This window comes from Muscardinus avellanarius, assembly GCF_963383645.1.
Source record: "Muscardinus avellanarius genome assembly, chromosome: 9".
NCBI classification, from domain to species: domain Eukaryota; kingdom Metazoa; phylum Chordata; class Mammalia; order Rodentia; family Gliridae; genus Muscardinus; species Muscardinus avellanarius.
The window spans coordinates 113,639,148-114,670,622 of record NC_137795.1 but is presented as its reverse complement, the minus strand read 5'-3'; the positions used below and the strand labels follow the sequence as shown (position 1 = coordinate 114,670,622).

Sequence of the window (1,031,475 nt, the reverse complement as noted above, 5' to 3'; positions counted from 1 at the left end):
CCAAATCCGGTACAGGCTTAATATACTGGGAAATACGTTTATGTGTGTCATGCGCATATGACATAAAGCTCACAACACATTTAACTTGAGTACTTCAGTACTTTAGTAGCGGGAGAAAGTAAAATCCTTTAAATCTAGTTGCTTTTCCCTAGTATTAGATTTTTTTGAAGTTTTGTTTTTTTTTAATATGTCTGTTGGCCAGGCATGGTGGCGCATGCTTGTAATCCCTGTGCTTAGGAGGCTGAGACAAGAGGATCACATAGGTTCAAGGCCAGCCTCAGCTACTTAGGCTCTTGGCAGCTTAGTGAGACCTGGTTTCCAAATAAAATAAGATATAAAGCCTCTGGGTTCCCCAGTACCACCAATAAATAAATAAATAAATAAATAAATAAATAAATAAATAAATAAATAAATGAAATGTCTGTTGAAGGGCTTCTGTCATAATCTTTAAAGGAGAAGAAACACTTATTGAAATTTTATTCCAGCAATTTTTACCAGCATCCTAAACATCTGGGTTTTGTATCCATATGCTTAATCTGTCCAATGTTTATTTTACTTAATGGAGTGCTTTATATTTAAATAATTACACTGGTGAGAGTACAGGGCCCACAGGAAGTCAGTGTAGCAGCGGTGTGATGATCTGCTACCTCTGACACACCTGGCACCAGTGGTTTGGTACAGCCCCCGTGGGCTCTGACCCCTCAGTAGGCGCTGTCTCAGTTCACATTAAAAGGAGGAAAGAAGGCCAGGCGTGGGGGCACGCTTGTCACCCCAGCATTCAGGAGGCTGAGACCAGAGGATCGCGGTTCTCGGACAGCCTCAGCCACTCAGTGAGGCCCTCTGCAACTAGTGAGACCCTGTTCAAAATAAAGAATAAAAAATAGGGCAGGGATTATAGCTCAGAGGTCAGATGCCCCCCCCCCGTTCCATCCCCAGACCCACAAAAGTAAATTAAATAAATAAATAAATTGATGAAAGAGTCTGGGTGTGTAGCTCAGTGGTAGTGTGCTTCTTCGTATGCAGAAGGCTGTGGGTTCCATCCCCGGCACCACAAGAAAAAGGAGTCACGTGTAGTGGCGCACACTTGTCATCCCCGTGCTTGGGAGGCGGAGACAGGAGGATCGCGCAGGTTCGAAGCCAGCCTCGCTGGCTTAAGAGACCCTGTTTCCAAATAAAAAATATAAAAATAGATCTGGGAGTGTAGCCCGGAAGTAGAAGAGTTCCATCCCCAGTACCACCAAAAAAAAAAAAAAAAAAAAAAAAGGAAAATAAAAGGGAAGGACCTGGGTGTGGTGGCGCACGCTTGTAATCCCAGCACTTGGGAGACTGAGACCGGAGGATCACACAGATTCGAAGCCAGCCTCAGCAACTTAGTGAGGTTCCCAGCAACTTAGTGAGACCTTGTTTCCAAATAAAGTATAAAAGAGGTCTGGGAGTATAGCCTGGAGATAGAAAAGGCCCTGGGTTCCACTCCCAGTACCACAAAAAGGGGGGGAGGATATCAGAATATGAGGGCACTTCGTAGACATGTCTGTCTGAAACACGTGGGGAGGCCATGCTCAGCACTCTAGGATCCTGGTGGTGGGAGACACCTGAAGCTGTTCTCAGAATGTCAACTTTTAGTTCCTTTTTTTTTTTTTTTGGTGGTACTGGGGTTCCTGGAAGCCCTTCTCCCTCAGGGCTGTACTCCCAGACCTAATTTATACCTTTTTTATTTTTGGAAACAGGGTCTCTTAAGCCAGCGAGGCTGGCTTTGAACCTGCACGATCCTCCTGTCTTCGCCTCCCAAGCGCAGGGATTACAAGCGTGCGCCACCACTCCCGGCTCAACTTTTAGTTTCTAATCACTGATATATCTAGGAAAAGGAACTTTAACCTTTCTACTTTGAACCAAACCAATGGAGGCAAAATGGGCTCGGATGAACTTGAAATACAGCTCCTTTGGCTTGTGTCTGTGGTTGCTGATCCTGTGCCTTAATGTATGAAAGTGTTGTTTTCAAGTTTCAGACTGAAACAAAGACGCCTTGCAGCTGTATTTACCACACTTTATATTCCGCACCCCGAGGATTCCTTTTACAGGTACTCTTTATCAAGAGGCCAGTCCTCTTCAGGAACCTGTGGCAAATGTAAAGTTTAGTAGCAGTGTGTTAACTCTGGCTGCTGTGTGAACTCCTCTTCCGGCTGCATTACCCACTGCAAGGGAAGATGGCAGAGGGTTTTTGAATCATAGAATGTCCTTTTTGCTTAACTAATTTTACATGACAGTGCATGTATTTATTCAATAAAACTTTTATGTTGGCCCATTTGTTTTTCCTTGTCTTCTAAATAAAATTTTTAGTATGGCACCAGATAATTTGGAACGTCCATTATGTACTGTGTAATTTGCTACTTGTGAGTTCTTTGATTTTCAGTCACTTGACATTAGTCCTTCTGTTTCTGTCTTAATTTGGTTCCCCTCTCCCTCGTTAACGAGACTGTAAGTTTGGAAAGCGGCTCTCTGAAGAGTGAGGTGAGCAAGGAAAGTAGACTGTGCATGTCCTTTACAGCAAGAGTACCGAGAAACTGTGAGGTGAGCTTCTGAGCCTGGACCTCTGGACCCGCTCTGGAGAACGCTAGAGGTTTCCGTGCTGCTGAACTCCATTGCTGATCAGCCAGGTGTGGTGGCACACGCTTGTAATCCCAGCATTTGGGAGGCTGAGACAGGAGGATCGCGGTTCGAAGGCAGCCTCAGCTACTACTTAGGCCCTTTGCAACTCAGTGAGAGGCTGTTTCAAAATAAAGAATAAGGCCGGGCGTGGTGGCGCACGCTTGTAATCCCCACACTTGGGAGGCAGAGACAGGAGGATCGCATAGATTCGAAGCCAGCCGCGCGCACTGGCTTAGGAGACCCTGTTTCCAAATAAAAATGTAAAAGTGGGTCTGGGAGTGTAGCCCGGAGGTAGAATGCCCCTGGGTTCTATCCAGTACTGCAATAAATAGATAAATAAATAAATAAATAAATAAATAATTCAAGATGTAAGTCCACCGCTGGTGGCTGGCAAGGCCTGAGTGGGTGCCGTACGGTCTTCCTGCAGCCTCGGAGTTGGACACCATTTGCGAGGTCACTCATCGCTCCTTTTTCCTTGGCCTTTACCATGCCTTGCTGTATTTGTCCTCATGCTAGTCAAGTTCTCTACCACCGAGCCACTTCTCCAGAGCTTCTATTTTCATTCTGCATTGCTGGCCATTTTTCAAGGACATGTTTTACTGTCTTTTCTACCCAGGCTAAATATTGAAGTAACACATTATTCTTTTTCTTTTTGTTTTTATTCTTTGTAATGCCCTTGCTATCCCATGGTTTACAAATTTATATCACCAACACAAGCTTTCTCTATCCAGCTGTTCCCATGGTATCTTGGAGGCTCACAGTGCTCTCTGCTCTCTGTCCATCTGTGTAGGTGCCTGGCCCAGGGACCTAGGTAGCACCTGACCCACCTGCTGCCTCAGTCTTGAGTGCAGAAACCATGTTCTTGAACACCAACTCGAGAATACGCCCACTCCAACTGCTGCTCGAGCCCAAGCCACAGCCTTCCTCCTGACATAACCGTCACCCGGGCTTCAACTTCATTCCCTCTTTTCTCTCCCCTCTGCTTTCCACCAGCAACCAGAAGGACCTTTCGAGAGTGTGAATCCGCAGCTATCGTCCTGCTGTTTCCCACTGTTTATACAATAAAAACCAACAGCACATTGCAACTAGTTTCCGACCACGTTCCTCCAAGGTCCCCCCATTAAGCTGGAGCGTGATGGCTCTTCTTCATTCCTCAGATCCCCACGTCCTCCCGCCCAGCATCTCCGTGTCCATTCTTGCCTTGATGCCGACCTGGCAGCTTCATGCCCTTCACCTCTTAGCTGTAATGGATGCCCTGTGCCTTCATCAGCACTTTCACATGGGGCGGCTTCCTGTTGGAGACTGTCCTGGTTCCACACTGTACTCATGGCGCTAGACATGGTTATTTCATTTTTTTTTTTTTTGGTGGGTCTGAAGATAGAACCCAGGCGCATTCGACCTCCGAGCTGCACCCCCTGCCCTATTTTTTATTCTTGATTTTGAAACAGGGTCTCACTAAGTTGCAGAGGGCCTCACTAAGTAGCTGAGGCTGTCTGCGAACCGCGATCCTCTGGTCTCAGCCTCCCGAATGCTGGGATTACAAGCGTGTGCCACCTTGTCCGGCTAGTTACTTCATTTTGCCTGAAATTTTCCTGCCTAGATTGTATACTCCAAAGGGCAGGGTTAATGTGTTAGTTAAATCTTTTCAAGATAGCTGTTTTCAGCACACAGTTATGAACAGATTATTTGCTGACCAAGTGATTTACAAAGTTTGACAACACGATATTTAAAGAAAAGAGATACATATGGACAGCCTTTAGTAAAGACAAAGAAATGTACCTCTAAGCATAATAATACTATTGAGACAAGCCAATAGCATATTTATTTGAAAAGCAGTTAAAGTATAAAAGTGGGCAACAGCCCAGAAATTGGTCTTAATTTGCTGTTATTCTGAAATTCCTGGGCAATTCAATATGAAAAGAGATAGGTTGTACTGGGGCTAAAGTCATTTTCAGATACAAGATTGTCCTCCTGAATTGCCACTACATGAACTATCTGAATCCTGAGAAAATCCCATCTCCAGGGTGGTCTCTCTCTCTCTCTCTCTCTCTCTCTCACACACACATACACACACACACACACACACACCTTAGTACTAAGAATTGAACCAGAGGCATTCTATATCAGAGTTATACTCCCACCTCCTCCTCCCATTTTTTTTTAAAACGGCCTCACAAAGTTGCTAAGGCTGGCCTTGAACCTGTGACCCTCCTCGCAGCCTCCTAAGTATCAGGATTGCAGGCATGCACAACCGTGCCTGGCACCAGGGTGTTAAAAAAAAAAAAAAAAGCAGTAGCAGTTAACATTGCAGCCGCCTGAGTCTCTGATGCCTCTTGGGATTAGCAAGAGCCTTAAAGGAAAATCAAGGGAATGAGACATCCCAGGAGCTTAGGCTCCAAAGACATGTGCGAGCATGTGCCAGGACTGCATTCCCACAGCCTGAAAGAAAATGCGCCTCTTTGGCTGCCTTAAGCTCTGTGCAGGTAGGAAATTAGTGCTAGGAAGAGCTCCAGAGCACCTGAGGGGCAGTGTTGAAGCTCCCTTAGTGCACAGCCCCTCAACAAAGGGAGGGAGACCAACTGGGTCAAAGGATTTAAAGCTATCTCTGTTGAGTCATTAGCTACCAAACAAGTCAACCAAGCAAAAGCTGCAAAGAATACAACATTTAGAGGATTCAAGAAAGTAACGACATGGGAGGGAACGACCTTACATATTATCTTAGTGTGTGTGTGACACTAGGGATTGAGTCCAGAGGCACTCTACCTCTTAGCTACACCCCAGCCGCATTCTATTTTTTGTTTTCATTTTGAAACAGGTTCTTGCTAGGTGGCTGAGTTTCACTACTTGCTGAGGCTGTCCTGGAACCTACAGGCATGCACCACCACGCCCAATTTACTATATTAAATACCAGTTTTCAACTAAAAGTCCACCAGACATGGAAAGAAATGGTTAAATATGGTCCATACAGAGGAAAAAGTCGGAACCATCCCTAAGGAAGGCCCGATACTGGACTTAAACCAGAAGACCTTAAGTCAGACACTGCAGTATGTTCAGAGAAAGATAACTATGTCTACAGAATTGAGGAGTCCAGACATGGCCCTGTGCACCTGTACTCCCAGCACTTGGGAGGCTGAGACAGGAGGATGGCAGGCTCAGGGCAATCTAGCAAGACCCTCAGAAATTACCAACCTTCCAAACTGAGAACACGCTGGGAGCAGTTTGAAGGGAGAACACCCCTGAGTTCAATCCCCAGTACAAAAAAAGTGAAGTAGGTGGCTAAACTGTATTAGTTTTGATTGGTGGCATATTTATACTTCATGTTTTTAATTTAAAATTTCCTCTGCTTTATTCTTCCTTCTTTTGGTTGATAGTTTAATGTATCCTTTCTTCTTTGCTGATTTGGAAGCTCCAGGTTATGTTATGCTATGGATGTGTGTGTGTGTGTGTGTGTGTGTGTGTGTGTGTGTGTGTGGTATGGGGGTCAGAACCCAGGGGCTTTCTACCTCTGGGCTATACTCCCAGACCTATTTTTTATTTTATTTGGAAACAGGGTCTCACTAAGTTGCTGAGAGCCTCACTGAGGAGGAGGAGCTGAGGCTGGCTTCGAACCTGTGCGATCCTCCTGTCTCAGCCTCCCAAGCGCTGGGATTACAAGCGTGCCCACCATGCCCAGCTTGGATTGTTTTTGAGTTATGCAATATCTGTCCTCCTATACAGAAAAGACCTTAAATTCTGTAACCTTTCCGTCTCTTTCTCATAGAACTTTAGTTTCACTTTTTTTTTATACTAGAGATTGAACCCCAGGAGTGTTCTTCCAAGCTGCACTCCCAGCACTTTTGTGTTTTTGTTTTGTTTTGTTTTGTTTTGTTTGCAGTACTGGGGATGGAACCCAGAGGCATTCTACCTCCAAGCGACACCCCCAGCCTGATCTTTTATTCTTTATTTTTTTGAAACAGAGTCTCAATGAGTTGCAAAAGGCCTCACTGGGTAGTTGAGGCTGTCAGTGAACCACCATCCTCTTTTCTCAGCTTCCCGAATTCTGGGATTACAGGCATGTGTTTTGTTTTTGAAACAGGATCTTGCTAAGTGACTGCACACCAGCCTTGAACCTGTTACACTCTTGTCTCAGCTTCCCAAGTACTGAGATTACAGGCATGAGCTGTACCACACCTGGCTTATTTTATATTTCATTTGGAAACAGGGTCTCTTAAGCCAGCAAGTCTGCCTTCGAACCTGCATGATCCTCCTGTCTCCCCCTCCCAAGCGCGGGGATTACAAGCCTGCGCCACCACACCAGGCTAGGTGCAGTCTTTTTCAATGCAAAAAATGTCATTATCTTTTTTTTTTTTTTTTTTTTGCTGTACTGGGGATTGAAGTCAGGGGCATTCTACCTACAAGCTACACCCCCAGTTCTATTTTTTATTCTTTATTTTGTAACAAGTCTCACTGTGTTGCAGAGGTCCTCACTAAGTATCTGAGGCTGGCCGCGAACCTGCAATCCTCCTGTCTCAATCTCTCAAATGCTGGGATTACAAGCGTACGCCACCATGCCTGGCTATTAATGGCATTTTCTGATCCATGTCTGTGCTCACTTTTATTTTCTGAATTCTATATTCTCCCTTGAGTTAGGTTTTCTTTAATAATTCTGTGGGGAGGAGGGCAATTGGAATTGAACCCAGGAGTGTTACATGTCTGAGCTACACTCCTAGCCCTTTATTGTTTATTGTTGTTGTTATTTTTTATTATTATTATTATTATTTTGCGGGTCTGGGTTTGGAACCCAGGGGCATTCGACCTCCGCGCTACACCCCCTGTCCTATTTTTTATTCTTTATTTTGAAACAGGGTCTCACTACATTGCGGAGGGCCTCACTAAGTAGCTGAGGCCATCCGCGAACTGCAATCCTCTGGTCTCAGCCTCCGATTACAAGCGTGCACTACTACACCCAGCTTTAACTTTTATTTTGAAACAGGGTCTTGCTAAATTGCTGAGGCTTGAATCAATGATTCTCTTGTTTTGATTTCCCAAGTACTGGGATTACAGGTGTGCACCCTTACACCTGGCTCTGAGGTTTTAAAATAGCAGCTAGCTGGGTGTGGCAGCACACTATTGTAATCCCAGTACTTGGAAGGCTGAGACAGGAGGATTGCAAGTTTAAGGCCAGTCTCAGCAATTTAGCAATGCCCTCAGCAAAACCTTGTCTCAAAATTAAAAAACAATAAAATTATGCTGAAGACGGAGCTCAGAGAATGCCCCTGGGTTCCATCCCCAGCACTATGCACGCACAAATTAGCCGCTCCAGTCACTGTCGGTGGGCTCTTCCAATTTACGCTATATAGTATTCAGAGACAGCTAATAAAGACAGGTTAGAAATGTCTATGTATACTCAGTACAGCAGAAGGACCACCCTGTAGACTGAGTGGCCAAGAAGGGTGTCTGCCCTGTAGACTGAGTAGCCAGGCAGTGAATTGATACTCCATATATGGATGGCTAGGAAGTCAAAGGCAAACATTTCTACAGTGTGGTGGGTTGCATATTTAGAGGTTAATGGCAGCCTTTATGATTATGTTGTAATCTAGTACACTTGTACCATTTTTCACAGTCAGAAGGTGTCTAAGACACACCCCCCAAAATCAATATATCATCTTTTGTTCTTTGTTTTATTGTGGTACTAGGAATAGAATCCAGGGGCATTCTACCTCCCAGATAGACCCCATCCCTCTTTTATTTGCTGTGTTGAAACAGGATCTCACTAAGTTGCTGAGGTTTTTGCTAACCCGCTGAGGCTGGCCTCAAACTTGCATTTCCTCCTATGTCTGCCTCTTAGGTCCTGAGACTCCAGGCAGCACCACAGCACCCAGCTCCTGGGTCTCAACATTGCCGTACACTGAGATGGGGTCCCTGTTACAGAGACTGGTGACCCACTGTCAGGCCTGCTTGCATGCGCTTGAAGTTTTCTTGCAGTTTGTCTGAAACAGTTGGCGAGGACTTTCACCACTCATGCATATGATGCAGGCAGTGAATTTCTTTTAACCACCTCCAACTCAAACTTGCACTCCTGCCTGTACAGTGAGAAGGTGGGCAGGAAGTTCCTGTGGGCGGGCACCTTCCTCTCCACAGTCCAAGTTGTCTTTTCTTCCTCATGGGAAGAGTGGGACTCGGCCTCCTGGGGCCTCTGTGTTTTCTTCTCAGACATAATCCTTTTCCGTAACTCAACTCAGGGTTTCAAGCAGAGGAAGGGGGGTCACAGAGGCACTTATTAGGAGAGTTCTACTTCTGAGCTCACCCCCCCCCCCAAAGCCCTATTTTATTTTTGGTTTTAAAACAGTATCTCACTAAGTTTCAGAAGGTCTTGCTAACCTGCAAGCCTCCTGCCTTGGCCTCCCAAGGAGTCAAATTTCGAGTGTGCACCACCACAAACACGCCAGGTGTCAATTGCCTAATACACTAAATCTAAATGCAGTATAGTTGAAATGGGATCACCCCTAATAATAGTAAGCGGGCTGATGGCCTGTTTGCTTCAGTTAGTATTTTACTAAACAATGTATGGGACATTTAATTATCCAGTAATAGCCAGTGTTGGGGAGAAAGGAGTCCGCTTGCTCAAGGTCACCCTGGGAGCTGGAGGGGTGACTCCTCCCAGTGTAAGCCCAGAATGGCATGGGTTCTTACGAAAGGGAGGGCAGCGAGCCCCAGGGCCGGGGGCCTGTCCTGAGCATGCTACGCCCTCCGCACAGACCAGACACCCTCAAGTCTTTCCAGTGTCAGGGTCTGTGACTCACCATGAGTCCACAAGCCCCACTGTCTCACCCATCGCTAGTCATTAGCACTGGGGCCACCTGAAGTCGTAGCACAGGTGGCCACACGTTCTTTTATTCCGATCTTAATTTTTAGTATCTCCGACACTCAGGTCACTCATCATCACTTACACAATGATGCACAGAGGTTACAGAAGGCTAGAAGGCTAGGGCGGGGTTCAGGGGCTGAACTGAAACAAGGGCAGAGAGCAGACCTAAGCGCACGGGTCGGGTGAGAGTGGCCAGCCAGTCCCTCCCGTGCAGCTGTGAGGTGAGGTGCAGATGACCAGCAGCTTCTGAGAGTCAGCTGAGGGTGTCGGCTTTGAGCGGCCCTGGGTTGTCATCACAGGTGGGAGAAACTATGCTGAGCTGAAGCCCAGGGACGGAGAAGTGGAGATTCGCTGCCGTGGTGGTCTTCCTGGGCAAGGCTTATGATCAGTGAGCAGGGAGACAGGGTCAGGAGCCGCCATCTCCAGTCTCGGATGCCCCTCCTTCTATGGGTATCAGATGAGGGGTTGCTTTGTTCAGTGTTCTGGTGTGTTTGATAAGCTTACAGGCCTGGTGTGTGTGTGTGTGTGTGTGTGTGTGTGTGTGTGTGTGTGTGTGTGTGTGTGTCTTTTTCCCTTGGGGCTTGGACCCACGGCATTCTACCTTTGGACCTTTGAGCTATACCCCAGCCTCCATTTTTTTCTTTGCAGTACTGGGGTTCTATCCCCAGTACCCAGTATCGCATCCCCAAGCACCACAAAATAAACAAATGAATAAATAAATAAATAAAATTAAAGTAAATGAAGTTTTGGGTTAACTTTAAGATTTACAGATTTCCAAGGAATCTGGAAGTGAGAAGCCAGGGAGAGAGAGTGGCTTAGGGAGTAACAAACTTGGGAAAAAAATTTGAGACAGCACCTTGCTCAGTTGCCCAGGCCAGCCTTGAACTGACTCCCTGCCTTGGCCTCCTGAGTTGCAAGATACAACGCTATACCACAAAAGCTGCCCTTTCATATATCCCATGGAGTGGTTTTCAGCATATTCACAAGGTGGTGCAGCCAGTGTCACTGACTGTTTTCATCCCTCAAACCCACGCCTCGCAGTCCCTCCCCAGGTCCCTCCGGCAGCCCGACGCGGCTTGCCAGGACCCAGCGCAGTCTCTGCTTTCTCTGAGTGAGCTCGACCCTGTAGGCTGCCCACACAGCAGCCGGCAACAGTGGCGAGCACTGCTCCGCTGGATGGACAGACTACTTACTTGCCTTTGTCTTTCTGCTGATGGACATTTACGTTGTTGCCACACTTTGGGGTTTTTTTTTTCTTTTTGGTGGGAGATGAGTCCCAGGGGCATTCCACTTCTGAGTTGCAACTCAGCCCTTTCTATTTTTCGTTTTTGAAACAGGGTCTCACTCAGTTGCTGAGGCTGACCTCACACCTGCGATCCTCTGTCTCAGCCTCCCAGTCCTGGGACTACAAGGGTGGGCCACTAGGCCCAGCTTGCTGGTGAGCTTTGAAGGATCCTGCTCAGATCGGGAGGATGCCGCATGAAGTTCTCCCTACAGTCCAAGTCCAGCTGCGGGAGGTTCAGCAGGACACAGGGGTATCGGCCCTGCTGGCTCCACACTCATGAACTCATCTTTCCTTCCGGAACTTTCTTTTTCTTTTTTCTTTGGCAGTACTGGGGAGGGAACCAAGGGGAATTCTACCTCCGAGCTACACCCCCAGCCCTATATTTTATTCTTTATTTTGAAACACGGTCTCACTGAGTTGCAGAGGGTCTCTCACTAAGTATCTGAGGCTGTCCACGAAACACGATCCTCCTGTCTCAGCCTCCCAAATGCTGGGATAATAAGCGGGTGCCACCGTGCCTGGCTTTAGCCAAATTTTATGTCGTTTCTGTGTGTGTGTGTGTGTGTGTGTGTGTGTGTGTGTGTTATTTACTGGGGACTGAACCCAGGAGCATTTGACCTCTAAGCTACACCCCCAGCCTTATTTTATTTTGAAACATGGTCTCACCAAGTTGCTGAGCCTGACCTGCTGACCTTGAACCTGTGACCCTCGACCTCGGCCACCAGGTCCCGCTCCTTTCATGTTTTGTTGCCACATGTCTGTCTGTAACTCTAGTCCTTTTCTCCTTGTAAGGTTGTGAGGACAGAGATGACCTCATAGCCGAGATGTGTCCTTCAGATGTGCATCAGGGCCGCCCCGGGGTGTGGCGGGTGGCTCTGAGGCAGACTGGGACAGGGGTGGGGGCAGGATGGCTGCCGGAGGCCGGCACAGCGTGAGCCCCGAGCTAAAGGCACTTCGGCAGGTGCCGGTGTGTGAGCGGCAGTGCAGGCCTGGCCCACAGAGAGCCCCCGTCTGCTCAGGGGGCTCCCAGCTCCCCTTGGTAGACAGTTAAGCCCAATTGCAACCTCTGAGGTAGGTTATACGTCAGGAAACTGAGGCTCAGGGTCACTACTGGCCTTCCAAGGTCAGCTGGATCAGAACTCACATGCACGTGGGCTCGCAGACCCACCAGGAATACAAGACTGACTGGAGCGTGGCCAGGAGGAGTGAGGAGGGGAGGGCTCGGGGACAGCGTGATTTCTTATGGGGGTCAGTCAAGACCACAGGAAGATGCACGGTCAGTGTAGCCCAGGCCAGGCCCAGGGCTCCGGGTAACTGTCTGCACCTTGGATGCGACCACCTTGCTCAAGGAGAAGTCAGTGGGCATCAGACTCCAGCGTTCCTGGGGAGGGCTGTGCACGGGAAGCAGGGGCCCAGTGAGCACCGCCCTCTGGCCGCCTGGCCTGGCACTTCAACTTCCAGGTAGACTAGTGCCTCCAGGCTGTGACTGCACAGCACTGTTAAAGTGACTTTTTTTTTTGTGGTACTGGGGGTGGACCCCAGGGGCTTTCTACCTCCGGGTTATACTCCCAGACCTTTTTTATATTTTATTTGGAAACAGGGTCTCACTAAGTTGCTGAGGGCCTCACTAAGTAGCTGAGGCTGGCTTCAAACCTGTGTGATCCTCCTGTCTCAGCCTCCCAAGCGTGGGGATTACAAGCATATGCCACCACGCCCGGCTTAAAGTGACATTTTTGACACACTGGGTTAAACCCGACCTCATTAAGGATTTCCTCCCCACACTGCTCTGTCCTGGCTTCCTAGAGCCCTGCGGCTGTGTCTGTCTCATGCTGCTGGCCCTCCCTGCTGGCACTCCAGTGGCAACCCCTCCTCAGTCCCATGGAGCATGAGCTTGGCCAGCAGGGCCTTGTCCTCACAGGGCAATGGGCGGAGCCCAGCCATGTGTGGGGGGGGCACTGGGAGTTGGAAGGAGTGGGAAGGGAGGACAGCGCAGCAGCGGGCTTGGAAAGGTGGGCAGGCGCTTCTGGGGCTCCCCTTCATCTCAGAAAGGAAGCAGAGAGCCCGGTGAGGCCACTCCGCTCCCTGGAGCTGACTCATGCTGGGGAGTCCTGCTCAGGTCTGTGGGTGCTCAGACGCCAGCAGAGGGTCTGAGAACGCTGGGGCTGCTCCTACCCCAGGACAGGAGTGGGCCTCGGGGCTGCCCACTTGGTGTCAGCAGGCTGGCTCCCTTTCACTCCTTTTTCCCCCGTGGTACTGAGGATGGAACCCAGAGGTATTCTATCTCAGCCACATCCCTAGCCCTATTTTATTCTTTATTTTAAAGCATCATCTCATGAAGTTGAAGGGGGTCTCAATCTCACTAAATTGCTGAGGCTGGCTCTGAACCTGGGATCCTCCTGGCTCAGCCTCCCAAGTACTAGGCATGCACTACCATGCCCAGCTGGTGGAGATCTTACAAGATGCATTGTCTGTTTTGTGCTGTAACCTAATTCCTGAGAGTAGGTGTACACCTGCAGTTCCAGTATTTGGGAAATTGAGAAGGATTGCAGGTTCAAGACCAGCTTCAGCTACTTAATGAGACTCTGTTTCAAAATTAAAAATCAAAAAGGCTGGGTGTAGCCAGGCACGATAATGTATGACTGCCTATAATCCCAGTACTTGGAAGGCTGAAAAGGGAAGATTGCAGGTTCAAAGCCAAACTCAGCAACTTACTGAGGCTCTCGGCAATATAGCAAGATTCTATTTCATTATAAAAAACAGAATAGAGCCGGGCATGGTGGAGCACACTTGTAATCCCAGCATTCAGGAGGCTGAGACCGGAGGATCACGGTTCAGACAGCCTCGGCTACTTAGTGAGGCCCTCTGCAACTCAGACCCTGTTTATTAAAAAAAAAAAAATTCATATTCTTCTTGTTTTGGGTGGTACTGGGGACTGAACCCATGGATGTTCTACCACCGAGTCACATCCTCAGGGTCTCTCACTAGGCTGCCAAGGCTGGCCTCAAACTTGTGATTCTCCTGCCTCAGCCTCCCAGGTCGCTGGGATTAAAGGTCTCTATCACCACACCTGGCTTCATATTCTTGCATATGTAGTTCATATTTTTCCAGACCTTCTTTGACAGTGTTAATTGTAATTTGACTGACTGGATTGACAGTGAGATCTGTACTCAGTATTTAGAACAATTTCCATAAATGAAGTAATTTAAATCTGCAGCTAGCCAAGGTTTGGCAAAAACACTTAAATCCATTAATAAAAGCCTTTGCTGGGCGTGGGGGTGCGTGTCTGTAATTCCAGGACTTGGGAGGGTGAGAAAGGAGGATCAGAAGTTTGAAGCCAGCCTCAGCAACTAAGTGAGCCTCTCGGCTACTTAGTGAGACTGTCTCCAAATAGATCACTAAAAAAAAGAAGAAGGGTTGGGGTGTAGCTTCACTCCCCAGCACCATACACACAAATAAAACCTTTTATTTTTAAAAACTGTATTGGCAAATGTGCCGTCAAACTGAGTAACAGAAACCACAAAGACATCTGGGTGGTTTCTCTTGCTAGAAAGAGAAAGGAATCACCCGAAGTGCCCAGTGAAACACCTGGAACTACCTTCCTCCAGCCCAAGGGGCTGAACTCAGGGCGCTCTGCCACTGGGCTGCACCTGCACTCCTCCCACCCCGCTCTTTGAAACAAGGTTTCCCTAAGTTGCTGGAGCTGGCCTTGAGCCTGTGGTCCTCTTGTCTCAGCCTCCCAAGAACTGGGCGTGCAGGCGTGACCGCCGTGCCTGGCGAGAAGTGCAAGTGGTTCCTAAGGCTTTGCTTTCTACAAAAAATTGTAAAAGCCTAACCAAGTTATTAGCTGACAAAAAACAACATATCAGAGTGATGGCACTTAACTAGAATACAGGCAAAGAACTGAGGGACGCGGCGGGCCTCCCGGGGTACTTCCCACGGCCCGTCTGCCCACCCAACGCCCGGCACCTCCCTCCTCCCCGCTCCCCCGCCGCTCCCCGCGCCGTCCTCCCTCGTCCTCCTCCGCCCCTCCTCCCACCTTCTCCCCGCCCGTACCTTCCGGCCACAGAGGCGCAAGAGCACGCCCCGCGGTGACGTCAGCACGTACTCGGGCCTCGCCGGGGACTGGGCGCGGCGGCCGAGGCCACGCCCGGGGGCGGGGCCTGGTGACGTCGGGCAGACGAGGGCTGTGGGCGGGGCCGAGCTGCCGCCGACTCTCGCGAGAGCGGCCATAAATGACGCGCGGGAGGGCGGGCGCGTCGCGGGCGCGGGCGGGTGTGTTTGAATGTGCTCAGAGCGCGGGAAACGGCGGCCCCGGACGCGGTGAGCGCGGCGGGAAGGGTTAGCTGTCTGGCAGGGCGGCGGCCGCACGCAGACTCGGCGGGCGGGCAGCTTGCGCCGGCGCCTCGGGCCGCGACGCCACTGTCGGCTCCTGCCGGGGCTCCGCCCGCGAACCCGGCAGCCGGGGCCGGCCCGACTGACCCAGAGGGGACCCCGCTTCCCGACCGACCCAGAGGGGAGCCTGAACCCGGCCGACCCAGAGGGGATCCCCGACCTGGACCCGGCTGACCCAGAGGGGCCCGCCCTGGACCCGGCCGACCCAGAGGGGCCCGCCCTGGACCCGGCCGACCCAGAGGGGACCCCCGACCTGGACCCGGCCGACCCAGAGGGGACCCCCGACTTGGACCCGGCCGACCCATAGGGGAGCCTGGACCCGGCCGACCCAGAGGGGACCCCCGACCTGGACCCGGCTGACGCAGAGGCGACTGGACACTGGGACGAACCCATAACGGACCCCTGTCTTGTACCCAGGTCGGATCTCACAGCGGACCCCGCCCTGGATCCAGGAGGTACTCAGAACCCTATCCCTGAACCTGGGAAGAGTTAGCAGAAGGGGAGGGTCTCAGACCTGCCTGCTGAAGGTATGTGGCTTGACCCTTACTGAGCTGTTGTTTCTTTTTCTAAAGTAGTGAATGGGTGCCAGTCATTTCTACTCCTCAAGCTTCTTGATGGCCACTTTCCCTACCCTCCCAGCATTCTCCATCAGTGAAATTGCATACTGAACTATCTGAGTTGAGGAATTACGTGGCTGTACTTGAGGTCCACTTAAGTGGGGAGTCATCACTGTGCTTGCTCTCTCCCTTTCATTGCTGTGTTTAGAAATTAAGACCTCAGACTCTAGGTCTGTGTTGAATCCTTGTCCTCACAATTACTGCCAACAGCCTTTTCATGTTGCTCGATTTGTGTTGGTGCAGGTGGGTTTGGTTGTACTGCAGATATGTTCCATCATGTTATTACTTCATCTCTGGGTTGACATATTTTGAGTAAGGTGCGCCAGGTGGTGTGAATGTAAAATGGGAAGTGTGTGGAGTCCCCTGAGCTCTTGTCTCCACAGAGGCTGGGAGGAGGGTGCAGGTTGGGCATGCTTAATGCACATCTAACAAGTTCCCAGGTGACCCCCAGGCCTCTGCTCTGGTCCACACGTTGAGTAACAAGCTCTCATGTTGAGTAACAAGAGGCTGTGTGATAGGGTCTTCCTGATGGAGGAATAGGCTCCAGAATTCAGCAGGGACTGGCTGTTTTTCTGTTGAATTAACTCAGGTCTGCCTTAGGTGGCTGGCATCTAAGGTACTGAAGAGAGAGAAGGTGAGCTTCCCGGGGCTTTTTTCTTTTCTTTCTTTCTTTCTTTTTTTTTTTTTAATAGTACTGGGGATGGAACCCAGGGCATTCTACCTTGGAGCTATACTCCCATCCCTATTTTTTATTTTGAAACAGGGTCTTCTGGGTTGCAAAGGGCCTCACTAAGTAGCTGAGGCTATCCGTGAACCACAGTTCTTCTTTCAGCCTCCCAAATGCTGGGATTACAGCCCTGCTATGGGGCTTTTTGAATTCTTTTTCCTTATTTGTTGTTAACTCATTAATAACTGCTAGTGGCATATTAATGACATTATGTTGATACTATCCTCAATAATGAAAATTAGTTATTTTTCAGATTATTATAATTTTTTACGTCAGAATTTTTTTTTTTTTTTGCAGTATTGGGAATGGAACCTAGAAGCATTCTACCTCTGAGCTACACCCCCCAGCTTTATTTTCTAGTCTTTATTTTGAAACAGGGTCTCACTGAGTTGCAAAGGGCCTCACTAAGTAGTAGCTGAGTCTGTCCACGAACCTGGATCCTGCTGTCTCTGCCTCCCAAATGCTGAGATTACAAGTGTGCGCCACCACGTCTGGTTTTATGTCAGAATATTGTTAGAAATTGTCTACCACAAGTGATCTGGGGATTTATAACAATTCTTCTATACTAATACCAAATTAGATCTTATAGGAAAAGATATATTTGCAAATCTAACTTCCAGTGTGATTGTGTTTTCCACTAGGGTTACAAAACAAATGCCATTTGAACAGTTTCATTTATCATGGAAAAGCGTGAGACATTCATACAAGCAGTGTCTAAGGAGCTGGTTGGAGAGTTTTTGCAATTTATTCAACTTGATGTAAGTTATATGTGTTCACTTTTTGTAATTTTGACTCTTAAAGTAACATTCTAAAATTGTTATGTCCCAAATGAAATGCGTTATCTCAGAATCCTTAGGCATCATTTTTTTTTTTTTTTTTTTTTTTTTGGTGGTACTGGGGGTGGAACCCAGAGGCTTTCTACCTCCAGGCTATACTCCCAGACCTATTTTATATTTTATTTGGAAACAGGGTCGCACTAAGTTGCTGAGAGCCTAAGTAGCTGAGGTTGGCTTCGAACCTGTGCGATCCTCCTGTCTCAGCCTCCCAAGCGCAGGGATTACAAGTGTGCACCACCACGCCCGGCCACACACATGCCTGTAATTTAAGTTCTTGGGAGGCTGAGAAAGGAGGATTGTAGGTTCAAGGCCAGCCTCAACAACTTAGCAAAGCTCCATTTCAGTATAAAAAGGTCTGGGAGTGTAGCTTGGAGGTAAAATATTCCCAAATTCAATCTTCAGTACCCCTCCCCCAAAAATATGGGACCCTAATAAAACAGTAGCACAGTTTTATGCATGTTAAGCCACTAAGAAACACATAAATGCTATAGTAAGTTGACATCTTACCTTGAAACAGATGCGAAGTTTGTAGGTGGAAGTAGGTGTCTGCTCTTACACTGAGTCCCTCTCCTCTCTGTGTGCTAGAAGAGAACAAGGTAGGGAACAGAAAAAAGACAGCCGAGAGTGGCATACGCATGGCACGTGCAGAGGGTGGGGGAAGGTGTGGTCTTAGCGAGCAGGTGCACGCAGCATGTGGCCCAGGAGCGGAGGGACTGAGATGCCAGGAGTGTCTCGGCTGAATGGGGTGCTGTTTTCTACATTTGCCTGAGGTCATGCGTCCCTGCCCACCATGGAACCCAGGGTCACATGTATGCTGGGCACGCACCTGCTATCGGGTCACCTGGTGTTCCTTGTTTGTTTGTTTGTGGTACTGGAGATGGAACCCAGGGGCATTTTACCTCTGAGCTACACCCCAGCTCTATTTTTTATTCTTTATTTTGAAACAGGGTCTCACTGAGTTGCAAAGGACCTTACTAAGTATCTGAGGCTGGCCACGAACTGTGATCCTCTAGTCTCAGCCTCCCGAATGCTGGATGACAAGACAAGTGTGCGCCACCACGCCCGGCTTTGTTCCTTGTTTTTGAATACCACATAAGCAAACAAGAGATTTGCCCTTTGCCTATTGCTCGGATTGTTTCCTAAGGTATGAATAGCGTTGGAACAAACTTTGTTTCCAAATACAGGTGACAGAGCAGAGCCAGCTGTCCTGGGCGCCTCTTTCCTACTTGGAGAGTCAGTGATGGGGAGCGTGCAGTGCTGAGGAGTCGATCGTTTTACTTGATTCTTGGCACTAGGGATTAAACCCAGGGCCATTCCCACCTCTGCGCCTCAGCCCCAGCTTGGCCTCACTGAACTGCCGAGGGTCTTGCTACATGGCTGCATGCTGTCCTCGAACCCGTGACTCTCCTCTCTCTTCCTCCCATATACCGGTATTTGCAGGTGTGCACCACACCTGGCTAGAGAATTTAGTCCTTGAACAAACCTGTCAGGTTCCTTTTGTGTGCCAGGTACTTCTCTGAGTTAGAGATACAGTGCACAGAAGGCAAAGTTTCTGTCCAAATGGAGTTGACATTCCAGTGGCAGAGGGAGAGAAAATGAAAGACAGTTGTGTAAATAACGAAGCAGGAAAGGACCGGAGTGCTGAGTAGTTAGAGAACACCTCCAGGAGGCAGTTCAGAGATCTGAAGGGATGGAGATGCCACACCTGGAGACAGGCACACTTGGGAAGGAGGAGGGTGTAGGGTAAAGATGGAGAGGTGGCCAGGTCCTACAGGGCCTTGCAGGCCGGGCAGGGGCTGTATTCTCTGAAGTGTGCACGCAGTGGGAGGAACACCAGGAGGGAGGGTGTTAGAGTTTAGGGGTGCCAGGCCACCGGGTCTGGGTGGCTGAGCAGTTGCTACTGGGTGTTGTGGGCCTTGGCAGAGTAGTCAGTTGAGTTGTGAGATGGAGTCTTAATTTCTTAAGATGTAAAGGCCACAAGAATGGAGGTGACCAAGCTGCCAGGAAAGACAAGGGCCTAAGAGCCCGAGAAGGCCCAACTGTGAGTGGAGCCAAGGCCTTGGGGTAGGCCGGCCTTCCCCAGGGGAGTGGAGGGGAAGGTCCCCTCTTGAGGGAGTCTTGTCAGTGGGCTGGTCCCCGCCCTTCCTCACCTTTCTTTCCTACTGAAGTAATTACAGAGTTAAAGGGAAGTCAGGAGAGTACAAAGCACAGGCAGATTCGCCAGCGGCTGCTTCTCCCCTGCTTTCTTCCTTCCTGTACTGACACATCGTGTTGAAGTCACTCCAGTCAGCTCTAGGCCTCGTGTCTCTCTGTCCCCTCATTCCTCAGTGTTCATCTTTGTTTTTCTTTGTTTTTCTTTTTCTTTTTTCTTTTCTTTTCTTTTCTTTTCTTTTCTTTCTTTCTTTCTTTTTTTTTTTTTTTGGTGGTACTAGGGTTCCTGGAAACCCTTCTACCTCCAGGCTACACTCCCAGACCTATTTTAAACATTTTATTTGGAAACAGGGTCTCTTAAAGCCAGCATGGCTGGCTTTGAACCTGCATGACCCTCCTGTCTCCGCCTCCCAAGTGTGGGGATTACAAGCGTGCGCCACCACGCCTGGCTTTTTCTTTGTTTTTCTTCTTGTGGTGCTGGGCTTGAACCCAGGAGAGTTCTACCTCTGAGCCACACCCCTAGCCCTATTTTTTATTTTTTTATTTTGAAACTGGGTCTCACTGAGTTGCAAATGGCCTTACCAAGTAGCTGAACCGCAATCTTCCGGTCCCAGCCTCCAAAATGCTGGGATTACAAGCATGCGCCACCATGCCCGGCTCAGACCTATTTTTATATTTTTATTTGGAAACAAGGTCTCACTAAGTTGCTGAGAGCCTCACTAAGTAGCTGAGGGTGGCTATGAACCTGTGCAATCCTGTCTCAACCTCCTAAACGCGGGGATTACAAGCGTGCGCCACCACACCGAGCAATTTTTTTTATTCTTTATTTTTGAAGCAAGGGGCCTCACTAAGTAGCTGAGGCTGTTCACTAACTGTGATCCTCTGGTCTCTGCCTCATGAATGCTGAGATTACAAGGGTGTGCCACCATACACGGCATAGTCTATTTATTTATTTATTTATTTATTTTGGTGGCACTGGAGTTCCTGGAAACCCTTCTACCTCCGGGCTACACTTCTAGACCTATTTTTATATTTTTATTTGGAAACAGGGTTTCTTAAGCCAGCAAGGCTGGCTTCAAACCTGCGCGATCCTCCTGTCTCCGATTCCCAAGTGTGGGGATTACAAGCATGCGCCACCACGCCCGGTTTTTTATTTTTTGAAACAAAGTCTTACTGAGTGATGAGGCGCCTAAATAGCTGAGGCTGACTGCGAACTGCAATCCTCCAGTCTCCACCTACCAATGCTGGGATTACAAGAGTGCATCACCATACCTGGCTAGAGGTTCTCTTTTGTAACCACATTAAGATCCTCAAACTGAGCCGGTTATGGTTGTGCATGCTTGTAATCCCAGTACTTGGGAGGATCCAGGTTTGTACCCAGCCTCAGTTGCTTAGTGAGACCCTTTGCAACTTAGTGAGACCTTGTTTAAAAATAAAGAATAGAAAAATAGGGCTGGGGTATAGCTTGGAGGTAGACTGTCCCTGGGTTCAATCCCTAGTAATGCAGAAAAGAGAGGGAAAAAAACCCAAAAACCTCAAACTGTGGTGTCACGTGCCTGTGATCCAAGCTGTGCAGGAGGCTGAAGCAAGTGGACGTCGTTTCAGGCCAGGCTGGGCAACTTAATGAGACCCTGTCTCAAAATAAAATAAAAGGGAAATAGCTTAGTGGGAGAACAGTTGCCTCATGTGCACAAGGCCCAGGTTTCATCTCCAGCAGCATCAAAACAAAAAAACCCTTAAAATCTAAATTTTACCCTACAGGCGATACTGTTTTCTGCAGCACATACTCACATTCCCGCAGTTTTCCCGGTAATGTCCTCCTCAGCAGTCTTTTCTGACCTAGGATCCTGCCCGCTCTTAGAGATTGCCATCAGCACTCATGTCTTCTGCGTGCTCCCCCTCTCCGGTTCTTCCCATGGCACGGAGGGCTGAGAGGACCCGCGGCTCTTGAGCATGAGCTGCCCTGGTCTCTTCTGCACTTGGCAGGAGTCAGGTCACAGTTTGAGGATGTATCAGTGCAGCACTGTCGGACAGGAGGAGGGGTCGTGTCAGCCCAGTGCTGGTGGGTGCTGACTGCTGGCCTCCATGGAGCCTGCTTCCACCATGTCATCATAAGCAGTCTGCGGAAAGTCATTGCGCTGCAAATGTTGGGCTGCTCATTTTAGCATCCATTGATAATTCTTGCCTGAGTCCACAATCATCATCATCATCATCATCATCATGATTATTTGTGCTGCATTCTACCTCTGAGCTACATTCCCAGACCTATTTTTTTATTTTAAAACAAGGTCTAAGTTGTAGAGGGCCTTGTTAAGTTGCTGAGACTGACTATGAACTTGTAATCCTCCTGTGTCTGCCTTCCAAATACTACGATTACAGACATGTACCACCACATCCGGCTGAGTGTGTTATTTTTAGTAACAGCTGTAAAAATGTTTGTGTGTGTGTGTGTGTGTGTGTGTGTGTGTGTGTGTGTGTGTGTGTGTTATGGAGATCGAACTGAACTATATACCCCCAGACCTATTTTTTATTTATTTTGAAACAGGGCCTCACTAAGTAGCTGAGACTGGCCATGAACCTGGATCATCCTGTCTCAGCCTCCCAAGTCCTGGGATTACAACCGTGTGCCACCACACCCGGCTAAAAATGTGATTTTTGAACTCCATGATCCTTCCATATTTATTCTTTGCCACTTAATAGAGGAGCACTGCCACTCTATGAATGAATGACTTGTTTTTTTTTCTTTCTTTCAATTTTATTTATTTATTTATTTATTTATTTATTTATTTATTTATTTATTTATTTATTGTGTGGCACTGGAGATTGAACCCAGGGCTATTCTGCTCCTGAGCTACACTTCTAGCCCCCCCCCCTTTTTTTCTTTTTCGGTACTGGGGATGGAACCCAGGAGCTTTCTACCTCCAAGCTACACCCCCTGCCCTATTTTTTAGTCTTTTTAGTTTTTTTTTTTGTTTGTTTTTTTTTTTTGCGGGTCTGGGGGTGGAACCCAGGGACATTCGACCTCCGAGCTACACCCCCTGCCCTATTTTAGGGCCTCCCTAGGTAGCTGAGGCTGTCTCCGAACCGCGATCCTCTGGTCTCAGCCTCCCGAATGCTGGGATTACAAGCGTGCACCACCACGCCCAGCTGGTCTTTTTAGTTTTTGAAACAGGGTCCCACTGAGCTGCAAAGGGCCTCGCTAAGTAGCTGAGGCTGTCTGTGAACCGCGATCCTCCAGTCTCTATCTCCCGAACGCTGGGATTCCAAGCGTGTGCCACCGCCCCCAGCCCCTATTTCTTTTCTTTCTTTCTCTCTCTTTCTTTCTTTCTTTCTTTCTTTCTTTCTTTCTTTCTTTCTTTCTTTCTTTCTTTCTTTATTTTTTTTTTGTGGTACTGGGGTTCCTGAAAACCCTTCTACCTCCAGGTTACACTCCCAGACCTATTTTATATTTTTATTTGGAAAAAGGGTCTCTTAAGCCAGCGCGGCTGGCTTCGAACCTGTGCGATCCTCCTGTCTCCACCTCCCAAGTGCGGGGATGACAAGCGTGCGCCACCACGCCCGACTCTTTTTTTTTGAAACAGGATTTCACTAAGTTGCAGAGAGCCTCGCTAAGCTGCTGAGGCTGGCCACAAACCTGTAATTTTCCTGTCTCAGTCTCCTAAGTACTAGGATCACAGGCACATACCCCCCCGGCTGGCTCATTGCTGTTTATTACTGCTGTGGCCGCAGTGGTCGTCATTTCATGGATCGTCATCCACTGCTCTCACCACATCAGTGCTCACATTTCCCCAGAGTGGCTGCAAGGAGTTTCTTGCATTGGATTCTCTACTCTGTGCCTTCCTTTTTACATTTTTGGTTCTGGGGATTGAACCCAGGGCTTCGCTGATTGCTAGGCAAGTGCTCTATTGCTGAACTCTACCCCCATCCCTTTTAAAAACTATTTTAGCAAGATGTGGTGGCGTATGCTTGTAATCCAGCATTTGGGAGGCTGACACAGGAGGAGCCGGGTTCGAGATAGCCTCAGCTACTACTTAGGCCCTTTGCAACTCAGTGAGACTGTTTCAAAATACAGATGAAAAAATAGGGCTGGGGATGTAACTCAGGTAGAATGCCCCTGGGTTCCACCCCCAGTACTGCAAAACAAAAACAAAAAAAAAAAACCTTTTATTTTAGGCCGGGTGTGATTGCTCCTGCTTATAATCCCAGCATTCAGGAGGCTGAGACAGGAGGATCGTGGTTCATGGACAGCCTCAGCTACTAAGCGAGGCCCTTCACAACCTAGTGAGACCCTGTTTCAAAATAAAGAATAAAAAATAGGGCTGAGGGTGTAACTTGGAGGAACAATGCCCCTGGGTTTCATCCCTGGTACTGCAGAAACAAAAACAAAAAACAAATAAACTAAAACTTTTATTTTGAGACAGTCAGTCTGAATCGTTCAGCTGCCCTCAAGTTGGTGGTCTTTTTGCCTCAGCCTCTTGAGTATCACGATACGAGGCCTGAATTCTGTACTCTTTGGACAATAGTCCATCTATATTCTTTCAAAGAGTAAGTAAGGTTATCTGCCTTGGGTGAGGGAGTGTGTCCAGAGGACAGCTGGGGCGGTCTGTAAAGGTCCCACTGGTTCAGGGAGAGGCTGCCGTCTGGGAACAAGTAGACAGTAATGTTGAGGGTCCACTTGGGGTCAGACACAAGAAATTGGAAGTAGAATCAGTCTGTTTGGGTGTTGCTGTTGCAGTTGTTCTTTAACTTTACTTTTATGATCTAATTGAGGCCCGGAGGCGGTAGACGTGGAGGCCTGGAGCTGGTGTTGCGAAGGGGATGGAATTTTGAATTTTAAGATTAGGGTCCTAGGGAAGAAGAGGCGGACGGGGATTTCTTGCTTCTCTTTGATATTCCCTACCTTTTTCCCTTTAGGGATGGCTTTTGAAAGCTCTTGTAACTAAGTTAATACTTTAGTGTTAACACTTTAACTTTTCTTTTGATGCCATTATGGAAAGAATGCAACTTTTTTTGTAGTTTTGTAATTTTTTAATATTTGTATTTGCTTTTCAGAAGGATGCCTCTGACCCTTTCAACCTACATGAATTACTAGATGAATTATCAAGGAAACAGAAAGAAGAATTATGGCAAAGGCTGAAGAATTTATTGACAGAAATGTTGTTAGAAAGCCCAGTGGATGGGTGGCAGATAGGGGAAGTCAAGAATGAAGATAATATGGATAATATGGAAACAGAGCTTGGTCCGAAAATGGTATTTCTCCTTCAAAAATAAAGAATGTCCTCTTTAAAAATGGGCTGGGCATGGTGGCGCACACTTGTAAGCCCAGCATCTGGGAGGCGGAGACTGGAGGATCAGTTCATGGACAGCCTCAGCTACTCAGCGAGGCCCTTCACAACTCAGACCTTGTTTCAAAATAAAGAAAAATAGGGCAGGGGGTGAGAGCTGGGAGGTAGAATGCCCCTGGTTCCATCTCCAGTACTGCAAAAAAAAAAAAAAAGTATTAAAATTATTGTTAATTGTATATAACTGAATTTCAAGTTAAAAATTTCAAAGCTAAAAGCTGAGAATTTTATTTTTCTGTGATGCTGGGGATCAAACCCAGGCCATTGGGCATGCTAGGCAAGCACTGTGCCACTGAGCTACCTACATCCCTAGCCCAGAAGCCAAGAATTTGGGGTGCAAGTTCTGTTTATCATAGTTTTATGTACCTACCAATGCTACTATTATTAATCTAGTATTCAGTGTTACTGTTCTTTGGTACTGGAGATTAAACCTAGGGCCTCACACCATGCTAGACAAGCACTCTACCACTGAGCTATATCTCCAGCTCAGAAGTCCAAAATTTTAGATGTCAGTTTTGTTTAACATAGTTTTACTTACTTCCCACCCCTACATTTTTTTTTTTTTTTTTTTTTTTGGTGGTGGTGGTACTGGGGTCCTTGAATACCCTTCTACTTCCGGGTTACACTCCCAGACCTATTTTTATTTTTTATTTTTTATTTGGAAACAGGGTCTCTTAAGCCAGCGAGATCCTCCTATCTCCACCTCCCAAGCATGGGGATTACAAGCCTGCGCCACCACGCCTGGCACTACTATTTTTAATTTAGGACTTAGTGTTACTGGTCCTTTAGGGCAAGTGACCTTTTTTTTAGTACTAGAGATTAATAATTAAACACAGGGCCGCACACGTGAGGCAAGCACTCTACCACTGAGCCTTATCCCCAGCCCTAGGACAGTTTGCCCCCCCCCCTCCCGTACTGGAGATTGAGGGGCATTCTACCTCTGAGCTACACTCCCAGCCCTGTTATTATTTTGTGTGTGTGGTACTGAGGGTGGAACCCAGGGGCTTTCTACCTCTGGGCTATACTCCCAGCCCTATTTTTTATACTATTTGGAAACGGTCTCACTAAGTTGCTGAGAGCCTCACTAAGTAGCTGAGGCTGGTTTTGAACCTGTGCGGTTCTCCTGTCTCAGCCTCCCAAGCTCTGGGATCACAAGCGTGTGCCACCACACCTGGCTCACAGTTGACTCATTCAACTTCACATTTTAGAATGAAATGGTGGCTTACTAAATTTAATAACTTTTAAGTTTCTCTTAAAATGAGATTTAAGTTTGTGATTTTTTTTTTTTTTTTTTTGTGGGTCTGGGGATGGAACCCAGGGGCATTTGACCTCCAAGCTACACCCCCTGCCCTATTTTTTATTCTTTATTTTGAAACAGGGTCTCACTGAGTTGCAGAGGTCCTCACTAAGTAGCTGAGGCTGGCCGCCAACCACGATCCTCCAGTCTCAGCCTCCAGAATGCTGGGATGACAAGCGTGCCCACCACGCTCGGCTAAGTTTGTAATTTTGATTCACTTAGGCTTTTATCTTCTATTTATAGAAAAGAAACATAGAAATAATTCATGCCATTACGTCTGTGATTCTTGCCTCCGTATCTGTAATAAACGAAAGTGAGAACTATGAGGCCCTGCTGGAATGCGCTGTGATATTAAATGGTGAGTGCCTTTGTGGTGATGTGAGTGGTGCTGAAACAGTGCCTTGGAAAGGAAGCTGCCCGTTTTCATGAGCCTGGACAGTGCAGAGCAGAGTGGTTTACAGGTGTGGCTTGCACTCAGGCTTTCTCACACCATCCTCTCCATCTTCCATCATCCCTGTCATCATCCCAGTGATGGAACCCAGAGGAATTCTATCTCTGAGCTACACTCCCAGCCCTTTTTTTCCTTTGTTAAATTGCTGAGGCTGTCTCTGAACCTGTGATCCTCCTCTGTCAGTCTCCCAAATACTTGAATTACAAGTGTGCCATGATGCTCGGCTAAGCTCTTTTACTTTCTTTGGGAAAGGAGTGTAAAGTCTCTTCTGAATTATTTGTTTAACTTGGCTCTATTTAAATGTTCTTCCTGGGCGTGGTGGCGCACGCTTTTACCACGCTTGGGAGGCTGAGACAGGATCGCACAGGTTCGAAGCCAGCCTCAGCTGGCTTAAGAGACCCTGTTTCCAAATAAAATATAAAATAAGTCTGGGAGTGTAGCCCGGGGGTAGAAGGCCCCTGGGTTCCATCCCCAGTATCACCCAAAAAAAAAAGTTCTAAATGATGAAGATGTGTAGTCTGAGCGACTAACTGCTTATGTTTTCAGATTATTCAGAAAAGTCTGTCCTGACTTACAGGACCAGTGACTAAGGGCTTGTTTAAAAGATAGCATCTGATTGTAATTTTCTCAGCTTTTGCTAAACGTGGTGACACACACCTATAATTCCAGTACTTGGGAGGCCGAGATAGGAGGAGCCCAGATTCCAGACTATTTCATCAATTTAGTGAGACTGTTTCAAAAGCAAAATGGGAACTGGGCAGGGTGGCATACAATGGTAATCCCAGTACTTGGGAGGCTAGGACAGGAGGATCTCAGATTCATAGCCAGCCTCAGGTACTTAGTATGATCCTACTTCAAAATAAAATAGGGCTGGAGGTTTAGCTCAGAGGTAGAATACCCCCAGGTTCAATCCCCAGTACCATACCCACAATAAATTTAATAAAAAAGGATTGATAGTATAGCTTGAAGATAGAATGCTTCTGGATTCAATCCCCAGTACCAAAAAAAAAAGTTCTCAGTTTTTGTTACTGCTAAATAGTGTCACTTGAACCAAGAATTTGTGACACTGAATTTTTTTGAAAAAGCTGTGAAACAACTGGGCATGGTGGCACACACCTTGTATTCTCAGCACTTGGGAGATGAGACCGGAGGATTGCAGGTTTGAGGACAGCCTCAGCAAGTCGTGAGACTCATGAGCCTACTGAGACCCTGCTTAAAAAATAAAAATAAGCCGGGCGTGGTGTCGCACACTTGTAATCCCCACGCTTGGGAGGCGGAGACAGGAGGATCGCGCAGGTTCGAAGCCAGCCGTGCGTGCTGGATTAGGAGACCCTGTTTCCAAATAAAAATGTAAAAATAGGTTTGGGAGTATAGCCCGGAGGTAGAAGGGCTTCCAGGAACCCCAGTACCACTAAAAAAAAATAAATTAAAAAAAAATAAAACCAGTGTGGCGGCACATGCTTGTAATTCTAGTACTTGGGAGGCTGAGACAGGAGGATTGAAGTTCTTGGACAGCCTCACCTACTTAGTGAGGCCCTCTGCAACTTAATGAGACCCTGTTTCAAAATTGGGGGTATAGCTCGGGTAGATTGCCCCTGGGTTCCATCCCTAGTACCCCCCCCCCCCAAAAGGAAAAATAGGCTGGAGGTTTAGCTTGGAGGCAGAGTGTCCCTGGGTTCAATTCCTAGTAACACACACACACACAACTGTTAAGAACATGATCTGAGGAATAATTACTGACTCAGTTGACTCACATAGTACTTGTGGTTTATTTTTTATTTTTTTATTTTTGCGGTACTGGGGATAGAACCCAGGGCACTCTACCTCTTAGCTACACCCCTAGCGCTATATTCTTTATTTTGAAACAGGGTCTTAGTAGGTTGCAAAGGGTCTTGCTAAGTAGCTGAGGCTGGCTGCAAACCTGTGATCCTCATGTTTCGGCCTCCTGAATGCTGGGATTATAAGCGTGCGCCACTATGGTCGGCTAGTGTTTTTATTTTTTGAAACAGGGTCTCACTGGGTTGCAAAGGGCCTTGCTAAGGGCTGTCCGATGCCAGAGTCCAGCCCTAGCAGGAGTCGGGGGTCGTGTGTTGGTGAGAGAAGAGTTGAGGTCGCGAGAGACCAGATGGCAGCTTCTCTCACCAACACACGACCCCCGACTCCTGCTAGGGCTGGACCCCGGCAGTCCACAAACTGTCATCCTCTGGTCTCCGCCTCCTGAATGCTGGATTACAAGCATATACCACCATGCCTGACCTCATGCTTTGCTAATTTTAATACTAACTTATTTGCATAATAACTAAACTGTTGGTAAAATAATTAATGCTAACATAGTTGCTGTTAAGTACCCAGTTAATTTAGAAATCTTAGTTGTACAGTGGCATTCAGATATTTATGGACAGTTATGGGTACTGCTAATATTATTAATTATGGAACTTTTCTGCTTATATAAACATGCATTTTTAATTTTTTGCTTGTTTGCATGGTACTGAGGATTGAATTCAGGGCGTTACACATGCTAGGCAAATACTCTATTACTGAGCTATATACCTAGCCCTTTTTTATTGTATTGAGATAAGATCTCACTAATTTGTTCAGCTTAGCCTCAAACTGTGTATTCTCCTGCCTCAGCCTCCCACATAGCTGGGAATACTGCCAGACACTGCACTTCTATATTTATTACGATAGTTGCGTTTACTCTTTTTTACCTCTTAGCTCACCTGTGAGGTGAGCATGTGGAGGGAGTGCTGTCGTGGATGAGTGGTCAGTAGACCAGCCTGTCTCTGGTCTTAGAAGGTTGTGATGACTTCAGAGTGTGGGCGTTATGATCTCTCTGAGGCATTCAGCTCTAAAGTTCTCTATTCTTTTGGGTCTGTTTTCATCAGAGTAGCAAATCAGCTTTTATTATTAAACTTTGTGTGTGTGTGTGTGGTACTGGGGGTGGAACCCAGGTGCTTTTCTACCTCCAGGCTACACTCCCAGACCTATTTTATACTTTATTTGGAAACGGTCTCACTAAGTAGCTGAGGCTGGCTTCAAACCTGTGTGATCCTCCTGTCTCAGCCTCCTAAGATTAAACGTTTTTATTCTGTAAATAATGTATGTAAATCTTTCCCAAGTTAAACATAAATGAGTATTAATTTACTTAACAAAGCTTTATTGTGTACAAAGTCATAATGTTCTGTACTGTTGAATCTAAACTGACAAAACTTTGCTTACTAATAGAAAAGTCACTGCTGTGTTTTAGGCATTTTATATGCATTGCCTGAGTCTGAACGAAAACTCCAGAGCTCCATTCAAGATCTGTGTGTCACCTGGTGGGAGAAGGGCCTACCTGCCAAGGAGGACATGGGGAAGACTGCCTTTATCATGATGCTGAGGAGGAGTCTGGAGACCAAAACAGTGTGTTTGCTTTCCTAAGTATATTCTTTACTTAAAGGGTTGTGCTTGGCCACCTAAGGTGGCTTCCCAGGTAGAGGAGTTTTCTATAACTGTAAGGTGTGCAGAAGTCCAGGGTGGGTGGTGGCTCCACGCTGAGGTATAAAGCCTTCCTCTACCTGGGGCATAGCTTCTGTCCTCTCGTCACTCCATGGTGATAGGTGCCCACTGTACCTCCACCTTCTCATACCAGTTCAGGCAGGAAGAGAAAGTAGGAAGCAAAAGGAGTCACCGTTTCTCAGATACGAAGCTGTATCCATAAGCAAAGAAGGGCTGAGCTCCTGAGAGGCCCCGGGGTGGGTCTGTTTATGTCCCTGTGCCTCTGAGAGGCAGAGATACACCACATGAGAACAGGCGGGGCAGGTGCAGCAGGATGATGTGTGTGTGTGTGTGTGTGTGTGTGTGTGTGTGTGTGTGTGTGTGTGTGGTACTGGGGATGGAATACAGGGCATTCTACCTCTGGGCTACACCCCCAGACCTATTTTATTTTTTATTTGGTCTCACTAAGTTGCTGAGAACCTCGCTAAATTTCTGAGGCTTTGAACCTGCGATCTTTCTGTCTTGGCCTCCCAAGTCCTGGGATTGCAGATGTGTGTGCTCCTGCCCTCGGCTATTGGTAGATTCTGACTGGGATTAGTTCACATTGACGCACAGACCTAAGGAAGCTGTGCCTGGGGCAGAGGGGAGAGCACCTCAGAAGGTTGGATGTGACAGGGGCTATTTCTCATTCTTTAATTTTGGTATACAGTTCAAAATCTTGAAAGAGAGGAATTGTAATTGTCTCACTCAAGTAATGGTGTGTATGTTCATCTTAGGAGTTAGGCGAGTGGAGATAAAAGCCATCCATAATTTACCACCCGAGGTGACCATTGCTAGTCTAGGTCATTGAGGGTGGTTTTATTGACCTTCTCTCTAGTATCTCTGCTTCCTTAGGCTAGGTTTTATTAGACATAAACCCGAAAGCTTTTTATTTTGGCTGTGCTTGAGATTGAATCCAGGGCCTTAAGCATGCTAGGCAAGTACTTTACCACTGAGTGACACCCCAGCCTTTTCATCTTATTTTGAGACAGGGTCTTACCCAGTTGCCCAGGTTGGCCTCAGACTTGTGTTCCTTCTGCCTCAGCTTCTGGGTAGCTGGGGTTCCCAGTTTGTACCACCCTTTTGGGCTTGCAGCCTCTTAACATCTGAGGGTTTCTCTTACTACACCTCTCCAAGGAACAGTCACTATTGGTGCAGAACCCTCCCCCCTTTTTTTTTTCTGTACAGAGCCATTGAGGCTCTGATTTTCCCTGCTGCCCACAGCCAAGTTAGAAACCCTTTTGTGTAAGCCAGGTGTGGTGGTGCACACTTGTAACACACACACACACACACACACACCCTTTTGTGTGTTGGAATTTGATTTATCTTTTTGTTTTTGTTTTTAGTGGTACTGGGGTTCCTGGAAGCCCTTCTACCTCAGGGCTACACTCCCAGGCCTATTTTATATATATTTTTTGAAACAGGGTCTCTTAAGCCAGCGCGGCTGGCTTCGAACCTGCGCGATCCTGATCCTCCTGGCTCCGCCTCCCAAGCGCGGGGATTACATGCGTGCGCCACCACGCCCGGTGTGATTTATCTTTTTAAAATTCATTTTTCCTACCAATATTGTGTAGCTCTTAAATCAATACCCCATTTTTTTCTATTCTTTTTGGCACTGGAGATTGAACCCATGGGCATTCTGGCTGTAAGCTACACCTCCCAGTCCTATTTTATTTTTTAGTTTGAAACAGGTTTCAAACTAAAGTTGCGGAGGGCCCCGTTAAGTTGCTGAGGCTGGTCTTGAAACTTCTGATCCTCATGTCTCAGCCTCCCAAGTACTGGGATTACAAGTGTATGCCATACCCTTCTGCAATACTCCATTTTTAAACCTGTCTTATTTTCTAGATCTGTGCTGTTTAAATATAGGAGCCACTAGTTATGTGAGACTATTTGAATTTAATGTTATAAAAATGGAAACTAGGTTCTGTAGTCGAACTAGTCACATCTTTCTAGTTCAGAAGGCAGGTACTGTTAGTGGCTGCTATACTGGACAGTGCACACGGGGCATCCAAATTGCAGGAATTTGTGTTGAATAGCACTAGATTTCTGACTGCATTTATCTGTTTTAAGTGTTTTTTTCAAGCTTCAAGTGACATTTTCAAAGATTAAAATGTTTTCTTGTGCCAGTTTTTTCTACTTAATTTATCTACTATTATCATTTATGATATGAAATATACTTAGTTTGAAATAGGACTTACTATTCTTAAAAGTAACAATTTTCTCTTCTGTGTCCTCTAGGGTGCAGACATATGTCGGCTCTGCCGTGTCCATCAAGCTTTATACTGCTTTGATTACGATAGGGAGGAAAGTCGGGAACTTAAGGACTTGCTGCTCCAGTGCTTCATAAACGCTCATTATATCAGGAAAGAAGAGGTAAATAGGTCTGTCTTGTTTTTAATTGGTGGCACTGGGAATTGAGCCCTACAGTGCTCTGCCACTGAGCTGTGTCCCCTGGGCTACCCCTCTGCTTTTGTTTTTATCGTACTAGAGATGGAACCAGGAGCATTCCACCTTCCTTCTACATCCCCAGCCATTTTTAATTTTTTGAAACAGTCTTACTACATTGCTGAGAATCTTGATACATTGCTGAGGCTGTCTTTGAACCTTCAGTCCTCCTGTCTCAGCCTCCCAGTACTGGGATTGCAGGTGCCCCATGCCCAGCTTGGTCTACCTCTTACAAGATGTTTTCCCGGGTCCTGTGGCTGCTGTCAGTACTGTGTCCAGTGTTCCATTGTGTTTATGGAAAAGCCAGCGTAGCCATTGAGAACTGTCTATTTATTGCATGTCTGTCTGTCTGTCTGTCTTTCTTTCTTTCTGTCTTTCTTTCTTTTTTTTTTGGTACTGGGGATGGAACCTAGGGGCTTTCTACCTCCGGGATACATTCTCAGACCTATTTTTACATTTATTGGAAACAGGGTCTCACTAAGTTGCTGAGAACCTCATTCAGTAGCTGAGGCTGGCTTCAAACCTGAGAAATCCCCCTGCCTCAGCCTCCCAAGTACTGGGATTACAAGCGTGCGCCACCATGCCCGGCTTATTCTTTTTATTTTTGAAGCCAGGTGTGGTGGCGCACGCTTGTAATCCCAGCATCGGGAGGCTGAGGCCTACAGTGGGTGCTGAGTAGGGAAGGGACAGTGCTGCTGTCACTGGGGAAGCTGGGCGGTGCATCGATGCACTCCCTGTGCAAACGCTGTGTTTCTTCTTAGTTCATACATACTGAGTCACACCACATAATTAACAGTACTCCAAGCCTCCATGTGTTGCTCAAGCTGTGCGTCTTCATCCTCTGCCTCTCAGGACTGGGATTACTGGCATGAGCCACCAAGCCCTGCAATTGGGAAGTTTTTATTTATTTGCAATCATAACATTGTATTCTATTCTTATATTTATAGGGAAGAAGATTTCTTAGTTCTCTCTTCAGTTGGAATATAAATTTTATTAAAATGATCCATGGGACCATTAAAAACCAGTTTCAGGGATTTCAAAAGTAAGTATTAAAAGTAATTAGAATTAATGTACTACTGTTTTAATCTGATTATTTGAACTGAGGATTGGATTCAGGATGTTCTATCTCCAAGCTATACCCCAGCCCTTTTTATATTTTATTTTGAAACCAGGTTTCTCTAAGTTGTTGACAGTCTTGCTAAGCTGCTGAGGTTGGCCTTAAACCTGTGATCCTTTCTTCTCAGCCTCCCAAGGACTCAGGTTGCAGGTGTGCTCCACTCTCTCCAGCTCTTGTTATGATTTTGAAAGATTCTTTGACTTTTTTTTTTGGTACTGAGGATTGAATCAAGGGGCAGTCTATCTCTGAGCTACATCCCATACCGCTATTTACTGTTTTTATTTTTTTTTATTTTTTGGTGGTACTGGGGATGGAACCCTTCTACCTCCAGGCTATACTCTCAGACCTATTTTATATTTTATTTGAAAACAGGGTCTCTTAAGCCAGTGAGGCTGGCTTCGAACCTGCACGATCCTCCTGTCTCCGCCTCCCAAGTGCGGGATTACAAGCATGTGCCACTATGCCCAGCTATTTATTTATTTATTTTTATGGTACTATAGATTGAACCCAGAGTTCTACATCTGAGCCACACCCAGCCCTATTTTAGCATTTATTTTGAAACTGGGTCTTGCTGAGTTTGCTGAAGCTGAAGCTGGCCTCCAATCTGCGATCTTCCTTATAATCTCAGTCTCCCATGTACTGGGGTTCTAAGCCTGTGCTGCAGCACCTGCCTTGACCTTTTATTTTATTTTTTTTTAATTTTTATTTATTTATTTATTTTTCTGTACTGGGGATGGAACCCAGGGGCATTCTACCTCTGGGCGACACCCTCAGCCCTATTATTTTATTCTTTATTTTGAAACAGGGTCTCACTGAGTTGTAAAGGGCCTCACTAAGTAGCTGAGGCTAGCTTCGAACCGCAATCCTCCTGTCTCAGCCTCCCAAATGTTGGGATTGCAAGCATGCGCCACTACGCCCGGCTTGATCTGACTTTTAAAAGTTACATTAATATGTTGGGAACTTTAGAAATTCTATCTTACATCATCTGTTATATATTCTTGTACCACTGGGTCGTTTCTTCCCTTCTATAGGAAATCAATAGTGACCACTGAAGTTAAGGTTTTAACTGTGATAGTTCTTTAAATAGATTTATGTACCTATTAGATCTTAGCCTCACTCACTAAAGCACATGCCAAAAGTATGTCTGGAATCTTTGGAATAGGAAATACACCTTTCTGTTGAGTACGGACTGAATTGTGAGGTTGCTGGCAAGAGCCCTGCGGTGTTAAGAACCCAGGGTGCTAGCGTGGGATGTTGTAGTCCCAGCACCGCCTCCTGTCTACGCAGTGCCTGCCTGATGTTACATGAATGTCGGCTGTTTGCAGTGCTCCTGTGTTGGTGCTGAGCGCTGAGTCGGCTTTATTTATTTATAGTACTAGATGTGGAACCCAGCGGTAGTCTTCCACTGACCTACACCCTCAACCTATTTATTTATTTGTTATTTGTTATTTATTTGTACTGGGAATTGAGCCCAAAGGCATTCTACCCCCGAGTTATACCTACAGCCTATTTATTTTTTTTAATTTTGAAATAGGGTCTTGCTAGGTTGATGAGAGTTTTACTATTTTCTAAGGCTGTCCTTGAGCCTGTGGTCCTCCTGTCTCAGCCTCCAAAGTACTGGGATAAGAGTCATATGGCCACCATACCCAACTCCAAACCTTTTAATTTTTGGTACTGGGGATTGACACCAAGTAAAATAAAATCTATTGATGTTTATTTTCTTTAGGCTCAGTATTTTGTTCTGGGCTTATGTTTCACAGAAGATGGTGAGGTTCTAGGGCCCTCTTCTGAGGAGGAGGAGAGTGTTTCCCTTTGCTTTCTCTTCTAACTTGTCTCTTCCTATTTCCCGCGCCGGCATGTGGGTGGCATCCCTAGAGCCAGTTTGCAAAGCCCTGGTCTAAACTGAGTTCCTTCTTTCTAAGATAGTCACTCAAATGATACATGCTAATAGTGTAATATTTTTAAACTTGCACTAATAACATTAAAATTTTTTTAATAGATCTTTGATGGTGCACATTGCAGAAATTTATTTCAGAGCTTGGAAAAAGGCTTCGGGGAAAATATTGGAGGTATTTTCATCTTATTGTTTATTCTATCCTGGTTATTAAATATGTAATCAGAGGAGGGTTACTTAACCCATGTGTTCATGATGGTGACACCACATGGGGTGTGGCAGTGTGGACGCATCGGGTCCATTTCCATGCCTCACACATAATGTGTGTATCACTAGAAACAGCACGTTATTGACTGGTTATTAACTGTGTCTTGAAGTAAGTAAAGCCCTACATGCGTTAGCAACACATTACCAAGCAAAATGTATTAAGGAAGCATAAGCAGACAAAACAAGTATCTTATTAAAGTGGTTAAAATAAACAGGATAATACTAACAAACAAAAGGTAAAAACCTATTTCTCTTTTTTGTCTTTTCCATCGAAGAGTGAACCCAGGGGCACTCTCCTTAGCATACCACCCCAGCCCTTTTCTGTTGTATTTATTTATTTTGGTATTGAGCTTAAACTTGGGGCATTCTTTTTTGTGTGTGTGCTTTTATTGGTGCATTACAGTCTCACATCATACTGCAGTTTGTAGTGATGCTAACATACATGGCACAGCGCTCTGTGGGCCCCCGGCCTGGCCCTGTTCCCACCCTCCCCACACTGGGTATTGAGATTCACTTTGGTATTCTCACATGTGCACACGATCTCAGTGGAAGTAATTCCTGTACTGGCTCTCCCCCTCCTTCCCTTGGGCTACCTTCCTGCCTTCACTGCAGTTTCTCTTTCATTATATGAAGTCCCTCTTGTGTTTCAGGGATATTCTACCTCTGAGCTACACCCCCAGCCCTTTTTTTATTTTTTATTTTAAAATTGGGTTTCTCTAGCTTACTGAGTGTCTCACTACTTGATGAGGCTGCCCTCAAACCTGTGGTCCTCCTGTTTCAGCCTCCCGAGTACTAGGATTACAAGCGGATGCCACCACTCCTGGCTTCAATTTATTTTGTTTTTATTTTATTTTATTTTTGTGGTACTGGGGATGGAAGCCCGGGGCATTTTACCTCAGAGCTACACCCCCAGCCCTATTTTTTATTCTTTATTTGGAAACAGGGTCTCACTGAGTTGCTGAGAATCTCAGTAGCTGAGGCTGGCTTTGAACCTAGGAAATATTCCTGTCTCAGCCTCCCAAGTACTGGGATTACAGGTGTGCACCACCTCGCCCAGCTGATATTTTATTTTGAAAGAGGGTCTCAGTAGGTGCCTGAGGGTCTTGCTAAATTGCTGAGGCTGGCCTCAAACTTGTGATCCTTCTGTCTCAGCCTTCAGAGTATTGGGATTACAGCCATGTGCCACTATGCCTGGCTGCTCATTTACCTATTAGAATAAAATATCCTTGTTCTGGTACTTAGTTTGGATTCAGATTTTATGGCACAGGAACTTCTCAGGTAATGTGGTATGTCTCATGTTTCGTCACATGTCAGAGAGTATGCTGTCTCACACTCAGTGATGCCGAAACCCACAAGTGGCTTCAGGTGAAGGGAATATTTTCAAAGAAAATTTGTGTGTGTGTGTGTGTGTGTGTGTGTGTGTGTTACTGGGGATGAAACCGGGGGCATCCAACCTCCGAGCTATATCCCCAGCCCTAATTTTTATTCTTTATTTTGAAACAGGGTCTCACTAAGTTGCAGAGGGCCTCACTAAATAGCTGAGGCTGCCCGCAAACTGCGATCCTCCAGTCTTAGCCTCCTGAATGCTGGGATTACAAGTGTGCACCACTACACCTGGCTCAAAGATAATTGAAAAGAGGAGCCCTAGATTCCTGGGAATGGGGCCAGGACAGGGACTGGATGGCCCATTGGAGTGTTGGCTACTCTTTGGCCTGGCCTTTCCTCTGCTGTCCCCCTGAGAGCTGCAAGGAGCTCCCTGCCCCTCCCTTCCCAGCCCTTCTCAGAGCAAGTTCTGGAAGATCTTTTTTCACTCAGTTTGGAGTCTGGTCTGCACTGTGGAGATAGTTCCTTTACAGTTCTGGGGAGGCTCTTGGAACAGGATCAGGCTTGCAAAGGTTGTTCAGATCAGTGACGACTCTGGGGAGGGGGCTTCCCGGCATGAGTGCAGCCACCTCCCTCAGTCCAGAACTTCATCTGAGGGGAGCTGACTTGGGTGGCAGGTAGAAGCTTGCCTTCTCTGTTGCATAGATCTGACACTTCATCAGATAAGGTCAAAGGAGTGAAGTATTCTTGGAACGTGGAAACCAAAGGAAATGTAGGGCATGGACTCAGAAAGCCTCACCGAAGAGGCCCGGGTTTCTCATGAAACACCAGACGGGCAGACCCAATGCCTGTGCCCAGATGCTGCACCGTCTTGCTGTACCACAGCAGGGCATGCATGTGCCACATGCTGACACACGCTTGTTGTTTCAGGCCATTGAAAACGACTGCATCCAGGACTTCATGTTCCACGGAATCCACCTTCCAAGGCGGTCCCCGGTGCACTCCAAAGTCCGAGAGGTGAGCAAGGCGCCTTCAGTCTCCCCATCTCAAACAGGCTGTCATTGCACCATCGCTTCTTGTTCTAGGTCATTGTTTTGGTTAAACTTAAAAATTAAGTTGCGCTTTCACACATCACTAAGAGGATTTTCTCAGAAACTTGGCATTTTTATTCCTGCCACCGGTGTTGTCCTGAAGAAAGCAAAGGTATGCCTTTAAGGCTGTATGCTGTAGAGTGAATTTTATGGCATATGAATTTAATTTTCAGTGCCATTTAAAAAGTCTATGAAGCAGCCGGGTGTGGTGGCGCACACTTGTAATCCCAGCATTCGGGAGGCTGAGACAGGAGGATTGTGGTTCGTGGACAGCCTCAGCTACTTAGGCCCTTTACAACTCAGTGAGACCCGGTTTTAAAATAGAGAATAAGAAAAAGGGTTGGGGGTGTAGCTTGAAGGTAGAAAAGCCCCTGGGTTCCACCCAAAGTACCACAAAAAGAAAAAAAGAAAGAAAACTGCAGACTGTTGTCACTTGTTATCAGTAAACTCTGAAATTAGGAATTAACAATCTGAAGCCGGGCCTGGTGGTGCAAGATTGTAATCCCCGCACTTGGGAGACGGAGATAGGAGGATCGCGCAGGTTCGAAGCCAGCCTCAGCTGGCTAAAGAGACCCTGTTTCCAAATAAAATATAAAATAAGTCTGGGAGTGTAGACCAGAGGTAGAAGGCCCCTGTATTCTATCCCTAGTATCACCAAAAAAAAAGAATTAACAATCTGGAAAAATAATTCCCATAGTGTACTTTTGGGGTAAAGATGATACAAGCTCACTTAAAGTATAGGTGATTGTTTAATAGCCTGTTTAATTTTTATTTTCTGTTTTCACAAATGAATATTTTCTCCTAGGGGAGTAAGTTACAGAAGTGAGGGAAAGTTGGTGTTGCTAGAGGCAACGGTCTGCACAAAGCTGGGCATGATGGTGCATGCCTGTAATCCTAGTACTTGGGAAGCAGAGACAGGAGGACCACAGGGTTGATGACAGCCCCAGCAACTTGGCAAGACTCAGCAACCTAGTGAGACCCTGTTTCCAAATAAAAGATAAAAAGGCTGGGAATGTAGCTCAGATGTAGAATGTAATGGGTTCAATTCCTAGTACAAAAAACAACAACAGACACCTTCTTCAAGATTCAGCATGGGAGGGACCATCTGAGTATTCTTCAACACATTTCTCTAAATATAGAAAAATGTAGACTTCCGGGAAGATGGCGACCGAGAAAAGCGGGGCTTAAGAGCCCCGCTAACAACAAACCTCCATTACCACAAAATCAGCGCCTTTCAAAGCCAGAAAACAACATCACCAGTGAAACAAAAAATCACCAGGCTCCAGAGAGAAAGCGGACTGAGAACAGAGCCACAGAGGAGATAACCAGCCTATCGCCCGAGGACGTGGCAGACGCGGCAGCAGCAGCGCCATACTGCCGGCGAATTCACGGGATGGCTACAGCAATCCGAGGTGAGCCACTGCAGAACAGCCAGGCAGGATTTCTCCGCGCAGAGAGCATCTAAAGTTCCCAGTGGCCGAGCTCAGCACACGCTGCAGGGATTCAGAGTGGAAACCAAAACCAAGAAGAAAAAACCAGCCCCACAGCCGAGGGCGTAGCAGCGGCGCCATATTGCCACCGGCAGCAGCAGCACCGAATCCAGCGAGGCCAATACAGCTACATCTGCGTACTCAAGAACAGTGAGTCAAATTGTGGGCCACAGAGGAGAAATCCCAGTACTGTACTCCCTGGGACTTGACCCAGTGGGGGAGGGGCGGTGGCAGAGATATCACACCATAGGAGAACGTGCAACCTGGCACCCCCCACAGTCTAAAGCAGCCTCTAGCGACTCTCTGGGTCGGAGACTCTGTGATAAAACCCAGTAAAGGAGTAGTGGGGTCCGAGATACTACTGACTCGAGATCCAGAATACCTTAAGGGAAGTCATAGTGACCCAAGGGAAGAACCCAGAGAAGGCACAAACATCCGAAATCATGGGAAAGAGGAATAATACTGGAGCAATAAATGCCCACAACCCCACAACATCAGAACCCGATAAAACTGAAAATCAGAGATTTCTAGAAGATCAAATCAGGAAAATAACTGTAGAAATAATAGAGGTGCTTCGAAAAGAACTCAGAGAGAGCCAAAAAGAGATAAAGGATGCAATTAATGAAGTAAAGGCCTCAATTCAAAGCACAAACAACCGATTAGAACACATGGAGAACAGAATCTCGCTCTTAGAAGATGAGCAATCCAAAAATGAATGCATAGTTTCTAATCTAGAAAAAAATATCCGACAGCAGGAATCTGATATTGAAGAAATATGGGCCCATTTTAAGAGAGCTAACCTAAGAATAATTGGAATAGAGGAGGGAAAAGAAAGTGAAACCAAAGGGATCAACAATCTCTTCAAGGAAGTAATAGCAGAAAATTTTCCAGACATAGAGCAAGAGGTCGATACACAGGTCCAGGAAACTTATAGAACTCCCTTTAGACAGGATCGGAGAAGAGGATCCCCACGCCACATAATTGTCAAAATGACCAATGTGGAAGCCAAGCAGAGAATCTTAAAGGCAACAAAAGCAAAGGGCCAAGTGACATTCAGAGACAAACCAATTAGAATCACTGCAGACTTCCCAAACCAAGTCATGAGAGCCAGAAGGGCTTGGAGTAACATATTCCAAACTCTGAAAGAAAACAACTTCCAGCCAAAAATTTCCTACCCAGCAAAACTTTCTATCAAATTAGAAGGAGAAATAAGAAGCTTCCATGACAAACAGAAACTGAAGGAATTTATGTCTTCAAAACCAGCACTAGAGAAAATACTCAAAGAGATTAACTACAAAGAAGAAATAGGTAACACACTCCAGAACTAGAGAAACAAGATTTTCCATCCAACAAACAACTAAGATTGGTTATCTGTGGAGATTCATTATTTATGTTAGTCTTTTACCTATCTCTAAAGGGTATTGTTTGCCTTTATTGTTGTTAATTTCTAGGATTCCTAGTTGGAATATTAATATACCTTCAGATATAGCATTTGGAAATATTTTATCCCATTCTATTAGTAACTGTTAACTCTGTTTACATTGTCTTTGGATATACAATTTTTTTTTTAGGGAGTTTGTATACTCCTCTGTTGCCTGTGCCTTTGAAATCATAACCAAGAAATCACTGCCAATTTCAATGTTGTGAGGTTTAATGACCCAGAATTTCTCCTAAAAGTTTATAGTCTTAAGATTTATATTTAGGTCTATTATCTATTTTGAGTTAATATTTGTATATGGGATTAGGTAAGGGTCCAATTTTATTCTTTTCCATGTAATTATTATTTTTAACAATATTTAGTTAAAAGATTAATATTCCCACCACCAAATGTTCGTGGAAACCTTGTCAAAAATAACTTGACAATATAGGGAAGAATTTAGCTCTAGGCTTTTATTTAACTCCAATGGTTTATATATCTGCCTTTAGAAGATATTTTCTCTGGTAAGAAAGAAAGCAAAAAAGAAATATTGAAATGTTATCTTTAAGTCATCAAAAGCTTGGTATCAGACAAATGAAACTGTTATGTGAGATTATCATTTTTAATTTTAGATAAATTGCCATAATACTAGATGTCAACTACTAAGCCAAGCATGGGAGGGAGGGATAGGGAGAGAATGGGGTGGGGATTGGGTGGGGGCTGACTGGGAAAAGTGTGCATGTATGTCTACAAAAGTATGTATCCTACTATGATGTATGAATACAGTGCACCAATAAAAATAAATAAATTTAAAAAAAATAAAAATAAAAGAGAAGAAAAAAAAAGAAAAATGTAAAAAAAAAAAAACAACAACAAAACCAGAAACATCTACACAGAATGGCGGGAGGATTCTAGCTGAAAAAGAAGAAAGGAATGAGATCCATAAACATGATCTTTTTCATTATTCACAAGTCTCTGGAGGAACTCGGCACTAAAGTTCAACTTGAAGGTTACTTAGGAGTACTGCTCCTCACCATGGAGTCTGAGCACAGTGCTCCTGTGTGGTGCTGATGCACATTAGAGTAAGCAGGTGTTGGGACCAGGAAGGCACACTTAGGCAAATGCCTTGACACGCTCTCCTTTTCTCTTTTGCCCTGAAGGTCAGGCGTTTAAATGACAGTTTTGTTGAGGTTATGTGGTTGTTGAAAGGTCAGGAATATTTATCTATTTTATCTGTTTTTTTGTTGGTTTTTTTTTTTGTCTATATATCTTTTTTTTTTTTTTTTTTTTTGCGGGTCTGGGGATGGAATCCAGGGGCATTTGACCTTCGAGCTACACCCCCTGCCCTATTTTTTATTCTTTATTCTGAAACTGGGTTTCACTGAGTTGCAAAGGGCCTCACTATATAGCTGAGGCTGTCTGCAAACTGCGATCCTCCAGTCTCAGCCTCCCGAATGCTGGGATTACGAGCTTGTGCCACCACGCCTGGCTTATATATCTATTTTATCTTTTCCTTTTTTTTTTTTCTGCAGTACTGGGGATGGAACCCAGGGGCATTCTACCTCTGAGCTACACCCCCAGCCCTATTTTTTATTCTTTATTTTGAAACAGGGTCTCATTGAGTAGCAAAGGTCTTCACTAAGTAGCTGAGGCTGTCTGTGAACCTTGATTTCTCCTGTCTCAGCCTCCCAAATGCTAGGATTACAAACACGCACCACCATGCCCGGCTTGTTTATTCTTTTTGAGACGAGGTTTTCTTCTGTTGCCCAGACTTCAACTCCTTGTCAGTGATCTTCTTGCCTGAACCTCAAGTCATGTGATGGCACACTATCCAGAGTGCCCGCTTGGATAGTAGAAATCAGAGCCCAGATCACATACAGGGAGGCCACCGAGTGATTTCCTCTCCTGTGACCACTGAGTTCAGTGGTGCTGTCCTCCCTGTCCTAGGTGCTCTTGGTTTGAATGTCAGGAACATGGATGGAGAGGATAACCCTCTCCTGTGGGCCTTTCAAACTGTGTGTGTGTGATACTTTGGATTAAGCCCAGGGAGGCCGAGCTACATCCCCAGCTTTATTTTATTTTTATTTTGAAATGAAGTCTCTCTAGATTGATGAGAGTTTCATTACTTTCTGAGGCTGTCCTTGAACCTGTGATCTTCCTGTTTCAGCCCCTGAAGTACTGGTGTACAGGTGTGTGCAACCATACCCAGCATTCAAATACATTTCCAACATAATAATATTGCCTTTTTCTCTTTTCTTCTTTTCTCTCTCCCCCCCTCCCCCCTCTTTCTTCCTTTTTGCTTTTAGGTGCTGAGTTACTTTCACCATCAAAAGAAAGCTCGGCAGGGAGTGGAAGAGATGCTGTATAGATTATACAAGCCCATCCTGTGGAGAGGATTAAAGGTATACTTTTTTTTCTCAGGTCTGGGGATGGAACCCAGGGGCATTCGACCTCTGAGCTACACCCCCTGCCCTTTTTTTTTTTCTTTCTTTTTTTTTTTTGCGGGTCTGGGGATGGAACCCAGGGGCATTCGATCTCTGAGCTACACCCCCTGCCTTATTTTTTATTCTTTATTTTGAAACCAGGTCTCGCTGAGTTGCAGAGGGCTTCACTAAGTAGCTGAGGCTGTCCGTGAACCACGATCCTCTGGGTCTCAGCCTCCCGAATGCTGGGATTACAAGCATGTGCCACCACTCCCGGCCCCTGCCCTATTTTTTATTCTTTATTTTGAAACAGGGTTTCACTGAGTTATAAAGGGCCTCACTAAGTAGCTGAGGCTGTCGGCGAATCACAATCCTCTGGTCTCAACCTCCCAAATGCTGGGGTTACAAGCGTGTGCCACCATGCCGCCCGGCAAAGGTGTAAATTTTAAATAGTGTATTCATGAGCTGGGTGTAGTGACACATTCTTGTAATCCCAGCACTTGGGAGGCTGAGACAGGATTTCAGGGTCATGGCCATCCTCAGCTACTCAGTGAGGCCCTCTGCAACTTAGTGATACCCTGTTTCCAAATAAAGATAAAAAATAGGGTTGGGGGTGTAGCTCAGAGGTAGAATGCCCCTGGGTTCAATTTAAATTATGCCTTGGGTCCACTTAATTGGAAAGGTTCAGTGCCGAGCACATGGCTATTTTGAAGTAAGCATTTGGGAAGACAGCTAGGGATATGGTAAACTCTAGTGAGGCTGGAGGGGCTGCAGGGCCCTCTTGCCCGCATGCCCTTTGCTGGTGACAGGCAGGAGGCAGAAATGCTCTTTGTGAGCGGTCTGATGGCCAGTCTCCTCTACCGAGATAGCTCTGGTATCATGGGAGGTGGTGGTAACTGTGTCTTCAGGACACCAGGTGGAGTCTCCCGTGAGAAGCTGATCTTCTAATGCCTGTTGACACGGAACTGAGATTTTTGCTTAATTTAAGGATTATCTCACAGAGCAATCCATTTTTTTACTTTATTTTGTGGGACCAGGGATGGAACCTAGGGCCTCTATGTAGGGCTCAACCTAGAGTTCTACTTCTAAACTATACCCCATTTCTTTTTTAATTAATTAATTAATTTGCGGTACTGAGGATGGAACCCAAGGGGCATTCTACCTCTAAGCTACACCCCCAGCCCTATTTTTTGGTCTTACTGAGTTGCAAAGGACCTTGCTAAGTAGCTGAGACTGTCCAGGAACTGCAGTCCTCTGGTCTCTACCTCCTGAATGCTGGGATTACAAGTGTGTGCCACCATGCCCAGCTAATTTTTTTTTTTTTTTTTTTTTTTGTGGGTCTGGGGATGGAACCCAGGGGCATTTGACCTCTGAGCTATACCCCCTGCCCCTATTTTTCATTCTTTATTTTGAAACAGGGTCTCACTAAGTTGCAGAGGGCCTTACTAAGTAGCTGAGGCTGTCTGCGAACCACGATCCTCCAGTCTCAGCCTCCCAAATGCTGGGATTACAAGCATGCACCACCACACCCAGCTAATTTTGTATTTTTAAGATAGGATCTTGTTAAGTTGCTGAGGCTGCCCTCAAAGCTATGATCCTCACGTCTCAGCCTCCCCAGAACTGCAGCACTGGTGCCAGGCTCCATTTATTTATTTGCTTATGCATACATACATGCTACATATGGAACCCAGGGCTTCAAGTACTACTGAGCTATACCCCTGGGCTACTTTGGTCTATTTAAATGTTATAATTGTCTTTAGTTTGCATATATTGAGATAGTAAAAGTATTAATTTGGAAACTTTGGACTTAAGGTTTTTTATGTATCTGGGATCCTGAAACATTGTTATTTTTATAGGCCAGAAACTCTGAAATTCGATCAAATGCTGCACTGTTGTTTGTTGAAGCATTTCCTGTTAGAGACCCAAACTTTCATGCTATTGAAATGGACAGTGAAATCCAGAAGCAGTTTGAAGAGCTGTATGTATGTATCCCATGTGGGCAGCTCCTTGCGTGTTTTAGCTCGTGTCTAGGCTGGCACTGCATTGCATGGTGGGAGCCTCCCTCGTACTGAAGGGTCATACTTCTTACAAGTGTGTACCTCTGTGTTCCTTTCATTTCTTGTTAGTCGCTTGGGGCATTTAATTGCGTATAACCTGACATTGTTTTGAACATTGTAGTCTGCTCCTTGTCCCCTCAGCAGAGATGTGCATCACATAGATCCCTGGTTTGACTCTCTTTTGACAGCTCTTGACTTTAGCCAAGGCATTGCTTTCTGTCTCATCTGTCCACGGTGAGTGTGACACTGCCAGCCATAGAGTCACTGGGCAGTATGAACAAGCAGGCACTGCTGCTCTGCACGCTCGCAGATGACTTGAGGAAGGGCTTCGGCATGCACTCGGGCTGTGGGTCTTCCATCAGGCTGGAGGCTGCTGAGCAGCCTAGGAGTTGTCTGTTCTAGGTAGAACGCTGCCATAATGTTACTCGTGGTGCTCCCAATGTGCTTCTTTATTTTATGATTTAAGAACAACCTCAGGCCTATAGAAAGTTGAGTTAGTACTCTAATGAGCATCTAACATGCACGTCCTAGAAATGAGTGTCGAGTATTTTGCTCTGTGTGCCTTATTCACTTGCTTATTTATCTAAAAGTTCCTTTTGAAGATCATTGTCAAGTTTGTGGGACTGTTGCTAGGAAAACCTAAACTAGATTTTGGTAGCTTTTAGCAGTTGCTCTTTATCTGAAGTGTCCAAAACTGCGAATCCCTTTTGTTTTGCTTAAAATGTTTAAGTGTTTACATTGGAATGTGCTGTGTGGTTTTATTTGTTTTCATTAAATGTATGTCTCCATAGGGCATTGGCACCTAAGTCAGTTAGTAGGAAATTGGGAACAGTTTGCCAGGCCACCGTTTTAGTCCCTCGCAGGAGCAAGCAGAGCAGAGTGAGGCAGAATGGGGCTTGGACAGCTCTGTCTGAATCTCAGCCCTGCTGTTGGTGAGCTCTCATCCCACTGGACCTCTCTTTAGCCCTATTGCCTCTCTAAAGCTGGGAATAATAGTACCTTATATAGTTGTTACAAGGTTTAAATAAAAATGATATATAAAACATTAACTTAGCCTCTACTGCTAAGATGATAGCTGGGTTATTACCCATGGAGCATTAAAAGTATGTAAAGTAGCTGGGTGCAGTGGGATGTGCCTGTAATCCCAGCGCTTGGAAGCAATACAGGAGGAGTGCAGATTTTGGTCCAGAGCCAGAGCAAGGTAACTTAGCAAGATTTTTTTTTTTTTTTTTTTGTGGTACTGGGGATTAAACCCAGGGACATTCTACATCTGAGCTATATCTCCAGCCCAATTTTTTTTTTTTTTTTTTTTTTGGTGGTACTGGGGGTAGAACCCAGAGGCTTTCTACCTCTGGGCTATACTCCCAGACCCATTTTATATTTTATTTGAAAACAGGTTCTCACTAAGTTGCTGAGAGCCTCACTAAGTAGCTGAGGCTGGCTTTGAACCCGTGCAATCCTCCTGTCTCAGCCTCCCAAGCGTGGGGATTACAAGTGTGCGCCACCTCACCTGGTCTTTATTCTTTATTTTGAAACAGGGTCTCACTGAGTTGCAGAGGGCCTCATTAAGTAGCTGAGGCTGTCTGTAATTCTGCAATCCTCCTTTTTCAGCCTCCCAAGTACTAGGATTATAAGCGTGCACCACCATGCCAGCTCCTCCAAGACTCTATTTTAAAATAAATAAGCTGGGTGTGGTGGCGTACACTTATAATCCCACTACTGGGAGGCTGAGACAGGAGGATCACAGGCTCATGGCCTTCTTCAGCTATGTAGTGAGGTCCTCTGCAACTTAATGAGGCCTTGTTTCAAAATCAAGAGTAAAAAAAAAATAGGGGAATAGGGCCGAGGGTGTAGAATGCCCCAGGTTCAATCCCTAGTACCGCACACATATAAACAAACAAACAAACAAACAAACAAGATAGGGCTAGGGGTATATCTTGGAGGTAAATGCCTCTGGATTCAATCCCTAGCAACACACACACACACACACACACACACACACACACACACACTCTCACACACACGAATGAGCAGAAGAAAAAGAGAGGAAAGAGAAACCCCAAAATAACAAATACGGTTAGGGGTATACCTCCGAGGCAGACTCCCTGGGTTCAATTCCCAGTGCTGTACACAAAAGTAAGGTGACAGTGTCTAATAGTAGGAACGTGGTCATGCTCTGCTTGCTGCTGGTGACGCCGCAGATCTGTCGCTGGGCAGTTTGGTCTTGTGATGACCCCAGGTGGCACTTACACCAACTTGGATGGTGTAGATCAGTCACTCGATGTGGCCTCTCCATGCAGCCAAGAGACAGAACCACAAGATGTGAGGCTGCTGCCTGTGTAATGTGGCATGTTTCCTAGTAAACTTTTTTATTTCGTGGTACTGGAGATTGAACCCGGGGCATTCTACCTCTGAGCTACACCCCTAGCCCTTTCTATTTTTTTTTTTTTTTTTCTGTTTGTTTCAAAACAATGTCTTGCTAAGCTGCTGAGACTGTCCTTGAACCTGCAATCCTGCTGTCTCAGCTTCCCAAGTTCTAGGATTACAAGCATGTGCCACCACACCCAGTTTATTGTAAAATTTTTATACATAGCAGGATTGCATTCTAAAATAACGTTAACCATAACATAGTACATCAGCCAGTAACATAGTTGTTTGTTTATTATCACTATTGGGTCTGATTCACTGTATGATTGTGTTATTTATACTTTTATACAACTGCCAGTGCAGCACACTTGCTCACACCAGCATCACACAGGCATGTGAACCATGTGTCCTGTGCACTCCAGCACCTCTGATGGGTGCGACGTCACCAGGTGATAGGAGTTTTTCGGTCCATTCCCATCTAGTATAAATGCCACCTGGGGCTGTCACACAAGATGAAACTGCCTTCCATTGTACACATGGTCTGTTGTTGACGAAGATGCATGATTATCCTGGCGAGTCCCATTCACCTTGACCACAAATGCACCTGTGTGGCTAGAGAGGCGAGCTGAGGCTGACAGCAGTGGAAAGCTTGAGGGGTACCTGTGGGATGGGTTGTCTAGCATTAAGGGTTTCTGAAACCCTGACATTACACTTTCATGTGTCAAAAAAATTTTTTTTTTTTGTATTGGGAATTAATTTCATGGCCTTGCACATGCTAGGCCAGTGCTCTGCTACTGAGCTACATCCCAGCCCTTTTTAAATTTTCAGACAGGGTCTTGCTAAGTTGCCCAGGCAGGCCTTGGATTTATGATCCTCTCACCTCATCCTCCCAATCCAAGCTTGGATTACAATTGTGCGCCACCAGGCTCATCTCAAAATGAAATGTAAAAAATTCTTAGTGTTGTGGATGTGCAAAAACTAGCACAGGCTGGGTTTAGCCTGTGGGCACTTTTGCCAAAGTGACCAAGAGTACATGGCCTTGCGGGGTGAGGTCCTGCGCCATATTAGTTTCTTTACTTACCTAAAAATGAAGTGGGCCACTTTCCTGAGATTTTATAAAGGAGACAATCCAATAAGTAAACGAGAGCCATGCCATTCCTGGTATCCTGCATGTACCTTGACCATGCTCCTGCTGTCAATGTGTCTTAGAGTAATAAGCAGACCTTTTTCTAGAAAAGAGAACCTCTTGATGGAGTCTGTAGGGATGCAAGGACTTCAGGGACAGCCTTCCGGGCGCAGTGCTGGCACTGGGAGGAAGCCTGCGAGGAGAGTGGGCACTGAGCCCCAGGCGCTGGCTCTCAGAAGCGCCTGGCCAGTGCTCTGCCACTCCAGCCCTTTTACATTTTGAGACAGTCTCACTAGTCCCGTGTGTAAACAGTATCATTTGACAGCTGAGAATTAGTTTTTAAAGGATATTATTGGACATAGTAAGTAGAGAGAAATTAATGAAATCTTGTGAATTACAACAGTAAATTCTCAGATTATGATTTTTTTTATATATTTCTTTTTGCTTTCTCTATCTTTTTTTTTTTTTGGTACTTGAGGTTGAACTCGGGCATTTTATACTCTGTAGCCCTCCCCTTTTTTTTTTACTTTGTCCAGATATTGGGAAGGAGGTAGGGTAAGTGCTTAATCCATCTTGAAGTATTCTAATTGAAAAAGTATGAAATAGGGTCAGGCGTGGTGGCACATGCTTGTAATCCCAATACTTGGGAGGCTGAGACAGGAGGATCGCATAGGTTCGAAGCCAGCCTCAGCTACTTAGTGAGGCTCTCGGCAACTTAGTGAGACCCTGTTTCCAAATAAAATATAAAATAGGTCTGGGAGTATAGCCTAGAGGTAGAAGGCTCCTAGGTTCCACCCCCAGTACCACAAAAAAATAAAAATATAAAAAGTATGAAGTAGAAATTATTTTTTATTGTTAAACTTTCATAATTGAAAATTTTAGTGCATAATGAAAAATAGATTAGTATAATGAACTGCTCTGTACTCAACAGTAGGTTCAGTCATTACTGACCGATCCTAATCTGACTTTTTTCCTTGTTTTGAAATATCTAGACATTATGTTTTGAGTTGTGTACTTTAGAAGGTAAATCTAAAAGACAACTATTTTTTAAAACAAAATTATGCCTTATCACAAAGGAAAATGCAAATGATTTCTTGATGTCATCAAATACCAAGCCATTATTCCCACTTTTCCATTTTTGTTTAAATCTTTATTTACTTAGGATTCATATGTTGTTAGACTCAAGAGTTCTGCTCTCCATCAAGCTTGCTTGCTTCCTTCCTTCCTTCCTTCCTTCCTTCCTTCCTTCCTTTCTTTTGGTTGTACTGAGGATTGAACCTAGGGGCATTCCACTTCTGAGCTATACCCCCAGCTCTATTTTATTCTTTATTTTGAAACAGGGTCTCACCAAGTTGCTGAGGGCCTCACAAATTTCTGAGGCTGGCTGTGAACCTGTGATCCTCCTTTCTCAGCTTCTCAAGTACTGGAATTACTGGCATACACCACCACGCCTGGCTTCTCTTTCTTTGTCTTTTTTGATTTTTTTTTTTTTCTCTGTGGTTCTGGGGATTAACTTGGGAGCATTCTACTTCTGAGCTACACCCCAGCCTGTGTAGGTTTTTTTTTTTTTTTTTTTTTTTTGGTGGTGGTACTGGGGTTCCTGGAAGCCCTTCTACCTCCGGGCTACACTCCCAGACCCATTTTATATTTTTTTATTTGGAAACAGGGTCTCTTAGCCAGCGAGGCTTGCTCCAAACCTGCGCGATCCTCCTTTCTCCGCCTCCCAAGCGCGGGGATTACAAGCACGCATCACCATGCCCAGCTGTAGTTTTTTGAAATAGGGTTTCGCTAAGTTGCTGAGGCTGGTCTCAAACCTTTGATCCTCTTGTCTCAGACTCCCAAGTGATGGGATTACAAGTGTGCACCACCTCGCCTGGCTGGCTGGCTCTTAATAGTGGAGATGATTTTGAGAGCTCCCTGTCTGGCTTTCACTTTCTTTTGGTGCCTCCGTATGTTGTTCGTATGTTGTTCTGCCCTTCATTTCCTGGGGGTTTGTACTTAAATGTAGCGAGTTGATGAAGTTCATGTTGGGGGAGGGCGTTTTCTGAGTGTGAGATCACACCCTGGCAGTGTCCTGTGCTTCTTTTGAAGTGCAGAACCTTGGCTCCTTAAGGGTCTCTGAATTGTTAACAAATGCTGGCTGTCATGGCCTGGATTCGGGCCTTATAGCAGTTTTTTTTTTTTTTTTTTTTTTTTGGTCCCTTCCTCCCCTGAGTCTGGAGATGGAATCCAGGGGCATTCGGCCTCCAATCTACACCCCCGTCCTATTTTTTTTATTATTATTATTTATTTTGAAACAGGGTCTCACTAAGTTGCAGAGGGCCTCACCAAGTAGCTAAGGCTGTCCACAAACCGCAGTCCTCTGGTCTTAGCCTCCCAAATGCTGGGATTACAAGCGTGTGCCACTATGCCTGGCGCATAGCAAATCTTTTATTCTGATCCTGTATATTACAGAGTTTTATTTTATTTTATTTACTTTTATTATGGTACTGGGAATTGAAGTCAGTGGCTTTCTACTTCCAAGCTACTATCTCAGCCCTATTTTATTTTTTGATTTTGAGAAAGGGTCTCACTAAGTGGCTGAGAGTCTTGCTAAATTGCTGAGGCTGGCTTTGAACCTGTGATCCTCTTGTCTCAGCCCCCACATACTGGGATCACTGGCATGCATCACCATCCCTGGCTGCATTACAGCATTTGGTGTTCAAGAGAGTGGTCTGTGTAGGTGGTGTCTGCTGTACGTGTCTGCTGCCTCCGACTGCCTCTGCAGACTGCACTGAGTGACAGAGCTCATTCTTGAGGTTGCTGTGGACAGACTTCTGCAGATGGAGGTGGCCTCAATCTCCATGTGTCTGTGTTGCTCTTAACAGTGCTGCAGTAGAAATGAAAACAGTCTGGGTTCCAGCGTGCATTGCATGGCCAGCCCTCCTTATCGGTGGGTCTGTATCTGGATTCGGCCAGATACAGAATATTTGAAAATATTTGGGGAAAAAATGTTGTTTCTGTACAGACTTTTTTCCTTGTCATTATTCCTTAAACAATACAGTAAAACAACTAGAATTTACATTGTTTTAGGCATTGTAAGTAATTGTAGAAATGATTTAAAGTTCTGTGCCATGCCATTTTATATAAGGGGCTTGAGCATCTGTGGATTTCAGTATCCTGGTTGTTTTATATAAATCCCCAAGGTGCAATGTATATAGCAAATACTGATTTAAAAAAAAAAAAGAACTGTTTTAAGATTTTTTCCCCTCTTTCTTATAGAGCCTTTTAGAAGATCCTTATCCGATGGTCCGTTCTACAGGGATCCTTGGTGTTTGTAAAATAACTTCCCAGTACTGGGAAATGATGCCCCCGACCATTCTCATTGACCTCCTGAAGAGAGTAACTGGGGAACTGGCATTTGATACAAGCTCGGCTGATGTTCGTTGTTCTGTCTTTAAGGTAAGATTATTTACTTTTATTATTTATTTTTTGCACTACTGGGAATGGAACCCAGGGACATTCTATCTCTGAGCAACACCCCTAGCCCTATTTCTTATTCTTTATTTTGAAATAGGATCTCACTAAGTTGCAAAGGGCCTTACTAAGTATTCACTGATGCTAGCCACGAACCATGATCCTCCTGTCTCAGCCTCCCAAATGCTGAGATTACAAGTGTGCGCCACCTTGCCCGGCTTTAAGGTAAGAGTTAAAAAGTTATATAAGCAACAATTATCTGTTGTAGTTAGGAAATACAGAGAAGGAAAAAGATAAAACCACCCATTGGCCAGTTCTATTCCCTAGAGACAATACAAGGAATACCTTTTTTATTTTATTTTATTTATTTATTTTTTTGGTGGTACTGGGGTTCCTGGAAACACTTCTACCTCTGGGCTACACTCCCAGACCTATTTTATATTTTTATTTTTGGAAACAGGATCTTGATTTTATTTTTTCTGGTGGTACTGGGGTTCCTGGAAACCCTTCTACCTCCGGTCTACACTCCCAGACCTATTTTATATTTTAATTTGGAAACAGGGTCTCTTAGCCAGCAAGGCTGGCTTCGAACCTGTGCAATCCTCCTGTCTCTGACTCCTAAGCACGGGGATTACAAGCATGTGCCACCACACCTGGCTGAAACAGGGTCTCTTAAGCCAGCAAGGCTTAAGAACCTGTGCTATCCTCTGGTCTCCACCTCCCAAGCGCAGGGATCAAACACCAAGGATCCCTGTAGAACGGACCATCGGATAAGGATCTTCTAAAAGGCTCTATAAGAAAGAGGGGAAAAAATCTTAAAACAGTTCTTTTTTTTTTTTAATCAATATTTGCTATATACATTGCACCTTGGGGATTTATATAAAACAACCAGGATACTGAAATTTAAATTTTAAATTTTAAATTTTACTTTTAAACTGTCCTTGGTAAGCCGGGCGTGGTGGCGCACACTTGTAATCCCAGTGCTTGGGAGACTGAAACAGGAGGATTGCACAGGTTTGAAGCCAGCCTCAGCTACTTAGGCTCTCAGCAACTTAGTGAGACCCTGTTTCTAATAAAATATATAAAATTAGGTCTGGGAGTTCAACCCAGAGGTAGAAAGCCCCTGACCTGAGTTCAATCCTTAGTACCACACACACACACACACACACACACAAAATGAATAAACAAACTGTCCTTGCTCTGTTGCGTTCGCCTCTGTCGTATCTGTGCCATGTCTTGGATAATAAGACGTTCATTTAAGCTGGCACAAGTGAAGGTTGGGCCTGACCTCTGTCAGAGAGATCTGTGACCTGGCCAGGCATCCTCCACCCCAGAGGACACCAGGAGCTTGCTTGGGCCTGCCTGCTTCAGCGAGCATGACCGTGGCGTTTCTGTCCTCACTTGATGTAGCCTCTGTGCCCACTTGAAAGGCTGCTCGCTGTCCTGCTCAGGGATCTGCTCTCCTCACAGATGAAGTGTTTACAAGTTCTTAGAGAGGGGTTATGCTGTGGATGCTTTGCAAAGAACTTGTACATAGCATGTAGTTTGACTGATGTAATTTTTTTTTACTCTCACCCATCACCGCACCAATATTAGTGCAAACTGTAAGAACAGTGCCTTTTATTTCCTAGGCAACCTGGACCCAGGCACCTGGGCATACATAAACTGTCCGTGGATGTCAGATGGTGATTTAGTGATGGTTGATTTCTTTGCTCTGCTGACTTGGGATGAAAAGGGCAGTGATGTGGCAGTGAGCCAGGGTCCGGGGACCATGCCATGATGACAGGTGCTCTTGAGAGCTGCGTTTCGTGTGTAAGGAGAGGCTGGTTTCAAGGAGCCGAGTGATCCCCCTTTCCCATCACTGAGTCAGCTCTTGATAAACTGGCTCCTGACTCCTGTGAGCACAGTGCCAGCAAATGTCTCCTCTGTCGCCTGGAAACAGATGTGTTCAGAGCTGCGTTTGGCTCACCTGCCATGCCTGGTGGGTGCGCCTTTGTAACCTGCTGGCTCCATCATGCCCTTGCTCTGGGAGCTCGTTCTTCCTCGTGCACTTTCTCAGACCTGTCTGAAGACAAGCAGTACCTCTCTCTTGGCTTTGTACTAGTGCAGGATCGATCTGTGAGCCCTTATTCTAGGTTTCCAGTGTCTGCATGAGAGCTCTGCTGAGGTGAGGTGATCTTGCAGAATGTGAATCAGGAAGGGCTCGGGGCTATAGTCAGGGAAGGGAAGCCATGGAGGCCATACAGACCTAAGACAGGTGCACGTGAAGAGCCCTGTGTACTGCAGCCGAGCTGAGCTCAGGAGTGGGGAGAACCCCCGACCCATCAGGTGCGCTGGCCACTCGAAAGGAGGTGTTCCCTTCAGGTGGTTGCCCCAGGTGTGTTGCCCTAGGAAGCTGCGAGCATTTCATACCTGATAGGTCTCGGTGGCAAATGGCAGCAAACCCCCAATCTCTTGCTTTCTTTTCCAGAATTTTTGCTGCCCCGCGGGGTTATTTACTTTCTCTCTCCCCTTTCTCTCTTTGAAATCTTAATACCTTCTGCTAAAGCCTAGCTGCCTGCTCCTCTTCCTTTCTCCTCTCTTGTGCTCCTGGAGCTCTCTGAGCTGCTTCTTTCTGCTGCTCTGATCTGAGCAGCTGTGGCTCCTTGCCCCATCTCCTTAGCCCTGTCCTGATTGCCATCTGGTAAATCCTTACCTCCACAAGGTCACATGGTAGGCCTTTTGGGCTCTGGGATAAAGGAGACAGAACACAGAGCTGCCTCGAGGGAGGCTTCGGAGGTGCTTGGAACTGTGGGAATGGGCAGATGTCAAGTCAGACCACCCTTGGACCTGGTCCTTTAGACTAGGCGCTGTATGTACTTGAAATTTTAAAAACATATGACACTAAAATAGACTTTCTTGGCATACTATTTGTACTTTTTTTTTTTTTTTTTTTGAGGTACTGGGGAATGGAAGCTGGGGCATTCTACCTCTGAGCTACACCCCCAGCCCTATCTTCCTTCCTTTCTTCTTTCTTTCTTTCTTTCTTTCTTTCTTTCTTTCTTTCTTTCTTTCTTTCTTTCTTCTTTGCAAGGTCTCACTGAGTTGCAAAGGGCTTCACTAAGTAGCTGAGTCTGTCCTTGAACCGCGATCCTCCTGTCTCACCTTCCCAAATGCTGGGATTACACGTGTGCGCCACTATGCCCAGCTTCTGTTTGTACTTTTAAGAGGAACTTGCAAAAGTGTCCTTTCTCCTTATAATTGGAGAATGGGTTGGGGATACAAAAGCTTGGTCCTAAGCAGCTATCTCTGAGCTGCACACAGCAGGGCACTTGACTCTCCTCCCAGGAAGGATCCTCATTTGTGATCTGAATGTGTGTGGTCAGCCTCATGGGGCTACCAGTTAACCAATGAGAGTATCACTCAGGAAACACCCTGCACCAGTAACACAGTGGCTAACACCTGACATTTTGCTTATCCTGGAGCTGAAGGCACTGCAGCTGATGCCAGAGCGGATGACATTGGCAGGGGCTGGTATGGCCCCCACCCCTGCATGAAAAGCTCTGTGCTTAAAACAAAATAAAACAACAAAAACCAGATAAGAGAAAGGATTTTTAGAGCCTGGTATGGTGACACACGCCTATAATCCCAGTACTTGGGAGGCTGAGATAGGAAGATAATATGTTCATGGCTATCCTCTGAAATTTAGTGAGGCCCTCCAAAACTTAGTGAGACCTTTTCAAAATTAAAAAATAACAAGGGCTGGAGATGTAGCTCAGAGGTAAAGTGCCCCTGGCTTCAACCTCTAGTACCACAAAAAGAAAAAGAAAAGGAATTTTTTTACCTGAACTTTATTGGCATTTTCTGATTTTGAACTGTTTGTCTTTCTCCCTTGTTACAGTGTCTGCCAATACTTTTGGGTAACAAACTGAGCCACCCACTGATAGAACAGCTTTTGCCAGCACTCAGGTACAGTCTCCATGACAATTCTGAGAAAGTGAGAGTGGCTTTTGTGGATATGCTGCTGAAAATCAAAGCTGTGCGGGCTGCAAAGGTAGGTATACGGGCCTTCCTTACTGAGATAAACGGGCACGCCTGTCCTCATCTAGCAGAAGGTAAAGTGCCCTTGAGCTCAAGCATCTCAGTCATCGCATTGTACACGTCCACATCGGCATCGTGTACTTGACCGGTCTTTGTGTCATGAAGCTTCATTAGTTTTGTGTTTTTCATTGATAGTTTTAAAAATACCAATGTGTGTTTCTTTGGGGGAAGACATTAATATAAATGACCCCCCCCTTACATTATTGTTTGTCATGTGTGAAAGTATTTATCAAATATTTCGATGTGATATTTGAGTACTTGGCACCTAGCAGGCCTTAAGTATCCTTGGAAGTTCGGCTGTTGAGGCCTCCCTGCTTCCATAAGGGAAGCAAGAAGATGTGCGTGTGCCTTGTGATGATATGTACTGGGCACGGTACAGAATGGATGTGATTGTCCTCTCCCAGCTCCAGCTCTGCCCAATTTCATGCTAAAGATGTTGGTTGTAATATTCTTGGCTTCACTGTTATTGGTAACACTGTGAACTTTCTCTCTCTGTTTAACAGTGCTCAGAAATTAACTTTGCTTGGTACTGAGGATGGAACCTAGGGATGTTATTTTGAAATAGGGTCTTGCTAATGAGGCTATCCTGGAGCCTGCAATCCTCCTGTCTCAGTCTCCCAAGTACTGGGATTACAGGCATGCACCACTAGGCCCAGGCAGAAATTGTCTTTAACATTGTTTTGTTCTGTAGCAAGATTTGGAAACAATCTGACACATCTGCCAGTGTAGTGTTAGCTAGACAGACATGTGTACAAGAAATGATTCTATGGAACTGGAAAAGAACAAGGAGGGACTTTTTGTGGGAATTATGTGGAAAATCTCTTAAGATATATAATTAAAAATCCAGTGTAGCCGGGCGTGGTGGCGCACGCTTGTAATCCCCGCGCTTGGGAGGCAGAGACAGGAGGATCGCGCAGGTTCGAAGCTAGCCGCGCGCGCTGGCTTAGGAGACCCTGTTTCCAAATAAAAATGTAAAAATAGGTCTGGGAGTGTAGCCCGGAGGTAGAAGGGCTTCCAGGAACCCCAGTACCACCAAAAAAAAAAAAAAAAAAAAAAAAAAAAAAAAAATCCAGTGTAGATGTGTCTACTCTGTGACCTGCCATATAAAATGGGAACTAACTCCTGTGTATGTATGTTTGCTCAGACATGTATAAAATGTGTCTGGAGGAAAATAAGATTTTCAGAACCATTGCCTGAAATGGGGCAGATGGCTGTCCAGGGCAGGGGTCACTGTAGAGGGCATGTGTGTTAAAAACAACGTTTTGAGTGGTAGATGTAGTATGAGTCTTGGTATCAGACCCAGTTGAGTTGGTGCTTTTGTTGAAGACCACTAATTGCATGTGATCCATTCTGAACTCTATTCTGTTGGCCCATTTATGTGAGCATATTCAGTACCATGTTTCCAGCTTGTTGTAGTTTTACAGTAATTATTGTAGTGCGTGTTTCTCAGTTTTGTTGTTTTACTTTCAGAATTCTTTGTGTGTGTGTATGTGTGTGCAGTCCGCATGCACACGCACATGCACACACGAGGAAGTAAATTAAAAAGCATTCTACATCCAAGCTATACCCCCAACCCTTTACTGAAATAGGGTCTCACTAAGTTGCTGGCCTTGCACCTACAATTCTCCTTTCTCAGCCTCCCAAGTAGGACTACAGGTATGTGCCACTATCATGCCCAGTCTCTTTGGCTATTTTAGGTCTTTTGCATTTCAATATACTTTTTTTTTGTGGGTCTGGGGATGGAACCCAGAGGCATTTGACCTCCGAGCTACACCTCCTGCGCAGTTTTTTATTCTTTGTTTTGAAACAGGGTCTCACTGAGTTTCAGAGGGCCTCGCTAAGTAGCTGAAGCTGTCTGCGAACCGCGATCCTCCGGTCTCAGCCTCCCGAATGCTGGATTACAAGCATATGCCACCACGCCTGGCTTAGCCTATCATTTTCAGTGAAGAAACTGGCATACTTTTGATTGCTTTTTTTATTTTGCTTTTTTGTGGTATCAAGGATTGAACTCAGGGACATTCTGCCTTTGAGCTACACCCCAGCCCTATTTTATTTTTTATTTTGGAACAGGATCTCACTATCTGTGGAGGGCCTCACTAAGGCACTGAGTAAGGCACCGAGACTGGCTGTGGCCTTGCAGTCCTCCTGTTTCAGCTTCCCAGGGACTGGGTGTACAGGCATGTGCCACTGATTGCCTTGGTTTTAATAGCCTGTTGAAACTTTAGTTCTGAATCTGAAGGGGACAGTTTTGGCTTAGGGTTGTATTTAAAGGGTAAAATATGTTTGCAAAGAATTATCAAGGTAACGGCTGTTATGGAATGGAGGTAGCAGCCATTTTTAGTTTATTAATGGGATCAGAAGGTCTGTAACTGATGAGGGCTGCATGTCAGTGCAGAAGAGGGATGGGAGCACCCTGTGGCATCTCTGCTGAGCTCTGAAGGTGTGCTGTGAGCACAGGCTGAGGAGCAGTGAGTGGGGCAGGCGGAGAGGACACGTGCTGTTCTAGCCTACTTCAGAACATGCTGCTCTGTTAGTGACAGACAACTGAACCCTGAGGCATCCTCTGCATCTCTTTTAGAAGAAAGAAGAGTTTGCTGTTCTCCTCTCCTCTGTTGCCATGATAGATGTTCCTCAGGCCAAGCACAGCAATCAGGAGGCCCTCCTGCTTGGCACACTGCAGAGTGTGCTGCGTGCCTCTGGCTTGTGGCAGGGGAGCCCTTGGGGCCTGGGGCCTCAGTGCTTCTGTTTCTCATCTGTAAATGGGTTGTTTGAAATTACAAAAAGGCCGACTCTGCTTGTTGCCAGGTTGTTTACCCTATGTCCGTTGCTGCAGCATTGTCACTCATAGGTTTTTGGGTTGTTTTTTTTTGTACCAGGGATTGAACCCAGAGCATTCTACCTCTGAGCGACACCCCCCAGCCCTATTTTTTATTTATTTATTTTTTGAGACAGGGTCTCACTAAGTTGCCAAGAGCCTCACTAAGTAGCTGAGGCTGGCTGCAAAACTGGGAATCCTCCTGTCTCAGCCTCCAAGTACTGGGATTACACAAGTGTGCACCACCACCCCCGGCCACCCACAGGGTTTTTAGTGTGCTGTTAAAAGTTATGACACATGCCTTTCGCTCATAAGTTAATAGCCCATCTGGACTGGTCTGTGGGCCAATGGTGTATCTGTGTGTGTGTGCACGTGTGCACGTAGAAAGGGGCCTAGGTAGAGAAATAGAGGTGAAAGGGTTTCCCAGATGGTATGCAGAGTCCTGGCATTTGTCCCTTGTTCTCTTGAACCCTGAAAGCACTGCCCCTGACTCTTGACTCAGCCCTTCACGCAGACTTGTTGTTTGAGTTAGTGGAACATTCTGGCCATGCTACTGGGAGTGAGTGGGAGGATGGGAACCACCGCTCCATGCCTTTCCTGTGGCTGCCTGAAGCGCTAAGGGGAGGCCTTGCCTGCCGAGTACCAGGTTCTAAGTGACCAGTGGGAATCAGAGCTCTTGAAGTAACTATAGTGTCCAGTGTTGTAGAAATTTTTTCCAAGTTGAAAGTGTGAATGTATCCATTTGAAGTTTCAGTACCTGAGGCCATTATGACCTTGGCAAGAATAATTTTATTGAGGTGGCTGGACCAGTGTGGAAGCTGGAGGCCAGAGCTCTGGCCATACTCAACCCACCAGAAGGAGGGGGCGGAGCCCAGAGACAGAGCGCTCAGGTAGAGCTTGTGTGTGCTTGTTGTGTTAGGGGTCAGAATGATGTGAAATATTCAAATACTGATAAGAAAGACCCACTGAAAATACCAATAAAGAGAGATTGAGGCCCTTGAGAAAAAGCAAGATCCAGAGTGTCGTCCATATGCCGGTGTGGAGGCTGCTGTGGACAGACCCGGGCAGGGTTTGAACATGCTGAGTGAGAATATGCTTTCTTCCTATTGCAATTTATTTCTCTCTTGTCTTAAGTTGTGTGTGTGTGTGTGTGTGTGTGTTTTGCTGGAGATTGAACCCAGGGGCATTCTATCTCTGAGCTATACCTTAGGCCCTATTTTTTATTTTGAAACAGTCTTATTAAGTTGAAGAGGGCCTCACTAAGTTGCTGAGACTAGCTTCAGATCTGTGTGGTTCTCCGTCTCAATCTTCCAAGTACTGGGATTACAGGCGTGTGCCACCATGCCTGGCTTATCTTGAATTTCTCTCTCTCCTTCCTTCCTTCCTTCCTTCCTTCCTTTCTTCCTTCTTTTTTCTTCTCTCTTCTTTTTCCTTTTATTTTATCTTATTTTTGCAGTGCTGGGGATGGAACCCAGGGGCACTCTGCCTCTGAGCTACATCCCCAACTCTATTTTTTATGCTTTATTTCAGGCTCTCACTGTGTTGCAAAGGGCCTCACTAAGTAGTAACTGAGGCTGTCCTCAAACCGCAATCCTCCTATCTCTGCCTCCCAAATGCTGAGATTACAAGCATGTGTCTTCACACCTGGCTGAATTTATTGCTGAGAAGTTTGGTGTTTTCCGTAGGTGACTTTGATTGGTTTCCAGTAGAGGAACGACAGTCTAGTCAGTTCTGAATGTGACAGGTTGCTGGGCACTTGAAATGAGCTGCAGGAGGGAGTGGCCGGCAAAGTGTCCTGGCTGTGCCACATGTGATAATGGGCTCTGGACCTTGAGAGGCAGTCTGCTTACTGTTGAAGGGTTAGCCAGGCAGCCTTGGGTGTTCAAGAGGGGTCCCTGCTTCTAAGGTCAGAGTGGGTGGCCATGTCAAATCTGTTGCACATTTTCAAAATTTACTTTTCATACTAACAGGCCAAAGGTATGGGTTTTAACAAATGTAAAATTGTTTAGACTGATAACCAAGGGTATAATTTAATAATTACTACAGATTAATCCTAGTCTTCCCACAGTCTTATATTTGGGTACCTAATACATTAGTACTTCTAAGTAGGTTTATCAATTTAGTGAGGCCTTCAGTAACTTAGACCCTGTTTCCAAATAAAAAATAAAATAGGGCTAGGTATGTAGCTCAGAGGTAGAGTGCCTCTGGGTTCAGTTCCCAGTACCATACATACACATACACACAGACACAAAATGTAGATTTATTAATTATGCTTTTTACAGAGAAGTAATAGATTCTAATAGTCATTTGAAATGCATTTTCTTGGATAAAAGCTGACTTCTTCTTTGGCTATATTCTGGAAGCTTTCCTTAAGCAGTTTTTAGTGTTACAGGAGTGATTATTGGGGCACCTTGACACATGCCTATAATCTCAGCACCTGGGAGGCTGAGATGGGAGAATGTAGGTTAAAGGCCAGCATGCAGTAACTTAGTGAGACCTTACTTCAAAATAAAACATAAAGTAGGGTTGGGGTTTAGCTCAAAGGTAGAATGCCCTTGGGTTCAGTTCTAAATAGTGCGGGCACTCTCGCACACGCATTTACACGCATGCACACACACGATAAGAAGGATTAATGTTTTTCTTCCACACATGTGCTTTTCATAGTTTTGGAAAATATGCCCCATGGAACACATTTTGGTTCGCCTGGAAATGGATTCTCGACCGGTGTGCCGGCGCCTGGTGAGCCTCATCTTCGATTCTTTCCTGCCGGTGAACCAGCCGGAGGAGGTCTGGTGTGAGCGCTGTGTCACTCTGGTTCAGATGAACCGTGCAGCTGCCAGGAGGTTCTATCAGTACGCCCACGAGCACACCGCCTGCACCAACCTAGGTCGGAACTCTGCCGTTTCTCAGTCCCTGTCGCTTTTCTCCCCTAAGTATTGTGTGTGTGATATGTGTTCAGTATTTGTCATTTTTTCCAGTTTCATACCTTAGTGTGGTTTTTAATGATTTTCTTTAAAAATAATACTTTCAGCTATTTGGGATTATAACTTCCTATTAGAAAGTTTTGTAGAAGAAACACATGTTAATTATTGATTGTTTTCAACATTTTAGCCAAACTTATTCATGTCATTCGCCACTGCTTAAATGCCTGCATCCAGAGGGCACTGAGAGAGCGCCAGGAGGAGCCGGAGGAGCGGGAGAAGGAGAACGCGAGTGTGAGTGCCCACCTCCTCAGACACAGGCGGAGGCGCGTCTCGGGGTGTTTTTGTTCTCCACTGCTCCTTCAGTGCTAACATATATTTGTTTCTTTGTTTGTTTACTTATTTGTGGAACTGGGGATGGAACCCAGGGGCATTTTCCCTCTATGCTATGCCCCAGCCCTATCCCTATTTTCTTTCTTTCTTCCACTGGGGATAGAACCCAGGGGCATTCTATCTCTGACCTACACCCCTGGTCCTACTTTTTAGTCTTTTTTATTTTTTGAAACAGGGTCTCACTGAGTTGAGACAGGCCTTGCTAAGTACCTGAGGCTGCCCACAAACCGCAGTCCTCTGGTCTCTGCCTCCCAAGTGCTGATATTACAAGCATGCACCACCTCACCAGCCTTACTGTTTATTCTGAAACAGGGTCTCACTGAGTTGTGGACGCACACTAAGTACCTGAGGCTGGACATGGACCATGATCCTCCATGTCCAGCTGAGACTTTAACATTTTACATTTTGTTTTTTGGTGATACTGGGAGTGGAACCCAGAGGCCTTCTACCTCCGGGCTACACTCCCGGACCTATTTTTTATATTTGATTTGGAAACAGGGTCTCTTAAGCCAGCTGAGGCTGGCTTTGAACTTGAGCGATCCTCCTATCTCAGCCTCCCAAGAGCACAGATTACAAGCGCGTGCCACCATGTCCGGCTTAGACTTTAACATTTTAAAAGATTGAAGGAATTCTTTACCCTAATTATTAGTAGCTAGATGTTGTTTAGAAATATATAGCTATGCAAAAAGATATAAATATATATATATGTAATTTGTCATATATGTATTCTTATTTGAACATTTATTTGGTTAAAAGCAAAAAAAAAAATTTTTTTTTTTTGTGATTTTGGGGATGGAACCCAGGGGCATTTACCATTGAGCTACACCCCAGCCCAATTTTTTATTTATTTTGAAACAGGGTCTCACAAAATTTTGGAGGGCCTCATTAAGTAGCTGATGTTGTCCTCAAACCCAGATCCTCCTGTCTCAGCCTCCCAAGTCCTGGGACTAAAAGTGTGCATCACGACACCCAGCTAAAAGCAAAGATTTTTGAAGTGGCCCTTTAAGCCTTTGTTATTGCTATTTACTAAAAAACAAAGGTGTCCTCTGCTAAAATAAAAAGTTGGTTTCATATTTAATGGCCTTTAGCACATTTTTCAAGTGATACTCATAAAAAGAAAATGGTGACTTTCTCATAATTTTTTTTTTAACTTGGCTAGGATACTTTATTTTATTTATTTTATTTTATTTTTTATTGGTGCACTGTATTCATACATCATAATGGGATTAAAAAAAAAAAAACTTTTGTAGACATACATGCACACATCGCCCAATTAGCCCCTACCCGATCCCCACCCAGTTCCCTCCCCATCCCTCCTTCCCATGCTTGGCTTAGTGGTTGACATCTAGTATTATAGCAATTTATCCAAAATTAACAATGATAATCTCACATAACAGTTTCATTTGTCTGATACCAAGCTTTTGATGACTTAAAGATAACATTACAGTATTTCTTTTTGCTTTCTTTCCTTTCTTTCTTACCAGAGATTATTTTTTCTTTTTTTTTTTTTAGGTGAAACTATCATTCATTTATTTGTTTTTCAGAAAAAATCTATCCTAATATGGAATATGGACTCTAAGTACCCAAAACGATCTCGAAAAAGAACAAAGCTAGATGTATATTTTCTGATTTCAAACCATATAAAGCTACAATAATGGAAACAGTGTAATACTGTTATAAAGGCAGATATATAATCCATTGGAGTGAAATAAAAGCCTAGAGATAAATTCTTCCATATATTGTCAAGTTATTTTTGACAAGGCTTCCACGAACATTTGGTGGTAGAAATAATAATCTTTTAACTAAATATTGTTGAAAAATAATAATTACATGAAAAAGAATAAAATTGGACCCTTACCTAACACCATATACAAATATTAACTCAAAATAGATAAAAGACCTAAATATAAATCTTAAGACTGTAAACTTTTAGAAGAAAATCTGGGTCATTAAACCTCACAACATTGAAATTGGCAGTGATTTCTTGGATATGATTTCAGTGGCACAGGTAACAGAAGGGTAAACAAACTCCCTAAAAAATAAAAAAAAAATTGTATATCCAAAAACAATGTAAAGAGAGTTAAAAGTTACTGATAGAATGGGATAAAATATTTCCAAATGCTATATCTGAAGGTATATTAATATCCCAACTGGAAATCCTAAAAAATAGCAACAATAAAAGCAAACAATACAATTTAGAGATATGTAAAAGACTAACATAAATAATGAATCTCCACAGATAACCAATCTTAGTTGTCTGTTGGATGGAAAATCTTGTTTCTCTGGTTCTGGTGAGTGTTACCTATTTCTTCTTTGTAGTTAATCTCTTTGAGTATTTTCTCTAGTGCTGGTTTTGAAGACATAAATTCCTTCAGTTTCTGTTTGTCATGGAAGCTTCTTATTTCTCCATCTAATTTGATAGAAAGTTTTGCTGGGTAGGAAATTTTTGGCTGGAAGTTGTTTTCTTTCAGAGTTTGGAATATGTTACTCCAAGCCCTTCTGGCTCTCATGACTTGGTTTGGGAAGTCTGGAGTGATTCTAATTGGTTTGCCTCTGAATTTCACTTGGCCCTTTGTTTTTGTTGCCTTTAAGATTCTCTTCTTGGCTTCCACATTGGTCATTTTGACAATTATGTGGTGTGGGGATCCTCTTCTCCGATCCTGTCTAAAGGGAGTTCTATAAGTTTCCTGGACCTGTGTATCGACCTTTTGCTCTATGTTTGGGAAATTTTCTGCTATTACTTCCTTGAAGAGATTGTTGATCCCTTTGGTTTCACCTTCTTTTCCTTCTTCTATTTCAGTTATTCTTAGGTTAGCTCTCTTAAAATGGGCCCATATTTCTTCAATGTCAGATTTATGCTGTTGGATTTTTTTTCTAAATTAGAAACTATGCGTTCATTTTTGGAATGATCATCTTCTAAGAGTGAGATTCTATTCTCCATGTGTTCTAATCGGTTGTTTGTACTTTGAATTGAGGCCTTTACTTCATTAATTGCATCCTTTATCTCTTTTTGGCTCTCTCTGAATTCTTTTCGAAACAGCTCTCTTATTTCTACAGTTATTTTCCTGATTTGATCTTCTAGAAATCTCTGAATTTCTTTTATCGGGTTCTGATGTTGTGGGGTTGTGGGCATTCATTGCTCCATTGTTATTCCTCTTTCCCATGATTTCGGAAGTTTGTGCCTTCTCTGGGTTCTTCCCTTGGGTCACTACGACTTCACTTAAGGTGCTCTGGATCTCGAGTCTGTGGTATCTCAGTCCCCACTACTCCTTTACTAGGTTGTATCGCAGAGTTTCAGACCCAGGGAGTCAATCGAGGCTGCTTTAGACCATGGGGGGTGCCAGGTTGCGTGTTCTCCTATGGTGTGATATCACTGCCACTGCCACTCCCCCACTGGGTCAAGTCCCTGGGAGTGCAGTACTGGGATTTATCCTATAGGGACCGCAATTTGACTCACTGTTGTTGAGTGCGCTGATGGAGCTGGAGTGGACTCGGTGAATTCACTGCTGCTGCCACCGGTGGCAATATGGTGCTGTTGCCATGCCCTCGGCCGTGAGGCTGGCGTATTTCTTCTCTGGTTTTGAGCTCCGCTCTGAGTCCCTGCAGGGTGTGCTGAGCCCAGCCACTGGGAGCTTTAGATGCTCCCTGCGCCGAAAAATCTGCCGAATTCCACCTGGCTTTTCCGCAGCTGTTCACCTCAGCTCGCTGTCCGCCGCTCCTCTCTGGAACCTGATGGGCTGTTGAGTGCGTTGGTCTGGTGCCGTCTGGTGAACTCGCCGCTGCCACCGGCAGTAAGGCGCTGTTGCCGTGTCCTCGGGCATGAGGATGGCGTATCTCCTCTGTGGCTCTGGGCTCCATTCTGAGTCCCCCTCCTCTCTGGGGCCTGGTGCTGCAAGGGAAGATGGCACCCGCCGTTCTGCGCCACGGCTCCGGCCGCAGCACTGTGGTCTGGTTTCTTTCTGGTGTCTCGTTTTTCCAACCCTCTTTTTCTCTGTCCCTTGTAATTACATTTTTTGTTTCTCTGCTGATGGTGTTTTCTGGCTATGAAAGGCGCTGATTTTGTGGTAATAGAGATTGGTTGTTAGCGGGGCTCGTAAGCCCCGCTTTTCTCCTTTCGGCTAGGATCTCATAAAATTTTAATGATTAGACTGTTCTGTTAAATCATGGTTTCTTTATTTTAAAAGAAATATACCTATTTATATTTTCTGAGCTTTTGCTGGTAGTGTATAGGGATTAGACATCTGAATGTTTGGTGTAAACCACATGTACATTCTAGTAGATTTCTCTTCACAGAACAGGAGCAGGAAAATATAAAATTAAGTACAAAATGAACACTATTAGGCTGGGCGTGGTGGCGCACGCTTGTAATCCCCGCTCTTGGGAGGCGGAGAAAGGAGGATCTCGCAGGTTTGAAGCCAGCCGTGTGCGCTGGCTTAGGAGACCCTGTTTCCAAATTTAAAAAATGTAAAAATAGGTCTGGGAGTGTAGCCCGGAGGTAGAAGGGCTTCCAGGAACCCCAGTACCACCAAAAAAAAAAAAAAAAAAATGAACACTATTTTCAAACATTTATTGTGCCTGGGTGTGGTGGCACATGCTCGTAATCCCAGCATTTGGGAGGCTGAGACCAGAGGATCGCGGTTCTCAGACAGCCTCAGCTACTTAGTGAGTCTCTCCACAACTCAGTGAGACCATGTTTCAAAATAAAGAATAAAAAAAATAGGTGGGGGTGTAGCTCGGAGGTCAAATGCCCCTGGGTTCCACCCCCAGACCTGCAAAAAAAAAAAAAAAAAAAGAACAAAATAAAAAATGGGGTAGTGGGTATAGCTCGGAGGTTAAATGCCCCTGGGTTTCATCCCCAGGCCCACAAAAAAAAATAAAAAAAATTAGAGCTACAACTCTAGCCCTTCTTATTTTTTACTTTGAAGCAAGGACTTACTAAATTGCTGAGACTTGTGATCCTCATGTCTCATCCTCCCTACTACTGAGATCGTAGTCATGTTCCACCATACCTGTCAGTCTGTTGTTATATCATTCTGATATTTTTAAGCTCTTAGCGGTTTCTTTGTTTTTTATGTCTGGTTCATTCTAATGCATTTTAAAGCATTAACTGTGTGCTGAGATATCTAACCATGTAGAAACCACATTTGCTTTTTCATGTTCTCTTATTAATCAAATTTAGTTTTCCCTTGGTCTCACACTTGAGTTGTTAGCACAGAAATTTCAGTCCTGAACTGAATTCTTTCTGAAGGTAGTCTGCTTTTAGGAAATTGCCTGTAGTGGCTCCTTGGCAAATGACTAGACTGTCTTTACTGCAGTCCTCCACTCTTCCATTCCTCTGGGCTTGCTCGTGGATCTCCTCAGTGTGTCTCTGCTGCTCATCCTGGGCAGTGTCAGTCACCAGTGTGCAGCCACAGGCACAGTGTGGCTGGCAGTGCTGGCAGGTGGGCACCTGCTCTGTGGCTAGAAGGGGATGTAGTAGGCCCACCTGTGGTTTACACTGAGTGTTCAGGTGCATGATCCCAGCACACTACCAGCATGACTTTAGGAAAATAGAAATAGCTGTATTTATTTAAAGCAAGCCAGAGAAACCATGAGTTAGTGGTTGTTGATGATAAACAATTGGTATTTCAGTTTTAGGGTTGTGTTCCTTTGGCATGAAATGCAGACAACTGACAGCGCTGCGCCCTGCGTCTTAGTCGACTCACGGCAGATGTGCTGCCCTCCGTTTACATTGGGGTTGTATGAAAGTGGCATCTTTTAAGTTTAGAAGAGTTTTAATTCACATGAACTATTTAATTCATATAATTCATATAAACAGAAGTAATCAAGATTTTTAAAACATCCTTTCTTATAGAGATTCTAAAATAGAGAATAAAATCATATTTTGACGTGAAAGTAGTCTTGGTATTTTTTTTACACTTCTGCTTTAGATCAGTTGTGCAGAGATGTGCTTCTGAAGATGGTGCCGTTATTTCTTAATACTACTTTGAGATTCTTTCACAATAGCATTGTTTGTGTCATAGGTTCTGGACAAAACACTATCAGTAGATGATGTTGCGTCCATGGCGGGCCTACTAGAGGTCATCGTGATTCTCTGGAAGAGTATCTATAGAAGTCTGGAAAAAAATAATGAAGCCAAGGTTTATACTGTCAACAAGTTTGCCTCTGTGCTTCCAGAGTATCTGAAGGTATTTAAGGTAAGTCTTGGGCCATACTTTTAAGCAAGGCATTTTTTCGTGTCCAGCTACTTAACACATGCATTACCCTCAAACTTACTATTTTTTGTGGTAAGAACACCTCAGTCTCTATTAGAGATTTCTCTGCAATACATTGTTGTTAGCTATAGTCATCTGCTATATAGTGGGTCTCAAACTTATTCCCCCTTTCTAACTGAAATTTGTGTCCTCTGACAAACATCTCCCCACCCCAGCCTGGTAACCACCATTCTCTCACATGTTTGGATGAAGGAAACTTGGTTTCTTGACATTGTTTTCCTTCTGAAGAAAGTTGTGTGTGTGTGTGTGTGTGTGTGTGTGTGTGTGTGTGTGTGTGTGTGTGTGGTGTTGGGATCAAACCCAAGGCCTCTTGCAAGCTGGGCTTGCTCTTTGTCACTGAACTACATCCTCAGCCCAGCAGAAAGTTCGTATTTCAAAACCAACTTGAAAAAAGACTAGCAAGTAAAAATGTGCATTCCCAACTATATAGACTGCATAGTTTAAATATAGAAGGATCGAAGGTTTTTCACCGTCTTTTCTCCTAATGTTCCTCTCAACTTGTGCTCACTGTGCTTGTGACTTTGGACCATATCGTCTGTCTGAGCCTTGTTTCTGTGGCAGTCAAGTCTTTAGGCTTAGTTCTTCTGAAATGAGACCATGGCCTGCCACAAAGGCAAATCATCTTTGTTGCCAACTTTGCCAGTCAATTATAAACTCAGTTAATTAGCACTGGCTTGAGGGAGATGGGCAGTGTGCAGGTTCAGGTAATCCTGGTGTGTCTTGCTAGAGGATTCTCTAATGCCCGAGCTCAGGGAAGGCTATGTTCTTTTCCACTGAGGAAATGGGTAGTGAGCCACATGTATCAGTTTACTTGCAACCTTAAGAAAATACCTTTCTTTTTGCTTCTGGGATTGAACCCAGGGGTAATCTACCTCTGAACCTTTTTTAAATTTGGAAACATGATATCACTAAGTTGTTGAGCCTTGCTAAGTTGCTACGGTTGGCTTTGAACCTGCGATGCTGTCTTAGACTCCCAAGTACTAGGATTACAGGAATGTGCCATTTCTTCCGGCTTCTCTGCCCTTTTTGATTTTTTATTTTGAAACAGGGTCTCACTAGGTTGCTGAGAGTCTTGCTAAGTTGCTGAGGCTGGCCTTGAACTTGTGATCTCTTTGTCTTGGCCACCCCAGTTACAAGTGTGTGCCAACTGTGCCAGCAAAAACATTTCTTTTTTGAAAGTTGGTGGTCAAAATGGGCTGCTGTAACTGAATGCAGATCAATAACACATCAGGTTCTGGTTTTGCTTGTTTCTGTTTCATGTGTATTTTCAGAAATTTTTTTTCTTTTAGGATTCACCATCTTCTCACTCTCCCAGCCAAGAATGTTTCTTGTGTGTTCTCAAAAGAATCAGAACAATTAAAATCTGTTGGATTTTATTATTGCATTAATGTTAGTTCATCCTAATAGAACTAAAGGGCAGCATTAGCACATAACACATTACTAAGCACCACTGCACCAGTGTGGCCTGTGGTTCCTCACTCCATTCTTCATCAGCCCTCAGTCTGCTTGGCTGAGGCAGAAACGGATTCCAGGCATGGCTCCCTTCCCTCTGTCAGCTCTTAGGTTGCATGTTCTAATTGAACTTAGATGGAGCTTCATAGCTCTGAAGTCTAGAGTTCCTATCAATCTACAATGTCTTTGTAAAGCTATTCTGATTCATTTTGTAGAATTTTCTCTGATAAGTTTTTTTCTCTTGAGAGTTATGTTCAAAATACCAAATGCATAATTAATTTTTCCCTTCTATCAGTATATTTGTTTGTTTGTTTGTTTTTGCTAGGGATGGAACCCAGGGGCATCCTACCTCCAAGCTACACCCCTAGCCCAATTTTTTTATTCTTTATTTTGAAACAGGGTCTCATTGACTTGCATAAGGCCTCACTAAGTAACTGAGGCTGGTTGTAAACCCAGATTCTCCTGTCTCAGCCTCCCAAATGCTGGGATTACAAATGTGCGCCGCCACACCCGGCTCTATCAGTATTTTTTTTAAAGTAGATGACTGCGTATAATTTTGTTCATTCTGTTTACTATTATATCTGTAGTTTTTATTGGTGCCTGATGTATTTGCACAGTAGTAGAGATTGTATAGAAGCTCCAGGGTACTTTATTTGATAGTAATCTCAGTCCTCAAACCTGAGCTCTACAGTTGGCTTACTCCCCTACATGGTAAAGGGTTACTGGCAGTCTTGCTGAGCAGCCTTGGAGCTAGGTCCTTTGGGGTCATATGGAGAGACCTCCGACACGTCCTAGTGTGAGTCCCAGTGTTTATCTTCCTCTCCTTTGTGTGCTTCTAGGATGATCGCTGCAAGATCCCTTTGTTCATGCTCATGTCCTTCCTGCCGGCCTCTGCGGTCCCTCCCTTCAGGTATGCTGTAGGAAAAGAAGGTGTCACCTCCACTGTGCGCAGCCAGAGACAACCCTCTCCTTAGCTCTCAGTTCATAGCCCTGCCCTTGCTGTGCCAGGGTGCTACAGGGTGTGACTTCAGCAGGCTCTAACGAGGAGGGACATGAGGGACTAACGGGAAAGTCTGGGCCTCTTTCAACACCTGGTGTGGTGCGACGCTAGAGCCCCTTGCCTCATCTTGCCACACGTGGCTCTGGGTACTTGGAATGTGGCCATCTGGTTGAGATGTGCCTTGGAGTCCAGTATATGCATGGAGTTGGAGCCTAGGTGTGAAAGGAAGAATGTAAAATATCAATTATATGTTAGAGCATTTTAGATAGATTGGGTTGAATAAGCTAGAGTATTGAAATTCACTTCACCTCTTTCTCTTTACATTTAAAATATGGGTTCTAGAATATTTAAAATTATATCTCTGAGCCTGGTGTGGTAGTGCAATCCTGTAATCCCAGTACTTGGGAAGCTGAGACACGATTGCAGGTTTGAGGCCAGCCTTGGCAGTTTAGCAAGGTTCTCCACAACTTAGTGAGATCCTGTTTCAAAATAAAAAAGTAAAGCCAAGAGTGGTGGCACACGCTTGTAATCCCAGCATTTGGGAGGCTGAGATAGGAAGATCATGGTTTGTGGATAGCCTCAGCTACTTAGTGAAGCCTTTTGCAACTCAGTGAGACCTTGTTTCAAAATAAAGAGTAAAAATAGGGCTAGGGGTGTAGCTCAGAGGTAGAATGCCCCTGGATTCTATCCCCAATACCTAAAAAATAGTAAATAAATAAATAAATAAATATAAATAATATATATTATAAATAAATATATAAATAAATAAATATAGGGAATTAAGCTCAGAGGTAGAATGCCCCTGAGTTCGATCCCCAGTAACACCTTCACACACATAATTATATTTCCGACTTGCATATTATTTTGTTTTATTTTATAGTCTCAGGGATGAAACCCAGGGCATGCTGGGGGTATCATACTGTTTGTGTGTATGTGTGTGTGTTACTGAGGATTGAACCAAGGGGCATTCTACCTCTGAGCTACACGCCAACACTATTTTTTATTCTTTATTTTGAAACAGGATCTCACTAGGTTGTGGAGGGCCTCACTAAGTACCTGAGGCTGGTTGAGAACCTACAGTCTTCCTGTCTCAGCCACCCAAGTACTAGGATTACAAGCATGTGCCACACCCAGCACTGCATACTATTTTTTATTGAACAGTGTACCTCTAGGGTTTTGGTTATTATCTCAGCACAAATTACTTGTTTTTATTCATACTTATGAAAAAATGAATATTTTGGTGATTAAGAAAAATCCTCAGAATTAGGAAAATTTTCTCTAAAATCTGCCATAGATGGCACAGAAACGAAGGGGGAAAGGGCACAGAGCTGTGTGCCCTTGATTGCTTAGTGCCTCCCAAAGCTGCTTTCCTTTGATGTTCCGGGGTGGGTGTGGCACTAACAGTGAGTGTTAGAGTGAGAGTTGTGGGCACCCTTGCTCTTACCCTGGAGTTCTTTCCCCTCCTGGGTACTAACCCTGTTTCATGTCCTTGACACTCAGCTGTGGCGTGATCTCCACCTTGAGGAACCAAGAGGAAGGCACTGCGGACAAGAGCTACTGCACCCTGCTGGACTGTCTCTGCTCCTGGGGGCAGGTGGGGCATGTGCTAGAGCTCATTGACGACTGGCTGCCCAGGGAGCAGCCCCAGGCCAAGGTGTGTGTGCCTCGTGCTTCTTGGAGTCAGGATGGGGAGAGCCATGTGCTGGAATTGCATCCTCTTTGGGGACATGAGCTGTAACTGTCTGTCCCTCTGCTCTCCTTCAGAGTCATTCCGCATCTAAACGTAAAGTGCAAATCCATGACACACGCCCCGTGAAACCCGAGTTAGCATTGGTTTACATGGAGTATCTGCTGACCCATCCAAAGAATCGAGAGTGCTTGCTCTCCGCGCCCCCAAAGAAACTTAACCATCTTCTGAGAGCACTGGAGTTGTCAAAGGTAACTTTCTGCCCTGAATGTTCAGTGATTATGCATGCCAAAAGAAACGATAGAACAAAATGTTAGTTTTTCATATTGATGGTGCTGTAACTTTGAGCTGGAAAAGAGTTGAGAATTATGGAGTCCATAAGGACGGGAGACAGGCAGGGCGAGATTGGGAGCAGAGTCGTTTCCCAGCCTTGGTCTTCTCATGAGTAGCATTCAGAGCCTGCGTTTCTGCCAAGTCTTTTGGGTGCCAGGACACAGGTGGATTATCCCTGCTTCCCACAACTTACCATCTTTAGGAACACGTGTTCCTCCCATCATTGAGGAAATACCAGCTCCTTTGAAGGTGCTTGAATTTTTTTTCTAGCAATCCCAGTGTTTGATGTGAGTCCATTGTGCCCTCAGCAGCTCATGGAGTCCCAGCTCCTTCCCATCCTCTTTATCCCTGGCCATCTCCTGCAGGGGCCACCTCTTCATAGCACATGTCACTGCTACCACCCCGTGTGGTGGGTCAGCAGAAGAGGACTGTGTACCTGGCCCTGTGCATGTGCACCTGTGGGGTGGGTGGCTATGTGTTTCTCAAGCCCACTCAGTGACTCATGTTCAGGTGCAAAGATGGCAGAAGTTGGGTGTCACCAGAGTGGATGTCAGGCCCTCCCACTGGTGCTTGCCATGGAGGATGCTGTGGTGACGTGCCAATCAGAGCATGACTTTGCAGTTGTGATATTGCAGGCGGATCTGGAATTGCTTCTGCAGTCTCCAGGTAGGAAGCCCCATCACTTCAGTGAAGCAGCTGCCCTACGAGCCTTCAGTCTCTACTGCCGGCTAAGCGTCCATCTCCAGCAAAAGGTGTGCAGCCTGTGATCCCTGTTGGTATGGGCAGCTCCTTTCAGAGCTGCTCTTTCACTCATCTGCCTTTTTATGGTTGTGTTGGATAGTTCTGCTCAGAAGGCAAAGTCCGTCTGTCTATCTTGGAAGACACTGGATTTTGGTTAGAAAGCAAAGTTTTATCTTTAATTCAAGACCAAGAAGAAGAACATCTGAAGCTTCAAAGAGTCATCTATCAACAAATAATCCAGGTCAGCAGTCATGGGACATGATGGAAGCCTTTCTTCTGACTGTGTTTTCTGTGTGCACAATTGCATTTTCTCTTCTGAAGTATAAATTTTAGACCTTGGTATTGGTCCTTTTAATTTTTAATTTTTTTAATTTTTTATTTTTTTGGTGGTACTGGGGTTCCTGGAAACCCTTCTTCCTCCGGGCTACACTCCCAGACCTATTTTATACTTTTTTACTTGGAAACAGGGTCTCTTAAGCCAGCACGGCTAGCTTCGATCCTGCGCGATCCTCCTGTCTCTGCCTCCCAAGCGCAGGGATTACAAGTGTGCGCCACTATACCTGGCGTGTCCTTTTAAATACTTAGAATGAGCCGGGCGTGATGGCGCACGTTTATAATCTCATCATTTTGGGAGGCGGAGACTGGAGGATCGCAGTTCATGGACAGCCTCGGCTTCTTAGCGAGGCCCTTGGCAATGCAGTGAGACCCTGTTTCAAAAAATATAAAGACTAAAAACATAGGACCGGGGGTGTAGCTTGGAGGTAGAATGCTTCTGAGTCCCATCCCTAGTACCATAAATAAATAAATAAATAAATAAATAAATAAATAAATAAATAAATAAATAAATAAATACTTACAATGGCATTTAAATATCTTTCCATGAAGTATATGCTGCATAATTTTATGTTATTTGCACATCACATGTGATAGATGTTTGTGTAGGTTGGTGGAATTACATAAAATAGATCTCTAGATTTCTTGTGTAAATAAAAATGAGCCCCAGGTGTAGTGTCAATGTATCCTTATAGAAGTCTGTTTAGAAACATCTTTGTAAATGTCTGCTTATGAGAGATCTAGTACATCACATAGGAGGAGCTTTGTCAAACCTACTTGTTCTTTATTAAATGTCCTTTGCTGATAAGCCTCATCTGTCTCTTACAGACCTACCTGACTGTGTGTAAGGATGTCATCATGGTTGGCCTTGGAGATCCCAAATTCCAGGTTCAGCTTCTACAGCGGAGTCTTGGAATCATGCAAACAGGCACAGTATATGCATCATCCGTTAAAGGACTGTTCGTAGCAGTATAGCAAGCCCTTCCCCTTCCTGCCCTCCCTCCTTCACTTTGTGGGTTTCAGGTGACAGATAAGTAATGCCAGCTAGCATATACCAAAAGAGGGTTTATTGGTTGATGTACCTAAGACGTTCAGAGGTGTTTTGGTGTCAGACATGACTACTCAGTTTCTTCTGAGTGTCTTGGGTCTGTTTCTCCCTCTCCTCATCCTGGCTTCTGTGTTGGGTCGCACAGAATTGCCCTTACTGGCTCTGTTTGGCCTTGTGCTGCTCTGTGTTTGGGTGTGTGAGAGTTGTTAGGTAATGCTCCAGGACCAAGGAGGGGTAGCTCATGGCACCTGATCACATGGCATCAGGTGTGTCGCCTGCTGCATGCTTCATGAAAACACGCTGTCTGAGTCAGCAGGGTCCGGGTCTCGGTTGCCAGAAAATGATAGAAAGGAGTGCAGCAACGTGGCCCAAGCGGGCACTCTACTGGGGTAGTGCCAGGTCTTCTCCACCTTCTGCCCAGTCTCTGGTCAGGAAGAGGACTGCTAAGCTGTGACCCCACCGCCTCCTGACCTTGAATCCCTCACTCTTAACTGGGCCCTACCTCTGTGGTGTAGATTGTTTTTAGGTGATTTTCACGACACGTTCTAGTTACTGAGATCTCTGGAAGTATCAGTGTTTGGGATTTATACTTCATAAGATCAAAAGCTGGCCAGAAGAGACTGGCAATGACATCCTGCAGCAAGTTGGATTTGGTACATCAGTCGCTTAGTGGTAAATATACTTGTCATCTTGTACTGTGGTTAGCCGTCTTCCTGGCACACTTGAGAGGGGTCTTGACTCCTCCTGTGCTGCTGCTGGGGGTGGTACTTTGGTGCAACTGGACTTGGGACACTGGTCCATGTCCTCCAATTCATCTTTTTTTTGGGGGGGGGGGTTCTGGAGATTGAACCCAGGAGTATTTTATCTCTGAGTTACACCCAGCCCTATCTTTTATTCTTTTATTTATTTATTTATTTATTTTTATGGTATGGGGGTTCCTGGAAACTCTTCTACTTCGGGCTATACTCCCAGACCTATTTTTATACTTTTTTATTTGGAAACAGGATCTCTTAAGCAAGCGCGGCTGGCTTCGAACCTGCGCGATCCTCCTGTCTCCGCCTCCCAAGCATGAGGATTACAAGCATGCGTCACCATGCCAGGTGTTTATTCTTTATTTTGAAACAGTGTCTCACTGAGTTGTGGAGGGTCTCACTATGTAGCTGAGGCTGTCCTTGAACCTGTGATCCTCCTGTCTCAGCCTCCCAAGTACTGGGATTATAAGTATGCGCCACCAAGCCTGGAAAGTTGGTCTTTGATTACAAGCAAGACTATACAGCATTTGTTTAAGATTTCCAAGGTTAAAGACTAAATATTGAGTATAACCAATATTGTTTCATAGTCTAGTTTTTCCTTTGTTTAAACTTTTTATTATGAAAACTGAGTTTTCTGCATATGTTTAATGATTGAAACAAAAACATTTATTTTTTAAACATCATTTAGGAATTATTTTTCCCTAAGGACTGAGTCTACTTTGAGTATTTATAAAATTAACTTTTTGCTGGGTGTGGTGGTGCACACTTGTAATCCTAGCGCTTGGGAGGCTGAGACAGGAGGATCGCACAGATTCGAAGCCAGCCTCAGCTACTTAGTGAGGCTCTCAGCAACTTAGTGAGACCCTATTACCAATTAAAGTTTAAAATAGGTATGGGAGTGTAACCCAGAGGTAGAAAAGCCCCTGGGTTCTACCCCCAGTACTACTAAACAAACAAACAAACAAACAAATAAATAGTTAAATAAATAAATAATTCACTTTTCTAAGGAGCCCACTAGAATTTTAGATCTGCAACTGGCCAGCTTCTTTATATAATGACATCTGTTCCTCCAAAATAAGGTCCCCAACTACTGGCTTGATCTGTGACTGGTCCAGCTGGGGTACTGTGTGGCCATTCTCCTGTAGCTGTCACAAATGAGTCTTGGGTCCTAGTTGGCAGTTCAGCCAGATGGACCAGAATCCACTGTTTGTTGAACTTTTCGCCTGTCTTAAAAAAGTCCTAATAAAGAAGCAGTTTTAACTTCAGAAGTTATTTATGTGTGTATTAGTTACATTCAAGGATGGTTTTCTATGTGCTGAATGTGTACCAGAAGGGATTTGTCCAGAGTCCGGCTGGGTAGTCATTGTGTAGCCCAGATTTAAGAATCCAGGTTTCCAGATATGCGAGTGTTCACACTGTAGCACAGTATATGGATTTCAAAATCTGTGCATTTTGCAAAATCATGCACTAAAAATACCAGGGCTGGTAGAAAAAGACTTTCCTAGTAGAAAGTACCAGCACAATTTAAAAAGGTATGTTAAAGTCCTAAGAAATGTAGATTATAGTACATGAAGGATTTGTCTTGTGCTAAGCTCAAGGCAGTCTGGGGCTGCTGCATCCTGGAGACGAAGGCCACTAGCACACACTGTGGGGCCAGCTCAGAAAGCCCAGGCTTGCCAGGCTGGCTCTGAACGCTGCTCCTGCTGCACCCGCAGGCTGTTTGCTCATTTCAGGCACTTTGGCGGTCTAAAAGATTAACATGCTGGGAAAAGCTATAGGAGCCAAGACTTGTAGTTTCAAACTGATGACCCCCCTGCTTAGCAATGTCCTGTGAGCCCATCTGCCATTGAGAGACAGAGTCCACAGCACCGACACCTCCCCATGGGTGCCTTCCATGTGATGCCACTGTGCACCTGGCGTGGAGTCAGGCCACCGTGTGACCTAACCAGTATCTGTTACATATTTGGCAGAGGACAGAATGGAATAACTTTCAACTAAAATTTCTAGCTTTACAGAGTTTCATCAGTATTCAGAGACTCTGCCCCGCGGATGGCCGTAGAGGAGAGCCTGTTGGTTAGGTTTTATCTACAGTGCACAGGTTTAAAGAGCTCCGTGCCCCTCTTCACCTGCCCTGATGGGGGTTTCCTGGTGAGGAGCATGTGCGAGGAGAGTGTCTTTATGCTCTTTTGAATAACAAGAGCGATGTTCCTTGAAAGATGTTATTGTGGTTTTAGAGACTTAGAAAATGCTTATTGATTCTGGCAGAGCCGCAGGGTAAGCTAGAGTGCACAGAGATGGCAACTGAAACTGCCAGTCTGTCTTACGTCACAGCAGCAGGTGGGTGTGGGCTGAAGTTAGTGCCTCCATCTCTAACAGCTTCCCACATCTTGGAATCTGTTCATAGCGTGAGGAGCTCTCTCTGTCTCCAGGCCTGTTTCCTGTGAAAGCCCTCCTCATCACCTAATGAACATCTCTTCACGAGGAGCATGGTCTCTGTGCTTTATTGTACGGTGTGTTTTAGTTTAAGAAGGCATTTGTTAGCACCCTGTCTCATGCACATAGCTGAGTGCTAACCAGTGTCAGTGGCACAATGTCGATGCTTTCGGGAAGCTTGCCAGGGGACAGGGCACTGCTTTTGTAGCTAGTTACCAAGAAAATTAATTTGAAGGACAGATAAAAATTTTAAGATCTCAAAGGTGAATAGTATCATTAGGGTTATTTATGGAGATTTTACGTGTGTGTGTGTGTGTGTGTGTGTGTGTGTGTGTGTGTGTGTTACTAGGGATTGGAGCCAGAGGCATTCTACCTCTGAGCTATACCTCCAGCCCCAGCCCTCTTTTTATTTTTTTGATTTGACACAAGGTCTCAATAAGTTACTGCACACTGGCTTCCAACCTGTGATCCTTCTGTCTCAGCCTCCCTCCCAAGTACCAGGATTACAGGTGTGCATCACCACACCCGCTCTTACCAAATTAATCCAATACAGGAAAAGAGGTGAGCTGGAAGAAAAGGACAGTAGATAAGCTACAGCAAGTGATAGCAGTTTGATAGCCAGCCTGTGGGGCGATCATGTCATTTTGAGAGATCTCAGGGCCTCCTGCTCACACTTACACACTTGGTTGTTGACTGCAATCATATGTGAGTTTTTCAGCCGTCCAGGAGTGCCACTGCTGAGTTGCTATGTCCACACATGGGCAGAGGTCTCATTAGTGACGGTGTCATATGCATTATGACTGCTGCTGAGTGTCTTGGTTCTGACTTGACAGAGCAAAGATTTTATGTTTTCTCTCTGTTAGAATTTAACCTGGCCAACTTGGTTTTGGTGCTGGCTCATTACAGACAAGCTCTTAACTACCATTGTGTATGTAAATGTGAGGAGTTAGGCTGATTCGTGTGTTTGCTAACTGACCCCCTGTAAGCTGATTCACGTGTTTGCTAACTGACCCTCTCCTCTTCCCCTTTTTTCTAGTGAAGGAATTTTTTTACGTTTCATTACTTCTTACCATTCTAAAAGAAGTGACAGAAAGCTCCTTGATTCAGAAGAGAGATTCAGATGAAATCAGAACGCTCTTTGACACGGTCCAGAAAGTATTTCAGAAAATGTTGGAGTGTATTGCACGGAGTTTTAGGAGACAACCGGAAGAAGGCCTGCGGGTATTGCGGCGTTCTGGGCAGGGTCACTGGGTGAAGTGTTTCTAGGTGCTTCCAGCCTGGGCGGTGTAGGATTGCGGCTGTATGCCTGCACACCTGGCCATTGCTTGTGCCTCTGGAAGGGCATGGGCCATTGTTAGATCCTGCCCCTTCAGGTAGGCTGTCCTCTGTTTGCTGTGGCATACTCAGAAACAGCCTCTCTGTGGTGGGCTGGAGGCACGCAGCCTCGGGGCCAAGGTCTGGACCATCTTCAAACAGAACTAATTGCCATAACCTCTTTGTGTGTGTGTAGAGGTTGTCTCTAGAGACAGGAGAATTGCAGTTTGTGGCCAGCCTCAGCTACTTAGGCCCTTCACAACTCAGTGAGACCCTGTTTCAAAATAAAGAATAAAAAATAGGACTGGGGCTATCGCTCAGAGGTAGAATGCCCCTGGGTTCCATCCCCAATCACACACACACACACACACACACACACACACAAAGTTGCCTTCTGGATTGTCCAGACAGAATGGCTGTATTTTATTTTTTGTTCAAACCTATTTTACCTTTCATTTTTATTTATTTATTATTTTTTGTGGTACTAGGGATTGAACCCAAGGACATTCTACCTCTGAGCTACACCCCCAGTCCTTTTTGATAGTTTATTTTGAAACAGAGTCTCACTGTGTTGCAGTGGGCCTTGTATTGTTGAGGCTGGCTTCAAATCTATAATCCTCCTGTCTTAGCTCCCCAGTACTGGGATTACAAGTGTACACCTCCACACACAGCTTTTACTCTTTATTTTGAAACAGTCTTCTTTTGGATCAGGGTCTGGCTAAGTTACAGTACTGGCCTCGACCTGCCAACTTATGATTCTCTTATTTTAGTCTCCCAAATATTAGAATTACAGGAGTGTGCCACTACTGCTGGGTCAGACAAAATACACTTTTGAAGATGCTAATTTTTATTTGTAGAGCAGTCGAGACTTGCCCAGGAGAAATTTCCAGTGACTGATGTGATTTAAGATTATTGAGAAACCAATTCATATAAAAACCCATATGCCAGATTTGTTTTACTCCTTAAAATAATGAAATGTTAATTCCTAAACAGATTCATATTAGTATCAGGAAGGTATTTTTTTCTAGTATTTCTATTTTATCAGAGTAATACTATTTTTTTTAGTATTTTGATATTTTCTGGTAATTTTAATAAAGATTTTTTAAATGTTTAAATGAGTCTATTTTTGAAATATTAAAAACTTTGAGTTTTATTCTGTTCTTAACTAATGGATATAATGAAGGTTGTTGGACATATTTTTCCTAGTCAAGTTTTTATGTGAATTCATTTGCAGTGTTTATATTTTGGTGGGTTGTTTTAAGTGCCTTTGATCAGTTTATATAAATAATTTATGCCAAAACTTTTAACTTTTCCATCAACCCTTCTTTTTGTGTGTAGGTCTGGGGATGAAACCTAGGGCATTCGACCTCTGAGCTACACCCCCAGTCCAATTTTTTATTCTTGATTTTGAAACAGGGTCTCACTAAGTTGCAGAGGGCCTCACCAAGTAGCTGAGGCTGTTAGTGAACCGCCATCCTCTGGTCTCAGCCTCCCGAATGCTGGGATCACAAGCGTGCGCCACCGCGCCCGGCCCATCAAATCTTTGAGTTGAGTAGTGTCATTCAGAACACATTGGCTTAGAGTTGATGTCTTATTTCAATGCCATCAATATACCTTCCTTCACTTTCCCTCTCCTCCCCTTCCTTTCTTCATTCCTCCCTTTCCTCTTTCCCTTCTTATTATTGATACTTTGATTTTTGTTTGCCCTTGGTGGAGGAATGTCAATATGGTGATTCCTAATGGGCTTTGGTCATGTTTGTCCTCTTTTAGCCATGGTGCCTAAGAGTCAGCCACAAAGAGGAAGTTAGTGGGTACCGATAAGCTTGATAAGTCCCCGAATCATAGGTACGGCAGCGGGAATGCCCATTTTAAAGTCATTTTTTGTCAGGTGTGGTGGCGAACGCTTGTAACCCCAGTACTTGGGAGGCTTAGAAAGGAGAATTGCAGGTTTGTGACCAGCCTCAGCCTCAGTTGAGGCCCTCTACAACTTAATGAGACCCTGTTTCAAAATAAAGAATAAAAAATAGGGCTGGAGGGTGTAGCTTGGAGGTTGAATACCCAGGGTTCAGTCCCAACATCACACACACACACTCACAAGATGTTAGTCACTTCGTTTACACCATGATTTTCGGCTCTCCCGAATGACCTGTGTTTTCTTGTAGCTCCTTTATTCTGTGCAGAGCCCTCTTCATGAATTTATAACCAGCGTGCAGCACTGGCACAAGGACACCCCCGTCCACCAGGGTATGCTTTCGACTCTGATTGCTGCGCCCGTGGTTGAGATCAGCCACCGACTGAGAAAGGTGAGTGTATGCATCGTAGAGCTGTGTGTCTCTCTTGATTGCCCGGGAAGTTTCTGCTCCCAGCACGTTTGCGGTTTTCAGACATAACCTTTAGTGAGTAGCATGCTGTCCTAGCAGCTGTACGTGATCACTTAGTAGTTAGGGAGTCTAGAATCATGTGCCTAGTGTGGGAGATATGCTGAGGGGGTCTGTGTTAGAAATTTATTTATAATACTTACTTTAAGATGTAAAGCATTTTAATGATAAATGGTGCTCTTTCATATATATTGCTGATTGACTTTAAATCCAGCAGAGGAATATGGAGAGGCTTATTAGCAGTGCTGCCTTGCAGCAGGGCGTGATGGTGCACACTTGTAATCCCAGCACTTGGGAGGCTGAGACAGGAGAATCACAGATTCATGGCCAGCTCTGGCTATTTAGTGAGGCCCTCAGCAACTAAGTGAGACCCTGTTTCAAAATAAAGGATACAAAATAGGGCTGGGGATATAGCTTCAAGGTAGAATGCGCCTGGGTTCAATCTCTGGGACTGCCAAAAAAAAAGGTGATATCTTATGCTTGATTTCACCAGGGTAGCCAAAAATGAGTCAAAAGGCAGTGGAGGAGAGATACAGTGTGAGATGGGCTTATTCCTACCTAGTGACAGTAGGTAGAAAAAGGCCTAGGCCTCCACGGGGGTGGGAGTTCCAGGTCACTTTCCCAGAAGCTTTCTTAGAAGAAAACCATCACCAGTCACAGCTGGTAGTGAACAGTGTGGTCCACGTGGGCCTCTAAGGACCTGGACCAGTCACCTGACTGGGCAGCAGGGCTCGCTTTGTTCTGCGTGGGCAGAAGCCTGGGGTGTTGCTTCACACCCTGCCAGGCACTGCACAGCCTGCCAGAGCGCGGCCCAGGCCAGGTCAGCATGTGGAGACTGAAGTTCAACCTAGAGAGTTAGGTGGCAAGATGATGTCACAGAAAGAGCACCTGATGAAGGACCTACTCAGTGATGAGGTCTGTCTTCTCTGTTTCTCTCACTGAGTAAGACTCCACTATGCAGAATAACAGTTTATAACTATAGTAGAGCTGGGTGTGGTGACACACGCTTGTAATCCTAGTACTTGGGAGGCTGAGACACGAGGTTCGAGGACAGCCTCAGCAAGTAGTGAGACTCATCAGCCTAGTGAGACCTTGTTTCAAAATAAAAATAAAATAGGGCTGGGGGTATAGCTCAGAAGTAGAATGCCCCTGGGTTCAATCCCCAGTAGCAAACAATAAAAAGCAATTATAGTAGACATTTTCACAGTTAATAAAAGTCATTGTTTTGAGTTTTTGGAAAGTTTTCTCCAGTGTAGAAGAAAGCCCAGAACAATGTAAAACAAGTAATTAGCCCAAACTCAGTTTATACTTACTGATTTGAAATTTTTTCTTAGGTTTCTGATATAGAAGAGTTAACTCCACCAGAGTGTCTTTCTGACCTTCCACCATTTTCAAGGTGTTTAATGGGAATAATAATCAAGTCTTCAAATGTGGTCAGGTAATCGTCTGCTCTTTTTCAAACTTATCCTACTGTAAGTGCTCTCAGTACTTTTTACTCTATTTTCTTTTACTCTCAATTTTCAAAGTCACATCTTTTCTTTCTGTGAGAAAAATGTTCCATAGAATTGTTTTTCATTTCAGTGTTTGAAAATATTTACATTAAACTTCATACAAAAAAATGAACTATAGCCGGGCGTGGTGGCGCACGCTTGTAATCCCCGCACTTGGGAGGCAGAGACAGGAGGATCGCGCAGGTTCGAAGCCAGCCGTGCGCGCTGTCTTAGGAGACCCTGTTTCCAAATAAAAATGTAAAAATAGGTCTGGGAGTGTAGCCTGGAGGTAGAAGGGCTTCCAGGAACCCCAGTACCACCAAAAAAATAAAAAAAAAAATGAACTATAAAGTATATTCGCCTAAATAATCTCTAGTTATGGTCACCATAACTGAAATTCAGGTAGTAGGGGAGAAAATGTAACTGTTTAGTAAACTACTTCTTGCAATGTAGTTTTACATTTTCTTAGATTAAACATCAGTGTAGATTTTGTTCAACACATAGCTGTGCCTCATTTCCCTCTGACCACATGTCATCTGGTTTGAGTTCATAAAACTAGGGTGTGTTGTAGCTCACTGCATTGTATAGCGGATATTGAATACCTGTGGAACTTTATAGCAGGTGTATTCTGGGAAAATTCAAAAGCACCATCTCTGGTAACTATGAATGATCTATGAATGGTCTCCTCCCCCCCCCCCCCAAGTACTGGGGGTGGAACCCAGGGGCATTCCACCTCCAAGCTATACCCCTAGCCCTGTTTTTATTCTTTATTTTGAAACAGGGTCTCACTAAGTTGGGGAGGGGCTTACTAAGTAGCTGAGACTGGTTGTGAACCTGTGATCCTCCTGTTTCATCCTTCCAAGTAGTGGGATTCTAAGTATGCACCACCACACCCGGCTATGAGTTATCTTTTAACGACATAGTACACCTTTTTTGTGTGCATTGGGAATATACAGAGTAGTTTCTTTTTCTTAAACTTGACACAGTATTCCCGTTCTCTTTCTAGAAAAGTCATCTGGTTTTAATGTTCACCTGCATGACTTAGCATGCTCAAAAGCATAGAGTTTAGTCTGTTTCCCCAGTTACCTGAGAATGGCGATGTGACTGTTGATGGCCCCTGCCAATGCTGTGTTTCTAGGAGTATGAGGCATATGCTGGATGGTCACTTCAGATGTCAATTTTACAGGTCATTTCTGGAGGAGCTAAAGGTGTGTGTGACTTCTGGTGATATTGAAGACATTGTGTGTCTGACAGCAGTTCTGCATATTATTTTGGTTATTAACAAAGGTTAGTATCTACATTTTTTTCCCTTCATCTGGACTGTTGCTGGGACACCTCAACCTGCTGTTAAGGGTACTGGAGAACTCTGTTCCTGTGCTGACCTTTCCCGCCAGGCAGGCTTCACACTACCTTTCCTCTGCTTCCTGGCGCTCTCTGAACAGTGTCACCCACCTGGGCTTCCTCTTCTTAGCCAGGCCAAGCCTGCCTTTGCATGAGCTTGTTTACTTTTCTGCAGTGAAGTTCCTATCCACTTTTCACTGTTGGGTACACTTAAACATTCCTGTCTATGCCTCAGAATTGAATTTCTGTTGATTTACTGGCTGGGCATGGTGGCACGGGCCTGTGGTTCCAGGTGCTTGAGAGGCTGGTGTCGTAGGATCACTCACAACCAGAAGCTTAAGACCAGCCTGTGCAACATAGCAAGACCTGGTCTAAAAGAAAAATGAATTTATTTTTGTTAGCGATGGGTATTTTGATGTTACACTTCTTTTGAATATCCCAATCACTTGAAATAGTACTGGAAAAATAATGGATAATGCCTCTAAGATATCTACCTTAGTGTAAAATCCAGTGATGCCCTTGCAGGTTGACTGTTTTTAAGTTTCTCTGGTGTTGGCTCAGCTTTACTGGTGTTGAAATTATTTTCAAGTTTAATATGTTGAAGCCGGGCGTGGTGGCGCACGCTTGTAATCCCAGCATTCGGGAGGCTTGAGACCTGGAGAATCGCGGTTTGCGGACAGCCTCAGCTACTTAGTGAGGTCCTCTGCAACTCAGTGAGACCAGTTTCAAAATAAAGAATAAGAAATAGGGTTGGGGGTGTGGCTCAGAGGTAGAATGCCCCTGGGTTCCATCCCCAGACCCGAAAAAAAAAAAAAAATTAATATGTTGAGCTGGGCACTGTGGTACATACCTATAATCCTAGTACTTGGGAGGCTGAAATAGGAACATCACAGGTTTGAAGCCATCTTGTGATACTTAGCGAGACCCTATTTCAAAATAAAAAATAAAATAGGGCTGAAGTGAGATGTAGCTCAGAGGTAGAACATAGAATGCCCCTGAGTTCAATCCCCAGTATCCATCCATCCATCCATATCTATCTATCTATCTATCTCTCTCTCTCTCTCTCTCTCTCTCTCTCTCTCTCTCTCTCTCTCTCTCACACACACACACACACACAAAAAAAAATTAATATGCTGTAGGTAGAGATTGTTTCTATTGAGTGTATTCTCCCCATGAGCCTGAATATGTGATATATCTGTAGATTATAATACAGGTGGGAGTACCCTTATTCCCAAGTACATGGGACCAGAAGTCTTTCAGAATTTGGAGTGTTTTATACTTTGGTATATTTGCATAGACTATTCTGGTTGAGAATCCCTGATCTGAAAATTCAAATTTTAAAATGATTCAGAATCTGAAACTTTCAAGATATTATATAAGTTGTCAAAAGGTTAGTTGTTCTAGATTTTTGGGCATTTTTTCTGGTTTAGGGAAACCCATTCTGTAATACTTTTTAACTTGTTGAACCCAGATTGGGCATAGAAAAGACTTCTCCAAGGGCCTCCTCCACAGGTTAAATGCACAGACCGGTAGAGGTTCCCAGACAAGGAGTGCCTACGAGCTCCTCTGAGGGACTCCCTTGAGTTGGTTGTGGTTCATGGAATTCTGGGTATTCCTCAGGACAGATGTGAGGTTTGAGCTCGAGTGATACGTGCTCGTGACACTTCCACCACAGGTGAACGGCTCTGAGATAGGCTGTCTGTCATTTCTGTTTGACGTGTGGCTGGATCTCTCCATGGAAGGGCTTGGATGAGGTCCCTGTGCACTCCACTCACAGCTGCTGTGGCAGCCTTGCTGTGGAGGTCCCACTCCTCAGCAGGCTAACTGCAAGGGAAGGGTGGAGGTCGACTGCATGCACTAATAGAGTATTCTGTCTATGTGTGGTAATGTTGAGACTGCTTCTCTCCAATACACCCTAGGTAAACACCAAAGTTCAGAAGTGAAGGAGGCTGCAGCCACCGTTCACAGGAAGCTGAAGACCTTCATGGAGATCACTTTGGAGGAGGACAGCATTGAAAGGTAAGGTGTGAGATGAGCTGGCGTGGCTGCCTGAAGGCTGGGTGTGTCTAGGGTTGGCTGCACTTTACTTTCTGCTATTTATATTCAGGTGGTTAGATCCTGGGGGTGTAAGGATAGAATCATTTGCTTAATTTATTTACTGACATCTGCAAAGTTCTGCTCTGGGAAAGGAAGGGTGTTCACATGCTTTTCCAACAGACACTGTCTTTGCAGCGTGCTGTACCTTGAAACCGTAGGCTTCCTGAGCACAAACACCTGCTTGCCTTGAGTACTGTGAATGAACTTGGTCATGGGTGTCTAATTCTTTTTCTGCATTTCTACATTTCATGCATTTTGGTAATGTTTTATAGAGGAACTTTGTATCTATGTTCATAAGAGATATTGGTCTGTGGTGTTTTTTTTTGTTGTTGTTTGTTGTTTTTTGTTGTTGTTGTTCTATTTTGCAGTTCTGGGGATGGAACCGAAGGGCATTGTACCTCCGAGCTACATCCCCGGCCCTATTTTTTTTTTCTTTAGTCTTTTTATTTATTTTTGCAGTACTGGGTATGGAACCCAGGGGCATTCTACCTCTGAGCTACACCCCCAGCCCTATTTTTTTATTCTTTATTTTGAAACAGAGTCTCAGTAGGTTGCAGAGGGCCTCACTAAGTAGCTGAGGCTGTCTGCAAACCACAATCCTCCGGTCTCAGCCTCCTGAATGCTGGGATTACAAGCGTACGCCACCACACCCGGCTTTGTAGTTTTCTTTTTTATAACATGTTTGTTTTTTATATTGGGGTAATGGGCTCATATAATGCATTAAGGAATATTCTCTGTGCTTCTATCCTCTGTTAGAAATTGTAGAGAATAGGTATAATTTCCTCAAACATTTGGTAGAATTCACCTATAGATCCGTCTCTGCTTGGTGGTTTCTGATTAATATCCTTACTAATTATTGATTCAGTTTCTTTTCAGATTGTTCTTTCCAGACCTGTTCAGATTGTATGTTTTAGGGAATTGGTTTATTCTGTCATCAAGGTAATGAAGTTGGTGCGCATAGAGTTATTCATAATCATTCTTTCTGTGTTTGTAGGATCGGTAGTGATGTCGTCTCTCATTAATTTCTTTTTTTTTTCCAGAACTAGGGATGGAACCCAGGAGCATTCTATCCCTGAGCCACACCCCCAGCCCTACTTTTTATTCTTTATTTTGAAACAGGGTCTCACTAAGTTGTAGAGGGTCTACTAGGTTGCTGAGGCTGGCCAGGAAATTGCGATCCTCCTATCTCAGCCTCCCAAGTACTGGGATTACAAGCATGTCCACCACACCCAGCTAGCTCTTTCATTTCTAAACTTATATCTTGTCTTTTTTAAAAACCAGGCTAACAGATCTGTTGACTTTCTGTTCTTACCTACATTGATTTGTGCTCACTTATTATTATTCCTTTTTTCTACAGATTTTAGCTTTAATTTGCTCTCATTTCCCTGCTTTCCAAGGTGGAACTTGGTGAACCATTGTGGATTTTCTTCTCTGATACATGCATTGAAGTTGCAAACATCCCATTAGGCATTGCCTTTCTTGGTCCCACAAATCCTTACTAACTTGTCCTGTCATTATCATTTAATTTGAAATATTTTTAAATTTCTCTTGGAATTTGTGTTGTGTGTAGCCTCTGTCACATAGTAGTGTGCTGTTTAATCTCCACATAGTTTGGAAAGCTTCCAGCTGTATTTCTGATACTGATTTTAAATTTACTGTAGTCATTGCAGGTGCTGAATAAGTTCTATTTTAATATGTTGAAGTGTGTTCTGTGTATCCTAATGGTTCAGTCTTGGTGAATGTTGCATGGGAGGCTGAGAGGAGTTGTACCTGCTATGGTCAGGTGAAGAGCTCTAACTCTCTATCTCCAGGTGGTGATGTAGAGGAGTTGTGTCTGCTGTGGTCAGGTGAAGACCCTTACTGTCCATCTCCAGGTGGTGATGTAGAGGAGTTGAGTCTGCTGTGGTGGGGTGAAGAGCTCTCACTGTCCATGTCCAGGTGGTGATGTAGAGGAGTTTTGTCTGCTGTGGTCAGGTGAAGACCCTTACTGTCCATCTCCAGGTGGTGATATAGAGGAGTTGTGTCTGCTGTGTTCGGGTGAAGGGCTCTAACTGTTCATGTCCAGGTGGTGATGTAGAGGAGTTTTGTCTGCTGTGGTCAGGTGAAGACTCTTACTGTCCATCTCCAGGTGGTGATATAGAGGAGTTGTGTCTGCTGTGGTCGGGTGAAGGGCTCTAACTGTCCATCTTCAGGTGGTGGTGTGTTGTGTTCCAGTGTGTCTTCAGGCTGTCTGTTGTTGCATCTGTCCATTTCTGAGAGGAGTGCTGAACCCTCACTGTGACTCATCAGTTTCTCCTTGGCCTTCTGGCTCACTCTTCTCGCAGCACCCCACAGTTTGTGTCTCTGTCCTTTACTCTTCATCTGGTGTTGTGTTTTCACAGTAAGATGTGCAGACAGCATAAAGTGGGGTCTAGTTTATTGATCTTTCTGTTTTGTCACTGGCACATTTAAGGTACTCATGCTCAGAGTGGTTATAGTTGGATTAGTATTACCATAATTACTACAGTTTTCTTTTTCCTTTTTTTTTTTTGTCTGCTTGTTTTCTGGGTTTTTTTGTTTGTTTGTTTGTTTTTTGGTGTGTGTGTAGTTCTAGAAAGTGAAGTCAGTGGAGGTTCTACCTGTGCACTACACCCCAGCCCTTTTTTTATTTTGAAGCAGTGTTTGGCTAAGCTTCAGAGTACTGGCCGAGGACCTGTGATCTTCCTGTCTTAGCCCTGTAAGTGCTAGGCTTGTCATCCTTTGTCACTGGCCCAGCTGCCTTATGGTTTTAATTGAGCATCTTGTTTTATTTATTTTTTATTTTACAGTACTGAGGATTGAACTCAGGGGCATTCTGCCTCTAGGCTACACCCCCGGCCCTTTTTTTTTTTTTAAATTCTTTTACTCTTATTTTTGAACAGTGTTTAATGAAGTTGCGGAGGGCCTCAGTAAGTAGTCGAGGCTGGCCATTGAACCTCCTTGTCTCAGCCTCTCAAGTACTGGGATTACAAGTGTGAGCCACCACGCCTGGCTTAATTGAGCATTTTACATAACTCCATTTCCCTTTCTTTTCTACCATATCGATTACTACATGTCCCTTTTACCTTAACTTCTCTAATGTTGCCTTAGTGTTTTCAGTATACATTATTTACAACTAGTCCAAGCCCGTGTTAAACAACAGCACCACCTGCAGGCGGTGAGCCTCTCTGACCCGCCTCCTGGCTCTGTCGCTACTGTCCCTCAGTTTTTGTGTACTTGTGCAGACACACACACACAGTACAGACATGAGCATGCATAACTGAATGCATTTTTGATGTTATTTCAGAAAAACTTATGTATTAGGTCAGTTAAGAATAAGCGCCAAGGACAGTGGCCTGTGCTTAGTGGAAACCCTGTTTCAAACTTAAAAATAAAAAAGGCCTTTTGCTATGCTGGCATGGCTCAGTGGTAGAATGCCCCTGGTTCAGTCCCCAGTAGCACCAAAGAAAAAAAGAATAAGAAAAATAATTTTGACTCCTTTTGGTATTCTTTCTTTCCATTGTCTAGGTGCAGGTTTCTGACCTATATAATTTTCCAGGTTCCTTTCATTTTAGTTTACAAAGTCATTATTTCTCCATTTTTTAAGGTAATTTTGGAAGGCACAGAAACATAGGTTGGTAGGGTTTTTTTCTCAGCATTTTGGCATTTCCCTGTACTTATTGCCTGAGCCAATCCAGCTGCTGGTCCCGAGCTACCTTCTCCTGAGGAGGATGGGTGTTTCCAGACTGGCAGGTGACTTCTCATGGCAGCAGTGGGTGGCCACAGGGTGTGTGGGGCAGGGTGGTGCTTACAGACTCAGGTGCACATTTGGCCGATAGCATGGTCATGAGGGTCTTCTTGGGTCTTAGTGATTGGTGCTTCCTGGGCTGTTCTCACTGCTCCCTGGCGCAGGGACACTCCTGATGTGCTGTTCAGGGCCTGTCTAGAGGGTGGCTTTGCTCATTATCAAGGGCATAGTGATGAAAGAAAAAAGATTCTGACTTACGGCCTCAGGGCTTGGCTTCTCATTCTTTCTGCTATTCAAGTATCTGAGGAGATTTGTACCTTTGCTACTCAGTAGATAGGGTGTCCCCTGTCTTCAGGATCTGTTTCCCTTATCTGTGCTTTTCTACCTTTTGTTGTACTTGCTGCAGTGCTGGAATTGAACCTGTGGGCATTCTACCTCTGACCTACTCCCCATACCTTCATACAGGCTATCCTTAAGTCGGGGGGGGGGGTTCACTAAGTTGCTGGGGCTGGCTGCAAATCTACAATTTTTTCTGTTTCAGCCTACCAGCTACTAAGATTACAGGCATGTGCCACCACACGTGGCTCAATTTTCTGCACTTTGAATATGATAGCTCAGGTGTGGTTTTTTTCACATTCAAGCCCATTGTTCTTTGAGCTTTCCTGGGTCTGTGATATATGTCTGATATTTATTTGGGGGAATTCTTAGTAATTATTGTTTCAAATTTTCCTTCAATGCTTCCTCTTCTTTTGAAATTTTTATTGTGTATATGTTCTGCCTTTTGTGTGTGTGTGTGTGGTACTAGGGATGGAACCCAGCGGCATTCTACCTCCAAGCGACACCCCCAGCCCTATTTTTATTTTTTATTTTGAAACAGGGTCTCACTGAGTAGCAAAGGGCCTCCCTAAGTAACTGAGGCTGCCTGCGAACCTCAGTCCTCGTCTCAGCCTCCTGAATGCTGGGATTACAAGCGTGCGCCACCACGCCCAGCGTATGTTTTGCATTTTGTACCTATCGTATAGTTTTTGGATATTTTGTTCTGCTTTTCCTATTTATTTATTTCAACCCAGGGCATTCTGCCTGAGTCATGCCCCTTACTCTTTTTATTTTGAAGCCAGGTCTCATTAAGTTGCTGGAAGCTAGCCTAAACCTATGATTCTCTTGTCAGTCTACCAAGTACTGGGATCCCCCATGCCCTGCTTGCGGGATTGATTTAAACCTACACACAAACGGCATAGTGCACATGCCTGTGATCTCAGCAGGAGGATCACAGGTTCCAGGACAGCCTCAGCAAGTAGTGAGACTCTTGGCAACCTAGTGAGACTCTGTTTCAGAAACAAAAAATAAAACGGTTAGGGTAGAGGTTGACAGTAGAATATCCCTGTGTTTAGTCCCCAGTACCACAAAGCACACACATCTAAATGACTCTAGACAAAATTTTATTTTATTTTTGTAATTAATTAATTTATTATTATTATTAATTATTATCATTATTTTGGTGGTACTGGGGTCCCTGGAAACCCTTCTACCTCCAGGCTACACTCCCAGACCCATTTTTATATTTTTATTTGGGAACAGGGTCTCTTAAGCCAGCAAGGCTGGCTACAAACCTGTGAGATCCTCCTGTCTCCGCCTCCCAACCGCGGGGATTACAAGCATGCGTCACCACGCCCAGCTAGACAAAATTTTAAATTCCAGAAATAAAGAGAAAATCTTCAGATTTTTCTGAATTTGTTCTGGCCATCACAAGGACCTCTGAATGCATACTGGTGTAGTACTGCTGGTGGTGGTGCTGGTGTGATGTGTTGGTGGTACCTAAGTGCAAGTACACAGGGCTGTAGAATACACTAAAATTCCACACACCAGTAGCTAAGACAGTAACCTTGTGTTAACCACTGTTGGCAAGTTTTGGACTTATTGGTTTGAATATTTTAGGGTGAATTTCACCTGTTTCTCCAGATCTGTTAATGTGACAGCTAGAACATTTAAAATGGCAGTTGTGCTTCACCTGCTTAGACAGGAGGTGAACTTGCAGAGGGCAAGGTTAGACAGACATCCTCATCTCACTGGCAGCACTGGGCACAAGAAGATAAGATCGTCTGCAGACTTGGAGTGTTAAATCTAGCTGGGATATTTTGGGGGGTGAAAGACAAATATTTGTGTCAAGGAGGAATTTGGAGATTACCCTTGAGGAAGGTGCTAACAGACTCTAACCCAGCTGCCTGCATTGGAACTGTCAAGGAGTTGTTAGATGACTAGGAGAAGGGGCTGATGACGAGCCATGCTCCTTGCAAATGCAAGTATTAAAATCTACAAGACAGTGACACACCACCTGGTGTGCAGTAGTAAGTCTTGAAGACAGAATGAGTCACGACACTCTGGGAGGAAAAGTCCTGTGTGTTCTCAGTCATCCTGGCCTGGGTAGTGGAGGAGGAGGATCTTAAGCTCTCAGGTCGCACAGGCAGGGCCTGTCATGGTGGCAGAACATGGCCATGGCAGGCATTCCCATGTATCTTTTTCTTTCGTGCTAGAGAGAGGCTTAGGACTGGATGCTGGGGAGGAAGAGTCGTGTGTCATGCTTTCAGTGTGCAGGGGTCTGATTCTCCCTACAGCTTAGAGCAGTGTTCACCAGCGCGCTCGATGGCCCGGTGCCAGGCTGAGGGATGCCCCGGGGAAGGGGTTTCAACCCACTTTACACAAGCAGTGCACTTACTGGTTACTTTGGCTTTGTTTTTACGTTGTCTGGTTACACACGATTTCTAGATTTTACTCTTAAAAATGTACACTTGGATAATTTGGCTATTTTTCTGACTGAGTCTTTGTGTTTCAGATTTCTCTATGAATCATCAATGAAGACTGTGGGAGAACTTCTGAATTCGTGAGCAAGTCACCACCGGTGGATGTGCAGCAGTTGGGAAAAGGACCCAGAAAATTAAATGCTTGCATATTCCCCATGTTTGAGATGTCGATAATAGGGAAGGGGCCGGACTTGGGGGTGAGCAGAGAACTTAAAAGCTCTTAAAGGTTTGCCCAGTGCCTGCATAAATATTTACTACAAAAGGCCCCAGCGTCAGTGGTGCCCGAGTCCATGGTGCGAAGAAAGAAAATTTTCCAGCCCACCTGATTGTTTTAAAAGTGAATTTTGTACATATAATATTCCTTGCAGACAATGAGTAATAAAGCGGTGGCAGCATGTTGTGTGCTTTTTTGAAAAACATTAGTGAAGCCAGGCGTGGTGGCCACACTTGTCACCCCAGCATTCGGGAGGCTGAGACAGGAGAATTGCGGTTCTCTGCCAGCCTCAGCTACTTAGGGAGACCCTCTGCAACTCAGTGAGAACCTGTTTCAAAATAAAGAAGAAGAAGCCAGTAGTGATGGCGCACGCTTGTAATCCCAGCATTTGGGAGGCTGAGACCGGAGGATCGCGGTTCGTGGACAGCCTCAGCTACTTAGGCCCTTTGCAACTCAGTGAGACCCAGTTTCAAAATAAAGAATAAAAAATAGGGCAGGGGATATAGCTCGGAGGTCAAATGCCCCTGGGTTCCATCCCCAGACCTGCAAAAAAAAAAAAAAAAATAAAAATAAAGAGTAAGAAATAGGGCTGGGGTGTAGTTCAGAGGTAGAATGCCCTCTGGGTTCCATCCTCAGTAACACACACACACACACACACACACACACACACACACACACACACACACACAGTAGGGCTGGGGGTATAGCTCAGAGGTACAATGCTCCTAAGTTCCATCCCCAGTACCAAAAAAAGAAAAGGAAAGGAAAGACTAGGTCTATGCTTGGGTTTTCAGAAAGACTCAGATGGCGTCTCTCAACCTGGGTGACAGTCCACATCCCCAGTCAGTCCTCTGCTTCATTCCTGTGGTTAGGAATAAGCAGTCTTGCTGCTTTTGTAAAATGAATCTGGGATACACTGATAGAAAGCTTGGGGTCCTCGGAGAGTAGAACCTAGTAAATCCCTATGGGAATTGTATGGAGCGGCACTGCTTTGCTTTCAGTGGTGGGATGGGAGGAAAGTAGTCAGTACCTCCTCTCCCCTCCTGGAAGCTTGAGGATCTGACAGTCGTGGGGCAGTGCAGATGCCTGGACGACTTGCCACCACACCGTCAGCAAGTGTTTGTTGGAGGGCCCATGTTTGGGTCAGATGCTAGCGCCATCTCTAGACATGGAGTGTGGCAGCTGAAGTCCATTGCCAGGCCTATGATGGCATGCAAAGAAGCTGTGAAGTAACCTTGGGGGTAAAATTGGAATTGGTTTTCCCTGAAAATATGGTTCGCTCCATCCATTCATCCATCCATCCGGTCCGTCTTTGCAGTACTGGGGCATCTTACCACTAAGCTACACCACAGCTCTTTTTATTTTTTAAGACAGGGTCTCTAAGTCGTCTAGGCTGGCCTCCAATTTGTGATCCTCTTGGCTCAGCCTACCTCCGGGCTATACTCCCAGACCTATTTTGTATTTTATTTGAAAACAGGGTCTCACTAAGTTGCTGAGAACCTCACTAAGCTGAGGCTGGCTTCAAACCTGTGCAATGTTTCTGTCTCAGCCTCCCAAGTGCTGGGATTACAAGCATGCGCCACCACACCTGGCTATTCTTTATTTTGAAAAAGGGTCTCACTGAGTTGCAAAGGGCCTCACTAAATAGCTGAAGCTGTCTGCAAACTGTGATCCTCCTGTCTCAGTCTCCCAAGAGCTGGGATTACAAGCGTGCGCCACCACGCCCAGCGATTCCTTCGCTTTAACCAGCTCAGCTGTGTGAAGATCCTCTGTCCAGTCGAAGTCACACTCTGGGGTGCTAAGGGCTAGGACTCACATATGAACTGGGGAGTACAACTTCACCCCAAACTCCAGGCTGTATTTTCACCTGAGAGGCGGGAGGCATGTGTGTACCAGAGCCCAGAAGTCTGGGATGTGTGACGCTGCAGCAGGCCCGCAGCCTCACCTGTGCCTGAGGTCTGCATTGTGACATCCACACTGATGCCTGTGATGTCAGTCTCAGGGACACCCTCCTGGGCTGGTCCTGCTCAAGCTGGCAGCCTTCGTGGATCCCTGTGTGAGCTTTTTACCTCCAGAACCAAGGTGCCACCAGCTGCGTGTTCTTGGCAGAGGGAAGGGAGCTGCCCTGTTCTCTCCTTGGAGACGATGTTCGGGTCTCTCCAGGCCTCGGCACCCTATGTTCTCACCCACAGGACGAGCCCAGGCCACGCCAGGTGTGGGCCCCTCCATGGCCACTGTCTTGTCAGTTCCTGCATACCCACTGCTCCGGTGTGCCAAGGTCGCTGGAGCCAGCACAGCTGGGAAAGAACATGGTGAGCCTGGGCCCCTGTTATGCGGGGTGAAAGAACATTGTGCCCTCCTGAGGCGGCTGTGGGAAGAGCATGGAGAAAGCCTTTCAACAGGCCCATGAGGTGGCACTGCCCTGCGGTCCTCCCTTCCTGCCACAGCTCAGAGCTGTTAGCAGCATTAATTACCTGTTTTTTTGTTTTTTTTTTTTCTGTAAAGAAAACTTTTCTTCAAAATTCCTTTGGTAGCCATGCATGGTGGTGCACACCTGTGATCCCAGTTATGTGGGAGGCTGAGACAGGAGGATCGCAGTTCTTCAGCCAGCCTCAGTAATTTAGCAAGACCCTTTACACTTAGGGAGACTCTTTTGTTTGTGTGTGTGTGGTACTGGGGATAGAACCCAGGGGCATTCTACCTCTGAGTGACACCCCAGCCCTAGTTTTTTATTAACTAATTAATTAATTTATTTATTTGTTGTGGTGCTGGGGGTGGAACGCAGGGGCTTTCTACCTTTGGGCTACACTCCCAGACCTGGTTTCTATTTTATTTGGAAACAGGGTCTCACTAAGTTGCTGAGAGCCTCACTAAGTAGCTGAGGCTGGCTTTGAACCTGCATAATCCTCCTGTCTCAGCTTTCCAAGTATTGGGATTGCAAGAGTACGCCACCACGCCCGGCTCCTTTATTCTTTATTTTTGAAACAGGGTCTCACTGAGTTGCAAGGGGCCTCACTAAGTAACTCAGGCTGTCTGCGAACCGTGAGCCTCCATTCTCCATCTCCCGAATGCTGGGATTACAAGCATGTGCCACCATGCTTGGCCCAGGAGACTTTATTTCTAAATAAAAATAAAATAGGGCTGGGATGCAGCACTGAGGTATGGTGCCTCTGGGTTCAATCCCAGGTATCACAAAAACAAATAAATGAATAAATTTAAAAACGTCCTTTGGTAGCTGGGCGTGGTGGCATACGCTTGTAATCCCTGCACTGGGGAGGCTGACACAGGACGATCACGCAGGTTCGAAGCCAGCCTCCGGTACTTAGTCTGAGACTCCGCCTCCTCCACCACCACCTCTGCCACCAACACGTCCACTATCACTATGGCTCCACTAGCACCTCCACCTCCACCACCTGTACCTCCAACACTTCCACTTTCCCTACCACAACAGCACCTTCACCACCACCACCACCACAAATCACCATCACTGCCGACAGTCTCACCATCAGCATGACCACCATGGCTCCATCACATCACGCCCACCTCCATCACTACAGCCCTTACCTACAGCACCATGATGTGTGATGAGCACTGCCAACACCCACAGCACCCATGGGCATCCAGGCATCCTGGCTCCTCCTCTTACTGTCTGTTGACTGGCAGAATGCTGAGGACAGAGTGTACACACAGCCCAGCCTGTCGGCTCAGGTCCAGGATCGGGGCTGTGGGATGCTCTTTCCTTCCCAGAGTCAGTGCAGTCAAACCATCATCTGTCAGGAGAGTGGGGAAGTGAGCTGAAGCCCAGGAGTCTATGGAGACCTCGAGACTCTTCTTGAGGAGTCCCCCGACCTGGCCTCAAATGAGAGGCTGTGTCCTCACCACAGTAGTACTAAGACTGCACCCTGCATGCGGGCGTGCTGCGGGCGCATCCTGAAAGTCAGCATGGGTGACAACGAGGTTTAATGCTTTTATCAGCAGAACACACCCATACATGCAGGAGACCCACCTCCTGCTCGAGGGCCCCAGGAATAGAGTGTGTGCGTGGTAGACAGGTGCACGTGAACATGCCTGAGGACAGCAGCTACATGTGTGTATGCATGTGTGCACATGGGCAACCTGCGTGTGCTGAGCTGAGCACCAAGGGTCTGGTGGTGGACGCCATCTGGTCAGCACAACCTTTCGGACCAGAGAGTTCACTGAGGCCAGGAACCCAGGCTTGTGCTAACATCTTTCTTCCCTCCATCCCCTCTGCACTTTTGCCTTTAGTTTTTTCGGTCACTTTAGTGGAGTCCGGGGTTGGTGGTCTGCCCTGGCCAGAACTGGGAATTGGTAGTGAGCATGTGCAGGGTCTGTCCACATTCCCCCACCATCCAGCAGGTTCTAGGCTTCCTTGTGCTCATCTTTGTGCTTTCTCCCATGACCTGTCTTGGCATTTTCTCCGAACTTTGCCTGACGTACTGAGTCCTGAAGTCCAGGGCCCTTGAGGTAAAACATGACCTTCAGGCAACTACTCTTAAGCAGCAAGTCAAACAAAGAGAGGCCAGTAATCCCAGCCCAGACCCGCTGAACAATACCCACGGCTTAGGATCAGAAGCCAGAGACACCAGAGCTAGAATAAACATGCCGAGGACCAGTGCAGGGGGAGGGTGGAGCCTCTGGGTCCTTCTGTCAGTGCAGAGGCTGCAGTGGGGAGTGGTCTCGTGGTTACTGCTGGTGCCAGTAGGTGTTGCTGTGGAAGCCGGGGCTTCTCAGTGACCCTCAGTCCTGGACGCGTCCTCTGTACCAGGGAAGTGGATGCTAGGCTTCTCAGCCACAAAACCACCTCGCTGGGGAACGTCCCCTTCTGCCCACAGGCTCTGGGTCCTCCAGGGCCATGAAAGCAAACCTTCTGCTTGCTGGCCCCTCTGAGCCTGCTTTTCCTATCATTCCTGTAGCCAGATTTGTGAGATGGTTCCCAGGAGCTTGGAGGGTGCATCTGCCCAAGCTGGCCATCTGACAGTCCCCTCGGCCCAGCCTCTCTGTCCTCCACACAGACCCTTAGGCACTGCACCCACATTCTGGCGTGAGGATCTGTGCCCATGCCATGGCCTAAGCCGGCTGAGGCTCTAGTCCAGCATGGCCTCTCCCAGCCCTTCTGAGATGGAGTCTGGCAGAATCACCTCGCGATAAGCTCTTAGAGGTCTTGCTGGCTTTGGGGGAGAGCGTAGTCAGCACAAGTATGAAGAACAGGCGTCTGCTGAGGAGTTGCACCAGCCAGCCAGCCTTAGTTGAGCTCCTCCTCTGGAGAGGTGCTCCCCAGCCCTCTGCCGGCTCCAGGCACGGGCCTGAAGGCGGTACTGACCTCAGGCACCAGGGAGATGAGGTGTTGGAGATGAGGTGCTGGAGAAGGGAGAGCAAGGGCCAGCAAGCGGGTGGTGGAGGGACTTTCAGGTGATCCAGCTAACTGGCTCCAGGCTGTACATGGCCGGGGCTAAGGGGAATTCCTTTGTGGTTGCTCGGCCCCAGCAGGAACCTACAGGGAGGTGGGGTGCCTGGCAGGGTGGTGGGGGCATGGCCTGGGAAAGGGATGGGCCCCACCTTTGCCCTGAGTCTTTGGGAGTCTCCTGAGGAGGACTTGCATGAGGCCCCAGTGGTAGGTCCAGCTGTGGGAGGATGGAGGGTGCCGGTAGATCCGAGTCTGAATCCTGACCCCTGCAGAGGTCAGGGTGCACACAGTGGCATCCTGAGGCTCCAGAGGCCCCTCCTCTGCAGGAGTTCCCCTCAAAATGAGCCCCAGCCTGGCTGGCTTCAGTGAGGTTCCGGCTGGGTCTACACCACAGGCTCAAAACAGCCACAGCCAGGAATGGTGTGCGTGTGTGTGTGTGTGTGTGTGTGTATGTGTGTGTGTGTGTGTGTGTGTGTGTGTGTGTTACTGGGGATTGAACCCAGGGATATTCTATCTCTAAGCTGAACCCCAGCCTTATTTTATTTTATATTTTGTTTTGAAACAGGGTCTTGCTAAGTTATCTCATGGTGGTCTTGAACATGCAATCCACCTGTCTCAGCCTCCCAAGTAGAGGGAGTACAGGCCTGTGCCACCTCACCTAGCTGGCCAGTTAAATAAAACTGAATTAAGAAGGAATTTGGTTGATCAGTAGCAATAGCTCCGTTTCAAGTGCTCACCAGTTTAGTGTGACCCCCAACACCCCAAGCCAGGGGAACCAGGCTGCAGAAGGAGAGGGGGACCCAGGACAGGGAGTTGGGTTCAGCGCCTTCGGGGTGGGTCAGGAGGGGGTGGATAGGGTCGCCTGGAGGGGTGGCGAGCACAGGGAAGGAGGACACTGGAGAGGCGCAAGAGTCAGCAGGGCCGGCCGCGAAGGCTGCGCGAGGTGAGGGAGTGAAGCCATGGCCAGGGCGCTGGGGTCCCTGGCGCAGCAGGTGGGGCGAGGGGAGAGGGCCTGGGCTAGACCCCCCCCTCCCCGAGCAGCAGGTTGGATAGGAAGGGGGCCTGACAGGCCGCAGGTGGAGCCGCGCTTCCCTCCAGCACGAGGCCCAGGTGGTGTGGCCGCGAGGTGGGCGTGGCCTCGACGGCGGGGCGGGGCCTCGGTGTTGGGGCGGGGCGTGGCCTCGGCGGCGGGGCGGGGCCGGCGGCGCTGTCCGGTGCTGAAGCTCGGGCGGGCGCCGCCGCAGGAACGCGAGAGGCGCGGCAGGAGGAGCTGGCGCCGCCCCTCTCGGCCCCGCTCGGTCTCGCTCCCGCGCGGCCATGGACTGAGCGCTGCCCGGGCCGCGGGGATGGGGCCGCCGCCGCCGCTGCCGCTGCTGCTGCTGCTGCTGCTGCTGCCGCCGCCGCTGCCGCGCGCCCTGCCCGCCGCCCCTGCGCCCGTCCCGCGCGGCCGGCAGCGCCCGGGGCGCCTCGGTGAGTGCGGCGCCGGGCCGGGCGCCTGGGGAGGGCCGGGGGCAGGGGGTGCGGGGGGAGGCCGGCGCTCCGGTGCCAGCCGTGCCATCGGTGCCCCGCCTCGGCGGCCCGCGCCCGCCGCAGGCCCCACCACCGCTCTCCCCGCGGGGGGTGACCCCGGCCGCCGGGGCCGCGGGGTCCGGCGTCTGCGTGGCCAGGCCCGCCCCCGCCCCGGCCCCCCACCCGCCGCCGCCGCCGCACCTGCCTCCGGGCTGCGCGGTGGAGACCGGACGGACATTTTCCTTCCCTGGCACACGGAAGGAAAAGAGAAGGCGACAGGAGCGAGGGCTGAATTGGCTTCCTTTCTGACAAGGCACCTCCCTCCCCGCTAATCGTGTTAAGGAGATTTGCCATAAAGCCAATGTTTGCAGGCGGCTCGAGGCCAGAATTACTGCCGGGTGGATTAGAACAATCGCAGTTAGAGGAGAGAGGTAGAAACAGGCCCCGGGGGACAGGGGTCAGCCAGGAGCTCAGCACCCCTGAGCAGCACACCTCAGAGATGCTCCCTGGCCACCTCGGGCCCAAATGGCCCCAGCTTCCCTTCCTCCACCCAAAACCCGAGCGAAAGCTGCAGGGACCCAGGCGGCTGGACATCTCCCCTGACCCCTGGCTGGCATGGAGCCCTCCCCAGACACCCCACCTGGCTAGTCTGGTCTTACACTCTGACCCAGCTGGCACCGCACTGCTAGAGGGGACTGCAGGCCCCTCCCCACCTCTTGGAGTTCGCTGTATCCGGGCAGCGCACACCCCGCCCCCATTCCATACTGGGTGCCCTGGAGCTGGAGGTCTTTCTCTGCCTCGGCTCCCAGACCTTACCCCAGAGCAGCCCAAGGCTGAGCTGCCTTTGCTCTTGCTGGGGATGTGTTCCTTCCTCCCGGGGCTTGAACTGGCCAGATGCCACCTCCGGAGCACATGGCCGTCACAGGTCAGGGAGAAGCAGGACCAGCATCCTGGAAAGGCAGGTTCTCACGGTGTGAGCCTCAGGCTGGTCCTGGACAGGCCTCTTTTCTTTTGTAGTTGTCAGTTCATGGTGTTTTGCCAAAACCACAGAGAACGGGGAGGTATCAGGGGGAGCAAAGGAGACCCAAAGACAGATGTATGTGAAGAGGGAAAGTCGCCGAGCTGTCCTGGACAGTCCTGCTCGTCACCGCCGTGTTGTTTTGGTGAGAAGCAAAGTTAAATCATGTCATTTAAAAAAAGGAGGCGCCCTCAACTGGGTGTAGTGGCCCACTCCTGTAATCCCAGTGCTTGCGAGGCAGAGACAGGAGGATCTCTGATTCAAGGCCAGCTGCAGCAACTTAACTAGGTTCTCAGCAACGTAGACCTCCTTGTTTCAAAATAAAAAAATTAAAAGGGCTGATGTAGCTTGAAGGTAGAAAGATCCCGGTTCAATTTCCAGTACAAAAAAAGAAAAGGGGGGTGGTGGCCTCTGTGGCCATACCTAAGCAGGCTAAATCTTGTCTGATCTCAGAAGCGGAGCAGGGCTGGAGAGCTCCCTCCTGGGAATACTGGGTGCAGGGAACTCTATTCCCCTTCACCCAGTTTAGAGAGTGGGGTCACTGACTACGGGACACTGTGCTTCATAAGACAGCTTAGGAACAGGTTCTCTGGGGGACAGCTTGAAGGGGCCAGGTTCGTGAGGCTTGGCCGAGGACTCCAGGGACAGGCACAGTGCCACACCCCGTGTCACGTTGGAGCTGGCTGTGGCAGTACGCACGTGCTGCCCTTGCCCCTCCCTGGGGTCCACCCATACCACCGCTAGGCCTGCTTGGGTTCTTAGACTGCCTCTCCAGGGTGGGTCAGGCACATCCACCGTGAAAGGCAGGTGCCGCCCGGTGTCTCTGCAGTCTGGACCCTGTGTGGTGATAGCCATACCACCTGCATTATTCCTACGCACATGGCAGCTGTAGGCCTGGCCATTCCTGTCACTTGTGGCCTCTTAGCTACTAACACAGCCTTGACTGGAGGCCTGGCTTTCTCCTCCTGTCTCAGACAGCCTTGTAGATAGAGTGAGGGCTGCAGGGTATCGACTGAAGGGGCGGAGCCTTGGGGGGCCTTGCACAAGCTTTGGGTGCCGAAGGGCTCACAGTGAGCCCCGGGGCCAGCTGCGGCACATCGAGCTCATCCTGGTCACGGGGCCACCCCAGGACAGCACCTCCAGAAGGGCTGCTGGCAGTCCCCCATCCTGTCCTCGAAGGATGCCCTGCCCTTTGGGTCACATCAGCTCCCGCCCACCCCTCATTCTACCGTGTCTTTCCGTGGATTAGTGATATGTGAGAAGGTGGTCAGCTGAACGGGGGGGATGTGGTGCCCCTTTTGAGTGGCACGATTCAGCTTTGGGCAGGGCTGTCCAGATCATAGCGCAGGCTATGATAGGATCCTCCCCCATTTTTGCCAAAGAAACAAATACGACCTTTCATGGAGAGTGCAGGGCCCAAGTGTGAGGACAGGCGGCGACTCGCTGTGCGCCCCGTGCCGGCCCCTCTGACTGCACGTGTTGCTCATTCACCAGTGAGCCCGCACAGAGCCGAATGGCAGAGCCAGCAGGAGCAGGAGTTGGCTGCTTTGTGAGCTAGATGGTTGGTTTATTTTTAAATCTCAGGATCCCCCTCCCACAGAAGCATACACTCATCCCTGCTCCATGGTTCTGTTTGGTTGTATGGTAATAAGCATCCTTCCCCTTCCCCCTGGGCCGGCAGCTCAGCTCTCTCTGTGTCTCTGTCTCTCTCTGTCCCATTTTTTCTGGGTCTCCATCAGCCTAGGTTATGGTATTCCTGGGCAGAACTGGGGTGTGTGGAGAACCCAGGATTTCTAGGCAGTGGGTTCAACTGTGAAGCCAGATACACAAAGTGGCTGTTTCCTGTGTCCAGAGATGGCAGCTAAGTGTGTCAGCCTTGGGAGGGCAGGCAGGGAATGAAGAAAGGCTTTTAAATGGCTTCCTCCCAGTTCGGAGCCTAGCTGTGCGCCCAGCCTCTTGCAGCTCTTCTTTCAAAGCGGATCTGTTTTTGCACCTGCTTGTCAAGGTCGTCATTCAGTAGTGCCTGGGAGGAGGAGCTGGGTTCTCCATCTGTACCAGTCTGCTGTGGCCTGAGCTCTCTGGTTGCCTTGGGGCCGGTACACATGCTATGGGCTTCTGTGTGCCATGGAACGTGTAGGTTTGCTGGTGCCCCCTCCCCAGAAAGAACAGGGCTGTAGCTACTGGGGCGGCCGGGAGGAGGCAGGTGCTGCCTGTGTGGGTCACCATGCTGCCATCAGGGCTGCTTTTATATGACGATAATTCCTGCATTCTGGTTTGTCTTGTTCTGATTTTACATATGGCATTACCTAATTTGTGAATTCAGTGTTCACCCACTTCTGGAGTTTTTGAAAGAAAGGAATATGATGGAGCACGCAAGAGGAGAGTGTGCAGGAGGGAGGGCTGGCTGGGCTGTGGCCTGCAGGGGCCATACTGCAGGTTCCATTACTGCAGCCTCTTGGGACATCACCTTGAATTTCAAGTCCTTAAGAAATGATGTTTGGGTAGCCGGTGGTACACACCTGTAACCCCAGTACTTGGGAGGCCCAGACAGGAGGATCAAAGTTTCAAGGACAGTGTCAGCAACTTAGTGAGACTTTCAGCAACCTTGAAAACAAGGCTGAGGTGCAGCTCAGTGGTAGAACGCCCCTGGGCTGAGGTGTAGCTCAGTGGTAGAACGCCCCTGGGTTCAATCTTCAGAACCCCTCCCCCACATACAGAGAATTAAGAAAGAAAATGTGTTTGTAACTAAATGTGGCTCAAACCAAAACAAACATCTGGCCTTGGTGGCAGGTATTTAAGCTATGCCTGTGCAAATTTGCTAGCTTAAGGCTTTTTGTGTGTGGAGGGGTGAAGGAAGCAATGAAGTGGGCAGAAGGGGTTCTGTCCAGGCCAGCGTACCTCGGCTAACTAAAAACCTGTCTTATCTTTTCTGACAAGTTGTTCTGTTTCCTGGAGAAAGCAGACAGCTGAACTCATGGCACAAAACCCTCCGCTATGCACAAAACACCTGGCAGCTATTTCCACCTGTCCACCTAGTCTAAATTGGCCTTCATGACTGTAGACCTAGCTGGACTTTTTCTTTCTTTTCTAATCTTGGATGATAGAAGGCCAGAAAACTGGAGAAGCAGGAAAGTCAGTCTACTTTTCTGCTGCCTGTAAAGTGGAAATGAAGGAAGGACTTTTTTTTTTAGTTCATGTTATCTCTGGCCACTCTGCCAAGCCAGCCACCCTAACTATCTAGGGCAGGAAGTAAAATGGGTGCGGCTCCTTTGGGCACCCGCCCCCACATTAAACACCTTTTTGTTTGGTGTGTGGCTGACAGCTGCTGTGACTGGTACGCGGCCACACTCACATTAGTCTCAAAAGCTGGACCTTGAGTTGGAGTCCTGTTTGTTTTAATGGCTCGCACACAGAGAAGAGGAAGAGCCCAGGCTCGTGGGGAGCTTGGGCGGTGCGGGTGCTCGCGGGGTGGGTGCTGGGCATTCCGCTTGTTTGTTTCTGTCTGTATCCCGCAGCGGAGCCCACTGCGATGGGCTGCGCTCCTTCCTTGGGCCTGGTGATGCTCCTGCAAGGGCTCCGGGCACAGCGGAGGAGCTGGGCTCACGGCTGCGCTCCTTTCAGAGTGCGTTTTAAGTCCCCACGGCACGGTTGGCGTTTTCCTTTCAGCACGTGTCCCACCTGTAGATCTGGTGGCCCTCCACCGTCAGGTGTAGACAGCTCACCCAGGCTTCATGGGGCAGCACCCTCAAACCTCTTCGCCCTTTGCTGCCGCCCCGGCCCTGAGCACCTTGGGGGAGCAGCCTCCACTCTGCAGCAGGAGGCTGAGGCTGGGGCTGCAGAGCACAGCTCAGCACACCGGGGCCTGGAGCCTCGGCCGTGTGCCTAGGGCCTCTTTTATTCCCTGCGGCGTGGTGACCCCCGAGCAGGCAGGGTGGTCCTCAGGAGTAGGCTCTGCGCGCTGTCAGGCACATCCTCCACCTCCGCCAGAAGCAGGGTCCCTCCTGCAGCGGGCAGGGCAGGAGCACAGGACCGCGGTGCAGCCGCTGTGCCTGTTCCTGGAGAATTTTAAACTCTTCTTTGGCCCTAGGGTACAGGGTGTGATTTTTTCAGATTGGGCTTTGTTTGGAGTGTCAAATTCACATATTTTCTCTGCCTCCTGAGGAGTCTTGATGTTTGAAAATGTATGGCTTGCTTTTGAAACCTTGAGCTCTCCCACACTGGCAAAAAGGAACCGGCAGAATCCACTCTGTGATGTACCCATAAAAACTCTGTTATAAACTCTCGCCGTGCCTCCACTGGCTCTGCTGAGAGTGGGTCTAGCTCCGCTGCCCAGCTGGTGTGGAACTCCTGGGCCTAAGGGTCCTCCCGCCTTAGCCTCTCGGAGGCTGGGGCTCCTGGGGCAGCACCGCCCCATAGCTCCATCACCTTTTTAAACAGTGGTGATTCGAACTCCAAAGAAGCAAGTCCTCACCTCAGATGTGTAACAAAAAGCCAACTTCAAAACCAGGCATGACGGGGGATGACTTGCTTGAGAAAATTTAGGGGTAGGTTAGTTAGAGCTGATGATTTGGTGGCTAGGTCCAGGGTGGTTCCTTCCACCCCTGCCGTAGGACTTCCATGTCCTGCATGGACGGAAAGCCCATTTGGTTTCTGCAGTGGGGTCCTGTAGGCAGCTCACAGAATGTGTCTGGAAATGGTGTGCTTGGGGCAGGGATCCATGGAGGGAAGGCTGACCTGGTTTCCACAGGGAAAGGACTTCCTTTGGGTGTATGAGCCAACTGGTTTCAGAAGTGGAATGCGTTCTGGCTGTGGACGATGGAGCACTGGCGAAGGGTACTCATGCTTTGTGTGCGCAGGGCGGAGCTCTGCTGCAGCCAGAGCAGCTGCTGACCTGGCTGTGACCGAGGCCCGCCACCTGCGCGTTCCAGCCTGCATGCCAGGAAAGCCTTCTGCTTCTCGTGGGAGGGCAGGCGATGGGTGTGCTGAAGCAGCCAGTTAGGTCTTCCCACCTTCAGTCCTGGGAGGCACGTCTGCTGCCACCAAGAGCCCTGGAACTCTCTGCTTGCCTGAAATGGCAGAAGCTGAGCCCTTCAAACCTCCACGGACTTGAATGTGTTAGGAGCTGAAGCACAGTTGGCTTTGAAGGGTGCTGTGGGTCTGGATCCTTAGAAAACACATCCTTGTTCTCCAGCCTGCTAGACTGCATCCTGGGGCCCAGCATCCTTATGCCTGCACCAGCCTCCCAGCCTGCCTGATCACACCCCTCCTCCCAGCCTGCTCAGACCCACATCCTGGGGCCCAGCATTCCTCACACCTGTACCAGCCTCCCAGCCTGCCTGATCGCACCCCTCCTCCCAGCCTGCTAGACCTGTGCCCTGGGGCCCACCATCCTCACACCGGCACCAGCCTCCCAGCCTGCCTGGACCATACCCCTCCTCCCAGCCTGCTAGACCCACACCCCAGGGCCCAGCATCCTCACAGCTGCACCAGCCTCTCAATCCTCTGCTTACACCTGCCTCCCAGCCTACCCAGAACACATCCCTGCCTCCCAGTCGGCCTGGACCGCACCTCTCCTCCCAGCATGCTTGGACCTGCATCCTGGGGCCTAGCATCCTCACACCTGTACCAGCCTCCAGCCTGTCTGGACCACACCCCTCTTCCCAGCATGCTTGGACCCACACCCCCCAGGCCCACCATTGTTGCACCTGTACCAGCCTTTTAATCCTCTGCCTACACCTGCCTTCCAGCCTACCCGGAACACATCCTCCCAGCAGCCTAGCACTTGAGCCCACACTCGCCTCCCTGCCAGGACCTGCACTCCACTTCCCAGCATCCTCATGCTCATGCCTGCGGCCCTGCCTCTTGGCAGCCCTGCATCCTCCCGTCCATACCGCATCCCCACTGCCTCCCAGCATCCTCATGCCCACACGCCTGCCTCCCAGCATGCCCACAACCGCCTCCCTGCCTCCCAGTATCCCATCTGCGCCCTCTCAGCACGTTGGCACCTGCTTTATCATAGTGTCTGGTCCTTGGTTCCATGAAATAGCCAACATGAGGTTGAGAAATTAGCGGCCCTGGAGCTGGGCTCTCTCACTGCAATAAGAAGATTCTATGAAGCCTGGGTTGGGGGCGCACACTTGTAATCCCAGCATTTGAAAGGCTGAGACAGGAGGATCGTGATTCGTGGACAGTCTCAGCTACTACTTAGTGAGGCCTTTGCAACTCAGTGAGACCCTGTTTCAAAATAAGGAATAAAAAAATAGGGCTGGGGGTGTAGCACGGAGGTAGAATGCCCCTGGGTCCCATCCCTAGTAACACAAAAGAAAGAAAGAAAAAGAAAGGAAGGAAGGAAGGAAGGAAGGGAGAAAGAAAGAAAGAAGGGAAAAGACAGTTCTAACAGTGAAACAGCAAGGGATCTCTGCGAATATGGCAGGAGCAGGGCTGGGTCGGAGTGGGTGGTGGGCTCACTGCGGGGCTTCCCCACACACTCCAGTGGTCTTTGCTCTTGTGTTAGAAGTCCAGAGAGGTGGACGGGCTCTCCTGAGTCCCTGATTTGCGCCATTTATGCCTCTCTTCAGGAGGCGGCCTGGAGCTGGTGAGCGAGGCCTTTCGGTGTCTGTCAGGTCCTACTTGTCACTCTTGGAAGTGCAAGTTTCTCCAGCTACCGTTGGACGAAATTTGTTGTTATTGAAAATAATGGTAGCTGGGCGTGGTGGGCACGCTCGTCATCCCCGCGCTTGGGAGGCGGAGACAGGAGGATCGCGCAGGTTCGAAGCCAGCCGCACACGCTGGCTTAGGAGACCCTGTTTCCAAATAAAAATGTAAAAATAGGTCTGGGAGTGTAGCCTGGAGGTAGAGGGCTTCCAGGAACCCCAGTACCACCAAAACAACAACAACAACAACAACAACAACAACAACAACAAAGAAAATAATGTAGTAATGTGAGCTGGGTGTGCTGGCGCACGCTTGTAATCCCCGCGCATGGGAGGCAGAGACAGGAGGATCGCGCAGGTTGGAAGCCAGCCTTGCTGGCTTAAGAGACCCTGTTTCCAAAAATAAAATAGGTCTGGGAGTGTAGCCCAGAGGTAGAAGGGCTTCCAGGAACCCCAGTACCACCAAAAAATAAAATAAAATAAAATAAAATAAAATAAAATAATGTGAGCTGGATGTGGTGGCTCACGTTTGTAACCCTAGTATTTGGGAGGCTGAGATAGGAGGATTGCATGTTCAAAGCCAACCTCAGCAACTTAGCAAGGCTCAGAGCAACTAATGAAACCCTGTTTCCAAATTAAAAAAAAAAAATAGGGCTGGAAGTATAGCTCATGCCCCTGGGTTCAATGCCCAGCACACACCACACACACAGTGTGAGGCAGGAGGATCTCGGGTTTAAGGGCAGCATGTGGTAATTTAATGAGGCCTTGTTTCAAAATTAGAAATAAGCCAGGCATGGTATTCCTGTAATCCCAGGATTTGGGAGGCTGAGACAAGAGGACCACAGTCATGAGCAGCCTCAGCGAGTTAGCGAGGCCTTTTGCAACTCAGACCCTATTTCAAACTAAAAAATAAAATAGGGCTGGGGGTTTAGGTGAGAGGTAGAATGCCCCTGGGTTCAGCGCCCAGTACCATGAAAATAAAATAAAAATAAAATAAAAATAAAACAGGGCTGGTGGTATAACTCAGAGGTAGAATACCTCTGGATTCAGTCCTCAGTACCACTGAGTGAGTGGGCTGGAGGTGTGGCACAGTGGTAGAGTGCCCTGGGTTCAATCACCAGTACACCCACACAAATATACACTAAAAAGGAATGCTACTTTAGAAAGTTCAAGTTTCAGATGAATTAACTATTGAGATGTTTTTTTACAAAAGCATTCCTATTACATTTAAATTTTTATTTTTTTAAGGTATCAGGGATTGAACCCAGGGGCACTAATACCTCCAAGCTATTATACCTCAGTCCTATTTTTTATTCTTTTATTTTGAAACAGGGTCTCACTAACTTGCAGAGGACCTCATTAAGTAGCTGAGGCTGTAAGTAGCTGAGGCTGTCCACAAACTTGCAATCCTCCTATCTCAGCCTCCAAGTACTGGGATCACAAGCGTGTGCCACCACGCTGGCTTCCTATTACATTTTATTTTTATTTTATTTTTTGGTGGTACTAGGGGTGGAACCCAGGGGCTTTTCTACCTCCAGGGTATACTCCCAGACCTATTTTATACTTTATTTGGAAACAGGTCTTACTAAGTTGCTGAGAGCCTCACTGAGTAGCTGAGGCTGGCTTTAAACCCTGTGCGATCCTGCCTCAGCCTTCCAAGCACGGGGATTACAAGTGTGAGCCACCACGCCCGGCTTCCTATTACATTTTTAATGAGCATATTTTTAAAAGTCTCATCCAAGTTGGGCGTGGTGGTGCACGCTTGTGATCCCAGCATTTGAGAGTCTGAGACAGGATCACACAGGTTTGAAGCCAGCCTCAGCTACTTAGTGAGACCCTGTTTCCAAATAAAGTATAAAATAGGTCTGGGAGTATAGCCCAGAGGTAGAAAAGCCCCTGGGTTCCATCCCCAGCACCACACACACACACATACACATACACACACGCGCATGCGCACGCACACACATGCACGGACACGCAAACACACATGCACACACACACACACACACACACACACGTCTCATCCAACTACATGCAGGCCTGGTCATATTTTCATGATGGGGACACTCTTTGGTGATGATGCCCTCTGGCCTTTACCTCACACCTGCTGCTGAGATGGCAGTACTTGCTGGCCCGTCTTTCTGGCAGTGGGATGCAGGGTGGAGGGGCAGCCTTGGCAGGGCATAGCTTTGGGCACCAACAACCTTTGGGTTTTACATCCACATGGTGGTTGTCAGGTCCCCAGGGCCCTCTGGCCCCCAGCTGGCCCCCATCCCTGGTCTTCTTCCTGTCTTTCACCTGTTCTTCCCTGCAGCCTTTCTCCTAGAGGAAGCGGACAAGGGCAAAGGCTCGTGCCCCTCGCACCCTGACTCTTGCAGGGCCCTCCGTGGGCAGCAGGTGGGACAGCCAGCCAGCCAGCTCCGAGCCTATTCTGGCCTGTGCTGCCGCTGCCGCTGCTACTGGCAGACGTGCGACACCGGCGGTTGTGCGTTGTGTGGCTGTCATCTGCTGGAGAGAGACCCTCCTGTGAGGAGGGTTGGCAGAGGAGCTATGGATGCTGGGCCGGGCACGGCGCTGCAGTGGGCTTGTGACTCGCCCAGCAAAGCCCCGCGTCCTCAGACCTGATCCTGCCTCTCGCTTGTAGCCTAGAATATGCTCCAAAAAAGTCTTGGGGTCGGAGTTGGGTTGGACTGCAGGGCTGGATGCAGAAGCAGAGCCGTGCGGAGGGCTCTGTTCTTGCAGGACCACCGTGGACCCAGGTCCTGCCTCTGCAGCAGCCGGGCATGGTGCACAGGGCGCACAGGGACTCGCACCTGCTGCTCTGGGCCAAGAGGGGAGAAGCCTGCGGGACACCAAGCGTCCTTCCTGCCGCAGGCCCGGGGACACTGCTTCTCATGCCTGGATCTAAGCCGAAGGAAGCATTGTGATCGCTTGAAAAGAGAAACATTTTTTAGGTGGAAAAATATTTCTTAAGATAAAGATTAGATTCTTGGTGAGTAAGAATAAGATCCTACTTGTTGGTACCTTCTATCATAATCTCCAGTAATTGCCTGTCTGGGAGGTGTAAGGAATTTAGATTTAAGTTTTTCTAGCCATTGAGGTTGTGGCCACAGACACACGGATGTAGCCACTGGAGACGTGCAGAGTCTGCTCTTGGAATCCGTCTTACGGGGTCAGAGCGTGAGCAGATGAGCAGGAGGGTGGACGGGGGACTCCGGGAGGGACTGACGGTGCGAGGGCAAGGGCAGGTCAGCCAGAAAGGGAAGTGGTGCTTGGTTTTTTCTCTTTGGGAAGTTAGATGTGTTTCTTGAAGAATGTCTTGATTTAGTGCTGTTTTGGGAAAATAAGAATGTGCCAGTGGGCTAAACATTTTGACTATTTATATAGACATGCCTGTTTTTATTCTTCAAGGTTCTGAGGGAATGAAATTTAGATTAAAATCCACTTAAGGATTATTGACAATGCCAGTCTATATTAGAAAGTAATATCTTTGGTCGAAATTGGCACCATTAAAGAATATGTGAAATTTATTTAACTATTACATGTGTATCATATAAACTCTGAGAGAGCATGAGATACCCAGGGTAAGTTCAAAGTCAAGCGGTATGGGATAAAGACGGTTCCAGCCAGTAGAGGTGGCGCACACCTGTAACCCCAGCTGCTCGGGAGGCTGAGGCAGGAGGATCACAATTTTGAGGCTTAGCACGTCCTGTTTTATAAAGAGGGGATCGATGTATCTGTGCTCAATCCCCAGCACCACACATTAAAAGAAAAGCTACAAGTGCCTATGTAAAGTAGCATGTCTCACAAAGACGAGGAAGACGCGGGCGTGAGAGGAGGAGCTCAGGTTGCAGCCAGCCTCAGAAACTTAGTGAGACCTGTTTCAAGATAAAAATGGAAGTAGGGTTGGGCTGTAGCTCAGAAGCAGAACACCCTGGGCTCAATTCCCAATGTGTATGTATGCATATGTGTGTGTATATGTGTATGTATGTATGTATGTATATATAAAATATGTAAAAATGAGACACTGAGTATTGTCCTCATGGTACTGGCAAATGTTTGTAGAGGTGGTGGGGCCAGACACACGTCTTTGCACAGGGCACACACATGCAGCACATGGCGCTGTTTGCTCGGCGGCAGACCACATACAGCTGCGTGGTATGTCCCAGGCAGCCTAAGAGGAGCCGGCTGTGCTGTCCAGTTGACCCCCGCCTTCTGTGGTGGTCGCTAAGTGGAGGAAACCCCCTAATGACACATTTCCCACCATGTCCCTGTTGTTGAATGGCGCAGGACTGGGTAAGGAAAGGTTCCTGCACTCCAGGAGGCTGTGGGCACACGGTTACTGAAGATCCCGTGAAGGCACAAGTTATCACTGGGATCAGAATGCATTCCTTGCTGGGACAGTCGTGGCCGACGGCCACCTGAATCTAAGCAGATGGCTCTGTTTTCTCCTACATGATATGGCGCAGAACTCTGGGTATTAGCACAGCTGCATGTGACACAGTTGCCCTGGAGCTGGCATGCCGCGAGGCTCCCGAGATGCACTTGCGATCTCTGCTGTTGTCCTCTGCAGAAGCAGGGTGCCCGGCAGCCACAGCAGGTACGGCCTCCTGATCAGACCAGGGACCAGGGACCTGGGATCAGGGAAGCCCAGGGAGCCTGGGTCAGAGTCTCCGTGGGTCCCCACGCCCCTCCTATCCTGTAGACGCGGTGTGTGCTTAGGTCAGGCCAGGCGTGGACCAGAGTCTCTGTGGGTTCCAACCCCCCTCCTATCCTGTAGACACAGTGTGTGTGTAGGTCAGGCCAGGTGTGGACCAGAGTCTCTGTGGGTTCCAACCCCCCTCCTACCCTGTAGACGTGGTGTGTGCTTAGGTCAGGCCAGGCGTGGACCAGAGTCTCCGTGGGTCCCCACGCCCTTCCTATCCTGTAGACACAGTGTGTGTGTAGGTCAGGCCAGGCATGGACCAGAGTCTCCGTGGGTCCCAACCCCCCTCCTACCCTGTAGACGTGGTGTGTGCTTAGGTCAGGCCAGGCGTGGACCAGAGTCTCCGTGGGTCCCCACACCCCTCCTACCCTGTAGCTGTTCCCCTTATGGGGTTTCTGGAGGTGTCCGCCACCACCTGGGTGTACACAGTGTGTGGTGCCTGTGTACACTGCGTGCAGCTCACTGGCTTTGTCTGGCTGCTCTGCCTTCCATGAGGAACGTGGCATGTTCCCCTGCTGCTCAGAGAGGCCAAGAGACTGCAGTCTGACCTGACTCTCGTCTGTTGCGGCCAGAGCCTGGTGTTTCTTAGGTTGGCCCCATGGCAGACAAGGTTGGGTCATGATCCACAGTCCCTCCAAAGGCCACTGTATTCGCCTGGCTGAACGTGATCTGGGAACAGCCGTGTGTGCCCAAGCTGGACCTGGCAGCCTCCGGAGGCCAACACCAGCCCCAGGAGCAGATGAGACACACCTGCTCAGCCAGGGACCTAGCTCACCATTTCGGTATCTTCGGCACATGGTTTTGGTGTCTGGAATTATTTTGTGAAGTAATTATGGTGGTGGCTAAGTTTTTTCTTTCTGTAAACATTTAAAATTGGAAAGATCTGGCTACTTCATATATAGGTTACTCCAATTTTAAAAAAGGGTTATTAGTCTGTGAAACTAAAACCAACACAGAAACCACCGTCTTAATTCTGTGAAGTGTAATAGGTGAGTGCTACTTGCTTCAGCAATATTTGCCTAAGGTGGTTTCTTTTTCTTTCTTTTCTCTAACCAAGGCCTCCAGGGCCTCAGTTTACTCATCTGTAATGAAGTTCATTAAGGTACTATTTGCAGGTTTAGTTAATTAATTAATTTATTTATTTATTGTGGTACTGGGGGTGGAATCCAGGGGCTTTTCTACCTCTAGGATATACTCCCAGACCTATTTTATATTTTATATTTATTTGGAAACAGGGTCTGAGTTGCTGAGAGCCTCACTCAGTAGCTGAGGCTGGTTTCAAACCTGTGCGATCCTCCTGTCTCAGCCTCCCAAGTGCTAGGAATACAAGTGTGCACCACCACGTCCAGCTCTATTTGCAGGTTTATAATTAAAAGCATTTTATTTTTTCTGTGTGGTACTTGGGGGAGTGAACTGCCTCTATCTCTGAGCTACGCCCCAAGCCCCTTTTTTATATTCCTGTATTTTTCATCTTGGAAAGGGTCTCACTAGGTTGCTGAGAGTTTTGCTACGTTGCTGAGGCTGTTCTCAAACCTGCTATCTCCTGTCTCATTCTCCCAAATGCTGGGGTAACAGGTGTGCACCATCATGGCCCGGCTTGAAGCATCAGCGTGTGTGTATGTGTGTGTGTTGTTGGGGATTGAACCCAGGGGCAATTCTACGTCTGAGGTACACCCCCAGCCGGATATTTTAACTATTACCTGGAAACGTGCTTGGTAGATTTCGGTGTGTCACTACTTGCTGGGGCTGTCCTTGAACCTGCAATCCACCTGTCTCAGCCTCCCAAGTACTGGGATTACAAGTGTGCGGCACCACGCCCTGCTAAGCTTCAGCTTTTTTTTTTTTTTTTTTTTTTGGTGCTAGTGGGGATGGAACCTTTCTACCTTTGGGCTACACTCCCAGACCTATTTTATATTTAAAGAGGGTCTCTTCAGCCAGCGAGGCTGGCTTTGAACCTACGCTATCCTCCTGTCTCTGTCTCCTCAAGCGTGGGGATTACAAGAGTGCACCACCACGCCCGGCTAAGCTTCAACTTTTAATAGAAGATGTCGCCTCCACTAAGTCTCCATGCCCACTGATGGCTGACATCCGGCCAGGCCAGCTCCAGTGTCCTCTCCCTCCAGGAGCCCGGTTCCTCCTCCCTTTCTGCAGGAGTCCTTCCTCCCTGTGTAGATCAGTCAGTCAGGCTCGCTGGGGACCCTCCTGACGTGCTCTTGTCTGCCTGGTGATAATGAGCAAGGGGAGAGTGGAGGCCTGGATGGAGCCTGCCTTGCTTCAGCCTTGACATCCTATGTGGCAATAATGAAAAGCCTTCCCAAGAATAGATTTGGCCTGCATCACGTCTGAAGGGTTCCGTGTGGCAGCCACAGCGGCCTGGTCAGGCCTGTTTATCACAGCAGGGGGGGGCAGGGGTCCTTGGCCTAGGAGACATAGGCCTGTTTGTCATGGGGGGGCGGGGGTCCTGCTACCACGCTGGCGTCCGTGTGTGTGGTTTCTAGCTGGGTCCTGTTGGTTCTGGCTTGTGCCATCCTGTGCCCATCCTGTGCCCATTCTGTGTCACCTCTGAGAGCTGCCTGTCTGTGGAGTTGAGGGAGGCCATGAACTGTTAATCCCAAAGCCATGCATCAGGGCTCCCCTTGCCTGGTTCCGCCTCAGCGCGCTCTGAGGCTCCAAGCCACGCGCAGGGTGAGGATTGCTGCGACTGCTCTTAAGTGCTCAATGGGCTATTAATAATAGGTAACTTTAACGCAGCTGTTTATCTGTGGGAGGGAGCCTGCGAATCGATTTAGACAACTCTGGTGTTCACTCACTCCCATCACTGCCATTGATTTTACGATTATTTCTCATGGACAGGGAGATGGGGAATAGAGCGTGTGTCATTCTCCTTGCTAGAGTCTGAATGATATGTCTTCCCCAGATGTGCATGAATCCTAAACCCAGTCAGTGGTGTAGGAGGTGGGTCTTCAAGAGTCTGTGAGTGGATGAGTGCATCATGGTAATGTAGCAGCCCCCAAGAACAGCCTCCATGACGTTGTAGTGAGCCCCGAGAGCGGCCTCCATGATGTAGTGAGCCCTGAGAGTGGCCTCCATTACGTTGTAGTGAGCCCCAAGAGCGGCCTCCATGATGTTGTAATGAGCCCGAGAGTGGCCTCCATGATGTGTACTGAGCCCCGAGAGCAGCTTCCATAACATGTACTGAGCCCCGAGAGCAGCCTCCATAACGTGTAGTGAGCCCCGAGAGTGGCCTCCATGATGTTGAGGTGAGCCCCCAGAGCAGCCTCCATGACGTTGTAGTGAGCCCCGAGGGTGGCCTCCTTGACATTGTAGTGAGCCCCGAGGGTGGCCTTCATGGGATTATAGTGAGCCCCGAGAGCGGCCTCTATGACATTGTAGTGAGTCCCAAGAGCGACCTCCATGACGTTGTAGTGAGCCCTGAGAGCAGTCTTCGTGGTACTGTAGTGAGTCCAAGAGCAGCCCCTGCCGGGCTGTTGTGAGCCCTGAGAGTGGCCTCCTCAGTGTTGGTGAACTCCAGGAGTGGTTGCTTTTTCCACTGGGTAGGACATGGTGGGGGCACTATCTCTGAAGACAGGCCTCTAGATGCCACATCTGCCGACACCTGGGTCCCTGAGCACAGCCTCTGGAGTGGTGGGAAGAGATGTTGTGGCCCCTGTACTACCTGAGCTAAGACTCCTTAGCCCAGAAGACTTCCTCTGGGGGACATATGTTGTCAGGGGCGCACATCCACTGCTCTTGCGCCCCCTCAGCCCGTGTCCTGCACCATCTCAAAGCTTCATCTCAGCTTGGGCATGCCCCCAAGTGTGGCCACCAGATGGCCCACGTGACTGGACTGTGGCCTGTGTGGTCTGCCTGGTGTCACCATGCCTGGACCTCTCGGGAAGCATCCCACAGGCACTGGGATCTTGCCTGCTGCATGCGGGTCACTAGAGGCCAGCTGTCGTGCAGATCCTGTGCAGCTCAGACCCATACTGGATTTAGATTCTGAATTCCTGGCCAGGGCCCAGGGAGGCCAAGCTGCTGGAGGGGCCACACTGGAGTAAGACCTGAATCATGTTGGAGCTGATGGACCATCAGTAAAAGCTTGCTTCAGAAGAGAAAAATGGAGCCAGATGTGGTGCATGCTTGTAACCCTAGTACTTGGGAGGCTGAGACATGAGGATTGCAGGTTTGAGGATTGCAGGTTTCAGTAATGTAGTGAAACTCTCAGCAACCTAGTGAGTTCCTGTTTCAAAGAATGAATAAAAAGGACTGGGAGTGCATCTTGGAGGTAGAATGCCCCTGGGCTCAATATTCAGTAACACTCACGCATGCACATGTGTGTGCCCCCGTGCACACAAACACACACATCACAAAAATCTGGTCTGTAGAAGATTGTTTGGTCTTTACACAGTAAGCATTGAACTGCCTGGTGGGGAGGCAGGGAGCTGGGGAAGCTGGGGAGGATGGGGAGCAGGGCAGCCAGGAGGATGGGGAGCTGGGGAAGCTGGGGAGGATGTGGAGCAGGGGAGAACTGGGGCCAGGGCAGCTGGGGAGGAGGGGGAGCTGGGGCAGTGGGGGAGGATGGTGACATCTAGGGAGGATGGGGAGCTGGGCAGCTGGGGAGGATGGGGAGCTGGCGGTTGACCCTCAAGGTGCTTTCTTCCATCAATTGTTTTGGCAAGCCAAATGTTTTCAGCTGTAACTTCAGGGATAACATTTGCACGATTGATTTCTGGTCTCAAAGGGCTCATGCCTGATGTGCAGGCAGATGGTTGTTTGTACACATCGGGGTCATCTGAGGATCGCAGGGGTTGGTTGGACCAAAGCTCTTGCAGAGGCTGGCGTCTTCCTAGAGCGAGTCGGTGCTCACTGCTCTCCTCATTGTGCTGTCCTTGCACTTGACACCAGGTGCTCAAAGAATATCAACTCTTTCTTTCTTTCCTTCCTTCCTTCCTTCATTTCTTCCTTCCTTCCTTCCTTCTTTCTTTTCTTTCTTTCTTTCTTTCTTTTGGTGGTACTGAGGTTCCTGGAAACCCTTCTACCTCCGGCCTCACTCCCAGACCTATTTTATATTTTATTTGGAAACAGGGTCTCTTAAGCCAGCAAGGCTGGCTTTGAACCTGCGCGATCCTCCTGTCTCTGCCTCTCAAGCGTGAGGATTACAAGCCTGTGCCACCATGCCTGGCTCAACTCCACTTTCAGGTGGCAACCTAGCAATTAATTAACAAAACTGCCACAAAACCCTTATGTTTCCCCTGGCCAGGTCAAGACATTTACTTACCACTCTCGGTGTTCACATACATGATCAGAAAGGATAAAAGTTAAAATATGTCCGCTTCTGGGCAAAGAACTGGAAGAAGGGACAGGTATATGCAACTATGACCACAGAGGCATTTGTCACCTGGCCAGGGCAGACACAGCCCAGGGCGCATCAGCCACACGCAGGAAGACAGGATGTGGTCCCTCCCCATGATGACCTCTTATTCAGTCTCTGTGTGTGTGTGCATCCCTGTACCTATGTGCCTGTGCGACTGTCGGTGGTATGTCTCTGTATGTGTGCATCCCTGTACCTGTGTGTCTCTGTGTCCATCTGTGTGTGTCTCTAATCTGTGTCTCTGTGTCTGTGTGTCTATGTGTGTCTTATGTCTCTGCATATGTATGTCTGTGTCTGTGTGTACGTGTCTCTGTATGTGTGCCCGCATGCTTGTATGTCTCAATACATGTGTGTCTGTCTCTGTATGTGTGTCTCTATATGTCTGTGTGTCTGTGTGTGTTTATGTGTGTCTGTGTGTCTGTCTGAGTCTGTGTCTGTATATCTGTATGCCTGTGTGTGTTTATGTGTGTCTATATGTCTGTGTGACTATGTGTCTCTGTGTGTGTTTATATGTGTCTGTGTGTCTCTGTGTATCTGTGCTTGTGTGGGTCATGGTGGGAGCCAGGCTGGGCATTGTCCAGGGAGTGGCCATCATGGTGAACATTCAGATGGTGAGGCAGGGACCTGGTATTTAGAGCAGTGGCTGGCACACTCCATCCTGGCTGTGGTGTTGGCTCCTGTTATGGGAGCACAGTAGCTACCCTTCCTCTGGGTTGATGTGAGTTAAAGGTAAGGGTCACAGGCTTAAAGAGCATGAACCGCCTGGTGCCAAGAGCCTAAGGGGCTAAAGTATGGACAGATAAGCCACCAGGAGCCCTGAGGGGAAGGCCAGAAGTCCTTGCTCTGGTGGGGATCCTCGCCCCTGCTGGATGGGTTAGTATATCATACTAACATGGAAGAGCTGAAATAATTTCCTCTATAATAAAGAGAATAATAAGGTTGTCTACTTCCACCACTCTTATTTAATATAGTATTTGAAGTCTTAGTTAAACTAAAAAAGCAAGAGAGAGAAAAGATATCAAATAGGAAAGGAAGAAGTCAAATTATCCATATTTGTGGATGACATGATTTTATACTAAGAAAAAACCCTAATAATGCCACCAAAAAACCCTTTAAGAGTTGGTAAATGAATTTACTAAGCCTATAGAATACAAAATCATCATATAAAAAAGGGTAGTATTTTAAAAAACCAATAATGAAGTTGCTGAGAAAAACTAAGAAAGCAATTTTATTCACAATAGCCACAAAAAACTTCTAAGAGTAAAGTTAACCAAGGAAGTGAATGATGTCTACAATGAAAATTATAAAACTCTGATGAAAAAAGTTGAAGAGGATATAAAAACTAGAAAGGTATCCCATGTTCATGGATTGTAAGAATTTAGGTTGTTAAAATTTTCATACTACCAAAAGCTAACTATAGATTTAATGTAATTTCTACCAAAATACCAATGACTTCTTCACAGTAAAAGGCAAAATAATCCTAAAATTTATATGAGACCACAAAAAACCCTGGATAGCCAAAGAAATTCTGAACAAAACAAAGCTAGAGAAATTACGATATTTGATTCAAAAATATACTATAAAGTGATAGTAACCCAAACAGCATGGTATTTGCATAAAAATGAAAAGAATTATGTAACAATAGAGAATCCAGAAGTAAATCTACGTGTTTACAGCCAGCTAATTTTTGACAAAGGCAGCAAGAGCACACATTGGAGAAAGGATAGTCTCTTCAGTAAATGGTGCTGGAAAACTAGGTGCCCACATGCATAGAAATGAAAGTAGACCTCTGTTTCTCACCACACACAAAAATCAGCTCAAAAGGACCAAAGACTTAAATGGAAGATCCAAAATTATGAAACTTCTAGAGGAAAACATAGAAATATTTTAGGGCATTTGCTGGGTAAATGTTGTTTGTAAAGGTCAAGTTAAAAAGCTTCTGCACAGCAAAAGAAACAATTGAGCCAAGAGATAACCTACAGAACGGGAGTAAACATTCGCACGTTCTTCATGCCTGGGCCTCATGAGGCCAGACAGTTGTTAACATCCAGAATGTAATGAACCCAAACAAATCCACAGCAAAACCCCAAATAACCTGACCCCCCAAAATGGGCAAATGACCTGAATAGACATTTCCCAGAAGAGAATATATAAAAATGGTCAACAATTAAATTAAAAAATGCTCATCACTAATTATCAGGGAAAGGCAAATCAACACCACATTGAGATGCCATCCCACCCTCGTTAGGATGGCTGTTACCGCAAAGGAAAACAGTCAGTGCTGGTGAGGATGTGGAGAGATGAGCGCTCGCGCACACTGTGAGAATGTAAGGTAAGCCACCACAGGGGCAGTATGAAGATTCCTTGGTCCCACCTAGGACCCAGCTATCCCACTACTGGGCAGGCATCCAAGGGAATCAAAATTGGTTTGAAAATGTTGAAGAGACAGCTGCGTGCCCATGTTTATTGTAGCACTAGTCACAATAGCCACAGTATGGAGTGAGCCTCCATGTCCATCCACAGAAGAAGGCATAGAGAAAGTGCCATGGAGATGCCGCGGGGTATCACTTGGCCAAAGGATGAGTGCAGTGCTGTCGCTCGCTGTGGCATTGACGAAGCGGGAGGGTGTTATAATAAGCCCGGCACAGAAAGCAATGACGTGGTCAGGCTCTGGGCTGCCGAGGGCCTGGGGAGGCTTCAGGGAGGCCGCCCCTCATCTGGGGCCTAACCAGGCCACACAGGGCAAACTGAATCCAAGCAATGTTTTAACTTCTGCTAGTTCTCAAGTCCGACCACGGGGAGGAAGAGAGGGGAGAGGAGGAGGAGGCCAGCGCAGGCCTCTGGGGCCACCGGATGGCTGGGTCTCATGGGGAGGAGTTCTGTATCTTCATTCTGGGGCTCTGTGACTAGGGGCTGCCTTTTCCCCAACAAGCTGGGTGCTCCTCTGCGCCTCTGTCCTACTGACAAGCGCTGGTATGTAGAGAAGATGCTCAGGGTCCAGAGGGGCTCTGCTCCAGCGTGAGTGTGGAGACGCTGGACGGATGTCATTAGTGTGATTTTGGCCAACTTGTGCCCCCACACTGTGCTGCACTACCTCCATCCGTGCAGAGGAGGTCCCCGGCCAAGTGTGACTAAGCCCCGAGGCTGGGCAGGCCCGTGTCTGCCAGAGTCCACTGAGCACAGGTCCCTGGAGAAGGAGATGGCGGGCAGCCTGCCTTCCTCTCTTAGCTGGGTTATAAATACTGTTGGTGTGTGTGGATGGCGTCTCTGTGGAGACCTGGTCCTGCATGGAGGTGGAGACCACCCACCATCTGACTCACGTCAGGTTTTGCATCAACTCAGTTCCAAGAATAGGGTTCCTCTTTCATAAAAAAGAAGCTGGGACAGCTCATGAGGTTTACTTACAAATCTGTCCTTCTCGCCCCATCCTTTCCCGTATCCCCGCACCTTGCCTTCCAGAGGCTCCGAGCAGGCGGGTGGCCCTTCTAGGACTGCGCTGCCAGGAGGAGGGGTGGCAAAGGTCCCAGGCACAGATTCAGCATGTGGAGGGACACCTCCCCTCCACCCAGCCATGGCTCCGGTCACCCCTGTGATCAGGGCAGCCACGGGCAGGAGGGTGGCCGCCTGGGGTCCCTGGCCAGCGGGCTGCCAGGCTCATGCTCTTCCCCTTCTGGGCAGCATCCTGCGGTGGGAAGCCAGAGGATGGACACTGGGCACCTCCTGGAGCATCCAGCCTGAGGAAAAGGAGGCCAGCACGCTTTGATAAAAGATGCGTGTGTCTCAAAGAGGATGGAAAACCGACGTGCACTTTCAAGGGAAGGAAAGCCCTTTAGCAGATGCCCTGGTGTGGAATGAGCAGCCGCTGGCGGGGACAGCTGAGGCCAGCTGCTTGGCCTGGCCAGGCTGGGAGATGGCCCTGGGCATGTCCAAGCGCTCCGTTGTCCCTGAGGACCGAGATTCCCTCCCTGGCCAGACCGGTGAGGGAAAGTTTCCAGGCAGAGAGTGTGCCGCGGGGCTGGAGACTGTCCTCACTTGGTGCTTGGTGCAGCCGCCTGGGAAGATTCAAGACGACAGCTTGAAAGAACAGGGCACAGTGAGCTCATGCCCCTGATTTGAGCACTTAGAACTCCTTAAAATGGTGATTTTTTTGTTACATGTATCTTACAGCATTTTTTAAAACATAGATTTTTTTTTGGAACTGGGATTGAACTCAGTGGCATTCTACCTCCAAACTACACCCTCAGCCCTACTTTTTAAGTTTGAAACCGGGTCTCACTAAGTTTCAGAAGGCCTCACTAAGTTGCTGAGGCTGGCTGTGAACCTGTTACCCCCTATCTCAGCCTCCCAGAACTCTCCCAGAACCACGTGCTGTGGCTCAGTCCCATCTCTGCCTCTGGCGAGCAGGCTGGGGTCTTGGTGGGCAAGGGGCTTGGGCCACTCATCTGTGTGCACTGCACTCTGGTCTGGACAGGCCATGGTCTTGCTCTGGGCACTGGGGACAGACAGCTGGCCCTCCCCTGCCAGATACCCAGACTGCTGTGCGCACACACTAGAGCCCTCCCGGCCCTTGTCCAGTGCTGGACCGCCCCGTGGTATGGCCAGGGGCCACTGGGGCCTCTGAGGTCAGAGGGAGTGAGGTGTTCCCGGCTCTAGTTTGCTGTGTGCCCACCTTCCAGGAACATGATGAGGAGGCTGGTGGGGGTCCACAGGCAAGAGCTGATGCTGGGGTTTCTGCCAAGGTTATCATGGCGGCCCCTCCCTGTCTGACCTGGTCCTCGTGTGCCTCAGGTAGTAATCCACAGTTACTCGGGGAAGAGGGCGCTGCTGTCCTGATGTCCCTGCTTTGGGGTGACTCACAGAGGGCTGGATCTGACTCTAAAGGCATCTACACATGGCTGGGGGTGATTTATTTTTTAAAGTAATAATTTTTTTGTGGCACTGAGGATTGAATCCAGGGACATTCTACTTCTGAGTTATACCCCAGCCCTTTCTATGTTTTTGTTTGAACAGGTTCTTGTTAAGTGCTAAGAGTCTTGCTGTGCTGCTGAGGCTGTCTTTGAATCTGCACTCCTCCTGTCTCAGCCTCCCAAGTACTGGGGTTACGGTGTGTGCCGACATGCTCGGCTGCGGTTTATTAAAAGGCTGCTTTCTCCATTACCCTCAGGGAAGACCTGGGGATCCGGGGCGCCAGGACTGGCCTCCTGCTCACCTTCCACCTGTTAGGTTGCTCTGACCCCAGCTCCGCTGGAGGATGCTCTCAAGGAATACAGAGGGGGCCTTCCAGAGATGGTGCCGCTCCCAGGGCCGCGGGCGGGTGGGGACCTGGGACTGAGTGCGCAGTGCTGGAGGAGGCCGGCCCTTGTGCCTCTCGCCCGGTGTGTGGAATCGAGGACAGGGTCCTCCGGGAGGAAGCACGCCAACTGCAGGACTTTACTGTTCTTGCCTTCTGGCTAAGCGGTTAACAAGACCAGACGCGCTCGCGTCTTTCCCGATGCCAGAATTCGTTGAATAATTGTAGATTCACAAGCTCACAGTTCATCATGAGCACTTGGGAGTCATGGCAGCCGTGGACTGTGGGATCCCAAGTTCTTTTATTTCAAACTTAATTTCTTAAATCCGAAACACTCAAGTCACCACACTTTAGACAGTGGTAGGTGTAGGTACAGAGGGCAAAGGTCGAGGTGGCCAGGGGGTTCAGGAGCCCTTGCCAGGAGAAGGGCAGAGGGCAGATAGGAATGGAGGTGGCCATGGTGGAGGTCAGGTGAGCTCTCAGCAACCATCCCCTCCGTGGCTGTCAAGGTGAGGGAGGCCTGAGGCTGCCAGGGTGGCTGCAGTCTCCCCAGGATGGCAGCCCCAGTGTCCTTTGAAGTGTCAGCTTGGAGCAGTTCTTGCTTGGCGTCATGGGCAGGAGAAACCACTGAGCTGGAGCCTGGGGACAGAGAACTTGAGGCTCATTGCTGTGGCCATCAAGTGACCAGGCGACAGGGTCAGGCTCTGCCATGCCAGCCTGGGGTCTCCTCCTCCTGGGTCTCAGCAAGAGCTCCCTCTGCTTGGGGGTCTGGGGGGTTGGAGAGGAGGTGTTCCTCCTCTGTGGGCCTCAGGCAAGGGGTTGCTCTGTCTGGGGGGTCTGGGGAGATTAACTTTGACGGGCCAGGGATGCACCGCAGGGCCACGCGGGCAGCCAGGCCGCGGGCGCTCCACCTGCCTCCGTTCTCCTGGGGCAGGAGATGAGGGGCAGCTTGGGCATGAAGAGCTACAGTGGGATCCATGCAGGGCCCACCGCAGGCATCCAGCTCCTCCTCGCCTCTCCTTCATGGAGAACAGCAGGAGATGCTGCCACAGACACCGGGGGATTGTGGGATACAGCCTTGGGGAAGGAGGACGAGTCTGTGGAGATTGGGGCTCAGAGAGGCTGGGGGCACCTTGGGGTGCACCCCACAAAGGGGGACTCGGGGACTGGGAGTAAGATGGTCCTGAGAAGTCGCCCTGCCCTGGACCTCCCCAGAGCATCAAGTCCTTTCCCTCTGAGTTTCCCTCTTAGTCGCTAAATGGGGCCAACTCTTAAGGGTCCATTCGCCTCTCTCATGAATGTGGCTCAGACAGGGTTCTGAGTATTTGCATTAAATATTTCCTGGCACTTACTGCATTTGCAATTATTCTATACTGTTTTTGGAAAACACCACACTCACGGTGAGGTCCTGTTTGTACCTGCACACCCCGCAGTGCAGCCATGCGCTCTCCCGTGGGTCCATCTTGGCAGAACGCACCTCAGGTCACGCAGTCCCCTCGGTCCTGGTTTGCCAGCACAAACTGGGTTACATTTAGTCACCGTGGAAGGAAATAGAATGCAGGACAGTTGAGCCTCCTATGGCTCACAGCCTGCTATGGGTTTTGTGCAGTCAAGCCAGACCCTTGGGAGCCACGGGGCAGGTGCTGGGCCGGGCTGCTGAGGCGCAGCCCCTCTTATCCTTTGCCTCCCCCAGCCCAAGCCAGAGTCGTCGGTGGGGATGGCTGTGCTGGGCCCGGCTGCTGATGTTGGTGGATACCGGCCACCTTCCTTCTTTGAGCCTCAGTTTAATTATTTGAAAGTGAATGGATTGAAAAAGACCAGTGTTTTTAAAGTGGAAGAGTCTTTTCTTCAAATGGGATCTGATAAAGGTGTTCATTAAGAAAAGTAGGTAAAGGAAGGTCCTTATAATGTTTCCTTACACTTCTCCCAGCCCCTCAGACACTCACTGCCTCAGGGGAGCCTGGGGATGAGGAGTTGTGGAGCTGAGCCCTTGTCCCACCTGCCCGGGATGGTGTCCCAGGGTGGAGCCCCACTGAGCTCAGGAGTCAGCACCTTTGGTTTCCAGGGGAAGTCTGGTTTGTGGTGACCTTTGGAATGTCACAGGGCCCTGGCAAGTAGAAAGGAGCCCTCCTCCGCAGACAGAAGCTGACTTGGTCATCATTCTTGTGGCTACCATCCAAGACACCTGGCCACGTGGCTTAGAGGAAGGACGATGTATTTGCTTACAGGTGCTGCAGATCTTGGAGGTCCAGTCCAGGTTCAGGCTGAGCTGTGTCTGCAGAGCCCAGGTCATGGTGGGGTGAGGCAGAGAGGGAGCAGGGCTATGTCCTCACATCACAGGGGCTGGAAGCAGGAGAGATGCAAACTGGCAAAGGGGCTCAAAGACGCGCAGTCCCCAAAGCCACACGCCACCCGCCTCGGGGACCACCCAGTGAGCCCATCACAATGGACTCGCGCACTGACGGGATTAGGGCCTGCTCGGCGACATCACTGACAACCAATACACAAGCTCTCAGTCACAGTGTATATCTAACTGTAACAGAAACCCAAAGGCACAGATTGTTGTAACTATGGATCAGAAGCCTATAAAATATAGTTTTTAAGATTTCCATCATTAGATTATGACAAGCAGAAAAGTGTCAGAAGAGAATGGAGGCCCTCGGGGCCTTGGGGTGGCAACAAGCTGCTGTGTGTTGGGGACGGCAGGTGGGGTGGAGCTCGACAGTGCCGCAGACCCCTGGTGCTTCCGCGCGATCTCACCATGGGCGGCCGTGCGGCCAGAAGATGTGTGCTGGCATGGTGCACAGCTCTCCCCACCCCCGCCGAGTCAGAAGAAATGTGTAAACGAGGGTGCTGGTCTCTTTGGTCAGTGAAAAATCTAGCAAACACGTCCCGTTTTATTCTTTACAGACTTGAGTCTCCTCCCTCGGGATCTTACTGAATACAGGGATGTAACCGTGAGCGACCAGCCTTTCAGCCGGTAGTTTGTAAATGGTGCGTGTGACGGCGTGCTTGTTTTCTGAAGCAGGTTGGGCCAGTTCACTCTGTGGACTGACTGCAGAGGCCACACGTGGCAGCACCAGTCCACCTGAACCACAGCCGCGCGATGGTGTGAGCTGGGCGGGCTGTCTCAGCTCCAGGAAGCTGTCAAGGCTGTGTGTCTGTCCCGCCCTCACCGGCGCAGTCTCATTTCCTTGGCCGGCAGTTGGGTTTTCAGTGTCTGTCTTGGCAAGCATTAGCAGGTACTCTGAATTTCTTCAGTCCGCTTAGCCAAACTTTAAAAGAACTAACTAAGGTTCATACCTTGCAGGAGTTACAGCCAGATTTTGCAAAGAGCTTGTGAAATGTGGCCAGATGGCGGTGGAGTCTGAATACTTAACTTCTGGGAGTAGAAGCAAGTTTCCCTGCCACAGAGTCGTCTGTGTCAGGGCAGAACTGATGCTCATACCTGGGACAGGGGCCCAGGGAGCTCAGGGAGCCACGTCTGGTGCAGTGCCGGGCAGCGTCTGGGGAGAACAGGAGATGGGTGATGTTTATGGAGCTCCGGGCCAGTCCAAGCCCACTGCCGGCTGCACGGCGGCCCTAGCTCCTGGCCCTGGTGCGACACAAGTCCCTGCTGTGGCCTTCAGATAACACAGTAAAGGGAAGCCTGATGTGAATGCCACTGTGAACTTTTAAACAAAAATCCTACACTGTGTTTTTAAGAAAGAGATAAATTGATTTATGAAGTGTCTATGGGGTACCAGGCTCCCTGTCAGTATTCTTACGTGTTTTGATTTTTTTTTTGGTACTGGGAATTGTCTCTGAAGTATGCCTTCTGCCTAACTTTTTCTAAATTTTGAAACAGGGTCTTACTAAATTGCTGAAGCTGGCCTCAAACATGGGATCCTCCTGTCTCAGCCTCCCAAGTACTAGGATTACAGGCATGCACCACCATGCCCAACCCCAGCAATATTACTTTGTGTATTTTGTGGTGAGTATGTAGGCCATCGCCCTTAGGGTCAGACCTGGATTTGAATCCCACTGTGACTGTTCACTGGCTGTGCAGCCCCAGGCAGATCACAGGCCTCCCCATTTCCTCATCTGGAAAGGAGACTCCGGCTTGCAGGCTGCCGTGAGGAGGACCGTGGGGTGCTGTGTGCAAAGTGGCGGTGTGCTGGGCCTCGTGAACATCTGGCCACCGTGCCTGTCACTACAGCTGTCAGCCTGTGGTCTCAGGTCTCAAGGACACAGGCCAGAGCAGAAGCCACAGCAGCAAGGCAGACAGAGCCCGGAGCCTGTGGGTCAGTCTAGGCGAGGGACGGAGGGAGGAGGGTGTGTGCTGCAGCACCTCAGGAAGATGGGCGCCTGAGGCCGCTGGGGCCCGGGCACACCAAGTCCCAGGACCTGGGATGCTGTGCAGACCCACTGTGCGGTCTCAGTGTCTTCAGTGAGGGACGGGCTCTGCACACATGCAGGGAGAAGCTCTGCACACACACAGGGAGAGGCTCTGCACACACAGGTGTGGCTCTGCACACACACTCTGGGAGAGGCTCTGCACACACACACAGGGAGAGGCTCTGCACACACATGCTGGGAGGGGCTCTGCACATACACAGGGAGAAGCTCTGCACACACACAGGGAGAGGCTCTGTACACACAGGGAGAGGTTCTGCACACACATTCTGGGAGAGGCTCTGCACACACATACAGGGAGAGGCTCTGCACACACACACGCTGGGAGGGGCTCTGCACATACACAGGGAGAGGCTCTGCACACACACACTGTGTGGCTCTGCACACAAACACAGAGGATTTGCACACACACACACACACAGGGAGAGGCTCTGCACACACACATACAGGCATGGATCTGCACACACATGCCAGGAGAGGCTCTGTGCACACACAGGCATGGCTCTGCATACACACAGGGAGAGGCTCTGCAAACACCCAGGTGTGACTCTGCACACTGACACACAAAGGTGTGGCTCTGCACATACACACACACACACACACAGGGAGAGGCTCTGCACACACACATTGGCACAGGCTCTGCACACACACAGGGAGAGGCTTTGCACACACACATACAGTTGTGGCTCTGCACATACACACAGGGAGAGGCTCTGCGTACATACACATTGGCACAGGCGCTGCACACAGATTGGTACAGGCTCTGCATACACATTGGCATAGGCTCTGTGTACACACTGGGAGAGGCTCTGCACACACAGGTATGGCTTTGCACACACATAGGTACAGGTTCTGTACACACATAGGTGTGGCTCTGCACATACAAGGATAGACTCTACAGGAACCTGGAAAGGCTCTGCTCACACGGGGATCAGGCTCTATTTACACATAGGGGCAGGTTCTGTGCATACACACACACACACACACACACACACACACACACACACGCACACACACAGAGATGGGCTCTGCACACACAGGCATGTGCTCTGCACACACACATCAAGGGATAGGCTCAGTCTCTTGGCCACACACAAAAAGTTTTTTTTCCCAAAGGTAGAAACTCCAGGGATATATTTAAATCCTATGGCCAATTTTTTTGGGTATCTCTATGTTAATTAAATGGACACAACCAATATTACTATTGCTTGCATTCATGGCACTTAAAACATGGATAAGATAAATAGGATATTCATGCTTTTGAATATAAATTCTAACAGACTCTCAGGCTCATTTGAATTCAGTCATATATTTAGTTGAAATTTGGAAAAGCAGTTCAGGAGGACGTTTGCCAATTTGCTTATTCTGTGCAGATGCGGTCTCTGCGGTCCCTAACTGTGAAAGTGATGGGTGACGTCAGGGGCACCATTTTCCCTGAAACATTTTGAACCCACAGCTTTAGCTCCCCCGAGAGCCCTGAGAGGTGAAGGGCATCCCTTCCTGTGTTGGTTTGGGCAGAATGAGCCCGTGGTCTGGGGCTGCCTCACGCCCAGCAGGCTGCAGCTCCAGGTCTGGGGCCAGACCTCCCAGGTCCAGGTCCCCCTGCGCCTGCCACATGGGTCTGACCTCGAGCGCTGGTTCCCACATCTGTAAAGAGCGAGTAGGACACTGAGTCCACAGGCTGTGGGCTGGCCGTGTGGCCGGTGCTGTGGGGGGTTTGGGGGTCGTGGACGCCTGTGCCTCCTCCCAGCCCGTCCCCGCCCCTGCCTTCCAGCCAGCTCTCTGAGCACTTGCTCGTCTGCTTGTGAGCCCTGCAGCTTGCCTGTGGCTTCACTCTAAGCACGCAGCAGAGACGTCTCATGTGTTAGTAAAACATGTAAGTGAATCACGCTGGTACCTGGAGGCTTCAAGAGCACTGTGCCTTTTCTCTGGACACTCACAATCAGACTAATTAGTCATGTGAACATGTGAACCCGGGCCCCCAGTTAGGGTTGACATCACTAGACTTTCTCAGGGTGATTCCAGCCCGGGAGCAGGCCCGGTCAAGAGGAGGGAGGTGCCTGAAATCACACTCTTCTGTTATTTGGGGAACAACAGAGGACAGTAGAAAATGCGCTCCACATAGATGTGATTTGCTCTGGGCTGGGGGCTCTGGGACAGGACAGTGGCCCCGGCAGGCCGCTCAGAAGCAGAGATGGGCTACGGAAGCCGGTGCCGTGGTCCTGGGCCACTTCCACGCAGCCCCAGGTGGGATGTGAGGTTTGCTTGGCGTTCACTCATTTTAGCACTTGGAAAGCCAGGGATTTGCCTCCCAAGCTGAAATAAATGACAAGCAAGACCAGTATTTTCTCTAACCAGCTCCAAAATGGTGGCTCTCCAGTCTCGAAATGCAGTTCTGATAGAACCTGAAATGACAAATGAAGTTTAGGAATTCAAGGTGGAGCTAGTAATATGACGTGGAAAGGGCCGCTCCTGGATAGAGATGAAGACGAGGTGCGCAGCAGAGACCGGTGCCCAGAGCGCTGGTGAGGCCAGTGTGTACCACGGAGCGCAGAGTGGGGGGCGCGGTGCTGCCGCCTCCTGCTGCAGGGTCGCCTGGAGTGCTGTCTGCCGCCCCGCTCTACCCCCAGGCTGGCCTGTGCCCCAGACCTTCTGTGCCACTCGTGCTGTAGGGCAGGGAGGCAGGACAAGATGGGCACCTACATGCCACTCCTCTGCCCCTCCAGCCACCCCTTCCCTGCACAATGGTCTTGTCTCATTCCACTTTGGCGCCCTGGCAGCTCACTGCTGCTGGCCTGGGCCCAGCTCCACTCCTATACACCCTCACACTGCCCTCCACCAGCCCTCCAGGGTCTCCTTCAACTGTCTCAGCACCGCAGACTGGGCGTAGACTACATTGATCCCTCAGCGGCGAAGGCGGAGGTGGGGACTGAGGGCTGCAGGTCCTGGGTCTGGCAAGGCCTATCTCTAGGTGGCCCCTGGCACCTCTGACAGTCCTTGCGGGATCTCTTAGGAAGGTGCTCCTCGTCCCCCTCCCCTCATGACCCCGCTCCCTGCGAGGGGAGGAAGGCGTCTACGTCCAGCAGTGTCTGGAAATGAGTCCTGTCGGCCACGGATGCAGTCCGTGAGGGTGGATCTTTAGAAATCCCCGCAGTGACTTAGTTATGCTGAATAATAATTAAGCACCAGGCCTATTAGAGCTGTATCCCTGAGGACCCTCCTGGGAGCACCACGAGAAGATCCTGTTCTCCACAGTCGGGAGGGGCAGTCGGTGTGTCCACCCGCCCCCTCCCTGCCGAGGCCTAGGTGTTGCTGTGAACAAGGTGCATGGGATGTGGTCTGGTCTGGAGTTGAGGGCTCCAGATTCTGCGCCAGCTTCTTGCTGGGAGGCTGGTCAGGTCGGAGTCCAGCCTGGCGCTGCCTGCACAAGCATCTGACGGCTTTCTGGCCTCAGGTGCTGCCCTCGACCCTCTGTCGCTGAATCTGCTGTTGGCTGACATTTGTCCCATGCTAGGTGGTCACGGGTTCTCCTTGGCAGATGCCCAGCTTCCGGGATGGACGCCGTAACCTCTGCCACTGTCCAGAGCCTGCAGCCGGTCACATGCATGGTAGCTCTGGCTGTGGCCATGGTTTTAGCTCCTGTACCATCCGCCTCCCTCAGCTCTGTGTCCCCACCACACCTGGCTTCAGCCAGGCCCATAGCACCCATGCCCAGCTGGTTAGAGAACGGCTCACTGAGCCCCCGTGGTGCTGCGCAGGTGCCTTGGCAGGCTTACCCGCGGCGCTGAATTGCCCCGAGGCCAGCAGTCCTTCCTGGAGCACCACCTGTCTCATTCTCATGTGTGTGTGTGTGGGTGTGTGTGGGTGTGTGTGCGCGTGCGCACGTGAGGTACTAGGGATTGAACCCAAAGCATTCTGCCTCTGAGCTATACCCCTAGCCGCATTTTACTATTTTTTTTAGAAACAGGGCCTCACTAAGTTGCTGAGGCTGGCCTTGAACCTGCAATCTTCCTGTCTTCATCTCTCAAGTACTCCCAAGTATATGACAGGCATGCGCCACCATGCCCGGCTTCCATGGCATTATTCTTGATAAACTATAAGCTGATTTTAGGATTATTGTTATTGGTTATATACACTTTTCCTTTTTGTAAAAGCAGAACTGCAGTCTTTTTAAAAGAAACATGAAGTGCTACTACATGGTGGTGTTACCACAGAAAACAAGAGCCGGCCAGTTTGGAGCAGTGGGGAGGAGCCAGCCTTGCTCCTGTATCAGGGTGCGGCTCCTCAGAACTGCTGTCCTTGCGAGGCGTTCTCCTGCCCAAGGTATTGGACCTGCCACAGCCCCAGGAAGGTTGACGAGCATGGGATATTTCAATTGTAGCAGTAGTGAAAACAGACACTCGGCCTAGATGGCCATGGGTAACACTCTTCTTGGAGGGAGAAGTTCTGAGACTACATTTTAGTGCTGAAAGGGATTTCTCTTGGTCCACCTGGCCTTTAGCCCTGGCTGTACTCCATTCTGCAGGATGGTGGCAGGCAGCCCGCTGCTGCGCCTGGTCGAGGTCCCCACACTCGTTTCCCTTTAGTGGGCCAGAGCCCTTCAGTCTCCACGTCATTATTGGAAGGTGACACCACAGCGTTGGCTTTACAAACAGGAACATGTCTTTCTACCTTGACGTCGTTGTTTTGTGAAAGAAATGGCAGCCTCAAGCTGGGGCAGTGCGGGAGTTCTAAGTCATTTTCTGTTGTGCTGAAGACTCATTAAACTGAGCTGTTTCCCATGGCACCTGTCCTTCCCAGAACCTGTGCATTCCACACAATAGTGATTATGCCAAATGGGGTAGATTTGTTTCCTCTGATAAGCAAAGTTGGAAAATACAATGAGAGCAGATGGTCTGGCTTGTAGAGGCCAGGGTTCCAGCAGCACAGAGGCTGGGGAGCTGGGAGGAGGTGTTGGTAGCACTCTTCCTCTTTTTTCTTTCATTCTTTGTTTTCTTTTTTATGGAGCTGGGGATGGAACCCAGGTGCCTTCTACCTCCGAGCTTCATTCCCAACCCTAATATTTTAGTTTGTTTGTTTATTTATTTATTTATTTATTTTGGTGATGGTAGTGGGGTTCCTGGAAGCCCTTCTATCTCTGGGCTACACTCCTAGACCTATTTTTATAAATTTTATTTGGAAACTTGGTCTCTTAAACCAGTGAGGCTGACTTTGAACCAGCGCGATCCTCCTGTCTCTGCCTCCTAAGCGTGGGGATTACAAGCCACCACGCCCAGCTGTCTTTTTATTTTTGATACAGGATTTCAGTGAGTTGTGAAAGGCCTCACTAAGTAACTGAGGCTGTCCACAAACTGTGATCCTCCTGTCTCAGCCTCCCGAATGCTGGGATTACAAGTGTCAGTCACCATGCTCGGCTTGTAGGTAGCTTTTTTCACTTAGCAACTGGGAGTGGGAGAAAGTCCTTACATTTATGGTAAACAGTATCAGTAGCAGTGGAGACAGAGGTTCCTGTTTCCTCCCGCGGACAGTGTGCGTGTATCTAGTAGGTTCTTGAGTGTCTGAAGAGCCAGTATTCCAGAATTGCCCAGACCAGTCTGGAGAATGTTGGTCCCTTCCAAGACCTCCAGAACCACCAGTGCAAAGCACTGGCTCTAACCTGGCACCGTGCCTCTACGGCCTGGAAAGCCCCACACCCTTGAGGGTCTCCAACACCCCTGAGCCCCACACCCTTGTGAGTCCCCAACACCCGCTGACCCCACATCCTCGTGGGTTCCCAACACCCTGGTGGCCGGGGAAGGATCCTGATGCAGAGCTGGCTCCTCTGACTCTACCCTAACACCTGATTCTGTTCTCGGCACGGAGAAGCAGTTCAACCGTCAAGGCTAAATGAGTGTCCAGTGTCCTGTAGACGCTCGGCCTGCTGGCCAGCAGAGCAGGGTCAGTGCTGAGGACTGTTGGTGTCTTCTCCCTCTTTCTAGAAAGAGTAAACAGCCTCAGCTTGGAAAGGATCCTGAACTCGGGGGCTTCCCTGGCCTGGGCTCTGCACAGCTGCTGTCCTCTCGAAGGCTTGGGGACCCTGACATAAAGGAGTTCCTTCAACACCGCCCCAGGACAGTGACGTCCTGGAGCCCAGTCGTGTTTCTGATCAGCATGGGTGTCCCCGGGCTTCCTGCGCATGCCTCCTCACCTGCCCCATTGCGCCCAAATGCAGTGTTTTCACCTCACTTGGTTCATGCTGCTCCGGAAGGTGCAGTTGTATACTCTCTGCTCTGGATGGGATCCACCCTTTTTCAGAGGTGAAGCTTGAGTCTTGTGCTCTCAGCTGCTGGGGAAGGTTCTGGCTGACCTGACGGTCACCTTCTTTTTGGGATGATCATTCTTAGGGCCTACTTATCGGATAAACCAATGTTTCCTCGTGACAGTTTCATACATGCACATGACACACTTTGACCATAGCACCTCCTCTCCCAGCCCCTTCCACCTCCCGGGTGGTGATGGTCACTTTGATAGTGTCTACTTTACCTGGCACCTGGGCTGCAGTACTGGTCACCTTTGCTGTGGAGTGCTGCGTCCCTCTGTTTATCTGTTGGCAGGCCTTTCTGCTCCCCCATGGTTCAGACACACAGTAGGGTCTCAGCACACTCTTGCTGTTGAGCCGTGATAGAGTTTGCATAATCGCCATGCGAGTAGGGGGTCCGCCTCGGAGGAGGCAGGCCTGCGCGCTGGGCAAATGCTCATCCTAGATGCACAAGGACCTGTCCTTGGAGAACTCCAGGGCCAGGGACCCCTCCCAGCAGCCTCTAGAAAGCGTGGAGCCTAATTCTCTTCCATCTCCACCTCTACCCTACTTCCCGCTGGGAGGACTTCAGCCTTGTGTGCACAGATGAGGGATGGTGGCTGACTTCATGTTACATATGTTCATATTCCCCCATGACAGTTCTCTCATCTCCATTAGCTAGTAGAGTTGTTTTCCAGTATTTATTGTTCTCGAAGCACTGTATAGACAGTATAGTGTTTACTAAAATAAACCAGGCCTTGGCTTTCTGAGGTCTACTTTTCTTACATGGAAGAAGCAGATAACTAAATGGTTATAACGCAATGGTGAGAGCTGGGCAGGGAGAGTCCAGGGAGCCATGCAGACATGTTGGGTACCTGCCTGGTTGGGATGCAGGGACGCCTTGAGGGGTCTGGTGGCTCTGGAGGTCTTGGAAGGGACCAACAGACACATGGTGGCACCTTAGCAGAACCTGGGTGTGAGCAGTGTGAGCCTTTGAGGGACTAGCTGAGCGCTTGTCTGCTGTGGTAGGGATGAGGCTGGCCTTGGCCTCTGGGTGCAGGAAGTGGGGTCCATTGAAGGAGTCCAGCTCAGGAGTGGTATAGATCCCTTTGGACTTTATACAGGTGATTCTGACCGAATGGCTCAGATTGGGAAGAAAGAGGTTGGGGCAGCAAGAGCAGTTGAATCAGGAGGGTGTCCAAGGCATGAGGCAGTGACAGAGAGGAGCTCTGGACTAGCTTCCGAGATATCCAAGCAAGAGCCAATAAAACTTGGTAGCTGCAGGGAGCTACATGAGGGCTGCGTTCGGGAGTTTTCCATGTGTCGTCGGTCTCCTGGGCCCACAGTGCAGCCATGGTGGACGGCACACGCTAGCCTCCTGCTGCCTCCTGCTCTGTTCTCTTCGGAGCTGTGGGCGGCGCTCAGCCTCGGACACTTGCACCCATGAACCGAGGAGGCGAGCCGCTGCATGACCTCAGCCTGTGGGGCAGGGCGTGGGGATAAGTGCCATCCTCCTTCTGCTGTTTAGACCCTGGTGCCTCTTCTTCGTCCTGGCAGTGTTAGAGTGCAGTTGACTCAGAATCAGAAGTGGATCTGTGTTGGAACACCAAGGTCACCTCACAGATGGGGACACGGAGGGCTGGCTAATCTGGAAGGGCTCACAGGACCCACAAGCTGCTCTACTCATAGTTATGGTTTATTATGGAAAAATGCAAAGCCAAGCCAGGGAAGGGTGGGTGATTGGGGCAAAGGCCATGGAGGTCTCTGAACGCCAGCCCTGTGGTCACAGGTCATGTGTGGCTCCCGTGGCACCAAGTTGCATCAACACGTGTGAAGTTTTGTCCACCAGGGAAGTGCATTACTCAGTGGCCAACACACTTGGGGCAGCTGGGCACACGGGCAGCTCTGTCTAGCACACGGCAATGTTCCAGGCTCCCCAGAAGAACTCAGTCCTGCAGCACATGCCACATGGATGTACACATGGCTGAGGCATGTGGAGCCGCTCTTACTGCTGGGGAATGTTTGTGTCAGTGCTGGGCGCTGTTCACCAGGCAGGTTCCAGACGGCGGCCAAGGCACCCCCGTGCAGTCATGGCTTTCCAAGGTAAGGCAGTTCAGTCCTGCCAGACTAACTCTTAACATGATACACAGCAAACTGAAATTCAGTCAGTTTGATCAGCTAGCGTGCTGGGGGTCATGCCATGAAGACAGAATTTAATGGGCTAGACATGAAATCTTTTATATTTAAGTTTAAAAGGATTGCACAAATACAAACAGCAATTAGTGTAAAGTCCTTGGAGAGGTGATGATCTGCAAATATCAGCCCCAACAGGAGATGGGATCTGAGCGGCATGACCCAAGGGCTTCCTGTGTAGGCTGCCTTGTCCAGCTCCAGCCGAGGTGGCCCGTGTCATCTGCACCCTGGAGATAAACAGCCCAGTCTGAGGAGCTGCGGTTGACAGCCCTGCAGCACCAGGCCTCGGGGCTGGTGGAGCTGCGGGTGTGGAAGCTGGCTCCTGGACTGGGCACGAGGAGGGAGCTGCACACGGGATCATCTGTCTTCCCTCGCTGGAGACTGACCTGGGGGAAAGAGAACCACGCTGTGCTGCTCCTGAGAACTGGGTCCCAGCCTGGGGATTACAGCAACAGCAGCAGCAACAGCAACAACAACAACATAATAAGTAAGGGTAAACTGCAAAAATCATGAGCGGAGCCAGCCTCCATCCGAGCGAAGGAAGCTCCGTGCTACCGCAGTCCTTATGTAGAGGCTGAGACCAGGGGCGGCCCTGGACAGGGAGGGGCAGTGAGTTTAGGAGAGTCCCTGGATGGAGGTCTGATGCGCCAGCTTTTCTGCAACAGAGAAGCGGCCACAGGCTGCCCAGAGCCTGTGCTCCCGGCATGGGGTGTGGGCCAGCCAGGGCGGGCAGGCTTTGGGAGAGGGGCCGGCTGGGTGTAGGCTCTTGGGGCCCCAGGGAAGGTGAGCGTTGACTCGCTGGTGTGTGTGCTGGTGACAGAGGTGCCACGTGCAGGGAGGCTGGGCCCTATGTGGAGTGCTGGGGAGGGGCTCATTAGGACTGAAGCCTCGGGGTGTGACGTGTCTGAGGGAGAACCAGCGTGACACCAGTCGGTGCTGGCCAGGATCAGAGGCACGCGGGTGGATACACAGAGGAAAAGGGGGGCCAAGGTAGAGAAGCAGGAGGAGGCTGGGCCGGAGTCGTGGAGGCCAAGGAGAGGCCAGGAAGGTGAGTCTGGAGAAGTGTGGAGTGGAGCCCGCTGGACACAGGCTGGAGGCTGGGGTGGCGTGGAGGGAGTTCAGCAGGAAGTGAAAGGCATGGGGAAAGGTGGGGGGGAGAGAGAGCACAGCGCGGCAGCAAGGAGCAGATTTTATTCTGGAAGAGAATCTGGAAGGAGGCGATCGACTGGGAGAGAGTCCACGAGAGTCAGGAGCCCCCTCCCACAGACGGGGCTCTTTGGGGCGAGAGTGGGTGGGAGAGCAGAGCGGTTGTGTACTCCTAGCGGTGGGCTTGACACTGGGGCAGCGCGGTAGGTTTACGGGGCTGGGCAGGGTGGAGAGAGGCGTGCTCTTTACTCTCCCACAGTTTCCTGGAATCCTTTGTTTCTGTCTCCTCTGGCCAGGCCTCACACTGGACCTCAGTGTCCATAAAACCAATCTCTTTATATGCTTTCCAGCGTCACGAGGCTGTGATTTGGAGATTACACCACCGGGTGGAGAGCTTGTCCTGGGCATCTCTGAGCTCGGGTGCTCACCCGGCCACCTTTCCCCGGGCGTCTGGCGCAGCCTTCTCATGATCGCTGTGCCCTGATGACTGTCTCCACGCTTCCCGACCGTCTCCTGTGTTGTCGTACTTTTTCAGGTTTTAGGCAGGAAATGATATTGGAGATAAAATAATATGCACGGCTTGCGTTTCTTCAGATACCTTTTGTTTCTTTGGTTTGTCAGAGACTTGCATGATGATGAACCCAGAGCGAAAGCAGGAGCAAATAAGTCGCCAAACACACACCCACGCGACGCTCAGGCGGCAGGTGCAGCGCGTGTTCTGGGGGAGAGCGACGGTGGATGTCACATTGAGAGGTTTCTTTCTGTTCCTGTTTCCTTCTTAACAAAACAGATGGGGCAGATTAGTCCTCGTAGGTTTTCTTTTCATAAATATTTTCCAAATCAATTCATTAGCTCTAAGTAAGGGAGAAACAAAATCAAGTAAACAACTGCTGGGCGTTGCTGGTTGGCGTGTTCAGAAAGTGCACTTTGCTCCCTCCCTTCTTCCCTTCCTAGGATTGAGGGAGAAGGAAGGGGTTACATAAACATGCTCACTGCCGGAATGGCGGTTCTTTTTGCTGAGGAGCCCCCATCTCATCCTGGGGTGTGGTGATACATTGGGCCCAGGCATACCCAAACCCATGCGCAGCTGAGATGCTCTCTTTGGTGGACCCTGTAGGTTAACGCCTCACAGAAGTTTGAGGACCTCCCTGGTAGGCTCACGCATGCTCAGGTCTCACTTGCTCCGGTGTCTTGCTGCTGGCCAGGGCTTCTCTTTCTTTCTTTCTTTCTTTCTTTCTTTCTTTCTCTCTCTCTCTCTCTCTCTCTCTCTCTCCCTCCCTCTCTCTCTCTCTCTCTCTCTCTCTCTCTCTCTCTCTCTCCTCTCTCTCTCTCTCTCCCTCTCTCTCTCGCTCTCTGTGTGTCTTTCTGGATATCTTTCCTTGCTGATGAATGAGGAGAAGGTCGTACTGATACATGTCTCGAGAGATCTCAGCAAAGAGCCAGCTCTCAGAATACTACGTGTACTGTCAGTGGACAAGAGGACAGCTTGGGCTCTGCCGGCTGATGCCGTGTCGGTTCGGGCGGAGCGGCAATACTCATGCGATGGTAGCTTCCAAGCTTCTGTCGCACCATTAGCTCAAGTGCTCTTGGTGTAGTGTGCCAGCAGTCCAGAGATAAGCCCATCTTTGTGAATTCCTGGGGTGACGAGGCTTGTAGTGAGCAGTACTATAAAGAAATATCACCCTTTAAACTCTACTGCATTATATCAGTGACTTTTGTGAGCCTCTAATAATTGATAACTTGTAGGAACTTTCTTATTAAAAGGTGATAACATATTCTTTAAAGAAAAATTTAAACACAAGCTAAGAGGAAGAAATTAAAGGCTAGTCTGTTCCTACTGCCCAACATAGATGACCATTGGCAAGTTTTGGTGTTCTTTTTGTTTTGTTTTGGAACTGAGGATTGAACCCAGGTGTATAAAAGATAAAAAGTAGATAGCAGGTCTCTAACAACACATCTCCTTTGATTTTATTTAATTGGTCTGAGACACACTGTGTAAGCTGGCAATGTCTGTAAGCATTAATTAATGGCCTCACATGGTCTAAGATTTATGGGCCTTTCAAGAATCCAGGCGTGGGGTGGATGTGAGGGTGTTGATGGAGCTTTGGGATTTAAAGTTAGTTTCCCTTCCCTGCCCGTTTGTCTCCTCTGCCCGGCCATATTTCTCTTGTCTCCTGGTCTGAAAAGCACCAGGAGGTCCTAAGGCCCGCCTTGTTGAGTGCAGCCTTTTGGGTTCATTCGTCATCTATCTTTTTGACTGACAGTGGCTCCGACTCCAGCCCTGGTGACAGAGGGGATGAGGACCGTCTGAGTGATGAATGGGGAACAATTCTGTGTGCTGCCAGAGCGCTCAGGAGCTTTAGCTGTCGCCCCACCTCAAATGCTTCCGCAACCCTGAGACAGCAGGATCGTTACCTCTTAGCAAATCACGCTGCTCCCGTGTCCAGACTCACTTGTTGCTCTGTTGGTGAGGAGGCAGCTTGGCAATATTTTTCTAAACTCTTATGTGTGCCTTTGAGGAGTCTAGAGTTTCTTTTTTCTTTTCTTTTCTTTTCTTTTCTTTTCTTTCTTTCTTTCTTTCTTTCTTTCTTTCTTTCTTTCTTTCTTTTTTTTTTTTACTGGGGACTAAACCCATGGGTATTCTACATCTAACTATACCCGCAGCCCCTTTATGTATTTTTATTTTGAAACAGGGTTATCCTAAGTTGTCAAGGGTCTCACTAAATTGCTGAGGCTGGTCTTGACTCTGCAATCTTCCTCTTTTAGCCGCTCCAGGAGTGTGATTGTAGGTATGTGCCACCATGCCTGGCCTCCCTTTTTAAAATTTTGAAACAGAGTCTTACTAAGTTGCTAAGACTGTCCTCGAAACTGTAATCCTTCTGTCTCAGCCTCCCAAGTACTAGAATTACAAATGCATGCCCCTACACCCAGCTCAGAACTCTTTCTGTAAGACTTTACTCTCCATGGGAAAATCAAAGGTTATGCTTGTAATTCCAGTCCTTGGGAAGCTAAGAACTTGTAGTCAAGATTACTGATTATAGCTGGATATAGTGGCACAACCTGTCACCCCAGTACTTGGGAAGATGAGACAAGGGGACTGCAGACTCGAAGCCAGCCTCAGCAACTTAGTGAGACCCTGTTTCAGAATAAAAAGTAAAAAGGGCTGGGGTGTATTTGGAGGGTTCAGCCCCCAATACTCAGAGATGCAGATTCTCAGGCCCTGGGTCCACTGTGTCAGAGATGAGCTGTGGACCCAGAAGTCTGTTAACAGGACTTTGAGGTGTGTAGGATTGAGAAGGACAGGCCAGGTGACTTGTAAGGGTCACGACCACTGTGTTCTGCTCTAGTCCCATAGCAGTCTGGTTTGCCGTACCCCAGTGAGCGGCTGAGGGGCAGTAGTTTAGAAGCACGGTGGGCCCCTGAAGGGAGAACATCCCTTAGCAACATTGCGGATTCTGAGGCTCCGCAGAGAGAGACCCTCTCCCAACACCCACGTTTGAATGTGTCGCCCTGGCCCTTTCTGAGCCGCGCTTTTTAACACCGCCAAAGCTGCGGTGGCTTTTACTGCCGTAGAAGCTTTGTTCTGTGTGAGTTAACTTGTATCTGCAGCCAGGAGCAGGGCAGGAGCACGGCGGGCATGTGTCCAGGCAGAGGAGGGCCGAAGGCACTGTCTTTCAGACTCACCTGGGATCAGCCTCCTGCACTGGTCTGGTCCTCCGGCCCAGTCTCCCTTGCATGGTGCTGTCTTGCCGCTCCAGGATTGGCTTTGGAGGGGAAGATGTAGTAACAGTTGATCTAATTTGGTTTTTCATCTTGGCATTGAAGACCGCTCTCACCCACAACTTGCTATTTGTGGACAGGGCTCACAAAGAGCAGACAGAAACTCTTATCATTAAAAACAGAAGCGATTACCAAAATAAACCCTCCATTTCTGATTTTGAGCTCAAAGGATTCTAAATATCGGGCCAAGGAAGCAATTTTTGTCTCTTTAATCCTAATTAACTTGCAATGTACATTTAAATATATTTCCAGTCTTAAAACTAAACCTCATCTATTTATGAAAATTTGTTGTGTGGTTTCCCATGCATAATTAATTTAAAATGATTGGAATAATTTGTCATTTGGAATAATAAAATAATTTTCCAGAAAAGAAATCATAGTTTGTAAAATTTACTTTTAATGCAATCTTTTCCTGTTTAGGAGAAAAAAGACAGCCTTCTTGCTACTTGTTTAATGAGTTTTATACAATGTGCTGGCGGCTTTCAGTGTGAAAATAAAGTAGAAAAACTAAGAACGGTTCTAGGAGCATTCCTTCCTTTTCTTTCTTGTGGCATTGAGGACTGTACCCAGGGTTTTCTGCCTCTCTGAGGTTCGCCGGAGACACTGTGTCTCCGGAGGCACAGTGTCTACACCTCCAGTTTTAACACTCAAGGTTCTTCTTCCTCACTTCTGTCTACACTGGCGGCACAGTGTCTACACCTGCAGTTTTAACACCCAAGGCCTCTTCATCGTGTGCCTTTTCAAAGCTTTTCTTTAACTCTGTATTTATGGGAGAAGCTTAGAAATGCTTTCTTAATCCAAAATAGCGATTCAACACACACCCTTTTGAAGATTCCATCTCCGGGAATTGTTTGAAGACAAAAACAAAGAGGCAGTGCAGACGCCCTTCAGAGCGGATCCAGCTGAGGCGGCGCGTCCTCCGGCTCCGAGACAGGGTGTGCGGGGCTGGCAGCCGCTGCTCAAAGAGCACTTCCTGTGCTTTAAGAACACAGCACAAAGCTCCCGTCCAATGTGCTTCAAAATAAGAAATTCGGTACAAGTCCTTGTTCAAGAGAATTCAAATCAGCTCTTCAATTAAGAACTCAAAATCAAGGAAGCTGCTCCGTGGGAGGGCCAGTCTTCCTCTAGCACAGACCCAGGTGGCTGTGTGGGGTCCTGCCTGCCAGCTGTCTGGTGGGGCAGGTGCTCCAGTGGGGAAGAAGTGGACTTTGTGTAGGGAGGTGTCAAAAGCAGGCAGCGCCTCAGGAGAGGGGCCCCAGCTCCGAGCAGGACTGTCTGTGCTGAAACGTGCCTACCTACCTACCTGCAGAGCACGGGACGTCCCCTGCGGCGATGGAGCCCACTAGTCAGGAGCCTGGGGTGAGGGAGGTAGGCCAGTCACCATTTCCACGGGTCTCGAGAGTTCTTTTCTCCAGGAAGGTGCCCAGGACCTTCCCCTGGCGTGCAGTGGCAGACAGGACCAGTGGCTGCGTCTTCCCAGCAGGGGCAGGGGGTCACAAAGCTGCGGGTGGGCAGGGCCTGGGGTGTGTGGAGAAGGGAGCCTGCTGGAGTGGCTCCAGGAAGGGCTCTCACCTGAGCCAGCTGATTGCTGGTGCAGCCCCAGCCTCTCATCAGCGCTGGCCGGTGTGGGATATGCCTTGGAGACGGAGCGTCCAGTGCCGTGTCATCCTTGGCCTGGCACGCTTCCTGCTTTGGCAGTGCCCACTACGTCCACAGCACCTCTTTGCTGCTGGCCCGCCCTCCGTGGCTACAACCCGGGTGACTTCAGTGCAGCTGTTTGCCTTTCTCCAGGTGGGGCGGGGTCAGGCTGGCGGGGCAAGTGGTGGCTCAAGTCCAGAGTGGGACGGACTGGGTCCCAGCCATCATCCGCCTGGGTAGTTCCCAGCCACATCTTGTCTTTTGGCTTGAAGAAGCAATGGGGCCTGGCATGGTGGGCTCCTTTCGGTGCTTCTCTTTTGGTCTCCATGGTCCCGACTGCAGCCGTAGCTGTGTTGCAGCCTCTTTTGGGGGAGTGATTGGCCCTGCTTTGGGAGCCTGAGCTTCCAGGCGGCTCAATTGCCTGTCTGAGCCTCGCTGTGGCCTCTACCCTCGTGAGCTGGCTGCAGAGACACGAAAGAAAAAGGACAGCCCAGCGATAGCCCCTCCTTGACACGGGTGACCCACCAGCACTGCCCAGCTGGCCCGCACCGTGCCCTCCCCCTCTGAGTCAGCCTCCAGATGGGTTTTGCACCCCTCAGAATGAAAGGGTAATAGTACTCTGCCATGTTTCCAAGTGCCCCAAAGTCCTAGCCATTGGGGCGGCAGCTTCATGCTGGGCTGGGCTGGGATGGAGGGTCTCGGGGTGGGAGTTTGTTTTGGGGGTGTTAGGCACCACAGCCTGGATCCCACTGTGTGCTGTCCTGAGCACATGCCTGTCTGGGTGTGAGGGGTGGGCCGAGTTCACCTCCTGGCCTGGGAAGGGGCCGCTGCCGTGGCAGGGCGAGGGAGGGGGCTGCAGGCTGCGCCGGCCCTCAGCAGCAGTGATTAGAATTTGCTCTCACACCAGGGATGGATGCGCTCACCTCAGCCTGGGCCTGCTGCTCTGTGGCTGGACCTGCAGCAGGTGTGGCCAGTTTCTCGCAGCCTCTCGGAGGCTGCCCCCGCGGCTGCGATGGCAGTTGAAGGACAGGAAGCCACCAGGGGATGCTGGAGGGGCTGCCTCCCTCTCTGCCTTGGTGCTGCAGACGCAGCCTTAGCCTTGGGTCTTGGGCAGAGGAGGCAGGGCATTCTGACACACGGGCTCTGCTGCCTGAGATGAGGCGCCAGCTCCTCGGGCCGCACCGCCGGCTTCTGGGCTGACCAGTGTCATTCTCTGGCCTCCCAGGGCCTCGCTGCAAGAGCGGGGGATTCTCACTGTGAAGCTGTCTTCCATTCCTACCTGGAGACCGTGCCCTGGGGTTTTGTTCTGATGGAAACATTTGGAAAAGGCTCCCTGGCCCAGGGCCCTGCAGTGTAGTAGCAGCCTCGGGAAACTGAGGCAGCTGGCCACCCTGGGCACAGGGGCCTACACTGGGCCTGGCTGGGGCTTGTCCTCACAGCTCCGGCCCCAGCAGGGTCAATCCCAGTTGGGCCTGAGAAGGCACCAGGAGGGCGAGGGTGCTCCATGGTGGCACAGCACCGTGCACGGAGGTGGCGCCCGATCCGGCCACTCTGCTCCTTCCTCAGAGTGTTGAAAGTGACGTTTTAGGCAGAACATCTCTTGAAATCTTGGGATATTACGCCTTCTCTTTCTTTGTTGTGGTCCCCAGAGTTTTGGGGTGTGGGGCCCTGGCATTCTCTCAAGGAGAGAAAAACGAAGTGGCTTTGCTGGGCCTTACCATCTAGATGGCTCTGCACTGCAGACCCGATGGCCGGGAATGGCCACTCGCCTAGTTGATGATGGTTACTGGTGACCTGCCCGGACACTAGAAAGGGGGTGGGTGTCTATTTTCTGTAAGGTTTAGAGGGAGACAGAGCAGAGCCAAAGGCCACAGACAGTGGTACATGGGAGGGTCTCTGAGGAGCAGAGGCCACCGTGGGCTGTCAAGGGGGCCTGATGGGGTGTTCTGAGGGCACTGAGTTGGGTGTGGAGGAAAGCTAAGGTTTCTTATTATTTTACCCAGTTTCCAACTTTCAGGCTGGAATCTGTGTGTCCCTTGCTCCAAAGCCGAGTGGTATTACAGTATGTGGCCCAGGGCCCTGGTGCCCCATCCCTTCCCTGCTCAAGGCTGTCCTCTGAGGAGCCCAACAGGCATCTCCTAACAGACTGGCTTGCTCTGTAGGGATCCAGGTGTGGCAGGGCTACCTCCAGGCGTGCAGGCTTTGAAGGGGAGGAGGCCCCCTCTGTTACTGTAAGACCCCCGCCGAGGGGAGACCCTCAATCACCCTCGGGATAAGCGACGTCAAGTACCACGAGAGACTACGTCCTTGATGCAATGAGCAAAAGGTTTATTAAGGAGCCAGTGCACTGGGGCCGACTCGGATAGGAGTTCGGCCCCGAGCCACTGAAACTGAGGGTATTTATAGGGAAAAGACCACTAGTTAGGGGGGGTTTGGGTTAGATTGCATGCGTTTACAGAAAATTACAGAATCATTTGAAAAGTACATTCTGTAGTCAAGTGTTAGATAAAATACCAGGTGTAGTCAGTAAGCTCCCGGGTCAAGGCGCTCTGACTCAGTCAGTATAGATAAGATGGGGTGGGCTTATCGCATATTTTACATTCCTAAGCTGTAAGCTGCAGTAAAATATACTTTTCTTTTTAACTATTAGCTGGCTGCTAGGGGCTTATGATTTTTCTTCTAAATGGAGCCTTTCATTACATGCTGGTCCCAGGGCTTTGGTGGTAGTGGGTCATCTCTGAGCAGGTTCTTGGAATGACAGTGGTGAGCCTGTGATGAGCCAGCTACCCCAGCCGGGCTCCTCTGCTGGCCCAGGACACCAGCCTCCAGGGCTCAGGGGCCAGGACAGGGAGACCCCTCCACGCTGCCCAGCCGCACTGCCCTGGGCAGGTGCGTACTCACCAGCGGCGGTTGGTGCAGGTGAGGCTGCTAACTGTCGCTCTTAGGGCACTCTTAGGAGCAGGGGCTCGCTGAGCTCAGGAGAGGTTGTTGCTGAGGCTGAGGAGCATCATGGTTCAGAACAAGACCTGGAGGACCTGACGTGGGGGAGCAAGGAGCTTGCCCCATGTGGCCACGGGCCAGGTGTGCCAGGCAGGAGGGCCTGAGGGTGTAAGCAGGAAAGAAGGGTCCAGAAGCCATGAAAGTTTGTTTATGCAGGAATGCAGTGGGCGGGCAGTCAGGTGTTTGTAGCCTAGGCCCTGGGGGTGGTGGGAGTGCCGCTGTGACTGTCACAGAGGAGACCACAGTCCAGGACCCAGCACAGAGCGGCTATTCAGGATTAGCCCCTGGGAAGGTCTCTCTGCTGTGCAGAGAGATCTGTTGATCACCAGCTGCTGACCTGCTCATCACTGGGCTCAGGGCAGGCGTCACACCTTCCTAGGTGAAGGGCTGCACACAGGCCCCACGTCACAGCTTCTAGACTGCTGGTGTTTAGACACCAGAGAGCCAAGAAGCAGCTTCCAGAAGAAGGGAAATGCTCCAGGTTAATGGAGAGCCAACAATATGGTTGAAATGGAAGCCCTCCATCCTGGGTCCTGGGCGTGTGTCACTTTCTTCTCAGGTCGCAGGGCCAGGGGGTTGTGAGGAGCGCAGCTTGGTGGACATCCTGTCCTTTGCCTTTGCTCAGTGGCTCAGGTGTGCACCTGCAGGAATGCACACGTGTGTCAATACACGTGAACGTGCCCTCTGCCTCTTGCTGGGACAGCAGGCAGGAGCATGCTCTGGCAGTCTGGCTCCGCACATCACCAGATGTCTGCTGTGGTGTGTGGCTGGTCTCCAAGCCCTCCTCCTCTCATTGGCACAGACAGAGATGGTGGCCAGCGCACCCAGGGGTGGGAGGACCTCTTGGCATGGCTGGGGAGTGCTGCCACATGGGGGTGGGCATCACTGTGGGCACTGTAATGTCTGGCCTTGAAGTCATGCCTGAGGAGGATCCAGAACAGAGGAAAAAAAGAGAGAAATGCCCCTTGACCTTTGCCCTGGCCCGAGATGACCTGGTCACTAGCCCACCAAACAACGGTCACATGACTACTCCTGCACCCTTCCCTTCCTTGCCCCATAACAAGCCCTGGCCTGCAAGGAGGCACCTCTGACTCTCCTGGGCTCTCCCCCGGCCAGGTGCCTCTTTCCAGGTGTGTTCCTGTATAAAGTGGTTCCCTGCTGCTGGGCTGTGTTTTCTTTGCCTCCCCTCTGTACCCCAGCAATCACATCAGCAGGACCCACTGGGGTGAAGTCAGGAGAGGAAAACTTATCATAAGCGGGAGTTGAGGTGTGAGGAGACTGTTATCAGTGGGCGTCACCACTGGGAAGTGGGAACACACTTGTTATCATGTATGCCACAGGACCCAGGCCAGATGGATTTTGTTATAGCTGAATTTGGCTACAATTCTGAATCATTTGTGGTTAGGCATTATCAGGTATCTGTTACAAAAATTTGGTATTGAGTATTTGAGAATACTCTTGGGCTCTGAGGTCCCTCTGCTGCTCTGGAGGAGATCCAGAGTCACTAACCCTGTTCATGTGGTCTGTCTGAAAGGGAAATGCTTTATTTATTTATTTATTTTTTGGCAAGAGAATTCATCGTTGCATTGCTCCTTTTCTTAGGACAGCAGGTATTGAAACCTACCCAGCCTCCTGTTACTGTACAGGAGTACCTCCGCTTTGGCCACGCCCCGTGGGCAGGGGAGGTGGTCATCTCAACCCCAGGAGGCTCCACCACTCCTCCCCTGGGTCTTGAGGCCTAGAGCAGGAGGGGCCGCACAGGTGGGGGCCTGAGAGGAGAGGCGGGTGTCCCTCGGTGCTGGCAAGGGAGGCTGTGGCTTCACCTGTACCATTTCCCACAAGATACAAACCCTTGGTAAACATTCGGAGTGCGGGTCAGTGTTTGTGTGCACACACGTGTGTATGGGTCTGCATATGTGTGACATGCGTGCACTACCTGTGTGTACACACATGTGCACGCATGCTCGGTGAGTGTTGACGCTGGGGGTAACTGTGGATAGGGGCTGGGGCTGAGGCAGCAGCGCCGGAGGAGGAGGCCGTGTGCGAAGCTCTAGAACAGGGGGCGCCGGTGTCTGCCAGATCAGGCCTTTCCTCTTGGTGACTTATGGTCATCATTACTTTTGGTGGGTGGCCGACATTTACAACAAAATCTGCTGGACCTTAATTTTAGAGCCAATAACAAGGTCAGCTAGCGGTCGAGGTAGCGTATCGCTGGCAGGTGGAGTACCCGCAGCATCTGCAGCTCTGGGACAAGCCGGTGCAGTCGTGCGGCCCACCCCCTTGAGCATGGCGCTCCCCAGGCATGTGCCTCAGGTCCTGGAGCGGCCAGGTGGGCATTCGAGGTTCTGCTGCGTGGCGTGACCAGCAGAGTTCTGAGTGTGGGTGAGTCCTGGCAGAGCCGGAGTCCGAAGGCCTCCCTGCCTCCCTCTGGGCCTGGCAGACGCTGGATTTGGGCTGTGGTGACACTGGCTGAGTCGCGTGACCACTACCATGCCGGATGTGGAGCACCACAGCGTCGTGACTTAACCCCAACGTGGCCACATCCTGGAGAGTCTGGGCCCTGTCCTCCATCCTTGGGCGTCCTGAGCTGAGGAGGGACGGGGTGGCCCAGCAGCTCCCCTTGCCTGAGACTCCCTCTAGCTGTAGTGAGGGGAGCCTTGGTGGTCAGGTGGGGAAGATCCAGAGATTGGCTCACCTGGCCCCGTAGTGCTGCCCGCGGTCGGGGGGGGCCAGCTGAGCACAGGCTCTCTCTGGCTGCCTCTGTGGGACCTACTTGGCACCGAGGCCTACAGCTCCCCCTCTCCAGCCTTGTGCCTGGCACCCTTCAGAGAGCTCTCGGCCCTGCCACCTGTCTCCCTCACACCTGGCTGGGTGCATGTCAGGTAGCAGTGTGGTTGGGAGTGAGACGGGAGCTGCGGCAGGAGCAGAGCTGCCAGCCAGCTCCAGCCAGCTCCCAGGTGAGGCAGCTGAAGCAGAGAGGTGGGTGGGGTTGAGAGGCACGAGGCCTTGTGATCATCTCAGGGAAACCGACTCCCTCAAGAGGCTGTGTGGCTCAACTGTAAGCCGCCAAGCTCAAGTGCATGCAGGTACATGGGCTGGGCGGGCGGGGAGTGCTCACGTGGGCGCCTGGACTCCTCTTAGGAGGACCCAGCCCTGAGCAGTCTTTAGCTCTGGAACATTTCTGATTTAGAGAGGAGTGCGTTCTCAGAGGCCTCATGGCATTTCCAGGGACCTGTGTGTGTTCCCGGAAACCTCGTGTGCATTCCTGGGGACCTCGTGTGCACTCCTTGTGTTCCCAGGGACCTCATGCGCCTTCCCGGGGGCCTGGTGTGCATTCCCGGGGACCTTGTGCACATTTTGGGACCTCGTGCACCTTCTGGGACCTTGTACTTCCTGAGTCGAGATGGCATTTGTTGAGTCCCTGCAAGTCCTAGTTTTGCCCTTGCTCTACTCACATTTGTGTAGTGTGATTGGGTGCCACAGCTGTAAGATTTTAGACTCGAGTGAGGACAATGGTTGGTCACGTTGGAGACACTCTGAGTATGGATTCCTTGTGTTAATGATCTCCTCTTGGTCGACCTGTTCCCTTTCACCCACTCACTTGCCCTCAGCACCTCTTAGGAGGCACAGAGAAAGGGGCACAGGATACAGAGATAAACTGACGGGGTCCTTAAATAGACAGTCCAGCACAATGTGGATGCCTCACAGAATTAGCCTGCCAGGCCCATCAGGGCAACTCTATGGGCCCTTGTGAGTGGGTCTCGGTGGGTGTAGGAGTCTGCCAGCTGGAGGAAGGGGAGTGAAGGCATGGCTTTGGTAGGATGCTTTCTCAGAACCATTGAAGGCATGTGTGTCCAGAACACAGCAGGCTTTGTTGGCAGCGGGGCAGGGGGCTTCGTGTCAGTGTTCTTAGGGTCTCATCGCAGCCCCACCTGCCCTGCCCGCCCTACAGAGGACAGACACGCCCCAACGTCCTGCCTCAGTTCAAGGTGTGCTCAACACAGAGGGACGTCAGCCCTGACCAGCGCCTCACCCACTCATCTTCCCATCCCCGGGGCTCCCAGGACTCCTTTCTGGCAAGGATGTGTCCGTGGCCACCCAGGGGTCCTGCATCTCCACCTTCTCCTGACCTCCACATCCTCTGCCTGTGCTTTGCTGCTGCCTCCTGCCTCTCCCTCCTCTCTGCTCGTCCGTGGCCATGGTGGCCCCCTCACGCTCCTCTGTTTTTGGCAGCAGATGACGTCACCCACGTTGAGTTCAGCTACAAGTCTGGGGGCCTGGCCCCTTGGGAGCCCAGCTGTGCTGTGTGGCCAGTGGCATCTGCAAAGATGGCCAGGCCGACAGAATCAGCCCCGTAGAAGGACCGGGCTGTGCAAAGGACCCTTCTGCTGGGAGGTTGCCCGGTGCACACGCGGTGTGGACCCCGTGCCCTCCTGGCATGGTGGGCTGAGGTGCCTCGCAATGGACAGTGCGCGGTCCCAAGGCTATGGTCTTCCTCTCGCTGACCCCTCCTCTTCTCTGTCTCCCCTGCCCAGGCTGCCTGCTTGAGGAAGGCCTTTGCGGATTGTCTGAGACCTGCGTAAACGGTAAGTGTGTAAGTGTAAGTGTGTAAGTGTGGGGCTTGCCTCTCGCTCTGTGGGGAAGGTGTGCTGTGCTGCAGCTCTGAAGAGGACCGTGCGGGGAGGTGGAGCGTTAGTGGAAGTGGATGGTGTTCTGCACACGGACACGTCTGTGTGCCTCCTAGTCTGCGTCAGTGTCTGGGTGTGAGGGTTGTTCACTGGCAGCTGTGCAGCAGGAGGCGGTGCCTTGCCTGGCACAGGGCCCGGTGGTCCTGGCCGTGCCCTCCACCCACTGCTGCCCAACAGCGAGCTTTCACCCTTCTGCCTCTGGGTCCCTCTCCTGCCAGGCAGACGAGGACATGGGCACTTGAGGCGGGCTCACAGCCCACAGGGCAGGAAGTCCCACCGAGAAACAGCTGGGAGGTGGTGGAGGGTTGGACGCCCGCCCTCAGAACATACCTCGTGTCCTGAGTTTGCAGTGTGAGCATGAATAGGGAGAGGGGAGAGCATAAAAGGAGCATTCCCAGCTGCCTTGCCCAGCTGAGATGGGCTGTGTGGCCCCAAGGGAGCCCTGTGCAGGCCCAGGGACCCGAGGCTTCTCCTCTCAGCTTGGCGCCCCTCTGTTTCTGTCTTGGATTGTGGAGGAGGATTTTCTCTCTCCAGGATCCTGCCTGTTGCCAATTATGCCAATTATGATCTGCTCAGGTGCCCCTCTGCTCCCTGAGCCTCTCTGCATATGTGCGTGTGTGTCTGTGTGTCTGTGTGTGTAACTCTGGAGAAGTGCTGGGCTTGGAGAGCAGCCCCAGGGGCCCTTTGCCAGGAGAGGCCCAGGGCGAGCCCTCTGTGGCCACAGGTATTGAGCTTGGGGTCTGAAGGGTGCCCTGTGGTGGGGTGAGCTGAGTGCTGGGCCTGGAGCTCCTGGTGGGGGTGGGGGTGTACGTGTTTGTCCTGGCAGCTCACCTGCCGGCAGGAGGGGAGCCGTGGATGTGCTGGAGAGCCCCACTTTGTGCTGTATCTGGGGGGTTCTGTGCTGAGCATGGCAGGTGCGCTGAAGTGGTGGACAAGCACAGAGCTAAACAACGTGGAGATGGGTGGAGACGGCATGGCGCCTCCTGCCACGTGCCCTCTGCCTCGCTCAGACCTGGGTGGCTTGGGATGTGCCTTGTACAGTTTTCATTTGAAGGAAGCATTTTAAAATATATTAAAATGTTATATGAGCCGGGAGCGGTGGTAATCCCGTGCTTGGGAGGTGGAGACAGGAGGATTGCACAGGTTCAAAGCCAGCCGCGCTGACTTAAGAGACCCTGTTTCCAAATTTTAAAAAAAGTATAAAATAGGTCTGAGAGTGTAGCCTGGAGGTAGAAGGGCTTCCAGGAATCCCAGTACCACTAAAAAAAATGTCATATGGCTGGACTCAACACATTCTCAGGATGTAGGACGCAGTTGTGTTTAGCTGGAGACGTGCGTAGACCAGCAAAATAAAGGCCACGACTCTCCTCCCTCCCCGCAAAAAAACGCAGAGCCGGACAGGTCGTGACCATCCTACATCCTCTTTTCCGCTCTAAACCCAGCTCGCCTCTCTGACAGGGAATTATATTAACATTATATTCAGATAATAGCTTTGAATTCATTGGAAAAGTAATTTAGAAATTAAACTACTCAGACCGTAGTTTATAGAAGCAGACAGTACCTGAGAGCTTTTCTTGGTACACTTACCATCTAGGAAAGGGCAAAACAGGCTGCCGATCTCGCGAGTAGTGTGGAGAGCAGCCCTGCGTCAGCCGCCGCTGGCCGGGGTTATGGTTGCCATGGTGACCGCACAGCTCAGCTGGGCAGCTGGCTGGACTGGAGAGTGGGAGGGCAGGGTGTAAGTGGAGACCATAATGCTCTGCAGAACTCTCATCCCTGTTGACTTCCTTGGGATGCTGTAGAAATGTGTAATCCCTTTAGTGTGCAGGGTGTGTGTGTGTGCGTGTGCGTGTGTGTGTATGGTGTATGTATGTTTTAAAAAATTCCAACATACCTTGTTAATAAAAACAAAAATTAGTTGGGTGCAATGGCACATGCTTGCAATCCTATACTTGCAAGGCTGAGACAGGAGGATCACAGGTTCACAGCCAACCTCAGCAACTTACTGAGGCCCTCTGCAACTTAGGCTCTGTTTCAAAACAAAAAATAGAAAAGGGCCGCATTGTAGCTCAGAGGTAGAGTGCCAGTTGTTTTAATCCCCAGTACTAAAAACAAACAAATAAATAATTTTACTTACTAATTCATACCTATTAGGATGGCTATTATAAAAAGCAGAAAAACCAGGCATGGTGGTACATCATGTAATCCCAGTACTTTGGAGGCTAAGAAGATCGAAGTTTAGTGGACCGCCTCAGCTACCTAGTGAGGCCCTCTGCAACTTAGTAAGACCCTGTTCAAAATAAAGAATAAAACACAGGGCTGAGTGTATGGCTCAGAGGTAGAATGCTCCTGCATTCAAACCCTAGTACCACAATAAAAAAATTTAAAAACCAGAAAAAAGAAATTTTGGTAAGGATCTAGGGAAGTTGGTGGGACTGTCAAATGGTACAGAATACTGAAAAGCAATGTGACTGCTCTAAAAAATTATGGTAGAGAAGACCCTGGAGCCCCAAGTAGAGAAGACCCAGGAATCCCAGGTAAGGAAGACCCAGGAGCCCCAGGTAGAAGAGACTCAGGAACCCCACGTAGACAAGACCCAGGAACCCCATGTAGAGAAGACCCAGGAGTCCCAAGTAGAAAAGACCCTGGAGCCCCACGTAGAGAAGACCCAGGAATCCCAGGTAGAGAAGACCCAGGAGCCCCAGGTAGAGAAGACCCAGGAGTCCCAGGTAGAGAAGATCCAGGAGCCCCAGGTAGAGAAGACCCAGGAACCCCACGTAGAGAAGACCCAGGAATCCCAGGTAGAGAGACCCAGGAGCCCCAGGTAGAGAAAACCCTGGAGCCTCAAGTAGAGAAGACACAGGAACCCCACGTAGAGATGACCCAGGAGCCACAGGTGGAAGAGATCTAGGAACCCCATGTAGAGAAGAACCAGGAGCCCCTGGTAGAGAAGACCCAGGATCCCCAGGTAAAAGAGACTCAGGAACCCTACGTAGACGAGACCCAGGAACTCCATGTAGAGAAGACCCAGGAATACCAAGTAGAAAAGACCCTGGAGCCCCAAGTAGAGAAGACCCAGGAATCCCAGGTAGAGAAGACCCAGGAGCCCCAGGTAGAGAAGACCCAGGAGTCCCAGGTAGAGAAGATCCAGGAGCCCCAGGTAGAGAAGACCCAGGAACCCCAGATAGTGAAGACCCAGGAGCCCACTCCGAGTACACACCCACAAGAGTTGAGAACAAAGCCTGATAGGAGCCTGCACATCCCTGCTCCCTGCACACGGCACAATGTCCCCTGTGGACACACCCTAGTGCCCATCAGTGGGTGGATGGGGTCTATCCAGATGGTGCCACTGACTCACCCTCATGAAGGAAGGGATTTCTGACATACACAGCAATATGGACGAGCCTTGAGGACATTATGCTGAGAGAAGTCATTCTCAGAAAGACAAATATAGTGTTATCCCACTTTTATGAGGTTCCTGGAAGACCTCCTTCATGGAGACAGAGGGCAGAGTGGTGTGCCACAGGCTGGGGAGTGGGGCTGAGGAGCTGCTGGTTACTCTGGGGCTCTAGTTTGGGGAGATGAAGTGAGTAAATAGTGGTACAATAATATGGACATAATTAGGGCCCCGAAATATGCACTTAAAAATGATTAGGGTGGCCGGGTTTGGTGGTGCACTCCTGTAATCCCAGTGCTTGGGAGGCTGAGACAGGAGGATCACACAGGTTCTAAGCCAGCCTCAGCTACTTAGTGAGGCTCTCAGCAACTTAGTGAGACCCTGTTTCCAAATAAAATATAAAATAGATCTGGGAGTATAGCCCAGAGGTAGAAAGCCTCTGGGTTCAACCCCAATACTACAAAAAAAAAAAAAAAAGATTAGGATGCGCTGGACGCAGAGGCACATGCCTGTACTCCCCTGTCTTGAGAGTCTGAGACAGGATAATTGCACGCTCAAAGCCAGCTTCAGGAATTTAGTGAGGCTTTCAGCACCTTAGACCTTGTTTCCAAGTGAAAAATAAAATAAGGCTGGTGTTGTAGTTCAGAAGTAGAACGCCCCTGGGTTCAATCCCCAGTAAAACACACACACACACAACACACACACACACACACACACACACATGGTTAGGATGCTAAATTGCATGCTATTTGTATATAACCACAATAAAATAAAAAGAAAGTATACTCTGAAATAATTTTAGTGCTCAGAGGAAAAACAAAATTGCAAGTGCTCAGAACATGTGTCTTAAAGTTATGATCTTGTCCTGGTACAGGTTATAGATGTAGTAACGCAAGTACCCTAAGGTTAGGAGAATAGGTTTACGATCTTTTTTTTTTTTTTTTTTTTTTTGGTGGTGGTACTGGGGTTCCTAGAAACCCTTCTACCTCTGGGCTACACTCCCAGACCTATTTTTATACTTTTTTATTTGGAAACAGAGTCTCTTAAGCCAGTGCATGCGTGGCTGGCTTCAAACCCGCGCGATCCTCCTGTCTCCGCCTCCCAAGCGCGGTCCACCACGCCCGCCTTACGATCATTTTTAAGTGGACTTGATTTCATGGTCAGTAACTCTAAATGAGGCACATCCGACAATAGATGGTGCGTCCTAAAGAGCACTGCAAAGCAAGATCAACTACTGCATATATGAAGAACAGAGGAAGTGCGTTTGAAAGAGGAGATCAGCCATGCTGGCACCAGGAAGCGGGTCCTTCCCTTGGCAGGACTGGAGCCCGACGGAGCGGGCAGCACCGCTGAGCCCGCAGGGCCCTGGCCCCCCATGCCCCTTCTCCATGGAGGGGCAGGAAGTCACTAGGCAGCAAGATTCTCTCTGGAGGAATATCACCCAGCTCTAAAAGAAACAGACTCTGATCCAGGCTCACACAGATGGCCCTCGAAGCCTTCGTCAGGAAAGAAGCCAAGTGCCCAGTTCACATGTCACATGGCTGCGTATCGGAAGTGTCTGGGAGAGGCAAACGGGAAAGCAGAAGCCGCACCAGTGGCCGTGAGGAGAGCGGGGCACTGGGACACACTGCGTGGCTTCTGTTGTGGCGGAGACGCTAAGACTGACACGGGGATGTCAGAACTCTGAGCAGACAAGCACCGGCAAATCAGCTCTGTGACGGGAAACGGGAAGGTACATGATCCACATTTCCACAAAATGTTTTTAAAAGGAAAGAACTGAGGGTTCCACTTAACGAGGAGGTGAGTCCCGGGCCAGGGGGGAGATTGGATGGGTCCTTGGAAGATTGCTGTGTGGACCCCACACAGATGCACTGCCACCCGGTGTGTGAAACAAAACAAAATAATAACAAATGGCTTGCCGGGCTTGGTGGCGCATGCTCGTTATCCCAGCATTTGGGAGGCTGAGACTGGAGGATTGTGGCTCACTGACACCTCAGCTACTTAGTGAGGCCCTTTACAACTCAGTGAGACCCTGTTTCAAAATAAATAATAAAAAAAATAGGGCTAGAGGGGTAGCTCAGAGGTAGAATGCCCCTGGGTTCTAATCCCCAGCACCAAATAAATAAATAAAAGCTTGGCTCCCCTATCAAGACACAGGACCAGAACAGATGCCCTCCTCTCAAGAACCACAAGCTTTTAAAGAGAACGTGGCACACAGCAGTGAGGCCCGGGCTGCCCCAGAGGGAAGGGCAGAGATGTCAGCACCCCAGGGCTCAAGAGGGCCGCGGTCATGAGGGCCGCGAGCTCCTGGGTGTTCTTGCCCACAGCAAGCGGGGGCCATGGGTGACATGCATGTTGAACGAAGGGACAGAAGAAGGACCAGTCATGCTTCCACAACACAAAAGGCGTCACCCCGCCCTGGAACAAAAGGGCTCACGTGCCTGGGGGAGAAGACATTCCTTTTGTCACCATCCTTAGTTCATGGCTGAGACCCCCGAGACAAAGACAGGTGAACTGGACAGACAGGGGCATGGAAAAGACAGCTTTTGTTTAATGCTGGTTTTAGGTGACCCGGGAGCCTTCAGAAACGGAGACCCAAGGCCGCAGGGACCTGTTCTTGGGCTGCCCTGTAGAGTGTGAGGGCCTGGGCTGCGGGCAGTGAGGGGCCTGGGCTCAGGAGAGGACACTGGGCTGCGGGCAGCGAGGGGCCTGGGCTCAGGAGAGGGGCCTGGGCTGTGGGCAGCGAGGGGACGCAGCAGCCTGTGCTCAGGAGAAGCACACTTCTTCCCTCGCTGCAGGGAGGCTACGAGAGGAGAGGCCCCGCACCGTGCCGCTGGGGATGGGGATTCTAGCTTCTGCACACCCCCCACCCCCCGCTGTTTGCTCCAGGGCTAAGACGCAGAACTACAGGGTGGTGTGTCGGGAGCCCTGTCATCACAGAACTGTGCACCAATCGCCAGAGTGTTTGAGAAGTTGCCCATGCACTCCCGTGAGTCGCCTGCGCCTGTCAGAGGCCATGGCCGGGCCTCCTGCTCACAGAGCTCCTGGAGCCCACTCTCCTCCGCCTTCAGCCAGATATGCGAGGCAGCGAGCACACAGTTCACGCTGAGGAGTGGATAGGACCTCACTGCGATGTTATGGCCAAATAAAGACTTTGTAATTTAATAATCTGTCCCTTCCCCCTTAGAGCCACTTTTTAAAGATTTTGAGATAGGGTCTTGCTATGTTGCCCAGGTGGTCTTGAACTCCTGGGCTTGAGGGATCCTCCCTTCGCCAGGGCCACCGGCGTGCCACTGTGTCCGGTCCGCAGAGTCGGCCTGCACAGCCGCCCTCGGGCTGGCCTGTCCACCTGCCGTCACTGCCCCGCGCAGGGACAGGCGGGAACTGGCTGCACACTGCCAGCTGGGTGGCCTCGGCATCTCCAGGTCTCGCCTTTTCGCGCTCCCCAGGTGGCTCGTGATTCATACGGCAGAGGTTTTATTGCTGCTACCTAATCATTTTTTCAAGCCAATTGTGCTTTTTCACCGTCTCCCAGTTGTCAAATTAAACCTTCTGATTATTCTATTTTTCCAGTGCAATAAAACAGAATGGCTGTGTTTATCAAATTTGCCATAGCATGCTGGGTAACCCACTAAATCACACAAGCGGGGGGCAGGCCCAGCTTGTGGTCGCTAAATGTGAAAACGAAAAGAAAAACCGTTCTGAGGGTTTCCAGCAGAAGCATTTGTTTGATCTGCCTGCTTCAGACCTCCAGAAAGCTTTCGGGAGAAGAGAAAGGAGGGGCTGGCCTGGGTGGCGCCCGCTGACAGACGACCTTTGGGCCTGCCGGTCCCTTTGCAGCAGCAGTGACCGCTAGCGCTGGGGCTCGCGTCAGCCCGCGGCCCTCTGAGTGCCGAGCTGTGCCAACCCTTCCACTCAGGTGAGCTCCTCCTTCCCAGTTTGAAGGCGAGGAGGCTGGACTTTGGAAGCTATGTGCCTCGCGCGAGGAGGCCATGTCTCCTCAGGCCTCAGGTCTGCCACCAATAGTCTGCTATCAAACCATTGCTCCTCTGCCCTGCCGCCTAGCAGAGACAGGTGTGCCGCTCTGTGGCTCCTGGGGTCGAGCAAGGCAGGAGCAGGCCCTGCACACTGCCCTGCGTTGAGACAGTCCTGCCCTGGTGGTGGGCGGCGAGTGCTCAGCATGGCTGTCATCCTCCAGGGATCCCTCTGTGGGTGGTGGCTTCCGTCTCTGTCCAGCAGGCAGCTCTCCTGCAGAGGGTGGCTCCCAGTCAGCATGCACAGGAGACATCAGGCCCCCTGGCGCCATAGTGGCACGGGGAATTGCAGTTTGGGGGTTCTGCTCGAAGTAGGAGAGTGAGCTGACCTCCTAGATGGCTGCTCCATGCCTGGTCCCACTGCACAGGGGTCAGAGGACATCTTCCATGCTGAGCCACAGTGGACACCTACAGGAGGAAGGTGATTCTTTGGTTCAGGGCCACCGTGGCCTCTCACCAGGCTGTCCCTTCTCTCCACACCCTGTTCAGCCATCTGGAGATGGACATACCGGGCAGCATGGGAGGGCTTGCTCTGGGCCTGTGCGCCTCAGCAGTCGGGGGCAGCACGCACAGCCCAGGGCCTCGGCACGTGAGCTGACACGTCCTTGTGCAAATGTGAACAAATGTGTCCAAAAGACAGACGTAAAGGCGAACTAATGGCAGCCTTTAAGGCAGCACTGAGCTATTTGTGTTTGCTAACAGCCTAAGGTGTTAAGAATATGATGGGCGAAGCAGTGACGTAGCCCCAACGATAGCTAACGTTGCAGCACTTGTCTTCTGGGAGCTGTAAGAGGACAGGGCGGGACGCGCACCGAGCATGGTGCAGCTGTATCTGGGAGGCCTCCTTCACTCACGGAAAGCCCCCAGAGGGGAAGCCAGGCCCCTCCCCGGGCCACCGCAGCCGGGCGAGCCACACCGAGACTCGCCACTGGCCGCCGCGTGTCTGTGCTGAACCTCGCCACTGGCCGCCGCGTGTCTGTGCTGAACCGACTCTGACCCCCGCCCTCTGGGAGGGTCTGGCAAAGTAACCACCTCCAGGACTCTCGGAGGCCCTGGGCTCACACCAGGTGGGAGGCGGTGACAGGAAGGCCCACTCTCTCTGTTCTCTCCTTGCCATTTGGCGTTGGCTTCAGAGTACAGTCTGGGAGGGTTTCACAACAGTGTTCACCTCTGAGTGAATAGCCAGGAGAGTGTTAGCATCTGTTCCCCTCCCCAGGTCGACCACCCACTGTCCAGCTGAGAGCTGGCAACCCAGCTTGAGGGCCTGGCCCAGCTCCTCACCCCAGCACAGAGGAGTCTGGGTCAGTGTGCAGCTCAACCCAAGAGGAGAGAATCTGCATCCATCTCAGTGAAAGCGGGAACTCTCATCCCTCTTCCTGCCCCGGGACATTGGCTCAGTTTGGGGGCTGGTGCCCCGGCCCAGCTTGCCGGCCACCTGCCCACCCCGTCAGCTGCCCATGCCTCCCCCATCCTCAGCCCCCCCCCCCCGGCAAGGATGGGCAGAGGGAGAGTGAGGGCACCTGGCCCTGCTCCGCCTGCTGGGATATCAGCATCAGGGGGCTGAGTGGAGGACCTGCCTTACCCGCTGTGCTCTCCAGCCTCTTGTTGGGGCACTCCTGCAGCCTGCACACGTGGCCTGTGAGCCTGGTGTGCCGCAGGCTGCCCCTGGGGAGCGCGGAGAGGCAGAAACTCATGGAAAAGACGCATCACTGGAGCTTCAAAGGGTTTCGCCCTTGTGGAGACTTCAGCTTATTCTTTGAAGTTATCTTCTCCAACGCCACGACTGTAGAGCATTTTATTAATAGGAGGCTGCAGCGAAGTTGGATTTTATAGAAGGAAACTGTCAGCCCTTCGCCTACCTATCTGCTTCTCTCTCTCAGCTGTATCATGCATTGCTAAAAATAAATGATGCAAAATAAATGGGTATATTCTCATTCAAAGTGAGTGATGTGGAAATACCTAGACACCTCACTCCCTAGCTGGAGTTAATGGCCACTTCCAGTGTGCTGTAGGCCCTGGCAGACTGCTTTCCTTGTATGTGAACATAGAAATATGTCAGACTTGCTGGGTGTGGTGGCGCACGCTTGTCATCCCAGCATTTGGGAGGCTGAGATAGGAGGATTGTGGTTCACGGCCAGCCTCAGCTACTTATTGAGGCCCTTTGCAACTCAGTGAGGCCCTGTTTCAAAATAAAGAATAAAAAATAGGGCTGAGGGTATAGCTTGGAGATAAAATACCCCTGGGTTTCACCCCAAGTACCACACACACACAAAAAAAGAAATATGCCAGGCTACAAGGTTACCCGTGACACATGTGCTTGAAGTCTAGCAGTCCGCATACTAACTCGGCTAACCACCTTGCTGCCTTGTTAAAAGCTGCCCCAGGGCCGGGCTGCGCCCTTTGTGCTCCCACGGGGCGGGGATGCCTGAAGGCCCCAGCTGTGGATGCAAGATCATGTCACTGGCCTGACTCTGCGCCCCTTCTGCCCCCAGATTCCAAGTAACCGAATCCAAAAAGGGGACGGGCATTGCTTACTGAACTAAACAGTGTGAAGCAGAGTCCAATTTGGCATATTAACAGGAAAAACCATGTTCCTTTGAGCCTTCACGTTCGTGCCACAAGCGAGTTACGACCAGGTGTGTGCTTCCACAGTTCACGCGGCTGCCTGGGCTCCGCAGGTCGGTGGGTCTCCTCCTCTCAGCCTGCTGGGTGAGGAGGAGCGGGAGGCTGGAGCCAGATCCACACTCATACCGCTCCTCCTGGCTGCGCTGTGGCACCACGCCGAGGACGCTGTCCTTTCTTAGGTTTGCATTTCTTCCCAGCCCCCAGGTTGGCTGGCAGCATCGCCCAGCAGAGGGAAGCAGATTGGCTCACGGTATCCGGGTCATGCCCACCTGCGCCCACCAGGCCACACAGCCCAGGGACAGCACCCACGCGGCTCCCTCCTCCCCCTCCCTCCCTGGCGGGGCCTTGCTGCCAGTCTTGGAGGAGATGTGGGTGGATCCTCGTCTTGCTGGGCAGTTAGCGGTTGGGTGCGAGTGTGTGTGCATATGTGCGTGTGTGTATGCGTGTGCGTGGTGTGCATGTGTGTCCATGCTTGTGTGTGTCTTCGCTTTTTGCTGCCTTGGTGCTGCGGTGCCACATTGGCATCATGGATACAATCTTAATTTTGTCTCTCTTTGTAACTAAAAGAAAGAGTGCTGGAGTAATGTGTTTTGTTATTCTACGTAAACCCTGAGAGGAAAACTCATCCAGAGGAGCACATGTTGGTTTCAGAGCCCCCACGTGCTGCCCTGGACGTGGGTCACCCGAGTCCATGCATTAAGGAGAGAACTCTGTGCCAAGTATCTCTACAGGGTGACTTTGGTGTTCGATCCTCAAACTTCTCCCATTAGACTTTTTCCCCAAAGCCTCTTAGACTGTGCCAGGACTCCACTAGACAATCAGTTCCCAATCAACCAGGACAGTCTCCTTGTAAGTCTGTGCATTAGCTGAAATTTCAAGTTAGTGCTAGGAACAGCTAGCTATTGACTCTACCAGCCTGGGGCTGAGGGTAGGTTTCAGGGAAGACAGAGGGAACATAGCAGAAGCAAGTCCTAAGAACCCAGAGAAAGTACAAGAGGCTGGGATCCGGGCGAGGGGACCTGGGCGGCATGTCTGGAGGGGGGTGTGTCTCCCAGGGTCCCATCAAGGAGCCCTGGGTGGGCATGTCTAGGCGTGTGTGTGGGGTGGGGTGGGGAGAAGGGCCCAAGGTCCTGGTGAGGAGACCTTGGTGGCCATTTCTAGGAGCAGAGGGAGGGTCAGTATGTTGGTGGTCAAAACTGGACAAGGATTTCCTCCTTTTCTGCCAGAGTCCATTTGCCATGGGGATTGTGTCCCCTGGGAGTGGAGGTGGCTACTCTACTACATAGGGACCTGTGTGTACGTGTGTCTGTGTGATACTGACAACTGAACGAATATTCTACCTCTGAGCTACACACCTAGCTCTATTTTATTTTTTATTTTATTTTTTTAATTTTTAATTTTTGGTGGTACTGGGGTTCCTGGAAACCCTTCTACCTCTGGGCTACACTCCCAGGCCTATTTTTTTATATTTTTATTTGGAAACAGGGTCTCTTAAGCCAGTGCGGCTGGCTTCGAACCTGCGCGATCCTCCTGTCTCTGCCTCCCAAGCGCGGGGATGACAAGCATGCGTCACCAAGCCTGGCTATTTTTTAGTTTTAACCAGGGTCTCACTAAGTTGCAGAGAGTCTCACTAAATTGCCAAGGCTGGCCTTGAACCTGCGATCCTTCTGTCTCAGCCTCCCAAGTACTGGAATAACAGGGACTTTAGTACATAGAAACTTGCTGAGTGAGGCGAGTCCTGGTGGCTTCCTGAGCCGCCCTGGGTACTCAGGCAGGGACCAGCAGTGGTCTCCTTGGACGTGTTATTATGCCATGGAAACGCCGCATTATGTAATAACTGGAAGTGGCCTTTGAATGCCAGGCTGGAACCCGTGCAGGGCCGTCCTGGGTCGGGGAGGACAGAGCACTGTGTAGCCAGAGACCAGGTGAGTGATGTCTTCATCCTGACCCTTCACAGAGCTGTCCTCCTCCTGACCTGTACCTCGGGACCTTGCCCCAGTCCTGTAGGGCTGGGCACCCTGGCACAGTGGGTTGGGAGGAGGTGTGTCTTTCCAGCCCCTGTGGCTGTGGGCGGGGGGTGGGGGGGCTTGAGTGTGTGCAAGGGCCATCCTCACTGGCTCTGTCCCGCGAGCTGCACGAGGGCTGCTCCAGGGTGCAAAGAGACCGTCTGAAATTACTCTGTGTGCCAGCGTTGCTCCTTTTCCACCTGCCTTGGCATGCGCGTCCATAGATTTAGCTTAAGTAGCCCAGGGGCTAAGCTGGCATGGTGGCGCACGCTTGTAATCCCAGCACTTTGGAGGCTGAGACTTGAGGATCTGGGCTGGCGGCCAGCTTCAGCTACTTGGTGAGGCCCTCTGCAACTTAGTGAGACCCTGTTTCAAAAAATAAAGAATAAAAAAAATGGGTTGGGGGTGTAGCTGGGAGGTAGAATGCCACTGGGTTCAATCCCCAGCTAAATAAATAAATAAATACATACATAGGCAGCCCTGGCCTCCCCCGGCCTCTCTGCCACATCTCCTTCTGGAGGAAGGCTTCTCTGGCACACTGCCTGCTCCTTTGCGAAGCCATGTTCAGCCTGCTTTCCTGAGCTCCTGCAGAAGGGTGCCTCTTCCCACTGGGCTGCTGGCTCTGCCTAGGAGCACCTCACTCCTGACACACTGGCTGCCATCTGCCGGGTCTACTCCACTTCCTCAAAATAGTAATTTTCATCTTATCTGTACTTCCTGGATGGATCTACCATGTATCAGATTAACTCTCTCAAATCCCCAGTTCTGGAGACTTTGAAAGGACGAGGAATTTGTTTAGTAGAACGGCTCATTTGCATGTTTCCCAGGCACTGCAGACTGGTATGGGTTGAGCATTCCTCTGGGAGCAGGCTCATGCGAAGTGCCTGTTACAGTCAAGTGCCCAGATCCGAGGTCGGCCCACTGCACCAGTATTGGGAATGGCCTAGGAAGATTTGAGAAAGCTCTGATTATTAATACATTTCAAAAATAATTGTGTCAAAATGGTGGCAGACCATAAGAGAGAAAGACTTGGCCTTGGTCAGGAAGCAAACATCTATTGAAACTTAGATTGACTTAGCTAAAAGTAATTAACAAGTCAATAGGAGAGGAGAACTAGGCCTTTCTCTATCTAAAGACAGATCTACATGATTAGATAAGCTAGCTAAGATGGTAGGAGGGGTCTACCTTCATGAAAGGAGACACCTTGCCACACCTTGCTGGGGGAGGTACCTTACAGGGTTAAGGGGAGATACCTTACAGGGACGTCCACTACACTACATCAGAATTACGCAAACAAGATGGAGGTCATGGGTATAAAAAGTCCGGTCCACATGTGATCCCTTTGGTGTATTCATTCGAGTCTCCCCTCCATGCCAGTCTGGTATGGAGCTGTACCTATCCTCTGTATTTCTATCTTTTAATAAACGTCTTTAAATCTTCAGCAACTGTCCAAGCTATGTATATTTATTATTAGCTTAGGACAAGAACCCGCATTTTTTTTTCTGTTTTTGGTCGTTTTGGGTTTTGTTGTGGTTTGAGGGAAAGTATGTCCGGGACCCTAGCAGGGGTCCTCAGGAACAGTTTCCCCACAACCATACTCTCCCAATCCATAACACCCACCACTGAGTCTGGAATTTGGTCAGCTTTTTGGCAAAGGTGCAGATTCTAAGTGTGGCGCCCACAGAGCTGTCCCTGCCTCTGCCCTCCTGGAATGGGTGCTGTGGTGATCAGGCAGTGGTGGGTGGCATCCTGTGGGACTCTGCACCGCTGGGTGAGCAGGCCAGCACCCACGCCCTGGGGCTGCTTGGGCTCCACTCCTGCTCAGGGCCGTCATCCTCCCGAGTCTCCTGCTTGTTCAGGTCTGGCTCTGCAGCTGGTCGTCTCAGCCCTGGATGGCAATGTCTACCTGAGTGCCATGTGGGTGCTCTCCTGGGATGCTCCTCTGGGAAGGTGTCAGGGGCCCGGGTGAAAGAAACTTAGCAAATTAGATCATCAGAGTCAAGAAAGGCTCGTACCCAAGGTTTGTACTGGAGTAGTGTTTGTTTTGCAAAATATTTCTTTGGCTTGTGAATGCTTAAACCATTGTGTGTGTGTCACTCTGATTTGAAGCCAGGGGTTCCACCTCTGAGCTACACCCCTGGCCCTATTTTATTTTTTATTTTGAAACAAGAGTCTCACTAGATAGCTGATGGCCTTGCTAAATTGCTGAGGTTGAGGTTGGCCTTGAACCTGTAAACCTCCTCTCAGCTTTCCAAGTACTGTGATTACAGGCATAGAGGCACGTGCTTTCATGCCCAGCAACATTGGGTTTTATTTATTTATTTATTTATTTTTTAATTTTTTATTGGTGCACTGTATTCATACATCATAGTGGGATACAAAACACTTTTGTAGGAATACATGCACACATCGCCCAGTCAGCCCCCACCCGATCCCCACCCCATTCCCTCCCCATCCCTCCTTCCCATGCTTGGCTTAGTGGTTGACATCTAGTATTATAGCAATTTATCCAAAATTAAAAATGATAATCTCACATAAGAGTTTCTTTTGTCTGATATCAAGCTTTTGATAACTTAAAGATAACATTTTAATATTTCTTTTTGCTTTCTTTCTTACCAGAGAATATTTTTTTTTGGTGAAACTATCATATATTTATATATTTATTTTTCAGAAAAAAATCTATCCTAATATGGAATATGGACTCTAGATACACAAAACGATCTTGAAAAAGAACAAAGCTAGAAGATATATATTTTCTAGTTTCAAACCATATAAAGCTACAATAATTGAAACAGTATAGTACTGTTCTAAAGGCAGATATATAAACCATTGGAGTTAAATAAAAGCCTAGAGATACATTCTTCCATATATTGTCAAGTTATTTTTGACAAGGTTTCCATGAACATTTGGTGGTGGAAATAATAATCTTTTAATGAAATATTGTTGAAAAATAATAATTACATGGAAAAGAATAAAATTGGACCCTTACCTAATCCCATATACAAATATTAACTCAAAATAGATAAAAGACCTAAATATAAATCTTAAGACTATAAACTTTTAGAAGAAAATCTGGGTCATAAAACCTCACAACATTGAAATTGGCAGTGATTTCTTGGATATGATTTCAATGGCACAGGTAACAGAAGGGTAAACAAACTCCCTAAAAAATAAAAAAAAATTGTATATCCAAAGACAATGTAAACAGAGTTAAAAGTTACTAATAGAATGGGATAAAATATTTCCAAATGCAATATCTGAAGGTATATTAATATCTCAACTAGAAATCCTAAAAAATAGCAACAATAAAAGCAAACAATACAATTTAGAGATATGTAAAAGACTAACATAAATAATGAATCTCCACAGATAACCAATCTTAGTTGTCTGTTGGATGGAAAATCTTGTTTCTCTGGTTCTGGTGTGTGTTACCTATTTCTTCTTTGTAGTTAATCTCTGAGTATTTTCTCTAGCGCTGGTTTTGAAGACATAAATTCCTTCAGTTTCTGTTTGTCATGGAAGCTTCTTATTTCCCCATCTAATTTGATAGAAAGTTTTGCTGGGTAGGAAATTTTTGGCTGGAAGTTGTTTTCTTTCAGAGTTTGGAATATGTTACTCCAAGCCCTTCTGGCTCTCATGACTTGGTTTGGGAAGTCGAGTGATTCTAATTGGTTTGCCTCTGAATGTCACTTGGCCCTTTGCTTTTGTTGCCTTTAAGATTCTCTGCTTGGCTTCCACATTGGTCATTTTGACAATTATGTGGTGTGGGGATCCTCTTCTCCGATCCTGTCTAAAGGGAGTTCTATATGTTTCCTGGACCTGTGTATCAACCTCTTGCTCTATGTTTGGAAAATTTTCTGCTATTACTTCCTTGAAGATATTGTTGATCCCTTTGGTTTCACCTTCTTTTCCCTCCTCTATTCCAATTATTCTTAGGTTAGTTCTCTTAAAATAGGTCCATATTTCTTCGATGTCAGATTCCTGCTGTTGGATATTTTTTTCTAGATTAGAAATTATGCGTTCATTTTTGTAATGATCATCTTCTAAGAGTGAGATTCTTTTCTCCATGTGGTCTAATCGGTTGTTTGTGCTTTGAATTGAGGCCTTTACTTCATTAATTGCATCCTTTATCTCTTTTTGGCTCTCTCTGAGTTCTTTTCGAAGCACCCCTATTATTTCTAAAGTTATTTTCCTGATTTGATCTTCTAGAAATCTCTGAATTTCTGTTTTATCATGTTCTGATGTTGTGGGATTGTGGGCATTCATTGCTCCATTGTTATTCCTCTTTCCCATGATTTCGGGAGTTTGTGCCTTCTCTGGGTTCTTCCCTTGGGTCACTACAACTTCACTTAAGGTGCTCTGGATCTTGAGTCTGTGGTATCTCAGTCACCACTACTCCGTTACTGGGTTGTATCGCAAAGTCTCAGATCCAGGGAATCAATAGAGGCTGCTTTAGACTATGGGGGGTGCTAGGTTGCGCATTCTCCTATGGTGTGATATCTCTGTCAACACCACTCCCCCAATGGGTCAAGTCTCTGGGAGCCAGTACTGGGATTTCTCCTTTGGGGCCCGCAATTTGACTCACTGTTGTTGAATACGCAGATGGAGCTGTAGTGGGCTCTGAATTCACTTTTGCTGCTGCTGCTGCCGCTGGAGGCAATATGGCACCGCTGCTACGCCCTCGGCCGTGAGGCTGGCGTATTTCTTCTCTGTTTTTGAACTCCGCTCTGAGTCCCTGCAGTGTGTGCTGAGCCCAGCCACTGGGAGCTTTAGATGCTTCCTGCACTGAAAAATATGCCGAATCCCGCAGGGCTCTTCCGCAGCGGCTCACCTCGGCTCGCTGTCCGGGCTCTTCTGCAGCGGCTCACCTCGGATCGCTGCCCGACGCTCCTCTCTGGAGCCTGGTGGGCTGTTGCGTGTGTTGTTCTGTAGCTGTAGCCGTCCGGTGAGCTCACCGCTGCTGCCGGCAGTCAGGCGCTGCTGCTGCGTGTTCGGCCGTGAGGCTGGTGTATCTTCTCTGTGGCTCTGAGCTCTGTTATGAGACCCCCTCCTCTCTGGGGCTGGTGATTTTTTTTGTTTCTCTGGTGATGGTGTTTTCTGGCTATGAAAGGCGCTGATTTTGTGGTAATAGAGATTGGTTGTTAGCGGGGCTCTTAAGCCCCGCTTTTCTCAGTCGCCATCTTCCCGGAAGTCAATCAACACTGGGTTTTAAATATGCTTTTGGAAACCTGCAATTTAAAAGCGAAGGCTTGGGTGGGAGGCCAGGCCTCGTGCGTGGGCACTGGGCGTGCTGCAGCCTGGGCATCGAGGCCTCCTCGCGGCCGGCCGCGGTGCCCTGGATGTGGGTGGGGACTCCATGGAGAATGCAGGCTGGGCCGGGCCGGGCCAGGCCGCAGGCAGGGTAGGAGGCCAGTTCGCCGCAGGTGCAAGTGGATGCAGCACGGCGGCGATGGACGCTCTAGAGGAAGAGAGCTCCGCGCTGTCCTTATGATGAGCTCCAGTTATTACAGAGAAATTTCATGGATAAGTACTACCAGGAGTTTGAAGACACGGAAGAGAATAAACTTACCTACATGCCCATTTTTAATGCATATATTTCTCTGGTGGAAAAGTATATTGAAGAGCAGCCATTGGCACGGATCCCTGGGTGTAATATGGTGGCGTCCACAACTACAGTACAGCACCGTAAAGATGAAGTGGCCGGTGACATATTCACATGCTGCTCACTTTATGGATTTTCTGGCTTTTAAAGAAATGTTTCTGGACTATAGAGCAGAAAAGGAAGGCCAGGGATTGGACTTGAGCAGCGGCGTGGCGGTGACTTCGTTGTGCAAATCCTCTCCTGTGCCAGCTTCCCAGAACAATCTGCGGCACGAGGTCCCCCAACTCCAGCAGCGAAGGGGCTCCTTCTGGATGTCACCGGCCAGCAGGCTCCGAGGGATCTAGCTGGTGACCACAGAAGAGAGGTCTTGGAGAGATGTTTTGCAGCCCTTCATTCATTTAAGCATTGGTGGGTCACAGACAACACGGCTGACCCTGCGGACACTCGTCCTGAAATGCAACTTTGTATGCATTCACCCCGTGTTCCCGTCCTCCCCAAGCGGACACCTCTGGGTGCTTCTGAGTCAGCCCTCCCCCCGCGGGCCCTTCCCCAGCTAGGGTGGTGTGCACACCCCATCACGAACCTGTTCCCCGCAGCCTTTGCAAGAGCCTGTGCACTTAGAGCTTCTTACGTGGATTTCAGCCTTCACCCTCAGTGGGGTTTGTATTTGGGATATTTATCGAGGGAGTTGCTCGAGCCAACTGCCTGTCCTAAGCATCCGGAATCGCCTTGGTCACAGCTTGTGTTGGCTGTATGATCAACAGAGAGATTCCATACGTAACAGCTTCGTGTCGTACATTTGCTGTGCTTGCAATACTCTCATTTGTCCTAATGTAGCCCCATTGTCTCTAGAAGTCTCTTTTAAGCATTATTTTTAAAAAATATATTTTTCTAGAGGAATACTCGACTAACATAGTGGATATAATCTTGGAATGTCCATGATTATCCACTTAAAGATCCAAGTATTATATGCTGTGTGCTTTTGAGTTGTCAGTGCTAAGAAGGCACAGTGCTTTCCACATGCGTGTGCCTGTCTCATGGACACCAGTGAGTGTCTGCTGTGTGCCGGAAGTAGGCTAGAGCTAGCTTGCTGTTGTAGCATGGTCAGTGTGTGTGTGCATGTCAGCTTTAAACACTTTCTGCGTACGCCAGCTTGGGGTTTCTGTCGGGGCAGGTGGGGATTCTGCAGTTTCTTTCTGTTGGGATCTCGCCTGCCAAGATGGCGTTCCACTGGTCTAGGTCAGCATGAGCAGGAGGTCGTGGACTGCTCTCCTTGTCACCTGTCAGCTTTGGTTTAGTGCAGTGTCTGATGAGTATTACCAACCAGAAAACATGTATATCACATCTCTGCAAAGAAGACAAAACACAGCTCAGTTCCCAATGTCTACTTTTGATTTCACTTTTTGATTTCTACTCTTTGAGTTCTGGTTTTAAATAATGAGCTGTAAACTATGTTTTTCTGTATTAATGTGCTGCTTGCTACTTTTGTACCATAAATAAAATTTGAGGTGTTTTGCAGAACCATCAAAAAATAAAAGTGAAGGCGTATACTTTATCACTTTGGCTGTTGGATAGTGGACGGTCTGTGCTCACTGCGGTTCACCTACTCTTGGGAGCCTGTGACGGTGCCCTTCTTTAGACCGTGTCTCAGGGAAGCGTTTTTGGAGCCTATGAATTAGCTGGTGCCCGAGGAGCTTGGAAGCCTTTCCCCTTTTCTCCTGGAGCCCAGTTGCCATGGAGATCGTAGATGAATTATGGATGGGAGGAGGCAGCGGTGCACACATGGTGTTAATCGGCAGTCCCCTCACGGTCTCCGGCACAGGGCACCGCGGCGTGTGTGTTGGTGCCAGCCTGGCTGTGAACCCAGCCTACTCGCTGTGGACCTAGCCCTGCTGAGACAGCTCCTGGGGTGGTGTGTGCAGGAAGGGACTCTGGGTTTTAGTGTTTTTTTTTTATAGTTCCTCTTCCTTCTCAGAAAGATTCTGAATATGAACCTGCTACAATATTAGAAAAATGTGCTAAGCCCTCCTATACTTTTGATTCATTTTGCTAGAAGGGTTGGAGGAGACTGGGAATGGGGATCGTGGATCTGTTGATAATTTCAGCCATGACCAAGAGAAAAGAAGGGTAATATGTATCGTGGTCATACAGTTTGCAAAGTTCACAGTCTGTTATTAAAGCAGAATGATAAGCTAAACCTGAGACTTGTTTTGGACAGTATTCTCACTGAAATAATTCAAAATGCCTGGCTACACCACTTAGAGGGAGGGAGATTTATTTACTCAGTTTCAGAGATTTCGGGTTCAGTCCATGTCAGGCTGGGTCTGTGGAGCTCAGCATGGCGGTGGGGGCGGAGAGAGGGAGGGCAAGGACTCGCTGGCACATCATGGAGGACGGAGGCAGAGAAACAGCAAGCAAGCGCGGAGATTCAGGCGGAAGCAGCGTCCCCAAGGCCACACCCAGCCTCCCACCGTCCCTCGCCCAGGTCGTGTGGACTCTGCACCTGGACGCAGGGCTCTCGGGGCAGTCTGTATCTAACTGCACAGGTTCTTAGAGGCACGTTGAACATTTTTTTCTTTGGGTGCACAGGAGACCGAAGCCCACGGGTCAGGCCAGCGTTTGGAGGCTCATCCTGTGGAGTACTGCTCAGGGCTCAGGGCTGGCCTTGGGGGCTCTTGTTCTGTGGTATGACTCTTTCCATGCGGATGATTTGTGGCCATGGCGTGATATCACTGAAGCTGTGTCTGGGAGGTGTTGTGGACCTCAGCCCTCAGGGACCCAGCACCACCAGGCCTGGTGTGTGACTACTTTGGAAGTGCAGTTCCTGCGGAGGTGGGGTCCGCAGGTTTAAGGTCAGCTGAAGCTGGGTGGTCCAAGAGGTGCCAGCATCCACGCAGCACCCTCACCCTGGGGTCAGGGCCCGAGGTCATGTGAGGGCAGCTCAGGGAGAGGATGTGCTGGCATCTGCCTCGGCCTGGCCAGGCTTCAGAACTCGTGTGCCTGTTCTCGACTGCATCTGTACCTGGTGCCTAGCTGTGTGACCAGAAGGGCTGTAAGTTATAATCCTGCATTTGCCTTGGGTTTTCACGTGTGCTCTCTGGTTAGACTTCAGTAGGATTCTGAGTGGCAATAGGTAGGCATTCCCACTTAACAGATGCAAACTTTACTTCTTTGATGTTAAATACTGTTGATACCAGGCAGACCCCTCCGAGACCACGGCTCAGCCCAGGTCTTCTTGTTTTTCCTCCCGCTGCTGCTTCTCAAGAACCACAGAATTCATGGTGGCTTGGTCTCTGTCTTTGAGATGCATGTTCTGAGTTTGCTGTGGGGACCACAACACCTTTATCTGTCTCTCTTGAATTTGTCATGAAGCTGGCAAAGAGGGGAAATGGTCATTTGTGGGTTAAACTCTGTTTCATGAAGAATAGTCGCCTTGCAAATGGCTCAAAATCAAGGCTGGGGCTGGAAATGCAAGCCCAAGGCACTGCTCACCCAGAGCTGAGAGAAGTCACGTCCCTAGGGTGCCCACCCATTGGGTGGGTGCTCTTAGTTGTTCTTACACTCAGAAAGAAATAAGAGCAATTGGTTTGAAGAGCCCCTCCTCCCTTGCACCAACAGGGTTTAAAACTTGTTTTCAGAATTGGAAGGAATCTGGAGACTGATTGCCTGCAGGTCTGGCTGGTGCATGGTCAGGAGGGTGGGAGGTGCTGGTGGAGAAGAGGTTGGCCACCCTTGGTCTCCAGAGAGCAGAGCCCCTCTCCATGCTGGCCTTGGCTGCCCAAAGATGAGCCTTCCAGCTTCTCCCTGACTCTGGCTGGAGGTTGTACAGGAAGATGGCTTCTTTTCTGGTACCTATCCCCTTGGAAAAGAAATAAAACTTTGATTTTTCTTAAAGTTAAACTGGATCTCTTTAAGTTCTTGGAGAGAAAGTAGGAGAAACAGTTGTCTGGAACATGAGGGCGCTCAAGCTTTGGCAGTGGCCCAGCTCCCAGCCTCCCAGGAGCTGAAGTGTCCCCCTCTGGGCCCTGCCCTGGTCCAGTCTGCTCATAAGTCAGGCCCGTTAGAGGTATTCTCCATTTTTCTGAACAGTGTAGTATGGTGAAGGGTGGAAATAGCCCAAGATTAACAGATGCATCCCAATGGCAGCTTCCCCAGCCTGTGGTCCAGATATGGACTTACCAAGGCTGATGAACACCCGGCTTTAAAAGTCTTAGGGGCTCCAGTCCACCAGAGAATAGGTCTTGTGGCCTTCTTGCAGTGGTGCCTGGTGTCCACAGGGCTTCTCCAGTGCCTGGGAGCTGGCCTGTGGACTGAGTGACCCATCCACCATAACGTCTCCTCCACCCACTCCTTAGAATCCTGTGCAGTCTGTAGGGATCCGATACAGACCCCTAGGCTGGTGTGCTCTCTGTTTATATGCTGCTCTTCAGTGAATCGCCCTGGCACTGTACTGAGCTGGCCACTCTCCTGTCCACATTCTGCATTTGCCCTTTTGTTGCTGGTGGTAGTCCACTGGTGAGAGCCTTGCATTTGTTTTGTGCTGGTTGTTTCTAGTATTTGGCTGTTGCGGTTAGGCTGCTATGAACCTTCTCATATGAGCTCTAGGTGTTTCTCAGAGAAGGGCAGAGCTTGGGTTGTGCACCCACCAGGTTACTTTAGATTCTAGACAAATGCAGAAATGCAAAACAAAACAAAACAAACAAACAAACAAAAAAACAACAAACCAACAAGCATAGTATCCTATGAGCTGCTAGGAAAATACCTAGTTTTCAGTTCTAGCAGTCCAACCCAACTTGCCACTCTTAGTTCTTCAGTGAGATAGAATAAATTTTATGTTTTTTAACCATTGTTGTAATAAAACACTATAGCCATATTTTATTATAACCAACACCAAAAGTAATTCTTCAATTTCTACTTCATTTTTTTCCCCAGACCCTATTATGATGGTAAGAAATGATGGTGAGAGAAATCCCAGTTCCCAATTACTTATACTTTGCTTTGGCTAAATTTCACTATGTGGTGGAAAATATGCTTTTGGCCTCTTTGGGAGTCTAGGTGGCTTTGCTGTTCTTATTTGTTTTTGGGGTGTTACAATTGTAATGGTGCTGAGGGCTCTTCTCCTCAATTCAAATAGATAAGTTGAATCAGGAAATTAAAACTAATAGGCCGGGCGTGGTGGTGCACACTTGTAATCCCAGCATTCGGTAGGCGGAGACTGGAGGATCACAGTTTGTAGACAGCCTCAGCTACTTAGTGAAGCCCTTCGCAACTCAGTGAGACCCTGTTCCAAAACATAAAAAAAAAAAAATAATAGGTCTGGGAATGTAGCTCAGAGGCACAATACCCATGAGTTCCATCCCTGGTATTACAAAACAAAACAAAACAAAACAAAACAAAACAAAACAAAACAACCTAATAGCTCAGTTGCAGCTTCAACAAATCTTTATTACAAAGTCAGTGGGAAATAGAAAGGGAAGCTAAGAAGAGCAGTATGCCTGGCAGACATGCTGGAGAGCCTGAGAAATGAAATTCTGTCCCCATTTCCAACTCGGCCTTTAAATATATTTTTTTATTGGTATGTTCTTATCAGTATTACCAAGACAATGGGCTAGTAACTTATTTCTTAGGCAAGTAGTGTCTTCTTGTCTCCAGATAGTATACTTACCAAGTGCAGGGATCAGTAATCTACCTTGTTTTTGCCACTGTTTTATTGGGCAGTATTGGGTGCCCATCAACTATGGGTGCTTTGAAGTACCACATGGAGTTTACTTTTCCCATACCAAGGCTGGGTCACAAAGAAGAGGAGAGAAATAGAGGAAACTGGTTACAAGCAATATAGCTGTCCATAACTTCTAAGAGCAAAGCCTAGGCCCTTGCTATCTTTACAGTTTCAAAATGTTCCAGGCAATGTTACTGTGATCTTAGTGCTTTTAATTGTTTCTATGTATCTGTAGGGCTAATGGCTTCAAGCGGCTCTACAGCCTTACTGTGGGTTAATCATCAGGACAAGGGCAGAGGAGAGAGGGAGTTCTGGAGTGCAACAGGCCACGCTGTGTTTCTCCCTGCCTGGGTACCTGTGTGGCACCTGGACTCTGACTGCTTTGTAATATTTTTATTAGAAGTTAATATGGGAGCAGCTTTTCAACACCAGTCACAGAGGGATAGAGATATTCTCACACAGTGCTTGGCAGGGCTGGGCAGGCTCCTCTACTGAAGATGAGGGTGTGGTCAAGAATTATTTTGCTTCTTCACTCTTTTGGAGTGAAAGAAACACAAAACAGTTCGACTTTCTGTGTTTCCAATTAAGTGTCAGATTTCTCACCTTAAAATGAGGAGTTGGCTGCCCATTAGATAGAGACACATGCGGAGCGCCAGGATGGCGGAGTAGGGGCAAGCTGGCCTTTCCAGCTTCCTTCGACTTGGAATCAGAGCAGCTGGAGAGCAGCTGCTCAGTGAGATGGTGGCCGAGGCAGTTCACTGAAGGTCATTACTGGACAGCCAGAAAGCAGGGAAGCTTTAGAAACATACGGATGCCCAGACTGCACGTGGCACAACTGAGTTGGAGTCTCTGGAAGGTGGGGCACAGGCGCCCCCCCCCTTTCTTTCTGTAAGCTTCTTGAGGTGATTCTATTGAGCAATCAGAGCTGGGAACTGCTGGGCTAGATGATCTCACTGAAACCTTCCAACCCTAAACATTCCATGGTATCTGCTAAAGTGCCAGCTGTGTTTTGTGCAACAAAGCCAAAGATCCAGAGAAGGGAATTCAAGCTCCTCATTATTACTTCTATGGTTTGTTAACAAGAACATCATTAGCATGGAAGATATTTCTCTGTGGGCATGCAAATCATGATGAATGACTAATTAGTTATTTAAGAATTTGCAAAATGCAATGCAAAATTGTCTTAGGTAAATAACCCTAGTCCAACTCAGTGAAAATCTTCTGTTTGTTATTAAGGATATTAACCCAAGATATAGGAAGATTGTAAAAAATGCTACAAATTTTTATTAATACCGCATGGTACGTTACCAAATAGGGGAGATTTCATATGCATTGGTTCATTTGAACCACAAAAGTCCAGTTGTGCCTGAGTTTGGCTGCTCAAGAGACGCTCACAAAGAGGAGGGACCAGTGATGGCTCTGGATAGGCCTGGGCTGCGACGTGGTGTGGCTTCAAACAGTTCCGACCATGGGCTCTTGTGGTGCCTCCATGCAACAGGAGAGGAGGCCCAGGCCAGCTTAGGAGTTTCCCACAGTCACACGTCCAGTCAGTGCTGGAATCAGGATCTGTACCTAGGCAGCTTGGCCCAGTCTATGACTTGAGCTACCCTCTTTATCCAGCTCTGTAATCCTAAGCAAGTTTCTTAACCTTTGAAAACTCAACTTCCTCCTCCAAAGTGGAGATAATAAGACTTATCTGAAAGTGGGGAAGTGAGCATGAAGGATCTAGCATGGAACCTGGCCCACAGAGGACATTCACTAAATGATGCGGCAGCTCGATGTCAATAAAGATGATGACCTGATGGCAATCATGACAGTAGTGATGATGATAATGATGAGGGTAAGGGTGGTGATGGTGATGACATGATGACAGCGATGATGCTGAGGGGGGCGTGGCAGTGATGATGGTGGTGATGAGGGTGATGGTGATGAAGATGATGCCGATGATGATGCTGGTGGGGGTGGTCCTGAGGGTGATGATGGTGATGGTGGCGATGACGATGGTGATGGTGATGGTGGTGATGATGGTGATGAGGGTCGTGATGATGGTGATGGTGGCGATGACAGTGGTGATGGTGGTGATGGTGATGAAGATGATGCTGATGATGATGCTGGTGGGGGTGGTCCTGAGGGTGATGATGGTGATGGTGGCGATGACGATGGTGATGGTGATGGTGGTGATGATGGTGATGAGGGTCGTGATGATGGTGATGGTGGCGATGACGATGGTGATGGTGGCGATGACAGTGGTGATGGTGGTGATGGTGATGAAGATGATGCTGATGATGATGCTGGTGGGGGTGGTCCTGAGGGTGATGATGGTGATGGTGGCGATGAGGATAGTGAGGATGATGAATGTGGTGATGATGGTGATGGTGATGGTGATGGTGGTGATGATGGTGATGGTGATGGTGATGGTGGTGATGATGGTGGCGATGATGGTGACGAGGGTCGTGATGATGGTGGTGGTTATGGTGGTGATGGTGATGATAGTGATGACTATGACGATGATGGTGGTGATGAGGATGAGGATAATGAAGATGACAATAATGATGAAGGTGATGATGATGATGATGACGACAATGAGTGGTTATGAAGATGATGATACAGTACTGGTGTTGCTAGAGTTAGGAATGAGAAAATGGGGAGAGATGGAGCTCAGAGATTATGGACCCACCTGACCTCTTGACTGCAGGTTCTGTATTTGCATAATGAAGGACATGGTCTAGTTTGTGTTGCCCAAATGGCTGGATCCATCCAGGCAGCTTGTAAACCAAGAGAGAACCAGAAAATTCCAGACTAACCAGGTCAGCATCCTCAAGGGGTCTTGGGCTTTACAGTTCTCAAACAGAGGTAATAATTTGAACATGCAGCCAGGTTGGGGAAATAGGAAACTAATGATTTCTAAGATTTTTTGATCTGAGAGCTTGTGGTTCCAAGTTCAAACCACTCTCCCAATGAGCATAATGGAATAGAACCAGTCATTGGTGCTCAGTAAAATAAATGGTGTGCCCCGGTGGTTGGACTGTCATCTGAAGTACTTCCTATCACTGACTCATTCAAACCAAACTGAGCTGTGTGGATTTGACTCAAGGGACCAAGGTCTCAGCCTTAAACTCATCTTCTGTTTCCTGGGTTCCATATGTAGTGATAGGTAGCTCAGAGTTGTCAGTTTACTGGAAATCCTTTCTGTGTTAGAAAGTAAACCTGGGGCATTGGTAACAATTTTACACAGGAAGTACAGGTCCAAACAGAGAACCTGTCTCTAAAGATCTGTTTTGGAGTCACTTTCAGAAGTGTTCCTGGTCTATTCTTGTCTATTTTTGGCCAGTCTCTACTGGCTGGAGGTGGGGAAAGTATTTCTTTCATCAACATCAGAATATGCTCAACCAAGTGCAATTAGGGAAGGGAGCTGGGCCATGCTGGACTTTCCCAAGAGACCTTCCAGGGGAACCAGATATTTGGGCCAACTGCATTGCTTAGGCTTGCTGACTCATGCACCTCCATCACCAGACGGCTTAATGCATAGTGTCCTCCATGCTCATGAGAGGCAGTGTCCTGGGACAGTGTCGTGGTCTAGTCTGAGAGTCCCATCCTGGGTCCCTAGGGAAGTCACCTTCTCTGGCCTCAGTTTCCATATTGGTGGTCTGGGATCAGAAATGGCAGGAGACTTAGTGTTCTGACACGGACATTCCACTGCCTGGGGAAGGGCCACAGGCTGCGCAGGCTTTATTTAACTCAACCCTGAGCTCTTAGTCATGGCTGTTCTCTATCCTAATAATGGTGTATGGTCTTCAGAGAAAGGTAGAGGAAAGAGACATAGTAGTTGGGTTGAGGACAGAGTGGTGTTGGCAGCACTGTGTATGATAAGCAGGGACAGCTCAGAGCCACCTTTGCCCCTGCAGAGCAGCAGAGGGTTCTGGATTCCCATCCTGATGCACACTGGGCCCTGTGTGTGTTTACCTGTGTGTGCTTTGAGCAAGTCACCCTGCCACCAGAGAGCTTGGAAGTCACCATGTTCAGGCTCTACTCCTTGTCAGTGGACTCAGAGTTTTGGAGTTGAGGCTGGAATAGTGGTATTTCTAGGACTATGCAGGTGTCTTCATATGCAGCCATGGTGAGTACCCATGAGCTGTTGGTCCAGGCTCTCTGGCTTGCATCAGGACCACATGGGCTCCCAGTAGACCACAGATCATTGGGTCCTCCCAGTTTCTGGCACACTATTCTGAGAGCTATCTTTTAAGAACCATGTGCCAGGGAAGAGAGGGTTTACTGTGGCATTCTACAGAAAGGATGATGGGATGCATGGGCGAGCCTGAAAGATTGGGAGGTCTCACTGGGAAGATTATATATATATATATATATATATATATATATATATATATATATATTTGTGGTACTGAGGGTGGAACCCAGAGGCTTTCTACCTCCAGGCTGTACTCCCAGACCCATTTTATACTTTATTTGGATACACTGAAGGTCTCACTGAGTTGCTGAGAGCCTCACTAAGTAGCTGAGGCTGGCTTTGAACCTGTGCGATCCTCCTGTCTCAGCCTCCCAAGCGTGGGGATTACAAGCGTGCGCCTCCACGCCTGGCTTGGGAAGATATTTAATGAGGTCCCTTTTGCTGGTATGGAGGGCTGCATCACACAAGTCCCTGGCATGAGGAGGTCTGTAGGGTGCTGGGGAGACACGGGTTTGGTCCTCCCTGAAAACTCTTTCGCCCATTTCTCAGCCACCTCTCTAAACTTTCAATTTCTAAAACTGAGGAAGCTCTATAAAACCCACCTGTGGGGACTCCCAGGAGAATGTAGCGCATCCAAATGGGAGGAAACTAGGTCACGGCCGCGTGGCCCTCCGACCTCACCCAGTGTATGCTGGCTTTTGCCCGTGACAAACACACCCTAACGTGGAAAGCTTTATCTTGGCTCATTGTTTCAGTCCATGGTGGGCTGGCTCCTGGGCAGACACATCACTGCAGAGGGCGTGGCACGGAGAGCTGCTCAGCTCCTGAAGTGGGGAAGCAAGAGAGGGAGGGAGGGAGAGAAGAGAAGGAAAAAGGAGGAGGAGGATGAGAAAATGAGAAGGAGAAAAGGGCAGTGGCCATGGTCAGACAAACCCTCCCAGGGAATGCTCCCAATGGCCTGCTTTTTCCAACTAGGTACCACCACCCAGTAATCCATGCAAGTTATTAATCTACCAGTGGGTTAGTCCAGGGACACAGCCAGAGCCCGCAGGATCCAGTCATTTCCTAAAAGCCTCCCCTCTGGACACTGCTGCATTGGGACCCAGGCTTCAAGTGTGCAAGCCTTTGGAGGCCAGTCCAGATCCAGATGAGGCACAGGGTAGCTCAGGACATGCACCACAAGCCCCAGGGGCGGTTTGAGCTCCAGGCTGTCCTGGTTCCCTGGAGCAGATGCAGCTGTGGAGAGGTGGGGTGTGGAGCTGCCACCCTTCCTCTGGCAGGCGCTGCTGCTGGGCGGCTGCTGCCTTTGTGTTTGGGGCTGGCGGGTGTAACCAGGCTGCAGCTGCCTGTGGGAGGGATCCGGATACTTCTGTCCAAGATGTCCAGGGAGCTGGCAGGTGGAAGGCTTTGGGTCGCTTCCTTTCCTCTCTGTCTTTATCCCGGCTGTACTCAGTTCCTGTCTCATGGCCTCTCTTCCCAGACTTCTCAGCCTATGTCACTTGGGCCCCCTTCTGCTGTGGCACTCTGAATAGGAGGGGAAGTCTGCAGGGGCAGCTGCAGGCGGCTGGGTGGAACAGGTGCCAAGAGTACTCGCAGGTAGGCTGCCCAGACCCAGGTCCCAGCTGTCACCTGGCTGGTGACTTGTTGGGACAGGCGGCCTGTGCTTGGTCCTGCTGATAAGGACCAGGAAGTGAGAGTTGGCTGGCCAGTGGGGCTGTCACCAGGGGCGCATGCTTGGCAGGTATGTCTGTTTCTGCAGAGGCCAGGCCAGCAGCTCTAGTACCTGCTAATGGTGGGACTCTGCTGAGGACTTCAGCAAGGCAGGTTCGGCAGGTTCGCCCAAACCCTCTGGCCATTGCCAGGGAAGGGTGTTGTGGGGTCAGGTAGGGCCTGATCTGGTGTAGAGTCTTCTCTGGACAGGGGCTGAGGAATGCCAGGCGGGAGGGTCATGGTGTGGGGCTGGAGTGAGGTGGGCGTGGGGCTCAAATGACTGGGGTCGAGAATGGTCTCCCATCTTGACGTGGAGAATTTCCGTGTCCACCCTCCGCATCCTGGAGTCTTGTGGATAGGGCTTCTTGGGTCTGGAGGCAGATGACCTGGCGTGGAATTCAGGCTCCCCTGTGCTAGAGTGTCAGGCTGGGGCCAGGAAGGAAGGGGTCTCTGAGCTGCAGATGGCAGGCACGGGTCCTGCCTGGGGTTTGGTGAGCGCAGAGGTGCCGGTCCACGCTGGGCGAGGCTCAGGGATTGTGGAGGCTTGATCTTCAAGGACGGACTCCCAGCTGCTGCTGTCCTGCTGTTTCCCAGAACCAGGACAGAGCAGATGGACAGGCTCATACTGCCGCCGTGGCCGCGGGAGTGCTGGGTCGTCAGATGGGAAGGAAGCTTCCTCCCTAGGGCAGGCTGCGCTCTCCTCAGAGTTCCCACCCACCCAGGTCCTGTTCCCGGAGCTGTAGGCTCTTCTGGAGAATAAAGCACTTTTGACTTTCAGCCCTTGGAGGGAGACAGTTGTCACCGTCCTGCTCACAGGTAGGTGCTCCGTGGGTCCTCTCCAGTCCTGCTCAAACAGCCTGCCTGACCACCTTCCCAGGCGTAGTGGAGGGGAGGCAGCATCCCAAGTAAGACCCGATGCTTGCCCTCTGGAACATAAACGTACAGCGTGACTCACAGACCCACGCCGATTCCCGGAGTCCTCTCTGCCAGCAGTACGCGGTGCGTGGCATGTCCTGCCTGTCTGCTGTGAGGCGCAGTCCCACAGACTGGTGACCTCAGGCTCGAGCTCGTGCTCACAAGTACATGGTGACGAGCCTCCTGATATCTGACTTCGATTCCTGCACTGTCTTTGAGTATGGTTGGCCTGGAGGTGGCTGGATACTAAAGTCGAGGTGGGTATCATCAGTTCAGTTAGAAATCACATGGACGCTCCTCTGGCAGAGTGGGGCAGCTCAGCAAACAGATTAGTGGATTAGTAAAATCACCTCAGTAGGTTTTTAACTGTAATATTATCCTGTTCTCAATTTGATTTTTTTAGTGCTAGGGATTGTACCCAGGGGCATTTTACCTCTGAGCTATACCCCCAGCCCATTTTATTTATTTATCCATGTATGTATTTATTTTGTTAGGGTCTCACTAACTTGCTGAGCATCTAAGTTGCTGAGGTTGGCCTCAGACCTGTGATTCTCTTCTTTCAGTCTCCCGGGTACTGGGATTACAGTGTGTGCCGCCACACCCAGCATGCTTCACGCATTTATAAATATTAGTTATTATACTTGTGTTTAAGTTAGAGAATAAATAATTTACCTTATTGTTTCACGCTTTTCCAAAGCATAAAGCAGGTTACATAGTTTGGGGACCTGAAATTAACAGAAAATGATAATCCCTTTTACTGTGTGGGGAAATCCACTCCCTGACACTGGAGGAGCCCTCTGTTGACCTGCCGTGTCTACCAGGCAGTGCTGAGTGCCAAGGTCTGAGCGCATCCCCAAGGGTGCAGCAGCGAGGGCAGACGGCCTGTGTGATGGAAAGTCGCCCCACTGGCCCTGGGGAGGCCCCCCGGGCTAACGTGAAGGTCCTGGCTCGGGACTTGGGCGGGCAGCAGAGCAGGGCAAGCGAGCCTAGGTGGGTGGTGTTGGTCTGGCAGCCCCAGGAGCGCTGTCTGCTCTCTGAACTCCCCTGACTTCCTCCCAGTGCGTGGCTGCCCTCTCCGGTGCCCGACAGCGGGGCCTCATTCTGATGGCCACCTGTTCCTGTGAACTGTCTCTGGGAGGCATTTCCCGCACCTTGGCGCATTGTGGTGGTTGTTGATCGTGTCTGTTCTACCCCTGGGCGGTGACATTTGTGTTCATCAGCAACATGGGCTGGTGTCGGCACAGCACTGTCGAGTCCATGTGGCCGTACCCATAATCTTCTGTACCCGGGCCGTGTGCGGGGCACTGCTGCAGGCAGGGACCCAGCTGCTGCCTTCTGAGGGGCCTTTGTGGCCGCCGGCGCTGGTGGTAAGTGTGCTGGCCTGGCATCTACATGTGTGTGTTTGTACGTGGGTGTGTTTCCCTTAAAGCAGTCCATGTCCTATGGGGGATGACACAGACCAAGTCATGCTCTTGTGCATGTACAGTGCACCACTGTGAATCCCACTGTTGTGGCGGAGACGAGGAGGGGAGGGAAAGGGAGATTTGGGGAGCAAGACAGATCACGCAGTGTCGTGAGCTTATCTGAGTGGGTCCCTTTGGGTCTCCCCATCATGTCCAATCGTAATGCACCAGCAAAGGTTACATTAAGCTGGGTGTGATGGCCCCCACCTGAAATCCCAGTGCTTGGCAGTCTGACACAGGAGGATCACAGGCTTGAGGACACTTTAGCAATGTAGTGAAACGCTCAGCAACCTAATGAGACTTGTTTCAAAACCAAAGAGAGCTGAGCATGGTGGTGCAGGCTTGTAACCCAGTACTTGGGAAGCTGAGACAGGAAGATCACAAGTTCATGACCAGCCTCAGTTACTTAATGGGGCCCTCTGCAACTTAGATCCTGTTTCAGAATGAAAAATGAAATAGGGCTGAGGGTGTAGGTCAGACTTAGAATGCCCCTGTATTCAATTCCCAGTACTGTAAAAACAAGCAAACAAACACCTAAAGAGATAAAATAGGGCTGGGGTAGAAGGCTCTTGAATTCAATCTCCAGTACTAGAAAAAAGTTAATTAAAATATGCCTTGATAAATGGGATCAGACCACTTGGGCATCCAGAACCAGAGGGTCCTGGGTCCTGGGGGAGGAGAGCAGAGCAGGGAGCTGGCCTGAAGCTCACCAGTGTATGAGCAGTGTGGCCTCATGGAGAGCCGCTGCTGAGCAGATAACTCAGCAGCTGGGTCATAGAAATCATCACCCAGGACCTGCCATGGCCAGTGACCCTGGGCGTGCCCTCAGCTTCTAGTTGGGCTCCTGAAAGGCCGTGGCCACAGCAGAGGAGGATGCAGGGAACACAGCCGATGTCAGACTGGCTCAGCCCCACCTGGACCTGGGGACCTGCTTGTGTTTCTGCTGCCAGAGCCGTGGAAAGGGATCTTGCTTCGAGCCTCCTCTGACTTCCACGCTCACTGGCCAGTGCTTGTTCAGACATTCCTGTGCATGTTGAGTGACAAGCAAGAGTAGGAGGACAGGGGGGCGGTGCTGAGGCCGACAGACCTGGACACAGAGCAGCAGGCCCAGTGCCTGCCTTCCAAGAGGAACTGCGAGGGAGGGGAGGGCTTCACGAAGGGCAACCTGCAGAAAAGAGCCCACGGGAAGTGTGGAACTGGACACCTGCTCCCCGAATTCAGCACTGACCACAACCCACGGGTCTAACAGGATAGACACTGCAGAGGTGAGAGTTGGTGAATAAGTGGGTCAGAACAAATCCAAAGAAAATCACAGAGAGTGAAAAAGAGGGAACGAAGGAGCCCCTGGCGTGGGGGCAGGTAAGAATGGATGTCTGTACAGGGAGAGCGAAGAGGGGGTGGCAGGAGCAACATCTGAAGATGGAGATTAGCAGGTGTCCAAAATGTATAAAGTTTTCACACAAACCAGGAAGCACTATGAATCCCAAGAAGGAAAAATCCTAGACTGCTGGAGTGAAGTCATTGGGGAAAAGTAGCCTAAAAACAGAGAAAAGACACATACCCAAAGGCACCAGGAACAGCTGTGTGGACGACCTCTGTGGCTGCACCTTCACGTCATGGAGGGAGTTCTCCACCATGTTTGGGTCAGCACCGACTTGCCTCTCCTGCTGGGCTGAGGAAGGGGAGCAGGGTGAGTGTACAGACCCACCTCTAGCTATGGGGCATCGTGGAGAGGGCTGGGGCCACCTCAGGAGGAGGGGCACGGGGACACTGAGCCCGGCTGCTGATCCCGCCTCCCCGTGGCTCATGAAGAGCCAAGACACCAAGTTCCAGGGTGGTGTCACGTGGTGGACCACTAACATTGAGAGCTGGTGGCAGGAGGCGGAAGATGGGGTGAAAGAAAGAAACTGCCAGGCTGGGATTCTAGACCCAGAAAAAGTGGTGACAAGCAGGGAGGTAGTGACGTTGACATCAAGGAAGCCGGCCCGATGGATAGCCGGCCCAACAGCTGGGTTGGACATGAAGGAAACTTGCCCAATGATAGCCGGCCTAACGGCTTGCTGGACATCAAGGTAACTAGCCTGATGGAAATCGGCCCGATGGCTGGCTGGACATCAAGGTAACTGGCCTGATGGATAGCCAGCCTGAAGCTGGGCTGGACATCGGGGTAACTGGCCCAATGGATAGCCGGCCCGACGGCTGGCCTGGACATCAAGAAAACCGGCTCAATAGAAATCGGCCCAATGGCTGGGCTGGACATCAAGGTAACAAGCCCAATGGATAGCCGGCCCGATGGCTGGACTGGACATCAAGGAAGCTGGCTCGATGGATAGCAGGCCCGACGGCTGGGTTGGACATCAAGAAAACTGGACCAATGGATAGCCGGCTTGATGGCTGGACTGGACACATGCTAAGCTGTCCTTTAAGTGTGTGAGGAGCCCCTGAGGGCAGATCAGAGGGACCCAGAATCACGGGGGAGACACGGATTCTGGGCAGGAGGCCTGATTTTCTGAAGATACCTGTTCTTGTGAATAATAAGCCTGTACAGATGCGTGATCACAACAGTTTTAGCAAAATTTCTTTTGAAACTAAGCAAGCTAGTCTTAAAGCCCATGTTAAAGCCTGACACGAGACTGAAGGGGAGAGTTAAGAAAAGAGAAGCATGTGCGAGGTGCAGGCTGCCGCGCAGCGACGCCGTGCTGTGGGCACGTCCAAACCAGAGTGGAGGGGGACAGACAGATTGAAGGAGAGAATAGAAAGCCCAGAAATAGACCCAAATGCATATGGGTATTTGGTATATGATAATGATGGCATTTTAAAATCAGTGGGGAAAAGATATATTATTCAGTAGCAATTTGGGGACAACTGGCCAGACATTTGGAAAATATATAGCTGGATCTTTCCCAAGCTCCTTCCCCCAAAATAAAGTCCAGATGGATCAAAGACTTAAAAATACAGTGGAAGTTTACAAGTACTAGAAGAAAACTTGGGGGAATTTTTAATAATTTTGAGAGGGAATTAACTTTTTAAGGCAAGACAGAAAACCCAATATGTAGGAAAATGTACAATTCACGTACTTTAACTTGGCAGCCCCACTCCTAGGGAAGTACATGGTGAATGTGTTCAGGCATCTTTAGAGTGCTTCTTTCAAGCATTGTCAGGGGAAGCAGGGCGCCTCCGAGCTGTCCTCCACGAGGGACGGCCTGAGGTGGAAGCATCCGCAGGCCCCAGAGGGACACCGCGGCATGCCTGTGGGGAAGGAGGCCGGGGCTCTGGCAGCGAAGGACCAGCCCTCTCCTCCCAAGCGTGAACAGCGAGGCTGTAGTGCTAGAATGCAAGCTTTTCATGGTGTTAAAGGGCAGAGGAAGATTTTGAGACAGGACACTGAAGCTCTAACCAGAGGAAATGATTAATAATTTCAGAAATGCAAACATTAAGAATAACTCTCCTTAAAAAAGACTGTAGATAGAATCAAAGCCGAGCAACAGAATGAGAGAAAATTTTCACACATATAACCCACAGAGATCTCATCTTCAAGATATATAGAACCCAGCCGAGCGTGGTGGCGCACACTTGTAATTCCAGTACTTGGAGGCTGGGACAGGAGGATCACAGGTTTGTGGCCAACCTCAGCTACCTAGTGAGGTCCTCTGCAACTTAGTGAGACCCTGTTTCAAAATAAAGGATAAAAATAGGGCTGGGATGTAGCTCAGAGGTAGAATGCCCCTGGATTTAATCTCCGGTACCATAAAAATTATATATATATATAATTACCCACAGCAAATTATTAAGAAAGAAGACAGTGAACAGAACATTTTCAATACATCTGGAGAGAAACTTTTAAGGACTGAGAAATATATAAAATGGTGTTCAGCCTGATTATGAAGTCAGAGAACTGGAAATGGAACCAGGAGAAACCCAGTGGGTCGCTGACTAGTTGAGCAAACCCAGGCCTGCCGGCTAGGTGCCACCTGGGACACAGAGCCGAGAGCCCTGTGCCCAGCAGGGCCAGGCTGTGCGAGCTCCAGCAAGGCTGTGGAGCTGCTGGGTGGTCCTGGAAGGCCGGGTGAGCACATTCCACCGAGATTCCTCTCCTCGGTGCGAGTGGACATGCGCTCTGGTAGGGAGACAGCACCGGCAAGCCCAGTGCTGGCGCTGTCCACACCAGCCTGCAGGCGGCCCGGCCCTGCGTGATTATTTTCCTCTCATGTGAGCTGAGCTGTCAGCCCTGCAGGCGTGCGGCCGAGTGAAGGGGAGGGGACAGCTCTGGTGGCGCATGCGCAGCTCAGAGCAAGGGGCAGCGGCGGAGGGCAGCGCCCGCCCCGTCTGCTCTGCGCAGCTGGGCTGGGGGCTCTGGTCACTGGCTGGACTTGCTTCTTGACCAGGGTGGTGATCATAAGCACTTACACTTAGCAATTGCTGTGCTGTATTTTCCCCCATATTTCTGTTATTGACTACATTTCACAGGAGAGTTGGGAACAAGCGAGAAAGAGCCCCAGTTGTGTTTAGCATGAGGCTTCTGAAGGGCCCACGATGGTGGGCATGCTCTTTGAGGGAGGAGGGCTGGTGAGGACGGGGCACGGCCGGCGCTCCCTGCCCGAGGGAGGCGCCTGCCCTGTGTGACACCAGCCCCAGCCCCTCAGTCCCTCACAGCGCTGTGGGGCCACTGGCCTGACAGTGGGCTGCTTGACCCTCAACCCGCCTCCATCACGGGACCCGGGTCCTGTGGGTTGGGTGTCACCGTGTTCAAGAGCATTGCTAAAGGGACACTCAGGGCCAGGGTCCATCCGCTCGAGTCCCCTTCATCCCCAGGAGGCAGCTGCTGCACGGTGCGCTGGCTCTGCCGCAGCTCGGCCTAGAAGTCCACTTGCCTCTGAGTCCCTATGCCTGGGCCGAGCCGGGGCGCAGGTGCCCCCTGCTGGCCACTGTGGTGATAGCTGGGCAGAAATAACCTCTTGCTCTCTTGGGGGGAATTTTCATGCGAAATTGTTGTATTTTCTAATTTAAAAAACGTGTGACCATTATGAAGTATTTTCTAACGTGGGAAATAATAAGGTTCTCTGTTACTACTCCTTTTTGTGTGGTATTGGAGACTGATCAGGGATGCTCTTCCACTGAGCTACATCCCAGCTATTTTTATTTTGAGACAGGGTCTCACCAAGTTGCCCAGGCTGGCCTTGAACTTGCAGCTCTCCTGCCTCAGCCTTTCAAGTCGCTGAGATTAGAGGTGTGTGTCACTGCACCCAGCTTCTGTCACTGATTCGATATGTAGTCTTCCTCATAGCGTTCTCTCTCTTTGTCTTAAAAATGATTCTCATATATATAGCTTTCCTCTGCTCCCTTTGCCCAGTGATGTCTTGTTGACAGTCCAATCTGTGGCCTGGCACATGTGTCCCTGAAAACAGTCCACAGAAAGTGGCCCTGGACAGAGTGCCTCTTTCTCAGCAGAGGTGGCTGGTCTGACCCAGATGCATGATGTCCCCTCCTGAGTTGGTCCACAGCCCAGCCCAGCCCAGCCCTTCAGAGCAGATGAAGACACTGGTGCCTGAGCCCGTGTGGGGGCCTGGCTGTGAGCAGTCCTCATGGCTACTCCAGCGGCCCTTCCCCCACCCCTGCACACCCAGAGGGCCTGGGCCCGGCTCCTGCGCTGCCTCTGGCCTCACCCTGTCTTGCAGGGTGCAGCGGCAGCAGGCCCAGGTCCCTGACAGGACACCGGCGGCCACATGCACAGGGCTGGTTTCTCGCAGAGGGGGACAGAGCTGCAGATGGCAGGTGAGCTGGCGGCCGGCCTCCTGAGGCTGCGGTGTGTGGTTCTGCGGCCGCCGGGCCCACCCGGGCAGTGACTGCTGCCTCGGCCTGGGTCTGTCAGGGCGTGATTACTGAGACAGGCCTTGTGCTCTGTGCTATTTACGAGCTGTTTCCATCTTTTTTGGTGCCAAATTATTCCATTCAGGGAATTTATACAGCCAATTAGCTACCTCGCTTGGGGCAGTCTGTGGCTGCACTGCAAGCACTGGTCAAAGCATAGGCTGGAATCTGAACGCCGGCGCTTTTGCTCGTGATGGGGCAGGCGCTGGGGTTCCTAGTGTTGCTGGGAGCTGGGCATAGAGGTGATCCACGCAGGACCCTGGAGGTTGTGGGGCCCAGGGCCTGCACATTTCTGTGTTAGGGGCTAAAGAATTAGGGCCTCACAAGCAGAAGCTTGGCCCTGCAGCCAGTGTGCCCATTTCTAGCTGCGTTCTGTGGCAGTGCCCACGTGCCAGCCTGTTTCTCTTCCGAAGCAGCCCATGGCTCCTGGGCTCCTGGCATGTTTGTCTTGAGTGGCCTGAGCTTAGGGGAGCCCTCAGCCTACCTGCATGTGAGGTTCTGGGCTCTGTTTGCAAGTGACGGGCCACCACACCACAGTCCAGGGGTCGGAGCCTGATGGAGCTGGGCTGCTGGGCCGGGTGGGGCCTTTTCTCCAGGTGGGAGCCCCTGAGAACTCTTGCCCAAATCAGAGAAGCAAAATAGAGCAAGGAAATTAATGTGTTCTCATGACCAACCCAGTACTTCCTGTAGGAGTGAGAACTAAGGCCCATTGGGCGTTGGCGTGTCCACCTCAGGTCAAGGATGAGCCCTCGCGCCAGGTGAGGTCTCTTCCCAGAGCACAGGGGCCCAGTCCTTTGTCAGAGTCCACCTCACCTCATACTTGCCTGGAAACTCTCGGAGTAAATATATATTCAATTTATCTTAAAATTAAAGTGCCCCTGCCGCGCGTGGTGGCGCACACTTGTAATCCCTGTGCTTGGGAGGCGGAGACAGGATGATCGCACAGGTTCGAAGCCAGCCATGCTGGCTTAAGAGACCCTGTTTCTAACCAAAAAAGTATAAAATAGGTCTGGGAGTGTAGCCTGGAGGTAGAAGGGCTTCCAGGAACCCCAGTACCACCAAAAATAAAAAATAAAAAAATAAAAAAAAATTAAAGTGTCCGAGAGGCTCAGGCACGGAGGCTACTGGTCTGTCTGCTTTGGGATGGTTTTCAGCTCCAGCCCACAGTAGGCACTGTGGGTACGCATGGCGGATGGCGGTACTGGGAAGGGTCTGGCTGCAGTGTCCTCGGTGGGAGCTTTCTGGGTCGCACAGTGGGGAACCCCTTTTATTCTTTGCATTTAGGCAGGGAGGGGCACAGCAGTTACAGGGGGACCAGCCCAGATCATGGGGCGCCTGGCCCATGGCTGACAGGGCATGGCAGGGGAGGCTGTGTCCCGGAGCCCGCCCTTCCCCGCCTCCTGTGCCCTGGCTCCTGCCTCTGGAGATGGTGGAACCCGGGGTGGAGGGTCCTGTATGGAGATGGCCATTCCCGGGATGGGCCAGGTACGGGTCTCACGGTCACATCTGCTGCGGTGGGATGGAGCTGCTGTGCAGAGGGGTTGGCCGGAGGTGGTGGGAGGACCAGAGAGGACAGGAGGGGAGATCAGGCAGAGGGAGTGGGCCTGGTGGCCCAGGCAGGTGGGGGCTTCCTGAGCCTTAGAGGGCAAGAGGGGCGAGGCCCTACCTTTCCCAGCCAACAGCACCGACCTGGCTCGAGCTTCCCGAGCCCTTCTGTTGAAGGCACCTTGGCGGCTGCCCCAGGTTGTCTGTGCAAGGCTCAGCCTGGGTGTGGGTGGGACTTGGCATTACTAAGCTGTTCTTGTCAGCAGCCTGCCCAGGACTCTGGAGCCCGACCCCTCCTCAGCTGCACGCCGGTGTTTGGGGTGAACGAGACCCTGCTCCCCACCCTAGGGCAGAGGTGTTTGTAATACATGTGGAGACTCAGGTTGGAACGTCCAGTTGATTTCTGAGGGGCAGTGCCTGTTGGCTGTGGCAGGACCCTGTGGTGGTGCGTGTTCTAGCTGGGCATCTACGTGCCCACACCTGGTCTTGGGGCCTCAGCGGGGCTGGCCTGGCCGGCAGCCTCTAAGTGCTTTCATGGATGGGGCTGCAGCCCTCTCCTGACCCCCTCTCATCTGGCACTGGCCATATGTTTGGGAGAAGATCAGGGGGTCTCCCAAGGGCACTTCCGAGGGTCAGAGAAGGTGCTGTGGGGGAGCTGGAGACAGCAGGATCTAGGCACCAGGGGCTCAGATGTGTGCCTGGCGTGGTGGCTCCAGACTCCCATGAGCACTCTTTGCCTCCATGGGCACAGCGAGCACCGCAGAGCCGTGTACAGTGAGGAAGCTCCTCGGCCCCATTCAGACCCCAGACCAGAGGGGCCGTGTCTGGGGTGTCGGTGCTGGGCGGGGCGTGGCCCGGGCTGGAGAGGCCCCAGAGCTCTCTGAAGCACTGCTCCTTCCAGAGCTTCTGTGCTTTCTGGATCCTGCGGGCCTCCGGGCAGCTGGAAGGAGCCCGGATGCACAGCTGCAAAATTAAGTTTGGCAAGCTCCATGTGTGGTTGGCCAGGTGGGCCACAGTGCCTCGGGATTTAGTGCACAAACCTCATTAATTCTCTGTTGGTTCATTTTATCCTTTTCCAAGAAATTTAGTTTATCAACTCATACTCGCCACCCCTTGGGTTACGGGCACTTGGACAAGAGATGGCGACGCTGAAGGCCAGACGCTCCCTGGCAGGAGCACTGGGCGGACGTGGCGGGTGGGGAGGACGTTCGCTCTGTCCTGCTCATGGCTCCCACCTCGGGCTCCCACCACCTGCTCATCCCAGGCTCTGGCATCCACCCAGTGGGGAAAGTATTTTGTACTGTGTTTGTGGACCGGGGTAAACGGTATTCTGGCCCAACTGGAACCAAAATTTATTATTTAAAAAAGTTTTTTTTTGTGGTACCAGGGATCAAACCCAGGACCATTCTACCTCTGAGCTACATACCCAGCCCTATTTTATTTTGAAACATAATCTCATTAAGTTATGTGCACTGCTAGCCTTGAACCTGCAATCTTCCTGTCTCAGCCTTCCAAATATTGGGATTATAAGTGTGTGCCACTGTGCCCTGCTCAAAGATATTATTTTAAAAGCGCTCAGATGAGCCAGGCGTGTTGGCGCATGCTTGTAAACCTAGCATTCAGGAGGCTGAGACCAGAGCATCGCAGTTTGTGGACAGCCTCTGCTACTTAGGCCCTCCACAACGCAGTGAGACCCGGCTTCCAAATAAAGAATAAAAAAAATAAGGCTGGGGGTGTAGCTCAGAGGTAGAATGCCCCTGGGTTCCATCCCTAGACCCCCACCCCAAATAAAAGAGCCCAGAGGTAAAGTCTCTGAGTACTCTATATCAATACCCAATGTCTGTCTGTCTGTCTCTCTCTCTTGTACACATGCACACTTAAGTCCCCGAAAAGGCTTCAATCTGCTTTAGTACTTATCTTTCTAGGACAAAGGCTTTTTTTTAATTGGTGCACTGTATTCATACATCATAATGGTATAAAAAAAACTTTTGTAGACATACATGCACACATCGCCCAGTCAGCCCCCACCTGATCCCCACCCCGTTCCCTCCCCATCCCTCCTTCCTATGCTTGGCTTAGTGTTTGACATCTAGTATTATAGCAATTTATCTAAAATTAACAATGATAATCTCACATAACAGTTTCATTTGTCTGATACCAAGCTTTTGATGACTTAAAGATAACATTTTAATATTTCTTTTTGCTTTCTTTCTTACCAGAGAATATTTTTTTCTTTTTTTTTTTAGGTGAAACTATCACACATTTATTTATTTATTTTCCAGAGAAAATCTATCCTAATATGGAATATGGACTCTAGATACACAAAACGATCTCGAAAAAGAACAAAGTTAGAAGATGTATATTTTCTGATTTCAAACCATATAAAGCTACAATAATTGAAACAGTGTAGTACTGTTCTAAAGGCAGATATATAAACCATCGTAGTTAAAAAAAAGCCTAGAGATAAATTCTTCCATATATTGTCAAGTTACTTTTCACAAGGTTTCCACAGACATTTGGTGGAGGAAATAATAATCTTTTAACTAAATATTGTTGAAAAATAATAATTACATGAAAAAGAATAAAATTGGACCCTTACCTAACACCATATACAAATATTAACTCAAAATAGATAAAAGACCTAAATATAAATCTTAAGACTATAAACTTTTAGAAGAAAATCTGGGTAATAAAACCTCATGACATTGAAATTGGCAGTGTTTTCTTGGATATGATTGCAATAGCACAGGTAACAGAAGGGTAAACAAACTCCCTAGAAAATAAAAAAAATATTGTATATCCAAAGACAATGTAGACAGAGTTAAAAGTTACTGATAGAACGGGATAAATATTTCTAAATGCTATATCTGAAGGTATATTAATATTCCAACTAGAAATCCTAAAAATTAGCAACAATAAAAGCAAACAAAACAATTTAAAGATAGGTAAAAGACTAACATAAATAATGAATCTCCAAAGATAGCCAATCTTAGTTGTCTGTTGGATGGAAAATCTTATTTCTCTGGTTCTGGTGAGTGTTACCTATTTCTTCTTTGTAGTTAATCTCTTTGAGTATTTTCTCTAGTGCTGGTTTTGAAGACATAAATTCCTCCAGTTTCTGTTTGTCATGGAAGCTTCTTATTTTTCCATCTAATTTGATAGAAAGTTTTGCTGGGTAGGGAATTTTTGGCTGGAAGTTGTTTTCTTTCAGAGTTTGGAATATGTTACTCCAAGCCCTTCTGGCTCTCATGACTTGGTTTGGGAAGTCTGGAGTGATTCTAATTGGTTTGCCTCTGAATGTCACTTGGCCCTTTGTTTTTGTTGCCTTTAAGATTCTCTGCTTGGCTTCCACATTGGTCATTTTGACAATTATGTGGCGTGGGGATCCTCTTCTCCGATCCTGTCTAAAGGGAGTTCTATGAGTTTCCTGGACCTGTGTATCAACCTCTTGCTCTATGTTTGGGAAATTTTCTGCTATTACTTCCTTGAAGAGATTATTGATCCCTTTGGTTTTACCTTCTTTTCCCTCCTCTATTCCAATTATTCTTAGGTTAGCTCTCTTAAAATGGCCTCATATTTCTTCAATGTCAGATTCCTGCTGTCGGATTTTTTTTTCTAAATTAGAAACTATGTGTTCATTTTTTGAGTGATCATCTTCTAAGAGTGAGATTCTATTCTCCATGTGGTCTAATCGGTTGTTTATACTTTGAATTGAGGACTTTACTACATTGATTACATCCTTTATCTCTTTTTGGCTCTCTGAATTCTTTTCGAAACACCTCTATTATTTCTGCAGTTATTTTCCTGATTTGATCTTCTAGAAATCTCTGAGTTTCTGTTTTATCAGGTTCTGATGTTGTGGGGTTGTGGGCATTCACTTCTCCATTGTTATTTCTCTTTCTCATGATTTTGGAAGTTTGTGCCTTCTCTGGGTTCTTCCCTGGGTCACTACGACTTCACTTAAGGTGCTCTGGATCTCGAGTCTGTGGTATCTCAGTTCCCACTACTCCTCTACTGGCTTGTATTGCAGAGTCTCAGACCCTGGGAGTCAATCGAGGCTGCTTTAGACCATGGGGGGTGCCAGGTTGGGCGTTCTCCTATGGTGTGATATCTCTGCCACCGCCACTCCCCCCACTGGGTCAAGTCCCTGGGAGTAAGTACTGGGATTTCTCCTCTAGGGGCCGCAATTTGACTCACTGTTATTGAGTGCGCCAATGGAGCTGTAGTGGACTTGGTGAATTCGCTGCTGCCACCCCAGTGGCAATATGGCGCCGCTGCCACGCCCTTGGCCATGAGGCTGGCGTATTTCTTCTCTGTTTTTAATCTCCACTCTGAGTCCCTGCAGGGTGCACTGAGCCCAGCCCCTGGGAGCTTTAGACGCTCCCTGCGCCGAAAAATCTGCCAAATCCCACCTGGCTGATCCACAGCGGCTCACCTCGGCTCGCTGTCCGCCATTCCTCTCTGGAGTCTGGTGGGCTGTTGAGTTCGTTGGTCTGGTGCTGTCCGGTGAAGTCGCCGCTGCCGCCGGCAGTATGGCGCTGCTGCTGCGTCCTCGGCCGTGAGGCTGACATATCTCCTCTCTGGCTCTGAGCTCTGTTCTGAGTTCCCCTCCTCTCTGGAGCCTGGTGCTGGAAGGAAAGATGGCATCTGCGTGGCTCCGTGCCATGTCTCCAGCTGCAGCACTATGGTCTGGTTTCTTTCTGGTGTCTCGTTTTTTCAGCCCTCTTTTTCTCTGTCCCTTGTATTTACCTTTTTTGTTTCTCTGCTGATGGTGTTTTCTGGCTATGAAAGGCGCTGATTTTGTGGTAATAGAGATTGGTTGTTAGTGGGGCTTGTAAGCTCCGCTTTTCTCTGTCACCATCTTCCTGGGTTTCGGCCAAAGGCTTTGAACTTTTAGATTTTCAAAAATTTCTTTCAGCCAGGTATGGTGGTGCACATTTGTAATCCAAGTACCTGGAAGGCAGAGACAGGAGGATTGCAGGTTCAAGGACAATATCCGCAACTTAGCGAGATTTTCAGCAACCTAGCGAGACTATTTTAAAACAAAACAAAAAATGGTTGGGGGTATAGCTTAGAGGTAGAAAGCCCCTGAGTTCAATCTCCAGTCTGTCTGTCTGTCTGTCTGTCTGTCTGTCTGTCTGTCTGTCTCTCTCTCTCTCTCTCTCACACACACACACACACACATACACACACACACACACACACACCATGCTCATCGTGGAGAGGATTCAGTGAACACCCTTCCTGTCCTCTTCTGGGCATGTACACATACAACAAAAATAGAATCATGCAGTTCTGCAGTTTTCTTGTCACTTACCACTCCGCGGGATTCTGAGGCCGGAATGCCGAGTGCGACTCTGCAGCGAATGCTAACGCACACAGAGGATGGGGTCCATTGTATCAGTGTACCGTATTCATGGAGCCAGCTTTACAGTGAAGAAACCAAGGCTTCATTGTTTCTCTATTATTCAAATAATAACCATGGAGACATAAAGCCCCTGTGCATTTTGGGGCCTCAGCGTCCTCTGTGCAGCCCACGCCTTGGGGAAATGACATCAGGCGGGCAAAGAACGGGCCAGCCCCTGCCCACCACGCTAGCCCTGGCACCTGCTGAGCCCAGGGCAGGGGGACTGCACTCAGCCCTCAGCGTACGAGGTCTGTGCCGTCTGGGCCCTCAGGGTCGGCCTGCCGAGCGAGCGCTCTGACCGTCGGGCGTCAGGAGCATGCGAGGAGGTGTCTGCTCATGGAGACAGTCCACTAGTGTGTTCTGCAGGCGCAGGTGTCTCCAGGTAACACTGCAGAACCTGGAACCCTCCTTCTGGCTTCCCTGCCAGGGGCCTGTCAGCCCCAGCCACTCCATGACTCAGTGCCCCCACTTTGAAAAAGTGGCCCTCTCGTCAGCATTGTTGGAGTGAGCTGGAGCTCGGACAACCTGCAGTCCACTGCTGTGTCTCCAGATGTGCAGTAGCGTGCGATGACTTCTCTGCCCTATACTTTTTTTTTTTTTTTTTTTTTTTTTTTTTTGGTGGTACTGGGGTTCCTGGAAGCCCTTCTACCTCTGGGCTACACTCCCAGACCTATTTTTATATTTTTATTTGGAAACAGGGTCTCTTAAGCCAGCATGGCTGGCTTCGAACCTGCGCGATCCTCCTGTTTCCGCCTCCCAAGTGCAGGGAATACAAGCGTGTGCCACCACGCCCGGCTTGCCCAATACTTCTTATGTTGATTTTTTTTGTGTGTGGTTCTGGAGAATAAACCCAGAGGTATTCTACCTCTGAGCTATATCCCCCGCCATCTAAAAAAAATCTTTTAGTTTTTGTTTGGAAACAGAGTCTTGCTGTGTTACTGAGGCTGGCCTTAAACTGTGACGCTCTTTTCTCAGCCTCCCAAATACTGGGATTGCAAGCATGTGCCACCATGCCTGGCTTCCTATAAAAATGTATCTAATTTGCAGTCTTTTATATTGATATGCACTAAGACATGATATTTAGACCAGGAATAGGGGTTGGAAACTTCTGGAAAGGGCCAGATGGTAAATATCTTTGACTTTGAAAGCCTCATAAAGTCTTTCTTGCTGCTGCCTGCCCCTCCCATCCCCCTCTGAAATAACTCAGAATATTTCTGTGAACAGAGGAATAAAAAGATGAATGGAAATATATATATACTGGGGCATTCTACCTTCAAGCTATACCCCCAGCCTTTTTTTTTTTTTATTCTTTGCTTTGAAACAGGGTCTCACTGAGTTGCAAAGGGCCTCACTAAGTAGCTGAGGCTGTTCGGAAAACGTGATCCTCCTATCTTCGCCTCCCAAGTGCTGGGATTACAAGCCTGCACCACCCCCCCCAGCAAAATATATATTATAAACACTTGGAAATTAAGTAGCACTCTTCAAAATAAGTACCCCATGTGTCAAAGAAGAAATCTCATAGAAATTAGAACATATTTTGAAATGAATGATAATATAATATTGAAAATTTGTGAGAAGAAATTATTTGTGGGGCCCAGCTAAAGCTATAATTAGAAGAAGTAAGTATATACATAGATATGCATATATATATATATATATATATATATGTATGTGTGTGTGTGTGTGTGTGTGTGTGTGTATGTATATACATATTTTTTACTGGGGATTGAACCCAGAAGCATTCTATCTTCAAGCCATACCTCTTTTTAAATTTTTTTTTTGTGTGTGTGTGTGGTACTCAGGTTCCTGGAAACCTTTCTACCTCTGGGCTACATTCCCAGACCTATTTTTATATTTTTTATTTGGAAACAGGGTCTCTTAAACCAGTGCTGCTGGCTTTGAGCCTGCGCGATCCTCCTGTCTCCACCTCTCAGATCCTCCTGTCTCCACCTCTCAAGCACGGGGATTATAAGCGTGCGCCACCACACCTAACTTAAATGTTTTCTTTTCTTTTCTTTTCTTTTCTTTTCTTTCTTTCTTTCTTTCTTTCTTTCTTTCTTTTTTTTTTGCGGGTCTGGGGGTGGAACCCAGGGACATTCAACCTCCAAGCTACACCCCCTGCCCTATTTTTTTAATTCTTTATTTTGAAACAGGGTCTCACCACCCCCTGCCCTATTTTTTTTAATTTTTTATTTTGAAACAGGGTCTCACTGAGTTGCAGAGGGCCTCACTAAGTAGCTGAGGCTGACCTCGAACCGCGATCCTACTGTCTCAGCCTCCCGAATGCTAGGATTACAAGTGTGCGCCACCACGCCCAGCTAAATGTTTTCTTTTGAAAGTGGGTCTTGCTAGGTTGCTGAGAGCCTCACTGAGTTGCTGAAGCTGGTCTTAAACCTGTGATCCTCCTGTCTCAGCCTCCCAAGTACTAGGGATTACAGGCATGTGCTACCACACCCAGCAGAAGTTATAATCTTAATGCTTTATTAAAAGGGTAGAAAAGTTTGAAATTATCCAAGTATCCATTTCTAAAATATAGAAAAAGAATAGCAAATAGAATTCAAAGAAGTAGGAGGAAGGGTTTAATGAGCAGAGCAGCAGTAGACAGCAAATGTACAATAGAAACAATGGGTAGAGCCCTTTGCTGGTGCCACGAGCAGACTTCAAAAACCTGATCACAGAAAAGAGAAGGAAGGACCAAGTCACTAACACCAAGAATAAGAAGTAGACATTGCTATAGATCCGACAGACGTTAGTAAGAAAGGAATATCATGAAGAACTTTCACCTGTAAATTTCAAACTTCAGATAAAGTAGAAAACCCAGTATTCCACAAGCCAGCAGTTCCACTCCTAGGTAGACATTCCCATCAGAATGCAAAGCGGGTGTACACAGGATGTGTACAAGAATGTGTCTCCCAGCTTGATTTATGGTAACCCCAAGATGGGAATAACTCACGTGTCTGTCCATAGTAGAATGTAAAAATAGTGTGGCACATTCATAGAGTTAAACAGTAAAGAACAGTCAACAAAAAAGGGAAAGAAAACCACCAGTTTGGGTTCTATAAAAGCGTGGATGAATCCCAGACACGTGCTGGGCAAAGAGGCCAGAGTCAGGAGCACGTGCAGCCTGGCGCGTAGGGTGGTGGTGCCCAGGCCTGTGCGCGGTGCTGCTGGCTCACGATCCGCCAGGTTTCAGTCCTTGCTGAGCAAGGCCGACTTCTCCCCTTGAGTTCAGTTTGCAGCAGGGATGATCTTAGATGCGGGTGGATGTTGGAGTAGCTATTCTGGTGTTTACAGTGCAAGGCAGGGGCTGGCCAGAGTGGATACAGTTGGGTCAGGTGACCCCTGGCCAGGAGGCTTTGCTTTCAGAAAGGCGTCAAGCCAGTTCTGAAGCCGTAAGAGCAGGTGGAAGGCCTGTGCGCCGCAGCAGTGCTGAGGTGGTCTTGTCTTGGAAATCCCGGCTGGCGTCAGAGATCCTGTGCCAGGTGGCCTCACGCTGGCAAGTAACAGCATCGGCCTGGGTGAGCTTTAGTCGGCCTCATGGCGGTCACTGGTCACGTGGCCATGTGTGTCCTGCAACACGAGCTGCTGTCTGCCAGTTAGCCACTGGCAGCACACACACCCCGGTTAGTGACGACAGCTCTGGCCTGTGACTCCGTGCCCAAGAGCGGGCCCACGTGGAGCCGTGAGCGTCCATCCCAGCCAGCCTTCCTGCGTGTGTGTCGGCACGGGGTGGGCTGCCCACCTGGCCCCTCTCATTCAGAGTGTGGGCTTCGTGCAGCTCACCTGGACCTCTTGCAGGATTCACGGCACGTCCCAGGAGTAGACACGTCCTCCTCGTCTGGTCAACCTGTGGCAGTCGCCTCGACTGGAGGGGCCACTCAGCCCTGCATCTCGGATTTCATTTCCTCACTCATCTCCCTGTTAAAGGATCACTTTTACTTGGAGATTTGGACTTATTTCCAACCCTATTAGTTCATAATCCGTGGTGCATTATGGAAATATATTCTGGTGTCATTTGAATTTAAATTGAATTTAAGTGAAACAGCTGTGACTGTAGTGAGGAATCAGGACAGGACTTACCCTCATCTTGCTGTGGCTTGCATGCTGGAGTGGGGACCGCGCGTTTTCCTCAGGACAGGCCTCTGTGCGAGGTAGAGGAGCGATGCGCAGAGCCTGGGGCGCGGCCACTCTCAAGGCCCCTGCCCCCGCCGCTTCCCAGGGCTCCCTTCTCTTTGCGGATCTGTGGGAATGTGCTTTGGTTCTGATTTGAAGAGGTGGTGCGTGGAGAGATGGTGCACACACAGCATTCCAAGGCTCTTGGCATGGACAAGGCCCCTTGACTGGGTGGGGAGCGGGGCCACAGGGCCAGCCCCCCCATGGAGTGGGTGCCAGTCAGAAAGCAACTCTGTGAGACTCGTGGCTTAGGTGCAGCGATCAGCACTGGGGAAGGAAGCGGGGTCCAAGTTCAAGCTTCTTGCCAATTGGCTCACGACCACAGAGACACAGGATGTGGTCAGTAGGAGCTTGCAAAGCAGACCTTCCCGACATGGGGCTATGTTCCCTGCAGTAACACGCCCAGCTCCAGGTGGTGTTGCCGGGAGCTGGGGATGCACACAGAACAGTTGGCATCATGTACTTCTTTTTATAAGCTCCAGTGCTATGAAAATAGCCATTGTTATTGGAAGAGACCCTGGAAGGAGTGACCAAGTAATGTGTAAGTAGCTGAACTGTCCCTGCAAAGTCAGGAACATAAATTAAACTTGGACTGTGCATACTCCCATTAGCTTCCATTCCCCTGGCCCTCCACTCCAGCCCATCATCTCAGAGGACCGGCTAGCTGGGTGTGACCAACTGCAAACAGGTGTGGCAAAGTAATTGGCTTCAGAGGGGACACTCTATGGCCATCAAAAAAGACACCTGTAAGGAGTTCTCTGCGTGAAAGGATTCCTGTGGAGTAACGGTAAGCGAAAGAGAAGGCCATGAGTTCTGGGTCACTGTGACCCAGCTGTGTGAGGAGATGCCCCCGAGTGGGACTCCACTTCTCCCAGAATGGTGGGCAGTGGACAATTTGTTTTCTTTGTGAAGTTTCTGTATGTGGACAGCATTCTGTGTGTGTGTGTGTGTGTGTGTGTGTGTGGTACTGGGGGTGGAACCCAGGCACCTTCTACCTCTGGCCTACATTCCCAGACCTATTTTATAAAATAGAGCCGAGGCTGTATACTTTATTTGGAAACAGGGTCTCACTAAGTTGCTGAGAGCCTAAGTAGCTGAGGCTGGCTTCTTTTTTTTTTTTTTTTTTGGTGGTACTGGGGTTCCTGGAAGCCCTTCTACCTCCGGGCTACACTCCCAGACCTATTTTTTATATTTTTGAAACAGGATCTCTTACGCCAGCGCGGCTGGCTTCTAACCTGCACGATCCTCCAGTCTCAGCCTCCCAAATGCTGGGATTACAAGCGTGCACCACCACACATGGGTCACAGCTTTCTTTAAAAGGACAACTAGAGTGACATGGTCATCAAGCATGCACTGGCAGGGCCACACCAGGAGAGGTTTCCTGAGGGCATCCATCACACTGTGCTTCGGAGCCATCAGGGCAGACCTGTAATCTCTGACACAGCAAGCCACGTGGGACTCTGGTGTGTGTGCACTCCGCTCCGCAGGTGACTCGCGTGTGTGCCCCTCCTCACATCTCCTTGTTTGGCTTTGTTTTTCCATTTGGAATGATGCAGAGTCCTCTGGCTCTCTCTACTCTCTTGGAGGAGAAGCTTCCTAGGTGACCTCGGTTGAAAGCTTCTTGTATAGGTTTCTTTGGTTTTATGATATCCTTTTGCTGTTGCTCTACTGGGATCAAAACCAGGGGCATTCTACCTCTGAGCTACACCTCGGCTCTATTTTATTTTTTGAAACAGAGTCCCACTAAGTTGCAGAAGGCCTTACTAAGTTACTGAGTTGGCCGTGAACCTGTGATCCTCCTGTCTTGGCCTCCTAAGTGCTGGGATTGCAGGCGTGCGCCACATGCCCAGCTGATGCCCTATTTACCATGTGGTTACTGGTTAAGGGAACCTCTGAGATTCAGAAACCAGGCAGAGCTTAAGGCCCAGTTAAGGCTAGATATGCTGGGTCAGTGGGGTGTACCAAGACTTTAGCAACCTGGGTAGGACTTTCCATACCCATTTTTCTAGTTTTCTAGATGCGGCCCACAACAGCTTGGTCTCCAAGCCTCAACTGACTGGCCACCATGCATGGAGGGTCACCTCCTGTTTTTACAGCCACGGAAAGACAGGAAGTGTGCATCACATCTACAGGATGACTGCACTGTCACCCTCAGACTGAGGTGCGTGTGTGTGTGCGTGCTCGTGCACACTGCCCAGGACTGAACCCAGGGACATCCTACCTCTGAGCTACTCCTCCAGCCCTTCTTATTGTTTATTTTGAGGCAGAGTCTAAGTTGAAGAGTCTCTCTAAATTGCTGAGACTGGCCTTGAACCTGTGAGCCTCCTGTCTCGGCCTCCCAGGCACTGGGATTATAGGTGTGCCACGACACCTGTCTAGGGTTTGACTGGGAGCCAGAGCTGGCTGGTTGGCACAAACTTCATCATCCTAACAGCTCTCGGAGGCCTCCCCTGCGTGGCTCTCATGGTGGTGCCGTGCGTGCCACCAGACGGCTGGGCCCGTGGCCCTGCCGGTGCATGCTTGATGACCATGTCTGCAGCAGCGTAGCCCCCTGTTAGCAGCATTTCCTGACGGCCGCATCATGCGTGTGTGTTAGTTCATCCTGTGCAGACACAGTGTAAATCTGGCCAGAGACACATTAAGAAAAGGATCTGGAGAGTCAGTCTGTTCTTTAATGACTATTTCTCGCAGGCATGGGCAGTGTCTATTTTTGGCTGATGGATGTTGGCTCTGTTGCTCTGAGCTAACGTGTTAGGATTGCAGACGGAAGAGCAGGATGCCCACTTGCTCCTGACTGAATTGCACTTCAGCCGAGGGCATCCATGTGGCTTCTCCCGGAATCACGGCCCTTCCTCGGCCTGGGCGGTTGCTTACGTGCACTAAGAGCAGAGCGGGCCCTGCGCCCCTCGCCTGCTGCCGCGGCCTCCGTGTCCAGTGTGGGGCGCTGGCTGTACGTCACAGGTGCCCTGGGCCACGTGCAAGTGGCAGAGGGGCAGGAGGGCAGAGCTGCGTGGTCCGAGGCCACAGCGAGTGCCTGGCTCTTCCTCTGAGAGTGAAACAAGGTGGTTACGCCCAGGAACTGTGAGGCTTATGCAAAACAATACGTGCAGGCCACCGAGCACAGGAGAACTCAGTGTGCCTGGATGCTAAGTCTCTGGCCTGAAGGGTTTGGGAGGCCTGTTTCTCAGTTTCCTCTTCTGGAAAGTAAAGGCGAGAGCTCCAGTTTCCAAGATCTCTTCACTTACGAACGTCCTGGTTCAGCCGAGTGCTCAGTGGGGAATGGGGTTTGGGGTGCACCGAGTCGTGGTAGGACAGCCCGTCGTTGGAAAGGTCCCAGGGCAGGTCCCAGGGGTTCTCTACGCCCCCGGGGCTCTGCTGAGGCCCAGGGTCACGTGGGCTTCTGGCTTTGTGGCGGGCATCGTCATTAGTTCTCCATGGGGAGGGCAGAGGGCAGAGTTCCTGAAGGCCACTGAGACAGCAAAGCCCAGCGGGGACAGAGGGCAGGGCCGTGTTTCCTTCCCGCCTACAGTTGCTTGGTCTTCGTCTGTTTTCCCAAAGACTCAACTGACGCAGCTTAGTCTTGGCTCAAGCCACTCCCTTCGTTAACAGGAGTGACGTGTTACCAGCAAGGTGGCGTCTGCCTCTAGCTAGGCAAGTCCCCGTGTTCAAGAGCCGCCTGGACCACAGCAAGAGAGGGGAAAGGCGAGTGTTTGAGGTGAATCTGTACTTGAGGGACCCCCTTGCAGGCTCTCTGTTTCTTGCTGCTTTGGGCTCTGGCGGGGAAGCACGCCCTGCTGTCTAGCTGTGAGTACGTGGCTCTGTCCAGGAGGCCGCTGCACACCGCACTCGCTGGCCCCTCTTGTGCACCTCTTCCTGCTTGTCTCTGGGGCTGTAAGGCACGGTTCTGGGCAGGTGAGGACCGTCTTCATCCCGACTTACCACGTGGATGGTCCCTGAGCCTGTGCGAGCTGGTGGAGTGTGGGCGTGGTGGCCAACCCTGGTAGGCATCAGGAGAAGCCCCACACCTGGCATTGCACCTGCGCTGCTGACTGATGTGACTGTTTTCTGTGGAGCCCGGGGCTTCTGCTCTTTCTCTCCTTTTTATCTTCTTTTCATTTTACTTTCTTTGAGACATGCAGGAGTGTGTGTGTACATGCGTGCACGCATATATCTGACCCGAGAGTCTGGCAGCATTCTGTCTCCCTTCCACATCCAGATTTGCAGTTCAGACGTCAGCTGGCGCGGGAGGCTGCGTCGCTGGGTTTGTGGAGGCTTCTCAGTCCCATCCTGACCCCCACACCTATCTGGCCGAGGAGCTCTCTGGCTTTCCTTTCCAGATTCGGGGGCTGCCAGGCTGGCTGGCTGTGGCGTTGTTCATTGAGTGTTGTGGTGTGCGCTGTGGACCAGCTCTGTGCAGTTTTCAGTTCCTAAGGAAGATTGAGTAAGCTGGTGAAGATGGGTGAGTTCCAGGAAAACTGACTGTAGTGGCGCTTTTCTGTAGACGGCCTGGGAGTAGTAGATTGCACTGAAGCACTTCTGTGATGGAGCTTGGCTGCCGCTGGGACTTGGCTGCTGGTGAGCAGACCACCTTCCTCATCTCAGTCAGGAGAGCCGAGGGCATCTCTCGGCTCGGGTGAAGGAGCCCGAGTGCTGGGGTTAGGCACACCCCAGCCTGGCTGCCAGCCCAACAGCAGGCTGATAATGATTGTCTGCTTCCCCCGGTGTTGATGTATACGTGGCCCAAGTGTTGGTCTCTGCTCTTGAATGTAAAGGACTTAAGCCTGTCACATTTACACGGAGCAGAGCACATGGCCTTGAAGCCGCGCCGAGCACTGGGGAGGAGACCAGCGGCCCACCCCACCCATCAGCTCCATTTCCTTTCATTTTTGTGGAAACCATAAGATTGTTTTTGTGTCTCAGATCAAACATGTTTTTGAGCAAAGAGTACATTATGCAGCTGTCCTGAAAGCCATTACTTATCACTGTTCAAATTTAATCCATGCCATCTGTTACATTTCTTTCTTTCCATTTATTTTTGAGGCGTATCACAGGAAAGCTGCTGCTTGACATATCTCATTTGGAAAAAGTACAAAAAGGAAAATATGTCAGAAACTAGATGTCATTTTGTTGATGCATTTCGCATAAATAATTCAATGTTATACTCCACTTAGCATTCAAAAACCCAGTGCTTATTACCCCAACTTAAAAATAAATTTGAAAACTCCAAGGAGCAAAATGAATCTTGTATTCATCAGTGTGGCTACACTAATAACCAACAGGTTAATTCCTTTCTTTTAAGTGTGTGATTCCAGCCAACTTTTTATCTGCAGACTTGGGAGTAAGTTATATAAACCACATACTGATCTATTGCCAACTGGTAATGTAACTGGCAAATAGGTATGTGAGTCCACTTTCCATTACTATAACAAAACGCCTGCAATAATGGGGCTGTAAAGATAGGAGGCATGTTTGCTCATGGTCCATTGGTCCTCCTCATGGTAGGAGCGCACAGTGGAGCAAAGTTGCTCATTTCAGGTTCAAGAGGTAAGAGAGAGAGAGGAGGGTGCGTGGTCCCACAGTCCCCTTCAAGGACATACCCCAGTGACCTGAGGACCTGCCCCAAGGCTGCTCTTAGAGGCTGTGTCACCTCCATGACCACCACCGGTGGTGGCCATGCCTTCAACACTTGGGCCTTTGAGGGCTTTCAGTCCAAAGGATGGCAATGGGCAGAGCTGGTCTGTTTCTGTTCTGGAGCCTGAAATAAAGACCAACCACACAGGCTTCACGAGGTTGAGAATACTCCTCTGGAAATGACCTCTCAGGCTACTGCAGGCCTGGGTGCGCCATGTGTTCTGAGAGGCAGCGGCCGCTCTGGGAGTGACAGTAGACCATGGAGGGACATAGCCAGGCTCGGCCAGGCCCTGCTGGAGCCCAGACTACTCCGTGCTTGCGTGTCACAGCCTCTGCCATTGTATGACTCTGAGACGGCCACATTGGGACGTGGGGAGTCTCATTCATGAGGGTGTGAGGCTCTAAGATGGCCACCACCTTCACAGCCAGCCTGACCACTGTCCATGTAGGACACCCAGGCGTCCATGTGGCCCGGAGAAATGTGGCGACCACTCCATCAGTGGTTCATTGTCTGGGACCCTCATCTGGATTACAGTGAGGGCCTGGTTTTCATGATTTATACCATGGCAGCTCGGGTCTTTGGGAAGCAAAGAGAACCTAGACATGGCACACACAAGTGTGATGGTCTGTAAATCATCACAGTTACTGTCCATCATACCCCTTAGTTTATAGATGCCATTTTTAGTTAAAGGTATAAGCAAGCCAGGCGTGGTGGCGCACACTTGTAATCCCGGCATTCGGGAGGCTGAGACAGGAGGATCGCAGTTCACAGCCAGCCTCAGCTACTTAGTGAGGCCTCACCTTCTCAGAGAGACCCTGTTTCAAAATAAAGAATAAAAAATAGGGCTGGGAGTATATAGCTCAGGTAGAATGCCCCATGGGTTCCATCCCTAGTACTGAAATAAAATAAAATAAAATAAAATGGTATAAGCAAGCTTTGCAAATACTCTCATCTCCTTGGTTCCTGATGAAGAACCAGGAACCTGTGTCGGCCTCTCTGCTTTAGCAGTGCTGAGCACCCCGTCCCAGAAGAGGAGGCAGGGAGACCTTCTGATGAGAGCCAGCTGTGACGCTGACTCCCCAGGGAGAAGATCGGAGGCCACCTTGGTCAGCCAGACCCAGCACACTGGGGCTGGTGTTCCTGTGAGCTGTGGGCGCTTCCTGGATGGCAGCTCCTTGAGTTTGCGAGGCCCCAGTAGGCTGGGAAGGAGAGCGGGTTGACTGGAGAGGGCTTCTTCCTTCTTGCTTTCCTGGTGCATGGCCACGAGCGTGGCAGGAACCCACCATCACAGGCCTCTGGCCAGGGCCTGGAGACCTGTGGATCAGGTCATGCACACAAGGCCCGACAGTCACCACACACCTGGCTTCAGCAGATGTTTGTTGGATAAAGAGGAAGTAGAACCGAGCGCAGCGGCTGTCTGCGGCAGGAGGAGACCTCCTGTCCCTCCACACGGGCACCGGAAAGGCTTCCAGTCCAGGCGTGGCCCGTGGCTGGGGTGGTAATGGGCGCAGGCTTCCATGTCAGAGCAGCACCATGTCTTCAAAGTCTCTTGTAGAGCACAGGCAAAGCCACAATGCTGGCCTGTTAATAGACTGGTGATCCAGTGCTGTTTCTGGCTAGCGGCCCTGTGCCGACGGCCCCTTGTAGGAGGAGGCCTGTGTGGACCTGCTCCTGCCCCGTGGCCATGGCACCGGGAAGGCTCGCACTGGTGCTCACCCGACTGCCGTGTTGGTGGGTAGTTACCCGTGCGTTCTGCGGTCCTGTGGTCTTCCGGCATGTGGGCGTAGACGCCTAGCTCTGAGCAGTGATGTGCAGCTAAGGGGCTCCCGGTGTCTGATGCTTTCTGGTTTCTAAGATGGAGCTTTCTTGGCTCAAAGTGCTTTAGGTTAAATAAAATAATAGCCAGGTGGTGGCACATACTCATAGTCTCAGTACTTGGGAGGCTGAGACAGGAGGATTGCAGGTTCACTGTGACTTTGTGAGACCCTGTTTCAAAATAAGGAATAAAAGATAGGGCTGGGGGTGTAGCTCAAAGGTAGAATGTCCCTGGGTTCCATTCCCAGTTCCACAAAATAAATAAATAACTACATAAAATAAATTTTGAGTTTGACTTCTTAGTGTAATTTCAGAAGGGTAGATACAGGTATGGAAGATCATCCCTGACCAGTTGGAAGACCCAGGTCTCCAGGGCAGGTCCTTGCCTGAGGAGCCCCTCCCCCGAGCGGGGCCGTGCAGGACATGCCCTAGAATGCAGGGTTTGAACACAGAAAGCCACAGTTTCATGGCGAGCACAGCCACCAATACCAGCTGCTCACCTTGTACCGGGCGTTGAAAGCGGGTCGGTGTCAGTCAGAACCACACGGCCACCATGGTAACCGAGGGGAAGAGTAAAGATTGTTTCATGACCTTTAAAACTTTTGTGAAAACATTAAAAACTCTATCATTTATAAATGGCAGTAATTCTCTCAGATGACAGTAACTCTCTTCTGTCATTTATGAACACACGGGGGTACACACAGGGGTGTGGAGAACAGAGCCCTGGTATAGAAGCAGTGTGTTGCAGCTTACAGTATAGACACGGCGCACCCGTGTCTCCGCTGAGACCGTGTCACCTGTGTCAGCGAGGGCTGCGGAGTCCTCTGTGACTTGGACTGTGCGCCCTTCTGGGCGTGGGTCGGCGCCCTTGTCCTGTCCGCATACTTTGGCGAGGTGAAATGCCCTCCCTTGTCCATGTGGCTGAGTCGCCGTCACAAGCTCCCATGGCCACACGTCTTGGGTCCTCACAAGGCCTGCCCGGGCCTGAGGTCTCCTCTGTGGCCCCGGGGCCTCCATCCGAGTTCTCTTCCAGCAGGGTCACTTTCCTTTCTTGCTGCACTTCTGTTTCTGTGACCCATGTCTGTGGTTCGTCACTGCGTCACGGGCGGGGGCACACCTCATGCTGTCTGTCAGCTCAAGGAGAAGCACCTGCGGTCACCCCGGGCCTCCCTCCTGCTGGTCACCCCGGGCCTCCCTCCTGCTCTTGCATGGCACACCGGGAAGTTGACGGCAAGCTTTGTACCTCGCGCAGTAGCTCAGTTAGCATGCGGTGGGCCTGGAATTTGGACTGTGCTCCTGGGTGCTGGTGGTACATGATAAGTTACTTTGGTAACTTATTGACTTTGGTAACTTATTTATGTTTGTTGGACCAGAAAAGTAGAGACTGCCTTGATGCCATCACATCACTGACCATCCCAAACCTGCGGAGTGAGGGAAGCCATGTTCAGACTCCAGGTCCCAAGGCACACCGCCCAAATGAGCCTTTCTTTGCTGTGTGGGCCTGGGAATGTGCATATATGCAGATTATCTCAGGGTGATGCTGAGGTGCTAGAGGTTTTAGAGACCTTGATATGTAAGATTCACCTTCTGGAAACCACTACCAAAGCTGAATGTGAAAGAGAAGAAATACAGAAGAAATGGCAAACAGTGGGTGCCAGCCGGCCGATACCCGGTGAGTCATGCAGAGGCTGCTCAGGTCGAAGCCCGGCCGGGCAGTGCAGGTCTCGAGGCTGCTGCCTGCACCCTCGGGAGATGCTCACACGGAAGAGCCCGATCGAGGCAATTTTATAAGGTCCACTGAAGGCCCTTCCTGGGGCCTCCGAGTCTAGGTGATATCACCCTATGCATTCAGAGTCTCTGCAGGAAACATAACTCCCTCGTCTGTTTTAGTCAGATTCTTCATGGCTGAGATCAAAACTCCTGACAAGCACAGCTGAGAGGGAGAGTTACTGGGGTTCATGATTTCAGAGACTTCAGGTCAGTCCGTGCCCAGCTCGCTCCCGGCAGGAACCAGGGTGGCCTTAGAGCATGGGAGCAAAGCCCCGCTCGGCTCAGGGCCGTGGGAGCAGGAGGGATGGAGTCTGTGGGCAGTGCCCCTGTGGCCCGCCTCCGAGGCGGCTGCATTGCCTCACACCTGAACTTTGGGGCACGTGGCCCTCAAACCATAGCACTCGCTTACCAGCCAGGGAACCAGGTGGTGACGAATGAGTCGTCCCGCGGGTGATGTGGTGGTCTCTTCGTGTGTGGGGTAGTTACGAGTCTCTGTGTTGGGGGGGAGGGTCTGCAGAAATAACTCTCAGCCGGACCTGCCGTGCCTAACTGCTGTCTACGGAAGAGGCCCACGTTCTTTCCTTTCTGCAGACCCAGAGCGCCAGGAAGCTTTCGGGAAACTTTGTTCCCTGCCACATTGGAGAACAATGATGCCTGGGTCTGGAGGGGAGCTGGGTCTGCCTCTCAAGGACCAGCTGACCCAGTCCACGCGGAGGCGTGGTGAAGCTGCGGGCCGCGGTCCCTCCCAGGAGGCGCGGGGCTTCCTGGAGCGCTCTCCGCAGGTTGTTTCTGTGGTGTGACTCACAGCAGAATTTTAGCTGCTTTTCGACGAGGCCACGGGAGAGTGAAAGTGGCTCTGGAGACAGGAGGCTGAAGGTGCAGTGTGTGGCCAGGGGCAGGTCAAGAAGCAGACTGGTTTACTGTCCTGCTCTGTTCAGTTCCCATTAAATGGAATTACGACAGGATTGGCCCCATTAATTTCATTGTGTGCTTTCATTGCAGGGGAGAGATCCCTTCTCCCCCCTCATGTGGATGACCAATAACATTTTCCTCCTGACAAGTTCGCTCATTCAATTAGCGTGTTGGATTTGGGAGGATGGAGACGGTGGCGAGGCGCTGTGGCCAGAGGCCCCCAGCTCCACACACCTGGGCTGGCAGGTGGAGCCGCAGAGTCAGCGGTCTGCACTGGGCGGGAGGGAGCACGGTGCAGTCACCCTGGATTTAGGGCCTGGGCGGCGAGGTTTGCGGACCGTGAGGGTGGGGGCTCCTCGGGCACCTGGCGGCTTCTTCCTAATGGGCGCTCTCAGCGGGTGGCTCTGTGTATTACTTACAGCGGAGCCCAGCGTGCTGATTTCCTGTGTACTTCTCTTGCTCACAGATGCAATTACTCCAGTGCAATCTGGTCTGGGGGGACGTGATGAGGTTCTATTTTGAGGCTGAACGGGAGTGAGGTGGGGCAGGCGTGGTCCCCGCCCCAGCCGCTCCTGGCAGCTCCTGGCTCCCTCTGTGTTCCTCAGTGGTGACCGCTGCTGCCAGCTCCTGTCTCTCCCCTTCGGGGCCGCCAGCTGCGGCAGTCCTTTCTCCTGTCCTGTCCCTGCACGTCTTGGGTGTGGGTGATGCTGGGGACAAGAAGGGCCCTGATGCGCGCTGTGCTCTGAGACATGCCGGACGCAGCACTGACCTTCCCATCCTTGTACACAGTGGCATCTGCCTGGCACTGGGTTTGCTGGAGTCATAATCCCCCTCAACCCGGGGCTTCCCTGGGCGGGCCTTGCTTTAATAATTAAAGGCACACAGGTTGGGAATTACTGGCTGGGCCACCATGTCCAGGTCCCCTGAGCACCCTGGCTGGGGATATCAAGCGTTTGGCATATGGATGGACAGTCTCTTGATTGTAGATAACTCAGGCTCAGAGACTTAATTAAGCTGCCTCAGGTCCTGGCCAGTGGCTTATCTGGGACCACATTGAGCCTTCTCTAGAAAAACGTGGTGTGCTTGCTGCTGAGGTTACCATGGCAACCTGCCTGCTCCGCCGGCTCCGGGGCCCTGCTGTGCTGCGGCAGGCGTGCCATGCCTTTGTCAGCACCAGGCCAGGATGGACAGCGGCCGCTGCCCGCTGGGAGGGGGAGGCCTGCAGTGAGCTGCCAGGCCAGGTCCCTGCTCTTATGTGCCTAGCGATGGAGCTTTGTGGCTGCCTGTGACTGGGATCAGATGCCAAGTGCAGGGAATCTAAACACATCCAGAAAAGGAGCTGTCTTCCTTTTCTTGACCCACAACGCAGTACCAACAACACAGAAAGGATTGCTTTGGTTTGGAATCTGCCTTTTTGCGGCAGATTTCTCATTGGTCTTTAATCAGCTTGCATCTCTTACTCTGAAATTAGAAAGTAAGGTCTGTGTCCACTGTAGGGACTCATGAGGAAGGAGGCGACTCTGGTGGGCACAGGGGGATGACCCGGGCACATGGCCTCCAGGAGAGTCCAAGCTGTTCTGGGCGATGCAGGCCTCGTGAGGCCCTGTCTCCACCCACGACTGGGGGCCTGTGGCACCCGAGCTTCCCAGTTTCCAGTAGAGAGAACTTTGAGTGGGTAAGGAGAGTAAACTCGCTGATATTGCCCTCTGCCCAGAGCCGTCCTCGGCCTGGAGAACAGCCTCTGGGCGCTGGAGTAGATGTGTTCACAGCACCTCCGACTCCCCTCGCATGGGGCTGGCGATGCTGGGGGGCTTGCCGCCACCCCAAGGCCTGGTGGTGAGCAGCGAGGCTGAAGTCGGGCAGGCCCGAGGAGGCCCAGGAGGCAGCCTGGAGCTCCCTTCCTCCTCTTTTTCCTCCTCCTTCGTACTGAGGATTGGACCCAGAGGCACTCTCCCTCTGAGCTGCACAGCCCTTTGTAAAGTTCTTGCTTTGTAACAGAGTCTTGCTTGGTTGCTAAGAGTCTTGCTAAGTTTCCAAGGCTGGTCTTGAACCTGCAATCCTCTTGTCTCAACCTCCCAAGTACTGGGATTACAAGTGTGTGCCGCTGTGCCCATTTCCTTTTTCTTACATGGTGTGAGACAAGGAAGGCATCTGCACACCCTAGACCTCACTGGCAAGCACCCTCAGGCTGTCCTTGCTGCCCTGGAGAAGCTGAAGGGGAAGTTGAGGCGAGGCCCTCGGATGGCCGAGCTGCAGGGTGATTTTGTGAGCCTCGAGGCAGGGCCCAGAGGCCCGCTCCCTAGACTTTGGAAGGCAAATGCACAGAATCGATTAAAGAAGGCACTAACTTTATTTTTTTTTTAAGCCGGATCTTCTGACAGTTGATATCAACACATTTTTTTCCTGCTCTTTGAATTCTTAAAATATTTTCAGAGCCTGCAGGATCTGCGGCATGTCTGAGGCTCTTGAGGACAACTCTTCTCCCCATGGGAAACGTGGGGGTGCCTTGAGCAGCCTGTGCCCTGCCCAGCCTCCCTGAAAGCCCGCGCTGCGCAGCTGTGCTCAGAGACCCCAGGGCGGCCGTACCCCTCCTCGGCTCCCTTCACACAGCTCCGGGATGCTTCCTGAACTCTTCACTGTGCTGAGCCTGAGTTTCAAGGGCTTTAGCCATCATCCTCTCTGGGCATTGTATGAGACAGGAGATGGCCTGAGGGGCAGCCCAGGATGACCTTCTCGTCCCTGCCCGTGGACTCTTTCCGCCGTGGCTCGCTGATCTGAGGGACGCTCCACATGAGTTCAGGTGGTCCTTGGCATTTCATTGTCCATCCCGAGGAGGAGGACTCGCCCAGCGCCCCAGCTTACCCACCCTGGGCAGAGGTCTGGGCTGGCCCTGGCACAGGGCTCCTAGCTGCGGTGTTGCGGGCAGGACCCACAGATCTCCTCTCCAGAAGCCCTGCTGACATCCTGAAGTTTGCGTAATCCCTCCATGGCTGTGCTATCGCTTGGCATCCTCTGAATTAACTTAGACCCCTCATTGCCTGTAGGACTGGGAAGAGAACCTCAACTCTGGCCCCAGAGCTGTATTCCATGCAAGCCCTGGCCTTCTTGCCTCAGTGTCCCCCTTTATGCCTGGATGGAGCTTGGGCTTACCTTCACTCGTCTTTTAACTGCACTTATGGCCATTTCTGTTGTCCTCGAAGTCTCATCAGGAGAAGAGTAGTGGGTGGGTAGGAATCACGCCTTGGACAGGTCTATGAAGGGCGTGCAGACCAAGGCCCTGGATCCTGGGGTTGAGGGCTCACTCACTGCTGGACGCTGCAGAATTTAGGTCCTGCCTGGCTCTGTGGGACCTGGCTGAGGCCATCTGGAGGGGTTTCCTGCGGGCAGCAGGCTGGGCAGTACTGATCATGGACAGAGGGGCCAGCCTGGGCTGTCGCAGGCAAGCAGGAAGGTTTGGGGACCGTGCTCCTCAGCCATGGAAGAGGGGACTTAGAGACCACAGGCGAGGGGCCATAGTGCTGACATCATGCTGCCAAACCAGCGTTCCCGGGCAGTGTGTCCACACTGATGCCCACCTGCCTCCCGGACAAGCCACTTGTTTATGAAATAGGACCCATGAGCAAAGACGTGCCACTTCTAGGTATTATGAGAATTAGAGAGTCTGTGTGAAGTATTTAGCTTAGGATCTGGTTTGGCGTGATTACCTTTTGAAGCTCTTTTATTTTAATTAAGGAGAATAAAATGGTTACTAGAATAGGTGGAAAATATGGAGATTAACTTCGTGTCTTAAATAAGGTTTACAGTGACAGTGTTTCAAGTTGTTTTCAGCCTTGCTAGACAGGGATGAGTAGAGACAAGTACCTTAGGTCAGTCTGGTGTTCATGGTAGCAGCACCTCCTACCAGACATATTGGATACTTTATCAAGACGTGAAATTTGGACCTTACTGTCCTTCCTCCACAGCTTAGCTGTAGCTATAGTTAAATTACAAAGGACATGGCATGTTTAAGTGTATTTCTGCAACCAGGAAACCCCGTATTCATATCATACAATTCCTCACCACTGGGACTTTTTTTGAGCCCATTGAATCATTCATTTTGCTAATTTAATTTTGCGGCACACGTAGTAATAGAAATACTCACTGAATACCTGCTTCCGGGGAAGAGACAGTGACGTCAGAACCGCCTCTGCATCTGCAGCACCCGCCGGAAGGGCGCACTGCCACCGAGCGCCATCTCCTCTGCGCCTCCTCTGGCTGAAAATGTGCTTGAAAGTGCACTGTGGAGGAAGCTACTCTAGGCTTCCCTTAAGGAGACTGGGCCTGGGAAGAGTAAAACCTCGCTCCGTTCCTTGGGCGTAGAGAGCGTAATATCCACGCGCTCTCCTCATTCCCTCAGTTGTTGTTTTACTAACATCTGTCCTGCTTCTGGTGGTGTTTGTCTCAATCCCAAAGAAAAGCTGGGACTTGCTTCGATTGCGTGTGTTTCCCATTGTGGCCATGAGAGTATTTCTCTCCAATACTGAAGGCCACCAGATGTCAGTGTAACTTAACCAACAAAGTCTGCCTTCCACACTGGGGACTTCACCACTTGGCCGAGGTATGGCTATCACTGTGGGGGAGTGGGGGGGACCAAAACTCGGAACCATCCAGACATTTGTCACAGAGGGACTTTCAGGACGGGTCAGTAAGCAAGGCACAGGTGAAGATTTACTTAAGGACAGCAGAGGAATTGAATTCATACTACCATGGAGTGTGGGAGAACTCGGGTGGCCTCTGTGATCATGTGTGATTTTGGGAGGGCATGATTTTTAGATACTAGGTGGGTGAGCCATTGATAGGTTTTGCTGATTTTGCAAATGTTTACCAACTTCCTTGGAGATTGTTATGATTTTAGCTTAGAATGAATATCCCCCCTAGTCTTCACAGAAACAAGGCGCCATGTTGGAGATGGGCTTGCCTGCTGACGACGGGTCCCTGGCATGGCCTTGGGGTTATATGCAGTCCCTCCTCCTTCACTGTCTCTCTTAGGACCTCTCTCTGCTTCCCGCTGCCCATGCCCTGACCTCTGCAGACCTGACCTTACATGGATGGATCCCCTTAAATCTCCAGGACTGGGATCAAATAGCCTTCCTTCCAAGTTGTGCATTGTTAGGCCTATTGGGTGACAGCTGCCAGAAGGCTGACTGAAAGAAAGTCTCATGCTGACCAAGTCCCTTGATGACTGCTCTATCATACTGACCAAGTCCCACAGGGACCGTTGTGTCATGATGACTGTCCTCCGATGACCACTGTGTCATGGTGACCAAGTCCCATGGTGGCCACTCTATCATGAGACTCAGTGCCCTGGTGGCCACTAATCATGGTGACCAAGTTCCATGGTGACCATTCTGTTATGGTACCAAGTGCTATGGTAGCCATTGTATCATAGTGACCAAGTCCCCATGCTGACCACTCTGTTATGGGACTAAGTTCCTTGGTGGCCACTGTGTCATGGTGACCAAGTCCCATGCTGATCAGTGTATTATGGTGACCAAGTCCCATGCTGACCACTCTTATTATGGGACCAAGTCCCATGGTGACCGCTGTATCATGGTGACCAAGTCCAATAGTGACCACTCTATCATAGTGACCAAGTCCCATGGTGACCACTCTATCATGGTGACCAAGTGCCATTGAAGCAAGGGTATATCCACTTATTAGGGTTCTTGTCCAGTGGATCTTGACAAATGAACCCAAGTCTAGGAAGGGTATAGAAATCTGAAAGTTTGTTTTAGGCTAGGAAAAGATAGAAGAAAAAGTAGCTCCCCCTGAGGGGTTTGTCCTGGAAAGAGAGTGACCTCAAAGCCATTGAGGAGTTGGCTTTTAAACCTTCCTGAGGTCTCCTGTCTGTTCTTTTATGATTGGTCAGAATTGGGTTTTGGGGACCAATGACTTTTGCACAGTTTTGATCTTTAATTTGAATGATTATCTATGGGCTGTCCAGGGCCTGATTCCCTACCGCCCACCAGTCTCCCACCTTCCTGCTCAGCTCCCCCCACCTCACAGAGGGGATGCAGATGGCTGCTGTAGTTCTTGTTTCTGGGTTCTCTGCCTTGCCTCACATCCCCTCTGATGGTGTAAGCCTACCTGCTGTTAGGGAAATGGGGCAGGGGCAGCTCTAGCAGCTTCAAGCTGGCAGTGGGCTGTGTCAGAGTATGCAGCTTAGGGTCTCAGGGGATGGATGATCTAGAGGACTGGGATGTTTTCACATCTGGAGCTGGAAGGCTGAAGGGGACTGGTGATCTTGGCCCAAAGTCATTCATGGTGATTCAGTGGGTATCTACATGAAAAGCTAGCACAACAACGCAGATATCTCACCATATGGTTTTTGCATAACCCATTACCTTGGGCCATCTACTTGTTAGCATTTTAAATTAGAGGCTGGTAGCCAGTCCATTTGCATAGACCATGGATTACTGTATATATAGCATTGTTAAAAGTTTTTGTGGCACAAAGCTTGAAAACCAAGCATGTTTTTATTTTTTATTTATTTATTTATTTTGCTGTACTGGGGGTGGAACCCATGGCATTCAACCTCCAAACTACACCCCCAGCCCTGTTTTTTCTTCTTTATTTTGAAACAGGGTCTCACTAAGTTGCAGAGGGCCTCACTAAGTAGCTGAGGCTGTCCGTGAACCTGAGGTCCTCCTGTGGAAGCCTCCTAAGTACTGGGATTACAAGTGTGAGCCACCAAGCCCAGTGTTGTTTTTAACTTAGCTGAAATAATTTTTTGTTTGTGGGATTTTTAGCAGGACTCAGATCCTCCAGGAGCTTACAGAAATAGAAATTTTCACCTTACGTAGCATCTGATGGTCCTGGACCTATAAAATCTCAAGAATGGCAGGTTTAACTAAACGGCATCTTATGAGGACTTAACTGAAGAGAGGTTTTGGACATTTGGTGTCACATCTTATTTTTTGTGAGCCTAAAAGCAGAAATATCGTTATAAATTACGTAGAATATGAGGGGGAGCTAAAGTCTGCATATGGGCATATTATGCAGGTGGTCTTTTAAATGGCTCCATGAATATGACTCTATTTTTCTCAGGAATAACACACTTACTTTTGGTTATACTCTCCCCTGGGTGCTTAAGACCAAATAGTTAGGCAAACACAAGTTTGTCTAACATTTTTGTTGTTAAGATCAGTCAAGTAGGGACTTGGTGAGGCTTGACCTCTACCAGTTGTACCATCTGCCGGGGCAGGTCTTGGTCTCGCTGACCATTTGGCTTTCTTTGAAGCACAGAGGACATTATCTCTCTGGCGCCCCTCCTTTTTGCAGAGTATGCGCTTGAGGCGCTCGTCCTCTGGGGCGTTTGTCAGCTCTCTGTGGGAAGTCAGATGGCTCACCAGAGTTGGAGGGGCTTTGAGTAAAGTCCCATTATCTCTGGGCCCTATTTGACCTTGGAGGACTTAGGGCCAAAATATTGGTAATTTCTCCTTAGTCCTTTTATTTTCTGATTACCTCTAAGTCTTAGTTGTTGAACACCCAGAAGGTCAGTTTTATTATTCCTTTTAAGCTGTCATGCACATGATGACTATTATCTAAAAACACTATATGTATGTTATACTTCTGTTAAATGTTAAAAACAACAGTTAAACAGTTTTATAAGAAAAGCGTAAAACAGAATTATCAGGACTAATACAAATCTCGTTCAGATCTTTGTATAAAGAAGATGGTTATAATGCAATCAGAACATATAAATATAAGCCTGGAAATGTTCTGGTGGACATTTTCCTTTTGATTATACTACCAAGCTCAGGCACAGAAAGGGCTAGGGATTTAATGGGGGTGCTGGCAGGCTCAGCAAAGAGGCTGTTTCCTATCTGAGAGACAGAGAAGAAATGGAAGTGTCCTAGTTCTCTCACTGTGTGACTTGACCCAGAGCATATTCTGGGCTACCTGGCACCCATTACATGCATAGCCATAAAGGGGGCGTGTTGACTGGGTTTATACATGTTTACCAGCATAATGAAGAGCTGGCATCTAATTACAGCTGCCAGATACATATGTACACATCTGTCCTGGGTGTCAGAGAGCTGATACCCAGTTATGTCTGCCACATACACATGTGATGTAGGTGTGGTGGAGTGTTGGCATGGTGACACCTAGTTATGACTGCCAGGTGCATATATGATGCGTTTGTGGTAGGTGTCAGTGAGCTGGGAGACCAGTACCCTGCGACTCGGGCCTGATGTGCCAGGGTAAAGGCAGCGCATATCGCTTCTGTCTGCGATCTCTCTTTGCTGCTAAAGGAAAGTGTACGTAGTCTGTCTGTGTTTTGTTTTTTCTACAATGATGGCCAGTAGGGGAATGAACCTCAGGATGTCCAGCATCTGCAGTTCTCTCAGCTAGAGATTATTAAGGAGTGTTTGATTGGTCTGATCATTATTTTTAAGTTTTTCTTGTGCTCAAGTAAAAGAACACATAGTTGTTTCTATCAAAGCACTGTAGACAAAATTCCAAAATTCCACATAGACCAGAGTCCCGATTTCCAGCAACATCCGTTGTCTTTCAGTAAAGACCCAAAGCAAAGCACTTTACTTTATTGTTTTTATATGCCAATAATTTAGAAGCCCATTTAATAGATTCAAATGTTGTTTTAGATCCTAAGAAGCCAAGAGCATTTTAACACATTAATTACATTTTGCATTTACCAATTTAATAATTAAATTATAGATTACCCCTGAAAATTAGGACGTCAGGTAAACATCATTAGTGTCTTTTTTTTGGTGGTATTGGGGTTCCTGGAAGCCCTTCTACCTCCAGGCTACACTCCCAGACCTACTTTTACATTTTTATTTTGGAAACAGGGTCTCCTAAGCCAGCGCGCGTGGCTGGCTTCAAACCTGCGCAATCCTCCTGTCTCTGCCTCCCAAGCGCGGGGATTACAAGTGTGCGCCACCACGCCCGGCCTATCATTAATGTCTTAAGAATATTTTCCTACCTCCCCCCAAAACCTTTAAAAGCAACGGACATTGTATCTATCCTACACAGGTAAACATACCTAGGAAAAAGGCATGAATTGATAATTTTAGGACATTTTTATTTTACTCTCATGAAAAATATCTTAAATTTACTCAGTTATTAGATTTATTTAAGTCACATGAACTCAGAGGGCATTTTTATTTTATTTCTTAATTTTATGAGTGCTCATTGTATTAAATGCTCATTTGTGGTACCGTGTTGTCAGACACATTATACACATAACACAATAAACAATATACAGATACTAAACAGGAAATTAACCCTTGCTTGAATAGCTGCTGAGTAAATATAGCAGGAGACAAAAATAAAAAGACAGAGACCCAGAAAGTCTCTAGCTAGACAAAACAAAAATAAAACAGAAAATATATGCGCACAACCTCGGGGGAATTTGTAAAAACTTGTGAGCTCAAAAAAGAAAGAAAAAGAAAAAGAAAAATGGTTGTCTTTCCTGAAATAAAAGGCTATATTTTGCTGTAAATCTGTGTAGATGCTTGCATAAGAAGACTTTTTATTTATTCCTAGAATCTTAGAATTAGCTTTTAGAGTGTGTTAGAAATAGCTTTTAGACTGCAGACAGGGCTGAGGTCCCCTGCCCTGGGATCCATAGTGGCCAGCACACAGTTGGCCCCGCAGGTGGCTGTATCTGCACGCTGACTGAGTGGGGAGTTGCTCCCGGGCTGGGCCCACCTGCTGCATCTCCAGTTGAGCCCTTGGTCGGCACCGCAGGGTTGGGCCAGAGTCTTCTCTGTCGTCAGCATGGTCAGCGTGACAAAGTCACGGTGACCACTGTTTCATGGTGACCCAGGCCAATTGGAGCCACTCTGACATGAGACCAAGTCCGATGGTGAGCACTCTACTGGGAGGTCAGAATGTCCCTCTTCGGTCAGAATCTAGCCACTACTCATTTGTAGGTACGTGGTGTGAGTTCCTTTGGTAGGTGATGTTTTAACTAATAAAATGTCTATTCTCTTATTAGCATATGCCGAGTGTTCTGTGCATCCTTTTATTTTTATTTTTTTTTGGTAGTACTGGGGATGGAACCCTGGGGTATGCTACCTCCCAGCTACACCCCCGGCCCTACTTTTTAGTCTTTGTTTTGAAACAGGGTTTTTCTAAGTTTGAGAGGGCTTAAGTAGCTGAGGCTGGCTGAGAACCTGTGATCATCCTGTTTTAAACTCCCAAATACTGAGATTATAGGCATGCACCACCACACCCAGCTTGTTCTGTGTGTCTGTAACTGAAGAAGCAAGCTTGACATTACTTGTTAGTCTTCAGAGGTCTGTTTTCTAGGGGTCTTCCTTCCCAGGCGCTTTCCGGCTCACCTATCTCCTGGCCTGTTTCTTTCCTACTCTGACTTCTGAAATGAGGAGGTGCTGGGAGGGACCTGCTCATGCCCTCCAGGATCTCAGAGGTGTGGGTGGTTGGAGCCGTGAGAGGAAGCTCCTGCCTTCGATTCTTATGACTTCTAAGTAGACAGCAATCCCTCTTCTGCTTAGTACTGTGGTGTTTTCCTCCCGTGTTCCACTGGGTCATGAGGATGAGGGCAGAATGCATGGGCAGTCTTGGGTCTTTTCTCTTTTTTTTTTGGTACTGGGGTTGGGACCCAGGGGCATTGTACCTCTGAGCTGTACCCCCAGCCCTATTTTTAAAATAGTTTTGAAACAGGGTCTCACTGAGTTGTGGAGGGCTTTACTAAGTAGTCGAGGCTCCTGTCTCCACCTCCCAAATGCTGGGTTTACAAGCGTATTCCACCACTCCTGGCGAGTCTTTTGTCTTAATCCCAGGCCTGAGCCCTGTGATCTGGGCTTGTTGTGGCTGGTCTCCTCACAGGTGGGCCACCCCTTCTCTCTCCAGTCCTCACTGGAGGCCCCTGGTATGGGGCCTCGATTCATTTTAACAGGCAGAGGCTGACCATTCGTGGCAGCCAGGCCCCGTGCAAAACAGACTGTGTCCTGCGTGGGTGGCAATGTCAGGTCATTTGCCTGAAGTCCCTGGCCTGGCCTCTCCTGAAGCTTTGTACCTCGGGCTCTGATGACAGTTGGTAGGAACAAAACCAGTCAGGACATAAACGTGGAGCAAAGCCCAGGAGGTAGCTGTGAGCAGGATGGTGGATGAGAAGTGACCTTCAGCGTCTCCACACAGGTCCCACTCTGCAGGCGGTGTCTCGGGAATATCATCCTTCATGGTCTTGGTATGTGACATCCCATTTGCTTTGGAATCAGAATTTTACAAGTTCTGATTTTTCTCAGTTCAGGCTCCACACACAGAAAACTTCACTATAACAAGCAGGAAAAGAACACAGACTGTATTGGGGTTAGACACACACGTTTTTAAAATATACAATTTGGTGCTGGGTATGATCGTGCATGCCTGTACTCCCAGCACTTGGAAGGCTGAGACTAAAGGATCCCAAGTTCAAGTCCAGCCTTAGCAACTCAACAAGACCCTGCTTTAATATAAAAAAAATGAACAGGGGTGGGTGAGGGTGTAGCTTGGAGGTAGAACGTCCCTGGGATCAATCCCCAGTATAAACAAAACAAAACAAAATCTAGGCAGAGGAAAGACTTGTATAAGTACAACCCTGTTTACTGAAAAGCCCTTGAAGTATTTGATTTGTTGCTCTTTGCTAACTAGAAGCAGATATCAGGTGCTTGTAGCTGTTTGTTGTTGTTGTTGTTGTTGTTGTTTTGTCTGATGCAGGACATAAGTTCCTCAGGGCACCAACCACAGAGGCAGCTCTCAGATGCTCAATTGGAAAGGCCTTGTCTTCCTGGACCAGGTGAGGTCTGGGTCATGCTGAAGTTTCTAGAGAGGTTTTCTGTAGCCTAGACATTCTCTGTGTGCCCACTCAGTCTTCACTGTGTGTCTGCACTGCTGGGCTCTGAAATTCTAGGTGGCATGGATCCCAGAGCCCAAAATATAGATCTGGAAATCCTAGGGCTGCGGACCCAAGATTCCTAGGGAGGGGGTATGGATCCAAGAATCCTAGGTTGTGTGGGCCTGGACCTTTGGGTGATATGGATTCAAGAATCTCAGGACTATGGATCTGGGAAGCCTAGTGGGTGTGGATCCAGGCATGCTGGTGCTGTGGAAGTTCATGATTCTCTCTTTGTGGACTAGGGGAATACACCACAATCTCAAACCATCTGGATATGGGCTGCAGGTCAGGGACCCCCGGCTCTGCCCCTTGTTCCTGGAGAGAGGACTCCTCGAAGCAGGGCCTGTTAGGGTGCGTGTAGCAGAACCCGGATTTGAGGCATGCAGCTGCCAAGGCTCTGAGCTGTGCCCTAGGAGCCTCTGTCCTATTGCTGCCAACCGGTCTTCATCACTGCCACCTTGGCCCAGAGCAGCTCCTTCTCAGGGGACACGAGGACAGCCCTGTCCTGCAGGAGAGGGAGTGGCTTCCTGCCTGGGAGTAACACCTGTCCTGCAGTGGGGGCATTCCAGTGGGGGTCCTGGGTCTGCTCTCAGTCGCTGTGGGTGCTGTGACCTGGTGGGCTTGGACGGTCCAAGGACCAACTTGACCTGGCATCTCTGTCAGCACCACACTCTGGTCTCTTCAAGTCCTGGGAGAGCATCGTGAGCTGCCTCGGGCAGACGCTCTCTGTCCCTCCTCTGCTGGACTTCTGGTTTGAAGTCCACTTCTCATGCATCGGGCCCCTGCTCAGCAACATACGTCTTACTGCGTTTCTGGTTGAGGGCTCAGTGAAGCTTTGTGGACAGACCCAGGACCGTCCTGCTTCACCGCCACACACACTTCTGCAGCTGTGTACCCGTCTGATCCTCCTCTCTCCCTGAGCCAGCGTGCGCCTCCTTCCACATCCGGCAGGAGTGAGCTGAAAAGTCTTGGGCTCTCGATTGCTTCCGTAGGTGTGCAGGAGGTTTTTAATTTGATGCCACCCATTTACTGTTTCTTGCTTTCATTTCCCCCAGCTGTGGGGTCTTTTTTTTGTGTGGTGGTGATACTGGGGTTCCTGGGAACCCTTCTACCTCTGGGCTACACTCCCAGACCTATTTTTTATATTTTTATTTGGAAACAGGGTCTCTTAAGCCAGCGAGGCTGGCTTCGAACCTGCGTGATCCTCCTGTCTCCACCTCCCAAGCGCGGGGATTACAGGCGGGCCCACCATGCCTGGCCAGCTGTGGGTCTTATGGAGGAAGTCCCTGCTAGTGCCTGCATGTTGGAGAGTTGCTCTATGTTTTCTTCTAGTGATTGCCAAGTTTCTTGTTTAATGAGTTGACTTTTACGTGGTGTGAGAGAGGGTCTAGTTTTATTCTTCTACATGTGGCCATCCAGTTTTCCCAACACCATTTGTTGAAAACGTTGTCTTTTCTCCACTGTATATTTTTGGCATCTCTGCCAACAGTCAGTTGGTGATTAGTGTGAAGATTGGCCTCTGTATCTTATGTCCTGCCTCACTGTGTCTGTTCTTATGTAATACTGTGCTGTTTTTGTTACAGTAACTCTGTAGTATAACTTGAAAACCAATACTGCGATGCTGTCAGCAGGGTTATTGTTCAGAATCGCTTTGGCTATTCTGGGTCTTTTGTTCTTCAAATGAGTTTTAGAGCTTTTTTCTAGTTCTCTGAAGAATGACATTGATATCTGATAAATTTGCATTGAATCTATAGATTGTTTTTGACAGTATAGCCATTTTTCACAATATTTATTCTGCATATCCAAAAATATGAGAGTTCTTTACCTCTCGTAAGGTCTTTTCCAACTTCCCCTTCATGTTATATCATTTTAACTCCTCCCATCATGTTTCCCAGTGGCCCCACCTGCACTGGTGAGGACCGGGGGGCACAGTGAGTGCCCTTTCCTGGTGGGACTCCAGGCAGCCAGCATAGCTGTTGGGCATGAGCACCACGGTGCTGGGGAGGACGCAGAGGACAGCTCTTGTCCAGAGGCAGAGAGGGGCCCACGTGGGTGAGAAGGTGCTCCCGTCCTGGTGCCCTTTCCGATGCCCTTCCGAGCATCAGCAGCACTCAGCTGCAGGGCATCCTAAAGCGGGGCGGTTTGCTGCTTTCTTCTGGAGCCGAGGATGCACCCTTCCTCTACCCTGAGCCTCCCAGGGGGAAACGGCAGCCCCCAGTCCTGTGGTCCCAAGCTCGGCTGGGCTGCAGGGAGTCCACTGTCAGCCAGTAGCAGCCCCAGCCACTGCGTGCTGTTGGAGTCCCTCTGGTGACCCCAGGTTCCCACCCTGTGTCCTCCTGTCCTCCTGTCCTCACCGGCACCTTTGCTCTGCCATGCGATCTGTGTAGACCATAAGAGGGTGGGTGGAGTGGCTTTATTCTTAGGGAGAGGTCTGGAAAGGGCCCTTTCCTCTTCTCTGACCTACTCCCTCCTGCCCCACGATGCTCCTTCCTTGAACTTGTGCTTGCTGCCAGCCGAGGCAAGGAAGGGACAGAGGGTCTCTGTGCTCATATGGGGCCTCCTCAGTAGCCGGAGGCATGGCCTGAGCCAGAGCCATGGCTGTCCTTGGCGGCTGTCTGCCTGCCGGGCATGGCGCCTGGGTCCCCCAGAGTGTGTCCCAGCCAGAAGAGCAAGTGTAGGTCGCCGAGGATATAGCTGATGCTCCAGGGCGGAGGCCTCAGAGGACCCTCCTCCTGTAGCTCTGCCTCTTGGGAAGGGCTTTATTTTACCCAGCAAACATTAACAATATCCGTGGAGGATATTGGGAGCGCAGTGCATAGTCTTGTCTCTGCCGTGTTTCTGTTTCAGAGGACATGTAGATTCTCCTGACTCAGTTTAGTGTAGATGCAAAACTGCCAGGTGAGGTGCAGAGTGGCGCAGCCTGGCCAGCGGCCTACGCACGGCGTGGGAGCGCCACGCTGCAGTCGGGGGCGCCCTGCCGTTTGGGATGAGGATGAGGCGCGGGGGTCACCCCCCAGATCGGCGGCGTGTGCCTCCTCGCGCACGGCCCTGCCCCTGCACGGGTGTCCCCTGCAGGGTGCTACAGCTTGCTGGTCATGCTGGGGTGCTCTCCCCTGGGTGCTCCCAGGGTTCTGCTCAGCCTCTGGAGTCTCAGCTCTCGGGGAGAGAGCTGAGTGTGCTGAATGCCCTCGCGTCCTGCCTCTCCCCTGCCGCTGGAGGTGGCTGGATGGTCTTCCCAGGGATCTGAGCTTGCTGAACACCTGGATCAGTGGGGAGGGCTCAGGAGGGGAGGGGCGGCACACGAGCTTAGACACCCAGCTCGGGGAGCTTCACCTTCGTCCTCTGCCGGAGGCCCGTCCAAGCTCGACTCAGGGATACTTTTCTCCACTAAGAGGCCATCAAGGCATTTTATGAAATAAAGATAAATCATGCACAGTATTAAACTAGTGCTTTCTCCCCTTGAGTCTGGTGACCATAGGTGACTCCTAGATCGCGGCTCCCTCCTGGTCCTGCAGTCAGGGATGCCAGGCCTCAGACACACCCACGGATGCCCCAGGCCCAGCCACTCCTGCACTGAGCTCACGCCGCTACCTGCGAGGCCCAGGCGACTGTGTCTGGAAGAACAGAAAATTGAGCTTCCAGTCCATTTTCTCCTCAGTAGAGGTTTTAAGGATCTTTTGCTATTAGAAAAATGGGAGTCAGTAGAGTAAAGACAGGTTTAGGGAATGGAGGCTTGCACGCCGAGCCTTCTGCGCGTCTGGAGGCGGAGTCCACGGAGCTGTCTGGCTCCTGGCTGTGCCCCTGGGGGCACATCTGGGCTCAAAGAGCCCAAGCCACCACGCCAGCGCGGCCCTGACAACCCCTGCCCTTCCTCGCAGACGGCTCCTGCTTTCCTCCTGCATAGGAAGCCTATGCAGAGGTTTCCTCTCACGATGCCGGGCCCGGGGAGCAGGGGGGTGGAGTGGGACCCACATGCGAGGAGGAGATCCCAGGCTTGTCTGCCCGCTTCACTCACAAGGGGCGAGTGCTGTGTACCCAGGACGCTGGGAGCAGGCGGGGGATGGGAGGAGCATCTTGGTTGGTGTTGGAAGGACCTAGAACAGAGGAGCTGCTGGCACTGCAGGGCCGGGCAAGGATCGAGCGCATCCACTTCCAGAGAGGACACGTGTGGTGTGGGCGCGGGGAGCCGAGGCCTGAGGCTGACAAGATACTTCTGGGGTGATGAGCAAACCCTGCAGTTGTGGCTGGGCTGCGGCATCCTGTCACGGCAGGAGGCTGACAGTGCAGGGGTCCTTCCAATCACTCTGCACTACTTCTTAATTGAAACCAGAGACCAGAGGTTAATGTACTCCCATTGTTTTTATTGGGTTCGTGTTGACTTGACCCTACAACATAAAGATGTCAGAACAGCTCTGAATCTCAGAGAAACTGACAGGTGTGATCATAAAGCGATCTCATTGATTTTTATGGCTGTAATTTTGTTGTGGGGATGTAAAGACATTTTTCCTGTCAGGTTTTTGAGGAACCCTGTATCTGCCAAACATATAGCAATAAAGCAAAACAAAAATGAACAAAAACCCTGCACAGATCTGAGTAGAGCTGACAGGACATCATGGATTTAGCTTACGATCATCTCTCTGTTCTTATCAAATGGAGCATTTAAAATTTGATCTGGCCTGGTGTACCGCCGGCAACCCCAGTGCTTGGGAGGCTGAGACAGGAGGATTGCTGGCTTGAGGCCAGCATGTGATAACAAGACCGTGTTTGAAAATAAAACATAAAATGGGGTGCAGCTCAGAGTTTGAATGTCCCTGGGTTCCATCTCCAGTGCCCCCCCACCCCCCACGCACACACACAGTAATGTGATCCGGCTAGTTCAGCTGAGACTAATATGGTCTTAAAAAGGATCACTAATCTAACCAGTATGTCTTTTCTTTGGCAAAATTTGAGAAATCTGAGTGGTCTCTTAAGTTTTTTTGTCGTTGTTTTGAGTCAGACAGAATGCCTGAAGATCAAGGCCGAGGCGTCCAGGGAGCTGCGGCTCCTCGGATTCGCTCCCGGCTGAGAAGGCTCACAAGCAAACAAGGTGTGTTCACAGCGATGTCTCCCTGCAGACATTCTGATAACCACCAGCCATGCCGGTGGCAGAGGTCGCTGCCCAGCCTCACCAAGTCCCTGCCACCCACCCTGCAGAGCCCCGCTGACGGCCAGGGCGTGGGGTGCAATGCCTGGCTCCCAGCCCCGTGGGGTACCTCCCACACAGGTCATTCAGTGTCCACAGCGCCCCCGCGGGCCGGGCTTGACACTGTTGTTAGACGCCTCACCTTTCTGGTCTCACTTCTCTGTATGAGTTTTTCTTATTCCAGGGTTGGCTTCCAGGCAAAAGCTTGCCCTGGTGAGCAGCCGTGGACTGTGTGGCACCCACCCGCTGGCTCCATAGGCACACGCAGCTCCCAGCCAGCTCCTCACCTCTCTACTGAGCACAAGCAGGCGGCGGGGATGACTAGGTGCCTGAGAAAGCCTATGAGAGAAGACAGGAGCCCTAGAAACACGCAGAAGACAGTGTGAGTGAGGCTATGGAAAGTAGGCAAACAATAGGACAGCCACAACTCCGGGAAAAACAAAGGGCGTTTAAGGAAGGAGCATTGATCACAGTTCACCACGAGGCCATTCATACAATATCGACCTGACAAAAATGACGGTGTGACTCCTCGGGAAACAGAAAGTGGGTGTGTGAGACAGTGTGAGCGTGGGCGCATTGGTGCAGAGAGGGAGCCCACCTTCTTGAGCTGGAAGTCAGAGGATACACCTGGACCTAAAAAACAGAAGCAGCCACCTGTGCGGGCTTTGTAGATGAGAGGACTTGTCTCTGGGGCAGAGGAAAGGGGGTGGGGAATTCAGGGCTAGAGGTCTGCAGGGTTTCCTAACAAGACTGAGATTTTTTTTTGGGTGGTCCTGTATGGAAGCCTTCTACCTCGGGGCTACACTACCTGACCTATTTTATATTTTTATTTGGAAACAGGGTCTCTTACACCAGCGAGGCTGGCTTAGGAACCTGCGCAATCCTCCTGTCTCCACCTCCCAAGCAAGGGGATTACAAGCGTGCACCACCATGCCTGGCCAAGACTGAGATTTTAAAAGTCATATGCAGATATATAAAAAAAGACGGAGAGGGGAATTTTCTTTGACAAGTCCCCAGCAACAGCATGGACAGACCAGCCATGGTCATGTTTGTCGTCTTTGCGCTTTGTCCAGACACATACGCCTCTCAGCCTGCTATGGCAGAGGTAAGGGCGTCCCGGCTCCAGCCAGCAGGAGCAGCAGATGCCCGCCAGCCCCGGCCCTGGCCTCGCCTGTGTGGGTGCCTCCCTGTGACCGCAGCGGCTGGCTCACCGTGGCCCCGGGGGAGGCACCGCCACCCTGGTGCTGGCGGGCGCTGCCTTGGGGTACACCGGGTAGCGGGGCGTCTTCTGTGTCTAGAAGGATGATGTCCCGCCTGCTCTGGGCAGCCCAGCCTTGCTCTCTCACACCTGCTTTGAGAACATGAATTATTTCAGCGCGGGCAAAGCGCTGGGAGACACGGTGAGGGTAAGGCGAGCCTTGTGTGCTATTTGCTATTCTGGGCTAACATCTCAAGTGGACTGTAAGTTGGACAGCCTTCCCAGGGCCAGGGAGTAACTGAGTCCATGCGAGGAGTCAGCCAGTGCCGTGCACATCCCCGGCCGCGGGCCAGACGACGCGCCTTATCTTCTGTGTTTCTCAGCGTGGTCTTCTCTCAGGTGCCTCTGCCTCCAGCTTTCTCCTCCTGCTCCTCATTACCGACACGATCAGCCTGGACTTACGGAGTGTTCTGAGGAATGTTTGTTAGCTTTGATGGTGCGCTGAGCCGCGCTCTGGATCGCCCGGTTCTCATGCGTGCGCACACACTCGCTTTCATCTCTGCGACGCACGTTTATTATTCTACGTTTGTCTCCAGTTTCCTTTTAGTCAGAATGCTTCAAAGGCCTCTCTTCTCTCAAGAGAGATCAAGGCGCTGCTTCCTCGTAAGGAAACTGAGGCACGAGGAGGCTTGCGGGAGGCTAGCGGGGCAGGGCAGGCCAGACGCAAGCTTTGGATCCCAAGAACTGCATCCTGATCACTGTCGTCTTTTTCCAAGGCTTCTTTCTGGGAGACTCACTGGCAAATTGATACATAAAAGCCAAATTGTGAGCACTTGGGCTCCCAGCTTCCCTCTCTGCCCCCCCCCCCTTTTTGGTATGGTGCTGGGGATTAAACTCAGGGGCTTTCTACCTCTGAGCTACACCCCAAATCCTTATTTTACTTTTTTTTTTTGTGGTGGCACTGGGGGTGGAACCCAGAGGCTTTCTACCTCCAGGCTATACTCCCAGACCCATTTTATATTTTATTTGGAAACAAGGTCTCACTAAGTTGCTGAGAGCCTAAGTAGCTGAGGCTGGTTTAGAACCTGCACGATCCTCCTGTCTCAGCCTCCCAAGCACTAGGATTACAAGTGTGCGCCACCACGCCTGGCTCTTACTTTTATTTTTGAAACAGGGTCTTACTAGGTTGTTAAGAGTCTTACTACTTGCTGAGGCTGTCCTTGAACCCATGACCCTCCTGTCTCAGCCTCCCAAGTTCTGGGATCACAAGCGTGCACCACGCTGGGCTGAAGTGTGGGGTACTGCTTCTCTGGGTGGGAGGGGAGGGTGCAGGGGCAGGCGAGGTGCCTGGGCTGCGGGGTAGGGCGGCGCTGGCCTCTATGTTCCTAGCCCTGTGCCTGGGGCTGCCCTGAGGGGCGCAGGTGGAAGGGGCCCTGTTGTGGATCAGCTTCGGGGGCTCCTGGAAGGAGGCCGGTCAGCAGAGTTGTGCAGGAACACTTGGTGGGCTTCCGCAGGCCCCGCGGCGCCATCGGCGGTCCCCGCGTCCTGAGCCGTCTCTGAGCACAGGTCTGGCAGCCAGCAGGGAGATTGCGAAGTCCAGGCGCGATTATCATCGGGAGGCCCTGTCTCAGCCAGCAGGTCTCGAGTAGTGGGAGGGTAAGTGCCTCAGCAGGATGTGGCGTGTGGAGGCCAGGCTGCGGGCTGGTGCAGAAGTGGACAAGTGACGTCTCCCCACGCTTCCTCTCCCCGGGGCTGTGGCGCCCCCTGCTGCCCTGCCCCCCCCACCGGGGGTTTTCGTTCTTGGGGCTGTGTGAGCTCTCGGCAGTTGCTTGGGGAACCGCTGCTGAGCTGTTTGGTGGTCACTGTGGGTGCTGGGCAACAGGGACAGGGCCCCAGGGAAGTTCTGGCTGGAGGAGACCACCTCCAAGTCCCTCCACGGCGCCGCCCTCCCTGTGCCTTCACTGAAGGACTTTTGTTGTTGGTTCAAATGTCTGAAACATGCCCATGCACGCGCACACACACACACGTGCACACACACACACACGTGCACACATATATAACACGCACATACAACACATATGTACACACACAGGAGTAATCATTTTCCCAACGCTGTACGTCTCTTTCAGCATCTTTTTTGGTAAAACTGCTCCAAGGCCGTTGTGCCGATGGTGAGAAGCCCTCGGGAAGTGGCCCTTTAGCTCCCGTGGGTGCCAGCCGGCCAGTGACCTCACGTCCTGCCGTCAGGGCCGGCTTTGGGCCTCCTCGTGGGCTGGGGCTGCAGATAGTGCAGACCTGGGGAGGCCGCCCTGTGGGCTGAGGCCTCTGAAGGGACCTGTGGTGCTCCTGGGCTCTCCAGAGGCACTGGCAGCTCTAAACTGTCCATGCTTGGTGTCGCCGCGGTTCTGCCTGCTGGTCAGTGGTCAGTGGTGGAGACCCCTGGAGGCCAACTCACCCACAGTATTTATCTCATGTCAAGGCATGCCATACCAGGTGCTGGGTAACGGTGCCCCGGTGGGTCCTACATTGCGCTCCCGGGGCTGGGCTGTGTGGGGTCGGCCTAGCTAGCCTTGCCTCAGTGCACCTCACAGATGTGCTAGCGGGTCCTGGCCCCTGCAGCTGCAGGCTCCTGGGTCCAGCAAGGACTGGCCCTGCGCCATCTAGTGGTTGCCTGGTGGTGCTGCACCCGTCCTGCCCTGGGTGTGTGAGGGGCGTGCCTCCTCTTCTTCGTCATCTAGTGGTTGTCTGGTGGTGTTGCACCTTCCTGCCCTGGGCATGTGAGGGGTGCATCCCCTTTTTTCTGCACCTCCTGTTCTGTTCCAGGTAGGGAGAGGTTGAAGAGGGCCCCAGGAGAGCCCTGGTGGAGCATCAGGAGCTTTATGGAGCAACAGGTCACACACTCTTGACCTAGCAGAGGCAGAGAGGCAGGGTGTGGGACCAGGCAGGGTCCTGACTGGGAGTGAGGCTGTGTGGATGTGTTGGGACTTGTCTGGCTTTCTGGTTGGTCCTGAGGTGGAAGCCATGACAAATTCAGAAATATGGCTATTATTGGCTGAGTCCTGGCATCCTAGGTGATGTGGCAGGCTGGGGCATGATCTTTCTGGTGGCTTCAGGGGGCTGGGGCATGTTACAGCTTGTGGCCTCAGGGCCTGGCTATGTTTTGGCTGGTGGCCATACACCTGACTCTGTCCTGGCTGGGGACTGGTGTTGGCACAGTTCCTCAGCTGCTCCATAGGCCCCTGTGGTCAGGGCTGTGGACACCAAGTAGAGGAGCTCCCCGCCCTCCTGGCCACCACCCCTTGGTTGCCAATGTCCTCCCTGCCTCTCAGGCTTCTCCATCTTCTGCCCTGCCATTTTGTCTTACCCTCCCTTGTGCTTTGGGGGGTACAAAAGTGGAGCTTGAGCCAGGTGCAGTGTTGCACACCTGAGATTTCAGTACTTGGAAGGCTGGACAGGGGATTGCAGCCAGAGCTAGCCTAAGCAACTTAGTGAGGACTTGTCTCAAAATAAAAAGAAGTCGGGTGCAGTGGCTCACACTTGTAAGCCTAGCATTTGGGAGGCTGAGACAGGAGGATCTCGATTTGTGGACTTAGACCCTCCACAACTTAGTGAGACCCTGTTTCAAAATAAAGAATAAAAAATAGGACAGGAGGTATAGCTCAGAGGTCGAATGTCCCTGGTTCTATCCCCAGACCCACAACAACAACAACAACAACAACAACAACAACAACAACAACAACAACAAAATAAAAAGGGCTGGGGGTGTAGCTCAGAGGCAAAGCACCCCTGGGTTCAATCCCCAGTACACACACACACACACACACACACACACACACACACACACACATTGAAACTCAAATTAGTGGCCTTCCACCTGGGGGAAGGTGCCTGCCCTGTGCCACCCAGCTCCCTCTCATGGCAGCCCCAGCTCTCTGGGCTGTGCCAGGACCTGCCCAGGGGCAGTTGCTCCAGTGCCCCAGGCCCTGGCTACCCTCCTGGGGGCCCTGATTCAGAATTCCCTTGAGAGGTGCTGCCCCCAGGATCCCAGGGCAAAGGTGGAGGGCAGAGGTTGGTTGGGAGAGGTCTGGGGCGTGTGGGAGCCCTGCGAGCAGGTGCCTGGACCATGGGGTCAGACCACAGTGAGCGCACAGCGCCCCCTCCTGTCGGGAGCCGCCTTCACTGGCGGTGCCCAGTTATTCTGCCTCCAGCCTCACAAATCTTAGGTAATTAGGATATAATGAACACCATTAGAGTAATTACATCATTTGGAAGAATCACACAACAAGCCATGAGAAATTGCTTAAAAAAAACAACAAGAAACTATCAGTGGAAAATTACATCTGAAGAATTTCAATTTTGAGGTGCAAATTCTCCCAAGTAAGGAATCCAGCTGAGATCGAAGCCACAGCCAGCACCCTGCTGAGACCTGGCTGTCCTCCGAGCGAGGTGCTGCAGGCCTCCGCGTGTGATCTAAATGTCACCCTCACACTGGGAGCCATTTCTGCATCATTTATGTGGGGCTGAGGTCTCCAGGGGCTTGCGGGCAGCGCCCAGAGAGGACGTCTCTGCACACCCACAGACAATTTTATTTGAGGAACCTGGCTGAACTTTAATTTCCGCATGTGTTAGTTGAAAAGTGTGTTAAGCACACTTGACCTTTCTAAATTTATTGCCACAGTGTTTAAGTTTCTTGGATGTTTGCAGGATTTTCAAACGTAGGTTTTGGCTAAAAGAAGTCGTAAGGTAGATGGGGGGGAGACTAAAATTGGTGTTGAGATTTGTGGTGTCTGATGGTCACCCACTCTCGTCCTCTTCCTGCTCTGTCCTTCCTGGGGCAATGGCAGGTGTGACAGAGGGAGAAAGGGAGGGTGTGCCTCCCTCAGTTCCCTGCCTTTGGGGCTGCCCCAGCCTGGCTGTCATCCTTTGGTCAGGTACGTGGCCCTGTCCTCACAATGGAATCCTCTCGTGGCCATGCCCCCGAGTGTCCCTTACACCCCTGTCACGAGCCCCACCCTGACCATCTCCCTCGGCTCCCAGCCAGCCCACAGCCAGGCACACTGGCTTCCAGGCACAGTGCCACCCGGGCAGATCTGCTTGTTTTACCTTTGAGCTGGTGCTGCCTGCCCTGCCTCCTGCTCCTTGTCATTGACCCTGCCTGCTCCGCTCCTGGGACCCTGGCCCTCGTGCCCCATCAGGAGGGAGGCTTGGCCCCGGGAGGCGTCAGCTCTCTCACGTAGGCCCTGGGGAGAGCGTGAGATCACCCTGGATGGCCTGTCAGTTGCCCTTTACATTCCCCACGTTCTGTCCACTCTCTTGGACTTGTTAAAATATAAGTGTGGCTGGGCGTGGTGGCGCACACTTGTAATCCCCGTGCTTGGGAGGCAGACAGGAGGAACACGCTGGCTTAAGAGACCCTGTTTCCAAATAAAAATATAAAATAGGCCTGGGAGTGTAGCCCGGAGGTAGAAGGGTTTTCAGGAACCCCAGTACCACACACACACACACACACACACACACACACACACGAACACACACACACACACACGAACACACACACACATATCATGTGTGACCTGAAGTGTCGCCCCTGGTGTCGCATTAGAAGGAACTTTGTTACATGGAGCAGAAGCCCCAGGGGGTAGGCAGGAGGGACACGGAGAGAAGAGCTGGGGACTTGGTGATCCTGCAGCCTCTATGACCAAGTGGCGGGCAGCTGGGCACTCAGGGGTCCAGGGCAGGTGTCCTTGGAACGGGCTCTGCTCCCGGCCCCACAGGGACCAGCGTGTGAACATGTAGGTGCTGGGCTCTCTGTCCACTCCTGTCTGAAGTGGGTCCCTGCTGAGGCCAGGAGGGCAGTGGCGCCAGGACTCTGGGCTGGAGGAAAGGTGGCCACAGCCAGGGACTGTCCATGAGGGACAGGCACTGTTGGTCACCCGGCCCACTCCTGTGGGCTGTCATTTCTTCTTGGCCTGGCTTTGAAGGCAAGTCTGTCCGTGAAGCCAGTCAGTGGGACCCGGGTGCACTGGCTCCCGGTTCTGAGGGGGTAGGTAGGCACCTCCCAGAGAACTTCCCGCCTCTCCAGGTGACCAGGGGGCACTGGCTTCTGGGGGGACCTCCCTACGCTGTGTGGCCTCTGTGGCACGCGGCCCGGGCAAGCGGAGCTGTGTATCACGTGTGAGAGAACTTGGCCGCCATGATGGGGAGGCGAGTGGATGGGGGCGCGGAGGACGTGGTTGGATCAGAGAGACTTACTCCTCTTCAGGGCCCCTCTTCTCTCGGAGGCTGGGGCTGCGAGGCCAGTGGCACACTGCCAGTCAGCGCAGGCCTCTCCTGAGCAGCTGGTTCCCACGCGGGCATCTGGCACGGTGCTTGCTTTGGGTGTATCTCTGGCAACTTCATGAATTTGCTAAAAGGCCTCCGACTTTACCTCTCTCCCCCAGGGAGACACAGCAGGGAGGGAGGGAGAAGGGCAGGACGCAGGCTGTGTTCTGCTCACACCCACCTTCACGCCGTGGCCAGTTTGTGAATGACTCACCAACACTCTTAAGGAGCCTTCAGCAGCCACAGAGGCGGCAGGGCCTGCCCTGGAGCTGGCTGGGGCTGCGTCCAGAAGTATATCTCTAAGTGTGCTCTCTTACGTACTGATCTCTACAGATGCTGTTATTTTTAATTTACTTAACAGGAAGGAGTGTTTGTTTCATAACTCAGAATCACGACTATCATCCCTCATGCAGGCTCTGGTCTGTGGGAGGGGGCCTGTCGGTTAATGGTTTTCATCCTTCAACACCCAGAGAATTAATTGAAGTGCCACCACCACACGCCCGCACAATGAATCTCTTTTCTAATGAACTTGCATTTTCAGAACTAAAATCTACAGTAATTGAATTTTGCAGCAAAATGCATTTCTGCCTGGCGTGGTTAATGGACGCGGCCGTGGGTCCTCCCCGTGCTCGCTAATGTGTGCGTTGACTTAAAAAGCGCTGCTGATGAGACAGGCTGGTCAGGCTTTGCATTAAGTACGCCTCCCCGATGGGGGCAGGCCTGGCTGTGCCACCTGCCTCCCCTAGAGGGTTCCCCTCTACTGCCTGCGTCCCTCTAGCTGCTTTAGCAATGTCTAGCCTCAGTTCCCCCACCTACATCTGGGTAGCCAACTTTATGTGTTTCTTCCTCACATTTAGTTAAAAATCTCTGGGGTAGGAACTAATCCTAGCCTGCGTTCAGTCCTCAGGAATGACTCATTTCTTCAACTGGAGGGTCAAAAAGAAATTTTATACAATCCATGTTATTTTACTTAAAATAAACGGGTGTGCATGCATGTATGTGTGTGTGCATGTATGTGCACACACGTGTGTGCACGTATGTATGCGCATGTGCACGTGTGTATGCATATGTCTGTATATAGTCTTTGTCCCTGGCTGTTGGCACACAGCTATAAGGCCCTTAGGATGCTAAGCACACTTTATCCACTAACGGGATGTCTGGTGGCCGGGCCCTGGGTCAGCCTCAGGAGGGGTGGCCACCAGACTACCCAGCGCAGGGCTAGAGGTTGGGATTTCCAACTCCATAAACTGATCATGGTTGGCCAGTGATGGAATCAGCCCTGCCCACAAAATGCACCTGCCTGGATGAACCTAGGTAATGGGAGCTTCCAGGCTGGTGAGCACTCAGGGTGCCGAGATGCTGGTATGGGGGACAGAAAGCCCTGCCTGGCACCTCAGCGCCCTCCCCCACGTATCTCTTCCATCTGGCTCTTCCTGCCCTGGATCTTCTGAAACAAACCAGTGATGGTAAGTAAACGCTTTACTGAGTTCAGAGAGCTGTCCTAGAAGTTACTGACCGGAAGGGGTTACATGAGAACCCTGAGTTTGCAGCTGACTGGGCAGAGTGTGGGCAGGCTGGGCACCTCGTCTGCAGCTGGCATGGAGTGGGGCAGTCCTGGGGCCCAGCTCTGGTCTGTGGGGCCTGACACTAACTCTGGGGAGTGTCAGACTTGAACGGAATGGCAGGAAACCCCCTGGTATCCACAGGGCTGGGCAGATGGTTGCTGGAAAGAAGACACATTGCGTTGGGTGCTGGGGCAAGTGGTCAGGCTGTGGTTCTGGAAGCGTCCAGCCTCTGTTTCTGTGTGGAGCATGGCCGGAAGGAGTAGTTGCAGCACAAGGAGCTTTGTCTTTACGTCCCTGGGAGGGCGGGCGAGCATGGGGCTCCTGGCGCGCAGAGGCTGTGGGCTTCACATTTGGGGATCAGAACCTGAGCGTGGCCTTTAACAACGGGACGTGTCAGGTGGACAGAGATGGCAGAGGGCACTCGCTTCGGAGGACGGTGGTCCAGAGTGGACAGTGGGCCGCTGGCCTGCGGGGTCAGGAATAAGTAAAACAAGCAGCGGCCACTGCGGCCACTGAATGCCCAGCCTGGCCTGTGGCCCGAGCACGCTGGCGTTCAGGCCTCTGAGCCTCTGGTCTGAATGCTGTCTCGCAGCCGCGTAGGTCAGGCCACCTCTTCCCCTTCTCCAACGCCAGTAGGCAGGAGGCGCCTGGGTGCCTGCCACAGTCAGCCTCCTCGTACACTGGGCTGCTGTGCAGCCTTGGAGGGGCGGCCTGTCACACTGGGTAAGATCCCCATGACTCCCTGTGTGAGAGCCTGTGGGCGGTGGCTAAGGACATGGCGATCAGAGTTCTAGAAGCCTTCCTCACTCTGACCTTGCTCAAGAGCCTAGAGACACCATGGGGTAGAACCCTGCGTTCCATACAGCCAAAGCACCAGGAAGCGCCCTGGCAGAAGGTGCTTAGTACTGAGTAGCAGAGCAGCCTTCAGTGTATGGGACCGGCCCCCTGCCGACGTCTACGGGAAGCCCACGCAGAGCAAAGGCGGCCCGCCCCTGGGAGAAGAGAGTTCCCCTGGAAAGACGGTGGCCGGGAGCTGCCGGCCAAGCGTGCCTCGGGCAGAGCTCTACAGAGGAGCCGGCTATGAGTGTGTGCAGAGATGGCACAGGCATGCCCCGGGTGGGCGGGCTGAGGTCTGCAGCGAGGGCTGAGGTCTGCAGTGCGGGCAGGGAGGGTGCAGTGGATTCTGCAGGCACAGGCTGGAAGAGGGTGGGGTTGGATTCTGCTGGAGGAGGCACCACCCTTGGGAGGTCATCTCAGTGTTTGAAGTCTGCTGATAGTTTCATCCTTCCTATCCCCCAACAGAGAATGTAAGGTAGGGTCCGTGAAAGCAGGATTCTGTCTGGCACCCAGATAGAACAATGCATACATAAGCCCAAGCCACATTCTGCTCTGCTGGGGAAACCATACACTGTTCAGAGATTGTTTCCAAGGGTTAAGCTGCCCAGTAGCAGAAAGAGGAAAATTAAAACTAGTTCTTAATGACAGAAAACAGGGTTATTTAAAGTGCATGTAGGATCATCTTCCTGCCTGTCTTTGCGTCTGGAGACTCCAGAGGACATCTAACTCTGGCTGGGGGGTAGTGAAATGGCAGAGCTTGGGTGAGACACTGGGCTTTCAGTCTGAAGATGGAGCTGCAGTTATCAACAGTAACAGAGAGATTGCTGCCCCTCAAGAGGAAGTTGTGCTCAGCAAGCTCAGAGGGTCACGTGAGCATCCCTGGGCCAGGGCGGGCACGCTGCCTCTCCACAGCATCTCCTGGGCTGGTCACCATGGCAGCCGCGCCACAGAGAAGAAGGTGCCTTGCAGTGGGAGGCTGGCTCTCCTGCCAGGATGTGGCTGCAGTGTCTCCTGCAGCTTCTCAGTGTGGGCTTAGGGGGGAGGCAGCTCGGGCGTGGTCCACAGAGGAGCCTGGGCTTCCTCCTTGACTGGCCCTGAGGATGCCCCTGTCCCCACTAACATCAGCCCGCAGGCCTACCCCGAGCCAGGCTCCTTGGCTGTCCTGCACTCTGTGGGTTCTGCAGCTCCAGCCTTGGGATGTTATCAGAAATCTGTACATTGGGCCAGGCCAACTGTACCTGTAATCCCAGTACTTAGGAGACTAAGACAGGAGGATTGGAGGTTCAAGACCAGCCTCAACAACTTAGGGAAACTCTCAGCAACCTAGTGAGACCTTGTTTCAATATAAAAATATTTCTACACACACACACACACACACACACACACACACACACACACACACACACAGTCTCCACTCAGCACCTTGCGGTCAGTGTCCAAACGCAGCTCCTTCACTGTTGTTCATGTTTGTTGAATCAATGAACAAACTGAGTCACTGAGAAAAAATCAAGCTTGAAAGTGGGCTTGACAACCAAGTGGCACAACACGGAGGCTGGGAACAGCCACGAAGCCTCAGCAGGAGAGCTGACAGGTGAGCCGTGAGCCTTCCTGGCGCGGCAGGTTTGAAAGTCCTCTGCGTGGCGCGGGCAGCTCTAGGGGCGAGCCTGGGGTGGTGAGGGCCTGTCTCTGCAGGTTCGCAGTGTGACTGAGGACCCCGTGCTGGGGGCAACAGCAAGGGAGCCCATGTCTGGCCGGAGCAGGGGCATGCAGGAACTCTGCGTTTTTTTGCAAACTTAAAGCCACTCCAAAACATGAAGTCTGTTAATGACGAAGAGCCGGTGCAGGGGGTGTAGTTTGAGGCCGACCTGGTTCCCTGCTGCCAAGAACCTCTTCACCTGCAGGTGCCACAGAGCAACTCCAGGCCGAGCTGTGCGGCCCTCGCCCAGGAGGCCGGGAGCCGAGGGCTCCTGAGGGCAGCCGGGGCGAGCGGGCTCCAGCCTGGGGTGCAGGGTTCTCGAGACGCAAGGCTCCCCGTGCTGTTTGTTCCCGATGGTGCGGGTCACGAGGGCCTCCCTACTGCCGTACTTGAACTTGAGTGTGCAGCTCCCACATTTGGGCACACTAGACTCTGCACCAGGTGCATGTGGGCGTCAGGTACAGGCGGCTGTCTAAAGTCTCTGTCAGGCCACGGACGCAGCAGAGACGTAGGCGCGTGCTGACCTGTGTCCTCTGGAAATCAGCGCTGCACTGGGTTGCAGGTACCTCGGCCAGTTGAGCACGCACCGTACGGCCCAACTGCACAGGGAATGGAACATGTTCCCTGTAATCCCACTTGGCCGGGAAGCTCAGGGCAGGCCAGGTGTGCACATCCCCGTCTCTGTCTCTCAGTCTCTTGGGCCGACATGTGCTGTTTTTTTTCTTTTTTTGATGGGGATTTTTCTTTTATTTTTTATATTCTTTATATCTTTTTTAAAACCCTTTTTAATGGTGCATTGTCAGTATGTTAGTGAAGTATGAGATGGTAGAGGCATACATGCCACATATACTGTTTGATAGTTTGACTAAATTGAAAACTTTGTATGTTTTTGTTTTTGCTCTTTTTTTCTAACGTTCTGGGTTGAATGTCTCATTTTAGCTTCTCAGCATCTGGACTCTACTTTAGGAACAATATTTTTACCCTCTAAAATATCTTCACTTTTGGTATATTTGGCCCGGGGTGGCCTTGGTACCACAGGCCTGCAGTGAATGCGGCCTGGCCAGGGGACGTCCTATCTTTAGCTGTGGTCAGGGACAGACAGACTCCAGTCAGAGCCTGAGGTCGGGGTGGGAGTGGAGGTGGGGCTGGAGGGGAGTGGACCCAGCTGTCTGCGTGGCCTGAGGCGAGGTTTCCCAGGGGGAGCCTCTGGTTGCGAGGCCCAGGTTTTGGTCCCTAGAGCTGGTCACACCTGACACCAACCACAGACGAGAGTGCTCCCAGGTGGGGCCCGAGTGTTCTCATGCCCAGTCGCTCTTGCAGAATGTTTGTTCGATTGCCTGGCGTGGTGGTGCTTGCTTGTAATCCCAGCATTCCAGCATTCGGGAGGTCTGGGAGGCTGAGAACAGAGGATCGTGGTTTGCAGACAGCCTCAGCTACTTAGTGAGGCCCTTCGTAACTTAGTGAGACCCTGTTTAAAAAAAAAAGAATAATAAACAGGGCAGGGGGTGTAGCTCAGAGGTCGAATGCTCCTGGGTTTCATCCCCAGACCCGCAAAAGAAAAAAAAAGAATATTTGTTTGTTTTTTTGCAGTACTGCATGGATCCCAGGGCCTCAAGCATGCTAGGGAGGCACTCTCCCATCCAGCTACATCCCCTGACCCTTTGTATTTGTTTTATTTTGAGACAGGGTCTTACTAAGTTGTAAAGATGGGTGTTGAACTTGCAATCCTCCTGCATCAGTCTCTCTAGTTGCTGGGATTACAGGCATGCACTGCCACGCTCACATAGAATATTTGTTTTTAATTACCCTGTAATCATCTCACTACAAAAATGTAGATAAAAGGAACCAAGGGTAACACTGCTTGGACACCGTCTTTCCCCCACGGCAGCAGTAGATGTGGCTGTGCGGGTGGGCTCAGACTTCGGCAGGTCTCTTTCTTTGCGATCACCTGAATGTGACATTTGCTAGCCTTCCAGCTTGCTTTGGGGATGGTGGGCTGTTTTCCAGAAGGTAGTGTTGAGGCCTGGAGGAGTCATCCTGGCCGAGGGCAGGCTGACGTGTGTCCAGCAGGGTTCTCAGAGCTCGATCCCACAAGGGGTGCCCGTGCGGCATCCTGGGATTTCCAGGGTTGTCGTCCAAAGAGGGTTGTCGGGATTGAAATGCTGCCCTCGAGATGGGGAGGCTGAGCTGAAGCTCTTGGGCTTGCAGCCCTGCACTGAGGCAGAACTGATCTTCTGGCCCCTCAAATGGAGGGAACTTCCAGATGGTTACATGAGGTGATTGCAGCTCAGTGCTACATGACTGTGCTCAGCTGCCCTTGGCAGCCACAAATAGCAGGGAAATAAGGACTGTGGAAAAGGAGGGGGCCAGGGAGAGGCAGCTCAGGCTCCTGTCAAGCAGCATGAGGCCTTCTGGCTGTGGATTCCTGGCCCCGGGGACTCCGAGCAGGGAGAGGTCAGACGTGGGCAGGCTGAGGCTGGGGCATGGAGATGAACCTGGTCCCCGGAGAGTGGGTTACCACCTTACAGGGGAGGGTCGGAGGCTGAATCAACTCGGCATGTGGAGTCGGATGAGGTCCAGCCCACTGTGGGGCTGGGAAGGGCAAGCTGACCCTGGTGAGGCCCACCTGCCTCTGGGCTGGTTTTGCAGCTGCCACAACAAACTAGTTCTGTTGGCAGTGGTCCACGGCTCATGAAGGACTGCCCGGTCACTGTCATTCAGAGGCCTGAGCTCAGACCCCGCTAGCGGTGGACACCCTTCCCACCAAAGAGCCCAGGAAGGAAGGGTCTGCGAGCCTGTCTGTGTGGCCTCCCGTGGAGTGTGGCCTGCTCAGAGCTTTGTGACGTAAAGGTGTGGCGTGTCTCCCATGGTCCTGCTTGGCGCCTGGAGTCTCCCCAGTTCTCCTTCAGCGCAGCTGTGAGGTTGGAGTGGGCCTTCCTTCCTTCCTTCCTGTAGGAGGAGCTCTGCTAAGGAAGGAGCCTCCCCCTGCAGGTTGTCTTTCTGGAATGGAAGTGTAGAGGGCGCTGTAGGGGCCAGTGTTTCTTGATTCTCACACTTTGGTGTAGTGTACCATCTTAGGAATGGAACTTGAACTCTGGTTTTTGTTTTTGTTTTTTGGTTGAGTATGTGTTAACCATGCACCATTAGTAGTCTGAACAGGTAGCCTACCATCATAACCATCTTCATTTTTTTTTTTTTTTTTGGAAAGAAGCTTCTTAGTGAATATACCCCTCTGAGCACAACCAGGTAAGAAAAGTAATGTGTGTGTTCTGCAAACAGCAATGGGGTATAAGTCCCATTGACCAAAGACCATGTTGCCAAACTGCTGGGCCCACAACCTCCCTGGAGGTGGTTTTCCTCGTGTTTTCGTGACAACGGTCCTTAAATGCAAACCCAAGCTGCCTTGAGAGGTGCCGGGCGGGCTGCCCACTGAGTCCTGGGGTAATCCTTTCCCAGGCTATCTCTGAGCTCTCCCTCCTCTTGAGGCCATAGCCCTGTTGCCCTGCAGGGCAGCTGCTCCCCAGGGCCTCCCTGAGTTGATGCACACCCTGCGGTGTCCGGCCCCTTGTGGGAGCGTCTGGAGGGTATCCTTTCAGCTGCACACACCTGTGGGGCAGTTTTCTGTTGTGGTATGTGCATGCACTGCCCTGGGTCCTGCTCCTTGGGAGCTCAGTGCCTGCCCTTCCTGAGAGTGCATGCTGGGCCTGTGTCTCACCAGCTGCACCAAGCAGGCAGCACTCTCTCTTCATTCACAGAGAGTGAAGAGATGAAAACTTACCTTCCAGGCTAAGGAACCACACACAGGAAAGCTCAGAGCAGACCTGGATAGGATGGAGGTGGTGCAGGGGCACTTGGATAGGGGTAGGTGATCTGAGTTTTCAGGGGAATGGCCTCAGTTCTCCAATTTTCCAGCGTGGATGGCTGGGTTTAGGGTCCCAGGCAAGGAAACAAGGGGCATAGGTCCCCTGATTGGAAGGTCAGAGTGCAAGGGGCATAGGTCCCCTGATTGGAAGGTCAGAGGGCAAGGGGCATAGGTCCCCTGATTGGAAGGTCAGAGTGCAAGGGGCATAGGTCCCCTGATTGGAAGGTCAGAGGGCAAGGGGCATAGGTCCCCTGATTGGAAGGTCAGAGTGCAAGGGGCATAGGTCCTCTGATTGGAAGGTCAGAGTGCTCCTGGAGTGTTGGTCCACAGACCAACCAGCCATCCCCACCACCTCCTCTGCAAGGCCGGCTGGTTGTTTTGCCATTGTTACCTAGACAGGGGCATATCCTGAAACTGGAAGATTAAGAATGACATGATTTGGCATTCTGATTACTGAGAAAAATGAGAGTGTGGTCTTCATGGTAGTGGCACTGATTTTCAGTTAAATAGGATGTTTTATGTTCGCCCAGTCAAGTCTGTCATTTTCTGTTTTATCTCTTCTAACCAGCTCTCTTTGGTGGCTGTACAATGTGGTGTCTTTGTATGGGAATAAAAATAGAAGCCAATTCCACTTGGCTGTCACATGTTTACCTTTATTATTTCTTCAAAGCCTTTCAAATCTGAAATTTCATCCAAGTACAGTTAAAAAAGTTTTAAATAGTGATTTTGTTTCCTTTTTTGGTACTGGGGATCGAGTCCAGGGACATTCTACACTCCCAGCCCTTTTTATTTTGAAACAGGATCTCAGTAAATTGCGGAGCGTCTCACTAAGTTGCTGAGGCTGGCCTTAAATCTGAGATCTTCCTTTCACAGCCTCCTGAGTACTGGAAGTACAGTGTGTACCACTGTCCAGATGTATCTGTTTAAAATTTGTTGTTTTGTTTTTGTGTAGAGTTCCACTGTGGACTCCACACCCTGCCGGTGTGGTCAGGCCTGGAAGGGTCTGCTGGTGCATGAGCCTGTGACTCAGAAAAGTGTCTTCTGGAAACTAGTATCTCAGGGATTTTCCTTCAGGAACTTCTATCAAAATGCATGTTTAAGAATTGAATATATATATATTTTAATTTACAGTACTGGAGGTGGAACCCAGGGGCATTGTACCTCCGAGCTACACCCCCAGACCTATTTTGCAGTCTATTTATTTTTGAAACAGGTCTCACTGAGTTGCGAAGGGCCTTGCTAAGTAGCCGAGGCTGTCTGCGAGCCGCGATCCTCTGGTCTCTGCTGGGATTACAAGCATGTGCCACCATGCCCAGCCAGAGTTGAATTAATATTTTTGGTGAATTCATTTTAAACATGTGGGTGGGACTTCCTTAGGTAATTAGTTTATGGTTATTCTTAGTGAAAGTTTAGTTTTCTTTTTTTTTTTTTTTGTGGTACTGGGGATGGAACCCAGGGGCATTCTACCTCTGAGCCACACCCCCAGTCCTATTTTTATTTTGAAACAGGTCTCACTACTGAGACAGAGGGCCTCACTAAGTAGCCGAGTCTGGCTGTGAACCTGCAATTCTGTCTCAGCCTCCCCAGTACTGGGATTACAAGCGTGTGCCGCCGTGCCCGGTTGAGAAGCTTTCGTTTTCTTGCAAACATTCCTGGCTTAGTCTCTTCTCTAAAGGAGGATTTCCTGTGTCACTTTCACTTTTATTGGCGGCATTTATTTAAGCCCAACTCCCTGGAAGTGTTTTGTGTTGTGTACTTTAAACCGCAGAAATCTCTAATGTGTACCCCCCCACCTCAACTCCCGCATGCAGTGTGGATGGAGTCAGTGCTCAGCCTTAACCAAGATCCGCAGGGAAGCCTCGGGGTCGGGTCCTCGCCTCTGGCAGTCCCAAATGGACGCTTCAGGGCCCATCGCCCCGTGGTTTGGGCTTATGCCCAGTGTCGCTTATCCTACTGGATGAGTGATAAGAATAAACTTGAGGTCGGTGAGTAGAGTCTTACATCAGGCTGAGGACGTTTTGCTCCTCAGAGACAGGTGCGATCTTCTAGAGAATTCCTTTTGGTTTCCGGGTTACTGCAGGTCCTCAAAATCAGTGGCCACTTCCACCCTGAAAATGTGTGGCAGGCTGACCGCTGACTGTTCCCCTCCCATGAGGTGACACCGAACCTGCTGTGCGGGGTCAGCGCCAGCAGGTCTGTGCCAAGCAGTGCTGACCAAGAGCGGCCGAGGGCGGAGCAGTGCTTGCCGGGACCCTTCACCTGCAAGATCACGGAGGCTCCTAATTTGAAAGTTCTCCTGGTGCCTGCAAATGTTCTCGGCAGAAAGTAACCACCCAAAACAGCAAGGATTTAAGCAAAGGATTCCTTCAATGTACTTACACTTTCTGGATAATAATAACCTCATGTCAAAGAAGTTTTAAAATAGCAGTGCCACGGTTACATAACCTGTTAACAAAATCACTCAAGTCAAGAGCTCGCTCGTTCCCTCCCTCCCTCCCTCCCTTCCTCTCTCCTCTCTCCTCTCTATTCTCTATTCTCTATTTTCTCTCCTCTCTCTCCTCTCGCATATACCGGGAATTGAACCCAGGGACATTCTACCTCCGAGCTGCAACCAGCCCTTTTTTTTGAAAGAGTCCCTAGTTGCTTGAGCCTCATACGTTGCTAGGCTTGTCCTTGCACCCACATCCTCCTGTCTCAGCCTTCCAAGTGCGGGGTTACAGGCATTCACCACACGCCTGGCTTACACATATCTTGAGTCACAGGGTGGGGGGGTCCCACCCGCCTCCTGTCCCGGGTGTCTGCAAGCCCCCCAGATGCAGAGCCAGCGCCTCTGGCACGCACACACCTAGCTGTACTTTCTTGGTAGTCACTCAGAGGCCTTTCTTTGTCCCTCTGGCTGCGTGACTTTGTTTAGTGTTATTTTGACTTTTGAACTTCAAATTCATTTTTTGGCACTCCAGCTAGTTGACTTAAAATCCTTTCTTGGAATCCCTGTAGGGTATTGAACGTCCTTGATTCCATGTAATTAATAAGAAGTGGAGCACAGCCAGTGGCAGAGCTCTACATCTTACACCGGCAGCTATGGAGGCACGAGCCTCTCTCCTTGAAAAGACTGCAGTGGGAAGCATCAAGAGCCATTTTCTGTTTTGTTTGTAGCGTGATATTATTTGCATCTTAGCTCTTCTCTGAAGCAAATCTTGGCCGGTAGAGCATATCAAATGAGTATGTTCAGTAAAGGAGGCAGAATTCCCTTTCTGCCGAACACTCTTGCCTCCGACCACCTTTGTTGAATGAGTCATAGGATCATCCCTGAGATGGGTTACAGTCTCATGCCAGCCAGGCTGCGTAGCTCCCGTGGGATGCTCAGTTCAGGAGGCGTGCCTTCCAGGGCACCCCAGGAGTTCAGAGACAGCCCGCGCTCTCAGGTGTGCATGAACATTAACACCCAGGAGGAGCTGAAGCACGGGGCTATTAGCAGATGCGGCCGGGAGAGGACGAGGTTGAGCGTGCTTTCTCCAGAGGACGGCGCATGCACTTCCTTCTTCTGTGAGGTTTTTGAGGAGAGGGGAGGGACGTGGGGAGGAAGAGGGCAATGAGCCCGCAGAGCCTCTGCAGCCTGGATGCCGACTGGATGCTGTCAAGCCTACTTCACACCCCAAGTGGGTACGCATGCGCTCCTGTTCAGCCCACAGCTGGCGCTAAGCTGGCCTGGAGCCCGCGGTGGCCGAGCTGGCTGCCCTCCCCGGGGCTCCAGTGGCTTCCCTCCCCGGGGCTCCAGTGGCTGCCCCCAGGCCATGCTGCCAGTGGCAAGTGGCTGTGTCAGTGTGTGTGTGTGTGCATGTGTGCATGTGTGCATGCATGTGTGTGTGTGCGTGTGCGTGTGTGTTCCTGTGTGCGCGTGCGTGTGTGTGTGTGTGTGTGTGTGTGTGTGTGTATGTGTGTGTGAGCTTGCCATTCCCTCTACTGGGCCGAGGCGCCCGGGCTTGCTCTGGGGAGGTGTGCCTACGAGGGCCTGGCACCTCTGCCACACGTGGGGCCCCTGCCAGGCTCTCTGCTGCTCCCCGCAAGGTCCCAGCCTCTGCTGTGTGACGAGGAGTCATGCTGCAGCTTGAGGGTCCGTGTCCAGTCCTGTCTGGGGTGCGGCTCCCATTCTCCACCGGAGAGCTCTGGGGATCCCATGTAGGACTTGGGCAGGTTGCTTGGGTGCCCGCTGCACTTCCTGGATCTGTGAGGGTCAGCTGCATGAAGTGCCACCTCCTGCGCCAGGTGACTGAGTGGGTGTGTGCCGCTGGCTCCCGGGGAGGCGGCCTGCTGGGTCTGCTTGCTGCCTGCGCGTCTGGTGGGCCTCCCGAAGCATCTTATCCTCTCGTTCCTGTATATCAGCTAATGGAGGTGCCAGGCAGGCACAGGGAAGTGTGGGCTTTCATAAAAGCTGTAGAGAAGCCAGGTAACTTAGCCAGACCCTGTTTTAAAATGAAATTTAAAATAAAATATGGCTGAAGGTGTAGCTCGGAAGTTCAAGCCCCAGTATTACACACACGCGCGTGCACACATAGCAGAGAAACCATGCGCTCTGTGTCAGGGACCCTGGGCTCTGCCTGGAGAGTGCGTCTGTGCTTCCTGGCCCTCCAGCCTGGCACCAGAAAGCGGCTTGAAACACTTGTCACTTATCTGAGTATGAGAGTTGCTCCTTCTGTAGCTACTGTTTGTTGGGACTGGCTACATGGCGATCACTCTTCATCTCAAAGAGGGGTGAATCATTAACGCAACAGGATCAGTCTCCAGACCCCAGGTGACGCGGCAGGAGGGGTCTGTGTCTGCTCGGGGCGGCTGGGGCGCCGGGCCTCTGAGATCCAGTAACTCTGAGGAGTCACGGTCTCAGAACGCAGGTCTTGGCCTTTGGGCTAGTAGAGTACTCACAAGAAACATTTTCCCTTTAAATCGGTATACCCTAACATGCTGAAGATAGATTAGAATATGCTGGGCGATGCTGGGAAGTTGGTGTTGTCCATGCTCAGGCGAGTAGAGATGCCACCAGCCTGGAGCAGAAGCAGGAGCAGCTCACACCGCAGGAGCCCCCTTGGTCTGGAGCCTGGGCCGGGTCAGGGCGTCCGCCTCGGGCGGGAGAGTGCATGCTGTGCTGTTGGTTATAAATGGCGATGTTGGTGCTCCTTACAGCAGCGTTGGTATACTGGCACTAACTTTCCAGCAGGTTGTCAGGGCACCCCAGTCACAGGAGGGTCCCGGCAAGCTGTCAGGGTGGGGGTCTTAGCGGCAGACGCGGCGGCTTCATGCCCTGGGAAGGTCCTTGGTGGACGTGGTGCTGAACGTGGGCCCAGAGAGCTACACTTCTCCAGGAGTTTTAATAATGTGTTTTTTTTTTTTTTTCCTGCACTTAAAAGTAATACAACTTGCAAGGAACACAGAAATACAAACAAACGGAGATGTCTGGAAGCTGATCCGGGGCACCGGGAGGGCCAGGCAAAGCTGAGTTTGGGGTGCTGCAGGGAGCGGGCCAGCCAGCTATTGGAGCTGAGCACAGGGCACCGCCCTGGGGTGGCCCTGCGGGGCTCTCAGGCCATGCCTGGGGCACTGCAGTGTCTGCAGCTACTCTTGGCTTTGCCCTTGGTCTTCCCACTGACCTGGGATGTGGCTGCTTCAGTCTCAGGCTGCCTACCTCTGTCTTCAAAACATGCAGCTCTGTATCTCTTCTTAAGTACATGTTGGATCATAGGCATTTATGTTATCTGTTTAAAAAATATGCATTCTAGTATTCATACAGTATTTCATTACGGATAATCTAGTTATTTGCCCATTGTTGAAAATTTCTTTGTTTTCTGATGTTTGCTATTTAAGTAAATAAACACATCTTTGCAAACAAAGGGCCTTTTGCATATGTATTTTTTTTAGAAACAAATCCCTAGAAGTGAAATTTTAGATTGATTGGTTTATACATTTTCTTTTCTGTTTTTGTGGCACTGGGGATCAAACACAGGAGCATTCTACCTCGAAGCTATATCCTCAGCCCTTTAATAATTAAAAAAATAATGTTTTTGAAACAGAGTCTTGTTAAGTTACCACGTGCTGGGCATGAACCTGCCGTCCTTCTGTGCCAGCCTCCCAAGTCCCAGCTTAGGGCCTGTGATAGTATGCTCAGCTGGCTTACATAGACAGTTTTGAGAGTTTCCAAACTTTCCTTCCTACAGCATGCATCAAACTACCCTCAGCTCAAATGTGAGAGAGCCATTTCTGCACTGGCTTGTCAGCTTGGAATTTTATTCATTTAATTTAATTTTTTGTGGTACTGGGGATGGAACCCAGGGGCATTCTACCTCCGAGCTCCACCCCACCAACCCCATTTTTTTATTCTTTATTTTGAAACAGGGTCTCACTGAGTTGCAGAGCCCTCACTAAGTAGCCGAGGCTGTCCACAAACGGCCATCCTTCTGTCTCAGTCTCCTGAATGCTGGGATTACACGTGTGCGCCACCATGCCAGGCTAGCTTGGAATTTTAATATTTGAACAGTTTTCATTGTGGAGGAATAGGCTTTCTTGTTTTAGTTTTCACCTCTTGTTTATTTTTCTTTAATGAATTTTAATGGTAAAATTGTTACAATTACTTTATTCCATATGTCAAGTGTTTATTTTTACAATATAGAAGGTTAAATTTTTACAAAATTAATCTTTTTCTTTTACTGTCCTTTTTTTTTTAAAAAGGCTTCTTTATTCTAAAATCTAATACCTATTCACCTAGTTTTCCCCTACTTTTTAAAAAAGGCTTTGCGTTAGGAAATGTACAGTTTGGGGTATACTTTACTGTCTAGGGTAATTGAGGAAGTTCTACTTCTCCCGTCCGATTCTGCCTGTGTGGTTAGTTTCATTTGATGTCAAGGCTATTCTTTGGTATTTGATAATTTCTTGCTATGGCTGTGAATAAGATTATTTTCCCATTATGTTTTCTAGGGATAATTGCTGGTATGTTTCGTACTTTGTTATGCCACTGGCTGATTTACAAAAACTCATTTAAATAGTTTGTTTGATTCTTTGGAATTCAAAGCAATTACATATAAAGGCCTTTTAAATTATTAATTGTATGTGGTCTTGACTAGACACTGAGTCGTCCATGCAGAATCTTTGGTCCTGGAAGATTTTCTGTGTTACATTTTTGATTATCACCTCCTTTCCCTCTCTCCTAGTTTCTCTTGTTTTTAAGGAGCTCAGCTTCCAATCGCCTCTATCAGCTTCTCTGGGTTTTTACCGCTTGCTCTCATTGCCTGCAGTTAAGATGGTTTTTCAAGGTGGCTTCCCGTTTTTATCGGTTTCCCCCAGGGACGGTTTTGCAGGGGACTCTGATCAGGATCTGCCTCCGCTGCTGCCCTGGGCCGCGGCTCTCAGGGAGCCCACTGAGCTGCAGCTTGTCTGTCAGTAGCCGCTGTCTGAATCTCATTGAGAACACAAATCAGATGCTTTTCAGAATTTACAGGAGCTCTAATGGTAATTTTTAGGAGTGTGTTTTTCTTCGGTGCCTTCGATGTGGGCTCTTTATGTGTGGGCTTTCATGATGTTTTGGGTTCTGACATCTCCCTTTGTGTTTGTTAGTAGCTGTTCATTGTACTTGCACAGGGGGAGGATGCTGAGGCCTGATGCTTGTCCAGCCAGCCGGAGAGCTGACCTGTTCTGTGTGGGGACCTTGGTTGAGGCGGGTGCTGTGGCTTTATCTGGTGGCCCTGGGCTGGCCCCTGAGCCGAGTGGGGGCGTGGCCTTGGATGCCCCGCCTCCCGCCTCCTCCTGCCACAGAGCTTCTCAGGTTGTCCTCCCTAGTGAACACAGCAGGGGAGGCGGGGATTCGGTCCTGGCCCTGGTCTCTGTGCTGGTCCGACTGCAGAGGCGGTCCTCTTTCCCATCCTGTCCAGCGTGTCTCGGGTCCAGTCTGGCTTCCTGGAGCCCAGGCTTGCCACATTCTTTAGTTAGCCTGAGAGGCCAAGCAAGTCGGGAGCCAACACTGCTGAGAGCCTAGCCTGAAAGTTCGCACAGACCCCTCCAGCTGGTGGCCCATGTGTTTGACAGTGTGGAAACCTTGCTCCCTGTGCTGGAACTGTGATGATTAGTGCCTAGGGCGTGACAGTGGTCACCCTAGGGATTGATCTTTAAAGAATCTGGGGTCAAAATAAGAGTCAAACGTAGTTGCTTATTTGAAGTCAACACCAGAGGCCCTGAAGGACGCTGTCCACAGTTGCAGGAGTGGACTCTGCTGGTAGATGGTGTGCTGGCTGTGTACGCTGGTCCTGGGGAGAGCTGGCCTAGAGTCAGCACCACTGAGGCGCTTGCCCTGTCAAACTGTGAGTCTGCAGGGCAGATGGTGGGACTCAGCCAGGACAGTCTTCATGCCAGGCTTGATGCCAGGCTCCCCACACTGTCCAGCGACATCTGAGTTTCCCAAGGCAAGCAGAGCCGACCTTCATGAACAGGAGCCGTGGGCAAGCCCCTGAGCTCAGAGATCCGGCGCTGTTACTCTTCCGGGAAGTTTACAGACGTGAACATCAGATTCAGGATCCAGCGTCGTAGCAGCAAGACTACAGCATAGGTGAAGGCGAGACGGGAGCCCCAGATCCAAAGGCTGCTGGCCGAGTGGGACTCCGGAGAGCTCGGTGTTCTGTGGTGGGCCGCGGACGTGGCTGGCGGCAGGAGCACTGCTCAGTGAGCCGTGGGCTCCCAGGCAGGGGACCGGGCCGCTCCTCCCCACCCACTCCCACGGCCTCCTGGCCTCTCCGCTCTCTGGAGCCTGCCTCGTGCTTCTTAGAGGAGCTTCCAAAAATGATCACTTGGGCTCGCTCTCAAGCGGACTTGTAGGAACTCTCCAAGCCGAGGAGCTCATGATGGGCTCAGTGGGCAGTTGGCGCTACACCCCTCGTTCTTGGCAGACCTGTGCTGGCGGCGGGGCAGCCCTGTCTTCCTGGTGTGGCCTTGGCCTCCCACCCAGGGCTCAGCTGTGGAGCATGGTCCTGTGCAGGTGTGCTGTGGAGTGCTGGGGGCTAGCTCCTGCGTGGGGGCAGACCGGCGGTGTCCCTGCAGGCTCATCCACCTGGACCCGCCTTCCCCGGGCTCCCGGGCTCCTGTGCACTGGGCTCAGCTCTGCAGGTCCTCAGCCCCTGCAGCTCTCTACTGCTCTCAAGACCTGAGCGAGTGGGAGCAGGCTGCCTGGCCACAGAAGCTGGGAGCATTCAGGGAATGGTTGCCCTATGGTTCTGAATCCCCTTTGCTTTCCTTGGGACATTTTCTGTCATTTCCAAGGGTTATTTCCATTCACAATAGTCCTAGAAAAAGGACTCGGTTGAATGACAGTGGCTTTGGACCTCTGGAGATGATAAAATTCTGGAACAAGGCCCTGGCTGCAAATGGCAGCTGATTGTAGGAGGACAAGTTCCTGCAAATGACAGAAGAGCTGCCCCATGATCCCGTCGCCCCGTGCCCTCGAGCTGTGCGTGTTCCGGGAGACGGAGGAGACAGAGATGCAGCTGCCGCGCTGTGTTCAGGGAAACGGGGAGATGTGGGTGCTCCTTGGACGGTTGCTATGGTGACTCCTCATTATCTGCGCGCTGCAGAGGATGTGTGCGCGGGGATTGACAGTCAATGTCCCTGCTGTAGCGTCTTGGGATGCTGCCTTGTGTGCTTGTGTGTGTGTGTACATGCACACACGTGTGCTGCGTTCCTCAGAGAAGTGACTCCGCTCAGGCCGGTACTAGTGCGTGTCGGCTACACATGTACTTTGCCGGAGTGTGTGCTGTCTCCTAGGGGAGCAAACACATTTTTCTGCCACTCGGTTGATTAATCAGAACTCTGAGTATCCAGAAAGAGACAAAATATGATTTCTTTTGTGGGAAGAAAGGGAGAGAAATGAAGGGAGGGGAGGGCAGGGGAAAAGAAAGGAAAATATCACAGCCTTGTGCTTGTAATGAGCTTAGAAACCCAGTTTTCGGAAGTGCTGCAGATCTGCTTCCCGCCTGGCTGGCCTGGAGCTCAGGATGGTCCCTGGAGCTGTGCTGGTCGGTGGCTACATGACAGTGCGGTCCACTGCAACACCTTAGAGGAAGAGTTATTTTCTAGTCTAGACTTAATGGGGCAGATTTTTTTTTGTGTGGTACTAGGGGTGGAACCCAGGGGCATTCTACCTCTAAGCTACACCCCCAACCTTATTTAAAAATTTTTTAAAACAGGATCTCACTAAGTTGCACAGAGCCTCACTAAATAGCTAGGCTGTCCTCAAACCCGTGATCTTCCTGTCTCAGCTTACCAAGTTCTGGGATAACCAGTGTGCGCCACCATACCTGGCTGGGGCATATTTTTGAATCTGGGGTTTTGGTAGGTTATATCTGAAGAGTGAAGGCTGTTTATTGGACACAAATTGTCTGCATGGGTCATTTTCTTTTAGGGTGTGAGCACGCATGTGCATATGTCTGATCTTGGCCATGTGCAGGGATGTGCCGACCCCGCTCCCTGTTGCCGTGGTTACCCCCATGACTTTGCCTGCTGCAGCTTGCCCCCGTGGATGTCGGGTACCTGTGGGTCTCCAGGCAGCGGCTCCGGGCAGAGTGTATATGTGGAGACAAATGTGCCTGGATGACCTGCCTTGTGTGGAGAGGGGGCCAGCCTGGGTGAGGACAGGCAGATACGGGGCTCCCAGGCTCCCATGGGAGCATCAGGGTGGGGCTGTGCACGGAGAGCCTCACCCTCAGTGTTCAGTGCAGAATTTGATGTTTAATTGAGCATCCATCCAACTCCAATATGAGCGTCTTTATTAAACTTGCATGTGAATCTCTGCCTCTCCTATCCTTAGATCTTGGGAGACATTTCAGAATTGATTCACTATTATAAACAAGAAGAAACATTCTTGCTAAGACATAGCTGCACATGAAGTCAGGGGATGCTCCGAAGGCCTGCGACTGGCAGGCAGGTCGGCCTCGTTTGGAATGATTAAGGAGGCTGATGTTTTTGTTTGTCGTAAGTAATCAATTGATTGCCTTCCTAGGACTGCTGCTTAGAGTGCCATTGACTGGAGTCTTCCGACTTTCAGAGTGCTCCAAGAGAGGAAGAAAATTCTGGGTCAGACAAGAAGTTACAGCTGGTCAAGTGCTGCGTGTGTTTGCGCATGTGTATTTGTGTGTGTGTGGCTTGTCTCCTGTCCTGCCCTAGTCTAGTCTGCTTTAGTCTACACTAGATGCCCCCGTCCACACTCTCCGGGGTCCCTCCTCTCCCGGGCCTCTGGGAGGCTTCCTCTGTCCTCAGCCCTCTCCTTCCCTGCCCACCCTGCCTGCCTGGCACCCTGGGCGTGTGGAAGGTCCCCGTGAGCCTCGCGGGTCTCTGGTTCTCTCCATGCGCGTGTGATTACATCTGCTTGGAAAATAACCACGGGACCGATCAAGACTGTGGAGAACCCCTCCCCTTGAGAAACAGAGCCGTTCTGAGCCACCGTTGGCTTTCTCCTGGCTGTGTGGCCTACTCTGAAAGCGGATTTGGCACAGCTTCAGTGTGGTTGGGCTTTAGCTTTAGAAGGGCTTTTCTCGGGACAGCCCCTCAGAACACACTCTAAAAGCCTGTTGGGGAGGATGTCACACTAGGAGTGGCTGGATTGGTTCAGTGGACAGGCTGCTGCCGTCCATGAGTGCTGCCCCGTGGTGCCCAAAGAAGCAGCTGTCTATGGAATTGCACTCCTGGGGCCCCTGTCCCACATGGCTCCCAACAGTTGTGTATGTTACAAAGTGTATACATGCAGGACCCTCAGAGGCATGAGGTATAAACTGATCCAGGTGGTCCCAGGACCACCATCAGCCCTGTGGCTAGACTGAGGGGTTGTGGACAGTGGCATCATCCAGAGGCCTCTCCATGCAACTCTGTGCCAGGTTGGTTCTCAGAAAGGAAAAGGGAGCTAGTCCTCTTTGGAGTTTGGATACTTAGGCCCAGAGGTTGGCTGACTTTCTTGCCAACCCCCTGTGCATTTGCCCGCTGCCCCTCCAGCCCTCTCCTCTGGGCCCAGAGACTTGCGTGCTTTCTCCGGCAGATGTTTTCTCAGTATTAGCCTGTTGTGATGGGAAGACGTGATTTATGCTTTTACTCTGTGCCCAGTGACTTCTTAGAATATCCTCCTAGAAGGGAAATTGTTGGGTTCTGGGATTTGACTATTTAAAAACTTTTAATAATACTGTAAACTGTCCTTCAGACAGAGGCATCGACTTTGCACCCAGCAGTGAGGGGAGGAACTATCCCACTTACCACGCCCCAGCAGCCGGAATGTCCACAAAACTCTTTGTCAGCGGGTGTCTGAAGGACACAGCGGTCGGATTGCCTTAGTTGGCCCATCTTTATTTCTTTATTTTTTTGCGGTCCTGGGGATGGAACCCAGGGGCATTCTACCTCTGAGCTACACCCCCAGCCCTATTTTTTATTCTTTATTTTGAAACAGAGTCTAAGTTGCAAAGGGCCTCACTAAGTAGTAGCTGAGGCTATATGCGAACCGTGATCCTCCTGTCTCAGCCTCCCGAATGCTGGGATTGCAAGTGTGCACCACCATGCCCGGCTAGTTGGCCCATCTTTAATCACAAGTGAAATGAGGTCACTGTTTTCTTCCCTGAGTGTCAATGGGTGCCGAAGGCAGCATCACTTTAGGAGTGAGTGGAGAGCAGGCTCCACCCACTGGACTCTGCTACCCCATGGCATGGCACAGAACATCGTGGGTGTCAGTCAGCATGGGCAGGCAGGGACACCTCCTCTAGATGCCCTGAGGGTCCAGCCAGCAGAGCGAAGGGTGAGGGGAAGCAGCCATGTCAGTGGAGTCTGGGCTTCTTCTACCTTTGGGTGGCCAGGGCTTGTATTGATACAGCGGACTGGGTGGGTGGGAGGTGTCTTGGTCACTGTTTTCATTGCTGAATCCAAAACAACCGATTGCCCAACTCAGAGGAAGAGATATGTGTTTGCTCACAGTTTTTGGAGATTTCAGGGTTTAAACCATGCCAGGCTGGGTCTGTGGAGCTCAGGGCCTGGCAGCAGGAAGCAGGAAGCAGAGAACAAGGCTCTGCTCTCACCTCCTGGAGGCCAGAGGCAAGGGAGTGAGCAAGAGGATTCAATGACATAGTCACGGTCCCTAAGGCCACGCCCAGGGGCTCACCTCCTAGTAAAGCCATCACAGTGGATTTCCTACGAATGAGATTACAACCCTCACGACTGACATACCAATCTGAACATTAATACATTAATACATGCGCTCTTCTGGGGACATTCTCTATCAAAGCAGAATAGGAGGTCAGTGGCGGCACAGACTCAGGATGACCAGTACACACAGCTGGGGGAAAGAAACCAAACACCACTCATGGAGAGGAGGTCAGAGCACCACCTTCAAGCAGTAAAAGGAGAATGGAGGAGGGAGGGTGGGTTAGAGATCAGGATTCAGAGTCAGGGGAGGGGCAGAAGCCAGTGTCAGACCCGGGAAGCACAGGGGTGAGGACAGTTGACGTAGGCTCAGGAGCAGGCAGTGGGCCATGTGATCCCGTACTCAACTGCCGAGAGAGGGCTGATTTCAGATTCCAGAGTGTGTTGAGCTGGCTCTCTGCTCAGGGCCCATGGGTCTCCCTGTCTGGTTATTAGAGCCCAGAGCTCAGATGGAAGCAGTTAGTGTAGGCAGAGAACAAGAAGGAGTCAAAGGTTTCTGCAGTTCCTTCTCCAGGAGGTCGATGTGGGCACTGGTGTGGTGTGTCTCACATCCATCTGGTCATCGTGGGAGTGAGCGCTCATGTTTCATGTGATCATCCTAAGTTCATCCTCCATGGGTGGACACAAGCTCACATGGTCATCCTGGAGAGGTGGGCACAGGCTCATGCAATTATCCTAGAAGTGAGTGTTCATGTCCGTCTTCCTACGGAGAGATCTCCGTTGAGCAAGGTACCTTTGAGATGTCCAGTGTGGGGATGTGTTGTAGACTCTCCACTGCTCATGCTTGGACTGTCTGGGTCTGAGTCCCCTCTGGAGGCCAGGCTCCACACCTGCCTGAGTCTCACACCTGTGTGGTCAGGGTCTGAGCCCCCTCTGGAGATCAGGCCATTGTGTGCATTTAACACCTAGAGTAGCCTGAATCTGAGCCCTCTCAGAAGGTCAGGCTGATGTCTGCCTCTCGTTTGAACCCACTCTGAAGGTCAGGCATCTGTATCTAAAGCTCTCACAAAAGGAGAGCCGTGTGGTCTGGCCCCCAAGTTAGCGAGGGATGGCAACACATCTGATTTCTTTTAAGTATCTGGACTCTTCTCCTAGCTGTCATTCTTAATCCTGTTTTAATTTTCTAATAAATTGCTTCCATTGTCTCTCATCTACAATACAGCATGTGTGTTACTGCTCATTGATGCCCGTCAATTACTTTGTTGAGGATTGTTTTTTAAATAGTGCTCATTGGGGCTGGGATGTAGCTCAGTGGCAAAGCACCTGCTTTGCAGGTGTGGTGCTCTGGGTTCGATCCCCGGTTCCAAAAAAAGACAAAAAAAAGAACCCCTTTAAATAGTGCTCATTGTGCCGGGCGTGGTGGCACACGCTTGTAATCCCCACGCTTGGGAGGCAGAGACAGGAGGATCGCGCAGGTTCGAAGCCAGCTGCGCGCGCTGGCTTAGGAGACCCTGTTTCTAAATAAAAATGTAAAAATAGGTCTGGGAGTGTAGCCTGGAGGTAGAAGGGCTTCCAGGAACCCCAGTACCACTGCTAATAATAATAATAATAATAATAATAATAATAATAATAATAAATAAAAAAATAAATAGTGCTCATTGCAAAGTAGACATTAAAGATAGCCCATGGGTTTTACAGAAATCTCTCCTTCCTTTGTCTTTGCAAAGTGACACAGAGTGTTGCTGAAATTGGTCTAGTGAGTGGAAGCCTGTGAGGCCTGTGTATACTGGGACTGTCTCTGTTCTCATCTGGGAAAGGTAGAGCCATGACATTTACCTATCAGGTCAGGAAGTCACTAGCCAGGGAACTGAAGAGGGACTTTCCTTTGGTTACTCTTTGTTAGTCTTGCCAAAAGATCTCTTTGCCAAGGAGATACCAGGATAGGTTTTTAAAACTTTACTCTTTAAGCCGGGAGTGGTGGCGCACGCTTGTAATCCCTGCGCTTGGGAGGCTGAGACAGGAGGATCACTCGGGTTCAAAGCCAGCCTCAGCTACTTAGTGAGGCTTTCAGCAACTTAGTGAGACCCTGTTTCCAAAAAAAAAAAAGTCTGGGAGTATAGCCCAGAGGTAGAAAGCCTCTGGGTTCCACCCCCAGTACCACCAAAAATAAATAAATAAAACTTCACTCTTTTAAAAAAAATCTCTTTTATGAAATGATTCTATCCTGATTGAATGCTGAGGTATTTTCAAACTTAGGTAATGACCTCTTACAGGTTTGCTTGTTCCTAGTAAGTTGTGAGTGCTGATGGGTTTCTGCCTGCACATGGGACAGGTGGATGCTTGGTCAGGGCAAGGTGGGACAGGCAGCTAGCGATACAACTGCCAATGTCTCTGTGGTGTGGCAGAAATGGCCTGCACCTTATTTTGTATTCATCCTATGTCCCAGACTTGTTAAAATAGGGTGACATGGTTCCCATTTGGATTTGTATTCATTTAGGAAACTTTTTTTTTTTTGGTGGTACTGGGGTTCCTGGAAGCCCTTCTACCTTCAGGCTACACTCCCAAACCTATTTTCATATTTTTATTTGGAAACAGGGTCTCTTAAGCCAATGAGGCCAGCTTCGAACCTGCACGGTCCTCCTGTCACTGCTTCCCAAGCGCAGGGATTACAAGTGTGTGCCACCATGCCCGGTGAGGAAACTTTTTTTTTATTAAAAATTATGAAGTACATATAATGTAGAATTTATCATGTTATTTATTTTTCAGTGTGTAGTTCTGTGGCATAAGCACATTCACCATCCAATTCCAGAACATTCTCATTCTGCAGGCTGAAGCCCCATTGAACACTGACTCCCCAGCCCTGGTGCCCGCTGTTCCACTTCCTGTCTCTAGGAGTGGACACACATAGACGCTGCCTCTTCCTGTCTGGCTTCTTCTGCTGAGTGTAATGTCCTCCAGGCTTATCTGAATGCAGTGTGTCAGAATGTCTTCTCTTTTTAAGGCTGAACAGTACTCATTGTCTGGAGGCACCACGTTTTACTTACCCGTGTCGTAAGATGGCGGTGGGCTTCTTCTGCCTCTTGGCCTTGTGATCATGCTGCCATGATCATGGTGCGCAAACACCTTTTTGAGCTCCTGCTTTCAAATTTAATGGATTTTTATGAAACCATTTCTGAGGGCCAAGCTTACCATAACTGTGCTAAAAAGATGAGCCTGCTCCATCTTTCCTGCTCTGAGAAAGAGGAGTGCACAGGTGTGGGCTCAGGGCTCGCCCACTCCCACAAGCAAAGCCCAGGGCAGGTGACCCTCCCACCTGGCTCCCCAGCCGTGCTCACCGCGTCCTTCCTGCCAGCGATGGGTCAGAGGACATCTTGCTCTATCCTGAGGGTGGCTTGAAGTGTTCTCCTGAGGCTACTGCTGGGAGCAGGTGGATCCCAGTCCAGCCACTGAGACCAGCCTACTGCTGTGCTTGATCCCCGGCCTCACTGGCTCAGACCTGGAGGTCTTCCCTGTGGAGAAGCCACCTAGGGTCCAGGTTAGGGGGGAGCCAGAGGCAGGCAGAGATTGGTAGAGCAGAGGGAGGGGCTCTGCCATGAAGCTGGTTGGGCTCCAGGCCCGCCCTGGCGTCCCTCCCGGCAGGTGGCTGGGAGCACTTGAGTTGGGGGCAGGGGATGCGAGGTGAGTGTGTCACTGCCGCTGTCCAGGCCCCTCCTGTGCTTGCAGCCTGGTGCCAAGCTTCTCTGTTCTCACTGAGCAGTGGCTGAGACTTTCTGGGTCTGATAAGAAGCTGGTTGCTTGGCAACAAGGCTGCTGATGGGAGATGCTGCTACAGATAGCTGCTTCTCTTCCTTATCTTCACAGCCCCTCCAGGTGTGAGGCCCTGGGTGGTGGTGGGTCTGAGCCCTGTGCTTGCTCAAGGGTAGGCCACTCTTGGGCACCCATCCAGTGCCCCTCGAGGTGAACCAAGGCAGTGGGGTCAGGCTGTGGACACCTCGCTGACAAGCAAGGAGACCACAGCTGCTGATCAGCTATGGTGGTGGCTCTATTGCTTAGGTGAGACCTGAAAGCCACCCGAGAGGGCCAGCGACTGTGGCCCGCCTGTGGGGTGGTGCCCTCTATCAGCGAGCACCACACCTGGCTCACCTGGTTCCCTTTTGCCTAGTCCTGACCCCTCCCTTCCCTGCGAGAGAGCGAGCTGCCTGGAATCCCTCCTGGCCTGCAGCTCTGGGGGCTGCTGACCACAAGTGCAAGTGCATGCGCGTCCTTCTCTCTGCTCTGCTGTCCTTGACTCTTAGTGTTTGTTAGGGTTGCTGTACAGGGCCATGACATTACAGATTGGAAGAGCTGTTCAGGTCACTGACTCCACTGTTATTTTTTTTAAAAAAAAGCCTGAAATCCAGAGAAGTCAAGTGTCACACAAGGCTCACACATCTGCTGCAGCAGAGCCAGCCCACTCGCCTGGCCTGGGCTCCCAGAATCTCCCCATAAGTTTTGAAGGTGATCATGATGAGCTTGAGTTGGTCCTCAGGGCCATCTTCCTACTGAATTTCTCCTAATTTTCCCATAGAAAATGCAAAGAGAAAAGTTGTTTATTAAAAATCACACCTGCTTTGTTTAGCTCTTTTTATATTTTGCTTTTTATGCTGTGAGATGTGTCTGCCCACACATCTGGTTCCTCAAATAAAACTGGACGCGTGCAGACAGACACTCTGTCCTGCTCTGTCTCTTGCTCAGCGCATCCTGGGCGTGGGGTCAGCCCAGAGGCCGCTAGCCTGCAGGCACTCGCTGGCCTGATGTGCCCAGCCAGCGCTCGGCACTGCTGTGTTCAGCCATGCTCTACTTTCCACTCCCCAGAAATTAAAATCAGGAAGCAACAAAGAGACAAACTCTACCAGTGTTGGGAAGAGGTTTCAAAGTGTATTAATGTACCAGTAGTGGGAAAGATTTCCAATTTTAAAATATATCTTTAGTAGTAAAGAATGCCAAAAGGTTCAGGGAAAAGGGCCTTTTTACATTTCTAAAGAGAGGCCAGGTTCCTCAAGGATGTGAGGAAATCCCAGATCCCAGATAAGCAACTTAACACATCTGGGGAGTGTAACAAAAGGTGTGGGCGTCTGTGCCAGAGACAGATCTGCCCCCACACCTCAGAGGGGGCGGACCTGGCTGGGATGGAGACAGAGTGTGGATACCTGGGCTAGAGACATATCAAAGGACCCGCCCAGACCTGGTCAGGTGGCCTATAAGAAAGCGCCACATGTTGTATCTTGGGTGAACTCGCTCGAACTGCACCCTTCACCCTGGTGCCATTTCTGAATGGCATGGGGCTTTAACTGTCTTCTATATTTCTATCTTTTTAATAAACTTCTTTAAATCTTTAGCTAGAGTCCGGGCTAATGTGTATTTACCCGTAGCTCAGGACAAGAACCCACAATTTTCTGTTTTTGGTTTTTTTTGTGTTTTGAGGGAAATTGTGTCCAGAACCCTAACAGAGGTCCTTGGGGACAATTTCCCCAAAACCATATCATCTCACACTGTAACAAAACCACCAGGCTGGTGGATTTGAAACTGAAATGTGAAGGGAAAGATAAAGGAGCAGGCATGTTCCCCACAAAGGCAGCACAGTTCCTGGGGCTCAGGGTTAAATTTGCTTTGGCCCCCACCCCAGAATGCAGGAGAAAGAGAGGAAAAGGATATGTCCAACAGAGTTTTACAAATAATAAAGTCATGGGCTAGATTAAACAAGGACAGGAGTGACTGTGGGTTATTTTATTTTGTTTATTTTTATAGGGTTGGGAATGGGACCCAGGGCCTCATGCATGCTGGGTAAGTGCTCTACCACTGAGCTATGCCCCAAACTCTGTGCCTATTTTAGAATCTAGAGAGAGTTTTGTCAGCAGGGATGACCAGCTTGTGTTGTGCGTAGGTTTGAAAAGTGAGTCGTCAACATTTGATGTCTGGTATTCAAGTCCTTGTAAAGACTTTAATCATCTGTTGAAATGCCCTGGAGACAGCCTGGGAGATGTTTCCCATTAGTTTATATGCATGTGAGAAACCTGCAGTTTCCTATAACAGTGAAAAAAAAATTGATGACTGCCGAGGAGGAGGAGGAGGAGGAGGGAGGAGGAGGAGGAGATAGGAGGGGAAAGGAGGAGAGGGAGGGGGAGGAGGAGGAGGAGAGAGGAGGGAGGAGGGGAAAGGAGGAGAGGGAGGGGGAGGAGGAGGAGGAGAGAGGAGGGAGGAAGGGAAAGGAGGAGGGGGAGGGGGACGGGAAGAGGGGTAGGGGCAGGGGAAGGCGAGAGGGAGGAGGACGGCTTCTGGCTGGATCATGAAGCTGGAACAGCCAGGGCAGCGGGCTGACATTCCGAATTCCACGTGGAGGTCTCGGGCCACCTGCAGGCTGGCCTCTGGCCTCTGTCTCAGGGCCTCCTGCTTGGCTCTCCTGTCTTTGCCTTCCTGGAGGGTCCTTCATGCTGTCCCTGGGTTGTTATTCAGGAGGTGGCTGCTGGTTTTAGGGACGTGGTCACAGAAGCTCTGTAGAAGCTGGCAGTTTGGGGGTTCAGCATCTGGTTTTAAGGAGAGCTCCCAACCCCTGCATCTTTGGACACCGGCTTTTCATCATCCTTGCTGGGGGTCAGCCCACCATGGGACCATAGTGGTTGTAGCTGCATTTCTATATCTGCCTGGACACAGTGTGCACCATGGAGAGGAGGAGCGCTGACGGACCCTCTGAGGAGAACGGGCTGGCCGCTGCTGATGCTCAGAGCACCCAGATGCAATCCTTCCATCCCTGTGTGCAGCTTTTTCCCCTCACTGCGGCATCGGCCAGGAAGGCCCTGGGAGAATATCTAATGCGGTGCTCTTATTTCAAACACCAGAGAAGTGAAGTGGTTTGCCCAAGGTCGTGTAGCCGGCCAGTGACGGGCCAGGGCCCGGAGCCACCTTCTCAGACGGCTTGATGTTGCGTGGTTTTGTTATCTCCAAATAGGACTCAGCAGACTGGAGAGGATTCTGAGTGTCCAGGAAGCACAGTCCTAGCGGAAGGCGCTTTAACCCCTGAGTCCAGCACTGCCTTTAGCAGAGTGAAGGGGGCCCGTCTCTCTTTTTGAGGATTGCTGGCAAGCCCAAGGCAATGTGCTATCTCCTGAAAGACCCTAAGTTTTGTCCCACTGTTTTCTGTTAAAGGGAAGCCCTGATGGTGCCTGTGGTGGGAGGTGCCCCAGAGGGTGTCAGGACCAGGGAGGTCACAATCTCTCAGGAGCCTTCTTCTTGCTGTGAAAGGGCCCGATCAGCTCTCAGTGAGAACATGATCACTCCCAGAACAGGGCAACGTGTCCCTGAGCAGTCCGGGGCTGTGATGGACATGGGCATGCTGGACAGGGGCACCTGCAGCCAGCTGGGCAGTGGACCTGGGGTGTGGGAGCTGGCGTGTTGAGGACACGGAGGGCGTGCAGGGCAGCAGGCAGAGCCGCCTGGCCTGGTTCAGGAAGGTTGCTGCCTCCAGTGGAAAATCTAGTGCGGCTCCCACCAAGTCCCAGAGTCGCTTGATTGAAAGCTGCGTTTGATAACATCAAGAGAGTTTTCTTTGCACAGAAGGGCCGAGAGCGGTGAGGCTCAGGTGCGATTTGTTTTGCCAATCAATACTGTATTCAAGATTACAAATACCAGCCCCTCCAGTCGCTCCTCTGCAAAGCGCTGGGGCCAGAACCTTCCCTTCCCAGCCACTCCCAGCACTCAGCTGCAGGACCTTGTTGTGGGGTTGGAGGTCGGGGGTCGGTGGTGTTGGAGCACAGCGTCTCTCTCACAGCCTCACAGCCGCGGTTGAAAGCCTTTCCCCAGGGCTCTGGTGCATCTGGCTGCACGTGTGGCCGGCTGGCCTCTGCCTGCCTGACTGGGGAGGTGCCAGCATTGGGTGAGGGTTCCTGCAGTTCTGAGGGCCTCCCCTCTTGCCTGGGGGTAGAGGGAGATTCCTGAGATTCTGCTGGCTCACTCATAGGTGACAATTTCTTGCGCAGCAGGCAATGCAGAGCTAAAGTGCTATCAAGTTTTATTACTCCCTGAAAGGCACTCGCTGTACCAGCTGTGGTCTGTGACCACTGATGACAGGGCAGGCGCGCCCAGCCCTTGCCCGGACCCCTCAGGTGCTAAGAAGGAGCCCAGGTATGGGCAGACCTGCCAGGCCAGGAGGGCAGTCCACACAGGGGTGGGGGCTCCTGACAGGGGGCTCTCCTGTCCTTCAGAGGCCTCAGGCCCCGAGGGGCGGGGAGCCGGGGAGCCCCCGGGCACTCACCACGCACCCCTGTCCTCTGGTGAGGGCTGTGCCTGGGCCCCTCAGCAGGTCCCACAGCGGTGTGGAGAGCGAGGTTTCGCAGCGTCCGCAGAGCGCCGCTCCTACTCTTGAATGGCTCGTGTGCCTCTGGGGCTGTCTCTGAGTGGGCTGGCTGTTTCTGCCTGTGGACTGGCTCATGCTGGAGCCCTTCTGTGTGAAGACTGGGGGAGCAGGGCAGCTTCACCTTGCTGAGCGCTTTCCGGAAGGAAGGATGAATGTGCAGAGATCTAGGAACCTGTGTCCTGGGGCGTCAGGAAGGCGGGCGGGCTGCACGTGGACAGGAGGGGCTCTTGCTGCTGGGACCCACAGAGCCTCCAGGGCACAGTGACCAGCCACGCTGTGGCACCTTCCTCCTGCGGGAATGTGCACGCGGATTCCGCTTGGGGCTTTGGGTGTCTACGTCCTCCCAGGAGTCAGCTTGGCCAGCATCCTTGGACATTTCTGCCTGATTGGGCAGGAGGCCAGAGCTCTGTGGGTGTCCACTGTGGCCCTCACCAGGCCTCACGAGTGGGCGAACTGGAGCCCTGGTGTGGGGCCTGGCTGGGGTCAGCCGAGCTGACACCGACTGGTGAGGTGGCGGGTGGTGGAGCGCAGGATCCCCTCCGCCAGAGCTCACTGTGCGTCTCCACACGCTCATTCCGCGTCCCTACATCTCCAGCCGTGTTTGTCTCCAGCGTTCTCTCTCTCCAAGTGGTGGCAACACACCCTCCACCCGCCAACTTCTGCTCCCCCAGCCTGGCAACCAGCTGAGTGCAGAGGCTCTTCTACAAGGGCATGGGGAGGGTCTGGCTTGGGTGGGCCACTGGGCAGGGAGGGGTGTTCTAATGGGTCCACATGAGTGAGCGGGCACCGATGGCTGGCCCTGCTGGAACTTGACGTGAAGAGGGCCCAGAAGAGCGGGCGCCACAGGGCACGGGGTCTGCCTCAGCCCCAGTTCCCTCCTGCAGGTGGGGCCAGGCAGAGCACAGGAGGCCGTTTGTGCATGGAGGACTGTGGACACAGGCCTGGACCTGTTACCTGGGCTCCCTGGGATTGCTCCAGGCAGCTGCGCCCACCTGAGAGGGAGGAACGGCCACTGACATTTCTCTCACTCTGTTTACTGATTCCAGTTCTTCCTATCAGCTTCACACCCTGCTCTTCCTCCCAGCACAGCAAAGGGGAGGGTCCCCAGCAGGCTTGGTTCCCCGCGACGTGCTGGCGAGGTGGTGCCAAGCTCTTAGCAGGTGCGGCCTGCTCCCAGTCCTGTGTGCCACTGTGCTGTGGATGGTGCCCACACCTCATGCGCATCCCAGAGCCCGGGCTCCTCACCGTGCTGGCTGGAATTGAACCCAGAGGGAAAGGCTACCCAGCGCCAAACCTTGCGCTTTCTTTCTAGATGGTCACATCTGAGGTCTCTGTTCCATTTTACTTATTCTTGAGCTAGGAACCTGGCTTTCCATGTTTGTAAGCAACTCTAAACACCAAGCGCGTTTCTTGGGTTGAGCCCCAGACAGTGCACAGTGATGGAGTCCTGCCTGCGAGGTCTGAGCCGGAGCAGGCCCTGCCCACCGTGGTGGGATGCTCCTCATTCCAGTTACTCCTGGCTCCTGCCTCAGTCTTGCTTCTGCTAGGTGCCTGGCACAGGGCTGGTGGCTTCCTCCTGCAGGTGTGGATGCTGGTGCCACCTGTAGGATCCCGGGTCCCCCCATGAGGCCCTCCCTCTGCTGTTGGGGGCCACGGACCTCCAGCGGCCTGCTGCTGGCTCCTGGCTGGGCACATTTGGGTTTGGGAAGGTGTGCGGGTCTGTTCCACTGTGTGGGCATCTGCTGAGATGTGAGATGCAGCCTACAGAGCATAAACTTCAGGTCTTGGGGCACACGGGTATTGGGGTAGAGCCACTGGTCTGGAATGAATTAAATTTCACTCATTCTGGTAACTGGAATGCAGCCTTAGACCTTCAGCCAAACCCTGTCGCTGGAAATAAACTGTAGCTGTGAGTCTAGGAGCAGCAATGGCGACGGGGTGACGGGTTGCATGACAGACGCCTCCAGAGTGCTGAGTGGACATGGGTGACTGGTGGGGCGATTGGTGCTGCCCTTATTGGCACATGTGGGCACTGGGTGCTCCCGGCTTGGGCATGTTCTCAGAAGTGAGTGACCACCACAGGCTGGTTCTGTGTTAACAGTCTGAAATCTGTCCATGTCCTCTGTAGCCCCTCCCCTCCCCCCACTGGCAGTGCACAGAGCTCCCATCGCTCCAGGCTTGCCGGCACTGGGTGCTTTTTTTTTTTTTTTCTATAGCCATCCTAATGGGTGTGAAGTGGTCTGTCTCTCTCTTTTACCTTTCTCTAATAATCAGTGATGTTGAGCAGTTTTTCATGTATTGATTGGCTGTTTGCACACCTTCTCTGGAGAAATATCTATTCAAGGTCTTTGCTCACTTTTAAATTGGGTTAGCTTTTTTAATTGTTAAATCATAAGAGTCCTTTATATATTTGAATATCAGTTACCAGGCATGGCGTGTGCGTGTGTGTGCGTGTGTGTGCATGCGTGTGTATGTAGATATATGATTTGTACATATTTTCTCCCATTCCTTGGGTTGCCTTTTCATTCTGTTGAAATGGCCTTTGATGCAAGGAAGGTTTTAATTTGCATAGCTACATTATTTTATCTTTGTTCTGAGATGCTTGTTAAATTCCTCTTTAAAATAACTTCCCCGCCGGGCGTGGTGGCGCATGCTTGTAATCCCTGCGCTTGGGAGGCGGAGACAGGAGGATCGCGCAGGTTCAAAGCCAGCTGTGCTGGCTTAAGAGACCCTGTTTCCAAAAATATATATATAAAATAGGTCTGGGAGTATAGCCCGGAGGTAGACGGGTTTCCAGGAACCCCAGTACCACCAAAACAAAACAAAACAAAACAAAAAAACTTTCCTGTTTTGTCTTGACGTTGTCTAGATTGTCAGCTTCCTAGGATCAGAGTCCCTAGCTGCTGCTCTGCTCTGGGCAGAACATCTGTGACCCACAGTGAATACTGGTCCCTCCACCCTGATTCTGTTCCTGAGAGATGCAAAGTCCACTAGCAGGGAAAGTTACCGCCTCTGGCCATTTTCTCAGTCATGAGCAGAGCTGGGTTCGGAGGCACTTTCTTGGGTGAGCCCACAGGGCCGCGGGCAGCAGTGCCTGCCGGAGCCTCTAAAGAGACTTGCTGATATGCACCACTGCCTGAGGCGGGGCTGGCTCTGGGCGCTAACAGCCCTGATCTCAGTGCCTCGCCCTGCGGTGGGTGCTGGGCCCTAGGTCCCTGCGGTGGTACTGGGCTCTAGGTAGGTTGGCTCTAGGCTCTAATAGCCCTGATCTCAGTGCCTCGACCTGCAGTGGGTGCTGGGCCCTAGGTCCCTGCAGTGGTGCTGGGCCCTATGTGGGTTGGTTCTGAGCTCTAACAGCCCTGATCTCAGTACCTCCCCTGTGGTGGGTGCTGGGCCCTATGTCCCTGCGGTGGGTACTGGGACTTAGGTCCCTGCGGTGGGTTCTGGGCCCTAGGTGGATTGGCTCTGGACTCTAACAGCACTGAACCCAGTGCCTCGCCCTCTGGTGGGGCTGGGCCCTAGGTTCCTTTGGTGGGTGCTGGGCCCTAGGTCCCTGCGGTGGGCCTGGGCCCTAGGTCCCTGTGGTGGGTGCTGGGCCCTAGGTCCCTGTGGTGGTACTGGGCCCTAGGTGTGTCGGCTCTGGGCTCTAACAGCCCTGATCCCAGTGCCTCGCCCTCTGGTGGGGCTGGGCCCTAGGTCCCTGCGGTGGGTGCTGGGCCCAGGTCCTTGCGGTGGGGCTGGGTCTTCTTGTCTGAGGAATGCTCAAGCTCCCAGTTGCTCAGCCATTGGGCGACCACAGAGCTGTGAGAAAACAAGAGAGGACGGGGACTCTGCCTGTTTGGAGACTGGCAACCTTGGGAGAAGGGGCTAATCCTGATTAGTAGGCCATTGGACTGTGCCGTTGGACTGTGTCAGAGGCAGAGGCAACAGGACACATGTCCCGTCCCCGCATTTCCCTTTCCCTCTCCCTCCAAACCTTGAGCAGCTTATTTCCCTGGACTGAGTCCAAGTGACCGTGGTGCCGAAGGTTCCTGAACCTTCTAGGATTTGGATGGTGCATCCAGCTCCCCGCAACCACTGGTGCCAGCTGGCAGCCACCCTGGGAGGCAGGTGCTTGAGGTGGGGCCAAGAGCCCGAGCTCTGTGGCTGGCCTGGCGTGTAGCGTGTGGCCTCTCCCAGGGGGCGCAGCAAGGCTGAGAGTACACGTCAGTGGTGTGGCACCTGGTGCGTGCACAGGCCGTCGCACGTGAGAGCTGGCATACAGGGCCGTGAGCGTTCGCTCAGCTGGTTCAGAACAAGACATCCCTTGCTTTACATTTCCTAAGACATTGGCTAGGACATGGGGTCTGAGATGACTCCGTGCTCAGGTTGACAATGACCCAGGACAGGGAGGTCGGACCATTCTGGGTGCTTCTAGGGGCACAACTCCTGGGCATGAGGTGGGGTCCCCTCAGCTCTGGGCCTTGGAGTCAGTACTTACACATGATGTCATGGTCTTTGGGGGCTGCTAAGACAGCATACCATAGCTTGGGTGGCTTTTTTTTTTTTTTTTTTTTTTTGGTGGTACTGGGGGTGGAATCCAGGGCTTTCTACCTCTGGGCTATACTCCCAGACCTATTTTATACTTTATTTGGAGATAGGGTTTCACTAAGGTGCTGAGAGCCTCACTAAGTAGCTGAGGCTGGCTTCGAACCTGTGCGATCCTTCTGTCTCAGCCTCCCAAGCACGGGCTTGGGTGGCTTCTGAATAGCAGGAATCCATTTCTGAACTTCCCGACGCTGGGAGTCCAAGGTCCAGGCCGCTCCGTGTCTGGTGAGGGGCTCAGGTAGGGACCTCTCTGGGTCTCTTTTATAAGGACCCTCATCCCAGCCCCGATGCTCCACCCTCATGGCCTCTTCCCCTCCCCAAACCCCACCTCCTGCATCCTCACCTTAGGGGTAAGGATTCAACACAGGGATGTTGGAGGCATAGTCTGTGTACTACACATGGAAACAGCATTGTGGGCTTGTGGTGGAGACTTGGTGAGTTATTACAAGTAAGATGTTTAGCAGGTGCGTGACATGTAAGTCCTCACCTCCTGGAAGGAGCGCCACCTGCCACCCAGCCCAGTAGGCCTGCTCACAAGGCTTGCTGTGCCAGGGCTCATACAGCCCTTGGGCAATAGGAGGTGGACATTCCCAGAAGGGCCAGCTCAGTGCCTTTGTCTGTCTCTGGCCTGCCACTGTTAGCACAAGTACCTGCTGGACAGGGGGCTGCTCACTCCAGAAAGGGTGCATGCTGCCTGCCATATGCACATGTGTGCTGGAGGCTGCTCTGCATGGTCCCTCTCCCCGGCCTTCTTTTCTGGCCAGCATGCAGCTCCAGCTGCAGCGAGGTCCTTGAAAGCAAAGACATTTTCAGCTGGGCAAGCCTGGCTTCTCTGCAGGTTTCATTAGGACTGCACCAAAGATCTTGCCTCAGACAACGCTCAGCGGCTTCTGGAGTCTGGCCTGGGAGTTTGAGCCGAAGGCCTGTCATTTCCTTGGGCCTCAGAAGCCCTTGGTTTCTTCCACCCCAGATTCATCCTCAGCCTTCTGGAATTCTGGGTGCTGTGCAGGGCTTGGGTGCTGTGCTCGCCGCAGAGCCTCCTGAGGACGGAGACGTGGCAGCCTCGCTGCAGAAACGTCTGCAGAGGCACTCTCAGTTTGGAGAAAGGTCTCCCCTCCCTGGAGAACTCTTGCAACAGGTAGTGGCTCTGGGTTTCCATTCCTTTCCCTTCTCCTAAACTAGCTGGAGAGGACGTGGCTCTTGTGGCCTCACCCCCGATACTGCACCCTGTCTGCGATGCTGGCTTCCGTGAGGAGGTACCTCAGGGCTCCGGGACTTGGGCTGGAGGGGCCTTGGCAAGGCATCTCCCCTCGGGAGGGGGGCTGGGGACCAGGAGGGATGTGGTTCAGTGGGGAACAGCAGCACACCCGGGGGACGGGACCCAGCTGGCTCGAAAGGTGGAGGTGGTAGCTTTCCACAGACGGGGTGGCTGGCCTGGTCACTCACCTTGCAGGCGGGGGTCCCTGGCCTGGTCACCATCCCTGCAGATGGGGGTCGCTGTTCTGGTCACCAACCCTGCAGACAAGGGTCCCTAGGCTGGTCCCCTACCCTTGAAGATGGGGTCCCTGGCCTGGTCACCGGCCTGCATATGGGGGTTGCTGAGCTGGTCACTGACTCTGCAGATGGAGGTCCTTGGGTGGTCACCAGCATGAAGACAGGGGTCCCTAGGCTGGCCACTGGCCTGCAGATGGGGGTATATGTCCTAGTCACCGGCCCTGCAGACGGGGGTCCCTGGCCTGGTCACCACTCTTGCAGACGGGGGTCTCTGGGTTGGTCACTGACCCTGCAGATGGGGGTCCTTGGGCTGTTCTTGTATCATGCAGACGGAGGTCCCAGCACAGTCTATGGTTCAGGTATGGGTGGACATTGGATGTGGGGGACACTTGTGCACTACATGAGGGGAGTCTGGGGCTAGGGTTAGTGCTACTCTTTTTGTGTGAGAACATGTATGTGAGAACACACACCTACACGACTGTGCACATGTATGTGTGAATGCGTGTGTGTCATGTGTATGTGAGTATTCCTGTGCGTGCATGTGATTGTGTGTGGTTATGAGTGCATGTGTGAGCATGTGTGAGAATGCCTGTGCATGTGTACACCTTGAGTGTGTGCGTGTGTCCGTGGTACACACGCACCCGTCAAGCCCTAAGAGCACGCTATGTTTCTCCTGTTGCCCTGGGATCAGCGTCTGCATCTCCTGATGCCTGTGTGGCAGGCTGAGTCCCAGCCCAGCTGCGTCCTGGGCCATCACACGGGTGCTGGCGTGTCCTGGTCACCAGGGGCAGCTTTGCTTGGGTCAGACCAAAGGTTCTCTGAGGCTCGCCTTGAAGAGCCTGGTGCTGAGGGGAATGGCCACAAGGGGTCACTCTTGCTTTGTCCTCACCAGCAACCCTGGTGGTGAGAGGAGGCCAGGTCTGGATGTAGGCAGTAGAAAGTACACGGGAGGAAGTGCCTCCTCCCAGGCAGCTGCCCTCTGTGGGCTGTGGGACTCGCCACATGTGACTGGGCACCAGGTTTCCCTGGGAAGAGCTGCTTTCTTGCTGTTTCTTGGAGGTAGTTAAGCTCGCTGAGCGCCTGGGGAGTCCTGTTCAAATGTTTCAGGACAGACTTGTGTTCCTTTGTGCAGGCAGGGTCAGCCAGCGCCCTGTGGAGAAGGCATGCAAACCCGGTTACATCGCCAGAGGCCTCTTCAGTGGTCCCCGGCAGAAGTGAGCCAGTCTCTGCCGCAGCCCTGGCGAATGCGCTTGTTCTCATTCCTGCCAGGAATTCTGTTCATCGGGTGTCCCCTGATGCTCCTTGGCTGCTTGGCAGTATCAGCACAACCCCTGGTACACCCGCTTCACAAAGACTTCATAATGGGGCTCCTTCCCAGACTCTTCCTGCTCACAAACCAGGGGCCTTGCTGGAGATGTCAAGGGAACAGGGACGGCGTGCGTGCAGTGCGTTAGGTCCCTGAGCAAAGCGTGCACTCGGGTGTCTGCCCAGGCGTGTGCACGTGCCATGGGATGTCAGTGCCCTGGGACACTTTGAAACACTAACTTCGGTGATGGTATTGTATGTATCAGTTTCCAAGACCTGTAGGTCTCCCTAAAGAGATAGGAAAACAATGTAAAAAGGCAGGCAGAAGTAAAAATAAGTGAAGATATTATAGAGATAGGTGAGATGAAATTATTGTGGGTATAAAGGAAACAATTTTCTGAAATCTCGGCTGTGTGAGCACTCACAATTAAGAAGTCTCTGCCTAGGCACCGTGGTACATGCCTGTGCTTGTACTTGGGAGGCGGACACAGGAGGATTGCAGGTTTGATGCCAACAGCAGCAACTTAGTGTGGTAGAATGTCCCTCATTTCAATCCCTGGTACCAAAAAATTAAAAAAGGAAGGAAGGAAGGCATGCAGGCAGCCCATCATGTCATAATGGCTGCCCGTGCTGGGAGGAGAGGGACACTGACCGGTCAGCCTTTCCATGGTACCTGGCATGGGAAGACGCCCCCAGCCCAGGCATCTGGGGGCTTCTCCAAGGATCTCCATGCAGAGATGTTGGTAGTGTAGGAGTGTGTTTATCAACAGACACTGTCTCTTTTATGGCGTCTTTCTACTGGCCTGGAGTCTTAGCTGTGTCCCCCAGCTGTGTCCTTTGGTGCCCATCCATATAGGTCTAGTCATGTTAGCCGTGTCCTCTAGGTGTCCTGGCTGTGTCTCTAGTGTCCTTCCATGGGCCCAGAATCTGTGCCATGTCCCTTCTACAGGCCTGGGAGTCTCAGCTGTGTCCCCTGGCATCCTTCCATGGGCCTGGACATCTCATCCGTGTCCCCTGGCATCCTTCCATGGGCCTGGGCATCTGGGCCATGTACCCTGGCATCCTTCCACGAGCCTGGGCATCTCAGCTGTGTCCCCTGGCATCCCTCCACGGGCCTGGACATCTCAGCCACGCCCCTGGCATCCTTCCATGACCTGGGCATCTGGGTCATGCCTCTGGCATCCTTCCACAGGCCTGGGCATCTCAGCTGTGTCCCCTTCCATGAACTTGGGTATCTTGGCCATGTCACCTGGCATCTTTCCATGGTCCTGGTCATCTCAGCTGTGTCCCCTGGCATCCTTCCATGGGCCTGGTCATCTCTTCTGCGTCCCCTTTCATGGGCTTTGGCATCCTGGCATCCTTCCATGGCCTGGACACTTGGGCCATGGCCCCTGGCATCCTTCTATGGCACAGGCATCTCAGCCATGTCCCCTGGCATCCTTCCATGGGCATGGGCATGGGCATCTGGGCCATGTCCCCTGGCATCCTTCCATGGAACGGGCAAATGGGCCATGTCCCCTGGCATCCTTCCATGGGCATGGGCATGGGCATCTGGGCCATGTCTCCTGGCATTCTTCCATGGCACGGGCATCTCAGCCATGTCCCCTGGCATCCTTCCATGGCCTGGACACCTGGGCCATGTCCCCTGGCATCCTTCCATGGGCACAGGCATCTCAGCCATGTCCCCTGGCATCCTTCCATGGCCTGGACACCTGGGCCATGTCCCCTGGGATCCTTCCATGGCCTGGACACCTGGGCCATGGCCCTTGGCATCCTTCCATGGGCACAGGCATCTCAGCCATGTCCCCTGGCATCCTTCCATGGCCTGAGTACCTGGGCCATATCCCCTGGCATCCTTCCATGGCCTGGGCACCTCAGCCTCGTCCTCAGGCATCCCTCCTGTAGTCCTGAGAGTCTCACCTAAGGGAAGCTTGGTGGGGGTCTTTCTATGGTGGGTCACAGGCTGGCGTGTCTCATTTCCACTTCCTGGTGTCCTGACAATTCTGGGCCATTCTCTGAGAAGCCCAGCATCTGAGCAGTCTCAGGAAGTGGAGGGTCTCTGAACAGCAGCCCCTAGAGGACCCTGGACAGCAGAGTCCTATATTCCTCCCCAGAGCAGAGGACCCTGGGAGGGCCCACTCTCTGTGTGAAGCATTAAATGGCAGAGGAGAAGAGCAGCCTCAGCAGAGAGGCAGGGGCAGGGGCTCAGGTCCCCAGGAAACAGGAGACCCTCGGGAGTCCCCGTCTCCAATCCAGTGGCCTGGCCTTCCAGCATGTCTTTTATTTCAGGTCATCTGTCAGGAGAGAGCTTCTAAGTCTGTGGGGATTCTACCTCATGGTGCTCCTAATAATGATGTGACTTTCCCATGGCACCCAAGGTTTCTAGAAAATGGGGAAATAACAGCAAATCAACTACTGTTTCTGTGTGTGCACATGTGCATGTGTGTGTGCTTGCATGCATGTGTGAGTGTGCATGTGTGCATGCGTGTGTGCATGCATGTGCATGTGCACCATGTGTGTGCATGTGTGCTACATGTGTGTGCATGCACACGTGATGTGCATGTGTGTGTGTTTGTGTGGTATTGGGGATGGAACTCAGGGGCCTTCTACCTCTGGGCTATACCCCTAGACCTATTTTATTTTTTATTTTGAAACAGGGTCTTACCAAGTTGTTGAGGCTGGCTTTGGACCTGCAATCCTCCTGTGTCAGCCTCCCAAGGAATGGGATTATAAGCGTCCACCACCATGCCCGGCTCTAATGTTTCTTTAATGACATGAGTGCAAGGCATTAATCAGATGTCCTGGGGATGTCGGGAGACAGGAGCAGTGCCCCCCACTTTCTGGGGAGTCACAGTGCCACGGGGGAGAGGACGGTGCTGGGGGGTAGAGGTAAGGAGGCAGCTGACTGAAGTGGAAATAAAATGTGTGTGTGCGCATGCGTATATGTGTGAGTGCATGTGTGTGCATGGAGAGGGACAACATGTACATGTGCCTACTTGTGAGCTTGTGTATGAGTGCATATTTGTGTGTGGGTACGAGTGTATGATGCTACAGGTGAGTGTGAGCATACATACCTGTGGGCTTGAGTGTGTAGACGTGTGAGTGTGCTGTGCGTGGGAGGAGCGTGTGAAGTCATGTGTTTGTGTATCTTGAGCACCTGAGCAGGGTGGGGCCTGAGCCCTCACGCAGGCCTAGAGCAGCAGAAGAGTGTTGGTCCCTGTGGCAGGCCTTGTAGTGCTGGGACAGCGGCCTTCACAAGTGAAATGACTGGCCCGTGGGAACAGTGCTCCGAGGAAAGTTGGTTAAGCAAACAAACGAGCCTTTAAAAATAGTCTTTACGAGCCGGGCGTGGTGGCACACACTTGTAATCCCAGCATTTGGGAGGCTGAGACCGGAGGATCGCAGTTCCCGGACAGCCTCAGCTACTTAGTGAGGCTCTCTGCAACTCAGTGAGACCCTGTTTCAAAATAAAGAATAAAAAATTGGGCAGGGGGTGTGGCTCGGAGGTAGAATGCCCCTGGGTTCCATCCCCAGACCCACACACACACACACACACACAATAGTCTTTACAAAAACCCATCAGAAAACGTTAGCATCTTCCCTTTCAGTAGTTGCGGCAGACTGGCTCAATCGGGAATAATAAATCCAGCACTGAATATGGCCACTGAGTCCGCTCGAGATCGAGTTTCTCAGAAAGATGTGCAAAGGATTCGGGTGCAGTTCTGCAGCCACTTATCTGCAGCGATCCTTTCCCTTTTATGAAATAAACTTCTTTAAGTTCTTATTCACGGCACTAAAGGTGGAAATTCCTCTCCAGGAAAGAATCTGACATGGACAAAAGCCTCTTGTGCGATTGACACTTTATTACAAGAACCCAGGAAAATTTATATCTTTCACCAGTGAGATTAATAGTAAAAAAAAAAAAAAAAAGAGAAGCGCAATCACCACAAAACAAAAGTGAAGGACATGTAAACAAAGTAAAAAGATTAGCTCCTGATCTTGTGACCAAATCCAGCCCCCTGTCCTTGAGCCACCTGCCCTTGCAGACAGGTGGCTCCAAAGGGCAAATTCCAGAAGGCACAGGCACGCCCAGGGCTTGGAGAATACAGCCTCTCATGGAATCTCCTTTAACTTTTCGGAACTTTCTGTTCCTAGGGCTTAGTCCATATGGCAGGCATGGGGAGATATGGTGATCCAGGGGGATGCGATGGAGATCTCCCAGGTTTTGTCTGCAGTACCATCTAAAGTCTGAAAGCTTAAACAAGCTCACAACACAGTTCAGCAGATAAACATCAAAAAGTAACATGAAGTTTTTAGATTTAGTTGTCAGATGTACTTCTCTAGCTGCTGAGCACTTTTCCTCAAATGACAGGCTTATTAGAAGCCTATTCCTCTTTTAATAATCCATTTTCCTATCAGAAACTCTTTGCAACTTCCTTTTCTGATTACCCTGATTTTCTCTTTCCCATTTGGGACAATCTTAGGATAAGCTCTTCTTCATACAAAAATGCTTTCTTATTCTCACCATATTTCCTTTCTTTCACACGTACACATTTATTATATCTGTCCTTTGTTCTGACATATTCATTTCTTTTTTTTTTAAGGGGAGTAAAAGGTTTATTGGAAGCAGCAGGGAATGGGGCAAGGGTGGCTGAACACCCCCAAAAGGGGCTGGAACTCTGGGTCCAGCAGCTGCCTTCAGGACAACACTTGAGAGTATCCCAAGCCAATTGCCTTCAGGTGCAGGCTGCTTTCTTCCAGAGTCTGCATGGTTATGCCAGAAGGAAATAGAGAAAAGTGGCCAAACACCCCTAAGGGCTGTCGGGTCTCTGTTGTCCAGTAGCTGCCTTCAGGTCACTACTCGAGTGTCGCCCGAGCCAAGTGCCGTCAATTACAAACTACCTTCTCCCAGAGTCCACGCGATCTGCCAGAAAAGAGGTACAGGTCACCCCTAAGGGCCTGGTCAGCCATGATGTCCAGCAGAGGCCTTCAGGTCACTACTCGAGAGTTGCCCGAGCCACGTGCCCTCAGATGCACTCTGCCTTCTCTCAGGGCCAACACAACCTGTGAGAGAGAGAGAACAGCTCCCCAAAAGGGGAGGGGGGTCCCGAGCGGGAGTCCTCCACTTTTGCCATCTGACTGGCCGATGCCTGACCGCGTGCAAGTCCGTTTGTGGTTAGGGTGACTTCCAAGGAGAATTTGCATAGGGCGTTGCAAGTCCTAAGTCTTTTACATGATTTTTATTGCTGACATATAAACAACATATTCATTTCTTAACCACGTGGCACCTCCCTGTTTCGGGAAGTGCACATACTGGGTTTAAAGGTCAAGAATCTTCCTGGCCTTCGGCTCTATTGTATTGGGCAGTATTGGCTGCTCATCAACTAGGCTGCTTTGATGTCACACACAAAGTTTATCTTCTCTGTATCTAGGCAGGATCACAAGGAGAGGGGGTAAACAGAGGCACCGGTTGCCTCCCTTACAAGTTTTTTAGGGCTAATGGTTTCAGCTGACTCTTAAAGGTTTTACTGTAAGTTAATGATTAGAATGAAGGCCAGAGATAGAGGGTAAATCTGCATTTGTAATTGCTATGACTAGCTTCCACAGCATCTAAATTCTGACTAGATTTTATTACCATTTGAGCAAAGCCGAGGGCGTTTAGAGGCTTAGACAAATTACTAGAAAATTTATTTTCCACGGACTCAGTTTCTCTCACAGTCCTGATCTTACATCACCGGAGCAATTTGTGTGGAAAGTTAAAAGAATCATTACCAAAAGAATAATAGTTATGAAAGAATATCTAAGAGTGGGGGAGTACTTTGGCCAGAGACAACACTTCCCCTCGGGGCTCTGCTTTCTTTAAGCTTAGCCAATTTCCTGCGTGGGAAATCTTTCACGCAGATGCCGAGGAAAAGGAAGTAATCTCGGCAACTAGTGAGAAAATAACCCTGCCCCATTCTGGATCTCTCTTAGTAAAACTTCTCTGAACAGACATTTTGCTCCTCAGACATTTATTCAGTGTTGCTGCGCTCAGGCTGCTGGAGGTGGCCCTGCTTTCAGCGCCCTTGTGTGTCCCTCTCTGGTGCCCACCGCACTGGCAGTCACCCGGGCTGGGGATCTGTCTCCTTTCTGCACAGGGAGGGGAGTGCCCTTCTAGAACCCAGGGACCTGAGACACCCCAGGTGACTGAGCTCAGAGGAAGTACCCCCAGGCGATGATGGCTGGCGGAGGCTGTTGCCTTCCCTGAGCACAGGTGGTCAGAACAGCCACCCTCCGCCCACCTCTCCCAGCCAGTGCAGCAAGAAGCCTTCCTTCCTGGCCGTGGTCAGACACCCTGAGGCTGTCTCCTCCAGTGTTCCTGAGAGCCTCTCTGCTCAGGGATTGTGGGAAGGGGCTGGTGCCCTGCAGCTGGCTCGGGGCTTGCATACTGTCCCGTGAGCCTTCCCTGTGAGGCTTGCCAGCTGCCTGGACCTCCCACCTCATCACCCATATGCTGACTCCCCAGGGCGGTCTCAGCCTTGGACAGGCCAGCGCCCCTGGGCCATCCCTCTGTGACCATGCACAGCGTTACTGCAGAGCCGGGCCCTGCACCTCCTGGCAGTGGAGCCTGGCACCTGCTTTGCCTGTGTGCCATCACGCGTGCTCTGTCCTGCCCACCCAGCGGCGACGCTGGACAGGGGCGCCTGAGCTTTCCAGTCAGAGGCCTGCAGGGCGGTGCGCAGGAGTCGAGTACCCTGAAGAGTGTCAGTGCCTTTGTGCCGGTGAATTAGGAGCTTGGGATGAGCGCGTCCTGGGCACCATGGTGAGCTTGGCAATGCAGGCAAGAGGCTGTGTATGTGTGCATGTATATGTCCATGCACACACACGCCTGTGCACACATGGATGGAAGGTGGTGATAGTGACCGATTAGAAATGAACGGAGAAGCCACTACCTTCATAAACCATTGTGTGTGTGGGTGTTACTGGGGATGGAACCTAGGGCCCCCACATTGCTAGGTAAGCACTCTACCACTAACCTATATCCCAAGACCTTTTACAAATAGTTTTGAGATAGGGTCTTGCCAACTTATACAGGCTGGCCTTGAATTTGTGATCTTTCTGCCTCAGCTTCCAAAGTAGCTGGTATTAGAGGTGTGTACCACTTTGCCTGGAATAGCCCATTCTTATCTTTTATGACTTTTATGATTCTGTGAGATACTCTTAAATAGAACCCAGTATTCAGTGGTGAAACTTGGAACCCAGGATGTTCATGCAATGTTGATTCTTTTTTTTTCTTCCTGCAGTACTGGGGATGGAACCCAGGGTCATTCTACCTCCGAGCTACACCCCCAGCTCTATTTTTTATTCTTTATTTTGAAACAGGGTCTCACTGAGTTGCAAAGGGCCTCAATAGGTAGCTGAGGCTGTCCATGAACCGTGATCCTCCGGTCTCAACCTCCCAAATGCCAGGATTACAAGCTTGCACCACCACACCTGGCTACAATGTTGATTCTTGAGAGATAGACCCTTGGTCTGGGAGTCTCACAGGTGTACTCCAAGGTGACATTGTCCAAAATAAGAGAGAGGACTGATGGATGGGAGACATCAGCCCAGGCTGGGATGCAGGGATAATGTGGATGGGGTACAAACTAGACACAGAAAAGCAAACAAAAAATCAAAATAGACGAGAGTTGGCAAGGAAGTTGGAACCCATTGGCAGTCTTGGCAGTGAGCCCCTGGGGACACTGAGGCCGGGGTCCATGTGGGCTGGGTCGTGAAGGGTTCTGAGTTCCAGCAGTTCTGAGGGTGATTAAACAGTTAGATGGCCAAGAGACAGACTCGGGTTGTGTCTTCCTGGGATAGTGCAGGGATGAAGCTGCCGTAGACAGTCGGTGCTCAGCCTGGACTGGTGGGAGCTGGGGTCCTTTGCTGGTGGAAACCAGCAACTCTGTAGCAGCAGGCACATTGCTCCTCTGTGTCTGCACACCCAGTGCTGCCCGAGTTTGGGCCCCTTTCCCAATCTCTTTCCTAGGCTTTACTATTTTCTTATACAGTCTAGAGGCAAAGAAAAATCAATAGTTTGATTTCAACCTTCAAATCATTAAAGCAAAGTTATTAGCTAAAACTAATTTTAAACATATATGTCATGTATTTAATAGATCCTGAACTGTAGGTTTAAGAGAAAGGTTTCAAGAAAGTCTGTTAATTATTATTCGGATAATTAATTTATAATATTGTATACAATGAATCAATTTGAGGAAGGATACCATTATATTTAGACAAGAAATAATTAACATGGAACGTTCCAAATTAAACAGCCATGGCCTCTGGCCAGTTTTCCAGGGGACGCTGACTCTCAGCCGTGTCCTTGTAGCACTCAGAGGCCCGCAGGTGCTTCTTGTGCACCCACCGCCAAGTCCATCCCGCCTCTGGGCACAGGTGCCAGGGAGCAGTTGGCGGGGCTGAGCCCAGCTCGGTGCAACCGACCCCGAGGGCCACCCACACACCGGGGCGGCCTTGGCGAGGTAGGCAGCCAAGAGTGAGTTACACCGACAGGTTGACTGCTGGACCCCAGTGTTGTGCGTAGTCTCGATTGACACATGGAGAGCTAAGCTGCTGGTGTTGGTGAGTGGAGTCCAGTAGAGTGGAGTTCAAGGCATTGCACACCGAGCCATGGTGTTGGTGAGTGGAGTCCAGGCAGACAGGTTGAAAGTGACACCACCGCTGGGGGTGGAGCCCAGTTAGATGCGCTGGACCCTACGTCACCACCGCTGGGGGGGAGGTAGGGCCCAGTTAGATGCGCTGGACGCTAGGTCACCACCGCAGGGGGTGGAGCCCAGTTAGATGCGCTGGACACTACAGCACCACCGCTGGGGGGTGGAGCCCAGTCGGAGCCTGTCTTTCCTGCAGCGCAAGGACTCGTGGCAGATCCAGGCCTTGGCTGGGAAGAGGAACCCGATTCCAGCCCTTTCTGGCCTGGCACAGCTGTTGGCTTCCTCATGGGGAGCCCCTGGCCCTGGCTGTGACACCACACCCCCTTCCTCGGTCGTCACCTATGGGTCAGGCCAGTGGTGCTCCCTAGAGCTACTATATTTCACCGTCTACTTTTCAAGGTATTTTCATGTGAGAAGCCGATGTTTCATGTATCTTTTAAGTAGTTCATTTTTCTCCCTTGCCTTCTTCCTCCCTCTTTCTGATTTCCCCTTTTCCCTTCACATAAACACAGCAGTGCACACCCACAGGTTTCTCTGTGCTTGGCCAAGAGAACGGGCGGGGTGGTGCACGCTGTGGCCTGGTGCAGCCTGTCCCTCATGCTGGGTGCCCGACCCCCAAGAACTGTCCTTGTGTGTGGCTGGGACACTGACTTGAGTAAGGGGCCTGGACCAGAGGCATTGGTGGAGCCCAGAGCCTCAGCCCCTCCGTGGCCCTGCTGGTCCGCTCTGCACTGGGTGAGGGTCCCCCTACCCGTTGGCTTAGCAGAGCCTCAGCCCCTCCGTGCACCGGGTGAGGGGCCCCTACCCGTTGGCTTTGCAGAGCCTCAGAGAAATGGAGATCTGGAAATACTTAAGACTGTGTTCTGCTAATCACCCCATGAGGCTGTGGTGGGCTTGGATGCGGCGTCAGAGCAGTGCCGAGTGAGCTGGCGCTGGCGGATGTGTTCCTGCTCATTCGACTTGTTGCGTGTGAATGGCTTTCCTCAGCCACACTGGCAATGAAACTGTCGTGAACAATAGAGGAGGCGTCCCCTCCCCGCCGGGCTGCAGATGGCGCCCTGTGTGGGGAGCAGTCCCTGAATAGTCCTTTGTGTGAGCCAAAGAAGGTAATCTGTGCACTCGCCCCCCACCCCATTGGTCTCCAAGTGAACAGTTTGCTGAATAAAGAGTAATTAGGGCCCAAATTAATTGGAAGGTATGGCTTGGAAGGTTGTGTACAGCAGAGTCCTTGTTTCAGACAAGTGGAGGGCACTACCTGAACCAGCCCCACCAGTTCCTCAGCGTGGTGCCCACAGATACCTCAGCCCACGGTATCTCAGCGCGGCGTGTTAGCTCAGCCCAATAAAGACCTCAGCCCACCGACTCCTCAGCCCAATAAAGACCTCAGCCCACCAACTCCTCAGCGTGGTGCTCACTGACACCTCAGCGCGGCACCGGCTTCTCCTGATGGTCCTTCTGCCCCCACCAAGGCCTCCGTGGGCATGGGCACATCCTTCTGGCCTCGTATTTGTGTTTCCTGAGTGTTCTGTGTTTCATCTGGAGAGCCAGCCCTGAATGTTATTGACTTATTGTCTCTGAGTTGTCAGAAGCAGGTTTCATATAAAAAATGTGAATTACAAATATGTGGATGGTGGGGAGGGGGAGCTGGCGGCAGCAGGGTCAGAACAGAAAGGCCAAGCTGCCCCGGCCGCGCAGCCTTCCCTCCACCTGCACATGCACTCCCGTGCCTGCCACCTGCCTCAGATCCAGCTTGCTCTCTGTGGTGCTTTCTGAAAGCTCAGTCCAGAGCTCAGCTCTGCACGGGTGGAACAAGCTGCAGATGTGCGCGGACTTCTTGCTCCTTGAAACACCACGCCCCTCTCTTCTCTGCTTCCCTCTTCCCACAGATGGAGTGTTTGGAAGGTGCCAGAAGGTTCCAGCTCTGGACACGTTCCGCTACGAGGTATCTCCGCTGGCGCTGCAGCACCTGAGGGTCACCTTGCAGAAGCTGTCCGGCACAGGTAGGCGGACCGGCTGCTCCGTGCCACTCTCCGCAGAGCTGGGCTTCTCCCACACCCTGGGCCTCTGCCTGGTGGGGCCTCGCGAGCTGGGGCCTTGGTGTCCAGGAGAGGCCGGCTGGGCTTGCCCTGGGCAGGGGTGCCTCTGCCATGGCTGGTCTCGGGTTAGGAACCTGGCCAGCTGCTGTGTGCATGGGAACTGTGGGGCAAGGAGTGAGGAGGCTGTGTGGCAGAGGCAGGAGGGCAAGGCAGCCAGTCATCCCGGCCTGATGGGCAGCCTCAGAAAGCCAGCCTGGCTGTATCCTGTGCCATGTCCTGCTTCATGAGTCTGTTGCAGGCAATCCTGTCACCTGTTCAGAGGAGTGGTCAGAAGATGATGGCTAAAATACAGTAATGTTTAAAAGCATATGTAAATCATATTACATATAATTTTATTTAAAATGTGTATAGTTTTAAAATTGAGGGAAGCTGTGTCACAAGACCCAGCATACTCAAGACCTGTCACTAGGCTAAAGGCATTTCTCTTCTCACCTAGGACAAGAGTCACACACAGTGTCACAGCCCAGAGCATGATAGATAAAGCCCACGCATCTCAGAGTCAGGACTTAAACATGGCTTGGGAATAAGGCTGGAGGTGAGGACCACCTCCCTGGACCTCCACCTTGCTTCAGGGTCACAGCGTTCCCCAGAGCTCGTGCGTGGCGCCATGAACAAACCTGGGGTCTAACGTGTGGAGACACCCTTCCTCCGTCCTCCTCTTGGGTGCTCCCAGGTCTGCTGCCTGGCTAGAGCCACTAGAAAGGTCTGCAGACTGGCATGCTAATTCATGGTCATTGGACACTGACTGCAGGCATTAATTCAGAGAAGCAGAAGTTCTGAGAGCCCCGTGTGTGAGCGCGAGGGCCCGCCCCTGGGAGCAGCCCAGCATTCAGATGCCTTCTGTCCAGTGCCTGAGCCGGAAGCCCGCGGGCCAGGCAGCAGGCAGGGAGGTCACGGCAGGCTGAAGTCCACGGGGCTGGGAAGCCTTGCCCTTCCCGTGGTCTGGCCCTGGTGGTGAGGGTATGTGGCGGCCCTTCCCCAGAAGGCAGGACAGCACCTCCTTTGATGATGCTTGCCCTCACCCAGCTGATTTCCACATCCCTTTTGATAGCCTATAACTTAAATCATGAGATACCAATCTAACCATGTACATACCGCAAAGGTGTTAATGCATTTTATCTTACCTGATTAGGGGATGATGAAAGGGGTAAAAAGGTATTTCAACAATGTGTTCAGGAACACATTCACACTGAACTGAGGCAGAAGGAGACTTCCAGCCTCGTTCCTGCGTGGTCTCAGCTGCTGTGGACACCCCTTCTTCCTCCGCCCCTTACGCGTCACTGGGAGCCCTCTTGTTCACGGTCCTCCCTGGGCGTGTGGCAAGCTCCACCCCAAGATGTTCTGTGTGAGTCCCATCAGCTCCGGGCCTGGGGCGCAAGGTGGGAAGAGGCCTGTGCTTCTCTGACGTCGTAATTCTCCCTCCCCCGTCATGTCAGCAACTCACGCTCCTCTGACGGTTAGGGTCGCCCCTGCCAAGGCCTTATCCCCTCTTCCCCCAGACCACACAGTGGCCAAGGAACCTGAGGTGGCCAGCAGCATCTTAACTTCCAGGTCAATAGAATCTCCACTGCATCTCCTAACAAAAACATTCTTCCCTCTGAAAGAAACCAAGGCCTCTAGATCAACAGAGCATTCGTCTGGGGACAGGGAGTGAAAATTTGCTTGTGGGTCACCCTGGGTTGTAGTGAATGGGCCTCTCCCTTGCGACCCCTCAGTTCCTGACCTGGGCTGCCTGGCCATGCGAGGAGCAGTTCATGTACTGGAGACTGGTTCAGAGCACATCTGGGTCTCGTCCAGCCCGGCAGTGTTCTGCCACCAGGCTGGAGCTGTGATGGTGTCTTCACGAGGCCATTCCATGCCTGTCAGGCCGGAAGCTTCAGGATGGTGGGAAACGGAACAGCAGGAGCCCCGCGGACACAGCCCACCGCCACACTGCTGTGCCACGAGGGGTCCTGTCAGAGCAGGGCTGGTCAGACAGCTCCGCATGGGGAGGGCTTTGTGCAGTTTGGGCAGAGGTGGGCTTTGCGGGAGGCCAGGTGTGCACACAGAGGGGTGTCTGCTCCAGAAAGAGCAAAGTGCCGCACCTTCCGTGATGGGAGAGCCCAGAAGACTCCACCCACTACCCGGTCCCTGGCTGAAACCTCGGGGAATGGCCCCTGCCAGGGCTGTGATGGTCCCTGCTGCTGGCAGACAGGCCCTCGGTGGTGACCCTAGCCTGGCTGGCTTCAACGCAGCCGTGTTGCTGTGCCCACACACTGCCGCCATCCCTGCCACGGTGGCCGTTTTGTCCATGAGGTCTCTGTGCAACCCGGGGGTGGCTGGGAAAGAGGCCAGCAGGTATCCACAGAATGGCCATCCTGTCCTCTGATTGTGAAAGGCCTCCTCCGCTCCACCGAGGTCCCCCTTGGGTGAGTGTTCACACGGGACACATTGACCTTTACACTGTGTGCCCATCCAGGAAAGTCCACCTCATGGGCCTCTCCCCAGTTTTCTAGTCATGTTCTTTCCAAGCCCCAACCATCCTGCCAAGCCATGATCCACAGCCCAGCAGCTGGCGTATACACACACCAGGTCACTTCTGCCACGTGAAGGGGACAAGCAGGCACATTGCTCCAGTTCTGGGTGTGGCTGAATATTCAGCAGAGCCATCTGTATGCTAAGCCTGGGTCCTCTGAGCCTAAGAGCCACGGGAACTGCTCATGAAGCCAAGCTGTGGCCGAAAGAGAAGGTCGTGTGGCGGCTGGGCCACGTCCTGATGTGTGCGAGTGCCGGCAGGACCTGCCCCAGCCCAGCTTCTTACCTACATAGCCCTTTTGTTTGGTGTTGGGGTGCTGTGCGCATTACGGCTCAGCGGCCACCCAGCCTGACACATGATAAAGTCAAGCCACAGGGTAACTTGTACTTTGTGTCAAGCGATCAATTTTACCAGGACAGCCAAAATAATGGCACAGGGCTGAGGAGTCCAGATGCCTCCAGCGTGGGACAGTGGCGGTGCGCTGCGGGCCCTGCCAGGCAAACACGAACTGCTCCTGGTGGACTTTCCTGCAGACAGAGGGGAAGCCTTCCTCAAGACAATAGTCGCATGGTGCCCCAGGGGCCGGGATAATTCACGCCAGCAGAGAAGCCACATCTAGTATAGTGGCTGCAGCAGGACTGCCATCTGGCTGGGCACACGATGCCCAGCCTGCCTTCCTTCTCCAAGGTGTGTCCTCTGCACAGCCCACACAGGAGAGCCAAAAGGGGTGCAGTGCGGATCACCACCCGGTACCTCTCAGGTTCCTGGTGGTGGTTAATCTGTGTTCCTTCAGGAATGTGGGATTGCTTTGGGTTTCTGATTGTAAGTGGCAATTCCGGTGGCTTCTACTGGCCTTTCTTACTATTAAAGCCTTTCTGTAATGTGAACCTGTGGAACCAGCATGAGGATTTTGCCAAATTACTTAGTATATCTGTTCTAATCACACATTCTGAGCTAGGGGAAATAACCACAGGCTGGGCTTGGGGACCCACTGGACCCGTTCTAAGGTGGGCCTGACCCCAAACCCCATGATCACCTGACCTCTATGAGCCCCTCTGGCTGGAGGCCACAGTGATGCTTTGGGTCTGAGGACTCGGTGTCAGCTGGAGCCAGGGTCCAGCATCGGTGAGAAGTCTGGTTGTGGCTTCCCCTGTGCACAGCCTCCCTGGTGGCAGGCTGTAGATCCTTTGTGGAAGGCGGGTGGGAGGTCTCCATGCACGTTAGGCATGTGCACCTGGGTCTTCTGCAAGGGGGCCTGCTCCCCACTTCATCCATGAGGCCCCAGGTTTCAGCTCGGCGATGCCAGAGGTCTCCCCGAGTCAGGCTCTTGTCTGCTTCAGAACATCTACCTTTTTTGTGAGTAAGTACCACCACTGGATGCCTGCCACCCCAGGATCCCCTCATTCCTCTGCACCAGGGGTTCCAGTGATGGTAGCTGTTCCCATGGCAACTTCTGACCTACAGAGAGGGGTCACTGCATGCAGTGCTCCTCAAAGATGCTGGGGATCCTCCCAGTAAAGTCGGAGCTCTGTCCTCTGGATGCTCCTGGGTCCTTAGCAGGTCTTGATGAATCTGCCCAGCCATTATGAGCTCCCTCAGCCTTTGGACATGCGCCCACATGCCAAGGCAGCTCTAGACTCCAGCCCCATTGCACACAGAGCCCTTTGGGTCTGAATCTGTGCCATCCAACTGTGGGCACTGGAGAACAGTCTCTAGCCCCGCAGCCCAAGACACCAAATGGGGAAGCTGTGCTTAGTGGGTGTGCAGATGACTTCAGCCTGATTCATTCCACCTTGACCTCACATCCTGAAGAGCCAGGTCTGATGATGCAAACGGGCAAAGCCGCACGATCCTTGGGCATGGCTCTCACCTGAAGACTCAGGTCAGATGATACAAACGGGCAAAGCTGCATGATCCTTGAGCATGGCTCTCACCTGAAGACTCAGGTCAGATGATGCAAACGGGCAAAGCCACACGATCCTTGGGCATGGCTCTCACCGTATCTGGACCCATTCCTTGAGCCTCACCCTCTGGGTTGGCAGGGACTTGAGTCCAGTCATAGGTCTGGCTGCAAGGGGCGGCTTCAGCAGTGGGTCCAATCAGCAGGGAGCATCAGCCCTGTCATGCAACCACCTCAGACAGGGGAGTTATCACCTGTGCAGGAAAAGTGAGGGTCACCTTAGCAGGAGAAGGAAAGCTCCTGGCAAGAAGGCTTGGTGGCCAGGCCTCAGCTTCGTCAGGATCTGCCCACACATCCCCATGCCAACTTTCAGAGCCCCACTCCTTTCTGATGAGTGCATTAATAGTAATAAAAGATGCCCAGTGAACTTGGGACTCTATTTGCAGGGTCATTCAGCCACACAACATTAGACTTTGGGCTTAGAGTTCAGTCAAAGTGATCATGAGACAGAAATCATGTCATGACTGTTAAAAAATGGAGGCAAATAATTTTTTTAAATCAGTACATTTTATTTTTGAGGGCAGGTTTAGATTTAAAAAACACCAAGTAGAAAGTCCAATGGTGTGGATACAGTGTTCACCCGTCAGTTTCCATTGTTTTTACCATCTGTGTTAGTGTGGTGTGTGTGTGAGTGTGAGTGTGTGTGTGTGTGTGTGTGTGTGTGTGTGTGTGTGTGTGTGGTGCTGGATTGAATGCAGGAGCATTCTACCTCTCTCTGAGCTATACCCCCAGCCCTGTTTTTTTTAATTTGTAAAAAGAGTCTCACTAAGTTGCTGAGGCTGGACGTCAACTTGCGATCCTCCGTCTCAGCCTCCCAAGTACTGGGATTGCAGGTGTGCACCACCACGTCCTGTGTGTGTGGTACATGTGAGGAGCCAACACTGGCCCGTTACTGTTAACCAAGCTCCAAGGTTTACCTTAGGTTCACGCTTGCTGTTGCATGCTGATGGTTTTGTTCAAATGTGTGATGCCATGTGTCCGCTGTACACATTCACACAGAGTAACTCCACTGCCTAGGAGCCCTCGTTCTGCTCTGCCATGTGGAGTGGCGGCAAGGCTGTGTGTGTGTGTGTGTGTGTGTGTGTGTGTGTGTGTGTGCGCGCACATGCGTGCGTGTGCGTTGAAGGTGTGGTCCTCAGCATAATGCTGGCGGGCAGGGTTAGTGGAAGCTTTAGGGTGGCGCCTGGTGGAAGGTTGTGGGGTGCCCTAGGGGTTACTGGGACCCCAGCCCCCCTTCCTCTCTCTGTTGGCTTCCCAGCTGCCAAGAGGCGAGCAGAGCTTCTCTGCCTGGTGTTCATGCCATGATGCTCAGCCTCCCACAAGCCCAAAGCAACGGAGCCTCCGCGGCCAGCAGCGGCAGTGTCCTCTCCTCCTCATGGCTGGCATCTCAGGTGTTCTGTCCCAGTGACAGAAAGCCGGCCGACCTCCCGTGCTCCCCGCCCTGCCACGACTGGGCTCCGCGCTCTGAGCCTGCCTCTCCAGAACATGGCGTGGTGGGAACATGCGGCACGCAGCCATTGTCGATTGGCTTCTTTGCTTAGTAGTGTGCATTCGAGGCTCCTCCGTGTCTTCTGGTCATCACTGAGTCTGTGTCAGTGCACTGGAGTGGAGTCCCCATCTGCCCCTGAGTGGCGGGCAGTGAGTGTCCACATGCTGGTGTCTGTGTGGACACGAGTTTTCCACTCAGCTGAGTAAGTACCACACAGACCCATGTTCATAACCCACACACATGCTCATGCCCACAGACATACAGGCACATGTACACACACATGCACAGAGACACGGGCTGTATGCATATACACATACGTGCACATGTATCCACACACAAATGCATGTATATGCACAATGTACACACAACACACATGCACACACCTACACAGTTACGTGTACATGATACACACACGTAGCAATGCATGTATACACATGCACATACATCTACATGGGAATCATCACATACATAAATGCACACATGTGTATGGTGTATTTACACAGTATATGCATATATGTATACACATACAAATGTAGTTACATGCATAGGCACATATGTACACATAGCACATAACCTACACACAGATACCACATGCATGAGCACACATGCACACATATCCACATGTGCATACCCACACATACAAATACACACATGTGTATAGTACATTCACATAACATGTACGCATGTATACACATATCAATATAGTTATATGTATATGCACACATGGCATGCCCACAGTCACACATCTGTACACACAGGCACCACATGAATGTATGCACATGCCCACACACAAACATATGTGCACATGCAAGTGCATACTGTTCACAATACATTCATATGGCAATGTACACATGTGCAAACACATGCACACACGTGTGACCACCCACAGCACTCTGTGGCCCCACATCTAACACTACTGTTTCCAGCTGTGCTGTGTAATCGAGAACCTTTTCTGATTTTCTCAATCAATTTTACCTACTCTCAGCCTCCTTTTTTTTTTTTTTTGGGCTTTTCAGATTTTTATCCTCGATCATGGAAAACTCAGTGGTGACCAACACTCTATGAAAAGAGCCCTGGGGTTCCACATCTAGAGGAAAGTCTCCCCAGTCCTGCTGGTTCTCTGACCAGGGCCAGCCTACGTGAGGAGGGTCCTGGGCAGGGAGGCTTTCAGAGTCCCTGAAGCCGGGAATTGGCAGTAAGCCTCCGCCTCCTGTGTGTGGAGGCTGTTCGGAGACGCGGCTGTTGGCCTTGGTGACAGCTGTGCGCAAGGCCCTTGGGGAGCCCTCTGCACAAGGGAGGCCAGGAGGGGGCTTGGAAGGGCCTTCCTGAGCCGTGTGCACACGTGTGTCAAGGAACAGAGTGTCACAAACTACATTTGTATGTGTGTACATATATGAATATACTGTGTAAGTACACCATACACATGTGTATTTGTGTGACACACCTGCCGTGTGGGCACGTGTGTCAGGGAACAGAGCGACATGGGCCGGCACCTGCTCCTCACGTACATCCTTAAATACACATTTCACTTCCTCCGACAAGCCCAGAACCCGCCGTTTGAATGCCGCTTGTTGGCGTGCAGCCTGCTGTCATGAAAGCCACTGGGGACTTATTTCCTGCAAGACTGTCCTGCTGCGTTGAGCTCTACATCAAAGGCAGAAGCGGAAAGGGAAAATTAAAGAAATCCTAGCATAGTGTCTTACTTCTGCAGAGACAATGGAAAGAAATCCACAGGCAATTCAGAATGGAACCAGCCGCCATCAGCTGCCTGCACTGGCCATCCTCAGAGATGTGGAGACAGGCCCACGTGCTTCGGGGGAGTACCGCACGGCTGGCGCCCAGCCCTGCCCGCCTGTGTCCTCCACCGCAGCTGACTCCACTCGCCCGCCCGCCCCTGCTTCAACCCCCACCCTCTGCCCTGGAAACCTGAGGCCCTGCTTTCTGCAGCTGTCCCGCCGAGGTCCATCGCCTTGGCCAACTCAGGCCGGGTCAGCAGTGCTGACCTCCGGATCGCTGGCCACGTCCGTGCTGGCCGCCGCTCTGCACACCGCGGTGCTGGCCCGTGATGTGCTCACCCGGCAGACCTGTCACTGTCCGTCCACTCTGCCCTCGAGTGGCCGTTGTGCTCATTGATGCCGCCGCCACTGGTCTGGCGCCGAGCAGGTGTCTGGTCCATGAGGTGAATGAGTGGACTGAGGGGTCAACAGTGGACTCAAACAGCTTGGAGGGGCCAGGACACACGGACAGGGCTCGCCCCCAGCCTGGGTGGGGAGTCTAGGCTTCAGGCTCTTCTCCCTGACTGGCCTTGCGGCATAACACTCTCTGCCCCTCCCCCTGTCTTTCTGGATACTTTTTAGCCTATATATTGAGAAATAAACCCGATATAGAAAAATCACAGAACATGTGTGTTCATATGTGTCCTCATCGATGTATGCAGATATTTCTAATCACTTCAGGTCTGCAGGGTTTATACTTAACCTTCAGAATATGTTATTTGAATTTCCTTGCTTCCACAATGAGAACAGTGGTTTTCCAGGAGACAGGGGTGGCAGGCTTTCAGTGGCGAAATCTTCCGTTTGTTTTATGCCATCGATCACATGGCGGTCAGCCTCAGGGTGGTGAAGCTGGCACTCACTCCACCGGCGCCGCCCCTGGGAACAGTGTGCGTGGCTTGGCCTTGGCCACTCTTGCTGTGCTCCCTGTTTGCTGTGGCGTCTCTGCCACTTCATCACTGTGACCCTGGCTTCGCCCCATCCAGTCTGGCCCCTCAGCCTGCCGTCCATGCGCCCGGCCACACGGGTTCTCTGCGTGTTCTCAGGTGGGTTCATGGGAAAGGCCCATCTGAGCAGTGAGCCTGATTTCCTGTGTGCTGCTAAAGGGTTTGTGTCCTTCACACATGGAGGCCAGTTCTTTAGGTGAAAATTCCTGCGTCACTATCTTTTTTTAACTATCTTAAGTATATTGCTATATCTTTTTCTGGAAAAAAAAACACATTGTTTTCTTTGAAAGTTAGGACAATCTTATCATTTCTTTTCCTACTGTCCATGTACTGTATCTTTTTTGCATATGTTCAATTTTTTTTACTTTCTCACATTTTTATCATTGTTTGCTTCTAATATCATCTTTACCTTCTAATTATCTTAAAATATTTTGTTTTATGAATTCTATGCTTTTTCTAGTTGGTTTTCCTTTCTTTCTTTCTTTCTTTCTTTCTTTCTTTCTTTCTTTCTTTCTTTTTTGCAGGTCTGGGGATGGAACCCAGAGGCATTCGACCTCTGAGCTACACTCCAGCCCTATTTGTATTCTTTATTTGGAAACAGGGTCTCACTGAGTTGCAAAGAGCCTCACTAAGTAGCTGAGGCTGTCCGCGAACCGCGATCTTCCGGTCTCAGCCTCCCGAATGCTGGGGCTACGAGCCTGCGCCACCATGCCCAGCCCTAGTTTTCATTTCTAAAGTGAATTTATTTGTTTTTTCTAAGCTCCGTGCCCTCCTTTCTGAGGTTTTGAATTGGCCTCCGCGGTTCTCGCCCTGTGTCGGGCCTCCTTCTTGAGCTTGTGTTTACCCTGGAACAGCGTGCGAGCTTTGGGCTGCACGGTGTCTTCATTCTAGCTGTGTGCTCTCCCAGGACCCGCCTTTGCGCTTCTGCACGGCGCCTTCTCTGGCTTTGGCTGCGGTACTTTCCCATTGCTCCCCGTGTGGCCTGCTTTCTCCAGACACGTAGTGGAGACCGCGCTCACAGGCTTCTAACATGGTGCTGTTTTTCTTTCTGCTCTTTCCGTGCAGTGTCACAGATGTGGCAGGTTACGGTTTTGTTACTGAGGTCATATGAGTTGACATATTGTGAGTTAATCCTTCTGAATGCAAAATTCAGTGTGCTCACAAAGTTTCCACCACAGCTGTCTAATTCAGCAAGGTGCCCTCCGTGGGAAGAGCCTCATACCCAGCCACAGCCCTCCTTCTTTCCTTTTCCCCACAGCTCTAAGCTACAGCCAATCTAGTCCTTCTCTGTTGATTTATTGTTGGGGGCAATTTAGCTAAATGAAATAATGTTGTGACTGGCTTCTTTCACCTGGAATAATATTTTCAAGGTTCATTTATTCCATAGCATGCATCAGAACATCATTCCTTTTCATGTCCAGATAATATTCCATTGCATGGATATACCTCCTTTTGTTTATCTAGTCAATTAATGCATGTTTGAGTTATTTCCACTTTTTGGTTAATATGGATACTGCTGTGGGTACTCAAGCCACTTTGTGTGAACATATATTTTCAGTTTTGGGTGTACCTAGAAGTAGAATTTCTGGGTCACATAGTAATGCTATACTTAAATTTTGAGGAAATAGTAGATTGTTTTCCGGGGTTACCTCCTTCTCATCAGTGCGCGAGTCCCACTCCTTCATTCTCACCCACGCTCATGGTGGTCATTCTTCCTTGCTGCGGCTGTTCCAGGGACAGGAACTGCAGTCTCACGGGTTGAGTTGCCTTTTCCTGTGACTGATGATATTGAAAGTTCTTGTGTGCTCATCGACTGTATTTCCTTTTTGGAAAAAATGCCTAGTCAGATCCTTTGCCCATTTTTAAATCGAGTCATTAGTCTTTTTATTTTGAAGTTGTTATAGTTCTTCATGCATTTTGCAAAAAGTCCCCCTTTAGATCTGTGATTTGCAAGCGTTTTTTCCTGTTCTATCGGTTATCTTTTTCCCTTTCTTGATATTGCCCAAAGAAGCAAAAGAAGCTTCATTTTCATCATGTTCAGTTCATCTCATGTCGAAGAAACAACTGTCTAGCTGGGTATGGTGGTACTTGCCGGTAATTTCAGTACTTGGAGGCTGGGACAGGAGGATCACAAGCTCAAGGACAGCCTCAGCAACTTAGTGAGACCCTGTTTAAAAATTAAAAAAAAATAAAATAAGGCTGATATGTAGCTCAGAGGTAAAATGCCCTTGGGTTCAATTCCCAGGACCCTGTTTGAAAATAAAAATGAAATAGAGCTGGAGGTGTAGCTCAGAGAAGAACATCTCTGGCTTCAACCCCCAGTCTCTCAGTCTGTCTGTCTGTCTTGTCTGTCCGTCTCTCTTTCACACACACACACACACACACACACACACACACACACACTCACACACACACACACTCCTTTGCACTCAAGTGTAAAGAGCACAGTGCCCTTTGGTTTGGTGCTCTACCTTCCAGACCCGCTGAGTAGCAAGGTCACCGTCCTGGCACGATGAGACAGCCTCACCAGAGTCCTGTGCCGTCCGGGGCTGTGCCCTGCGTCTCTGGGTGGCTCCTGGCATAACCGGAGGCACCTGGAATTGCTGTGAGGCCAGTCTGCTCTTTAGCTGCTTTGAGACCAGCACGTGAAGGCGGCCACTCCTTCTTATCTCCTATGACTGTGCTCTTCTCCAAAACATGCTTCATCCGCATTTCCAACATGGACAGGCTGAGAAATGAAGTCTTTAAGTTCTGGTTCCTTTTTGCTCAACAATTCTGCCCTCAAGTAGTCTCTTCTGTGTTTTACCATAAGCAGCTTGGGACCCAGGCTGCTCCTCACCACCTAGCTTAGAAACGCCTTTAATTAAACACCCTAGTTCTCTGCCCAGAGCCCCACCTTCCCCAAGAGGCTGGAGTGGGCACACAATTCAGCCACGTTCTTCCTGCTGTGTAACGAGGATCACCTTTCTCCACAGTCTGGGGGCCTTGTTTCCACCTGAGGTCCCGTCAGGATGGCCTTGCTGTCCCTTCCCCCACTCCTTTCACGATGCCGTGGGGATCCTCTAAGAGACGGAGCCTTCGCTGCCGCTCTCTGCTCTCCTTTGGGATCCCCAACAGAATCGCCTCTGAAGGTGGATTCCCAGCAGTGGGATTCCCAGCAGCACCTCTGGATTCGTACTTCCTCTTTCTTCCCTGGTCCAGAGCTGCCGCATGCTCCTGATTCCCTGAACCAAGTTCTCTCCTAATCAGGTCTGGCTTTTGTAACAAAGATATTATAGAAGGCGTGACTGAAACAACATGCACTTATTCCTCGTGGTTCTGGAGGTGGAGGTCTCAGATAAGGATTCTAGGGGGCTCACGATTCATTACTGGGCTGGGGGGGCATGCTTCTTGGTTAATAAGTTGCCATCTCCTGACTGTGTCCTCACATGACCAAAGGGAGTGAAAGCTCCCCGAAACCTTTGATGAGGTGCACATCCACTTCTGAGGCTCTGTCCTCATCACCTGCTTGAATCTGGAAAGCCCCGGTCCCAGAACCTTCATGTGGGGGAATTCCTCCCCAACATATGAGAGTCCAGGAAAACTCAGTCTATAGCCCTGAGCAGTCTGTGATATGGTGCACTGTATCGGGAATTTTCATTTGTTGAGCTGACCTTGGTATTCCTAGGATAAATCTTACTTGGTCATCCTGTATAACCCCTTTTCTGTGTTGATGGACTTAATCAGCTAGTATTTTGTGAAGAATTTTTGTGTCTGTGTTTTTAGAGATGTTTCTTTTTTATGTTATCTTTGGTTTTGATATCATGGCAATCCTGAACTCATCAAAGTAACTGGGCACTATTCTATTTTCAAAAAGAAAATACAAGAAATTGTTTTTAATTCTTCCAGAAATATTTGAAGTGAAGGCTTTGACAATGAAAACCATCGGACCTTGGGCTTTTTTCCTGTGAAGGTTTTACATAATTCTTTCAAGCTAAATGTTTACATTCAGAATTTCTATTTGAGTCAGTTTCTATAGTTTGGGTTGTTATAGGAATTTGTCCATTTGCTCAAGGTGATCTAATTTGGTGGCATATGAGCAGCTAGAGCACTTATCCTTGTAATTTTTGTGTCTCTGAGGCCAATCATAGTAACGGCCACTCTCCTTCCTGACACTAATAATCTCTACCTTCCTTTTTTTCCCCTGGGTCACTCTTTCTAAATGTTTGTCATTTTGTAGATCTTTTCAAAGAACTAACTTTGGTTTTCTTTATTTTTATTTTTATTTTTTTGGTAGTATTGGGGTTCCTGGAAACCCTTCTATCTCCAGGCTACTCTCCCAAGCCTGTTTTATATTTTTATTTGGAAACAGGGTCTCTTAAGCCAGCGAGGCTGGCTTTGAACCAGCGCGATTCTCCTGTCTCTGCCTCCCAAGCGCAGAGATTACAAGCGTGCGCCACCATGCCCGGCTTCTTTATTTTTTATGATACAATATTTACCACTTCTGTTTTTTGTTCTTTCTTTTTTGGGTTTACTTGGCGTTCACTTTCTAAGTTTCTAAAGGTGGGAGTTTAGGCTTCGACTTGAGGTGTTTTCTTGCTGGCGTGAGTGTTGACAGCCTAAGCTCTATCTCAGTGGCTTGCCCGTCTGTATGTTCACTCTTTAATAGCTGCAGTTCCCAGCTGCGCTGCCCTACAGCGCTCCCCTGTGCACTCAGGAGACGGTGGAGGTGAGGACGACGAGGGCTGTCTTGGTAGTTCATGGGAATGATTCTAGCTCTTGGGCTCCTCAAGGGAGGAATGGGTCTATACCCCAAGAGCTGCTTGTGCAAGAAGAGTGTGGGTTTGGAGTCAGACGTCCGCTCTCGGGAGGTGTGCTATCTGGGCCAGTTACACGCTCCCTTGGTTCCTGCTTGTGGTGAAGTTAGGCTCCCCCTTGTCTGGGTCTGGTGTTCTAGGACCAAGCCAAGAGGCAGAGACTCACTGGGCACCGGCTACTGCTTGGGAACGAGCCCGTGCAGGTGAGGGGGGCTGGCGCGTTGGAAATGCCGGAGCTGCCCACGGGGTGAGGGGCTGTGAGAGCAGGGGCAGGGTCCCGGCGGAGCTGCCCTCCGAGGTGGGGGCCTAGCCTCCTTGTGCCTGGGGACACTGGAAGTAGCTAGCCTCAGGAGCACTGTGGTAACCATACAGAAAAGGCCACTTCACTCCCCCGACTGGGCAAAAACCAGGTGTGACCCGGCTGAAGGCCGCACCCTCCAGCCCTGGGTCCTGAGGTGGTGTGAGTGTACACGTCACAGGACCCGTGGGCGGAGGGCGTCACTTCTCAGGTGTGGGGGTTTCCACATTCCTGAAACCAGGACACATCTTCCATCGGGAGCACTGCAGCATTTGATGGGGCATTTGTTTCTCCTTGGCAACTCCAGAGGGCTGGGCTGTTGGGTCCATGCACAGTAGTGCCCTCCAGGGCCCTCTGGAGGTCAAGGAGGCCCATGACCTGGTCCTGGGTGCCCAGGCTTCTCTGCAGGGCTTTGTGTGCAGGTGTGTGGAGACTCCCTTACAGTGCCGAGGGCTCCGAGGACTCTGCAGGCAGGAGCTGGACAGGCCGGGGCAGGCGGCTCCACCTCTTCAGCAGGCAGAGCTCTGCTGGGTGCGGGGGTGAGTGAGATTCCTTGGTAAAGTAATGAGTATAGAACATTCAGTAAAGTACCTTGGGAGCTGAAAGATGAATCATAATTGGGAACTTCAGCTACGGAGTAAATACCCGTGTTCAGCATTTTACAGTGAAGCACCAATTAATGCAGACAGATCAGAAAACCAAGGAGGGGGCTATGCCAGGGATCCTTGGCACAGAGCCTGCAGGCCAGCAGCACAGAGCCCGGGACCCTGAGCTCCGGCCGCCCGGGGCGCTGTGCGCAGTGAAGATGCAGGCGTGTGGTGCAGAACCAGGGAGAGAAGACACGGACGGACCAGTGCGCTCTCCTCTTGCGGCCCACTGTGCTCTCCAGGTGCTTCTGTCTGATGACAGCATCATTCTGGGAAGAGAAACTACGAGTTTAAATTATGAGAAAGAATGTTACAATTCATGTTTAAATCGAGCAGTGCTGGGTTTAAGTGCAAACTGGAGCATTTCATTCACAGGCAGAATCACAAAAAATACATGAGGCGATTTTGGAGGACATGTGTGCACATGCATTCTGCTCCTTCTGGACTAGCCAAAGTGCTGTGCAAAACCGACCCCCAGTTTGCTCTCACCTCTTGATATGTATATATTTTTGGTGCTGGTGCTTTCTGCAGGCAGCAGGAGCAGGAGATGGGAACCAAACCTCTGGCCCTTTAGTTCAGCAGGTCAGCACTAGCAGTGGGCCCGGTGCTGTGGGCCGAGAAGGGCAGCCTTCGGGCTTTCATTAGGTGTCTAACGATAACCTGGGCCTGTGATGTTTGGGTTCTTGTGTGGTGATGACACCCCGAGGCTGGGTGGAAGCGAGAGCCACTGGCCTGGGCTTGTGCCAGTGAAGCCTGCCCGATCTTGGCTTTCTCCCGTTTGGGGCTGCATGGCTGCGTGAGTGCGGAGACCAGAGACAGCTCCTCAGGGCGTGATCTGGCAGCCGGGCTGTGCAGTGCCATGGCCTGGGGGAACCATGCCATCTGGAGGTGAGGGGGCACGGAGAAGGCTCTCAACTTGTAGACAGGAAACACTTAGAGAGGCCAGCTTCCCCAGAAGCTCTTCAAAATTCAGCAAACCATCCACCCAACCTAATCGTTACATGATGTGACTTGCCCTGGATTAATGTGAGGTATTTTGATAAGTTAAAATTCTCTTAACTGAGTTGGAATGGGGACCATGAATTCCTCTTCCCTGAGCCTCTTTACTGCAGTTCACTGGGAGAGCCTTGACCCACTGTAGCTGCTCACATCAGGACAGAACTGACATCCTGTCCTTTAAGTTTCCCACTGGCTCTCACTAGACCATCCTGTTAATGGCAGAGGGGCCACTCTACAGATGCAGAACTCTTCAATCTTTTCTTGGAGCTCTCGTTAAGGCAGAACACTTTGTATATGGAGATTCTGAGAACATCTGTTTTGACCCTTCCAACTTCTTCTCAAAAATAAGTTCCAGGGTATAGCTTGGAGGTAAAATGCCCCTAGGTTCAATCCCCAGCACCACATGAAATGAAATACATAGTCAGACTTAAATATGGCAGCAACCTCACTTTTCTAATACCAATTTCTGTTTCAGTCAGTGTCCTTACTGCTGTAATCCAGAACAATTGACCACACAATGTAGAGGAAGGAAAATTAATTTGCTTACAGTTTGGGACATTTCAGAGGTTCAGTTCATGTCGGGCCAGGTCTGTGGAGCTCAAGGCATGGAGATCAGAAACAGAGAGAGAAGCCGCAGGAAACAAGGGATCTACTCTCACTTCATGGAGACCAGAAGCCAGAGAGAAGCAAAGGGGAGGAACTGTATACAGTCCCCAAAGCCTCACCTCAGGGACCTCTCCTCCACCTAACCTTACTTCCAACACGGCTGCCTACTCTTCATGAGGTCTCGGGGGCATTATCAATCCAAACCTTTACAGTGGTTTAATAAAGAAGTTATGTACATGTGCTTAGGGGAAACCTCCAAAGTTATTCTTGACGTAAATGCTTGTGTACCCCTGGGAGGACTGTTCATGGAGGCCAGAACCCAGAACCCTGAGGACTCAGAGGCAGCAGAGGGAAGCCAGTTGGCAGCGACCAGCGAGCATGATGTGTCCAACACAAACGACTGACTGGGAGTGAAAGATACTCAAGAGGAGGGAGGAGCAGAAGCCGCCAGAGAAGGGGTTCAGGTTCTGAACATTGTGAGTGAGGGAATCATTGGAAAGGAGCTACTGGTGACTGTTTAGTAAGCACATACACAGTACAAATAAAACAATGAAAAAGAATCAAACTGAAGCAAAATACCTAGAACTTCTTGAAATGAAAAATATGGTCATGGAGATTAGAAACTCCACGGTCAACAGCTTAGACACAAATGAAGCAAGGATCACTGACCTGGAACAGATGGAGGAAGTCACAAAAAGGGCAAGCCGGAGAGAAGAGAGATGGAAATGGGACCGGAGGCGAGGGGGAGGAGCCAAGAGCTGTCAAACAGGAATCCCTACGGGGAGACAGAGAGGAGGAAGGAGAGGCAAGAACTGAGGAATGGCTGAGACGGTTCTAGAAGTTAAAAAGTTCACTCGGGTTGGAGGAGGACGGAGGGCCTAGGGAGCTGTGCTGAGCAGACACTGCTGGACATATCACACTGAAGCTGTAGACACCCGAGCCCAGAGAAGACGGGAGCCTCCAAAGAGAAAGAGAAAGAAAACACGCGACAGGAATCATCGGTGGCACCGTCCACAGCCACAAAGGCAGGAAAGAGTGGGAAGGTCTTCAGGTTACTGAAATGACAGCTTCCACCTTGCACCGAACACCTACGCAACTGTAATTAAAAGCAAAGGTCAGAATGAGCGGCATGGGGGCGCACGCTTGTAATCCCAGCATCTGGGAGGCTGAGACAGGAGGACCACAGTGCACAGACAGCCTCAGCTAGTTAGTGAGGCTCTTTGCAACTTAGACCCTGTTCAATCCCCAATCTTAGGTTCAATCCCCAGTGCTATAAAAAGAAAAGAAAAGGGCAGAATTATGGTCAGAAGAAACTGAGCTTTCCGCTAGTGGCATGACTAAAAAAAAAAAAGGACTTCTAAAGTGTGTGCTTCAGGAAGGATGGCCCTCCCAAATAAAAGATGTAGAAATAAAAACTACATAAAAATGATAGAAGACCGAAACATCATATTTAAAAATATTTGGAAGCCGGGTGTGGTGGCGCATGCTTGTAATCCTCGTGCTTGGGAGGCTGAGACAGGAGGATCGCACAGGTTTGAAACCAGCCTCAGCTACTTAGTGAGGCTTTCAGCAACTTAGTGAGACCCTGTTTCCAAATAAAATATACAAAAGGTTTGGGAGTATAGCCCGGAGGTAGAAAGCCTCTGGGTTCCACCCCCAGTACCACCAAAAAAAAAAAAAAAAAAAAAATTTGGCCGGGCGTGGTGGCACACGCTTGTAATCTCTGCACTTGGGAGGCAGAGACAGGAGGATCACGCAGGTTTGAAGCCAGATGCGCTGGCTTAAAAGACCCTGTTTCCAAATAAAATATAAAAAAATAGGTCTGAGAGTGTAGCCCGGAGGTAGAAGGGTTCCATCCCCAGTACCACCGAAAAAAAAAATTTCATCAGAAGTTGCGAAAGCAGGTGCTGGGGAGGGGCAGAGGCGTTTGTGGTGGGTATGACCCAAGAAACTCCATGCCCAAAGCGTGTACATGCTCACAAATAAATAGGAAGTACAGGCTGCTGAACCTCACCAGAACCAGGGGAATGGACATTAGATCGTGACCGTAAGATTGACCAGAGGAAAGACTCTGATGGTCGCAGGTGCTGCCAGGACCTGAGGCAAGCTGGAAACTCTTACACACAGCTGACAGGTTTTTTTGGCAACAAAAAATTCCATGACAACTCTACATCACAGCCCTTCCATATCTGGTGATATACTCCCAATTATCTTTTGTGTACCAGAAAGCACACATAATGCTTTGTCTGCATCTACCATGACAGCGGGTGAGACAGAACCAACCTGAACCTGTGTTAACCAGAGTGTGTTTCACTTGAGTGGGCACAGATTCACATGATGTCAAGCCGAAAAGCAGGGCTTCGGCAAAGCTCACACAGCCCAAGTCTATGTGGGGCTTCATAGTAAATGGTGCTATAGATTACTCTACAAGCACACCTGTGTGGTGAAACAGAACGGAAGGCGTGGGTGTTGAGCTCAGGGTTGGGCCAGCTGTTTCCTCTAGAGAGGAGTCAGGAGGGCTTCAGCGGTAGGAAATATTTTGTATTTAACACAAATGTTATCTTTTCTTTGGGTTCAACAACCCTCAGCCTTGACAGGGTGCAATGAACCCCACCCTTCTGTCCTGTAGATAGAAGGAACACGTTTTGTCTTGGGAGGGGTCTTTACTGATAACCTGCACATCTCCCTTGAGCACAAAGCCCACCAGTAAGGAGCGGCTTCAGAGCTGTTAATGGTATGCCCTGGTGGTACACACAGGTCATGATATTATTTTGTTTATTCTTATGCATGAAGCTTTCCCTCATACATTTAAGAATTAAAAGACCAACAAAGCAATTAAAAGACATTAGAGAAAAGAAAACAATGGAGGCCACAGCATAAAATAACAAAATTGATAAAAAGGTAAAAAGGCAAGGATCAAGAACGTAGCACAGCTGGGCGTGGTGGGCACGCTTGTGATCCCAGCATTTGGGAGGCTGAGACAGGAGGGTTGCGGTTTGCTGCCAGCCTCAGCTACCTAGTGAGGCCCTTATGCATTCAAAATAAAGATTAGAGACTTCCAGGAAGATGGCAACGGAGAAGAGCGGGGCTTACAAGCCCCACTAACAACCAATCTCCATTACCACAAAATCAGCGCCTTTCATAGCCAGAAAACACCATCAGCCGAGAAACAAAAAATGTAATAACAAGGGACAGAGAAAAAGAGGGCTGGAAAAATGAGACACCAGAAAGAAACCAGACTGCAGTGCTGTGGCCAGAGCCGTGGCATGGAGCGGAGCGGCGTGCCATCTTCCTTTGCAGCACCAGGCCCCAGAGAGGAGGGGGACTCAGAACAGAGCTCAGAGCCACAGAGGAGATACGCCGGCCTCATGGCCGAGGACGAGGCAGCAGCGCCTTACTGCCGGCGGCAGTGGCGAGTTCCCGGACGGCACCAGACCAATGCACTCAACAGCTCACCAGGCTCCAGAGAGGAGCGGCGGACAGCAGCCAAGGTGAGCCGCTGTGGAACAGCCGGGTGGAATTCAGCAGATTTTTCAGTGCAGGGAGCATCTGAAGCTCCCAGGGGCTGGGCTCAGCACACCCTGTAGGGACTCAGAGCGAAGCTCAAACCAGAGAAGAAATACGCCAGCCTCACAGCCGAGGGCGTGGCAGCAGCGCCATATTGCCACCGGGGGCAGCAGCAGCGAATTCACTGAGTCTACTACAGCTCCATCAGTGCACTCAACAACAGTGAGTCAAATTGTGGCCTTAGAGGAGAAATCCCAGTACTGCACTCCCAGGGACTTGACCCAGTGGGGGAGTGGTAGTGGCAGAGATATCACACCATAGGAGAACGCCCAACCTGGCACCCCCCCATGGTCTAAAGCAGCCTCAATTGACTCCCTGAGTCTGAGACTCTGCGATACAACCCAGTAGAGGAGTAGTGGGAACTGAGATACCACAGACTCGAGATCCAGAGCACCTTAAGTGAAGTCATAGTGACCCAAGGGAAGAACCCAGAGAAGGCACAAACTTCTGAAATCATGGGAAAGAGGAATAACAATGGAGCAATGAATGCCCACAACCCCACAACATCAGAACCTGATAAAACAGAAATTCAGAGATTTCTAGAAGATCAAATCAGGAAAATAACTGTAGAAATAATAGAGGTGGAGATGGGGCCCGGGTCGCGGGACTCTGGGCCCCAGGCCGAACTGCGAGTAGCACGCCAGACCCCTGGAGAAACCAGGCCCAGTAAGACGCTGGGTTCTGGGCGGGGGTCAAGCACAGGGCACGCCACTGGGGCCCAGGTCGCGGGACTCTGGGCCCTGGGCCGAACTGCGAGTAGCATGCCAGACCCCTGGAGAAACCGGGCCCAGAACAGAAAAAGATAAAGAAAAATATCGGAGAGGAGGTAAGAAAGCCGTTATGAATGCCAGGACACTGGAGATGCAGACAAAACTTATCTAAATGCACTGGAACTTATGGAAAAATTCGCCGTGAAAGAGGACTGCTATTTCTCTATATTGTTAAGAATCTCAGACATCACATATAAGGAGAGAGTTTAGCGGAGACCAAGGAGAAATGCGGTGTTGAAAGAGTTCTCTGCGATGGTGGTGGAGACTTGTATTCAGGAGAAGCAGAAACCGGATCTTACCAACTTTATTTTTTTGGAGAAATTACACCAAATGTCGAATGCTACCATCACGCATGCTTAGGAACACTGGACAACATTCAGAGTGGAAAAAGAGCCTGGGAAGGATTTGAAACGGTGGAGGCAGTGGCAGTGCCAGTGGCCAATATTCGGGGGAGGCAGAGATCTGATACATTACAACTGGAACCTTTGAAATAATAACCACAGAGACAGTGATCGGAACCTGCTCAGGGGTTAGGCGGGCGCCGGGGCCAGTGGCCGACATCGGAGCTTGCTGTGAGGCAAGGCCACTACTGAGGCCTCCGTGGCCGGGATTGGAACCTGCAGAGGGGTTAGACTGATGCTGGGGCCAGCGAGGCTGGCATTGGAGCCTGCCGTGAGGCAAGGCTTGTGCTAGGGCCTCCGAGGTCGGGTCCGGAACTTGCTGAGGGGTTAGGCCGGTGCTGGGGTCAGCGAGGCCGGCATCAGAGCCTGCCATGAGGCAAGACCAGTGTTGGGGCCCCCGAGGACGGGACCGGAGCCTGCCGAGGGGTTAGGCTGGTGCTGGGGCCAGCGAGGCCGGCATCGGAACCTGCCTTGAGGCAAGGCCGGTACTGGGGCCTTGAGGCCAGGATAAGAGCCTGCCGAGGGGTTAGGCCGGTGCTGGGGCCAGCAAGGCTGGCATCGGAGCCTGCCGTGAGGCAAGGCCGGTACTGGGGCCTCCGAGGCCAGGATAAGAGCCTGCCGAGGGGTTAGGCCGGTGCTGGGGCCAGCGAGGCTGGCATCGGAGCCTGCCTTGAGGCATGACCAGTACTGGGGCCTCCGAGGCCGGGATCTGAGCCTGCCGAGGGGTTAGGCCGGTGCTGGGGCCAGTGAGGCCGGCATTGGAGCCTGCCTTGAGGCAAGGCCGGTACTGGGGCCTCCGAGGCCAGGATAAGAGCCTGCCGAGGGGTTAGGCCGGTGCTGGGGCCAGCGAGGCCGGCATCGGAGCCTGCCATGAGGCATGACGAGTGCTGGGGTCTCCGAGGCCGGGATCAGAGCCTGCCGAGGGGTTAGGCCGGTGCTGGGGCCAGCGAGGCCGGCATCGGAGCCTGCCGTGAGGCGTGACCAGTGCTGGGTCCTCGAGGCCAGGATAAGAGCCTGCCGAGGGGTTAGGCCGGTGCTGGGGTCAGCGAGGCCGGCATCAGAGCCTGCCTTGAGGCAAGGCCAGTACTGGGGCCTCCGAGGCCAGGATAAGAGCCTGCCGAGGGGTTAGGCCAGTGCTGGGGCCAGCGAGGCCGGCATCGGAGCCTGCCTTGAGGCATGACCAGTGCTGGGGCCTCCGAGGCCGGGATCGGAGCCTGCCGAGGGTTTAGGCCGGTGCTGGGGCCAGTGAGGCCGGCATCGGAGTCTGCCTTGAGGCAAGGCCGGTACTGGGGCCTCCGAGGCCGGGATCGGAGCCTGCCGAGGGGTTAGGCCGGTACTGGGGCCAGTGAGGCCGGCATCAGAGCCTGCCTTGAGGCAAGGCCGGTACGGGGGCCTCCGAGGCCAGGATAAGAGCCTGCCGAGGGGTTAGGCCGGTGCTGGGGCCAGCGAGGCCGGCATCGGAGCCTGTTATGAGGCATGACCAGTGCTGGGGTCTCCGAGGCCGGGATCGGAGCCTGCCGAGGGGTTAGGCCGGTGCTGGGGCCAGTGAGGCCGGCATTGGAGCCTGCCGTGAGGCATGGCCGGTACTGGGGCCTCCGAGGCCAGGGTAAGAGTCTGCCGAGGGGTTAGGCCGGTGCTGGGGCCAGCGAGGCCAGCATCGGAGCCTGCCTTGATGTATGACCAGTGCGGGGGCCTCCAAATCCGGGATCGGAGCCTGCCAAGGGGTTAGGCCGGTGCTGGGGCCAGCGAGGCCGGCATCGGAGCCTGCCTTGAGGCAAGACCGGTACTGGGGCCTCTGAGGCCAGGATAGAGCCTGCCGAGGGGTTAGGCCGGTGCTGGGGCCAGCGAGGCCGGCATCGGAGCCTGCCTTGAGGCATGACCAATGCCGGGGCCTCCGAGGCCGGGATCGGAGCCTGCCAAGGGGTTAGGCTGGTGCTGGGGCCAACGAGGCTGGCATTGGAGCCTGCCATGAGGCTAGGCCGGTGCTGGGGCCTCCGAGGCCGGGATTGGAATCCTGCCAAGGGGTTAGGCCAGTGCAGGGGCCAATGGCCAGCATCGGAGCCTGGCGTGAGGCAAGTTCACTCCTGCGGCCTCCAAGGCCGGGACCAAAGCCAGCTTAGGGGTTAGACCGGTTCATTGGCCAACGAGACCAGAACTGGGGCCTCCCATGAGGCAAGGCCGCTGCTTGAGCCAGCGAGGTCTGGATCAGTCCACTGAGTAGCCAGGCCACTACTGGGACCATCAAGAGTGGGATTGGTACTTGCAACGCAGCATGCACAGAGAAATATCGCAGAAAATATAAATCAGATGCTTCTCTTAATCAGCAATAACTAGGAGGAAAAGGGCAACAGGAAGAGGTTGAGCTATAGAAAGGGCCCTATAGTGAAGCAACTAATGTGACCAATCAGAGGGTATGTAATACTGGAGGACGGAGCCTCTTTAAAACGCAGGAGGTACATAAACAAATGTATCAAAGTAAATCACCAAAGAAGTGTGGGATGGAGGGAGGGGGAGGGAATGGGATGGGGGCTGGAGGAGGGCTAATTGGATGATGTGTGCTTGTATATCCTCTCAAGTCTTGTACTCCAATGTGATTGATATATGACTACAATGCACCAATTTAAAAAATAAATTAATTTTAAAAAAAATAAAAAAAATTAAAAAAAAAAGAAATAATAGAGGTGTTTCGAAAAGAATTCAGAGAGAGCCAAAAGAGATAAAGGATGCAATTAATGAAGTAAAGGCCTCAATTCAAAGTACAAACAACATGTTAGACCACATGGAGAATAGAATCTCACTCTTAGAAGATGATCACTCCAAAAATGAACGCATAGTTTCTAATTTAGAAAAAAAAAATCCGACAGCAAGAATCTGACATTGAAGAAATATGGGCCCATTTTAAGAGAGCTAACCTAAGAATAATTGGAATAGAGGAAGGAAAAGAAGGTGAAACCAAAGGGATCAACAATCTCTTCAAGGAAGTAATAGCAGAAAATTTCCCAAACATAGAGCAAGAGGTAGATACACAGGTCCACAAAACTTATAGAACTCCCTTTAGACAGGATCGGAGAAGAGGATCCCCATGCAACATAATAGTCAAAATGACCAATGTGGAAGCCAGGCAGAGAATCTTAAAGGCAACGAAAACAAAGGGCCAAGTGACATTCAGAGGCAAACCAATTAGAATCACTCCAGACTTCCCAAACCAAGTCATGAGAGCCAGAAGGGCTTGGAGTAACATATTCCAAACTCTGAAAGAAAACAACTTCCAGCCAAAAATTTCCTACCCAGCAAAACTTTCTATCAAATTAGATGGGGAAATAAGAAGCTTCCATGACAAACAGAAACTGAAGGAATTTATGTCTTCAAAACCAGCACTAGAGAAAATACTCAAAGAGATTAATTATAAAGAAGAAATAGGTAACACACACCAGAATCAGAGAAAAAAGATTTTCCATCCAACAGACAACTAAGATTGATTATCTGTGGAGATTCATTATTTATGTTAGTCTTTTACCTATCTCTAATTTGTATTATTTGCTTTTATTGTTGCTAATTTTTAGGATTTCTAGTTGGGATATTAATATACCTTCAGATATAGCATTTGGAAATATTTTATCCCATTCTATCAGTAACTTTTAACTCTGTTTACATTGTCTTTGGATATACAATATTTTTTTTATTTTTTAGGGAGTTTGTTTACCCTTCTGTTGCCTGTGCCATTGAAATCATATCCAAGAATTCACTGCCAATTTCAATGTTGTGAGGTTTTATGACCCAGATTTTCTTCTAAAAGTTTATAGTCTTAAGATTTATATTTAGGTCTTTTATCTATTTTGAGTTAATATTTGTATATGGTGTTAGGTAAGGGTCCAATTTTATTCTTTTTCATGTAATTATTATTTTTCAACAATATTTAGTTAAAAGATTAGTATTTCCTTCACCAAATGTTCGTGGAAACCTTGTCAAAAATAACTTGACAATATGTGGAAGAATTTATCTCTAGGCTTTTATTTAACTCCAATTGTTTATATATCTGCCTTTGTAACAGTACTACACTGTTTCAATTATTGTAGCTTTATATGGTTTGAAATCAGAAAATATATATCTTCTAGCTTTGTTCTTTTTCGAGATTGTTTTGGGTATCTAGAGTCCATATTCCATATTAGGATAGATTTTTTTCTGAAAAATTAATAAATAAGTGTATGACAGTTTCACCTAAAAAAAATAAAAGAAAAAATATTCTCTGGTAAGGAAGAAAGCAAAAAGAAATATTGAAATGTTATCTTTAAGTCATCAAAAGCTTGGTATCAGACAAATGAAACTGTTCTGTGAGATTATCATTGTTAATTTTGGATAAATTGCTATAATACTAGATGTCAACCACTAAGCCAAGCATGGGAAGGAGTGATGGGGAGGGAACGGGGTGGGGATTGAGGAGGGGCTAACTGGGCAATGTGTGCATGTATGTCTACAAAAGTTTTTTTTTTTATCCTATTATGATGTATGAATACAGTGCACTAATAAAAAATTATTTAAAAAAACAAAAACAAAATAAAGATTAAAAAACAGTGCTGGGGCCGGGTGTGGTGGCGCACACTTGTAATCCCCGTGCTTGGGAGGCAGAGACAGGAGGATCACGCAGGTTCAAAGCCAGCCGCGCGCGCTGACTTAGGAGACCCTGTTTCAAAATTTAAATGTAAAAATAGGTCTGGGAGTATAGCCCGGAGCTAGAAGGGCTTCCAGGAACCCCAGTACCACAAAAAAACCCACAACCCCCCCCCAAAAAAATAGTGCTGGGGTATAGCTCATAGGTAGAACGCCCCTAGAATCCATCCCCAGTACTGCATAAAAAAAGAAACAAAAAACAAAAAGAAAAACCTCCACTTCTTTGAAAAGATGTATAGACTTACAACTCTTGTGATCATGACAATTTTTGTTATAAAATATAACTCTTGAGAAAAAGGGGGATATTCATTTTTTTTCTTTTTAGTGTTACTGGGGATTGAGCCCAGGGGCATTCTACCTCTGAGCTGCACTCCCTCCCAGCACTTGTTTTAAATTTTGAAACAGGATCTCACTATGTTACCATGCATTTGCCTCAAACCTGTGATTCTCCTGTCCAACCTCTTGAGTGCTAGGATCGCAGGCTGGTGCCACCATGCCCAACTAGGAATGTCACTCTTTATAAATTGAGTTTAAAAGTTACAGGAGAATACTATTAATGACTTTAAAAACTTTGAAATTACAATTTAAAAACTACAAATCAATAAAAGTGACTCAGAATGGTATAGAAAATCTCAGTATGCCTAAAGTCACTTTAAAATGCACATACTCATTTTTTTAATTGGCATTGTAGATTTAGAATAATCCACATTCGCAATACGCAGTCCGCTCTGTCCAGTCACTACCCGCTGCCACGCCTCCCTGTGTGGGAGAGTGGGGAATGCTGCCGCTGGGACACGAGGTGGGATGGCACAGGCTCCGTGCAGGGCATGCTGGTAGGAAGCTAGCCCTGGAAATCAGTTGCTATGCCCAGTCATTCTCTCCTCCTTTATTAGAAACCTGATGATATGGTTCTAAGTCCAGATTTGCTTGGGACATGCCAGTAACAACTCTCCGTACTCCTCCCTGATGGCGAGACTTTGTGATCAAAGGCGATGGGAGAGTGATCAGTGGAGACCCTTCCCAAGTCAAGATGTTTCCCTCTGTCTCTGGTAGAAAAGGATCTGGTCCATCGCATCACGTGTGCCGGCGGGTTGCTGAGCCAAAGGAAACGCGATGTAGTGAGCGCATGCGCTCGGCAGTGCCATTGGCAACCGGGGCGCCTCCCCCTCCTAAAGTATTTCTGGGGGAGTCCTTGGATCAGCACCCCCTGGCACAGTTAGAATTGGTTTCCAGATTATTAACACCAGGACAGAAATGCTAAAAGCTAGAGAGTTGCAGCTACTTTTGAATGTTGATGAATCTGAAATGAAGAGAAAATAGTCCTGCAGATAGATCATAAAATATGACCAAGATTTGAAGGCTTATCCCCAGCTTTTTGAAGCCTTGGTGTTAGAAGATTTTATATATACATATATATATGTATATATGCATGTATATGTATAGGGGTGTGTGTGTGTGTGTGTGTGTGTGTGTGTGTGTGTGTGTGTGTGTGTATGCCATGCTGGTCCCTCTGGGAACTGAACTGTGAGAGTTTTCAGATTTTGTCATCACTGTCTCTTCAGAAGCAGAGTAACTAGAAAGGCATATTGGATATAGAGACGTGTGTTTTGTGACACTGAAGGCCTGTTAGACGCCATCCTCATTCATACTTGCTGGCTCTCCTGCTGACAAGGCACCCAGCTTGTTCTCAGGGATTTCACAGTGTTGCATGTATAACTGCAGTCTTCCCCTGGATCTTGTGTGGCCAGCTGGCTTTGACCCTAGATGACCACTCTCTGCAGCCTTGGCCAGTCAGCTGCTCAGAGAGATTTGATCAAAGAGGACGGGCTGAGAGAGCTCAGACTAATTGCACAAGCCCACCTTTTTGTTTCTTAGCCAACTCACCATTACACACAGGGCGTCTGAAGCGCTCCAAAGCAGGCTGATAAGATTTGATCACTTGTTCCAGATCTTAATGAGCCATAGGTCTTTGTTAAAATATAGCAAGAGAAGTAAGGTTTAGCAGAGTTTTATATCCAAACCCCCAGGAAGGTAGGTGGTCCGTATGTGCAGAGACGTGCCGCCCAGATTCCTGGAGACCATGACCCGTGTCCCTTTCTGGCTGGACGCCCCTCCGTGTCTCACTGGGACAGCCTTCCTCTCTGCAGTGCTCCTGGCTTCCCCTCTGCCCTTCCCACCTCTCCCTGCCCACCCTGTCCTGCCGTGCACCTCGTCCATTCCCAGCAGCTCTGCTTGTTCAGGGTGATGCACACACATCGCTGATGCTGCCATGTAGGGACCTCAGTGGAGGAGCTGGGGGTGGGAGTCATGTGACTTGTGACTTGTTCTCCAGGGTAGAGGCAGAGAATGAAACATTGTCATCCTGGGCCAGGGCACAGTTAGCAGACACCAGAGTGAGCCTTTAATTTACACGAAAGGCTTACTCCAAATATAGGACCCAGAAAAGAAAACCACAAGCTCTCACGAAGTCCCGTCAGTTTGGGGGTGAATCAAATCATTCTTTCTTTCTCTGAATTCGAGAATCACATTTTTACTTTCTCAAGATGCCAGTCCTGTAGGCTCAATAAATCTTGATCCACCACACACTGTTCTGGTGGTTACAATTAGACAGTGTACCTTTGCATGCTTTAAAAGCTTGCAATTTTTTCTAATGAAAACTACAGATTTTGCCTTTTAATTTTAAAGTCTGAGGCTGAGAAGACTTAGTCCCTTTTTAAAATGTAAAAAGCTAAAAGCTTGATTTAGGACACTATTTAATGTTAATGGAAAAGCCTCATCAGAGGGCGGCTCCATCTGCCTCTGCCTACCCTGAATGAGGAGTCTTTGTCTAGCAGGGGCTTCATTTCACACTCAAGAGAATTAGACGTATCAACAGAGAAGGAAATTGAGACCTATCAAAGCCTCGAGGCTCACCAGATGGCACCCAAGCCCCTGGCATTTCTGAAAGGAGCAGGCAGGTGGGGAGAGGAGGGGCCCATTTATGGACTGTATGGAATGTAATCTTGTCTTAAACCTCACTAAAAGCTATACAGGTCACGGGGACAATCAGGCCTTTATTCTTTGAAATAATTCACATTACAGGCTTGTGTATTACTTGCCTTATCAAATAAAAGCCTTTGGACATGTGTGGGCAGATAATTACGAATTGATTTCTGGACCTCTCATTTTGGAAATGGCCTTTGCCTTCCCCTCTTCTTTCTCGCCCTTCTTTCATCTCTTTCTTCTTGAGTTAAACTGGCCTGTGATTTCACAGGGTTCTGGTGGTGCTCACTGGCCCTATCAGTAAATGGTAGAGCTATATGAAGAAGCCACTTTTATCTGAAGTCAGGAATTGCATTATAAAGTACAGGAACATTGGGGCAGACAGAGAATTTCTTTCAACACTGTGTTCAGCCTCTGAAGATGATTACATACCAGAAGCGACGCGCGAGGTCATTCGCATCAGCAATGCCGCCCAGCACCTGCCTCTTCCGTGCAGGATTGCTCCTTGCCACAGAGCCCCGGTGACTTAATCCAACGAATCTAAGTTTCAATACAAAAATCAGATGACTCAATTCTTCTTGTGAAGCATAAGCCAACCAAGATCTAGGCCATTCATCAAAACTCAGGAGAAAGGGAGCTCTATTATACTTTAGACTAAAAAATTGAAAAATAGATCTGATCAGTCTAATGGGTGATATCTGCACTATTTCCCCAGATATATAAATATATGTAGTTGTTTGTCATATTGGTTTGTACATCAAGGGAAAAGTAACAGTATCATAAAAATTCCTAGAATCATCAAGTAGGAACATGATCAGACATCTTAAATAATACAAAGAAAAACGGCCACATTTAAAAATTGTTCTGAAGATCAAAGAGGTGAATATTGGCAAATGCATTTCTGAAATTATGAAATGACATGTGAATGGAGGTGCTTACATCATTCCCAAGTGGAAGGAATAAAGACACACCTTTGAAATTCCTCCTGTCACACGACTCCAAGCTTCCCTGCTCTCCAAACAGACATGCCCACCTCTATGTCCAAGGGACAGAGCAGATCTTCTCTGTCAGCGTAGAGCATCCGTATTTTATCCTTTGGCTTCTTACGGAATCAGATGCCTCTTTCCCTGAATATTTCAAAGATGGCCACAGAGTCAACATTTACTGGAGGTGAACATGAGCAAGGTGCTTGTCCCTGCAGAAATATCAAATTGAACAACTATCAGTAAACAAAAGTACTTTCAAAACAGCTAAGAAAACTAGATTGGAAATTACAGAAGCTGGGTATAACACAGAAGCAAAGACACATTGAGGAGGGCAGGAAGGACCATTTATATGACCCATGTCACCCCTCTTCCAGGCCCAGGGAGTGCAGTGTGAACAAAGACACTGTTCTGAGGGGGAGGGGAGGGAGATGTGAGCCCTGGACTTGGCTTCCGACCTGAGCCTGCCCTGTTCTTCTAGAGCCCAGGGCCCTGTATCCCAGAATGGTACAGCCTGACTGTCTAGGCCCATCCTAGCTCCAGACTCAGGCTTTAGGCCTGCTCCACAGCTTGGTCTTCAGGTTTCCAGATGACCTTAGGACTGGGGTACCGCACATGATCCTCGCTACGCCTGCCTCTGCACCTGGCTGGCCCTAGCCTCTAGAGCAGTCCCTATGGCCCCAAGGTTCAGAGGACCCAATGTGTGGGTCTGCTCTAGAATACCTGTGGGCCACCCGAGTAGCTATCAGTGCCAGGATAGCCCCTGTGGATTCAGGCCCCAGGACTGCCCCTGCAGACCCAGCACACAGGGCAGGGCAGCCCCACAGACTCCACCCCCAGGCCTGCCTTTGTGAGTCAGACTCCAGGCCAGCTTCCATGGACTGAGGCTCACCCCAATGTAAGACAAGTTCCATTGACCTGGGCTTCAGGCTGGTCTCCATGAATACACACCCTAGGCCCACATTTGTGGACCTAGGCTTCAGGCCTACCTCTGCAGACCTGACCAACAGGTCTACCCCATGAGATTCAGGTGTCAGACCACCCATTTGCTGACCCAGGTAGTAGGATAGCCTTCCTGCTGACACCAGCAAGAAGCCCTCCTGCGGGCCATGCCTGATGCCCTGTCCAGGACCTCTGGATAAGCTGACTGGCAAATGTTTGCTCAGAGAAAGCATCTATAAAGATGGAGTAAGTCCCTACTTCTTCAAATACAGACTTTAACATAAGGAAAGAAACATGAAAACCAAGGAGACACATCATCACCAAAGGAATATTCCCCTAGCAGCTGAACCCAAAGAAACAGACAGCCTATGAACAGCCTATGACAACTTATGGCAGTCTATGGACAGCCTATGGACAGCCTATGACAGCCTATGGACAGCCTATGGATAGCCTATGGCAGTCTATGGGACAGCCTATGGATAGCCTATGGACAGCCTATGACAGCCTATGGACAGCCTATGAGCAGCCTATGGACAGCCTATGGACAGCCTATGGACAGCCTGTGGATAGCCTATGGACAGCCTATGAGCAGCCTATGGGCAGCCTATGACAGCCTATGGACAGCCTATAGCAGCCTATGGACAGCCTTTGGACAGCCTGTGGATAGCCTATGGACAGCCTATGAGCAGCCTATGAGCAGCCTATGGACAGCCTATGGGCAGCCTATGACAGCCTATGGACAGCCTGTGGACAGCCTATGACAGCCTATGGACAGCCTATGACAGCCTATGAGCAGCCTATGACAGCCTATGGACAGCCTATAGCAGCCTATGGACAGCCTTTGGACAGCCTGTGGACAGCCTATGACAGCCTATGGACAGCCTATGATAGCCTATGGACAGCCTATGAGCAGCCTATGAGCAGCCTATGGACAGCCTATGGGCAGCCTATGACAGCCTATGGGCAGCCTATGACAGCCTATGGACAGCCTGTGGACAGCCTATGACAGCCTATGGACAGCCTGTGACAGCCTATGGACAGCCTATGACCACCTGTGGACAGCCTATGACAGCCTATGGACAGCCTATGAGCAGCCTATGACAGCCTGTGGACAGCCTATGACAGCCTATGGACAGCCTATGGACAGCCTGTGGACAGCCTATGGACAGCCTGTGGACAGCTATGACAGCCTATGGACAGCCTATGACAGCCTATGGACAGCCTGTGGACAGCCTTTGAGCAGCCTGTCAGCGGGAGAAGGAGGCTGGCCCTGTGGTCTGCCACTTTTTCACTGCTCAAAGGAAGCAGCTACCCAGTAGCTTTTATTAATTTATTTATTTTAGTGGTACTGGGGTTCCTGGAAACCCTTCTATCTCCGGGCTATACTCCCAGACCTATTTTATATTTTTATTTGGAAACAGGGTCTCTTGAGCCGGCACGATCCTTCTGTCTCTACCTCCCAAGCGCAGGGATTACAAGTGTGCGCCACCGTGCCCGGCCACCAGTAGCTTTTTATCCTACTCAAGTTTCCAAAGTGGGACACTGCCCGCTAGGGGTGCTGGGACATAATACAGATACATAAAAGAATGCAAATTTGTTACTGCATCTGCCTGCGTGTTTACTTAAAGAACATGGATTTCAAGGGGGTTGGGGTGGGGTGCTGAGCAATTTTTTTTTCCTGAAAAGGGACAGTAAGCCAAATAAGTTTGGAGACCTCTGTGCCCAACAGATGTCCAGGTTCCCTAGGAGTCAGTTCTCTTGAGACCCACAGTCTGGGCCATGTGTGTACTTTGGCCAGTGGTGCCAGGAGGAGAAATGTTCTCTGCCCCCTTTAAGATATAAGTCCTGCTTCTCTAACAAAGCGAATGGCCTGGGATTAAGACATGGGACAGCAGCCGGTCTCAAGAGAACAGCAGGCTTTGTGCTGGCCGTGTCTGTTCCTGGCTCAGACACTGTCTGGAGCAGAAGGGGTGGGGACTTGCAGGATTGGGATTTTCTGGACCTGGTTCCGGGTGTCAGGGCCTGCTGTGGCTCCCTGATCCTCAGGACCCTGGATGCCACACAGGTGGAATCCCAAGCCCGTTTGTCCAAGCTGCGGACCAGAGCTGAAGGTTTCTACTCACCCCTGCCTCCTCTTGGTCCTTCCTGATGGGCGCCCTCATTTCTCTCTGATGGCTCCCTCGACCTCCTGGGGTTTTGGTGATGACACTCTCAGTGAAGGAATATTCAACCTGCACCCGAGTATTACCCTCTGACTTTGTTGTTTAGGAGTGTGTGGATTACTCTTCTAATGTTTTTTGTACCTCTACAGCATACACGGAAGTTGCAATAAAAGGTGTGCTGGGGAATAAGCAACAAGCTGGGACGTGTGCTCCGTGAGCTGTTTCCAGATGTCCGTGTGGCCGCCCACTTCAGCTTTCTCTAATTTTAACAGACTTTTGAACTCTGGGCACACCGCTAGCTGCAACTCCTTGGGAACACTTAAAAATCAATAACGTGGTCCTCTGCAGAGAGCAGGCTGGAGGGTGCCTTCTGCTGTTAGTGAGCAGATGCCTGAAGGCCCAAGCGGTGTCTGCGTATGCACGTGCCTCCTTGTCTCTCCTCCCTCTGTCCTCCCGGCCTCTCTTTTTATCTGCACCTTTCTCTCTTTAAACCTCACCTCTCCTCCCTTTATCTCAAACCATCTTGAAAAGTCTTTAAAGATCTAGTTTTAGAAACCCACTGGAGAGGGACACGCTGGGGGCGAGATGGTGGCCGGGTGTCTTGCGTTTCCAGGTGGGGCTGTTCTACTCTTACCCCTGTGAGCCACACCCTGGTCCTACCTGTCCTCAGAGAAGCAGGGCCCACTGCCGAGGTGTAACAGTTCCAGGGCCAGGGAGCTGGAGGCACGGGGGCGGTGGGCTTGGGATCCGGAGGTTCCAGGGTGGCTGGACATGCTTTTGGGCCACACGGTCTCTGGAGCAGGGGCTTGTTCAAACCTCAGGCAGGCTTGGATGGCCCAAAAGCCAGCTGTTTTCCAGTGTTCTGGAAAGTTCCCCCATGGTACCACCCCGTCATGCCCTGGGACAGGAGTGGGCCTGTGGTCTCAACTGTCTTTGTGGACTGGCAACTCCATGAGTCAAATTCACCAGAAAGGCGGCATGGATGTGCGCGCCCATCGTGTTTGAATGGAGGGATTTGAGCCTTCTTTCTTCCTTCCTGGACTGGGAGGTACCTGGGGTGAGTGTAGATTTCTGCGTCGGTCCCCTCTTTCTTCCTGGGGATTGCATTCTGGAAGGAGAGCCTGTGTCCCTGCAGTCGTGGGAATGTTCTAGAAGCGGGGTGTGAGGAGGCCAGTGGGCAGGCATGGGCTTGCAGCTACATGTAGACCTTGTCCCCACCACCATGTTCCAGGAACCACCTTCTTCCTGCTGGGACTTGAGGGGTGGTGGGAGGGAGGAAGGACCTGGAGCCAGCTGGTGGAGCCCTCCCCCGTCCCTGCCCAGGCCGCTCCTCCTGGCCCTGGTGGGTGACCAGGCAGGCCTGAGGTGGTGGAGCCCTCTTTTCAGACCTCTCCCAGCGAGGAGGGAACTTACCGTCTCACCCAGAGGCAGGAGGGGTGAGGGCAGTGCTAGTTTTCTGGGACACAGATGCTGATGGTGAGATGGGGCCTTCGGATGCTGTGTGTGGACAATCTGTGAGCTGCAGGGAAGGTGCCAGGACCTGCGGCACTCAGTCCAGCATGCCAAAGGGCTGCTGAAGTGAGCAGAGAGGCACCAAAGAGCTGTGTGGTCACCGGCTCCCTGAAGAGGACGTGTTTGCCTGGCCCCACGTCCATGGCCCAGCAGGTGCCAGGGCTCCTACAGAGGGCATGGCACTGCAGGTGTTTGTCCGGTCTTGGCGGCCTGGCCTCCTGCCTCAACCAGGAGTACCTGTCGGACTTGTGGGGCGAGCCCACAGGCTGCAGCATCCAAGGCTGTTCTGCGTGGTTTGGGATATTGCTGGCCATGGAGATGCTTTCTGGGGAGTCTGGCAGCTGATAAACCTGCTGTTTATGATGGTCCCCGACCCCTGCCTGCAAGCTGAGTAGCCCTGGCCTCCAGGCCAGGTGGACCACAACTCCCCCTGGGAGGTCTGGCTAGGGTTGCACACACGGAGATGCTGGGGGCCCCAGGAATGGGTCCCACACAATGCAGCACCTTGCTGCTCACCAAGCAACAGAAATTACCAACAATTAAATGTAATCAGCAATTTTAAATTATTAATGGTGGTGAAAGAATGTGTCTATTCAACAAGTAATTTGTCATAATTTTTAGTAATTGAAAGTAATTTCTAGCAATTAAATCCTAATTTAGTGCATTTTCTGGGTGCTGCCTTTATTCAGAAGGTGCCTCTGAGCTTCGTCGTCGGCTGCGTTCCCAGGCATTCTGTGTGCAAGTGTGCTGGGTAGGATATTTAGGGAGAGCTATAGGATACATGCACTGGATGGTGATGTGGGGAGCATCCTCAGGGGCTGCCTCCCACTCAGCCCTGTGAGCCTGGTGGTCTTGACTCTATCTGGCGAGGAGCCAGGGATGGACAGTCTAGGCCAGCATCCAGGGAGTGCACCTCCGCACACTGCAGCTGGCTGGGTGCTGTCCTCAGAGGTCGCCAGCCTGGGCAGCAGAGGACGTGGAACGCCCAACTCTGGGCTCCTCGTCACAGACCAGCGATGTGCGAGGGTTGGGATCTGATCATGTATTTACTTCTTCCCAAGAATACTGTATAATCACATGCTCCTGGAGTCTGAACAAGTCATCTCACAGAAGTAGTGTTGGTCCAAGGGAGTGTAGTTAGATGGTTCCTCCAGGTGAGGGTGTGTAGTGATATGGTTCCCCAGGCTGGGGGATGCTCGTCCAAGGCTGTGTAGTGAGATGGTTCCCCTGTGGGGCAATGCTGGTCCAAGGATTTGTAGTGAGATGGTTCCCCCAGGTGGGTGATGATGGTCCAAGGATGCATAGTGAGATTGTTTCCCTGTGGGGAGATGCTGGTCCAAGGATGTGTAATGAGATGGTTCTCCCAGGTGAGTGATGTTGGTCTAATGGTGTGTAGTGAGATGGTTTATCCCCAGGTGGGGTGATACTGGTCCAAGGGTGTGTAATGAGATGGTCCCTTAGTTGGGGTGATGCTGGTCTAAGCATGTGTAGTGAGAATGTTCCCTCAGGTGTGGCGATGCTGATCCAAGGGTGTGTAGTGAGATGGTTCCTCAGGTGGGTGATGCTGGTCCAAGGTTGTATAGTGAGATAGTCCCCCAGGTGGAAAGGTGCTGATGCAAGGGTTGGGATCAGAAGTAGGTGCACCTGGCTGAGAACGTCCGGATGGTTCTGTTGTTGAAAGGTTGCCACTCTCCCTGATTGCTGCCTTGTCTGGAGCCCTTGGGTTTTTTTCTGGAGCCCTGAAGCTCTGTGGGTGTCCATGGGGCTGCTGGAGGATGCCTGGCTCCTGTGGCCAGCCGCTTGCAAGCACACTGGTGTTCTTTGTAGCCTAACATCTCAGGCTTTTCTTAGGTTGTTATTAATTCTTCCCATTGGCTTGCCTCTCCCACCTCCTCACAGGCCCACTTGCATCCATGGGGCCATGGCGTCTCACTTTATAGCTTAGTGAAAGGGCCTGGCCTTTCACTCTCTTGGGCTCCTGGCCAGCAGCGGCCCCCTTGCTGTCTAGATCTGGAGGGGAAGGATGGAGGGACACTGCACCCTGCCTGCCTGGTAGCCCTGGTCTAGGAACCATGGAGCAGGTCCTGGGTAGACACGGCGTCTCCTGGTGCCCTGGTCTCCAGAGCCGAGGGAATCTGTGTGTGCTATTTCACCCAGTCTGTGCAGATTGTAGAAGGCCCTGGGGGGGGGCAAGACTCCTACCAGTGAGTTAACATTCTTACAGTGTGGAACACGTGACTGAAAACTGGCAGCATCCACAGAGCAGCCCGCCCACCATGGACCCAGCCTGCTGGCGTGTGCACGGGCTCAGGAAGGACCACACCAGGGCGCCACCGTTTGCTCTCGTTGGTCCTGGCTTTATTGTGGATGACACCATGCCCACTTTAGTCACATGTGCTCTGGTCCAGCTCCCTCTGCATGGATCTGTTCATTGTTGGACGTTCTGTTGATCTTACAGGGTGGATGGGCAGATCATGTCAAGGGTGGTTTTGGCTTACAGATCCCAATCACTGGTCCACACGGTGGCTCAGAGCCTCCTGCTGCCACGTGAGCCGAGCCCAGGGCTGTAAGTCTGGGTCCCTCTCCTCTAGAGCTGGAGCTGCCCTTCTCAGCATCTCCCCACCCAGCTCTCTCCCGGTGGATCTCGCTCCAGCATCACTCAGGAAACACAGATGCAGCCCCTGTCTCTGTCTGTCCCTTGGGCATTGCCGCCCTGGATTTTGAAATGGAAGAGAAGTGGCGGCAGGTCTCCACTCCAAAGCTGTGTCTTCTCTGAGGCACTGCAGGGCCATCGCCCACAGCTGACGTTGTCCTTGGTCCCCACCAAGCCATGGTGACTCTTGTCCCATGTGTCCGGCCATCTGGATGCTCAGGGAGTGGCCTCCTCAGTGCCTTTTCCTTCCTGCCCCAGGGATCTGGAGAACCCAGCTAGTTCAAAGTTGCAAAGCTGCACTGCCCCTCTCCCCTGATAGACAGCAGACTGAGGGTGGCTGGCAGGCACGAGAGGAGGGCACAGTGGCCATGTCACCATCGGGGATGGCTGACTGTGTATCTGTAAGGAGAGGTGGGCATCCTAGTCACTGGGCACCAACCCTCATGTGGCACTGCCAGCATCTACTCCAGGGCCCAGACAGCAAGAGGCCTCGGGTCAGCAGCCGGCCCACTCAGCAGGGCAGTTGCAGCCCTGACATCGCCGTGATGCCCTCTGTGTGCGTGGTGGGCAGAGCCTCACCTGCCCCAAGCCCGGCTCCTGCTTCTCACCTCGAAGTGGTCTAGAGAAATCCAGCAAGGTCCCGGATAGGAGAGCCCAGGCACAGGCTCCAGCGGCCATCTTCACTGGAGGAATGGCGGCCTCCCTGCTGCTAGCATTGGGCACTTGGCTGAGGAGGGGCCCGGTGCTCAGGCACCCTGCCAGGGAGGGTGGGTAGACCTGGGCAGGTGTGGACGTGGTGGTCCTTGCTGGGGAGGCTGTCACTCTTGGTCCCCACCTCCTCTGAGAAGGGACAGGAGGGTCTTCTCCCTGGGGGAGGGTCTCTAGGAAGAGGTCCCTTTGGTGTATTTACCTAAAGAAGATGGGATGCCCAGGGACAGAGCTTTGAGCCCTTGGATCCAACAGCTGAAGCGGTGGCAGCCACTGCCCTTTCTTGCAGACAGTGCTGGGAGATGGAGGCCATGCCTTCCAGAGCCCGTTCCTGGGCCAGCGGCTGCCCTGGTAGCTGAGCTATGCCACACTTTGTGATTGGCCCTGTGCGAGCTGCGCTGACTGCCTGCTAGCACTGTGCCTCTAGCGTGTGGGGTGCTCTGAAGGGCAGCGGATTCCCTGCACTCCAGGGCTGCAGCGCCAGCATCCCCACATGTGACCCACTGTGTCCACTCAGTGTCATGCAGCCCTGGCATGAGTGTGGATGACCAGCGGGGGGAGCCCGGCATTGCCATGGGGCTCATGGGTGGAGGTGGGGTGAAGCAGAGTGGAGGGCTGGGGTACCTCCCTGGCAGGCCAGGAGGGGCCAGGTACTGCTTTCCTGTCTGGAGTTCCTTCCTGATTAGTCTTGAAAATACCACAAGGTGTAAACATCTCTGAACCTCTTGAATTGAAAGCTTCCTGAGTGTCTGGTGGCAGTTGAGGAGGGTGTGTAATATATAAATCATCATGAAGGGCCTGGAAGAAGAGTCGGGTGTCAATTCCTGCCGATGCTCTTCTTTCTCTTAGCAGCAGAGACAGGGAGTCCCAGCACCCTGCGGAGGCAGGAGTGCAGGGCAGGTCCTGAGCGGCTGTGCCAGCGCCCTGATTATCAGCGCCGTTTCCATAACGCCACCACTCTTCAGAACAATGTAAGCCTATTTCCCCTTTTGTATGGCCCATGAATAAAGATTTTTTAATCTGGCACATTTGAACTGCATCTTTTAATGGTGTCAGACAATGCCCTTGGAGTTATTAAGCAACTGTGAATTCAATCTTCCAAGCCTCTGATTGTGCCCGTGCCCTGCAGCTGTGTCCACACACAGGCCACTCCTGCCCAGCCCGCCTTTCAGGCCTCGCCTCAGTCGCTGGCCTGGGTCTGCACCGGATCACCAGTACAACAGACAGTGTGCTGGGCCCCAAGACAAGCACACTCCAGCCGGTACCCCCAGACAGCTCTGGGCCCAGGGTGATCCTTGCAGCTCTTTCTCACCCCCTCAACCCCGTCCGGCCTCGCCTGAGCCTCCCTGGGGGGTGTTGGAGTGGGGAGGCAGGTACAGCAAGGCATCAGAGCTGCCTGCAGGTGCCTACAGGGCTCACAGCGCGCGCCGTGATGCTGCCATTAAGTCAGAGGGGCTGGGGTGGGCTCATGCTCAGCTCAGGACCTGCCTTCAAGGAGTCCACTAAAGTCAAGAAGAATTCACTGTGGGTTTGCTAGAAGTCAAGAAGAGCACTTCAATAAGCATTTTATCCAATTCCTTTTCTCTTTAAATTACTTTAAAATTTGGGTAACAAAGTTTGGCTAAATGTTCCAAGATGGTGGGTGCAAGAAGTAGGGGCCACAGTGTCCACCTAGATCACTTGAGGTTCAGCCCCTACCTCTAACACCTGGGTCTCAGACCCACCTGGAGCACCTGGGTCTCAGTCTCACCTGGAGCACCTATGTCTCAGTCTCCACCTGGAGCACCTGGGTCTTAGTCCCACCTGGAGCATCTGTGTCTCAGTCTCCACCTGGAGCACCTGTGTCTCAGTCCCACCTGGAGCACCTGGGTCTCAGTCCCACCTGGAGCACCTGGGTCTCAGTGTCCACCTGGAGCACCTGTGTCTCAGTCCCACCTGGAGCACCTGGGTCTCAGTGTCCACCTGGAGCACCTGTGTCTCAGTCCCACCTGGAGCACCTGGGTCTCAGTGTCCACCTGGAGCACCTGTGTCTCAGTCCCACCTGGAGCACCTGGGTCTCAGTGTCCACCTGGAGCACCTGTGTCTCAGTCCCACCTGGAGCACCTGGGTCTCAGTGTCCACCTGGAGCACCTGGGTCTCAGACCCACCTGGAGCACCTGGGTCTCAGACCCACCTAGAGCACCTAGGTCTCTGCGCCCACCTGGAGCACTGTTATCTCAGGCCCACCTGGAGCACCTGGGCTCTTTGTGTAGAAAAGAGTGGGGGAGTCTGTCTAGTCAGGCTGTGCATGTGTCCTGTGGAGGAGCCTGACCTCATGGGTTTTGTGTGCTAAGCTCCCTTGATGGCCAGCAGGGATTGGCAAAGAGGGCCCTAGAACACTGAACTCCAGACCCTCCAGGTTGGAGGGAAGGCACCAGCAGGCTCAGGGAGGCTCCAGGTGTGACGGTGGCTGGCTAGGGAGATGCTGATGGACACTTCCCATCTGCTGGCCCGACCCCACCTCCCCGCTGGACCGCCTGTGTGCATGGTCTTCCTCCTTCCACCCATCTTGTGGTGATGAGTCTCAAGACAGACAGAATTTCAGCTGTCAAGAGTCACCTGGAGGGACACCCAGGGCCTGCTGCAGGCCGAGCTGCTCAGAGGTGATGACCATTTATCACTTGCAGACTGAGGGCCTGGGTGGCCACGTGGACCAGACCCACAGGCGCCTTTGCTCTCTTCCTGGGAGCGTAGGGGCTGGTGCTCTTGTCTGGGGTCGTCCCTTTCAGACAGCAGCGGGGGCTGCCCCTGCTCATGCTTAGGGTAGGCGTTTTGGGTGCTTTTAGACTTCTCAGGCTACTTTTTTTCTTGGGCTTTGGTGGGGAGAGCCACCTTGCTGACCTCAGGGTTTGGTGCTGTTGGCCGCAGGGTTTTGCAGCCATGCTGTTCATGGCCTGGCTGCGCTTGCCACCTCAACCACAAAGTACCAGCAGCAATAGCTTGATCTAATCTGTATTTGTGTGAGAGTGATATGTATACAGGACTTTAGCCTTACTGTAAACATCTGAGTTTCTGTAGCAAAGAGGTCATGATTGTTTTAGGCAATTTCAGCGTCTACATGCTGGGTTCCATAGCTCCCCTGGGCTTTATCTAAATAGAACTCTCCTCTAGGCCTTCAGGGAAAGTTGTATCCAGGCATATTCCTGGCTTCTTTTAGCCATAATTTATGCATGTATGCATTACTATATGTTAGCGACAAATTATTTATAAAGCCAAGTTTTGTGTGTAGAATCTTATTTCCCCATGGAATGGTCTAATGAAATTTGATCAATGTGTGGATCTGGCCGCCCTGCAGGCATAACCCAAAGCCTTTGGTGAAGCCAGCGCAGATCTGGGGAGGCCCCGGGCAGCATCCAGGCTCTCCTGTCCTCAGTGCTGCTAATTTGTAGAGCTCTGTGGTATTTCAGAAAGGCTGGAGTCAGCTGCGGCGAGCCCTGCACCCCAGAGAGGCAGCAGGCAAGCCTTCCAACACCCACACAGTGTGCCCTGACACATGTGCACAGCTTGCTCACGGGTGTACACATATGCACACGGGCACGCACACATACCTGCTCCCTGGTGGGTGCCCCCACCCTGTGTGGGAGGGCCATCCTGCTCTTGGACTGGTGTGCACAGCCAGGTGCTGCTTCCTGGCCTCCTGCGCCCCCAGGCTGCAGCTGAGTGCTTCTCCCCACCCCAGAATGGGCCAGCCATCGGAGGCGGGCACCAGGGAGCCGCTGAGTCCCATTTGAGCTGTCCTCAGGGCTTCCAGTGAGTGACTATGTCACCTCTGGCTGACCTGGAGGGAGAGGCTGCGTCCACGCTGCCTGCCGTGCCACTTGCATCATCAGCTGTGTCTCTGTCTGTCTGCCTGAGCAGAGTCCACTCCAGAGTCCAGGGGCTCTGAGCCAGAAGCCAGAGCCTGGGCCCACCTGACAGACTCGCTTGGCAATAGGGGCGGGCATGGGGAGGCCTTCCAAGGACGGGCAAGGCCCAGGCCCTGACCTGGCTGCCGCTCCCCTCCTCCCCGGCCCCTCTGCTCGCCTTTGAGCCACTCTGCACGATCTAGTTGAATTTATCCTCCCCACATCCAGACCTGGACTCTCGCAGGTGAGGTCAGCCCAGGGCTGCCTAGGAGTACACTCTCCTTGGGTGGGGGGGAGACTCGCGGCTTCATCAGGTGGCTTTGGGATTTCAGGCTCAAAATGTCTCCCTAAGGCTCAACCACATAAACAAATAGGCCAACACAAACACAAACGGTGAAGAAATCCAGCCAGCCACACTGCAGCTCCCAAGGAGTGGACCCACCTTCCTCAGAGAGGCGCCCGGAGAAGTCAGTGAGCAGTGTCCTCAAAACCCCAAAGCTCTGACTGGGAGAGGCAGCGGGAGACCCAGGGTCTATTCTGAGTGAAGACAGACATTTCCTCCACTGTGGGGCCCCAAACCACTCCTCTCCCTCCAGAAATGGGACGAGGCCCAGCGAGGGCCTGGGCAGCAGCTGAGCAGGGAGAGGGAGTGCACAAATGCTTGCCTTGACAACACTCAGCGCAGTGAGAGCCTTCATTGAACAATGGCGGCGGGAGGGGTCTGAGCGCAGGGCGCGCGCGTTACCTCCACTGTTGTTTCTGGAAAAGCAGAAGACTCCAAACCCAAGTAGGTTTTAGGAACTGCCAAGATGGGAAGTACAGAGCAGGACTCTTAGCAAGCGAGAAGGGCCTATGTCCGTGGCAGGGCACCCAGGCGCCTGTGGCCATAAGGGGCCAGTGGCCACCAGCCACCCGCCTGCCAAGCCCAGGCCCAGGTGCTCATCCTGTGGAAAGACTGATGCCCACGAGACATAGGGGATGTGGGATAGAGAAAGGCAGTATCCATTGTTGGGAATGGAGAAGTGGATGCTCTGCTCAGACAGATCAGACAGGTGCATGGGGTGTCAAGTACCAGATCCTTTGGAGAAACATGTCTCTTGTTTGCTATGACAACCCAGAAACAGGCTGGGGAATGGAGTGGGTCAGAGCTCTAGGTGTGTGGGTCCCTCTGGAGCGCAAACTGCCCAACAGCACACAGCTATTTTGGTAGTGGCATTCTCAGGTCGGCCTGTGCAGGAGAGTTCCCTGCCGGGACCTGCTGTCCTTGTGTGGATGCCAAGCCATGGCACCACTTTCTACCCAGAGGCGCAGGGATGCTTTCATGTCTCCTCCAAGTAATGGCACCAAGAGGTTTGCCGGGGGTGTGGCATGCGCGGCTGCTGGCGCTCCTACTCTCTGCAGCAGAGGTGACAGGAAGGCAAAAGGAAGGCCAGTGCTCAGGAGCCTGGACCGCCCTCCACAAACAGCAGGGGATCAGAGCCAGTCACCATGGCAACCAAGCAGCAGCTGTGCAGGCGATGACAAAGGGGCCTCCTTCCTTCCTGCAGAGCTTTCACTGTCAGTGAGATGCAGGCGTCCTGAGAGACCAGGAGGGACAGCACGAGCTCCCAGCACGAGAGCCTCTCTGCAGCCCCCGAACCCGCCCTGACTTACTCTACCTGCACCCTGGGATTGTTTCAAATGAGGAAGTAGAGGTTCCTCTCGTGGCCCTGGTTTTTGAGTGGCTCCTGGTTCACTCCTGCTTTACCTTCTGAACGTTGCTGGAGAGTGTCTGTCCACGGACAGGTGGCGGCCGTGAGGTCGTTTAGTTGGGAGAAAGGCGCTACTTTTGCCTCCCCGGTCACTAGTGGCTCCCAGGGCTTGTGCAGGGGTCCCGGCAGCCCATTCAGACCATCTTTGTCCCCACCTGCTACCAATTCTATTTTCTCAAAGATAAGCACACTGCCCTCATTACTCTACATAACTTGTGGAGCACACAGCCCACTGTGCCTGATGCCCTCTGGGCCTGTTAGAGTTTGCGTTTCAGCCCAGACATAGAATGGTCGCCCAGGTTCTATTTTCACATAATGTCCAACAAGATTTCAGTTGACAGTAGCTTTCAGCTTTAGCCTCCTTCGTTCTTCTAACCAAGTTAAAATGTGTTTGTCAGCTGGGCAAGTTGGTGCATGTTTGTAATCCTGGTACTTGGGAGGCTGAGACAGGAGAATGACGTGTTTGAAGACAGTCTCAGCAATAGTGAGACTCTCACCAACCTAGTGAGACCCTGTTTCAAAATAAAAGTAAAATAGGGTTAGCCGGGCGTGGTGGCGCACGCTTGTAATCCCCGTGCTTGGGAGGCGGAGACAGGAGGATCGCACAGGTTCGAAGCCAGCTGTGCGCGCTGGCTTAGGAGACCCTGTTTTCAAAATGAAAATGTAAAAATAGGTCTGGGAGTGTAGCCCGGAGGTAGAAGGGCTTCCAGGAACCCCAGTACCACCAAAAAAAAAAAAATAGGGTTAGAGGTGTAGCTCGGAGGTAAAATGCCTGAGTCTAATCCTCATCAACACAGGAACACACACACACACACACACACACACACACACACGTTCAGTCCACTGCCAATGATTTATTTTTATTTTTTATTTTTTTGCAGTATAGGGGATCTAACTCAGGGACATTCTACCTCCAAGTTACAACTCCAGTACTATGTTTTATTTTTTATTTTGAAACAGGGTCTCACTAAGTTGCCGAGGGCCTCACTTAGTAGCTGAAGCTGGCCATGAACCTGCGATCCTCCTGTCTCAGCCTCCCGAGCGCTAGGATCACAAGTGTGCGCCACCACAGCTGGCTCAGTGATTTTGACCTTCCATTTTGTTAGAAAATTTTTCTACAAGCACCTTCGAATAAATAAATTGTTCATTTTCTCCCTACAAAAGAGAAGAGCTACCAAAACTGTCTTTCATGACAGCGCAGTTAGGAAGGTGAGTTTTAACTGTTTGGAATGATGTAGTGTTAAACATAAGTCAATGTTGATTGAAAGGGAATACCAGGACTGTGGCTTAGATGTCACAGGCTGACACAGGCATTCTGCTGCAATTTCAAACAGCAGACAAGGGGGCAAAGCCCACAAAAATTCAGCTGGAGATCCAAAGTAGAAAATAGACTGTTAAGAACTACTGTTTTTTAATATAAGCCTCTTATATAAGAACAAAAGATTGTGTTCTCTGTACAGTGTGTATATGGGTGCACACACCCATACACACACATGATAGGTGCATATGTGGTATGCACATGTGTGTGATATGTGCATATATGCATATGTGCATTCACATGTGTGGGGTGGATGCATGCCTATGGTATGTGTCTATGTGGTATGTTTGCATGTGTGTATCATGTTTTGTTTTCGGTGTTCGTTCTCAGTATTTTGAAAATTTTGAATTCACTGCAAATATAAAAATTCCACTCTGGCTTATTGAGAGCAAAAGCATCACTGGTGCCTGGCTCCGTGGGCAGCACTGGCTGTCCCTGGGGGCTGTGCCTGGCCAGGTCCCCGCTCCCTCCTCATCTGCAAATGGCTGGCCAGGGGGCCCACGCTCCATGGGTCCCACAGGAGAGCCAGGAGGGAGCCGGGCCTCGGGAGGCAGCGCCTGCCAGACAGGAGCGGGCACGGCTCTCTGTGCTGGGTTCTGAGTGGGCCCTGCCCTGCCCACTGGGCTTCCCTTGGACCTGCCTGTCCTGTCTGCATGGGGCTTTTGCTTATGCTGTTTCTCTTAAAAGCTTGTTAAAGCCTCAGTCACTTGCTAGGCAATCTCTAACTCTCCCCTAGAAGGGAAGTGTCTGGTTTTCCCAGGAGAACTTCTGTCATCTGTCACCCCTCGCAGCGTGGCTGCGCTACGTGCCCTCCCTCTGCCCACACCTGGGTGGGCCTGTGCATCAAGAACAGAGGTGGCGCCTGGCTCTGCTCCTGCGAGTGAGTGTTGGGGAGTGCTGCGTACCCCATGCCTCCATCCTTCCCCGCAAGCCATCATGGGCCTCCTGTCATCCTGTCCTGGTGGCCATTCCCTGCCACTGTGCAGGGCCTGTGGGCCCATATACACGCCACCACGGCTGGCCTGCGGCCTCGGCCCCCCGTCTCCTGGAGCGGCCCTGGGAGCACCTGCCGGACAGCATGCTGGACTCACCCTGTCCTCTTGTCAGACTCAGGGGGCACGGGCCTCACCACCTCCTGGTAAAGCCACGGGCTTGGGGTTGCAATCACTGTCTGTCCTGCTGGGACCGTCCTGTGGACGAGGCCCGTCGTCAGCGTGAGGCACAGAACATTCACACTTTCAGCCCTGCCTCTGAATCAACTGTCTCCAGGCCGTGGAGCCCCAGCGACTCCTCTTCCTTGGGCTGGCACGTCCACTGGAGCTGGACTGCCTCAGCAGGCCCCACTCAGGGGTGAGACACGGCTGGAAGGCAGAGGCTGGCCCTGGTCCAGGCCATGCCCTCCTGTGTCCACAGCACAGTGGATCGGGATCTGCCTTCTGGCCCGCCTCTGCCACTGTGATGCTGTCCCCACAGCGTGCCCCCGAGCACTGACTCATTAACTCTTGTGAAGTATTTGCATTTTGCCATGTGTGCCCACAAGCTCAGGAGAATTGTGTATTTTAAATAAGTCGAATGACGGGATCCACACAAGCAGCTTAGTCCAGAATCCCCGATTTTAGCGGCTAGTGGGATCGCGCAGTGCTGTGCGGCACGGTGGCCACACTGGTCAGCTTTGAGGGCCTGATCTGTACCCCACACTGCTGGGAGCGCCTGGGTGGCATTCTGTGTGTTGGACAGGAAACCACAGCCCCAGCAATGGAAGGTGGCGTGATGGTGAACAGGAAGGACCTACTGCGTCCAGGCTTCCCTGGGCAGCCCCGGCCACGTGGCAGATTTGCATTATCCACCAGGAGCGTCTAGGGCAGTTCTTCTGGTGTGGATTTGGTGTTCTCAGGCCCAGATGGCTGATGTGGTAGAGTTGTCCTGCTGTTACAAGGTGGCTGTTTACTCTTCGAGACTTGCTCTGACGAAAGTTCGTGGTCTTGTGGGCCAGGGTCCCATGCCATCTCTACGGGCCTACTCAGCACAGATGAGGGGCCCAGCCCCGACCAGTTGCCTTTAGCCAGCTGCTGGTCCTTGTAGGTGAGGCTTGCTGTGGAGACAGGGAGCCTGGGTATAGGCAGGCCTGGATACTTGGCTCTTCAGAACAGCCTGCGCGTGCCCTCGGGATGCTGGCGTGGGGCCTCGGGCCCACAGTGCTCCAGAGCAGAGTCAGGCATCCTGTCTCCCTAAGCGCTCACTGCCTGGTGGCTGTCCTTTGACAGACGAGGACACTGGTCCTTGGGAAGTTGATGTCGCTGGCTCAGAGGACATGGCCAGCGCCTGGTGGGGCTGGGAACGTGCGGTGGCTCCCGGGCTCCCGTTCCCGTGCTAGGTCTGGCCACTGGCCACAGGAGCTCACAGGGAAGCCCAGCACCCTGTCCACATCACAGCGACCTGCACAGCCTGTGTGGCCATCTGCCCCGGTTTCGTCCATGTGAGAAAGGCACTGTCAAATTCTGCTTCCGACTTGAAGTGCTGTTGCGCTATCCCCTCCAGCCTAAAGCTCTCGCAGCTCCATCTTCTGAGTTAGGAAGTGAGAACCATGTTGGAGGAGCTTCAGGACCCCAGGGAAAGTCACAGGTGACTCCAGGGAGGCCTGTGTGTGCCGAGGCCCCGGCAGGAGAGGTGTGGATAGACCTGGAGAAAGAAGTTGTGTGTCCTTTCTTGGGGCTGGGGCACTGTACCTGACCATCACCAGGAAACGTGAACCCAGAGGAGGGGTGAGAACCAAGTAGAGACTGTTGCCTACAAGGTGCTTAGTACTTAGTAATGACTATGATTTAGGTGCTTAGTACTTACTGCTAATGACAGGCTGCTGCCTGGGTGTCTCTTGGTGCTGGGCAGCCCTTAGCACTTAGTACCAAGCAGAGGCCTTGGAGGAGCTGGACCCACTTTCTGTGGATGGCCTGGGCTGCAGGACGCTGCTCCTCAGGCTCCGGGTGCTCTGGGCTAACTGGAAATAGCCCTTTGGCAAGGTGGGGGGCTAGGCCAGGGTCCTGGGCTGGCAGGACTAGCTGCCAGTGCAGGAAACAGCTCTACTGCCAGGCATTGACCTCACAGAGCTGCCCGTCGCTGCAGCCACCAGTGTGTCAAAGCCACGTGGCGTAGGCCGTGCCTGCAATGGGTTGGCTTTCCTTGGGGGCGGAAAGTCTGCAAAGCTGGAGCCGGCTCTTCTGCTGTAGTTTAGCTTTGGAGAATCGAGGACTTTTTTTGCTCCCTTCTTGGCTTGGAACCTGGTTTACTGAAGCAGAAACTCCCTGCCATGGTCTACTGCAGCCGGGCTGAGGCTGGAGTGAAGGCGCCCACGCCTCATGGGCCGGCTCTGTTTTCCAATCAGGAAAATAGCTTAATGTCAGCCCTCAAAGAACTAGAAAAGAAGACTCAGCTAAGGCAGAGGGAGCACGGGGGATGACAAAGGCAGAGGGAGCACAGGGGATGACAAAGGCAGAGCGCGGGGGGATGACAAAGACAGAGGGAGCACGGGGGATGACAAAGGCAGAGGGAGCACGGGGGATGACAAAGGCAGAGGGAGCACGGGGGATGACAAAGGCAGAGGGAGCACGGGGGATGACAAAGGCAGAGGGAGCACGGGGGATGACAAAGGCAGAGGGAACACGGGGGGATGACAAAGGCAGAGGGAGCACAGGGGATGACAAAGGCAGAGGAGCGTGGGGGGATGACAAAGGCAGAGGGAGCACGGGGGATGACAAAGGCAGAGGGAGCACGGGGGATGACAAAGGCAGAGGGAGCATGGGGGATGACAAAGGCAGAGGAGCGCGGGGGGATGACAAAGGCAAGGGAGTACGGGGGATGACAAAGGCAGAGGGAGCATGGGGGATGACAAAGGCAGAGCGCAGGGGGATGACAAAGGCAGAGGAGCACGGGGGATGACAAAGGCAGAGGAGCTTGGGATGACAAAGGCAGAGGGAGCACGGGGGATGACAAAGGCAGAGGGAGCACGGGGGATGACAAAGGCAGAGGGAGCACGGGGGATGACAAAGGCAGAGGGAACACGGGGGGATGACAAAGGCAGAGGGAGCACAGGGGATGACAAAGGCAGAGGAGCACGGGGGGATGACAAAGGCAGAGGGAGCACGGGGGATGACAAAGGCAGAGGGAGCACGGGGGATGACAAAGGCAGAGGGAGCATGGGGGATGACAAAGGCAGAGGAGCGCGGGGGGATGACAAAGGCAGAGGGAGTACGGGGGATGACAAAGGCAGAGGGAGCATGGGGGATGACAAAGGCAGAGGGAGCACGGGGGATGACAAAGGCAGAGGGAGCACGGGGGATGACAAAGTCAGAGGGAGCATGGGGGGATGACAAAGGCAGAGGGAGCACGGGGGATGACAAAGGCAGAGGAGCGTGGGGGATGACAAAGGCAGAGGAGCTTGGGGGGATGACAAAGGCAGAGGAGCACGGGGGATGACAAAGGCAGAGGGAGCACGGGGGATGACAAAGGCAGAGGGAGCACGGGGGATGACAAAGGCAGAGGGAGCACGGGGGATGACAAAGGCAGAGGGAGCACGGGGGATGACAAAGGCAGAGCACGGGGGGATGACAAAGTCAGAGGGAGCACGGGGGGATGACAAAGGCAGAGGGAGCACAGGGGGATGACAAAGCAGAGCCAAGACAAGCGCACAGAAACTAGAAAGACGGCAGGAAGACCAAGGCGAGGTGAGTCGGGCCTGTGAAAGGCACGAAACTTCCAGCCGTGGCTAGACTAAGAAAAAATAAAGAAAATCAGAAATGAAAAGGACCAGGGGATAGCACAGAAATATAGAGGACCATAGGAGATGACATTGAGCCAGGAAAACCAGGAAACTGGGTGCCCTCGAAGACATGGAGGCACGTCCAGACACAGCCTGCCCAGCTGTTTTCTGAAGAAACACGAAGCCCAAACAGATCAAGACGAGGAGGAAATGGAATCGGTGATAAAAGTCTCCCATCAAAGAAAAGCCCATGGCCAGATGGGTTCATGTAGAATTCTGCCAAGCATTTAAAGGACAATTCATACCAATTCTTTCAACCTTTCAACAAACCGAAGTGGAGGGCACACTTCCAAGCACATCCCGCGAGGCCAGCACCCCTGACCCAAGCCAGACCAGGGCACTGAGAAACTAAAGTACCGCCCAAGCCTCCGGTGCACTGCTGTTAGACTCCGGTTTCCTCCCTCATTCAGTCACTGATTTGAATCTCAGGAGATTCTTATCTCTTGGGTCACTCCCTTCAGCAGCTGCTTGGTTTCTACTTCTCTTATTGAAAAGACTGAGCTGAGGGGTTGGACACACCTGTGTGTATGCAGCTAGAGGCCGCCGTTCAAGACAGAAGACAGAAAAGACTCCAACAGGAATGGAGTGAAGGGGGCAGAGACGTCGTGGAAACGGCACATCCAACCCAAGGAGGGATGGTGGTAAGGCCAGAGCCCACGGGCTGCTCAGGGGCCATCCAGGTGGTGCTACCTGGGTGGCCAGAGCCTGTAGCTGGTCCAGGTCAGATTCTGATAAGACCTAAAAACAGGTATCGTCAAACCAGCAAGAAGTGGGAGTCAAGACAGCAGAAGAGCCAGGCTAGTGAAACACTGGGTGAACTAGGACATGGGCAAGTGCTGTGGTCACTCTCTGGCACAGAGAGCCACAGAATGGTAATCAAAACCACCCGAGCTTGAGGATGGCTATGGTTTGGCAGCAGGTCCTGCTTCCCTGGTGTCCAGGGACAGGGAGCAGAAATTCAGGAAGAAGTGTCTTCACAGCGGAGCTGGGCAGGGTACAGGAAGGGACAGGTTTAATCAGGGGAAAGTCTCAGCCACAGTGCCAGGAAAGGAAAGCATGGCCTTCGGGGGAGGCAAGAAGGGCTCCCTGGGAACTAAGCACTTGCGACACCTCGCGACAGAATTCTTTGCTGTTCCCATCTGGGCTGAGGCCCGTCCCTGAGGGGCTCTAGGTCCCGGGCGCCGGCTCAGCGTGGCTCGGGCCTCAGTTTAGAGGTGGATTCCTAACATGTTCCCCTGCTGAAGTCAGTGTCTCTACCGGGAGTCCAGGCCCAGCCCGTGCCTCTGCTGTCCACGTCAACTTGGCAGTCTAGAGCAAGGAGACATCGTAATAATTGAACTGAAGCGTTCTTCCTCGCCACTGGAAAAATATGCCTTCCCTTTGAGTCAGGGCTGGGCAGTGTCCAGGCCCAGCGGGGCGAGTTCAGAGGCGCTCCGGCTTTCGTGACTGGCACTTCCCGTGTGGCAAGAGTCCTGGCTGTGTCTGTGTCTTTCCTTCACAACAGCCGACCCATTCTCTTTCCTCTCTGCCTCTCTCCTCAAATTTGTTTATAAGTCTGCCTGATTTTCTGGTTTTTGTTCTGAGGGCTTTCACCCGTTTCTATGCGTGTATCATCATTTTACTGTGACCTGTTGGTAGGAAAGAGAAAATTAAGTTACACTAAGCCCGCTCCCACCGCATATAAGAGGCAGAGCACGGAGCCAGCTTGCACAGCGGCGGCCTCCCTGGACTTCTACCTGTTTTTGGTTCTCTCACTTTGACCAGTAGGCGGAGGCTGCAGGAGCAGGCCTTTCCCTGCCTGGCCTGGGTTCTGAGTCCTCACACGCTGGGTGTCGATGGGAGGTGATGGCGTCTTGTCCCCGCCTGTGCGCAGAGATGGGCAGTGCAGCGGTCCCTGATAACGGGGTCTTGCTGAGTGCAGCCCCGCACAGGCAGGCTGGGGAGAGATGTGAAGGACCGAGGTCCTCCGAGGTGCCCTGTACTCTGCTCGTGGAGTCAGACAGGGCAGGCATGTGCGGCAGGGACATGCAGGCTGTGCAAGGGGGAGGGGAGCTGACCACGGTGGCCTGCACCTTCCTTCCCACAGCCGAGGGAGCACCCGTGTCTGTGATGTAGCCTCGGGGGGCACCCAGGTCTATGGTGCAGCCTGAGGGGGAAGGAGGCTTCACGGGCAGAGAATCCAGAGCAAGCCGCGGTCCTGAGCCAGTCCCTGGTGGGCTCAGGGTTGGAACGTCTGCTCCAGCAGACTCAATTGTGATCTGGCACACACAAGCCCAAATCATGTTCCTGTGTGAAGTCTCTATGTATCTTGCAGTGTGGAAAAGGCAGGAGACACAACTTGGGGACTAGCTGCGGAGGGGCCCTCAGTCTTGGGTGTATCATGTTGCAGGGGATTGGTTGAGGGGGAAAAAGGTGTGTGGTGTGAAATAATCCCCCCCCCCCCCGCCACCAGACACACAGAGACAAACAGAAAAACCGTGGATTCTTGTCCTAAGCTAAGAATAAGTATTCATCGCTTGGACAGCTGCTGAAGATTTAAAGAAGTTTATTAAAAAGGTAGACATATAGAGATAGTTACAGCCCTGTGCCGGAGTGGGGCACAGGGGGGCAATTCGAATGAAAATGCCAACGAACTCCAGTTTACTGAGTTTTTATCCTGTTTAAGTCCAGCAGGTCCCTCTGATTTTTTGGAGATCATGTTACAACTTATCGCCAGCCCCTGCTCTGCTTCTGTTATCTCTCCAGCTGGGTTTATGGCCTAAAAGGGGGAAACATCTCTGTCTTCAAACACAGGCCCATATTTATGGCCGGAGGGGGAGGCATCTCTATCTTCAAACACAGGCCCCCAAACTGTGTTAAATTGTTCGTAGGAATGCAAGGACATGTTGGCTAACCCTGGCTTTCTTAGTAAAGAAGATATGTTTCAAGGTTGGACATCTTTCCCAGGATTGATACATTAATACTTTTTAAACTCTCTTCCCAATACCAGTACATATCATGTTTCCAGCAGAGGCCAGGCTGCTGGAGCCAGGGAGCTTCAGTATAGCCCAGGGCCCTGGCTCCTTGGCTCCTCACCAGGGGAGGGTCCCAAGGCCACACACACCTGCAGCCGCTTCTCCAGCCAGGGGCCCAAGACAGCTGTCAGCCCATCCCAGGCACACGTGTGCCTTGACCTCTGCTCTCTGACCTTCTTTGCAGATCTGCAGCCACACAACTCATCCTCTCTTCCTAGGACCGAGTTGCTCAGGACCTGAGATGGGATTCTCCACTGTCAGCCATCCAGAGCTGTCCCCTGGCTCTTGGGTGTCTCTGGTCTTCCTGGAGCTCCTGCCATACCTGCTCGTCCAGGCACCTTCTCTTAGCGACACAATTGGGGAAACTTCCCAGTTTAAGATCAGGAAGAAAGCATGTCTTAAAGTGAAGATTAAGAACTGAATGGAGGCGCCAGCACACAGGCTTTGGGGTGGTGCAGAAACCAAGTGTGGCTGGATGGGGGATGGCAGCTCGGGCAGAGAACTAGCTGGCCGCCAGGGGCAGAGGCTGCTCCAGGGGCACCATTGCACTGCTGCTTCTCCTGCCTGCTGGCCTTTTAGGGGCAGAAAAGCCTCCCACTTTATTCTGAATTAACTGATAAGATCTGCTTGACCTCAGAGCTGAAGGAGGATCCTGGAGGGAGGAGTGAGGGAGCCGCTTCCTGCTGGGGAGCTCCTCAGCCCTGCAGCTCCCTGACCTCTTCGGGTGGCCCTCCACAGCCTCAGGCTCCAGGCAGCCAGCTTCCCCAGCATGCACCAGTGCTGCTTCTGGGTGACAGGCAGGCCGGTGGTTGTAGCCTCCCAGGCACCTGCTGTGGGGTCTCCTCCTGCTCTCTCTTGAGGGCAGTATGGGGGTTGGGCTGTGTGCCTGGGGGAGCATTTCAGAGACTGGGAGATGGGAACACAAAGTAACATAAGAGCGTCCTGGCTGGGCACTGGCCACTGGCCATGTGGCGGTGTGACCAGGGGCGAGGCCTGTGTTCACTCCATGATGGGTTGAAATCCTTGCCCTGGTAGCCTTGTCAGCCTGCACCTTCCACCCAGTGGGGATGACGCCAAGGCCAGGCAGAGGCAGCGAGGGCCCAAGGCTGGCCTCCCTCACCTCATGGGCTCCAGGCTGGCCACCGTCCCAGTGAGGGGCAGCTGAGACCCTGAGCCAGCTCTGTGGAGTGTTGACAGGAGGGAGCTGCTACGGGGGAGAGCCAGGTGGCCCAGGGTCACCTGGGCTTGGGGGACGGAGCTAGGATGTGGGCATCCGGTGGCTAAGGGGTCGCCAGGGGCTGAGCTTGGGATAGACAGGAGTATTGTCTCCTTTTGTCCACACAATGGAGCTAGGGAGAGGTCTTCCTTTATCCTCATTGAAACTGAGGCTCAGAGGAGCTAATCTGTGCTTAAAGTCTAGCCTCTGGTCCCTGTTGGAGCCAGAGACGTGGAGGGCAGCCCCAGAGCGAGTGTGTCCCAGGCCCCAGGCTGCTCCTGGCAGCGGGGCTCAGTGGGGCTCAGCGGGGCTCAGTGGGGCTCAGCGGGGCTCAGCACCCAGAGGGATTTCTCCACCTCCTTCAGCACCTCCTGGGAGTGTCCACAGGTGGCTCGTGGGGTTCCTCTTTTACGTCCCCGGGGACTCACATGGCCCTTTTAGATCCATAAGAGGAGACGTGGGGCTCGTTAAAGTGAGCCACAGAAGAGAGGTGCCCTGCCGGGCTGCCTAGGGGCACTGCTTCCGGATCCCCATATGCTCAGTGCCCTTCCAGGCTGCCTAGGGGCCCTGCTTCCGATCCCCCCACGCTCACATAGCTCACAACCTCACCGGCAGCCCCAGGGGTGCATCTGAGTCCTGTTTGCAATGGGAAGAGGCCAAAGAGGACCAAGCAGAGGATGTCAGGGTTACGGCCTGAGCTGCGCTGGGCCCCATCCTGGCCTGCTCTGAGCCTCCTGCCCTGGGCAGCGCCCAGAGAGGGCTCTGGTGGTTTGACTGTAGAGCGCGCACAGGACTGTCAATACAGAAGTATTCAGAAAGGAAATCATCGGGCTGTGAGGGTTCTAATCACCATCAGGTAAACTTATTGGTGGATTAATAATTTGACTGGATTTTTTATGATATTTTCAAAGGATATATGTATCTATATTCACAAAGGATATTTGTCGGTAGGTTTCTTTTATTGTCTTGCCTCTGTCTGCTCTTCATAGCAGATTAATAAAGGCTACATAAAATTAGTTGGGAAGTTTTTCCTTCTCAATATTTGGTTGAATTTAGTGATACCATCAGGGCCTTTACGTTTCTTTTTGAGAGTTTTGGAATTCTGAATTTCTTTTAATAGAGTACTATTTACATATCTACTTGAAACTGAATGGGTTGTGTTAGTTTGTATTTTTTAGAGTTCTTTATTCTCTTGCGGTTCTTTTGCTGTGCGCGTGTCTGCACTAGGATGCGAGCCCAGGGGCTGCTTTGTGATCTGCAGAGTCTGCAGTGAAATCCCCTGTTCTGTTGCCTCTGCTGGCCATTCCTGTTATCTTTTTGTCAGTCTTGGTAGAAGTTTGATCTTTTTAAGGGACTTGCTCTTGTCGCAGATTTTCCTCTATGTGATTTAAATTTTATTTTCTTCTTCTCCTTACTGCATTTTTCATTCTACTTGCTCCGGCTTCATTTCCCTGTCCTTGGTGCAGATTCTTGATGTGGAACTTCGATGACAGATCCAGTGTAAGCACTCGATGCTAATTTTTACTCATGGTTTTAACTGTGCTGCAAGTTTGATACCTTTTTTTCTCTTTCATCTTTATTTAGTTAAATCGAGCTTCTTCACTGGATTCTTAGAGCACGTGTTCACATTGTAGGAGGCTCCGCCTTACCCTCTGTGGCTGACTTCCGGGGCCTCCGCTGTGTTCAGTGAGACAGCTGGGACGCCCGGCGCCTCCACTGCGCTGAGCCAGGTCCTGGCCTGGAACGTGGTCCACTGCGGCATATGTTCCATGGGTCAACAAAAAGATGCCCTCCACTCTCATTGGGTGTTACTTACCGAGTAGTAAGAGCCTCTAGTAGGTCCTGTTGATGGGACTCTCGCTTCCATTACTGTGTGACTCCTTTTGTCTTTGATAATTTTCTTCGCTCTGAAGATTCATTTACCTCATATTAATACAGCACTCCTGGTGCATGTTAATGCTTACAGGATGTGTTTCACCCATACTTTTACTTTCAGTATTTCTGTCATTACATTTGAATCAAATATCATATCATCATATAGTTGAGTAATTTGTAAAAATTCTCTCAGCCATGCCAGGCATAGTACCACATGCTTGTAACCCCAGCATTTGGGAGGCTGAGATCTCAGTTTGTGGACAGCCTCAGCTATTTAGTGATCCCTTGACAACGGAGCTAGGGAGTCGCGAAGGAGGCAAAATACCAGCCAGGTGATCAAAGCTGCGGACTTATTTGGATGCGGCACCCTTGGAGAGCCAGCAGGCCGTGGGGGAAGGGGCCAACGAGCCACGCGTTTGGAGAGTGGCGTATAGTCCTGATCCACGGCTGAGTCACATGGCGGAACGGAAGCACGATGTCTTATAGGCATGCCGATTCTCTCGCGACCTCTGGAGTCTGTCTCGCGATGTTTGAAGTCTCATGACACCTAGAGTCTCATGATATCTCATCTCAATATCTCCGTTATGGCTTCCAGGGTTCCGCCTCCTGTCCCCGCTGAAGGGTCACACAGGGAGGGGAGAGGGGGTCCAACCTATCATTTAGTGAGGCCCTTCACAACTTAGTGAGACCCTGTTTCAAAAATAAAGACTAAAAAAAATAGGGCTGAGGGTATAGCTGGGAGGTACAATGCCCCTGGGTTCCATCCCCAGTACCTCATAAAAAAAAGAAAAAAATTCTCTCAGCCATTGTCTGTATTTTCATTAGTATATTTAGCCTATTGATACTTAATATAATTAGTTATATTTTAAGACTTAAATATTATATTTATTTATTTATTGTTGTACTGGAGATGGAACCCAGGGGCATTCTCTCTCCAAGCTACACCCCTAGCCCTATTTTTTATTCTTTATTTTGAAACAAGGTCTCACTGAGTTGCAAAGGGCCGCATTAAGTAACTGAGGCTAGCCATGAACTGCGATCCTTCTGTCTCAGCCTCCCAAATGCTGGGATCCCAAGCGTGCACCGCCATGCCTGGCTTTTTTTGTTTTAAATTTGTTCTTCTACTTATGATTTTAATTTTTCTTCCTTTCATTTGCATTACTTTAACTTTGTTGTAATCTATTTTAATGTATATGTAGTGTTTTGAGTGTATTCTGTGATATCATTCTTAATGATTGCTGTATATATTATTGCATATACATAACACCATAGCTTGCTGGTGTCTTATTTTATCGATTTGAAGTATAAAAACTTTACCTGCCCCTCACCTCTAGAATGACTGTATAATAGTTCCTCCATACACAGGTAGAAAGACATTGGTGTCACTGTGATCTGACTCAAGCACTGAACTCAAGAGGAGGGACGCATAGCATGTTTGCCTGTCTTGTTGCTTGCCTGATTTTTCTTCCTATAACTCCTGTTTTTATCATTTCCTTTTTTTACTTAGAGAAATCCATTCAGTAGTTTTTCTGGAATAGGCCTTCTGGTTGAAAAACTCTCATTTTTCCTTTATATGAGAATGTCTTGATTTTTTTTTCTCATTCCTGAAGGATATTTTCACTGGTTATATGGATGGATAGTGACAGATTCAGGGTGACTCTTAGCATTTAAAAACGTGCTATTTTCTTGCGGCCTCCAGCATTTCAAAATCCTCTCTCTTTTGAATTATGTTTCCCATGTAAGTAAGGTGTCATTTTTCTCTGGCTGATGTCAAGACTTTTTATTTAATGTTTTCAGAAATTTAACTATTACAAGTCTTGGGGAGATTTGGGTTTATTCTATTTGGGGTGTACTTAGTTTCTTGAGTTTTTAAGTTTACATCTCCTGCCAAATCTGAGAAGTTTTTAGCCATTATTTCCACGAATATCTTCTCAGTCCTTCTTGCTTCTCTCCTTCTGAGACTTGTGGACACAAGAGTTCCTGAGGCTCTGTTTATTTCTAGTTTTCAGACTATTTTCTCTCTATTCTTGAAATTGGGCAGTTTCTGTTGTTCTGTCTTTGAGTTCACCAACATTTTCTCTATCATATGAGGCGCACCCTCAGAACTGTTTTATTTTGGTCACTGCATCCTTCAGTTGTAATATTCTTAGTCAACATTCTCACTGATGTAGTCCAAAACAACTGACTGTACAATTTAGAGGAAGGCAGATTCATTTGCTCACAGTTTCAGAGATTTCAGGGTTCAGCACATGTCAGGCTAGGTCTGGAGCTCAGGGCATGGCGGTGAGAAGCAGAAAGAGGGAGAAGGCAAGGGTCTGCTGCCACATCCTGGAGCTGGGAATCAGAGAACAAGGAAGGAGATTCAAAGTCCCACGCACAGTACCTGAGTGATGCTCTGCTCTCACATCCTGGAGGCCAGAGGAAAGAGAGCAAGCAAAGGGGTTCAAAGGCCCACACACAGTCCCTGAGGCCACACCCAGGGGCCCACCTCCTCCAACTGCACCCCACCTGCCTCGGAGGCCACCCAGGAAGTCCACTGAAACCTTCAGGACTTAATACCTCAGCTCTGAGCATGAGCTGTTCAGGGGACGTCCGTATCTCACCTAACATATGCATGTTTTGGTCCTTGTATCACCCATGGATTTGCTGAGACGTTCTGTTTTCCATTGTTTCGGGTGTGTTTGTAGTTGCTTGACTTTGCCTGTCATCCCAGCACTGGTGTCTCTTGGTTGCCTTCTTTCACTCAGTTTGAGGTCTTGGTTCTTGGAGTGAGCAATGATTTTTCTACTGAAATCTGGTCATTTATTGTGTATTATGAGATTCCGAATCTCACTGAAACCTGGTGCGCGGTGGCTTTTTCTGGCACGGCTCTGCCAGGTGAGGGTGGGTGCTCCTTGTTACTGACAGGTGAGGGAGACCTGCTGACCCGTCCATGCCTAGGTGTGTGTGTGGGGGGTGTTTCCACCCCACATGGAATCCCAGACACCATGGGGTAAAGGCTATGCCTCCCTCCTGGCCTTCTTTACTATAGTCTGGTGGGGTGTGGCACGTTCTATGTCTGTCTCTCGGCCTTTCCTGGGGGCGGTGCTTTGGCTGTGGTATCTGGGGTCACCTGGCACTCCCCTGTCTCTCTGAGCTGCCCTCCCTGGTCATTTTTGATGGGAGACAGCTTTGTCTGGGCTTCCTGTCTGCATCCTGTGGTGTTTCTGGGCTGCTGGCCTCTGTAGGTTGCAGGTATGGGTGTGTGAGACAAAGCTGACCAAGGTGTTCACCCCGCGTCCTTCTTAGTCAGCCACCTTCTCTGCACTCTCTAGGTCTTCCACTTTGTCTGGCAAGGGTTGCTAGCAACCTCCTCCACCTTCCTAGGTGTCCTCTGAGACATCCTTGGGGAGAAGCTCACAGGGGTGTTGCTGCCTGCAGGTCTTTGTTGCTCTCTGAGAGCTCCTTCTTGCCCCCAGTACAGCTGAGTGACGGGCCGGGGCATGCCTCACACAGTATACACTCAGCGCCTCCTCACGCGCTGGCCCGCCGTGGCCCTGGAAGGATGCGCCCTTATCACAGACCCCAGAACTGCGAGAGCTTGGGCTTTTGTGCTCTTTTTATTGAATTTCAGTTATCTTACTTTTATAGATGAATGTTTTTTTCATGGAAATTTCCCTTTGTGCCTTGATTTTCTGTTTCCTGATAAATATTAATATTGAGGTATCCTTGGGGAATGGCAGGTTAAAATATGCTAGGTATTGTGTTAACACTGCTAGTGTTTCTCCCTTTGGAGTACTCCTGGGAATGGACCAGCAACCGCTGCAGAGCATGCTTTCCGTGGAGGGCGTTTTGCGGTTGCTTTTGGTGAGGGCGATGGACAGGGTCATCACTGAGTGCTTAACTGATGCCTGGCGAGGTGGCCATGGCTGTGGGCTGCACTGCCTGCGGCGACCTGGTCTCTGCCTCACACTCTGCAGACAGCTGCTGAGCGTGAGCTGAAGGCCATCTCCCTTGGTCATTATGCTGCTGGCCTTTGGAGACTTGGGGATGTGCCACTGTTTGAGTCTTGCCATCTATAAACTTAAAGCAATTTAGATTCTCACTTAAAAATATTTCAGTGTGCTCACGAAGGCTGATTATATCTACCGAGCATTTCTTTTAATTCCATCCAGAGTATGTATCCTGGACTTCTGCACACACAGGCTCACACACGCACAGAGCCATTCTGATTTGAGGATTTTGGTAATGTGTTTTTGTACAGGCAGGGCATAAAAATATACCTCTGTAATTACATGATATTTAGTGATTAGATAATTACGGATAATTGCATAGGGTAGTTCTAAGTGCGAAAGTGTTACCATAAGATCTAAAATGTACAAATTGCATAATAATTATTCTTGGGAGTTATTTGGTAATTCTGAGCATAATTATCATGTGATCCACAGTGCATGTAATTAATGCATAATCACATGGATTTTGCCTTCATAACTGCTTCACCCTTGTTCCAAAGCTCTTTGTCATAACATTTGAGTGTAAATATAATGTAATTGGCTCCCAGACACAGTACATTAAGCCCACGGTAACTGCTCCACAGGAACAACACCCCTGCTCCATTCTGATGCTTGGCTCTCAAGGGGTGTGGGGTTAGCGGGTGAATTGCCAAGGGTAGCCGGGTGGGCGCATGAGCCCTGGACAATACATGCGCGTTGTGGGTAAGGAGTATCTTCACTGTGATCAGAAACTTCTCCCAGGCATAGATTTCTATCTTCCACACAGGACAAATATCTCTTCCAATGTTGCACGTGGCTTAAGGTTCCTAGTGCCAGTGATACCCAGCATTCCTCCTGCCTAGTTCTAAAAATAATGTAAGCATTTGGGAGGCTGCGACTGGAAGGTTGCAGTTTGTGGCAGCCTCAGCTACTCAGGGAGGCTCCTTGCAACTCAGTGAGACCCTGTTTCAAAATAAAGAATAATTTGGGTTGAGTCCCCAACAAATAATAATGTAGCAAGCCAGGCAGGGTGGCACAGGCCTATGATTCCAGTACTTGGGAGGCTGAGACAGGAGGGTACCTCAGCTATGTAGCAAGACTCAGCAACTTAGTGCAACCCTGTTTCAAAACAGAACAAAAAAATGTAATAATAGAAAAGGTCTGGGGGTGTAGCTTTGAGGTAGAATGCCCCTGGGTTCAATCCCCAGTACTGCAAATATAAATAAATAAACAAACAAACAAACAAATAAATAAATGTAGCAAAGCATGAGCTGTCTGTTTTGGGTGTAGACATTTGAGAAAGTTGGAATTCCTATAAGGATAAGATCTCACAGTAAACCCCAGGGGGAGCCGTGTTTGATGGGAACGCCTCCTGGATGTGAGGCTGGAGTAGAGCAAGCGCTCGGCCAGGCTTCCAATGGATAACTTGAGGTTTGTACTTCTCCCTGCAGGTTTCACGTGGCAGGATGACTACACCCAGCGTGTGATGGCCCAGGAGCTCGCTGACCTCCCCAAAGCCCACCCGCGGCGTCCAGAAGCTTCCGGCCCAGCCAGGTACCGTAGACTTGCCTTGTGTCTCCCTTTTGTGTGGCACCGCCGCACCGTCAGCTCAGTTGTTCTTAGTACAGTGAAGCACTCTCATGTTGGTGGTATAGACGCTTCAGAGCACTGGGATGTCTGCGAGGAAGATGCTGCTCAGGTTTAGCCCATGGCAGAGAGGCGCACCAGGGTGTCCCTGCAATGTGGCCGTCATTGTGATGGAGGGATGTACCAGGGTCCTTTCGTGAGACCTTTGGGGAGATCCCGCATCTTCAGAACCTCAGTGGGTGCAGAGAGGTGCAGACTCTGCTGCTTCTCACTAAGAAATCATGTTCATTGTAGCAAAAAGAGCAGAACCAAGTCACATAAGTGTCATCAAGAAAACGGGATAGTCTGGTGCCTGAGCTGCTGTGTGCAACTCAGGGTCAAAAGCACAGCAGGACCTTTCCTGATGGTTTTCTGAGAGACTACCTTAGAACCACCATCTTCAGCTATAAAAGTAACACAAAAGTCTGGCTATCTGCGTTCATGTTCATACCCATGGAATAGATGGGACAGGTGAGTCCGTGAAGGTCAGTCCAAGTCCCCGCAGGACCTGAGTGAGCCCAGGTAGTGATGGACGATAGCCCGGGCACACGCACACGTGAAGTGGGCTGTGTCTTTGTGCACTGTATACTTGGACACCTGCCTTTAATGCCTCCTTTGCAGAAGAGAACACGTCGTTATTATTTGCAAGAGACTGGGAGGCCATTCTGTAAAACATAACCCTACGCACAACCCCACCTAAGCATGTCCCCTTACGCTGGCCTGTGTCCACTGTCCACTTGGATGAGTTCGGATCCTTTCTGCTGCTCTTTATATGACACTGAGTGTCCATGGTAACTGTCATGTGGACCTGGGACTCCAGCAAGCATGGAAGTGGTTTGGTTGGCTGTCCAGGGACCAAGGGACAGGAAAACTGAGGCTTCTCAGCCAGGAACAGCTCCCAAGGAGTCTTGGGTGGTGAAGGTGCCCAGGAGACGCAGCCACACATTAGTGCTGCAGAGGGGCCCCAGAGGGTCTGTCCCCATGCCATGCAGGCAGCCGCAGAGGCTCACTGCAGCTTTTAAGGTTTTATTTTACTTTTTAAATTTTTTTTATTGGTGCACTGTATTCATACATCATAATGGGATAAAAAAAAACTTTTGTAGACATACATGCACACATCGCCCAGTTAGCCCCTACCTGATCCCCACCCCGTTCCCTCCCCATCCCTCCTTCCCATGCTTGGCTTAGTAGTTGACATCTAGTATTATAGCAATTTATCCAAAATTAACAATGATAATCTCACAGAACAGTTTCATTTGTCTGATACCAAGCTTTTGATGACTTAAAGATAACATTTCAATATTTCTTTTTGCTTTTTTTCTTACCAGAGAATATTTTTTCTTTTTTTTTTTCTGTGAAACTGTCATACATTTATTTATTTTTCAGAAAAAATCTATCCTAATATGGAATATGGACTCTAGATACACAAAACGATCTCAAAAAAGAACAAAGCTAGAAGGTGTATATTTTCTGATTTCAAACCTTATAAAGCTACAATAATTGAAACAGTGTAGTACTGTTCTAAAGGCAGATATATAAACCATTGGAGTTAAATAAAATCCTAGAGATAAATTCTCCCATATATTGTCAAGTTATTTTTGACAAGGTTTCCACGAACATTTGGTGGAAGAAATACTAATCTTTTAACTAAATATTGTTGAAAAATAATAATTACATGAAAAAGAATAAAATTGGACCCTTACCTAACACCATATACAAATATTAACTCAAAATAGATAAAAGACCTAAATATAAATCTTAAGACTATAAACTTTTAGAAGAAAATCTGGGTCATAAAACCTCACAACATTGAAATTGGCAGTGATTTCTTGGATATGATTTCAATGGCACAGGCAACAGAAGGGTAAACAAACTCCATAGAAATTAAAAAATATATTGTATATCCAAAGACAATGTAAACAGAGTTAAAAGTTACTGAAAGAATGGGATAAAATATTTCCAAATGCTATATCTGAAGGTATATTAATATTCCAACTAGAAATCCTAAAAATTAGCAACAATTAAAGCAAACAATACAATTTAGAGATAGGTAAAAGACTAACATAAATAATGAATCTCCACAGATAACCAATCTTAGTTGTCTGTTGGATGGAAAATCCTGTTACTCTGGTTCTGGTGTGTGTTACCTATTTCTTCTTTGTAGTTAATCTCTTTGAGTATTTTCTCTAGTGCTGGTTTTGAAGACATAAGTTCCTTCAGTTTCTGTTTGCCATGGAAGCCTTTTATTTCCCCATCTAATTTGATAGATAGTTTTGCTGGGTAGGAAATTTTTGGCTGGAAATTGTTTTCTTTCAGAGTTTGGAATATGTTACTATAAGCCCTTCTGGCTCTCATGACTTGGTTTGGGAAGTCTGGAGTGATTCTAATTGGTTTGTCTCTGAATATCACTTGGCCCTTTGTTTTTGTTGCCTTTAAGATTCTCAGCCTGGCTTCCACATTGGTCATTTTGACAATTATGTTGCATAGGGATCCTCTTCTCCAATCCTGTCTAAAGGGAGTTCTATAAGTTTCCTGGACCTGTGTATTGACCTCTTGCTCTATGTTTGGAAATTTTTCTGCTATTACTTCCTTGAAGAGATTGTTGATCCCTTTGTTTTCACCTTCTTTTCCCTCCTCTATTCCAATTATTCTTAGGTTAGCTCTCTTAAAATGGGCTCATATTTCTTCAATGTCAGATTCCTGGTGTCAGAATTTTTTTTTTCTAAATTAGAAACTATGCATTCATTTTGGAGTGATCATCTTTTAGGAGCGAGATTCTGTTCTTCATGTGGTCTAATCGGTTGTTTGTACTTTGAATTGAGGCCTTTACTTCATTAATTGCATCCTCTATCTCTTTTTGGCTCTCTCTGAATTCTTTTCGAAACACCTCTATTATTTCTACAGTTATTTTCCTGATTTGATATTCTAGAAATCTCTGAATTTGTGTTTTATCAGGTTCTGAAGTTGTGGGGTTGTGGGCATTCATTGCTCCATTGTTATTCCTCTTTCCCATGATTTCAGAAGTTTGTGCCTTCTCTGGGTCACTACGACTTCACTTAAGGTGTTCTGGATCTCGAGTCTGTGGTATCTCAGTCCCCACTACTCCTTTACTGGGTTGTATTGCAGAGTCAGACCCAGGGAGTCAATCGAGGCTGCTTTAGACCATGGGGGGTGACAGGTTGGGCGTTCTCCTGCAGGGAGTTGTGACTACAGTGTGATATCTCTGCCACCGCCATTCCCTCACTGGGTCAAGTCCCTGGGAGTCAGTACTAGGATTTCTCCTCTAGAGGGTGCAATTTGACTCACGGTTGTTGAGTGTGCTGATGGAGCTGTAGTGGACTTGGTGAATTTGCTGCTGCTGCCACGCCCTCGGCCATGAGTTTGGCGTATTTCTTCTCTGGTTTTGAGCTCCACTCTGAGCCCTGCAGGGTGTGCTGAGCCCAGACTCTGGGAGCTTTAGATGCTCCCTGTGCCGAAAAATCTGCCTAATTCCGCCCGGTTGATCCGCAGTGGCTCACCTCAGCTCACTGTCCGCCACTCCTCTCTGGGCCTGGTGGGCTGTTGAGTGCATTGGTCTGGAGCCGTCCGGTGAATTCGCCACTGCCGCTGGCAGTAAGGCGCTGCTGCCGCATCCTCCACCGTGAGGCTGGCGTATCTCTTCTGTGGCTCTGAGCTCCGTTCTGAGTCCCCCTCCTCTCTGGGGCCTGGTGCTGCAAGGGAAGATGGCGCCCACGCCATGGCTCCGGCTGCAGCACTGCGGTCTGGTTTCTTTCTGGTGTCTCGTTTTTTCAGCCATCTTTTTCTCTGTCCCTTGTATTTACATTTTTTGTTTCTCTGCTGATGGTGTTTTCTGGCTATGAAATGTGCTGATTTTGTGGTAATAGAGATTGGTTGTTAGCAGGGCTCGTAAGCCCCGCTTTTCTTTGTCACCATATTCCCGGAAGTCTAAGGTTTTATTTTGAAATAAAAACTTTGCTTTGCTTGGCATGGTGGTGCACACTTGTAATCCCAGCATTTGGGAGGCTAAGACAGGAGGATCACGGTTCGCAGACAGCCTCAGCTTCTTAGTGAGGCCTTATGCAACTCAGTGAGACCCTGTTTCAAAATAAAGAATAAAAAATAGGGCAGGGGCTGTGGCTTGGAGGTAGAATGCCTGTGGGTTCCATCCCAGACCTGCAAAAAAGAAGAAAAAAAAAAACTTTGCTTTTATTTTCCTTACGCGTGAGATGCAGTTTAGAGGAGCACGCAGATGCGAGTCTTTCTGGTAGGTGTCCTCTGTGCAGCCTCCTCAGTATGGCCAGCATCTGCAGGAAGACCACGCTTGTGTTTTTTCTTTCTTTCAGTAAGGAGTCGTTGAGCTAGTGACTTCCATCTGTCACATCATACGCAAGTCTATGCAGGTCTGTGTCGAGGATGGCAGGGAGAGCCCCTAGCCCCTGCCCCATGCTGGCTTCTCTGTTCTCTGCTGCTGGACATGAACCCCAGGGAGGGTCCGCCAGCTGGGAGCATTGGCGGTATTCCCATGCTCCTGGCCCACCCGGATCCCGGGCTGCGCAGCCTGAATGTCCACTGGGTCCCTCGGGCCTCTGGTTTTGCTGGGTCTGGCCTGGGGGCTGCAGCCCAGCATGGACATAGAAGAGGGAGGTCAGACCTCCTTCAAGCTCCTCAGTCCAGGTGCAGGAGGCTCTGGCTGTTTCCACCAAGTCGTGGAGGTCGCAGCCTCCACCTTGCCCTCTGGGCCTCTCCCGCTCTGACCCTGGTGGTCTCCTAAGGGGTCCCTCTGTTGTCCTCCAGGGCTCCACCACACAGAGACATTCAGCCAAGCAAGAGCCCAGGTACCTGTCTCTGTCCTCATCTACCCTCCTACCGTGACCCCCGTGACCTTGAGTGAATAGTTTTTATTCTTTTCCTAAAAATTCTGGAGGCTTTTCCTTATCATTGAAGTTATCTGCTTCCTGTTACTAATTTTTTAAACACTCTTCCTTTGTAGGTGAGTCTCTTATAACATTTTCATTGGCTTCTGAGATTATCTGAAAAATATGCTCCCAATTTGCAATGTGCGAGTTGGGGAATTGACATCTTTGCAGAAAGCTATGCTTCTCCTGGAGCCTTCCAAGTCCGATAACTCACTGTCATGCATGCTCTTATTATAATTTTAAATTGCCCAGCATATGTGCAGCTATAATCCCTTTACCATTTTAAATTTAAGTTTTCTTTTCACCCATTTAACAAATTTTTTAAAAGTATTCCTTGAATTTTCTTCCTTCTGCTATCCTTAGATTTAGTGCCTTTTCAAAAACTTCTTGAGTTGAACATTTTGTTCACATTTTTACTGTGTGTGTATGTAACTGGGGGTTGAACCCAGGGGCATTCTACCTCTGAGCTAAACCCTCAGCCCTATTTTTATTTTGAAACAAGGTCTCACTAAGTTTCAGAGGGCCTTGCTAAGTAGCTGAGGCTGTCCATGAACCTGCGATCCTCCTGTCTCAGCCTCCCAACCTCTGGGATTACAAGCATGCACCAAAATGCCTGGCTTATTTATTCATTTTTTCAATAACAAAATCACATAGGTGTGTTATTCATTGTTTCTGAGCACAGTTTTGGCTTCTTTCTATAACTTGATAGATTTTCATTTGCTTTCATTCTGGCTTGTTGATACTTGTCATCTGTATCCTTTTGAAATGGTAAATATGTGTAAGATTGTCCTTTTTATATTTATATTCTGTTGTCTTTAAATTTTAACATAGCATTTAATTCTACTTTATTTTAGTAAAAGTTCACCTTTTACTCTTTAGAAGTTTTGGGGTTGTACACCTGTAATCCTGGTACTTGGGAGGCTGAGAGGGGAGGATGGCAGGTTCAAGGCCAGCCTCAGCAACTTAGTGAGACCTTGTTTCAAAATAAGAAAAATGAAAAGATCTGGGGGTATTGCTCAGAAATAGAATGTCCCTGGGTCCAGTCTCCAGGAATACACACATACACACACAAAATTTGGGGGTTTTCTTCATGGCCTGGATATATCATACTTTCACTAATTTTTAGTGCAAGATCAATAAAGATATGTGTACCTGCTCTTCACAGGCTTGATAGGCTGTTGGCGACCTTTACTTACACATGACCTGGTTGCTCAGAAGCATCGGTACCAGACACAGTGCCCTGCGTCGCATGCCTTGTTTACACTGCAACCCTGCAGTGCTCCGAGCGCCCCGTGTGCGGTGTCCCCGGCCTCGCCTCCTGCCGTCCACCCACACCACAGTGCACCTCCTGCCATCTGAAGATGGGACCTTAAACACTTTCATCCTGCTCCATTTTTCTGACTTTGGATTGCCAGTCCTGCTTTCTCTTCATGCTTCTATTAGTCTGGTCTGTTCTTTAGGTCTGGCCCTTGGACGCCTCTGTTTGAAGTGCCACTCTCATAAACATGAGTGGCCTTCCCAGTCACCTCCCTCAGGCGCCCGGCCGGCCGGCCGCCCTACGTGGGTCGCGGTTTGCTTGCTTTTAGCTTCTTCGGGACTTGTAGCTATGTCTTCGTTTAAATTCACGTGTGGTCATCACCCCTGGGTTTTCAGCTATTCTTAAATTTATTTCATTATTAATTCAAGGAGTCCGATGCTCTGATTCTCCCTAGTGAGGGGCCTTTTATGCTTCGGCTGCTCCCTCCGCCCCACTGCTCATGAGCGCTGCGCCCGACCAGGTCTCCCCAGCCTGCCTCCTGCGCCGCACCAGGCAGACATTTGGCCAGTGTTTGTGGAATAAATGAGGGATGGGATGAATGGCCTGCTGGTGCCGTCCAGCGAGGTGTGGGCGATTGTCCGCATTCCATGTGCGCTTCCAGGTCTGTGCCTGGCAGCTTGGCAGGAACCCACGGCCGGCCCTGAAATAGCAGGGGACGTTCTCCACACAAAGCACTTGGTCCCCAGAGCGAACTCTTGCCCCCAGCCAATGGCTCACTCAGGAGCAAAGATGAGCTTCACATTTGGTCTCCTGAACCCCAGCCTGCTCCCAGCTGACCAAGCCAGCTGCCCCCAGCTGGCCTCTCTGCTCCCCTGCGCCTCCCAGGGTGCCTCGATCAGCCTGTGAAAAGGCCGATGGGAAGAGACAGCTGAGAGTAAACAAAGCAGGAGCACAGGAGCAGAGCTGGAGCCCTGGGCGGTTGGACAGGTGTCTGCTGACAGCTGAGACAGGAGCCAGGTCAGGGGCGCCGCTGCGCACCACACAAGCACGGCCCCTTCCTGCTGGGAGGCTGAAGGCTGCCGCGAGAAGCCAGATGCTCAGAACCATTCCTGAGAGGATGGTGAGGTGCAGCCCCCAGGTGCTTCTCCCAGCCAGTTGGTCCCTGATGTGGGCGTTTCTGCTGAGATGTGGTGATGGCTTCCCGTGTCACAGGTGCCGGGGCCCGAGGCAGCACATTTAAGTGCAGAAAGAACAGCGTAGTCCTCCTGCAAAACATTCTCTGCCTTTTAAAGTAGAAAAGGTATTCCTACAAAGTTGTGACCTACTTCAAGCTGCATGACAGGGCAGAAGTCAGTCTGCAAGATAATTACTACAGCAAGGCACAGCGCGAAGACGGACCCGGTCATCGCCTCAACGCAGGTCCCGCGTGTGGGCAAGCACCGGGCTGACAAATGAGCCAATCTGAAGGCACATTTATGAGCTGGGCCTGGATGTATCGATTAGCAATTAGTGAGAAAAACAGACAACATGCCAGACAAGCAAATTGACTCCAGTTAAATCGCACCCTGATAACGTGGGACATGAAATGCTGTCCATTAAAAATGGTCAAGAAAACCGTAGCCGTGATTTGAGACGCAGAGACCTGTGAAATCACCTGATGAATTATCCGCCTGCTTAAGTCTGAGCTAATGTACTTGGAAGAGGCCCTGGAAAGAAAGCCAGGATGGGTTTATCAGCTGAGATAATTAAATACAAAAGGAGGACTTTCAGAAAACCTTGGCTTTAAAAACATTTAGCACACTTGAACATCTTAATGGGTTCCTGTGTACTGTTTCAACACGTGTGCAACGTGTACTGGCCAAGTCAGCGCCCCTCTCCTACTTCTCCATGAAGTGTGTAGCAGGCCTCCGTGCGCCGTCAGCTCCCCGTGGCCTTGGAGCATGGGAACGCGTCCGTCCCGCCTAGCTAACTCTGTCTTGGTTTTAGAGTCAGCCCCTCCATTCCCCACCCGTCCCATCCTCGAGTAATCGCTATTCTACATTCAGGCTGACTTTTTCCCCCCCAGAATCTACAGATGAGAAAGAACATGTGGTACTTGTCTTTATCAGACTTTTTTTCTTAATATAGTGCCCTTCAGGTCTATCTGTTTTACTGAGAATGGCAGGATTTTGTTCCACTTTATGTCTGAGTAATGTTCTGTCATGGACGTATGCTACATTTCCGTTGGCCATACTTTCACTGCTGGGCACCAGGGTCCCTTCTGTCCTAGCTACCGTGAGAAGTGCTATAAGCATGGCCGCACAGGTGCCCTTTGGTATGCTGACTTTATTTCCTCTGATAGACCCAGAAGTGGGACAGCAGGATCCTATGGTAAAACTTGTAGTCTAGAGAGTGCTGTCCATGGCGTCCAGCTCAGGCCATGGTAAGCCATTTCCTATAGGCCCAAGGAAGGCACCACCCCACCCCGCTGCTGTCCTGTGTGCTCTGAGCTACAGGTACGGACAGGCTGTAGACCATGGGTGGATCTCAGTTCCTCTGAAGAGAGCAGCTTTGCTTGTTTAGTTCAGGGTACCCAGAAGAGGGGCCGCTGTGTAACCAGCAGCTTGCTGGGCCCGTGGCCTAGCAGAGAGGCACTGCCTGCTCTCAAAGGCTGCGTGGACTGTCAGGGCAGTGACCAGGCTGGTGGGGACTCTAGACTCAAGCCCAGCAGAACCCCAGCTGGCCAGGGAGAACAGCGTACCTGGGAGCTATGTCCAGGAGACTGCCTGGACAGCAGATGCTTCTGCCCTTAGAAGCTGGTGGGCAGTGGCCTCAGGAGAGCCCTTGGGGACAAGCTGGGCTCGCAGTATCCGTGGCAGAGGCCTCGGGAGTGCTGGCCCTCCAGAGTGAGGGCTGACTCTCCCTTCAGCAGGAGTTGTCTGGCCTCAGACCAGTCTGGGATTGTGTCCTCCAGACCTGGGTGCAGTAATGCTCAGACAGACCCTGCTGTGAGGGCCATTTCTGGAGGTGACACAGCTGTGGGGTGACAACTGTCTTGGGGGTTGCTTAATTCAGGACAAAGTGACATTCTGTGAAATAGCAGATCTTGAGTGTACCATTCAACAATTTTGATGAATGCAAGTGTCTGACTAGCAGGCACACTTAGCAAGAAGTAATGTGTCCATCACCCAGAAGCCTCCTCAGCCACAGTCTCAGCTCTGCTGGCCACTTGGCTCCCGTCACCAGGACTGTCTTCTGTGATCGCAAACACAACAAAGGCATTCAATGGCCCAACTTAACCCTGGGCAGACCGTTTCTGAGGTCTGAAGTATGTGCCGCAGGTCAGAAGTCCATTTTTCTTAACTGGTGGTTGGTGTCAGTTGTGTGCAGATATCTTGACCTGTCCAGCCATCCTCTTGTGATGGGTGTTAGGTGTGTTCTGTTTGGGGCTGGGAAGAATTAAGCTTTGCTCCTACTTCTGGCCAAGATGGAGTGACAGGGATGAATGGTTTCCTTTGCTGCCTGAAGCAAACAGCCCAGTGACGCTGTGGCTGGACCAGGAATGGTAACGGTGGTCAGTGAGTCAGGAAACAAACGGGCCCTCAGAACATAGAGGGAACTTGGGACTGCCAGAGCCAGGAAGTGGGCCTAGAGTTGGAGAAACTGAGGCACCCATTCTAACAGGTCTGAGTGTTGGGGCTGTGAGGGCCGGGCCTGGAGATGCACCGCAGCCCTTGTGAACATTCAGCAGGGGCAGTTGTGGCATGTCTATGAGGTAGACCTATTCTAAATGTGAGATATCTTAGTCAGCATATTTTGCCATAATCCAAAATATCTGACCACCACACAACTCAGAAGGACTATTTATTTTCTCACAGTTCTGGAAATTTCAGCGTTTCATCCATGTCAGGCTGGGTCTGCGGGGCTCAGGACATGGTGGTGGAAGCAGCGAGACGGAGATCAAGGGCCTGCGCTCATACCATGGAGGCCGGAAGCAAGAGAGTGAGCCAGAGGATTCAAAGACAGTCGCTAAGGCCATACCCCAGGGCCCACCTCCCTCAGCCACACCCCACTGCCTAGGTGACCACCCAGCAAATCCATTACAGTGGACTCTCCACTGATGAGATTACAGCCTCCATGACTTGATCACATCAACTCTTGATACACGAACCCTTCAGGGGACATTCTTGATCTAAGCATAACACAGGAACACCAACATCCCAAGGAGCACAGGTGCCATCCCCATCAGACCGAAAGGCTTGGTGTTTACAGAGAGATCACAGCAGAGTGCTCACAGGAGTCTCATCTCTGCAGTGGGAATAACTCATCATAGATTGACAGATTAGTGTCACTTCAGTCCTGCCAAAGTAATCTTAAGAGTAAATCCAAGCCAGGTGTGGTGGTGTCTGCTTGTAACCCCAGCATTTGGGAGGCTGAGACAGGAAGATCGGTTCACAGACAGCTTCAGCTACTTAGTGAGGCCCTCCGCAACTCAGTGAGACGCTGTTTCAAAATAAAGAATAAAAAATAGGGCTGTAGTGTAGCTCAGAGGTAGAATGCCCCTGGGTTCCATCCGCAGTACTGCAAAAAAAAAAAAAAAAAAAAAAAAAGAGTAAACCCAGAAGGATTGAACTGTTCCTGAGAACCTACCAGGATGCCAGAATGGAGTCACAGAAGATTTACAGAAATATAAAAATACCCATCACTCAATTAGAGAAAATTCTCAGTGTGTACTAGGTAGTCCATGATGATCAGACTGAAAAAGGTACAAGAAATGCATCTCAGGAGTTCTACCAGTGTAGACTTGGAAGGACCCAGAGGGTGCAGTGAGGAAGACAGAGCCGGCAGCAAGGTAGACGTGGTGCAGGAGGCTGAGCTGACCTGGGTACACACAGTTCAGACAAGGCGCACCAGCGCAGCTCCCAAAGGCCAAGTCTCCAAGTAAGTGGAGTGAGTCCCAGGAAGTAAGCTAGGAAGAACAGACATATACCTGAAGAAATAGCAGTCAAAATTGTTTTGATGAGATAAAAATGATAACTTGCATGTCTAGGAAGCCTAAGGAGCCCCAAGAAAAAGACACACATGACTAAGAAATGTCACAATGTGCTCAAAACCAGCAACGAAGGGCAACCTTGACAGCATGGGTGGGGAAGGCCAGGCCAGGCCAGGGATGCAGGTGACCCCAGATTCCACTCACAAATAACTCGAGCCCAACAACAGGAACGCACCCAAAACACCGGGAGGGAACAGGAAGCCATGCCAGAACTCTGCCTCCTACAAGGACGTCTTTCGGAGTCAAAGGTGAAGTTAAGATTTGCTCAGAACTGTGGGAGCAGAGAGAACATGCCCCTGGCAGAGCCATGCTGCAGGACCGGGGTGTAGAGGGAGCCCTGGGAGTCTCTGGGAGTGGCCAGCATGCAGATCCCAGGGCTTCTTCCTGCCATTTACACAGTCAGAGACTTGATTGTCTAAGCATGGCGGCAGCGCAGCAGTGCATCGTTGGGTTCCTAGCACAGCTGTGCGTATTGATTATGGCAACACACATCATCACGCAGAGGCTGGCAGGGAGGGTGAGGGCGCTGTTCCAAGGCTCTTGACATGTGTGACGTCACTAGCAGGCATGTTGTGATGAGTTAAACACAGACGCTCATCCTTCAAGGCAATTACTGAGATTGCCAAGCAGCATGGTGGCTAATAAGCCAACGAAAGAAAGAAAATGGAATTGTAGAACTATTCAGCTAATGTCTACATCGGGGGCTCTGGGTGAAGAATGTGGGGAGCCCCAGCACTCCTTCTTCAACTCTGAAAACCTAAAGTCCTCACCTCACACCCCACCCCATGGCTTCTGCCTCCTGCCACCAGCTAGGGTGAGTGCAAATAGCAGGGGCAGCCTGTGCCCGGCCCTCGAGAGGCCCTGTGTCTGCCAGGCTAGGCTGCAGTGCGGGGTTCAGGCCCTGGGGGCCAGGCTGCCTGCCACAGGGAGGTCACTGTCTGAGGCAGTCCCTGAGTTGGAGGGCAGCGGGGCTGAGGAGGCACCTCTCGGGGCTGGTGGCCAGGTGGGGCAGGAGGGAACCGCTTGGCTCTTTTCTTCCTTTACAGGGTAAAAAGGCCCTGGGTGAGTTAAGAACCAAAACCAACCTTTGCGGCTCCTTGGTGGATACCTCCGAGCCATTTCAGCTCTGGATCTGTTAAGTCTTTGCCTCGTATGAGAAGTGTGGCTTATATAAATGGGTTAACCCTGGCTGGAAGATGTATCCTGGTGGAATCTCCTTCCCCATCAGGAGGCATCCTCCAGCCCTCTGGGGAGAGCTGTGTGCAGAGGCCGAGGCCCGAGTGGGCTGGGGAGCTCTGGGTGGTTGAACTGGGGCCCGCCGGCCAGGCAGTGGGAGGAGCCCTCAGTAGGAGGGTGGCGTCCCCCTGCAGACCTCACGGCCAGCCCACCAGCTCCCGTGCTCTCTCCCCTCAATTGCTCAGCTGTGTCTCCCGTTCTTGGCCATCAGGAGCATCATAGGGTGTGCGCTATATGCTGAGCCCTCCTTGGGGACACTGGTCAGCTCCTCACAGGTCTAGGTGACAGGCCGCCAGGGCTCAGGAGGCTCCCAGAGAGATGCAAACTGCGGTGAGGAAGGGTGGCCGCGCTCGTGCGTGGGTGCTCAGTGCTCCTACCCACGTCCAGCAGCTCACCACACAGTATGAGCGTGACTGACACGTGGTTCTCTTTGCTTTTCAGGACGTCACAGCAGGACATTGATAAGGAGCGTCGATATGGCCTGGAGGACAGCGGGGCCCTGGCCAGGAGCCTTCAGCACTACCTACCCTACCTGGGTGTCCTGTCCCAGGCCACGGCCTCCAACACACACCCCCGGATGGGACAGGAGCAACCGCCAGCCCAGGTGACACTTGGAGCCTGCTTGCTAGCGGGCCTCTCTGGGGTGCAGGCATGCTAATGGGCTCTCCTGAGCTCCGGCATTCTGGCTGGCGGGCAGCGTAGTGAAGAGCAAGGGTGCCTGCAAAGTCAGGTCTGCCGAGGAGACAAGCCAGGGAGGTCAGGTCTGCCGTCAGCAGCGCTCTAGAAAAACTCCTGTGACTCCCTCCTCTCTACCGCTAGGCCCCCGCATTGTCCAGTTTTGTGAGGACCTTTGAGGCTAGAGGTCATAGTGCCCACAGCCTCGGGGCTGAGTCTGTTCAGCCCACCCGAGGACATGGGCACCAGACCCACCAGCCCAACTCCCGGGCTGCTCCAGGGCCCTCTGACCTGTCTGTGTCTACCCCGGGCTGGGGCAGGGCCATGTCCTCTGGATCAGGTGATGTGTCTCCCTCCCTCAGGGAGGGCCAGGGTGGGTGTCCATCTCACAGAGTGCAGGGCCAGGGCTCTGGAGCCCACTGAGGCAGGGGGGGGGCAAGGCGATACATTATCCCCCGCAGCCAGTTTCTCACCACCTCCACCTGGACCAGGGCTGCAGCGATGCTGCAGAGCCCTTCCCAGGAGCCCCAGGCAGGTGTGCATGGCCCCCTGCCTGGGTGAGCCTGGTCTTTTTAAATCTATTTTCAAACTGTGGAGCTTGAAGTGTGGATTCATTTACTGATAGCGATTAAGTGTTCTTGATGTGCCAGACACCTTGCTAGAGATCATGAAGGTAAAAATGAATTTCTAATGGTCTTTCCTTGGTAAGCAGTGAGAGGCGAGGTGACCTTCTGGGTTCTGGAACCGGCCAAGCCTTGTTCCTCCACCCAGCACTCTTTGCCTGGGGGAAGCTGCTTAGCGGTTCTGCCCACCATCCTCAGCTGTGAACTGAGATGATGACCCTTACTTCATGAGGATATTCAGGAAAACACAGGTCAAGTCATTGTGACGCTCTCAATTAATGATAGTCATGGTGATTAGTATCAATGTAATCATCCTTTAAAAATAAAGTGAGCATTAGGTTGAAGGTCTGAACACCAGTAGCTGTTTTCTCAGTGGAGTCCTGAGACTGCCAGGACTGGCGTGGTCGGTGCCCCGAGCAGCAGGCACCACGCCAGCCCAGGCTCCACACAGAACAGGCCGTTTCTCTTGACCAGTGGCTTAGCACCCATACGTATTTACCTGCTTCCTCCTCCTGTCTGTCTTGGCGCGCCGCTCCGCTTCCTGCGCTGGGCACCTCTGTGTCTGTGATGGAGACATGCCATCCGGGCCCTAGATGGCAGGCGTGAAGAGTCAGCACCGGACAGGGAGGGCGCCCTCTAGAGATGGTTTATTAAATAAGCGGGAGGGATTCAGAGCTCTAGAGATCAGAGGCGGCAGGACAAAGGAAAGCCGTTGGACTTTCCTGTGAAAGTTAACATCTTTTCCTCAACTTAAAGATGATGTTCACACTGCCCTTTGTCCAAAGCACTCTCCTTATTGGGAACAGAAACAAGGGGGAGGGAGCCTCCGGCTGGGCCGAGAAGCCCACCAGGGGTGTCTGTGTCCTGCAGCGGCAGCCTGGGCGGCCTAGTCTGGACCCAGTGCCCCGCTTCTCTCTGCTTCAGTAATTTTATTAAATCAGCCCTCCTGCCAAAGGGCAAGAGTTAGATTGAAATAGAGCTTACCCACTGGACACACAGAGGCCTGAGGTCACCAGGAGGGGCACTTAGTGGGATCTCCCTTGTCTGCCATGACCTTTTGGCTATAGCAGCCTGACAGCTACAGACTAGTGAGCGTGAGGTAGGGCATCAAGGGCAAAGGACAGTGGGCGTGAGGTAGGCCATCAAGGGCAAAGGACAGCCAGCTGCAAACACTAGGTGGAGCCCTTTGCAAAGCGCCAAGCAGTTCCCCGGTGAGCCTCTGGGAGGCGCTGTGGAGAAGGCCAAGTCAGCCTCAAATGGCGGCTCTGTGGGGAGAGAAGGCCCTTCAGGGTCCAGTGGCGTCTTACCAGTGCTCTCGGCATGCACCCAGAACCAAGAACCTTGAGGTGTCCCAGGAACCTCCAGGTAGGTAAATCGTTCCATGCGGTACTGGTTGGATGCGTGTCTGGCCCAGAGAGGACAGAAAGGCTGCAGCCTGTTACCCTCACCATAGTGTGTACCTCAGTCTCACCTCCCAACAGGTGCGCCCTGACCCCAGGGCCAGGACTCTGACTCCAGTCACAGACTGCTCTTGCGCCGTGCCCACACGGGATGCCACACGGGATGCAGGGCACCTTCAGGAACACGGGAGGGCCAGTGGGCATGTGTGGTGTGATGCATGTGTGTCCACTGGCCCTGGCTCTTCCCTGGTGCGTGGAAAGGGACAGCAGCCACCGCCCATGCCCATGCTCGAGGTGTCCAGCCCCTGCCCCACGGCCAATGCCCCCTGGGGAGCGTGATGGGCAAGCACCCTCCTGCAGGACAGCCCCATTCATGATGTCCATGAGGGCATGTGTGACTAGGGCCACCACAAGCCGCTCTCCCTCACCATACCCAGCATGGCTCAGGATCTGTGGTCATCCTATGTGTCCACATCGGTGCCCTGCTCACAAAATTAGAAAGTGAGCCCTGGGTGGCAGGTTAGGCAGAGGAGTTTTCCTCTGTGTTAAGTGGATGCTTCTCTCTCTCTCTCTCTCTCTCTCTCTCTCTCTCTCTCTCTCTCTCTCTCTCTCTCTCTCTCTCTCTCTCCATATATATATAATTTATTTATAAATGCACAAAACCCAGAACTCATTCCTTTCTCCATCCAGTGTTTAAATGAGGGGAAGGCTCAGCCGTGGGGCTCTGGCCCGCTGGGGATTTGGGCAGCGGTTTGGTCTTCCCCACTCAGGTGGTGCAGCGTCTCAGTTGGAAATTTCAGCTTTGTCTGCAGATGATCTTTCAAGGCACAACCAATTTCCAATGGATTATTTTACAAATCAGGTTTTTCTATGTATCTGTCATCAAAACTCTAACTCTGGTGTGGATAGAGCAGTATTCCGAGTTTATTATCTTCAAGGCTCTCCTCCTGGTTGCTTCATGACAGACGCCAGAGGGAACAGAATTGCGCATGCCTCTGAAATCAAGCCAACCCGCTCGCAGTTCTGACAACTGATGGAGCTCGTATTGACTACTAAATCAAAGTGCTGTTGTTACTCTGGGGCTTTGAGGGTACCTGACTAAGTACTTTATTGGCGACTGTAGCACTGGCTCAGATTCCTTTCTTTCAGTCATTATGTAGAACACTGGGAAGTCCCCACTTGACTGTCATGAAGGAGGTTAAAGCTGAAATCCATTACTTGGCAACACCATTAATTGCTTTATTTCGGAAATATTTAAAAGGCACATTTGGTACACAAGAAACTGTGTTGGGTGCAGGATTAGAAGGATTAAAGTCCTGCCCTGGCGTTTTATGGTCTTACCGGGTAAGAGAGATAATCAGCAAGCAAAGACTAGCGGAGGCAAGCGAGGGGGGACGGCAAGTCCAGGACGCAGGCCGAGGGCGGTGGACCGGAGGACTGTCGAGGGGATGGGCACTGGCCGCACCCATGCCCCCGCCCAGCTGCCAGTGGACCAGAACACCCTGTCTGGAGACCTGTGCCCATTCCCCCAGGACACCCTTGCCTGTGTGATGGCAAAGGCTGGGGAGGAGGCGGCCCAGAGAAACCCTCTCAGGAGCGGCAGGCTTCATGAGTAGCATGGCCCTGCAGAGGCTTGGGACAGGACAGCAGGTGGGAAGAGTTGCTGTGGAGCCCACACGGATTGCACAGTCCACCCCGCTCCAGTGGTTCAGGAAGTGGTGCCTGCCTGCAACTTAAAGAGAAGTCCCGGGTCTCCCCTGGGTCCAGCCCTGTCAAGGAAGGGGACAGATGGAGACCCAGCCACACTGAAGAGCCAGGAGATACAGATGGACTGGAGGGGAGTTCAAACTGCGCAAAAACAGATAACAAGTCTCAAGTACATTCTACCAAAACCAAAGACGTGAAAAGGAAAGCTGTGTAAAGAAACTTGGCGTAGAGTACACAGTGGGACCAAGTCCAGGGGAGTGGGGCGAAGGCCAGTGCGCACAGCATGTCAGGCAGCGTCCACAGAGATGGAGACCGCAGCAGCCACTAAGTGTCCTGTTCATTCAGATGATATGCACTTCTCACTTGAGGGCTGAGACAGGAGGATCGTAGATTCAGGGCCAGGGTGCAACAACAAGAAAGGCTGGGGGTCGAGCTTAATAGCAGAAGGGTCCTGGGTTTAGTCTCCCACCCCAAACACATACAAGATGACATAAAACTTTATGAACTAAGTCACAGCTTCAGGTATGTAAAGAAAAAATTGTAAGAATACTAAAGAGAGACATGTCCAAGTCCACCTCAGTCCTAGAGATGTTTAACTCATCTCAGTAACGGGGTAAACAAGTAGATGAAGTGCCATTGAGGACAGAAGCTTCATCAGCACCATCAATCAGCTGACCTTGTGGAAGTCGTAGATGACACACCCCACATCATCAATGCAGATCCTTTAGTACACTGGATGTTTCCCAAGATAAATCACATGATGGGCCAGAAAATAAATCTCAGTAAATTTTAATAGATTGAAACCATACAAATAGAGTAAAAGAATACCACATATCCTCCTTCAGAAGCTTAGGAGGAGAAAGTCTAAACAATTTTTTATCAAATCCAATCCAACAATATATAAAAAGAATAATATGTCACAGTTCAGGGAGATTTATTCCAGACATGCAGGGCTAACTTAACATTTGAAAATCAAGCAGTGTAATACCTCATTAACAAGGAAACAGCACCATGCAGTATTCTCAGCTGATGCAGGAAAATCACTTGGCAAAGCCAACATCTATTCCAGATAAAAATCTACCTAAAGGCAGACAGCCTCAGTTACTTAGTGAGGCGCTTCCCAACTCAGTGAGACCCTGTTTCAAAATAAAGATTAAAAATTGGGCAGGGGGGACTTCCAGGATGATGGCGACTGAAAAAGCAGTGTTTATGAGTCCTGCTAACACTCAATCTATATTACCACAAAATCAGCATTTTTCATAGCCAGAAGACACTATCAGCAAAGAAATAAAAAAAAATGTAAACACAAGGGACAGAGAAAAAGAGGACTCGAAGAACAACCAGAGACCAGAAAAGAAACCAGCCCACATTGCAGTGGTGGACTCCGCGCCGGTGCCATCATGCCTCACAACACCAGGCTCCAGCAAAGAAAGGTAAACTAGGAGCCGAAGTGAGCAGCTGCGGATCATTCGGGTGTAATTCAGCAGTTCTTTCAGCACAAAGAGCATCTAAAACTCCCAGTGGCCAAGCTCATCATGCCTTCCAGGGACTCAGATTGGAGCTCAAAATCAGAAAAGAAATACGCCAGCCTCATGGTCGAGGGCATGGCAGCAGTGCCATATTGCCAGCAGTGGTGGCGAGTTCACCACACCTGCGACAGTTCCAGATCAGCATGCACAATAACTGTAGGTCAAATTGTGGCCCCTAAATGAGAAATCCGAGCACTGCACCCCCAGGGACTTGCGCAGCTTTTATAATCTCCCTAAGTCTGTGATTTTGCAGTCCAACCCAGTGAAGGAGTAGCAGTGGCAGAGATACCATGCCCTAGTTGCAGCTCCCCATGGGAAAACGCCCAGCCCGGCAACCCCAAGGTCTCATGCAGCCTCGATTAACTCCTTGGTCTGAGACTTTGCGATACAACCCAGTAAAGGAGTAGTGGCAGCTGAGATTACCACAAACTCGAGATCCAGAGCACCCTAAGTAAAGTCGTAGTGACCCAGGGAAGAGCCCAGAAAAGGCACACACTTCTGAAATCATGGGAAAGAGGAATAACAATAGAGCAATGAATACCCACAACCCCAAAATATCAGAACCTGATAACAACACAGAAATTCAGAGATCTCCAGAAGATTAAATCAGGAATATAACTGTAGAAATAATACAGGACCTTCGAAAAGAATTTAGAGAGAGTTTAAAAGAAATAAAGGATGCAATCATTGAAGTAAAGGCATTAATTCAAAGTATAAACAACAGATTAGACCACATGGAAAACAGAATCTCGCTCCTAGAAGATGATCACTCCAAAAATGAACACATAATTTATAACTTAGAAAAAAATCAGACAGCAGGAATTTGACATTGAAGAAATATGGGCCCATTTTAAGAGAGCTAACCTAAGAATAATCGGAATAGAGGAGGGAAAAGAAGGTGAAACCAAAGGGATCAATAATCTCATCAAAGAAATAATAGCAGAAAATTTTCCAAACACAGAGCAAGAGGTCGATACACTGGTCCAGGAAACTTATAGAACTCTCTTTAGACAGGACCAGAGAAAAGGTTCCTCACACCACATAATTGTCAAAATGACCAATGTAGAAGCCAAGAAGAGAATCTTAAAGGCAACAAAAACAAAAGGCCAAGTGACATTCAGAGGTAAACCAATTAGAATCACTCCAGACTTCCCAAACCAAGTCATGAAAACCAGAAGGGCTTGGAGTAACATATTCCAAACTCTGAAAGAAAACAACTTCCAGCCAAAATTTCCTACCCAGCAAAGCTATCAAATTAGATGGGGAAATAAGAAGCTTCCATGACAAACAGAAACTGAAGGAATTTATGTCTTCAAAACCAGCACTAGAGAAAATACTCAAAGAGATTAACTACAAAGAAGAAATAGGTAATACACACCAGAACCAGAGAAACAAGATTTTCCATCCAGCAGACAACTAAGCAAAGAAGAGTAAACAGTATTTCAAACAGAAATAAAATCTTAACATGTTAGGAATTAAAAGTTATCTCTCAATAATCACACTGAATGTAAATGGCCTCAACTCCCCAATAAAAAGACATAAGTGGCAAAATGGATTAAAAACCAGAATCCATCCATCTGCTGCTTACAAGAAACACACTTTACAAGTAAAGATAGGAACAAACTCAAGGTAAAGGGCTGGAGCAAGGTAATTCATGTTAAGCAACCATCCTAACAAATGTGAAGTAGTATTTCACTATAGTTTTTATTTGTATTTCCTTAATGATTAGTTATATTATGATAATGATGAGTGATATTCATGAGTTTATTGGTCATATAAAAATCTCTGGAGATGCATTATCTATTTTAGTCTTTTACCTATTTCTAAATTGTATTGTTTGCTTTTATTGTTGCTAATTTTTAGAATTTCTATTTGGAATATTAATATACCTTCAGATATAGCATTTAGAAATATTTTATCCAATTCTATCAGTAACTTTTAATTCTGTTTACATTGTCTTTGGATGTATTTTTCTATTTTTATGAAGTTTGTTTATTCTTTTGTTGCCTGTGCCTTTGAAATCATATCCAAGAAATAGCTGCCAATTTCAATGTTGTGAGGTTTTATGACCCAGGTTTTCTTCTAAAAGTTTATTGTCTTAAGATTTGCACTTAGGTCCTTTATGTATTTCGAGTTAATATTTGTATATGGTGTTAGGTAAGGGTCCAATTTTATTATTTTTCATGTAATTATTATTTTTCAACAATATTTAGTGAAAAGATTATTCCTTCACCAAATGTTCTTGGAAACCTTGTAAAAAATACCTTGACCATATATGGAAGAATTTATTTCTAGGCTTTTTATTTTACTCCACTGGCTTATATATCTGCCTTTATAGCAGTACTACACTGTTTATATTATTGTAGCTTTATAAGGTTTGAAATCAGAAAATGTACATCTTCTAGCTGTGTTCTTTTTTGAGATTGTTTTGGGTATATAGAGTTCATATTTCATGTTAGATTTTTTTCTGAAAAAAAATGTATGATAGTTTTACCTTAAAAAAAGAAAAAAAATATCCTCTGGTAAGAAAGAAAACAAGAAAGAAATATTGAAATGTTATCTCTAAGTGATCAAAAGTTTGATATCAGACAAATGAATCTGTTATGTGAGATTATCATTGTTAATTTTGGATAAATTGCTATAATATTAAAAAAAAGAAACAAAAAAAATCTACCTCCAGCATTGTACCAAATGTCTCAGGACTGAATGCTATAAAAAGACCGTGTTGGACATGGATGCCTGGCCCCATCCTCCTCACATGGCACTGGATGTCCCAGTCAGGGCATAGGACACGCTACAGAATAAGGGCTTCTGGATTACACGGGAACTTCTGTAGAAGACTCAGTGGAGTCCACATAAAACAAACACACAAAAACACTGTAAACTGAGTAAGTGCAGCGATGCCACAGAAGGCAAGACCAACCTATAAAATATACTGGCGACAATTAGAAGTCGAAGTTTTAATGTATTACTTATTTTAGCATCAAAATTCTAATATTACTAGGAATAGATCTTAGAAATATCTGTAAGAACTTGCACAATGGAAAATACAATGCATCAGTGAGATTAAGAAGACCTAAAATAATGGAGATAAACCCCATGTCCATGTGTCAGAAGACTCACTAGTGTTAAGAGGGCGCTTTCCTCCAAATTGACACCAAAAGCACACAGCATGAACGAAAATTTTATTAATTGGACTTTGTCAAAAGTTGCAAATTTTCCTCCTTGAGATACTTTTCTCAAGTCACTGACTGGGGGAAATATTCGCAAGCAGCACATCCCCAAAAGTTCTTTTCAGAATGCATTAAGAACTTCTAAAACCCATTAAAAAGGAAAATGCATACACATAAAGAAGTGGGCTAATGATTTGAATAGGCACTTCACGGAGAAGATAAATGGGCAGGAAAGACACGCGTGTGGATTGTCAGACATCGATTCGCACTAGGGAATAAAAAGGGGTGTGGACAGGCTGCCAGGCCCTGACCCTGGGTGGGTGCCAGGCGCTGGCGGGGCACCCTTAGGTGACCCCCTCCCCACCCAGAAGGACCCTGAGGTCCAGGCCACCAGGCCCCGACCCTGGGCGTGTGGGCAGGCACTGGTGGGGCACCCTTAGTGACCCCCTCCCCACCTGGAAGGACCCTGAGGTCCAGGCCGCCACCACCCTGGGCGGATGGGCGGGCATGGGTGGGGCACCCTTAGGCGACCCCCACCCCACACACCCGGAATGAAAAAAAATTTTCATCGTTACCGAGTGCCTGATCCCACATCCTCCCCAAACCACACATACTCTCTTCTCTTATTTAAAAAATAAAAAGGGAAAAGAAAAATATTTGAGAGGGGTTAAGATGGCTGAGGCGGCAACTAGAATATTGGAGATGCAGATAAAACATACATCTGAACTGGAACTTTTGGAAAAATTCCCCATGAAGGAGGACTGAGGCTTCTCTACATCTTTAAGAATCCTGGACATCACCTGTAAGGAGAGAGTCTAGCGGAGACCTAGGAGGAAGGCAGTGGTGGCAGCAGTGGCCGTGATGGTGGTGGAGACTTGTCTTTGGTAGGGGCAGACATCTGATCCAACCCACCCTGATCCTCTGAAGAAATTACTCCAAAGGTCTAATGCTACCATCGCGCATGCTTAGGAACACTGGACATTATGCGTTATGGGAAAGAGCTTGGGAAAGATTTGAAATGGTGGAGGCAGTCGCATTGGCAGCGGCAAGTACTCAGGGGAGGCAGAGATCTGACGTAATACACCTGGAACTTTTGAAGAAATTACCTCAGCTGGGGTGGTGGCGCACGCTTGTAATCCCTGCTCTTGGGAGGTGGAGACAGGAGGATAGCGCTGGTTTGGAGCCAGCCTCACTGGCTTAAGAGACCATGTTTCCAAATAAAAATATTAAAAAATAGGTCTGGGAGTGTAGCCCGGAGGTAGAAGGGCTTCCAGGAACCCCAGTACCAAAAAAAAAAAAAAAAAAAAAAAAAGAAAAGAAAGAAATTACCTCAGAGGTGGAATACTAACACCACACCACCACGCACCTCAGGAATGTGGGACAACCTGCTGGGTGAAGAGGGGGCTCGGATTGGAGCCTGCCGTGAGGCAAGGCAGGTGATGGGGCCTCTGAGGCCTGGATAGGAGCCTGCCGAGGGGTTAGGTCGGTGCCGGGGCCAGCGAGGCTGGGATCGGAGCCTGCCTTGAAGTATGGCCGGAGCTGGGACCTCCAAGGCCGGGATTGGAGCCTGCAAAGGGGTGAGGTCAGTGCCGGGGCCAACAAGGCCGGGTTCGTAGCCTGCTGAGAGGCAAGGCCGCTACTGCAGCCTCTGAGGCAGGGATCGGTGCCAGCCAAGGGGTTAGGCCGGTGCCGGGGCCAGCAAGGTCGGGATTGGATCCTGACATGAGGCAAGACCTGTGCTGGGACCTCTGAGGCTGGGATCGGACTCTGCTGAGGGGTAAGGCCGGTGCCAGGGCCAGCGAGTCTGGGATCGGAAACTGCCGTGAGGCAAGGACAGATCTGGGACATGGGAGATCAGGATAGGAGCCTGCTGAGTGGTTAGGCCGGTGCCAGGGTCAGCGAGGCCAGGATTGGAGCCTGTCATGAGGCTAGGCCGGTGCTGGGGCCTCTGAGGCCAGGAGCGAAGCCAGCCGAGGGGTTAGTTCTGTGTGTGGGCCAGCGAGACCAGGATCGGGGCCTCCCATGAGGCAAAGCCGGTGCTGGAGCCAGCGAGGTCGGGATAAGAGTCCCCTGGGTGGCCAGGCCACTACTGGGGCCGTCAAAAGTGGGATCGGAACTTGCAATGTGGCATGCACATAGAAATAGCACAGAAAATAAAATCCAGATGCTTCCCCTAAATAGCAAGAACTAGGAGGAAAGGGGTAACAGGAGGAGGTCAAGTAGTAGAAAAGGCCCTATTGAGAAGCAATTAAGATGAACAATCAGAGGGGAGGGGATGGGGGAGGATGGAATCTCTTTAAAACTCATGAGGTGCATAAACAAATATATCAAAGATAATTACCAATTAAGCATGGGATCGACGGAGGGGGAGGGAATGGGATGGGGATTGGATGAGGGCTTATTGGATGATATGTGCTTGAATATCCTCTCAAGTCTTGTATTCCAAAGTGATGTATGATTACAAAATATATATGCGCATGGAGATGCTGTCAGACACCTCTTAGATGGTCAAGTGTAGAAGCCCACCTCCTCTTGTGCCATAGTCCAGGAGGCAGGGGTGGCAGAGACGGCCCGTGGAGATGTATGTCCTTTAAACTCTGAAGGAGCACCTGGCTTGCTCCCACCTCCCTGCCGGTACCGCGGACGAGCGGACACACGTCCATTCGGGCTTGACAGGAGTCATCTCAGGAGCTCTAGGAGTACATGCCACAACTGGACTCAACCCAAGTGTCCGTCAACAGGGAGGTGGGTAGCTTTTGTTTGAACCATAAAATGGAAGGCGCCTCAACAATGAAAATGAGGGAAAGATGGATGCGATCGACAGCCTGAGTCTCAATGGTCTGCAAGACAGAAACAGCTCCGAGCTCCACCACGGAGGACACAAATTGCCGTGTACGTGGCAGGTCGCAGTGCAGGAGGATTGCGTGGGAGGATGGGGACAGTGTGATGTAGGGTCACACAGACACAAGGAGGCTGAGGTGGCCGTTGTCAGTGCTGAGGACACGTGTGGGAGATGGCGTCTCATAGGGTCCAAGGAGATAGTGGCGCACTGTTGTCCTTGTCTCTGCCAAGGACATGGTGGGACACAGGACACGAGGAGGCTGAGTTAGTGTGCTCATGTTGACCCTGGGGCCAGTCCTGTCGCAGACACCTATGTCTAATTGAGTGTGCATTTCCCATGGAATCCCAGTTTACCTTAGTAAAACTGAAAATGAAAAAAAGAAGAAACTGACTAGCTGTCTCATTTGCCCAGATGCTTCATTAAGAAACATACAACGTCCATTGAGGTCTCACAGGTGCTCAGCCTCGTTCTTCAACAGCTCTGGGTGTGTGGGGATGAGGGTGCCTTCCAGCCCTACACGTCTGGGGGATCTGGGGGTCTGTGTACATCTGGGGGGCAGCTCTGGGGTGTGTGGGGCATGGCCTGCATGTCTGGGGAGCAGCTCTTTGGTGTGTGGGGCACAGGTGCCCTCCTGCCCTACATGTCTGGGGGAAGTTCTGGGATGTGTGGGGCACGGGTGCCCTCCTGCCCTGTACATCTGGGGGGCAGCTCTGGGGTGTGTGGGGCGCGGGTGCCCTCCTGCCCTCTCCTGCAGTGGATGCAGTGGCGCAGAGCAGAGCTGTGGGGACCACAGGTACGCTTTGCGAGCCATGTCTGTGACGTCCATTTGTTAAGGGAAGTGTTGCTGCCTGGCCTGGCGCCCTCCCCGGGCCTTGGTGGCGGCTGAGTGTGGACGCTGTCCCCAGGGTCATCCTTGGCTCTCAGCTGGCACAGTGGTGCCTGGCGCAGTCAGGGGGCTGCTGCTGATGGCTACTGCTTGTCAGCCTGCATTTCCCTGCTGGACAGCCATCTTCCTTCTCTCTGTGGGAGGGCTGTGACAGTCCCTGCACAGACGGCCTCGCCGCCTGAGGGTCTGACCACCTCGTGGCTTACTGTGCACCAGCAGCACCTGTGTACTCGTGACAGACATGGGCATGCTGCTGGCAGCTGTGGCCAGCTGGGACAGGATTGCAAGCTGTTCCTGTCCCACGCCCTGCTGGCCTTCCTGCCCAGCTTCAGCACCAGCCGAGTGGACAGACACCTGGTGTCTGAGGAAGGCAGCCTCAGCCTTGCGGGGGAGAGGAGAAGTGTGAGGGCACACACCCAGGGCGAGGAGGCGCAGGGAGCCCGGGCCTGGCCCTGTTCTCTGGTGTGGGGCTGGGCAGAAGACATCCTCAGGTGTCCACGTGCAGTGCTGTGCTGGTCCTCTGACAGGCACTGTTGCTCCCCCACCGGCCATCCAGGGTGGAGAAGGACAGTGTGCTGTGGTGGCATTGCATCTGCTCTATGGCTGCCTCGCTGCAGCGTGTATCCCCTCCCCTCACAGGAGGGGAAACTGAGGCTGGGAAATGAGTAAAGCAGCTACTTACAGACAGCTGGTGGTAGAGCTGAAATTGGATTCCTAGAATACTTCTCCAACCTTTTCTTGATTTTTTTAATAAGGCCCAAACTCAAAGCCACCATCTCTGTAATGAGCTAAGCACAAGTTGTGTCTTTCCAGAACCAGATGGAGGAGGAGTCCGGGCACCTGCCCTGGCCAGCCCCGGAGGGTCCTTGCCCTGCTGCCCCACCCCAGGGCTTCTTGTCTCCTGACCTGCAGAAGGGGGTAATTGTGTCACAGCATGTTGTTGAGACATTAAACATAATGAAAACAGACCTGGAGCAGCCTGCCCGTGACGCCCTGTGTGCAGACCCCATAGTGAAGGTCATCCTTCCTCCTCCAGGTGGCTGAGGGTGAGAAGATGGATGCCAGCTCTGGGCCTCCCTCCATCCATTCACTTACCCCGCCGGGCGTGGGACTGCAGGTGTGGCCTCCACGGAAGTCCACAGTGCAGACCCATGTGGCCGGAGAAGGGAGGCCAGGCGGCAATGCCTGCACATCACGTGGTCTTCAGAAAGTCCCACCAGCACACGCAGCACCCTGCAGAAGCCCCCAAGTGACCAGCCATACTGCATGTCGACTGTCTGCTTTCTGATAACTTGGTTGATCCTCTAGTTTAGACTTAACTTCTGAACTTCTCATCAACCTTAGAGATTTTGTGAACTCTAAGAAGTGCTTGGGGAACGGGTTACCTAACTGGACATTCTGTATCTCCACTGCAGAGCGGTGCAGGGCTCTCAATCCCCAGGGCAGAGCTTGTTTGTCCTGGCGACGGCGCCATCAGCAGGAACAGCTGCCCATGCAGTCCTCTGGCGGCCCCGGAGCCCGGGCACCATCAGACACTGCCACGCCCTGCGTTGTACAGGGACAGAGAGAACCAAGAAATGAGTTGCTGTCTGCACCTTCAGCATTTGTGCAGCCCTGCTTAAGGAGCAGGCTGTGGCAGGGCCATGCCCAACCTCCGCCCCGCCTCCGCCCCGCCACGAGCGCCCAGACCTTGCAGCGCAGAGCGACCGGGTGTCGTGGCGCTGGCTCATTAGGAAGCTGTGGACAGCTCCACTGCTGTGTGCTCTGTCAGCCCGAAGGCAGCGCACACGTCTTGATCAGCATGCCTGTCCTTGCTGCCTTCGGGCTGAGAGCCAGATGGGAGAAAACCTGTGTTATGTGGTCCAAAGATGTCCTGACTTGAGCGTCCTAATTTGCCTCATACTCCTGGCACAAGAGAATATCTGATGAGCATGAGCGGCCAGCTTGCTGACAAGAGTCCCGTCCCCTGAGCGTGTCCTGTGGGCTACTGGGTCCCCAGCTCCCTATCATCTGAGCAGCAGCTCTGCAGACTGGGTTGGGGGTGGAGGGTCGTGAGACACACTGGTCAAAAAAGGAGGTTTGACCTTCAGCTCTTTCACCACAGCTGGGTAAAGCTGGCAGGAAGGGGAGCTGCCCGCGACTACCTCACTGCTGGGCAGGTGGGAAGGTGTGGGGGAGCCAGTGCCAGAAAGCTGCTCTGGCCCGTCTCCCTGCATTTGTAATCGCTGCCTTCCAAACCAGGACTGCTCTTCTGAACCTAACAGTGTGCTTCCAATTGCAGGCTTTGAGTTCTCTGGCTTAACTCCCAAGATGGCCTGCAAGCTATTTGAGGACAGGGCCATGCCTGTTATCTTTCCTCCATAGAATACAATCCAGAGCCTGAGAGGCAGCAACAGTATTGGTGTAAAGCTGCTGATGGTGGTGGGGATTGTGATAATGGTAATGGGGGATAAAGCAGATGCTGGTGATGCTCCTGAGGATGGTGAGATGCTGCTGCTGCTGCTCCTTGTGAAATGCTTCTGCTGCTTATGGGACACTGATGCTGATGATGGGGATGATGCTCATGCTGGTGATGCTGCTTCTGATGGTGGGATATTAATGGTTATGGGAATGGTACTGATGCTAGTGCTGATGGTGGGCTGCTGCTGCTGCTGCTGATAGGATACGATGCTGATGATGAATGGGCATGATGCTGATGCTGGGGATGCTGCGGCTGCTTGTGGGATGGTGGGGATGATGCTGTTGATGGTGAGATGCTGCTGCTGCTGGGATGCTGCTAGTGATGGTGGTGGTGGAGATGATGCTTATGGTGATGCTGCTGCTATTGAAGACTTCTATTTATCAAATACCTCTCTGGCCAGGTGCTGAGCTAGGTACTTTTACCTATGTATTCCCTTATCCTCATAGCTGTCTTTTAAGAAGAGAAATGCTTTTATGATTGCACAGGTGGTAAAAGTGAGACTTAAAGAGGATTGACAAGTGGCTCAGAGTTACACAAGTTGCGTCATGTCCTCTGACATGCTTGGGCCAGCTTCTTCCCTGTTGGTTGCTCGCAATGTGTGGGTGAGTGGGGTGGGCCCTCCTGCCATCTTGAGTAGGGCTGTGCTTGTGTAGGGGTAGAAGGTCAGCCTACGCTGGCAGCAGTTGACAGACGCTTTGCACACAAGGTGGCTGCAGCAGGGCGTCGGAGCTGGTCCTCCCTCGGTGGAGACCTCACGTCGCGCCTCGGCGTCCACACACGTGCAAGGAACCGGTCAGTGTTCTTGCTTCTGGGCTACTGGTTCCCGGGTTTGGCCAGCTTCAGCCCTAAACATTATTCAGCATTATCTCAGGAAACCCCACATTACAGATCAGTTCAGAAGAGAATCTATGAATGTAAGTCACAGAATCTTAAACCCAGCACTGAAGGTAGAAGACCAAGTGGCCGGGGGCCTCCTGCTCCGAGGAAGTAAGTGCCAGGGGAGGTCACAGCAGCCGTGACCACAGCAGTGACCAACACCTCCGCTCACAGAAGTGAGCTCACCAAAGCCATGGTCGCCAGGCCTGGGACCTCAGTGGAAAGACTCCAGCTTAGGCAACTCTGTGTCCAGAACTCTCCCTTCAAGATGTGAAGCCTCAGGAGAGCACACCCACAAGCAAAGAGTCCTCACTCTGCACGCCCTGACTGTGGGCAGGAGTCCACGGAAGGCCAAGGTCTCTCCCTGACAGCTGGACTCCTGCTTCCAGAGCTTCCGAGGTATCTCTGGCACCTGCCGTGGTCACTGCTGCCGTGACCTTACCCCCTGGCACCCTCACTTGCTCAGGGCAGGAGGAGGCCCACAGGACACCCGGGGGCGTGTCCAGAGTGAGGCCTGTGGCTGTCCTCTGTGCCCAGCTGAATGTGCTGCCTGCAGAGACACTTGTCTCCTCTTCACCTTAATTTGACTCTGAGTACTGACAGACTGAAGTCAGGTTGCATACCCAGTGCGCTGCACAGGGGCTGTGATTTTATAACCCGGTGCCAGGCTGGTGTGTCTCTGTGATTTTATAACCTGTACCAGGCCAGTGTGTCTGTGATTTTATAACCCGTGCCAGGCCGGTGTGTGTCTCTGTGATTTTATTACCCTGTGCCAAGCCGGTGTGTGTCTCTGTGATTTCATACCTGTGCCAGGCCGGTGTGTCTCTGCCTGGCTCTGTCCAACAGGCCTTCAATTAGAGCTTCTTTGAGTGGAAGCTCCGGGTTTGGCTGCATCTAAGCACCAGGCGACAGTCACAGGCCAGTAATGAGGCATTGGATGCAGAGGCCCCACCGCTGGCACTGTGACCTGGCCAGGTGTTCAGAGACAACCTTCCGGAAACAAGCGCGGGCGGCCCACCATCGACACTCGCTCCCAGCCTGTGGGAAGCCGCAGGAGGGGCAGGTCGAGGCAGCAGTCTTGCATGCGAGGTCTCAATCCTTTCTCTTTATAAAGAAAAGCAGTTGATTTTGGCCAGTCCTCGGACAAAGTTAAAAATGGAAAAAAAAAATTTTGAATAATAGTAAAAGTCACATCATTTTAGAAATAACAATGAAAAACTCAAGAGACATTGTCTAAGCTCCTTTGACAGAGGAAGGGAGTCTCCCAAGGTGAACTGATTAGCCCAAGTTCATCCATAAGAGTTGAGACCAGACCCAGATCAACCCATCCTCAGCCCTGGCTTCCAACATGAAAATCTGCCTTTCAAGGCTGAACTCAAACGTCTTTGAAAATAGCCTTAAAGTTAGTTTGCTATGCGGCTTACCTAGATGCCAAGACATTTACCACCAACTCAGATCGATCCCGTGTCCTGAGGGTGTGCAAGGGCAAAGCACAAGTGCGCGTGACTTAAAAATGTGTGACCCGCTCCACCCCGCCGGAAGGGGCTCTCAGTGGGCTTCCAGAGCCGTCTGCACCATTTCGTCTCCTGGGGTTGGAAATTACCATGCTTGACTGTGAAAATATTTGTACTTTTATTGATGAATTGTAGTCTTACATCGTAATGTAGTTGAGAGTGACAGTGTCCACGCACGCGGCTTCCCTGCGCCCTCCCTCGCCCGCCCCTCTGGTACAGGTTCAGACACTGAGACTGGCACGGGTAATTTCACAAGTGTCCTGGCGTCAGTGAAAGCGTCTCCCTCACTGATTCTCTGCCCCAGCCGGCCCTCCCCTGGCCCCTCCATCGCTCCGTGGGACTTTACTCTCTGAAGTCCCTCGTGCATTCCGATTACTCGCCAACTTCCGCATATGAGAGTAAACATGTGACCCTCACTTTCTGTGGCTCACCTCACTTAACAGTGTTCTCCTGGCCCATCCATTTCCCTACAAATGACATAAATTTGTTCTTTATGGCTGAGTAGAATCCATCATGTGTATAGCCTACAGTTTTGTCATCCCTTCGTCTGTTGATGGGCACCTGGGTTGGCTCCGTGATTTTGTCCTTCAGAGAACTCAAGCAGAACCACAGAGGGTCCCGTGTCCCCACCACGGGGTGGCCAGAGGGATGGCGGCAAGCGCCGGCAGGGCTGTGGAGAAGTCACAGCCTCATACTTTACTGGCAGGATGGTCCAGTGTCTGACCGGGCCAGGCAACAGTTTGGCAGTTCCTCAGGAAGGTAAAGGTGCCTATCCCAGGACCCAGATGCCGTATGAAGTCAGCCAGGCACAAAGGTCACGTGTTGTAAGAGTCTGTTCATGTGAAACACGTACAGGATAAGCGAACCCAAGAGACAGAGGTAGCTCAGTGGCCACCCGGGGGGTGGATGGTATAACAAGAGCTATTTTGGTGATGATGAAAACGCTCTGGAATCATTTGGTGATGATATTAGTGCAACTCTGTAAATTCACTAAAAGCCACTGAATTGGGTGGAATTGGCTTTGAATTATATCCCAGTAAACCTGTTATAACAGCCCAGTTGGTGCTGACGACTAAACACAGCCGGGGCTAGTCAGTGGGTGAAGTCTGGCTTTGGTCCACGCTGCAGATACCTGGTGCCATGTACAGCCCCTTGGCTGTGGTGGCTGAGGGGGCTCAGCGGCTGTCTGCTCTGTTCTTCTGCCCCTCCAGGGCGAGGAGTCCTTCCCCGAGAGCATTCTGACCTACGTGGCCCACACGTCTGCGCTGACCTACCCTCCTGTCACCCGGACCAAGCACCCTGAGAGCGTCCCGCTGCGGGCCCTCAGCCGGCTCCAGCCCGATGAGCTCAGCCCCAAGGTGGACAGCAGCCTGGACAGACAGCGCCTGGTGGCAGCCCTCGGCGCCTACGCCGCCCAGAGGCCCCCTGCGCCCCCCAGGGGCAGTGACCCAGGCCCGCGCTACCTCCTGCGCAGTCCCTCGAGAGCGCCGAGGCCCCCCGCAGCGCTGGCAGCTCCCCAGAAGTGGCCCTTACCTCTAAGAGAGCCTGCAGGCCCGCTGAGCCCGGGCAATGGTGAGTTTTTCTTGGCCGGCTGGTCTCGCCCACGTGGCGTCTGCTCTCCTTCCAGCTGGAGCATGGATGGGGAAACGGGCAGAGTGGGACAGGAGGCTCTCTGGGTCCTTGAGCTGCCTCGGCGTGGGCAGGCAGGTACTGCTCTTCATTCTGTCGGGGGAAGGGTGGCCGGCTGAGGGGGAGGCCAGCACTCCTGGGGGCTGCTCTGTCCCTGCCCAAAACACACAACATGATGATTTTATCAATGACGGGGCGGGGAACATGGCCCACATCCTGTGGACAGGAGTGCCAGCCATGCTCACGCCCTGCACTGCTGGTGGCCGAGCTCCACAAATTTATGGTCATCCGTGTGATCCGCCAACGTGCAGCCTGAGACCAGTGCCACTCACAGTGCATTGGCGTGCAGTGTGGCCCCGGGCGGGAGGTGTCTATGCTAGGTGGTAAGTCGTAACCACATGTGGCCGTCCGCGGGGGCAGTGCCGGGGCTCCTAGTTCCTGCTTCTCGACAGCATATGGAAGGCTCCAGCCCATTTATTTCCTAACAGCCACTTCTAAGACCATTCCAACATGGGGTTCTTGTAAGGTGCAATGTTTTCTGTGAAGATACATGAAAACTAAAACCAAGCACAGAGCGGCTTTTAAAGACACTGGCTGAGCACCTGTTATTCCTGCTTTCTCCATTTTCCGTAGGAAAAAGCCCCATCTGCCACTCTCAAAGCCTTCCCCGCCGCAGCCCCTCCCAGCCGGCAGCTCTCTGACCCGCAGACCCTCTGTCCACACAGCCCGCATGGCTGTTCTAACAGAAGGAGCATTGCCGTCAGAGGGAGGGCGTGTGAATGCTAGCGCTTCCTCCTCTTCCCGGCCTTAGGGAAGGCGCAGGAGGAGACAGACCGAGTTCACACATGGGAGCCCCCCCCCCCCGCACCATGAGCAGGGTTTGTCCAGCGGGCCAGCAGCCTGCAGCCCCTACTGCTTGTCTCCCCTCAGGCCAGGGCTACCCCAGGAATCCCTTCCTACACTCTGAGCTTTCTGAGTTGTAGCTCTCAGTGTGACATTCTTATGTGCTAGACTGAGGTCTCCACTTCGCCCTGTCTGCTCTCCAAAGGCCCCTCCTGGGTGCCACCTGTGTGCTCCGCCGCCGCCGCCACCGCCGGGCTCTCAGCCCCTGGGCTGGGCTGTGCCTTCTTTCTGTTGGCAAAGTCCTTCCCCTTCACTGCCTGGACACCTCCCATCTTCTCACCAGGAGGTGTGGCTCTGTGGGAGTGTAATCCTGAAAACATATCCCTGCTGTCTAGTGGTCCTTAGTACTTGCTCAGTTGCTGGGCATTTTTCCTGCTCTGCCTTGAAATACGGGTTAACTTCTTACATGTACTCTCTTCCTAAATGGCACTGCATGCTTTCAAAAGCATTATGTAAAATTGCCAACACAAAAATATAGAATCGTGCAGGGAGCCCGGTGTAGGCCTCACCAGGTCTTGCTTGCAGCAACTCCTAGACCCTGACTAACCTTTCCTTAAGCGCCCCTGCGTGAGTGTCAAGCAAATTCAGCCATCAAGTTATTTCATCTGTCCATATTCCTGTACTGTCCTGCTGGAAGATAAGACTCTTGCATAAACCAAACCCGACAGTCTCATCGCATGTAAAGACATAACCTCCTATCTCGTCAGTCTGCAAATTTCCCGGTTGTCGTGTGTTTCCCTCGGGGGTTGGCTCTTTGGTAGCGGACCCGCAGAACCCCGTTGTGGCGGGGCTGACCCACATTCTGTTCCTCCTCCTCTTTTTCCTTTCCTGTGGTGGTGCTTCTCTCAGAAGCCAAGCCATTTGTTGTTACCGACTAGCTCAGTTCTTGTGGGGGGGCAAGTCCACTCGCGACCGGGAGCCTCAGAAAGATGGGGCAAAAGGCAGGTGGATTTCTGCAGAAACTTATCTGCAGCAATTCCTTCCCCTCTATGAATTCCCTAAGTTTTTGGGTACGACGTTTGGGAAGGAATTTGAGGTGGACAAAGGCTTCTTGAACCAATGACACTTTATTACAAAAACTCCAAGAAATTTATACCCTTCACCAGTCAAGTTAATAGTAAGAGGAGAGGGAGGTGGGTGTAATCATTGTGAAGTAATAATGAATGACATGTAAACAAAGGTAATAAAACTAGTCCTTCAGCTGGCTGTTGATCTTCGAGAGAGATTGACTCCTGACTCCTGATTCTTTTCCAAGGTCTTTGCAGATAAGCAGTCCCAGGGGGCCACTTCCCAAAATAAACAAGCATGGCCAAGGCTTGGGGGTTTCTCGGGGAATCTTCTTTAACTTTCCTGGAACTTTCCATCTTTTGGGTTCAGTTCATATAGCAAGTGTGGGGAGATGTGGTGATTCAGGTGGATGTGATAGAGTTTTTCCAGGTGTTGGCATCTTATCTTCTTAATCTGAAAGCTTAAGCATACTCACAACACAGTTTTGCAGACAAAATACCACAAACAACACCACAAAGTTCTTGGTTTTAATTGTCCTTAACTGCTGAACACTCTTCTTTAGACAATAAGCCTATTAAAAGCCTACTCATCTTTAATAATCCATTTCTCTGTCACAAACCCTCTGCAACTTGCTTCTAACTTTCTAATTCCTTCCTTTCCCAGTTGGGACTTTCTTATGATAAGCTCTTCTTCATGCAAAAATGCTTTTCTTACTCTTACGGTATTTCCTTTCCTTCATACATATATATTTAGAACGTCTGTCCTTTATTTAGTCATATTTATTTCTAACCCTGCGGTCAGCCTCTCTGTCTTCAGGAATATTTACACTGGGCGTAAAAGTCACCAATCTTTTTCCTTGAGTCTATTGTATTTGGGCAACTAAGTTGTTTATCAACTAAATTGCTTTAAGGTCACACACAAGGTTTTTATCTTCTCTGTCTCTAGGCAGGATCTTAAGGGTAAACAAAGTTTCCTTAAACTGAACTACCTTACCTGAGTTAATAGCTTAACCTAAGTTAGTGATAGTGAGGGTCAGAGACCCTTTGTAATTGCTGCAGCTGGAATGTTTATCACAGCATCTGAGTTCTGGCCAGTTTTTTCCTTACTATTGAGCAAAGCCAAGGACGTTTATTTCCACGGACTCAATTTCTGATCTCACATCATCAGAGCAATTCGTGTAGAGAGTTAAAAGAATACCAAGAGAATAATAGTTATGAAGGATATCTAAAGTGGGGGATATTTTTTGCCAGAGACGATACCTCTTTCTCGGGGCTTTTTGCCGGTTTTTTCTATGTGGAGTGGGGTCTTCAACACATAGATACCGAGGCAGCAGGATGTCTTGGCAATTTGTCTCAAGGAGTGATGACAGTTTGGTGTCGTTAAGTACATTCATTTTGTGTATTTTCTTAAAAAAAATATTTTATCCAGGCGTGGTGGCACACACTTGTAATCCCAGCATTCAGGAGGCTGAAACAGGAGGATCATGGTTTGAGGACAGCCTCAGCTACTTAGCAAGGGCTCTTTGCAACTCAGTGAGATCCTCTTTCAAAGTAAAGAATAAAAACTAGGGCTGGGGATGTAGCTCAGAGGTAGAATGGCCCTGGGTTCTATCTCCAGTACTGCAAAAAAATTTATTAGTTCATTGCAATTGTCCATCACAGTGAGGTTCCACGTGATGAAAACATACACGCCCAGCCTGCCTCCTTTCCTCGTGCTCCCGCCCTCTCCCTCCTGCACCCAGTGAGCTGGCGAGGCTGGTGGCCGTGCGGGCACACCGCTGGGCGCACTCAGCTGTCGCCCCCTTCAGTCCCCTCTTCCTTCCCGACTCTCCTCCCCGGCCCCTTCAAAAGCTCTACAGGCGTCTTTCATCAGTTACTTAAAGTCCCTTATGTTTTCTCTCTGGCTTCCGCAAATGGGAGGAAGCCGAAGACCCTTGACTTTGAGGCTGGCTGATCTCACTTAGCATGATTCTCTCCTGTTCCGTCCATTTTCCTGCGAGTGATAGAATTTAGTTCTTCATCCTGGCCCAGGAGGATTCCGCTGTGTCTCTGCCATTCTCCGTATCCATTCACATGTTGGCGGGCGCCTGGGGCGGGTCCATTAGAGCAGCACGTTTGTGCTTTCTTGTTCATACCTCCAGCGACCCTGTTGCCACAAACAACCCAAAACACAGGGCTCTATTGACCACCAGCACCGGAACCCACCACTAGGGACCTGGTGGGCTCTTGACGCTGGGTCCACACCCGCTGCAGTTCACGAGCGCGTGCTGTGTAAGTCCTGAAGGAGAGCACCTGAGCCTCGGCGGCCCTTACCAGGGGAACAGCCGCACTCAGCAGAGGCGGCTAGCAGGTCTGTGGGCACCTACGCCCTGCAGTACAGGAGGAGGCAGGAGAGGGGGCAGGAGTGCTTGGGCGGCACTCCATGGCTTACACAGCAGGAAAGTGGCCCCTCCGCTGCCCCTGCCCAGCAGCCCAGACGTGGCTGCACCTGACGGGTGGCTCGGGCCTGGCGGAGCAGCTCCTCCTCTCCTGGCTCACAGGCCTTCTTCCCAGCCACAAGACTCTGCCTCTCTTGCACACCAGCGCCTGGGAGGACATTGGAGGTCAGGACCCCACCCCACGTGGGAAATCTCTTTGGTGTCTTTGATAGGCAATCTCCCAGCTTGCCCGAGCGCCGGTGGCACATTTCTCGCCTCCGACATTTGCTTCACCGCATGCCAGCTGCACTTGCTGGAGCGCGTTCGGTATGGAGTTGCAGTGTGCCTCTATGGCTGCGAGCCTCAGGCCCCTGAGCTCACGGTGCACTGCTCGGCCCTCCCTGCCTGCTGCTTCGGCTGACCCGCCTTCCCCTGCTGGCCCTAGCAGGGAGGCCTCTGGAGCACTGGGACACGGGCGCTCCGTGTTGCATGAGGCCCTGCGGTGCTGCCGTCTTCCCCATGGCTCCAGGTTGTCCCTGCACCATCTGAAGATGCTGTGTGGTGCCCCCTGACTCTGTGGAACATGGCGCAGGGTGGGCGTGCAGGAAGCTGGGGGCTCTCTCTCCCAGGGAGCACATCCGGGGCCCATGGGGTCTTGAGGCCCCAGCCTCCTGGACAGCAGCTGGCTTGGTCTGGTCCGGGGTGGCAGTTCTGATGGCAGATCTGGTTACCATGCAGGCCCAGCCTCCCACCTTTTATGCCGTCATTGCAGAACGTGCCTGTTGTCATCCAGCACGTGCCCAGGCTTGCCACCCTAACGTTCTGAGCGTGCAAAATCCTACTCATGTGCATCCGCATGAAACGTGCTTTACAAAGCGATCTGAGTCTGGGGCACAGCTCTGTGTGGAGCACGCGTCTGGCCTGTGTGAGGCCCTGGTATTAAAACTAGCCCTGCAAGGAGAAGAAAGGAAAAGGCAAGCGATTGGACTTCTGCCCTCACCACCAGCTGCATAAACAATGCCTTTCTTCTTTTCCTCATTGCTAGATGTGATAGAAGTTAGACTTGGTGAATGCACTCATGTGTGTACAAAATCACATGGCCCAACAGCCAGGGCGCTTGGTCCACCAGTGGTTAGACCTTCTCAGTCACCGGCATGAGAGCTATGCCACTTGGCTGTGAGGCCTGAACTTCCTACTGTGGAAAGAGAATATAATTTGCCATCATTGTGTTGTTTTCAGTGAAAATAGAATGTTGATATGTAATTATGTCCATATCTCCTGATGGGAGCCCAGATGAAGGCAGAATTGGATAATAAACTCCTACTGAATTTCTCTGAATCTTTTACCAAGTGTTGAGCACCCATAATTAAATTGAGGGTATGCCCTCTAAGCAAGAGGCACAGTCAATTCCTCGTGATGACAGTGATAATGGTGGTGCTGGTGTTGATGGTGACAGTACTGATGATGATGGTGATGATGATGTAGCATTGATGGTAGTGAGGATGATAATAATAGTGACACTGGTTGTTATGGTTTAAATATAGAATGTCCCCTGAAAATCTCAAGTATTGGCAAATGCAAAAATGCCCAGAGAAAGTTCCTGTATCAGGGCTGTAATCTCATTAGTGGATAGATCCATTGATAGATAATTGGTAACACAGGTTGGTAGCACAGGTGCACAGGGTGTGGCAGGAGGAGGAGGTGCCTGGGTGTGCTTTGGGAACTGTATCTATCCCTGGCCCCTTCCTTTGTCTTCGCTCTGCCTCCTGGCGGCTGTGAGCTACGCAGCTGTCCTCTTTAACATCCTGCCATGATCATGTTTCTGTCTTGGGACTGGCCAACCATGGACTGACCTCTCAAACCCTGAGCCCAAATAAACCTTCCCTCCTCTCCTAAATTGTTCTTGGCAGGTGTTTTGGTCACAGAGACACCCAAAAATGGACTAAAAATGGACTAATGAACTGATGATGGTGGTGGTGACGGTAGTGATGAAGGGAGTGATGGTAGTCATGTGTTATGATTTCAAAGATGATGGTGCTGGTGATGATGCTGGTGATAATGGTGACAGAGGTGATGAGGATGATGATGGTAGTGGTGATGATAGTGATAGTGATGGTATTGGTGATGGTGAAAGTGGTGGTGATGATGCTGTTGGTAATGGTGGTGGTTGGTGCTGGTGTTGATAATGGTGGTGCCATTTATGGTGATATGATGGTGGTGGTGGTGATGGTGGTAGTGGTGATGCTGCTGCTGATGGTGATGGAATTGGTGGTGATGATGGTGGTGGCAATGGTGATAGTGGTGGTGCTCATGCTGTTGGGAATGGTGGTGGTTGGTGGTGGTGATGCTGATGATGCTGATGGTGATGGTGGTGATATGATGATGCTGAGCATGGTGAGGATGAGGAGTGGAGTTAGCTATACTGTGTAATACATATGTGATGATAAAGGCATAGGAGCAAAAGCTGTTGTGCGTGAGCCCCATCTTCATTGTTAAAGCAGCTTTATAGTGAGGTTCTCTGTATGCCTTTGCTCATTCTACAAAGCATGCAGCATTTTGTGTGAGAGACCCCATAAAGACATGGTTCCAGCAGGTCAGGCCTGCATAGTTGTGCACGCAGTCAGTGTGAGCTGATCACCTCCTCCCAGTCTCACACATTTGATGTCCTGACATTCCCTGTAATTGCCCTGCTAGAGCCCACTTGGAGCATTGAAAGCTACTTAAAATGTCACCGTGAGATGGCGAGATCTTGTAATTGTGTGGTGCAATGGAAGGAACAAAAGAGTGTTCACTTTGACGCTCATGGTTTTTGACTGTGGTCTGTCCCGCGGTCCTTCTATTCACAGGGGCTGGCTGGACTTTGAAGAAAGTAATTCCGCATTTCAGTGCATACTCGAGTGACTGGCAGTGGGTGCCTTTGAGATAATGTGGCGTGGTCACAGTCTGCGTGTGTGTGGTTCACAGGGGTGCCCTGGCGGTGGCTTTCTGCGCGTGTTTATTGTGCTCGCTGCGCAGTGGTCAGTGACTTAGAACCTGCCGTCGCATGGCCGTAGAACGTCTCTTGTCCTCTCGTTAGAGGACAAGAGACTCATGCTGACCTGAGCTTTCCCCTCCAGGCAGTGCCACTGTATCTTGGCACTTCGTCACTGCACTTTGAAGGCGGGCATATCTTGCGGCCAGCTGAGGCTCCTGGCCTTGAATCTCCATCTTCAGGAACATGAGGGTCACTGTGTGGCGGTGTGCGTGTCTGCTCTTCCCTCTGTCTATGAGACCAGGACTGAAGGAAGCCGAAGGGAGAGCATGTGGTGGCCCCGCAAGGAAGGGCTGCGCTGCTGGATGTGGGGCAGATTGTTGGAGAGGGCCACTTTCAGATGGACGACACTGAGTGTCTGGCTGTGCCAGACGACTTGTTTGCTTTATTTCTTTTTCTCCATGACCCACCCAAGTGGGGATGACTGACTCCTGGACAGTGTGCACTGGGGCTGGAGTTTGTTCCTGGCTGGGCTGGCTCCACAGCACATCTTTTCTCTGTTAGCTTGTCTGTTAAGATCTTTAGGATTTCTGTCTGACTCACCTTCATTTAACCAGCAGCCGTGCCTGACATTATTCCCACTTAGGATGGCACAAAATGAAGCGTACTGGGGTTGCCTGGGAGTGCTGCAGGTCCCCAGAGCTGGCCCAGGCCCCACAGGTGCACCTGGCCCTTCCACAGCTCCTACACCACTGACCACCATCCATTGGGTTTCTTTCTTTCTATCCCACCTCATACCCAGTCTATCAGGGGCCCCTCAACACTAACTGTAAAGCAGATCCAGGTGTGGTGATGCATGCCTATAATCCCAGTACTTGGGAAGCTGTTGAGACAGGAAGATTGCAGACTCAAGGACAGCCTCAGCAGGTGCTGAGACTTTCATCATCAACGAAACCCTGTTTCAAAATAAAAACAAAATAGGGCTGGGGATGTAGCTCAAAAGTAGACTGTCCCTGGCTTCAATTCCCATTAGGGCATGCGCACACGCACACACACACACACACACACACACACACACACACACACCCAGGATCCCCCACTCTCCCACCAACACTGACCCACCTGTGTTGGCAGCAAGTTCTCCCTGTGACTGAGATACTCACCACATACAGATTAGAGGAGAAAGGCTTACTTGGGCTCGTGGCTTCCAAGGTTTCACGCTCCATCGCTCTGGCTGGCAGTAAGGCCGAGTGTCATTGTAGAAGGGTGTGGAAGAGGAGAGCTGCTTTGCTCATGGCGGCTGGGAAGTAGAGAAAGAGGTGGGGGGGAGAGGGAGAGAGAGAGAGGAGAGAGCTGCTCCACTCATGGTGCTGGGAAGGGGTGGGGGGAGAGAGAGGGAAAAGAATTACTCAGCTCATGGCAGCAGGGAAGTAGAGAGAAAGAGGTAGTGCTAGAGAGATAGAGAGAGAGAGAGAGGAGGGAGGGAGGGAGGGAGGGAGAGAGAGAGAGAGAGAGAGAGAGAGAGAGAGAGAGAGAGAGAGAGAGCTGCTTCATAGTAGCCAGGAAGTAGGGGGGAGAGTTGCTCTGCTCATAGCAGTTGGGAAGCAGAGATGGGGGAGGAGAGAGAGTGCCAGAGCAGGGAGGAAGGACAGGCAGGGGCAAGAAATAAACCTCCAGGGCACAGCTCCAGGGACCTGCTCCCCTACCAGGTCCCACCCCCCAGAGTCCACCAATGGCTGAATCCACTGACAAGCTCAGAGCCCTTATGAGCTAGTTATTTCCTAAAACCCTCGCCTCTGGGGACATTCTAAAGCCAGAGCACTCCATCCATTGCACATCAGCCCCCGGGTGGCTTGTATGAGACTCTCCTGCAGTCTCTCTGCCTCTGACCTTGTCTCATCCCTGCAGAGTTGGTCCTTGTAGAACAGATACTACAGCATTGCTGGAAACATAGTGCAAGTTTCTAACCTGCTCCCTGAGAACAGAAGCCTCTGGAGCTCAGCTGGACCTGGCGGAGTCTGTGTCCAGCCCCCACAACTCTCCCCTGAACTGGACTCTCCTCCTGCTCACCGTGTCCCAGCCCAGCATACCAAGCAGCTTCTGCCCAGGGCCTTTGTGTTCATGGCTACTCATGCCGAGAGAGCGTTTGCCTAGTAGCCACTTGGCCCAAGCTGGCCCCCTCCAGGTCTCTGAACTAGACTTAGCAGTGAGATTTTGCTAATACTCCATGCACAGCACCTCCCTCCCTCCCAGTCTCCCAGCCTCCTGATCCGGGACAGTTTTCCCCACAGTGCTTATGGTTGCCGGACATGCTGCAAACTGGCAGGTTAGTTGCTCATCGCCTGTCCCTTCTAGTAAAAGAGTCTTGTTCACTGACCTCTGCACCTTGGAAGGAGGCTGGAGCATACAAGAGGCACGGTGAGAGATTGTGGATACAGAGGGGAGGAGAGAGGCTGGTTCATCTCCTGAACGCCCTGGCCAGCCTCCTGAAGGACATGTGGGCTGGTCCGCCCAGAGCAGAGGGTCACCTTCAGAACAGCCTGTGGGAGGGTGGATGTGGGGGGGCTCTGGGGGCCTCCCGTGGAGAAGGTGGCACATGGGTGGGGGCACCAGCTTTACTGCAAGAGGGCGTGCTGTGGAGAGGCGCCTGTTTCTCCTCAGTGTCAGGACAATGGCCGCAAACCTGCGTTCCCAACACCACCTCCTGCTCCCATCCCGGCCATGAGGGACCCACACTGTTACATCCACGTGTAGGAATTGAGAGAAACTGGATGAGCTTGTGATCTGAAAACAAAAAGACCTTTCTTGATAGGCAACAAACCCTGACGAAGGTAGGTGGAACACTCCTGAGTTTGTGGACTCGGAGGCACGCAGCAGCGGGCCTCTCCTGGCCTGCATCCCAGGGAAACGCTGCTGCAGGGGAAGGGGCCTATCTGTTGGTGTTGCCCCAGATCATGGCGGCAGGAGGTCCTCTTTGGACCCCTCAGCTCTGCACGCCCAGGGCGGCCCCAGAGGCCAGCTCTCCTGAGTGACCTGCGCCCTACGAGCAGAGCCCCCCGAGGCTGCGCTTCTGCTTGTGGGTGCTCAGCAGAAGCACATTTTCATTCAACACTTGCTCAGAACATCTCAGAATATCTGGCTCCGTTTCCTGCCTTGGTAAGTGTTCAGCATTGGTGGCGGGTCTCACACATTGTCCCTAAGGTGTCTGCTACAGGGGGCGGGGCAGCCTGGAGCGCCTCCATGGGGACAGCCCAAGGAAGCACCCCTGCCTGAGACATCCGGGCTGCAGCGGCCCAGACCCTCAGATCTCGGGGTTCATAGTGGGCTCTGCGCGCAGCCAGGACTTCCTGTGGTTGCTCTTTTTTTCTACCTTATTCTTTCGGGTTAGTTGCTCATCGCCTGTCCCTTCTAGTAAAAGGGTCTTGTTCACTGACCTCTGCACCTCGGAAGGAGGCTGGAGCATACAAGAGGCACGGTGAGAGATTGTGGATAGAGAGGGGAGGAGAGGCCCGGCAGACAGAGCCTCCAACACTTTTGCTCAGGATAAGCCAGACTCCAAAGTTATACATTAAGGTTTTTTTCCCCCAAAAGATATAATTTGGGTTTCTTTTTCTTAAAAAAAAAACTATTAAATTAATTGGATTAAATTATTAGAGATTACAAGTAAATAATGAGAATGTGTTTACCTTTTTAGAAAAGGTAAACACATTCTCTACTTTTAAAAATTTAAAGGTTTATGGTGAAAAGATATTTGTTAGACTTAAGTTTGTGTCAATTCAATGATTAATTTCCAGGGATAAAATATACAATTTACAAATAGATTGTGTAGTCAAAGCTTGGAGGCTGTTGAATTGAAATTCAGGAAAGAAGCTTGCTTTGGAAATACTGTACTAAGTAACTTGGGCACGCCAACTCAAAGCCTCCTTTTGAGGAGAGATAGAAAGTGCAAGAGATGTTCTCCCTGCTCGCTTCCAAGGGTCCTGAAGCCCCCTGCCCCGTCACCTAAGCTGGCGCACATTGTCCACTGCCCTAGTCTTTAAAGATCTGGAGACAGAGACAGAGACAGAGACAAAGGCAGAGACAGAGACAGAGACAGAGAGGTAGTGTGTGTGTTGAGCACAATACTGTGGCTCCTCAGGAAATTATGCCTTTAGTTTTCTGTCACTTCTCATAATAACGTCCTCCCCTGGGCTCTGGACACAATGGCTGCCCAACCTAAGCTATGAAACTGATGGGCAGGCAGACGGGGTATTTGTCCAGTGACTTCTTTCCCTTGACCTTTACTGCTGGTCTTCCTTCCTTACTATCTTGTAACCACTCTAAACAGAATGCCGCCGCCACTCTCTCTCTCTCTCTCTCTCTCTCTCTCTCTCTCTCTCTCTCTCTCTCTCTCCTGTATGAACCTTCTAGTGCTCAGCAGCACTGGGTCCGTGGAGGTCTGTGTTGATGGGTTGGTGAGTGGCCTTTCTCTGCTGGCAGCCCAGAGCTGAGCACACATCCCTCACTTTGTGCCGTTGGGGCTCCAGGGAGCAGGACGGTGACACTGACCCGTGTCGCCTTGTGAATGGGGGACCCTTCTGTAAGGCAGACGGGTTCTGGTGCCGCCTCCCTCTGCTGACTGTTCTTTCTCTTCCCTGGCCATTTGTTTTATGACTGAGCGATTCTTTTGGCCCTGTGGACGTGAATGCTGGGACAAGATTGCAAGGTAACAGTAGGGGAAGGAGCTCAGAGGTGAAGAGCGGCTCGTCAGAGGTCACGTGCACTGTTGTGGTGCTGGCTCATTCTCCTTCAGAGGCCAGGAGGAGCAGCGCAGTTTTAAAGCAGCCGCCATGGCTAAGCATGCCTCTGTCCTTCCTAGGAGCAAAGCACTCGGCCAGGCCAGGAGGAGCAGGGTACTGATGCTGCTCCTGGACCATCGGGCCCACAGTCTCTGCTGCTGGCACACAGGAGTGGCCACTCGCTCAGCGGGCAGGGGCAGGGGCAGGGGCAGGGGCAGGGAGGAACAAAGCAGCCCCACTGTGGTTGTGCCCGGCAGGGCCTGCAGGCTGTGCTGGCCAGTGTGAGTGATTCCAGGGCTGGGGCCGCCCTGCCCTGGGGTGAGGAAGGAATGTGGGCGGCCTGGCCTGCGTGTGGTATGCTGCAGAGGCAGGGTGGGGCCTCATGGTGAGCGTTTCCTACTCAAGAACTGGCTGTCCCTGCCCAATGTGTCTGTAGGTCATCAAGGACCCGCAGACAGAGCCTCGGAAACACAACAGTGGTTCAGCTGAGGCTGGGAGAGGAGTCGGAGCCTGGACTGGGTGCTCAGGGGCTTTAATGCCTGCCCCTCGGGCCCTCGGCTACTCACTGCAGGGTGTGGAGTGAGAGCTGCCGTCCCCAGTCTGAGTATGGAGTGAGAGCTGCTGTCCCCGGTCTACGTGTGCAGAGAGGGCTGCTGTCCCCAGTCTGATGGCATGTCATGTGTCTGTGGAGGAACAAACTTGTTTGTAGGACATGTCTGCCCAGCCAGTGAGTGCCACAGGATACTGTTTCAGAAACGTCTGCGGTGGAGACACCAGGATGTTCATCCCGAAAGACTGGTGGCAAGAAGTTGCATGCAAAGGCTGCTGGGTGCGTCCTAGGAAGGACCATCAGAGAACTTCACTGTGTAACATCATGGGGAAGCTGGGTATAGTGTCCACATGATGGTTCACAGCCAGCCTCAGCTACTTAGTGAGACCTTATTTCAAAAGAAAGAATAAAAAATAGGGCTTGGGGTGTAGCTTGGAAATAGAATGCCTCTGGGTTCAATCCCTGGTACCACACACACAAACAAACAAACAAACAAAGAACCCCAGCCAGGTGTGGTGGCGCACACTTGTAATCCCAGCATTTGGGAGGCTGAGACAAGAGGATCACAGTTTGAAGACAGCCTCAGCTACTATTTAGTGAGGCCTTTTGCAACTCAGTGATACTCTGTTTCAAAATAAAGAATAAAAAGTAGGGCTGGGGGTGTAGCTCAGAGGTAGAATGCCCCTGGGTTCCATCCCCGGTACCGCAAAAAATAAAAATAAAAATAAATTAAAAACCTAACAACAATACTGTGGGGAGAGTCGCGATCCTGTCCCTTCCCCTTTCCTCTAAGGGATTTCTCCCTACTGGGGGCCTCTGCATGGTGGCGTGCTGGGCACCAGGCCCCTCCGTACCTCTGTCTGCTCCCCCGGTCACCTCTGTGGCCTCTTTTTCCAGGTGGGAGGGAAACAGTTTGTGATTGTTTCTGCATAACCTGAGACTTTGTGGTTTGGATACAGAATGGCCCCCACAGAAGCCCAGGTGTGAGCGCTGCAGTCAGGTCAGGGTGGCGTGGCTGGAGGTGGGCCAGGGGTGCATGGCCTGGGGTCTGGGTCTGCCCTGCCTCTGCTCCCTGGCTGCCATTAGCCTAGAGTGGCCTTTTCTCCACTCCAGCCCCAAGCCTGTGCTGCGGTCTCCACCTTGGAGCTGGCGGACTGTGGACCAAACCCCTAAAACAGGAGCCAAATGCCCTTTCTTCCTCTAAGTTTGCTGTTGGGTATTCTGGCCACAGTGAGGGCAGTCTAACTAAAACCATGGCATTGCCCATTGTGCTTGTAGAGAACTCCCTCTGTCTGCCAGCAGCAAGGAGCGTGTCCTTCCTCCTCTGATTTCCCATCCAGATGCTGAGCTGTGGTGGTGTCTGGAGGGCTGTGTAGCGTTTAGATCCAACAGCAGGGACCTTCTGAAGGCCTACCAGGCCACCACTGGGCAGTCACCTGGGCAGCCTGATTTCCCTGAGTGGGCCTGTCTGTGATGCCTGGGCAGCCTGTCATGTCCCTGGGTGGGCCTGTCCATGATGCCCCTGCCCACATAATCTTGTGCTTCCTGTATCTCCAGAGGCCCTCGTCCGGAGTCTCCTGAAGGACCTGTGGATGCCCCAGGCTGGCGCAGAGCACCCGGGGCCCCTGGAGCTGGAGGAGATGGAGGACGTGATTGCTGAGGTGGTGCAGAGTGAGCCCCCAGAGGGAGGCCAGGACAATCTCGAGGACCACCGCGGGCAAGGACAGGCGGGCGGCCGGGAAGCCTCACTCCAAGGTGCCATCTCTGCGGGGCGCTTTGCGTTGTGGGTGGAGCGGGCTGGATGAGGCCTCAGGTGTGGTGATGGCCAGGGTAAGGCCTGGTCCTCCTGTGTGGGAGAGGCCATGCTGATGATGTTTATGTTCATGGACTTCTGTCTGAAAGCTTTCTGAATGGCAGTGAATGGCAGTCTGCTCTCTGAGGTTTAACTCCTCCTGGGCATGTTCAGAATGGGCAAAGTGCAGGAGAGAGAGAAAGTGTTTTTTTTGTGGAACCTGCAAGCAGATATTGTCAGATATTTTAATAATAAAGTGAAGGGGTTGGTTGAACCGTCTGCCCCAGCTCTGCGGCTGCTGGGGAAGTCACCCTGCCCCCCAGCTCCGCTCACACAGGTGCAGGGCCGTGGGGGCGGGTCTTCTCTGGCCACGGCCTCACTCTGGGGGAGTCACCCGCCCCCAGCTCCGCTCACGCAAGTGCAGGCAGCCGCAGAGGCAGGTCTTCTCTGGCCACGGCCTCCCTCAGCCCAGTTGCTTCTGACTTCTCAGAGTCACGGTGAAGTTGCTAACTTGGTGCCTTGCGCATAGTAGGTACACAAACACGTGTGCTGAGAAGCGGGCGCAAGGCACACCCGTCCTCTGTGGACTGGAAGGCAGGCTCGCCGACACCTTGTGTCTGGCATGCTGGAGGGGTTTAAAAGGTACTGCAGGGCACCCGTGGCCATGGGTTCCCGCCCGTGGAGGCCCAGGAGTGTGCCCTGCATCTCGCACCCTGGATACATGGCTGGGCAGTGCCATGGGCTCCTGGCTGAGAGATGGTGGGTGCGCTTCACCCTGCACCTGTGTCCTCATAACCGTTACCGTGGCAGGCGCGGCAGGTGGTACACAGACCCGCGAGGCTGGCAGGTACAGTTCACGACTGATTTCACATCTCTTTTTGGTTGGTGACACGCCCTCCAGAAGTTTATGGGAAAGTGCTGTGTGGTCAGAAGCGGGCCTTACCTTCCGTGACGGGTTCCATGGCTATCGTTCTACACACTGGCACATAGTTCTGACATCTTGGCACGGACATGGGTAACACTCCTGTCTTTACAGATAACAGCGTGCAGGAGGCGGATGATGACAATGGAGTCCACCATGAGGTGAGGCGGGCGTCCCTGGATGTTTGCTTCATGTAAAACCCAGAATCATATCGTAATTATTTTGTTCAAAGTTTGGAATTTTTATGAAGTGCAAAATGATTTTTCCCCAGAAAACTTGGAAGAAATCCTCATAATCCCCAAATTGAGAAAAGTATAAAACAAACAGAAAAATTTTGTCTATATCTAAATACCTAATATCTATTTTCAGGTTATAAGTGAATATTTATTTTCTATAGAAACATGAAAACATTTCATATGAAGGAAACTAATATTCTCAGAGTTTCCCCGCCTGGGTATGATGTCATCAAATGGTGACCACCTGCCCACTTTACAGACTCACTGGAGGTGCAGGTGCCACAGCTGCTCAAGGTGGCTGAGATGGAATGGACAGGGCAGTTTCTCAGCCGCCCTGTCAGCGGGGTGGCTGTGGCCGGCGCTGGGAACACGGCCTCAGAGCTGCTGCAGGGCTTTGCGCGGACAGCACCTCTCCCCACACACCAGCTCCCACGGACTGCCCATTTCCTAGTTCTTCTCCCCGAAGGGCCTTCGCTCATTGGTGCAAGCCAGGGATGCAGAAACTCAGCTCCTCGGCAGGGAGGCCGGTGCTGGGCAGTGATGGGGAGCTACGCTTGGGAGAGGGACGAGGGCTCAGGCGAGGAACCTTCGCCAGGTCTTCCTGGTGGTTTGTGGCTGAGGCTGGTAGAACCAGGAGGCGCATCAGAGCCTAAGATCCTGATGGCAGTGGGCTGTCGTGTCCGAGTGGTGAGGGGGAGTGGAGCAGGAGGCGGGCAGTGCTGAGGGCCGCCCCGGGTAGCCCCCAAGGCTGCAGCCTCAGAGGACGCAGGAGCCAGCCCGGGTCTGCTGCAGGGCGGGTGTGCCCCTCACCACGGCCGGCCCTTCCTCCCCACGCTAAGTTCCACTCATTTTTCTTTTGCTTGACATACATTTCCAAGCAATTTTTTATAAAATGGTGTTTGAGTATGGTATGTTCTGGTTCTTATTGTTCACAGACTCCTCCCTGTCCTTAGGTCAGAGGCCTCTGAGTGGGGTGTTTCCCCTTTCTCTCAAGGCCTGGGGCCACCTCCTGCCCATCTGGCACCGAGACTCCATACTGTTGTCATTCAGAGTCTGAATGTGATAAGTGTCTTCATCAAGCTACTGTTTTGTTAACTACTTACAAGCACAAAAGGGAAAGCTATGAGTGATTTCTAGTAAGAAATGAAAGGACTCTGTTTGGGCTCCTTCCTTAATGTTCAAAGTAAGCATGTTGGGTAAAGTGAGCTGTGAACTGGATCCAGTGTCCTGCTCCCACCTAACGTAGCAGCAGAGACATATCTCATGGTCAAACCCACCCGTGGAATGGTTGGCACTCTGCTGTCACACGCACCACAAGGCACCCTCGGGACGCCTCTTCTGCTGGGTGGAGGTCACCTGAGAGCACACCCTGAACCTCCAGCCACACCTCTGTGGTCCAGGCTTGACCTCTGTAAGGCCCAGAGTCTACGAGCTAGAGATCAAAGTGGCACTCCATCTGTGGGGTTGTAATAATGAAACGAGGCCATTTCCTCAAAGCAAATGAGTGGTTGGTTTGTAATTAGCACTGAGCTTGATGACCACGTCCCTCAGTTGGGAGCCTGGATGTGGGCTGAGGAGCCTCGTGTCTAGGGCGTGGGGACCAGGATGAGTGTGGCCCTGTGAGGACCCTTGCTGCTGATGGGACGCAAGCACAGGTCCTCAGGACATGCCGCTCCCATATGAGCCTCCACGGCCTCCATTTCCCTACGTGTGAAATGGGCAGGGGACAGTCCCCAAGTCCTGTGGCTTTCAGAAGATGAGGTGAGTTTATGCATAGAAAGTGTCTAGTGTAGTGCTTTTGTATTTGTAAGAGCTCAGTAAATGTAGATTATTATAATTACCTATTATTATTGTTATTGTTATCAATTGTTTGTAGAGGCATGGGGTGGGTCTTGTACTCACACAGGCTATTTTTAAAATATAGATACCAAAGTCCTACACTGATGACTATAAAATCAGATTTTTCAGGAAGGTGCACACATGGTGTGTGTGTGTGTGTGTGTGTGTGTGTGTGTGTGTGTGTGTGTGTGTAAGAGAGAGAGACAGACAGACAGACAGACAGACAGACAGACAGACAGACACTAAGTGATCCCAGTGCCCGCCCTCCATTCGGTTGGGATTCTCATGTAGCTGCGGCTCTCCGTGGAGCCTTCAGAGGCTCTGCCCTCACTGATGAGTGTTTCAAGCCGTCTGTTATTCCACGTGGTGACTTGATCTTGAATGTTCCTTCCATCATGGATGGCAGTGGTCCTGTCTCGTGGACATGGCCTCATGGGAGTTTCCTTTCTCTGCTAGGTCAATCGTCTGAGCGTCCAGCTTGGAGGCCTCTCACGGGACCCCGGGTCCCCTCTCTTGCCTGGTGCCCCCACTCTGGAAAAGTCCTCCAAAACAGAGATGAAGAAGTCAGAGGAGCCCGAGGCATCCCTGTCATCGGAAGAGGAAAGTGCGGGGGTCGAGAGTGTGAAGAGCCGGACCTACTTCAGAGACCTGTCTGAGAAGCCGCTGAGCTCGGAGCCCAGGGCCGTGGGGCTGCAGAGCGGGGTCCCAGGGACTGTGCAGGAGGAGCAGAGCCTCCGGGCAGCAGTGCCCGGTGCCCCTGGCGCAGGCCTGCAGTTGGAAGTGGAGCCTGCCGAGGACGGAGAGGAGTATGGCTACATTGTGACAGGAAAAGAGTGAGTAGGAGCGGCTTTCGCCTTGGTGCTGAGGTCCTGGTGGAGAGAGGGTGCCTCTGAAGCAGGAAACGGCTTCTGCTTTTCAGTATCTCTAAGTGGCACATTGGGTGGGTGTGTCTGGGGCCTCTGGTTTGGCCTCTTCCAGTGCCCCAAGGAGGTGCAGTGAACCGTACCAAGCCCCGTGAGTCATTCCTGCTCCCCGGGGGAGCCTAACCCTGTGGTAGGGTGTGAGTGCTGGGCAGGCCTGTGCGGAGCAGGGGACAGCGGGCGAGAAGGGAACTCGGCGCCTGGAGGCTGAGCTGCCCGACAGGTCCCTGCCTCTTGCACATCACACGCTTGTCGCCTGCAGAGGGGAACGTGCCTCTGGTCAACAGTGGGCTGGCTCAGGTCACCTCACGGAGTCTGACCTGGACACTGCCTTCACGGTGTGACACCACACTGTGTGAAAACCTGTCCCCGAGGGAAGAACGTGCCTGGCTGCTGCGGCCACACATGGGTGCAGGTGTACAGCTGGAAGATCTAAAATCAAAACCATTTTTAAAGCCACAGCAAGAAGAGGATGGAATCTCTTTATGACCATTGTTGCCTGAGCAGCTCTATGTAATTTCTAGTGCCTTTCCTCATTTTGAGTTTTCTCAGAGTTCTAATTTTACTTATTTTGTCAACTAATTGAATTCTTTCTCAATACTTCTTTCTCTTTTCCATTCCCTTCCCTTCTCCTTCATCCTTTTTTCATTTCTATCTCGATCTCTCTTACCCCTACAACTTCTTTGTCCTTTCTTAATTTTTGTCTCTTTGTCAGTGCAGTTTAGTATGATGTAAACTATCATTAATGCTTAAGCTTTCAGATCACCCTACGTTATTTCTCACCCGTTTTTCTCATCACTTACTAGAGTTATCTGGTCATTAGTAATAGGTCTTAAGCACACGCCACTGTATGGTTTGCTACTAAGTTACCACTGTTGCAGTTACTCTTCAGAGTGGCCCTGGGGTGGAACGTTACATCTTCATGACTCTGATTGGATGTTTTGAAAGCTAAGGCATGTCCCCAGCTCAGGGCATATTGTAAAGAGATAACTCCACACTAAAAGATCCTTACATAATAGAAAAGGAGTTTATCACAACATAGTATGATATGTAGATGTACAAACAACAGTCATTCCAAAGACATGAGTAAACAAGCCAATAAGACACCTCCAAAACTTAAAACCCTAAACCCCCAAGAACTGAATCCATAGATATCAAAGTAGATGAAATCCCACATATTAAAAAGGTGATTTTAGAATATCTAAGGCGTGTATAAGGAAGAAAATGCAATACAGGGTTTGAATGAGCGTTTCAGTTAAAAGAAAGTCTGAAGGACCAAACGATTCCTAGAAATGAAAGTCTCAAAAATATCAAACAAAAATTTCAGTTAAAATTACCTCCAATAGATGAGATCAAGTAGAAGACAGAATCTCAGAGCTTGAAACCAAGCTGGCCAGCCTCACACATTCAGTGTTCAAGAGAAAATGAAACTAACCACAATACACAAGAACTCTGGGACAACATTAAGAGACCAAACTTTCGGCTCATAGGCATTTTGGATGGGAATGGAAGTACAGGCTAATGACATAGGTAACTTATTCAGTGAAATAAATCAAAAACAATTCCAAACCTTGGGAACAAGATGGACAGCTGGAGGCATTAAAACCCCAAGACCAAAAGAGAACATTTTCATGACACATAGATAAAATGCCAAAACATTAGATCAAATAAAGAATTTTAAATGCTACAGGAGAGATGCTAGGTCACATTTACAGACTAACCAGTCAAAGTATATCAGATTTTGGAGCATAAGCCCTAAAGTTGAGGAAGTCTTAGCATAATGTATTTTAATTCCTAAAAGAAAATAACTGCCAATCAAGATTGCTATATCCAAAATTGGAGGAGAAATAAAACTTTCTCAAGACATATGTAAACTAAAGGAATTCATGCCTACTAAACCAAAATTATAGAAGATACTTAATCCTCCACACAGAAGAAGATAATTGCAACCAAGAGAGTGTAGGAAAGAATAATTCTCATTAGAAGAGTAAAGAAGGAAATGAAAATTTGAATCAAATAAAAGATTAGAAATAAATCAAAATAATAAGGATTAACGAACATCTCTATATAATAATGCTGAATGTAAATGGTCTTACTTCTCTAATAAAAGGACGTGGACCTGCAGATTCAAAAACAGAACTATATGTTACCTACAAGAAACACACCTCATAAGCAAAGATACAGGCTGAAAGTAAAAGGTGGGAAATAGTCCAGGCAAATGGAGGCCCAAAGCAACACAACTATTCTCATTTTAACAGAGGAGGCTTTATCCCAAACTCAGTCAGAAGAGATAATGAAGGTCACTACATGCTAGAAAAGGGAACACTCCAACAAGAAGATTTAACGGTAATAAATAGTTATGCCTCAAATGTCAGTGTACCCAATTAATAAAACAAACAGTACTCAATAGAAGGCTCACACAGACCCCAATATCATACTACTGGGTGATTAAATACACTTCTCTCACCAGTCAATAGGTCATTCAGATATACAATCAGCCAAGATGCTTTAGAACTATAACATATAAATTAAATGTGTTTGCGTGTCTGTGTACATGTTTGTCTCTATACCTGTGTGTCTGTGTACATGTATGTCTCTGAGGCTGTATGGTATGTGTTGTATACATGCGTGTCTCTGTACCTATGGTGTGTGTGTGTGTACATATATCTCTATACCTGTGTCTCTGTGTACTAAACATATAAATTAAATGTGTGTACATGTGTGTCTCTATACCTGTGTGTCTGTGTACACACATGTTTCTGTGCCTGTGGTGTGTGTGTGTGTGTGTACCTGTGTCTCTATACCTGTATATCTATGTACATGTGTGTCTCTGTGCCTGTGGTGTGTGTGTGTGTGTGTGTATGTGTACCTGTGTCTCTATGCCTGTATATCTGTGTACATGTGTCTGTGCACATGTGTGTCTCTGTACCTATGGTGTGTGTGTACATGTGTCTCTATACCTGTGTCTCTGTGAACTATAACATAAATTAAATGTGTGTACATGTGTGCCTCTATACCTGTGTGTCTGTGTACATGTATGTCTCTGAGGCTGTATGGTGTATGTTGTGTACATGAATGTCTCTATACCTGTGTGTGTACATGTGTGTCTTTGTGCCTATGTGGCATGTGTTGTATACATGTATGTCTCTGTACCTGTGTGGTGTGTGTGTGTATGTGTACCTGTGTCTCTATACCTGTATATCTGTGCACATGTATGTCTGTGTACATGTGTGTCTCTGTGCCTGTGTTGTATACATGCGTGTCTCTGTACCTGTGTGGTGTGTGTATGTGTACCTGTGTCTCTATACCTGCATATCTGTGTACATGTGTGTCTGTGCACATGTGTGTCTCTGTGCCTGTGTGGCATGTGTTGTATACATGCGTGTCTCTGTGCCTGTGTGGTGTGTGTGTGTTTGTGCTCACATGCCTGTGAGTGGGGTAAAACACTGAACAGCCCTGCAGCAGAGCTGTGGGAACTTGGATCCCTGGCCTAGATGTGTTCAAGGCAGACAGTCACTGCCCACACCTGAGCCTGGGCCCGTGTCCAGCCTGGGAAGGAGGATGGAGCCCCAGGAGCCCTCTGTCTGCTGGCATTAAGGCCTGGAGCCCAGGTGTGGGTGGGAGGGCAGGGCAGACGATCATCTCCACTGAGGACAGAGCTGCTTTTCTTTGGTGCTCTTGGTTCTTTCCTGAGCTCACCCTGCTGCTGCAGCCCTGGTGTCCTGCCCACACCCGTGCCTGCCATCCTGATGCCTCTGCTCTCAGTGGGAGGCGCACAGCCTGGAGGAGCCACCCTTGTGCCCTGGAAGGACAGGGCAGGAGGCCCAAGCCTCCTGTCACAGACTGTACAGTGGCTGCCGAATGCCCCGGGTGGAAGGCATGGACGGCCCATGGAGACTCCGCGGGACTAGAGGAACTCGTCATTGTGGGATTGACCAGACACTTGAGCCAAACTTGTTGACATGGGTCAGCTCTGCAGGCCAGGTGGCCCCCTGTGTTCCTGACCCATCTGCAAACAGCCTGCACTCGGGCTTGTCAGTTCGGCTCCTGGTGTTTTATTATAATGTGGAGAAACGAGTATGTGACGGTGAGAAGCACAGTCTCGATTGGATGTTGAAAGCCAAGTTATTTGAAGGTGCAGCTGCTCACCCACAGATTTCCCCTGGGAATGGGCGGTGATGGTTCGTGACTTCACTTACAGCATCGTCCAGGACCACTCGCAGCTCCAGATGATACACAAGCTCCTGGACATGGCCAGGGTGTGCATCCCCTCAGGCTCCAAGAGGCATCCAGTTCTGCAGGGAAGGAGACCCGGGACCATTGCCTCTTGGGCGGGACTTGCCCCTGGACAGCCCCTCCCCAGTGCCCTCCTGTCTGCATGTGCAGCATTGTAAGCAGCAAGACTGAGTAGATTAAACTGCAGACTGGGTACTAGAACAGTGGGAGAATCACAAGAAAGCCTCATTTTATTCATAAGTTTTAAATGTCTCATCCAAAGAGTTGATATTGAAGTCAACTGATTGCCTTTCATAGTTATTTTGGTTCCTCAACTTTTGGTAAATTTTCTAATAAATAGTAAAACATACATGGTCAGGCCAGCAAGGGTCAGCGCTTGCATGCAGATGAGAAGTGAGGGCATCAGGAGTGCAGCCTGCAGCCAGATGCTGTTCTGAGCTGATCTCACGGGCCCAGAGCTCCGAGACAGCAGCCAGACAGCAGCCGTGCTGCAGGGGAGCCATGCAGAAGCCACAGGTGTGGGGTCTCAGCTCTGCAGGGTCGCTTCCTAGCAGCCTTCCCTGGCTGAGTCTCGGGAAATTTACAGGTGCAACGACCTTGGGCAATGACTTCTCCAGCCTCAGTTTCCACTTCTTTAAAATGAGAGTATCTGGGCCTGGTGAACGCACTTGTAGTCCCATCCACTCGGGACGTAGAGGCAGGATTGCCTGAGCCCAGGAGATCAGGGCTAGCTGGGCAACAGAGTGAGGCCCTTCCTCTTAGAAAATAAAAAGAAATAAAATGGGCTGGACAGAGCCTCCCGCCAGATCACGTGCCACAGGGATGGTTTCCTAGCCCAGCAGCCGCGCCTCCCGCTGCGTCCCGCTCTGATGGGTACGTGCTGCACAGCCCTTAGGCATGGACACCCAATCTCATTGGCCTGTGCTCCCTCAGCGTGACTCTGGTGCCTGTGAAGGTCGGCAGGTCTGCCTCAGCTCTGCCAGGCTGTCACCAAGAAGACGAGCCCCCAGCCGGCGGGCCACTGCGGCACTGTAGGCACTACCATTTTGCTTATTTTGTAGACCCCGTGGAAGAGTTTCCTTCAGAATGACTGATGTGAAGGGCTTTGGAGAGGAGCTGTGGCCCTTGGCCTTGAGAACCTTCTTGCTGTGAGCTTGTGGGCAGGCGCGGCTTCCCAGGCACTCTGGGCTCTGGCCAGCCTGGCCCACCTGAAAGTCCCTGTGCTGGTCGTAAACCACAGCACCAGGTGTCCAGGGAGCCAGGCGACCACTGACACACACGCACACAGCTAGTCTCGCATGTGGGTCCTCCCACCGATTTTCAAGATTAACTCCAAATGCATGGTGTGGAGCTCAAACCGTGAGCTCAGACCACGGGTGCTGGCCACGTATTTTGACGTGAAGCAGAGCTCCCTACAGGCTCCTTTGAGACACGCGGTGTGGTGTTGCTGAGCGGAGCCAGGGCCGCCTCCCTGCTGCCCCGGGACTACTCATCGTAGTGAGGCAGGAATGAGCAGGCCAGCCCACGTGCGGCCGGCATTCAGTGGGTTGGGTAGTGGGGGCCGGGCGCGTGAGAATAGGCTGCTGGCGAACCTCGTCCCATCTTCCATCCCACACTAACTCGTGTGGTGAGTGATGGTGTGTAGGTTCTCTGTGGGGCTGGGAGGGCGCTGTCAGCTTGCCCTGGAGTCCTGCATGGGTGTCATGGCCACAGCCGGACTCCAGCTGCAACCGCGGCAGGGTGCGGCGATGTCTGGAGGGGACTTGGCAGCAGCTTAAAAATATTAGCTCTCCCCACCCGGCCTTCTGTCGACAGACCTGGGCCCATGATTCGTTCCCCACCTGTGTCTCTCTAGCAAGGATCTGTAAGCCCCACATAAGTGACCTCCATCTTTGCTAACACCATGGTGGTTGTGGGCCGACTCACTGCTGAGTCTCTACAGAGCTTGGTGACCGGACCTAGAGCTGACCCTGGGGGCCTAGGGTCTTGTCCAAGGCACCTCTGTGGTGGACACCTGGCTCCCGGCCCAGTGCGTCTGCACCAGCTGTCTCTGCCCCCACCTGAGACCACTGCCCTCCCCACCAGCACTGTCTAGCCCTTGCTGTGGGCAGGCTCATGGCCGGTGGGGCCCCAGCTTCAACCACGGCCCTGCTGACCTGTGACCTCTGCTCCCCTGAAGGTTTGCTGAGCGAATGCAGGACCCGAGGCTCAGGTTGAAAGCCCTACCTGTGATGGTGTAAAGTAGCACTTCCCTGCAGAGGGGCTAATGGGACTTCACAGGCAGCTCGTCTGTCTGGAAACCACGCTGCGTCTCACGTGGCTACTGCTTGCTGCCTCTTAACCAGACGCCCCTGCTTGCCACCTGACAGTCTGCGGCCAGCCTCCTCCTGGACACCCAGGCCCCTTGGGCCATGTCCACCTGGAGCTGACCCTTTCTCACATTGTGGTTCCCTTAGAAAGGAATCCGTGTAAACCCTGTTTCCTTTGAACATTCCCCATGCGCCTCGTGGCCTGACTCCCAGCGTCTGCTCTGGGCTCCATCGCCCTCTCTTCTTTCTCCGTCATTCTCCTCCCTCCCGCCTCTTAAGTTTTTATTGGTGGCCGACATGAGCCGACAGCGGCATCATGGGCCCATCACCTTCCTAAGGGTTCCATTTGTACTATACTGTCTGTCTCATCGCCGGGAAAACCAGGTGATTCATCATGCCCGAGGAAGCACCTGGCCCTGCACCCGCGAGGCTGCGTCGGGGAGTAGCAGGCAGCCGAGGGCTGAGGGCCGCTCCCCGAGTGCACACCACCTCCCTTGGTAATGATGCCCTCTCCCTCCACAGCCCCCTGAGCCCAGAGAAGGGGAAGCAGCTGATGGGGGAAGTTGCCCGCCTCCTGCAGATGCCACCGGGCATCTTCGCGGATGTCGAGTAAGTATCAGATGCTGGGCGGTGGCCTGCCCTCGACGCCCGTCAAGTTCAGCCTCAGAGATTGGTTTGGGAAGGAAAGAGCTGCATGCCTGGGGTTCTTGTTAATTATATCAGAGAGGAACTGTGTAGAAAAGAAATGAAAGGGAATTCCAGTGGGCTTTGCTGAGTTATTCAAATGAGCCAAACCTGCGTTTAATTATGAGAATCGTGATCTCCTGAGAGCGGAGCTAGCTTGGCGCACTGGGCGGCCCCTGCCTGCTCAGGGACCCACGGGCCTCCTGGACACTTCAGCAGCATGCGCTGAGGCCGGCTGTGTGCAGGTCCCTTGTGGATCGAAAGCCAGCATTGTCGTTGTGGCGGGAGAGTCCGTGCTCAGGGATCTGGACCAGGCAGGGCAGCCCCTTTCTGGCTCCGGAGAGCAGGTGTGCGCGAGGGCTGAGCGAGCTGGGCTCAGAGTCAAGCCGGCCTTGGGAGAGGAGCTATATGAGAGGAGCCTGGGTTGCTGGAGGGAGCGTGAGGACGGACTGAGCCCTGTGTGTGTGTCCAGGCGTGGCCCGGCTCTGCTTACTGGTAGGAGACACGCTCCCAGAACATGCTGTGACCTGGACTTGCACGGAGCACAGCCACCCAGCCAGTGTCCCTGGCTCCCATCCAACCCTGCACTGGAAAGAGACAGGACTGACCGGTGACAGCCTGTGGGTGCAGGAGGCCCTCCCGGCCCGTGGGCCACAGGCACACCAGGGTGCCCCAGGCAGGAGGAGGCCCAAGGGCACGTGAGGTGCCCAGAAGGTGCTGCCGCCTCACAAGGCACAGCTGCACTCAGCACGAAAGGAGTGTTCCAGATGGAGCCGGAGCCCCACAGGCGGGCTTGCAGGGGCGCCCTGCTCCTGAGTGCTCAGGGGCAGTGCAGGTGAGACACACAGAGCAGAGAAGGCGCCGGAGGACCTGTGTACACGGGGACAGGGCCCAAGGGGGTCCCATGCGGACCAGGGGCAGGCTGCAGCAGGCGGGATGTGCAGGCCAGGCAAGATGGAGGTGGGAGCCCAGGGTTCGCCTGGTGGAAAATGGGGGCTTGGCCAGGTCACTGCCTTCAGAGGACGCGGGGCATGTGCACCCTGGTTCCGGCCTGCAGCCTCCCCACTGAGTAGGGCAGATGCTGACTGCCCCACCCCAGCCGTCGGTGCCTCACAGCAGACTGTAGCACCCAGCTCCCCACTGACCATCCTTGGCACCCTGGCTCCATACATCTAGATGGACCAGGGTGCCTGTGGCAGCCGGTGGCACTGGCAAGGGAGACGTCTGAGGGCAGTGAACAGGAAGTGGGCATGGGACACAGGAGGGACTGTGCCCTGGGAGTGCTGCCCGCCTGCAACCTCATTAAGACCCGGGGAGGGAGCGGCACTGTGCGGCCTCAGGATGACGCCTCCTGGCCGGCCACGGCCACCACTGCCCTCAGGAGCCTTCTGCGGTGGCAGCCAGGGGCGGCCCAGGTGCTGGGGACTCTGCCTTCGCAGAGGCATGCTCTACCCGGCTGCCCTCTGAGCTGCCTGCTGGTGACCTTTGCGGTGTGGCTGAATGAGGGAGGTGGGTGCCTTGGGAGTGGAGCCGCTGTACTCTCAGGCTAGGGCCGGGAGGCAGTGCGGCCAGCCCGGCACCTTGTGGCCACCACACATGGAGCCTCTCTGTGGCCAGGTGGTGCCCAGGCTCCCTGTCCCTTCTGTCCTCCCCTCATCACTCAGCCCAGACAGTCCCCTCACCTGTGAAGAGAGGAAGGTGAGGCCGTGGGGCCAGGCACGGAGGGAGGCGCTAGGACTGGAGGGCCTCCGTGCCACGGATCCTGTTGCAGAGCCAGCCTCCACCCGCTCCTACCTGGGCATCTCTGGCTCGCTCCTGCTTCAAGTCTCCCATGCAGGACTCTCCCTTCTGAGCAGCCGTTCCCAGCACGGAGTGCCCAGCCTTTGAGTAGTGGACTTGAGCTCTGCCAGGTGAATGCCTTGTGATACCACCTGCCAGGTCTCTCTGCCCAGTGCCCCATGACCCTGTTTTTTTAGAGTCCTGAGCACCACCCTGCGTGAGGCCCTGAGGGCCTGGCCTGCAGCCCCAGCTGGCCTCCCTCCTAACCCTGATCCTCACTGGTTCCAAAGCCTTCTCCGAAAACCGGCGAGCATCTTGAAATACGGTTCACGTGCTGTGTGTGTGCCAGGAGCTTTGCCCTTCTGGGCATTCAAGCCCTACTTGGAGGTTCTAAGAATCCCCTAGACCTACTAGTGATGGGCGCCATCCTTGTGGATTGGCCCAGGAGAGGGCTGTGTCCCAGGACGTCTGGGAGGGAGGGAGGAAGGGCTCACTGCCGCAGTGCCCTTGGCCCCGGTGTGTGTTTAAGAGCACATCCTCAGAGCAGTTACTGTTCCAGGAACAGGACAGAGGCATGTGAGTTGGTGCTCACAGATAGCGTCTGCATCTTTATGGAAGTGCTAGTTGCGCTTAATATGTTTTGTTAATGGTTATGTAGCTGTCAAATAAATTCCATTATTTCTTATTACATCATTAGAGACCATTAAAACGGCATTAGCATGCTGATATAATTATGCCAGCAGACGCACAACGGCCACAGTTATGATTTTACAATCTAATCACGGCGGTCCTGGGCAGGGTTGATGGATGCTGGGGCTGTTTCTGCAGGATGTTGGTTCGGTGGGCAATACTGGGATGGTCAGGAAGGATGTTGCTGCGGGCCCGGCATCACGGCGAGGTGTCAGTTCTTTGGATGAGCTCTTCCAAGCTTCCTGATTGGCTGCACAAAGCCCAGAACTGGCCAGGGCTTGGCAGGAGGACAGCCCCACTCCTCTGTTGTTAGGGCTCTGGCTCGGACACAGAAGTATACATTGTGAGTGTGCCTTGCCTGCGACGGGCGCCACGTCTTCAGCCTTCATAGTTGTCAGGAGGATACATCCTTTGGGCTTCTCCACCCTGACACTTTGGCCAGGGTCTGCTGTGTGCACAGGGCTGGGAAATGCCTGCCTTCTCCCTGACCCCGCTCCCTCCTCCACCCTCCAAGCTGGAGGCCATCTCCGGCCCTCTGCCAGCTTGCAGAGCTTCTACTTCATTTTCTGGGGCAGAATCATAATTATTTGCTTGTCTTGTCTTTGCCTCTCCAGATCTGGGAAAGCATTAAATAGGAAGCAGGAGCCCAGGAGGGCAGGGAGCTGCCCTCAGCTCGTCTCTGTGGCCCCAACAATTACAAAGCCCTGGGTAATTTGGTCTCCGTGCTGGGACAGTGTAAATTAACAAAGATGGGACTATGCTTGGGGCCAGTGGATACTGCCCAGAGCTGGCACCTCCAGCAGCAGCCCCTGAGCCCGGGAGGAGGTCCTGGTGAATGGTTTGCATGGTGGTATGGTGCATCTGTGGCCTGTGTGCCCAGCTCACCAGTGATGCTATCGCCGCCCCCATCACACCTGTGCCATCATCCAGGAAGGGACAGGAGGGCGGGCCTGACCTTATGCAGCCCCCCCTTCCAAACAGTGCAGGTCCACGCTCAGTGCCCATGTGGATACTCTCGGAAATGAGCAAAAGACTAATCTTAAAATCCTAGAAATCACTTCTGTTCTTTGTTAGCATGTTGTATGACTGCAAAAAAGAAAATGAATAATTACCAAGCTGTAGTGGAGTGTCAAGTGGAACCACTGAATGACCAGACTCGAGTGACTGGACTTAATTTAAGAGGTGTGGCTAGCTGGAATTGTAACAGTGAAGTGACTTAGGCATGTGCAGTGTCTGGCTTGCTTGCAGCGGTAGGTTTTAAATCGGGGAATTCTGACAGGTCCCAGGGATACCGCTCGCTTTTTGTTTTCTGCCTCCCCATGGTGGTAAGGTGCGGCCTTGAGTAGCCTGATGCATCCTGCACAGGGACCCTCATGTGCCCACTGAGCTCTGGGGCTTTCGGGCAGGGCGTGGTTGGCTTGGTGTTGTGGGTTGGCCTCTTGGCATTCCTCCCATCAGCAGCAGCTGCCTCTCCACAAGCGCCCGTCAGCAGGCTGATGTTCCCCAGGGCCCAGGCTCCGCGATGGCACACGTGCCCCCACCATGGGATGTGCCAGACACTGCAGGACCTCCCAGACAGCCTCTCAGGGACTGCCTGGGGCCACCATCCATAGATCCATCATGAGATCCCGTGTCACAGGGTCGTCAGCGGGGAATGGAGATGGCCTTCTCCCGTACAACTAAATCATTCCAGATGGAAAACAGCTGGTCTCCTCCATAAAGCAGTATAAATGTGCAGGAGCTATGTGAACCTGTGCAAGGTGTCCTTGACCCAGAGAGTGGGCATCGTGGAATTCAGAGGAGGAGCCACGCTGTCTGGACTCTGAGGGCAAAGGTGAGGAGCTTCAGGCTGGAGGGAACCCTACAACATGCCACGTGTCCATGCAGCGCTCCCACCCCCAGGACCTGTCTTACATCCCTATTTTATAAGCTTGATAATGTAATGTGATATGTCTCACATCCCAGATGTGTCTTAAATCCCTATTTTATAGGCTCAATAATGTAACGTAACGCGCCAAAATCACCCGTCAAGAAAGCAGTTTCACGAACAGACGGTAAGGCTTTTAAACACTGGTGCCCATGCTCTCCACGATATGAACTTGCAAGGTGTGAAGGACCCGTAAGGCCAACGCCACGTGTAGAGATGCTTAGCACAGATGGTAGGGGACAGTGAGTCCGTCCTCGCCATTCACGCATGCGTCTTTGCAGGTTTATTTAGACCCTTGCAGCACCTTCACGGTCATTCCTGGACTCACAGGGAGCCATGGAAGACAGGCTGCCCAGGCACATGGCCCCGCAGAGGCCGAGCGAGTGGCACTGAGCCTTCCTGTCCCCGCTCGTCCTGCGGCGAGGGTCCCTGTCCCACCCTGCCAGGTGCTGTCTGCTTCACATTTTTTGTGCCTTTAGCTGGTGATTTGCCTGTCTAAAATGGCCCCAGGCCTGGTACAATAGTGTCGTCTGGCGTTCCTGAGTGCTAGACAGCCACGTGGGGCAATAGGGAAGGCGCGCAGTCTGATTGGCCTCTCTGGGCTGAGTTCTGAGACTCTGGGCTGTGAGTCCAGCATTAACAACTTGTCAGACCAAATGAGGTGTCTTTGAGTAGAAACCCATAAAAAAGAAGGTTAGTATTGATTGTATTGATTGGCTGATGAGAAGATGTGGCCGGAGGCTCCGGGGACCTCGCCCACACTCCCCAGGGCGGCAGCTTGTTAGCGGTGAGCACTCTCTGAGTCATAGGACGTAGCCCTGGGTGAGGAGAAGCAACTGTCCTGTGTCTCAGTCATCATTACTTGAATCTGGATGAAAATCTGAAAGTCCGGTAGCAAAGTGAGTTGCGTTGTTTCCCAGTTAAGCTGCGATGTCTCCTTATTGGAGAATGCCCAGCTTGCTGAGTCCTTCCCTAGTGAGTGTCCCCGGTCTAATCCCCAGTCCTCTGTATCACGTGGCTTTAACTTCGGTGGGGCCGGCTGCACGCTGTGCTTCCTCAGGAAGCGACTGCCCCCAAAGGGCCGGTTTCCCCGGTGAGCTTTACTGTCAGATGCTAAACTTGTTTTCAGAGGCTTTGAAAAACTCCAGGTAGCTCTGTTTTACTTCCTATTTCCCGACTGAACACAGAGATTCCTATTTCTATGCCAGCATATGAAGTTGAGATTTACCCCATTTTCCCCAATTTTATGAAAAACCAGAATGATGGTATAGATGACTGAGACTGCATGGTGGTAATGACTTGGGCCTCATGCCCACCCAATAATCTGCCCTTTGGACCACACACCACCTCCATCTCCACCTCCAGCCTCCTACACAGCAGACATGCAGTAGAAGTTGGTAACAGGTCCTGGGCAAATGGCCCCTGTGGGGAAAAAGCTCTACTGAGCAGGGCCCAAACATTGGCAGATCCGGCTTGTCAGCTCTGGAGTTCCCAAGGGCCCGTGTACCTGCTCTGGGGAGCCAGGCCCACGCAGCGTTTTTCAGCAGTAGAGGAGGGGCTGAGGCAGCCCCTGGGGATCCTGATCCTTTTCGTCTCCAGAGGCAGGCGGGTGGGGTGAGGGCAGCCTTGCCCTGGAGGAGATGCTCCTCCCATACAGCAGGCATGTGGGAAGGGAAGTAGCCGATGAGATCAGTGCCTACGGCCACCCATCTGCTCGCTGTGCCCGGGCTCAGCAAGCCCATTCTAAGTGAACATCCCAGGTCTGTGCTGGGGTGCTTGGGGGCTCAGTGGGGAGAACACTGACACCTGGCAGGGGAGCGGGCTGACTGGAGAGGAGAGGCTATGCTGGGCACCCAGGAATGCCCTCAGCCTGGATGACTCTCCAGGAGGACCACGGGACGCAGCACAGAGTAGTGCGTGTGGCAGGTTTGTTGTAGCAGAAGGACTCAACGCCATGTAGGAGGGACACGGCAAAGCCCAAGGGCCCAGCCAAGCTCCCAGGACCCCTGAGTCATGTGGCTCCCAGGCAGGGAGCCGTGACCAGCATGGGAAGGGAGGGTGGCGAGGAGTCCGCTAGAGGCCAGGACGGAGCTGCGGAGCCCAGCACAGCCCCACTGTTTGTGCCAGCAGCTGGGGCCAGGGGCCATTCCAGTTTGCCAGGGTGGGGACCATTCCAATTTTACGTTTGATTACAACAGGCCAGCCATGTCACAGCATCCTTGGGACGGGTTTCAGGCTCCACCTGCCGACTCCACTATACGGGGCCTCAGAGCAAGATGTTTTCTCTTGAACTGGGGCAGTGGTGAAGAGCTGACCAGGGAGGACTAGCAGGGCACCATGTACAGCAGAGTCTCCACTGAACTGCGCTACTCACCCGCCATCCCCGCCAGATCAAGAAGTGCCACCAGACGGCAGCCGGGTGATGCTTGTGGAGCCAGGGTGGTGCGGGAGTCTTCCTTCTGGGGGGAGGGCGTTGACTTGGGACAAGACTCCTGGATGTTGCAATGGTCTGTAGCCCTCTGAAGAGTCCCGGGCTGCAGACTCACACAGAGGTGAGCAACAGTGAAGTTTCACAGTTGAAGCTGTCAGGGGAAAAGTCCCCAGAATCTCCACAAGGGATCAACAGTGGTAACAGGGCTGGAAGCCGTGCAGGGCTGAGAAACCGCTGGGGCAAAGCCCACCACACCACGCAGTCCTGACCTGGGAGTCGTCGGGGCCTTGCTACTTTGGTCTTGACATCTGGGTGTGCCAACTTGCAGCCAGTGTGTTCCTGGCCAGGCAGAACAACATGCAGGAGTCCTTGCCACGGTTCAGAAGTTTCCAGGAATTCCAGAGGGAGTGAGCTCCTCCCCAAGAGAGGTTGGAAGCAGTGATCTCCTGTGAACTCTGGGGGGTGGGGTATGCAGGAGAAGGGGCCAGGAGGCCCCGGTATAGGCTGTTTCGGCTCCGCCCTGGCCCTGAGGGAAGAGAGGATGGCCAGACATGCAGGGTCCCTCTAGGGCAAGCAGCCCCCAAGAGGAGGAAGTGGGGTCCCTGGCAGCCCCCACACCATTCACTCCTTCCCCACGGCTTGATGGCAGTCCTCCCTCTCCCCTCTGTGTTCGGCTTCTGCATGCATGCAGGTTCTGAACTGAGGCCTGGCCTCTATGCCCCACTCCCAGGTCACCTCCGCCCCATCCCGGCAGCTTTTGGGGGCTTGGGCCAGCTACAGAAGAGCCAGCCCTCCGGAATCCCAACAGGTGACCTTGGCAGCTGGAGCTCCCCAGGTCTTCCAGCTTCCCGCACACACTAATTAGGCAAATGCAATCAGCCCAGCAAGGAAACGGCAAGTAAACAAGGATGAGAACCCAGCCCAAGGACAGCTCCGAGCCTCCAGAGGCCAGCTTGACACCTGAAACCCATCTTGCCTGTGGAAATGAGCCCCAGCTGAGGGATGCCTCCTGCTTCCCTGGATGCCTCCTGTCCAGTGAGATGCTGCTCTGGACGGCTCTTGACTGGCCTCAGGACGGCGTCCCTGGCTTGGTCTTCCCTCAGGAGCTGTTTCATTTCCTGGAGGCCAGAGAGGCAGGCAGCTAGCCATGCCTACACTCACCTCCTGGGGTGCCCTTCTCACTCTCCAGAGCAGAAAATGGCTTGGGGAGACTGTCAGAGGACCGGCGAGGCCTGCAGCTCAGCCCGAGCACCCTCACTTCTAGACCTTGTTTCAAAGTAAGGCCTGAGATGTCCAGCGGGGTCCCAGGTGAGAGGCCCCAGTGCATAGAGAGAGGTGCTATTTGAGGGCTTCGGTACGGATGTGAGACATGTTAGAATCAGGCTACTGAGATATCTTCAAATGTATTTCTCAGTAGTCAAAGAGATGCCACTCAAACCCCATGCTTGGTAGAGAAGGGAGAAAGTGGAGGGCGGAAACCAGGGGCCAGAGCTGGGCGCTGCTGCAGTTGCTGCTGGGCTGTCCATTGTGTTGCTGTGGCTATACGAACCCAGTTTGTGCCTGGGGTTGGGAAGACAGATTGCCAAGGAAAGCCCAGCCCATCCAGGCACCATGCTGCGCTCAGCACAGCCCCAAGCTGAGTGGACTTCAGAGCCCCTGCCCGTTGGCCAGCACTGTTCCCATGACTTGGAGACACCCACGGCTTCTGCCCTGGAACACCAGCTTGCTCAGAAGGGCCGCCCGCAGCGCCTCATGGGTGGACCGTCCACGATTGGATCCTGTGGAATCGTGGAGCCTTCCTGATGCCTTGTGGAGGAAGAAGAAGGCTGGGGCTGCGCTCAGGGCCTGCCTGTCCGCCATCCTCCAAGCTGGGACAGGCACACCTGGCAGGTGGAGAGGGGAGACTCCACCAGCGCACCTGAGCAGCAAGCCACAGAAGAGTCTTACTAGGGGTGAGGGTCTTTGGTAGAGAAATAAGAAGCCCAGATACAGACATACGGGGAAGAGGGACACAGGCTCCGCAGGGCCAGAACAGTGCCATCTGCTCAGTCGTGCCCTGGAGGGACCTGCACTCCTGGCCACCGGCTCTTTCCTCAAGGGCCAGGGCGGGCGAGTCTACCACCATGCAGCCGTGCCATGTTCAGAAGCAATAGCCATGCCGTCTTCCCTGCAGCCTACCTGGGGCTCCCTCTGTCTGCAGACAGGGCTGCCCAGGAGCCATCGGGGCAATCAGCCTTCGGGATCCATGCCTCTCTGCCCAGTCTGAGGCTCTAACGCACTGTGACTCATGGGGCAGCCTGCATCAGGGCTGCTTGTGTAGCTGGAGATTTCCTTGTGGGAGGGCCCCTGCGGCCTTGGGTGGCCTGAGTTGACACCTCTCTCACAGTCTCAGTTCTAGCCTGGACTGTGTCAAGGACCGCTGGGCGGACCAGCTCCCTGTGCAGTGAGGCCCTTGGGCCGGGGATGCTGGTACCCAGGCAGGCCTGAGCCGGCCTCCCTGCCGCTGCTGTGCCTCGCCAGCTTCCCATGGACCACGGCAGCTGGACTGGCAGGAACAGCCCAGAGGGAGCTCCGGGGCTCCTCGTCTGCAACGCGCCGGGCTGGTCGGGTGGTGTGCAGACCAGTGATACACTGCTCTCTGGCTGCTCCTGCACGGACGGTCCTGCTTTGGAAATGAGCCTCCCTGCTGTGCGCTCTGGGCCACCCCGAGATGGTCCTCGGATGCATTCCGCAGCCTGCGGCTGGAGAGCTGTCAGCACGCCCTGTGATTAACTTGCTCTGGCAGACAGGCAGAGGGAGCGGCAGTTTGCGATGCAAGTGCTTGGGAGGAGAGAAGGGGCTGAAGGCGGCGTTGTGGGAATGAAACAATTGCAGCGGTGGGACTGACATCCACAGAGGGTGCGTGTGAGCTCCCAGCACGCACTTGCGGGTCATCAGAGACGCACATTCGCACCAGGCGTCGCCCCACCTGCCCTGATGTTTTGCCTTCCTTGATTAGGCAAACATCCAGCCGAGGTGAAGGTAGAGGCCCTCGGAATGCCTGCTCACCCTGACACAGCTTGTAAAATTGCAAGTCGGAATCCCAGATAGTGCTTCCTGCAACTGTGTTATGGACGTTCCAGGTGTTTTCTGAGACGCTGCTCTCTCCTGGCCAGCACCCATTTCCTCAGTCCTTCAGCCCGTCAGAGCCTGCAGCAGGCTGGAGCCATACTGTGGAGGGAGAAGCCTCCACTACACATGCTCTGGGATCTGCAGAAGCTGTTCATCTCAGCAACCCCACGATGAGACACACAAGCCTATTGCGATGCGAAGACAAACTGACTTTAAGTTGACCCCTTGGACCACGAGACAGAAGTGGGGAGATGTCTCCCGCTGTGACCACCGTCATCTCATGGAGATGCCTGCCGTGCCACTGTGGTCCCATGTCCTGCTTCCTGGAGGCGTCTGGCATGGATGCACGTGTTCCATCTGGAACCTGACACTTCCTGGCTGGCACTGCCGAAGGCAGAGACCCTAGGGGCCACGGTGCTTGCTGAGAGGCGTGTTTACAGGGTGCTTGCTCCCAAGAAGGCCTGTGTGGAGAAGCTCATGTTTTGCCCATCCCGGGTGCTGGGGTGGGCAGGGCATGGTAGCATTCTATGCCGGGGACAGCTGGAAGTAGACAGCTGTGGACCAGGCCTGGGGTGCTGGCTTGGCCCCCACTGCCCTGCACTCTTGCCTTCTTGTACCCAGGACGCCACTCACCAGCAGTGTTGCCATCTGGGTAACTTTGCTGTGATTTGTATTGGAAAACCAGAGTCTCCTGGAGCAGGGTCCTGCCCCATTTTACAGCCAAGTAAACTGAGCCTGGCAATGCGATCCTAACACGCCTCATGTGGGGGCTACAGATTCTCATTACACGCCAAGGAGGCCAAGGTGGTGGCCTCTGGGGAGCATGCATGCTCAAGGAAGTTTTTACAGTTGAGGTCACATCGAGGGCCCCTCTGGGCCCTCTGAGATGAGCCTGGTGGTCCTCCGCTGAGTCCTTGTGGGCTCAGCGGGTCGGAGCGAGTCTGGAAGGCACAGGTGGTTCTGCTCACTGGCAGCTCCAGGAAGCCCTGTGCCTCCAAGAGGTGCTGTGCTGTGTAAAGGGGCCCGGGCACTGCACCAACCTCTCCATGGTTCCCGTCACATGTTCAGGGCAGCAGACATCGTGCAATCATCTTGAGACATGAACTCCAAGAACCAAGACACTCCTCAGAGAACTTGTTCAGCTCCCAGGGGAAATGCAGGTCTAGGGAATTCTAGTCCTGGGCCCTAGAGATCACTCAGCTCTGTGTTGTGGTGGTTCAGGCGTGGGCCAGAATGGCATTTCTGGGGTCTCACGAGCACTTGGAGACCTCTGGATTTTCTTTAAGGGCCCAGAGGAGTGGATGCTGGCCTGCTCTTCAGAGGAGGAGTTGACCCACGCAGACCTGGCAAGCTCTAAGTGGTGTTGAGACCTACACATGGCGTCTCCACCAACAAGCTAGACCAGTCATCCCGTGATGGCCGGCTTTCACTGCAGAGGGCGTGTGCCCAAGCAGGCCACAGGGAAAGCAAGTCAGATGTTCCCAGGAGAAGGAAGAAGCTGACTGAGACTGAGGCCCGCAAGTGTTTGAGCCACATGGGCATGCAGGGTTTAAAGGCAGAGCCAGCTCTGCTGTCCCTGGCGGGCGCGCCTCTGAAAACACCTGCTGTTGATGGCGCGGGGCTGTGTGCTGGGCCGGGCAGGGTGTATGTGGTAGTTTCAGGCTGTTTCTGCATTTTGGTGGAGCACGATGCTGGGATGAGGGGCGCGAGGAGCCCTGTGTTGCCTGGTTCCCACGGAGCAGGTTCAAATCTTGCTGAGAGCCCCACCTTCTGTGGAATTGGGGCTTTCTCAGCTGGCTTCTCCCACTCATGTTCTTTTTCCATTTTCTGTCTACTTGGAGAACTTGCCCCTTAAAAGGCATTTAAGGCCGGGCGTGGTGGTGCACGCTTGTAATCCCCGTGCTTGGGAGGCGGAGACAGGAGGACCGCGCAGGTTCGTAGTCAGCCTCGCTGGCTTAAGAGACCCTGTTTCAAAAAAAAAAAAAAAAAAAAAGTTCTGGGAGTGTAGCCTGGAGGGAGAAGGGCTTCCAGGAACCCCAGTACCACCAAAAAAAAGGCATTTAAGGTCTGTCCCACAACAGCCTTCATCTCTGGAGACAGGGTCCACCTGATTCCAGAGCCACCTGCGCCCCTGGGCCCTTCTGGGCTTGCTACACACACTGTCTGCTTCTAAAAGCACTGGGGTCTTCACATACTAGCCCACTAAAGAGTGATGTATTTTCCAAACTCGTGTTCAACGCAGTGTTTAAAAGCATTGAGCGGTTTGATAATCCCTGTCTGGCATCTCCCTGCCAGTCACTTTTATACTGGATAGTCCCTAATGACTGGTGGGTTTTTAAAGAGCTTCTATCAAGAGAAGTTGAGAAACACCAGTCTCCCTCCTCTGCTGCCATCTGGCACTGCTCCCTGGGGAGCCCAGCGCTGGCGTCTGCTCCAGAGCAATTCTTTTCCCTGTGATAATGTCTACCTGCTCTTGTTGGGATATTGGAGCTGATTTGAATTCTTTATAAGAACGTATCCCACTGGAGTGTGTGTTTCAGGAAAGCAAGGGTGCCATTAGAATTCCTGGTGTGGCAGTATCACAGAAAGCCCGGCAGGTGGATGGCACGTCTGAAGGGCTTGGCGGCCTGGGTGGTTCCCGAGTCCAGAGACAGGCACTCTGTGTGATGACTGGTCATGACCTCATTCTCGGTCACTCTCTTCCAGTGTTATGGGACCAACAGTGACCTTCAAAGTGAGCGCCAATGTCCAAAACGTGACAGCTGCGGATGCGGCGAAGGCCTCAGGTAAGGCCGTTTGCACATATTTGCACTTGTGCACACCCTACATACAGTCGAGGCTGGGCACAGCCGCCTCTGGGGAGGTGATGCTGGTGGAGCCACGGCCAGCGCCATCTGGGCCTCATTGTTAGGTTTCTGCAGTACACAGACCTGGCTTCTGACAGATGGCAGAGCCATTGGCATTGGCTTGGGACATTTGGGAAAGTGAAGGCTGATGTCCGTAGCAGCCCCGTGTGAAGCAGAGATGTAACTCGCTGGGCAGATCTTTGGGCTGCACCAACTGGAAGCTCCTACTGGCCGTCCCCTGTCCCCTGCCTGTGGGCAGCGTAGGATCTGCAGATCTAGTGGACCTGGGTTGAGACCCCAAGTTCCCAGGTGTTCCTGAGACCCTGGCCTGAGGGAGCATGTGTATCCTTGGCGGCATGCTTGGTGTTTGTCGTTGTAAGAACACAGAGCTCCACTGCCCTGGGGAGCCAAACGGCATAGAAGACTTGGTTTCTGTGCTTTCCCCAAGCTCTCTCCAGGTGGCAGAGCTCTTATAAGGCAATTAATTCAGCCAGGCTTTCCAGTAAGAGGGATCCTGGCGGTATGGCTGAGGCTTGGGCACTAGGGAGACTTGGCCAGAGCAATGTTTCAGGTTTTATGGTCATTAGGAGAGACCAGGCTGGGTGCACTGACCCCAGGCATGGCATAGCACACTGTTTCAGACAGCCCTTTACATGGCTAAACATGTAAATTATTATTATTATTATTATTTTTACTGAAATTTAAGCCAAGGCCTTGTGGACTGCCATCCCAGTGACGTGGTGCTTTATCCTCTGTGGTGACCAAAAGGAGAGAGAGCAGTTGCCCTGTCCTACCTAACAGGATGGTCCGCTGGTCTCCTTTACCCTGGTTGCTGTTGGGTTTACTAATTGGGTGGCTCCTACCTTTAGTCATTCTTATTGGGTGAAGGCAGTGTTTGGGGGCTAAGAGGCTGAGATTAAGAAAGCAGGCTCTGCAAAGTCATGGTAAATAAATGCTCCTGGTCTGGCGGATCTGAGCTCTGTAGAGAACCGGGTCCCGCCTCCTTCCGTCGCTGTCTGTGGTCAGAGGAACTTGGAGCTCAGACTCCACGTGGCAGAGGGAAGTAGCTCACTGTGGCTGCCAGCAGCAGAGGGTCAGGAGGCACAGTCTGTCACTCAGCCACCTGGAGCCTGGACTCAGCCCTGTAGCTCTGAGCCTGGGGCTTCGGGCTCCCCTTCCCTCGGCATTCCCAGGTACCGGTACCTCAACATCAGTAGCTCCTGACACAGGAGAGGCCAGTGAGCTGCCGGGTCCATGTGCAGAGACACTAACAATTGTCCCACAGCTGACAGTCCCTCTCGAACAGGGACTAATTCATCTGGAATTGGATTTGCTAGAATTTAACGATGCCTGAATGGAACACAGCACAGTCCTTTTACCTTTGTTTTTAAATCATCACAATGATTTAAAACAGACAATGGCCTCTCATTTATTTTATTGATTTCAGGGGAAAGCGACATTGATTGTTTGGAATCTGCTTTCTGGGTCATTTCAGTGTATTTCTGTTGTGCACTGACTTTGCACCATGGGAGCATTGCTTGTGAAATGGTGTGAAGTCTTATCTTCAGGACTCTCTGAGTGTCTGACGTCGTATCTTGTTCCACATTAACTGCCATAACTGCAAGCCACAGGGTTTCTTGCTCTTGTACGTGTGCAAAATCAACATACTTGCATAACTTTAAAAAGCACTAGCCTACTGAGCATGGTGGTACACATATGTCATCCCAGTACTTGAGAGGCTGAGACAGGTTTGCAGCCAGCCTCAGCTACGTAGTGAGGCTCCTTCCCCGTTTTGAATAATGTTCTAGTATTGTGACTGTACCTGCTGCTACATAGGGGAAGGATTATCGACAGTAAGCTTGAGATCTAAGGCTCTTAGGTCTGGTGGTTGAAGCACCCATGTGTATTATGCACCTAGTCTCCATCTGCTTGGAGAAGGACAGAAGCCTCTCACCAAGGGTGGCCAGCCAAGGCTCTCAGCCCTGAAGCAGGCCAGGGAATATGGACAAGGCCATGTGACTGACCCCATGCCTATCCCTGGGAGCCAGGCTCATACTGAGGGGCCCAACAAGAGTGGTCAGCCTGAGCTATGGACTGCCCTTTGGAGGGCTGCAGGGGGAGCCCACTGGGGATTGTGCTGGAGACCCTGGGTGGCTGTGAGCCCCAACACACAGCATCACTCCAGGAGGTGCTGGTGGGAGAATACACCCAGCCTGTCCTGGTCCTGAGCCACTCCCGAGTTAGAGACTCCTCCCAGTCAGAGGACCCTCCTCCCACAGTGAGCCCCCCAGTCAGAGGGAGACTCCTCCCAGTCAGAGGACCCTCCTCCCACAGTGAGCCCCCCAGTCAGAGGGAGACTCCTCCCAGTCAGAGGACCCTCCTCCCACAGTGAGCCCCCCAGTCAGAGGGAGACTCCTCCCAGTCAGAGGGCCCTCCTCCCACAGTGAGCCCCCCAGTCAGAGGGAGACTCCTCCCAGTCAGAGGGCCCTCCTCCCACAGTGAGCCCCCCAGTCAGAGGGAGACTCCTCCCAGTCAGAGCGAGTACCCTCCACAGATGGACCCTCGTCCTCCTCAGCCTAGGGACCCTCCTTCCCACAGTGAGCCTACCTCTCCCCCACCGAGGAGCATGTACGTGTCTTGCAGCCAGGGACCTATGGCTGTCTAGGGAGCTGGTCTGGGTGGTGAAGGCGCTTCTGCGGCAGGAGGAGCAGGCAGGGAACCACACCCCGCCGCTCCTTTCTCGGCAGCCAGGTAATCGCTCGTGGCATTTTGACAGGTGTGGGCTCGACTGAGGTCGGAGCTGTCACCCCTGGGTCTGCACTGATCTGCCCGGCTGGAGGGGACGGAGGCAGGCGACTCTGTAATTGGAAGTCGCAGGAGCTGGTCCTCATCACCACTTTGCCCTGAGCGCAGCGAGTGCTATGGGAGGCCTCACTTGTCACTGCAGGGCGGCCTGCGTGGGCCACGTGGCCAGCGACAGGGAGCTCAGTCCGAGAGCTCACTGTGGAGCGTGACTGCAGGAGGCGGCACGTCCTAGGGGCACTTTCCCCCGTGGCTGTGTCCGACACTAGCGCCCAGGACGACGGTGTTCTTGTCACACACGCATCACATCTACTTGGAAAACACCCCATGCAGGCAGAAAGAGGACCCCTGACCTTGGGTCTCCCCCTGCTCGGGGAGCTGCATTCGAACGTCTGCCATGAATGTGGCTGCTGTCCTACCACACACTGGCACTTGGTCACCACGACCAGGACACCACAGTCAGCCGGGATTCGAGGACAGTGCTGATGCTATCTGTGGAAATACACCCAAGGCTTTTTCTTGTCAAATCCACATCTAAAAAAAAGCATATGAGCCAGAGCTGTATAAAATTCATGTATGGTCCTCGTAGGTTTTCACGGGATGCTCGGGGCACTTGTGGCCAAAGGACCTGTCAGAGACGTCAGTTCATCTTGCCACCGACTGTTCTCTGGTGCTCAGAAGTCGCCAAGGGACACACACCTGTCATCCCTCCACAAAACACCGCGGGCATCCTAGCGGAGGGGGCAAGGGCAGCCTGTCCTGCTGGGGGTGCCTGGCGCTGAGATGCGGGGGGGGGGTCAGATGGCGGAGCTTGTGCAGGAGCACGCTCTCCCTCCCCCCTCACGTTGGCTGGGATGGGCCCCCGTGATCAGGCCCTGGCACTGGGGCCGGCCTTGCCAACACAGTGTGGGTGTCCCCTCTACTGCCTCACAGCAGCAGGGAGGGTGGGAACTTGGTCAGGAACCTGAAAGCTTGCTTGTCCCGGGGTTTTAGAGAGCTCATTTGCTCTTTGCAAGTTTCAGGAGGCCTTCTCTGTCACACAGGGCTCACGGTTATGCGCCACGAGGGTGCTTTAGGACCTAGAGTCTGAAGGACTTGATGGGAGAGCAAGGTTTAGACGCCTCAGGCTTAGAAGTCACTGGGCTCCTCGCTCACCTGTGACTTGGCCGGCTTTGTCGCCTGGCACTCCCAGCACGCTGGGGTCAGAGATGCGCTGGATCGTCATGGAAGGGCACCTTTCAGTGGTGGTCTTCGCTCGGCCGGCAGCCGGCAGTGGGCCCTTGTGGGGTTAGAGGAACAGCAGTATGCCGTGCCATAGGGCGGATCCATTGCACTGTGCATGGAAGTGTGGGGCTGAGCCCCAGTAGCTGGCCCCTTCCCGCTGCATTCTGCCTGTGCTCCAAGACGGGGTGCTCCGTGGGCTAGCGAGACGCCCATGGCCCCTGTCACGTGGCTGTCAAAGGCCACCTGAACACATGTCAGTGCAGAGGCAGCCCAGGAGGGCGCTTCTCATCTGCGTCGGCACTAAGCCCCGATTAGAGGTGGATGCACAAGTATCCCTTTTAGACTTAAAGACAGTCTATCAACACCTTGTCTTATTACAATTGCAAAGCACGAGAGAGCAAGCCACGAATGGAAAAGCTTTATCAAAAGCATTCATGCGGTTCACCCCCTGGGTGAGACGCTTCAGATGAAAGTGTCCCCGGCCTCACCGCCCTCAAAGCGGGGCATGCCCGCCGGGGCTCGTGGGTGGCTGAGACTGCCACCTGCACAGGGAAACCTGCTTGTGGTTCTGTTCAGGGTGACACAGGTGTTGGTGGTTTAGTTCATCGGCCATGACCCGGCGCTAGTGACTCGTTCAACTCTGTGACTCTTTTAGTGGATGGGGGCGGCAACATCTCCGGGTGGTGTTCTCACCAAGAGACTGCCGCTCTGCCTGTCCTGGCTAGGAGCACACGGTGGCTGCACCCTGCTGGGCCTTTCCTTGGTCCCGGGGGCTGGCCATCTTCATCCTTGGAGAGCAGGAGCACACCAGAGGAGAGCAGTCGTGGCAGAGGCCCCTGAGCGCCATCTTGGTCTCATTCACAGAGAGGCAGTTAGAGGCCTGCGTGGACACTGCATGCCTATGCCTTTGTCGAGACCTCCTCCGGGCCCGGCAGCAGTCCTCCTCCTTCCCCTGTGTATCCCTGCTTTTCTAGCCCTGGGACAAACTCGGCGGCACGGGAACCTCTGGGTGGCAGCTCAGGGTCTCCATGCCCTCTGCCGGAACCCAGGCACCACCTCCATCATCTTCACCAGGCGTGCCACCTCTCCTTGCCTTGCCGACCCCGGCCAAGTCCAGCCTCGCCTGTGTCCAGCGCCTGCTGCCTTAGGCAGTGCCTCCACACCCTTTTGTGCAAGCCAGGCCCTAGCAGCTTTCAGGACGAAGGCAGAGTTGAGCGGCCATAACCGACTGCAGGGCCCAGGGAGCCTGAGCTATTGCTCCTGGCCCATCACAGAAGCATCTGTTGGCCCTGATTCTTGGAGAGGCTCTTGAAGCACAGTGCACTGATGCCAGTGCACCAGCCCTGTCGAGGAGCTGGCAGAACTGCAGACCACCAGGCTGCACCCCTGGGTGATGCCCAGCCACGTGGGTGGGACCAGCCCAGCGATTCTGGAGGCAGTGAAGCTGGGAACCACCCGCTGTGCAGACTAAACAGCCTCAGAGACAGAACCAAGTTCCCCTGCACTGGCAGACCCCGCCATGGCTTGGCTGTAGCCTGAATGTCCCCAGTACTCCTGTGTTGACGTTTAATCTCCACCGTGAGGGGGCAGGGGCTGGGCATTGTATCCTACTGTGGTGTGTGGGGCAGGGCCTTGGATGATGGCATCGGATGTGGTCACCAGGGTGGAGCACGATTGGCATGGTTGCCTCCCAGTGGCTATACCAGAAGAGGAGGAGCACACACACAGGTGCGTGTATACACACGCACATATACACGCACGCACATGCGCGCACACACACATGCATGTATGCACGCACTGTCTCTCACCATCTGATACCCTGAGCTGCTCTGGGCTGTCACCACCAGGTCTTGCCCTGGTCCTGAACCTCGAGCCAAAACAAATCTCTCTTCTTTACAATGCGACCAACCTCTGGCATTTCACCATAGAAATGTAAAGTGAGCCTGCGCACCCTCTACCCGGCCTGGGCTTTGCACATGGTGGGCGGTCACCAACTGTCATCAGCAATGGTTCACTGACCTGGGAAACAGCAAACGGGAGGCACTGAACTGTCTCCTCATGAGGCCCAACAGAGGAGTCTTCATGGAAAGCCTCCGCGGCTTTAACGTGGAAACAGCACCTCATCCCAATTGCATGCATCCAATACACCCCCGCGGCTGCGCACCTGCAGCTTTGCTGCTGGGTATAGGAGACAAGTCCGGGGAGAGAGCGCGGGACTTTCTCCCCAGCCGCACTTTACAGTTTTGATCTGTAATCATGACTGTCCCATGCTGTAATGCTGAGGGGCTTAGTGGTATTGCAGGGAAGTGGCTGGACAACTAGGCCTTTTTTTCCTGTGTGCCAGCATTGGCGATCCCCACGTCCCTCCCCACAGCACCCAGGGTTGGCAGCGTGTCCGAGCGACCCACTCACATCCCGATGGCCAGCACTTCTTTGTAACACCACAGTGAAGACACAGTTGGTATCTGCCTGTATAATTAGTACCCGTGGGGTGTAAAATCCAGGCCAGGGCACTTGGAAGGAGCCTATCAGCTGAAAGCTGGAACAGCTTAAGTGAGCAGCATGTGTCTAAACAATCCCAAGCCTGGCATCTTTCTGTGGGAAGGTGGTTTCCATGCCCATGTGGCATTCTGTTCTGGAATCTATCCACGGCACTTTATACATGTCTCCTGATGCCCGCTGGAGAGTTGGCATCTCCACACTGAGGGCCTGGGAGGCTCCTCCGGAGCAGGAAGTACATCCGTGTCTCTGGCATGGTAAAGCTAGACAGCCAAGGAAGCGCTGTGACAGGGGCCTGCTGCCCCTGCCCTGAGCTGGGGTCTCTGTGGAGTATGGGCCAGACTTAACGTCTATAAAGAAGGGCTTGCATCTAGGGATGGGGTGGCCTCCTGGGACGTGCGGTCCCGGCTTGGCCATGTGGGCCCATAGAAGGGAAGTGGAGGGCAGAGCCTCTGCAGAGGGGTCACTCTACTGCTAAAGTCCAAGACCTCCACCCTCACTACAGATGCCTGCTAAAGATAAAAAAGACATCACCATGTGATTCTCCGAGGGGGTAGAAGGGCTCTCCACCTCCCCCAGGGGTCATGGAATGCATGGGTAAACTGAGGCCTGGAGGAAAGCTGGCCCTGCTCCAGATGAGAGAGTTGGGGCAGGATAGTACCCAAGAACTTGCCTTCAAGTGTCTCATACCTTATGGTCTCTTCTTCTTTTTTTTTTATGGTCTCTTCTTAAGGAAACCTTTTGGCAGGTCTAGGGATGGAATCCAGGGGCATTTGACCTCCGAGCTATACCCCCTGCCCTATTTTTTATTCTTTATTTTGAAACAGGGTCTCACTAAGTTGTGGAGGGCCTCACTAAGTAGCTGAGGCTGTCCACACACCATGATCCTCCTGTCTCAATCTCCTAAATGCTGGGATTACAAGCATGTGCCACCATGCCTGGCTTAAGAAACCTTTTTAAGAGACAATTTTCTCATTCTAAAATACCACAGAGGCAAAGCCATCCTCATGCTCTGGGGAAATCTCCATGTTTTGTGTGCAATTTCTCATCTTTTAACAGAAATCAGCTTTCTTTTATCTGTAGTGAAATCTGGAACGTGTTATTTGTGGAAAGCCCTCATGGATTTTTGACTTTATTGTTCTAAAAATAAGTGAGTGAAAGAGTCCGGAGCCTCAGTTCCAGGGGCATGCAGCGCCTCACCCAGTCGCCCACTCACCGCACCGGGCGAGTTCTGCTGGGCCCGCCATTTGACCGTGCGGCTTTTGTTGGGAGCCCCTCACCCTCGGCCTTGCCCCACGCCATGCCTCTGCCTGTGGCTTCCTTCCCATCAGATCTGTCAGGAAAGGCAGGACTCTTAGCTGCTGCGCCTCTGGACTCCTGTATCTCTCCTTGGACTTGTCAGGGAGCCCTGGGGCCAGGTGAGCCTGTCCATGGCTACCCTGCCATTCCACAGGCTGCCCCTGTGTGTGTGCCAGCCTTCTGTGCACTTGGGAGGACTGCACCACGATACCTGGCCTTGGATTCCATGATGGGAAATTAAGAATCCTCAGAAAACATTGCCCGGCCTTGCTTAGTACCTACCCACTCTAGCCAGGGAACTCCTTAATAAACCCGGAGCTCTAGACGGGCAGCTCCACACCTGCAGAAGGTGTGGCTCCGCTGCAGTCTGGGAAGCCTGGGCTTTCCTCGACCCCAGCAGGCTCCCTGCTCATCTGCCCACCCAGGAGAGTCGGTTACGGTATGATTACACAGCTTTTCTTCTCCCGGCTATCCCAGCCTCTGGCTGCAGTAGCCAGTGCCCGCCCTGTTCCTGAGGTCCTAGGAGGCAGGCTGCTGTGGAGTCAGCTCTGCGTCCACCAGCCAGGCCTGCTCTCTGCTTCCAGTGACACCTGAATGACAGAGCGTGCTGACGATGATTCATAGTCTTGTAGAGTCACTTAGCAGCCCCTGGAAGGGAGCGCGATGCAGTGGTCGATGCCATGTTCTCCGGGAGGGGCGTGCTGGGCTCTCCACCAGCATTGACTCTCTCCAGCAATTGAACTACTGGAAATCACTCGGATGGAGGGAGCTGCAGGTTAAGTAGAACATGACAGCGACACCATGAAGGAGAGAGGCGTGTGCGGGAGGAGGGCGCTGGCGTCCTTCAGCCCAGCCCAGCCCAGCTGCCTCCCTCTCAGTCACACTCCAGCAAAGGGCTCATCAAAAGAGCCCTTGGGCTAGCTGCTGCCTGGTGCCACGCCCAGCTGCGGCCTGACTCCTCCTGCATGTCCAGGGCTGGCACGGAGGCCCTTCCTTCTGAATCCTTTGCCTTCTCATGCGACCACCCATGTTCTTGTCCTGGAAAGATTCTGTCTTGGTTTCCCCATGTAGATGGGTGAGGGATGTGTCCCGGGTCCTCAGTGTGCCCCTCAGGTCCCACACAGAGGGCCCAGAACATTTTCAGGTGGGGCTGAGCGAGGTGGGGCTCAGCCCGGTGTGTCCTTCCTCCCAGGTAATCTGGAGGCCAGTGCCCCCCTGTAGCCAGCATGCACAGGACTGCGCAGCGGGGAAGCAGCAGAGGCCCTGGGGCCACCTTGCAGTTCTACTGACCCAGGCTGTGCAGGCCTGTGCCCCATCTAGGCTGCACTGAGGTGCGCTAAGAGCAGTCCTGTCCCGAGTCCACGCAAAGGAGGGGCTGTGACACCCGCCCGCCTGCCCAAAGGCTCAGCCCAAGCCTTCTCTGAACAGGACCATGTCGCCCCAGTGCCAGAGCGTGCATCCTGTGTGTGTGTGCGTAGCCACTGAGTGTAGGTGTATGGCTGTGAGTGTGTGTGTGTGTGTGTGTGTGTGTGTGTGTGTCCTGCTGCCTGAAAGTGCATGCACACCCACGGTCTGAGTGTGTGTCCTGCTAAGTATGTGCATTCCATCTGTCTGTGTGTGTGCTTCCAACCAAGTGTGTGTGTGTATGTGTGTGTGTGTGTGTGTGTGTCTAGCTGTTTGTGTGTTGTGCTGAGTGTGAGGGTCTCCAGCTCTGTGTGAGCTCTGTGTATGTCCATGCATGTAGGCAGGCCATCAGTGGGTCAGCACTTAGGGCGCCTGGAGGCCTCCCGGGAGTTGCCTCGGCCACCCCTCGCTAACCCTCGCTGACAGTGCCTGAGAGGTGGTGCCGCCCTGCACACCCAGTCACAGCGGTGGCAGCATGTTCTGGCAGGAAGAAGCCTATGCCTCCGGCCACAGTCCAGCAACGCGGGGCCTGCACCCACCTCTTACCAGTTTGGACAAGCTTCTGTCTTCTCCTTCCTCGTTCCACCCACATTCCGGTTGTGCCCTCTCTGCCAGCATGGGTGTGGGGCGCGGGGCATGGGGTGCAAGGCTGTCTTCCTGGCTGCTGGCTTGCCGGCTGGAGCCCAGCTTGGGAGCAGGGCTGCACTCGGCCCCTTTCCAACATGGAGGGCAGCCACATGCGGCCTGGCTGTGCCCACAAGCGCACTGGGCTGTGGGCTGGCTGTGCCCACAAGCGCACTGGGCTGTGGGCACGCGTGCTTTGGGAGCAGCTGCCACTTGGACCATGTTACTTCTTCATCTTAAATCACCAGCTACCACTTAGCATGTCAAGGCAGTGGCACCCCGAGGTGGGCTGGGCCCTGCCTGAGTGGCTCTGTGCTGTGTCACTGGGCTGCTGACAGGCAGGCAGGCTCCTCACTCAGGCTTGACGGCAGGAGCTGCACTTGTGGTGCTTGGTTGTGAGCATGAACGCTCCAGGAAGGGGCGCCCGTCACCACCTCATCGGGATCTCGGGGCCTGGGCGATGGCGCCATGCATGGCGGCTCCTGGCTCCCCTGGCCAGCACAGAGCCAACGGAGTCAGCCCCAGGGACACCGTCCTGCCTTCTCCTGGTGTGCACGCCGCAGCCCGCCGGCCACAGCCATGGTTGGTTCTCTCTTCTGATCTGAGGAAGGGGCCCTGGTTCTTTCTCTGCCTAGGGTCTCATCACCAGGGCCCAGGCAGCGGGAGGCGCAGCGCCTTGACAGGGATCCCCCACGGGCCCCGTGTGGCAGCAGGCGGAGCTGTCTGGCAGTCGGACCGCGGGAACCATGCCCTTGGTGCCACCCTTGTCTGCCCGCCGGGCCTCACTCCTGCCTAAGTGGTTCTTGGGTGGCTGTGAACATCGGTAATTACAGAGGCGGATGCACATTCTCCAAGCAGAGCAGCTTGGCGCTCTCCAGCCCTCTAATTTGTGAAGCGTTGTAGTGGATGATCGCTGGGCTCTGCCCACCTGCCATGACCGCATGCCACCAAGTGGACGTCTCGGTGACAGGGACGCCAGCCCCCCATCGTAGGGCAGGGAAGCACTCTGCAGTCGGCGTGGTGCAGCCACCCTGATTTATTCCACATTGTGGAAGGTCAGTGTGATTTAAGGCAATGTCAGATTGATGGAATGGTCTGAGAGAAACGCATTTATAAATACTGCGTTGAGAGCTCAGCTGTAATCCAAGCGTGTTCTGTAAAATAACTAAAAATGAAACTTTTTTCTGCAGAAGAACGTCTTGCCAAGGTCTCTCTTCCCTCCCCTTTAAGCCTTTCTCCTTAACAAGACAGGTCTGGCATCTTTCACGCTGCTTGTAAAACCTTTCAGTTTTCCTGAATGTATCAGTATGATGAGTGTGGTGTGTGCAGATGCCTCGTGACAACGCCCGCGGTCGCCACCTCTGTGGGAAGAGTGTCCCCAAAGGGTGTTAGAGTCCTCACCCGGGGCCGTGGGTGTGACCTCGTCTGGAAGTGGGGTCTTTCCCAGTGTGGCTGAGTTAGGTTGAGGTCACTGGGTGGATCCTAGTCCAGCAGGACTGGTGTCCTTATGCAAAGAGGGACATGCCAAGAGGGAACAGCGACCTGGGCAGAGAGCCAGGGGGGATGTTTGAGTCCAAGCAGCCAGTGTGCCGCTGGCATGGAACAAGGCCTACTGCATACAGGACGAAGGGCTGGCTTCTCTCCTCCTCCTGGTGGAGTGTGGTGGGGGCCTGTGAGCTGTGTGAACCCCGGCAGGCCTGGCTCTGCCGCTCACAGCCATGTGACCTCAAGCACACGGCCTAGCCTCTGGGCTTCCATCTCGCCTTCTGGAAGGTGAGAGAGACACCTGCCACCAAGCAGGAGGATGAAGTGACCTGGAGCATCACGTGTTGGCATGGTGTTACGGCTGATGTAGCATGTCCCCTGGAGAGCTCATGTACTCGTGTTCAGAGTTCATGCAGTCAAGTCAGGGGTCGTAACCTCGCCAGAGGCTACGTTTGTTGTAGTGGGCTTGCTGGGCGGCAGCCTAGGTAGCTGGGGTACGGCTGGCGGTGGCTCCCTGGAGTGCGGTCCTGGGGACTGAGCTGTGTCCTTGGCCCCCCTGCGAGCACTCTTGCTCTGGCTTCGGTTTGTTAGAGCAGAGCCCTTGCTCTCTCTTCTCTCTGCTTCTCGCCACCATGTTCTGGTCTCTGCATACCCGGCCTGACACGGACGGAAACTAAAATCTCCAAAACCCGTGAGCAGACACATCCTGCTTCCTCTGAATCGTCTGTGGTCAGCTTATTGGGTCGCAGCAGGGTCTGAGCACATGGTGCCCGGCAGCAGCAAGGACCCGACGTGTAAGTTTGATGTCCTTTCACCCACGCTTCCTTGCTTTCTTACAAAGTGCCAGCCTGTAATCTCATCCGCATGGTCCCAGGCCTGGCCCCTTCCTCCTTCCCTGGGCCCTCACCCACCTGGGGAACACTCACGGAGCAGGGGGCTTGAAGCAGACACCACTGGCATGGCCAGAGAGCCACACAGACTCAGGGCTTGTGGTCTTAGGGAAAGAGGACAGGAAGGGGATATACAGGTCAGGCTTTGAGTCACCGCACTAGATTACCTCACAGGACAACGCAAGAGGAATGGCTTATTTGGGTCACGTAAGAACTCTGGCCCATATGTAGGCCACATTTGCCGTGGAGAACGACAGAGGAGCAGAAAGGGGGTGTCACAGCACAAGAGACCCCAGCACCCCTCACCCCAAGGAGGTGTCAGTGGCTGGAGGTCTGCTGGAGAATTCCTCTGCTGTGATTGGCTGGAGCTCCGTGCTGTACTGGCTAGCTATGATTGGCTAATGCCTGGCAGCTGTGACTGGCTTGAGCTCTGGCCATTGGGTTCCATTGTTGGAGAGCTGGGGTTGGTTTCAAAAGTGAATACCTAAGTTGGGGCTGTTTGTTTGGCCCGAATGTGCTGCAGGCATATGGGGACTCGGATACACTCTTGCAAGTCTGATCTCACAGACTTAGGAAGGTAAGGTGTGACTGCCAGCTTCAGGCCACTCATGAGAGCCATGGTGAGGCCCAGAAGTGCCGGGAACTTGTGGGTCCTGATGCCTGGACACTGAGTTCGCCTGTGGAAAGTGAGTCTGAGATGTGGCTGAGGACCTTGTGACACTAAAGTGTCCCCCATGGGCCCAGGTGCCCGTTACTGGGTTTTCAATGCCTAGCCCAGCCCTGTTCTGTTCATTTCTGTTGCAAATGAACAGAGTAGTGACTTTTACAAGTTCACACCCTGTCCTGTCCCCTGAGCCACAGTGGGAAGCATCACATGAGCACAGCGGTCTGAACCCCTGGCAGCATTGTGCCATGTCCCATAACTTGGGAAGCCACAGGGCAGGCAGGCATGGGTGAGACAGGGCACTGTCTCCCTTGAGTGCTTGATGGTCATCTGTGATGGCCACATGTTCTGCGGCATGTCCACTTGGCAGACCCAGCTTCACCTAGGGACAGGACACGGTTCCCCAGTGGAGGTGACAGGTAAGAGTCTTGGATGAGGGCATGGGCAGAGCATCCTGGCAGAGGATCCTGGCAGAGGGACACGTGGGTGAAGGTCCGTGTCAGGACAGAGCAGGAGCCTGTTCACAGGTGTGAAGGAAGTTGCTGGGGGGAGTGGCAAGAACCAGCCCAGAGGAAGGTGGCCCGAGGGCGGCTTCATCCAAGGGCAAGTTGGTGCGGCTCGGCAGACCCAAGGCGGAAGTCCCTCTGCTTGCCCTAGAGCCTGGGCAGGAGCTGACGAGCAGAGTCTGAACCAAGGCTGCTCCGCTTGACCTCAGCCGGCCTGCAGGGCACAGCCACAGGATCTGGCCAGAGGGTGGAGAGAGGGGTCAACAGGAGCCGAGGGCAAGAACGAATGTCTGCACACTCCTGGAATCTCCGCCTACAACCGGGGAAGGATGGGCCGGTCCATCAGGCCAGGCTGGCACCCGTCACCGCCTGAGGGACGTTGCTGGCCCTGCACCCAGAAGCTTCCTTCTTAGAATGAGACATGGTCCTGGCCGATGGGGGACATTCCTAGAAGACAGGCCAGGGAACTGTCGCGTCCACCTAGGGGGCACACATCCCCACCACATAAGCCCCAAAGCTGAAAGTTAACCTCATACTAAAATACGCTTGGAAACGATTTCTCTTTATAGGACTCCACACTCTCTCCGGGGTTGCTTTTAAATCTTCCGCAGTAGGCTTAACCATTATTTAAATGAAAAGAAACACATTTATATGCAGCTCTCCAGAGCATGCCTGTTATATTTAAATGCTTTTCTTTTACCACATTAAACAGTTTTAATCCCTTTAAGTGTGTTTTAATAAAACGCACCAGGAAAATGTGTTTTCCATTCTGTCATAATATCCCTCCTCACCTTTGATCTGAGATGCTCAAGTTGGTCCTGGACATTTTTTCTCCTCCTCCTTTTGATTATAGTGTTTTCTTCTATTCTGCACCATATTTGCACATGAAATGGGTAGTCCAGCCTGGACCCAAACCGTGTCCAGAGTTACCCACCAGCAGGGTCCAAGTGCTGCTCCCGTTGGCTGGGTTTCTTACCCTTTGGTATTCCCTGCTGTTTATCCGTGGCTCACCTGCTCCAGAAGTGAGGCTTTTCTGTAGTTTAGGTTGTTTTCTAAGCTCCTTTTAGGACCTTGGGGCAGAGGCCCAACTGTGAAGGGCCTGTCCCCAGAACTTCCTTACCAGGCAACCTTAGGGCCCCACTACGAAAACCATCCTAGGTTGGCTTAGGAAACTCACTCTTACTGATGGCATTCGAGATGGGGAAGTTAATTTCCCCCTGCACGGTGATGACAGTGACGGAGTGGAGCTGTGTGTTACAGGCACATGTCCAGGGCTTCTCTGGAGGCAGATCCAAGGGAGTGCGGATAACTGGGATAACTGGGCAGGCCTAGGGATTCAGATGACTCAGGAGGAGAGGATGGAGGGAGGGGAGACGGAGCCTGGCCGGGGTGCAGGTCTGCGGAGGCCTGGGTGGGGCAGGAGCTGGCTGGCACTGTAGCCCCGTAGCGTTTAGTCCATGCTGGGAGTAGCCAGCCAAGCGTGACATCAGGGTAAGGTGCGGGACCCAGAAGGAAGCCTAGGCGCCGCCTGTCAGGCGCATGGCCACCACAGGTCCTGTCCATCTGGTGGAAGGGCGCTCTCCCAGGGCCCCACGCCAGGCAAAGAAGTGACACCCCATGCCGGAGAGGGCTCGTGCTGCCCAGGAGCCGGGTGCCTCGGTGGTGCGGGCCTAGACCAAACCTGACAGCGCTACACTATTTTAAGAATTTCTCTCAAGTAATGCACAGAGCCCATAGCCTCTGCTTTTAGAGGGATGCGATTCATGCTGTCTGTGTTTCTTAACTTTCACAATCCCTTTTCCATAGGTAAGGTTCTCTCCTTTCTAAAGAGAGAGGCGAGATGAATGACGAATTGAAAGAACATCAAAGACCGTTTGTGATAGACAAAGCCGTGCATAGTAAGCATTAGCATGCTTAACAAAAATTCCTCCAGTAGAAGTCCCTGCCATATTAATTTAATCCTGCTGTCTAAGATAATATAATCTCTTTGAAACAGTCTCCACTCTGGTGCACAGGGACTTTTCTGGAGCAGAGGCCAAATTTCCGTCACCCGATGAGCTAATTGGATGTGGCAGCCTCCCGCACACGTGGGACCCTCTTGCCAATAGCTTCTCGTCAGAGACAAAGAGAGACAAATGTCTATATCCACCCCGTTCTCCAGCACCAGCAACACTGACTTCTCTGTCCCCCTCTCCACCAGGTAGTTTCCACAAATGTAAATCTCAGCTTTTGTGTCTCTGCAAAGCTGTTTACAGTTGCTGGCAGCCAGGCTGCTTGTTAGAGTACAGTGTGTATTTTGACATGTAAATTTACATGAGGCATATTTAATCAGTCACAATGATATGCTAATTGGATTCATCTGTGAACTGAATAAAAAACACACTTGAAGAAAAATGAAGTGAACTTACTAGTAGCTGGGACACTTTGTAATCAGCGCAGCGCGTCTCCAGAGCACAGAGGGGGACGGCAGGTATTTTCTCGGGGCCAGAGCACTGGCTGTGGAGCGAGGGCACCTGTGGCCCTGACCCAGGGGTGTGAGGGCAGTGGTCAGGGCCCTGCGGTCTTTGCATGTCGTGGTGAATTCTTGGGCCAGACCTGCATTTCCTGTCCCCAAAATCACATGGCAGAACCCATCTGTGGGTGGCCTCACATTGATGACAAGGGCTGGTGTCTAGGCCTTTGGAGCGCTGCGCTGCTGAGCTTGGAAGCAGGTGGGCCTTGCAGCACAGTCTCCAGCCCCACACGCGTGCCGGGGCCCTACCAGGGTCTGTGGCTTCTCTCCTGTGCCTACCAACACTTCTGGGAGCACAATACCCAGGTCACTTCAGCCCCCCACCCCATGCACCAGGCTCCCACGGGGGCAGGGGCTCCTCACACTCCTCAGACCCAGGCACGTGTCAACATGGAGGGGTGAGGCCCAGAAACCCAGCAAGGAGCAGGAAGCAAGGGAGCCCCGGGGAGCCGGGAGGGGGAGGCCCGCACAGCCTGCGCCCATGGTGCTGCTGGGCTGTGCTTCCCGCGTGCCTCCTCTCGCACGCACAGGGTGCACTAGGGAAGAATATTTATGCCAAGGAAGGCGCTTGGTCTGCGGACAGGTGGAGCGGGAGGAGAGGCGGAATGGAGTGCCAGGGGCCTGGCCTCCTGCAGAGGAGGAGGCTGGCTGCTTGTCCCCACAGAGAGCAGGCAGCTTGGCAAAGCGGTGGCCGACCCTGTGGGGCTGGAGCCTGTGGGTCTCGGAGAAGGCTCGAAAGGAAGACTTGGAGGAGCACTTCTGAGCCTCCCTGAGACGTCGCTGGGGAGTTGGTGGAGGGGCTGGCTGGACGCTTTGCAGGCGATGGAACTGCGGGATCCGAGTTGCTGTGCTCTCCTTCTCACTGGTAAAGTAGAGGACGCTGGATGAGAAGCATGAGAGGAAGTTGTGTCCACAGACACTCACGTGTGGCTCAGTAGAGGTCTCACTCCATGAACTGCGCTTTTCTTTGATTCTCTTAGAATATCTGCATTGACTGAAAGCTTCCTTCAAAATAACTCTCCACAGTGTTTTAAGTGGTGCCTCTCTTAGGCTAGGATACTTAGAAGTTTCCAACTCAGACATCTTTTCAGAAACACCTTCCACTAAGTCAAGGTGCCTCTTACCCACGTTTTCTTTTTCTTTTTGTCCTAATAAAATGGGGCTCACTAGCAGTAAGTTAGAGTGTTCCTAACCATTCCTCTTTTTCCGGTTCCTATGGACACTGAAGGTAATAGCTACATTGCAACAGCTAATTGCTGGGCACCACCTTCCTGCCAGGTAGCATCCTTTGAGGACCACTTGGGGAAAGACACACCACTGGTCTAGTGGAAAACTGCAAAGCCCTCAAGAAGCTCAGCTGAGGCCTAGGCGAGGAGCCCATGGGTACTGGTACTTCTGCACCAGTCCGCAGCAGAGATGCCCATAAAGACCAATTAGAGCAAGGAAGGAAGGCCGAGCGCACTGGGTGAGGAGAGGGAGCTGAGGTCTCAGAATCCCAGGGTGCAATGCGGGTGGCAAGGGCAGTGATGGGAGATGTCCAGCCAGAAGGGCTGGTGATGGAGGGCAGCGGAAGAAAAGACTGGGCAGGACTCAGCAGACAGGGTGCTCTGCAAAGGGGAGGGTGTTAAAAGTGAGGACTTTGCTGCAGGGACCTGGGCTGGTGACTGGAGCTTGGGCAGTTGATTTGCTCTCTCTAAACATCAGCATCCTCTCCATAGTAAAAATAGTGCTTCCCCCAGGCGGCTTCCAGAGACTCATGCGCTTTGCACAGTACCTGGCAAATAGCTGCTCAATACCCTGTTGGCTGTCATAATCAATACTTTTAATGAGTAAAATATGAAAAGATGTCCAGGCATGGTGGCGCACGCTTGTAATCCCTGCGCTTGGGAGGCGGCAGGAGGATCACACAGGTTCAAAGCCAGCTGTGCTGGATTAAGAGACCCTGTTTCCAAATAAAAAAGTATAAAAATAGGTCTGGGAGTGTAGCCTGGAGGTAGAAGGACTTTCAGGAACCCCAGTACCCCCAAAGAAAATATGAAAAGATTAATTCCTATTTCACATTCTATCTCCAGAAACTTAGAGTGATCCCTGAGCCATGTAAGCATACCTAGTTATCAGCATTAAGGAACAAAAATATATAAAGTAAAAGGTTTCCACCCGAGAACTCAACCTTAATAAGGTGGAGATGACAGTGGCCATGGTGAGGATGGTGGTGATCATAGAGAGGATGCTGTGATGGTGGAGATGATGGGGTGATGGTGGTGATCATGGAGAGGATGCCTGATGGTGGGGATTATGGGGTGATGGTGGTGATCATGGAGAGGATGCCTGATGGTGGGGATGATGAGGGCCGTGGTGATCATAGAGAGGATGCTGTGGTGGTGGGGATGATGAGGACCGTGGTGATCATAGAAAGGATGCTGTGGTGGTGGGGATGGTGGGGTAATGGTGATGATCATGGCAGTAATGGTGAGAGTGGTGATGAGGATTGTGACGATGATGGTATGTTTTCCACAGTGGTAATAATACGATGGTGCTGATGTTGGATGTGATGATGGTGTTGGTAAGGACCAGTGCTGATGGCGATGATGATGGTAATGATGGATGGTGACGGTACAGATGATGGTGATGGAGAAGATAGTGAGGGTGGTGGTGATGAGTTTGGCGAGGATGATAGTGATGGTGATAGTGGTGGTAAAGATCATGTTGATGATAGTGATGATGACGGATGTGATGATGGTGGTGGTAAGGACCAGTGGTGATGGTGGTGATGAGGTTGGCATGAATGGTAATGATGGTGATGGCAGTGAGGATCGTAATGATGATAGCAAAGATGATGGATGGAGATGACAGTGGTGGTAAGGACCAGTGGTGATGGTGCTGATGGTGATAATGATAGATGGTAATGGTGAAGATGATGGTGATGGAGGTGATGATGTAATAACGTGATGGTGATGATGGTGGTAATGAAGATGGTGATGGGGGATGTAGGTATTCAAATCACTCTGGTATAACTAATTTGCCTAACAGTGTATCATTTAAGTTTGCAAAGCTAAGCCATGTTCCTCTGCTGTTAGCAGTTAAGTCTAAGAAAATGAGGTAAGGTTGGAACAGGGAGGAGACACAAGGAGGGCCTTGTGATTTCTGGAGAATACAGCCCAGCACTTTTCTTCCATGCATTTCTGTAGCCTACCAGGGAAACTGTCTAAGGCCACCAGATCCTCATGGTTCACAGTTGGAGAGGCAATGTTTTCCACAACACTGTAATGTGGAAATACACAATGAGAGTAGTTGGGAGAACAGTGCGTAACCACATGTATGTATGTGTCGATGCATGTGGATGTATGTGGTTCATGATTGTGTCACACTCGGAAGGAATTTATAGAAGAGATCTACCTCGGGAGAAAGCTCTTCTCAGGGCTCCTGGCCACCTTGGATACCCACTGACCTCCCTTTCCCTGTCCTCCCCCTCAGCTCTGGCCCTCATCACCTCACCTCGTGTCTGGACAGGGTCCTGCTGCACCTGCTCACGGGCCCCCAGCCCCAGGTGGTCCTGCACAGCCCCTTCCTGCTGCACTACTCCTGTTGGCCTGCTGCTGGCTCTGAAGAGCCTTTCAGTCATTTCTTTTGTGCTGGGCAGAGCCTGGCCCTCACACTGGCCTTGGGGGTATTGCTCCCAGCTCCAGATCACCTTCCCAGGCTGGCCTTCTTCTTGTCAGGCACCATAATACATACCCAAGACTTGCCTTCCACCAGGCACCTCTAGGGCATTAGAATTTAGAATGCTGGCTGTGCTTGTTACCCTCATAGGCTGGTGCGGTGGGTGGCCATGTCCCCTCCCTGCGACCAGTGATGGTGTATCCCCATTCCAGTGGTCGCTGCAGACTCCTGGGATAAGATTGTGTGTGGTCCTCACTCTCCCTCCTGTGCTGAATTCCTTAGGGAGGGAAGCCGAGCAGCATCTGAGCTAAAGGGTGGAGCCATGCTCCTTCACCACTGTGCGGCCTTCAGGGATGGATTTGGTCACCTGCTGGCCCCTCAGAGGAAGCAGTGGGCATGCTGGACACAGACCAGGCTCTTGCAAAGGCCGCTCTGCAGCTAGTGGACTTGTGTGGGGGAATAACAGGATGGGGCTGAGCGAGACGTACCTCTAGGCTCCACGCCAACCTGTGCCAGCGACTCATTCTCCTTGCCAGCCGGATTGCCAGCTCTGCCACCGATCCCAAGGGATTAGACTTAAATGCCAATAAGCATCAGATGGGCTTCTTGGCATGTGGGTAGACTGGGATGAAGCCAGGTACACCTACCAGGAGGGGGATGGGAGCCCAGTGTCAGGTGAGGGATGACTGTAGAGAGACTGGCTCCTACCTTCTCTAAAACGTCAGCTGAGGAATCTGCATCAGAAAACAAGAGCAGGCCAGGCTGGGCACGCACTTTTCTCTGGCCGAGCATCCTCCCCAGGTCCCTGCAATCGCTGCTTTTAAAATCCTAGTGTCCTTTAATCTCTGGGCTGCCACTGGGCTCTACATTCCAGGACAGCAGCAGGGCTGTGTGGTATGGAAGAGGTCCTGGTATGGCGAGCATGCCACCCAGAGGGTCCCATTAGTCCCAGCCACCCGGGGGCATATCAGGGCACTACATCTGGGTCGCTTCTGCCAGCTGTGGGTGAGCTGTTCACTCTCTGCCCCCGAGGATCCCAGTTATGAAAAGTCTTGTTCTAAACAGCCACGGAAGCCGTGCCAACTCACAGAGTCAGTGTACAACCGTCTGCTGCACACCGGCACCCACCTCCCATCTCTGCGCCACCCTGCCTCCAGGATCTTACTACTGATGTACATAATTCAAACGCCAGTGCCAGGTGGGGACTGCGGGATCTGGGATGCTTTGACTGGTATTTATCTGGAGTGTTCACCACCAAAATGTGAAAAATTGGCCATCCAGCAAGTGTAGACATCTTTACAATTTACTTTTTAAATCCGAGACTTCTGGACAAGAAGACTAGCCAGTCTGCACTTCTCTGTCCGTCGTAGCTAGTCAGTGCTGCACACCAGCCAGCGGGCACTCCGCCCAAGGCAGACCTCAGCCCCGCACCGAGCGTCAGTCGTGATGGATTCAGTGTGGATCCCTGGCCGCTCCAGGGACTGATGTCACCTGTAGGAGAATTCAGCCTTGGAGGATTTAAATGAATAGCCCTTTTTTGTTTTAATTTATAGAAGTTTGATTTCAAAAGTAACCAAATGATGATTATTGAAATAAATCTCAGCTGGGCGTGGTGACACACTTGTACTCCCAGTACTTGGGAAGTTGAGACAGGAGGATCACAAGTTTGTGGCCAGCATCAGATATATAATGAGACCCTCTGCAACTTAGTGAGAACCTGTTTCAAAATAAAGAATAAAAAGTAGGGCTGGGGGAATAGCTGAGAGATAAGAATGCCCCGGGTGTAATCCCTAGTTCTTAAACACACACGCACGCACACCTATATAATACTAAAAATGAAACCCCGGGGTATTCTACCTCCAATCTGCATACCCAGCCCTCTTCTTTATTCTTTATTTTGAAACAGGGTCTCACTAAATTGCAGAGGGCCTCACTAAGTAGATGAGGCTGGCTGCAAACCTGAGATCCTTCTGTCTCAGCCTTCCGAATGCTGGAATTACAAGCATGCACCACCATGCCTGGCTTTATTTGTGTTTTATAAAAGTTATTTCTATATTTTATAAACTATATTTGTCTATAATAAATATAATATATTACAACCTCTTGCTCTATGTTTGGAAAATTTTCTGCTATTACTTCCTTGAAGAGATTGTTGATCCCTTTGGTTTCACTTTCTTTTCCCTCCTTTATTCCAATTATTCTTAGGTTAGCTCTCTTAAAATAGGCCCATATTTCTTCAATATCAGATTCCTGCTGTCGGATATTTTTTCCTAGATTAGAAACTATGCGTTCATTTTTTGGAATGATCATCTTCTAAGAGCGAGATTCTGTTCTCCATGTGGTCTAATCGGTTGTTTGTGCTTTGAATTGAGGCCTTTACTTCATTAATTGTACTACACTGTTTCAATTATTGTAGCTTTATATGGTTTGAAATCAGAAAATATATATCTTCTAGCTTTGTTCTATTTCAAGATCGTTGTGGGTATCTAGAGTCCATATTCCATATTAGGATAGATTTTTTTCTGAAAAATGATTATATAAATATATGATAGTTTCACCTAAAAAAATAGAAAAAAATATTCTCTGTTAAGAAAGAAAGTAAAAAGAAATATTGAAATGTTATCTTTAAGTCATCAAAAGCTTGGTATCAGACAAATGAAACTGTTATGTGAGATTATCATTTTTTTTTATTTGAGGGTTGCTTGATTTCGTGAGCAGGTGTGTGTGTGTGTGTGTGTGTGTGTGTGGTGATGGACTGCGGGGTGTGAGCAGGCGTGTGTGTGTGTGTGTGTGGTGATGGACTGCGAGGTGTGAGCAGGCGTGTGTGTGTGTGTGTGGTGATGGACTGCGGGGTGTGAGCAGGCATGTGTGTGTGTGTGTATGTGTGTGTGTGGTGATGGACTGCGAGGTGTGAGCAGGCGTGTGTGTGTATGTGTGCGTGTGGTGTGTGGGTGTGTGTGTGTGGTGATGGACTGTGCGGTATGAGCAGGCGTGTGTGTGTGTGTATGTGTGTGTGGTGTGTGTGTGTGTGTGGTGATGGACTGTGCGGTGTGAGCAGGCGTGTGTGTGTGTGTGTGTGTGGTGATGGACTGCGGGGTGTGAGCAGGCGTGTGTGTGTGTGTGTGTGTGGTGATGGACTGTGTGGTGTGAGCAGGTGTGTGTGTGTGTGTGTGTGTGTGGTGATGGACTGCGGGGTGTGAGAAGGCGTGTGTGTGTGTGTGTGTGGTGATGGACTGTGCGGTGTGAGCAGGTGTGTGTGTGTATGTGTGTGTGTTTGGTGATGGACTGCGGGGTATGAGCAGGCGTGTGTGTGTGTGTGTGTGTGTATGGTGTGTGTGTATGTGTGTGTGTGGTGTGTGTGTGTGGTGATGGACTGTGCGGTGTGAGCAGGTGTGTGTGTGTATGTGTGTGTGTGTGGTGTGTGTGTGTGGTGATGGACTACGTGGCAGGCGTCCATCACCGGGCCCTGAGACATTATCATAGGAGCCCAAGTCCCAACCGGCCGGTGTTGACTGAGCACCTGCTGTGTCGGGAAGGCAGGTCTGAAGGCTGAGCCTGGAGGTCCCAGAAGTTTCCAGGGAGACAGGAGGGCGCTGAAAAGGGAGAAATCTCGATGTTTAATCAGCTGTGAAGTGATAAGGTGAGGGTGTTACCGGCAACAGAAGCATTATGTTTGGTATCATTTTACAGTTGAGTGAATCTTTCATTTCTTTCTGAAATAATGATTCGTGAATTTGGTAGGGACTCGCCACCCCCACGGTCTGTTGAGCACCGTGGGAATCTCCCGTGTGTTTGGTGTGCCTGGCCTCGTACGATCCTGGGATGCATTTGGCTTGGGTTGGACGAGGCTTGCCGTAACTGGGAAGTTTAATTAGTCGGAGCTTCCTGTCAGCTGTGCTGGATGGAGTTGACCGCAGGGTATGCTTCATTGAGCTTCCACGAAGAGACGCCTCTTCCCCTGGTGCCTCTTACCCGCACGTGTGCAAGTCCTCTCACTGGTTTCTTAGAGCGTGACTCACGGCTGCACGTGAAGTGGCCGTCTCGGAGTGCGGCTCCTTGTGTCTTATTACTGGACAGGTATCACAGAGTGACTTAGACACAGTTGCATGTCTGGCCTTGGTCTTCCATTACATCCTTTTTAATACTATTTATTTTATTTATTTTTGTACTGGCGATTAAATCCAGGGACATTCTACCTCTGAGCTATACCCCCAGCCCTATTTTATTTTATTTTATTTTAATTTTTTATTGGTGCATTATATTCATACATCATATTGGGGTAAAAATCTTGTGTGGACATACATGTACACATCACTGATTTAACCCCTACCCAATTCCTACCCCTTTCCCTCCCCATCCCTCCTTCCCTTGCTTGGCTTAGTGGTTGACTTCGATATGTTTAAGTACATTGTGTGTTTTAGAAATTTTCCTTCTTCACCTCTTTTTTCTCCTCCTTTAGGTTGTCTTGTTTGCTCCTCTATAGGATTTTCTATGACCCATTTCTCCTTAGCTTTCACATATTAGGGAAAGCATCTGATTTCCTATTTTTTGTGACTAATCTCACTTAGCATAATGTCCTCCAGTTCCATCCATTTCCCTGAAAATTATGTAATTGAGTTTTTTAAAAATGGCTTGGCTGAGTAAAATTCCATTGTGTACATATTTTATAATCCATTCATCTGTTGATGGACATCTTGGCTGGTTCCATAGTTTGGCTGTGGTGAATTGTGCAGCTATGAACGTGGATACACATGCATTAGTTTGGTAGTTTGGTTTCTTTTCTTTTGGGTAGATACCCAACAGTGGTATTGCTGGATCAAATGGTAGGTTCCTTCCCATTCTTCTGAGGATTCTCCATACTGTTTCCAAAGTGGTTGCACTAATTTGCAATCCCACCAACAATGTCTTAGAGTTCCCACTTCTCCACATCCTCGCCAGCATCTGTTGTTGTTTGTGTTTTAAATGATTGCCATTCTAGTTGGAGTTAGGTGAAATCTCAGGGTAGTTTTGATTACCTTTCTTTTTATATAAATAACTTCTGTTTACATAATTTATGTCTGTAGATCATAACTGCTTTCCTTAGAACAATAAAATTTACAAATGAAAGGTATTGCTTTTCTGTCGAAGACTTCTTCGATCAAGACAGTATATGTGGTCCTTTCTATTTAAAACAATATGGTGGTAACCAGTGATATTTTTATCTGTGTCTCAATGATTTACCTAAAATTGGGTTTTGAAACCATCATATTGGTCCCTTGCTAAGTGTTCAGGAGGAAGTCAAGGAAGGATAAAGACCTTCAGTAATATCTCCTTTACAAGTTCTTTGCAATACTTTATGTCACTCAAATTTTACAGATCTTTCTACCTTGTAAAGTAAGACACTGATTTGATTTCTTCTTCCAATATTAGTTTTAAAGATAAACAGGATAATTTGTTGACTTGATTCTCCATACAATGAATGCTCCATATTTATTATACAGTAAGAAATTATATCTTCCATAAAATGGGTTTCTTTTAGATGAACCAGAAACAGATGTTAACAAAATCAAGAATAAGTATTACATAGGGATAAATAATAATCGTTTAGTTGTATAAATCTAAACCCAAACTGGCACTAATTAAGAGAAAACTATTTCAGAATATGTTTTTGCATGTTTGTTTCTCTTTTGAGATAGGGTCTTGCTAAATTGCCAGGATGAGCTCAGACCGGCCACCTTCCTGCCTTAGCCTCCCATATAGCTGGGCATGTGCCACTCTACCAGGCAGAATTTGAGATTTTCAAAAATCACAAAAACAGATTAAAATGGCAATGTGATTTGCATCTTTCTTTTGACATTGGTCTTTGCTGAGGCTTAAAGCAGGTAGTTTCTATATAGGAAGCATTCAAAACCATGTGATCATTAGGAGCTCTGGAAGATACCAGAGCAAATAAAGGAGCTAGACATGGCTCAGAGGAATTTTTTTTCAATGTATACTTAATCACTGGTGGGAAAGAAAGCACTGTTGACATCGATTAACAAAGGCTCAGAGCTGAGCTTAAGAGCATCAAATCTACATAAACTTAGCTCCTCTTTGTTTAGATCCAACTACCAAGGTATCATTTTGGCCATATATTATTGAGGAGTCTAACTATTGACAATTTGCCACTTTCAATGGCTTCTTTATTGTGATGTTATTAAGAGCTACTCAGAAGAAAGCAATAAATTATCAAAATATATTTCAGCCTCAAAAAATACTTCAGAACGCCGGGTGTGGTGGCGCACGCTTGTAATCCCCGTGCTTGGGAGGCGGAGACAGGAGGATCGCGCAGGTTTGAAGCCAGCCGCGCTGGCGTAAGAGACCCTGTTTCAAAAATATAAAATAGGTCTGAGAGCGTAGCCCGGAGGTAGAAGGGCTTCCAGGAACCCCAGTACCACCAAAAAAAAAAAAAAAAAAACTTCATAACAAACCTAACGAAGGAGGTAAAAGCCCTCTACAATAAAAATTAGAGAACACTGAGGAAAGAAATTGGAGAAGCTCTTAGGAGATGGTAAGACCTCCCATGCCCCTGGATAGGCAGGATAAATGTTGTCAGAATGGCCATTCTAGTAAAAATGATCTATAGACTGAATGCAATCCCTATTAAAATGGCAATGTCACTCTTCATAGAGCTAGAAAAAATGTTTCTAAATTTCATACTGAAGAACAAAACACCCAGAATAGCCAAAGCAATCCTGAGCAATAAGAATCATATGGAAGGCAAAATAATACCTGACTTCAAATTATACCACAGAGTTACAGTAACAACATAGTATGGTGTTGCCATCAAAAACAGTCTCAGAGAGTGAAACCAAAGATACAGGGAAAAATCTTTAAACTTACAGCCAGCTGAGTTTTGGAAAAGGTCCCAAGAATATACATTGAAGAAAAGATAAACTTTTCAACAAATGGTATTGGGAAAACTGGTTATCCATGTGTAGAAAAATGAAGATTAGACCACTGTCCACTGTCTCTCTATGCACAAAAGTCAACCCAAAATGGATCAAAGACCTAGAAATTAGATACGAAACTTTGCAAATACTAGACAAAAGCCTAGGATAAACTTTCTAACAGGCACATGCAGCAACTTCTTTATTGAAACATATAAATGCAGATGCCATTCATGTTAGATCTAGGCAGTGGGGTTTCAATTTTGTTTGTTTGTTTTCTGATCTTGGTTGTGCTTGCTGGGCCATGGTTATGGTAGTTTTAAGGATGACTTCACAGACGGCTTCCAGTTGACCATGTTGCCCAATGCAGGGAGCAAGGCAGGGCTCCATGTGTATGATGCAGAGCCTGCTTAGAACATGAAGGTCCACTCTGCCAGGTGCTGGCCGGGCCTGTGCTGCTGGACCCGTCCTGCAAGCCCTCCCCCGCAGTGCAGGCCTGCCAGGAACGGTCCACCCCCGCCGTAAGCCAGACTCCAGCAGGCACCAAAGCTCGGTGGGGGGAGACCAGGGCACTGGGAGCAGGAGGATGGAGCCACATGCCGAGTTTCACTCTCTGGGGAGGGATGACCTGGCAGCAGACCACAAGGCCTCCCTCGTCCACATGCCAGGAGCCCAGAGCCTCAGGCCACCTTCCTCACCCTCCGACTGGAAAGCCTGGGCGCCCGGTCCCCTCCAGTGGAACCGCTTGCTCGAATGACTCAGGGAGCTCAGGGAAGCTCTGTATTTATGACAGTTTTGTTATAGCAAAAGAAGATGTCCATGAGGCCCGAACGTGAGCCAGGGTGGCCACCCCACTGGCCCTCGATGTGAACACACCCAGGGCCGCCGGCAGTGGCTCCCAGCCCAACCACACTGTCCCGTGATTCACTGGGCCATTTTGTGGGGGTGAGTGCTGGACTTGCCGGCTACGAGGGCCAGCCAGTCTCCGTCTTCCCTGGGTCATACTGCACCCCTGGCCTGAAGGCTCTCCCTCTGAGAGGCCCTCCTGGAATGCTTGTTGGCCGCAGGGCCACCGAGGATAGTCCACTCCCACCACCAGAGAACCTGCTGGACTCTTCTGAGGTTCAGAGGTGCTCCGCGGTCAGCGCTCCAGCCGACCGCCGGCTCCTGCTTCCCTGGGCTCTCTCGCCCCTGGCCTTTTCTTCCCTTCCAGCTCTACACAAGTGACCCTGCTTAGGCTACAGTCCTTCAGGCTGTGTCCCTGGCCAGACCATTGCCGGGAGGTCTCAGAGGAGAGGGCTCCCTCTGCAGCAACCCACAGGAGAGAGCTGGGCCTGCCCGTGCCCGTCTGCCATGGGAGGATCAGGTCCCATGGCTGACTTGGAGAGCTGCCCCCACAGGTTGTGCCCGAGGGCTCATGCCGTGAGCCAGCCAGCTCGGCTTCCTGTGCACTGGTGTCCAGTGGCTCAGACCCCCGTGCATCCACAGTTGGGCAAGCACACCCCACCTAAGTGTGCTTTGCACTCAACTTCCGTGGCTGGAGACACACAGGTTCACTCTAATTCTGACACAGAAGCAGCCGCTACGTGTGCACTCGAGTCTCCGCACGTGCGATTCCAGATGTCCAGCCCGACCTCCAGCCTGGCATTCACCTTCCACGCGGCAGAGGTTCTGTCCCAGGGTCTCCTCCCTCATAGTTCCTTTTGCCTCCCCTCCCTGCAGGCTTTGGTCCTGAGACACAGCATCACAGGTAACCACAGTGGCCCAGACACTTACTGCTGAATGACCTGCGAGGCTTCGTAGCAGCTCCTCAACACTGGAGCTGTGGGGGAGCACCTGGGGCACTCTACCTCTGAGCTACGCCCCCAGCCCTATTTTTTATTCTTCATTTTGAAATAGGGTCTCAGTAAGTAGCTAAGGGCCTCACTAAGTAGCTGAGGCTGGCCATGAACTGCGATTCTTCTGTCTCAGCCTCCCAAGTACTGGAATTATAAGCGTGTGCCACCACACCCAGCTAATACTGAAACCTTTAAGTTCATTCTTTCCCTTTAAAAAGATGTACGGCACTGGGTGTGATGGTGCACGCTTGTAATCCCAGCATTTGGGAGGCTGAGACAGGAGGATCGGTGTTTGAGGCCAGCCTCAACTACTTAGTGAGGTCCTTTGCAACTCAGTGAGACCCTGTTTCAAAATAAAGAATAAAAAATAGGGCTAGGGGTGCCTCCCAGAGATAGAATGCCCCTGGGTTCCATCCCTAGTACCGCAAAAAGTAAATAAATAAATAAATAAATAAATAAATAAATAAATAAATAAATGCAGGGCTCCTCATCAGCAGAGCTGAAGCCACATTCGTACCTGGAGACTCATAGAGACTATAGTGCTGTGAGGACGTGCGGAGCCCAGGTTGTCACACCTGAGGTTCAGCGTGACCCCACCTGGATGACACCTGCCTTGCAGGCAAATATGATTAAAGGATTGTTGTGACAAGTCTTTCTATCCGCAGCTCTTTAGGGCCTTGTTTAAAAGACATGCTACGTACTTGGGGTTAATTGAGTCACAGAGCCCGCCTTGTGTTCGTGCATGTGCATGGCAGGCAGGGGTTCTGACTCCCCTCAGGGCTGCAAACAGTCACCTCTTATGTGGCTCCTGGCTTAATGCAGGAGTAAAACAGATTTCCCCCTCGAGGTCAGGGTGAGCTAGGTTGGTACAACTTCTCCGGAGAAGGCCCAGGCCAGCGGCCAGGACGTGGGGTGCCGTGCAGGCCAAGAGAAGGCTGCGGCTGCAGCTCATGCCTGACACCCATGGCCAAGTTGACGGGCTGGCTGCCCCCCCATTGCTGCTGCCCTGGGGTCCTGGGCCAGGACAGGGAACGGGCCACCAGGGCCCCGTGGCTGAACTAGGGCCAGGGGCCACCACAGTCATCGCCTCTGACTCCCACCACCCTGTTCACTGGGGGACTTTTTTATTTTGCTGACTTTTCACTTAACCTTTCTGCTTTTCCTCTCTCTCTTTAACAAATGAACAGTAACATCCATTGAAGATTAAAACACCTTTTGAGCCCGCCGTGAGAAGATCATGGCTGGAAGTGTCCTTTCCTGCCCTTCGTTTATTTTTTCTGAAGTCAGAGGAAAGCATTAATTTCTCAATTTCTGATTATGTATTACTATTATATGTTTCCATTTTAAAAATAAGCCAAGGCAGCTTAAAGACCTTTCTTCATACTCTCACCCGTGTTCTCTGCAGTAACACAAGGTCACTGCCTTTGGCAGAAGCACGTTGGTTATAAGCAAACATTTTTACAATTGGGGCATCTGTGGGCTGTCATGCTGTGCACTCAGTGAGACCTGTCCTTTAGAACCAAACGTACTGTGCATGTGAGGCCGAGACTAGGGCGTCTGAACGAGGGAACTCAGAGAGGTGTGCGGGAGAAGCACCATCTCCCACGGATGGCCCTGTTGCCCTGGGGTCAAAGTGGGGTCAGAGCAGAGCCTTCCAACCAGATGTTGGTTCTAGTTTTAATTTTTGGAAAACCTGGGCAAACAAGGAAGATACCAAAGATGTGGTGGTGTGATTTATCAACATGTTGTGTTTACTTACGTTCTCTACCTGCAGTGTGTGAACTATCTTCAGACCTTCAGCAGACACTGAAGATATTTGCTGATGATACTATCTCATGTGATTTCTTCTCTCCCATTTGCAATTTGGCAACAGCTGTGTAGAAGAGAACTGACCTGCAGAGAAAGCGCAGGAGAGCAGGAGCCCTGGGTGTGGCTCCGACTGGGCAGCCGTGTGGGAATGCATGCTAGAGGCTCAGGTCAGGAGGAGCCTGGGGTGGGACCAAGTGTGGACAGCGGGCACTCCCTCCCTGCCCCTGTGGCTCCGTCCTCAGTGGCCCTGGCTGGGCTGCACCGCTCCAGTCACTTCTCATGCCCCCCCCCACCCCGCTGAGCTCTGTCCATGGTCTCCTTCAGTAAGGACACCACCCATGGGATTGGCACCCACTCTAACCTGATGAGCCCCAGAAGGAGCATCCAAGCGGCCTCCACTCACAGACAGGGCGGAGCCCTCCAGGACTCCCTGAGGCTGAGCTCGGCTCCCCAGCTCAGGAGCATTTCAACTTGGGACAGTCTTGGTCTAGGATGGGTTTATCTGGTTTAACCCCATCATGATCCAAGCAGTGTCTAGTTGGAATGGCTGCTGTCTGAGAGGCCTGGTCTCCTCTCTGCTGCACTGAGCTCTACCCTCCTGTGGTCTGTGCTCTCCTCCCACCCCAGGGGGCCTGGCCCTCAGTTGGTGTGCTGGCCTCCACGCCCTGGGTGCACACACTGTCACCGTACTACTGTGCAGGGCCTGGGTGGAGCAGGGGCCTGGGGTCCCGCTGTGCAGGCCGGAGCCTGCCTCTGCCCCCAGCCAGCCTGGCCCGTTAATACCAAAGACCAGGTCAACTCTGTCTCTGCTTCCTGGTCGTCAGCTTCCTCTGCTGTCATCTCTGTTCACCTCGGCCTCCCTGATATTCTGTCAGTCTGTGCCTGTTTTGGTCTGACTCTGTCCCTCCCTAATCCAGAATGATCCTGACCTGGGAGGAGGCAGGGCTGCAGGCACTAGGTGCTCCTTTACACCCTTTCTCTTGGCTTTGTTTACTATTTTTCTTTTTTGTGGATTTTAACCCACTCTTTTTCCTTCGTCCTCTTACCCCTCCAGCTCTGCAAGCTATCACTCAAAGCAAATCTGATCCCCACAGATGTCAGGGGAGTCCTGTCGGGGACAGCGGTTCTTGTAGGGTTTTTCTTTCTTTTCTTTTCTTTTTTCTTTTTTTTTTTTTTTTTTTTTTTTGGTGGTGGAACCCAGGGGCTACCTCTGGGCTACATCCCCAGACCTATTTTATACTTTATTTGGAAACAGGGTCTCACTAAGCTGCTAAGAGCCTCACTAAGTAGCTGAAGCTGGCTTTGAACCTGTGCTATCCTCCTGTCTCAGCTTCCCAAGTGCTGGGATTACAAGTGTGCATCACTGCCACCACGTCCGGCCTTGTAGGGTTTTTCAACAGTGGCAGTGTCCAGAAAACTTTGGTCTGGCCTAGAGAGGAGACAGCGGGGTGGGCAGGAGCTGTGGCCGCTGCCTGGAACTCAAAGCTTATGTCTTCTGGTTGTCTATGCTTATAAAATGTAAGTAAAGTTCAACTTGAGACCCACAGAGGGAAGTTGAGGCTTTCGTCGCTGTGTGCAAACCTTTAGTCTCTGACTGAAGATTGTGGCTGTGAAGAGGTCTCCGGAGCTGCTCCCAGCTACACTGAACCTTGCCTGGCTTTGTGGGGGCCACCTCTGCCTCTCGGACTCTCCCTCAACAGTGATCTTGATGTGGGGCCCATTCCCTTTTAAAAATGAACCCCTGTCATCTTGGTGTGAGCTGTGCATGCCCATGATGCCCTTAACAGGAGCACCGTGTATCTGCTCTTCTGAAGAACCCCTCTCCAGTCTTGCTTCCAAACAGTGCTTGACATGTGAGGCTGGGTGACCTGCACATCTCCAAAGCACTAAGGGATAACCACAGCACCGGCATGAGTTGATAAAGCTGTCGGCAGAAGGGGAAGGAGACCTGGAGGAGACAGGGCTAGCAGAGCCGGCATGTTCTGGTATGGCTGCCTCCAGAGATCTGATAGTTTCTGGGCCCATTTCTTCCCCTCTGAAACTCAGGACCTGACCAAGGACAGTGGCCCCCGCTGAGTCCCTGGGCTCTGGGAGGGGAGTCCTGGAGGCCCATGGACGAGCCAGGCCAGGCAGCAGCGGTGGGCGCCGGCCTCAAGCTGGCCATCAGTCCCCTGTGGGAAGCTTCCCGTGGACCCCGCCCTGAACTCACGCCCTACAGCCCAGCCCGGGAGCTGCGTGCCCCATCGGGGCTGTCTGGTCTGTGAGTAAGCATGTGGTAGTGAGGTTTCTATGTGGGGGTGTCCACTGTGAGCCCTGCCCTGCAGTCCTCTAAGGGGCTCTGAGGAAGGTCAGAATGGGTGGAGAAGGATCCAAGGCTGAGCCTACACTGACCCTGTAGCACCAGCCAATGTACTCAGGAAAGCTTTGGGGTAAGAAAAGGGGTTGCATGGTTATGTAGATGTGAAAGTGCATGAACCATGCCCGTCTAGTGGTGGGGGATGTTACCAGCCCGGCACAGTCCAGGCTGAGCACCTGCATGATGGCTTAGACCTCTGGGAAGCTGCTGCCCAAGCACCCCCGAGGGCCTGTGGCCTGCGGCCCCCTGGGCGTCTCTGGGAAAGCTTTGTTTCTCACCTGTCACTGAGCCCTGCCAAGCATCACAGGTCTGAGTTGGAAGGCTCACTGTCCTGGCTGGTCTGCCGTGGCAAGCTAAAGCCCAGTAAGGATGCCCTGTGGCGCTGTGTTGTGAAGGCCCAGCATGCCCCCGCTGTGGCATAGAGGGTCTCGGTTCATCGTGGCTGGTAACCTGTGTTTTAGTTTGTGATTAGGTCAGACTGTGAACATCAGGTGTAACCTAGGTTTATGTACGTAAATCACTTAGTAAACAAATACTGAAATCATAGTCATCGATGACAAGTTGTGTGAGGACAGAACTGACCAAGCACGACCCGGTCCTCTTACTGTCATGCGCGAAGCGTGCAGTCTCGTTACCAGGCCGCTGACCTCCTGGACTTGCTGATCAGGGCAGGCCACCTGCTCCTGATTTTCTTGCGCACGGAGGGTCCGCCATGCTGGCTCTAGCTGTGCGTTCGTATTTGGGAGAATAGAAGAGAAACGGTGATGCCAGTTCTCTATTTTACCCTAATAGGCTCTTGCTCCTGGTGAAACTGGAGCCTAAATAACCCCCAAGCGTGTGGAGCCGCGGAGCTCCCCCAGCCCCGTCTCCACTAGGTCTCCGTCCGCGCCCGTGATGGGCCAGCGTGCATGCCGGGCGTCGGAGCAGCTGCCGGAAGGTCTCAGAGTGCTCTGCCTCCCTCCAAACCCACCTGCCTTTGAAGCGTTCATTGCCAGGAACAACTGCCACCTCCATTACGAAAGGACTCGAAAGCTAACATAAGGCCCGGACACAGGAGATAAAGCGAGGGCCAACCCCGTGCCGGACGCTGTCCCAAGCTCGGTGCGTTGGTCCTGAGGCCTGGCCCTCTGCCGGCCTGCCTGCTGCTCTCCGAGGGCTCGTTTCCACCCCGCGTCCACTACCGCGCAAAGCCTTCCTCCACATCAGGATCCTTCTGAGAAGTGTCTTAGTTTTCGTTCAGCATTTCGTGTTTCTGCCTGTAAATCTTACTGCTAGTGTCCGGCTGCCCCACTGAGCAGGGAGACCCCAGCCCAGGAGGCATCCCGAGGTCGTCTGCACACGTGTGCCTAGCTCACGTGAGGAGAGGCTGTGGGTGCAGGTCACCGTGGTGGAGCGAGGCCATGTCTGATACAGGTCATTTCTGCAGGACGACTGGGACTCAGCCTGAAAGTCCCCAGTCGTTTTCTGGGTGGGGTCCTGGGATGGAGGTGCAGTGCAGTGGCTCTCAAGGAGCAGCTGAGGCTGACGGCTGTTTTAGATCCTCATTCAGGGCAGGTGCAGCTGGGCCCGTGGCATGGCTGCTCCATCTGCCAGTCTAACTGCTGACGGCCAGGCTGACTGTCCCAGGCAGGCATGGATGTCCTCCTCGTCCCGCAGTGCCCTCCCATCGGGCCCTGCAGCTCAGGCTGATCAGAGCCGCAGGAAGCTTGGGCCCTGCATGCGTGTGGCTGGTGGCCTGGGAACGCACCTCTGCTCCCTTGGGCACCCTCATTCCAGGGCCTGGCTACCTGCCCTTGCACGCCTCCACCCTGGCCCTGCTGAATCCTTTAGGTGTTTCTGTTTGAGGGTAAAGTCTGTTGTGCTGAGACCCTGCATATGTGACAGTCCTCTCGGTGAAGTGGCAGCAACAGAACGGACAGTGGAAGGGAACTCAGGTGGACACAGGGTGCCTGCCACCGCCCGCTGTCCCCTTCCTCAGCTCCGCGCCCGGCAGAGCTGGCCTCGTAGAGCCACGACCCTACAGCGTTGCTCCTGGGCTTTCTGTGGGTTCTGTTGGAGGTATCCTAGTCTCTGCCCCCCCAAGCCAGCTCCGGGGTCATCTCGCCTCCGAGGGCCTCGGAAGCACCTATGGAACTGGAAAGGCTGCTCCCAGGTGCCAGGGCCTCGTGGTCATCACAGAGGCTGAGCGTCAGTGGACTGGCAAGGTGCAGGTACCATGCACGCCAGCAGCACCCTGTTCAAGTCTCGTCATGCCTCTTTGGCATCTGTTGGTAGTCTTTGGCATGTTTTTCTTTTAAAATTCAAGTGCGTGCATTTCATTAGGAATCTTTATCTGCAAAGTGCTGTGGAATGATCATTTCGGTTAGGTGGACCGTTCTGGTGGCCACTGCCCTTTTTGTGTGTGGGGGGGGTCTGGGGATGGAACCCAGGGGCATTCGACCTCCGAGCTATACCCCCTGCCCTATTTTTTATTCTTTATTTTGAAACAGGATCTCACCAAGTTATGGAGGGCTTCACTAAGTAGCTGAGGCTGGCTGTGAACCTCCATCCTCCAGTCTCAGCCTCCAGAATGCTGGGATTACAAGCGTGGGCCACCACGCCTGGCCGCCACTGCCCTTTTTTTTTTTTTTTTGGGTGGTACTAGGGTTCCTGGAAGCCCTTCTACCTCCGGGCTACACTCCCAGACCTATTTTATATTTTTAAATTTGGAAACAGGGTCTCTTACGCCAGCACGGCTGGCTTCGAACCTGCGCGATCCTCCTATCTCCGCCTCCCAAGCGCGGGGATTACAAGCGTGCCCACCACGCCCCGCTGCCACTGCCCTTTTGATTGATCTCTTTCTCGGGACTGACTAGTGGTTTTCCCAGGGTGGCCAGCAGTCAAGTGGAACGTCTTTCTGGGCTCCTTGCGTTTGATGCAGCAAGAATTCTGAACTCTCCCCTGGCGGCCTTGCTGGAGTGCCCCTGGGCGTTTGGTAAAAGAAAGTGTGGAAGCCGGGCATGGTGGTGTGTACTTGGAATCCCAGCATTTGGGAGGCTGAGACCGGAGGATTGCAGTTCACGGACAGCCTCAGCTACTTAGTGAGGCCCTCGTGACTCAGTGAGACCCTATTTCAAAATAAAGAATAAAAAATAGGGCAGGGGGTGTAGTTCAGAGTTGAATGCCCCTGGGTTCCATCCCCAGACCCACAAAAAAAATGATGAAACTGTGGCCTCGGGCTTCAGGGAGCGGATGCTGTTGGCAGGAGCATCCTGTGGGAGTTGTTCAGTGGTATCAGCGGCCTTTGCTGCACACAGAACCGCTGCATCTTGGTCTGTGTATGTGAGTGTGTGTTCATGTGTTCATTTTGGGTGAGTCCAATGTGGGTACACATGTGTGTGCAAGTGTCTGCCCTCATGGCTCAGGTGTGTGCGCACATGTTGGGGGGGGGGTGATGAGACCCGGTGACTTAGGTGAGAATAGAGGGACGAGATGGACATGTTTCTGAAAGTGCCGGGACCTGGAAAGCAACTGTGCCTGGCTGAGGCCACCAGAGGATGCCCTTCTGACCTGGGCTGTGTGGCTAGAAGCCAGACACATCTGCTTGGCCATCTCATCAAAGCCAGAGCCCGGGCGCCCCAGTCTGACGGTGCGTGCATGGAAGACGGACCCATCCCTACATGTAGGAATTCCCTGGAGGGATGGATTGAAGGGCAGGCGCCTGTGGAGGGTGGCCAGGGTCTCAGCACAGGGGCCTGGGGACGCCGGAGGGCAGCTGGAGGGTTAGGGGGAGTGGGGGAACCAGGGGACAGGCTGTAGAGCCCGTGGAAGGCCACTTTGGGCCATGAAATGCGGTTCCCGAAGCCCTCCTCTCTGTGTTTGTGGAGGTGGTTGGAGCGGCCCAGGCTTCGGGATCCCATCGTGGTCTGGTCCTCCAGGGCACGGGGCAGGTGGGGGCCAGGCCGCGGGCCACAGCGGCTTTATCAGCATTTGTTCACTCCCAAAGGACACGGCCGGCTAACTGGTTCTCGGGAGCAGGTGGATTCTGCTGGGTAAACCAGCCCCATGTTCTCACATGTGAGCTTTTATTGGAAGCAGCGTGGCCAGATGCGCTAGTCTTATTGGACAGCTCTAAAATATAGTGATGTGGGCACCTTAAACTGTAAATCTTTGTCCTCCCACAGTTGGGGCTGGAAGTCCACGGCCCCCACGGGAAAGGCTTCTGCATCCTCCCTCCCCCCGCTGATATGACTTCTCTCTGAGTCCCAAAGCAATCTCTGTGTGCATGCATTGTCGGGGAAGTGTGTTCTGTGTTCATTGCCAGTAGAATTGTATGAGTTGTTGTGAGGACTCCTAGTAACCACAGTCGTAAGCTCACCAGTGGGACTGAGGCTGCCCCTGCGTGCTAGGCTGACCTCCACTGTGCTGTCTGGCACCACCAGCCTCATCCCCTCCAAGAGATGGCTCCAGGGACATCCGGTCTCCTTCCAGCATGTCCAACCCAGATGCTATTTACTAAAATTCTCGTTCATTTATCAAAATCTATATATCTGAAAGAACTGTAGAAACAAATCAAATATTATTTGATGAAAAATGCACTCTACTACAAAACAGTCCTGGGATGGGGAGGATCCGCTGGACATAGCCAGGGGAGTACCCCTGCATGGCGGCCTCCTGGCCGCAGGTCTGCTCTGGGAGCCACACGGTGGGAGGTCAGAGCCCGTCCAGTTCTTCTGGGTCCCTTGTGCAAGTGGGTCCCATCCCGGTGAGCTTCTGTTTCTAGATGTTAGTGAGGTGATCTCACCTTCTTAGCCATTCTTAAAGAGAAACCAGTCGAATGCCTGAGTGGGACAGTCTCCATCATGTCTGGGGACGCTACAGCGCCCAGCCCATGGGCCCAAGGGTTGGGTTAGGGTTAGGGTTGGTTTTGAGCCCGAGGGGCTGACGTCAGTACTGACACTCCTCCCTGTGCTCAGCACGTTCCAGGAGTGAGCAGTTCCAGTGAGGCCCAGCGGGACCCCTGCTCCTGGAGCAGGGACCGTGTGTAGGGTACTGATTTCAGCTTAGCACCTGCACAGCGGCCCCTCAGTGTGGCCTGGCCACTTGAGGATGCGGAGTCATCTTCCCGCCAGCGCCTTTTCTTCTTGATTCCCTTCCAGCCTTCTCTGTAGCCAGGAGTGGCCATTGCTGGCCTACAGGTCACCCAGCCGTACACGGGGTCAAACATGAGTGGGTGTCCTATGCCCCGGCCCTGTGAGTGTTTGCTTGAGGAGGAATGAGGCTGGCCCTTTGGAATTTCTAAGCATGGGATCTACAGAGTGTGCTCCGTCTTGGACTCGATAGTGCAGGATTTCATGGGAATCTTTAAACCTGTTGGATGATAGGTTGGGTCCCCCCACTCTTTCCCCTGTGTAGCCCTGCAGCAGGGTCAGAAGGCGGAACCCCAGAAGCCAGAAGCGGAGATATCGTGAGACCCCAGGCATTGCGAGGCTCCAGATGTCACGAGAGAATTAGCGTTCCCACACTTAGCCCCACCCCCAAAACCCTCGCTTAAAACACACGACCCTCTGGACACGTGGCTCGTCGGCCCCTTCCCCTCGGCCGGCTGACTCCCTGAAGGCACCGGGTTCTTGATTAAAGCCGTCATTAATAACCTGGTTGGTGCTTGCCTCCTTCATAATTTCCCCAAACTCTATTTTCAGCATTACATTGCCCGCTCAGCACCATGAAATACGTGCGTACTTCAGGCTCAGCCCAGTGGCCGTTACAAAGGCTGAGAACCAGCAAGCAGATTCCTAAGGACCCAGGCCATGTGGCCACCCCACCATGAGAGGCCAGGCGTGCGCGCCACCCCACAGCAAGAGGCTGGACGTGGGGACCATGCACACGGAGAGGAGGCACCTGGGCTCCTTCTGACATCGTCTCTGAGCACAGAGGGAAGTCCCTGCAATATCTGTGCTGGCAGTGACAGGTGACCACAGTGAGGAAGGAGGGTGCATCTCTGCGGACCATCCTCAGTGAGCGGGAGCCTGTTCTGCAGGGCTGGCCCTGTGCTGTGGTCACTGGGCCACTGCGTATCATAGGCCCCAGCTGGCCCGGGCTTGGGAAGCCTCTGTGGGTGTCTGGGACCTCCGGAGAACCCAGGCCTGAGCTGGGCTCCTGCACCTGGATCCTTCAGCCTCTCCCCTGGCCACCCTGGCCCTTCTAGCTGCTCCCTCTCAGAGAGAGATCAGGGCCTCAGTGCTGAGAGCGAAGGCCGACAGCCCACCTGTGCCCCTGAGGCCCTGTACCTGCCGCCTGGGCAGGTCCCTTGCCCTCCCCTCACGCCGCCCTTTCTCAGCTGCTGGCTCTTTCCTGGTATGCTGGCACACTGTAACATGAGCGCAAGCAGGATTGGGGTACTCACTGGAGAAATGTGACCAAGAGCATGCATTCTCCAGGGCTCTGAGCCCCAGTGTGACCCGTGGGGTGGCCACAGTCCACTCCACAGCCTGGAGTGGCTCAGACCCTTGCCTTGCGGGGCACAGGCCAGAGCCGGCTGGGAGCGCCCTCCCAGGAGATGGCTGCAGGAGAGGTACCCGCCACCTCTAGAGAGTGCAGGCTGGCCTCTTTGATGTTTCTGGCTGGGAAAACCAATTGGTGCTAATTATCATGGCCCTTTCTTCTTTAACAAGCTCCTTCGTCTTGAGCCACACTTGTCAGAATGTGCTGCTGCTCGCTGCAAACGCACCTTTGTGCAACAGTAGAGCAAAATGCACTCCACAAAGCATCACCCTGCCCTTGCTATGGCGGTGTTTGTTAACATTATTAATCTGATTTAAATGAAAATTATCCTTTATATTGCTTCCCACACGCGGGCTTTTCTCTTTAAAATTGGAAGGTTACAGCAAATGCTGTGTTTTCCTTTCCGCGGAGACGTACGGGGGCTGTTTTAACACAGATTAGTGGAAGTGCAACAGCAAAGCGCTGTAGGTGGTGAGGCTCGGTTATCATTTGTATGATTAGTTTCACCTTGTAGCTGTGTCTCTGAAAATGCAATTAACAGTTTCATATTCAGCCTAGCTCGCTTTTATTCCTGCCGCATGGTGTGCAACATTTGCATCATAAAAAAAGCTAATTGGTAAACACAGTCTTGCCAGCTTCTCTGGATCCACCCAGTTCTCTCCGTTAATTGGCTCCACTCCAGCGCAGGCTGGATGGAATTTCAAAGGATGCCGCAGAGTAGAGGGCTGGCCTGCGCACTTGCGTTTCAGCAAACCGGCTCCAAGGAGACAGGGGGAAATATTTTAAATTAACGCAATTGCCGGCGAAGCTCTGGTCCAATGTTACCATGGAAACCGTTTGGTCTGCTAATCTGACAGGGAAGCTGTGTGTTGGGTTCTCTTCTCTAATGACCTTCAGGGAGGAAGTCAGCCCTGGCCCTCAGCGCCCAGGTGGGGCTGCCTGAGTGAGGCCTGAGCTCCTTCCTGTGCCCTTAGCTGGCCAGGTCCCAGCTCAGCAGAGCCTTCCAAGGTGTGGCAGGCAGGGCTGTGACATTGGGGCCCAGAAGGAGTGCATAGCTCATGGGGTGAGGCGGGAGGGGGTCAGGACGCATGAGCCACCATCCTCTCTTCCCCAGAGAAGTCTATGCTGGCCCATCCCCTGGACAGATGGGCCCTGGAGAGTGGTTCTCACTCCCTGGAGGAAACCTGGCAGCTCCCCACAGAGACTCCAGGCTCCTGTGGCACAGCTCACACTCCAGGGTGCGCCCCCTCCCAGGGAGGAGGGCAAGCCCACCCACTCACACTGCTGTTGGCCACCCAGGCTTGTCGGAGAGCCTCTCCTTCAGCACCCTGCCCCTCCACGGCGTTCTGGGCTCTGTGTTGCTTTCCTTCTAATTTGTGAGCTCCAATGGATGGATGTTTGCTGGTGTTGAACACAGGGACTGCCAGGCTGTGATGGACAGGCGTGTTTATTTCTTGTTTTCAACTTCTGTGAATACCTAGCTGTTAAACTGTATCGAAAAGGGAGGAAACTCGCACATGTTCTCTGCTAGTGTAAAAAATCAATTCTCAAAAGATTTGCTAAAAGCTAACTAAATGGATGGCTGGAGAGTAAGGGACATGGCTGGCTCTCCTCTGCAGGGTGGGGTCTGGTCTATCCAAGGAGCAGGCTGAGGATGTGCTTTTTTCCCTCTCAGCAGAGCGAAGGGAAGACAGACTTCGGGTAACTCGGAGCAGACAGGCCTCCCAAGTGAGGGGTGCTGAGCGCCCGCCAGGGCGGCCCTCCTCCCCACCCTCCCCTTTCTCTTACTCTTCCTGAACTTCCCTGTCTCCTGCCCTCCTACAAATTAACTCTAAGCACCTCAAGCCTTTTTCAACAGTAGACTGTGAATTTGTTCATTTTGGCCATAAGCAAAATGAACAAACATGAGAGCAAGTGAGAGAAGGTACCTGATGATGCTTGGGCTTGGAGAAGTTCACAGACAGGTAGCCAAATAAGTGGACTCCATGTGGTGTGCGGACAGGCAGGCTGGCACTGGGGCCTGCTCAGCTGACAGGAAGGTCAGCACTTGGAGCTGGGGCTGTTCTCTCTGCTTGGCCCGAGCTGCCCACTTCAGCAGTCAGCTTTTCTCTGAAGGGTTTGCAGGATAGAGGGAAAGGAAGGAAGGAAGGAAGGAAGCCAGCCAGCCAGCCTTCTGGGGGAATTTGTATTCTTTTTAAAATTAGGGCATAAAAGTAAGCTTTGTGATTTAAAAAGGACTATATGAAGAACAATAGTCTTAAATTATTTTTAAGCAAGGGAAAAGATAACTGGATAGTGGCATGGGATGAATGGATAAGTAGATGGATGAATGGACAAACAGATGGACAAGTGGATAGACAGATGATGGATGGGTGGATGAATGCATGGATGATGAGGATGGATGGATGGATAAATGGATAATGGAGGATGATGAGGATGGATATGGATAGATGATGAGTAGATGAATGAACAGGAAGATGGACAGATGGATGATAGGAGCTGATGATGGAGAATGGATGGTTGGATGGATGGATGGACAGATGAACAGGTAAATGGATAGGTAGATAGATGGATATATGGAAGGTGGGTGGATGGATGGATGGACAGACAGATCAACAAGTGCCTGGATGAATGATGGAGAATGATGGAAGTTGGGTGGGTGGACAGATGGACAGGTGAATGGATGGATGGAGGATGGATAATGGATGGATAGGTGGTTGGATGGATGGACAGACAGATCAACAAGTGCATGGGCAAATAATGGAGAATGATGAAAGACATATAGATAGACAGATGGACAGGTGAATGGATGGATGGAGGATGGATAATGGATAGGTGGTTGGATGGATGGACAGACAGATCAACAAGTGCATGGGCAAATAATGGAGAATGACGAAAGACATATAGATGGACAGATGGACAGGTGAATGGATGGATGGAGGATGGATGATGGATAGAAAGGTGGATGGATGGATAGATGGATGGATGGATAGATGGACAGACAGGTAATGGAAGGCTATATGGATGGATGGATGGATGGATGAATGGACAGATTGATAGATGGGTGGATGATGGAGGATGGGTGGAGGGATGATAGATGGGTAGATGATGGAGATGAATGAACTATAAATGGATGGATGGATGAACAGGTGGATGGGTAGATGGGTGGATGGATGATGGAGACTGATGGAGGATGGATGGTAGGTAGATGAACAGGTGGATGGATAGATGAATTCTGGAGGGTGTAAGTATGTATGTATGCTGGATGGGTAGATGGCAGAGGATGGATGAGTGATGGATGGATGGACAGACAGTTGAGCAGATGGATAGATAGATGGATGGATGGATGATGGAGAATAATGGAGGATGGATGGTAGATAGATGAACAGGTAGAAAGCTGGCTGGCTGGTTGTGATGGTTGGAGATAATGGAAGAATAGAAAATCTTTAGAACTCACAATGGGATAGTATCTAGGAAGCTTGATAATCTGCTCAGGAAGCAATGGCTGAGGAGGAAAGGCCCAGGCTGGGATTCTGAGGTGGAATTTGGAGAACAGAACATTTTCTTCAAGGAGCAGGCTGCAGCTAACAAGAGGCCTGCTGACCTGAAAGGAACTGGTCCTGGGGATGAGGGGTCCCATCGTCTCTCTTCTTCATGCCTGAGTTTTGCTGAGCCCAAACCATCTCTCCTGTGGAGAAGCAGCTCTGTAGCCGAGGGCAAGTCCACTGCCCCTGTGAATCCCACCTTTGACCGTGGGTTAACAGGTACGGTCTGCCTGCAGGTAGCTCAAGACTTGTGAATCTCAAGTCCTGTTGTGGCCACCTCAGTGGCAGCCCACCAAAGCTGGCAGCTGATGCCAGCCCATGCAGACCCCCACCAGCCCATGCAGACTCCCTGCCCCATGGAGGGTGGCTGAACCCGAATCTGTCTCTGCTTTTGAATTGGGCATGTGGTCGTCCAGAACTCAACTCGCGCTCCCAGCCTCTCCTTTGGAAGTGGCCAATGACGGGGTCTAGCCTGTGGACATCTGCTGGCAAGTCGTCTGTGTGAGCCTCACATGTGTGCAAGCTTCCACCCAGGACCTCTTGTCCACTGCAGCCAGAGTGGAGGTCAGCAGAGGCCGCACTCAGGGTGTGTGGCCTCTACACCCTCAAATTAGTTGCCCCGTACGCTTTGGAGTCTGCCCCCATGTAAGGTGAATTGTGGCAACCCTGCATTGGTGGTTTGTTACTCCTGCTTTGAAATGACCCACTGCAGTTTGCTGAACACTGGAATTTTTTTCTTTAAGACACTGCTATCTAGATCAATGGGCTTGCATGAGTCTGCCTCCCCATGGCTCAGGGTGCTAAGGGGCATGGCGCACTCTACGTCAGACTCTCCTGGAACTTCCTTCTTACCCTGTTGCGCATTTACTCCTCACCTGGCAGGTTCTTTAGACATCTGCTCCGGGAAGGCACACGTTAAGCACTCTCAGTGAGCATGGGACCTCAGAGCCCCAGGCCTCCTGTGGACTTGGGGCCTGGCACTTGTACATACACACTGTAAGAGAAGGTGCTGGAAGGGGACAGCTATGCAGCAATTACAGGATAAATAGCCCTGGCAGAGAACAGCAATCCAGGCGACTCTGCCCGCATCCAGATAAGCCTCGTTCTCTCCACGTCGAGTCTGAAGTTTTTGTTTGTTTTTGTTTTTGTTTGGTGGTACTGGGGTTCCTGGAAGCCCCTCTACCTCCAGGCTACACTCCCAGACCTATTATATATATATATATATTTTTTTTTTTTTTTTTTGAAACAGGGTCTCTTAAGCCAGCGAGGCTGGCTCCGAACCAGTGCGATCCTCCTGTCTCCGCTTCCCAAGCGCGGGGATTATAAGCATGCGCCACCATGCCCAGCGAGTCTGGAGTTTTAAGTGAGTTTTGGAATGTTTGATCTCTTATTGAGAGTGGGGGGAGGAGGAGGAGGAGGAAGAGGAGGAGGAGGAGGAGGAGGAGGAGGAGGAGGAGGAGAAAAACTAAGACTATAATTTGCCCAAGAAAGACTGGACAAAGAGCATCTTAGTATTAAGTAGCTGCGGCTGATTAAACCAGCTGGCTTTGTTTCCTAAACCAGCTTGCTCTTCCTCTTTAACATGGAGCTGGTCTCTCTCTCACACTTGCCATCTCTCCCTTCTCAGTGGGTGTGATGCACCTTCTCTGTGGGGCAGAACAGGCCAGGTGGGGCGGGGTGATTTCAGACCTGGGCCCCTGCCCAGCCTGTGTGGATCACTCGCTTAGAAAACAAGTGCCCACAAACCCAAGGTGAGCGCCTGTCCTTGCTTCTGCTGCTGGTACTCTGCACTTCACCTCAGCTCCATGGAATGCTCTTAACTTGCACAGCTTCCTCCACTGAATGTGGGCGGGTCTAGCTTGGGCTTCTACTGAACACCCCTCTTGTGACTCAACACCTGTGTGCTTTCTCTTGGATTGGACAATTTGCAACAAATGATTTTATTTATTTATTTATTCATTTTTGGTGGTACTGGGGTTCCTGGAAGCCCTTCTACTTCCGAGCTACACTCCCAGACCTATTTTTACATTTTTATTTGGAAACAGGGTCTCCTAAGCCAGCGCGCGTGGCTGGCTTCGAACCTGCGCGATCCTCCTGTCTCTGCCTCCCAAGCGCGGGGATTACAAGCGTGCGCCACCACGCCCGGCTTGCAACAAAGGATTTTAAATACCAGCTGCCACAGAAGGGCCTTCGGCAGGTCCTTGCTGATGACTGGGAGAGATTGTGCTACTGTCCACCTTGAGCCCCTCTTCCGCGTGTGGGAGAGGCTTTATGGGGACAGAGGCAAATCTGCTTGCTTGCTTTCTTCTTTTTTTCTTTTTTTCTTTTGTAGTGCTTGAGACAGAAACCAATGGCATTGGCATTCCACCTTTGAGCTGTACCCCAGCCCTATTTAACTTAATTTATTTACTTATCTGAAACATGGTCTCACCAAGTTGGGGAGGGCTTCCCTAAGTTGCTACGGCTGCCTGCGCATCTGCGATGGTCCTGTCTCTGCCTCCCAAGGAGCAGGATTACAGGTGTGCGCCACGCTGGCCTCAGATCTGGTTTCTTAAGTGTCATGGGGGATGGGTATTAATGGCATCGCCACAGAGGCCCGAGGAAGCACCGCTCACTCTCGGGCTCCCTGCCTGCGCAGTCCAGGGCCTCGCCCTCTGTCCACTGGCAGATTTCCAAAGTGTTCGTGTACAGACTGGCCCTTAGTCAGAGTGGAAGCTCCTCTTAAGTAACGGTCTTCCTCTTCTGCCAGGCCACCTGTACGGCTGGGAACAGGGACAGACAGCTCTGCCTGTCCAACAGCATCCTGGGCCTCAGCGTGGCACTGACCCCTCGCTGATACTCGAAATGCGGAGTTCTGTTCAATCTGCTGTGCTCAAGGCAGCAGAGACATTGTGTAACACTTTTAAATAACAGACTGCACCTAAAGTGTCAGCGTCTCCCATGCTACTTATGATGGTAAATAGGCTTACTACAAATGTACATTCATTTGGAATGACTAAATGCTAAACAAAAGGGGTGCAGCTGTATCTGCCTTAGGACTCGAGCTTTCCCACCGTTCCTCGTAGGACCTTTCGCCTTTCCCTGCAGGATTCTTTCCCTCTGTTAAGCTCAGTGCCTCCGTGCATGGTGGCACAGTGGACTTTTATGGAAGAGCTGGTCAGTGGCCAATCGAGGTTTGGGCGGATGCTCCAGGGTTCAGCTCCAGCTGACCGCAGATCGGATGTGGGTTGGCTCCTGGGCAGTCTCTGTGTCTGCCGGCTGGTTCTTGGGCCCTGGCTGCTCTGCAGCTCTGGGTGTTGCTGGGAGGCAAGGGCCTGGGGAAGGAGGCTGCTCTGCCCAGGACCTCATGGTGGGTGTGAGGGGTGACAGCCCACGCCACTCCTGAGATCTCCATTGAGCACCACGTGCGGGCCACTGGGGAGCCACCACGTGGGCACCCACACACATCCTGTAAGCCAGAGCCCACAGGAGCCATTCTGGGAAGGTTGCGTGTAGGGTGTGGCCAGGTGGGACAGGGAATCTAGAACTGGCCTGGCTGGGCGAGTGGATGAGCGTGGACCCTGAGTGGCAGTGCGTGGCTGTGTGGTGGGTGTGTAAGGGCAGCGCTCCACGCAGGGGAATTCCAGACACTGGGCTGGCGTCGCCTGCTGGGACCTTCCCCATGGACGCATGGCTGGATATCTCTGCTCTCCACCAGCATGGAAGAGCTGCTCCCACAGACCCCAAAGCAGGAGGGAGGAACTCCCAGAGAAGTGTGCCCCGGGCCAGAATTTGAACATTCCCTGACACTTGGCACAGCGCCGCGGATTTACATGAGCAGGAACATTTACGCCTCTAAGATCTTTGCCTAGGACTGCGCAGTTGCCGTCAAGACCATGGCCTTCTTGTTGGAAACTCTGTGATGTTTTTAGCACACTGGTATTTACAAGTCACCGCTCTCTAAGGCTGACCTGACTTCACTCACACTTAGAAGACGCCACCTGTTGATGGATACGTGCCAGTGACTGCCCAGGACACAGACTTAGCCTGCAGCATGTGGTCGCCCGTAGGCCGCCTGCACTTAGACGGGTGCAGATTTGGTCGTTACTGACAGTGCCTTCAGGTCCAGCCTGGAGACGGGGATCATAAATCATCTGACACCATGCAGTGAGTACTATGTGCATGTGCCAAGACCGTCTGGGGCCCGCCTGCTTCCGAGAGCACTTGGCCAGCTAGGCAGGTATTTCTGCCCCACCCACAAGACCCCAGAGAGCGCCTGAGTGCGGGGCTTCCGGGGGCCTTGGGACCAGCGAGAGGATCTTGCAAAGTATGGTGATAGGAGGAAACCCAGGTCTTCCATTTCAGGAGAAATGTGAGCTCTTTCCAGGAAAAGCTTGTGAAACTCCACACCTTCCCTTGATGTTTCCCTCCATGCTGCTTGGAGGCCTTCTCTCTCAGGAAGGGGAGGGTGTGAGTGCAGTCATTCCCAGCAGAGCCAGAGCCAGCGTCTCCGCCTCTGCCTCCTCATACCACACACCAGAACCGAGCTGGACCCAGCAGCCCAGGGCCCGCTGTCTGTCCTCAGCCTCCACTGAGGCTCGGCGCACAGGCTCCACCTCTCTGGGCTCCTGCTCTGGGTCGCGAGGTCCCAAGAGGACCTGCAGACAAGAGGACCTGCAGGGGAGGAGGGCTCCGAGCGTGTGAGGACAGGTGCCGGCAGCTCACTGGGCCGTGATTCCTGCCCCACTGCAGCTGCTGTCAGCGCCACCCACATGTGTAAGAAGAGGGGTGACAGGAACCCCCGAAGGATTCCAGACCAGGCCAGGCAGGAACTCTCAGGCTCTAAGACTTCCGGATTCCCACGGGACACCTTGGGACCAGATGCTCTGGATACTAATGTGTCTCTGCCAGGTACCGCCAAGGAGCCACGGGCTACAGCAAGCCCAGGGCACGGAAGGCACTGAGAGTGCCCAGCCAGGCCCGCCGCAGCCTGGCAGCCTGGCGGCGCTTGCTCCATACTTGGTGGAGTTCTCTCTCTCGCTCCCTCCCTGCCCTGGCTCTGAAACTCTCTAAAACAAAATGCCACCTCTTTTTTATTTCCTGCATTTGAAATGGGCTTGATTGTCCCCCACTTTAAAGTTCCAGTGTTAGCCGGGCGTGGTGGCGCACGCTTGTAATCCCCAGTACTTAGGAGGCCGAGACAGGAGGATCACAGGCTCACAGCCAGCCTCAGTTACTTAGGCTCTTTGCAACTTAGTGAGACCCTGTTTTAAAATAAAGAATAAAAAAAAAAATTAGCTCAGAGGTAGGATGTCCTGGGTTCAACCCCTAGTACTGCAAATTAATTAATTAATTAATTAATTAAGTTTCCGTGTTAGGTCAGTGAGTCCCAAACCAGCCAAGGCCCTTTGCCATGCCTGGCCGACAGTAAGCCTGGGTGATAAGCAGCCCAGGACCCCAGGCCCGGTGGCCAGGCGTGCCAGGACATGAAGGCCAGTCCTCAAGGCCGCCCTCTGCTCCAATGGCCGGCAGAGTTAACACTGCCGCCACGCAGTAAGCACTCCAGTCGACATTGCAAGAGCAGAAATGAGCATTTTAAGGACACAGCGTGGCAGACTGGAGAATGTGCTTCAAGAAACAGCCTTCAACGGTGAACTCGGAGTCGCAGACGTGCACGTGACATTAATCTGCTTGAAGGACACGGTGTCTACAACCCCTGTGAATCAAATATTGTCACAAATGCTTTGAAAATGAAAACAGATTTAGGGGAGCAGAATGTGATGGCATAGATATTCCCCCACCAGCGTGCGGCGTTCTACGATCCCGGGAATGAGGCTGTCGGCAAAGTGATAAGACCCACCGGTTTCTGACCTCAGAGGAATGGAATGTGACTGCAGCAGAAACGGCAAAACAAGGTCGCTTTGCGTGGCTCAAGTATAATTCAAAGCAAAGGAATGTATGCAATCCCCTAAGATCTTTTAAAAATACTGGCTGCTTAACTTCATGTTTGCTATCAGCAGTGTACAGCCCCTAGCAGGGCTGGCGGAGGCCCTGGGAATGCCCTGGGGAGGCCCTGGGGAGGCCCTGGGGAGGCCACGGCACCGGTGCACACAGCTGTCCTGGCCGTAGCAGCTGGCCAGCTCCTCGCCCTGGAAGGTCGGCCGAGGCTCCTGAAGGCTTGCATCCCTGCACGTTTATCTCTCAGGCAGAAGCCTCTTGATTCATCATGAATCCAGGCCTTGGCCGGGTGGTCACAGGAGCAGAGGCCATCTCTGTCTTCTCCATGGCTTCAATCACAAAACCTTCTGAAGGAGGGACGTAGAGTCCTGCAGGAAGCGGCTTCGGCCTCAGCCTGGCGCTACGGTGCCACACAGACTCTCCAGACCTCAGCGTGCCGAGTCACCAAGACACCGCGGCCCGGTTTACAAGGTGCTGACAAGTTTCCTTCAATGCCCTGACAGCAGCAAATGAATACTTTGCAGTTTATAGAATTGTAAATGAGGTCTGCTGATTAGCTCGGCAACGGCGGTGAAATTAATAGACGCTCTCGAGGTAATTAGACAAGGAAGCTGCTCTGAAGGGAGAGGGCCGGGGCGTCTGGCTCCTTCTCACCGATGTCCTCAGCCTGAGGGGAGGGCTGATGGGCACAGGTGACAGCTTTCCCCTCCAGGGCGCAAGGCCCCCCGCAGTAGGCCCCAGACCCAGCCAAGCCGGCCCTGCCCACACCACCAGCCTTGCTGCCCTGGCAGAGGGCCACAGATGGCCACCTGAAGTCCAAGATGCCAGCCCTGGGGCTGTCTCCTCCAGGGCCTCTGTCCCCAACTTGCAGATGGCACCTGCTTGCTGTGCCCTTACTCAGCTCCCACCCCAGAGACACAGCCTTGCCTGCTCTGTCTTCTCTTCTTCCTGTGGAGGTGCCCATCCTGTTGGGTGGGGGCCCTCCCGGTGACCTCCTTTCTCCTGGATCACCCCCTTAAAGACTTATCTCTCAATACAGTCAGCGCGGAATCAGGATCCAACCTAAAAATTGGGGGGTATAAGAATCGGCACAAACATAACACAACTCAGTCTTCCCCCACCTGCTGCCCTGCCCTGCCGTCTGAAGTCAGCCGCCGTCATAGGCATGATTGTGTGCTGTCGTCCCCCGGCCAGTGTACCGCAATCCTGTGCTGGGTGCTCAGCTACGACCACAGATGTGACTGCATAGCCCAGGGCCAAGGAGGCCTGACCCCTGCCTACCCGGGCCATCTGGGAAGGCAGGCAGCTCGGCCTTGAGACGTCCTGCTCCTCCGCTGCCCCCTCACTGTCGCGGTAGCCTCAGAATCACCCTGGGGAGTCTTGCCCTGGGTGCCTCATGCTGAAGCCCTCTCAGCCCTTGCCTCTCCCTTAGGAAACCCTCAGCGCCAGGGAGGAAGAGGGCAGGGCATGCCTCTGGTGTCTGTGCATCCAGCCTGGGCGCACATGCCTGGCTTGTTTGCGTGGCTTCTTCCTCTCAAGCCCCGGTCCCTCCTTGTCGCCAGGCTCACAGGGCGCATCTACTGCAACAGGGATGTGGGCTACAGAGCGATCACTGGGGAGCGGCTGGCGACCGCCAGGAAACTGCAGCTTGATCTGTGTACGGTGAGGCGCACGCAGTACAACACATGCCTCCCAGGCCTGGGCTCCCACCCCCAGCATGGCCCTCCAAAAGCTTAAACAAGGTCCAGCTGAAGTGGGAGCCAGGGAGGGCCCTGCTCGAGGCCCTGGCTCCCATCCCTAGCACTGTCACGCACAAGCGCGCGTGCATGCACACACACACATGCACAATGCCTAGCTGGGCTAGGGATGCGACTTCCCGTGGTGGACTGCATGCCTTGTACATTTCAGACTCTGAGTTTTATCACCAGCTCGCCCTCCCTCTCTCTGTCTGTCTCTCTTTTTCTTAACTAGTGGCAAGCTTTTCAAGGTAGCACCCAGCTGCACCTGCTCTGTGGACCTTCCTTGACCTCACGCTCTTACACTTAGCTGAGTCGCCATAGGAAATGGCTTCTGAATGAATGAATGAGTGGATGACTGCGCGCCAGCCAGCCCAGTGTGTGCCTCCCTGGCAGGGCTCGTTTCCTGGTGTGTGGTCTAACTGGACTCGCCTAGACCGGTGTCCTGTGGTGACTTTGGGCTTCCTGGCCAGAGAAGCTGCTTGTCAGAGGCCAGTCTCCCACTTCATGTCCCTGGAGGAGTGTCTGGTGGCAAAGCATGGCTGCCACCTCGGTGCTGGGACTCAGCCTGGCCATGGGGCTGCTGCGTGACCCCGTGATGAGCCGGGTCGCAGGGCCAGCACCATTTCTTAGTGTACAGCTTATAGACCAGTCTTCTACCTAAACCACAGAGTCTTGGTACTCGGAAGTCTATGGTTTGACATTTGGAAGTCACAGTGTAGAACATTGCATTCGGGTTAGCTCAGATACGATCTGACCCTGTGGTTCATTGAGCGTACCATGGGTGCCTGGCACGGTCCCAGGTGAGGATCCCTGTGAAGGAGACGGGCCAGCCGCTGGGAGGCCCACAGGCCCACACGGACACTTACTGAGCATAGGTGAAGCAGCAGCTTTTGCAGTCTCCTGGCCCTGCAGCTTACCAGCCGGCCACAAGCCTCCATCTCTGCCTTCAGACAGCTGACAGAAAATGTAAGGGAAGGCATCCCATCCATACTGAACATGTACCTTTCTCTACTGCTCCCTGGACAACACAGTGCCACTGCCCTTCACTTTAGCACGGACAGTGGATGAGGGACAGCAGCAGTCCGGAGGTGATGTAACGTGTGCAGGGGGATGTGCCTGGGTTCTGTACAAATCCGAGCCACTTCTGAGACAGACTTGAGCATCTGCAGATGCTGGTGTCCTGAAGGCCCTGGAGCCAACCAGAGGATACTGAGGGGCAACCTAGTTGTCCTCGTACTGAGTGAGAAGCTGGGCCATGAGGGAGTGGGCACAGGCTCACGGCCCCCCGCAGGGTTGTGCTCAAGGGCTCTCAGCCTCTGGGATTTGGGCTTGGTTTTCACAGCGAGGAGAGTTTAAGCGAATTACTTGAGGCTCTGAGCCTCAGCTTCTGTACACACAAACACAGGTCCTGAACTGCACTTCCTAGGGTGGCCGTGAGCCTGGAATGGGAGCTCCTCCCTGGAGAGCCGAGGGCTCAGAGCCCACTCCCCGCCCTGTGGGAGTCCTGGCCTGAGCCCTGGAGTAATGGCGTTGTCAAGTGGAATCCAGTGCCCGTGCCGGATGCTGCTGGTTAGGAAACAGAGCAGGAGGGCTGCAGATGGCGGGGCTCCGGCAGCTAGAGAGTGCTCCTGGGGTGTGCTGAACGCCTCTCCTGTGAGTGGCAGCGCGCTCTCAGAGCCCCGCCTTGCTGTTCGGAGATGGCCCTGCTGTGTCTTGAAACCCAATCTCGCCCATACCTTTGTTATTGTTTTTGAAGTGCAGACATTAACCTTTTGTTTTAATTTCTGGTTATTCCTCGTCTATAACCTGAGTGTTATTATCCTTTGACAAAAGAAAACAGTTTTATTAGCAAGGCAAGCAGTTAATTTAAAAAAAGGAAAAATTCAGAGGCCAGACAGACAGGCTTCGGAAAACCGCGGAGGTGTCACGGGGACACTGACCCTCCAGGTTTCCGGTCTCTGAGCTTGGACTGGAGCCGACAGGACGGGAGGCTCCTTCTGCGCTGAGTGTGGTTGGGGATTTCTAGGTCAGGAATCCCCCATGGCCCCGGCACAGGTGCTGAGAGTCCAGCCAGGAGACCCACCCAACTCGCTCTCTCAAGCCAGTATTCCTGCGGCCCACGCTGGCAGAGACACTGTGCCATGGGAGAGCGTGCGTGACAGGCCCCGGGTCAACAGGGCTGACTGGCTGCTTTTACCTCTGTAGCACCGTGGCTTGTGGGTCTGTGGAAATGTGTGATATGCCCTCAGGTACTAGATGTGGGGCTCCAGGAAATGCGGGGTGCTGGCCGTTCACTGGAGAGGGCACGAGGGTTGAGTGGCTTGAGTAAGGAGGCTGTATGCCAGTAGGTAGCCACCTGCTTCTGTCCTCCAGATGGACGAAAGCTAGCCACGTGGTGGCCGGGCTCTGACAGGACTCTTGAGGCCAGTGCTGCGGCTTATCAGCAGACTAGGAAGGCGTGACCTGCATGCCAGATTGCAGGAGCCAGCCGTACCGGACCCGAGGCCAGCAGTGCGCCGTCCACCAAGGGCCCCGAGTGGTCCAGAGCTGGCCGGGACTGACTTGGACACTCCATCATGTGGGAAGAGGACTGTGCCGCAGAGCAGGGCTCACGTGGGACATGAAGGGTGGAGCCTAGCCAAGCACCAGGCATGTTAGAACCTCAGGATGAGAGCTTAGGGTGGCTTTAGTGTTCACCACACGTCAGCAGAGCCCTTGGCCTACTCGTGGGCAATGGTACATGAAGTGCCACTGTGCTTGGTTCCGGTGAGCTCAGCGTATCTGCCCTCTCACATCTGGCTGGGGCACCCGGGACAGACAGCCGCCTGGAGGGGCCACGCGCAGTCCTGGAGCTGGGATCGGACCTGCTGCTGTGGACTCCAGCCAAGGGTTTACTGTTTTCCATGGCTCCTTCCCTGTCCAGAGAAGGGAACAAGTTACTTGGTTGGCCCGTTAATTGTTAGAAAGAGTTCTCCTGCACTGGTCCAGAGGCCAGGCCAGGGCCCAGTACCTTCCCTCTCCTGCTTGCACCCCGATCCCTGGCTATAATGGGGGCTGGGGAAGCCTTCTGGGGCTCCCTCCTGCCTGGCCACTGTAGTCCCTGTGGGGCCGGGCCCTGTCTTGCCCCCAGCTCAGGGAACCATCTCCCGTGTGCTCGTACCTACGGGCACGATGCTGGCTCCAGGGCAGGCTGCTGGCTCGGCAGGCAGGGGTGGCCCCCTGCATTCTGCTGGTCTCTCGCTTCTCCCCCAGCACTTTCCTGACGCCTTTCCAGCTGCAGAGGGCTCCTGTGGAGGCAGAACCCACCCAGGGGCACCCGAAGTCACGGCTGCCAGACCCAAATGGCAGATCCTGGGGGTCCTGGAATTGCTGAGCAGCAGGGTCCTGGGACCCCTAAGACACAAGGCAAGCAGGAACAGAGGTTTTCTTCCTGGAGTCCCTCGCAGGTGACGTGGCTCTGCATGGATGCAGGTCCTGCCCAGGCACATAGGCAGACACCAACCCCGTTTCCAAGTCTCCCAGACCTGCGGCTGTAGCAAGGGCAGCACGGCCACACCCTAGTGGCCGCTGGTTCACGCCAGCCTAGCCCTGCCCTGGGCACTTTCTTTCTGGTATCCCCTTTGGCTCCAGCCTTCAGTGGGCTCCCAGGCCCCTTCCTGCTCCTAGACATGGCCTGCATTTGCTTGGGGAAGCCCTTGGTCCCCACCAGTGCCCCCGCCTGGACAGGAGGTGCCTGAGGGTGTGGAAGGTCAGCGTGGATCCTTACCTCTGTGCGCGGGTGTCACCTTCCCCGGCCAGACGTTAGCAGAGGGCACCAGCTTCAGAGCTATGATAGGCATGGTGGTATTCCTGCACCCCCGAGGCTGTGGCACCTCAAGAGAGGTCACTCCGCTGCTCCGAGTCTCAGTTCCCCTGGCCATCCCCAGAGTGACAGACCTGAGCTCCTCTTCACCCCGCGGGCCCGTGGGCCATCCTGACAACCGTTCTGGTTGAGTGACCAGCCACATGCAGATGGCTACGCCTCCAGGAGGCGCTGTGGACAGCCAGGACCTGGGCCGTCTGCAGCACCAAGAGGAGGCGTTCATGCCAGGGTGACCAGAGGGGGTGAGTGGACAGTCACCAGAGGAACAGGCACGCCCTCCCGGCTTCAGCCAGATCTCGGCACGTGTACCCACACACTTCCACAGACCGGGCTGCCTTTACCCTCCTTCCACCATGAAAACATTTTTACATGTGTGAACCTAGCTCCTGTTAGACCCAGGTGTATCCTGGCTGACCCCAGGCGACTTGCACAGGCGCCTGCGGCCCTGCGCACAGCAGTGGCGCCAGCCCACAGAGCCGCATGCCCGCTGAGCATCTGTCCTTTCTGCTGCCTGCATGTGCATTCATGTAGCGCGTTACCCCCCACCAGAGCTGAGAATTAGGGCCGGAGGCGAGGCTGCAGGGAAGCGTGCTGACCCTCCGCGTACGTGAGTGGGATGCAGAGTGCACGCATGTCTTATGGAGTGGGTCTGCTTTGGGTACAGACACCCCCTGAGGATTTCCAGGTCTCCCCTCCAGCGTGTGGGCTTTGGCTGCCTCGCTCCCTCATTCTTGACTAAGCCTTGCTCAGCCCCTGCAGCCCAAGGGGCCTGGTTCCCTCAAGACCACATGGAATACAGAGAGACACACACACCCTGCACCCTGCATATCAAGCCACAGGCACAGGAGACCCTGCTGGCCTTGGACTGTGTGTGATGGCCACTCAAAACCAGTGTGGACGGTGCATGGGTCAGTTAGCACTGGCCTTCTTGAATGCCAAGTGTCTAGCTGGACATCACTTAGCTTTGGGAGGAAGGAGATCCAGGTCCTTATCTGCCCACGTGAGCACTGGTGACCTCGCTGACTATGGGTGCCGTGCCACTTCAGACCGGGCATAGGCAGCCCTCCAAGGAGCAGTGTCTATGGCACCTGGTGAGCTCCAGCATGGTTTGAAGAGGGTCCCACCTCATTGCCACAGAACTGGAGGAGGGCAGCCCATCCACCCAGGCTTCTGGTCCATTTAACAGCAGCGGGGGGGGGGGTGCAAGCCCTCTGCCCTGGGGAGCCAGCGGCGCTTCAGTGGGTGAGCGACTTTGATGTGGCCACGTGTAAGGCAGTCGATAGGGTAGGTGTCAGCGACACACCAGTGTGGCAGGGCAATCCACGACCTTCACCTCAAATACCTCCTTTATCAATCTGAACCAGTGGCCCTCGTCCCATCTCGTGATCTTTATCAAAACTACCATCAAACCAATGTGCGATTCTAGTCATAGTTCTGAAAGATCTGTTTTCAGGGTTTTCCCCTTAAACTTGAGTAGCCATAGAACTCAGGCTCCAGCAGTGACTCTCCCTGAGCACGTGGAAGGCAGTGTCTCCACATCACGGGCTATAGCCACACGCTCAGGTGTGGACCCCAGGATGGGAACCCCGTCCCTCCCACCACGCCTGGCTGGACCTGGCAGCTCCCTCCCAGAGAAGGTCCTGGGGTTGAGAGGCAGCCACGTCCTCACCCTGAGATGGGATTTGTTTCCCTCCAGGAGCTGGGGACTCCTGGTACCACTCCTCGGAGTGTTGATAAGTGCTGATTGAATTGGGGCTGTGAGCTTCCTTCCTATGGCATTGGCCATTTTAATCTCCCACGTGAGGCTGGACCAGCCAGATTCAGCCCCGAGCTGCAGGCTGCCCCAGCGAGGGTACACACTGGACAGACACCGTCAAACACACACACAGGTTATGAAGTTGGGCATCGACCTTTACTTCTGAGAACGAGGAACTGCGCACCATTCAGGGAAGCAGTGGGTTGGTCAGAAGCCCTCCTGTGGACAGGGAAGCCGCCTGAGACCTCTCATCCACGGGCACCCGCCTCTCTGCCCACACTGGTCAGACTTCCTCCCTCAGACTGGAGGTTAGTTTTCTGCGGGCTTGCTGCGTTCTCTCAATTTTAGGAACAGAAATACCAGGAGACTTTGCCGCGCTTCCTGCTGAGCTGCTCTCCAGGGAAGCGGCGGAGTCTGGGAAGTGCTCTTCCCCTAGCCTTTCGATGACTTTTACCTCCTGCAGTGGAGCGTCCGGAGCAGCTCTAGTCCAGAACAGCGCTGTCACGAGTTCCTAAAGAGAGGAAGCAACGCGACGTGGTAGGTCTGTTCTGCGGCTTCCGGGAAAGGCCCCGCCTCCTCAGCCACACCGCAAGGCTGGTGAGCAGCGGCTCCAGCCCCTCACCACCGTGTGAACTCCCCAGGATCTCCAGGGCTCCGTGTGCTGCGTGGACGGTCCTCAGTCCTGCACTCTGCAGTCAGGGCCGTGGAGTTGATGCCACGGGGCTCCAGGCGAGGAAGGCCACTCAGACTGCTCGGGCTTGTCTTACAAGGGCCATCAGGACTTTTGGGGGTCCTCTGGCCCAGACGTGTCTACTCCCCCAGCACTTTCTGGAGGGTCCTTCAGCCCTGTAGGGCTGACACTGGTTTCAGACTAGGAGTTTGAACCTTCCCCATTGAGCGGCCCATCCATCCGTGTCCTGGGTCGCCTGAGAGCGGGACTCCCCAGCCCATCCCGGCCTCCTCATCCCTCCTCCCTCCTCTCTTCCACCAGCGAGGGGAGGAATCCTGGGACTGACTGCTCTTGGCAGGCCTGTCCTGAGAGTGTTCTTATCTTTGTTCTTTTTTCCTGTGAGTCCCCAGGCCTGGTGAGGGCCGAGTGGAGGTGCTTTCCTGAAGAGACAGGAAGATTGACAGGAGCGAGCATGTGTGGGCTCTGCCCAGGCAGGGATCTGCCTGCGGGCCTTCTGTCAGGGGCGACTCCAGCTGCTTATATACTACCAGGAAAAATCTGCTTTATTTTGTCCTTGGACTGCTGCGAACATGGACTGGTGTGCACTGAGACAGGAAGCCTGCTCTTCAGAGAAATCAAACTCTATTCATGTTCTGATAGAAAACCTTGCCAGCCATCCTGAGCACATAGGGGGGGTGGGGGGAAGGAGGCTGGGCTAGCCTTCAGAAGACATGAAGTCACAAAGCCAACCCGGGAGAAGACAGCCACCCAGCCCTGATCTTCCAAGAGCCTGATTTCGGGGTAGGGACCTGATAAAAGTCCCCCACACCTGGTCACAGGACACCACCCAGGGCATGAGGGCTCCGGGCAGCTAGAGCTGCGCCACAGACCTGCCCCGGGGCCCCAGGAAGCCATGGCCCCTGGGCTGATCATTGCCTTTTGTGGGAGGGGAGAACAAGCAAGGCATTTCCTAATGTGTCCTGGATGCAAAGCTCTTTCTGTCCGGTGCCGTGGGCCTGTCCACAGCAGCGCTGGCCTTCTCCCACACCCAGGGGCCAGGCCCTGGAGAACCCAAGGCGAGTGCAGTCCCAGTGCCTGGCCTCTGGCGCCCATCTGCCAGGTGGCCAGAGGCCTACCCATCACAAGCAGCCTGCGACCTGCAGCTCTCGTCTGCGCTCTCGATTTTGGTACACTGACATTCTATTTCCATGGACCGTCTCTCTAGAGTCACCCTGTCCTCATAGCAGAGATGCTATTTTTATTTACAGTAGTGAGACACAACTGCCCTGAAACAGTGTCTGAAGTATCAGAAATGGAAGCTTCAGGAAGTACTCATGAGTGACATCCAGGGTGCGTGCCACATGCCGGGCTGGGATGCTTCCCCTGTACAGGAACAACGGGCACACGGACCCAAGCATGGGCTGGACCCGCAGTGCCAGGGCCGTGGGGTTCTGGCTCTCGCCTCGCTGGGGATGGGCTGTGAGCTGCGCCCAGGCTCCCTGCAGCTGCTCATCCTGCCCCACCCAGGGCCCAGCCCTGGTCCTGGCCTTAGGGGCCCCTCGCTGGTACCCGTGAGGACAGGACGACCAACAGGCGTCTCCCTTCTCGTGTCCCTGCCGTCCATTCCTGTAGATTCTTTTGTGCAGGGGCCAGGGGTGGGTGGAAGAGTGACTGTCCTGCCGCCCAAGGCTGCCCAGGGCTTCTGAACACAGACCTCCCCAGGACGTGCGCCCCATGGGCAGCGCCTGTGCGGGCTCGCTGAGTACCTGGGACAACAAGGGGGTGCAGGGTGGCTGGAACACTCAGCAGGATGTTGAACCTGCACACTGCCTCAGGCCCATGACAGCCAGGACTCTTACCCCAGACTGGTCGTGGAGGGACTCTCAGGGTGTCCGCAGGTGCCTAGCACGCAGGATCCCTCTGTGGCACGGATCATCCTGGGTGCTACAGTCAGGCCGTCTGCAGCCCCGGTCCTCATCTCCTGAGGCCGTGTGTGTGGGGGGGGTGGACCAAGAGAGGAGGGGTCCCCTACAACCTGGGCAGATCCTGGCCGTCAGCCTGCCTGTGGGATCCAGGAGGCCAAGGCAGGTTCTACCCTGAGTCCCATAGAAGCCGAACCAGAGCTGGTAGGCACAGAGTCACGGGTAATGATGTGGCGGAGGAGCAGGACACTTTCTAAAGGATGCAGGGTCATGCCCTGCAAGAGAAGGGCCACTGGCACCTGCCTGTGCGCCTCCAGAGATGGCTGGTGGCATCCAGCCGTGCTTGGCCGGCTAGCTAATCAGCCTTAGGTGAACTCCACCACAGCTTTCTCTTCTGGACCTGTCTCGTGGCGCTTCCCCACCAGGTCTCTCTAGAAAGTGCCTTGATGTTATGCCCGTGAGTGGGTTCAGTTGCTGTGTCTGTGGTTCGTGTCCCGTCTCCTGTTCTGTCCCCCCTCCTCTCCTTCCTCCTCCCCTGGAGATGGCTCGGCAGCATCTGTGGGTCCTGGTGGGCAGCACCAGGCCTCTGGGGAACTAAACAGGCCAGTGCCAGGAGCCTGCCCCACGGCGTGTCCAGCCTGGGCTGCCCGGTGCTCTCAGAAGGTGCTCAGCCTGCCTGGAACCTGCTGTCTGCCCCTGCCTCCCGAGTCGCATTCCTGCTCGGAGTGGGGAGAGTGGACAGCGGCTGCTGTGGACAGCGAGGCACCCGCTGGCCATGAGCCAGTGTCCAGGCCCCCTGGCCTCACCTCCTGAAGCTTTGCTCTCACTTGGAAGCTGCTGCCAGGCTGCACGAAGAGCAGGAGTTGTTGGACTATTGGAGCACCGCGGTCGGTCTCTGGGAGGCCTTCGTGAATCGTGAGCTGAGCCCCTCCATCTCGGTTCTGGTCAGTACTGATCTATGGCCTTCTGCGATGCCCTCCGTGTGTGTGCTAGGTGCAGGAGAGCATTCTGTGCTTTTCCTTGGGGGACAGAAGGCAGGTTTTGAGAAATACTGGCTCCATGTCGTTCTGTCCAAGAAAACCACTTTCTGTGACGAGGAGGGAAAGAGACGCTGCGTTTGACAAACTCCAGGGCGGTTCCCTCCGCAAGAGGAGGAGGGGTGTGCGTGCTGGGGAGGTGCCAGAGACCCGCATGAGTGGAAGCAAGGTGCCCCCGGTGGGAGGTGTGGACACGGCTGGGCCTGGAAGCCCTGACCCGACCCTCCCGGGGGCCCTTCTCCCCAGGTGGGGATGCCTGAGGCTCAGTTTCCCCGTGTGAGGGGGCATGGTGGAGCTCAGCATTGTGCAGCCTCAGTGTGCCAAGTGTGCAGCGTCTTGCCATTTGGGAGCAGACTCGAGGAAGCACCTGTCCTCAGCCAGGCCTCTGCAGGTGCCATCGTGAGCTGCTGTCCTGAGTTGAGGCACCTCTGGGCCCGCCCTGCCACAGGTATACAGACAAGTGCCCTGGGCTCTGCCTGTGGCCACGGGCCAGTCACTGATGGTGGGGTGCTAGTAACCAAGGGCACTGTGTCCATCTGTTCAGGAGCATGGCAGCCAGTGGCTACCTCCTGCATAAGTGTGTTCCCAGGAGCAGCTGCTGGGTTTTAGACGCAGCGCTGAAATAAAAGTCAAGCCTGAAAGAAGGAAGCATAGCTTATTTATAACTTACTGTTACTTGCTTTAGTCAAGTAATCTTACTATCACACCAAGATGACACTGAAGGCATGGTAACCATGCATGTGGGAAGTGGAGTCATGGTATCTGCATAGCAAGGACTTCATCGGAAAGCTGGACAGCAGCAAGGGGTCTCCAGGCGAGACTGCCACCAGGAGAGGCAGGCGGGCCTTTGGGGCAGGTGGAGATGGGAGCGCCTGGTCCTGAGTTCTGGTCCTGTCTCTGCCATTAACCCCCGGTGACCACGGACAGGCTGCCACTGCTCTGAGCCTCTGTTTCTGTCTCTAAAATGAAAAAACTGGGCTAGCTGAGCCTCAGGCCTCTATCTGCCCTGGATTCTACATCTCTAAGTCCATATGAGACCAACCCGCACTTGCAGTTTCTCCTGTCACCTGATGGCAGAGCCTTTGAGGTGCCCCACACAGAGCAGTAAGGCCTCCGACACAGACATGGGGGTCCGCAGCTCATGGGACCCTCCCCATGGCTCCCCTGCATGGCAGTGGGGGTTGTGGATGGGAGCAGCTTACGTGCTCCCCCAGGCGAATGCCCAGATCCCCATCCTGCCCTGCTCCCTGGGCCCGGGGTCTCTGTCTCCTTGCCTTGGTCTCGTCAGCACGAGGCCACTTACCACAGGTCACCCTGGGGCAGCCCACAGGACTCTGCAAGGTGCGCTCTGGGTGGGGCCTCGCCCTCGCTACCCCCAGGCTGACCGTGCCCCTCCTCGCTCTCAGAGCCCCGGGCCCACGTGCACCTCTCGTGCACAAGGAAGGGCCCAGCCTCCGAGGCGTCCGCGGTGGGGTGTCTGGACGGGACCCCGCACACCCTTCCTGCCCAGGGCCCCATCCTCATACCGTCTCCTCTCCAGGGCCTCCGTGCATGGCAGTGTCTCTCGTTTCCCTCTCCTGAGTGACACAGTGTGATATGTCTAATGACAGCCAGAACCAATTCTGGTAATGAGGTCACCTTGGGCCGCATTATATCTGGCTGCTGTTTTCCATAGAAGTTATTTGTGAAAGTGCATCCCGCCCTCCCTAAGTGTGGGTGTCAATGGCAAATATGTTAAAACTCGCCAGAGAGGGATAGCGGGCTCCAGCCTCCCTAGTTAGACCGTAAATTGGTCTGTAATGAGACAGCGTCTGCTTGGGTGGTGAGGAAGGGGTGATTGCCGTCATTAAGTTGCTGTGCTCCCTCTAGATGTGAGATCTCCCTACAGAATGCCCTGGGCGGCTTCGTGCAGACGGCCCGGACAGCCTGGGTTTTTTCCAAAGGGAGGGTTTTGTGAGCGATAACATGTCCCAGAATTGCGGAAAGGGTTACTGAGGGAGGTGGCGACCAAACGCTCACGGAGCAGAGGGGAGCTGTACGCACCTCAATCGTGGCAGGGCCAGGCCGAGTGAAAGGAGTTGTCCCTGGGGTCCCAGAAAACCAGTTTACGAAGGGCCACATCCCTGGTGTAAGGCAGCGGTAGCCTGTGCACACCCCACACTTGAAGTCATCCGTGGATCACTTGTCACACCTAACCCCGCACGCGTGCTATGTGGAGGCACGATGACATATTGTTTGGGAATGGTGAAAAGTCCGCACAGGCCTAGTACAGATGCAGTCTTTTAAAAACTAATTCTGATTTGCCATCAGTTGGATCTGTGGGTGGGGGGCCCACAGTAGGGTTGGTGTGCATGGGGGCCGTGTACAGAGCACAGGCTGTGGGGGCCAGGAGGCCGCAGGCCACACCACTGGTATAGGTGCCTGGACTACTTGCCATGTGACCCCGGAGCTGCTGTGAGCTCTGGGAGGGAATGGCCAGATGAAGTCAGGTGTCAGGGAGACAGGACCGGAGCCCCAGGAAGAGAACAGACTAAACCACGTGGTCCCCATGCTGCAGGTGAGGAGGGCCAGATGCTGGGAACAGGACAGACAGTCAGAGGTGTGGGGGTACGCTGTCACAGGGAGAACGCCAGCGTCACCTGCCAGGGTGTGTGGGCAGGCAGCTCGAGGGGCCAGGGCATTCTGCCGGGTTCTGGGAGCATCCCGGTTTGGGTGGGGCTTGGGTGGCGGAGGTGGCGTTAGGTGAAGAGCCTTGTGGGCAGGTGACTCTTAGACAGTCACCATTATCTGGACACAGCTTCCAGATAAGGGAAAATATGGCCGCCGTCTCCAAAGTTAATAAAGTGTCGCCATTCTTCATTCTTGGCTGCAAATGCACATAGACAAGCTATGTTTTCCAGCTTCACGGGCCACTGTTGGCGGGAGAGGAGCTAACGCCTCTTCTCAGAGAGCTTGGTCCTTCACTAGTGTTTCCACGTGAGGCCTGAGATGCACTCACGCCGTTGTTCAGAGCCACAGCAGAAACCCACCATTGTCCAGGCTCCGGTGCTGCTGCGCCTAGAGGCAGTGGACTTCAGTATGTCCACGGCTTCCCCCATGGCCACCCTTCAGACTCCCACGAGCCAGCCAGCTTGTATAGCGCAGATCAACACTGTGAGGGGCAGCTCAGCCGGCACCCCGCCTCCAGGTGGTCAAGGAAGAGACACAGGCTCACGTGCACGCAGGTCAGTGCCCCTGGCAGGGGCAGGCTGGCCAGCCAGGCTACCCTTGCAGGCTGTGGATTGCTCCTGGGGCTGAGGCCCTCGTCTCTTCCATATGCAGCCAAGTGGGTGAATGGGCCTATCCTTTAAGATCCTTCACACATTTTGAATATGTTACTTGCTTTATTGAAGTGAGTTCCACCTAAACTGGGATAGAGTTCTTAACACCAAGAAAGAGTTCTCTATTTCCACCAACATACACAATTACCTCAGCTGCATCCCCATTACAATACTGCTGCCGTTCCCCCCATCTGGATTGGTGTGAAGATCAAGGAATGCGTGGATACTCTCAAACGCTGAGTCACTCCTGGCTTGGAAGGCTGTCTACCCATGAGATTCTGGAGTGGGAAAAGCCTTTCTGCAAGTGACTCAAGTAAACTTTCTGGTACCCAGACACTGTGGCTGGAGAGGCAGGCGTCCATCTCCAGTGTTGCTGATGAGCGAGGGTTGGGAGGCGGGTGGACCAGACCAGGGAGGCCGGTGCGCTGAGCCCTGGCTTTCTGATCAGTGTAGGGAGGATGGCCCCCTGTCCCCTGGCCATGGACAGGCACGGCGTTAGCTCTTCTATCTGCTATTAGCTCCTGAGCCCCACGTGTCTGTCTTCTCCCTCCTACCATCAGTGGTGTGATTTAGTTTGGCCTTCAAGACACTTTATTGCATTTCTAAGATATTTGGCAAGTGCTACTCCCTGGAAGCTGTCGCGAGAGTGAAGGGTTGAAGAGCTTTCTTACACACAGGCAGATTCTAGATTCCGTTAAGTTTGGGAGTGGCGGGCTACGTAAACAAAGGTGGCGACAAAAGGTTTGTTACACGCTGGGTAACCTTAGTCAGTTTGTTAACTAATGATTTCTGTGGAAGACAACCTGGAAATCCTGTTGCTTGACTTTCTAGATAACAGGAAGATCTCAGAGATGTGGCAGTAGCCTCATCATTTCATCACTACTGAATTTTTACTAAGTTATAAAAATCACAGAGGCATGAAACTTTAGTGACATTAGATTGCCTTATAAAGGCTAAGGAGTCCTTGATGGTCATCTTTACAAGCTTCCTGGAGGCCCTTTTCATTGCTGAGAAAACACTGTATTCCTTATCTGATGGGGGGCAACACGCTACTGCAGGCCATCACCACCTTCATCAATGCCGCCTCCATCATCACCACATGACTATTAGATTATCATTTCATCATCAACACCGTCCTCACCACCACCACCACCACCATCTTCACCATGCAATGCCACGCCACTCAGCGCCAAGCCACGCAATACTCAGGCATGCTCAGCCACATAACGCCAAGCGGCCTGAGGGAGCCGCAGCAGGTAGGAATGCTCAGCTGAGGCAGGACTCTCTGCAGTTGAGACGCACTGTCCCGTCGGAAGGGCTGGCCAGTCTCAGTGCCGCCTTCAAGGGGCCTTGCTGGAGCATGAGTCAACGCGTGTTGAGTGGGACTGAGCTGAATTCTGGCGGGCTTTCTGGATGTTGGCAGAGTCGCCGACCCCATCGCTGCACTTGTGTGGCCTATCAAGTGTCAGAGTTTCGGTCCTGGTCAGCAGTGGCTGTGGGCTCTGCGGGCAGTTGCACATGGCCACACTTGCTACCCTCCCAGCATGCAAAGCACCTGGTAGAGACCGGAGTACAGATGCGCCACTCGGTATTTATTCTAGGAGAAAACTCACAGGGGTTTAGTGGAATGGACAGAGAGCACGCGGGGTATGCTTCCCTCGATCTGAGAAGGCCATAGCATGGACAGACTGTTTTCCATCAGACACGGTCTTTCTGAAACATGTTGTTGATTTTACTTAGTCTTTGTTGCTGTTTTACCTGGTTAATGGCGGATTCCCATTTTTTATGAAGTAAATACAGGCTTTAGACTCGTACAGTGCTTCATTTCCCAGATCTTATATAGACACGTCTCCCCTGACCTGCGCGCGGGGCATCTGCTCCATCAGGAGGATGTGGTACTTGGCAAAGCTGCATAGGAGCCCTTCCCTCGTCACTAGCGCCGAGAGGCCATACTGTCTAGGATGGGTATGCCCAGCAGTGAGGCAGGGCACCGGAGATTGAGCCCAGGGGCATTCTGCCTCTGAGCTACATCCCCAGCCCCTTTTTATTTTTTGTTTTGAAACAGGGTCTCCCTGTTGCTAAGAGCCTCACTGCGTTGCTGAGGCTGTGATCCTCCTGTCTTAGCCTCCCAGGTACAGCCGTGCGCCATCATACTCAGCCTGCCCAGCAATGTTAATCCTTCATGTTTGCCAGTCAGCGGACCCTACGCTTGTCTCTTATTCAAAGCCTCTGATTAGTTTGCAAAACTCTCCTAAATGGCTCATGTGGACATTGGAAATCAAGTTCCCTTGGTTAGGAAGGTAACCTAGCAGTCTGTAGATGTGTTGTTTTTTAAATCAGAAGGGTGAATCCTCATTACTTTCTACTTTTTCCCCCGATTCCCCCCCCCCAGTGTACTTTATTATTTTATGTGTGTGGGTTTTCTATGAGTCTCTCTTTTCTGTCAAACAAATGTCTGCCTGGCAGCCTGGTAGCCCCGGAGGAAGACTGGACAGGACTCTCCTCGCCGCAGCTGCCAGCACTGCTCCAGCCCCCGCTCCAGGCAGACCAGACCTATATACGGGGGTGCCACTGGGCCCTGCACCTGGCGGTCAGTGCTGCCCAAGCCCCGTGGTGCAGCTCACACGCACAGCGTGACAACCTGCCCATCTGTTCCCACAGCAGGGCCGCAGCATCCCTGCCCCACAGATGACCTTGTCTCTCAGCGTTTGCGGCCACGCATGGTGCAGTGGCTGCAGCCCTGGAGATCCGAGGCGAACTTGGCTGTGCTCAGGGCCTCTTCAAGGGTCCCTCCTGGGGGAGGAGAGCTGGCCGGCGGCGCGGCATCACCACCGGACACCCTCAGCTACTTCACAGCAGGCCTGCTGCCTTCCACCTTGACCTCCAAATGTTGGCCATGGACAGACTGCCGCGGACGAGACCACGGCCCTTCCCCCTTGGGAAGAGAACACTGGCCTCGCGTGTAAAGAGGGTGCTTTCTTGGTATAAGCCCGCGTCCACATCTCGACGTCATATTTCTCCGTGTTGTGCCCTGAACCTGCAGATTGACCTCTTTTCTCCCACACACTTTTTTTATTTTTTAATTTTTTTGGTGGCACTGGGGGTGGAATCCAGAGGCTTTCTACCTCCGGGCTGTACTCCCAGACCTATTTTATATTTTATTTAGAAACAGGGTCTCACTAAGTTGCTGAGAGCCTCACTAAGTAGCTGAGGCTGGCTTCGAACCTGCGCGATCCTCCTGTCTCAGCCTCCCAAGCACTGGGATTACAAGCGTGCACCACCATGCCCAGCATCCCACACACTTTTGACACACATTTTTAAGTTGCTGGCATACAGATGTAGTTAATAAGTTAAAGCACAGGAAAGGGGCTTCCGGCTGGGCTTCTCCAGGCGCGCTCCTTCCCTCCCTCCCGTCCCAGCAGGAGCCCGCATGGCCCGCAGAGATGCCACCCGAGCCCAGTACTGCGGTCCTGCAGGAAGAGCCGCCTCCTTGCACCCACGTCCCTCCTTATTGGCCTGGGATTTGTGTCTTAATCACCGCGTGTGAGAAGTGCACTTACCTGTGAAGCGGGGCGCAGGTCTACGTGCTACTGCAGTTAATTGACGTCGCCTGGCTGCGGGCGCCGCAGCAGAGTTCCTGACTTCCATTTACTTCAGGTGCGTTAGCCGTGATTAATGCTATCATCAAAATACGAGAGGAATTACAACGATTAGGCCATTACTTCCAAGTGGCGCTGAAAACTTGGAGATCTTTACTCCTTACGAGAGCTTTAAAACCTGCCCATGTTAGCTTCTCTATTCCAACTTGCGAAACGCAAGTGAAATGGGTTCCTGGACACACCACCTGACCATCAAATTTTCCAATTCATTTTTTTTTCCAAGTCTTAATTTTTAAATTTTATTTATTTACTTATTTTGTGGTGCTAGGGATTGAACCTCCAGGAGAATTCTACCTCTGAACTCCACCCCCAGCCCTATTTTTTCATTCTTCACTGTGAAACAGGGTCTCACTAAGCTGTGGAGGGCCTCACTAAGTAGCCAAGGCTGGCCGTGAACCCTCAATCCTCCTGTCTTGGCCTCCCAAGTACTGGGATTACAAGCTTGAGCCACCACACTCGGCTCTTCCAAAAATTTTCAATTTTGGCCTCATGACCAGTTAGAAGATGAAAAGTTTAATCTTTTAAATCTTAAGTGATTAGTGCTTCATAAATCATTTTTATTCATTCCCAAGGTACTGAGGGCCAGTACAAACACTTGGCCATGAACAGGGCTCTGCCTTGGGCCCTCAGGGAGGAGACAGGAGCAGAGTACAGCCACTTTCCCCAAAGGAGCGACGGAGGGAACGCCCACGGGCGCCCGTTGGAGTGCGGGCTCGTCCCTACGGCTGTGGCGCCCAACAGCCTGCGCAGGGGAACGAGACATCAGTGCCGCCAACGACGCAGGCGGGTGGGGGAGGATGGGGGCCGGTCTGGCACGGGAATGGAAGGCCTCAGAGGTGGAAGTGCTGCTGTGGATGGAAGGGGTGTGGGAGCGCCAGGCTGGGCGGCACCCTGCAGAGGGAACATGGCGTTGACCAAGCTGCACCCTGAGAGTTAAGGAAGGCACCAGAGCGGTGCACACCGGGCCATGTGCTGACTGTGCCCCAGCTCTGGGTGTGCAGCCACCTGCCCCGTGCCATGGCTCGCCTTGGTGCTTTCAGCCCCAAATACTACTGGTGACTTGGCTTGACTCTAGAGGGAGACGAGACGCCATCCACAAGGCTCTACTGCAGTGTGCTCTCCGTGCTCCAGCCCAGCCCTCGTTGTTGTTCCTGGTCTCTTCTGATGCCCAATTGTGTGTGTGTGTGTGTGTGTGTGTGTGTGTGTGTGTGTGTGTGTGTGTGTGTGCTGGGCGTTCTACCTCTGAGCTACTCCCCCAGCCCGATTTTTTATTCTTTATTTTGAAACAGGGTCTCACTGAGTTGCAGAGGGCCTCACTAAGTAGCTGAGGCTGGCCACAAGCCCTGATTCTCCTGTCTCAGCCTCCCAGATGCTGGGATTATGAGTGTGCACCACCACGCCTGGCACACTATGCCTAATTTGTAAACTAAACCTTAGCCCGGGTATGTAAACCTAGGAAGGAGCACTATGTGTGTAGGACTGAGTACTTCTGGCAGTTTCAAGGACCCGCTGGGGTCATGGGAAGCATCCCCCAAGAATAAGGGGACCCCTGTGTCTTGGGACACATACCACGGACCCAAGTTTGTAGGGATCTGAGCTGCCCCTGGGTGGGGCCCTGTGGGGTGGGTCTCCCTCCTGATCCTGCCTGGAGACCACAGTCGGTTGATATGGCCACTTCACTCACAGCGTGGCAGCCCTGGCCTTCTGGATTAGCTCCCACAGGCCTGTCAGGGTGCCCCGTGCGTGGGAAGGCACCCCGACTCAGTTTCCCTGACCACGGTCATCCACACGCTGGCTGTGCTTTGTTCTTTCTTCACGATGACACGTCTAAGAGACTCAGCCTGCCACAGAGTCAGCGGCCAGCACTTCCCCATCCTGCTCACAGTCGTCTGTGTTCAGAGAAGCCGCGGATCACTGCAGACCGTCGCCTCCCCGCATCGCCAGGGAATGAGGAGGGGCCGTGGTTCTCCGTGCAGTGTTACTACTTGAGATGGTGTGCGCCGGGTCACGTTCTCCCTAGCCCTTGGAGAGCGACTATCGCCGAGTAGTATTTTGTGCTGTGTCCTCAGTGATAGGTAAGCAGCAGATTATTGTGACTCACTGTTAGGACTCAGATTTTGGCGTGTGCAGCAGTGATCGGCAGCCCTCAGAAGGCATGTCTCGTTCTCACTGGGTTTTCAGTTGTGAGCTGCCTCTCGCCCACGGCCCCACCCCAGGAAGTCCTCACTGCAATCCCAGCACCTGCGGGTGTGTTACTTTATATGGCCAACGGGACCATATTGTGGGGACTAAGTTATGGGTTTTGAGATGGGGAGATGTCCGTGGAGAACCAAGGAAAATGCAAGGGTCCTTAAGAGTGGGAAGGGGAGGTAAATCAGGGACTTGAAGAAAGGGACAGAGAGATGGAAGACCACGGATCAGGGCCTCGCACAGGCCAGACGCGTGCTCCACACGGAGCTGTGCCCCAGACTCAGATCACTTTGTAAAGCACGTTTCATCCGGATGCACATGAGTAGGGTTTTGCACACTCAGAACGTTAGGGTGGCAAGCCTGGGCACGTGCTGGATGACAAACGCCAGAGCAGAGCATAAAACCTTCCAGAGGTGGTTGCCGAGCCGTTGACTGCGTGGGGTAAGCATTCACAGGATGCCCTCCTCATGGGGAGAGCTGTCTGGGCGCATTCTGCAGTGACGGCCTGAGGTGTGTCTAAGAACACAGCTTCTCTTCCACCTCCCCAGCAAACCCACCTCCTCAGCCCTCGAGTGCCCTGGGGAAGTTCAATTTCTGGGTGGTATGACGTGAATCCAGGAATTTCCTACTAAATGAAAATTGCTACTTGCCGGGGTCCAGCCCTAGCATGAGTCGAGGTTCGTGTGTTGGTGATAGAGGAGCCGAGGTCGAATGAGAGAAGAATTGCCACATGAGATCAATTTTCTCCATTTTATTCAGGATTTGTTACAATTTTGTACTTTATTTTTTGGCAGAAAAGCAAGGGTATAGCCATGCAAGCAGGATCTCCCAGGACAGGAAAAAGTTATTATTTACATACTCAGGGCAGGGTGTCAGACATTTAAATAATCATAGTATGCTTTTTCTCACTTCACAAGGCTGACTCAAACCCAATCTTATACAGTGGCTCAAACTAAGGTCAGTTTGAACTTAATGTTTGGCCCAATAACTTTATCCTTGGGAAAAAATCTTTGCTGCCTGAGTTTCTCACAAGCCGCTGCCCATCAGTTTTAGTTATAATGTTTATACATAAAATTCCAATTATAAATATTAATCCAAATAATCCTAAAATAATTTTATGAAGAAAGGAATGCCAGACATACTTCATGGGGGATGTACGCCGTTGCGGATAACCTGATCGAGCTTTCTCAAGATCTGCACGAGATGTTGTAGCAGCTACTGGTGAAGGGAACATGTGTCCCAGTTTGCTGGGTCCTGGCTCATGCCTCTGGGGACTGAGGCCCATGGGTGTTGGCCAGTGGGCAACTGTGCCCAGATGGGTCTCACGGCACGAGGCTGCGGCCAGGCACGTCGCTCTGATTGTAATGGCGTAGGGTGCACTGGAGGGTCACCCTGCTCTGATCCCACATCCTGCCTGCTGGCCTGCTCAACCAAATCAGAGCGAAGAATCTAACCCTAACTGACCAGTCCCCTCGTGCCGGCCGTCCCCAGCTCCACCCGCTTGACTAAGGCAGGTAGTTTCTCTTGGCGGCACAGAACCCGAGCAGGAGGATACGGCCCATGCTGGCGTCTTTGCAACTGCCGTTGGTCTTTATCATGGCTTTCTGTCCTTGGGAACCACTGGGGAGGCCGTAAGCACGCCGACACCCGGCCCCACCACAGTCGAGGCACAGACTCCCAGAGGGTGGTCAGCATCCGCATCCCAAAAATGCCCAAGGGCCCTACTGTGCACACAAGGCAGGTCCCTCTGCTCAGAGTCCATGCAGAGATGAGCATGTCGGCCCTGGGGCCCAGCCGTAGGAGCTGGGGAGTGAGGACAAGAACTCACCCCCCAGGCAAGACCCACCAGGAGGGAGGCCAGGCAAGATGAGAGCGTCCTCCACAGCCCCTTACAGAGAATGGCAAGATGGACAGTCTTTATTTTAAAAATTTGTGGTCAAGCATGGTGGTGCACACTTATAATCCCAGCATTTGGAAGGCTGAGACAGGAGGATCGCAGTTCGAGGATAGTCTCAGCTACTTAGTGAGGCCCTTTGAAATTCAGTGAAACCCTGTTTCAAAATAAAGAAAAAAAGGTGGTGGGGCTGTGGTGTAGCTCATAGATAGAATGTCCCTGGGTTTCGTCACCAATACCGCAAAAAACAATAAAAATAAAAATAAAAAATTGTGTATGTGTGTACATGTTATATATCAGGACAAATAATGCATAAATATCATCAAATACTAGAAATTAAATCTGATGAATGTAGCAGTCTGCCGTTGGAGAAGGTAAAGGAAAATGGTTAGTGATGGAGTCATGCAGTCTCTGCCCCTCAGCCTGGACCATCTCTGCCATGATGCTAAGGAAGGTGACCTTACTTTAGAAAGGCATCCGTCTGCTTTGGGAATAAGTGCGAGAACCTGACCACAGACACAGCTGTCCCCTCCTCTGCCCCGAGCTGGGGCCCCTCCTGCCTTCAGCCGAGCTGCATGGGTGCCTGGGGAATTCCTCTGTGTCTATGGAACACATTCTCAGAGAAAATGTGGAGTAATTAAATCCAGGCTAATGGGCTGTTTAGCAGCTGAACTGAGGTACATAACATGTATCCTGTGTAATTCTTCTTAAGAATTGGATCTTAACCACAGACATGGTACTTAAAGAGAAATAATAAAACTGAATCGATTCTTAATTAGTTTAGTCCTAGGACATGGGGATATTTTCAATAAATAAAATCTGTAGCTTACTCAAAGACCTTGCTCCTGTCATGGGTTCCAAGACTCTACCCCACCTTTCTAGTGACTGATTGGCAGTTCTACCTGTTGTCTTAATAGGCCCCTGGATTCAACGTGGACTTGCGGAAAGACAGGGGTGGCATCAAGTCAGCCAGGGGCCAGTCTGTTACCATTGCTCAGCCCACATCACATTATAATGAACATGGCGGCAAGCAGAGGAGAGAGCCGGCGTTGACGGAGCGCAGGCGCTGAGCACCGTTCCCGGTGTCGAGCACGGGTTAACCTGTGTCGCCCTGGCCCATTCTATGAGCCGGGCGGGCAGCCCCATGTCAGAGACAGGAGATTGGTGCAATGCATACCGTCAACGATGCTCCAACTTCAGGTGGCTCAGAGGACAGCTGTCACCACCTCAGGACTCAAAAGCTGCTGGGCCCGAGGCTGTCCAAACAGCAGGAGACGGAGCCAGGGTGGCGGATGGCGTCATCTGCCCCACGGTCCACACTGTACACAGCCCAGACTGGGTAACACGCTCTCCCGAAACACCAGCTGTGGTGGGAACGTCTGCCAGCTCCATCTGCGGTTTGGATGAAGTTATCCTTGACTGGTTTGTTTTAGATCTTCCTCAAACCATAATAATAACGAAGGATGGAGCCATCGCTGCCCAGCAGCACCCACAGCCCTCGCCAGAGGTTCCCAGGCTCTCCCTAACTGCAGCGGGAACAAGAAGACCCTGTGAATCTCCTAAAGCAAACTCCCTTGTTCCAACTTCTTGGCATGTTTGGCGCAGCACATCTGTGTGTGTGCCCGGGAGCAGGCGGAAGGCGGGTCTCTCACCGTCTCAGTGACCACACCCTGCATCAGGAAGTGGAGCGGGCAGCGGGGTCAGTCTAGAGACCGCTGGGGGAGGTGAATCCAGTGTCTGAGAAGGCGAGTGTTGGAAGGTACTCCAGCCCCCAAACCAGGAGACTGGAGAAGAGACGTCGGTACCTTACCCAATGCTTGAGCACTGCTGAAGGGCAGATGATTGAAAGGTCACCTGTGGGTCTCTACCTCCAAGCTACACCGCCAGCCCTATTTTTTATTCTTTTTTTTTGAAACAAGGTCTCACTAAGTTGCAGAGGGCTTCACTAAGTAGCTGAGGCTGTCCTCAAACCGTGATTCTCCTGTCTCAGCCTCCCAATTACTGTGATTACCTTACCAGCATGGGCCATCACACCCAACTTTATTTATTTATTTTTTTTTGCTGACATTTTATAACAATTTGAATATGTGCTGTTGCAGAGTGTGGGGAAAAGATCAAAAGGACAAAATGCATTTGTAGTTACATGTACCTACCGCTAATATCTTGGCATATTCCTGTCCAGAGATTTCTACATACATAATTTAAGACATTGAGAGTGTGATTTTATGCAATTGCACATTATGTCACGAGCTTGTCTAGTGTTCTCTAGAAATATGTGTCATGTCAGTGGCTGGTCAGCCTTTTATGGACTGTAAATATAATTTGCTTAAATATTTCTCTATTCCTAGACTATTATTTTCATAACTAATGTTTGCTATATTTAAAAAATAATAATTCAATAATAATTCAGATGTGGTGATGCACACCTCTAATCTCAGTACTTGGGAGGCTGATGAGACAAGAAGATTTTAGGTTCAAGGCCAGCCTTAGCAACTTAGAGAGGTACACCGCAACTTGGTGAGCACTCATTTCAAAATAGACATTAAGATGCAGTTGGGATATAACTCAGAGGTAGAATGCTCCTGAGTTCAATCACTCAATAATAATGATGATGATAGGATTTAAGACATATTTCCAAAATTCAGTTGTATGTCCCAAATACGTCCTTTGTGGACTCTGAGAAGTGCTGCCTGGCAGTTTCCGATGGACCCACCGATTGAGTTTTCAGCAGGAGGCTGCGCAGCTCCCCACGCCTTGCTTTTCCCAGTGATGTTTTGCTGAGGTCGTGCCCACACATCAGCCATCTGAGTTGTTCCGAGTGTGCCCTCAGTGGCATTCGGCCCTCCAACCACCGTGCGCCCACCACTCCGTCCGTTTTCAGGATTTATCCATCTCCCCACTGAACTCTGCGCTCATTAACCACTAACTCCCCGGCGTCCTCCCTGGCCCCTGACATCACTTGTATACCTTCTGTCTCTGATCAGCTAGGAGCTTGACGTAGTGGAATCCTATATTTGTTCTCTGTGCCTGGCTTATTCCACTTAGCATACTGTCCTCAAGGTACGTCTGTGCTGTGGCACGCATCGGAATTTCCTTCCTTTTTAAGACTAAGGTTCCTTTGTACAAATGGACCATGTTTTGTCAGTTCATCCACTGATAGTTGGGTTGCTTTTACTTTTCAGCTGTTATAGCTATTGTATATATTGTAATATTGTAATTTTTCTATTGCAATTTTTCTATGAAGAAGGAATATAGATATCTATTGGAGTCTCTACTTTCAAATATTTTACATATTTATCCAGAGGGGGACTTGCTGGATCGTGTGGTAATTCTATGTTTATTTGTTTTTAGGAATCCCTAAACTGTAGCTTGATTTATATTCCCACCAACAGCACACAAAGGTTCCAGTTTCTTCACTCTCTTATCCACAGTGATTTTTCTGAGAATAGCCATTCTTACTAGTGTGAAACGGCATTTCATGGTTGTGATGTGCACTTCCTGACTGACTGATTATATCTAGCACCTTTCTTTTTGTGTGTGTGGTACTGGTGGTGGAGCCCAGGGGCTTTCTAACTCCGGGCTACACTCCCAGACCGATTTTATATTTTATACTTTTTTGGAAACAGGGTCTCACTAAGTTGCTGAGGCTGGCTTCGAACCTGTGCGATCCTCCTATCTCAGTCTCCCAAGCGCAGGGATTACAAGCGTGCGCCACCATGCCTGGCTTCTAGCACCTTTCTATGTGCTTATTAGACCCTCATGTATCTTCTTTAGAGAAATGACTAACTAAACCCTTTACTCACTTTTAAATTGGGTTGTTTGGTTTTTTTGTTATTAAATAGTATTTTATATATCTGGGTATATCAGATATGTGATCATCAGATAGATGATTTACAAATATTGGCTCATTCTTTGGACTGCTTTTTATGTTTTTGGCAATATTCTTTAATACACCAACATTTTTAATTTTAATAAGGTCTAGTTTAAAATTTTTATTTATTTTTATTTTTTTTGCTCCCTGCTTTTGGTGTCATATCTAAGAAAACATTGGTAAATCTGATGTCATGAAGCTTTTCCTCTATGTTTTCTTACAGTTTTATAGTTTTAACTTGTATGTCTGATGTCATGAAGCTTTTCCTCTATGTTTTCTTACAGTTTTATAGTTTTAACTTGTATGTCTAAATCTGTGACCCATTCATTTTCAGTTAAGTTTTGTGTAGTGTAGGGTAAAGGCCGAGCTTTATTTTTTTATTTTTTTTATTTTTTATTTTTTTGGTGGTGGTACTGGGGTTCCTGGAAACCCTTCTACTTCCGGGCTACACTCCCAGACCCATTTTTATACTTTTTTATTTGGAAGCAGGGTCTCTTAAGCCATCGCAGCTGACTTCGAACCTGCGTGATCCTCCTGTCTCTGCCTCCCAAGCGCGGGGATTACAAGCGTGTGCCACCACGGCCAGCTCCAGCTTTATTCTTTTGTGCATGGATATCAAGTTCTCCCAGAAGCATTTGATGAAAAGATGTCCTTTTCCCCCTTAAATGGTGTTGACATGCTTGTTGAAAAGCACTTGACTAAATAGGGCTTATTTCTGGATCTGTTTTGTTCCACTGGTCTGCACATCTGTCTTTATGTCACAACATCTCTGGAGTAAGTTGTGAAGTCAGGAAGTATGAGTAACCTCACTTTTTTCCTCTTTGCTGAAATTACCTTGTTTGGGTCCCCTTGAGGTTCCATTTAAGTTTTGGGGTGAATTTTTTATGTCTGAAAAAAAATTAAGAGTTTTGATAGAAATTTCAATGAATCTATAGACCACTTTATTGGTATCAACATCTTAGCAATATGTCTTACAATCCATGAACATGGGATGTCTTTCCATTTATTTGTGGAATATTTAGTTTAGTGCCATTTTGTATTTTCAGTATATAAAATCCTTTTTATCCTAACTGAAGTTTATTCCTAAGTATTTTCTTCCTTTTGATAATATTCTGCACTAATTGCTTTCTGAATTTCCTTTTTAGTTGTTCATTGCTAATGTATAAAATTGCAGTTGATAATGTATAAAAATGCCATTGATTTCTTTGTGTTGATACTATACCCTGCAACTACTTATTTATTTTTCATTTTGCAGTACTGAGGATTGATCCCATGGCATTCATTGTACCTCCAAGCTATAACCTCAGCCCTATTTTTGTCTTTTTCTTTTATTTTTTTTTAATTTTTTATTGGTACATTATATTCATACATCATATTGGGGTAAAAAACTTGTGTGGACATACATGTACACATCACTGATTTAACCCCTACCCAATTCCCACCCCATCCCTCCCTCCCTACCTTGGCTTAGTGGTTGACTTCTATATGTTTAAGTACATTGTGTGTTTTAGAGATTTTCCTCTTCCCCCTCCTTTCTCCTCCTTTAGGTTGTCTTGTTTGCTCCTCTATGGGATTTCCTTTTTCATCTAGAGTTCCTCCTAAGACCCATTTCTCCCTAACTCTCACATATTAGGGAAAGCATCTGATTTCCTATTTTTTGTTACTGACTAATCTCACTTAGCATAATGTCCTACAGTTCCATCCATTTCCTTGAAAATGATGTAATTGAGTATTTTTTAATGGCTGAGTAAAATTCCATTGTGTACATATCCCACAGTTTTGTAATCCATTCATCTGTTAATGGACATCTTGGCTGGTTCCATAGTTTGGCTATGGTGAATTGTGCAGCTATGAACATAGATACACATGCATTAATTTGGTAGTTTGGTTTCCTTTCTTTTGGGTAAATGCCCAGAAGTGGTATTGCTGGATCAAATGGTAGATTTGTTCCCATTCTTCTGAGGATTCTCCATACTGTTTTCCAAAGTGGTTGCACTAATTTGCAATCCCACCAACAATGTCTTAGAGTTCCCACTTCTCCACATCCTCACCAGCACTGTTATTGTTTTTGTTTTGAATGATTGCCATTCTAGTTGGAGTTAGGTGAAATCTCAGGGTAGTTTTGATTTGCATCTCTCTGATTGCCAGTGATGTTAAGCATTTTTTCATGCATTTATTGGCCATTTGAATTTCCTCTTTTGTGAAGTGCCTATTTAGTTCACTTGCCCATTTGTTATTGGATGCTTTGTTTTCTTAGTGTTGAGTTTCTTGAGTTCTCTGTATATTCTGGATATTAGTCCTTTATTGGAGGGGTAGGTGGCAAAAATCTTCTCCCATTCTGTTGGCTCTCGATTGAAGTTCTTGACAGTTTCCTTTGCTGAACAGAAGCACTTCAGTTTCATGCAATCCCACATATTGATTCTCCTTTTAATTTGTTGTGCCTTTAGGGTCTTGTTGAGAAAGCGTTTATCTGTGCCTATGTGTTGCAGTGTTGGACCTATGCCCTGTTCACGGAGCTTAAAGCCTCTGGTTTGATTTCCTAGTCTTTGATCCATCTTGAGTTGACTTTTGTACAGGGCAAGAAAGTGGGATTAATATCCAGTTTTCTGCATATGGTTAACCAGTTTTGCCAACACCATTTGTTGAACAGGCTTTCTTTTTTCCAGTGTATGTTTTTGGCCCCTTTGTCAAAAATCAATTGGCTGAAAGTGTGTGGACTTGTTTCTGGGTCTTCTATTCTGCTCCTTTGGTCTATGTATCTTTTTTTGCCATTACCATGCTGTTTTTATTACAATGGCTTTGTAGTATAGTTTAAAGTCAGGTATTGTGATTCCTCCTCCATGGTTTTTGTTGCTGAGAAGTACTTTGGCTATTCTGGGCTTTTTGTTATTCCAAATAAATTTAAGGACTGACTTTTCTATGTCTGTAAGGAATGATCTTCGTAGTTTAATGGGCATTGCATTAAATCTGTAGATCACTTTTAGGAGGATGGCCATTTTAATGATATTTATTCTGCCAATCCATGAACATGGAAGATCCTTCCATCTTCTAAGATCTTCTTCTATTTCTTTTTTCAGTGTTTTATAATTTTCTTTGTAGAGATCTTTTACCTCCTTGGTCAAGTTTATTTCTAAGTATTTTATTTTTTTGTGGGAGATCCTGAGTGGAAGTATTTTCTGAATTTCTTTTTCAGTGGATTTATGGTTGATGTACAGGAAAGCTTCTGATTTTTTAAGATTGATTTTGTATCCAGATACTTTGCTGAATTTGTTGATCAGTTCTACAAGCCTTTTGGTTGTTTGTTGGGTTTTCTAAATATAGTATCATGTCATCTGCAAATAGTGAAAGTTTGAGTTCTTCTTTTCCTATTTGTACTCCTTTTATTTCCTTTTCTTGCCTTATTGCTCTGGCTAGAGTCTCTAGTACTGTATTGAAGAGAAGTGGTGATAATGGACATCCTTGTCTCATTCCTGTTTTTAGGGTGAATTCTTGAAGTTTTTCCCCATTTAATATAATGTTGGCAGTGGGCTTATTGTAGATTGCCTTAACAATGTTGAGATATGTTCCTTCTATCCCAATGCTCTGCAGTGTTTTTATCATAAATGGATGTTGAATTTTATCAAATTATTTTTCAGAGTCTATTGAAATAATCATGTGATTTTTGTCTTTGATTCTGTTTATATGGTGAATTACATGGATTGATTTTCATATGTTGAACCAGCCTTGCATCCTGAGATGAACCCTACCTGGTCATGGTGTATGATTTTCTTGATGTGGTTTTGAATGCGTGTTGCTAGTATTTTGTTTAATAGTTTTGCATCCAAGTTCATCAGAGATATAGACCTGCAGTTTTCCTTCCTTGAACTGTCTTTATTCAGTTTGGGTATTAGTGTGATGTTGGTTTCATAGAATTTATTTGTTAGCATCCCGTTTTTTTCTATTTCGCGAAATAGTTTGAGGAGTATTGGGGTTAGCTCTTCTATAAAGGTTTTATAGAATTCACTTGGGAAGCCATCTGGTCCTGGGCTTTTCTTTGATGGTAAGCTCTTTATTGCTGTTTCAATCTCTTTGATTGTTATTGGTTGCTTTAAGTGTTCTATATCTTCTTGACTCAGTTTAGGAAAGTTGTATTTATCTAGGAAGTTGTCGATTTCCTCCAGATTTTCCATTTTGTTGGAATATAGTTTTTCAAAGTAGTTTCTGATATCCTATGGATTTCAACACTGTCAGTAGTAATGTCTCCTTTTTAATCTCTTATCTTCATGATTTGGGTTGATTCTCTCTTTTTTTAGTTAGGTTGGCTAGTGGTTTATCAATCTTGTTAATTTTTTCAAGAAACCAGCTTTTGGTTTTGTTGATTTTCTGTATTGTTTTTATTCTCTATTTCATTAATTTCTGCTCTAATTTTAATAATTTCCTGTCTTCTATTGGCTTTGTGGTTCAATTGTTCCTGCTTTTCAAGGGCTTTGAGATGTGTCGTAAGGTCATTTATTTGAAGATTATCTGTTTTTCTTGTGTGAGCATTCAGTGCTATATATTTTCCTCTTAATACCGCCTTCAAAGTGTCCCAGAGGTTTTGATATGTTGTATCTTTATTTTCATTTGTTTCTAGAAATTTCTTGATTTCACCTCTTATATCTTCTATGACCCATTCAGAAGTGTGGTGTTCAGTCTCCACATGTTTATGTTGTTTCTATGGGTCTTCTTATAGTTGATTTCTAGTTTCATTCCATTATGGTCTGAAATGACACAGGGAAGTATGTAACATTTTTTAAATTTGCTGGTGCTCATTTTGTGTCCCAGGATGTGATCTATTTTGGAGAAGGCTCTGTGAGCAGCTGAGAAAAATGTAAACTCCGCTGTAGTTGGGTGAAATATTCTACATGTGTCCAACAGATCCATTTGATTAATGGTGTTCTTTAGTTCTGAGGCATCTTTACTGACCCTTTGTCTGGAATATTGGTCTAGTGTTGTGAGAGGTGTGTTGAAGTCTCCCAGTATTATTGTATTGGGATTTATGTGTGACTTCATGTCACAAAGAGTTTGATTTATGAAAGTAGCTGCACCTATGTTTGGTGCATAGATGTTGATTATTGTTATTTCCTCTTGCTGGATTATTCCTTTTACCAGTAAAATGTGACCTTCTTTGTCTCTTCTAATAAGTTTGGGTTTGAAGTCTAACTTGTCTGATATCATAGTTGCTACTCCTGCTTGTCTTCGAGTTCCATTAGCATGGATTACCTTGCTCTAGCCCTTTACCTTGAGTTTGTTACTATCTTTACTTGTAAAGTGTGTTTCTTGTAAGCAGCAGATGGATGGATTCTGGTTTTTAATCCATTTTGCCACTTATGTCTTTTTATTGAGGAGTTGAGGCCATTTACATTCAGTGTGATTTTAGAGAGATAATTTTTAATTCCTAACATGTTAAGATTTTATTTCTGTTTGAGATACTGTTTATTCTTCTTTGCTTAGTTGTCTGCTGGATGGGAAATCTTGTTTCTTAGGCTCTGGCCTGTATTACCTATTTCTTCTTTGCAGTTTATCTCTTTGAGTATTTTCTCTAGCACTGGTTTTGAAGACATACATTCCTTCAGTTTCTGTTTGTCATAGAAGCTTCTTATTTCCCCATCTAATTTGATAGTTTTGCTGGGTAGGAAATTTTTGGCTGAAAGTTGTTTTCTTTCAGAGTTTGGAATATGTTATTCCATGCCCTTCTGGCTTTCATGACTTGGTTTGGGAAGTCTGGAGTGATTCTAATTGGTTTGCCTCTGAATGTCACTTGGCCTTTTGTTTTTGTTGCCTTTAAGATTCTCTCCTTGGCTTCCACATTGGTCATTTTGACAATTATGTGGTGTGGGAATCCTCTTCTCCGATCCTGTCTAAAGGGAGTTCTGTAAGTTTCCTGGACCTGTTTATCGACCTCTTGCTCTGTGTTTGGAAAATTTTCTGCTATCACTTTCTTGAAGAGATTATTGATCCCTTTGGTTTCACCTTCTTTTCCCTCCTCTATTCCAATTATTCTTAGGTTAGCTCTATTAAGATAGGCCCATATTTCTTCAATGTCAGATTCCTGCTGTCGGATTTTTTTTTTCTAAATTAAAAACTACGCGTTCATATTTGGAGTGATCATCTTCTAGGAGCAAGATTCTATTCTCCATGTGGTCTAATCGTTTGCTTATACTTTGAATTGAGGGCTTTACTTCAATGATTGCATCCTTTATCTCTTTTAGACTTTCTTTCTGAATTCTTTTTGAAGATCCTGTATTATTTCTGCAGTTATTTTCCTGATTTGATCTTCTAGAGATCTCTGAATTTCTGTGTTATCAGGTTCTGATGTTGTGGGGTTGTGGGCATTCATTGCTCCATTGTTATTCCTCTTTCCCATGATTTTGGAAGTTTGTGCCTTCTCTGGGTTCTTTCATGGGTCACTACGATTTCACTTAAGGTGCTCTGGATCTCGAGTCTGTGGTATCTCAGTCACCACTACTCCTTTACTGAGTTGTATCTCAAAGTCTCAGACCCAGGGAGTCAATTGAGGCTGCTTGAGTCCATGGGGGTGCCAGGCTGGGCGTTCTCCCACAGGGATCTGCAACTATGGTGTGATATCTCTGCCACCGCCACTCCCCCACTGGGTTGGACTGCAAAAATCTCTGACCCATGGAGACTCTCAAAGTTGCACAAGTCCCTGGGGGTGCAGTACTGGGATTTCTCCTCTAGGGGCTGCAATTTGACTCACAGTTGTTGAGTGCATTGATCTGTAGCTGTTGCGGACTAAGTAAACTCGCTGCTGCCACCACTGGCAATATGGTGATGCTTCCATACCCTCAGCCGTGAGGCTGGCGTATTTCTTCTATGGTTTTGAGCTCTGCTCTGAGTCCCTGCAGGGTGTGCTGAGCCCGGCCCCTGGGAGCTTTAGATGCTCCTTGCACTGAAAAAACTGCTGAAAATTACACCCAGCTGCCCGCAGCTGCTCACCTCAGCTCACTGTCCACCCCTCCTCTCTGGAGCCTGCCGCCAGCAGTGTGGCGCTGTTGCCACATCCTCAGCCATGAGGCCAGCGTATCTCCTCTCTGGTTTTGAGCTCTGTTCTGAGTCCCCTCCTCTCTGGAGCCTGGTGCTGCGAGGGAAGATGGCACCGGTGCTTCTCTGCACTGTGGCTCTGGCTGTGGCACTGCGGGCTGGTTTCTTTTCTGGTGTCTGGTTGTTCTAATAGCCTTCTTTTCCTCTTGTATTTACAGTTTTTATTTCTCTGATGATGGTGTTTTCTGGCTATGAAAGGCGCTGATTTTGTGATAATAGAGATGGATTGTTAGAGGGACTCATAAACGCCGTTTTTCTCCATCGCCATCTTCCCGGACTATTCTTTATTTTAAAACAGAGTCTCACTAAGTTGCAGAGGGCCTCATTAAGTAGCTGAGGCTGACTGTAAACCTGCAATCCTCCTGTCTTAGCCTCCCAAGTACTGGGATTACAAGCATGTGCCACCATGCCTGGCTAAATTTCTTAATCTAATAGATGTGTGTTTGTGGGCTGTTAAAATTTTTCTACAAATAAGATCATTATCATTAGTAAACAGAGGTAATTTTACTTATTAATTATTTTTTCTTATTCAGATGCCTTCTATTTATTTTTCTTGCCTAATTCCTCTTGCTAGAATTTCTAATATGTGTTGAACAAAAATGATGAAGTGGGCAATCTTTATGTCCCTGATCATGAAGGAAAAGCTTTCAATCTTTCACCACTGAGTGTTACAGGTTTTCATATATGATATTTATTATGTGAAGATATTTTCCTTTTATTTCTAGTTTGTTAAGTGCCATTACATAAAAGGGGATTGAATCTTGTCATATGTTTTTCTGTGTTGATTGAGAAAATCCTGTGCCCCCTTCCTTATTTCTGCTTATGTGGTGTATTGCCTTAATTAAATTTTATTTGTGGAACCACCCTTGCATTCTAGGTCCAATTGGCCATGGGGTATAATCATATTAATATACTGCTGAATTACCTTGCTGGTATTTTGTTGAAATTTTTGCACTGCTACTCATACAGTGCATTGGTCTGTAGCTTTGTTTTCTTGTGGTTCTTGGACTTTTATGTCAGTAATGCTGGCCTCATGGAACTAGTTAGAAAATACTCCCTTCTCAATGTTTTGGAAGAGATGAGGAGTGCTGGTGTTAATTTCTCTTTAAATGTTTAGTAAACGTTGACTTTGGTACCATCTAATCTGGGAATTTTCTCTGTTGGGAAATGTTTGATGACCAATAGAATGTTCTTACTAGTTACACTTTTGGTCAGGTTTTCTATTTCTTCATATTTCAGCCTACTAGATTATGGATTTCTAGGAATTTATCCATTTTAACTAAGTTGTCAAATTTATTAATGTACACTTGTTCATATAATTCTCTCCTTCTTATAATTCTGCAAACATAATAAGAAATTATTTTATACAAGATGATATTTTTGAAGAATCAATCTATTTGCTGGTCTCTCTTAACCTTTTGCTGTTCTGTGTGCTGTTAGTGACCTCTTTGGGGTCATCCCACATGCTCTGATTTCTTTCCATTCTATAGGTATATGTCCTCTGAAACCCCTGATCTACTCTGCTTAATTTAAGGATTAATGCCCAAGTCATGGATGCCAAGAACGAGTGTCTCATTGGCTCATCATCATGATGTCTGCTGTGCTGTGGGGAGAGATGGGGTGGCGGGGGATCTGAAGTGGACTGTCTCCCCGTGGACCACTGCCACAACTGGTCTGAGGGTGTGGATCTGCCTCCGCCCCTTGATACCGTGCTCTCTGAGCTATGGGTCCCAGCGACCTCTGTCCTCCGTCCGCCCTGTATCTGCCTCTCCGAGTCTTGCCATGGGCAGGGCACCCCTGTACTTTCCCTCCTTGCAGGCTCCTCACTGCAGGGTGGATGGGCTCAAGTGCCGGCTGCACAGTGAGCTGATGTGAGTGTTCCAGCCAGGTTGCAGATTTAAATGATCCCTTTGGTTGGTAGCAATTAAAATATTTTTTTGTGAATTCTTAGCATGAATTAGTCACACAAATTAATTCCAATTCACAGACTTAGGAGCCAAGAGAAATCAGACCCTGTTTATAAAAATGCGTCCTCTGGGAAAGTGAGGTTTTTATTAGAAACCTAAACTTGAGTAGCTGTGTCATCCTTGGGTTCTCATGGCCAACAGTGGGCATCCATGGAGGAGAGATGCCGCCTCGCCACCTGCGGGCCTGGTGGGAGCCATGCCATCTCTGCTCTTACTTCTCGTCCTTTTCATTGTGGGGAGCCATTAAGGTTTTCCCCGAGAAGCATATTTCTTTTTTTTATTTTATTTTTATTTTTTATTTTTATTTATTTTTTATTTTTTTATTTTATTTTATTTTATTTTATTAATTTATTTTTTAAATTGATGCATTGTAGTCATATATCAATCACATTGGAGTACAAGACTTGAGAGGATATACAAGCACACATCATCCAATTAGCCCTCCTCCAGCTCCCATCCCATTCCCTCCCCCTCCCTCCATCCCACGCTTCTTTGGTGATTTACTTTGATACATTTGTTTATGTACCTCCTGCGTTTTAAAGAGGCTCCGTCCTCCAGTATTACATACCCTCTGATTGGTCACATTAGTTGCTTCACTATAGGACCCTTTCTATAGCTCAACCTCTTCCTGTTGCCCTTTTCCTCCTAGTTATTGCTGATTAAGAGAAGCATCTGATTTATATTTTCTGCGATATTTCTCTGTGCATGCTGCGTTGCAAGTACCGATCCCACTCTTGATGGTCCCAGTAGTGGCCTGGCTACTCAGTGGACTGATCCAGACCTCGCTGGCTCAAGCAGCGGCCTTGCCTCACGGGAGGCCCCAGTTCTGGTCTCGCTGGCCCCTGCACCGGTCTAACCCCTAAGCTGGCTTTGGTCCCGGCCTTGGAGGCCGCAGGAGTGAACTTGCCTCACGCCAGGCTCCGATGCTGGCCATTGGCCCCTGCACCGGCCTAACCCCTTGGCAGGATTCCAATCCCGGCCTCGGAGGCCCCAGCACCGGCCTAGCCTCACAGCAGGCTCCAATGCCAGCCTCGTTGGCCCCAGCACCGGCCTAACCCCTCAGCAGGTTCCGTTCCTGGGTTAGGAGGCCCCAGCACTGGCCATGTCTCACGGCAGGCTCCGATGCTGGCCTCGCCTCACGGCAGGCTCTGATGCCGGCCTCGCTGGCCCCAGCATTGGCCTAACCCCTCGACAGGCTCTTATCCCAGCCTCGGAGGTCCCAGTACCGGCCTTGCCTCACGGCAGGCTCTGATGCCGGCCTCACTGGCCCCAGCACCGGCCTAACCCCTCGGCAGGCTCTTATCCTGTCCTCGGAGGCCCCAGTACTGGCCTTGCCTCAAGGCAGGCTCCAATCCCGGCCTCGGAAACCTCAGCACCGGCCTTGCCTCATGGCAGGCTCCAATGATGGCCTCGCTGACCCCAGCATCGGCCTTACCCCTCGGCAGGCTCCAATCCCAGCCTCGGAGGCCCCAGTACTGGCCTTGCCTCATGGCAGGCTCCGGTGCCAGCCTCGCTGGCCCCAGCACTGGCCTAACCCCTCGGCCGGCTCCGATACTGGCCTCGGAGGTCCCAGCACCGGCCATATCTCACTGCAGGCTGCAATGCCGGCCTCACTGGCTCCAGCACCGGCCTAACCTCTCGGCAGGCTCTTATCCTGGCCTCGGAGGCCCCAGTACCGGCCTTGCCTCAAGGCAGGCTCCAATCCCGGCCTCGGAGGCCTCAGCACCAGCCTTGCCTCACGGCAGGCTCCAATGCCGGCCTCGCTGGCCCCAGCATCGGCCTCACCCCTCGGCAGGCTCCAATCCCGGCCTCAGAGGCCCCAGTACCGGCCTTGCCTCACGGCAGGCTCCGATGCCGGCCTCGCTGGCCCCAGCACCGGCCTGACCCCTCGGCAGGCTCTTATCCTGGCCTCGGAGGCCCCAGCACTGGTCATGCCTCACGGCAGGCTCCGATGCCGGCCTCACTGGCCCCAGCATCGGCCTTACTCCTCGGCAGGCTCCAATCCCGGCCTCAGAGGCCCCAGTACCGGCCTTGCCTCACGGCAGGCTCCGATGCCGGCCTCGCTGGCCCCAGCACCGGCCTGACCCCTCGGCAGGCTCTTATCCTGGCCTCGGAGGCCCCAGCACTGGTCATGCCTCACGGCAGGCTCCGATGCCGGCCTCGCTGGCCCCAGCACCAGCCTAACCCCTCGGCCAGCTCCGATACTGGCCTCGGAGGTCCCAGCACCAGCCATGCCTCATGGCAGGCTGCGATGCCGGCCTCACTGGCTCCAGCACCGGCCTAACCCCAAGAAGCATATTTCTGACTCAGCTGACTGTCCTTCACCCAGAGTCAACAAGGTTTGGGGTCATGGAAAGTTCAAAGTAAAAGGTCTGAGAGAAGATCAGGTGGTGATGGCACGAGGGTACTGATTAACCTACCTGTAATGTATGTGCTTTGGATTGGTCTCTATTGTATTCTGGTGGTGGTAGCACAAGGATATTGATGGACCTGTAACTGTATAAATACCTCTGGAAAAATAAACCAGCGTCGGCCCAATAGAGAATACTGACCCAGGAGTAGTCATCGACCAGTAGAAAATATTGACCCAGGAGCAGGAGTGGGCCAGTAGAGATAGTAGGCTGGTGCCCCCCACACATTAGAATAAATTAAATATTCTGAGAATCAAATTCTTAGAGTTGAATTCTTCATCCTCACGCCTCTCTTCAGAATCCGTACTTTAGCCGCTGGCTCCAGCATGACATGGCTGAAGTTGGGTCCCCCAGGCAGGAAGGGAGTGGCAAGCCCAGATATGGATGCTGTAAGCACCACCCCCCCCCCATCGTCCACATAGATGCATTGAGTCTCCTGTGTGCATTAGTGTCAGGGACTCCAGTGTTTCCAACTCTGCCAGCACAGTGGTAGTGGGGTCTGGGAGCAGGGTTTGCCTGCTTGGTCCATGTGGCATCCCCTCCTCGACATCTGTATCGACTCTCTAGTAAACCCAGCTATGCGCCCAAGCACCCACAGTTGGTGCCATGGGTCAGCCTCACCCACCCCCTGCAGAAGAGTGTGAGTCTCGCTGTGTCTGGACACGGTAGTGGAGCAGATCCCCAACCTCTGCTCCTTTGTCTCCACTGCCCAGCACAGGCCTGAGCACACAGGGAGCTCACTGCAGATGTTATCAGTAAGCCAGTAGTCCCTGGACCGTGCTCAGGACGCAGCCATAATGAACTGTGCTAAATGCCAGCATGTGGAAGGAATGCTATCTACAAAGACACACACGGCATCTCAGATCCACAGCACAGCAGTCGCTTGCTCCACGTCCCGGGGCTGAAAGCATATTTGTTGAGATGTGCAGGTTTCTTTCTTGGCCTTCTGGGTTCCAGCTGACCTCTGACTCTTTAGAAATACGCAAAGGCTACTTTTTGTTCCTGAAAATTGCACCAATTTCTGGACTTTCAAAGAGGTGCTATTTGGGAGTCTCTTGACCTCTGCCTTCTAAGACCAGGGATTGGGGTTCATGCTGAGTGCTGACCCTGGGCTCAGGGATGAATGGAAGCCAGGCTTTGTCCCGAGCGCCCCGCTGGGCTGAGCGCTGGCAGGCCTGCCTTTCTTTTCTGAGCTGTGCCCTCCCACTTAAACCAAAATGATTAGGAGTCCTCTAAAGGGGGATTGGATCCTGGGGCCATTTCTTTAGATGCTTGAATGACCCTCCTGCTGGGAGCTGTCTAGAGGGGACAGGCCCAGATTGCAGGCGGTTGTGCTCAGGGTTGGCAGGGGCCAGTGCTGCTTCCCTGGGCAGTGCCTTTGGCCACATTGGGATGGTTTAAAAATTCCTGGCAGGCCCCCCTGGCTGCTGATGAAGTGAGTCTAGAAAGAACTCCCCCTGGGGGAGGGATGTGCTGGCTTCCATGCCCCAGGACTGCAGCCGCACAAAATGACTTCAGCTTCCTGTGGTGTTCAGAGTTGCTTTTCTCCTCTGAGTGAACGTGATCCGGGGTAAGTGTAGACTATTCCAGGCAAAGAGAGGTAGCTTCATTGGCAGCGAAGGGAAATGCCTGGATAGAAAAAAACCCAGCGCCCCTAGCCCAGGCGTCCCGTGCTCTGCGTGCCCCAGGCCATCAGGCTCACCTAAGTCTGTGGTGCCTGGGGGCTGTCTGTGCGCACCGCGCCTGTGTGTGGGATGGCCCCAGTGAGCCTGTGCTTCTGAAACAGTCCTGAGGGGTGTTCCTCTCAGAGCGAGGCAGCTGCCCTGACCCAGCTCTCACCATCAGACACCACCCAGGGCGCGAGACAAAGGGGACCAAGTAGCAGCACCCTGCAGACCAGAGGCCAGCACTTCCCACTTTTCACATAATAAATCTATTATTTTTAAAGCTTATTTTATAAGATGAGTTAGCAGAAATAAATAGAAATGGTGGCTGAAAACTTAAAAAAATATCTTAGCCCCTCAATCTGACTTGGCTCCAAACATTTCAGAAAGATCCTGCTTTCTGATGCTGAGCACTGGTGACAGAGCAGCACCCATCCCTCTGCCCCAAGAGCAGAGGGTGGGAGCTTCCCAGAGACACCACATGATCTGGGGCTAGGCTGCACATGCACGTACACACACACATACACACAGAAACACAGAAACATACAGCCACACAAACACCACACATGTACACATTTACACATAACCCATGCACGTGTGCATACACACATATCACACATGGATACGTAAGCATATATGCTACATATACACAGACATGCACATATCACACATGCACTCACATATACACTGCACAGATGCATACATAACACATGCATGTGTATATTCACACATGTGTGCAAATTTACATGTACACCACACACATACAGAAACATACACATACATATCCACATATACACTACACATATACCACACACATATAGGCACCTTACATACAAAACACACAGACTTCACACACTACACACATAGGCATACATACCACACAAATAACACACACCACACCAAACACAAAAGCGCATCCACACATAAGCTTATAACACATGTGAGCAAACACCTATACATATGCATAAATCACATTTGCACTTGCATGTATGTATATGTACCATCCATATACACATACCATGCACATGTAACACAAAATATCACATGTATGCATGCATCTATAGATATACATAGACATGCCACACAAGACAATCACATATACACACCACAATGTGCACACACAATACACACATATAAACCCCACGCGTGCACATAATACTCACATCACTTTACACACACACTGTACCACACAAATGCACACAGCACACACACACTGCTTCACATGTATTCACAAATATATCCCAGGACACCTGTGCACACACCCTCAGGCGGTCCCGTGGTCTCTTGGTAATTTAAGGATGAAATGGCATAAGGCCATGCGTGTAGCACATGCTCTATAACCCAAAGCCGGCACCAGCTCATGGCTTGCTAGAGCCTCTGCTAATGTGACATTTGAAACAGCTCCTCGAGCTGCCTTTTAGGAGTGCTCCCGGGAGGAGCTGCTCCTACACGGGTGCTTATGGGCACACTCCTGTGAGGGAGGGAGGGAAGAAGCCCGGCAGCTATTTCCTCTTCCAGTGCTCCAGTCTTGATCTCCCTGGCCCTCTTCCTCTGTTCCTTCCCGTTCCTTCCTGCCCCCTGCAGTGACCCTATGTCAGTGCAGGCCTTCTCTGGGCTCAGCCCCCTGGGTGGGACCCTGGGCTCCAGGGGTACTGAGCGCTCAGCACCCCTTCTTGTTGGGCACAACACCCACTGAGGGACCACAGGTCAATGGGAGGCAGGGGACGGTTTCTCAGGTAGAAGTCAGACCCAACCAGGCTGCCCACAGGAAGAGTCATCCGTGGAGGACCAGGGCCTGCACCCAGGAGGGTTCTGGGTGGAGCAGCGTGTGCGTCAGCAAGGCCAGGGGTCTGAGGTGCAGGAGGGTGCAGATGTGAGTCCACACAAAGCAGCGTCTGGGCGGGACGCAGCCACAGAGGAGCATGCGTGGGGAAGAGCGCTCCTCCAGTGGAAGGGTGGACATCCATTCCACCCAGCGGAACACGATGCTGCCGGCCACACACCTTTGCCCTGTGCACAGGGGTGCCGCCCCAGGAGCGTCACACGGGAGCATGTGCCCTCGGAGCATCTGGCCCGGCTGCCCAGCTGCATGCAGAGTCCTCCCGGGAGCACCCGGTGCTGAATGTGGCTGCCCAGGGCTAGGCAGGCATGCAGACCAGATGCAGCCACAGACTGGAGGTGAGGTGCCAAGTGAGACCCCAGAAGGCAACCACCGAGCATCACCTCATGAGCCCCATCAAAAGCCACAGACCTGGCAGGCCTGCAGCCCTGGGCATCAGAAGAGGAGGCAAGTCACGGTGCAGTGAGACCGCAGCAACACCGTGTTTTCCTGGGTGGAAACGTCATGCACATGCTTACCTCCCAGACTAGAGGCAGGGCCAGAGTGACCACAGAGGGGCCCAGCCATAGGCCGAGCTGGGCTCAGACGTCTTCATCCCCTGAGGGCATCCGTCCCTCCTCATGGGAGCACTCAGCTGTCTTCCTGGGAACACTCAGCCCTTCTTCCTGCGGGCATGCAGCCTGTCTTCCTGGGAGCACACAGCACATCTTCCTAGGAGCACTCAGCCCTTCTTCCAGGGAACACTCAGCCCTTCCGGGAAGCACTCAGCCCATCTTCCTGAGAGCACACAATCCATCTTGCTGGGAGCATGCAGCCCATCTTCCTAGGAGCACTCAGCCTATCTTCCTGGGAGCACTCAGCTTATCTTCTCAGAAACACACAGCTCATCTTCTTAGGAGTACTCAGTCTATCTTCCTGGGAGCACTCAGCTCTCACTCAGCTCATCTTCCTGGGAGCACTCAGCCCATCTTCTCAGGAGCACTCAGCCCATCTTCTCAGGAGCACTCAGCCCATCTTCTCAGGAGCACTCAGCCCATCTCAGGAGCACTCAGCTCATCTTCTCAGGAGCACTCAGCTCATCTTCTCAGGAGCACCCAGCTCATTGTCTCAGGAGTACTCAGCCCCCCCTCTTGAGAACATTCAGCCTGTCTTCACCTTCAAAAGAGCACTCAACTTGTCTTCCTAGGAGCACTTGGCCTGTCTGCTTAGGACCACCTCATCCATCTTTCTAGAAGCACTCAGCCTACCATCCTGGCAGGAACACACAGCTCACCTTCCTGGGAGCACTCTACGGGAGCACTCATCCATTTCCCTAGGAGCACGCAGCCCATCTTCCTAAGCACCAGTGATTGAGGGTGTGGACGCAGAGGACGGAAACATTGACAGGAGGTGTGTTTCCATCCCAGGACGTACTGTCAGATTCTGTTCCCCCTTTGATCATTAATTGTAGTAAGTTTCTCTTTTTCAGCAGAATCTTTGCAAAGGGTACAGTTGCAATGTCCTAAATGTGTGACTAAGGGAACTAAAGGGCCCCTACTTAGTTGGCATTCTCACCATGGGGCCCAAGGCTGACCTGCAAAGCCTCGAGGAAGAAGGCCTTACTGCAGGCTGGTCGTGCATAGGTTTAGTCCATGCTAGGCCACTTCCGAGCAGGAGCCGGGCTGCAGGTCACAAGAGAGGGCGCTCACCCGTGTCTGCTCAAGGCAGCGGGAGAGAGAGGGGTGCTGCAGAGGCCTGGCCCAGCCACCCGCAGGCTCTGCCTCCAGCCTCACTCCCCTGGACATGGCTCATGGCTAATGCAGGAGCGTGAGGAACACTTTAAGCCCAAACCACAGCAGTGCCCGCTTTGGGGTTTCTGACAGTGGAGATGAGCGTGGGTTCTGTGCCTGTAGGTAGGAGTGAGTTCCAGAGCCCCCCCTGGGCAGTGGTGTGTAGAGGTACGCGTGAGCCTCACAGTGGCCTGAACACTTGGCCTGCTCCTCTGCCACAGCCTCACTGCCCCCACGCCTGGGGAGCACAGCTGGGTGCTCAGGACGAAGGGCGTCGGCCTGGAGTTCCACCATCCAACTCGAGGGCATTTGGATGGCAGAGCCAGACGTGGTCACAGCGCCAGCCAGACCCTGGCAGAGGCAAGGTCACCAGCCCCACACGGCCCCTCAGGTCTCGGCCCTGATGGCTTGTCGTGAAGGACCTCTGTGTGGGAGGCGGGCTTTGCAGAAACTCATGACTTCAGCCCGTACTCTCAGCACTGAAGTCAGGCACCCAGCAGGTCAGAGACGTCATCGAAAGGACTCTGGTTTCTCTAAACATCATCCTGAGTTTTATGTTGGAAATGATCCGAACACCCCGTCTCTAAATGACAGGCCCACCAGGTGCGGCACCGTGAGTGTGGCTCCAGCTCCTGGTACTGCTGCCGGTGCTCCCCAGGGGCTCCCCTCTGCCCGAGCAGCCCTCGTGCTCCCAGGCCGCAGTCGGAGACCAGATGCTTTATAGATCATTGGCATGACCGAGGGGTATCAGGTCTCTGCATTTCCTTTATAAGATAAAACATGAGGGCTCAGGATGGCCTTGGATAGAGCCCCACAGGCTGCTGTCATCAGAACTCCCTCTCTCCTCCCTCCTCTCTCTCCTCCTGTTGCTTTCCCTCCCTCCTCTCCCAGCCCCTCTCCCTCTCCCTCTCCCCCTCTCCTTCCATTGAACTCAGTGTAGATCTCTAATCCTCTCTCCATCCCACGTGCACACGACCGTTAACCTAAGTACACTGAACGCACGGACTTTAACCAACTGAGGAACATCAGCTGTGGCCGATGTGCGCAGCTTCTGGAATGGACCCTGTCCGCATTCGCGCCTAACACCATCTACTAACTGGAACGCTGGGACAGTTCTACATCACTCAGACCCTCGCAGAGCAGCCTCGAAGAGCTGTAGTTAAATCACCTGTGCTCCAGGAGATCCGGCCCACCTACCTCCCCTTGCATTGCAGGGAAGGGAAGGCATTCGAACAGCCTTTACTGACATCTCGTTGATTTTCAAACAGTAAACTCCAGTGTGGCACGCAGTGGTCAGCCTCTGTAGCAGCTTAAGATAAAATGTCCAACTCTGCAGCCGGCTGCCATGTAGAGGCTGAGGACTTCGAGCAGCGACGCCGGTGGTGTGGGAAGGGTAGGAGGCGGGGCCAGGCAGAAGGGCATGCCCTGGAAAGCGCCTCGCACCGGGTGCTGGACACTTGTTTGCCAGGCTGATGGTCTGTGTAGGTGTGCCCAGCTTCTTGGCAGAGTTGAGGGACTGTGTCCTGGGAGTCAGGACAGACTTATTGAGAGGTGGTTGAAAACGTGGCTCTGGATCCTCACTGGGTCACAGTGAGGATATCGTTAAGGGCTGGGCATTTCATCCTTTGGACAGCTCCATCTTTGAAACGTCTCCCTGGGAAGGAGCCAGGTGCTCTGAGGAATGTATGGGAATAGAAGCCACAGGGTTTGTAAGCTTGTCACAAGTGGCTGCAAGAAAGGACTCTTTCAGCAGAATTCCCTTAAAAGCATGCATGCCATAAACTTCTATGAGTCGGCTGGTGCAAGTGAGCCAACAGAGAGGGAGGGAAGAGAAGAGGGCGCCCTGCGCCAGGGAGCCCAGCCATAGCCCCGGCAGGGGCGTGCCGGCGGGGGCGTGCCGTGCCTGAGGGAGCATCAGAGGGCTTCGCACGCTTCAGCACATCTGCTGGAAGTCGAGGTGCAATTCGCAGAGCAGAGGACTGGCCAAGTTAACGTGAATGGCTCAGTAGCATCTACGCAGCCACCGCGGGGTGTGGCCACCTCCTCCACGTCCCCAGACATTTTCACTACCCCACACACCTGTCATGCTCAGCTGTCTTTGGATCTAAAGTCTCCAAGGGTGTATATAGTTGAATTGTGTTTTTAAATTCTCTTCTGAAGGTCTCTGTTTTTTACTTGATGAGTTTTGTCCCTTTACATTTAAAATAATTTCTATCAAGGAGGGCTTCCTCCTGCCACTTTGCTACTCAATTCTCTACTTTATTCGTTTCCTCTATTTTTGTTACTTAATGTCACCAGTACTGCCTTCTTTGGGTTTTTGATTTTCTTTTTTTAGCGTATTGCTTTGATTCCCTCGTTTCCTTCCCTGCACATTTTTAGTTATTTCCTTAGTGGTTACCATGGGGATTACAATTAGCATCCCACATGTGTAACAGTCTGCTTTGAATTCACGTCAGTGGGCTGCAGATGCACGCCAGCGCTCCGGTGCACTCAGCCTCCAGGTTGAGTGGTCGTCGTGTCTCCTCTCTGTCCACCCCGTGCCCATTAACGTGGACTCATAATTACTGTTTTATGCACTTGTCTCTTAAATCATATGGGAGACAAGAGGAAGCGATATAAGCCAAAGATGCAGTAACACTCGTTTTATTTTCACTTTACTGAGTTGTCTTCCCTGGAAGTCTTCGTTTTTGTGTGCATTCTTGTGGGGAGGTCTGCCAGGGACACTCCCGCGGCTCTCGCTTATCTGAGAAAGCCTCACTTTTGGCTTCATTTTTGAGGGACAGTTGTACCAGATAAGGAATTTTTGATTGACAGTTATTTCTCCTCCAGCACACTGAAAAACCATTCTATCGCCTTCAGCCTCTGGGCATCTAATGAGAAACCAGCTTTGATCTTGTTGAGGTTCCCTTATATGTGAAAAGCCATTTCCTTCTTGGTGATTTCAGGACTCTCTTTGACTTCAGCCTCAGCAGTTTGATGGCACCTCACTATGGGTCTCTGCATTTATCCTACTTGGAGAGTCGAGCTTCTTGGTTATAATAAGACACTTTCGCCTTTCACCAAATTGGAGGCATTATCGGCCAGTCTGAGCCTTTAAGTGATGCTGTCAGGTGCTCCCTAGAATGCTGGTCCAGCCCAGGGGTCTAAACAAAGGTTACTGTTGGCACCAGTCCCTAGGGAAACGGGCAGGGCAAAACACACACCATGGTGTTTGAGAACAAAGCCCATATCCTGGCACCACCAAGTCTCACCAGCAATGCAGCTGCCCCCCGTGGCTGCTGGGAGCTGGGTGAGCAAAGACACTCAGATGCTTTCTCACCAAAATCCAGGAGTGTCTTTCTTCCTGCAGAACCCCTGGTTGCTATAACTGCTTTTAAAGATAAGAGTTTCAAAAAGTTGATCCATACACTTTTTTCTAGGATAATGGCCACCCAAGGGCAGGGACAGATTCCCGGAGCTCCTGCTTCACTGTTCCCACGGCCCACTCGGTCTGACAACACCCGTAGGCCCATTCTGGGGGTGCTCTGAGGGAGTTCTCACCTTGGTGAGCGTGGCACAGGGAGGGAGCTGGCCCCCAGAGACCTCTGACATCTGCATTCCACAGCCAGTGACCGGGTCCCCAGGCCTCACCACCCTGGACCGGTTTGTTGAGGGGCATGTACCCGTGGCCATTGAGTGGCCCAACAGAGCCACCTGGGCCTGGGACGAAGGGGATCGCCTTTTGCCTTTCCCTTGGGCAAGCCAGCTAATGCACCGGCCTCTTTCCTCGCCTCTGCCAGGGTGTGCTGGTTTAGATCACTTCTGAAGTACCCCCAGCCCCAGCGTGCTAGCCACACTGGGCTGACGCCCAACGTTCTATGCATACAGAGATTAGTACTGCCAGGAATGGTCGGGACATCTTCCAAGGGAGATTGCTCTCTTCCACCTCACCTGCCTGGTGTTCTGTGCCCAACATCTCAATATGGAACTTTCAGTTTTGAGAACCGGAGGATGGAGTAAAGGAGGGCCATCGGCGGGCTCCGTCGGCTCCTCTGAGGGCCCAGCCCCACCCGCCAGGCCTGGGAGACGCTCAGGGCCATCGCTGACACGGGCCCTCAGCTGCCATGGGTACCAGCCTCCTAAACATGCGGCCCAGAGCTGAAACTGCTGCGCCGTGGCCCAGCGGGAGGGGGCACCATTCTTCTCTAGATCAGGAGCGCAGGCTCCTGTGATTCTACTTGAGAATGAGCCGACCTTCCGTGACCCGGTCTCACTCCCTCCACAGGCCGTCTTCACTGCAAGGCTGAGTTTGCTTGGTCCCTCGAGGTCTCTTCTCTTTGCTTTGGGTGGCTATCTGGACCCATCAGGCCGTGCACAGAAAGACACCAAGGTCTGGGTCTCATCTGCCAGTGGGTCTTGGTGGGACTGACAGCCAATCAGACCTGAATCTGGGTGGTTTCTGGTCTCTGGACCCGCGGGCGCCTCAGCGATGGGGAGGCGGCTCTTTCCAGTGGCTGGTGTGACCTCGCGCTCCACCGTGTGAGATGGGCCTTCCCCCTAACCCCTGGCCATGTGGCAGGCGTGTTCCCTGGCGTGGCGGGCAGTCCCCAGGGCTGTCTCTCTTAATGCCCTCTAGCCTTTCCTCCGTCACAGCACAGTAACTCGCTGCCAGCTGTCTGTACCCCCGGTGCTGGCTGCAGGCACAGCTCCGGGTAGCTCCCTGATGCAGAAAGGGTAAAAGTTAGAACCTGTCCCAGCGGGACCGCAGCTGGTGTGGGTGTGGACAGAGATGGAAACCCCGTCATGTGGCTTTAGAGTACAGGCGAAATTTTACATCGAGTGCTGGTTACAGATAAATGTGTCCACCTGAGTGGACAATGTCTGGGGCCTTTATTAAAATGGCTTGAGGTAAGGGAAGGACTGTTTTAACAGCCTGCAATGCTGAGATGGGGTCCAGAGCAGCCCGCCCTGGTGGCGCCATCTGTCACATGTCTTTTCGTTGTGCTCTGACTGAGCACAAAGAGGTTTCCGTAGCGAGCAACCTTAAGGACTATCTGTGTTATTTGTGACTCCTTGAAGCACTCTGTTGAAATGTTTTCCTAACGGGGGCTGATTTCAGCGCCACCTTGCTGATGAACCACAGGGCCAGCTGCCGGGCGGCAGTCAGCAGCCCGTTGGCAGGCGCCCCTCCTCAGCAAAGGCGCGGACACGGGAAGTGCAGGAAGCGGGCGCTTGCTGGTGTGGGCTCGCCACCCAGGCCCTCATGGTGCCATGACACCCTGGCGACGGCCGGGCCCTCCTGGGTCCTTGTCTGCCACTGTCTCCGCGAGGGAGGGGCCCCGGGAATCCTGCACTCTTCCCAGTGTGGGAGACTTGTGTCAGCACACAGGACCCCGCTTCCAGAGGAAACTTTGCACACCCTTTCTCCCAGTAATCCACCAGCTTTCTCTCCTCATCCTTATCCAGCGGGGGTGTCTCCTTCCTGGGTCACAGTATAATGTCTTAGGAGTTGCTCGTTTCACAGGGGCAGGTACACGAGCAGCACCGCCGGCTCCAGCGCTTGGGTTTGCCGCTCGCCTGTGTTTTTGTTTCCTCGTTGTTGGGTGTGAGATGAAGGATGTTCTACTTTGCTCAGCTTCACACTCCACCAAGATCAGGCTCTGGGATTTTCCAGGCCAGTGCCCTTTTTATTATTTATTAACTCACAATTTTATCACTTACTTTCTATTTCTTACCTCAAGCATTTTCTTTCTTTCTTTCTTTCTTTCTTTCTTTCTTTCTTTCTTTTTTTTTTTTTTTTGGTGGTAGTTCTGGGGTTTCTGGAAACTCAAGATCCTCCTGTCTCCGCCTCCCAAGTGCTGGGGGATTACAAGCGTGCGCCACCACGCCCGGCTTATATACTTTTTATTTGGAAACAGGATCTCTTAAGCCAGCAAGGCTGGCTTTGAACCTGCGTGATCACGCCCGGCTCTACTTCCTTTTTAAGCTAAGAATTATTGAACAAAATATTTTTCAATGCTCAATTAATTAGAGAATATTGCTTTCTGTGGTTACTGACCTTAAATTTCATTCGATTCTGATTACAGACTGCAACCTGCATAATCTTTACTATTCGGAGATTATAAACCCCTCCTTTGAGATCCAGTATCTCTCTCTCTCACATCTCTGGCCCAGGATCTGGAGCTTGAGTGATCACTATTGAGTCATCTTCAGTAATTAGGGCCTCAGATCCCCCAGTGACCACAGGGGCTCGGGACCCTTGTGCTGGTCTTTGATCAGCCCTGGGACTTTAGGTAAGTTGGTATCCCTGGAAAACTCACTCTTCCCCACAGGAAGCAGCACTTGCTGGGGCTGGTTGGGCTGCGCTGGGGGTCGAAGGTGGGGGGGGACTGGACTTGGGGCACTGGCCCCAGCTCCTGGCAGTCTGCCTCCTGGTGGGCAGGGGACATGCTTTGTACTTATCAACTCTCCCTGCCAATTCCAACATTTTATTTCTTGGGACATCTCAGCTCGTGAATACTACACCTTCCCTTGATTTTTAAAAACTGCTCTATTGCCTTATTTATTCCACTTTAATTATTAGAGCTTCAAAAATTGTCCCTCAACCTAATGTTTACACACGCCTCTTCCTTTATTCCTGCGTGTGCACCAGAAGCCTTTCCCTTGCCCTTTAACCTTTGATCTATCTGCGTGGCCTGTCCAGATGTGTTTCTTGCAGATGACGTGTAGCCTGGTCAGAGGGGGCTGGTGCTAACAGGACAACAACCTGTTTACACTTATTGTCCTTTCTCTACACATTTCTCATTTATCATCGAGTTTTGTGCTTTCTCTTCTTATGCATCCTTATTTCTTTGACTATTTATCTTTGCCATGTAGATTATGCTTTATTTTGAGTTTATACTGCTCCCCAGGGATGTGAAGAATGCGTCACTGTTTTAAGTTCTCCAGACTTCTTTTTTAATTTTTGGCTCTGGGGATTAAACCCAGAGGCTTTCTACCTCTGAGCTACACCCTCAGCACGTTTATTTTGAAGCAGGGTCTCACTAAGGTGTCCAGGCTGGCCTTGAACCTGTGATCCCCTGTCTCAGCCTCCTGAGTACTGGGATTACAGGCATGTGCCACCACGCCCGGCCCTCCAATCTCTTCAAAATCTTAGAGGACCTGCACGTTCTGGTCGACATCAAGACCGACATCAAGACCGGCGCTTGCCTCGGGCCCTAGGGCGGCACTCCAGGGGCAGCACTCCAGAGCGCCTGGCCTCCTGCACCCCTCCCTGAGCCTCCCGTGCTTCCGTGTCCCTCCGGGGTCTCCACTAATACCTGAAGAAAGGGACAGGGTGAGCAAACTCAGAACCTAGAACTGTCTGTGACGCCGTATCTGGGAGGAAGCGCGACTGAGACCTGCCAGCGGGTGTGTTGACGGGTGTGTCGATTCACACGCCTTGTGATACAGAAGCCCGAGTCAGAGGCCTCAGGAAACTTGCATTGGTGAAGCCAGTTACACAGAGGAACTGGAGGAACATCTTATTATGATGAGCCTCTAGCCCCGGCGCTACCTGCGGACTTTAATGTCGAGCGATAAAGGATAAGGAGACGAGTCTCCATCTCCCTGGGCGCCGTGCAGGACCTCGGGCCTCCCTTCCGTCACTTTTATTGAACATAGCAGTTTGCCCAAGACCCAAGCGTTGAAAATTGCTGGAGATAAACATTGTATTTTAAATTACTCAAGGCAACCAGGCAAGCTGGGAAAAAATCATTTGAACAAATTGAAAACTGAAATGTTGATATCAGATATTAAATTAATGTAAGTGAGATTGAAACAATATCTAATTAAAATAATTTGAAAAATGACTTAGAAATTGAAGCTGACGCTGGCTTTTCCAATCTGTCATCAACATCCCGCGCTAGGCTCTGAGTTTGCCGACGCCCGTCCACCCGTGGATTCACAGGAGACCCTCGCATAAAAGTCTCATTTATTTACCCTGTTACAGCTGGAAAACAAGTCTGGCAAGCCTCTCCCGGCGCCCTGAGGTGAGGGGCTGACAGACTGACCTTTCTGTTTCCAAGGAGAAAATGTCTTCAGCTCCTCTGCTCAGTGCACGCTTTTCCCTGGACACTGGGGCGTGCCCTTCTGCACACTGGGAGAAATAGATATTGGGACTGACTCCTTTGGAAAACAGCCCCACATGCTGGGATGGGGGGAGATGGAGATGCCATTCTGAACACGTCAGCTATCCAGCCAGAATGGAAATCCCGGAGACCCTGAGTCTAGGGAAAGCGGGATCCCAGGGACTGGAACGTAGGGGCGTTGACCTTCATCCAGAGAGTGTTTTGCAAACCAGGATGAACGTGAACATCTAGTTCCATGGCCTTCGCGCTTGCAGAGTAGGGGCATGATCAGGAGCCAGGCTGTGCTCAAGGTGGCCCCGCCAGCGAGGGCATCATGTGAAGCTGGAGTCCCAGCAGACCACGCGCTGTCCTGCCCGGTGGGGTGGGCAGGAGCTGTCCTCGGTGCTGACTCGGGCTGGGCCCCTAACAGGGACCGTGCGGCCAGCTCCCTCCACCTGGGCAGCCCATACAATTCAGAGACAGAACTCAGTTTTGAATGCCCCCACACTGTCAGGGCCTCCAGCTGCCTGGAGAGGAAATACGATCCTCCCTGGAGGAATCCTTCAGTAGCCTCAAAGAATTCCCACAGGCAAAATACCAACTCATAGCTAAAAATTAAGAAACACGAGGGAACAGGCGCCACGCACAGAATTAACTGAAAGAAAGAATGTCAAACTAAAGCGCCGGCTCCTATAAGTATCAGGATAGAACGTGAATCTAGGCATTTTCACATGTTCAAGAGAGTGTGAGAGGGAACTATATGTATTCTAAAGACCAAGAGTCTTGAATTGAGCCAGGCGTGGTGGCACACGCTTGCAATCCCCGCGCTTGGGAGGCTGAAACGGGAGGATCGCGTGGGTTCGAAGCCAGCCTCAGCTACTTAGTGAGGCTCTCAGCAACTAAGTGAGACCCTGTTTCCAAATAAAATATAAAAAAAGGTCTGGGAGTATAGCCTGGAGGTAGAAAGCCTCTGGGTTCCACCCCCAGTACCACAAAAAAAAAAAAAAAAAAAAACAAAGAGTCTTGAAATGACCATTTTTTGAAAGAATAGAATTTTTAAGGATAAAAGATAGTATAGTAGACAATTTTTACTTGATAGATGAGAGCTTAATAGCAGAATAGGTATAGTTGAGAGGAATTTAGTGAACTGAAACAGAACTGAAGAAATTTACAGAATGCAGCCTGCAGAAAGTTGAATAATTAGAAAATAGTGAAAAGAAATTAAGACTGCTAGGAGACCTAGTGGGACTATCTTACACAACTTTAAAAGGAGTTCCAAAAGGCAAAGAGGCAAATATGGTCCAAAGGTAATATTTGAAGATATAAGTTAAAAACATGCCCTCAGACTTTTCGTTTGGAGTAAAGAAACATAAAAGCAGCTCTGCTTCCAGACTTAAGACTGTGAAGCCGAGGAACATCAGAGATAGACTCTACAAAGCAGCGAGGCACGGAGAGGGTGTGGGGGCGCACACTCGTAACCCAGGCATTCAGGAGGCTGAGACAGGAGGGTCACACAGGTTCGAAGCCAGCCTCAGCTACTTAGTGAGGCCCTCTGCAACTTAGTGAGACCCTGTTTCAAAATAAAGAATATAAATAGGGTGGGGGTATAGCTTGGAGTTCAGTTGCCCCTGGGTTTCATCCCCAGTACTGCAATAAATAAATAAATAATAAATAAATAATAAAACAGGGCTGAATTTATAGCTTTGAGGTAGAATGCTTCTGGGTTCACTCCCCAGTACAAAAAAAAATTAATCAAAAACAGAATTCTAGGCCAGGCATGGTGGTGCATGCTTGTAATCCCAGCACTTGGGAGGCTGAGACAGGAAGATCGCGCAGGTTCGAAGCTAGGTTCAGTTACTGAGTGAGGCTCTCAGCAACTTAGTGAGACCTGCTTCCAAATAGAATATAAAATAGGTCTGGGAATATAGCCTGGAGGTAGAAAGTCCCTGGGTTCCATCCCCAGTAAAACACACACACACACACACACACACACACACACACACACACACACACGCTACTCCATGGCCAAAATGGACCCAGCAGGCAGAATGACATGTCTGTGCTGCTGAGGGGACACAGTCAGCAGCCTAGAGTCAGATGCGGCATCGGTCTGTGTGCTGTTGCTGGGTAGTTTGGAGGAACAGAGTTTGGACCTGGCAGCGGGATAGCCCCAGCCCTCGGGCCTGGGCACGGCCCTGGGTGGATGTCATCACACTGGGCACCTGTGGAGGCAGGAGGCAGCGGGGCTCCGGGCCAGGCTTGGTAGTTTAATAACCACTCACCATTGTGGGAACTACCTAGGGTCCTGCAAAAGCCGAGTTGGCGCCCTGAGGCCAAAGGGAGATGACCCCTGGGCCCCCGCTGGAGGTTGCGCCCTCTCAACACCTCCACCCAGAAGCCCAAGCCTCCAGCATGGGAGCAGCAGAAACAGGCGCAAGCCATGACCACACCATGGCGGACACCAAACGCAAAATCCTGTAAGAACAAGCAATTTAAAAGAGCCAGGTTTACATATAGATATTTCTGAAAAACGAGCTTGTCACAGCGGTCGTCAGGTCATCACTAGAGGACTCATCACAGGCACGGAGAATGCTCCCACCGGGGCGAGCAGGGGTGCGGCGTTTCTAACACGCAAAGCATCTCAAGGAAGAGGGCTGTAGAAAGCACAGGCTTGTGAGCTGAGAGCAAGGGAAAGCCGAGGGCTAGGAGGTGAAGGGAAGGCCAGGAGGGCCGGCGTAACCGGGCTCCCGACCCTGGTGCCCACAGCGTGACAGAGAACAGAGAGGGCTCGTGCTGCGGGACCACCAAAGCCTCTAGAGCCACCACTTGCTGGGCACAGTGCCACGCACTTGGGACCCTATTACTTGGGAGGCTGAGACAAGAGGATCACAGGTTCGCAGCCAGCCTCAGCTACTTAGTGAGGGAAAAAAATTAAGTAGAAAAAGCTGGAGGCGAAACTCAGAGGTAGAACACCCTGGGCTCGAGCCACAGTACCAAAATAATTAAGAATCGTCATCATCATCACCGTCATCGTCTCTGGAGCCACAACTAAAGCTCAGAAATAGAGTGCTCCTAGCACACATAGACATTACAGAGCATGGAAATAAAGTCAAATATACCAGTGATACGGCGCATGTTGATGAAGGAAAGACACATCAGGCTCACAGATGGAATGGAGAGTTCTGCATCATGTGACCACATCTTGGAGGCCAAGACCTCACAGAGCATGGTCCCATGAGACCACAGCAAGGCTGGAAAACTCCCATCACCTAGCGGGGCCACGGCCATCGCCATGGCACACGGCACGGCCTCGCTGGTGGTGATACTTTGAACAGATGTGCTGCCTGGCGGCCGCAGGACACACCAGCAGTGACCGATGGGGCATGGTTCTCAGCACCGAGCACCGCCCCGGTGCTGCGCCACCCGCCACACGCTTCCTGTGCGTCTATGTGCACTCCTGCTCTGCAGAAGGAAGCCCATCAAGGCAGCAGCGCACTGCACAAGTGCAGCTTCACCTGTTCCTGTCACTGCGTCGAGGCCATTCGTGCAAGCCATCTACACCACTAAGGTTTGCACAGTTGTGTTTTACCACGCTCCCGCAAGTGTGAAACTGCTCATGACACACTTCTGAGAATAAAGCCCATTGGTGAACACCTGCCTGCATGTGTCCATGTGTGTCCACATGTGTAGATGCGTGTGTATACATATGCCATCCACTTAAGCAGACCAACAGGCTTGAGGGCAGCGGAGTGCCACTGAGGGGCTCGTGCAGTGATGCTCATGTAGACGCGATCATGTGAGTTGTTTCAAAATAGTTTATCCTGGGCTCCAGGGCTCAGTAAGGAGGTGGTGCTGCCCAAGGCTGGACAGGCAGCGTCTGCCTGAAGTGCGCGTTCACGCGTGGAGGCCTGTGTCTGGCAGCTCCTGTCAGCATGTGTAACGGGACCCACCCTGCCGCCTCTAGCCTCACTTGCTGTTTCGTTGGTGGTGGTTTTCCGTGAGCGAGTCCATCTTGACAACTTCCATAAGCCTGTCACCGTTGACAGGGAATCCATTATTTACTCATACAGAGTCAATCCAGATAAATTGTGGGGTCCTTTCCCATTGCTCTGTTAAACTGCCCAAAGCTGGGTCATCTACAGAGAAAGAGGTTTATTTGGCCCATCGTTTTTAGAGACTCAAAGTCCAAAGAGCCTGGCACCAGCTCTGGCGAGGGCCTTGGGGCCCATGACATTGGAATGGCGAGTCACAACTCCAGAGAGACAGCCAGGGTGGCCCTGATGGGCAGCGGGTCAGGCAGCCACCAGCGTGTGCAGCGGCAGACCGCGTAGGCCCGTGCGCAGGGGCAGGGGAGCAGGAGCGGGCCCCTGGAGTGGATGGATGAGAAGCCACCCGGCGTCTGTGGGGAGGAGGCTGTCTGGGTCGGCTGTGCTTGGAATTGGGCATCCAATTAGGAAGGGATGATTGTCCCTGTAGGGGCTTCCTGCACTGGACATCAGCGGAGAGCCAGGCAGCTGGCAGCTGGGGGCTGCCCCGCAGCTCCCCGGAGACGGCCACCTCCCAGTGGTCTCTTTCTGGTTCCTCTGTCCTGCCAGCCATGGTGGTGCACACTTGCAATCCCAGCATTTGGGAGGCACAGACAGGAGGATTGCAGTTCATGGATAGCCTCAGCTACTTAGTGAAATCATGAGCAACTCAGTAAGACCTTGTTTCAAAATAAAGAATAAAAAAAAAATCAGGCTGGGGGTGTAGCTTGGAGGTAGAAGCCCCTGGGTTCCATCCCCAGTACTGGAAAAGAAAATAAATAAAAGTACACTAAGGACAGAAGACCATGGATAAACAACCCATCATCAGCAAAGGTCCCAGGGCACCCCAACTCTTCCTGTCTCAGAACTAAGCTTTAAAGGGTATCTCTGGTTTTAGTAAATAATTGTCAGCAAAGCGGTGGTGTTCCAGGATTATTTTAATTCCTTCTGACAGCCAGCAAAATTAAATATCCAAACATTGTGGCAACGTGCTACTTTCAGACCACTTGACGTAAAACGGCTAACATCAAAACATTTCTCTTGTTTTGTGTTGCTACAGCACCCAGGGTCACGGCATGTTTTGGAGACATGCCGGCTGCCGGGCGCCTCCACAGGCCGCTGCTCGCGCTGTGGCATCACGAGGGCCTTGGTGTGGGTGCCGTGTGGGCAGCGGGAGCCAGAGCCAGAGGAATGTGAGCCTTTGCAGAGGGACCTGGCCCACGGCGCCGCCTGGTGTTGGTAGCAGAGGCGGTGGGCGAGTGCCCATGGGGAGGGGCTTGTCCGCTGGTCCTGGTTGCCACTCGTCCTTCCCTCAGTGACGCTCAACAGTCCAGAGCATCCCGGGGCCTGACTTGGTTCTAGGCCTGCGGGCAAATACCTGCATTTGCCAAACCCGCTTGCTGGGGAAGGAAACAGAAACAAGCAAGCGTGTGTCCTAGCAGATGGGACTAGTGTTTTCAGGCATTGTGATGCAGGATAGGGTAGGCAGGGGTGAGGGGCCAGGCCCTGTGCATCCTCTGTGGACAGCAGAAACCTATGAGTGGGAGGTGAGGGTTACGCGGACGTCGGGGACGTGCTTCTGGGCTCTGGGGGGAGCACGCCATGTATTCCCAAGGAGGGGCTGCAGGCTGGGGAGGAGGGACGTCAGGGGCAGTGAGGGCCAGATGCTGAGAGCCAGGACTGACGCGGCCATGCCTGGGATCCACAGTGCTCAGTGTCCTCCTTGTGGTTACCCAGGAGCCATCTCAGGTATCAGTATCACATGCTTGTGGGAATAATGGCCCGCAATCCCTAGAGCCATGGTACTGGCAGTTCAGATACACCAAAGAGCCCTAAGTGTCGCGCGCAGTGACGACTCTTACACGATCTTCCTCAAGCAGTTTTATTACCCCAGGTTCTTGTACAGTTCCCGCAAATCTTCTTCCCGTAAATCTTCTCTTCTCTCTTCTTTCCCCCCAGAGATCTTCCCCTTATATAGAGCCCAACAGCCAATCAGCAGACTGTTCACGTGCACAACTCATGGCAACAGCCAGTCCATTGGCTGTTGCCCTATGGCATGCGGTGTTCCCGTGTATCTCATGCTCTTGTCGTCACTTCCTGAAAGCTGTTTACCACCTAAGTGCTCTGGGGAAGATTTCCGCTCAGCGCCATCTTAGCTCTCGGACTTACTGGCTGATGGGCGGGGCCCGTCACAGTTCCCCCTTTTTTGTTTTTTCAGACAGGAGAGGACAGAGGACTCAACCCCTGTATGTTTGGAAGGGGCTTCTAGGCCCACCACCTTTTGCCAGGGACGGGACAAGAATCAGTGGCAACCCGTATGCAGTTGAGCATGCCCTCCTCGGGATGCACCCTCCCGGGGTCCCGAGTGCAGTCCTAGCTGGCATCCTGTCATTAAGACTTTCCCATCGCCGCAAGCCATATTTGAGGGGATTGTCCCAACTCCATGGCTGCAAATGCCTGAGCTATGAGCACTTGATCTGTAGCGCGCTGACGGATTAGTTTTCTAAGACAGTAGAGACATAAGATACACAGTAAGACCAGACAAAGACCAAGAGCACCCAGTCCAGCCCACTCTTTTAAATGACGAGCTGCTTGTTGGATCCAGGACATCAAGGTGCGGGCCATCACCGGGTCAACTTGAGTAGTATTGGTTTTGATGATCTCCAACCGCAACCGTCTTGTCAAATTGTCAAATTTCGATGACCGGTTATCTGTAGGATATGCAGAAAGCTCGCAAGAAAGATTAGCGGCAATAAACGCATTATCATTAATCATGACAAGGGGAGCTAAATCCGTGCAACTGCCATTTATCCCACAAAGAAGCCACAGATCAAATAGGTTAGAATGAAAGGCCATGGTCAGGCTCTAATAAGTAAAATTATAACCTGCAAAAGTAGAATTTGCTCCTGTGCCAATTTTAAGGGGAAAAGGTAAAAGGATTAAGCGGGGAAGAACTTGAGCAGAATGACTCAAAGGCAATAGAAAAGAAAAAGCAGTCAAAAGCCCCCATTGTGGATCACTTCCTATCCTTGGAATTCCACAGTATCATGGTCCCCAAAAGAATCAGTCGATGGCTCATCATCCTTTTGTTTCACCAGACGAGTCAGCCGCTCTGGAACCCAGACAGGATCGGCGCCGTTCTGTGGAAACACACAAACAGAGCCTCTGGCCCATGTGAGCACTGGGTCAGGTCCCCTCCATTGCCCTGTGAGGGCATCCTTCCAACGCACGAAACCCTGGCTCGTACCCGAGGGGGCAAAATGACGATCGGCAGCAGTCTTGCCATTGACATCTAATTGCAAAAAATTCAAAGTAAAAAGGGCTAAGGATAGGCGCTGCTTCGGTTTCATATTGGTTCCAATTCCCTCTTTTTGTTTTATCAAGCATTCTTTAAGAGTACGATGGGCGCGTTCCACAATACCCTGTCCCTGAGGGTTGTACGGAAGGCCATGCTTTAGAGTTATTCCCATCTGTGAACAAAAGGATGTGAATTTTTGGGAAGTATAAGCCGGGCCATTATCAGTTTTTATTTCTTTAGGCATATTCCATGCTGCCCAGGCCTCAAGGCAATGATTGACGACGTCATGTGCCTTTTCCCCGGCATGAGCAGATGCATGAATAATTCCAGAGACAGTATCTATGGAAACATGGATATATTTCAATTTTCCAAATTCAGATATGTGAGTTACATCCATTTGCCAGAGATGTAGAGGGAGCAAGCCTCGTGGGCAAATGCCCACATGTGGGGGGTGTAAAAAAGGGGCACAGGCATTACAGGTTTTTACAATTTCCCGAGCCTGATGTCGAGGGATTTTAAATCGCTGTTGTAATGTTTTAGAATTTACATGATATTGACGGTGAAATGCCTGTGCCTGTTGCATTTGAGTAAGAGAAAAAATCATATGTATCTTGGTGAGTTTATCTACTAGATCATTTCCATATGTAATAGGGCCAGGTAATCCAGTATGTGCCCTAACGTGCTGGATAAAGAATGGTGTCTTTCTTAAATGTATATAAATCTGGATTTGGCTAGCCATAGAATGAATAGGAGTATGTAAAGAGAGTTGACCCGCGCATTCAAGCGATCTAACCAGATTAACCACATATTGTGAATCTGATAATAAATTGAAAGGAGAAGAAACTCTCTTAAAAATTTCTAAAACAATATTTAATTCAACCAGTTGTGGAGAGGTATGTGAATATTGGATGATAACAGGATCGCTTCCCTCTATTAGGTAGGCCCCCACACCAGTTTTGGATCCATCAGTAAAAATGTTAATTGCATTAGCTACAGGTTTGTTTTTAGTGACCAATGGGAAAATGAGAGGATGTTCCAGAACAAAATGTAACAATGGATCTTTGGGAAGATGATTGTCTATTTCACCACTGAAAGAGCACATAAGTATAGCCCAATCATCAATAGTGGCTACCAGCGTTTGTACTTGCAGAGCAGTGTACGGTACCACCAACTTATCGGGCGTTCTGCCAAAATGTTGGATGCACTGCTGAATGGCTTTAAGGGCAAGGCTTGCTACACTGGTGGGATAATATTCAACTACCTTTTGAGGGGAGACTTTGGGGTGAATCCAAAGAAGGGGTCCTTGTTGCCAAAGAACACTAGTAGGCTGTTTTTCAGTGGCCAGGATACAAGCCCATAATGGCTGTCCAGGGGTCACTCGACGGAGAGACGCTTTCGTAAGTGCTTGTTCTACTAATTGTAACGCATGGCGGGCCTCATCGGTAAGGACGCGAGGAGAATCTAATTGAGGATTGCCTACGAGCAGATTATATAAAGGTTTCAAGGCATGGTTAGGAATTTGTAAAAAGGGTCGAACCCAATTAATGTCTCCCAACAGTTTTTGGAAATCATTGAGGGTTTTTAATTGATCAGTGCGGATGATTAATTTTTGAGGCAGGACTGCATGGGGGAGAACAATGTTGCCAAGAAAGTGTATATTTTCTCCTCTTTGTACCTTTTCTGAGGCGATGAATAATTGATGAGTTTCCAAAATCTTTACAAGGTGACAATAAGCCTCCTCAAGTATGGAGGGATTTTTTGTGGTTAACAAAATGTCATCCATGTAATGAATACACCGAATTTCTGGAAATTTGGTTTTTACGGGCTCAAGAGCACTATTTACATATAATTGACAGAGGGTAGGGCTATTGGCCATTCCTTGTGGGAGGACCACCCATTCATATCTACTGTCAATTTCCTCTTGATTAATAGAGGGAACAGTAAAAGCAAAACGAGGAGTATCCGCAGGATTTAAAGGGATGGAGAAAAAACAATCTTTTATATCTATGCTGATAAGTGGCCACTCCTTCGGAATAGCAGAGAGGAGTGGAAGCCCTCGTTGGACTGGCCCCATAATCTGCATTTGGCTATTTATGGCTCGGAGGTCGTGTAATAACCTCCATTTTCCAGATTTTTTCTTTATCACAAAAATCGGGGTATTCCAAGGAGAGGTGGATGGCCGGATATGGCCTAACTGTAATTGCTCTTGTACTAATTTCCTTGTTACTTCAAGCTTTTCACGGGAGAGAGGCCACTGAGGAACCCATACTGGATCTCCCGTCTTCCAGGTAATGGGAATTGCCTCCTCAGTGGCTACTGCACAAAACCCAGTTCCTCGCGACCACTCTTTTCTTTAGTAGGAATTGGGCTTTTACGTCCCTGGAGGTGTTTTCCCAGCCCGTAGGAAGGGTGGTAGCCCTGGCGAAGGAGAATATTATGGGCTTGGGGGAAATAAGATGTATTTTGTAAGGAATATCCCATGTCCACTAATAAATCTCTTCCCCAGAGGGAAACTGGCAGCTCCAGCACATAGGGTTCAAACTGCCCCTTATGTCCCTCCTGATCTTTCCAATGTAAAGCCCTAGCACTGAGGTCAGGGGTTTTAGCATAACCCAAACCTCTAAGTTCTCCGGTAGCCTTTTGAGTGGGCCATGAAGATGACCAATCTTTACAGGCGATGACACTTTTATCTGCCCCAGTATCTAAAAGTCCTAGGATTTGCTTGCCTTCCACGTCCAAGGTTATCAAGGGACGAGTTCCCATATCAAAGGCAAGAGATATTAACTCATTTCCTGAAGAACCGAACCCACCAATACCGCGTCGTCCCTCTGCTGAAGGAAACATACCATGTAGACTGGGAAGCAAAAGTAACTGTGCCACTCTATCCCCAGGGGAAATGGCAACGATACCCCGGGGCGCTGAAACCATCACTTTGATGATACCGGTATAATCCTCATCTATAACCCCCGGATGGACTACAAGTCCTTTCATGGTAGAGGAAGACCTTCCAAAAAGTAAGCCAACAGAATTAGGTGGCAGAGGACCTTGAAAATCTGTTTCAATAATTTGAACCCCCATTTGTGGCGTTAATACCAGCCTGGAGGTGGCACAGAGGTCCAATCCTGCCGAACCTGGAGTGGCTCGCCGGACTGTTCCGGAGGCTGTAAATTGGGCCACTGAGGTGGCTGTGTCTCCATGACCCCATACACCTGAGGGTTCCCATATTTTTGTGGGCCCTGGGAACGAGGGCCCGCCCTCCCGTTTTTTGTCTGAGTATTTGATGATTGCTTTCCAGTATAGGGCAAGGGGTTGCCATCGATATCTTTAACCGAACGGCACTCAAAAGTAGGATGCCTTCCTTTTCTACATCGACGACAATACTCAGGAGGAGAAGGATAAGATTGGGACGCCCTACACTTAGGACAATCTCGTTTTAAGTGTCCTGTCGCTCCACAGGAAAAACAATTGCCATTTTTGGTACTATTCTTACTTTGTTGTCCGGAGGCCTGTATAATGGCTGCAGCAAGTCCTGAATTGGTTAAGGGTCCTCCGAGTTCCCTGCACACCTTCATCCACACCTCTAGGCCTTTATGTTTGTAAGGAGTGATGGCCTGTCTGCATTCTTTAGTGCATTGCTCATAGACCAATTGTTTAATGAGCGGCATGGCCGCGTCAGAATCCCCAAAAATTCTTCCCGCAGCCTCTACTAGACGGGCAACGAAGTCTGAAAAGGGTTCAGTCAATCCTTGAGTAATCTTTGTAAGGTTACCAGATACCTCTCCTTTGTTAGGGAGGGCCTTCCAGGCCTGGGTAGCGAGTCTGTTGATTTGTTCATACACCTGTTGTGGATACCCAAGCTGTTGATTAGCAAATCGTCCTTGGCCCATCAGCATGTCTATATCCCAGGCTGAATTTCCTGCTGCTCGATTACGTGCAGCTTGTTCAGTGGCATATTCTATATAATAAGCTTTCCAATCCAAATATTGGCCAGGATTTAAGGTGGCCCTAACCAAATTTTGCCAGTCTCCTGGGGTCATGGCATAGCGATGTAAACTCTCTATTATTGCTATATTGAAAGCAGCTGACGACCCATATGTGCAAACTGACTCTGCGAGATGCTTAACTGTTTTAAAGTCCAAAGGCTCATGATAACGATTTCCCCCCTCCTGCAGCTGGAAAACTGGGAAAGCTTGATTTGCTAAAAAAATTCCCGCATCTCTCCACATCTGACTACTAAAAGAGACACCTTCTCCTGCTCTGGGCGCAGAAGGGTTATACGGAGGAGGCGAAATTTCCTCTTTAATCAGTTCAAAAGCTTTCACTTGTTTACAAATGGCCTCTAATTCCTCCTCAGATTCATCCTCCCCCTCTGACTCTGAATCCTCCTCACTGGCCACTTTAGAGGAAGTTGAACGTTCCTCTTTTACACCGTCTAAAGCTGCCTGGCCCTCCTGCACAAATTTTCTAAAGCGCCTTTCTTCCAAACAGGCACGAATCAGCCGACAAAGCGGCCGAGTCCCTCCTGTGACAATACCTTGTTCTTCGGCGCGTTCTACGTCTCTTCCCAATTTATCCCAGCTTGCTAAAGAAAGATTCCCTGATACTGTAAACCATGGCGCTACCCTATCTATTTGTTCGAGAAAATCTTGTATTGTCTTGTCCCTAAGCTTTAGGCCTCTACTTTTCAACAAAGCTTTCAATGCTTTATGCAATGGGTGAGATGGACTATTTCCCATCTTGTCGAATCAGGACCAGCCCGATTCTCTAACTTGCTTACACTAAAAAATATCCTCCTTAATGGAGCCCCCTTTGATCGGGGAAAATACAGCGCTGTCCCTCGCTTTTCCGCGAGCCTCGCTTATCCGTGAGCCTTATTTACCTCCTTAATGGAGCCCCCTTTGATCGGGGAAAATACAGCGCTGTCCCTCGCTTTTCCGCGAGCCTCGCTTATCCGCGAGCCTTATTTACTAAATATCCTCCTTAATGGAGCCCCCTTTGATCGGGGAAAATAACCCTCCGTAAACGGAGCCTCCTCCTCCCTTTCCGGAGTCAAGGAGTACTTACCAGCCGGCTGCCCTGGACTGCCGAGGTTCTGATCAAAGCGAAGGTCCCCGTACGGGCCAACCACTTGTCGCGCGCAGTGACGACTCTTACACGATCTTCCTCAAGCAGTTTTATTACCCCAGGTTCTTGTACAGTTCCCGCAAATCTTCTTCCCGTAAATCTTCTCTTCTCTCTTCTTTCCCCCCAGAGATCTTCCCCTTATATAGAGCCCAACAGCCAATCAGCAGACTGTTCACGTGCACAACTCATGGCAACAGCCAGTCCATTGGCTGTTGCCCTATGGCATGCGGTGTTCCCGTGTATCTCATGCTCTTGTCGTCACTTCCTGAAAGCTGTTTACCACCTAAGTGCTCTGGGGAAGATTTCCGCTCAGCGCCATCTTAGCTCTCGGACTTACTGGCTGATGGGCGGGGCCCGTCACACCTAAGTGTTTCCTTTGCAGGCAAAATCTCTCCACCTGAGAAGGAAAACTTGTATGCTGAGATTGCTAAGATCTTCAGTACAACAAGATGCTGAAGATAGAGACCACTTCCATGCAACTTATAATAGTATATTGTTACAATTATTCTATCTCATCTTTCTTACTGTTCACCTCTTACTATGCCTGATTTAGAACTTAAACCATCATGGGCATATGTGCATAGGAGAAAACCCAGCATGCATACAGTGCTGGCCAAACCTGCAGCCTCAAGCAGCTCTGAGAACGCTGGAGTGCATCCTCTGTGGACAGCAGAAACCATTGCAAAGCACCTCACTGCCCTGTGCGATCTCTGTGCCTGCATCAGAACCATGGATCAGTCAAAGAAACGCAACAGCGGGCTGGCACTGCGTGGACATGATGCTCTCTGCAAAAGCCTTCACTTTCCTCTCTGAGGGGCAGGATGGACACTGATGGGTCTCCCCTGCTGCCCCTGTTCAGATGCCTCCCAGTGTGGGAGGACCGGCTCCTCACACAGGCCTGTGGATAAGAAGGCCAGGCACCTCCCTCGGGCTACAGCAAGATCCAGTACAGAGAACATGGCGGTCTGGAGGAAGGAAGGCACCAGAAGCCAGATCCCAGGGTACACGGGAGGTGAACAGGATGTCCAGGAGGTGGATTACGGTGGCCCCGAGGACTGGGGTCTGAGCCACTGGTGGCCGGGACTCTGGGCAGGACCAGGTTTAGGGAAGAGGGTGAGGTCGAGACTCTGGCTTGAGACGCCCAGGACACCCCAAGGGGATGGCAGGAAGACGTGTGGGGACAGCGGATCCGTGGACAGAAAACAGTGCCCTGTACAAGAGGTTCTGTAAAGCACTGACAGTGGGAGCAGGCGGAAGGGGAGGTGGAGGCCTGGACCTGCGCCTGTGCCCACAAGAGGCAGCTGAAAGAACAGACTGACCCGGAGAGACCAGAAACCCAGTTCGGGTGCTCCGGGAAGAGGCCTGGGCGCTGACCTTGGGGCACTGACCGCTGAGTGCTCCAGGGGCTTGGAGGAGGGGCGCTGAGAGCGGCCACCTCCAGCTCATGGCCGCTCGTAGGGCTGCCCTGGCGTGAAGGCTCGGGACCCAGCCGAGGGCTCTGGTGGCCGGGATGGAAAACTAGGGAAGGACTTGGGAGAGGAGGTCACTGGGCCCAGCCCCGTCCCAGGCACACAGCGTGCTCTCTCCCTCTCCTCCCAGCCACCATGAGCCCAGGGCTCTGCGCTCCTGCCACGGTGCTCCACCTGCCACAGGCCCGGAGGACCCCGGACTGACCCCTCTGACACCATGAGCCAGGATCAGCCTTTGCTTCTCCAAGACCACTTCCTCAGGTGCTTTGCGCAGGCTGGACAGCTAACTCGGTGGCGCGTTTCCTGATGAGGACGCCCAGCTCTATCACAGGAAGGAGTCTGCTCAGCAGCCACTGAGTGGCAAGGAAGGGCTGGGTCTCTCCCTCCAAGCCCAGGCGCAGCCCTCGCCTGGCACTGTGAGCCTGCTCTGATGTCCCCACACCTGTCTTGAGGTGGGCGTTAGGTGTAAGTCCAGCGGTCTGGGTGAGCGATCAAGGCAGATCTCAGGGAATACAGCTGGCCGCCTGGCCAGGCCAGAGGGGCTGCTGCTCGGTGCTGGGGTGGGCCTTTTCCTAGAAGACTCCTGTGTGGGCTTCCCTGGTGCGATGGCGTCCTCCACAGGAGCCCTGCCTGCCCTGTGCTGGGCCCGGGGCTGGACTCTGCCTGCCTCCTCCTCCATTCCCCGGCGTGGGCTCTCATCGGGGCCCTCCTCTCGCTGGTACTGAGTCCTCGTGTAGCAAAGGAGCTGGTCTCTCGAGTCGGCTCCAGTGTGGATGCGAGGCAGGGGAGCAGGACTTGCTGTGGACGTATGGGCCTGTGCCCACTGCCACCCTGCCCACCGGGGACACGGCCTTCGCAAAGGCAAGCTCACGGAGATGCGGTCCAGAGGCACTGACCAGGTGATGGCCCGCCCCGGGCCGTGGCCTCTGGGCTTGCTAACGGAGCAGAGCCTTCAGTTGTCCCATTGTGATTTAGATCACAGAAGAGAGTCTGCACATTCTTTCAGGTTAAAATAACGGGGATAAAGAGAGGAGGCAAAATTATTCCGCTGTAGCTACGTGCTTAATTATATGGAATGCTGCATAAATTGTCAAGTGCGAAGAATTATTCTGATAAATTAAAATACTAATTAAATAGGCTATTGCAGAATTTCGAGAACATTACAGGGTTCTGCTTCTTCAGGTAATTTGCATATCCTTCATCTAGCGAATTTAATTTTAAAAGACTTCTCTCTTTGTGTTTGGAAACCTTTTTGTCTCGCAGGAAGATAAGAGTGCTCTCTGCGTGGCTCTCTCTCTGCCTTCGAAGAAGCATTTTCCCCACCGCCCCCATCCTGGTCTGTGGGCCAGCTCAACGCCCAGAACGTGGCTGAAGAAATAGCTCAGAATGAAATTTGACTATCTGGCTGCACACGGCTTTTTCTTTTCCTCCCCCTCAAAACTGCCACGGCGGAGGCCTACAGCATGGCTGTGCTGGGCGAGTCATCCAGGGGAATGGAAGTGTGAGCTTGTCCAGCTCTGTGCTGCAGGGATGGAGAGAGACCTGCCCACAGGCGGCCCGGACACCACACCGAGGCCACGCCTAGGCTGGTGCTCCAGCTCTGATGAGGAGCAGGAATCCATGCTGTCCTCTCCAGGGCCCGCTGGGCTGCCCAGAGGACAGGATGCGTCGTGACATAACCCGAGACACGGGCGTTGGTACCCAGCGCCGCCGGGATAAGTTTCCACCTCAGCCAGCAGGCCCTGAAATGCAGGCCACATGGGGCTTCCTCTGCGAGCGCCTCGGCGACTCGCCAGGGCCAGGACTTGCGGGGACCCACCAGGACATCTGGCCGCTCCCGAGGCATGCACACAGGGCGCCACGCAGGTGGACTCAGCACACCCGCAGGCCGGTAGTGCGTCCTCAGATGGCTGTTGCCGTCAACATGACCCTAGTCCTAAGCAGCGGCCATCCTTCCATCCCCTGCTGGCCAGGCCACACCAGGATGGTGTGGAACCCTCTCCCAGGAGGCCCTGGGCGCAGGAGACGGCACGCGCCCCGCAGCTTCCGTCCTTCCCTCTGCCCTGCCACACCCTGTGCGACCCACGCAGAGGAGGGCAGCGCAGCGAGGGGAGACCTGCCTGCGACGCCCTCCACGGTGCCCTCCGAAGCTCTGGGCAGTGTCTTCTAGTTCTCATTGGCGGCCCATCGCTGCTGTACACCAGGGCCTTCGTCCTCTCCATTGCTCCTGCACTGGGTGGGGGATGCAAGGGTTCCTGAAACACCTGCCGAGCCCCTCAGGGAGCGCTCGCGGCCCTGCTGGACCATTCTGCAGTGTCCTCGCTGAGGCTGCCCTTCCCTCTCCTGACTCTGAAATCCATTACTCCTGCGCCGTGATCACGGGAGGCTTCAACTCCATTTTTATGCACTTTCCCTTTCTTGCCTATTTAAAAGAGTTCATTATTAGCCGCCCCAGAATATCCTGCCCATATTATCCTCCAAGGCAGGAGACCCTGCGACTGACTGGTGCTCGCTGCCCCAGTCCCTATAAACTCCCCTCTCCCACCCAAAGCGCCTCCCCCACCGCTCCCCACTGCCTGCCCCAGCACCTCCGCTCTGACCCAGGTTGCCTTTCTCTGCCGGCATGCAATAAAGTCCACTTGTCCAACAGGAAAGACTTCCCACAAGACCCTGAAGGGCCTGGAGGCGCAGAGGGCAAGTGGCGGCTCCCCCACTGCCCAGGTCTGACGCGGGAGCCCACAGAACGGGAGGTGCTGGCTGCCTCCCGCTACCGCGTCCCGTGCGGGTCATGGCGGCCATGCGTCTTCTCCCAGCAGGTTGCAGTAGAGTCCACTCATTTGGCTCTCATTTCCATCGTGACTGGGCTTTATCCAAAGACTGCTTCTACAGGATCAGAAGGCAGGTTGCCTGCCTTGGCCTTTTTTTTTTTTTTTCTTTTTTTCTTTTTTTGGTGGTATTGGGGTTCCTGGAAGCCCTTTCTACCTCCGGGATACACTCCCATGGGCTACACTCCCAGACTTATTTTTTAACTTTTTTATGTGGAAACAGGGTCTCTTAAGCCAGCGAGGCTGGCTCCGAACCAGCGCGTTCCTCCTGTCTCCGCCTCCCAAGCACGGGGATTACAAGCATGCGCCACCACGCCTGGCGTTGCCTTGGCCTTCTGACATGAGGCGCGGTGTGTCAGGTGGGTTTGTGGCCTCGGTACTAGGACCACCAAGTCTTCCTCGCTCCAGGTCACTGGAGCTGAGTGTTTAGAGCAGGTTTCTTGCAGGGGCCGCACAAGCAGGAGCAGCTTCTCTCAGACACTAAGGACAGGAGCACGTTCAACTCTGCCTGGTCGTCAGCCTTTTATCTACGGATGCATAGTGTGGGTTTATGAAATGTTATTTCCCAGTGATTATGAAATGAATAATATTATATCATTTTGCAAAGCACGAGAACATCAACGCTCCTGTCTCTGCGGCCACCCCTGAGTTCCTAAGTAACCTTCATAGTGGACGTTAGAGAGTTGGGTGCTGCCTGCCAAGGCAGGCTGCTGCTCGGGCAGGCCTGCCCAGCCTCCAACCCATGCTCATTCACGCAGCCCCTCTGCTAACCCAGGCCATCCAGCAGCAGCAGCTCAGTGGGGGTCTCAGTGGAGAACGCTCGGGTGTGCCTAGCGGTCCCTTCCCTCGCCATGCTGACGGCTCTCCTTCTCAATTATTCTAACAGTTGACAACAGGAACGAGCTGGAGAAGACATCTGGGCTGACCATCCTTCACAGCGGAACTGGGCCGGTGAGTGCAGTGCGCTCGCGTCTGTGGCGGCCAGCGTCGGTCCGTGGTCCAGTGCTGGTCTCGTGTCTGGATGGTGTCGGGGTAATTCCACTAATGCCATGCCGATGTTCAGGAGGGACAATCATGGAGGGCCGTCTTCCCTTTGGTTGTAGCTGCTGCTGATGGTGTTGATGTTATTTGGGTTGCCTTGAAGTTGTGATTTGATGTATCCCCAAGAAAATCTGTTGCCTGGGAACAAAACAGGGAGGGCTTCAGGAGACAGGTCCTTCCTCCTCCGATGGCTTGCAGTTGATAAAGCAGTAGAGATGAGCACATCAGGGGAGATGGCTCCTCCCCGGACTCCGTGGGGCACGCTTTCGTTCTCATTACTGACAGACATCTATGTGGGGAAAGACAGACAGAGAGGCTTCTCAGGACGTCCCCTGCAGCCGCGGGCCTGCGGTGCAAGCACAGCTGTGCTGGTACTTGACCCAGCTCGCCACCGCAGTGCTCCCAGCTCCCCGCTTACCGGCTGGCGACCACTCTCCCAGCCGCCAGCGACTTAATGAATGTACACAGAAGGAGGACAGGGTTCCTCTCGGGAGTGGCACGGCCACTTGTCAGTCAACGTGGACCGAAACCAATCTGTGCTCTAGCGTTTGAGAGCCCAGACTTCACAGTGCTCGCCACTAGAGATAATTAGCTACGAGGGAGCCCTTACTCGGGAGTGCTCCTGCCTCGTGGCAGAGGTGTCCTGTGGAGCTACTCAGAGCTTCTTGGGGACAGCTGCTGTTCACCAGTCCTGGCCACAGGCTCTTGAAATGAGAAGCTGCCTAATTGGGGGTCTCCTCAAACCAAGGCCCGTGCTCACCAAGTGATGTGCCGTGGTGGCCAGAGAGCCAGGCGGGGTGGCGGGGCAGCGTGCAGGACAGGGAGGCCCCCGCCAGCGGTAGGGACTTTCAGAGAAGGCTTGAAGGCCTGGCAGGCACCCGCTTCTGTTGCTCTCGGTGCTGGGCCGCCTCAGGCTGGATTAATGGAGCATTTGACAGCCAGTGACATCCTGGTCTTCTCCCCGGGAAGCTTGCTGTGTCTTTAGCAGCCAGTGAAGGATGAGAGACACAGCAAGATTGGGGCTCCCACAGGAGGGAGATGACAGCGAGGGCTGGGGGTGGCTTGGAGGGCGGCCAGCGGCGGGACGTGGGTACCTGCTCAGGCCCACTTGGTGGGTGCTGTTTGGGGTTCGAATCACCACTCCTGGGAAAACAGCAGTGGCTGGTGTTTGGGAGGACCCGAGGCCACTTCAGGCCAAAGCCACTCGTGACCCAGCCAGAGGGCTGGAAGCTGTGGGTTCTCCCCTGCAGTGGGGGCATCCGGCCACACGGGAAGTGGCTCGTGTTGGGGAAGTGTGCTCTGTCGGAGTGAAGCAGGCTCCACCAGAGAAAGGCTGGACAGGCAGACAGAGTGGGCGAGTGTTGAGACCCGGCTTGGTAGGAAGCAAGTGGTCAGTGCGCTCAGACACCCTTGGTGATAGGAACTGGCTTCCTGTTGTTCTGGGAAGGAGACGCAGCCATGGCACCGGCCCAGCTTTTTGACTGATGTGCTCAAGCCAGGTGCTCACGGTGTCGGCCTCAGAGGGTGTTGAGGAGGTGCACTGAGATCACAGATACAAGCGCTCGATGTCCTCTCGGGATTGCTGCTATTCTTATGCTTTTATGGTGTCCTTATTAGACAGAGGCTGCTAGACCTTCTTCCTCCGTCCCGTCTCTATAAACTTGAACATTTTCTTATCTGTTTCTCTTCATTTCCCAGACATATATTATGGATTATTTTCTCCATTATCTTTCAGATCCGATCTTTCTTGTATCTAATCTGCTATAAAACTCAAAAGTTGGACTTTTCTTTTGGTTACTGTATTTTTCACTTTAAAAAATATAAATCTACCTGTTTAGTGCTTTTTACAAATCTACCTGTTCTTGTTCCCTACTGGCTTCTGCTTTCATTACATGTTTGACGCCTTCTTTTTATCTTTTCATCATTTTAATCTTACTTATTTTATAAGTAGTACATTTGTGTTTTTTCACTGTTTTTCAGTCTTATGTTTCACAACTCTTGCTTTCAGTACCTGCATGTTCTCCCTCATGGAGGGTTGTTCTTTTCTATGGTTTAGGAGGCTCTGTATTTTCTTAACCTGTGGCCTTATCTTCAGCAAGGCAGTATAGATTTTTATATGACAGTCGGTACAAGGAGTTTGCAGTTACCTTCAGCGTCTCAGTGGCTCTACTTTTATGCTCACTTTCTGCCACCGGCCGTGTGACAAGGGTCTGGGTTTCAGCCTCCTCTCTGTCTGCCAATAAATGGAGACTCTAGTCCCCAAGGCACTAAGCTTAACAGAGGGTCTCAGTTCCAGCTTTCCCAACTCCACCAATGCCAAGAACACATGTGCCACCCACATGTGAATGTCAGAACCCCAAGTCCCAAACCCCAGGTCCTGCTTCCTCAGAGCTACCTCAAGGCACCACATTTTTATATAAAACTTTCTTTTATTGGCTCATTATAGTCTCACACCATAATGTAAATCACGTTGACAGTAACATACATGTACACAGTACTGGTTACTCCCCCATCTCCCCATTTTCCCCCCAAGATTGACATTGGTGTTCTTGCATTTGTACACAAAGCTGATGGTAGGAATTCCTTCACTGATCCTCACTCTCCCCCTCCTCGTCCCCAGCCCGCTCCCTGGCTCCACCGAGGTTTCCCCTCCATGACTGGAGTCCCTCTGGCATCCCAGTTACTGCCCGGCTTGCGCATATTAGAGAAAACCTGTGGCCCTTCACTTTCTGTGGCTGCTGATCTCACTTAACGCAATGTTCTCCAGGACCTTCCATTTTCATGCAAATGACGTGGTTTTGTTCTTCTTTATTACTGAGTAGAATTCCATTGTGTGTATTTCCCATAATTGTAATCCATTCATCTGTTGATGGACACCTAGTCCCATGTCTTGGCTTTGGTGAATTATGCTGCTATGGACATGGGTATGCATATCTTACTGTAGTTCTCTGATTTCAGCCCCTTTGGAAAGATACCCAGGAATGGTATAGCTGGATCATATGGTTAATTCATTCCCAGTTTTCTGAGGAATCGCCACACAAATCTCCATAGCGGCTGAACTAGTTTGAAGTTCTACCAACAGTGTAGAAGAGTTCCTATTTTCCTACATCCTTGCCAACATTTGTTATTTTTTGTCTTGATGATGCCATCTGACTGGGGTTAGATGGAATCTCAGTGTAGTTTTGATTTGCATCTCCCTGATGGCTAATCATGTTGAACATTTTTTTATGTTATCTATTGGCCATTTGTATCTCTTCTTTTTGTTTATTCAATTTAGTTGCCTGTTTCTTGATTGTGTTATTTGTTTTTTAATGTAGTTTTTTAAGTTCTTTGTATATTCTAGGTATTTGTCCTCTATCAGAGGGGTAGCTGGCAAAGACCTTCTCTAATTCCGTAGGCTTTCTCTTTAGACTTTTGATATTTCCTTTGATGTGCAAGAACTTTTTGACACCATCATAAAAACTTCTTAATGGCTGAACGCCATCCCACGTATCAATTCTTGTTCCCATTTCCTGAGCTCTGGGGGTCTTCGAGGGACCACATTTCTTAGAGCGTCTTTGGTGTCAGTCCCCAATCAAGACCTAGTTTTGATCTCTCCAGTTTTGGAACCTGGAGATTCTCATCTCTTCCTTTTGACCTTGACTTTGTATTGTTTTGAGCGGTGTTTTATTTTATGCATTATTTCTGTGTGTAAGCAGTTGAGAGGTCCCCCACCCTGCATCACTTTAGTGGCCCATTGATTCATTTACTTGTTTAAAAGATGTTTACTTGGTGTTGACAATGTGCCAGGCAGGGGTTAAGCACTGAAACAGAGCAAGGAGCACAGCAGAGCCTGTCCCACCTCATGGAACCCGCTGCAGTGGCAGCCAAGGCCCTGTGGGGTACGCCCGTACCTCCTCTCAAGTACCCCCACGGGACATCTGGCAGTTGTCCCAGATACCTCCTGGACTTCTCCATTGGGCGTCTGTAGGGGTGTCTCAAACTTAATGAAGACAAAAAGCAGGACCTGGTTTTGGTGCCAGAACCATCTCCAAGCCCAGGACCCCGTCTCCTGTGGCGCCACGGAAATGTGACTGGAGTCAGCAGTGCTCTATCCCGGCAGAGGAATGAGCCTCTGCCCCTCCGCGCGTCAGCCCTGCTCGCCTGGACCACAGTCCATGGCTGGTGGACTCACTGTGGGCCACGTGGGCAGTGACTCAGATGAGGGACAGGGGCGAGGACGCAGCAGGCCCACTGGCAGAGCAGCGGCCCTCGTCGGAGTCGATCTGCTGCCAGTCCCCAGTGGACAGACTGACCTTTCCACCGCGGGGCAGAGGCTGACTGGCCCAGACCATTTGTCACTGCTGCTGAGAATCTGGCCATGACAGGCTCCCCTGTCCACCTCTGTCTTGTCTGCAGTCCCTGGGTGTCCCTGTGGCTGCCGAGTTTTGGAGGCCAGCCGTCCTGCAGGGCCTCCCATACCTTCCCTCGTGGGAGGACAGTATATCTCACACCTTAGAAGCTTTTTGAGTGGTTCTCAGCAGCTTTCAACCCAGATCTAGAGATTCAAAGACTCACCGCCCGTAGAATATTTGTCTCATGGGTCTCCAGTCCAGAAGCATGCTTGACAGAGGAAGTTCATATATTTGGAACAGATTTGGGGTGGGGAAAAATGAAAGAATAGGGTATTAGTTGACAAATTTTTAAAAAGCTAATGATACCTTCTTAATTCCCTCATTCAACAAGCCTGATTTTTATAATTTTAGGTGTATTTAAAATTCTTGTAATTCCTGCTGTGGAATGTAAAGCGGGTTTGATTGCTTAGAATCCAGCAGCGTGTACAGGCTCTCTCCCCAGCATTTGTGATGCATGCGTGTGATGGCAGATAGGGGAATTAAAGCTTGTAAGCCAAATAGAAATATCCCCAAACAAAATTTAAAGGAAATGAATAGATTACGGTGCTAGACACATCCCTAATAGATGGGTGGTATCCGGATGGATTTTAAAATCTAATTTCTGATATCTAGAAAAGTTTCCATGTTTTACTCAAATTAGAAAAAGTCACATTTCTTCCAAAAGAAGATTAAAATTGCTCGAAAGCCAAGCTCAGCTTAGGGAGGAAGCCCATCCGGTGGCTTCTCCAGGAAGCGGGCCAGGGCAGCGCTCCTGACTCCAACCACAGGATAAACGGAGGCACAGGTGCACCCGCCCCATCTGAGCCATGGGCCTCCCGGGCTGGGCAGTGTTGGGTGGTTTTCAGACACATCTCTAAAAAGTCCAGGGCTCTGGGGAGCACCGAGGGTGTGCGCCCAGCCCAGCGCCCTCCCTCCAGCAGCAACAGCTCTGATTTGCTATTTTGTAGCTCCAGCGTAGAGTTTTGTTCAAAGCAGGGATCGTGTAGCCAAGACTGTGTGGACGCCCTACTCCCACTCCTGCTTCTGTCCCTGCTACCCAGTGTGCACTGGCCGTGTGAGCGTGGCTGGCTGGGGTGGGTGCCTGCGCGGCGGCCTGCCAGTCCAACTATGGAAGACAGAGGGTGGGGTGGAAGGACACAGCTTCGCTTTCTTGACCTGTGCAGGGGCAGCCCCTAGATACCGGCCAGCGGGGCCCGGGCTAGAAGAGATGCTGTCAGGGTGTGCCAGCCAGTGAGAGGAGCGCTGAGGCCAGAGGCCGGCTGCGGAGTCAGAAGTCTCATCTTGAAGAGCAGGGTCGGGGTTGCTCGTAGCTTTGTTTTTATAATAAAAACCAGATTTTCTAACACCCCTCTGCCTCTCCCGCTGCAGGCCAGGTAAGGCAGGCGAGCTTGTTCAGAGAGCAGTGTGGCGGGGCATCTATAGCCAAAAATAAAACCAAGTCTTACTCTTTGGCTCAATAGTTAAACTCTCCTAAACTTACATTAAGGACCACCCATTAAGTAAGGAAATAATAAGAGAAGAAAAAACCTTGTAATAAAATCCAAACTGACTTCAAATATAAAACCGCAGGAAGGTCATGAATTACATTGTAATAATCAAGCTGATGGCTTCCAGCTCAGGGTGGGGTGCGTAGAGACAGCGTGGAACGTGTACAGCGTGTCTGGAGGGCCATGGCGAGAATGAGGGCAGGTGGGGGATCTCCGGGACATCCCCCATGAGGCTAGAGACCACTAGACCTGGCCATCTTGGCCCAGGCTTCTGACTGCGTGACTCTGGGCTACCCACAACCCCGGGTGGTCGGTGGTGTTGGACGCGTGTGAGCAGCTCTGTGCCGCGGCCTTTCACACCACCCCGTGTAACTTAAATAAAGAACAAGTGACCTGGTAAACAGATATACGTCTGTGAGGACGATGAGCAGCAGCACGTGTGGGCCGCCTGCGCTGCAAGTCCAGCCCCTTTCCCACTGCCCACCGCCACAGGAAGGCTAGGGAGGGTGCAGCCCCACGTGGCTGTGGAGGCCTCACCCAGCACCATGCCCTGGGTGGACAGGGGCACTGACATGCAAGGCCTGACCTTTAGGTGAGGGCACGCAGCCGAAGTCCCAGGGAAGGAGTGCTGGGCGAGGGTGGCCGCGGAGGGCAGCCGCGGTGGCTGCGTGTCTGAGGGGTAGGCTGCGTGTCTGGAGGGGCGGGTCTCCAGGCCGTGGTGGTCCTCTGGCTGGAGATCGTGATGATGTGGGTTAAACAATGGAAGTCCACAGCATCCTGTCGGGCCTACTGGCCCAGGTGAGACTGTGGGCCTGCCCCCGGGCTCCGGAGTCTCCCTGTCAACTCAGCGCAGCCTTGAAGCTGCCACTGGGTTCCTTGCAGATGTCAGGGCCAAGTGTCACCTGCAGAATGACCTCCCTGCAGTTCCCACCAGACATGTAACAGGGGGACCCATAACCAACCAGCATCCCGCGCCGCTCCTGCTCCCTTATCTTATATTTATGGGTACATATTAGTTACATAGAATAGTGGTTTTCACTGTGGCATATTTGCCTAAGCATATAGCATAAGTTAACCTATAAACCCAGACCCTGGGTGCGGGGCTGGGCCTCGGGTGGCACCCACTGTGGCTCCGGGAAGCCCCCTGCCCCACTCCCCGGGCACCTCCACTTGCCTTGAGGTTGTCATAAGGACAGCGAGAGCCGTGTGTTCTGGAGGCTTTGCAAGGAGGAGGACAGCCCCTGAGGGTGCGGGGCTGGGTGTGGGAAGGTGCAAAGGGCACCGGTGTCTGGCTTGAGCTGTGACTTCAATTCACCAGAGTGGCCAGGTTCCCAGGGCCATGGGAGGGGACAGGGCTGCAGCCCCTGCAGTGGACCTCCATTTGGACCCTGCATCTGTTCTTATTGTTTTAATCTGAAGAACTAGCTTGCAGCAGGGCGTGGTGGCACACCCTTGTAATCCCAGTACTTGGGAGGCTGAGACAGGAGGATTGCAGGTTCATGGCCAGCCTTGGCAACTTAGTGAAGTACTATGCTACTTGGTGAGACCCTGTTTCAAAATGAAGAATAAAATAAAATAGGGCTGGGGCATAGGTCAGAGGTAGAATGTCCTTGGGTTCCATCCCCGGTACCTCACACAAGAAGCAGCAGCTTGCTGGGACCAGAGGATGGACAGCTGGACACTCAGAGCCTGGTGGGGAGGGTGGCTTCACACACTCAGGCTTGGCCCAGACCTGTGACCTCCTGGAGCGGCCAGCCCCACCTGGCTGGCTGTGAAGGAGCCCGGAGCCAATCCGAGCTGGGCTCTGTCTTATCTTGTCGTCTGTGCACATACACCTCTTTTTATCCTAATCTCACTTCTTGACAGAGGAAACATTTTTCTTCCTCTTGAATGCAAAAGTGCATCAATCCTAAGAAAAGCCTGTTGACCTGAAAATATCGCTAATTTGTGTTTGAAAAGGGGAATTTGCATGAAATTGCCCTGAATATTTGTGCAGCCTCTCCAAGGCAGCTCAGTATTCAGCCTCCCAAGAGCCCTGGGCAATATGCTTCCTGAGCAGTCCCTCCCTCCTGGGTCAGTGGTCAGTTTCGACTGGACAGCCCCGGAGGCCCCACATCAGCCCTCTGTGCTTCCTGGGAAGGAAATCACACAAGAATATGTGAAACACGATTAGCTGCAGGACGATTAGCTGCAGGACGTGCTGGCAAACACTAATTTGCCATGGAATTCCCCTTTCTTCTGAGATCCCGGGCTGAGCCGGCCTTCGGGCCACGTGCTCGCATAGAGGCCTTTTCCATACTTTTCTCTGACTTAAAGGCAGGAGAGGGGCCATGTGATGTGACAGTTGCTATAGCAACAAATTCAATTTTTATTCAATATCAGAGTAAATAGTCACGTAAACTGAAATAAGTCCTGTCTACGGGTGGCCGTGGCAGCCCTGCCCCTCCTGCTCTTCCCTAGCCTTTGCAAACATTTTCAACCATATTTTTATAAAAATATGCATAATGTATATTTGAGCTGCAGGGCCATGGCTTTCTGCCGGAGGCCAGAATCACTGTCTTTACTGCGCTATCCTTGAGAAACCGTCTACCAGCTCTTGCCCGTGTCTTGAGTCACTGCCAGCCCCATGGGCTCTGCAGAGCCGAGTTAGCTTGGAGTTGGGAGTTAACTTTTGTTGACAGACCTGAGCTCTGGAGAGACGCGGAGCCCTCCGCGGGTGGCATTCAGAGACCTCTGGTGCTCCACCAAGAGACTTGGGCTGACCGCAGAGGATGGAAATGGAAGAGTCGGGGCACCACCGAGAAGCCAGGACACTGTCGCCAGCAGCCGCCGAGGCCTCCCCCTGCCAGAGTCTGCTTTGAACATCACACCTGACACGTGTTCTTGGAGGAGACACGTCAAGGGGGGAACAGAGGCACAGCTGTCACTCGGCAGTACTTCCTCCAGTCTCGTCTTCCCAAAAGAAAAATTCCAGTTGAGAGATACAGGTAGAGTGAGCAGACAGGATGTACGTAGAGCAGTGAGTGGGCCCCAAGAGAGGAGGGTCGTACCCCAGAGAGCAGGCAGGCCATCCCCAGAGGGCCACTACTGCTCTGTGGCGCCGCGGCTTAATGGGGCTTCAGTGATTCCGCCATCTTGGAAAGCTTCCCACTGGTGCTTAAGTGAAACCTAGTGGTGGCGGTCAGCACCACAACGTAAATGGTGTTACCGGGAGCCTGTGCTCACCTAAAGGGCAGTGCCTCAGGTGGTTTTTGGGGGGTTCTCCACCCCCAAGATGGAGTGACCACTCCCGCCCCGATGGGCCGAGCATTGGTCCCCCTCTCGTTCCCTGGCCCATGACCACCCATCTACCTCACAGAAGGGAAGGCAGACGCGGTGACGGGATCCGCCCCAGGCAGCCCAGCTCCTGAGCCCATTCTCTTCTAGGAACCATACTTAGCTAGTTGAGGGCTGTTATTCAGCTCTGCCTGTGGTGAAGGGACCTAATGGCTCCCTACCCTGGGGAACTTTACTGGGGGTTGGCCTCCGGTGGGGCGTGGCCTCCAGTGGACAGAACGGGCCCCTGGACGCTCAGAACAGCTGCTGGCCCTGGCCCTCCCAGCCTTGCTGGCCCCTGCAGGACACAGGGCACCGCTGGGAGTGCCACCACCCGCTCCACCCAGGGACCTCCCAGAGCCACCCCGCCCTGCTGGTCCCCACGCAGGAGGGCCGAGGTTTGTGGTAACACCCTCTGAGCATGCTGATGAGGGGGACTGCTGCCCCGCCCCTTCTCTGCACAGTGCACCGCTCTGCCGGGCCTCCCATCTCCTCCCTCGCCACCTCCCGTCTCCCTCTTGACCCATGGACTCAGGAGTGAGACTGCATGTGTGTTCCTGTCACTGGTATTCCAGCAGCCTTCACAGGGCCTGGCACACGGCAGGGCCCAGAGGAGCTCACGGAGGCCCATGCTGAGCGCCGAGCCATCCCAGGTTGGGCCGGGACACCTCATCAAGCCACAGGTCCCCTACACGTGCATGGCGATCGCTTTACCTCAACACAACATAAGTTACAATCAGATGCTAAACTCAAGATAACTCACATCAAAGCAGACTACAGTAAGTCCTCTGCTGGGCCAACCCGCAGATGTTAGCATTGCTCAGACTTGCCTGGCTTACCGATGATGTGTACCACCGTCTCTCGTATGGCAACAGAGGGGTCTACCACACAGAAATGCCCTCTAAAGTGGGCCCAGGGGGTCGGCATAGCTGCAGCCCTTGGCAGAGCTGTGGGCACTTAATCAAAAGTCAGCAAATGCAAGACCCCATACCAACTGGCCCGGTGTACCATCAGAGGTGCCGTGGAGGGGGCAGAATGACGGGCTCATGGACAGCCTCCTGGAGCGAGAAGGCCACAGCACAGCGGGACCTGGCCTTCCATCCTGGCACGAGGTGACCACCAGGAGGGCGGAACCTCACCATTAACCCTGGCGCTCATGTGCCCCAGGAATGCACTACCCATCCTGCTGGGCGGGCTTGACCCTGGGGTCCCCCATGACTTGGTAGGTCCCTGAGCCAGGAGCTTCTTTCTGACTGCCGGGCAGGTTGACTGGGTGTCGGTGTCCTGGAGATGCCTGAGGAGTTCCGTGAAGCGGGCGGCCCCAAGTGAGTCCAAAGCCAGAGACTCCACCAAGGGGCTGGCCCAGTGAGGGCCTCCCTGCCTCCTCTAGCCCTTGGCCACTGTGGCTGTAGAGGAGCAGCTCCAGTCCCCATGTGACGCAGTCATGCTGGGCTTAGGGTCTGCCCACCACGTGTGACCTTGCCTCATCTTGGTTCAGCTGCAAAGACCCTATCTCCATGTACGTCCTGCTGGGCCCCAAAACTGAGCACATCTTTTCGGGAGACACAAATCAACCCACAATACCCTTAACTCATAGATTTTACTGCCTCTGTCTGGAGCCAGCAATGTCCGTCACCTGCCGACCGCTTGGGCCACCTGATCACGTCAGTCTTACATCCCAACTTCCCGCGCCTGCGCACACAGGTGCACCTTGAGCAGACCTCAGCATCGCAGAGAGCCCCCGGCAGGGCGGAGGGTGGGTGGTCACTAATAACACCACCCTGTGGCACAGCAAGGCACGAGGGGGTGCAAAACGTTCCACTTACAGTTTTGGGGTTTGTTTGTTTTGGTGGTACTGGGGTTGGAACCCAGGGTCTTTCTACCTCCGGGCTATACTCCCAGACCTATTTTATATTTTTATTTGGAAACAGTTTCTGAGAGCCTTACTAAGTTGCTGAGGCTGGCTTCGAACCTGTGTGATCCTCCTGTCTCAGCCTCTCAAGCACAGTAATTACAAGTGTGCGCCACCACACCCAGCAACAGTTTCGGGGTTCTTTTTGTTTGTTTGGTTGGTTGGTTGGTTGGTTTTTTTGGGGGGGCGGTTTGTGGTACTGGAGTTCCTGGAAGCCCTTCTACCTCCGCGCTACACTCCCAGACCTATTTTATTTTTGGAAACAGGGTCTCTTACGCCAGCACGGCTGGCTTTGAACCTGCGCCATCCTCCTGTCTCCGCCTCCCAAGCGTGCGCCACCACACCCGGCAGTTTCGTATTTTTAAGTAAATAAGAGAGACAAACAACTCACATTTGTTTCTTTTATCAAGTTCACTAATTCTCTCTCTCTCTCTCTCTCTCTCTCTCTCTCTTTTTTTGGCCTGTTTTTTTTATTTTTTTTCCATCAAGTTTCTTGAATGCTAAAAATCTCCCAGCCAGGCGTGGTGGCGCACGCTTGTAATCCCCACACTTGGGAGGCAGAGACAGGAGGATCGTGCAGGTTCGAAGCCAGCATCAGCTGGCTTAAGAGACCCTATTTCCAAATAAAAAAATATAAAATAGGTCTGGGAGTGTAGCCAGAGGTCGAAGTGTTCCATCCCCAGTACCACACACACACAAAAAAAAAAATCTCCCGAAGGTGTCTTAACATCCTGTGCACTCCAATATGAAATGCTTTCTCAACTCAGTGGCAGGTGAAGTACATGGACAAATTATGACCTGGCGAAGTCCATGAGATGAAGTGGAAAACCCTAATTTTCTGACTTCTGAGGCTGGCCTCCCAACTGGGGCCCAGACGAGCTGGCAAATGGGCCCAGGAAGTGGCGTGTGCGGCCAGGACGTGGTGAGGAGCTTGAATGAGGGTGGGTGTGGCTGCCCCACAGGACAGCCTTGCTCCGCAGGCGCAGGCAGCTAAGTGGGCCCCGCACTCTAGCGCAGGCTACAGCCTCTACCCGGTCACTAGGCAAACCCTCCAGACCACGAGTGAGCTACCCCTGCCTGAAATGACGGCCCCCAGCTATTCCACAGACGCTGTTGCAAGTGGCAGATTAGCAAGAGAAAAAGTGAGGCTTATTAACACGAGCCTCTCGTGTGCATGGGAGGCTGGGGTCGGAGGGAGAGGAGGAAGGGAACATGTACGAGGGGGCTGGGACAATGGGCTTACATACCTGCGCCATGCCTGGAAAACCCGGAGGAGAGTGCGAGCACACCTCCACGGGGGCTGGGGCCGCAGCTGCGTGGCACCATGCCAGTGCCCGGGAGCCAGAGGGAAGAAGGACAGGAGGTTCTGCGGAGGAGGGATCTGGGCTGGGCGCCTCCTCTACCTCTGCAGAGGAGCTCTACCAGACAGGGTTTCTCTGTACGCAGATTCCCCACAAAGAAGCTGCAGCTTCCAACCCCTCCCCCAAGTCAGGAGTTTCTCAAAATAATCCTACACCAGAGGACGACTCTGAGATGCCATGCTCATATCTCTGCCCCAGTGGACTCTGGGTTGCTGGAGTCTGGTCTTCTATGGCTGTGGTCTGGGGTGCTGTGGTCTGGTCCCTAGGATGTAGCCTGGGGTGCTGTGGTCTGGTCCCTGCAGGTGTTACCTAGGTGCTGTGGTCTGGTCCTTAGGGTGTAACCTGGGGTGCCGTGGTCTGGGTCTTATGGATATAACTTGGGTGCTATGGTCTGGTCCCGATGGTTGCTTTCTGAGTGCTACAGTCAGACCTTCTGTGATTGTTTTGGGGGAACTGTGTTCTGGTCTCCTTCATCATTACCTGGGATGGTTCTGGATACCGGGGTCTGCAAGATCTTGACTCCATCTGCACACACCTCTCCTGTTTCTGTGCAGTAGAGGTCATGCGCCGTGGCTGACCAGGCTTCCATGTACAGAGACTCTTTTGCAGAAATGCAGTTCTTATGTTTTAATGAGCACATAAAACAAAAAGAAAATTCTTAAGAAGTAGCTTTCTTCTGCCGAGCACTGGACGTGGTACCAGGGCTTCCCTGGAATGTGGTGCTCTCCCATCCACTCCATGTTAGGAGCCGTCCTGTCTTCAGGGGAGAGTGGCTGAGCAAGGAGCAGTGGCTGGCCTACCATGCCCACGCCCGAGGCTGGTAAGTCCAAGGTCCAAGTGCGGGAAACTGGCTCCTGGCGGCCCATCCTTGGCTGCCCAGGGCATCCTCCCCGTGCCCATCCTTGACTGCCCAGGGCATCCTCCCCGTGCCCATCCTTGGCTGCCCAGGGCGTCCTCCCCGTGCCCATCCTTGGCTGCCCAGGGCGTCCTCCCCGTGCCCATCCTTGGCTGCCCAGGGCGTCCTCCCCGTGCCCATCCTTGGCTGCCCAGGGCGTCCTCCCCGTGCCCATCCTTGGCTGCCCAGGGCGTCCTCCCCGTGCCCATCCTTGGCTGCCCAGGGCGTCCTCCCCGTGCCCATCCTTGGCTGCCAAAGACATCCTCCCTGCACCCTCATACAGCCTCCCTCTGTGTGGAACTGGTCCTAAGCTCTTCCTATAAGGGTACCAGGTAGAAAATGACAGCATCCACTCATTCCTGTTGGGTCAGGGCCGCCCCATGGCCCTGCCTCACCTTACCAACCTCTGAAAGCACCACCCTCCCAAGGTCCTAGGTCCGGGCAGTGTGTGCGAGCTTTGGAGACATTGGCTTCAGCCATAACCCTGACCAGGCCAACTCTAACCTGCTGGATTGGCCTTAAACTCAGGGTTCCTTTCATCCATTAGTACCAAGAGGAAGTGTTTGAGCAAGTTGGCATCAAAGAGATGTGTCTGTGTGTTTCCCATTGAGCAATAAATTAAAAGGTAGAAGCTCCCACCAGGGCAGCCATGGAGACAAACGCGGTTCGGTGTATTTGAGACGCAGCCGGCCTGGCTTGTGTCAGACCCCATCAGATCTACAAGTTGGTCTGGGCCACGCAGTCGCGGAGATGGAGTAAGTCCCCACCGGAGCTGAAAAGCCAAGGGTCACCCCTGGCAGCCCTCGTGGAGGAGGTGGCTGTGCCCACCACTGCTCAACCTGCAGGCAGCTTCCAGGGCCACCCTTCCTCAGAAGACATGGGACCCGGGCATGGACACCGGAACATGGGAGGGCCGCAGACATCCGTGCGCTGAGCACCACAAGCTGCACCATTTCTCCCCCCGGCCGGAGGCTATCTCCTCCCTTGCGGTGGGCATGCTCCCCGGGAAGGCCTCCCTGCTGGGCAGGAAGGATGATGTCAGTGGGTGTAACGTGGCGCTGCCACCCACACCAGCGTGGCCAGGCTAATTGTTCAACTGCTAATTTATAGATCTTCTCTAAGCGAATGCAAACAAATTCTGGCCCTTAAAGCCCCGCTAATACACAATGTCCGATTTTTAATTTCCAGTCCATTTTAGATTAAGGAATGAAAAAACAATATTTAATCCCTCGTTACCACATGAATGAGCGGAAGCTGTCATTTTCCACCAGACAATCGCAGGATTATCTCAAGAACTGTCAGTTTATGGGAAAACATTATGTTGCCCAAATTTTCATAAAAATTAGCAATGGATAATATTCAAGATCAGAGCAATGGAAAGAGAAATCTGCATTCATGGTAATAAATATTCATACTTGTCTGCGAGGGAGATGAAATCTAATCAAGGGCTATTGATGCGCGGGCTTCTCTTTTTTAAACCAAGACGTTTCATCTAAATTGGGTTTGATATGGAAATCAGGCTCACTGGAAGTCCTCCAGGCCGGAGCCCAGGCCACGAGGGGCGGGCTCCTCGTCTCACTCCCACTCTTGGTCAACGACGCCCTCTCTGTCCAGCACTGTGGAGTGTTCTGGACTCCCCACCCTTTATACAGGAAAAACAACCTCACTCCCTGCCATTAATCACTACTGCAGGGTTAAAACTGTCTGTGTTTTTGCTTTTGCCGACAATTACCATAAATCAGAAGACACTCTGTGTGACACTTAATGAAGTATGTGTGGTTTTCAAAAGAAAAGATGGTGACTATGGGGTGTGAGTTGGTGTGCATGTGTGTCAGCTGTGTGCACTTGGGTTGGGTGTGTGTGAGTCCCTGCTATTTTCCTAAGGGCTGTACCATTCCCTACACATCAGCAGCAGTTGGATTTGTGCCTCACACAGCTGTGTGGTCACATGGTCCATGCGGGTACCACCCTCCTAGGAAACCACAGCACTAGGGCCGCTTGGACCCCCAGCCCAGGGTGATCCCTGCGGGAGCAGCATCCTCCACCTTATCTTTCAAACTCCTAGAACGATGGGCTTGCCTGGCTGTAACTGCCCCAGGACCCGAGGGGGTGCCCGCATACACACACTGGATGTCCTTTAGATCTCTGGATTTTGTTATGGAATTTTATACTCATGAACTTTTGGAATTATTTCCCTGACATACTTTCCTCCCACCTTACCCCTCCCAGCAGAGTTAATGAAGGGATGTTGGGCACATCCTGGAGAAGCGTGCAGGGAGGGCGGCCTCTGAACACACATCCCCCTCCCAGCTCGCCAGGATGGGGCGGGAGCCCTGGGGAGGAAGCCTGGGGAGGCCGTGGAAGAGGCTCCGGGCACCGGCTCCTTGCCAGGTCTGTGTTCACCCACAACATCCTATGCTGCTTCCATGAGGCTGAGGGCGAGAGTCCCACCAGGGCCCGTGACTCACTTCTGAGCCCGCCGACCTCCCAGCCTGGTGGGTCGGCCTGGTGCACGTCCGTGACCCTTGGGCTGGCCACTGCCCGTCTTGAGCCCCAGGGACTCCCAGCACCTGCCTATGTGACAAGGTCACTCCTGTGGCTCATGGGAGCTGAGCCCCCACAGCAGCCCAACCCTTCTCCTAGGACATCCTCCCCCAGAGGGTGGGAAGGAGTGCCCTCCACCGCCCTCCTGCTCCCAGGGACAGGGCACTCTTGGGGCGGGCCAGCATGGCTGCTCCCCTGGACGGGCCGTGTCTGCCGATGCTGGCACCTTTCATATACCTGCCGGCATTGGTGTCCCCCTTGGAGAAATGTCTCCTCAAGTCCTGTGCCCATTCAGAGAACTCCGAAGCCACCAGGATTACTCGTGGTATTACCAACATCTGACAGTACATACTTGCTCAAGAAGCAGAGAGTTTGCCACAGTAAAGGCATGTGGGATCAGGACGCCACCCTCTCCAGAGATGGCTCTGTCCTGGGGTCCCTGCCCTGTGTGCCCTCTTGAGCCAGAGCGACAGCCCAGAAAGGGCGCCACTGGCCTTAGACTGCCAGCCGCCCCGGGGCCTGCAGCTCTTTCACAACAGTGGGCACCAGCAAGGATGCGTGAGAGACCCCCGCGGCGCCCCCGAGTGAGCCGAGTCATAGCGATGGGCTGTAAAGGAAGGGCCCCGGGAGGCCGCGTCGGCTGGGAGCCAACATGGACGCGGTGCTCTTAGGATTGGGTTGTGAGTTCTGGCCCTGGTTAAAAGGAAGGCTAGCGGGCTTCCCCGACAGGAGGCCGGAGAGCTGGCTGCAGCGCACTGTCCGACCGGTCCTGGCTGCGGGGGGAGCCGCCGCCCTCCGCTGGACTCCTGGGCGGCCCTCTTCCCGGGCAGGTGGGCCTCTGCTTCTCTGGATGCCCACGCTGACCCGCACTGCCGCTGTCCCTGCAGCCACTAGGGGTCGCACTTACACATCTCTTCTCCAGATGGCATCTTGAAATTTGGGTGCCTTAATCCTCCACAAGTTGCCAGGAATTTAAAGGATATAGAAGATGGGGGGAGGTGAAGGAGAGATGGAAAAACAGACAAATTGAAAGACTCTGGAAAGACTGTTCAGAGTCACCCTGCCTCCAGGATTAAGACTTGAGACGACAATCGCTGACGCTATTGTAGAAGATAGCTCTGACCTTGAGAGGAGGCGCCCCTGAGCAGGGTCGCCAGAAATTGCTGGAAACTGTTTCCATCCCGCCTTAGATACTGGGAGCCGAGGGGTACTGGCCCGCACGAGCGCCCTGGTTCCCGCTGAGGCCTGTAATGACTCGCAACTCTTTGAAGAACTGGCACCAGGGACTCCCTGGGAGCACTGCAGACCACACCCAGGCCCCTCAGGGCTCCCCCAGGGCTCACTGGAGGCCAGGTCACACTGCCAGGCCCCTCCCTCCAGATGTCCTGGCAGCTGGTGACTGGGGCAGCCTGCCCAAGGACGCCGGGTCCTCAGCCACGTCTCCAGGAAACCCTGCCACGAGGGTGCAGTCAGGGAACAGGAGCCCCACCCAGGTCCACCCGGTGCGCCACATTGCTGCGGCCTCAATGCCCAGCACCCGGTTGGGGGTGAACTGTCTGCTGAGCTCACAACGCAGGACTGATGGGCACGGAACAGGGGTTTTTATGTGCTGCAGGCTGGGGACGCAGGGTTTCAAGGCGCAGGGTGCGGGGGATCCATGTGCTCGGTAGAGGCACAGATGGGAGGCGATCACCGGCTCTTGGATCCTGTATACCTGAGTCACTGGTCCCCTCCTCTCAGGGACTTTTCTGAGTTTTCCCAACACACGGAGGGGCCATCTGGTCTCAGGGCGTCTTTGTCGACTAGCTAAGGAAAAGCAGAAACTTCTTTTTCTTTAGCTGGCACTAAGAATCCTGCTCTGTCGCCCAACGAAACAGTTCACAGAACTTCTATGCCTAAGAGGATCAAGTGGGAGGTGTGCACTGGCAGACCCCGGGCCCCACCCTCCCAGAGGGCTCTCAGGCGCGATGGCTGGCGCCGGGGCCGAGCGCGCACTGAGGCTCACACCAAGGGCACAGGCACCAGAAAGTCCCTGTAAAAAACTTGATGTTTAGATAGAACCATCCTGGCATCAAGGGGAAAGTGAAAGCTTTGACTTCCTCACGCTCACTTTAAAATTTAAAATTTTAAGGTTTCACATTGCAGTCATTCCCCAACCACCCCAAGGGGCACCAGGATCTGCAGGAAGTGCTCAGCCCCTTCTCTAAAGCCTCCCGTCCCACTGACCGGTGCGGGGCAGCAGACAGCCCCCAGTTTCTCCCTCGCTTTTCACATTTTCATGGGGAGAAGACCCCTTCTTACCCGAGACTTCAGCAACCTCAGCATATAATGCGTTCTTCCCTAGTTAAGAGCGTTACCTCGTCATTTACAAAGGGAGCATCCGATGACTCCTCTTGGGCTTTTCTGAGTGGCTAGCACCGCGGCCCCTTGTGCTTTGGGCCAGTATTAAGTAAAATCCAGGTCCCTTGAACACAAGCCCTGGGACACTGCGACCGTCCACCTGAGGACGGAGATGGTGGTAAGTGACCAGTAGGCAGGCAGTGGATACGCTGGACAAAGGATGACTCGCCCCCTAGTGGGACAGGGCTGGCCAGCACAGATTCCATCACACCACCCAGGACAGTGCACAGCTTAGGTCTAATGAGCTATTTATTTCTGGAATTCTCTATTTAATATTTTTGGGCCACGGTTGACTGTGAATAACTGAAACTGCAAGAAGTGAGACTCCAGATGAGGGTGTGCAGGTGGTGCTTTGGAACAGTGCAGACCCCGTCCATCTGACGGGCCCTCATGAGTCTCCTGGCCTCCATGGAGTCTCAGCTGAAAGTGGCTGGTGCTGAGGAAGGAGGAAGAGGCGTCGGGAGGCCTGGCCTCATTGCAGTGGCCTTCTAACATTGAACTAGCCATGCATTCCTGCTGGCCTTGGTGCCTGCATAGTTGAGATGGCAAAAGTGGGCAGTGATCTTGCAGACCCTTCCAGGTCAAGTTGCCATGAGGACAGGTGACAGTTCTATCTGGAGCAGCCAGCTCAGTGCATGCTCCTAGTCCGGCCTCCATTAATCCTGTCGGAGGGAGGAATGGATGTGTGGACGGAAGGATGGGCCATGGGTGGATGGAGGGAGGGATGGAGGGATGGATGTATGGGTTGGAGGATGGGCCATGGGTAGATGGAGGGAGGGATGGATGCATAGGTGGATGGTGATTGATTGATGGGTGAGTGGATGGATAGATGGATGGATACGTGGATGGGTGGGTGGGTGAATGAATGACAGGTGGTGGCAGGAGAGGGTGAGTGGCTGGTCGCGTGCATGGACACATATATAGGATGTGGGAGGATAGAATGATGAGTGGATGGAGGGTGGGTGGTGATGGGTGCATGTGTGAATGCATCCACGGATGCGCAAAGGATGCGTGTATTGGTGAGCAGATGAAGGGATGAGTAGGAGGTGGGAGGATGACTCCATAATGGATGGTGGGTGGATGGACGGGTGGGTAGATAAAGAAGGAATGGAGAGAGGGGCGGGCGGATGGATGATAATGGAGGAATGCATGAGTGGGAGGGTGGATCTGTAGAAGAGTGGGTGAGTGGATGCCAGGTGGGTGGGTGGAGGATGGATGGGCAGGTGGGTGGGTGGATGGTGGAGGATGGGTGGTCAGGTGATGGATGATGAGGAGTGGATGGACGGATGGGTGGACATGTAGATAGTGGTGGGCGAGGGGATGGCTGGTTGAATGAGTTTCCCCCTTTCAGTTCCAGGGCTTGGGGTTCTTCAGCTGGGCATTCCTTCCTTGGAATACACTTTTTCTTCATGTATATATTATCCTTTGAGGAACTCAGCCAGTTCTTGAAATTGGTCGCTTTACTGAGTTGAACCCAGGAGAGGCAGAGCAGGCAGCAGCACGCAGAGTCTCAGGCTGGTCCCTCCAGGGGTGGTCTGACCCACAGGCAAGGCTTCCTCCCAAATTTCAGGCCCCCAAATACCACCCTGCAAGGGTCCAGTGCCACAGCTTCCTAGGTGCCCACCAGACATCGCAACAGGGAACCAGCCGAGAAAGGGGAAGCCATCCCGTGGCAAACTGCAGACTGGGATGCACAGAGGCCAGCCTGGTAAGCTGGCAGGACCCGCTCTGCCTTCACCTCAGGATGGATGGGGCACATGGGAGCCTCGGGGAGGAGCCCTCCTGCAGCAAATGGCCACGACTGTGTCCCAGTCGGCAAGGCAGCCATGTAGTTCAGCCGTTCCGGATGCTGCCTCCTAAGGCACCGCCTCTGGGCTTCCTCACAACAGGACTGCAGGCATCCTTGGTCTTCCAGTGCCACGCAGCCATCCTGCCTGTGCTGGTGAATCCCAAGGGGCCGCGGCCCTTGCCTAGGAGGCAGCGGCTCTGCGCTGTCTTGCTCTGTGGGCCCTGCGGGGCCCTTGGGTGCAAGCACACCTCCACACCCCTTTGCTCATGGCTCTGAGCTTGGAACTGAGATCCAGAGAGCACCTGTGGGGCAGGGAGAAGTGGGTGCCGCAGCTGGACTCGGGGAGGGCCCCGGCCAGTCTCTGCCGCGTGAGCACTAATGCACAGATGTGTTGGTCTTTGCCTCTGGCCTGTGTCACTCAGGCTGATTCGTGTGATTTCTGTCGATCTGGTTCACACGTGTTCGGTATGAAGCATGGCCACAGTTCTCTCCTCCATCCCCAGCCGGGACGCGGGCTCCCGCTGCGCCGTGCTCCGTGGAGGCTCTGCACGCGTACTGCTGAAGAACCGTCATGAAGTGCAGAGCCAGTGCTGTGGCCGACGCGTGGCCACACGGCCCGGCCCAGGTCCTGCCTTACTCTCCTGGCTAGGAGGCCGCGAGGTGTGCGGGCTGCGCCTCAGCCTCCGCCGCCGCCAGTGCACATCGTTGAAGACCCACGGCGGCCTCAGCGAGGGCGAGGGAGGCGTGCAGTGTGCAGGCCGTGGACCTTAATATGTGTGTACGTGTATATGCATGTACATGTATATTGTGTGCTTGTGAATACATGTGGTTCCACATGCGTGCGCGTGGATAAGCCTGTGCATATGCACTTGTGTGTTGTATATGTGCACACATGTTTCTACGTGTCTGTGTGTGTGATGAGTGCATCTGAGCTCGTGTACCTGTATGCGTGCACATATACACAGCTTCATTTCCTGCCCACTCCTGAAGGAGCGGGAGCAGCAGCAAAGGGTGGGGCCCGAGCCCACCTCCCGGCCGAGCTTGGGGCCCCATGACACTGTCTAGTGACAGCGCTGCGCCACACACATGGTGCTCATAAAGGGGCTGGAAACGACAGAAAGGTGCGTCAGAGCCTGTTTCCTAGAGACTGCTGCAAGTGCATCTATGCTGCTCCAATCTGAGGACAGGGTGAACATCGGGGCCCTTGATGGCCAGCCTTCTTTCCCCGCACAGACCTCTCCTCACCAACGCTGCTGGAGGTGCACACGGGCCAGCGGGCTGGCACTGGTGGCGGAGGCAGCAGAGTCACAGCCCTCTGGCCCTTCCGCATAGACGGTACACGCAGAGCACACTGGCAGGTACAGATCAAACTGCCTGAGTTCATCTCATTCACCAGAGAAGCAATAGAGCCAGGAAGACAGGGGCGCCCCCGACACCCCTGAGCCACCCCTGCCGCCGATCTGGGGCCCATCTGAGCTCAGGGCTGGACCCACCTTCCTAGATCTGAGACCAAGTAAATTGTTTCTTCTTAGAAGCTGGAGCCTTCTTCTGCCCTTACCCTGCACGTGTGAAGGTATGCTCCTGAGCGCCAGTCGGGAGAGGTGTCCCCAGGCAGGTGACCAGCTAAGACACAGAGCTCTGACTCTGGTAAGCGACGGGCTGAACAGGCACACACCCAGGCTCTCAGGCCACCCACACTGCAGGCAGGGAGGGAGCCAGCTTCATGGCACCCTCACGTGGCCACTCGGAGGCCACCCTTCCGTGCCAGGCCAGTGGGGAGGAGCCTCACAGCCAGGTCCCCCTCCTGGTCACAGCCTGGTCACACTGTGGCCAGACACACCAAGGGGCCAGGACCCCGCCAGGTGGGCCCAGGAGGGAGCGCTCGGATGGGTGCATCCTGTGCTGCCGCGGACCAGGATCTGAGACCAGCATCCCGGCAGGGTGCCCACGCAGCACTGCGGAGCCCAAAGCCAGTGCAGCTGGAGAGCGGAGCCCTGCGTGGTGGCCGTCATGTGGCCTGTGAGGACACAGCCCTGTCAGCAGCCCCATCTCCAGCTCCAGTCCTGTGTTCAGGTCAGCAACTGTTTGAAGAAGGTACGCGTTTGAGCTGGCCTTCCTACAGAGAAGATGGAGCGCTGCCCGCAGAGGGCACTCACGCTTCAGTGACCCTTGCGGGCACATCACACTCTGAACACCAGTGTTACCAGCTGCCAGGGCTGGGCCAATGTGGATGGCACCCAGAGAAACAGGGAGGGCAGGAGGACACACACAGCGGATGGCCCCTTCCCTCCAGAGGTCTCCCCACACTGCCTAGGGACCCCCAATGGTGGCCGGCGCCCACCAAGCACCTCTGCTTGGTGCAGCCAGCTTCTAGGTGTCAATCCCGGTGTCCCTGCAGGGGTGTTCCCTGTGAACCTGGGCCTGGGCTGGATCAGACAAGAGGGGCCAGGAAGGTCGCTCTGGAGACAGCCACCATGCTCTGCGCTGAGGTTCGGGTCTTAGGAAAACCAAGCGCTCTGGTGCTGGCTCAGCAGAGGCACACACGTAGGGCCCTGGAGCTGCGGTGGCTGCTGTGTGGTGGAGTAAAGGTGAGGACGTCCAGGGAGTCTGTCTCCGTGGCTGGGCTGCAGAGCAAAGCCCTGGCAGGCTTCGAACCCTGAAAGACAGACCTTTTTATTCCCAATGTATAAATATTAAATTTTGCTCATTCCAAAAGCATCTTAACCTGAGAGACTGTGCTTGGCTCTGGACACAGTGACCAGAATGCAGTTCTTTACCAACCAGTGCCTATTTGCAGTCTCATTCATAGGCATTAAAGCAATATTCATTGACCATTTGGTGCCAGCTTCCTTTCTTGAAGTAGAGATTACTACAGAGCTAACAAGGCATGTATCTCGCCCTCGGGTGGGGAAATATAATGAATGCTTAAAAAGTAAGTTGGTGGTCTATGACGAGTCCGCATGAACGAAGTGAACAAGAACGTGTATGTGTCGGGATGGGAACCCACCACATGGCAGCGTCGTTGAGAGCTCCCTAACAGGAGGAACTCGGGAGCCCAGCCGTGCCCTCAGATCTGGGAAGCCCTACTGTCTGCCCCAGACCAGAGTGCTCCGCTTGGAGTCGGGGTTTTCACTGCTCATTACCAGGTTAAGAGAGGCCACACGGAGGAGGCGGGCCTTTCGTCCAGTGGGACCGTTCCCCATAGACGAGAGCAGGAGAGGTGCAGACACAGAGGACAGGGCCAAGTGGTGCGTGGCCTGCACAGCCCAGGGCTGGTGGAGTGGAGGGAGGGAACCCCCCCAGCCCCGGGCCATCACCTGCCGGGGGCCTCCTTCTGCACCTGAGGAATCAGGTGGGCACAGATGGGAGGCGGGCGGAGCTGAGGTCGGCATCCCCTGGCCTGGCAAAGGGCTGGCGCAGAGTGGAGGGGAGCTCAGCCGCCCAAGTGCATTGGCAGACACTTAAATCACCAGTGCTGAGCCCACGGCCACAAACGATGGCCTCCCCTCCATCCATCTCCCAGGCAACGTCCAGCTGGCCAGACAGAGGGCAGCTCAAGCCCTCGCAGAGGGCTTTGAGGCTGTTAGTTCAACACTCTTTAAGTCCCAGGATGTACAGAGTGTGAGGACCCAGCCCCAGCCCGACCGGCTGAGGCACCGGACACCTCACGCTTCTCAGAGCCAGCGTGTCCTCTGCCACGAGGCTGCCCACCACGTCCGGTGCCCACGGCGCTTCGTCTCTGCATGCCGCCGAGCACCCTGGGCGGCCTCCCTCTAGGGAAGTGGAGCCAGCTCCACGTCCACCGCTCTCTTGAGCCAGCTGCGTTTGACCTGCCCTCCTCTTGCTTTGTAATGAACTTGGGCTGGACGCTAGTTCTGACAGCTATTGACGGAATCGCCTGATCAATTCCATGAACCGAGCCCGGCCGGCCGGTGGCTGATTGAGTTGGCTGGCAGGGCGACCGAGTGGCTTCGAGCTGCCGAGTGCGGCAGGCTGTGCTAGTGCAGCCAGTCTGTGTTTTATTTAAACCGTGTGTATTTATATAAATATAAGAAACTGTCTGCTCTCTGCCCACAGAGTAATTGTCTAGCTCTATCACCTAATTATCTCAACACGTTTAGCGGGTGAGATATTAAAGCGGAAGATTAGATATTAAAAGGCATCATTAAAGAACAGAAATGAGAATTGCCCAGAGCGGCGTCCAATTCCAAAAAGGAAATACATTCACACCATGCACAATTAGACTTTGGACCCTGCTCTAAAATATCCGTGTAGGACAACAAAGACGAAAACTCATTACCATGTCCAAAAAATATGAACTCTGCTGTTTAAAAAATACCCAACAGGATCTCCAGGAAGTGCTTGATGGGCAAGTCCTCTGTAGAACGTGCTGGGCTCCTGGGGCGCAGGGAGCCACCATGTCACTCTCAGAGGTGCATGGTCAGGTCCCTCCCGCAGCCGCCTGGGTTGGCAAACCCAAAGGGCTCCCAGAGCAGGGCGCAGGCCTGGGGCCCGCACCGCACGCTGCTCTGCCCCTTCCCTGGTCACCTGTGCCCCTGGCCTGGAGATCTTGCTTCTTTCTGGCACCATGTCCTCCCCGGCACAGGAGGGAGACTCGGGCTTCAGAGCAGGGACCACCACCTCGCTGCCACCTCCCTGACCACGGACTAGAGATGGGAGAAGCTGGGCGCAGCAGAGTCGGCAAGCACAGCCTCCCCGGCGGCCGGCATGAGACGGACCTCACCGTGCGGAGCGCCGGGCTGCAGGACAAGCCTGGGCTGCGGAGGCTGGCTGAGAGCTGGCTGAGAGCACAGATGCTGCAGGCCTTTCTACAGCTTTGATTCTGAGTTTTAAGAAGTATTCTGTGCAAACCACTAGTGGAGAGTGGTAACAGACACTCTGTTCACAACAGCAGATGAGCTCTGTGATGACAGCAGTACTGTCGGCCGAAGGGCTTCAGCGGCTGGACCACCGTGGGTAAAGTGAACACTTCCGCTGAAAGAATGCCGGAGAGAATCCGAGGATGCAGAACCAGCACCTGTGGGAAACCCATTCTCCGCAAGGTCCAGCTCCCACAAGGCCACGGGGCTCAGGGTGCCAAACATTCGTTTATATGCACTTACGGTATTTTTTTAATTTTATAAAAACATGAACTCTAAACATTTGTTAATTACCCTTGTAATAAATTCTTTAATGAGGAGAAGACGTCCGTTCTGCGGGCCATCCAGAAGTTTGCTGCTCAGCTGGGAAGGGCCAGGTGCACGAGTACCTGGGCCAGGGCTTCGAGGTGCTGGCTCTGCTGGGGCGGGAGGCCCCGTCAAGCGTTTCCAAATGACCCTTCATGCGTGAGAATGTGTCTGCCTAATAAGACAAAACAAAAACACACACCCAGCTATAGAACATTTTAAAAATAAATATTTGGAAATATTTCCATGACTAAGTGATACTGTTATAGAGAACAGTCTGTGCTCCCAAGTAATCATTCAGAGCTGTGTTTCTAAAAGACTCAGAACTAGAATTTTCTAACCTTTCTAACATTTTTCAAAATTAAATGTTTCAGTGTGTTGAATATAGACTAAAATTATGACAGAAATACAAGAAATCCCAATTGCTTTTAAAAATAATTAATGAGCCTAAATCGACAAGGAGAACCCTTTACACGCTGGTAGGCAGGTCTGAGCAATGTGTCGGGAGTGAGTCTGCCACTAGCTCCTCCGCGCAGAGCCACCACGCCTGGAAAGCAGCTCTGCAGGTACAAGACCCATCGAAACAGTGCCACGCTTCCCGGCATCTGCGGGCAAAATGCAAACCCAGTGTCTGCAAACGTAACGAAGCACACATCACAAATGCTTTATAGAGAGAGCAAGATTAATTTATGCCATAAGTAATAGCGTTCTGGTTTTGGATTTTTGGTACTGGGAACTGAACCCAGGGGTACTCTACTGCTGAACTACACCCCCAGCCATTTTTTACTTTTTTTTTTTTTTATAGAGACTGAGGATGGAACCCAGGGGCATTGTACCTCCGAGCTACACCCCAAATCCTACTTTTTAAGTCTTTTTCTTTTTTGAAAGAGGCCTCACTGAGTTGTGAAGGGCCTCGCTAAATAGCTGCGGCTGACCACAAAACACGATCCTCTGGTCTCTGCCTCCCGAGTGCTGGATTACGGGAGAGCACCACCATACCCAGCCTATTTTTTTTCTTTTTTTTCTTTTCTTTTTTTTTTTTTTTTTGTGGTACTTGGGTTCCTGGAAGCCCTTCTACCTCCAGGCTACACTCCCAGACCTATTTTATACATTTTTAATTTTGGAAACAGGGTCTCTTACGCCAGCGCGTCTGGCTTCGAACCTGCACGATCCTCCTGTCTCCGCCTCCCAAGCGCGGGGATGACAAGTGTGCGCCACCATGCCCGGCCACTTTTTTCATTTTGAAACGGATCTTCCCAAATTGCTGAGGGTGGCCTCAAACCTGCAATCCTTCTGTCGCAGCCTCCCAAGTACTGGGATTACAGGAGCATGCCACCGTGCCTGGCTTAAGAGTTGTTTTTAAATATCATTTTTTTCATCTTTTGTTCATCCTCTGAAGGTTGTACAATGTACACAGCATACTGGTACACAATTAATCAGTAAATATTGGCAAGTGACCAGGTTCCAGACAAGGGACATTTACAGCGAGCCTGCTGACTGCGGCGTCGCGGGGCTGGGTTCTCTCGCTCCTCTTCCTGACTCTGTGTCTGTTACTCCCAGCTCTGCTTTTTCCAGTGCTCTGACGAGCGCTCTTCATTTTGCACAAACAGGAGGCCGCTGGGCCTGGATTCCCCCCCAGTTCTCTCCGGCGCTGGCTTTCCGTGTCCTGCTCTTTGGGGCCCAGAACAAGTCCACAGGTGCGGGTGTGGAGAGCCATGGACTCAGGCAGGCTGGATGGGAGACTGGTCAGAGCCGAGCTGATGGAGGGACACCCCAGCACCTGGCTCCCCGGCCTGGTACCTGCTGCTGGGCATCTGCCGCTCTCTCCACACACAGGGCCAGAACCCGGCCTGCCCAGGCCTGAGAGCAGACCTGAGGGACGGTGGTTTGGATCGGCTGGTGTAAACAGCAGGGCTTTATCCTCACAGGCTGGCAGGCAGGCCCGAGGAGCAGGGTGTCAGGGGCCTGTGCGGGTCACCCTGCCCTCCTGCACCCCGTGCCTGGCTCTGCCCTCTGCTCAGGACACACCCGAGGCCTCAGCTTAACTTCGCTGGGACATCTACAAAAGTGCCGTGTCTGGCTAGCCGTTTGTAGCACTGGCCGTAGGATTCAGCGTGTGCATTTTGGGAGGACTCAGGCAAACCCAGAGCTGCCGGAAGTTTCCCTACAAGATGGAGGGCAAGTTCTCCCGCACACGGGAGGCCTGGGGCACCCACAGGCCTCTGTGGGTCAGAGCACCAGGCCCACTGTGCATGTTCCCCGGGGGGCGTTCCTTGGGCTCCTCTGGGCTCGGCCTCCAGCCTGAGCTTCAGGCTCCTCTGATGCAGGATCGGAGGCTGCCTGGACAAAGAGCGCCCGCCAGCCGGCTGGCAGGGCTTAAGTTGTTGATTGTGAAGATTTCCCACTTCAGCTTTTAAACAAAGGTGAAACACGAGTGTGGGGCGTTGAGGTGCTGGGGTGCAGAGGAGACCTAACAGCAGGGATTTACCCACGGTCCTCTTGGGTCCTGGCCAGGGAGGTCCTATCCCCGGCAGCCTCTGCAGCTGGAATCCGGTGTCCAGCTCCCCCCGCGAGTCATCTTGATAATTCCAGTTGCATCTTGTTGCCCGGGAATAAGCCGGCCCTCAGGTAGCAGAGACAGAGCTGCTCCCACCCCAACAACTGATGGGGGGGGGGGGCAGTGCCGCCCCTGGCAGGTCTGAGGCCGGGAGGCTGCAGCGCCCCCTGGCCATCGGGACTGCGGGGACGAGGGGCCCATGCTTACCCAAAACCAGTGTTTTTTTAGAGTGAAAGGAAGGGCTCCTGGGGAGCGTTTTCCCCATGGAACTGTCAATTAGCAGAAAATACCAGAACCTCTCGATGTGTGTGGCTTATTTGGGGTGGGTCTCCGAGTCAGGAAGACACCCTGTGGCCTATAGGAAAAAGTCTGAAAAATATAATCCATCCTTTTTTTGGAACAACCCCACCCTTCTCCATTGAATTTGTTTTGAAGGTCAACTTATTTAAAGTTTTCATTTCAAAATGGTCATGGGAGGAAAGGGTAGTCTTTGGAATTTTGTTAACAGTTATTTATGTGAGCATACCTCATCTACTTCTCTGAGTCATGGTTGCTAAATGTTTATTTTCATAGCTGTTTTCAGCAGAGATACAAAATGACTCTTTAAAAAATACATATATTTATATATACATAGGTGCCTTCCATGAGTGCTTACATAACTGAGCAGAGTGTGCTCAGCATTTCAGAACCTTTCCACAAAGTACTACTTGTATAAATACAGCTTTCTCAGGTGCTCTGATGGAGCCTGAGGCAGGCCTCTTGTGTCTTAAGACTACACCCACCGGTAGCAGCATGTCAAGCAAATTGCCTGTAAGGAGCGTGTTCAGTGGACTCTTGAACAGGCCCACCGGCCTGCCAGGCCTAGGCGCAGGTGGGCTGGAGAGAGAGGTGGGTGGGGGCCTCCTGCCCTGTGCCGCTCCACGTGGGGGGGACATCAGCAGGGGCCGCCACCTCCGGAGAGCCTCCACCACGTCCATCAGCATTTCAGAAGTGGAAAACGGTGGCCGACACCTGTCCTGGTGTGCAGAGACCCCGGGCACAGGGACACTGGGGGAATCTGCACTCCTGCCCCTGTGGAAGCCGAGCGCCCCTCCTCAGAACAGTCTTCTGTGTCCATCTCTGTCCTTGCAGAAGAGGGGTGCTGGCATCGCAGGCTCTCTGGTTGGGGACCCTCATCAACAGCAGGGCGAGGTGAGGGGCGTCCCTAGACAAAGTGTTGGGCTTTCTGTCATCCTTGTCTCCATCAAAAAACGAAAGCGCATTTTTTTCATGAACTGTATTTGCGTGAATATTCAATGCATGTGATGACTATTTTGAGAAGTTAAGGGGTAACAGACTCTCAGTCAATGCTCTTTTATTATTTAAATAGTATATTTGTTTATTGAGCACTAGTTATCACTGTGCAGGAGGCGGGCCCCCAGCAGCCTGCTCAAGGGACGGGTCCAGGTGCCACAGAGTTTATTGGCAAGGAGCCCAGGGATGCACCCGGTGCTTCATGGAGCTGGAGACGCTGCTGGCCCCTTGCGTAGACGCGTTGTAGGAGCTTATTAGAGCGAGTCTGCCTGGGTCGAGGACACTGTGTGCACAGGGGACACCGAGTGGACACTCAGGCTTTGGTCTGCTGAGGATTGGTCTGCAGGCGTGGGAAAACCGGGGTGCACCTCTCCTTCTTCCCTTCCCCCCGCCAGCCTCCTCCTAGGACGTGTAGCCGTGGTCCACAGCGAATTGAACCTGAATGTTGGAGCGGGATGCAAAGAAACTGAAAGGGGATGCCTTGATTCCTGGAAGGCATCTCCCTGGGACAGCGTGGGTCTGAGCAGCATGACCAGGTGGATGCTGAGATGCTGGCCAGAAGGAAGGTGCGGGCGTGGGTGCCGGGAGGTGTCACCGGGCGGGAGCGTGGCTGGCGGGTCCTAGCTGAAGTCAGAGCCAGGCACTGCTGCGTCCCAGAGTCCAGCCTCTGCGCCCAACTGGAGCAGTTGATCTGCGGTGGTATCCTGAGAAACTGCACTAGACCCCGGCAGGGCTGCTGGGCCCCGGGGGCAGATGTGACTCGAGGTGATTGTGTTCATGGCCTGGCCCTGGCTCTTGGCCTCGAGATGTCTGGGGAGAGATGGCGGCACTTGTGTCAGTAAGAGGAAGAGTCCTGGATCCCCGTCAGCTGTCGACCTCATCACTGTAGAGGACACGGGCTCTGGCCTCCCTCAGGAGCTGTCCCTGCCTGGTCTCCTGGAGACACCATCGGCGCCCACCTTCTGTGTCCTCAGGGCTGCGGCAGGGCAGGCGCTCCATAGCCAGCCCAGGGCCGCCTCTCAAGCTCGCCACCTCCGCTTCTATGGGCATGGGCACCGTCCACGCCAGGTTGCCATTTCAGGCCCCACTTCCCTTTTAGTTAGTGTTTGCCGAGGGAGAGATTTGAGGAAATCCTTTTCTACCCTGAGTGCACAAAGGGATTGGTGTTTCCTTTGAAACATTGATGATTTCACACTCGGGCTTTAGTCTCCGAGGATTGATCTGCACGTATCGTGGAAAGTTCGGGTCCCCACCTTCCTTCCCTCCCCCGCTGACCCGATGTGGAGCTCGCTGTGGGGACTCTGCCACCCTGGCTGGTCCGGGGGTGGGCCCTCTGCTGAGCAGCCTCTGAGGGAGGGTGCGTCACCTGAGGCTAGCTTGGGGATCCCCAGGCCTTCACCGGCCCATCCCTCCCCGCCACACACAGTGTGCCTCGGTTTCCAGGGCTTTAGCCCAAGTCTCCGTTTCCTCTTGAGGTTCAGCTCAGCTCAGAGCTATTTCTGCTCCCTCCGCGGCCAAGGGCTCCCCCAGGCCTGGGCCACACAGGCTGGGGTCTGGGGACTCACGAGTGGCAGCCTGTCATCCTCTCCCGGAGACTGTCGTGTCCAGCTCCGCCCTCTGCGGCTTCCGGTCCATGAGCGCTCACATGCCTTCAGCAGGTAGCCCCGGCTGCAGCCTCGTGTCCCTGGAGGACCCCTGACCAGAGACGTGAAGATATAGCTGTCCGGAGGAAAGCGCCACCCTCCCATGTATGAGCAAATTAACATCCCGCGCAGTAGAGCTCGACCATCAACAGTCGGCACAAAAGCAGAGATTCCTTTTTAAACTGTGTATGAAGCAGAGCTGCGCTGGCTATTATGTGGCGCGGCACTGAGGGTGGAACCCGAGGCTTCGTGCCTGTGGATGCGCGTTTGCCCATCTTCTCCAGCACCTTCCCTCCTGAGCGACCCTGGCCTTCTGTGGTGACACTGCACGGGGGTGCAGGCGGCCCTGCCCGGCTCGCCCGAAGCTCCCCACCTCCAGAGGCAAGGAGGCTGGAGGGAGGCTGAGTCACCTTCCTTCTCAGAGGACGGCCCTGGTGGAACCTGGCGCAGCGCCATGCTGGGGCCACGTGTACCTCAAAACAGGCCAGGGAGCCCATGCCTGGGCCAGCGGCCACCGGGCCGTTTCCTCATTGTCTCCTGGTAATTATACACACCTCCGACGCTGGCTTTGGAAGACATTAATTGCATGATTAGTTTTATGATTTCTTCTGATTACCAATTAAGTTACCTTTTTTATTTCATACATACCATTAGACTTTACAGGGCAGCTTTTTTAATTTCTCACCCAGCAGGGGTCTTCACACATCTGAAGCCTACATTACCCACTCGGTAAACAGAGAGCTTAATTTTCTGTGTAAAGTATTGGTGTGGACTTGGGAGGCCGATGTTTCAGATTTTATGCTATCAAGAGTGACATTTAATTTTACAGGGGAAAAATCGTATTTTCCCTGTCATAATGATGTTCACAGAGCGTGGTGCAAGGGACAGTGGAGACCCAGTCCGCAGTCCTTGCCTCTGGTCTGGATAGAGCCGTCTCGCCTTCCTCTCTGGGAAGGCGGAGCCCCTCTCCACTCCGTTTGCTGACATGTGTCCTGCCTTTAGTTAACATGTGTCCTGCCTGTTCCGAGGACCGTGCAGCTGCTGTTTAGGGCCTCCCTGTGTCCGTGTGGAGTTCCCAAGGCCATTCTCTCCTGCCGGTGGGGATCCTCAAGGGGCTGACATGCTGGCCCTGGCCTCACAGCCCAGCAAGGAGCCTTCCTCAGGTGGGACGAGAAGGTGGAGATTCTGCAATGGCACAGCCCCCCTCACCCACGCAAGCCCCACACTCTCCTCCCCTGGAACAATCCAGCGGGGAGATCTGTAATCAACAGACGGTCGGGCGGACAAGACGCCTAATTGAATTGCACTGAAATGACTCCTTAAACGGACCGAGCGTGCGGGCGGAGCGGGGCTTAACCGTGTGATTTAGCAGCTCCAATTCACAACCCGCGCACAAAGGGGCCAGCAGATAATGCCATGGAGGACCCTGTGGGTTGGAGAGCTGCAGGCTGAGCCCGTGCTCCGCCAGCCGGGCGCCCGGAGGGGAAGCGCTGGGAGGTCTAAGATGCTTTTAATTGGATGTGGCTATAGAAAGAGAAAGTTCCAATTCTGGTGTTGATCCTTGAAGTATTAGCTTGACAAAGCTTTACATTATGGTGGAGAAAGAGGGAGAGGAGAGGAGGGGACAGAAGACTGTCCCTGCGCGCACTGCCGTCCTGCGGGCGGCCCTGGTGCTGAGGGGTGCAGGAGGGTGCAGGCTCGCGTTCCTCGTGCCTGGAGGACCTCCCAGCACCCCAAGGCTGCGATTTTTCATAATTGTGGAGAAAATAGTGGGTTCCCTGAGTAACCTTCATTTACTCCCAGGCTTCAATTCTTACTTTCTCGCTGTTTGAATTCCGCTTCCTGTATTGTCCCCACTCTGCTGAATAATGCATGAGCCTGGGGCCTCGCCCTGGGAGCACAAAGGCCTCCCGGCCTCTGCACCCCAGGCCCAGTAATTACCGCTGCTTAATGGGCAGAGTTCCCTGCCCCCGATATATTTGTGTGTATTTTTAAGACTAATTTAGCATTTCCTAAGGGGAGCCTTTCAGAGTCTTCGTGTGTGGGGCCGGGTGGGAGGGGAGGGACCCCCACCCCACCCACATTTCATTTAAACCCAAATACAATATCATAAGTAGAATGAAAACCTGCGAGGAGGAGAAAGAAGAGGCCCTGTCAGGCGGCATCTGAGCAGCAAAATGTGGTCTGTGCTTCCTGGCACCGTCCTCTAGTTGGCGGCCCGCCTGGTGGCTGTCCGCACCGAGGAGTGTGGGCCCCTCGCGGTGTCCCCAGAGCGCCTGTCCCTGCCCCACCAGCACCGTGGCTTCAGGCGGCCCAGAAGCTAACCTCTGCTCTGGGACATCACAGGACTTCAAAGCAAAGAGCCGGCGCCCAGGGCCTCTCGTCCACCCTGAGCTGCAAGGGGGTGGGGGGCACAGCTGAACATCAGCCAGGAGCCCTGGCTCTGAGGAGAGCAGAGAGCAGCAGGGAAGAGAGGCAGGACCTGCGGCTGCCGGCTTTGGCGACCTGCGCCCCACCTCACCTGCTGCCAGCTGCTCTGACCGCTGCCCCAGCCCCTGCCTCAGCAGGGCCACCTCTGGTCCAGGAGGGTCTGTGGCCAGGGCTTCCTCCCAGGCTCGCAGGGTCAGAGGCCAGGGGACACATGGCTCCGGTGTGAGGGGCTACTCTGCAGAGCTCCTGGGCATATTGGGGGACAGCCTGAGAGGCATTGGCCGCCACCTCTGCCCTCAGCCAGGGATCTGCTGCCATCTGGACCTCCCACACACTCGGGCACTGCCCCTGGCCGCAGGGAGGACCCAAGTGACTGCTGCAGGTCAGGGTCCAGGCGGTCATGTCCAAGCCATGTCCCACCACCCGCCTGAGCTGCAGGATGCGTAAGCACACACCCGTCGCCTGTGAGCAGTGAGCCCTGGACACGAGGTCACGAGGCTGCGCCCAGAGCGGAGCCTAGTGCATCTCACATGCACCCACAGTGTCACACAGACACGCAACACACACTCACATACAGACACACAGGCTTGCATACTCAGTCACAGTCACACACAGATGTACATGCAGTCAGACACAGCCAAACATACACTGTCACACAGAGTCACATATGCTCACATGCAGTCACACACAGTTGTCCACAACCCCACACAGACATACACAATCATACACTCCTGCACAGAACCACACACAGCACATGCGAACACACAGCGACATAGATACAAATGCACGAAGTCACACACAGACACCACTACACACGCACACACACACATGCACACTAGTGATACACACACAAATTAAAGAGCAATTTAGTCCTGGTGTGTCCTCTGCTAAGTACAAGCTGCTGGCTGTGGAGACGTATGGCCAAAAGGCGTCTCGCTCACAGGCGACTTCATGAAACTGTTAAACCTCAGCTGCTCTTTGGAAGACGAGGGCGTTGGGCGGGCAGGTGAGAAGGAGGCATGTTCGGGTAGAAAGTCCTGCCTGGTTGTTCACGCACAGGGCGAAGCCGCACCACTGCGGAGCTGCACACACGTCAGCGGCCGGGGCTCACACGCACAGACCAGGCCTCCGCCGACAGACACTCCCAGACACGCACTCCGGCACCACAGCCAGGGCCGGAGGCTCAAAGTTGGATGCACTCTGTTCCCAGACATCCGCCATGCCCATCCCAGAGGAGTGCACACGGGGAGGCCTGAGCCCAAGGATGTGGTCCTGCTGAACATGTGTCAGGTGGGCCATGTGCAGAGGGCCAGGACCTCCTGGGCCGTGGCACCAGGTCTGTGAGTCACATGCTCAATAGCCACTCTCATGCTTCCTCCCACAGCCTCCTTGCTCCTCCTCCTCCACCAGCTCTCCACCCTCACCAGGACAGGCCATGTCCTCCTGTCCCTTAAACCCCAGGGCCTGGCCACGGAACACCAGATGGAAGCTCGGAAGGATGGAAGATGGATGAATGGGTGGATGGATGGATGGATGGAGTGCATGGACAGGGTGGGCGGGTGGATGGACAGTGGGTGGGTGGACAGATAGCCAGCATGAGGCTGGCTGGCTGGCTGGATGGATGCAGAGATAGGTGAGTGGATGGGCAGAGGGCATGTGGAGGGGCGGATGGATGGACACGTTCATAGACAGGTGGGTAGACAGAGGGCTTGTGGATGGATGGACAGACAGATGGATGGGTGGGTAGATAGAGGGCTTGTGGATGGATGGATGAGTAGACAGACGGATGGATGGGTGGATGGGTGGGTGGATGGGTGTGTAGACAGTGGGCAGGTGGGCAGGCGTGGGCAATATGAAGTGATGTCGGCCTGGTGATGTCACTGGAAAGTCTCCAGGGACATAAAAATGATCCAGACCAACATTCTACCAAAGCCTTCTTTATTTCAGTCAGGAAATGGTGTTTTATTAAAATACTTGTTTTGTGTTTATTGAATACCCAGTGTGGAGAACATAGAAAATGCCAAATAAGGAAATTAAAACCACTGATAAGCCCACCACCTGGGTCTGCTCGCTAGCCAGGTCCCACTTGGAACGTACACGTGTGGCTTTTTCTCTCTCTGCTTGGCTGCGGCCCCGTCAACCATCGTTAAAGTGTCCGTCCAAGGGAGGTGCGGCTCTTCACGAGGTCAGGCCGGCACGGGCCTCCACCTGCTGCTGAGGGCCACAGGCTGTTCCCAGAGCTTCAGCTGTGTGCCACGCTGCCATTGGCATCCTGGGGCACGAGTGTGGGTGGCACCCCGAGGCATCTAACGGCTGTGTGCAGAAGGAAGTCCACTACACACCTCAGTTCTTTTCTGTTTTTTGCGTGGCGCTGGGGATTGGTCTCGGGCATTTCACCCCCGAGGCATACCCCCAGCCCCATATTTTAGTTTTTATTATTTATTGTTTAGTTGCTGAGAGCCTCACTAAGTTGCTGAGGCTGGCTTCAAATCTGTGATCCTCCTGACTCAGCCTCCCAAGCCCTGGGATTACAGGTATACACCACCAGGCCCAGCCTTTAAGTCTCAGTTCTTATGGTCCAGATTTGCTCACTTTGGCACCAAGCTATAGGGGCATCCTCACGTCTGGAAAATCTGCAGTCCCCTCAGAGACACGGAGGAAAATCACCTAGTTTAGAACCTTGTCTTCTAAGCCAACAGTGGCATCGTCCATTGTGTGATCTGGAGTTTTGACCTCCTGTGAAGTGGAACATTTTGTTCCACTTGGCCTTCTGCTCTCCCCTTCTGGGGACTCTGTGCGTGAGCGCCTTCAGAGACCACTTGTCTCCAGGAGTGCAGAGGGGCTCTGCGGGCTGGCCTGCCAGCAGGGCCTGGCGGGACGCTCCTGCGCGCCCGCCCTCACGCTGCTCCACGGGAGCCGTGGACTGTGTGCTCTCCTTCCTCATCCCCGCCTTGAGATTTCACCCGCTGCTCTGTCTCCAACACGCAGGAGGTAGAGGACAGGCAGACAGGCCTCTGCCCAGGCTTGACAGAGGCGCCATGTCCATGACCCAGCCTTTGCCACACTGGGCACTCCATCTTGCTAACCCCCGCCACCATCTGATCTCATCCCAGGCCCGCCGGCGCTTGTTTGCTGTTGCTGTGGCCTTGAGAGGAAGAGCCGTTCCCGTGGAGGAGTGTGCGTGTGCGTGTGCGTGTGCATGTACGTGTATGTGCGTGTACATGTGCGCTGCGCCTCCCGTGATCAGCTCTCGCCCCTGAAACCTGCTCTGACCCGCAGGAAGAGCTCCCCCAGCCCCACCTTCTCCCTGCGCTCCTTGGCTTCTTTATTCCTTGTTTGATGGCGAATTCCGTGGCATCTGGGAACAAATGCAGGAATCTCTGGACCTAAGTGCCTTGCTCTGCTGTGCAAAGTGGGGTAAAACCTGGAGCTCGCGGGGGCGCCCGAGCACAGCTGACCCACTGCAGTTTCAGGACGCCCGCCTGCTCCTTGAATTTATATCAAAAGTAAAAGCGAAAGTGTTCCTTCTCCAGCTTCCGCAGGCGCGGCCATCCGTAACAACCTAACGGATTAGGGCTCGCTCTCCGAGGGGCCCATTCAGCAACACGTAAGCACGGCCACAGCACAGGGCAATTTGCAAGGAGCCGTTGCCTCTGATCAGGCTGGAACAATCCTACCGCTCCTGAACAGCACAGGAGACCCAGGCGAGGCGACGCCAGTTACCCTAGAGCACGGTGCGAGAGCGGAGCCCCAGCCCCAGCCAGCCCGGCGCCTCAGGCTCGGTCCCTCCCTTTCGTGTCTGCAGTACTTTCTCGGGGCTGTGAAGAGGACTAATGGCAGGGCCGTGCATGTGGTCTTCATCCTAGGAGTGAGCAGAGCCCCGGAACAGCCCATGGGCGTCCACAGCACCGTCAGCAGCCCTGTGCGGGCTCCCATGCAGACGCAAGCACGGCCACGGCACACTCTTCCCCCGTCCTGTCCTGTTGCTCCCCAGGGCTGGATAAGTGCCCCAGCAGCTCAAGGGCTCCTCTGAGCCCTTAGTCAGCATGTGGCTCGGTGCCAGGTTCAGTCCCAGGTCTGCCAGGTCTCTGTTCCTCCTGGCAGCCCGCGGTATGGAACATCGTGGGCCCTGGCTCTGTGCCTGCCCACAGTGACTGGCCACCCGGGGACTTGCCTGCAGCCCCGAGGGTTGCTTTGGATCTAGAGCAGAGGGGTTCCATGCAGAACACTCTGCAGGCTTTTCTATAGGACTTTCCTATCTTCCCACTCACTCGCCCGGGGGAAGCTTGCCCTGGGACTCCGCACACCCTCTGCGCCCTGCAGTTACCATGGCCTTCCCCCATCTTCCTGTGGCACTGTGCAGGGTGGGAGGGCCACCCAGCCCCTGGCCCCATCTTCCCTGGAAAAGTTAACGCATGCCTTTAGGATGTTTTAGAAAGAAAGAGAAAACCCAAACTCACAGGTGCTCCCTGCTGCTCACGGCCCGGAGCTGGAGGTAGAGCCGGTAGGAGCTGGCTACTATCACAGGTGGCTCCCGGCCCACCTCCACCCCTGGGGGCCCCCGATGTGCACGGGCTTGGTGCCGTGCTGGCATTCCCATGGGTGGTCCGCTGGGGAGCAGGTGCAGAAGCCAGCGCCTCATCTCATCAAGGGCAATGCACCAGTGCAGGGAGGAAGCGATAATCAAGAAGGTGGGAGGTCGCCAGACACAGTGGCGCATGCCTGTGATCCCAGTACTTGGGAGGCTGGGGCAGGAGGATTGCAAACTTGAGGCCATCCTCAGCAACTTAGCAAGACACTGTCAAAATAAAAATAAAAAAGAATGAGGGTGTAGCTCAGTGGTCAAATCCCTCTGGATCTAATCCTTGGTACTGCAAAAAAAAACAAAAAAACAAAAAAAAAAACCCCACTTTATAAAGAAGGCAGAGTCTGGAGGGTGACAGAGGATGGCAGCGAGGAGGAGCCGGGGAGGGGAGAAGGCGCGGACCAGGGACCAGGGAGGGCGCCGGTGCCCTGAGAGGAGAAGACTGCAAATGCAATTGTGTGAGCTCAGGGACCGCGGGTGGTGCTGCCAAACGGTGGGGACACGGTGGCGGTGCTGCAGAGGCACGGCCCCGGGCCAGGCCCCACGGGGTGGCCGCAGGGCAGGATGGCCGCACACTGCAGACACTGGGGCGTCTGCCTGAGGTCAGAGGTGCTGGTCCCCAGGTCAGCGTTCAGACTGCCGGGTTCGAGGGGTCGGAGTTTTGGGGACCTTTCCTGCCCCCGTCCCCTCTAACCTCTCCAGCCACGCTAGCGCCTCCTGGGACACCCTGCCTTTCAGTCCTCTGTGACTCAGCCTCGGACTTCCCTCATTGGTCTTGTTAGACGTGAGGGACCACTGGAAAATGGAGCCCATACACCACTTAATGTCACCCCTCTTCCACGGCAGCCTTTGAGCACAGGTCTGTGGTAGGTGGTGTCTTCGCTCGTCTGGCGGGTGCACGTGGTCACATCTGTGGCCCCGAGGGCAGAGCAGCACCGAGGCAGACTGCCCAGGCTCCAGGTGCTTGTGGTTTCTAAAGATTCTTCTTGCCAATCACGCAGATGACACCCCGGTCAAACCCGGTCTTTCCTCTGTGAATCTCCAACAAGCTCCATGTTCAGGTAGCGCTGCCCAAGCAGTTGCTTTCAGAGTGGGATCCTTGAATTTTTGTTTTTAATTTTAAATAGCTCTTCTTTGTAGAAGACAGTTTATTATTGACTCTTTAAAATACACGTCCTTATTAAAAATGTATTGTACATTTCAAAATTAAACTCGCGGCTCACAGCGCGGGCGCTTGGTGTGTCTGATGCGAACACCAGTGAGTACAACATGAAAGAAACCACTGGGCGCATTCAAAATTAAAACTGGTTTAGTTTTAAGATGGGGATGTAATCAATTTCCCTTAGAAAACCACAAGCACCGCGATGCTGAGGGAAGCAACTGGACGGCTCAGTGCGCCGCTCCTCGCCGAGCTGGGACTCGGGGGTAGCCCTGGGGAGGCTTTGCGGGGACCACGCAGGACGGACTGGCATCCGTCACCTTCCCGCTGTGGTCCCTTTTAGGAAAAATGACCCCGATGGCTCCCCAAAGCATGTCACCTGGCCTGGGGAGCTGGCGCGCGCACGGCCCCGGGTTGCCGAGACTTGGGGGCTCCTTCGTATCTGCAGTGACCAGGGCTCACAGGCCTCCTCTGAGCTGTCCTAACGCCCTGAACACCTCCACTGCCCTCCTCAGGTGCTGACGACAGGCTGCCCAGGGGCTGCACTGGACACGGGCACGCCGCGTGTTTGACCACTTGGTCTCCGCACTGGCTCTCCTGTCCACTCAGCCTCGCCCGGTGCACCCCACCAGGGCTCAGGGCAGCTGTGTCCCCAGCAAAAGGCACCCTCTGCGGCCAGGCTGTCCACACGACCCAGCAGAGGCTCCGCGGCCTTGTGAACTGGCTCCGGGTCTTCAGAGGCCCTGTGCATTCACTAACACAGACCATAGCACCCAGGGTGCCCGGCACCTGTGCCCGTGTCTCCCCTGGGGCTGTAGGCTCATGGTCAGGGCTGTGATCATATTCCCACTGGCTAACACGGTATCCCACATGATAGGGACTTAATCTAGTGGAAGGGAGAATGGAGGGCGGCCGCTGTGCCAAGCAAGTCCTCCTGGGCCCCGGGTCAGGTGGAGAGTGATGAACCGGTCCTCTGGCTCGGCCCCACCCCATAGCTGGCCGGGGTGGGGCGCGGGTGTCCACGCCTGGATCTGTCTTCCCTCTGCTGTGATCCTCCTTGCGGGTGGGAGCTGGCCAAGGTGCTGATGGGGCTGTGCCGGCCGAGTCCCTTTCAGCCCTCTGAGGTCCTGTGGGCCTTTGGGGTTCACTGGCGCCGCACTTTGGGCTCTTGCCCAGCAGCCGGTCAGGTGTAGCACATCCCCAGCTAACGGCAGCAGGTTGCGGGCTCATAAACGTAACAGGTGACCGCGTGAACGTCCTAACGGGGCCGTGGAGCCATGCCCTTTTCCAGATGAGATCTTGAATCGGGCTGAGCCGCTTGCTCCTGGTCACCCAGGAAGGAACAGCTCCATGACCTTCGCCTCGGGAATTCCTGACTGGGAGGCAGAGAGGATGGGAAGGGCCTTGGCGGGTCAAAGGCTGCAGCCTTCGGATGCCCCCAGGTGGTGGACGCCACCAGCCACGAGGCCCGGGAGCCCTCCCTCCCTCCCTCCGCCCCATCGCCACCTAGGCCACACACCCATCTCCCCGGGAGGCAGGCTCGGCCGCACGGTGGGAGAGCTCAGAGGAGCTCGAGCCGACTGTCCTTTTGTTTGTGCAGGACGTTGTGAAGAGGAGGTGCTAAGCTTTCTTTTTACCAGAGTTGGGTGGGCCCCACGGGCTGAGTGGAGAAGGGAGGATTGGGCCACGGCGGCTCTCGCCAAACGAGGATTCTTTCCATACTTCTTTCTGAATTGAACACGCGCTGTCTCGTGTGGCCGCATGTCACCTGGACAGGAGAGGACGGAGGAGCAAACCTGTGGCTTGCAGCACAGAAGAAAGCTCCCATCGTCCACCATCCACAAATGGGTGTCACAGGCGCGCAGCCCCCAGGTGTCCTCTGGGCGGCACGTCCTCCTCTCTGAGGCCAGCTGGCGTCTCGGGTGAGTGGGCTCTGCGTCCATGGGGGCCTCACTCAGCCCCGGCCTAGGGCTTGTGCTCGGCCCTCTGAGCCCGGCTGGAGCTTCGGAAGCCCATCAGGCTCTCCTGCCAGAGAGGCCGTGTGCCACTCTCGGGCTTCCCTGTGCTCTGAGGTTCTCTTTATGGAAATTGAAGGCTTGTGTTTAGCGAAACTCTGCAGTTGGTTATTAGCTTCTAAAAATATCTTTGCAAGCCGGGTATGGTGGCGCACACTTGTAATCCCCCTACTTGAGACAGGAGAATTGCAGGTTCAAAGCCAGCCTCAGTAACTTGGTGAAGAATGCCACAACTTAATGAGATCCTGTTTCCAAATAAAAAGTGGAACAGGTCTGGGAGTATAGCCTGGAGGTAGAAGACCCTTGGGTTTCATCACCAGTCCCACAAAAAATATTTTTTGTTTGTCAACTCAAGAGTCGAGTGGATTGCATGAGAGGAGAGCCAGGCCGTGCTACTCGAGAGAGAAGCGGAGGCTCTGCTGGGATGGGGATCCTGGCTCAGGACTCCAGCCCTCCTTGGGTGTGCGCCCGGGTGAGCAGTGGCATGGGGCAGAGTTTGTAGACATCAGGTGGGGGCTACAGTGCCCCTGAGGGTGATGCTGAGATGCCCCTCCATGCCTTAATACAGGAGCTAAGGCTCCTAGCACAGGACTGACCGCAGAACAGAGCCAGCACAACTGGGCATGCCTGGGAGTCAGGAGGGGCGTCGGAGGACCCAGGACGCAAGCCACTGACTCCATCTGCAAATTCACATGTGTGCCCAGATCTATCCCACCTCAGGAAAACAACCATCCCTCCCTCACAGAGGACCACAGATGGGGCCAGGCGTGGGGTGCAGGCCTGAAATCCCTGCAACTTGGGAGGCTGAGGCAGGAGGATTGCAAGTTCAAGGCCAGCCTCGGCACCTCTCCAAAACCCTGCTTTAACAAAACAAGACATGGGGATATAGCCCAGTGGTAAAGTGCACCGAGGTTCAATACTGAGAGAAGAAAACTAAGTAAGCCAGTGCCAAGTCTCGCCTCCGTCGGAGCCGAGGCTGCTTGTCTGCGTGGGTCTCCAGGGGCCCACAGGCCAAGCCCTGCTGAAGCCACAGAGGCCCGAGAACAGTGGGGCCAGGGCGAGTGGGCGCCCGATGGCAGAGCCACCGCCTCAGAGGCCTCCCTCCCTCCCTCCCTCCCTCCCTCCCTCCGCACCCGGCCCAGCGTGCCAGGCACTTTCTTTATTCCTTCCTTTTTAGGGAAAACAATCAAAACGGCAGTTCAAAGAAGTCTCTGATCTTCTGAGAATAATCCACAAGGCAGCAAAAATCCCCAAAGCAAGGCAACCTGGCCGAGCGGGGCCGGGGGAGCTCTGATGTCGGACTCTGTCAGGGGACACCCCTCCCCGTCTTTGTAACACCTCACTGGTGAGCCCTGTACACAGATGCACACTTCCAACAATGCCATTGGTTCCCTGTGGGCACAGCAGATTCTCTGCCTTTAAAGGCCGCCTTCACCCTCTGAACTGAGAACTGACACCCTGTCAGGCCGGTTCCCAGGGTCTGAGCCCCTCACAGACCCTGCACACATCTGGACAGCCCACCTGGCCAGCGGCGGCCAGAGCCCAGGCTGCGCACTGTGGGACTGTGCCCCTCAGCTGCAAGGCGCCTCTCTCTGGAGACTGGGCAAATGAAGAGGAGGGAGTGTGAACCTTGGGACCCAGGCATGTGGTGAGAACCAGGCACAGCCTCGCTACACTCTCCAGAACAGGGTAATTCCAAGCCGGGCATGGTGGCGCACACTTGTAATCCCAGCATTCAGGAGGCTGAGACAGGAGGATCACAGTTTGCAGACAGCCTCAACTACTTAGTGAGGCCCTTTGCAACTCAGTGAGACCTTTTCTCAAAATAAAGAATAAAGCCGGGCGTGGTGGTGCACGCTTGTAATCCCAGTGCTAGAGGGGTTGAGACAGGAGGATCGCACAGGTTTGAAGCCAGCCTCAGCTACTTAGTGAGGCTCTCAGCAAATTAGTGAGACCATGTTTCCAAATAAAATATAAAAAATAGGTCTGGGAGTATAGCCTGGAGGTAGAAAAGCCCCTGGGTTCCACCCTCAGTATCACAAAAATAAATAAATAAATAAATAAATAAATAAATAAATAAATAGACTAAAAATAGGGCTGGGGTATAGCTTGGAGGCAGAATGTCCCTGGATTCCATCCCCAGTACAAAAAAAAAAAGAAGGTAATTCCAGAAAACCAGAGATTTCTGATGCCACGTAAGGGTCTTTTTAAATTCATATGGTTGGTAGGATTAGAATTTAAATATTTGGAGCAAAAAGCTCCTAGCCAGTAGGCTTGATTTAAAAATAAGTGAACTTCAGAAAACCTGGCGGTCATGTGTTAAACCGAAGACCCAGTGCTTGGCAGGACATCAGCTGGGCAGCCTCTCATGGCATGCAGCAGCTAGGGGCGTGCTCACAACACCCGCGTCTCCACAGGGCCCATGAGGCTGTGCCTGGACCAGCTGGAAACTGACACTTTCAGTGCATGCTCTGGAATGCACAGATCAGCCCTGTGTGCCACCCACAGCCCTCCTGGCTGCAGTGGGCTCTCAGCTCCCTGTCCCGCCCTCTGCATTAGGATTCCATCCCTGTCGGTGGCATGCGCACCCTGAGGGGCCCTCTCCACAGCCAGGTTGGGCCACAGGCTCCATCTAGAACAGGAGTGAGCGCACATGGGCGTTGGCAGCGGCGTGCGGGAGCCGGGGTGTTGGTGTGTTAGGACCGCTTTGTGCCCTGTCAACACTGATGCGCACCCCGCTCTGGGAACTGGAGCACAAGGGGCACTCTCCAACTTCCCACCCACTCCTGTGTTGCAGGTGGCAGGCAGCTCTCCACAGGGAGCGGCTGTCCATGCCCCAAGCCTTGGCACCCAGGACGGTGCCCCGGAGGTCGCTCCCTCCTTCCGCTGGGTCCCAGCAGAGCTGAGGTGCCACACGCCATCCCAGGAGTAAACTGAGGTGCAGGATGCACATGGCCGGAGACTCCCCAGAGCTCCTGTGGCTCAGTCCTCCCAACATGGGCGCCCGTTGTTCAAAGGTGTGACTCAGGAACCGACTTGGCGTTTTGACATATCGGAGAGGGTAATCCATTTGCTGGCAAGCACATGTATTAATCAGGATTAGTGTGACTGAGTGTGACAGAAATCCAAATAATAGTGGCTTCAACAAGCTGGAAATGTATTTCCATTTCTTGGGCGAGAAAAAGAAGCCCCTAGGCAGGTGATACCAGAGCCGTGTGTCTGCGCAGTCTGGAAACGTGGCCCTACCTTCCTTTTTTTTTGGTGGTACTGGAGGTGGAACCCAGAGGCTTTCTACCTCCAGGCTATACTCCCAGACCTTTTTTATATTTTATTTGGAAACAGGGTCTCACTAAGTTGCTGAAAGCCTCACTAAGTTGCTGAGGCTGGCTTTGAACCCATGCGATCCTCCTGTCTCAACCTCCCAAGCATGGGGATTACAAGCATGCACCACCATGCCCAGCTCCTACCTTCCCTCTTCACCAGGACTCGCTCCTCCCAGCCCCAAGTGGCTGCCAGGGTGCCCAGCATTAGGGTCAGGCCGACCCGCAGCAAGGAGGGCAGAGTTAAGAAGCGCACGCGTCCCCCAAGAGACAGCTTCTGGGAGAAGTGCACGCCTCGGTCAGAACTCCATCGTGTGTTTAGCTACAAGAGAGGCTGAGAAACCAAACTCCACTCTGGTAAAAAGACCAGAGGTTCCAAGTAAAAGAAGACGAGCAGACCTCAGGCAACCAGTGACCCTTGAGTCCGTGGGCCCCGCGGCCTGGGGGCTGGGCTCTGTGGAGGCCTCAGGCCCAGGCCTTCTCCGCAGGTGGCTCAAGGCTCCAGCGTGGACACAGGCATGGCCTTCTACTCGGCTCCCCAGCCTCATGGCCTCCTGCAGCACGTGGGTCCCACCCGGCCCTGCTCTGGCCAGGGGGAGCGTCCTGCCTCGGGGAGTCACCAGCCATGGGCTCTCTTCCAGACCCAGAGCTCACCAGGACATGGCACGCTGTGACCAGTGTCACATTGAGGCCCGGGCTGCACTGGTCCTCCAGAACTCAGCCTCCCCACTCCTTGGCAGGAGGCTCAGGAACCAGGGCTCCAGGGCTCCAGCCCAGCGGCCCTCCCAGGACTCGAGCCTCTGAGGAATCCCTGAGGCGCAGCCACGCACCGTGTGCAAAGCCATGTGCTCTACATGGACGAAAGATCCATTCACAGGAACACACCTGTCCTTGAGGGCGTCTGCCTCTCAGGGTAGGGCTGTCTGTGACGCCCCAGGATGCACCTGCAGGTTGAGTCCCATGTGTGAACGCAGAGTCCCTCTGGTTTACCTGGCGGAGAGTGGGCACACCCAGATCACTCCTGACCCAGCTGTCTCCACTGTGAAGCCACCCAGGAGGTGCTGCAAAGCCCTGTGAGGGACGGACAGAATCCCTCCTTGCCTGGAGCTACAGCACAGACCACTAGGCCACTCGCCCCATCCATCTCTAGGGCAAGGAAGAGGAGCTACTGCCCAAGCCTCACCCTGGCACACCCAGGCCCTGCGAGGAGGCTGCTGTTGCCTGGGTCCCCTCACCCTGACAGACCCCCAAGGCACACGGCTGACAAGGATATGTGAGTTATTTTGGCATCTTCATCTTTAAAGAGAAGCTTGGCGTGATCAAAACCTGCATCTCAGGACAGCAAATCCCCTGATGGTTAAGGCTTTGAAAAATCAAAGTGATGCCAGCTAGTGAGCGAAATGCCGAAACCCTCCTCAGCCCTCACCTGTCATGCACAGCCAGGGAACTAACCCACAGCCCTGACGACCGGGGCCTTGGAGACCCAGCCTCCACACCAGAGCCTCCCCAGAGGAGGGGACATCGGGGGTCCTGTTCTGCACATCCAGAGTGAATAATAGATGGAGCCCTGCTGTCTTGTAGTCAAATGTAAATTGGCCATCCCTGATTGCCATGGGAGAAGCTGCTCGTAGTCCAGTCCCAGGCTACTGTTCTGCCCGCACCCTGAGCCCAAGGTGAACTCTCTTGATGCTAAAGACAACATGACCTTGTAAACGCAATTAGCCTCTCTTTAAATTCTTCTACTAATAATTTACTTTGACAGGATTTAATATTTTAAGCATTTATAAGTTAAGTTTTTACTAAGTATTTTAGATAAATATTAGTTCTGTTTTCAAATAATATGGGTTACCAATAGAATTTTGGAAGGATGGATGATGGGGTACGGATGGATGGATGGATGGATGGATGGATGGATGGATGGATGGATGGATAAATGAATGGATGGATGGATGACAGATGGGTGATTTTCGGCATCATATCCTTTCCCACTCTGCCCTTTACAGCTGTCTTCACCACAACCCTCCTCATTGCTCTGTGACGTCAAGACCATCCAGGTCCTCAGCCCCTGGTGTCTTGTCCCCTCCTGGTGTCCCCTCAGTCCTAGCCCCATTCAGCCTCCTGCCCATGTCCAGCCAAACACCAGCTTCTGATACTCAGGGCACTTCCTCTCTCACCACCCGGCCAAGGCCACATGTGACTGCTACGTTGCCAACACCGGGGACTGCATCCACTCCTCTCTCAGCATTTGAAGGCTGAGCCACCACTTAAAACCTCACCTGGAAGTCACCATGCTGGGTGCGCCTGATTTGCTTTTCTGGACACTCTTTATCGTCTCTGTGGGAGCACCCCAGCCCCGGATCTCTGGACGCTGGAGTTCCCCAGGACACTCCTCTCCAGACCATCTCCCTTGATGTCCCACCCATCTCTTGACTGAAATGCCCCCCGTGGGCTGATGCACCCAGGGATAGTGCTGGCCAGACCCTTTCCAGACGCCAGACTCTGGTCCCCCACGGGATCTACCAGATCCCTCTGGTAGTGGGACAGTGTTGCCCGTGCTGGCCACAGCCTGGGCCTGGTACAGTCCTCACCAGAGAACAGCACTGCTGCGGGTGAGATTCCCCGCCTTCCTGCAGCCCACACCAGCCCCGGGGCCCAGGGGGGCCATCCCATGCATCGGGCCTGCTCTTCTCGCCGGCTGCAGTGTGGGACTCCCTGCGACACGGCCCACTCTGGGGCCTGCCATGGCTTGGCACATGTCAGCTCTCTTGCCCCCCGCCCTGAAGGGCAGAAAAGATAGTCCTGCGTCTGACGGTGTCCCCGTGCATGGCAGTGGCCATCTCATGATCCCACTCAAGCGTGTGGGGTCCTCAGAAGTGCCACAGTGATGGCCCTCAGCTGGCACTGCCGCCCAGCTTGGCTTTCCCGTCACTGCCGGGCCCCGAGTCGGGTTTGAGTGTACAGTGAGCGTCCATGTGTATGCATGTGTGTGCACGCGCTGTGTGCATGTCTGTACATATGCTGCGTGTACTGTGTGAGTGTGTACATTGCTGTGTTGCTGTATACATGTATGTTTTGTGCATGTGTACATTGTGTGTCAATGAGCTGGTGCCATCTATTCGAGAAGGAAGGACAGCTGTCGTTCATTCTGAGGTTCTGATTTCTGATTCTAGTACAATATGTGCCCAAGAGCGAGCGTGGGTAGCTGTGCCCTGCAGCATCTTGGTTATTGGCATGCCACATGTATTGTACACATGTGTACATGCTATGTATGTGTTTACATGGCTGCGTGCATGTATGTCCATGAAATATCTATGTGGCTGTGCTGTGTGCACACCTATGCTGTGAGCATGAGTTTATGTGTACACATTGGTGCTGTGTTTATGCATGTGTTTATGTATGTATGTTGTAAGCCTGGTTATATGTGTGTGGATGCACTGTGTTGTGTGTATAGACGTGTGCATGCGTGTGAATTCATGTGTGTGCACTGACACATGTGTGCATGTGTGTGGTTCTGCATATGTGTGTGTTTATGCTGTATTGTGTGCTCATGTGTGCGTGCCTGGTGGTAGGTGGGCAGGCAATGAGCATCCAGGCAGAGCCCACCTGTCCAGGAGACAGGTGTGGAGACCCGGCCTCCATTCCCCTCTCCTGTCCAGCTCGCTCTCTGAGGCACCTGCTCTGCCGGGAAGCAGCCAGGACAGCAGGTGTGAGCAGGGCCGGGCCGTCCTCGGAGAGCACGAGCCTGCAGGGCCTCCTCGCCACCTCTCCCTGCCAGGCGCCCCCCACAAGGAGCCTCTGGAAGGTTCTCGCCCCACCCACCCCAAAGCCTGGCACCCTGTCAGTGGCAGCAATTTGCAGAATGGCCGGCTGCTCTCTGCTGCTAGATGACACTGTCAGGGTACCTCAGTGTGTTAGGTGCTCGGGAAGGGCTTGTCACTTGAACAGAACTCACATATACACAGTACACACACGGGCACACAAACATGCTCCACATGAACACATGTGCATGCCTCACACAACACGTATGCACACACCACACTTATACACAGGCGCACAGCGCACACACACACCACACATACACACTAGAGTACTGCATGTGTGCACACATCACACATGCATGCACACTCTACACACAGGCACCCACAGGTATATACCACACACAGTATACAGCATGCACATGACCCCCAACTTCAGGGCTGCTGGAGTTAACCTCCTCTTCCGCCTCATTTATGACCTTCGCAGAAGCTCCTGATATTAGCTTTCAAGGGCTGGATGTCTCCCTTGTCAACAAGTAATAGAAGCTGCCTTTCCCCTCTTCCTCTGAGGGTGGATTCGGTGTTATTTGGTCTTTGGCTGCCCGGGGACATACAGAGAATTTGATGGGGTGAGATTGTGTTGACGGCTGCGGGCTGGACTCCTGCGCTAATGGCACCCACACCCTCCTCGCTGCGCGGCCCCTCTCCTCCCTGTCACAGCTGCTCTTCACATCCTGGTCAGCTCCCCTGTCTTCTGCTGGATTCCAGAAATGGAGAGGGCACTTTGCAGACTTTGTGCTATGTGATTTTCAGCTGGGGATGCTGCGCCCCTCTTAATGAGGCTTGTCCCCTCCAAAGGCCACAGGCAGGTGCAGAGAAAGGAGAGCGGCCGGGCCAGGCCGGGCTTCCACTCCTACAGCACAGGGAAGAGCTTAATATTCAAGGCCTGGAGATGAAACTAGACCTAGCATCACCCCAGGAGAGTCTGGGCACTTACCCAGGCCTGAGGTCCATGGTGAGGAGCACACAGGGAGTGCACCGTGCCCTGTCCCTGGCCTACAGAGTACCAGGGAGAAGCGAGGCAGGTGTGTGGGCAGCAGCTGGCTCTGCTCACCCCCTCCTGGCTTGAGACAGGCCTGCAGGGCTGTGGGCTCGGGGCTGCAAGCCCTGGGATCTGCCAGGCTCCCTTAGGGGGCCCCGGCCATCAAACAGCATAAGAGTGTTCCTCTAAACAAGAAAGAGTGTGTGCTCCTGTGTGTACACAAGCCACAGTGTGTTTACGTACACATGCCTGATGGTGTGTTCCTACACACGCAAGCAAGACTACATGTTCACGTATGTAGGCGCGTGGTGTTTGTACAGGAGTGTTCGCAGGTGCACACGAGCAAGAGAGGCGTGCTCACGAGCACACAAATGGGAGCACATGTTCATGATGAGGGGCGGCCCTGCCTCTGCCAGCTTGCTGCTTGTTAGGAAACAGAGCAGGAGGGCTGCAGATGGCGGGGCTCCGGCAGCTAGAGTGTGCTCCTGGGGTGTGCTGAACGCCTCTCCTTTGAGTTGTGCGCTCTCAGAGCCCCGCCTTGCTGTTCGGAGATGGCCCTGCTGTGTCTTGAAACCCAATCTCGCCCATACCTTTGTTATTGTTTTTGAAGTGCAGACATTAACCTTTTGTTTTAATTTCTGGTTATTCCTCGTCTATAACCTGAGTGTTATTATCCTTTGACAAAAGAAAACAGTTTTATTAGCAAGGCAAGCAGTTAATTTAAAAAAAGGAAAAATTTCGAGGCCAGACAGACAGGCTTCGGAAAACCGCGGAGGTGTCACGGGGACACTGACCCTCCAGGTTTCCAGTCTCTGAGCTTGGACTGGAGCCGACAGGACGGGAGGCTCCTTCTGCGCTGAGTGTGGTTGGGGATTTCTAGGTCAGGAATCCCCCGTGGCCCCGGCACAGGTGCTGAGAGTCCAGCCAGGAGACCCACCCAACTCGCTCTCTCTCGAGCCAGTATTCCTGCGGCCCATGCTGGGCCGTGCCTGGGAGATCATGCGCGTTTAGCCAGGGCGACACCCCAGGGCAGCCCCAAGCAGGCTCAAGCCGGCCCTGGCTGGTGCTCCTCCCACCTCCTCCCTTCCTCAAGCCTCTCCCTATCTTCCCATGGTCCTCCTGCACACGGGTGCCGGCTGAGCACACCTCAGGCCTGGCCGGAATCACCACTGACTTCACGTGCACGAGTCCACCTCGGGAGGAGGCAGGGACATGCTAGGGATGGGAGGCTGCTTCCTCGCCTGCTCCGGCTGCTCTGAGCATCGTGGAGGTGACCCCCTCTCATATCATTCCTGGAGAGGGCCAGAGGACCCCGAGGTCCAGGCCCACTGTCTCTCCAGGGTCAGAGAGGAGCAAAGTGACCCCACGGCTCCATGGGAGCAAATGCACCAGGCGCCAAGCTGGCATGGCCGCAGTTCTCGGAGCCCACAGGCCCCATCGCTCCAGAACCTGGTGTCCTCGTGGCCGGTGGATTAGGACAGGCCCGCTGTGCCAGGGTCACCGGCTGTGCCTACAAGGCCAGGCCCCCACACGGTCGTGCCATGGTCACTGGGGCCACTGGCTGCTGGCCCAGCCCTGCTGAGCCACTTCTGTTCTGCCTGGCCAGGGGCGGGCCTTCCATGGAAGTTAAATTCTTGATCTAACTAGTTGAGATTCTCTTACTTAACTCTGAAGCAAGACCCACCGGCCCCCACCCCATACCGCAGGCCTGGCCGCGGGAGTGTCCGCCGACAGGAAGCAGCGCTAGTGCACTGTAAAGCCTGGGGCTTTATGTCCATGCACGCCTGTGCATCTGATGCTCCTCTCTGACATTCGCTTAAATTCTTCGCATGCTTTAAAGCCTTATTTCTTCCTTCCTTGTCTCCCTGAATTTTACTCCTGCCTAATTTATAAGAAAAATGTGCTTTGAACTTTTAACAAGGGCGCTAGAGAAGGAGCCACGTCCCTCTCCAGGAGCTGCCATCCTCTCCCCCCTTTAAATCTTCATTTGCTGATGTGTTTATTCTTTTCTTCGCCTCTTAAAGAAAAAACAGGAGCTAAAAACATATTCAGACTGCCGAGCGTGAGAAGGGACCTGGGGAGGGAGCTGGTGCCATCTATTCAAGAAGGAAGGACAGACGGCGTTCATTCTTACTGAGGTTCTGACCGCTGATGCTAGTACAGTGGTCCCCAAGAGCGAGCGTGGGTATCTGTGCCCTGCGGCGTGTTGGTTATTCCCAGGAGAGGAAGGGGCCTGGAAGCCAGCACCATCTGCCTGTGGCTCTGGGAGCCCAGGGCTTAGAGAGCTCCAGGGCCACAGGAGTCAGTGTGGGGACCGGCGCCCATCCCAGGGGACACTGGCCGGGCTGCAGAAGCAGAGGGAACACGACGTCCTCCTCCTGTCAGGCCTGGGGTGGAGATGGGATGTGGGATGGAGAGGGAGGCCACCGCCTCCTCACAGTGGTGTCTGTGCCACCTACGGTCAGTACCTGACACGGGGAGGGGAGAGCACACTGGAGGGCTGGCCATGTGGGTGCTCACGCACACATCCTGTGGCCTCATCAACAGCTGTGGAGCTGGGGACTTGTAAGTTCTCTCTGGAGCCACTGAGCTCTGTACAGGAGGAAGCTCTGTACAGAGAGGCGCCTCTGATCACTGCTGACATCCAGCGCCGGGGACTTCCCCAAATATTTCATGGATGAGGAAGTGGGTGGGAAGGACGGAGGCCAGGGAAGGAAGAAGCAAGGCAGCGCACACAGACATTGAGGACCCGGCCTCGCCAAGCTGAGGCACAAGTGAGGAAGTCAGCTACTCTGGTGCCAGGAGTCAAGTGCTATCAGTAGCTCCACACGACGAGGCGCCACGTGTGCTGGGCAGGAACCCAGGGCCAGACCCTGTTTTCTGAGCAGTCCTGGCTGCACAGCTTCTAGCCCTCCTGGGATGAGCGCCTGGGTGCCAGGTAGAGTGCCTTATCCTAGCCATGTGTTTATACTAAATAGTCTCACTAGTGTCCCTCAAGGGGCGCTTAGAAAGTGTACATTGTTTCACTTGTAATAGGAAACATGTTAGTCTGCAGTGAAGAGATTGCACAGAAATAAAAATTGACATGTTTTGCTAACAGGATAAATGTCCCAGAACTCCAATTTTAAAATCCTGGAATACTTTTTTATTTAAAATAAACGTTACGACCCACTGTTGTTAGGACAGCATCATGCCAGCACAGAAACAGATACATAGACAGAGGGACAGAGAAGAAAGTCCAGAGATAACTCGCACATACGGTCAACCGATCCTGGGCAGGGTGCCAAGGATACACATGGGAAGGATGTGCCCTCGATACTGCTGCGGGGAAACCGGGTACCAAGCAGAGGCGTGAGTCTGCGCTCTCTTTACACACAGCCCACTCAAGATGGTGGAAAGACTTCAACATAAGACCTGAAACCACAGAATCACTAGAAGAGAATGGGGAAAATCTTTCTGACATTAGTCTAGGGAGAGATTTCTTGACACTAAGAGCACAGGCAACGAAAGCAGAAGCAAGCCACGTGAGGATGCTGGGCACAGCCAAGGAAGCCATTGGCGAGTCCCAGGCAGCCCGCTGAGGGGCAGGGAACGTTTGCAAGCCACATATTCAGCAGGGGGCTGATACCCACAGTGCATAAGGAACTCCCATGGTTCACCAGCAAGCACACAAATGACCCCAGAGAAAAAAGGACAACAGGCTCAAATGGACGTGTTCCCAGAGAAGGTGAACAGATGACCAACAGAGATGGTAAAAGGTGTTCCGCGTCAGTTGTCACCAGCAAAAGCAAACGGAAGCCATCCGTGCCTGTTGGGGCGTCCAGCATCACAAACACGAGAGCCGGCAAATGCTGGCAAGGGCGTGGAGAGGAGGGAACCTTGCACACTGTTGGCGGGGATGTGATTAGTTCAGCCATCACGGAAAACAACACGGAGGTGCCGCAGAAAACTAAAAATAGAACTACCATATGATCTGGCCATCCTACTACTGGGGGTCTCTCTGAAGGAAATGAACGAGTGTGTCAAAAACATCTGCACTCCCGTTTCACAGCGGCCAAGATACAGAAACAACCAAAGTGCCCATCAGTGGGTAGATGAACAAAGGAAATAAGGCCCACATACACAGTGGAGTACTATTCAGCCTTAAAAAAAGAATGGGATCTTGTCACTAGAAACATGGATGAAATGGAGAACATTCTGTTAAGTGAAATAAGCCAGGCACAGAAGACACGCTCCGCACGCCCTCGCCCACGTGTGGGATCTAGGGCAGTGGAATTCTGAGGGCAGAGTGGGATGTGGCTGCCAGGAGGAGGGGCTGCCAGGGCGGGGACCGAGGTGTTGCTCCAGGCTCAGAGCTTCAGTTCTGCAGTCGAAATGTCAACGCCAGCTCTCCTGAGGATTCTCCTCAAACACCACGCAGTGATCTGCTGTATGTGCTGTGCAGGGGTGAACAGCCCTGCTCTGCCCCTGGACGCCTACGGGAGGAGGCTTCGGTGTGTCCTCACCACACAGAGGGGAAGGGGAAGGGGGCATGAGGAACAGAGCCAGGGAGACTCCGTGCGCCGCAGACAGAGGAGGAGGTGTGGACCGAGAGGTGCAGCCCCTCACGCCACGAGGGCCCGCAGGCACTCGGCCTCAGCCCGGAGAAACCCACCTTGTCTTTGGCCTCCCCGGCTATAAGAGAACAAACGTGTGTTGTTTTCAGGCACAAACAAACCACGACAATAAATGCAAGCTTTCTGAAAACCATGTTTGCCTTGCAGGCTGCGCATGCGGCTCACGTGGCCAGTCCTGGCGGCTGTGGTTTGCTTTGCATTCCAGATAGCGCCAAATCCCCTTTAGCAGACGATCTACAGCCACCTCTGTGAATTTCCTTTACATTGTATTTGGCAATAAATCATGTCATGTCTGTCAAATTTTCCCCTAGCGTAAATAATTGTTCTTATTCCTTTAAAACATTTGCTCTTTCCCTCTTCCAAGACAATGTTTGTTTTCATGCAGGCTGAAAATATGTGTTTTCTATGACACCCTATCACCCACAGATTTCTCAAGCCAATGGGGCAGAAACGGGGGTTTGTACTCTGTTTTCAACACTTAAACAATCTGCGCGGCTGCTCCGGCGGGGAGAATAACAAATCTCTCTCAAGCAGATTAGCAGAGAACTCTCTGACCTCTCCTGCAATGAAGGTGTCTAGTGCGTGGACACCACAGCTCTTCCCAGACTGGGCAGTGTCCGGTGCAAGGTGGCCCCTCCAAACGGGTTGCTGAGAGGCCCGGCACTCGGGGCGGCCTGACTCAGAGGCACTGCCGGGCCCACTTCGGTTTCTGGTGTGGGGTAACGCCGGCCGGATCACCTGACCAGACAGACGGTCAGGACGCATTACGGCATCCCGTAGTCACCGTGTGAGGAGCGAGCTCTGCACCGGCTAGTCGGATTAAAAGTGGTGTTTCCTCCCTAAGAAAACCTCTTTCCCACTACTAAAGTAAACTTTAAGTGTACAGGGTGCAAGAAGAGAAAACGGTGGCTGTTCCCGGGCAGCGCCTACACGGCCGCCCTGGAGGAGTGTCCAGGGTAGCTCGGAGGAGCCCGTGCCCGGGGGAGCAGAGGGTGCAGAGTTGCTCAAATATGTCACCATTCCAGCTGCTGAGAGCGAAGTGGGGAGCAGGGATGGGAGGCAGGCATCCTGGAGCGCACGCCCTAGGGACAAGGACCCGGGTGGCAGGCGGTGACTGAGGCACCGAGTTACCTGGAGGGCACAGCACTGCAAGAGACAGCGGAGGACGGGGCGGCTGGACGGTGACAGGCCGCCGGGCAGGAGAGGCGCAGAGACCCGCGGGAGCGGCCTTGGCAGCAGGCACAGGCCTGCAGGGTCGGCGGTGCTGCAGGGAAGGGCGTGGTGCTGACCTGGGCCGAAGCCGCAGACTGGCCGGGCCCCTGGACGGAGGACGTGGTGCCGCCACGTGGGGGCTGAGGCCGTGTGGCCCGTGCGTGTGGGTGAATGGGCAGCTGACTGGCTGCCAGACGTGTGGGCGCAGGACTGGAGGAGCGAGGGGGACGGAGCTGGTCCTGAGCAGCCGGGCGAAGCCTGTGGGGCCACAAGCGGAAGGAGGCCAGGCCTGGGCTGGAGGTGGCGCTTGGGGAGTCTGGATGCTGCGGTAGATTGAGCAGTTAGGTGCACAGGCGCTGAGCATGGCGGAGGACTCAGGTGAGGTCCTTCAGCGTGGGCATCTCGACAGCCTGGGGACATGAATTCCAGGTCAGCCGGGGGCACAGAGCCGGGTGGCTTCTGGCCCTGATCTAGCCCCAGCCCCCGGCCCCCAGTGCAAGTACCCCACTGGGGCTGGCAGGCAGCAGCCGAGCCCTCCTGACCCCCGTTAGCTTCAGTGAGCCCCACTGCCGCTCCTTGTGCCAGACACAGAGCCTGAGGTGTGTGGCGGCTCCCACAATCTGAGGCCGCTCACCGTCCAGGGCGCTTCTCTTCTGGGCTCTGCAGATGGCACACACAGAGGCACCCGCCTCTCAGCCGGGCCTTTGTGCACCTGGCTGTGGGCCCTGCTGCCCCAGCTCGCCCTGCACGGCTCCCCTGCCCTCCCCGCAGCCTGGACACCCTATTCTGACTAAGTCTAAGGAGGCTCTGATGCAACCTAATCACCCTGGCACGTCACCGGGCACCTCTCCCTGCCCACCCACCATAGCCGCCATCCTCAGTACTGGTGCCGGCGTGGTGCTCAAGGGCAGGGACCTGGCCTTCTGAATACAGGTCACAGTGTGGCGGTCTGGCTGTGGCAGGAGGGCAGGCCCGTGAGTCCCCGCACCGTCAATGGCTGGGCCAGCATCGGCCACGCTCCAGGACATGGCTGGGGAGGGACCAGGCCGCGGTGGTCTGTGGCCACAGCCTGTTCAGCTGAGAGTGGCCGTTGATGTGACGGCAGAGCCTTGGAGAGACGCACCCCAGGGCACCCCCTGGTTTTCCATGGATCAGCAGTCAGAGGTCAGATCACCTCCTTTCTGACCCGGGCTTTCTTCTGGGCAAAATGAAGCGGAACCTTCATCAGCCAGGCTTGTCATAGGAATTAAAGCTGCCCAGGCTATTGCTTATTAGCGATAGGAGTCACGGGAGGACCGGCCCTAGGGACAACATAAACACATGCGAGGATGTGCATCTCCAAGTTGAGAACAGCCAGGGGCGGAGCCCCAGCTGGCCTGGAGCCCACGGCCCAGGCGCTCTGAAGGGCAGACAGTGGCCGGGCTAACAGCTCCACCTACGGCAGGGTCATCAGACTGCCCGGGCCAAAAGACCAGGCTCTTCTGCTTGGTGAGAAATGTGTGTCCCCAGCCAGGCGTGGTGGCGCACGCTTGTCATCCCAGCATTTGGGAGGCTGAGACAGGAGGATCGTGGTTCGTGGACAGCCTCAGCTACTTAGTGAGGCCCTCTGCAACTCAGACTCTGTTTCAAATTCTTTCTATTCAAAAGAATAAAAAGAGCACAGGTGGAGCTTGAAGGTAGAATGCCCCGGGTTCCATCCCTAGTACTGCAAAAAGAAAGAAAGGAAAGAAAGGAAAGAAAGAAAGAAAGAAAGGTGTGTCCCAATGAGACGCTCTTGGGTGGACCTGGCGCTCGGCACATGTGCCGATTGAATGGCACACTTTTCATTTCATGTCAGAGCTTTTGCTGATCCTTCATGTTACACGGACCCAAGGACAGACGCTGTGTATTTTGGGCTTTTATCTTCACATCGCAGGTCCTGGCTGACACGGCCTGCAGGCGTGGGAAGCTGGGGCTTGGGGCTGGGTCTGCCACCACTTTTCCTGCTCCGGCACCACCCCGGCCGCCGCACCGCCCCACTGCGTCCTGACGCTGACCTGTGTACTGTCCAAACCACTTGTTGGAATGCATTGCAGACCACTTTTATCATGGAAGATGGTTAAGCTATCCAGCAAGATTCTTAGCTTCTAAGAATGAGGTTCCCTCTTACCCTGCCTGGGGCCAACCCAGGTACCAGGACAGTGACTCCATGTCCCGATTCTCTGTCAGCAGCTGCTGGCTGACTCAGCCACCAGCTCACGAGTCCTCTGCGTCCCCGACAGAAGCCGCAGCCGCGCGTAATTGGCCGTAAATATGCCTTGGTTAATGTTCTACTTGGGCCCGAGCGACCACTGCCTCGTACACGTGTGCGCCATTAATGAGCAGGGTGAGCATTTGCATGGCACGTGCAAAAGTTCGTGAGACTCGCTGGGAAAGGAAGGACAGACCTGGTCTGTGGCCCCGCGAGGACAGGGAGCCTCGGCGTCAGCGTGACGGGAGAGAAGTGGCAGAAGGTGGCGGTTCCCTGATTTGTGTGAAAGCTTTATCCTGCGCCTAGAATGTGTTCAGTTGCTGTTGCTGTTTCGTGCGGCCCCTCCCTCCCCAGCCAGGCAAGGAGGAAGGGTGGAAGGCGCTCCTCCAGCCCCGGGAGGTCGGCCCCGGCAGCATGGCGACAACCCCAGGTCACCAGGCTTTGCCTTAATCAGGGACTCCTTCCTTGGGCAGATGCGGTGGGAGGCCATGGCTGCGCAGGGCTGCTGGCAGCTGTGGGGATGCCTCCTCAGCAAGCTGTCGGTCTCTCTGAGTGGCCTCGGTCACCCCGCCCTTGCCTCTGTGGGCGCTGCCGCCTATCCCACCAGAGGCAGGGCTGTGTGCATCTGGGCTGTGAGCATGGGCGTCGCTGGCCTGGACGTTGCTGGAGCTATGCATCCCTGCCTGGGAGATGTGGGACATTGTCTCCCCGACAGCTTCTCGACCTTCATCACTGGGGGTCCCCAGCCCCTCACCTACCAGGCCAGGCCGTGTAGACCAAGCCTCTGCAGGGGACCTGCAGGCTCTCATCTCCTGGGATCTGGCACTGATCTGAAGGGATGAAGTCTCTGCTGGAGGTGCAGCAGGTTGGTACCTGCGCTCCGTGAGAGCTGGGTGCCTGGTCAGTCTGGTGTGTATGTTGAGCAGAACAGGGTCAGGCAAGACTGTGTCCACCTTTGGCCTCAGCAGGACCTCTGGAAGCCCAGATGGAAGAAGAGGCCAATGGGATGGGGCAGCCACTCTTTGTCCTAAGGATAAACAGTGGCCACTCTCAAGTTAATGTGTGTCTGGAAGTAGTGTTCCCACAAGCAGCCCCAGGGCCGAAGGCAGCGGCACTGACCAATCCCACCCTGGGAGGTTCCACGGGGTCCCATGCGGAAGGAGCTGCGGCATCCTGTGGGAAAATCCCCAAACTCAGAATTCAGTAAGTGGCAGGCACCGTCTGTATCTCTGGAATCTATCTACCTGTGCTCTCCCGGGACTCACAGGCGTTCCCCAAGGAAGGCTGCTGCGTGAACACCCGGAGCCTCCTGCTGCTCCGCCCCCAAGTGAGCCTGTGCCCTCTTCGCAGCTGCCCCTGTGGCTTGCTTGGTGACCCATTCCCAGGGCTGCGGGCAGTCAGGGCAGTGCAGGTGGGTGGAGGCCTCCAGAAGGATAAGCGCCTGCCCGCACAGAGGAAATCATGACCGCAGCCCTGGGATGAAGGCAGGGGGCCCACACCCCTAAGATGAGGAGAAGCCCACAGGCAGGTGACCAGCTCCTCTGCCAGCACATCCCCTGGCTTGGCTGAGGCCACAGCACCCCAGTTCCCAGGCTCCCTTCCCGGAGCACACAGTGCCCACGAGGTCAAGGAGCCCCGATGACTCTGCAGATGCCTCTGAGGTCCCCGGACTCCAGGCACCGGGCACACTCAAGTACGCTCTGAAATATCGCTAGCCTCTCTCTGGCAGAAATGCCCGGAGCGGCCGAGACGGAGCCCCACTCCACGCACCATACTGGGCCCTCCCAGAAGGTGCCATGTGGTTCTCTGGGCCGGTCAGGAGCCCTGTAGGGAGGACCCCAGCGCCTGCAGTGAGCAATGGCTCTGAAAGCCCCCCAGACAGATCAGCATCCTTGGGGGGTTATTTTGTTGTCAGCAGTAGCTGGAAAGTCCTGTGGACTCACGCTCCTGAGTCCTGAGTGGACCCAGTTGGGGCGGGCGCACTCTGGAATGGGAGACTCCCTCCCGGGCTTATAAGCGAGCGCACAGCGCAGAATTCCAAGGCCCCTTAGCACACGGGACCTTTGGGACAGCGTAGGGTGCGGTTCTCGGGCTTGGCTGTGTTTGTTGTCCCCTGGGGAGGGTTGGCAGGAGACAGGGCAGGGCGCCAAGACTCCAGGAGCATGGGTGGGGGTGCCTGGCAGGAGCTCCAGGGCTGTGTCCATCCGAGAGGAAGCCTAGGCTCTGCAGGACCCCAGCAGACAGCGGAGGGAAGCACACCCACCGGCGCCTCTCCACGCACCGCCGTGCCCATGCCTCAGCGTGACACTGCACGGGGCAGGTATTTTGTGACTTAAGTTTTTGTTGTTGTTGTTGGTGGTGGTGGTGGTGGTACTGGGACTCCTGGAAGCCCTTCTACCTCCGGGCTACAATCCCAGACCTATTTTATATTTTTGTTTGGAAACAGGGTCTCTTAAGCCAGCGCAGCTGACTTCGAACCTGCGCGATCCTCCTGTCTCCGCCTCCCAAGCGCGGGGATTACAAGCGTGCGCCACCACGCCTGGCATGACTTAAGTTTTGCTTGTGATATTTCACAGAGGTTTCAGGAGGAGCATCTCCAGAGAGAGGAAGGTGCAATCATGCACGTTGAAGTGGTCTTGCAGCACACAGAGCTTCTCTTACATTTCTGGATCCTCGAGCTGCTTTGTAGAAAATAATGTGATTAGTAAAAAAAAAAAAAAAAAAAAAAAATTAGAATGTACAAGGTGCCGAGTCCCCCGCTTGGGCTCTCCTGGGCATTAGGAGGTGGGATGCCCACGGGAGAACAGGGCTGGGGGAGGGAGGGCCTGTTTTCATACCGACCCAAGAGCAGCGAGGCTTCAAAGAATAGGGCAGACACAATGGGCTGTGCAGGACAGACCCACCACCCTGCTGACTGCATGATTGGTTGCTGCGCTATCTGAGCCCGGCTGTGGGTACTGAGTAGCTGGGTAGCAAAAGGCCACAGTGGAGCGGGGGAGAAGGGCGGCAGGGTGAGTGGTGGGAGGGCCTTTGGTCAGGACCCAGTGAACTGGAGGGCCCTCACTGCCTGTGTCCAGGGCAGCGAGCTGCCCTCAAGGCCCACAGCCGCGGGCTCCCAGCCTGGCCTCCCTCCCTGGTGCCCTCTGTAAACACAGAGTACTTGGGGATCAGGCCCCAGGAGCAAAGGGCCTGTGGGGTGCCGGGCAGTCCCAGCACATGGAAGTCTTGACATTGGACATGGCTCTAGATAGGTGTCAGGGCCTGGTGCCCAAAGGGGCAGTGAGCCTGGGCATCCTGCAGACAGGGGACAGAGGACATGCCCAGGGCACCAGTTCTTTAACTAGTTTTGTAAAATAGGAATCTCTACCTCCCATTTATAGAGAAAAACAAGGCCCAGAGAGACTCGGTAATGGCTGACACTGAGCAGCCAGCCTGATGACAGACATCAACTGGCCCTGGCCCCTCGCAGGGCCAGGGCTGGGTCAGCAGTGGCCTGGAGAGACCTAGCTGCCCAAAGCTAAGTCCTGGGCACAGGCTCACAGCCCACACTCTGCTCATCCTCCTGCTGTGGCGTGTGGAGCTGGCATGGGACGGGCTGCATAGACGCCATAGAATAAGAGTGGCCTGGATGATCACGGGCAGGGGCGAGGGGCTGGGGCAGAGGGGCGGGATCGGAGCACAGGAGGGCAGAGAGCGGAGCTGGACACATGGCCCATGTCCCCTCTACAGGCAAAGCCAGGCTGGTGAACACTAGTTGCAGCCTGCACTGCACACAGGTACTCACTCGGAAGCAAGACCGGGAGGACTGTGGGGGCCTGGAGACACCCCATCCCAGCTGCAGACACCCCTGTGGCCAAGCCTGGTCGCTGCTGGTAGTGCCAAAGCACAGCCCTGACTACAGGGGCCTATGGGAGTTCCCGGCTATGACAGACCCACCGTGGCTCTTCCTGGCTGGAGAAGAGCTCACAAGGATGGCAGGCAGAATCAGGGCCCCCAGCCCAGGAGAGGCACGGGCACCCAACATGAAGGCACAGGACCAGGATGCCCTCAGGGCCTTTTGCCCCCAATGTCTGTGATTCCACTTAGGCTTAAGCAATTCTAGGCCCAACTACACCTTAGATGCACAAGCACCTGCAGCCAGGAAGCACCCACAGCTCACGTAGGACCACCACCTCCGCCCTTGGCAGGACGTCCCCTGTGAAGCCCCGCAAAGGATGTGGTGATGCTTTTCTACAAAACCCGCTGTTTTTTTAATCTGTCTCATTTCATTGATAAAACTGTATGTGCTGTGCAAATTATGCTCAAAGGCCGGCATCTGGGGGCCTGAGCCATCTTGGTGCAGTTAGAGCCCTCTCTGAACAGCAGCTGCTATGGGGCACATCCCCCATCACACAGGGCTCCACCCTTGCAGGGAGGCACAAACCCCACCCACCCTGAAGGACACCTGGGCTCCGTCCTGCCTCAGAGGCAGAGGGACCCATGAACACGGGAGAAAGAGCCCTACACAGTACACGGAAACTTCATCTCATTCACTGCGGCTCATCACTGCTGATTAATCTCCAACTGAGGTCCCCAGCCTCCAGCTTAAGAAGAGGTGGGATTTAGCCCCCGCATCAGTGGCTGTGAGAGTGTGACTGAGATCGATCTGCCCAGCCGCGCTGTGAATTGAGAGCGGGTGTCCATCGATTGCCCGCACTAAATTACCAGCTCTGCTTTAAAATGTGAAGCTCCCCAAGCCTCAGAGAACCCCCAGCCCAGCACCGGGCCCCACCGCATGGGTGAAGGCTGGACATCCGCTCCACCTTACCCCCACCCCTGGGAGCCCAGGGGCAGCTGGAGCAGAGCCCTGGAGAGGCAGACCATCTCCTGCTAATGCTGTGAGTCCGCACATTGCAGGGGCCTGCTCCTCCAGCACAGGACTGCGGGCTCCCCGTCCTTTGCAGATTCTAAGTTCACGTAGAGACAGTGTTCCCGCTTTACAGTAATTTGCACTGAGGGTGCGGGATGGTGCCCTTGGCCCCTGTTCGGTGGGATGGGGGCTAGAAAGGCCTGGCTGCTGCAGGTGCCGGGTGACTGCCCGCACGACCAGGCACGCACCTGCCACCCGCACCAGCCTCCCGTGCAGGCCGGCCCAGCTCTGCGCTGCGGGCTGGCAGTCAGGAGGAGACAGTGGGGCGCCACCCCCCATGTGTCTGTGACACGTGGCCCTGGAAGCTCTCCGCCCAACTTCAACAGGCCAGCGGAGCACCTCGGGCCTCCTCCGCGATGGCTCCTTCATCTCGGGCCACGCTAGCAGGAGGCATCCATGTGGACGCCTCAGGTGGGCTACGTCTGCACCCGTGAAGGCCAACCCCACAGACCGCTCTGGGAGCCGCGGGTGCCAGCCACAGAGGTCTTCAGTCCCGTGAAGCCCCAGAGAGGCAAGCCTGAGGCTCTGACTCTTGTCCCCATGTCGCCAATGCTGAGGACCAGGGGTGGCCGTAGGGCAGGGAGGCACTGCCTGGGCAATGAGGAGGGTCCCGAGCCTGTCGCCCATCTTGCCGCCCTGAGGAGGGGCAGGCGGGTGCCGGGGCCCTCGCAGGCAGCCCCCGCGGTGTCCTGTGCACACGAGCCCTGACCCGGAGGAGCCAGTTGCCTGCACAGGGCCCGTCGCCATCCCTGACTATTCCTCCCAGCCCGGCCGGGTGGTTTGTCCTTCCCTAAGACTTCCCTCCAGGAGAGACGGAGACAGGCGCAGAGAGAAAAGTGCGCGTGGCCCCTGACCCCACGGTCTCTCTCTGGAGACTGTGGAATGGCAGGGTCCCACGCGGCCTCCCACAGCCCCACGAGTGCGCACAGCAGAGCCGGTGCCCCAGCACGCTGCAGAACGAGAACGCTCGCCGCCGTGACGGGCGTGTGGCTTCCGTTGCCGTCTCCCGCCGGATTTCGTCCTAGTGGCCGTTGCCCGTTGTCCGTGATGAGCTCACGGGCACACAGCGATTCTCCTCTGTCACACAAAATATCCAGATGCCGTCGGTGGCAGCTTCTTTTCCACTCGCTTATCTGCTATTGCAAACAGTGCTGCAGTTGTTTTTCTTATACAAATATATGTATTTATGCTATAATTTGTAAATTAGATTACAAGAAATGGGATTTTTGCTCATAGAGTATGTGCATTTTTATTGGCAAATTACCCTCTGGAAGGGCTTCACCAATTTATATTGCAGCAGCAGTATAAGAAAGAGTGTTAGGGAACTTTTAAACCTTTACCTATCTTCTTACGAAAGGACATCTCATCCCCTGATTGTATTTATTGGGCAATTTATTCTTTGCCCATCGCTTTGAAATGCCACCTGTATCCCATACTAAGTTCCCAGGTACTGTTGGATCTGTTCCTGGACTATTTTATCCAGGATAATGTCTGTCTTATGCCCGAATGATACTGCCCCCTGCCGCAGAGTACTCTTCCGTTCTGAGCCCTCTCCTGTGTTCTCAAGACTTCTTGACTGTTCCTGGACAACTATTCTTCCAGGACCCAACTTCAAATGGTTTTTTAGAGCCAACCTAACTAGACACTCACCTCCTGCACACACACACACGCACACGTCCTTACACGTATGCTTATATGCCACGCTTTCTCAGGATTCTCATGAGAAATGAACTAAAAATTATCTACTCACCATGGGCTGACTTCACAATAGTCTTTCGGTCCCAAAGGGTAACTGGCTCTCTGCTTGTTTCCAGGAAGCAGCCCCTTCCTCAGTGACACCTGCACTTTGCTGGTGGGCGCATCCCCAGGCGCTGGGCGTCTGTGCCATCAGGAGTGAGAGCCCTTTCTCTGTGGAAGGCACTGAGTGGAGCTGACAAGAGGGAACTTGGGGCCTTCCCCTCCCTCCATCTTGCTGAATTCTTCATAGCACTGTGATGCACAGTTGGGCTCTCAGGGCCCTGGAGACACGATCATGTCTCCTGCAAATGATAGTTCTCTAACTTTAAACACTGGTATATATGTCATCATACTGTAGCAGCTTGAACATGCAGGACAGGACCAGTGGTGGCCGTCCCCATCATTCTGTGGATTCTAATGGTCATGGAGAGACAATTCCACTTCACAATGGCATGAAGGTCACATGTTCAGTAGAGACCATGCTTTGCATGTGAGGTTGCGTCTTTTTCCACTGGGCATGTGCAGGCAGTGCGCCTTGTGATGCTGAGCAGGGGTATCTCAGGTTCCTCCCGGCTGTGGCCACGCCCCCGGCTTGTCTAGGCTGCATCATCTTCAAAAAGAAAGGATGCTGAGCAGAGGAAGAGAGCCCTCCCGGGGCCCTGCGGGTCCAGTTGCTGGAGGACTCTCCTCTCCTTGGCACTCCCTTGTCCTTGTGCTGGCCACCAGCAGCTGAGATGGCCAGCCGTGGCCCTTGATGCTGTCCGCTGTCATTGCCCTTGCTAAGACATCTTCACACCTTAGCCTCCAAAGAGGGCAGATCTGTCCTGTCCCGCTTCCATCAAGCAGGGACTGGGGATGCTGGCCACACGGTTGGAACCGCTGTCCCATCCTCCTCAGGAGACTGTCCTCGGGCATGCTGGGGTCAATCCTGCTCGAGCGTCTGTAGCGCGGGGAGCCCCAGGGGCACTGGCCCCAGCGCCTCACAGAGGACCCGCAGAGGTGCCAGCAGACGCCTGTCAGCTCCACACCTGCAGCTGCCAGCACCGTGAGGGTGCACACGGCCCAAGGGGACATGATGACGCCACGTGTGAGCCGGGCTGCTGGTAAGGCCCTGCCAGGCCCCCGGGGGCAAGCATGAGGAAGCCCAAGGCAGAGGAAGAGTCTGCACAGCTTCATGTGTTCAACATGGCCTCTCCTCCAGGGTCACTCCTACATGGCTAATCCTGCTCCCACAGGCCTTCCAGAGAGGAACTCTGTCTGGGGCATCAGAGGCGTGGCCGCACTCCCCCCCAGCAGCCCCACGGAGCTGCCCTGGGCTCCCAGCTCCTGACCACACCCTCACGCATGGATGGCTGCGGGGCAGAGCCCGCCTCCTCAGCACGCCTGGGCAGCACAGTGGCCTATGGACAGAAGACCACAGCAACGCCCCTCCCTGCAGCCCCCCAGAGCACAAGTCAGACAGTTAGGTGGTCCTTCAAAAGCACATTAATGTAAATAATACTGAACTGGCATTGAATCAGTAAACAAGTCAGCCAAAATAAAAACCAGAGCCCAGAGCCGGGTTGAGCCTGGCCTTGGCGCCCATTCTAGTAATACTGAGGATGCCACCCCGCCCTTCTGTGTGGGGGTGCTCAGCGGGCCGCACCCGGTCAAAAGCTCCTCATGCCAGCACATGTGTGGAGGCACAGCGGCCTGGCCTTGCACTGGGGGGGCCTCCCCAGGAGCCGCCCTGCTGCAGAGGTGCACCCTCAGGCCCAGGCAGTTGTCAGGATTACACAGGGACAAGAGTGTCTGTGGACCACAGCCAGGTACATCCCACTTCCCCAGGCCGGGCGAGGCCTGCGCTGCCTTTCTAGGCTGGCACAAGCTGTGGGGCCACCGTGAAAGCCCCAGAGCCGCGGGCAAGGCCACCCGCCTTCCCCGTGCGCCCGCCGCCCATGCCCACAATGCAGCGCGTGGAGAGACACCTGTGGGATGCACGGGCCGCCGCCAGCGCTCAGAGAACTCTCCCCGAGCGCTCGTTTGGTCTAACTTAATGAGCTCTTGTTCTCTGCAAACCAGGCGCCCATTTGGCAAGATGTTTGCTATTACCACTTTTTAAATATTTAATCAACAGTCCCTGGCTCTGTGCCAAGAGCGTATACACACATATATAATCGTATTTGGTTCACGTGGCAGTATGAAGTTGCTATTATACTGCTATTATAAACATGAAGTCAGAAACATGCGTTGATGGAACAGCCCCGCCGTGGCCTACGACGTAGGTCTGCGCTCCCCAGCCCCTCAACAACTCCATCCTCCTAATTTGGCCACTGGGGAGGTGGGAGTCACCTCTAAGAAGTTTCCTATCGAGTCAATCAAGCCTGAAGATATCCCGACCTACTGCTCATCCAGCCCCTTTGGACCCTAGAGCACACCCACCATGGGCCCCTTGCCTTCCACTTGCAGAGCTGCTTGGTAGAGCCAGGGAGAGGCCTGGTGTGAGGGAAGGGGCTGCCTCTGATGCCATGAGCCCCAGGCATGGTCGGCGTGCACCGCAGCGGGCCAGCCCAACACCTGCCCCCTTCAGGGTGAGCCGCTTTGCACGCCTTCGCAAGGAGAGGCTGCGATAGACAGGGCCTGGCTGCGGGGCACTGGCTATGAGGCCATGGGTGAGGCTGTCCCTTGCTGGTCACTTTCCTGCCATTAGTGGCTTCCGTCTGTGAGGCAAAGTCCAGCTTGGCAAGGGCAGCACTCGCAGGCATCCTGGGAAGCTCGGCATTGTCCCCAAACCCCCTCCCTTCAGAAAGGTGAGTGGACCACAGAGATGCGCTCAATGCATGGTCCAAGCCTGAGGCTTGAGAACACTGAGAATCCCACCCAGCCCCTGGAGTCCGGTAGAGCCTCGGACCCCTTGGGCTGCCTCTCTGCTATTGTCAGGACCGAAGGGGCTACAAGCAACTCGGGGCCAAAGCCATGTACGCTGTGGCACCTTCTCTAAGGCTGATCGGCTGTGCCCCGCCATGAAGCAGAACTCAGGACCATCGCTGGAAAGAAGGACTGACATGCCCTAGGTCCCCTTCCTTCTGCAGCTGCAGCGAGGCACTGTCTCTGCAGAGGCCCAGACGCAGCCACGGAGACAGCATTAACCACTTACCCGGATTTGCACCCCAAGGGCTGGAATGTAGGCTCTGCCTAAAGGGGAGAGGCTCAGCGTCCTTGCAGACGCCCCTGGGAGACGCTCTTACCTGACCAACACAGAAGTGCCACTCCACAGAAAGTCCACAAAGGACAAGGTGTGAGCAGCCCAAGGGGAAGTGTCCCAAAGCAGGATCGTCCATCACCCCCTCAGGACCCACTCAGGAGCGCTTCTCCAGAGTGGAGGGAGGAGAGCGGACCCCGAATCACAGACACACCTTGCGCGAAGCCATCCTACCTCACAATGCCTGGGCATGCAAAGCCATCCTGCTCCATGGACACATAGGTGCGAAAAGCTGTCCTACTCCACGAACACATGGGTGTGCAAGGCCATCCTACTTCATGGGCACATGGGTGTGAAAAGCCATCCTGCTCCATGGACACAGGTGTGCGAAGCTTCCTACTCCACGGACACATGGGTATGAAAAGCCATTCCACTTCATGGACACATGGGTGTGTGAGGCCATCCTACTTCATGGGCACATGGGTGTGCAAAGGATCCTGCTCCATGGACACAGGTGTGCGAAGCTGTCCTACTCCATGGACGCATGGGTGTGAAAAGCCGTTCTGCTTCATGGACACATGGGTGTGTGAGGCCATCCTACTTCATGGGCACATGGGTGTGTAAGGCCATCCTGCTCCATGGACACATAGGTGTGCAAAATTGTCCTACTCAGTGGACACATGGTGTGTAAGGCCATCCTACTTCACGGACACATGGATGTGAAAAGTCATCCCACATCAGAAACACATGAATATGAGTATGTAAGGCCATCGTACATCACAGATACACAAGTGTGTGAAGCAACCCTACTTCATGGACCCACAATTGTGCAAAGCTATTATATGTCACAGATATACAAGTGTAAAAAGTTATTCAACCCCCATAGACACAAAAGGTGTAACAGCCTTCCATTCTGGAGACACATATGCAAAAACCCTCTTATTCCATGGACCTATGAGTATGCAATGCCCTCTATGGACACACAAGTGTGCAAATAGCATACTTATACCCATGGGTGCACGGATGTGTCACACTCTCCTACTCCATGGACACACAAGTGTGTGAGGGCATCCCACTCTACAGATACAGGATTGTGTAAGGCTTTCCTACTCCACAGACATCCACGTGTGCAAAGCCATCCTACTTTATGAATACACAAGTGTGTGAGGCTGCCCTACATCACAGATGCATAAGTGTGCAAAGCTGTCGTAGTCAGTAGCATCCTCACTGCTATGATCCTAAAGACTGACCATGTAACTTAGAGGAAGGAAGATTCATTTGCTGTTTCCTTAGGAACTTGAAGGTTCTGTCCATGTAAAGCTGGGGACCACGGGCCTCAGGGCACGGCAGCAGTGGGAAGTGGAGAGGGGCAGAGGTGAGAGAGAGCAAGGGGAGGAAGAACCACTTATAATCCCAGAAGAGACGCCCAGGGACCCAGCTTCTCAAGCCACACCCTAAGACCCAGGCCACCCTCAGATAAATCATTACAATGAACTTACCCACCGCTGAGGTTACAACTCTTGTGACTCCATTATATCAACTCTGAACAACTTATGAGCTCGTCAGGGCCATTTCATACCTAACTATAACATTCTGCCCTGACCCCTGAAGAGTTCACACCCACCTCAGAATGCAAAATGCATTTAGTCCATCTCCAAGAATTTACAAAGTCATAACAGTTCCAGCATCACTTAAGGTTCTAATGTCCAAATCTCCTCTGAGACTCAAAGTGAGCCCCGGTGAAAGAATAAAAGGCAGTGACATGCCTCCACTGTTCAATGGCAAAGAGAAAACATGTGCATCTCAAAGGGGAGGAATAGGGCCATGGAAAGAAGGAACTGGGCCAAAACAAGATAGAAATCCAGCAAGGCAGGCATTTCATCCTGCAGCTCCACCTCTGGCATCCAGGGCACATGGTGGTGAGGTGGGATCTACAAGGGGCTGCGGCAGCCCCAGCCCGTGTCCTGGTTCCTGAAGCAGGCAGTGTCCTGGCTCTCCCAGCCCAGCTCCATGGCTTTCAGCTAGCAGCCTTTCCTCAGTCACTCAATGTTCCCGGCATTTCTAAATCTTGGGGAGAGTCTGTCTTGCAACCTTGGCTTCCCTGGCCTTTCGGGCCTTCCTTTGGAATCTGAGAGGAAGTGTACATGGCCCTTTCTATCCAGCAAAGCCAGCATTACATGAGTGCTGAGATGGACCACCCACAGAACAGGCACCACGCCCTACTAATCCTTGCTGCTGGCCCCAGCTCCGTCTGCCACCTCCATCATGACCTTGCTGCCTCCCCCATCGTGGCCACCGCTTCCTTCTTCTTTCATCCATCGTACTTTCTGCCACAACATCACCTCTTCTGGCCCATTTTACTCATGCCTTTCCGGCCAAACTACCAGTCTATAAAGTCTCTCTGCTTTACCTCCCACTCTCGAAATTCAGTGTACATACCCACAATGCAGTTTGGATATTTTGCTGTTTTGAGATTTTCTTCTCCAGTTTCATTAGTCCATAGTCTTTAAATTCTGTCTCACACAATGCTTCAGGGCACAGGCAAAATGCTGATAAGTTTTTTGCCAAGATGTAACACACATGGCCTCTACTCGATTTTCCTTTGGAGTCCTCTTTGCTCTCCAAATTTTCTGAGCATAGTCTCTACCATCTGCATTTCTAGGCACACTCCAGCCCTTCCAACTACCTCTCAAAAAACAATTCCAAGGATTCACACAACACATGGTCAGACTTAGATGTAGTCATAACCCCACTCCTGGTACCAATTTCTGTCCTAGCATTCTTACTGCTATAATCCAAAGACCTGACCACAAAACTCAGAGGAAGGAAGATTCATTTGCTCATGGTTTCAGATTTAGTTCACGGGAGGCCAAGGACCACAGATCTCAGGGCAGGGCAGTGGTGGGAAGCAGAGGAAGTGGTCAAGGCTTTGCTCTCACGTCATGGGGCTAGAAGCAAGAGCGAGAAAGGGGATTAGAGTTAGCAGCCATGTATAATCCCAAGGCCACACCCCCAGGGTCCACTTTCTCTGGCCACACCCTACCAGCCCAGGCAACCACCCAGATAAGTCCATTATAATGGATTTACCCACAGCTGAGCTTAAAACCCTCATAATTCAATTATATCAACTCTGAACACCAATCTATGAACTCTCCAGGGGCATTTTACACCTAACTATAACAAAAGCCATCCTAAGTCACAGGCACACAAGTATGTGAAGCCACCCCATTCTGCAGACACACAAATGTGCAAAGCTATCCCATATCATAGACATAAGTGTGCAAAGCCCTCTGATTCTGTGTACATGCACGTGTGTGAAGCCCTTCTACATTGCAGGTGCATGAGTACACGAAGCTGTCCTGGTGATGTCTTCTTCACAATTTGGCTGTGGTTCCTGGCTCTTGTTTAGGACGCTGATGTTATTTGCAGAACTTTTCATAGGTAGGATCAGTCAGTGTTGACATGGGCTCGCTGGTTACAGTAAGCTCTAACTTATAAGTCTTATTAATAAGATTATTTTACACTGGATTAAATAAACATGACTTGATGTTCAGGATTGTAGCTGTCAACTCCTCTGCAACCGCTAAGTGACATCATGCTCAAGTATGCATGTGACCAGCCCTTCTTGGTGTTGGTAGATGCCTGCCAGACTCTGTGCAGCACCTTGAGTGGCTTGTGCACCTTCCTAAAGCATCTCTTCTCACATCTCATTGTAGGACTCCAGCAGGCCGAGGTAGGTCCCACCATGAGCTAACCAGGGACAGCATACCTTCCACTCAACATCTCTTTGGGAAGAAAGAATGAAGTATGTGTCTTCAGTGTCTGTCTCCTCTGATTTCTCTCTCTGAGCTGGGCATTTTGTGCTGGAGAGAAGTGTGGCATAGTGAAGAGCTGGGAGAACAGTGCTGGGTTATCATTTTCCACACAACCTCCCATGTGTCCCTGCTAGTTGCTGCCTCTGAGGGACACCTAGAGCTGTCAGCATATTACACATGTATGAGTTTTTAGATGGTTTCTGCTGTCTCTGTTAAGATTATAGACAACAAACCTGGGTGTTTGATTTCACAGGTTGACCCTGAGTGACTTTTCGTGGCTGGATGATCAGTAGGAAGGCCTGAACCCCATGCATGTGGGGCGGGCACAGTGGCGCTCCCCTCTTGTACAGATTCCTTCTCTTTTCAAGGTCTGGTGCCATATTCATCCCTGCAGGGTGCCTCCTGCAATCGATTCCACCTGGCGCTCCATGCACCCCAGCCCTGCATCCTTAGTTTTCAGCGAATCCAGACACACTTCGCTGGGTCAGAGCCCAGCAGGAGGGCCTGAGGCCATGAGTTTTACTCTTGCCTGAAGCTGCTAGTTGCATTCTGTCCTGTATCCCTGAAAAGCTGCCCTTCCGCAATTTCTGGTCCTCAGCATGCGTTGAGGTCCTTCTCGGGGACAGGTAGAGTGTAGCAAACCCACCTGTCCCCTGGGAAGCTAGCCAGCCCACTTCCTGTGTGTGTTGAGTGACTGGGCAAAACACAGCAAAGCCAGGGTCCTTTCTCCCCCCCAGGAATGCAGTGCTGCTCGCCCACCCATGACTGCCTGGAGGGAAGTCAGAGGTAGGAGTAAGCAGCTTTCTGGGCTCACAGGTATCTGTCCACAGGTGTTTGGGCTCCACGTCCTGTGGCCAGACAGTGATAATGGTCCTCAGGCAGTTAGCACTCGCAGGAATGTGACTTGAGGTAGGCAGGAGGCTAGACGGGTTATCACGGCTGAAGTTATAGACTGTATTAGATGCTGTTAAGTCAGGTGACTTGATAGAACTGTGGGCATGGGGACCTCAGAGGACGCCCGCAGTGTCCATGGTGAGGGGACCCCTGCACTGTGCCGCCCAGGACGGCCCTACTGCACACCAGCTCCTCCAAGCAGGGACCCCGTCAGGGGACAAGAGGCACTTGGGACTTTACTGGAAAAGTGGGAACTTCTTGGGTCTTGACACCTTAGACCTATAGGTAGCGCCTGCTTGTGGCGAGCCACCGTCACATCAGTCCCTGGCTGGAGAAGGGTGGAAGTGTTTCAGAGGTGTTCCTAGAGAGATTTGACATCAGCGCTGGGCCGTATCAAGGGTGACTGTTCCTGCTCCTGGCCCACTGGTCAGGAGAGTATTTAGGCTGTCAGTCTACCTTGACTATCCACAATCAAATGGACACACAGAGTGTCGCACAAAAGCTCTGGGCATGGAAGGGAGCGACTCCTCTGAACGGGACGGAGGCAGGAGGGGCGGCGTGTAGTGGAGGAGGGAGGAGGACTGGTGCAGTGTGGTGTGCGACTGGGCGCTCCGACTGGTTCCGCCATTGGCACAGAGGTGTCTCCTCCATCCACTGAGGCTTCCAGCAAGGTGGTGAGAGCCTAGTGTGTGGCTGAGGCCCAGGTGGCCACATCAGGATGGTGACCACTGAGTTTGCCCCTCAGGCGGCCTGTCCTGTCCTCTCTGCTCGGGCCGGAGCTGGGCAGGAAGGAGAGTGGTACGAGGTCTTTTGAGGGCAACTCTATGGGGTCATGGTGGTGACAAGTGGATCGGCCAGCCATTGGCACTGTTGTCTAGAGGAGCAGCTGGAATACTCTTGTCAAGGGCCCTGACACCGGCCCTCCTCCCTCAGAGCCACGAGCCCTGACACTGGCCCTCCTCCCAAAGTAGCCTGGGTCAGGCATTTCCATGTGGTAACAGAACACTGACCAATGCCTCATGTCCTTTGTAGACAGGTGATACAGTGAGTCTCATGGGAGTGCAGTGAGTTGTTTTCCATAACACAAAGGGGGGAGGGATTTCTGAACCTAATGGGCTGAGGCAAAGTCCACGCACCATTGCTAATCTGTGCTAAGTACTGCTCCTACAAATTTCTTTCATATATTGTAACACATGAAATGTAACAACCCTGCGAAAAAAGTAAGATCCCACAGTGCAGATGAGGAAGTCATAGCGTGGGGGTTGGGCCACTTTCAGGGCTCTGCCATGCGGCAGAGCTGGGGCTGAGCCTGCGGGAGGCTGCGGGTGTGCGTACTCGCCCCGCACTCAAGCAGCCTTTTGGATGTCGCCCCCGCCCCCCACCCTTTCCCTTTCCTCTGCCACCACCTGCGGAGTCGAAACCCCACTTAGCCACACTGGCAGGTGGGGCTGACACTTTCACCAGGCCTGGACTTAAGTCCAGGTTGCAGCCTCATCCCACCCAGGTGTCAAGTAGAGGGCAAGGAGACGACCAGATGGGGTCGGCCGGGCCAGCAGGCAGGCCCTGACACTCCACGGAGGCGGGATGGATGGATGAGCAGGCATCACTCCCTGCTTTTCCCAGGCATGGCGAGCCCATGCCTGTCTGGTAGCCTGGCTTGGGGGCTGGAGGACGATGATCCATGGGGAGCCATGGACAGCTGCCGCAGTGGCCTGATGCCCGGCAGCCCTCATCCCGACACCCTTGCCTGGAAGCTGGCGTGGGTGGGCCCAAGAGCTGCCCACCCGACAGTGGTCCAGGCTGCCCTTCCAGCTCCTGCCCAGGCACAGCTGGCCTGGGGCTGCTGCACCCGTGGACTTGGCCAGCTGAGCCCAGCTCCCCGCTCGCTGACGGCCTGCGGCACCACGGACCCCCTAAGCCCTGGAATTCGGTTGACGTGTTTCTTGACTGGTGATGGATTCAACATCAAAAAAAAGTTTTCCTCTCCTTGAAGGTTGTTCCTGATATCTCCCAGTATTTGGAACCCTCGTTATATTAACTTCAATGAAGTTGCCCCTTTATTTAGAGAATTGGTGACTATTAGTGATATTTGCCTGAGAAAAGTTTCTGGAGACGGGAATCCTGTCCACTGGGGCCCCAATGCCCCCTCTGCCTCGTTCCTTCAACAAAGAAGCACCTACCTGTGATAGAGATGTGGAGCTCCCTGCCCCTCGAGGTTGGCACACTAGACTTCAGCGCTGTGCACACTCGGGCGGCACACACAGGGCTCAGCCGCCTGAATGTACACAGCCCTGTGTGTGCCCGTGGGGCTCAGCTGCCCGGGTATGCACAGCCCTGTGTGTCCCGGTGGGGCTCAGCCGCCCAGGGCCTCCCTTTGCAGCGCAGGCCATGGTGAAGTGGACATGGAGCCCAGCACCCAGGATGTGAGGAGGCTGGGCGTGAAGAAAGCCAGCTTTAGACTGAGGAGATTGGCTAGCCCTGTGGGAGGAGTTAGCCATCATCATCTTGTTTAAAGAGTCACTCCAGATGGCTAGAACTGCCATTGTAGATGTCTAGAACTAGCCAGCATTCAATTACAGCCCTGGCTATCCACTAAGGAAGCAGGCAGAGACTCCGCCACTCACTGGAGAAATAGCCATGGCCCCGAGGAAGTGGGGCACAATGCAGAGAAAGCCCGAGCGCTGGGGATCCCCACCCACCCGGACCCCCTGGCGTCTCCCCCAGGCCTCTGGCATCCCCACCTAAAGACAGAACTGGTGGTGCTCCCCGTGGACTTCCTGTCTCGTGGCAAGCGCCGGCATGACCTCATGGCCTTGGGGGACAGCTGTGCAGCTATGAGGGTGTCCATGCTGTGCCGGGCCAGATATGTAGGCGGGACCTCGCAGCAGGAGGCCGTCCACCATCTCTGGGCTGCAGGCAGCAGCCTTGGGCTTAAACACTCAGGGATCAGGCCTCTTGGCTCTCCCCGTGTGGAACCAAGCGAACCTCCGGGACTTGGAGTCACACTGTCTTGGTTCACCGGAGGGCTTGGGTCTCTGGTGTCCTGTGGGACGACTTTACGACGGGTCAAGAACTGAGGCTTTCCACATAGTTCAAGAAACACAGTGCTGGAGACGTCACCTGTCAGCAGCTGTGGAAGGGCGGCTGTACACATGCATCCCCTCTTCATTATTAAGGCCAAGTACAATGAAAAATGCCATCCATGCCCCGTTCCACGCCCAGCTCAGGGCTCGCTGGCGCACTCAGCAACCGAGTGGAGTTCAGATCAGCCGGTTATCATCACCATCGGAGACGCGGTTCTGCAGGAAAAGGATGCGATGAGCCAGGCCCACTAGCAGGTGATGCTGGCGAGGCCAGCCCAGGGTCTGGCTCCATATCAGGGAGAAGAGGTCGGCTGATGGCCGGGAGGCCCTGCGAGGCCTGCAGTCGGGCAGGAGGCGGCTGTGAGCACAGCCCGCGAAGCCTACCGTCCGGGTTAGACTGTGGTGTGTACACCTGAAGCAGGTAATGAAGACAGCCGACCACTGGCTCCTCTCCCAGATGTGGCAGCATCCAGCACATGATGCTGGAACAGCAAAGCAGCCTGGGAACTCCCACGGCACCTGGGAGCCAGCCTGAGCTGCCGTCACCACTCTAAGACAAGCCATCTATCTCTCCCTGCTCAGGACAGACCAGTGTGACTCGGTGATGGTGCATCGTTCCACGAGCCTGCTCCCGAAGCTGACCTTGAGGGTGACCAGAAACCAAGCGTCGGAGAGAAAGCCGAGGACCCAGCCCGTTCTGCTGCCAGTACCTGGACAAATATCTCAGCACACTGCTGTTAATGGCAGCCCAGTGACCCATATACTAAGAATACGTGGACACCCACAGAATGACTAGACACAAAGTGTGTCTCGCCCAGCTTCAGCAAACTCTGTGAGGTCTAGGAGCCAGTCGCCTGGAACAGTGGATGGCCTCGGAAGACCACTAGGCACCCAGCACCAGGCCCTGCATCCGCATGTGGCGTGGGCCATCCGTGCTTTCTTTTTTTTTTCTGCTCAAGGCCTTTATTCATATTTAATCTCTTTTTTTTATTGGTGCACTGTATTCATACATCATAGTGGGATACAAACTTTTGTAGACATACATGCACACATCACCCAGTCAGCCCCCACCCGATCCCCACCCCATTCTCTCCCCATCCCTCCCTCCCATGCTTGGCTTAGTGGTTGACATCTAGTATTATAGCAATTTACCCAGAATTAAAAATGATAATCTCACATAACAGTTTCATTTGTCTGATACCAAGCTTTTGATGACTTAAAGATAACATTTCAATATTTCTTTTTGCTTTCTTTCTTACCAGAGAATATTTTTTTCTAATTTTTTAGGTGAAACTATCATATATTTATATATTTATTTTTCAGAAAAAAATCTATCCTAATATGGAATATGGACTCTAGATACCCACAACGATCTTGAAAAAGAACAAAGCTAGAAGATATATATTTTCTGATTTCAAACCATATAAAGCTACAATAATTGAAACAGTGTAGTACTATTCTAAAGGCAGATATATAAACCATTGGAGTTAAATAAAAGCCTAGAGATAAATTCTTCCCTATATTGTCAAGTTATTTTTGACAAGGTTTCCATGAACATTTGGTGGTGGAAATAATAATCTTTTAACTAAATATTGTTGAAAAATAATAATTACATGGAAAAGAATAAAATTGGACCCTTACCTAATCCCATATACAAATATTAACTCAAAATAGATAAAAGACCTAAATATAAATCTTAAGACTATAAACTTTTAGGAGAAAATCTGGGTCATAAAACCTCACAACATTGAAATTGGCAGTGATTTCTTGGATATGATTTCAATGGCACAGGCAACAGAAGAGTATACAAACTCCCTAAAAAATAAAAAAAATATTGTATATTCAAAGACAATGTAAACAGAGTTAAAAGTTACTAATAGAATGGGATAAAATATTTCCAAATGCTATAACTGAAGGTATATTAATATTCCAACTAGAAATCCTAAAAATTAACAACAATAAAGGCAAACAATACCATTTAGAGATAGGTAAAAGACTAACATAAGTAATGAATCTCCACAGATAACCAATCTTAGTTGTCTGTTGGATGGAAAATCTTGTTTCTCTGGTTCTGGTGTGTGTTACCTATTTCTTCTTTGTAGTTAATCTCTTTGAGTATTTTCTCTAGCGCTGGTTTGAAGACATAAATTCCTTCAGTTTCTGTTTGTCATGGAAGCTTCTTATTTCTCCATCTAATTTGATAGAAAGTTTTGCTGGGTAGGAAATTTTTGGCTGGAAGTTGTTTTCTTTCAGAGTTTGGAATATGTTACTCCAAGCCCTTCTGGCTCTCATGACTTAGTTTGGGAAGTCTGGAGTGATTCTAATTGGTTTGCCTCTGAATGTCACTTGGCCCTTTGTTTTTGTTGCCTTTAAGATTCTCTGCTTGGCTTCCACATTGGTCATTTTGACAATTATGTGGCGTGGGGATCCTCTTCTCCGATCCTGTCTAAAGGGAGTTCTGTAAGTTTCCTGGACCTGTGTATCAACCTCTTGCTCTATGTTTGGAAAATTTTCTGCTATTACTTCCTTGAAGAGATTGTTGATCCCTTTGGTTTCACTTTCTTTTCCCTCCTCTATTCCAATTATTCTTAGGTTAGCTCTCTTAAAATGGGCCCATATTTCTTCAATATCAGATTCCTGCTGTCGGATATTTTTTTTCTAGATTAGAAACTATGCGTTCATTTTTGGATTGTTCATCTTCTAAGAGCGAGATTCTGTTCTCCATGTGGTCTAATCGTTTGTTTGTGCTTTGAATTGAGGCCTTTACTTCATTAATTGCATCCTTTATCTCTTTTTGGCTCTCTCTGAGTTCTTTTCGAAGCACCTCTATTATTTCTAGTTATTTTCCTGATTTGATCTTCTAGAAATCTCTGATTTTCTGTTTTATTTATGTTGTGGGGTTGTGGGCATTCATTGCTCCAGTATTATTCCTCTTTCCCATGGTTTCGGAAGTTTGTGCCTTCTCTGGGTTCTTCCCTTGGGTCACTATGACTTCTCTTAAGGTGTTCTGGATCTCGAGTCAGTAGTATCTCAGACCCCACTACTCCTTTACTGGGTTGTATCACAGAGTCTCCGACCCAGAGAGTCGATAGAGGCTGCTTTAGACTGTGGGGGGTGCCAGGTTGCACGTTCTCCTATGGTGTGATATCTCTGCCACCGCCACTCCCCCACTGGGTCAAGTCCCAGGGAGTACAGTACTGGGATTTCTCCTCTGTGGCCCGCAATTTGACTCACTGTTCTTGAGTACGCAGATGTAGCTGTACTGGCCTTGGTGAATTTGCTGCTGCTGCCGCCGGTGGCAATATGGCACCGCTGCTACACCCTCGGCCATGAGGCTGGCGTATTTCTTCTTGGTTTTGAGTTCCACTCTGAATCCCTGCAGCGTGTGCTGAGCTCAGCCACTGGGAGCTTTAGATGCTCCCTGCACCGAGAAATCCTGCCTGGCTGTTCTGCAGCAGCTCACCTCGGCTTGCTGTAGCCGTCTGGTGAACTCGCCGCTGCCGCCGGCAGTAAAGCGCTGCTGCCGCATCCTCGGGCGTGAGGCCAGTGTATCTCCTCTGTGGCTCTGAGCTCTGTTCTCAGTCCGCTTTCTCTCTGGAGCCTGGTGATTTTTTTGTTTCTCTGGTGATGGTGTTTTCTGGCTATGAAAGGCGCTGGTTTTGTAGTAATGGAGATTGGTTGTTAGCAGGGCTCTTAAGCCCCTCTTTTCTCAGTCGCCATCTTCCCGGACGTCCCCATCCGTGCGTTCTGACCCTGTGGTTGCTGCCCACGTCCCGCCTGCCCAGAGCTCCCGAGAGCAGCTGAGCGCCCATGGGGCAAGGGCCCAGAAGTAGCAGGAGGGTGCAGCTGGAGGAGAGCACTCCAGCGACTGGTACAGAAGCTACCCCGCGATGGGCGTGCATGTCTGAGAAGTGCTGCTCCAGCAGGGAGCCCTGTGCTCGGGTCGCTGTTCCTCTTGGGGTGCCCTGGTTATTCTGAGAGAGATGGGAAGGGTAGTGCAGGATGCTTCCAGGTCTCGGGAGCCCTCCTGTTCTGCTGGTGGGTCGTTGGTGGGCTCACACTTCAGCCCGCCATGGCCCGGCCGGGCGCTGACTATGAAAGGGTCTAGGGGAGTCGTCACTGCGCCCAGCCCGCCTCTGCTGTCCCTCTGTGGGACACAGGATAGAGACCAGCTTCTTCATCACACCAGGGCACACAGCCATCTATTGTGGCTGGCCACCCGCCCGTTCCACCATGCCTGGGCTCCTCCCTCCCCCAGAGCAGGCTCCTCAGACCACACCTGGCCCCCACACCTCAGTGCCATCTTCCTTCCCAATTTCTTAGAGTCAGAGCATCACCCTGGGGGTGGGGCAGAGGCCTGGGGTCTCCTTGCTGGTAGAGCCCTTGGGCCCGTGCTCGCCTGTGCTCAAGGTGGTCACCTGGAAAGCCGTGTCCCCACCAGGCCAGGCAGGGCCAGGCCGGCTCATGCCTGGGTCCGCCCTCTCTCGTGGGTCACATAGGAAGAATCCACTCCTATGAGCTCGGGTCCTCACCTGTGTGTTAACAGGGATTTGGAGTGCTGTGGCCACTTATGAGGGAAGTTTGCAAAGGCCTCAGCAAAATCCCTGGCCTGCACAACACAAACACTGCACCTTATTGTTATCCCCGTGTATCGAGTACCAAGTCTCATTGTGGCCCCCAGAGGGACTCCGTGTGTGTGCACGTGTGTGTGCGTGTCTGAGTCCACATGTGTATGTACTGTATGTACATGTGTATGCCCCTGCTACATGCAGGTATGTGTGCATGCCTGTGTATGAGTATGTGCCCCTACTGCGCACGCGCATGGGTACACGTCTGTGTATGTGTGTGCACGTGCGTCATGCACTGTCTTTCTCCCGCTCTCATCTCGAGCTCTCCGAGGCCTGACACTGTGCCTCGCTCATCCCTAAAGTCCCCTGTACGACACTTCATACCTGTGATGCGCAGCAGCTGGCAGACCCCAGGAGAGATGGAGGCAGAGGACGGGGCGGGTGCCGGGAGCCTCCTACCGCATGACAGTTATCCCGAAGCCTAGGGCCTTAGACGCAGCATCACTGGGTCCGCAGGCAGCTCTGTAACCTGGCAGGGTGGTGGGAGCTCGTTCTGCCCCGTGGTGTCAGCACACAGTACTGAAAGGGCGGCGGCAAGAGAACAGTGGTGATTCGCTCTGCGCTCTTGCCCGCACAGGGCCTGGCTATGGCAGAGGATCCCCGCTGGACATGGGCACAGGCAGCAGCCAAAAATGCAGGATGCCTAACTGAAAATTTGGTTTCTATCGAAGTTACTTAATCAGTGTTATCTTTAAGCAATAATAGCTGGTTAAGAGGACATGATGGGCTCTGTGGTTGATACGTTTAAACCAGCAGAAACCTCTAGCTACGTCACATCTCTGTAAGCTCCACTCTAAAGCTAAGCAAGGTTCCACATGTTTGTGAAATTAAATTCACTGGCTTAAACAAATACAACAGCCAGGCGTGGTGGCGCACGCTTATAATCCCCGCGCTTGGGAGGCGGAGACAAGAGGATCGCTCAGGTTCGAAGCCAGCCGTGCTGGCGTAAGAGACCCTGTTTCAAAAATATAAAAATAGGTCTGGGAGTGTAGCCCAGAGGTAGAAGGGCTTCCAGGAACCCCAGTACCACCACCACCAAAAAAAAAAATAGAACAAAAGGGGCCAGAATTTCATACCAGAACTGCACTCAGCATGTGAGCAGGAGTGGGGTCAGTTCTGTGCCTCACTGCAAACACAACCCTGGGCTGTAGGTGCGGTGTGTGGGCCACGCTCCCACGCACCCAGGTGCGCCCGAGCACGACCTCGGGCCCTTGACTCTGTGGGGCCTCCCACGAATGGCCCTGAGTCTGTATCCACCGCAGGCTGCTGCTGGGAACGTCGCCCCTGAGTCATTCCAAGCCGACTGGATCGCTGCGAGTCACGTCATGTGACGGATTGTTTTCTTTTTGCCTGGGCCCCCTGGAAGCTCAGGTCCAATTCATCACTCAGTTTTAGTAGCCGGTTGGCACCTGGTGCCTGCCTATCCGCCATTTAATCTTCCACTTGGATTTTTTACTTCTTTATTTTTAATCTATGTTTTCACTGGACCTGAGTTTTTAAAATTTATGCTTTTCCATTTTATTGGAATATAGGGTTGTAAGGTACCCTTTGAAGAAATAGAGGAGATATAAATAAGCCTTACTGTATAAAGAATAGGTAAGTAAGTAAATACATAAAAAGTTGGCATCCGTTGTATGAAGAATTCGGACGTCAGATGCACATTTGCCTTTAGCACTTAATGAATGCTGCGTGAAGAGTGTACTCAACTTGCACCAGTGGACAAGCGCCGGCTGAGAGTCTGCCCTGTGTACTCGGGGCCCTGTGTGTGGTGCCTCACCTGGGGCTAAGTTCTCTTGACCTCCACCGGGAGAGAAGGGAGGCTGAGATGGAGACGGCCTACGCAGTGGGTGGGAGGGCGCAGAACAGCTTCAAGAAGCAGAGGGAAACAGGTCCTCCCGAGTGGAAGCCCCAGCCGAGGGCCTTGGTGATGGAGGTCTGCAGGCTGAAGGTGTCCCGCGGTCCGGCTGGTCTTCGGGATTACATGTTGGACTGGGGAGGGGCGTGGGGGAGTGGGGAGAAGCATCAGATGCCTGTGTGTGGTGCTGAACAGACACTCAGGTGCTAAATGAGCAGGACTCCAGTAGAGGGAGGCCTGGGGGCGGAGAGGACGGAGCCCGAGATGAGATGCAGAGAGCCCTGGGGGCCGCGCACCTTGGTGCTATCCCAGTGAAGGAGTTGCACAGATGTAGGGCCCAGGGGGTGGCTCAGACCCTCCTTTGAGGCCAAGTCTGCTGGAGATTGGGGCCCAGCAGGAACCCCCACCGCCACGCATAGCCTGCCCCGGGGCCCGCGGTGGTGAATTCCCAGTCACGCACAGCGTTTCTTGCTTCTTGCTTTGTTACAGTATTTACAGTCCACGGCCTTCCCATTTCCCTCCTCACTTAGTCATCCTGGTCGACCTAAAAGTCAACAGGAGCGGCCTCCTTACACCAGGAATGAATTGCTTGGTGAGCGGGCCTGCTGGGGGACGGGGTGCTGTGGACCGACGAGACAGGGCACACCGCTACTCTGCTGAATTGCTGGCAGCTCATTAGCTCTGCCCCCCTCAGATTAGCAGTAATTAAACTGTGAAATCAGAGTCCTGCCTGACGCCCGGCACCACGCCAGGCTGTCAGGAGGAGTCCGGGGATAAATCACCAGCCCGCGCACTGCTCTCGCCTTGGCAAGGCGCGCGAGAGGCCGAATAATAAGGACATTTCGGGGGCTCCCCTCGTGGACGCGGGGCAGGCGCGCGGAAGCGTTGTCATGGTGATGGCGGGGCGCGGGCAAACGCTTCCTCCCACTCGCTGTGGTTAATGAAGACGATAATGAAAAATTATGCCAACATTACGGCCATTTTTTTATGCTGACTGGCACACGTAACCTTACGCCCAGCGACACACACCGGGGTGACGGTAATTGCGCGTTGATAAATGGGGTGGAGATGCCGAGGGCACGTGTGACTCCCAGGGCGCGCGAGCAGCCTCCGCCAGCGGGTCTGCCCAGGGAGCCCGCTTCCTGCCTGGTGCCCTCCCGGTGGTGCCACGCTGGGGTGCCAGGAGCACCCCGATTGCTTTTCATTGTCTACAAGGAAGGACACTGCAATTAAAGCAAGAATGAAGGCGGTCAGGCTAAATCAGAGCGCTTGGGGATTTAAGGGAATCAGTACGCTTGCCATAACGTCTTCAGGCCAGATTATATTTTAAGAGTTTTTTGGGCTTGTTTTTAAATGTTTTTCTCTCTCCACTGCCACTGAACCATTCACGACTGGGCCAGGTGACTGCTCTCCATCCGCTACCGCCCATGGCCCTCCACAGCTGGAAAGCTCCTGCTTACCTCCATCACGCCCCCCACCCCCGTAAAGATGGCTGCAGCAACAGATGTGCACAGGGTCACGGCCCGGGAGCCAGTGGAGGCCAGTGCCATGGGCGCCCGGGCAGCCAAACACCGTGAGCCCCTCAATCCAGCAAACCACTGCTTCCTTACTGTAAAATGAACTTGCTGGGCCATCCTCTCTGCATCCACCTTCCATGTCTCCATCTGGAGTTCCAGAAGTTTGGGGCATCCGTGAGGTTCTCAAAACAGGTTGAAGCCTTATTAATAAAACCTTTCTATCCTTGGTTTTGTTAAGCAAAGACACTTAGGTTATGTTGCAATTCGAGGCAGAGTTCATCCTCATTTTGTTTTGTTTTTATTATTTTACAGTTGAAAGGACAGTATCAGTTGGTCTGTTACAGTTTGTGGTTGATGGTAGCCTGCCCCCCCCTCTCTGAACCCAGGGGCATTCTACCCCTGAGCTACACCCCCAGCCCTTTCTTTTTATTTTGAAATAGGGTTTTACTAAGTTGCTGTGGGCCTCGCCAAGTTGCTGGGGACGACTTGAACTTGCAGTCCTCCTCTCTCAGGCGCTGGGTTGCAGGGTGCACCAGTGCAATCCTCTTCTACTGCCCAGTGTCGTCATCAGGAAGGCGTGGTGGTTGGCACTTTACCTTCCTGCCTCTCAAGTCCTTCTGCTGGGCTCCGGCTCCTGCCTCATACCCTTCCACTCAAAAGCAGCCAACAGCCGTGAGCTTGTAGCCAGAAGTGCCACGTGGCCTGCAGGGCCCCGCTGCCTCAGGCACTGCACCCTGCAAGGAGTGGAGTGTGAACTCTCTCGCTGCATCCCAGGGCCTGAGCCTGTGTCCGCACAGGTCAGGGGGAGCTTGCATGACCAAGGCTCCTCTGCCCCCACAGGTGGTGCTCCGTCCCTCCTTCCTCCCTACCTACAGCCCCAGGGAGCATCGCGACCTCCCACACCCACTGGTCATGACAGGTGTCTTTCAACCACAACCACATGTGTCAAAGGTACCCGAGACCACAGGAATAGGGGCCATGGAGAGGCTGGGGGGAGAGGTGGTCCCCCACCTGCAGAGAGCACAGTGGTCAGTCTGACCGGTAAACACGGTGGTAGGAAAGGAGACAGCTCTTCTACTGCTGGAAGTTCCTGCGGTCCCAGGTGCCGCCAGGGTTCAAGGGTGAGTGTGGCCAAGGGCCTGTAGGTGACTGGCAGGAGTGGGTATGGCCTCCGGACACTTCGTGTGACCCTACTACTGTTCCATCACAGAATTGAAGGGCTCCTGGGCACACATCCTAACTCTTGTCTACACAGGAGGCACCAGGGTTTAAATCCTGACTGTGAGGTCTGGCTCATGCCCTGTAGAGGGGCTGCAGCGACACTGGTGCCACGTGGCTGTCGCGTCAGGGGAGAGCCCTGGCCCTTCACCCGCTCACTGGGGGCTCTGCGTGCCACCTAGGCTACCTATGTGGGCTCAGCTGGGCCTTTCCTGAAAGCAGACTGCTCAGGGAAGTGCCAGGGAGGCCATTGGAGTCACCACACACACAGCCCAGGGAGCCTTGGTGCAAAGCACAGAAGCTCCCCGCCATCCGAGTTGTGTGAGTGCTCAAGGCAAGACTCTCGCAGTATTTCACTGTGTGCTGGGCCACACTTTGCTCACCCACTCACTCCCTACACACTTGGCTCCTGCAAATGTTGCCGCTATGATCATGGGTGTGCAAATATCTCTTGGAATCCTGCTCTCCTTTCTTTTGGACATATACCCAAAGACGGATTGCTGGGTCATGTGGTAATCCTATGTCTAGTTTTTTGAGGAACCACTAAACTGTTCCCCCAAAAGAAGCTGCGCCATCTTCCAGTCCCACCAGCCGTTTGGACAGTCTGACTTCTCCACACTCCAGAATTCTGCCAAAGCTCTGTGCGTGTGAGCGCTCCAAGTTCCACCTCCGTCTTCTGTGTCAGGCCCCAAAACCTCCCCAGCCACCATGAGTTCAGCTGAGTGGGAAGGAACGTGGCACAGGGTCTAGGCTGCTCTGAGCCAAGGCATGCATCTCTGAAGGCAGGCGGGCTTGCTGGGGATGTAGCTAGCTGGGAGGGCCTCTGGGCGGCCTAGGAGTGAGCCGCCCAGAGCAGAGAGGCAAGGAAGGCAGCCCGCAGGCCATGCCCGGGGTGCCATGCCTCCCACTCCTGCTGGCCTAGCCCAGCAAAGGGGCTTCCTGCAGCCCCTGACTTACAGGGTGATGAGAACAGAGTCTGGCAGGCCGCTGTGCACCGGTGAGCCCAAAGAGGCCATTCCAACACTCTGCCGGGACTCTCGCAGGAGATGCCATGGGCAAAGAGACTTGCCGCCATTGGTCACCATCTGGGTGAGAAATTAATTCCTAACGAAAGAGAGGCCAACAATGAATGCACTAGGATTGTAAGCAGAATTTAATTTGCAGGCACCTCAGCAGCAGAGGCCAGGCCAGGCCAGGCCTGCCCCGCGCAGTCAAGGACAGCCCCAGCTCCAAAGCGGAGGTGGGGTTATGCTCCTGGGGCTCACGGAGAAGCCTCAGCCAAGCTGTGGGTGGAGCTGCCCTGGGGCAGGAGAGCTGGACCAGGTGCCCACAGAGGCTCCCAAAGCCAAGGCGTGTGGTCACAGCGCCTGGGGAGGGTCTCCACCCCTGGCCTTGGGCTTCGTGAGAGCCAGTGTCTGTGCGGTCGGTGGTCATTGGCCTCCAGTGCTGAGCACCGCACAGAACAGGAGAGAGGAAGAGAGAAATGGGCAATGTGTACCCCCATCAAATGGGGCGGAGCCAGGTTCCCAGACCACCCACACTCCTCTAGCGCAGCACAGACCGCCTGTGTGCGCAAGCTGCGGCGGTTCCGGAGAAAGACTGACGTGCTCCAGCGCCCACCACCTGCGCTTTGGGGGAGTCTGCAGGACGATTTAGGTGCCCTTAGCCACAGAGACCCACTTCTAGGGCAGCCACCAACACCCCTCTGTGCCTCGTGGGGTCTGGGCCTCTGGTGCCTCATCAAAACCAGGAGGCCTGGGGGGAATTGTGACGCTGGACAAGGGTGGCGATGTGGGCTGAGCCAGGAGGATCAAGGCACAGCGAGGGGCGGCGCTGTCTCTCTCCTCCACCCCACCGAGTCTGCTCCGGCCCAAACCCGTTAGACTCGTGGTCTAACCTGCATTAGGAACATCAGAAATTTGGGGCCGTTAGTGTTTGAAAGCACAAGGCCACGGAGACCTGGAACCTCTGCCTGGGGCACCCTGACCTGCTAGGCTCCAGGCTGGGTCTCTATCGCATGAAAGAGACAGGCCCTGCTGGACCTGCCTCTGCCACATCAGCTAGGAGACGCCGAGCAGGCTTCTGACCAGCCCGGCACACTGGAAAAGGGTCAGTCTTTGTAGGGAAGTTCGTGGGAGTCAGTGGATAATGTGGGGGTGAGTGGGGCAGGGCCTGGAGCAGAAAGTTCTGGGGCTACAGCATCCTGACACACATGCCTGAAGGCCATTCAGGACCCATGGCAGCCATGTGAATGACATGTCTGACCCGGGAAGGGCCTGGCCGAGAGGCACCCTCCCTGCCCTCCGTGGAGGTCTTCCATCCGCACCTCCTACAGTGGGTACAAGTGACCACTTGACCTGAGATCCACCCAGCCCACCCACAGATGGGCACAGAGACTGGGTTGCTGTTGACATCCTGGGAGCCAGCACCCACACAGGGCTGGCTCGTTCTATCAGGGACACAATAACACTGCCCGTGTAGGCACCGCCCAGGTGACCGTCAGGCACTTACCTTACTTTTTAAAGGATTTTCTAAAACCTCAAAGCAATGAGTCCAGATCTCACAGATCTGACCATGAAAATCATTGACCAACAACGCACGGCACTGCCAATCAAAGCCGGGCCCTGGGGCGGGAGCCCATGCCATCCCGGGGCCGTGTGCTGTCTGCCTTCCATTTGAAGAACACGTTTGAAGGGACGGCACCCTGGTTTCTTTCAAGTCTGGCTCTGAACTTAGCATAATGAAGGAGGCTTGGGAGGACCTGGCACGAGGGGTGGGAGAGACAAAATCCCACATGACAAGCAGAGTTCGCTCGCGAGAGCCATCGCGGGCTGCAGCCGAGGCCCGCTTGACGAGACCTGTGTGTCCCGGCACTCGCTGTGTGTCCTCTGCCATCTCTTGGACGTCTCGGCCCTGTGGCCAGGGTGGGAATCACACAGGACAGATGAGCACGCTCCCTCCATTGGTGGACACGCCCACTGGAGGACTGAGGGCGTGCGTGCCTTCCTGAGTGGTGCCTTGCCAGGCAGTGGAGGAGGAGGGCCGCTGGGCTGTGGCCTCTGCCTGCTCCAGGTCTCTTCCTGCCTGCTCCCTTCCCCAGCTGAGTTGAGCTCAGTTTTTCTCTGCCGCACCATGCCGCCATGATATCTGCCTTGGAGGTGGCCCACTCTGGTTGTACCTCTGAACCATGAGTTGGAGAAGCTTCCCCTCCTCTCTGCTGTTCATGCCAGGTATTTTGGCCACAGCGATGAAAAGATGGGCTCACACAGGGTCCCGTGGGGAAGAACTCCCTGGGAGCCATGTGGGGCCAGGGTTTCTAGGCAGGGGCCTTAGAAACCGGGGATCGCTCAGCCACGAGGAGGCTGCTGCCTCTGTGTCCTCTAGGTCAGCAGTGTGGGCAGCCAGAGAGAAATGCTGGATGCGAAGCCAGGAGCCCCAGGACTGTGTCTCTGAGCCCACCATGTGGTGAGGGCCAAGCTGGCACCTGCCTGAGACTGGGAGGCCAGGAGGGGCATCCAGGTGCCTGTCCAGCACCACCGCCACCACACGCCTAAGCTCCCCCTGAGATCCTGTGTGGATCCCTCTGGGCCGGCCCAGACCCCGAGGGCACAGGGGAAGTCAGAGCGCCAGTGGGCTGGGCCGGCCAGCGGTGGAACCTTAGCCTCTGTACTGTTTTGTTTTGGGGGGAGCAGAAGTGTTCCCTACTTCTAGCAACTTCTCAGAACTCCTGGTTTTACCTGCTGGATTCTGGAGCTACCCCGCACACCCCGGTACTTGATCCAAATAATGCTGAACTTAGGCACAGTGGCACACACCTGTACAACCCCAGAACTCGGCAGGCTGAGACAGGAGGATCACAGGCTCGAGGCCAGCCTCAGCAGCCTAGGCCCTTAAGAACTTAGCTAGACCCTGTTTCAACAAAGAATAAAAAAAGCTGGGGTGTAGTGGAGGGCTTGGACAGCCTCCTTGGCCGCACCTGAGGCGTGTGCTAGGGCCGCGGCTCAACGGCGTGATGGTAAAATGCAGGTGGCCAGGGGCCCGCGCAGGGTCCTCAGGATTGGAGTGAGCAGTTGCCAGGGCCACTGACCTCCAGGTCCTGTTTTCACGATGCCCCGTCAGGACTTTGCTCTTGAACATCCAGCCTGGGTCCCTCAGGGTCCTTCGGGTGCTCAGCGCGGAGGCCCCCTTCCTGGGTGGCCCCATATCCCAGTGCAACGTGACTCCCTCAACCTCCCACCCACGCCACTGGGGACCGGAGGAGCAGCAGCCAGGTTTTCTGATAGTGCAGCCGGCCAGGGTCTGCCCAGAGCTCACCCTCAGGGTGAGCCCAGAGGGGCAACTTGGCTGGAGTCCCTGCAGGCGCTTCTCAGGGGAGACCTGGAGCAGGAGCACGCTCATGGATGGCCTGCACACGGCAACGCTCACAACTACTCATGGCCTGATTTAGAAATCATCATGCCCGGGTCTGGATGGTGAGAGTGACGTGTTGGGAGAGTGTGGCTGAGACTTAGGAATAGGCTTGGGTCTTAGACTTAGCTAAGCACGTTGGAGGAGGCCAGGCGCTGTACTGCCCACTGAGGGGCAGAGAGGGTCACCTGCTCTGGCTCAGGTGATCGGAGGGAACGCCACCCTGGAGTCTGAACATGATTAGGGCATTAACTGTATTTAGGATGGATTTTTTTTTAATCTAGGGTGTATTCCGATGACAGAGGAGAAAAATATTCTGCAGAAAAGTAAATTCCTGCGCATTAAACTGAATTCCACACTAGCGGTTTGCTAAAATTCCTGAGCTGGGGTCTTTCAAAAGCCGCCTGAGCATAGGCCGTCTGCAGGTCTGCTTAACCCCTGAGCTCAGCGGGCAGCACCGCTCCTGACCAGAGCTGGCCGCTGCGATTCATGTGAGTGCCGAGCGCGTCCTGGTGGAAAGCCCGTGTGCGGGGCTGGGTGCTGGCTCAGGAGAGGAGGGCTCTGACATGCGAGCAGAGGAACCTTGTGGTGCGCATGCATCTAGACCAGCCGGAGAGGGTCTGGCAAGGCCCATGGCCCACGTCTTCTCCTGGTTGTCTCTGATGTCCATCACGTCGGCCACAGCAGAAACCAGCTGGGCTGTTTGGCCCCCGTGATGGACAGGTGCCATGAGCTGTGTGTTTCAGGGGCCACTGCTTCCAAGGGCCGCCTGTTTGCAGGTCTGTCCCAGGAACCCCTCCTTGGGTTTGACTATCCCCGCCAGCTCTGCGAGGAACTGTCCGTCTGGGTAGCAGCTTCTGGCATTGGTGCCAGCTGCCTCTACTTACTGATCTCCATCTCCAACAAGGTAGACATACGGCTCAGCCAGACGCGGTGGGGAGGAAGAGACCAGACCGCAGCCTGGATTGGGGTGGAGCTAGCTGGCTGATAGGTCCAGGGAGCTTCCATAGAGCAGGGACAGAAAGCTGAGGAGCAGGGCCTGACCAGGAGCCACCAGGCCAGCAGGGGCAGCCAAGGGATGTGGGTGCTGAGGACGTAGGCCGCAGGCCCACCCCAGAGTCCAGTTCCCTGGGACTGAGGGGGCGGGAAGCCGGCCGTGCCTATGCGTGGGGCACACGGTGGGGTTGGGGTGACAGGATGTTGCTCGCCCACCATCCCCCTCTGCTGGGCTCAGCCAGCCTCTCTCAGTCCTGGTGGCCACTGTGGCCTTTGCCCTGGCACACGCCCACCCAGAAAGACCTGCTGAAGGAGCAGAGGGCAGGAGTTGGGGTTCCTGCTCAGAGCCCAAGGGCAGACATGCTGCTTCTGCGGATAAGCACCCTTCTCCGGCCCACAGCAGGAAAGAAGTGTTTATCTGGGCATATCACAGCCTCCGCAGACAGGAGATTGGATTGAAAATTGTGCAGGGCCAGGTTTTCCAGTACGATTTCAAGTCCTGGTTGCAGGCACCTGCGTCTGTCCAAGTGCCCACACATTGGAGCAGAGATGCATGTGTGCGGTCCACTCCATCTTTCTTCCCCCCTTTCCTTTCTCCCTCTCCCCTCTTTTAGACTGAATGCCTTAGCTGTGTTTCTCATCCCTCAGGAATCAGTCCCTTCTGTCTCTGTTAATCTGGGAAACAAAGGACGCGGAGCCATTGGGACCGAGTGGGCCGCTCCATCAGCCTTGATTAAGTTCTCCGGGTGAGGTCGGCTTCCAGAGCGCGCAGCCTGGGGAGCCACCTCAATTAAGCAGCCATTGAAGGGGGAGCGAGCTCGGGAGCAGTGACCTTCTGCACCCCAGCAGCCGCCTGCAGATTCCACCTTGGATAGGACCCTCCCTAGCAGGCTGGCCTCCTGGACGGGATCTCTCCGCAGGGCACTGGAGGGGGGCCGCAATTAACCACTCTGAGGAGCTGTCGGCTTTCCACGCACACCCTCAGCCTCCTGATGCCGGGATGCTAAATTATATCTGACATTTAATTTAAATGCATGGTGCTTTCATTCAAAAATAAACCTGCTGCTGCCGTCAGGGTATTCGGCGTATGGATTTTCTTCTTGCTGCCCGCTCTCCCTCTCTGACCCTCTCCTCACCTTGTCCAGCTCACAGAAACTAGAATTTAGCCCATCTCTTTCGTCTGGATATCACTCAGTGCCCCCCGGGCCTGGGCTTCCCTTTGCATGTCAGGATGTCTCCATTTGCAATTTGTAACTGAGAAAGAAATCAATTCCCTGGTACTGCGGCTGCACGTGGAGCCCCAGCCCACTAATGGGCATCTGGACACCCGCTCCTGCTGGGGCCTCCCGGTCCACTGGCACCGCCACTCCAGCAGGCAGCAGCTGCAGGTTTTGCCCAGAGGGTGTTGGACACTTACTGGAAGCCATTTCTACAGGAACCTGTGATTTAGAGCCCTTTCTCTGCAGATGTGAGGCGCAGCCCAGGTGCCCTGGCAGGAGGGAGACCTTCTCCCCAGGCAGGAAAGCAAACACTCCCCTAACTGGCTCGCCCAGCGCAGCTTCTCCTGTGCTGTGCCAACCGCACCTTTAGAAGTTGCTTGCCCCAAACCTCTCCAAGCGCCCAGCTTCCTTCGTGCTGCTCTCAAAGGCTGAGGATTGGGCCCTCCTGCACCTCCGTGTCCCCTGGACAGGTCATTCGGTGCTTGCTGTGGTTTGGACGTGATTTGACTATGTCCCCCAGAGGCCCAAGTGCTAGAAACTTGGTCCGGGGGGGGGGACGTTGAGGAGTCTTTGAGCAGTGGGGGGAGGCAGGTCACAGGCGGCCATGGGTCACAGGACTCGGTGCCTCCTGGTCCTGGTCTCCTATCTCTCCACTGCACTCTGATGGAGAGGCCTCAGCACCACACTTCGAGCCACGGAATTGAGCCCCCAATGCACCTTTTCACAGTATAAGTACCCAGCCTAGCATATCCTGTTATAGCAACAGAAATGGACTAACACAGTATTCAACCATGGGTCCAGGAGGGGGTAAACTGAGTCAGGGGACTTTGATACTCAAACTGCATGTAGCCACCCAAAACTTGAAGAAGCAGAGGCTTTCCAGTGAATGGAACGCATTTGGTGTGATGGATCCATCCCTAGGAACAGGAAGAGACAAAGTCAGAGGATGCTATGGCCCGGACTCCTTGCCCTGAGCACCCTGCTCCCCTGCACCTGGCAGCTCAGGGAGTGAGAGGCATGCACCCAGGGCGTGAAGGAGGTGGCCTATAGGGCATGAGCCACACCCAGAGTGTAAAGAGGTGGCCTATCAGGGCGTGAGCCCCACCCAGGGTATGAAGGAGGTGGCCTATCAGGGTGTGAGCCGCACCCAGGGGTATGAAGGAGGTGGCCTATAGGGCGTGAGCCGCACCCAGAGTGTAAAGAGGTGGCCTATCAGGGTGTGAGCCACACCCAGGGTCTGAAGGAGGTGGCCTATCAGGGCATGAGCCCCACCCAGGGTATGAAGGAGGTGGCCTATCAAGGTGTGAGCCGCACCCAGGGTCTGAAGGAGATGGCCTATCAGGGCATGAACCGCACCCAGGGTGTAAAGAGGTGGCCTATCAGGGTGTGAGCTGAACTCAGGTATAAAGAGATGGCCTATCAGGATGTAAGCTGCACCCAGGGGTCTGAAGGAGGTGGCCTATCAGGGCGTGAGCTGCACCCAGGGGTCTGAAGGAGGTGCCCTTTCTGTTTGGGTGTGTCCCCCTCTCCCATGTCTCTGCCCAGCCAGCTCCAGACCTTCGGCTCCACGCAGGTGTAAATGGAGGTTGGACTCCAGGCAGTCACAGATGTGGTGGGAAGATCCCTCAGCAGGCAGAGGACCGAGTTGGCAGCGGGCTGCACAGGAACCTGGGGTCAGCATCCAGTCCCTACCTTCAGACGCAGTGGCCCCACCCTCCCGCAGCCCTTGGAGACCCAGTGGGAAGGCGTGGCGGGCTTCCTCCAGTGAGGAGACTGGAGAGTCCTGCCTTTGTCCACAGGCGTCCTCTAGCCTCCCCTATCTCCCTTTCCATCGGTCTCTCCTGGACGTGCTTGAGTGCCCAGGACGAGGGGAAGCACCTTGCCCTCTTCTTGCTGGCACGAGCGGAGGCGTGCCTCTCACAGGCGGCTCCGCGGCTCCCTCCCATGGGTCAGTTCTTCAAGGGTTGACCACGAGACTTCAGGTCTTTGTACTTTCCAAACTTCACAAGCAGACCGATCTCATACCTTGGATGAGACCATGGCTGGCTTCTATATCACAACTAAGGAGTTATTTTTAATGTTTAATATTCTTACACAATCCTGGGCATGTTCACAGGAGCCACTGACTGCATCCAGAGCAGGTTCCTGTTGCCGGGGCCCAGTGGGGAGATGAGGCTCGGCCTAAGGAGGCACCAGGGTCCCCAGTCCCTGTACCAACGGAAGGTGCCCCAACAGACACCATTTATTTGAATCTCCCACTCTCTGGATCGAATTCTGCGTCCAGGAATGCTCTTCTGTGCGGCCTGTCTACATGAGCTGCCCGTCCACCCACCGCGAGCGGCCACACAGCCCGTCTGCCTGTTTGCTGGGACACCTCTGTTTATCTGCTATGTTCTGATGGCTCAGTGACTCACGATATTCCTGTCCTTGACACATAGTAACTGCTCAGTTAGTAAACATGGTAGAATTGAGGACTTTACATAAAAATGATCCTGGCCACCTCAAATGTGCGATTGCAGAAACCCGCCCCATGGGCAAGGCCCCTCACGCTGTCGCTGCGCTGGGTTTCCACCAGAGACAGGCAACAAGGCCAGGGTAAATCGGGTTTCAACTTGGTCACATAGGAAGATGACTTGGCAGCTCCGTAGCCGGTGTGCTGGGACCCTAACCCAGTCATGGGGGAAATATTTATCCCAACTGGCAATGTATATCACATTTAAGCAGAAGAAGGGCAGAAAAAGAAAACAGGACGGTGTGCTCTTTCCTTGGCAGAGTCGCTGTGGCCAGCTCTGATTCTAGCCAGGGCCTCCGTGGCCGTTCGTTCAGCAGCAGTCTGCCCGGCACTGCAGGGGTGTGAGGTGTCCCAGATCTTAAAGTCACTCTGGGAGGGCTTGGGCCATGAGGCCTCTCCATGGACAATGAATCTATAGGTCAGCGGTCCTCAAGGGAGTAGCTTTGTTATGGCACAAGCCCCCGGCGTGCTCGCTCTGTCCCACCGCAGACACCCTCCCCGTGGGGTGGTGGCCCGGAAGACTCCCTGCACTGTGCTCTCGGATGTCCAGCCCCAGCCCCAGGGGGCAGGTGACCCTCCATTCCTGGTCCATTCACCATCTTGGCATATAGTCACAGCAATAGCAAATGGACCGAGGCAGGAGCTGATCGAAGGCCAGGCCAGCTGCAGGCAGATGGCGCCCACTCAGCAGCAGTCCTGACAGAGGGCTCAGCCCGGCCCGACACCAAACCTGAAGGCAGAGGGACTCCCACCCACCGGGCAGCAGCTGGGACCCACCCTACTGCAGCACCTGCTTCTGGAAGTCCCCTCTCCCGCCCCCGAGATTGGACCTGGGAGTCTCCGGAGATATCCCTGCAGGACAGCGGGCGGCTGCTCACGCTAGGCTCACAGAGCGCCTGGCCAGGTTAACTCAGCCCCTTCGTGTGGTCCCGAAGCCTTGCCCAGGTGTGTTGGAGCGGTGGCATGGACCCTTCCTCAGCTCCCTCTGAGTACCAAGCATCAATACTTGGGAACTGCAGGCAGAAGTATTAGGAAGAAAATAAGTTCTAGTTGAAATTGTCTCACTCATACTGTGTCTGTCTGACCAATTTGGCAAGCAACTGGTAAGAGAGAAGAGCTCGTTCAGAACGGGCTACTGGGGCGTTTGCGATCCACACACCAGAGCTGAGGACAGGTGCGCATTTGGCATCAGCCAGGACGAGCGTGGGGGTTCTCGGCTTGGGGCACGCACAGCTCTGCAGGATGCAGGAACCTCTAGAGTGCCTCCCATGATTACCAGCCTCCGTCTGCCCACCGTCCTGGTATCGGTGTCTGTCAGTTGTAGACTTGGGCGCCCATTTCTGCAGGACAGCTTCAGGGGCCAGCAGTCCACACCTCTAGGCCGGGGTGAGTGGGCACGCTCACAGAAGTTCTCTGTCCTGATGACCCCAACCCTCCCGAGGCCGCCACATGCAGTGGTCACGTGGCTGGGCCCGGGCGGCAGTGCGTTCAGTCGCATCTGCAGAAACAACTGCTTTGACCGTCCAGAAGAGCCGATCAGCTGGCGTGTTGCAAGGGGCTTCAGATATGGATGTGGCCTGACTAAAGCGTGAGCGCTGCCATGCACTTGAAGGGAGTGTTGGGGGTGATAATCGCTTGAATGCTTGTCGGCGCAATCCCAGGACGTCGTGTGGGAAGTGTGTAAGCCGCTGCTGATCTGTCCACACCTGAGGCCCACAGGCCAGGCTGTAGCCTCCTAGGCTCCGGCAGTCTCATGGAGATGCAGAGACACGCTAGGCGCAGACTCCGCCCTCCAGGCCAGGTGCCAGGGACCATAAGCAGGTGGTAACTGTGAGGGGCACACACGCTGGGGCTCTAGGAACATGCAGAAGCGAGGACAGAGGCTGCTGGGTTCTACGGTGCCCCTTCCATGGACCCACAGCTCGTGCTTTGGCCAAAGAGGAGTCCGTCTCCCTCTGTCCCCAGCTTCTTGTGGCTTAGACATGGCCCCACAAGGATTCCATGTGACATCAGTGAAACTGACCCCAGGGAGGAGACCCCCGTAACTCTGCCGGGTTCGTGTGGGTGGGTCTTGCCCTCTCCCGCTCTCAACAGTAAATGTCACAGGGATGTGGGGATAGGTCTTGAAGTCAGAGTGCCAGGGCATCCTTTCCTTCACCCTCTGCACCTGACTCCCTCACCTGCCCCAGAGGCTGCAGGGCGAGGGGGGCGGCAGCACAGCCCCGTGTCCACTTGCACACATCCTAAGAACACACCCTCGCATGTTAGCAAAGTAGCACGCACCAGCAAACCCATCCTGAAACCATGTCTGGAAGTATTGCTTCTGCCCAGGATGACTCGGGCGTCTAAGACATTGAATATCAAATGATTTCCTCAAAATTTGGAAAAGTGGAAATTGAAACTCTCAGGCAGGTCCGCTGATGAGCAGCCCAGCATCGAAGGCCCCCAAAGCGACTGGGCCAGGCCGGGCCCATGTGCCCGCTCTGCCCACTGCCCTGGGTTTGCATGTGGCGAGAGGAGATGGGGGGTAGGGCTCTGAGTGGAGGCACTACGCTGCATCCTTGGGCCCCTGGTCTGGGGTCTCCCTCCAGCCTGAGTCCTGCTGATGGGCCTCCCTGCTAGCCCCGGCCCCTCCTTTCCTCAGTGCACCTCCTTGATGTGAGAGGAGCGTGGCATTCAAGTATACACAGGGTGGAAAGTCGCCCCTGCAGGGCACACGCGCTCCCTGAGTGGGCCAGGTCCTGGCTTGCTCACAGCCCCACCAGCACCCGCCTCCAAGCTTCAGGCATCAGCTGCGCCCTCCTCCCCTCACTGTACACGCGGCAGAGGGGTTTCTAGATTGCTGACCAGCACCCTCGATTCACAGTCAGGTCCTCCCCAGACCTTCAGAGCAAGCTACAGGGACTCAGAATGTGTTCCTTCCCTGGAGACTGGCTGGCTCCTCCCCAGGACATGGCGATGCTCAAATGTCCCTGAGACTGGTCCTCACGCTCTGCTCCTGCCGCCCCGGCCCCCATCAGGGGAAGCAGCCTCCTGCCACAGGAGACGGTGCCAAAGCCTCAGCCAAGACACAGATGGGAGGCTGTGCCAGCCCCCGGGGCGTCTCCCCTGGGAGTGAGGCCAGCCCTCCCCTGAGCCCCCGCCACGGCATGAGGCAGGTGCACTGAGCCCCGCACATGAGAAGGACTCCATGCTGAAGTCAGGGTGCAGCGCTCAGAGCCCCACTCCCCTGGGCAAAGTGGCACTGGGCCGTGTCTGGGAGAGCTCAGGTCCACGAGAGGCCCCTGCCAGGCCATCTGGGCACGAGGCACCACAATGGGCAGTATGAGCTGTGCTCTAGGGCTTCGCAAAATACTCTGTCAAATTAACTTTTTAATAAACATGTGAGATGAACCCAGCTGAGCCGGCCTCAGTTTGCAGTTTACCCAGGATGCCTGGTGTGGTCCCTGAGAAGGCCTCTTCCCTGAGGCCATGCACTGCCCGGGACTGTAGGGAAGCTTCGGCAAAGGCCACTGCCACAGGAGCAAATTTATTCTACCCTTGAAAAATGTCAGCCCCTCATACCGGGCAGAGAAGGGTTTCTGTTTGTAGAGGGAAACTGCTGCCCTCAGCCCCAAAACCAACGTGCTTCCAGCTGGCGCCGGTATGATTATTTCCTTAGGTTCTTCTCTCAAAGCAGAGGAAGCTCTTGTAAGGTGGGTGTGCATCACCCTGTGCATAGACACAGGGCCCCAGGGGCCTTTCCACGCAGGCGCAGACACCACTGTGTTCTCAAGCTCTATCAGAGCCCCATGGGCTGGGGCTCACCGGCCGGCCTTCCTTCTCACCATCTGGAAGCTGGAGGCACAGCAGGCGTCTCTCCTGAGGCCTGTGGCCATCACCCTCTTGCCATGTCCCCCTGTGTGCCCATCCCTGGTGCCTCTCTTCCTGTGACAACATCAGTCCACAGGACGCGGGCCCCACACTTCTCCCCTCGCCTTTCTTAGCCTTAACTGCTTCATCTCCAAATACAGCTAAGCTGGGGGCCAGAGCGTCAATGTATGGATTCTGGGGGCAAGATTTAGCCGATAACCCACCAAGGAGTTAGCCACAGGGCCAGAGTTAGGCCCTGCGTCCTGCCCAGAGTCAGCCGGCCGCTCACAGGCCGCCTTGGTCTGAATGAGGATAGGAAAAGGGAAGGCACTGATGGCACAAGAAAGGAACTGCACCCCGAGGGCACTGTTACTGGCATTGACTGTCACCCCAGAGATACTTCACGATCATCACGGGGCGGGTGGGGAGCTGATCGCAGGCCAAGCCGGGACATTCACATAGTTTTCACAAAGCTACTTCCATGGCGTGGAATTCTCAGGGGAGGAACGCTCAGGGGAGCGTTTGGGAGTGCAGCCCCCAACAGCTGTCCCAGGCCTCTCTAGGGGGACCACCTGGTGAGTCGTACTGGAGGTCTGGCAGCCCCGCCTTGTCTGGGAAGGGGACAGAGCCACTTCCCGGAGCACCTGCACCAACCACCCCCTCCTAGACCCCTTCCCGCTGTTCCCAGCCCGCCCACATCACCATGGCCCACTGTCACTTGCTGGGGGAACCAGCAGAGGTCACCCCACCCCCGGCACCACCATTTGCCTTCCTCAAGAGCGGAACCAGGACGGAACAAAGCCATCACTTGCTGAGTTCAGAATTTGCCCAGGAGTTGGGTCATGTTTTGTTCTTTAAAGAGTTTTGAGGTCATCCAGTACTCTCACATTTTTGAAAATAGACTTCCATCTCTTTGAGCCAGACTGTTTGTAAAAAGCTCCCTTGGTTTTAAGCACCCCAGTGATTTCTGAGGGGCAGATTCAAAACCTCATTTTCAAAGCCGGCTCACGTGCACTCACTCGGGTTCTGGTCTCTGCATGGACTGAGTGTGACTAAGCACAAGGCGTTCATGACTGGGAGAGTCCAGCCCGCGCTGGGCCACCTGCCGATGCCTGGGCCCAGACGTCCACTGCACAGGCGGTGTGGGCGACTTGAGCACCCCACTGTGCCCCCAGCCACAACTTTTACCAAAGTGGCACGCCAGCTTTGTCCAAGAGCAGCAGACGGGGTAGAGTTTCCAGCCCCATCCGGTCAGGGTCCTAGGTCAGTCTACTTGGTAAAGAGCCAATCCAACTGTGAGCAGAACCCAGCTAAGACATGCTGGGTGGCGGGGAGCAATGTCAATAGGGAAACGAGGACCCCGTGTCTCTGGAGCCACTGAAGAGCGATGCACGCACACGGGGTCCGCGGCAGGATAGAGGCTGGGCCTTTGCATCCCAGAGGCCATAGCTGTGGATATCTGTCCAAACTCCACCGACCGGGGGCTCGCCAGGTACCAAATGCCAAACTACCCACCTCAAGTGACACTGTTGGTGTCACGACTACGGCATATTTAGGGAAATGACTCCTTCGCGGTGGCAATAAGTGGCTATCTAATCATCCCAGCCGTGTGTGTCCTAAGTATCAGCCTGGTGGCTCCCGGGCCAGCGCTAACACTGTGAAGGTGGGGGTGTGGGTGAGGAGTCAGACACAGGCCCAGCTCAGGCTGCCTCTAACTGGCCGAGCTGCGGTCCTAGCTTCCTCCAGGCCTAGGTGGGTGGGTGTGCGCTCCAGGGCCATGGCCAGGGCCTCTGAAACTGCCCTTCACCATCATCTCAGAGCCAAGGAAGATGGCTCCTTTGCAGATGTAAGTATAGCCTGTAACATTTTAGAGAGATGGGAGCAGAGTTAAGAAGAGAGATTTGTATTTATTCTGGGAATCTTGGCTGAATCACCGTTTTAGTCATTGGGATGTTGTTAAAATATTTGTACATCTCTGGGAATGGAAGATGTTGGAAGTTTGCCTTCCTCGTTCTATCTTTTACAAACCCCAGGAGCTGAGACGCACCATCGAGGCTTGCCACCTGCTATGTGGCTCATGTGTTGGGGGCTTGGTCCCAGTGCAGCTGTGCTCAGAGGTGGGGCTTTAGTCTGGTTGGCTCAGGAGGCCTCTGGTCTTACCCATGGATTGCTCCCTTGATGGCTCATGCTTGAATGGACTGTCGGGAGTGGGTCACTGGACACTGGACCTGCAGGGTATTGCCTGTCCCTGGTGCCTTCTCTCTCTCTGCTTCCTGGCTGTCCTGAGCTGAGCGGCTCTCCTCTGCCACACCACAGTCCCGAAAGCCACGGGCAGCGGCTGTGGCCTAACGCCATGCGCCAAGCACCTCCCTCCTCTAAGCTGTGGTCTCACGCCTCTTGTTTAAGCAACAGAAAGCCGAGTAGTGTGCCGCAGCTTTGAAAGCGTGTGCGTCGTTACAGCTGTGTGTGACTCTTTTGCTTAAAAAGCAAAGTACGGTTTCCTCGAGCAAACCTTTGTTGTGTGCTCACCATGTGCCCATTCCTGTGACCGATGCGTGCCCACGGCCCACGCTGGCGAACACGGTCTCCACACCAGGGAGCGCTCGTGACCATCCGTTATGTGCCAGGTGCCACCCAAGTGTGGTCCACACTGTGTCGGGGAGTTGGTGTAGCACAATCATGGTGGGTGACTCCTGGGACTCTGGGGCATGGCCGAGGAGGCCACCTGGGCTGGGGTCCTGAGTGTGACAGCAGCATGATGGCTAGAGGAGGCTGGGCAAGCCCACGGCAGCGGCGATCGACAGGTGAGCGCGGCGCTCAAGGAGACGGCATGAGGTTCGAGGTGGGGCCACCAAGACACGGCAGCAAGAGATATTCAGTAGAGAAGCCATAAGGCAGGTCAGGAGGACAGGTGTGCCCCTGTGGGGTTAGTCCCCACTAATAAAGAGGTTACCATCTTGGCCAAAAAAATGGGAGACGCCTTGGAATGGGGAAAGCTGGAGAGCAGGCAACCAGTCAGAAGTCATGGAATTGGTCCAAGAAGGCAAAGATGAGGACTGGTCTAACAGCGTCACAGATGGCGCGTGAGGGTCTGCGTCCAGGAGCAGGTGGCCCAGCCAGTGTGTAGACAGAACAGGCCGGCGCCCAGGCGCGTGCTGTCTTATGGATGGGAGGGGCTCGGAGTGTCAATCAACGGGGAGCAAAGTGAGACCCATAAGGGCTGAGGGCACAGACCCCGCCCTGAGAAGAGGGCGACGTCAGAAAGCAAAAGCCCGCAGCCTCCCAGGCCAGGCAGCAGGACACGGGGCCAGGAACTGTCTCGGAGTCCCCGCTCCCTGCAGGGGACCCCTGCACCCTGTCATTCTGGGGTGTTCCTTTCTGCCCTCCCGACACCCCAAGCCCACGGGGCCATCATCACTGGCATGATGACAGTCACCTCCTATCCATCTAGAGAAATGGACCAGAAGATGATGCTTGGTAGAGAAGAAGGTTAGGTAGGTGGGTGGGTGGGTTGGCGGATTATGACCAGGTAGATGATTGATAGATAGATGATAGATAGATGATAGATTCATAGTTAAGATGGTGGATGGATGGACGGATGGATGGATGGATGGATGGATGGATGGATGGATGGATGGATTGGTGGATGTACAGACTGGATGGATGGATGGATGGATGGATGGATGGATGGATGGATTGGTGGATTGGTGGATGTACAGACTAGATAGATAGATAGATAGATAGATAGATAGATGGATGATGGACAGATAGACGGAAGGAAGGAGATATTAAGACTAGATAGGCGAATGGATAGATAGATATAGATATCAAGATTAGACAGGTGGATGGATGGATTGGTGGATGTACAGACTAGGTAGATGGATGGATGGATGGATGATGGACAGATAGATGGAAGGAAGGAGATATTAAGACTAGATAGGCGAATGGATAGATAGATAAAGATATCAAGATTAGACAGGTGGATGGGTGGATTGGTGGATGGATAGATAGATATAGATATCAAGACTAGACAGGTGAATCAATTGATAGGAGGGGAAGGAGGGAGCAGCGTAGGAACTGGCTCATGGGCTGTGAGGGGCAGCCACGCCATCCACCCTGCACAGCTGTCGAGGGCAGAGGGGAATCGAGACTCCGCTCAGCAGTCCAGCAGAGAGTGGCTCGCCACCACTCAGCCCTTGCTCTGTCCAAACCCCAGCAGATGGGCTGAGGCCCACACTGGGCAGGCTGAGCATATTACAGAGTCTCCCGGTTCAGGTAGAGACCCCCAGAAGCACCCTCCCAGACACACGTGGCACTGTTTGATCTGGGCACCACATGGCCAGTGGAGTTGACATACAATTAACCATTGCACCATCTTCTCCTCCTCCCCTCTGACTGTGGCCCTCAGTGTGACCAGTGCCACTAGCTGGCACCGCCCACCCTCACCAGGGAGAGAAACTCGGCCACAGCTTCTTAAATCCGGGGCCTTGGAGTCTTCAACCCACAATCCCCCCAAAGCCCCCGAGGGTCAGGGAGAGACCAGGTGGCCTCCGCCAGCCCTGGGCCGGGCCTCCCTTCAGGAGTACGGGGGCTCCTGCCAGGGCAGGGAAGACTCCAGGCCTGCCACTGCCCTGCACCTACCTAAGACGCTCTGTGGGTTCGAAGGCCTCTCCAATCCTGTGCACCCTCCACAGACCCCAGCAGGAACATCCTTTCTTCAAAGAGAAGCCTCTCCAGGAAGATGGAACGGGCACGGGGGTCCTGGCCAGAGCACCCTTAGGTGGGACCACGGTTCTGCCAATCAGCCTCCCCTGCACCTCCCAAAGATTCATAAAATAACATAAAACACTGCGTTGTGTTGATGAACCTCCTGTCCAGGAGACATAAGCAGTTTGACTGCTGACCTCTGCTCCTTTCAGTCTTCCTGCTCATTGGCTCTCCCCCCCCCCCACGCCATTGCCTGGATGCCTCAGACCCGGCAGCTGCCCGAGTCCGTCCGCCAGGCAGCAGCCTGTGTGGCAGCCCTGTGAGGCTGGCCACGACCTTGCTACCTCACCCCAGGGTGGGCGGCATGCTGGCGGCAGTCCGTCTCCTCCTGATCCTGGGGATTGGGCAGAGTCCTGGGGACATACCGAGGGGGCTCCTCCAGGCCCCAGTTCAGCGGTACTAGAAGGTTGACTCGGGTGTGCGACGCTGGGCAGGGCCGGGAATTCACTCCTTTCTCTTTCAATTCCATTAACCTCATAGAAGAAGCAGGTGAAAGCAATTTATGCAAATCCTTTTTTTCAATAGTCTGAGACATTTTGCCTTTTGATAATAGGCAGCGGCCTGCGGAAAGAGCCCCAGAGGAGCCGTTTTGAGGACCCAATTTAAAACCTGAGCTACCTGCTCCCCGCCTCTTCAGAAGCTTTTCCCAGGATAAGATAAGAGTGTAATCCCTTAGTTGGGTACAAATGTTTAAGACTTTGTGTGTCTAAAATCCAATTTGAATGAGCCTTGGACTTTAAAGCTGTCTTGTCTACTGAGCCAAAGGACACCTGTGGCATGCGGCACCATAGAAGGAGGCGTGGGTGTCTTCCCCACCACACACATGCACACACACATGCATGCACACGCACACACACGTACATGCACACACATGTGCACATGCATGCACACGCGCACACACATTCATGCGCACACACGCAGACGCCAGGCACACCAGGCAGAGGCAGCGTCCTCACTCAGGCAGCGGTGTGTCTCCTCCGACAATGCTCTCCCGGGCTTCCTTTCCAAGACCCCAGGGTCTCTCCCCCCTTGCTGTCTACAACACTGGAGCCAAGGGTGCCACAGTGGGGAAGGCCACATGAGATGCTGGCACAGGGCCCGCACTATGACACCGCCTGTCTCAGAGGCGCCCTTCTCCTTCCTCTGGCCTCCCACAGCCCAGACCACAGCCATGCTGCACGCCGCCCTCTGGGCACCAGGCCCCCGCCTCCCCGCCCTGGCCACCACAGTCCTCCTGCCTCTGAATTCAGCAACTCTAGGAATTTCGTGTAAGTTCATGTCACTAGTATACCCGTGTGCGGGTTCATCCATGCCACCAGCATGGTGCCAGGACTCCGTTTTCAGGCTGAGTAAATATCCCACTCATGGATGGATCACGCTTGTCTCTCCATTACCTCTTGATGGAGAGTCGCTGCTATGTCTCAGTGCTGTGAGTGGTGCTGCCCTGAACACCGTGCGCAGATCTCTGTTGGGGTCCCTGCTCTCCATCCTTGTGGGGATGTGTGCAGGTAGAATCACTGGGCTCTTGTTATCCTGCCTCACTGAAGAGCTGCCATCCTGTCCCCGTGGACTCCACCAACAGTGCTCAGGGCTCCGAGTTCTCCACATCCTCCCCAGCACTCCTTCCTGTCCTTAAGTAGCCAACCTAAGGAGTGGGAGGGAGGTGGCCGCTCTTTGTGAGTTCTGTCTGCATTTCCCCAGCGGTACTCACGCTGAGCATCTGCCCAGGGTCTTTTTGATTGTGTCTGTCTTTTAAAGAAATGTCAGTAGAAGTCTTGGCCCGTGTTGAATCAGGTTGTATGATTTCTACTGCTGTGTCTTAGGAGTCCCGTGTATCCTAGATAGGGATCCCTCATCGATCTGTGGCTCGAAAATATCTCCTCTCAATCTGGGATCGTTATTATTTTTCCATTGGTAGTATCTTTTGGTGCACAAAAGTTAAGTTTAATAAAACTGGATTTATCTTTTTTTTTCTTTTCTGGCCTGTATTTTTAGTATCATATCCAAGAAACCATTGCCAACCCCAGTTTTGTGAAGATTTTCCCATGTTTCTTGTAAGAATCTAGTTTTATCTCTTACGTTAGCTCACAGGTCCATTTTGAGCTGATCTTTGTATGTGGTGTGAGATAAGGGTCCAACTTAATTCTGCATAAGAATATCCGGTTTTCCCAGCACTACTTGCTGAAGAGACTGTTCTTTCTCCATGGATTTTTAAAAATCCGTTTATTTTTGTACAGAATATGAAGAAAAGGTCATCTTAAGTAAAAGGCAGTTTAAATTCAGATTAGTATACTTTTAAAAATTATAAAATTCATTTAATATGATCTTTAAATATTGATAATATATAAAGCCAAATATTGGCATTGTTTGGCACATGGTGCATACCTTTAACTTACTATACATTAATTATGTAAGAAAAAGGATGATTTGTGAAAGGTGAACTCTACCATAATACATCACGTTTAGTTTAGGAGCTGAATACATATTAAGATAGGAATGGAAATCCAACCAGGTGCTGTGCGCCAATGCGAGGTAAGAAGACGCTCTGTGACCTGTTTAATATTCTTGCCCTTCCAATTAAAAAAAAAGCTTGTTTTTATAATTGTTGTGTTTCCCTTACACATTGCAAGATGAAATTAAAAGTTCCAGGGTATTTGTTTGCAAACAAGCTTTGCAAATAAACATATTTTGGACCAGGTAGCCTAGTCTTAAAAAATTAAAAGCCAACTTGGATAGCAAGTGCCAGCCGTAAGCCTGAGCGCCGAGCTGACTGGGTGGGGCCGCAGCTCGGCAGGTGATGACCTGCCTTCTGTCCAGACTGGGTGGGGCCGCGTCTCGGCCAGTGGTGGCCTGCCTTCTGTCCAGAGTTACTCAGTTCCTTCCAGCCCGCTGTATCCTGTGTCAGCACTCACTACGAGGACCGGCTTAGCCAGCTCAACATTGCTGATGCGCAGACCTCTGCAGGGCTGGTGGCATCCGGGTGATGGTCTCTTTGGGGTCGGATGGTGTCTTGGGGGAGCTGGGGAGGGGTTGGGGACGGGAACGGAGAGGTGGAGGACGTGTTCTGGCATGTCAGGGGCCTGGCCAGGGTAGCACCCCCTGAGGCTGCTCCAGAGAAGACTGTGCGTTCCGCTGGGAGCAGGGGCCTGAGGTGGGACAGGGCGCATGCCCAGCCAGCACCTAGATGGAGAGCCTGCAGCTCGGAACCAGGGCCATAGTGCCGGGCACTCTGGAGTCAGAGGAGGGACAGAGCCAGGGAGGAGGGTGAGCAGGAAGCCCCCACCCAGGGGACCCCGTGTCCACCCCGTCCTGTCCATGATTAAAGCCCTGCTCTCCCCAGAGTGTGGCATTTCAGTGCTGTGGCGCGAGCCCCTCCGTGAGAGAGGATTTCTGCATGCTGATTAATTCAGTTTGTACTTCCAACAGACTTTCCGTCCTTAAAAATGACCAGGGGATCTTCTGCATCGGGGAGGACCTGAGCTTACAGACACCTTGCAGCGGCACCCTGCCCAGGGCGAGGTGTGTGAAGCTCTCCTGGGAGCACTGTCCGGGGGGCCACACGGGGCTGTGTTGTCTGCAATGGGCAGTGTTTGCTGAGCAGCCTCGCCGTGCAAAGTCCATCCTGCGTGCACACACTGATGGCACAGACCTACCCGCCACCCTCTGTCCTGGGCCTGTGCCCGTCCTGACTCTCTTCAAGTGACTAGCCCCTCGCCAGGTGCCCACACCTGCCCACGATTGTCCACTATGGGCCGGGCAGGCCCCTGGGCTTTCCAGAGTTGTGGGTTCTTTGCTGCCCATGAGCTCTGGCCTGTGTGTGGGGCAGGTAGTCGGAACGCTCACCTGTTACTAGGGCAGGAAAACATCCCAGATGTGGCTGGCTGGACACGGTCGCTGCTGCAGTAACAAGCAGCCTCACATCAGCCATGCTCCGGCAGCCAGGCCAGCTGAGCACTCAGGCCCCGGCCCTGCCTGGGGGTCAGCCCCCTCCTGGACTGAGGGCTGCTACTGTGGGAAAGGGAGAAGAGGGAGCGGGCTTTGCACTCTGGCCTGGAGAAGCCAGAGACCCATCACCTCTGCTTACGCTCCATCCAGAGGGCACCGAGGGGCCCCTTGGCCCCTTGGAGAACCATGATTCCTCGGCCAGCAACACTCTGACCATGTGTCCACTGGCAAGAACATGAAACACATGACTGTGACAGGGACATCTTGCGGACCCAGAAAACAGCCTCGGCCACGTGTTGGCACCGGGCCCTTCTCTGCTCAGCCTGGCTTGGGATGCAGGGGACCATAGCGAAGCCAGGGCTGAGTCCTGCTCGCTGGCTGCCTGCCTCGTGAACCTGTCTCTTCATCTTCGCCGTGGTCCCGGCAAGGAAGGGGCACAGTCACCAAGTGGGACTCTGTCAGGGGAGCCGAGGTTCCAGAGGAAGGGCGAGGAGACGGCCCCGGCAGATAGAGGCCATCCTGTAGGGGGTAGCACCCCTTCAAACCAAGATTCCCCTAGGTGTCTGCTTAGTTTTAAAAGTCAGTTGAGAGCCAGGCGTGGTGGCGCACGCTTGTAATCCCCGCTCTTAGGAGGCGGAGACAGGAGGATCGTGCAGGTTCAAAGCCAGCCACGCTGGTGTAAGAGACCCTGTTTCCAAATAAAAATATAAAATAGGTCTGGGAGTGTAGCCCAGAGGTAGAAAGGTTTCCAGGAACCCCAGTACCACCAAAAAAAAGTCAGTTGAGGGGCAAGCCATGTTCTCCCAGGAAAAATCCCATTCATACTTACTGGCCAAGGCTGAGTTCATGTTCTGAGAAAATGCCAGCGCAGCGTCTCTGGCTCTTTGGTACTTTTTTTCTTTCAGTTTGGGGAGAGAATCCAGGGGCATTCTACCTCCGAGCTACACCCCCAGCCTATTTTTTATTCTTTATTTTGAAACATGGTCTCACTGAGTTGCAAAGGGCCTCACTAAGTAGCTGAGGCTGGCCGCAAACTGTAATCCTCTTGTCTCAGCCTCCCGAATGCTGGGATTGCAAGTGTGCGCCACCATGCCTGGCTCTGGTAGTTTTCTATCTACTTTTCTTCTATGGCCTTTTCAAACCAGGGGAACTTTTTGGAAGCATATTATAAGGTTTCAATTTGGGGGTAAATAAGGTGTTTCATCTAGGCATTCCCACACGATTCGGTTTAAGAATTTGGGCTAGGGCCATAGAATCTCAGCCAGCCTCAGATGCCCGCACCTCAGGGTCTCACCGCACAGGGTCCTGGAGGGACGCCTTCTCCCACTGCGTGAGTTTCCTGTGGCTGCTGTCACCAATGCCCACCTGGGGAAGCAGCGATCAGCAGGACTCTTTGGCCTCATGTTCTGGAAGCAGGGAGGGAAGGTGTGGCCTGCCGCCGTTCCCGAGGCCTAGAGCGGGGTCCTCCTGCCTCCCTGTCTCCCTGCTCCCATGGCTCCAACAGGCCTTGGCTTGGATGCCTCGATCCAGTCTCTGCCTGGCTGTCAAGGACGGCACCGAGGCTTGCGTGCGTGTCCCCGTGTCCCCAGGTAGCTGCTCACAGGACACCAGCCAGCCCGGGCCAGGGGCTTGCTGCAGAGAAACCCCTGGTGAGCACCTCTGCTGCGACTGCTGCCAAGCCCCCAGGTACCCAGACACCTTCGGGAGTGCGGTCCAGCCTTCAGCTGCCCGGGGTGTGTCTGCTTTGGCGGGAGGGACAGATGTGCACTGACCTGTCCTCGTGCCATTGCAGTCTCGGTGGCAGGAAGGTGGCAGGAAGGAGCGCGTCCTGACAGGGCCCTGGTCTGGACCTAGGGAGACCCAGCTCAGTAGTAAGCCACGGACGCTGGGGTTCGACCCACTCCCTGGCTTTGCACCTTGCTGGGAATGGCGGCCATGCCATGTGGCTAGTGAATTGTTCCTGTGAATGAATTTCTGACCCCAGCAGCCTAATCACCATTCTCTCCTCCAAACTCCAGAGGAAGCCTGCTCTCTCTCTCTCTCGGCACGTAGCACGTTGACATTCACTGGGGTTGTTTGCACAGTGCCATCCACCTCTCTGAGAACATCCTTATGAACAGGGCCGTGCCTGCTCATTGCGCCCCTCCCTGCGGGAGCTCCCTCGTGCTGGCACGTAAGAAGGACTTGGTAGCGTTGGTGGTGAGACCCTGATGGCTAACTAGCTGACTAGTTAGGCTAAGCTCCCACTCAAGTGCAGGCTTCCTGGGAGCAGGCAGATTCCAAGCTCAGATTACAGCTGGTTGCCTTTGAGGAACGGGGAGTGAATGGGCGCTCCGTGAGGGAGGCCCCAGGAAGGGGGTGTTGAGGGCTCTTCCCTCCTCCTGTGGCCCTGCCGGCTCCCCCGGGGGCCCCCATCACACCCTTGCTGCTTCCTTAGAGACCCAAATGCTGAGAACCACAGAGCTGGTAGAAGGTCCTTCCCTACTCCTGATGAAGGGTCTAGGAGGTGGCCAGAGCCAGCCGTGCCTAACACCCACCTCTTGTGCAAAGGGAATAGAGGAAGGCAGTGGGTGCCGTTTCTCTGGAGTGTTCAGGGGCAGGGTCGGGAGTGTTCCCGCACCCCACAGGGGCAGGGGCTACACAACTCAAGCCTGAGGAGGGGGCTGCCAGGGACCCCTGGGGAAGCTGTCTCTGTTCCTCCTCTCTGGGTGGGGCTGGAGACAGAGGCGTGCCTGCAGGACACCTGGCCTGATCTCCCAGAGCCTAAAGTAACCGGCACCTCGACCCATGGGGGGTGGGGCGAGAGCACTGAGGTTCTGGGGCTGTGCGGGGCTGCACAGGGCCAGGACCGCCTAAAGGGACCCCTTTACAGGGACCCTTGCAGAGCGTTTCCCGCTCGAGTGACAGGTCTCATGGGGAACTCGGGAGATTGGTTTGGGCTGCAAAATTGGAAAGGTTGGGAGATCACTAATGACCAGTCCAGGGGAGGCACCGATATGAATTCATTTTCCAGGGAGGCCCCTCCTGGGAGCCCAGGGGCCAGGAAGGGGCTCTGCCCAGGTGCAGGGGAACCTCCCACGGTCCCCTAGATGTGGGGGTCCACGGTTTATAGAGGCTGCGTAGGTGATAAGTCCAGTTGGAGGTGCTGGGACAGACAACAATGGCCAGAGAATTTCTCATTCTCAGAGCAGCATGAACATGGCTGACCGCTGGGCCTCACCAAGGCCAGTGGCACCAGGGCCACCGAGGGGCCAGTCCCTTGGGGTGACCACTCCGTCTCCTCCGGCTCGTCCTGGTGGCTCTCGCCCTGTGCTCTGGGGACAGACTATGTAGTCGACAAGAAAGCAGAGAAAACGAATTGCTTTTAAAATATCCTCTCCTACAAGCGATTATTTGTAGAATTAGCCGAGAGTTCAGAAACTCTTAAATGCGCTTTGCCACGTTCATTCAAATTGTTCTGATTTTATCAGCCTTCCAAGGCCCACATTTATTGCAGGTTTATTTATTCCCGGTGCCCCCACTTCCTCCCTCCCTGTCTCCTCTGCATAATGGCTTAGGAGAGATTACGAAAGCTAATTTACAATAGGTTAAAAAAGGGACATCACCATGGCAAGGCCACCCACAGAAAAATTAAGGATGAAGCAGCCCCGCACAGAGCTGAGATGTGTTTTTGGGGAGCAGCTGGGGACCCAGAGGCCCCCAGTGTGGCAGCGTCAGTGGGGGCGCGAGCCGCGGCACCAGGAGGTACGCCAGTGCTCCACTCTGGTATCTTGGGGTTGCTCGGTGCCGGGAGCTGTGGATTTTCTTCAGCAAGGAGCCCAGCACTCGGCAGGGCTGAGCCTGTGCCCTGCTCTGGAAGGTGCTCGGCAGGGGGTTCGGAAGAAAGGAGTGGTGGTCCTGCTGCCAAGTGCTGGGCCTGCGGGCCCTGGCAGGGAGCAGCCTAGCAGGAGTCGGCTAGGCTGACTGCAAATAAAATGTGTCTATGTGTTCCATGGAGGCTATACCAGGGGGACTTCCATGAAGTGGGCACGGCCCTCCCAGGCTGCCGCAGAGGCCTCTTCCTGCAGCCAGGTGGGTGGTATCACCTGCCAGGAGAGTGCCAGGTGTGCACCCAGGGCCCAGGTCGGGTGCCTCGACCTTGGATCAGCCGTAGGCCATCTGAGCTCTGGTGCCCGCTGTCTCTCTGTGATGGCGTGTCTCCCTCACAGGGCTGCTGATGTGTCGGGGGCGTCACCTGTGCTGGTGGGCTGTGCCTGCGCTGATGGCGTCGGGGCTGAGCGGCAATGGTAACGGACACCGGAGGTGGTAGTGGATAGGCGTTTCCTACCATCTTGAGAGGCATGTGGGCGACATCTCAAGTAGCCCCTTGCCTGTGTGTTTTCTGCTGTCCAGAGTGTGGCAGTAGGGACTCAGACAGAAGCACGGAGTTGGGGGGGTCCCTGTGTCCCACAGCTGAGCTCTCAGGACTGTTGGGCACCCGCCTTCCTCACAGGCACGATGGTCCTGCCTAGCCTGTAGGCCCCAGGAAGGCAGGCCGGAGCAGCAGCCCCTTGGCCACCATTCCCCACGGGCTCTACAAGGCCCGGTTTTCATCCCTAGCTTTGGGGACCATGGGCATCGCAGACAGAGTTGGTTTACAAAGGGGACTAAGCTAAATGGGAGCATTGAGCCGTAGCATCCGGAAGTCAGGCCAGGACTGACCTCTCCTCTTGGGGGCTGTCACCTCTGGGGCGCCACCAGCTCCTTCCCTCACAGACCCCTGTGTCCTCCGTCCCAGGAGGCCTGCCACCCTCTGTCTGTCAGGGGCTGCTGAGCAGCAGGAGCCCCCCTGGGGTGTGGCCGCAGCCAGTGCCCTGGGCGCCCATGGAGGCGGCTCCAACAGACTTGCTCACAGCGCTCTCCAGCCATACAGGGCAATGCAGGAGGACCGTGTTGGGCCCAGCCCGCCGTGGGCAGCTTGCTCAGGAGCAGCCCAGGGAAGCGTGGCCTGCCCGCCAGCGCTGGGCATGGGCACAGCCAGGCGCATGGAGGCCTCTCTTCTTCCTCACGGCGCTCTTGTTCTCCTTCCTGATGGCACAGTGGTGTGGCACAGGGAAGGGCCAGCACCCCGCATCCTTGGGGTGTGCCTGTGGGGCGGGAGGGGACTTCTCACCCACACCCAGTCCCTGTTCCTGGCTAACCCGCTGGGCCCCGCTCCGGCCTCCTGCATCCTCACACACTTCCCCCACCTGCAGGTCAGGATTTCCCCAGAAAGTTCTCTTCAAGCACGGCAAACTGTCACCTGCTCAGAAGGAGGCTGACAGAGTCCGCAGGTAGAAGCGCCGCACACTGAGCCTGGGATGCTTGTGGGGAAGGCTCCTGGGAAAGTGCTCTCACACTATAGGCCTGAGGCTGGGTGGCAAACGGGCTACAGAATCCACTTTCTGATGAACAAAATGGTTGGAATGCTTTGCCCAGAGCAGTAAGGCATGACGTCCCTAAGTTTACATACTGCTCTGCGTGTTAAGCTCCTGCTGGGTCAGCGCTCAAGGACACCGCCCCAGAGGGCCTTCCCTCCCACTTCTGAGCAACCTGGGCTCTGACGGACACACTGGCCTCGGGAGGAAGGCAGGGGCCTCTCCCCTCATGCTTTTGGGTCACTCCTGCCTCCTGGGCAGGAGCTGGCTGCACAGACCAGATGCGTGGCCACGCAAGGCTCAGCTGGTCCTCGGTGCCGCCCGGCGGTACTTCTCCTGCTCTCTGGCTGGAGACAGCCACCACCACCAGGGACGTCCATCCGAGGGAGCGGCTCGCGCGTCTGGTCCTGGCCAGGCACCACACAGCTCCGTGCAGAGGAGTGGGTTTCCCAGGGCCCAGCACTGCTGGACAGCGGGGAGCCTCCATGCACATCCAGGGGGCTGACTTGAAGGTGCTGCCCGGGGGCTTCCGTTTGGGCTTTATAGAATCTCAAAAAGAAAAGAGTGCAGAAGGGAGTGGTAGTGGCAGTCGGTAAATCTCTAGCCAAGTCAACTCTTCCTACAACGATTAATTAAATAATGCATTAGCAAGGACAGAAAGATTAAGCTGGAGGGGTCTCCCAGGAGTGCACCACGGGGCCTTTCCTCCATTCCGTTCTGTTCCACATTTTTGTCAGAAACTTAATTAAAGACATGTAATCAGGTTTATTAACTGTGGAGTGATACGGGGCTGGGGGAGGGTAAGTGCGGGGCAAGAAGTCAAGCCTCCCGTTGGCGGAGGAGGATGACACACCCAAGTGTGGGCAGGTGGGAGAGCTGGCCCCGCCGCCATGCGGTGTGCATGCACCCGGGAGGCCCCCAGACCCAGCCCACGGGCACCAGTGTGCCCAGGGAGGCACAGGCCTGGAGTGACCGGCCCTGGCCGCCTCTGCCGTGTGCTGAGACACCACCTACAGCTGCGTCCGCCGCGGTGCCCACAATCTCTTTTCTTATATGGACTGAGCAGTCCCACAGGATCAGGGCTCACCTTAACTACCTCATCTTAGTACTTCTTGGACACCCTATTTCCAGAAGGGTCATATCAGAGATCCTGGGGACAGGGCCACAACACATCACCCCTAACACCCACTGAGTGTCCTTAAAATTGAGAAATGTTACAGAAATAATTCAGGCACCTGATGTCTTCAGAAAACAGAAATCAAAAGCCTGGAGCAGGCCTGGTCCCACCCGGCTCATGGGCGGCCCTGGAGGCCAGGGTGGGCAGGCTGTGCACCTTGCCATCCATCAAGGGCCCTGGGGCTGCCGGGTCCTGTGATGGAGCCACGCCTTTCTTAACAGGAGCAGCCACACCACGTCCAGCGGAAGCATAGAGGACACAAACACGCACCTGTGCGTGACCTGGCAGAACAGCGTCCTCACAAGGACCGGGGCCAGCAACAGCCATCGTGGCCGGCTCAGGGGACCCTCAGGCAAGGCTCTGCCCTCAAACGAGCCGGAAGCACAGGACAGGGTCCGGGATGCTGGCCAGGAGGAAGGACAGGAGAGGAGGCAGGCAAAGGGTATCCTCAGGTTCCCCTGTGACCGCAGGTGGCTGCCCCAGAGGGACGATAACCATGGATGGAAACAGCCCGGCAGACCCACGCACACCAGCTTCCCGGCACCTGCGTGTATATCCAAGTGCAGCTGCAGCCAGTGACCACGCCGCACATCCAGGTCACAACAGGGCGAGTGGACAATGGCCTGCGCCCAGGACAGTGGGCCTCGGGGGCGGACAGAGGCCACAGGACCCAAATAACACCATGAGAGCTCCGCACCAGGCCTGGGTCTTCTGGAATACAGGGTGCCCGGACTCCCTCCACCCACCCACCCAGAGCCTGACCACCCTGGGGGGGGGGGCAGCTTCCTGTGCACACCAGTGCCTTCCAACACGGCAGCCAGCAAGGTCTCGCTCTCCGCAGGGCCCTGGGAACACACTACACGACCACTCACTCCATACACTACACATAGCACACGGTCCACACCACGCACTCCCTGCACACCACACTCCACACATGCAGTCCACACCACACCCGCTGGGCTGCACACATGCCCCACACCCACACACGCTGCTCAGAGCCGCTGCTCTCCCATGCAGCTCCGTAAGAACCCGCGCCTGGCCTCGGCTACCGTGATGGGCAGCACAGCCCGGCAGCCTGTGAACACAGAGGTTTCTCCCTCAGTTCTGGGGCGGTGTCAGGGTGGCGGTGCTGGCAGGCACCCTGTCTGGGAGTGCCTTGTTGACAGACTGTCATGTGTCATCAGGTGTGCTCCATGGCGGAAGGCACCTGCCCGCCTCCTCCGGCATGCAGCCTTGAGGGAATGCCTGGGACCCAGGGCCAGGCCACCCAGAGGCCAAGCGCTGTGTGCCGCGAGGGTCGGCAGGGGGCGCTGAGTCTCGGCTCATATACTGTGGGGCTTTCTGGTGGAGAGATGGAAACACTTTAGCATGGGGAGGGTCGTGGCTCACAGTGTTCACTACTGACGGCACCTTGGGTCCTGCCGCAAGGACAGCACCATCTGCACACACTCCTGTCTAGAGCATCCGTCTGCACACTCCTCTCTAGAGCACCTGTCTGCACACGCCCCTCTAGAATATCAGTCTGCACATGCTTCTGTCCAGAGCATCAGTCTGCACAATCGTCTCTCTAGAGCATCTGTCCACAGATGCCCTTCTCTAGAGCAGCCATCTGCACACTCTCCTCTCTGGAGCAGCCGCCTGCACGCTCTCCTCTCCGGAGCAGCCGCCTGCACGCTCTCCTCTCCGGAGCAGCCGCCTGCACGCTCTCCTCTCCGGAGCAGCCGCCTGCACGCTCTCCTCTCCGGAGCAGCCGCCTGCACGCTCTCCTCTCCGGAGCAGCCGCCTGCACGCTCTCCTCTCCGGAGCAGCCGCCTGCACGCTCTCCTCTCTGGAGCAGCCGCACACTGTCCTCTCCGGAGCAGCCGCCCGCACACTCTCCTCTCTGGAGCAGCCGCACACTCTCCTCTCTGGAGCAGCCGCCCGCACTCTTCTCTCTAGAGCATCACTCTAGATGCTCTTCTCTGTAACTTCACTTCTAACACACCTCTCTCGAGCTGCAGTCTTCACTGTCTTCCCTATGCCCCAGTTCTCACCCACTCAGAGCTGACTGAAGCCAGCAGATGCCAGTTTGTTTCTAGAACAAGGTCCTGATGCAGAAGTTGGGTACCCTGCATGCTTATCTTTTTCATTTGAATTTACTTTCCCTCTGGGTATCCATTTTCCCTCTGGGATTCCAGATTTCCAAAATGTCAGACTCATAAGTATGCCTCCCAGCCCCATTGCAGACAGGGGTGTGTGGTCCTCTGAGACTCCAGAGGCCTGAGCTCAAGGTGCACACCTGAAGAGCAGGGCGGCTCCGCTCTCTTGGGGTGTGGATCTGAGCAGGACACGCCCCACGGGTCACTGGACCAAGGCAGTGTGGCCCCAGGGCTCTGCATGCCCTTGGGGCCACCGCTCTGGGGGGGCGAGAGGGCGCAGCCTCTGGGCCCCTCCACCCCCAACCCTCCAGGTGGTCAGCACTTGGAGGCTTTCTCCACCCTCACTGCTTTCAGTAGCTCTCTCATGCTTTGTTGCGTGTACAGAAGAGAGGCTAAAACGATGGGCAGAGGTCAAAATCATGGCAATCTTTGTGGAAATAAAATTAAGCAGCTCACTTCAGACACCATAGCCTTTAGGAATTTTTGCCTGGAGCTACATGTAGGAGGGCCTCCTGGTTATCTGTGCTGTGTGTGCCCCTCTACCTCACGCTGGCCGCACTGCGCCAGCAGATCCGCTCCGGCCACAGGCCCCACCGGCCTGGACCCCACCACAGAGAATAGAAACTGAGCTGGCTCTTCCCAGGCCCTCTCCTCGTGGTGTGCCTGGCCGAGCTCAGCTCAGCATTGAGCCCAGGAGACTTCTCGTCACTCTGAAGAGGTGTCAGTTCTCAGGTGACAATTAATCTCCAGCAGAACCTGTGTGGTGGCCAGGCTCTGGCAGAGAAATAAATGGAAGAACATTTTCAGCTCGTGATGGTACCTTTTACTGAGCCCTGCTTGGGTTGTTATTAAATTGTGACTATGACCCATATTATGTCTGATATAAAAGGTAAAGCAATCACGTACCTATGGGTGATCATACGACATTCTTTGGTTTATGAACCCGTGAGTCCCACGGAGAGAGCTATCAATCACCGGGCACCGTCATGGCTGGATCTAACATCAGAACGCAAAATTGCTTGAAAACACATAAAGCCAGAGAGCCGCTTCTAACGACACTTCTGTGGTTTTACGAAAGTTTGGGCACACATGAGGCGTGCCTGGCGATGGGGATTCCAGACAGGGACGCGAGATCCTTAACAGTCCCAATCTCGGCAGAGAGTTCTCTGGACGGGCTGCCGGTCCCTCTCCGGGATCTGCGGCCAGCCCCAGAAGGCTCATGGCCACCCGCTCCACGCCTGCAGCCTCCTGACGGCCCAGACAGCTGCCCAGAAGGAGCAGCTCAGGGGCTCTTGGTCCCACAGACACTGCAGAAAGTGGAGAGCACTGCTTGGCATGCTGGGCATGCTGGGGCCAGCCCTGCACGTGGAAAGAAGGGCTGCTGAGGGAGAGTCTACAGGGCAGCAGGACAGAGTCCAAGAGTACCCTCAGAAGGACAGCGAGTCCATTGAGAGGTGACCCTGCCGGGCTGAAACTCCTGCTCAGGATGGTGGCCTTCGAAGAGGACCTCCACACCAGTGGCGGCCTCTGGGGAGGACCCCCCACACCAGCAGCAGGCTCCAGGGAGGACCCCCACACCAACAGCAGGCTCCAGGGAGGACCCCCACACCAGCGGCAGCCTCCGGAGATGACCCCCACACCAGCGGCAAGCTCCAGGGAGGACCCCCACACCAGCGGCAGGCAGCCTCAGAGGGCCTCTGTCTCTCATCGCCCTCAGCCTCCCCAGGGAAGAGGTGCTCACCACCTTTTCAGGGACGTTTGCTGAAATCGGCCAAGCTCCATGAGGATTTGTTTGTGAGAATTAAAGGCGCTATCTCAATTGTTCCTCTTGCTTTAAATATCATGGGAGGAAACCATCTGCCTCTGTGGCCCCGTTCTGGACGTGCGGCGCTGCTGCAGCTGCCTGCTGGGGGCAGCGGCCGTGCCCAGCTCCAGGGCAGCGAACACCCGCCCTGCCGCCAGCGCGCACTGCAAGGCTCCAGCCTCATGGAGGCTCGCCAGTAGAGGCTGCACCCACGTGTGTGCTGCATGTACAGGTGGAGTGTGTGTGTGTGTGTGTGTATGTGTGTGTGTGTGTGTGTATAGACAGCTTGGAGCACTGAGGGAATATCTGTGTGTGTGCTTATGTGTGTTATTTGTGTTAGTGTTTGTATGTGTTATATGCAGGTTGTGTGTGTGTGTACTTGGTGGGTGTGGTGTATGCAAGGTACATGTATTTTTGTTGTGTGTGTGTGTGTGTGTGTGTGTGTATACGCGCATCCAAGGGGACACCGCAGTGCCCAGGCTAGCTACAGACCACAGGTGCTGGGCACCAGAGCCATGCTGAGGTCCTGGGCCCCAGTACGCTGGTCAGTGGCCCTGGTCGGCCCTGTCTGGGACTTCCCAGACCTCCCCCAGTGCCTTCTGCAGGTGCCCGGCAGCTCTGCTTCGGTATCTTGTGGGCGCGGCGATGGCAGGCCCCCTCATGGGACCGCCCCGCTGGCAGGCGGGTGTGCGGGGTGAGTGGCTCCTTTACCTGATGATGTCTTTGTGTGCGGATTTTCAAGTGGGAACGAGGTATTTTTACGCAGATGCGCTCTGGGGTTGCTCCGGTATTTAGCAGATGTCCACGCAGAGTCAGAACGGACCTGCTGGCGAGTCCTGAGAGGAAGCATGGATCAGCTGCCTGGAACAGAGCAGGTGTCCTGCCCACACTGCCCAGCTCCACCGCCGCCCTGCGCCGGCCGGCCTCCCCAGCACTCACTCAGCCCTGGCGCGCGCCTCAGTGGGGCCCCTTCTCTGCTATTTTTATTTCTGAGCTACGTTATCCTGACTATAGCTTGGACATTTGTCTGAACACAGAGGCTCCACTGGCTCCCACGGATAGGGGGCAAGCACAGCTCTAGAGGTGTGAGCGGCAGGAGGCCCTCCGGAGGCTCAGCTGCCCCTGCGTCCCAGGGCTTCCCATCCACCAGCCCCTCCAAGCCTTCCATGAGCCCCCAAGTTAAGGACAAACTTAGCCCTTCAGATGGGGAAACTGAGGCACATGATCATTAAGCCACTTCCTCTGAACACAGTCAGCAGAGGGCAAAGCTGGGTCTGGCCCTTCTCCAAACCATCCACTTGCTGCCTCCGGGCACCTGGTAAAGTGAGTAGGAATAGGAGTTTCCCCGCCCGAGTGTTAAAAAAAAGAGGACCGCGCCCACTGCTTCCTCCTTGCTTCATAACAAACTGTCCCCAATCCCAGCACCTACAACAGCACTTGTTTATCTGACGGCTTCTGTGGCCAGGCGTTGGTGTGAATGGTTGGCTCTGGCATGGCTGGCTGGCTCTATCACCCTCTGTGGCCAGGGTTCTGGTATGGATGGCTCAATTTATAATCATTTGTGGCTAGAGGTCTGGCATCAATGGCTGGCTCTATCACCCTCTGTGGCCAGGGGTCTGCCAGTGATGGCTGGATATATCCTCTGTGGCCAAGGGTCTAGATGGTTGGCTGGCTCTATCCTCTGTGGCCAGGGGTCTAATGTAGATGGCTGGCTCTGTCACCCTCCATGGGCAAGGGTCTAGGTGGCTGGCTGGCTTTATCTGTCTCTGTGGTTAGGGGTCTGGTGTGGCTGGCTGGCTCTGAGTGTCAATGGCCAGGGCTCTAACAGTGTCAATGAACAGGTGACCTGGTCCTATCATTCTCCATGATTGGGATCTGGCATGGACAGCCAGAGGTCTTGCATGGATAGCAGGCCTATCATCCTCCCTGGCCAGGGATCTAGCATGAATGGCTGGTCCTATCATTTGCCATTGCCAGGGGTCTGAAGTGGACAGCTGGCTCTATCATCCTCCATGGGGGTCTGGTGTGGACAGCTGGCTCTATCATCCACCGAGGCCGAGAGTCTGGCGTGGATGGCTGGTTCCATCATTCTTTGTGGCTGGGATCTGGTGGGGACATTGGCTCTATCATCCCTCATGGGGTCTGGCATGGATGGCCGAGCTTGCAGCTCAAGGCACCATCCCAGGGGTACTGGGGTAGTTTGCCCCCACACTCATGGTGGGCCTCGGTGTGTGCTGCCGGCCTCAGAAGTCAGCCATGTGGTATCCTTGCCACTCACATCAAGGCAGCTGCCTCCCTCAGCTAGAAGGACAGCGAGGGGCCCGAGGGGTGATTGGTCTTGGAAGTGGCCCCTGAATCGATTACCATACTGTGCTTGTAGGACTTGAGGTCCAGCCTTCACTTGGGGAAGGAGCGCTGGGACCAGGGCCCTTAGGCGACAGAGCCCCAGCCAGCACACTGACAATTCAGGACCCACCCATGGAGTTAGGTCCAGGTTCTGTGGTGAATTAGGAGCCTTTCTCTGCATTTTACCCCAAAGTGCCCTGCCTCAAAATGGCAGCTGCCTAGAAACAGCTGCGTTGGCGACTCCAGGTCGAGGATCACCCATGGTCCCGAGCGACTCTTCCCTCCTGGTTTCCTGGGCAAGAGATGTCCGGGCCCTGCAGCCCCAGCCGCCCGGCGGCCATCCAGCGTGAGAAAGCCCAGCAGCACCGGGCGGCGCCTTTGCGTCCCTGTTTGTCTTTGCGTTGCTGTGTTCACTTGACAGAAGTCAGCTCAGGACCAAGACACTAGGTACTGAGTCAGAGATGGAAGTGTGAGCAGAGCGGGGGCCTCTGCATTAGCAAACATCACTGCCCAATGCGTGCCAGACGCCTAGCACAGCCAGCCAGCGCCTGCAGCCAGAGCTCTCCCGGAGCCCAGAGCCCAGCCGTGCTGGTGGGCTGATGGACGGACGGATAAGCCAGACAACGGAGGGGCACCCGAGCCACAGGTGACGTGGGCGCGCAAGGTGGCCCTGCCCTGGTCCAGCCTCTCTCCCAGGCGTGTGGCCAGCCCCCTCCAGAACGGTTCATTCTCTGTAACTGTAGCCCAAGTGAGGGCTGGAACTCCTGCATAAAGCCCAGTTCCTTAGGAGTAGGTTGGCGTCGGGGGTGAAGTTTGCACTGCATGGTTCTGGAACCCAGTGGGAAGGGTCTGCATGCAGCAGCTGAGCAAGGGCAGGCGAGGGTGGCCAGGGGTGTGCAGGCTAGCCCAGTCCACACCTGAGCCATAGGCGCACAAAGTCCACAGACACGCATGAGCAAGCCGGCAGAAAATTGAGAGGCTTGCTCACCTTCTCGAAAACAGTTATTACTACTGAATTACCACTCAAATAGTAATGCCTGCAGGTGTGTGTGTGTGTGTGTGTGTGTGTGTGTGTGTGTGTGTGTGTTACTGGGATTTAACTCAGGGGCACTCTACCTCTAAGCTACACCCCAGCCCTTTATTTTTTTTTTTTTTATTTTAGGCAGGGTGTCACTAAGTTGCTGAGGACCTCACTAACTTTCTGAGGCTGGCCTTGAGCGTGTGATCCTCCTGCCTCAGCCTCCCAAAAATTGGGATTAAGGCATGCACCATCACACTCAGCTTTAATGCCTGCTACTTTGACCCAAGAGGAGGTGTGGAAGTGGATGGAGACCAGAAAACCCACATTACACACACACACACACACGCTCCCTCTGCTCACCTGAGGCTGTCCTAAGACTGCAGCTAAAGCAGAAGTCTCCTCTATTAAAAAAAAAAAAAAAAAAAAAAAAAAGCCGGGCGTGGTGGCGCACGCTTGTAATCCCCGCGCTTGGGAGGCAGAGACAGGAGGATCGTGCAGGTTCGAAGCCAGCCGCGCTGGCGTAAGAGACCCTGTTTCAAAAATATAAAATAGGTCTGGGAGTGTAGCCCGGAGGTAGAAGGGCTTCCAGGAACCCAGTACCACCAAAAAAAAAAAAAAAAAAAAAAAAAGAGCCAGGCCTGGTGGCGCACGCTTGTGATCGCAGCATTCGGGAGGCCTAGACAGGATCACGGTTCTTGGTCAGCTTCAGCTACTTAGTGAGGCTCTTTGCAAATCAGTGAGACCTTGTTTCAAAATGAAGAATAAAAAAATAGGGCTGGGGGTGTAGCTCGGAGGTAGAATGTCTCTGAGTTCCATTCCCAGACCCAGAAAGAAAGAAAGAAAGAGAGAGAGAAAGGAAGGAAGGAAGGAAAGAAGGAAGAAAAACTAGGGGCTGGGGGTGTAGCTCGGAGGTAGAATGCCCCTGGGTTCCATCCCTCTGCAAAAGAAAGTGTGTGTCTGCAGGCGTGTAGGCCTGCTGCGGTTGCCTCTCAGCTGTAAACTGGAAGTCGGAGCACACAGGCCTCGTGGTTTCTGTGAGTGACGTGTGGCCGCCACCTTCCTCTCGTGTGCAAGTGCACGCACCGCGCACAAGGTGACGGAGTGTGGGTGTGTTAGGAAGAGTGTGAGCAGCGTGTGAGTGTACGTACGTGTGAGTGCACGTACGTATGTGCGCAGCGGTGTGTGGCATGCAGAGTGCCGGTTACGTAAGGCAGCACCCCTATCTGCTGAGGACACCTTCCAAGATGCCCAGCGGGTCGCTGGAGCCACAGAGACGACGACTCCCAGAGACCCTGGCCCTCGGCCCTTGCCGTAGGCAGTAGCAACTTCTGCACACAGTGATTTCTTTCCTTAGTAAATCACGAAGTTTCAGCTTTCACTTGAAGAAAGCATTCTGTGTTCCTCCTCTTGGGCTTTCCTGAGTTCCCAGCACCACAGCCTGGTGCGCTGGGGCCAGTATGGATAAGATGAGGGTCACCTGAACACAAGCCTGGGACCTGCGGCAGCTGACCTGGTCATGGGGACGGCGCTGAGTGGCTGCGGGGCAGGCACTGCCTGCAGTTTTAACATGCTGGACAGAGCAGGACTCGTGTCCAGTGCAGGACAGAGCTGCACAGCCCAGGGTTCCACCGTGGCACTCAGAATAGTGTGTAATTTAAAACATGGGAGCCGTCTCTGGAGTTTTGCATTTGGTAATTCTGGACCACAGCTGACCATGAAGATCTGGAACTGCAAGAAATCAGACAGCAGATAAGATGGACAGCGGGCGACCACACCAGCGTGTGAACTGGTGAACCATCCGCAGCGCTCCAGGCCTCTCAGGCCAGGGGCTGTTCTGTGCCAGGCTTCACGGAAGAGAAAGTCCTGGGCCAGCGGCTCCGCCGGCCAGCGCCCCCCAGCAGAAGGGCAGTGACTGCCAGCCCACAGGCACCCAGGGCAGGCCGGGTGTTCTAAGCCGGCACTGCTGTTTACTGGCTGGTGGAGGAAAGCAGCCGGCCTGGCGGCTCTGAGGAAGGAGCAGTGTGTTCCTAGAGAGACCAGAGGGACGGAGGAGACACACACAGCAGGGCATGTCCTGGGGGACCCAGGACAGCCCAAAGGACAGGATGTGACCAGGCCGTGTCCTGAAAGGCAGTGGGTTCTGGTCAGAGGGAGGACAAAAGATAAGAAAGCCTCACCCAAAGATGGACATTCAGGACAGGGAGGCCGTTGCCATGGAAACCGGGAAACCCATGGGGGAAAGTGGTGATTCTATTGTGATCTCGCCCAGCGGGGGAGCCCCACTCCTCTGCGGTGCCACCTGGGGGGCCCAGCCTCCTCCTCCCACGGGCTCCCCTGGATTTTGGTATTAATCTTTTGAAATGGGCTTCTAAAATGTATTCTTAAGGGTACGAAATGATCTTTCTCTAAAGGTTTGTTTTATTTTTTAAATACTTAAAAGTCATTAGAGATAAGGTCAGAGAAATGGGGGGTGAGCAGGCTAAGTGGAGCAGCTGGGGAATAAGAGTGCATGATTCAAAATGTAAGATTAGATTTCTGGGTTTGTTTGAGCATATCTCTAAAGATAATTCCAGATGGGAATTTCAGAAACGAAGCAAAGGTTGTGAGTTTGAATTAAATGTGTAACTTCCGGAAGTGTTTGGAAAGCTATGAGAACATAAAGATGTAGATATACACATACGATAGATATAGACAGACAGACAGACAGACCCATTAGAGTTTAAAAGCAGTGTGGTATACTCGGCGCCCTGTAAGATTGTATGCTGATGCCAAGCCACACTGGCTCAAGTGCCCTCGGTCTCACGGCGTGTCTAGAGGGGAGATCTGACTCTTTACTCAGCCTACTTAGCAGCTAGGGGTGAATTCCTATGATATTCGGAATTGGCAGTACTGAATTTTTCAGATGGCTAAGCCCTCTCCTTGTTGTATGAGAACAAAGGCCAACTGGCTGTTCCTGAGTGTTGGTTCACGTCAGATCTAAATACCTATAAACCTGTTTGTTTGCAATATAAAAATCAGAAAGCATCGCTCTCTAGCGAGCCCCTGTCAGCAGGACAGGTGGGTGGTGGCTTCCGTCACACTGTGGCCGCTCCTTCATTTCATCGGAGCCTATTTTGTGCATTAAAATATACACAGGCATCTTTCCTAAAGATTGTGTGAGCCGTGCGTTACATAATCATGAACTGTTTACCTGAATTGTTCTATGTTTTATTCCAAAGAAAGCGGTTTCCAAACAACTATAATGGACCTGTAGCACATAACCAGCAAACACAGGAAGGGCCCCGGGGCCTGCAGACATCACCTGGACCCTCTGGCCCCTTTCACAGGACACAGCAGCACAGCAGCAGGACTGGGCCACTGCAGAGCCGGGACTCCTGTTCACATGGTGACGAGCTTTCCTTACGATGGTTAGCTGAGGGGTGTTAGCTCCGTTTTATAAAGTGGAATGAAACCGAGTCAGGAACATACACTACCCTGATACCAACTATTAAGTATGTATTTGTAGCAGTATTTTGTAAATAATACAAGGGAGATCTTTACAAAGAGGTACACTGAAAGTAATTCATCTCGTGGACTCTGGATCTTGAGAATAAAGCCAGATGGACCTCCAGGGAGATGGTTCTGTTTGCAAATACCTCTTACCTAATTTTAATGGGCAACCCTAAAAACAGCGATGACAAAGCCTGGAGACTTCTTGTTTGAATTACCACTTCAAAGTTTGAAAATCTAAAAATCCCTGCATATTTGGGAGCCAACCTATCGAGCATACATACATTTGCACCAAAACACGTCTTTCATTTGTAAGGCCCTGGTTTCAGAGAAGCAGGTTAAGCTGTCGGGGGAGGAACAACTCTACTTCATAACAGTTTCTATTTACTTTTATTTTTAAAACTTTAGATCAATCAAAATAGGAGCCAACATGAGAACTAGTAAAAGCTGAGTAATGCTTGTAATTCCTTTCAACCCCTCCCCCAAGTGGCCTGCATTGTTGTTTTGAATAAAGAATTCATATTTTATTAAATAAAGTAAAATATTTGAACAAATCGTTCCAGGATTTCCTGGTTCCTCTCCATTTTGAGGCGAGGGCATCCATTTGATACAATATCTTATGTTGCTGAGAACCCCTCATCTTCCCAGTCGGTGAGTGGACTGCCCTGGGAGACCTCGCTTCAGTTTGCAAGGGCTGATGGAGTGACCGACCATCAAACCCAGCCTTTGCCTCCTGGAGGCTGGGGCGGGCTCTTCTTTTAGGATGAGTAAGGACTTCTCACTAGCATCTAAGTCTCTCCCAAATATTGTCCTTGAAAACATAACTACTTATTGACAATTACTGAATTTCCGTTTATAATCCATGTTGACTTATGCAAATACCCTCTTTTTAAAAGTTATCCTAGCTGGGCATGGTGTCACACGCCTATACTCCTAGTACGTGGGAGCCTGTAACAGGAGGATCACAAGTTCAAGGACAGCCTCAGCAAGTAGTGAGAATCTCATCAACCTAGAAAGACACTGTTTCCAAATAAGAAATAAGATTGTGCTGAGGGTGCATCTCAAAGGTAAAATGTCTCTGGATTCGATCCCTTGCACCACAAAAAAGACAAAATAAAATAACCCCAGTGCCAATGACTGTCTTTTACCAGGAGGCTGATAGTTTTAACATCGTGCTTCTCAAAATTTATTCACTGGTATTACTAAAGGTTAAATGTAAACAGATCAAATTCCATTTTGAATTACAATTTTAGTTTTTCTAAATGAATTTCTTTTAAAATATTTTAAATAGTACTTGTAAGCTGTAATTTTAAATTACTGTTTTGTTTTAAAACCAAAACTGGTTTCCATTTTCTGAAGTCAAGTATTTCAGAAAGTTTTGTTCGTATCACTTCCTACCTTAACCATACCATTTCAAATTCCTGAAGTAGGTGCCTTATAATAATCGTGTTTCCCGTGACAGCCTTTCTCTGTTTTGATTAAAAATGCAGCTTTGATAACTGAGTACAATGCAGACTTATTTGAGTAACTACAGTGGTGTCTCTAAGAGTTTGTTGACCCTTCAATTTGAGAATGAGATTCTTATACCACACATCAGGTTTTTACCGTGGCAGATGTGACATGCGCTTTAAAGAAGGATGAGCAGGGGTCAACAAATCATCTTAAACTTTTTGTACTGTTCAGTAATTCTGTAAATCATGTAGACTTAACATGCTAGGCTGTTTTCATTCATCAATTAGGCAGTCCTAACATCTATGGAAATAACTCATTCATTTGATATATAGATTATTTCAATTCGCAGTCTCAGAAGTGCTTTGTGAAAATGATACTGAAATCATGTGAATTGAAATTTATTATTAAATCTATGCCCTCATGACCGAAGCAAAAAAGGAACACCTAAGGCATCCTTCATTCTCCAACACAGCTGCGTCATAGCTGGCAGGAAACTTTCTAAAGTATTTCCACGAAGCGCAGGCTACATTTATCCTGCCATGGAAAAGAGAGAATTTAAAACAGGCCGGGTGTGCGGAGGGTTCGGCTGTGGTTTCTGAAGCACTCAAGGCTCCCTCCTCGCTGGACAGCCTCTCTAGCTGCCGGCTTGGGCTCCATCAAGCAGAGGGTCCTCGGAACAAGGGCTGTGGGTCCTGCTTCCCCGGGACGTGCTGAGGCGACGCCGGGCTTGCTCCTCTGCCCTGGACACCGGCCTTCAAGAAGCATCTTAGGCTTTCAAAAGTGACGACACCCAGCGTGAATCCGCTCTGCGCCTCCAGCCTGAGAAGACACCTGCTCCTTCGGAGTGCGGCCCGGGACGTGGGTGCTGGAGGGAAGCCCTTGGGGCGCCTGGAAAACTAGCTAAGGGAAATAAATGGCTTTACTTACTTATCGGCCACGCCACGTCACGTCGGCAGAGAAAGCAAAGCTCACAGCCTGGGCTCCGGGCTGCTCCGGGCGTCCGCCCTGGCCGGCGGGGTCTGCGTCCCGGAGCTCGCGTCTTCGCCACCGGCCGGCCCTCGGTGCCGCTGCCCTCGGCGGGGAGCGGCGGAGCTCGGGGACGCGAACCGGCCCGCGCGCCCCCGCCCCGCGCGCCCCCGCCCGCCTCAGGTGCGCGCGCCGGGCCCGGCTGCCCCCCGGGGTCCCGGAGGTGCCCGGCCGCGCCGTTCGCGCCAGCGGGAGGGGGCACAGGGACCCGCGCCCGAGCGCCCGCGCGGGCCCTGCCCTAGGATGCCCACCGCCCGCGGGCGCCGGGCCGCACAGCGGCGGAGACCCGGCGATCCCTGCCCGCCCCCCCCAGGAACCTCACCTCCCGCGCGCCCGCGAGCACACGGGCGCGCGCAGCCCGTTGCCATGGAGAGACGGTTGCCGGCGCCCTGCTCCCCGCCCGCCCCCCCCAGCCTCTCCCCGCGTCCGCGCGGCCCCTCCCGCCCGTCTCCGCGCCGGGGCCGGGGGCCGGGGCCGGGGGTCGGGGCACCGGCTCGGCGGACCCCGAGACGTGCCGGGAGGGCCGGTGCCTCGCCGGCGCCGGGGCCTCTGCGCGGAGCTGGGCGCGGGGACGCGGGCCGGCCACTCCTGCCGCGGGCTGGACAGCGGGGCGGGCCAGCGGGCAGAGGACTCCCTTCTCCTGGCACTCCCCGACCCACGGAGCCCCACCCCGCAGGCGGGCAGCTGCCCGGGTCAGCGAGGCGCTCGCGCCCGGCCCGTAAACACGAAAATAAAAGCAGCACTCGGCCGGGCCCGCGGGAGCCGGTGGGACGCGGCCGGGGGCGCGCCGCGCAGTGGACGGCCCTCCCGGCCCCCGGGCCGCGCCTCCGCGGCTGGGTGGACTCTCAGGAGAGGCCGCGAGGCGGAGGCGAGGGCCCGGGGACTCCGGCCGTCCCGAGCGCGGAACAATGGCGGGCTGGGGCGGGCTGGGCGGGGGCTCGGCAGAGGGGAGACGCGGCGGCCCCGCAGACCGCCCGCGAGGAGGGCCGCGGGACCCGTGCGCACAGAGGCGGCTTGGCGCCGCGCACAGGGCGCCCGACCTGCGGCTGCGGCCGGGGCGCGGGCTTGGGGGAGGCGGCGACAGGCGCCGGGTCCCAGGCCCCGGCCCCCCTAGACCCCTGCCCGCGCGGCGGGCCCGGGGCGGGAGGCTCGAGCGGCCGGGAAGGCGGCCGGGAAGGTGGCCGGCCGGGACGCCGCGGCTCCTCGGCCGTCACGGGGCCCTGCCAGCGCCGGGCTGGAGGCCGGCAGCCCGGAGTGGCCCCGACCCTCGGCGCGCCCTGGGGAGGGGCCCTGCGTCGCCGGCGCGCCTCCGTTTGGAAAGGGGGCAAAACTGGGGTACGTGGGAAGGCCGGTCGGCGGCGAGCGCCCCCTCGCCTCCCGCGTGCACAGGTCGCGGCGGCAGCGAGCCGTCGGCGGGGCGCTCACCCCCACCCCCGCCCCAGGGCTGCCCGCACTTGCCCCAGGCTGAAGTGCGACTCCGCGGTGGAAGCCGCCGGGAAGAAAGGCCGGCCACGCCCGCGCCCATTCGCCGCGGCGGGCGGGCGGCGGGCGGGAGAGGGTGCGCGAGCGCCGCGGCCCCGCAGCCAATTGCGGTCAGCAACACGTGGGGGGGCATCGCTATAGCAACCGGTGGCTGGGCCCGAGCCGCGCCGCCGCGCCGGGCGCGCGCCTGGCCGGATATAAGGCGGGGCGCCGCGGCCGCCCGCTCGGAGCCGCGCGCGGCGGCCTGCGGGGCCGTCCCGGGCTGGGCAGCGCGCCCGCCGCTCGCTCGGGGCTCGGCGCGCCCCGCGGGGGCCGGCCGGGGCGGGGCGCGGGCCGAGCGGTGCCCGCGAGCCCCGAGGGCCGCCGCCGCCGCCGCGCGCGCCGCACCTTTGTCTGCACCGGTCGCCGGAGAAGTTTGTGGTCAGAAGAGGACGGCCCCGCGGGTCTGTGGCTCCAGCGCAGGGCCGCGCCGGCGGGGATGAGGGCGCCCCCATCGCCCGCGGCCGCGGCGCCCCGAGGCCACTCGCCTGGGCGCACGCCCCCGCCTCCTCGCGCTCAGGCGCCCGCCGCCCGCCCAGCTGCAGGTAACCTGGAGCGCCAGGCCCTAGCTCGGGCACCGGCGGGGCAATTGGATGGGCCCTCCGAGGGGGCAGAGGACCTGGGGTGGGGGCAGGAGGGAACTAGAGCCCCCCCGCGCGCGCGCGCATCACCAAGGGCAGAGATGGCAAGGAGGAACGGGAGCCTTCCCAGGGTGGCCGGTGCGCATGGGGGCTCAGAGGGGCACTGGGCGTCGCTCCCTGCCTGGGGTGTGACTAGCCCCCACGGGACACCTGTCACAGGGCCAGGCCCCCGGGAAAGGCCCGCATCGGGGGTCATCCCTAAGTAGGTCTGGGGTGACACCTGAGGGGTGCCCACCCAGCAGCTCTTCCTGGGGACACAGATGGGGAGGCTGCATGTTGGCCTGACGGACTTCTCTGGAGCGCTCCCCTCTTATCCTCCTGGCCACTGGGTTAGTTCAGACCACCCCGAAAAAGGCCCTGGGAATGAGGGATGGCTCTGGCTGGAGCTGGGGAGGGAGTAGGAAAGGAGGGTGGACCCAGAGGCGGGGAAGCAGCCAACGCCAACGGGGGGAACCAGGCGGCTTCTGGGCACCCTTGGCCCTGGGAGAGGGGGGTTCAGAGTGCGCCTCCCAGCCAGCAGTGAGTTAGAGGACTGAGCGGGCTCTGGAGGGGCCGCTCCAGAGGCAGGTGGGGCCTTCGTGAGAGTGGAGACTCCTCTGAGCTTCTCCCCATCGCCTGGAAGCAGCAACCACCTCTGTCTCCAAAGGGAACCTGTGCCTTCTCGCCCCCTCTGGGTGAGGCAGCCAGGCGCTCCTCAGAGAGAAACTTCAGCCTCAGAGCTGTGTGCGAAGGGCTTCTTTCCACTGAGGGCGATCTGTGTAGTGGGGAACAGGACTTGCTCTGCGGCTAGGGAAGCCCCGCCCCAGTCTGCCCCACGGTCCCCAAAACTAGGGGTTTAATCTGGTCAGCATTAACTTTTAGAGCCCAGGAGTCCCTTTCGTCCTTACTGCGCTGAGCTCCGGGCAGGAGGCAGGGGAGGAGGGTGGCTGTCTCTGTAGTCTGCCCCTGTAGGTGCCCTGAGGCCCCAGGTGCTGCCAATCAGGGCCCAGAGGTGCCCCGTCTTGCCTCCTGCCCCCTCTCTGTCCGGGTTCAAGTTGCAGACCAAAGCCCTCAGGCCATGGGGTCCCAGCACCGTGGGTCCCTGCTGGGTACTGGGGTCCCCCCACCTGCAGTCAGAGTGGTCAGAGTCCAGGATCCCTCTGCTCTAGGACCCGGAGGAGAAGTGAGGTTTGTGTGGAGGAGATGGGAGGTCTTCTCTTTCTACCTGCCCCCAGCCAAGTGTACCCCACAGGGCGCAGACCCAGGACCCTGGCAGGGTTGGGCGCCCAGGCCTGGGTGTGCGGTGGGGAGGCCCAGGAGCTCCAGAGATTCGTGGATGGACAGGCGTTGTTGGGGACATTAATCCCTCCCTCTGGCCGGCTTGCTTTGTGCCAGGGAGGCTGGGCCGCGGCTTTGTCCCCTCCGGGAAGGGGGCCGCAGGCGGGCAGCCCCTCTCAGGGCTGTGAATGCCCGCGAATCCCAGGAACCCCCGAGCCTTTGTGTCCAGCGCTGCGGTCTGATCTTTCCGACCTCTATAGGATCTTGTGAATTAGTGAGGGGGAGGGCCTGGGAGGCTGGGCGAGAAATCCAGAAGCCTGTCCCAGTGGAAGTTCGCCTCTCCCCGTGGGGGAGGGGACTGGGGCTCAGCCGCCAGGCGAGTGCTTGACGGGGGCCGGCCGGCCAGGAGTGGGCCACTGTGGGGTCCAGACCAGAGACCAGAGACGCTGGGGGAAACTTCGGCCTGGGTATTCTTGGCCTGTGTGAAGGAGGTGAAGAAAAAAAAATCCTAGTCCTGAAGCAGATTTGGTTCTCGCTGGGAATAGCAGGTCCTCCTTCCTCCATCCCAGGCATTACCCAAGGGAACACCTGGCCACTGAAGAGGCAGGGGCGCACCAGGCCACTTGACCTGCATGGCCAAGGCTGGGACCTTCGGGGTGTGCAGGTGTGCCGCAGCACCGTGTTCTGACGGAACACGCGGGGCCTCCCTGCACTCTGGAAGATGCGGGGGCTGGCTTTCCAGTGGGGCCCGGCCTTTTCCACCAGGACCTGGTCTCCCTGTAATGCCCTGGTTGGACATTCTCTAGTTCACCCAAGACAATTTGTGGATAGGGAGCCTACTAAATATGAGTTCACAGGAGTGCCCCCTATTAAACATCAACATTGCAAATCTTCTGTGATCTCTTAAAGCAGAGCATTTTTTCCTAAAAACTGGCATTTTAGGAGTGCTTAACGATGGCAAATACGCAGTTTATCTTTTGAATATTCACTTTTATGGGTATGCTTGGGAAAAAAGCTCAACAAAAAGCCTATTTTAAAACAGCATATCCCAACTTATTTTCATTAAAGTTTGTGTTTAAGAATAATTATTTCTTGGAGATTCTTTTCTTTTGCCCACATTACCCCCTCCTTTGGCTACTTGAATGGCAGATTTGCAAGTACAATTTCATCTGCACAGAGGAACAATAGCTTTCAGTAGCACAAAGGACTTCTCCACCCTGAATTCAGACCGCAGTGCCTCCTGTTCTGATAATAGCTTCTGAAAAGATTTTGTAATGCAGAGAATTAATACATGATTATTTCCGCCTGGCTTCTCTCATTTATTAGAATTCTGTGGCAAATTCCAAATTAAAAATAGTTCAGTTAACAGCTTTAAAAAATACTTTAAAATATTTTAAGGCACCTCCCCCAGATTCTTAAGTTGGTCACTCATCCAGGCCTGAACGCTGCTAAAAATTGTGGCCAGCTTTTAAGTGATGGCTACTGTATTTTAGTGACTATATTTTAGTACACTTAGGATGAAATTTCCAAATAATCTAAGATGCTCATCTAGCCAACCAAAGACAAACTTGGGAGAGTGACTCATTAGTAGTCTCTAAAATTCTGAATTTTACAGGGAAAAGGGCTTTGTGGTTACACTAACAATCCTCCTTCCACATCTCCAGCCCCAGAGGGGGCTTTCCCCTCCTCACTTCTCATTCCTCATATGGTCTTTGCTACCTGAAAAAATAATAAGTGCAGACAAACACAGGGTAGGGAAGGTTGGAAGGCAAATCCCTGGGAAATTACATAAATGAATGCATCGGCCATCTCAGAAATTTATTAATGAAACTGAATAAAAACGTTTTAATACAAGCAGATTTTAAAATTGCACATCTGTGAATCCGGTAAGGGGCTGCTCTTGTGAACTGGTTTAGTTATACTGCCTTGGGAAAATGCTACATTTTGCTACCTGCCTGTCAACAAATATTTACCATTGAGTCCTGCAATTTTGTGGCTCCTTCTCACAATGGAGTCTGTAGAGAATGTTCTTTTTTTCTTTCCTTTTCTTTTAAGCTTCCCACATGGACAGCCTTAAAAAAAAAAAAAAAAAGTTCTGAAGGCCTTTGCCTTCAGTGGCCAGGGACTGCAGGCGAGCACAGCACCTCTGCGTGCGCTAAGGCCGGCCAGGTCTGCAGAGTGTGCATTCCGAGAGCAGTGCCCAAATTCTCTGCGCTCACACCCTTATTCTGAATTACGACTTTTTCAGTACTGTTATTTCTAAATTTGAGGAGTTGCAGGTGGAGGTATTGAGAGGAAAAAACTCTCAAGATGCACCTGAACTGAGGTAAGGTTGGCTTGATTATTCGACTATTTAAAACGCTTCTCTTCTTGCATCCCAGAGAACTCAGTACTCCAGTGCTGGTAAGCAGGCCTCCCACATCCGAGGATGCTCAGAGAGCTGTGCACCTGTAAGACCCGCTTGGAGGCCTGCTTCTCCACCCTCCTCCTCCCCACTCCTTCTCCCCAGCTCCAAACTTTCAGGCAAGCCAGTGCCAAGGTACAGAAGGAGGTGTTCTGCTTTTAAAAGGCGTCTGACTGTAAATGTCAAAGTCATAAATATTTAAACATCATTTTCTTTCTGTTTCAAGTCAAGACTGATAAGATGCCTCTAATGAGTCTGGGTTCTCTAGCTGTCCAGCCCCAGGAAAGCTCCTGTCCTCCACTCAGCCCTGGGACCCGGGGGTCGGGGAGGGAGGGGCCCACAGGAGCCCCACCGGCCTGTGGAAACTAGCTTTTAAGCCCCAGGCCACTTATTTTTCTTCAGGATTCCAGTTAGCAGGCATTTTAAGTTTGTTTTTCTAACTCCACAAAAAGAAAGGAAGTAATTGTAAAGTTACTTAAACTCAGTCGTGTGCCCAGAGGGACTTTCACAATCTCCTTTTCTTTTTTTGAAGTGTTTCTGTAACTTTTCGTTTCTTCCGGGATTCTTAGGCCTGCCTGGCAGCCAACGGGTCTTCTTTGCCATCAGCCTCCCGCGATGTAGGAGGCGAGGTAGGGCGCGTGGAGCCGTCCTGGTGAAGGACCCCAGGGAGTGACTTCTTGGGTTCCAGCTGGAGGAGGAGGGCGGTGCAGAGGCGGGGGTTCCCTGCCAGTCCGCGAGGAGCTAACACCTCCAAGCAAGCCCCAGGCCTGGAGAGGAGGAGGGTCCCGGGCACCAGCCTGGGGCGGTACCCCTTCTCCCAAAGACCGGGAGCTGGGTGAGCCTGGAAGTAGGACTCCCGAAGACAGGTCCCCCTCTTCCTTTTCTCCTCCCCTTCTCGGGGGAGGGGACCCCTGGGAGCCAGCGCGGGCCCAGGGAGCAGAGACCCGACCTCTCGGAGCCGGCCCCTCTCCTTGACATTTTTCTTTGACCTTTGAGTAATCCCCACTCGGAGCGAGAGGCGGGCGCAGGGCGAGCGCTTTCTGTCTCTGCCCGCCCGAGGGCGGTGCGCCGTCCGCCGCGGCGTGCACGGGCGGGCGAGGACCGAGCTGGCCGCACTGCCCGGGGGTCTCCGCGTCGTGGTTCTGGCCGGCTCCGGGGGTCTCAGCGGCGTGGTCTGGCCGGCTCCGGGGTCTCGGCGGCGTCGTTCTGGCCGGCTCCGGGGGTCTCGGCGGCGTGGGCCTGGCTGGCTCCGGGGGTCTCGGCGGCGTCGTTCTGGCCGGCTCCGGGGGTCTCGGCGGCGTCGTTCTGGCCGGCTCCGGGGGTCTCGGCGGCGTGGTCTGGCCGGCTCCGGGGGTCTCCGCGTCGTGGTTCTGGCCGGCTCCGGGGGTCTCGGCGGCGTCGTTCTGGCCGGCTCCGGGGGTCTCGGCGGCGTCGTTCTGGCCGGCTCCGGGGGTCTCCGCGTCGTGGTTCTGGCCGTCTCCGGGGGTCTCGGCGGCGTGGGCCTGGCCGGCTCGGCGGGCGGCCGTGGGCCGGGGCTCTGCTCCGCTCCCGGGCCCGCGGGTGGCCGGGCAGGCGGCCGGGTGTGCGAGGCGGCCACGTGGGCGCGCAGCCGTGGGGTGGGGGGGCTCCGGGCAGCGCCTCCCGCGGGCGGCTCGGCCGTCCTGGAGCTGGGGCGCCGGCCGAGCTCGCTGGGCGGCCCCACCGACCACCGGCCCGCGAAGGACCGGGCAGGAGACCCGGGCCCAGGCTGCGCCCCCCGCCCCGGGGCTTGGGAGCGCGCCGCGGGGCAGAGCCGGGCGGGCGGGGACCACCGGGAGGCCGAGGAAGAGGGCCGCGGGGAGGGGGCCTGGGGGTCCCGGCGGCCCCTCCCTCGCTCTCCCCGCCGCGGACCCCGCGCACCCGCGGGCAGCGCATCCAGCGGGAACATCCAGGCGCGCCTTTTCTCATTTAACCCGCGTCTCCATGAACTCGTCCCGGCGCCCGCTAATCCGCGCAGCGAAGGCGAAAGGAGGCTAATTAATGACCAGCTTTTCCAGTCAAGACCGGCGATAATTGCTTTGGTGGCCTTTATGATTACAAGATAAAAATGGGCCCGGCCTGACATAAGAGGCCCTGTGTACACTCGGAGACAGCAGAGAATGAGGAGTTGGGAGGCTGAATGCGGAGCAGAAAATTACTAATAGAAGGGAGATAATGAATAGGCCGGCCAGGCATTCATGGGGAAAAAATCCATTTTGTTACCACGCGAAATTAGGTGGTGGAAAGGGGTTTGCTAATTGTTCTCGTCTTGTAGCAACCCGGACTGAGGCGCAGGCTTCTCCATTCATCCCGGAGTAATTGTGGGGGTTGCTGGCCGGGAGTGTGGGCGACTTGCCCGCGCCCCCCCACTGTCCTGTGGTGTTCTTAATTGTTGCTAATATACCTTCTAATGAAGCTAATGAGGGGCGCTGGGTGGCTATTTGCCGGCCGGTGGAGACCAGAGACACACCAAAAGGATTTTCTCCTGTTTCCCCACCCCAGGGGACCATGAGACTGTGGAGGGGTTTGGAGACCTTAACTTTCACAGGGCACAGAGGGGAGCTTGGGGCCACCCCTCTGGCTTCTGGGCTCCCCTGCAGGAACAGGGGTCTGCTCCAGAGGTGAGCAGCACACTCCGTGGGACTTGAAGGAGAGTTAGGCCTTCCTCTGCTGTGGGCTGGGCAATTCCCCACCTAGGCTGCCCAGCTGGACCACGCCGGATGTATCCGGGTACCCCAGCTTACTGAAGACAGCAAATTGGCTGCCAAGTACTTAACATTGTTAAGTTTGAGAAACTCTGGCTGGGAGAGGAGAGGGAACCTTCAGCCATCCCAGTTCTCTTGGCGGGTGGGGGTCCCCCTGTGTTGGCCCCTGTGCAGCCCGCCCTCTGTTAATGCCCTCTTCTGTCCTGGCCTGCGTGTTCCAGCTATGCTGAGGATGGTGTGCCTGCAGTTTCTCAAGTCTTGACCTTCCCTTCTCTCCTGGTTCTGCAGAAAAGCAAGCTCAAACTCCTGCCTCTCCAGGGACAGCTGGAAGACTCGGCCACGTTCATCCTACTCACCTTCCTCTCCATTGCCTGCATCGTGGGGGTCCTCCTGGCCTCTGGCTTCATCTACTGCCTGCGCCACAGCCCCCACCACGCGCTGAAGGAGAAGCTGTCAGGCCTAGGAGGTGACCCGGGCGCAGATGCCACCGCAGCCTACCAGGTGAGGGGCTCCCTGGACAGTGCTCTGTTGGCGATCAGTGGGACAGATATTTCTTTGGGTGGGGGACTGGTCTCTGGTGCCTCCTCCACTTCCAGCCCTTGTTCATGTCTTCATACTTTGGGTTCTTTTCTGATGACAATCTGAAACATCTCATTAGCATTCATGTAAATACCTTGCAAGCAGTTTTATGGCTTTATATGAATCTTAGGCTGTTCTTGGATCGTCTCATGTTAGCTGTGAAAGCGGGTTGCTAATTAGAAACGTGGAAAAAGTATAATACATGAATTATGTATAATCTGTTATCTTTCTTGGTTTGGCCACTATTAATGAAACATGCCAGGGTTGCAAGATGAATTAGTGGTGTAGATGTTTGAAGATGGCTCTTATCCCACCGACTTCCTCGGGGTCTTACATGAAAAGCTCCTTTGACCTGCTCCGTGGCCACCCTCTGCTATTATCCGGATAAAGTGTGATCTAATGCTGACACGTGGGAGATGAGCCAGGGACTCCGGCATCTCCAGGAGCTGCGCTGAGTGGTGTGTGTGGAAGCGTACCACTCGCAGGCCGACTCCTGCAGAATCAACAAGAAAGGCAGGTTCAGACCCAACCCGCGAAACAAAGTCACGGATTTGGCAAGTTTTATGGCATATGTTTCTTAGTAACATTCTATAATGAAAATATGACCAGTTTAACAGCAGTCCAGCCCATGGTGTGTTAGGGCATTCGATTTCTTCAATATCAAAATATCTGTTAATTCCAAGTCTGTATTTGTTTGGGAAGAAAAGTGCCTTTTTTAGTCCCTGTTTTAAGAGTTTAATCTTCAGCCCATGTAAGATTCTCTCCCACTGGACTAGATCTTTTGTCTTCCCCGTCACATGAGCGTGGAGTAAAATGCCTTGTACATCACACATTTAACAATATAAAACAAATATTATTATTCTGCAATCAGAGTTGTGGGGGGGCTTTCCTACTCTTTCCAGGAAACGCCCCCATCCAGCAGGGTCAGCTGGTGCCAGCTGGCGGTGCTTGCTCACTGCCCTGCCCCGCCCCCACGGGGCCCTGGGATGAATTCTAAAGCCTCTGTGCTTAAAAGAGAGGAGGAGAGTTTTTCCTCTGGCTCCAAAGCTCTCAGTGTTGTCACTGGACGGAGGGAACGTTTGGTGCTGCAGAGGGTCACATCCCGGTCAGGGTGAGCTTTTCCTTGTGAAGAAAGGTAACTTCAGATGTGCTTAAGATGGCATTTCAGGCGAAGAGCACAGCCCTGCTTCAAAGCCAAAGAAAAACCACGTTTGAAGAAGCAGCCTGAAAAAAATGTCACATAAACTCACAAGAATTCACCCAGAAATTCTATTGAGCAAGGCTATCAATATTGGGTGCCAGGTCTTCAGGGCCAAGTCCATGCTGGAACATAAATAAATTATCACACCAGTTCTGTTCCGTGTGTGAAAGACAGGAGATCATACGGGCGTAGATTTCTAGAAAGTGTGGCATCCTTTGATAACACTTTGAAATTCAAATATAAAATATTGATAGAATGGAAAGGTTGGACTTGCATGCAGAAATGACTAATTTAAAAAAATTCAGGCTGAAAATGCATACTTAGGAGTGAGTTTGTGATGATTAACAGAAAAAAAAATCTTCCCAATGACAGCTCTAATTAATAGTATCTGTAATTAAAATCATGCCCTTCCAGCAGGAAAATTGTTTGAATTTCTTGGAGTGACCTTTTGGTGTTCCTCTGGGGCCGTGGTGGTTAAGTTGATATTGATTTTATAATGAGCTCTGGTTTGTTTAATAAGAATCTGTAATCCAGACAATAAATTAAATGTGTGCTCTCCTTCAATCCCGATTAATAAAAAGGGAGAAAGACAGGGGGAAAAAGTTTTGCCTTAAAAATATGATCTAGGAAAAATTTGGAAATGAAACGATTATAAAGATTTTCTGTTGGGCTAAGTTCTGAAAATACCACCAAACCCCTTTCAGGGGACCACGTCATGAGCTGAGGCTGCTCTGGTCAGTGGGGCTGCCTCCTGGGGCCGGCAGGAGGGGACTGGCCGGGGCAGAGCTCTGCCGGGGGTTCAGCTGAGCCTGTACTGAGGGCTCAGACAGTGGCGACCTTGTGGCCTTGGTAGAGGAAGCTGATGTTATCCCATGAAATGACCTTTCTCTTTGGGGTTTCTACACCTGCCATTGAGATGCCCTTCAAGTTTAAAAACCTGAAAAGTGTTGTTGTTGTTTTTAAATACTGCAAACAAATGAGTAAATTTCAGGACAAGCGTCCTATGGTGACTGTTTACGTTTAAGTCACCGAACATCTGGATTTGCCAGTCTGTAGTAAAAGGGAGGCTGTGGCCAGTCCTCAGCGTTCCGGTCCCTGACTACAGGGAATGTCGACAGGCTGACCGTACCCCATCCTTCATGGGATGTGATGGACACATCCTACCCCTGGGAGGTTTCTGAAAGGAAGGCTGCTGCGTAAGTAACTCGGCCAGGACGGGGCAGTGGGGGACAAGGTCCCGAGCTTCATCACCAGAACGTGACGTTGCTTGTCAGCAGCAGAGTGAGGTCTTCCTGTGGGGGAAGGGCCTGTTGCAGGGGCACCCTGTGCACCAAGGCCCAGGGAGGCTCAGAGATGGTGTTCTGCAGCAGCCTGGCTGGGTGGAGGCGCTGCTTTTCCCTTCCTGGACCCCAGAAGGAGAGCCCTGTATCCCCAACTGAACTGCACCAGCGTCGGCGCCGTCAGGGCAGGAACTGGGAGGCCCTGGGGCAGGTGGCCCCCGGGAGCGTTGGTCCTGCAGCCTCTCCCACCACACTGGGGAGGTCCACGCTGCATCCCTGTGTGCAAGTGGTTAGGTGGGCGGCTGGTGACCCCTCAGTGGACTTTCCTCAAACTGGTTTCAAAGTGGCCTGGGGCTTGAACTATTAGATTCTGATGCCAACATCTTTAAACACTTTTATCTTCTTTTGCTCCTAAGAGGCCTATATCACTCACAGTCACAATTTAGGAAGCTCTCAGCTCAGCTGGGTGCAGTAGTGCATGCCTATAATCTCAGTACTTGGAGGCTGAGACAGGGGGACCTCAGGTTCATAACCAGCCTCGGCTACTTAGTGAGGCCCTTTGCAACTCAGTGAGACCCTGTTTCAAAAAAAGACTTAAAAATAGAGCTGGGGGTGTAGCTCAGAGGTAGAATGCTTCTGGGTTCTATTCCCAGTACCACAAAAAAAAAAAAAAAAGAAAAGAAAAGAAAAAGCTCTTAGCTTGCATGTACGTGGGGCGGCAGCGTGTGTGCTGTTCTATTGCTTACCTATTGGAAAATCAGTCTTTGGAGCAGCTCTTAAACTGACACTTTTTTAAGATATCAGTCCCATCAGATAATTCAGCACAGTTTAATTTGTTCATACTTCAAAAAACTGGTTATATTAACTTTCAGAATAACCAAAATGTATTTTAAAGGTTGTTTTTCAATGGGGTGCTGCCATAAAACTTTTCCCCACTGCTTTCGTAAATGTTTCTTTAGCTGAGTGTGGTAGCACACACCTGTATCCCAGTCCTTGGGAGGCTGAGATGGGAGGATTGCAGATTTGAAGCCAGCCTCAGCACCTTAGCAAGACCCCGTTTCAAAATAAAAAATAAATTAGGGCTGGGGCATGACCCTGGGTTAAATTCCCAGCACACCACCACACCCATACACTTGTGTCTTCTAAATACAGAAGCATAATATATTTGGATTAAGTCTGTACTTTATTACCTGAAAGACAAATTTTTATTTCTCTTCTTTTCCCCAAGTTGTCGTGGCATGTCACCTGTGTCCACATGTGTGCATCTGTGTATACACACGTGTACACAGCCCACACTGAGGCCAAGGCTGCTGTAAAGGCAGTGTTTGGTGCAGTGTACTTTTTGCATTTTTTCCATGCTGGTGTCCTATTTCTAAGGAAGGTGATTGGATAAAAACTGTTCCCAAAATAAGTCGTTAGAGGATGAGAAGACGTCTCCTCTCCTCTCCGAGGCTCTTTGGATGTTGCATCCATTTCTTCGGGCTTTGATCATCTCTGAGCAGCGAGTTTAGCGCCCTGCCTGCCCACTCTCCCTCCCCGGCACGAGGGCAGAGGCTCCTGCAGAACCTTCCGCGTGTTCTCTTTTGATGGTTTCTTTCACGATGCCCAGCAGGTTTCCTGGGGTATTTGGAGGCCTTTAGAACCAACCCCACAGGAAAGCGTGCGGCAGGGCTGGGGGACAGCCTGTAAACAGCCGCTAAGTGCACATCGTGGTTGCCGCGGCTTCCATTAGCAAGTGGTTATTAACGTAACCACAGAGTACGCGTGGTGGCCACCGTGTGGATGCGCAGTGGGCGGGGTGATGGGCCTGCGGGCCCAGACGCACCTTGGCTCCTCGCAGAGGTCACGAGTTGGTGCGTTCTCTAACAAATGAAGAGGTCCTTCTTCTTTTAGGTGAATTTAATCATCAGTAATTGGTGTAATCACGAGTCACAGAAATGGCGAAGGGATAGAACATTCCCAATTAAGTCAGAAAACATTGAGTTTTTATGGGCTTCACACAGCCCCACCACAGGTTTCTCAAAGGCCTTTTTTATTCCACCCCGATGTGTGTCTTAGAGTGGTCGTCGTGGCTTACAGTTATATTTTTAGGTTAGAATAATATCTATCACATATATTTTGCAAATATCCAAAAAGTAAAAATCTATCATGCTTTGAAATTGAAGGCTGCCCTAACACATTATGAAAGAACATTTCTTTTTAGCCGAGCGTGATAGTGCACACCTGTAATCCCAGTACTTGGGAGGCTGAACCAGGAAGATCACAGCTTCGAGGCCAGCCTCAGCAACTTAGTGAGACCCTGTTTCAAGATTTAAAACATAAGAATAAAAGGGCTGAGGGTATAACTCAGCAGCAGAGCACTCCTGGAGTCAATTACCAGTACCACACACACACCAAAAAAAAAAAAAAAAAAAAAAAATTTAAAAAGAGAATATGTCTGAGAATTGGGATTCTTCTGATTTTACTTCTGCAAATGTGCCTGAGCGCCTGTGGGTGGAGAGCAGCCCTTTGGGCCTGGGTGCGCTTTGCAAGTGTGGGTCAGCCCCATGGGAGGGGCCTCCAGCTGCCCCTGATGCACTGGCGATGGTTTGATTGGTACTGAATTCCATGAAGAGGCAGGAATGTAACCATCCCAGGAGATTCACAGAACTTGCCATGCAGAGGGTGGAGGAGCAGGCACAGCTCCCCACGTCAAAGCACTTTTGGTGTTTGCCCACGTGTTTCGTTTCAAACGATCAATATGAGCGGGGCTCGGTGGCGCGTGCCCATCATCCCAGTACTTGGGAGCCTGAGGCAGGAGGATCACAGGTTCAAGACCAGCCTCTGCAACTTAGCAGGAGCTTAGTGAGACCCTGTTTCAAAATAAAATAGAGCTGCCAGGCGTGGTGGCGCACACTTGTAATCCCCACGCTCGGGAGGCTGAGACAGGAGGATCGCACAGGTTCAAAGCCAGCTTCAGCTACTTAGTGAGGCTCTCAGCAACTTAGTGAGACCCTGTTTCCAAATAAAATAAAATAGGTCTGGGAGTATAGTCTGGAGGTACAAAGCCTCTGGGTTCCACCCCCAGTACCACCAAAAAAATAAAAATTAACAAAATAAAATAGAGCTGGGCTTGTAGTGCAGAAGTAGAATGCCTCTGGGTTCAATCCTCAGAAACACACACACCAGAAAAAATAATAATAATAAAGCAATAAAGATAAAAAGGTCAATATACTTCTAGGCGCTGCAGTGACTCCTAGACACTGTCGCACCGTGGAGCAGAGCGTGTGTCCAGGAGGTCCGCCCGTGCTGCGTTTCCCCACATGCCCTGGACTCCCAAGCACGAGCACGTGGTTTCCCTCGGTGAGCCCACAAAGAACTGGAGAGGGCCCCAGAGAACACAGAGGCCGGGGGCAGTCACCCAAGGAGCAGCCATAGAAGACACAGGGTGCCCCCACGGGCCACACCCCTCGATCAGGCAGCGACCACCAGGTCAGACTGGATTAAAAATAACAGGCTGCTGGGCGAGACCTTGGAAATGAGGGAGGAGCCAGGTACTCAGACATCTTGAAGCCTGAGTTCTGTGGCTGCTTTTCATTACGTGACATTCACCATATTTGATTTCATTTTTGCCTTCATTAGCAGACTTCATTAGTGTGTGTGTGTGTGTGTGTGTGTGTGTGTATCTCTGCCTCTGGACTAGGGATTGAACCTAGAGGCATTCTACCTCTGAGCTACACCCCCCAATGCCCTTGAGGCCGGCCTTGAGCCTGCACGCCTCCTGTCTCAGCCTCCCAAGTACGGGGTGACAGGCGTGCAGGCGTGTGGCACGCACCAGCTTGGCCCTGTTATTTCTCAGGGGACTATCCCTAGTAGCCTGTGTGCTGTGTGTGGGTTAGGAGAGCAGTGAGGAGGAGTAACTTACACCCCACGCCCCTCAGCCCCCTGCTCCAGCCCCGGTGGGGGTCTCAGATGAGAAGGAGGAGGCAGGGCACCAGGAGCATGAGGCAGGCAGTGTGGTGGTCTCTGTGGAAAGCGCAGGACTTCCCTGAAGCGCAGGTCCTCCCAGCTGGCCTGGGTTCACTCTCCAGGTCAGAGAGGTCAGAGAGCACTGCCCCCTGGAAGTCCCTCCGCCGACCCTGCCCACGTAGAGGCCGGCACTCCCTCCCCTCTGCTCCGCTGGCCTGTCCAGTGGTGACCCACGGAGTTCAGCTCCTTTGCTCCCGGCAGCCCACGGGGAGCGGGTCCAGTGTCCACCCTGCTGTACAAGTGGGCAGCGTGAGTGCCAGCCAAGCAGAGATGTGCCCTGGTCCCCTGGCTGGTGGCAGGGCTGACTGAAAACCCTCGGGGGTTCGCTCCAGACCAGTTCCCCACCACAGACCAGCAAGGGGCAGGCCGAAGGTGACCAGACGGTGCCGGTCGCTCAGAGGTGCGAGGCCTGTGCAGTGTCTAGGGCAGGGGCGTCTCTCCTCACTTGATTTCCCTGAGATGAAGCCTTTGCTCAGCTACAGGTGACACAGCAGCAGGGGTCCCCATCCACAAGGGAAGATGACGATGACGGGGCCGCCCCAGCTGGCTGTGGATGGGCCAGGCAGGGGCAGGAGCCAGCGCGGCGGCCCAGCGTGGTGGGCACCTTGTAGGATGGTGGGCAGATAGAGGCCCGAGCGGAGAGATCCCTGAGCCGGGGAATTTAACCTGGCCTGGTAGCCACAGCATCTGCTGATACGGGGAACTGACTCCTGCTCTGGACTGGAAGACAGGAGGCCTGTGGGAGGGATGGTGGCCTCTGCGGGCTCCAAGGGGGCCCCTCTTAGTGGGCCACGGGGGCCAGCAGGGCCACTTGAGATATCTCTTACCTGCCTGAGGGAGGGACGGTGGCCGCACGGAAAGGCTCCCTTCCCAAGGCAGCTGGTCCACTAGCTGTTCACAGGTGCGGCTCCTCCTCCTTAGGTCCCAGTCCAGGAAGCAGGGCTTCCCAGCCAGGCTTAACACATACAATCCGTGAAGGAAGCGGAGCCTGGGCCATTGCACAGAGTCTGGGTGTTTCCAGGGAGGTGGGCAGAGAGGGCCCAGGTGTGAGTGAGCAGCAGTGCCCGGCTGCAGGAGGGCGGAGGCAGCCCCGATTCACCTGCTTGCCTCTGGCCTGTCTGCAGTCATGGCCGACAAGGGAGTCCCAAGCGAGGAAAGATGCTCACTGCACACAGGCCAGGTGTCCTTTGAGGGCTGAGCTGCCCTAGGGTGCAGTGGAAGAAGCAGCTAAGTGGTCTAACAGTGAGCGTGGGGGCAGCCTCGGGCTGCCTGGGGGCTCAGAGTGGCTCCGGCCTCCAGGGGGCAGAGACCTCCCTGCCTCCCTGGGCCAAGGCCAGCGGCTCCTCAGAGGCCTTCTTCGGCATGGGAAGCCCGCTACCGTGGGGATGAAATGCCCATGGCCCGTGTCTCAGGAGACAGGGCATAGAGCACTGCGGGCAGGACCTGTGGGGCGGGTGGCCCCGGGGCTCAGGCCATCTGCAGCGAGGCCGCCCTCCCAGCCTTGGCCCTGGGGAGTGGGACGAGGTCCGCTGTGCTGCGGTCACTTGGGGAGCATGGTGGCCTGTCAGGACAGCCAGCTCCACTCTCGGCGCCTTCGTGCCCAGGCTGAGGGCTGTGGCGCGGTGGCTGGATTCGCGGTAGGTGTGCAGAGCTGCGTGTCCACAGGAGGCAGAGCTCAGGAAAGCAGCTGCTGAAAGGCTGGCCCGGGTGGGAGGAGGACCCACACGGCCAACAGCTCAAGCCCACTCCGTGGCAGTCTGCCTGCACTGTGGCTCCTGGCGGCCGAGCCCCCAGGCTCAGAGTCCCTTCGCCCTCAGCCTGGGAGCTGCATGTACTCTTCCTGGCCCTGGCTGGGAGCTGGGTGCTGGGTACTGGGTGCTGGGTGCTGGCTTCTGCCCCAAGCGTCCAGGGAGTGAACATAGCCTCGGCCCTCAGGATGCAGTGTGCAGGGAGGGCAGCAAGCAGCTCCCGGAGGCTTCTTCTTCCAACAATAGAATCACATTTTCTGAACTCCTGGGGTTGCTGACTTTCTCTTGCATAGAGTTGGATCTGTCTGGGTTCCGGGGGGCTTCTGTGGCAGAGCAGAGACACCGTGACGAGGCCCCAGTGCTCAGGGTGCCCAGACAGGCTGTGCAAGGGAGACAGGGGAGAGAAAAGACATTTTCCTGGGGCTGAGGCATCTGTCGAAGGGAAGAGAAAGAAGTTTGCAGAGGGCGGGTCCAGAACTGCCAGGGGCTTCAGGGTGCAGTGAGGCAGAGGCCGGGGCAGCTCGTGCTCCCCGTGGGTCTGGCAGGGCAGAGCGGCGCCCAGGACCACCTGGCCTGCTGAGCAGGGCTCAGGTGACTGCTCGCGGCACCCAGTTCACCGCCCTAGCTTGGCTGCTCTCCGTGTCGGTCTCTCCAAGGCTTCTCTTTGGGTGAGCGTTCTCCATCAGCAAGTACAAGACATTTGTACGAAAGAACGCTAGATGGAAAGGGCCCTTGGTGAGCAGGCAATCGGTCCTCCCAGGTGTTTTAATGTATGAAATAATGCAGCCAGCAAAATTATGTGCGGGTGTGCAGTTGTGTGCCTGCATGTACAATTACGTGATTATTAAGGTACCTTGAAAAATAAGGCCGTGGTGTGTGTGTGTGTGTGAGAGAGAGAGAGAGACAGACAGACAGACATACTAGGGACTGAACCCAAGGGCATTCTACCTCTGAGCTACATCCCCAGCCCCATTTTATTTTAAATTTTGAAAGTCTCACTAAGTTACCAAAGAGTCATACTAAGTTGCTGAGGCTGGTTGCAAACCTATAACCTCCTGTCTCGGCCTCCTAATTACTGAGATTATAGGTGTGTACCACCATACCCAGCTAAAGCCAGGGTTTTTTTGTTTTGTTTTTGCAGGTCTGGGGTTGGAACCCAGGGGAATTCTACCTTCGAGCTACACCCCCTGTCCTATTTTTTATTCTTTATTTTGAAGCCAGGTCTCACTGAGTTGCAGAGGGCCTCACTAAGTAGCTGAGGCTGTCCACGAACCGCGATCCTCCAGTCTCAGCCTCCTGAATGCTGGGATTACAAGCGTGCGCCACCACGCCCGGCTAAGCCAGGTGTTTAAAATGTGGTATTTGAGGAAAATGAGTTCCAAACACAAGTCTGAACTTGAATCAACTCTGTGACGTTCAAGGGCAAATCCACCAAGGGGTTGTCAGCAGTAAGCGTGCAGGACTTGAATCCTTTGCTGCGCAGGAAGTCCTGTTTTTTTTTGTTGTTGTTTTTTTTTTGTTTTTTTTTTGGTGGTACTGGGGTTCCTGGAAGCCCTCCTTCCTCCGGGCTACACTCCCAGACCTATTTTATATTTTTGAAACAGGGTCTCTTACACCAGCACGGCTGGCTTCGAACCTGAGCGATCCTCCTGTCTCCGCCTCCCAAGCGCGGGGATTACAAGCATGCGCCACCACGCCCGGCTCAAGGAAGTCCTGTTTTATAGTTAGCCAAACATGACATCATTTCTCCCTTTTATGAAGACAATGAAGCAGAAGAAAGTTGCATAAAGAAGTACCTCTAAGCCGGGCGTGGTGGCGCACGCTTGTAATCCCAGCACTTGGGAGGCTGAGACAGGAGGATCGCGGTTCGCGGACAGCCTCAGCTACTTAGTGAGGCCCTCTGCAACTCAGTGAGACCTGGTTTCAAAATAAAGAATTTTAAATTCAGATTAGTTTGTAAAACAAAATAATTGGTTGAGATGAAAGCTATGCCTGATCTACAAGTTTGGGGATCCTCTCTGCCGTACTTTGGTTTTCTTCTTCTCTCTCAGCTTCAAGGAGAACAAAATACTAAGAGTTAAGTGACCCCCAAACTTGAAATTGAACCGTGAGGAGGGAACAAGCCGTGGGCGGCCTGGGGCGGCCATGCCCTCTGACCCAGCACACACGCACACCGTGTCACGTGACGGAGGGCTCGTGCTTCCTGAGCCTGCCTGCTCCTGGTCAAGTGGGGCTGTTTCAGGCACACATGTCAAATCAACTCATTTGAGATGCGGTGGGCCCCCTGGGTGGCCCTCTGCCCCCTTCCTCCCTGGGTCCCCTCCCATGGCGGTGCAGCACCTGCCCCTCTGGAGCAGAGACAGATGCTCAGGGCTCTGCATCACCCAAGGTCATCGCAGAGCAGTGGGACTCAGGATTGAAAGGGACGCGCCTGTGGTCACTCACACCCCGGGCCCCGGGGCCTGGCACAGTCGGAGTGGCTCAGTTCAGTATTAGATGGGTAATTGGGCCCCAGAATGGTGTGTTGCTCCTGAAAACGCAGAAGCAGCTGCTCCCCCAAGGCCCTGCCCTTTGGCTTAATTAGGCAGTGGCCAAATGGAAAGATGTGAATAGCTTTTGTGTCCTGGGCTCGGCTCCTTCTAGCCCCGAAATGCCCTGTGCTGCTGAGCCTTTGTTTGAGGCCCTGCACTTGGGAAGCCCCACCCCCTCCTCCCATCCAGTTCAGTCCCATCTGCCAGGCCCCGAGTGGGGAGACCCCACCCCACCCAGGGGACGAGTCCCCAGCTGAGCGGACACCAGGCCCTATTCACAGTTACATTGCACTATTATCCTTCCTACTTAAGGTGCAGTGCTGAGGCCGACCCGCCACTGTGCCAGGGAGGGGGCCTCGGTTTCCCCACATCATACATCTGTACACCCCCAGCACCTTGCCGGGGACTCTCAGGTGCTCGATCAAAGCTAGTCAATAAATTGAACAAAGTCATTGGCCTGCGAGGAGCGAGCCTGAGGAAGCCTCAGAGCCCTCTCAGAACCAACCCATCATTCCGGTGTGAGAACGGTGCTCTGCACGTTGGAAGCATCCGACAGAGCCCGTGGACAGCAGGTGTGTCCCGCAGCAAGTGAGTTCACGTGCTAGCTCTGAGCCAAAGGGTGCTGGGGAGGCGCAAAAGTTGCCTGTAGAAAGCAGCTGCTCATGGGCCTGCCTTGCGTCCAAGCAGCCGGCGACTTATTTCTTACCGACTTGGCTCTTTTAATAGTCTGGCTATGAGGTTGAGGGCCTCCGGCAGCCTACAGGGGCCACTCAAGCTTGCTCTGCCCGTGGGCATGGCATATACCCGGTGGCCTCGGCGCCTTGGCCCTGGGGAAGCCTCAGCATGGGCTCCGTGGCATCATCGCTGTGGAGCTGGGCCGTGGCCTTGGCGGGCCTGGCTGCAGGGCCCGGCTGGGATGGCGGGGCTTCCTGGGAGCTGGGCCGTGGCCTTGGCGGGCCTGGCTGCAGGCCGGCTGGGGCGGCGGGGCCTCCTGGGAGAGCTGGCTTGTCTGCTGTGGCTCATCAAGGCGCTCCCTCCTACGTCCAACAAATCAACCTGCAGTTGCAGCATTAATGATTATTACAGAAACCCGTATCAGACCCAGGTCCCGTGAGAACAGAGAGGCATGTTAAGATTGTGCTTCCCTCCTGTTTTTATATTTTCACCTCTTCTCAGATTCCAACCTGATATTCACTAGGAGCAGAGCAGAGGTGGCCATCTTGGCGAGGACAGCCTCACAGCCGCTTTGATTGGGGCATGTCGGTACTGTGGCTGAGCATGCTGGATAATCTGCACTCCAGCCCTCAGCTCTAGGCAGCTGACTGCTAAGCATATGAGACTTAGGTGTCTTCGGTTCTGTCATCAAGGCAGGACGAGAACACTCAGAAGGCACCCAGTGGGGTGTCGAGAGAAGAGGCACAGCCCTCGCGCGGTCACACGGGACTCGCTTCCAGCTGCCTGGCCCTGAGCCACGCTGCAGGGGAGCTGGGGCCCAGAGCACGTGGGCAGGCCGCCTGGTGCTGTGGTACCCATCAGTGAGCAAGTGCTGCTGAAGCCCCCAGACCTTGCCAGCAGCTACCGAAGAGGGCAGGGCACAGGGCCAAATCCCTGTTCTCAAATAGCCGGGGACAGCAGGGTGGTAAGGTGTGCCGGGAGTTCCGGGCTGCTGTGGGGGGCGGAGTGGGGGGTGAGCACTCTGGGAGGGGCAGCCAGGCTTCTCTTGCCAGCATCAGCCTGGTCTAAGGTGGTTCTAGATATATGAGTATTGAAAGTTATCTTCCACTTATACCATTTAAAAGGCGTGTATGCCTTTAAGTTTTATTTTGAGAAAACATCTTGCAAAATGGGAAAAATTACTCAGTACTGCTCTGTAAACACTTTATCCCAGAGCTGTTTTAGTTAGTCTACTCATGCTGCAGGACCCAGCACTGCAGCTGAAGCAGCTGCAACCTCTGCAGCAGAGCCAGGTCTTCCAGGGAGCCTGGTCTGGAGCAGGGTCTGGGCTCTGTAGGAGAGCCAGGTCTGCAGGAGAGCTGGGTCTAGGGTCTGCAGCAGAGGGAGGTTTGCAAGAGAGCCAGGTCTGTTGCCTGTTGGGAGGGATGGTGGTGCTCCAAGCCAGGGCTGCAGCCTCTGAACTGAGCTCACGAGCCCCTCCAAGGAACACAGCTCCCTGTGGCACACGTGGGAGCCTGTGGGTGTGACAACCTTGGTCAAAGTGTGAAGTTATCTGAGCATCATGGCAAAGCCCATTGGAGGTGGCAGAACCGTGTCCCCAAGAAGTTGCAGCCACGTGGCTGGAGCCGTTCAGAATGACTGGGGCCCTGGAAGGAGGACCCCATCGTGGGAGTGAGTGCTGCAGCCGGCCAGGCACGGGGCCCCCGGCAGGCCTGTTGAGGCTTCACCCTCCACGGGAGGAGCGTGTTCCCACACTCCCGTGTCTCAGCAGGTGCCCGTGGCGATTCTGCACACGGGAGTGTGCCTCATGCCCGCAGCGGTGCTGATGGGCTAGGCAGAGCGGGGCGGGGAGAGGTGAGCCTCCTGGGCCGTGGGTTCATGCTGGTGCAGAAGAGCAGGAGCGGCGACTCAGGGCCTCCCTTTCTTTCCCTGTTCTTTCCAGCACAATACTCCAGCAGTTGCACACACACACACATGCACTTTCTAAGCATTGCACTCATTTAATTGCCCAGCATATACAATCTTACATATTTTTTATTTAATTTTTTTTTTTGGTGGTACTGGGGTTGCTGGAAGCCCTTTTACCTCCGGGCTACACTCCCAGACCTATTTTATACTTTTTTATTTGGAAACAGGGTCTCTTAAGCCAGCACATGCGGCTGACTTCAAACCTGCGCGATCGTCCTGTCTCCGCCTCCCAAGGGCGGGGATTACAAGCGGGCCCACCACTCCCGGCACAATCTTATATATTTTAAACATGATACATTTTGCACAAATACATTTTATGTACTGGCTCTTCTTATTACAAAAGCAGTGCATGCTCAATTTAGAAAATATAAATAAGCAAAATAAAAAATTAAATCAAAGCCACCTGTTATTCCACCAAGATTGGAGCAGAGCCTGCCATTTCGGGGTGTCTCCCGGCCTTGCATTTGCTTTTGAAATCTGACGTCCTATGATAAGGCTTTCTCTGTGGTCACGTGCTCTGAGGCCCTGGTACTGGTGGGGTGCGGGCTGTTCTTTGGCCATTCCCTGGGCACCTTGTGCTGGCCGGCCCCCGGGGTCGCTTCTGTACAGTGTGTTCTCCGAGCCGGAGTTCCCAGCCTGGAAGCTTCGGCTGCGGCCCCTCCCCAGGCCGCAGGAATCCGCGGTCTCCTCCGCAGCTCTGTGCCCCGTTCCTTCGTCTTACCCCGTTACCGCTAATTATGTGCTGCAAAGAACTCTCACCCACCAGCCGCCCTGTGTGCGCACGCTCGGCAGCACCGCTTTGTTCTCATTTTTCCTGGAAAGGTGCGGAGAGCTTTTCCTGAGCCTTTGTGGCCTCCGTCTTTCGGTGGAGTTTGAGAATGACAGGTCTTTTCTCTCAGGGTGATCCCGCGCTCTGTAATTTTCTCCATCAGATGCGGAATTGAGAAATGAGACATTTGCATTATTGTGTGTATGGATGAATTTCTGTCCCCAGAATCCTATTCAACTTATTTTGCAAATTGTGCTAGAAAGAAGTAGAAAATACTTTGAGGACGCTGCAGAAGAGGTCTCTTGCAGCAGAAGGGGGCGGGGGGTGCCGAAAGTGATGACTCTGGCTGTGGTGTCCGGGCGGGCGTGCACCTCTGCTTAACCTGCGTCCTTACGCCCCGAGGATTTGCACAGAAGGTGTCAGTCTCCCCGGTCTGGGCCTGCGGGCACTTCTGCATGTGCTGCTCCGGAGGACAGCCCCACGTGGCTCATGGGTACTGTGGGGTGGACGTGGCTGATGGCACGGGCTCGGGCCCCTGGCTTGCCCCTCATGCTGTTGGCTGGCCGTGGAGGTGGACAGCAGCATGACACGCAAAGTCCAGTCTTCCATGTTCTCCATTGGGCCCTGCACCTCACCCTTCTCTGCAAATGATGTTTCATCTGGGTGTTTGTAAACAGTGTGGACAAGCCCATTATTTATCTAGCTGGAACATTTAATTTTTTTTTTTTTTTTGGTGATACTAGGGGTGGAACCCAGGGGCTTTTCTACCTCCAGGCTACACTCCCAGATGTATTTTTTATACTTTATTTGGAAACAGGGTCTTACTACGTTGCTGAGAGCCTCACTAAGTAGCTGAGGCTGGCTTCAAACCTGTGCGATCCTCCTGTCTCAGCCTCCCAAGTGCTGGGTTTACAAACCCGCGCCACCACGCAGCCTAGCAGGAACATTTAAATGTTGGGGTTCAGAGAACGTCTCTCTTTGGAACCTTGCTGTTCTGGGCCCCCTAGGAACTCCCCGGGACCCCCCCCCGGGGGATCAGAGCAGCCAGAGCCCAGCTGGGAGGGACGGGGCCCTGGGCAGCAGCCACCCTCAGGAGGGCACCGAGTCCTCCATGAGGACAGGCAGGAGTCGCCACGCCCTCAGTAGGCAGTGCCTGTCCACGCAGCAGAGCTGGTGGAGGTCCCGCCCTCTGACACAGGAGCTGTAGGCACCAAGCAGGGTGCTGTGTGCTTCACAAGTTAGCTCCTAGACTCCCCCCCTCCCCCGGAAAATCAGCAGCCTCACTGATACTGTCCCACGTGACAGATCCCGCACTGAGCCGCGGGGACTCGGCAACACGTCCCAGCTGTGGGTGGGAGCTAGGGTAGGGCCTGAGCTCCTGGTTCCTGCTTGCCCTAAACCTCCAAGCCACTCTGCAGCGGGTGCAGCCTGGCCTGTCCCGGGCCTGCCGCCCTCACCAGCTCGGTTTCACTTCCCGCTGTGGAATGGCTTCTCTGAGACACAACAGAGGCGGCACGTCATACTTACCACCTGTGCCACACTGGAGACCGGCCTGCACGGCCGTGTCCTCTGCCGCGGCCGCCTGTGCCCTTTCTCACTGGGAACTGGATGTGACGTGAGTCTGCCTTCCACGATCTTCTCAGTGAGAGGCTGAGAGGAGGCGGCGGCACCCATGCACAGGTGCACACCCGAGGTGCCCGCCCTCCGCCTGCAAAGCACTGGCCTTTCCTCTGCTGATGAGGAGGCAGAATCAGGATGAGAGCAGACAGCGGGTCTGGCCCCACTCCCCTGGGGTGGCCCGCGAGCTTCCTCCCACCAGCCTGCAGGGTGGACGCTGCATGAGCCGCCATTCTGGTCCTGCCAGTGTGCGAGGACATCGAGGGACTCCTGGGGGTTCTGGTGGCCCCACGTTGGTGCCTTTGCTCAGGAGAGTGTCTCGGTTGGGTCTGCTTCCTCTTTCTTCATTATGCAGCACCTGTGGGTTACTGAGCTGTTGGAACTGCTGCAAAGACCGTAATTGTCTTCAGAAACCCAAGGTCACCGGGCTAAATGCTCCAGGTCATTTTTATTAAAGAGGTATTGTCTCAGATCACAAACAGAATCTTCCTCTTCAGTGATGAGGCTCAGACTGGATCTTACATTTCTTGCAGAGTATTTTTGCATGTTGTTTCAAGTGGCTGTCCGGCCAAGTGGAGAGCCACTAGCCAGAACTTCCTCCGGGGCTGTGCGGGGCGTGCCGGAGCTGGCTTTGCTGAGCCGGCGCCTTCCCAGTGCCCGGCAAGGCAGGCCCGTGTCTGCAGCTCCGGCTCAGAGCATCTGCGGTCCTTGTCAGGACGGCTTTGTTCCGGTGTTGACTGTGCCCCTTCTGCTCGCTGCCAGGATTATAAATGAGGGAAAATTCACAACGTAGTGGGGTTCGGCTCCAGGTTTCCTTCAGGGCCCGCCCGTCTAGTTTATGCTGCGTTATCAATGATGTTTTGCTCAAATAAAATGTCCCTAGATCACAGATCTATTTTGAGCTCACTTCTCGGGTTATTGCGCACAGAATATTTACGCTGGTGATGGCCGTTCTTGTCACTTGCTGATAAGAGTTCCTGTTGTGGCTCCGGAGCATGGGTACCAGGAGCCGAGGGGGCGCCGGGCCTCAGCTTCAAGTCCCATCCAGCAGCTGCCGTAGCCCAGCCCTGTGTCCTCACGGGGCTCGGTGGCCGCTGCCCTCTCTGTCACCGGCGGCCGTGGACGGTGCTCTCAGGCGCGGGCAGCAGTCAGCCTCTGTCCTCCTGAAGGGAGCGCGAGCACCTGAGCAGCCACCCGCCATGGCTGTAGGCTCAGGCCCACGGCGCAGCGCCGAGCTGTCCTCGCAGACCGGCCAGCCTGGGGGATTTCAGAAGCCATAAGCTACGACCTGGTGAGACAGAGTCACCACCCACGTGTTTATTCCCCATTCCAATAAAAGTGGTTTCCTTTCCCTTAGAAAAACTCTAAACCTGAGAGAACAGTGCAGAGAATGGGCGGAGGCCAGCTTTTGTGTTATTGATTTATGGACTAGAGTTAGCTAGGAGCTGTTTGGCAGGACACGTGGCCCCACAGCCGGCCAGCGTGGTCTGAGGACAGCTCCCTGGCCTTCCCTCCTCCCTGTCTTGTTGGGACATGGAAGGCGTTCAATGTCCAGGGTGGCCGGCGGGAAGGAGCTGCCTCCAGCAGGTTTCCGAGGCATGAGGGGCCCAGGAGGGGCCGCACAGCATCCCTAATGGACACGCATTCATTCAATGTTCATCAGTCCCGGGGCTGTCCACTGGGCCTGCCCTTCCCCATATGTGCATTGGGCCAGGCACTTTAAACTGCACTTGGGAGCCCGGAGGCTGCCTTGCATCCAGGAGCAGGAGGCCGCTCTGGCCAGGCCATCGTGTTGACTGAGAAACTGGCCGTTCTGACTCCATGGATCCCCCAGGTGTGATCTTCACCTCGTCTGAGGGCTGCGTAGCAAGAAGCGGGGTGAGGGAGGGGGAGCCGTGGCCCGAGTGCCGGGGGCTCTTGGCCGTGGTGTCAGGTGGGGCTCGGTCACAGGCAGCAGCGCTTCGGTCACTCAGGGTGCAGTTCTACGCGGCTGAGTCCCTGTGGCCCCTGAAAGCTCCAGTCAGGAGACCACTCGCCCGGCACCTGGACTCAAGGTAGCCCTGCCAGCTCCTCCTCAAGTGGGGCTGGGAGGGCACGGGATGGCACCACCCTCTGGGTAGACAAGCTGGTGCGGCCTGTTTCCAAACGGTACGCTCACCTTTAGAAGTCAAGCAGCTAGAATGAACACCACGCAGGACTGAGTGGCAGTGCTGTTGGGGACCCTCCCCTGCCGGGGCCCTCCTGTCACACCATCCAACTAGAAGCTTCAGCACTGCCATGCTCTGACCTGCTTCTGTGGAGACACCCCTGCCTGCTACCTACTTCAGGCCTGATCCCAGCGCCGTCACCCTGAGGAGCCTCCCTGGGCACTCCGCAGAGTCCCCTGGCCTCCTCTTAGGGGTGACCAGCCCGCTGCCATCTTCCCGAGGAAGCCCAGCAACTTGACGGCAGCTCCCCGTCGTCAGCTGTTCCTGGTGCCAGATGCAGGGCACTGCGACCCAAGGCCTGAGAGCCTCACCTGCCTGGAGCCAGGCCTGGGCAAGCTGACGACAGTGGCCTTGGCTGGGTGTGTGCCAGGCCCATCCTAAGTATGGCACCTGACCCAGTCCTCACACAGCCGCGAGGTGGGGCCTTACCACCGAGCTACAATAGCCAAATAATGGAACCGGCCTAGGTGGTGGTGTGGGTGTGCACACAGTGGAACTTTACTGGGCCATAAAGAGAACAAAATCATGTTGTGCAGGAAAATGGGTGGAACTCAAGAATATTATGCTAAGCAAGATGAGCCGGTCCCAAAAATTTAATAGATGTGTGTTTTCTCTTATATGTAGAAACTGGAGAAAATTCAGAAATAAGGGTGATATCAGGTAGAGCAGACTCCAGTGAGTGATGGGGTCAGGGAGGGGGATGAAGGTGCAGGGCAGTCATTGGGTAATGCTAGTACTGTACAAAGTTACCGTCTCCCAGCTCAACCTCGGGTACCCAGCTGTGGCTGACTGCGTGCCTCGGTAGGGTTAAGTAGGACGGACTTCTCTGGGGGACTCATGGAGCCCTGAGACCCTCAGAACCACATCCTGGCTTCCTCTCGCCCAAGTCTATGACCCCATGTGCACAGATGGGAAATAAATGGCCATATACGTCCCGGGGCCAGGACTGGGTGATGTACCTTTTGACATTCTCCCCTGAGCCTGGCTTTCTGTTTGTTCATTTTGCTTTGTCTTTGAGAGTCTCAACAAGTAAAAAAGTGGGTTGAGTTTTATAAACATAGGGGGCTTAAAACCTGTCTGTAAGCTTCAGGTACCTGGAGCTGTGGCGAGAAGGAAGGAGCCCTGATCACAGCCGCTCCTCGCCCTCCTTCTGCCAGAGGCCTCAGTCCTCTCCCAGGCCTAAGTCCACCTCTGGCTCCTTTGTCTCCTGGCCATCGCCCACGGCCCCACGAGAGCTGAGGCTGGTGCCATGCCGGCCCGGGAGGGCCGCCCACTCCAAGCACCCGTGTTGCGCTGTGCCTGCTCACAAGCCCGGGAAGAAGCCCGACGCAGGCTGTCCACCCAGAGGGCCAAGCGGGCAGGAAGGAGTGACTGCATGGGGTCAGCAGGTTTTGTGAGTCTCTTCAGAGCCAGGGAGGATGGATGCAGAGGAGGAGCGGCAGGGCCCGAGGTCCTCAGCCGCTGCCCTGGGAGTGGGAGGCTGTGGGTGCCCATGCTGGCCGGCCCCTGGTGCGTGGCCTTCCAGGAGGACTAGGAGGGCACAGTCCTGGGCTTGGGTGCCCTCAGACGTCTTCTTGGCGTCCTGTCATCTGGACGGCACAGGTTAGTCGTGTCTTTGGGATGGAATCATCTCCTCATAGCTGTTGAAGGCTTCCAGAATGGCTGTCAGCTGGGGCAGGAGCTTGCCGGCCCGTCCAGAAGGTGGGCGCGGCCACCAGGGTCCCAGGGTGCCACGTGGTCAGTTTGAGCACTGTTTTGGTAAGAGGGAGAAGCGCCAAATCAGGATTCTGCCTGCTGGCACTGTGGAATCTGCGCCTTACCAGCGCCTGGCGTCTGGCCTGCCTGCCCATGACAGGGGCCTCCTAAACCGTCCTCCCAACACTGTCCTGAAATGAAAATGGTGCGCTGGCTGCACGGGGCAGGTGCACAGGCCCCTCCAACCCGTGGTGTGCATGTATGCGTGTGTGTGTGTGTGCATGCGTACATGTGTGTAGGTGTGCATGTGTGTCTCACTTGCAGTGTCAGGCCGCTTCAGTCTTCATCCCTTGTGGTAAGGGTGCAGGTGGATGCTGCCCGTGAACACTGGTGTGTGCTGAATCCGGCACCTCGGGGCGGCTGACGTCACCCAAGGGCCAGAGGGCACTTGCTCACGGGGTGGCCTCGGCTCTTAGGATTGCAGGCGGGCTTGAGGGCTCAGTGCTGGCTGCCCGAGCCCCTGGGCGCTGGGCTTCCCGAGGCCACCAGCCCTGACTCTGCCTGTTGGGTCTTGCAGGAGCTGTGCCGGCAGCGCATGGCTGCACGGCCTCCCGACCGCCCCGACGGCCCACACACGTCCCGCATCAACAGCGTCTCCTCCCAGTTCAGCGATGGGCCGATGCCCAGCCCTTCCGCACGGAGCAGCACTTCCTCCTGGTCCGAAGAGCCCGTCCAGTCCAACATGGACATCTCCACCGGCCACATGATCCTGGTAAGGCCTGCGTCCTCTCTAGCGGGTTCCACGGCTCTGTGCCTGTCGAGGAGGAGGTGCTGGCTGGCTGCCCCTTGCAAGACAAGCGCGGCCTCCTGCGCCCTCACTGTGGCAGCAGTAGAGAGCCGGCCTCCCTCCCAGGAGCCAGCCACAGGCTGCGTCCAGAGCAGGCTCTCGGTCAAGGTGTGCTCCTGCTCCTGCCCTCAGGATGCACGTTCCCACGTGCTGCGTGCACCAGCTGGTTTTCAACGTGGGACTCACGCCTGTTGGCACCTACAGAGTGTGCCCCGCCTTCTTTAGTCCTCTGGCCAGTGAGCGGGTCCGGCCCCTCCACCGCCAGCCCACCCGGCGCTGTTTGGGGCCCATGGTGCCACGTGTGGCTCATCACTGAAGGTGGGGCTGGGAGGAGGGGCAGTTGGTGCCCGTGCTCAGGGCCCTGCCGGGGCCGCACAGCTATGCACCATGAGCCATCAGAGCTGTCCTGCGGACGGCCTCCCCATGCATCCCGTCCTGGTTGGAGTGCCCACGTGGCATGGCTGCCGGTAGCCGCTTGGTGCTTAATTAATGTCTGGGTTTTATGAAGAGATGTCCATAACTCAGCACCCTTGCAGGCTGCACCCTGCCTCTCCAGGCCACGGGCAGCTCCCGGTTCAGTAGCTGCTAACACCAAAAGCAAAGCCAACAGCTGAGTCACTTTTCATGGTGGAGACAGAGCCTCCTGTGGACAGCAGGCAGAGTCCACCTCCTCGCTGAGCCATACTCTGACAGCCCAGCCGTCAGGGGCCAGGGTCTTCCCACCATAGCCAGCTACCCAGGTTTGGAGACAGGCCTGAAAATTGCTGCCATTGGAGGGAGACTTTTCTTTTTTTTTTTTAACAGATTTTTTATTGAACATAAATGGTATACATTTAAACGATACTTGATGCCCTCTCCCCCACCCCGCCCCCATTTTCCCTTCTTGGGGGGAGACTTTTCTTGCTTGGTTATCTCATTTCAGCGTCAGCTGCTCCATTAGACCACAAAAAGCCAGAAAACTATGTTTCTGTTACTAAAATAGCCTCATTGTAACATCGGGGGGTCAAAGCCAGAGGCTGCCAGCCAGGCCAAGGCCTCGTAGGCCAAGACGGCCCCATGGATGCTCAAGTCCGTCCTGCGGGAAGCGCACCATCCGGACCCCTTGGGCGAGATGTCCAAGAGAGTCGCACACAGCACTGCGGCCCAGATGATCCAACACGAGATGGAGCCTGAGGGGAAAGCCTGACGCTCGTGGTAGAGCCCACCGTGGCTGCCTGTTCCTGCCTCCTTCAGACTCAGGAGGGCAGGCAGAATCCCAGCACCCCAGTGATGTCACGCTCAGGGCAGACAGCTCACGGCTCACTTGACAAACACATGTTGTGCTCCTCCTGTGCGTTGACAGCCGTGACATTGACGGACCTCACCTCTCACGAACCACAGTTAAGGCACTCAAATCTGACTTGGCAGAGACTTTGGCATCTGTCGCTTTAGAAGAGCCACTCCGGCCTGAAGGCCTAGTTCATGGTGGATCCCTCATGGCCTGAACCAAGGCAGCAGGGCTGTGGAGGCCCGTGAGTGTCCGTGCCTCAGAACATGCTGGAATAACTGGCCTTCCAACTTATTAAAGCTACAGAAGATAATTCTGTGGCAATCAGTCAAGCCGCCCTTGAGGATGTGCTCGTTATCAGGCAGGTGACGTGGTGATCACACCTGGCCGCACAGCCAGGGCTCCGGCCGTCAGATTCATTATGCAGAGTCCAGGGAAGGCCGAGGAGCCAGCTGCTCCAGGAATTCAGCCGTGCCACCAGGTTGGCAGATGTGGCTTCTAACCGGAGATCTGAAGAAGGAAAGCACAAAAGCCCCAAAGCTAGAAGGCCTGCCACGATACTTGGGACACGCCTCCTGGGACTCAGGAATCTTGGGTGGCCAGCCTTGGCTGGGCCCGTAAGGAGGACCTATGGCCAGCGGAGGAAGGCCCCACAGGAAGTACCCCAGGACACAGAAGGCCCTTCTACCATCTCAGTCTTGTTGCTTTATGCTCTGAGATTTCATTCTAGAAACCAGAGGACTAGTGCTCTGGGTGGAGCCGCCCCTCGAGGGCAGCAGGCAGCTTTCCCATCCCTGTGAAGGGCCTCTGCTGGGCAGCAGGGTGAGGATACATGGCTCGGCTTCTGCTATGGGGCCAGCCCTGGTGACCTGCAGCAGAGGCTCTTGGTCACCTGCTGGTCAAGGTGTCCCTGCGGGAGGAGCAAGCCTGTGCAGAGCAGGGGCTGGGCAACACAGAACGAGCAAAGGCTCATGGGAAGGGGGCTGGTGGGATGGGAGAAGGCAGGGCAGACATGTCTCAGAACTCCCTCGAGTACCGGCACCACGTCTAGAAATGGGCACAGGCCCTGGGGTCCCATAAACTCAGCACTGAGGCTGTTTACTACCTGCCGGGCCGTGTCCCTAGATGGGCCCTGCTATCTGTGTCTCCATCTGTGAAATGGGCTTGCCCAGAACACAACATGAGGTGGGCCCAGGAGATGCCGCAGAGACCTACAGACCCGCCAGCCTGCATTTGAACTTGTCAAGCCAGGAAGCAAAGTATCACACAGAGATGAGACCAGATGTGCCTTGGGCTCCGGGGCTGGGCAGTCGGCTGCTGTCCCCAGCTGGGGCCGGGTTCTGTAAGCTCCACCTGTTCTGTTTCTGGGCTTGGATTTCATTTCCTTTTACGTTGTGCTTTCACTTTTCTTAGGAAGTACCTTTTAAAAATATTTTATTTAACTTTTGATCAACGTGCATTAATCACACCTGTCACTGGGCTTACGGTGACATTTGGTACATGTGTACCGTGTGCCGGGATCAAGTCCAGCCTGCCCTTTCCCACTCCCTCCTGCCCAGCCTCTGGTAATCACTATTCCATTCAGCGCACCGTAGAATCAGCCTCGGTGTCCCTCAGTGGGCGAATGGAGAAGGAAGGCAGGCATCTATCTGTGCACAGTGGAATAGTAATCAGCCATAAAGAAGCCTGGAGTCCTGTTATCTGGAGCAAAATGGATGGATCTGAGGATGGCAGGCAAAGTGAAAGGAGGCAGACAGGAAGACAAGGACCCACACCTGGAAGGACGGGCCTTCTGAAAGCTCCCTTTGATGGAACTCAAGGAAGAGGGCCTTCTCCACGGGAGCCCCCCACGCCTCCTGCCCTGGAAAATGGGTGGAGGGAGGGCGCCAGTCCAGGAGGTCCAAGAGCTGGGCCTGTGCCCCGCCAAGGCCCGCAGGGACCAGCTTGTGATGATTTGGAGTGAATGGAATGGCTGGTGAAAGGTGAGGGGCAAGGGGCACGCTCCTGTCAAGAAGCCAGAAGGACTCTTCCAAGACCTGCTCAAAGAGCCGGGCGTGGTGGGCATGCTTGTGAGCCCAGCAGTCAGGAGGCTGAGACAGGAGGATCGCGGTGCAGGGACAGCCCCAGCAACTTAGTGAGGCCCTTTGCAACTCAGTGAGACCATGATTCAAAATAAACAATAAAAAGTAGGGCTGGGGGTGTAGCTCAGAGGTAGAATGTCCCTGGGTTCCATCCCCAGTACCGCAAATAATAATAATAATAATATAAATAAAACCTGCAAGCAGTGTCCTTCCCACGAGTTTATAGAAAGGTCGTGGAAGTCGCCCATTTTCAGTTGTGTGAGGGTCCAGACCTTCCTAGGAAACGTCGCAGCGTCCCCGCCACGGTGAGGAAGCGTCTTCAGATCTTGTAAAAGATCTGTTCTGGCCTCACTCCTGCTTTCAGAGGAGCTGTCCTAAGTCGCTATGTACCCACCTTTTCTGAGGAGCCCTCCAGGCACCACATTCTGCACATTCCACAGATGAAGACAGGCAGAGGCCTGATGTAAAGGCCAGAGGACCACCGAGGGGCCCCATCACAGGAGCACAACGTGGACGGGCTTCACGGCAGCGGGGCCTGGCTCTCGGACTCTCCAAGAGGAACCCACAGGCCAGGGGTTACACTGTGAGTCACGTGCAGGAGGCCAGAGGCCGGTGCGGGCCAGGACCAGCCGGCTAGCCGCCCAGACTCTGCTTACCCAGCCCGTGTGCCTTGAGTCCCAGGTCCGGCTTTCCCTGCCGCGGCCACCAGCCCTCTCCTCGGCTCCCGCCACACTCGGGCTCCGTAGCAGTGGCACAGTAGACGGCTTAGCTACGAGGCCTCTTAACAACGTGAAAGCGTCCCCCGGGGAGCGGCCAGGTCAGTCCACGCAGCAGAAGGGGCTGGGGCTGCCATGTCCCTCCCAGAAGGCCTGGCTGTGGCGAGTGTCCTGGGCCTCAGTGTCCTTACCGGTGAAGGTCATACTCGTGCTTCTAGAAGGCTGTTACCTGCTCAGGAGTGCTGTGGGTGTGGGGAAACAGGCAGTGGAACATTCGCCTCTGCAGAAGGGCTCTTCCAGCCTGTCTTGGGGCGGCCACACTGAGCCGCCCCACACCTGTGGACATTCGCTTTGAGGAACGTGGTCAAGAGCGTAGCCACCAAGGCTCATGGGCCTTGTTGGCTCAGGCTCGTGGTGGGAGGGAGCAGGGTCTGTTCACGTCACCGCTGCTTCTTGCTGTCCGTGTGTAGACAGCGGACTTCCATGGGAGATGGCTCTGGGCCTCCTCTCTTCCAGCATGGAAGGAGGCGTCACCTGCCCGTTGGTAACTGCTGCTGGGTGTCTTCCCAGGGGCCAGCTGTGGGCCATGAAAGGTGGCTGCATGGAATCCCGGAGGAGGGAGATGGGAAGGCCAGGCCCAGGTGATCAAGGAGGGCTGGGAGGCCAGGCCTGAGAATCCTGCCTGAAGGCCCAGTGTGCTCTGGCCTGTGTGTAACCCTGGGATGGCCTGGAAGGCTACATGGCCGTCAGGATTCCGTTCCAATGAGCTGGTCCTGGCCTCCTCACAGCCACCATGGCCTCTGGCCCTGTCCGCGCCCAGAGTGTGCATCCAGCCCTCCTAACCTGGCCAGAAGGACTTTGCAGAGCCTTGGGTGTCTGCGTGGGGGTGTCCTAGTCACCTGCGTCTGCCTCTTTGACCTCGTCATGGTACCGCTGAGATCTGCAGGGCCAGAAGGCAGCCACACCCTGCCCTGCTCACGGCTCCCAGGGCTGGTAACGGAATGAGCTGCATGCCCACTGCGTGCCTACTGTGTGCCTACAGGCAGGGGATGAGTGTGCGTGCCTACTGTGCACCTGCAGGCAGATAAGTATGCATGCCTACTACGTACTTACAGTCAGGAGGTGAGCGTGCATGCCTACTGTGCGCCTACAGTTGGGATGAGCATGCACATCCACTGTGCGCCTACAGGCAGGGGATGAGCATGAATGCCTACTGTGTACCTGCAGTCCGGAAATAAGCATGCATGCCCACTGTGTGCCTGCAGTCCGATAAGTATGTATGCCTACTGTGTACTTGCAGTCAGGAGATGAGCATGCATGCCCACTCTGCGCCTGCAGACTGGGGATGAGTGTGCATCCCTACTGTGCGCCTACAGCAGGGGATGAGTGTGCATGCCTACTGTGCACCTGCAGTCGGCAGGAGCCCTTGCTGCCCGGCCAGTGGGTGTGACCCTACCGTCTTCACCAAAGGAGGATGGTCACCCGGCGACCTCCAAACTGAGGCCCTGGGATCCCCCTCCACCCTAAGGGCATCTTTCTAGTGGCCTGGGTTATGATTTCCTTCACTCCAGGCCCATGCCGTGTTTAGGGCGGTGTCTGTCCATGAGCTTTGTGTGTACATGTGGGGAGGCGACCTGTGGGGAGTGAGCCCCCCAGTGATTCATGGACCCCGCTCCCTCCTGAGTCACGTGCTGAGGCCATTGCGGGGCGTGGACCGCGTGTGTGCCCCCGCATGTTTTTGTGGGGCCTGCACATGGCAGCAACCTTCCCAGTGTCCCCTCAGCGGCCAGGTCCCTCCACTTGGAGCGCAGTACTCTTGTTTCTTGCTGAGGGCAATGGAGTCGATTGCAAACCCTTCCCCCTCAGAGGCAATGGAAGCAGGGAGTCTAGGTCTCCGGAAGCAGGACCTGGGGCCATGCGATGGTTATCGCCATGTTTACTGCCAGTGTGCTGGGCTGTCCATCTGTTGCGTGGACGTGGCCACGGCCTCCCCAGCTGTAGTACTGGCCCGTCACCCAGGGCACCTGAGGCAGGAGGTGCACTGCTGAGTAGTTCAGCTCGTCCCCCCTGTGTGACACTGAGCGTCATCTGGGTGTTTGGGAGCTATCAACCTTCCTTCCAAGAATGGGTTTGGAATTCCCTGGATGAGCAGTGGCCTCCCACGAGGCTGGCTCAGAGCTCGGCACAGCACCATGGACACCATAACCAGAACAGGTGCTGGATCAAGCCCAGTCGCTCTCGGCAGACCTGTGACAGTCGCCCCTGCCAGCTCCGAGAGAGGCAGTCTCAAGTGATTAGGTCACAGTTGGGGAAGACAGGAGACGCACCGAGAAGAGCCGCCTCTGGGCAGGGCGGGCGGATGCCGGCGCTTGTGGCCCCCAGAGTGCTGAATTTGAGCAGTGTTGATTCAGCTCATAAAACTAACTTGCCCTCTGCTGTCAGGAAGAGCCGGGCCCCAGGAGGCAGGCGCGGGGCTGGCGTGGGGTCACGGGGCCTGGCGGGCCTTGGTCTGCTCGCGCTGCTGTAACGAGGCCCCTCATCATGTACCCCCGCCGTCCCGGAGGCCAGAAGCCACGCTGGACAGGCATGGGCAGGCGGCTTCTCCCGAGCTTAAGGATGACCGTCTCCCCTGTCCTCACACGGCCTTCCCTCACTGAGCAAGTGCTTCCCGGCTTCTCTCCCCCTTCTCCAAAAGACTCCAGCCAGTAGCTGCTGCCATACCCTAATGGCTTTCTTTTAAACTAATCACCTCTTCAAAGATGCTGTCTGCAAAGGAGGTCACGTCCTACTGGGGGTACGGTATCCCCGGGCCTTGCCACGCAGCCTGTAGTTTTCGCCTTTGAGGTGTGCTGCTGGCAGGACACTGGAGGGTGGAGGACACAGGCCACACCTCTGTCCTGGGGCTTCCAGACCCCTGGGCCCTGCTCAGGGGAGGTCTCAGCTCAGCAGCACACCTGTGGCCCGGAGCCCAAGAGCAGTGGAATAGAGTGGGTGAGGCAGCTGGGCAGCCCTGCGGCCAGGAGGGATGGTGGCCCTGCGGGAGGTGGCCCCGCACCGCCTCCAGGCCTCCCGCGAGCTTCTGGAGTGGCCTCACCCTGTGGTTGCTGTGACCGCTTCTCCCCCTCCCCACCTGGGTCTTGCTCCCCGAGAGCCCTAGGGCCCCTTCTCCTGGACAGTGTGGCCATGGCGCCAGGTGGATCTTCACAGTCCTGCAGTCCTTCCTGGGGTACTAGCTTGTGGTTTTTGTGGGAGAGGAGTAATTTGCCATTTTGTTTAAAAACAAATACAATCTGAATGTAAATTGGTAGAATGCTCTGTGGTTGATTTTCCATTCTGTCTGAGTTTCCAGTGTTATACCTTCTGCCTTGATTACTCACAGCTTAAAAATAAAACCCGGAACTCAAACTGACCATGCCCCAGGAGCCTCTGCGGCCCCAGGAAGCGCAGGTATACGCGCTGCATCCCCCGGGATTTACGCTGAGGTGTGGACTTGTTGGACACCGGCTTCCGAGCATGTGTGGTGGTGGTGGTGCAGACTCTGAGCGAGAATCACAGGGAGCAGGTGCAGCTGCGGGTGACAGCCGTTGATCTGCAGCTGCGGGCCGGCTTGGAGAAGGTGTGCTACTCACCCTGAACCACTATTTTTTTTTAAATTGCTTTCTTTTTTTTACCATTTTCTTACAAAAGCAGAATAGGTAAAATGAGACATTCATTCAATATTTGTTGAATTAAATAGAAGAGTTGAACACTAACTGTAGCAGTAGCTGGCCTGCGAGCTGACGTTTCCGAGGGAGGCCCGGGGCCTGAGATGGCTTTGAGTGTTGCTGGCAAGTGTGGCCTTGGCCTGGCTGTGCCCCCACAGTGTGGGTGTGCGGGTGGTGTCTGCAGGAATCGATTGACAGCAGTGCTGTTCACGCGGGGTTGTCTGGGTGCGCAATCTCTAAAGTGCTGCCGCATGGTCCCACAGGGCTTCTCCACCTCGGGGCTCTCGGTCAGTGGGGATGCTCTGGTGGAGCTGAGAGGTACAGTGAGAAGCTGGCCGGAGGCAGAGAGCTGGAGAAGCACTAGCCCCAGCCTAGGAGGCTCTGTCCTTGAGGGCTGTGGGTGGGGCTCATAACCCAAAGGACCTGCGGAGCTTGGCGGACGTGACACATGGTCTTCATCAGGAGCAGCAAGGTCGGGAGCCGGGATGAGCTTGGCTCTGTAGGAAGCCGGGAAGTCCACACGGGTGGAGCTGAATGGAAGAACAGAACTCTGGCCTGGCCTGGGCTGGGTGCGGGTCAAGCGGGCATAGGGACCTACCCATCAGCACGAGGACCTGAGTCAACTCCACACGCCACCACCAGGGTCCCAGCGCCGCACAGTGGGCGCTCACCTGTCACTTACCTGCCTACGCTTGTTAGACGTGAGGTGGAAGAGGCCACAGCCACTCTGTGTTGCTGGGACTTATGTGTCGTGGAAAATAAAATGGGTATCACCATGAGGTTAAAATTAGCTTTCCTACAGAAAAAATCCCAACTCACTAGTCCCTCTGTGTTGTCACTCCGTACACCTTGGCTTGTGTTTTCTCCGTGTGCATGTGCGTAGGTGTGCGTGTGTGTGTCTTGGGCATCCTTTCCTACCTCCTATCGTAATGATGGGTTTTTCTTATTCCTCCTTCTGCCCTCACATAGTTCGGCAGTTACATTTTAGAATTATCTGATATTACAAGCGTGGTGGGCACGCTTGTAATCCCCACGCTTGGGAGGTGGAGACAGGAGGATCGTGCAGGTTCAAAGCCAGCCACGCGGGTTTAAGAGACCCTGTTTCCAAATAAAAATATAAAAAATAGGTCTGTGCATATAGCCCAGAGTATAAGGGCTTCCAGGAACCCCAGTACCACACACACACACACACACACAAAAATAAATAAATAAATAAATAAATAAATTTAAAAAAAAGAATTATCTGATACGTTTAGTAACTGCTCTTGATTAAAGAGGCCTGGAACATGGCTGCCGGGCTTGGCCCCTGCAGCACTCATGTTCTACTGTTCTGTGTGGTAGTTACACCTGTCTTCAGCCCCCTGCATCCACCCCTGTTACCGCCGACTTCCCTGTCCTCTCTACTCCCAGCTCTTCCTGTGGGTTAACTGCCTCTGTCCTGGAACGTACCATCGGTCTGGTGGGAAAGTCTCCCGGCCTCCTGAGAACGTCTTTAGCGCTCAGTTAAAGTGCTCAGTTTCGGCTCTGAAGACCAAAACCGGGGATGTCCTACCTCTGAGACACACCCCCAACCTTGTCGTTTTTTATTTTGAAACAGTCTCACTAACTCACCACACTGGCCTTGAACTTATGTCCTTACCTCCTCTGTCTCAGACTCCCTAGTATTGGGTTGCGGGCGTGCACCGTCGCCCCGGCTCACCTGTACTTCCTTCCTGATTGCTGCGCCTTCTTGTTTTGTCCTTTCCTTATGCCCCATCTTGAAATGGACTTGTTTTCAATCCAAACTTACTGTGATCCCTGAAGTTTCCTATCTTCTCTCGAGTCTAGAAACAAATCATTTACAACTTAAGTCCGACCTCCTTCACCGTCTCCTCTAATAGAAATATGCTGGACTTCTTATCCCTGTGTCCTTAAATCTTTTCATTTTCCCTCTCTCTTCTGAATTCCAGAGAATTTCCTCATACCACCCTTCCAGGATGCAGTGTCTCTCTCCAGCAGTGTCTACTCTACTTCTGATCCACCCATTATATTTGTCATTTCAAGGAGTAGATTTTCCAGTTAGTTTCATTTTGTTCTTAAAACCTCCTCTCTGGGATTTTCTTTTCTTTTACACATGAGTACGTTTAATTGGATTACTAATTCAGTTTATGGTAGTTCCTATCGGATACTTTTGCGGAGTCCCCATGGGTTAAATCCCGAGTGTTTATATTCACTGTCTGGTAGTTCACTGGGTTCTACGCAGTTCTCTCCAGTGGGGCTTCATCTCTGAATTTAGTGTGACCTTATGTTGAGGGACGAACATCAAGAGATTCGGAGAATGCTTTTGCCAGACAGTCTCACTACCGTTCAACCAGCACCATCTCTCAGGGTCCCAGACAGCTCCCAAGTTAACCCGAGCCTCCAGCGTAGATGAGGCCATGGGCCAAAGGTCTCCTGTAGTGAGTGCCCCCAGAGAGGGCACCTTTCTGCAGCCTGCGCACACCTTTTTGCTATGAAGCAGTAGTCGGAAGGTCAGGGTACGTGTGGGTGTCTCAAGTCTAATCCCTGCCTCCTGGAGATCAGGCTTCTCCCTTCTGGCCCCACAGAAACCTGGTGTTAGACATCGGCAGTCTGTTGCCCTGCCCACCCGCACAGGTCCCCAGGTTGGCTCCACCTTGGCTCTGCCCCTGGGATTTCCCTCAGTGCAATGTTTGCCCGGCGTCGTGAGATGTCTTAGGGGAAGGCACTTCAATTACCTTGTTCCTTCTTTCATTGGAAACCGGCTCGATGCAAATTAAGAAACTTTTGCAAACGCCGTGCACCCTGCCATCTAGTCTCCTGTCACACGGACAGCAGCATCGAAAGGCCTTCGTGTTCTGTGGGAGGAAGACAGACATCCTAAGCCCGCGCACGTGTGATCGGAGAAGCCAGGCAGTGGCCACGTTCAGCCTGATTCCTGCACTCGCCCTCCCGTAGCCAGGCGAACGGATATGATGCTTCAGGAAGCACCTGCAGGCAGACCTGTGACGAAAGCCAGCTGCCCGCGGGCATGCAGGACAGGCCCCAGCTCCGCGGGTGGGCTGGCCAGGCGAGGAGGCCCAGTGTGAATGGCTGGGGGCCTTGGGGAGACCCCAGGGTGCACGTGGCTAGCATGAGCCAGGCGGCCGCCGGGACGGGTGGGCTTCCACTGAAGATCAGCAGTAATGACACCTAGCCACCCGCCCACCCAGCAGCCTGGAGTGCGCGCACCACGTGAGCTTGGGGAGACCCACGGCAGGGTGATGTTGAGCCGCAGAGAGGTTAAAATATACCACGGTTGTGTCTCTAACTTTTCACCTGAAACTTAGTCTGACCGCTCCACTCTCTGCGCTTCCTCGTGCTCCCCTTTCAAGGCGACCAAGGGAGGAGAGACCCCTGCCCAGGCCTGGTCCCTGCAGTCACTCCTGAGCCCTCGCGTCTGCCTTTTCTTCCCCAACCTCTCGGCCACCTCGTTCTCTGGGCAGTGGGGGCAGTGGGGGCAGCCGCACCCCGGGCTCCAGGGCCTCCACGTGCAGAGCTGGCAAAGCGCTCCTGAGTCTCACGGGGCGCGTCGTCGGAGCCGCTCTTGTTCCTTATTTTCGCGTTAATCCCATGAGCATGTAGACTGTTTCAGGAAGATAAAAATCAAAACACCCTATTTTCAACTTTGAGGATTTCTGCAAATGTATTCTAATAATAGGTTACAGGATCTAGCATTTCTATCTGCTTGCAAGAGTAAAAAACAACCCTGTCGGGGTCGCCGTCCTAGGTCACCTTTACTGACTGGAATTCTTCATTCTTCCTGAAAACTTCATCAGAAAATCGTAACGAGCACCTCACTGGGCTAGAATATAAAGGGCTGCTGCTAAGAAAAGACCCGCTGCTGCGTAACCAGGAGAGCTGTCTGTGTTGCTAGGCAACCATCCCTCCTCTCCCCTCTTTGCGAAGGTTTCCCTGTTATAAGGCTGTCGTCATCCCTCCTGCGAAACTGCCTCCTCTGGGCCTCTTAGCGCCAGTTGGGTAATATCTCTCAGAGAATCTGTTCCTATAATTGAAATTTGGACCTGACCGTCAAGATGGGGCGAGGTGGGTGGACCGCCGTTTCAACAAATTCATCTGCTGTGACACGGCATGCAGAAATATTCTACAATGGCAGCTAGGAGGAGCCTCTTAAAGGCACCGCAGCTGCGGGGGCTCCGGACGCCGCACGTTGACGTGGCCACGGCGCTCACCCGCCCCTCGGCCGCACACCCAGGAGGCTCAGTCCTCCTAGAATTTATCACGGGGAGGATCTTTCCAGGGCTTGGTTATCTTAGAATTGCGTTTCCATGAGTGGCTCTTTATCTCGTATTCCCCTGCCTTTCCTATTAACTCTTTGGAATCCAAGGTTGGTTTTTAACTGGATTTTGTACAGTAATGGAATTTTTAAATAGCTCATAGCTTAAAGTGCATTTCCTGTGTCAAATGGGCAAGGTTGAGGTTGGAATTGCATTCTTAGTTTCTTATTCAATAAGGTTTATGTATTGATTTATATTCATGAAGGTTCGTTGCAAAACAAGTATTTGCAAATAAATCCTTTGATAATGCCCAAGTGAGTTATAGAGAGCCAGTAGAAACAGAGCCACAGCAGACAGCCCCTCTTCTTTTTGTAGTTACACTATACTTATTTCTGTTTCTCGTCAAAGCTTTAGAAGGTATTAACTTTCCTCATAAAGGCTAACATTTGTTTCTGTGCTAGACTATCTGTGGTCAAACTTTGATTACCCAAATGGAATGAGAGGATTTAATTATTGCTCAGCAGAGAGGTTTAAAAGGATGAGGAGTGAATTAAGAGACTTTGATCTGTTTAGAATGATTGAAATTTATCTCTGTGTTTTTCCCTGTCATTTCTTCTAAAAATTTCAGCGTTTTCTATTTATCTGTAAAGATAACTATATTGTTGGTAAAAACAAAACACCTCAATAGTAATTATTTGTTTGATAAGCAGCTATTTCAGAAATTCAGGATTCCCTGTGTAGATATTTATACTTTTAAAAGGCACAAATCAGTAAAAAAAAAATCATGAAGTCAAATTAAATTTTCTTTAGACTTGTTTTAACCAAAGGAGCTGCTGAACAGTATTTAAAATCACCACATTGTCAATTTTTTTAACTATCTCTAACCAAACTGCAAGAAGAGAAACTCACAAAAGATATTTGGTAAAGGCAGGTGTCCGGACAAATGACGGTCCTTCCAGGAACACATTCCCTGTTAACTGTGTAATTAATCGTACGGAGCCCGGGGAGGCCGTGAAAATTGCATCCTGAGATGTATCACAGCTGACTTCTGCTCTGCACTGCGTACCACTTACCATTAATGAAGCCCGAGATGGAAGCCTCAAATCCATAATTATTACTTACTATTTGAATGACAAGCAAGGAATTTTATCAGCAGAGTTTCAAATGAAAGGGGATTAGCAGCTAATGTTGAAACTGTTGATCTTATGAAAAGAGTTTTGAAGGAAGCATTTTAGCAGGAAGGGAGACTGAAGGAAATCACGTGCCATTAAAATCGCCATTTTCTGATGCTCCGTGTGAATTTGTCTACATCCCAACAGCAGGGTGCAAACACTTTTTAAAGTGAATGAATATTTTATGGGGTCCAGAGCTGCTCGTGCATTTCGTGAATGGATTATGCAATATTCCCACACATCTCAGCTACGGTGAGTCTGAAAGCCAGCCCGAGGAAAGGGCCGAGGCTGGGAGAAATTAAGATTTGAGAACATTCTCAAAGAAACAAAGATCCCTTTAATTGCGGGATGCAGTCGAAATCGGCCTTTGCCCACTGCTGATGTTTCGCTGGATTGCAGATCACCAGCGGTGAATATTGTTAAAGAAGATGGCGTAAGGAGACGCTGGGATCCCCTGGCCCAAAAATGTTGCCTCGGCAGCATCGCTGAGGCCGGGCCTCTCGTCCGCCTTCACACAGTGAGTCCGGGTTCCTGACCCACGTGTCCAGCCTGGGACTCCTGCTCAGAGGCCACGGAGCTGCCCCACGTCCCCAGGGTGGCTGTGTCTGTAGCTTCATCCATCCAATGAATACCTAACCATCTCCAGCAGACCAGGCCCCGCATCCGATATCGGAGGTTCCGTGGAAGGTCAAGCACAGTTAGCTCCTTATTTGTGCCTGAAAACATATCTTCGGTTTGTTTATTTGTCTTTCTAATTTTTCCCACTAAATTGGTAGCACTAAAACACTAGAGTCTAGCGTAGCCAGGGACAAGAGAAAGGCAGTTTATGTCTCCAGAAGCCCAGGAAGGCTGGCCTGGTCTTGGCTCAGGGCCATGCGCTCGGCTGAAGGCCCGGTGAGGCAGGTGCTGACTGGGTGGGACACCCTGGGCCTTGAACTCTGTTGGTGCTGCGGAAAGCCTGGTCGCCCCTCCCACGTGAGTGCCCAGGGAGGCCTGCGTGCAGTGCAGACGTACATGGTTCTTATTTCTTGAAAATTCTTGTTTTCTCAAAACCAGTATCTCCTTGGTTCCAGTCTGAATGTATTTGTGTGTGTGTGTGTGTGTGTGTGTGTGTGTGTGTGTGTGTGTGTGTGTGTGTGGTTCTGGGGTTCCTGGAAGCCCTTCTACCTCCGGGCTACACTCCCAGACCTATTTTTATATTTTTTTATTTGGAAACAGGGTCTCTTAAGCCAGCAGGGCTGGCTTCGAACCTGCGCGATTCTCCTGTCTCCGCCTCCCAAGCGCGGGGATGACACATGTGCGCCACCGCGCCCGACGTAGTCTGAATGTATTTTGATGGACTGGAGCCCCTCTTGGTCTACGTGGATTTGTGCGTCTTTCATAGAACCTCTGTGTCGTCTGGCAACCAGGGCCTGATTGCAGTTGTAACTTAATACCTGGAGCCACGGTGGTGAGGAGGCTAGTTCAGCATTGCCCACCTGCCAGGGACGCTCGCTCCCAGGAGCAGACCTGGTCCTGGCCTCGCACAGAGCGTGTGGCCGTAGAGGAGCGCTGCGTGCACACCTCTGCCTGTCGCCAGGACCCGCCTACGGTGGTGAGAATGTCAGAGCATGCCAGGTTAGAGTCATTTCACTGTTTTTCTGTTTTGTGCATCTGGAGGGGGTTGCTGTTGTGTTGTTAGTTTATTTGTTTATGGTACTGGATTGAACCCAGAGGCGTTCCACCCCCAAGTTATGCTCTCAGCCCTATTTTATTTTTTATTCTGAAGCAAGACCTTGCTAAGTTACTGAGGGCCTTACTTAGATGCTGAGGCTGGTCTCAAAGCAGAGGTCCTCCTGTTTCAGCCTCTCAAGGACTGGGATCCCAGGCCTGCTCTGCGCTGGTTGTTTTTGCATTTTAAATTTTGGATTAAGCTATTGGCTGTTACCATTCTGTGTGGTTTTCAGCAAACTTTTTATCTTCCGTGAAGTTGCATTCAACAGATACGGTGGAAGCTAAATAGCTGTCAAGGACCTGAAGGTTTTTTCCGCATAACAAAAGCGTGAAGGTTGTTAGAAATGCCAGGGTGTGGGGGGAGTTTTTTCAGATTCGTTTCCAGGCTTGCCACTTTGGGTAAATAATTAGGCCTCGCTCCTTAGACTGAGTCACGAAGATCATTCCTTGCTCTGGTTCTCTGAGGGACAGAGTTTAAACAATTACAAAATGTTTTGCAGGCGTGGGGGTTGCAGGCATTTTAGGAGCGCTAGAGAGATCAGGTTGGCTAATCAGAGAGACCAAACTCCTCCTGTTTGTTCTTTGGGGAATCGGGGCAGTTGTGCCCTTCTCTCCATCCTGCCTCCCCCGACGTCTCCCTAGCCACTGCCGGCCAACAGCGAGGCTGCAGCCCGGTGATACAGGGAGCCCACCCACAGCCCCAGGGTATCGAATCATGGCCTTGCCCCTCCTTGGCTCCTCTAGACCTCTGGTTGCTGCCACGGCCAAGCTCCCCAGTGGGCCGGCCCCCAACTCCACTCTTCCACTCCCCAGCCGCCCTGACCGTCCCTCTGCTTTCTGGAAGGTTCCCTGTCCATTCCCGCCAGCTCTAGCCCTTGCTACTCCCTCTCCTGCATCAGCCTGAGCCCTTCATTTCGGCTCCTCCCCTTTCAGGAAGGAAGTCCTGACTCCCAGACAACCAAGGGTCCCAGCCAACTCCAAGCATCCCCAGCCAGCCTCTACAGCACTCGATTCCGCACCCTTCTGCCAGTACGTGTCTGTGTGTGTGCGCGTGTGTGCACACGCGTGTGCGTTCTACTCCGGCTAAAGAGATCAGCCCCACGGGAGGTCTTGTCCTGACCAGCTGACCACAGGGCCCCAGGAGCAACCACGGCTCTGAGCCTATCAGAGGCTCGAGTCCAGCTCACAGGGTAAGCGGCTCTGCAGCCACCGGGCAGGCAGGGACTGGGCCGACACGAGAACTCAACAACACCCCTGGGCCAGGGCGGTCCTGGGTCCCCAGCACACGCCCAGAACTTAGGTGTTAGTGGCTGCTCGTGTACGGAAAACGGTATAGCTCGTCATCCTCCATGCCTCGTAAGTGTCCCATCTTTGTATTTTAATAATGCTCATGTCACCGTAACCCTTGGGGTGTTAAATGAGATAATAAGATTCCTGACGTTGCTCCTTTGCGATTCCTGGAGCGCTCGGAGTCCGGCCGCCTGGGATGCCCGGCGCTCCTGTCCCGCATTGCCGGCTCTGCGGGAGACCTCTGACGCCTCCGACGCGCATCCCGGACAGTGCGTCGCTGCGGAATGCCCGCGCGCGTGCGCTCTGTACTGGAAGCGGTCTCCAGGCTCGTCAGAGCAGGTGGTAAGGGCAAAGTTACTTTCTCTTAAGCTTATCAATTAGAACATTTCTGGAACAGAATGTGTTCATTAGCATTTTTCATCAGGACTTTAGCTTCAGTCATTATAAAACGGTGCTTTTCTTCTGTAAGTCTACAGCAGAAAGGTTTGCAAAGTCACAAATGTACTGGCAGTGACAGGTATCAGACAGGAGGCATCTCAGCTCCGCCGACCTCAGTGGTATGGCCCAAAGAAGGACAGAGGGACTGGGTGTGGCTCGGTGGAGAATGTGTCCTGGGTTCCATCCCCAGCACAGGACAGATTATTAAAAAGATGGCCTAGGTAAAGCCAGGCACGCCTGCCGTCAGGCCATTAAGGAACCAAGAACTCTTATCAACGTGGCTTGTGTGTGTACACGTGTGCAGTACTTACTCGGGGTTGAGCCTGGGGCATTCTAGTCCAAGCTACACTCCAGCTCTTTTTATTTTTTCTTTGAAAACAGGGTCTCAGGAGGTTGCTAAGAGTTTCGCTGTGTTGCTGAGGCTGTCCTCAAATGTGTGATCCTCCTGTCTTGAGCCTCCCAAATACAAGAATTCCAGGCTTTACCACCCCACCCAGCTCAATGTGACTTCTTACAGTTCAGGACTTTGTTCTAGATTGGAATACCAAAAGTCAAAATTATACAGTAGTAAAAAAATTGTTAATTAAGCTTCCAGTTAATTGAGTTCTGCACAGCCGAGTCTTCAGCGGTTTCCATGACTCCCACCCACCACCCTGTGGAAAGCACAGCCTCCCGTTCTCGTTGCTCTCAGAAGCCTGTGAGCGTCCTGGACAGGGCTGGGCGCCGTCATTCTGAAGTTGGGAACTTTTCTCCACTGCTTGACTCGTACAGTGTCTGTGCCTCACAGTTGGTTGGGACATGAGGTAGGGGCATGTGTTTCCCGGACCCTGGAAGCAGCAGCTTGCAGAGGTCACTGGCCTTGCCAGACCCGCACAGCCACAAGCATGCCCGAGGGGTGCGGGCTACTCCCCGCGAAGCCAGCGCTCGCGCCGCGGCCCGGGAGGCTTCTGTTTCTGCCACTTCTCACCACATGAGGATGAAGAAAGCTGATTTCTCACTGCAGACACGTGGGAACGCCCCACAAAAAAATCTTTTAAATGTTATAGAAAAAGTACCCCAAGAAAAGTCTCATTTTCTTTCTATTCTCCCTAATTCTCAATCGCACAGAGAAGCCAGAGGTTGAGTTCTACACTGTGTGTTTTTCCAGGTGAGCTCTGCAGACGAGCCAGGCACATACTGCCCAGCTGCCCAGTCCGCGCTCTGTGGCGCCCTGCAGTTCCGCTCTGCACTGGAGTCCCCAGTTTGGAGGCACCGAGGCAATGCGCGGTCTGTGTCCAGCAGGTCACGTCACTCCTGTCCCGAGTGTGGTTCGACCTGTGTTAAGGACTCTGGTGGGGGTGGTGCACTCCGTGCCTTCCACTCTGGTTTTTTTTTTTTTTTTTTTTTTTTTTTTTTATTAGTCTGATGGTATTTTTTTTTTTTTTCAGTACTGGGGATGGCACCCAGGGGCAGTCTACCTCTGAGCTACACCCTCAGCCCTATTTTTTATTCTTCATTTTGAAACAGGGTCTCACTGAGTTGCAAAGGGCCTCACTAAGTAGCTGAGGTTTCCTGTGAACCGCGATCCTCCTGTCTCCGCCTCCCGAGTGCTGAGATACAAGCGTGCGCCACACGCCCGGCTGTCTGATGGGAAATGGAATACAGTTGTGTGGCTGTGGTGTTTTCCAAGCTGAGAGGTAGCAAAGTTCTACCCCAGTCCTTTGAGTTCGCACATTCCACTTTTAATTTCCCGTTCCAAATATTTAAGCATGCCTGCGGTATGATATTAGCAAGCAGTGTCTAAAGCTCCCAGAGCAGCGCCTGGGAGACAACGGGCCTCCGGTTCCTCCCCCAGCTCCTCCTATTTCCGCTTGGAACGCAGACATTTAACACGAGCATTTCCCTCTGAAACGCTGATGAAGACAGGTGACAGTGTTTATTTTTGTGGAAGAAAAGGTCACATTTCCTAGAGAAGCCTCAGATGTGCCCACTCGTGACTGAAGCGCAAACTCACCATCCCGTCGTGAGGAAGGAAGACAGCCGGATCGTGATCTCCACGCTAACAAAAGGCCTGACTGCAGCATCCGTGGATTAAAGGGCGCCCGGCGTCACCGTGAGGGAGGAGGAGGAGCTCACCATGCCGCCGGCAACCCCAAGCCGTGCCTCGCTGTGCCCCCTCCCGGAGCTACTGTGAGTGGCCCTTCACTGGGACAGCCCCGTGCACTCGCGTCTATGCCCACGAAGAGCGGGGTCCCCACGTCATGAGGACTTGTCCTGAAGCCGGTGGTCTCAGTACATGAGAACTAAATTAAATCCTGCTGAACAGAGCCTGCTCAGCCTGTGTATAGTGGCCTGTCATCGTGCAAGGCTTCGCGTTGAGTGCTAGTTCACTATTCCCCTGGACACTAGTAATGCACCTGCTCGCACCTCCCGGGACTCGCCCCGCCTTCCCAGCATCTCTGAGGAGGGACGCATCCACAGGGCGCCAGGCTTTTGCTGTCTTCCCGACAGACCAGCTCAAATGCCCTGTGGCCGCCGGCGCTGGCTTGGTGCGTGAGGTGAAGGAAATGAGCGCTTAGCTTTAGTGCGGGTTGCTCCTGTCGATCCTGGACACTGAGTCCGTATGTGTGCTAGTAACATGGCACCGTGAAGAGGTCTCGGGTGACAGCGTGGCGCCTCGGGCGGCCCTCTATGTGAGTTAGTTCAGCGTCTCCTCATCTCTCAGCCATTTCTCAGCGATTCCTTTCCTCAAGGCTAATTACAAAAGGCCTTCCTCCTCTTCCAAAGTGCGAAGCGACAGAGGGCGTGTGGGCAGGAGTGGGAACGTGTTCTAGAACCTTCCCTGGTGCCCTGGCACCATGTCTTGAAGCCCTAGCACGAAGCTCTGCTCATGTGTTACGCGTGCAGTGAGGAAACGGTGGGTCTGTTGGGAACGTTGTGACCCCATCTGCAGGGTAAGGGCTGGAACTCCACCGGTCAACTCTCTGCCATCCTGTGCTGGTGTCCCACCCTCGTGGGCAGAGGCTTACCGTGGCCACGCTGCAGCAGCAGTCACCCCAGCGCTGCCCTCTGGCCGGTACATCTCCTCAAGAGAAGGGCCAGCCACAGACCAGGTCAGAAGCCCAGGGGCTCAGCCAAGTCCCTCGACCTCCAGTGAGAAACCGAAGCTGCCGCCGCCCTCCGTGTGGACCTGCTCTGTCAGTCCCACCCACCCCCAAGCTCCCCAGATGCACGTGCTCCAGCTCCTGTTCTCAGAGCCGGGAATCCCATCTGAACAGGAGTGTGTTGAGGGTCAGCAGGATGGGATGGCACCAGAAAGGGTTGCAGTGGGGTGGAGCTCTTTCCCTTCAACACATTCCTAAGAAGCATCATCCTCAGAATCCTCAGACCCAAGCCCAACGCCTTCACAGTTTCTTGGGTCCCCTCCCCCGTCCAGCAAAAGCCGCTGTGTCTAGAAGGCCCATAGAGGGGCTCGTCTCCGAGGACAGCGCTCCAGGGCCTCCCCCAAGCCCGTGCTCCGGGGAGGCAGGCTGCCGCCTCCGGTGCTGGGGTCTGGGCTGTGTTGATGCTGGGGTGGGTCCTCCACCTCGTAGCCCCCCTAGCACATTGTTGCATGGATCTGGGGTTCCATATGAAATGAGTGGTGTAGACGTGCAGCCGCTGGTCTGACACGACTGCCACCACGGGGACGCTCATGGCCCAGGGATGCCCCGACTCTGCTCCAGGGTCTGGTCATGCGGGCTAGCGGCAAGATGTATTGTGGAGCCGGAAGGACTGGAGGGGAAAACTGAGATTGGCTGCTGCGTACAGCAGAGCTTCAGAGAGCTGCTGATGTCATTCTCAAGGAAAGAGAGGGAAACGCACGTGGGGAGCTCGGGCTGTGTGGCTGGGGTCTAGGTCAGCCAGCGCCTTGGCTGCAGACTGGGGAGCCCAGCCTACCACCTGACGCCTTGGGCCTTTGTTTGATGTGGGACCCGTCTCTTACACAGGGACACTGAGCACAGACCTTCAGCAAGTGCTCGGATTTGATAACATGGCTATCATGGGTTTGATTTGTAACAAACGTTCCCCAAGACCTCACCCCTCACCCCTCACAGAAACAAGGCAGCCATGTGGGATGTGGGGCTTGGTTGCTGAGGAGGGCCCTGGAGGTATGGCCTTGGGATTATATATGGTCTCTCCTCCCCTTGCTCTCTCTCTTCTTTCTGGCCTCTATGATGTGAGAGCAGAGGGCTCTCTCTCTCTTTCTCGCCACGCTCTCTCTTGCGCGTGCTTCTCTCTCTCTCTCTCTCTCTCTCTCTCCCTCCCTCCCTCTCTCTCTCTCTCTCTCCCTCCCTCCCTCTCTCTCCCTCTCTCTCTCCCACACACACCCTGCCCTGAGCTCCATAGACTTCACCCAGCCTAACATGGACTGAACCTGTGAAATCTCCAAACTGTGATCAGATGAGTGTTCCTTTTTCTAAGTTTTGGTCATCATTGATTTTGGATCACGGCAGTGAGAATCCCGGCTGAAACAGTAATGGTCATCGTCCACTCAGAGGCCAATCAGTGCCGCGAGCTTCCTCCGTGGAGTTAAGATGCAGAAATGTGCTGAGATCCTCTCACCAGGACCCTGAGACGCCACAGGCATTGTGAGAGCTAACGGCGACTCCAAAGGGCCGAGCAAACGAGCCGCCGAGCGCTCCCAGGACCAGGGCAGCTCTCAGAACCAGCCGCTCAAGGCGCTCCAAGTGCTTGCCACCCACAGTAAACACCAGCTCCTGACTGTATTTAGTCTGGGGATGAGCGTCACGGTGGGCGATGCCTTCCCTGGCCCAACTCCCAGCCGGCCCTGTCAACGCTCGCCGTCAATCCAGCACACCCTCACTGGAGCACGCACACGGGGCACCAGCAGTGCCCAGAACAGGGACGGTGCAAGGAGGCACCTGTCAGAGTCACGCGGCCCCTAGAGGGCCCCGGCTCCAGTCACACCGCAGAAGCTCACATGGTGTCCCAGGCAAGGCCACGGGAAGTACAGAGCCACCCAGGAGACCCAGGGGAGACGGCATGCCTGGGGTCAGGGCCTCGAGGAGTGGGTGGGACTCGAGGGAGAAGAGCTTTCTGGACGGCCATTGCTTCACTGGATTTGCAAGACCCAGGTAGATTCATTCCAGTGGGACCCAGAGAAGTCTGGGGTGTGGGGCACGGGAAATGGGGTTCTGTTAGGAGAGGAAGGGACAAAGTAGTGGAATGAAATTTGGACAAGAACCAAATTGGATACAGCCTTGCTGGTCTTGAGGTTGTATTTTACATACGACATAGAGCAGCCCCTCACCACCACCATACCTGCGCATACCTGCAGTCTTTCTGGGCTTGCAGCTACCTGCAGTCAACTGTGGTCTGGAAATAAACAGTTTGTAAGTTTTAACATGCATGCTATTCTGAGTAGGTGAGGAAATCTCAAGCTTTTCCGTTCCCTCCTGCCCGGGACATGAACCCTCTCTATCCAGTGTATCCTTGCTGTATGCGCTACCTACCCGTCAGGCACCTGGTTGGTGTCACAGTATTACCGTGCCTGTGTTCAAGTGACCTTTACCTGTGACCCCAAACCACAAGGGTCGTGATGCTGACAATCCACAGAGAAGCTATAAGGTACCCTCTTTAAGTGAAAAAGTGAAAGTTCTTGATAAGGAAAGAAAAAGGCGTGTGCTAAGGTTGTTGAGATCTACAATAAGTTGTCTCTTACCATGCCTGATTTATAAATTAAGCTATCACAGATGTGTACGCTTAGGAAACATCATAGTATCTGTTGGATTTGGTAGTAGCTGTGGGCACCCGGGGGTCCTGGAATGCACCCTGCAGGAAGGAAGGCAGCTCTCCTGATCTCGCTGCTCCGAGAAGGAGCTGGAAGCTCATCTGTTGGCCGGCACGGTTCAGCTCTGCCACCGCCCACTGCTGGGAGCCACAGGTAGACTGCAGAACTTCGCTGGACTCTGGCTTCCCCATAGGATGAAGCCTCATGTTGGCCTCTTTTCACCTTAAATAAGAAAAACCTATATTACTGGGAACACTCAAGCATAAGAGTAGTGGTCACCACTTAAAAGAAAAAAAAGAGAAAGCCCTGCACTAAGAAGGGTGGAGTTCCCTGCCGCTGCACGGTTTTCCCTGGGCACTGGAGTTATCAGAGGCCTTTGATTTATCTCATCCTCATGTCCTGGTCTCCTCTACTGTGCTATTTATGTAACAAAAGTTACAGTTTTTGTTACATCCACCACATCCCCTCAAAGGTGTGCTCACAAATGAAATAAAAGTGTTTAAATGACCATTAACTGTTTAAAAACAGCTACAAGTAAAGGCCCAGGATGGTAGAGAGCACGGGCGCCACTTAGGTTGCATGCTAACTTGACCAGTGATTCTGGCAGCAGCAGGACTGACCTGGGCGCCAGCCCTGTTCTGGACCTCGCTCCTCCAGACCTTGAAGGGCAGACCACAGCGCTGCTATTGCTGCACTTTTGGGTTTTTCTTTTATTGATTGAAACATGTTATATTGCTGCGAAGGAAAAGCATCCCCCACAGACTCGGAGGAGAAGTATCTTATCCACAAACCACAAGAGTGGAAAGGCTCCTGGGACGTGGCAGGGAAAATTACATCACTTTAATATAACAAATGATGTTCATAAAATCATTAATGGAAAAGTACAGAACAGGTCCAGTTGAGATGCACAGAACAGGACCGGCAGCCTAGGGGAGCGGCGTGCGCAGAGAGAATGAGAAACGGCCCCGTTTTAATATAATCAACTTCACCTGCAGTGACAGTTCTCAGGGGAAGTAATAACATCGACCTCTTCCCTCCCTCCCTCGCTCTTCCCTCCCTCCCTCTGCCGACCTTGCTGACCGGATGCTCCGCTCAGCTCCCATTTCTTGCTGTAAACTTAGAAATTCAAGTGAACTGGTGTTATGGTTCCCATAGTGGAGATATATGTGGACATTTACACAGCTGCCGTTTGGTGGGAGATGGGGCTGGTGGGGCGGTGGGGAAGGGAAAAGGCGTGCGTCCTCTGCCAGCCATCAGCCATATGTGCACACGTGCGTGTGTGTCTTATCGCATGGTGTGCACACGCTTGCAAACCTATGCCTACACATGGTGTAGAGAAACTGGAAGCAGCGTATTGGGGGAAGGACTCTGATTTCCGGGCTCCGTTGAGAAGCTCCCTCAGCGCTCGGCTGTTCCCCCACTCCAGTGAGACGGGTGTCTGTGCTGGCTGCTCAGTGTCCTCTGTCCTCGCGGCCAGGAGCGGCCATGGGCTTCCCGCCTGCCTCTAGTCCCCTGGCTCACAGGCACAGGCCAGGAAAACTGAGCTCAGAACAGCCAAGGGCCACAATACTTGCTGCTGCTGGTGTTTCGTTTATTGCTAGAGCTGTTCCAGATTTGCGCCAATCACAGGAGCCAGCCATCTTAAAAGTCCAGTGCCAGCAAGTTCAGAAAAGTATGCCAATTTTAAGAAAAATTACCTCTATGCAAATACACGTGGGAGGAGGGACGGGCCTGCCAAGGGGCCGGTGTGAGCTCCCTGGCACTGGGATTCAGCTATGACTCTGTGCCCACCTCCGTGATAACCCAGGTCCCACACAGCCGAAACCTATGCTGCACACACAGTCCTATGTAATAACCGCACGGCCTCACCAACGTATCCCAGCACATGGTGGCTCTCCATGAAACAGGCGCGCTGTGAGCAGTCACACACCCAGGCTGGCCGTCAGGAGAGCAGAAGAGATCTCTGCTCCTCTGGCTGCCTGGGATGGTGGCCAAGCTTCACCTCCTCTCTGGAGGGTCGTTTATGAGTACGGTTTCCATTTCTTCCTGGGAGGCTTTCTGCAGTGGCATCTGGGTACGTAAAATAGTGTTTAAGCAGCACACTGCCTATTTCTCAGGTAAGTAGTTTCAAGGAACCGTGGCCATGTATCTGTTAGCAGCTAGTAGCCCTTTGGGGAAGAGAATGAGGTGAACGAGGGGTGAAGAGCCTCACGAGTGGGCGCTGTCCCACTCGGGATCACTAGCAGCTGCGTGTGCGGTGTTTCTGCTGGTCTTGGTGGTTTTAACCCGCCGGAGCCGCTTCCTGCTTTGAGCATGTGTCTGCTTCTTCCTGGACTGGGGAGCGCTCTCCTCAGAATGTCTCAGGCACCAGCTGCACCCTGCCATCCCTGTGCGGGACAGACGTCTCAGCCAGACGTGCCCGAGTCCATCCTGACCCTGCCCTTTGCCCCTGCGCCCTCCCTGTGCAAGCCACCACCCCGCCTGGCCCTCGTGTCCTGGCCTGGCCCTCCTGTCCCAGCAGACACGCTGCGGCCCGCACCCCCGGGGCTCAGGTGTTTTCTGCACCAGCTCTGGCTGAATACTTCAGCGTCCGCGAGGGTCGATGGCTCAGTCTCTCTTCCCTGCAGTTCTTACCGGCTCCAGGTGGACCTCCAGGTTCAGGCGTTCTCTGTGCCCAGCCCGGCCCCAGGGGCACCCGCGTGTGGCTCTGAGGGCTGGGCGGGCCTCGCTGCCCGGAGCCTGCAGCTAGCGTCTTGACTCTGTGTCTCCCTTCCAGGCCTACATGGAGGACCACCTGAAGAACAAGAACCGCCTGGAGAAGGAGTGGGAGGCGCTGTGTGCCTACCAGGCGGAGCCCAGCAGCTCGCTCGTGGCCCAGCGGGAGGAGAACCTGCCCAGGAACCGCTCCCTGGCCGTGCTCACCTGTAGGTACCTCCGAGGCTGGGGGAGGGGCGGTGCGGGGGTGGGGGGGTGGATCCCCGGCCCCAGGCCTGTGGCGCTCAGCAGCCAGCGCCCTCTCCCCACGCAGCGCCCCCAGCCAAGCAGCTGAGAGGCAGGCTCCCCTCTGCCCAGGGGCGTGCGCCCTCGGAGCCCTGCAGCCGCACTCCTGTGCTGGGGTGCATTGACCACAGCGCCCCCGCGCACCCCGGCAGGACAAGTGGCAGTAGCCATTGTGGCGCATTTAACCAACATGGCTGAGGACCTCCTCTCGGCTGGGTGTCATTGCCAGGAGCGATGGTTCCGGGTGACTGGTTGCACTGGGCGGGCTTAGGGCGTGGAGCCCAGAGGAGCCCCAGGCCAGAGGTTGGGCATGGCCGAGCTTCTCCAGCCGCCCTCGGTTTCTGGGGGGGACTCACCCCAGGAACCCCCCACAGAAGCTAAAGTGGCGCCTTCAGATGGGCAGCAGCAGGAACTAGATGGGCAGCTACCATGTTAGTTAAGCATCGTCTGTGTGTGAGGGCTGCTGAGAGACAGGTGCCGGGGGCCCAGGCACGGAGCTGTGCTAAGAGGGGCTGGGAAGAGAGACTCGGGGAGGGGGAGGGCTCAGTGTACCTGGGATGTGGGGATCGGGCCAGTGGACCCTCACGCACTGCCATCTTCTGAGCGCCTGGCTGTGGACTGGGGTAACTAGGGCCTCCTGGGAAACAGGACAAAGTCTGCTCCTGAGCACGGCCCAGCGTCCCCCAGCCGCGGGACCCGACTCCTCTGCACAGGGCTCAGGTGGAGGCAAAGGGAGAGGCCCAGCACCAGCCACTGCCGTCCCCAGAGGCAGGAGCACCTCTCAGGGACCAGCCTCGCCTCCGTGCTCCCTCCTTGCTCTCCGTGCTCCCACCTTGCTCTCAGTGCTCCCTCCTTGCTCTCCGTGCTCCCACCTTGCTCTCTGGCTCCCTGCCTTGTTCTCCTTGCTCCCAGACTTGTTCTCTGTGCTCCCTCCTTGTTCTCTGTGCTCCCGCCTTGCTCTCTGTGCTCCCCGCCTTGTTTTCTGTGCTCCGTCCTTGCTCTCTGTGCCCCTGGTCTTGATCTCCGTGCTCCCACCTTGATCTGCGTGCTCCCATCTCGCTCTCTGTGCTCCCCGCCTTGCTCTCTGTGCTCCCTCCTTGCTCTCTATGATCCCCACCTTGTTCTTTGTGCTCCCCACCATCCTCTCTATGCTCCCTCCTTGCTCTCTGTACTCCCCACCTCACTCTCTATGCTCCCTGCCTCGCTCTCTATGCTCCCTGCCTTGCTCTGTGCTCCCCTCCTTGCTCTCTGTGCTCCCCACCTTGTTCTCTGTGCTCCCTCCTTGCTCTCTGTGCTCCCTCCTTGTTCTCTGTGCTCCCTCCTTACTCTCTGTGCTCCCCGCCTTGCTCTCTGTGTTCCCGCCTTGCTCTCTGTGCTCCCTCCTTGCTCTCTGTGCTCCCTGCCTTGCTCTCTGTGCTCCCTCCTTGCTCTCTGTGCTCCCCACCTTGTTCTCTGTGTTCCCCCTTGCTCTCTGTGCTCCCTCCTTGTTCTCTGTGCTTCCCACCTTGATCTCCGTGCTCCCCACCTTGATCTCCGTGCTCCCAGCCTTGCTTTCCGTGCTCCAAGCCTTGCTCTCCGTGCTCCCACCTCATTTCAGAAAGACTCTCACCTGGCCCCTCCGGGTCTGCCTCGCTCCAGAGGACTCCTGCCTCCTCTCCCCCATCCTGCTTCTCTTCCTCTGTGCTTGGTCTCCGTGGGGTCAGAGCTGGTCCCATGGTCTGCTCCATGCCTGCAGGCCGTGCCCACTCCCACTCAGGAGCCAGGTAGTGTGTGCACACGGCAGCAGGGCAGGGGCTGGGGAGCCAATGTGGCCTCTGCCCCGCACTTGCTTCGACCGTCTCCTTTAGCGTGATGTCCTCGGGGTCCCCTCGTCTGTCCTGCACAAAGTCCTTGCCTCCGCCCCACCCGTTCCTCGCAGCTGTGGCCCTCCTGCCCAGTCGACAGCGGTGGATCCGGGTAAGGCAGCTCTGTCCTCCGGTTCCCTGACTCCCTGGTCTCCTGGGGCCTCCACGCCTGTCTTCACACTGGCCGGGAGAACCTGCCCTGCCTTCTCGGTCTCTGCTCCGGGGACTCGCCCTGGCCTGGCAGTGGATAAAGGCAGCGGCTCCGAGTAAACTCGGTTGGGTTTACTGAGTCCCCACAGCCCAGGATCCCAGCGAGGAGGATTCTCGTTCAGAGAAGCTGGTAGAGATGTGTGTGGCACCAGCCAGCACCACAAAGGTCTCCTCACGTTTCCTCAGACGTTCAAAGATCTCAACACACTCTGCCCCAGGTTTATGCATGGTTTAGAAGAATTGTGCATCTGGGCATGGTGGTACACGCTTGTAATCCCAGCATTCGAGAGGCTGAGACAGGAGGATCACGGGTCGCGGACAACCTCAGCTACTTAGGCCCTCTGCAACTCACTAAGACCCTGTTTCAAAATAAAAAATTAAAAATAGGGCTGGGGATATAGCTCGGAGATAGAATATCCCTGGGTTTCATCCCCAGACCCGTTAAAAAAAAAAGAATTGTGCAATAGTTTGCCTATCAACTTGTTAAGACTATGGTCAGGCACAGTGATGCACACCCATAATCCCAGTACTTGGGAGACTGAGACAGGAGGATTGCGGGTTCAAGGCCAGCCTCAGCAATTTGGCAAGGCTCTCAGCAACCTAGCCAGACACTGTTTCAAAACAAAAAGTAACAAGGGAGGGGTATACCTCGGAGGTAGGACACCTCTGAGCTTCATCCACAGTACCAAAACCAACAAAAAAGGAAAAGAGAGCTATGATGCTATCTTGTTGGACTGATTTAAACAAAAGAAAGTTTTGGTTCTGTATTCTAATAACAAGAGAGAAAGATTGAGACTCAGCAACCGTGACAGGAGCATTTCAAGAGAAAAGGCAGAGAGGACGGGCGCAGGAGGCCCGGCGCGGGGACGGCGAGGGCTCCATCTCGGCTCACGGTCCGCTTCACATCAGAGCGTACACTTGGTGTGGCCTTGCGTCCATGTCCAGTGGGAGGGGAGCGGCCCAGCTCACCACCCCAGGAGTGTGGCCCAGAGCCTCCGTGCCAGAGTGATTTGGAAACTGTTGGGGTCCGGAGCCCACCTGGACGCCCACCTGGACATGTTCTTCTTCAAGGCGTGGTAGGCAGGCCACCCCATCGGCCCCCGCACGGCCACCCACCAGGACGCAGGTCCTCTCTGGAAGGACTGTTGACAGGCCAGGACCCGAGCCGGAAGCCACCCTCCCAGCCCACGTTGTCGGGACGGAAGCACTGAGGCACCCTTCCCTCTCTGGAAGACAGACTCCGGGTCAGAAGGACGAGGAACCCGCATGACTCCGAGGCCCCCCACGCGCGGCATCTGCTGCGCTTGTGAGCACGTCTCATGGCCTTGGGCAGTGGTGGAAGCAGAGTCCACAGCACAGAGCTGGCACTGCCTTCCCCATTCTTCCTGTCTCCACCTGCCCGCTCCCTTCCAGGGCTCAGCCCTCCTGGTGCTGGGAACCTGGTGAGCGCACACTCATCCCCGCAATGGCCGACACCCTGCATGAATTGACCCAAGGCTGGAAATCCCTGCAAACGCGCCCAGCCCCCCAAAGACAGGCGGCCACCAGCCCGGCCGCAGCCCACAGGCTGCTTCAGAGGGGGCTCGCTCTGAGGCAGGGCGCAGCCCCAGCCTCTCACCACGGCGGGGAGCGTGTCACCTGCAGCCACCTGGGCCAGCCACTTCCCTAGCATCGCACCGCAGCTGCGTGGTTTGTGAACTTCAGTTTCGACTAAGCCCTTTCAAAGGAAGTTTCAGGTACCGCAACATGAAAATACTGAGGATTGTTCCTGATGTGACCCAACCTGCTGAAGGGGCTGTCCTGGTGCCCTTTCCCCAAGGCGAAGGGGCTATCCTGGGACCCTCCCCGACACGGCGTGGTCTGATGAAGAGGCCATCCTGGGGCCCTCCCCGACATGGCGTGGTCTGTTGAAGGGGCCATCCTGGGGCCCTCCCTGACGCGGCGTGGTCTGATGAAGGGGCCATCCTGGGGCCCTCCCTGATGTCACCCTAATGAATAGCTATCCTAGCACCTTCCCTTTCCAACTAGTCACAGCCACCCGTGTGGAAGTCGGCTTAGGGTTTTGAGACCCACAACAGCTCCCCCACCCCACTCCCGCCATTGAGGGCCACAGGCAGGTGTTAGCCGGTACACCGCGTACCGCGAAGCCAGGCTCTCCTCGCCTCGCTGCGGGCCACGCAGCCTCACCTGCAAAGGTGAGTGTGGCCACAGGTAGCGAAGGCCCAGTGAGTGAGTTGACGGGGGCCCTGCGTGTGGAGGAGTCAGACGAGGACGGCAGGCAGTAGGGTGAGGGGACCCCTGATCACCGCCGCTGGCTGTGAGGATGAGGGAGGACAGGGCCCCAGTGGGATCTGGCCCCAAGAGGCACATCCTCATCCGCAGACGTGAAGCGTGACACATCTGTGTGGTCAAAGCCTGGCTCGTGGAGGCCAGCCATGGTCACAGGAGGCCCGGCTGAGGGTGGACCACACAGCCCGGTGCTTCTGTAGGTGCCGGGTCCTATAAGATGTGCCGGGCCATGTCCCTGCTGCGGAAGACGCAGCCTCTGTGCCCTCGGTCCTCCCTCTGCATCTGCAGCCTCTGCCTGGCTGCGGCACCGGCCCCTCCCTCCTGAGGCCTGGCCTGGAGTGGCACCCACCTCTCTGCCCTGCAGCTCCTCTAGCTACAGAACCCCCGCCATGTCCTTGGGGTCATCGGGGCCTCTGCGCACAGGCCATCACACATGAATTGGGATGTTTCCTGCAATGCTCTCCCTTTACATTTCTAGAGGCAGCTGATAGCACAGGGTGGGGGGTCTTATTCGGAGACCTCCAAGCCCCTGGACAGGCCCGCGTGCTGGCTGACCTGCTCACAGCACCGAGGCCTTGCGGTCAGCTGGTGGACTTCCTTTCAGAGATGGGGAAAGTCAGGTCAGGAAGAGGCTGGGGTCAGGCCTGGGGTGAGGTGCAGGTTGCCAGGGGAAAGCAAGGCAGAGCCGAGAGGTCTCTTCCGCAGTGCCCGGCTCCCTGGCAGTTGAGAGGCAGCACCAGCACTGTGAGTGGCGGGGACCAACCGGCCTGACGTTCTGGAGGCCAGAAGGCCCAGTCAGGTTCCCGGGGCCAGTTTCTCCTGAGGCCCTGTTCCTGAGCCTTGGGTCCCCGTCCACATCACTTCCTCCTGTGCATCTGAGTCCCCTTCTCAGTAGGACTCCAGTCCTGTTGGACCAGTGCCCCCTAGTCACGTCATTAGGATAGGTTGACCTCTGCACAGGACTGTCTCCAAGTCGGCTACGCTTGGGGCTGGGTGACATGCCCTGTAGGGGCACGGCTCAGCTCTGGGCCGCAGGGGCCTCCAGGACAGCTCAGCGGCAAGCGGTGGCTGGGACAGAGCAACGTGGATGCCTTGGTTGGGTCCTCTTTGCTCTGTGCAGTGCGCAGCTGTACCTGGGAGTGCCTCTCCCACCAGAGCGAGGTCAGGTGCGGGTAGTCACCCAGGCCAGGAGCCTGCTCCCGAGCCCTGTGCCCCGCCCGTACCACCCACAGCAGCAAGCGGGGATCCTCCGTGGGGCTGCGTTCTGAGAGATCTCGGGAAGCTGCTGCAGGGAGACGCCAGCACTCCTGGTTCCAGGACTGACCCGTGCGTGCACGAAGGCCAAGCCTGGGCCCCTGGTCAATCAGCAGCCCGGTGTGGCAGGGGTGTGACCTTCTCATCTCTGAGCCATCTGGGGTAGGACCCCACCCATCCCCAAGTGCCCAACACAGTACTTGAGGGCCCGAGTCCCGACAGAACTCTGGAATTTCTCTCCGATGCCTGATGATCTTTATAATTTGCACTGCTTCTCAAAGGCTAAGTTTCAGCTGGCTGCTGGCTGACTTGCTGAAGAAGGGGAGAATGGAGAAGGAGGAATGAGGGGGCGTCTCTCTCGATAGGGCCTGCCTCTTCCGGAAAGGTGGGTCTTACAGTCACTGCAGTTTACCTTCTCACACAGCAGAGAGGCGCGCCTGCGCAGCGCCTCGGGGCCTCAAGACAAGCGCAGCACCTGTGTTCCTTTGCCTTGTCTGAGGCAAGTCTGACAAACCAAGTCATTTTGTGTGTGATTGAATCGCTAGGCCAGCAGCAATGGTGGGGTCAGTCTCAGCCACATGTCTTCAGCCTGTGAAACCATCAGTGGGTCCAGGACACTGGAGAAGGAGCTCACGGTCACGGACACCATTGGCTGAATGCGTGCTGGTGGCCCGCGTCCGCCCCTCCGGGCGCAGCCTGCCAGCTCATCAGTCTCTACATTGCCGCCAGCACGCCATCGAAGGAAAGAAGATGGCGCACAGCAGAGTGTATATGATCAAAACCGTAACAGCAACAAGACAGCTGGAGAGCCCAGGACACACGGCCGGCCACCGGGATGCCAAGCGCAGGGTCACCTGTGACTTCTGGGCACCCCACCTCGCGTTCCAGACAACACAACCAACACCGCTCACCTAGCAGTGAGAGGGACACGGCCTCACGCGTCAGCTCATTCAGACAGTGCAGAGGCGGAGCTGAGGGCACGCCACCCTCCCGAGCCATGCCGCAGAGGCGGAGGACTCCCGAGAAGGCGACGCGCTCTCCTCAGTGTACTTGCTTAGGATGCAAGAAGGTTCCAGAGCTGAGTACCTTGGTGATGGACCACAGAGATCTCGAGAGTGCCCGGGTCTGTCGTCCTTCGGTCTTCACCCTGTTCATAATCCAAAAGAAATGCTGGAGCTTGGCTCTTGGGTGGCACTCTTAAAGTCATCTCATACTCCGTGACAAGCCAGCGTGCTTGTCAGTCAGCACACCTCAGCATCCACAGACTGCCTCAGTCACATCTGTGACAGCAGTCCTTTGGGTGAGGTCACCATGTCCTGCGTCGCGGAAGACCAGTCTGTCCCTAGAAATATTGACTAATTTATCCGAATATCCCTCGGCAGTCTAGTGGCAGGGCCGGGACCCGGGCCTGTGTCCGCCGCCAGCAGCGTGGCGTGGCTGAGAACACGCTTGATCTTCCTGGCCTGGGTCTCTCCAACCTGGAGAAAGAGTTCCCATTTAACCCACATCACAGGGCTGCAGAGGCAAAGATTCCCGTGAGGCTGCACGGGACGTGGGGTCGCCACGGAGCTGCGCGGGGGGCATCACACATCTCGGGAGTTCAGGAAAGGGAGGTGTACGGTGTCTGCTCAACAAGCGCTCCCCACCACGAAAGGCTTAAATCCATCAAGGGGGGCGACCCGGCAGTCAGAAGGCCAGCCCAGGAGGGACGGAGAGCGAAGGTCCAGGCTCCCCTGGCTCCTGAGCCTCAGACGCTCGCCTCCTGCTAACCCTGCTGGGCTGTCAAGCTGGCCCTGTGGCCCCAGGCTCTGTGCTGCGTCTGCCCCAAGGGAGGTGTGTGTCTAGGCACAGAAAGCAGCTGCCCTTGGGGGACTTGGTGCCGTGGGAGCCCATGTCTGCTCTTAAGCCCCTTGCCTGGGCTGGGCGTGGGGCGCACGTTTGTAATCCCTGCGCTTGGGAAGCAGAGACAGGAGGATCGCGCAGGTTCAAAGCCAGCCGCGCTGGCTTAAGAGACCCTGTTTCCAAATAAAAATATAAAAAATAGGTCTGGGAGTGTAGCCCGGAGTTAGAAGGGCTTCCAGGAACCCCAGTACCACAAAAAAAAAAAAAAGCCCCTTGCTTCTGGCTTGAGACTGGCCATGAGTCAGCAGCCTGACCCCTGCCTTCCCATCCCTGAACCTCAGGGAGCTGTCTGCCATGATGCTCAGGGCTCATGCTGTCCTCGTTGGCCCTGCAGCATCTCTAAAACATGAAGAGGAAGAGAGAGTCCCAAGAGAGTCCAGAGAGTCGCCCAGCCTGGCAAAGTACCTACTGGGCAAGCCGTTGCCCTGACCTCACTTGCAAAGTCCCCTGACTCTCTGGCCCGCCTAGGACAAGTCCCTGTGCTTCTAGCAGAGGCTCAAATGGCCCAACATTAAAAGCAAAATAACTTGAGGGTTCATTTTAAAAGCCAAACCAAATGTAGTGTCCAAGGACAGCCAGGCTCTGAAGCTCCTCGGCTCTGCAGGGCAGCCGAGGCCCGGCGGCTCTGCACACACAGCGGGGTACGGGCTGACTGCCCCTCACCTTCGCAGCGCTCCTAGATGTTGCCTCTGTCCCACAGCGACCACGGGCTTAGCGAGTGTCTCCTCGACTCTGATGAGCACGCGCGGGGGAAGCACAGCGCTGTGCCTTGGCAAAAGAATCCCAGCACACGCAGCCTCGTGGCCGTCCCTGACGCCGGGAACACGTGTTGTGGCATTTCCTCCACTGTCCGCGGCCCCTGCTGGCCCCCCTGCATAAAGCTTCCCAAATAGAAGCGGTCTCCCTCCGCCTGCAGTACCAGTGCTGAAATTGGGCTGTGTTGACAATGTTTGCCGTGAGGTCAGGCGCCTCTGGAGCCCTCCAGATGCAGCCAGAAGCCCGCTTTTTGTTCTAGAGTCACAGAGGCCACGACAACAGTCTTCTGCCTCCGAGCAGAGCGAGCCCTGGGCTCAAGGGCCGCGCGGCACCACCCAGGGGCCCGGGCTTTGTGAGCCTCGTTTTTGGGCAGAGTTTGTAGCATGTTAGGATGTCAGAGTTGACCAATTCTTTCTGATGAATTTTATTGCAGTTTCCTGCCACTGCCAGTTTCCACTCTCTTAGAAATAAATTTGTACCAGGAAAAGCCATCGAGTCCATGAGTTTGGGGTTATTACTCGTGCTATTGCTAAAAGTTGGTGAAACATGTGCTGGGCGTGGCTCAGTGGTAGGGTGCTTGCCTGGCGTGCATGCACACATGCACACACACAGGTGCTGGGATGGCTTGGCAGCCATCATATATACCGTCAGGACATTCTGCAACACTCAGGCACATGTCACAGCTACATATAAACATGTCACGCGACATCCCTGAATGCCTCGTCCCTTTTCATCTCCCTGGAAGAGCGCTGCTAGCGTGTCAGGCTTGATGGTCTGGCCCCGGTCCACCAGCGCCAGCCCCAGCAGCCGGCGCTTTACAAGATCAGTCTGTCATAAGACCCGTCTTTCCCCAAGCCCCAGTATCTATTGTATAAAAATTAGGTCAAAAAGGCCGGGCGTGGTGGCGCATGCTTGTAATCCCAGCATTCGGGAGGCTGAGACTGGAGGATCGCGGTTCGCGGACATCCTCAGCTACTTAGTGAGGCCTCTGCAACTCAGTGAGACCGGTTTCAAAATAAAGAATAAAAAATAGGGCAAGAGGTGTAGCTCGGTGGTTAAATGCCCCTGCCTGGGTTCCATCCCCAGACCCGAAAAATAAATAAATAAATAAATAAATAAATAAATATTAGGTCAAAAGCTGGGTGTGGTGGTGCACACTTGTAATCCCAGCATTTGGGAGGCTGAGACTGGAGGATTGCGGTTCAGGGACAGCCTCAGCTACTTAGTGAAGCCCTATGCAATTTAGTGAGACCCTGCTTCAAAATAAAGTATAAAAAAGAGGGCTGGGGGTGTAGCTCAGAGGTAGAATACCCCAGGGTTTCATTCCCAGTACTGCAAAAAATTAAAAATTAAGGAAAATCTACAAGAGAAATAGAAACAAACTAAGAGCAGAGCCTTCCCTTTGCTTCCTGTGCCTGGGAGCCTCCCCTGCACAGGGGTGAGGCGTGGCATGCAGTGGAGGCTGGGGAGTGGGCTCTCAGCCTCTGGGAACCTGCCTCCCAAGGGCTCCAGCCAGGTGTCTCTGTCATCCCAGAAAAGAGACACATGACCAGATGGCCTCACAGCAACAGTCACTGGGCTGACGGCCGAGCCGAGACACCGGCCATCTTGGCAGCAGCCCCACTGGAGGATAGGGAGGCCTGCGAGGTCCCCTGTGCACTTTGCCGGCCTCCCCCTCCTCCTGCTGGACTTCCCACCAGGGTCACACTTGGAAAGTTCCTGAATTGAGGCAGAGAGGGTCAGACAAGCAGCCACAGGGTTATGCCAGACCAATGTCAGGGTGACTCACACGATGAATCTTGGCCAGCCCCAGCGCCATCGCTGCGTCTGGTTTCAGCGTCAGTCAGGTTATCCTGCACATTCAGAGATGTCTCTGTCTGTGAGTCTCACCTGCATATTTCTTCTCTAATCTCTTTATCTGCATTTTCTTTAGATCTTACTCTCTTTTCGAAACTAAATTCCAGTCGTGGCAGGGCTTCAGCCACCTGTCAACTACAAAACCTTATGTTTTGGATGGCAGCCCGTTGGTTGATATTCACATTTACATTTATTTACTGTATGTTGACAAATATGTCCGCTATTTGAAGGCCAACACTACCTAAAACGCCCCAGAGGAAATGGCCTTGCGCTTGTCAGAACCACACCGGAGCATTTAACTCTGCCAGGCGAGGTCCATGGCTGCTGCCCACACTCCACCTTACGCTCCCGTACTGAAAGACCATAAGGAATGCCTCTGGTGAGGAGGAGCGCTCGGAGACCGCAGGCCTGGGCAGGAGCGCCGGGTATGTGTGAGCGAGGGCGCCATTGCCCTGCAGACCAGGGCAACTCCCCGCTAACCACCTATTCTTGGGATGCTTACAGATGACCATTCCAGGATCCTGCTGAAGCCGGAAAACAGCCACGGGAACTCAGACTACATCAACGCCAGCCCCATCGTAAGTACCCCCGAGGGGCGGGTCATACCGTGAACATGCCGCCGTCAGAGGGTCTCAGTGCCCCACCGGGGCAAGCTGGTGGCTGCCCTCCACCGGGCAGGGCTGCCCGCTGCTGAGTGGACTGCTGCTCAGGTCACATAGGCCGGTGACCTGCAGGATGTCTCTGGCCAAGGCAGGTTTGTAAGACCAGGGCTTGGTCCCTATCTGATGGGTGGTAGTGATTCTGCTCAAACCTAAAGAGAAAGAAATGCCGTTTCTTCCTGTCATGGTCCCTCTTTCCTTGAATGAACCAAATGACCAGGCCATTTTGAGAAGAGAAGCAGCCATGTCTAGTGCCAAAACGGACCCCACTTTCCCCATGTGATAGGTCAGACTTGCAGCTGGCGGAGGGGCTCCAGGCCAAGGCCTGGGCTCCAGGTGGCACGGGCAGGACCTTGGACAGCACCCACAGCCTGGGATGCTGAGGGCTGCGTGCCGCCCTCCAGACACTTCTCTTCTCCTCCCTCAGTGCCAGGCTGTCAGAGGTGACCCGGGAGGAAACGGCGTCTTTGGTGCCGCCTGTGTGTTTCCTTTCCTTCCCACAGTTCCTCTTTTCAAATTTGGGTCTTTAAGAGTAAACTCGAAGAAATCTGTGGCACCTCTTCTCTCTGAAGTTACCAGACACGATAATGGCCTTCCTAGCAACACTGGATGAAAAGCTCCCGGCCACTGCACGGCCGGCCTGGCTGTGCAGAACAGCGCTGTGATGCTCACACCCGTCTTATGTGTGATCAGTCCTTGTTAGGTTTCGGGGAACCCACCCAGTAGTGAATAGCGCGCAGTCTTTGCTTTAAAACCAGAGGTCACGGAGCAAATGGCGATTCTGTTTGCCCACGCAGGGAGTCTGGGAGAGAGCCTCCACCTGCAGGTCAGAGCAGGCTCTGCGATCCCCAGACTGTGGAGCGCACCCGCTGGTCCGGGTGCGGGCAGAGCACACAGGTGAAGCCCAGGGGGAAGCCTGGGGTCCCCAGCAACACTGGGAATGAGCTGTGTCCCCCTGCTCAGGGGGCAGGAATGCGCTCCAGGCTCCAGCCAAATGCACTTGGCTGTGTTGGGCCTGGGCTCCTCAGGAAAGGAGAGCAGGCTGGTGCCCGTGCCCAGCAGTGACCAAATACGGGGCCGATTCTTTGGTTCTCAGAAAAGCTATGCAGCAGACACCTGCATGGCGAGTCAGGGGGCACATGCAGCATTTGCTTTAATAAGTCTCAACTCCTAAAGATAAAGTCTGGGCACAGCTCACGTTCAAAGATCGGCCTCTCCGTGGGCTCCAAGGCTACAGGCCCCAGAGGATCCTACACTGTCTTGGCACCTGGACACAGCACGTCCACTCGGCTGCTCTGTGAAATCCACTTCAGTGTCCGGAAAGCAGGAGTGGGCACAGCCAGAAAGGCACACACGCCCACTCTGCAAGAGGCCTCGGGTCAGGACGTGACCCCGTGTGGGTCCAGAGCCCAGGGCTGGAGAAGCTACAGGGCCCGCCCCCGCTTCCCACCACCCCGGCTGACAAGGATGGAGGCTGAGGCCCAGAGGCAGGAGGTGACTCATGGGATCACACAGCTGTGTGAGGGAATACGGCATTCATCCAGAGAGTGGAGCCGTTACAGGAGGGCAGGGGGAGGAACGAGGGAGGACCGAGCACAAAGGTCAGAGGCGGCAGGAGTAGACATTGCTTGACCCTAGGGAAACAGGCGGAGGCTTGTCAGCTGGACACCCTTACTGCAGAAAGTAGCACCCCAGAAACTGACCTGATCATCCCCAACACACTGCACCTGCCTTGAAGGTCTTGGGTGTGGTAACACCTCGGTTTAGGTAAATGCTTGTCTGGCTTTCATCCCACTAAAGACTGCACAGTGACCTTCAAGAGAGCTGGTGCAGTGACGCGTCCTGCCCTGGGTCACTCCGGTGCGCCTCCTCCCGGGGCAGGAGCAGCCCAGGACGGGTGTCTAGGAGCCGGGGGGGGGGGGATAGAGGCCCAGTCCCCGCTGCCTGTGTGTCAGCATCCCCACCCACGGCCTCTTCCCCATGTCCATGCCCTTCATTGCTTGAGTCCAGGGCACCCAAGGTGATGGATTTTAGAAAAAATTTAAAACTCAAGAATTAAGACTTAATCATGAAACTGGAGGCATTTGCCCTCCTAAAACTGTTTCCAGATTTTTACCTTTAATCATGTGTTTCTCATTTTGAAAGCAACTAAATTGCTAGTTTGAAGACACTCGTGTTTTAAATGTGCTGCTGTCCAGGTTGCTTTGGGCCAAAAAGCATCCCTGAGGAGGACGAGGTCCTTCTCATACAGACGGTTCACAGTGAGGAGATGGGCTCTGGGGATTGCTGTCCCCCTCCGAAGGCATCATTTTCAAAGACTCAAAACTCCTCATTTCTGCTAACAATTTTGCTACTGAAACATTTTAATTGGGGCTTTCGGTGAGAAGAGCATAATTTTACCTGTACTGTGTGTGTGTGTTGTGGGTTTCTAAACGAGGTCTGGTTTTAATTACAGATCCCTAAATTGGATGCACAGAAAGCTTTCCCCTGCTGCCCAGCTAGCTCACAGTATTGTTCTGCTAGAATATCTTACCTGGGTCTCTTTGTGCTCCTCTGCACGCTACATGTAATTACGAGGTGCGTCCGGCGCGTCTCATCTGCCGACAGCCGTCATCTCTGCGGTGCGGTGGCCGTGTGGGTCTGCAGGGGCCTCCTCGCCCGCAGACCCCCGGCACAGCACCATCTCCAGGGCCTGGGTCTGCACGACTGTCCGCGTGATCACTCAGAACCACAATGAATACAACTCTCTCATTTTTCACTCTGTGGAGAAATGTGCTCCTGACCATTACCTTTCAACACAGACCATTTCAAATCTTAAATCCACACACAGGTTCGATTTAAGATTTGAAATGTTCTGTATTTGAAGATAACTGTCGTAAACTGGGCGTGGCACACACTTATCATAGCAGCATTTGAGAGGTTAAGACAGGAGAATTGCAGTTCGTGGACAGCCTCAGCTACTTAGGCCCTTTGCAACCCAGTGAGACCCTGTTTCAAAATAAAGAATAAAAATGTAGAGCTGAGGGTGTAGCTCAGAGGTAGAATGCCCCTGGGTTCCATCCCCAGCACCGCAAAAAAAAAAAAAAAAAAAAAAAATAGTGATAACTGTTGTAGACACAGGAGGATGAAGGACAGCCAAACAGGCAGCCTTCTGGCAGAGGCCCGTCCCCACTCAGCTCGACAGCGCTCCGGGATGCTCTCCAGGGCCCCTGTCGGAAAGGGCCAGTGGCGGCCAGATGTCCCCGGTCCTTTGCAGGGTGGCCAGGACTGCCCGCCTCTGCAGCCGCTTCCATCCTGGTTACCCTCATCTCTGTCCTCACACCCTTTTTCATCGTTCCCTGTGTAGGCAGTTTTTGAATTGATGTTATAATTAAGATCTTTTAAGCCCAAATTCCTCTATTGGTGCTAGCAGACGCAGGCAGATGGATGAACCAGCCATAAAGACCTCGGCCGCACTCTCCCTGTTCTCAGCCCCTTGTCTGCTGGGAAGAGGCGACAGCAAGCCAGCCCCTCTCAGGCTGGCCTGCAGGCCACTCTGCAGGGCCTGCCACCTGAGCCCAGGCCCCTCCTCAGGATGAACGAGAACAAAGCCCCTCAGGAGGCTCACTCACTCAGTTGGGAGAATGGAAACAATTGTTGATTGACTCTTCTAGGCCACAGCCTGCGCCTGGGGCCTGGGTGCACAGAACCCTCGACTAAGCACCGAGCCCAGCCACTCCGTAGCCCAGCACCCCACTCCAACAGGCAGGCTCGAGCCTGGGGTGTGCCAGGGCCATCCACACCAGCCCAGGGGCTGGAAACATTGCCCGGACTGCCCGGCACGGAGCTGGCAGCTCGCCACCTGGTCCTCCGTTGATGCTCCTCACAGAACCTCAGTATCAGGCATAGGGAGGTGTCTCGGACAGGGTCCGGGGCAGGCTCAGGCTGCCAGGCCCCGCTGGTGCCCCCTGTGGGGGGGGTGCGTACGGCGTCAAGGGGCTGTGCTGCCCACCCGGCTGAGGCTTCCCCGCCCGGGCCACTCCCTGGCTCTGCAGCTGATCTTTGTTGCACACTCTTGTCTCCGCAGATGGACCATGACCCGAGGAGTCCTGCGTATATTGTCACCCAAGGGCCGCTTCCCGCCACTGTGGCTGACTTCTGGCAGGTGAATCTTTTTAATTAAAAACTCGTTTAAATGTGATCTTAAGAAACTGGCATGAGTTGGTTTAGTTAACAGATGTTCACCTGATGTTTCTTGGTTTCAGAATTTGAGTCCTTTGATATCTTCATCATCAGTCCTTCCTCAAATCTGAGTATGAAAGTTTACTTTCAGAGTTGAATGCTTTAAAGAGCTTGACTTTTTAGCTGCTTTACAGTTGCATTTTATAAAACAGAAATGGAACTAACGTCTATTTAAATGAGTGTGTTCCATTCAAACGTGCCTCTTCTGTATTGCCTCGTTTTTAAGGAGGTAGAACTGGTGATCACGCTGTCTTCTTGGGGTCTGTATGGCCTGGCTGGCCGCTCCATTCAGTCCCGGGTCAACAAGCCCACGGGCCTCAGGAGCCGGTGTTAACCTCTAGGCAGCTGGGGTAAATCAGGAGGGCAGAGCCCTTCCTTCTCATTTCCTTGATTGTCCGGTGTCCAGCACCACATGACAGGGCCTGGGAGGTGGCCGTGTGCTCTGGGTATTGGTGTGTGGCCTGGTGGTGTGGACGGGGTGGGGCCGCTGTCAGCCAGAGGCCAAGCTGCTCTGAGTCACCGCAGGTGGCGTCATCTTCTGATTTGGTGATGCCACACCAACAGGCCAGCATTAGGTCAATAATTTCCCTTGCTTTCCCAACTTTTCCTGTCCCCTTCCCCCACTTTCCGGCCCACCCTCTCCTGACTCCACCCAGGGGGATTGAGTGCCCCTTTCTCTGCCTTGGGGACAGTCTGTGGGGCCCCCTGGAAGAATCAGGACTTTCTGAGGCCACTCGGTGCCCTCCGTGCCCTGGGGATGTTAACGCTCCTCACCAGCCTGCGTCACGGGCAGGACCGGCAGGTACCCGAGAGGTGCTCACAGCAGGGTGAAGCTGGCTCCCGGCACACAGGCCAGGACTTCCACCTGCTTGTTATGCTCTCCTGGGCCTTCAAGCTACTGCAAAACAAAACTAAACCGGATCCGTGAGTCACATGTGGATGCTCTTAATCGGCTCCTGCAGCCGTTCACCCTGGCCTCAGGGCGCTTAGGACCTCAGCCCCTCTTGTCATGGGATGCTCTAATTCCCTCCTCATTATACCTGCGGAGAGCTGTCCAGCCCAAGTGAAGCCGCTCCAGTCGGAGAATCGAACACGGGGCCACGCGGTCTTGGGACCACGTCCCTCCATGGGAAAGTCCCCGCATGCCAGGCAAGACGCTCTTCTGCCCTGTCTCCACTCCTAGATCTGAACCTGGGTCTGTCCAGTGCTGCCCATGGCTGCGTACGCTCAGGGAAAGGTGCAGAGGTGCTCTGAATTGCTTAGAGAAAGGGTGCCACGGGCTCCACCATATCAGCCGCATCCACTTAGCCCGTCATCCAGGCATGCACGCTTGTGTGTGGCCAATGCCCTGGGTCTGTATTCGATCGCTTTTGCCCACCTTCAGTCCCGACTGCCGTTGGGGGTGACACTTCACGCACACAGGCTCCACCTGGCAGCAGAAACACGTCTGCCGGGGTTTGCTGAACATCACAGCCACGGTGACTGACGTGCGTGACCACTACCGCCAGGGCCTGCCCGGTGTGGTCCTTGAGACGCGCTGGCCTGTGATTTGCTCACATTCAGGACTGGAGAAGAGAAGGCTCTGCGGCTTCTGCCTGCGTGTTGCAGATAGCTGCAGCGGATGGAGGCGGCTCTTTTTATCAGTGTTTACAGCTCACAGGGTATCTTAGAGTTCAGTGAGGAGCAAGACATTCTTGAAATGGGCAGAGAGCATCTCTAAATGGAATTACCAGAGAAGAATTGTAAAGTGAGAGCAGGACCATCTGAGACATAGCTCAGTCAGGGCTTATCAAAGCATGGCTTTGGCAGACGCAGTGTCCCCCAAAGGGCTAGCAGCTGTTCTGAGAGCAGAGTCTGCGGTCGGAGGCCCGGCCTTCCTGGGACATCATTGCACATATTAGACAGCAGAACTTCTAAGGAGTTCCATGACAAAAAAAAAAAAAAAATGGCACCACCGCCGGTTCCCATTCCTTCAGCCAGGACGTTCATACTCCTCCACCGCTTCATGCGGTGTAGCCAGGAGCCACTCAGCACTGGAGCAGTGAACTCAGCCAGACACGGCGGGGAGGTCAGCTCTTCCCGGTCACGCCTCTCAACCCTGCATCTGAGGGCGTCGCGCCTGTCCAAGACAGCTCGTCTTCATTGAGTAACTGCCCAGGGTCCGAGGAGTGACAGCCTTAAAAATCAAACCTGAGTTTATCTTTGCGGCCACAGAGGACACAGCACCGTCGCCAACGTCTCACAGAGGCAGGACTCTCCCGAACCCATGGAAGTGTGCCCGCGTTCCTAGGGAGAAGACCCGAAGGAGGCTGCCGCCAGTGGGCCTCGGGCTGCGCGGCGTAACGGCGCTGCTCGCCATCTGGATATATGGCTTTGACAAACGTGGACCACGGAGCTTGAGACACATACAGAAGATGCCAGAGCCTTGTATCTCCAGCTCTGTGTAAGTTAGTCCCCATGGAAGGCCAGCGTGAAGTGGGGCCAGCAAAGGCAGCCCGTGGTGTGGACGGCGGCCAAGGTGGCCTCACAAGCGGGTGGAGCTCGCTCTTCCCAGCTCGGAGGCCAGAAGGTCGTCAGGGCCTCACCGAGCGGCGCCCCCCAGCAGTTCTGAGGAGGAGCTGCATGGCCCCGCCCAGCCTCGACTGTCACGGTCACTGGTGGGCAGACATGTCCCTGGTCATTGGACCGTTGTCCTAACAGCTGGCCGTGGCTCACCTGCAGAGACATCACTTCCAAGTAAGGTCACAGCCTCAGCTTCCACTGGACGCAGATTTGGGGCACCCTTCTGCCCAGGACAGCGGCTGATAAGAAAAAAGGCCTTCACTAAGAAGCCCACCTGCACCCGGGGGACATCACAGCAGGGCAGGTGGCCATCACGGGGGTCCAGAGAGGCCTGGGGAGGGGGGCCAAGGAGGAGGCAGGAGCTAACACTGCGAATGGTGGGAGTAGAGAAACCAAAGCATCTCTTGGGTCTTTATGCCAATGTGGGGCACCAGAGTGCTCCATCCCACAGGGCACCGGGAGGCTCCGCCCCACAGGATCCAGAATGTTCCATCCCATCGGATCTAGAATATTTTATCCCATTAGACACTAGAGTGCTCCATCCCACAGGATCTAGAATGTTCCATCCCACAGGATCTAGACTGTTCCATCCCACGGGATCTAGAATACTCCATCCAGGAGGCGCTAGAGTGTTCCATTGCACGGAATCTAGAGTGGAATGTGCTCGCTGTCAGCCAGGTGTTCCCCCGCCGCCCCCACACCCAGCCCCGCTGAGCCACTGCTCCCCAGGCCTGCACCTGCCCATCTGGACACAGCGCGGGCGCGCGGCATCATTGTGCACTGCTCCTCGAAGTCGAGCCCAGTGTGGGTGAGATGGGATAAAAGGCGCGCTCTGGGCTCCGCCGCCGGTCCTCGGCTCTGGGAACGATCTGCTGTCTAGTGGTTCAATTTTTTTCCTACACATGTTGTATGCATTTTAGGATTTGGTTTCCAAAGGATTTGGTTTATGTGAGAAAATTTCTAAAAACGGATGTGCAGTTATCCCTTGGAGCCCAGAAGCAGCGGGCTTCAGGACCCCGCACCACCAAACCCGAGGACGCTCAAGTTCTACATGTACAATGACGCGGGTTTGCATTAGCTCCCACGTCCTCCCGTGTGCTCTAGACCATCTCTAGGTGATGTAGAACCTGACACACTGTAAGTGACAGGTAAATCGCTGTCGCACCTTATCACTTGTGGGACCTGATGACTTGTGTGACTTTTCCTGTGACCAAAAAAAGCTATACTTCTTCAGTATAAGCACAGTGTTGAGGGGTACTGAGGATTGAACCCAGGGGCATTCTACCTCTGAACTATACCTTCAGCCATTTTTAATTTTTATTTTGAAACAGGCCTTGTTAAGTCGCTGAGAGTCTAAGCCACTGAGGCCAACCTGGAATCTGTGATGTCCCTGTCTCCGCTTCCCAAGCCCCAGGATTACCGGGGTGTGCCGTCACACCTAGCAGAAGCACAGATTTTTTAAAAATATCTAAGGAGTGAAGCGTGGTGGCACACACTTATAATCCCAGTACTTAGAAGGTGGAGACAGGAGGATCACAAGTTTGCAGGCAACCTTAGCTACTTAGTGAGGCCCTTTGAAACTTAGAAAGACCCTGTTTCAAAATATTGAATTAAAAATAGAGTTGGACTAACATCTCGGGCCTCAGCACAGTGACCCATGGCCACCCAGTCTCCTTGGCGTGACCAGTGTGACCCATGGCCACCGGTCCCCCTGGCGTGACCCATGGCCACCGGTCCCCTTGGCGTAACCAGTGTGACCCATGGCCACCCGGTCCCCCTGGCGTGACCCATGGCCATCGGTCCCCTTGGCGTGACCAGTGACGGGGAGGTGGGGTGTTGGGAACTGAAAGAGAGGAGTAGATCAGAAGTAGAATGCCCTCGGTTCCATCCCCAGTACTGAAAAAAATTCAATTTTGGTCAGTTGAATCTGCAGGTGTAGAACCCCCAGAACTGGAGGGCTGGCTCTGCTGTATGAAGGAAGATAAACCTCAAATCAACCTTTGTCCACGGCCTTCTTAGCAAATACTCCCCAAAAGGGGCCTGTGTAAGCAGTCAAGGTTCAAGGTTCAGTATACTGGCTAGAAGTCATAAGCACTTTAGAGAAAGCAGCTGGGGGAGCGGGTCCTTTTACCATATAAACGTGTCTGAGCTGTGAACAGGCCTTGAGCTTCACCTGGCCCTGCTGGGGCTTAGAGATGTGCCGTCCTCATCCTGTCAGGGCTTAGAGATGTCCTGTCCTCAGTCCTGGCCAGGCCATATCTAGAACCCTGTGTTCAGGTCTGGAACCGTAGCTGGTGACATGGAGATTTACTGGAAAAGTCCAGGCCAGTGAGAACTTTGAAACCACTGGAGGAAACCATGGTGCAGAAAAGGGGGCGACTTGGGGAAACAGAGCAGGTGGCTTCAGCTGAGCGGGCGGGCAGTCTCCTCCACCCTGCCAGCCGCCATCAGCGCCAATGTTGGGGACACAGGCAAGGGCGGCCTCTGGACGGTGGGCCGTCTGACTGCCTGCCTGGGACCCTGAGACTCTCCCTTGATCTCAAGGAGGGTGGTCTGTATTCCAGTAGATATCCCATCCGTTGGGCCGTGTGAGGTGTCACTGTCATTGAGGCCATCTGAAATAATTTCCAGGGCTGGACTGACACCTCGGGCCTCAGCACGGTGACCCATGGCCACCTGGTCCCCTTGGTGTGACCAGTGTCAGGGAGGTGGGGTGTTGGGGAAGTAAAAGAGAGGAGGCCAGCTCCCCGCTGCTCCCGCCTTGCGGCGTGGGAACTGGGTGCGCTGGCTCCTAGGGTCCTGCTCTAGAAGGTGCATTTCTGTTGTGAGCACACTCCACCTGCCCCGGGCCACAGCAGCAGACACACCCACGGGAGGGGTTTGGAAGCAAGAGAGGATGAGCAGCCACCTGGCCCGGCCATACTCACGCTGAACCCCAGCAGGCACTGCAGGCCCTGAGCACACTAGCCCTGGGGAAGGGAGGCCTCCGAGGTTCCACCTGCGGGACAGCAAGGGTGTCGCATCTGCATAGACAAGAAGCAGGAGGGTGGGCCCAGGCCTGCGGAGGGCTGGGGACTCCGTGTCTGATGGGGACAGAGCTTCTGTTGGGGAAGGTGAGAAGTTCCAGAGACGTATGGTGCTGAGGCCGCACACAGTGTGTGGGGGCTGAATTCCATGAACTGTAAGTTTAAAAAAGGCGTGTGTACATTGTGGATATTTTACTATGGCGTAAAAACATAGGTAGTGGGTCGTGAGCCTGATTTACCAGGGAGAAGTGCGGCTCCGGGAGCCACGGCTGGCCTGGGCTGCAGGTTGAGAGAGGATCCAGTGACACGGTGTGTTCTTGGTACGCCTGCTCCTAGGAGGGACAAAGAAGCAGGAACTGGGCAGGGCACGACCCCCACCCGCGCTCTGTCTCCGCAGACAGAAAAGAGGGTGTGGGACCTCATGGAGCAAACGCATCGTGGATGACAAAGTCACCAGTGCTTATTCCCAAGGCCGCAGATGCGTGAGCTTACAAAGATCCTGACAAAGTCACCAGCACGTGCTTATTCCCAAGGCTGCAGGTTGCGTGAGCTTACAAAGATCCTGAGCAGCATGGGTCTCTCCAGGCGCAGACAGCCCAGCCTCCCCTGCCCCCCAGCAAGGCACAGGGAAGCTCCCAGGCAGAGGAGTCTGGCCCAGGACTGTGATGACCGCACAGGAAGGGCTGGCCATGCAGGCACCACCTGGCCCAGTCACCACCCATGGCCCCTACCGCACCCTGTCACCGTCCCGCATCCTGTCTTGAGCAGCCCCTGTGGCCCAAGGCCAGCCCTCCTCGCGCACCGGCAGGATGAGCTGCCAGAGCGGGCACTTGTCTCCTGGCAGGCGTCCTGCAGCCTCACTGCCCGCAGGCGTATCGGACATGCAGACAAGCATGGTTCTAAACCAGGAACCGGTGCCAGGGTCCACCAAGGCCGGTGCCGCATCAAGTCATGAGACAGCCCTGGTTCTGGGGTGGAGGGGTGTCAGGCCCAGGAGCTGGGCAGCCCGGCAGGGGTGGGAAGGGTGGCTCCCTGCGGGTGGCCAAGCCCAGAGGACGGTGGGTATCCCCAGCACACCAGGACTAAGCCCTCTCTGGCTGGCACTGCCCGAGAGGGGCAGAGGGCCACCGCATGCACACTCAGCCGGTGCCCAATTGGTGCTCTCTCTTCTTGCTGCCGTCGACATGTCAGCAGAATGCCTCCCTGTCTGTTTCTGGTTCACGCTTTCTGAAGATCCCGTGACACCCTCATTGGGGAAAGGCTAGGCGTAGCTACAGCCCGTACTGTCTAGCACCGCTAGACTTGACCTCTTGCTCAGATAAGAAGAACCTGAGCCTGAGCTGGAGACTTTTCCTTCCCAGCACCGCCGGCCTGGCAGGCTGTGCTGGAACCCACTGGGTGTGAGGCGCGGGTGCCATGCCAGCTGAGGCCTCCAGTGCTGTGCGGGCATGTGGCCCTCGGCTGCACCTCCTGGCTCCACAGTGCCAGGCCGCCTCAGTCCTCCAGAGGTGACCCAAGGAAGCACTTTAGCAGTGCCACTGAGATCCCACCTGCCCCGGTACAGCCATGGCCCTCGCCACCTGATTAAGCGTATCTGAGCCCACAGCAAGGGCGTCTGGCCCACGTGCCGTCCAGCCTCCTAGCCTCTCCACCCCAGCAGCACCAGGTACCCAATCCTCCAGGACAGACCTGCCCACAGCAGCCGTGAGCCCTGGCCCAGGCGAGCACTCCTGAGCTGCCCGGGCCCTCCCACTGGACTCATTTGCTCTTCGTCTCCAGGTGGGGGTGGCAGGTGGGGGGAGGCCCTGAGAGGCTGCTGGCTCGGAGGCTGGGGAAAGGGGCCAGCCAAGGCGCCCACCAGGGATGGGCGGGTCGACTTTGACGCACATGGTGAGATCAACTCAAAGGGAAAGGAAGAACTGAAAATGGCTCATAGGAAGAACTTGCTATTGATTCCCATGGGGTTGTTTTGCGAGGGTGGAGGGAGTGGTGCTGGGGATTCTACCTCCGAGCTACACCTCCAGCACTATTTTTTATTCTTTGTTTTGAAACAGGGTCTCACTGAGTTGCAAAGGGCCTCACTAAGTTGCTGAGGCTGTCTGCAAACTGCGATCCTCTGGTCTCCGCCTCCCAAATGCTGGGATTACAAGCGTGCACCACGCCGGGCTGGTTCCCATGGTGTTTATGTACTTAAACCACAGGCCCCAGAGTTTTCAGGACCTCTTATTTCAAATGTGTGGTCTTGCTGGGTTTCTTATAGATAAATTCTCACACCTTTAAAAGTAAAAGAGAACTTTTATCTATCGGATTGCCTTATCTGAATTGGGTTTGTGAACATGCCCTCGGGCGCCTTCAGTGGCCCGCGTAGTGGTCACAGCAGTGCAGGGTGACCTGTCTTCTTGCACACATGTGGACGTCCAAATTAGCTTTTGCTGAAAAGATATCCTGAGTTTCCTTTGTTTTGTTTGTTTGTTTCGTTTTCTTGGTTTTGGTTCTTGGTTTTTTTTATTTGGTTTTATAATACTATTATAATACTAGGATTGAACCCCAGGAACATTCTATCTTGGAGCTACCTCCAGCTCTACTTTATTTTCTGTTTTGAAACAGGTCCTCACTAAGTTGCTGAGGCTGGCCTCAAACCTGCAATCTCTTCCTGTCTCCGCCTGAGCTCAACATGTACATTTAAGGAGCTCAGCAGGGTGACCTGGTACTGGGGTGACAGGGGTGCTCCACCACTCAGCTCTGATTATTTTATTTTATTTATTTATTTACTTTGCGGGTCTGGAGATGGAACCCAGGGGCATTTGACCTCTGAGCTACACCCTTTGCCCTATTTTTTATTCTTTATTTTGAAACAGGGTCTCACTGAGTTGCAGAGGGCCTCACTAAGTAGCTGAGGCTGTCTGCAAACTGCGATCCTCTGGTCTCCGCCTCCCAAATGCTGGAATTACAAGCGTGCCCACCACGCCCAGCCCGGCTCTGAGTCTTTTCTTAACCGTGTTTTATGGACCGTAGCTGAGAACATCGTGGTGCTTGCGCCCTGTGCAGCGTGAGTCCTCCGGCCCTCCTGCTCCTCTGCCCGGCTCTCCGTCTTCTCTTGCTTCACAGACTGGACGCATTTGTAGCGAGTGGGTCTGGGTTTTGAAAAGGAAAGGGTGGCCTGACAGCTACACTTCTTTCTAAAGTGGTCTGAAACGCGGGTGCAGGCTGAAGACACGTTCTGGGGGACACGCTGCTGGGCGGGCGGCTTCCTGCCGTGTCCAAGGGCTGGTTCCGCGTCCTACAGCAGCCGGAGGAGGCCTGGCATGTGAAGCATGGCATGGAGTACCCTGCTGCAGCGGGTGTGACCCAGACGGCAGCAGCTACATCTGCCAGAGCTCTGCCGTGGTGTCTGAAGTCCAAGTCCCTCACTTAGGAGCTTGCTCCTGTCCGCCTGCAGGGAATGGATCCCTGAGGTGCCTGGACCACCACCCGAGGCGGGCGCAGGAGGCGCAGCTGGACTGCAGCGGTGTCTGCCAGGTGAAGGCTCCGGGCGCCGCCGTGGCCAGCACTGCTGTGGGCACCCAGCACGGTCCCCTCCTGCTGGCCCTCTGTGGGTCTGCACTGACGTACCCGGGACCACAGTCAGATGCATGAGGAGGGAGACTCCTCACCCTTTGTCTTCCAGCCAGCCACATCCAGAAGCCAGCGGTTTATACAGCCCAGACTCCACCAGCACACAGCCCTGCCAGCTTAGGAAGCCAGATGCACCCGGTCTCCCCATGGAGGGGCTGCACACACTGGGCACCTTATTATGTTAACACATGGAGACTCTTCAACATCCGGGCTTAGGCCCGTCTCTGTTCACCTAGGAAGGAAGGCTCACAGCCAAAGTGCCTCCCACAGTGAGGATCCGGCTCCCCTAGAGAAAAGCCGTCCTCCCACACAGCCCGAGCTTCAGCAAACCTCACGCTTACTTAAAGATGCAACGCTGCTTCCCTGTGTGTTGACGCAGGCCCGGGAGGGCTCTCGTGGGCCTCTGACAGCATCGCCTGCGAGCGTTTGCCTCTCCTGCAAGCCTCTCCGCTGGACACTTTGGAGGGTAGAAGCAGTAGCCAGACTCTGATCTCAGCTTTGCAGAGACAGCCGTCTGGAAGGAGGACGATGTGAACACATAGAGGAGACTGAGGCGGGAAGGGATCCATCGCAAGAGACCCAGGGAGAGAGGGCGAGGTTTCACGGCCAGAGGGACCTGGGAGGCTTCTCAGAAAATGGCCCGGTCTGGTCAGGTCTCATGGGGCTGCAGGAGGACTGGGTGTCTCTACACATGCACGTAGGGAGCCTGGTGTGGTACTGGGTCACACCTGCACCTCCTCAAGCAGTGCCATCCCACGTGGGGAGGACACCCGGGTCTACACCGGGCTCACGTCCGGGACACAGTGCAGCGTGACCGCTCCTAGAGCCCACGCCGCTCACTCGTCTCCAGCTCTCACCCCCGGCGCCCTCCAGGCCTCCAGGGCCTCTGCTTCTCCCGGCTGCTCACAGCACTGCATCGGCCGGGTCCAACCTGGCTCATGAATGTTGTGTTGGGGAGGGCTCCCACCTGAGTCCGCATCCACTCCTGGGCTGCCCACGCACTGGGCGGCCACCTGGCTGCTGTGAGTGGGCTGTGCCGCAGAGAACAGGGGCCTGCCCTGCTTCTTCAGCCTGGTTTCGCCTCCTGCGGGTGCAACCAGAACCAAGATTGCGGTCGGCAGGGTGGTGCTGGCGTTAGCCTTTTGTAGAGCCTCTGTGCCATTTTCCACAAGGGCTCTGCCAGTTCGTTACCTCTGGCCCCGGGCAGGGTCCCTCCACCCCACCCTCACCTTGCTCTTATCTCTGTTCGATGCCAGCCTGTGGTGTCTCGCTGGCCGAGCTGGGGGCTCCCTGGTGGTCCTGGCAGAGCACACCTCACGCCCCTGTTGGCCGCTCATCTGTCTCGTCTGTTCAGCCCCTTTGCTCTGGCTTTCACTGAGTCCTTTTTCTCTGCTAGTTAACTACTTAAAAGGACTCTGATAGCCAAGCATGGTGGTGCATGCTTGGAACCCCAGGACTTGGGAGGCTGAGGCAAGAAGATTGCAGGTGGCCATTTAGCAGATCCCATTTCAAGATAACAAGTAGATAAAACTGGGGTGGGGTATAGCTCGGAGGTAGAATGCCCTGGGTTCCACCCAGACCTTGGACAAGTAGCTTAGTTCCTTTCACCGTCTCTAATTGACTGGGCTTGAAGCCCGGGCAGGGCCGGCACGCTCCAGCCCAGCAGACAAAACGGAGGCCACTTCCTGGCTGTGGCGTGTGCCTGCAGTGCTGTGGCAGTGGGCTGCAGTCTGGCAAGCTTCAAATGACTGGAACCTACCTCGCCATGCTGAACTCTCTCGAGGCCAATTTGATCGCAGTTTAGCGAGACTCTGTCCCACGTACAAGGCCCTGAGTTCCATCCCTTGTACCAACACACACACACACACACACACACACACACACACACACACACACACAATTTCCCAATAAGGCCACATTCACAGGCCCCGGGGATTGTGACTTCAACATAGCTTTGTGGAAGGACATGGTCAACCCACATCAAAGAGAAATAGGAGGAAGTTTTAACCCGCCTCAGCTAACTCGCCAAGAAGCAACCAAAGGACACATCTCATGCCGGCCCATCTGCGCTGCTTCAGGCTCTCCATGCACCCGCTGCTGAGCAGCCATAAGAAGACACTGCTCCAGGCACCCAGCTGTCGTCAGCCCGGCCCAGAGTGCCTCTGAGGGGTGGTTCAGGAGGGCCGACCCACAGGGATGGTCGCAGGCTTAGCCAGGGCTTCTAGACCAGCCGAGAAATGGGCTGACACTTCACCCTCCAGTGCACACCACCGGAGGAGGCGTTGGTGGGTGTGGTAAACACCAGAGAGAGCCCACTGCCCTTTTCTCTGCCCGTGCACGCCCGCAGAGCACCCGGCACCTTCCAGGTGGGCTTCCAGGGGAGGTGCGGGGCTCGCGCTCTTCTGCAGTGCGTGCTGGTGATCCACCCCTGGGATCGCTCACTCAGGGCCCGTCTCCATCCACGTGGTCAGTTTTACTTTGGTCTGAGGATGGAGGCATCTGCCTGCCACCTAGGATAAGTTTCCCAGTTACTCTGCATGTGGAAGGAGTCGTGGGGGCCTGAATCACCACGGTGTACCCAAGCACACAACGCCTCCCTAACCCATGGCTGTGATTCCTCAAGCCTCAGCCAAAGGCCAGACACAGGCACACAGTAGGTGCTCGATTGGCACAGCAGATGACTGAGGAGGAGACCATGAACGCGGTGTACTCTGATACCTAAGCAAACAGAAAGTGCTAGAAGTTGCCATTTCTGGAATTCAGCAGTCAGTACAGGTCTTTAACTTTATTAACTGCCTATCCCAAGGTACTGCACTGAGATTAAATAGTAACTCAAGGCCAGCCTTTGATCCCCCAGGAGACAGTTTTAGGTCTTTCAAAGATCCCTCATACACAGAGCACTTTCCTAGTGTTACACAGGACTCTAAGTTTTACTTGTAAAAAAAACCAAGCCAAGGATAAAGAGCCAGGCAGAAATGGATGCACGTGGCCTGAAGTTCTTACAGGCATGCTACAACCCCACCAAAGTCCACACTCACGGTGTCCGTGTGCCCTGGGCACAGAAGGTGGGCAGAGACCCCGGTTCCCTCCTAAGTCAGGGCAAGAGAACCAACGTAGCACCCCCAACCCACTGTGATGTCCGTGCCCGGCTGGGCACTATCTGTCTGACTTAATAAATTCCTTCTCTGCCTTTATACACAGTGACCTAAAAAGAAACATATCCCCCAGGGTCCCTTTGAGATTGTTTGTTTAAATTAAGTTTCATTTGGACTTAGTCTTGACAAAATCTTCAGAGAGCCGGGGCCCCCTGGAAGGCTGAGCCGGGCGGGCGCCAATGAGATTGGCCGCGGCTCTGGGAGGACCGGCTGAATGAGGGGCTTGGTAATGTCACACTTGGGTGGCACCGGCAGAGTGCGGATGATTAGTTTATGGTCGAGATCATTGTGTTTTTATTACACTCATAAAATCTGTGTTTCTCCTCATTTTCGTAATGGCTTCCACGAGCCCCTCTGCTTTCTGAAGGCACATTAAGTCGCCGTGTTGGGAGCGCCGAGGTGGCAGAGCAGGTCTGGAAGCTGACAGTAAGGAACATGCCTCGAATCTTATTATGTGGAATGGCAGGAAGGCAGGAAGCGTCCGGCGCGGCGCGCTGAGCAGGATTCTTGCTGTGGGTGTTTCTGTAACTACTTCAGCATCCCAGCAGATTCTGATAGGAGTGAGGCTCCTTAAGGACGTAGACCACATCTATCTCCTGCGAAGACAGTTCAATATTGAAAGAGGAGAATCGCGTGCAGATGTCTGACTTTTAATGCAATTTGATGATGGGGAGATTTAATAACTCAAACTAGGAGAAAACATAGGTAAGACGTGGGTTTTTAAATAACAGGATCTTAACTGGATTTTTGAGTCTGTACTTCGAAGAAATGGAGGCTCTCTTGGATACCAAATTCACCTCCAAATGCAAAGTTGCTTATAAATATTTCTGTAAAGTTGATGTAGGTCCTCACAGGAGAGCAGTCCGCTTCGCTCTGTAATAAAATGCGCTAACAAAGATCTGCAGAGGCCCCTCGGTGCCCGTAGAGGCAGGGGTCTTAGTAACTACGCCAGGAGTTAACGCAAAGGTACACAGCCCAAAGCGTAAGTGGTGTTTGCAAAGAGGGTAAGTTGAAGGACTTTGGGCCGTCACGTCTCCACGTCACACACGCACTTGTACTTGGGCCTTGGAGTTGTTTACGTGTGGTACGGGAACGATGGGCTCGGTTTGGGGTTATTGCAAGATTTCCGTAGAAGTTGTGAAGGTTCTTCAGAAGACCTCTGAGAGCCTGCTTTAAGGGTACACGGCTTCACAAGACAGCGTGTCTCTCCAGTCCTGCAAAGCAATGACAACCAGCGAAAAATAAGCACAGCGCCTGGCCTGGGCTCGCATCAGCCTGCCATCTCTTTTGTGCCGCGCTGTAGAAAATTTCCTTTCCAGATCGGAAGTTGGGAAGCCACATAGCTGGGCGTGGATGTGAGGAGGTGTTGAGTGGCGGAGGAAGAACTTGCTGGGGTTTTGTTTTGTTTTTGACTATCTCACGACAACATGCAGAGCGGGGGCCAGGTGCTCGGGGAGGGGAGGCAGGCAGCGCAAACGCGTCTGCTGAGAACAGAACAAGCTCCCTGCGAGCGGAACGTACCTGACTGTCTGGGCACGGTGTGTACGCCATGTGGCAGCAGGACAGTCACACTGGCCACCCTTCGTCTGCAGATGGTGTGGGAGAGCGGCTGCGCGGTCATAGTCATGCTGACGCCCCTCACGGAGAACGGCGTCCGGCAGTGCCACCACTACTGGCCCAATGAAGGCTCCAACCTCTACCACGTCTACGAGGTATGTGCGCAGCGCCCACCGAGGTCGCCAGCACCTCTGTCCTCAGAGCAGGCCAGGTGCCACAGAGCCAGGAGAGCCAGACCCGTCACACAGCCCTGTGGTGGTGGGCGGGACTCTGGGGACGTGCATGTGTTCCATTTCTAAGCGGCTTTTACGGCGCACACTGTCCTCACACAGAGTTAGGCTCCATCGTGCAGGTCTGAGCAGAGCCCCTTTGGCCAGAATGCGGCCACCGTCCTTACCGCTGAGGGGTCTCCCGACCTGGGCCGTGGGGTCTTCGCCGCCACTGTCAGGAGTTGGCTGTAGCTTTTGACCTTTTTATTGGAAGGTACCCTGCTGGCTGCCAGGTATCTCTCACTGGATTTTCTACCCACGCCCAGAACAAACTAAAGAATGTGGGTGTTTAAAAAGCACCAGACTGCATCCTCTGCTTCTACCTTTAAATGAGTGGAAATGCCAGGGGCACCCGGTGGGAACGCAGCAGAAGCTCTCCGGGAGCTGTGGCCAGCAGGTCACTGCACGTGGACGGGTCCTGAGGACACCAAGTGTCCCCACTGTATGTCCTGGTCTTCCGTGGACCTGCATTGGGCCGTGCCATCTTCTGTGAAGCCACTGGTGTGGGACTGAGCGGATCACAATTGTGCGGTGTGCTTGCTCAAAACCCTGCTTTTTCTCCAGTTTATTCACTTTTAAGGAGGTTCATGACTTAGAGACACGATAGCCAAAAATGTTAGAATAGGTTTGGACTCTAACACACTTTTAGAGAATCATTTGACTCTCAAGCCTCTAAGAAGTACTATTAAACACACACACACACACACACACACACACACACACACACACACACAGCTGTCCTTTGTGGAGGGCCACTTGGCGGGGCCAGCCACCCGAGCTGACACAGTTGCCCGTCTGGTTTTCTCATCGAGCGGCTCCAGTGGCACCTCCGGCTCCTGACCCTTCGCCCGCCCGTCCCCCGCCCTCTCCCGCCCAGGTCAACCTGGTCTCCGAGCACATCTGGTGTGAAGACTTCCTGGTGAGGAGCTTTTACCTGAAGAACCTGCAGACCAGCGACACACGCACGGTGACCCAGTTCCACTTCCTGAGCTGGTATGACCAGGGCGTCCCCTCGTCCACGCGGGCACTGCTGGACTTCCGCAGGTAAGGAGCCGCCGGCGGGCAGGCTGAGGCGGCCGAGGGGCAGCAGGGCTCCAGGTCCTGGGCACCGCCCGCTGGAGCATCTGCCAACCGTCCCCCTCCAGCCGTTTTCCAGCTGCAGTGGTGTAGAAGTGTGGGGCGAGGCATCCTAGAACTGTGGGAGTGTGTGTCGTTTTTGGTGAGGCTGTTTGACCAAGAGTCCCAACGTTTGTATTTTTGGGGATATTGGCAACAAAGCCCTATTTTTGGTCAGCCTCCTCATCGAAGAAGGGTCAGGCCAGATTCTAGAAGGATAATCTCAGATGAAAGCCGATGCAGTTAACACATGGCTGAAAGTGTTTTTAGTGTGACTTTGAAACGGACGGTTTTTTAAAAATCGATTTTGGTTCCTAGCTCTAGCCAGCCAGTCAGCCAATAGGCTGTCTTGTTTTAACATGTATTTACTGAACTGTTGAAACCAATGTTAGGTGTTAGAAAAAAAAGCAGAAGCAAAGAATGGGAAAGGAGCTTTGGCTGCCCATCACACGGGTGGCACCAGGAGGCGGGCTTCGGCTGCTGACAGCGGTAAAGAGTCCCCACCTCCAAAGAGCAGGAAGTGGCCAAGCCGGCCAGGCCCAGTCCCAGGTTCAGGAACCCCTCGGCTTGCCTGGTGGGAGTCCAGCCACTGAGGAAGCACCCAGGCGTGGCCAGAGAGCCCGGAGCCCCGAGCGCTCCACCCGGCGTGGTCAGCTTCGTAAAGCCACATGCAGCCATGCCACCCGGGAAGCCTGGAAAGCAATACTGCCTTAGAGATGGGGCTTCACAGTCATCTCTTCATTTCTTGAATTTGTACGTAACAGATTCCTAAGCTTATTATAAAACTGTTTCTTCTGCCTTCTAGTCTGCTTTAAAAAAAAGACTGTTTAACCTGAATTAGTCTTTAGGTCAGATAGCACTTGAAGGCGTGACAGGGCTGGAGGAGACACGAGAACTTGGTGTCACATCTGACTCCCGCCCGAGGACGGAAAGGTGGACCCAGAAACCGGCACCTCAGAAAACAGCTGCTACGCACAACTCCCGCCCACCCTCATTTTCTGACCACTAGACATGTCTTCTCAATGCAAATTTGTTTCTAAAGATATGCCATGTGACAATCTTACATAATTTCCTAAAGTACACAAAAAAACAGTCATTACTGGCAAAATGGATGTAGCTTCAAAATGGCCATTCATCCTGACAGCCCTGTCCTGGAGCTCATCAGCCTGTTTGGGCATATATGCATATGGGCACGTGTCTGTATCCATATATGGAACGGAACATATCCATAACCAGCCCCCAGGGTTTGCAAACTAGCGAAGTGCACGAGGTGGTGGCTTCCTGCAATTCCTTTGCTCACGGGCCCGAGGAGACAGGACCCAAGAAAGTTGTTAAATCAAAGGAAAGCAAACCCCCAGGCCCAGTCTCACCAGGGTAGGCAGCTCTTCTTCCTGCCATGTTCAGCGGGATCGCAGGGCAGCCCAGGCCCGTCCGTTGCCCACCCAGGAGAGCTGGCAGGAGCACACACGCTCCCAGGCCAGGTCACCCTAGACACTCATCGCCCACAGGTGACTTTCCAGGAAGCAGCCACTGTGAAGACACCAGGCTCAGGCCACTCGCGCCTCCCTGGGAACAATAGACAGGGCTTCCCGCTCTGGCCGTGTGCGCCAGGCACCCATGATGTGTAATTAAATGTTTCTGGAGCCTAGAGGGAACACATTTACACTTTAAAGAGAAGCTGCAAAGAGATAATTAGCATCCCATGTGAGGGCTTCGCTGTTTCGGCCTCTCTCCTCCTCCTCCCCCGCCTCTCCCGCTCTGCGCTCTGTTCCGTGGCTCTCTGACGCTGCTCTCTGTAGAGCGGACAGACCCTTACTTTGCCAGCTCACCAGCGGTGGCCGGTGTCATTTTTGTGACGTTGCAGCTAGTAATATGAGCCCAGTTGCATAGTCACAAAAGTGATCATTGGAAACTGTGACTGCTGCAGGGACATGGGCACCCGGACCTCCGCGGCCTGGCCTTTGCTGTCGGTTTGCATGCGGTGCCCTCTCGCTCAGTGACCCGAGGGTTGGTTTGTATCGCTAACCGTTCCTTCCTGGTGAATGCCTCCTGTCCAGTGGATGTGACTCGTTTTCCTCTCACTAACCGGCGACTTGTCTCAGAGAGTGGAAGGGACGCTGCTCCTTGCCGGTCCTCGCAAATAACCTGCAGTCTCTGTCTAGGTGTACCAAAGACACTGGCCTCGCACGCACGCGACGGCTTGCTTCTGGTTACGATAATCTCAGTGCGTGAGAATAAAGTTCTGAGCCACGCCACAGCGGCGTGGCCCCGCCCCGCGCGTCTCCCATTGCTCCTGGTCATCTGTCAATAGGTCTAGCACCGTCAGGGGCCAGCGGGGGGATCTTATGAGTACAGTGAGACCTTACAAAGTCCCCGCCTGCTGGAGGGAAGCATAAATACACCACGGAGAAGACAGGACCGCAGGGGAGGAGTCAGAGCCGGCAGCCCGGGCTCCTTCACTTCTCACCAAGTCTCCCCCCCAGCCCAGCGGGGCACAGTGCATTTGGCAGAGGCTTCCGGCCTCCGCAGCTCTGGGTCCTGATGGCCACACCTTCTTAAACCAGCCATCATAAAAGGGCCCCCTATTGCTGGGTTGGTATTTTTAAGTTGCCCTTCCTTGCACTTGGTCTCCCCAAGAAAAAGTGAGGAAAGCTGTCCATTGACCAGCTACCAACTCATAGACACCGAGCGGAGTCCTAAGTATCACGGACCTGTTCCGTATCGAGCACAGCAGGAGGTGGGGCTCAGCTGCTCACCTTCGCAGGACCCAACAACAGAAATTTCTGACTAAAGGAGAAAGGGTTTTGAAAGTAGAGACACCAAGACTGGGCGTGGCAGTCCATCCTGCTGAATTCCACATGCGCACATAAATATCACACACGCGTGCACACATGCACAGGACCCTAGGGCCTCCGGTGTGCAGGTGGGCGCCCTACCACTGAGCTGCACCCAGCCCTGTACCCTGCCTTTATCCAGCTGTGGCTCACTCTCCTCACTGAGGTGCCTTCCTGGGGCCAAGCATCTATGCGGTCAGAGCTGGTGCTCCGAGTGCCTCTACCACCGAGTAGCCAGCGGCTCCACGCCCCAGCCCATCTGTCCTCCAGGGACAAGAGTGCATAAGAGGCTCGGCACACAGGTGCCGTTCTTCATGGAGTTCATCTCTGCTCTCCACCTCCCGCAGCTTGCCGCCCAGGTCCTCCAAGGGCCCTGTGGAGCGCCGGCTCGAGGCCCTGCCTGGCTCTGCCCCCCAGGACCTCCCTTCCCAAGGCAGCTCTGGGTGGTCCGTGGCTCTCAGATGCTGAGCACTCGCAGAGTAGAGCGCAGCCGAGATCAAGTGCTCCGGTGGGCTTTGAAGGTGACCTGTCTGTAGGTGGGCCCGTCTCATCTGGCTCTGCCGCCTGCCCCTTCAACTCCGACATGCTGTCCAGGTTGGGGGTTCAGACTCCCGTCAGAAGTGCTCGTCCTGTTGCTTCTATAGAGGAAGCAGGAAAGGAAGCAGAGCCCCTCCTGACAGCTGGCTGCTGGTACTGAAGCATCTACTCCTGTGGATCCCGGGACTCCCCACCCCGCCATTCCTCATTTCTGATTCGAGAGGAAAGCATCCTTTCTGTTCTGTCTTTTTTTTTTTTTTTTAATTTGAGTCATAGATCATATGGGCTCACACAGCACATTCCCTCCATGTTTTTTCCTTCCAAACTGAGCTCCTATCTTTAATTTTCTTTATTAAGAAATATTATACTGAGAACTTGGGTGTCCTTTGTAAATATGTTCCACTGAATTTTAACAAAATAACCTTGAAGCTCATATTGCAAATTTTATATGGACCCTCTAATTTGGATGGGGTTGGTTAACAAAATCTTATATTCTTATTATTAACTTTTATTACTTCTGACCTAAAATCTGCACAGTGGAGCTGTTTTTAAACCTACTCCAGTGTATAAAAGTGAAAACAACTGTCTTGGGCTCCAAGGAAGGAGGCCTCGCCATAATTTTTATATTCTTACCCCAAGCTGACATGTCAGAAGGGATGTCAGGATGCCGTTTTTAGAGTGTACAGCAGTATCATATCCCACAATGACGTGTAGGTGGTGAGACATCTTGAGCATAAGTTGCAGATCCCCAAAATTTCATGAAACATCCAGACAGCCCTGTCGCAGAGAGGTCAGATCGCCCGAGGGAAGAGGAGGAGGGGTGGGAGCTGTCTGGGGGAAGGCCAGCGGACCGGAACCGGGACCGAGCTCACGGCTACAAAGGAAGGAGGGCTTTGGGAAACTGCAAGGTTGTTCTGAGAGCTGTGTTTAATAAGTTAAGTCAAAAAGAAGAAATTCTGGAATTGACTGTGTCGCTTTTTATTTTCTTTGTCCAAACAGGCTGTTGTGAATTATTTCAGGGACACGGGACCTTTGGTTCGGCTTGGTAGTTACTTTGGGTAACCCGGAGTCTTAGTACATCACCATAATCTCTATGTCTCTTTTTATTTCAGAAAAGTAAACAAGTGCTACAGGGGCCGTTCTTGTCCAATAATTGTTCACTGCAGGCAAGTATAACTTGTAATGTGGATTGAGAGGCTTTTGCTATTTCAGAAAATAACCAACAGAAGATAGATGGTGCAGACTGGAGGTGGAGCCCAGGGGCATTCTAGCTCGGAGCTACAACCCCAGTCCCATTTTAATTTTTATTTGGACATGGGGGTCTCACTAAGTTGCAGAGGCCTCACTAAGTAGCTGAGGCTGGTGGTGAATCCGTGATCCTCCTGTCTGAGCCTTCCAAGTACTGGGATTCCAGGCGTAAGCCACCACGCCCAGCTAGGAGGTAGACTTTCTAATGGCATGATGAGTGTATCTAGCTGATATTCTAAGAGAAACCAAAGCTATTTGCCTGCCTTTGGCCGCCTACGGCAGGGGTTGACTGTTGGCTGGACATGGTGTCTTTTCTTTCCCGTAAGCCCTGTGCCGAGGACCATCAATTTCCAAATGTCTGTACCTGCCTCATAGTTTGTCTTAAACCTTCCTGTGCCACAAAAACTTGGGGGCAGTATCTTTGACACCAAAGGCACCAGCGGGTTTATCGGAGTTTGGACCTCCGTGCGCAAGTGCGCAGGCAGAGGCACACAGGGACCGTGTCCTCAAGAGCGGCTCGGCCGTCCCCAAAGCCTCTGTGAGCCAGGGCCTTTGGGTAGAATTCCGGTGCTTCTCATCCTTAAGGACGTCAGTAAGAATGAATCCTCACCTGATGGTCCATCTCTGCTGGACTCCGTACTCAGCCCGTGCTCCCGATTTTCTAGAATGGCTGCCACAGCACAGCCCTTTCTTCCTGAAATGAAAGGGACTTTGTCTCCAAAATCCAGGCACCAGACCTGGCCACGGAATCAGGAAGCAAGAGCGGCGTGCGCGCCCATGAGAGAGGAAGGTGGGCCCTGGCTCCGTGTCCTTGTGCCGTTGAATGGAATGTCTTTTACCCATGAACGCACCCCACTGCAGTTCGCTGGAGGATGTTTGTGGCATTTCTCAGAATGGGCGCGTGCGTCCATGCTGTGCTCGGACATGAAACCAGGCATGACAGCGGCGGTCACCTGCAGCCAAGAGCTGGGGCCACACGGGGACGGCGTGCAGCAGGGGAAGGACCTGGCTCTCCACCACAGCCCTCCCTGCGGCTCGCTCCACGGAGCACATGTGAGGCCACCGCAGTGCCGGGCTGTGAGCCAGTCGGGGCCCTGTGGCTGCCCCGACTGCCAGCGTCCAGGCTCACTCAGTGCCAGAGCATAGCCATGTGGCAGAAGGCGCAGTGAGTGGCCCACACCTGGAATCCCAGGACCTGGGAGGCTGAGACAGGAGGATCGCAGGTTCGAAGCCAGCCTCTGCAATTTAGCAAGACCCTGTTTCAAATAAAAAAAAACTGTAGCCAGGTGAGGTGGTGTACGCTTGTAATCCCAGCATTCCAGAGGCTGAGACAGGATCACAGTTCACAGAAAGCTTTAGCTACTTAGTGAGGCCCTTCACAACTCAGTGAGACCCTGTTTCAAAATAAAGAATAAAAAATTGGGCTGGAGGTGTAGCTTGGAGGTAGAATGCCCCTGGGTTCCATCCCCATTACCACAAAAAAATAAATAAATAAAAATAAAAGATAAAAAAATTGTAAAGGGCCAGGGTGTAGCTTGAAGTGGCATGCCCTGGATAAAGACCTCAGTCTTCCCCTCCAAAACAAGAAAGCTGACTGTCAGCATGTATTTTTTCCATAAAGTCGCAGTTGATTTCGAGTCTAAATGCACGGCCTCGCCACCTCCCGGCTGGCCCTGCGTGTGGCAGCGACCCTGGTTAGGATGTCCCAGAGTCCTGCAGCAGGATGAGCCGGGCCAGTGGGAAAAAGTGACCTCACGCCTTTGCGAGAGGACAGGAGATGACTGCTGGGCTCCTTCCTCCTACAGAGGGAGTCTTTTTTTTCCCAACGTTCTATTGTTAAGACCTAATTCAAAACACTTTGCAACTCTAGTCCAAATGGTAAATGCTATAGCCATGGCTAGTGGGCCGAGGAAGAGATGGACTGAGAGTCCCCTTACGGAAGTAGTGGTGCCGCCCCCAAGGGCCTCCAGTGTCAACACGAGGCGGACACCACGCCCTGGCCGTCGCCCCTTTGTTCTTTTCTGATAAAATGTATCCCACATCTTTGGCCAAAGGGTCGGAGAGGAAGAAAGAAAAACCCGATACCAAGCACAGGGCTCACCTGGAGCTCTGGGGCTGGAGGCCCCGCCGCCCTCCTGCCGGCTCCCCACCTTCCTCTCACCAGGTCTCCCCTCTCCCTCCATCCTCTCTCCACTCGCTCTCCCCCCATGTCTCTCCCTTCTGTCCTGTCCCTCTTCTCCTCCTGCCCCTCTCCTCTTCCCCTTGCCTCATCTCTCCCCTTTCTCTGTGTCTCCTTCCCCCTCTCCTGTCTTTCTCCTTCCTTTCTCCTCCCTCCTTCTCTCTCCCCACCTTTGTCCTCTCTCCCTCTCTTCTCTTTCTCCTCTCTTCCCCCCTCTCTCTCCTTTCTTCTCTCTCCCTCTCCTCCCTTTCTCCTCTCCTTCCTCTCTTTCCTCCCTTCCTCTCCTCTCCTCCCTCTCCCTGTCCTCTCCTCCCTCTCTTCTCTCTCCTCTCTCTCTCTTCCCTCTCTCTCCTCTCTCTCCTCTCTCTCCTCTCCTCCCCCCTCCTCTCTCTCTCCCTCTCCTCTCCTCCCTCTCTCCTCTCTCCTCTCTCTCCCTCTCTTCCCTCTCTTCCCTCTCTCTCCTCCCTCTCCCTCTCTCCTCTCTCTCCCTGTCCTCTCCTCCCTCTCTTCTCTCTCCTCTCTCTCTCTTCCCTCTCTTTCCTCTCTCTCCTCTCTCTCCTCTCCTCCCCCCTCCTCTCTCTCTCCCTCTCCTCTCCTCCCTCTCTCCTCTCTCCTCTCTCTCCCTCTCTTCCCTCTCCCTCTCTCTCTCCTCTCTCTCCCTCTCCTCTCCTTCCTCTCTCCCCACGCTCCCCCCTCCTCCCGCGCCACTTGACCATGGCGGAGGTGAGGCTCTGCTGCGAGTGGTCGCCGTGGATGCACCATCTCACTCTCTCTCCTTCTGTTGACAGTGACGGCGCGGGCCGGAGCGGAACCTACGTCCTGATTGACATGGTTCTCAATAAGATGGCCAAAGGTGAGACTGTGCGCCTGGGTGCTTTGTTGTGCTTCAGAGATGGGATGGCGTTGCTATGGCAACGCTGGGCATGCTGCTCGCAGGAGGCCTTGGAGAAAATTAGCCGGTTGTTGTCCCTTTCCTGAATCACATTAAGGCTGTTTGCAGCAGGCGCGTTTATTTCTGAGGCCGGCGCTTTGTTATCAGCCCGACCGTGCCGAGCAGAGCAGATCTGCGGCGAATCTGCCGCGCCGCCGCCCGGTGACGTGGGAGCCAGCCGAGGTGCCCAGGCTTGATCTTCACTGCCTCGGCAGTCAGGGGCGGATGCCCTGCACCGCCTCGCTGTTACGAGGCCGAGCCTCCAACGTGACCCAGGTTTCCTGAGTCGCCCACGGCCCTCTGGGTGATGCCCAACAACCCGGAGGGGCTGGGCTGGGCTTGTGCCTGTACTGTGTGTGGCACTGCGCTGGAGCCCCGGTTGTCCCCTAGGCAGGCACTCCTCGCGAGTTGTGCCCAGCACCCAGGTTTCCCATCGCTTCCTCTAAGGGTGCTTTAGTGCACTCTCTCCCCCGAGAGGTGAGCGCCGTCCACTGGGAGGGCCCCAGAGGGCACACAGCCAGGGCAGCGGGTGCAGCACAACATGGGCACAGCCGGCTCTGCCTGCCAGGCGCCTCTGTGTTCAGCCCCCGTGGTGCAGGGGTGGGCTGGCCTGCCTTGGGCACATGGACCCAGGAGCCCACGCTGCAAGGGGCCTCATGAGTGGAGACCAGAGAGTGAGCCCCAGGTGGTGGATGCGGGAGGGGCCCTGGGATCCGCCCCTGGGGAGCACCGGCACCCGAGTGGCCGCAGGCATGTGCCCGCACCCTTCGCCCAGCGCTCCTGCCACCGTGGAAAGGCCTCGTCCTTTTTGTGCCCAGTCTCACGCTGACCAAGATGGTCACGTCTTCCGGAACACGCCCCTCTTCACCCGGCGACAGGGCGGACTGCAGCTGTAGAAATGGGTCTCTGTATTCACACAATGCCAGCGTCTTGCAATAGGCATTTCTTCACTCTACCTTCTGACAAAAACAAACAGATCCCACCTTCAGCCCAGGATGTAGAGGTGCAGAGATAAGGCCCACGGGGGGCCAGGGTCAGACATCCTGCAGGGGAGGACTTGGGGCCGGCGTGTGCCCCCGCCTCCCTGTCTTCAGCCGGCCTCTGCCAGCACTAGGCAGAGGGTGGCCTCGGTTTCCGCACCACCACTTAGCAGTGTTGGAGATGTACACGGAAGCACGTCAGAACCCAGGCACACTCCGATGTGCCCTTAAAAATTGTTTTCCTTTTTAGGATGTAACACAATCCTAACTTTTTTAGTTAAAAGTTTATTTTTTTCATGAGACCCGCAGCAACTTAGCAAGACCCTATTTCAAAACGTAAAGTCGGCGTGGGGGTGTCGTCGAAGACAGAACGCGCTGGGTTCAGTCCCAGCTCAAGCCGCCCTTGCCCACTGGCTGCCGAGCCTCGTTAAAGAGCTCCGGAAAGCCTTTTCCCTTGCAGATTTAGTCATTGGAGCTCAGAACTCTCACTAGGATTTACACCTCTTCCCTTATCACCCCTCCGCTCTCTAGAACAGATTTTCCTCCTATTACACCAAAATACCTTGAGAACAATAGAGGCCCTTTTTTTACCTACATGTTTCTTACCATGGCTGTGCTTGTAAGCAATGTGCTGAAGTAAACCACTCCCTAGACATGTATCCCAAGTGGAACTTGCTCATCCTTAGAGCGGGCCCTGAGCAGGTGCACAGGGTGCCGGCCCGCGCCGGCCTGGGCGCTGGTGGACAGGTGGAGCACAGGCCACCTCCCAGAGAGGCTGGGGTGGAGGTGTGCTTGGCCTCTGTCGTTCCAGGGCCAAGGCCTGCCATTACTGGGGCATGTGTTGCCAAACCCATCATAAGTGCGGGCTCAGTCTTCAACGATGTGAGTCCAGCCGAGTGGAAATGGCCAGAGGGGGCAGGCTCCGGCTTCTTCTGAGATGGGTCGCCCTCTCTCTGTTCCTGACCTGCTGCCCTTCCCGGTGGGAGGACTTGCAGTGAAATCCCGTGACCTGGGGCCCTGCGGCCTCGGGGGAGATCAAAGGGCAGGCAGCCCCTGGCCGGCCAACGTGGCCTTTCCCAGGCCGCCACCCCGAGAGGCTGCTGGGGTTTTGTCCTGTGCGGCCAGCCGGGCCGTCTTTGTCTGCCCTGAGAAGATGGAGGCCCGCACTGGGGACCCAGGGCTCGTCAAATGATCAAAGGCCCAAAGCCCTGGACATGAAGCCTTTCTTACAATTTCCCTTTCTTAAAAGGAATGAATTGCGGAAGGACCAAAGAATGCCTTTGCAAAGCTTTCCTGAGCGGCCGCGCTGCAGTCGGCCGAGTCCTCCCCTCCGCCCGGGATGGGCACGTTCCGCTGCAGCCAGCTGCACGGCGCTCAACACACGGCCTTTCAGGGATTAAGGCCTTCGGGCCTGGTGTGAGGGAGGGCTGGGAGAATGCGCTCGGAATAATTTAAGTTCTTTCTCCCCTGTCTCATTTATTAGCAAGTAGACAATAACGCACTTTGAAATCAAAGTAAGTTGGCCCGTGGTCTGCAGAGGATTCTGTGGCGGGAAAGTACAAGTGTGGGACACTTTTGCACATCCTTTTTGGTGCGACGAACATGCTGCTAACTCGTGAGTCGTGTGTCCGAATTGGTGTCCGGGCTGCACGCTCCGGCGTGGGCGGCGTGCCTCTCACCGCAGGCCCCTCTGCGGCGGGCTCTTTGGGCTCACAAGGCTGAACTTCCAATTTGTCTGCAACATCTCCTTCCCAGGGTTTTTTTGTTTTTTGTTTTTTGTTGTCTGTTTCATCACAGTTGTTTAAAGGGATGGCAAACGGTAGAGCCGCCCAAAGACCCAACTGCTGCCACACATGTGGGGCACACGCCTCCAATCCCAGTGCTTGGGAGGCTGAGACAGGAGAATCAGGCTCGAGGCCAGCCTCAGCAACTTAGCAAGACCCTGTCGCAAATATATACATATGAATGAAGGGCTGGGAGTATAGCTTAGAGGTAGAATGTTCCTGGGTTCAATTCCCCGCACACACTGCTGGGTCACCCCTAGTGGCTGGGGCCGCAGAGCAGGGTCCAGCATCCTGCACACAGAGGCCAGCTCCGAAATGCGGTGCAGGACACGTGAGCGCGTGGGCGAGGCCCCTGTGCAGGCTGCGCAGTCTCTACGCTGCGTCATTTCTGCAGGGCTCGTGCAAGGGGACCGCGGCTGAGCGTCCTCGCGGGACGCTGCCCCGAGCAGGAGGGCCTCGGGTTTGGGGCGCTGCAGCGTGTCGGGCCTCCTGTCCTACGACTCGGCACTGTTGGCCTTTGCTGCTCTGTTGCTGGGCATTGGGGCTGCAGTGAAGGCTGCCACTGCGAACCTGGGTGTGCGGATAGCCATGCAAGTCCCTGCTCTGAGTTCTCTGAGGCGCCTGCCTGGGAGGGGCCGTTGGACCAAATGGCAGCTCTACCTTGGCATCTGAGGACGCGCCACAGGGCTCTCCGCGGCTGCACCGCTTCGCATCCAAGCCACGGAGCCAGTGGCTCCCCTCAGCTCGCCGGCACTGGGACTTCCTTTTTATTTTGGACACCCACCCTAATGGGTGGCTAATGGCTTGGGATTTGTGTTTCCCTAACAATCACTGCGGTCGAACACTTTCTCGCGTGCTCACTGGCCTTCCTGGGCCATCTCTGGAGGCAGGCTGTTCAAACCCTTCACCTGCTGCTTTGGTGGAGCTATTTGTAATGTGGTGTAGGCATGCTTCTACTCAAACATTAATTGCTTATCAGATATGTGACTTGCCAATATCTTCTCCCACTCGTAGGTTGTTCTCCCCCCCCCCTCTCTGGTTTCCTTTTTTGCACAGAAGCTTTTAGTAATGCTCAGTTTGTCCTTTTCAAAGATTATTCCTAAATATCTTGATCAGTCCCCATTCAGAGGCCTTGGGCTAGGCACCCTGGGCCTGGGGGGCCCCCAAGGACAGTCGCCAAAAGTCACCTTCCGCTTACACTCAGGGTCCTCCTCCCAGACCTGGACAGGTGTCCCCAGAGGGAGCAGTACCTGCTCACCCCGTTCCTGGCCACAGAAGTCCCCATACACAGCACCCTGGCCAGTAGGCGGTGGCGGCTGGCACAGGTTGTTAGGATTCTGAGGCCACTGTGAGGAAGGGCGCTCCAGGGGTCAGGGTGCTCCTGGGGGACAGGCAGGCTAGGGACACCTCTGCCACCTCGAGTTAGGAACCCCCACACGAGCTTCCCCGACGGCCACACCAGCTTCTGTCAGGGTCACGGTGGCTTGCACAGTTCTGCTCTCTGGGAGTATTAAAGGATGGAGACTGTAAAATAATAGGACAAAGCCAGGCGTGGGGGCACACTCCTTAATCCCAGCACTTGGGAGGCTGAGACAGGAGAGTCACAGGTTCGAGGCCAGCCTCAGCAAGTAGTGAGACTCATTAACTTAGTGAGGCCATGTTTCAGAATAAAACTAAAATGGGGTGTGTGCATGTGATGGGGTGGGTGTTGTGTGTGCGTGCAGACGTGTGTGTGGTGTGAGTGTGTGACTCGGGCATGGGCTTGTGTGTGTGATGGGGTGGGTGTTGTGCATGTATGCATGCACATGTGTGATGTGGGGTGTGAGGTAGGGTGTGGGCGTGTGTGGTGGGGTGGGTGCTATGTGTGCACAGGTGTGCGTGTGGTGTGTGTGTCGGCGTGCATGCAGGCTGCCGGGGGTGCCAGCAGGAGCACAGAGGACCCGCCACGGTGGTGGAAGGTGAGTTTTACCTGTGGCTCAGGGCGTCCCTGACCCCGTCCCTCGGAGCCACGTCGTCTCGCTGGGGCCGGGCCCTTCGTGAGAGCCAGCGCCATGTCCCTGCTGGGCTGACCCTGACCTTGAGGGCTGGGAGGACAGGGCGCCTGGGCCTGCATGGCGGAGCCCTCTGAACACCCCAGACGGAGCACAGGAAGCCTCTGCCTGCCTCCTGGGATCTGAAAACCACTCTGCCGTTTCTTCTGGGATCAGAGTAATCCCCTTGAATCCTGTAGGGTGTGTAGTTAGGGAAGAAAGACTCCTCGGTTCTTCCAGAAGTAGACTCAGAAAACTGACTCATGCAAAATGAAGGCATCTTGACAATTGATACATATTGTCGTTTCACTTGCAAGAAGAAAGAATACTTGTATTCCTATAATGAAACCTATCTGCTTATTGAGCCATTGGTCCTGAGCCTTGGGGCGGGGGCTCTCCCTTTTACCTTCTCCCTGAAAGGGCTGGTCTAGAGCCCATGCCCCACCTCCTTGGAAGAAGGGGTCCAAACCCTGAGGCCCTGCCCACTCTGCTCCCTGGAAGGAGGGCCCCAGGGCCCATGGCCCTGCCCACTCTGCTCTCTGGAAGGAGGGCCCCTGGGGCCCTCGCCTAGCTACAGAAAGAAGTGCCTTGGCCTCACTCAGCCAGTGCCAAGCACCAGGAGAAATCAAAGCAAACCTTATAAAGGACACCAGGGGCGTATTTGTTTAGTTTTCTTAGCTTCAAGATTCATCCTTTCATTGTAAAAAATAACTTTAATACTTCACTACTGATGTTATTTTAATGTTTATTGCTTAATGCGTGCTATTTTTTATCTAAAGCTAAAACAGACTGCTTTCTTAAGCATATGTTTAAGTCGCTGTGAACTCAGCTCCCTCACATCCGCGCACTGGGAGGAGAGCGGCGGTTGGCTTTCACTGAGCCTCTGAGGGCACAGCCGGACGCACAGGTCCATGATGGGTGGACTGTCATGGGCACCGAGGCGCAAAGGAAGCGGTCCAGCCGGGGACCCCACACCCTGCGCTGGCCACACCTGGCTCTCCACTGGGGCTGAGCGTCCCTGGAACCTCAGCCTAAGTTAAACCTGATCCGTTCCCAGGAAGGGTGGCTACAGGGGACAGCGGCCGGGCCCCACCTGGTGCTCTCGGATGGGAAGTGCCCGAGGCTCCCGGGGACCCCTGTGCCCGGTCTGTGTCTCCCTGCCTTCCCTCCCTGGGCTTTTTGGCCTGGGTTAAAATTCCTGGACTGGACTGGCCAGGCATGGTGGTGTACACTTGAAATCCCAGCATTTGGGAGGCTGAGAGAGGAGGATCACAAGTTCAAGGCCAGCCTCAGCTACTTAGTGAGGCTCTCCACAACTCAGTGAGACCCTATTTCAAAATAAAGAGTAAAAATTAGGGTGGGGGTATAGCGTGGAGGTAGAATGTCCCTGAGTTCCATCCCCAGGACCCAAAACACGAAAAGCAGCTCCTGAGCTGCTCACATGCAACGCCATCAGCTGCGCCTCGAGGTGCCGCGAAGTGGGTTCCAAGAGAGGACTGTCGTGGTGCCCGAGCAGGGGCTCCGGGGTGAGGCTCTGAGCCAGCCCTCCACCCTCAGCACAGCGAGGAGGACGGCGCACACCCCAGCTGCCAGCCCGCACGCCCTGTGCACAGCCGCACTGCCCGCAGGCCACACGGCCGCCTGCTCAGAGCTGTGAGTGCAGGGCTCGGGGCCACTTACCCACCTCTGCCGCTTAGGGGATTACGTGTGAGTTCTATCAAAGCTGGACTCCACGCACACTGCAAATAACTAATTATTCTTAACTCTCGCGTGCAAGAGACATTAGCCACCCACGGCAGACAATGGATTTTGCTTAATAAATCCATTACTTACCTAATTTTAGGACTCTTCACTTTCTCTGGCTTTAATTTAATTTCCTCCGCTGTTCAGTTTGGGTCTCAGGCTAAGAAGAGTTCGGAAGCGTTCTCCTCTGTGGGCTCAGATTTCAACCACCTTGTCTAGGTGGGCCACAGGAAGGTCTCTTCTTTCCTTTTCTCACCGTACCTCGAAAACGATAGCCCAAGAGGGGGTCAGTAAGTAATAAAATGAGATTTTAGCCATAGCACTTCACCAGACGGTCCCGCTACGGTTCTGGGAGACAGCCACCGGCAGGGACTGTGTCCACAGTCACCCCCAGAGGAACCTCTGCCCTGCCCACACTCTTGGTAGTAGAGTAAATGATTTCCAGCACGGCCACAAGGCACCAAAGACCCCCATCCCAGTCATGGCACACACAGCCCTCCAGAATTCAGTGACCACTGGATTTAAGCCCGTGTCCCTGAGGAACGCTCAACATTACACATTGGAAGGACTAAGACGTGCCCTGCCAGTGGATTCAGAGTATTCATACCACCCGACGCCCACGAACTTTGAGGCTCATGGGTCAGAAGGCTGTGTGTGGGCACCACGTGGGGCCCTGCTGGGCAGACCCTGCTCTCCAGAGGGCGGTATCCTGGGCTCTGAGAAGGAGCATGAGCCAACCTCACCCTGGAAGTTACCTCGTCCTCCCCCGTGCCTCCTGCAACCCCTCATGCCCTCTCTCTGGAGGAGCAGGGTGGAGGCTGAGCCCCACGCCTGCCCCCACACGGCAGCCAGACCTGGCTCGGAGCCCACGCTGCCTCTGCATGGCCTGGCCAGTGTGATGTCCAATTGAACTCAGCCTCTCCTCTTCTACCTTGCATTTAGGAAAGTTTCTAAGAAGCCAGTGGACATATTTTTAATACTCAAGAGCATCCTAATAAATTTTGTTTATCAGAACCTAGTTTTAACCCCACTAGAATGCAGCTCACAATAGATCTGACCAAGCGGTCAGTACAGCGGCCAGGAAGCCCTGAGACCAAAGGAACCGTGCAGTGTTTTCTTTATCGGCAGGGTGTGTTGGCTCATTCTCAGCCACATGGTCTCAGCAGTCACGATGCCCACGAGGAGCTGTGAGGCCCTGTGGTGCTGACCATGCACGCCTCCCCTGGCTTGAACAGGGTCAATGTTGCCAGCAGCCTTACAGAACGTCATCCCTGCTGGTGAGAGGGCAAGGGCAACTGGCAGAATGATGCTTTTTTTTTTTTTTTTTTGGTGGTACTGGGGTTCCTGGAAGCCCTTCTACCTCCAGACCTATTTTTACATTTTTATTTGGAAACAGGGTCTCCTAAGCCAGCACGTGCGGCTGGCTTCGAACCTGCGCGATCCTCCTGTCTCTGCCTCCCAAGCGCGGGGATTACAAGCGTGCGCCACCACGCCCAGCCAGCAGAATGCTTTCATTATACATAAAAGTATTCTTCAAGCTGGTGGCTCACACTTGTAATCCCAGTGCTTGGAGGCTGAGGCAGGAGAGTGGTGGTTCACAGACAGCCTCAGCCACTTACTGAGGCCTACAACTTAGTGAACTCTTGTTTCAAAATAAATAATAAAAAAATAAGGGTGGGAGTGTAACTCAGAGGTAGAATGCCTCTGAGTTCCATCCCCAGTACCACACAAAAAAAGTATTCTTCGTAATTTCAACAGTATTTGTAGGAAGCTACGGTGTTTAGTTGGGAAAATAGTTTTTACATATGTTAATTAAACAGCAAAAGAATTGCCTTTCTTCCATTTTCTGAAGAGCCCTCAAGCAAGAGGTGATGTGGCAGCCGTGCACCCAGCCTCTCAGTTACCTGGCCTGCACTCCACGTCCAGACGGGGCCCTTGCCTGCATGAGATGCTGGGTAATGGGCGGTGTGAACTGCTCTGCTCACATCCGCCATTGGTGTTGGGAGATGGGCGGTGTGAACTGCTCTGCTCTTGTCTTTCATGGTGAGGAGACGGGCGGTGTGAACTGCTCTGCTCTTGTCTTTCATGGTGAGGAGACGGGCGGTGTGAACTGCTCTGCTCTTGTCTTTCATGGTGAGGAGACAGGCGGTGTGAACTGCTCTGCTCTTGTCTTTCATGGTGAGGAGACGGGCGGTGTGAACTGCTCTGCTCTTGTCTTTCATGGTGAGGAGACGGGCGGTGTGAACTCCTCTGCTCAGTCTGTTGGTGTTGGGAGATGGGCGGTGTGAACTGCCTTCGCTCACGTCATTGGTGTTGGGGATACAGGTAGGGTAAACTGCCCCCACTTGTGTCACTTGTGCTGGGAGAAGGGTGATGCCAACTGCCTCGCCTGAGCATCATTCTGTGGACAGTGGTGGGCTGTTCACACGTTAGTGAATTGCAGCAAGGGCACAGTGTGTCCCGAAGCTCTGGCCACAACCCAGAGGTCCTGTCACACTGCTGTGCTGAGGCTGGCTGAGGCTGGGAGCCCCAGGCCTGGACTGACCGGGGCAGCCGCTCCTGCTGGCCCGCACTGCACACAGGCCCTTGCCTTCTCCAGGAACGCTTGTCTGGGGAAGAGCCACTCTCTGCATAGATGCTACTATCACTCTGCTGTGTGGGTGCCGACGGCCAGTGTTTCTGTGGGAAGATGAGGCAGATTTCTGGAAGGTGCACTGCCTGGTGTGCGGGCCTCCTCCTCTACCCACCTAACACTCATCTTTTTGTTTCAGACAACTTTAAATTCATGGATTCCCTGTAAAGTGAGATTGTGTTCACTGCTTTTGGCGCGCGCGCGCGTGTGTGTTAGTGGAGATTAAACCCGAGGTGTTCCGCCATTGAGTGATTGTGAAGTAAGGTCTCACTAAGGTCCCACACACTGGCTTCACCTACAGTGCTCCTGTCTCAGCCTCTCGGCCTCTCCGGTCCTGGGATTACAGGCATGCACCGCCACACCCAGCTCCTTGCCAACGTTTTTTCCTTTTTTTAAATGGTAGTACAGGGGGTTGAACCCAGAGCATTCTACCTCTGAGCTATACCTCCAGCCCTATTTCATTTTTTATTTTGAAACAGGGTCTCACTAAGTGCTGAGGGACTTGCTGAGTGGCTAAGGCTCAGGCCTGAGACCCTCCTATCCCAGCCTCCCATGCACTGGGGTTGCGGAGTGCTTCACCGTGCCCACTCCCTGTCACTCTTAACCCTGCAGCCACAGTGGCGCATCCTTGTCCTCTGCCTGGATGAGCTTCCTGGCGGCTCCCTGCTTGCCGAGCTCCCTGGGGACCCGATTCCCAGCTGTCCCCACAATAGATTTGCCCCCTGCTGGTAAAGGTTTCAACTTCAAAGCTGGTGGACGCTCGTGTTCCAGACCCATAGAGGGCTGTTTGTTACGTGTGGGTGGAAACTGGAGAACCATGGACTTGGTTTGGGGGCGATGCCCAGGCCGCGTGAGCAGACGCAGGTTTCCTTCAAGGGTGGCCTATGGTCCCAGGACTCGCGCAGACTCCAGAGCCGGCAGCAGAGGCTGAGCTCAGCCTCCTCCTGCTCGGCGCTCGGCACCAGGCAGCTGTGTCCAGGTTCCCCTGCTTCTTTGTGGTTCCTTTCTGCAAAACGACATTTGGTTTGAAGGTGTTTCCTCCCCAGCACCAGCCGTCTGCGCTGATGCCAACGGGGCTCCAAGTTCAGGCCTCTCTGGAGGTGGCTCACAGGTACCACCTGCCTCTAGTCCCATGGCCGCTGTGCACAATGCCCAGGCTGCTCTCTGGCCACTCGGGGAGCCCCTGGGCACTTGGGGTGGAGTTGGGGTGTTACAGCTCTCGAGTCCACACTCCCGGCTAGTGGTGGAGTGTGGCCCCCTCACGGGTGCTCAGCCTGCTTGTCTTCAGGGTCCCCTGGGCCTATTCCACTGAGCCCAGTGGGGTCTAGGCTCCGTGCCAGACACTGGACAGGCCACTGGACCCTCGACTCCCCATCCACACCACATGTGTCACACTTCCCACGCGGGTGTTCCACCAGCAGTGGGGTCAGGTATGTCCCCTGAGCTGCGCGCCCGTGTGGGGCTGACACGGTGGTTCTGCGCCACTTCCGGCCCCTGCTCCAGAGTCCTGAGGTGCTCTGCACTACCCTATGGGGGACATGTCCTGTCTCCCCTCCGAGCCAAGGCAAACTCCAAAGACTGGGGTCCTGTCTTGCTCATTACCAGAGGACTGAGCAAAATTAAAAAGCACAATGTGTGTTAATAAGGTCAAATATTCACTCAAGTGGCGTTCACGTGCAGCTTCCCCGGGACAGGCAGCACTTTCCTCGTCTCCAGGCTTGGAGCACTCACTCTTAAGAGACGGGAGGATCATCCAAGAGCCGTGCTAGGGTATAAGAACTTAGTCCCACCTGTCTTTTCTTTTTAGTAGAAAATAATCCTGTGAAATCAAAACTAAAGTGCAGGCACGCTTCCTCTGACTTAAAACATTCTCTAAGATGCCACCAAAAAGCCCAGCCAAGCTCTAGCTCCCAGCAGCAATGGTTGCGGCTGGTAAGTACCTACACAGGCATCTTATAACAATCCTCCAGCCTGGCTTTCTTGAATTAATGCTAATGAAGGCGCCCTAGCCTGATTTTTCTATATGAAGGCAGCGGCTGCAGCTGCTGCCAGTCGGCTGAGGGATGAGTGTAATCATTTTCAATTGGCCTCTTTGCCCAAAGGGAGCCCGATAGCTGGAGATTGACAGATGCGGCCCGGATTATCCTGCGTGCTGGACTCAGCCCAATTTGTGGTTTGTTGCAGGTGCTAAGGAAATTGACATTGCGGCGACCCTGGAGCACTTGCGGGACCAGAGACCGGGCATGGTCCAGACAAAGGTACTGTCGGCCCATCCTCCGAGGCGTAGATTAAAGGTGTCTCTCTGCGACTGCGTTCCTGAGCCGAGACAGGGGATAAGGCGTGATCCGATGTACGTGCTCCCCACATAGCCGTTCTGCCGACTGAGCGTGATCCACACCAGGCCTGAGCCAGCAGAGGCAGGCGGCCTTCCTGAGAGGTCTGCTGGTCCTGACGGTAGCCACTAACCTGTTCAATTTCAGCACCAACAGACTCAGTCCAATCTCAGGTGTCTAAAAGTCAGTTTGCTGGAAGTCTCTTCCCCGGCAGGGGCAGGCACAGGACACTGCACGTTTAACACAAGAAGTAAATGACAAACCCTGGAGCCCTTCTGGGGCATGTCCTGAGCCCACACACCTCCTGCACCCCCACCGCAGCTGTGCTGGGCATGGTCATCAGGAGAGACCCCGGGGTGCACAGGGTCCTTGAGTGCCAAGGATAGCTCAGATCCATGGAAAGGCCGGGATGACACAAGGGGCAGAATAAAGAATTCTGCTAGCCAGGCCTAGAAGCCAGGCTGCTCTCCCATTCCCCAGCCTTCCAGAGACACCAGCAAGAAAGGCTCGTGGGTGTCCATTCCACAGACAGACTGAGCACAAAATCCAGGCGCACCTCCGTGCCTTCCCCACACTGACCACGCCAGATGCCCCACGAAGGATGCAAAATTGCTTTCCTAACTTCAGAGGATTTTAACTTACAAAAATCCTACTGGGCTGGCGATATGGCTCAGTGGTAGAGCGCTTACCTGGCATGCGCAGGACCCTGGGGTCATTCGATCTCCGGCACTGCAAAAAATAGGAAAATAAATAAATCTTACTGCAGGACCGGCCACCCCTGTGAGGCCAGCCGGCCAGGGCACCCTGGGGTGGGGCTGTGGTCCCTGGCTGGATGTACAGGCCAAACTGTCCCCAGATTCAGTGCAGCCAATCCCTAAGGCCCACTTCCCTCCAAAGATGAGGATGGGAACGGAAACGACTCCAGGGTAGTGTCCGAGCTGGGGGGACACAGGGCAACCAAACCCAAGCAGGCAGGCGCTTCCAAAGCTCGTGAACCTCGTGGGGTTCAGCAGCACTGATGGGAAGATCGCTCCTTAAAGTGCCTTCGCAGCCAGGCATGGGGGCGCACGCTTGGAATCCCAGTACTGGGAGGCTGAGGAAGAAGGATCACAGGTTCATGGCCAGCCTCAGCTACTTACTGAGGCCCTCTGCAACTTCTGAGACCCTGTTTCAAAATAAAGAAGAAAAGTAGGGCTCATGGTACAGCTCAGAGGTAGAATGCCTCTGGGTTCAACCGCCAGCACCAAAAAAAATAAAAACCTTTCATGCACCAATTAGCTGGCCCTACATTGTCAAAGTCAGCCAGGTTTTGAGGCCAGATGAACTTACTCCTCTCTTACAGAATCAAAACTATAGCAAACGGAACTGGAAGAAACCTCCAAAGAGTTGAACTCCAAACTGTCCATGGCCTTTCCCAGTGGAGATTACTGTGTCCAAGTCCTTCCCTACTAGACGCTGGGCCAGGGCCTGTGTCCGAGCACCCACAGGGAACATAGCGTGCAGGGTTCTGGGGGCTCGGTCCCTGGCTCCGCTTTGCCCCTGTAACCTGCAGTCACCCCAAAACTCATATCACTATTGCAAAGGTGCAAATGTAAATTATAGCATGCTTCATATTTTCCTAGTGGTTTTGAAATTCTTAAAATTTGCAAAAGAAATTGCAGGAATACTACAGATAACTCCCTGTCCCTTTCCCTGGCCTTCCCAAATGTTAACCCCTCACTTAACCACATTGTAGTTTTCAAAACCAAAAGGTCGGAGCCAGGTGCAGTGGTGCACCCTTGTAATCCTGGTGCTTGAGAGGCTGAGACAGGAAGATCTCAGGCTCATGGCTGCCTCAGAAACTTAGTGAGGCCTTCTTCTTAGTTAGACCCTGTTTCAAAATAAAAGAATAAAATAGGGCTGGGGTACAGCTCCGAGGCAGAACCCTCACCCCCTTGGGTCCAATCCCCAGTACCCCACATACACACACACGCACACACACGCGCCAAGAGGTCAGCAGGGATCCAGACCATCGAGTACCCCACAGGCCCAGTCAGGTGGCACCCACGACCTTTCCTGGGTCTGGGTCCAGCAGGACCACGCCCGTCCCCTCCTCCTCCTGTGGCTCCGAAGGCCTAACCCTGCAGCCTGAAGCCCAGCTTCTGTCTGTGGGCTGCCTGGCACTTTCTCACGGTCAGTTCAGGTCAGCATGTCGGGCAGGACAGTCCCAGGACCCCAGTGCTGAGGTCAGAGGGCACAACCGGCGGCCACTGCTACTTAAGTGAGTGTCTGTGGCTTCCCTGGCAGTGGGTGGTGGCAGGCCCTCTATAATTAACCCTATGGGAGAGACCTGGGTCCCGTGCGCACCTGTTACCTGCTGCTGCCGTGCACTGCAGATGTGAGGCTGTCAGGAAGAGCCGAGGGTGAGGGTCCAACCCCTGATGACACCTGGCGCAGGAGGTCAGGTCAGGCACCAGCCCTGCCGGGCCCCGATCCCTGGATGACTCAGAGCGAACGAGGAGGAATGCTGGGGGTCTCATGCCGGGAGGGAGGGCACATCCTGGCTCTGGCAGAAACAGAGCTCCAGCCATGTCCCGCTGCCCACTGCGAGGCAACCCGCAGAATCCTCGCCAGGTCTGGTCTGGCCCTGTGCCTCTCAGGCCTCTCCCCATATCAGGGTCCACACCAAGGTGGTCACACCAATTTGGCCAGGTCCAGCCGGTCACTGGGAGGACATGTGTACCCGTAAAAGGTCACCTGTCCATTCGGGGGAGAAAGCCCCTTAGCCCTCGGTGTCCGATTCCTCTGCCCAAGCCACCCTCACAGCACAGTCACTGAGCTCGGAGCACAGCCCAAGCCCCGGCACTCTGGCCACGTCAAGGATGGGCAAAACATGTCCGCTGTTGCAACGAGGCTGCCCCGCTTCTCCCAGCTTGTAGAAGGTACCGTAGGCCCACGCTCTGGCCCTGCAGCCTGGTCATCCAGCAAACCAAAGGGCGTGTTGTGCGCTGGAGGGTGAGTGGGTTTGCCCCGAGCGTCTGGGAACTGTGCAGGGATCCACTCTCTTCCTCCTCGGCTGGGCATGCAGAGCTTTCTGGAGGGGTCTGCATCTTCAGCCCAGGAACCCAGGTGCTTAGACACAGCAAACAGGAGTCACTGCGCCCCCTTGGTTCACACTGCTGGCCCAGTGTGACCCCGAGACTGGACGTTCCCCTGAAGCTCATGTTCGCCAAGGGGAAAGCAGTGCCGGGGTCCACACACTCCTCACACGGCGGGAGAAGGCCGTCTGCAGACCGCTCACAGGACACGCCAGGCAGCTCCCATCGTCCAGACCCAAGGACAGGCAGGAGCCGTCAACAGTCATCCCGGTGACGTAGCACCCCGACAGGGACAGCTCGCCTTTGTCTTAACAAGACGAGTCTCAGGGTGGCCATGTCCCCTCCTGTGCGGGTCAGTCGCAGGGTGGCTATGTCCCCTCCTATGCGAGTCAGTCGCAGGTAGTGCCTGATGACAGAGGACGTCGACACCGAGGGGCTGCTGAGCTGCACGGTCGTGGTGGCCTCAGGGCGCAGCCAGGCAGCCAACCAAGCAAAGGGTCAAAGACAGCCTCCAGAGGGGTTGCCCAGGGCCCCGGCGGGGAGGTGCACACGGCCCGGCTCCTGCACACTTATCACAGCGGGGCAGACCCCACATTGAGCAAGAACCCAGAATCACAGACGTGGTGAAGACAGCACATGGACGGGATCTCCCCAGGCAGGCCAGCTGGGATGGCGCTCGCTTTCCACAGGTCCTCGGCACTGTCCTTCCCGTGACAGTGTTTCTAGAAATAAACGCCATGACTAGTTCGCCCCACACCCAAGAAGGAAGGGTGCTGTGCTCACCCCATGTACGCATGTGCAGGTGCGTGCGCATGACCTGCACCCTCCCTCTCTCCACTCCTCCTCCTACATGACCTTCCCACCTTCCTCCCCTCCTGTCAGTCATGCCTGCACCCCACTCACCCTCCCAGTCCTGAGACAATGAGGAAAGGGCTGGCACCTGCCTCAGACACGCCCTGCAGCCTGCAACCCCTGTGCCAGGCAGCCCTCTGCCCTGAAGCCGGTCACCTCTAGGTCTCTGCGGCCTCTGCCTCTTTGCCTCTTTCTCCTCTCTCTCCCCGTCTGCGTAAGGGCTCCGTCTCTCTCTCTCTCTCTCTCTCTCTCTCTCTCTCTCTCTCTCTCTCCCCCCCCCCCTTTCTCTTTCCCTCTTTCTCTCTTTCTCTCTCCCTCTTTCTCTTTCTCTCTTTTTCTCTCTCTCTTTCTCTCTCCTCTCTCTATCTCCTTCTCTTTCCCTCTTTCTCTCTCTTTCTCTTTCTCCCTCTCTCTCTTTCGCGCTCTCTCTCTCTCTCCCCCTCAGTGTCCCCACACACAATGTCTGCTCGCTAACTTTGACCTGGCTCTCAGTGATTCAGGGGGCCTGGGCTGCTTCTGACAAGGGTATTTTGTCCCTACCCATTCGAGAGTAGTGCTGGAAGCGCCTCCTGGGGCGCGGGCAGACCCTCAGGTGGCAGTACTGGGCCACTCTGGTGCCCCGCAGCACCCTCTGTACTAGGAAATGACGGGGATTATAGCAGCAGCTGCTCACACTGTGGGTCCACCCAGACCTGTGTTTCAGCCAGATGGTCGCAAACACAAGTAAAATGTAAGACCAAACAGCCACACGTCCGCCCTGCAGCTTCCGCCCGGCCGGCACCGGCCACAGCCTGGGAAGTGCGCGGTGCGCAAGAACGGTGCCGCTCCTCCGTGGCCAGGCCTCCTGCCTGGCCAGCTCACCCGGTCACACACCTAGCTGCCAGCGTCACAGGCCAGTCTGAGAAAGGCCATTCCAGCACGGTGGTGACCAGATGCCGGACACCTGCCCCAGCCAGGGCTTCTCCCACAGCCGGGTTAAGCTGGAAAAGACTGCAGGCTCCATCTCCTGCTGGTCTCAAACTTAGTCACTTTAAAGAAAAAAACGCATCCTTATCCAGGCATTACAGGTGCACACCTATAATCCCAGTAACTCGGGAGGCTGAGGCAGGACGACTGCAAGTTCAAGACCAACCTCAGCAACTTAGCGAGACTATTTCAAAACACAAAAGGCTTGGGATGCAACTCAGTGGCAGAGCACCCGTGGGTTCATCCTCTGTGACACACACACACACACACACACACACACACACACACACACTTCCTCGTTTGGAATATCCGAGCGCCTTTCCCAACCAGGATTTCTCTGTCCTCACTGCCGACGACTTGTGTGCAGAGACGCAGCTCAGGTGGAGACGACGTGTGTGGACAGTCAGCACGTGGGGTTTTAGGCTTCCCTGCCTCCTGGTGACGTCCACTCTTGTATGTAGAGCAGCTGAGCAGGCCCTTGACGACACCACTGCGTCTTCCATGAGCCTGTGCCCTGGCTGATTTGGTAAATAAGTTGGACTCAGTCCATCTGCGGACGGGCAGGCATGTGAGCCCTGCGGAGGTCTCTTGTGGAGCTGTGTTGGCGGCCAGCCGTCACAGGGTGCTGGAGGCCTCGGGCCCCAGTCCAGCATGCTGCCTGGAAGGCAGCCATGCCTCCACACCGCCGTGCCTCGCTTCCCCTCTGGACTTTCCCGGCACCCATGATGCGCCACCAGCCACGTCTATAGTCTCAAGTGCAGCTTCTGCTGGTGTTTTAAGGTCTCCCTTCCCAAATTCCCACCGCTAACTCATCTCCAGTGCTCGGTGCTCCTGGCCCCACGCCGGGTCTTCCCTCACTCCTGGGGTTCCCCTCTGGGGGTATTAGCTCAGGGGATGTTACTCAAAGTGGCACAGACTGGGGGTCTTCACACATGACCCAGAGGCGGGCAGAGGGTACCCTCAGAGTCACCACTGGGGTGAGTTTCAGGCATTGGTAGGGCTGCCCTTCACCACAGGTCGTGGCGTCCCGTGACCTCACCGTATGACTGGCAAGTGCCCGCACTTAGCTCGAGTGTCGTGCCCAGCACGTGCGTGCGGCGACTACAAGGAGGCTGATGGGGAGAGTGGCCAGCCCCTCCTCCCTGAGAGGAGCCAGGGCTCCCTCCCACTCAGCCTCCTCCTCAGGAGCCAACAGTCCCAACAGGTAACATCCTGCACTTCGGCGCAGTGCCCAGGCAGGTCTTTACGTGTGAGCAAGGCCCGTTGGGAGTGAGTGTGCGTGTCACACGCCTTCTGTTGGGAAAAGGGAACGAGAGGAGGCTCCTGACATAGTTGGGTTGGCGGAGGACCTGTTGGTTTCAGACGCAATAGTACTATGCTTGTGCAACCCCAGTGTGGCCAGGACTTGTGACTAACAGCTGTGTCTCCTGACATCAACACCCACCCTCGCCCTGTCTCTTGAGGTGACTGGTTGTGGTGAAGAACTGCAGAGTCAGGAGCCGGTTCTGCTTCCTCCACAGAAACCTGTAGCCCTTTATTTCCCCCTAAACAGTTTCTTTTTGCAAAACAGTTCAGCAGCTTAAGCTGGAACTCATGTTTCTTCTTGCTTCTGTCCCTTCCGCAGGAGCAGTTTGAGTTTGCGCTGACGGCCGTGGCAGAGGAGGTGAACGCCATCCTGAAAGCCCTTCCCCAGTAGGCAGGGCGCCTGCGCTGCGGAGGAGCCCCCAGGGGCACTGCCGGGAGCCGGCGTGGCTCCGAGCTCGTGTCTTCTCCTGTACCTGCGTAATAATAGGGTCCTTCAAACTCCATAGTCAGTAGTTTGCCAGTTGAAATGTGTATTTCTGTTTAACCAAATAATAGAGATTTGTGGGGCCGGCCAGCCAGGGGGAGGGGAGAATCCACTCATCTGTTTTCACAGTCTTGAGAAAATTTACCTTTCCTAAAGCACACATTCACCCTCCTCGCCGCGAGCGGCATCACACTGGTGATGGGGTAACGGACAGCCTCCCGAGGCCTCCGAGGAGGGAGCCTGCTCCCCGAGGCTCGCTGCAGGCCCGCTGGGCACCAATGGCGTCCACAGGTGTAGAAGTCACAGCCGACATTGCTGTAAGATGATTTATCACCAGGAGAAGCCTGTGAGACAGGACGTGTCGTCTTGTGGCTTTGGAGCAGATAATGAGACAGCAGCATCTCTGCCTGTTCCCAGTGACACCCCCCTCCAACCACACATGACCCCAGGGACAGAAAGAGGCTTCCCGGGCAGGCACCTCCCCAGCCGGGCAGCACCGCTGCAGAGGCCAGAGCTCTGAGGTCGCCTCTGCAAAGCCACAGGCAAGTCCCAACCTGAAGACACGTTTTGAATGTTAAGATGCTGATTTCTGCGTTGCAAACACAGAGGCCCCTGATGGAGTTTCCTGTGAAATAGAACAAATGTGGGCATTTAACAAGCCCTAAGGCTCCCCAGGAACAATCCATCGGGCCTCGGTGGTCCCCGCAGGGAATGGCCGATGCACCCACTCCTGGGGAGGGAGGCGCAGGAAGTCCCACTGGCTGGGCTCCCTCTGGCATCCCAGCACCCAGGGGAGACAGCCCTCTGCCTCCACCTGGGTTCACTGAAGGAAACGCTTGTTTCTGAGTTACATTTGCCAAAATAGCATCTGAGCATCTAACTTGCTCCCTCCCCCCAGAAACAGGAGAATTCACTTCATCACAGTCGGGCTGGTAACACCTGGGAGGCACTGGGTGCTGCTCTAAGCCGCAGCTTCTCTTGTGGGGTTAGGACGAAGGTGCCACCCTTAGATACGCCTCCCTTGGCATCGTGGTGAGAACGTAGCTGTTGAACAGGGAGGTGCCAGCGTCCTCAGTCTAAGTGGTGTCCTGTGTCTGCTTAACATCCGTCCTTCCCTTCTGAAGCCGTCTCTCCCTACCTGGAATTTAAATAATGACTAATAGAAAAGAATCTATCTCAATATAGAAAGCATATAGTTACTTGTAATTTCTAACTTATGTTTCAGAAGAAATCCTCCAGTGTGAGATATATAAATATATTTAATTGTGTCATATTAAACTTCTGATTTCACATTTGGTGGTCTTCCTGTGGGGCAGAGGGAGTGGCTCTTGCAGTGTTCATCTTTTCTTGTCCTGATGAAAGGGAGTGAGTGTTCAGACTGGGGGGTCAAAGCGTGAGCCTTCCTGCATCGCCATGGGCCAGCGCTCCTAAGACCAGCTGAGCCATCTCAGTGCAGGCGTGCTCTGACCTGCCTGGAACTGGCCCTTCTGTCCTCAGAGACGCCAAAGGCCGCCCAAACCCTACACACACACACACACACACACCCCTCGGCTCCGCCTGGGGAAGGCACCATTTCCTTCCATCCTGAGGGCTCCAATCCAATCATGAGAAATGACCATCAGGGCAGTTGGTTTATCTCAAAATCAGATCATTACCGACAGCACCCACCAACTAGGGGGCTTGGTTTGCCCTCGCTGTCTGTCCACTTCTTAAGGAGCCAGGCCTCAATGGAAACCGACTTCCGTCCTTTCTTCCTCTTGGAATCTCCCGCCTGAGTGCGTCGCGCAGGGTTCTCCCGCCCACAGCGCACTGCTGGCTCACTGTCACAGGACCCCTGTGAGCCCCGTGGGGTCTCTGTGTCAGGATGCAGGCAGGGCAGATCGGAAAGTAGACTGCTCCTGCCACACATGCCAAGGGGTTCTGGAAAACATACTCTGTAAGAAAAATGGTGTGTAGCGAAGCTCTGAAGAGAAAGAATTCTCCATATACTCGCCACGGAGGAGACGCGGGCTGGTGTGGGAGGTGCATCCCAACTGAACCCCACAGGTGGAGTGGGAGCTGAGCCGCATGAAGGGCTTCAGGCATGGGGTGCTGATGGACGTTTAATAACCAGCTCTGGAAAGACTTGCGTAGAGATTACACAATCTACCGGCACGGACACACAGCAGGCGCGTCCCGGCACCAGGTGTCGTCCTCGTGCTCCGGGGATGCTGGCTGTGACTTTTGTGTGTCACTTGGTCACTCTGGATTGCAGCTGGGGTGCAGTGTTCCCGCATGAACACGGGGTGATCATCTGGACCGGCGGGGACAGCAAGACACAGGCCTGAATACCTCTTGGTTTTGGTTCCTACATGCTGGAGCACCACACCCCTCTTCCTTTGTGTGTCCATAGGCTCTGGCTTTTCTACGTTTGACCAGCATTGTGGCTGTCTTCTCCACAGGAACTTGAGCCTAGACGACATCACAGCACACGACACCCAGGTGCTGCGTGTGCAGACGCCGTGATAGGACACACCTGCTGAGACAGGTCACTGAGCTGAGACGGTGGTATACACTGCCTGGTACATTTCTGCCACGAAGGTGCATGGTGAAATGGTTGAGGAGCAGACAACTAACTGCTAGGAGGATGGCAGGTTCAAGGCTAGCCTCGGAAACTTAGCAAGACCTTGTTTCAAAATAAAAAGGGCTGGGAGGGCGTAGCTTGGAGGGAAAATGCCCCTGAGTTCAATCCTTGGCCCCAATCAATGCCAGGCTACCCTGTAAGTTCAGGGTTTCTCCCGCTGAGTCCAAAAGAAAAGTTCTTAAATTTTCTTCCTGGAAAAACCTCCAGATATTTCACCAATCATTCTTACTTTTCAAAACTGGCTTTCTAGTCGGGCGTGGTGGCGCACGCTTGTAATCCCCGCGCTTGGGAGGCGGAGACAGGAGGATCGCACAGGTTCGAAGTCAGCCGCGCTGGCTTAAGAGACCCTGTTTCCAAATAAAAAAGGTCTGGGAGTGTAGCCCGGAGGTAGAAGGGCTTCCAGGAACCCCAGTGCCACCAAAAAAAAAAAAAAAAAAAAAAAAAAACTGGCTTTCTAACAATGGAAATCTGTCTGGTCAATGATTTCACAAGCTCAAAATCCCCTACGCAGAACCTAACTCCCCCGCCAAGGAACAGAAGACCATGAAGAGGCACGCCTTCCACTCAACAAACAGCTTCTCCCACTCCTGCAAATCCCACTACCTACCAATCCCCACGGCAAATTTGAGCTAATAGCTCCTGGTCTTCTGCCAGTTGGCCAAGCAATGTTTTTTTCTTTTTGCAAAAACCTGACGTGTGAGGCAGCGAGTCCTTGTTAGGAACATTATTTATGATCTGGGTTTGATTTTGATTTGTGAGTAGAATTTATCCCTCTTTTAATAACAGCAATATCTAACAACCCGTCTAGGAAATTCCTCACAGGCTGGAAGGAAAGCCCTCCACTGGCACGGGAAACGTGAGCTGGGAAGTCAGGCTCGAACACTCATCCAACCAGTGACACCCTCAAGACCCCAAGTCGCACAGAGCAAACCCCTCACTGCAGGCGCCTCCGATGGCCTGCGTGAGAGTGGACCGCATGAGACTGGCTCTGAGTTTGGTTTGGTTTGGTTTCCCCAGTAGTGGGAAAAGAACCAGGGCCTGGCACAGCTAGGCAGGTTCTCTACCACTGAACTACACCCAACCCTTTTTATTCTTCTTTGTTACAGAGTCTGCGCTGGCTTCAAAGTGTGATCGTCCTGCCTCAGCCTCTCACGTCGCTGGAATTACACACGTAATCCATGTCTAGCCCTCGTAATGAAGATGAAAGTGCCCATGCAGACCTGACGACAATTAGAACCATCTGACCCATGAAGAAATGCAGGGTGATTTCGTTCGAAGCACCCCTTCATGTTACTAGCATGAGGCTGGAACTGTCTTCTGTATTTCTGTCTTTTTAATAAACTTCTTTAAATCTTAAAAAAAAAAAAGAAATGCAAATAATACAGCCAAACAGAAAGGTAATCAAGCCAGTTCAAAATGTTAAATGGCATATGTAAAGAATAACAGCAAAAACAATCGGGATTTGAAAAGGAACCAAAGGAGGCGTCTAAAAGTGAAGCCAAGGGGACCGTCGTTTTAAATGAGGGGACGCGTGTTCACATGCTACAGGCTGGAGTTAAGACCAATGCCTGGGCTGAACAGAACACGGAGTACAGTTGCAAAGACAGCCAGGAAACAGAAAGCCACGCCTGGAGTAAAAATATGCAGGAGGAGCCCCGAAATGGTGAACACAAGCGAGGCCCAGGAAGCCGTGGGACATGTGCTACTGGACCATTACGCTTTGGGTTTAGAATGCCCGAGACCGCACAGGGACAAGGCAGCCATGTTGGAGGTGGGCTTGGGTGATGGGCAGGGTCCTGGGGTGTGGCCTCAGGTATTATATGATTCCTCCTCCCCTTGCTGGCTCATGCTCTCTCTCCCTCCCTCCCCCTCCCTCCGTCCCTCCCTCCCCCTCCCTCCCTCCCGCTCCCTCCCCCTCCTTCCCTCCCTCCCCGTCCCTCTTCCTCCCTTCCTCTCCCCCTCCCTCCCTCCCCCTCCATCCCTCCTTCCCCCTCCATCCCTCCTTCCCCTCTTTCCCCTCTCTCCCCTCTCTCCCTCCCCCTCTCCCTCCCTCCCCCTCCGTCCCTCCCTCCCCTCTTTCCCCTCTCTCCCCTCTCTCCCTCCCCCTCCCTCTGTCCCTCCCTCCCCTCTTTCCCCTCTCTCCCCTCCCTCCTCCTCCCTCCCTCCCTCCCCTCTTTCCCCTCTCTCTCCTCTCTCCCTCCCCCTCCCTCTGTCCCTCCCTCCCCTCTTTCCCCTCTCTCCCCTCCCTCCTCCTCCCTCCCTCCCCTCTTTCCCCTCTCTCTCCTCTCTCCCTCCCCCTCCCTCTGTCCCTCCCTCCCCTCTTTCCCCTCTCTCCCCTCCCTCCTCCTCCCTCCCTCCCTCCCCTCTTTCCCCTCTCTCTCCTCTCTCCCTCCCCCTCCCTCTGTCCCTCCCTCCCCTCTTTCCCCTCTCTCCCCTCCCTCCTCCTCCCTCCCTCCCCTCTTTCCCCTCTCTCTCCTCTCTCCCTCCCCCTCCCTCTGTCCCTCCCTCCCCTCTTTCCCCTCTCTTCCCTCCCTCCTCCTCCCTCCCTCCCTCCCCTCTTTCCCCTCTCTCTCTCCCCTCTCTCTCCCCCTCCCCTCCCTCCCTCCCTCCCCCTCCATCCCTCCCCCTCCCTCCGTCCCTCCCTCCCCTCTCTCCCCTCTCTCCCCTCTCTCCCTCTCCCCCCACTGCATGTCCTGAGCCCCACAGACTTCACCCAGCCTCACATGGACTGAAGCCCTGAAATCTCCAGAACTGTGAACAGAGAAATCTTCCTTCCTCCATATTGTCATTGGGTGTTCTGAGTTACAGCAGTAAGCCTGCTGACTGAAAGACTGAATTGGGGCTTTTTTGTATTTGGGATTGAACCCAGGAGCATCATGCCTCTGAACTACACCCTCAGTCTTTGTCATTTTTATTTTGAAACAGGCTCAATCTGGGATTACAGGTATGCACCCCAAACCCAGCTACTGCAGGATCCTTAGGAACCTCCTACAGCAGGTGCACGCACTCAGCATCCTAATGCTGCCAGGTATTTGCAGCTGGGAATCAACCTAGGGCAGGGTCAGCCGGGGTCAGTACATGGGGGCCAGGGGATGTTTGGAATTTTGTTATCAGGACGTGACATTTTCCCCCATGGGTGTGTGTGACCTGAGTGTGTTCTGCAAGGCTTGGCGTGGTGTGTCCCCTGGGGTCCCTGTGCGGGAAGCTTGTCTTTGGCGTGGCATGCACCATCGGGTCATGCAGTTCTCTGGGGCCCCAAGTTGGTTCCGAAGACAGCAAGTTTTATAAGCGCCGACCAGACCCTGCCCCTTGCACAGGACCGCCCACACGGGCTCCTGCCCGGCAAGGGCACCCACCAGGAGGCCCCGGCCAGAACTGTGCACTCACCAACCTCTTTCCTTCACAAGTACCCAATGTCAGCTTGAATCATGCACGTGTCCCCTGGATCAGCCTGGTACTGAGACCCCCTACCATGAGGAGAGTTTTCTTCCACCATGGGACACAGACCATTGACCTGCTATTCGCAGGAGGTTGGAACGGAACTGGACTTCCTTGGAAAGGTACACTCCTGTGCGCACTCACGCGTTGTAGGTAAATAAGGTCTCATTACAGATGCCCAGACCTCCCGGGTGCCCTGACACTGGTGAGGGAGAGCATGGCCACCACCTCCCCGGCGCCCAGCTAGGACTCAGTCCCCCGCCCGTCACACTGGACTCCGCTGTCCTCCAGACCCTCATCATCAGCTACCAGAGCCCTCAAGATTTTCCGCCCTCCTCTGAAGCCCCAAGGTCGTGGCCCTCCCCTGCAAGCAAGCGACCCCATATCAGCTCACCCCTGGGTGGAGGCTCACCCCTGGGTGGCGGCTGCCTCGGGCACAGCGGGGTCCTCGGGCAGCTGCTCCTGGCACCTGCAGTAACTGCCGCAGCTCAGAACCGTCCCCCAGGCCCCGGCCCATGCCAGGCTCCCTGTAGCTTCAGGGTTTCTCCCGCTGAGTCCTGAGATTTAAGTTAAGCTCTCGGTACATCTTACTGTGCCATGTCAGCGGCTGCTCTGGGACGCTATTTTTTCTTGCAAATGTGACTAAAGACGCTCTGAAGGCCGGTCCCCACCCCAGCCCACCCTCTGTGGTCCCCCCCCCCAGCCCTTTTGTTTAAACGCATGCATGAAGCCATGCGAACGCTCTCATGGGGAAATGATAGCAATATTCTATGTAATCTGTGTTTTGTGCTTTATTAATCAAGTAGAACGCTAATAAAAAACCTTCATAATTAGTGGAATAGGCATTAATTCAAAGATGTTTATTGGAATAGAAAATTAGAATTTGATTATACCTTTGTTCCTGAACAATGGCTGGTTTTCATTTTACTTGGGTATTTGTTTAGAGACTGGTCTTAGCCATTTGCATGGCTTCATTTATTAGACAAACCAGATGTTTCGTGTAATTTGCTTTTCTTAGTTGTATGTGGTTGACGAGTACCCTGGCGGTTTTTCTGGACAAGAGGTCATTTCCCTAAGTTCGGCTCCGTTTTTCCTAGGGAATGGGCTTGGGGTCACAAGAGCAGGTGTGTGTCCCGTGCAGGTCGGCATGGGCACGTGTTTCCCAGGGTGAGGGCCAGACCTTGGCAGGGGACCCATCCTGCTGGCACTGCGCTGCAGTGAGCCTGTCCCGGGGCCTGGTGCCCACTTCTAGCACCGGCACTGCTGGCTTGGGGAAGCAGTGGCTGACAGCTGTCCTCAGATTTGCCAAGGGACTGCTCCCGGGAGGAGCCATTGTTGGTCCTGAGGGTCCAAACAGTCAGAGCTGGACAAGCTTCAGAGCAGGCGGCGCCTGTCACCTCATGTGCCAGGGTGTGACTTTGATGGCCCTGCCTGCAGTGTCCCGGCCCTTCTCTGCCCCTCCCCCTGAGCCCTCCCCTCGTCTCTCTTTGTCTCCAGGGGTGTCTGTTTCATTTTGTGGATTCTTTGTTGTTTGGTTGGTTCGTTGGTACTGGGGATAGAACCCATGGGCATTCTACCTCTGAGCTACACATTTTTTATTTTGAAACAGGGTCTCACTAAGTTACCAAGCCCGTACCGTGGCCCACACGGACCCAGTGGTGATGGGCGGGTTACGCTGAGGACGCCTCTGCCGCCGAGTGCTGTGTGTGCTTGGTAGTGGGGGACCCGGCGCCCTGCCGGCCTGGACACAAAGCTGAGCTCCTCAGGTCAGCTGGGGGCCAGCTGGGAGGAAACAGGGACCACCAGAGCATCCCCACAGGGACAGAGCAGGCTCGGGGCCAGGGGGTAGTGGGTGGGTGGCCAGAGCTGGTTCCAGGGGTACCATGCGTGCCCCTCAGTGAGGGGTCCTCTAGGACGCCCCAGCTCCCTGAGCCGCCACCTGCCGGGCAGTTATGAGCACACACGCCCCCTTGGTCTGTGGTCCAGCCTTCACCATGGAACACCCCACCCTGCTTAGCCCCAGGAGGCCAGTGCGTGGCCTCGTCCTCCCCAACCTGTTCGGAGCCAACAAGCCCAGACCTTACTCGGTCACAAGAACCAGCAGTGTCTCGGCCCCTCCCCAGGAGGAGGCAGAGACAGGGAAGGGTCTGCCCGGGACCCTGGAGGGTGGCATCTGGACCTGGTGGGTTCCCAGAGGGGCCGTCTGGGAGCCACTGATGGGGCAGCTGCCCAGCGGCCATTGCCAGGGGAGGTGTGGGCTCCTGCAGCTGGGGTGAAGGGCCCCATGTTCTTCATCTGCAGCACACGCAGGTCTAAATGTCTGCTCGGCACACACAACCCAGCCGGGGCCACGTGTGCCATCCCTCGTGTGCCCATGAGCTGGGATTACCTGTAGCCCACATGCTGTGGCCAGCCGGCTCGAGGCCCAGCTTTGCCCAAGCCTGAGCCCAGGGTGCCACAGCCCTCCCAGGCACAGCACCACCAGGGCCAGGCAGGGCCAGGCCAGGCTCCAGCTTGCCTCTACCTCAGGCGGCTAAGACTCAGAACCGACCTGACTACACCTGCCGTTTGCCTGCACGCTGGGGGCCAAAGCACAGGAGCCCAACAACCACAGCCCCTGGTGGGCACCCAGTCAAGGGCAGCGCCTGGTGGGGTTGTGGCCGGGCCTGGCACACATGTGAACCCTGCCGAGGCTCAGGTCTCTTCCAGCCTCCCCCCATGCGCCCTGGCAGGGGAGCCAGCTTCTTGGGGAGGACCGTCCCCACTGCCATACCCCCTGGGCCCAACTGCTAGAGACAGCTACACCCATGACCTCCGCTGCACCCTCTGGCCCCAGGAGCTCAGTGGCGCCATGCACACTCTTCCTCCTGTGCAAAGAAGCCTCTGGCTCCTTGGAATCCTTATGGCCCCAGAGGAAAGCAAGGCCTGTCAGGCCCCAAACCTGGGTCCATGGCCAGGACCTCACGTCCGTCCTGCAGTCTCTCTGCCAACAACCTGCAGGTGAGAAGCCCACCAGGAGCAGGGCCACCACCTGGGTCGCCAAGCTGCGGTCTGTCAGGCCACCCTCAGGATCGCTGCCCCAAAGGACGCCACAACCCCCTCTGCTTGGGGAAGCGGCAGGTGTGCAGGGCAGGGGAGGGTGGGCACCGAGGCCCCGGTTAGGCGGGGTGGGGCCGTGGTTGCAGCTATCCGCTCCTGGCTTGCCTGGGCCTTCATCTATTTTGTACATCTGTGATGTGCCCATGAAAGGGAGGAAAGGGGGCTGCCGGCAGGGGTCACACTCCTGGAAGGGCAGGGAGGAGGGTGCTCAGCACGGATCCCGTTCCAGCCTTACCTGCAACGGGCTGAGTGCTTCCTTTCCTTGGAAGAATCCTAAGCCACGGACACCTGCCCCTTGAGACTGGGGGGCTGTGGGGCTGCATCTAATTGATAAACCAAGATAGGTTTGTCTTCAAAACCCAGACAGACCCACATGTGCTTCTCATGCTCACAGTAGCACATGCATGTACACACGAGTGAGCATGCCCATACACTTCTCCATACACAGGGTCCTACATATATGTACACAGACATGTGTACACACAAGCACTGAAACTGCAGAAAGCAAACAGCTCCTGCTCACTGCAGCCCTGGCTCCTAACTCACGGGTCAGGACTTAGTGTCACCAGATATTAAAACTGCTGATACCTTTAAAAGCCACTGAGGAAGCCAGGCATGGGGGCACACGCTTGTAATACCTGCGCTTGGGAGGCTGAAACAGGAGGATCGCACAGGTTCAAAGCCAGCCTCAGCTACTGAGTGAGGCTCTCAGCAACTTAGTGAGACCATGTTTCCAAATAAAGTATAAAAAATAGGTCTGGGAGTGTAGCCCAGAGGTAGAAAAGTAGAAAAGCCCCTGGGTTCCACCCCCAGTATCACCAAAAAAAAAAAAAAAGGCACCGAGGATTACATGCCTGTAATCCCAGTACTTGGAGGCAGAGATCGGAGGATCCCAGATTCAAGGCCAGTCTCAGCAACTTAGAAAGACCCTGCTTCAAAATAAATAAGACTGGGGCTATGGCTCAGAGGTAGAATGCCTTAGGTTCAGTCCACAATATCTACAGAAGAGTCCACCAAGGTCAGCTGCAGCACAGAACCAGGCTGGAAGGACTCGCGGACTCGCCACGACTGGGTGCGGCTCCTGGAACCTCACCTCAGGGCCAGGTGTGGCGCACACCAAGGCCGCCCTTCAGAAACCGAGGTACCGCTGCAGTCCTGCTTCTAATTCAAAACCAGCTCTGGTTTATTTCCTGAGATGATTGTAATGCGATTTAGTAATAACATGTTTAATTTATCACATTGCTGGGAGCGGCTTCTCCCCACACAGACACTGCTTCTGCCAACACGTTTGCACCAAACCGGCTTTTTAATAAACCTAGCCACAGGATAATTGGAGCGCTTTCTCTTCTCACTCCTGCCAACTTACACCAGAACCCCGCCATCCTCCTATGAGGTGTGCAGGCTGCGTGCGTGGGCTGCCTCCTTGACCTGGGCCTCCGCCTGGCCTCGTGAGCTGGGATGAGGATGACCGGCCTCTCTCTCCCTCCACATCCTCATCCTCACTCTGCTCTCTCCCCCGTGTTCTCTCTCTCCCTCTCTCCCTCTCTCTCTCTCTCTCTTTCTCCCCGCCTCCTCCCTCTGGCCCTTGAAGTCCACAGCAAGGTGTGGCCAGTGTCCCCGGGCCTCTCCCAGGGAGGGACTGTCCTATTCTGGTCTCGCCATCTGGGGAGCTGGTCTTCTCGGCGAGGTTGGAAAGCTGATGTCTTTGCTAACCCCAGCCACCACGGGCAAGGCAGGAGCGAGGCCTCTGCAGCCGGGCACTGCTGGCTCTGCCATGCACCAGGACTGGCATGACAGTCCTGGGCCAACTGGACGCCACCATTTCCTATTTCTTCCTGGCAGCCACGGCCTGCTGTGGCAGAGGCCCAGGCTCCCCGGCGCTGGCCCCAGGGGGTGCCAGGCGTCACCAGGCTCGGCTCGGCTCTCGGGCAGCAGGGCTGGCTATGGAAACAGACAGACCCTCCTTCAGCAGTTTCCATTTTTATCTAATGGGAATGTTGGTTTGGGGAACAAGAAGTTGCCTTTGGTAAATACTTGATTTAGAATTGTTTGCTAAAATTAGGCTCTTGTCCACCAGACACTTTTAGACTGAGTAATTTTTAACTTGTAGCATGTGACAAGTAATCTTTTGATTACAGAACTATTTCTCACGTTCTTGTGTGGCTTACACGCCCCCGTGTGTCTTCCGCTCCCGGGGGCCAGGTGAGCAGCTCTGGCCAGGCCAAAGGGCCAGAGTCGATGCTTGAGCGGGCAGAGCACCCATCCCGCAGAGGCCAGGCAAGGACCTGCCGCCCCACCTCGCCTGTCACCACCCAGTGTAGACGCAAGGAAGGCGTTGCACACTCTTGGTGAGAGTGTGCACTGACTCCGATGTATAGACGTTCCTCAAAACAATTAAATACAGTGCTCCGGCAGCCCCATTACCGAGTATGTGAGTCACCTGTAGCCACAGCAGTGCAGGACGACGCTCATGGCTAAGACACGGGACAGCCTAGGTATCTCCTGATTGACAGCTGAGTGAATAAAGAAAACACAAAATGACATCAAATATTCAGCCACTGGGCATGGCAGTGCTTGCCTGTAATTCCAGCTACACTGGAGACTAAGGCAGGAGGATCACAAGTTCAAGGACAGCCTGGGTAACTTAGTGAAATCCTGTCTCCAAATAAAAATAAAAGTTGGGGATGTAGCTTAGAAATAGAGCACACCTGGGTTCAATCTCTAGTACTGAGATGTAGAGGATCAGATAAATTGGTGGCTAGATGATAGATAGGTCTCTCCTTTTTTATGGAATTGGCCCTAAGGGCATGTTGCAGGCAGAGCCACCGGACAGCTGAGGCTAAGTTAGTGCTCTCGCTCTCGTTGGCTCCCACGCATCCCCAGAGGCTTGGCCCCCAGGATGGTGCTGTGAGAGCTGGAGGAGGAGGGCCCGGCGTCCTCGGAGCATTAGGACGTGCCCTCTCCTGCTTCCTGGCCACACAGTGAGCGGTTTCCTCTGCCACATGCTCCCACCACGGCATGCCAGCTCGCCACAGGCACAAAGGCAATGGGCCCACTGACCATGGGCTGAGACCTCCAAAACTGTGAGCAAAATCAGCCTTTTTTCTCTTTGTAAGTTGATTGTCTTGGGCATTTGTTGCAGTGACAGAAAACTAACACAACAAGTTATTCTTGCCTCAAGGACCAGAGTCCAGGGTTCAAGGCAACCACACCCTCTGAAGAAAGACAAGGGAGCGAAGGGGCAGGACTGCAGACTCTGCCAAACCTCTGTCCAGCCCCAAAGCATGCAGAGCACTCGAGGCAGCCCAGCCCGGGGTAAAAACTCAGACTGAGCTGCTGCCCAGAGATCCTGAGAGATGTTGAGCCTCAGTCCCTGTGAGGCTCGGGACGTGGCTCTCAGGCCATAGCCCAACAAGGAGCATCAGGAGGCTGGAAGCAAAGGAGTGAGAGGAGGAGGAGCCATATATAACCCCCAGGGCTGCAGCCCCAGACCCACCTCTCCGTCCACACCTACCAGCCCCGGCTACAACACAGAAAAATGCATTACCGTGGATTTAGTCACTGCTGATATTACAACCAAGCCCCATTTTCAGCATTGCCACTCTGTTTCCATGAGGAGTAGGGGGCATTCTATTTCAAACCATAACTTCAAACCATAAAAGCTAACTCAAAACTCAGTACATAAAACAGATACAGTGAGGCAAAAACATACCCCCAGCACAGGACCTATTATAAGCAGAAAATAAATAAAGGACTCCCACATGAGGAAGAAGGAAAAGTAATTCAACAGAGGTACAAATCTAAGGACCCTGGAAACGTGAGAAAGGAGGGAAACGATGCAACAAAAATCTCCACAACTTCACGACAATGGGTATCACCAATACAGACCTGCAGGAAAGGCCAGGAAATAAGTTCAGATCTTATTATCAATATTACCAAAAACTAAAAATGAAATCAGAGACCAGGCAAGGTGACACATGCTTGTAATCCCAGAACTTGGGAGACCAAGACAAGAGAAACACAGGTTCATGGCCAGCCTCAGGTACTTAGCGAAGCCCTCTGCAACTTAGTGAGACCCTATTTGAAAACAGAAACTAAAAAGTAGAACTGGGTGATGTAGCTTGGAGGTAGAAGGCCCGAGTTCCATCCCCAGTACTGCAAAAAGAAAAAAAAAACAGAAAAAGTGTACAGAACATGAAAACACATAATAATAAAGCGATCAAAGCCCTGAATAAGAATCAAAAAGAGGCCCTGAAGCCAGGTGTGGTGGTGCAAGTTTGTAATCCAGTATTTGGGAGGCTGAGACAAGAGGATTGCAGTTTTGTAGCCATCCTCAGTTACTTAGTGGGGTCCTCCACAACTTAGTGAGACTCTGTTTCAATATAAAGAATACAAAATAGGTCTGAGGGTATAGTTGGAGGTAAAATGCCCCTGGGCTCAGTCCCCCAGTACTACAAAAATAAAAAAAAGAGGCCCTGAACAAAATGAAGAACACAATAAATGAAATAAAGTCTTTAATAGAAACCATCATTGGCAAGACTAGACCACATGGAAAATAGAGTGTCACTCTTAAAAAATGACTTGTTCAAAACTGACCTCACAGTCAACATTATATAGAAGACAACACAACAGCACAATCAGAATATTCACGATATCTGGGATATATTAAATATTAAAATTCACACGTTAAATAGGCATTAAAGAATGTCTAGAAGCACAAAACATGAGAACTAAAACCCTCTTTAGAGAAATACTATCAGAGAACTTCCCCAAATGAAAAACAAGAAGCCAGGCATGGTGGCGCACACTTCCAGCACTTGGGAAGCTGAGACAGGAGAATTGTGGTTTGTGGATAACCTCAGCTATTTTTGTGTGTGTGTGGTACTGAGGATGGAAACCTGGGGGCCTTCTACCTCCGAGCTACATCCCCAGCCCTAGTTTTTAGTCTCTTTATTTTGAAACAGGGTTTTACTGTTGCAAATGCCTCACTGAATAGCTGAAGCTGTCCTTGAACCCCAATCCTCCTGTCTCAGCCTCCCAAATACTGGGATTACAAGCGTGTACCACCACACCTGGCTTCAGCCTCAGCTACTTAGTGAGGCCCTTTTCAACTCAGTGAGACTCTGTTTCAAAACAAAGAATAAAAAAGTAGGGCTAGGGCAGTGCGTGGTGGTGCGTGCTTTTAATCCCAGCATTTGGGCAGCTGAGACAAGAGAATCATAGTTCACAGACAGCCTCAGCTACTTAGTGAAGCTCTTTGCAACTCAGTGAAAACATGTTTCAAAATAAAGAGTTAAAAAAAAAGCTCAGAGGTAGAATGCCGCTGGGTTCCATCCCAATACCACAAAAAAAGTAGGGCTGGGAGCCGGGTATGGTGGTGCACGCTTGTAATTCCAGCATTTGGGAGGCTGAGACCAGAGGATCGCGGTTTGTGGACAGCCCCAACTACTTAGTGAGGCCCTTTGCAACTTAGTGAGACCCTGTTTCAAAAAAAAAGAATTAGAAAATAGGGCAAGGGGTGTAACTTGGAGGTTGAATGCCCCTGGGTTTCATCCCCAGACCCGCAAAAAATAAATAAATAAATAAAAACCCGGTAGGCCTGGGGTATAAAAAGTAGCTTAGAGGTAGAATGCCCCTTGGTTTCATCCCCAGTACCAAAAAGAAAAACAAGATGAACATCCACAAACAGAAGACATTAGAACCAAGTTAGACGGTATCAAAGAGCTCCAGGCTGCATAGTAATCAAAATGACTAACATAGAGGTCAAGAGAGAATCTTAACTGCAACCAGAGGGAAAGGTCAGGTGACATCCAGAGGCAAAACAACAAGAATCAAGCCGGGCGTGGTGGGCACGCTTGTCATCCCTGCGCATGGGAGGCGGAGACGGGAGGATCGCACAGGTTCGAGGCCAGCCGCGCTGGCTTAAGAGACCCTGTTTCCAAATAAAAACCTAAAAATAGGTCTGTGAGTACAGCCCAGAGGTAGAAGGGTTTCCAGGAACTCCAGTACCACAAAATAATAATAATAATAATAATAATAATAATAATAATAATAATAATAATAATAATAAACATTGAATGTCAATGGTCTCAACTCTTTGATTAAAAGGCATAGACTAGTAAAGTGGATTAAAGACCACAATCCAACTATTTGTTGCTTGCAAGAAACTCACCTTACAGGCAAAGATATCCATGTGCCAAAGGTGAAAGGATGGAAAAAGATACTCCATGCAAATGAGACCAAAAACAAGCAGGGGGAGTAACTCTCATATCTGACAAATGAGACTTTAAGCCAAAACTTATCAGAAGAGACAAAGTGAGTCATTTCTTACTGATAAAAGGAACAACCACCCCCCAAAAAAAGAGTAAACATTTATGTCCAAAATGTGGGCATAGCAACTTTTATAAAACAGACTCTTCATGACATTAAGACTCAACTAGGTCCCAATACAGTTATATTGGGAAACTTCAACACACTTCTCATATCACTAAATCAAATCACTCTTCCAGACAAAAGATCAATGAAGACTCTTCAGGCCTAAAGAACACTATAAACCAAACAGACCTAACAGACACATACAGACTAGTTCATCCAACATCTGAATGCATATTCTTCTGAGCTGCTCATGCATGCTTCTCCAAAATAGTTCATATTCTAGGCCATAAAGAAAATTCTAGCACATTGAAAAAAGTAATATAATTCCTTGCATCTTTTCAGATCATAATGGAATAAAAATAGAAATCAATAATAGGAAGACCCACTGGAATTAAATAAATACATGGATATTGAATTATGAATTCTTGAACAAGAACTGTATCGTAGAAGAAATAAGAAGAATAAATTTAAAAATTTCTAAAATCAGCCAGGCGTGGTGGCGCACACTTGTAATCCCTGCGCTTGGGAGGCGGAGACAGGAGGATCGCACAGGTTCGAAGCCAGCCACGCTGGCTTAAGAGACCCTGTTTCCAAATAAAAAGTATAAAATGGGTCTGGGAGTGTATCCCGGAGGTAGAAGCATTTCCAGGAACCCCAGTACCACCAAAAAATTCTTTTTCTAAAATCAAATAAAACTATAGACACAACATACCAAAATCTATGGGATACTTTAAAGGTGATGTTAAGAGAAAATTTTTTAGCATTGAGTGTCCATTTAAGAAAAACAGAAAGTCACCAAATAACTTAGTGATACACCTCAAGGTACCAAAGAACAGGAACAGACAAATATCAAAGCCAATAGAAGGCAGGAAAAAACTTAAATCAGAGCAGAAATCAATGAACTAGAGAATGGAAAATACAAAAGATCAACAAAACAAAAAGATGGTTTCTTGAAAAGATAACAAGATTGATAAACTCTTAGCTGACCTAACCAAAAGAAAGAGAATTGATCCAAATTACTAAAATAAGAGATGAAAAAGGAGATATCACCACAGGCAGCAGGAAAATCCAGAGGAGCATCAAAACTATTCTGAAAACTTACGCTTCAGTAAACTAGAAAACAGAATAACTAGACAAATTTCTAGACACACAACCTACCTAAGCTGAACCAAAGGGACGGAGAAAACGTAAACAGACCAATGGCAAGCAGAGATTAAAACAACAATAGAAAACCTTCCATCAAAGGAAATTCCAGGCCCAGACAGATTCCCAGCAGGATTCTACAAAACTTTCATAGAAACTTACATCTAATGCTTCTCAAATTACTCCATGAAAAAGAAACAAAATTTTCCCAAACTCATTCTATGAAGCCAGTATCACCTTAATACCAAAACCAAATAAAGATACTACAAGAAAAAAAAAGAAAAGAAATCAGTAATAAATCAGTATCTTTGACAAATATAGATACAGAAATATTAGAGATACACATTCAAAACTATATCAAGAAAATTATACACCATGAACAAGTTGGTTTTATTCTAGGGTTACAAATCTGGTTCAACATACACAAATCAATAAATATAATTCACCACATCAATAGAAGGACAAAAACAATAATCATTTCAATAGATGCTGAAAAAGCATTTGGCAACATCCAATACACATTCATGTTAAAAAATATATATGGCATAAAATATATATGGCATTAAATCAGAATACAAGAAACTTACCTCAACATCATGAAGGCAATATATGGTAAACTCAAAGCCCACATCATACTGAACGAGGAAAAACTGCAAGAATTCCCCTTAAAATTATGAACAAGGGCCGGGCGTGGTGGCGCACGCATGTAATCCCTGTGCTTAGGAGGTGGAGACAGGAGGATCGCGCAGGTTCGAAGCCAGCCACGCGCACTGGCTTAGGAGACCCTGTTTCCAAATAAAACTGTAAAAATAGGTCTGGGAGTGTAGCCCGGAGGTAGAAGGGCTTCCAGGAATCACAGTACCACCAAAAAAAAAAAAAAGAAAAAAAATTATGAACAAGGAAAGGATGCTCACTATAACTACTTTTTAATATGCTATTTGAAACTCTTGTCAAAACAAAAAGGTAAGAAAATTAAAGGAATACAAATAGAAAAAGAACTGTCAGGCGTGGTGGTTCATGCTTATAATCCCAGCATTCAGGAGGCTGAGGCAAGGACAGCCTCCGCTACTTAGTGAGGCCCTTTGCAATTCAGTGAAACGTTTAAAATAAGGCTGGGGGTGTCACTCAGAGATACCCCTGGGTTCCATCCCCAGTACTGAAAAAAAATACTAAGTCTCACTTTGCAGCAAATGGGGCTATGTCCTTCCCCACCAAGGCCCATGGGCACTTCAGGATCCCCCAGAATTCCCTCCGCTCCCCCACCGGCCCCCACGATAGAAGCCCTTCATCTGACAGTTTTCAATCCGAATTGGCACCATTGCGTCCTCTTTTGTTATCACTGACGCGTAAGCCGCATGATTCCTACATTAAAGGCTTTCAGGAGTCGGGCTGGGAATCTCTGTGCCCTGTGTGATGTCCTCTCTGTGGAACGCACTGAACTTCAAGCAACCGGCTTATCCTTGCGTGTCCTGTTTGGAAGGAAGGTGCCGTCTGCATTCTAATTCCCGACTCTTGTAAGTGATGTGACACATCGCCTGAAACACGGATTCCACCAGAGCCGCCCCGCCGTGGAGGCTTCCAGAGGCCAGGAGAGCGCACCTGCAGCCAGCCAGCACCGGGGTCACAGCACGTCGCCGACAGCAGCCACCCACCCAGAACTCGGACCCCACGGGGTGTGCTGAACCCACACACCGGCTCACGAGCACCCGCATTAACACTTGACTGCAACACAGGCGTGCCAGGCCCCAGGCCCACTGCAGCAGCATGAGGGCTGTGGACCCTAAAGCAAGCCCGCTGCTGCTGCAGGGACGGCGGTGCGCACGGTGATCCACAAGTGCCCCAGCACCTGCCAGCGGCTTCTAAAGCCAGTCTACATCTCCGAGGATGAGCCACTGTCACGGCCCCCAGGCACCTGGCGAGCGTGGCTCAGAGCCCAGAGGAGCCGAGCCCTGGGGCTCTCCTGCCACAGGACAGGCGCCGCAGAGATGTGCCTGCCCCTGGTTTCCTGGACCTGGAAGATCATGTAGGGGAGGGACCCAACTTATCATCCCGGCCTTTTGGTGATAATGGGTGGAGACCGAGTCTTAAGCTACTTCCTGCTGTCAGGGGGTGTAGTAAGGGGGCCCCTTGGCCGGGAGAGGTCGGGTCCTCCAGAGGTGGGCAGGTGGGAGTATGGCTGCAGCGTGAGTCGGAGGTTACCCTGGACAGCGTGGTGAAGTGCGTTCAAGGAGACTTTAAGAGCCAAGGAGCTATTAAAGAAAAGGCAAATCGTGAGAGCAGTGAGTGGGTTTGGGTCAGTCTGGTCAAATGAAAACATGCTATTGGGTCAGGAGCCTCAGTAACAGATTTTAGGGAGTTTAATACTTATGGCTGTTTGGCATCTGGAGAGGGAGAGCATCATACTATGTGAACGAGTGGACCTGCTAAAATAAAAACATTAAAGAGAATTATGCCGAGAAAAACGAGGCTTAGTGGGCCCCCAAAACCGTGCAAGACAACTTGTCATGAGGCTGTTGTAGCGGAGCCCTTTGTAGACTCTGCTGAGCTTCAGGCAGAACAATCTTGTCCTGTAAGAGAGGGCCTGTAGTGCGTGGTCATGAGAGCTTGCCGCCAAGCCCCTGTACCGAGATCAGAAAAGGAAAAACTAGAACCTGAAAGGATGGAAGGACTGAGCAGGCAACCAAAAAGGAGACTGACTGGCTCACCCGCTACCTGGAGAGTTACCCTGGGCTGGCAATGAGGATGGAGGTTGAGGGGTCCAGGAGCCATCAGTCTTCAGCCAGGCCGAGCAGGGCCAGCGGCGGGGCCTGGCCTGGAAAGGTGGTCCCCTGTGCTGAGGCACCTGGGGCTCACCCTTTTCTAAGGGCACTGTTCCAGTGGCCTTCCTGGCTGCATGCCGGGCACAGTCTGATTGGTGGGCTTGGCCTTGCCGCACTTGAGCCAGGCTCCTGGAGGTAATCGTCATTGCTGTCTTCCACCCCTAGGTGGCGCTCCAGAGGGCTGAGCCACCACCGCCAGCCGAAGGGCAGCTACCAGGGATCTGCCTTTTGGCAAAGTCGGAGTGTACACTCCATCTCTGCCTGTTCCTCTCTGGAATTAAAACTTTAAATGCCATGTTAACCAAATCTCAGAGAGAGGTTTGAGGACTGTTTTCAGCCTTTCTTAATTTTTTGAAAAGCCTCCTGAGTTGGTTCTTTAAGGGAGGATGGCAGGGGGAGCAGAGTGGGTCAGAGTGGGAGGCTGTCCTGGGATAGGATGGTGACTGGGGCGGTAAGAGAACCTGTAAATCAGTGTCCGCAGAAAGCAACGCCGACGAGCCAGCCCCATCAGACTCTGGCATCCACGTGTCACCACAAAATGTGGACTGTGCCTGTGACTCAGCAAAATTGCAGGCTGGAGCAGGCCAAGAGGCAACTGCGTAACGTCACAAGATGGCGACCAAGATGGTGACTGTGACGTCACCAGGCAGTGACTACTCACCATCACAAAATGGCGGCTGATGAGGGAGAGCATTTGGAGGGATGGAATGCAGGGGAAAAAAACCTGGACATAAAGACTTCCGACCATTTACCAGACCGCTTACAAAAGTTCTTAACCGTTCTTGGGCCACCGCAACCCATTTCCCAACTTGTATCAAGGCCAGACAGGTACTCAGGGCATCTGCTAGTTTAAAGGTTCGCCTTCCCATGATTGATTTGCGGGGGTGAAAATGAAGAACAGGAAACAGGCGTTCCCATTTTCCTGATCAATCTTTCGGAAACGGAGGTTAAGAGATGGGGAAAGACGTCTCAATCCCTTCTCAAAACCGGAGGATGACCTGGTCATCCAGAGGGTAGTCCCAGTGGACCGGGGGACGGTGGGTCACCAAGTGCTTGGATTTGGGGGTCCCAGTGGACCGGAAGACCCAAGTCCAGAATCCACTAACCAAGGAAAGGAGAGGCAGCTTACCAGACTGAAGTGTTGCCAGCCAGCACCGGCGGCGGCAAAAGCGCTGAGAAGCTGCTGGGGGCACAGTGGAGTCGGGGTGTGTGGTGCCTGTGCCTGGTGTGTGTGGCACTGGCGGCTGGCGCAGCAGAATCAAACGGTGGTGTACAAGCGGCATGGCTTGCCGAGCCTGTGGCGTGTAGACAAAATGGCTTCCAGGTGCACAGTAGACTCTGAGGCCGAGCCATGGGGCACACCGCCCAGCAAGCCTGGCTTGGGGGTGGGTGGAATGGAACGGCGGCAGCATGTGGAGCTACGCCTGCAAGTCAAGCCTGGCGCGGGTGACTGTGGCAGACGCCGAGGCCAGTTCGCACACCAGAGGTTCCGGTGGCAACCAGAGCTGAGCGGAACGGTGGTTGTGGGAGGTCCAAGCAGCGGGAGGAGGTCCTGGCCCGCACAGGCAGTTGGCAGGCTGAGCAGACGCCAGCGGCTGTGGAGCGTGCACCACCAACAAGCCTGGCTCAGGGCGGGTGCAACTGGCAGCCTGGCGGCAGGCAGAGCCTGCACACCGCAGTGGCGGTGGCAGCAGCGGCGGATAGAGCCACACCTGCAAGCCGAGTGCCAGCGCAGGACCTCGCAGTCGAGCTGCTGGCAGTTCAGAGAGTCCAAGCCTCAAAAAGAGAGAGAAAAAAAATGGGGGACCCCCAAAATTCTCCCAGGGTCGGCACCAGATGTTAGGTTGAAAATAGAGTTAGGGGGTTTAGGAAGGAGGTAAAAACCCCAACCCCAACCGGGTTATCAGAGACCGCTGTTCTATTAGGACCTGGCACCCTCCGGAGAGTCAGCCGGCCGTGGGGGAAGGGACCGACGGGCCACGTGTCTGGAGAGTTGCACAGAGTCCTGACCGGCCGGCTGAGTCACGTGGGGGATCGGAGGACGGCTGTTTTATAGGCATGCCGATTCCCTCACGACGTCTGTAGCATCCTGATATTTGGAGTCTCGAGGCACCTGGAGTCTCGCGATATCTCCTCTTCTGGCTTCCGCTGTGAGATCACGTAGGGGAGGGACCCAACTTATCACCACGCTTCCTTTCGCAAAATGGAGTCCTGTGGGAAGCCATGGCCAACCAAGACATACTTCCACAGAAGGGAGTTCAGCTGCAAACCCTGAGGGGGCCTGAGCCACACTAGCCACAGGTCAGCCCCCTCTTCCCATGCTGCTTCCTGCTGAGGTAGCCCAGGGCCCGGCGTGCCCAGGGAGACACAAGCCCACCACGCAGAGGTCACTACGCACTGGGCCCTGCTCCAGGAACCCAGCTGACGGCTTGTCCACCAGGGCTGGGCTGGGACTGGGAACTGAACCCCAGGGTGCTCTGCCACTGAGATACACTTCCAGCCCTTTTTTATTTTTTTATTTTTAAGCCAAGTATTTTTAAGGTGGTGCACACCTGTAATCCCACTCTTTGGAAAGCGGAGACAGGAGGATTCCAGGCATGGTGGCGCAGCTTGTCATCCCAGCATTCGGGATGAGACAGGAGGATTGCGATTCGCGGACAGCCTCAGCTACTTAGTGAGGCCCTTTGCAACTCAGTGAGACCCAGTTTCAAAGTAAAGAATAAAAAATAGTGCTGGGGGTGTAGCTCAGAGGTCGAATGCCCCTGGGTTCCATCCCCAGACCTGCAAAAAATAAAATTAAATAAAAATAATAAAAAAGGGTTAGAGGAGGAGCTCAGAGGTAGAATGCCACTGGGTTCAATCCCCAGTACTACACACAGACACACAAAATTATTTGGAGACAAGGTCTAAGTCTCCCAGGCTGGCCTTGAACTTACTATCCTCCTGCCTCAGCCTCCTGAATCACTAGGATTCCTGGCACGCACACAGCTCCCACCTGCCACTAGGAGCTGAGGCAGTGAGGGGCCACCCAGGCGCGGGCCTCACCTGCCCCTGTGAGCCCTGGCTGCAGAGCCGGGCTCATCCCCGCCTGGCTGGCTGCATGGTCAGGGGCCATTTTCCAGCCACAGGCCAGCTCCTTCTCCCTGTGGTGGACCCTGCAGGCCCCTGCCTCCTGGGCTCCCCACCTCAGAGCCAGCCCAGCCCAGCTCCCCACGCCTGAAGCCTCCCACAGCCACAGTGGGCGTGGTGGGCAGGGGTCCTGTGGAGGGCTGTGTGGATTCCTTTGAGCCAACGGGAGCCTCCTGGGGGGGTGCAACGCCTTCAGAGGGGAGCGGCGCGCCTGCTGCTCACGTCTCCTGTGGGTGAGCTTACTTTTGTGGGGACTAGGTTTGGCTCTTCAGAGGCTCCACAGATTCCCCTCTCCCAGGAAACGGAGCCCACTGCCCACCTGGCTCGAGCAGTTCTCTTGCTGGGTGAGAATCGGGAAGGGGCGCTGCCTCCATGTTTGTAGAAGCCCAGGTGCTCAGCCCCTGCTTTGTGTCCTGCTAATCACACGCAGTGGTCCGCTGGCTTTGTCTCCATCGCTGAAAGGCTCCCCGCTGGACTCTGAAGGTCACCTCCCGCTGGGCCAGGCCTGGGCAATTACCAGCTTGCTTCATTTCTCCTCTCCTGCTGTGGCTTTGTTACCACCTTCCTCAGGCCCGGGGCGGCCAGGGCAGGACGGAGGGAGGGCTTGGCCGGAGCAGCCGGCACCTGTCACGGCTGTGTGGCAGGTGTGTCTGAGGTGGTGTCCCTCCATGGCGGCTGGACTCCACTGACTTCAGAGGCTGCTCTGGGATGGACACCAGCGAGTGACTGTGGACATGGTCGATAGTTATGTGGTAGTGATGAGGACTCTGCCTCCCCCTCCTCCCCCACCCATTTCCCAACATCTTGAAGTCAGTTTTGGGGACCCAGGCCCCTCCAGCTCCTGGAAGCGAAGCGTCCACAGCTGCCCTGACTTGAGGTGCACGCAGTGTGCTCCAGAGAGAATCTGCTGCTGGGGGGTTCCTCTAACTCGCAGCTCCTGGAGTGCCCTGGGGTGGCCTGTCCCGAGGTCAGAGCTCCCGGAGGGACTGTCCGCCTGCAGAAGGTCCTAAGGGCGCAGCCAGACAGCAAGCTGCCCGGGGTGTCCGGAGCGCCTAGCACCTTGGCACTCCAGCGGGAGCCTGGGAAGGGCAGGGAGAGGCGGGTGCTGAGCAGACGCTGGGTGGACGGCAGTGGGAGCCCTGGCCCCGGCGCAGCGGCAGGCAAGCCCGCTGGAGCCGGCCCGGCTGCACCAAGAGAGGCTCCGTGCATGAGGAGGATAGGGATTTAAACGCACGGACAGGAGCCGCCCCGGGGCCGAACGTCTTGCCAGCAGCCCGGAGTGCCAGGGCTCCTCCAGGGGCGGCACCCAAGCGCAGCCCGTGCCCTCAGCCCCAGGCCTGCACATTCCTGTGTTAGCACTGTCAAGCACAGTGTGATTTGAGCTGCGTGCCTTTTTTTTTTTTTTTTTTTTTTTGGCATTCTACCTGGCAACGACCCCCAGCCATATTTTTTTATTTTTTATTTTTTTGAAACAGGATGTCACTGAGTTGCAAAAGGCCTCATTAAGTAGCTGAGGCTGTCCTCAAACCACGATCCTCCTGTCTCAGCCTCCCAAATGCTGGGATTACAAGTGTGCGCTACCACGTGCACCACCACGCCCGGCTCGAGCTGCTTTCAAACTTTAACAGACGTGCTTTCCACCATGCGGGGCCTCACCTCTGCCGCCTGGCTGTGGGGGTCAGTCCTCCGCCCCCATCCGGCAGTGTGGGCTTCAGGGACCTGCGGAGGCCCAGGTCAGGGGCAGCGCCTCAGCCTGGATCCCACTGCGGGAGGTGTTGCCCTGGGCAAGTGACGCTCTACATCAGAACAGCTGACACACTCTCCCATTACAGCGGCAAATAAAACCAAGCGCCAGGGTGCCCTCTGCTACCGGCTAGGCCACGTAAGCCAGTGTGCTGGAGACTCCAGAACCACCGTGTGCCGGCGGGGCATGCTCCTTGCAGCCAGGCCCTGTGCCTTCCGTGGCCCGTCTGCTGTGCGTACACAGGGATGCCCTGCCATGCCCAGGCCCTGTGCCTTCCGTGGCCCGTCTGCTGTGCGTACACAGGGATGCCCTGCCATGCCCAAACTTGCCCCAACACCCAGCAACACTCAACCCTCCCCCTGGATCCCGGGGGTACACCTGCTCCCCGTGTCCTCCATAACCACCGCCACACCCCTCACTCGGACCCAGAGCCTGCCAGCAGGCCTTCACAATATCCACATCTTCCAAGCCTCAGGCCGGCTCAGGCCCTCCCCACAGGTGGGCAGGCCTGCTGCAGTCAGCCCAGCTGCCCACCGCCTCTGCCGTGCTTATCCCCGCCCACAGGCACCTCAGCCCGCTGGGCACCTGCTCTACTTCACCCAGATGCACCCTGTGTTCCAAGCTCACTCTGCGGCACCCAGGAATCCACATTCTCCCAGGGCTGTGACGACAACAGTAGCCTCCTCCCCTGGTGCCTCGGGACAGACAGCACTGACCCGTAGACACCCGCTGGGGTGTGGCAGATAGGCCAGCGCCAGCCCACCGCCAAGTCACAGTACAACGGGGTGCAGTGGCGCCGAAGTCCCAGCACGCACACCCAGCACTGTCCTGCAGCCGGCAGTGCGGCCTCGGGTGGCACGGGTCCTCCGTCGGCGTCCTCTCACTCCTGCTCACAGTAGAGGTCAGTTCATGTCCACTGAACGTGTGACTCCCTTCCCCCTACCCAGCCCTGGCGTCCCACCTTTTTGTTATTATTTATATCTCTTCTCTTTCCAGAAGGATCTAAGGCAGCTTTGATCAAAACTTCAGAGGCGGATCTCCTGGGGTTTCTGGGTTACTAGGAGAGCCAGAGGCTCGAAATCACAAGTTCATTCTTTCCATCGACAAGGCTCTCTTCAGCTCCAGGAATAGACTCGGCCCTGGAAGCCATCACTGCCCTCGCCTCGAGGAAGCCCGGCTTCGAGCCACGGTTACTGATATTTAGATGAAAGCAAGGCCGCTGCTGGCGTGTTCAGAGGAAGATGGTGTCCAAAACCCTCCCTCCCTTCTCTGCAGAACAGCTGCCGACAGTGCCGGTCCCGGTGTCCCGCCGTGCCATGCTCCCACAGCGGATCCTGAGGGCCAGTCCATCCTGGATTCCACCTCCGTGTCGTCGTGAGGAGATCCAGCGCGCGGGGAGGTGGTGAGGGCTCCGCTCTGGAGTAAGGCTCAGAAGTTGAATTCCTCTGGCTGGATTTAATCCCCAGTAACATACAACAGCAACAAAAAGAATAGCAAATTTCATCTTGAGTCCTATCAAAATCCAGAAGCACTTGGTTAACTAATAGGTTGGGAAGGGTATTTTAAGAACTTGCAGCATTCATGAGCCTGGTATGGCCCCATACCAAAACCAGGCAAAGACGGTACAAGGACAGGAAACTACAGAGCGACGCCGCTGAGGAAAACAGACGTGGAGATGAGCATTTTCACAGACAGACCCAGCGCCACAGAAACAGACTCATAAACATGACCAAGTGGGGTTTATTCCAGAACATAAGGTGGTTTGACTATATAACAATCAACTAAGGTAACACCTCGTATCAGTAGAATAAAAGGAAAAATCACATAATCATCTCAATATATGCAAAAAAGCATTGACAAAATTCAACATCTTTTCATAATAAAATTCCTAAAAAAATACTATTAATGGAACCAGGCATGGTGGTGCATGCCTATAATTTCAGCACCTGGGAGGCTGAGACAGCAGGATCACAGGTTTGAGGACAGCCTTAGCAATGTAGTGAGACTCTCGGCAACCTAGCAGTGCCATGTTTCAAAACAAAAACTAAGTAAATAAAATAAAAATAGCTGGGAATATAGCTAGGAGGTAGAATGTCCCTGGGTTCAATCCCTGCTTCATAAAAGACAAATAAAATACTAACGGATGGAAACTTCCTCTACCTTATTAAGAACTTTAAGAGACAGGACCGGTTAGAGTAAAAGATGCATGTTTACCCGTAACGACAGGAAAAAGGACCAGAGGGCCTGCTGTCCACCAATTTACTGAAGGTGCTATCCAGGAAATTAGACAAAAATTAATAAAAGCCATTCCAAAGATTCCAAGGGGCAAGAAACACATAAAACTACCTCAACTTGGAAATTATTTAATTTTTTTTACTGGAGATTGAATCCACAGACGTTCTACCTCCAAGCTACATCCCCAGCTTTTTGAGACTTTGGTTTGGTTTGGTATGGGTTGGGTGGGGTTTTGAAACAGTGTCTTGCTAAGTTGCTGAGTCTGGCTTCAAACCTATGATCCTCCTGTCTAGCTTTCCAAACACTGGGATTACAGGCATGCACCACTGCATTTGGCTAGATTACATGATTTTATGTACAGAAAATCCTAAGGAATTCAATAACAATCTATTAGAATGAATACATGAACTCAAGAAATTAGTAAGACACAAGATCAATATAGAAAAAATCAATTGTATTTCTTGTAATGATCAGTCCAAAAATTAAATTAAAACAATTCAAAATAGCATCAATAAGAGCTGGGCATGGTGGCGCACACTTGTAATCCCCACGCTTGGGAGGCGGAGACAGGAGGATCGCACGGGTTTGAAGCCAGCCTCAGCTACTTAGTGAGGCTCTCAGCAACTTAGTGAAACCCTGTTTCCAAATAAAATATAAAAAAGGTCTGGGAGTGTAGCGTGGAGGTAGAAAGCCTCTGGATTCCACCCCCAGTACCACACACACACACCAAAAAAAATAGCATCAATAAGAATAAGATACTTAGAAAGCCAGGTGTGGCAGCATATGCTTGTAATATCAGTACTTGGGGGGCTGGAACAAGAGGATCACAGGTTCAAGACCAGCCTCAGAAACTTAGTGAGATTCTCAGTAAAATAGCAAGACCCTATCTTAAAAAAAAATTTTTTTTAAATAGGGCTGGAGATGTAACTGGGAGGTAGAACTGCCCTGGGCTCAATCCTCAGTACCCCCACCCAAGAATAAGATACTTAGGAATACAGTTAATTGAAGAAATATAAAATTTATACTCTAAACACTATAGAACATTTTTAAAAGAAATTAAAGATCTAAATAAATGGAAAGACATCCCATGTTCATGGATGGAAAGACTAGACATTGTTTCAGGGGTAATGCTCCCAAACTGATTCACAGACTCAATACAGACCCTATCAGAATCTCAACTGATATCTGCAAAAACCGAGCTGGGTCTGAAATCCATAGGCAATAGGAAGGGATCCCCAAAGGCCAAAATAATCCTGAAAAGGAAGAATTAAGGAGGAGTCCTTAAACTCATAGAAACTTACTCTCTCATAGTCTGGAGTCCAAAAATCTGGAATCAAGGCATCGGTGGCATTGCCCTCCCTCTGACGGCTCCAGGAGACGGCTCTTCCTTTCTTTCCAGGCCCCGGTCTTGTCCAGCCACCCCTGTCTTCCTTAGCTCATAGACCATCACCTCGTCTCTGGCTCTCTGATCACTGGTGACCTGAATGTGGTTTTTGGGGCCTATAATCCGACTCTCAGCAGGCCCCAGGGAGTTGACCTCACAATGGGCTTCACTGAGCGTGCCTTCTGTGGCTGAGGGAGCGTCCCACTGAGGACAAGGAGGCGTGGTGGGCATGGGGGAAGCCAGCTTGTTCACGAGAGCCTCCAGAATGTCACCTTCCGCGCCTGGACGGCAGCTCTGCTGTACGGAGCCCTACAGGTGTGCAAACTTCTCGTCACAATGCTTTGTTTTGTGTTTCACCCTGGCTTTTTTTGTTGGCGTGCACAAAGGTTATCAACCCTGAGCCTTCCATGTGCACTTGCAAAGAATTACAGAAGAGACCAGAACTTCCCCTCTGTAGCAGATGGCACTGACGTTGACCAGCTGATGAGCAGGTCCACCGGCAGCTGTGGAGGCCCGGAGGAGAGAGACGTCTCCACTCCTGCTGTCTTTCTGCCTGCTTGCTTTAATTAAGGGTTATAACCAAAGAGTATATGCTACTATTAATCACACAACAGCAAATCAATCAGGGGGTGAGTCAGAGAATAACACCGAGGTGGTCTCAGATGAACCAGACAAGGACAGGGTAAACAAGGAAACTGTCCGGTTTTTGCTTATCGGCCAGGGTCCCTGGTTATCAGCCCCTTGGAAACTTGTATGCATGCAAACAATCCCACTTGGGTGGGCAGGTTGTGCCCTCCTGGCCTGGACCTGGGTGACCTCAAAGCAGGTGACTAATAATGTTCCTGACACCTTCTGTTATCATAACTTGGCCATGGGAATTTGCCCCAGAAAGGATTTTTTTAAACAAAGTGCTGGCCTGCTTCGTTCTAGTACTTGGAAGGCTGAGACAGGAGGATCACAGTTCGCGGCCAGCCTCAGCTACTTAGTGAGGTCCTTTGCAACTCAGCAAGACCCTGTTTCAAAATAAAAAAATAAAAAATGGGTCTGGGTGTGTAGCCCGGAGGTAGGAAATCCCTTGGGTTCCACCCCTAGTACCACAAAAAATAAATAATAAATAAGTAAATAAATAGGGCTGGGGCGTAGCTTGGAGGTAGAATCCCCTGGGTTCCATCCTCATTACAGCCAAAAAAAAAAAAATGAAATGGTGGCACATGCTCATGACCCCAGCACTTGGGAGGCTGAGACAGGAGTGGTTTGCAATCAGCCTCAACAACCTAGCAAGGCCCTCTACGGCTTAGTGAGAATTTCTTTCAAAATAAAGAATAAAATAGGTCTAGGGTAGCCGGGCGTGGTGGCGCACGCTTGTAATCCCTGTGCTTGGGAGGCAGAGACAGGAGGATCACGCAGGTTCGAAGCCAGCCGCGCGCGCTAGCTTAGGAGACCCTGTTTCCAAATAAAAAATGTAAAAATAGGTCTGGGAGTGTAGCCCGGAGATAGAAGGGCTTCCAGGAACCCCAGTACCACCAAAAAAAAAAAAAAAATAGGTCTAGGGTATAGCTCAGAGGTAGAATGCCCCTGGGTTCAATCTTTAGTACCACCCAAAAATAGAGAGAAAGAGAATAAAGTACTGTCGTAAGGTGGAGGGAATATTACATCCCCATAGAGAGGACTGAGGAGCCAGGCCTCGGCGTGCCTGGATGTCCGTCCAAAAGCCCATGTTAGACTAGCTGAAGAGGTGGAGCCCACGCCAGCCCGCACCCTTGCCGGCAAAGCCACTCGGCTCTGAGCGGCCTCCCTAGGAAGCCGCTGTGCAGGATCCACGCCTCCCTCCCCTCCGGGCCCACGGCAGCCGCGTCCATCTGTCTCTGCGTTTCTAGGCACAAGGACCTTTGTGGATGGTCCATACCGCATCTGCTAGAGGACAGATGCCGCTCACAGATCTCTAAAGATAGCAACACTGTCTCTGCCTCCTCTAGAACTGCAGGGACCTGATTCCAACCCGCCTCGCCCTCCTCTCTCCTGCAGTCCCCAGAGCTCAGACTCAGCCCCCGCCCCCGGGTTTCATCACTGGTCCCGGCTCCTCCCAGACCCCAGGCAAGCTGTGCTCTGAACTCCCTCTATTCTGGGCAGCCAGGGGCCAGGGTCCCTTTGCAGCCCCACTCCCGGCTGGTGCTGAAGGACACAGCCGGTCAAAGCAGAGCTAGAGACAAAGGCGGGAAGGAGCTGGAGGAAACACCCCGGCTCGACTCGGGGCTTCCACAGCCAGGAGGTCATTACGCAGCCATCGGTAAAAGGGCAATATGAATTTCTAAGCAGCAACATCTGGAAGATCAAAGAAATCATACTTCAATCAGGGCGAAGCTCTCGCTCATTACATGCAATCATATTTGGTTATGAACAGGCCAGACACTGGCGCCTTGCGCGAGCCGACGTGCCGGACTCTGCTGGCACTCAGCTGATTGCCTCCATCAGCGCCTTCTCTGCACTGACCCTCGCGACCCCAGATCTCACAATGTCAGTCATCGTAAGTGAATTTATCAACATGGACGTAATCAGAATACACAAGAGAGTTTTAACTGTTTGCATACGAAATTACTTCATTCTTCACGCTTCAAAAAAATTCAATTTTGCATAATAAATAATGATAAGGGCGAGCTGACAATTATATAGGTGGGAATAGCGTGTGGAAGCGACTGGAATTCCAATAGGCTGCGTGGTCTGGCTGGAGGATGCCGGGTAATCAGCTGTCGGCGCGGCCTCCATCGCGGAGCACAAAGCTCTCCGTCCTGGCGGAGGCGCCCCCACTGCAAATTGGCTCATCCCTTATTAGTCCTCCTGTGACACGGACCAAGACGCACAGTCAGGCGAATATTAAAATTAATTAGGCTATTCTTTTAATGCAGAAAGGAATGGCAGCTTATCTGGAAAAAAATCTCATGGATATACACACAACACACACGCATGTGCACACACACACACACACACACACACACACACACACACCTCCACACAAATGGGCCTGCCCACGAAGAACCCTCCTGCCCACACTGACCAGTGCCAAGGGCCTCGGGTCCCTGGGACGTGGATAATCACCCCAAACGTAGGGAGGGCCAGGCTCCCTCTCCACTTCCCAGGACGGCGTCTCACGCTGCAGTATGGCGGCCGCCGTGGTCTAATTGTTGACAAATGCACCCTGCACTTCCTAACCGCGTCTCTGCAGCTGGAGGTGCCTCGGGACTGGCGCCGGCGCCCGCTGTTTGCAGCTGCTGCCCCTGGTCAGCCCGGAGTCCCTGCCTGCCTTGGGGTTCTCATTCTAAAGCAGCCTGTGTGTCCTGGACTGTGGCCCTTTCTGACTGTGGGGATTCCCATGCACCGACGGCTGTTAAAAAGGGGTGATAATCGGAGGGTTTTAGAAAAAGGTTTTATTTATAACAGAAAAAATCCATACACTCTTGGGTCACCCTAAGTGTATTGTCTGCAAAATTAATATTCTCATCTTTAAAAAAACAAATAAAAGAGAAACAAAAAACAAAAATAAATAAATAACTCCTAGCTGGGCGTGGTGGCGCACACTTGTAATCCCAGCGCTTGGGAGGCTGAGACAGGAGAATTGCAGGTCCAAAGCCAGCCTCAGTTACTCAGTGAGGCTCTCGGCAACTTAGTGAGATGCTGTTTCCAAATAAAATAGAAAACAGGTCTGGGAGTGTCACTCAGAGGTAGAGAGCCCGGGTTACAGCCCCAGTACCACACAAAAACGTTTTTAATTTAAAAAAACAACTCCAATTTTTCTCCATGAACGTGTTACCCAGTCGCTGCCTAGCAACCCCTCTGCCTGTGACTGGCTCTGCACCACCGTGGCCGTGACCCTGCGGCCGGAGGCCCTCCCATCTGGGGTCCACGGCGCCCCCATGCAGCCTGGAGCCTGTGATGGTGACGCCCATCCACCCGCGATGGAGGGGAGGAAACGGATTCTGAGAAGTAAGCGGCTTCCACGGCGCGGAGCCGCCGGCCGTGCTGGACAGTCGCTCCCCAGTCCCTCCTCAGGGCAGCGCGGGGAGCGGGGGGCGCACTGACACAGGCCTGGGCCACAAGGGAAGCGCGGCTGGTCACGTCAGCGCAGAGGGGCAGGAGGGAGGGTCCAGGCTCACCTACTGCAGACGGTAGGGCTCCCGCCCTGCAGAGGCGCTGGTGTTCAGTGGGTGAGCAGCTTCCGCAGAACTCGCTGCCCGGCCCGGGAGCGACAGAGGGCCGGTACCCAGCGCGCACCACCACGCCAGCTCCCTTTTGATTTTTTTGTTTGTTTTTGTTGTACTAGGGGTGGAATCCTGGAGCTTTCGACCTCCGGGCTATACTCCCAGACCTATTTTTTATATTTTTTATTTGGAAACAGGGTCTCACTAAGTTGCTGAGAGCCTCACTAAGTAGCTGAGGCTGGCTTCAAACTTGTGCAATCCTCCCGTCTCAGCCTCCCAAGCGCAAGGATTACAAGCGTGCACCACCACATCTGGCTTCCCTTTTGATTTTTTAACACAGGCACTCACTAAGTTGCTGAGGCTGGCCTCAAACCTGCAATCCTCTTGTCTCAGCCTCCATGGAGTATGCCACCATGTCCATCTGGGGTTGGAGGAGGCTTCTAGGTTTTGAGTTTTGTTGTCAGTATATATATTTTTTCAGTGGGTTGGGGTTTGTTTTGTTTTTAATGTTAGGGCATTGTATCACATTCTATCCCCAAAGGATACAATTATAAAAACAGACAGCAAGGGCTGGATGACCACCCTGCGCAGGTCCAGCCTCCTCATAGTCAGCTCTGAGGGTAGTATTTATAGCCGGGCATGGTGGTGCAGCTTGTAATCCCAGCATTTGAGGGGCTGAGAACAGAGGATCGTGGTTCGTGGACAGCCTCAGCTACTTAGTGAGGCCCTTTTGCAACTCAGTGAGACCCTGTTTCAAAATAATAAAGAATAAACAATAGGGCTGGGGGTGGAGCTCAGAGGTAGAATGCCCCTGGGTTCCATCCCCACTACCACAAAAAAAAAAAAGAAAAGGAAAGGAAAGGAAAGGAAAGGAAAGGAAAGGAAAGAAAAGAAAAGAAAAGAAGAAAAGGATGCTCTGTAAAGTGGGGACAGAGACAGAGACAGAGAGAGACAGATGGAGAGAGACAGAGACAGAGAGAGACAGATAGAGACAGAGAGCGTGTGTGCAGAGAAGCAGACCCCCTGTGTGCTTCCTGCGGTAGGACCACAGAGAGGTGAGGGCCCAGCTTCCTTGCCAGCAGGTGGCAAGCGGAGTGCCGCCCTGGGAGGCAGGATCCCTGGGCACCCCTCCCCTGGTCCCGGTGGCCACAGGGTACGGGCAGCCATGGACCTAGGTCACACTGCATCTTGTCCGTCTCAACCTCCCACCACGCCACGGGCACATCAGCAGGGTGCTGGGGACAGGCAGGGAACAGGCCCAGGTGGGCCGCGCTGGGCCTCCCTGCCTGGGGGGCGCAGCCTCGCTCACCCTCCCCGACCTGTGTGGACAGCGCCTTCCAAACTCTCCCTTGACGCAGATCGGGGTGGGGCCTGGCCGGGCCTCCCTCGCCCCTCCACCGCGGGCGCTCAGGGCGCAGGTGCAGCCAGGAGCCGCTGGAACACTGGCTTCTCCAACAAGAGACGCAGCCCTCTGCTGGCAGCTAGCACGCCCAGGTGCCCGGGCACAACCCCACAGCCTGCCGCAGGCATGCGCTTCAGAATGGGGGGCCAGAGAGGCCCCCACTCCCGCTCAGCAGCCAGGAGCGAAGGGAGGAGTCTGGACTTGGACTTCACACCTCCCGCAGGATGCTGGGCCCTGCTGCCAGATCAGTTTTCATGAAATAACACACATTCCTAGCACTCTCCCTGGAGGCTGCGAAAGCCTTAGTCCTGGGATGGGGGTGGGCAACCCGGGCAGGCACGGGGCGGCCCTGGGAGCAGGAGTTGCCCTGTGGTGTGGTGAGAACGGCCCAGACCTCCTGACCTCAGGAAGGAGAAGGGGCCCAGGTGCTGTGGGCCAGACAGCAGAATGGAGAGGGCCTGAGACCTGCCCCCAGGGGGTGAGGTAACCGGTCCCCTAAGAGTGGAGGACAGGACAGGGAGGTGCAGCCTCCTCCAGGCATCTGTCCCCTGACCCAGCCCTCCCCACACCAGCGTCTGTCCCCCATTGTTTTCTGGGGACACCACAGAGAGCCCTGCTTTCGGGTCGTTTGCTGTGTACCGCAGAGACAAGCAGCTCAGGGGCAGAGAGGAGACCACAGAGCCCTGAGTCAGACAGAAAATGGCAAAGGAAGCCGGCGAAGCAGAGCCCAGGCATCTCTGTGGTCAGCAGCCCAGAGAGAGGGAGGGGCCCAGGCCAGTGTCAGCCACCCTACTCCAGGGGCCCTGGGCTACACAAGGAGCCACCAGCCCAGGGAAGTGGCAGAAAGCCCCCGGGAGGCCCTGCCAGACAGGAGTCCAGCCAAGGACAGACAGGGCGATAAAGCCCAGCCCAGGTCCGCCTGGTCACTGCCCAGCCCCCGCTCCTGGACCAGTGCTGGGCACTAGAAAGGCGGCACAGCATCACAGACACCCCAAACGTGCCCTGCACGGCAGCTATCACCAAACTGGACATGTGAGCAGAGGTGAACCCCCAAATGACCCAGATGCAGTTCCGCCCAGCAGGCAGGCTGCTAAAGCCCTGCTGACCCTCACGTCCTCAGGGTCCGACAGGCAAATGATGCCGGGTCCACACAGAGATCTACGGAGGCTGACAAGATACCTGCACACATGCACACACAGATATGCAGATAGATGCACACGTGCACATGTAGACATGTAGATAGTGCATGCACACGATGCATCGATACATGTGTGCACACATATACATGTAGATACATGCATGTGCACACCGATATGAAGATACATGTATGCACACCCATATGTCGATACATATGTGTACATGTAAACGTGGATACATGTGTTGTGTGCACCAATACATAGATATATCTATGCACACAGACATGTAGATGCATGCATACATACTGATAATAAATATATGTGCACATGTAAGCATGTAGATACATGCATGTGCATGTAGGCATGTAGATACATGCATGCACACAGAGATGCATACATGTGATGTAGGATAGAAGAAATAAGTAGGTAGAAAGGAGACAGACAGGAAGGAAAAGTAGAAATACAACTTTGATATAAGAACCTGGAGCTGAAGTGCCTCTGCCTCTAGTCCACAAACAGTTCTCTTTCCCAGGCCTGACTCTCCCATAAATTCCTGGGAAACCTGTAGATCCTAGAGTTAACAATATCTCTGAGAAAACCTATAATTAGGATATCCCAGCTTATCCGTCAATCAACTAATGAGGACCCCAATCAACCCAAGATCATCCACCCTAAGGCCGACCAGACCACAGACCGTCAGGAAGCGCCTGGGACTCCTGGACTGAGCTCACCCACCCTAAGGCTGCCAGACCACCTGCCCACCATAAACCGCCTTGGGACTTCCGGACCGAGCTCATCCTCACAGACCTCTCTAGCCCACCCCGCAGTAAGTCCCCTAGAAGAAGAGAGCCCTGAACTCCCCAAAACGCCTTCCTCATCTCGAGGGGCCGCATCCTCTCTTGAATGTGTATTTCCTCCCTTTTCCCAATAAACCTCTGTCCATGTCTCTAACTGGCGCGTGCTGAAAGTCTTTTCCGTCATGTTAGCCAAGGACCCTGCAGAGCCCGAGTTCCTGAGCCGAGAACTCACCCCAATACATGTATACAGGTATGTAGATGCATACATGCAGACACATATATATACGCATATATATACATGCACGCACACAGATATGTATATGCATGCATGCACATGTAGATATATAGATACATGCATGCACATGAATAGGTAGGTACATATGTGCACATGTAGACTGTAGGTACATGCATGGGGACAAAGATGTGTAAACACATACATGCACACATAGACATGTAGACATATGCATGCACAGGTAGACATGTAGATGCATGTATGCACACACAGGCGCATAGATATATACATGCATGTGTAGACGTTGATACATACATGTATGCATAGACATTTAGGTGCATATGTTCATACATAGATATTTAGATACGTACATGCACACATAGCTATTTAGATACATGCATAGCACATAGACATGTAGATGTGTACATCCACGCATATACATGTTGATGCCTACATACACAGATACATTCACGGATATAGCAACAGATACGTTCACACACACATACACAGACTGACTGTGTGCCTGGTAGGCAAAGTATTCACTGAGCAAGTCTTTTCTCCCCTTGGTACAAGTAGGCTCGGCACTAGGGGTACTTTTATGATGTGGATATCAAATATCCCCCAAACCAGGCGTGATGGCGCACACTTGCAATCCCAGTACTTGGGAGGCTAAGACAGGAGGATGGCAGGTCCATAGCTAGCCTCAGTGACTTAGCAAGGCCCTCTGCAACTTAGTGAGGCCCTGTTTCAAATTTTTAAAAAGTAAAATGAGGCTGGGCGTGGTGGTGCACGCTCGTAATCCCTGCACTTGGGAGGCAGAGACAGGAGGATCACGCAGGTTCGAAGCCAGCCGCGCGCGCTGGCTTAGGATACCCTGTTTCCAAATATAAATGTAAAAATAGGTCTGGGAGTGTAGCCCGGAGGTAGAAGGGCTTCCAGGAACCCCAGTACCACACACACACAAAAAAAAAAAAGTAAAATGAAATTGGGTTAGAGATGTAGCTCAGAAGTGGAATGCCCCTGAGTTCAATCTCTAGTAACACACACACACACACACACACACACACACACACACACACACACGTCTCCCAGAAATGCACAGGCCAAGCTATGTAGGCAAGTTCAAGGTGCGGCCTGGCTGAAGGAGGTAGACCCCTGGGGCATGGCCAGGATCTTTATCTGTCCCTGGCCCCTCATCTGTTGAGTGGCTTCCCAGCATGCTTTGCTGCTGGGTTTCTGCCTCGGAGCTGGCTAACTATGGACTAAACCTCTAAACTGTGTCCCAATAAACCTGCCCCCCTTTAATTTGTGCCTGTCAGGTATTTGGGGCACAGCAATGAAAAAAAAAGCCTATTAAAACAGAAATGAGGTTTAAAAACACAGCACAGGTGATCCAGGAATGGGTAGAGACAAAAGCTAAACGTGTACTGAAGAGCTGACACAAACTCTCCAGGAAATCAGGACTGCTCAGTAAAAAAGTGACTATTTTTACTATCTGAAGGAAGAAATACATTTAGACCCTGGCCTCACACCACCAGAACAAAACCCACATCAACAAAAACATTCTTTTTAAAAAATGAAATGCATGTGACTATTTTTCTGCTCTTTAATGAGAGACTCTATACTTGACACAGACACAAATCAAAGACCAGGAGACTTTTCTACATAAAAACGTGAAGCTTCACCACAGGAAGCTAACCACAAACCAACTGAAAAGAAAACACAGGGAGGGTGCGGTAAATGCCACAGGACAAATATTTATCATGCATAAAGACACATTAGTAAAAAAAAAAAAGTACCTAGACCAAGACTTGTAAGGGCAAAAGATTGCAATAAATAATTCACACACAAAGGAAGAATGTCTAATGAACATCTACAAAATTCCCAACCTGGATATAATCAAAGCAATTCAAACGAACACATCAGAGAGGCGCCGCTCCTCACCTGTGCTAGCCAAGGGTTCTGTGTCCTCTCTAACGCCAGCAGAGGCGTGTGGAACGAGGCGCCCCGTCTCTGGTGGGAATGTGTCCTGTATCATATTCCAGGAAAGCAGAATTTTGCTATCAACTACTTGAAATAAGCCAGACAGGTATGGGGGTGCATGCCTATAATCCCAGTACTTGCGAGGCTGAGACAGGAGGATGGCAGGTTCAGGGTCAGCCTCAGCAACTTAGCAAGACCCTGTTTCAAAATAAAAAATAAAAAGGGCTGGGGATGTAGCTCAGAGTTAGAATGCTCCGAGGTTCAACCTCCAGTACCACACACACACACACACACACACACACACCTTGAAATACTCATGTCCTTAACCCTCTACCTTTGTGTAAGAGCAAACACTGGAAACCAGTCACCTGTGTGGTAAACAGGACACTTTTCTCATAATACAGTGCACGCGCCGCGGCCCATTAAGCCGCTTTCACGGCGATCTCAGACTGGGGCTGCCTGGAGGTCAGGCTCGGGATGCCAACCGCTGCTGCCGGAGAGCTGCGAATCCCCTCCTCTGCAGGGGCTGCGGCTGCTCCACCTGCTCACCACTGGGAGGGAGTATCTAGTACTCAAATACTTTCCAAAATATTTGAGCTGGGGGAAAGGGGCATGCCACCGTGGAGGGACCGCCCCTGCACTGGCCCCGCCCCAGCCCGCAGTGGCCCCACCTGATGCCCCGCCTCTCAGAGGCCCCGCCCCATGGTGGTCTGGCCCCCACGGTGGCCCCGCCCCTGCACTGGCTCCGCAGGAGCAGAAGAGGCCCAAGCTGGACAGGTGGCCAGAATGGACAGGCCCAGTGTCCAGAGCTGGGGGAGAGAATGAGGGCCGGTGGGTGGACTCCCTCTTACCAGGCCCCTGGGTAGCAGAGGATGTTACTCAACTCCCCGGCGCTGAGGAGGCTGGACACTGTCACTCCAGTAGCGCCAGGCTGGGCTTCCAAACTTCAGACTCTGTTTTTTTTTTGTTGTTGTTGTTTGTTTGTTTTCTATAAAAAAACTTTTAGATCAGAAGTTACCCCCTCCGTTTCTGTTCCACCTAATTCACATTCTGGGTGTTTGGGGAAGCACTCGCTCCCCAGGCCTCGTAGGAGGGTGGGAAGGCAGGCTCCCAGCCCGCTGGATCAGAGGCGACCTGGCTCCCAGCCGGGCTCGCCCAGGATGTTGAGAAGGTAACACCTGCAGGTCCCGCCCAGCGCCCACTGCCTCCAGGACGCAGCAGCCCAGGTCTGGGCACCACTCACCTGTACGCAAACCAGGATGCCAGCAGCATGGGGCCGGCCCAGAGAGAAGCAGGGCCAAGCACTGTGGTGGGGGGAGTGGAGAGGCGTGCCCCCAATGGAGGGAGAGAGACGGCAGGTGGGCCAGGGCCCCCGCAGAGACAGGAGGGTGAGGACGCTGGGCAGGCGGCTAGCGGGTGGCCGCGGGCAGCCCAGGGGCCGAGGCTTGGCTTGCTCAGAACTCAGAACCGCAGAGGATGCTGGGTCACTAACTCCATTAGGCAGCCCTGCTCTCTCGCGGGGTAAAGTTCCGAGCTCACACCCTCCTCGTCATCCCAGCACTTGAGAGGCCGACAAAGGAGGATCGAAAGTTCCTGGCCAGCCTCAGCTACTTAGTGAGGCCCTCTGCAACTTAGTGACACCCTGTTTCAAAACAAAGAATAAAATTTGGGGCTGGGGTATAGCTCAGAGGTAGATTGCCCCTGGGTTCCATCCCCAGGACCACAGGATCAGCCCCAGATGGAATTCTCCTGCCTCTGTGTCTGCAGCCTGGGGCGCAGGTCACAAGCTAGCAGAGGGGTGGGGCGGGTGGCTGTCTGCAGACAGATCCGAGATCCAGAGGTCCTTTGTGTCTCTTCTGGTCGGAACCTAGGAAATTTTTGAGCATCGGTGATAACATTCAGGGTGGAACTGCAGAGACACTGTCTCAGCAGCCAGAAAGGTCAGGCCGGGACGGGAGTACACAAAGCCTGCAGAGGTTTTCCGCAGAATCAGATGCCCTCTGAAATGGGAGAGCGGATGGAACCTGCGTCTCCAGCCCTCCATTATGGCTTCTGGCCAGTCGTGGGCTACTGCTTTTGTAAAATGCAACCAAAAGAAGTGATCTTTGGGAGGAGCGCGTCTGCGAGTGTCCCGCTGCGCCAGTGCTCGGCGCCGACGCCCCCGCCAGGTCTCTCACGGTCTCCTGGTGTCGGGCCTTGCCGCTCAGCACCCTCGGAGCACCAGTGGGATGCGTCTGGGGCCTCCGCACCGGGAATATAGTCTGTGGACGTGACATTTACATATTCTACTGGGGCTCTGACTGTGAATTTTATTGGAGTCTTGAATTTTTGTCTATCTACTGGTTTTTCCAAATATTTGCAAGATTATGAAGTGGACTGAATTGAAATTTGCTTTGATTCAGAGAGAGGTGGAAAGTGCCGTTGTCGTGGGGGTCTAGGGGCCCCTCCCCAGCCCTCCTCGGCCTGGAGTTGCCCTGGGACACCATTCCTCACTCCGACCAGGTCTGTAGTCTCCGGTCAAGTCTCAGTGTCATGGACCTGAAGTCCTGAGGCCCTGAGCTAGCCGGCCACAGCAGTGGCAGCTCCCGAAGGGAAGACGCTAGGAAGGTCCGTAGGGATGGTGTTCCGGGCATGACTGCCCACTGTGGAACCCCAGCATCTCTGGGGCAAGTGAACCTTCGTCCGCCTGGGGACGGCTGCGGAGGACTCCCCCCCCCAGTCACTCTGCAATTGTTATGAAAACCCAGCCCGAGCCCAAACACCGCCACCGCTCAGCGGAGACCCCAGAGGCTGTTGAAGGGGCCCATTTTCTAGACAGGTAAACTGAGACGGGGGAATGGAGTAATAACCACAGCATACCCACATGTGGCACCGGTGCTGCCTCCGTGCTAACCCCGAGCACGTCCTGGGCTGCGCGGTTCCTGCTCACCACCTCGCACAAGGGTGAGCTGGGGCAGTTGCAGGGACAGGGTCGGGTCTCCTGTCTCCCTGCCAGATCAAAGCAGAAAGCCCGCGAGATGCTGCAGCAGCCCCGGCAAGCGGACCGCATGGACCTGGTCCTGCCGCGCCTGGCAGCAGGCGGGGGCTCCTGTGACCATGTTTCCCTGGCACCAAAACAATCCGCCAGTAACACAGACACCTCAGGGTTCCAGGCGGCCCAGGAATCCTGCGATAGCATCTGTGGATGGCAAAACATCTCAGCCTTCACTTGGAGGTTTGGTTTTATAAATCCAGCCAAGAACGGTCCAAACCGCAGCCAGCCCACACCGCCGGCACACCCTCCTTCCCCAGCCTCGCCCCCCGCAGCGGCCCCGAGGCACACTGGGCACACTGGGCACACTGGACGCGCGCGGCCTTGCCCTGCCTGGCCTCTCCCTGGACTTCCGTCCAGACCAGCACGCACTGTTCTGGCTCAGAGGCCACACCGCCGCTCACTGCATCTGATGAGCAGTTTATATACAATTAATAATGCATTGATAACTGCGAGGATTCTTATGTACGGTCAACCAAACAGGCTGCGTGCTAATAGCGGAATCGACAGTCCTCAGATCGATGCTGGTTTCCTGCGTGCAGCGGGGAGGCGGGCCTGCCTGTGTCTGTCCTAGCCGGTGCTTGCTTCCGCAGAGGGGTTGATCCCAGGCCCTCGCCGAGTGTTCCTGGGCTCAGGCCCATTGCTTGTCTAATTGTTCTCACTAAAAGGAACCACACAAAACCTATTTTTCAAACACATCATTTTCCTACCAGCCCTGCCTGTTAGCTGCTCCCAAATACAACACTTTCGCGTTAATCTAACACCTCGCCGTGCCGGCCTGCCACGCCGCCATTGTGAGCGCAGAATCCCCGGTGGGCCCCGCCCGCTGGCTTCATCGCACATCGGGGAGGTTGAGGTCTGTCTGCACATGGAAAGCGAAGCACGGAGAGACCAGCTCGATAACTTGGCGGCGGAGAGGCCCGCCTGGAGCATGGCGCTCAATAACCTGGGAGTCAGCCGTTTCGTCCAATTAACTGTCTCCATCTTCATATGGCTCTCTATAGGCCAATCCTGGGGGGAAGCCGGGTCCTCTGGGCGGCCCCTCCCTCACGGCTACCTTTTAAATTCAAAGACAATCACTATCGCCAATCACAGTCATCTCTATGTGACCCTGAATAGAAGCAGTGACCCGTGGCTCTTCACTTGATAGTCGTAAGATTCCAAAAACAAAGCTGCCCTACCATTCTATCTGTAAAAAGGGAGAATGGGACTTTCGCCCGCGCGCGCGGCGTTCCAGAAGGCGTTCTGGCGGGCTCCCAGCCGAGCTCAGAGTCCACGGGCTGACCCAGCCGCGTTCAATAAACACTCCGGCATGGGGCCGCGGATGCAATTCTCACCTAACCCGCTTTCTCACATTCTAGTAGAAAGACTACACTTCTTTGAAATAAAGTTCCTCTCCTCCCCTCCTTCCTCCCTAATGATTGTGAGCCCCTGCGTGGCCTGCTGCTTGGGGCAGGTAATAACAGGTATTTTCCGCCGTCGCCGCCATGCTGAGCTGGCCTTTCCAAAAGGTTGGCTTGCTGTTTTTCCTGCTCTGAGTCTGGAAGCCTGCACATTTGCTTCCTGCCACTGTAAAGCTGATGCCCGCCTTGCGTTCCAGCATCCAGGGTCCTGGCCAAGCCCGTGGCACTCTGCCCTGTGACGTTTCCGTCTCTCTGCAGAGAAGCTGGGGCACAGTGGGCATCTGGGGGTGATGTTTGTAAAGTGGACCAGTGTGCACAGCCACCCAATGGCTCCCGGGCCTGTAGCCTCTGCTGCCTGCTGTTACAGCAGCCCTCTGGTCCACACTGGCGCCGCCCGCCAGTGGTTCTGAGCATCCTTCTACAGGGCGGCAGAGAGCTCCTCCCAGGAGAGCTCGGACAGGGCTCCCTCCTCAGGAGCACGACCAAGACCCAGCACACTCCACAGTGGCCCTCCCCGTGGGCACTGGGAGGAAGGGACAAGACACGGTGTGTCCCCCGCGTGGGCCATGGGGCGTCCCTCTCTTGCCCTGACCTGTCACAGGCTCTGCAGACAGAAGGTCCAGACACTCTTTACCCTGGGGTGCAGGTTGGAGAGGAAGGGCTGGAGGGGAGAGGGGAGAGGGGAGAGGGGAGAGGGGAGAGGGCCCCCAGACTGCTCTGTATGTTTGAAATCCAGCCCCCAGCTCCCAGCACTGCTGGCCCTGGGAGAGTGCCCGGTGCTCAGAAATGCCACGCCTCGTGTTTATACCCCACTTTGTCTCTGATCATAGAGAAGGAGAGTGTCCCGTGGGGTTGCAGGTTCAGGGAAATCCTCGGGCTCTTCCAGAACAAACAGCAGGCACTGGCTGCTGCTCTTTGCATAAGAATGAGCGTCCACGGGCCACCGCCAGTGGCAGGACCTGGACAGCCCAGCCTCCGATTCAGAACCGATTTTTTTTCTTAAGAAACCAGAAGAAAAGGGGGACTGGGAGCTCATCTGCATAGAGATCAGGCCTCTCGAAGAAAATCAACCATCCATAATTCATTACATGTTTCCTGTGGGGCTGGAGACAGCCTGATCCTAGCAACAGAGTCATGGCAACAAGCAGCCAGCCGGCCACTGCGCCCACGGGGGGAGGGCGGGCTGTCCTCCTCACACAAGCAGCTGTGGGGATGGGCCGGGGGCACGGCGGGGAAGGCGGGGTGTGCGGGCAAGGGTGGTACAGGTGGGGTGCAGGTAATATGGGGTGACAGGAGGGAGGGGCAGGAGGAAGGTGGGCTTGGCCTGAGGAGGTAAATTTAGGGTGCAGAAAATACTAGCTAAGCCGGGCACAGTGGCGCACGCTTGTAATCCCAGCATTTGGGAGGCTGAGACAGGAGGATTGCAGTTCAAAGCCAGCCTCAGCTACTACTTATGAGACTGTTTGCAGCCCAGGGCCAGAGAAGGCTGAGAAAGTGACCTTTGACCCTTGGCTCTGCAGGGACTGGGTTCAAGAGAGGTCAGGAAGAATGGCTCTTGTCCCTGGTGCTGCCGCCTGGCCAGCTGGTGACACCACGGGAACCACAGGCCTCTGAAGTCAGGGTGGCCACCCCTGCACCTCCAGGGAATGTCCAGCACCGACAGAAGAGGACCAGAAGAACAGGGGAAACTGAATCCAGAATTGGAGGCTGCCTGGACCAGGGCACCCACGGAGCGGTGCAGTCAGACTGGACTGCCAGAGCGGGCTGTGCGGGCACCTGGCCTCCTCCGCCGACTCCCAGGGATGTGGTTTTCTTCCCACAGCTCGTGGGGCCACAGGCAGATGGCAGTGAGAGCGAGAAGGAGGAGGTGCATGGATCGAGCAAAGGCCTCCGAACCTCCACGAAACCTCCACCTGTGAGCCCTACGGAGGCAGTGTCAGCCCCAGCCAGGCACCTGTGGAAGGTCCCCGCTCAGCCGCCACAGCCTGGGGCTCAGGAGAGCTCACCCCTGACCTGGTGAAGCTGAGAGGGCTGGGAGCCCACGAGGCAGGGCCCGTCAGAGCGACGGCAAAGCCCAGAGGCACTGCAGAGACACTTGCTGGGAGGCCTCGGGCCTGCACAGCTCTAGGGCTTGCCCAGGCCACGGGCCGAGGGCAGAGGGACGCATCCAAGCATGCATCGTTCACTGAATGTGAGCAGAAACAGCCACCTACAGTGGGCGAGGTTCCAATACTGTGGTGTGAATGTACGTAGGAGGCCTTAGAAAATGTCACGGTTTGGGGAACTGTCCCTGGGGACCCTTTTAGGCTCCCCGAAACTGTTCCTGTAGCCGCAGGTTCTTTTTCAGACTAGGAATGAATATAACACTAGGCTGAACTCTTGCTGAATGCGTAAATGATAGAAATATAAGAGAGAGTTTACAGCCTATACACTCCCAGGATAGTATAGGGGGATGGCTCACAAAGAAGTCACTGACAGTTCCTTGTTGCAGAGTATTTTTATAACCAGTCTTCTGACCCCACTACAACCGCCCTTTCTCCGGGGCCTGCCCAGTCTCCCACAGACCCCACGCCTTTTGTTACACTCCAAAATGTGTTAAGTTGCTTTCTAGGATTCCCCCACATCCTTGAGGAAGTTCGCTTCTCTTAGAAATGTAAAAAGATCCTAGGCTTTTGGTATCCTCCTATTCTCTCGCTAATTACCCTTAGTGCCTGGAAATTTGCAGCCCTTTCCTTGAAGCTCCTGGCTTCTTTTTTTTTTTTTTTTTTCACTACCGAGGATATATTTTGAAAATTGATGAGACCAGAGGATCACGGTTCGCCAACAGCCTCAGCTACTTAGTGAGGCCCTCTGCAACTTAGTGAGAACCTGTTTCAAAATAAAGAATAAAAAATAGGTCAGGGAGTGTAGCTTGGAGGTCAAATGCCCCTGGCTTCCATCCCCAAACTCACACACACACACAAAAAAAAAGAAAATTGAAAATGTTTCCTAGTACTGGTACATACTGGTACATTAATACCTTTTGAAGCCTCTTCCCAATACTGCTACAGAAACGGCAGGAATGAATTGCAGGTGATTTTTTTGGATGGAACCCCAGGGGCATTCTACCTCCGAGCTTCACCCTCAGTCCTTTTTATTTTGTTTGTTTTGAAACAAGGTCTCTCTAGGTTGCTGAGAGACTCCTTAAATTTCTGAGGCTGGCCTCATGCCTGTGATCCTCTGGTCTCAGCTGCAAAACTCCACAGCAACAGCAGACGTAACGGCAGGAGACTTAGGTCTCCCCAAGGACCAGGACCAGGCGGGCTATCTGCTCACGTCACGAGTATGGAACATTGTCCTGGTTCTAACTGGGGCAGCTTGTGGAGGAAAGACATAGACTGGTAAGAAAGGAGGAGAGTTCCATTTGCGGTGACATGACCTTGCGTGTAGAAAGTCCTAAGGAGCCGGGCGCGGTGGCCACGCTTGTAATCCCAGAACTTGGGGGACAGAGACGAGGATGGCAGTTCGCGGACAGCCCCAGCTACTTAGTGAGGCCCTCCGCAACTGAGTGAGACCCTGTTTCAAAATAAAGAATAAAAAATAGGGCAGGGGGTGTAGCTCAGAGGTCAGATGCCCCTGGGGTCCATCCCCAGACTCACAAAATAAAAATAAAATATAAAATAAAAATAAAAAGACTAAAAAGTAGGGCTGGGGGTGTCGCTCAGTGGATTCCAGCCTAAAGAATCCACTAGAAACCTATTAGAACTAACAAATGAACGTGGGAAGATGGTATAATATAAGGTCAATATACAAAGTCAACTGTATTATTTTTCAGTATTGGAGATTGAACCCAAGGCCTTATGCATGCTAGGCAAGTGCTCTAACAATCCTCCACACCCCAACCCCTCAGTTGTACTTCTATTCACTTGTAATGATCAATGCAAAAGCTAAGTTAACTCTATTAACAATAGCATGAAAAAAGGAAAAAATGCTAAGTAATAAATTTAACAGAGATATGGGCATGGTGACACACGCTTGTAATCCCAGTTGTTAGGGTTTGTGTCCAGCCGCAGCTACTTAGTGAGGCCCTCCACAACTTAGTGAGACCCTGTTTCAAAATAAAGAATAAAAAAAATAAGATGGGGGGGGGGTAGCTCGGAGGTAGAATGCCCCTGGGTTCAATCCCTAGTACCACAAAAACAAATAAATAAAATTAACAGAATAATTGTGAAAGTTAGGCTCTGAACACTATAAAATATCACTGAAAGAAATTAAAGAAGATCTAAATAGATGGGAAAGCATCCCATGTTCATGGATTGAAAGACCAGACATTGCTTATGGCAATGCTCCCCAAACTCACCTACAGACTCAACACGGTCCCCACCAGGATCCTAGCTGATGTCTTTGCAGACATTGAGAAGCTGGATCTGAAAGCCACATGCAGTAGCAAGCAATCCAGAATAGCTCATCAAAGTTGAAAAACTCACGTTTCCTGATTCAAAACTTAGCATAAAGCAAATATAATCAAGAGTGTGGTACTGGCTGAATATGTAACAGAATTGAGAGTCCAGAAATACATCCATACATCTGTAAACTGGTTTCCAACAGGGATACCAAGAGCATTCAGTGGAGAATGAACCTTTCTCAACAAATGGTGCTGAGGCGAGAAATGCATTATTCATCCAAAAGAATTAAGTTGGTGCCCAACCTTACACCACATAGAAAAATTAACTTGAAATATAATATTAAAAACTTAAGTGTAGGGGGAGTGGCGAGTTGGCCCGGGCCACCCTCCCCCCTCATGCCATTTTGACATAGGGCTGTAACTATTTTTCTGTATTTCTATCTTTTTAATAAACTTCTTAGCCGGGCGTGGTGGCGCGCGCTTGTAATCCCAGCATTCGGGAGGCTGAGACCGGAGGATCGCGGTTCGCGGTCAGCCTCAGCTACTTAGTGAGGACCTCTGCAACTCAGTGAGACCCAGTTTCAAAATAAAGAACAAAAAAATAGGGCAGGGGGTGTAGCTCGGAGGTTCCATCTCCAGACCCGCAAAAAAAAAAAAAAAAAAAAAAAAACAAAAAAAAAACTTTAACTCTTCAAAAAAAAACTTAAGTGTAAAATCTAAAACTATAAACTCCTAGAAGAAACCTAGGGGGAACTATTCATGACCCTAGATCTGAAAAAGAATTTTTTGACATGACACCAAAAGCGTGACAATAAGAGAAAAAGTAAACTGTACCTTATCAAATCTTAAAGCTTTTGTGCTTCAGAGGCCGCTCTCAGGACTCCACTGCACACACACCTCCCTCACTGGCCCGCGGATACTGAGCTGCCGGCCTCCAGACCCCAGAGGGCAGAACCCGCCCGATCCCACCACCCGCCCTGGACGTTAGGCTCCTCATTCCTGCCCCCCAGTAACCAGCCAGCCGGCCAGGGCCCGGAGCCTGGCCTGCGAGGGCCCTGCCCCGGGAGAGGCCTGGAGTCACTGGTTCTTCACCCCAAAGCCTGTGTCCTGCTCCGTCCCAGGACTGTGGAACCAAAAACAAGGCCAACTGAGCAAAGGGGGAGAAGTTTACTTTTTACTTTTGCCCAAGAACAGAAGAAGATACGGCTTCAAATTGACCTCCCACCCACAGGAGGCAGGAGGCTACAGGTGTGTAAAGCAATCGGGGGAGAGATTGGGTTAATATGGGAGGAATGTTCCCTTACCATAATGAAGTTGGAGGCTGCCTGGCAGCAGGAGACGCAGCTGGTCAGAGCCAACCACCAAGAGAGGAATGCCCAGCCTCCGACACCCTGACCTGCAAGACACCAAGACTGGGGTGGGGGAAGAATCATCAAGGCCTCGCGGGCAGGACCAGGCCAGGGCCCCAACCCTGGACAGCAGCCCTTGCAGGACTGAGGCACGACAAGGAAAGAGAGAGAGAGAAAGGAGACGGAGGAGGGCAGGGGACGCTGACCTCAACCGGGGCTGCGCCGCGCTGCGCTGGCGCACTCTCTCCCAGCCTGCCACTCCCTAATTTCTGGGAAACCTGCAAATCTTAGTTACTGTAAACTCACTCATTTGTGAAAATTAACTTGTGAACTGTTAGCAAGGCCATGAAATAAGCAGATTAAGCAGAGACAAGCTATTTTAGGAAGCCTCTATTTGCCTAGTTTGGTGGCACACCCCTCTAATCCCAGTTCTTGGGAGGCTGAGACAGGAGGAGCATGGCAGATTTGCACCAGCCTTGGCCACCCCATGAGACCCTCTGCAACCTAGTGAGACCCTGTTTCAGAATAAAAAATAAAACAGGGCTGGAGGTGTAACTCAGAGGTAGAATGCACCTGGGTTCAATTCCTAGTACCATACAAGATTAATTAATTAGCTAATCAATTAAAATAACAAATAAAAAGGGTTGGGGGTATAGCTCAGAGGCAGAATGTCCCTGAGTTTAGTCTCCAGTACCACAAAAAAAAAAGATAGAAGTCGGGCGTGGTGGGCATGCTTGTCACCCCCACGCTTGGGAGGCGGAGACAGGAGGATCGCGCAGGTTCGAAGCCAGCAGCACTGGCTTAGGAGACCCTGTTTCCAAATTTTTAAAAAAAAAGTATAAAATAGGTCTGGGAGTGTAGCCTGGAGGTAGAAGGGTTTCCAGGAACCCCAGAACCACCAAAAGAAAGAAAGAAAGAAAGAAGGAAGGAGGGAGGGAGGGAGGGAGGGAGGGAGGGAGGGAGGGAAGGAAGGAAGGAAGGAAGGAAGGAAGGAAGGAAGGAAGGAAGGAAGAAAGGAAGGAAGGAAGGAAGGAAGGAAGGGTACTTTAGGAACTTTCAAGCATTACTGGAGCAAAGCTGGGCGTGGTGGTGCACACTTGTTTTTTGTGGTACTGGGGATGGAACCCAGGGGCATTCTACCTCTGATAGACCCCCCAGACCTAATTTTTTATTTTTTATTTTTGAAACAGGGTCTCACTGAGTTGCAAAGGGCCTCACTAAGTAACTGAGGCTTGCGCCACCACGCCTGGCTTGGTGGTGCACACTTGTAATTCCAGCACTTGGGAGGCTGTGACAGGAGGATCACAGGTTCGTGGCCAGCCTCAGATACTTGTGAGGCCCTTTGGAACTTAATGAGACTCTTTCAAATAAAATAATAAAAACTGGGCTGAGGGTCTGGCTTGGAGTAGATTTCCAGTACCATAAAAAAAAAAATTATTGGAGCAGATTTGGAGACGTCAGCCTGAGAATCCTGGGAAGAACCAGGCGGAAGTCCCCCTGCAGGGCTTCCCATGCCCGCTCCAACCAGGGCTCCTTAAAGCAGGTGCCTGAGAACCCCACAAGTGCTGCTCACCTGGGGTGGCCCGCACCCTCCCTCGAACGTGGCTCAGCGTTCCTAACAAATCTGTGCGTCTCTGGTGCATCCTTAGGTCCATTTCCACAGTCAGGAACAGTGACACACACCTTTAATCCCAGTATCCAGGAGGCTGAGACAGGAGGATCACAGGTTCAAGGCCAGCCTCAGCAACCTAGCAAGACCCTCTTTCAAAATAAAATATAAGCCAGGTATGGTAACACACTTGTAATCCCAGTAGTTGGAAGGCTGAAACAGGAGATCACAGGTTCATGGCCAGCCTTAGCTACTTAGTGAGACCTTGTTTCAAAACAAAGAATAAAAAAGCCAGGCATGGTGGCACATGCTTGTAATCCCCGCCATTGGGAGGCTGAGACAGGAGGATCACACAGTTTCGAAGCCAGCCTCAGCTACTGAGTGAGGCTCTCAGCAACTTAGTGAGACCCTGTTTCCAAATAAAATAGAAAATCGGTCTGGGAGTGTAACTCAGTAGTCAAATGCCCCTGGGTTCCATCCCCAGACTACAAAAAAAAAGAAGAAAGAAAGAAGAAGGAGGAAAGAAAGAAAGAAAGAACGAACGGAAGGAAGGAAGAAGAGTGATATGGCTGAGAGGATGACACACACACTTCATAAAAAACACAGAGGGCTGGGTGTGGCTCAGAGGAGGACGCCCTGGGTCCAGCCCCGGGAGGAGGGAGAGGCTATCTGTGGGAACACTCCCCTACCAACTGCTGGCCTGGCGGCTTAGAGGAAGGCTACCTGAGCTAACATCTCCTCCCACGTCTAGCCGCCACTCCGCCACTCCGCAGCGACCAGCCCCTGCCCTCTGCCCCGCCTGCAGCCTTCCTACCCTCTCTGGCTCCCAGACGCACTCTCCAGAGATCACAGAGCACACTGTGGTCAGCTTCAGCCTCAAAAGAGTGGCCCCGACTTTGAGGGGTCCCAGCGTGCGCCCGAGCACCATCCTGGACGTGCAGGACCTGCCCGGGGCCTGCCCCAGGGAGCAGCCCAGTGTCCTGCAGCACAGGGACCCCACAACATGAGGCCTCGTGGCAGGGCGCCTCCCAGGACGGCCACGGCCATGCTGCCTCCCGCAGCCACCTGCCCCCCCATGGCAATGGCCCCCGTGGCAGCTCAGGTCAGCCCATCGGCCCAGCTGCAAGAGGGTTGGCTCAGGCCGCCTGGGCCGGCGCAGGCTGGGGTTGGCGGGCCTGAGGAGCCTACATGCACCCCACTGTGAGGGTTCCACGCGCGTGGGTGCCTGTTGGTGGGCAGGTCAGGACGCTGCGCTGCTTACACACCTGTGAGACGATAGGCGTGCGGCAGTCCCTCCTGATGGCCTCTGCACACCACGGAAGGACATGCTTTCACGCCACGTGTGGATGAATGTCTGGGTTCCCCGCAGAAATCCTCCCATGCTGAGAAGGAAGCGTTTTCTTCCTTCCTTCCTTCCTTCCTTCCTTCCTTCCTTCCTTCCTTTCTCTCTCTCTTTTCTTGGGGGGGCACTAGGGATGATGGAACCCAGGGGCTTTTCTACCTCCGGACCATACTCCCTATACTCTGGGCTATACTTCCCGGCAAAGGAAGCACTTTCAAGTAAAACAACTGCCAGGCGTGGTGGCGCACGCTTGTAATCCCAGCATCTGGAAGGCTGTGACTGGAGGATCGCAGTTCAGGGACAGCCTCGGCTACTTAGCGAAGCTCTTCTCAGCTCTTAGCGAAACAGTTAGACCCTGTTTCAAAAATAAAAGGACTCGCCAGGCGTGGTGGCGCATGTTTGTAATCCCAGCATTCGGGAGGCTGAGACCGGAGGATCGCGGTTTGCGGACAGCCTCAGCTACTTAGTGAGGCCCTTTGCAACTCAGTGAGACCCTGCTTCAAAATAAAGAAAAAAAAATAAGGCTGGGGGTGTAGCTCGGAGATCGAATGCCCCTGGGTTCCATCCCCAGACCCGCAAAAAAAAAAAAAGAAAAAGAAAAGAAAAAAAAATAAAAGGACTAGCCGGGCGTGGTGGCGCACGCACGCTTGTAATCCCCGCAGTTGTGAGGCTGAGAAAGGAGGATCGCACAGGTTCGAAGCCAGCCTCAGCTACTGAGTAAGGCTCTCAGCAACTTAGTGAGACGCTGTTTCCAAATAAAGTATAAAATAGGTCTGGGAGTATAGCCCGGAGGTAGAAAAGCCCCTGGGTTCCACACCCAGGAAAAAAAAAAACCCAAACTGTAAAACGGTATAATCGCCAGTGCTGCCCCGTCTCCGTGAGCGAGGCCTGGCGGCCTCCCAGAGCCCCAGGAAGACAACCAGCTCCTGAATGAGTCACCACAGCTGGCAGCCGTGACCAAGAGGAGCGGGCTGCGCAGAGCTGCCACGCCGTGTTGACGCCCATCGCTCCAGCCAGTGCGATCTTTTAGCTCAAAGACCCCTGTGTTTTTATTTATTTATTTTTGGTGGTACTGGGGGTGGAACCCAGAGGCTTTCTACCTCCGGGCTATACTCCCAGACCTATTTTATATTTTATTTGGAAACAGGGTCTCACTAAGTTGCTGAGAGCCTCACTCAGTAGCTGAGGCTGGCTTTGATCCTCCTGTCTCAGCCTCCCGAGCGCGGGGATTACAAGCGTGCGCCACCACGCCCGGCTGACCCCAGTGTTTTTAACTTCGCCTTTTAATAGTTCCAAACTACATTTCAAATGAGCACTCTGTAATGGCTCCTAAATTTCAAAGACCTAAAGCCGGCCAGGCACGGTGGTGCGTCGCCTAGAATCTCAGTACTTGGGAGGCTGAGACCGGAGAATCACAGGTTCTCGGCCAGCCGCGGCTAGTGAGGCCCTCCACAACTCAGCAATACCCTGGTTCAAATAAAGAATAAAAAATAAGTTGGAGGTGTAGCTCAGAGGTAGAGTGCCCCTGGGTTCAATCCCCAATACCAAAAAATAAAGAGAAAAGACCTGAATCCAGGTGTAGTGGCACAAACCTGTAATTCCAGCACAGGGATCTCAGGAGGCTGAGACAAGTCACAGGTTCAAAACCAACCTCAGCAACTCAGTGAGACTGCATTAACTTAGTGAGACTCTGTTTCCAAATAAAAAATAAGATAGGACTGAGGATGTTTTTCAGGGGTAGAATATCCCTGAGTTCAATCCTCAGCACCACAATAAATAAACAAATAAATAAATAAATATAAATAAATAAATAAGGGCGTGGTGGTGCACGCTTGTAATCCCAGCATTTGGGAGGCTGAGATATGAGGATCGTGGTTTGGAGACGGCCTCAGCTACTTAGTGAGACTTTCTTCAGTTTAGTGAGACTCTGTTTCAAAATAAAGAATAAAAAATAGGACTGGGGGTGTAGCTTGGAGGAAGCATGCCTCTGGGTTCCATCCCCAGTACTGCAAAATAAAAATCAAATAAATAAACCTTAGACCTGCCTCATGTTAAGTATACACACACCTTTAGCATATATATATATATATATATATATATATATATATATATATAATTTTTTGCACAGTGCTGAGGATCAAAAGCAACACCATGTCCTAATTGACTATTCAGACTCTGGTAACGTGTGTGTGTGTGTGTGTGTGTGTGTGTGTGTGTGTTACTGGTGATTGAACCCAGAGGCAGTTTATATCCCAGCTACACCCTCAGCCTTTTTTTTTTTTTTTGAAACAGGGTCTCACTAGACTGCTGAGAACCTCACTGAGTTTCCAAGTGAGATTCCCTGAACCTGCGATCCTTCTGCCTTAGCTTCCCAAGTACGGGGATCACACACCGCCATGCCCAGCTTGGGGTAATAATTTAAACATCAGATTCCAGGGTTTCTGTGGCAGCTGTGCTACACTGCTATTTGTACCTGATTTAGAACTCGTTGGTTGTGAATCTGTGCCCCTAAACGTGGTGACAAACGCCACTTCATTCCAGGGGCTCACTTGATGGAATGCTCCCTGGCGAAGGGCTGAAGTCCACACTCTAGAGCCTCTCAGCGCTCCCTGACTGGTCCTGGATGCTCCCTACCTCCTCCTACAATGACCCCTATGCCCAGAACATCACTCTAGCCCATCTCCAGAGCTGCCTGGGTGAGGGCACAGGAGGAAGTTCCCATCAGGCCAGGGGTCAGGCTGAGCCTGGCCAGATACCCCGATCTGACTCTCTACCATGTGTGCAGAACATGGAAGCTACAGTGTTGTGCAGAAAAATGAAACACCAGAATTCTCCAGCCCCCTCCCGGGTCTAGCGGACTGGTTGCCTAGCTCTGCACGGGTGGAGCGCACTTGGCCGGCAGATCTGACTTTCAGATCCATATTCTCCAAGAAGCGTGACAGCCTCAGCTGAGCATTGATGATGCAGCCAAAACTTAGGACACTAGAGTTAGGAGCACTTGCGAGGGGGGAAAGGCAGGTCTCCTCCTGGACGGCACCCTCCTAGTTCCTAAGTCCTGATGGCAAGGCCCCCGTGAGGGTGCTGTGGCACGGGCCTGGGATGTGTGGGTGCTCTCCGCGCCCAGAGAGCTCCCAACCCCGTCGTCACTGTCCCGCTCGCCAACCCCGTGCAAACGCAGAAGGCCCAGTCAACACGTCACAGAACGCCCTGGCTCGGCAAGCCCAGGCCGGCCACGCGAGCGCATGCATTTCCTCAGGTGGCAGCAGGGGCAGGCTGTTGCTGCTGGAGTCTGGTTCTGGGCAGAACGGGGGCCTCAGCATGCAGCTGCTTTGCTAGCACCCCAACACTTGAAACAGGAGGGGAGGGCCCGCAGAGAGGCAACTTTTGTATTCCCTCCCCGGCGTTCTTTCTTCTGCTGGCTCTTTCTCCTGGTCTCCTAACAATTCTCAGGAAGCTGGGGAGGGAGCGTCACACACTTTGAAGGAGACAGCATGGGGGAGGGGAGGACCAGGGAAGCAGCGGGGCGACCCACCAAGAGCGTCTGGGGCTGGCGCGGCCGGTTGCGGGACTGCTTTAGGCAGAACGTGTGGCGCGTCCACGAGGGCTTCCAGCAGCTCGGGAAGCACCGCCAGGGGTGCGAGGCGTGGAGGTGCTGGCTCTGACGAGGCTCTGGACTTCTGGCACAGCCTGGTCCCCTTGCTAATGCCTGTTCTTGTGACTCCTTTGTGGACCATTTAGGGCCACGGGGCTGCATGTACCGGCTGGATGAGAAGACCTCCCACTCCAGAGTGAGGCTAATTACCTCCTCCACCAAGGGACAAGCTAAGTGCTCAGACCCCTTCCCTCCCCCAATTCCAGCCTTGATTAACTTGGCAATATTAAAGACTAATTGACTCTACCACGTGTGTGCACACACATCAGGAGGGTGAGTGCGTGTGTGCATTGTGCGCGTGGGCATGCATGTGTGCCTGCGTGAGCCTGCCTGCGAGAGAGCCCGAATGGCAGGTAGGCAGGTGGGCGGGCCTCCGGCGCACAGCCCCGGTTCCCGTTCTGGAGGCGCCCTCCTGTGGCCATTGGGAATATTGCATCGTGACATGCCGTCTTTCAGTCTTGAATATCCCCCAGTTGATAAATAAAAATTCCTACTAAGCCACGTAGGAATACGGTAATTTTTGTCAAATGCTGTACTGGGGCCAGGTGCAGTGTGGCACACCAGTAATTCCAGCTACTGGGAGGCTGAGGGGACAGGACCCCTGGAGCCAGGAGTTCAAGGCCCCCTGGGCAGCACAGCGAGCCTCCACTGAATGGACACAGTAACAACAGTGGATTTGACCTGGGGCGGCAGAGCTGGGAGACTTAGGTACGGAGACAAGCACACACTAAGCCCGATCTGCAGGAGGCAGTGTGCCCGGGTCGAGCGGCTGGCGTGCAGGTGTGCTTGCTGCGGCAAGGGCATGGGCTGGTGGCTCACTGACACTTGCTCCGTATAGACTCAGGAGGGCAGCGCGCAGACACCACATGGGGGCTCCCCAGGAACCCGCATGGCCCCAGCATGGGACCACCACTGCCCCTCCTCTGCCTTCGTCCTCGGGTGGCTTCTGTGTCTGTCTCCAATCGCCTGCTCTTCTGGAAGGACGTCTAGCACGGGGCTTGGAGCTTGCCCTGAATCTGACCCTTTAACCATGTCTGCAAAGACCCTATGCCCCACCCCTGTTCCCAGGTTCACCATCAGCCCTCTGCAGAGGACAGGCCATGCCAGACAGGCAGGACAGAGATGATGGCCACCAGGTGGAACAAAGCTCCAGAACCTTCCACATGCCCCAAGTCCTCTGCCACAGACACCTGTGTTCACCCAAGCAGCTCTGACACCGGGCTCCCCTCTCAGGGCGCCATCGCAGCCAGCAGTGAGCGCTGCTGGCCAGCGGGCGAGGCAGGCAGGCCTTGAGGACGTGGAGCAGGCACTCCCTCTCACCAGCCCAGCACTGGGGGCCTAGCAGACCGCTGCCCAGGCCCTGGGCCGGGAGGAGAGGTGGACCTGGCTCGGTCCAGGACAGGCCCATGCCTGCTGCCCACAGCCTCCCAGAGCTGGGCAAGGCCATCGGAGACAGGTGACTCTGTCTCCACACTCTGGCCTGGGTTGTGTCGCCCACGCCACACAGGCCAGAGCCGCAGGGAGCAGCTCTTGTCATCTCTGCATTCCTGCCGCTCGGGAAGGAGGGTGTCCAGGGCCCGCCTGGCACCACCTGGCTGAGCACTGATGCCAGGCCCACGCACCAGGCAGCTCTGGCGGGCGTGGTGGGCAGGAGAGGCCTCTGCCTAGGCCCCAATGCAAGCTGCCACCTGGCTCCACCCGGCCGGCCACCCCAGGATCAGGCTCTCCTCCCCGATGGACCACTCACCTCCACCCAGAACCCACTGCAAAGGCGCCAGGTTCCTCCAGCCCAGCCACCCTGCTCTGGACCTCCGACCTCACCACCTGAGTCCTCGTGTCCCCCTCGGGACGTGGCCCACTTGGGGTGATTGATCCTGACTCACAAGAGGTGCCCTTGTCCCTTCTGCAGGGAGGGGTGGCAACAAGCACCTGTCTGCAGCAGTGCCCAGGGTGTGATGCACACACTGTCCATGTGAGATGGGCAGGGGGCTGAGCAGATGAACAGGTGATGGGGGAGGTGGAGGGTTGGGGGGAGGGAGGGAGGGAGGGATGTGGAGAGTGGATAGACAGATGGATGGGGGTTAGAGGGATGGAGAGATGGACAGGCAGAGGGACAGAGGATCAAACTAACCGTGAAGTGCTGTGTTCACACGCAGCCATAGGCCAGTCCGCTGGGCAGCTGAGGCCAAGAGGAAGCGTGGTCCAGGGTCTCTCAGGCAGGCTCAGGATGGCAGAGGCCGGGAGCCCAGAGCGGAGGATGTACCACGCACGGCTCAAGTGTTCACAGAGTCGGGCAACCATCTCCACAGTCAACTTAAAACACTCTTGTCACTGGGCAAAGCAGCAGGTCCCCCAGCTTGCAAGTGCTGAATCTGAGATGTGGCACCGGACCTGGGCGGCTCAGCCTCCTGTCCTTCCAGGGCTCCTTCCCAGCTTCCCTGGGTTCCACAGCAGGCCCACCGACCACAATGGCTCTGGTCACTGTCCAGGCAGGGCTCAGACCCGCTGCCAATGCTTGGACACAGCTCACTGCCCCACCCAGACCCAGCCCAGGGGCCCCCGTGGGCAGCAGCAGCGGCCACAGTCACCCCCGCAGGATAACAGGCCACGCCCGTGCAGCCCCACACCGTTGCCGTTGCGTCTCCTCATGGAATCATAAGAGCAGCTGTCCAGTCCACAGAGGGCAGGGCGCAGTCAGCACCCCCCAGCCCCAGGCTCTGGCCGCCAAGTGACAGGCTCCATGGGGCTCACATGGCGCAGGGCCCAGGTGAGCCAGCCGCCCACTGCCGAGCAGAGCAGACGGCGGCCCTGCGCCACGCCAGGCCCCCACGCCTGAGCCAGAGCTGCGGTCTCAGGGAAAGGGAGCTCTTCCCTAAAACCTCGACCCTAAGAACTTGACGTCCCTGGGCCTCACCCGAGGCTCATTACTGGGTGTCACTGGCTTGGGGAGGGCTGAGACGGCCCTGTCTGTGGCAGCCCCTGGAGGGCACCGGAGGAGAGGCTTCTCCATAGGAGGCCAACAGGGCTCATAGAGGACAGCGGGCTCTCCTGGGCAGCCCGAGCCCAGGAGCGGGGGAAGGCCGGCCCTGCACACACAGCCCTGCCAGGGCTCCCGTGAACTACTGCCTGGCCCAGCCTCCAGCCCCTCAGTCATAACTAGAGCAGGGGTGCCCAGAGACTGCACTTGTTCCTGGCTGTGCAAAACAGCTGGGTGTCAGGCCTGGTGACCAGGCTGCGGCTTGGGGGACAAGGTCTGGCCATTTCAGGGAAGTATTGAACAGGACCAGAAGCCAGCAGAGGGTCAGCGTGAGTGGGCCCAGAGTACCTGCGTGTCTGACAGCCAGGGGCCCAGCCACTGCAGGCCTCACCAGCCTGCCTCTAAACCAGGCCCCTAAAGGCAGGGAAGCTGACAAGACGGGTCACTCCCTGGGCAGCTGAGGACCAGCCCTGTGAATCGCCCGAAAACTGTTAGCTAGGGAGGTCCTGGCAGGTCCCTCAAGAGACCAGCATGCCCGCAAAGTGGAGGGGGCCTCCTGGGGAGCCCAGCTAGCCCCAGGAAGCAGGGCAGCAGGGCAGAGCAGAGTACCCCTGAGGCTGGAGACCTGGGTCCCCAGAACACAGGGCAGGAGGTGGCCGCTTGGCTGAAGACCAAACTCCTAGGACAAAAATCAAGAGGCCTCCATGTGTCCAGGAAGTCCAGGCCTGTGTGGGCGAGTGGGTCCTCGCCTTCCTCCCTGGTGCCCACCCCACCACCTGCCTGGGGCCCAGCACTCTGGTAAGGCCCAGGCGTGAGGCTGCAAAGCAGAGCCAGGGTGGGCAGAGGGGGCCAGCCGCCCACACACCCTGAACACGACGTCCGGAGTCCCCACACCTGCTGGGCCGACACCATCCACGAGCCGCAGAGCCCCCACTTGACTGACAGTCACCCCACACACAGGGCCCATCGCTAGCAGCATGTGCGTCCCCTCAGGCTTGGAGGGCACCTGCACCTTGGCCTCCCGGGATCACTTCCAGCTCAGAGGGATCTTGGGAGGAGGCCCAGCTTCTCCCAACACAGAAGGATCTACGAGGACCCTGACAACCTAAAGTCTCCCCCCACCCTCCCAAGGGGTGCAGGAGTCCCCGGCCCTGGAGGCAGACCGCCTCGGCATGGCGGGGAGGCCCAGACGTTCACAGGAGAGCCACTTGGCGGCATCCGTGGGCAGAGTTGGACAAGAAGGAATGCGCCTGCTCCAAGGGAGGCATGGAGGGACGGAGGGCCGCAGGACATCCAGACGGACAGACCCAGGGCATCCAGACGGACAGACCCAGGGCATCCAGACGGACAGACCCCAAGCAGGACCCAGGACTCTGGGAAGGACACAGGGCCAACCTGGAATCCAGGTGAAATGAATTGTAGGGCTCCTTCAAATCATCTGCAAAGCAAAACCTTATTTTGAGCCAGACATGGCAGCGCACACTTGTAATCCCAGCTTTCAGGAGGCTGAGACAGGAGGATCACTGTTTGAGGACAGCCTTAGCTACTTACTGAGGCCCTTTGCAACTCAATGAGACCCTGTTTCAAAATAAATAAAAAGGAGGGTTGGGAGTATAACTCAGAGGTAGAACGCCCCTGGGTTCCATTCCCAGTACTGCAAAATAAATACAAATAAAAATTAAAAAACTCACACCAGCATGGCCTTCAATGCCACAGCTGTGCTCCTGGGACGCCAGCCTGTCGTTTTCTGGTCTCTGATTTGTCTATGACCACAAAACACCATGGCAAGGGACCCCACGGGCCCCTGCGCAACTGCTCCTGCCTCCCCAACTGTGGGGGCATTCCAGGACGCTGAAAGCAGGTGCAGGCTAAGCAGCCCAACAAAGGTGTAGACTACAGAGTGCCTGGTGAGGTGCGGCTGGCCCCAGTGGTCTGACCCCCCCACACACACGACCCCTTCTCCTACCCCACCCAGTGCCTCTGACTCCCCCCTGTGGGCCGGCCGGGAAGGCTCCTGGCACTCACAGGTGCCCCACCCTCTCGTGGGCCAGGGCACAACATGCAGAGCGGCTGCCCTGGGACCTGAGCTGGCGCTCTGGTGCCTGGCTTGGCAGGTCTGTGACGCCCGCCCGTGAGCCTGCTGGGCCTCCTAGGACCTGGCACCTGCCTGAACCAGGGGCTGCAGCTGCAGGGCAGCAAAACCAGCCCATGTCTGTGATCAGTGATCAGCAACCGCGATCTGAGCAGCTGAGGCTGCATCTCCTAAAACCCCAAGGCCAAGTGGCACGGGAGCCCTCAGGCTCCTCCTCCCAGCAGTGCGCTGCCCACCCGGCCCCTCGCCTGAAGCTGAGCCTGCGGTGCCACGGGTCAGGGCTGAATGAGCACAGGAGAGTTAGGCTCGGTGCTTACGTTTTATTTATGTAGGTAGCATCAAAATACATTACACGTCAGGAGTCACATCTTCCACAAAAAGCATTCAATGGCAATCTGCTCTCTACCCAACCGCCCGCCACCTCCCACCAACACCAAACACACACAGCAAACTCCTCTGCGCCCCACTGGCCGCCTGCCGCAGGGACGCCCGCTCCCGGCTTCTGCGGGCACCGCTGCAGAGGTCCTACCACATGTACCCAGTTTCAACTCTGCTGGCATTTTAAAACCCACCAATGCTTCTCACAATGCCCTCACTTCTGAGAGGATGACAGAGCCTCATGTCAAAGGCCAGGGGCACCTGTCTCCCGGAGGAAGCCGCAGGCAAGATGGTGGGCAATGCCAGGCTCGTGTGGTGCTCAGCAGAAACAGTGGTTAAGAGGCAAAACACCATGCAAGCCAGCGGCCGCGGGAAGCTGGGCAGAGCCGCGCTAGGTAAGCCGAGTTGTTCAGAAGGGCCAATGTTTACAAACAAAAATATTTAGTTCAAGCTTTGAGAGAGAGAGAGAGAGAGAGAGAGAGAGAGTGTGTGTGTGTGTGTGTGTGTGAAGAACTAGCCTGTTTTTCACCAGCATGAAAGCTTAAAAAAACTACAGGAAACCTCCAAGTAATACTTTTTTACTAAAGAGCAAGGAAAAAGATCCAAGAAACAAGATTTAACATAAACTAAACATCTGAGGTCGAATGCAAACTACCTATAGGATTAAAAATAGAATAAATATAAGGACGACTCCGTCTCAAGTGACTGCTGGCCTACTGTGTGTGGCTGGATCGGGACAGTGCCTGGCGTGCGGCCAGGTTCAAGGCGCGGTGTGTGTGACCTTCGGTTCCACCACGCTTGCTTACACTCCCATTCCCATCACCGCAGCATCCTGGAGAAGAAACCATCTCACGGACACACAGTTGCCTGTCTGCACCTTGCTGTATTTCTACAGTGGCTGATGTCGGATAGAGCAGGAGCCATCCAAACTGAGAGGGGGCACGCACGGCGTGGGTGCTGGGGAAAGCAGATTGAGGAAGCTGAGGCTGTGTCCCAAATAGCTAACGGGCCGCCGGCGATGTCACCTCCGGCTCCGGCACCCCGTCCTACCAATCCGTGAGCGCACGTGTGATCCTGCTAAGCCAGGAGCCCTGGGCCGGCACTGGGCCGCTGCCTGGCGAGCGCACCACCCGCGGGCGAGGCTGTGCGCGTCTGCGGCGCCAGCCTAGTGGTTTCCCTTGGCCGACTTCTTCTTCTTCGACTCCTCTTTCTGCTTCTGCTTCTTCCGCTTGCCGCCTTCTTTGACCCCTGAGGAAACACGGCTGTGAGACACGGCAGGCCCACACCGCTGCTACAGGAAGGCGGCACACCACCCGTCTTGCCATGTCTGCCCTCAATGCATGGAGCGCTAGGCCGAGAGCCCGTTGCACGGGTGGTGTGCCACAGGGCTGGGCGGGGAGCCGGCTCGGGACAGTGGCTCGCTGCGGCAGTGCCTGCGCCTTCCTGGGCCCCCGCCACGCCCTCTCAGCTGGCCCGGAGGCCCTGCTCTCCCAAAGCACCCGCCCAGCTCACCCCAAGGCTCTGTCTGCGGTGCCCCTGCTTCCTACTGGGGACACGGCCTCGCATGCCCATGATGCTGTGTGCTCAAAGTCAACGCTGCAGACCAACTTGTCTGGCCAAAGCCAGAGGAGAGACTTTCACACCCTGGACATTCCAACCAGAAACTGAGAATTCTGCCTTCCACTCTGCAGGAAACATCCCTGGCCCAGGACACACAGTGTGAGCATGCGTGAGTGGGCCCGGTGTGGGATCTGAACCACAAAGGAGGTCCCAGAACTCCAGCCCTCCAGACGCACAGCAGGCCAATGAGATGTTAGAGCGCAGGTCAGGGAGTGTGCGCTGGCTTCATTAGTTAGACAAGCGCGGCTGAGCGGGTCAAAGCAGCCGAGGCTCCGAGCTCCAGCCAGCCCTCCACAGCGCGTGGCAGGCAGCGCCCCTCAACACGAGGAGCTGTCCCCTCTGTCGTGCCACACTTTTTCTTGGTGATTTTAATTTCCTTCCCAATGGTCACATGTCCTGAGGACATGTCCACAGCGTGTGGCACCACAAGTCTCGCTGCATGGTCTGCTGTGTCCACCGAGTGCCTCCCCCTCTGCAACGAAGCAGAGCAGGTGTGTGTGTGTGTGTGTGTGTGTGACTAAGGGGTGGAACCCAGGGCATTTCTACCTCTGGGCTATAATCCCAGACCTATTTTATACTTTATTTCGAAACAGCGTCTCACTGAGTTGCTGAGAGCCTCACTCAGTAGCTGAGGCTGGCTTCAAACCTGTGCGGTCCTCCTGTCTCATCCTCCCAAGCGCGGGGATTACAAGCGTGCACCACCATGCCCAGCAGCAGAGTGGTTTTTAAAGGGGGTTGGCACTCCAGGGTCACAGCCCAGCAAACAGGAGGGCAAATGCCAGCAAGTCAAACTGCAACTCGCCTGTCGCCTATTCCGCAACCGCAGCCCAGCTCTCAGCTCCCAGGCCACCTGGTGCCCCTTACTTGAACTGCACCCTGGGAAATCCCACGTGCACAGTAGTCCCATCTCAGGGGTCCCACCGCCAGGGAGACTCACTTCTGACCTGGACGACTCACGTCCCAGGGACAGCAGGAGGTGGTTGCATGCCTGGCAGCCACAGTCAAGGGGGCCGCGCAGCCCCAAGGGCGGGCCAGGCTCCCCAGAGCCTCAGACGCTCGATTCCTTACTATACGCTTAAAACTGCCCCAAGCTCGCAAACCCAGCAGTAAGGTCCTTCGGAGGATGAGCACCGCACAGGGACCCCGAGCCGGGCCCTGGTTCCAGTGAAGGGCTACAGAGGAGCATCCCGACCCGAGGCTCAGGGTACACAGCCTGGCCCCAGCTACTCCTGGAACCCATGCACCCAGACTGCAAAACCAGCGCTAAGTCCTGAGTGGTCATCTGGCTGGGAGAGAGGGAAGTGAAGCCTAACTGCCCTGGAGGGCGGCACCCCTCCACCCCTAGTGGCCACCTCCTCCAGGTTCTTTCCAGCCTCCCCACCTCTGGGCAGGAACGTAAACAAAGGGCCTGCCACAGACCGGTCTGCAGGGAAGCCAGCTCTTCAGCTCTGGTGCCCTGCCTGAGACCTCCTAATTCAAGGAGTGAGTGGCGGGGATGGCAGGGTGCTGGGCAGCTCAGGCTTCCTCTGAGGGAGCCAGCCTTCCCCACAGCCATGAACAAGGGCCAGAATGCGGTCTGCACTAGCCACCCTGAAGCCCACTCGTTTCCTGCCTACAAAGCATCTGAAGAGACCCAATGACCACAGCTGAAAGAGACTTGAGAGGGGAGAATGTCCGCTCTGCTCCTACTGCTAACCCTGGCTCCCAGGCTCCTCGGCAGTGCCCTGTCTCCTGCCCTCGGGACCGCACGAGGCGGCCTGGGTCCTGCCGGGTTCCTGCTACCTGGGAACGAGGATGCGCCAGGCAGGCCCCCAGCTGCACGGCTGCTCTTAAAGAATGCAAAGCCCTCGCGGCACCTAGCAGGCCGGGCTCACGGCATCCTAACTTCACACGGGGTTTCCTGCATAGCTGGGCCCTGCCAGACACCAGCAACATTCCACTGCCCTTCCCAAACCCCGCCAGCCGTTCACCATCAGGAGCAGGCCACAGGTCTCCTGATGCACCGGCCAGCAGCCTGCCTGCCGGCCTCCCAGCTACACCTACACTGGGCAGGCTCCGTCCCCAGCTGCCCGACAGCTGGCCCTGGCTCCCCTCTGCACAGAGCAGGCGGCCAGCCGTTTGGGGCTGAAGTCCAGCTGCACTGCGGGGAGCTCTCGTGAGCTGCGCCTGACGAGGGCTGTGGATGGAGGGGCCGAAGGAACGCGCTTCCCAAGAGAAAACAGACGCCAGGTCCTTGTCCTCCTGCTTCCTGACCAAGCATCACCAAGCATCAGCACTGCACAGGCAGGGACCCAACACAAGCACTCACAGTGAGCCAACACTGGGCTGGAGGCTCAGCCTGCGCCACCGCCAGCCACACCCAGGGACTCAGACCCATGAGAGATAAGAGAGGGGAGGGGGAGGGGAGGGGGAGGGGGGAAGAGGAGAGGGGGATGAGGAGGGGAAGAGGAGAGGGGGAGGAGGAGGAGAGGAGGGAGGGGGAGGAGGAGGGGAAGAGGAGAGGGGGAGGAGGAGGAGAGGAGGGAGGGGAGGAGAAGAGGGAGGAGAGAAGGGGAGGGGGAGATGGGAGAGGAGGGGAGGAGGGAGGGAAGAGAGGGAGGGGGAGGGGAGGAGGGTGTGAGCTGGTCTGGAAAGTGGGGTGATGCAGTGGGCACGGGCCAGCACTGCGGGCAGCAGGTCTCGACCTCTAAGTTCCAGGTCACAAGAGGAGCACTTAGACACTGAAGCTACACCTGGCAAATCCTGGCTGGCAACACACGCCACACGTGCACAGGACACTGGACCCGTTTTAATGGTGAGGAAGCTTTGTGCGCCTGGGAGCCCAGGAGGAGCGGCTTGGGCCTCCTCGCCCAGCTCCGGCTGCTCAGGTCAGCAGCAGCAGCACAGCGGTGACCTCCGTCCTTGCTGTCCCGAGGGTGGGGGAGGCCGGCTTTGGGGCTGCTTCTTACCAGCCCCCCTCTGCGCACCTGCTGAGCTCATGGGGACGTCCCAGCTGCCAGGGCCCCGCTTGTCCTGCTCCTCGTCGTCCTCCAAGGGAGACTGCGGCACAGGCCTGGCTGCCAGCGTGGGCCGGGATGGCTTCAGCGGGTGGGCGCTGGTGAGCTGGGGCTGGGCGGGCTGGGGCTGGGGCTGGGCAGGCAGGGCAGGCTGGCCTCTGCGCAGGCGCTCTTCAACCAGGGCCTCGTGGTCAGCCACACCTGAAAGCACAGCAGGAGAGAGCTGTGAGCAGCCGGAGGGCCCAGCAAGGAGGACGAAGATCCCAGCCCTCCAGGACACACAGGTGAGAGCCGCGGCTGTCCTCCACTCAAGTGGCACCTCCAAGCCAGAAAGGGTGTGGTGGCCCCAGAGCCACCCACAGCAGCAGAGCCCCAGCCTGCAGCTCAGGACACCTCGCCCTGCACTCCAGTGGGGCGGGACCTGAAGGAGCTCCCAGGGCCCGCCTGGCCCGCCTGGCCAGCCCACAGGCAGCGCCCGCCACTGCCCTAGGGCCCGCTCTCCACACCCCAGGAAGCCCAGGCCCAGCCCTTCCCACACACCCATCAGCCTCACCCTAACCCTGAAAAAGAGAAGACAGCTTTGCACATGGATACTGGGAAGCAAATAAGAAAGGCTCATTGCTGAAGGGTTTCAAATGAGAATAGTAGTCACTTCACAGATGCGCAAGGAAAGAGGTGACACACGAAACTCAGGACGCAGGAGAGACCGGGTCTCCCTGACGCTGCTCACTGGGAGAAGGAAATGCCCGCTTACCTCCTGGGAGCAGCGGTCCTCACGCGCCGTCCAGAGCCCCGGCAAGAGACAGGAAGGGCTGCGTCCCCATTGGGGCAAACTGAGGCAACGGTCACCCCTCCCAGAGCGGGCTCTCCTTCCATCCCTGTTTTCCCAACTACGAAGAGGCATTACTCACCACAGGAACGTGTTAAGAAGTGTGTGTACGTCAGGGGTTTTACAACCATGCTCAACTGCCTATCAGTGATTAGTACCCAGTCACCAGGCACCGTGCTGGAGCCGGTACTGAGGAGCCTGGGGCTTGCCCGTCCTACCCTCCCGGAGAGCAAGAACCGGCCTGGACTCCCAGGGAGTCCAACCAAGGTGCCTGCCTGCCGAGGTCCTGGGCAAGGACTGCCTAAGGAAACAAGACCCATGCAAGGCAAGCCTGTGGCCGGCCCGGCGACCCCACCGTGGCCTGCTGGCCAGTCCCCGGGTTGGCCTGGGGCTGAGCCCTGAGGCCCAGGGATCAACACAGAGCTCGCTGCTGGCCGCATCCAGGGACTCGTGAGGCCCTTCTCCACAACAGTCACTTATTTCATCTATTTATTTTTATTTATTTTTCATGCCGTACTGGGGATGGAACCGGGGGGGGGGGGCATTTTACCTCTGAGTTAAGATTCCCAGCCATATTTCTTATTCTTTATTTTGAAACAAGGTCTCACTAAGTTGTGGAGGGCCTCACTAATAGCTGAGGCTGGCCGCGAACCTGCGCTCCTCCTGTCTCAGCCTCCCAAGCACTGGGATTACAAGTGTGCGCCCCACGCCCGGCTCCCCATTTTCTTTTTGTACTAGAAATTGAACCCAGAGACATTCTATCTCCAAGATACACCTCCAGCCCTTTTGCTTTTTATTCTGAAACAGGGTCTCAATAAGTTACTGAGGCTGGCCACGAACTTGCGATCCTGTCTCAGCCTCCCCAGTACTGGGATTCCAGGTGTGTGCCACCACCGCCTGGCCCACCTACATTACCTTTCTGAAGCCGTGTAACCAACCAAGCATCCCCAAAGCCAAGCTGGGAGTTAGTGACAGGCCGGCACGGTGCTGCCACTCAGGGCTTTGACTGTCACCCCAGCACACACTGCTCACAGCGCCCTCCTGTCCGCCACCTCCTGCTGGAGGCCCTCTGCATCAGACCCAGAAGCGGGCAGCGGGCAGGCCCCGCACATGGACGTGGACACTGCTGCTGTAGACATCAGGCCCAGCCACACGTGGCCTGGGATCCAGCGGCTCCTGAGGGAAGGAAGCCTATGCAGGGCGGCCCACGCATCCAGGCCCCTCCCTGTGGGCAGGAGGCAGAGCACAACCGGGTCCAGAGAAGGCCAGGGCAGGCGGGAGCAGAGCCACCCACAGGCCTGTGGGACAACACATCCCCAGCCTTCCAGAGCTGAGAAATGGGTGCTCTGGATGGCGGAGTGAGCAGTGCGCACACACCTGCGCATCTCGCATCTCACAGGTGCCCCTCTGGGTTGCAGCTTGCCACTGCGGCACCCCCAGCCAGCAGCCGGCCTATATACCAAGCAGGCCTGACCAGGAAGGCCCAGCGTCAAGCCCACCTGTTTACTGCATGGGGAGCGGGGCACTCCTGCACGTCCTGCTTTGGGGCACCACTCCCCAACTTCTCACGGCACACGCTGCGTCTGAGGCAGAAACCCACACCTCCACACACTCGCCCCAGGCCCTCACAGCCCCCGGTGTGCAGTGGGACTCTGCCAGGTTCCCTGGATCAGGGCTGGTCAAGCCGCTCTCCTAGGTCAGGCGAGGACCAAGCGCTCCTCCCACCCCTCACCTCACCCTACCCCACCCCTCACCCACACCTGGACTTACTCAAGGGCTCTGGCTGCCACAGCTGCTTAGCGCAAGCCTTACTCAGCCTCTGACCAGGACTGTAAGTCCCTCAGGCCTGCTTGTCTGAGGGCGCAGGGCACGCTGCCTCACCCCTGCAGTCTGCCCACTCACGCAGGGGTGTCGTGACTGACCTAAGAGTCCGGCAGTGCTGGGTCCACCTCTGACTCGGGGGTGAGAGTGGGGGCGCAGGCCAGGCGGTGGGCTCTGCTGCAGGATGCCAGGCAGCCGTCCTTGAGGCCCTGCATCAGGTCAGGCCGCCACGCTGCTGCAGTCTTGCAGAGCCAGGGGGCTGGGGTAGGACTTGCTTGTCCACACGGCCTGAGCCCCAGGATGGACTTCTGTGCCCCCTGCTCATGGTAAGTCGTGAGTAAGGACCGCCAATGTGCCGAAGCAATCACCGACCTCGCTGGGGAAGCGACGGGAGCCGGCTGTGCAGGCTCACGCTCCTACAAGCCACGACGTGGGAGGCCCAAGGCTAGCCTGGCCTTGGCAGCCTACCAAGACCATTCAAACCATAGATATAAAACTGGGCTAGGAGGGTAGAATGCTCTTGGGTTCAATCCCTAGTACTACACACAAAGTAAAGAAAAAGTGACTGGGAAGAAAATGGTGACAACTAAGAGCCGAGGATTAATCAAGCACTTCTCCAACATCTCACCGAGCACACACCACACCCGCTACGTGCAGCCCTCCAGGAACCCATCCAACGGAGGCCAGCACCCCGGATACAGCGGCTGAGTGGCTGCAACGCAGACCCGCAGCCCACTGCCAGGTGTGACCCAAGGGACCACCACCTGCTGCCTTCATGAGCAGGTATGCTGGGCCACGCGGCTCTGCAGGAAGCCGGGCACCCGGGGTGGCCCGGTCGCTGGGGGGAGCCAGGAGAGAGGGTTCGCCCTGCTTCCGCGGCTGGCGGACGGGCCAAGTCACCTTGGCTCCCTCGCAAGACCCACCAGCAGAGACCAGCAGCAAACGCAGCAGCCGGGCAGTGCTCGGCACCGCTTCTCACAACGCCTGCTAGCAGGCTGGCACTCTGCCCTCCACTTGGCACGCCTCTGGTGGTCCTCTTGGCTCCCTGGGGCCGGTCCCACCTTGGCCCAAGGGCTCATCTCGTGGTGGGGAGGGGCTCACACCCAAGCGGGAGTGACCCTAACCACTACCTTCAACTCACGCTCCACCCTGCTGAGCAGGAGCTCTCCCACCAGCAAGGGTCATCCTCGCTCTGGACACACTCCCTGGCTGGGGTGGCCCTGGATCTGCGGCCCTGCAGCTCGAGTGGGGACAGAGGTGGTCCACAGCCAGGGAAGGCGACCAGGATCCCGAGCAGCCTGACTCTGACGGCTCGGTCACCAAGCTCAACAGCCCACCCAGACTGTTCCCTGGAGCCCTGGGCCAGTGCCTGGTGCCTGTGAGGGTCAGGGCTGGCCCGGCCACCGTGACAGAGGGCCTGTCAGCCACTGCGCAGACAGGGGCTGTGTCCCCGGCACTGCGCCCTCCATTTCTTTCCCTGCTTTTGCAGTACTGAGGACCATGTCCAGGGCCTGCGTGGACTAGGCAGCCACTGAACGGAGGTACACCCCAGCCCTTTCTAAAGTTTTATTCTGAAGCTGGGCATAATGGCACATGCCTGTAATCTCAGTACTTGGGAGGCTGGGGCCAGCCTTAGCAACTTAGCAAAGACCCTGTTTCAAATTAAAGGGGCTGAGGGTGTAGCGGGGAGGCCGGGTGCTCTGGGTTTAATTCCCAACATCAAAATTTATAAAAAAAAAAAATCCTTTTGTTCTGAGACAGGTTCTTGCTAAGTTGCCCAGGCTGGCCTGGAGCTTGTGATCTTCCTGCCTCGCCTTCTGGGTGGCTGGGATCACAGGGGCGCACTGCTGTAGCCGTAGCTGGCTCCCCGCCCTCAGCACAGGCCAGGTCAGCATTGACGACGGAGGGGTTGGGGGGGCTGCAGGCCAACGCTCACCATCATCTCTAAAAGGAGAATAAAATCTTGCCAACAAGGCTGGATACATGACACTGGGTGTCAGAGCAGTGGAAGAAGCACCCGTGAACAGGAAAGGGCAGTGGCATCACAGCGAGGTGTGATGCGGGGTGCTGGGGCTGGCCTTCAGGGGCCAGGAAGCTATGAACACAAGCCCACCTCCCACCTTGTGGCCTGCATCCCGCTCTGGAGGCGGGCCCAGGAGCTGCGGCCCAACAGATGTCCGCCCCAGAACGCACAGGCAGACACCGGGATTGTAAGGGTAGAGTTGGGCTTTTGCTTCTGGTACTGTTAATTGAACCCAAGAACAGTCTATTTTTTTTAAAGAGGTACTGGGGGGTGGAACCCAGGGGCTTTCTACCTCCGGGCTATACTCCCAATCCTATTTTATATTTTATTTGGAAACAGGGTCTCACTAAATTACTGAGAGCCTGAGTAGCTGAGGCTGGCTTTGAACCTGTATGATCCTCTTGTCTCAGCCTCCCAAGCGCTGGGATTACAAGCGTGCGCCACCACGTGCGGCAACAGTCTACTTTTGAGCTATACCTCTACTCCCTCCGTTTTTTTTGTTTTGTTTAAAAACAGCGTCTCGCTGAATTGCTGAGGCCAGCTGCACACCTGCGATCCTCCTCCCTCGGCCTCCCAACTCCTCGGATGGGGAGGCAGAGCTGGTGTCTAGCTGAAGACTGCCATCAGAGGCACATCAACAGACCGACTCCATCTGCTTTGGTTCCTTGATGGCTCTACACTGCACAAAGATATATTCCACTGGTACAAGAGGAAATAAGCCTCACGTACCAAGAAGGAATCCAAGTCAACGAGCGACACTGGTGGGGAGAGCGTGCTGCATGTCCAGGGCGCACAGACATGCCAGGCGCCCCGACCCTCGGGATGAGCCGTGGCCTCTCCAGCTCCCTGAGAGAAGGCCGCAGCGCCCCACTGCAAGACCCTGTCGTCAGCCCTGTGTCTGCAAGCCCAAAGGTGGTTCCGGCCCCCGCAGGCACAGTGACCAGCCCTCTTCTAGGAAGGCCCTGTGTGCCGACACCAAGCCCCCCAACTCCCCTGTCCAGCTGCGGGAGTTGGCCATGCCGGGGATGAGGCATGGCTTCAAGCCGAGGGTGCCAGCAAGCAGTGTCTTAAATGGCTCCAGGGCGAATGCACACCTTGCGGGTCCCAGCACCTGAGGCGCTCTCCTTCACATGCCATTGTGGGAAGTACCCGAAAACCCTGGCCGGCCCGGCCCAGGAGGGCGCACGGCCAGGGCAGGACACACCACGCTGCGTCCAGGCCGTCGCCAGGAGCCAGCAAGGGGTGTATACCCCACCCCTGTCGCAAGCCCCAGGACTTGCTTCCCTTCACAGAACTGAAAACTGACAAATCCGATCATTAAAATACTAGTAGTACCCAACAAAGTTAATGTTCAAGCCTTACAGCGAAGTCTTTTGGGAAATGCAAAAGCACTGCACATTTGTTATAACTGAAAAGGGCTCTAAAGCCAAGCTTAACACACAGGCTGCTCCCAGCACAGCCCCCACATTGGGGGGTGAGGGGGGTCGGCTGGGAACCCAGCCGCACTGCGCCGGGAAAGGCCCCTGCAGGCATGAGGTCCCTGGGAACCCAGCCGCACTGCACCGTGGAAGGCCCCCACAGGCATGAGGTCCCTGGGAATCCAGGCGTACTGCACCAGGGAAGGCCCCTGCAGGCATGAGGTCCCTGGGAACCCAGGCGTACTGCACTGCACCGGGGAAGGCCCCTGCAGGCATGAGGTCCCTGGGAACCCAGCCGCACTGCACCGGGGAAGGCCCCCGCAGGCATGAGGTCCCTGGGAACCCAGGCGTACTGCACTGCACCGGGGAAGGCCCCCGCAGGCATGAGGTCCCTGGGAACCCAGGCGTACTGCACTGCACCGGGGAAGGCCCCTGCAGGCATGAGGTCCCTGGGAACCCAGCCGCACTGCACCGGGGAAGGCCCCCGCAGGCATGAGGTCCCTGGGAACCCAGGCGTACTGCACTGTGCACTGTGCCGGGGAAGGCCCCTACAGGCATGAGGTCCCTGGGAATCCAGGTGTACTGCACTGCACCGGGGAAGGCCCCTGCAGGCATGGGGTCCCTGGGAATCCAGCCGCACTGTGCCGGGGAAGGCCCCTGCAGGCATGGGGTCCCTGGGAACCCAGCCGCACTGCACCGGGGAAGGCCCCTGCAGGCATGAGGTCCCGGGAGGCGGCCCGCTGTCACCATGGCGCAGGGACCTCACGGCGGCCCAGCGCGGAGCTCAAGTGTGCAAGGTCTCTTGTGAAGAACACACCAACCAACTCACACCCTTACAGCATCAGCTCCTCACCCAAACGCAAAGGTTCTCACCTCGGCTGGACCCCAGCCCCACAATTAGAACTAACAGTTTAATCCACCGCACCCGACGTCCATCCGAGAGCTGGTCCACCTCTGCCGCTCCGGCTCCTCCACATCTCCCGTGACGCCACTTGCTACACCGTTCCTCTTCAGACACTCACCACCACGGTTCGACTGTGTTTAATGATTTGTATTATAAAGGCCGTACGCATAGGGAGGAAAGTCACCGCTAAATGCACGGCAGAGATAAATGAGCGCTTGCTCCCGTTTCTGCTAGTGCTTTCTGCACATGAACTGCTTTCTTTTTGGTCGGCTGGAGGCTGGGGAGTAGGAGGAGTGCTATGGAATAAACTCAGGGCCTCATCCGTGCTAAGTAAAGGTCTGACGCCGGGCTTCGCCCCAGCCGAATGAACCACCAAGCCTTATAAGTGATTAAAAGGTAGGCTGGGTACAAGAGGTCCAAGTGTGTTTATCCTCCCCACTTTGGAAATTAATACCTGCCTTGGAACAGCAAGTTAAATGAAATTCAAAACAACATACACAGCTGGGCATGGTGGCGAAGACTTGTAATCCCAGTACTTGGGATGCTGAGATGGGAAGACCATAGTTCAAGGAAAGCCTCACCAATAGTGAGACTCTGCTTCAAAATAAAGTAATATGGGGCCGAGGGTGTGGCTCCAAGCAGAATGCCCCTGGGTCCATCCCTAGTAGCACGCTGTCCCCTCCAGGCTGGGCGCTCGTGAGCAAGCTGCTGGAGGAATGCACACCGGCGTCACGCGTGCAGCCTGCAGTCAGAGGTTCTGGCTCTCAGTGCGGGAATCCATCAAGTCACAACACCTGACATTACACTGCCTCAAACAGTGCCTGCTGGCTTGTTCCAAGACCGCGACAGCCATTCAAACACTGGGTGCTGAGCATGTGTCAGGCGCTGGGGCCCCAAAGACCTGCCTGGTCACTGAATGCAGTGAACAGACCAAGTAAGAGCATGGCAGAGAGGCCTCCATCGGCTTGCCGGGCGCACGGGTGGGGACCATTGGCTAGAGGACCGAGGCTGTACACGAAGAGGAGGGCTGCAGTGAGCGCGATGCCACAGCACGGTGAGGAACCGCAGCCCGCCAGGCGGTAACAAGTCCCACCGCCCAGCCTCAGGTGCTGAGCAGGACGCGGCCCGACAGCCAACAGCGGCTTCGTGAGGTGTCTGTCTGAAGAGCCAAGCAAGGCCCTGGACTGTGGTCATGGATAAACCCAGGGGCGCTCTACCTCTGAGCGGCCTTGTTTGGTTTTTTTGGTGTTGTTTTTTTCTTTAACAGGGTCTCGCTAAATTAAGAGTGCGCTGGCCTGGAACCCAGGACCTTCCCAAGTACTGCGATTACAGACTGCACCCTGTGCCCAGCTCCTTATGACTTTTTTTTTTTTTGGGGGGGGGCAATACTAGAGCTAGAACTCAGGGGCTCTGTACCTTCAAGCTAACCTCCAGCCCTACTTTTTCTTCTTTATTTTGAAACAAGGTCTCACTAAGTAGCTGAGGGTAGCAGCAAACCTTCCATCCACCTGTCTCAGCCTCCCAAATACTGGGATTACAAGTGCACACCACACACCACCCCCGCTACAATTAATCCTTAATTAAGACTGGGTTTTGGTAGTAAAGACGTGTCAAAACAACTAAGAAAGGATGGCTGACTGGAGAGGAGTTCTGTACCAAGCCCACAGTGGCTGACAACTGCTCCTCAGCCACTGCACCCTGCACACCCACCCACCCACCGCCCCCCTTAGCACACCACCAAACGTTCACCTGAGCTCCGGCCAAGTGCTGCTAGTTACAAGAGTACTCTTGACAACCCCTCCTCAACAATGGCGCCAGCGGGGCCTCCCGGGAGCGCCCCACAGAGGGACACGGTGGTGGCGGAGGCTACTGTTGTGGGGAGATGGCCAGCGGTCCCCACGAGTCTCACATCCCTCAGCTCAGCCGGAAGCTTTGCCTTCAGGTAGAGGAGCAGAGACGCCAACCAAGAGGTGCCCGCACTCAAGCAGGGGTAGGGAGCCCCAGGCAGACGTGGAAGTGGGTCTGCACTCGCCCAAGCTCCTGCGCCCTCAGCAGGAGAGCGGGGCGACACAGAGGTGGTGGCTGGACTGGCTGGACGCAGAGGTAATGATTTTATTCCCCTGGCTTGCGGCTGCTGCTACGGAACAAGCAGCATGGCTTCTGTTGTCCTGCCTCCGGGCCAGGCATCAGCGCAGCAGAGATTGACCATGCACCAGGACACAGGAGGGGCAGTGGGAGCCCTGGCTCCTCACCAGCACCAAAAACGACACAGCCCTCACAGGCACAAAATAAGGCAGAATGGAGGCCCCAACCGCTGAGGGAACCTACACTCGCAAGTGCAGGCTTTCTGAGACCTCAGGCTTGCCAGCCTGCGCAAGGCCTAACCCTACCCCAAAGTCAGCAGCACCAGCTCCCAGGGTGGACGCGCTCCTGCCTTTACTCTCAAACAGCCAGGGACCCCTTGGGAATGCACCCTGAGAACGCAAGCCGGGCGTGGTGGCGCACACTTGTGATCCCAGCATTTGGGAGGCTGAGACCAGAGGGTCGCAGCTCACGTGAAGACAGTCTCAGCTACTCATGCCCTCCAGAACTCAGTGAGACCGTTTCAAAATGAAGAATAAAAATAGGGCTGGGGTATAGCTGGCCGAGAGCCAAGTGTCCCACACCAAAGGGAAGTCAGTGACCCGCAGGGCTCAGGAAGCACGTGAGGAAGAGTCGCGTGAGCCGGCGTGGGGACGGCACCTGCAGAACAACCCAACGCAGGAGCACTGCCCACCTTCCATGGCCTGTGTACAACAGAGTCTCCTGCCTATACATAAAAAAAAAGCACTGCTAGGTCGTACCACCCAACCCCTGACCTGAGACAGCTAGGTGGACTGACAGACTGTGTAGCGCCTCTCTTGCCATGACCTTGCCGCTCCAACATGTGCCCCCCACACACCTTGCTGGCACTGAGAAGCTGGAGCAGAGATACAAAACCCGCACAGTCGGGAGCAGTGGCGGGGCCTGCAGCCCCGCTACCAGGGAGGCACAGGCAGGAGCCAGCTTAGTGAGACCCTGACAGGGGACATGTGACCCTCGCAGCTAGGAGGTTGACCCGGGAGGATTGCAGGTTCAAGGCCACTCTCAGCAATTTTAGCAAGATCGTGTTCCAACATAAAAAGCAAATTTGAAAAAAGGGCTGGGAGTGCAGCTCAAAGGTGGACTGCCCTGGGCTGGGACAGGGTGCCGAGATGCTCAGTGGTAGAAACTCCTCCAAGCAGGCTTGAGGCCCTAAATTTAAGCACAAAACTTACAGCAAAAAATAAAAATAACACAGATATAGTGGGCAAATAATAAAGAGAACAATCATTCCACCAACAGTATTCCTCAAACCATACTGTCCCAGAGGAACCTATGCTTCAACAGAGAAGATAACACAGGCAGCAAGAGGACTCCCGCAGCCTGCCCTTTGAGAGCTTCCAGGACAACCCTGACTGACGCCACTGTTCATCTGGTGTGTCCTATCAACGGTTAGGTTACTGAACCCCAAGTTCAACCTGTGACCCTCTGGCTCTCAGGCTTGTATTTTGTTAAGAAGCATGAAGCCGGGCGTGGTGGTGCACACGTGTGATCCCAGTACTTGGGAGGTTGAGACAGAGGATTGCAGGTTCGTGAACAGCCTCAACTACTTAGTGAGACTCCTGCAACTTAGTGAGACCTACCCGGTTTCAAAATAATTAAAACAATAGGGCTGGGGGTGTAGCTTGGAGGTAGAATGCCCCTGGATTCAATCTCTGGTGTTACACAAAAAAGAATAAATAAAAGGAGCCATTGTTCGTCACTAGAGTCGAGCCACCTGGGGGAGACCAGAGGGAGGACAAGAGGACAGGGCTGAGGGAGGCTCCGCAGACGCTCTAGACCAGGGCTGCCCGCGTCGGGAGGGTGCGCGGCTTCTCTGGTGGAGTGGGCGGGAACCAGCACCCCCAGGCAAACAGGTCCTCTTTTCAAAGGCCATCAGCACTGCAAAGACCTTTCCAACACAGAAGCCGGGCGTGGTGGCGCACGCTTGTAATCCCCGCTTGTAATCCCCGCGCTTGGGAAGCTGAGACAGGAGGGTCGCACGGGTTCGAAGCCAGCCTCAGCTACTTAGTGAGGCTCTCAGCAACTTAGTGAGACCCTGTTTCCAAATAAAGTATAAAATGGGTCTGGGAATGTAGCCTGGAGGTAGAAAGCCTCTGGGTTCCATCCCCAGTACCACCAAAAATAAAAGGAAGCACTGGGACCACAAAATGAAAAATGAAAAAGCTGGCATCTGTCGCTTAGATGAGATGTTCTTCCAGGTCACTCTGAGTGATACGATCACTGCACAAAACAATTTCCTAACTTTGAAAAAAATTAAAGCTGCTTTCACACACTCTGGACTCAAGTCTTTGGGGATGACAGTGTTCAAAAATCAAAGACGCAGCCGGGCGTGGTGGCACACGCTTGTAATCCCCGTGCTTGGGAGACTGAGACAGGACGATCACACAGGTTTGAAGCCAGCCTCAGCTACTGCGTGAGGCTCTCAGCAACTCAGTGAGACTCTGTTTCCAAATGAAATATAAAAAAATAGGTCTGGGTGTGTAGCCTGGAGGTAGGAAAGCCCCTGGGTTCCACAACCAGTACTACCAAAAAAAAAAAAAAAAAAAAAGACCAGGCTTGACAACAGATAAGTGAACGTCTCCTTCAGTAACAAAGCCATCTGTCCTGACAGGGCAGCAGGAGGCTTCTGCGGCTGACATTCTGAGGTATGTGCAGGCGACTGCGTACCTACCTCCATCAGGTGGAGAGCTGAGCTAGGCCAGGCCCCACACCGAGCGCCGCCTTCCCTGGGTCCTCGGGCTGTGGTCTTCAACTGCCTTCGGCACCTTTGGCTACGCTGTTTGCTTTTAAAGCTCCTAGGAGATTTCTTAAAATGCCTTTTGCTTACTTACAGCTGTAATTGGTCCCGTTCCTTACAGATGCTACGGTACCATGAGCAGTCTCCATGGGCCTCCCACCTGGGCCAGCAGCCAGGCTAGACCACGCACTGCTCCCCCCAAACAATGCAGCGAGGTGGGTGAACGAGACTCCTTTAATATGCTGCGACCACCAGCAAGAATCCTGGTTACCAATGACGAACCCAAAAGCTTTTACGAACAGAAAACACCTTTATTTTTGCTCGCTCCTTGTTCATTCCATGACTTGACCATGCAGTCCTTAAGTGACCTTACATCAAATACATCCTAACATCTACAGGACAGTCTGAGGAATACAGACCTGTATGGCTGTTTCTTCCCTCCCCCAGAGAAATGCCATCACACCATACCAAGAGGCCCAATTGGTTCCTACATCACCCCTTCTAAACAGGAAAGCCTGCACACACTCCAAACACACTGAGGACATCTACGTGTCACTCTCCTCCAGCACCCACCATCACCTTAATGACGCCCCGGAGCCTATGAAATGACACTAGAAACCAGGCACAAAATCACACGCAGACACAAAGAAGGCTGCAGACCCCACTCAGGAAAAGTGCACCAAACACATTCACATTTATTTTCTTTTTTTTTTTAAAGCAAATGACAAAGACCCAGCTTACCAGCTTTTAAAACCTAAACTTAACATTACATATTTAAACAATTGTCAAAAACTTTACTAAGTTGCCAGCATTCATGCACAACTAGAAAACATCCTTAAATTTATATTAAACCAGAAATGTATTACCATTAATGTATTAATCTTTCATTACTAAATACTGAAAAACTGAAGTGATTTCTACAGAAGACTCGTCCTGGCAAAGTTACCTTCGCCGCAGGCTGACACTAGTGGCTCACATTTCAGCACAATGGAAAGCAGGTCCACGCTGGTGAAGAGGACAGTCAGGTTCTAGCACTACTCAAGAGCCGGGCTCTCTGTGGCTTACGTTTAATAAAAAAGCAAAGTGCATACAGAGATTACAACAATTTTAAAGACAAAAAAATGGTCCTATTGTGTGGTCCCAACAATAAACTCAAAAGTCTATGACAAATAGGAGCTCCGATGAGCTGTTTATAAATACTTTAGATTAGGTACAATTATACTGAAAGTCGAGTTCATTTGAAATCTTCAAAAAAAAATGTTCCTGCCACTCCTCAAATGGTGCTCGTTAGTTACCGTTTCTGCACAGTGGTGCTGGGTTACTTGTTATCCAAGCGCAGCAGCTGCTCCTTACCATTGATGGTCAAGGACTTCAACTGGCCGTCTTCTTCAACTTCTACTCGTTCTTGACCATTTTCAACGATTCTGTGGGATAGAATTAAGTAAACACATACACTTAAATGAGTGAATACTTATAAAACTATGAAGACACGCAAATATTTCTAAACATTTTACTTCAATAGACACCTAGAAGTAAGTAAAATGCAAGCTGAAAGACACAAGTAAAGTTAACCATGGATATAACTTTTTTCCTTAAAATACATTTATTCTGCCAGGCATGATGGCACACATGTGTAATCTGAGCACTTGGGAGTGCTGAGACAGGAAGATCCCAGGTTCAAGACCAGCCCCAGCAGTTTAGTGAGATTAAAATCACCTACCAAGACCCTGTTTCAAAACAAAACAAAACAAAAATTTAACAAAAGCTGGGAATATACTTTGGAGGTAGACTGCCTCTGAGTTCCATACCCAGTACCATGGGGAAAAAAATCTGACAAAAACAAGTTTTGTCACGACTGTAAAGCTGATTCCTAAATATGTGCAGAGATGCTTTCTTTCAAAAGTAGTACAGAATAGGCAGGGTGAGTAGCTCAGTGATAAAAGCGTTTGCCTAACATGAGAAAGGTCATGAGAGGAAGCAAAAAATAAAAAGTTTCACTATTAATGGTTTTTCAATTTACTGTTCTAATATGCCAGGGAAACCTACTACCTATTGTTACTTATTAAGAGCATGCCCAGCTGGGTGTGGTGGTACACTCTTGTAATCTCAGCGCTTGGGAGGCTGAGACAGGAAGATCGCACAGGTTCAAAGCCAGCCTCAGCTACTGAGTGAGGCTCTCAGCAACTTAGTGAGACCCCGTTTCCGAAATAAAATAGGTATGGGAGTATAGCCTGGAGGTAGAAGGCCCCTGATTCCACCCCTAGTACCAACCCCCCAAAAAAGAATATGCCCAAAAATTAAGCATTAATTAAGTAAATATTAAAAATGGAAACGCTAAGGTGGGTGCGGTGGCGCACACTTGTAATCCCAGCATTTGGGAGGCTGAGAAAGAAGGATCACGGTTCACGGACAGCCTCAGCTACTTAGCGAGGCCCTCCGCAACTCAGTGAGACCCTGTTTCAAAATAAAGAATAAAAAAAAAAAGCCGAGCGTGGTGGTGCACGCTTATAATCCCCGTGCTTGGGAGGCGAAGACAGGAGGATTGTGCAGGTTCAAAGCCAGTTGCAGTGGCCCTGAGGTAGAAGGGCTTCCAGGAACCCCAGTACCACCAAAAAAAATAAGCAAATTAAAAAAATGGGCAGGGGGTGTAGCTTGGAGGTCAAATGCCGCTGGGCTCCAGACCCCCCCCCCCAAAAAAAAATCACAAAAGTTCAAGCCAGGCGCGGTGGCACATGCCTGTAATCCCAGTTTATGGGAGACTGAGAAAGGAGGATTTCAGGTTTAAGGACAACTCTCATCAACCTAGTGAGACTGTTTCCAAATTAAAAAATAAAATAGGACTGGCTGCGGGCATGTGGCTCAGAGGTAGAAGGTCCCCAGGCTCAATCCTCAGTCCCACAAGGGGGGGGGGGGCCTCTACCTAATTATAATATTCGGCTAGGCATGGTGGCTCAAGCTTGCAATCTCAGTACTCGGAGGCTCAGACAGGAAAATGAAAGGTTCAAGGACGCCTGAGCAAGTGGAGGCTCTCATCAACCAAGGGAGACAGGGTTTTATAGGACAAAACAAGACCAGAGTGTGGCTTGGAGGTAGAATGCTTCTGGGTTCAATCCCCAGTGCCACAAAAAGAAAAACTTACACCTCGGCTCTGGGGCCGTGCACAAGCAAACACCGCAGAGGAAATGCTGGGCGGACTTAGCAGAGCGGACGGCACCCCTACCTCTTTGTGGTGATCTTCCTGCCGTTCACGATCTTGGTGGAAGTCGATACAGACTTGAAGCTCCCCATCCCATTGCCACCGAATGACGTGGAGGAGAACGACGTGAGGCCCCCATGGCCCAGTGACCCGAATGAAGAGAAGCCTGCAGGAGAGAGCAAGCACGGCTGGACCAAGCACCTCGAGTGCTTACACGAAAACCACCACGTTCCCACTCAGCACAGTGCTCAGGGCGACCGCCACAGCTCCCAGCCCCACGTCCTCCTCCGCACGGCACTCTGCAAGCCTGGAGCTCATGACCTGGCACCGGGATCGCAGGGGGACCAATGGCAATGTGTGTTCTATGTTACCAGAAAGGAGGGACTTCCCACCACAGAACATGTTCCTAACAGGGCCCGTCCCCTTGTACGGAACCTTCGGGAGTGGCAACCTGAATTACTGAAAAGATAAAATAAGCCAGGCAAGGTGGCTCACGCTTGTGATCCCAGTACTTGGGAGACTGAGACAGGGATTGCAAGTTCAAGCAACTTAGTGAGGTCCTCTACAACTTAGTGAGATCTTGTTTCAAAAATTAAAAAATAGCCAGGTGGGGTGGTGCACACTTGTAATCCCAGCATTCGGGAGGCTAAGACCAGAGAGGATCACGGTTCACGGACAGCCTCAGCTAGTAGTGAGGCCTTCTGCAACTCAGTGAGACCCTGTTTCAAAATAAAGAATAAAAAGTAGGGCTGGGAGTGTAGCTCGGAGGTCAAATGCCTCTGGGTTCCATCCCCAGACCCTCAAAATAAATAAATAAATAAATATATATATATATATATATATATATATTTGGGAAGGCTGAGACAGGAGGACTGCACAGGTTCGAAGCCAGCCTCAGCTACTTAGTGAGGCTCTCAGCAACTTAGTGAGACCCTGTTTGCAAATAAAGTATAAAATAGCCCCTGGATTCCACCCCCATACCGCCAAAACTAAAAATAATTTTTTTTTTTTTTTTGGTGGTACTGGGGTTCCTGGAAGCCCTTCTTCCTCGGGGCTACACTCCCAGACCTATTTTATATTTTTGAAACAGGGTCTCTTACGCCAGCACGGCTGGCTTCAAACCTGCGCGATCCTCCTGTCTCCGCCTCCCAAGCGCGGGGATTACAAGCGTGCGCCACCACGCCCGGCTAAAAATAAAAATAATTTAAAAAAAAATAGGACTGCTGGGCATGGTGGCACACACTTGTAATCCAAGTACTTGGGGAGGCTGAGACAGGAGGATCATAGGTTCGCGGCCAGCCTCACGAACTTAGACCCTGTTTCAAAAATTAAAATATAATAGGACTGCCGGGTGTGGTGGTACTCTGAAATTTAATAAGACCCTGTTTCAAAATAAAGAATAAAAAATTGAGCTGGGGGTATAGCTCGGAGGCAGAATGCCCGAGTTCAATCCCTAGTACTGCAATATATATAAACAGGGCTGAGGATATAACTCAGAGGTAGAAAAGAAAAAAGGATTACAATTAGGTTCCCAAACGTAACATTCTTGGAAAGATTAAGGGGAAAATGTAAGTCATTAAGCAATGGTTTGTACACACAAAAGGTGCTAGAGAGTCTATAATGCTCTTCTCCCAGAAGGAACACACATACTTCACACTGCTCTACTGAAAAGTATTCTAGTATAAACACCAATTTCTGTTCAGAGACCAGAGATTAAATCTAGGCATTCAATACCTGTATCAAATGAAGAAAATCCACCTCCAAATGATGGAAATCCACTGAAAGCTGAGAAAAACGAGCCAGCACCTCGGTTTCTGCTTCCTCGGGGACCCCTTCGGCTCCCAAAAAAGTCTTCAAATGGGTCTTCTAGAAAAAAAACAGAATCCCGCATTATAAAAGCCACTGGGTTTCCATGGGACAGGGAAAGTGCAGTGACGCCTTATACCACTCCCTTAGAGAAAAGAGCTTGCAAAAGAGCCACTTAACATATCCAAACCATCCCAAGACTTTACTTACTACTGAAAGTCAAGTAAATCTACACTGCCTAACACACACACACATGTACACGCAGCACTGTTGGCACACACATCAAGCAGAGTTGTTTACACAGAGCCTCTGTTGGCCGTCCTGCAGCCACTGTTTCTCCAGCAGCCATTTGAGAAGATAATTTCGCGCTAGGTCGCTGCAGTCCAGGGACTTCAGAATGTGTGCCGGTATTCAGAAATAAACACAAGAATGATTACTCTGACACAGGCATCAACAGAGAACGGTGTGCAAGCAGGCAAAGTGGCCCAGATATCCAGGGACCCCTGCACGCCTCTGAAGGCTGATGGCTCAGAAGCTATTTCTTTTTAAGATTAGTCAAAGTCAAATCTGAAATGTGAAGCCAGGCAAGCCGGGCGTGGTGGCGCACACTTGTAAGCCTAGCATTTGGGAGGCTGAGAGAGGAGGATCCGACTTCTCAGACACTACTTGGGCCCTTTGCAACTCTGAGAAAGCCTGTTTCAAATTAAAAATAAAAAATAGGGCTGGGGTGTAGCTCAGAGGTAGAATGCCCTAGGGAATTCCATCCCCAGTATCACAACAAAAATAAAATATTAAGCCACCAGGTATCCACACTTATAAATGACAGTACTTGGGAGGCTGAGGCAGAAGGATCATGGTTCGCGGCCAGCCTCAGCTACATAGTGAGGCTATATGCAACTTAGAGATCTTGTTTCCAAATAAAGAATAAAAATAGTGCGCTAGGGGTGTGGGTTGGAGGTAGAATTCCCCTGGTTTCAATCCCATTTCGCAAAAAAATAAAAAAATATTGAGGGTCATAACAATTTGTGCTTACAGAATTCTGTGGGGGTGGGGGGTAATTGGGGATTGTACCCAGTAGCATTCTACCTCCAAGCTATACCCCCAGTCCTATTTTATTTTTTTATTTACTTATGTTTTGGTGGTACTGGGGTTCCTGGAAATCCTACCTCCAGGCTACACTCCCAGACCTATTTTTTTTGTTTGTTTGTTTTTGGTGGTACTGGGGGTGGAACCCAGAGGCTTCCTACCTCCGGGCTATACTCCCAGACCTTTTTTATATTTTATTTGGAAACAGGGTCTCACTAAGTTGCTGAAAGCCTAAGTAGGTGAGGCTGGCTTTGAACCCGTGCGATCCTCCTGTCTCAGCCTCCCAAGCGCGGGGATTACAAGCGTGCGCCACCACCAGACATATTTTATACTTTTTTTTAATTTGGAAACAGGGTCCCTTAAACCTGCACGATCCTCCTGTCTCCACCTCCCAAGTGCGGGGATTACAAGCATGCGCCACCACGCCCGGTCCCCAGTCCTATTTAAAACATGGTCTCACTAGGTTGATGAGTCTTACTACTTGCTGAGACTGTCCTCAAACCTGTGGTCCTCTTATCTCAGCTTCGTAAGACTAGGATTACAGGAGTGCACCACCACACCCGGCTTTACAGACATTTTAACAGAAAAATTAACCACACAAGTAGGCATTATATTGCCATTGGAAACAGCAAAAATGTTCCAGAGAATAAAATAAGGTCAATCTGCATTAACATATTTAGTATATAATTAATTTATACTAAACATAAATTTTTTAGAAGTACGGGATGGAATGCAAGGGCATTGTACCTCTGAGCTGTGTCCCCAACCCTAATTTTTAGTCTTTTTTTTTTTTTTTTTTTTTTTTGCAGTATTGGGATGGAACCAGGGGCATTCTATCTCCAGGTGACACCACCAGCCCTATTTTTTATTCTTTATTTTGAAACAGGGTTTCACTGAGTTGCAAAGGGCCTCACTAAGTAGCTAAGGCTGGCTTTGAACCTGCACAATCCTCCAAGTGCTGGGATTACACACATGCACCACCACCATACCCAGCTAGTTTCTTTATTTTTGAAACAGGGTCTGAGTTGTGAAGGACCTTGCTAAGTAGCTGATGCTGTGCACAAACCGTGATCATCCAGTCTCTGCCTCCAGAATGCTAGGATTATAAGCGTGTGCCACCATGCCCAGCCTAAACATAATTTTAAAAGATTAGCGCTTACAGTTTTTCTTTATTGTGGCTATCAATAAGTATGTCAATGAAAATGACATGTTTGGTTACAGCCGTGTGACTCTGCAGGTTCACTGGGCTCTCTGTGGTTATTAAGCACTCTACCCCCCTCCCCCAGGGAAATGGTGAGTTTGGGGAACAAAACAAGGCCGGAGAGACACACAGGGCACCGGGAAAACACAGGAGCCATCCAGACACACACGCTGCAATTAGAGCGCGTCTCCAGGCCACAGGGCAAGAGTGCGGTGCAGGAAGCTGCGGCCCATGCAAACAGCTGTGAGCACACGCACAGCCAGCCAGCGCTGACTCGCAACGAGGCAGAGGCCATGCCAGCCAGGCGGCGCTCCAGGAAGGCGGGCCTCGCAGCTTAGGAGGCATGATGGCCTGAAGGCTACCTGGAGACAAGAGCACCTGTTGCCTTCCACTCTAAGAGCAGGGGCATATAGCCACGCCCACTGCCCAAGGGAGGGTGGGAGGGCTATGGGCCGACCCTAATCAAAAGCTTCACAGATGGGCAACCGGCTTTTCACATTCCACAGTGAATGCCCCCCTTTTAAGAATTCACTTCTGGGCTTCTGAGCTATACCCCCTGCCCTATTTTTTATTCTTTATTTTGAAACTGGGTCTCACTGAGTTGCAGAGGGCCTCACTAAGTAGCTGAGGCTGTCCACGAACCGCGATCCTCAGGTCTCAGCCTCCTGAATGCTGGGATCACAAGCGTGCCCACCACGCCCGGATCTGTCTCCGTTAATGATATTTACAACTAAGAATAGAAATTAAAGCAAACCTGCAACCCGTGTCTAAAGGTACTAACATTCTGTGCTGTCCTAAAGGCTGCAAAAGCTCCATCCAATAGCCGGGCGTGGTGGGCACGCTTGGAATCCCCGCACTTGGGAGGCAGAGACAGGAGGACCACGCAGGTTCAAAGCCAGCTGCACTAGCTTAAAAGACCCTGTTTCCAAATAAAAATATAAGATAGGTCTGCGAGTGTAGCCCTGAGGTAGAAGGGTTTCCAGGAACCCCAGTACCACACACACACACAAACTCCATCCAATTCAAATAAAACCTGCACGTTCTATAAAAACCTTAAACCAATTGCGACTACCTTGACCAACAGGCCAACTGTGCCAGTCAGGTTTGCTATCAGCAAGATCTACTGCCCAAATTAGGAAGTATGAGATCACAACGTTCTCTCCTAACAGATAGCCCACTTAAAACCACTTACATCCTGGATTTGACCCCTTGCAGCACACCCTCCACTCCACACAGCCAGCCCTAAACTACCCCACATAAAACCCTAATGCCGGGGTGGTGGGCACGCTTGTAATCCCGCACTTGGGAGGCGGAGACAGGAGAATCAAGCAGGTTTGAAGCCAGCCACACAGGCTTAAGAGACCCTGTTTCCAAATAAAATATAAAAAATAGGTCTGGGAATGTAGCCCGGAGGTAGAAGGGCTTCCAGGAACCCCAGTACCACCAAAAATAAAACAAAACAAAACCCTAATGCTGCCGTTCTTTTGCACACACTAAAAACTTATCACCACTGAGTAACACAACTCATTTGTATTCTGCAATACTCTGGACCACAGCCACTAACTAGGATCGTCCTGGAGGTGGAGCTCAGTTGTGAGTCACTCACCTGGCAGGTACAGGCCCGTGCCTGAGGCCACGAGAAGGGACTGTAGTTGGAGTGCTAAAAAAAAAAAATCACTAAAAAACATCTATAGGGGCTACACATCACAGACTGTTAACATGCTTTTACCCTTTAAAAAGGCAACTTGAGGTGTGTGCGGGGCTAGTAAAACTTTAGGCTCAGCCGGGCGTGGTGGAACACATTTGTAATCCCAGCACTTGGGAGGCTGAGACAAGAGAATTGTGCAGGTTCAAAGCCAGCCTCAGCTACTTGAGGCTCTCAACAACTTAGACCCTGTTTCCAAACAAAATATAAAATAGATCTGCGAGTGGAGCCCAGAGGTAGAAGGCCCCTGGATTCCACTCCTGGTACCACAAAAATCCTTAGGCTCCCCCAAGTTTTATATAAGGGAGGGGTGCTGGGACTGAACCTAGAGGCATTTGTACCACCCCGTGGGAACTCTACAGATTGAGCCCTTGAGGGTTCACTTAGGAACTACACCCCCAGTCTATCTTTTACCCCCAGTCTATCTTTTATTTTGAAACAGGATTTCACCAAACTGCTGAGGCTGGCCTCAAACTTGCATTCCTCCGGTCTCAGCATCCCAAGTACTGGGATTTCAAGAATGCATCATCATGCCCACCTCCCTTTTTATTTTTAAAAATAAATTTGCAGCCGGACGTGGTGGCGCATGCTTATAATCCCCACACTTGGGAGGCTGAGACAGGAGGATCGCACAGGCTTGAGGCCAGCCTCAGCTACTGAGTGAGGTTCTCAGCAACTTAGTGAGACCCTGTTTCCAAATAAAATATAAAATAGGTCTGGGAGTATAGCCCAGAGGTAAAAAGCCCCAGGGTGAAAGCCCCAGGGTTCCACCCCCAGGACCACCAAAAAAGTAAAATTAAAAAAAAAATTTGCTGCCAGGCGTGGTGGCGCACACTTATAATCCCCGCGCTTGGGAACTGGAGACAGGAGGGTCGCGCTGGTTCGAAGAGACCCTGTTTCCAAATAAAAAATAAAAAATAGGGATGGGAGTATAGCCCAGAGGTAGAAGGGCTTCCAGAAATCCCAGTACCACCAATCAATCAATCAATAAATAAAGCAATAAATAAATAAAATATATATTTTTTTGGTGGTACTGGGGGTGGAACCCAGAGGCTTTCTACCTCTGGCCTATACTCCCAGACCTTTTTTATATTTTATTTGGAAACAGGGTCTCACTAAGTTGCTGGAAGCCTCACTGAGTAGCTGAGGATGGCTTTGAACCTGCACGATCCTCCTGTCTCAGCCTTCCAAGCACGGGGATTATAAGCGTGCGCCACCACGCCCGGCAATAATATTTTAAAAAATAAAATAAAAATAAATAAATTTGCTGAAAGTTGGGCTTGGTGGAGCACACTTGTAATCCCAGCATTTGGGAAGCTTAGACAGGAGGATCGCAGGTTTGTGGCCAGCCTCAGCTACTTAGTAAGGTCCTCTGCAATTTATTGAGGTTCTGTTTCAAAAAATAAAGAACACGTAAATACAGGGCTGGGGTGTAGCTCAGGTTGAATGCTTATGGGTTCAATCCCAAGTACCACAAAAATAAATAAATTGGCTGAGGCTGACCTGGAACGTGCAATCCTCCAGTCTCGGTCTACCAACTCCTGGGATTAAAGACGTGCAACACCATGCCCAGTTTCCCAGACCCTAAATCTGTGTGTCTGCTGCTAGGGATTGAATGCAGGGATATTCGACTCCCAGCTACAATCCCACCCTTATTTTACTTCTTTTATTTTGAAACCGGATGTCACTAAGTTAATGATGATGGGCTCAAACCTGTACTCCTCCTGTCTCAGCCTCCAAGCACGGGATTACAAGTGTGCGCCTCCATGCCCGGCAACCTAAATCATATTTTAACAGAAACAAATTTTAATCCAGCAACTTTCATGGAACTCAACCCATCCCCAAAACGAGTCAGCACGTGGACAAGAGCATCGTAAGTGCAGGCTATAAGCGTGCAGACTTAAGCCATAGAGAGAGGCCATCCAGACTACACCACCCCAGCCTTCCGCCCACTGAGGTGTGAGTGAAGGGTGAGCGTTCTGTTCATCTCTCACTTCATTTGCATGTCCCAGATTCCTGTATCCTGTAGATCAGGTGTTATTCTGCACTGAAGAATAGGACTGGGGTCATAGTTCAGAACAGACGGGGGTCATAGTTCAGCAGAAGAGTGTATACTGAACATGTAGGGCTCTGGGTTGGCTTCCCAGCACCAAAAAGAGCAAATACTTCTTTGATGTTTTAGGAATAAATCTTAGCAAGAGAAGTTAGTGTAACCAAACATGCTACACGCTACACTTCAGTCACTGGATGGAGCTTGGGCCTCCCCACCCACCGTGAACCTGAAGAACCAAACAGAGGACAGCTTAGAGGCTCTGGACTCCAAACACCCCACACCCTAACTCAAGTGCAGAGAAAGGGACACAAAACACCATCAAAAACCTAGAATGCATCATAGGAAATCACTCTGCTAGCTTCAAAAATTCTAAGCTAGCTGAGTGGAGGCCCACACCTGTAACCCCAGTACCTTGAGAGGCTTAGAAAGAAGGATCTCAGTTTTGCAGTTAGCCTCACCAACTTACTGAGACTGTTTCAAAAGAAACAATAAAATAGGGCTGGAGATGTAGCTCAGAGGGAGACTGCCCATGGGCTCAACCCCCAGTACTACAGACCCCCCCCAATTAAACTACCAGCACCCCTCAGAGAGAGTTGCTGAAATCCACAGGAGAGTGAAGCACTGCAGCCATCTGCCAACTAATCCCAATGCCCAGCCCAAAACAAACTCTCATCTACCACCTCTCCAACTTTAAAAAAGATGTACCTTGCCAGGCGTGGTGGCGCACGCTTGTAATCCCAGCCTTTGGGAGGCTTAGACAGGAAGATCCGGGTTCTCAGACAGTCACAGCTACTTAGTGAGGCCCTCTGCAACTTAGTGAGACCCTGTTTCAAAATAAAGAATAAAGAATAAAAAAAGGGCTAGGGATGTCACTTGGAGGTAGAATGCCCGTGTTCCATCCCCAGTACCACCAAAAATAAATAATAAATAAATAAATAAACAAACAAACAAATAAGATGTACCTTATGTAGTCAGAATAAACAACAAGCCAGGCGTGGTGGTGCACGCTTGTAATCCCAGTACTTGGGTGCCTGCGACAGGAGGATCACAGGTTTGTGGCCAGCCTCAGCTACTTAGTGAGGCCCTCTGCAGTTTAGTAAGACCCTGTTTCAAAATAAATAATAAAATAGAGCTGGAGAGGTAGCTCGGAGATAGAATGTCTCTGGGTTCTATCCCCAGTACAAAAAAGAAGAAAAAAAGAAGTAGACAATATATTTCGAGGGAATCTGAGAGAGGTGGGAGCAACTGGAACAGAGCTCCCAGGGGCAGGGACAGCACCTCTGGTGTCTGTGGCAGTGGAGGAGCACTGGAATGGGGCCAGGCACAAAGGTGCAGGGACATATTTGTTCAACAAACGGACATCATCACTTTCAACTCCCATACAATTATTTTCTGAGCCAAAAGACACAAAATATGCTGGAAATTAAAACTATTCTACCTCAAATGCAAGAGGAAAGAATCAAAGTCCTGCACCACAGGCCGCTGGCTCCCAGGGTTTTGTGCCCTGCTACACAGTACAGCCCTCTTCTCGCCAGTGACCCAGGAGATTAAAGAGCTCTGCCACCAGCCCTCACTGTCCAAGAGAAGCCTGGGGCTTAACCCTCTCTTCCTACTACAGGGCAGCCTCTCAGCCCACCTTTGAGCTGTCCACAGGACTGTGACTGTCCCGTAAGTAATATTAAAACAAATGAAGGCTGGCCCCAGGAGCAACACAGTAGCACATACCTAGAACCCCAGGAGGGGCACAGTGCCACACCTCTAGAACCCCAGGAGGGGTACAGTGGCACACACCTAGAACCCCAGGAGGTGCACAGTGACACATACCCCTAGAACCCCAGGAGGGGCACAGTGGCACACACCCCTAGAACCCCAGGAGGGGCACAGTGGCACACACCCCTAGAACCCCAGGAGGGGCACAGTGGCATATCCTAGGAGCCCAGCCAGCCTGGACATCTTAGTGAGACCTCACCGCAAAAGGGCTGGAGTTCTAGCTTGCAGTAGGGCATCCCTGGGTAAAATCCCCAGAGCTCCCCACCCATACACACAAACAAAACCTCAAACAAAACCTAAAAAAGCGCTGAGGATCCAGCTTGCTTTCAGAGCACCCCTCAGTTCAATCCCCAGCATCCCCCACCTATACACACAAACAAAACTTGAAAGACAGGGACTGCCTTCCACTTGGGGATAAAGGATCAACAGGGAATGCCCCAGAAAACACAGCCAATGGCTTCAAAACCTGCGCACAAAACCCGATTACACGGCGCAAGCCCACAGCTGGGGCAACCATTGCCAGGTTATCAGGGCAAAGAACACTATCCTCAGAACGACCTTCCCAAGAAAACAGGTCCTCAGTGGCTGGTGTGAGTTGGAGAGCCACTGGCCGCTCCAACAGCACACGGTACCCGGCCAGAGCAGCTGTCAGAGGAGGAAACCATTTCCAACTCAGCCGGGATCTCGGAGCAGCTCTCAAAGGCAGACAATGGAGCCAGAACACCCCACAGGCAAAACTGGCTGACTCCTCAGCAGGTGCACAGGTTCTTACAGCCAGGTGGGAATGTCTTTATTTTAGCAACTTGGACAGGAAACCAGACCAGCACATATTTTACATTTAAGTCTTACTCTGACTTTACAAATTTCACAAGTGCACAGCTATGTACATGTAAGTAACCTATTTATAACTATTAATCCTTCCATAATCGAGGGTGTTCACTACCAATACAAATCAAAGCAGCACCATCAGATGCTACTCAGGTTACAGGGGTAGGACACAAATTCACATCCGGGACTAAACCAATTTGCCCTGCCTCTCAGTCTCTGAAGTTTCATGCTTTTTCTCATTTCTAACTCCTACTAACATGTCTAAGGTTAAAAGTTAGTTCTCTTCTCTCTTTCAAAGCTTGTGACTAGTTCTAAGCTACACAGACTGGGACCAAACCCTAAGTGAGCTTGCTCTGTCAGGACCCCACGCCACAGGCTGACGTGTGTGATCCTCCAGGAGTGCTGGAGTGCGCCTGCTGGGTGCCCGTGCGCGTCATCTAATTCACAAGTCTCCAGACTGGCAAATTACAAGGAAGACCCTGGTGTGGGCTGACCCTTGTGGAGGGGTCTAGACACACAGGGGCTGCAGAGGGAGGCCATGAGGACTCAGGAGAAAACCCCCCAGCCAACATGGCTGCCCGAGGCCTCAGCAGGCTGGAGCGACAGCTGAGAACGCTCCTGGGGCCAAGCACCCATGTCTAAAGCACTGGGTTTGCGGTGGCTGTCACTGCCGTCCCCAGAGGCTGAGAGGGCAAAGCGCCGCTGAGTAGTGGAGAAGCCTACGGAGCGCGCCCACAGGAGGCTGGCGGGCGCTTCGCTTGGAAGCCCCAGTCCTTCCTGTCCTCCTCTCACCCCAGGACAGCGGAGGTTATCTGACCAAGCACACTACCAGAGTGACACAAGAAACCTTTATTCTAGATAGGACGTAACCCTCAGCGCGCTCTAGAGACCGGCAGCTCCTCTCCGCTTCACTGTCGGGCCCGCAGCGCCTCCAGCTCGGGCCCGCTGAGCTCCTCCTCACTCAGCAGCTCCTCGTACTCCTCGCTGAGCTCCTCCGCGTCCCCAGGGCTGGCGTCCTCCTCACTGGAGATGAGCTCCAGCTCCTCGCTGAGCGGCTCGGCCCGACCCCGGCTACAGCCCTCACTGGGCTCATCGTCACTCAAGAGCTCCAGCTCCTCGCTGGAGATCACGTCCAAAGCCTCACTGTTCTCTTCACTCAGGGCGTCTTCTACCGCCGCCTCAAAACACGGCTGGTCTAGCTCCTCACTAGGCTCCAAGTCCTCACTGGCCACCTCCTCGAACCCTGGGGAGCAGAGCGACCGACTCACCCACTCATGTCGGCTCCTTGCCCCCCACCACCAAGGGGCTCCGCGCTTGTGGGGCTTCCCACGGCTCACAGGACGGAGGCCAAGCTACAGAGCCACGGTGGGAAAGGCCCAGAAAGGGCTCCACCTTCAGTTTCAGCTTTCCAAGGCAAGAATACAAATAACTCTCTGGCAGTAAGTTCTGCCCAGACCATTCTAATAATAGCGCTACTGGGACCAAAGGGCCTACTATCAGTACCGGGCCCTGTGGTGAGACTGAGGAACAGGTCACCTCAGTGCCCTGTGCAGGTGCTGGAAGGGTGTGCTCCCCAGGTGGAGGACCAGGGCACACTGCCTCTCCTGCTTCGCGGGCTCTGAGGCCCACCCCACCGCTGGGGAGGCTCCAACTCTGCAGGGAGCTCCAGATTCTGAAATAGTACAGCTCAAAAAGCCTTTCTGCAGTGCTGGGGTCAAAGCCAGGCCACACAAGTTAGGGACGTGCTCTACCACTGAGTTCCATCCCAGCCTTTGGATTACTTTGAGATGAGGTCTCCAAGTTGTCTGGGCTGCCCCAGCCTTGCAAGTACCCCAGCCAGGCTTGTATTAGTTTTGGGGGTGGGCAAGGCTCTGTATTGCCCAGGGTGCCGTCTAACTCCCAGTTTCCCTGCCTTAAGCAGCTAGGACTGTAGGCACGGGTCAATGCATAGAACTAGCTTCTGAAAGATTCTGAGGTCCGTCTTTGAAAGCCAAACAGAAGGGGGTCGTGCAAAGACGTGAGGCTGAAACCTGCCGGGATGGTGTCAGCAGTGGGACAACGTCGCCCTGTGCGCCGGGCGCACGTACCGCCGGCAGGCTGCACGGTCACTCCGTACATGTAGTAGCCGTGGAGCAGCTTCTCCTGTGTGTAAATCCTGACGGCCTGAAAGTGGAAGTCCCCCAGAACACCTACAGGAACGGAGGAGAAGCATCACTGCCACGCTCTCAGGCAGGGCAGGGTGCAGCAAGTCAGCCACCCAGGCCAGAGCACAGGCTTCAAGAAGCCTTCCATCTCCTTGGCTGGAGCAGGAAGGGTACTGTTCACATCTACTCACAAGCTCTATACCTACTTCAGGAAAAATTACTCAAAGCAAATTTTTTGGGAGTAAGGGAAAGGTGGGTATTAAACCCAGAGGCATTCTACCCTTTTTTTTTTTTTTTTTTTTTTTTTTTTGCGTACTGGGGATGGAACCCAGGAGCATTCAACCTCCGAGCTACACATCCAGCCCTACTTTTTATTTTGAAACAGGGTCTGCATTGCAAAGGGCCTGACTAAGTAGCTGAGGCTGTCCTCGAACAGCAATCCCCCTGCCTCAGCCTCCCAAATGCTGGGATTACAAGTGTGCACCACCATTCCTGGCTACTCCAACCCTATTTTATTTTGCAATACAATCTTACTAAGTCGTGGAGCGCCTCAGGAGGCTGCTCAGGCTGGCCATGAACCTGTGATCCTCCTGCTTCAACCACTAAAGTACTGGGATTACAAGAGTTCACCACCATGCCCAATGAGGAAAAACTATTTTTGCAGCACTGGGGATGGAACACAGGGACATTCTACCTCTGAGCTCCATCCCCAGCCCTATTTTTCATTATTTTGAAACAGGGTCTCACTGAGTTGCAGAGGCCTCATTAAGTAGTAGCTGAGGCTGGCCACGAACCTATTACCTCTTGTCTCAGCTTCCCAAATGCTGGGATTACAAGTGTGCGCCACCACACCTGGCTTAAGGGAAAACATTTTTAATAAAGAGGCCTAGTGTGACAAATTTGTTTTTCCCAAGGAAATGTGCTGACTATACAGTTCAGACATTAAGAAATGTTTACTCATCTAAAATAAAGCATATTAGCTGGGCGTGGTGGCACATGCTTGTAATCCCAGCATTCAGGAGGAAGAGGCTGGAGGATCCCGGTTCACAGGTAGCCTCAGCTACTTAGACCCTGGTTTTTTGGTTTTTTGTTTTTTTTTTTTTTTGGGTGGTACTAGGGGTGGAACCCAGAGGCTTTCTACCTCCAGGCTATACTCCCAGACCTTTTTTAAATATTATTTGGAAACAGGATCTCACTAGGTTGCTGAGAGCCTCATTAAGTATCTGAGGCTGGCTTCAAACCCGTGCAATCCTCCTGTCTCAGCCTCCCAAGCGCGGGGATTACAAGCGTGCGCCACCATGCCCGGCCTACTTAGACCCTGTTTTAAAATAAATAATAAAAAATAGTGCTGGGGGCATAGCTCAGAGGTAGAATGTCCCTGGGTTCCATCCCCAATACCCCAGTACCGCAAAAAAATTAAAATTAAAAAAAGCATATTTTTAAGGTATTTGGCCTTAAAAAAAGAGCTCAGCCTATGGCACCTTCTATACACTAGAACGGAAGCCCAAGCACCAGGAGCGTGGGCCTCTGCCTCGCTCAGCACAGGAGGTCAGGGCATCAGAGCACAGGATGCCCACCCCTGCCGGTGCCCAAGCCCACGGAACCAGAGCACACGGGCACAAAGGCACTGAAGCAGGGACAACAGAGCGAGGCTCGCCTTCCTCCATGTCACACTGCCGACCTACTGGAAGGCCTGAGCCTGTGGGCACTTGTGGCTGGGAGTCCTCAACTGACTCAGCTTCCAAGCCTCATCTGCCCCACTATCAGGAGCTCTCGCCCGTGTGCCGTGATCCCAGGGGCAGTAACGTCAAGTCATCCACCCCATTGGCTGCTCTGGTGAACACACTGCAACAGCCCCACACCTCCACTCACTCCTGCAGTAGGTCTCAAGACAGGCTGCACCAGGCCCAGGAACAAGGGAAGCCCTCGGAACCCCACGCGCGGCGCCTGGGCAACACGAGGCCCTGACCTACCAGGTCAGCGGTGGTCTGCTCCTCTTCACCCCCAAGGCAGACAGGCCCCATGGCCCCTGTGCTCTGTACTGGCAGACACTACCACTCTTCTCTGTTCTCTCCGGGAGCTGCCAGCAGCAGTCCCTCCAACTGTGCTCCAGGCAGTGAAGGGGCAGGCACAGACGTGCTTCCCCTCAGCACACAAGAGGCAGCACGCTTAGCCCTGAGCTCCCAGGCCACACCGCAAGGATCACAGAGGCCCAGCAACTGGGATGGAGAACTAAGAGCACACAGCCAGCGAGAGCACCCGAGGCTGGCTGCAAGAACCACGAGAGACGCAGGGCCAGGCACCAGGGCTGAGCAGCATCGAGAAGCCGCTCCCACGGCCTCAACAGAGCCAGGCGTGGCCACGCCTGCTGCCCTGCTCCACAGGAGCTCAAGTGCCAAGCTGCGGCCTCAGCACCACCACCCACGGAGAGGAAGACCGACCACACACACGTCCAGAGCACTTCAACAGCCCCACACCACACACACAGGCCCTGAGCACTCCCAGACCTCACCAGTCAGCCTCAGAGGGCACAGGGGAAGGACGTAAACCCAAGGCAGGCAAGAAAGCATATGCCCACACATGTGATACAAGGACACAAAGGCCAACGGCGAGACACTGCCTCGCAAAGACGGCCCGGCCCTAGCTCATCATGGACTCAAGGCGCGCCCTTACCAAAGAAGTCGAATGAAAACGGGTCCCTTCCACCGAAGAATTCCCTGAAGACGTCATCTGGGTTCCGGAATGTGAAGCCAAACTCGAACGGACTGTCAAAATGGCTCCCACCTACAAACGCACAGCACAGCCGTTAGTCTCCACTCACAGAAAATCCACTCACCTTTTTTTTTTTTGATAGAACTACAGATGAAACCCAGGGGCAATCGACCTCTGAGCCCCACCCCCTGCCCTATTTTCTTTCTTTTTTTTTGTGGTGGTACTGGAGTTCCTGGAAGCCCTTCTACCTCTGGGCTATGCTCCCAGACCTTTTTTTTTTTATGCTTTTTTATTTGAAAACAGGGTCTCTTAAGGCAGCGCAGCTGACTTCGAACCTGCTGACTTTGAACCTGCGTGATCCTCCTGTCTCTGCCTCCCAAGCGCGGGGATTACAAGTACGCGCCACCATGCCCAGCCCCTGCCCTATTTTTTATTCTTTATTTTGAAACAGGGTCTCACGAATTGCAGAGGGTGTAAGTAGCTGAGGCTGTCCACAAACTGCGATAGTCCTGTCTCAGCCTCCCAGATGCTGGGATTACAAGCATACACACCCACACCCCGCCCATTCTCTCAATCTTGAGCTAGAGATAACATGCCTCGTGCATGTGAGCCTCTGAAAGCCACCATGAGCCCGCAGTAACTGCAGCCAAGGGTGCTGGAGCCAAGGCCCAGCCTGCTCAGGGCAGCCCAGAGGTGGCCCCTTCGTTACCACTTCTCAGGAGTCCAATCTGCAGCTGGCCACACTGTGTGCTGTGTTACTTACTGACAAGTTAGGAAACCAAGGTGGGGTTCAGACAGCCCTCCCACGGTGGCACCGAGGCCACGAGGGCAAGAGGTAGGGATCCCCCGCGCACGGAGGCCCCACCGGCTGCTTTCCACATACCCTGCTTCTCAGCAGCCCCCTCAGCCTAAGCTATTCTGATTTAACATGACCACTGCTCTAGCAAGTTGAGCTCACGGCACAACGGCACACAGGTGACACGCTTCCCTGTAAAGTAGTTTATAGTCAACAGACATATTTAATATTTAACGCAGCTGGGAATAGTGGCACACGCTTGAAATCCCAGCATTTGGGAGGCTGAGACCAGAGGATCGCTGTTCGCGGACAGCCTCAGCTACATAGTGAGGCCCTCTGAAACTCAGTGAGACCCTGTTTCAAAATGAAAAATAAAAAATAAAGCAGGGGGTGTAGCTTGGAGGCTGAATGCCCCTAGGTTCCAAACCCAGACCCGCAATAAATAAATAAATAAATAAAATTTTAAGAAATATATTTAATGCATTTTTTTTGTGGTGCTGGGGATTGAACCCAGGACCATTCTACCTCTGAGCTATAGCCTCAGATCGATTTGCGTGTGTGTGTGTGTGTGTGTGTGTGTGTGTGTGTGTGTGTGTGTGTGTGTCTGGGGATGGAAACCAGAGGCATTCCACCTCCGAGCTACATCCCCTGCCCTATTTTTTATTCTTTATTTTGAAACAAGGTCATAGTGCGGAAGGCCTCACTAAATAGCTGAGGATGTCCGCAACCGCGATCCTCCTCTCAGCCTCCCAAACGCTGGGATTACAAGCGTGCGCCACCACGCCCAGCTCTTTGATACTTCTTTTTTTTTTGGTATAGTACTGGGGGTGTAACCCAGGGGCTTTTCTACCTCCGGACTATACTCTCAGACCTAATTTATATTTTATTTGGAAACAGGGTCTCACTAAGTTGCTGAGAGCCTCACTCAGTAGCTGAGGCTGGCTTCGAACCTGTGCGATCCTCCTGGGATTACAAGTGTGCACCACCACACCCAGCTCTATATTTGATTTTTTTTTTTTTTTGGTACTGGGGTTCCTGGAAGCCCTTCTACCTCCGGGATACACTCCCAGACCTATTTTTATACTTTTTTATTTGGAAACAGGGTGTCCTAAGCCAGAGCGGCCAGCTTCGAACCTGCGCGATCCTGTCTCCCAAGCGTGGGAATTACAAGCGTGTGCCACCATGCCCAGCTATTTGATACATTTTTAATGTTGTCAATTTTCTCCCTCTTCTACCCAAATCAGTGCACATTTTAGGCTGCATCCTTACTTACTATCATGTAGACAGACCAACAGATACAATAATTTACAATTCAAAAATAAACAAATTCAGATGCCTCATCAAGACACATACCTCCTCCGCCACCATTTAAGCCTTCTTTGCCGTATTTGTCATAGATGTCCCGTTTTTTAGCTTTAAATTTGAAAAAGAAATCATTAGAGCGAAATTCTTTTCAAACTCTCAAAATTTAACTGATAACCAAGTTTTAAGTCAGACTTCAGTTTTTCAGTTTTGGGCACCGCCCTCCTGAGATGATTCAAAAACTTGTGAAGAGATATCAAGTTTTAGGAATCCTGAGTATCCCACGCACATGTGAAGGGCATAAGTGGCCTAGCACACACGGCGCTCTAGGTTACACTCAGTACAGCAACGAAGAAAATCCCATGAGGATTTTCATAGGCCACATTTCAGAGATTTCAGTACCAGTGTTGTGCGTGCACACATGCACGCGTGTATGCTTGCACACCGGGGTGCTCTACCCCTAAACTATACCCCAGACTGTTTTTGAAACAAGTTATTGCTAGGTTGCTCCAAGTCTCACTATATTGTTGAGGCTGGCCTCAAACCTGAAATCCTCGGGTCTCAGCTTCCCAAGTACTGGGATTACACACATGCATCACCACGCCCTGCTGTCTTTTTATAAGTAACAAACCTACTTGCGTCTAGCACTCATTTCCAGTGTTATCTGACAAAGCAAGAGGGAGGGCCACAAGAGGCTCCTAAAGGCAGTTTCTTAAACAGCAGCCTGTAACCTGGCCCACGCAGGTCTACTCGGAGTGTGCACCACCTCCTGGGACCTGCCTCGACTTGGGCCGGGCTGTCCACGCTGCAGTCCCAGGCTCTCTTGTCTCTGGCACGCCTCCCACCAAGCCTCTGCAGTCTTCCCATCACCAGAAAATCCCCCCTGCATAGTCGGCTGACCTTTATCTGCTCGTGAGACCAAGCTCGGACTTCCAATGACAACCAATACCTTAATACCTACGCCCTAGGCCTAGGTAGGAAAACCACACGGACATTTGGATGTCTAAATCTGGATTCCTTCTTTCCTCAAAATAAGTCCTTTTAAGCCGGGCATGGTGGCGCACACTTGTAATCCCAGCATTCCGGACACTGAGACCAGAGGATCACAGTTCGCTGACAGCCTCAGCTACTTAGTGAGGCCCTCCACAACTTAGACTCCGTTTTCAAAATAAAGAATAAAAAATAGGGCAGGGGGTGTAGCTCGGAGGTCGAATGCACCTGGTTTCCATCCCCAGACCCACACACACACACCAAAAAAAAAAAAAAAAAGACAAAAATAAGTCTTTTGGAACAGTAAAATTTACTCCACTAACAAGGTACTTTTCCAGTACTTGTGAGGCTGAGACAGGAGGACTGCAGGTTCAAGGCTGGCCTCAGCAACTCAGTGAGGTTTGCATCAACTTAGTGAGCTCCTATTTCCAAATAAAAAATAAAACAGTGCTGGGTATAGCTCAGAGGTAGCATGCCCCGGGATTTCCCCAACACGATGGGAAAAAACCCCCGCCAAGGCACAGCCGAAGCAGGGCAGTGGGGCGAGTAGAGCCACCAGCCGCCTGGGCTTCAGCAGAGCAGGTGCAGCTGCGACCCAGTGTGAGGGGCTGCCTGGCCCTCTCGCCTGTCCTCGCGCTCCAATAAAGCTGGCAGCAAAGCCCTGGCCGCCACTCCCGGGCACCTGCAGGTCAGCAGCTTACCATCCGACAGCACTTCGTATGCCTCCGCTACCTGCTTGAACTTTCTCTCTGCTTCTTCTTTATTCTCAGGGTTTTTATCTGGATGCCACTTTAGTGCCAGTTTCCGATATCTGGGAAAAAAACAAAATAATAATCCCATACATCCAGAGTTCACAGATAAACTAGGCTTTAAAAACTAACACAAGAGTCAGGCGTGGTGGCGCGCGCTTGTAATCCCCACGCTTGGGAGGCTGAGACAGGAGGATCGCACGGGTTCGAAGCCAGCCACGCGTGCTGGCTTAGGAGACCCTGTTTCCAAATAAAAATGTAAAAATAGGTCTGAGAGTATAGCCTAGAGGTAGAAAGCCTCTGGGTTCCACCCCCAGTACCACCAAAAAAAAAAAAAAAAAAAAAAAACTAACAAGCTGGATGTGATGGTATACACTTATAATCCCAGCATTCACGAGACTAAGACAGGAGGATCACGGTTTGCAGACAGCCTCAGCTACTTAGTGAGGCTCCGTTTCAAAATAAAGACTAAAAAATAGGGCTGGGGGTGTAGCTCAAAGATAGAATGGGTTCCATTCCCAGTACCGAGAAAATAAAACTAACATAATTAACTACACGGCTTCAAAGTTGCCAACTGGTGAAATTAAGACAAGGTTTTAACTGTAAAGCCCTCTTTTCCTGAGAATGGAATAAGAATCCTAAGTCCAGGAGCCGGGACTGGTGGCGCATGCTTATAATCCCAGCATTTAGGAGGCTGAGGACTAGAGGATCACGGTTTGCAGACAGCCTCAGCTACTTAGTGAGGCCCTCCGCAACTTAGTGAGACCCTGTTTCAAAATAAGAATAAAAAATAGGGTAGTGGTTATAGCTCGGAGGTCAAATGCCCCTGGGTTTCATCCCCAGACCCACAAAAAAAAAAAAAAAAAGAAATCTAAGTCCAGTTACAAAACAAACTGAAATCCAGAAATAGGTAACCATGAAGATACTCTAAGGTTTCACATGTCCACAACATAGACTTGGGGAATATGCAAAAAGGCCTTGCTCTCGGCAATATGGGTCCAACACAACCATGTACATTCATTCTATTTCTCCAGCTGACTCCCACTTATCAGACCAGCATGGCAAAGGCGAGCCGCACGCCTGTAATCCCAGTACCCGGGAGACTGAGACAGGAGGCCTGGCGGGTTCATGCCAGCCTCAGCAACTTAGTGAGACCTGTTTCAAAATAAAAATAGTGCTGTGGAGCCGAGTGTGATGGCGCACACTTGTAATTCCAGCATTCGGGAGGCTGAGACCAGAGGATCGCAGTTTGCCGACAGCCTCAGGTATCTAGTGAGGCCCTTTGCAACTCAGTAAGACCTGGTTTCAGAATAAAAGAATAAAAAATAGTGCAGGGGGTATAGCTTGGAAGTCAAATGCCCGAGTTCAATCCCCAAACCCGCAAAAAAAAAAAAAAAAAATTGCTGAGGTGTGGATCAGAAATAGAATACCAATGGGTTCAATCTCCAATACTACCAAAAGAAATTCAAATTATAAAATATGCCAGGTGTGGTGGGGCATGCCTGTACTTGGGAGGCCAAGAAAGGAGTTTCTTAGGTTCATGGCCAGCCTCAGCAACTTGGCAAGACTCCTTATAACCCGGTGAGAACCTACCTCAAAAACAGGGCTGGGAGCCGGGCGTGGTGGCACACGCTTGTAATCCCCATACTTGGGAGGCTGAGACAGGAGGATTGCGCAGGTTCGAAGCCAGTCTCAGCTGGCTTAAGAGACCCTGTTTCCAAATAAAAGTATAAAAAAATAGGTCTGGGAGTATAGCCCGGAGGTAGAAGGCCCCTGGGTTCCACCCCAGTACAACCCCCCTATTAAAAAAAAAAAAAACAGGGCTAGGGTGTAGCTCAAGGGGTAGAATGTCCTGGCTTCAATCCACAATACTATACCAAAAAGAATAAAAGATTTACAAAAACAAACAAAAAAACAGGACTTTCAGGGTAGTGTATATTGCACAAAGCCCTGGGTTTGATCCTCAGCACACTTGTAATCCCAGGAGGATCCCAGGAGGGTCTTGGTTCGTGGACAGCCTCAGCTACTTTTTTTTTAATTTTGGCAATATTGGGGATGGAACCCGGTAGCATTCTACCTCCAAGATACAACCACAACCCTATATTTTATTCTTTATTTTTTGCAACATTTTTAAACAGGGTCTGGCTAGTTGCAAAGAGCCTCACTAAGTAGCTGAGGCTGTCCAAGAACCGTGGTCCTCCATTCCCAGCCTCCCTGGATGCTGGGATGACAAGCATGCCCACCACGCCCGGCCAGCCTCAGCTACTTAGGGAGGCATTCTGCAACGCAGCAAGACCCCAATTCAAGATAAAGACTAAAAAACCAACCTGGGGGACAGCTCTGGGGTAGAATGCCCCGAAGTTCAATCCCAGCACCACACAAAAATAAATAGATAGGTAAGTAACAACAAAACAAACGTATGACAGAGTAAGCGTAAGTGGCAATATGGGGGGCGACCGGGGCTGAACCCAGGTCTCACTAAGCTGCTGAGGCTGGCTCAAATCTGAGATGCTCCTGCCTCGGACTCCCAAGCACTGCGGTCACAGGTGTGCAGAAGCACACCGGCAGCAAGCTACTGCAGCGCTACCTTAAGACTTGTCTGCCTGCACTCCAGCACCTCAGAGGTGCTAAGTGCAAACCTTGACTGTGGTGCAGCAGGCAGGAGTGAGGTGGCAGCCACACATGGGTCTCCAACAAACCTATCAGCTCACACGAGGAAGCCACAGCCTGCACTGACTACCACTTCGCTCATTTGAAAAGCTAATGCTGGGCCAAGTATTCTGACCCATGCTATGATCTCAGTAGAGGAGGACTGCAAGTTCCAGGAGGAGAGCCTCAGTATGTACTGAGACTCTCAGAACCCAGTGAGACCCTGTTTCAAAAGAAAAAATAGGCTGGGCGCAATGGCCCACACTTGTAATCCCAGTACTTGGGAGGCTGAGACAGAAGGATCGTGCTTCACAGACAACCTCAGCAATCTGTGAGGCCTTCCACAACTTAATAAGACCCAGTTTCAAAATAAAGAATAATGAGCCAGGCGTGGAGGCGCACGCTTGTAATCTCAGCGCTTGGGAGGCTGAGACAGGTGGATCTCACAGGTTTCAAGCCAGCCTCAGCTATTTAGTGAGGCTCTCAGCAACTTAGTGAGACCCTGTGTCCAAATAAAGAATATAATAGGTCTGGGAGCATAGCCCAGAGGTAGAAAAGGCCCTGGGTTCCACCCCCAGTAGCACAAAATAAAATAAATAAAACAGGGCTGGAGGTGTGACTCAAAGGTAGGATGCCCCTGGGTTCCAGCTCATGTAAGAAAAAAAAAAGGGGGGGGGGGATAAAAAATAAGGCTGGAGCCGGGTGTGGTGATGCACGCTTGTAATCCCAGCATTTGGGAGGCTGACAGGAGGATTCCAGTTTGCAGACAGCCTCAGCTACTTAGGCCCTCCGTAACTTAGTGAGACCATTTCAAAATAAAGAATAAAAAATAGAGCTGGGAGCCAGGCGTGGTGGCGCACACTTGTAATCCCAGCATTCAGGAGGCTGAGACCAGAGGATTGCAGTTTGCAGACAGTCTCAGCTACTCATTGAGGCCCTCTGCAACTTAGTGAGACCCTGTTTCAAAATAAAGAATAAAGCCCCGGGGGGGGGGGGGGGGGAAACGCACCCTTTTAGTCCCCGCGCTTGGGAGGCGGAGAAAGAAGGATCACACAGGTTCAAAGCCAGCCTCACTGGCTTAAGAGACCCTGTTTCCAAATAAAATATAAAATAGGTCTGAGAGTATAGCCTGGAGGTAGAAGGCCCCTGGGTTCCATCCCCAATACCACCAAAAAAAAATAAAATAAAATAAAATAAAGAATAAAAAATAGAGCAGGGGGCATAGCTTGGAAGTCAAATGCCCCTGGGTTCCATCCCCAGTACCACAAAAATAATAAAAATAAGGCTGGGTGTAGCTTGGAAGTAGAATGCCCTGGGTTCAATTCCCAGTACAAAAATAATAAATACATAAATAGAAGCTATTCTAACTTCATTATGTATTAACATTTTCAAAAAGTTAACTCCCATTATCCACGCTTGTTCCTCTCTCAGTCTTACTCACAGACAGCACCTGAATGAACGGAATGGATCCAGACTGCCACTGGTGAGCTGGGGCTGACCCGACCGTTCACAGGAACCCAGGCAGAGCAGCCATAAGGAAGGCTCGCGTCAGCTTGGGTCGCTGGGTCTAACACCACGGGCGAAGCTCCAGCAACCTCAAGGAAGTCAGGGGGTCTGCTCTGGGCCTCCATCTGAAAAGAGGCACTTGGAGCACCAACAAGGCTTTCAGGGATCTCAGTTTCTCAGTAAATGTCTGATCTACTTTGAAGAGAGAACTCCAGTACAAGGGTGGGGGGAGTAAACCGGGGCCTATGAACAAGAGCTGGGCACAGGTCTCATCTGCTTCAAAGACAGTAGCTACATCACAGGCCACTTTAGAGCTGGGGTGGAGCTTAGTGGTAGAATATTTGCAGAGCATGCGTGTCTGGGTTCAATACCCAGGAGCACAAACAAAAAAAAATACTTTTTTTTTGGCGGGTCTGGAGATGGAATCCAGGGGCATCTGACCTCCAAGCTACACCCTCTGCCCTATGTTTTATTCTTTATTTTTGAAACAAGGTCTCACTAAGTTGCAGAGGGCCTCACTAAGTAGCTGAGGCTGCCTGCAAACCAAGATCCTCCAGTATCAGCCTCCCCTGAATGCTGGGATTACAAGCATGCGCCACAAGGCCTGGCACCAAAAAAAAAAAAAACCTTTAATGGGTAACAGAAAAAGTCACACTTTCCAATTACTAACACTGAAACATGTTTCAGAAATGCAGTTACTTACGCCTTCTTGATATCCTCCGGTGACGCATGTCTCTGCACGCCTAGAACTTCATAATAATCCACCATGTTTTAACAGATTGTTGGAACTGGTCCTGGAATTAGAAATGGGTAGCCAGTGAGGAGACTGCCAAGGTTCATGGGCTACAGGGCAAGCGCTGGGACAGTCAGTCGGCCCGGAGCCTGCCAGGCAGGGCCTCATCTAGGAACTATTTTTGTGACTCGTGCCCAAAGACTGTCCTGTAGAAAAATAAAACTCTGAAATAGCCTAAACTAAACGAACAAGCAGGTGACCGAGTGGAGAGGCAAGGGCACGGTGGCCACTAGACTATTTGCCGAGAGGACCTCTGCATCTGTTCCCCTGGACAGTGTGCTCACTTGCTCCGGGGGGAGGGGGGGCTTCCGTTACTTCCCTCCCTTGACGCATTCCCGGGCCAGCGCTGGCAAGGCTGCGGGGCTGCCAGAGGGAACACGTCGTCCCTGCCCTCAGAAATACGCTGAGTGGTCCGCAGCTCACCCAGGCAGAGGCAGAAGCATCCCACGTGCTTCCCACACAAAAGGAGGTTAGAGCTGGGACCACAAGCAACAGTTACTCGTTACTCGGCTCCAAACTCTGAGCACCTCTCATGCTACCAGGCCAGAGCACTGCCTGCCATCACTGAGAGGGCCTCGCCAAGACCAAGACCAACAGCAGGGCCAACACTGCCTGTGGCTTGCACTTGGCTCTCCTGTTCCTCCTGGGCAGCACAATGGAAAACCAACTCACCACCTCTGCCAGCAGCTGTGGCCTCTGCTCTCAAACATGCAGAAACTCGGTGGGTAAAGGGGGTTGCCACTGGGAACTGAACTGCAAGCATAGGTACCTCTGAGATGCAGCCCAGCCCTACTTTATGTTCTGTTTTCAAACAGATTTCACCAAGTTGCAGAGTGCCTATGTTACCCGGGGCACGATGTAACCCTGAAAACAAGCAAACCACCCAGGACACCGGAGGGCACACCTTCCACTGGGCCAGCGGCACATAGGTAATCCCAGCACTTGAGAAGCGGAGGCAGGAGGGCTGCAAGTTCAAAGCCAGTCACTACATACTGGGAGCCTGTCTAAAAATAAAACTTAAAAAGGCATGCAGACTTACATCCGCAGAAAAAATAATAATCAAAAAATATGGCTGGGCCCAGCATTCGGGAGGCTGAGACGGGAGAGTTGTGGTTCGCGGACAGCCTCAGCTACTTAGTGAGGGCCTCCACAACTTAACTCAGAGGTACAATGCCCCTGGGTTCAATTCCCAATACCAAATAAACGTAAGAAAGAAAAAGAAGCCCTCTGCCAATGACATGCCACACTGATGCACCATCTTTGCTGGAGATGCTGTGGGGGCATGACCGGGTCGCAGAGGAGGCAGTGGTGACAGCCCAGCTGCACAGCCTGGAAGGACTGGTCCATCTAAAGGCCACGCCAGACTGCAAGGAAACACTGTAACAGGCCAAGGCCCTGTGCAGCCCCTGCACACTCCTGCCTGCTGTCCCTTGCCTGGCCCAGGCTCCCACCACGCTCCCTGCTGCCCTCCGTTTCCACCACAGCCTGCCCGTCCCTCCACAGGGCTGCAGCAGATTTCAGGGCTCTGCCGTCCACCTCAGGTCTGCCTGCCTTCCAGCCAGCCTGTGCCCTCAAGGCTGTGAGCAGGCGGGCTCCGGACTCCCACTGTGAACATCAGCCCCAGCAAGCCCACCCTGGCCTCTTCGGGTTTCAGACACAAACGGACAGGAGGATGCTAGGGGTTGGACCAGGGTGTTCTGCCTGAACTACATCCCTGGCCTTTGTCACTGGTTTCGTTTTTGCTTTGTGGTTTTTGTTATTTTACTCGGGTGCATTCTACCGCTGATCTACATCCCCAGTCCTTTTCTTTTTCTTTTCTTTTTTTTTTTAAACAGAGTGCCACAAAGTTGCTGAGGCTGGTCTCAAACCTGTGATCCTCCTGTCTCAGCCTCCCAAACTGAGATTACAAACATGTATCACCATGCCTTTTCTCTTTGCAGTACTGGGGACTGAACCCAGGGTCATTCTACCTTCAAGCTATACCCACAGGCCTATTTTATTCTTTACTTTGAAACAAAGTCTCACTAAATTGTGGAGGGGTTGCTGAGGCTGGTGGCAAATCTCAATCCTGTCTCAGCCTACCAAGTAGTGGGAATACACCTGTGCCCCACCACGCCTGGCTTGGAATTCTTTATTTTGAGAAAAACACCATGGTTAACTAAGGCATTCTATTGTTGGTTGGTTGGTTGGTGCCTGGGATTGAACCTGGGATATTCAACCTCCAAGCTACACCCACACCCCCAGCCCTATTTTAGTTTCATTTGGAAACAGGGTCTTACTAAGTTACTGAACCTGTGATCCTCTTGGCTCAGCCTCCCAAGAACTAGGAGTACAAGCATGCACCACCACCCTCAGCTTAAAAGGAGCCGGTGGCAGGCCCTGACCTATACCATAGCACCCTTCCTTCTGGGGGGTGGCCTGGGGTCTCCAGGGAACTTCCTGGGGGACTGAACACACCTTTCACTTCTTTATAAATTCCTCTTGAGAACCCAGGCCTGGTCTCATCCCTCGAAACCACCCCAGGGCTACGGAACAATCTGGTCAGACTACCCACAGGAAAGAACGAGACCCGGCTCCAGCCTCCCACTAGACTCTCGCCAGAGCAGGGAAAGCATCCTTTACTCTCCTGGTAACCGTGAACTCTGAAATCCCAGGTCTTTTGAACCTGGAGTCTGTGGGGTCTGTCAGGGACCCTTATTATCCCTTTAGGAAATAAAGCAATTAATTCTGACTACTCACACTGACTATAACACATACCATGAAGCCAACAAGTTCAGTGGAAGGCAAGCATGTAAAGAAACCAGTCATACAAAACTAAAACAAATGGCTGGGCGTGGCTGTGCACACGTGTAACCCCAGATCCTTGGGAAGCTGAAGCAAGAAGATCAGGATTTCAGGCCTGCCTGGGCAGCTTAGCAAGACCCGTTTCAAAGTAAAATATAAAAAGGCAGAGCTCGCAAGAGTACCCCAGTTGCAAACCCAGTAGAAGTGGGGTGCCAATGACAAGAGGACAGGGGAGCTGGGCGGAAGCTGACAGTCACTGGGGACTAGAAAGCAGGAGTAAGCTCCCATGCAGAAGAAAGGCAGAAGGGCATTCCAGACACAACCACATATTCACAGAAAAATAAAAAACAGAGCCATGAGGTGTGATGGCAAACTGTCACCCAGGACTTGGGAGGCTGAGACAGGAGGACGCAGGTTCAAGGACAACCTCACAGCCTCAGCAACCTAGACTCTCATCAATCTGGCAAGACCATTTAAAAAAAAAAGTGCTGGGGTGTAGCTGAGAGGCAGAAGGCCTTTGGGTTCAATCTCAGTTCTAAAACCAAAAGCACATGGCCCAAATGCGATGCAAGAAGTTACTAAAATAGACATACATATGAAACTCACCAAGGAAGGAGGTAAAGACAGAAAAGTCAAGAGCAAGTTCTAGAACATGCTAAGGACTGGGATGTTCTACTGTACGAAACAGGGCTGGTAAGCAGCAGTATGAAATAAATGAAGGCCAGGCATGGTGGCACATGCTAGTAAGCCCAGTTTGTAATCCCAGCATGAGGATCGCAGGTTGAGGACAGCCTCAGCTACTTACTGAGGCCCTTCGCAACTCAGTGAAACCCTGTTTCAAAATAAAGAATAAGCAGGAGTGGTAGGGCACGCTTGTAATCCCAGCATTCAGGAGGCTGAGACCAGAGTATCGTGGTTTGCGGACAGCCTCAGCTACTTAGTGAGACACTCTGCAACTCAGTGAGACCTGGTTTCAAAATAAAGAATAAAAAAAATAAGGCAGGGGTGTAGCTTGGAGGTCAAATGCCCCTGGGTTCCATCTCCAGACCCGCAAAAAAATAAATAAATAAATAATAGGACTGGGGTGTGGCTCAGAGGTACAATGCCCCTGGGTTCCATCCTCAGTACCACAAAAAAAAAAAAAGAAAGAAAGAAAGAAAGAAAGAAAGAAAGAAAGAAAGAAAGAAAGAAAGAAAAAAAAGAAATGGGGCAGGTGGACTTCTAAGTGACGGAACAAGGAAGACTGGAGAGCAGGGAGTGCTTGACTAACACACTGCAAATGAGATCCCCGCTGAATCTGAAGCATTCCAGGCCACTTCCTCCTGAGAAAGAAGTGAGGGTGGGGAAGCATTCCAGGCCACTTCCTCCTGACACACTGGGTACCAGGAGCGCTGCCTGAAAAAGCCAGGCCAAGGCCAGAGCTGTGGGCCCACAGGGGCGGGGCGGGAGTCAGGGCACAGGTTCAAGGCCAGCTTCAGCAACTTGGAAGACTCAGTTTCAAAAAGAACAAAAAATAGCCAGGCGTGGTGGTACATGCTGAGTGTGTAGCTAGGAGGTAGACTGTCCATGGACTTAATTCACAGTACCACAAAACAAAAAGAAAACAAGAGGCCACAGGATAGACAGGAAGGGTGCTATTCTTGAGTTTTCATTGCCAGCCTTCCTTTTTAAAACAACAGTGTAACCCGTCCCTGGGCCCTAGCATCCCTACCTACAGACTCAGAGGCAGAGTCACCTAGGGTCTCCTGGAAAGCAAGGCAAAGGCAGAAGAAAGCATCTCACCCAAGCCAGTGGTGGCGCGCACTTGTAATTCCAGCACTTGGGAGGCTGAGAAAGTAGGATTGCACAGGTTCGAAGCCAGCCTTGGCTATTTAGTGAAGTTCTTAGAAACTTAGTGAAGATCCTGTTTCCAAATAAAGTATAAAATAAGTCTGGGAGTGTAGCCTAGAGATACTAAGCCCCTGGGTTCCATCCTCAGTACAGCAAAAAAAAAAGAAAAAAAAATATAGGAGTGGGGGTGAAGCTCAGAGGTAGAATGCCCCTGGGTTCCACCCACAGTACCAAAAAACCAATGCCCACTTTAATGATTTTCTAAAGGAGAGCTTTTTCTTTTTTCTTTTTTCTTTTTTTTTTTTTTTTTTTTTTTTGGTGGTACTGGGGTTGGAACCCAGAGGCTCTTCTACCTCCGGACTATACTCCCAGACCTATTTTATACTCTATTTGAAAACAGGGTTTCGCTAAGTTGCTGAGAGCCTCACAAGTAACTGAGGCTGGCTTAGAACCTGTGCGATCCTCCTGTCTCAGCCTCCCAAATGCTGGAATTACAAGCATGCGCCACCATGCCTGGATCACAGTTCCAAAATTTAAAATGGGACTGGAAATATAGTACCAGGGTAGAATGCCCCTGGGTTCAACCCCCAGTACCAAGAAACAACAACAACAAAAAAAAAACCACAGTAAATTAATATACCTATTTCTCCAACTAACCTAGAAAATAGGTATATTATTTTTCTAAAGGAGTTCAGGCAGCCAGGTATGGTGGCACACACACCTGTAATCCCTCTACTTGGGGGCTGAGACAGGAGGACTGCAGGTTCGAGGACAGCCTTCAGCAAGTAGTGAGACTCTTATCAACCTAGCAAGCCTGTTTCTAAATAAGAAATAAAGTTGGGCTGGTAGTATAGCTCAAAGAGAGAATGCCTCTGGGCTCAATCCCCAGGACCACATAACATAAATACACCAAGGGGAGTTCAATTCGTTTCATGGTATTGTTACCAGTAGTCTAGCCCAGGGAACCTGGCCAGCTGGATTCAGGTGCCTATCTGAGCAAACAGTAAGCATGAACTGTGGGATATGCCTGTAATCCAAGCTACTGAGGAGGCCAATACAGGAGGTCAAATTCAAGGCCAGCCCAAGGAACTTAGAGAAACCCAATCTCAAAATAAAAAGAAGCCAGGCATGGTAGCACACATTTGTAACCCTAGTACTTGGGAATCTCAAGTCCTGGGAGAGGAGGATTGCAGGTTCAAGGGCAGCCTCAGCAAGTAATGAGACTTGGGTCAACCAGGTGAGACCCTGTTTCAATTATATAAAGTAGGCCCGGGGGTGTACCTCCGAGGTAAAATTCCCAGTACCAGGAAAGAAAAAATAAGCTAGGGTGGCCGAGCATGGTGGCACGCCCTCTGCTACTTAGGGAGGCTCTGTTTCAAAATAAGTACTAAAAAATGGCGCTGGGAGCCAGGCATGGTAGTGCACACTTGTACTCTCAGCATTCAGGAGGCTGAGACAGGAGGATGACAGTTCGAGGACAGCCTCAGTGACTTAGTGAGGCCCTTTACAACTTAGTGAGACCCTGTTTCAAAACAAAGAATAAAAAACAGGGCCAGGGATATCACTCTGAAGTAGAATGCCACTGGGTTCCATCCCCAGTACCACAAAAAAAAAAGGGAACCTAGGGATATATATAGTTTAGAGGTAGAATGTCTCTAGGTTCAATCCCCAGTACCGCCAAAAAAATAAAAGCTAGGATGTATTGGAGCATGCCTATAGTCCCAGTACTTGAGAAGCTGAGAAGAGGATCGCAGGTTTGAGGCCTGCCTCACCAACTGAGGGAGGCCCTCCAAAACTTAGACCCTGTTTGGCTGGGCGTGGTGGCGCAGGCCTGTAATACCAGTACTTGGTAGACTGAGACAGGAGGATCCCACGGGTTCACGGACAGCCTCAGCTACTTTGTGAGGCCCTCTGCAACTTAGTGAGACCCTGTTTCAAAATGAAGAATAAAAATAGGACTGGGGGTGTAGCTCAGAGGTAAAATGCCCCTGGGTTCCATCCCCAGTACTGCAAAAAGAAACCTTAGACCCTGTTTGAAGATAAACAGCCAGGCATGGTGCGCAGGTTTGTAATCCCAGCATTTAGGAGGCTGAGATAGGAGGATCACAGGTTTGCGGCCACCCTCAACTACTTAAGCCCTCCACAACTTAGTGCGACAGTTTCAAAATAAAGAATAAAAAAACAGGGCTGGCGTTGTTGCTCAGAGTTAGAATGTCCCTGAGTTCAATTCCTAGTACCGCAAAAATATAAATAAAAAAAAAAATAAAACAGGATTGGGGATTATAGCTCAGAGGTAGAATGCCTGAGTTCAGTTTCCAGTACTATTTAAAAAAAGAATGAAAAGCCGGGCGTGGTGGCGCACACTTGTAATCCCCGAGCTTGGGAGGCTGAGATAGGAGGATCGTGCAGGTTCGAAGCCAGCCTCAGCTGGCTTAAGAGACCCTGTTTCCAAATAAAATATAAAATAGGTCTGGGAGTGTAGCCCGGAGGTAGAAGGCCCCTGGGTTCCACCCCAGTAACACTAAATAAACAAATAAATAAATAAAATGAAAAAAGAAAAAATTAATTGTATGCAGTTTGATCAACTGGGAGAAACAGCCAGTCTAGCTGGTTGCCCCCATGCTGAAACAGCATCAACTGGTTCAGTACTATTGTTTAATAGAAGAGAAACAAGGCAAGAAGTTTAAAGATAAAGTGATTCATATGGAGAGGTTTCCTAAATGTCATTATTTCATGAATTTTCAGTATATATGGTTTGAGAGAAAAGGGCTTGAACAGCCCACAGCAGAGAAGTAGCATTCCTTCACACAGACCAACCACTACGCTCTTCTCTTACTCAAGATGCTCCTGACAGCACAGCCTCCCCATCACTCAAGGGCAGAGCCCCCCCCCCACTTTTGGGGGGTAGTATTAGGAATGGAACCCAGGGGCATTCTACCTCCAAATTACACACCCAGCCCTAAAAGGGCTAACTGAGTTGCAAAGGCCTTAAGTAGCTGAGGCTGCTGCAAACTGCGATCCTCATGTCTCAGCCTCCCGAATGCTGGGATCACACACGTGTGCCACCATGCCAGGCTAGAGGCCATTCTTTTTTTTTTTTTTTTTTTGGTGGTACTGGGGGTGGAACCCTGGGCTTTCTACCTCCAGGCTACACTCCAAGACCCATTTTATACTTTATTTGGACATAGGGTCTCACTAAGTTGCTGAGAGCCTCACTAAGTAGCTGAGACTGCCTTCGAACCTGTGCGATCCTCCCGTCTCAGCCTCCCAAGCGCAGGGATTACAAGCCTGTGCCACCGCGCTCAGCAAGGCCATTCTTTTAAATAGCAGCCATCATCAACTAAACTGGTACTGGCTTTGAAAAGAGGAAAAAAAAACTCCAAGACAAGCAGTCTCTAGTATGAGAGATGGTATTTTTTCCAACTTTCCTACATTTTAGACTCCATTCATCCAAGGAGGGTAATCAAGACCAGGATGAATCAAGAAAGACGTCACTTAGTTCTTTTCTGAGCACCGTGGACATTTCTACAAGCACAAAGGGATCCCCTGGTCCCAAGGCCTACTCTGGGAGCATATGCATCTCCAACTAGCAAAGGGAACGGAGAACCACCTAATAGTGTGCGCGTGGGCACCACACACACAAGACATGTTCTTTACATGCCTCTGGTGGAAGACTCTTGTGGGGCAAAAATCACATGCTAGGTGAAGAAACCACCCTTCCCAAGACAGATCAAGAATTCTAAAATGCCTGGAGTACTTTAAGATGCAAATAGTTCAACATTCTGCAAAGATTCCTTTTGTTTATTTAGAACAGCCAAACGGTACTTATGAATTTTACATAACAATCTTAAAAGAGAATCTGTGGCCGAATTGCGTCTAGCTTTTCCGGCAGGTGAGAGGAGCACCAACAAGCCACGACTGCTGACACACGCTGGAGCCCTGAGGAGTGTGTGCTGTCAGTGCCCCAACAACTGGGCTTCCCTCGCCTCAGAAAAGTGTTTGAGTCTAGTATGGGGATGCATGCTTTAATCCCGGTCCTCAGGAGGCTGCAACAGGAGAATCACAGCTTCGCAGCCACCCTCAGCAACTCAGTGAGACCCTGTGTCAAATAGAACTGGAGCAGGGCATAGAGGCGCACACTTAGAACCCCAGCATTCCAGAGGCTGAGACAGAAGGATCACGCTTTAGGGACAGCCTCAGCTACCTAGGGAGGCCCTCATCAACTCACCCTTGTTTTAAAATAAATAAGCTTGTAATCCCAGTACTGGAGAGGCTGAGACAGGATTGCAGGTTCGTGGCCAGCCTCAGCTACTTGGTGAGGCCCTCCTCAATTTAGTACAATCCTGTTCCAAAATAAAGAATAAAAAATAGGGCTGGGGGTGTAGCTCAAAGACAGAATGCCCCTGGGTTTCACCCGTACCATAAAAAAAAAGAGAAAATTAACACAAAAGGAGTCAAGTATGATTCTATATGTTCACCAAAAAATATCAAGTGTGACAAACACCTTAAGAGTTCACTCAGCACATAAGTGTTATCACTGTCCTTCCTGAGCACACATCTCCACCATCTTCTTTTTCTTTTTCTTTTTTCCCCAGTACTGGGAATGGAACCCAGGGGCAGTCTACCTCCAGGCTACACTCCTAGCACTATTTTATTATTATTTTGTTGTTGTTGTTACCCTTCATTTTGAAACAAGGTCTCAGTGAGTCGCAGAGGACCTCCCTGAGTAGCTGAGTCTGGCCGCAAACCTGGATCCTCCTGTCTCAGCCTCCAGAATGCTGGGATTCCAAGTGTGGGCCACCATGCCCAGCTTCTACCAGGTTCTTATCTGCTTCTCTGCTCACTTACTTAGATCTTCCCAGAGCTGAGTTCTCAATTCCCACCTACCCTGGGCTTACTCCTGCCCGTTTTATCACTCTAGTCACTAAGACCGCAGCTCCCAGCCCTTGACCACTAGATGGCATCCTGGGAAATTTCAAGCCAAATCTTCAACAGAATCCTCTCCAAAGGTGTGAAGTTAAAAAGTTAAAGATCAGCTGGGCGTGGTGGCGCACGCTTGTAATCCCCGCGCTTGGGAGGCTGAGACAGGAGGATCGCACAGGTTCGAAGCCAGCCTCAGCTACTTAGTGAGGCTCTCAGCAACTTAGTGAGACCCTGTTTCCAAAATAAAAATACATAAATGGTCCTGGGAGAATAGCCCAGAGGTAGAAAGCCTCTGGGTTCCACTCCCAGTACCACCAAAAAAAAAAGTTAAAGATCAGCCAGCGTGGTGGCACACGCTTGGGAGGCTGAGACAGGAGGATCACACAGGCTCAAAGCCAGTCTGAGCTACTTAGGCTCTCAGCAACTTAGTGAGACCCTGTTTCCAAATAAAGTATAAAATAGGTCTGGGAGGAGAGCCCGGAGGTAGAAAGCCTCTGGGTTCCACCTCTAGTACCACCAAAAAAATAATAAAATAAAAAGTTAAAGATCTTGCTAAAGATTAAGTACAAAAACCAATCATGTTCACTTATGCTTTTCTATTTTAACCCAGAAGCATTCTACCTCCAAGATACGCGCGTGTGTGTGTGTGTGTGTGTGTGTGTGTGTGTTACTGGGGATTAAACCCAGGGGCATTCTACCTCTCACCTACATCCCCAGACCAGGTATTTTATCTTTTATTTCAAAACAGCATCTTTTACCAGGCATGCTGGTGGCAGGCTTGTAATCCCAGTACTTGAGAGATTGAGACAGGAGGATCACAGGTTTGTGGCCAGCGTCGGCCACTTAGTGAGGCACTCCACAACTTAACTTAGTGAGACCCTGTTTCAAAATAGAGCTGGGGTTGTATCTCAGAGGTAGAATGGCCCTGGACTCAATCCCCAGTACTGCCAAAAAAAAAAAAAAAAAAAACCCAGGGCCTCACTATGTAGTGGAGGGTCTAAGTTACTGAGGCTGTCCTGGAACCTGTTATCCTCTGGTCTCAGCCCCCAAATAGAGGATTACAAGCATGCACCACTACATTTGGCCTTTATTTCAAAGCAGGGTCTACACTCCCAGACCTAATTTATTTCAAAGCTGGGCTACACTCCCAGACCTATTTTTACATTTTTATTTGGAAACAGGGTCTCCTAAGCCAGCACGTGCAGCTGGCTTCGAACCTGTGCGATCCTCCTGTCTCTGCGATCTCTGCCTCCCAAGCGCGGGGATTACAAGCGTGCGCCACCGCGCCCGCCCTCCCTTGGTTTATTTACTCTCTATCAACAGACATGAGAAGTGGTTAGGAGTCTCATCATACATAAATATTAATACTACAGGAGACCTTAACAGACCAGAAGTGTGGTCATGCCAGTTACACTCCAGTCCAAGTTTTTTTTTTTTTTTTGGTGGTACTGGGGTTCCTGGAAGCCCTTCTACCTCTAGGCTACACTCCCAGACCTATTTTATTTTTGGAAACAGGGCCTCCCAAGCGCAGGGATTACAAGCATGCGCCACCACACCGGGCTCCAGTCCAAGTATTTATTTCCCCTTTTTAAATCTGTTAATGAAGCTGGGCGTGGTGGCACACACTTGTAATCCCAGAATTTGGGAGGCTGAGACAGAGGATCTCAGTTCGCAGACAACCTCAGCTACTTAGTGAGGCCCTTTGCAACTCAGTGAGATCCAGTTTCAAAATATAGAATAAAAAATAGGGCAGGGGGTGTGGCTCAGAGGTTGAATGCCCCTGGGTTCCATCCCCAGACCCACAAAAAATTTTAAAAAATTAAAAAGTAAATCTGCTAATGAACCAGGAATGAGGTAGGGGTGGTGGTTCTATACCTGTAATCCCAATCCTTAGGAACCTGAAACAGGAGGATCACAGGTTCAAAGCCAGCCTCAGCAATTCAGCAAGGTTCTCAAAAACCTAGCCAGACCTGTTTCAAAATTAAAAAATAAGACATTGCCAACCTGGTTTTGAGTTTCCTAGGTTGAAAACTGCAAATGGTGGTTATGGATACAATTGTGTTCCTGCTTGAAACTGTCCAAGATAACAACACAAGAGCCCGGCATGGTGGCACACGCATGTAATCCCAGTACTTGGAAGGCTGAGACGGGAGGATCACAGGTTCGAGGCCAGCCTCAATTACTTAGTGAGGTTCTCAGCAACTTAGTGAGACCCTGTTTCAAAATAAAGAATACCCCACACTTGGGAGGCAGAGATAGTAAGATCGTGCAGGTTCGAAGCCAGTCTTGCTGGCTTAAGAGACCCTGTTTCCCAGTAAAAATATTGAAAAATAGGTGTGGGAGTGTAGCTCGTGGTAGGAGGGTTTCCAGCAACCCCACTACCACCAAAAAAAAGAATAAAAAATAGGGCTGGGTTGGAGCTCAGAAATAGAATGCCCCTGGGTTCCATTCCCCAATACCGGAAAAAAAAACACAAAAGAAAATGGTTATATCACTTAAAGTAATGGAGTGATTAAATGGGAAAGCTACTGTTTGCCACTTAGTTGCAGGGTTCAAAATATATACTAACTATACCAGTTGTGATGGCAACCACCTGTAGTCCCCATCCTAGAGTCTGAGAAAGGAGGATCACAGTGTACCAGTATTGGGACCCACCTAGGAAGATTTGGGAAAGCTCTGATTATTAATATAAAATAACTGATATATTTCAAAATAGTTGTGTCAAAATGGCAGCAGACATGGGTAAAGAAAGGACTTGATTTCTGCCTTAAAAAGGCAGCTATTCCAATGTAAATTGACCTAGCTCAAAATAATTAACAAGTCAATAGAGGAGAGCTAGGGCTTCAGCTTTCTAGACAGGTCAACAAGATAATCAAGGAGGATGGGGCAGGGTTTGACCTTGCCCTTCATGAAAGAAGACACCTTGCCACACCTTGCTAGGGGAGTACCTTCCAGGGTTAAGAGGATGGGGCAGGGTTTGACCTTGCCCTTCATGAAAGAAGACACCTTGCCACACCTTGCTAGGGGAGTACCTTCCAGGGTTAAGGGGAGGTACCTTACAAGGACATTCACTATGTCAGAGTCACGCAAACAAGATGGGTCATGGGTATAAAAGGCTGAGTGTAATTCCTTTGGTGTATTCATTTCGAGTCACCCCCCATGCCATTTTGGCATGGGGCTTTATTTCTATTTTCTGCATTTTTATCTTTCTGATTAACTTCTTTAAATCTTCAGCAACTGTCCAAGCTATGCATATTTATTCTTAGCTTAGGACAAGAACCCGCAGTCATTTTGGTCGTTTTGAGTTATGTTATGGGTTGGGGGAAATTGTGTCTGGGACCCTAGCAGGGGTCCTCTGGGAACAGTTTCTCCACGACCATATTCTCCCAATCCGTAACAAGAGGTTTGAGCACAGGCTCAGCAAATAACCTAGCACAACCCTATTTCAAAGTAAAACTAAAATAGGGCTGGAGATGTGACTCGGAGGTAGAATGTCCCTGGGTTCCATCCCCAGTGCCACAAAAATTTATATATGTGTATATATACAGTAATTCAACTTTCATAACTTAAGTCTTCGCAGTATAAAACAATACTCTCCACCCAGAACTCCAGTTAAGCCTGTCCAGCAGCTAGAAATATCTCCCGTACCCAACACTTAGATACCTAGAAGAAAATAAAGGTTTCCACACTGATGTTTGGAACAGAGTGCTCACTCATGCCAACTCTCTTACAGTTCCCACTGCTCTGAAATTCCTATCTCCTTATCCACTGGGCCAGGAAATCACCTTCAAATCCCAATTTCCTAATCCTCCAATCCTCCCCTCCTGTCAAGTCACGCACTCCTACACACTATACAAAGGCAACTGACTCTCCAAATTCCATTTCCTACATAATCCCCCAAATCTGCAGCTCATGCGATAGTATGTATGCATAAGGACGACTCATCATTTCGCAGCAGAGTACAAAAATGTAAGCCAGTCCCCACCCCGAGTTCAAGGCTCCCCCCGTGCTGAAAACAGAGCCCAGCCGGGAGCAAAGTGCCCAAGGGAGCGCGGGGCAGGACGACTAAGGGAAAAGGCACTCGGCTCCTCGGTTCCTCTCGGACACCACCAAGTCATGCTAACACGTGAGTTAGAAAAGTGAGGTCGGCCTCCGGAGCGAGTAGCGACCGGCTTCGAACGCTCCGGTGGGCTCGCTTGCCTTCGGAGGAGGGGGTTCCACGTAACTAGGCTTTCTACTAAACACATCGGTTGCTTTAAATTCTAGTCACCGGCGGCGGCATGGCTTGCAGGGTGCTCGCCCAGCACGCACGAGGCCCGCAACCAGAAACGTTAGAAAAATAAATTCTAGCTCTAAGATCTTAGAGCAAGCCCGCAGGCACAAAGGGGGCGTGCTGCAGCCTCCCTGGGGAGGCCAGTCCCTGCCCAGCTCCGCCGGACAAAGTTGGTAACGAGGCGCTCGTGAGAAGAGCAAATCACCGCAGGGCGGCAGCGCACGCCTCCGTAAACGGCGACTCGGGAGGCTGGGGCGAGAGGCTCTCAACGACGAGGCCGAGAACGCAGCTCAATGAGGCGCCCCTGGGCCCCACCTCCAGGGCCGAAAGCCGGCAGAAGTCCAGCCACCCGCGCAGCCTCAAGCGCACAGCAGTCCCGGGCCGCGTCTCTGCTCGCGGGAACGCGTTCACGCTCGTTACATAAACTTTCGTTACATAAAGCGCGCAGGAGCGTCGTCGCGGAGACGGCACACGGGCCGACTTCCCGAGTCCGCGGGGCTCGCGGGGCGCTCGCGGCCCGCCGCGGCCGAGCTCGGGCGGCAGCGCGTCCCGAGGCCGGGGCGGCCCGGCCGGCCGGCCCAACCGCCGCGGCGGCGCGGGGAGAGGCCCGGCGGGGCCGCCACGGCCAGGCCCGCGACGCCGCGACCCGACGCCGGCCCGGTCCGCCCGCCCGCCCGCCCGCCCGCCCGCGGCGACGCCGGTGACCCCGCCGACGGCAGGGCGCGGGCCGGGCGCGGCGGCCCTCACCGAGAACGCGGCGGCCGGCGGCGGGAAGGAGGGAGGCGGCGGCCGCTCTCGTCTCGACTCGGCTCGGCGGCGCTGGTGGCGGCGGCAGCGGCTCCTCGCGCTTTCCTTTCTCTCCTTTCTCCAACAACAAACAGGAAGTGCGTCACGCGGCGGCGGCGCGGCGACGCCGACTTCCGCCCGGCCCTGACGCCGCGCGTGCGCAGCCGCTGCCCGCCCGCGCCGCCCCCGGCCGGCCCTGCCGCCGCGCATGCGCCGCCGCGGTCCCGCCGCCGCCGGCTGGGCGAAGGTTCTGGGCGCCCGCGGCCGGCCGGGACTCCGCGGAGCGCAGGAGCCTCCGGCCACGCCGAGCCCGGCCCGCGCCGAGGAGTGCGGGGGGACGCACCCGCAGCCGGCCTCGCCGCGCACGGCTCCCGCTCGCTGGAGCCCCGGACACGCGGCGCCGGCGCCCGGCACACCTATTTATAGCCGCCGGCCGGGAGCGCAGGCATCAGGAAATGCCTCTCCAAATACGCCTTCCCGATCGCCGGACATCCGGGGGCGCTCGAGGGCCGCGCGCGGGACGCCCGGCCCCAGGGCGACGGGGCCGCGGGCCGGACCGCCTCCGGGAGGCCCTGGCCGCGGGGCTCCCTGCGCTTTGGGGAGTGGCTTTCCTGCAGTGCCCTTGTGCAGGTAATAAATTTTATGTTCCCTTCCTCCTTAATCTCCCTGCTGCCCGTTTATTTCATAGACTTGTTAAATAAAAGTTATAGCAGAGGGTCATTTTGCACGAAGCTCCTGCGCGGGGGCCCCAACAGACCAGATTGAACATCAAAATGGAGCCAGGCATGCTGAAAGGCGAACTGACAGCGAATTGTTTCGGAGAAACGGGGAATTTCCACGCTGGCCACCTTCAACGGGCATAGTAATGAAGTCCCCTCCGCCTTGATCCTAACAGGAAGACAACCTAGAGTAACCTGAGGTTCACCAATCACTTACTTTTCTCCTGCTCTGGCTCCCAGTCCGGCCTTGCAAGGAAAGTAACTTTAAATGCCCGTGGCAGAGCCGGGCGTGGTGGTGCACACTTGTAATCCCTGCGCTTGGGAGGCTGAGACAGGAGGATCGCGCAGGTTCGAAGCCAGCCCTCAGCTACTGAGTGAGGCTCTCAGCAACTTAGTGAGACCCTGTTTCTAAATAAAATAGAAAATAGGTCGGGGAGTATAGCCCGGAGGTAGAAAGCCTCTGGGTTCCACCCCAGTACCACCAAAAAATAAAAATAAATGCCAGTGGCTTTGCTTCTTCTCCCGCCCTTCTCTGTAAACCTTCTGCTCTGACATTGGAACACTTAAACCAGGTTATAATTGTCCTGTGACTAATACAGTTACAGAACCCGCGGAGGGTAAAGGAAAGTCTTCTCGCCCCCGGTTTCTTCATTGTAGACAACTGACACCCATGGTTCATGATCCTAGTCCTGGAACCCTGGGCTAATAGCCTGTTTCTGGCAGTCCCAACCAAGGAAGTCCAGCGACTCACTCCAAAATCAAACATAGGGCCCAGCGTGGTGGTGTTCGTTTGTCATCCCCGCGGTGGTTGTGAGGCTGAGACAGGAGGACCGCACAGGTTCAAAGCCAACCTCAGCTACTTAGGTTCTCAGCAACTTAGTGACACCCTGTTTCCAAATAAAGTATAAAATAGGTCTGGGTGTGTAGCCCAGAGATAGAAAAGGCCTGGATTCCACACCCAGCACCACCCAAAAAAAAAAAAAAAAAACATAGAAAGTAGTGGCGAAGATAAGAAAACAACTTTAATCAGAAGACAAAGTGGGCCAAGGGTGGTGGCTCACACTTGTAATCCCAGTACTTGGGAGGCTGAGACAGGAGGATCACAGATTCTCGGCCAGCCTCAGCTACTTAGTGAGGTCCTCCACAACTTAGTGACACCCTGTTTCAAAATAAAGAATAAAATTAGGGCTGGGAATGTAGCTTGCAGGTAGAATGCCTCTGGGTTCCATTCTCAGAAAAAGAAAGGAAGTCAAAGGGGACCGGGGTTTCCAGCTAGCCTTGGGGACACAGACATGAGCTTCCAGATTATACAGGCAAACAAGGGGCCAGCGGTATGCTATGCACCGCAGACAGTCCAGGTCCAGCTGGATCATTATCTCAGGTTGCTCAGGAAGGGCCAAACAGGTGACAAAAAAAAATTGCTGTTGCCTGGGGGTTGGTTTGCAACTCAGCACTAGACTTGTATAGACCTCTCATTCCTGGAATCCAAGGTACTCACAGCAGAAGAGACCCCAGAGTAGAAGCAGAAATGCCCAGTTTCTTACCCTGAACATTGAACAGTTGCATACCCAACTGAAGAGTGTGCTTAGCAAAAGCAGCCTCTAAGTCCTGATTACAGTTCTAGTTTTTCTACTTCAAAACAAAAAATTATAGCCCAGCCTGGAGGCCCATGCCTGAAATCCCAGTACTTGGGAGGCTGAAACTGGAGGACTACAGGTTCAAAGCCTGTATCAGCAACTCAGCTAGACCCTCAGCAACTTAGACTCTATTTCAAAATAAAAAATGAAATAGGGCTGGGGATGTAGCTCAGAAGTAAAACACCTCCCAGTGGCAATCCCCAGTACCAAAGGAAAAAAAGATAATCTCAGCTGGACATGGTGGTGCACCCTTGTAATCCCAGCATTTGGGAGGCTGACACAGGAGGATCGCAGTTTGCAGACATCCTCAGCGACTACTTAGGCCCTTTGTAAAATAAGTATTTTGGGTTTTATCCCCAATACCACAAAAAAAAAAAAAAGAATAGCAGGTTCATGGCCTGCCTCAGCAACTGAGGGGGTACTCTGCAACTTACACCCTGTTTCAGAATTTAAAAATCAGCCTGAGGGTGTAAGCTCAGAGGTAAAATGAATGACTCTAGGTTAAACCCCCAGCACCAAAAAAAAAAAAGAGAGAGAGAGAGAGATAATCTCCGCATCTCAGCAAAGACTGGAATTCCATTCAGATATAAACCACTTTGGCAGAGCCACGTGTAGCTCTACCTGCCAGCAGGGTGATGGAGTTTTATTTCTAGTGTTGACAGTGCTACCATGTGACATGTCACACTCACATAAGTCCCTACAGCCATTGGGAGCTAATCTTGAAGTACAGACACATGAATTTTAAATAGCAAACCACAAATAGCTTCTCTTCCCTTTCCCCCAAATAATACATGTATATAAATAGGGCTGGGTGTGTGGCTCAGAGGTAGAATGCCCCTGGGTTTGATCCCCAGTGCCTATACATACATACATACATACATACATACATATGTGTGTATGTATATGTATATATATATTTATATTTATTTATTTATGTATTTATTTTGCGGTACTAAGGATGAAACCCAGGGACATTCTACCTCTGAGCTATACCCCCAACCCTATTTTTTGTTCTTTATTTTGAAACAGGGTCTCACTAAGTTGCAGAGGTCTAAGTAGCTGGGGCAGCCGCAAACCAGCCTCAGCTGGTTTAAGAGACCCTGTCTCCAAATAAAATATAAAATAGGTCTTGGATTATAGCCCGGAGGTTGAAGGCCCCTGGGTTCCATTCCCAGTACCACAAAAATAAAATAAAATAGGGCTGGGGTTGTATGTCGGAGGTAAAATGCCCCTGGGTTCATTCCCCAATAGTATAAAAAGGCTGAGCATGGTGGCCCACACTTGTAATCCCAGCTTTCAAGAGGCTGAGACCAGAGGATCATGGTTCATGGACAGCCTCAGCTACTTAGTGAGGCCTAGGCAACTTAGTGAGACCCTGTTTCCAAATAAAGAATAAAAAACAGGACGGGGTGTAGCTCGAAGGTCAAATGCTCCTGGGTTCCTTCCCCAGACCTGCAAAAAAAAAAAAGTACTCCAAAAAAAATAAAAGAGGCAGGGCTGTAGCTGGGAGGTGGAATGACAGGAAAGGAAAGAAGGAACGAAAAGAAGGGGCTTCCTGAGGAGCCTGGGGAGGAGCAGAGAGGTGTGCAGGGGCCTGTGGGCTCCCAGGGAGAGAGCTTTTCAAGGGTAAGGGAAGAGCCAGAGAGGCAGTGAGCCCGACTGAGGCCGAGGACTCTTACGGATCTGAGGGAAGATGTTACAGTTTGGGAAGACTGTCCCCCAAGGATCTTTGTTAGACCCCTGGGAATCCTTTCCCAATAAAACCACAAAAAACACAAAAACAGAAAAAGGTAAAAAGGACACGGGTTCTTGTCCTGAGCTAAGGATAAATACACATTAGCCTGGACTCTTGCTGAAGTTTTTTTTTTTTGCGGGTCTGGGGGTGGAACCCCGGGGTATTCGACCTTCGAGCTACACCCCCCGCCCTATTTTTATTTTTTTTTTTTTATTTTTTTTTTTTTTGGTGGTACTGGGGTTCCTGGAAGCCCTGCTACCTCTGGGCTACACTCCCAGACCTATTTTTACATTTTTATTTGGAAACAGGGTCTCTTAAGCCAGTGCGCGCAGCTGGCTTCGAACCTGCGCGATCCTCCTGTCTCTGCCTCCCAAGCGCGGGGATTACAAGCGTGCGCCACCACGCCCGGCCCTATTTTTATTCTTTATTTGGAAACCAGGTCTCACTGAGTTGCAGAGGGCCTCACTAAGTAGCTGAGGCTGTCCGCGAACCGCGATCCTCCAGTCTCAGCCTCCCGAATGCTGGGATTACAAGCGTGCGCCACCACGCCTGGTTTGAAGATTTAAAGAAGTTTATTAAAAGATCAAAACACAGAAGACAGTTATAGCCCCATGCCATTCAGGAGTGGCATGGGGGTGGGGGTTCGAATTCACCAGATACAAAACATGGAACAGAGCTTTTTTTTTTTTTTTTTTTTTTTTTGGTGGTACTGGGGTTCCTGGAAGCCCTTCTACTTCTGGGCTACACTCCCAGGCCTATTTTATATTTTTATTTGGAAACAAGGTCTCTTAAGCCAGCGCGGCTGGCTTCGAACCAGCGCGATCCTCCTGTCTCCGCCTCCCAAGAGCGGGGATGACAAGCGTGCCCACCACGCCCGGCTGGAACAGACTTTTTACACACATGACCTCCATCTTGTTCACGTAATTCTGACATAGTAAAGGTCCCTGTAAGATACCGCCCCCGCCAAGGTGCACTTTCCTGCCTACGTGTCTTTCACAAAGGCCAGTCCCCTCCTCCCATCCTAGCTAGATTATTATGTCTTTAGAAAGACGAAGTCCTAGCTCCCCTCTCCTATGGACTTGCTAACTACGTTTAGCTAAGTCAATCTGTTTCAATAGCTGTAGCTGTTTGCTTCCTACCAAAACCAAGACCAAGTCTTTCACAGATTTGCCCCTCATCCAATTTTTGAAATATCTTAATAACCAATACTGGTACAGAGACCTTCTTGCAGGCATAGGAACCACTGGAAAGGGGGGCAGGTCTGTGGGCGCAGGAAGCAGAGAAGCCGGGGAGACCCTCACGCTCACTTCCTTCCATGTCTGTCTGGAACACGCCTGCCTGGCCCAGCTCCGACCTGCCCCACACCGCCTTGGGGAAACCCAGGAAGGGTGCTACCACATCTTTTGCAGATCTTGAGAAAGCTTGATCAGGGGATCCGCAACGGTGTAGACCCCCATAAAAAATGTCTAGCATTCCTTTCTTCAAAAAATTATTTTAAGATTATTTGGATTAATTTGTATAATTAAAATTTTATATACATACATTATAACTAAAACTGATGGGCAGCGGCTTGTGAGAGACTCAGGCAGCAAAGATTTTTTCCCAAAAATAAAGTTATTGGGTCAAACAATAAGTTCACACTGACCTTCGTTAGAGCCACTGTGTAAGATTGAGTTTGAGTCAGCCTTGTAAGACAAAACATACTATTATTTAAATGTCTGACACCCTTGCCCTAAACTTTATAAAAAATAATAACTTTTACTGTCCTTGACAATCCTGCTTGCATGGCTATGCCCTTGTTTTTCTGCCAAAAAATAAAGTATAAAAATTATAACAAATCCTAAATAAAATAAGAAAAGATTGATCTCGTGTGACAATTTTTCTTTCATTTTCGACCTCGGCTTCCCCCTCATCAACACACGAACCCCGACTCTGCTAGGGCTAGACCCCGGCAGAAGGAGATGCGCCTTCTCCTGGGAAGATGTCAAGCAATTTGAAGGAATTTGTACACACACAGACATACACAGTCATGCCTACGCAGAGGGTTTCTGTGTGCTGGTACTGAGAACTGGTTTCTGTGTGCTGGTACTGAGAACTGGACCCGACCCAGACCGACTTTATTTCATATTTGGAAACAGTGTCTCACTAGGTTGCTGAGAGCCTCACTAAGTCACTGGGGCTGTCTCCAAACTGCAATCCTCCTGTCTCAGCCTTCCAGGCATGAGGATCACAAGCCCGCATCATCACACCTGGCTAAACCCAGGTTGTTTGTTGTTTGTTTGTTTGTTTGTTTGTTGTGGATCTGGGGATGGAACCCAGGGACATTCTAACTCCAAGCTACACCTCTAGCCCTATTTTTTATGTTTATTTATTTATTTATGTTTTGCGGGTCTGGGGATGGAACCCAGGGGCATTCAACCCCCGAGCTACGGCCCTTGCCCTACTTTTTATTCTTTATTTTGAAACCAGGTCTCACTAAGTTGCAGAGGGCCTGAGTAGCTGATTGCAGTGTCCACGAACTACAATCCTCCTGTCTCAGCGTCCCAAATGCTGGGATTACAAGCGTGCACCACCACACCTGGCTGTTTATTTTTGCAGTACAGGGGATTGAACCCAGGGGTATTCTATCTCCAACCTATACCCCCAGCCCTCTTTTTTATTTTTTTTAATATTTATTTATTTATTTATTTAGTGGTACTGGGGATGGAACCCAGGGGCATTCTACCTCTGAGCTACACCACCAGCCCAAATTTTTAAAATTCTTTTTATTATTGTTTTTTATTTTTTGGCAGTATTGGGGTGGAACCCAGGAGCATTCTACCTTTGAGCTACAGCCCAGCCCTATTTTTTTCTTTATTTTGAAACAGGGTCTTACTAAGTAACTGAGGCTTTCCAAGAACCATGATCATCCTGTCTCAGCCTCTCAAGTACTAGGATTATAAGCATGCATTACCACATCCAGTTATTTTATTTAATGTTTTTCCAGAACTGGGGGTTCAACCCAGGGGCATTCTACCTCTGAGTTATACCCCAAGACCTTTTATTTTATTTATTTTGCTGGTCTGGGAATAAAACCCAGGGGCATTCGACCTCCAAGCTACACCCCAGCCCTATTTTTTATTCTTTACTTTGAAAGAGTGTCTCACTAAGTTGCGAAGGGCCCCACTTAGTAGCTGAGCATGCCAGGCATGCTGGCCCATACCTGTGATCCTAGTACTTGTGCTGAGACAGGTGGATTGCAGCTGTAAGTAGTGGTGCATGCTTATAATTCCAGTACTTGGGAGGCTGAGAAAGGCAGATGCAGGTTTGCAAACAGCCTCAGCTACTACTTAGGCCCTTTGCAACTCACTGAGACCCTGTTTCAAAATAAAGAATAAAGCCGTGCATGGTGGAGCACTCTTGTAATCCCCAGGCTTGGGAGGTAGAGACAGGAGGATTGCGCAGGTTCGAAGCCAGCCATCTGGCTTAAGAGACCCTGTTTCCAAATTTTTTTAAAAAAGTATAAAATAGGTCTGGGAGTGTAGCCTGGAGGTAGAAGGGTTTCCAGTAACCCCAGTACCACCAAAAAAATAAAGAAAGAAAGGGTGTATTCATTTCAAGTCACCCCCTCATGCCATTTTGGCATGGGGCTGTATTTCTATTTTCTGTATTTCTATCTTTCTAATAAACTTCTTTAAATCTTCAAAAAAAATAGAAAAGAAAGAAAGAAAGAATAAAAACAGGGCTGGGGAGCCGGGTGGTGGCACACGCTTGTAATCCCAGCATTTGGGAGGCTGAGACTGGAAGATCACAGTTCATGGACAGCCTCAGCTACTTAAGAGGCCCTTTGCAACTCAATGAGACCTGGTTTCAAAATAAAGAATAAAAAATAGGGCTGGGAGAGTAGCCTGGAGGTAGACCGCTTCTGGATTCCATCCCCAGTACGTGCAAAAAATTATAAATAAATAAGAATTCTGTACAATTGGGCATGGTTGCACTCACTTGTAACCCCAGTACTTGGAAGGCTGAGACAGGAGGATCACAGGTTTGTGGCCATCTTCATCAACTTAGTGAGGCCCTCCACAACTCAGTGAGACCCTGTTTCACAATAAAGAATAAAATATAGGACTGAGGGAAGCCGGGCACGGCTGTGCACGCTTGTTATGTTAAACTCGTCTTTAGAGTATGGAGGCCCCGGACTGCAACTCTTCTGTGCACTTGGTAATCAATATAGGCCTCTTAACAACCTTAACCCAACATTCCATGTTTAGATGGGCCAGCAGCTAGCTTTTAGCTGACTGAGGTCAATATTGGCTGCAGCTCTTGCAGATAGAGATTTTTTAGAAAAGGCTAAAACTCCCCAAGGATGCAGGAAGATGGTACAGGCCTTAGTCAAAGAGGACATATAGCTCAGAGGTCGAATGCGCCTGGGTTCCATCCCCAGACCCGTAAAAAAAAAAAAAAAAAGGACATATACCATGTGACCCTGACTTTGTTAACCAAGTAACATCCTGGTCATAACAAAGGCTGGCGCCGCAGAGATCATGCGTGGGCCTGGCCTGCACCAGGTCGAGGCAGGTAGAAAGACTTGGTTAAGCAGGATGGGAGATGGTGAATCTTTATAAAAACTATTCTCCAAACCCAGTGTCTTACCTCAAGGCTCCACTGCATCCCTCTGTGATGCAAAGCTTTGATGGTCTGTCCCTTTTCTCTACCTTTTTAATAATACAATTGCTTAAGCTTGCAGCAGAATAGTTCTAAACTAGCTAAGAACAAGAACCCAGGTCAGCATCTCAAACCGTTACAGTAAGGGTTTTTGCCTAAAGAGCAGACCCTGTAAAGTGAAGTTAAGAATTACAAGGTTTCTAGGTTCTAAGATTATATTTTTCCCTTTCCAGTTCGTCTCCTTTCTACCTAATATTGTTTAATCCCATCCTACCTCACACAGATATGGCTGAACAAAACCTCCAGTTTCAGATGGCGGCACTGGAAATGGGATGGAACGTCTAGTTTTCCTTCATCTGGTACTTTTCCTCAGCTCAAGTGAAAGCAGTTTTAAAGCTGGAAAATGGTGGCAATTGTGCGGCTCATGCATGAGAAATGAAGTCATAATGTGCTCATTGTTGATTTGCCAAGGTGACAACTGTGTCTTTGTGCTGTTAGAGGAGGGCAACAAAGGCGCCTTTCTCTCCCCAGGCGACGGCCTCACTAACCTGACTTGCAGGAAAACCTGGGCCGGGCCACGCCCGCCTGGGGGTGCAGGCTCCTGGCTCAGCACCCCTGTGCTGGGTCACTCAGAAGCCTGACGTCATCACCGCCCTGCCCAGGAGCCACTGCCTCCCGCGGCCGTCCTCCTGCACCTAGGCTGTCAGCACACTGGCCGTGGGGGCCACCCAGTGAGGACGCTGGTGACCCCAAGATCCAGAGGAGCCCCAGGAAGTGGCAGTTCCAGTGGACTCCTCTCTAGTCCCAGAGTTCAGGCCCCCAGGGGGACCTGAGGTGTCCCCCACCCCCAGTGCCCAGTGTACCAGTATTGGGAATGGCCTAGGGAGATTTGAGAAAGCGCTGATTATTAATACATTTCAAAAATAATTGTGTCAAAATGGAGGCAGACCTGGAGAGAGAAAGGCTTGGCTTCGGTCAGGAAGCAAACAGCTACTGAAACTTAGATGGACTTAGCTACATGTAATTAGCAAGTCAATAGGAGAGGAGAAGTAGGCCTTTCTCTATCCAAAGATAGATCTTAGGAGATAAGTAGGCCTTTCTCTGTCCAAAGACAGCTCTACTTGATAAGCCAGCTAAGATGGCAGGAGGGGTCGACCTTCATGAAAGGAGATGCCTCGCCACACCTTGCTGGGGGAGGTACCTTACAGGGACGGTCACTACGTCAGAGTCACGCAAACAAGATGGAGGTCATGGGTATAAAGGCCGAGTCCACGTGTAATCCCTTTGGTGGATTCATTTCGAGTCACCCCCCCATGCCATCTTGGCATGGGGCTGTATTTCTATTTTCTGTATTTCTATCTTCTAATAAACTTCTTTAAATCTTCAGCAACTGTCCAAGCTCTGCATATTTATTCTTAGCTTAGGACAAGAACCCGCGGTCATTTTCTGTTTTTGGTCGTTTTGGGTTTTGTTATGGGTTGGGGGAAAGTGTGTCCGGGACCCTCGCGGGGGTCCCCGGGGAACAGCTTCCCCAAACTATAATCCCCCAATCCGTAACACCCAGCAGGTGGCCACTGTGTACTGTTGACCAGGGCTCTCGCAGTAGAGAGCTGGGGCCTCCAGGAGGAAATTTCAGCCTGGTTGGAAAACATCATTCCCAAGGTGGGTATGGGAGACTGTACCCCTTACAACTGGAACCCCAAGACCCAGGCTCCTGGCCACAGCTGCTGCAACCTCTTGTTCCCCGACCAAGACAAAGCAGGGCCCAGGCTGTTGTAACAAGAATGGAGACTTTTTGGGGGGCCACTGGGGATTGACCCCAGGGACATTCTACCTCCGAGTTACACTCCCAACCCTATTATTTATTATTTATTTTGCAGTACTGGAGATGGAACCCGGGGCATTCTACTTCCAAGCTATACTCCCAGCCCTACTTTTTATTCTTTGTTTTGAAACAGGGTCTCACTGAGTTGCAGAGGGTGTCTGTGAGTCAAAGTCAAGACCCTCCTGTCGCAGCCTCTCAAATGCTGGGATTATAAGCATGCGCCACCATGCCTGGTTTATTCTTTATTTTGAAACCCAGTCTCACTGAGTTGCAAAGGGCCTCACTAAGTAGCTCAGGCTGGCCTGGAACCAGGTTCCTCAGTCTGAGCCTCCCAAATGTTGAGATTACAAGCATGCACCACCACGCCCAGCTTCTTTCAATGTTTTTATTATATTTATTTATTTATTTTGGTGGTACTGGGGTACCTGGAAACCTCTACCTGCGGACTACACTCCCAGACCTATTTTTTATATATTTTTTTAAATTTGGAAACAGGGTCTTCTAAGCCAGCGTGCTGGCTTCAAACCTGCGCGATCCTCCTGTCTCCACCTCCCAAGCGCGGGGATTACAAGGGTGCACCACCAGGCCCGGCATCAATTTTGAAACAGGTCTCACTAGCCGGCACACTTGGTTTTTTGTTTTTTGGGGGGTTTTGGTGGTACTGGGAATGGAAACCAGGGGCTTCTACCTCCCAGCTACACTCCAGACCTATTTTATATTTTTTATTTGGAAACAGGGTCTCTTAAGCCAGCTGAGGCTGGCTTCGAACCTGCTTGATCCTCCTGTCTCTGCCTCCCAAGCACGGGGATTACAAGCGTGCGCCACCACGCCCAGCCCCTGGGCACAGTTGGAATCCCAGCACTTAGAAGGCTGAAACATAGGTTTGAGGCTAGATTCGGAAATGTAAGAAGAATTTCAGTAATTTAGTGATGTAATAGCAAAAGTAAAAAGGAGGCAAACTGGAAAGAAAGGAGAAAAATATGTAGTTTTATAATTTAGAAATTATCTTCACCCTGCAGGGTCTGCTCTTTCTTAGACAAAAGCCCTAATAGGCCACACATATTATGATGGTCCATCTGGCCTGCCCCTTCTCAGGCAACAGTAGCCAATTGGCCCCTACTTTTGAGATCTTGATGGCCTATCTCCCCACCTGAAATTCCTGTGATTTGTGGTAAACAAAGGATCCCTTCCCAAAATCCACCTAACATCACCCAGCACCCCCTGCCCTCGAACCCAGGTGACTAAGCAGCAGGCCTTGCACCAAAACAACAGGGCCCTGCATCGGATAAGCTAACCACAAGCTTCTGCCTCTGTAAACCTGCCTGCTTACTTTTTTTTCTGCCTGCTTATTTTAGCACAATAGCTGGATCACCCCCTGGTGATTTTCCCCCTTATCAACCCCTAGCCCAGTGAGTCAGTGCACCCTCCAGTCAGATTCTACACTGGGGTACATCAGCTGGCTTCAGGTGGCACATTCTGTTGGACTCTGGTCTCTCATTTCTCACTAAACCAGCATATAACAGTGAGACCCTACTTCCAAATTACAAAAAAAAAAAAAAAAAAAGTGGGGCATGGTGGTACATGGCTATAATTCCAGTACTTGAGTGGCTGAGACAGAGGATCACAGGATTACAGGTTTGAAGCCAGCCCCAGCAACACAGAGACTACCAGAAACTTAGGGAGACCCTATCTCAAAACAAATAATTAAAAGAACTAGCGGAGCCGGGCGTGGTGTTCATACTTGCAATCCTAGTACTTGGGAGGCTGAGACAGGGGGATCTCAGGTTTACAGCCAACCTCAGATACTTAGTGAGGCCCTCCGATATTTAGTGAGACCCTGTTTACAAGCAAAGAATAAAAAATAGGGCTGGGGATATAGATCAGAGGTAGAATACCCCTGGGTTCAATCCCAGTTCCACAAAATAAAAGGGCTTGGGGTATAACATGAGGGTAGAATGTCCCTGGGCTCAATTTCCAGTACTAAACACAAAAGTAATAAATAGGGCTGGGAGGCAGGCATGGTGGGCATGCTTGTTTGTAACCAGCATTCAGGAGGCTGAGACAGGAGGATCCAGGTTCACTGACAGCCTCGGCTACTTAGTGAGGCCCTCTGCAATTCAGTGAGACCTGGTTTTGTTGGGGTGCCAAAGATGTTGGGGTGAGCTCTCGGCTCAGGAACTCGGGCTCTGCAGAGTCCTTGGCTAACGTGATGGAAAAGAATTTGAGCACGCGCCAGTTAGAGACATGGACAGAGGTTTATTGGGGAAAAGGGGAGAAAATACACATTCAGGAGAGAATGCGGCCCCTCGAGATGAGGAAGGCGTTTTGGGGAGTTCAGGGCTCTCTTCTTCTAGGGGACTTACTGCGGGGTGGGCTAGAGAGGTCTGTGAGGATGAGCTCGGTCTGGTAGTCCCAAGGCGGTTTATGGTGGGCAGGTGGTCTGGCAGCCTTAGGGTGGGTGAGCTCAGTCCAGTAGTCCCAGGCGCTTCCTGACGGTCTGTGGTCCGGTCGGCCTTAGGGTGGATGATCTTGGGTTGATTGGGGTCCTCATTAGTTGATTGACGGATAAGCTGGGATATCCTAATTATAGGTTTTCTCAGAGATATTGTTAACTCTAGGATCTACAGGTTTCCCAGGAATTTATGGGAGAGTCAGGCCTGGGAAAGAGAACTGTTGTGGACTAGAGGCAGAGGCACTTCAGCTCCAGGTTCTTATATCAAAGTTGTATTTCTACTTTTCCTTCCTGTCTGTCTCCTTTTACCTACTTATTCCTTCTATCTTACATCAGTTTCAGAATAAAGAATAAAAAATAGGGCAGGGGGTGTAGCTCGGAGGTAGAATGCCCCTTGGAGGTAGAATGTTCCATCCCCAGTTCTGCAAGAATAAACAAAAACAAAAATAGGGCTGGGGATGTAGCTGGGAGGGTTTCATTCCCAGTACCAATAAATAAATGAATATGGAACAAAATGGGTCTGGGGTGTGGCTTAGAGGGAGATCGCCTCTGGACCATCCCTGTGTAAGGAAGGGCTGGATGGTCCAGGTTTGTGGCTCTGACCTGCAGGAAGGCGTGGGGCCTGAGCTGCTGGGGAAGGGGGTCGGGCCCCTGGCAGATTTGAGCATCCGCACAGAGGTGAAGTTTCTCCTACAGACCGGCCCTTTTCAGAGCTACTCAATGTCTCAAAATGACCAGTCAGGTAATTGCTTGAAGAAGTGTGTTTTGGGTTGGGGTGTCCTGAGCCCCAATCCAGGAAAGGGAAATGAGAAAGAAAATAACATTTTTTGGGGGGTAGTGGGGGTGGAATCTAGGGAGGTCCTACCTCTGAGTGCCACCCCCAGCCCTATTTTTTATTCTTTACTTTGAAACAGGGTCTCACTGAATCGCAAAGGGCCAACTGAGACTGTCTGGGATCCTCTCATCTCAGCCTCCTAAATGCTAGGATTACAAACTTGTGCCACCATGCCGGGCTGAAAATAACTTTTTTTGGTACTGGGGATGGAACCCAGGGGCATTCTATCTTTGAGCTATACCCCCACCCCTATTTTTTTATTCTTTATTTGAAACAGGGTCTAAGTTGCAGAGGACCTCACTAAGTAGCTGAGGCTGGCTATGAACCTGTGATCCTCCTGTCTCAGGCTCCCAAGTACTGCGATTACAGGCACGTGCCACCATGCCTGGATAAAAATAACTATTATTAAATAAATATCAAATCAGAATATTTCTGGCATGGTGAGCAAGCTGCTAGAGGCTGCAAAGACAGAAACAAATCTCACTCTTCAGCACTATTGCAAATGCCCAGGGCCCGTGCAGCTAGGGATTCAGGTTTGCTGGCCTTTGGCCACGACCTTGGAAGATAATCTAAACAGGAAAAGGCGCTGACGCGGTAGCACACTTTTGTAATCTCAGCATTTGGGAGCTGAGACCACAGGACCACACAACTTCAATAGAAAAGCCCCTGGGTAGCCAGGCGTGGTGGCGCACGCTTGTAATCCCCGCGCTTGGGAGGCTGAGACTGGAGGATCGCACAGGTTCGAAGCCAGCCTCAGCTACTGAGTGAGGCTCTCAGCACCTTAGTGAGACCCTGTTTCCAAATAAAGTATAAAAAATAGGGCTGCGGGTGTAGCTTGGTGGTAGAATGCTTCTGGGTTCCATCCCCAGTGCGGGGAGGTAGCTGGGAGCCCCCTCCCCAACGGGCAGGGGCCAGGAAATGGGGGAAGGGTAGAGGCACCTCCACAAGCAGGCTGGCAAGCACAGGGCTGCAGGCTTGGGCTTCTGGAGCCCAACAGCGTGCCTCCAACTGGGCTGTTCCTGTTACTAGGTGACCTCCAGAGACACCAGAACCCAAAGTGCCAAAGAGGTGGCTTTGTTTACTGGGCAGCTGGAGACAGCAGTCCCCACTGCACGGCCAGTGCTGCCGCCCCGAACATCAGTCTTAACCTTTTCTACCCCTTGGTTACACGGTGGGGTGTCCTATGCAGGTTTAGCGAGAAACGAGAGACTCCAGGTGAATGAGAGCCCAGCACGTGTGCCAACTGAAGCCTTTATCAGCTGGCCAGCAGGTGCCCAGGGTCTAGAAATTATGCTAAAATAAGCAAGCAGGTTTACGGAAGCAGAAGCGTGCAGGTAGCTTATCTGGTATCCAAGGTCTTGCTGTGTTGGTCAGGTGTTGGGTGACGCCTGGGCTCCACCTAAGGCCAGGCTTTTGGGAGGGATCCTTTGTTTAGCACAAATCATGGGAATTTCAGGTGAGGAGATAGGCCATTATGATTTTAAAACTTTGGGCCAGTGGAGTACTGTTGCCTAAGGAGGGTCAGATGGCGTTGAGATGAAAAGTTTCCTTCCCACCACTTTCCAGGAAGTGACTAAAAGCCTATCTGTGCCGCTGCAGGCCCCGGCCGGCCTCTCCTGCCCTGGAGCTGCCCGGAGCCAGGCCAGTGCCCACCGCTGTCTAGGCCACAGCTGTGCTGAGGATTCGTGCGCAGCTCGTCTGCAAGGCCGGGGTTGAGTCCAGGGCCACACTCTGGGCCAGAACCCAGCTCTAGGATGGCGGCACCTGCACCCTCAGCCTAACAGAGCCAGACGTGCTGTAGGAAGACACATCCCTTAGGGCTCCCTGGGGCTGGGCAGGGTGCACAATCACCCACTTGTGCTAGGAGTAAAGAGCCACCCAGCACCAGATTACACCGGAAGCCCGGGCCTGGGGTAGGGGGATGCGCTCAGCCCTAGCCTCCTCCCCAGGGCCCTGCTAGGCCCCTGGAAGGGAGGCGACCTGCCGGCTCACCTGTCCTGGGTGAGGTGAGCCACCACCATGGAGCCTTGAAGGGCAAGATCAGCTCTTCCGCTTCACCCCAGCTGATCACAGCTGCCTGAGGCCCAGGGCAGGGCAGGGCAGGGCAGGGCAGGGCTGGCCCTGTCTCACTGGAGCCTGGGAGGGAGGGGCTCGCTGGGGCTGCACCTGGGAACCACCGCAGCCGCACCCTGCCTGCCTCTGCCGGTGGCTCAGAACAGCAAAGGCTACCCGCAGCTGTGCCAGACTGGGCTGTGCCAGGTGCTGTGGGAACTCCCTACCCGCCCCAGCTCCTCCCCACCTGCCCTCCCTGCAGGGCCGCAGCCCGCCTCGCTGCTCCCGGCACATACCACACACATGCACATCGTGTTATGGTTTGGGGGTGAGGGTTACCGTTTGGGGGAAACTGTCCCTAGGGATCTTTGTTAGACCCCTGGGAATAATTTCCCAAAAAAACCCACAAAAAGAAACACAAAAAGATAAAAAGGCGGGTTCTTGTCCTGAGCTAAGGATAAATACACATTGGCCCGGACTCTTGCTGAAGATTGAAAGGAGTTTATTAAAAAGATAGAAATACGGAAGATAGTTACAGCCCCGTGCCATTCAGGAGTGCTATGGGGGAGGGTTTGAATGAATTCCCTGTCTGACCAAGAGCCTCTGGTCTTAGCCTCCTGAATGAACGCTGGGATTACAAGCATGTGCCACAACACCTGGCATTATTTTTTATTTTATTTATTTATTTTTTGCGGGTCTGGGGATGGAACCCAGGGGCATTTGATCTCCCAGCTACACCTCCTGCCCTATTTTGTATATTTATTTATTTATTTATTTATTTACTTTTATTTTTTTGGTGGTACTGGGGGTGGAACCCAGAGGCTTTCTACCTCCAGGCTATACTCCCAGACCAATTTTCTATTTTATTTGGAAACAGGGTCTCACTAAGTTGCTGAGAGCCTCACTAAGTAGCTGAGGCTGGCTTCGAACCTGTGCGATCCTCCTGTCTCAGCCTCCCAAGCGCGGGGATTACAAGCGTGCGCCACCACGCCTGGCTTGTATTTTTATTTTGAAACAGGGTCTCACTAAGTTGCAGAGGGCCTCACTAAGTAGCTGAGGCTGTCAGCGAACCAATCCTCAGGTCTCAGCCTCCCAAATGCTGGGATTACAAGAGTGCGCCACCACGCCAGGCTCTGTCTGCAAATCTTGATCTTCAGGTCACAGCCTCCTGAATACCGGGATTATGAGAGTGCGTCACCACACCCGGCTTTGCTCTGAGGCAGGGTTTTCCTAAATTTCTCAAGCTGGCCTTGAATTTGCAGAGTCCGGCCTCAACTGGCTGCTTCAGCCTTGGGCTCCGCCTGAGTCTTTTTCTCACGTGGGGGAGAAGAGGTGAGGTGCTGAGCATGGCTGAGCAGGTGCCTGGGCTGCTAGCTCCGGACCTCCTCCTTCACCTCACCTGGCTCCAGCCCTCGGGCTGTGGGGACCCGTGCTCTCTGGCTGTGCTTCCCCAGGTGCCTGTACGGCTTGGGCCACTCTTCTGAGAACACTTCTGTGTCTTCCCGGGACTTTTGACTCCTGAGCCGCCTCTGGAACCGGGGAAGAGCGCCCTGGCAACGCCCCAGCTTCCAAGGCAGTGCCTGGCAACCCTCTTCCCCTGCGGACCCAGCCCACCATCGGCTCCCACTGCCTCCTTCCTTCCTTCTCTCCTTCTGGGAAGGGCTAGAAGTCGGCAGCTATGATTCATCCCCAAAAGCCCCCGAGGAAGTCCTGGGAAGCTGCGGGCAGGCAGTGGGCTCCCGTCCCTCCTCTGCCCGGCAAGGCTCTCCCAGCCAGTCATCTACTGTGAGCGCTGACGTGCCTCCTGAGGAGACAGAAGGCCCATTCAGGGGACAGGGAGATCCCTGAGCTGGGGAGCCCGGCGTTCCCGGGAAGCAGGTCTGGGTGGGGCGGTGACTTCCTCCAGAGGGCCCTAGATGACCTGCCCTGGGCCTGCAGCTGGAGGGGCCTCCGCTCCCAGGAAGCCTGCACCCTTGCACTCCCTGAGCTGGGCTGCATCTGCCCCGGGGCTTGCTGCAGGCCAGCTGGAGCAGTTTCCACCCCCCTGGGGGTGGTCCCATCATACAGGGCTGATCAGTGATTCCCAAGTCTATGCCCCAGCCCCCTAGGTCCCTCCAGTCTTGCCTGGCCAATACCGCCTCCTAGGGCCTAGGTCCCTGACAGAGGCCAAAGGGTCTGCATAGCAAATCCCTGGGTTCCCACAGTGGGCAGAGCTTTGCTAGGGCTGTTCTTCCAGTGATGACCCAGCCCAGCTCCCACCGGGCATCAGTGACAGGCAAGTCACTGCCTGTTCTGAGACTCCAGGCTGGGGGCTGGCACCCTGTCCCCGGGCGGGTGCAGGACAGGGGTGGCGCGCCGCCCCCGCGGAACACCTGGACTGTGCCCGTGAGCGCTGTCCTCTGCCCACATCATGGAGGCCATGGCAGGCGAGCTTGCCTGCTCGCCAGGTGGGTAAAAACTCGGACCCTCCCGGTCCTCGGCACCCTGGACGAAGCTCGGTCCTCGGGGCTTTCTTGAGGTGCCCACGTGTGCAGGCCCCTCGTGTGGCCCTTCCAGTCAAGCTTACCCTCCTCCAAAAGGGGTAAGGGCCAGGACTCGGTTCCCAGGCCTTGCAGATGGCGGGCAGAACTGCAGCCGGCCACCCCTGAGCCCAGGAAGGGCATGGGCCCCAGAGGCTCTCTCATGCCAGGCTGCCTGCAGGAACACGGCTGACTGGTGGAGGAAAGGCCTCTGGATACCCTGGAGCCAAGGCTCCTCCAGAGCTCAGGGCAGCTGCAGGCTCAGAGGACATGTCTTCCTTCTTCTGGTCAGCCTCTCCCTGGTCCCTGCCCTGCAGGTCCCCCTGGGTCCCCCAGGGGCTACACCCTGCAGGCTAGGAAGCAGGTGCCCTCAGGGCCTGACCCTCCTCAGCCTGGGCTTGCTTCCATGCTCCTAGCTGGGGTCCTCCCTGGCCAGAGGCAGGGGTCTGGCTGCTCTTGAAACAACCAAAGGGTTTCCGTTCTGTCATGGGAAAACACAGTAATTCCATGAGGTTTTGGGTTTACATGGCAGGAAGGAATCTCAGCAAGCAGCAGTCAGACAAAGTAATCCCTGCGCTTGGGAGGCTGAGACAGGAGGATCAGGTTCACGGCCAGCCTCAGCTACTAGTAAGGCCTCCACAACTTAGTGAGAACCTGTATCAAAATAAAGAATTAAGCCGGGCGTGGTGGCACAGGCTTGTAATCTGCACTTGGGAGACTGAAACAGGAGGATTACACAGGTTCAAAGCCAGCCTCAGATACTTAATGAGGCTCTCAGCAACTTAGTGAGACCCCGTTTCCAAATAAATTATAAAATAGGTCTGGGAGGAGAGCCCGGAGGTAGAAAGCCCCTGGGTTCCACACCCAGTACCACCAAAAAATAAAGAATTAACCTGGGCGTGGTGGCGCTCCTTGTAATCCCAATGCTTGGGAGGCTGAAACAGGAGGATCTCACGGGTTTGAAGCCAGCCTCAGCAACTTAGTGAGACCCTGTTTCCAAATAATACACAAAATAGGTCTGAAAGTATAGCCTGGAGGTAGAAAGCCCTTGGGTTCCACCCCAGTACCACCAAAAACAAACAATTTAAAATTATATATGGCTGGGAATGTAGCTGCAGGTAGAATGCCCCTGGGTTCAATTTCTAGCAACACACACACACACACACACACACACACACACACACCACTGGAGAGAGAGCCTCTGCTTTTATTTATTTATTTATTTATTTATTTATTTATTTATTTATTTTTGTGGTACTGGGGATGGAATCCAGGGGCATTCTACCTCTGAGCTATACCCCCAGCCCTATTTTTGATTATTTTGAAACAGGGTCTCACTGAGTTGCAAAGGGCCTCACTAAGTAGCTGAGGCTGTCTACGAACCACAATCCTCCTGTCTCAGCCTCCCAGATGCTGGGATTACAAAGGTGCCCCACCACACCAGCCTTTTTCTTTTTTTGTGGTACTGCGGATGGAGCTTTCTACCTTCAGGCTACACTCCCAGACCTATTTTATATTTTATTTGGAAACAGAGTCTATGTTGCTGAGAGCCTCACTAAATAGCTGAGTCCGGTTTCAAACCTCTGTGATCCTTCTGTCCCAGTCTCCCAAGCACTGGGATAACAAGTGTGTGCCACCACGCCCGCCTGGCTCCTGGCTTTTTTTTTTTTTTTGGTGCTACTGGGGATGGAACCTAGAGGCTTTCTACCTCTGGGCTATACTCCCAGACCTATTTTTTTATACTTTACTTGGAAACAGGGTCTCACTAAGTTGCTGAGAGCCTCACTAAGTAGCTGAGGCTGGCTTTGAACCTGTGCGATCCTCCTGTCTCAGCCTCCCAAGCATGGGGATTACAAGCGTCTGCCACCATGTCCGGCCTTGGCTTTTTATTTTTTATTTTTTTTTGGTGGTACTGGGGGTGGAACCCAGAGGCTTTTTACCTCCGGGCTATACTCCCAGACCTTTTTTATATTTTATTTGGAAACAGGGTCTCATTAAGTAGCTGAGGCTGGCTTCGAACCCGTGTGATCCTTTCTCAGCCTCCCAAGTGTGGGGATTACAAGCATGCGCCACCACTCCCGGCTTGGCTTTTTTTTTTTGTGGGTCTGGGGATGGAACCCAGGGGCATTTGACCTCTGAGTTACAGGCCTTGTCCTATTTTTATTCTTTATTTTTTGAAACATGGTCTCAGTGCATTGCAGAGGGCCTCATTAAGTAGCTGAGGCTGTCTGCAAACCACGATCTTCAGGTCTCAGCCTCCCAAATACTGGAATTACAAGCATGCACCACCATGCCTGGCTTTTATTCTTTACTTTGAAGCAGGGTCTCACTAAATTGCATAGAGCCTCACTAGGTAATTGAGGCAATCTGTGAACCTGGGATCCTCCTATCTCAGCCTCCCAAGTACAGGGTGCACCACCAGGTCCCATACTCTTTGAGGCTTTTTGGGGCCTGGCTTTTGTGTGTGTGTGTGTGGGGGGGGGTGGGCTTGGGGATGGAACCCAGGGGCATTTGACCTCCGAAGTACACCCCCTGCCCTATTTTTTATTCTGTATTTTGAAACCGGGTCTCACTGAGTTGCAGAGAGGGCCTCACTAAGTAGCTGAGGCTGTCTGCGAACCGCAATCCTCTGCTTTCAGCCTTCTCAGCCTCCAGAATGCTGGGATTGCAAGCCTGCGCCACCACGCCCAGCTAGGCCTGGCCTTTTTTTTTTTTTTTTTTTTTTTTTTTTGGTGGTACTGGGGGTGGAACCCAGGGGCTTTCTACCTCCGGGCTATACTCCCAGACCTATTTTATATTTTATTTGGAAACAGGGTCTCACTAAGTTGCTGAGGGCCTCACTAAGTAGCTGAGGCTGGCTTCGAACCTCTGCAATCCTCCTGAAACGGGGGTTTCTTCTGAGCCCCCCAAGATGAAACGGGGGGTTTCCTGAGAAGAAACCTGGAGTTTCATCATAGATGAAATGGAGTTTCTTGAGAAGAAACTCGGCGTTTCCGTACAGGGTTCTTGTCTGCGGTGAGCGAAGAATGACACCCGCAGACCTCAGGAAGGGGAGTAGAAGGTCTATTGGAAGCAGCAGGGAATAAGGAAGATGGCTGAACACCCCAAAGGGCTGTCAGGTCTCTGATGTCCAGCCGCTGCCTTCAGGACATTACTTGGGAGTGGCCCAAGCCGAATTGCCTTCAGTTGCAGGCTGCTTTCTTCCAGGGTCCATGCGATCTGCCAGAAGGGAATAGGAAAAGAGGCAGAACACCACTCGGCTGTCGGGGCTCTGATGTCCAGTAGTTGCCTTTAGGTCACTACCCGATTGCCTTTAGGTCACTACCCGAGTGTCGCCCGAGCCAAGTGCCGTCAGTTGCAAACTACTTTCTCCCAGAGTCCACGTGATCTGCCAGAAAGGAGGTGCAGGTCACCCCTAGGGGCCCTGGTCAGCCTTGATGTCCAGCAGAGGCCTTCAGGGTAAAGATAATGACCTTTCAGTCAGGCTTGAGACCCAGAGGATCCAGTTCCCACAGCCTCAGCTACTTAGTGAGGCCCTCTGCAACTTAGTGAGACCCTGTTTCAAAATAAAGAATGAAAAATGGGGCAGGGGGTGTAGCTGGGAGGTTGAATGCCCCTGGGTTCAATCCCCAGACCCGCAAAAAAGAAAAAAAAAATCGGTTTATAGAAAGTAGAGTTCAGCGGGGTATGGTGGCACATGCTTGTAATCCCAGCATTCAGGAGGCTGAGAAAGGAGGATCCTGGTTCCCCAACAGGCTCTCAGCTACTTAGTGTGGCCCTTTGCAACTCAGTGAGACCCTGTTTCAAAATAAAGAATAAAAAATAGAACTAAGGGTGTAGCTCAGAGGTAGAATGCCCCTCGGTTCCATTCCCAATACCACTAAAAAATAAAAATAAGAAAGCTGGGCGTGGTGGTGCATGCTTGTAATCCCAGTGCTTGGGAGGCTGAGACAGGAGGATCGTACAAGTTCAAAGCCAGCCTCAGCTACTTAGTGAGGCTCTCAGAAATCTAGTGAGACCTTGTTTCCAAATAAAATATAAAATAGGTCTGGGAGTATAACCCAGAGGTATAAAGCCTCTGGGTTCCACTCACAGTATTGTTGGGGTGAGTTCTTGGCTCAGGAACTCGGGTTCTGCAGGGTCCTTGGCTAAAAGAATTTGAGCACGCGCCAGTTAGAGACATGGACAGAGGTTTATTGGGGAAAAGGGGAGGAAATACACATTCAGGAGAGGATGCGGCCCCTCAAGATGAGGAAGGCGTTTTGGGGAGTTCAGGGCTCTCTTCTTCTAGGGGACTTACTGCGGGGTGGGCTAGAGAGGTCTGTGAGGATGAGCTCGGTCCTGTAGTCCCAAGGCGGTTTATGGTGGGCAGGTGGTCTGGCAGCCTTAGGGTGGGTGAGCTCAGTCCAGTAGTCCCAGGCGCTTCCTGATGGTCTGTGGTCCGGTCAGCCTTAGGGTGGATGATCTTGGGTTGATTGGGGTCCTCATTAGTTGATTGACGGATAAGCTGGGATATCCTAATTATAGGTTTTCTCAGAGATATTGTTAACTCTAGGATCTACAGGTTTCCCAGGAATTTATGGGAGAGTCAGGCCTGGGAAAGAGAACTGTTGTGGACTAGAGGCAGAGGCACTTCAGCTCCAGGTTCTTATATCAAAGTTGTATTTCTACTTTTCCTTCCGGTCTGTCTCCTTTCTACCTACTTATTTCTTCTATCCTACATCAGTATCACATACACACACACACACACACTAATAATAATAAAAATAAATAATAAAAATAAGATCCCCCTATCTAATACTCCCAAATGCTGGGATTACTAGCGTGCAATACCACGCCAAGTTTCTTTTGATTTATTTTTATTTTATTATTTATTGATTGATTGATTTTTGTGAGTCTGGGGATGGAACCCAGGGGCATTCAACCTCTGATCTACACCCCTTGCCCTATTTTTTTCTCTTTCCTTTTTTTTTTTTCTCTTTCTTTTGCGGGTCTGGGGATAGAACCCAGGGGAATTCTACCTCTGAGCTATATGCCCTATTTTTTTATTTTTTATTTTGAAACAGGGTCTCACTAAGTTGCGGAGGGCCTAAGTAGCTAAGGCTGTTGTCGAATCTCAGGTCTCAGCCTCTGGAACACTGGGATTACAAGTGTGAGCCACCAGGCCTGGCTCTAACATTTCTTTTGAAAAAAAATTGGATATCCTTTTCAAAATATTTGCTCCTCCTAAATATTTGCTCCACCTAGCCTGGCGTGGTGGCGCACGCTTGTAATCCCAGCATTCGGGAGGCTGAGATGGGAGGATCACGGTTCACAGGCAGCCTCAGCTACTTAGTGAGGCCCTTTGCAACTTAGTAAGACCCTGTTTCAAAATAAAGAATAAAAATATATAACCAGGCGTGGTGGTGCACACTTGTAATCCCTGTGCTTGGGAGGCTGGGACAGGAGGGTTGCACGGGTTCAAAGCCAGCCTCAAAGCCGGGCATGGTGGCACACGCTTGTAATCCCTGCGCTTGGGAGGCTTGAGACAGGAGGATCACACAGGTTTGAAGCCAGCCTCGGCTACTTAGTGAGACCCTGTTTCCAAATAAAATAGAAAATTGGTCTGGGAGTATAGCCTGGAGGTAGAAAGCCTCTGGATTCCACCTCCAGTACCACAAAAAAAACCAAACAAAAAAAACAAAAAAAAAACCAAAGCCAGTCTCAGCTACTTAGTGAGGCTTTCAACAACTTAGTAAGACCCTGTTTCCAAATAAAATATAAGAAAAAGGTCTGGGAGTATAGCCCAGAGGTAGAAAGCCTCTGGGTTCCACCCCCAGTACCACCAAAAAAAAAAATAGGGTGGGGCGTATGCCAGGCTTGGTGGCACACGCTTGTAATCCCTGTGCTTGGGAGGCTGAGACAGGAGGATTATGCAGGTTCGAAGCCAGCCTCAGCTATTTAGTGAGGCTTTCAGCAACTTAAGTGAGACCCTGTTTCCAAATAAAATATAAAATGGGTCTGGGAGTATAGCCTGGAGGTAGAAAGCCTCTGGGTTCCACCTCCAGTACCACACACACACACACACAAAAATAGGGCAGGGTGTGTGGCTTGGAGGTCAAATGCCCCTGGGTTCCATCCCGAGACCGCAAAAAAGAAAAAAATATATATATATTTGCTCCTTTACTGCGACATGTGCTTATAAGGGCTCTGCTGTGGCTGGGCTCCAACAGAATATGGTCACAGGAAAATCCCTGATCCCATGGGGACTTCAGAAACTAAACTGAGCTGGAGTGGGGCACAGGTCTGTAATCCCAGGCCTGAGACAGGATCTGAGACAGGAGGCTCAAACAGAGGATCACAGGATCATGACTAGCCTCAGCAACTTGCCCAGACTCTCCCTCCCCCTTCCTTCCTTCTTTTTCTTTCTTTCAGTACTAGTGAGGAGGAAGAAGGAAGTAGGCAGATAGGGAAGAGGCCTCAGTAGAAAAAAGTTAATTTCCTGTTCCGGGAAGATGGCGACCGAGAAAAGCGGGGCTTAAGAGCCCTGCTAACAACCAATCTCCATTACCACAAAACCAGCGCCTTTCATAGCCAGAAAACACCATCAGCAGAAAAACAAAAAAACCACCAGGCTCCAGAGAGAAAGCGGACTGAGAACAGAGCTCAGAGCCACAGAGGAGACACACGCGCCCGAGGACACGGCAGCAGCGCCATACTGCCGGCGGCAGCGGCGAACTCATAGGACGGCTACAGCAAGCCAAGGTGAGCCGCTGCGGAACAGCCAGGCGGGATCTTTCGGCGCAGACAGCATTTAAAGCTCCCAGTGGCTGAGCTCAGCACACGCTGCAGGGATTCAGAGTGGAAATCAAAACCAGAGAAGAAAAAATACGCCAGCCTCATGGCCGAGGGCGTGGCAGAGGCGCCATATTGCCACCGGCGGCAGCAGCAGCAGTGAATTCGCCGAATCCAGTACAGCTACATCTGCGTACTCAAGAACAGTGAGTCAAATTGCGGGCCACAGAGGAGAAATCCCAGTACTGTACCTCACTGTACCCAGTGAGGGAGTGGGGGTGGCAGAGATATCACACCATAGGAGAACGTGCAACCTGGCACCCCCCCCATAGTTTAAAGCAGCCTCTATCGACTCCCTGGGTCGGAGACTCTGTGATACAACCCAGTAAAGGAGTAGTGGGGTCAGAGATACTACAGACTCGAGATCCAGAGCACCTTAAGCGAAGTCATAGTGACCCAAGGGAAGAACCCAGAGAAGGCACAAGCATCCGAAATCATGGGAAAGAGGAATAATACTGGAGCAATGAATACCGCCCACAACCCCACAACATCAGAACCCGATAAAACAGAAAATCAGAGATTTCTAGAAGATCAAATCAGGAAAATAACTGTAGAAATAATAGAGGTGCTTCGAAAAGAACTCAGAGAGAGCCAAAAAGAGATAAAGGATGCAATTAATGAAGTAAAGGCCTCAATTCAAAGCACAAACAACCGATTAGAACACATGGAGAACAGAATCTCGCTCTTAGAAGATGAGCAATCCAAAAATGAACGCATAGTTTCTAATCTAGAAAAAAATATCCGACAGCAGGAATCTGACATTGAAGAAATATGGGCCCATCTTAAGAGAGCTAACCTAAGAATAATTGGAATAGAGGAGGGAAAAGAAAGTGAAACCAAAGGGATCAACAATCTCTTCAAGGAAGTAATAGCAGAAAATTTTCCAAACATAGAGCAAGAGGTTGATACACAGGTCCAGGAAACTTATAGAACTCCCTTTAGACAGGATCGGAGAAGAGGATCCCCACGCCACATAATTGTCAAAATGACCAATGTGGAAGCCAAGCAGAGAATCTTAAAAGCAACAAAAACAAAGGGCCAAGTGACATTCAGAGGCAAACCAATTAGAATCACTCCAGACTTCCCAAACCAAGTCATGAGAGCCAGAAGGGCTTGGAGTTAACATATTCCAAACTCTGAAAGAAAACAACTTCCAGCCCAAAATTTCCTATCCAGCAAAACTTTCTATCAAATTAGATGGAGAAATAAGAAGCTTCCATGACAAACAGAAACTGAAGGAATTTATGTCTTCAAAACCAGCGCTAGAGAAAATACTCAAAGAGATTAACTACAAAGAAGAAATAGGTAACACACACCAGAACCAGAGAAACAAGAGTTTCCATCCAACAGTCAACTAAGATTGGTTATCTGTGGAGATTCATTATTTATGTTAGTCTTTTACCTATCTCTAAATTGTATTGTTTGCCTTTATTGTTGTTAATTTTTAGGATTTCTAGTTGGGATATTAATATACCTTCAGATATAGCATTTGGAAATATTTTATCCCATTCTATTAGTAACTTTTAACTCTGTTTACATTGTCTTTGGATATACAATATTTTTTTTATTTTTTAGGGAGTTTGTATATTCTTCTGTTGCCTGTGCCATTGAAATCATATCCAAGAAATCACTGCCAATTTCAATGTTGTGAGGTTTTATGACCCGGATTTTCTCCTAAAAGTTTATAGTCTTAAGATTTATATTTAGGTCTTTTATCTATTTTGAGTTAATACTTGTATGTGGGATTAGGTAAGGGTCCAATTTTATTCTTTTCCATGTAATTATTATTTTTCAACAATATTTAGTTAAAAGAATATTATTTCCACCACGAAATGTTCGTGGAAACCTTGTCAAAAATAACTTGACAATATATGGAAGAATTTAGCTGTAGGCTTGTATTTAACTCCAATGGTTTATATATCTGCCTTTAGAACAGTACTACACTGTTTCAATTATTGTAGCTTTATATGGTTTGAAATCAGAAAATATATATCTGCTAGCTTTGTTCTTCTTCAAGATCGTTTTGGGTATCTAGAATTCATATTCCATATTAGGATAAATTTTTTTCTGAAAAATAAATATATAAATATATGATAGTTTCACCAAAAAAACAGAAAAAAATATGCTCTGGTAAGAAATAAAGCAAAAAGAAATATTGAAATGTTATCTTTAAATCATCAAAAGCTTGGCATCAGACAAATGAAACTGTTATGTGAGATTATCATTTTTAATTTTGGATATTGCTATAATACTAGATGTCAACCACTAAGCCAAGCATGGGAGGGAGGGATGGGGAGAGAATGGGGTGGGGATCGGGTGGGGACTGACTGGGCAATGTGTGCATGTATGTCTACAAAAGTTTGTATCCCACTATGATGTATGAATACAGTGCACCAAAAAAATAAAATTAAAAAAAAAAAGAAAAAAGTTAATTTCCTGAGGGGTGAGGAATACTAATTAACTTCCAAGGTTCAGAGATAAGAAAGACCAAAGCCTCACAACACCATCTGTTTACTAATCAACAAACCCAGGAGATATCACTGAGCAAGTCTGATACTCCTACTGAAAGGAGACCCCTCAAAGGACATGCAAATACCCTATGCAAATTCTGAGGGCTGCTTCCCAGAATCCCAAACTCTAAGCAATAGAGGACATGCAGACATATATAAACCCCTAGCGCAGTCACCGGGACGGTTACCCACTCTGGGAACCCCTCCCCATTGGGGAGCTTCTCTCTGTCTTGCAGGTCGCGTTAGCTTTGCGAGAAGGTGGAGTGAAATTAAAGGCACTTGGCCTGGGCTACACTCGGGTAGTGACCTGAAGGCGGCATCTGGACACCAGAGCCCCGACAGCCCTTAGGGGTGTTCGGCCACTTTTCCCTATTCCCTGCTACTTCCAATAAACCTTTTACTCCCCTTCCTGCGGTCTGCGGGGTGTCATTCTTCGCTCACCGCAGACAAGAACGCTTGGGAGGCTGAGACAGGAGGATTGCACAGGTTCGAAGCCAGCCTCAGCTACTTAGTGAGGCTCTCAGCAACTTAGTGAGACCCTGTTTCCAAATAAAAATATAAAATGGGTCTAGGAAAAAAAAAAAAAAAGAAACTCCCTTCATCTTAAGGAAATACCGGGTTTCTTGGGTTTCTTCTCAAGAACCCCCCCCCCACTTCTCTAGGGATGGAACCCAGGGGCATTCAACCTCTGAGCTATACAACCAATCTCTCTCTCTCTCTCTCTCTCTCTCTCTCTCTCTCTCTCTCTCTCTCTCTCTTCAGCACTGGGGATGGAACCCAGGGCCATTCTACCATTCTACCTCCAACTTCTAGCCCTATTTTTTATTCTTTATTTTGAAACAGGGTCTCACTGAATTGCAAAGGGCCTAAGTAGCTGAGGCTGTCCTTGAACAGGGATCCTCCTGTCTCAGCCTCCAGAATGCTGGGATTACAAGCATGTGCCACCATGCCCAGCTTTATTTTATTTTTAATTTTGAAACAGGGGTCTCACTAAGTTGTAGAAGTCCTTACTAAGTTGCTAAGGCTGGTCTCAAACCTGCAATCCTCCTGTCTCAAGTACTGGGATTACAAACCTGTGCTACCATGCCTGGGTAAAACCGTTTCACAACAGAAAAAAAAAATGGTTAAAGCCAGTCGTGGTATACACTCTTTTAATCCCAGCATTTGGGAGGCAGAGACATGAGGATAGTGATTCATGGACCAGAGGATCATGGTTCATAGATAGCCTCAGCTACTTCGCGAGGCCCTCTGTAACTTAGTGAGATCTGGTTTCAAATAAAGAATAAAAAATAGGGCAGGGGGTGTAGCTAGGAGGTCGAATGGCCCTGGGTTCCATCTCCAGACCCACAAAAAAATAAATAAACAAATAAAAATAAAGAATAAAAGCTGGGCGTGGTGGTGTGCACTTGTAATCCCAGTACTTGAGAGGCAAAGACAGGATTGCACAGGTTTAAAGCCAGCCCCAGCTTCTTGGTGAGGCTCTCAGCAATATGGTGAAACCCTATTTCCAAATAAAAATAGAAAATGGGTCTGGGAGTATAGCCCCAAGGTAGAAAGCCTCTGGGTTCCATCCCCGGCACCACAAAAAACAAAACTAAACTAAAAACAAAATAAAGAGAGCCGGGTGTGGTGGCGCACGCTTGTAATCCCAGCATTCGGGAGGCTGAGACCTGGAGGATGGCGGTTCGCGGACAGCCTCAGCTACTTAGTGAGGCCCTCTGCAACTCAGTGAGACCCGGTTTCAAAATAAAGAATAAAAAATAGGGCAGAGGGTGTAGCTCGGAGGTCAAATGCCCCTGGGTTCCATCCCCAGACCCGCAAAAAAAAAAAAAAAAAAAAAAAAAAAAGAATAAAAAACAGGGCTGGGAGTATAGCTCAGAGGTAGAATACCCCTGGGTGATTATATCCCCATATCCCCAGTAATACACACATACACACACACACATACACACACACACACACACACACACACACACACACACACACACGAGCTGCTGGGCATGGTGGCGCATGTAATCCCAGCATTTGGAAGGCTGAGACAGGAAGAACAGGGTTCACAGAAAGCCTCAGCTACTTCCTGAGGCCCTTTGCAACTCAGTGAGACCCTGTTTCAAAATAAAGTATAAGAAATAGAGCTAGGGGTATAGTTCAGAGGTAGAATGCCCCTGGGTTCCATCTTCAATACAGCAAAAAAAAAAAAAAAAAAAAGAAAAAAAAAAAGAAAAGAAAAGAAAAGAAAAAAATGGCCTGGGGTGTATGGCCTCTGGGCTTATTACCCCTTACCAAAAAAACAAATAAAAATAAAAAGGGCTTGAGGTGTAGCTTGGAGATAGACTGCCCCTGGGTTCAATCACACACAAAACAGTTGCTATGCTGAAGAAAAAAGGTTTTGTGTCTTCAGTACAGAGACAGTTTTTGTTTTTGTTTTGGGGATCTGGGGATAGAACCCAGGGGCATTTGACCTCCAAAGGATATCCCCTGGCTTTTTTTTTTTTAAGGTCTGGGGAGGGAACCCAGGGGCATTCGACCTCTGAGCTATAGCCTCTGCTCTATTTTTTTTATTCTTTATTTTGAAACCAGGTCTCACTGAGTTGCAGGAGGCCTCACTAAGTAGCTGAGGCTGTTCGCGAACCGCGATCCTCCCACGCCCAGCCTCAGTGGCAGTTTTTTTCTTGAATATTTACAGTTGGTTGGTTGATCCAAGGACATGAAGACACGTCTGGGAGGCCAACTGAAATTGAAGCTACATCTCAAGTTACCTGAGAGATCAAGTGTGCTCTGTGATCCACACAGCAGGCCTCACACCACCTGTTCACAAACACTAAACATTAATGTTGCCGAGTGCTGTGTCCAGGAAGCACCCGGGTGCAGGGTGGGGGCCCTTCCCTGGCTCCGGCGCCCGGGAGCTCCCTGGGTCAGGGCACAGCCCGGGCAGGCCAGCTGAAGCCTTCATCCCTGCTCTTCCCTGGGCGGCCTTCTGCCCTCCAGGCCAGGGTGGGCAGTGGGCTAGCCCCGCCCAGGCCCGCCCAGAGCTGTTCTGTCTGAGCCAGCTGTCCTTTCTGGGCTGTTCTGAATTCCTCTGAGGAGCAGGGCCTGGCCGGTGCTCCACCCCATGGTGACTCCATTGGCTTCTCTGTCCGGCGGCCCTGAAAACTGACTCATTCCCTAGACACCCAGAGCGCACCAAGGCCCTCCGCACCCTGCGGCAGCTGGCCACGGGACGGACGGGCCGGCACTGCCGACCTCTCTCCTAACCCGCTGGCTGGGCATGCAAACCTGAGCTGAAAGCCCTCCCGGATCCCTCCAGCGCCTCAGTGGCACCCCACTACTCCAGAATAAGGCCTAAGAAAGCTGGGTGTGGTGGCGCATGCCTGTGATCCCTGTATTTGAGAGGCTGAGACAGGAGGAGCGCAGGTTCTAGGACAGCCCCAGCAGGCAGTGACTCTTGGCACCCTAGCAAGACCCTCTTTCCAAGTGAATAAAATCAGGCTAGGGTGTAGCTCGGAGGTAGAATGCGGCTCAGCCCCAACACCATACATACACACATGAGACAGGCCGGGGACCTGCAAGGCCGCCTTCCGCACCATCCCTGCCGGGTTGGGGGGGGCATGTCCTGGACAGCTGTCCTGTCCCCTCCCCAGGGAGCAGGCTGCTGGGGTGCCTGCTGTGTCTTGTGCCTCGCCATCACCATGGACACAACTGGATGTAAACTCCTGGGTTGCATGCTAGCTGACTGACCCAGAGGTCAGCGCCTAGAGCAGGCGCGGCATGGGCTCAGTAAATATTAAAAATGCACAAACAAGGAACTGATATCTGCCCTCGGTGTTCAGTGGGCTCAGGCGGAGATGACCAGGTAAAGAGCTGGTGCAGTCGTGCGGCCAGAGTCCGCGGTCTTTGGCCCTGGAAGGACTTGAGAGCCGAGGGTCCCATGGAGAGGAGGGTGGCCTACTTGGGGTCCAGAGGGAGCCCTGCACTGGAGGGGCGCTGGCCTCCGTGGGAGGATACTCTTCGTGTTCTGGCTCCAGATACCTCACTAGGAAGACTAGCGGTTTGGAAGTCTTAACTTCTAAGTCAAGTACAGGATGCCCCTTTGACCCTGAACATCAGACAGGCAAAAAAAAAATTTTTTTTTTTTTTAGTATGTTTTGTTTTTTTCAGTGTTGGGGATGGCCAGGCAAGAGTTACACATTTATTTTTGAATTTTATTTAAGATAGGGTCTGGTTAAGACGCTCATGTGGGCCTTGAACTTGCAATTCTACTGTGTCTGGAGTCACCCACACCGGGCCTTGACCCTCCCAGGGCGATGCCTCCAACATCCACCTGGGCCCGCAGCTTCCCCAGCTCTTGGTCAGCTTCCTTTTCCTGCCAGACACACATACTTGAGAGAGATGGGCGTGGTGGTGTCATCTCAGCTTCCGAGGCTGAGACAGAGTGCAGATTCCAGGTAATTTAGTACGCCCTTCAGCAACACCGAGTGCCACGGCCCTGCCTCCCTTGGAGCCTGCACGCATGGCGTGGCACAAGCTTCACGGAAGCAGCGCTGAGGAAGGATGGGTCCTGGTCAGAGCATCCCTGTTCTTGGATGCTCTTTTGTAGCGATTGTCTTTTTGGTAATGATTCTATTAGCTTTGTGTTTGTTTTTGGTGGTACTGAGGTTCCTGGCAGCCCTTCTACCTCTGGGCTACACTCCCAGACCTATTTTTTATATTTTATTTGGAAACAGGGTCTCTTAAGCCAGCGCGCCTGACTTCGAACCTGCGCGATCCTCCTGTCTCCGCCTCCCAAGCGCCGGGATTACAAGCGTGCGCCACCTCGCCGGCTTCTATTAACTTTTCACACACAGGGCTCCGGTGACGCAGGACGAGGTCCCGAATCAAGACTGTAGGAACAGGTGAAACTGATTCCGTGGAAGATACATTTCCTGGTAATATGTCTGAGCCCTCAGACGCCCCCTGCCTTGCTCCAAGCTGTAATAAAATTGGCTAGAGAAGAAAAAGGGGGCTCCAGAACATCAGTGGATGCATTACAACAGCAAGAAATACCAGGAGAGCCCAGAAGAGAACTTAGTCATACAAAAAGCTTAAGCAGAAGAAGGAGGCTGAGGGGAAAAGGCCCACCCTCCCACCATCTGACTAAGGTGTTTATTAACAAATGCCCAGAAGAAGAGCGTAACAGAACAATTAGAGGAGGTGCTTACTACTGGACAAGGAGGCCGCACGGAGCTCCCTGGTTACACTGGACTTGGCGTTTTACAATGTTTGAAAATATATTTGGGATATATAATGGAAAGAAGCATGTTACAATATATGAGAAATATATAAAAAAATCTTAAGGATAACTTCTAGCTATAGCTGTGACCTATAGCTAGAGGCCGCACCACCAGTCTAGCAGCCGGTCAACATGTGCTGCCAAATCGAGACGTGTGCAGTGATGGGAATCTTAGACTGTGCAGAGAAATCATTGAGCTAAAACAATAACTTAGCCGGGCGTGGTGGGCATGCTTGTAATCCCAGCATTTGGGAGGCTGAGACCTGGAGGATCGTGGTTCGCGGACAGCCTCAGCTACTTAGTGAGCCCTCTGCAACTCAGTGAGACTCGGTTTCAAAATAAAGAATAAAAAATAAGGCAGGGGGTGTAGTGCGGAGGTCAAATGCCCCAGGGTTCCATCCCCAGACCCGCAAAAACAATAAAAACAATAAAAACAATAACTTGTATGTAAGCCAAAGTTATCCAATGATGTAATCAATTTCTTTATACTGTATATATTCCTTGCCCACTGCCTTGCAAATCACACTCAGATACAACATCCTTGAGTTGTCTGTGTGTCTGTCACTCATTGCCGAATCCTTGCCCACCTTCCAAGACCCCTGTCACAACGGTCCCAGGGCTCCAGCCGAGCTGGTCCGTTGCAAATAAGAACCTGTTTCAAAAGAGAAAATAAAAGCTGGGGATGGTGGCAAACAATTAAAATCCCAGCATTCGGGAGGCTGCAACAGGAGGACCACAGTTCATGAAAGCCTCAGCCTAGTGAGGCCCTTTGCAACTCAGTGAGAGCCTGTTTCAAAATAAACAAAGGGCTGGGGGTGTAGCTCAGAGGTAGAATGCCCCTAGGTTCCACCCCCAGACCCGCCCACACAGAGAGTTTTCCTAGAGTTGGGTGTGGAGGCCTATACCTGCAATCCCCATACTTGGGCTTCACAGGCGGCCTTGACTACTCAGTGAGGCCCTCTGCAAGTACTGAGAACCTGATTCGAATGAAAATAAAAGACAGGGCTGGGGTTTATCGTAGAGGTAGAATGCCCTGGACTCAATCCCCAGTACTGCAAAACAAAACAAACAAACGGAAAACCCAATAACTATTGCGGCGCCTCAGAGCTGGACAAACCCCAAGACTTGTGCACAGAAGTGGTCTCCGCGGCCACTGCAGCTCAGGCCCTTCCTGCCAACCCGCCTTGCTCCCAGCTTGGCAGCCCTGTGCTGGCTGGCTGGCTGTGTCCACCAGCCCATCCCTGTGCACCTGCGGGGCAGGGCTGGGCTCTGAGTCCCCATCCGCATGGTAAGGGGTCTGCGGCCACCAGCTCCGCCACTGCGTGCAAGTTCCACGGTGGCCATGTGGACCCCAGCCTCCCCTGATGCCACCCGCCAACGTCTCGGCTTCCAGGGAGGAGGCTCCATTCCTCCCCACACCACTCAGCAGTTCCCAGCATTCGGGCCCATCCACAACGTCCTGCAGGAGGGAGGGCGGGCGGAAGGGAAGGCCTTCCAGTTCCAGCTACAGCCTTGCACTCAAGTACCTTCTTAACCACACACCTGGGGACATCAGAAACTAGGGACCCCTAACAGAGAGGGGCTCACTAAGCAGCTGAGGCTGGCCACGAACCTGTGAGCCTCCTGTCTGGGCCTCCCAAGTACTGGGATTACAAGCATGTGCCACCATGCCTGGCTTTGTTTCTCAATGGTTTTTTGTTGTTGTTGTTTTTGCGGTAGTGGGGATAGAACCCAGGGACATTTAACCCCCGAGCTCTACCTCCCGCCCTATTTTTTATTCTTTAATTTTTTTTTTTTTTTGCAGTACTGGGGATGGAACCCAGGGACATTCTACCTCTGAGTGACACCCCTAGCCCTATTTTTTATTCTTTATTTTGAAACAGGGTCTCACTGAGTTGCAAAGGGCCTCACTAAGTAGCTGAGGCTGACTATGAACCAGGATCCTCCTGTCTCAGCCTCCCGAATGCTGGATGACAAGGGACTGCCACCACGCCCAGCTGTTCCTTATTATTATTATTTTTTTTGGTGGCATTGGGGGTGGAACCCAGAGGCTTTCTACCTTCGGGCTATACTCCCCAGACCTATTCTATATTTTATTAGAAACAGGGTCTCACTAAGTTGCTGAGAGCCTCACTAAGTAGCTGAAGCTGGCTTTGAACCTGTGCGACCCTCCGGTTTCAGCCTCCCAAATCCTGGGATTACAAGTGTGCGCCACCACGCCCAGCACAAGTTCCCTTTAGTGACAAATGCTCTGTGGTACAGCTGGACACGGTGTACTGCTTCAGTCACCCGGGGTATGGAGGACACCGAGTGTCCGCACTCATGGCTGCTGTGGACGTTTGTGTACAGCCTTTCTGCGGACGCCCAGGAGCTCAGCTGCAGGCTCCCAAGACAACCATCGCCCTGTGAGGAGGGGCAGGATGTGGGACAATCCCGATGACCCTGTGGACAGACAGGAATCTCGGAGCACAGGTGGGAGCACATGCCTGTCACCCCAGTACTTGGGAGGCCGAGAAAGGAGGACACAGGTTGGAGACCAGACTCAGCACCTTACTGAGAGACTCTCGGCAACCTCATGAGACCCTGTTTCAAAACAAAAAATAAAGCTGGGAGTGGCGGCCTATGTCTGTAATCCCAGTACTTGGGAAGCTGAGACAGGAGGATTGCAGATTTGAGGTCAGCCTCAGCAATTTAGTGAGACCCTGTTTCAAAATAAAAGTAAGCCGGGCGTGGTGGCGCACACTTGTAATCCCCGCGCTTGGGAGGCTTAGACAGGAGGATTGTGCAGGTTCGAAGCCAGCCTCAGCTGGCGTAAGAGACCCTGTTTCCAAATAAAATATAAAATAGGTCTGGGAGTGTAGCCTGGAGGTAGAAGGCCCTGGGTGCCATCCCCAGTACCACAAATAAATAAATAAATAAATAAATAAATAAATAAATAAATAAAGTAAAAAGCCAGGCATAAAAGCCGGGCGTGGTGGTGCATGCTTGTAATCCCAGTATTCGGGAGGCTGAGACCTGAGGATCATGGTTCGCGGACAGCCTCAGCTACTTAGTGAGGCCCTCCGCAACACAGTGAGACCAGTTTCAATATAAAGAATGAAAAATAGGGCAGGAGGCGTAGCTCGGAGGTCGAATGCCCCTGGGTTCCATCCCCAGACCAGGAAAAAAAAAAAAAAAGCCAGGCCTGGTGATACACTACTGTAATCCTGATTGAGACAGGAGGACAGCCTCAGCAACTATGGAACTATGGAGACTCTTATCAATCTAGTGAGACCATGCTTCAAAGTAGAAAATAAAATTAAAAGCTGGAGGTGGTGGCGCACACTTGTAATCCCAGAACTTGGGAGGCTGAGACAGGAGGATCCTGGTTCAGAGATACCCTCAGCTACTTAGCGAGGCCCTCTGCAACTCAGTGAGGCCCTGTTTCAAAATAAAGAATATAAAATTGGACTGGGGGTGTCGCTCAGAGGTAGAATACCCCCGGGTTCCATCCCCAGTACCACACACACACACACCACCATCCCCAGTACCCCCCCCACACACCCCACCCACCCCTGAGGCTGAGAAGAGCAGCCTGCAGGTAGAATACCCCCGGGTTCCATCCCCAGTAACACACACACACACACACACACACACACACACACACACACACACACCCACCCACCCACCCACCCACCCACCCACCCACCCCTGAGGCTGAGAAGAGCAGCCTGCAGGTAGAATACCCCCGGGTTCCATCCCCAGTAACACACACACACACACACACACACACACACACACACACACACACACACACACCACCCACCCACCCACCCACCCACCCCTGAGGCTGAGAAGAGCAGCCTGCAGGTGCAGGGTACGGTGGTCAGGGGGCCAGGAGGCGGTCCTTGCAGAGCTGGCAGCCACACTGGCTGTGGACACTAGGTGGCGCCGGCTTCCTGTCGGGGCAGGAGGCGTCCGGGAGCTCCTGCTCTGTTGCTGGCCTGCTCTGTTGCTAAGGGAGGCAAGCTCTCCTGGCGGCTGCTCCTGGCCCACCAGTTGGAATCTGAGACTGTGCAGAAGCATTAACTTGAAATTCCTGGTGAAGCTGAGCATGGTGGCGCACGCTTGTGATCCCAGTACTTGGGAGGCTTAGTCTGGTGGGTCCTAGGTTTGTGGCCAGCCTCAGCGATGTACTGAGGCCCTCCACAATTTATCCCCGCGTTTGGGAGGCGGAGACAGGAGGATCGCGCTGGTTAGGAGCCAGCCTCGCTGGCTTAAGAGACCCTGTTTCCACATAAAAAAGTTAAAAAATAGGTCTGGGAGTGTAGCCCGTGGGAATGTATCCCGGAGCAAAACAAAACTAGAGCTGGGAATAGAGCTCAGAGGTAGATTGCCCCTGGGTTCCATCTCCTGCACCCAAAATAATAAAAAGAAAAATTAGAAATCACTTGATTAGCACAACCTCTCTTCCTCGAGCAACCCATCCACTTACCACCTGCAATGTGCCAGGCGCTTGGTGCACTGCATTCACAAAAGCTCTTCACAGTGAAGCTTGCATCCCAGCAAGGAAGTAGAAGTAGAGAAATGTGAAATATCCGTCATATCAAAATTACTGCTACGAACAGAGGCCTAATCAAGGGGAGATGGTGCAAGCAGACAATGTACTAAACTAATAAGGCTGTTTTTTATGGAACTGGGGATGAAACCTGGAGCATTCTATCTCTGAGCTCCAACCCCAGTCCTATGTTTTATTCTTTATATTTTTTGTGGTACTGGGGGTGGAACCTAGGGGCTTTTCTACCTCCAGGCTATACTCCCAGACCTATTTTTATATTTTATTTGGAAACAGGGTCTCCCTAAGTTGCTGAGAGCCTCACTCAGTAGCTGAGGCTGGCTTTGAACCTATGTGATCCTCCTGTCTCAGCCTCCCAATGGTGGGGATTACAAGCATGCACCACCGTGCTGGCCTTTATTCTTTATTTTGAACAGGGTCTCACTGAGTTGCAAAGGGCCTCACCAAGTAGCTGAAGCTGGCTGGGAACCACGATTCTCCCGTCTCAGCCTCCCAAGGGTTGGGATTACAAGCATGTGCCACCATGCCCGACTTCATGGATTTTTTTTTTTTTTTTGGTATTGATAATTAAACTCAGAGGTATTCTACCTCCAAGTTATACCCCCAAACTGATTTTATTTATCTGGAAATAGGATTCCACTAAACTGCAGAGAGCCTTGCTCAGTTGCTGAGGCTGACTTTGAACCTGCGATTCTGTTTCAGCCTCCCAAGTCCTAGGATTACAAGTGTGCGCCCCCACGCCTGGCTCTCGTGCTGGGCTGTGGTCCTCTGCACACCTTCAGGAACGTCACATTTGGGGTGGCTGGTGGTCCTTTGCACCTCGGGTTTCTCCGCCCCTTCTCGTGGGGAGGGGTCAGGGTGAGCCTCTGCGGGTCCAGTCCACTCAGCAGACCCTAGGTGCTAGCGTGTCCATCTACCTAGCACACGGGCAGTGTCAACCCCGGCCACGAGTGCTCCTGAGCCTGCGGCCACACACTCTGGTCTTCAGATGGTCAGTGACTGCCGACATTTCATCAAAAAGCCCAATGCATGTGGGGCCGCAGGGTGGTCACCTACGGGATGGCACTGCCCGAGCCCCAGAACCCCGAATGTGGGGCTTTGTAGATGTCACCCTGGACTGTCCGGGTGGGCCCTACCTCCCAGGAACAACTGCCTACCTAATAGAGGGAGGCTAGATGGGGGGTTACATTGTAACCCAGTGTTCTGGAGGCTGAGGCAGGAGGACGGCTTATCGAGGCCCTTTGCAACTGAGTGCGACCTTGCTTCAAACTAAATAAAACACAGGGCTGGGGGTGTTGCTGGGAGGTAGAATGCCCCTGGGTTGCATCCCCTGTGTACACACACACACACACACACACACCGAGAACACAGGAACATGAGAACGGGGGGGGGGGGCAGGGAGGGATGGAGTGAGGTGGCCTCAACCCCAGGACAGAGGCCGCCAGAAGCTGGAAGGGACAAGACAGCAGGACCCAGAGCCCCAGGGAAGGCCGCAGCGAGTCCAGGGAGTCCAGGCTCTGGCTCAGGGGAAGTCTAAATCCACGCAGTGGGTGGTGCTGTTAAAGGCCACAGGAAGCTAGGGATGCTGTGATGTGACTTCTAAGGTCGTCCCCTTAGCCGGGCGTGGTGGCGCACACCTGTAACCCCAGCACTTGGGAGGCTGAGACAGGAGGATCGCGCAGGTTTGAAGCCAGCCTCAGCTACTTAGTGAGGCTCTTAGCAATTTAGTGAGACCCTGTTTCCAAAGAAAATATAAAATGGGTCTGGGAGTGTAGCCCAAAGGTAGAAAAGCCCTTGGGTTTCATCTCCAGTACCAAAAAAGTAATTAAAAAAGAAAAGGTCGCCCCATTTGCTAAGGACGAGGAAAGCCTTGGCCCTGCTGAAGCAGTGGTTCTCTGCTCCTTCAGTGTTTCTGGCATCAGCCTATTCCCCTAACTGGAATCCTGTGCGCCACGGCTGAGCTGGCTTTCCAGCCTGCCTGGGGGAGAGGCGCACAGGTTCCACACCTGTCAAGGTGTGGAGCTCCAGACCCAGAGCCGGCACGGCAGAGGGCCTCAGAAGTCACCCCCGCAGGAGAGGTTTATTAGGAATAAGCGTGAGGCGTGGCCTTGGGGATCACTTTGTCTCCCATCCCCTTGCTTGCTGCCTCCGTGACCCGAGAGCCACGGACCCACCGGACTGAACCTGCTGTCTCCAAGAACTGTGAGCAAATAAATCTTTTCAAAGCCAGGTGTGGTGGCACATGCTTGCAATCCCAGCATTCGGAAGGCTGAGACAGGAGGATCGCACAAGTTCAAAGCCAGCCTCAGCTACTTTGTGAGGCCCTTTGCAATTCAGTGAGACCTGTTTCAAAATAAAGAATAAAAAATAGGGCTGGGGGTGTAGCTCAGAGGTAGGATGCCCCTGGGTTCCATCCCCAGTACTGAAGAAAAAAAAATCTTCCTTCATCCAAGCTGCATGGTCAGAGGTCTGGACCAGCAGGGAGAAGTTAAAAGGAGAGAGTCCGGGCTCTATTTTTTTGTGGGCCTGGGATGAAACCTAGAGGCATGTGACCTACAAGCTATACTCCTTGCCCCCTTTAAAAAATTCTTTATTTTGACACAGGGCCTAAGTAGCTGAGGCTGTCCCTCAACAGCGATCCTCCTGTCTCTGCCTCCTGAATGCTGGGATTACAAGCATGTGCCACCACGCCCGGCTTGGGCACTTTCTAACAGAGCCGCCTTTTGCCCTCATTCTGGCTGGGGCCTCCCACATGCTGGCTTCTCTAGGCAGCACCAGCGGGCTTTGCCCACTCGCTTTTATCCAAGTGTAGAACTGGTGGAGAACCCTCTGGCTCGCTATGGTTTTATTTTATTTTTTTGTGGTACTGGTGGTAGATCCAGAGGCTTTCTACCTCCGGGCTATACTCCCAGACCCATTTTCTATTTTATTTGGAAACAGGGTCTAAGTTGCTGAGAGCCTCACTCAGTAGCTGAGGCTGGCTGTGAACCTGTGCGATCCTCCTGTCTCAGCCTCCCAAGCGCGGGGATGCCAAGCGTGCCCACCACGCCCGGCTTGCTATGGTTTTAAATGTGGAGTGCCTCAGTGACCAGGAAGTGGCTATTCACAGCTACAAGCTGAGGACAACCATTTCTCCCCCCCCCCTTTTTTTTGTGGTGGTATGGGAGATTGAACCCAGGGGCATTCAACTACAAGTCCTACTTTATTCTTTATTTGGAAACAAGGTATCACTAAATTGTGGAGGGCGGCAAACCTGAGATCCTCTAACCTGTATGGGATTACAAGTGTGTATCACCATGCTCGGCGTGAAGACGACCATTTCTGATGGCTCGGCCTCCCTGCATTACCCAGGAGTGGCAGTCAACCCAGAGCAGATCTCAAGCAGCCTAGTGTTGAGCCACAATGTGAGTCACTTTGAAGCCAGCCTCAGCTCCTCAGTGAGGCTCTCAGCAACTTAGTGAGACCCTGCTTCCAAATAAAATAGAAAATAGGTCTGGGTATAGCCCGGAGGTAGAAAAGCCCCTCGGTTCCATCTCCAATACAAAAAAGCTGGCATGAGGCTGAGGCAGGAGGATCACTGTTTAAGGACAGCCTCAGCTACTATTCAGTGAGGCCCTTTGCAAATCAGTGAGACCCTGTTTCAAGAATAAAAACAGGTTTGCAGTGTAGCTTAGAGGTAAAAGGACCCTGGGTTCCATCCCCAGCATCACAAAAACAAACAAACAAACAAACAAACAAAGTAGGGCTGGGGGTGAAGTGACTTCTTTCAAAGAATGCCCTGAGCTCAATCCCCAGTACCACACACAAAAGGCGGGAGCCCGGCCTTCTACCTACCCAGCAATAAGACTCCTGACTGGGGAAGGCTCCTCACTTCCTCTACAGCTTTCCCTCAGCCTCAGATGGCGCCAGCGGCCTGGCTTCTGGCTCCCTGGGCTTCGCAAGGCCTCACACAGCTCCATCACTTCTAGCTGTGACGACCTCAAGGTGACAGGCGTGTGGCTGCTGCTTCCACTGGGACATTCAGGGCCACTGACTTGCTCAGGGCGCAGGGAGGCCGGAGCGGGAGCTGGCGAGCTTGCCAGGGCACGTGAGGTGGCTGGAGTGCACTGTCCCTTCTGCGGGTAGCGTGCGGCACCCACAGTGATCTCAGCAGTGAACAGGACGGCCGATTCCATCACCCTGATAGATGTGACGCTGGACAGCCTGCGGTCGGGAGACTGGCCGAGTGGCTGCGACGTGACGGAACTCCTGCTGCTGGGCAGCGGCATGGGAGCACGCTGGGCGCAGGGCACGGTCCTCCGGGTGGGAGGGCATGTGCCCGCAGCACGCACCAAGGAGCTGCGCCCCCTCCACACCAACTGCAGTGCCGTGGGAGGTGGGAGGAGCGCAGGCTCGCGAGCGGCCGGGGTGACTTATGAGAAGAGGACCAGGGTGTGCGTCCACGGCAGAGCACTGGCCTAGCATGCATGGAGCCCTGCAACATGGATAAAGAAGAGAGGAGAAAAGAATTAGTCCTCAGGGTTCCTGGAACCAAGACACTGTGGTCAGCACGCTTCCCCAACGGCCCGCAGGCTTCAGCCTGGCAGGTCAGCTCCCAGCACCAGGAGCTCCGAGGCCAGCACAGCACAGGGCTTCCCAATACAGCAATCACACTGAGCAGGCTCGGTGGAACTGGCCTGTAATCCCAGTGCAAGGGAGGAGGAGGAAGGAGGACTACAGGTTTGAGGCCAGCCTCAGCAAGCAACCTAGCAAGATAACTTAATGAGACCCTGCTTCAAAAAGAGAACTGGGTATATAGCATGGAGCCAGAAAGTCTCTGGGCTCAAGTCTCAGTAACAAAAACAAGAAAAAACCCTCCAGGGCAGCTTGCTGGCTTGGGAGCATCCAGGCATCCGCTGCATCCTTCCTGACGTATAGCAGACCAATCTGAAAGAGCCAGGTGTGGCACGATTCTCTTACAGTATTGGGACTGAGCTAAAGCACATTCTACCTCTGAGCTACACCCCCAGCCAGCCTGAGTTTTTTTAAAATTTGAAATCAGTTCTTCCTCCTACCCCAGAAGTGGAATCAAACCCAGGGGCATTCTATCTCTGAGCTATACCCCAGCCCTATTTTTTATTCTTTTATTTTGAAACAGGGTCTCAGTAGTCACGGAGGGCCTAAGTAGCTGAGGCTGGCTGTGAATCCGCAATCCTCCTGTCTCAGCCTCCCGAGCACTGGGATTAGACTTGTACCGCCTTGCCTGCCTGGAACAGGGTCTTGCTAGGTTGATGGAGTCGGCTACTTGCTGAGACTGTCCCCAAACCTGCAATCCTCCTGCCTCCGCTTCCCAAGTCCTAGAATTACAGGAGTGCACCATCATGTCTGCCCATTTCATTTAAATCACATGCCTTTCTTTCACACGGTTTACTTTTAAAATATGAGCCAGGCGTGGTGGCGCACGCTTGTAATCCCAGCATTTGGGGGACTGAGACAGGAGGATCACGGTTTGCAGACAGCCTTAGCTACTTAGTGAGCCTCTCTGCAACTCACTGAGGTCCTGTTTCAAAATAAAGAATAAAAAATAGGGCTGGGGGTGTAGCTCAGAGGTACAATGTCCTGGGTTCCATCCCCAGTACCACACACAAAAGAAGACCACTTACAGAGTAGATGATCCCACACTTAGCACTCGCATCCTTGAAGTTTCTGGAAGCCCACCGCAGCCTCTGGTTTCAGGCTGTACATGCGCCACATCATGGTGGTCTCTTAACACCACCCTCAAGAGCCCGACCCCAGATCCAAGCTGCAGGCAGACGGCTCGGGAGCAGTGTGGGCAGCGACCGCCTGTCTGGCAGCAGGTGTGGGCTTGAGTGCAACATCACCAACACCTGCCAGGCAGCACGGAATGCAGACGGAGCAAGGAGAGCCCGCCTGTAGGAAGCTTCCCTCAGAGACTCCACGCCAGTCCCCGAGCCAGGAGGATGACGTCCCAGGTGTTGGCCTCGGGCGGTGTTCCCCTGGGGCAGAAGCAGCCACAGTGACCCGGCAGGACTCCACAGTGATCTTGGGGGAAATGTAATGCAAACGTATGGCCCTTACACACAAACCAGTAAAGTAGCTCGGGAACAGAGGGGAGGAAACTCCAGGAACTCTATCTGCCAACTTCTCTTCAGTCTCAGACATTCCACTTGTAAAGTATGAATAGTAAAACATACAGAAGATAAAGAACATTTAACAGAAACGCCCTAAAAATAAAATCAAGGACAACACTATTTATTTCTGTATATCAAGACTACAAATAGCATTTAAACACTTAATTTATTATTCAAATTAAGAAATTATACATTTTTTGATAATGGTCATTGTCTTAAGTGTCATTCAGTCTCCTCACATTTATTTATTTTTGTGGTACTGGGGATGGAACCCAGGGGGCATTCTACCTTTGAACTACACCCCTAGCCCAATTTTGTTCTTTTGTTATTTTGAAACAGGGTCTCACCGAGTTGCAGAGTGCAGAGAGCCTCACTAAATAGCTGAGGCTGGCTGCGAACCTGAGATCCTCCTGTCTCAGCCTCCCAAGTACTGGGATGACAAGCGTGCGCCACCACGCCCGGCTAGGCTCCCCACATTTAAAAGTATATTGCTACTTCTGGTCAATTAGCTATCAGCATGGCCTCCAGCACCACAGACCCACGACGTGGCGGCTGCAGGTCTCCCAGCGCCTGCCGGCACGGCCCTGTGACACCGGCACTTTCAGGCGCTTTGTTTTCAGAGGCTGAGCTCGGCCAGCCACAGTCGGGTCCTGATAAAGTGCCTACGTGAGAATCCCCGGTGCCCCCACCCGCCTTCACGTCAAAGCAGCAGCACAGAGCAGGGTGCCCAGGACGAGGGGCGGCAGAGCTGGGCCGAGGAGGGCGCGTGGTCACGGAGAGACGCAGCCCGCCACTTTGGTTCAAATGACTTTAATAGAAGTTGCCGTGCCTGCTCTCCCCCACGACCCACGGAGGCAGAGGGTCCTCCTCAGCCTGCCGGAGGCTCCCCAGGCACAGAGCGGGGCAGGAGTGGGGAGCCTCACCCAGACCGCCACGCCGCACTGAAGGACAAGCATGCTAGCCCCGCTGGGCATGGCTTACAAAGCACAGGAAGACTATCATCACCTACTTTCCAAACCTAACCACTTTGGACAAAGGCAGCGGGGAAAAATGCCTTTCATGTGACCTATGAGCTTGTAAACAATCAACCACGCGAGAAGCAGTGGCCGCAGGGCGGTGTCCGGCCCAGGCCCGTCTGCAGACCCGGTGCGCCGCTGCTCGGGAGGGCCCGCACCCAGCAGCAGAGCCAAAGCTTCATCTTTGGTTAATTTCACTGAGTCGCCACCGTCTAAAACTGTGCTCTCCTTGGCGAAATGACTAAGTCAGCCACATGGCACAAAACTATCGTTATTTAAATTATCTGAAAAGCAATGTCCATCTAAGTAAGTGACTGTGTTAGAATAAAAATCAGCTAAAAAACGGAGGGAGAAAGGAACGGCAGGAGGAGCTGGGGAGAGCCAGGCCAGCCTGCGCACGCGGGGCCGGGAGGCGAGATGCTCGGTCAGGTGGGCCCACCGGCCCGGCCCAGCTCAGCTCAGCTCGAAGCCAGCAGCACACTCGATGGCGTAGAGCAGCTTGCTTCGCAGCAAAGCCTCGTCGTAGAACTCCGGCAGCTTCAGCAGATTCATGCAGGTGCTGGCCGTGGGCAGCCTCTCGAGGTCCGAGCCGCCGTTGTGGATGCAAAACGCAGGGTACAGCTCCTGGAAGACAGCGAGCGCGCAGACACGTCACACCCAGCCTGGCCCACTTGCCAACACCGAGGCCGGGGCTCTGCACTGCATGTGGGCCTGCACTGTGCTCACGGATAGGGCCTCTGGATGTGTCCTCTGCTCTTTATTTACTATGGTACTGGGGATGGAACCCAGGGGCCTTTTACCTCTAGACTACACCCATAGACCGATTGTTTTAATTTTTTTTTTTTTTTACTTGGAAACGGGATATCACTAAGTTGCCGAGAGCCTCAGTAAGTTGCTGAGGCTGGCTTTAACCTGTGATCCTCCTGCCTCAGTCTCCCAAGTACTGGGATTACAAGTGTGCACCATCACATCTGGCTTCCTCTGGTCTTTGAAAGATCAGTTAACAATGTAAAAAGTACAAGCCGGGCGTGGTGGCGCACGCTTGTAATCCCAGCATTTGGGAGGCTGAGACCGGAGGATTGCGGTTCGTGGACAGCCTCAGCTACTTAGTGAGGCCCTTTGCAACTCAGTGAGACCCTGTTTCAAAATAAAGAAAAAATAAGGCAAGGGGTGTAGCTCGGAGGTCAAATGCTGCTGGGTTCCATCCCCAGACACCCACACCCACACACACACAAAAAATAAAACCAATACTACAATATTGGTCATTATACAGCTACTATTATGTAACTACCTGTTAAAAAATATAACTTAAGCTGGGTGTGGTGGCGCACACTTGTAATCCCTGCGCTTGGGAGGCTGAGACAGGAGGATCACACAGATTCGAAGCCAGCCTCAGCTACTTAGTGATAAAGTATAAAATAGGTCTGGGAGTATAGCCCAGAGGTAGAAAGCCTCTGGGTTCCATCTTGGTACCACAAAAAAAAAAAAAACACAACACACACACACACACACACACACACACACACACACAACTTAAGGCCAGACATGGTGGCACATGCTTGTAATCTCAGCATTTGGGAGGCTGAGACAGGAGGATCACGGTTTGCAGCCAGCTTCAACTACTTAGTGAGGCCCTCTGCAAGTCAGTGAGACCCTTTTTCAAAATAAAGAATAAAAAATTAGGGCTGGGAGTGCAGCAGAGAGGTAGAATGCCCCTGGGTTCCAACCCCAGTACCTCAACACACACACACACACACACACACACACACACACACACACACACACACACACACAAAATGAATAGAGCTGGGGGGGTAGCTCAGAGGTAGAGTGCCCTGGGTTCAATTCCCAGGACCAAAAAAACAAACAAACAAACAACAAAAAAAAAAACACAACTACCTTCAAGCTACACTTTTAGCCCTTCTAAATGTTTTTGTTCTTTTTTTGATTTTCAATACTGGATGGAACCCAGGGACACTCTACCTCGACCTCTGAGCCACACCCCTGCTCTATTTTTTATTCTTTACTTTGAAATAGGGTCTCACTGAGTTGCAGAGGGCCTCACTAAGCAGCTGAGGCTGGCTGTGAACTGCGATCCTCCTGTCTCAGCCTCCCGAATGCTGGGATTAAGAGTGCTCCACCAACTGGCTCTTTTGTTGTCTATTATTATTATTTTTTTTGTTAGGATGATGAAAATACTCCATATTTTACTTTGAGTGTGTTGTCTATTATTATTATTTGTGTGTGTGTGTGTGTGTGCGCGCGCGTGCGTGACTGTAGATGGAACCCAAGCCATTGTATCTCTGAGCTATCCACCTATCCCTATTTTTTAGTCCTTTTATTTTTTGAAACAGGGTCCCACTGAGTTGCAGGCTGTTCAGGAACTCGAGATCCTCCAGTCTCTGCCTCCCAAAGGCTGAGATTACAAGCGTGCGCCACTATGTGGCCCCCAGCCTGACTTTTTATTCTTTAGTTTGAAACAGTCTCGCTAAGTTGCGGAGGGCCTCACTGAGTAGATGAGGCTGGCCGCAGACCTGTGATCCTCTTGTCTCAGCCTCCCAAATGCTGGGATTACAGGTATGCACTACTGCGCCAGGCTTTTTGTTGTCTTTTTCAAACAGGGTCTTGCTAGGCTACTCAAAGTCTCACTACTTGCTGGCTGTTCTTGAACCTGTGATTCTCCTATCTCAGTCTCCCAAGTCCTGGGAGTGCAAGCATGTGTCACTATGCCCAGCTAAAATAAAACTCATAAAGCCCTCAAACTTATAAAAGAGACTAAATATAAAGTCAAAGAAATAAAACTTTGTTAGGCCAGGTGTGGTTGCACATGCTTGTAATCCCAGTCCTTGGTAGGCTGAGAAAGGAGGATCGCAGGTTTGAAGACAGCCTCAGCAACATGGGAGACTCTCGACAACCTAGGGAGACCATTTCAAGATAAAAATAGAAAGGGTTGGGTGTGGCTGAAAAGGTGGGGTGCCCCTGGGTGAAATCCCCAGTATGACACACTATATACTTATATATTTTTTCCATTACGTCGGAGAAGAGAAATAGTTTTACGAAGACTGAAAATGTTCAGATGAATTTGAAGACGCACGGCAGTGAGACTGGAGTGAAGACGTGGAGGGCTGGAGCAGCGCAGGGCAGAGTGCCTGGAGCCCGTGTGCTGCTCCCCCTTCCCCGACCTGCACAGATAACGAGCAGCCTGAGGTACGTCCAACAGCTTCCAGGACAGGAGCCTTCGGACACTGCGAACCTGCTCACTGTACACAGAGGTTTCAAATGCATTCATCTTCCGGAGCAAACTGCTCCTCAGGGCACCGACCCCGCTCAAGAGAAAGCTCAGGTCCTCACCGTGGGTCCTCGCTCGGATGTGAATGCTGTGTAGGCATGCTCTCTTTTTGTGTGTGATACTTGGATCAAGGTGCGTTCTATCTCTGAGCTATACCCCGGCCTTATCCACCACAGGGCTCACAAGCCTGTCTCAGAGCAGCACCAGTGAGGCTTGTCAACCCACACTTGCAACCCCAGCACTTGGGAGGCTGAGACAGGAGGATCACAGGTGTGGCCAGCCACAGCTACTTAGTGAGGCTCTCTGAAACCTAGTGAGACTCTAATGTTTAAATAAAGAATAAAATATAGGGCTGGTAAGCCGGGCGTGGTGTGGCACGCTTGCAATACCAGCATTGGAGAAGCTGAGACAGGAGGATTGTAGTTTGTAGACAGCCTCAGCTACTTACTGAGGCCCTTCACAACTCAGTGAGACCCTGTTTCAAAATAAAGAATAAAAAATAGGGCTAAGGGTTCCATCCCCAGTACTGAAGAAAAAAAAAAAATAGGGCTGGGGATATAGTTCAGAGGTAGAATACCCCTACAACCCCAGTACAATCCCAGCATTCGGGAGACTGGAGGATTGCGGTTCGCAGATAGCCACAGCTACTTAGCGAGGCCCTTCGCAACTCAGTGAGACCTGTTTTGAAAATAAAAAGACTAAAAAAATAGGGCTGAGGGTGTAGCTCAGAGGAACAATGCCCCTGGGTTCTATTCCCAGTACCGCCAAAAAAAAAAAAAAAAAAAAAAAAAAAAAAAAAAAAAAAAAAAGGCATGGTCGCGAATACTTATAATGCCAGAATCCGGGAGGCTGAGACAGGAGAATCATGGTTTGGTTTGTGGACAGTCTCAGCTACATTAGTGAGGTCCTTTGCAACTAAGTGAGACCTTGTTTCAAAATAAAGAATGAAAAATGGGTGTGATGGCACATGCTTGTAATCCAAGCATTTGGGAGGCTGAGACCCACAGCCTCAGCTACTTAGTGAGGCCCTCCGCAACTATTTTGAAATAGTGAGACCCTATTTCAAAATAAAGAATAAAAAATAGCACAGGGGGTGTAGCTTGGAGGTCAAATGTCCCTGGGGTCCTATTCCCAGACCAGAAAAACAAACAAACAAACAAACAAACAAACAAACAACAAAAAAGAAGAATGAAGAACAGAGCTGAAGGTGTAGCTTGGAGGTCAAATGCCCCTGGGTTCTATCTTCAGTACCACACACACACACACACACACACACACACACACACACACACAAAAAAAAAAAAAAAAAAAAAATCAGGCTGGGTGTGTAACTTGGAGGTAATAAGTCTCTGGGTTCAATCCCCAGGACCCGTCTCCCAAAAAAGAGCAGCAATGAATGGCAGGGCCCACGCGTCGCCCTGCAGGTGCACAGGGCAAAGGTCCACCTGGCAGCTAAGCTCCGGTTCGCAGCAGGGTCCTTACATGTGAATGTGACCGGTGGCTAGTACAGGACAGCTTCTAGAACAGAAAAGACACACCTAGACCCCACAGAACCTCCATCAACTCCGAGATATATGGAGAAGCAACCCAGTTCCTACATTAATAAGATTACAAGGGGTAACAGGCAGGTGGGACTTACAGCTGCATCAAAAAACAAAGTTAATTTTTTCTTTTTGGCACTGGGGATGGGAGCAGCGCAGGGCTTTGCGCATGCGGGAAAGTGCTCTCCTGCGGAGGGCCACCTGGAGCCGGGCCTCCAGCTGCGCTCCTGGCTGTTTCCCGGGGCGGCCGTGTGCACCCTTGCCTTCTCGAGAGCTCTGTGCTGCTGCATCACAGGACCAGTGAAGGTGCAAGCATGCCACGCTCTACACCCACAGCTGCAAACACTCCCGAGACTAGCAGCGCCCACTGAGCATCAGGATCGTGACTCGGGCAGCACACTCCAGAAACGGCCTCCTCCGACGCACAGATGGTGGCAACATCTTCCCCTTACACACAAGCACCATAGGTACCTGCCACACCTCTGACAGGCGTGACCTAGCCGGGCACGGTGGCGCATGCTTGAAATCCCAGTACTTGGGGAGCTGAGACAGGAGGACCACAGTTCTGCGGCCAACCTCAGGAGGTAGTGAGATGCGTCAATCTAGCAAGACCCCGACTAAAACATGAACATAAAGTAGAAAGGGCTGGAGGTGTAGCTAGGAGGTAGAATGCCCTTGGGTGCCATTTCCAGTATGATAAAAAATAAAAAGGGTTGGGGGCAGAACTTGGACATAGAATGCCCCCAGGAAAACAAAACCCAGTAAGATGAAAACAAAACCAAACAAACAAACAAAAACGAAAGGAAAGCATCACATTTTGAAAAAGCTCAGGGTCCCTGAGGGCAGGCGGAGGTGCTGGCAGTTACTGAGCGGGTGGGAGCTTGAGCTGTGTGGCAGTGAATGCCACATTTTAGTGTTTCTGGCATAATGCTAATTGAATTTTCTACTTGGAACCTTAAAAGTGAAAACATGAAGTTCTCTGTTGAAACCAGAGTCAAGGGCACCATTCTGTGCGTTATTAAGTACAGTACAACGGGAATTTACATTAATTCAGAGCAAGAAAAGTCATCCATTTATTATATGGCCTGATGGGAACTTAACAATTCTGTTCAGCCCTTTAATGCGCTTTCTGTCTGTAACAATCACATTTATTAAACATATTAAACTTTAATTTGCTTGGCAGCCCACGCTGAGCAGCTCAGTGCTTCTAGTCTGTGGACAGCCCCTGCGGCATGCTGCGCCCGACAGACCAAGGGGAAGGAGCGCTTCTTTTTCTGTGTGTGGGGGACTGAGCCCAGGGGCATTCTACCTCAGCCCTCCCCTTTTTTTGCAGGTCTGGGGATGGAACCAAGGGCCATTCTACCTCCAACCTACACCCCCAGCCCTATTTTTTATTCTTTATTTTGAAACAGGGTCTCACTGAGTTGCAGAGGGCCTAAGGAGCTGAGGCTGTCCGCGAACCTGGATCTTCCTTCCTAGCCTCCTAAATGCTGGGATTACAAGCATGCATCACCATGCCTGGCCCCTGCCCTATTATTTTATTCTGTATTTTCTTGAAAACAAGGCCTAAGTAGCAAAGGGCCTCACTAAGTAGCTGAGGCTGTCTGCAAACTGCCATCCTCCGGTCTCAGCCTCTGGAATGCTGGGATTACACAACCACAGCCAGCTTACCTCAGCCCATTTTATTTTTTATTTTGAACCAGTCTTGCTAGGCTCCTGAGGCTGGCCATGAACCTATGGTCCTCTGTCTCAGCCTTCCAAGTATTCAGAATGCAGGAGTATGCCAACATGGCTGGCTGGGAAGGAATATTTCTAACCAACATCTATCACAACGGGTGTGAAAACACTGATTACGGAGAACTCTTAGTTCAGACCCACATGTGAGACCACTGAAAAAGCAGGAAAGGGGAAGGCTATGTCTTGGCTTCAAAACGGCACTTTAGCTGGGTGTGGTGGCGCACGCTTATAATCCTAGCACTTGGGAGGCTGAGACAGGAGGACTGCACAGGTTCAAAGCCAGCCCCAGCTATTTAGTGAGGCTCCCAGCAACTTTGTGAACCCTTATTTCTAAATAAGATATAAAATCGGTCTGGGATTCAGGTGTGGTGACGCATTCTTGTAATCCCAGCATTCGGGAGGCTGAGACAGGAGGATCGAGGTTTGCAGACAGCCTCAGCTACTTAGTGAGGCTCTGTGCAACTGAGACCCTGTTTCAAATTAAAGAATAAGAAAATAGGGCTGGGGGTGTAGTTCAGAGGTAGAATGTCCCTGGGGGTTCCATCCCCAATAGCTTGTTAAAAAAAAAAAAAAAAAAAAAGTCTGGGAGTACAGCCTGAAAGTAGAGGCCCTGAGTCCTGAGTGCAGGGGAACAGCTCTGCATTTGCCGGGTGCCCGGGTCGTGAGAAGGCCTGTGGCCCGCGCTTCCCAGAATGGAAATCTGGGGTCAGATGGGTCAGGTCCTCAGGCACTGCTCTGGAAATCATCTGCTTGGTTTGAAAGCAGGTACGTTTGTAAAAATTACACGTTAAGTTTGAAACATTTTTTTTTTTTGGGTACTAAGTATTGAATCCAAGGGCATTCTACCTCTGAGCTATACCCCCAGCCCTAATTTTTTATTCTTCCTTCCTTCCTTTCTTTCTTTATTTATTTAATTGGTGGTACTGGGGGTTGAACACAGGGGCTTTTCTAACTCCGTGCTATACTCCCAGACCTATTTTATACTTTATTTGAAAACAGGGTCTCACTAAGTTGCCAGGAGCCTCACTAAGTAGCTGAGGCTGGCTTTTTTATTTTTTTATTTTTTATTTTTTGGTGGTACCGGGGTTCCTGGAAGCCCTTCTACCTCCGGGTTACACTCCCAGACCTATTTTTTACATTTTTATTTGGAAACAGGGTATCCTAAGCCAGCGCGCGCGGCTGGCTTCGAACCTGCGCGATCCTCCTGTCTCTGCCTACCAAGCACGGGGATTACAAGCGTGCGCCACCATGCCCGGCATGAGGCTGGCTTTGAACCTGTGCCATACTCCAGTCTCAGTCTCCCAAGGGCTGAGATTACAAGCATGCGCCACCACTCCCGGCTTATTCGTTATTTTGAAACAGGGCTTCTCTAAGTAGCTGAGGCTGGCCAAGAACCTGTGATCCCCCAGTCTTAGCCTTCCAAGTACTGGGATTACAAGCATGCGTTACCATGCCCAGCTCTGGTACTGTTTTAAAAGGGATACTAGAAACCTTAGCAGTATGGTGATACTTATAAAAATTACCGAGTGGCATTAAAATCTTTTTTTTTTTTTTTTTTTTTTGAGATACAGGGGATGGAACCCAGGAGCACTGGACCTCTGAGCTACACCTCCAGCCAGCCCTATTTTTTATTCTTTATTTGGAAACCGGGTCTCACTGAGTTGCAGAGGGCCTCACTAAGTAGCTGAGGCTGTCCTGGAACTGCGATCCTCCGGTCTTAGCCTCCCGAATGCTGGGATTACAAGTATGCGCCACCATGCCTGGCTGGCATTAAAATCTTTAACACAAATGCTGGACACAGTGGCACACAACTGTAATCCCAGTACTTTGAGAGGCAGAGATAAAAGGAGTGCAGGTTTAAGACCATCCGTGGCAACTTAGCAAGTTCCTATTTAAAAAAACAAAACAAAACAAAAAGCCAGGCATGTGGTGCCCTCTTGTAATCGCAGCATTCGGGAGGCTGAGACCGGAGGATCGTGGTTCACAGACAGCATCAGTCACTTAGTGAGGCCCTCTGCAACTCAGTGAGACCGTTTCAAAATAAAAAATAAAAAATGGAGGTGGGGGTGTAGCGCAGAGGTAGAATGCCCCTGGGTTCCATCCCCAGTACCTCAAAACAACAACAACAAAAAAGAATTCCCCTGGGCTCCATCTGTAGTATCATAAAAGATAAATTTCTTTGCTTCCACCTATACGTAGTAGAACAACATTCCCAGATGGTGTTTCCCTGAGGTGGAGAAGGAGCAGCTGGCGATGCAGACAGCTCATCTGCAAGCTCAGTGCACGTCGTCAGACAGACAGGTCGGTCCTGTGGGCACGACGCCAAAGCAACAAGGAAAGCCACTGCTGGGTGCACGGGTGCCACGCCGTGCGCACACCAGCCCAAGAACGGGGTGTCAAGCTGGTACCTTGAACCCCAAGAGCGGGGGCCGAGAGCAGCTGGTCACAAACTTGAGCAGCTTGCATTTCTCTTCATCTGTGAAACCTTCTACGACTCTCCAGAAGATTTTAATGACAGGATGGTCAGCAGAATAGCCTCCTGTGACAAAGGGAAGAAACGTCTCATGAAAAGTCAGACAGCCCATAGCAGGGTGCTTTCCTTCCCTTCAGCAGAACCCAGGGCCTCTGGCATGCTAGGCAAGGACTTCTGAATTATAATCCCAGGTCTTTGGATTGTTGTGTGTGTGTGTGTGTGTGTGTGTGTGTGTGTGTGTGTGTGTGTGTAACCAGAGATTGAGGCCTCACTACTTGCTGAGGCTGCCTCGAACCTGCGATCCTGTCTCAGCCTTCCAAGTACTGGGATTACAAGCACACGCCACCATGCCCGGTGTGGCTTGGCCTTTTGATTTATTTAGTTTTTAATTTTTTGCGGTACTGAGGATGGAACCCAGGGGTATACTATCTCTGAGCTACACCCCCAGACCTATTTTTATTCTTTATTTTGAAACAGGATCTCACCGAGTTGCAAAGAGCCTCACAAAGTAGCTGAGGCTGGCTGCAAACCCGGATCCTGTCTCACCCTCCCAAATGCTGGGATTAAAAGCATGTGCCACCATGCCTGACTTGGCCTTTTGATTGTGATAAGCTTCCTAGGCTGGCCTCAAACTTGTGATCCTCCTGCCTCAGCCTCCAGAGTTGTGGGATCACAGTGTGCTCTAAGCAGGATGCTCTCAAAGGCACCAGAGCAACAAACTTTAGCAGAGGTTCACAGGACACCTGTAATCCCAGTGCTCAGGAGGCTGAGACAGGAGGATCGCAGTTCCCAGCCAGCCTCTGCCACTTTTAACGAGGCCCGCTGCAACTTAGACCCTGTTTCAAAACAAAATATAAAATATGGCTAGGTGTGTAGTTCAGAGATAGAATGCCCCTGGGTTCAATTCCCAGCCCCCCACCCCACAAAAAGCCCTTGTCCCTAATTCTTTGGAGACAAGGGCAAAGCAGGAGAGATGTGAATGTCAAGGGTCAAAGGAGCCCAGAGCAGAACAGGGACGTGTGGTCGCGGTGCAGTCCCGCAGGGGTCCACCTCCCGAGGATGATGCTGGCTACAGATCAACGCCATGGCTGAGCAGGCCGAGTGAGCAGCGCCTCGCACGTGGCTCCCACTGCCTGCAACCCTGCGGTTGCTATTTCCCGATGTTAAACTCCGGGATAGTCTACCTCTGACACCACCTGCCCTATTTTATTTATTTTGCAATACTGGGGATGGAACCCAGGGGCATTCTACCTCTGAGCTACACCTCCAGCCCTATTCGTTGTTTGGAAACAGGGTCTCACTGAATTGCAAATGGCCTCATTAAGTAGCTGAGGTGTCTGCACCATGATCCTCCTGTCTCAACCTCCTGAACGAATGCTGGGATTACAAGCATGAGCCACCAAGCCCAGCCTCAGCCCGATTTTTTGTTCTTTACTTTTTTTTTTTCCGATGGTACTGGGGGTGGAACCCAGAGGCTTTCTACCTCCGGGCTATACTCCCCGACCTATTTTCTATTTTATTTGGAAACAGGTTCTCACTAAGTTGCTGAGAGCCTCACCAAGTAGCTGAGGCTAGCTTCGAACCTGTGCGATCCTCCTGTCTCAGCCTCCCAAGCGCGGGGATTACAAGCGTGCGCCACCACGCCCGGCCACGTTCTTTACTTTTAAAATAGGGCCTCACTGAGTTGCAAATGGCCTAAGTAGCTGAGGCTCCCCAGGAACCTCGATCCTCCTGTCTCAGCCTCCCAAATGCTGGGATTATAGGCTTGTGCCACCACGTCCAGCTGGAATTGTTATTTTTCATAGAGTCAGCCACTATCTGGCCTCCATGATCTTAGTGTCTGTTAATTTTATCTTCTCTATGGTAGTAAGGTATAGACCATGGCTAAGGACCAACCCTGCACGTGGCTAGATCACCATTCTAAAATATAGTATCTGAAGCTGGTGTGGTGGCGCACGCTTGTAATCCCTGCGCTTGGGAGGCTTAGACAGGAGGATCGCACAGGTTCGAAGCTAGCCTCAGCTACCCAGTGAGGCTCTCAGCAATTTAGTGAGATCCTGTTTTCAAATAAAGTATAAAATAGGTCTGGGAGTATAGCCCCGAGGTAGAAAGCCTCTGGGTTCCAACCCCAGCATCACACACACACACAAATAATAAATATAAATAAAATAAAATAAAATAAAATATAGTATATGAGCCAGGCATGGTGGCGCACGCTTGTAATCCCAGCATTTGGGAGGCTGAGACAGAAGGATTGTAGTTTGCGGCTCAGCTAGTTAGTGAGGCCCTTTGCAACTCAGTGAGACCCTGTTTCAAATTCAAAATAAAAAATAAAAAAATACATCCGTGGGTGTCACTTGGAGGTAGAATGCCCCGGGGTTCCCTCCCAAGTACCTTAAAAAAAAAAAATCTCAGCTGGGCGTGGTGGCGCATACTTGTAATCCCAGCATTCGGGAGGCTGAGACCAGAGGATCGTGGTTCACAGACAGCATCAGCTACTTAGTGAGGCCCTCTGCAACTCAGTGAGACCCTGTTTCAAAATAAAAAATAAAAAATGGAGGTGGGGGTGTAGCTCAGAGGTAGAATGCCCCTGGATTCCATCCCCAGTACCATAAAAAAAAAAAAAAGGAAAATGCAGTATCTGTTACTTATAGCTTTAATCTCGTTAAGTGCTTCCTAAAACTGAAATAATCGCTATATATTGTTCCCTCATTGTTAAACAGACTACAGGAATAACATCAATAAAACACCTTAAGTGCATTAATTGGCACCAGAATGAACATGGTAATATTTCAAACTATTTACGGGAATGGCAAAGAGCATCAGGTGTCAGCTTTCAGTGCGGGCGGCCGTGCACGCGGCCCATGTCAGGCAAAGGCAAGTGGGCTGGTTTCCATTTCTTAAGCTATGACTCGAGTAGGGACACTGTGACCTCAGGAGTTACCGCCTCCACGGAAGACTGGAGCTCAAACTTTCACAAACTACAGAAGCGAAAGACCTGTGCCGACACGCAGATACACGCATACTGGACGGCGAGGGTCCCGGCAGCATCAGGCTGCCTGGGAGCGCGCTCCTGCCTCAGACACGGCTCACTTCCACACCTAGGGCGACCAGCAAATGCTGTCTGTGTACATGGGCTGGGTTTTGCGGGGCTGGGGTGGACCCAGGGGCGTTCGACCTCCGAGTGACACTCCCAGCCCTATTTTTTTTTTTTTTTGCGGGTTTGGGAATGGAACCCAGGGGCATTTGCCCTCTGAGCTACACCCCCTGCCCTATTTTTTATTCTTTATTTTATTTTTTGGTGGTACTGGGGGTGGAACCCAGAGGCTTTCTACCTCCGGGCTATACTCCCAGACCTATTTTCTATTTTATTTAGAAACAGGGTCTCACTAAGTTGCTGAGAGCCTCACTCAGTAGCTGAGGTTGGCTTCGAACCTGCGCGATCCTCCTGTCTCAGCCTCCCAAGCGCGGGGATTACAAGCGTGTGCTACCATGCCCGGCTTTATTCTTTATTTTGAAACCGGGTCTCACTGTGCAGAGGGCCTAAGTAGCTAATGCTGTCTGCGAACCACAATCCTCCAGGTCTCAGCCTCCCAAATGCTGGGATTACAAGAGTGTGCCACCATGCCCGGCTTCAGCCCTATTTTTTATTCTTTATTTTGAAACCGGGTCTCACTAAGTTGCAGAGGGCCTCACTATGTAGCTGAGGCTGTCCACGAACTGTGATCCTCTGGTCTTAGCTTCCCGAATGCTGGGATTACAAGCGTGCGCCACCACGCCCGGCTAAATATGCTTTTAGATGGCTCACACACAGAAGCATTCAACAGAACACAGGGAACCACTTAGGATTTTTCTTTTTTTATTGTGATAAAATATATAACCTAAGAATTACTATTTAACCCATGTTTAAGCATATGATTTAGTGGTTTTTTACTTTTTTGTGGTTCTGGGGATGGAATCCAGGGGCCTTCTACTTCCAGGCTACACTCTCAGACCTATTTTATATTTGATTTGGAAACAGGGTCTCACTAACTTGCTGAGAGTAGCTAAGGTTGGTTTCGAAACTGCTCAATCCTCCTGTCTCAGCTTCCCAAACTAGTGGGATTACAAGTGTGCATCACCACGCCCGGCAATTTAGTAGTTTTAACGAACAGAAATTTGTTACCACTAAGCAATAACTGGCCTTCCTCTTTTCCCCAGGCCTGAGTAATCTCTAACTTTTTTTTTTTTTTTTTTTTTTTTTGCAATACTGGGAGATGGGACCCAGGGGCATTCTACCTTCAATCTACACTCCCAGCCCTATTTTTTATTCTTTATTTTGAAACATGGTCTCACTAAGTAGCTAAGGCTGTCTGTAAACCATAATCCTACTGCCTCAGCCTCCCAAGTACTGGGATTACAAGTGTGATGCCACCACGCCCAGCTTCTAACCTGATTATTATCACTGTTGTTTTGATTGTTGTTGTTAATTTGTGTGGTACTGGGGAGTGCCTGATTAGCACTGGCGTGTTTGAGCCATGTAAATTATCTACATAAAACATACCTGAATAGTTTGTGAAGGATTTAAGGTCCTCCAGACTTATGGGAACTTGTGCACCAGAAATTAACACCTGAAAAACAAGTTTGAATAATCATTTTTTTTGCCCCCAGTACTGGGGATGGAACCCAGAGGCTTTCTACCTCCAGGCTATACTCCCAGCCCTATTTTATACTTTATTTGGAAACAGGGTCTCACTAAGTAGCTGAGACTGGCTTCGAACCTGTGTGATCCTCCTGTCTCAGCCTCCCAAGTGTAGGGATTACAAGCGTGCACCACCACGCCCGGCCAGACCTATTTTTTATTATTTTTATTTTTATTTTTATTTTGTTTGTGGGTCTGGGGATGGATCCCAGGGGCATTTGACCTCCGAGCTACACCCCCTGCCCTGTTTTTTATTCTTTATTTTTGAAACAGGGTTTCATCAAGTTGCAGAGGGCCTCACTAAGTAGCCGAGGCTGTCCATGAACTGCGATCCTCCAGTCTCCGCCTCGCAAATGCTGGGATTACAAGCGTGCGCCACCACACCCGGGTTATATTTTATTCTTTGATTTGGAAACAGGGTCTCTCTTAGTTGCAGAGGGCCTCACTAAGCAGCTGAGGCTGGCTGCGAACCTGCGATACTACTGTCTCAGCCTCCTAAGTACTGGGATCACAAGCGTGAGCCACCACGCCTGGCTAAATAATAAAATTTGAGGGAGATTTCAGGAAAGCCATTTTATTTCCTGAAACAACGGTCCTGAGATTCACCAGGTGGGGTACCTGAATTTCCTGTTGATCAAACATCCGAAGCCACTCCAGGCTGACCACGTTGGCCAGGCCGTGCCGGAAAGCCAAGCAATGAGGGCGGATTTGCTTGTTGAGCCTGTAGTCGGCGACCAGGTGGATGTATGCAATGCGGTTGGCACTGGTGACAGGGATGTCTTTCCCACCACATTTCAGTTCAACCACCTGTGAGTAGAAATGTCGAGGGCTATCATAAATCTAGGTATGACAACAGGGTAAAACAAAAGCAACAAACGTTCCAAGCAAAGAATTTAGATATAAAACTATAGCTGGGGGTGGTGGCCCAGGCCCGGGACCCAGCACTCGGCAGGCCGAGACAGCAGGACTGCAGGTTTATGGCCAGCCCCAGCTACTTAGTGAGGCCTGCTTCAAAGTAAAAGCACTCGCCCCATTTGGCGCCAGCACGCTTCTGTTTGTGTTCTTACTGAGACTGTAGGTACCTTAGCTTCACCAGGCAGCCGGTCTCCTACATGAGAACCTCAGAAAACAGCCACACTCCCAGACCGCAGGCCTAGGGCAGGGTCAGGGGACGCTCCTGCGAGCAGGGTAGTCGCCACCTGTTATCTCAGTGCCTAGGGAGACTGAGGCAGGACAGTAGGTCTGAAGTGACCTGGGCAAGGTAGCGAGATACTTATTTGTCCTGTGACACTGTCCTGAGTGTGCTTGAGTGTGTGTTACTGGGGAACGAACCCAGGGTACTCTACCTCTGAGCCATAACTCCAGTCCAATCTTTTTTGGTGGTGCTGTGCAAGGAACTAGCCAGCCTCAGATGCTTAGTGAGGCTCTTCGCAACTTAGTGACACCCTGTTTCAAAATAAAGAATTAAAAAAATAGGGCAGGGGGTGGAGCTTGGAGGTAGAATGCTCCTGGGTTCCATCCCCAGTACCTAAAACAAACAAAACAAAAACCAAAACCCAAAAACAACCATTTTGGGCCGAGTGTGGTGACGCACGCCTGTACGCCAGTACTAGGAGCCGAGACAGGAGGATCACAGGTTCAAGGATCACAAAGCGAGCCGCTCGGCAATTTAGTTGAGACTTTGATTCGAAACAAAAAAATACGGCTGGGGCTCACCTCAGAGGCAGACCGCCCCAGGCTCAACCCCAGCAACAGAAACACACACACCTGTGCTTCTGGGGTAGCTGGGGTAGTCCATGGCACAGGCAGGCTCCATAGAAGACAAGGGAGAAAACAGCCCAGCACACAACTGGCCGGCTGGGCCACAGCGCCCGCTGCTGGCAGACGCCGAGTGCCTCGCGTGGCAGGACAAGGTTCTCTGGTTCTTTGCAGGCACACGTTGGACCTGCACAGAAAGGCAGCCTGCCTTCCGCCCTCCTCCTCTCTCATTGCTTGTGGTGTGGGGAAGGATGCCAGGGCACTGTAACTTCAAACAACTCCAGCCCTATTCTACTTTTTTTATTTTTTGGTGGTACTGGGGTTCCTGGAAACCCTTCTACCTCCGGGCTACACTCCCAGACCTATTTTATATTTTATTTGGAAACAGGGTCTCTTAAGCCAGCGCAGCTGGCTTCGAACCTGCGCGATCCTCCTGTCTCCGCCTCCTAAGCGCGGGATTACAAGCGTGCGCCACCACGCCCGGCTTCAAAGTTTTTATTTTGAAGCTCAGTGTGGTGAGGTATGCTTGTAAACCCAGCGCTTGGGAGGCTGACACAGGAGGATCGCACAGGTTCGAAGCCAGCCTCAGCTACTTAGTGAGGCTCTAGGCAACTTAGTGAGACCCTGTTTCCAAATAAAGTATTAAATAGTTCTGGGAGTAGAGCCCGGAGGTAGAAAGCCTCTGGGTTCCATCCCCAGTACCACCAAAATAAAAATAAATAAATAAATAAATAAATAAATAAATAAATAACTATTTAAAAATGGGACTGGCCACGTGTGGTGGTGCATGCCTGTAATCCTAGTACTTGGGAGGCTGAGACGGGAGAATCAGATTCAAGGATAGTCTGAGCAAGTAGTGAGATTCTCATTGACCCTAACCAAGGTCTTTTTTTTTTTTTTTTTTTTCAGGTCTGGTGATGGAACCCAGAGGCATTTGACCTCCGAGTATACCCCCTGCCCAATTTTTTATTCTTTATTTTGAAGCAGGGTCTCACTAAGTTGCAGAGGGACTCAGTAAATAGCTGAGGCTGTCTGTGAACCGTGATCCTCCTGTCTCAGCCTCCCAAGTAATTAACTAATATCTTTAAATTAAAGAAAATAATGCCAGGCTTCCACACAGCCGGAGCTGTTGAGCAGAGAGACTTGCTGCGAGGAGCTAAGAACCAGGCTGAGCTCAGAGGCTCGGGCCGACTGCGGTTCCTCACACCCAGCCCCAGTAATTCTTTTTACTAACACATGCAAAAGCTCAGGTGGCGCAGCGTATAGGACACATGGGCCTTCACACGAGACAGTGCCACCCGTGCATGACGCAGCAGGTTCCCCAGACATGGCACCGGCTGGAAGCCTCACCTGGGCCTCTCCCAGGTCGTTGTTGACCACGGTGAAGTTCAGCCCCAGCTCCTCCACGTCTCCCTCGTAGCTCTTGAGGAAGAGCAGGTTCCTGTAGACCTCGGGGTCCAGGGACGCCAGGTGGTGGATGTCCACGTCCGCGCTGGTCCCCAGCAGCTTGGAGAGGAAGAAGCCGGCGAAGGGCAGCTCCACCAGCATGTTCTCGTAGAGAGCCTTTAACAGGAGGGAGGAGGCCAGGGCCAGAATTAGCGCACGCTTCCTTCATGCTCGGCAGACAAGTGAACACCATTCAACTTCACATCTCTGCGGCGCTTGGGATGGAGGCCCGGGGCGTTCGTCTTCGGAGCGATGCCCCGGCCCTATTTTACCCTTCAGTTGGAAACAGGGCCTCACCGAGTGGCCGCGCTCGGCTGTGTGCCACCAAGCCGACTCTCACGGCCACCGGTCGCTGGCTTTAGGAAGCCGCTCCACTGCAGCAAGGCCTTCTACATGCTTTGGTCACACCCACACCTCACTTCATGTCACCTTCACTAAGCCATACGACGGATTTTCTCATGATCGGCGATCACTGCCTGCCTCAGCTTGACTCGTCACGGGCATGGGCTGGCTACACAAACTACTGGAGAGCTTGGTGGATTTTTACTTAGTTGTTCACTTGTTTGTTCTGTGGTACTAGAGGTGGAACCCAGGGGCTTCCTACCTCTGGGCTGCACTCCCAGACCTATTTTCTATTTTATTTGGAAACAGTTGCCAAGAGCCTCACTAAGCAGCTGAGGCTGGCTTTGAACCTGTGTGATCCTCCCGTCTCGGCCTACGAAGCGCGGGGATTACAAGCGTGCGCCACTATGCCTGGCTTGTACTTAGTTCTGAGTAGGACCACAGAGGTGGATCGCAGCCTTGCTCCGACAGGAAGCCCCGTCATTCCACCCTCCAGCTGCCAGCAAAGGCAGCCTTGCCGGGCTCACAACTCCACAAATGGGGTTACACGACACCCACGGCCCGAGGCCCTTGGTCTGCTCCTGTGCAGCACCTGTAGCTATGCACCTGGCGAGAGGCACGTCAGGTGTCCCAGCTTTAGCACTGATGAACATGTACATACGAGCCGACCTGGAGGAATGAAAGGGCTGGGTGTGAGGTGCGGTTTTCTGTAGCGGACACTGCCCAGGCAGTTCCCACCCCCGCGGCGCGGGTGGGCTCCCAGCCCACTGCCCATCGCTGGCCCTAATCCTGGCACGAGGCGGAGCGGAGGCACCTTGCTGTAGTCTCATGCTGTATTTCCCAAGAGCTACTGGACTGGTGGCGAGTATGGCCCCCCATCATATGGGGGTGGGAAGTAAAGTCAAGCCAGGGCTGTAAATGTGGCATGAGAAATATTCCAACGGCCCTAGACTGAAAATGCAACAAGGAACCGGACAGGTGCTGTAAATTTCAAGCCGCATTCTTAAATGTTACTCCCAGACACTGGCCGCCAGATTCCCCAGTGCTCCCTCTGGACACCTCTAATCTGAAGGGGAGACTGACTCCTCTTGCAGACCTGCGAGAAGCCCCTGCCCCACCATCCAGCTCAGGAGAAGGGTGTGACCACCCCTACTTGGTTACCAGAGAACTTGAGCCTAGTTTGAAAGCAAGAGTGCTCTCCGGCAGAGGGCTCCTGGGCCCTTCCTACGTTTGCAGGGCTAGTGTTGGGACCCTTGCGGAGCGTGAAGGAGATTCTGGTCCTAGTTGGGGTCTCACCCCCAAGGAACCATGTACCCCAGGAGGGATGCCATGAGGACAGGCAGAGTCAGGCCCAGGGCTGCCTGAGGGACACGTGCTTCAGAGATCCCGGTCTGAGTTGGTGCCTCACTCCCAGGGAACCACGCACCCCAGTGTTCAAGAAAGCACCTCTGGCCGGGCGTGGTGGCGCACGCTTGTAATCCCTGCTCTTGGGAGGCGGAGACAGGAGGATTGCGCTGGATCGAAGCCAGCCGCGCTGGCTTAAGAGACCCTGTTTCCAAATAAAAAAAATATAAAATAGGTCTGGGAGTGTAGCCTGGAGGTAGAAAGGCGTCCAGGAACCCCAGTACCACAATAAATAAATAAATAAATAAATAAATAAATAAATAAATAAAAACAAGAGCTTTAAAAAAAAAAAAAAAAAAAAAAGGAAAGCACGCCTGTGTGGACCTGTAAGCATGAGCACGGATCTCTGGGAGCTGGGCCGCACGCCGCCCTGGCCTGCACGGCTCTCAGTGCAATGGCGGCCTCCCGTCACCTGATTCATACTGTATCCTACGAAGTCACCAGTCCTTAAACACACAGAGGGAAACCTACACATTCCAACAGCACACTCAGCTAGCCCGTATGCTCTGCAACTTCAAGACTCACCTGCCAACATGACTCAAGTAGGAAAAAGAAGGGAATAAGCATTTTAAGTATCACTGCTGTCTTGATCCAGAAAACTATCAATACCTTCAACCTACACCTCAGCCTCATTTTTTTTTTGTGGGGTGCTGGGGGTGGAACCCAGAGGCTTTCTACCTTTGGGCTATACTCCCAGACCTATTTTATATTTTATTTGGAAACCGAGTCTCACTAGGTTGCTGGGAGCCTCACTAAATAGCTGAGGCTGGCTTTGACCCTGCGCGACCCTCCTGTCTCAGCTTCCCAAGTGCTGGGATTACAAGCATGCGCCACCACGCCCGGCATTCTCATTTTATTTTTTATTTGGAAACAAGGCTTAAGTTGTTGAGGCTGGCGGCCAACCTCAACCCTCCCGTCTCAGCCTCCCAAGCACTGAGATCGCGGGTATGCACCAACACACCTGGCTCCCTCAACCGATTCGGAAAAGATAGAAAAAGGACTTGTAGATGAGAGGATGGACAACAAACCGGCCACCAGCACTTCCTCAACTACTGATAATGGAAGTACGGAGTCGTTCCAAAAAGTCAAAGCTGGCTTGAAGAATGGTTAATACTCTTAACCTGGAACTCTTATAAACACCATTACTTCTCAATGAATGATGAATCCAGAGCCAAGGAGATCTGCTGCACAGAGTGGTGTGATGGATCCCAGGTGCTCACTTGTACAGACTTTAAAGTAAACGGGAACTGTAAATCATCCAGGCTCAACACGCAAGGTCACTGCTTGCCATCTCTGCATTAGTAACAATAAACCAGGGAAGCTCCACATACGATCAGAGCTACCTGAATTTTAAGCAGAGATCCCACTGTGACTCATAAAATGTAAATGTTAGGTATCATTTTTTACATAAGGCAGGTTTAAACCTTTAGAACATTTAATATACAAGCACTAATAAATGATAGCACTAAAAACTATGATTGCATCAGCTAAATGGGTTATAAATTAAATTTCCATAATGTATGCAACTGAGATACAAATGTAAGCATAAATCAAGGTATTTTCCAAACACAGGTTAATTATACAACTTCCAAAGCTGCCTATTTTTTATGCAAAAGAATCCACTTAGCATTTCTGAGCTAGCTGCACCACAGTGGTTCCTAGAAGCTTATCAATAACTACCTGTCACGGACAAATGGCAGCAGGTGTATGGAAAAAACCTGTAACGTATTTTTCAACTGTCCGTCCTTTATGAGTGTTTATAGCTAGAAATTGTGCCAAAATGATCTGAAATAAAAAGGATTAATTATAGTAGAAGCCTTTTAATATAAGTAAGTGCAGTCGCCACGCAATTAATGCAGATCGTGGCTCCATCAGGAGAACAGATGTGAGCCACAGCCCGGCCACTTCTCCTCGCTGCCAAGCAACTTCAGTAATTTACTACATTAAGAATCAATAAAAAAATAATGCTTTTCAAATGCATCTCTATCAATCTTCAGGTAGCTCTAAAGTGAACATTTATAACTTAATCTAAAAACTATATGAGGTTATGTCTTGCTTTAAAAAGGCCATCCTAATCGAGCAAGCAGATAATTCTAATGATTTCAAATCATGATAGCCACATAGATTAAAATACAACAACAAAATATAAGGTAAGATGCATACTAAGGGAACACGCTATTTAAATTAGTAGTAGTGTGCCACCAAGCGTTCTTGAGAGGCTGAGGCAGGAGGATCGCAGGTTCGTGGCCAGCCTCAGATACTTAGTGAGGCCCTGCTTCAAAATAAAGAATAAAAAAAGCCTGGGGGTATAGCTGGGAGGTAGAATGTTCCTGGGTTCCACCCCCAGAACTGCAAAAACAAGCAAGCAAGCAAGCAAGCAAGCAACTAGTAGCCGTGCTTCCCAGTGAGCAACGGGAGCTGGACACCCAGCCTGGACTGGCTCGTGGGTTCCGTGAACCGCGCCCCCACACAGGGCAGGCTTTGGTGCAGGCCCCAGCACTTGACAGTCTGGAATGCCAGCTACGTGCCAGGCCATTTTACATATGAGATCAGCACCCGTGAACTTGCTCACTCGCGCGCCAGACATTTTCTTCTTTAAGACCTTGGTTCTCCAAAAGGGAAGGAATGCAGGCGGCTAGCCTCCCGTGGCCACCTGCTGTTCCTCTGGCCTGCCCTCCACTTCCACTCTAGGGGCTTCTCTTCCTCTTCTTTAGGAACCCTTGGTGGTGGGCAGGGCTTTCTCCCACAGCCTGCCTTCCTGAGGGAGGAGCCCAGGAATCAACCCCAAATAGGAAGACCCCCACCCGCTGGGAGTGTGTCCTTCTCTGCTGCCCTGCTTTTTTTTTTTTTTTTTTTTTTGGAAGATTTAAAGAAGTTTATTAGAAAGATAGAAATACAGAAAATAGAAATACAGCTTCCATACCAGACTGGCATGGAAGGGTGACTCGAAATGAATACACCCTCTGCTGCCCTGCTTCTGCGCCACAAGACAGAAACAACCTGTGCGGTCCACCAACTTCAGTTGAACAGCCCACACCTCCATGGCCGTCGCGCCCACGTCGCAGCCCACATCCAACATCGGCTCCCACAGACGGGGCGCCCGGCTGGGTGAGCATGGCCGCCAGGGCTGCTCCAGGGACCAGCCAACACTGGCAGGCTCAGAGGCCCCGCACCTGCCCGTGGCAGGAGGCGCCTCAGGACAGGTGAGGAGCACTGGCCCCAAGGGGCTCAAAGGCACCCAGGCTCGTCGCCTCTGTCCACATGGTTTTGTTTTTTATTTCCTTTTTTGTGGTGCTGAGGACTGAACCAGGGGCATTCTACCTGAGCTACACCCCCAGCCCTTTTATTTTTTGTTCTGAAACAGGGTCTCACTATGTTGCTGGGTCCTCATGTTTTAGCCTCTCAAGCTCAGGCATGTGCTTCAATGTCCCACTGTGGTTTGATTCTGAGAACTGTTTAAAGGCCAGGGTGGGGTAGACAGCAGACTTCAGGAGGGACCCCCAGGAGTTTTCTGGGGATGGAACCCAGGGGCAAATATTTGACCTCCAAGTTATACATGCCTCATTTTGTATTTTTATTTTGATACAGGGTCTCACTACGTTGCAAAGGGCCTCACTAAGTAGCCGAGGCTGTCCATGAACTGTGATCCTCTGGTCTCAGTCTCCCGAATGCTGGGATTGCAAGCGTGCACCACGCACGGCGCCCCAGGAGTTTTCTAATGCTCATGATCAGAACTAAAGAGGGCTTCGAAAGGAATAAAGCCTCCATACAAGGCCAACTGGCCCTCCTCACTCTGCCTGCCTCACCGTGCCTGGGCATTGTGGGGTCTTGGAAAGACCAGCTAATCCGGGGATAGAGGGCCTTTTATCATACTGGGAGTGACTAAAATGATCATCAGAACACTCTTTAGGTACTGAGAACAACAGAATCCAGGTATACATCTGTCCTATTTTATCTCCTAACCCATTTTATTGTACAGAAACGATGTGAATTTGCATAGCAAACCAACACCTTTGTCCACGAGAAGGGTGACCCCCAGACCGGTGTGTGCTGTTTTGAGGTCTAAGGCAGCCGAGATCACTAGTACTCAACCTCAACCTGTGTGGAGTTTTATGTTTTGTTGTAAAGATCAAGAGATTACCGAGGGTCTGACTAAACTGCTGGGGCAGGCCTCGAACCTGCAATCCTCCTGGCTTGGCCTCCTGAGTACTGGGACTGCAGGTTTACACACCACACTTGACTCAACCCGCGTTCTTAAAGCCGTAGCAAATTCAGTCAGCATTTTATCAAGGGCCTGTAATAATATAAATTTTCCCAACTTTCAGAGAGAGAGGGCAAGATCACCTATTCAAACTGTCAAAAGCACACTCTATGATACATTAAGTGCACACTGAATTCTACTGAAATACACAATTATAAACCACGCTGAAGTCACACAATCTGCTAATTAAAAATTTCAAATATATGACCAAGATATAATCTGATAATTTGATTTACAGGCATTCTGTTCCAATTAAATCAATAACCTGAAGCAAAAAAAAAAAAAGCCATTTTCAAATAGAATTCAAATATGATAAAGGATTTGCTTCAATAAATATTCTGGACTTAATTGGCTTAAATGGACCTAGGTGCTTCTATCTGCAAAAAAGTCCGACATGACGTTACCATATTCTTGAGCTGTTTATTTATTCCCTGTCTGGGGCCTGATTTAGAGGCGATAAAGTGCAATCACAAGCCACAGCAGAAGCAGGAACCATCTGCTAATGGAACCTTTAGCTGAGAAGCGGCTGGTGACACAAGGTGATTCCTCCGAGGCAGGACAGCTCTTCAAGCCCTCTGTGCACTTCATCACAGTAAACAATCACTAACACGTGCATTAAGGAAAATTTAAATACATTATGACCCGATAAATACCACAATCAATCAGTGTGCAGTTTTCTTCTCTTGGAGATTTAGTGTCTAGGGACCACACTATTAGTGCTATACTATTACGTTTTTCTAAGACCTGGACAATTTTTAGCATGTCGGTACAAATTTAACCATTTGTAATCACATGTAATCCTATATGTTTTAGAAACTAGTATCCCCTTAGGGATTTTCATGCAGAAAATTATGTAAGTAACATCTGAAAGTTGTGGAACTAAATTAATTCCTGTTCTCAAGTAGCAGCTTACTTTTTTATTAGCTGAGCCTACGAATGGGGCTCGGTGGGCACTGAAGACCTTCCCCCGTCTCAGCCTTGTCACTATTCCGCACTCGAGTTCACTTACGAGACAAAAACAAGCCAGGTATTGTGGCACATGCCAGTAATCCCAGGATTTGGGAGGTCAGACAGGAGGACGACAGATTCAAGTAGTGAGCCTCTCAGGAACCTAGCGAGACCATGTTTCAAAACAAAAAATATAAAAAGGGCTGGGGGTGTAGCTTGGAGTTGTCTCAGCCACCTAGCGAGACCCTCTTTCAAAACAAAAAGGGAAACAGGCTGGGGTGTGGCTCGGAGGTAGAAGGCCCCGCGGTCACTCTGCAGCCCCTGCCACTGCCACGGCCACACACAGGGGCGACATCCACGAGGACACGAGGGCTCGTCGACCTGTCTCTGGGCACTTGGTGTAACACGATGGCCTCCGGTTTTGCCCGCTGTGCTGCCAACGCCCGGCTGTCACTCTTCTTTCTAGCTGAGTAACACCCACTGTGCACACAGCCCACATGTTCTCCGCGCCCTCACCCACTGACGGCACGTGTTTTGACTTCACATCTTAGCTGTGGTGAACAGGCGTCTCTTTGGTATGCTGACTTTTCTTCCTGTGGCTACATACCCAAAAGTGGAGCTGCAAGGTCACCTGGCAAAGCAAGCTTGTTTCCCAAGAAGGCTGCACGCGCGCACACCCCGCGCAGACTCAGAGCCCCCGCTCCTCTACGTTCTCACCAACGCTGCTGCCTCCTCTTCCTGGCAGTAGGCGTTCTGAGCTGCGCCAGCCTGCACTTCACCTCTGGAAGCTAAGGACAGCGGGCACCTTTGTACCTCTCCCCTCGAGCAGCGTCTCTGCAGAGCGCACGCGCGACCCTCGGTGGGGTTTCGGAATTCCTACGTGTTCTACATACTCTGCCCAGTACTCTGCCTCATGTTGTAAGAAGAAACACTGTTAACATTTTCCATACTAGCTGGGCATGGTGGTGCACGCTTGGAATTGCTGCATTTGGGAGGCTGAGATAGGAGGATTGCAGTTCGAGGACAGCTTCAGCTACTCAGCGAGGCCCTTTACAACTCAGTGAGACCCTGTTTCAAAATATAGAATAAGAGCCGGGAGTGGTGGCGCAGGCTTGTAATCCCCGTGCTTGGGAGGCGGAGACAGGAGGATCGCGCAGGTTCGAAGCCAGCCGCGCTGGCGTAAGAGACCCTGTTTCCAAAAACAAAATAGGTCTGGGAGTGTATATATATGAATAGGGCTGGGGGTATAGCTCGGAGGTCGAATTCCCCTGGGTTCCATCCCCAGTAAAAAAAAAAAAAAATCATCTCACCCCAAACAGTTAGTTTACAGATTTAAGGACTCTTGGGCCGATTCACGCACTTAGAAAACATTATAATTTTTTTTTTTTTTTTTTTTTTTTGCGGGTCTGGGGATGGAATCCAGGGGCATTCTACCTCCAAGCTAAACCCCCCAGCCCTAATTTTTTTTATTCTTTCTTTCTTTCTTTCTTTCTTCCTTTCTTTCTTTTTTGGTGGTACTGGTGGTGGAACCAGAGGCTTTTCTACCTCCGGACTATATTCTCAGACCTATTTTATACTTTGTTTGGAAACAGGGTCTCCCTAAGTTGCTGAGAACCTCACTCAGTAGCTGAGGCTGGCTTCGAACCTGCGCGATCCTCCTGTCTCAGCCTCCCAAGAGCTGGGATTACAAGCATGTGCTACCATGCCCGGCTTTATTCTTTATTTTGAAACAGGGTCTCACTGAGTTGCAGAGGGCCTCACTAAGTAGCTGAGGATGTCCATGAACTCTGATAACTCTGATCCTCCAGTCTCAGCCTCCTGAATGCTGGGATTGTAAGTGTGCACCACCACACCCAGCAGATAATGTTACTATTTTAATCAGATTTAACTCATACAAATAAAACTAGTACTAACATGCTATCTTCTGTTACTGCACTGTGAAGAGACCACTGAATTTAGAGTGGTTCAGGTTAATCTGGCAAAATAAAGGTTCGCCCTTACTTGTGTTAATTACTCGTTTTTTATTGTTTGAGTTGTGAAAAGTCATGTCCCCCAGAGGAAGCTGACACCTAGCTTTGGCAAGAAGCCTGCATCATGAGGAGAGAGGCTGTTGCGTGGAGAACCAGGGCCAGCAGAGGCCTGCGGAGCGCTGGAGGTGGCCCCGTGGATGTTGAGAGAGACGGGACCTGGGCCAGGGAGTCGGCCTTCAGGGCGGTACCCTCCCCGGCCTCTGCTCCGCCACAATGTCCTCATCCAGCTGGGCTGGACCTCAGTGAACCTTTCATAAAGTAGCCTGCTTCAGGCACTTCACTACAGGAACAGAAATGCATGAACAGTTATTGCTTAAAGTGAGGAAGATGGTGTGGGGATTGAAGGGAAACACAATGGCTGCTGCGTGTGTGGCCGTATCCATCACCCCAACCTTGATAAAGGAGGGGAATTCCAAAAGAAGAAAATCACATGCTTAAGGCGGACGCCAAGAAATGAGACGTCGGCGTGATGGCTAATGACTGTTGCCCACAACACAAGCCCAATGATTCCCAGTGCTGCGCCCAGCGGCTCTGTGAGGCCAAGCTGGAGGCCAGCTACTGAACTGAAAGATGTTTAAAATCTTATCATCAAACCAGCGACTCTGTGCTAAAACACCACAAAGAAGCACAGAAGGAAACTGTTTTACATACTACCGGCCTGCTGGCCTATATTTGCTGTTGGCACACACACCCTTACCTTATTACAAAACTACAGCAATCAAGGCTGCCTGGACGACATCTAAGCAAAGAGAATCCTGAGATGCTGGCGGGCAGCGCACTTCCCAGCAGGCCCCATCTCACATCCTCTGCAAAACTTAACTCAACTCGGATCCAGGCCCAAGCCCAAGAGCTGAGACCACAGAACGCCCAGGAATGTCTTCCTGACTCAGGCGGGCAGAGGTTCCTCCAGGTCACCAAAGGCACGAGAGAAGAAAACCGAGTACACGAGACTTCATCGAAACAAAGACCTGTCCTCTATGACAAAACAGCAGCACAAAAGTGAAAAAACCCAGAGAAGATGTGGCTCGTGCATCTAAAACGCACAAAGGGGCCGGGCGTGGGGCGCGCGCTTGCCATCCCAGCACTCGGGAGGCTGAGACAGGAGGATCGCGGTTGGCGGACAGCCTCTGCTACTTAGGTCCTTTGCAACTCAGTGAGACCCGGTTTCAAAATAAAGAAGAAGAAGAAAAAAAAAAGCACAAAGGGCCTGACAAAAGACAATCCAATCTTAAAAAATGGGCAGCGGACATGAATAGACATTTGTCCTCAGAAGACACGGGAAGACGATCATCGTTACAGTTGTCAAGGTCAACGTAGGTCAAAGCCATGGTGAGGTTCCACACACCTAGCAGGTGGCCTCGGTACAAAGACAGGCAAGCGTGAGGACCGGCCAGTACAGAGTTGTGGAGGCTTTGACAGGGTCACCATTTGACCTAGCACTTCCTGTCCTAGGTATAAATTCAAGTGAAAAGATGTTTACACAAAAACCCGTACATGGATGTTCACAGTATTCTTTTTAGAGGGATGAAGCAGCTGAGGCTGCCCGTGAACCACGATCCTCCTGTCTCACCCTCCCAGACGCTGGGATCACAAGTGTGCGGCCTCCACCCACTCTGCACAGCCTGCTGGCTCCAGGATCCCGCCGCCCTCCCTGCAGAGCCGCGCCGCCCATGAAGGCCAGCCGGGCCTCTCCACCTCAACACCGGCCTGCTCTTTCTCACCCCAACAGAGACTCGTCTTCATCACACCAGTCCACTGAGGACATCTCGAGAACAGTCCAAATGCCTGCCAGCTGATGAGCGCATAAACAAACGTGGACTGTGGTACAACGGAACACTACGAGAATAATGCGGAAATCAGCGAGGCGTGGAGGACCCGCGGGGATGTCGGTGAGACCGGAAGCCAGTCACAGGTGTGCGGGGACACCCGCTGCACGGCGACATCACCGAAGAATCCCCTGAGCGCGGACGCCTACGTCCTGTGCAGTGGCTCTTCACAGATGGGGCGAGCCACATCTTTCTGCCATCCTGCAAGAAACATGCCTGACAATACAAGTAAGGGACAATCTAGCCGGGCGCGGTGGGCACGCTTGTGATCCCTGTGCTGGGGAGGCTGAGGGAGGAGGATCGCAGGTTCAAGGCCAGCCTCCCTACCAAGTGAGACGCTCAGCAACTTAAGAGACCCTGTTTCCAAATAAAGTATAACAAAGGTCTGGGGTGTAACCCGGAGGGAGAAAGCCCGGAAACAGAAACAAAACAGAACAAACAAACAAACAAGGGACAGTCTGAGAAAAACGCATCGTACGAGCGGACAGGGCCCTCTGGTGGCCCTGACGCGACGGAGGGGACCCCGCCACACTCGGCGCTGCGCCGCGACCTGCCCCGGGACCCCCACCCAGGGGGCAGGCTGGCCTCAGCTCCGACTGCCGCAAACGCTGCTTAGCCACGTTTCTTCTAGAACCAGCAATGATCGGCATTCAATTTACTTAAATGCAACAAAACAAAAATAAACGAATGAATCCAGAAGTATACTTCAAGCTTCCCATTTAAATTATTTTACTTGAGCCGGGCGTGGTGGCGCACGCTTGTCATCCCAGCACTCGGGAGGCTGAGACCGGAGGATCGCGGTTCACGGACAGCCTCCGCTACTACTTAGTGAGGCCCTCTGCAACTCAGTGAGACCCCTTTTCAAAATAAAGAATAAAACATAGGGCAGGGGGTGTAGCTCGGTGTTCAAAGGCTCCTGGGTTCCATCTCCAGACCCGCAAAAAAAAAAAGTAAAAAATAAATAAATAATTAATTATAATTTTTTTTTTGTGGTAATCGGGGTAGAACCTAGGGGCATTCTATCTCTGAGCTATACCTCCGGCCCTATTTTTTATTCTTTCTTTATTTATTTTATTTTTTGGTTGTACTGAATTGGAACCCAGGGACTTTTTTTTTTTAACCTTTAGGCTATACTCCCAGACCTATTTTATACTTTATTTGGAAACAGGGTCTCACTAAGTTGCTGAGAGCCTCACTAAGTAGCAGAGGCTGGCTTCGAACTTGTGCGATCCTCCCGTCTCAGCCTCCCAAGTGCTGGGATTACAAGCGTGCGCCACCATATCCAGCACTCAAGCTTCCCATTTAAAACTGTCGGTAGGCACTGAGCACCAGCACCCACACAACCCACCCTCGGGGCCCGCGCCACAGGAGGCCCGCACTGCCTGCTCCTGACTTGAGTGGAGGCGGCACTCTGACACATGCCCACGTTAATGGATAATTAGTGTAAAAAAAGCCAATAAATAGAAACTTATAAAGCTTCCTATACTCTGAGCAATATTTTTTCTTTTCCTTCTTTCTTGAACTGGGATTGAACCCAGGGGCGTTCTGCTTCTGCCCTACACCCTCAGCCCTTTAAAACATATTTTTATACAACAGGGCCTTCTATGTTGCAGAGGCCTGCCCTGAACCCATGATTCTCCTGTCTCAGCCTCCTATACCCATCATTTTGTGTGTGTATGTGGTGCTGGGGACTGAACTCAAGGGCGTACGACCTCTGTGCTGTGCCTCCAGGGCCTCACTAGCAGCTGAGCTGGCCGCGACGCCGTGGATCCTCCCTGCTCAGCCTTCAAGTACTGCCTGAGATTGACCTTTATATAAGAATTACTTTACCTTGCCAAGCATTCTGCCCAGGAAGTAGTAATGTCTAGCAAAAGAGTCTCCTACGAGCATCTGAGCCGCAGGGTTGGGGTACAGAAGTCCTTCGTTAGTAGTCTTAAAGAACCCCTGGTTGGGGTTAAAGCCCGACTTCAGTAGTTCATTCAGAAACTCTCTGAAGATGCCCCCGCCGTCGATGCCAGCTTCGTCCAGGCCATGGGCATTGAGCAGGTGCACGCGGATCCGCTTCTTCAAGTCAGGCTCTGTTCAGAAAGGAGGACAGAGGAGACATTAAAGGAAAGCCACAAGTAAGCGGGGCTCAAGCAAGCCCCAGCGATGGCAGCAAGCCCGGCAGCGCGCCTCAGCACAGTCAACACAGTGCTGGGGCTGACGGGCCAGCCCCGCTGGCCAAGACCCCCAAAGCCTACGCGGGAGAGCAGTCCCTCCACAGGGACACTTGAGGATAGAGCCCGGAGAAAAGAGGGTGACTACCAGAAACGAAACCTCCCCAGACTCTGAAGCAGAGACAACCAGCCTTATTTGCTTCACCACCTTTCAGGAAAAAAAAAATTTATTCAGCATCTCCTGAAAATGTGTCTGATTACACAGTAAGTTTTTATTGGAATAAAATGTAAGCAAAATATTAAATCTGGAGTGGTAGCACATGCCTATAATCCTAGTACTTGGGAGGCTGAGACAGGAGGATCACAGGGTTGAGGCCAGCATCAGCAAGCAGTGAGACTCTCATCAACCTAGGGAGACCTTGTTTCAAAATAAAATAAAAAGGGGGTTTCTGGGGGTTCAGCTTGGGGTAGAGTGTTCCTGGGTTCAATCCATCCCCAGTAAACATACACACACACACACAAAAAAAAAAAAAAAAAGAAGTTGTCATTTGTTCTTCAGAAAAACAATGTAATTAATTCTGCCCATTAAATGGAACAAAACTGCCACCACCCTGCTCAGCAGTCAGGCAGCCTATGCGCCCGCGCTCTCCACAGGGCAGAATTCCCCAGGCAGCTCTGCGAGGAGGCAGCCTGGAGGAGCCCGGCCCAGCAGCAGCACAGCAGGCAGCTGGTGGGAGAAAGGGGCGGGGCTGCCCCACCCTCCAGAAAAGCCCTCAGAGACAAGGGAGACAGGCGCTCCATAAAGGACCGGCTTTAATGACTGGGTGATAGATGGAATAATCACATTAATTGATTATATGTAAATGACCAGTCAGCAAAGCAGTTTAGATCATTTCTCATAAGTAAATTAAATGCACCCAGACATTTAATTTCCCTAATCTGCCTAGCAAAGTACCAATTTTAACAGAAGTTTAAAAAATTCTTACTCATAAGGCCTAAATTAAAGAGTACTTGTAAGAATTTAACCATTATAAATAGAGTGAGATTTTCCCAAATCCTTTACTCTCAGCAGGCACTTAGGATCTGTGGTCTAGTAAGCTTCTGAGTAATTTTAAAGCTTAAAGGTGCATTAGGAAACCTAACTCTTTTTATAATCTAACGTCCTGAACATCACTACATGACAGTCTTGTAGGAGCATTTTCTTTTTGCTGCATATGCGTGGTACTAAGGATGGAACCCAAGGGCGTTCTGCCTGAGCCACACCCCTTTCCTATTTCTTCTTTATTCCTCATTCACAATGTTGTGGAGGGCCTCGTCCCTGTGATGCTTCTGCCTTGGCCTTCCAAGTCCTGGGACTACAAGGGTGGCCACAGCCCAGGTTCGAGCGCATCCTGTGATGGTGGTGGAGGCGATCGCTCCCGCGCACCACCTCCCTCGCCTCCCAGGGACGCCCGCTGCAGGAGCCTAAGTCCACGCCAGCCACTCGCACACTACCTGCTCTCCTTGGCGTCCCCTTGAAAACTAAACCATCAGTGGCTGGGCATCCGCTCTGAGCACCGAGCGAAGGCAAGAGTGCCGATCGTGGGAGAGGGCACAACGGCGCTGCTGAGGTGCGAGGCGCCCTGGGACCCGAGGGCAAGGGCCCGTCTTCACACGCTGCCCACTACAGCCCCGGCGGATGGCCGGTGGACTGGGAGTCGGGCCTGGCTCCACCGCTCCCAGTATTGTACGAGAAACGGCCACGCTGGTCTCAGGGCAGTGGCTTAAGGGGGCCACGAGGAAGATGGACGACAGGAGCAAATCACGTAAGACACAAGATCCTGGAGTGAGTCAGCAGAGAGGAGCCACTGCCTGCCCACGGCGCAGCAGGCAGAGCCCAGCGCCACACAGACCCGGCAGCTGCCTCCAGGAGTGACTGCCTGGAAGGAAAGGCCGCCACTGTGCTCCAGGGACCGCCCGCTGGGTCAGCCCAGGCCTGCGCGAGCTCCTGCTGAGTCCCTCCCCTCGCACCAACCCACGTGGTGTTAGGATCTACAAGTCAACAGCCCTGAAACTTTCAGCCCAGTGTCCTTGCCGCCAGCATTTTTAGAATTATAGGTAGCAGTTAAACTTTGGAGACAGACAATGGTAGAAGCAGGAGGCAAACAGGTTATTTTTTTTTAAAGAGCAAAGTATTTTAAAAAGGTTTCTGTTATAATAGCTGTCACTTTTAACAGAATTATGCAGGGATACATGTTTTCCAAATGTGACCTACAAATTTCAGTTCTGAAAAGTCATTATAGGTATGAGGCACAGCTCAGTGGCAGAGCACTTGTCTAGCATGCATAAGACCCTAGGCTCGATTGCCAGAACTATAAAAACCATGCCTGAGTACAGGCATGGGGGTACAAAGCCTGTACTCTCAGTACTTGGAAGGGTAAGACAGCAGAATCCCAGGTTCGAGGTCTGCCTCAGGAACTTAGGAAAACTCTATTTCAAAATAAAAAATAAAAGGGCTTGGGATATAGCTTAGAGGGAGAATGCTTTGGGGTTCAATTCCCAATAACTCCTGCCCCAAAGCCATTACAGAACAAGATGATGAACACAAACACTATTTTCTAAAGAAATTCCCCAGGCCGGGCGTGGTGGCGCATGCTTGTAATCCCCGGGCTTGGGAGGATCACAGGTTCAAAGCCAGCCAAGCTGGCTTAAGAGACCCTGTTTCCAAATAAAAATATAAAAAAATAGGTGGCTGGGAGTGTAGCCTGGAGGTAGAAGGGTTTCCAGGAACCTAGTACCATCAAAAAAAGAAAAGAAATTCCCCAGCTGGGTATGGTGGTGCACACCCATAATACCAGTATTTGGGAGGCTCAAAAAAGAGGATCACAGGTTTGAGGACAGCCTCAGCAAGTTTCCAAGGCCCTCAGCAACTTAGTGAGACCCTGTTTCAAATGTTAAAAAAAGGAAAAATAAGAACTGGGAGTATAGCTTAGAGGTAGAATAGCTCTTGGTTTCATCTCCAGTAACACAAAATAAACAACCAAATGAATAATTCCCCAGCCTCCCCCTACCTTTATGCACAGAGAACTATATATACTATATATATAGTATATATATATATATTATATATACCATTTTCTGGGGAAAGTTTGTCATAAGCATCTTCATAAATGTAGTTTCTTCTTATTGTGACGTTAATCCCATCCAGAAATGGGCCATCTCCTTGAACTTCCTGCTTGTCTGCACAGATCAACCTCTGAAAGATCTGACAAACGGGAGGAGTGAGGTTATTAGAAAGGGCAGTTAAAAAAACTTTTTTTTTTTTTTTTGCGGGTCTGGGGATGGAACCCAGGGGCATTTGACCTCCGAGCTACACCCTCTGCCCTATTTTTTTTTTTTTTTTTTTTTTTTAATTTGAAACCAAGTCTCACTGAGTTGCAGAGGGCCTCACTGATTAGCTGAGGCTGTCCGCGAGCCGCGATCCTCCAGGTCTCAGCCTCCCAAATGCTGGGATTACAAGCGTGCGCCACCACGCCCGGCTTGAAAAAAACTTTAATAGCAAAAAATGAATATGTATTTCTAATAACACTGTTCTCCATGTTTTACAGCAAAATTTGAAAATGCCATGCTGCAGTATATTTTAGTTTATATGTCCTTCATAAAAATGTAGATGGTAGCCGGGCGTGGTGGGCACGCTTGTAATCCCAGCGCTTGGGAGGCTGAGACAGGAGGATCGTGCAGGTTCGAAGCCAGCCACGGCTACTTAGTGAGGCTCTCAGCAACTTAGACCCTGTTTCCAAATAAAATATAAAATGGGTCTGGGAGTATAGCCCGGAGGTAGAAAGCTGGGGTTGGAACCCAGAGGCTTTCTACCTCCAGGCTACACTCCCAGACCTATTTTTATACTTTATTTGGAAACAGGGTCTCACTGAGTTGCTGTAACAGGCACCAGTTACAGCTAAGGGAAAACGTTTAGTTTGCACAAAGTGATACCTAGTTGGGTTTTACAAATTACTGCGAACTATTACAACCTAAGGAGAAAAACCTAAATTAGAAACCGGAGCCCGGCATGGTGGCGCACGCTTGTAATCCCAGTACTTGGGAGCCGGAAACAGGAGGATCGCAGTTTGTGGCCAGCCTCAGAGCTTAGTGAGGCTCTCTGCAATTCATTGAGGCCGTGTTCCAAAATAAAGAATAACAAGCTAGCTGAGGGTGTAGCCTGGAGTCCCAGGAGCCATTCCCGGTGGCACGTTCCCCCCAGGCCAGGACCAGGCAGGGCATACCTTCACTCGCTCCTCGAAGGGCACCACAAAGGGCAGTTCAGTCAGGATGGCGAGCTGCCGCTCCTCAGGCACAGACAGTGGCGGGGACTCCAGACCCACTGAAACACAGGGAACACGGTCAGTCCCTCCTAGTCCTGTCCATCCTCGTGCCCTTGGAGAGGCGTCCACAGACTGCCAAGACCAGCCGAGGTGCCGGGGCCAGTACCGGGGAGGCTGAGCCGGGACTGCAGGTTGTGGGCAGCCTCACCAACCTGGCGAGGCTCTTGACAACCGGGCCAGGGGTGCAGCTCAGAGACAGCGTGCCCCTGGGGTTTAGCCTCCAGTACCGTGTGCACAGGCGAAGGCCAAAACAACAAAACCACACGACAAACCACCTACCACCACACATCGGCTCCAGGTCCATGAGCGCCTCCCCACACCCCCGGCCTCATTGAAATTCTGGGCTTTCTTTTCTTTTTGTGGCGCTGAGGATTGAGCCCAGGGGCATTCTACCTCTGGGCTACACCCCAGCACTATTTTATTTTTATTTTGAAATAAGGTCTTGCTTAGGTTGATGAGTCTCACTACTTGCTGAGACTGACCTTGAACCTACGATCCTCTGGTCTCAGCCTCCCAAGAGCTAGGATTACAGAACTGGGCCCACCTAAATTCTGTGAGGAGCCGGGCGTGGTGGCGCACGCTTGTAATCCCAGCATCTGGGAGGCTGAGACAGTCTTAGCTGCTTAGTGAGGGTCTTTGCAACTCAGTGAGACCCTGTTTCAAATTAAAGAATAAAAAATGGGGCTGGGGTTATAGCTCGGAGGTAGAATGCCCCTGGATTCCATCCCCAGTACCAGAAAAAAAAAAAAATTCTGTGAGGACATGCCAACCACGTATGCAGCGTCAGCACAGAGGGACCGAGCGCTGCTGGCCGGGCATGGTGGCGCAGGCCTGTCATCTCAGCATGTGGGAAGCTGAGATAGAAGGATCACAGGATTGAGGGCAGGCGCAGCAATTTAGGAGGCCCCGTTTCAAAATAAAAATAAATAAGCCAGGTGTAGAGGTGCACGCCCGTAATCCTAGCATTTGAAAGGCTGAGACAAGAGGATCCGGGTTTGCAGACAGCCTCAGCTACTTAGTGAGGCCCTTTGCAACTCAGTGAGACCCTGTTTCAAATTAAAGACTAAAAATAGGGCTGGGGGTGTAGCTTGGAGGTAAAATGCCCCTGGATTCCATCCTCAGGACCAAAAAAAAAAAAAGAGAGAGAGAAAGAGCTGGGGGTGGTAGAATGCCCCTGGGTTCATGCCCCAGGACCTCTCCCCCCAAAAAGATAGCAGTCTTGTGTGGCTTGTCAATCTAAGCCTCCATCTGGTACTGGAAATTTCAGACAAAGCACAGGTTGCCTTATGGACCATCTACTGGCCTCCAGGAGGTGAGGCAGAAACCATCCCTCGGAGCAGCTGGGGTTATCGGGGTGGGAGGCACACCCACAGACCTGTACTGCCCCACCCTTGGGCAGGGCCTGAGGGCTTGCCCTCAGCACCATGTATGCTGGCTAGGCTTCCCACGTAGCCACAGAAGGTCTTGAAGACATCAGACACCAGAGTCCTCTGTACACTGTATGCAGGCGAAAACTAAAGCCCACGAGCTGCATTTTTACGGTAGTGAATGCACTGCATATGCAGCAGCCTGTAACTGCAGGCTCGGTACCAGCAGAACCTCACCGGCATTCTCAATATCTCGAGGAGCTGCTGAGCTAAGGAAAGCAGCCCACGAGCGCTGTAATTCAGCAATGCATATATTCTTTATTCTATACTTTAGAAGTGCACAGCTATTTCTGTAGGCAAGAATGTGTATATAACAGTATCAAAATCCGTGGGCAGCCGGGCGTGGTGGTGCACGCTGGTAATCCCAGCATTCGGGAGGCTGAGACCTGAGGATCGCGGTTTGCAGACAGCCTCAGCTACTTAGTGAGGCCCTCTGCAATGCACTGAGACCTGGTTTCAAAATAAAGGAAAAAAAATTGGGCAGGGGGTGTAGCTCTGAGGTGGAATGCCTCTGGGTTCCACCCAGACCCGCAAAAAAAAAAAAAAAAAACCCAACAAAAAAAAAAAACCCAAAACAACAACAACAACAACAACAACAACAACAACAAGTTGGGTTTGGAATTCTTGAAATATAAGCTCTGGACCAGGTGTGGTGGCGCATGCTTATAATCCCAGTATCCAGTACTGGGGAGGTTGAGACTGGAGGATCGCGGTTCGCGGACAGCCTCAGCTACTTGGTGACACCCTCCGCCACTTAGTGAGACCCCGTTTCAAAATAAAGAATAAAAAATAGGGCAGGGGGTGTAGCTCGGATGTTAAATGCCTCTGGGTTCCATCCTCAGACCCACACACACACAAAATTACACACACACACACACACGCGCGCGTGTGTGTGTGTGTGTGTGTGTGTGTGTGTGTGTGTGTGTGTATGAAAGCTCTGCTCATTACCACAAAAATTCATTTTGGCAAATGAAATTCTCTATAATAAAGTTCAACTAGCAGGAAATTGAGTATAACATTTGACTAATTTTAACTATCAGCCACTGAAAATATTAACCAGAAATTACTTTTCTATATTTGAGAATGCAATAAGGCTTAAGAATTATAGACATTCTCAAAATTTGGCAGCTATCAAAATAAAAACCTGATGCTTCTAAGGAAAGAAAAAGACAAGCCACAGATAAGAAGAAAATACTTGCCAATCACATACTTGATAAAGGAACTCTATCAGAATATATTGAACACTCTCAAATCTGAGTAAGTCAATAGTAAGTGCACGAAAATACACGCAACAGCACCCGTCATCAGGGACACGAACGAGACTCCAGGGACAGCTCACTGCATGTCCTCTGATGTTTATTTACTTTTTGAGGTACTGGGGATTGAACCCAGGGGTGTTCTACCTCAAGCTACACTATCAGGCCTATTTTTTATTCTTTATTTTGAAACAGGGTCTCATTGAGTAGCTTGAGGATGGCTGCAAAACCTGTGATCCTTCTGTCTCAGCTTCCTAATTACTGGTATTTCAAGTGTGTGCCAACACACCCGGCTTTGTGGGGTTTTTTTGTTTTTTTGTGGGTCAGGGGATGGAACCCAGGGGCATTCAACATTCAAGCTATACCCCCTGCCTTATTTTTTATTCTTTATTTTGAAATAGGGTCTAAGTAGCTGAAGCTATCCATGAACCGCAATCCTCTGGTCTCAGCCTCCCAAATGCTGGGATTACAAGTGTGCGCCACTACGCCTGGTTCCTTTTGTTGTTGTTGTTGTGATGGACCCTCTGAGCTACATCTCCAGCCCTATTATTTTTGAAACAGGGTCTCATCTCACTAAGTTGCAGAGGGCCTCACTAAGTAGCGGAGGCTGACTGCAAACCCAGATTCTCCTGCCTCAGCCTCCCAAGTACTGGGAGCCACCACGCTCAGCCTTCACGTACTTTTTTTTTTTTTTTTTTTTTTGGTGGTACTGGGGTTCCTGGAAGCCCTTCTACCTCCGGGCTACACTTCCAGACCTACTTTTACACTTTTTTTATTTGGAAACAGGGTCTCCTAAGCCAGCGTGCATGGCTGGCTTCGCACGCGGTCCTCCCGTCTCCGCCTCCCAAGCGCGGGGATTACAAGCGTGCGCCACCATGCCCGGCCCTTCACGTACTTTTTAAAATGACAATTCCAAGTGCTGGATAGGATAGAATACTTAGAACTCTCAGACATTGCTGGTTTGAATGCAAAATGGTACAGCCACTTTGGAAAAAGTTCTACAGAGTGTGTGTGTGTGTGTGTGTGTGTGTGTGTGTGTGTGTGTGTGTGTGTGTGTTGTGGCACTGGAGATGGAACCCAGGGGCATTCTACCTCTGAATTACAGCCCCTGCCCTATTTTTTTTTTTTTTGTGGTACTGGGGGTGGAACCCAGAGGCTTTCTACCTCCGGGCTATACTCCCAGACCAATTTTATATTTTATTTGGAAACAGGGTCTCACTAAGTTGCTGAGAGCCTCACTAAGTAGCTGAGGCTGGCTTCGAACCTGTGCGATCCTCCTGTCTCAGCCTCCCAAGCGCGGGGATTACAAGTGTGCGCCACCACGCCCGGCCCCCTGCCCTATTTTTTATTCTTTATTTTGAAACAGGGTCTCACTGAGTTGCAAAGGGCCTCGCTAAGTAGCTGAGGCTGTCTGTGAACCGCGATCCTCCTGTCTCAGTCTCCCAAATGCTGGGATTACAAGCGTGCCCACCACGCCCAGCTTTTGCGTGTGTTATTGGTACATTACAGTCTCACATCATGATACAAATCATTTTGATAATGACATACATGCACACATGGTGCTTCCCCTATGCAGTTTCCTTCTTTTTCTGTGTGTGGCAACAGGAATTGAACCCAGAGGCATTTTATCTCTGTGCTAAACTCCCAGCTTGATTTCATTTATTTGGAAAGAGGGTCTCAGTAAGTTGTGAAGAGCCTTGCTAAGTTACTGAGGCTGGCTTTGAACCTGTGACCCTCCGGTCTCAGCCTTCTGAGTACTGGGATTACAAACATGCGCCACCATGCCTGGCTGTCTTGCAGCTTATTTTATTTTATTTTATTTTTTTCGGATCTGAGGATGGAACCCAGGGCATTCGACCTCTGAGCTACACCCCCCGCCCAATTTTTTTTTTTCCTTTATTTTGAAACCGGGTCTCAGCGCATTGCAGAGGGCCTCACTAAGTAGATGAGGCTGTCCGCGAACCGCGATCCTCCGGTCTCAGCCTCCCGGATGGTGGGATTACAAGCAAGCGCCACCACGCCCGGCATGTCTTGTAGCTTTTTTATAAAGTCAAACGTACAGTTGGTTATGACTCAGGACATTTATTCAGGTGGAAAAGAATGTATACTCACACAAAAAGTTGTGAACAGACTGTTTACAGCAGCTGAGTTTATAACCATCAGAGACTGCAATAGTAACAAATGTCCTCATGCTCCCGAATAGATCAGTAAGCTATGGCACCCATGGGGCGGAAGCTGCCGAGCCGGAAGGGGCCTGTGCGAGGCCAAGCAGAGGCAGGCAGGGAGGCCAGCAACAGGGGCAGGAAACGGCCCCGGGCAGCGGGGCTGCACTGGGAGGCACTAGCCACAAAGGGGCCTGGGTCCTTGGGGGCAGACGGAACTTATCTGTGTGGCTGATTCTGGTGGTAGCTGTAAGACTGTTCATGTCACCAAAGCTCCAGAACTGTCTGGGCATGGTGGTGCACACCTGTAATCCCAGTATTTGGAGACTGAGACAGGAGGATCCTAAGTTTGGGTCTAGCCCAGCAACTTAGAGAAACCATCTCAAAATTAAAAAATAAAATAAAGTAAAATAAAAAGGGCTGGGGTGTAGATTGGCATGCAGAATGCCAGCTGGGCGTGGTAACACACACCTGTCATCCCAGTACCTGGGAGGCTGAGGCAGAAGGCTCACGGGTTCATGGTCAGCCTCAGCAACTTAGTGAGACCATTTCAAAACCCCTAAGAACTGCACACTAGAGGAGCCGTGCGGTCGCACTCACCCTCCAGGGTGGACTGCAGTGGGCCGATCCTCCCCATCCGCCGGAACCGCCACACGTGTCTGGATGCCGGCACGTACAGCTGGGTGACCTGCAGAGACACAGCCCGGTGAGCAGGCTTGGTCCTTCCGGGCTGCTGTCCACACCGTCTGGTAGCAGCCCACTAGTGCTCCCAGGGGCCCGCTAAGCATTCCCTTAGTGCCTGCAGAGCACCTGCGCACAGCAGACCAGGAGCGAAACATCGCCTTCACACCCAGCCCTCGTCACCACCAGCACTACCGTCTCATCCTGTTTTTTTTTTGTGGTACTGGAGATGGAAGCCAGGGGCATTTGACCTCTGAGCTACAGCCCAGCCCTATTTTTGATTCTTTATTTTGAAGCAGGGTCTACTGAGTTGCAGAGGGCCTCACTAAATAGTAGTTGAGACTGTCTGCGAGCCGCGATCCTCCTGTCTCAGCCTCCGAATGCTGGGATTGCAAGTGCGCGCCAGCACACCGGGCTTCCTTCTCGTCCTTTCTCAGCTAATCCGGCGAATGAGAAGCTAAGTGAGATAGGCACGGGACACTTCCTCTCAAGTGCACTTCGCTGGCCGGTCCTCTCATCCCTGCTTCTGGCTCTCGCAGCTTTTTCCAAGGAAATGAGCTTCTGCCGCGTTCTGCTCCCGGGGTGGTCGCCCCTCAGTCCCCTCCAGGTGCCTGGCCAGCTTGTCACTAGGAGAAGCTTGTGCTGCAGTGTGAGGCAAAGAACAGCCAACGATGTCGCTGAATGTGCTGCTGGGCTCAGTGGACGGCCTGCAGCAAACCTCTCCCAGAGGACGCTGTAAGCGGGGACGCATCCAGGACACACATCTTCTGGCCAGCCTGGGTCAGGCAGGCTACACGCTTGCTTTGTCTCTGCAACAGGAGTCAGAACGAGGCGCTCCCCGCTTCCCACGAAGCGCGTTCCCTTCCCAGAGCAACCGCGCCCTCGTGGAGCCGGCAGGCCGGAGGTGCGTGTCCTCGCCGCAGCGGGCTTGCTGACACTCATTCCCAGGAGCCCTTGCCAGCCCAGAGCTGACCTCGTGCCGAGGACTGCTTCTTTCCCCTGGGAGATGTTCTTTGGAGAAGCTGTTCCTGCTGCAGGCCCCAGCACGGCCTCCAGTCCTTGTCACGGCACAGCCAGAGGCCAGCCGTGCGCATGCTGCTCCAGCACACCTGCACCTCCGTGCACACCCGAGAGCTCTTTCTGCAAACACCTGAGGCCCTCTGGTGACGCCGTCCTCTTTCTAGATGCACATCATGCCATCTGCTCAGGTCTGAGCCTGGCCATAAGGACATCTGTCTTGGCCTCTTTAGGAGAGCAAGGACACTATCTCTTGTGCGTGCTGAACATATATTTACTATTAATGTCAATGAAAGCAAAACCTTTTCAACCCCAACAAAGATTCACTAGGCTTCAGTCTAGCCCGGGGCTAAAAGGGGCATGGACTCGTGACAACCCCAGGGGCTGGCCCAGCTCAACGATGGGCGTACACCCCACAGCACTGCCAGGAGCCGTTAACATGGCCTACCATGAGCAGTTACGCTGTAATAAAGTAACACATTAAAGAACCTTTTCTTCTTCACAGAAACTCAAAAGCTGAATGCAATTTTAACAAAAAAAAATTTAAAAGCTCGTTAAGGAATACCTTGTCCGCTTTAATATCTTCCTGTTCTGACAGCCAGTGGTTGGGAGGACAGAAGTTTCTCCTGGTGTCTCTGGACTTCAGCATCTTCACTAGGTTGGTGATAACCTGAACAAGAGCAACAGGGCTGGGTCACCAGGTAGCTCTGGCTACCTCAGGTGCACAGAGCAAGCACTCTACAACCCCACACCACCTGCCCACTCTCTCCTGCCTCACGCTGGAAGAAAACAGGACTCAGGAATTCTACCAACCCAACTTACAGGAAAAGTGCAGAACAAAGCAGTTACTTGCTAACAAGTACAGAAAAACTAGCCGTTGTGGTGGTGCACACCTGTAATCCCAGTACTTGGGAGGCTGAGACAGGAGGGGTGTGGGTTCCTGGCCAGCCTCCACTATTTAGTGAGGCCCTAAACAACTTAGTGAGACCGTGTTCCAAAATAAAGAATACAAAATAGGGCAGGGGGTGTAGCTTGGAGGCAGAATGCCCCTGGGGTCCATCCCCAGTACCACCATAAAAAAAAAAAAAAAAAAAAACCCAGAAAACCAAGGATGTGCACATGATGGTCTCCTGAAGCTGTTTAATGGGGATGGAACCCAGGGGCATTGTACCTTCGAGCTACACCTCCAGCCCTACTTTTTAGTCTTTTTTTATTTGTGAAACAGTCTGAGTTGCGAAGGGCCTCGCTAAGAAGCTGAGGCTGTCCATGAACTGCAATCCTCCCATCTTAGCCTCCTGAATGCTGGGATTATCAGCGTGTGCCACCACACCCAGCTTTTCTGTGGTACTAGGGATTGAACCAGGGGAATTCTACCTCCAAGTTATACCAAGAGCCCTTTTTTATAATTTTGTTTCAAAAAAAAGGGTCTTTCCAGGTTGCTGAGTGACTAAGTTGCTGAGACTTGTCTCGAACTCGTGATCCTCCTGTCTCAGCTTCCCAAGCACTGAGATTGCAGGCGTGCAGCACCACGCCCTGTTGGTGATGATGTTCTGAAACACAAACTTGAAAGTGTAATAGCTCCTCTGAACAAAAATGAGGGCGCCTCCGCTTCTGCCATTTTGTAAACGTCTTTCTCGTCTCTGCGAGACACTCTTATCAGTGAAAGGCAAGCGTGCGCCACCACACCTGGCAAAAGATGTAATTTTTAACCTGTGATCACTCCGGGTCTATAAAATCTAATCACCACTGCAACCTTGGCAGCCCTCATCTGATCCTCCTGCATTCTGTTGGCAGGGCAGGGTATGGTTGTGGGCCAGTAGCACATGGCCCGCGGTGCTCAGTTACACTTCTGCAGCGCTGGCGAGGGGCCAGACTGGGTCCCTGTTCCTGCAGTGCCCCTGGAGCACACTGAGGGCAGAGTGGGGACCACCACGCTGGCCGTCTCTCCCCTGCCCATGTGTTCTCAGATGGCTGTCGCCAGTATTCTCCTATTTTCTTTCTACATGCCCCTCATTATGAAGTCAGATGTTTCTAAAAGTTCTCATTTGATATATTTACCATATTACAAGTTTCCTCCCTTAAGTATAAATTATGTGCTGCTAAGTTTGCTGTGTGTTGAATTTCTTAAGAAAATAACTACACAGCTGGGTATGGTGGCACAAGTCTATAATTCCAGTAGTTTGAGAGACTGAGACAGGAGGATCATGGGTTCAAAGCCAGCCTGGACAATTTAGTAAGACCCTGTTCAAAATAAAAAGGGTTGGGGGTATAGATCAGAGGTAGGTCCCCTCTGGGTTCAATCTCTAGTGCACCTACGAAAAAAGAAAGAAATATAAAGTTAAAAATGGTATCTTTTGCCAGGTGTGGTGGCGCACGCTTGTAATCCCATCATTTGGGAGGCTGAGACTGGAGGATCACGGTTTGTGGACAGCCTCAACTACTTAGTGAGGCCCTCTGCAACTCAGTAAGACCCTGTTTCAAAATAAAGAATAAAAAAAAATTTGGCAGAGGGTGTAGCTCGGAGGTCAAATGCCTCTGGGTTCCATCCCCAGACCACCCCCCCCCCACAAAGACATCTTTGGCCAGGTGTGGTATGGCACCCTTGTAATCCCAGCAGCATCCGGGAGGCTGAAACCAGAGGATTGTGGTTCACAGACAGCCTTAACTACCTCTGTAACTTAGCGAGACCCTGTTTCAAAATAAAGAATAAAAAATAGGGCAGGGGGTGTAGCTAGGAGGTTGAATACCCCTGGGTTCCATCCCCAGACCTGAAAAAAAAAAAAAAAAAAAGTATCTTTTAGTTGGGTAATCCCAGTACTTAGGAGGCTGAGAAAGGAGATTCACAGGTTCAAGATCAGCCTCAGCAGCTTTTCAGGACTCTCAGCAACCTAGCAAGACTCTGTTTTAACATAAATAAAAAGGGCTGGCACACCAGGTGTAGCCCTTTCCTGTGGAAAACAGAGTACTTTTGGATCCAATCCTTAGTACCACTAAAAAAAAGGGATCTTTTGAAAAGACAACATATTCTCTACCACATGTTTAAAAACTACCAATTTATTTCCTAAAATACTCATTTTAATTAATTAGCGATCAAGAAATAAAAACCAACCAGCCAACTTTCAAAAGAGAGGAAAGGATGTGGACTAGCTCTCAAGAGAAAAATAAATATAGCTGTCCTCTCTACCTTTCAACTCACAGAGTTAAAGAGAGAATGTCTGGACTATATGCAGGGCACTACCGTTGCTTAACTTTTTTATTAAAAGTATTTCTTGAAACAGAAAAACAGAAACCGACCTCCAGGCCAGTGAGCGGCACCTGCAGGGAATCTGCAGGCAGCCTCCTGTGGGGCGCCCGCCCCTCCCGGGCCACGGCCCTGCAGCCGCGGCTGCACACAAGACATGGGACACAGCCATCGGCTTCCTACCTCCTCACACAGCTGGGGCCAGTACAGCTACAAATCACGTTTCAAGAGGAGTTGATAAATTTGATAAATGCATAAACTGTTTTAGCAGTGTCAGTCCAGGGCTTAGAAACTGACCTCAGCTCTCACAGTGACAAAGAAAGATGGCTCTATCCACTTAAAATCCTATGTTCTGTGACCAGACAGCACAGCCTCTCACACAAATGAGCTCAGGAGAACCAGCACGACTGGGAACTGGAATGGCGGGTGCAGAGGCTCTGGCTCCTCAGCTGCGATCCGCCAGAGCCGGGGGCCGAGTCACCGGCCAGAGCGCGCAGCGCCTCCGGCTGCTCCCGGAGCTCTTCGTCCCAGCGGCCCTGTCACGTGCAAGACCGGCTGATGAGGAATATCTCGGCCTCGGAGAGGGGCGCGGAGCAGCACTGGCTCTGCACCCCAGCTTCTGGCTGGCGGTCACTGCTGCGCAGAACTAGTGTGTGAGACCCACGGGTAGAGGCAGAACTCGTAGTTACTGCTGGCAACAAGCAACCGCTCTGGTGCAAGCTCTCCGTATTTCATGATAACACCATATTCTTAAAGAAAAAGCAAGCCGGGCGTGGTGGCGTACGCTTGTAATCCCAGCATTCGGGAGGCTGAGACAGGAGGATCGCGGTTTATGGACGCCTCAGGTACTGAGTGAGGACCTATTTCAAAGTAAAGAATAAAAAATAGGCTGGGGGTGGAGCTCGGAGGTAGACTGTCCCTGGGTTCCATGTTCCATCCCCAGTACTTCAAAGAAATAAAAGAAATAAATAAAAGTAAAAATGGAAAAAGGAAGGAAGGAAGGAAGGAAGACTGGTACCCATAGCGCAGCTGCTCGCGGGTCATGCCTGGTTTGATTCAGGTCCAGCTCAAAGGCAAGGAGTAGCATAAAATGGTTGTTTCCACAAACAAACAAAAAATCCTTTAGCTAATTCTATTCAAAGCTCCAATGGTCTTTGTAACAACCTGATTTCAAATCTAAAACAATCTCAGCCGGACGTGGTGGCGCACACTTGTAATCCCAGCATTCGGGAGGCTGAGACTGGAGGATGGCGGTTCGCGGACAGCCTCAGCTACTTAGTGAGGCCCTCTGCAACTCAGGGAGACCCGGTTTCAAAATAAAGAATAAAAAATAGGGCGGGAGGTGTAGCTCGGAGGTTGAATGCCCCTGGGTTCCATCCCCAGACCGGCCAAAAAAAAAAAAAAAAAAAAAAAAAAAAAAAAAAAAATCTAAAACAATCTCATAATAAAAAATAAAACTCCTCGGAGGGCTAGTACCTCAGCAGTCGAACGCTTGCCTATCATGTGCAAGGCCCTGGTTTGACCCCCAGCACCCTCCCCAGAAACGCATCAACTCTTCAAACCTTTGACGCTGATTCTGAAATGGCAGCGAGTTGCTATGTCTTCACTCAATGTTTAGGTGAAACCAGATGGAGCAGGGTGGAGAATAACTTAGGTAGCATTATTAAATCCAGACTTTTGTGTTGTGTGGTTCCGGGATGGAACCCAAGGGGCATTCTACCTCCGAGCCACACCCCCAGCCTAATTTTATTCTTTTTTTATTTTTAGTTTGCCAACAGGGTTTCACTACGTTGCTAAGGCTGGCTGTGAAACTGTGATCATCCTGTCTTAGCCTCCCAAGTACTAGGATTATAAGCATGCACCACCACACCTGGCTTAAGTTCAGAGACTCTAAGTCTTAAAGAAAAGCCATTTGTATGAAATCATGGAATTCGATAGGTACCAGAGAACAACAAAATTATGTGACACTGTACACAGAAGTCAGTGTCCCACCTAAGGGAAGCATTACTCATAGGGACCCCACAGCTGAAGTACTGAAGAAAAACCACACACCCCACCGCAACGCCTACGCCCAGGGAAAGCCTTCCAGAATGAAGCTCTGAACAGGTACAATAGCTTATTTTTAACTCAGAACAACTGCAAAACTGCCAATCTTGAGGAATTAATATTATTAGGGCTGTTCTGTATTCCTAAGTTTACTTAGCAACAGACTGGCAGTTAAAACCAATTGGGCAAACATTAAGACTTCAATCTGCACCGATTGTGAACTCGATGATGCATCAGCCCTGCACTCTTACAGCCCGCACCGCCAGTGGCTTCCAGGGCCGCTCCTGCTCCTAAGTGCAATGTGCTGTGAAACCGGGCACCACGGGCTGGAGGCTCTTCGGACTCCTAGGATGAATAAGCACCCCTTAATTAGCCATCAGGTTAAGTGCAAGCATTAATGGGCCTTTCCTAAAGTCCAGCCTGACATCGTCCTCCAAACATGGCCAAGAAGAACGTTCCATTAGCAATATTAATACAAGCTTAGTTGATCATTTTCATTCAATTAACTTCTTTCAATTAAATAGATGGCTGACAAAGGCAGTGATAAAGGACCCGAAGGGACAGCTGACGGGCGCTGCGCATTAGCGTGCGAGGTCACGGGCATTGGGCGGGCTGTAAATCCAGACTTAATTTGGGAAATGCCTTTCTCCTGCTCACACGCCTTTAACGAGCAATTTCAGCTGACTAGGTGTGTTTGCTGCAGAGATTTCACGAGGTGCCTTTTCCAGCCTAGCTTCACTCTCAGTGGCTGAGCCTCCCACACACGGCAGTGCCTTCTCAACGCCACGCAGACAATCCGTGTTCAACCTGCACTAGAAACCGACGGCCTATGACACCCTCGGGAAGATCTGTCAGCGGTGTGCTTATGAAAAATAAAAACAAAAACATTAAAAACCACTTATCCCTCACCTTGTCACAGAAAATGCTTAGGGCAATTTACAAAACACGCAGTGACAATATTAAGAACAGGCTTTCAGGCCAGTGCAATACCATATGTTGTAAACCCCTGTCTGGTAGGCCGAGATAGGAGGATGGCAGGTTCGAGGCCAGAGCGTGGTAACTTAGCAAGACACTGCTTAAAAATAAATAAAATGAGATCAAATAGGGCTGGGGAAGGGAGTTAGAGCACCCTGGGTTCAAACCTCAGTAACAAACACAAAAAGGGAAAAAAAAAGAAAAAAAAACTGAGCTTTTAAAAGGTTAGGTGAAAATAAAGATAACTTTTTAAAGAAATGTTGTAAATTAAAATTATGCCTGAAACAAACCTGTATTTCTATTCTTCTGTGGCCAGCCCAAACAAATCTGTGCATTATCCAATCTCTGTAAACAAAGTCACTCGCTGCATACCTTAAACAGCTGGATCCATCGTTTCTGCTCCAGCTGTATGCACTGCTGCATCTCTGAACTGGTGGTGACGCCGATGCTCTGGAAGGCCGTGACGTACTCCTCCCGCACCTCCGGCTTGGTCTCGGGATAGGCCAGCTTGATGATCCCCAGGCAGGCGTCGCGGAGGCAACGAGACAGCACGACCAGCTCCTCCAGGGTGAAAGGCATCATGGAGGACTGTCTCTGGCCTACGGCCGAACACACGACCAGCGTTTAAACAGTGATGCAGCGACACGAGGAGGCCTGCCCGCCATCTGCAGAACTGAACGGCCTCGGGCGGCGGCCACCACCACCCACCACCCTCACCTTCCATGGGGTCCCCGAAGAACTCGTTGTCATGGATGGAAACCAGGGAGTGGCTGAACAAGGAGCTGAAGAGGTAGAAGAGCGGGATGATGCGGCTGGAGTCCTCGAAGGACATGGGCGAGCCCCGGGATATCACCTGAAGCAGCGGCACCGTGGACCTGGGTTGGGAGAGGAGAAAGCAGCCACGTTACCGCCAGTTTTCATCCGCGCTCGTTAAGAAGGGCATCAGACACATTCCAGGAGAATGACGTTAACTACAAGACTGCTTACAGGGGTCGGCACAGCGCACGCCGCCCCTTGAGGGCCTGCTCCTGTCATGGCACACTTGGCTCCGGGCAGTGGCCAGGGTCCCAAGGCGGAGGCCACAAAGGTGTCAGTAAGTGATGCTATCGCAGTGCAAGACCAGGCCTCTCACTAGGAGAGAAGCGTGCGCTGACCCAGACTTCGGCTTGATAAAGGCCAAGTAAGTGCTTAGCTGGTGGGAAGGGCATCCAGCCCGCTCGCAGGAGCGCTCCCGCTGTCCCACACTGAAGCCCAGGTAGTCGCTTCGGGAACGCGCGGCAGCGCTCCCGTGGCTGAGCCTTGCTCCTGCGATCTGTGCTCACCTGCCCGCCCGCCCACCCTGCCTCTGCTCCTCTGAGGCAAGTGAACATGTCTCCTCACACCTGCAGCCCATGCACACTGACTTAGCACTATGTCGAATCAAATAGCGAAGGAAAACCGTCCGTCCGAAGTTAAAGATAGCAGGGAGATGGCGTGGTGGTGCGCACTTGTAATCCCAGTATTTGGGAGGCTGAGACAGGAGGATCGCGCAGGTTCGAAGCCAGCCTTAGATACTTAGTGAGGTTCTCAGTAACTTAGTGAGACCCTGTTTCCAAATAAAATATAAAATAGGGCTGGGAGTATAGCCCAGAGGTAGAAAGCCCCTGGGTTCCACCCAGCACCACATACACACAAATAAACAAACAAACAAATGAATAAATAAGGGCCCCAATACCACACACAGACACAAAGGAAGGAAGGGAGGGAGGGAGAGAGAGGAAGGAAGGGAGGAAAGGCAGGCAAAATGGAAACACGGCAGGGACGTGCCAAAGGGACACGTGCAGCTAGCCACCTCAGGGCCGAGGCGGAAGGACAATCCTAAGAACAGGAGCCTGACGTTTCCCAGTGCCTCCCACCCTCCTGGTACTGAGCTACTCACACAGGGGCTTTAGTACCAATGCTGTTGACAACCAAACGATGAGAGAAAGAAGAAGAAAAAGAACCTGCTGCCATCTATTTCTGATGCGAGTGCAGCGACGGCCAGTGCACTAGGCTTCCCGGCCCTCCATGCACAGGCTGCGCAGGGCGTGGCCCCGCTGCCTGGCGGAGAGCACGTCCCGAGGCCCCGCGGCCCAGCGGCGTCAGCTGCTGGTCTTGCTGAGAGCCCCTGACTTAACGTCACCACCAGGTCATCATGACCGCAGTGACACACACATCAGTGTGCAAGGGACCTGCAGCTATTTGCAAAAAGGGCTAGGGTAACTCAAGAGCAGGGCGTGCTTGATCTCTGTAATCTCCTTGGAGATCAGCAAAAGGAACAAGTCATCCCCTGAAAGATTGAAAATGGCACGGCAGGCCGGCGTGGTGGCACACGCTTGTCATCCCAGCATTTGGGAGGCTGAGACAGGAGGATCGCAGTTCGAGGACAGCCTCAACTACTTTGTGAGGTCCTCCACAACTCACTGAGACCCTGTTTCAGAATAAAGAATAAAAAGTAGGTCAGGGGGTTTAACTCGGTGGTCAAATGCCCCTCGGTTCCATCCCCAGACCTGGGGAAAAAAAAAAAAGAAAAGAAAAGAAAATGGCATGGCGGGAGGATCAGCCGTGCCAGCGGACCTCGCCACAGGCTCAGGCGAGACCAGGCCTGGGGCCTCAGCTATGCTGGTGTGCCAGTGCATGCCTGTACTTGGGAGGCGGATAGAAAGGACTGCAGGTTCAAGGACAGCCTCAGCAACAGTGAGATTCCCAACCTAGCAAGACCCTATTTCAAAATAAAGATAAGACAGGGCTGGGGGTATAGCTCAGGGGCAGAGTGCCCCCGGGGTCCAAGCCCGGCACCACACAAGAAATACACAAAGCCCATTACTTACTGTAATGGAGAGGCACTGGCTGAACTACTGACCGCGGGTGAGCTGCAGACAGTCCCTGCTCGCGGGACCGCGCTCAGCACAGGGTCCGCACACGGGGTCTGCGCCCAGCCCGGTAGCTCTCAGCCCTCTGCACCAGTGGATAACTAACTGGACTCCTGCCCCCGCCTTCTGAGTGCTAGTGTGGACAGCTTGCTGCACCTGGCACATGCAGGCCACGCTCGAGCAGAACAGCTCTGCACTAAATCCTGCCAAGGGGACGGCCGACAGCAGCAGGGCCAGTGGCCGCGCTTGCCCTCCCTTGTCGAGGAAGGCACCAAGCTCTGACCTGGTGACAAGCACTGAGCATGAGGTCCCTGGAGAAACACACCGTCTGTAAGTGTCTGACGTTCCATAACTCGTCATCTATCTGGAGACAGTTTGGATGCAAAACTTCAAATTAAATTTGATGTCGCCTTCAAAGTACAGGGCATGACGCTTCAGAGCTCAGTCCCAGAGCACATCCGATGAGACACATTCACTAGGGACTCATCAATACGCTGTTAGTCTCTTTCTTTGTTTTTTTGGTGGCACTGGGGTTCCTGGAAGCCCTTCTACCTCCGGGCTACACTCCCAGACCTATTTTTACATCTTTATTTGGAAGCACGGTCTCCTAAGCCAGCGCAGCTGGCTTCGAACCTGCGCGATCCTCCTGTCTCCGCCTCCCAAACGCGGGAATGACAAGCGTGCGCCACCACGCCCGGTGACTACTGCTAGTTTTTTGAGTACTGTTAGTTTCTTAAGAGGAACTTTAATAAAAAATAAAAAAAAAACCCTCAAATTCTCAACTGCCTTTATAGAAATGTTTTCAAAAACCTGTATAACATTGTTGCCTTATAAAATATTAATCTTGAATGTAATTAACAATATTGCCTTTTCCTCACCAAGAGACACATGCCATAAATAAGCAAGGCCCTTCAGGCAGGCTCTGGCAGCACCTCAGTTGCTAAGCGGGGCACTCACAGGCAGATGGCAATTTCCCGTCCTAATGATCGCCAATCTGCTCTGCCCTAAGTAAACCACATTAGGGAAAGCCGAATCAGCCACAGGGCGCAGGCAGCAGTGGCTGCGGGGCTCCCAGCCACACCACACACACCCAGAACCTCCTGCTTTGATAGGCTTTGGCCACTCACTGCTGGTTCAAGGGAAATCACCAACGCCGAGTCTCACCAGACACCGGGGCATGGTTAACACTCCCCGAACTCAGTGAGATCCCAGGATCACGCTCTGAAGCCCACCAGGCACCCCGGGAATGACGGCCTGCCACACGTTCTCTTTCCCGCACCACATGGTCAGACAGCACGACCGCTGTCCTTAAGGACAGCGAGCAGGACACGGAGCTGCACCTGAGTGTTTAACGGAGTCCCCTGCTGCGGCGGCGGCTGCGACCACAGCGCGATGAGCCTGGCTCAGACGCCGGCGGGTGGGAGGAATTCACACCAGGGCAGGGCGAGTTTATCAGAGTAGGATCGGGACGCACAAACGCTACACTTGCCCTTTCAATACAAAACACGTATGCAAAGATGCTGGCTTCCACGTCTCATAACGAAGCCGGGCGTGGTGGCGCGCGCTTGTAATCCCGCGCCTGGGAGGCTGAGACAGGAGGATCGCGCGGGTTCGAAGCCAGCCTCAGCTACTTAGTGAGGCTCTCAGCAACTTAGTGAGACCCTGTTTCCAAACAAAATATAAAATGGGTCTGGGAGTATAGCCCAGAAGTAGAAAGCCTCTGGGTTCCACCCCCCAGTACCACCAAAAAAACCCAAAACAAATCAAGTCTCATAATGATTTATGTATGAAAAAGATCAAATTATTATTGTTGCTGTTGTTGTGTTTGTAGTAATGGAAACTGAATCCCAGGGGTATTCTACCTCTGAACTACACCCCCAGTCATATATATGTATATATATATTTTTGAAACAGTGTCTCACTAGATTGATGATAGTCTCAGTATTTGCCAAGGCTTTCCTTGAACCTGGGATCCTCCCATCTCAGCCTCCAAAAGTACTAGGACTACAAGCATACGCCACCATGTCTAGCTGCCAACAAAGCTTTAAAAATCAATTTCTAGCCAGGCACGGTGGTGCACAGTTTTATTTTTTTATTTTTTGGTGGTACTGGGAATGGAACCCAGGAGCCTTCTACCTCCGGGCTACATTCCCAGACCTATTTTATATTTTTTATTTAGAAACAGGGTCTCTTAAGCCAGCTGAGGCTGGCTTCGAACCTGCGTAATCCTCCTGTCTCAGCCTCCCAAGCACAGAGATTACAAGCGCGTGCCACCACGCCTGGCTTGGTGCAAACTTTTAATCTTACTTTTGGGAGGTTGAGAAAGGAAGACCACAGGATTGCAGCCAGCCTCTACAACTTACTGAGGCCCTCCACAATTTAGATGCTGTTGCAAACTAAATTAAAACAAGGCTGGGGCTTAGCTCAGAGGTAGAACGCACTCAGGTGCAATCCCTAGTGCCAGAAATATAAATAAGCAAATAAATATCAGCTTCTACAGTGTTTATAATAGTGTTATTTATTAATTTTTTGTGGCACTGGAGATTGAATCCAGAGACATTCTACCACATGCCCAGCCCTATTTTATTCTTTATTTTGAAACAGGGTCTCACTAAGTTGTAGAGGGCCTCCAGTTACTGAGGCTGGCCATGAACCTGCAATCCTCCTGTCTCAGCCTAAGTACTGGGATTATACAAGCGTGCGCCACCACACCTGGCCTAATGGGGTCAAATTTGCAACAAACATGTTTATTGTTAAAAGCATATTAAGAACCAGGCATAGGCAGGAGTGGTGGCGCATACCTGTAATCTCAGTATTTGGGAGGCGGAGACAGAAGAATCACAGGTTCAAGGACTTAGCAACAAATTCAAGAGTTTTTTTTTTTTTTTTGGGAGGGAGTACTGGGGACAGAACCCAGGGGCACTCTACCTCTGAACTACACCCCCAGCCCTATTTTTAAATTTTTCTGAAACAGGGTTTCACTGAGTTGCAGAGGGCCTCACTAAGTAGCTAAGGCTGGCCGCGAACTGTGATCCTCCTGTCTCAGCCCCCCAAATGCTGGGCTACAAGCGTGTGCCACCACGCCATGCTCAAGTTCAAAACTTCTTAGCAACTAAGAAGATGGCTCAGCAATTTAGTGAGACACTGTTTCTTCATAAAAAATAAAACAGGGCTGATCGTAAAGCTCAGAAATAGAACGCCCTTGGGTTCAATCACTGGCACCTCCAGCCCCACAGAGCCAGGTGTGGTTTCTCACGATAATCCCGGGACTTTCAAGGCTGAGACAGAAATAAGCAATTCTCAGTAACTTAGTGAGATCTGGCTTCAAGATAAAAAATATGACTAGGGTGTAGAATGACCCTGGACTCAATCCCCAGCACCACACATACACACACAAAAGAAAACACGTTAAAGCCAAGAAATTTCAAATGACTAATATTTTCAAAACACATTTACCTCTAGAAAAGCCGCACTCACTTTTCTGTTTGTGAAAGCAAGGCTGGTCAAAATTTTACTTCTAATATAACCGCAGCTAAGTATAAATACAACTTACAAATATCTTCTCAGAGCATGCTTTATAGGTTGCCATTTCACAAGCACTGGCCACACCGGCAAGTCCACGCAGCACCTACCCTGTGATCATCCGCGCCGTCATGGAAGAGATGAGAGACCACAGGTGCCTCAGGAAGCGCGCGTCGAAGGCCAAGCTGTAGAGAAGCCTGCAGAGACAAGGGAGGTGAGCGGCATGCCCCCACCACACGGCCTACCTCTCCAGACACAGAAGGCACAGCCAGCAGCACTCGGCAGCCAAGGTCCGCCAGCACTCCCCTGGCCCCTGCGGTGTGGGCCTGGCTGGCAGGTCAGCAGGCAGGACCTCAGCCAGCCCCAGGCCCGGCCAGAGGGCGGGCGGCTGGCCATTCCCACACGCCGAGGCCGCTCCGCCTCTGCCGTCACCACAACACACTACCCTGCTACAGAACTATCTGTTGCTCACGGTACTGCTACTAACCACATACACTTACCATCTCGCTGGGGGTGCTGATGCACGCTGTAGCCCCAGTACATGGGAGGCTGAGATAGGACTAGGGCCTGCCTCAGCAACTTAAGTGAGACCCTGTTTCCAAATAAAATGAAATAGGGCTGGGGACAAAGTGCCACACATAAAATAAAATGAAAGCCTAAAAGCACCGTTTGTACCAGAAAACAAAATCCCGACTCAAAAGTATTATGAATTTACAAAATAAAACAAATTTTTGATGGTCATGTGTTGAGGTAACAACACAGCACAGGACAACTCAACAAGATGAATCTCAAAATCAGACTGGAAAACTTCCCCCCCCTTTTTGGTGGTACTGGGGCTGGAACCCAGGGGCCTTTCACCTCTGGGCTACACTCCCAGACCGATTTTACATTTTTTTAAAATTTGGAAACAGGGTCTCTTAAGCCAGCGTGGCTGGCTTCGAACCTGCGCGATCCTCCTGTCCCGGCTCCTGAGAAAACTTTAAAAACTGTACTGGAGCCGGGCGTGGTGGCACACACTTGTAATCCCAGCATTTGGGAGGCTGAGACAGGAGAATCACGGTTCAAGGACAGCCTCTGCAACTTGCTGAGACCTTGTTTCAAAATAAATAAACCAGGCCGGGCGTGGTGGCGGACGCTTGTAATCCCAGCATTCAGGAGGCTGAGACCGGAGGATCACGGTTCGCGGACAGTCTCAGCTACTTAGTGAGACCTCTGCAACTCAGTGAGACCCAGTTTCAAAATAAAGAATAAAAAATAGGGCAGGGGGTGTAGCTCGGAGGTCAAATGCCCCTGGGTTCCATCACCAGACCCGAGGAAAAAAAAAAAAAAAAAAACAAACAGGCGTGGTGGCGCACACTTGTAATCCCCACGCTTGGGAGGCTGAGACAGGAGGATCACGCAGGTTCGAAGCCAGCTTCAGCTACTTAGTGAGGCTTTCAGCAACTTAGTGAGACCCTGTTTCCAAATAAAATATAAAATAGGTGTAGGAATATAGCCTGGAGGTAGAAAACCTCTGGGTTCCACTCCCGGTACCACCAAAACAAAACAAAACAAAACACAACAACAACAACAAACTAAGTAAAAAGAATAAAGAATAGGGCTGGGGCTGTAGCTCAGAGAATGCAGAATGTCCCTGGGTTCCATCCCCAGTACAGAAAAAAAAATGTTTTTCTTTAAAAATCAAAACCAAGCCAGGTATAATGGTGCACACTTGTAATCCCAGTACTTAGGAAGCTGAGAAAGGAGGTTTGCAGGTTGGAGGACAATCTCAGCAAGTAGTGAAGACTCATCAACCTGAGACCGTTTTCAAGTACAAATAAAATAGAGCTTGGTACATAGCTCACAGGTAGAACGCCCCTGGGTTCAATCCTCAGTGCCACCACACACAAAAAAGGTAATTAACCTACTTGCCATTTAATGAGCTATAAAAACTCTTAATACTTAGAACCTAATATATTTACACTGCAAATACAATTCCTAGAGCCGTTCCGTGTGGAAGCAAGTGCTCTGATGCTGCGCTCAGTCTCAAGTCTACAGAAAGACAGCGAGCGAGCTTCTGCCAGGGCAGTGACGTGCGCACGCCACCCAGTGCCTACTGTCCAAAGCCGTGGACTCTGCCCCAGTGAAGGGTCTCACAGCCAGCCTGAGCCCACCCAGGCAGGTCACCCCGCCCCTGCCCGCCGTCCCGCAGCACTGGAGAGCCTCGAGCTGGCATGTGGTGCTCACAGGGGCCCGTCAGGAGGCTGTCCTGACGACAGGCCTGCTCCGTCCTGTGAGGGGCGGCACTGCACAACAGGGCTCTGCTCTGGGGAGCGACAGCGGTAGAGCTAGCACGTGTGTTCTGGGAGCTCTTGTCCACTCAATGCTCAGGAAACCCTTACACCCTCATTCTAAATGGAGGGAACAAAAAGAGTCCAAGGTTAGTGCCACGGCAGGATGGCAGCACACGCCTATGATCCCAATACGTGGGAGCCTGAGAGTGACTGAGGCTTGAGGCCAGTGCAGAGTAATTTAGCAAGAGCCTTTTTCAAAATAAAATACCGTTGGGGGTGTGGCTAGGAGGCAAAAGAATGCCACTGGATCCAATCCCCAGTGACACATACACACCCCTCTCACAACTATCTAAATCCAAATTAGCCACACTTCCTGTCTCGGCCTCCCCAGTACTGGACTACAAGTGTGCACCACCATGCCCGGCTTACATTTATTTATTTATTTATTTATTTATTTATTTATTTATTTATTTATTTATTTATTTGTGGTACTGGGGTTCCTGGAAACCCTTCTACCTCCAGGCTATACTCCCAGACACCTATTTTTTAAAATATATTTTTATTTGGAAACAGTGTCTCTTAAACCACTGTGGCTGGCTTCGAACCTGCATGATCCTCCTGTTTCTGCCTCCCAAGCGTGGGGATTACAAGTGCACGCCACCACGCCCGGCCCGGCTTACATTTTAAAACTTGTACATTTTGTTTTGTCCCAAACTAAAGCTCATCTTAAGCCTTGAAAACAAAATTTACTTACTGGAATAAACCACCAAGGATGACCTATAGGCGCTATGAAAGCGCCTACAAGAAGTCAGCGTGTTGGCTCCCCCACGCAGGCGAGGCCAACCTGTAAGACAGCTGGCCAGGCCTCCATGCTCGCTTGCTATACCACGGAACCCGAAGCCACCTTGATCTGCTAAAGTATCACATGCGGGGCCAAGAAAAAGACTGCGGTCATAGTAACTGGCTTAGGGGTAAGAACAAGAAACAGACCCCCGCCATTTACTTCCTGGGACAAGCACTCCGCGTCTGTGTCCGCGCTGCCAGGAGCCCCCAAGGAGACCTGCCTGACTCTGGGCACCATCATGCGGTGCTGCACCATCAGCGTGTGGCAGATGGAGGCCATCCTCGTGAAGACTTCCTCGCTGGCCGAGTCTCTCCACACCAGGCTCAGCAAGGTGTTGGTCTGCTGCTTCGTATCCAGCTTCTTCAGACACTCTTCAGCGATATAGGGGGTGGAGACTCGGCCGTCCTCCTAAAACGCACCAGGAAGTCCAGTGAATGGCGCCGTCAGAGACCACCTCTGTCCACAAACACACGAGGCCCTGCTTTTCAGGAGAGCCCAAGGGAGGCCGGCGCAGCTGAGCACTGTGCCATCGCTGCTAGCCGCCCGGGGCTGTCAGTGCCCTGGGTGCCTGCAATCTTCCACAGGCCTGTGACCATCTGGCACCCTGTGCCCGGCTTGGAATACAGCAACTATGGACACGCGGTTTCTGCCTGCCAGAATGTCCTACCTTCAGTGGCTACATTTTAAGAAAAACTTATTTCTTTTTCTTATTTTTTTTTTTTTTTTGGTGGTACTGGGGGTGGAACCCAGAGGCTTTCTACCTCCGAGCTATACTCTCAGACCTATTTTATATTTTATTTGGAAACAGGGTCTCACTAAGTTGCTGAGAGCCTCACTCAGTAGCTGAGGCTGGCTTCGAAACTGTGTGATCCTCCTGTCTCAGCCTCCCAAGCGTGGGGATTACAAGCATGCGCCACCACGCCCGGCTAGAAAAACATTTCTTACATGAGTTGTACTAAGGCAGCAAATAATAAATCTAATTAGCATGATGGCGTTTCCATTTTATAATATTGAGATCAAAGTTTAGGGAAAATAGGAACGTTAAATATCATCATCATCATCATCATCATCATTACTATTATTGTTATACTAGAGGTGGAACCCAGGGGCATTCTAACTCTGAGCTACTCCCTAGTTTTTATTTTGAAACAGGGTCTTGCTGAGTTGCTGAGGCTGGCCTTGAACCTGTGATCCTCCTGTGTCAGCCCTCAAAGTACTGTGTCACTTTGCTCAGTCAATAAACTCTAAATATTGTGAAAAAAAGGTCCGTGGGCATAGCTCAGTGGTAGGGTGCACAAGCACACGCACACGCATGCACACACACACACACACACACACACACACACACACGGAATGAAAAAGGCAAAGGGGAACTTAACATATGTGACGATGTCCTTAAAAGCAATTTAAAATAAATAACACTTATCTCCTATATAATTAGCTGGAATTAATAAGTCATTACTCAGTGTTCACAAAATAGGCAAGAAGGAGCTTTAATCTTTTGAGCCAACAATTTCACTTCCAGAAAATGCTTCTTAAGCAATAATTAAGAAATCTAGCCGGGCGTGGCGGCGCACGCTTGTCATCCCCGCGCTTGGGAGGCAGAGACAGGAGGATCGCGCAGGTTCGAAGCCAGCCGCGCGCGCTGGCTTAGGAGACCCTGTTTCCAAATAAAAATGTAAAAAGAGGTCTGGGAGTGTAGCCCGGAAGTAGAAGGGCTTCCAGGAACCCCAGTACCACCAAAAAAAAAAAAAAAAAAAGAAAAAAAAAAAGAAAGAAAGAAATCTGGACGTGGTAGCACTGGCAACCACAGTACCTGGGAGCTGAAAAAGGAGAATCACAGGTTGGAAGCCAGCCTCAGCAATTCAGTGAGGCCCTCAGCAAAACTTAGTGAGACCGTTTCCAAATAAAAAATAAAGCAGGACTGGGGTAGAGCACAGAGGCAAAAGGTCCCTGAGTTCTACCCCACACCCCCGTGCCAAAATTACAATAATAATAATCACAATATATGGCAAATCTGCTTTTTTAAAAATAAACACGGCCCACATCTTCAGGTCAGTTCCATAGACAGACACCCCCAGCACCGAGCGTGGTGGTCCCAAGGCTCAGCACTTAAGCCCAGCGCTTCCCACAAGGCTGCTCTGCTCTCCTGCCACGGAATCAGATACAAGGAGGCAGCAGGCGGCTGCAGGGCACCTCCAGCCACAGGCGCGGCTCACCAGGCTGGCGGGCTGGCCGGCCTCCTCGTTCTCATCCTCGGAGTCACTGGCCGCGTCCTGAGAGCTGGTGCTGGCAGGCGAGGCGGGCAACTGGCCCAGGAAGGTCTGGAGCACACGCAGATACACCAGCAGGCCCTCCTCGGAGAGCGTCCCTGTGGACAACAGGACGCACGGGTCAGCTAGGAGTTACCGCAGAAACAAAAACAACTGTCCTCACACACAGAGAACCATTTTCAACAGGCACTCAAGGTTTAAAATCCAACTGCGGTCTATTGTGCAGTTATTTGGTCTTTGTCTCTGAGCAGCTCAAACTCCAGGAAGAGCCTCAGAGCAGTGGTTCTCTGGTTATTCCTAACAAGCCGCGCCTGGGTTGGTGACTGTGAGGTGACTGGGGCGGGGCTCAAGGGGCCTGGGGTGGGGCTGAGCTGCTACCCACGATGCAGCCATGAGAAGGCTGGAACTTTCAGCCCCTCTCCGACCCCCCAGGATGGGAGGAGTGAAAAACAAGATTTACAGAACCCACCCAGGATGCCCGACTTCTGAGCGCTGTGTGCGTGCACACCGCAAGGAGGCCTGCAAGCTCTGCGTCTCCCTATGCCCTGCAGTGTGCAGTTGGCTGTTCGGCTGTACCCTGTGTAACGAGTGTGGACATGTTTCCCTGAGTCCATCAAACCAAGGGCGAGGACGAGGGAGTTACCATTTTTGCTGGTTGGTCAGAAGTATAGGTGAGTGCCTATCTGTGTACTCAAGTGTCTGAAGTGGGCAGTCTAGTGGACTGGGCCTCAGCCCCCAGAACAGGACCCATTTCTAGGGAGACAACATCAGAACCGAACTGATTCCAGTCACCCAGCTGCTGTCTGCGGCTGGCACACTGCGCGGATGGAAATAATCCCTAGGTACCGGTCAGAGAAGTGTGTTGTGTCCAGTCTGAGGAGGCTAACAGCCGGGACTTTCTGGGGTGGGGTGGTGGGTGGTGGGTGTGTGTGTACTAGGGATTAAACCCAGGGGCAGTCTACCTCTGAGTTACAGGCCAGCCCTATTTTAATTTTGTATTTGAGATAGGGTCTTGCTAAGTCGCAGAGGGCTTAGGGAGCTGAGGCTGGCCACAACCCTGCAATCCCAAGTCCTGGGATCATAGGTATGCACCACTGCGCCTGGCTTCCTAGGCCTTTACACTAGCATCACACTCGTGTTAGGGCACCTAGCAGACAGGCACCTTAGAACAGAAGTGTTCTCCACACCGCTCTGCCCGCGCCGACTGCATGGCCTATGAGATGGCTTACAGGTCAGCCTGCCCTGCAGTGCCTGGAGAACCCCAGGAGACCATGTTTACCACGTGCCACTGGCCACGCACAGCCTCATCTGCTCATGCTACCTACGTGAGTTCAGGTAAAATGTATCTTGTATTTCATACCCAAATAATTCTCGCCAACAGTTAAAACAAAATAGAAAAGCCACGGTGCTCCAGCACTGCCTTTTGAACATCTACTCTCTAGTGACAAGAGTGCATTCAGAAAGGGCTCATAAGGGAAAGCGGTCTGTACATCTGCTAGTGCCGGGACCACGAAGCGCACGATCTGCTCTGTGAAAGGTGCTGCCAGGAGCTCCTCTGTGAGGGCGGAGAACACTTGCTGCCTGCAGAGGAAAACAGAAGCTGTTGACAGAACCCAACGCCTCCACCAAACCAGGGCCACGGCCGCCTTCCAAGTGCCTCGCAGACACTCTACACCCCATCAAGCGAGGCACGCACGCACGCAGCACCAACTAGATACCTGAAATGAATCTGCACTAGGTCTTCCCTATTATGTTAGGTCTACCATGTTTTTGTGTGTACTTTTCTTGCAGTATTAGGGATTGAACCCAAGGGTGCTCTAACACTGAGAGACAACCCCAGCCCTTTTTATTAACTGTAAGGTCCTATTTCAGCCTCCCAAATACTGAGATTACAGCCATGAACCACCACACATGGCTTGCCTGTGTGTCTTTTTTTTTTTGGGGGGGGGGTCTGGGGATGGAACCCAGGGGCATTTGACCTCCGAGCTACACCCCCTGCCCTATTTTTTATTCTTTATTTTGAAACAGGGTCTCACTACATTGTGGGTGGCCTCACTAAGTAGCTGAGGCTATCCACGACCATGATCCTCCATTCTCAGCCTCCTGAATGCTGGGATTACAAGTGTGCATCACCACGCCCGGCTTGCCTGTGTGTCTTTTGACAGCTCCTAGAAAGCAGAATAATAGCCAGGCCAGGCCAGGGGAGGTGCCCTACACCTGTAACCCAAGTTCTTGGAAGGCTGAGAAAGGACTATCACAGGTTCAAGGTCAGCAGAGCGCACAGCAACTTAGTGGGACCCTGTTTCAAAATAAAAAATAAAATAGGCTGGGTGGTGTGGCTCAGCAGAAGAGTGCTCCCGGGTTTAATCCCCGGGAACTTCCCCCACACAACACAGAACCCAGATGGTTAGCATTATAGATTTACGTCAGGAGGCAGACCAGACAGAGGAGCACACCAGCACCCCTTCCTATGAACTAAGTTACACTAGTAAAGTGAACACTGAGTTTCCCGTCTGTGCCACAACACAGACGGAGCGTTACCACTAGACGCTGGTCTGTGAAACACCTCTGCTCAGCACACGCCTCTCACCCACCTTGCACCTTCAGGACAGGAGTTGTATGTAAAGTGCAATGGCTTTAGGACATTCTCCAGCAAAATTTTTGCTATAGGAACACGAGATAAATCCGAATATTCAACACTTGATGGAAGCTTGCAGTTAATCAACAAGTAGAGAGACCTATAATATCCTAAAAGAAAGAAAACCATGTTACGTCCACAGTAATTCCTAGAGTCACACGTATTCGGTTAGGATTAGCTTTAGTCACCTACTATGTCTGAACCAGGGTCCAGTAAGACCCAAGACTGTGGTCTGTCTGTAAGCATCCCTCGGGCCTTTGCCTCTTGTCGGACACCGAGCCTCGACTACCCGTGGTCAAGGGAGCTCCTGTTCTCTCATGGGCCGAAGTGTCAGCTGTGGCTGCTTAACTCTGGCCCCAGGTCTCTTACGCAACTTTTAGAGGAAATGCGAAATCTGATTTCTCTCTGGGAGGCACAATCTAGGCACTAAGGAAGTTAAATGCTTTAAAGTCATCTTTTATGTAAACGCAAACAACTTGTAGGGCCTGTAAGTCTTCCTTTCTAATCCCGGTGGGATTCATGGCTTTTCAGGAGCAGCGTCCAGGAGTGGCCACTGCACATCTCACCACTGCCCAGGCCGATCTGAGAGCGCAAAGGAAAGTGCTGCTTCTCTCTCTTGTTAAAAAGATCAAAATCTGAAACTTTCCATTTACCTCAATTAGCTCAGTAGGTTCTCTTAAGTTTTTTTTTTTTTTCTTTTTGCGGTACTGGGGAAGGAACCCAGGAGCAGTCTATCTTCAAGCTATACCCCCAGCCCTATTTTTTATTCTTTCCTTTGAAACAGGGTTTCACTAAGCTTTGGAGGACCTCACAAGTTGCCGGGCTGGCCATGAACCTGTGATCCTCCTGTTTCAGCCTCCCAAGTACTGGGATTACAAGTGTGTGCCACCATGCCCAGCGTCTCTAAATTTTAAACAAATCAGTTGGTCTTTTATTTTTTTAAATCTTAAGCCAAATGTTGGAATGTATTAAGAATTTAACTTTTACAATTTTAATCCAGGGGAAATGTCAGTTAGAGTTGACCTACCTGCAGGGGAACATTCGACTCAGTTGTTCAATGCTCACCAGTATTTCTGCAGCCCCAGAGCCTGACACGTGTGGGCTGCTTCTTGCCCTGCCCCTCCCTCGCCCTTCTCTTTCTTCCCCTGGTACTGGGGCCTGAATGAGGGAGCTCTACTTCTGAGTACACCCAGCCCGATTTTATTTTGCATCTTCAGGGTCTAAGTTTCTGTGCACTGCTGGCCGAAAACCTGCAATCCGACTATCTCAGCCTCCCGAGCCCTGGGCTGACATCGTGAAGTGCCACACCTGGCTGCATGTCTGGCTTTCTACCCATTCATAGTAGTCGAATTGAAGTTTGATAATAAACCCCATATTACTCAATTTATCACAGTTTGGGTTTTTTTGGTGTGTTTGTGGGAGAAGGGAGTACTACAGATTGCGCCCAGAGGTATTGTGTCTCTGGGATATATCCACAGTTCATTTTTTATTTTGAAACAGGGTCTTGCTAGGCTGTTAAGAATCTTATTAAATTGCTGACATCTCAAACTTGTGATCTTCCTGTCTTAGCCTCCCAAGCACTGGGATTGCAGGCTGTGCCACCACACCCAGCTGATCATGTGATCATGAGGTTTTTTTTTGAGGGTCTGGAACCCAGTGGCATTTGACCTCCTGGCTACACCCCCGCCCTATTTTTTATTCTTTATTTTGAAACTGGGTCTCACTGAGTTGCAAAGGGCCTCACTAAGTAGCTGAGGCTGTCTGCGAACCGCAATCCTCTGGTCTCAGCCTCTCAAATGCTGGGATTACAAGCATATGCCACCACGCCCGGCTTGATCATGAGTTTTTAATATACTTATTAACATAGTTTTCTCCAAAACGTTGTCACTAATATTTCCTCAGAGGAATTTCTACCTCCAAGCTACACCCCTAGCCCTATTTCTTATTCTTTTTTTGTGTGTGGTGGTACTGGGGGTGGAACCCACTCCAGACTATACTCTCAGACCTATTTTATATTTTTTATTTGGAAACAGGGTCTCACTAGGTTGCAGAGAGCCTCACTAGCTGAGGCTGGCTTCGAACCTGTGCGATCCTCCTGTCTCAGCCTCCCAAATATGAGGATTACAAGCGTGCACCACCATGCCCAGCTTATTTTTTATTCTTTATTTTCAAACAGGGTCTCACTGAGTTGCAGAGGGCCTCACTAAGTAGCTGAGGCTGTCAGTGAACCGCTATCCTCCAGGTCTCAGCCTCCCGAATGCTGGGATTACAAGCGTGCACCACCACACCCGGCTAGCTACAGTTTCTTTTTTGAAAGGACAGATTCAGTGTATAAAAGCTGTAACACTGAGTTAGAAAAAAAACTCAAATAAACCATCCTATTCTCTTCTACTGACCAATGTGAAAGCTTAGCATTCTTTTAATAAAATTAATTTAGTAGCCAGGCAGAGTGTCACACACTTGTACTCATAGTACTTGGGAGGCTGAGACAGGAGGATCACAAGTTCAAGGTCAGCCCCTCAATAACTTAGTGAGATCCTATTTAAAAAAAAAAAAAAAAGGCTGAGGATGTCGCTCAGTGGTAGAGCACTCCCAGGTTCAAACCCAGTATTGCGCGCGCGCGCGCGCACACACACACACACATACACACACACAAACACACACAGAGGAAAAAAAACAAAAACAAAAAAGCCTTAGGTTTCCTTACGCAGCCTAGCTCTTGCATGTAAGGTGTAGTCTCTCCACCACTCATGGAAAGTGGTGGGACCCTTCCTGCACAAATAAATCTTGGGTTCACGTGCCTGGGGCAATTTCTGAAAGCAAATGTTGCTTTTCCCCATTTCCAAGCCAAAGGAAACGGCACAGAGAATCAATATGCTTCTCCACTCTCGGAGTGGTGGAGCCAAGGACCAGTGCTGGAGTTGGTGGACGCTGGAGGGGCCAAAAAGGCACACACATTCCTCTCTTCCGAAGCCAGCGACCTGCTCAGGAGCGGGGCCCCAAACCCACACGGGCCTGCCTGTATCTCCTCAATGACGCCGACCCAGCTGCTTACCATTGTGAATCATGTAGTGCAAAATCTGCTCCATCACAGACACCACACAGCTGGCATCTCGCAGAACTGGCAGGTACGTGTTCTCAGAGGAAAACACCTCCAGCATCCGCATAGGAAGCGCTATGTTCAAACTGTCGTCGTTGCAGTTCTGCAGCAGCCTGTGAAGGTGAGGAAAACGTGCACACACTTCCAGATGGCCACAGCCACCAAAGCTCCCCCGTTCTCAGTAAGGTGGCAGGCACCTCGGAGCAGTCTGCTGGAATGCCCAAGTACCTCTGGAAGCAGGCAAGACGCAGGCGGGGAGGTGATCGCTGCCATTCAGAGTTTTTAAAAGTTTTTACTAGGCACCAATAGTATGTTGGCACAAGTTTTACTGAGATTAAAAGAAAAGTTAAAGACTACGATCACAGTGAAAAGTATTATAATCCAAGGATTAGTCCAAGAGAAGTAACAGCTTGCTGAGTAGGGTGAGGGTCTCTCCCTCCTTTTGTACTATAGAGTACTCAACACCCCCACCAGGGGGGTGAGCTCTACCTCTGAGCCACCCCCCGGCCTTTTTATTTTGAAACAGGGTCTCCCTAAATTGCTGCGGCTGGCTTTGAACCTGTGGCGCCCCCACTGCCTCAGCTTCCCGAGCCCTGGGATTACAGGGACGCACCCCGGTACCCTGGGCTTGGATCTTGTTAAGACAGCACAGATACAGTGTGTTCTGGCCCTGCGCCATCCACTCCTTTGCAGAAAGCCTCCTTTTCACTGGGCAAAGTATCACAGGCGGAAGGGAAATATTAGTGACAACTCAAGTTGTCACGAGTCTAGTACACACTGGCCAGGCTTTTTTTTCTTTTTGGCACTCGGAACTGAACATAGGGGCATTCTACCTCTGGGCTACAACCATGCCTTTTGTATTTTGTTTCAAAACAGGGTCTCGTTAAGTTGCTGAGGGTGGCGCCCAACCTTCAATCCTCCTGTCTCAGCCTTCCAAGTACTGGGATTATAGGGATGTGCCACTGTGCCTATCTTAATTCTCCTTAGTGAGGCCCTCTGCAACTTAGTGTGACCTTGTTTTAAAATACAAATGCAACAGGGCTGGGAGTGCAGCTCGGAGGTAGAGTGCTGCTGGTCCCATCCCCAGCACCCCACACACAGGATGAACTGAGCGCTGCTCCAAGGCACTGAGGGCTGGTGTGCAGCTCAGCGGTGAGCCGCGCCAACTTACTTGCAGCACAGGCTCATCAGCCTCTTGATCTGAAACAAGCACGTCGGTCTTTCGGGTCCCTCCAATTGCTTAGCAAACAGAGAGCTGTGTTTAATTAAGTTCTGGTACAGCCATATCTAGAGGAGCAAAATGCACAAAACACAGCTTTCAATCCATAAAATTTAATTGTTTAATTGTGTAATTAACACAATGCCCAAAATTTCCTTAAGCAGTAGCACACACTTAACCCTAATCAAGAGCTGGTAAGTAGGGCGTCTACACTGGGTTTTATCTGTGGTACCTGCATTTCCACCGTAAAATCACGTCAGTATTAGGCTAAATTACTAAATTAGCTAAAAAAACAAAGCACACATAAAGCTCATGTCTATGTGACACAAAACAGCTCATCTGCAAAAATCAGCAAGTCATCACAAAAATATGAGAAACACAGCACAGGTCTTGTGTTTCATGGGCCGCTCTTCCGTGTTTAGGCTCTCCTCTGGTGTGTGTGACGGCGTGTGCACGAGCAGCCCAGCACCTTCCTCTCGGTACTTGCTGAACTGTGAGCTAGTGTGGGGAAGACAGTGACAAGGCCCGCTCCTCCCCGTCAAGGTCAGGCATGCGAGGCGGCCAGAACCACTCACTCTCTGGGACAGGAAGGTGGTCAGTGGGCTCAGGAAGGGACTGGACTCTGTCTCTTACATTCAAGGGGCCTGATGTGGACTTGTACTGAGCCATAATGGTCCCAGAAAGTCAATACCTAGTAAGGAGTCTCTTCTATCCTCCCTACTGTTTTCTTGTTTAGTGACTGGCATTTTATTTCTTCAACTTGTCAATAAATATGTAACACATAACCATTTCTTTGTCTATAACCCTTTAGAGTTTCTCCTTTGACATGAATGCTTCTTTAACATAAAATATTGTTAAACAATGGAATAACAGAGAAGCACTTTAAGTAACGAACCAGAGCCTATCCTAGATTGAGAGGAAAAGTCCTATGACCCGCTCCATATACACATCAATTGCCTGTCCAGATACCTTCTGGAGCGGGAGCCCCCTGTCCACTTTCTCTGGAACCAAGAAGACATAGATGATCTGACATGCAGTTCATCCTAAATTTTGTGCTACTTGTTAATAAGTAAAAATAAGATGTACACTATATTTCACAAAATGTTAAAGAATAATTGTGGAAATGGGCCCATTTATTTATCAGGTAGTCATAATGGACATTGTGGGAGGAAAAAAACTAACCCTCCAAGCCGCGGGCGCTGCTCACCACATTCTGGACAGTGCGCTAGCTTCACAATCTCGCCACAGGCACCATTAGCATATCATTAGCATAGCATGCCAAACACCGACCCACTGGACTTCTCGGTGCTGTGTATAAGGGCAGAGGAGTGAGGTTTAAAGACTCCGTCTCTGCGTCCTTCACTGGGTAAGAGAGGCTGTCTGCTCATAACACAGTAACCCATGAAGGCAGAAAGACACAGAGGAGTCTAGAAAGATGGTTACAAACTCAAACAAGGAAAGGCTTCCCCCCGACATCCACGGAAAAGCATCCAGGGAAACAACACGGCATAGGGATGCTCTGCTGAGCATTCTCAAACCTGCCACCTCCTTCCCAGCCTCCCAAGCACACGATTACAAGTGTGCGCCACCCGCCTGGCTGCGCTTGGGTTTTGGTTAGCAAACTGAATAGAGTACATTCTAGTTCGGTTTGATGGCACTGTACTTGACTCGGGATCTGAGCATCTGCACAGGAGCTATTTGCTTTATGTGTCGAGGCCTAGAGCCAAGCACATTAACCTCCAAGCTTTCTGCTGCCTGCTTCCAAAGAGGGTCTGTGCATGCTCACATTCTGAAGCCAGGGGGATGACTGATGAGACCCTATACACGAAACAATCAGGGGCTCTGGACAGACACCAAGCCCCCACGGCACCTGCATCTCTCCGCCCAGGGCGACCTGTCCAGAGGAGAGCCAGTCTGCTTGCTATGCTATTATGCTTCTGATTCTTTTTCTCATGCACTTCAGAGAGGAAGCCTAGAAGTCTGCCCATTAGCAAAGTCCAGGGCAGTGGGTGAACTGCAACCGCACCTCTCCAGATGCACTTGGGTACAGGTAGCTCCTCCCACAGGGCAACCCAACTCAGCCCCGGTGGCAGGGTGAGTGTGCCACCAAACCTGGACAAGCAGTAAAGAACTCCGTGTCCTTCATACCTACCGCATGTGGGGATCTTTCTAGCATGGATGTATACTTACTATTTAATATAATTTGAAATTTTTATTACAGAAAAATAAAAATTTCTAAGAATATATATCTAACTTAACAATTATATATAAATTATTAAAAATTTCTAGAGAAATGAACTATAAGTTCCTTTATAAAAAAAAAAAAAACACATCAAGCCAGGTGTGGTGGCACACACTTGTAATCCCAGTATTTGGGAGGCGGAGACTGGAGGATCATGGTTCACAGACAGCCTCAGCTACTTAGTGAGGCTCTCTGCAACTTAGTGAGACCCTGTTTCAAAATAAAAAAATAAAAAAATAAAAAATAAGGCAGGGGATATAGCTTGGAGGTCAAATGCCCCTGGGTTCCATCCCCAGACCCGCAAAAAACAAAACAAACGAACAAAACACCCATCGATGAATCTGTAAGTATTTTCCACAACGAATACACACTATTCCTCATCACAGGTAACATCACAAGCCTGTATAATTTTAGAGAAATCCATTTGTGTTTCAGTAAAGAGAGACCACGTATTCTGGAGGCTGACGCTGTGCATCAGGTGAGCATGATGTGACACCCAGGCCCTTCACAGTGACCAGAGGCCACGGTGCGGAGGCTCGGCCTGGAGGAGGGTGTGCTGGCTGTGGAGGTGGACGGGCACATAGGAGGAGCCCACCTAGGCCGCCTTTTGACTTTTTATTTATTTTTTTTTTTGTGGTACTAGGGATGGAACCCAGGGGGTTTTCTACTTCCAGGCTATAATCCAGACCTATATTATACTTTATTTGGAAACAGGGTCTAAGTTGCTGAGAGCCTCACTAAGTAGCTGAGGCTGGCTTTGAACCTGTGCGATCCTCCTGTCTCAGCCTCCCAAATGCTGGGATTACAAGCGTGTGTCACCACTCCTGGCTTAGACTGCCTTTTTAATATTTGAAATTTTACATAATGAAAAACGAAAAGCCATTAAACATACAATCGTAAGAGGCAGAACCCAGCACCACAGAGGTGACGGGGGAGCTGTTGTGGAAAACCCCACAAGCTGGGACACACTGGCGGGCGACCTAGCCTCCTGAAGTCACCCTCTCTACTTGTAAACAAAGACAGCAAAATGTAGTCCACACTCACCAGACGCTTAGAGTCTTCGCTCTGCTTGTAGAAAAACAGAAGCCGCCTTACCAGCAGGGTAAGGTTGGGGCCGCTGGCGAGGAGGAATGCGCCGGCCTGGGCTGAGTCGGCGCAGTGATCAAACGCACTTCTTTGGAGGGCGTGCTGAAAGGGAAGAGCGCAGCGCGTGAACAGACTGAACAAGCACTTCTCGAGATCCAAGCGCACGCTCCTTGTTCACGGGGCTGACAATTGTGCCACCACTGGGGCTACCAGTGAAAGGCTAAAACCCAAACAATGTAATGGAGATCCTATGTGCTCACCAAGGCACCAACGAGACGTCCTTCTACTGTTAGTTGTGGGTGTGTGTGTGTGTGTGTGTGTGTGTGTGTGTGTGTGTGTGTATTTTTTTGGTGGTACTGGGGGTGAAACCCAGAGGCTTTCTATCTCTGGGCTATACTCCCAGACCTATTTTATATTTTATTTGGAAACAGGGTCTCACTAAGTTGCTGAGAGCCTCACCAAGTAGCTGAGGCTGGCTTCGAACCTGTGCAATCCTCCTGTCTCAGCCTCCTAAGCGCGGGGATTACAAGCATGCACCACCACGCCCAGCTTTGTGGCTTATATTTTACTACTTAAAAATTACCTAAAAACTCACTTCTCTATAAATCCTTATGCAAAGATAATAAAACCCTCCTGTCTCGGCCTCCCAAATACTGGGGTTACAAGAGTATGCTGTCACACTTGGCTGGCAAGGCAATATTTTATTTATTTACTATTTATTTATATGTAGTACTGGGGGTAGAACCCAGGGGCTTTTCTACCTCTGGGCTACACTCCCAGACCTATTTTTATACTTTATTTGGAAACAGGGTCTCACTGAGTTGCTGAGAGCCTCACTCAGTAGCTGAGGCTGGCTTCGAACCTGCGCGATCCTCCTGTCTCAGCCTCCCAAGCGCGAGGATTACAAATTTCAACTTACTTGCTGTTTCCTGTCTCTGTGGCCACGAATAAATGACTGGATAATTATTGCATTTCTTAATCTTCGCCTTTCTTCCTGAATAATGGAGAAAGAAAGAAGCAACTGGTCAGGACTGGGGAAAGGACACTAACTAGTAAATATAAAAACCTCAGCAACATAACTCACACCACGGAGCTCTTTAAAGCATGCCGTTCAGTGCACGTATTTACCGCGTTAGCAGATCAGGTAACCAGCACCACTAACGTCAGAACACCTTCATCGTCCAAACAGGCAGGCCTGTGCCCACGAGCAGCCACTAGCCTGCCTCCTGTCTCAGCGAGGCTCCTCCTCCTCTACGTCCTTTGCATAATGGAACCTACACGTGCGCCCACCTACATCTGGCTTTCACTCAGCACGACGTTTTCACGGCTCACACGCAGTGGCAGGTGTCAGTACATTTCCTTTTCCTGGCCAACTGATATCCCACATGTGACTATCTCTTTCTGTTCAGCCACTTACTAACAACTGACAGCACTCGGGCTGTCCCCACCTGGGCTATTGTGAAGGGTGCTGCTCCGAGCATTCATCTCCAAGATTTTCTTGTGTGTGTGTGTGTGTGTTGCTAGGGACTGAATCCAGGCAAGTTCTACTTAGCCACACCTCAGCCATTTTCATTTTTTCTTTTGTACGGTTCTCACTAATTGGCAGGCTGGCCTTGAACCTGCAATGCTCCTGTCTCAGTCTCCTAAGTACCGGGGTGTGTATCACCACGCCCAGCCAACTTTGGGCTAGTATGAAGAGTGCTGCTGGGATGTCATGTCCAAGCTTTGTTTTCTCCTTTTTAGTACTAGGGATGGAACCCAGGGGTGTTCTACCTGAGCTATACCCCAGCTCTCTTTTCCATTTTTTCCCTTTCTTTCTTTCTTTGTTTCTTTCTCTTTCTTGTGGTGCTGGGGATGAAACCCAAGGGCATTCTACCTCCAAGCTATACTCCCAGCCCAATTTTTTATTCTTTATTTTGAAACAGGGTTGCACTAAGTTGCAGAGGGCCTCATTAAGTAGCTGAGGCTGGCTGCAAACCTGGATCCTCCTGTCTCAGTCTCCCAAGTACTGGGATTACAAGAGTGCACCACCACACCAGGCTTCTCTTATTTTCAAACAGGGTCTCCTGAGATTGCAAGGGTGGCCTCAAACCTGCAGTCCTCCTGTCTGGGCCTCTCAAGCACTGGACAACAGGTGTGGCCTCACGCCAAGCTTTCTGTAATAACACGCTGTGGTTTCTCCTGGGTACCTGCCAAGCAGCTGAATTACAATTTCTGCTGCACTGCTTCCTAAAATGACTATATCAGTTTACAATCTACCAGTATAGACTTTTAAAAAGCTTTAAATATTAGAGGAATACAGACAACACAAGCATCTATTTTAGAGACCACTTCCTTGTTTCCAGAGAAGCCTTCCATCTCCACTGACTGGAGTCTGAACTTTTCAGGGCCTAAGTGCCAGCCTACAATCCCAGGACATGGGAGGCAGCCGGAAACGCTGCAGAGCGGACGCGCCCTCACCACCAGGCAGAAAAAGGAGCCTCAGTGAAGGCTGCGGGCAAGGCTCCTCTGCCAAGAACCGTACGGAGATGTCATTACCTCTCTCTTCCTTCTTTCTTCCTGAGTGCGATGTAAAAGAGATGCTTTTTCTTCCTAAAACCAAAGAGAGAAGAATGGGTTAGAACTTTAAATCTATAAACTCTACACAGTCTCAAAGACTTCAGGATACGTTTGTCCAGTGACTCCTGAGACCGTCCTCTCGCTGCCTGCCTGAACGGGCCTCGCGGCCACAGGTCCAAACAGAGCGGCCCCCCGCGGCCAGTGCAGCCCCACGTGAGCGCCATGCACCAGGCAGGAGGGCTGCGCCGAGCTCCGTGGGAGGCGCCTGCAGCACCGCCAGCCCACCCAACCGAAATCCCAGGGAAAACCCTCTGCACTGTGAGCACATCGGAAGCTTTCACAGAGCAAAACAATCTGAACGAAACTCCTTGGCTTAAAGGTGGAACTGAACGATGAAGGGAGTCAAACACTTCACGTAAATGAAAGCACTTAGCAGCACCAGCCTTCTCTCCAACACCTTCAGACGTTAGTATGTCAACTCTTTTGGGTAAATTTAATCCAAAATAAAATTAAAGGTCCAAGATGTTACATAATCATTACAAGAGCTAATAAAGTCAAATTTCTTTTTTTTTAAATTTTTTATTGGTGCACTGTATTCATACATCATAGTGTGATACAAACTTTTGTAGACATACATGCACACATCGCCAGTCAGCCCCACCCGATCCCCACGCCGTTCCCTCCCCATCCCTCCTTCCCATGCTTGGCTTAGTGGTTGACATCTAGTATTATAGCAATTTATCCAAAATTAAAATTGATAATCTCACAGAACAGTTTCATTTTTCTGATACCAAGCTTTTGATAACTTAAAGATAACATTTCAATATTTCTTTTTGTTTTCTTTCTTACCAGAGAATATTTTTTTCTTTTTTTTTTTAGGTGAAACTATCATATATTTATATATTTATTTTTCAGAAAAAAATCTATCCTAATATGGAATATGGGCTCTAGATACCCAAAACGATCTTGAAAAAGAACAAAGCTAGAAGATATATATTTTCTGATTTCAAACCATATAAAGCTACAATAATTGAAACAGTGTAGTACTGTTCTAAAGGCAGATATATAAACCATTGGAGTTAAATAAAAGCCTAGAGCTAAATTCCTCCATATATTGTTAAGTTATTTTTAACAAGGTTTCCACGAACATTTGGTGGGAGAAATAATAATCTTTTAACTAAATATTGTTGAAAAATAATAATTACATGAAAAAGAATAAAATTAGACCCTTACCTAATCCCATATACAAATATTAACTCAAAATAGATAAAAGACCTAAATATAAATCTTAAGATTATAAACTTTTAGAAAAAAATCTGGGTCATAAAACCTCACAACATTGAAATTGGCAGTGATTTTTTGGATATGATTTCAATGGCACAGGCAACAGAAGAGTATACAAACTTCCTTAGTTGTCTGTTGGATGGAAAATCTTATTTCTCTGGTTCTGGTGTGTGTTACCTATTTCTTCTTTGTAGTTAATCTCCTTGAGTATTTTCTCTAGTGCTGGTTTTGAAGACATAAATTCCTTCAGTTTCTGTTTGTCATGGGAGCTTCTTATTTCTCCATCTAATTTGATAGAAAGTTTTGCTGGGTAGGAAATTTTTGGCTGGAAGTTGTTTTCTTTCAGAGTTTGGAATATGTTACTCCAAGGCCTTCTGGCTCTCATGACTTGGTTTGGGAAGTCTGGAGTGATTCTAATTGGTTTGCCTCTGAATGTCACTTGGCCCTTTGTTTTTGTTGCCTTTAAGATTCTCTGCTTGGCTTCCACATTGGTCATTTTGACAATTATGTGGCGTGGGGATCCTCTTCTCCGATCCTGTCTAAAGGGAGTTCTATAAGTTTCCTGGACCTGTGTATTGACCTCTTGCTCTATGTTTGGAAAATTTTCTGCTATTACTTCCTTGAAGATATTGTTGATCCCTTTGGTTTCACCTTCTTTTCCTTCCTCTATTCCAATTTTTCTTAGGTTAGCTCTCTTAAAATGGACCCATATTTCTTCAATGTCAGATTCCAGCTGTTGGATATTTTTTTCTAATTTAGAAACTATGCGTTTATTTTTGGAGTGATCATCTTCTAAGAGCGAGATTCTGTTCTCCATGTGGTCTAATCGGTGTTGTTTGTGCTTTGAATTGAGGCCTTTACTTCATTAATTGCATCCTTTATCTCTTTTTGGCTCTCTCTGAATTCTTTTCGAAACACCTCTATTATTTCTAGTTATTTTCCTGATTTGATCTTCTAGAAATCTCTGAATTTCTGTTTTATCGGGTTCTGATGTTGTAGGGTTATGGGCATTCATTGCTCCATTGTTATTCCTCTTTTCCATGATTTCAGAAGTTTGTGCCTTCTCTGGGTTCTTCCCTTGGGTCACTATGACTTCACTTAAGGTGCTCTGGATCTCGAGTCTGTGCTATCTCAGTCACCACTACTCCTTTACTTGGTTGTATCACAGAGTCTCAGACCCAAGGAGTCGATAGAGGCTGCTTTAGACCATGGGGGGTGCCAGGTTGGGCGTTCTCCTATGGTGTGATATCTCTGCCACCGCCCCTCCCCCACTGGGTCAAGTCCCTGGGAGTGCAGTACTGGGATTTCTCCTCTGTGGCCCGCAATTTGACTCACTGTTGTTGAGTACGCAGATGGAGCTGTAGTGGACTCGGTGAATTCGCTGCTGTTGCCGCCAGTGGCAATATGGCGCTGCTGATACGCCCTCGGCCGTGAGGCTGGCGTATTTCTTCTTGGTTTTGAGTTCCACTCTGAATCCCTGCAGCGTGTGCCGAGCTCAGCCACTGGGCACTTTAATGCTCCCGGCACCAAAAAATCCCGCCTGGCTGTTCCGCAGCGGCTCACCTCGGCTTGCTGTAGCCGTCTGGTGAACTCGCTGCTGCCGCTGGCAGTATGGCGCTGCTGCCGCGTCCTCGGGTGTGAGGCCGGTGTATCTCCTCTGTGGCTCTGAGCTCCGTTCTGAGTCCCCTTCCTCTCTGGAGCCTGGTGATTTTTTGTTTCTCTGGTGATGGTGTTTTCTGGCTATGAAAGGCGCTGATTTTTTGGTAATGGAGATTGGTTGTTAGCGGGGCTCTTAAGCCCTGCTTTTCTCGGTTGCCATCTTCCCAGAAGTCCTCAAATTTCTTAAAAACACATGCCCATCAAAGCAATATCAGAGCAAAGAAGCCACTCTGAGATCATCCCCGGCAGATGAACAAACACGAGCCATGTAGGACCCAGTTCGACAGCGTCTGCAGGAGAAGCCAGAGAGGGCCATCAGAGATGTGGCTCGTTAGACACGTTTAAAAAGCCTCTGCTACCACATGCCCAAAGGGGAAAAGGAAGGATGGTTCTAGGCTCAAAGGAAGCGCCGCTCCTCCTCCTCCTCCTCCTCTTCTTCTTCTTCTTCTTCTTCTTCTTCTTCTTCTTCTTCTTCTTCTTCTTCTTCTTCTTCTTCTTTTTCTTCTTCTTCTTCATCATCATCATCATCATCATCATCATCATCATCATATTGTTGTTTTTTGAGGGTCTGGAGATGGAACCCAGGGGCACTGTACCTCCAGTTACTCCAGCCCTACTTTTTTATTCTTTATTTTGAAACAAGGTCTCACTGAGTTGCACCGGGCCACACTAAGCAGCTGAGGACTCACCACTATTTACCAGGTATTTTACTTAATAACGTGTGACACTAGGGACCGACCCAGAGCTTTCTTAGCGAATGGGATGAGCTCCCTTGTCCTCACATGCCTCGCCCACATCCCCACAGGACCAGATAAACTCTCAACAGGAAATCAACACGGATGCAAGTGTGCGTGTGCGTGTGCACACGCGTTACTGGGGACTGAACCCAGGTGCAGTCTACTTCCAAGGCACAGCCCAGCCCTATTTGACTTTTTTGAAGCAGGGTTTGCTGGGTTGCTAAAAGTCTCACAACATTGCCGACACTGTCCTAGAGCGCCCTGCTTCAGCTTCCCAAGTACTAACTGAACCACCGACGTTGTCAAAAATGCAGCAAGTTTCCCACTCCTGCTCATTATCAGCTCTGTAACACTGTCCTGGACCCCATACTGCATTAACTGGTATTTCTTCACCTTTTCCAATCAGTAACGATTCCTTTGTCTGTCTTAAATGTTTTGGAAGCTTTCCTCAAATTGTTTTTGTTTGTTTTACAACATTCTCTCCGGATTAGAACACAGTGGTAATAGTATTAATTCTATCTATCTATCTATCTATCTATCTATCTATCTATCTTATTTTTTGGTGGTGCTGGGGTGGAACCCAGAGGCTTTCTACCTCTGGGCTATATTCCCAGACCTATTTTTTAAATATTTTATTTGGAAATAGGGTCTCACTAAGTTGCTGAGAGCCTCGCTAAGTAGCTGAGGCTGGCTTTGAACCTGTGTGGTCCCCTGGTTTCAGCCTCCCAAATGCTGGGATTACAAGCATGCGCCACCACGCCTGGCTCAGTTTAATAAACAAACAACAACAAAAAAAAAAACACCCCACTAAGGATTGCCTACCATGAGGCGAGGCCAGTGCCGGGGCCTAGGAGGCCGGGATGGGAGCCTGCCGAGCGGTGAGGCTGGGATAGGAGCCTGCCATACAACAAGGCTGGTACCAAGGCCTAAGAAGGCCTGGATCAGAGCCTGCCTTGCGGTGAGGCTGGTGCTGGGGCCTTCAAGGTCAGGATTGAGCCTGTAGTATGGCATCCATAGGGAAATGTCACAACAAAATAAAAACTCAGATGCTTTTCCTAATATGCGTAAACTAGGGAGAGATGAGTAATAGGAGGAACTCTAGTTGAAGAAGGGGCCCTATAGAGAAGCAATCAAGGTGACCTATCTGAGGGGATGGGAGGGGGGAAGATGGAAACTCTTTAAAGCACATGATGTACTTAAACATATCAAAGTCAATCACTCAAGCACGGGAACGAGGGAGAGGCAGGGAATGGGATGGGGATTCGATAAAGGCTAACTGGGTGAGGTGTGCTTGTATATCCTCACAAGTCTTGTATTCCATCAAAGTGTTTGATCGGTGTACAATGCATCGATAAAATATATTTAAAAAGAAAAAAGAAAACTATGCTTTTATAGTCTCTTATAAAAGTCTTGTTTAAAAACTTTTATTGATATTCATATACCATACAAGTCATCCATTTAAAGTATACAACTGAGAGCCGGGCGCGGTGGGCATGCTTGTAATCCCCGCGCTTGGGAGGCTGAGACAGGAGGATCGGACAGGTTCAAAGCCAGCCTCAGCTACTTAGTGAGGCTCTCAGCAACTTAGTGAGACCCTGTTTCCAAATTCCAAATAGAAAATAGGTCTGGGAGCCGGGCGTGGTGGCGCACGCTTGTAATCCCCGCACTTGGGAGGCGGAGACAGGAGGATGGCGCAGGTTCGAAGCCAGCCGCAGGTGCTGGCTTAGGAGACCCTGTTTCCAAATAAAAATGTAAAAATAGGTCTGGGAGTGTAGCCCGGAGGTAGAAGGGCTTCCAGGAACCCCAGTACCACCAAAAAAAAAAAAAAAAAAAAAAAAAAAAGAAAGAAAATAGGTCTGGGAGAATAGCCCAGAGGTAGAAAGCCTCTGGGTTCCACGCCCAGTACCACCACCACCAAAAAAAAAAGTATACAATTGAGGCTGGGAGTTGAGCTCAAGAGTAAGACTCCTACTTAGCATGCATTGACACCCTTTGTTTTAATCTTTATTTTCTAAATAAATAAACAAATAAAAATATACAAGAAAACCCCACTGAGAATTGAATCCTGGGACATTCTACCTCTGTGCTACACCTGTAGCCCTTTTATTTATTTATTTATTTATTTATTTGTTTGTTTGTTTGTTTATTTATTTTGCGGGTCTGGGGATGGAACCCAGGGGCATTTGACCTCCGAGCTACACCTCTTGCCCTATTTTTTATTCTTTATTTTGAAACCAGGCCTCACTGAGTTGCAGAGGGCCTCACTAAGTAGCTGAGGCTGTCCGCGAACCGCGATCCTCCAGTCTCAGCCTCCCAAATGCTGGGATTACAAGCATGCGCCACCACACCCGGCTCACCTGTAGCCCTTTTAATTTTGAATTTTGAAATAGCATCTCACTAAGTTGCTCAGGGTCTAAGGCTTTTGTATTCTCCACTGTTTGAATTATTATCCATTTACATGTAATTATTCTCTATTTTAGAATAAAAACTAAGGGAGCTGGGCGTGGTGGTGCACACTTGTAATCCCAGCATTCGGGAGGCTGAGACCTGAGGATCGCAGTTCGCGGACAGACTTGGCTACTTAGTGAGGTCCTCTGCAACTCAGTGAGACCCTGTTTCGAAATAAAGAATAAAAAAAATAGGGCAGGGAGCCGGGCGTGGTGGTGCACGCTTGTAATCCCTGCACTTGAAAGGCTGAGACAGGAGGATCGCACAGGTTCGAAGCCAGCCTCAGCTACTTAGTGAGACCCTGTTTCCAAATAAAATATAAAATAGGTCTGGGAGTGTAGCCCGGAGGTAGAAAGCCTCTGGGTTCCACCCCTAGTACCACCAAGAAAAAAAAAAAAAAAAAAAAAAATAGGGCAGGGGCTGTAGCTCGGAGGTCGAATGCCCCTGGATTCCATCCCCAGACCCGCAAACAAAACAAAACAAAAACAACAACAAAAACTGAAGGTGCCAGATATGGTGACGCATGCTTGTAAAAATTCCAGTACTAATTATTCTCTCACTTTTTTAGAATAAAAACTAAGGTGCCAGGTGTGGTAGTACATGCTTGTAAAAATCTCAGTACTTGTAGGCTAAGACAGGAGGTTCGAGGCCAGCCTCAGCTACTTAGAAGTGAAGCCCTGTCTCAAAATAAAGAGGGGGGAAAAAAAAAGTCGAGTGTGGTGTCGCACTTTTAATCCCTGCGCTTGGGAGGCTGAGACAGGAGGATCGCATAGGTTCGAAGCCAGCCTCAGCTACTTAGTGAGGCTCTCAGCAACTCAGTGAGACCCTGCTTCCAAACAAAATATAAAATAGGTCTGGGAGTATAGCCTGGAGGTAGAAAGCCCCCGGGGTTCCACTCCCCGTAACACACACACACGCGCGCGCGCGCACACACACACACACACACGTCCGGGGTGTAGCTTGGAGATAGAATGTCCCTTGGTTCAATCCCCAGTACTGCCAAAAAAATAGACAGACAGACAGACAGATATAGACATATATATATATATATATATATATATATATATATATATATATATAAACAATATGAAAATGAAAATAAAGTTTTAAGAACAGTTTGACAGCCGGGTGTGGTGGGCACGCTTGTAACCCCCGCGCTTGGGAGGCAGAGACAGGAGGATTGCATAGGTTTGAAGCCGGCCTCACTGGCTTAAGAGACCGTGTTTCCAAATAAAAAATATAAAAATAGGTCTGGGAGTGTAGACCGGAGGTAGTACCACCAGTAAGACCCTGTTTCAAAGTTTAAAAAGTAAATAATAGGGCTGGGGTTTGGCTTGGAGGTGGAAGGCCCCTGGGTTCCATCCCCAGTACTGCAATTAATTAATGGCTGGGGGTCTAGCTCGGAGGTAGAATGCCTCTGGGTTCAATCTCCAGTACCACAAAAAATTGTTTTATTCTGATGGCTTAATGAAATTTAAACAATATAGCCTTACTATTTTATTTTTTTAATTTTTAAAATTTTATTTATTTATTATTTTTTGTGGTACTGGGGTTCCTGGAAGCCCTTCTACCTCCGGGTTACACTCCCAGACCTATTTTATATTTTTATTTGGAAACAGGGTCTCTTAACCCAGCGCGGCTTGCTTCCAACCTGCATGATCCTCCTGTCTTTTTGGTGGTAGTACCACCAAAAAAAGAAAAAAAAAAACAGTTTGATATAAACAAGACTAAGTTCATAATTAAGTGTCTGGGGGGGGAAAAAAGCAACCAAGGTACAAGCAAAAAGCAAATTCAGCCTGTAAGAGAAAACTAAACTTTCTTCTTCTTCTTTTTTTTTTTTTTTTTTGCAGTACTGGGGATGGAACCCAGGAGCATTCAACCTCTGAGCTACACCTCCAGCCCTACTTTTTGTTATTTTTGAAGCAATGTCTCACTAAGTTGCAGAGGGCTCACAAAGTAGCTGAGGCTGGCCACAAATCTGTGATCCTCTTGACTCAGCCTTCCAAGTACTGGGATTACACGTGTGCACCACCACGCCCACTTCTAAACTTCCTTCTGATTGTTAACCTGTTTCCAGTTCCAATTTATTCTACTCATCCTTAAAACATCTTTTATTTTTAAAATTCTGTAGGTCCAGAAAGCTAGGGACTGCTAGTGGCAATTGCACAGCAGCTTCCTAACCATGCTAACGAGGCTCCAGGGTGCCCAGTCCCATGCTCCCAGCCCACAGCCTTCCCTCGACTCCACACAAGCAGACAGCATCCACTCCTTGCTGCTGTGCACCAGCGGCACACCAGCTCACCTTCGCAGGACACTGAAGCTGGCCAAGCCTCACCAGCACCATATACAAAGATTCTTTGACCTTGGGAAAAATGACTTTCACTAAGTAAACCTTAATCTTTTTAAAATAGTAAGGCTAAGCCGGGCGTGGTGGCGCACGCTTGTCATCCCCGCACTTGGGAGGCGGAGACAGGAGGATCGTGTAGGTTGGAGGCCAGCCACGCTGGCTTAAAGAGACCCTGTTTCCAAATAAAAATATAAAATAGGTCTGGGAGTGTAACCCGGAGGTAGAAGGGCTTCCAGGAACCCCAGTACCACAAAAAATAATAAATAAATAAAATTTTAAAAATTAAAAAAATAAAATAGTAAGGCTATATTGTTTAAATTTCATTAAACCACCAGAATAAAACAATTTTTTTGTGGTACTGGAGATTGAACCCAGAGGCATTCTACCTCTGAGCTAGACCCCCAGCCATTAATTAATTAATTACAGTACTGGGGATGGAACCCAGGGGCCTTCCACCTCCAAGCTACTTATTTACTTTTTAAACTTTCAAACAGGGTCTTACTGAATTGTGCAGGGCCTCACTAAGTAGCTGAGGCTGTCAGCCAGTCTTCCAAATGCTGGGATTACAAGTGTTTGCCACCACTCCTGGCTTATTCTTTATTTTGAAACAAGGTCTCATTAAGTTGCAGAGGGCCTAAGTAACTAAGGCTGCCTGTGAAAGAAACATATTTAATATGTCAAGAAACATTATATATATATATATATACAATATATATTGTATATATACATACAATATATATTGTATATATACATATATTGTATATATACACATATATTGTATATATACACATATATATGTATATATATACATACATATATACATATATATATATATATATTTTTTTTTTTTTTTGGTGGTTCTGGGGTTTCTGAAAACCCGTCTACCTCCGGGCTACACTCCCAGACCTATTTTATACTTTTTTAATTTGGAAACAAGGTCTCTTAAACCATCACGGCTGGCTTCGAACCTGCACAATCCTCCTGTCTCCGCCTCCCAAACCCGGGGATTACAAGCGTGTGCCACCATGCCCGACTAAGAAACATGTTTTTACAAAGGCTTAAAGCTAGGCTTGGTGGCACGAGCCCGTAATACCAGCATTTGGGCAGAGACCAGAGGATCAGTTGGCAGACAGCCTCAGTACTCAGCGAGGCCTTTGCAACTCAGTGAGACCCTGTTTCAAAATTAAAAAGACTAAAAAATAAGGCTGGGGCCGGGCGTGGTGGTGCACACTTGTAATCCCCATGCTTGGAAGGCTGAGACAGGAGATTGCACAGGTTTGACGCCAGCCTCAGCTGCTTAGTGAGGCTCTCAGCAATTTATTAAGACCCTGTTTCCAGATAAAATTTAAAATAGGTCTGGGAGTATAGTCTGAAGGTAGAAAGCCCCTGAGTTCCACCCCCAGTACCACAAAAAAAAAAAAAAGAAAAAAAAAAGAAGTAGAAGAAGAAGAAGAAGAAGAAGAAGAAGGAGGAGGAGGAGGAGGAGGAGGAGGAGGAGGAGGAGGAGGAGGAGAAAAAATAGGGCTGGTGGTGTTGGTGGTGTTGCTCGGCTGTAGACTTTCATCCCCAGTAAGGCAAAAAAAAAAAAAAAAAAAAAAAGGCTTAACTGCGCACACTCAGAGCAAGCAATTAAAATGACTATAAACTGTTGGCTACCATAATGGTGTTCACAATAAACAGAAGCAATCTCTTTATTCTTGTCACACTGGAGATCGAACCTAGGGCATTCTTAGCGCTGAGCTACCGATTTTTGTTTTGAAGCAGGGTCTCACTAAGTTGCAGAGGGCCTAAGTTCCGGAGGCTGGTCTGAAACCTGCAATTCTCCTGTCTCAGCTTCCACAGTACTGAAATTACAAGTGTCCATCACCATGGCCAGCTCAAAATCAACCTTAATGTCCAAAAATAAAAAACATACATTGTATGCTTCATACGAAGTTCACACAATCAACAGGTATAATAATTTTTAAACAAAACAATGCCTTATGTTAGAACACAGAACCACCCGGGCTAGCTGAGGTGGGCGCAGCGATTCGGGAGGATTCGGCGTCAGGCGTCAGGCCTCTTCACCTGGACCCGCATATTCACACCATCCTAGTCAGAACCCCAGCAAGCACTGAACACCGAGGAGCTGACTCGCCTGGAGGCAGGAGCCCCAGAAGAGCCCACAGGGCGTTAGAGAAGAATAAGAGGATGACGGTGCCACCCAGTGATCCAGAGCTGGCACTGGCCACCGATTCCGCCGAATGCAGCAGAGAGGGCGAGGTGCCACACTGCAATCCAGGACTCGGAGGCTCAGGCAGAGGCACAGCTTTCAGGCCAGCCTCAACCTAGCAAGACCCCAGCAATCCAGAAAGCCTTGCTTCGTTTTCTTCTTTTTGGTACTGAAGATGGACCCCGGGGTAACTTACCTCTGAGCTACATCCCCAGACATACTTCATTTTATTTTTGAAACAGAGTCTCACTAGGTTGATGTGAGTCTCACTACTTGCTGAGGCTGTTCTTAAACCTGTGATTCTCCTGTCTCAGCCTCCCAAGTACTAGGATTACAGGCATGCACTACCATGCCCGGCTTGGAAGATCCTGCTTCAAAACAAAAGCTAAAAAGGGCTATGGGTATAGTTCAGAGGTAGTGTGCCTGAGTGCAATATCAGCGCACACACGCGCGCACACACACACACACACACACACACACACACACACACACACACACACAGCTGGGCATGTGAGGCTGAGGCTGAGAAAGGAGGATCACAGTTCAAGGCTATCCTCAGCAACTTACACAGATTCTTAGCAACCTAATGAGACCTTGTTTCCAAAACAAAAAACTGCCAGGCATGGTAGCACTAGCCTATAATCCCAGTACTTGGGACGCTGAGACAGAAGGATTCTAGGTTCGAGGACAGCCCCAGCAACTTAGTGAGACCCGGTTTCAAAATAAAAAATAAAAAGGGCTGAGGGGTATAGCTCAGAGGGCAAAAGGCCCCTGGATTCAATCCTTATTACAAAATAATAATAAATAAATAAAATAATTGAAAAGGAGCCAGGCACACACTTGTAATCCCAGGATTTGGGAGGCTGAGACAGGAGGATCGTGCAGGTTCGAAGCCAGCCTCAGCTATTTACTGAGGCTTTTTGCAACTCAGTGAGACCCTGCTTCAAAATAAAGAATAAAAAATAGGGCTGGGGGTGTAGCTCAGAGGCAGAATGCCCCTGGGTTCCATCCCTAGTACCGAAGAAAAATAATAAGAAGAATAACTGAAAAGGGTTAGGAGTGTACTGTGGAGGTAGAATGATCCTGGGTTCAATATTCAGTACCAAAAAGGAAAAATGATGATTATAGAACATCCCTGGGTTCAGTCCCCACTACCAAATAACAACAACAAGGATGTATCAAATGTTTTAGTTGCTCAATATAGCAAATGCACCACAAACAGGGGAACTACGTGCAGCGAGAGGGGATAATTAAAAAGGCCCCCCTCCTCCCTCCTCTCTTCTTTCTTTCTTTCTTTCTTGGGTTCTGCTTCTGGGTTACACTCAGACCACTTTGTTTTTAGGTTGCTGCTAGTCTACCTCTATTTTACCATTGAATTTTCTGTAAAACTTAAACCATTCTACAAAAAAAAAAAGTCTATCAATGAATGGAAAACAGAAACGTATAAACTGTCAAACCATGAAAAGATACAGAAGAACCTTAAATGAATATAAAAGTGAAAGACGCCAGCCTGATAAAGCTAAATAGTGAGTAACTTTAACCAATGACACCCTAGAAAAGGCAACACTAGAGACAGTGGAGACCAGGGGCCTAGGCTCTGGAACAGAGCGGCAGCACAAGGCCCCGGGCCACACCCCTCCGCAGGACGCTCTAAGGATGGACAGATGCTGTTAGCATCTGTCAAGAGCCGGGAAGGTGACGCACACCTGTGATCCCAGTACTTGGAAGGCTGAGACAGGATAGTCTCAGCAAATAAGGAGATGCTCATCAACCTAGCGAGACCCTGTTTCAAAATAAAAATAAAGAGTAGGGCTTGGGGTGTAGCTTGGAGGTAGAATGCCCTTGGGTTCAATCCTGAGTACCACACACACAAAGTTACATAAAAAGCATATCGTTGTCAGGCTCATTCAACGCACAACACAGAGTGGATCTTGTTTACGTTCAGGACTTCACCTAGTACCTACACACTGACACTGGCTCATCATTCTATAACACAAGGTGTCAGTGGCTGAGGAAACACAAGGCGCAGGAGACCTTTACCACTGCTCTAGTCTGTACACCTAAACTGCTCTAATAGCCCTAAGATGAGCGTGGCGCACGTCTGGGATCTCAGCGCGCGGGGCGAGACAGGAGGATCGCAGGTCCACGGTATGCCTCGCAACCTCACGAGGCCCGCCACAGCTCGGCGAGACGCTTCCAAACAAAAAAATCAAAGTTGGGCAAGGCGACACACACATGTAATCCAGTACTTGGGAGGCTGAGACAGGAGGGACCACAGGTTCGAGAACAGTCTCAGCAAGTAAAGACTCTCATCAACTGAGGGGGACCCTGTTCAAAATAAAAATAAAATAGGACTGGTGGTGTAGCTAGGAGGCAGAATGCCCTAGATTCAAGTGGCACACAAAAATACACACACAAAAAAAAGACACACTCTACCCAGGCACGGCAGTGCACACCTGTAATCCCAGTGCCTAGGAAGCCGGGAGAGACAATCACAGGTGGGTGGTCAGCCTCAGCAATTTACTGAGGCCTTCAGCGACTTAGACCCTGTTTCAAAATGAAAGATAAAATAAGCTAGAGGAATAGTGTCCCCAATACCCGCCCCCCGACAAAAAGAGGATATATTCTCATTTCGTAAACACCAGGAAGTGGAGTCAGAAGAATCCAGGGCACGCTGGCTCTTGTTCTGCACTGGTCCTAACCCTACCCACCCCGCCCCGGACCACACCAACCAGCTCCATCCCCGGCCAGCCCCAAAGAAACCCCACCAGAAACCTCACCAGCTTCTACCTTGCAACTCTTCCTGGTTTGAGTTTTGTCTCCCCAACAAGTTTGCTGGCACTAGAGATGGAACTGGGAGTTCCACCTCTCGAGCTATACCTCCAGCCTATTTATTTTATTGATTTTGTGGCACTGGGGATGGAAGCCAGGGGCATCTACCTCCATGCCACACCCCCCAGCCCTATTTGATTTTCATTGGAAACAGGGTCTCATTAGGCTGATGAATCTCGCTACTTGCTAAGTCTGTCCTTGAACTTGCAACCTTCTGTCTCCGCCTTCCAAGTATTCCAGGTGGTGCAAGAATTACAGGATCGCACTACCATCTGGCTATTTTATTTTGAAACAGGTTTCACTAAGTTACCACACACTGGCCTCAAAACTACATCTCATCTCAGCCTCTTAAGTACCAGAATTGCAGGCTTTTACCACCTGGCGAGCTGTGTCCCCTCCTTTAAAGTAGTATTCAGGAGACAAAAGTAAAACTGCTAGGAAATCACATCTCCATCAAACTGCCGAAACTAGGACCAATGGCAATGGGGCAGGATAGAATTATAACAGGGAGGAACCAGACACAAAAGGAGAAAAGGTTTACCATGGCCACCTGTGGCAAGGCCCTTAATCCCAGGAGTTTCAGCTGTCAGACCGAGACCACACACAGAGAACCCTCGGACCACTCAACAGCAATCTCTTTGGGCAAGGTTGGCTGTCCTTGACTGGTTTAAAACAAAGGGTTACCTCCAGATAGGAGTGAAAGTCGGGACAAACCCTACACCACCTGGATATTCCCAGGTGATCCAAGTAAGGCCGCCCTCCCAAATCCTTCCTGCCTGGTCCTCACTATAGAGCTCCCTATTAAAAAAAGCTCATCCACACCTGTAACCCTCGTGCTTGGGACAGGAGGACTGCAGATTCGCAGCCAGCCTCAGCTACTTAGTGAGACCCTCCACAGCTTACTGAGAACCTGTTTCAAAATAAAGGATAAAAAATAGGGTTGGAGTGTAGCTCAGAGGTAGCTGGGTTCAATCCCCAGTACCATTAAAAAAAAAGAAGAAAGAAAAGAAAAGAAAAAGCCAGGTGTGGTGGCATAGGCTTCTCATCCCAATACTTGAGAGGCTGGAACAGGAGGGTGGCAGGTTGGAGGACAGCCACAGCAAGGGAGACTCATCAACCTAGTGAGACCCTGTTTTAAGATAAAAAATAAGTCAGGCCTGGTGGTGCAGGCACACTTGTAATTCCAGTACTTGGGAGGCAGACAGGAAGACTTCAGGTTAGCAGCCAGCCTCCTCTACTTAGTGAAGCCCTCTGCGACTTAGTGAGACTCTGTTTCAAAATAAAAAATAAGCCAGGCATGGTGGCGCATGCTTGTAATCCCAGCATTTGGGAGGCTGAAACAGGAGGATCATGATTCAAGGACAGACTCAGTTACCACTGTAGGCCCTTTGTAACTTAGTGAGACTCTGTTTCAAAAAATAAAGAATAAAAAATAGGGCTAGGGATGGAGCTCAGGGGTAGAGTGCCTCTGTGTTCCACGCCCAGTACTGCAAATAAATTAAAATAAATAAATAAATAAATATGGGTCGGGGGTGTAGCTTGGAGTTAGAATGCCCCTGGGTTCCATCCTCAGTAACACACACACACAAAATAAAAATAAAATAGGTCTGGGGTGTAGCCTGGAGGTAGAATGCCCCCAGGTTCAATCCCCAGTACCAAAAAGAGAAAGAAAAAGAGATGGAACACACCCAGGGAGGGACCAATCCTGAGCCAAGCACAAAGGAAAGGCCAGCTGGAGGTGACCTCATACTCATGGAGTTCAACCTTAGGTAAAACTAACCCAGCAAACAAGAGGTCAGAGAGCAGTCACCTCTGGGCAGGTGAGCTCAGAACGGAATGCCAGGAATGGTCTTTTTTTTTTTTTAAAGAAAGGCCTGATCATGTGAACATGGGTGTACCCACATAAAAGTCCCATAAGCTTAACTGAAGTTGGCTCCCCAGCTGCCCTCTGGAGGCTCGCCCCCTCCCAGGGGTCTTCCAGGGGACAGAACCCTTGAGATTTGTGAGCCTGACTGTAGGCTAAGTCCACAAGAATTTTAAAAGAAGGAAATTGTTTTGCGCAGTTAAAAAGCAAAACGTACGCCCTCCCCTCCCGATCAACTACTGCCTCAGAATAAAGATGTGTTACTAGGTTAGAAAAAAAATAAAAGATCAAACATACAGCAGCCATATGGATGACAGGAACTCCAAGACTGTCTGTTAGGTTGGTATGACTCTGCACCTCCCCATCCAGTCAACTAGGAGACTTGGCCCTAGGGTTCTCTAGAGAGCCCCACACCCACACACTGCAGAAACCCTTAGTCCTGGTGTGGAGTGGTCATCAGCACACAAGCCCCTCACAGCGCCCACACCGACTGCGGCAGGCCTGAGCGGCGGGCTCTGTACCTAGCTCTCCACCCATCGGCACGGCGAGCCTCCGAGCTGAAAGGGCATCCCAGCAATCTTCCCGGGCCCCTCTGCCCTCAGAAACCTTCGCAGGGTGGGCCACAGTGGACGAGGGTGCTCGCACTGGGCTGGGAGCCAGCCCAGATGTGAAGGGCGGCTTCCTAACTCAGAGACAGCAAGGGCCAAGCGAGCACTTTAAAGGACTTCTAGAAATTACTCGGTGGACAGACAGCTAATCAAGCCCACTTAACCCCACAAACTGCAAGCAACCGCACCTCCCTAGCCCTCTGCTAGCAGACTTCAGGGCCGGGCGGCGGGCAGCGCGGACACTGCGGTTAAGTGGGGTTCGGCAGGCCCGGACACCTAGTGCGGGCAGGGGATGCGGCGCCGGGGGGTGACTGGGGGTCAGGGGCACTGCAGGTCGGGGTGCACGTGGCGGTCCAGGGGACACTGCGGGCCAGTGGAACTCTGGGGCCGGGGTGGACACTGCGGGTAGGGAAAACGCTGCGGGTTGGGAACCACTAAGTGGGCGGGAGGCCACCGCGGGCCGAGGGCATACTGCGGGCCAGGGGACACTGTGGGCCGGGGCACACTGCGGGCCAGGGGACATTGTGGGCCGGGGGACATTGTGGGCCAGGGCACACTGTGGGCCGGGGCACACTGCGGGCCAGGGGACATTGTGGGCCGGGGCACACTGCGGGCCGGGGCACACTGCGGGCCGGGGCACACTGCGGGCCAGGGGACATTGTGGGCCGGGGGACATTGTGGGCCGGGGCACATTGTGGGCCGGGGCACACTGCGGGCCGGGGCACACTGCGGGCCAGGGCACATTGTGGGCCGGGGCACACTGCGGGCCGGGGCACACTGCGGGCCAGGGCACATTGTGGGCCGGGGCACACTGCGGGCCGGGGCACACTGCGGGCCAGGGGACACTGCGGATCGGGGTTCACTTGGGCCGGGGTCCACTCGGGCCGGGGTCCACTCGGGGCCGGGGCACACTGCGGGCCGGGGCACACTGCGGGCCGGGGCACACTGCGGGCCGGGGCACACTGCGGGCCAGGGGACACTGCGGATCGGGGTTCACTTGGGCCGGGGTCCACTCGGGGCCGGGCACACTGCGGCCGGCACCCACCGGCGCGCTCTCCTCGGGCCGGCCAGGCCGACGCCGCCCTCACCTTCCTGCTCGCGCCGCCGAGCGACACCTTGGGCCTGGTTTTGAAGTCCCCCTCGAAGCTGAACATCTTCGCCGCCTATCCCATCTGCGCGGCGCGGGCGCGGCGCGGGGCGGGGCGCGGGCCGCCGGGAGGCTCCGCGGCTCTGGCGGGCCCGGGGCTCGCGAGCGCACCCTGCCGCGGGCGCGAGGGCGGCGACGTGGCGGGCCGCCCCGGAGCACCTGCTTCGCCCACGCCGCGGCCGAGCGAGGGGCGCCGCCGCGCCGCTGACCCCGCCTGCACCGCCGCAGCCGCGGCCCGGACGGAAGATGGCGGCTCCGCGAGCGTGCGCGCCCCCATCGACGGCGCGGCGCTCCTCCCGGCGGCCCCCGCGAGCGCGCACGCCCCCGCCATCGACCGCGCGGCGCTCCTCCCGGCGGCCCCCGCGAGCGCTCCCGCCTGCGCGCGCGTCCCCGCGAGGCGGTCGGCCCGGGAACGCGCGGGGCGGCGCGGCGTTTGCAGGTGTGCGTCTCGGTCAGGTTTTCACCCAGCAGAAAGTCGGCACCTCGCGGGTGTGGAGCCCCGCGGCGCGCGGAGGCCAAGCGCCCGCCCTCCGCCCCCGCCGGCGGCTCCCCTTTTTCCCTGGTACAGAGGGTTGAACCCAGGGGAGTCAACCTCCGAGCTTCACCTCCAGCCCTGCTTTTTATTCTTGTTTTTGAAACAGGGCCTCACTGAGTTGCACAGGGCCCAAGTAGCTGTCCGCGAGCCGCGGTCCTCCAGGTCTCGGCCTCCCGAATGCTGGATTACGAGCGTGCGCCCCCACGCCTGGCTTTACTTTTACTTTTAATTAACTAATTAATTAACTTATTTATTTTTGCTGTACTGGGGATGGAACCCCCAGCCCTATTTTTTAAAAAAATACTTTTATTTTGAAACAGGGTCTGAGTTGCACAGGGCCTTGCTGGTATTACAAGTTCTAGTACTACAAGAGTACGCCATCACGCCCGGCTTTTTTAATTACGTTTGGTTTCTATTTAATTCTCTCAGATTGCACTTTTCAAGAACACAGACCTTTGAGACATTAAGTTGACTGACCTCAGATCCAAACCTATTTATCAGAGCATGCTTACTGGAAATTTTTTAGTCAAAATAAAAAACCAAAAATGATGGCACCTTCACTACCTACAATTGTGTCCTCTCACTTGTTAATCCAATAATCCTTAATTAGACGCAAAAAGGCTTAAGAGTGGTGTGATGGCTGTTCACTTTACATGCATTTTAACTGGTGATTTCAGTTTCAAAGAATGCAATGTAGAAATCATGGTTCTACATTAACCAAAGTATACAGTGATCAAATAAACTCCTGTGACCATTCTGTTTTCTTCTTAAAGAGTTCCTGAAACCTATGGCTGAACCTGGGTGTGGTGGCGCACGCTTGTAATCCCAGTATTTTGGAGGCTTAGAAAGGAGGATCAGGGTTTGCAGACAGCCTCAGCTACTTAGGCCCTGTTTCAAAATGAAGAAGAATTAAATGTATGGCTGGGGGTGGAGTTCGGAGGTAGAGTGCCCCTAGGTTTCAACCCCAGTACAGCAAAAAAGACAACAACAACCTATAGCTGATCATGAAGAGCTGGCCACAGGTGTTAAAACTTGTAGTATTGGTCAATACCACTCTTTACCAATCAGAAACATTTGCAATGCAGTTGAACAGGGCGTATGAGCTGAAATAGCCAGTCACAGCAATGGGAACATTAAAGTAAGAAACAGGAAGTTACTGTAGGTTTTCAAAATGGCTCCTGTATCGCTTGGAAGACTTCTGTGGGCCATCAGGAACTCCACTCCAGCCTGGCTGCCTCTGGACACGCCTTCCCACCTGACACATTTGACCTTGAGTTATCTGTCTCTACCAGCTCAAGGCCACATTGTGGCTGTTTCCAAACCTTGCTTCAAGATGCCTTCTCCAGCTGTGCGCGGCTGCCCACCTGCTCTACGGGACTCGGCCCACACCCTCCAGGAGGCACTCTGCGCACCAGGTGGCCTGCACAGCTGGCACGTGATGTGGACAGCTCCCCGGGCTGAGGTCAAGGTTGTGTGGCCTGAGAGCAGCTCCTGAGCTGCCCAGCTGTGCGCTGCTGCCCTCTAGGGTGCTGCCTGGAGCAGCCTGTGCTCACTGCAGGCCCCTCAGCCTAAAAGCACCGCACACTCTTAGGAACCTAGTGAGACCCTGTTAAATAAATTAGTGAACAAACAAATATGTAAAACAGAAAGGTCGAGCCGGGCATGGTGGCACACACTTGTGATCCTAGCATTTGGGAGGCTCAGACAGGAAGATTGTGTTTTGAGGCCAGCCTCAGCTACTTAGGCCCTTTGCAACTCAGTGAGACCCTGTATCAAAAAAAATAAATAAAAATAAAAAATAGGGCTGGGGGTGTAGCTCAGAGATAAAATGCCCCTAGGTTCCATCCCCAGTACCACAAAAAGAAAGGAAGGAAGGAAGGACGGACAGACAGACTAAATTGCTGAGGCTGGCCTCAACTTGAGACCTTCCTCTATCATTCTGGTCTCAGCCTCCCAGGTACTGGGATTACAGGCACGTGCCACCATGCCTGGCTCTCATACAGTTCTTCAAGAGTAAGGGTTGAGCTGGGCATGGTGGTGCACACTTGTAATCCCAGGACTTGGGAGGCTGAAACAGGAGGATCGTGGGTTTGTGGCCAGCCTCAGAAACGTAGGCCCTCTGCAGCTTAGTGAGCCCCTGTTTCAAAATAAAGAATAAAAAATAGGGCTGGAGGTGTACCTCAAAGGTAGAATGCTCCTGGGTTCCTTCCCCGGGACTGAAGGAAAAAAAAAAAAAAAAAAAAGTAAGGGCTGGGAGTATAGCTCAGAGACAGAATGCCCTTGGCTTCAAGTCTCTGTACCAAAGAAATAAGTAAATAAATAAGGTGTGGGGCTATTTGGTAAGAACCGAACTGCATGTGACACACAATGGCCCATCCTATCTTAGTTTCATGGTTTGCTGTGTAGATGACCCCATTTTTCTCCAGGAAAATGAATACATGCTGTCAGTCGCAATTAAGCAACATTCACGAACATCTAGACATTTTCTTCTTCTCTCTCTTCCTGTCCTGGGTTTGGGAGCCAGGGCCTGGGCCTGCTAAGCAAGTGCTCTACCACAGAGCCGCTTGCAAAGGAAAATCGAGTGTAAGATGCTTTCTGGACGTCAAGCACTGTTGAGAGCTGGGAACGCGGCCCTCAGCCCTTTGCTGCCTTCCTGCCGAGCAGCCGTTGAACTCGAGCCACTTCCCTGCCCAGTGGGCAGGACGGCGGCCTGGCTGGAGGAGCCGGGGCCTGGGGCAGAGCTGTGCAGAGGGCTCCAATTTGGAGACAGCTGGATACGCTCGCTTGGTTCAGGGCCTCACTGTTGTTATTAGCACCAAATATATGCACTCAAAGGGAACTTTGCTTTCACTAAAGACCAAAAAGGTTTGATAATAATGATATTAAAAGTACTGGGCCAAAGCGGGCGTGGTGGCGCACCTTACAATCCCAGCATTCAGGAGGCTGGGCCTGGAGGATCGCACACACTTACAATCCCAGCATTCAGGAGGCTGGGCCTGGAGGATCGCACACACTTACAATCCCAGCATTCAGGAGGCTGGGCCTGGAGGATCGCACACACTTACAATCCCAGCATTCAGGAGGCTGGGCCTGGAGGATCGCACACACTTACAATCCCAGCATTCAGGAGGCTGGGCCTGGAGGATCGCACACACTTATAATTCCAGCATTCAGGAGGCTGGGCCTGGAAGGTCACAGTTTGCAAACAGCCTCAGCTAACCTAAGTGCGGCCCTTTGCAACTCAGTGAGAACCTGTTTCAAAATAAAAGAATAAAAAATTGGGCTGGGGGTATAGCTCGGAGATAGAATACCCTGGGCTTCCGTCTCCAGGACCGCAAAAAAAATAAAGTATTGGGCCAGACGTGGTGGCGCACACCTGTAATCCCAGTACTTGGAAGGCTGAGACAGGAGGATCGCAGGTTCAAAGCCAGCCTTGTCAATTTAGTTAGGCTTCTATAACTTAGTGAGACCCTGTTTCTAAATAAGAAATAAAGTTGGGCTGGGGATGTGGCTCAGAATTAGAATGCCTCTCTAGTAAGAAATAAAATTGGGCTGGGGATATGTCAGAGTTAGAATGCCTCTGAGTTCAATCCCCAGTACCCCCCCTCCCAAAGAAAAAGACTGAGTATGGATACTATGCTGTTAACATCTACCGACGCTACTTTTATGCATCATCATGGTCTTAATCCTTTAAAATGGTGAGCGGCTAACAGTGTGGCTGGGAGCCCCGCTCTGCAGAGGCACCAGACTGCAAATGCGCCCTGCGTCCTGGGGTTCCGAGCCCCAGGGCGGTCAGGATGCTCCTCTTTGGGAAGCCCAGCAGGGGCCTGAACCCAGACACTGCACTTGGAAAGATGAACACACTTCTGCTTAAAGGCACCCCAGGTAACTGAGCGCTGGACTACAGAAATAAACATGGGGAAGGAAGGCTGCTATAGCTGGGTACCTTGCCCCAGCAGCGTTGCCCCTCTGCCGTACAGGGTCTCTGTGTCTGAGTGGGGGCGTGGGAACCAAGCCCAAGGCTCTGCCCCTGAGCCTCCCCGCCAGCTCCATTTTATTTGAAAACGGTCTAAGTTACTGTGAGCTGGTTTCGAATCTGTAATCAGTCCTCCCACCTCAGCCTCCCAAGTACTGGGATTACAGGCAGGTACCACCATGGCCAGTTTCTGCAGACTCTTACTTGTTTACCTCTTAGCAACTCTAGGAGGTAGATACACTTACCCAGATTCTACCAGTGTGGGAACTAAAGTTTAGAGAATTAAGCAGACAGGCATGGTGGTACAAGCCTGAGCTCCTAGTCCTTGGGAGGCTGAGACAGGAGGATCACAGGTTTAAGGTCAGCCTCAGCTACTTAGTGAGATTCTGACTCAAGTTTTAAAATAAACAAAACAGGACTGGATGTATGGTATAACTCAGAGGTGGAATGCCCCTGGGTTCCATTCCATCATGGCGGTGCATGCCTGTTAATCCCAGTACTTGGCTGAGGCAGTAGGATTTCAGGTTTTAGGACAGCCTCCGCAATTTATCAAGACTCTCGGCAACCTAGCAAGATCTTGTTCCAAAACAAATAAATAAATAAATAAATAAATAAATAAACCAGGCATGGTGGCTCACTTGGGAGATTGAAACAGGAGGATCACAGGTTCAAGGCTAGCCTCAGGAATTTGGTGAGACCCTGTTTCAAAATAAGAAATAAAATTGGGCTGGGGGTGTAACTTGGGGGTAGAATGTTCCTAGGCTCAACCCCCAGTACCACAAAAGAAAACAATCCAGAAAACAACAACAAAAAGATGGGTTGGGGTGCGGCCCCGAGTTAGCACGGCTCCCCTGGGCTCAGTCCCCAGCACCCAGAGGGGAGGGAGGGGCAGGGTGTTCACCAAGGAGTCTCCGCGGTGGAGCAGGAGGCCGGGACTCGAGTCCAGTGTGTGTGACCCCCAGTCCGGTAGTCCCCCAGACACTCAGCTGCCGAAGCAGCAGGCAGTCAGGATTTAACTTCCGTCAACGCCGATCTGGCTTCGCCTCAAAAATACCCATAAACCTTTTTTTGTTTACTCTGGGAAAGAAAACGCTGTAAAATGTGCCGGTGTTGTAAAGACGATATTGCAAAGAGCACTTCACTTAAGTACTTTCTGATAGTTAAACATCGGGCCGCAGGTGCTGCCAAAGAACGAGGACATTTTATTTAAAATTACACTGGCACAAGACCATCAAAGCACCCTTAACATTTTCATTAAATTGAGATACAGAATAGTTAGGGTAGTAAATCTCTCCCCGCGCACCGAGTTCATCCCAGAGCCAAGGCGGAGACAGCCCAGGCCAGAGCTCACAGGCTCTGCGGGGTCGGGGCAGCGCCTTGCGCAGCCAGGCTGGGCCGTCCCCTGCAGTTTCCTGAGCAGGCCGCAGGCCTGCGCGGACCCTCTGGATGATCCCAGGGCTCCGGGGCTGCCCTCGTCGCCTACCTTGGCGTGAGGAGGGCGGGTGGGCAGCCTGCGCAGGACGGGGGCTGTGGTGGGTGGGTTTGAGTGTGGAAAGCGTGTGCGTGGCGGCTAGTGCTTACTGTGGAGGAACTGGCTGCCCCGGGGAAAGGCAGACTCTCCAGGCCAGCGCAGCACCAGCTCTCGGGGCATCAGAGGCCAAAAATAAAGGGTGCAGGACTCGGCGTCCAACCTCGGGCAGCTCTGGCTGCTGAGCAGTGCCCCTGAGGCCTGCCCCCGGAACAGCCCTGGGGTGACAGTGGCTGTCCTTGGGCTAGACAGCTTATTAAAATCAGCTAGTGAAGTTCACAGCCGCTCAAAGCGTGCACAGATTCTCTGCCACCCCTCCCAGGATGGCTCTTTCTATGGAACAGGAGCACGGGCCCACAGTCCACACCAGCAGGGCAGGGAGCCACTGTGCCTCCCTGCCGGCTCCCACCTCTGCCCTGCCCTTCACAGGACACCCACGAGCCCCTGAGAGGCACTGGCGACCAGGGAGGCCGATGTGGGGGGCTCTCTAGGCCCGCAGCCTCGGTATGCCCTCTGCAATCCTGGCTGCTTCCATCTGGTGGCTCCCTGGCCCCCAGCAAGGAGCAAGGTCATCTAGGGCCTTGGGTGGCTTCAGGAGCTTGGCTACCAGCTGCACCAGATTCCCCACCAGCATCCATTGCCAAAGCCTGCCCGCGGTCCCTGGGACCACTGAGCGCCGGGAGATAAAGTGCAGCTGTGGGAGGTCGAGGCTGGAGGGGAGCAGGCAGTGAGACCCGAGGCTCACGGAGAGCCACACAGCCCTCCATATGTGGCACTGAGCAGCTGGTGGGCCGGGCAGTAGGTGAGACCAGGCTCTTCTCTATGCAGTTCCCTCCTCCTCCTCCTCCTCCTCCTCCTCCTCCTCCTCCTCCCCTTCGTTCTCCTCCTCCTCCTCTTGTCGTCCTCCTCCCTGTCCTCCTTGTCCTCCTCCTCCCCACCCTCCTCCTCTCTGCTCTTCGCCTCCTGCCTGATCCTGTCTGCACTGCCTCATCCTCAGGGAACGTGGACTGGCTGATTAGCCAGGGACTAAATCCTATCTAATGGAACAAATACCCTAGAAACTTCTCTGCTAATAGTAAAGGAGCCTACCAGAGTTTTTGTGCCAAGTGCCATTATAAACTAATTGGAAACTGAGGGAATGGATTGATTTTTTAAAAATTTATGCTGAAATACTTCAGACACACCAAAGGACTAAAAGGATAAAATATCAAGGTCCAGTGTACCCATCACCCATTTTAAAATCCAACGCCTCGCTCTCTGACTGCGCCTGCTCCCTCCCTGGTGACTGAGACCGCAGCCTGTCATCCCTGCACAGCAGGAGAGAGGCCAGGCTCCACACCTGGGCTGAAACCATCACCTTAGGCCAGGCAAGTAGAATAGTCATTTACGATTGTATAAAAATTTACAGCTGACAAAATGCTTTCGTTCGTATTTTCTTCCTTATCCCTTCCGACAAGCTGCAAAGTAGTTCCAGCAAGAAAGTGAAGAAATGCTGCATAAGAGCAAGTGTCCAGCCAGGCGCGGTGGCTCACACCGTACCCCACCCGGGAAGGCTGAGACGGGAGGGTCAGAGGTTCCAGGTCAGCCTCAGCGATTTACCAAGACCCTGTTTCCAAATCAAAACTAAAATTTGGCTGAGGGTCTCAGGCTGCGGAGATTCCTGCTACCTTGCTGAGGCTGTCCTGGAACCGTCGATCCTCCTACCTCAGCCTCCCAAGCGCTGGAGATACAGGCGCACACCACCACACCTGGCTGGGCTTTTCTTATGACAAAGGTTTTGTTACCATGCATACGATACACCAGTTACTTCCTGAAGATGACCACAGAAGACTGTTCAGTCTGGCATCTTCTAAAACGTGGTCATGTTGAGAAGCTGCTGAGGAAGAGGAGGGCCAGTTCCCAGGACGTCCCAAGGTCAGAATAAGGCTTCCTTCTGACTCGCCTGTGTGTCTTCCCAGCCTCTCCCCAGAGCCACCTGCAGGGCTCACAGGAGTGCGTGGTGATGGGGCCAGTGCTCGGCCTTGAGGCGCGGGGGTGAAGCAGAACCACGTGGCCCTGCCACCCCGGCCAAACTGCAGATTCCCAGCATAATGAACGTTGTCAGTTAGGACACTAAGCTGTGGGGTCCCCTACGGCGGACATGGACTAGAAGGGGATGCGCCCTGCCGTCGGCCAGCCCCAGAGGCAGCGGCTGCGGGGAAGGTGCCTTGGCTCCCCAGGCCAGTTGGTCGGGCGTCTTTTCCTGGTCTCAGCAGCGCCAGGTTCCCCACACACATGCCAGAGGGAAGTGCACCTGCAGCACTCTTTCAGAAGCACCCAAACTTCCTGGGGACCTGCTCTCCATGGCTCACGAGCCCATTTGGGGCCGACCCCACTGGCCAGGACTTGACCCAGTGCAGGAAACCAGGGAACCTGGCTGGGCACAGTGGCGTGCGCCTGTGATCCCAGCACTCCGGAGACTGACAGAGGAATGCCGGTATAATAAATAAATAAATAAGTAAGTAAGTAGGGCTGGGGGAGCGTAGCTCGGATAAAAAATGTTCCTAGGCTCAATACCCAGTACCCAAAAGAAAAAAAAATTCAAATGGCTAAAGACAGCCTTTCTTGGGAAACCCAAAGTGGCTCAAGTGCGGAGTCCTCCGTGATCCACTTGGTCCGGGATCAACCCAGAGATCTGGGGAAGTGCTGAATGGGAGGGCGCGCCCAGAGAGGGAGGGCTGTTCTGCAAGCTTCCCAGTCTCCTGGGCTCACAGGGGCCCGAGAGGCAAGGTTAGGTAGCTGCGCACTACAGATAACGGAACTGAAGCGCGGGCCCGGGGGCTGGCTCAGACCGTCACGCAGGACGGAGGCCGACGAAGCAGAAAACACGGGCAAACAGGCCTTCTTCCTCTCCTTCTTGATCCCTCCCTCCCCTCTCTCTTCTCCATCTCCCCCTTCTTCACACTGGCGACTGACCCAGGGACATTCTACCTCCAAGCTCCACCCCAGCCCTTTTTCAATGTTTTGTTTTGAGACAGGGTTCTCTAGGTTGCTGAGAATCTAACTACACTGCTGAGGCTGGCCTCAAACTTGCAATCCTCCCGTCTCAGCCTCCCGAGTGCTGGGATGACAGGCGGACGCCCCTGGCTTTGTGTTTGACCTTTACCCAGGGCTTGTTGTACTTAGCGTGTGTCTCAGTTTTGTCTGTTTCAGAGTATTTCAGAACACCCTCCCTTTGTGGTGCTGGGATTGAACCGAGGGCTACTCTACCTCTGAGCGACACCCAAGCCCTTTGTATTTTGAGGCTGGCCTTGAACCTGTGATCCTCCTGCCTCTGCCTCCCAAGTAGATGGGACATAGCCTGTGCCGTGGCACCTGGCCAGAAGGTCCCTCCTGTTCCACGGCTGGCTCTCCAGTGTATGTGTACCCTACTCTGTCTTCTCTCCGCTGACGGAGGCTGGGTTTGCCTCCCTGTGCCCGCTGCTGTGGATAACACTACTGTGGGTGTTGTGTGCACATCTGCGTTGGCGTCCGGCTTTCTGTCCTCTGGGACACACACCTAAGAGCTGAATAAATCTAGTTTTGTTTTTGTGTGTGTGATCCTGTAGATGGAGCCCAGGGACATTCTACCTCTGAGCTACACCCTCAGTCTTATTTTATTTATTTATTTTTTAAATGTGGAAACAGGATCTCGCTAAGTTGCTGAGGCTAGTCTCGAACCTGTGGCCCTCTTGTCTCAGCCTCTCAAGTACTGGGATCACAAGTGTGTGCCATTGGCTTAACCTAATTCCTTTTAGGCAAAACTTCTTCTGTGCTATGGCAGTCACAGCCACAGAGAGCAAGCCTGGAATCTGGCGTGAGGTCGGTGTAGTGGCTTCTCTGCTCCTAAAGGCTTCTACTGAATGACCCTTCCAAGGACGACTGGCTCAGGCAGAGCCCGGGCTGCAGCCAGCTTGGTGTCACTGTCCTGCACTCCTGAGACCCGGAACCCGGGGACAGGAGGCTGTCCAGCCCTCAGCCCAGAGGTCCAGAGTCCCACATCGGAGCCCAAGAGCTTGGCTTCCTTCGTGATTAGCAGGTGGCAAAAGTGGGAGCTTACATTTCCATGGGGTGGGGGGAGAGAAGGAGGAGGAGGAGGAGGAGGAGGAGGAGGAAGAGGAGGAGGAGGAGGAGGAGGAGGAGGAGGAGGAGGAGGAGGAGGAAGGGGAGAGTGGAAGAGGAGGAAAGAGGAGAGATTCCATAATCCCACAATCCCCTTCAAGGGCATGCCCTCAATGACCCAAGGACCCCCCACTAGGCCCCACCTCTTAAAGGGATGGTAGCACATGCCTTTAATCCCAGTTCTTGGGAGACTGAGACAAGAGGATCATAGGTTTGAGACCAGCCTCAGCAGTATAGTGAGACTAAGCAACCTAGAGAGACCCTGTTTCAAAACCAAAAATTAAAAAAAGAAGAGCTGGGGGTGTAGCTTGGAGGTAGAATGCCTCTGGGTTCCATCCCCAGTGCCCTCCATGGCCCAGAGCACCTGCCAGTAGCCTGGTCCTGGGCCCAAGCTTGAGCCCGGCCCTCTGGGAGACGCTGCCCACATCAGACCATCGCAACAGCACAGGGGTGGGTTTTTTTCTCCCCCAACTAGAAACTTTGATGCTTCCACAGTCTACTTAAGAATATAAATTCTGACCTGGTAATAAATAATATTGTAAAAATGAGTTAATGTGCAAGAGAGATTTAAATTAAAAAATTTTAAATCGCAACCTAATCATATCTTAGAATCTGGGTTTTATGGTCACTTCTACAGGAGAAAGAGAATATAATAATACGGCAAATGGAAGCGATCGTCAGGTCTCACTGGAAACAGCTTCCCACCCACTGCGGCTTGCATACCAATTAAATTTGGTAAGTAAGCTGTGGTTGTGTCTTTTCTGAGGAAATGTGATTACCTTAAGCTGTTGTACGTATTTCTGAGGTATGAAGACTGACATACAGACATTCAATAGATCAGGTTAAGTGGAACAAAGATTGATAGCCATGGATCTTGTCCAACCCCTCATTTTACAGATTAGAGCGTTTGAGCTCGGAAAAGCCCAGACAATCACGCAAGCATGTGCAGTTCCTGGGCCTCCTACCTTACATTCGTGTCGTGGTGCTTTACTCGTTACCCTAAAATCACCACCCTGCTTCAAAGGCAGCCTCTTCCTTACTCTTCAGGGCCTGGGACACCCAGGGCCCCGCAGGCAGCCTCCTCCCCACGCCCTCTCTCTACTCTTTGTAGGAGCTCTGCGTGGCCTGGTCCCGGCCCAGCTGCCCTGCCAGCGGTGGGCTCCCGGTGAGTAAGCGAGTGGGCCCTGTGCAGGGCGCCTGGGCTGTTTGCCAGCCTTAGCTGCTGACCGAACACCAGGGGCAGCGAGTCATGGTGTTCTGCTCAGGCCACATCACTAAATTTTCTTTCTTTCTTTTCTTTTTTCTTTCTTTTTTGCTGCACTGGGGATGGAGCCCAGGGGCAGTCTGCTTCCGAGCTACTCCCCCAGCCCTATTTTTTATTCTTTATTTTGAACCAGGGTCTCACTGAGTTGCAAAGGGCCTCACTAAGTAGCAGAGGCTGTCTGTGAACCGCGATCCTCCTGTCTCAGCCTCCCAAATGCAGGGATTACAAGTGTGGGCCACCACGCCTGGCTCTGAATTTTCTAAAGCTTCTTCTCAGAGAAAAGTTTTAGACATCACAGAAGCAGAGAGAAGAGCAGAAGTCCTCACATACCAGTTGCCTCCAGCAAGTGCAACTCGGCGCTCCTTCTGCCCCGTCGTTGGCCGACCACCCTCTTCCTGAACGCCACGTCATCCCCTCCACCATCAGCTCGGGAAGTATTGCTGAAAGATTAGTGCTGTCTCTTTTCCCCAGACCGTAGCTATAGTTCTATGATCACACCTGGAGAAATTGAAAATCATTTCTTGCCAGGCATGGTGGCGCACGCTTGTAATCCCAGTACCTGGGAGGCTGAGACAGGAGGATCACAGGTTCGTGGCCAGCCTCAGCAATCATGTAAGGCCCTCGCCAACTTAGTGAGACCCTGTTTCAGCATAAAATAAAAAAAATTAGGGCTGGGGGTGTAGCTCAGAGGTAGAATGCCCCTGGGTTAAATCCCCAGTACCGCACACAAATAACAATTTCTTAATTTACCAAATATCCAGTTTGAGACTGGATGCCCTGATAGTGGAGGTACTTTTTGTTTGAATGAGGATTGGAACAGTGTTAATAGACTGTGGATAACTCACACAGGGTGGCCTCACAGCTACCATTTTGGCTGGGGACGGGTAAGCGCCATTGGCTTAGGTTTTTATAACCCTTATTAACTGCTGTCATCATGCTATGCAATAGAGCTTTTCTTTTTGTGGTGTTGGGGGTTGAACCCAGGGGCATCTGCCTCCAGGTGAGACCCCATCCCTATTTCATTTTGAAACAGGGTCTTAGCTGGGC

At 52.2% G+C, this 1,031,475-nt stretch overlaps 4 protein-coding genes across 6 annotated transcripts; 2 read left to right on the top strand and 2 right to left on the bottom strand.

Moving 5' to 3' along the window:
- Nucleotides 1–17,194: 17,194 nt before the first annotated feature.
- Nucleotides 17,195–94,090, top strand: NCAPG2 (non-SMC condensin II complex subunit G2; the record flags this gene model as incomplete). Its single annotated transcript, XM_080701983.1, has 27 exons — nt 17,195–17,272; nt 24,554–24,751; nt 26,384–26,498; nt 29,839–29,993; nt 32,346–32,480; nt 33,500–33,594; nt 35,669–35,738; nt 38,084–38,170; nt 43,458–43,553; nt 45,431–45,556; nt 52,386–52,565; nt 56,461–56,613; nt 62,140–62,362; nt 62,587–62,690; nt 68,813–68,986; nt 71,356–71,426; nt 73,017–73,170; nt 73,281–73,454; nt 74,172–74,288; nt 74,378–74,518; nt 75,439–75,538; nt 79,880–80,064; nt 82,320–82,460; nt 83,870–83,973; nt 85,212–85,312; nt 87,286–87,385; nt 94,039–94,090. 27 exons carry the CDS (start codon nt 17,195–17,197, stop codon nt 94,088–94,090), a joined length of 3,429 nt encoding a protein of 1,142 aa, XP_080558109.1.
- Nucleotides 94,091–100,991: 6,901 nt separating this feature from the next.
- On the top strand, nt 100,992–767,010 carry PTPRN2 (protein tyrosine phosphatase receptor type N2; the record flags this gene model as incomplete). Its single annotated transcript, XM_080701298.1, has 39 exons — nt 100,992–101,115; nt 151,156–151,206; nt 282,148–282,261; nt 343,028–343,130; nt 356,086–356,248; nt 356,682–356,692; nt 356,811–356,876; nt 357,749–357,865; nt 368,740–368,881; nt 369,293–369,397; nt 369,516–369,596; nt 370,844–371,066; nt 371,594–371,732; nt 372,206–372,323; nt 374,542–374,902; nt 374,958–375,037; nt 375,593–375,718; nt 379,123–379,219; nt 379,338–379,472; nt 379,520–379,668; nt 381,315–381,440; nt 383,392–383,497; nt 389,143–389,340; nt 390,414–390,460; nt 392,831–393,207; nt 400,362–400,448; nt 413,168–413,247; nt 530,118–530,182; nt 664,632–664,844; nt 685,199–685,393; nt 710,673–710,820; nt 721,513–721,586; nt 725,734–725,811; nt 739,839–739,958; nt 740,950–741,116; nt 745,672–745,725; nt 748,775–748,839; nt 760,271–760,344; nt 766,939–767,010. 39 exons carry the CDS (start codon nt 100,992–100,994, stop codon nt 767,008–767,010), a joined length of 4,851 nt encoding a protein of 1,616 aa, XP_080557424.1.
- Nucleotides 767,011–828,217: 61,207 nt separating this feature from the next.
- On the bottom strand, nt 828,218–870,785 carry DNAJB6 (DnaJ heat shock protein family (Hsp40) member B6; the record flags this gene model as incomplete). Of its 3 annotated transcripts, XM_080701012.1 has the most annotated exons (8): nt 828,218–828,300; nt 844,878–844,948; nt 846,745–846,886; nt 848,455–848,586; nt 861,987–862,097; nt 864,175–864,234; nt 865,815–865,924; nt 870,721–870,785. In XM_080701012.1, the coding sequence occupies 8 exons, from the start codon at nt 870,783–870,785 to the stop codon at nt 828,218–828,220; spliced, it is 774 nt and encodes a 257-aa protein (XP_080557138.1). The 3 variants fall into 3 exon arrangements, with proteins under 3 accessions (XP_080557138.1, XP_080557139.1, XP_080557137.1); XM_080701013.1 differs by lacking the exon at nt 828,218–828,300 and having other exon boundaries at nt 844,843–844,948; nt 848,455–848,583; XM_080701011.1 differs by lacking the exons at nt 828,218–828,300; nt 844,878–844,948; nt 846,745–846,886; nt 848,455–848,586 and adding exons at nt 858,078–858,412; nt 859,257–859,358.
- Nucleotides 870,786–930,592: 59,807 nt separating this feature from the next.
- UBE3C (ubiquitin protein ligase E3C) lies at nt 930,593–1,018,992 on the bottom strand (the record flags this gene model as incomplete). The annotated part of the gene is made up of 23 exons (XM_080701010.1): nt 930,593–930,763; nt 939,115–939,245; nt 943,723–943,789; nt 944,479–944,667; nt 946,969–947,181; nt 959,706–959,953; nt 963,146–963,278; nt 964,297–964,394; nt 969,841–969,928; nt 971,504–971,608; nt 977,573–977,799; nt 977,912–978,075; nt 983,724–983,810; nt 986,951–987,138; nt 988,950–989,101; nt 990,364–990,584; nt 991,598–991,751; nt 994,697–994,854; nt 995,913–996,028; nt 999,247–999,390; nt 1,000,208–1,000,282; nt 1,001,827–1,001,880; nt 1,018,927–1,018,992. The coding sequence occupies 23 exons, from the start codon at nt 1,018,990–1,018,992 to the stop codon at nt 930,593–930,595; spliced, it is 3,249 nt and encodes a 1,082-aa protein (XP_080557136.1).
- Nucleotides 1,018,993–1,031,475: the final 12,483 nt, after the last annotated feature.